General features: G+C 41.5%; 3 protein-coding genes and 1 long non-coding RNA gene across 19 annotated transcripts; 2 read left to right on the plus strand and 2 right to left on the minus strand.

The window, feature by feature from the left end:
- The first annotated feature begins 93,611 nt into the window (after positions 1 to 93,611).
- Positions 93,612 to 623,851, plus strand: IMMP2L (inner mitochondrial membrane peptidase subunit 2). Of its 12 annotated transcripts, none has more exons than XM_058190779.1 (7): positions 96,669 to 96,835; positions 141,950 to 142,073; positions 142,341 to 142,478; positions 165,195 to 165,298; positions 423,600 to 423,665; positions 555,435 to 555,537; positions 623,081 to 623,782. In XM_058190779.1, exons 2-7 carry the CDS (start codon positions 142,005 to 142,007, stop codon positions 623,198 to 623,200), a joined length of 600 nt encoding a protein of 199 aa, XP_058046762.1. In that variant the 5' UTR covers positions 96,669 to 96,835; positions 141,950 to 142,004; the 3' UTR covers positions 623,201 to 623,782. The 12 variants fall into 12 exon arrangements, with proteins under 12 accessions (XP_058046767.1, XP_058046765.1, XP_058046764.1 ...); XM_058190780.1 differs by lacking the exon at positions 96,669 to 96,835 and adding an exon at positions 611,166 to 611,216 and having other exon boundaries at positions 141,860 to 142,073; positions 619,342 to 623,851; XM_058190784.1 differs by lacking the exons at positions 96,669 to 96,835; positions 141,950 to 142,073 and adding an exon at positions 93,612 to 93,693 and having other exon boundaries at positions 623,081 to 623,781.
- Positions 225,857 to 326,006, minus strand: LRRN3 (leucine rich repeat neuronal 3). Of its 2 annotated transcripts, none has more exons than XM_058190776.1 (2): positions 325,474 to 326,006; positions 225,857 to 230,084 (listed from the first exon to the last, which is right to left on the minus strand). In XM_058190776.1, exon 2 carries the CDS (start codon positions 229,778 to 229,780, stop codon positions 227,654 to 227,656), a length of 2,127 nt encoding a protein of 708 aa, XP_058046759.1. In that variant the 5' UTR covers positions 229,781 to 230,084; positions 325,474 to 326,006; the 3' UTR covers positions 225,857 to 227,653. The 2 variants fall into 2 exon arrangements, 1 of the variants encoding a protein (XP_058046759.1); XR_009156075.1 differs by lacking the exon at positions 225,857 to 230,084 and adding an exon at positions 290,979 to 291,542.
- Positions 623,852 to 657,583: 33,732 nt separating the features above from the next.
- LOC131202136 (uncharacterized) lies at positions 657,584 to 664,596 on the minus strand. Its single transcript, XR_009156076.1, has 3 exons — positions 662,730 to 664,596; positions 662,161 to 662,282; positions 657,584 to 661,965 (listed from the first exon to the last, which is right to left on the minus strand). It is a non-coding gene; the product is annotated as an uncharacterized LOC131202136 (long non-coding RNA).
- Positions 664,597 to 808,239: 143,643 nt separating this feature from the next.
- PNPLA8 (patatin like phospholipase domain containing 8) lies at positions 808,240 to 876,037 on the plus strand. Of its 4 annotated transcripts, XM_058191830.1 has the most exons (11): positions 808,317 to 808,362; positions 808,476 to 808,815; positions 810,050 to 811,214; positions 812,854 to 813,003; positions 814,157 to 814,308; positions 818,223 to 818,317; positions 820,016 to 820,187; positions 822,319 to 822,376; positions 843,005 to 843,199; positions 872,596 to 872,791; positions 874,734 to 876,036. In XM_058191830.1, the coding sequence occupies exons 3-11, from the start codon at positions 810,135 to 810,137 to the stop codon at positions 875,006 to 875,008; spliced, it is 2,373 nt and encodes a 790-aa protein (XP_058047813.1). In that variant the 5' UTR covers positions 808,317 to 808,362; positions 808,476 to 808,815; positions 810,050 to 810,134; the 3' UTR covers positions 875,009 to 876,036. The 4 variants fall into 4 exon arrangements, with proteins under 4 accessions (XP_058047812.1, XP_058047814.1, XP_058047815.1 ...); XM_058191829.1 differs by lacking the exon at positions 808,476 to 808,815 and having other exon boundaries at positions 808,240 to 808,362; XM_058191831.1 differs by lacking the exons at positions 808,476 to 808,815; positions 812,854 to 813,003 and having other exon boundaries at positions 808,240 to 808,362; positions 874,734 to 876,037.
- Positions 876,038 to 882,543: the final 6,506 nt, after the last annotated feature.

Raw genomic sequence — 882,543 nt, forward strand, 5'->3', positions numbered from 1 at the left:
CCACATAAAATCAAGCAATTTCTATTGTCACTAAGTGAAATAATTGAAAATCTACCTATATATGTATATAGCATCTGAGAACCAGGAGCATCATGCGTATAATTGAGGTATAACCGAGAAGGCCTGCTTCCTCAAATGCACTTTATGTCAGGCTAGAATCTTAAGAAGGTGCTCTAGATAACCCAGCTACACAGGCTGCATCATTTGGTATGATTGGTTACCATGGTATTTAGAAATTTATACATATGTTTGGCACTTTGAATTGATATCAGAAATCTATTGATGAGTATAATACCGGTAAAAATGATTTCATCTTTTAAAGATCCTTTTGCTGGAATTCTGTGAAAGAGGAAGCATTACCTGCACAATTCAATTTGGATGAGAATATTTCAAACAGAAAAGCATTGGTTATATAGAACAATGAAATGACAATAATCCTGGGAAGAAGAAACTGACAGTTGAAAGTTGTGTTAGACTTCTCTATCATTCGGAAATGGTTGCAAAGTTGTTGCACCTATACTTCTGCAAATGTTAACATTTAGGGGACACTCAAACAATAAAGCAGGAAGCTGGATCAACCAATCAGCATGCAGGACACATATCTCCACACAATATAAAGTTGAGATTTGGGAAGTGTGCGTGTCAACCCATCTGCAACCATCTATACTTGCCCAAGGAACTTGGAACAAGGAAAAAATCATAACATGAAGAATGTTAAAATCATTCCCTCTCTCTTTCTCTTTTTTCTGAAATTAATAGACAGTAAATATTTTTTAAAAATATTTTTTATGATATGAAAGATGTTATCTTGAGTTATATATTCATAAAATTTGGTAAACAGAAAACATAGTACCTAAGTAAATACAGGTAGTCCTCAAATTACAACAGTTCACTTAGTGACCATTCAAAGTTACAACAGTACTGAAAAAAGTGAGTTATGACCATTTTCCACACTTATGACCATTGCAGCATTCCCATAGTCATGTGATTTACATTTGGATGCTTGACAACTGACTCACATTTATGACACTTGAATTGTCCTGGGGTCATGCGATCACCTTTTGCAACCTTTGTCAAGTAGACCACAATCTACTTCTTGGTAAGCTAGAAAAATGTGGAATAGACAACATCACCACCAGATTGATTTGTAGCTGGCTGACAAACCATGCTAACAAGTAATCCTTAATGGTTCTACATCCACACAGAGAAAAGTAAGCAGTGGGGAACCAGGGGGCCCAGTACTCTTCAATATCTTCCTTAATGACTTAGATGAGGGAATAGAAGGGGAACTAATCAAATTTGCAGATGATACTAAACTGGCAGGAATAGCCAGCACCCCAGAAGATAAGTTCAGGATTCTAAAAGATGTTGACAAACTTGAACAAGTTTGAACAACAAAATGAATGTTACTGTGGAGAAAAGCAAAGTATTATTTTTAGGCAGGAAAAATCAAAGGAGAGGGACCTTGGAATCCCAGTGAATGATCACTTGAATATTTATTTATTTATTTATTATTTACATTTCTATACCGCCTTTCTCCGAAGACTCAGGGTGGTTTATAGCCAAGTTAAAAAGACATATACAAAAATTAAAACACAATATTTGAAATTTAAAAATCTGAATCCATAGGCCGAATATTAAAATAACAAGTAATAAAACCACCCATTAAAAATTACCCTTAGGCCAACCCTGCTCAGTGAAACAAAAAAGTCTTGAGCTCGCGCTTAAAGGCCCGGAGGTCGGGAAGAAGGCGTAGCCCCAGAGGCAGTTCGTTCCATAGGGTAGGTGCCCCCACAGAGAAGGCTCTTCCCATGGGGGCCACCAGCCGACATTGTTTAGCTGACGGCAACCCAAGGAGACCCTCTCTGTGGGAGCGCACAGGTCGATGGGAGGCTATTGGCGGCAGTAGGCGGTCCCGTAAGTAACCTGGTCCCATGCCATGGAGCGCTTTAAAGGTAATCACCAACACCTTGAATTGCACCCGGAAGACCACCGGCAACCAGTGCAGCTTGCACAGGAGAGGTGTTATATGGAAGCTCCAAACCGCTCCCTCTATCCCCCGCGCAGCCGCATTCCGTACCAGTTGAAGTCTCCCGGTGCTCTTCAAGGGGAGCCCCATGTAGAGAGCATTGCATTAATCCAGGCGGGAGGTAACGAGGGCATGAGTGACCGTGCATAATGAGTCCCAGTCCAGGAAGGGACGCAGCTGGCGGATCAGGCAAACCTGATAAAAAGCTCCCCTGGCAACGGCCGTCAAGTGTTCTTCCAACGACAGCCGTGCATCCAGGAGAACGCCTAAGCTGCGAGCCAACTCCCTGGGAGCCAGTGACTCGCCCCCCACAGTCAGCGATGGAACTAGCTGACTGTACCGGGACATCGGCATCCACAGCCACTCCATCTTGGATGGGTTGAGTCGAAGTCTGTTCGTCCCCATCCAGACCCAAACAGTTTCAAGGCACTGGGACATCACATCGACAGCTTCGTTGGGGTGATCCAGGGTGGAAATGTACAGCTGAGTGTCATCAGCGTACAACTGGCAACTCACCCCAAAACCACGGATGATCTCCCCCAACGGCTTCATATAGATATTGAACAGGAGGGGCGAGAGAACCGACCCCTGTGGCACCCCACATGTGAGGTGCCTCGCGGTCGATCTCTGCCCCCCCGCCAACACTGTCTGCAAGCGGTCGGAGAGATAGGAGGAGAACCACCGAAAAATGGTGCCCCCCACTCCCAGGCCCCCCAACCGCTGCAGCAAGATACTATGGTCAATGGTATCAAAAGCCGCTGACAGATCAAGTAGGACCAGGATAGAGGAACAACCCCATCCCGGGCCCTCCAGAGATCATCAACCAACGCGACCAAAGCTGTCTCCGTGCTGTACCCAGGCCGGAAGCTGGACTGGCACGGGTCCAGATAAACAGTTTCATCCAGGTACCGAGGGAGCTGATGTGCCACCACACTCTCAACAACCTTTGCCACAAAACGAAGGTTGGAGACCGGACGGTAGTTCGATAAAATAGCTGGATCCAGGGAAGGCTTCTTGAGAAGGGGCCTCACCACCGCCTCTTTCAAGGCAGACGGGAAGACACCCTCCCTCAAAAACACGTTGACAATTCCCTGAAGCCAGTCTCGTGTAACCTCTTGTATGGCCAGTACCAACCAGGAGGGACACGGGTCCAATAAACATGTGGTAGCATTCAGCCTTCTCAGTATCCTGTCCATGTCCTTGGGAGTCACAGAATTGAATTCCCCCCAAATAATATTCTCAAGAGCTGCCTCCGCCGTCCCGCCCGAATCCACCCAATCAGCATCCAGCCCGTCCTGGATCTGAGCGATTTTATCGTGCAGATCATTCCAAACTCCTCAGCACGTCCTTGCAAGGGGTCCTCCCGAGCTCCCTGGAAAAGCAGGGAGCGGGTTACCCTAAACAAGGCGGCTGGGCGGTTATCTGCCGATGCGATAAGGGCGGAAAAGTATTCCCGCTTTGCCATCCCTATCGCCACTAAGTAGGCCTGAACATATGACCGTACTAGTGTTTGGTCAGATTCGGAACAGCTGGCCCTCCAGACGCTCTCCAGGCATCTTTTCTGGCTCTTCATCTCTCTCAGGTCCTCAGAGAACCAAGGAGCTGGTTGAGAACGGCGTCGGGTCAGAGGCCACAAAGGCACGACACGATCCAAAGCCCCTGCCGCCGCCATTTCCCAGGCAGCGACAAGTTCTTTGCTTGAGCCATGGGCCAGATCCTCAGGAAACGGCCCAAGCTCTGTCAGGAACCTCTCCGAATCCATCAGGCGTCTGGGACGGAACCATCAATCCGGCTCCGGCTCCCTGCAGTGTGGGTTTGCGGTTCGAAAGTCGAGACAAAGGAGCGAATGATCTGACCATGACAGGGGTGTAATAACCAAATCCCCCAATTCCAGATCATTCTGGAATGATCCGGAGACAAAAATCAAGTCCAGCGAGTCCGGAGACAAAAATCAAGTCCAGCGTGTTTCCTCCAATGTGAATGGGACCATTCATTAACTGGGTCAGGTCCAAGGTTGTTATGGAAGCCATGAACTCCCGGGCTGTCACCGATGTTTCGCCCACCGACGGCAAATTGAAATCCCCCATGACCATAAGCCTGGGGGAATCAACTGCCGCCTCGGCTATCACATTGAGCAGCTCAGGCAGGGCTGCTGTCACGTGGCAGGGAGCCGGGTACGTGATCAACAAGCCCACCTTAAACCCCTGGCCCCACCGCACAAGAAGAGACTCACAGCCGGCTATCTGCGGGACAGTGACCTCCCTCGGCTCCAGACTCTCGTTTATAATAACCGCCACCCCTCCACCCCTACCTTGTATCCTCGGCTGATGGAATGCTCGGAAACCCGGTGGGCACATTTCTACCAGGGGGACCCCCCTTCTGTGCCCAACCAGGTCTCCATAACGCCCATCAGGTCCGCGCCCCCCTCTTGAATAAGATCTGAAATGAGGGGGGCTTTATTGATCACGGACCTGGCATTGCACAACATCAGTCGAAGGTCAAGGCCCCGAGGATTCCAGCCACCCAGGGAACGGGAGAAGACAGAGGGTCCGGAGTGCGCAATCGCTTGTAAACAGCGAGGGCGCACTCCCCTAACAAGATATGGATCCCCACTTCCGCCATATCTGCCCCTCCCACTAACCGTGCCGATTGAATAACCCTCATGGCCTCGGGTACCAGCCTCCTCCCCCAGTGTTACCTCCGAACCTACCTGTAACTCGCAAGCCCCTGCAGGGTCTGGCCCCTGTAATGGGTCTCCCCCACGACCCACCTCAACCCTCCCTCCCTTTAAAAACTCTTTAAAAGCCTTCATTAAAAAACCCCTAAGGTTCCTTTTTGATGCCAGCTGTTGGATTCGGGCAATAAAGAGGCAGAGACCAGTGAGTGACAACAGCTCTTTAGTTTATAGTGAACCCAGCGAAAAACATCCGGCAAAATTCCTCCTTTTATACAGTTTTGGCTTATGCTTGAACCAATCAGCAACGTGCTTGTTCCCGCCCAAAATTCCCTCCAAAAGTTTAAAGATACATTACACTCCTCCCCTCCCAGAACGCATTGTACCTATATTTACATTTATTTAGCATATCATTTCTCAACGTAGTCATGCAGGTAGGAAGGGTGTTTCCTAACCCTTTCGGACCTGCACAATTCATTCTCGGGGAGTGAGTCGAGCTGTTCGGAGGGACTTTTAGTTCCTCCTAGCTCCTCCTCTTGGCCGTCCGGCCCTGGATTATTGGCAGAGTCGTTCCTGCTGTCTTCCGGAGGAACCGGTTGGCGTCGCTGGACTTCATCGGACTCAGATAAGTCCCCCGTTTGCCTCGGGCTTGAGTTAGCTGTGAATTCAAACATTTGGTAGTCAGGGCCTGGCTGATTTGTTTCTGATTTGCTTGGTATTCGCTTTCTTATTTGGTCTATGTGTCGCCGCCAAACTCGGCCATCCTCCATGTCTACTATATAGGATTTTGGCCCGGTTATTCCAAGGATTGTTCCTTTTAACCATGTTGGACCCTCGCTATAGTTGTGTGCCCACACTGGGTCACCAACTGCCATTTCCCTAATTTTTCTTTGTGTCCCCCTGTACCCATCTGGGGTATAGGTTGGGTTTAAACGATCTAACGGGCACCTGAGCTTTCTGCCCATTAATAGTTCCGCCGGGCTGCGGCCAGTTGCTACACAGGGGGTTCTATGTTGGACTGCTAGGAACGTATCGATTTTTGTTTGCCAATCGTCTGGACTTATCCTAGATAGCGCTTCCTTTGCACTCCTAATGAAACGTTCTGCAAGTCCGTTCGACGCCGGGTGGAACGGCGCCGAGAGGGCATGTCTGATGCCCTCCTCTGCCAAGTACCCCTCAAATTGAGTTGCCGTGAATTGCGGGCCGTTGTCGGAAACCAGGGTGTCGGGTAACCCATGGGTTACAAACAGGTGCCTTAGGACTGATATGACTGCCTCAGCCGTCATGGATCTCATGAGGATAATTTCTAACCATTTTGAGTAGGCATCTACTACAATTAAAAAGGTTTGCCCGTGGAACGGGCCGGCAAAATCAATGTGAATTCTGGACCATGGCCCCTGGGGTTTCTCCCACTCTCTAATTGGGGCTGTAGGGGGTAGTGGCCGTGACTCTTGGCAGGGTTGGCATTTCCCTACCCTGTCGCTGATTTCCTGATCCATCAAGGGCCACCAAACATAACTCCTCGCTAAACTCTTCATCCTCACGATTCCCGGGTGGCCCACATGCAATAGTTCCAATACATTTTTCCGTAGTTTTTCTGGAATGACCACTCTATCCCCCCATAACAGACACCCCCCTTGAACCGACAGTTCCGCTCATTTTTTCGCAAAGTCTTTGAACCGCTCACCCGGCGCAGCGGGCCATCCCCTTTGTACCCAACCGATTACAGTCCTTATTGTAATGTCCTTGTAAGATGCCCTAGCCACTTCTTTGGATGTGACTGGGCCAGAGTCCCAAGAGTCAATTAATAAGACTGGAATTCCCGGGGTCGGGTCTTCAATGGTTTCAGGTAAAGGGCATCTGCTTAGAGCGTCCGTATGCCCTAAGTCTTTTCCGGGGCGGTGGATCAATTTATAAGAGTATGCCGCTAGAAAAATAGTCCAACGAGTCAGCCTGGGTGAAAGTGCAACGGGTGTTGGGCGGTCGCCTGCCAATAGACCTAGCAAGGGTCTATGGTCCGTGACTATCTCGAAGTCTCGTCCGAAAACGTATTCGTGGAATTTCTTCACCCCGGAGACTATTGCCAATGCTTCCCTATCTAGCTGGCTATAGTTCCTTTCGGCCTGGGACATTGTTCGGGAGTAATATGCTATAGGGGCTTCCGTTCCATTCGGCAATCTGTGGCTGAGCACAGCCCCCACCCCATAGGGAGATGCATCACAAACTAGTACTAATGGCAACGTGCCATTATATTGAATGAGGAGGCTATCGCTAGACAAGAGGTTTTTTACCCCTTCGAATGCCCTAGCTTCCGCCTTCCCCCAGGACCAAACAGCTTTCTTTGCCAGTAATTTGTGTAGCGGTTCGGCTATTGTTGCCTTGTGTTTTAAGAATACCGCATAGAAGTTGACAAGACCTAAGAATGCTTGTAACTCCGTTTTATTTTTGGGAGCTGGGCCTTCCTGATGGCCCTTACCTTGCTCTCAGTGGGGTGAATCCCTTCCCTGTCTATGCGGTAGCCTAGGAATTCCACAGACTCTACCCCAATTTGGCATTTGTTAAGCTTAACTTTAAGCCCGGCAGACCGGAAAATACCCAAAACCTTCCTTAGTCTCACTCCCAGTTCCCCTAAGTTCTCAGCTGATATCAATACATCATCGAAATAAGGCACCACCCCAGGTAAACCCTGTAATAGTCGCTCCATTAGGTTTTGAAATAGCCCTGGGGCCACACTAACTCCGAACTGGAGTCGAGTGCATTTGAAAGTCCCCCCGGTGTGTGACAATTGTTTGCGCCTCGGCTGTGCTGCTATCTACGGGTAACTGCTGGTAGGCTTGAGCCAAATCGAGTTTGGCAAAAACTTGCCCTTGTCCCAACGAGTGCAGCAAGTGTTGCACCACTGGAACGGGGTATGCACTCTTTTGCAACGCTTTGTTTAGCGTTGCCTTGTAGTCAGCACAAATCCGGACCGATCCGTCCGGTTTGACTGGGGTCACTATGGGTGTCTCCCATTTCGCATGGTCAACGGGCACTAGTATTCCCTGGCTAACTAGCTTGTCCAATTCCCTGTCAATCTTTGGCTTAAGGGCAAATGGGACCCTCCTAGCCTTTAACCTGATAGGGGCAACTTGCGGGTCTAGATTGAAAGAGATAGGGGTCCCCTCGTACTTGCCCAGGCAGTCTTTGAAAACATCCTCGAACTCCTTCAGTAGTTCAGCCTTGAGGTCGACTTCGTTTCTGAAGACCCCGGTCACTCCCATGCCCAAAGCTCGGAACCAGTCCAGTCCTAGCAAACTCGGTAAGGTTCCATCCACTATGGTGATTGGCAGGGTCTTCTTGAACTGTCCATATTTGACTTGGACGGACGTCACCCCTAGAACAGGGATTCGATTTCCTTGGTAGTCCTGCACTCTCAGCTTCTGGGTTTGTAGTTGGCGCTTCGCGACGGCTGGCAAGTCTTTCACGAGGGTGCCCCAAGACATAATTGTGATTGATGAGCCGGTGTCCACTTCCATCTGGCACGGCACTCCTTCAATGTATGTCTTGGTAAAAATCTTTTTTTCTAGTCACGTCGATGCGAGGCCCACTCTCACAGTGGTCTGGTTTAACTTCGCGCCCTTTTTGAATTGGCCAATCCCGGGCCGCTTCGCTGTTCCCGCGCTCTGATTGGTCGGTTTGAATTTTTGGCGGGAAGGTTGGGGGGCTGCGCTATGTGACCTTTCTTTTCGCACCGCCGACAAATAGCGTCCTTAAACTTGCAGTTTTGTCGTTGATGTTGGCCCCCGCAACTCACGCATTCGCCCCGATCCCCTCTCTCCGGCCGGCCGGTGTGGAAAACCTCTTCCTCTTCCTCACCTTCTGACTCAGCCTGGACCTCCTCGTTGTGGACCGGTGTTGTTTTCGCCCCGGTACCCTTTGCGTTCGGCTTTTGCAATGTTTCGGCCGCTTTGGTAGACATCTCGTGAGCCCTGGCTTCATCCAGGGCTATTGCCAAAGTCAGATTGCTCTTAGACAGCAGCCGCCTTTGCAATCGAATGTCTCTGACCCCACAAATGAGCTGTTCGAGTAAGGAGTCCTCCAAATCTCTGTACTCACAGTGGTTCGCGGCTTTCCTCAACGCGGCCATGTACACGCTTATCGATTCGCCTTTTCGCTGTACCCGCTGCCTCAACTCGAACCGTTGGACGAACTTTGAGGGTACCAGTGTGTAGTGCGCTCGAAATGTTGTTTGTAGTGTTTGCCACGGTACCGATTGTACCGGCGTTGGCTCTGAAAGTGACTCCGCGGTATCGAAAACCTCTGGACCGCAGTGGCTCAGGAAGTACGCTTGCTTCCTATTATCCGAAACTCCTTGTAGTTTGTTTGCTTCGAGGAAACACTCGAAGCGAGCCATGTATGACCCCCATTTCTCTTTTGCTGGGTCAAATGGCACTGGCGGCGTGTAGCTGGACATCGCTAATTATCCGCCCTTGAACTGGCTGGGTTCGCGTCTTCTTTTGCTCCTTCAGCTCTTTATCCTGATCTCACTGCCTCAGAATCCCACCTTCGTCGCCAATGTTGGATTCGGGCAATAAAGAGGCAGAGACCAGTGAGTGACAACAGCTCTTTAGTTTATAGTGAACCCAGCGAAAAACATCCGGCAAAATTCCTCCTTTTATACAGTTTTGGCTTATGCTTGAACCAATCAGCAACGTGCTTGTTCCCGCCCAAAATTCCCTCCAAAAGTTTAAAGATACATTACACCAGCAGTGTCCAGCAGCAGCCAAAAAGCTAATACAATCCTGAGTTGTATAAACAGAGGCATAGAATCAAGATTATGTGAAATATTAGTGCCACTTTACAAATCCCTAGAAACATCACACCTGGAATACTGCAACCAATTTTGGTCACCATATTACAAAAAAGATGCTGAGACTTTGGAGAAAGTTCAAAGAAGAGTAACTATGGTGATCAAAGGCCTGGAGTCTAAACCATATAAAGAACAGTTGCAGGTTTTGGGTTTGGCTAGTCTGAAGAAAAGAATAAGCAGGGTGACATTATAGCAGTATTTCAGTATTTGAGAGGCTGCCACAAAGAAGAGGGGATCAAATTATTTTCCAAAGAACTGGAAGACAGAACAAGAAACAATGGTTGGAAATTAATCAAAGAGAGGAGCAATCTGGAATTAAGGAGAAACTTCCTAACAGTGAGGACAATTAATCAGTGGAACAGATTGCCTTCAGAAATTGGGGGTGATCTGTCACTGGAGATTTTTAAGAAGAGATTAGACCAGTGGTAGTCAAACGTGGTCCCTACCACCCACTAGTGGGCGTTCCAGCTTTCATGGTGGGTGGTAGGGGTTTTGTCTGATATTGAAGCACTTTCCTTTTTTTTAATTTAATTGATTTTTAAAAAATGTTTATAGCATTATTTAAAAACATTTTCATTAGATTTTCATAAAATTCCCCATGACAATTTAAATTTCTGAAAATATACTATTTGTATCGCCCACGCATAAGTTTAGTTCACGTTACATAAGTGAAATTAAATGGCGCTATAGTGTGACCGCAAACAAAAGAGCCTCATCCCAGAATAGCTTGCACATCTCCCCCCACACCACCCAGCTGTAACAGACAAGCAGAACTGGTAGCCAGCAACCCTACTTTATAAATCACCATTACTGTGGAACCGGTGGGCTGTTAGAAAATTTACTACTAACAGAGATACAAAAGTGGGCAGTAGCTATAAAAAAGATTGATTACCCCTGGATTAGACAGTCACTTATCTGAAATGTTATAGGTTCTTCTGCTTGAGCAGGGGGCTGGACTAGAAGATCTCCAAGGTTCCTTCCAAGTCTATCCTATCCTATTCCTATTCCTAGCCTATCCTATCCTATCCTATCCTATCCTATCCTATCCTATCCTATGCCTTCTGATAAACAAAGTCAATGGGGAAAGAAGATTCACCTAACAACCATGTTACTAATTTAACAACTGCAGTGATTCACTTAACAAATGTGGGAAGAAAAGTTGTAAAATGAGGCAAAACTCACTTAACAATATATTTTGGGCTCACTTGTGGTGGTAAGTTGAGGACTACCTGTATTAGATTTGTAATACAGTAGTATAAAAAGAAATGCCATTCAAAATACTTCAGTTATCCATAGCTTTAAAAAAAGATTTCAAAATACAACTTTTGAATAACATTTATACTGTAGCTTCTTCTTGGGGGCACATATGGATGATCAATGGCAGCCAACTTATAAATAAAGCTAATTCGTTGCTGGTGCTTCTTGAAAGATATCAATTAAATGAATTTAAAACATGATTGTTGTGACAATCAATACAGGAGCTGTAATTGGTTATGTGCCATCAAGTTTGTTTTGCCTCTTAGCTATCATATAACTCTTCTCCAGGATGATTTGTGTCCAATTTTGCACTTAGGTCATCCAACAGTTAACCTAGTGTCAGTCTCTGCTCTCTACAAGTTTATTATTTTATTGCTTTGAGTAGTCTGTCTCCTGATTTATGAATTTACTACTTTGCTTGCTATGGCTGTCATGGTAACAGGGCGGGGGGTAAGGAGTGCTGAAGGAGAAATGGAGAGTTTTCTTCAAATGTGTTCGGCAGCTGGAAGGCGGGCTGATAACAGTCAAGGTTAATGGTCTGAGCATGCCAGAGGGATGAAACCATCTGAAGATGTGTCCCACGTGCCACTTAGGGGGAATGTGAATTGGACAAGACTGACTGGACTACAGGGAGGAGGGCTTGAGGCATATTTCTTATATGTGTATTCCACGCCAAATACCTCAGAGCTTGCTTTCATTTTGTTTGCTTTCAGTTCTTACTCAGTAAAAGTACCTTTCTCTACAAACAATGGAGTTGGGGGTTTTCTTTCTTGAGTATTGAAAGGAGGCATTCCTGACACCTAGCATCATTGTAATTCACTTGTCACCTTGCTGCTGGCAGTTCCAATTCTCTATGGACTTTTTCAGGGAACTGGGTGTTCACAAAATGGGTGCGGAATAGAATATTTTGAGTCTGTACATTTGTGTCTCAACTGAAAATTCTGGATTGATTTATTCTATGATGCTTTTCTTTTTTTTGTTCTGCATAGAATACAGTATCACAACAAAAATCAAAGAATTAACTGAGTACCTTATTAAAGTAATCAATCCCACAGGTTACTGTTCCTTTCTTCTCCTACATGTGGGGACTAATGACACAATAAGGAATCTGAAAACAATAATAAGAGACTATGAACAGCTAGGGAAGAAAGTTAAAGAATTAGGAGCACAAGTGTTTTCATCTATACTTCCAACAAGAGGCCAACATCCAACAAGGGAGCAAAGGATTTTAGAAATGAACCACTGGTTTAAAAACTGGTGTCATCTACAAAACTTTGGCTTCCTAGACCATGGTCTGCATTACTCAGATGAAAGACTACTGGCAAAGGATGAACCACACCTCACAAGAACTGGAAACAATATATTCAGAAAATGACTGGCTCATCTTATCAGAAGGGCTTTAAACTAAAATTGCGGAGGGGGGGGATCTTCATGACCTTTAGAATCTAATTCCAAGGAAAAACCACTAGATAACTGATCACATAAAGAGGAGGTAAAGAGAAAGAAGAGATTAAAAAAAAACATAATGAAGTAGAGAGTGATGGAAAGGATGGAAATCCCAGTTACAAAATAGGAGATACAAGAAACATACCCAGGACCCATAAAGGACTCAAATGCCTATACGCTAGCACTCAAAGTTTATGGAAAAAACAGAGTGAACCTGAAGTATTAGCACATGAAGGCAGATATGATATAGTTGCCATTACTGAAACTTGGTGGGATGAAACTCATGACTGGAAGGTACTGATGGAATGATACAAGCTGTTCAAAAGAAACAGACTTAACAAAAGAGAGGGTAGAGTTTCATTATATATAAAAGATCACTACTATACTGGACCTAATTCTTACTAATAGAGAAGAAGTGATAGAGGAAGGTGAACTTGTGGGAGAGTGTCCACGTAATATTGAAATTCAATATAATGGAAACAGATGCAATAGAATATAATCCAACCAGTGTCTTAAACTTTAAAAGAGCTGATTTTAACAAACTCAGAGACAACTTAAACAAAATTTCATGGATAAATACCTTAAAGGGGAAAATAACTCAAGAAGCATGGGAAACACTGAAAAATAAGATCATAAAAGCCCAGTGCAACACAATACCATATAAATAAACAAGAAAAAATGTCAAGGAAACAGTCAGTCCACTAAAGAGAGAAGATGGCAAGGAAGTAACAGGCAGTAGAGAGAAAGCAGAGCCACTTAACTCGTTCTTTGCATCAGTCTTCACACAAAAAGGTTGACTCAGCCTTCCATCCTTTATAAGGTAGGTAAAATGAGGACCCAGATTGTTGGGGGCAATAAGTTGACTTTGTATATAATATACAAATGGATGAAGACTATTGCTTGACATAGTGTAAGCCGCCCTGAGTCTTCAGAGAAGGGCGGGATATAAACGCAAATTAAAAAAAAAAAGAAACTACAGCCCAACCTACCAAAAACATATCTGTAAAAAACAGACTAGAAATAAAAATTAAAATAAGCAGAAAAATGGTGGGAAAAACAGACCCAGTAAACTACAGAACCATCAGCCTAACATCAATACCTGGGAATATACTGGAAAAATAATCAAAAAACAGATTTGTGAACATCTAGAAACAAAGTTATAACTAGTAGCCAGCACAGGTTTGTTAAGAACGGATCATGCCAAACCAATCTTATTTCATTCTTTGACAAAGTGACTAAATTAGTAGAATAGCAACATGTTGTGGACATAGTATACTAAGACTTTAGCAAGGCATTTGACAAAGTAGACCACAACCTACTAATTGGAAAGCTAGGAAGGTTGGCATAGATAGCATCATCACCAGATGGAAGTCTGACAAACCATACTCAACAAGTAGTCCTTAATGGTGTTACATCTACATGGAAGGAATTAAGCAGTAGGTACCACAAGGTTCTGTCTTAGGCCCAGTATTCTTCAATAACTTCATAAATGACTTAGATGAAGGATTAGAAGGAGAACTCATCAAATTTGCAGATGACACTAAGCTGGCAGGAATAGCCAGCATCCCAGAAGACAATCTTAGGATCCAAAAAAGATCTTGACAGACTTGGACAATGGGCTCCATACTACAAAATGAAATTTAATGTGGAGAAAAGCACACTGCACCTTGGCAGGAAAAACCTGGATTAGGTGAAACCTGGCTCAAAAACTGTGAGTGGGACAGTTTAACAGATTAACAGAGTTGGAAGGGACCTTGTAGGTCATCTAGTCCAAACCCCTGCCCAAGCAGACCCTACACTATTTCTGACAGATGGCAGCCCAGTCTCTTCTTGAAAGCTTCCAATGATGAAGGTCCCACAACTTCGGAAGGCAAGCTATTTCATTGGTTGGTTGGTTGCTCTCACTGTCAGAAAATTTCTCCTTATTTCTAGGTTGAATCTCTCCTTGTTCAGTTTTCATCCATTATTACTTGTCTGGCCTTCAGGCACTTTGGGAAATAGATTGACCTCCTCCTCTCTGTGGCAGCCCCTCAAATATTGGAACACTGCTATCATGTGTCCCCTGGTTCTTATCTTCACTAGACTAGCCATGCCCAGTTCCTGCAACCGTTCATCATATATTTTAGCCTCCAATCCCTTAATCATCTTGGTTGCTCTTCTCTACACTCTTTCTAAAGTCTCAACATCTTTTTTATAGTGTGGTGACCAAAACTGGATGTAATACTCTAGGTGTGGTCTTACTAAGGCTTTATAGAATGGTATTAGTACCTCACTTGATCTTGATTGTATCTCTCCAATAATGCAATTTAGGATTGCATTGGCTTTTTTGGCTGCTGCTGCTGCTGCACACTGTTGTCTTGTATTTAATTGGTTGTCAACTAAGACTCCAAGATCCCTCTCACTATTAAGCCTGGTTTCACCCAGTCTATATGTGTACTTTTGATTTTTCTTTCCTAAGTGTAAGACTTCAGTTTTCTCTAGATTGAATTTCATTTTCTTAGACAGAGCCCAGTGTTTAAGTCTGTCAAGATCCATCTGGATCCTGAGCCTATTACCTGAGGTGTTGGCTATTCCTGCTACCTTAATATATTTTACAAATTTGGTAAGTTCCCCTTTTATTCCCTCATCTAAGATGTTTATGAAGATATTGAAGTATACTGTGCCTAACACGGAACCTTGTGGTACCCCACTCCTTACTTCCCTCCATCTAGATGTAGTACCATTAAGGACTACTCATTGAGTGCAGTTTGTCAGCCAGTTACAAATCCATCTGCTGGTGATGCTACCCTGTTTTCCCCAAAATAAAACATCCCCTTCTAATAAGCCCAATCGGGCCTTTGAGTGCATGGCAATAAGGCCAAGTGCTTATTTCAGGGTTCAAATAAGAAAGGGTCTTATTTTCGGGGAAAGACAGTATCTATTGCACTTTTTTCTAGTGTACCAAAAATAGGTTGTGGTCTACTTTGTTGAATGCCTTGCTGAAGTCTAATTATATTATGTCCATAGTATTTTGCTGATCTAATAATTTAGTCACTATGTTGAAGAATGAAATAAGATTGGTTTGGCATGACCTGTTTTTAACAAACCCATGTTGACTTCTAGCTATTACTTTAATCATTTCTACTTGTTTTTACCATGGAGTCCTAGTGGACAATCTGTCAACCCTGAAGCTGACCTGACCGAAGCCATTTTGAAGCTTCGGTGTTGCTACCCTAGAACTGAGGAATAGGGAGGGGGGAATAGAGATAGCTGGGGTTTTATAGTCAAAACAAAAAACTTTCTCCTGGGAACCAAAGACATTCCCACAGGTGGCCAGAGAGAGAGGAGCAGTGAAGTTACCAGGCAACCAGATAGCACTTGATTGGACCATGTGATTGATTGTTTGGGAAAGGGGAAAAACTTTTATTGATTGAGTGATTGATTGATTGATTGATTGATTGATTAACCCTTGGACCATATCAAAATGCAGAGTTCCAGAAACAAATTATTATTGAAATTTGATAAAAGCAATTTAAAATGGAATTGGATAAAGTACAATTTAAAATTAAATTGGAATAAAATATGATTTAAAATGAAATTGGAATAAAATACAATCTAAGATGAAAATAGAATAAAATACAATAATGTAAGATATAGATAAAATATGATAAAATTTTATGTAATGGGGAGGGGGTTGGGAGACGAAAAGCTTTGGATGTGGTTATTTGGATTGGAAGGGAAAATTTTATTCTATGTTTGGTTTATGTATAACTTTACCTTGTGATTGACCCGGGAAGCCGGGGGGTGGGGGAGGGAGGGGGGTGTTTTGTTTTGTTTTTTGGGAGGGAGGGGGAAAAAAGGGGGAAAAATGTTTTTGTTTTTTTAAAACTCTTTCAATAAAAAAAAATATATATGATAAAATTATATTTCGGTGTCACCCCTACGATCTACCCCAATCAGTCCCGCACATGCAGATCTCAACCAAAATATTTTGCTTAAGTACTGTGCTGTGTTAAATGTTATTTTCAGATTCTGGATGCACATAAGGTAAATTGTTTTGATATGGGGATCCCAATGGGTCATTTGTTTGGTATATAAACCAAAGTACTGTCTCTTACCCTCTTATATAAGCAACAATCAAATAGGATGTGAGCCAGGTCTTCTAACTCTGACCCTCCGCAAATGCAGAAATGTCCATTGTAGGTTATAGAATGGAATCTCCCATATCTGACATTGTGTCAAGTGGTTAGAATCTTGCTTGTGTAAATATTCTTTGGGCAGCTCTTTTTTTAAAGCATTCTCCTGTATCAAACTCTGTATCCAAGAGATAGGAAGGCCACAGCTTCTTACAAAATTTGTTAGTTTGATGATCCAGGAGATTTGTGATTGTGATTTTATTTGCTCTAGTAGACATAACTTGGGGAGTCTATCAGTCTCCATTTCATTGACTTTGTGCCAGTATTTATATCCTCTAATTTTGGATAGTACATGAATTGTATGAATTCCCAATTCAGCTCTAATTGCTGCAGCAGATGTTCTTAGATCTACACCCAAAATACATCTCAAATGCTGGGACTGTGTTTATTCTAGGGTTGTAGTTGAGTATAGGCCCCAAACATCTGCTCCATACAAGAACATAGGGGTAATCTTAGCTTTATATACTTTAATTAATGGGGTTAGGGACCCTAGGTAGCTATGATTCTTTAATTTAAGCAGTACATTCAAATGAGCTTTTGCTCTAAGTGTACTCCATTGATGTTGGCAAGCCCACGATCCAGTCTTGGAAAAAGTTACACCTAAATATACAAAGGTGTTAACCTGTTCAATTGGTTCACCGTCTAATTGCCATCTAATGTCTCTGATGATGTTTTCCAAACACCATGATTTTTGATTTAGATATACTAATGGTTAGAGAGTTATCCTGGCAACAGAAGCTAAATCTTAATAGCCTACATAATGAATATGATAATAAAATCATACCATCAGCAAGCTGTTACAGTATATATTTAGGATCATTGGCATATGTACTATGGGATCCTTCATTAACCCTGGCAAGTCATTGATATGTAAACTAAATAATAATGGGGCCCTATCCATCAAAGAGCCAATCCTCAGGCACCCTCCAGAACAGTCCTTCATAGTCTGAGCTAACACCAGCGGTGTGGCCATCGCAGCAGTTCTCCTTCAGAAGAACACCAACAGCAATTCTATGCCTACACTCCAAAAAAATGAGACTGAAAGGAGATGGATGGTGTGGGAAAAGAAAGCCTATGCAGTCTGATGGGCCCTACTGAACTGGAGACACCTTTTTTTTATTATATATGTTTTATTTGTAATTTTCATTTAACATCTATACATATTTTGAAGACAGTGCATTGACTGGGTCAATATATTTTTTACACAATGCTAGCAATAATAATACAATTAGGTATATATAATCCTAGTCTTCCAACTTCTGATCTTAACCTGCACATTGTAGTTATAAGCTTCAATAACATTTCTTCATGCAGTATGTTTGCTATCCTCTGTTGAATCACTAGTATTTTAATATTTTAGAAATTCCTCAATAATCCACCATAAATCCAATATCCCAATTGTTTAAAAACTCCAATAAGACCAATCATTAACCAAATTTAATCAATCTCAGGATTATATCTCTAATCCCTTAAAATCATAAATTTCAATATATTTTACACATCGTTAATAATAATAATAGTGTACCACATCATAGACTTCCACCTTCTAACCTTAATTTGCTTATGATTATAGTAAATTCTATTATATATCTATATATGTTCTACTGTTTTTCCAATCTGTATTTTCTACTTCTTTTAATTTCTAATACATTCACCATATTGAGAGGTATTTTATCTCTATCCATCATCTCTTACTCTTTTTGAGACTTCATCATTTATTGACTTTTTGATCCCTCTTTTATATATCTCTCTTGGGATCTTATTTCTCTTTCTACCATTTTTATACCAACTAAATATTCCCTATGGCTCACCCCTTGTCTCCTTCTGCCACATCATTTGAGCACCCATCCATAGTCCTTTTATTATTTTGGGGAGACTTCCCTTTCCCCCCCTGTTCTATTGTAAACTCTTAAAGAATTATCTATTTTCCTTCATTATATCCAATTAATATAGTTATTACATACTCATACTCATATATATGCTTATATATTGTATAATTATTTCATGCTTAAGCTTATATATACTGTGTGACAAAAATAAATAAATAAATAATAAATAAATAAATTTGATTCATACTTATTATTCTAGTCCCTTAATGTCTTCATTTTCTTGCAATTTGTTTTGTTTTGTCTCGTCCCCCACTTCTGGTTTCTCAGCTGATTTCTGAGTATTGTATTCATCTCCCCTCCCCCTCTTTGTTGAGACTCTTCTACACTCATATCTTTCTCTTTGGACAATCCCATTATTCCCTTATGATCCTTTGTCACAGTTTCATATAAACTTTTAACCATTGTTAACATTTCTTCATGCACCTCTATTTTCCCTTGTTGAGACATTTTGCAATAATTTAGTATATTAAAGGTAAAGGGACGTGGTGGCTCAGGGGCTAGGATGTCTCGGCGATTCAAATCCCTAGTGCTGCCATGTAACGGGGTGAGCTCCCGTTACTTGTCCCAGCTTCTGCCAACCTAGCAGTTTCAAAAGCACATAAAAATGCAAGTAGGAAAAATAGGGACCACCTTTGGTGGGAAGGTAACAGTGTTCCGTGTGCCTTTGGCGTTGAGTCATGCCGGCCACATGACCACGGAGATGTCTTCGGACAGCGCTGGCTCTTCGGCTTTGAAACAGAGATGAGCACCGCCCCCTAGAGTCAGCAACGACTAGCACGTATGTATGAGGGGAACCTTTACCTTTACTAGTATATTAAAAATTACTACATACATCCCTAGGGCTCCAATATCCCAATATCTGAAAACTCCAAAATTACTAAAATTTAATCAATCCCAAAATTGTACCTCCAAGTCCCCTAAGTTTATAGTCCTTAAAAGTTATTTGGTCTTTTACAGTCTTTGTAATTTTCCAGTTTGCATCTTCCCAATTGTCAAAATTTTAGAGTTTTATTTTTTCTTCTATCTAGATATTCTTCTATCACCTTCTCTTTTTTTATCTCATAGGATATTCTATAAGGTAGCTTAAGTAATTCAAATCCAAATTGGCCCATCAAATTTTCTCCAATCTTTCAAGTCCATTATTCAGTAAACAGTGTTAATAGAGATCTATTTATTTGCTGTTCAGTTTGTCTTAGAGATGTTCAAAGAGCTCACTAAATGTCTCCAAATATCCAAGTCACCTACCAAAATAGAATTAAGGTCAAGTTCCAGACGTTGTTTACTGTCTCTTTTTTCATTTATTTGTGTTAAACAATTGTCACTTTCACTTAAGTTCCCGTTTTTTTTAATTATTATTATTTTATTTATTTACATTTATATCCCGCCCTTCTCCGAAGACTCAGGGCGGCTTACAGTGTATAAGGCAATAGTCTCATTCTATTTGTATATTTACAAAGTCAACTTGTTGTAATGTTGTAATGCTCTTTTTCCGCCAGTAGATGATTCCTCTATTCCCAATTCCAGCATTAAACAGTTTCAAACAGCTGACTGTCAACCAGATTGAGGGGGATTAAAAATAAAAATACAAAGGCAATTTCTCTCAATAATCACTTTTCAAATAATTGTTGAATCTTTTCCAGGCTTTCTATGTTTTAAAGCTTCCATTAAACATTTCTTTCACCTCTGGGTCTTTAATCTTTCTCCCTGTATCTGATCGCCGCTTTCTTGGTACTTGGAGATTATTCTGGGGGATTTTTTAACTTGGGTTAGATCTCTAGCATAAAAGTTGGAAGTTGTCTCACCCAATTTCAATGCTCTGTCCTCATGCCATTCCAGCACAAATCTTATTGTCCTGGTTGTTGCAGTTTGTGACTTGCCAAAATGGCTGTTGTCCCTGCTGCTGATTGGGAGAGCTTTCTTCAGACCTAACGAAGAAATTGCAGTTTTCCTCATGGTCGGTGAAGCATCTCTCCTTTCTTTACCACCTCTCTATGGGTGCTAGGACCACGTAGGGTCTCCCAGCAGCAGTTGCCGGCTGGTTTTCATGGAGCTCGCAGGAGCACCGCTATTTTCCAGCCATTGCCATTGCAACGCCAACCAGAAATCTGAAGACACTTTCTTGAGGGCAGCCACATACCGTTTGAAGTGTGGACTGATCATAAGAACTTAGAAGCACTCAAGACCCCACAAAAACTTTCCCCAAAGTAAGTTCATTGGGTACAGTATTTCAAACCGTTCAATTTCAAACTAAAATACAACCCTGTGAGGAAAAACCTCCTGACAGATGCCCTATCATGCAACCTGCAGTACAATAGTAAATGTGAAGAGGTGATTCATGCTATGATTCCCCACTCCCAACCTGCCTTGCAAGCCACGACCCAAGGTCAGGCTAGGCGACAAAGAACAACAAAGGGAGGGGGGTGACCAAAAAACTAAGGGACAAGTTGCCAGCTGACCCATGGTACAATGACAACAAAGAGGTACTGACCCTGAGAGATGGACTAGCCTGAGGAGGCTCAAAATTGTATGTGCCTAAGAACCTGTGACTCCAAGTACTCCAGCAGAGTCATGATTCTAAGCAGGTGGGGCACTTTGACTATTTGAAAACCTTGCACTTGACCAGAAGGCAATTTTGGTGACCAAAGATGAAAAAAGACATTGAGGACTGTGTCAAAAGCTGTGCCACTTGTGCAGCCATGAAGAAAAGGCCAGGGAAGCCCCCAGAGCTGCTTTAGAAGGTGGAAGATCTATCCAGACCCTGGGAAGAAATTGCCATGGCATGGATTTATTGTTGAGCTCCCTGAGAGTGGGGAAAATATGATCATTTGGACCGTAATAGATTTGTTTTTGAAGCAAGCCCATTTTATAGCTTGCTCAGGGCTCCCATCAGCAAAACAGCTGGCCAGACTGTTCATAAGGCAGATTTATAGATTGCATGATGTTCCCTGTAAATCATCTCTGACAGGGGGGTCCAATTTACTGCTAAGTTCTGGAGGTAGCTCATTAGGTCCATTGGGTCCTTGCAGGGCTTAGCTCAGCATTTCATCTGAATACCAATGGGGCCGTAGAATGTATGAATACCATGGTGGAGCAGTACTTGAGGTGCTATGTCAACTATCAGCAGTCTAATTAGGCAGAGTTACTGCCATTCGCTGAGGTTACATACAATAATGCGGCGCACAGCAGCACTGGCCTGACCCCTTTCCAGGTCACCAGTGGCATGGAATTAGTTCCCATGCCTGAACTTCCCAGGGAGCCCCCCTCATCCATGTCGTTAAATGAATGAATGGAGTCACTGAAGGAGGGTTGGAAAAATACCAACCGGGCTTTACGAGAGGCTGCAAAAACCTATAAAATGCAGCCAACAAATGCTGCAGCTCCCAAGTGTCATTCCAAGTCGGGAGTAAGATCTATCTCTCAATGAAGTACCTAAAGTTAAAACTCCCTTGCAAGAAACTAGGACCAAAGTTTATAGGGCTTTTCCCAAAGTGAAGGTAATCAACCCTGTTATGGTTCAGCTTAAATTCCCTTGCTTGTTAGGGAAAGTGCATATGGTTTTTCACAGCAGCTTGTTAAAGACACTGGTAGGCTCCCAGATCAGGCCAGTAGACTGGCAGCCCCCAAACCAATAGTGGTGCAAGGGGAGATACATTATGAGGTGAAGAAAATCCTGGATTCTAAATTGCATAGGGGCTGGCTGTAGTATCTTGTGTAGTGGAAAGGGTATCCACTCTCAGAGGCCACCTGGGTCAAGAGCTGGGATGTGAAGGCAGATAAGTTGGTCAGTTTCATGACAAGTACCACCAGAAACCTAGGGGGCTTCCAGGGAAAGGAAGGGGAAATTAGGCGAACCTTGACTAACCCCTCTATGATTTATTTTCTTTGCAAGAAATCTTTTTCAATTAAGGGCATGTCAATCCTGAAGCTGACCTGACCAGCCATTTTGAAGCTTCAGTGTTGCCATACTGGAGCTGAGGGATAGGGATAGGGGAATAAAGAGAGCTGGGGTTTTGTAGCAAAAAAAACCAAAAAACTTTCTCCTAGGAACTAAGGACATTCCCACAGGTGGCCAGAGAGAGAGAGAGAGAAGAGAAGTGGAGTTACCAGGCAACCAGATGACACCTTGATTGGACCATGTGACTGTTTGGGAAAGGGGAAAAACGTTTATATTTAATTAGGTGAAAACCATGGGAACCTTCAGTCGGTTTTCACCAGAACTGCACCAATATGATATATCCAATATAACTATTCTTTGAGGAATTGTCAAATATGCCTCTTTTAACACTCAAGAAAGAAAACCCCCAACTCCATGATTTATAGAGAAAGGTATCTTTTACTGAGAGTAACTGATTGCATGGAAGTAAAGCAAGTTCTGAATAATAGGAGTGTCTTACACATACATATCCCTCATTCATCTCTCCTCCCTCCAAAGGTCAAACAGCCAGGTCCAATCCATTTCTCCTCAGGTATCACATGGTGTTCTTCTTTCAATGGTTTTCACTTGTCTGGTATGCAGAGTCCGTTGGCATAAGCCCACTCTTGGAATTTGAATCAATGGGTTTCATTTCAAGATAAAACTCCTCCCCCCTTTATGGCAGCCAAAGCAGCATTAAAGGCATATTACTCCATTCCCAATACTTAACACTAAAGAAAACAATATAACAACTAACTAAGCAATAAAGCAATTTGCTAAGTAATAAAACAATTAAAATAGCATGCGGAGGCTGACAGGAATGTACCGGCTTTGGAGTTTTGCTTGCTATGGAACTTGGAATCACTTGGAACCCTGACACAATCACTTAAACATGAGTCAGCAGTGTGCGGCAGCAGCCAAAAAACCTAATACAATCCTTGTTTGTATAAACAGGCATAGAATCAAAATCACGTGAAGTATTAATATCGCTTTATAAAGCCTTAGTAAGGCCATACCTGGAATACTATATCCAATTTTAGTCAACACATTGCAAAAAAAGATGTTGAGATTTTGGAAAAAGTGCATAAAGCAACTATGATGATTAACGGCCTGGACACTAAAATTTATGAAAAACAGTTGCAGGATTTGGCTAGTCTAGGGGGGACATGATAGCAGTATTCAATTATCTGAGAGGCTGCCACAAAGAGGAGGGGGTCAATTTATTTTCTAAACCACTAGAGGGCAGTGTCAGATCCCTTAGATCCCTATTGGGACACTGCCATTCTGGCAGAGGGGGAGCCCTGGATGCTCCTTTACAACTTCTTTCCTGTTTCTGTTCTTCCTGTCATTTTGATGTACCTGCTTGGGAAAGGGAGGGGGATGGATTGGCCTGGGCCATCTATTTTGTTTCAGAATGGGCAAAGCGGCTCCTGGGAACAACTCATCCCTTTTTCAGCTTGAGTTTTCACAAGAACTTCACACCTGTGTATTAACTCACCTTGGACTGGACATAGGGGAGGGGGTTCTTGCAACATTTAATCTAATGGTTCTAAACGGGAACTAAAGATCCTGCCTTGCTTCACTTACTATCACTTTCTCTCAATAAAAGTTTCCTTTTGAAATAATGCCTGTTTCAAGAGTTCTTCTTTCTTGAGGAGAGAGAAGAGGCAAGTCCTTACATTAGGCAGGATCTGCAACAGTAATCAACCCAGAGAAGCTTTGCTCTGCTGAGGGAATCCTGCAAACCATGACAGTGAACATGGCAGCAAACATGGGGTAGGTAAATGCTGGAGAGAAGCCTCCATCATGACCCAAGCTGATGCAGCCTCTGGATGCTTGACTGAAGTACCAGCCACCCTGGAAGATCCTGTGAAGCCAAAATAGTATGTTGGTGTGGGGAAGAAAGCTGGGAGGAGAGAACAGAAGGAGTCACCCTCACCCATGGTAATCGGCAGCAAGGCTGGAGGTGTGAGCTGGAAGCCCTGTCCAATTACAACAACCTGAACCAGTCTGAGAGGACTGCTTCAAGAAGCATGTCATCCGCTTCATGCTATAGGCTTTCGAAGACCTGAGAGCTCAAGGTGCCATGGACTTCCAAGATAGAGGGGACAAGAGGCAAGGCCAGGCTGACAAAGAGACGGTGAACTCTTCCACTCCAGGAGCTGTGGACAACACTGCTGGAGCAGATGGGTCAATTGCCACTCCTGCAAACCCTCCGTGCCAGGTCCCGGGGTCCAGGGAACATACCCGAGACAGAAGCTGGGAGAGCTTCCCAGCCAAAATGGAAGACACCACCACCCCAGGCATTAAGTTTGATGGAGACTCCCGGCAACTGGAATTCTTCCTAGCCCATGTCCATGTACATGCAAGAAAATGGGCAAGATTTCACAACCCAAGGGGCCTGGGTCTGAGTTGTCACTTTGGCCTTAGAAGGAGCAGCTGCAAGATGGATGGTGACCCTCCACAATACTAGAGCTCTGGAGTTTTGATCGCTTCATGATGGCTCTCCACCACCAGTTTGAAGACTCCTTAGCTGACCGCAAAGCCCGAGACCAGATAAAAATGGTGAAGCAAGGCTGCCCTGAGGAATTCCAAGTCCTGGCTTGTCAATTCTGAAGTGAACCTGGCTGAAGCCATCTTTTGCTGCCTCGTAGTTGCTATGAACTCTGAGAGTAAGAAATAGACTGGCTAACAATCAAAACAAAAAGTTTTCTTGTGGGAACCAAGGCCATCCCAACAGGTGGCAGTTGAAGGAGGAGAAGAGAGATCAAAGCAGCCTGCCAGCTACTTTCATTGGACAATGTGACCAGTGACATATTGGGTCATGAAATATTTGCTCTTTTAATTAGGGAAAAACCATGGGACCTTTTAGAGTTGGTTTTCACTAGCTGTGCCAATATGATGTATCCAATAAACATGTCCTTTGAGGAATCTATCTGCCTCAGAGTTCTGTTTTTGGTGGATGCATTACTCAGAACACTGACATTGGACTGACATTGGACTGGTGAGCTGCTTTAAAGAAGACCTGAACAATGACCTCTACCATGTCTGCATTACGCATGGAGCCCTGAATCACCGCTATGACTAGCATGTCATAGCAGAGGAGTCAGAGATTGACCAAGTGAGGAACCAATACTGGTCTGGCCAAGTTGGGAAGAGGTCTCTGCCTGAGAGGAAGAGGGACACTGCTGAACTGCAAGCTACCATGCTGTGCTTGACCGCCTATTTCAAGTGGCCAACAATTCTGCCATTATCTCTGCTAGGTTTTCCCCTTTTTCTTCCTCAATATTCTGGAACCTCAAGAAATATTCAGCTTTATCCATCTCCAAAGTGATTACTCTGTCAAGATTTTTGTCTGCCTGTGTAAGTCTATTACCCATCTCTTCCACTTTCTTCTCTGTTTTTTCTGATTTCTATTTTCTGAATCAGTTGTCCATTTTTAGTTATTATTTGTTGAATGTTCTCCATTTTATCATCCACCTTTTCCATTCTTTCCTCCATTTCTTCAGAAATTTTTGTTGTGGCTTCTTGAAGTGTTTGGAGCATTAATTTCAATTCTGCTTTCATCATATTCATCGTGCTCATTTTTTCCTGCTGCAACATGCTATCCAAAAATCTTTGACTTGCTGGACTGGATGCTACTGCTGCATCCAGCAGATGTATTTTCCCCTCCTAATTTATTTAAGTTTGAAACAGTAGTCATTATGGATATTCTTAAAATCTTCAAGAAATTTGAAAAAGATAATCAGTAATAACAGAAATATTATTCTAATAATTCCTCAATCTCCCACCAATTTCCCACTTAGAAAATATTTTCACAAATTAAACCACCACCAGATTCTCCAAATAGTTTCACACTTTATATTGTTGTAATCCAAAAAGAGAGAAAAAGAAAAAAAGTTTGCTTTTTGTTCTTCAGGTTCTTCAAACACTAATCTTTTCTTCTCTTAATATATTTGCAATCCACTTAGGCCCACCAAGCCCCAAAGTTCAACCACACAGGCTCATAAATCACCAAAAGGAAAGTTCAAAAAGGAAGGAAAAATATAATAGTTCCTTGCTGTTTCCCAGCTTCTATTTACTTTATCTGTTTAGTTTTCATATAAGTTCAAAGAGCTCCTTTAATTTACTTTACCTTTTTTACTTTTTTTACTTTACCTTTTTTTTTACTTTACCTTTAGTGTTTCTACTATCCTGTATAAACAATTTGCTAGAGCAGGTGTTATTGTAACAAACAAGCTTATCTTCAATAGACGTTCAAAGTCATGCTTTCATTACTTTCACTTCTCTGCAGTTTTAATTTCTCAAACGCTGCTTGACATTCCATTGTCCATTCAAGGGGTAATGATGGTTTGGGTTTTGTATCTCCTTTAGTTTTTAAGAGGTTGGTGATTGGCAAAGCAATTTGAGCAAAGGAGGGGATGAATTGACGATAAAAGTTCGCAAATCCCAAGAAACTTTGCAACTGTTTGCGTGTGCGTGGGGGGCCCCATTCCAAGACAGCTTTCACTTTCTCTGGGTCCATTTCTAGTCCATCCGCCGATATGCGGTACCCTAAGTAGTCTATTTTAGTTTGATGGAAATCACATTTGGATAGTTTGCAGTAAAGTTCTGCAGATAATAATTTTTTAAGAACTGCTCTTACTAGTTTAATATGTTCTTCCATTGTTTCTGTATAGATAAGTATATTGTCAAGGTAGACAAGAACTCCTTTAAACAAATGTTGATGGAGTATTTCATTTATTAGTTGCATAAAAACTGTGGGCGCCCCCTGCAGTCCAAACGGCAAAACTCGAAACTGGAAACATCCTAGGGGGCAATTGAAAGCGGTTTTCCATTCATCCCCCTCCTTTATACGAACTCTGTAGTAAGCCTCTCGTAGGTCTAATTTGGTGAAAAACTTCCCTTTCGCTAGATGCGCTAACATATCTTTCATGAGCGGCATGGGGTATATGTTTTCGGCGCACACTGCGTTAAGGTTTCTATAGTCAACTATCAGAAGAAAAGAGCCATCTTTCTTTTCTCAGAACATCACTGGTGCGGCCACACGAGGCCTAGCCGGTTGGATAAACCCCGCTCTAAGTTTTTGTCTATGAATTTACGTAACTCCCCCAATTCCTTTTGGGTCATGGGGTAAGCTTTTGGTTTTGGAAGCTTTACCCCTGGAAGGATGTCTATTGCACAGTCAGTAGGCCTATGGGGAGGTAGAACATCTGATGCTTTCTCACTAAAGACTTCTCGCAAGCCCCAGTATGCCTTAGGTATCCTCTCCTCCCCTTCTATCTGCTCGATCATTGCCCCCATCGTGTCTTGGAACATGGCCACGGTAGATCCCTCCTTGGTTTCTCTTTTCTTCCCCTTTAGTGTCCTAGAGCGGAAACGTAAGACTCCCGTCCTCCAGTTAATAGGGGGGTTCCACTTCCGTAGCCATGACAATCCTAGCAACAGGGGTTGGTCCATCCCTGGGGCTACTATGAAGTTTAGGACTTCTTGATGGTCTCCCATTATCATTTCTATGGGTTCTGTTACGAAATGGGCGGGTCCTCCCCCTGCCACAGAGCCATCCAACTGGGCAAAGGCTATGGGCCTACTTAGGGTTCTCAGTTTTAGTTCCATTTTCTCTACTAGTTCGGGACTGATCATGCACCTAGTACATCCAGAGTCTAGTAGTGCTAACATTTCCCCCTTATTACCCGAAGAGGGTACATGCAGTTTGACTGGAATGTCCAAGGGACCCCGTGTCCAACTCACCAGAAGATCTTCATCGGACTCTGACGTGGTTTTGCTGTCATCAGTTTCGCCGACGCCGACTCCTCCCTGATGGGCGTGGCCTTCTTGGCGACGCCCTCTCCCACTTTTGCCGGCTTTCGCGCCTTAGCAGCTGGTTTCTCTGGTTCCTTTTCACCACCAGAGGTCGTCCTTGGCACCAGCTTCACCCGACAGTCGGCTGCTCGGTGGCCTTCTTTTCCACATCTGTAGCACGCAGTCGAACGTTGTCTCCCACCCTCCGATGTATGAGCGTCCCTCGAAGGGCCTCCAGGAGAATGGGTAGGGTACGGTCTTCCAGTGCGCTGTCTTCTGTCACGGTCTTTCACTAGTTCGATTTCCATCTCCGCTGCCAGAGTGTATCAGCCGTACAACGTGGTTGGAGAGGCCCGTGCCCGGCACAGTTCATAAAGATCTCCATTCAGACCATCTTTGTAAATGTCCACAAGGGTCACCTCCGACCATCCTCTCATCAAGGGAACTAAATCACTGAACTCCTGGCTGTAATCAGCCACCGGTCTCCTCCCTTGCCTGATGGTTTTCATCCGGCCTTTGGCCTTCTGCTCTGCCAGGGAGTCCTCGAACCTCCTCCTCAGTGCAGTCATAAAATGCTCATAGTTTTGCAGTAAAGGGGAGTGGTTGGTATATAATGACACAAACCATGCAGCTGCTCTTCCTGTTAAGTTGTGGGTCACAGCTCTAACTTGTGCTGCCTGTGACCAATAATCTTCCCCCCAGTCTATCATGTGGTCATTCACTATCACCAGGAACAGTCCTAGCTCCTTGGCATTCCCATCGAATTTCTCTGATATGGGGGGGTTTTTTGGCTTTTTCCTTCCCCTGCGCAGCCTCACTTGGTCAGCAGGTGGCAGGCGCCCTCCTTGTAGTTACTCCAGAGGGAGGTTCCGTGAAGTCTGGTAGCCTCCTCTCTTCTTCCAACTGCAATTTCTCCAGCTCAGGGTTAAAACTGACAGAAGAAATACCTCTGGTCGCCTCTCCCAGTTCAGTAGCTGGCTTGCTTCCCATCAAATTTTTTCTGTCAACCCCCTCGGTATTTTGGTTAAAATCCTGGTTGGTCGACATGCTGTGAGATTCAACTTAATGTCAGGCTGCCTCTGATTATATCTAGGAAAGAATAAGCCTTGACTTCATTTGCAAATTAAAGAAAAGTACTTTTACTAGTTACATCTGGACAGCAGCAGTGCTAAGTTGAATCTGAGACAGAATATGGCTAACAATCTGTATCACCCTATTCCTCCCTCCTCTTTCCCAAAAGGTCATCAGGTCTGGTCCAATGCCAGCTCCTTCCCGGGGTCCCGGGGTAATCTTCTTCCGCAGGTCTCTGGTTGTCAATCATATCAGGAATGCAATGTCCGTTAGAGTTCGCGCCCAAATATTCCTGTTGAATTCAAAACATTAATCTCCCCTCCCACCTGAATTATGTCAGACCGACACTCTTAAAGGCCCGTCTCTACTTAATTTGAATCCAATAGCTATTTACATTTGAAATACAAACCCATGCTATCTAACAACTGAATATAAGGAGTACAAAGAGATACGAAGTTTGGAGTGGAGGCTGACACTGGGTCTATTCTTCTCTCCCCATTAGATTCCCCCTAGCCTGGTTTTAAGGGGAGGGGGAAGCAAGGTGGGACAATAGTTGCTAAAAGGCTGCAAGGGGGGAGTGGATAGAAAACCTCCTCCATTATATCAACCACCTCTTTGCCTCCCCACCCGCTTCAGAGCATTTTCTTTTTTCTTTTTCTTTTTTTTTTTATTGAAAAAGTTTTAACAAACAAAAACATTTTTCTCCCCTTTCCCCCCCTCCCCCCCACAAAAAACCCTTCCCCCCTCTCTTCACCCCCCCCCAGCTTCAATCACAAGGTATTGTTATACATAAACCAAACATAGAGTAAAATTTTCCCTTCTAATCCAATTAACCTCATCCAAATCTTTTCATTTCCTAACCCCCCCATTATATAAAATAATACATCCTAATTATTCAAAGGCAATCTGATATCTCTTAATCTGATATCTATTTTGTAAATAATCAATCCATTTTTTACATTCAGTTAAATATCTTTCCTGCCTATTGTCTTTCAGAAAGGCTGAGATTTTAGCCATCTCAGCCAAGTTAGTAACTTTCAATATCCATTCTTCTATTGTAGGTAACTCTTTTTTCTTCCAATATTGTCCAATCAACAGCCTTGCTGCTGTTATTAAGTTCAAAATCAATTTAATCTCAGTCACTGTACAATCCGTTATAATTCCCAAAAGGAAAAATTGCGGCAGGAACTTTATCTTCTTCTTCAGGACATTTTGAATAATCCATCATATTCTTATCCAAAAGGCCTTGATTTTCTTACAAATCCACCAAATATGATAATATGTAGTGTTATCACAGTCACATCTCCAACATTTCGCTTGGATATCAGGATACATACATGATAATTTTTTGGGATCTAAGTGCCATCTATAAAATATCTTATAAAAATTTTCCCTTAGATTCTGTGCTTGTGTAAACTTAACATTTCTAACCCAGATTTTCTCCCATGTTTCCAACATTATTGGTTCCTGAATATTCTGTGCCCATTTTATCATACCATCCTTTACCAAACCATTTTCCGAATTTATTTCAAGCAACACATTGTACAATCTCTTTATATGCTCCTGAGACTGATTTCTAATTTGCTTTATTAAATTTTCCTCCCTTTGCATTATACCAATTTTTTGATCTTCTTTCCACCTAGCACTTAGTTGCCCATATTGAAACCAAGTATAATTCCTCCCTTCTTCATTTAATACCTGTAATGATTTTAATTGCAATCTACCTCCTTCAGCATACAAAAGTTATTTATAAGTAATCATTTCCTGTTTCTGTTCTATATTTATATTCTCTATTGCATGTCTGGGGCTCACCCATATAGGAATCTTATAGTCTAGTTTATAGGAATATTTTTTCCAGACCCGCAAAAGAGCACTTCTCAACACATGACTCTTAAAAGCCCTATCCACTTTTTTTTCATAAAATAAATATGCATGCCATCCATATAATAAGTCATAACCTTCTATATTCAAAATTCTTTCCTCCGTTAAATTAAACCAATTCACTTATTACTGAAAGCGCTACTGCTTCATAATATAGTTTAAAATTAGCCATTTTTAAGCCTCCTCTTTCCCGTGAGTCCTGAATTATTTTCATTTTAACCCTCGCCTTTTTACCTTGCCATATAAATTTATTAATCCCAATCTGCCATTCCTCCAAATTTTTATCTTTCTTGATTATTGGTATCATCTGGAACAGAAACAGAAATCTAGGTAACACATTCATTTTGATAGCCGCTATCCTCCCCAATAACGATAGTTGCAGTTTTTTCCAAGCATTCATGTCTTTCTGAACTTTTTGCCATAACAACTCATAATTATTCTTATACAGTTTCCTGTTCGATGAGCTAACATAAACCCCTAAGTATTTAACCTTTTTTACCACCTCAAATCCTGTTATTTCCTCTAATTTTTGTTTTTGTTGTTTAGACATATTTTTGATTATCACTTTTGTTTTATTCTGATTTATTTTAAATCCTGATACTTTTCCATATTTATCAATTGTTTCCAACAAAAATCTACTTGAAATTATAGGATTTGTTAAAGTAACCACTACATCATCTGCAAAAGCTCTAACTTTATACTCATATTGTCTAATTTTAATTCCCTCTATCTTCTTTAACTCTTGTATTTTATCCAATAATGGTTCCAGAGTTAAAACAAACAATAGTGGTGATAAAGGACATCCCTGTCTCGTTCCTTTTGCAATCTTAATAACCTCTGTCAAACTACCATTTATTATAATCTGAGCTGTTTGCTCTCCATAAATCACTTTAATTATTCTAACAAAGCAATCCCCAAATTGCATTTTCTCTATTAATTTAAATAAAAAATCCCAATGCAATCGATCAAAGGCCTTCTCCGCATCCCAAAAAATAAGTGCTACTGGTGTTCTTCTTTTCCAAATATTCCAATATATTAATAATCTATCTAGCATTATTTCTCATCTGCCTCCCTTTTATAAAACCAGATTGATCAGTATGAATTCTTCATTGTAAAACTAACATTAATCTATTTGGTATTATTTTAACAAAAATCTTATAATCATTATTTAGAAGTGAGATCAGCCTATAATTCCCGGGTTTAGAGCAATCTTGCTCTTCTTTTGGTATCAGTGAAATAAAAGATGTTTTCCACGACGGGGGTATTCCCTCTCCTAATTGTATCTGATTAAATAATTCTTTAAGTGGGCCTAATATTTCATCCTGTAATTTTTTATAATAACTTGCTGTAAGTCCACCTGTACCGGGTTTTCCCCCCATTTTTAATTGCTTAATTGCCTCCACTATTTCTCCAGTAGCTATCGGCCGATTCAACTCCTCCCTTTGTTCTAATGTTAGAATATTAACCTTATAATCTTTCAAATAATCATAAATATCCCTATTCGGTATTTTATCTTTCGCATATAAAGTAGTGTAAAATTCTGAGAAGGCCTTTTTAATTTTATGCTATTGATATATCTCTTTACCTTTATATTCTATTTTTTCTATGACACGTGCTTTCTGTTTTTTCCTTAAGTTATATGCCAGCCACCTCCCAGGTTTATTTGCATTACAAAAGGTATTATGTTTAGCATATTGTATATTCGTTGCCACCCGGTCTGCCATTAACATATTAAATTGACTCTGTAATATCCTTATAGCCTCTTTAAGTTTGTGGTCTTGTGGGTTTTGAATTAATAATTGTTGTTTCTTTTGAATTTCTTCTTCCAAATACCTATGCTGCCTTTGTTTATTATTATTATTATTTATAATGCCTATTATCCAGATATATCAATATACCTCTAATAAAAGCCTTACTCGCCTCCCACACAGTTCCTATCCATGTCCCCTTATGCATATTAAAATCAAAAAATTCCTTCATCTGTTTCTTACATTGATTTACATTATCCTCATATCTAAACAAATTTTCATTTAGCTTCCATGTTCTACCACCTTTTTTCCCTTGTAATAATTCCATCCATACTGGGCTACGGTCAGTTAAACACCTCGGAAATATCTTCATTTTCTTCACCCTAGAAAGCAAGTCATTAGAAGTTAAGATAAAGTCAATACGTGAAAAAGATTGATGCCTATTGGGAAAAAAAGTAAAATCTCTCTCATCTGGATTCCGTAATCTCCATATATCTCTAAACTCAAAGTCTTCCATCATTTCAAAGAAGGATTTTGGTAGTTTTGCATGTATAGGTATCTTCTTGGAAGAGGTTCTCTTATCACTTCTTGTATCAATTACTCCATTCCAGTCTCCTAATAAAATAAACGAACTATAATCCCAGAGGATCAACCTCTCGTGTAACATTTTATATAACTTTTCTTGCTGCTGATTAGGTGCATAAATACCTATCAGTAAAGTCTTTTTTGCATCTATCACCAGTTCAATAGCAATAAATCTTCTTTGAATATCTGCCTCAATTAACTTAGCTGGTATATCCTTCCTGATATATACAATGATACCATTTTGCTTCTTATCCAAAGCTGATGCAACAAAATGTTTACCTAATTTTGAGTTTATTAAGTATTTTTGGTCTGATAATTTGATATGTGTCTCTTGCAGGCAAATCACATCATTTTTAAATCGTTTCAAGTAGTGATATATTTTCCTTCTTTTCTGAGCTGAATTCAAACCATTAACATTCCATGACAAAATTCTATTTGCCATTACTGGCCTCCTGAAGCTTTGAAGCAGACAATAGAAGATCCTCCTCAGGTATCTTCCGTCTAGCTCCTCCCACAGCTTCCATTCTGGGGTCCTGACTTTTACTTTGAAGCTGTTGCTCTTCTTTACGCTTAAGAGTTCCTCTTGTCACCCTTTGCTCTTGTGGCTCCTCTGATGCTGGCAGCGATAAAGCCTCTTGGGTCACCACGCCTTCTTGGATCTCTTGAAGTTTTTCTATCACTTCTATTTCAACTTTCAAGAGTGTAGAAAGAAAATCCTTTGCCTTTAAGACAGTGTCAATTCTATATCTCCTTCCTTGATAAAATACTGTCAGACCAACTGGCACCTCCCATCTGAATTGAATCTGATGTTTTTTAAGTTCTTGTGTAAAAAAAACCAAATTCCTTCCTATCTCTTAACATCTTGGAAGGAATCTCTTTCAGGACCTTCAGCTCCTGTTCTCCAATTTTCAAAGTTGTCTGATATGAAACTTGCAGAATCTGATTTCTCATAGTTCTTTTCACAAAATAAACCACAATGTCCCGAGGAAGCTTTCTCTGTCTTGCGATCCAAGAATTAACTATATATATTTTATCAATTTGATAAGCTACCTCTTGGGGTTCCACTTCAATAAATTCAGCCAATGCTTCTGATATGATTTTTCTTCTTTTCTGAGCTGAATTCAAACCATTAACATTCCATGACAAAATTCTATTTGCCATTACTGGCCTCCTGAAGCTTTGAAGCAGACAATAGAAGATCCTCCTCAGGTATCTTCCGTCTAGCTCCTCCCACAGCTTCCATTCTGGGGTCCTGACTTTTACTTTGAAGCTGTTGCTCTTCTTTACGCTTAAGAGTTCCTCTTGTCACCCTTTGCTCTTGTGGCTCCTCTGATGCTGGCAGCGATAAAGCCTCTTGGGTCACCACGCCTTCTTGGATCTCTTGAAGTTTTTCTATCACTTCTATTTCAACTTTCAAGAGTGTAGAAAGAAAATCCTTTGCCTTTAAGACAGTGTCAATTCTATATCTCCTTCCTTGATAAAATACTGTCAGACCAACTGGCACCTCTCATCTAAATTGAATCTGGTGTTTTTTAAGTTCTTGTGTAAAAAAAACAAACTCCTTCCTATCTCTTAACATCTTGGAAGGAATCTCTTTCAGGACCTTCAGCTCCTGTTCTCCAATTTTCAAAGTTGTCTGATATGCAGCTTGCAAAATCTGATTTGTCATAGTTCTTTTCACACAATAAACCACAATGTCCTGAATAAGCTTTCTCTGTCGTGTGATCCAAGAATTAACTCTATATATTTTATCAATTTGATAAGCTACCTCTTGGGGTTCCACTTCAATAAATTCAGCCAATGCTTCTGATATGATTTTTCTTAGGTCCTCTCCTCTTTTTTCCTGCAGGCCACGGATTCTCATTTCATAAGTTTGTACTGCAATATCACAACCTGATCTTTATTTTCATCCACTTTTGTCTGAACACCTTGCATTTTATCTTCTAAGTGCTTATTTAAGATCTGTTGCATCTCTTCTTCCAATCCCTCAACTTTTTTTAGATAAACCTTGAAAAGCCAGCATAATATCTTCTCTTATTTTTTCATTATTCTCCTTCATCTGTTCCCTTATTTCTGCTTTAAATTTTTCCATCATCTCCTTTTGCCTCTCTTCAGAAAGTTTTAATTGTTCTTTAAGTATATCCTCAAGATTTGCTTCAGATCCCCTTCTTCCAGAGGGCTTTAAAGGTTTAGCCATCATTCTATCTTCAAAAGAATCAAGAATTTAAACTTAAAAACTTTCCCTTACACCTTTCAGTATAGGAGAGCTCCATTTATAATCCACAAACAGCGCTACTTTGTTGTACTAAAGAATTCACTTTCGCTTTCAGATGCCGTTTTAAAAGTCAATTAAGCAGAGACAAAGAAAAGTTTCCAATTTCAAAAGGGGAAGTCAGGATACTTGCGTGCTGTTTCTACTTCAAAGATCGAACGCTTGTGAAATCCCCCATCTGCTTAGAAAATCAATCCATTTGACAAGTCCTTTTGAGCAGAAGTGACTCCTACTTCCTTTTCCTGAAAAAACAGGAGCGCGTTTGAAGCCGGAGTACAGTAAGGTTGGGTGGGATCTCAAATCCAGAAAAATTCGCTCTTAAGAGCAAACCCCCTGAGAGATCTACCACTCCCCCGCAGCTCTGCACACCCCCTTTGCCCAAGGGGTATGCTAAGGTCAGTGAACAGTGATTTATACTGTTTCACTGACTTTTACAATCTTCTAATGCGGAGCGCCCTGTTAGAGCACCCAGCAGGAGCGGTGACGTCACTGGAGCCTTCAGAGCATTTTCCATGGGGAAACAAAGGGTCTTGGTTGGAGGCAATGGGCATAAAATGCAGCAGCTCCAGACCTCACCAAGTTCTCAGACTAGTAGCCTCCCAACCCTTTCTCTCTCTCCACTCCCCCAAATCCAGAGGGGACTTCCCCCTGGGTTTCCTGGTTCATGTTTCTGAATCCTTTTTTTTTCTGGATGCGGGGAGGAGCGATACGTGTGCATGCAATTGTGTCTGCTTGGTTCAGGGCAGAGAAAACATCATTTACTACATTTTCATTTCCAAAAGAATCCAAGGTTGCTCCAGACCCATTTAGTTTCTTTTCAGAGTCCCAAATCTTTTTTTTAAATCTTACTTTAGGTTGAAATAATAGCATCAGCTTTCAAGAAAAGAGACGGGGAGGGAGTATGTTTTTGTGGTGGAGTAGCCATGACAGAAGACAGGATAATTTTTCCAGGAAGGAAGGGAGGGGAGGGAGGAAGGAAGGAAGGTGAAATTAGGAGCAGGAACGACGGAAGGAAGGTGAAATCAGAGGAGAGGGAGAAGAAGGAAGGAAGGAAGGAAGGAAGGAAGGAAAGAAGGAAGGAAGGAAGGAAGGAAGGAAGGAAGGAAGGAAGGAAGGAAGGAAATCAGAGGAGGGGGAAAGGAAGGAAAGTGAAATTAGGAAGGTGGAAGGAAGGTGAAATCAGGAGGATGGAAGGAAGGTGAAATCAGAGGAAGGGGGATGGAAGGAAGGAAGGTAAAATCGGGGGAAGGAGGGAAGGTAAAATCAGAGGAGGGAGGAAAGGAAGGAAGGAAGGTAAAAGAAGCGGGGCTTCCATGTCGGGGTGTTTTAGAACCGGCTCGGTGGCGAACAGCTGCTACAGTTTCTCAAAAGCTGCCTGACACTCCATATTCCACTCAAGCGGTCTACTAGGTTTTGGCTTGGCCTCCCCCTTTGTTTTCAGAAGGTTGGTAATGGGTAATGCAATTTGTGCAAACGAGGGGATAAACTGCTGATCAAAGTTCGCAAACCACAAGAAACTTTGTAGCTGCTTGTGGATGCGTGAGGGTGCCCATACTAGTACCGCCCGGACCTTCTCTGGGTCCATTCAGATGTGGTATCCCAAATAGTCAATCTTATTTTGATGAGGTATTGCATGAGCACCGCTAAAAGAGGGTCATGGTTTTCTTAAATGACATTCTCGTTTACACAGAGACCATGGAGGAGCACGTGAAGTTGGTAGGGTCAGTTTTGAAAAAACTCAGAGCGGCCGAATTGTACACCATTTTGACAACTTGGTGTACAATTCGGCCGCTCTGAGTTTTTTCAAAACTGACCCTACCAACTTCACGTGCTCCTCCATGGTCTCTGTGTAAACGAGAATGTCATTTAAGAAAACCATGACCCTCTTTTAGCGGTGCTCATGCAATACCTCATTAATCAATTGCATGAACACTGCCGGAACTCCTTGTAACCCAAAAGGGAGCACCCTAAAGCAGTTTTCCACTCATCGCTTTACTTAATCCGAATTCTGTAGTACGCCTCCCTCAAATCCAGTTTAGTAAAAATCTTCCCCTTAGCCAAGTGAGCTAGCATGTCTTTCATTAGGGGCAGTGGGTACACATTTTCTATGCAAATCACGTTCAGGTTTTGATAATCAACATACAAGTAAAAAGAGCCATCCTTTTTCTCCTGGAACAAAACCGGGGCAGCCACTCAGGGCCTTGCTGGCTGGATGAAGCCCTGTTTCAGGTTTTTATCAATAAAATTCTGCAGCTCCTCCAACTTGCGAGGGTTCATCGAGTAGATCTTTGGTTTAGGGAGCTTCACCCCTGGAAGGATCTCAATGCCACAGTCAGTGGGTCGATGGGGTGGCAATACATCTGACGCCTTCTTGCTGAACACCTCCCTGAGGTCCCAATATTTCTTAGGGATGTTCTCCTCCCCAGGGATGCGGTCACACACCACCACCGCCAGCTCCTTTCAGGCTTTAGCTGTGCAGAAAGGTTTACCCCCTTCTTTCCCCGGGGGTTGGGTGGAGCAGATGCGCAACTATCCTTTCCTCCAATTCACCTGGGGGCTCCATTTCCATAGCCAAGGCAGTCCCAGCGAGAGAGATTGTTCCATCCCAGGTGTTACGATGAAATTCAGTCTCTCAATGGTCCCCTATCCACATCTCAACTGGTTCTGTCATAAAGTGGGCGGGGCCCCTAACTACTGACCCATCCAACTGGCAGAATAGTACTATCATGGTTTTTAGCCTCATTCCAATTTTTTTCACCAGCTTAGGGCTGATGACACACCTCGTCATCAGGTGTCATCCAGAATCTAAGAGGGCTAGCATCTTCCCCTGGGCACCCAATATTGGCACTTTTAGTTCAACTGGGATAGTCATGGGGGCCTCATGTTGACTTACCAAGGGATCATCGTCTGTGTCGATTTCGGTGTCACTATCTTCTGCTGTGGTCAGAGTTCCCAACTCCCCCAGGCCTGGGGAAGCAAACTCAGTGACTTCCACCACCTTCAGGGCCGTCTCACGATGCTTGGCTGGAGGCTTGTCAGCTTTCTTCCCTCCATCAGGGGTTGGCCAGAAGCCAAGTTTGGAGAAACAATCTGCCGCTTGGTGCCTCACTTTTCCACATCGGAAGCAAGCAGTGGACCTAGGCTTTGAGGTTGCCCACCCTCTGGGTTTTCTCTTGGGGTGGGGGAGGGAAGGATTGTTCCAATTCCGGCCCCCACAGTAATGATCCCTGGCCAAGTCAATCTCCACATCACCGGCCATCACATACCATTGTTGCAAATCTCGAGGGGCCCCTCAGGAGCAGCAATGCTTGTAGATGTCCTCATTAAGGCTAGCCTTATAACAATCCATCAACACCTCCTGGGACCACCCCCCTCATGTGGCACACCAGCTCGCGAAACTCTTGGGTGTATTCTGCCACCAATTTCCATCCCTGATTTATGGACTTCATCCTGATTCTGGCCTTTTGCTCAGCTAGGAAGTCCTCAAACTGCTCTCGAAGTGCCACCATAACCTGGTCAGAACTTCTCAGCAGGGGGTGGAATTGTCATCGTGAAGGTCCACCCACCCTTCAGCAACTATTCCCTCAAGGGCCATGGTGACGCATCTCACACAGGCGACTTCTGAGGGGAAATCCTCTCCATACTCTTCCATGTAATTCCATACTTGAGATAGGAAGACTCCCAGTGCCCTGGAATCCCCACCGTATTTTACTGTCAGTGGTGGAAGCTTTAGAATCTGATGCCTCTGGGCTCCTGCCCCCGTCACTGTGGGGGCCTGTGTTACAGCCTAAGCTTGAGGTGCAGCAGCCTGCCCTCTCTCTGCCCGGTCTTTGGGAATCTCTTCTATGTTTGCTGGAGCTTCTCCATCCCCCTTTGGGCCTTTAATCTCCTCCCTTACTGGCCACACATAACCTTCACGGGCTTTATGACTCTCAAGGGCCTTTTTCAAGAACTGCATGGCTTGAGTCAGCAGGAGGTCTTCTTTGCTCTCCTCCTGCCAAGCCGCCTCTCCATGCTGCATCTGGTAACTGTCACCCCAAGGGGATTTCCTCTAGTGGTTCCTGCCGACACCCAGTGACCACTTAGCTCTGACTGGTTTTTCTTCAAGTTGTAATTCTGACATCCACTCTGAAACCTCTCTACAGTGCCTGGACTGAGGGGGAATGGATCCAGCAGCTCCCATGTCTTCCTGGTCTTTGTGTTGGTCAGACATTCTTGGCTCAACCCCCACGATAGAGCTTTCTCCAGGATGGCTGGTAAAGCAGACCTTGCTTAATGTTGAGTGTGCCTCCATTCAAAACTCAAGAAAGAAAAACCCCATGTTTTTAGAGAAAGGTACTTTTACTAAGTATGAACTGAATGCAACAAAAGAAAAGAAAGGTGTGAAGCAATAGGTGCGAAAATTAGATATTGAAAGCAATTCCAAATCCCACCCCCCAAGGACCCAGGTTGAGTGTCCAATCCACATCTCCCCAAGGTGTCAAGTGGGGCTCTTCTTCAGACGGCCCCCATCTATCTGGTACGCCGGAACGGTTGATCTTGACAGCTATCAGCTCCTTCCACCTCTGCTTGAAGCCTGTGAGAAGTTTCCTCCCATTTTTTGAGACATCTCCACCAGCTCACTTCCCCCACAAACTGCCAGCAAACCCCCCCTCCCATTACAGTGTAAGCCAATAGCAAGCAAGCAAAGCAAGCATCATAGGCAGAGGCTAACAATAACACTTTGAAGTGTTGACTCATGCGTCTCCAGTTTGGCTTACACTTTTCCCATTTTTTCACCACTTCCACCATAACCTATCCTAGCTAGGTGTTCTCCATATATCTTCAAAGCAATGTTCCCAGATAAAGCCTTTATCTCACCTTCTCCTTTAACTGAGACTATTTTTCCCTATAGGACACTTAATTCCTAGAGAAAGCTTTTCTTTTTGTGGTTTCTCCAAATATGGACCGTAGTTTCTTCTTTACAGAAAGGAGTAATAACATTTTCACAATTTTCTTCCAAGTTATTTTCAATGAAAAATCCCCACCTATTCATTCTTCTTTCAGAAGGGTAACCATGTTTGTTTGTTTTTTAAAAAATAAAGATACCTTGGTTTCTGATGAAGTTGATTGAAATCTATGAAATTTTATGCTGTGATAAACATATTGACTAAAATGTCAGAAAAATGTTTGTGGTGCGTTTTGCTATTTTTCTGGACATTCAGATGAACATATGCATTAATTATACTACAGGAGGGCTCCAGCATAAGTCCAAAAGCTCAGAAGACTAAATCTCTGGTCCCGGTGATTGACCCAGACTGGATTCTACAACATTATCACACATACATTCATTCGTTAATTATATTAATAATTAAGTATACTGGAAACCTGAACATTATTGTTATAAATATTACATTTTCTTCCTTTGGAAATATGAATGAATGTATTTATGTTTTCTTGAAGAAAGAAAATAATCTGCACCATTATATCTATTGCATTATGTCAAACCAGCATGAGTCCACTTCTAAAAGTTTTTAAAGGTGAATTGGGGACTAGGAAACTGAGCCAGAATTATAGGCAGGAGAAAGAGAGAAAATAAGTTCTTATGAAGTTCTTATAAATGGAAATATAAAATATTCTATTATCTAGAAAGTGCCAAGCAGGGGGAAAGTAATAAGAGGTATAGTGAGAGGTATACACACTTTAATAAGCATGTGGATGAAATTCTAAAAGGACAAATGGCAATAAATGTATGTCCCAACACACCCAGAAACAAATATGTTGTATCATTATAGAACATTGTAATTAAAGTAATGTGGAATTATTGGATGGACATTTGTCCCCCAAAAACAGTCTATTGTAGAAGACCAGGAGGGCATTTTATGTTCTCCAGGCAGTCATGACATATGCAGCCTCATTGTAATCTGTACTCACAAAATGATTGCTTTTCACTCTTTAGTGAATTTGACAGGGGTGTCAAATTCACATCATCACAGTGGGGTCATGTGATCTATCGGGACTTTTTTCTCCTTCACTAAACCAGGTGTGGGTGTGGCCAGTGCATGACACATCTGGCCCATGGGCCGGGAGTTTGACAGCCCTGCTTTAGGACAATAATTCAGTGCTGATTAGTTATAACTTTTGCACAGCAAGCAGCACTATGGAGACAAATATAATTAATTAATATTCCACAGTGAGAATCTGGGTCCAGCTGCTAGCATCATTAAAATGGGTTGAAAGATTGTTTTCCTTTATTTATTATATATTATTGGGCCCCATTGTTTTGTCTGAAATTGCAGAGGCTTTGATTAAGGGGCGTGCATAAGAGCACCAGTATGCTTACCATTCCTGTCATAATGTTCCCTTTGGTTGTATTCAATTTGTGTGGTTATTTCATGCTTATAATTATATATATTGTTGTGTTTGACAAAATAAAAAAATAAATAAAAAATAAAATAAAGATATCCTTACTGGAGCCACTCCGCTTCTTGAACGCGCTGCCATCACTGTCCTGTTCCATGCGCTGGCCGCACACGTGCACACAGTTGACTGCTGCCACTGATGAATGACGAATGAATAAACAGTGTGTGCGTGCATGGCCAGCACATGGAACAGGGCAGCGATGGCAGTGGTGCATTCAAGAAGCGGAGCGGCGCTAATAATTTTTGGTGCAAGAAGCCTGCAGCCACTGCATCTTTCAGCGCAAGCAGCACCTCCAGGCACACACAAAAAAAGAGGCTGTGGCTGCAGGCATCTTGCAACAAGGGCGAGATGCGGGCTGGCGGGGAGCCCAGCAGCAACGGCTCAGCCCTGGCTTGCCTTCCCTGGTAGCCAGCTGCAGAAGGAAGGTAAGGATGTGTTGCATGATCGAAAGCAGACAGCAGGCGGCGAGTGGGCAGCAGTTCCGGGGCAAGGGCGGAGCTGGGGAATGGTGCATTCCCCGACCTGGTCAACATGGGTGGCAGCTCCGGGGCCTCAGGAATCCCTTGGCCCTGACCAAAGGTGAAGGCGAGTGGGCACCATGCACTGCTTACCTTTGGTGAACTGAGCGGGCGAGGTGACTGGCAAGGTGACTAGCTGGGCCACATGGCAAAGGCAACATATATAGGGTGGGGGTGGGTGGGCGGGGTGAGTGGCCAGAAGGGGCAAGTGGCCAGAAGGGGTGAGCAACTGGGCGACCAGACAGGCATGGACAGGGCTAACCAGGAGTGATTTTTACCAGTTCGGTGAACTAATTCAAATTGTCCCTACCGGTTCACCCAATACAGTCCAATTTGGTTGAATTTCACCCATGGTCCTGATTTAACAAAAATACCAGATTTGTGACATTTTGATCATGGTAGTGGGCTGAATTATATTCTGTAATCACAAACTTCTAGGCTCTTTGATGCTCTAGTGGCAAGTAGTTAATTGAACTTTTGTCCATGCATCTCAAAGTTCTTAATAGAAATATTTATTGAAATGAAAGTAGGATTGGTATAAGAATTTCCCCTTTAGAAAAAAAAATAATCTACATATAGTAGGACAGGCACTTTTTGAAACGTGTACTTATGGCTTTCCAGAGTAGCACTGAGCAGAGTGGTCTTTTCTTATCTGTTTTGGTCAGTGTGGTGGTTCAACTAGTGTAGTTTAAATAGAGGTAGTCCTTGGGTTACAGTCACAATTGAACCAAACATTTCTGAGGCTAAGTGAGACAACAAATGTGAGTTTTGCCCTATTTTACAACCTTTCATGCCGCAGTCATTAAGTGAATCACTGCAGTTTTTAATTTAGTAATACTGTTGCTAAATGAATCTGACTTCCCAATTGACTTTGTCAGAAGCTGGCAAGAGGTGATTATACATGACTCTGGGCACTGCAATTGTCATAAATGAGTCAGTTGCTAAGCATATAAATTTTGATCACATGGCCACAGGGTGCCGCAAAGGTCTTAAGTGTGAAAAACAGTCATAAAGTCACTTTTATGCATGCTGTTATAACTTTGAATGGTTACTAAATGAACTGTTGTAAGTCAAGGACTACCTGTAGTGGTTGCTGAATTATTATAATCCCTGGGTTCACTGTTTCTAGTGTGGGATGTTTTTTCACTTAATTGGTGTTAAGGGTAGTTGAGCCAAGTTTTCAGCTCAGCTCAGTCCACATACTGCACTAAGATATAATACCATTTTGCTGTATTTGCTGTTTTAGCACAGGACATGAACTGTACTGTATCCAGTACTGCACAGTACGAGGTTCACAGTACACTGAAGCTGGTACCATGGCTTCTGGATGAGTGTAATGTGTGAATGCAGACAGTGTGACTTTTTAAATACATGCTAAATAAGTAAGGTTACATTGTGTGTTGTCTTCCCTCCCTCTTCAAACTGATTTTTTATAAATATTTTCCCATACTACCTCATCCATCATTGGAAGATGAGAAGGGTCTGCATCCTATGCTCAAAACTGAGGAAATTCTGTATGAATGATTAACTATTTAAACTCCATTAGAAGCTAACAAAAATAATAATTCATAATAATAGATGCTCATTATTTAAATGTTCTGTTGTGACACCAGTATAAGTTGCAGAATACAAAGTTGATGGTACAGTATATTCCTGGAGAGCCTTCATTCATCTGATTCTCAAGCTTCATCTTAGCTGCATTTCTATTTCCATTATTCAAATATCTGTGTCAACTGTCCAACTGGTGAACCCAAAACAAGGAAACACTCTCAGGAGATTTAAATTCCCAAAAATAAAACTTTTATTGCATACACCATATTGGTACTAAAGAAACAAAACTAGCTCTGGTTTTCCAACATAAATGCTTGCCAAGTTAAACAATAGCTTTCCCTTCTCTCCATCCCTGGATGATCACATTGTCCAATTATGAGACGTGCTTTTGTTATGAGAACACTTCATCTCTTTCTCAAGCACCTGCAGCAGTGACTTTGATGGTTTCCATGCTCTCACATTCTCCGCATTCCATTTCCCCCTTCCCTCCCCAGAGTTTATTGGCAAGTTGAAAAGCATTAAGGTTTGAGGAGGCATGGCCAGTGTCACGGTGGGACGGCATGGATCCTGGTATTCCGGGGAAAACACCGATATCTCAGCCGATTTGGGGGTCCTCAATGGACCATAGCTGTCCTGTAGAGACAGCAAAGAAGGGAAGCACTGGCCGGTGTGAACAGGGAAACTGCAAATTCCCTGGAGCGCTGGCACTAGCCTGCAACCCAGCGGCAAGGGAAGGCAGCCATTAGGAGCTGTCAAAAGCCAGGGCGGCCACACAAAAGACTTGAGCAGCAGTGGTGATTGAACGGAGTATTGTTGGTGAGTGATTGGCCAATTTATTGGTAAGAAGAAAAAATTTTAAAGCTTAAAAGTAGTCCCAACTTGAAATTAGTGGTTAATTGGCATGCGGAAATTTAAAGTGAAGGAAAACAAAAAGCAAAGAAGAATTTTAAGACTAAAGCCCTAAAAGAAATAACTTTCCATATGGATTTAAAATTGGATTTGGAAGAAATTAAAAATAATAAAAGGAGAAGAAAATTGAGGAAAAGCATCTTTTACTAACAAAAGGACTGAGGAAGACGAAGTAATTATCTTTGTGGATTAATAAGTGACATTTTGTTACCGGGGATTTGTGAATTAGAAAGAGACATCGGCTGGAGGAAAGAATAGTATCGCATTGCTTAGACTACCGTGGGAAACGACTGGAGGAATGTTTGTTTAAACAGCTGCAGTACAATTTCAAAAAAGGAGTGGAAAGATCAAAGATTTAAATTGGAATGGTTTAAAGAAACATCTGAACTGGACGTTATTTGGAAATAGAAAAGAAAAAAAGAGACAATATTTGGATTTGAATTTGAACTATATATAAGTTAAAATAATAAACTTAAAAATTCTTTCTCCTTAAATTGAGAATATGGAGAGTTGGGAGGATGAGTATGAGGAATTAAGGGAGATGTTTCAAATGGTGCGAGAATCGTTTAAGGAAAATAAAAAAGCAGAGGAGTGGCTGAAAAGTAAAAAAGATGAAGAAAATATGAGGGAGAAACAAGAGGAAAAAGAATACAATGCTGAAAAGGAAATAATTGAAGATAAAAACATATATAATTACACTGGGATTGACAGTGATAGAATAGAAATTATTATTATTATTATTATTTATTAAATTTTTATACCGCCCTTCTCCCGAAGGACTCAGGGCGGTGTACAGCCAGAAATAAAACACAAAATATATACAGTTAAAAACAAATTAAAACATAGCAAAATGACAAAACGGCTGATGATTAAAATTAAATTTAAAATATTTAAAATATTAATAAAACCCCAGTTTAAAATCAAACTATTATGCCAGTCCCGCTTGAATAAATAAGTATGTTTTTAGCTCACGACGGAAGGTCCGAAGATCAGGCACTTGACGTAGGCCAGGGGGGAGTTCATTCCAGAGCGTTGATGCTCCCACAGAGAAGGCCCTACTCCTGGGGGCCGCCAGCCGACACTGTTTGGCGGACGGCACCCTGAGGAGACCCTCTCTATGAGAGCGTACAGGTTGGTGGGAGGCATAGGGTAACAGCAGGCGGTCTCGTAAGTACCCGGGTCCTAAGCCATGGAGTGCTTTAAAGGTGGTAACCAAAATCTTGAAGCGCACCCAAAAGACCACAGGAAGCCAGTGCAGACTACGGAGCAGTGGTGTTAAAAGGGAGCCACGAGCGGCTCCCATTACTACTCGCGCAGCCGCATTCTGGACTAACTGCAGCCTCCGGGTGCACCTCAAGGGCAGCCCCATGTAGAGAGCATTGCAGTAATCCAACTGAGACGTAACCAGAGCATGAGTGACTGTGCATAAGGCATCCCGGTCAAGGAAGGGACGCAACTGGCAGACCAAGCGAACTTGGTAAAAGGCCCTCCTGGAGACGGCCGCCAGATGTTCATCAAAGGACAGCCGTCCATCCAGGAGGATGCCCAAATTGCGAACCACCTTCTTTGGGGCCACTAACTCGCCCCCAACAGTTATTATTATTATTATTATTATTATTATTATTATTATTATTATTATTATTATTATTATTATTATTATTATTATTATTATTATTATTATTATTATTATTATTAATTATTATTATTTATTTATTTATTTATTAAATTTTATACCGCCTTCTCCCGAAGGACTCAGGGCGTGTACAGCCAGAAATAAAACACAAAATATATACAGTTAAAAACAAATTAAAACATAGCAAAATGACAAAACGGCTGATGATTAAAATTAAATTTAAAATATTTAAAATATTAATAAAACCCCAGTTTAAAATCAAACTATTATGCCAGTCCCGCTTGAATAAATAAGTATGTTTTTAGCTCACGACGGAAGGTCCGAAGATCAGGCACTTGACGTAGGCCAGGGGGGAGTTCATTCCAGAGCGTTGATGCTCCCACAGAGAAGGCCCTACTCCTGGGGGCCGCCAGCCGACACTGTTTGGCGGACGGCACCCTGAGGAGACCCTCTCTATGAGAGCGTACAGGTTGGTGGGAGGCATAGGGTAACAGCAGGCGGTCTCGTAAGTACCCGGGTCCTAAGCCATGGAGTGCTTTAAAGGTGGTAACCAAAATCTTGAAGCGCACCCAAAAGACCACAGGAAGCCAGTGCAGACTACGGAGCAGTGGTGTTAAAAGGGAGCCACGAGCGGCTCCCATTACTACTCGCGCAGCCGCATTCTGGACTAACTGCAGCCTCCGGGTGCACCTCAAGGGCAGCCCCATGTAGAGAGCATTGCAGTAATCCAACTGAGACGTAACCAGAGCATGAGTGACTGTGCATAAGGCATCCCGGTCAAGGAAGGGACGCAACTGGCAGACCAAGCGAACTTGGTAAAAGGCCCTCCTGGAGACGGCCGCCAGATGTTCATCAAAGGACAGCCGTCCATCCAGGAGGATGCCCAAATTGCGAACCACCTTCTTTGGGGCCACTAACTCGCCCCCAACAGTTATTATTATTATTATTATTATTATTATTATTATTATTATTATTATTATTACTACTATCAGTGCTATTATTATTATTATTATTATTATTATTAATTATTATTATTTATTTATTTATTTATTATTATTATTTATTAAATTTTTATACCGCCCTTCTCCCGAAGGACTCAGCTGACTGTACCGGGATGCCGGCATCCACAGCCACTCTGTCTTGGAGGGATTGAGCTTGAGTCTGTTTCTCCCCATCCAGACCCGTACAGCTTCCAGGCACCGGGACAGCACTTCAACCGCTTCGTTGGGGTGGTCCGGGTGGAAAAGTACAGCTGAGTATCATCAGCGTACAGATGATAACTCACCCCGAAACCACTGATGACCTCACCCAGCGGCTTCATATAGATGTTGAACAGGGTAGGCGAGAGAATCGACCCCTGAGGTACCCCCCAAGTGAGGCGCCTCGCGGACGACCTCTGCCCCCCTGTCAACACCGTCTGCGACCGGTCGGAGAGATAGGAGGAGAACCATCGATAAACGGTGCCTCCCACTCCCAATCCCTCCAACCGGCGCAGCAGGATACCATGGCCGATGGTATCAAAAGCCGCTGAGAGATCTAATAGGACCAGGGCAGAGGAACAACCCCTGTCCCTGGCCCTCCAGAGGTCATCCACCAACGCGACCAAAGCCGTCTCCGTGCTGTAACCGGGTCGGAAGCCGGACTGGAACAGGTCTAGATAGACAGCTTCCTCCAGGTGCCGGGGGAGCTGCCACGCAACCACACTCTCTACAACCTTCGCCACAAAGCGAAGGTTGGAGACTGGACGGTAGTTTCCCAAAATAGCTGGGTCCAGGGAAGGCTTCTTCAGGAGAGGTCTCACCACCGCTTCTTTCAAGGCGGCGGGGAAAACCCCTTCAACCAAAGAAGCATTTATAATCCCCTGGAGCCAGCCTCGTGTCACTTCCTGAGCAGCCAGCACTAGCCAGGAAGGACACGGGTCCAGTAAACATGTAGTTGCATGCAACCTATCCAGCAACCTGTCCACGTCCTCGAGAGCCACAGAATCAAACTCATCCCAAATAACCTCAACAAGACGTGTCTCCGCCATCTCGGTTGGATCATCGCAATCTTGGTCCAAACTATCCCGAAGCTGAACAATTTTATCATATAGATAACCGTTAAACTCCTCAGCTCGTCCCTGTAGGGGGTCATCCCGTCCCTCCTGATGAAGGAGGGAACGGGTCACCCGAAACACGGCGGCCGGGCGGTTATCTGCCGATGCAATGAGGGTGGAAATGTAGGAACGTTTCGCCTCCCTCATTGCCACTAGGTAGGTCTTAGTAAAAGACCTCACTAATGTCCGATCAGCCTCGGAACGGCTGGACCTCCAGGTACTCTCTAGGCGTCTTCTCCGGCATTTCATCTCTCTCAGCTCCTCGGAGAACCAGGGAGCCAATTGAGATCTACGCCGGGTCAGAGGCCACAAAGGCACGACACGGTCCAAAGCCCCAGCCGCGGCCCGTTCCCAAGCCGCAACCAGTTCTTCAGTCGTGCCATGGGTAAGATCCTCAGGGAATGGCCCAAGCTCCGTCAGGAACCTCTCCGGGTCCATCAGGTGCCTGGGACGGAACCAACGCATTGGCTCCGTCTCCCTGCGGTGGTGAGCGGCGGTCCGAAAGTCTAGGCGAAGAAGGAAATGATCTGACCATGACACCGGTTCTTTCACTATATCTCCTAAAACCAGATCATTTACCCACTGACCAGAGATAAAAATCAAGTCTAGCGCGCCTCCCCCAATGTGTGTAGGGCCATCAGTTACTTGAATCAGGTCCAAGGCCGTCATGGAGGCCTGGAACTCCTGAACCACCGTTGATGACAAGCCGGCCGATGGCAAGTTGAAATCCCCCATGACCAAAAGTCTGGGAATCTCAACTGCCACGCCAGCAAGCACCTCTAGTAGCTCAGGTAGGGCTGTAGTCACGCAGCAAGGAGCCAGGTACGTGATCAACAGCCCCATCTGATTCCGATGGCCCCACTTCACAAGGAGGGATTCACAGCCAGCTATCTGAGGAACAGTGGATTCCCTTGGCTCCAGACTTTCTTTAATCACAACCGCCACCCCCCCACCCCTACCTTGGGCCCTCGGCTGATGGAATGCACGGAAACCCGGAGGGCATAGTTCAACCAGGGGTACACCCCCTTCTGTGACCAACCAGGTCTCCGTAATGCCCATAAAGTCCGTGGACTCCCTCTGAATAAGGTCACAAATCAGGGGAGCCTTGTTGACCACGGACCGGGCATTGAAAAGCATCAGCCGAAGACCCAAGCTCTGAGGGTCTTGACCATCCGGGGAACGAGTGAGGACTGGGGGGCCGGAGCACGTGATCGCTTTTAAACATCGAACACATGCTCCCAAAGGACGATACGGCCCCCTACCTCCGCCATATCTGCCCCTCCCACTTACCGTACAGATGGAATAACACTCTTTGCTCTGTACAAACCCCTCCCCCCTGTCTGAAATGGAGATGGGGAAGGCTATTTCAAAAAAGAAAAGAAAAGAAGGAAATGGGAAAAGATTGAGGGGAAAAATTAAGAGAGTAAAAAAAATAGATGATTACACTGGGATTGACAGTGACAGACTAAAGAGCAAAGGAGGAAACTGAAAAGAAGTAAAAAAGGAAGAAGTATATTGTTTAATTAAATAGTCCAGCAGATGAAATGTGAAAGACAGTATGATTTATAAGTGAAAACAATTGAAAGTGAAATGTAAAATGGAATAAAATTGAAATGTTAGTAAATGATGTATCCTACTTGAAGAGAAAAATTATCAAACTTTGAATAAGAATTTAAAGAAAACAAGAGGTGGAAGGTTGTATTAATTAAAAGCTGTAAGATAAAAATGGAATAAGATGAAGACAATGTTAATAATTAAAACATATGAGGGGAATTCTGAGAAATATACTCAATAAATGGGAAAATTGGGGTTGTCTGGACACCACAAAAATATTGAAATGAAAATGAATACAGCAATAGAGAAAGATAAGAACAAGAGGAGAGATGGAAAGTGAGAAGAAGGGAGAGAGAAAGAAGAAAGGGAAGAGGAGAGGAGAGGAAGAAAGGAAGGGGAAATAAGAGTAGGAAAGAAGGTTAGATAGGGAGGAAGAATGGAGGCGGGGGAGAAAAGAAGGGGAAGTAGAGAAGCAGTAGGAGAGGAGAGAAGGAAGTAGGAAGGATAAAAGAAGGGAGGGAGAGGAATCTTTATTGGAGCATGCGCCAAGATGGCGCGGTAAAAATCTTCGTGGGAGCCGTTGGCGACCTTTCCTAGGGCCGGGACCGGGAGGTGATGTTTTTCAAACCTTCTGGTCCCGGACCCTGCCGGGAGAACATCTCAGGCAGCGTTTGGGATGATGCTGGCCAGATTTGAGGCTCCAGGACGTGTGGTGGGTTCGGCGTTTTCCTCGGCGTTTTCCTCGGCATTCCGAGGGGTGGCGGTTGCGGCCGCGGCGGCCTCTGGGCCTGGCGGCGGCGGCTGCAGCGGAGGCCTCCCCCAGAGCCTGAAGGTTTTCAATGGCGCCGGAGAATGGATGGGTAGATGCTGCCCCCAAGCTGTTTCCTTCGGTGCTGCCCTCAGCTCTTGTTGGGGCGGCCGCCGCGGCATGGCATGGCTTTTGGGTCTGGCGGCGGCGGCGGCGGCAGAGGCCCTCCCAAGAGCTGCGGGCCCACCCCCAGGAGCTGCGGGCCTTTCCAGCGTCGCCGGATAGGAAATGGCTGGATACTCTCCCATGGTGCTCCCTCGGCGTGTCCCTTGGCCCTCTGTTTGGGTGGTGGTCGCAGCGGTCGCAGCATGGCTTCCGGGTTCGGGGGCAGCGGCGGCCGCGGACGTCCCCCCCCATTTCAGGGGCTGAAGGTGTTTTCATCAGCGCCGGAGGGCTATTCCATCGACGCCAGAGAGGAGAGTATCGGACGTGGGAGAAGCAGAGGTAGAGGGTCTGATGAGTTATCTGGAGGGTCCAGCCTGTTGAGGAGTGAGTTGGAGACGTGGCTGGCCTCTTTTAGACCCTCTACCGTTTGTTCCGAGATGGTGGTAGCGGTGGCCCTCATTAAGACTGAGACTAAGATTAAGATCAAATCCTGGAGAACCAGAGTGGTCCGGTATGGAGTTTCTGGTCCATATCCTCTTTTGTCATCAAGGCCTATATTAACTTTTTAACATCTAGGCTGAACGGACTGGCTCGGACTGGAGGAGAGTGGCTAGCTTATCTGGAGCCATGGCCTACACTGTTCGTCGTGGAACTTCTGCTGCAATGACATCTGGACCGGCTGGATGGGCTGCTAATCGCACCATAATTTTATTATGCGGAGATTTTCTACTGCGGACCTTCTTGCCCTGCGAGATTCCCCTCTCTCGCAGGCTTGGCCCTCCTCACTATCGAGGGCCCACCTTGAGGACGGGTTTTGGAACCCCGAGAGCTGGCATGCTAAATCTAGGAGGCTTAGGGGATTTTTAGTTAATTGTTTTAACCGTTTTTTAAGTGGGAGTTTTAATGGAAATTTTAATGGGGGGAGGGAAACCGACGGGTTTGGGTTGGGGGTGGGTGGGAGGGTTAGGGCGGGTGATGGGGGTAGCCCGTCGGGAGGGAAACCAGTTCCAGCGCATGCTCGTGGCGACTATCAAATGGGTTCGGAGGTTATGGGGGGGGAGTGTGTTCCTTTGTGTGAGGGTGAGTCCATCTGCACGGTAAGTGGGAGGGGCAGATATGGCAGGAGGGGGGGATCGCATCGGTTTAGGGGGTCACGCGTTCGATTTATTCAGGCCATCCCGTGCCCCGATCCCCCTGCCTTCTCCCGTTCCCCGGATGGTCAAGACCCTCAGAGCCTGGGCCTTCGTCTGATGTTATGCAACGCACGGTCCGTGGCCAATAAGGCCCCCCTAATACATGATCTGATTCAGGGGGGTGCCGCGGATATTATAGGCATTACGGAAACCTGGTTGGGCACTGAAGGGGGCATGCCCCTGGTTGAGATGTGCCCACCGGGTTTCCGTGCATTCCATCAGCCGAGGGCCCAGGGTAGGGGTGGGGGGGTGGCGGTTGTTATTAAAGAGAGTCTAGAGCCGAGGGAGACCACTGTACCTCAGATTGCCGGGTGTGAATCCCTCTTTGTGAGGTGGGGTCATAGATGTCAGATGGGCTTGCTGGTCGCGTACCTGGCTCCTTGCTACGTGACAGCCACCCTGCCCGAGCTCCTGGAGGTGCTTGCCGGGGTGGCAGTGGAGACCCCCAGACTTTTAGTCATGGGGGACTTTAACTTGCCATCCGCCGGCTCGTCATCGACAGTAGCTCGGGAGTTCATGGCCTCCATGACGGCCCTGGACCTGACTCAAGTAGTGGATGGCCCTACTCACATCGGGGGAGGCACACTGGACCTGATTTTCATCTCTGGTCAGTGGTTGAAGGATCTGGACGAGAGATATAGTCACAGAACCTTTGTCATGGTCAGATCACTCTCTCCTTCGCCTGGACTTTCTGACCGCTACCCAACACCGCAGGGAGACGGAACCACTACGTTGGTACCGTCCCAGGCACCTGATGGACCCAGAGAGGTTCCGGACGGAGCTTGGGCCATTCCCTGAGGGTCTGGCTCACGGCACGGCAGAGGAAGTAGCCGCAGCCTGGGAACGGGCTGCGGCTGGGGCTTTAGACCGTGTCGTGCCTCTGCGGCCTCTGACCCGGCGCAGATCCCAACCGGCTCCTTGGTTCTCCAAGGATCTGAGCGGGATGAAACGCCGGAGAAGACGCCTAGAGAGTTCTTGGAGGTCCAGCCATTCAGAGGCTGATCGGACACTAGTTAGATCCTATACTAGGACCTACCTAGTGGCACTGAGGGAAGCAAGGCGTTGCTACGCCTCCTCCCTCATTGCGTCGGCAGATAACCGCCCAGCTGCCCTGTTTCAGGTGACCCGCTCCCTCCTTCACCGGGGGAGCGGGATGACCCGTTGCAGGGACGTGCTGAGGAGTTTAACGGTTATCTATACGATAAAATTGTTCAGCTTCGGGACGGTCTGGACCAAAATTGTGGCGATTCGGACGGGGCGTCTGAGGGCAGTCTTGGTGATATTGTCTGGGATGAGTTTGACCCTGTGGCTCCCGAGGACATGGACAGGTTGCTGGGTAGATTGAATGCCACCACGTGTTTACTGGACCCGTGCCCCTCCTGGCTGGTGCTGGCCACTCAGGAGGTGACACGAGGCTGGCTCCAGGGGATTACGAGCGCTTCCTTGTTGGAGGGAGTCTTTCCGGCCGCCTTGAAAGAGGCGGTGGTGAGGACCCTCCTCAAGAAGCCTTCCCTGGACCCGGCTGTTTTAGGTAATTATCGTCCGGTCTCCAACCCGCCATGCGAAGGTTGTAGAGAGTATGGTGGCATATCAGTTTCCCTGCACCTGGAGGAAACTGTCTATCTAGACCGTTCCAGTCCGGCTTCCGCCCGGTTACAGCACTGAGACGGCTTTGGTCGCAGGATGATCTCTGGAGGGCCAGGGATAGGGGTTGTTCCTCTGCCCTGGTCCTATTAGACCTCTCAGCGGCTTTCGATACCATCGACCATGGTATCCTGCTGCGCGGTTGGAGGGATTGGGAGTGAGAGGCACCGTTTATCGGTGGTTCTCCTCCTATCTCCGACCGGTCGCAGACGGTGTTGACGGGCAGAGGTCGACCCGCGGCGCCTCACTTGTGGTGCCGCGGGGTCGATTCTCTCACCCTTCTGTTCAACATCTATATGAAGCCGCTGGGTGAGATCATCAGTGGCTTCGTGTGAGGTACCAGCTGTACGCTGATGACACCCAGCTGTACTTTTCACACCGGGCCACCCCAATGAAGCTATCGTGCTGTCCCGGTGTTTGGAAGCCGTCACGGGTCTGGATGGGGAGAAACAGGCTCAAGCTCAATCCTCCAAGACGGAGTGGCTGTGGATGCCGGCATCCCGGTACAGTCAGCTGAGTCCACGGCTGACTGTTGGGAGCGAGTCATTGGCCCCGATGGAGAGGGTGCGCAACTTGGGCGTTCTCCTGGATGAACGGCTGTCTTTGAAGACCACCTGACGGCCGTCTCCAGGAGAGCTTTCCACCAGGTTCGCCTGGTGCGCCAGTTGCGCCTTTCTAGACCGGGATGCCTTGTGCACAGTCACTCACGCCCTTGTGACGTCTCGTCTGGATTACTGCAATGCTCTCACATGGGGCTCCCTTGAGGGGCATCCGGAGGCTTCAGTTAGTCCAGAATGCAGCTGCGCGGGTGATAGAGGGAGCCCCTCGTGGCTCCCGTGTGACACCTATCCTGCGCAGGCTGCACTGGCTACCTGTGGCCTTCCGGGTGCGCTTCAAGGTGTTGGTGAACGTCTTTAAAGCGCTCCATGGCATAGGGCCGGGCTATTTACAGGACCGCCTGCTGCTACCGAATACCTCTCACTGACCCGTGCGCTCTCACAGAGAGGGACTCCTCAGGGTGCCGTCGGCGCGACAGTGTCGTCTGGCGATGCCCAGGGGAAGGGCCTTCTCTGTGGGGGCTCCCGCCCTCTGGAACGAACTCCCCCCAGGACTCCATCAACTTCCGGACCTCCGAACCTTTCGTCGCGAGCTTAAAACTCACTTATTCATCTGCGCTGGACTGGGTTAGTTTTAAATTTATGGGTTTTTATGGGTTTTTATCCTAAATTTTTAATCTTGGCCAATTTAATAAGTTTTTTAATTGTATTTTAATTGTATTTATATTGTATTACTGTGTATTTTTTATCTGGCTGTGAACCGCCCTGAGTCCTTCGGGAGAAGGGCGGTATAAAAATTTAAATAATAAATAAATAAATAAATAAATAAGAAAGATTGTTGTAAAACGGAAAAGATGAAATGGAAGAAAGACAACCCTGAACATGGGGTTTGAATATATCAGGATAAAAATTGAAATAGCTAAAAAATAATAAAAGAGAATATATATTAGTAAAAATGGAGAAATTAGAACTTGAGAGTGAAAGATGTGATTTATATAAATGAGCATGGAAATATTAAGACATGATTAAAATATGGAAAATGTATTTGGACATGTTAAATTGTATAAGATATGATATGGCCAATACTCTGTTCATAAACTATGTGTGGGTGCGAGGGGGGAGGAATAAAAAAATCAATAAAAACTTGTTTAAAAAAAGCATTAAGGTTTGAAAGAAGCAAAGCGATTCAATCTTGACAATGTTGTTGCTGTAATGTAAATGGAGTTTTAATTGTCAGTAATAGGATATCCCAATAATAAACATATTGCATTATACTTCTATTCTTATACTTAGGTTTGCTTCAATTCAACTCATTCTTAAAGAAGACAATTGACTGACTTCACCAATATATCCATATAATTTATTAGTGGGACATTTCCCAAATTTCCTCTAGTTCTTAGCAACAATTATTGCTAACATATTCTGCATAAATATGTGTGCAGATTAGATAGACAGATGGATGATATAGATATAGAGATGGAGACAGAGATATATAAACATACAGATACATAGATATAAGCACAGGTAGGACAAAAATGGCTTTAGGAGTTCTATTCTCAAATTGGTGTTTTCCTCTCATCCCAGCTCAGGATCTTCCACTTGGACACTCTTAAGTGTGTGGAGAAAAAGGCTTGAAGAGACATGATCAGGGAAATGATCTAGTCAACACTAATTGACCAATGTGCTGTGGAAGCACTTTCTTCTCTCTGATTTCTAGAGATGATTTCTAGATGCAGCCTCTGTGTAGTCTTAGTTTGGCTACAAAGGAAACAGGAATTCCACCTTCCGGGATAACTTTTTTCTTTATCGAATGAGTTCATCAATCAGTCAGACTTTGAAACATGAAATTTCACCAGATTGTCTTGATTTAATAAGGTAATAGAAAGTGTAATATTTAAAAAAGGACTTGATTCTTGCACTTCTATAGCCTATGTAGCAAAGAATTCCTTCCCAATGGCTGCTGCTGCCAGGAAAGCCCTGGCTTTCCATTATTTGTCATCCGTCAAGATGTTTTTAATCTGTGAAAATGAGAACCCAGAAAATCTTATTGTTCTCTGAAACTGATACATAGGACATGAAACCACAACGCAGATGGAAGCAGAGCCAATAGTTTGGCTCCAAGTCAGCAAAGAAGTGAGACAAGCCTCTATATTGTCTCCTTTCCTATTCAATAACTATGCTGAATATACACTAGGAGACACTAGATTCAAGGCTTATATGAGGGGAATTTTATTAGATATGAATAATAAATATAGAAATAGATTGCAGAAAAGGCGAAAAGAATTAGAAAAGGAAATTAAAAGGAAGGAGCAGTTATTGGTATGTAATCCAGGAGATAGTAAAATAAAAGAGTCAATAAATATATTAAGAGGTCAATTTAATATGTTAATGGCAGATCAGGTGGTAACTAATTTACAATATGCAAAACATAATTTGTTTAATAATTCTAATAAACCTGGAAGGTGGTTAGCGTATTTATTAAGAAAGAAACAGAAACGATGTATAATTGATAAAATAGAATATAGAGGTAAGGAAGTATATCAGCAAAATTTGATTTAAAAAACTTTTTTAGAATATTATACTAAGTTATATTCTAGAGATGTGATTAATGATAAAGATATAGATAGATATTTACAGGACCAGAAGTTATAAATTACAGTAGATCAAAGGGAAGAGTTGAATCAATTAATTTCTTCAGAGGAAATAGTGTTTGCAATTAAGCAGCTTAAAGTGAATAAAGCACCAGGTACAGATAGTTTGATAACTACTTATTATAAAAATTTACAAAATGAGATGATTGTACCACTTAAGGAGTTATTTACAAGAATACAAAGGGGAGGAGAAGCTCCTCCCTCATGGAGGACAGCATTTATTTCATTAATACCTAAAGAAGATCGAGATGGTGTTAAACCAGAGAATTATAGGCCAATATCGCTTTTAAATACTGATTATAAGATATTTGCTAAGATATTAGCGAATAGATTGATGCCACTGATGACTCAATTAATTCATAGTGATCAAACAGGATTTATTAAGGGGAGACAGATGAGATATAATATGAGACAAATTGTAAATTTACTTGAATATTTGGAAAGAAACAGCCAGGTCTCAGCAGCATTCTTCTTTTTGGATGCGGAAAAAGCTTTTGATAGATTGGATTGGCAGTTTTTGTTTAAAGTAATAGAAAAAATGCAATTTGGGGATTATTTTATTCAAGCAATTAAGGCTATATATCAAAAGCAAACAGCTCAAATAATAGTAAATGGTGGATTAACAGAATTTTCAATATTGAGAAAGGGACTAGACAAGGATGTCCCTTGTCACCGTTATTATTCATTCTAACTTTGGAAATATTATTGAGTAATATACGTGGTTTAGATCGAATAAAAGGAATTAGAATTAAAAATCAAGATTATAAATTAAGAGTGTTTGCAGATGATCTGGTTGTTTCTTTATCTCAACCAATACATTCAGCTGTATATCTAAAGGAGACAATTGATCAGTATAGTAAGGTATCTGGGTTTAAAGTGAATCAACAGAAGACAAAAATGATAATTAAAAATATGAATACACATCAGAGGGAAGAACTAGAAAGAATAACTGGATATGAAGTAGTTAAAAAGGTTAAATAACTAGGAGTATATATTACAGCATCGAATGTAAAGCTATATAAAAATAATTATGAGGAATTGTGGGGAAAAGTATTTTTTTTTAATTACTTTTTTCTAACATTACAAACAGAAAAAAAAATACATTATTCCACCCTTGTGCTATACATAAAAAAGGAAGATTTGGGTCTTCGGATATGTCCTCATGATTGCCAAAATCCACGTTCTCGAGGTACAGGTACTGAGGCGTCCAATTTTCCAAGCGCATAGTCCACAAATGGTTTCCAAATCTTCCAGAAAATATCTTCTTTATACACACCACTTCTAATTTTAATATCACATGTCATTTTATCATTTAAAGCTAATTTCCACATTTCAGAATTCCACTCTTCTATTCTAAAAATCACATCTAGTTTCCAATATCTAGCTATTATAATTCTACCTATTATAATCATAATTCTAATCAATTCTTTTTCATATTTTGTTAATTCTATTCCTTAATTACCAACAATAATATAGTTTCCACTCTCAATATTATTACTTTCCCCACTCTTCTAACAATATCACTCATATATCTGCCCACCACAAAACCTACTTGGTTGTAACTTATATATCTATCTATAAATCTACTTAATCTATTACTTATAATAGCAGTAAATATCTTTGCATCCTGATTAATTAAAGAAATGGGCCGGTAGGACTCAATCCTTTCTAAATCTTTATCTGGCTTAGGAATTAGGGATATCACCGTTCTGTTCCATGACGAAGGAACTTCTCCACCATGTAATATTCCATTAAATAATTTCTGCAATCTTGGTATTATTAATTCTTTAAATTCTTTATAAAACTCAGCAGGTAATCCATCCTCACCTGGAGCTTTCCCTAATTTTATTTTTTGTATAACTCCATTAATCTCATCTTCTTCCATCAATTCTTTATATGTTTGATCAATTTTCACCACATATTTTTCTAAATAACTTTGCAATTTTCCCCGATTGACTGGTTTCTTTGAATATAGATTCTGAAAAAAGTTTTTAACCACTTCACATTTCTCTAATTTTTTGTAACATCTTATACCTTTATCATCTATCAAAGCTCCAATTTCTCTCTTCTCTCTTTTATTTTTCGCCATCTTTGCCAATAACTTAGAGTTTCTGTTACTAAATTCAAAAAAATTCCTATTTAAATATCTCAAATTCCTTTTTACCAACTCTGTATCCTCTTCTATCATTTTATTTCTTAACATATTAAGCTCCTCAAGGATTTTTTTTCTTTAGTAAGCAAAAATTGATTTTCCAATTCTTTAATCTGATTTTTATCCCTTTCCATTTTAATTTTATAATTTTTATATTTCCTACTTGATAATTTAATACTCTCCTCTAAACACCGCTTTCATCACATCCCAAACAATTTCAAATTTAACCTCCCATTATCATTTAATCTCCAACTTTCCTCCAATTTTTTAAGTATCCATTTTTTATCCTTTTCATTTTTATACAGTTTCTCCTCATATCTCCAATAACTTCTTTTTTTCTCAAAATTAAAATCTAAATCCACCATAACTTCTGCATGATCAGAATCTTTAAAAATTCCCACCTCTACCTTATCCACATTGTTCAGCAAATCTTTAGAGAGAAAAATATAATCAATTCTGGAATATGTATTATATATCTTAGAGAAAAAAGTGTATACTCTTTCAGTTCCTTTGACCTCTCTCCACACATCCACTACACCGTTTCGGAGCATCCACTTATTTAAAATCCCCATTTTATTTGCTCCTCCACAACGAGTGGGGTTAGTACTATCTATTTTATCTCTGATTAAGTTAAAATCCCCAGCCACAATTACTTTCCCTACACTTTCATTCTCCAAAATTTTTGTTATTTTTTCAAAAAATTCTCTTTGTTTCTCATTCGGTAAATATAAATTAACAAGTGTCACTTTTTCCTCATTAAGATTTCCCACAATTATTACATATCTTCCATCCTCATCCAAAATTACCTGATGTTTTTCAAAATACACCCTATCTGATATCAATGTTGCAACTCCTCTGGCTTTTGAAGTTCCAAATGCTTTTTCATATATTTGCATACCTTTTATATACATTCTGTTTGATGGGTTTCTTGTAAAAATAAAATATCTGGTAAATCTCTTTTAATCTTAAATTCCAATCTTCTTCTTTTAATCTGATTCCCTGTACCCTTCACATTCCATGACATTATTTTTATGACTCCCATTTAAGCTGTAAATTTTTCAATCCTATCCCCGCCTCTTCCTTTCTGTGCCCAAAATCCAACATTAAACTCCCATATAACAGACATTTAACATAAAAAAAACAATAAAAAAAGACAAAAAAAGACAAAAGACAAAACAAACAATAAAAAACAAACAATCTTCTTCCCCCACATCCTCATCGGTTTCACCTCTATAAAGAGAATGGGGGAGAGGGGACGTGCCAATGTCCGGGTCACTTCTTTCGGGCTGTCTATTTAAATTCATCACTCAAGAAAAAAGAAAGTGGTAGCTCTCTCCCACATTCAGCTTCGTATTTTCCAAGACTCTTATCTGCTTCTTCTCCTGCTGTATCCTCACGACTTTTCTTCTGTTCGACCAACACAGGTGAGATTTCTTTCCTCTTTAACCCAATAGCCCCTTTTTCTTCTTCTGGAGTTGATGTTTCCACATGTATTCCACCCATCTTAAGCATTTGATCTTTTATCTCCATTAAATCCTCCTCCTTGATCAGTCCAGGCTCCTGTAAATATAGTATTGCATCTATGTCCGGGGTAATTGTACGCATCCTTCCTTTATAAAAAAATTTCAATTGTTGTGGTGGCCTCCAATTATATTTAATTCCGTTATCTCTCAAAACCTTTGTAATTGGTTTTAAAAAAAATCTCCATGCCCTTTCTTCTCTTGATATATCCAGGAAGACTTCAATAGTCTTCCCTTCAAACTTTAAAGCATCTCCTATCTCTCTCACCTTGGCCATAACTTCCAGCTTATCACTAAGATTTGCAAACCTGACAAGCACATTCCTGTTGGAACCATTTTGCCTTCTATATCCAATTCTAAAAACACTTGCCAGATCTGTTATTGTAAGCGTAATTTGCGTGTCAAGATCATTAATCCATTTTAGAACCCGCTGTTTCAAATTATCTACCTTTTCTTCTTGAATTCCTCGAATAACCAAATTGTATTTCCTCATTTCTTCTTCCAGGAGACAAATTCTCTTGTCTTGCTGCTCATTTTTGTAAAATATTTCACCAATTTGCCGATCCACTTTTGCATCATGTACATGAATCTGCTCAAGTTCATCTTTAATAATTGTCATTTCCACTGTTTGCTTTGCAAAATTTTCATTCATTTCTTGTTTCATTTTTTTCATTTCCAATGTCAAATTATCCATACGCTCCGATAATCCTGCTATTTTTTTCCCCAATTTTGTTTAAAGCCGCAGCAACTTGCTGCATTTCTGAAGGTTGTTGAGTCATTTTAAAAAGTTTTCAAACTAGTATTTCAAACCACTTTTGCAGAGGGTCTTAATGAAGATCAAGGGACAGCAATTTTTTAATTGAAGCCAAAGCGGCTTATTTTGCACTCGAAAATTTATTTCTCACAGCTTGTAATTCATAGTCACTCCACAGAGAACACAGATAACTTCACAGCTTTCAAACAATAATCAGCGCCATTTTTTCTCCTCATCAGCAAAGGAAAAAAAAAATTACTGCTTCAGTCCAACTTAAACTTCGGAGAAAAATTCTTTCCTTTTGTTATCTGTGATCATAAAAGTGCATAAACAAGCTGTTAATTTCCTCTTTAAAAAAATCAAGTCTGTTGGAAGGCAACGCCCAGTAAAATCCTGCTGCTCCGGTCAAGTTTTCCCACACAAAAGATCAATTTAATCTTCAATTAAACTCTTCTCATTAACAAATTCTTTAATATTCACACCTTGGCCTCAGCAGTAAAACACAGAACACGATGTTTGTAAAAGCAAAAACAAAAGACAGCAATTTATTCCAAACTCATTCGTGTCTGCCAACCGGCTCGTCACCCCCACGCTGTAAAAACTCCATAATTCAAACAGTTTCAGATGACCTACCGGTTTTAAATTCAGTCTGCTGGGCTGTTAACACTTTCACTCCACTATTTATTAACTTTAGTCCATAACGGTGCATTCCAAACACGTAAATCTTCATAAATCTTCATTAATAAGCCCTGTGAAGTGAAGGAAAGGTCCTTACCCCACCACGGTCATGGCCACGCCCCCAGATCAAATAACTTATATTTAACCTTTTACTTGTGTATATACTAGTCTAATCCAGACATCTATCTATATTATTGTTATTATTGCTATTGTTTATTGACCCATTAATAGGAATATATACTATAGGATTATATAACTATAGAAGTATTTAATACTGAATAGCAATTTGTATACAAACTTGAGGAATTTTATACAGGAAAGATGGGAAACTTCATAGGTGGATAGTAGTCGATATATGTTATTGTGGAAGAATTTCTTCGGGGTTGTGAAAATGATAAGCACAATGACTATTACAAAAATAGGGAAGAAAACAATGTCAAACCCAACATCTACGGTATCATCAGTGGTGGGTTGCTACTGGTTCAAGAGGACCGGTAGCGGTAATTTGGGCTGGTTCGCCGAACTGCTAGTAATTGCTGGCTGGCTACACCCTCGAACCGGTCCCCGCTTGCCCCAGCCACCCGACACTCACTTGCCCCGCCCTCCTCCAACCAGTCAGTCCTCATTTACACTATGTGGGTCCTCACTTGCAGCTTGCCTGCCTGAAGCACTGCGCCCCAACTGATTTGCCTGCCAGGTAAGCCTGTGAGCCGCAGTCTACCTAGCTGCCCCTTCCCCCCACCATCCCAGCCTGCCTCCCCTACTGCCTTCCACACAGCCTGTAGCCCTGCCATGCTTGCCTGCCTTCCATTCTGCCTTCCGGGTGTCCCCATGGCCAGCTTGCCACCCCTCCTCCACTTCCCTTTTACCTTTAACGCACCTCGCTTCCCTCCCCAGATCTCAGGAGGTGGCATTTCCATCCCAAGTCAGCTGCAGCCGCCCTCAGAATCCTTCAAGAGGCTTCAGAGGCTGAGGCTTTTTTTTCTTTTCCCCCTCCTGCAGCTGCCTCGAGGGCTTTGCAGCATGGAGGACGCTGCCTCCCAAGGTTTGGGGAGGAAAGTAGAGCATGTTAAAGAAAGGTAAAAGGGAAGTGGGGTGCGGTGGGACTTGGTCCCCCCCCTTCCAGGCCCAGATGGTTCCTCCTTTAATACCTGGTCCTGCACTTGACCTGGCTGGACAGCACCCCCCCCAATGCCCTCCCGCCTGTCCTTCCTTCTCCTGACAGGCTCCGGCGATTTGCCAAGGGAGCCCTTAGCACACCTGCTCCCTTCCCGAAGTTATTTGGCCGTGCTAATGCACTGCGGGAGCTGGGTGTTTTTTCTGGATTATGCCACCCTGAGAGTGGACCTCCTGACATTTCAAGTGTGTGTGTGGGTCCTCGCTGTGAAATTGGCCTACAAAGCAAATGCAGCCCTTTGGGAGCCAGGGTTACCCAGCCACTGAGCGCTGGACTAAGGTCTGCCTTTCTCCCCTCCGGTGGGGAATGGGGTTGCCTTCCCCAGTGCTTGGCTCTCAGGTGAAATTCTGGGGGGGGGCGTTACAGCAGCGGATGGAGGGGCTGTTGGCTGGATCAAGTGACCCAGAGGGCTGCGGAGACTGAAGGTCCAGGGGGGGCTTTGTTGCTCAGGCCGAGAAATGACGTGGGAGAGAGCCAGGTTTGCTAGTTGAGGAACTCTGGGAGTTGAAGTCCACAAGTCTAAAAGTTGCCAAGTTTGGAGACCCCTGTCCTAGACCACTTTAGGAGCAAAGTGGTGGGTTTTGCTGGCATTTCAGGAGGAAGGGGAGGGAGAGAGAGAGAAAGAAAGAAAGAGACAAAGAAAGAAAAAGAAAGGAAGAAAGGAAGAAAGGAAGGGAGAGAAAAGAGAGAGAGAAAGAAAAAGAAAGACAGAAAGAAAGAGGAAGGGAGAGAGACAAAGAAAGAAAGAAAGGGAGAGAGAGAGAGAAAAGAGAGAGAGAGAAAGAAAGCAGAGAAAGAAAGAGGAAGGAAGGGGGAGGGAGAGAGAGAGAGAGAGAGAGAGAGAGAGAGAGAGAGAGAGAGAGAAAAGAGGAAGGAAGGACCACAAACCCTGGCACTAGACGTGGCTTCAGAAAGTGTTTTGAAACAGGACAGCAATCTAGGGCTGGAAGGGACCTTAGAGGCCATCTAGTCCAACCCCCCTACTTCAGCAGAAAACCTTATATTGTCTGGATTATTTTGGTGCCTCTAACAGAAAGGAAAATTGCCAGAAAGGAGAAGGAGTTTACTAGGACAAGGCTGCCATGCAGAGGAAGGCAGATAGTCCTTGACTTATGACAATTGAGCCCAAAATTTTGGTTCCTAAGCAACAGCATTGTTAAGTGAGTTTCACCACATTTTACTCAATCCATGACCTCTCCTGGCTCTAACAGTCATGTGAAAGCTTGGGAAGAACATCTGGAGGTGTGTGTAATGTTCTGAATGTACAGAAGTTATAGCTAAATGTGTGGCAGAAAGTGGACTCTGGGTGTGTTTTTCCAAATGTAGTAAGTGAGGTTGACTGTGTATAGTTTTAGAAGAGCACTCTGTGTGCATGTGTGTGTGTGTACACATACACATACAGTATATATAGTAGATAATGTATCTTTTCTTGTGCCTATACACACTCTATACTCTGTAATATGTATGTACACATATGCCATATATACATAGGATTAAATAGTATATTTTGGTTGTTAAGTAGTAGTAAATAAATAGACAGGAAAATTATCTCATTGAGGCCTTTGAGGCGAGGCGAGGCCAGGCACCTTAACCCTAACCCTTGACTTGAGTGACATCAAGTTGGCCTCGCCCACCCAGTCAATGACCAACCAGCTACTCCCATCCAGTCACCTGAACACAAAGCCACACCCACCCAGTTACATGACCACCCAGTCACATACACCCAATCACATGACCACCAAGCCACGTCCAATCACATGGCCACCAAGCCAAACCCACAAAATAAGCCATGCCCACAGAACTGATAGTAAAAAAATTTGGAACCCACCACCGGGTATCATCCTCATCGGGTCAACGTTCAATAGAAAATATGTTAAGTGGTGAGAAAACAAGTTCTACAATTGAATATGCAGACCATGCAGATGATCCTTATGATCCAGGAAAAAATGACAAAAATGCAAAAGTCAACAGTGAGAAATCACTAGGAAATAAAAAATGAGATGGGAGAGGTGAAGGGAGATATTTGTAAATGGGATTATAAAATATGGATGATACAACAGGCAATATTTAAGAATGAACCGAAAATACAAATGGTGGAAACAAAAGCAGAACAAACAAAAGAAATTAGAAACAATGGAACAGAAACTGACTGCAGCAAACAGAAATCTGGAAGAGGCAATCATCCATCTAGAAATGGAAAAAGTAGCCTTCTTCTTGAGATTTAAAAATGTAGTGGAAAATAAGGAAGAAGACCTACTAAAGATTATGAAGGGAATTATTAGCAGATACCTTACAGAAAAATAAATGGGAGATCCAGAGTGATATAGGCAAGATTTACAGAATACATACCAACTATGCACAATGATATAAATTACCAAGGGAGGTCCATGTAAGGTTCTCTTAGAAAACAACGAGAGACGAAATATACAAAAGGACAAGAGATGAACCACTGATCTATAAAGGAAAAGAAATTCAAACCCTAAAACAAATTCCAAGAAGGATCAGGGAACAGAGAAGACACTACCAATTCTTAATTTCTCAACTGATCAAATATAAGGTGATGTTCAGATGGCTCATCCCAGAAGGAATGCTGATTTTGTGGCAGGATAAGAAATTCAAAATTGACACCTTGGATAAAGTGCAGGAATTTTACAATCATTATTTGGCTACAGATGAAGAGCAAGATAGTAGGGAAGAGATAGAGAGCAAGAGTCAAGAAGAACAGCAAATAGCAGAGAAAGAGGCAGACCAAGACAAAAGGAGACAGATGCAAACAGAACAACTCGAAAGAGAAGGTGTGAGAACAAGAGCGCAGAGAGAAACAAGGGCAAATAGAGGACCGAGACCCATATACAAACAATAAGATGGAGGAGAAAATCAAGATGATTTCAATCAACATCAATGGAATGAACTCAACAGCAAAAAGGAAACAAACACTAGTAAGATTCCAAAAATAGAATATGGACATTGTTTGCCTACAGAAAGTACATATCAAGAAGCAATATGGTAGTATACTAGAACACCCCAAAATGGGGAAATTGTATTTATCTCTTGCACAGCAAAAGAAGAGAGGAATAGCGGTGTATATTAAATAGTGGCTAAAACCTAAGCAAATCTATGTAGACGAGGATGGAAGAATATTACTGATTGAAATAGTAACAAATCAGAAACATATATTGCTCATGGTAATTTATGCTCCGAATAACAGTCAGAAGGAATTCTAGCATAAACTACATGGAAAAATATTAGAGAAAGAACATGAAAACATAAGCGTAGTGGGTGATTTTAACACAGTTGTGGATATTAAGAAAGATTACAGAAACAACAACAAAAAACCCAAGAAAAAAAGAACGCTGCCAAATACATTCTTTGAGATGATATAAGAATTGAATTTACAGGATTTACAGGATATATGGAGAGATCTAAACTTAAAGAAGAATCAATACTCAAGCCCTCACAATTCATGGTCAAGAATTGATATGGTATGGATGAACCGGGAATTGAGAAGAGATATAGGAGAAGTAGATATAATGACAAATACCTGGGCAGACCATAACCCCTTGAAAGTGATGGAAAGGACAGAAAAAGACAAGGAAATGGATGTTGAACCAAAAGATTCTGAAAGAAAAAGACTACGTGCAAATGATGGAAAAAGAAGTGGAATTACTTTTTAAAGAAAACAAGAAAGAAATAATGCTGCAAAATCTGTGGGACATGACCAAAGCCTATGTTTGAGGATTAACAATAGCATATGTGGCATGAAGAAATAAGGTAAAGCGGAAACAATGTTCCATATTTCAGGATGAACTTAAAGACTTGGAACTAGCATTACAAAAAGAACCTCAGAACGATAAAGTTAAAGGGAAAAGAGACTTAGTAAAACATAAAATAAATTTAATGACACAAGAAAAATTGGCACAAAATGTAAAAATGGCGTAACAAAATTTCTTCGAACATGCAAATAAATCAGGGAGATGGTTGTTACATAAACTAAAAAAAGAGAAAGAGAAAAAATTAATACAATTACAAGATGAGAATGGGAACCTATACTACCGGACGGAAGATAAAAGAAATATTACTCAAAATGTTTTTAAAGATTTGTCTAGTCAAGAAGGTATATAGAATAGAATAGAATAGAATAGAATTTTTTTTAATAGAATTTTTTATTGGCCAAGTGTGATTGGACACACAAGGAATTTGTCTTGGTGCATATGCTCTCAGTGTATATAAAAGAAAAGATACGTTCATCAAGGTACAACATTTACAACACAAATGATGGTCAATATATCAATATAAATCATAAGGATTGCCAGCAACAAAGTTACAGTCATACAGTCATAAGTAGAAAGAGATTGGTGATGGGAACGATGAGAAGATTAATAGTAGTGCAGATTTAGTAAATAGTTTGACAGTGTTGAGGGAATTATTTGTTTAGGAGAGTGATGGCCTTCGGGAAAAAACTGTTCTTGTGTCTTGTTGTTCTGGTGTGCAGTGCTCTATAGCGTCGTTTTGAGGGTAGGAGTTGAAACAGTTTATGTCCTGGATGTGAGGGATCTGTAAATATTTTCACGGCCCTCTTCTTGATTCGTGCAGTATACAGGTCCTCAATGGAAGGCAGAGAGTATTAAACAATGCTTAAAGGAGAGGGATCTAAGCAGAATACCTGCCACAAAGAGAAAGATGTTGAACAATAAAATAACAATGATGGAATTAACAGAGGCAATTAAAAAAAAAAAAAAAAACCAGGACCCGACGGGCTCCTCGTGGAACTATATAAAACCATACAAGGACCATGGCAAGATGCTAATGCTGGAACTATACAACGAAGCACTAGTGGAAGCCAAATTACCAAAATCATGGACAGAGGCATATATCATATTAATTCCGAAGGAGGACTCAGACCACCAGCAGATTAAAAACTATAGGCCCATCTCATTATTAAATGCCAACTACAAAATATTTGCTACCATAATTGCAGACCAAATTAAAAAACTATTAAATGAAATTATCCATCCAGACCAAAAAAGATTTCTGCCAAAAAGGCAGTTGAGAAACAATATTAGAATGATTACGAACATTTCAGAATTTTACAAAGCCCACCCTGAGAAACAAGTAGTATTGATTTTTTTTAGTAGCGCAAAAAGTGTTTCATAATTTAAATTGGCAGTTTCTTATTCAACAATTAAAATTTATAAATTTCGGGGGGGAATTCATGGGGATGATAAGTGCAATATGTTCCATTCAAATAGCAAGTGTTATTAAATGGGGAAATAACAGAAAAATTTAACATAGTGACAGGGATGCCCCGTCACCTCTATTATTCATTCTATCTTTAGAAGTATAATTAACATATATTAGACAAGAAATAAAAGGCCTAAAAATGAAAAAAGAGGAATATAAAATACAGGCATTTGCAGACAATCTAGTATTTATTATAGAGGAGCCTTTAGAAACAGGAACCAAATTAGTATGAGAAATAGAAGAATTTGGTAAGGTAGCAGGGCTTAAAATAAATAAAGAAAAGACAAAGATAACAACCACAAATCTTACCAATAGTCAGAAAAAGGAACTAGAGAGGAAACTGGAAATACAGACAACCAAGAAATTTAAATATCTGGGAATCTGGCTGATGGCAAAATGTTCATCAATTAAAGAGGACAATTACAATAAACTACTCCAAGTAAAAAAAGATTGGATAATTGGGGGAAATTACAACTATCATTAATTGGAAGAATAGCCACAATCAAAATGAATATATTATCAAAAAAATTATTTCTGTTTCAAACAATACTAACAAAATTAGGAAAGAATTTTTTTGAAGAGTTAAAGTAACAACAAAATTTGTTTGGATAGGGACACCCCCCCCCCCAATAAAACTCAAACTATTACAAGACATAAAGGCAGTTTTGGACTCCCTGATTGGGAACTTTATTATCAAGCAGTGGCAGTGATGTGGATAAAGGACTGGATAAATCTAAAAACTAAAAAGATATTGAAAATAGAGGGTCACAATTTACAATTAGGCTGGCATGCATTTATTTGGGAGGGAAAAAATAAAACACATACTTATTTTCAGAAACACCAAGTCAGAGAAGCCCTGCTACATGTATGGGGGGAAATAAAGAAAAATCATTATACTAAAATACCAATTTGGCTATCAACCATGAAGGCATTGTATACCCTAATGTATTGGATTTAGATAAACTAGTAAGATACAAAGATCTATTAGATGATCAAGGGAAATTAAAAACAAATCAAGAATTAAAACATCAAGAAATAGATATAGATTGGTGGCTGTATTTGCAAATTCAAGCAAGATATACAAAAGATCTAGAAAATTGCGGCTTTTATAAGGAACAACAGTGATAAAATAGTACAGGGGATGCAAGAAAAAATGATTACGAAAGCATACAACTATTTCTTGAAATTCAAAATGGAAGAAGAAACGGTCAAAGAAATTATGATAATTTGGGCAAAGAATTTTGGGTATCAAATTAGAATATTGGAAATTCTATCAAATTAGAATATTGGGAAACATTGTGGGGAAAAATTATAAACTAACAACGTCGGCAACATATAAAGAAAATTTATATAAAATATTTTATCGTTGGCATTTACCCTCAGCAAGATTGGTGAAAATGTTCCCAAATAGATCAGCGGAATGCTGGAAATCCAAGCATAAGCAAGGTACATGTAATGTATTTTGAACTTTGAGAGGGAATTTTGGGCAGGAAAATTGCACGCTGATTGGTTGAAGCTTCGACCAAAAGAGTATTTAAAGAGGGGTTTTTGCCGGTTGTGTTTGCTGGAGTCACAATAAACTAAAGAGCTGTTGTCACTCACTGGTCTCCTGCCTCTTCATTGCCCGAACTTAACATTGGCGACGAGGATGGGATGTTGAGGCAGTGAGATCGTAAAAAAGAGCTGACGGAACCAGGAATTCGAAAACCCAGCCAGTTCTCGAAGGCGGAAAATAGCGATGTCCAGCTACACGCCGCCAGCGCCATTTGACCCAGCAAAGGAAAAATGGGGGTCGTACATGGCTCATTTCGAGTGTTTCCTCGAAGCAAACGAACTACAGGGAGTCTCGGATAATCGGAAGCAAGCATACTTCCTGAGCCACTGCGGTCCAGAGGTCTTCGATATAGCGGAGTCATTCTCAGAGCCAACACCGGTACAATCGGTACCATGGCAGACACTACAAACAACACTTCGAGCGCACTACGCTCGTACCCTCAAAGTTCGTCCAGCGGTTCGAATTGAGGCAACGGGTACAGCGAGAGGGCAAATCAATAAGCGTTGAGGAAAGCCGCAAACCACTGTGAGTACAGAGATTTGGAGGATTCCTTACTCGAACAACTCATTTGTGGGGTCAGGGACATCAGACTACAAAGGCGGCTGCTGTCTAAAAGCAACCTGACTTTAGCGATAGCCCTGGACGAAGCCAGAGCTCATGAGATGTCCACCAAGGCGGCGGAGACCTTGCAAAAGCCAAACGCGAAGGGTGCCGGGACAAAGACTACACCGGTCCACAGCGAGGAAGTCCAGGCCGAATCAGAAGGTGAGGAAGAGGAAGAGGTGTTCCACACCGGGAGGCTGGAGAGAGGTGACCGGGACGAATGTGTGAGTTGTGGGGGGCAACACCAACGGCAAAACTGCAGATTCAAGGACGCGGTTTGTCGGCAGTGTGAAAAAAAAGGACACATATCTCGGGCCTGCCGAGCCCCCAACCTTCCGCCAAAAATTCAAACCGACCAATCAGAGCTGGAGCAGCGGCGCCTGGGATTGGTCCATTTAAAAGGGCGGTTAAACCAGACCACTGTGAGAGTGGGCCACGCATCGACACGACTAGAGAAGAAAATATTTACCCAAGTCTACATTGAAGGGGTGCAGTGCCCAATGGAAGTAGACACTGGGTCTTCAATCACAATTATGTCCTGGGACACCATTGTGAGAGACCTGCCAGCCATCGCAAAACGTCAGCTACAAACCCAGAAGCTGAGAGTGCAGGACTACCAAGGGAATCAGATCCCTGTTCGAGGAGTCACATCCGTCCAAGTCAAATATGGACAATTCAAAAAGACCCTGCCAATCACCATAGTAAACGGAACTCTACCGAGCTTGCTAGGGCTGGACTGGTTCCGAGCTTTGGGCATGGGAGTGACTGGGGTCCACAGGAGCGACGTCATCCTCAGAGACGAACTACTGAAGGAGTTCGAGGACATTTTCAAGGATTGCCTGGGCAAGTACGTGGGGACCCCTATTTCTTTCAACCTTGACCCCCAAGTCACCCCCATCCGGTTAAAGGCTAGGAGGGTTCCATTCGCCCTAAAGCCCAAAATTGACTGAGAATTAGACAAGCTAGTAAGCCAGGGAATACTAGTCCCCGTCAACCATGCAAAATGGGAGACACCCATAGTAACCCCAGTCAAACCGGACGGATCGGTCCGGATTTGCGCTGACTACAAAGCAATGCTTAACAAAGCATTGCAGAAAAGTGCATACTCCGTTCCAGTGGTGCAACATTTGCTGCACTCATTAGGGCACGGGCAGGTCTTCGTCAAACTCGATTTGGCCCAAGCCTACCAGCAGCTACCTGTAGATAGCAGCACAGCGGAGGCGCAGACAATTGTCACGCACCATGGGGCTTTCAAATGTACGCGACTCCAGTTCGGAGTTAGCGTGGCCCCAGGGCTCTTCCAGAACCTAATGGAGCGATTATTACAGGGCCTACCAGGAGTGGTACCATACTTCGACGATGTATTGGTATCAGCTGAAAACTTAGAGGAACTCAGGGTAAAACTAAGGAAGGTGTTGGGCATTTTTAGGTCTGCTGGGCTTAAAGTTAAGCTCAACAAATGCCACATTGGGGTGAAATCTGTAGAATTCCTAGGATACCGAATAGACAGGGAAGGGATCCACCCCACGGAGAGCAAGGTACGGGCCATTAGAAAGGCCCCAGCCCCCAAAAATAAAACAGAATTACAGGCATTCTTGGGGCTTGTTAATTTCTATGCGGTATTCTTGAAGAATAAAGCAACAGTAGCCGAACCGCTACATAAGTTGCTAGCAAAGAAAGCTGTGTGGTCCTGGGGGAGAGAAGAGGCAAGGGCATTTGAGGAGGTAAAAAACCTTTTGTCCAGCGATAGCCTCCTCATCCAGTACAATGGCACGTTGCCACTAGTGCTAGTTTGCGATGCTTCACCATATGGGGTGGGGGCGGTGTGCTCAGCCATAGGTTACGGAATGGAACAGAAGCCCCTATAGCATATTATTCCCAGACGATGTCCTCTGTGGAAAGGAACTACAGCCAGCTAGATAGGGAAGCGTTGGCCATAGTCTCCGGGGTTAAGAAATTCCACGAATACTTGTTCGGGTGAGATAGTCACGGACCACAGACCCCTTCTAGGACTCTTAGCGGGTGACCGCCCAACACCCGTGGCACTTTCTCCCAGGCTGACCCGATGGACTATTTTCCTAGCGGCATACTCCTACAAATTGCTCCACCGCCCAGGAAAAGACTTAGGGCATGCGGACGCTCTGAGCAGATGCCCTTTACCAGAGACAATTGAAGACCCCACCCCGGGGACACCCGTCTTGCTAATTGACTCTTTGGACTCTGGCCCAGTCACATCCAAGCAGGTGGCTAGGGCATCTTACAGGGACATTACAATACGGACTGTAATCGGTTGGGTGCAAAGGGGTTGGCCTGCTGTGCCAGGCGAGCGTTTCAAAGACTTTGCGAAAATACGATCAGAGCTGTCGGTTCAAGGGGGGTGTCTGTTATGGGGGGATAGGGTAGTTATCCCAGAAAAATTACACGAAAATGTGTTGGAACTGTTGCATGTGGGCCACCCAGGAATTGTGAGGATGAAGAGTTTAGTGAGGAGTTATGTATGGTGGCCCTTAATGGATAAGGATATCAGCGACAGGGTAGGGAAATGCCAATCCTGCCAAGAGTCGAGGTCGCTACCCCCTACAGCCCCAGTCAGAGAGTGGGAGAAACCCCAGGGGCCATGGTCCAGGATTCACATAGATTTTGCGGGGCCGTTCCATGGGCAGACCTTTTTAATTGTAGTAGATGCCTACTCAAAATGGTTAGAAATCATCCTCATGAAAAGCACAACGGCCGAAGCAGTAATCACAGTCCTAAGGCATCTTTTCGTAACACACGGCCTGCCCGACACCCTAGTCTCTGACAACGGCCCGCAATTCACGGCAAACCAGTTTGAGGGGTATTTAGCGGGAGAGGGCATCAGACATGTCCTCTCGGCGCCTTTCCACCCGGCGACGAACGGACTTGCAGAACGTTTCATTCGGAGCACCAAGGAAGCACTATCTAGGATAAGTCCAGGTGACTGGCAAACGAAAATAGACACTTTCCTGGCCGTCCAACATAGGACCCCTTGTGTAACAACTGGCCGCAGCCCAGCCGAACTCTTAATGGGCAGGAAACTCAGGTGCCCACTAGACCGACTAAACCCAACTTATACCCCAGACTGGTACAAGGGTATTCAAGGAAAAACCAGGGAAATGACAGTGGGTGACCCAGTATGGGCACACAACTATAGCGAGGGCCCAATATGGTTAAAGGGGGAAATTCTAGGCATAACCGGACCCAAATCATACGTAGTAGACATGGAGGACGGCCGGGTATGGAAACGCCACATAGACCAGTTAAGAAAACGTATACCAAACAAACTAGAAACCAAACAACCAGGCCCTGACTTCCAATTGTTTGAATCTGCAGCTGACTCAAACCGAGGCGAGCGGAGGACTTATCTGATTCCGATGAAGTCCAGCGACGCCAACCGGTTCCTCCTGAAGGCAACAGGAATGACTCAGCCAATAATCCAGGGCCGGACGGCCTAGAGGAGGAGCTGGGAGGAACAAACTGTCCCTCCGACCAGCTCGACTCTCTCCCAGAGAATGAACTGCGCAGGTCAGAAAGAGTTAGGAGACGCCCTGTCTACCTGCGTGACTACGTAGAGAAATAGCACGCAAATATTATGTAAATAGCGGTACAAAGCGTTCTGGGAGGGAAGGAGTGTAATGTATTTTGAACTTTGAGAGGGAATTTTGGGCGGGAAAATTGCACGTTGCTGATTGGTTGAAGCCTCGACCAAAAGAGTATTTAAAGAGGGGTTTTTGCCGGTTGTGTTTGCTGGGGTCAGAATAAACTAAAGAGCTGTTGTCACTCACTGGTCTCCTGCCTCTTCATTAAGTTCCTGCCCAAACTTAACAGTACATTTTTTCATATGTGGTGGACATGTCCAGAAGCCAGGTAATATTGGACTAAAATATGGCTAGAGGAAATTCTGGAACAACAAATTGAGTTAAAACTGGAATTATGTTTATTAGGTATAGTAAGAGGAAATTATTGTAAGAAAATTCAATATATTATACTGCACATAATAACTGTGGCCAGAATCACCTATGCACAAAAGTGGAAAAACGAGAGCACTCCTTCCAATGGAATGGTGATAAAAAAGGTGCTAGAATGTGCGGAGATGGAAAGGCTAACAATGGAAATAAAAGAAAGAAGAGAAACGGAATATTATTTGATTTGGGACACATGGTATAATTGGTTAGAGAATGGAAGTAAAGAATAAGAATATAAAGATAATTTAAGAGGTATTTTTAAATTAATATATATATAGTTATGAATAATGACACAATATATAGAACAGATATGTATTTAAATGGTAAGGAAGAACAATGAAAATAACTGATATGTACTTATGAGTGATACTACTACTGGAGCGCTATAAAGATTGAAAATGCAGTATAAAATGAAGAAAACCGTTCAATAAAAAAGATTTTTTAAAAAAGAGAAAGGAACTCTACAATATCAAAAGGAGAAAAAAATAATAATTCAAGACTATTATGAAAAGCTATATGAGCAAGAGAAAGTTTCAGAAGATAAAATTAAACAATATTTGGAAAAAGCGGAATTATCTAAAGTACCAGAAACATTGAAAGCTATGTTAAATGAATGAATATCAATGATGGAATTGTCAGAAGCGATTAAGAGACAAAAAAGCGATAAAACAGCAGGACCAGATGGGCTAACAGCAGAATTTTATAAATATTTACAAGATACTCTAGGCCAGGGGCGTGAAACTCAAGGCCCAGGGCAGGATCAGGCCCGCGGGGTGTTTAGATCTGGCCCGTGGGGCCACCCTAGAAACAGCAAACAACTGGCCTCCTGCTGCCCTCTGCCAGTGAAAACGGAGCTTGAGCTCCGCTGAAAATGGAGCTTGAGAGCCTATTTTTGCTGGCAGAGCACTTGGGCCACCATAGATGCCCCCAACATGAGTGACGTCAAGCTGAACACACTCAGGTCACTCTGGCTCCCGAGATCAAAAACAACCCTGATATGGCCCTCAGTGAAATCAAATTTGACACTCCTGCTTTAGGCCCATCAATGTTGAAAGTTTATAATAAAGTATTGATTGATGCGAAGGTACCAAATTCCTGGATGGAAGCAAATATTGCCCTTATTCCGAAAGAAGACTCAGATTTAATGCAGATAAAAAAATACATGCCCGTATCTTTACTGAATGCTGATTATAAAATACACACTTCAATAATACCACAGAGGCTACAGAGGGTTTTAAATGAATTCATACATCCTGACCAAAATGGCTTCCTGGCTAAGAGACATATTAAAAACAATATGAGAATGATTTTAAATACTATATATTAAATATTAAATACTTAAATACTATATTATATATTTTTATATATTTTATATATTTTTATATAATAATTATATATAATTATATATAATTATATATATTTTATATATAATATATTATATATATATATATATATATATATATTTGTTTTCTGAGGTTTTCACGGGTGTTTGTATATAGGTCTTTGGTTGTTCGGGTTTTCTCCAGGCTTCAGCTTCTTCCTTTGGTTTCATCCAACCAAAGACCTATATATATATATATATATATATATATATATATATATATATATATATATATATATATATGTGTGTGTGTGTGTGTGTGTGTGTGTGTGTGTGTGTGTGTGTGTGTGTGTGTGTGTGTGTGTCTTTGGTTGTTCGGGTTTTCTCCCGTGTAAAATTGGAAGTGTCTTGGTGACGTTTCGACGAAGTCTCATTCGTCATCTTCAGGCTTCAGCTTCGTGCTTCTGGGAGCAATGTGTGATCGCAGCTGTTTCTTCCTTTTAACTGCTAGTGGGGGTTTGAACTGATTGGGTGGGAGCTTGGCTGTGCTCTGATTGGATGGGGGTTTTTCTTGTTCTCTGTCTTGGATTTTAGTGGGGGGTTCTTTTTGGATTAGCTTGGTAATCTTATTTGTTTGGAATCCATTTGTTTGGAATCCAAGACAGAGAACAAGAAAACGGCACAGCCCTCCTCCCATATATAAAAGGCACCACAGACAGAATCAGCAAGATCCTCCACAAACACAACATCAAGACAGCATTCTGCACAAACAGAAAAATATCCACCATCCTAAGAAACCCCAAAGACAAAATTGAGTTAGAAAATCAAGGAGTATATGAAATCCCATGCACCGCCTGCCCCACCACATACATTGGACAAACCAACAGAAGAATAAGTGCACGCATTGAAGAACACAAGAACTCATTCAAAAAAGAGGAACCAACTTCTTCCCTGGTCCAACACTTTAAAGTCACAGGACATGATATTAACTTTAAAAAGACCAGAACTATCGCCAAAACTGAACACTTTAACAACAGAATAATCAGAGAAGCCATTGAGATAGAAAAACGCCCACACAGCATGAACAAACGAGATGACACCTCCCGCCTACCAGCCATTTGGAAACCCGCCCTTATTGACAAACGAGTCCCTAACACGAGGAATGAGACCAGACCCACACTCACAAGGTCCACACAGGATGTCATCACCGCACATCCACCCAGAAAGCAGACCCAAACCCACACTGATCATGAAGCACGACCAAGGACCAGAAGCCAGACCGCAGCTGCAACATTAGCCATTTCAAACCCCTCCAATCCATTCATGCAGCAGACTGACACCCACTATGAAGATGTAGCACGACCACAAAGCCAAACAACAGCTATGCAGCTCATCAGCTCAAATCCCCCTGCAGCACAGACTAGACTGAGCACAACCAAGCCCCCACCAACACAGGACACACCCCCAGCCAATCAGAGCACAGAAAAACCCCCATCCAATCAGAGCACAGCCAAGCTCCCACCCAATCAGTTCAAACCCCCACTAGCAGTTAAAAGGAAGAAACAGCTGCGATCACACATTGCTCCCAGAAGCACAGGCTGAAGCCTGAAGATGACGAATGAGACTTCGTCGAAACGTCGCCAAGACACTTCAATTTTACACGGGAGAAACCCGAACAACCAAAGACCTATATACAAACACCGTGAAAACCTCAGAAAACAAATATATATATATATATATATATATATATATATATATATATATATATATATATATATATATATATATATATATATATATATATATATATATATATATATATATATATATATATATATTTATATATATTTATATATATTATATATATTTATATATTATATATATTTATATATTGTATATTAAATACTATATACTAAATATTATGAAGCACATCCTGGAAAACAAATGTTGTTGATCCTCTTACATGCGCAGAAAGCTGGCAATTTATGTTGTTACAATTAAAAACTATGTACTTTGGTGAGAGATTTATTAACATGATAAAGGCAATATACCATAAACAAACAGCAAAGGTGATGGTAAATGGAGATACAACAGAGAATTTTAATATAAAAAAAGGCACAAGACAAGGATGTCCACTATCTCTTTTACTATTTATATTGACATTGGAAGTGTTAAATAGAAATATTAGACAAGATATAGAAGGTATGTTAAAAAGGTATATTAAAGGTATGGAAATAAAAAAGGAATAGTACAAGTTACAGGCATTCGTAGATGATTTGGTTTTTATTCTGGAAGACCCACAAGAAAATGGACTTAAATTCATTAGAAAAATAGAAGAATATGGTGAAGTTGCAGGACTGAAAATAAATAAAGAATAAACCAAAATAATAGTTAAAAATGTTACAGACGAACAGAAAGAAGAACTAATGAAGAAAATAGGGATACAGATAGTCAAGAAAGTTAAATATTTAGGAATTCAACTAATGGCAAGGTGTGTAATGATTAAAGAAGATAATTATTATAAATTGGCGCAAAAAATTAAAACAGACCTGGAGAAAGGGAAAAATCTACAATTGTCATTGATGGGAAGAATAGATACTATAAAAATGAATATTTTGCCAAGATTACTATATTTATTTCAAACAATACCGATAAAATTGGGGGAAATACTTTGAAGAATTAAATAAAACAATATTAAAATATATTTGACAAGGGGAAAAAAGCAAGGATAAGTTTGAAAATGATGCAAGATTTTAAAATGGAGGTGGTTTTGGGCTACCAGATTGGGTGGTGCTCAGCCATGGAGGCTTTCTTTCCTCCCCCCACCCCCCGGACTCTGGACTCTAGTTCTAGACTCTGGATTCTGGTCTCTAGAGCTTGGGTGGGGGCCTAGGTGGTCGGGGTTGCCATGTCAGGATCGTTGTGAGATCTGGCGAGGGCCCGGACAGGGTTTGTTTGCTGCCCAGGTCCAGCCTGATCCTGGCTCCCCCTCCACACTCTCTTCCTTGCTGTGGGTTCGGAGTGGAATGAGGGGGGAAGAATACTGGCGGTGGTGACTCTTTCCAACAGCCTGAAGGGGGGGACTACCATGGGGGAGCGACCATCCTGTTTTCATCTTACACTGGTTTCACGTTACCGGTTCCAATCTGGCTGTTATAACATCGACATCGGTCCGGGATGAACTCATTCATTTGCCAAATCTGCTTGTTATGAGATACTCTCCGATAGAACTCCATGGCCTGCGGGATTCCTCCACCTTGCAGGAATGGCCCTCTACATTATCAGGGGCCTACCTCAATGATGGGTTTTGGGACCCAGAGAGGTGGCATGCATCCATGAAGAACCTTTGTGGGTTTTTAGATAAAGGGTTTTTAAGGGGAGGGAGGGTAAAGACGGGTGTCGGGGGAAACCTGTAAGTGGGTAAGTGGGAGGGGCAGATATGGCGGAAGCGGAGGGCCGTATCATGTTCGGGGGGTGCGCACTCGCTGTTTAAGAGCGATTGTGCGCTCCGGCCCCGCAGACTTCTCCCGTTCTCCGAGTGGCCAGAATCCTCAGAGCTTGGACCTGCGGCTGATGTTATGCAATGCAAGGTCCGTGGTGAATAAAGCCCCCCTGATTTATGATCTTATTCACGGGGGGGCCGCGGACCTTATGGGCATTTCAGAGACTTGGTTGGGCACTGAAGGGGGGGTCCCCCTTGTAGAAATGTGCCCTCCGGGTTTTCAAGCATTCCATCAGCCGAGGGCCCAAGGTAGGGGTGGGGGGGTGGCGGTTGTTATTAAGGAGAGTCTAGAGCCGAGGGAGGCCACTGTACCTCAGATAGCCAGTTGTGAATCCCTCTATGAGAAGTGGGGTCGTAGGATGCAGGTGGGCTTGCTGATCACGTACCTGGCTCCTTGCTGCGTGACAACAGCCCTGCCCGAGCTGTTAGATGTGATACCCGGGATGGCAGTTGATACCCCTAGACTTATGGTCATGGGGGATTTCAACTTGCCATCGACTGGCGTAACATCAACGGAAGCTCGGGAGTTCATGGCCTCCATGACGGCCATGGACCTGACCCAATTAGTTAACGGCCCTACTCACATCGGGGGAAGTACACTGGATCTGATTTTTGTCTCTGGACAGTGGCTGAAATGATCTGGAATTAGGAGATTTAGTTATTAAACCTTTGTCATGGTCAGATCATTCGCTTCTTCGCCTGGACTTTCAGACCGCCACTCAACACCACAGGGAGACGGGGCCAATTCGTTGGTTCCGTCCCAGGCGCCTGATGAACCCGGAGAGGTTCCTGACGGAGCTTGGGCCATTCCCTGAGGATTTAGCCCACGGCTCGGCCGAGGAACTAGTCACAGCCTGGGAACGGGCCGCGGCTGGTGCTTTGGACCGTGTCGTGCCTTTGCGGCCTCTGACCCGGCGTAGATGTCACCCGGCTCCTTGGTTTTCCGAGGAGCTGAGGGAGATGAAGCGCCAGAAAAGACACCTAGAGAGTGTTTGGAGGTCCAGCCATTCGGAAGCTGACCGAACACTAGTTAGGTCATATATTCAGACCTATCTAGTGGCATTGAGGGAGGCTAAGCCTGTTTACGTTTCCACCCTCATTGCGTCAGCAGATAACCGCCCGGCCGCCCTGTTTAGGGTGACCCGCTCCCTCCTGCATCAGGAGGTGTGGGATGATCCCTTACAAGGGTGTGCTGAGGATTTTAATAAGTATCTGCACGATAAAATCGCTCAGCTTCGGGACGGATTGGACCAAAACTGGGTAGATTCAGGTGAGATGACAGAGGCAAGTCTTGTTGAGACCATCTGGGAGGAGTTTGATACTGTGGCTCCTGAGGACATGGACAGGTTGCTGGGAAGGCTGAATGCCACATTTACTGGACCCGTGCCCCTCCTGATTGGTGCTGGCCACACAGGAGGTTACACGAGGCTGGCTCTGGGGAATTTTTAATGCTTCTTTGATGGAGGGTGTGGTTCCTACCGCCTTGAAAGAGGACGTGGTGAGGCCCCTCCTCAAGAAGCACTCCCTGGACCCAGCTGTTTTGGGAAACTACCGTCCCGTCTCCAACCTCCGCTTTGTAGCGAAGGTTGTTGAGAGTGTGGTGGCACGACAGTTACCCCAGTACCTGGATGAAACTGTCTATCTAGACCCATTCTAGTCCGGCTTTCAGCCCGAGTACAGCACAGAGACGGCTTTGGTCGCGTTGGTAGATGATCTCTGGAGGGCTCGGGACAGGGGTTATTCCTCTGCCCTGGTCCTTTTAGATCTCTCAGCGGTTTTTGATACCATTGACCATGGTATCCTGCTGCGGCGGTTGGGGAGTTTAGGAGTGGGGGGCACCATTTTTCAGTGGTTCTCCTCCTATCTCTCCGACCGTAAAATACGATTTAAAAAACTTATTTAAATTAGCCCAATGATTAAAATTTACCCTACTAAAACCCCATTTAAAATTAATAAATTTAAGATTAAAATCCCAATTTAAGCCAGCCCCGCGCGGATAAAAAGGTGAGTCTTGAGTTCGCAACGAAATGTCCGAAGGTCAGGTATTTGGCGTAAACCCGGGGGAAGCTCGTTCCAGAGTTTCTATAAAGAATCAACAGAATTAGACCAGATATTAACAAGGTCAGATGAAAAGTTAATAAATAAAATGTATAGCTATTTGTTAAGATGGAAGATGAACAAGTAAAAGAGACAATGATAGTATGGGCTAAAAATTTTGGTTATCTGATTGAGTTAGATAAATGGCAGAAACTATGGGATAGAAATTATAAATTAACAATGTCTACTGCATACAAAGAAAACCTTTATAAAATGTTTTATAGATGGCATTTTCCACCCTCCAGGTTAGCAAAGACGTTTAAGGATAAGTCTGCAAAATGTTGGAAATGCCATCAGACATCTGGTTCATACTATCATATGTGGTGGATATGTCAAAAAGCGAAAAATATTGGACAAAAATTCATACATGGCTGGAAAAAAATGATAAAACAGCATATTGATTTGAAACCAGATACATTTTTGTTGGGCATTTTATCAGATAAGTAAAATAAGTAAAAAAGATAAAGGTAATATATATTTGATTTTACATGTACTGACTGCACCTAGAGTTTTATTTGCACAACAATGGAAAGGTGAAAAGATCCCAACAGATGAAAATGTATTAAAAATACTAGAATGTGCAGAAATGGACAGGCTAACACTTATATTTTTTATTTATTTTTATTTATTTATTTTTGTCACAACATCATATAAAAAGGATTATATAGTATATAAACATATATATGAGTAAATATTAGGAGGTATAAGCATCAATATATATATAGTAAGAAGAAAAGAAAAGAAAAGAAAAGAAAAAAAAAGAAACAATAGGACAGGAACGGTAGGCACGTTTGTGCGCTTATGCACGCCCCTTATGGTCCTCTTAGGAATGGGGTGAGGTCAATAGTAGAAAGTTTTTGGTTGAAGCTTTTAGGATTATGGGAAGAGACCATAGAGTCAGGTAAAGTATTCCAAGCACTGATGATTCTGTTACAGAAGTCATATTTTCTGCAATCTAGATTAAAGCGGTTAACATTAAGTTTAAATCTGTTGGTTGCTCTTGTGTTGTTGCAATTAAAGCTGAAGTAGTCTTTAACAGGAAGGACATTACAATAGATGATTCTATGAGTTAAACTTAGGTCTTGTCGAAGGCGACGGAGTTCCAAGTTTTCTAGGCCTAGGATTTCAAGTCTGGTGGGATAAGGTATTTTGTTGTTTTCAGAGGAATGGAGAACTCTTCTTGTAAAATATTTCTGGACTCGCTCAATTGTATTGATGTCAGAGATATGGTGAGGGTTCCAAACAGGTGAGCTGTATTCTAGAACTGGTCTAGCAAATGTTTTATATGCTCTGGTTAGTAGTGTACTGTTTTTGGAAAAGAAGCTACGCAGGATTAGGTTTACAACTCTTAGGGCCTTTTTTGCTATGTAATTACAGTGGGCTTTGACACTTAGATCATTTGACATGAAAACTCCAAGGTCTTTAACGGGGTGGGGGTCATCTGTCAGGTAATGTCCATCAAGTATGTACTTAGTGTTTGGGTTCTTTTTTCCAATATGTAAGACTGAGCATTTGCTGGTTGAGATCTGGAGTTGCCAAGTTTTAGACCAAGTGGTTAGATGATCAAGGTCTTTTTGGATGATAGATTTATTTATTTATTTATTTATTTATTTATTCAAATTTATATACCGCCCTATCTCCCGAAGGACTCAGGGCGGTGTACAGGCATTTAAAAGATATATAAATACAATATAAAACAATTAAAAAACTGATTCTAACAAGCCCGTAAATTTAGAATTAAAATATCAAATAAAACCCAATTTAAAACCAATAATTTAAAATCTAGCTCAGCCCTGCACAATTAAATAAATACGTTTTAAGCCCGCGGCGGAAGGTCCGGAGGTCGGAAAGCTGACGAAGTCCGGGGGGTAGTTCATTCCAGAGGGTGGGGGCCCCCACAGAGAAGGCCCTTCCCCTGGGCGTCGCCAGACGACATTGCCGCGCCGACGGCACCCTGAGGAGACCCTCTCTGTGAGAGCGCACGGGTCGGTGAGAGATATTCGGTAGCAGTAGGCGGTCCCGTAAGTAGCCCGGCCCAATGCCATGGAGCGCTTTAAAGGTGGTTACCAAAACCTTGAAGCGCACCCGGAAAGCCACAGGTAGCCAGTGCAGCCTGCGCAGGATGGGTGTTATACGGGAGCCACGAGGGGCTCCATCTATCACCCGCGCAGCCGCATTCTGGACTAACTGTAGCCTCCGGATGCCCTTCAAGGGGAGCCCCATGTAGAGAGCATTGCAGTAATCCAGGCGAGACGTCACGAGTGCGTGAGTGACCGTGCATAGGGCATCCCGGTCCAGAAAGGGGCGCAACTGGCGTACCAGGCGAACCTGGTAGAACGCTCTCCTGGAGACGGCTGTCAAATGGTCTTCTAGAGACAGCCGTTCATCCAGGAGGACGCCTAAGTTGCGGACCCTTTCCATCGGGGCCAATGACCCGCCACCGATGGTCAGCCGCGGATTTAGCTGACTGTATCGGGATGCCGGCATCCACAGCCACTCTGTCTTGGAGGGATTGAGCTTGAGCCTATTTCTCCCCATCCAGACCCGTACGGCCTCCAGGCACCGGGACAGCACTTCGATAGCTTCGTTGGGGTGGTCCGGTGTAGAAAAGTACAGCTGGGTGTCATCCGCATACAGCTGGTACTTCACACGAAACCACTGATGATCTCACCCAGCGGCTTCATGTAGATGTTAAACAGAAGGCGAGAGGATCGACCCCGCGGCACCCCACAAGTGAGGCGCCCGGGCCGACCTCTGCCCCCGTCAACACCGACTGCGACCGGTCGGAGAGATAGGAGGAGAACCACCGATAAACGGTGCCTCCCACTCCCAATCCTCCAACCGCGCAGCAGGATACCATGGTCGATGGTATCGAAGCCGCTGAGAGGTCTAATAGGACCAGGGCAGAGGAGCAACCCCTGTCCCTGGCCCTCCAGAGATCATCCACCAACGCGACCAAAGCCGCTCCGTGCTGTAACCGGGCCGAAACCGGACTGGAACGGGTCTAGATAGACAGTTTCATCCAGGTGCAAGGGAAATTGATATGCCACCATATTTCTACAACCTTCGCCGTGAGCGAAGGTTGGAGACCGGACGATAATTACCTAAAACAGCCGGGTCCAGGAAGGCTTCTTGAGGAGGGCTCACCACCGCCTCTTTCAAGGCGGCCGGAAGACACCTCCACCAAAGAAGCGGTCGAATCGCCTGGAGCCAGCCTCGTGTCACCTCTCGAGTGGCCAGCACCAGCCAAGAGGGGCACGGGTCCAGTAAACACGTGGTGGCATTCAACCTACCCAACAACCTGTCCATGTCCTCGGAGCCACAGGGTCAAACTCATCCCACACAATGTCACCAAGACCGCCTCACGATCTCGCCCGTATCACCGCAATCTTGGTCCAGACCATCCCGGTTGAACGATTTTATCGTATAGATAACCGTTAAACTCCTCAGCACGCCCCTGCAACGGGTCATCCCGCCCCTGGTGTAGGAGGGAGCGGTCACCAAACAGGGCGGCTGGGCGGTTATCTGCCGATGCAATGAGGGAGGAGGCGAGCTACGCCGCTCAATGCCACTAGGTAAGTCCTAGTATAGGACTTCACTAGTGTCCGATCAGCTCGAACGGCCAGACCTCCAAAGACTCTCCAGGCGCCTTCTCCGCGCTCATCCTCTCAGCTCCTCGGAGAACCAAGGAGCCGGTTGGGACCCGCGCCGGGTCAGAGGTCGCAAAGGCACGACACGGTCCAAGGCCCGCCGGCCTGTTCCCAGGCCGCAACAAGTTCCTCAGTCGAGCCGTGAGCCAGACCTCAGGAAATGGCCCAAGTTCGTCCGAACCCATCCGGTCCATCAGGCGCCTGGGACGGAACCAACGATCGGCTCCGCCTCCCTGCGGTGGTGGATGGCGGTCAGAAAGTCCAGGCGAAGAAGAGAGTGATCTGACCATGACAAAGGTTCAATGACTAATTCCTTTAAGTCCAGATCTCTCAACCACTGACCAGAGAGAAAAATCAGGTCCAGGGTGCCACCCCCAATGTGAGTAGGGCCATCAACTACTTGGGTCATGTCCAAGGCCGTCATGGAAGCCATGAACTCCCGAGCTGCCGTCGATGACGAGCCGGACGATGGCAAGTTAAAGTCCCCCATGACTAAAAGTCTGGGGGTCTCAACTGCCACCCCAGCCAGCACCTCCAGGAGCTCGGGCAGGGCAGCTGTCACGCAGCAAGGAGCCAGGTACGTGATCAGCATACCCATCTGACACCTATGACCCCATCTCACAAAGAGGGATTCGCACCCGGCAATCTGAGATGCACTGTCTGTGGTGTTAAATAGTTTGACATCGTTTGACATCGTCAGCAAAGAGAACACAATTACTTGCGATATGGTCACAAAGATCATTAATGTATAGTATGAAGAGTGTTGGTCCAAGGACGCTGCCTTGAGGAACGCCACTCTTGACAGGAACAGGATTTGATAGAGCATTGCCAATTTTGACCACTTGTTGTCTGTTGGACAGAAATGCAGATATCCATTTGCGAAGGGGTCCTGAAATGCCATAGGATTTTAGTTTTAGGAGAAGTTTATCGTGTACTACTGAGTCAAAAGCTTTGCAGAAGTCTATGTAGATTGCATCTATTGTTTTGCCTTGATCGAGATTTGTAGTCCATATGTTTTTACAGTGAAGAAGTTGTAAGTTGCATGATAATCTTTTCCTGAAACCAAATAGTTTGTTGGAGAGTAGGTTGTTAGTTTCTAAGTGTGAGGTAATGGATTGGTTGATGATTGATTCCATGACTTTGCAGTTGACGCAGCACAGAGAGATCGGTCTGTAATTTTCTACTAAACTGGGATCTCCTTTTTTGAAGATAGGGATGACTGTGGCTAGTGACCAAAGTTTGGGAAGGGAACTGGTTGTGAAAGCTTTGTCAAAGATTATGCTTAGTGGTTCTGCTATGTTAGTGGAAAGTTTTTTTAAGAAGTATGCGCATAGTCCATCAGGTCCAATTGAAAGCGATGGTTTCAAGTTATGAAGAGCTTTTTCAACGTTTCCTTCTGTGAAATTTATATAGGTTAAGTCATCATATTCAATGCTAGTGCGTTTATGGAATGTTGGATATGTGTTATTGCTGTTAACAAAAACTGAGCCAAAGAAACTGTTGAAGAGGTTAGCTTTAATTGTTTCGTCATTGCATTCTTTGTTGTTAGAATCTTTTAGTGGTGGGATGGATCTTGAGTCTTTAAGTTTATTGTTCACAAAATTATAAAAGGCCCGATTGGAATTTGTGCGCAAAAGGTTCTCTTCTTGCTTGGTGTGATAATTTGTGCATTCAGTTTTTATTTGGTTGCATATATTTTTGGAGCGGATTTTGAAATTTGTTACACAGCCTTTTTTGTTTCTTTTCCAGAGGGATTTTTTTTTTGATTGAAGCTTTTTTATTGATATGGGTAGTTTGCTTTTCCTGGTCATGGTGGTCATTTGTGGTACATATAGTTTAATGACTTTATTGATTTCAAGTAGGAAAACTCTATAGTGGTCTTCAGCGGTTGTGCAGGTTGCAAATAGATTTTGCCAGTCCAGTAATGAAAGATCGTTGTTTATAAGATCGTAGTTGGCTTTTTTGAAGTTGTAGCTGGGAGTACTATTGTTATTACGATTTAAGTATGGACGTATATTGAGAAAAATCAGGTCCAGGGTGCCACCCCAATGTGAGTAGGGCCATCAACTACTTGGGTCATGTCCAAGGCCGTCATGGAAGCCATGAACTCCCGTGCTGCCGTCGATGACGAGCCGGACGATGGCAAGGTAAAGTCCCCCATGACTAAAAGTCTGGGGGTCTCAACTGCCACCCCAGCCAGCACCTCCAGGAGCTCGGGCAGGGCAGCTGTCATGCAGCAAGGAGCCAGGTACGTGATCAGCATACCCATCTGACACCTATGACCCCATCTCACAAGAGGATTCGCACCGGCAATCTGAGATGCATTGTCTGTGGTGTTAAATAGTTTGACATCGTCAGCAAAGAGAACACAATTACTTGCGATATGGTCACAAAGATCATTAATGTATAGTAGGAAGAGTGTTGGTCCAAGGACGCTGCCTTGAGGAACGCCACTCTTGACAGGAACAGGGTTTGATAGAGCATTGCCAATTTTGACCACTTGTTGTCTGTTGGACAGAAATGCAGATATCCATTTGTGAAGGGGTCCTGAAATGCCATAGGATTTTAGTTTTAGGAGAAGTTTATCGTGCACTACTGAGTCAAAAGCTTTGCAGAAGTCTATGTAGATTGCATCTATTGTTTTGCCTTGATCGAGATTTGTAGTCCATATGTTTTTACAGTGAAGAAGTTGTAAGTTGCATGATAATCTTTTCCTGAAACCAAATTGTTTGTTGGAGAGTAGGTTGTTAGTTTCTAAGTGTGAGGAAATGGATTGATTGATGATTGATTCCATGACTTTGCAGTTGACGCAGCACAGAGATCGGTCTGTAATTTTCAACTAAGCTGGGGTCTCCTTTTTGAAGATAGGGATGACTGTGGCTAGTGACCAAAGTTTGGGAAGGAACTGGTAGTGAAAGCTTTGTCAAAGATTATGCTTAGGGTTCTGCTATATTAGTGGAAAGTTTTTAAGAAGTATGCATAGTCCATCAGGTCCAATAGATAGCGATGGTTTCAAGTTATGAAGAGCTTTTCAACGTTTCTTCTGTGAAATCTATATGGGTTAAGTCATCATATTCAATGCTAGTGCGTTTATGGAATGTTGGATATGTGTTATTGCTGTTAACAAAAACTGAGCCAAAGAAAATGTTGAAGAGGTTAGCTTTAACTGTTTCGTCATTGCATTCTTTGTTGTTAGAATCTTTTAGTGGTGGGATGGATCTTGAGTCTTTAAGTTTATTGTTCACAAAATTATAAAAGGCCGATTGGAATTTGTGCGCAAAAGGTTCTCTTCTTGCTTGGTGTGATAATTTGTGCATTCAGTTTTTATTTGGTTGCATATATTTTTGGAGCGGATTTTGAAATTTGTTACACAGCCTTTTTTGTTTCTTTTCCAGAGGGATTTTTTTTTTGATTGAAGCTTTTTTATTGATATGGGTAGTTTGCTTTTCCTGGTCATGGTGGTCATTTGTGGTACATATAGTTTAATGACTTTATTGATTTCAAGTAGGAAAACTCTATAGTGGTCTTCAGCGGTTGTGCAGGTTGCAAATAGATTTTGCCAGTCCAGTAATGAAAGATCGTTGTTTATAAGATCGTAGTTGGCTTTTTTGAAGTTGTAGCTGGGAGTACTATTGTTATTACGATTTAAGTATGGACGTATATTGAGACGAAAATCAATCATGCAGTGGTCACTGTTGGAAAAAGGTTCTTTAATTTGTAGTCCATAAATTGAATTGGAGTTGTTGCAGAAGATAAGATCAAGGCAGTTGTTGAGTCTAGTGTTGTTAGTTACAAGTTGTTCAAGACCTAGGTTTGTAACAGCGTTGTATAGTGTAGTATGGATTGGATCGGTTGTACATTCATTAGTTATCCATTTATGAGTTATGAGTTATGAGAGGTAGATTTAGGTCACCCAGGAAGATGAGAGGATATGGGCAAGAGGTAGCCCATGTTAGCAGTGAGGTTAGCATATTTGCATGGGTAATGTCATAGTCAGGGGCTCTGTAGCATAGTAAGAATCGAAGAGTAGTGTTGAGGGATAGGTCGCATACAATAGTTTCAGGAAGAGAAAGTTTTTGTGCAACCTGGATATTTTTTAGATTCAGTGACTTATAATTAAGGAAAAGAAAGAAACTGAGTATTTTTTGACTTGGGACTTATTTTATCAAGTTAGCTGACAAAAACAGGAGCTAGAAACAGGGAAATATATGGAAGTATCAGTGATATAAGGAAGGTATGTTAAATTGGTTAAACAAATATCACTGTTATTATTATTTACTTTATTCATTAAACATGAAACTCAGTCAACTGAACATTTAAAAATGCATCACAAATACCATTGACTGGTGCTAATTGTTGATACGGATTGCTGCCAACATCCTAGGTATCAACTAAGTACCTTCTTAAGATGTATGATGTTCCAAGTAGCGCAGTTTTTTGCAGTTCCGCTAGTGTTATTGCAGGAAGCTACAATTTGTTGATGTATCTTATAAAATTCTTGGACACAGTATCAAGTGCCCTGATGACAATGGCTATCACTGTTACATGTTTCATCCATAGCTGTGTAGTTTCGATGGCCAAGTTGCTATATTTCATGATTTTTTCCAGGTTTTTTTCTTCGACTCTGGCATCTCCTGGTACTGCGATGTCAATAAATTATGTTTCGGTTTTCGACAACTGTGATATCTGGCATGTTTTTTTTTTGTTGTTTACATTTATACCCCGCCCTTCTCCGAAGACTCAGGGCGGCTTACAATGTATAAGGCAATAGTCTCATTCTATTTGTATATTTTTTTACAAAGTCAACTTATTGCCCCCCCAACAATCTGGGTCCTCATTTTACCTACCTTATACAGGGTGGAAGGCTGAGTCAACCTTGGGCCGGGCTCGAACCTGCAGTAATTGCAGTCTCTGTGTTCTAATAACAGGCTTCTCTACTGCCTGAGCTATCCCGGCCACAACTTTGTTGTGTTCAAAGTGATGATCCGTCTGTATTTGAAAATCCCACAAGACCTTCACCTTCTCATTTTCTATAACTTCATCTACTTTATGTTCCTATGACTTTTGGTATACATATATTGTATTTTTTACATAATGACCAGTGGATTAATTTAGCAACTTGGTCATGTCTAGCTTTGCAATCAGTTTGTGCAATTTTACTGCATTCACATATTAAATGTGAAACAGTTTCGACTTTGTTTTTGCAGAGTTGGCAGTTTGGATTGTTATTGTTATTGTTGTTAAAATTATTATTGATACTAATGTAATGAATACTATTGTATTGTCTAAACACTTTAACTATTATTTCCAAAAAACTTGGAAAAAATATAAATAGAGCATTATGTTGTAGGTGCTATTCTTACAAAGGTTTTGATGGATGGCAGCAGACCTGTGTGTGTGTTTAACCATTAATTCAGAATTTTTTTTATCATTAATCCTGGTCGGTTGGTGCATACGCCTGAAAAATATATATCTGTATTTTAGTTTTTCAAATGTAGAATATTTTTATGCCCTTCAAGCATAAAGTTACTCAAAACTTTAAGGTTAAAAGGCACAGTTCTTTAAGCTTAATACTTTACACAGAAAAATGCTTAGTTTAAATGGAGGAATGAGAGAGAAAATGGCTAGAGTGTTTGTCTTTCTCTCCATTGTTGTAAGAATGGCAACTTACTTGCCTAAGAGTCACAGGTAATCAGGTAATCTCCTGAGTCAAGCTCATAGGATGCTCAGGGCACAACAATAATTGTTCTCTAGAAACTCAAGCAGCACTCTGGAGCTAGTAGTAGAGGAGTCGAAGTTAACATTGCCTTGTTTTGTGAGCTTTTTCACTGACAAAATATTACTATCAAGAGCAGGGCATACAGTACATTTTTTACAAGTATCTTTCCGATGACACTTTGAGAAATAGGACAGTAAAGAAAATCTTCTTCTATTCCTTCTGATTCTATTATTTGCCTGCTAGCTGTGGTGATTTTTTTCAGTTATTCTGGTCAAGATGAAGAAAGTAAGTTGTCATTTGTCACGTGACTTGTAGCTCCTGAATCAACGCATCATGCCCGCAAAGATGAGGTGCAACCTTTGGATTGAAGAACACATTCATTACCTGTAGTGAAATCAGTTTCTTCCTTCACACTTTTGGCTTTTTGTAGTTTATGCATGTAGGAAGCCCTCCTCCCTAGATTAAAATATTCTTTATTCTTAATAGAATAGAATAGAATTTTTATTGGCCAAGTATGATTGGACACACAAGGAATTTGTTTTGGTGCATATGCTCTCAGTGTACATAAAAGAAAAAGAAAAAATACTTTCATCAAAGGTACAACCTTTACAACAGAAATGATGGTCATAGGTTGCAATTTAACCCTTAATGATAGCAACAAAAAGTTATAGTCATACAGTCATAAGTGGAAAGAGATTGGTGATGAAAACGATGAGAAGATTAATAGTAGTGTAGATTTAGTAAATAGTTTGACATTGTTGAGGGAATTATTTGTTTAGCAGAGTGATGGCCTTCGGGAAAAAACTGTTCTTGTGTCTAGTTGTTCTGGTATGCAATGCTCTATAGCGTCGTTTTGACGGTAGGAGTTGAAACAGTTTATGTCCAGGATGGGAGGGATCTGTATATATTTTCACAGTTCTAATTATCCTCTGAAGTCTGTGTCTTTCTTGTTGGATTGCAGAACCAAACTAGATAGCTTTAGAACTGCAAATGACAGACTCAATAATTCCTCTGTAGAACTGGATCAGTAGCTCCTTGGGCAGTTTGAGCTTTCTGAGTTGGCGCAGATATTAAATATTAGATATTTAATATTAAAAAGGATAGAATATTTCCCCTAAAGGAGAAAAATCTTAAAAAAGGCAGAAAACAGCCCATCTTCCTGCTATAGGAAAACAGCCTCATGCAGAAGCTTGAAGAGGCTGGCCTTTAGGAATGGTAATTTTGTACCCATTCAGAAAGACTGGGCGTATCTTTCATAACCAACACAATAAGCAAGCCAAAGCTGACAAGATTAGTTCAGACAACACCTAGGACTTGCATTTTCCCTTTTGCCTGTAGAGCCAGCCATGACCCCTACATGACCCCATAGGAATCCAGCAACAGCCATTGAAATATTGAAGGACATACTCTTGCACAATATAGGAAGAAAAATCCATCTGGTTCAGTTCCAAGCTGGGAGAAATGTGCTGGAAATAAAGTGGAGGGTGATTGGAAAGAAAGTTTATTGATGAGCAGAACCAGCAACAGCATGTGGTTCTGGGGCAGTTGACAAATTAGCTTGATGAGTGCAAAAAGTTTTATAGTTTCTGAAATGCTGCAGGGATTGTGCAACGTGGTGAACCTGGTGTCTTGCTATTCTAAGGTTGTTGCTTAATCCAATTATGTCCTAAAAGATACATCCTGTCCTTAGATTCTGGTGGAGGAAGATTAAATTTTAATCCGATCACTGGTGGTTAAGATATTTTGTTTGTGAATAGCCTGGCCCCAGGATTTCTTAATGGGCCCAAAATCTCCATCGCTAAAGATTTCCGCTGGAGGCTGTTTTAACTATGCAGAAAATTGGGGCTGCCCTCTGCCTCTTTCTCCACTTCTCCTTTGGGGAAATATAATATTCTGCCTCTTTTAATATTCCCCAAAATATTTCATTCTTCTGGAGGGAGGGAGGGGGCTTCCCACAACAGGAACAAGCACCTCAATCACAAAACCCCAAAGAAGGTTTAAAAGTCCACCTACTCTCAATCCCATTTTGTCAGCCACCCCAAAAACATGCTGCAGTCACTAGTTTCTGGCTACCAAATAAACAGAGACGTGCTTTCCTGCAGCCTGCCTCCATTTATTTCCAGCGCCTTTCTCTCAACTTGGAACTGGACCGGATTTTATTCTTCCAACATACATTCTAGCTTTCCAGATTCTGCAAATCTTTTCACAGCTATAATAAAACAAGGCCTCAAAATTTTAGTTCTGGAAGAAGAAGCCATGTGGCCAGGAAGGCAGGGCAGAGAAGTTGGCTGTTCTACTAGTGAAAATAAAATGCCATATATTTTAGTGTTAAAAGTGCCAAACTATCCCTTTACAGAAACTTCCCTCAGCTCCGGAACCGCAGAAACTGCTTCGACCTGCCTGCCAGCCACACCTCTTCTCCTTACGCAATAATCAGAAGGAAACGCAGCGACGCAGCGTCTAGAGTTTACAGTCGTCAAGCTCCGCCTCGTGACTGCTCCAGTTGACCGCTGTCACTAGCCAATCCTGGGTATTTCCGGACGCGTTTTCTACCTTGCCAAGCGGAAAACGGCGGGGAGGCGAAAAGGACGTGGTCGGGGATTTCGGGCGTTTGTATTTAACGTGTCTGAAAGGCAAGAGGTTGGGCCTGAGTGTTTTATTTGATTTTCCAATGAGAGCCACCCAACCCGAGCAAGCAAGGAGGCAAAAGCTATAGTTGCTGACTCGTACGGAATGAAAACGTATAAATAATATTTTACAAACTCTGTTGGCTGGGTTTCCGTAAGGAGATTTGTGCTTCTGGTTTAGTAAACCCCTGATAATGGGGAAAAAAGTTCCTCAGCATGCCTAGAACACATTTCTTAAACCATGGAATGTCTGCAGTTTCCTTCACGTTTTGAATAAAGGAGCAAGACTAAATTTTCAGAACAAATAATAGAGAAATGGACAGAGTGCTTATATGAGTAATTTTCGTTCCCTCTTTTTGCGGAAAAAAGAGGTATAGTACGTTCTGATTTCTATATGGAGGGTTAAACTTCCAAACCTGCAAAAATAGGTTAAAAAGACGGACACTTTTACATAGTTACCATGAAATAAATCTTTGAAATTGTTGAAGAAAATGGTGATTTCACTCACATATGAAATCATATGTGTATGAAATCATACACGTGTAATATTTTGAATTACACTATAAAATGCCTTTGACTCTTCTAGTTGGGTGGAATTTAAATACACAAAAGCATAAGCATGTTATTTTGTAGTTGTTAAATCCAATACTTCCGGACTGTAACCCCTTCGTGTTTAGGTTGCACAAGTATTTTGTGTTTTTTACCTTTGGTGGCATTTTTTGTTTTTGTGTCTTTGATGATAAATGCTTTTTTTCCCTACAGGAGGAATCTTTCTGAGATTTAGCCATTATAAATTGGAATATTATTTTAAATAAATAATAGTTCTAAGATAATTCTACACATAAAAGTTCTATGGCTGGATTTGCACTTTTGCTAAATCATATTTTAATTATAGTTTATTAAATTAGCCATTATTTGTGGTTTTTATATAATATGTGAAACTGAGATTGCAAGTAGTCAATATGCCTTTCAGCTTATTTTTGAGGCCACTAGAATTCCTTACTGTCAAAATGTGTCATTGTTACTATTTGAACATAATTTTGCTTATTTAAAAAAATGCATTAAGTCTCTGATAGTGATATTTTAAAGTCCCCAAGTTGATTTAAATCTTTAATAAAGATTGAAATTGTTGCTTCTTGCAAGGAAAAAAACTCCTATATGAAGCAAAAACTGCAATATAGTTTAGCATGTTTGAATTAAACCAGGCTTTTATTGTTATTACTGATGAGACTGACTAGTGCACAGTAGGAAAATGAAGCTTTTTCTAATTTGGTAGCAGATAGCTGTAAAACACCAACACAGCACAGTAAAAAGAGAAGAAAATATAATTGGCCACCCTGATTGTTTTCCTTGTTTTGTCAAACCAACATGTTGCTCATTACCTCATATTATTTTGGGTTTTAACTCAACTCTCTCAGCCAGGTGGGGACATCTAGAATTGTTTGAATGGATATAAAGATGTGTATATTTTTTAGGGCTGTACAACAGAAACTCTTAACAATGCAGGGAACAAGGCAAATTTTTATCTCATTAAGGCAAATGTACAATATGACCGCTTTCTAAGTTGCTCTTGGCTCTCTGTGCTTTCCTCACAAAGCATGCATTCCTCACAAAGCAAAAGGGACACATGTACTTGGCCACTTCCAGAAGAAGCCACTTGATTCTGGAAAAAGACCCAGCTAGAGAGAGTTGCTGAATATGTGCTCCCTAGAATGTTAAAATGCCTCTTCCAAAATACCATATTTGCTCATCTCTAATGAGTATAAGAGTTCAACGCATCTGTCTTCAGTGTTTCATATCTAGCACTACAGAAGTATGTAAAGTAAGTGCTATCCATTGATGCTGAAAGTTTCAGAGCTAAAGAATTCCCAATAGCAATCTTGTATACTTATCTCAGTAGTAATCTATGCTCTTCAATCTTTATGTAAAAACAAAGCAAACCTCCAAATCCTTGATCACAATTGGATGGAGTAATTAAACCCATGTAGAATGTTCACATATCTACTTTGGCTAAATCTCGTATGTACAAAGGCCCATAGATTGGAGATTCCAAAAGTTAGATTGTTCCATGTATTTATTTGTATGAAACAAATATACATACAAATATCTGGAACAATCTTTTGGAATCTCCATTCTGTGAGCCTCCCTTTGTACATTCAAGATCTAGAGCAAATTAAATGCATGCAGATCAAATGCATGCATTTAATTTCAACAAATCCATAATTGCCAGTGAGCATGCTGCAAAACAAAATGCTCATTTCAATGCTACCTTTATGCTCAAGATCCTATTATTACATTTCCAGTAGAAGTATGCTTCTCTAATCTGACTGGTATCATAACTGGGATGCAAATTTTTAAATTAGATCTGACTATATTTTATATATGCTTGGAGAAACACAGATTGCTACTAGATTTTGGTAGGATATTTTTTTAATGTTGTAATTATTTTTTGATCAGGCAAAGTATCCTTAATCCTAGGATCTGGTCTGTGATATTTATGTATACCAGTATATGTGCAGATGCATCTCTTGTTATTTATTAGTTCCCTGCATGACCTACCTTTAACCAAAGTAAGTTGATTTTAATAATATATGGTAAATAAGCATCCATGCAAAAGAAGTGCCTGACCCCAACTATCTTTATAATAAGTTTGCTTTACTTAGAAAAAGAGAGAATGGGGTGGGTTAGAGAATACTTTGATACATGTAGCCTGCTTTCAAAATTTTACTCCAATCTAAAAAATGAACTTTTGACTTCTATCTGCAATTATTATGCATAGCAGCTTTTGTCTCTTGAAGCAGCTGCTGTAATTTAGGGAAAAAACAATATTCATCTTTCCCCTAAACCATTTGCTTAGCAAATGTTCTCCACTGAGTCCAGCTGCTTTGTATGTGAAATTACCTAACATTGTCTTGTCTTTTGACCTGCCCTTCAGAACATTTTTGTAAAAAAGTTGTCTCCATTTAAAAATTAACTACAGGTAGTCCTCAACATATGACCACAATTCATCCCAAAACTTCTGTTGCTAAGCAAGACAGTTGTAAAGTGAGTTTTGTCCTATTTTATGACTTTTCTTGCTACAATTGTTAAGTCAATCATGACAGTTGTTAAATTAGTAACATGATTGTTATGTGAATCTGGCTTCCCAATTGGCTTTGCTTGTCAGAAGCTCACAATGATTCTGGAATGAGTCGAGGACTTTTCTGCTCGAACCCTTTGCCTTGCCTGTTTCTCCTCTAGGTTTTCGCCTCTGCGTTATTAGCCACAAACTTTTATCCTCGGCTGGCCCTCCCCCAGTCTTTTGCCCTGGCACATTGGCCACAGCCCTTCCTCCCAGTCCCTTCGCTGAGGCCCATTCATTGAAGTACAGTTCGGTTGGGCTTTTGGCCGCCCAGGACAATTTGCAGCCAGCCAATCGGTGCAGGGACTCAGGGGCTTTGGGAGTGGAAGAGTGGGGGCTGTAGTTCAGAGGTAGACTCAGGAGGGCCAACAATAACCCCCGTTTGTCCAAAGTGCCTGATACAAGGACTGGTAGAATAGAATAGAATAGAATTTTTATTGGCCAAGTGTGATTGGACACACAAGGAATTTGTCTTGGTGCATATGCTCTCAGTGTACATTAAAAAAAAAGATACATTCATCAAGGTACAACATTTACAACACAATTGATGGTCAATTGGTTTGCATCTCTTTGCCACAAAAGATGGGGGTGGATGGGAGGGGGTTAGGATTTGAAGTCTGTTTGACTTCAAACAATGTCCCTCATTGCATGTAGCTCAAAGTCTTCTGGTAGCAACCTCAATTTGCATATCTTGCCATCAAGAGATATAGAGGAAATGGTATAGGTGGCATCTCCCTCCAGCAAGGCTGGCAAAAATGTTTAGAAATTTATCACCAAAGTGTTGGAAATGCAAGCAATTACCAGGCACATATTACATGATGATATGATCCATATACTCCTTTGGGCAGTAAAGAATTTATTCATTCACTCAATGGTGTATCTTTATAGGATGAAAATCTTTTCCTTAGGAAATTAGGAGGGCATCTGGCTATTTAAGTTCTCCTGTTTTATTCAGGAAAGAGGTTGTTAAACATAAAGGTCAGGCAAATCAAAGCCAGAGCAATGTAAATGCCCCAAGCAAAAAAAAAAAAAAGATGGTAAAAAGAATTTTCCTCTCGGATTTCAGACATACTCTTTTCAATGAAGCCTGGTTATTGATGCCCCCCCACCTCCGCTCTTCCACCAAACACAGCACCTCTGTATACAACCCCCCTTTACACTTAGTCAGCTTCCCCCCTAATTTCCTAAGAAAAAAGTTTGATTCTAATGAGTATCTCTGTGTATTTGCTAAGCTATATGAGCGGTGGTGGTGGTGGTGGTGGTGGTGGTGGTGGAGTTAGGGTCCTTCTGGTTGTTTGCCAAAGATCCCTGCAAGGGTGTGGAATGCCCGGTCTTTCCCTGGACTTCAGTGGGAAGCCCGGCTGGCATGCTGGAGGAAAGTCCAGAAGGCCACCAAGCGTGGCAGCCAGGCTCCCCATTGAATTCCAGGAAAACACCATCCACCCTGACTGGGGGCTTTAGCCCTCCCAGGGATGTTTGGGGAAAGAAATGTGAGCAGAGAAACAGAATAACTTTTACTGTGACAGACTCTGACTTGTAGCCAGCTTGTAGCTAAATAAACCAGGATATTCAACGTTCATGGCATCATTTCTTGGTTCAGCACAAGCGGGCCAGGCAAAGCCGAGAGAGAAAAAGATAAGCGATTGGAATTAGTATTGCTCCTCACTCCTCTTCATTTCCATCCTTGCAAGCAGCCTGGCTTTGAGCCTGTCCTACTTAACGGCCAGCGGAAGTAGCTGACCTCTCTGATGTAGCCTATGAATAGCCTATGACACAAGAAGCCCCACAGCCAGACCACAGAATGGTTGAATGAATGGGTGGCTCTCCTTCAGGACAGGGGGCAGTAGGCCCCCCTGGGCTCCTCCAGAGAAACAGCAAACACGTCATCCCCTCTTCCCAAAATCCTTACTCGCAGTGCTGATTAGGAGCAGTGTCCTCCAGAAGCAGAAGACTGTGGGATGCATCCCCATTCTCCTGGCATTGCTCCATCCAGAGAGAGAGCCATGGGGAGAAGGCAGGTCCAGGCACTTCCCGACCATGCAACAAGGAACAAGCACAGCCTTTCTTGCTGCTCAGCACCCGGGCAAGATTGAAGCCCAGAATGCCAAACAAAGATTTCCAGAGGGAGTGGTGGCACTCAGCTATGCCCAGCCTTCAATGATGAGGAGGTGAGGCTTGGCACACTCAGAGGGCAGCATCAATGCCAGCCCTGCCGCACAGGGGAACCCTGGCAAACGGTGGGGAGAGGTGGCTTTGACCAAGGAATCATGGGGCAAAGGCAGAGGGTTAGTTGCTCCTGATAGGGTATCCCATCCAGGAAACTGGGCAAATATTTTCTGGTAAACCTGTGAGCCCAGCTGGGCACTCCCAGAAACCTGGGGGAAGCAGAGAGGAACAAAGAGGTGGGGATGGGGGTTAGAGGAGAGCAGGGCTCTTGGGACAGGTGGGTCTTCAGAAAGCAGGAGAAGGAAAAGCAAAATATCAGGCCAGCCATTCCCACCAGCTGGTTGCAAAAGCCCCACCTGATGGATCATTCATCCTTTACAGCCCCCCTCCCCCACCACACTGCTCTCTGCAGCCTTGGGAGGCTCCGAACTGACAGGTGAGGGGCTCATGGCTGGGGGAGGCAGAGCCCAAGCGCTACTAATCAGGGCAGCCCCAGTCAGTGATGAAATGCCTTTGCCCCCTCCCAGCCCTCCCTTTCACAGGGAGAAGCCCTGGGAACCCCACCTGATGGATCCCTCGTCCTCTACATTCCCCCTCTCTCCTGCGTCCTTTGTGGCAAAGAGATGTGAACCGCCTTTGTCTCAAGCACTTTGGACAAAGGGGGTGTGTTGTTGGCCCTCCTGAGCCTCCCTCTGAACTGCAGCCCCCACTCTAACCTTCCCTCTTTCTTTCTTTCTTTCTTTCTGTTGTGTCTTGTCCGCTCTCACCGCAGCCGGGGTCTGTCTGTCTTTCTTTCTTTCTTTCTTTCTTTCTTTCTTTCTTTCTTTCTTTCTTTCTTTCTTTCTTTCTTTTTTCTTTTTCTTTCTTCCCTCTTCTCTTCCCGTTTGGTGTTAGGGAGTCATGTTCAGGTATAGGGGATCTTCTACCCCTCCCCTTCCTTCTCTTAACAAGCGTCTGAGGCTGTTTAGCCTTGTCCTAGTAAACTCCTTCCCTTTTCTGGGAATTTTCCTCTCTGTTAGAGGTACCAGAATAACCAGATGATACAAGGTCTCCTGCTGGAGCAGGGGGTTGGACTAGATGACCTCTGGGGTCCCTTCCAGCCTGAATCTACGTCTAATTATAATAACATCTGGGTTACCACCCTGGGAACAGCACCTGATGGATCCCTTGCCCTCTATGACCTCTCCCCCCATCTTTGGTGGCAAAGAGATGCAAACCAGCCCTTGTCTCAGGCACTTTGGACAAAGGGGGGTTGTTGTTGGCTCTCCTGAGCCTCCCTCTGAACTCCAGCCCCTGCTCTAACACTCCTAAAGCCCCCAAGTCTCTGCACTGGCTGCAAATTGTCTTGAGCGGCCAAAAGCTCCACGCGCGCGAACTGTACTTTGACAAATGGGCCATAGGGAAGGGACTGGGACGGAGGGGCTGTGGCCAATGTGCTGAAGTGAAAGACTGGGGGAGGGCCAGCTGAAGATAAAAATTTGTGGCTAATGACGCAGAGGTGAAAAACTTGAGAAACAGGCAAGGCGAAGGGTTGGAGCCAAAAAGTCCCATTCCATCCTGGATCACTGCAACTGTCATAAATATGAGTCAGTTACCAAATGTGCAAATTTTGATCATGTGAGCATGGGGATACTGCAACAGTTGTAAGTGTGAAAAATGGTCATACATCACTTTTTTCAGTCCTGCTGTAACTTCGATCAGTCACTAAACGAATTGTTGTAAATCAAGGACTGTGTGTAACTGGGGAAAGGCAGAATAATGAGCTAGGAAAATAAGTTCCTATGCCAGTTTGGGATTATGCCAGAGTTTAGCCAAAAGGCATTGCCTTTTTTGAGTTGCTTCTCAAATGCTAAATTGATCGTATTTCTATTCTAAGACAAACAATAATTGTTAATGTTAAATGTTTATATGATTTGCTATAATGGCTGACCTGTGTTTCTATAGGAGATGCTAGATTTGGAGCCGGTATATAATTTTGAATAAATTTGCATTCCTTTTATTTCTTACAATTGGGGTAGGATCCTTTGCTGCAGATTTTGTCCATGAAGTAATTAATTATACTTCAGACAAATAATTACTTCCAAAGACATAATGACCTTGACTTTATAGAATATGAATTCAGTAATGAAATGTTTGTTTGGAAACCAGAGTGTAAACATAAGCTTTTGAGAATGGGGAATGGAAAGATTGACATTTAGTGGGGATAAGAAATAATACACTTCTAATTTAATGATTAGACTAGGACTAGGACGTTGAGCTTGTCGATCGAAAGGTCGGCAGCTCGGCAGATCGAATCCCTAGTGCTGCCGTGTAATGGGGTGAGCTCCCGTTACTTGTCCCAGCTTCTGCCAACCTAGCAGTTTCGAAAGCACGTAAAAATGCAAGTAGAAAAAATAGGGACCACCACGTAACAGCATTCCGTGCACCTTTGGCATTGAGTCATGCCGGCCACATGACCACAGAGACGTCTTCAGACAGCGCTGGCTCTTTGGCTTTGAAATGGAGATGAGCACCGCCCCCTAGAGTCGGCAATGACTAGCACGTATGTGCGACGGGAACCTTTACCTTTACCTTTTAGATTATAATGATTGATATTTAGGGCAGCTTTTTGCAAACAAAGAAGCTTTTTATATTTTTGTACAGGTAATCCTTGACTTACAACAGTTCATTTAGTGACCATTCAGAGTTACAATGGCACTGAAAAAAGTGACTTATGACTGTTTTTCACACTTACGACCGTTGCACCACCCCATGGTCACAAGAGGCCAGACGAGGCCCAGTGCCCCTCGACACGAGTGACATCAAGTTGGCCACACCCATTCAGTCACATGACCACCTAGCCGGTCATTAGGGCAGACAACCGGTTGTTAAATTATTTGAAGTTCACCACTGAAAAGGTTCCCTCCCCAATGTACAGTGTCCACAGATTTAATTCAGATTCCATAATGTTGTAGTACTCTGAGATTATTTGAGATCATTGGGTGAGCACTTTGTACATTTTGAAGCAGCATAGAGAACCTGAAATATATGTGCCTTAAAGAAATAGAATAGTAATACAAACAGCTTTGAAAAATGGTGACACCTTTGTTCAGTTTTCATTTTGCTGCCATCAGAAATCATAATGAAATGATGAAATGTTTGCATAGTAATAGAATGGCTTACATTTTCACACTTCGCCATATTTCATTGGATATCATTTTGTGGTACTGAAATTTTTAACTAGACCAAAAATTGAATGCATTTCAACAAACTAGGGGTATTTTAAAATATATCACCAATTTATCTGATCACATCATTCTTGACTATAGTGTAACAATTTTTCTAGGAACTGAGCGATGTAAAATGGATGGATCTCCATCATATATTTGGGCAAAGTTGGATTTGTGGAAGAATTTATATATTTGTTTATTTAAAAAACTTATTGCCTATTAGGTTTACTAATATTTTGAATGTTTCCAACACTGAGGCTATCTTAGTTTTCAGTGACAGTAGTTGAAGAGCCTCAAAAAGCTGAAAAAACAGGACTCCCAAGAAGATAAATGGTCTACTTCTGAATTTCTATTACAATATTCTTTTTTATATTGATAATATTAAGTCACTTGACATATCTGGGAATGTAAAGTTCATTATTGAATAAATGTTCATGTATATTTTTCAGCTTTAAAGAAATATTTTCCCATTATAAATTGATACAATGAATTTCCAAGCACAAAATAATTCCCTAGTCTACCTCATTACCATATTATTGAAGCATTTGCAGCTATAACTTATAGTTTGCTTAATTTATGGTCCAAATAATTTAAAATGACTGAAAAAGGTCCCAAATATATTCACATGATTAGGACATATTAGTTTATTTGATTTTTTAAAAACCATTTGATGGTCTCGGCCCGCCCTTCTGAAGCTCCTTTTTGGCATGGGCAGGCCTCGTCTAACACTTTGCAGCCTGAAACAGAGCTCTGGAAGGGTGAGCCCACCCCTCCAGAGCTTCATTTTAGCATGCAGTTCATTTTCTCTGACACTTTTCAATCATTGTGTGCATCTCTGGGCCCTTGGACATCCTCCCTGACTCTTCCTGACCATTACAGTGCCTCTTGCATCCTCACTGTGCACCTTCCTTGTCCGGCACTTTGCAGCAGGGTGGATTTGGTTTAAATCAGTAGTAAAAAGGCTTGATTTAAATCAACTCAATTTAAATCATAATTTTTAAAGAGCAACTGTCATCTCTGTCCCGCAGCGCTCCTCTGACCTGCAGTTGACTCACCAACAGTCCCAATATTGCAGAGTATACAGCCTCATGCTACATAACTAAGCTCCATTTCATGCTGAATAAACTAAATTATTAATGTACCGTATTTTTTGGAATATAAAATGCACTTTTTTCCCTTCTAAAAGAGGGTGAAAATTTGGGTGTGACTTGTACTCTGAATGTAACCCCGACCACCCACTGGCCTCCACACTGGCCTCCACACGTCCTCTTCCTGGCTGCAGAGATTACCACTGACTGGATTGCTTGTGTTTTTATTTTATTTTATTTATTTATTTATTTATTAAATTTCTATACCGCCCTTCTCCCAAAGGACTCAGGGCGGTTTACAGCCAACATAAAACAGTATTTATAAATAAAATTAAAAGACAATATAAAAATCTAATTCAAATTGGCTAGCACCTATTAAAATTATTCAAAGAACAATAATAAAACCCCACTTAAAACAGTAGTACATTAGGCCAACCCTGCTCAATGAAATAAAAAAGTCTTGAGCTCGTGTCGGAAGGTCCAGAGGTCGGGGAGTAATCGTAACCCCAGAGGAAGCTCATTCCAGAGGGTAGGTGCTCCCACAGAGAAGGCTCTCCCCCTGGGGGTCGCCAGCCGGCATTGTTTGGCTGACGGTACCCTGAGGAGATCCTCCCTGTGGGAGCGCACAGGTCGATGGGAGGCTATCGGTAGCAGCAGGCGGTCCCATAAATAGCCCGGTCCTGTGCCATGGAGTGCTTTAAAGGTGATTACCAACACCTTGAATTGCACCCGGAAGACCACTGGCAACCAGTGCAGCCTACGCAGGAGGGGTGTTATATGGGAGCCACGAGTAGCTCCCTCTATCACCCGCGCAGCCGCATTCTGGACCAGTTGGAGCCTCCGGGTGCCCTTCAAGGGGAGCCCCATGTAGAGAGCGTTACAGTAGTCCAGGCGGGAAGTGACGAGGGCATGAGTGACCGTGCATAAGGAATCCCGGTCTATGAAGGGGCGCAACTGGCGTATCAGGCGCACCTGATAAAAAGCTCCCCTGGCGACGGCCGTCATGTGTTCTTCTAACGACAGCCGAGCATCCAGGAGAACGCCCAAGTTACGGTCCCTTTCCATAAAGGCCAGTGACTGAGCTCCAACAGTCAGCGATGGAACCAGCTGACTGTACTGGGACGCCGGCATCCACAGCCACTCAGTCTTGGAGGGATTGAGTCGGAGCCCGTTTCTCCCCATCCAAACCTGCACGGCCTCCAGACACCGGGACATCACGTCAACAGCCTCGTTGGGGTGGTCAGGGGTGGAAATGTACAGCTGAGTATCATCAGGGTACTGATGATATTGCACCCCAAAACCACGGATGATCTCACCCAACGGCTTCGTATAGATGTTGAACAGGAGAGGTGAGAGAACCGACCCCTGTGGCACCCCACAAGTGAGGCGCCTCGCGGCCGACCTCTGCCCCCTGCCAACACCATCTGCGACCGGTCAGAGAGATAGGAGGAGAACCACCAAAAAACGGTGCCCCCCACTCCCAATCTCTCCAGCCATCGCAGCAGGATACCATGGTCGATGGTATCAAAAGCCGCTGAGAGGTCTAACAGGACCAGGACAGAGGAACAACCCCTATCCCGAGCCCTCCAGAGATCATCTACCAACGCGACCAAAGCCGTCTCCGTGCTGTACCCAGGTCGAAAGCCGGACTGGAACGGGTTTAGATAGACAGTTTCATCCAGGTACCAGGGAAGCTGATGCGCCACCACACTCTCAACAACCTTCGCCACAAAACAAAGGTTGGAGACAGGACGGTAATTCGATAAAATAGCTGGATCCAGGGAAGGCTTCTTGAGAAGGGGCCTCACCACCATCTCTTTTTCTCCTTCGTCTGGACTTTCGGACCGCCGCTCACCATTGCAGGGAGACGGAGCCAATGCGTTGGTTCCGTCCCAGGCGCCTGATGGACCCTGAGAGGTTCCAGACGGAGCTTGGGCCGTTCCCTGAGGATCTTGCCCACGGCACGACTGAAGAACTAGTCGCGGCCTGGGAACGGGCCGCGGCTGGGGCTTTGGACCATGTCGTGCCTTTGCGGCCTCTGACCCGGCGTAGATCTCAATTGGCTCCTTGGTTCTCCGAGGAGCTGAGGGAGATGAAACGCCGGAGAAGACGCCTAGAGAGCACCTGGAGGTCCAGTCGTTCCGAGGCTGATCGGACACTAGTGAAGTAGTCTTTTACTAAGACCTATCTAGTGGCAATGAGGGAGGCGAAACGTTCTTACGTTTCCACCCTCATTGCATCGGCAGATAACTGCCCGGCCGCTCTGTTTCGGGTTGTCCGTTCCCTCCTTTGTCAGGAGGGTCGGGATGACCCCTTGCAGGGACGTGCCGAGGAGTTTAACGGTTATCTATACTATAAAATCGTTCAGCTCCGGAATAGTCTGGACCAAAATTGCGATGATCCAATCGGGATGACGGAGCCTCGTCTTGTTGAGGTTATTTGGGATGAGTTTGATTCTGTGACTCTCGAGGACATGGACAGGTTGCTGGGGAGGTTACATGCAACCACATGTTTACTGGACCCGTGTCCCTCCTGGTTAGTACTGGCTACTCAGGAGGTGACATGAGGCTGGCTCCAGGGAATTATAAATGCTTCTTTGATGGAAGGGGTTTTCCCCGCCGCCTTGAAAGAGGCGGTGGTGAGACCCCTCCTCAAGAAGCCTTCCCTGGATCCAGCTATTTTGGGTAATTACCGTCCAGTCTCCAACCTTCGCTTTGTGGCGAAGGTTGTAGAGAGTGTGGTTGCATGGCAGCTTCCCCAGTACCTGGATGAAGCTGTCTATCTAGACCCGTTCCAGTCCGGTTTCCGGCCCGGTCATAGCACAGAGACAGCTTTGGTCGCGTTGGTGGATGACCTCTGGAGGGCCAGGGATAGGGGTTGTTCCTCTGCCCTGGTCCTATTAGATCTCTCAGCGGCGTTCGATACCATCGACCATGGTATCTTGCTGCACCGGTTGGGGGGTTTAGGAGTGGGAGGCACCGTTTATTGGTGGTTCTCCTCCTATCTCTCCGACCGGTCGCAGACGGTGTTGACAGGGGGGCAGAGATCGACCGCGAGGCGCCTCACTTGTGGGGTGCCGCAGGGGTCGATTCTCTCGCCTCTCCTGTTCAACATCTACATGAAGCCGTTGGGTGAGGTCATCAGTGGTTTCGGGGTGAGTTATCATCTGTACGCTGATGATACACAGCTGTACTTTTCCACCCCGGATCACCCCAACGAAGCTGTCGAAGTGCTGTCCCGGTGTCTGGAGGCCGTACAGGTCTGGATGGGGAGAAACAGACTCAAGCTCAATCCCTCCAAGACGGGTGGCTGTGGATGCCGGCACCTCGGTACAGCCAGCGGCAGCCGCAGCTGGCTGTCGGGGGCGAGTTATTGGCCCCAATGGAAAGGGTGCGCAACTTGGGTGTCCTCCTGGATGGGCGGCTGTCGTTTGACGATCATTTGGCGGCCGTCTCCAGGAGGGCTTTTTACCAAGTACGCTTGGTCCGCCAGTTGCGCCCCTTCCTGGACCGGGATGCCTTATGCACGGTCACTCACGCTCTTGTCACTTCCCGTTTGGATTATTGCAATGCTCTCTACATGGGGCTGCCCTTGAAGTGCACCCGGAGGCTGCAGCTAGTGCAGAATGCAGCTGCGCGGGTAATAGTGGGAGCAACTCATTGCTCCCATGTAACACCAATCATGCGCGGCTTGCACTGGCTTCCTGTAGTCTTTCGGGTGCGCTTTAAGATCTTGGTCACCACCTTCAAAGCGCTCCATGGCTTAGGACCCGGGTACTTATGGGACCACCTGCTGTTACCTTATGCCTCCCACTGACCCGTACGCTCACACAGAGAGGGTCTTCTCAGGGTGCCGTCCGCCAAACAATGTCGGCTGGCGGCCCCCAGGGGCAGGGCCTTCTCTGTGGGAGCTCCTACGCTCTGGAACGAACTTCCCCCTGGATTACGTCAAGTGCCTGATCTTCGGATCTTTCGCCGTGAGCTGAAAACACACTTATTTATTCAAGCGGGACTGGCCTAATATTTTTAAATTTTAACTGGGGTTTTATCATCATTTTAGGGTTTGGAATTTTAAATTTTAAATTTTTAATATTGGCCATTTTTTCTAATTTGCTCGGTTTTAAACTGTTGTTTTAATTGTATATTTTTTATACTTTTTATCTCTTGGCTGTACACCGCCCTGAGTCCTTCGGGAGAAGGGCGGTATAAAAATTTAATAAAACTAAAACTAACTAAAACTCTTTCAAGGCGGACGGGAAGACACCCTCCCTCAAAGAAGTGTTGACAATTCCCTGTAGCAGCCTCATGTAACCACCTGTGTGGCTAGTACCAACCAGGATGGACACCGGTCCAATAAACGTGGTCGCGTCCCCACCCAGAATCCCTGGAGGGAGGGGGAAGAAGTGGAAACAGAATTTTTGACAACCACCGGGGGAGCGGCATACAGCAGAGAAATTCTGGAGGAACGAGAGCCTGAGCTGCGTTCTCCAGGGGCTGCAGATTTTGATAGAGGGCAGGGGACCCCTGCTGGACAAATGTTGCCTTGCAGAAGGAAAAAAACTAAAATTCCCTCAATTCCTGGGAAGTTTGATGGGAACCCTAAGGAATTAGGATTATTCCAGGCTATGGTGGACAGCCACATGCAGGAATGTGGTGAAGATTATCTGTCAGAAGCCTCTAAAGTGAGAAGCATGACCCAAGTCTTAAGTGGAAGGGCGGCTTCCTGGTTTGTGTTCTTATACCAAGAGAATTCCCCTCTCTTGAAGAACTACCACCACTTTATGGCAGCCCTGAGAATGAGATTTGAGGACCCCTTGACAGAGCAGAAGGCCAAGATTCGCATGAGGTCCATCAGACAAGGAAGGAGACTAGTGGCTGACTACAACCAAGAGTTCAGCGATCTGGTGCCTCTCATGAGAGGGTGGTCGGAAGTGGCTCTTTTGGACATATATAAAGAAGGCTTAAACGGGGATTTATATAAATTGTGCAGAGCCTGAGCATCCCCAACTACCCTACATGGCTGGTACACCCTGGCAGCAGAAATGGAGATCGACCTAGCGAAGGACTGCCTGCAAAGTGATCGCGCTTGGAAGCAGACCCCAACTCAGTTCCAGAGAGAACTGCCCAAGGATTTTGCTGCAACGGAAGGTGGAAAGAAGAAAACCACGGGCTGTTTCAGATGTGGAAAGGAAGGCCATCGAGTGGCTGATTATCGCGCAAAGGTGGTGCCGAAGACGACCCCTAGTGGCAGAAAAGCAACGATGCAGGCAGAAACTAAAACGCAAGAGGTCGCAAAGAGGGGAGCGGATGTTGCCAAGAACACTCCTCCCATCGAGGAGGAACTTGGGACTCCTTCCGGGTCAGATGACAGCGAGCCATCTTCGGAATCAGACGAGGATCTCCTGGTGAGTTGGAAAGGGGGGCCCCTTACCGTTCCAGTGAAACTGTGTGTCCCATCCTCAGGAATGCAGGGGGAAATGCTATCCCTCTTAGACTCTGGGTGTACCTGATGTATCATTAGCCCCGAGGTAGTGGAGAAAATGGAACTAAAGCTAAAAACGTTGAGCAGGCCCATAGCTTTTTGCCAGCTAGATGGGTCGGTGGCGGGGGGAGGCCCAGCCCACTTTGTGACAGAATCCATAGAGATGACCATAGAAGACCACCGAAAAATCATAAACTTCATTGTGGCCCCAGGGATGGACCAGCCACTCGTACTGGGTCTCTTGTGGCTCTGGAAATGGAACCCGAAAATAAACTGGAGAAAAGGGGTGTTGCGACTCAGCACAAGGGCGCAAAAGAAGGAAAAGATAACTTTAAAACCCCGAACCCGCTGAGATACTGGGGTCTATGTTTGAACGGCTGGAGGGGGAGTAAAAAATTCCTAAAGAGTACTGGGACCTACGAGAGGTGTTTAGTGAAAAGGCCTCTAATGTGCCACCTCCCCGTAGGCCTACAGACTATGCTATAAACATCCTTCCAGGGGTGAAACACCCGAAACCAAAATCATACCCCATGACCCAGAAAGAATTGGGAGAATTGCGAAACATTATAGATAAGAATTTGGAGCAAGGATTCATTCAACCGGCCAGGGCTCGGGTTGCAGTGCCAGTCATGTTCCGGGAAAAGATAGCACTTTTCGCTTAATAGTCGACTATAGAAATTTAAATTGTGTGTACATGGAGAATGTGTACCCCATGCCTCTCATGAAGGATATGCTTGTCCACTTAGCCAAAGGAAAATTCTTCACCAAACTGGACTTACGTGAAGCATATTACAGAGTGCGCATAAAAGAAGGGGATGAATGGAAAACGGCGTTCAATTGTCCCCTTGGTTGTCTCCAATTCCGAGTTCTTCCTTTTGGATTGCAAGGGGCCCCTGCAGTTTTCATGCAACTAATAAATGAAGTGCTGCACGAACGTTTGTTGAAAGGGGTTCTTGTTTATCTTGATGCATACTTATCTACACAGAGACCATGGAGGAGCATGTGAAGCAAGTAAGAGCAGTACTCAAAAAATTACTGGCCACTGAGCTTTATGCAAAATTGTCTAAATGTGAATTTCATCAAACAAAAATCGATTACCTGGGATATTGTATTTCCTCTGAAGGCTTGGAGATGGATCCTGCCAAAGTCCGGGTAATACTAGACTGGGCACCCCCTCGCACCCTCAAACAGTTACAAAGTTTCCTGGGTTTTGCTAACTTCTATTGCCAGTTGATTCCCTTGTTTGCTGACATTGCCCTGCCAATCACCAATTTCCTCAAAACAAAAGGAAATATTAAGTCCAAACCTTCCTTACCACTGGAGTGGTCAATGGAGTGTCAGGCCACTTTTGAAAAGTTGAAGCGATTGTTTGCCGCTGAGCCGGTCCTCAAGCACCCTGACATGGAGTCCCCATTCATGGTTCAAGCAGATGCTAGTGATGTGGCAGTCGGAGCGGTTTTACTCCAAAACAATGCGAAACGTGAGCTTCAACCGTGCACGTACACATCTCGTAAGCTCACTGAAACAGAGCAAAGATGGGCCATCTGGGAGAAAGAAGCTTTTGCAGTGCACTGGGCTCTCCAAACATGGAGACAACTCTTGGAGGGGACCAAACACCCTATATATATATATGTGTGTGTGTGTGTGTTTTCTGAGGTTTTCGCGGGTGTTTGTATGTAGGTCTTTGGTTATTCGGGTTTTCTCCCGCGTAAAATTGGAAGTGTCTTGGCGACATTTCGACGAAGTCTTATTCGTCATCTTCAGGCTTCAGCTTCGTGCTTCTGGGAGCAATGTGTGATTGCAGCTGTTTCTTCCTTTTTAACTGCTAGTGGGGGTTTGAACTGATTGGGTGGGAGCTTGGCTGTGCTCTGATTGGATGGGGTTTTTTTGTGCTCTGATTGGCTGGGCGTGTGTCCTGTGTTGGTGGGGGCTTGGTTGTGCTCAGATTAGTCTGAGTTGCAGGGGGATTTGAGCTGGTGAGCTGCATTGCTGTTGTTTGGCCCCCACCAACAGCTGCAATCACACATTGCTCCCAGAAGCACGAAGCTGAAGCCTGAAGATGACGAATGAGGCTTCGTCGAAACGTCGCCAAGACACTTCCAATTTTACGCGGGAGAAAACCCGAATAACCAAAGACATATATATATATATATATATATATATATATATATATATATATATATATATATATATATATATATATATAATTTATTTCCATTTTCCGACATCATATTTATATACAATCTGTTATCCATCATTAATCATTAATTTTTATTTATTGCTGATTCAGACCTGCCCGACTGCACTTCCTTTCTTCACAACCTCCCTCTACCCTCTACTACTTTCCCCTCCTTCATCTCCTTCATTTTACTACTTCCTCTGCTCCTTCTCCATTCTTCCCTTCTTCCACCTTTTCTAACCTTCTTATTCCCCTCCTCCTTCTCCGCTCTTTCCTACCTACTTTCTTCCCTCCTTCTACTCCTCTCTCCCTTTCTTTCTGAAATGGCAGTCGGGCAGCCCCAATATCATTTCAAATTTTAATTCCATATCTTCAATCATTACTGTACATTAATAACCAATCCATGTATCATTTCCCCCCTCCCCGCTTCCCTCCCCCCCCTTCCCTACCCCCTCGGACTTCCCAGAGCAAATACCAGGTATTATTACCAACAATCACAAGCTAAAGTATACAAAATATACATAAATTCCCACCCCTCTCTAAAACTTTAAATCCCCTCATAATAAAAATAAAGAGATAAGAAAGAATAAGAAAAAAGAAAAGGAACAATACCAATACAATCTTCCCTTCACATATTACTTCTTCTTACAGTCCATTTTTAAAATTAGTCCATCTTCTCAAATTCAAATTTTCTCCACTTGTATAGTCCTTCAAATTTCATAAGTCCATTTCTTAAATTACAGTCCATCTTCTCGAGCTCAAATTTTCATCACTTATATATTTCTTCAATTGTCATAACATTTAATGTCCAATCTTCCAATATTATTCCATCAGTCAAACATCATTACAAATAAAGTCTCTCAGATACAATATTTCCAACTTATCTTCATAACTTTTGCTGTCTATAAACTTATATCCAAAGCGTATCAGTTAAAACGAATAATCATTTAAGTTACATCCACAATATAACAGTAAACAATTAACATAATTACATCCACAACATTATCTAAATTCACAAATTTTACTTTCCATCCTTCACAATTAAATAGTATCATCCCGTAGGTTTATACCTTACAAATAACAAATAACAAAAATCCTATAATTTATATTCTAAACAAATCAATTCTAGAAATTATCCATAATCATCATATTCACATCTTAAACATTCCTCCCCTCTCCTATTCTATTTTCCATCATCTCCAAACCAGTTAACTTAGCATCTAAGAGCAAAGGATTCCCACTCTTTAAAACATCAGTATAGAAATGTCTTGCTTTCATAACTGTACTAAGAAAATACTTTCTACCTCTAAAATTCACTGACAAACCCATTGGAATTTCCCATCTAAAATATATCTGATGTTTCTTAAACTCATCCACTAAAAAAGCTGCTTCTCTTTCTTAACATTTTAGGAGGAATTTCCTTCATCATTTTTATATCTTGTCCCAATATTTGAAATTTATTTTTATAAAAGGTTTGCAAGATTTCATATGTAACCTTTTTAGTTGTAAAATAAATAACCACAGCCCTCGGTAATCTATTTTGTCTTGCCCACCAAGAATTAACACGATAAATTCTTTCAATATTAATCTTAAAATCTTCTGGCTCCACACCCTTTATCTGAGAAAAAGCTTGCGTAAAAATCTCTTTTAAATTTTCCTTCCTACTTTCCTTCAACCCCCTCACCCTTATGGCATATTCCATTAATCTATATTTTAATATTATTTTTTCTTTATCTGCCCTATCTACCTTTGCCTGTATATCTTCCATCTTATTATCTAAGTTTCAATTGTTTTGATTCTTTTGAATTTCCTCTATTTTTCTTTGCAACTCTAAATTAACTTTATTAAGTTCTTCCAAACTATCCTCCATCTGAATACAAGACCTTAATATTTGTGAAATTGCATCCTTTACCATTTTCATTTCCCTTTTCTGCTCTTCCACCACTTCCTTAAAATCCAACGTCTCTTTCTCTATTTCATCCAATTTTTGATCTATTGCTGAAAAATGAGTCTCCAGAAACTCCTGTAAAAAAATTCTTAATTCCTCTTTGATGTCTTCTTTTAATTTTCGTATCTGAACTGAAGAAATTTCAAAGTTTTTAGTGGCTTTTGGTACTATTTGCTTAAAAGCAATTTTTTAAAATACATAACCTACCCAGTAACAGTGGACAAAAAGGGGTTAAAAAAGAAAGATTCAAAAAACTTTTCTTCTAAATCACTATAATCCCAAAGAAGAAGAAAAAATATAAATCATAAAATTCTCATTTCTTCCATTTAGTCAGTATCTTCTTGTATATCTCCTAGTTCCACACTAGCTGTTAATAAGCATTTCCTTAACTTTCGTTTCCAATACACAAATCGCCATTTGCTTGCATTCCACAAAACGCCATTTGCTTTCTTCTGTCCTATGTTCGCAACAAATGTATCCTCTATTAGGGGCTTGCAAGCTTCTTGCAAACAAATGCTAGAACTCCAGTTTCTGCCCTGTCCGCGTTAGAATCCATCACAAATCCATTTCTGCCGCGGAGATTGGATGCTGTTTTTTTCTGCCAAAAGGCAGATGCCCTCCGAGTCCGGAGCTTCTTTCAGGCTTTAGAAGGAGCACTCCCCTCAAGCCTCCAGAAACTTTTCTGGGGCTTCTCCAAGTGGCTCAATTTCAGCCCATCTCTCCCTCTTTGCCCGAGGGGGAGATTTTCAAGCTGCTGGACAGCTGATTTACGCTGTCCTGGCAGCTCTACAGACTACGGGGTTAGCGGTCTAAAAAAGACCGCCATCAACGAAGTGAAACCAAACCGGAAGCCTCCCAAACACCCTTTTGAAGTGTGGACTGATCATAAAAACTTAGAGGCCCTGAAAACTCCCAGAAAACTATCGCCAAAGCTCGATGGGCCCAATACTTTAACCATTTTAACTTTTCCTTGCGATACATTCCAGGGGGAAAGAACTTCCTGGCTGATGCCCTTTCCCATTTACCTCAGTACAATAGTACACGCAAGGAAGTGGCGCGCCCTATACTCCCAGTTCAACAACTAGCTGCCCCGGCAATTACCCGTAACCAAGCACAATCCGATGCATCACAACCGGATGACCTCACCAAGTTGCTGAAGGAAGCCTTAAACAAGGAGGACTGGTACTTAGCCCATTCACACGAGTGTACTCTTCGCAGTGGATTGGCTTGGGTAGGGACAAAGTTGTATATCCCTGCATCTCTGAGGGAGGTCATACTTCTACGCTGCCATGATGCTAAAATGGCTGGACATTTTGGGTTCGTGAAAACTTACACCTCCTAAAAAGACAATTTTGGTGGCCAGGGCTTAAAAAGGACATTGAATCTTATATAATGAGTTGCCCTGTTTGTGCAGCAGCTGAAAGACCTCCTGGTTTGCTTCAAACAGTAGCCCGGCCAGAAGCCCCAGTGAAAGAAATATCCATGGATTTCATAGTGGAGTTACCCAAAAGTGGAGGCAATACAGTGATCTGGGTAGTTACAGATCTGTTCTCCAAACAAGTGCACTTCATCCCATGTTCCAAAATACCTTCTTCAAAAACTTTGGCAAAGCTGTTTGTGCAACACATCTACAGACTCCATGGACTTCCGGAACAGATAATCTCAGACCGGTGGATGCAATTCACTTCTCAATTTTGGAAAGAGTTTTTGCAGCTGATAGGCTCCACCCAAGGATTAAGCTCCTCCCACCATCGTCAAATTAATGGGGGTTGTGAACGCTCAAACTCGGCACTGGAACAATATATACGATGTTACATTAATTATCAACGAGATAATTGGGCGGACCTACTACCTTTTGCTGAAGTAGCCTACAATAATTCTGTTCATAGCAGCACTGGGTTCACCCTATTCAAAGTGGCTTCAGGTCAAGAATTTGTCCCCATTCCTGAACTCCCTGAAGAAAAACCATCGATTCCATCACTGGCTGAATGGATAGAGCAATTGCAAAGTACATGGAAAATTACACGCAAAGCAATAGACGATGCACATCACGCACACAAGAAACAAGCTGATAAAAAGAGAGCTCCTGAGAAAAAATTCCAAGTAGGAGTTATCCACTAAATATTTGCAAACTACACAGAAATCGAAAAAACTTGGACCCAAATATGTGGGACCATTCCCCATTGTGAAAATCATTAATCCAGTGACTGTCCAACTAGAACTGCCAAAATCTTTGAGAAGAATTCACCCAGTTTTCCACGTTAGCTTGGTCAAACCTGAACACACATCCCCCCTTGGGGCTAATCCTACTAAGCCCTCAGTACCGATCCTCATAGAAGGGGAAGAACATTTTGAAGTTAAGGAAATCCTAGACTCTAGAAAATATAGAAATAAAATCCAATATTTGGTAGCTTGGAAACATTTTCCTCTATTACAAGCAGAATGGGTTAACAAAGAAGATGTTCGCACCACCAAAAAGCTAGCCCAATTTTATGAAAAATATCCTGATAAACCCTAACATTTATCTTTTCTTTTCCAGGACTAACGTCCTTTTTTCGAAGGAGGGCCGAATGTCAGCCTCCGGTTTATTTTAAGTGTATTTCACCTACTAGACTGTTTTACTATTTTATTACTTTGTTAAAGGTTTTCTTCCTACTGAATGTCTTACATGATTTATGGATGGGGGGAGGTTTGTACTGTTGCCAGCGTTTGGCTGACATTGCATGTGTGTGTGTGGGGGGGAGATAGTCTTTCAAACAGACGTTTGAACTGATTTGGCATGTGAATGTAACGGGAGTTGCCTGCTTCACATTCCATCCAGAAGATGGACAGAGGGAGAATATTGGAAGTGAAACTACATGTGGCCAAGGAGGAAGATGACATTGGATTATGACTGTTTGAACTCTGGTGGGAGGAGGGTTCAGGAGAGGATATGACGTCTGTGTTATAGTATACTTTCAGTTCTGGCTTAGCTTCCTTTGCTATCTGACATGTTTAGTAAAAATTACCAATTTCTTCAAAATGATGGAGTTGGGTCTTTATTTTCTTAAACATTGATTGGAGGCAAGCAGACAATAACTTTCCATCTAACCAATTATAAAATAAGTCCCATATGTTATAGTACTGCTTATCTTCTTACTCTCTAATTTCAAATGTTAACTTACTCATCTCTACACATTCCAACATTTTTCTAATTGTTTCATCTTGCGAAGGTAACTTTTCATTTTTCCAATTTTTTGCAAATACAATCCTAGCTGCTGTAATAATATTCACAATCAAATATTTTATATTTTTTTAGTATATATCTCAGGTATAATTCCCAACAGAAAGACTTCTGGCTTAAAGTCAGTATGTTTTTTGATCATTTTTTCCAACCACGTGTGTATTTTAGTTCAGTATCTTTTTGCTTCAATGCATGTCCACCACATGTGGTAATATGATCCAGGTGTCTGATGACATTTCCAGCATTTTTTAGATTTGTCCTTAAACAAGAATTCTGGCAATTCTTGTCAGGGGTAAATGCCACCTTTAAAACATCTTATACAAATTCTCTTTGAATGCTGTAGACATCGTCATTTTATAATTATACATCCACAATTTCTTCCAAGCCTCTAAATATATCCCATGACCAAAATTTCTCCCCCAAGCAATCATTGTCTCTTTAACTTGTTCTTCCTCTAATTTCACCTCTAATAAGTATCCATACAATTCCTTTATTACGTTGTCATCTGAATCTGTTAAAATCTCATCAAAACTCATTAAGGGGCCGGAATAGCTCAGGCTGTTAGAGCCTGTTATTAGAACACAGTAGCCTGCAATTACTGCAGGTTCAAGCCCGGCCCAAGGTTGACTCAGCCTTCCATCCTTTATAAGGTAGGTAAAATGAGGACCCAGATTGTTGGGGGGGCAATAAGTTGACTTTGTAAAAATATACAAATAGAATGAGACTATTGCCTTATACACTGTAAGCCGCCCTGAGTCTTTGGAGAAGGGCGGGATATAAATGTAAACAAACAAAAAAAAATTATTATAACAGCCTTCTGTTTTAACATCTTTATCATATCTGGATTGTATTTGCAAATATGCAAACCAGTTCATTGTTATATCCTCTGCCTCTAGTTCTAGTTTAGATTTTAACTCACCCTTTTCATTTAACAATTCATTATATCTAACAATATGTTCCTTTTTAAATGTTATTGAGTATGAGAATGGCTCAGTAGGTGAAACCCACGTTGGAATTTTTAAAAAGTGACTTTTCTTAATCTTCTCCCAATTTAACAACAACGTTTCTCTGACTATATATCTTCTAAAATAACCCTTTATTTTAGCTTGTCCATACCATAAAAAACGGGTGCCATCCCAGCAACAAATCATGGCCTTCCAAAGTCAATATTCTATTATTTCTTAGGGTTATCCATTCTTTAATCCACATCAAATTCGCTGCTTGATAATACAGTTCCCAATTAGGTAACCCAAAACCGCCTCTAACTTTCTTGTCTTGTAATAGTTTTATTTTTATCTTTACTTTTTTCCCTTGCCAATTATACTTCAGCATCGCTTTATTCAATTCCTCAAAGTACCCTCTGGTCAATTTAATAGGTATAGTCTGAAACAAATACAGAATTCTAGGTAATATATTCATTTTAATTGTTGATATTCTTCCCAACAAAAACAATTGTAAATGTTCCCACTTAGTCAAATCTGCCACAATCTGCTGTTTAAGTTTGCCATAGTTATTCTCTTTTAACGTACTACACCTTGGGGTAAGATGTATCCCAAAATATTTAACTTTATTTGCTATCTGCATCCCAGAACATTCTACCAACTCACTTTTTTGCTTCATTAACATATTTTTTTTTCAAAATTTTCATTTTGATTCTGTTAATTTTCAAGGCTGCCATTTTCCCATATACATCAATTCTTTCTATCAAACAAGTTATAAATTCTAATGAGTCCTCAATAGTAAAAACCAGATCATCAGCAAAAGCTTGAAGTTTATATTCTTCCTTCTGAATTTTCATGCCTTTTATTCCCCTTTCCTCTCTAATATTTCTATTCAATACTTCCAAGGTCAACACAAACAGCAGCAGTGACAGTGGGCAGCCTTGTCTTGTGCCTTTTTCAATTCGAATCGCATCCGTCAAATCACCATTTATCATTATCTTGGCTGACTGTTTATAGTATATGGTTTGCTTCAATTGTAGGAAGATAAAGTGCCAGTTAATGTTATCAAATGCTTTTTGTGTGTCTGAAAAGATCAAAGCCATCTGTTTTTCGGGATAAGCCTCATAATATTCTAAGGTATCCAAAACTATTCTCATGTTGTTCTTAATTTGTCTTTTAGGCAGAAATCCATTTTTATCCGAATGTATAAATTCATTCAAATACCTTTTAAGATGTTCTGCAAGTATTAAAGCAAAAATTTTATAATCTGAATTCAACAGGGATATAGGTCTATAATTTTTAACTTGATTTAAGTTGGAGTCCTCTTTTGGAATCAAAGTAATATAAGCCTCTGTCCAGGTCTCGGGTATTTTCCCTTTCTGCATCACTTCATTCATAACCTCCAGAAATGGGAGACGCCGTTGTTCTTGAAAGGTCACATGGCAGTCCGTCAGGGCCTGGAACTTGCCCTTTTTTTTGTTTTTTCAGCGCTTGCATTAATTCCATCATTGCTATATTTCCCTCCAACATAACTTCAATATCTTTAAGAATCTGGGGTAAATTTGCTTTGTTCAAATATTGTTTCACGTTTTCCTTATCAATTCCCTCTTTTTTATATAGTTGCGTATAGAAGTTCTGAACAATTTTTTCTTTTCCTCGTTCGTGAATTGAATCTGGCCCTTATGGTCTTCTAATTGTGCAATTCAATGATTTTCTTTCTCTTTTTTAAGTTTATAAGCTAGCCATCTACCTGGTTTATTAGCATTCTCAAAATAATTCTGTTTTGCCCCTTTAATTTTTTCTGCTAATTCTTCCTTTTCAATCAAAGCCATTTTGTGTTTAATTAAGTCCATTCTCATTTTAATATCTATCTTCTCTGGAAATCTTTGTAGTTCTTGCTCCCATTTCTTATAGTCATTTTCTAATATTTTAAAAGTTTGTTTTTCTTATGGTTCCTTTTCCCTACATAGTCTATGAACAAACCTCTTGCATATGCTTTCATTGCATCCCAACGGTTTTGAATTGAGGTATCTTTCTTTTTGTTTTCTTTAAAGAAAAAGGTCAGTTCCTTCTCTATTTTTTGTATAAGTTCTCTATCTTTTAAGATCATCGTCTTTAAAGTCCATCTAGATCTTTTTCTTTGGCCTTTCCATATCAGCATCATAGGGCTGTGATCAGCCCAGGTATTGACTTCTATATCAATTTTTCTTATATTGGAACACATTTCTGTTGTCATCCATACCATATCTATTCTAGACCAAGACAAATGTTTATTTGAATAAAAAGTGTATTGTCTACTCTGTTGATTCTTTTCTCTCCATGCATCCTTTAAATTCATTTCATCCACCATTTTAAATAAAGACTTTGGGAGGATCTTTCTATTTTGCCTAATTGTTTTCTGAGTTTTATAGTCCATCTTTACATCGATGACGGCGTTCCAGTCACCAAGGATACATGTATTTTCATAGTCCAATTCAACAATCTTTCTATGAAGTTTCCTGTAGAACTCTTCATGATTATCATTCGGAGCGTATATTGCTACTAAAAGTATTTTTGTATTGTCATCTATTATTTCCAACATCAAAATTCTACTATTCTCGTCAGGATATACTAAATTTACCCTAATAGTCTCTTTTATATATATGGCTATGCCTCTTTTCTTACATTGTGGCAATGATGTGTATACTTTCCCCAATTTTGATTGTGTTAATACTTGTTCATGTTGTTTTTTAATATGAACTTTTTGCAAGCATCTAATTTCAATTTTTCTAATTTGTGGAATACTTTCCTCCTCTTAATTGCCAAATTTAATCCATTAATATTTATTGATATCAATTTCCTCTCCTCCACTTCTATACTTTATACTTAGGGTTTATCGCTCTTGTCAATTCACAACGAGGCTTGACAACGAGGTTCACGATGAGGCTTGACTTCGATCATGCCACCTACAGCTCGTTCTTCGTTTTGTAGTAAAGCCAATAACTCTGACTCTTGGTGTTCAATCAGTGAGACTTCAGCGCTTGTCTTTCCTTTATCATTGAAAAATTCTGCATAAAAATCCTTGGCTTTATCTATTGTATCAATTCTATATTTTTGCTGTTGCCATGTAAAAAACAGGCCCTCTGGCGCGAGCCATCTGTAATTCACACCTTTCTGCAATAAAACCTTGGACAAAAATTGGTATTCTCTTCTTAATTCTCTTACCCTTCTGGGAACTTGTTTCAAAACGATAATTTCTTTGCCATTGTATTTCATTGTCTTCTCTCTTGCTGCTTATAAAATTTGTGCTTTGAATGATTTTTTAGTAAATCTTACATGGACTTCTCTAGGGACATTATTCCTTGCTGCATATCTTGTATGCACTCTAAAAATCTCATCAGTTCCATCAAGTGCCTTTTCCTTACTGATTTCAAAAGTCCAGCCAAAATTTCTACGATTTTCTTGGCCAAATTTTCACCCTTCTCTTCTTCTATATTTTGAAATCTCAGAAAAAAAATCTGCTCTATCAATCTCCCAACCTAAAGCTCTACCTTGCTCCTTTCCACTTCCAGTCTATTGTCAATACTTTGAATTTTTTTGTCTCTTTGTTCCTCTCTTTCCTCTACCTTCTGAAGTCTATCCTCATAGTTTTTCAGCATCTGTTGAATATCTTCTACTTTTTCATCTTTTTTTCCCATCTTTTGCTTAATCTGTTCAATCCCCTGCAAAATAAGCTGAAGAAAAGATTCTTTATCTTTGCCCTTTTCTTTTTCCTCTATGTAAAGATTGTAATGTTCTTCTGCTGGTGAGGAAGAGGGGGCAGGAATCGCTGTTGCTTTTCTGCTCATTTTTGTATATAAGGATACAAATTCTAAAACTCCAAGTTATAATCCAAATTGCCAAAATTGTGCAGAAAGAGAAAAAGGGGGGAAAAAAGTCTTCAGACTCTTTCGTGTCTTAATCCAAATTAAATTAATCTCAAAAAGAAGTCCAAAATGTGCAGAAGAAAAAATAAAATAAAAAAAATAATAAGGTACATATATAAAAATTGTATTTAAAGGGTGAAGGTAGGAGGCAGAAATAAAAAATAAAATACTGGAGGGAGGGTATGAAAAGAGACAACAGGAATGGGTTGCCCTCATCTGTTCAGATTGATGGACTGAGTCTGACAAAGTTGTTAAGTCCTGCCTCTGTTGCTAGGGGATCCAGCTTTTGACTCAGTCCGTCAGACTGGACAGACGCTTCGAAGGTTTCTCCTCCATTCCTGGCTTGCTAGTGTAGTAGATTCTGGACTTACCCTTCCTGCTTTTTTTCCTGTTTGGTTCCTGTTGTTTCCTGGACTTTGGATTCTGGATTTGTGAGTTTGAAAACATCAATTTACCATCGTAGGAATAAAGTCCCTGCTGGTTGGAGCTTTGGCTCTAGCTGTTGACAGGGGCCTCTCAGTTGCCTGCAGAGCTCCCTGAAAAGACAAAGCTCTTTTAGTGTCCCGTTGATTGACAGTCAATCCAGGACCCTTGGTGGAGTCAAGCGCTCCCGAAGGCACTGAGAGTCAGATAGCGGATCTTCGCGCTCCTGAGACCACCTGGAAGTCGGAAACAGTGTTTCAGTGCTTGTGGCAAGGGCTTGTTGGGTGGCCATTTTAAATGTCAAACGGTTGCTGCCTGGAACTGCTTTATTGAAAATTAGAGCTTCGTGCTCTCTGTGGGCCTGCCTGCTTCGGTGGCCATAGCCCTGAGTCCACTTCCCGCAGAATGGAGGGAGCAGCAGCAGCGGCGATTTAACGCTGAGTGGAGTTTCGCACTTCCTGAATAGTGCGGCTGCCATTTTGACCAGAGCCCTTTGACAGGAGTGCCGTCTGGATTATGTTTCGCACCCTTTGTCATCCGCGGCGCATGATTTCTACAAGAGCGAAGTGCTCTGAGCTATATACAGGCCAAAGGGTTTAACCCTTAAGGAGCTCTGTTTGGGCTTCCCAACGGCTGGATCTACTTCACTGCTCCCCCAATTTTTCTCCTGGTTTTAATACTGAACGATGTTCCTGGTTCGCTGCTGCTCCGGCTGGCATTTTCAGAAGCCTTGTGCTTCCTGAGGAACAGGTGTGAGTTGATATCTCCTCATGCCAGCAGTCTGCCTAACACTGAACAGCTGACTGTTAGTGACCAACATGCCCAAGGCATTGTATAAATTTAACAGGGCTGGGGACTCTGATTCCTCTACCAGAGCAGAGGCAACCACAAGACCTGAGGCCACCACAAGTGCCAGTAACTGTTGTGATCCAGGTTCCCGGACTCAGACTCCGGGAGAAGGATGATTCAGAGAGTGAGGAGGAGCTGGCAAGGCCTGCTTCCCCTGGGCCCTCTCCCTCCCTGGCAGTCACCCAGGAGGAGGAGGAGGGGCTGGCAAGACCTGATTCCCTCGGGCCTTCTTCTGATTTGGCAACGCCCCAAGAACAATATTGGCTTGATGCAAGACTACACAGACGTGACCGGCGCGCACAGCAGAGGAGGGGTTGGGACAAGGTCAGAGAATGATGAGTCACGGAGTGACACCCACAGGAGCTATAAAGCAGGAGGCGGAACTTCCTGACTTTTTGTCTTGGACAAAGCAGTGAATTTGCGCAGGCAAACTGTTTCAATGGAGGGAAGAATATGTGAGTGAATCTTATCTTATCTATAATTTCCTAGTTATCTCCAGAGACTTGGCAGGCGCGTGGGTAGACGTGGCCAGAACATCTCTGTGCCAGAAGGATTCCAGCCAAATGTAAATAAACTTGAAAAGAAGGCCTTTGACTGACTTTTTGTTGGGAGTATTGGGAGGGGGAAACAGAACATTTTGTCCAAGACCCCGACTAAACCATCTTCCACCAAAGATGGACCAGCAGCAGGTACAGCAGCAGTTACAGCAGCTACAAGCGGCTAATCAACAGCTCCAGCAGCAAGTGGCTCACTTGGCAGGCCAACTTGCTGCCGGGAATGTGCCTGCAGCCCCCTCCGGTCCTCCTCCTCCTCCTCCTCATTGCAAGTGTCTGATAACCGTGGGGGATAAGTTTTCTGGGCAGCCTGAGATGTTCCTGACCTTTTTTGTTTGTTTGTTTGTTTGTTTACATTTATACCCCGCCCTTCTCCGAAGACTCAGGGCGGCTTACAATGTATAAGGCAATAGTCTCATTCTATTTGTATATTTTTTTTTTTACAAAGTCAACTTATTGCCCCCCCCAACAATCTGGGTCCTCATTTTACCTACCTTATAAAGGGTGGAAGGCTGAGTCAACCTTGGGCCGGGCTCGAACCTGCAGTAATTGCAGGCTCTGTGTTTTAATAACAGGCTTCTCTATTGCCTGAGCTATCCCGGCCCCTTCTTGGGACAGTGCCAGCTCTACATGGCTATGCGGCCAGAAGATTTCCCAGATGACCGGGCTAAGGTGGCCTTCATGATTAACCTTCTTTCCGGCTCGGCTGCCCGATGGGCCACGCCCCTCTTGCCCCAGGACAGCCCCCTGCTGGTGGACCAACAGCGTTTTTGGCAGCACCTGTGCATCATGTACGAGGACCCCGTTCGGACGCTGACGGCAACCAGGCGCCTTAAGGAACTCCATCAAGGGAAGCGCCCCTCCAGGAGTACATTGCCGAATTTCGTCTTTTGTGCCAGGACTCTGACTGGAATGACGCAGCACTAATGGATGCGTTGGCCCGGGTGGATGCACCGCGGACCCTTGACAACTTGGTGCCCCTTTGTCTCTGCCTCGATGCCCGTCTGCAACAGCGACGGTCCTGTCATGCCCCCGGGACCCGCCGTCGACATCTACACCCCCGCTTCTTGCGCCACCAGCACCCCGGGTCACCCCATGTTTTGTAACCGTTGCGGAGGAGCTCATGGAGTTGGGAGCGGCCAGACCTCGCCTGACAGCCCAGGAGCGGAACCGGAGGCGCCAAGGGGGATTGTGCCTGTACTGTGGGGAGCCCGGCCACTTCGCCGCTTCTTGCCCCAGAAAGCAAAGTGGGGCACGCACGCCGGTCCCCGAATCACAGCATGACCAATCGGGAAACGGAGCAGGCCCGGCCTTGGGGAAACCCTAGGTCGGGCACATACTAAGCCCCCACTGGATGTTGCGGAAGTAGACTCTGGGGCCCCTTGGCATCTGATTCTGGACACACAGGTATGGTTGGGGAACCGGTCAGACAGGCTCCAGGCGCATGCGCTGGTGTACTCGGGGGCCACAACAAACTTTATGGACCAGGCCTTTGTGACCCAGTTTGCGGTCCCCGTGGTTCCGGTGGACCCTCCGATGCGGGTAGAGACAATTGATGGACGAAAACTGGTGTCCGGCCCCATTAAATTCGCCACCCAGCCTTTGCGCCTGGCTATTGGGGACCATGAGGAGGCAATCCATATTTATGTCATGGCAGACCTTCATTTTCCCTTGGTCCCTGGATTGGCCTGGCTTCGGACCCACGATCCTCAGGTGGCCTGGTCACGGAACGCCATCTCTTTCCCGAGTCTGCAGTGCGTCGACCACATCTGCCACACCTGTGCCAGCCAGAACGTCCCCACCCCTGCTATCTCCTTGCCTCCTGAGCTAACGGACTTCACCGACGTGTTCAGCGAGAAGGAGGCGGACCGACTACCCCCGCATCGGCCCTACGATTGCCCCGTGGACCTTCTGCCCAACGCACCACTGCCTGTGGGACGCCTGTATTCCATGTCGGAGCCCGAGTTGGCCACCCTCAGGGACTTCCTGGACAAAAATCTGGCCCGAGGATTCATCCGTCCTTCAAAGTCCCCTCTCTCAACCCCAGTCCTCTTCTTGAAGAAGAAGATGGGGGACTTGCACCTGTGCTGTGATTAGTGCCGGCTAAACGCCATTATGGTGCGGAATTGCTACTTCCTGCCGCTCATCCCGGAGCTGCTGGAGAGGTTGCGGGAGGCCACAGTCTTCACCAAGCTCGATCTCCAGGGGGCCTACAACCTGGTGCGGATGCGAGAGGGAGACGAATGGAAGACGGCATTCGGCACCCGATACGGACACTACGGATACACCATCATGCCGTTCAGGTTGACCAACGCCCCCGCCGTTTTCGAGCACTTAATGAACAACATGTTCCAAGACATGTTGGATTGTTCGTGATCTACCTGAATACATCCTGATTTACTCCCAGTCCAGGGAAAGCCACCTTTGGCACGTCGGTTTGGTTCAGCAACGCTTGTGGGAGCAACAACTCAATGCGAAGCTGGAGAAATGCATCTTCTTCCAGACTTCCATAGAATTCCTTGGGCATATCATCTCGCCCGAGGGCATAGCCATGGACCCACGCAAAGTAGAAGCTTTGTGTAGCTGGGAAGCCCCTCGTCGGGCGAAGGATGTTCAGCGCCTGCTGGGTTTCACCAACTACTACCGGACCTTCATCCCGGGCTTCGCCACACTGACGGCTCCACTTACCCAGCTCCTCAGGAAGAAAGTCGCCTTCCGGTGGGGTCCCCCACAGCAAGAAGCATTCACAGCCCTCAAGAAAGCCCTCGTCACGGAACCCGTCCTGAGGCATCCCGACCCGCTCCGGCCTTGAAGACGGACATGTCCAATGTGGCTCTTGGAGACGGACACGTCCAATGTGGCTCTTGGAGCAGTACTGCTACAGGCTCCGGCGAATGGCGGCACACTTTTTCTCTGCGCTTACTACTCCCAGAAACTCAATCCTTCCGAGCACAACTACACCATCTGGGAAAAGGAGTTGCTGGCTATCAAGGCTTGGCGACACCATCTGGAGGGGGCCCGACATCAGGTGGAGGTCCGAATGGACCATCAGAATCTCGAGCACCTCACCACAGCTCGAAAGTTGAAGTAGCGGCAGATCCGATGGTCGTTGTTTTTTGCCCTGTTCAACTTCTGCGTGACCTACATTCCCAGCGGTCACAACCGGAGGGCGGATGCCCTGTCCCACAAGCCAGAGTACCTCTGCGCCAAGGACCCCATTCCTCCATGGACGGTGTTGCCAGCAGAAGCCTTGGCCGTCATGACCCAGTGCCACAACAACCCTGCAGCAGGACATTTTGGGTTCTTCAAGACCCTCCACCTGGTGACACGGACCTTTTGGTGGCCCCGAGTGTGGCATGATGTACATAATAATAATAATAATAATAATAATAATAATAATAATAATAATAATAATAATAATAATAATAATAATAATAATAATAATTATTTAATTTTTATTCCGCCCTTCTCCCGAAGGACTCAGGGCGTACGTGACATCCTGCATGCCTTGCCGGCAAGCCAAGGCCGCCACGGGGGCCCCTCCCGGGCTCCTCCAGCCCTTGCCGACACCCAACAGACCCTGGGGGCGAACTCCATGGACTGACGGACCTGCCGCCGTTCTTCGGGTTCACCACGGTTCTGGTGGTGGTGGACGTGCTCACCAAGTTGGCACACTTCATCCCGTGCCGCAGGCTGCTCACAGCCGCCAAAACGGCCCATCTCTTCCTGCCAGACAGGGTGGTTTCGGACTGCAGAGTTCAGTTGACAGCTCGCTTCTAGAAGAGCCTGATGGCCGCGTTGGAAGTGCAGGTGTGTCTTTCGTCATCGCACCATCTGGAGATCGATGGGGGTACAGAGAAAGTCATCGGTATCCTGGAACAGTATCTCCATTGCTTCGTCAACCAGCAGCAGGAAAACTGGGCCGATTACCTGTCCCTGGCAGAATTTGCTTTTAACAACTCCCAGCACACCTCTACCCAGATGACCCTGTTCTTTGCCAACGTGGGGTACCATCCGCGGCTCTTCCCTCTGGCACCGCCGGACTCTCCTGTTCCCCAAACGCAGATCTTCCTGACGGAATTGCATGCAGTCCAACAGTTGGTACATCGGCAGCTGGATCAGGTGAAGGAGGAGTACAAACGGTCCGCCGACCACTCCCGACGGGCAACCGCCCGGTAAAGAAGTTGGACCACTGATTCATCGGCCCATTCCCCGTCGAGGCAGTCATCAACTCAGTAGCCTACCGACTGACCCTGCCACGATCCATGTGGATCCACCCCATCTTTCACCAGTCCCTTCTGGTTCCTGAGGCCACACCGAGTCCCCTTTGGTGCCCAACAGCGGCCGTCACAGTCGCCAAGGACGGGTTGGAGGAATACGAGGTTAACAGCGTACGAGACTCCCACTGGCTGAACGGTCATTTCCAATATTTGATCGCGTGGAAGGGATATGGGACTGATTTCTCCTGGGTAGATGCCTCCGATGTTCATGCCCCTGACCTGGTGCAGGCCTTCCATGAGCAGAACCCAGCCCGACCGCATCCCGACCGTCACTCCCAGGGGAAGGGCCCTGCGGTGAGGGATAGTGTTGTGACCCAGGTTCCCGGACTCAGACTCCGGGAGGATGATGATTCAGAGAGTGAGGAGGAGGAGCTGGTCAACCTAAAGAGGCATTACAACCTGATGACAGACGGGCAGATCAGGTGCTCCAGAGGGCACATCAAGGGGCCGCTTGGGCCATTCGCTCTGCTACCTTTTTTGCTCTGCCTCCTTTTTCAACAGGGCTACGTTACTCAACAGAGCTACGTTTTCAACAGGGCTACATTACTCTGGTTTAAACAACTGCAGGAAAAACTTCTTGAGGACACAAGGACCCTACAAGACCTTAACAAGATTATTGCGGCTGTGCAGTTCTCGGCAAATGCCATCTTACACTCGGCAAATGCCATCTTACACTTGTATCTCGATCTTTGTCCTCGGCGGTTGCTGCTTGCTGCTTGCTTTGGTTGCGAAACTGGCACGCTGATGCATGCCATAAATGGCGTTTGGCATCCTCCCTTTTTAGTGGTGACAGGCTGTTTGGAGACGCGTTGGAACCACTGCTCATTGAAATGAGGGATAAGTGGAAGATTTTGCCGACAGCCCAACATCTAGGGGAGTCCCATTACATCCCATATTCCCATCACCCTTCCTTGCAATGCTCTGATTGGGGGACAGGGTCTTCACGCTCCCAGAGGTTATTTAGCCTGAGGCAGAGGGGAATGCAGGATAGATCCTTCCATGGCAGACCATATCTGAGTAAACGGCTCTTTCATGAGGGAGGAAGTCATTTGCTCCGGTGCTGTCGTCAGAGACATGCATAACCTTCCCATTGGCGGCAGATTGGCTCTTTATGCTGACCGTTGGGAAGCAACCACATCCAACATCTGGGTCAGGGATACAATACGATCATATCTATCCCTTGATTTCTTTCCCCTCCTTCACCATTTTTTATTTGTTGCCTGGTGTCTTGTGACACAACCAAGAGGGTCCTTATGAAATCTACGGTACAATACCTACTTGAAACTAGGGCTATTCAGAGTGTGCCAGAGGACCAACTAGGGCAAGGGTTTTATTCCCTACTTTTTCTAGTGCCAAAATCCTCGGGTGTGGGCGGGTGGAGACCTATTCTGGATCTAAAACATTTGAACCAATACATTATATATAAACGGTTCAAAATGCCGTCTCTGCAATCTATTTTAGACAGCGTCAGGAAGTGCGACTTCCTCACTTCTATTGACATTAGTGAAGCATACTTGCATGTTCCTATTCTTCCTGCTCATCAGCCGTATTTGAGATTTTGTTATGATGACATTCAGTACCAGTACATAGTATTGGCCTTTGGTCTTTCTTCGGCTCCCCGTTGTTTTACCAATATTTTAGCTTCCTTAGCCTCTCTTAGGTCCCAAGCAATATGTCTCTAGTGTTACCTGGATGACATCCTTATTTTATCCACTTCTGTACAAAGTACTAAGGTGGATCTACAAGTGACACTACAGTGTCTCACAGATCATGGTTTTTCTGTTAATACAGAGAAGAATAATTTGACTCCAGTGACCCGTATTCTTCATCTAGGAGCGGTGATTGATTCCATCGAAGGCAAGGTATATTTATCCCAGGAGTGTGAGGATAGTTTGAAGGAGTTAGGGTCCAATGGGAGCATAAAGTCTCCCTGGTCCTGCTTTCGCAGCTCCTAGGGAAAATGATATTGGCCATCTCTGTCAACCTGTGGGCCTGATTACTTGCTAGGGACCTTCAATGGTTTCTTTTGCCATTCCAGAAGGCAGGCAAAGGTTCTTCATCAACCAGGGTCCAAGTCCCCAAGGACGTTCTCAGATCCCTCAACTGGTGGCGATTGCCAGCAATTACCAGAGGATGTCTTTTCCATAACCCTCAGCAGCTGGTGGTTACAACAGATGCCAGCCTCTCCAGATGGGGACACACATCCAGTCAGACCTAGCTCAGGGCAAGTGGACTGCTCAAGAGCAACATCAATTGGCTGGAAGCAGGGAGCAGTCTCAGGCGAGCACATTTTAGTGCTCACAGACAATGTTGCTGCAAAAGCGCATATAAATCGGCAGGGAGGCACCAGGTCCTGGGCCCTGATGTTGGAGGCCAGAAGATTGGGTCTTTGGGCAGAACGGCATCTTTGTTCCTTAACAGCAGAGCACATTTTCAGAGCATCCAATGTACAGGCAGATTGGCTAAGTCGTCAAGCCATCAACCACTCGGAGTGGCGCCTAAATCCAGTGATCTTCAAGGACCTGACAACACACTTTAGCGTTCCTGAGGTTGCAACTCAGACAAACGCACAGCTGCCACATTTTTTCACGAGGTTCCCGATGCCCCAGGTCGAGGGAGTGGATGCCCTACGCAGCCAATGGCCAAAATGTCTTCTCTATGTGTTTCCGCCTCTTCCTCTTCTGGCAAGGGTGGTGCGCAAGATTCTCGAAGATCAGGCAGATGTCATCCTTCTCTCACCTCACTGGCCACGGAGGTCTTGGTTCGCCGACCTCGTGTCCCTGTCGGTGGCCCTCCCTGGAGGATTCCTCTGGGTATCACTTCGCTCAGCCAGGGGGTGTTGGTTCACCTGGACCCGCAGTGGATTCAACTGACCACCTGGTGCTTGAGCAACATGCCCTGAGGGAGGACAATCTTTCCTCCAGGGTCATCTGGACCATTCAAGCTTCCCGTAGGCCCTCGACGGAATGCATATGTTCTGCCACTTGGCGAGCCTTTTGCTCTTGGAGCGACCAAGTTCGAATTCTGCCCCTTCAAGCCTCAATAGCCCAGGTCTTGGAGTTTCTCCAGGACAGTTTAGATAGGGGACTATCCCCCAACACTCTTAGAAGGCAAGTGGTGGCTCTTGCTACTGTTTTGACTTCGGAACACACTCCTTCTCTATCATAGCATCCAGTGATTCGGAGGTTTCTGAAGGGGGCTACTAATTCATGTCTTCCTGTGGTGCATAGGTACCCCACCTGGGATCTTTCCATTGTTTTGAATTCCCTTACAGGAGTTCCTTATAAGCTGTTGCGTGAGGCCAGTTTGCGCTTATCATGCAAGGTTGCATTTTTAGTAGCAATTACTTCTGCCAGGTGGATTTCAGAGATTGCAGCACTTTCTGTCCATAAGGACTTATGTATGTTTCCTGCGGACAGAGTAGTCCTTTGGATAGATCCGTCCTTTGTGTCTAAACTTAATATGTCTTTTCATAGGATGCAAGAACTAGTTCTGCCAAATTTCTGCCCAGACACAGCCCACCCATTGGAATGTCATTGGCATTCTTTGGGTGTTTGTTGGGCCCTCCATATGTATCTTAACAGAATGGCTGATATATTTAGAACAGAGTCATTGTTTGTTTTCTTATCCCACTTTCTTTAGGGGCCAAGGTGACTTCATCTACCATTGGCAGGTGAATATGACAAAAAATCGCCAAGGCTTATGATCTACATTCCTTTCTGAAGCCTGCGCACGTGACTGCACATTCAACACGCAGTGCAGCAATATCAGCGGTCTGGGTGACACAGGCATCCTTAACAAAGATCTGTAGGGTGGCTATGTGGACTACCCCTTCGTTGTTTGTAAAGGGTTACAAGTTAGATAGATTTGCTTCTGCTGAGGCAGCCTTTGGCCGCAGGGTTTTACAGTAAGTTTTTACTGAAAGGGAGTCATTAGACCAGAAAGGACCCACCTGTAGTTAGGGACACTGAGCTTTGGTATGTCCCATTCCTGGCTGCTGTCTCCACCAATACGGAGAAGGGGTGTTTGTTCTTACCTGACACGCACCTTCTCGTTGAGTGGAAACAGCAGCCAGCCCCACCCTTGTTTGTCTGGTCTGTGTTGTTGTTTACCTTTCCTTTTTCCTCGACGCATTGAATCTGCTTCACTATCTTTGCCAAAAGCTGGATCCCCTAGCAACAGAGGCAGGACTTAACAACTTTGTCAGACTCAGTCCATCAATCTGAACAGATGAATGCAACCCATTCCTGGCTGCTGTCTCCACTCAACGAGAAGGTGCATGTCAGGTAAGAACCAATGCCCCATTTGTCAACTTTGATGAGTTTTTAAAAACAGTATGATAAGCTGTCTTCTAATGTGCAAGCAAGTATAGGAAATTAAAAAAAATTAAACATTTAAATGTGGAGTTGCAATCTAAAAAACATTTCTGCCCCATATGTTGTAGTACCCACTAGAGACCCATTAGTTACTGAACCTTTGTACACTAAGACTTCAGTTCAAATAATGGTGTGTTCCATCTGCTGTAATCTCTAAACTACATAGTGTGACTTCCTTGGATTTTGACCTATTATTTGCTAATGCAGTTGTTCTTTGTTAGGACAGCCATATTCTGTATTATATTATATTATATTCCTCTTTTTATTACTATATTACTGTATACCTCAAATCAGACAAGGGTTGCGCTGTTATATTTAAATTTTCCAACAATTTTATTTTGAAAAAACACCTTCCCCCCTCATTTCCTCCCTCCCTCCTATCATGATAATACATTTTAAAAGCATTATAAGCATATAATATAGGTTTTCAATTACTCTGTGTTTCTCTCTCTCCCCCATTCTTTCTCTCCCCCCACTTCTCCCCTTTTGTCTCTCTCTTTCTTTTTTTCTCTCTTCTACCTTCACCAGGCTCCAGAAATAAGGACTGAATATCTGGCTTTAGTCATTTGCACTTTGTCAGCCCTGGAGGCCATCTTTTTCCTTGGATCTTGAGGGCTGCCACACTTATTGCTGTGGGAAACTGGGAAGAGGGATTGCATGGAGTTGTAGAGATATCTAGCCATAATATTCTTTTCTCTGGAAAAGACATTCAGCCTGCACCTGGACTGGAAGGCATCTCCAGTTGGGACAGTGCATTGATTGAACCATGTGATGGACATGTGGGTGCAGGGGAAGGGTCTTTCTTTTGGGTGGTGTTACTTGGAACCCTGATGCACTTATTGTACAGAACTTTTTGAAATTTACCTTAAATTCTACTTTTCAAAGTTACATAATTTTTTTGTTTTAAACAAGATTGATACGTGATTTCAACAATTTTAATAATAACAAGCCCACAGAACACTGGTGGGTTTCAAAATTTTTTACCACTAATTCTGTGGGTGTGGCTTTGTGGGTGTGGCATGGGAAGGATACTGTAAAATCTCAATTCCCACCCCACTCCAGGGGAAGGTTACTGCAAAATCCCCATTTCCTCCCGACCAGCTGGGACTCGGGAGGCAGAGAATAGATGGGGGTGGATCCAGTCAGAATTTTTACTACCGGTTCTCCAATCTACTCAAAATTTCCACTACCGGTTCTCCAGAACTGGTTAGAACCTGCTGAAATCCACTTCTGCCACAGAAGCATTCATGATTTAAAAAATATTTTAACTTGACTGTATTTCACTTTGTACAAATATTTTTAGTGACAATATGTTCTCCGTTTCATTTTAAGATTTAATTGGTGTTATTAACACAAGATGGTTATGATTCAGTTAGGTTCAATGCTTTAATGTTCAATTAAAGTTTGAGAATATTCTTCAATTTAAAATTTTAATATGTTAAGCAACATGTTAAGCAACATTTCAGAAGACAGGCTCAAGATACAGAAGGATCTTGAAGACTTGAACATTGAGCCCTATCTAACAAAATGAAATTCAACAGTGAAAAAAGTAAGGTTCTACATTTAGGCAAAAAAACAAAACAAAATGCACAGGTACCGTGTATGTGGTACCTTGCTCAATATTAATAACTGTGAGAGGGATCTTTGAGTCCTAATGGACAACTATTGAGATATGAGCCAGCAGTGTGCAGCAGCTGCCAAAAAAGCCAGCACAGTTCTGGGCTGCATAAACAGATAGAATCAAGATCACGTGAAGTGTTAATACCACTTTATAATGCCTTGGTAAGGCCACACTTGGAATATTGCATTCAGTTTTGGTCACCACAAAGTAAAAAAGAGACTCTAGAAAGAGTGCAGAGAAGAGCAACAAAGATGATTAGGGGACTGGAGGCTAAAACATGAAGAACAGTTGCAGGATCTGGTATGTCTAGTTTAATGAAAAGAAGGACTAGGGGAGACATGATAGCAGTGTTCCAATATCTCAGGGGTTGCAACAAAGAAGAGAGAGTCAAACTATTCTCCAAAGCACCTGAGGGTAAAACAAGAAGCAATGGGTGGAAACTGATCAAGGAAAGAAGTAACTTTCTAAGGAGAAATTTCCTGACAGTCAGGAAATGAGTGGAACAACTTGCCTGCAGAAGTTGTGAACACTCCAACACTGGAAATTTTTAAGAAGTTGGATAATCATTTGTCTGAGATGGTGTAGGGTTTCCTGCCTGGGCAGGGGGTTGGACTAGAAGACCTCTAAAGTCCCTTCCAACTCTGTTGTTGTTGTTGTTGTTATTATTAGCTATCTGAGTGTTCTTCACTCAAGATAGCCAAATTGCTATGAATAGAAGACTATTTTTATATTAATGGAGGCTTACTTTTCAGTTGGTTTACTGGTGTGATTTTTACTTATTCGTGTAAGGAAGAACTAATAATAGAAACCAGTTTCCACTCTGCTAAGTTAAGAGTGAACAAAATATTTTGAGCCATGCTGCTTCCAAATGATATTGAGAAGGACTTGTGGAAGCAAGATGTTTTTATCAGAGTGTAATCTCAGCTTGAACCCAGTTGTGTTTGCATGTTTTGGTTTCTTGATGTGATTGATCTAATGTGAAGGTGAGGGCTGGCATGGTCATAAAAAAAGAGCCAGACACCAAACTGGCCAATTAAAAATTTATTTCTTTTGAATTCAAATTTTATTTTATTCAAGATTAAAGTACAAAATTCCAAAAAAGTAAAGAAAATCAAACCAAACAAAAATGCACAAAACAAACAAGACAATTAAAAAATGCATTGAAAAAGGAAAAAAACCCTTATCACCTATAAATATATTATCCCCCGATTAATACATTACTAGAAAATTAATTTCCCACCCAATGCAAAACAAACCCAAAAGATTTTAAACTACCAAATCCATTTGCAAAGTACTAGCTTGTCATCTATATACTATATTAATGACAAAATAGTTAACAGAAAGAAAAACAAGATTAGTGTTTCAAAAACCTCTGTTAACAAACTATTATTGTGAACAACTCATAGAAAATTTTCTATGGCATCTATTTATCCCAAACCATCCTAAAGGTTAACAGCAATTGTGCTGTATCAAATATCCATGTTTGTTTCTTAATGCCATTTTTTTATCAATTGTTGTCTGATTAAATATAGTAAGTACAATATCCAAAGTCAGTCCCAACAAAGTTCAGATAAAGTTGGTTCCTGATTGTGATAAATCCATTTCCCCCATCTTCTTCAGTCCTCGTAGGGAAAGCCAATTTGCTTCTTCACTCAGTATAATTTCTGCTATTATAAAAGATTGCAGGCTTGAACTTCAGAGGGGTATATGATATTATTTATTTTTTATTTTTATTTTATTTGCATTTATATCCCGCCCTTCTCCGAAGACTCAGGGCGGCTTACACTATGTCAGGCAATAGTCTTCATCCAATTGTATACTATATACAAAGTCAACTTATTGCCCCCCAACAATCTGGGTCCTCATTTTACCTACCTTATAAAGGATGATATATGATATATGATATTAGCTCATTTACTTCTAAGTATATACAATTCCAATTTCTTCATGCCTCTTAATATTTTGCACAGCCATTATCATTGCATCAAACTTTTTGAAGAAGCTTTCAGCTAGAAATTGCATGTTACCAAACAACCTTTTCAGCCAGCCCTGTTTCTTTGTAATCCAATCCATTGTTACTCTGTGTAAGTTAGTCAGGAAACAAAGAATGCTGAAGCAAAATGAAAAATAAATTAAAGTGATAAGGAGAATATGTTATGGATATGTCAATCCAAAGTTAAAATAAAATTAAAAAAAAAGAAGCTCCAAATATTTTGCATGTTAACAAAGTACAAAAACCCTGAGGTAAAAGTCTAATATTGATCAAATAAAAGCCCTCTCTAAGTGGTTTACAGAGTCAGCATATTGCCCCCAACAATTTGGGTCCTTATTTTATACCCACCTCAGAAGGATGGAAGACTGAGTCAACCTTGAGCCTGGTGAGATTTTAACTGCCAAATTGCAGTCAGTTGGCAGTCGGCAAAAGTAGCCTGCAGTACTGCACTCAAACAACTGTGCATCCGTACTTTTTATATTTCTATTTTAAAATTTAATAAAATTACTATTAAAAATAGTTTATGAAACTCCAGCCCTTCTCCCCCCAATATTGATCCCAACCAGGAGAACCAGATTAATGAAAAGAAGGAAATAGTAGTGTTCCAATATTTGAGAGGCTGCCACAAGGAAGAGGGGGTTAGCCTATTCTCCAAAGTACCTGAAGGCAGGACAAGAAGCAATGGATGGAAACTAAGAGACAAGAAGCGTACTCTTAAAATAGTCAAGAATGCCAATAAGGATTGTGATGTTGATGCTATTATACATCTTGGCACAAATGATCTGTCCCAAAAGGATGTACTTTCTGTGCAGAATGATTTCCAGAGCTTGGGATATGAACTTAGTAGTATAGGTTGTAGGCTTATCGTTTCAGAGGTTTTACCAGTATATAAAGATCAAAAAGGTAAAGGCCAGCATGTAGTGGAGTTTAATGTGTGACTAAAGGAGTGGTGTAAAAGGGAAGGCTTTGGTTTTATTAGTCATGATGTCTGCAACTGGTCCAATGAAAAACTGTACTAAAGAGATGGATTGCATCCATCAAAGAAAGAGACTGAGTTACTTAGTAATAAATTCACAGATTTTCTGGATAAACATTTAAACTGAACAGTGGGGATAGAGAATTAATTGATACAGAACATTTCTGTTCCCAGCAATCTCAAATTAATAGGGTTATCAGCAGGGGTGAAATCTAAAAATTTTCCCTACCGGTTCTGTGGGCATGGTTTAATTGGTGGGCATGGCTTAGTGGTCATATGACTGGGTGGGCGTGGCCAATAACAATAAATAATAAAAATAATTAACAAAGTATAAAAAACAATAAGAGGTACCAAAAACCAACTTTCACACTTTACACACACACACAACTCACACACACACACACACACACACACACACACACACACACACACACACAGAATGCCACATACAGCTTTCTGAGATTTTGTGTGTTTGTGTAGTTAGAGTGAAACACTACTGAAACACACCAAATCTCAGAAAACTGCACAAATATTTTATTTTATTATTTTATTTTATTTTATTGTGTACTTCAAATCCCAGAGTTCCTCAGCCAGCAAAGCCAGCCAGTTGATCACCAAGGAAATAGATTAGCTAAGCAATTGATTCTGTCTGGCAGAAAGTGAAACTGCTTTCGGGCTGGAAAAAGAGCCATGCGTTCATCAGTAATCAGGTGAGTTCCTTAGAATCGCTACTCTTACTTATAGAAAACAAGTAAGAGTACAAGTAAGGTTCTGCTGATGAGGAACTTAGGTGAGATCTCCAGAGGAGACTTTAATTTTTTTTTTAAGTTTAAAGTCTCTGCTGATCTCAGCTGAGGGGCGGGATCCTCAAAAGGCTTTTTTTTAACTTTTAAAGGCATGTTTCGGCATGTTTCGGCTGAAGCAAAACCGGCTTTTAAAAGTAAAAAAACTCCAAACCTCTGCAGATGGTGCAGCTCAGCAGAGGCGGGGGGGGCGGGGCCAGGGATTTTTGCTACCAGTCCTTCGAACTAGCAGCCTCTATTGCTACCAGATCGTGCAAGCCGGTCCGATCCGGGAGCTTTTCACCCCTGGTTATCAGTGCATGTAACATAGATGTTTGTGTAGGTAAGATTATCAGCCCTGCTATCAAGCAAAACCAAGCATTTAATAGTGAGTGCCATACCATGTGCATTAATCAAACAGGTGGCAAGAAAGTAGGGGCAGTCAGGCACAACACAGGTTATGTAGACAGTAAACACAAGGTCAATCAAAATGGACGCAAATGTCTATACACCAATGCACAGAGTATGAGGAATAAACAGGGTGAATTAGAAATTCAAGTAAATGAGGGCAGATATGATATTGTTGCCCTTACGGAAACTTGGTAGGATGAAACCCACAAAAGGAACATACAGCTAGAGGGATATAAATTATTTAAAAGAAACAGACCAAATAAAAGAGGAGGTGAAGTTGCACTATATATAAGAAATAACTACATTTCACAGAAATAGAGCACAACAATGATGATAATTATCTTGAATGTATTTGGGTCAATATTAAGGGGGGGGGAGAAATGATATTGCCATAGGTCTATACTATAGGCCATCCAACCAAACAGAGGAAGTAGATGAACTTTTTGCTAGTCAGCTAACTAAGATATGTAGGAAGCACATCACAGTAGTAATGGGGGATTTTAACTACCCTAACATCAACTCTGCACTAAGTGGAAGATCCAACAGGTTCCTAACAAACCTAGCAGACAACTTTGTTTCCCAAAAAGTAGAGAAGGGAACAAGGGGATCAGCCATATTGGAGTTAATTCTCACTAACAGAGATGAAATGATAGAAGGTGTTGAAGCTACAGGAACCTTGGGGGCAAGTGATCACGCAATATTGGAATTCAACATTACGCAAACACAAGTAGTAGAACAAAGTCAAACTAGAGTCTTGGACTTTAAGAGAGCTAATTTCAATAAACTTAGAGAGAGCTTGAAAAGGATTCCATGGATGAGAATCCTCAAGGGGAAAACAACTCAAGAAGCATGGGAAATTTTGAAAAGTGAGATTATAAAAGCGCAGTCTAGCACAATACCAATGAAGAAGAAAAATAATAGATCTCAAAAGAAACTAGCATGGATGCATAAAGAACTATCTGACAAATTGAAAGACAAAAAGGACAAGTATAAAAAGTGGAAAGGGGGGCAAATAATTAAGGCAGAATATCAGCAAATAGCCCAAGCCTGTAAAGATGAAGTGAGGAAAGCTAAGGCTCACAATGAACAAAGGCTAGCGACAAAAGTAAAAAATAACAAAAAAAGCTTCTTCCAACATGTTAAAAACAAGAACAAAGTCAAGGAAACAATTGGCCCATTGCTGGGAGAAAGTGGCAAGAAGGTGACAAGCAACAGGGAGAAAGCACTGCCTTATACACTGTAAGCTGCCCTGAGTCTTCGGAGAAGGGCGGGATATAAATGTAAACAAACAAACAAACAAAAAAAAGCAGATCTACTTAACTCATTTTTTGCATGTGTCTTTACACAAAAAGACACATGCATCCCTTAAGGGTATCCCATCCCTTAAGGTGAGGTCTGGCAAGTTTTCTTTAAACCAAGCATCGTCAGTGAGTGCTGATTTTAATTCCGCTAGTAGTTTATTTGGTGGGATGTTAGTACTACGGCGTGATCGCGGTCGAGTAAGTGCTTGGCTGGCCGGTTCACTATCGGGAATCATCGCATGTATTACCTCTTCGTATTGGCTGTCAAATTGTGGTTTCCTAGATAGGGCGTCAGCCAGTAGATTTTGGTCGCCGGGGATGTATTTGAGGGTGAAATGGAACCGTCTGAAAAACTGAGCCCATCGAACTTGTTTGGGAGAAAGCTTTAGAGGGGTTTTTAAGTATTCGAGGTTTTTGTGGTCGGTCCACACCTCGAATGGTTCTTTTCCCCCTTCAAGGAAGTGTCTCCAGGAGAGGAGTGCCCAGCGCACTGCAAAGGCTTCCTTTTCCCAAACTGCCCATCTGCGTTCAGTGTCTGTCAGTTTTTTAGACACGTACGCGCAGGGCATTAGATTGTTGTCGGTATTCTGTTGTAATAAGACAGCGGCTACTGCTACATCACTTGCATCAGCTTGGACCACAAAAGGTTTATTTGGATCCGGGTGTTGAAGAATTGGTTCCATCGAGAATAGGCGTTTCAGGTGTTCAAAGGAACGTTGGCAGTCTTTACACAAAAGGAAAAAACAATCCAACCTATCAAAAACAGCACCACAAAAAGCAGATTAGGAACACAAGTTAAAATAGGGGAAAAAATGGTAAGTAAACACCTGCCTACCCTAGACAAGTTCAAATCACCAGGACCGGATGGATTACACCCCAAGATTCTGAAGGAACTGGCAGATGAGATCTCAGAACCACTGAACTATATCTTTCAAAGATCCTGGAGCACAGGGGAACTGCCAGAGGACTGGAAAAGAGCTGATGTAGCTCCCATTTTCAAAAAAAAAGGGGGGGGGAAACAGATCCAGGAAACTACAGACCTATCAGCCTGACTTCAATACCAGGGAAGATTCTGGAAAAGATAAGCAATGAATCACCGAACACCTAGAAGCAAACAAAGTAATAACCAAAAGCCAACATGGGTTTGTCAAAAACAGATCATGGCAAACTAATCTTATTGCATTCTTTGACAAAATGACAAAATTAGTAAGCCAGAGGAATGCTGTCGATATAATTTACTTGGACTTCAGTAAAGCATTTGATAAAGTAGACCATAACCTACTACTAGATGAAGTAGAAAAATGTGGGTTAGACAACACCACCACCAGATGGATTTATAACTGGCTGACCAACCGCACTCAACGTGTAGTCCTCAATGGAACTACATTCACATGGAGGAAAGTATGCAGTGGATTACCCAAGGCTCTGTTTTAGGCCCAGTACTCTTCAACATCTTCATCAATGACTTGGACGAGGTGATAGATGGGGAAGTCATCAAATATGCAGATGACATCAACCTGGCAGGAATAGCCAACACTCCAGAAGATAGGCTCAAGTTACAGAAGGATCTTGACAGACTTGAATATTGGAAACTATCTAACAAAATGAAATTCAACAGTGAAAAAAGTAAGGTTCTACATTTAGGCCAAAAAACCAAAATGCATAGGTACCGTATATGTGGTACCTTGCTCAATAGTAGTAACCATGAGAGGGATCTTTGAGTCCTAGTGGACAACCATTTAAATATGAGCCAGCAGTGTACAGCAACTGCCAAAAAGACCAACACAGTTCCGGGCTGCATAAACAGAGGGATAGAATCAAGATCAAGTGAAGTGTTAATACCACTTTATAATGCTTTGGTAAGGCCACACTTGGAATATTGCATTCAGTTTTGGTCGCCACGATGTAAAAAAGATGTTGAGACTCTAGAAAGAGTGCAGAGATGAGCAACAAAGATGATTAGGGGACTAGAGGCTAAAACATATGAAGAACGGTTGCAGGAACTCGGTATGTCTAGTTTAATGAAAAGAAGTTCTAGGGAAGACATGATAGCAGTGTTCCAATATCTCAGGGGAGTCAAAGAAGAGGGAGTCAAACTGTTCTCCAAAGCACCTAGAACAAGAAGCAATGGGTGGAAACTAATCAAGGAGAGAAGCAACTTAGAACTAAGGAGAAATTTCCTGACAGAACAATTAATAAGTGGAACAACTTGCCTGCAGAAGTTGTGAATGCTCCAACACTGGAAATTTTTAAGAAAATGTTGGATAACCATTTGTCTGAAATGGTGTAGGGTTTCCTGCCTGGGCAGTGGGTTGGACTAGAAGACCTCCCTTCCAATTCTGGTATTATGAACTATTATAATGAAGGAGAGAACCAACTTAGAACTAAGGAGAAAACCCTTGACAATACATTTGACTTTGCAAAATAGTACTATGTGGCATTTAGATTTTGCTGGCCTGGCTTGGCTGCTCAGGTTTGGCCTTGAAAGTAAACTGTGTAGACCAGGGTAGTCAACCTTTTTATACCTACCACCCACTTTTGTATCTCTGTAAGTAGTAAAATTTTCTAACCACCCACCGGTTCCACAGTAATGTGCTGTGTATTGTTGTCTGCGCATGCCTCTCGCGCATCATGGATTGGGTTTGCGGGGGGCGCCGGCTACCAGCTCTGCTTGTCTGTTACAGCTGGGTGGTGTGGGGGGAGATGTGCGAGCTATTCTGGGACAAGGCTCTTTTGTTTGCACTTGCAGTATAGTGCCATTTAGTTTCGCTTATGTAACGTGAACTAAACTTATGCACAGACTATACAAATAGTATATTTTCAGAAATTTAAATTGTCATGGGGAATTTTATGAAAACCTAATGAAAATGTTTTTAAATAATGCTATGAAAATTTTTTAAAAAGTCAATTAAATTAAAAAAAAGGAAAGTGCTTCAGTATTGGACAAAACCCCTACCGCCCACCATGAAAGCTGGAACACCCACTTGTGGGCGGTAGGGACCAGGTTGACTACCACTGGTGTAGACCAACAGCATTGGTCTGCACAGTATGTGCAGCAAATGGGGAGGTTGGTGTTCCCTCCTCCCTTCCCGCCCCACATCTGTGTACCAGGATGGACTAATCTATTGGACTAATGGATCTATTGTCTTAATATTGTTCCACAACAATGTTAACTAGCTGCCAGGCTAGAACATCAGCCCTCGTGAGACTACTAGATAATCATTATTCTTTGTATGTCTTTTGTGTTCATTTCAAATGATTATTTTAGAAATTTGATTAAGATAATCTATTTTATTTCATCATTTTCTAAATTATTTTTCATCTAATATTAGATGAGATTGTTTGGAGTAACATAAAATGAATAGGGTCCTTTCAGCTGCATAAGAGATGAAGATAAAATTTTGGTTTAAGAAAAGAAGGGCAATTTTCATCTGTTTCCTTTTTGTCAAAAGGAAGGTAAGGACAAAAATAATGAATTGAAAGCATTCATCTTACTTCTTTCTTCCTGGCCCATTCTGTGCTTTGTTTTAATATCTGGTAAACTTTCTGATAATATACAAAGACATGAATAGCTACTAATGAACTAATGAGTTGGAAGGAGATAAAGTTAACTCAGCCCACATATTTGGTATCACTTTATTATATTTTTGCATTCAACATTACTTAAAGTTATTTGTCAGTTCTGAAGTCTAATTTATATTGTGTTTTTATGTTATCTTTCAGATTATTATACAGATGCAAGGCTTTGGGAGAAAATATATTAAAGCCTTTTGGAAAGGTTTTTTTGTTGCTGTTCCTGTGACTGTCACTTTCCTCGACAGACTGGCTTGTATAGCAAGAGTAGAAGGGACTTCAATGCAGGTAACTAGGATCTTTTCTGCTGTGTTCATTTTTAGGTACTGGGTTTTCCCGAAAATACGACCTGCCCCGAAAATAAGTCCTAGCCTGATTTTTTTGGGGTGGATCTAATATATGCCCTACCCCAAAAATAAGCCCTAGTGAATGGAGTGGGTGTGGCCAGCACAGGAGGCAGCCCTTCCCTTCCTTGTCACCTCAGGGCTGCTCGGCCCCTTAACCGCGGCCCGCAGATCGGCTGATCCAGCGAGGGTCAGAGGTTCTGTCTCTCTAGGTGCCTGGAGATGTTTCCAGCGCACTCTTACTAACCCCAGCCTTACTCACAGTGCCAGAAACCTTGCAGCCGAGGCCAATGTGAGAAATGGGCTCCCTTACAGCGCCTCCTCTCTGGGCCTCACCTGTCTCAGAAGCCAGGGATCCTGCAGGGATCCATGTAAATGCGGCCTAAATCCCCAGGTTTTTCGCAACTCGAGCAAGCCGCACAGCCTCTCCACACACCTGCCTGCCCACCACACATGGCCTGCCAGCACTGTCTGCCCCAAACCAAGCAGGAGGGAGGCTTTGGGACAATGCCCTTCTAGCACCGGCCTGGCAAAGGCGAAGCAGAAGCAGGCAGGAGCTGCACAGGACTCCTCTGATGGCCTCCCCAGCCCCGACACTGCTTGCGGGCGGCCCATACATGAGGTGTGGGTAGGGTTGAGCTTGGCATTTCACCTTCCTGTCTTTTGTGAACCTTTAGGTGTACGCAAGGAAAGCAGAAGCAGCACAGACCCTGGCTTGTTTCTGTCCCCCAAACTCCCCACACAAGTGGCAGCACCACTGTGAGGTATGTCATATTGGTGCAGTTTCTTGGAGCAGGACCCTGCAAGGGTTGTTGTGGTGTTGCACGCTTGAATGGCAGCACTGCCGCGAGCTTCATCACACTGGCGCAACTGGCGTCCTACTACTCATGGTTGCGTTGGTATGTCAAACCTCACAGTGCCACCATTCGTGCACACAGTGGCACAACAAGCCTTGCAACGTTCTGCTTCAAGAGACTGTGCTGGCATGACGAGTCTCACAAAGACTCATTTCTGGCAGAGTTTGGGGAAGAGAAGGAAAGACCAGAGTCTCTGCTGCTGCTTCTGAAAATATTTGAGAATCCGACCAGAGAGAAGGGTTATGGATTTCCATGCCTTCCTTTATGGGTGGTCACTTTGCGCCTGCAACATCGGAAGGAGCCCTGTGAGGAGACGCTGCCACTGCCCGCAAAGACAAATAGAGCGAAATTCAATGAAGACGCTCCCTCTCTGGCGAGCCCAAACGACGCTTACCCCTGGGGATAAATCACATGCTTTGCTGGAGAAACCGCCCCACACCAGCCCAGGGTTCCTAAATCTCTCGCTCCCCAGATCGTCCCCCTTGCAAAGAAAACCCAACCCGACGCAAACGCCACCTCCAGCCATCTCTTCATGGTGAAACTCCTCTTTGAAAGGACGATCAGCAGGTGGGCGGAGGAGATTTTCTACACATCTGCATTGTCGTCTCCTTGCAGAGCTCCTTCCTATGTCACAGGTGCACAGTGACCTCTCGTAAAGGAAGGCATGGAAATCCGTACCTCTTCTCTCTGGTCAGATTCTCAAACATTTTCAAGCAAAACACTGCTGAGAGAGGCAAGTATCTCCCCTCCCTTGCCAAACTTAGCACATAAGCATGAAATTCCACAAAGCTGCTTAATCTGTGGCCGCTGGCTCCCTCACTATGTGCTTTTTATACACATACTGATGTACCCACCCTTCCTGGGGCTGCCGTTTCCCCTTCCCAAGACTCTTATTTCCGAGGAAAGAAGAGCACTGGGGTGGCACCAGATTTCCCCACCCTCACCCTGGCTCCTCTCAGCTTCAACTTTGCTCCTGAAAGCCTGCAGGTCACTTCTCTGGTTGAGCTCCGCCAGAGCTTGGTTCTGGGAGAGACCCTTGGAGAGCTGAAGTGGGTGGGGGGCTGAGGGCAAGTGGTGAGGCAAAGCTGACAGCTTCCCATTTGCCTTCTCTCCCAAAAGTGCTCCTTGGGTGTGGCCACTTCTGCAGGAGGAGATGCACCCCATGCGTCTCCCAATGGCCTTTTGAAGGGTGCTCTAGCAACAGCTACCAGTATTCACATTCTTTTTACCGTTATTTCGTCCTGACCCACTTGACTCAGTACGGTGTTAAGAGTTAACATTTCAGAAATTTTACCATAACTGTGGAAGTCTCTTTTTGCAGCGCTCTGCCACAGCTTCAGAGCAAACCTCTGCCTTCCCTGCACAGGATTGCAAGACTGGAGGCTCCGAAGCCATGGAGGGAGTGTTTTTGGATGTGCGTCTGTCTAGGGCTCCTCTTTGAAAGAATTATCTGCAGGTGTGGGGGGGGGATTTTCCTGCACATTGTCCTACTTGTGGAGGAAAGAACGATGTGCAGGAAAATGCCCCCCCCCCCACGGATAGGTCTTTCAAAGAGGAGCCCTGCACAGACACACATCCAAAAACACTCCCTCCATGGCTTCGGAGCCTCAAGTCTTGCAATCCTGTGCGGGGAAGGCAGAGGCTTGCTCCGAAGTTGTGGCAGGGCATTGCAGAAGGAGACCTCTGCAGCTACGTTAACATTTCTGAAATGTTAACTTTTAACACCATACTGGGCCATGTGGGTTGGCATGAAATGGTAAAAAAATTGTGGATACTGGTAGCTACTGCTACAGTACCCTTCGGAAGGCCAGCGTGAGGCGTGAGGCATGTGGGGTGAGTCACTTGACCTGCTGCTGCTTTTGCGGCTTCAATTGGCTTCAAAAGTGGCCACACTTGCTGGACACAAAGGCTTTCAGCTGCACCCACAAGGGAGCTGTTCCATGGATAGAATTGCCTGCTGTGACCATCACCTGTTAGGTAAGGAGGGCGCAAGGCATGTTGGGCACTTTGCTTGGCCTCCTACTGCTTTTGTGGCTGCAATCGGCTACTAAAGCCACCAAGCTTGCTGGAGGCCACAGCCTGAGCTGTTTTGTGGATAGTGGGTTGGCCTGCTGCTACCCTTCAGGAAACTGGCAGAAGGGGCTGCTTGCCCCGCCTCCCTGCCTCATACCAGTAGATGGGGGGAAAAGTAAGACCTCCCCAAAAATAAGGCCAAGTGCTTATTTCAGAGGTCAAAATAAAATAAGACCAGTTTTATTTTTGGGGAAACACAGGTATAAAGGCCTGAATTAGAACTAAGAGGCAATCCAATTTGAAAGGCAAATAAAAATGTAATTTTTGGTACTAGAAAGCTAAACTCTGTACAGCAAAGGCCTTTCCTCATAAAGATGGTCATTTCTAATGTATTTACCAAGGTAAATATTTTTTGTATTTGGGAGAAATTTGAAAGTACTTCCGTTTTATTGAATATGATTTTGAAACATGCCCCTCAATATCTTTGAGTTGAGAGAAAGATATTTAAGGAAAGTGTTATTGATAAATCAAAATATGTAGATAAATAAATGCTTTAGGTGAGTGAGTTAGAAGAATTCGTTTTCTTACCATGTTTTCCCGAAAATAAGACTCGTCCTGAAAACAAGCCCTAGCCTGATTTTTTTGGAGGTGGGCCTAATATAAGCCCTACCCTGAAAATAAGCCTGGGAGATGGGCAAAACCAGCACGAGAGGCAGCGAGTGTGTGGGGGCTGAAGTGTCCAGCTGCATTTTCAGCTGCATCTGCAGCCCACCAGCTCCTTGGCGTAGCGCAAATACTATTAATTCTGAACATGGAGGCAGAGGTGGAGGTGGGGGGAGAAGACAGGTGATCCAGATGTGCTGTGCGGCTGCCTGACTCATAGGAGGCTTGCTGGAGGCTTGCACGGTGGCACTGGCAGCAGGTGTTCTGACCTAGGCCTCCCAAGATCATGAATCAGACTCCCCGTCCTGATAAAACTTTTCATTTAGGAGAACAGAACAGAACAGAACTGAACTGAATTGAATTTTTTATTGGCCAAGTTAACTCATAAAATCATCCACTACTATATCCTTCCTGTCAAAGACTACTTCAGCTTCAATCGCAACAATACACGAGCACACAATAGATTTAAACTTAATGTGAACCGCTCCAATCTTGATTGTAGAAAATATGACTTCAGTAACAGAGTTGTTAATGCCTGGAATGCACTACCTGACTCTTTGGTGTCTTCCCAAAATCCCCAAAGCTTTAACCAAAAACTATCTACTATTGACCTCACCCCATTCCTAAGAGGTCTGTAAGGGGCGTGCATAAGAGCACATACATGCCTACCGTTCCTGTCCTATTGCTTCCTTTCATTATATCCAATTAATATAGTTATTCCATACTTATGCTTATATATATGCTTATATATTGTATAATTATTTCATGCATATGCTTATATATACTGTTGTGACAAAATAAAAAAAAAAGTCAAGATCATATCTTCAGCCTAATGAATTGAACTAATTGTCTCCCTCCCCTTCGCTCCTCTTTATTCCCTATGGGAGGGGCCATTCACTGTCCACTTGTGCCTTTACTTCTGAGGCAGCCCTTGTTCCTTAGCTGTTCCTTCTCCTGGCAGCTCTGCACATGCACACATCAGGAACAGGCTCCAACTGTTCTTCTGCCCCATTGATATCTGATTCCAAAGGCAGCTGATAACTGTCCGATGGCCCTGGTCCCATCTCTGCTTCAGACGCAGAGCACTTATCAGAGCCTTACCCAGACTCCAGGACTGGCCATGTTCTTTCTCAACCTCCTCATTGTCTGAGTCTTTCACCAGCTCCGCTGGCAGGCCACAACAGCAGGCAGCAGCAGACCCATGGAGGATGGGAGAGACAGACAATCCTGACGCCCCCTGTGACTGTTTATTTGGCGCGGCCACAGACAAGCTGAGAGATGGTGGGATGAAGTGGAGGGGGTATGTTGAGATTGTCTCTGTCGCCACCTGGCTCTGCTGTACACTTTTTGTCCAGAGGGAGATGAAGCTTCGTGTGCTTGCAAAGGGGATGCTTTGAAACAGACCTAATTCCTCTGTTTCAAACCGTCTCTTTTGCAAGCACATGAAGCTCTGAGTCTCTGTCATTTCTCTGTCTGGGCAAAAGTGTTTGGTCGCCTATCTGGTGCTTGGCAACGGAGCAAATCTCTCTGAAAACATCAAGCGAAGGAAATGGAAATAATCTGGGGAAAGTGGCCAGATGACTCTGAAGTGGCTGAGGAGTGGGTAGATCATGGGGGGAATCTTTCCTAAAATCCTAAGTGCGTGAGGGTAAAAGAGGAACCAAAGAGTGAGCAAAAGAGCGAGCAAAGGAAGAAGGTGCCTTGGCCTTCTTCCCTGCCTGGGCTCTGTTTCCCCCTCCCCAAATTCTTGATGGGCACTGGAAGCAGAAGAGGGCAGGAAGGAGACCAGAGTGGCCAGGAAATGAGGGAAATCCACAGTTGCCCATAGATTGATAAGTTGGGGGTGGGTGAGTGATTTGCGGCCTCCTGCCCCACCGTTGGTGAGCCGGGGCTAGGGAATTCTTGACACTTCCCCAGGAATGCTGGTAAGGGGAGTAAAAGGGGTGCCGCATCAAAGATTTTGGGTGTCAGGCGAGAGGGGTGGATGGGGATAATCCATCCCAGCACTCACTCTATTTTGTTTAGGGGGATACTTCAGGAGACAGAATAATGGCTTGGGAAGGAAGCACCCAGGTTCGGCTGCAGTGGGATATACTGGTTGAATGTGTAGCATGTGTTATATTGTGATATGTTGTGTTGTGTAGCATGTGTTGTGGGAGGGGGAAAAAAAGACTGGTTCTGATCAGCACATAAGGGGTGGGACAAGAGCAAGAGAAAGTCTCTTGATTCCTGTGCATGTCTTTTCACATTTCACTAAGTGTGAAAGTATGTGTGTGTGTGTGGTGGGGAGCAGAGTTCTTCCCGAGTCTTCTTGCTGCCCTCAAAATACACAGCGAATGCTGTATCTTTCACCAGTTGTGTGTATATTTGCTGACAACTTTCAAATTGTACTCTTCTCCCTTGGGAAGAGCTCTACTCCCCACCATACATACACACATTTACACTTAGTGAAAAGGCATGCACAGGAATCATGAGGCTTTCTCTCTCTCTTCTTTCACCTCCCGCACTATGCTGCTATGCGCTGATCGGAACAGGCCTTCTCCCCCTCTTCTGCAAAGGAGATACAACACATGCTACACATTTATATCCCACTGCAGCCAAACCTGGGTGCTTCCTTCCCAATCCATTATTCTCTCTCTCGCAAAGGATCCCCTTAAACAAAACAGATTGAGCGCTGGGATGGATTATCCCCATTCATCCCTCTTGCCTGACACCCAACATCTTTGTTGCAGCACCACTTTTACTCCCCTCCCCGGCATTCCTGGGGAAGTGTCAAGAATTCCCTGGCCCCGGCTCACCAATGGTGGGGCAGGATGCTGCAAATTGCTCACCCCACATCCCAGTTTATCAATCTGCGGGCGATTGTGGATTGCCCTTTTTATTTCCTGGCCACTTCACTCTCCTTCCTGCGCCATTTGGCTCCCGATGCCCATCAAGAATTTGGGGGGGGAGACAAGCAGATGCCGGGCAGTGAAGGGGGGGTCATAGAAAGTGAAGGCACCTTCTTTCTTCACTTGCTCTTTCGTTCCTCTTTCACTCTCACACGCTTAGGATTTTAGGAAAGATTCCCTCCATGACCCACCCAGTCCTCAGCCACTTTAGAGTCATCTGGCCATTTTCCCCAGATTACTTCAATTTCCTTTGCTTGATGTTTTTGGAGCGATTTGCTCCATTCCCCCAAGCACCAGATAGGCGACCAAGCACTTTTCGCTCGGGCAGAGAAATGACAGAGCTTCATGTGCTTGCAAAGGGGTTTGAAACAGAACGATTAGGTCTGTTTCAAAGTGTTCCCTTTGCAAGCAGACAAAGCTTTCTCTCTCTCTGGGCAAAAAGTGTGCAGCAGAGCCAGGCGGAGGCAGAGGCAATCCCATAACCCACCCACTCCGTCCCATCATCTCTTGGCTTGCCTGTGGCCACCCTGAACAGGCATCCACACAGGGTGTTGGCATTGCCTGCCTCCCTATGTCTCTGCCTCTGCCTGCTGCCATTGTTTTTGCATGATCTTCCCGTGAATCAGGCTGCATGTCCGGATCGCCTCTCTTCTCCCCCACACCTCTGACTCCACGTTCGGAATTAACTATTTGTGCTATGCCAAGGAGGCTGGGGCATGCTGAGAGCTTGGCCTGTTGCAGCCACGGGCAAGCAAACAGTGGGACAGAGAGGGTGGGGCCAGCGGTAGCTGTGCTCCCACTCCTGTCAGCCCCTGTGCTTGCCACTACTGCACTTAAAAAAAAAAGACCACCCCAAAAATAAGCCCGAATGCTTATTGTCAAGCCCCAAAGAAAATAAAACTGGGTCATATTTTTGGGAAAACACGGTGTGTTTACACTGAACTTCTTTGATAAATGATTTTTGATCAAAGGCATTTGTGATGGTTCTGGGAAATGTTAAAGAGAAATCTTGTGTAAGGCTTTCATGGAAATAATGTGGCACTTTGTGTGATCATGAGTTCTGGTGTGAAAGGACAGCATTATTTCCCTTGCCGCATATGTTGCTGAATGTTGCTGTCTGATTACATAAGGGAGACTTAATGGAAAAAGCCATTTGGAGCATATCAATTGCACTCATACATTAAACATTCTTTTTATGACCCTGTAATCCCTTAATTTGGGGTAGAGTCAGGGTGACTGGATGGAGCTGAGTGTTTACTGGCTGAATGTCCTTCCTGAGGCCACACAGCAGGAGTTTGCTGCAGATATTTTTTCTTTGCAATCTAGGGGAGAAGCATCTGGTGCTAGGATTAAACGTCAACCTTCTAAATGGGAGGCAAGCATCTTCAGCACTAGGCCTCCACACCGCTCAATTGCACTTGTACATTAAGGCATTATAGTGATTTTAATCTGGGAAAAAACTTAATGAAAGAAACAAGTTCATTGGAATTATCGAATTCTGTTTGACTTCTTAAGAACGCTGATCTGATCAGTTATTTGTTTTTGTAAGGGGTGCTCTGATACATTTCTAGATACAGGTCAATTCACTCGATATTACAGATCTAAGATACAGGTTGTTATTGCTTTATGATTGTAATTAAACCTGCAAATTTGGTCATATGTTATGAAGTTTATTAAGAAGATCATCACGTGACCATACCCAATTTTATTTTATTTTTGCAGTGATTATTAAGCAAACACAGCAGTCCTAAAACAAAAAACATGATCGTAAAATAAATGCCATGGTTGTTAAGTGAATGCTGTGGTTGAAAAGCAAACCCATTGTTGGGCTTACTAGAAGTAAATGTTTTTTGACAAAAACATTGTATATCACATGACCATAGGTAAGTGCAGATAGTATTAAATGTGGGACAATTGCTGAGTGCCCAAAATGCAGTCATGTGACCGTGGAGGGCTGGATGGCCATTGGAATTCTGAATCTGGTTAATAAATCCCTTTTTTGGGGTTTGTCATAATTTCAAATGGTTGCTAAATGACTGGTCATGTCAGCTTGCCTCCGATCAATGTTTAAGAAAATTAAGATCCAACTCCATCAGTTTGAAGAGATTGGTAATTTTTACTAAACACGTAAAATGAAAGCTAAGCCAGAACTGAAGGTATACTATAAACACAGACGTAATATCCTCTTCTGACCCCTGCTCCCACCAGAGTTCAGACAGTCATAATCCAATGTCGTCTTCTTCCTTGGCCACGTGTAGTTTCACTTCCGATATTCTCCCTCTGTCAATCTTTTGGATGGAATGCGAAGCAGGCAATTCCCGTTACATTCACGCGCCAAATCAGTTCAAACGTTTGTTTGAAAGACTATCTCTTCCTACACCTGTTAATGACAGCCGAACACTGGCAACAGTAAAATCCTCCCCCCTCCCCCATAAATCATGTAAGACATTCAGTAAGAAGAAAACCTTTAATTTATTATTTATTTATTATTTTATTTATTTATTTATTAATCACATTTATATACCACCCTATCTCCCGAGGGACTCAGGACGGTTCACAGGCAAGTAAAAGACATATAAATACACACTAAAACCACATTTAAAAAACTTATTCTACAAAGCCGAATTAAAAAGCAATATAAATAATAAAAACCCATTTAAAACCAATATAAATTAAAAAACTTAATGAAGTAATAAAACAGTAAAACAGTCCAGTAGGTGAAATACACTTAAAATAAAGCGGAGGCTGACATTCGGCGCTCCTTCAAAAAAAGGACGTTAGTCCTAGAAAAGAAAAGATAAATGTTAGGGTTTATCAGGATATTTGTCATAAAATTATGCTAGTGTTTTGGGAGCGCGAACATCTTTTTTGTTAACCCATTCTGCTTGTGATAGAGGAAAGTGTTTCCAAGCTACCAGATATTGGATTTTATTTCTATATTTTCTAGAGTCTAGGATTTCCTTAATTTCAAAATGTTGTTCCCCTTCTATGAGGATCGGTACGGGGGGTTTAGTAGGGTTTGCTCTAAGGGGGGATGTGTGTTCAGGTTTCACCAAGCTAATGTGGAAAACCGGGTGAATTTTTCTTAAAGTTTTTGGTAGTTCTAGTTGGACAGTCACTGGATTAATGATTTTCACAATGGGGAACGGTCCCACGTATTTTGATATAAGTTTTTTTTCCATTTCTGTGTAGTTTGCAAATATTTAGTGGACAAGAAGACTTTATCTCCTACTTGGAATTTTTTCTCAGGAGCTCTCTTTTTATCAGATTGTTTCTTGTGTGCGTGATGTGCATCGTCTATTGCTTTGTGTGTAATTTTCCATGTACTTTGCAATTGCTCTATCCATTCAGCCAGTGATGGAATCGATGGTTTTTCTTCGGGCAGTTCAGGAATGGGGACAAATTCTTGACCTGAAGCCACTTTGAACGGGGTGAACCCAGTGCGCTATGAACAGAATTATTGTAGGCTACTTCAGCAAAAGGTAGTAGGTCCACCCAATTATCTTGTTGATAATTAATGTAACATCTTAGATATTGTTCCAGTACTGAGTTCGAGCGTTCACAACTCCCATTAGTTTGAGGATGGTGGGAGGAGCTTAATCCTTGGGCGGAGCCTATCAGCCGCGAAAATTCTTTCCAAAATTTAGAAGTGAATTGCCCGGTCTGAGATTATCCGTTCCAGAACTCCATGTAGTCTGTAGATGTATTGTACAAACAGTTTAGCCAAAGTTTTTGACGAAGGTATTTTAGAACATGGGATGAAGTGCACTTGTTTGGAGAACAGGTCTGTAACTACCCAGATCACTGTATTGCCTCCACTTTCGGGCAACTCCACTATGAAATCCATGGATATTTTTTTCCATGGGGCTCCTGGCCGGGCTACTATTTGAAGCAAACCAGGAGGCTTCCCTGGCGGTCTCTTAGCTGCTGCACAATCAGGGCAATTCACTATATAAGATTCAATGTCCTTTTTAAGCCCTGGCCACCAAAATTGCCTTTTCAGGAGGTGTAATGTTTTCACGAACCCAAAATGTCCAGCCATTTTAGCATCATGGCAGTGTAGAAGTATGACCTCCCTCAGAGATGCAAGAACATACAACTTTGCCCCCACCCGAGCCAGTCCATCACGAAGAGTACGCCCATGCGAATGGGCTAAGTACCAGTCCTTGTTTAAGGCTTCCTTCAGCAACTTGGTGAGATCATCCGGTAGTGATGCATCGGTTTGTGCTTGGTTACGGATAATTGCCAGGGCAGCTAGTTGTTGAACTGGGAGTATCGGGCACGCCACTTCCTTGCGCGTACTATTATACCGAGGTAAACGGGAAAGGGTGTCAGCCAGGAAGTTCTTTCCCCCTGGAATGTATTGCAAGGAAAAGTTAAAACGGTTAAAGTATTGGGCCCATCGAGCTTGCTTTGGCAATAGTTTTCTGGGAGTTTTCAGGGCCTCTAAGTTTTAAGATCAGTCCACACCTCGAAAGGGTGTTTGGCCCCTTCCAAGAATTGTCTCCATGTTCGGAGAGCCCAGTGCACTGCAAAAGCTTCTTTCTCCTAGATGGCCCATCTCTGCTCTGTTTCAGTGAGCTTACGAGATGTGCAAAAGGTTGAAGCTCACCTTTTGCATTGTTTTGGAGTAAAACCTCTCCAACTGCCACATGACTAGCATCTGCTTGAATCACGAATGGGGATTCCATGTCAGGGTGCTTGAAGACCGGCTCGGCGGCAAACAATCGCTTCAACTTTTCAAAAGCGGCCTGACACTACATTGACCACTCCAGTGGTAAGGAAGGTTTGGGCTTAGTATTCCCTTTTGTTTTGGGGGAGCGGCAGACATCGGAGAGATTCGGGAGGAACGAGAGCCTGAACTCTGAACTCTAAGTTTCTAGATTTTTTTCTTAATATGAAGGAGAAATCCAAATAGATGACCAAATTGCTTAACAACGGCTGTCTTCATTGCAATTACAAGCTCATCTTGAGATAGTTACTGAAATTTGTGAAAAGATTGAAAGTTTGGGAGGTAGCCTTATGCAAATATTAATTCTTTATCTGAGTGTTGCAAAAATGTGGATTGGTACTTTAGTAAAGTGAACCCATGTGTGTTGATTTTCATTTTGTGCCTCAGATATTATTATATCTTAGACTTCCGGTTTGGCACCGTAGGTGATGGCGGTGATCTTTACGATCACCAACCTCTGGATTATGTGGAATCGCTAGGACAGCTTAAATCTGCTGTCCAGCGGTTCGGAAAACCCCCTCTTCGGGAGAAGGAGAAGGTGGTGAGCTGAGGGCAGAGGTTGAATTTCCCTAAAGCCCCTGAGAAAAAAGGGGTTTGAAGGGTTAAGTTCCTCCAGTAACCAAGTGCTCCAGATCCGAGGATTCTTCTGCTTTACGGAACCAATCACCACGACCAAACGCCGAGATTTTTTTTGGACAATAAAGGATTATACCGGACAGAACGAAAGTGGGAGAACTTTATGCAAGTAGCCAAGCCGATTCCCCGATACTTTGTAACAAGCTTGAAAACAGTAAAAAAATGGAGGCGAATTGTTAACAAGTTAACGAGTGGAAAGCGAAAGCGATACTTTCAGCGTTTGCCGTCTGCAGTTGGTAATTTGCATGTTACTTGCTGCTTTTACTCTTTAACTTTTTGCTGCCTGCTGATAGAATCTAGGGGAGATTTTTAAATACTGCTTTAAAAGACTGTGTTTCTTAGAGGTTAAGAAGATTTAAAGTGAATATTAAGTTGGAAATAAATAAATAAATAATTTTATAGAAGATGGCAGCCAAACAATTAAAGTCTACTGTAACAAAGAGCTCTGGAACTTTATCAGCTGGTGCCTCTCTAGCTCATACAGCAGAGACTAGAACATTGAATTTAGAGGCGTTACAAGAGAACTTAAAAGGCTTTATAGAAGAAAAATTTAAAGTAATAACTGATGAGATGTCTGAAATGAAAGAGCAGATATCAGAAATTCAAGTGGGAAATAAAGAAGTTAAAGAAGGATTTGTAATGGCAGTACGAAGTTTGGCAACGAAGGTGATTTTATTGGAAGAAGAGGTTGAAGAAATTAAGCAACATAATTTAAAATTAGAAAATAAAATGGATGAATTTCAAAGTAAAATGGAAAAAACAGAGGATGAAATAGTTTTGATACAATATAGAAATATGGAATTTGCTCTTAGAATTCGAGGTTTGAAAGAAAATAAAGAAGAGAATTTAAGGGAAATTTTTTCTGAAGTATTTGCTGAGATATTAGCAGCTCGTCCAGCAGATGTGGCTTATCAAATTGATAAAATATATCGTGTGAATTCTTGGATAGCAAGGCAAAAAAGTTGCCAAGGGATGTTGTTATTTATTTTACAAACAGAACAGTGAGAAATCAGATTTTGCAAGCTTCATATAAGGGGAGAAGATTCAGATTGCTGGTCAAGATATTTTGATATTAAAGGAAATTCCACCAAAATGTTAAGGGCTAGGAAGGAATTTGCCTTCCTGGTGAATGAACTTAAAAACATCAGATTGAATATAGATGGGATATTCCAACTGGTATAATAGTATATTATGCAGGAAAGTACATCGTTTCAATACGTTGGAAAAGCAAGAGAATTTTATGTTGAGGTATTAAAAGTTGGAAGTCTTCCCCCATTGGAAGCTAGAAGAAGGGAGGCTGAAGTGAAGGAAAGAGAAGTGAAGCAGGTACAAGAACAGATTGTGATGGAAGAAGATTTATTACAAGTGTTGGAAATACCTACGACGGGTTTAGATTCAAAAGAACAAAGGCTGACAAGAGCTGCTGCTAAACGCAAGGAACAAGAGATGAAGGCACAACAACAACTGGCAACTACTACAACGGAAACAGTGGGAGGAGCAAGGCCCAAAGTAAAATGTGATCTGCGGCTGGTGTTCCAAAAGTTTCCTTCGGCCGATAATGGCAATTAAACTATTATCTTGGAATGTTAATGGCCTGAACTCACCATGAAGAGAAGGAAAGTATTTCATTATTTGAAACAATTTAAAAATGACAATACCTGTTTACAAGAAACACATATTAGATCTTGCTAAATGTTGGAGATGTGATTGTGAAGATGCTACTTATTACCATATATGGTGGACTTGTAAAAAAGTTAAAGCATTTTGGATTAAAGTATGGTGGATCATGCAGAATATTTTGAAAAAGAAGATTAAGTTTACTCCGCAGTTCTTTCTACTAGGAATAATTATGGACTATACAGCTATAGAGACTAAATTGATTTTGAACTTAATAACAGTCGCAAGACTTTTGATTGCTCAGTATTGGAAGAAAGAAGAATTACCTACAATCGAAGAATGGACACTCAAAGTATCAAATCTGGCAGAGATGACAAAAATCTCCGCTTACTTGAAAGACTATACACTAGAAAAATATATTCTAGAATGGAAAATGTGGATTGATTATATTTAAAATAAGTATCAGATAAAAAAAAATATTGAATAGCATATGAGTAAATTTAGGAAATATTTTGTATTAGATATATTTTTGAAGGAGAGGGGAATTGAGAGTGTGACTAAGTGTGGTGTGACTAGAGATTATAATTTAGGAATTATTTTGGATTATGATTGTTAGTTTTGATACCCTGCATTTTGTTCTGGGAAGTCGGGGTGGGGTGGGGGTAAGGGGAGGGAATTGGGGAGGGTTTGGTAGAGATGGAGTGATGGTTAATGTACAGGGATTATTGAAGAAATATAATTAATGTAGGGTCGGGTCTGCATAGTTACCATTTTAGAACGGTGAGGAGGGAGAAAAGAGAGAGTAGGAGGTAGGAAAGAGGAGAAGAGGAAGGAAGAGGGATAGTAGAGGGAGAAGGAAGGTGTAGGGTGGAGGGAGGAGCGGATGTAGATAAGAGAAGGAGAGGAAGGTTGGGAAAGTAAAAGAAGGTAGAAGAGGGAAGAGTGTTAAAAAGGGTGGTGGTGACTGGGCAAGCCCGACTAATTGTATATAACTGTACATTGGATGAATTATTTGATATGATTGTAAAAATAAAACTTTTTATAAAAATAAAAAAATAAAAAGAAATTATTATATCTTCTACAACTGCTCTCTAAACATAAGTCATTTGAATGATCTGATACATTAAGGTTGTGTGTTAGAGAAACACTAAGGCTTAGTATTACTGTATTATTTTGAAATTAATATTTCTTTCTTTTATAAATACCTCTCTTAAAATATTTAATTTGTTCCTTCAATAGCAAGTTTCTGGTAATTTCAGTCACATGGTTATACTGTGTAACACAGTAAGATTCAGTACTTTTAAGATGTTCAGTGATGGTATTTTTGGAGGCAGTGGTTAGATTTTTGAATTAAGCCTATTTGAAATGTTATAATTTCTCCCCATATTCCTTATTTGCCCTTGAAAAGGAGACTAATAGATTCCTGCATTCTCTATAATTCATGCAGTATGGCTGAAGTATATTCATTTTTGTTATTGAAGATGACTATGGACAGTAGATCTGTTTGTAGGCCTTGTTGATTTTGCATGCTTTTATCTAACTTCATATGATCTCATATATTTATTATTTAAAACTACATATAGACATATGACTTCATGTTCTTTTAAACATATTTCCCCATGAAACAAATTTTTGTGGAAGTTTTGTTACTAAGTAGAATGGGAAATATATTCCAAATCAGGGAGTTTGAAAACTGAAAGCTACCTGTGTTCTGTTCTGCATATTAATTCCAGAATTGCAAATCAGATTGCTTCATTTAAAAATATAAACCAAGTACTCTCATAGAAGCTAAAGCATTGTACTTGTAAAAAACATGTGATTCTACAGTTTGTGTGACAGTTTTGCCATTTTGTACTAGTACATCTGTACCAGGAAAATTGTAAAAGTAGTGTAGTTGTCATGGTCCATTTGCAGCTAATTCTACTGTCAATTGAAATCTTGACAATAGCTGTCTTAATATAGTTGATGGCCTAAATAAAAAAGATATTACTAGCAATAGCACTTAGACTTACTGTATTTTTGGACTATAAGATGCACCGATGTATAAGACGCACCAAGATTTCAAAGAGGTAAATAAGAAAAAAAATGGACTTCCGGTGGCGCCACTTTCCTCGCTGGGTGCCTAATCAAGGCGCTCCATTCTGAAACTTCGTAAAAGCCGGTGAAACAGCAAAAATCAGCTGTTCGCCAGCTTCAAGCTCTCTCTCTGGGAGAAAGGGAGAGAACAGAGTGGTGGGAGAGTGGTAGATCTCCCCAAGGGCTTGGCTTTGTGAAGTGGAGCCCCGGAGGGTTGAGTCCCACTGAACCCCGCCGAGTTCCAAACTTCAGCGCACTCCTGCAGAAGCAGGAAAAGAATAAAGTGTCCATCTCTGCCTAATTGATTTTCTCTGTGGATTTCTATATGCAGACGGAACGAGCGCGAGTGAACGATTATTGGATTGCAAGTATTCCTGAATTCTACCCTTTGACTGTTTAAAATGGCGTCTGAGAGGAAGTGAAAGTTGGAAGCTGGCTACGTAACTAAGAAACGTTATTTCTGGATTGTAACGAACTGAGCTCTCCTATACTTAAAGGGGAAAAGAAAAGTTTTAAAATTAAATTTTGTGACTTTAAAAATTGAAATGGCTACTAAACCACCTAAGACTGCTGGCAGAAGGGGATCTTGAAGTAGCTTTGGAAGATATGCTTAAGGAGCAAGGGAAAATGTTTGAAGAGAGGTTTAAGGAGATGATGGAAAATAATGAGAAAAGAAGAAATAAAAGAGAATAATAAAAAAACAAGAGAAGATATTTTGATGGCTTTTCAAGGTTTGGCAAAAAAACCTGGAGGGTTTGGAGGAGGAGGTCCAAGAAATTGCCCAGTCAAACCAGCAATTAGAAAATAAAATGGGAGGAATGCAAATAAAATTGGATAAAAATGAAGATCAGGTGGTGGTGATGCAGTATAGGATGATGGAAGGAGCTCTGAGAATCAGGGGATTACAAGAGGAAAAAGGTGAAGATTTTAAAAAAAATTATCAAGCTTTGGCTGAATTTATTGAATCTGATCCATAAGAGGTTGCTTATCAAATTGATAAAATATACAGAGTTAATTCCTGGATTGCTAGGCAGAAGAAACTTCCTAGAGACATTGTGGTTTATTTTGTGAAAAGAACAATGAGAAACCAGATCTTGCAAGTTGCATATCAGAAAAAGTTGAAAATAGGAGAACAGGAGTTGCAGGTTTTGAAAGAGATTCCTCCCAAGATGCTAAGGGATAGGAAAGACTTTATATTTTTTACACAAGAACTTAAAAAGTACCAGATTCAATTTAGATGGGAGGAACCAGTTGGTTTGACAGTGTATTATCAAGGAAGAAGATATCGTATTGATACTGTGCTTAAGGCCAAAGATTTTCTTTCTACTGTGTTGAAAGTTGAAATAGAAGTAATAGAAAAGAGAATTCAAGAGACTCAAATGGGTGTGGAAGCTGAGGTGATCCCAGTGATGTTATCATCTGAGGAACAATCACAAGAACAAAGGGTGACGAGGGGAGCCCTCAAGCGTAAAGAAAAGCAACAACTTCAAAGCAAAGGTCAGGATTTTGCTACAGAAGCGGTGGGAGGAGCAAGGCCAAAGATTCGGGAGGAGGATCTTCAGCTGATTGTCCAAAAGCTTCAGGAGGCCAGTAATGGCAAATAAAATTCTGACTTGGCATGTCAATGGTTTGAATTCAGCTCAGAAAAGAAGAAAAATATTTCATTATTTGAAACAATTTAAAAATGATGTGATTTGTTTACAAGAGACACATATTAAACTATCAGATCAAAAATACTTAATAAATTCAAAATTAGGCAAACATTTTGCTGCTTCAGCTTTGGATAAGAAAAATGGTATAGTGGTATATTTGAGAAAGGATATACCAGCTAAGTTAATAGAGGCAGATATTCATGGAAGATATATTGCTATTGAACTTACATTAGAAACGAAAAAGATTCTTCTGCTTGGTATATACGCACCTAATCAGCAACAAGAAAAATACTACAGAATGTTGCATGATAAATTGATTTTATGGGATTATAGATCATGTTATATTAGGAGATTGGAATGGAGTAATAGATACACGAAAGGACAAGAGAATTTCTTCTAAGAAGATACCCGCATATGCAAAGTTGCCTAAATCTTTTTTTGAGATGATAGAAGATTTTGAGTTGAGAGATGTATGGAGACTGTGGAATTTGGAGGAAAGAGACTATACTTTTTTCTCTGATAGGCACCAATCCTTTTCATGTATTGATTTTATATTAACTTCTAATGATTTGCTTTCTAGGGTAAAGAAAACTAAAATATTTTCAAGATATTTATCTGATCATAGCCCAATTTGGATGGAATTGCAACATGAAAAAGAAGGCAGAAGAACATGGAGATTAAATGAAAACTTGTTTAGATATCAGGATAATGTAAATCAATGTAAAAAGCAGATGAAATAATTTTTTGATTATAATTTGAATAAGGGAACATCGATAGAAATGGTTTGGGATGCGAGTAAAGCTTTTATGAGAGGTATATTAATATATATTAATAATAGACAGAGGAATAAGCAACAAAGACAACGTAGATATTTAGAAGAGGAAATTCATAAGAAACAACAATTATTGATACATAATCCGCATGATCAAAAACTTAAAGATGCAATAAAGATATTACAGAGTCAATTTAATATGATAATTGCTGACCAGGTGGCAACAAATATACAATATGCCAAACATAATTCTTTTTGTAATGCAAATAGACTTGGCAGGTGGTATTTTAAGGAAAAAACAAAAACAACGCATTATAGAAAAAATAGAATATAAAGGTAAAGAGAGATATCAACAGGATAAAATTAAAAAAGCTTTCTTAGAATACTACACAAATTTATATGCCAAAGATAAAATAAAATATTGAATATAGATATTGATAATTATTTGAAAGATTATAAGGTTAAGAGTTTAACTTTAGAACAAAGGAAAGAATTGAATTGACCTATAACTTCTGAAGAAATTATTATGTTTATAAATTATTATAAACAATTAAAGATGGGGAAAACTCTCGGTACGGATGGGCTTACAGCAAGTTATTATAGAATCCTACAGGATGAGATGCTAGGTCCACTTAAGGAATTATTTAATCAGATACAATTAGGTGGGGGAATACCCCCATCATGGAGAACTTCTTTTATTTCATTGATACCAAAAGAGGAACAGGATTGTTCTAAACCTGGGAATTATAGGCCGATTTCACTCTTAAATAATGATTATAAGATTTTTGCTAAAATAATAGCAAATAGATTAATGTTAGTTTTATAACGAAGAATTCATACTGATCAATCTGGATTTATAAAAGGGAGACAGATGAGGAATAATGTTAGGCAGATTGTAAATTTATTGGAATATTTACAAAAGAAAAATTTTATTCCAGCAGCATTTTTTTTTTTTTGGATGCAGAGAAAGCTTTTGATCGATTGCATTGGGATTTTTTATTTAAATTAATAGATAAAATGCAATTTGGAGATGGTTTTTTGAGAATAATTAGAGCGATTTATGGAGAGCAAACAGCCCAGATAATAATTAATGGTAATTTAACAGAAGCTTTTAAGATTGCGAAAAGAACAAGACAGGGATGTCCTTTATCACCATTATTGTTTATTTTAACTCTGGAGCCATTATTGGATAAAATACGAGAATCAAAGGAGACAGAGGGAATTAAAGTTAGACAACATGAATATAAACTGAGAGCCTTTGCAGATGACTTGGTGATTACTTTAACAAATCCTATAACTTCAAGTGTACCTCTGTTGGAAATGATTGATATGGAAAGGTCTCAGGGTTTAAGGTAAATCAGAATAAAACAAAAGTGATAATAAAAATATGACCAGACAACAGAAAGAAAAATTAGAGGAAATAACAGGATTTGAAATTGTAAAGAAGGTTAAATATTTAGGGGTTTATATTACTCCACCAAATGTGAAATTGTACAAAATAATTTTGAGGTGTTATGGCAAAAAGTCCAGAAGGACTTGACTGTTTGAAAAAAACTGCAGTTATCGCTGCTGGGGAGAATAGCTGCTATTAAAATGAATGTTTTACCTAGATTTTTATTCCTGTTTCAGATGATACCAATAATTAAGACAGATAAAAATTTGGAGGAATGGCAGACTGGAATTAATAAATTTACTGACGGGAAAGAGGAGGCTTAAAAATGCCCAATTTTAAATATATTATGAAGCAGCTGCTCTCTCTGCAATAAGTGATTGGTTTAATTTAATGGAGGAAAGAATCCTGAATATAGAAGGTTATGATTTATTATATGGATGGCATGCATATTTAATCTACGAAAAAAAGTGGATAAGGCTTTTAAAAATCATGTGTTAAGAACTGCTCTTTTGCGTGTTTGGAAAAAATACTCTTATAAACTAAATTATAAGGTTCTTATGTGGGCGAGTCCCAGGCATACAATAGAGAATATAAATATAGAACAGAAACAGGAAATGATTACATATAAAGATCTCTTGTTCACTGAAAGAGGTAGTTTGCAATTAAAATCTCTGCATGTACTAAAAGAAGAAGGGAAAAATTATACTTGGTTTCAATATGGGCAATTACATGCTAGATGGAAGGAAGATCAGAAAATTGGTATAGTGCAGAACGAGGAAAATTTGGTAAAGCAAATTAGAAATCAGTCTCAGGAGCATATAAAGAGATTGTATAATGTGTTACTTGAAATAGATTCTGAAAGGGACTTGGTAAAGGACTGTATGATAAAGTGGGCACAAAATTTTCAGGAGCCAATATTATTGGAAACTTGGGAAAAAATTTGGGTTAGAAATGTTAAATTCACGCAGGCACAGAATTTAAGGGAAAATTTTTATAAAATGTTTTATAGATGGCATTTAGATCCTAAGAAACTATCGTGTATGTATCTAGATATGCAAGCAAAATGTTGGAGATGTAATTGTGATGATGCTACATATTTTTATATTTGGTGGACTTGCAAGAACATCAAGGCTTTTTGGATAAGAATTTGGTAGATTATACAAAATGTTTTGGAAAAGAAGATAACGTTCCTACCGCAATTTTTTTTACTGGGAATTATTACGGATTGTACAGTAACTGAGACTAAATTGATTTTAAAGACTATTGATAGGACAGTATTGGAAGAAAAAAGAATTACCTACAATAGAAGAATGGATATTGAAAGTTGCTAATTTGGCTGAGATGGCAAAAATCTCAGCCTTTTTGAAAGGCAATACGCAAGAAAGATATTTAAATGAATGGAAAAAATGGATTGACTATATCCAAAATAGATATCAGACTAAGAGATATCAGACTGCCTTTGAATGATTAAGATGTATTATTTCTGATTGCATTGGGGGAGGTTAGAATTTGATGAGAATTGCAGGAGTATAATTGTTTTAGGAGGTAAAATTTTTAGCGTATGCTTGTTTTATTTTTAAACTATACCTTGTGTTTGTTCTGGGAAGTCGGGGGGAGGGGTTTTTTGAAGGGAGGGGGAAGGGGGGGAAAAGCTTTTTTGTAAAAACTTTTTCAATAAAAAGAAAAAAGAAAAAAAAAGAAAAAATGGTTTTTGCTCTCCCGGCCCCCAGGAGCACTCTGCAGGCCTCCCAAATTCTGCAGGCCTTTCAGACCCTCTGCACGCCCTGTTTTTCGCAAAAACGGGCATTTTTTTCCAAAAGTGGGAACATTTTTGCCCTCCCCAGCCCCCAGGAGCACTCTGCAGGCTTTCTAAACCCTCTGCACACCTTGTTTTTGTGAAAAACAGTCCCATTTTTGCACCAGGGCGGGGCTTTGGGAGGCCAAAAATGGCTGTATCCAGTGTATAAGACGCACCAACATTTCCACTCTCTTTTGGTGGGGGGAAGTGTGTCATATATTATGAAAAATATGGTATATACCACTTCACAGCTCTCTCTAAGTGGTTTACAGAGTCAGCATATTGCCCCCAACAATCTGGGTCCTCATTTTACCCACCTCGGAAGGATGGAAGGCTGAGTCAACCTTGAGCCTGGTGAGATTTGATCTGCCAAACAGCTGGCAACTGGTGACCAGCAGAAGTAGCCAGTAGTACTGCATTCTATCTACTGCACTACCACAGTGATTTATGTTTCAGAAACGGTTTTGTTGACAAAAAGCAATGTGGAAATAACTTGCAAAATAAAAATACAATTTTTGGAGGAGTACCAAAAATCAATAATTTCAGATACTTTGACATTTGTTTATCATGGCTTGGTTTTGATATGTCTAGAAAAAAATGGAATAATTCTAATATTTCTTAATAAAATTTTGAGAAGTTATTTTTACTACCAATCTCAACTAACATTTGACTTGTTTTTTATAGTGATGAGCTGTTTATATAATGAATTGTTGCGTCCGACCTTTTGCCATGGAATCATAAACTTTTTGTAACTGCATCCATCATTTATTATCAACATGAAAGTTGTCAAAAGGAAATGTATAGTTTTTTTATGTAGTAGATCTCATTTCATATAATAAGTATAAATCTCATTGTATTTCCGCTTCTATAGTTCTTTGACTCCATAAATGTGAGCAATGCCCCATGACTTAAAAAAAGAGTGTTCACATTAGATTTATTAAAGATGAAGTCAGTGGTGGATTGCTCCTGGTTCAGTCCGGTTCTTGAGAACAGGTAGTAAAAGCAGCGGGAGGCTCTGCCACCCACCCAGATGTCATCATGGACGATCTGTGCATGCATAGGCACGTGTTTCTGTTGTGAATTGGTAGTAAAGGTAAGTTGAGCCCACCCCTGAATGAAGTGCATTTGTAATTCTAGTATTTTGTTGGTAATTCTCCGTAAGCTACTTCAAAACTGTCTTTTCAGCATATTAACTGTAAAGATCAAATTGAGCAACCTGGATCAACTATTGTAAAATATTCTACAATATTCTAATATTCATGTATTATTTTCCTCATATTTTCAGCCTCTGTTTACATGCACATCTTAGGCAAAGTGGCATGGGTTACAAGTAGATAGCATGTGCTATGTGATGGAGTTCAGTGCTTTTAATTATTCTGTGTACAGCTTTCCCAAGCTTGATTCTTTGCAAATCTCTTGACCACTTTTCCCCCCAACCAATGCGCATTGATGAGAATTCTAGGCTTCTAAGGTGACGCAGGCAGAATAAAGTTATTATGCAAGTTGATTGGGTTGTTCTGTTTGTGAATGCTAATATCTGTTTCTTTTTAATCCTCCCAGCCTTCACTGAATCCAGTGGAACAGCGAATATCTGATATAGTGCTTTTAAATCATTGGAGTATTCGGAATTATGAAGTACAACGTGGAGACATAGTTTCACTTGTGTAAGTTGCTTTATGCAAATTTCAGCATGTCTTTGTTTTCTTCTTTATTGATGAGTGACAGTTGTACGATGATTACCATTGCTTTCTAGATTTTCAAAAGATTTTCATTATTTGTGTAATGTTTTGCTATAGGCAGATATAAGTAACTTGCAATGTTACAACAGCAGTAGTGATTTAATGATGGAAGATTATATAACTGAACATAGACATATTTGTGATGAATATGATGTGACTGGAACAGTTTTTCTTCAATATGGAAAAGTACGTGTGGTCTGCGTTTGAATGATTTTGAGAGTGCTTCATTTTTACAGATGAATGGCCATAAATATGTTTGGTCATTTTCTAATACCATAAAATGAAGAGCCATACAGTGGTGCTGTTTCTCTGCTAAGTATACTCTTGGCAATTCAAGGATACAGACTGTTCTTGTCTTAATGGATGTAGAAATGAATGTTGAATTGTGCATAACAGGCACTATGACATTAAGCAAATGGATGGTACATGCTCTGAAGACAAAATTTGTTTTTTCTATTTATAATTAAATTACTTGGTGCATAGACAGCACTGAGGATTGTGTTTGCTTTTCTTCGCTGAAAATTGCATGTTAGTACTTACTGATTAGGGAGGTATACTTTATATGTTTATTATTAACATTCTCGAAGTATTAAATTACTAGTATTAGCAATAAGTACATCTGTATTATGGCCAAACTCCAGCAGAATAAAATATGTACAAAAATAAAGAAAGTAAATAATACTTAAGATAATAAGTTTCCAGGCTACTATTTATTTACTATTCAGTATTTTTCCAAAAAGAATAATATTGGGCTCTATTGTCATTCACATGACAGTGCCCAGGGCTTCTCTAAATACTAACTTGTGCCTAATATTACAAGCTACTGAAAAAAACATGCTGCATTATATGTAATGGGGATAATACCTTTATTGGCCGGCTTTGGGTTCATCTGGACTTGGGCGGAACAGTCAACTCGGTTGGCCTAGAAGCCGTTTAACATCTATGCTGGCTTGGGTTGTACACTTTAGCTGTCGTAAACTGTTATTCTTTCATGAGATACTCATCCACCGATCTATTACGACTGCGAGGTTCCCCCGCCTCGCAGGAATGGCCCTCTAGGTTATCGAGAGCTTACCTTAACGAAGGGTCTTGGGACCCAGAGAGGTGGCATGCGGCCAAGAAGAGTTTTTGGGGATTTTTAAATAGGTTTTTTAAGAGGGGTCTTTTAAGGGGAGAGAGGGATACGACGGTGGGGAATAACCCATCGGGAGGATTTAGCCCTGTGCTTGTTCATGCATTGTACCATCTGGTCCGAAGGCGGAGGGGGATGGGTTCGTTCCAGGAGTGGAGAATCGTTCCATCTGTACGGTAAATGGGAGAGGCAGATATGGCGGAAGCAGGGGGCCATATCAAGTGTTGGGAGCACGTGCTTGCTGTCTCAAAACGATCACGTGCTCCGGCCCCTCAGTCTTTACCCGGTCCCCGGGTGGCCATGGTCCTCAGAGCCTTAGTCTCCGGTTGATGTTATGTAATGCCCGGTCCATGGTCAATAAGGCCCCCCTGATTGGTGATCTTATTCAGGAGGAAGCTGCGGACCTTATGGGCATTACGGAGACCTGGTTGGGTCCGGAGGGGGGGTTCCCCTTGTGGAGTTATGCCCGCCAGGTTTCCGAGCATTTCATCAGCCGAGAGCCCAAGGTAGAGGTGGGGGGGGGTAGTGGTTATCATTAGAGAAAGTCTAGAGCCGAGGGAGGCCACTGTACCTCAGATTGCCGGTTGTGAATCCCTCTTTGTGAAGTGGGGCCATTGGGATCAGATGGGCTTGTTGATCACGTACCTGGCTCCTTGCTGCGTGACCACAGCCCTATCCGAGTTGTTGGAGGTGCTCGCCGGGGTGGCGGTTGAGACCCCCAGACTGATAGTCATGGGGGACTTTAACCTGCCATCGACGGGCTTGTCATCAACAACGGCTCGGGAGTTCCAGGCTTCCATGACGGCCTTGGACCTGATTCAGGTAATTGATGGCCCCACACACATAGGGGGTGGCACACTGGACTTGATTTATATCTCTGGTCAGTGGGGAAATGATCTGGTATTAGATAAGTTAGAAACAGAACCGGTGTCATGGTCAGATCATTTTCTCCTTCGCCTAGATTTTCGGACCGCTATCCACCACTGCAGGGAGACGGAGCCAATACGTTGGTTCCGTCCCAGGCGCCTGATGGACCCGGAGAGGTTCCTGATGGAGCTTGGGCTGTTTCCTGAGGATCTGGCCCACGGCACGGCTGGAGAGCTAGTTGCGGCCTGGGAACGGGCCGCGGCTGGAGCTTTGGACCGTGTCGTGCCCTTGTGGCCTCTGACCCGGCGTAGGTCTCGACTGGCCCCTTGGTTCTCCGAGGGGCTGAGGGAGATGAAACGCCAGAGAAGAGAGTGCCTGGAGGTCCAGCCGTTCAGAAGCTGACCGAACACTAGTTAGATCCTATTCTAGGACCTACCTAGTGGCAATGAGGGAGGCGAGGCGCTCCTACGCTTCCACCCTCATTGCGTCGGCAGATAACCGCCCGGCCGCCCTGTTTCGGGTGGCCCGCTCCCTCCTGCATCAGGAGGTGCGGGATGACCCGTTGCAGGGCCGTGCCAAGGAGTTTAGTGGTTATCTATACGACAAAATCGTTCAGCTCCAGGACGGCTTGGACCGAAATTGGGATGATCCAGGTGGGAGGGCGGAGTCGCGTCTTGTGGAGGTTATTTGGGATGAGTTTGATCCTGTGACTCTCGAGGACGTGGACAGGTTGCTGGGGAGGCTGCATACTACGACATGTTTACTGGACCCGTGCCCTTCCTGGTTGGTGCTGGCCTCCCGGGAAGTGACACGAGGCTGGCTCCAGGGGATTACCAACGCTTCTTTGTTGGAGGGAGGTTTCCTGCTGCCTTGAAGGAGGCAGTGGTGAGACCCATCCTCAAAAGCCTTCCTGGACCCAGCTATTTTAGGTAACTACGTCGGTCTCCAACCTTCGCTTTACTGCGAAGGTTGTAGAGAGTGCTGTGGCACGGCAGCTACCCCAGTACCTGGATGAAGCTGTCTATCTAGACCCGTTCCAGTCCGGTTTCCGACCCGGATACAGCACGGAGACAGCTTTGGTCGCATTGGTGGATGATCTCTGGAGGGCCAGAGACAGGGGTTATTCCTCTGCCCTGGTCTTATTAGACCTCTCAGCGGCTTTCGATACCATCGACCATGGTATCCTGCTGCGCCGGTTGGAGGGGTTGGGAGTGGGAGGCACCGTTTATCGGTGGTTCTCCTCCTATCTCTCCGACCGGTCGCAGACGGTGTTGACGGGGGCAGAGGTCGGCCGCGAGACACCTCACTTGTGTGGTGCCGCAGGGGTCGATTCTCTCGCCCCTCCTGTTCAACATCTATATGAAGCCGTTGGGTGAGATCATCAGTGGCTTTGGGGTGAGATATCAACTGTACGCTGATGATACTCAGCTGTACTTTTCCATCCCGGGCCACCCCAACGAAGCTGTTGAAGTGTTGTCCCGGTGTTTGGAAGCCGTATGGGTCTGGATGGGGAGGAACAGGCTCAAGCTCAATCCCTCCAAGACGGAGTGGCTGTGGATGCCGGCACCCCGATACAGTCAGCTGCAGCCTCAGCTGACTGTTGGGGGCGAGTTATTGGCCCCAAAGGAGGGAGTGCGCAACTTGGGTGTTCTCCTGGATGCACGGCTGTCGTTAGAAGATCATTTGGCGGCAGTCTCCAGGAGGGCCTTTCACCAGGTTTGCCTGGTGCGCCAGTTGCGCCCCTTCCTTGATCGGGATGCCCTATGCACCGTCACTCATGCTCTTGTTACCTCCCGCCTGGATTATTGCAATGCTCTCTACATGGGGCTCCCCTTGAGATGCACTCGGAGGCTTCAGTTGGTCGAGAATGCAGCTGCGCGGGTGATAGAGGGAGTCTCACGTAGCTCCCATGTGACACCTCTCCTGCGCAGGCTGCACTGGCTTCCTGTTGCCTTCCGGGTGCATTTCAAGGTTCTGGTTACCACCTTTAAAGCGCTCCATGGCTTGGGACCTGGGTACTTACGGGACCGCCTTCTGTTACCGCATGCCTCCCACCGACCCGTACGCTCGCACAGAGAGGGCCTTCTCAGGGTGCCGTCCGCCAGACAATGTCGGCTGGCGGCCCCCAGGGGAAGATCCTTCTCTGTGGGGGCCCCCACTCTTTGGAATGAACTTCCTCCTGGTTTACGTCAAATACCTGACCTTCGGACCTTCCGCCGCGAACTGAAAACATATCTATTTGTTCGTGCGGGGCTTTTTAAAATTGTTTAGTTTTAAATTTTAAACTTCTCTCTGGTTTTAATTAGGGTTTTTAGATTCTTAACTATTTTAATTTTGGCCACACTGTATAATAAGTTTTTTAATTTTATTTTAACTGTACATTGTTTCTTTTTATTTTGGCTGTACACTGCCCTGAGTCCTTCGGGAGAAGGGCGGTTTATAAATCTAATAAAATAAATAAATAAATAAAATAAAATATTGGATAAATGTTAGGAAATGTAAAACAAGTCCATATGACTTGGAAATTTTAGCAGAATAGGAGCAGTATGCTTGAAACGATTGTCTAAAAATTGTAGTATAAAGTTACATGAATAACATTTTTTAAGTTCCTGATTTGCAAAAGTATGATAACTCCTTGAGTGGGATGTTACGAAATCTACACTCTGAAACTGTTGAAAGTAGCATGTGAAATCTTGCATTAGCAAATGTGCTTCTATATTTAGGGAACATAAATGAAAAGAGATACTGTGTTTTCCCGAAATTAGGACCTGTCTGGAAAATGAGTCCAATTGGGCTTTTGAGCGCATGCGCTAATATACCCCCCACAAAATAAGCCCCCTCAAATACATAGATGCATGCGCATCTGTTGCGCAAACAACACGATGTGAGGAGGCAAGGCCAGAGAGGGGGGAAATGGAGGGGGAACATGCCCCATCTGCCCCACACGCACCTGCCATCCATGCGGAACAGCCTCATGGAGGCCACTCCCGCAAACCCTAGCTTGCACGCCCCTTCTCTTAGTGGTGGCTACAAAAAGAGTGGCTGCAAAAAAACCTCTTGCCAGCCCTAGCCCTGTTGACCTGGGACTGGGGGGAGTGGGACTGGCACTGGAATTCTGAGCAGTGGCTGGTGCGGGGTGTCTGTGCAGCCGTGAATTGGGAACGGCATGGCCGGTTCTTTTTTTTATTATTATTTACATTTATATCCCGCCCTTCTCCGAAGACTCAGGGTGGCTTACATTGTGTAAGGCAATAGTCTCATTCTATTTGTATTTTTATATACAAAGTCAACTTATTGCCCCCCCAACAATCTGGGTCCTCATTTTACCTACCTTCTAAAGGGTGGAAGGCTGAGTCAACCTTGGGCCTGGTGGGACTTGAACTTGCAATAATTGCAAGCAGCTGTGTTTTTAATAACAGGCTTCTTACAGCCTGAGCCACACCGCGGTTCTTGCCCGCAGCATTGCCAGTGAGGATTGGGTCAGAGCCGCTGCCACCCGAGATCAGCAGGCCAGATTCGGTGAGCCGGACGCACCGCTGCCACTTGGGAGAAGAAGAGAGAGGAGGCGCTGTGAGAGAGAAGAGCCCCGTCTCCCTCCATGAGTCTCGCTTCTCTGCCTCCCCACCCCTCCCCTTCGCTGGCTGAGATCAGCAAGCCAGATTCGAGGAGCTGAACGTGCTGCCCCTGCCTGGGAGGAGAAAAATGTGAGATATGGGCTCTCTCGCAGCACCTCCTCTTCTTCTCCCGAGTGGCAGCGGTGCTTCTGGCTCACCGAATCTGGCCTACTGATCTCGGGTGGCAGTGGCAGTGGCTCTGACCTGATCCTTGCTGGCAATGCTGAGGGCAGGAACTGGCAACACCGATCCTGCTTCATGGCTGTGCAGAAAGCCCACACCGGCCACTGCTCAGCACTCTGGTGCCACTCCCAGGTTGACAGAGCTAGGGTTGGCAAGAGTTTTTTTGCGACCACTGTTTTTGCGGCCGCCACTAAGAGAAGGGGTGCACAAGCTGAGGTTTGACACATGGATGGCAGGTGCATGTGGGCATGTTCTCCCCATTCACCTTCCCTGCCTTGCCTCCTCACCTCATGCTGTTTGCATGGGAAGCAATGAAAAAGCTGGAGGCAGTGGCCTGAGTGGCACCAGCGAAGCCGGTAGTCGGTGCTCCGGCACCAGTCCCACACCACGGGCCAAGGTTTAAGGGCCTCCTGTACCTCAAAAATAATAAGACCCCCAATAATAAGGTCAAACCATCTTTCGGGGGTCAAAAGAAAATAAAACTTTATCTTATTTTCGGGGAAACATGGTAGCTGCCAGGTTTTCCTCTGGGATAGGTGAAACACTCAATTTCTGCAAGTTTGGAAATTAATTTCTGTTTAAAGATTTTATGTCCTTGATACATTTTCTTGAAGTCATTATTACTTGTCCATAGCCTAGGGATAGTAAAAATTATGCGTGAAAGTCCAAGGAAACATAGTTTAAAAGTTAAAGCCTGCTTCACATAGGAATTTATTAAGAAACATGTAAAATAAAGCCAAGTAGTTTTTTTGAATTTCTTTTTCCTTTGCAACTCTAAATTAGCTTTATTAATTTCTGCAAGATCATCCTCCATCTGAATACAAGAACTTAATATTTGCGCAATTGCATCCTTTACCATTTTCATTTCCCTCTTCTGCTCTTCCACCACTTCCTTAAAATCCAACATCTCTTTCTCTATTTCATCAAATTTTTGATCTATTTCTAAAAAATGACTCTCCAAAAACTCCTGTAAAGAATTTCTTAATTCCTTTTTGATTTCTTCTTTTAATTTTTGAATCTGAACTGAAGAAATTTCAAAGTTTTTAATGACTTTTGGCACTATTTGCTTAAAAGCCATTTTTTAAAAAAAATATAACTTAATAACGGACCAAGAAAAAAAAATTAGAAAAGAAAAATTCAAAAAACTTTTCTTCTAAATCACTATAATCCAAAGAAGAAGAAAAAATATAAATCATAAAATTCTCGTTTCTTCCATTTAGTCAGTATCTTCCTATATATCTTCTATTTCGACACTAGCTGTTAGTAAGCATTTCTTTAACTTTCGTTTTCAGTACACACATTCCACAAAACCGCCATTTGCTTTCTTCTCTCCTATCTTCTCAGCAAATATATCCTCAGGGGCTTGCGGTCTTCTTACAAACAAATGCTAGAACTCCAGTTTCTGCTCCGTCCACGTTACAATCCATCATAAATCAATTCCTGTCGTGGAAATTGGACGCTTCGTTTGTCTGCCATAAAAGCAGATGCCTCCCCCAGCCAGGAGCTTATCAGGCTATGGAAGGAGAACTGGGTGATTGGGTGGGCATGAGTGGGGGATTATTGCTACTGGTTTTCCGAACCACCCGCCGCCATCACTACTGGATCAGCCGATCTAGTCCGAACCAGGAGCATTTCACCCCTGCTCTAACCCAATGTACCAAAACATAACTGTAAAAGAAGACATTTTCAGAAATGAAAATTAAAATAAGTAAGAAAATGGTAAGAGAATAACTGTCTGACCTTGATGAATATAAATCACCAGGACCTTTGTTCTCTCTGTTCCATAGGAAGGCATGCCATCCTTTTTTTAAATCATGACCTTCCAATATGAGTAATCTTTTATTTCTCAAATTGATCCATTCTTTAATCCAAACTAAAGTTGCTGCCTGATAATAAAGTCACCAATCTGGGAGCCCTAAGCCACCTATGTTTCTACTGTCCTGAAGGTCTGATAGTTTTATTCTTGATTTTTCCTTTACCCATATAAATTTTGTTGTAATTTGATTCAATTCTTTGAAAAATTTCTTATCTAATTTTATGGGAATGATTTGAAAAAAAATAGCAGTTTCAGAAGAATGTGCCTCATAATACTCTAACATATTCAGTACTATTCTTGTATTATCTCTAATTTGTCTAGAAGGGAGAAAGCCGTTTTGGTCGGAGTGAATAATCTCATTCAGTATTCCTTTCATCCTTCGTGCTATGATAGCCATAAAGATCTTGTAATCTCCATTTAAGAGTGAAATTGGTCTGTCATTTTGAATTTGATTTGAATCGGTACCTTCTTTCATAATCACTGTGATATATGCTTCTCTCCATGAAACTGGCATTGTTGCTTCCAGTAGGACCTCATTGTACAGTTCTAAAAGAATAGGTTCTAATAGTTCCCCCATGTTTTTGTAAAATTCTCCTGGTAAACCATCTTGTCCCGGAGTCATATTATTTTTTTTTGTCTTTGAATCGCTTCTTTTAACTCTGTCAGTGTTATTTTCTTATTAAGCAGCTTTATCTTCCTTTAAAAATGGGCATCTTTTTCTCTTTTAAATAGTCTTTAATTTTTTCTATATCAGTTTCCTCCTGATCATATAAATTCTCAAAGTATTTTAATGCAATCCTTTTAATTTCTTCTTCTTTATTTTGTAACTCTCCAACTCCCCAAAATACAGGTGGTGTATTATTCTACTTTACTTTACTTTTCTTAATTTGTACGATAGCCCTGGTTTGTTTGCGTTCTCAAATTGGTATTGTTTTGCGTATTTAATATGTTCTGTTTGTTCTATTAGATTTAATCTGTGTTTTACTAATGTTAATTCTTCAATTAGTTGTACATCACCTGGCCTTCTTTGAAGTTTTTTTCTAGCTTTCTAATTCTTTCACTAATATGTCTTGCTGTTTCCATTTTTCCTTATTTCTTTTTGCCATATATGCTACAGTTACCCTTCTTGTATATGCTTTTATTGTGTCCCATAGGTTCTGCAAAGAAGTATGCTGTTTATTATTTACCTCAAGAAATAGGGTCACTTCCTGGTTAATCTTTTTTTTTTTATTCAAAAAGTTTTACAAAATTTCCCCCTCTCCCCCTCCCTTCACCCCCCCCCCCCGACTTCCCGGAACGAACACAAGGTATAGTTAAAAATAAAACAAACATATGCTAAAAAATTTTCATCCCAACTTAATTATACCCCTACAATCATCAATTCCTAACTTCCCCCGAAAACAATCAAAAATAATACATCATAATCATTCAAAAACAGTCTGATAACTCTTAGTCTGATATCTACGTTGAATATAGTCAATCCATTTTTTCCATTCCTTTAAGTATCTTTCTTGCGTATTGTCTTTCAAAAAGGCTGATATCTTCGCCATCTCAGCCAAATTGGCAACCTTCAATATCCATTCTTCTATTGTAGGTACTTCTTTTTTCTTCCAGTATTGTCCTATTAGTAATCTTGCTGCTGTTATTAGATTTAAAATCAATTTAGTCTCAATTACTGTACAATCCGTAATAATTCCCAACAAAAAAAATTGCGGCAGGAACTTTATCTTCTTTTTCAAAACATTTTGTAAGATCCACCAAATTTTTATCCAAAAGGCCTTTATATCCTTACAAGTCCACCAAATGTGAAAATATGTAGCGTCATCACAATTACATCTCCAACATTTTGCTTGCATATCTGGGTACATACACGATATTTTTTTAGGATCTAAGTGCCATCTATAAAACATTTTATAAAAATTTTCCCTCAGATTCTGTGCCTGCGTGAATTTAACATTTCTAACCCAAATTTTTTCCCAAGTTTCCAATAATATTGGCTCCTGAAAATTTTGTGCCCACTTTATCATACAGTCCTTTACCAAGTCCCTTTCAGAATCTATTTCAAGTAACACATTATACAATCTCTTTATATGCTCCTGAGACTGATTTCTAATTTGCTTTACCAAATTTCCCTCGTTCTGCTCTATACCAATTTTCTGATCTTCCTTCCATCTAGCACGTAGTTGCTCATATTGAAACCAAGTATAATTTTTCCCTTCCTCTTTTAATACGTGCAGAGATTTTAATTGCAAATTACCTCTTTCAGTATACAAAAGATCTTTATATGTAATCATTTCCTGATTCTGTTCTATATTTATATTCTCTATTGTATGTCTAGGACTTGCCCATATAGGAACCTTATAATTTAGTTTATAAGAGTATTTTTCCAAACACATGAAGAGCAGTTCTTAGCACATGATTTTTAAAGGCCTTATCCACTTTTTTGTCATAAATTAAATATGCATGCCATCCATATAGCAAGTCATAACCTTCTATATTCAAAATTCTTTCCTCCGTTAAATTAAACCAATCACTTATTGCAGAGAGAGCAGCTGCTTCATAGTATAATTTAAAATTGGGCATTTTTAAACCTCCCCTTTCCCGAGAATCTTGAATTATTTTCATTTTAACCCTAGCTTTTTTACCTTCCCATATAAATTTGTTAATTCCCTTCTGCCATTCCTCAAGATTCTTATCTTTCTTAATTATTGGTATCATCTGAAAGAGGAATAAAAATCTAGGTAAAACATTCATTTTAATAGCAGCAATTCTCCCCAGCAAAGATAATTGCAATTTTTTCCAAACAATCAACTCCTTCTGAACTTTTTGCCATAAAACCTCATAGTTATTCTTATACAATTTCACATTTGACGATGTAATATAAACCCCTAAGTATTTAACCTTCTTTACAATTTCAAATCCTGTTATTTCCTCTAGTTTTTCTTTCTGTTGTGTGGCCATATTTTTTATTATCACTTTTGTCTTTTTCTGATTTACCTTAAACCCTGAAACCTTCCCATATTGATCAATTATTTCCAACAAAGATTTACTAGAATTTATAGGGTTTGTTAAAGTAATCACCAGGTCATCTGCAAAAGCTCTTAGTTTATATTCATGTTGCCTAACTCTAATTCCCTCTATCTCCTTTACTTCTCGTATTTTATCCAATAATGGTTCTAGAGTTAAAATAAACAATAATGGTGATAAAGGACATCCCTGTCTTGTTCCTTTCGCAATCTTAAAAGGTTCTGTTAAGCTACCATGGATTATAATCTGTGCTGTTTGCTCTCCATAAATTGCCCTAATTATTCTTGTAAAACCATCTCCAAATTGCATCTTTTCTATTAACTTAAATAAAAAATCCCAATGCAATCGATCAAAAGCTTTCTCTGCATCGAGAAAGATAAATGCTGCTGGAATAAAATTTTTCTTTTCTAAATACTCCAGTAAATTAACAATCTGCCTAACATTATTCCTCATCTGTCTCCCTTTTATAAATCCAGATTGATCATTATGAATTCTTCGCTGCAAAATCAACATTAATCTATTAGCTATTATTTTAACAAAAATCTTATAATCATTATTTAAAAGTGAGATTGGCCTATAGTTCCCAGGTTTAGAACAATCCTGTTCCTCTTTTGGTATCAATGAAATAAAAGAGGTTCTCCATGAGGGGGGAATTCCCCCTCCTAATTGTATCTGATTAAATAATTCCTTAAGTGGACCTAACATCTCATCCTGTAAATTCCTATAATAACTAACTGTGAGCCCATCCGTACCAGGAGTTTTCCCCATTTTTAATTGTTTAATTACCAAAATAATTTCTTCAGAGGTTATAGGCCGATTCAATTCATCCGTTTGTTCTAAAGTTAAATGTTTAACCTTATATTCCTTCAAATAATTATCAATATCCCTGTTCAATATATTATCTTTAAGATATAAATTTGTATAATATTCTAAAAAAGCTTTTTTAATTTTATCCTGTTGATATCTCTCTTTGCCTTTATATTCTATTTTTTCTATAGTACGTTGTTTTTGTCTTTTCCTTAAGGTGTATGCTAACCACCTACCAGGTCTATTTGCATTACAAAAAGTATTATGTTTGGCATATTGTATATTTGTTGCCACCTGATCAGCCATTATCATATTAAATTGATTCTGTAATAACTTTATTGCATCTTTAAGTTTTTGATCATGCGGGTTATGTATTAATAATTGTTGTTTCTTGTAAATTTCCTCTTCTAGATACCTACGCTGTCTTTGTTGCTTATTTCTCTGTCTATTATTAATATATATTAATACACCTCTCATAAAAGCTTTACTAGCGTCCCAAATCATTTCTATCGATGTTTCGTTATTCAAATTATAATCAAAAAATTCTTTCATCTGCTTTTTACATTGATTTACATTATCCTGATATCTAAACAAATTTTCATTTAATCTCCAAGTTCTTCTACCTTCTTTTCCATATTGCAATTCCATCCAAACAGGACTATGATCAGACAAACATCTTGGAAATATCTTAGTTTTCTTCACCCTAAAAAGCAAATCATTAGAAATTAAAATAAAATCAATACGTGAGAAGGATTGATGCCTATCAGAGAAAAAAGTATAGTCTCTTTCCTCCAAATTCCACAGTCTCCATACATCTCTCAACTCGAAATCTTCTATCATGTCAAAAAAGGATTTAGGCAGCTTTGCATGTGCAGGTATCTTCTTAGAAAAAATTCTCTTGTCCTTTCGTGTATCTATTACTCCATTCCAATCTCCCAATATAATACACGATTTATAATCCCATAGAATCAACTTATCATACAACATTCTATAAAATTTTTCTTGTTGCTGATTGGGTGCATATATACCAAACAAGAGGGTCCTTTTTGTTTCTATTGTAAGTTCAATAGCAATATATCTTCCGTGAATATCTGCCTCTATTAACTTGGCTGGTATATCTTTTCTCAAATAAACCACTATGCCATGTTTTTCTCCAAAGCTGAAGCAACAAAATGTTTACCTAACTTTGAGTTTATTAAGTACTTTTGATCTGATAGTTTAATATGCGTTTCTTGTAAGCAAATTACATCATTTCTAAATTGTTTCAAATAATGAAATATTTTTCTTCTCTTCTGAGCTGAATTCAAACCATTGACATTCCAAGTCAAGATTTTATTTGCCATTACTGGCCTGCTGAAGCTTTTGAGCGATCAGCTGAAGATCGTCCTCCCGTATCTACGGCCGTGCTCCTCCCACCGCTTCTGTAGCAGAATCCTGAACTTTACTTTGAGTTTGTTGCTCCTTTTCTTTACGCTTAAGGGCTCCCCTCGTCAGTCTTTGTTCTTGTGGTTGTTCCTCAGATGGTAACATCACTGGAATCACCTCAGCTTCCACACCCATTTGAGTCTCTTGAATTCTTTCTTCTATTATTTCTACTTCAAGTTTTAGTACGGTAGAAAGAAAATCTTTGGCCTTAAGCACTGTATCAGTACGATATCTCCTTCCTTGATAATACACTGTCAAACCAACTGGAACCTCCCATCTAAATTGAATCTGGTATTTCTTAAGTTCTTGTGTAAAAAATGTAAAGTCCTTTCTATCCCTTAACATCTTGGGAGGAATCTCTTTCAAAACCTTCAGCTCCTGTTCTCCTATTTTCAAGTTTTTCTGAAAAGCAACTTGCAAAATTTGATTCCTCACTGTTCTTTTCAAAAAATAAACCACAATGTCTCTAGGAAGTTTCTTCTGCCTAGCAATCCAGGAATTAACTCTATAAATTTTGTCAATTTGATAAGCAACCTCTTGTAGATCAAGTTCAATAAGTTCAGCCAGAGCTTCTGATAAAAATTTTTTTAAATCTTCCCCTTTCTCCTCATTCAAGCCTCTAATTCTCAGAGCTCCTTCCATCATTCTATACTGCATCACCACCACTTGATCTTCATTTTTGTCCAATTTGATTTGCATTCCCTCCATTCTATTTTCTATTTGCTGATTTGACTGAGCAATTTCTTGCACCTCCTCCTCCACCACCTCCAGTCTTTTTGCCAAACCTTGAAAAGCCATCAAAATATCTTCTCTTATTTTTTTATTATTCTCTTTTATTTCTTCTCTTATTTTCTCATTATTATCCATAATCTCCTTAAACCTTTCTTCAAACACTTTCCCTTGCTCTTTAATCAAATCTTCTAAAGCTGGTTCAGAACCCCTTCTACCCCCAGTCTTAGGTGGTTTAGTAGCCATTTCAGTTTTTAAGAGTCACAAAATATAAGTCTAGAAACTTCTCTTTTCCCCTTTAAGTATAGGAGAGCTCACTTCACTTCATTAGAATCCACACATAACATTTCTTATCTTCTTAGTTACACAGGCTGTTTAAAATTCCATTCTTTACTTTCACTCCCTTTCAGGCGCCATCTTAAAGAGTCAGTTGAAACAAAGAAAAAAAGTTTCTCTTTTTAAAAGGGTAGAAGTCAGGAAATCAAAAATACTTGCAATCCAATAGTTGTTCACTCGTGCTCATTCCGTCTGCTTATAGAGATCCATAAAGATAAGACAATTAGCAGAGATGGACACTTTCTTCTTTTCCTGCTTTTGCAGGAGCGCACTGAAGTCGGAGCTTATGGCAGGATGATTTGTGGGACTCGACCCTCAGGGCTCTGTTTAATAAAAAACAAAGCCCCTGGGGAGGTCTACCACTCCCCTGCAGCTCTTATCTCACCCTTTCATCCAGGGAGAGAGATTAAAGCCGGCTTTTCCTGGCTTTTACGATGTTCAGTACGGAGCCCCTTAATTAGGAACTCAGCGAAGAAGGTGGCGCCAACGGAAGCCCACTTCCTGGTTAATCTTTTGTATGTATTCCTTCTCTTGTAGTATCTGTTGGTTTATATTCTCATTCATATTTCTTACAACATAAAACACGAGAAGCTCTAATGCAAACATGGCAAGAAATTAAGAAAAAAATTATATGAAAATCCCTAATTGGGTTTCAACGATGGAAGCAATGATCCATACCAATACTCTGAACTCTATTTACTCTAAATGGCAAAATTTAGCGAAATTCTAGATAACCAGGGGAATCTAAAAAATAGGCAAGAATTGGAAGAACAGGGAATAAATATAGATTGGTGGCCTTACTTACAATTAAAATCAAGATAAAGATGAATACGGTATTGAAATTCTACCAAAACAATTAGACAAAATATTGACTGGTCCGGATGAAAAATTAATAATCAAAATTTATAATTATCTATTAGAATTCGACAAAGCTGAAGACATAGTAAAAGGAGCTATGATACTCTGGGCCAGAAATATTGGGCAAAATATCGAATTAGAGGATTGGGAAACAATTTGGAACAAAAATTATAAACTAACCAGATCGGCAAAATACAAAGAAAATCAATAAAAAATGTTTTACCGTTGGTATTTGGCATCTTCTAGATTGGCAAAAATATATCCAAATTTAAACCCCAATTGTTGGAAATGTGGACAAAAGCAAGGTACCTTCTTTCATAAATGGTGGTCATGCTCTGAAATAAAAAAATATTGGATGAAAATACATAGTTGGATACAGGAAGTAACAGGTTTTCAGATAGAATATACACCAGAACTGTTTCTTCTAGGAATGATGAAAACAAAATATGAAAAAACAACAACATATATTATTTTACATATGACAACGGCGGCAAGATTGGCATTTGCGCAATGTTGGAGAAGCTCAAATACACCCTCTGAAGAGTTAATAATTAGAAAAGTATTGGATTGCACTGAGATGGACAAAATGACACCAACTGAAAGGACGGATGGATTCGGATTTTTATGTAATATGGGAGAAATGCTATAATTGGGTCAAAAATAGGAAAATAGGGGCCTCTGTGGCTCAGACTGGTAAGACAGTCTGTTATTAACACAGCTGCTTGCAATTACTGCAGGTTCTAGTCCCACCAGGCCCAAGGTTGACTCAGCCTTCCATCCTTTATAAGGTAGGTAAAATGAGGACCCAGATTGTTGGCGGCAATAAGTTGACTTTGTATATAAATATACAAATAGGATGACGACTATTGCTAACATAGTGTAAGCTGCCCTGAGTCTTCGGAGAAGGGCGGGATATAAATGCAAATAAAAAAAGGGGGGGGGAAATAATAGATAGTAGAATTAGTAAGAATTAGTAATTCTAATTAGAATTAGTAATATAATTTAGTAAAATTATATAGAGTATAGGAGAACACTAATGGGATGATATGTAAATGGTCATAGTCATGCACAAGAGTTAAATAAAAATTGTTTAATTGTTAAAATTTAATAAAACTCAATAAAAAAAAATATCACCAGGACCTGATGAGTTACATTCCAGAGTTCTGAAGGAGCTTCCAGATGTTCTGTCAGAACCATTGTATCATTGATTTAAAATTTTTGGAGCACCGGGGAACTACCAGAAGATTGGAAAAGAGCTGATGTGTTTCCTCAAAAAAAGAGGAAAAAAAGACCCAGGGGGAAAAAAAAGGGGGAAAAAAAAGACCTATCAGCCTACCCTGGGAAGATACTTGAAAAAATAATTAAAAAAAACAGATCTGTGAACATCTAGAAACAAAGTTATAACTAGTAGCTAGCACAGGATTGTTAAAAACAGATCATGCCAACCAATCTTATTTCGTTCTTTGACAAAGTGATTAAATTAGTAGATCAGCAAAATGCTGTGGACATAGTATATTTAGACTTCAGTAAAGCATTTGACAAAGTAGACCACAACCTAGTTCTTGGTAAACTAGGAAAATTGGGATAGACAGCATCACTACCAGATGATTTGTAACTGGCTGACAAACAGTACTCAGTGAGTAATCCTTAATGGTACTATATCTACATAGAGGGAAGTAAGCAGTGGGATACTACAAAGTTCTGTATTAGGCCCAGTACTCTTCAATATCTTTATAAATGACTTAGATGAGAAAATAGAAGGGGAACTCATCAAATTTGCAGATGACATTTAGCTGGCAAGAATAGTCAACACCCAAGAAGACAAGCTCAGAATCCAGATATCTTGACATATTTGAACAGTGGGCTCTATCCAATAAAACGAAATTTAATGTGGAGAAAAGCAAGATTTTATACCTGGGCAGGAAAAACCAAAGGTACAAGTACAGGTTAGGCAAAACCTGGCTCAAAAACAGTAAGTGTAAGAAGAACCTTGGAGTTTTAGTGGATGATCACTTAAACATGAGTCATCAGCAACAGCCAAAAAAGCTAATATAATCCTTGGATGTATAAACAGAGGCATAAAATTAAAATCACATGAAATATTAGTACCATTTTATAAAGCCTTAGACCACACATGGAATACTGCATCCAGTTTTGGTCACCACATTACAAAAAAAGATGTTGAGACTTTGGAAAAAGTGCAAAGACGAGCAACTAAGATGATTAAAGGCCTGGAGATTAAAATCTATGAAGAACGGTTGCAGAATTTGGGTTTGGCTAGTGTAGTGAAAAGAAGGACTGGGGTAGATGTGATAGCAGTATTCTAGTATTTGAGAGGTTGCCCCAAAGAGGAAGTGGTTAATTTATTTTCCAAAGCACTAGAGGGCAGGACAAGAAACAATAGATGGAAACTAATCAATCAATTAATCAAGGAGAGAAGCAACCTGGAATTAAGGAGAAACTTCCTAACAGTGATGACAATTAACGTGTGGAACAGCTTGCTTTTGGAAGTTTGAAATGGTATAGGATCTCCTGCTTGAGCAGGGGACTGGACTAGAAGACTTGACAAGGTCCCTTCCAGCTTTATTCTGATTCTGATTCAATTTATATATCTAACTCTCTAATAAATATTAGTATGCAGCTTATTGAATTTTAGTGAATTTTAGTGAATTTTCCTCATTTCTTCTAATTGCTGTTTATGTCCCACCACAAGCCTGTGTAAACAAGGCATTACGAACTCTAGCTGACCAAATCATGGAGGCTGAAGCCAAACACCCTGATTCACTGGCCATTGTTTTGGGAGATCTAAACAAGGCAAACTTAAGGAAAGAACTACCAAAATACTTTCAGCATGTCAATTGTCCCACCAGAGGCAAGAATACTCTAGACCACTGCTACACAACACTAAAAGATGCCTATCGGTCTTTACCACGTGCAGCTGTAGGACACTCTGATCATTGCATGATTCACCTTGTACCTGCTTACAGGCAAAGACTTAAAGCCATAAAACCAATAATTAAATCAGTGAAAACCTGGACGGAGGAATCAGAATTAAAGCTACAGGCATGTTTTGACTGCACTGATTGGAATATTTTTAAAGATACCTCTGCAGACCTGGATGAACTCACAGATACTGTAACATCATATGTCAGCTTCTGTGAAGACCTATGTACCTACAAGAAACTTGCGAATACACAGTAAAAACAAACCTTGGTTTACACCTAAACTTAAGCAGCTACGACATTCCAAAGAGGAAGCCTACAGAAAAGGTGATAAAATGCTGTACAATCAGGCCAGAAATGCACTAACAAGGGAGATGCACTAACAAGGGAGATCAGAGCAGCAAAAAGAAGCTGAAAAGCTAAAGAATCAGTTTTCAGCAAATGAACCAGCAAACATGTGGAAAACTCTTAAAAATATCACCGGCTATGGCAAACCTCCTTCCCAGGCTGAAGGTAATCAACAACTGGCAGATGACCTGAATGAGTTTTACTGCAGGTTTGAAAGGAAACTACAGCCACCTATCTCCACAACCCCCATCTCAGACACACCAACAACAGCCAAGCCTCCTACAACTGACCCCATTTCATTGGGTTCACAACCCCTAGTGATCACAGAAAAGGAAGTGCAGGACCTATTTCACAGACAAAAGCCAGGAAAAGCTCCAGGTCCAGACAAGATAACTCCTTCTTGCTTAAAAGTCTGTGCTGACCAATTGGCCCCCATCTTCACCCATATTTTCAATAAATCACTAGAGATGTGCTATGTTCCTTCTTGCTTCAAACGCTCTACCATCATCCCAGTGCCGAAGAAGCCCACCATCAAGGAACTGAATGACTACAGACCAGTTGCTCTAACATCTGTAGTCATGAAAACCTTTGAAAGGCTTGTGCTTTCCTACCTGAAAACCATCACGAATCCGCTCTTAGACCCCTTGCAATTTGCATACCGAGCAAATAGATCAACAGATGATGCTGTTAATATGGCTCTGCACTACATCCTACAACATCTTGAGTCTCCAAAGACCTATGCAAGGATCCTTTTTGTAGACTTTAGTTCAGCATTCAATACCATCATTCCAGACATTCTTCTAACTAAGCTAAACCAGCTACAGGTACCGGAACAGACTTGTAAGTGGATCACAAGCTTCCTAACAAACAGGAAGCAGCAGGTGAAGCTAAGCAAGATCACATCAAATACCTGTACAATTAGCACAGGGCCCCCCCAAGGCTGTGTGCTCTCCCCACTTCTCTTCTCTCTGTATACCAATGACTGCATCTCCAATGATCCATTTGTTAAGCTACTGAAGTTCGCAGATGACACAACAGTGATTGGTCTCATTCGAGACAATGACGAATCCGCATATAGACGAGAGGTCGAACGACTAGCCTTGTGGTGCAACCAAAACAATCTGGAACTGAACACACTCAAAACCGTAGAAATGGTGGTAGACTTTAGGAAAAACCCTTCCATACTTCCACCTCTCACAATACTTGACAACACAGTATCAACAGTAGAAACCTTCAAATTTCTGGGTTCTATCATATCAAGATCTCAAATGGACAGCTAACATCAAAACATCATTAAAAAAGGACAACAAAGAATGTTCTTTCTGCGCCAACTCAGTAAGCTCAAACTGCCCAAGGAGCTGCTGATCCAATTCTACAGAGGAATTATTGAGTCTGTCATTTGCACCTCTATAACTGTCTGGTTCAGTTCTGCAACCCAACAAGAAAAACACAGACTTCAGAGGATAATTAGAACTGCAGAAAAAATAATTGCTACCAACCTGCCTTCCATTGAGGACCTGTATACTGCACGAATCAAGAAGAGGGCCGTGAAAATATTTGCAGATCCCTCGCATCCTGGACATAAACTGTTTCATCTCCTACCCTCAAAACGCTATAGAGCACTGCACACCAGAACAACTAGACACAAGAACAGTTTTTTCCCGAAGGCCATCACTCTGCTAAACAAATAATTCCCTCAACACTGTCAGACTATTTACTGAATCTGCACTACTATTAATCGTTTCATAGTTCCCATCACCAATCTCTTTCCACTTATGACTGTATGACTATAACTTGTTGCTGGCAATCCTTATGATTTATATTGATATATTGATCATCAATTGTGTTGTAAATGTTGTACCTTGATGAACGTATCTTTTCTTTTATGTACACTGAGAGCATATGCACCAAGACAAATTCCTTGTGTGTCCAATCACACTTGGCCAATAAAATTCTATTCTATTCTATTCTATTCTATTCTATTGGTAAGTTGTACAATTATTTGTTGTCAACATCTTTGAGTTTGTCCCAGAGTTTGTCTGTAGAAATAGTTTTGAAAGAATTTGTGAAAGCTGTGCATAAAGAAAATTTTAGCTCTACAAATATTTTTGACTAGGTGTAAAATAATGATTTTGTAATCCATTAAAGAGCAATCTGCACTAAACCTTTCTTGTTCTTAACCTCAGGATGATTTTATTCCAATTGGTCTAGTAGTTTCCAATATTAGTGCCTGGCATAGAGTTAACTTTCTTCCACAAGTACTTATCCAAAGCTTATGACTATCTAGGACAGGACATACCTCCCAGAGGTGAATTTCCTCTGCAGAAAGGTTGAACCGGTTGCCTACATTAGTTTTATTTTGGCTCCAGATAAAAGATCTTTCTACTTTTGCAAACTTTTAAACTGCTTTTTAATTGGCTTTTCGTTGTGTTTTAATTCCGATTTTTAAAGATTTTGAATGTTGCCTTGCTGCTGCCTAATCTGTTTGGTGTTTTTATTCTGCATTTTATTACATATAAAATCACATATATTTAATTATAAATATTTTTATTCATATCATATTTTTTAGTGTGCATTGGCTACTGGTGGTTCAAAATGTAATAAATAAATAAAGTAATTTAAGAAATGATCATAATCTTCTACAAGCTATTTGGCAATAAATTTAAGAAGTCTTTCTACAAATGCTTTGGTATTAATTGTGTTCTTACCATTGAGTGTATTTCTGCATGTTTTTCATTTTGATTTTAAAACTAAGCATATTGAATATCACAAATTCATTTATAATGAATTTATAAAAGTGCATTTATAAAAGTGAGGAATGCTCCTACACAAAATTTCAGAAGTTTGTTGAGGAACCAATTTCACATTATTGAGAAGCATGAACAAAAGATTCAAGGAGTATCAAATGAAAATCTATTATGCAGAGTAGTGGTTAAGGACAGCGGTGAACTAGTTCCTACTTCACTCTTAGACATAGAATCTTATTCGGTAACTATTGAGCCCATCTTATCTCACCTATTTCTGTTGTTCTAAAGCAGGGGTGTCAAACTCGGTTTCATTGAGGGCCACATCATGGTTGTGTTTGACCTTGGGGGTGTGGAGATGTGGCTGGGATGGGCGTAAGCCAGCTCAACATCACTCATATTGGGGTACCTTTGGTGGCCCAGGTTTTTAGCTGCGATGACCTCCTGCAGCCCTCTGCCAGCAAAAACGGAGCTCCAAACTGTGGGCTGGTCCTTCACTATTTCCACGGTGGCCAGATCTAAGCACCCCATGGGCTGAATCTGGCCTGTCGGCTGAAAAGCTGTCACAGGAAAAGGGTGAGGATAGAAGATGAACCTTTGGGTGGAAGTTTGGCAAAGATAAATTTCCTGATTTTTAGTGCTCTAACACGAGGTTTTCAAGCAAAGATTTGATAGCTATTGTCTAGAATGGTAATAAGGATTCTTGCCATGGTTGGACAAAAGTCAGTATTTAAATATAAGAAGAGATTATCATGATGATGATAGCTTTGTTACATCCTTTATCCTTCTATATCAGCCTTCCTTCCTTTAGCCTTAGAAAAGCAATAAGTTACACTTACTATTAACTTCTCTGCCCATATTCAGCAAACAATTTTCCTTGTTGAGTTGAGTTAACGTTGAGTTTAATGCAAGTTGCATGCTGAGATTGTTCTTTATCTTTTACTAGACAGTGCACTTTTCTCTAGTACCAGCATTTCATGACTGTAATTAAAAATGTTGTGTTGGAATGTTTCCTCTATAAATGGCTTGAATTAAAAAAAAACCCAGAATATTGGCCTTGCTGGCTGAATCCTGAACTCCAACAGAATAGGAAGGTATCAGAATTAGAAGAATGATGGATAGTAGTTTGTACATAAATATGATGTTGGAAAATGGAAATAAAAATTATTTTAAAAAAAAAAGAATTAGAAGAATGAAATAAAATATGGCAAAGATGTAACCATTCAATTTTTTTCCCTGAAGAAAAAAGGTCCATCAAAATATATTGGGTTACTGTAATTACTTGCTTCCTTCCAAATTAATTATTGTGATATAAAATAGTCATAGGGTATACACATACATTTTAAAATAATTTAAATGTCAAAATGAACTTTGAAACTGTTCATAATAGTTCATTCAATGATTGGTTAATACTAAATTTACAATTAAAATTATAGTCATTACTCAATTTCATTGGTATGTAACACATTTTTGTGTCTTCTTATCCATTTGTCTACTATGAAAATCACATCCAAAATATCAAACAAATAATGAAAATGATTTGAAAAAATTAGAATACTGAGCACTCATAGCTGAAATAGCATTCTCCATTGTGGGTGGAGACAGCAGCCAGGCATGGGTTGTACTCGTCTGTTCAGATTGGAGGACTGAGTCTGTGAGAGCTGTGAAGTCCTGCCTCTGTTGCTAGGGGCCTCCAGCTTTTGACTCAGTCCTTCAGACTGGACAGACATGTGGAATTGCCTCTGCTATCTTCACCTTTTTCTTCAAAATTGAGTTTAGATTTGACATTTCTTCTGATTTGTGAGTGACAAGGCTGATCCACCTTTGTGGATTGAGCTTTTCCCCTACAGCTAGCTTTGGCTGGTCTGCATTAAGGGATTTTTTTATCCGCTTCTTCTCTACTGAGTTTAACTGAGTCCCTCCGTTGAACAAGCAGGCATTCCAGAGCGATGTGGAGCTTAGCGCTCTCGGGAGAAACTGGGGAATTTGATTGGGTGGAGCTTTGCATTCCCTGAGGCTGGAGGAGTTGCATGGAGCTTTGCACTCCCCTTGTTGTTTGGTTGAGCGGCCTTTGGGCTGTCTCCATCATTTGTGTATTCGTGGAGCTTTGCGTTCCCCTGAGGGCTGCTCAGGCAACGCTTTGATTTGACAGCTGACAGTTGCCCCCCGACGCTTTGTTGATTTAAAGGAGCTTCGCACTCCTGTTTTCACCGACCTACCTTGCTCGGCTGCAGCCCTCCGAAGTAGATTCCTCCCTGGCCTTGTAGCAGCTTTAGGAGCTTCGTGCTCCAACTTTTATTGCTGGAGGTGAGCAGCCATTGAGAGGAGCTTCACGCTCCCGATTCCGACTGTCAGTTGCTGGCCACCATTTTGTTGCTGCCAAATTTAAAATGGAGCGGTTTCTTTCCACTTTTCTATAGGCCTTTAGGCTTAAGCCTATGCCTTTCTGATTTCAGCTGCCTGATTCACCAGCGTGGAAGCCTGGCCTTTGGCTGGTCCACTGATCTACTTTGGACATAATTCTGACTTGGGCGATTGCACCTGCATCACTAATAGAGGCTGGTGGGACAGTTTGCCATTTGACAACCATTTTACATTCCTGCTAGATTGGGCAGATTGCCTTTTGGCAGCCATTTTACAGGGCTGCTGGCTTAATGTGCAGGACCCTTTGGGCTGTCATACAGTATACCTGACATATCCTTCCATTGGCAGCAGATTTGCCCTTTTCACTGACCTCTGGGAGAGTAGTACTTCTGATAAATGGGTCAGGGATACTATAAGATCAGATTTATCCCTGGAATTTCTCTCATTCCTCCAATGTTTTTCATACTCTGCCCGCTTTTTCGGGACAAGTATAAAAGAACCCTCATGGATTCTGCTATACAACATCTTTTAACAATCAGAGCAATCCAGGGCAGGGATTTTATCCCCATGTATTCCTTGTTCCCAAAGTGTCGGGGGTGGGGTGGGGTGGAGACCGATTTTGGACCTTAAATGTCTGAACCGTTATATTGTATATAAACGGTTCAAAATGCAGTCTTTATGATCCATTCTCTTAAAAAAACCCAATTTTTATTGATTTTTTAGTTTCCCACACGCACACATACATGATTTATGAACAGAGTATTGGCCTAACAACAACAACAACAACAACAACAACAACAACAACAACAACAGAGTTGGAAGGGACCTTGGAGGTCTTCTAGTCCAACCCCCTGTCCAGGCAGGACACCCTACACCATTTCAGACAAATGGTTATCCAACATTTTCTTAAAAATTTCCAGCGTTGGACCATTCACAACTTCTGCAGGCAAGTTGTTCCACTGGTTAATTGTTCTAACTAAGATATGATAATATCATATCTTATACAATTCAATATATTCAAATATATTTTATTTAGCTACAATTTTTGGCAGAATATTCTTTTTTCATAATTCATTTCCTAATATTTCCTTGATCATTTCATTAAGTCACTTCTTCTTTTGCCCTCAAGTTCTAATTTCTCCTTTTTTATTAGTATTCATTCTCTTTCATTCTTTTTTTTTAACTATTGCAATTTTTATCCTAATATTTTCAAATATATTCGGGATTGCCTTTCTTCCATTTCATCTTTTCCTTTTCACATCAATCCTTTCTTCTCCTTCTCACTCCTTTTCCTCACTCCTTTCATCCTACCTACTTTCTTCTCTCCTCCTACTTCTTCTCTACTTCGCCTTCCTTTCTCCCCCTCCTCCCTACTTCCTCCCTATCTAACCTTTCCTACTCTTATTTCCCCTACCTTTCCTCCTCTTCTCTTCCCTTTCTTCTTATCTCTCTCCCTCCTTCTCCCTTTCCTTTTCCCTCCTTCTTCTTATCTCTCTCCATTGTTGTATTTATTTTCATTTCAATATTTCTGGTGTCCAGACAACCCCGATTTCCTCATTTATTATGCATATTTCTCAAACCTCTCCTCCTATATTTTAGTTATTGACATTGTCTTCATCTTATTCCAATTATATCTTACACTCAATTAATGCAACCTTCCACCTCTTATTTTCTTAGAGTTTTTGTTCACAATTCAATACTTATTATTTTCTTCCAATCATTTACTAACATTTCAATTTTATTTCCTTTTACATCTTAATTTCAATCATTTTCACTTATAAACCATACCATCTTTCACATTTTATCTGCTGGATTTTCCATTCTTTTGTATATTTAAAATTTATTTCCTTACCATCAATTATAATTCTCTCTCATTCCATGCATTCTCAGACACAAACAGAAAAAGAAAACATATATCCCATTATATCTTCCACATTTAGTTTACTTCTCCTCCTTCTCTTTTTTTAATTCCCTTCATTTCATTTCAACCTTTTTACTACCATTTTACAATAATCTATATATTTCTTCTAATTTCCATTATTCAAAAAAAAAAATTTCTACCACCATTTTAATTTCTTTTCTACTATTCATTTTTCTCCTTCTTTTAACCATTTTCTTTCAGTCTGTCCCAAATCCCATCTCTTAATATTTTTCTCCCTTTCTCCCATTCTTTTATCTTTTTCTTTCTCCCTTTGTTATATCCTTTTTTCCACCTCCTTTCTCTAGCTTTTACTCTTTTAATTTTTCCCCTCAATTTTTCTCTATTTCCTCCTCTTCTCTTTGTTCTGTCACACTAATCCCAGTGTAATCATCTATTTTTTTCATTCTTTTAATTTTCCCCCTCAATCTTTTCTTCTTTTCTTTTTTCCCTTTCTTTTTTAAAATATCTTTTCTCCTCTCCAAGGAGTAAAAGGTTAAGGTAATAGTTGAGAATGAGCAAGAGCTTTGAGTCCCTAAATGTTTCTCTCTTTTTTTTTAATATACTTTATTGAACTTTTTTACATTAAAAACATAGAAAAAAAGGAAAAAGAAAAGATTATATCACTTAACAGCTATTTGTGGTGTTTTTCTTCTAACAATAATCCGTGCCATGATTACAAACATTAAATTGTATATATTTGTGTTTTTATTTTATCTATTGGTTATACTTAGTAACTAAATATCCTTTTCTATCTCCTTTCTATCCATTTATACCACTGTTCCCATATATTATAAAATACCGATGTCTCTTTATCTTTTAAACTCAAGTTAGTTTGTCCATTTCTGCACAATTCATGATTTTTTATATAACAAGTTTATATAACAAGATCTTTTATTATTTATTTATTATTATAATATATAATATTATATATATAAAATATAATATATATATAAATATATAAATATATATATATATATATATATATATATATATATATATATATATATATATATATATATATATATATATAAAATATAATATATATAATATTATATATAATATTATATATAATATATTATTATTTATTATTATAAAAGATCTTGCTTATATAACAAGATCTTTTATATAACAAGGCTAAACTCATCCCTCACTGACTCCATTATTTCAAACAAAGAATATCAAGTCCTTCGATCAGATCGTGAACATTGCAGAGGTGGTGGAGTAGCTATCTTTTACAAAAAATCACTGAACTTAAAAAATATTCAAATTGCACAGAAACTCTCTCTTCCTGAAACTATTATATGTGACCTATCCACCAACACCACACTTAGATTCATACTATGCTACAGAGCCCCTGATTACGACATCGCTCATGCAAATACGTTAACCTCATTACTAACATGGGCTACCTCTTGCCCATATCCTCTCATATTCCTGGGAGACCTAAACCTACCTTCTATAAACTGGACAACAAATGAATGTACAACTGAACCAATCCATACTACACTATACAACGCAATTACAAACCTAGGTCTTGAGCAATTAGTAACTAACAATACCAGACTCAAAAACTGCCTCGACCTCATCTTTTGCAATAACACTAACACAATTTATGGACTACAAATAAAAGAACCCTTTTCCAACAGTGACCACTGCATGATAGACTTTTGTCTAAACATACGCCCTCACATAAATCGTCATAACAATAGTGCTCCAAACTACAATTTTAAAAAAGCAAACTATGATCTTATAAACAATGATCTCTCATTTCTTGACTGGCAAAATCTATTCTCAACCTGTATCACTGCAGAAGACCACTATAAAGTATTTCTTCTTGAAATCAATAAAATCATCAATCTATACGTTCCACAAATCACCACTAAAATCAAAAAAAGAAACAAATTACCCGTATCAATAAAGAAGCTTCAATCCCAAAAAAAATCCCTCTGGAGAAGAAACAAAAAGGGTTATGTAGCAAACTTCAAAAACCGCTACAGAAATATTTACAATCAAATTAAAACTGAATGTAACATTTACCACACCAAGCAAGAAGAAGACTTTCTACGAACTAATTCTAATCGTGCTTTCTATAATTTTGTGAACAATAAACTTAAAGAAACAAGATCCATCCCACCACTAAAAGAACCTAACGGCAAAGAATGTACGGACGAAACAGTTAAAGAAAACCTCTTTAACACATTCTTTGGCTCAGTCTTTGTAAACAGCGATGGCTCATATCCGACATTCCTCAATCGTACCAAAAATGATAACAACGACTTAACTCTTATAGACTTCACAGAAGATAATGTTGAAAAAGCTCTTCGCAACCTGAAACCATCAATATCAATTGGTCCTGACGGGCTATGTTATTATTATTATTATTATTATTATTTATTTAATTTTTATACCGCCCTTCTCCCGAAGGACTCAGGGCGGTGTACAGCCAACGATAAAACACAATACATATACAATTAAAACCTAGCAAATTACAAAAGGCTGATAATTAAAAGGTTAAATTTAAAATTATAAAAAATTTAAAAAACCCAGGAAAAACCCCAATTTAAGATTAAAACCATTAAAACCATTATGCCAGTCCCGCTTGAATAAATAAATATGTTTTTAGCTCATGACGGAAGGTCCGAAGATCAGGCACTTGACGTAGGCCAGGGGGAAGTTCATTCCAGAGCGTCGATGCTCCAACAGAGAAGGCCCTACTCCTGGGGGCCGCCAGCCGACACTGTTTGGCAGATGGCACCCTGAGGAGACCTTCTCTGTGAGAGCGTACGGGTCGGTGGGAGGCATAGTGTAACAGCAGGCGGTCTCGTAAGTACCCGGGTCCTAAGCCATGGAGCGCTTTAAAGGTGGTAACCAAAATCTTGAAGCGCACCCGAAAGACCACAGGAAGCCAGTGCAGACTACGCAGTAGTGATGTTACATGGGAGCCGCAAGCGGCTCCCGTTACTACTCGTGCAGCCACATTCTGGACTAACTGTAGCCTCCGGGTGCACCTCAAGGGCAGCCCCATGTAGAGAGCATTGCAGTAATCCAACCGAGACATGACCAGAGCGTGAGTGACTGTGCATAAGGCATCCCAGTCAAGGAAGGGACGCAACTGGTGAACCAAGTGAACTTGGTAGAAAGTCCTCCTGGAGACGGCCGCCAGATGTTCATCAAAGGACAGCCGTCCATCCAGGAAGACGCCCAAGTTGCGAACCACCTCCTTTGGGGCCACTAACTCGCCCCCAACAGTCAGCTGCAGCTGCAGCTGACTGTACCGGGGTGCCGGCATCCACAGCCACTCCGTCTTGGAGGGATTGAGCCTGAGTCTGTTTCTTCCCATCCAGAAGTGCATACTTCTTAAAAAAAACTTTCAATAAATATAGCAGAACCCCTAAGCATAATTTTTAATAAAGCTTTCATGACTAGTTCCCTTCCAAAATTCTGGTCTTTAGCCACAGTCATCCCTATCTTCAAAAAAGGAGACCCCAGCCTAGTTGAAAATTACAGACCTATATCTCTATGTTGCGTCTCATGTAAAGTAATGGAATCTATTATAAACCAATCCATTACACTCCACCTTGAAACTAATAACCTACTCTCTAATAAACAATTTGGTTTCAGAAAAAAATTGTCTTGTAACTTACAACTTCTCCACTGCAAAAACATATGACTACCAACCTTGATCAAGGAAAACCAATAGATGCAATCTACATAGACTTCTGCAAAGCTTTTGACTCAGTAGTACATGACAAACTTCTCTTAAAACTAAAATCCTACAGCATCTCAGGACCTCTCCACAATTGGATAAATGCCTTCCTATCAAACAGACAACAAGTGGTCAAAATTGGCAACGCTCTATCAAATCCTCTTCCTGTCAAAACTGCAAGGTAGTATTCTTGGACCAACGCTCTTCATACTATACATAAATGATCTCTGTGACCTCATCTCAAGTTATTGTGTTCTCTTCGCCGACGACCTCAAACTATTCAATACCACTAACAATACTTCTACTCTTCAAAATGACCTTGACTTTGTTTCCAATTGGTCTAAAATTTGGCAACTTCAAATATCAACCAGTAAATGCTCAGTCTTACATATTGGTAAAAAGAACCCTAATATCAAGTACAAGCTTGATGGACATTACCTTACTGACGACTCCCTCCCTGTCAAAGACCTTGGAGTTTTCATAACAAATGACCTAAATGCCAAAGCCCACTGCAACTACATAGCAAAAAAATCTCTAAGAGTTGTAAACTTCATTTTACGTAGCTTCTTTTCCAAAAACTCTACACTACTAACCAAAGCATACAAAACATTTGCCAGACTTATTCTTGAATACAGCTCATCCGTCTGGAACCCATACCACATCTCTGACATTAATACTATTAAACGCGTCCAGAAATATTTTACTAGAAGAGTTCTTCGCTCCTCCGCAAACAACAAAATATCTTATACCACCAGGCTTGAAATCCTGGGTTTAGAAAACTTAGAACTCCGCCGTCTCCGACATGATCTGTGTTTAACACACAGAATCATCTATTGTAATATCCTTCCTGTAAAAGACTACTTCAGCTTCAATCACAACAATACAAGAGCAAACAATAGATTTAAACTTAATGTCAACCGCTTCAAACTTGATTGCAGAAAATATGACTTTTGTAACATAGTTGTTAACTCTTGGAACTCACTACCTGACTCTATAGTCTCTACTCAAAACCCCAAAATCTTCAACCAAAAACTGTCTACTATTGACCTCATCCCATTCCTAAGAGGACTATAAGGGGCGTGCATAAGAGCACAAAAGTACCTACCATTCCTTATTAATTATTAATCACATTTATTTGCTTGGTTTATTTATTCCTGTCCTATTGTTCTCTTCATTATAATATTATATGCATACTTTTACTTATACTTATATATACTTTTTCTCTCATGATGGATTATTGTTTATGTTGATGATTGTATATACTGTTGTGACAAAAAAAAAAAAAATTTCTCTGTGGGTATCTATGGCTGTTTCCAACATTGAGCGAAGGCCATCCTAGCAGCAGTCAATATATGTAGTAGTAAATATTTTATATTCTTTACGTATTTTTTTTTAAAATCCCCAATAAAAAGAGTTCAGGTTCTAGATCCAATTGTTCATTTGTGATTTCTTGTAGCCACTTTTTAATTTTTAACCAATATTTACGGGATTCGGGGCAGGACCACCACATATGGTAATATGTTCCCTCTTTATTTTTACATTTCCAGCTTATGGGAGACATTTTGGGATACATTTTCACTAGTCTCGAAGGGGGTAGGTGCTACCTGTAGAACATTTTATATGCATTTTCTTTGTATGCTGCTGATTTTGTTAATTTATAATTTCCATTCCATATTTTCTCCCAATCTGATAAATTTATATTATGTCCAATATTTTGACCCCATGCAATCATACATCCTTTCACTGCTTCTTCTTCCAATTCTACTTCTAGCAAATATTTATAAATTTGGGTAATATTTTTTTTGTCTGGCCCTAGTAAAATTTTATCTAATTGCTGTGGTTTAAGATATATTCCATATTCTTTTATATCTTGTTTGTATCGATTTTGTAACTGAAGATAGGCCCACCAGTCAGCCCGTAGTCCTTGTTCTTGGAGGTCCTGTAGTGTTTTTAATTTTCCATGAATATCTAATAGATCTTTATATTTTAGCATTTTATTCAAATCTAAATTATTTGGGTGAATCATCGCTTCCATTGTGGATAGCCAAATTGGGATTTTTATATAGTGTTTCTTTTTAACTTTAATCCAATTGTTTATTAGGAATCTCTAATCAAATGTCTGTGGAAATATTTTTGTTTCATATGGCCTGTTTCCCACAGGAAGGCATGCCATCCTCTCTGTAGGTCGTGGCCTTCTATAGCTAGTATTCTTTTATTCTTTAAATTGATCCAGTTTTTTAACCAAACTAGTGTTGCTGCACTATAATATAATTCCCAATTTGGTAATCCAAATCTTCCTCTGCTCTTCATATTTTGTAGATATTTCATTTTTATTCTAGGTCTTTTCCCCTGCCAAATAAATTTTCCAATTGTTTTATTAAGGTCGTTAAAAAAGGTATTTTCTAATTTGACTGGAACAGTCTAAAACAAATATAGGAATTTTGGTAGTATAGACATCTTTACGGCTGCTATTCTTTCTAATACTGACAGCTCCCATTTCTTTGCTCACAGTTTTTTATTTGTTGGTCTCAAAGCCTCTCTTTGTCTGAGCCTCACCAACCGGAATGCTCCCTAAATGTTTCTCTATAATATTATTCAGTGTGTTAGGGTCAGGTAGTCCTCAGGTTACAATCCTAATAGCTAAGCAAAGCAGTTATTAGCAAAATATCACCTGATGATTCCCTTTCCCAGCATGAACTGCCTCTCCTTCAACTTTCACCGATCTTCCCCATCTGTCCTTTTATTCAGCCTGCATTCTGTCACCTAGCCCCGTCACTCCCATTCACTGATTTCTGCTTCTTGCTAGTATCCAGAAGCTGAGTGAAGGCATGGCCCTGGAATGCATACAGTGAGTGGAGCAGAGCAGCAGAGCCTTATACTGTCATAGGGAGTTTGTCAAATCCAGCTGGCAAAGAGGTAGCAGAACATAGTTGGTAGAGGAGGCAGGGTAGCAATGTGGAGGGGAGTAGCCCGAACTTCTGCTGTTTGGGTAAGGAGTGAAATCCCACAGACTATCATCTTATTTATACCTCTATCTTAACATATTTTCTATTCTTTAATCTTCTTCTTTTATTTCCAGTCCCCCTTTTTACTCTCTAACCATTGATAGAATACTTCCCATATCATATAATACTTAGTTTGTTCCTTCTCCTTAATTGCTAGTGTTAATCTTTTCATTTCTGCACGTTCTAATATTTTTCTAATCACCTTCTCCTCAATGGGAATCTCTTCACTTTTTCAATGTTGTGCAAATACAATTCTAGCTGCCGTTAGAACATGGATAATTAAATATTATTATAGCTTTCGGGTAAAATCCCCAGCAAAAGTATTTCTGGTTTTAGCTCAATATGTTGTTTTGTCATCTTTTCCAGCCATGTCCTTATTATTGTCCAATATTTTTGTGCTTCTACACATGTCTACCACATACGATAGTAAGATCCAGGTATTGGCGGCACTTCAAACATTTAGCTGACTTATTTTTAAACATCTTTGCCAATCTTGCCAGTGCAAGGTGCCATCTATAAAACATCTTATACAAGTTCTCTTTATATGCAGTCGACATTGTTAATTTATAATTCCTATCCCACAGTTTCTGCCATTTACCTAATTCTATGCTGTAGCCAAAATTTTCTGCCCATGCTATTATTGTCTCCTTTACTTATTTCTTTTCCAATTTTATACCCAATAAGTAGCTATACAATTTCTTTATCAATGTTTCTCCTGTTCCTGTTAATATCATCTAATTCTGTTAGTTCTTTATAAAAACCATGTAATTTAGCATCCTTCTCATATCTAGAATGTATTTACACTTGTGAATACCATGATATATCTATCCCTCGCTCACTCATTTCTTCTTTAGTTTTGAGTTCCCCCTTTTCTAATGATATTTCCCATATTAATAACATTTGGGTGAATCAATGCTTGCATTGTTAAAAGCCAAACTGGTACTTCCGGTGGCGCCACCTTCTTCGCTGAGTTCCTAATTAAGGGGCTCCGTACTGAACATCGTAAAAGCCAGGAAAAGCCGGCTTTAATCTCTTTCCCTGGATGAAAGGGAAAAGATAAGAGCTGCAGGGGTGTGGTGGTAGACCTCCCCAGGGGCTTTGTTTTTAATTAAGCAGAGCCCTGAGGGTCGAGAGTCCCATAAATATTCCTGCCAAGCTCCGACTTCAGTGCGTGCCTGCAAAAGCAGGAAAAGAAGAAAGTGTCCATCTCTGCTAATTGTCTTATCTTTATGGATTTCTATAAGCAGACGGAATGAGCTCGAGAGAACAATTACTGGATTGCAAGTATTTTTGATTTCCTGACTTCTACCCTTTTAAAAAGAGAAACTTTTTTTTCTTTGTTTCAACTGACTCTTTAAGATGGCGCCTGAAAGGGAGTGAAAGTGAAGAATGGAATTCTAAACAGCCTGTGTAACTAAGAAGCTAAGAAATGTTATCTGTGGATTTTAATGAAGTGAAGTGAGCTCTCCTATACTTAAAGGGGAAAAGAGAAGTTTCTAGACTTATATTTTGTGAATTTTAAAAACTGAAATGGCTACTAAACCACCTAAGACTAGGGGTAGAAGGGGTTCTGAACCAGCTTTAGAAGATTTGATTAAAGAACAAGGGAAAGTCTTTGAAGAAAAGTTTAAGGTTCCAGTTGGTTTGACAGTGTATTATCAAGGAAGGAGATATCGTATTGATACAGTGCTTAAGGCCAAAGATTTTCTTTCCACCGTGCTGAAATTTGAAGTAGAAATAATAGAAGAAAGAATTCAAGAGACTCAAATGGGTGTGGAAGCTGAGGTGATTCCAGTGATGTTACCATCTGAGGAACAACCACAAGAACAAAGACTGACGAGGGGAGCCCTCAAGCGTAAAGAAAAGCAACAACTTCAAAGCAAAGGTCAGGATTTTGCTACAGAAGCGGTGGGAGGAGCAAGGCCAAAGATTCGGGAGGAGGATCTTCAGCTGATTGTCCAAAAGCTTCAGGAGGCCAGTAATGGCAAATAAAATTCTGACTTGGAATGTCAATGGTTTGAATTCAGCTCAGAAGAGAAGAAAAATATTTCATTATTTGAAACAATTTAGAAATGATGTAATTTGTTTACAAGAAACGCATATTAAACTATCAGATCAAAAGTACTTAATAAACTCAAAGTTAGGTAAACATTTTGTTGCTTCAGCTTTGGAGAAAAAACATGGCATAGTGGTTTATTTGAGAAAAGATATACCAGCCAAGTTAATAGAGGCAGATATTCACGGAAGATATATTGCTATTGAACTTACAATAGAAACAAAAAAGACCCTTTTGTTTGGTATATATGCACCCAATCAGCAACAAGAAAAATTTTATAGAATGTTGTATGATAAGATGATTCTATGGGATTATAAATCGTGTATTATATTGGGAGATTGGAATGGAGTAATAGATACACGAAAGGGCAAGAGAACTTTTTCTAAGAAGATACCCGCAAAGCTGCCTAAATCCTTTTTTGACATGATAGAATATTTTGAGTTGAGAGATGTATGGAGACTGCGGAATTTGGAGGAAAGAGACTATACTTTTTTCTCTGATAGGCATCAATCCTTCTCACGTATTGATTTTATTTTAATTTCTAATGACTTGCTTTTTAAGGTGAAGAAAACTAAGATATTTCCAAGATGTTTGTCTGATCATAGTCCTGTTTGGATGGAATTGCAATATGGAAAAGAAGGTAGAAGAACTTGGAGATTAAATGAAAATTTGTTTAGATATCAGGATAATGTAATTCAATGTAAAAAGCAGATGAAAGAATTTTTTGATTATAATTTGAATAACGAAACATCGATAGAAATGGTTTGGGACGCCAGTAAAGCTTTTATGAGAGGTGTATTAATATATATTAATAATAGACAGAGAAATAAGCAACAAAGACAGCGTAGGTATTTAGAAGAGGAAATTTATAAGAAACAACAATTATTAATACATAACACGCATGATCAAAAACTTAAAGATGCAATAAAGTTATTACAGAATCAATTTAATATGATAATAGCTGATCAGGTGGCAACAAATATACAATATGCCAAATATAATACTTTTTGTAATGCAAATAGACCTGGTAGATGGTTAGCATATACCTTAAGGAAAAACAAAACAACGCACTATAGAAAAATAGAATATAAAGGTACAGAGAGATACCAACAGGATAAAATTAAAAAAGCTTTTTTAGAATATTATACAAATTTATATCTTAAAGATAATATATTGAACAGGGATATTGATAATTATTTGAAGGAATATAAGGTTAAAAATTTAACTTTAGAACAAACGAATGAACTGAATCGGCCTATAACTTCTGAAGAAATTATCTTGGTAATTAAACAATTAAAAATGGGGAAAACTCCTGGTACGGATGGGCTTACAGTTAGTTATTATAGGAATTTACAGGATGAGATGTTAGGTCCACTTAAGGAATTATTTAATCAGATACAAATAGGAGGGGGAATTCCCCCCTCATGGAGAACCTCTTTTATTTCATTGATACCAAAAGAGGAACAGGATTGTTTTAAACCTGGGAACTATAGGCCAATCTCGCTTTTAAATAATGATTATAAGATTTTTGTTAAAATAATAGCTAATAGATTAATGTTGATTTTGCAGCGAAGAATTCATAATGATCAATCTGGATTTATAAAAGGGAGACAGATGAGGAATAATGTTAGGCAGATTGTTAATTTACTGGAGTATTTAGAAAAGAAAAATTTTATTCCAGCAGCATTTATTTTTCTTGATGCAGAGAAAGCTTTTGATCGATTGCATTGAAATTTTTTATTTAAATTAATAGAAAAGATGCAATTTGGAGATGGTTTTATAAGAATAATTAGGGCAATTTATGGAGAGCAAACAGCACAGATTATAATTAATGGTAGCTTAACAGAACCTTTTAAGATTGCGAAAGGAACAAGACAGGGATGTCCTTTATCATCATTATTGTTTATTCTAACTCTAGAACCATTATTGGATAAAATACAAGAAGTAAAGGAGATAGAGGGAATTAAAGTTAGACAACATGAATATAAGCTGAGAGCTTTTGCAGACGACCTGGTGATTACTTTATCAAACCCTATAAACTCTAGTAAATCTTTGTTGGAAATAATTGATCAATATGGGAAGGTTTCAGGGTTTAAGGTAAATCAGAAAAAGACAAAAGTGATAATAAAAAAATATGGCCAGACAACAGAAAGAAAAATTAGAGGAAATAACAGGATTTGAAATTGTAAAGAAGGTTAAATACTTAGGGGTCTATATTACATCGTCAAATGTGAAATTGTATAAGAATAACTATGAGGTTTTATGGCAAAAGTTCAGAAGGAGTTGATTGTTTGAAAAAATTGCAATTATCCTTGCTGGGAGAATAGCTGCTATTAACATGAATGTTTTACCTAGATTTTTATTCCTCTTTCAGATGATACCAATAATTAAGAAAGATAAGAATCTTGAGGAATGGCAGAAGGGAATTAATAAATTTATATGGGAAGGTAAAAAAGCTAGGGTTAAAATGAAAATAATTCAAGATTCCCGGGAAAGGGGAGGTTTAAAAATGCCCAATTTTAAATTATACTATGAAGCAGCTGCTCTCTCTGCAATAAGTGATTGGTTTAATTTAACGGAGGAAAGAATTTTGAATATAGAAGGTTATGACTTGCTATATGGATGGCATGCATATTTAATTTATGACAAAAAGTGGATAAGGCCTTTAAAAATCATGTGTTAAGATCTGCTCTTCATGTGTTTGGAAAAAATACTCTTACAAACTAAATTATAAGGTTCCTATATGGGCAAGTCCTAGACATACAATAGAGAATATAAATATAGAACAGAATCAGGAAATGATTACATATAAAGATCTTTTGTATACTGAAAGAGGTAATTTGCAATTAAAATCTCTGCACGTACTAAAAGAAGAAGGGAAAAATTATACTTGGTTTCAATATGAGCAACTACGTGCTAGATGGAAGGAAGATCAAAAAATTGGTATAGAGCAGAACGAGGGAAATTTGGTAAAGCAAATTAGAAATCAGTCTCAGGAGCATATAAAGAGATTGTATAATGTGTTACTTGAAATAGATTCTGAAAGGGACTTGGTAAAGGACTGTATGATAAAGTGGGCACAAAATTTTCAGGAGCCAATATTATTGGAAACTTGGGAAAAATTTGGGTTAGAAATGTTAAATTCACGAGGCACAGAATCTGAGGGAAAATTTTTATAAAATGTTTTATAGATGGCATTAGATCCTAAAAATTATCGTATGTATCCAGATATGCAAGCAAAATGTTGGAGATGTAATTGTGATGATGCTACATATTTTCATATTTGGTGGACTTGTAAGGATATAAAAGCCTTTTGGATAAAAATTTGGTGGATTTTACAAAATGTTTTGAAAAGAAGATAAAATTCCTGCCGCAATTTTTTCTGTTGGGAATTATTACGGATTGTACAGTAATTGAGACTAAATTGATTTTAAATCTAATAATGGTGGCAAGATTACTAATAGGACAGTACTGGAAGAAAAAAGAAGTACCTACAATAGAAGAATGGATATTGAAAGTTGCCAATTTGGCTGAGATGGCGAAAATATCAGCCTTTTTGAAAGACAATATGCAAGAAAGATACTTAAAGGAATGGAAAAAATGGATTGACTATATTCAAAGTAGATATCAGACTAAGAGTTATCAGATTGTTTTTGAATGATTATGATGTATTATTTTTGATTGTTTTCGGGGGAAGTTAGGAATTGATGATTGTAGGGGTATAATTAAGTTGGGACGAAAATTTTTTAGCATGTTTGTTTTATTTTTAACTATACCTTGTGCTCGTTCCGGGAAGTCAGGGGGTTGTGAAGGGAGGGGGGAGGGGGGCTGGGGGGAAAGGGGGGAAATTTTTTTTTTGTAAAACTTTTTGAATAATAAAAAAAGAAGCCTTTTCTAAGGTAAGTAGAATAGTGAGGGGGGGAACAGCTGTGCCACATGATTTAGATTCACTATGAAGCAGGATTTCCTGCTTTCTAGCAAATATAAATCATGCAACACAGCTGATAATCGGAAATACCAGTTCATCCAAAGCAGTAGCTTTTATTACTGCTGGTTCGGGTTAACCGGTCCAAACCGGTAGTATTTCACCCCTGGTGGTAACAAGAGACATCCTTGTCTTGTACCTTTCTTAAAGCTAACCTTCCCAGTCATATCTCCATTTACCATCACTTTTGCAGTTGTTTGTGATATATCACCTTAATCGTATTAACAAATCTTTCCCCAAAGCCCATCTCTTTTAGCTGTGCTAGCATAAATTGCCAATTCACATTGTCAAATGCTTTCTGTGCATATAGGAAAAACAGCACCATTTGTTTCTCCAAATGTGTTTCATAATACTCCAATGTATTTAAGTGTCGAGCTGCATCCGCGGCTCCACACATAACAAAACCACACCCCAATGAAGAACGGCACATTGAGAAATAATTGGAGCCAGACATACCTGAAATACCTGAAATATACGGAGTGCACAGGTGACAGGAGGCATGAATAATCAATAAACTACGATGAGTGATGGCAGCACACAGGGTTGGGATCAGGGCTGGGGCTGTTGGTTAGATGCTGCTTAATGACAACACAGCAATGATGTTAGAGCAGCTTGTGTGATCCTTGCCAGTAAACAGCTGAGCTAATGTGCTCGGGACAGAGATGATTGGAGAGGCGTGGTTATGACTTTAAAACCAAACACTGAGAGACAGAAGCTCTCAGCCCTAACTTTCCTTTTAATAGTCTGTTTGACACTGTAGCCGGCTTGTAGCTTATTAAACAAGAGATTCATGACTATCAAACGTTAATTGCCTCATTCCTTTGGGTTTGCACAAGCGTGGCCAGGCAAGCCGAGAGAAGGTTAGTGCTGAGACTCTTTGCTTATACTAACTACTTTTAGGAAGTGAAACCATTTGGAGTGTGGAGTTGGAGATGGCAGAAGGCAAGGACTCCCTGACGGGGGAATTGGAAAGGCCAGGATCCGTGGGGGACGAGGCACAGGATATTGATGTTCCAGCCATAGAGGACAGCACACAATCTGTAGTACACCCGAAAGAATGGGAAACCCAACTAGGGGGTGGCACGGTGGAGAGCAAGGAAGGCACAGAAGCCAAGGATGCTGGCAGTGGTTCATCAGCGTCGGAGCATTGATGGCACAACTTTGCTATTACTGGAGCTGGTGTTCCCAAACCACCCCTCCCCCTTTGATTGGTGCCCAGTTCCAAGGGTGGAGGGAACACAGGTGGAAGGAAGATGAAGAGGGGAAGTGGAGCTGTTGTGTCTGGCACGAATATGATGGATATCCTAAGGGACAGATTTGGAAAGACTAGTTTCCGAGATGCACCATCTTGGCAGCCATGGGTGATGGGGATAGAGCAGTCAGGAACTTGGAAAAGCAGTGCTGGCCCTGAGCATCGGTTCCACTTGTCCAGTCCCAAATTTAGGGTAGAACGTGCATCCAATCACCCCAGGATTCCAGAGAAACATGCCATCGAAGACCAGGACTCTTCATTAGGGGTAGCTGTTCTGTCCCCCTCCCCACCTCACATCAAAGAGCACAGGAGCGAGCGTCTAACAGTCATTTATTCTACAACCGAACTGAATTTCCTTTGTGGATAAAAGACTTGGCAGCCACAGTTCAAATGCCTGCCAAGTTCCTTATCACTTGGTAGAGACGGGAGTTCACTTGTCCGGAGGCCATTGCCGGGGTGGCCAAGAGTACACAGAATAATTCCTTCACACAGTCCAGGCCGTAACTCAAAAACAACCGATCCGAAGTTCATGCTTTGCAGTTTTTGTCCATCACAGGAGCTACAGAGCAACTCCACCCGCTTATATTCCCTGTGGGGTGTGGCTCAGTGACTCAGCACTCTCTGGACCTGCCACACCTCTTCCTTTGCTGCGCACGCTTCTCCTTGCGACGCTGTCTGGGATCAATCCAGGATTGATCCTCCTCACCCTCTTTGGTGGGGGCTCCGACACGCCTTCTTCCTGGCCTTCAACTGGCACCTGAGGCATTGCCAGAAAGGAGGGACCTGGAGAGGGAGGCCGTGTTGGCTCCTCCCCCTCACTCTCAGAGTCATCTTCCTCCAGGAGGCCAGGCTCGGGAGCCGGAGTCACAACAGGTAGCCATGGGTAGAGCTGAACGTATTCCCCCTAGAGAACCACTGGCCCATTTAGATGAAACTGGATCAAGGAGACAGCTGGGAACACAACGGTCTGATACCAGGGATGGGGATAGTAACCAGGCTTTCCTCAAGCACCATGGACCCACCCAAACCCTTGGGGTCCACCACCCAGCCAAGCTTCATTTGACGGCAGCTCTGACTGGGTGGCTTTATTTCTGAGTCAGATTATTAGTTACCTAGATGTATATATTCGGACCTATCTAGTGGCAATGAGGGTGGCGAAACGGGAATATTTTTCCACTCTCATTGCATCAGCAGATAACCGCCCAACCGCCCTGTTTAGGGTGACCCGCTCGCTCCTTCAACAGGGAGCAGTGGATGTTCCCTTACAGGGTCGAGCTGAGGAGTTTGGGCAGTATCTGTTTGATAAAATTGCTCAGATTCGGGAAGGGTTGGACATTGATTGGGTAGATCCGGGCGGGGTGGGAGAGGCAGGTCTTGAGGTTACTATCTGGGACGGGTTTGATTCTGTGGCTCCTGAGGATGTGGACAGGATATTGGGGGGTCTAAATGCGACCACATGTTTACTGGACCCGTGTCCCTTCTGGTTGGTACTGGCCACCCGGGAGGTGACATGAGGCTGGCTCCAGGGAATTGTGAACGCTTCTTTGATGGAGGGTGTTTTCCCTACCGCCTTGAAAGAGGCGGTGGTGTGGCCCCTCCTCAAGAAGCCCTCCCTGGATCCAGCTATTTTAGGATATTACCGTCCTGTCTCCAACCTTTGTTTTGTGGCGAAAGTTGTCTAGAGTGTGGTTGCACGTCAGTTGCCCCAGTACCTGGATGAAACCATCTATCTTGATCCGTTCCAGTCCGGTTTCCAGCCTGGATACAGCACGGAAACAGCCTTGGTCGCGTTGGTTGATGATATCTGGAGGGCTTGGGAAAGAGGTTGTTCCTCTGTCCTGGTCCTATTAGATCTCTCAGCGGCTTTTGATACCATCGACCATGGTATCCTGCTGCGCTGGCTCAGGGGACTTGGAGTGGGAGGCACCGTTCATCGGTGTTTCTCCTCCTACCTCTCCGACCGGTCGCAGACGGTGTTGACAGGAGGGCAGAGATTGGCCCCGAGGCGCCTCTTATGTGGGGTGCCGCAAGGGCCGGTTCTCTCGCCTCTTCTGTTCAACATCTACATGAAGCCGCTGGGTGAGATCATCCGTGGTTTTGGGATGAGTTGTCATCTATACGCTGATGACACTCAGCTGTATATTTCCACCCCTAACCATCCCAACGAGGCTGTTGAAATGATGTCCCAGTGCCTGGAAGCCGTACGGATCTGGATGGGGAGAAACAGACTCAGACTCAATCCCACCAAGACTGAGTGGCTGTGGATGCCGGCAGCCCGATACAGTCAGTTAGTTCCATTGCTGACCGTTGGGGGCGAGTCATTGGCTCCCAGGGAAAGGGCGCGCAATCTGGGCATCCTCCTGGATGCACGGCTGTTTTTAGAAGAACATATGACGGCCGTCGCCAGGGGGGCTTTTTATCAGGTTCGCCTGATACGCCAGTTGCGCCCCTTTCTGGATCGGGCTTCCTTATGCACAGTCACCCATGCCCTTGTTACATCCCGCCTGGACTACTGCAACGCTCTCTACATGGGGCTCCCCTTGAAGGGTACCGGAGGCTTCAACTGGTCCAGAATGCGGCTGCGCGGGTGATAGAGGGAGCACCTCGTGGCTCCCGTGTGACACCTCTCCTGCGCAGTCTGCACTGGCTCCCAGTGATCTTCCGGGCCCAATTCAAGGTGCTTGTTATCACCTTCAAAGTGCTCCATGGCTTAGGACCCGGGTATTTATGGGACCGCCTACTGCCACCAATAGCCTCACACCGACCAGTGCGCTCTCACAGAGAGGGCCTCCTCCAGATACCGTCAGCCAAACAATGTCGGCTGGCGACCTCCAGGGGGAGGGCCTTCTCTGTGGGGGCTCCCGCCCTCTGGAATGAGCTGCCTCTGGGGCTTCGTCAACTCCCCGACCTCCGGACTTTTCGCCGCGAGCTGAAGACGCTGTTGCTTCGACGTGCAGGACTAGCTTGAACATAGTTTTAATTTTAGGGTTTTAATTAGGGTTTTAAACTGGGTTTTAAATTGTATTTAAATTTTTAGGCCGTTATTGAATCAATTTTTTATATAGTTTTTTAAATTTGTATTGTATGTACTGTGTTTTTATTGGCTGTGAACCGCCCCGAGTCCTTCGGGAGAAGGGCGGTATACAAATATTATTATTATTATTATTATTATTATTATTATTATTATTATTATTATTATTATTATTATTATTATTAATAATAATAATAATAATAATAATAATAATAATAAATGGATGTTGTTATCCCTCACAATGGGCAATGGTTGTTGAAATCACAACCGTATTGATGGAGGAGGCAGCTGACTGAGTCACAGACCTACATAATGACCACGCTAGGGAACTAGCAGATGAAGCCTGGAGGCCCTACGGGTGAGATTTGAGGTTGAATCCCAAGCTCAGGTAGCTGAGGGGGAACTGGTGGCAGTTAGGCAAAAGGGCCGCCCTGCTAAGGAATATGTTAAGGAATTTTGTAAGATTTCGAGCAGGCTAAGAATGTGGCCAGAAAGACTACTGGTACATCAGTTCCATCTAGGCCTGGACCATGATCTTCATCAGGTTGGCATCTACTGAGGTTTATCTCCTCGTTTGGCCAAATGGTTTTGAGCCACTATCGAGCTGGACATTAGACTAAGAGAGTTCAGGGTGTGTGGAGAGTCTGAGTTCAGTCAGTCCTGATGAGTGACAGAGAGACCTCCTCTTACTCGTCGTCTACAACCAGGCAGACCCGCCAACATTAACAGAGCCAGTAGACCTATGTTTAGATGTTTTTGTTGTAACCAGGAGGGACACAAAACCCTGGACTATCCAATACCACTGCTTAGACCACCAACCCAGCGCCCTGTGGGTCCAGGAAACAAAAACAGGGAATGACCGAAGCCAACACCAAACCACCCCAACGAAGCCGTCGAAGTGATGTCCCAGTGTCTGGAGGCCGTGCGGGTCTGGATGGGGAGAAACAGGCTCCGGCTCAACCTTTCCAAGACCGAGTGGCTGTGGATGCCAGCGTCCCGGTATAATCAGCTGATTCCATCACTGACTGTGAGAGGCGAGTCATTGGCCCCCACGGTGAAGGTTCACAATCTGGGCGTTCTTCTGGATGCACGGCTGTCGTTGGAAGATCAAACGACGGCCATCGCCAGAGGAGCTTTTTATCAGGTTCGCCTGATCCACCAGTTGCATCCCTTCTTAGACCGGAATGCCCTATGCACGGTCACTCATGCCCTTGTTACCTCCCATCTGGACTACTGTAATGCTCTCTACATGGGGCTCCCCTTGAAGAGCACCCGGAGGCTTCCGCTGGTCCAGAATGCAGCCGCGCGGGTGATAGAAGGAGCAAGTCGAGGCTCCCATATAACATTCCTGCGTAGGCTGCACTGGCTTTCAGTGATCTTCCAGGTGCAATTCAAGGTATTGGTTACCAAATTTAAAGCGCTTCATGGCATGGGACCTGGTTATTTACAGGACCGCCTACTGTGACCGACGGCCTCCCAGCGACCAGTGCTCTCCCACAGGGTGGGCCTCCTTGGGGTACCGTCGACTAGACAATGTCGGCTGGCGACCCCCAGGGAGAGGGCCTTCTCTATGGGGGCTCCAATCCTCTGGAACAAATTACCACCTGGTATTCGCCAGCTCCCTGATCTCCGGACTTTTCGACGCGAGCTGAAAACATGGTTGTTTCATCGCACAGGACTGGCCTGATAGTTTTAATTGGGAATTTTAAACGGGCTTTAAGGAGTAGCCTACATTTAAATATTTCGTTTTAAATTATTTTAATGTTTGTATACTGTTTTTTATACGGCTGTAAACCGCCCTGAGTCCTTCGGGAGAAGGGCAGTCTAGAAATTTAAATAAATAAATAAATAAATAAATAATAAATAAATAAATAAATAAACAAACAAACTCCAGAGAGATCCAAAATAGAGTCACAGATGTCTTCTATTGGGATCGATACACCTACCCAGGTCATTGGTAGGCCCCTGGAAGAATACCACATCCGGGGACAGTGAGGAAGATGATCCCAATGACTCGATGGTGAGCGGACTTGGAACAGAGTTCTGGGGAAGGGAAAGTACGGAATTGGTATGACCATGCAGCCCCAGGGTTTCCTGCTATATATGGGGATTTTGCAGACATTTTCAGTGAACAGGAATGTGAGTTGTTGCCACCGCACAGGTCAATTGAGTGCACAATTGAACTGCTCCCTGGAGTCAAACTACCAAAACCCCGTATGTACTCCATGACACCGAAAGAGATGGAGGAATTAAGACGCTATATAGATAAAAACCTGGCTAGAGGTTTTATTCAACGTAGCAGGTCCCGCATGGCCACCCCAGTCCTCTTTCGCAAGAAAAAAGACGGTGGTCTATGCCTGTATGTAGATTTCTGGGATCTTAATGCTGTATGTGTGGGGCATTTATACCCCCTCCCTTTGAGGACAGACCTGCTTGCTACTCTGTCGAATGGTTGCATTTTCACGAAACTGGACTTGTGTGAGACCTATTACCGAGTGCGTATCTGGCCAGAAGATGAGTGGGAAACAACATTTAACTGTCCTCTTGGTAGCTATCAATTTAGAGTGATGCCACTCAGGTTACAAGGGGCTCCTGCTGTGTTCATGCAGCTGATTAACGAAGTCCTGCATGAACACTTGTATCGGGGGGGTACTTGTTTACCTGGTGACATCCTCATCTATACTAAAACCATGGAAGAACACTCTTGGTTGGTTTGCCAGGTACTTCAAAAACTGCTAGCTGCTAAACTAGATATCCAAATGTGAGTTCTATCGTACTGAATTAGATTACCTAAATTACAGGATTTCTGGAGAGGGAGTAAAGATGGATCTGACAAAAGTTAATGCAGTTATGGAATGGCAAGCCCCCAAAACAAGAAAACAGCTACTGAGTTTCTTGGGATTTGCCAATTTCTACAGACATTTCATTCCTTCTTTTGCTCAGGTGGCATTGCCGCTGACAGTCTTGTTGAAGACTAAACCCTCCACATCAAACCACGACCTAGTCAGGCAATACAGTGGTCAACAGACTGTCAGATAGCATTTGACACCCTAAAATCACTATTCTCTCAGGAACCTATTTTGCAATATCCTGTTCCAACCCGAAAATATATAGTCCAGGTAGATGCGAGTGACATGGCTGTGGGAGCAGAATTGTTGCAACAGAATCTGCAACAATAAACTCCAGCCATGTGCATACATGTCCCGGAAATTCACAGCTATGGAGATGGGTTGGGCGATTTGGGAGAAGGAAGCATTTGGGTAGAGTAGGCCCTTATAATGTAGTGACACCTGTTAGAGGGTGCAGAGAAAAAATTCAAGATCTGGACAGACCACAAAAACTTGGTAGCCCTCCAAATCTCCAGAAAGCTGTCCCCCAAACAGGTTCGTTGGGCACAATATTTCCAGCGATTTAACTTCACCTTAAAATACGTTCCTGCTGGGAAAAACTTTTTAGTGGACGCCCTATCCTGCATGCCCCAATATAATAGTAAGCAGGAGGATGTTATACAGGCGATAATACCACTTGAGCTAATGGGACAAATCCAAGGCCCTATCCCCATAAATCCTTGGCTCACTAAGTTACGTGAGGCTTTAGGACAGGATAAGTGGTTAATGGACAATAATACACTAGTAACTCATAGCAATGGAATTGCATGGAAAGGGGACAAAATACCTGAAGCCCTCAGAAACTCCATGCTCCATCGGTGTCATGACATAAAACCTGCTAGTCACTTTGTTTTCCTCAAAATGTTACACCTGGCAAGGCGCCAGTTTTGGTGGCCGCGAATATGGACAAACATTGAGAATTATATGGGTGGTTGTCCTGTTTGTGCACAAACCAAACCAAGACTGGATAAGCCCATAGGTTTATTACAAACAGTGGCAGAGCCCAGACATCCATGGGACGAAATCGCCATGGACTTTTTCGTAGACCTCCCTGAAAGTAATGGTAACATGGTTATTTGGACGGTCATAGACTTGTTGTTCTGTGCCCCCACCTCAACTAGGAAGACACACGAGCAAAACGATGTCTACCAGTAATTAATTTTTACAAGCCGCCCTGAATCCCTTTAGCAGGTAAAAGTTCTGGCAGCTATTCTCCAAATGCCTGTCAAGTTTCTTATCACCTCTAGAAACAGGAGTCAGCATATCTGTAGTCCGTTGCTGGGGCAACCAAGAGTTCAAAGAGTAGTCAGAAGTCATTCACAAAGTCCAAGCCTTAATTCGAAAGATACCCCATCCAAAGCTCATGATATGCAGTTTTTGTCCATCACAGAGCCTGCAGAGCAACCCCACCCACTTTTATCCCCTGTGGGACATGGCTCAGTGACTCTGCAATCTCTGGCCCTTCTACACTTCTTCCTTTGCTGTGCATGCCTCTCCCTCCGACGCTGCCTGGGATCAATCCAAGATTGATCTTCATCACTCCCTATTAGTGGGTGGCCTTCAGCTGGAACCTGAGACGTTACCAGAAAGGAGGTTCCTGGAGAGGGAGGCATTGTCAGCTCCTCCCCATCACTTTCAGAGTCATCTTCCTCCGTGAGGACAGGCTCGGGAGCCAGAGTCACATTTATTTTTGAAACAAGCACATTTCATACCCTGTCATGGACTTCTGTCGGCCAGGCGGTTAGCCAAATTATTCATTCAACATATTTATTGATTGCACATGGTGCCTCGGTGCATAATATCGGATGGGGTGTGTGCAGTTTACCACTCATTTCTGGAGGACCTTCATCCACTTAATCGGTTCGTCATAAGAGTAAAGCTCAGTTTTCATCCGAGCACTAGCAGTGCTGCAGAAAGAGCCTTGATACCATTTGCTGAGGTCGCATATAATAATGCGGTACATCACAGTACATGATTCACCCCATTTCGAATAGTGACCAGACAAAAGTTCCACCCTGTACCAGAACTAGAGATACGAACGACTGATACCAGAACGACAGAGCCTACTGGGTTGGCTGAGAAAATACATGAGGTCTGGCCCAAGGTAAAATAGTGGTTGCAGCATGCTGCAGAAGAGTATAAACAGCAGGCAAACAAGAAAAGGGCTGATCATATGCCTTTTAAAATGAGGGATTGAGTCTATCTATCCATGAAATATATAAAATTAAAACTACCCAGCAGAAAACTCGACCCTAAATAGATTGGGCCCTTTACGGTGACCAAAGTAATTAACCCCATTGCCATCGCTCTAAAACTCCCACCCCTCTTAGGGAAAATCCACCCTGTGTTCCATAGCAGCCTACTAAAACCTATAAAAGTGATTAGAGCACGGGGTGGGGCATTGGGACCGGTGTGCGAGGACCAGTATGAAATAATATTTTGGATTCCTGCTGGTACCGGGGCGACCTGAAGTAGCTAGTACGGTGGAAAGGATACCCTGACACCAAGGCATCGTGGGTGAAAGCGAAAGATGTCCATGCTGACCAATTAATATGCCAGTTCCCTATCAACACCCACATAAACCGTAGGGGGGGCTATTGGATACCTTTTCGTAACCTCTCCACGTTCTGTCTTAAAGGTAGATTCCTGGGGGGGGGGGCGTCTGTCGAGCCATGTCTACCGCTTCTGCTGCTCAACACATAACAAAACCACGCCTCGATGAAGAACAGCACGTTGAGGAATAGTCGGAGCCAGACATACCTGAAATATCTGAAATACCTGAAATATAGGGGGTACATGGGTGACGGGAGGCACAAATAATCAGTAAACCACAATGGGTGACGGTAGCACACAGGGCTGGGATTGGGGTCGGGGCTGTTGGTTAGACGGTGCTTGATGACAATACAGAAGGACGTGAGAGCGGCTTGTGTGATCCTTGCTGCTACACAGCTGAGCTAAGGCAGTCGGAATAGAAATGATTGGAGAGGCGTTGTTGTGACCCAGGTTCCTGGATTCGGATGCTTCAGAAAGTGAGGAAGACCTGGCAAGGCCTGCTTCTCCTGGGCCCTCTCCCTCCCTGGCACCCACCCAAGGGGAGGAGGAGTGGCCGGCAAGGCCTAATTCCCCCGGGCCTTCTTCTGATTTGGCAACGCCCCAAGAACAATTTTGGCTTGATGCAAGACTGCGCAGACGTGACTGGCGCGCGCAGCAGAGGAGGCGTTGGGATAAAGTCAAAGAATGATGAGTCACGGAGTGACATGCACAGAGGCTATAAAAGCAGGAGGCGGAACTTCCTGGCTTTTTGTCTTGGACAAAGCAGTGAATTTGCGTGGGCAAACTGTTTCAATGGACGGAAGAATATCTTAGTAAGTAACTCTGGCATTATCTATAATTTCCTAGTTATCTTCAGAGATTTGGCAGGCGCGTGGGTAGATGTGGCCAGAACATTTATCTATGTAAATAAACTAGAAAAGAAGACCTTTGACTGACTCTTTGTTGGGAGTATTGGGGGAAGGAAACAGAACATTTTGTCCAAGACCCTGACTAAACCATCTTCCACCAAAGATGGACCAGCAGCAGGTACAGCAGCAGTTACAGCAGCTACAAGCGGCTAATCAACAGCTCCAGCAGCAAGTGGCTCACTTGGCAGGCCAACTTGCTGCCGGGAATGTGCCTGCAGCCCCCCCGTCCTCCCACTCCTCCTCCTCGTCGCAAGTGCCCGATAACCGTGCCGGATAAGTTTTCTGGGCAGCCTGAGATGTTCCTGACCTTCTTGGGACAGTGCCAGCTCTACCTAGCTATGCAGCCAGAGGATTTCCCAGAATACCGGGCTAAGGTGGCCTTTGTGATTAACCTTCTTTCCGGCTCAGCTGCCCGATGGGCCATGCCCCTCTTACTCCAGGACAGCCCCCTGCTAGTGGACCAACAGCATTTTTGGCAGCACCTGCGTATCATGTACGAGGACCCTGTTCGGACGCTGATGGCAACCAGGTGCCTTAAGGAATTCCATCAAGGGAAGTGCCTCCTGCAGGAGTACATCGCCGAATTTCATCTTTTGTACCAGGACTCTGACTGGAATGACGCAGCGCTGGTGGACGCGTTCCAGGAGGGACTCTCAGAGGAGCTGCAAGACGAGCTGGCCCGGGTGGAGGCGCCACGGACCCTCGACAACTTGGTGCCCCTTTGCCTCCACCTCGATGCCCGTCTGCAATGGTGATCGTCCCGTCGACCCCCGCTTCCTGCGCCACCAGCACCCCGGGTTGCCCCACGTTTTGTAACTGCTGTGGGGGAGCCCATGGAGTTGGGAGCAGCCAGACCTCGCCTGACAGCCCAGGAGCAGAACCGGAGGCGCCAAGGGAGATTGTGCCTGTACTGTGGGGAGCCCGGCCACTTTGCCGCTTCTTGCTCCAGAAAGCGAAGTGGGGCACGCACACTGGTCCCCGAATCACAGCGTGACCAATTGGGAAACGGAGCAGGCCCAACCTCGGGGAAACCCTAGGTCGGGCATGTACTAAGCTCCCACTGGACGTTGCAGAAGTAGACTCTGGGCCTCCTCGGGATCTGATTCTGGACACACAAGTATGGTTGGGGAACCAGTCAGACGGGCTCCAGGCGCATGTGCTGGTGGACTCAGGGGCCACAACAAACTTTATGGACCAGGCCTTTGTGACCCAGTTTGCAGTCCCCGTGGTTCTGGTGGACCCTCCGATGCGGGTAGAGACAATTGATGGACGAGAACTGGTGTCCGGACCCATTAAATTCGCCACCCAGCCTTTGCGCCTGGCTATTGGGGACCATGAGGAGGCGATCCAGTTTTGTGTCACGGTGGACCTTCATTTTCCCTTGGTCCTTGGGTTGGCCTGGCTTCGGACCCACAATCCTCAGGTGGCCTGGTCGCGGAATGCCATCTCTTTCCCGAGTCTGCAGTGCGTCAACCACATCCGCCACACCTGTGCCGGCCAGAACGTCCCCACCGCTGCCATCTCCTTGCCTCCTGAGCAGACGGACTTCACCGACGTGTTCAGCAAGAAGGAGGCGGACCGACTACCCCCGCATCGGCCCTACGATTGCCCCGTGGACCTTCTGCCCAATGCACCACTGCCTGTGGGACGCCTGTATTCCATGTCGGAGCCTGAGTTGGCCACCCTCAGGGACTTCCTGGATAAAAATCTGGCCCGAGGATTCATCCGGCCTTCAAAGTCCCCTCTCTCGGCCCCGGTCCTCTTCTTGAAGAAGAAGATGGGGGACTTACGCCTGTGCTGTGATTACTGCCGGCTAAACGCCATTATGGTGCGGAATCGCTACTTTCTGCCGCTCATCCCGGAGCTGCTGGAGAGGTTGCGGGAGGCCACAGTCTTCACCAAGCTCGATCTCCGGGAGGGCCTACAACCTGGTGCGGATGCGAGAGGGAGACGAATGTAAGACGGCATTCGGCACCCGATATGGACACTACGGATACACCATCATGCCGTTCAGGTTGACCAACGCCCCCACCGTTTTCGAGCACTTAATGAACAACGTGTTCCGAGACATGTTGGATTGTTCGTGATCTACCTGAATGACATCCTGATTTACTCCCAGTCCAGGGAAAGCCACCTTCGGCACGTCGGTTTGGTTCAGCAACGCTTGTGGGAGCAACAACTCAATGCGAAGCTGGAGAAATGCATCTTCTTCCAGACTTCGATAGAATTCCTCGGGCATATCATCTCGCCCGAGGGCATAGCCATGGACCCACACAAAGTAGAGGCTTTGTGTAGCTGGGAAGCCCCTCGTTGGGTGAAGGATGTTCAGCGCCTGCTGGGCTTCGCCAACTACTACCAGACCTTCATCCCGGGCTTCGCCACACTGACGGCTCCACTTACCCAGCTCCTCAGGAAGAAGGTCAAGTTCCGGTGGGGTCCCCCACAGCAAGAAGCATTCACAGCCCTCAAGAAAGCCTTTGTCACGGAACCCGTCCCAAGGCATCCTGACCCGCTCCAGCCTTTTGTGGTGGAGACTGATGCGTCCAATGTGGCTCTTGGAGCGGTGCTGCTACAGGCTCTGATGAATAGCGGCACACTTTTTCCCTGCGCTTACTACTCCCGGAAACTCAATCCTTCCGAGCACAACTACACCATCTGGGAAAAGGAGTTGCTGGCTATCAAGGCTGCATTCGAGGCTTGGCGACACCATCTGGAGGGGGCCCGACATCAGGTGGAGGTCCGAACGGACCATCGGAATCTTGAGCACCTCACCACAGCTCGGAAGTTGAACCAGCGGCAGATCCGGTGGTCGTTGTTTTTTGCCCGGTTCAACTTCTGCGTGACCTACATTCCCAGCGATCACAACCGGAGGGCGGATGCCCTGTCCCACAAGCCAGAGTACCTCTGCGCCAAGGACCTCATTCCTCCATGGACGGTGCTGCCGGCAGAAGCCTTGGTCGCAGCACAGGAACCGGTGGACTTGCGGGCCCAGGTGTGAGAGGTGCAGCGCCAGGATGCTTGGTCACAGCAAAGGAGAGCGGAGGTGGGCCCCGCGTCTCCTTGGACCTTGGAGGAGGACTTACTCAAGTTTTGGGGGCGATTATACGTGCCCACAGGACCACTCCGAGCCCTCATCATGATCCAGTGCCACGACAACCCTGCAGCAGTACATTTTGGGTTCTTCAAGACCCTCCACCTGGTGACACAGACTTTTTGGTGGCCCCGAGTGCGGCATGATTTACATGCATACGTGACATCCTGCGTACCATGCCGGCAAGCCAAGGCCGCCACGGGGGCCCCTCCCGGGCTCCTCCAGCCCTTGCCGACACCCGATAGACCCTGGGGGGCGATCTCCATGGACCTCCTGACGGACCTGCCGCCGTCCTCTGGGTTCACCACGGTGCTGGTGGTGGTGGACATGCTCACCAAGATGGCACACTTCGTCCCGTGCCGCGGGCTGCCCACAGCCACCAAAACGGCCCGTCTCTTCCTGCAGCACATCTTCTGCCTCCATGGTCTGCCAGATAGGGTGGTTTCGGACCGCGGAGTTCAGTTCACAGCTCGCTTCTGGAAGAACCTGATGGCCGCGTTGGAGGTGCAGGTGTGTCTGTCGTCATCGCACCATCCGGAGACCGACAGGGGTACAGAGAAGGTCATCAGTATCCTGGAACAGTATCTCCGTTTCTTCATCAACCAGCAGCTGGACAACTGGGCCGATTACCTGTCCCTGGTGGAGTTTGATTTTTAACAACTCTCAGCACACCTCTACTCAGATGACCCCATTTTTTGCCAATGTGGGGTACCATCTGCGGCTCTTCCCTCTAGCACCACCGGACTCTCCTGTTCCCAAAACGCAGACCTTCCTGACGAAATTGCATGCGGTCCAACAGTTGGAACGTCAGCAGCTGGATCGGGCAAAGGAGGACTACAAACGGTCCGCCGACCGCTCCTGATGGGCAATGCCCCCGCTGGCAGTCGGAGACCGGGTGTGGCTCTCCACCAAACACCTCCCGTCCGACCGACCGGTAAATAGAATAGAATAGAATAGAATAGAATAGAATAGAATAGAATAGAATAGAATTTTATTGGCCAAGTGTGATTGGACACACAAGGAATTTGTCTTGGTGCAGAACCGAACCAGACAGTTATAGAGGTGCAAATGACAGACTCAATAATTCCTCTGTAGAACTGAATCAGCAGCTCCTTGGGCAGTTTGAGCTTACTGAGTTGGCGCAGAAAGAACATTCTTTGTTGTCCTTTTTTAATGATGTTTTTGATGTTAGCTGTCCATTTGAGATCTTGCGATATGATAGAACCTAGAAATTTGAAGGTTTCTACTGTTGATACTGTGATATTAGTTGATACTGTGTTATTAGTTGGACCACCAATTCATCGGTCCGTTCCCTGTCGAGGCAGTCATCAACCCGGTAGCCTACCGACTGACCCTGCCACGATCCATGTGGATCCACCCCGTCTTTCACCGGTCTCTGCTGGTTCCTGAGGCCACACTGAGTCCCCTTCAGTGCCCAACAGCACCCGTCGCTGAAGACGGGTCAGAGGAATACGAAGTTCACAGCGTAGACTCCTGCTGGCTGAAGGGTCGTTTCCAATATTTGATCGCGTGGAAGGGATACGGGACTGATTTCTCCTGGGTAGATGCCTCTGACGTTCATGCCCCTGACCTGGTGCAGGCCTTCCATGAGCAGAACCCAGCCCGACCGCATCCCGATCGTCAGCCCCGGAGGAAGGGCCCTGCGGTGAGGGATAGTGTTGTGACCCAGGTTCCTGGACTCGGTCTTGTGGACTCGGATGATTCAGAAAGTGAGGGAGAAGACCTGGCAAGCCCTGCTTCTCTTGGGCCCTCTCCCTCCCTGGCACCCACCCAAAGGGAGGAGGAAGGGCCGGCAAGGCCTGATTCACCCGGGCCTTCTTCTGATTTGGCAACGCCCCAAGAACAATTTTGGCTTGATGCAAGACTGCGCAGATGTGACTGGCACACCCAGCAAAGGAGGTGTTGGGACAAAGTCAAAGAATGATGAGTCATGGAGTGACACGCACAGAGGCTATAAAAGCAGGAGGCGGAACTTCCTGGCTTTTTGTCTTGGACAAAGCAGTGGGCAAACTGTTTCAATGGACGGAAGAATATCTTAGTAAGTAACTCCGGCATTATCTATAATTTCCTAGTTATCTTCAGAGACTTGGCAGGCGCATGGGTAGATGTGGCCAGAACATTTATCTATGTAAATAAACTAGAAAAGAAGACCTTTGACTGACTCTTTGTTGGGAGTATTGGGGGAAGGAAACAGAACACGCGTGATTATGCCTTTAAAACCAAATGCTGAGAGGCAGAAGTTCTCATCGCTAACTTTACTTTTAATAGACTCTGTTTTACACTGTAGCCGGCTTGTAGCTTATTAAGCAAGGGATTCACAACTATCAAACATTCGTTGCCTCATTCCTTTGGGTTTGCAGAAGCGTAGCCAGGCAAGCCGAGATTAAGATTGTTCTCATATTGTCTTTAATTTGTCTCTTAGGTAAAAAACCATTTTGGTCTGAATGTATAAATTGATTTAAAAATCGTTTTAGTCTGTCTGCAATTATTGGAGCAAATATTTTGTAAGCCACATTCAACAAAGATATCAGTTTATAGTTTTTTATCTGTTGTAAGTCTGCATCTTCTTTTGGTAAGAGGGAAATATATGCTTCCATCCATGAATCTGGTCCTTTGCCTCTAACAGAAGTTCATTGAATACATTCATTCATTTTTGTTAATTGACATTATTTTAATTTCTTCCATAGTTACTTGTAAATGGGTTTTGTTGTTCTAGTCATTCTTATCTCTCTCGGTTCTTTTGCCTTTGCCCCCTCTCTTATTGCTATTTCCTCCCGCTCTCTTTCATCTTCTTTTTGCTGCATATCCCTCTCTTTTATCACTTCTTCTCATCTTTTAACCTCTTCTTTTCCATTTATTCTCATTTCCTCTTGTGGGCCAAAGTATTGTTCCATCCTGAGTCTTCGGAGAAGGGCGGGATATAAATGTAAACAAAAAAAAAAATTGTTCTGCTTTTTCTATAGAATCTATAGAATCCAATCTATGTCTTTGTTCCATCCAAGTTTGTTCCATTCCCTCTGGAATCAGCCATCTAAAATTCACTCCATTCTTCGTTAGTTGCCTTGTCAGGAATTGATATTCTTTCCTTATTTCTCTTACTCTCCTCGGAATCTGTTTTAGTACTACTATTTCCTTCCCTTTGTATTTTATAGGCTCATCTCTCGCTCTTTGTAGAATCTCTGCCTTTATTGGTTTTTTTGTAAATCTCACAGGGACTTCTCTAGGAAGTCTGTGTCTCTCCGCATATTTAGTACTAACTCTGAATATCTCATTGACATTTACCAAGATTTTTTCTTTGTCCACTTCTAGGGTATCCACCAGAAACTCTGCTATCATCTCTGCTAGATTTTCTCCTTTTTCTTCCTCCATATTCTGGAACTGCAGATTATAACCAGCCCTGTCCATTTCTAGTGATATTATTGTTATTTCTTTATTATTGTCTGCTTGTGTAAGTCTGTTACCAACTTCAGCCACTTTTTTCTCTGTTTGTTTCACTTTTTCTTCTACTTTCTGCATACGTTGTTCATTAGTTGCCATCATTTGTTGAACATTCTCTAATCTGTCCTCTACTTTCTCTAATTTGTTTTCTCACCGCCCTGAGTCCTTCGGGAGAAGGGCGGTATACAAATTAAAATATTATTATTATTATTATTATTATTACTTTCCCTATTTTTTCTTTGAAATCATTGTGCAGTGCTTGGATCAACCCTTTTAATTCTAATAGCATCACATTGGCTTTCTCTTGTAACAAAGCATCCAAGGACCTCTGTCCAGATGGGCTTGAGGCTGCCGACGATGACACCGAAGATGGTGCCGACAGTGTTTTCTTTATTTTGAATTGTTTTACTATTTGTAATCCACAAGGAGAGGAAATTGTTATTATCTGTTATAATCCAAAGGTAAGAAAAGGGAAAAAAGCAGAAAAAGAGCAAAGGACAAAAGAAAGCTGCTGGCCCTTCAGAGGCTTTGCAGGAGGAAGGGTGGACTATGCAAGCAGCAGTCCTGTGTACAGACTGAAGCCTGCCGGCAAATTCTCTAGGGGTACTTCCAATGTGAGCTACAGAATATGTGCTGTGACTTCAGGATTCAGAGTTTAAACTGTCCTTTTAATTATTCCCTTGCTTGTATGTATATTATGGTAGACTTTTCTTACCAGTACTAAAAGTAGTATTTCTGCAGCTCTAACTTCTTAAAAATCACTCTGTATTTTCAAAGGCTGCACATCGATTCCTTGCTATATTGAAAGACAAGCTCTGCAGTAGTGCATCATTCTATTCACCATCAGGAGAAAGAGGTTGCTGGACCAGTTTCTGCATACTAATGGCATGCATAGATGTCTTGATATACCTGCATTCAGTTGTATGTGATGCAAATATTCTAATTTATAAACCAACTCTCCAAAAAGATAACCAGCACAGTGATAAATCTTGCCTCTTTCACATCCACAGCCAAACTGGTTAAGGAAATACAGAGTTGGTAGGCAGGCAGGTGGGGCTGTCCAGCATCAGCTTTGCCAATCAGTCAAAGAGCAGCTAATTGCTGGCTTCTAAAGATTTCTCCAGCATCCTTCATATGACCTTGCAAGATGTTCTTGGCTGTGATAGTAAAGAATATATTAGTTTCAGGTTAGTTCGCTTTAGACTGGTTTCACTAAAGTAGCAAGCGTTGAGTTGGACATTATGTTGGAAAGAATGTATGCTTAGCAAATGATTAGTGGGTTATCTTCCTCTGTCAAGCAAGACCATGTAGATAAGTCTTTTGATACAGTGTAGCTGGCTATTATCTAATAAAAACGCTTTATCAAGAATTGGAATTTATGTTACATATGAAAGGAGAACATAATAAAAAATCCATTTGATGCTTTGGTGTGTTTTCAATAATCATCTTGCCTCAGTAATTTGTGTCATAATCTACCTTGGTCAGCAGAGATCTTGCCCTTGAGGAAAATATTGAAGTATCTATGAGAGTAGGTTTAGAAAGTCATGTATTCATTTCACCTTAGTAGTGTAGATTTGGCTACCATGTTTCCTCAAAAATAAGACTCTGTCTTATATTTTTTTGAACCCTGAAATAAGCACTTGGCCTTATTGCCTTGCGCTCAAAAGCCCAATTGGGTTTATTATCAGGGGATGTTTTATTTTGGGAGAAACAGTATTTGGCTACCCCTGTTTTTCTTTTCATGCTATAATTGCTTGGCATCAGGGTCCATAGAGCAAAAACTATTATAAACATTACATTCATTACAGGCAGAAAACAACAACAACACAGTATTGTGATGTATCCATATAGCCTTTACCTAATACTTCATTCAGTAGTGAAATGGCCCCCTTTGAAGTCAAGAGTTTCCCTGTATGTATACAAAATGTTTCCAAGTACAGAACTTTATTTAGAATGGGTCAGTTATTTATGCATGGAGAATAGTCATTACTCTACATTTGAACAAAACTCCTGTATCTGTACAAAAGGAGATTTATGGACAAATGCGATCATTGGGGAGTGAGATTGACAATAATTATACCCATGTGCATCAGATTAATGGTCTAAATCAGAGTAACGAGTCCTAATTACTTTAGCTCTGTTTTAGTTAACTGTCAAATAATGCTAGGAAAATGATCACAGCAATTATTTTGCCCTGTGTATGTCTCACTGTCAAACTAAATTTTCATTAATATTCATTGAAATTTAATTGAGAATATGATCAAACAGCAAGAGTCAATACTTTCTGTTCTTAACAGCAATTTGTGTAGCTAATGCTAGGCTATGGATGCTGATGCTTTTGATCATGATTTCTTATAATTCTGCCCCAGATACTGGAATAATTATGTGTATGTAGCACAACATGATTAACATTCAATAATAATTTGAATATATGGGGTCAGTGCTTATTCAGTAGCAAAAAAAGTGAAAAATAAATCAAAATGTTCACTTATTATTATCAAACTGAAGTATTATAAATTACTAAATGACATAACAAATGAAAAGCACAACTGACTGCATCCATTTGATGCAGAAATAGTTTATTTTTCTATTTGTTATTGCTAAGTATTCACTAGATAACAGTTACTTTTTGCCACTGTTTTGAATGTTGCTTGAAATGAATGTGATTGTAACCCTTGAGTTATATCAGGATCAGGTTTTAAATGTACTTCGCTTCAAAAAAAAATTCCAAATATACAAAGTACATGAACAAGTTCTTACTACACAGTACCAGCATTAGAACAGAGTGTCAGGGTTGGGTGCCAGCTGGGAGGAGAGGAACTTCAATGGCTTGTCGGGTGATTCTCCCCTTGTCTGGCTGTTTCCTTGGAGTCCTCCTTCCCTGGGATGCTGATGGGATCCTGTAATGAGGGACTGGGGCTGGGGCCAGGCACTTGGATGCTTGGTTACTGTATTGGCCACATTGGAAGCACTTAACAGTTCTGGGCAGTGCTGGTTGTGGCGCTTCAGCCAGCTTTTCAGGGGCTTGGCGACCCAGGATTCTCTTGGCTGGCTTCTCCAGGGTAGGCTTGCAATGTGGGTGGATCTTTAGGTCTGTTGCCATGGCCAAATTGTACCAGTCCTGTATACAGTCCGGAACTCTGCTAATGCTGCACACCTGCCTGAGGTCTTGATCAAGGGCCTCTTTGAAGTGGTAGATGAGAAGGCATTGTGGCCAGTCTCTCAGTTTTCAGTCAGTCTCCAGAATTCCCAGACAAAATCCTTTGGATGTTGGCCAGCTTGTTTCAGGGCTTTGATCTGAGCTTCGACCTCCTGCCGGTGGGCCGTGTTTTCAAACCAGACCTGGAGTAGCTGTACAACCTCATCAGCGTTTCCTAGCTCTGGGACTCCTTCATTCTGTAATCTGCTGCATCCCCTTCATTCATGTTGTCTGCAATCACCGAGACTATGTCTCGATCAGTCTGATATTGGTCTCCATAGTGGTCAATATGGGACCAAATCCAGTTGAGGAAATAGGTCAGCTACCCTGGGGTTCCATCGAATGTTGCTCTGAACCATGGGGGAGGGATGACTGGCTGTGCAGGCTATGGGGCTTGGGCTGGTGGTTGGACCAGGACTGGCATCGACTGATACTGTACTCACCCCTGGCCAAGGTAGAAGGCCCAGCCAGGGGGGAGTTGGTCGGCAGAAGGCAACCTGACCGCTGGTTGGTGAGGGATGTGTGTGTTGAGTCTTGCCAACCCCAACGGTCCTCCCTGCAATTGGTCAAACCACGCTGAAAGATCCGCTAGAGACAGGCTCTGCGACGGTGGCTGGAGACCCCCATTCCCGGGAATCCCTGGACTCAGGAGATCTTGCTGCTATCCATTCGGAGGCATGGGTGTGCTGCGCTGTACTTGTTCCCATCTGAGGTTTGCTCAGGACCCCGAACAGCAGCCTGCTAAGTGGAGAGCTGGGTTGAGGTTTTAAAGCAGATCCGGGTTAATGTCAGGGTTCCGAGTAACCCCCAACAGAATAAGACTCCAAGGCCAGCAATTCCTCAAAGTTCCATTTTATTAGAGATGTCATATTGGCACATCTGGGAAAACCTAAATCTAAAAGCACCCCAGGTTTTCCCCACCCAAAGGAAAGTCAAAGTTCCTTCCCCTGTACCCACAAGTCCACACCTCTCCAGGTGCAGGCTGAATGTCCTTGACTCTCAGAGAAAAGAATGTTATTTTGGCTATCTATTTCTACCTACTCCATGCAAGCCCCCTCCCAGTTTCCCATAGCAGCACTAAATGTGGCTGCCCTGAAAGAAAAGAGCCAAAGAGAAAGATGGCCTCCAAGGCTGACACAGAGGATATTTCATCTCTGTGCTTGATAAATAGCTGTTGCTAAAAGCTCTGTCCTCAGTGCTGAAATATCTCATGATATACAGTATAGGCATGTCTTCCTGATAAATGCTAATGATAGCATGAGCATGATAGTGATTCATCAGGTTTCTCAAGAATATGCTCAGCTGAGACATAGTGAATTCATAAGGATCCACATTTTGGAGGATCCTTATGGATTAAGGAACCATGACTGTTTACTCTCTACCTTAAAAGCTGATTGAAAATTATTTGTAGTTTCCAATTATTTTTTTTTTACATTTTTAGGTGAAATGAATTTTTTATTATTAAAAGTTCAAAAATATTGTACCATACTTCTGCTATTGAATCTAATCAATAAATAGGACAATGACAGTGACACTTTGTATAAAACCAAAACCATGACTGTGTTAAGATGATACTATTGTTCCTGATCTCCTAAAATTCAACATAATTAATTTTTATTTTTTTAAAAAAATGACAAAATGCCTGCCAATTATAGCTTTACTATAATTTCCATAAACATGGAAATTTAAAATGCTGGTCCTTCTTAAAATTCTATTCTTAGTCTTAAGTGTTATTAATTTTCATTTGTAGTTTCATATGCTACTTTGAAGTGGCACAATAAAAAAACATGGTAGATCTCAAATGGCTTTTTAAAGATTTTTTCAGAAGGCTCTCAAAAGTAAAGTACTCAATTGTATCCAACAGATACTAACACATTATGTGTATTTTACATATATTGCTTTTTCTCTCATACACATACAGATACACAAATGTATACATCTGCATTTATATCTAGTATTTTCAGTGCAGAATATACTGCAGTTATTTTTCTGTAATTACTCAAGATTCAGTCTCCTTAGAACTTCAATGTACCTATTGCATGTTATGAGTTCAAATAATTCATTAAACCCTACCAGAGCATTATCTCTTTAATCTACATTTATCCACATGGTTGACTCATACTGTTGTTGGTGCAATCATGTAATTTATTTCCTGAAGCAATGACAAATGGTTCCATTCACTTGGTCCCTCATTTTTCAAAGTTTTCATTCATCATTCAGTAATCAGTACCTTCCTTCATCAGTTTCTCATTGATGGTCATTGAAACTTAAACCTTTTTGTGCTTAATGAAATTCTCTTTCGAAAGATTCTTATTTAGTGGAAAATCTGAAGTGTAAACTGGGTAAACAGCAATTTACTTCTGAAAATCCTGACACAGAACAGGGAGTATCTATTGATATAGGTAATACTTTTAAGATGTATATTTTCCCCTTTGTAATATAATCACCAGCTGAGATCGTAAAATTAGGACATATAGATGGCAGGTAAAAGAAGTCTAATAAATTGCAAAGTGAAGGAATGCTGATCTTAGAACTATCAACAATAAATGTTAGATCACATGCACTTGATGGCAGCAAAGATTTAGATTTTACTGCCTCTTTTTGCTGCCATCTAATGATCATCCACATATTTACAGCCAAACCTGAGCCAATCTGAGAAAAAAGACATCTCAGGAGTAAAATTTTGCTTGGCAGTAGAAAATTTTTAAAGACTTCTTTCTTTGGTCCATCGTGGGGTGGGGGTAACCAAAGGGTCCCAATAGGAGAGCCTGCGCCTGCTGTGTAATTACACTGTGCGATGCTTTGTGGTGGCAGCTTTTCTTAAACTGGTGTGTGTGTGTGTTTCAGTTGTCGCAAACATCTCCTGACTGTTTCTTCATGGATCAACAGGATCTTTGCTTTCTCGGAAGGTCAATTTTCTACCTTGATCCATTTTGTAGCTTTACGTGTTTTCATTTTTACCTCTTTTTCTTCTTTCTGACTGCTGACTTTATTCAATCTCATATGATTTTAAACTGGAGAAATGATCATCTGACCTAAAATTCATTTCCTTCTTATTGTCTTTAACAAAAGAAGCAGCATTTCCACCCTTTTCTACACTGGTAGATTGCCAGCAACTTTTTAGATATATTAGAACTTTATGATGCAACCAACCAGGCTGTGAAATTGCTCTCTTAAAAGAACAAATCTAATTGAATGTAGTGATTTCATTTTTGGGTAAAGATCCATATAATTAGGACACTGTGCAATTAATTTTACGTACATGAAAAGAGTAGTTCATAAATTACTGCATGCCTTTTATAAATTAAATCTCATTCCAAGGACATTATTATCGTGTTATTTTGTGAAAATTGATTTGCCTAGTCCAAAGTTATGTAGGAATATTTAGGATCGTATTGCAACTGCACAATTCAAACAAGCTTTCAAAAATCACATGTGCATTTTTTCAGAAACATATCTCTATTAGAAATTAAAATATGTATTGGAGATACATATATTCCAGATTAATGTCTTTAGAAAGAAAAATACTGAAGCTGTTTTGATTGTAATCAAAAGTTGTATTTTTCATGATAAAAAAGTTTCACATATTTACCGTGTCTACTCTACAGAATTTGTTCATTTTATTACACTATAGGTCAATTCTAGTTTTATTCGTTTATGCAAAACTCATCTAAGTGTATCATATAACACAGGAGGAGGGCCTTATTTAGTTCCACTATTATACATTTAATTAAAAAACAACAAATACAGAAAAAAATCTTATCTATTTGTTTAGACAGCATTAAGTACCTCTTAGAAGTTCTTAAGAAATCTCATATAAAGTCTTAGAAAACAGTTTGGTTGGTATAGAACTTCCAAACACAGGTGTTTCCTTTATAAAAAAAATACTATACCAGTAAATATTTGTATTTGTAACCACCATTTGTAATCACTAAGTTTCCATAAAGGAATCCTTTTTCACCTTTTAACTGAGCACAATAGAAGAGAGTCTTGATACTGCCACCCTAAAGCAACAAGTCCAATAACCTTTACTTTCATGACATGTTTGTTGGAACCTCTACAACTGTGGCCTGCACTTTGAGGACTGTGCTTTTCTCTTTATCAGCATCCCAATAACTGATTAAAGGAGGATAAAGTTCACTGAAAGAAAAGAATTGTTTCTTCACATAATTCCTGAAAAATCTGTGTCCTGCATTACAGTTCATTTCATGACAGATGCAGCTGAGGAGAGCAGCAACACAAGAGAATCCTAAAAGAAAACCAAGGCAGAAAACTATAGTGCTGTTGATGCTGTTCTCACAATTTCTCATTGCCAAATCCAATTCTTTTGTTGTAACATTGATGCACTGTCTTGCATTCTGAAGGCGGATAGTAGGGATGTCTATACAAATTTTATATTCCATTGATGAGGTGAGATGAGTAAAATTATAGACCTTTTGGTGTGATGGAATTCGAAAACTCTGAGAGATCAGGGAGTTTCCATCTTTTGGAAAGGCAGTCCACCTAATGTTAGATTTCACAATTTTAGAATTTGTTTTCCAGGATACTAATATGGAATTGTAGCGTACTTCTTCTACCGTTATAGAGAAAGATTTGTGATTCTTCTGGAGAAAAGAACCATCCACATTAATCATAATGGATTTTAAATCTGCACCAACTAAATTAGTTGCTATACATGTGTATAGGCCACTTTCTTTTTGTGTTATATCACTTATCTCTAATGTTCCTTCTGAATGTACATAATATTTAAGAGAAACAGTATTGGGTAAAATCTTATGTCCTGATGGGGTAATCCAATATACTTCAGGTTCTGGAACAGCAGTAGCTCGACAATGTAAGGAAACATAGCTACCTGTTTCTAAATTTAAATTTACAGGAAAACTTTCTGGGGCTATCAGTGGAAGACAAATTTCCATCATCTCCCTGAAATGAACCATCCTGATATTCTGGCCTTGGAATTCAGGAGGATCTACACAAAATAGTGACTCTGGCTCCATGAATCTAATGTTCGTTTTATTCATATTAATCCATCGAATGACACAATCACAATGCATTGGGTTGCTATGTATGCTAATTTCTTTGAGATTGGGCAAAGATTCAATTGTACTGTGATACAGGGCACTCAGTGCATTGCTATTGAGCATGAGTGATTCTAGCCGTGGAAGGCGATAGAATGCATTAGGGTGTATATACGATAATCTCGGATTATTGGTTGCTTCTATTTTCCTCAAATCTGGCAAATTTTCAACAGCGAGGTTATCTATAGATATCAGTTCAGGCATATTATTAATTCCCAATTCTTTCAGGTGTATCATATTGCTAAAATCCCCTCTTTGTATTCTGTTAATGGGGTTTTTGTTTAGATCCAAAAATTTAAGATTTGTAGCCTTTTGAAGGGCTTTGTGGGGCACTTTAATTAATCTGTTGTCATAAAAAGAGATGCTTTCTAAATTGTCAAGACCATCCAAGGCATTATCTGGTATTTCTCTGAGATTTATGCCTGCTAAAACCAGGCTCCTCAGATTTATAAGGGGTTTAAAGTTCATATCTTCAATTCTGCTTATCGGATTTTCTCCAATCATAAGAACCTCCAGCGTAGGAATAGCTTCAAACCATTTGCTGTTAATTATTTGCAGATTGTTTGAATTGAGATGAAGCCTAAGAAGGTTATCGAGGCCTGTGAAAGCCTCTGATGCAATTGTAGAAAGTAGATTGTGATTAATGTAAAGCTCTTGGAGATTATTAAGTCCAAAGAAACATCTGTCAGGCAATTCTATAAGTTTGTTTTCCTCTAGATATACTGAAAGAAGTTGAGTTATCTTCTGAAATTTGATAGTAGCCACTGTGGATAAACTGTTCTGGGATAAATCCAAACCAGTAAGGTTTACAGGAAATTCTCGAGGGTATTCAATTTTTTTAATACAGTTTGCTTGTAGAAGTAGTACCTGTGTATTAACAGGAAGTTGAGGTGGAAAAGAAGAAAGACCTAAATCACTGCAGTCTACTGTTGATGCCTCCATGTATATTGACCTAGGAGTAAACCACGGTCGTATCTCGCAGGAACATGACTGTGGGCAGTCTATTTTCTTATCCAGAGCTTGTACTGGAGCAGTGATAGTTAGGCCAAGTAAAAAGTAAATTTTGACTGACATGTCCTTCATCTTAGCTCCGGATTTCAGAAAATAAATTGTACAGATTTATGTACAGTAAGGGTTGGTTATTTGATAAGACAGTCACTTGAATTTGTCAAATAGTGCATGCTGCAAAAACACAATGTTCCTTTGCTTTTTGGAAATCTTTATAATCACTATGTCTCAATTTAAAGAGACATAATCACATGAATAGATTCTTTAAATCAAATATATCCAGAAGGAGATATCAAAGGAAGTAGCTTGTTTATATAACTGGAATCATTTTAAATTCCATTACATCTTTTTTCATTTTTGTTTGTTTGGGGAAAATAACCTACAATATAAAAGAGAAAATAATTAATACTATCAATGAATATAGCAATGAAGGTTTATGTATTATTATTTATTTAAAATTATAGCATGTGTTTTGTTTATGTTAGAAGGTTGTTAGCCTAATAATAACATATCCTTATAACTATCTAAATTGCAAACAACTGGACACACATTGTCAATGAAGTAATTGTGTGGCAACTGGGGTAGGGTAATTAGGAACATTGAGAGAGTTCCAAGTAGGAAAACAAGTATTTACATCAAATTCACATTAAATTCTGGCTTGAATTTTAAAGAACGTTCACCAGGGATACAACAGTGCAGATTATAATCCAGATGAAAATCATAATTGGGCCTTGTTTTAGTTAAACAGATATTAGTTCCCAATTTTTAAACTAGGAGAATTATGCAAATCCATCCTGACTACTCTTTTGGTATATAAGAGAATGATAAAATTGCTAAATCACTTGCCTTTTCCACAGATATTCGTGACTGCTGTAGATATTCTTCCTGTATGTGTGTGCATACAAAGCAATAGGTTTTTGGATGGGAGGCCATGTTCATGTTTAAAAAATTTCACATTTGGTAAGTAATTAAATCAGTAATTAAATTAAATTAAATTATTTGGTAAGTAATTAAATCAGTGAAGACCTGGACGGAGGAATCAAAATTAAAGCTACAGGCATGTTTTGACTGCACTGATTGGAATATTTTTAAAGATACCTCCGCAGACCTGGATGAACTCACAGATACTATAACATCATATGTCAGCTTCTGTGAAGACCTATGTGTACCTACAAGGAACTTGCGAATACACAGTAACAACAAACCTTGGTTTACACCTAAACTTAAGCAGCTACGACATTCCAAAGAGGAAGCCTACAGAAAAGGTGATAAAATGCTGTACAATCAGGCCAGAAATGCACTAACAAGGGAGATAAGAGCAGCAAAAAGAAGCTACTCTGAAAAGCTAAAGAATCAGTTTTCAGCAAATGAACCAGCAAACATGTAGAAAACCCTTAAAAATATCACCGGCTATGGCAAACCTCCTTCCCAGGCTGAAGGTAATCAACAACTGGCAGATGACCTGAATGAGTTTTACTGCAGGTAAATACCAGTTTTACTGCAGGTTTGAAAGGAAACTACAGCCACCTATCTCCACAACCCCCATCTCAGACACACCAACAACAGCCAAGCCTCCTACAACTGACCCCATTTCATTGGGTTCACAACCCCTAGTGATCACAGAAAAGGAAGTGCAGGACCTATTTCACAGACAAAAGCCAGGAAAAGCTCCAGGCCCAGACAAGATAACTCCTTCTTGCTTAAAAGTCTGTGCTGACCAATTGGCCCCCGTCTTCACCCATATTTTCAATAAATCACTAGAGATGTGTTATGTTCCTTCTTGCTTCAAACGCTCTACCATCATCCCAGTGCTGAAAAAGCCCACCATCAAGGAACTGAATGACTACAGACCAGTTGCTCTAACATCTGTAGTCATGAAAACCTTTGAAAGGCTAGTGCTTTCCTACCTGAAAACCATCACGGATCCGCTGTTAGACCCCTTGCAATTTGCATACCGAGCAAATAGATCAACAGATGATGCTGTTAATATGGCTCTGCACTACATCCTACAACATCTTGAGTCTCCAAAGACCTATGCAAGGGTCCTTTTTGTAGACTTTAATTCAGCATTCAATACCATCATTCCAGACATTCTTCTAACTAAGCTAAACCAGCTACAGGTACCGGAACAGACTTGTAAGTGGATCACAAGCTTCCTAACAAACAGGAAGCAGCAGGTGAAGCTAAGCAAGATCACATCAAATACCTGTACAATTAGCACAGGGGCCCCCAAGGCTGTGTGCTCTCCCCACTTCTCTTCTCTCTGTATACTTCTGTATACTTCTCTGTATACTTCTCTCCTCTCTGCATCTCCAACGATCCATCTGTTAAGCTACTAAAGTTCACAGATGACACAACAGTGATTGGTCTCATTCGAGACAATGACGAATCTGCATATAGACGAGAGGTCGAACGACTAGCCTTGTGGTGCAACCAAAACAATCTGGAACTGAACACACTCAAAACCGTAGAAATGGTGGTAGACTTTAGGAGAAACCCTTCCATACTTCCACCTCTCACAATACTAGACAACACAGTATCAACAGTAGAAACCTTCAAATTTCTAGGTTCTATCATATCGCAAGATCTCAAATGGACAGCTAACATCAAAAACATCATTACAAAAGGACAACAAAGAATGTTCTTTCTGCGCCAACTCAGTAAGATCAAACTGCCCAAGGAGCTGCTGATCCAATTCTACAGAGGAATTATTGAGTCTGTCATTTGCACCTCTATAACTGTCTGGTTCGGTTCTGCACCAAGACAAATTCCTTGTGTGTCCAATCACACTTGGCCAATAAAATTCTATTCTATTCTATTCTATTCTATTCTATTCTATTCTATTCTATTCTATTCTATTCTATTCTATTCTATTTACCGGTTGGTCGGACGGGAGGTGTTTGGTGGAGAGCCACACCCGGTCTCCGACCGCCAGCGGGGGCGTTCTTGAAAGGAAGTATTTCAAAAGGAACCTTTTATTAAGCAGAAGTAACAGCAATAGATTCAAAGCAACATCTGAATACCCTTAGGGAAGACAAGTAGGATTAAAGCAGTAGAGACCCCTCCCTTAAGCTAGAATACAGATTTTAGCAAATACAAGTGTGAAGATGTTTTCTTTACCAGTGGCCCTGAGAATTGGATAAGCATGTATTCTCATCATTATCCTCTGTTATCCTTTAAAGTGAAACAGCCCACATGGCTGTCATCAACGTTAAGGAGATATCAAGGTGCTTTGGCAGCCGGGATATAGGTTGTAAAATATCTGTTGACACAGGCAATGCTAGTAAATTGAACCCAAGCCCTCCCCTTTCTCCCAAATGAATGGCAGTATCATTTTTAGGGATCTGACAATGGAAATACAAGAATATGAAAGTAGAAAAATGAGTAGATATACTAGATGAACTTAGGCTGCTGTTCATGAACCTATGACTTTGTTGGGATTGCACATTGTAGAATTCCCCCAGCATAGCCACTGGGAATTAGAAGCCTCAATGTATTGCAAATTACCATCCCTCAGATGGTAATGAACAACATCTCTAAATACATTTATTAATGTCTATTATGCTGACCTTATGCAAGGTCTATGCTGACCTTGTTATACTGTTTTAAAACAAAGCCTCTGTTGCCACATGTTAATGTTGGTATCAAAACTGAAAAGAACACAATGTGGGCTGTAGGTTTATACTGAATGCTATGTGTGCAGGGTAGTTTCAAGTATGCCTTCAGGAGTTAATATATATTTTTAATCATCTATGCAGCACTTCTAACTTGCACAGTGTTCTTATCAGGATGCACAGAACATATTAAGTTATTACAATAGAATAGAATAGAATAGAGTAGAATAGAATAGAATAGAATAGAATAGAATTTTTTATTGGCCAAGTGTGATTGGACACACAAGGAATTTGTCTTGGTGCATATGCTCTCAGTGTACATAAAAGAAAAGATACGTTCATCAAGGTACAACATTTACAACACAATTGATGTTCAATATATCAATATAAATCATAAGGATTGCCAGCAACAAGTTATAGTCATACAGTCGTAAGTGGAAAGAGATTGGTGATGGGAACTATGAAACGATTAATAGTAGTGCAGATTCAGTAAATAGTCTGACAGTGTTGATGGAATTATTTGTTTGGCAGAGTGATGGCCTTCGGGAAAAAACTGTTCTTGTGTCTAGTTGTTCTGGTGTGCAGTGCTCTATAGCGTCGTTTTGAGGGTAGGAGTTGAAACAGTTTATGTCCAGGATGCGAGTGATCTGCAAATATTTTCACGGCCCTCTTCTTGATTCGTGCAGTATACAGGTCCTCAATGGAAGGCAGGTTGGTAGCAATTATTTTTTCTGCAGTTCTAATTACCTTCTGAAGTCTGTGTTTATTCCATCTTCATGGGAATAGTCCTGAAATCACAAAGACTATTTGATTCTTGCATTCTTCCTCTGCCTCTAGAAATCACTGTTTACGCAGTTGCAGATCATAAGTAACAATATTCTTTAAAATTTTAAATCATAGAAACCAACATTCTTATCCAAAGTCTTGTTATTCCATATTATCACTTGTATTCTTGTTTAGATGACAAAGTTCTCTGCTTAGTTCTTCAATCTAAAGGCAGCCATCCAAAATCCTTTCTTAAAGCTGTCGTGCAATCACAACATATCAATCTTCATGGGAATAGTCCTAAAACAAAAGCTATTTGACTCTTACATTTCTTCCTCTGCCTCTAGATGTCACTCTTTAATACAGTTGCAGACCACAAGTAACTAAGTAGCCATTTTAGGTGACAATTAAGTTTCTTCTTATTCTTAAATATTTTAAATCATAAAAATCAATTTTCTAATCCAGAGTCTTTTCTTAAATGCATCTTAAAATCACACTGAAATTATCTTAAAATCTCAAAAACAATTTCTTACTTTCATTTTTCTTCTATCTTTAAGTATCTTTTGAATTATAGTCGCAATTAACACAGTGTCCATTTTATTTTTGTAAAGATAAACCACGCCTTCTCTTTGTCTCTGCTTGTTTTCCTTTTTCCAAATCTTATCCCATTTTAATAATTTCTTTAACTTTCTTCTAGTCACAAATTTCAGAGGATAGAGGGATTTGATGTATTCCATTAAAGTCAAAATAGGATTCCCTTTAACTTCTTTTTCTTATTTCTTTTGTATCTTGAATAGTCCATCAAAACTTCCAGGGGTCTCAAAGCATGCTTAATTAAAGGGTGTTTATTTTCCTTTCTTGTTTAATTAGGGCTCTTAACTTCCATTCCAAGCCCTCTCTTTTCAAAGTTCAGGTATTCTTTAAATTGATTCTTTCTGTTAATTAGGGCTCTAGACTTCCATTCCAAGCCCTCTCCTTCATAGTTTAGGGTATCCTTTAATTTGTTTCCTTCCGTTTTCAATTTCCATTAAATTTAGCCGCTGATTCCAAATTTCTTCAATGCTTCTGCACATTTTAAAAGCATTATTTCTCCGTGAGCTGATGACAACTGACCCAACTTCAACAGTCTGTTCTGTGAGAATGCTTCTTCCTCCTGCCCAATTCTTGTGGCTGTCTCCGATTTTGTAGCAGCTGATGGCAGCTGCCATTCCTCCCCGATGGGTCGGGGGGAAAAAGACCGGGGCTGCAGGGAGTTTGCTGCCTCCCTGGTCACTCTGGCGGCTCCCCCATTCTTCACTGCCACTACGAGGCAGCTATGGTCCAGAACCGACCCCCATTTCAGGGGGGGATTTTGACGCTCACCCCGGAGCTATTGGGGTGAGCAACCGTTTCGTTGCGACGCTGGCCATGACTCTCCATGCTAAACTTTCTAAATGTGAATTCCACCAAGAGAAGATTGCTATTTGGGTATCGCATTTCACACCAGGGCATAGAAATGGACCCTCAAAAAGTGCAGGCTGTACTTGATTGGGAACCACCATGCATATGTAAACAGTTATAAAGCTTCCTGGGTTTCACCAACTTTTATCGCCAGTTTATCACCAGTTTTGCTCAGATTGCCCTCTCCATTACCAAATTCTTAAAAACGAAGGGGGAGGGCAACCCTAAACTGAAGCAGCCTTTGAACTGGACAGTGGAATGCCAAGCAGCATTGGAAAAACTTAAATGGCTGTTCTCAGCAGAACCAATTCTAGAACACCCGGACACGGAGAAACCTTTCGTCATACAATCAGATGCCAGCGATGTGGCAATAGGAGTGATCCTGCTTCAGAAAAATGAGCAAGACCAGCTACAACATGCATTTACACATCCAAAAAGTTGAATGAGACTGAGCAAAGATGGGCCATTTGGGAGAAAGAGTCTTATTTATTTATTTATTTTATTTATTATTTAAACTTATATACCGCCCTATCTCCCAAAGGACTCAGGGCGGTTTACAGGCATATAAAAACATCAATATACAAATTAAAATAATCATAAAAAACTTATTCTAATGCCAATAATTAATAATACCAATTGTTAAAAATAGAAATATAAATATTAAAATCAATTTAAAACCCCTCTAAATTTAAAAATCTAAGCCAGTCCTGCACAGATGAATAAATGTGTCTTGAGCTCGCGACGGAAGGTTTGAAGATCCGGAAGTTGACGGAGTCCTGGGGGGAGTTCGTTCCAGAGGGCGGGAGCCCCCACAGAGAAGGCCCTTCCCCTGGGCGTCGCCAGACGACACTGCCTAGCTGACGGCACCCTGAGGAGTCCCTCTCTGTGAGAGCGCACGGGTCGGTGAGAGGTATCTGGTCGCAGTAGGCGGTCCCGTAGATAACCCGGCCCTATGCCATGGAGCGCTTTAAAGGTGGTCACCAAAACCTTGAAGCACACCCGGAAGGCCACAGGTAGCCAGTGCAGCCTGCGCAGGATGGGTGTTATGCGGGAGCCACGAGGGGCTCCATCTATCACCCGCGCAGCCGCATTCTGGACTAACTGTAGCCTCCAGATGCCCTTCAAGGGAAGCCCCATGTAGAGAGCGTTGCAGTAATCCAGGCGAGACGTCACGAGAGCGTGAGTGACCGTGCATAGGGCCTCCCGGTCCAGAAAGGGGCGCAACTGGCGCACCAGGCGAACCTGGTAGAACGCTCTCCTGGAAACGGCCGTCAAATGATCTTCTAGAGACAGCCGTTCATCCAGGAGGACGCTGTTGCGCACCCTCCCCATCGGGGCCAATGACTCCCCACCGATGGTCAGCCGCGGATTTAGCTGACTGTACCGGGATGCCGGCATCCACAGCCACTCTGTCTTGGAGGGATTGAGCTTGAGCCTGTTTCTCCCCATCCAGACCCGTACGGCCTCCAGACACCGGGACAGCACTTCGATAGCTTCGTTGGGGTGGTCCGGTGTGGAAAAGTACAGCTGGGTGTCATCCGCATACAGCTGGTACCTCACACTGAACCCACTGATGATCTCACCCAGCGGCTTCATGTAGATGTTGAACAGAAGGGGCAAGAGGATCGATCCCTGCAGCACCCCACAAGTGAGGCGCCTCGGGGCCGACCTCTGCCCCCCTGTCAACACCGACTGCGACCGGTCGCAGAGATAGGAGGAGAACCACCGGTAAACGGTGCCTCCCACTCCCAATCCCTCCAACCGGCGCAGTAGGATACCATGGTCGATGGTATCAAAAGCCGCTGAGAGGTCTAATAGGACCAGGGCAGAGGAACAACCCCTATCCCTGGCCCTCCAGAGATCATCCACCAACGCGACCAAAGCCGTCTCCGTGCTGTAACCGGGCCGGAAACCGGACTGGACAGTTTCATCCAGGTGCAAGGGAAACTGATATGCCACCATACTCTCTACAACCTTCGCCGCGAAGCGAAGGTTGGAGACCGGACGATAATTACCTAAAACAGCCGGGTCCAGGGAAGGCTTCTTGAGGAGGGGCCTCACCACCGCCTCTTTCAAGGCGGCCGGAAAGACACCCTCCACCAAGAAAGCGCTCGTAATCGCCTGGAGCCAGCCTCGTGTCACCTCCTGCGTGGCCAGCACCAACCAGGAGGGGCACGGGTCCAGTAAACACGTGGTGGCATTCAGCCTCCGTAACAACCTGTCCATGTCCTCGGGAGCGACAGGGTCAAACTCATCCCATAAAATGTCACCAAGACCACCCTCAGCCGTCTCACCCGTATCACCGCAATCTTGGTCCAAACCATCCCGAAGCTGAACGATTTTATCGTATAGATAACCGTTAAACTCCTCAGCACGTCCCTGCAACGGGTCATCCCGCTCCCCCTGGTGTAGGAGGGAGCGGGTCACCCGAAACAGGGCGGCTGGGTGGTTATCTGCCGATGCAATGAGGGAGGAGGCGTAGCTACGCCTCGCTTCCCTCAATGCCACTAGGTAAGCCCTAGTATAGGACTTCACTAGTGTCCGATCAGCTTCTGAACGGCTGGACCTCCAGGAACTCTCTAGGCGTCTTCTCCGGCGCTTCATCCCCCTCAGCTCCTCAGAGAACCAAGGAGCCGGTTGGGACCTGCGCCGGGTCAGAGGCCGCAAAGGCACGACCCGGTCTAAGGCCCCCGCCGCGGCCCGTTCCCAGGCCGCAACAAGTTCCTCAGCCGAGCCGTGAGCCAGACCCTCAGGAAATGGCCCAAGCTCCGTCCGGAATCCCTCCGGGTCCATCTGGCGCCTGGGACGGAACCACCGTGTCGGCTCCGTCTCCCTGCGGTGGTGAATGGCGGTCAGAAAGTCCAGACGAAGGAGAGAGTGATCTGACCATGACAAAGGTTCAGTGACTATTTCCTTTAAGTCCAGATCTCTCGACCACTGACCAGAGATAAAGAACAGGTCCAGAGTGCCACCCCCAATGTGAGTAGGCCCATCAACTACTTGGGTCAGGTCCAAGCCCGCCATGGAAGCCATGAACTCCCGAGCTGCCGTCGATGACGAGCCGGACGATGGCAAGTTAAAGTCCCCCATGACTAAAAGTCTGGGGGTCTCAACTGCCACCCCGGCCAGCACCTCCAGGAGCTCGGGCAGGGCAGCTGTCACGCAGCAAGGAGCCAGGTACGTGATCAGCAAACCCATCTGGCACCTATGACCCCATCTCACAAAGAGGATTCGCACCCGGCAATCTGAGGTACAGTGGTCTCCCTCGGCTCTAGACTCTCTCTAACCACAACCGCCACCCCCCCACCCCTACCCTGAGCCCTCGGCTGATGGAATGCACGGAAACCCGGCAGGCACATCTCCACAAGGGGCACACCCCCTTCCGTGCCCAGCCAGGTTTCCGTAACGCCTATAAGGTCCGCAGCGCCCCCCTGGATAAGGTCATATATTAGGGGGGCCTTATTAACTACGGACCGTGCGTTGCATAGCATCAGCCGCAGGCCCAGGCTCTGGGGGTCTTGACCATCCGGGGAACGGGAAAAGGACGAGGGATCGGGGCGCGCGACCGCTTGCAAACATCGGCGCGCCCCCAGAACAATATGATCCCCCCCTTCTGCCATATCTGCCCCTCCCACTTACCGTGGAAATCGGGCCACCCTCACCAACAGGAACGCAATCTCCCCCCCTAACCTCCGAACCTATTAAAGAACCGTCACGAGCACGCGCAAGGACTGGCTCCCCTCCCGACGGGCTACCCCCAACGCCCGCCCTAACCCTCCCACCCCTTAAAAAAGCCCTATCTAAAAACCCCCAAAGGCTCTTTTTTTTCGCATGCCACCTCTGTGGGTCCCAGGACCCGTCATTGAGGCCGGCCCTTGATAATGCGGCGGGCCATTCCTGCGAGGCGGGGGCACCTCGCAGGCGCAAGAGTTCTAAGGCAGAATATCGCATAAATAAGTTAAAAGCATAAACAGGAGAGAGAAGACGACGTGAGGTAGTAATGTAATGTCTGGGGTGGCAAGATGTAATGCCAAGTCCAAGTGGATACCCATCTTCCAAATATCTTCAGATGGTGGCTGGCTTAAAGCTGATACAAGATGGTATAAATCGCAGATGCAGTCTGATAGTAAAAAGTTATTGTGACTCTGCGGAAAGCTCAGTCCTAAAATCCATCCTAATAGAGGTGGTATTCATCCCCCCCGTTCGTGGCGTCACCGATAGTTCCAAAATGGATGTTTCCTCAAAAGATGTTGCAGAGTAGGGCCCCAATACACCATTCGGTCCCCAATCATCTTCCCGGACAGTCCCAAAAATGGCCATAACCCCTAAACTCCAGCCGGCCATATAAAGTGCAAGATGACAAATGCAGCTGACCCATGTTGCAGATGATAATGCAACTCTTAGTCCAAGAAGAGGCAGGCCCCACTAGGCCTGACCAGGCCAAGCTAGGCCAGGACACCTCCGGTGGGGGCCACAAGAGGGATCTTTCACAGCCCTTCACCCTAGGCCCCTCCACCAAGTCCAGAGGGGTCAGGGGAAGTCAAGAAGAGCTGGAGAGCCCAGAAACCATCCGAAGACGCCAGATGCCAGACGCCAGATGCCAAAAAAGCGACGAAACGGGGGAAAAAACCCAGCTGCGGCTTCCCACAGCCAAATCCAAGCCGCAGCCTCGTCCGTAGCCCAGTGGCTGCCATCCGCAGCTCGCCCATCCCCCGGCCTCGTTCCCGGCAGTCGGGGGTCCAGAGAGGCTCCCAGACCTCTCCCCCGGCTGACCGAAAGATGACATACCGGATCGGGGGGCGAAACCGCTCGGCAGGCCACCTAGGTACCGGCGTCCTTCCTCCATGCCCAGCTGTTTCTTTCTTCGGCTCCCGCCCGGCCGAGTAGTAAAATGGCCGCCGTTCGCAGCTCGCTCTTCCCCGGCTTCGGTCTCGGCAGCCGTGAGTCCAAGGAGTTCCCAAGACCCCTCGCACGGCTGCTCAGATGGTAATACACCTAGCCGGGGGGCGTAGGCTGCTCGGCAGGCCGCCTGAGCGTCGCCATCCCCCACTTCACCGGATCGTCGTCCTCCCGATCTCCCGGTTAAGCAGCCATCTTGCGCATGCGCAGAACCTATGCAATTTATTGGGCACTTTTAACCTAGAGGCATTATCCTAGAGGGGAGTAAGACCCCCTTTTGAAGTCTGGACTGATCATAAAAATTTAGAAGCCCAGAACTTCCACTTGGCTCCGTTGGTGATGGCAACGGTCTTTTAGACCGCCAGCCTTTGGATTACGTTAGAATCGCTAAGGCAGCGTAAATCAGCAGCCTAGCGATTTGGAAAATTTCCCCCTCAGGAGAAGAGGGGGAGGTGAGCAGATGGGCAAAGGTAGAGCTTTCCTAAAACCTCTGAAATGATTTCGGGGGTTTGAATGGTTAAGCTCCCTATTAGCCGAAAGCGCTCCGTATCCAGGGCTCTGCTGTGTTTGCAGAAATAATCATCATGACCAAACTCCGGGACCTATATTGGATTATAAACTTATTTTATACTGGACAGAACAGAAGCAGGAGGACTGGAAATGCAAGTAATAATTTTCTTAACTTCCTGTGGTTTTGTTGCAACTTGAAGGCAAGACCAATAAAGGCGCCATTAACCTAAAGACTTAACAACCGGAAAGCAAAAGTGAGAAAATTCCTATTGTTCTGGGTAGAGTTAAACTATAAAAGGATAAAAGGAAGAGACTTTAAGACTGTATTCTCTGAAAATACAAAAAGATCTTTTGTCAATTTGGATTAAAATGAAACGAAAGTTTAAAAGATGGCAGCCAAACAAACAAAATTAACCTCTAGGAGTGCAGGAGTTTCTCCAGCCCATACTGCTGATACAAAAGCATTAAATTTAGAAGTACTACAAGAGAACCTGAAAGATTTTGTAAAGGACTCTATAAATTTGCAAACTTCTCTTATTGAAGAGAAACTGAAACAGATGACAGAACAGATGTTAGAAATTCAAGAAGGGAACAAAGAAATTAGAGATAGTATTGTTCTAGCAGTTGAAGGCTTGGCAACCAATTTGAATCTGTTAGAAGAAAATGTAGAGGAAATAAAGCAATCTAATTTAAAACTGGAAAATAAGATGGAAGAGGTTCAGGCTAAAGTGGAAAAAACAGATGATGAAATTATATTGGTCCAATATAGGGCTATGGAATTTGCTTTAAGAATCAGGGGCTTACAGGAAAATAAGAAGGAAGATTTGAAAGAAATTTTTTCTGAAGCATTTGCAGAGATAATAGGAGTGCAACCAGATAAAGTGGCATATCATATTGACAAAATTTACCGCGTGAACTCTTGGATTGCCAGACAAAAGCAGCTGCCAAGAGATGTGGTTATTTACTTTATAACTCGAAGAATGAGAAATGCAATTCTGCAAGGATCTTATAAGGGGGAGGGATTCAGGTAGCTGGACAAGAAATTTTAATTTTGAAAGAAATTCCCCCTAAAATGTTGAGAAGCAGAAAAGAATATGCATTTCTGGCGGAGGAGCTCAAAAAAAGGCAGATTGAATATAGATGGGATATCCCAGTGGGGATAATTGTGTATTATGCAGGAAAACCGCATCGTCTTAATACAATTTGGAAAGCAAGAGACTTTTATGTTAATGTATTGAAAGCTGGAAGCCCATCGTCACCAGAATCTAGAAGAAGGGATGTTGAAGAAATAAGAAAAAGGAAAGCAATGAAGCAGGCACAAGACCAAGTGGCAGTTATTGTTATGGAGGAAGATTCTTTACAACTGTTGGATATATCTAAAGGGGGAGAAGTTCCAAAAGAAGGAGTAAAAGAACAAAAGATGACAAGAGCAGCTACTAAACGTAAGGAACGGGAAGTTAAGCTCCAACAAATTCAAGTGGCAGAGGCTACTAAAACAGAAGCTGTGGGAGGAGCAAGACCCAAAGAAAAAGAAAAGCTACATTGGGTGTTCCAGCTTCCGACTGCCAAAAATGGCAACTAGTTTTTTATCCTGGAATGTTAATGGTTTAAATTCACCACAGAAAAGAAGAAAGATATTTCATTATTTGAAACAATTTAAAAATGATATCGTTTGTTTACAAGAAACACATATTAGATCTTTGGACCAAAAATATTTGATAAACTCAAGGTTGGGTACACATATCGTTGCTTCGGCTTCAGAGAAAAAGAATGGCATTGTTGTTTACGTAAAGAAGGACTTAATAGCGAAGTTACTCGAGACAGATAAACAAGGAAGATATATTGCAATTGAACTGTTATTGGAAGGGAAAAAGACACTTTTAATTGGAGTTTATGCTCCTAATCAACAACAAGAATTTTTTAAAAAAATTTTTACATAATAAAATAGTACAATGGGATTATAAATCATGTATATTAATGGGTGATTGGAATGGAGTGTTGGATACCCGGAAAGATAAAAAAGGTTTACAGAATATTTTAAGTCGTGCAAAATTGCCAAAGGCTTTTTTTGATATGATGGAAGACTTGGAATTAAGAGATGTTTGGCATGAATGTAATACGGAAAAGAAGGATTTTACTTTTTTCTCCGATAGACATCAATCTTTTTCTAGGATTGACTTTATACTAATTACCAATGATTTGTTCTCTAGGATGAAGAGAACCAAGATATGTGCAAAAATTTTGTCTGATCATAGTCCGGTTTGGATTGAATTTGAATGGGGAAAGGGAAGAAAATTGTGGAGATTGAATGAAAATTTGTTTAAATATGAACAAAATGTAGAAGAGTGTAAAAAACAAATGAAATAATTTTTTATTATGAACATGCAAAAAGGCACATCTATTGAGATAGTTTGGGATGCAAGCAAAGCTTTTATGAGAGGTGTCCTTATACAAATGAATAATAAATACAGAAATAGGTTGCAAAAAAAATAATGGAATTAGAGGAGGAAATTAGAAAGAAGGAACAGTTACTTATAAAGAATCCAGAAGACAAGAAAACAAAAGAATTAATAAATATTTTAAAAGGACAGTTTAGTATGATGATGGCAGATCAAGTGGCAACTAATTTACAATATGTCAAGCATAATACATTTAATAATGCTAATAAGCCTGGAAGGTGGTTAGCTTATTTAATAAGAAAGAAGCAGAAATTACATATGATTGGTAAGATAGAATATAGAGGTAAAGAAGTATTTCAACAAAATTTGATTAAAAAAGCCTTTTTAGAATTTTATATAAAATTATATACTGGAGATTTGATTAAAGATATAGATATAGAAAGATACTTACAAGAGCAAGGTATATGTGAGCTTACAGTAGAGCAAAGGGAAGAATTGAATCAACTTATCACCTTAGAGGAAATAATTTTAGCAATTAGACAGCTCAAAAATGGGAAAGCGCCCGGAACAGATGGTCTAACGGCCATTTACTATAAGAACTTGCAAACTGAAATGGTAGAACTGTTGAAGGAACTATTTAATAGAATACAATTAGGAGGGGAGGTACCTCCCTCGTGGAAGGCTTTTATTTCATTAATACCAAAGGAGGAGCAAGATTGTAATAAACCGGAAAATTATAGGCCAATATCATTATTGAATACTGAGTATAAGATTTTTGCTAAAATATTAGCAAATAGATTGATGCCAGCTATGTGTCAAATAATTCATACTGATCAATCAGGATTTATTATGGATAGACAAATGAGATATAATATATCTCATAATAAATCCTGATTGATCAGTATGAATTATCAGTATGAATAGATTTACAATATATCTCATATTATTATATTGTAAATCTATTGGAATATTTGGAAAGGAACAGCCAAGTCCCAGCAGCGCTCTTCTTTTTGGATGCTGAGAAGGCTTTTGATAGATTGCACTTGCAGTTTTTATTTAAATTAATAGAAAAAATGCAATTTGGAGACTATTTTATACAAGCAATTAAAGCAATATACCAGAAGCAGACAGCACAAATAATAATTAATAATAGTTTAACAGAGTCTTTTAGAATTGAAAAAGGGACAAGACAGGGATGTCCTTTGTCTCCATTATTGTTTATTTTAACTTTAGAAATTGTATTGAATAGATTACGTGGTGCAAGCCAAATAAAGGGAATAAAAATTAAACATCAAGACTATCGATTAAGAGTGTTTGCAGATGACTTGGTTGTTACTTTATCTCAACCTATTCATTCTGCTATATATTTGAAAGAGATAATTGATCAATATGATAAGGTATCTGGATTTAAAGTGAATGAACAGAAGACTAAGATAATAACTAAAAATATGAATATTAAACAAAAAGATGAATTGGAAAGAGTAACTGGATATGAAATAGTCAACAAGGTTAAATAGGAGTATATATCACAGCATCGAATGTGAAATTATATAAAAATAATTATGAAATATTGTGGCAGAAAGTACAGAAGGAAATGGAACATTGGAAAAATTTACAATTATCCTTACTGGGAAGGATAGCAGTAATAAAAATGAATATTCTGCCTAGGTTTTTATTTGATACCAGTACTTAAAAAGGATGCAAATTTGCAGGAATGGCTAAAAGGGATTAGTAATTTTATTTGGATGGGTAAAAAACCGAGAATAAAATTAAAGATAATGCAAGATACACATGAAAGAGGGGGTCTAAAAATGCCGAATTTGAAATTGTATTATGACGCAGTGTTTTTTCATTGATCAGTGATTGGTTTAACTCAACAGAGGAAAGAACTTTGAATATAGAAGGTTATGATTTGTTGTATGGATGGCATGCCTATTTATTCTATGATAAGAAACTGGATAAGATTTTTAAAAGTCATATTCTTAGAAATGCTTTGTTAAGGATGTGGAAGAAATTTCAATACAAGCTAGATTTTAAGATACCAATATGGGTAATTCCTAGATAGAGAATATAAATATAGAACAAAAACAAGAGGTGGTTACTTATAAAGAACTTCTTTTTGTAGAAAAGGGTAAGCTACAACTAAAATCTTTAAACAAACTCAGAGATGAAGGCATGAATTATACTTGGTTTCAGTATGGACAGTTGCAAGCTAGATGGAGATTAGATGAGAAAATTGGTATTATGCAAAATGAGGAAAATTTGGTAAAACAAATTAGAGATCAAGGTCAAATGCATATTAAGAGGTTGTACAATGTATTGATAGAAATAGACTCTGAAAAAGAATTAGTTAAGGATTGTATGATAAAATGGGCACAAAATATTCAACAACCTATAATGATGGAAACATGGTGAAAAATATGGGTTAGAAATGTCAAATTTACACAAGCACAAAGTTTGAGAATTTTTATAAAATGTTTTATAGATGGCATCTAGACCCTAAAAAATTGGCATGTATGTATCCGAATATGCAAGCCAAATGTTGGCGATGTGACTGTGAGGATGCTACTTATTTTCATATATGGTAGACTTGTAAAAAAAATCAAAGCATTTTGGATTAAAATATGGTGGATTTTGCAGAATATTTTGAAAAAGAATATAAAATTTACTCCACAGCTGTTCTTATTGGGTATAATTATAGACTGTACAGTTATAGAGACTAAGTTGATTCTAAATTTAATAACAGCAGCGAGACTTTTGGTTGCACAATATTGGAAGAGAGAAGATTTACCTACGATTGAAGAATGGACACTTAAAGTATCAAACTTAGCAGAAATGGCAAAAATCTCTGCATATTTGAAAGAACATTCACAAGAAAAATATGTATTGGAGTGGAGAAGGTGGATTGATTATGTTCAAAACAAGTATTGGACTAAAAGGTACCAAATAGTCTATGAATAATGTTATGAATAGCATATATTAATGTATATGTTTAAATGGGAAAGGGGAGTTAAGGGGGTGTTGGAAGAGTGTGGATATGAGTTAGATTTTTGTGGTATTTTAGCTTATGATTGATAAATGTTATACCCTGCATTTTGTTCTGGGAAGTCTCGGGGAGAAGGAGGAGGGAGGGGAAGTGGGGGAACAATGGTTTAAAAATTTGTTTTTTGTAAAACTTTTACAATAAAAAAAAAGAAGAAAAGAAAAAGATGACAAGAGCAGCTACTAAACGTAAGGAACGGAAGTTAAGCTCAACAAATTCAAGTGGCAGAGGCTACTAAAACAGAAGCTGTGGGAGGAGCAAGACGAAAAGAAAAGCTACATTGGGTGTTCCAGCTTCTGACTGCCAAAAATGGCAACTAGTTTTTTATCCTGGAATGTTAATGGTTTAAATTCACCACAGAAAAGAAGAAAGATATTTCATTATTTGAAACAATTTAAAAACGATATAGTTCGTTTACAAGAAACACATATTAGATCTTTGGACCAAAAATATTTGATTAACTCAAGGTTGGGTACACATTTCGTTGCTTCGGCTTCAGAGAAAAAGAATGGCATTGTTGTTTACGTAAAGAAGGACTTAATAGCGAAGTTACTCGAGACAGATAAACAAGGAAGATATATAGCAATTGAACTGTTATTGGAAGGGAAAAAGACACTTTTAATTGGAGTTTATGCTCCTAATCAACAACAAGAATTTTTTAAAAAAATTTTTACATAATAAAATAGTACAATGGGATTATAAATCATGTATATTAATGGGTGATTGGAATGGAGTGTTGGATACCCGGAAAGATAAAAAAGGTTTACAGAATATTTTAAGTCGTGCAAAATTGCCAAAGGCTTTTTTTGATATGATGGAAGACTTGGAATTAAGAGATGTTTGGCATGAATGTAATACGGAAAAGAAGGATTTTACTTTTTTCTCCGATAGACATCAATCTTTTTCTAGGATTGACTTTATACTAATTACCAATGATTTGTTCTCTAGGATGAAGAGAACCAAGATATGTGCAAAAATTTTGTCTGATCATAGTCCGGTTTGGATTGAATTTGAATGGGGAAAGGGAAGAAAATTGTGGAGATTGAATGAAAATTTGTTTAAATATGAACAAAATGTAGAAGAGTGTAAAAAACAAATGAAATAATTTTTTATTATGAACATGCAAAAAGGCACATCTATTGAGATAGTTTGGGATGCAAGCAAAGCTTTTATGAGAGGTGTCCTTATACAAATGAATAATAAATACAGAAATAGGTTGCAAAAAAAATAATGGAATTAGAGGAGGAAATTAGAAAGAAGGAACAGTTACTTATAAAGAATCCAGAAGACAAGAAAACAAAAGAATTAATAAATATCTTAAAAAGGACAGTTTAATATGATGATGGCAGATCAAGTGGCAACTAATTTACAATATGTCAAGCATAATACATTTAATAATGCTAATAAGCCTGGAAGGTGGTTAGCTTATTTAATAAGAAGAAGCAGAAATTACATATGATTGGTAAGATAGAATATAGAGGTAAAGAAGTATTTCAACAAAATTTGATTAAAAAGCCTTTTTAGAATTTTATATAAAATTATATACTGAGATTTGATTAAAGATATAGATATAGAAAGATACTTACAAGAGCAAGGTATATGTGAGCTTACAGTAGAGCAAAGGGAAGAATTGAATCAACTTATCACCTTAGAGGAAATAATTTTAGCAATTAGACAGCTCAAAAATGGGAAAGCGCCGGAACAGATGGTCTAACGCCATTTACTATAAGAACTTGCAAACTGAAATGGTAGAACTGTTGAAGGAACTATTTAATAGAATACAATTAGGAGGGGAGGTACCTCCCTCGTGGAAGGCTTTTATTTCATTAATACCAAAGGAGGAGCAAGATTGTAATAAACCGGAAAATTATAGGCCAATATCATCATTGAATACTGAGTATAAGATTTTTGCTAAAATATTAGCAAATAGATTGATCAAATAATTCATACTGATCAATCAGGATTTATTATGGATAGACAAATGAGATATAATATATCTCATAATAAATCCTGATTGATCAGTATGAATTATCAGTATGAATAGATTTACAATATATCTCATATTATTATATTGTAAATCTATTGGAATATTTGGAAAGGAACAGCCAAGTCCCAGCAGCGCTCTTCTTTTTGGATGCTGAGAAGGCTTTTGATAGATTGCACTTGCAGTTTTTATTTAAATTAATAGAAAAAAATGCAATTTGGAGACTATTTTATACAAGCAATTAAAGCAATATACCAGAAGCAGACAGCACAAATAATAATTAATAATAGTTTAACAGAGTCTTTTAGAATTGAAAAAGGGACAAGACAGGGATGTCCTTTGTCTCCATTATTGTTTATTTTAACTTTAGAAATTGTATTGAATAGATTATGGTGCAAGCCAAATAAAGGGAATAAAAATTAAACATCAAGACTATCGATTAAGAGTGTTTGCAGATGACTTGGTTGTTACTTTATCTCAACCTATTCATTCTGCTATATATTTGAAAGAGATAATTGATCAATATGATAAGGTATCTGGATTTAAAGTGAATGAACAGAAGACTAAGATAATAACTAAAAATATGAATATTAAACAAAAAGATGAATTGGAAAGAGTAACTGGATATGAAATAGTCAACAAGGTTAAATAGGAGTATATATCACAGCATCGAATGTGAAATTATATAAAAATAATTATGAAATATTGTGGCAGAAAGTACAGAAGGAAATGGAACATTGGAAAAATTTACAATTATCCTTACTGGGAAGATAGCAGTAATAAAATGAATATTCTGCCTAGGTTTTATTTGATACCAGTACTTAAAAAGGATGCAAATTTGCAGGAATGGCTAAAAGGGATTAGTAATTTTATTTGGATGGGTAAAAAACCGAGAATAAAATTAAAGATAATGCAAGATACACATGAAAGAGGGGGTCTAAAAATGCCGAATTTGAAATTGTATTATGACGCAGTGTTTTTTCATTGATCAGTGATTGGTTTAACTCAACAGAGGAAAGAACTTTGAATATAGAAGGTTATGATTTGTTGTATGGATGGCATGCCTATTTATTCTATGATAAGAAACTGGATAAGATTTTTAAAAGTCATATTCTTAGAAATGCTTTGTTAAGGATGTGGAAGAAATTTCAATACAAGCTAGATTTTAAGATACCAATATGGGTAATTCCTAGATAGAGAATATAAATATAGAACAAAAACAAGAGGTGGTTACTTATAAAGAACTTCTTTTTGTAGAAAAGGGTAAGCTACAACTAAAATCTTTAAACAAACTCAGAGATGAAGGCATGAATTATACTTGGTTTCAGTATGGACAGTTGCAAGCTAGATGGAGATTAGATGAGAAAATTGGTATTATGCAAAATGAGGAAAATTTGGTAAAACAAATTAGAGATCAAGGTCAAATGCATATTAAGAGGTTGTACAATGTATTGATAGACTCTGAAAAAGAATTAGTTAAGGATTGTATGATAAAATGGGCACAAAATATTCAACAACCTATAATGATGGAAACATGGTGAAAAATATGGGTTAGAAATGTCAAATTTACACAAGCACAAAGTTTGAGAATTTTTATAAAATGTTTTATAGATGGCATCTAGACCCTAAAAAATTGGCATGTATGTATCCGAATATGCAAGCCAAATGTTGGCGATGTGACTGTGAGGATGCTACTTATTTTCATATATGGTAGACTTGTAAAAAAATCAAAGCATTTTGGATTAAAATATGGTGGATTTTGCAGAATATTTTGAAAAAGAATATAAAATTTACTCCACAGCTGTTCTTATTGGGTATAATTATAGACTGTACAGTTATAGAGACTAAGTTGATTCTAAATTTAATAACAGCAGCGAGACTTTTGGTTGCACAATATTGGAAGAGAGAAGATTTACCTACGATTGAAGAATGGACACTTAAAGTATCAAACTTAGCAGAAATGGCAAAAATCTCTGCATATTTGAAAGAACATTCACAAGAAAAATATGTATTGGAGTGGAGAAGGTGGATTGATTATGTTCAAAACAAGTATTGGACTAAAAGGTACCAAATAGTCTATGAATAATGTTATGAATAGCATATATTAATGTATATGTTTAAATGGGAAAGGAGAGTTAAGGGGGTGTTGGAAGAGTGTGGATATGAGTTAGATTTTTGTGGTATTTTAGCTTATGATTGATAAATGTTATACCCTGCATTTTGTTCTGGGAAGTCTCGGGGGGGGGGGAGAAGGAGGAGGGAGGGGGGAAGTGGGGGGGGGAACAATGGTTTAAAAATTTGTTTTTTGTAAAACTTTTTCAATAAAAAAAAAGAAGAAAAGAAAAAAAAGGAAAAAAAAATTAGAAGCCCTAAAGACCCCAAGGAAGCTCTCCCTGAAACAACTATGATGGGCTCAGTACTTTAAACAGTTTGATTTTACTCTAAAATACCTCCCCGGGAGAAAAAACTTTCTGGCAGATGCACTTTAAGAAAATCGGAATACAATAGTGCGAAGTCAGACATAATGAAACCCATAGTACAAAACAATCAACTGGCTGCTAAAGTAATCACCAAAAAAAGAAACATTGATGGACAATGACACCACCCAAACTTTTAAACAAGCATTAGCCACTGATGAATGGTTTTTTTTTATTTTATTCAAAAAGTGTTACAAATTTTTTTCCCCTTTCCGCCCCTCCCCCCTCCCTTCACAACCCCCTCCCCCCATATAATTTTTTCCTTATGCAAAGATTTTAATTGCAAATTACCTCTTTCAGTATACAAAAGATCTTTATATGTAATCATTTCCTGATTCTGTTCTATATTTATATTCTCTATTGTATGTCTAGGACTTGCCCACATAGGAATCATATAATTTAGTTTATAAGAGTATTTTTTCCAAACACGCAGAAGAGCACTTCTCAACACATGATTTTTAAAGCCTTATCCACTTTTTTATCATAAATTAAATATGCATGCCATCCATATAGCAAGTCATAACCTTCTATATTCAGAATTCTTTCCTCCGTTAGATTAAACCAATCACTTATTGCAGAGAGAGCAGCTGCTTCATAGTATAATTTAAAATTGGGCATTTTTAAACCTCCCCTTTCCCGAGAATCTTGAATTATTTTCATTTTAACCCTAGCTTTTTTACCTTCCCAAATAAATTTGTTAATTCCCTTCTGCCATTCCTCAAGATTCTTATCTTTCTTAATTATGGGTATCATCCGAAAGAGGAATAAAAATCTAGGTAAAACATTCATTTTAATAGCAGCTATTCTCCCCAACAATGATAATTGCAATTTTTTCCAAACAATCAACTCCTTCTGAACTTTTTGCCATAAAATCTCATAGTTATTATACAATTTCACATTTGACGATGTAATATAAACCCCTAAATATTTAACCTTCTTTACAATTTCAAATCCTGTTATTTCCTCTAGTTTTTCTTTCTGTTGTCTGGCCATATTTTTTATTATCACTTTTGTCTTTTTCTGATTTACCTTAAACCCTGAAACCTTCCCATATCGATCAATTATTTCCAACAAAGATATACTAGAATTTATAGGGTTTGTTAAAGTAATCACCAGGTCATCTGCAAAAGCTCTCAGTTTATATTCATATTGTCTAACTTTAATTCCCTCTATCTCTTTTACTTCTCGTTGTCAGGCCTGGAAACCATATTAGACTTTAGGGTTCCAGACGCTGCCACATTTTTCCCCTGAGGGGAGGAAGGGGGGCTGAGGGGTATGGTAACATTCTTCAAGCAGTCAAGGTCGGATGGTGTTCACATCTGCAGGAAGATTGGCAAGAAGATATTCGAATGAACTGGGAGAACGTGGGACCATGTGACCATCAAAGGGGTCAGGGGGGTGGGACTCTTGGGGTTTGTATAGAATCCGGAAATTCAGTTTTGGAATTTCACTCATCGTGTGCCAGTTTCCTCATGCTAGTAAAGAGCTCTGGAAAACAATGGCTTCTGAGTTTTTTTTATGCAGAAGAGGTTTTTCTGGAACCTTGACATTATTCCAAAACTCCTAACTTTCTTTTGCTAATGGTACCCTCTCCTCCGCTCAGAGGGGGCCCGTTAGGGGGGTGCTGGGCCCCAGCCTCCGCAACCTCCACAGCGGTGCAAAGACCCAGCGAAGATGGAAGAGCAGCAAGCTGAAAGCGTGGATGTAGCACAGAAGCTTGAATCTAACGATTTAGTTGAAATCACCTACTTCCCATTGGAAGATATGACTCAAAAACCCGAAGTGGTAGAGCCTGCTTGTCAGCTTGGAGCACGGCCCAAAGACTCCGATTCATGGGTAAGCTGTCGTTCGGGAGAAAACATTTTCCCTGGGGCGGAATGGAGAGCCCCCTCCCTCTTCTCAACCTCCATGGAGGACAGTAAAACCCGGAGAATCGGGAGAGTCACTGGATACCCCCTGAAATCCCAGTCCCTATTAGACCTCCCTGAAACTTTTGAGCGTTTGGAAGTGATTATTTTATCCAATAATGTTTCTAGGGTTAAAATAAATAATAATGGTGATAAAGGACATCCCTGTCTTGTTCCTTTCGCAATCTTAAAAGGTTCTGTTAAACTACCATTAATTATAATCTGTGCTGTTTGCTCTCCATAAATTGCCCTAATTATTCTTGTAAAACCATCTCCAAATTGCATCTTTTCTATTAATTTAAATAAAAAATCCCAATGCAATCGATCAAAAGCTTTCTCTTCATCGAGAAAAATAAATGCTGCTGGAATAAAATTTTTCTTTTCTAAATACTCCAGTAAATTAACAATCTGCCTAACATTATTCCTCATCTGTCTCCCTTTTATAAATCCAGATTGATCATTATGGATTCTTCGCTGCAAAATTAACATTAATCTGTTAGCTATTATTTTAACAAAAATCTTATAATCATTATTTAAAAGTGAGATTGGCCTGTAATTCCCAGGTTTAGAACAATCCTGTTCCTCTTTTGGTATCAATGAAATAAAAGAGGTTCTCCATGAGGGGGGAATTCCCCCTCCTAATTGTATCTGATTAAATAATTCCTTAAGTGGACCTAACATCTCATCCTGTAAATTCCTATAATAACTAACTGTAAGCCCATCCGTACCAGGAGTTTTCCCCATTTTTAATTGTTTAATTACCAAGATAATTTCTTCAGAAGTTATAGGCCGGTTCAGTTCATCCTTTTGTTCTAAAGTTAATTTTTTAACTTTAAATAATTCAGAATAACTTTCAAATAATTATCAATATACCTGTTCAATATATTATCTTTAAGGTATAAATTTGTGTAGTATTCTAAGAAAGCTTTCTTAAATATATCCTGTTGATATCTATCTTTGCCTTTATATTCTATTTTTTCTATAGTACGTTGTTTTTGTTTTTTCCTTAAGATATATGCTAACCACCTACCAGGTCTATTTGCATTACAAAAAGTATTATGCTTGGCATATTGTATATTTGTTGCCACCTGATCAGCCATTATCATATTAAATTGACTCTGTAATAACTTTATTGCATCTTTAAGTTTTTGATCATGCGGGTTATGTATTAATAATTGTTTTTCTTATAAATTTCCTCTTCTAGAACGCTTACAAGAAACACACTGTCTTTGTTGCTTATTTCTCTGTCTATTATTAATATATATTAATACACCTCTCATAAAAGATTTACCCAAACCATTTCTATCGATGTTTCGTTATTCAAATTATAATCAAAAACTTCTTTCATCTGCTTTTTACATTGATTTACATTATTTATTTATTTATTTATTTATTTATTTATTTATTATATTTGTATACCGCCCTTCTCCCGAAGGACTCAGGGCGGTTCACAGACAAAAAACAACAGAAAACATATAATAGATTAAAAACAGCTAAAGAATAGATAGTTGAATTCAATTGATGCTCTAACTTTTGAATACAAATTTAAAACCTCATTTAAACCCCTTTTTTAAAAATCCCAATTTAAAAAACTACATTCAGGCTAGTCCTGCTCTTCGAAACAGCAACGTCTTCAGCTCGCGGAAGGACTTGAGATCGGGAGTTGGGAAGCCCCAGAGAACTCGTTCCAGAGGGTAGGGGCCCCCACAGAGAAGGCCCTCCCCCTAGAGGTCGCCAGCCGACATTGTTTAGCTGACGGTATCCGGAGGAGTCCCTCTCTGTGAGAGCGCACTGGTCGGTGAGAGGCTAATGGTGGCAGTAGGCGGTCCCGTAAATATCCCGGCCCTAGGCCATGGGCGTTTAAAGGTGATGACAAGTACCTTAAAGTGAACCCGGAAGACCACTGGGAGCCAGTGCAGGTTACGCAGGAGGGGTGTTACATGGGAGCCAAAAGGTGCTCCCTCTATCACCCGCGCAGCCGCATTCTGGACCAATTGGAGTCTCCGGGCACACTTCAAGGGGAGCCCCATGTAGAGAGCATTACAGTAGTCCAGGCGGGATGTAACAAGGGCATGAGCAACCGTGCATAAGGAAGCCCGATCCAGAAAGGGGCGTAACTGGCGTATCAGGCGAACCTGATGAAAGGCTCCCCTGGTGACGGCTATCGTATGATCTTCTAAAGACAGCCGTGCATCCAGGAGGACGCCCAGATTACGAGCCCTTTCCGTGGGGGCCAATAGTTCGCCCCCAATGGTCAGTGATGGAATTAGCTGACTGTACCGGGCCGCCGGCATCCACAGCCACTCGGTCTTGGTGGGATTGAGTCTGAGTCTGTTCCTTCCCATCCAGACCCGTACGGCCTCCAGGCACTGGGACATCACTTCAACAGCCTCGTTGGGGTGGTTAGGGGTGGAAATATAGAGCTGAGTATCATCAGCGTATAGATGACAACTCACCCCAAGACCACGGATGATCTCACCCAGCGGCTTCATATAGATGTTGAACAGAAGAGGCGAGAGAACCGACCCTTGCGGCACCCCACATAAGAGGCGCCTTGGGGTCGATCTCTGTCCCCCCGTCAACACCGTCTGCGACCGGTCGGAGAGGTAGGAGGAGAACCACCGATGAACAGTGCCACTCACTCCAAGTCCCTCGAGTCGGCGCAGCAGGATACCATGATCGATGGTATCAAAAGCCGCTGAGAGATCTAATAGGACCAAGACAGAGGAACAACCTCTGTCCCGAGCTCTCAAGAGATCATCAACCAGCGCGACCAAGGCTGTTTCCGTGCTGTGACCAGGCCGGAAACCGGACTGGAATGGATCAAGATAGATATAGATATCTATATTATCTATATTATCTATATTATCTACATTATCCTGATATCTAAACAAATTTTCATTTAATCTCCATGTTCTTCTACCTTCTTTTCCATATTGCAATTCCATCCAAACAGGACTATGATCAGACAAACATCTTGGAAATATCTTAATTTTCTTCACCCTAGAAAGCAAATCATTAGAAGTTAAAATAAAATCAATATGTGAGAAGGATTGATGCCTATCAGAGAAAAAAGTATAGTCTCTTTCCTCCAAATTCCGCAGTCTCCATACATCTCTCAACTCAAAATCTTCTATCATCTCAAAAAAGGATTTAGGCAGCTTTGCATGTGCAGGTATCTTCTTAGAAAAAATTCTCTTGTCCTTTCGTTTATCTATTACTCCATTCCAATCTCCTAATATAATATACGATTTATAATCCCATAAAATCAACTTGTCATACAACATTCTATAAAATTTTTCTTGTTGCTGATTGGGTGCATATATACCAAACAAAAGGGTCTTTTTTGTTTCTATTGTAAGTTCAATGGCAATATATCTTCTGTGAATATCTGCCTCTATTAACTTGGCTGGTATATCTTTTCTCAAATAAACCACTACTCCATGTTTTTTGTCTAAAGCTGAGGCAACAAAATGTTTACCTAACTGAGTTTATTAAGTACTTTTGATCTGATAATTTAATATGTGTTTCTTGTAAGCAAATCACATCATTTCTAAATTGTTTCAAATAATGAAATATTTTTCTTCTCTTCTGAGCTGAATTCAAACCATTGACATTCCAGGTCAAAATTTTATTTGCCATTACTGGCCTGCTGAAGCTTTTGAGCAATCAGCTGAAGATCATCCTCCCGTATCTTCGGCCTTGCTCCTCCCACCGCTTCTGTAGCAGAATCCTGAACTTTACTTTGAGTTTGTTGCTCCTTTTCTTTACGCTTGAGGGCTCCCCTCGTCACTCTTTGTTCTTGTGGTTGTTCCTCAGATGGTAACATCACTGGGATCACCTCAGCTTCCACACCCATTTGAGTCTCTTGAATTCTTTTTTCTATTATTTCTATTTCAAGTTTCAGCACAGTAGAAAGAAAATCTTTAGCCTTAAGCACTGTATCAATACGATATCTTCTTCCTTGATAATACACTGTCAAACTAACTGGAACCTCCCATCTATATTGAATCTGGTATTTCTTAAGTTCTTGTGTAAAAAATGTAAAGTCCTTTCTATCCCTTAACATCTTGGGAGGAATCTCTTTCAAAACCTTCAGCTCCTGTTCTCCTATTTTCAAATTTTTCTGAAATGCAACTTGCACAATTTGATTTCTCACTGTTCTTTTCAAAAAATAAACCACAATGTCTCTAGGAAGTTTCTGCTGCCTAGCAATCCAGGAATTAACTCTATAAATTTTGTCAATTTGATAAGCAACCTCTTGTGGATCAAGTTCAATAAGTTCAGCCAGAGCTTCTGATAAAAAATTTTTTAGATCTTCCCCTTTCTCCTCGTGCAGGCCCCTAATTCTCAGAGCTCCTTCCATCATTCTATACTGCATCACCACCACTTGATCTTCATTTTTGTCCAATTTGATTTGCATTCCCTCCATTCTATTTTCTATTTGCTGATTTGACTGAGCAATTTCTTGCACCTCCTCCACCACCTCCAGTCTTTTTGCCAAACCTTGGAAAGCCATCAAAATATCTTCTCTTATTTTTTTATTATTCTCTTTTATTTCTTCTCTCATTATTGTCCATCATCTCCTTAAACCTCTCTTCAAACACTTTCCCTTGCTCTTTAATCAAATCTTCCAAAGCAACTTCAGAACCCCTTCTACCACCAATCTTAGGTGATTTAGTAGCCATTTCAATTTTTAAAAGTCACAAAATTTAACTCTAGAAACTTCTCTTTTCCCCTTTAAGTATAGGAGAGCTCACTTCATTACAATCCACAAGTAACATTTCCTAGCTTCTTAGTTACACAGCCTGTTTACAGTTCCATTTCTTCACTTTCACTTCCTTTCAGAATAGAATAGAATAGAATAGAATAGAATTTTTATTGGCCAAGTGTGATTGGACACACAAGGAATTTGTCTTGGTGCATATGCTCTCAGTGTACATAAAAGAAAAGATACGTTCATCAAGGTACAACATTTACAACACAATTGATGGTCAATATATCAATATAAATCATAAGGATTGCCAGCAACAAGTTATAGTCATACAGTCATAAATGGAAAGAGATTGGTGATGGGAACTATGAGAAGATTAATAGTAATGCAGATTCAGTAAATAGTTTGACAGTGTTGATGGAATTATTTGTTTAGCAGAGTGATGGCCTTCGGGAAAAAACTGTTCTTGTGTCTAGTTGTTCTGGTGTGCAGTGCTCTATAGCGTCGTTTTGAGGGTAGGAGTTGAAACAGTTTATGTCCAGGATGCGAGGGTTCTGTAAATATTTTCACGGCCCTCTTCTTGATTCGTGCAGTATACAGGTCCTCAATAGAAGGCAGGTTGGTAGCAATTATTTTTTCTGCAGTTCTAATTATCCTCTGAAGTCTGTGTTTTTCTTGTTGGGTTGCAGAACTGAACCAGACAGTTATAGAGGTGCAAATGACAGACTCAATAATTCCTCTGTAGAACTGAATCAGCAGCTCCTTGGGCAGTTTGATCTTACTGAGTTGGCGCAGAAAGAACATTCTTTGTTGTCCTTTTGTAATGATGTTTTTGATGTTAGCTGTCCATTTGAGATCTTGCGATATGATAGAACCTAGAAATGTGAAGGTTTCTACTGTTGATACTGTGTTGTCTAGTATTGTGAGAGGTGGAAGTATGGAAGGGTTTCCTAAAGTCTACCACCATTTCTACGGTTTTGAGTGTGTTCAGTTCCAGATTGTTTTGGTTGCATCACAAGGCTAGTCGTTCGACCTCTTGTCTATATGCGCATTCGTCATTGTCTCGAATGAGACCAATCGCTGTTGTGTCATCTGCAAACTTCAGTAACTTAACAGATGGATCATTGGAGATGCAGTCATTGGTATACAGAGAGAAGAGAAGTGGGGAGAGCACACAGCCTTGGGGGGCCCCTGTGCTAATTGTACAGGTATTTGATGTGATCTTGCTTAGCTTCACCTCCTGCTTCCTGTTTGTTAGGAAGCTTGTGATCCACTTACAAGTCTGTTCCGGTACCTGTAGCTGGTTTAGCTTAGTTAGAAGAATGTCTGGAATGATGGTATTGAATGCTGAATTAAAGTCTACAAAAAGGACCCTTGCATAGGTCTTTGGAGACTCAAGATGTTGTAGGATGTAGTGCAGAGCCATATTAACAGCATCATCTGTTGATCTATTTGCTCGGTATGCAAATTGCAAGGGGTCTAACAGCGGATCCATGATGGTTTTCAGGTAGGAAAGCACTAGCCTTTCAAAGGTTTTCATGACTACAGATGTTAGAGCAACTGGTCTGTAGTCATTCAGTTCCTTGATGGTGGGCTTCTTCGGCACTGGGATGATGGTAGAGCATTAGAAAGAAGAAGGAACATAACACATCTCTAGTGATTTATTGACGATCTGGGTGAAGATTGGGGCCAATTGGTCAGCACAGACTTTTAAGCAAGAAGGAGTTATCTTGTCTGGGCCTGGAACTTTTCCTGGCTTTTGTCTGTGATTGGATTAGAAGGGAAAATTTTATTCTATGTTTGGTTTATATATAACAATACCTTGTGATTGACCCGGGAAGCCGGGGGGGGGTGAAGGGAGGGGGGAAATGGGGTTTGCGGTGGGGAGGGGGGGGAAAGGGGGGGAAATGTTTTTGTTTGTTAAAACTTTTTCAGTTAAAAAAAAAATAGAAAATTCCCAGGAGAAACTAAGAAACTACTTTACAGAAATGTAAGCAGAAAGAGTCAGTTCAAAGGCAGTGGTGTTTCTAGTCAGTATAGATACTGTGGTGTCCACCTGAATGGGACAGATGTACAATGACTAGACTAAGAGAGCAGCATTGATGACTGGTGAAAAGAAAGGGACGCAGGATAAAAAGAAGACTGTTGATAACCTTGAGATAGGAGAAGAAGGAAGATATGTAGACAGATATGCAGAAAAGACTGAATAGTAAGGTTTGAAAGTGAATCCCTATTCAGTGAGTCAATGAAATGTCTGAGATTAAGGATACAGCAATACAAACAGGAAACTTCTTTTGTTCATCCTACATAGAAACATGCATATGTTAAAATATCATCAATGAAGGTTTTGACTAATTATCAAAATTAGGTCACTTTATATCAATATAAAATTGATCTCTGTTGTACATGTTTCCATGGTGCCTGCAGAGAGCATTAGTTTTGTCCTGAGAGAGTACCGTATTTTTCGGAGTATAAGACACACCGGAGTATAAGATGCACCTTAGTTTTTGGGAAGGAAAATAACAAAAAAGCTGATTGGCAGGTGGATTGGCCTCCCGGAATACCCCCAATCAGCTGTTTCCAAAGGTGAATTTTAGCAACAGGTTCCTTGGTTGTGAGCTCTGTGCCTTGCTTTTTTTGGCTTTTTTTCCCTGCCTCTGAAAGCCTCCAAAACAGAACTTCAGAAAAAAAGCCTCTGAAGCTCTGCTTGGGAGCTTCGGTTCCGAAGCTCTATTTGGGGGCTTTTTTTCTGAAGCTCTGTTTGGGGCTTCTTTTCTGAAGCTCCGTTTCTGAAGCTTTTTTCAGCCTCTGAAACCTCTGTTTGAGAAGCTGAGCAGGGCTACATTCGGAGTATAAGACGCATCCAGATTTTCACCCTCTTTTTTGGAGGAAAAAGGTGCATCTTATACTCCGAAAAATACAGGTAACTTCTTTTTTTAAAAGGTAGTGCGTGTACTTTTATTATATAAATATTCATGTTGATAATTTGAGGATAAGGCTTGGTGGAATCCACACATTGTATAACTTATCTGCAATCCACATAAAATGAATATTTCAGTTATCTGATTCATACAGCATTCATGGCATGTACATTTAGGTGTGCAATTCCTGCAAAATGTAGAAATAAAAAAGCTGAAACTTTTCATTATATCATGAAAACTTTTTTTTTTTGTTTACATTTATATCCCGCCCTTCTCCGAAGACTCAGGGCGGCTTACATTATGTAAGGCAATAGTCTCATTCTATTTGTATATTTATATACAAAGTCAACTTATTGCCCCCCCAACAATCTGGGTCCTCATTTTACCTACCTTATAAACGATGGAAGGCTGAGTCAACCTTGGGCCTGGTGGGACTAGAACCTGCAGTAATTGCAGGCAGCTGTGTTTAATAACAGGCTTCTTACAGCCTGAGCCACACCGCGGCCCTTAGTCATGAAAACTATTTGATGTGAAGAGAACAGGATTTCAGAGTCAAATCTTTAGGAGGTTTCATTATAGCTATCAAATTATGCCTCACTGTTTTTTAAATTAACAAGCCTATGATATTTAATCAGAGAAAGAGCTGCATTTATAAAAACTCATAATCAAGATTATTATTTCAGCTTTGCGTAATAATCTTGATTATGAGTTTTTATAAATGCAGCTCTTTCTCTGATTTTCTCGAATTTATTTTATTTAAATTAATATAAATTTTATTTAAATTAATAGAAAAGATGCAATTTGGAGATGGTTTTACAAGAATAATTAGGGCAATTTATGGAGAGCAAACAGCACAGATTATAATCAATGGTAGCTTAACAGAATCTTTTAAGATTGCGAAAGGAACAAGACAGGGATGTCCTTTATCACCATTATTGTTTATTTTAACTCCAGAACCATTATTGGATAAAATACGAGAAGTAAAGGAGATAGAGGGAATTAAAGTTAGACAACATGAATATAAGCTGAGAGCTTTTGCAGATGACCTGGTGATTACTTTAACAAACCCTATAAATTCTAGTAAATCTTTGTTGGAAATAATTGATCAATATGGGAAGGTTTCAGGGTTTAAGGTAAATCAGAAAAAGACAAAAGTGATAATAAAAAATATGGCCAGACAACAGAAAGAAAAACTAGAGGAAATAACAGGATTTGAAATTGTAAAGAAGGTTAAATACTTAGGGGTCTATATTACATCGTCAAATATGAAATTGTATAAGAATAACTATGAGGTTTTATGGCAAAAAGTTCAGAAGGAGTTGATTGTTTGGAAAAAAATGCAATTATCTTTGCTGGGGAGAATAGCTGCTATTAAAATGAATGTTTTACCTAGATTTTTATTCCTCTTTCAGATGATTCCAAGAATTAAGAAAGATAAGAATCTTGAGGAATGGCAGAAGGGAATTAACAAATTTATATGGGAAGGTAAAAAAGCTAGGGTTAAAATAAAAATAATTCAAGATTCTCGGGAAAGGGGAGGTTTAAAAATGCCCAATTTTAAATTATACTATGAAGCAGCTGCTCTCTCTGCAATAAGTGATTGGTTTAATTTAACGGAGGAAAGAATTTTGAATATAGAAGGTTATGACTTGCTATATGGATGGCATGCATATTTAATTTATGACAAAAAAGTGGATAAGGCCTTTAAAAATCAAGTGTTAAGAACTGCTCTTCTGCGTGTTTGGAAAAAATACTCTTATAAACTAAATTATAAGGTTCTTATATGGGCAAGTCCTAGACATACAATAGAGAATATAAATATAGAACAGAATCAGGAAATGATTACATATAAAGATCTTTTGTATACTGAAAGAGGTAATTTGCAATTAAAATCTTTGCACGTACTAAAAGAAGAAGGGAAAAATTATACTTGGTTTCAATATGAGCAACTACGTGCTAGATGGAAGGAAGATCAGAAAATTGGTATAGAGCAGAACGAGGGAAATTTGGTAAAGCAAATTAGAAATCAGTCTCAGGAGCATATAAAGAGATTGTATAATGTGTTACTTGAAATAGATTCTGAAAGGGACTTGGTAAAGGACTGTATGATAAAGTGGGCACAAAATTTTCAGGAGCCAATATTATTGGAAACTTGGGAAAAAATTTGGGTTAGAAATGTTAAATTCACGCAGGCACAGAATCTGAGGCAAAACTTTTATAAAATGTTTTATAGATGGCATTTAGATCCTAAGAAATTATCGTGTATGTATCCAGATATGCAAGCAAAATGTTGGAGATGTAATTGCGATGACGCTACATATTTTCACATTTGGTGGACTTGTAAGGATATAAAGGCCTTTTGGATAAAAATTTGGTGGATTTTACAAAATGTTTTGAAAAAGAAGATAAAGTTCCTGCCGCAATTTTTTCTGTTGGGAATTATTACGGACTGTACAGTAATTGAGACTAAATTGATTTTAAATCTAATAACAGCAGCAAGATTACTAATAGGACAATACTGGAAGAAAAAAGAAGTACCTACAATAGAAGAATGGATATTGAAAGTTGCCAATTTGGCTGAGATGGCGAAGATATCAGCCTTTTTGAAAGACAATACGCAAGAAAGATACTTAAAGGAATGGAAAAAATGGATTGACTATATTCAAAGTAGATATCAGACTAAGAGTTATCAGACTGTTTTTGAATGATTATGATGTATTATTTTTGATTGTTTTCGGGGGAAGTTAGGAATTGATGATTGTAGGGGTATAATTAAGTTGGGATGAAAATTTTTTAGCATATGTTTGTTTTATTTTTAACTATACCTTGTGCTCGTTCCGGGAAGTCGGGGGGGGGAGGGGGTTGTGAAGGGAGGGGGGAGGGGAGGTGGGGGGAAAGGGGAAAAAAATTTCTGTAAAACTTTTTGAATAAAAGTAAAAAAGATTATTATTTCAGTAACTCACCAATTAAAATGATTTTTCCTCTTAAAAGTCCATAAAAATAAAACTCTTCTTAGTATATATACTTTTATTTTTTATCTTTTTTATAATACTTTTTATCATACTTGTATCTTGCAAATCTTTTATCTTATAAGTAGGCCTGTCTTTGTAAATATTTATTTGAAGCACTAATTGTAAAGTAGTTTAAAATGGTATAAACAATATAAATTAATTTCTAGGTTTATTTAGTAAGGAAAAAAAATTAGGAGCATGAACATTTAAAAATATTATGTTAGTTCTATACGCCCTTTATCTTTACAATAGCATCTTTCTGCTATTTTAGATAATAGATAATTAATATCATAAATAACTAATTTATAACTTTTTTAATTTTGAAAATGGGTGCATTTGTTTGGGAGAAAAAAGATGGAAATTGTTGGTTTGTTTGAATATATCAGCCACCTAACTCAGCCCTAGACTGGATTCCAACACCAGGTTTTCAGAGCATTCTTGAACCGTAAGAGAGATGGCTAAGTCCTTATCTCTGGAGAGATGCAATTCCAGAGAGTGGGGACTGTGACACAGAAGGCAAGTTACCTATGAAGTAATAAAGGTGGGATAAAAATCTAATAAATAAATAAAACGTGGGTTTTCCTTGTACCACAAGATGACAGCATTTATTAGAGGGCATCTGATGCACACGCACTCTCCTGGAAGGTAAGGGCCAGACAGAAGTTATTGGAAAGAAGTGGTCCCTCACATATACAGGCCTGATGTAATACAGAACATTTTAGGTAGACTTCGGTTTGGCATTGCTGCAACACAGTCCTAGGGAGCAGGACTCCATGAACTTAGGCTGAACTCTCCTCATGGGAGGGCCCTTAAAGGGCTAAAGTCACCTCATAGGGATGATGAAGAAAGGAGGGATGCCTTGCAGACTGTGGAGACTGCCAACTCTCCTGCTTGATCCGTGGCTTATTCTCTTATCCAACGAGGAAAAGAGTGGTGGCCATTATGGCCACCAGGAAGCTGGGACAACCGAAGAAAGCAATGTGCTGAAGTGGAGTTAGAACAGTGGACTGGAGCTGGGTGAGATGATCTTCAACTTCTTTAACCGCAAAGAAAAGAAACTCTAAAAAGATAACTCTCCAAAATGTTTAAAGCAGCTAATAATTACTTAGAGAAAGATTACAGACTCAAAAGAAAATAAAACCTAAGAGAGGATGTAATTTTTAAAATATAGAAGGACTGGATTTGAACATTTTATTGGCAACGTTTTGAAAAGGCATTTTAAAATGCTGGAAACATCAGCCTGATTATTGGGGGAAAAGTGAAAAATTTATCTGAAGAAATTAACGCTGTCAGATTGGTTGAAATCTTAGGCGATGGTGCCATCTACTGGTGAAGGAAAGAAAATACACTATATTTTTACAAGGCTGGGATGTCCTTGGAATACTGTATTTTTTGGAATATAAAACACACTCCCCCCCCCCAAAAAAAAAGAGGCTGAAAATTTGAGTGCATCTTATACTCTGAATGTAGCTTTTTTAAAGCTTTTTTTCCCAGCCCTAATGAGGTGCTAATGAGTGAAGAGATCTTCTAAGCTTTGCCTGCTCCCTCTGATTCTCAGCTGTGCTTTAGAAGCTTTTTTCAGCCCTAATGAGGTGCTAGCGAGTGAAGCAATCTCCGTGCTTTGCCTTCTTTTCTCATTGCTGTTCCCTCTCAGCTGTGCTTTAGAAGCTGTTTTTTATCCCCAAGCAGGGGATAAAAAATGCACAGGTGCACTCAAAACTAGCAAACTAATGTGCTGAAGCTGACCAGATGCTAGCCAGATAAATACCTGATAGGCAGATATTTTTTTCCTATTTTCCTCCCCAAAAACTAAGCTGTGTCTTATACTCTGGTGCATTTTATACACCCAAAAATACGGTAATCTATACTGAGTGAAGATAAACACACCTTGAGACTGTGTTCTTTTTTTTTTTTTCTGTATACTGTCTGATGCCAATAGGGTTTCTGATACCTATTTTTTTCAAGGGAAAATCTGGAAGGAGTAAATTGAATCTGGTGGAGGACTATACAAATATTACATACCTCGAGGAATGATTCTGGGACTGAATGAATAGTCTTAAGGTTGGCCTTTTGATGACTAGATAACTAAGAGTGTGGGATGTTGATAGATTTGTGAGTAATTTTTGGACTTATCAAAATAAGATAAAATGCCTCAACAGGAAATAACAAGCATATTTCAAAAGAAATGTCATCGATGTTTCAAAGTATCCATGAAACTATAACAAAGAATATAGACGTGAGACTAGAAAATGTTCAGCAAATAACAATGAAAAATGAACAAGAAACCCAGGAAACAGAGGAGAGAATAGAAAAAACAGAGGAAAGGAAAGAGCAGACAAAACAACAAATGAACCCAAAAGATAAAGGAGAAGGAAGAGATAATCAAAACAGATGAAACAGATCAAGCTGACAATATATTTAGAGACTTGAATAGAGAATTGGATAAACAGAAAGACATCCTTGAAGTGAAGACAAAAACACTCATAGGCATAGTGAGCGGCACTCACTCTGGCAATGAGAGGCAATGGTAGAAGAGAGAACACTTAGACCAAGAAAGTACGATACAGGGTGACACAAAACGTTAAAGGAGGAGTATGGAAAACATGCCAAAAAATCAATAAGAATTGAAATACTAAAACGAATGAGAGATAACAGGTAGAAATAAAATATTCACCAATATAAGATATGTGTTATCAAGATTTAGAATAGAGGTAGGAATTAGAAAGAGGTAAAATATTGTCATGTATACTAGTATATAATGTTTTAAAATTAGTATGTAGAGGGTAGGATCAGACGCTGAAAGATAATTGTACTATATACATTTAAACAATATTATTAAGGTTGCCATGGTTATTAGCATTGAGTAATATAATATAACATTAAACAATTAAACGATGGGGGATTAAATACAAGGTGGAGCAAATATTACAATGTTAACAACTTTAATTGCATATTTATAATATGTTATGATAATGATATGAGTATGACTAATGTAATTAATATAATTAAAATGAATAAGAGATGAACGATAGAAATAGAATACTTACTAACATAAGATTGCTATTATCAAGATACGAAATAGAGGTAGAAATTAGAAAGGGGGAAATACTACAATAAATATTGTTATATAACATGTTAAAATCAGTAGGTAGATGAAAGGATAAGAATTTGAAAGATGACTGTATTATGTATAATGTTACTAGAAAGATGCGAGTATGATTAATACAAGGTGATCAAAATTGTCCATTTTATTATTATTATTTGGTATCAAAATTAGCACCCAGGCACCACACTGTTGATGTATTTAATACTTATATACATTTAAAAATAAAAAAACAAATTTAAAAAAGAGAACATTTTAGGTAATAATAAGCCCCTTTGAATTACATTTGGAGATGACTGACAGCCAATGCAGCTTGTATAGCAGTGGTACACAGTAGTCCCATATAGAGCACATTGCAATAATCTAATCATAAAATGACCAGAACTTGAATGTTTGTCTGAAGGACCTGCCATTTGAGGAAAGGGTACAATTGGTACACAAGATTAATTTAAGTTAACTTTTATAAATTTATCTATAAATTTAATGTACACTTTTTTTGTGTGAATGTACCATATTAGTGATCTTCCACAGAATCTGAAGAAATGGTTGCTATAGTCATATATGATTTGCATCTTTTGTCAAGTTCAACCTGCTAATCTCATTTCAAGGAAGCAGATGAAAAATTAAATGTTGTGGAAAAGATAATTATCACTGGTTATGTCCACTGCATGTGCTTTTTAAAAAAAAATAGTTATTGCATAATATGACAACAAAAAGATTGTATAATAAAAGATGGAAGTGTAACCTCCTCAAAATATAATTAAATAAATTAGTGATAATGCTATATGTTACAATAATCAAAAACATACCCTTTTTTCTAACAATAACTTAAATCTTGATCATGTGAAATTATATTGTTCTTTTTATTTCCAATTTAAAAGCCAAGCCTGAGAGTCTACATCAGGGCTGTCAAACTCTCAAACCCGTGGGCCAGATGTATCACATGCTGGCCATGCCCCTGCCCAGTTTAGCAAAGGAGTGATGTGGCCATGACGACTCAACTTTGACACCAAGTCAGCTTTTGATGATATAGTAGTAGTAGACTTTCCAGGAAACAAAACAGTCAACGATGCTCCAAGCACTAAAGAAATAAAAGAATTGTTGCAGCCCAAGTACTAACTGTAGATCAGATGAATACAAATTGGTCATATTTCTTCTGATGAAAAGTTACATCAATATTTGCTGATTCTTCTATATGGATTATTTGGATTAGATCTTTTGCAATTAATTGCAACTACTACATTTTTTTGATTCTCAACTTCTCCTCAAAGCATCTCAAAGGTAACAAAACATTTGTCCATTGGTTTTCACCTAGCTCTTCATGTAGGAAGAAGTGGGATTAAATTTTCACTGTCAAATTTATAGCAAATGAGAATAAAATAGTATAGAATAATAGGAAGATGGGTAAATGATTAATAAATTTTAAATAAATGTGAAGAAAACAAAATGAGATAACAGTTACAGTGGGTATAAAACATCTACACACCCCTACTAAAATACCAAGTTTTTTACATGTAAAAAACCAGACCAAAATAATTCACTTCAGAATTCTTTGTACCTTTAATATAACATATAAGATGTACAATTCAATTGAAAAACAAACTAAAATCTTTTTTTTTCTTTTGTCATACATTCAAGGTTTAATTATTGGTACTCAGCTCTGGTTTCCTAGCTCAAATTAAGCAATTGAAGTCTGTGAATTTGGTTGAAGTTGTTTAAATTGGCAACATATTTTATGAAAAATTTTGATACCACAGCTGTAGGTTAGAATATCCATATTTTACTTGATACTTGTTCCTATTGTGGAATATATTCCTACTTATAATGTACTTCTGGAAAAATGTATCCAAGAGAACCTAATATTTTCAGGTAATATTTAAAAATCTCTTTATCCACACATCCAAATTGTCTTATTTCAAATAGAGCAGTCCATCAAAGCAATCACTCTAGTATTCAAGCCCACAACTTGTACAAAGACTACAGGCAATAATATGAAACAGTTAAAACAAGCCAATATTTATGACCTTTAAGGCAGGGATTAAAGCTATTCCATTTGATTCCAGTGTCAAGTATCCACATTGGAGGAGTTTTTTACAATTGCAAATCTTACATTCTTAATAAAATTCACTACCCAGGGCATCTAACAATATTATTGTGTGACTTTGGCTTAAGCATTTTATACATATTAACTATTACAAAACCTGGTTTGGATTAAAGAAAGAGAATCGTATGAAGAATTGAGATTGTTTAAAATGGATGAGTAGAATTAAGTAGCTTAAAACAAACTTTTCCCCCTAAAATCACTGAACCTGTCCCAGAACATTGGATAAAAGTTGTTACATTATGAGATGCTATTCTCTCCTGTATCCATAGGATACGTAATTAAAACAGAGAGCAACCAAGATTTGTTTACTCAAAAGAAATGAAAGCTATTTGCTTGAATCAATGCCAGTCTCAGCTGATATTAGCCAGGGGGGCATGCAGATTTTGTCTCATGCTGGGATCTGTGTTATCACTTTTAATTATTATAATTACTAAACAGTAGAAGAGTTTTATTTCTGTCTTGTTTATTTTTGATATTAGCTTCTATCTGCATGTTGTCCCTGCTGAGTTTAAAAAAGTCTTACTTTATATTATTTTGGGGTTTTATTTGCATAAAAATAAAGAGCACACAGGATACAAGACCTGTCAATAAAACTACCTTACAAGGACTTCCAGTGCAATTCCAGATTATAATCTCATGCACAATTCCTTACATAAGGCCCAACTTGATTGTTCAAAATGTGCCCAGTAATAGAGTAGATAGGTATAATAAACCCCATCCTTTTGATTTACTTTGCTATGTCTGTCATATAATTGTGGAAATTATTGTAAAGTGGCAACTGTTTATTTCTATAAACTATACGCATATTAAAACATTCATTTTCATATTGCGGTCTTGTCTACAAACAACATTGGCTTTTCCTTCTCTATCACTTTTGTATTTTGTCTTACAGTCAATAAATTGATGCTACTTTGCATGTTAGTATGTTCCAAGACTGCACCAAGCTTTTAGAATCTGAATCTTTAGGCTGAAGAGTCTTTTTAGTTGAAGCCATTGATAATAGAGAGATTCTTCCAATTGTAGCACTAACTCAATAATAAGTTATAAACATTATAGATTCCATTAGAGACAGCGTAGTCTGTCTCAAATGTACAGGCATCCTTTGATTTATGACCAAATGTATGAAGCTACAACAGGGCAGAAAATAGTGACTTATGACTGATCCTGGTACTTATCACCATCACAGTGTTCCTACAATCACATGATCAGCTTTGGGTGTTTAACAACAGGCATGTATTTATAATGTGATTGCCATTACAGCCTTCCTAAGGGACTTCTGACAAGCAAGGTTAGCAAGGAAGTCAGATTCCCTTAACAACTGTGAATATTTGGTTAATGACCATAGTAAAAACAGTTGTAAAATTAGACACAATTCACTTAACAACTGCATCACTTAGCAATGGAAGACCAATGGTGATCATAAGTGGAGGACTACCTGTATTTTATAGGAAAATGAAAGCTAGATAGCCAGTGCAAAACTGAATTTTGTCAGTGCTATGTTTAGAAGTTGACACAGAGAAAAATCCTTATGAAATTAAGAATAAATATATATAAATTCTCAGTTTTAGGGCTGGTTCATGCTCAAGCACACCAAGATAGTGGTAGGATTTTCATGTAGTTTATGTTTTGAAGGGTTTTTTTTTCATTTTTTTAAATTGCTGAGATGTATTTCAAAGTTCTAAATAATTCTGCTAATAATTTCATCTAGCAAATTGATTATTCTCCTGTACGCTGCTAAGAGAGTCCAAAGCAATGGGTTGTTAACTTCATCTGATTGGCCAGAGACTGAGTTGAATTTGTTTAAACACACCTCCTCTTCCTGTTTAGCTCCAGTTTATTAACTCAGTCGGCCATAGAGAGACTACCTCCTTTAGCTCCATTGCTTTTGACTCTTTTATCAGCTCATAGGACTTCCATAAATTAGGAAAAATTCTTAAAAAAAGTTTTAAAGTGCCCAATTGTTTTTTCTTGACTGCTGGGAGCCGGAGCGGCAAGGAAAGAGGCTCGTGCTTCGCGCGCAGCCCAGCGCCGCTCAGCTGAGCCGCCCGAAGGCCGGCGGCCATTTTTTCACATTCCAAGCCTCTCAAGCCTCGTAGAATCGCGGTTTGAGAGCGGACATCGCTGGACCTCACCAAACTGTAAGTGGAGGCCAGCGGAGCGCAGGAGAAGCCGTGGTGTCGGCTTCACGCCTGCAGGGGTGGAGAAAAGATCCGTGGTGTCGGAGGCTAGTTCCCCCTGCCAACTCTGCAGTAAAAAGGGCGCTATAGGAGCAGTGGTGCCTGCTTCGCGCCATTTGGGGACCCCAAAGCAACCCCATGCAGCCTTTGAATGCTTTGAATCCGGCTGTGGTGTCAGCTTGGTGCTAACTGGCCCTTATTATTTGATCTTATTCCAGGATTCTCAGATCAGGGCCACTATATTATTTGGGCATATATTCCAAGGCCTCTGATAACCACTAGGCCTCATTTCCAAGATGGCGGATCGCAGCAGATCTCCTTCCCGGGCTTCTGCCTCGCCCTCCCAAGGACACCTTACTAGCGTGGCTCCTCCCCCTCACAAGAGCAGATCCAAATCAAGGGCTTCTGCCACCAAATCTAAGTCTTCTACTTCTCTCCAAACCTCTGCTGCTGCAGAGAGAGATGCCTCCAGAAGACAACGGGCCTTGGATAGGCAATTTGATAAAGCAAAACAAAGATTAGCAGAGGAAGGCAGGGAAACTTCTGTTCCACTAACTGAAGATTCTCCTTTATTAAATCAGCCTGGATGGTCTCCCACTATCCCTAGTGGTTCAGGAGAAAACCAGGAAGCAATTTGTACAGTTTTTGGAGATTCTTCTAGAGCCATGCCTGAGCCCCCACATCAGGCACCTTCTGCTACCTTCACTCCCACAGCAGCGGGAGTCTCCCACAGAGAGGACAGTAATCCTGCCATTTCTCAGGATATACGTCATCTTATCATGCAAACCATTTCTCAAGGCATTGACAATGCCTTCACTCAGAGAGGTTTCCCAGCTCCATCTCCTTCGAGCAGCTCTGACCAAAGACCCCATTCTGATAGCCACCCACCCAGACTATGCGCGCTGCGCACACGCTCTCCAACTCCTTCACACCATAGTGAGGACTCCTTTTTGGGGGAGGAAGACATAGCAGAGTATAATCTGTCTGAAGACGAAGAGTCTGCCCCAGACAAACCTGCTCCCACCGGCCTTTTTCGCCATGAGCTTTTCTACACATTACTACACAAGGCAAAAGTTACGGCCAACATGGGGGTTGCCTTACGCCAATCTGAGGGAGCTTCAGATCTGTCAGACCCCAACAAATTCCTCTTTACTGAACCAGTCTCAGAGCAATGGGTAATTCCTTCACCCAAGCTCTTCTTGGACACCATCCAACGTCAATGGGGTCACCCTGGTGCCATTCCTACTCCTAGTGGCTCAGACAAAAAGATGTACATGACGGATCAAGATCTTGAGGACCTCCTCAAGGTTCCTACCGTAGACACCCCAATTGCCACCTTGGCTTCTTCCTCCAACATTATACCTTCAGATGCAGCAGAAGGTCTCCGAACGGAAGACCGCAGAGCGGAACTCTCCACCATAAAACCCATCAAGCGGCTGCCTGGGCTATCAGATCTGCCACAGCAGCCTCATTCTTTGCTAGAACCTCTTTGATATGGCTCAGACAAATGCAGGAGAGGATTCCTCAGGATGATTCCAGATTACATCAGGACATAAATAAATTGATAGCGGCTGCTGAATACACTGCAGATGCCACCTTTAATTCTGCAAAATTTGCATCCCGAGCCCTTGCCTCCGGCATCACCTCCAGGAGGCTGTTATGGCTCAGACAATGGCAAGCCGACATGAAGACCAAATGGCGGTTAGCGGCTGCCCCATTTAAGGGTGGATCTCTCTTTGGTGAAGCCCTAGACCCTATTTTAGTTGAGGGAAAAGACAAACGTAAGATCCTTCCCTACGTCTCTAGACGTTCAGATAGACGTCCTTCTCTTCCTTACCGCAGACAGCCTTTTCGCACCCAGGATCCCGGGTTCCAATCCCCGGCCTATCAACGTTCCTTCCAACCTCCCCCTGACAGGTTTCAGGACAGACAGTCCTTTCGTGACAGGACCAGGCAATCCCAGACCAGACGTCCCTACCGTGGATCCGGTTTCCGACCTTATCGCAGGAACAAATGACTATCCCGGCCAGGATCCCATCGGCGGTCATCTCACCAAGTTCGTCCCTACCTGGTCCCGCACGACAACCGATGCCTGGGTACTGCAAACCATCACCCTTGGTCTCTCCCTCGAATTCAATTCAAATCCTCCGAGGAGATTCATCCAATGCCAAATTCCCAAAGAACCCACCAAGAGGGCTCAAATGGAAGACGAGATTCAACACCTATTGTCCATCAGGGCCATAGAACCAGTTCCCATGCCTCACCAGGGGACCGGCTTCTATTCAATTCTTTTCCTAGTGGACAAAAAATCAGGCGGCACCAGAGCCATCTTAGACCTGAAGCAACTGAACCTTCACATCAAATATCGCAGATTCAAGATGCACTCCCTCAATTCAATCTTAGGAAGCATCAGAAGAGGGGACTATCTAACATCCATCGACCTCAAGGAGGCCTATCTACATGTACCCATCAGACCTGCCCACAGATGCTTTCTCAGGTTCAGTTATGCCGGAGCCCATTTTCAATACAGGGCCCTGCCCTTCGGTCTATCTTCCGCTCCTCGTACCTTCACCAAGATTCTGGATGCTGTGGCGGCCCACCTTCGCACAATTCCAGTAAGAATGCAATGTTACCTGGACGATATATTGATTCTGTCGTCCTCCACCCAGCAGGCGTTACGGGACTTACAGGTAACAATTCAATCCCTACAGGATCACGGCTTTTGGGTCAACAAAGCAAAGAGCCATCTAGTGCCTACGACCGAAATTGTCCATCTGGGAGCAAGAATCAACACCAGATCCTGCCAGGTGTTTCTTTCCCGAGACCGTCTCCTCAACATGAGAGACACGACAAAAAAGGTAAAGGCACTCAAGAGGGTTCCACTTTCACTGCTCTCACAGTTATTGGGAAAGATGGTCTCTTGTCTGTCGATCGTGCCCTGGGCACGTCTTCACTCACGACCCCTACAATGGCTACTTCTCCCACACCAAAGAACAGGCAACAGCCATACCGATATCAGAATTCCTCTGCCCCCAAAGGTCAGAAAGTCTCTACAGTGGTGGCTGTCTCCAGCCCTGACAAAGGGCTGCTCATTCCAGGAACATTGCCGTCTCGTCCTCACCACGGATGCAAGCCTCTACGGCTGGGGTGCCCACCTATCAGACCAGGTAACTCAGGGTCGTTGGTCCCCCAACGACCTCAAGAACGACATCAACTGGTTGGAAATGAGAGCTGCTCATCTAGCTCTCAGGTACTTCCAAGCGCAGCTATCAAACCATCATGTGCTACTGCTGACGGACAACACTACCACAAAGGCCCATGTGAACCGTCAAGGAGGCACCCGATCCTGCATATTGATGAAGGAGGCTGCAGCCATAGGCCTGTGGGCAGAAAAACATCTTTTCTCACTACAGGCAGCCCACATATCCGGAGTCGCCAACACACAAGCGGACTGGCTGAGCAGGACGACCATCGATCAATCAGAGTGGCAACTGCATCCGGATCTGTTTCTCACAATCACGATCAAATTCGGGCAACCTATAGTGGACCTCTTTGCCAGCCCGACCAACAAACAACTTCCCAGGTTCTTCTCCAGGTTCCAAACCCCAGGAGCAGAAGGAACAGATGCTCTACGATGTCAGTGGCCCCGGGGCCTTCTTTATGCCTTCCCCCCAACTCCCCTTCTGCCAAGGGTCATACGAAAGATCTTGGAACAGAAGGCAGAAGTTCTCCTCATCTTATTTCTTACTGGCCTCGACGGAGTTGGTTTGCGGATCTGGTGAGCCTGTCCATCAATCCACCTTGGCGAATTCCACCGGATCAGATTTCCCTACGCCAAGGAGCCATTCTCCACCCAGAATCTCAATGTTACCAACTAGCCGTCTGGCACTTGACAGGGAGATACTAAAGAAAGAAAAGCATTCCATGGGGGTCATCTCCACCCTTCTGGCTTCTAGACGCCCATCCACAACGCGTATTTACGAGGCCACATGGTCATCATTCCATCGCTGGTGTCTTAGACATCGAATAGAACCTACCTCTACCTCCATTAGACATATCCTGCAATTCCTCCAGGACGGATTGGACAAGAGTTTAGCCACCAACACCATCCGCCGGCAGTTTGCAGCTCTTGCCACTGTTTTATTCTGTGACGGGACCTCCACACTTTCTCAACACCCCCGTATCCGACGTTTTCTGAGGGGAGCTTATAATCTGCGACCGCCTCCGGTACACAGATACCCTACCTGGGACCTGACCCTTGTCCTTCAGAAGCTTACGTCTTCCCCTTTTGAACCCTTGAGTTCCTCCAGTCTCAAGCTCTTAACCTTTAAGGTCGCCTTTCTCATAGCCATAACCTCAGCCCGCAGGATCTCCGAGATCGCTGCCCTTTCGGTCAGGAAGGACTTATTGATTTTTCACTCTAACCGAGTCATTCTCCGATTAGACCCTACCTTTCTTCCTAAAATAAACACAGGCTTTCATAGATCTCAAGAAGTCATCTTACCGGATTTTTGTCCTCATCCCAAGCATCCATCGGAGTGTCGATGGCACACGCTGGACGTAAGAAGGGCCCTGCGTATTTACCTCAACAGAACAGCTCCTTTCAGGAAGACAGAATCCCTATTTGTTTCTTTTCAACCAAGGGCTCTGGGCACCAAAGTCTCCCCATCCACCATAGGCAGGTGGATAAAAGCCTGTATTTCCATGGCCTACGATCAGCAGAAACACCATCTTCCAGGCCGTATCACTGCACACTCCACCCACAGTGCGGCCACCACAGCTGCCTGGGCCACCCAGGCCTCTATCTTGGACATTTGCAGAGCAGCGACGTGGGCCTCTCCTTCGCCATTTATTAAAAACTACAAGATGGACCAATTTGCCTCAGCCAAGGCCTCATTCGGACGGAGGGTCTTGCAGCGAGTTCTTCCTGTTGCTGAATCTTCCTAATCTTTCCTTTCCCACCCTAGGGATATTTAGCTTGGGTATATCCCATTGCTTTGGACTCTCTTAGCAGCGTACAGGAGAAGAACATTGACTTACCTGAAGGTTCCTTCTATGTACGCTGCGTGAGAGTCCAACCCCTCCCTATTTTCACTTATTGTTTTTGTCTATATACAGGGATCTGGAGGTTATTGTTCCGTTTTTTCCAGTTTTCACATTGAGTTCATCTTCTCCAATACCGCTTCTTCGTTAATAAACTGGAGCTAAACAGGAAGAGGAGGTGTGTTTAAACAAATTCAACTCAGTCTCTGGCCAATCAGATGAAGTTAACAACCCATTGCTTTGGACTCTCACGCAGCGTACATAGAAGGAACCTTCAGGTAAGCCAATGTTCCTTTACAGCTACATTTCTTTAGAATTTTGTGGATTCTGTGCAATTTTGTAGGGTAACAAAAAGGAATTAAGAGAGCACATGCAATCCACAAATTGTCTACCACCACTGCACTAATAGCTTCTGCTCTTTGTAATTCAGGAATTCAGATTTTCCAGTTGACAGTTGAAGGAACAGGAAACCAATCAAAATAATGAGTGTATAGTATAGCAGTAGCATAAATAAACCAATTTATAAATTCTATCTTTTACAGGTGTAAGGATTGCTTCTCCCTCTATCTTAAGAAAGTGTAAACTCTTGAAACAGAGTATTTGAAAATGAACTTTTTATTAAGCAGAAATGACAGCAATGGATTCAAGGCAATGTCTGAATACCCTTAGGCAAGACAAGTAGAAATAAAGCAGTAAAGACCCCTCCCTTAAGCCAGAATGCAGATTTTAGCCAATACACAAGTGTGAAGATATTTCCTTTACCAGCTGCCCTGAGAACCGGATAAGCATGTATTCCCTCCGTTATCCATTAAAGTGAAATATCCCAGATGGCCATCATAAACATTCCCCAAAGGTAAGGAGATCTCAGGGCGCTTTGGCACCAGTATATAGGTTGTAAAATATCTGTTGACACAGGCAATGCTAATAAATTGAATCCAAGGCCCCCCCTTCTCCCAATTGAATGGCAGTATCACTTTTAGGGATCTGACAATAGGTCTCTAAGCTGAGCTTGTCTTCTTCCATGAAAAAGGATCTCTAGCAATAGACTTTTTAAAAAAATTTATTTGCATTTATATCCCGCCCTTCTCCGAAGACTCGGGGTGCTTACACTATGACAAGCAATAGTCTTCATCCATTTGTATATTATATACAAAGTCAACTTATTGCCCCCAACAATCTGGGTCCTCATTTTACCTACCTTATAAAGGATGGAAGGCTGAGTCAACCTTGGGCCTGGTGGGACTTGAACCTGCAATAATTGCAAGCAGCTGCTGTTAATAACAGACTGCATTAGTCTGTTGAGCCACCAGAGGCCCTTACATTTGTATCTTTAGACCAGGGCTGTCAAACTCACAGCCCACAGGCTGGATGCATCGTGCTGGCCATGCCCACGCCCAATTTATTGAAGGGAAAAGTTGCAATACGTCACATGATGCTGCCATGATGACTCGAGTTTGACACCCCTGCTTTAGATCAATGAGCCTCAATTTCTTTTGTTACTGGTAGAAACATAATTAACATTACACAAGCTAGATAGAACATTATTTTCAGATTTTTCAACAGAGAAATGAAACTAAACCATATGCACATTCATTTAAGAGCAAGTCCCTTTGAATTTAGTGGGATTTATTTATCATTAGGTAGCTTTAAGATTGAATTGCATGCCTCTTATCAGAAATTCATCATCATATTCTCTAATGTATGAAGGAGCAACCCAGTTTTTCCACTATTTGAGGGTCTCAATTTAAGAACTTAAGTTTTAGATCCAAAGTTTGGCCTTCCAAATATGAAAAAAATGGGTTCTTTATCTCTTTATATTGTATTTTTGAATAATAAATCATTTATTGTCTTTACAGGAAAATGTTTGAAATTTAAATATCAAAGGGAACAAAATCAGCCCATTTACTGAACTTATAAGGCTTTTTCTCTAATGCTTGAACTTAGCAATTAACCAGTGGAATAGCTTGCCTTCAGCTTGCCTTTTTAAGAACAGACTAGACAGTCACCTATCTGAAATGGTATAGATCAGTACCAGGCACTCCCCTTCGGATTGTCCTCCGCCCCGAGGACATTCATGAAACTTCTTGATGTGGTGTCCGCCCATCTGTGGGCACAGCCCATCTGCCTGTTGTGCTATCTGGACGACATATTGATCATGTCATCATCCCATCATCAGGTGCTTCTGGACCTCCAAGTCACGATCCAAACCCTTTAAGACCACGGGTTCACTGTGAATTGGCAGAAAAGCCACCTTACTCCCTCCACCTCCCTGGTCCATCTGGGAGCACGAATCAACACCCAGACCTGCTTTGTATTTCTTTCCAGGGAGCGTCTGTCCAGCATCCAGGCCACTGTCAGACAGGTTAGGTCCCATCCAAGGGTTCCCTTGGTGCTCCTATCTCAACTGCTCGGCAAAATGATATCTTGCCTAGTGATTGTGCCTTGGGCGAGACTTCACTCCCATCCCCTTCAGTGGCTTCTCTTACTCAGCCAGAGGGATGGCCTCAGCAATGCCACCTCTCAAATCCTGGTACCTTCCAAGGTGCACAGATCACTGGAATGGTGGACATCTCCAGCCTATGGAAAAGGGAAGCTCCTTCCAGGAACAATCCCACCTGATTCTAACCACGGATGCCAGCCTATTCAGGTGGGGCCCCCATTTTCAATCCCAGGTTATCCAGGGTCGTTGGTCCCCAAAGGACCTGCTTAGTGACATCAATTGGCTGGAGCTGAGAGCAGTCCATCTGGTGCTGTGTCATTTCAAATGCCAGCTGTCTGCCCACCATGTTTTGGTGCTGACGGATAATGTTACCTCCAAGATGCACGTGAATCACCAAGGTGGGACATACTCCAGAGCACTGATGAAGGAGGCCGAAGCCTTGGGGCTATGGGCAGAGAAGCACCTTTTATCGCTGCAAGCGAGTCACATCTCTGGGGTCTCAAATACCCAAGCGGATTGGTTGAGCAGAACAACCATTGACCACTCACACCTCTTTCACCAAATCGGTTGCCCAGTAGTGGATCTCTTTGTAAGTCCATCCAATATGCATCTTCCACGGTTCTACACCCGGTTCCAGACACCAGGTGCCAAGGGTGCCAACACCCTCAGATGTCCATGGTCTCAGGGCCTATTATATGCCTTCCCCCCACTCATACCGAGGGTCATCATGAAAGTCCTGGAGACGGGCGCAGAGATACTTCTCATAGCACCTCACTGGCCCTGTTGGTCCTGGTTCACGGACCTAGTGAATCTCTCAATTTCTCCACCATGGAGGATTCCTCCAGACAGGATTTCCCTATGTCAGGGGGCCATCATACACCAGGAATCGCAATGGCTTCAATTGGCTGTAGGGCATTTGAACTAGAGTGCCTGCAAAGGGACCATTTCTCCGAAAGTGTAATCACTACCATCTTAGCGTCTTGCCGTCCATCGACATCTTGTATATATGATGCCACATGGTCTGCATTCTGCTGCTGGTGTCTCCAACAAGACATTGCTTCTACTTCAACTGACATTCCACACATCCTACAATTTCTGCAGGATGGATTGGATACTGGATTAGCAGTCAACACGCTTTGCAGACAAATTGCAGCACTGGCAACTGTTCGACCTGGTGTCGGAGGCGAATCCCTGGCACATCACCCACAGGTGCGTAGTTTTCTGAAAGACGCAGCCAATCTACATCCTCCGCCAGTGCACAGATATCCGTCATGTGATCTTTCCCATGTCCTACAGGTTCTTACCGCACCCTTGTTCAAGCCCATGGATACTGTCAGCCTTAAACTGTTGACCTTTAAAGTCGCCTTTCTGGTGGCTATCACATCTGCCAGAAGAGTTTCAGAATTAGCAGCTCTATCTATCTACAAGGATCTGTGTATCTTTTATCCCAACAGAGTGGTGCTTTGCCAGGACCCCACGTTCATCCCAAAAATCAACTCCTGATTCCACAGGGCCCAGAAAGTTATTCTTCCTGACTTTTGTCCACAACCCAAACACCACCAGGAACGACAGTGGCATTCCTTAGATGTCCACATGGGTCTGCGCAAATACATCAGTCGGACACCTTCTTTACATTGATCGGAGTCATTATTTGTCTCCTTCCAGCCTAGTTCCTTGGGCACTAAAGTGTCTCCTTCTACCATCAGCCGCTGGCTCAATGGCCTATGATCAATGGCCTATGATCAAAAGGCCAGGCCTCAGTCGTCTCACATCACGGCCCACTCAACGAGAAGTGCAGCCACTTCGGCAGCATGGGCCACTCAGGCCTCCATACTTGAAATCTGTAGGGTGGCTATCTGGACTTCGCCCTCACCATTCATCCGCAACTACCGCATTGACAAATTTGCTTCTGCCGAGGCTGCCTTTACGTGGAGAGTGCTACAGCAGGTTCTTCCAACTGAACGGACCCTGGACACCTCTATCTCCCACCCTAGGGATACTTAGCTTGGGTATATCCCACTGCTTGGACTCTCTAAGCAGCTCACCAGAGAAAGAAAGTTTATTTATTTATTTATTTATTTATTTTTCAAATTTTTATACCACCCTTCTCCGAAGACTCAGGGCGGTGTACAGCAGATAAAACACCAATAATCCAAAAATTTAAAATACAATATCCAGTTAAAAAATCTAATTTGCTTTCACTTTTAGACGCCATTTTAAAAGTCAATTAATCAAAGACAAAGAAAGGTTTCAAGTTTCAAAAAGGGAGTCGGTACTTGCCGTGCTGATTCTGCATCAAAGATCGAACGCTTGTGAAATTCCCGTCTGCTTGGAATATCAATCAATTTAATAAGTCCTCTAGAGCAGAAGCGACATTCCTCTCCTTTTTCCTGATAAAAACAGGAGCGTGCTGAAGTTGGAGGGAGTGGAATTCGGTGGGGTCATAAATCCAGGAAAATTAGCTCTTGAGAGCAAACCCCCTGTCAGACCTGCCACTCTTCCACAACTCTGATAACCTCTTTCACCCAGAGATTATGCTAAGCTCAGTGAACAGTGATTTATTTTCTGTTTCACTGACTTTTACAATCTTCTAACACGGAGTGCTCTGTTAGAGCACCCAGCAGGAGGGTGACGTCACTGGAGCCTTGAAAGTAAAAATTTTTTAGTACGATGAAGCAGCGTTACTTGTGGATTGTTACAAACGGAGTTTTTTTATACTGAAAGGAGGGAAGGAGAGTTATTAAGTTTGAATTCCTGATTCTTTTGAAGACAGAATGGCAGCTAAACCTTTAAAGCCTTCTGGAAGAAGGGGATCTGAACCAAGTCTTGAGGAAATATTGAAAGAACAATTAAAACTTTCTGAAGATAGGCAAAAAGAGATGATGGAGAATTTTAATGCAAAAATAAGAGAAGATATTTTTATGGCAGTTCAAGGACTGAGTAAAAAAATTGAAGGATTGGAAGTGGAAATGCAACAGATCTCTCAGTCAAATAAGCATTTAGAAGACGAAATGAAAGGTGTTCAGAAAAAAGTGGATCAAAATGAAGATCAGGTTGTGATATTACAATATAAACTTATGGAAGGAGCTCTTAGAATTCGTGGTATGCAAGAAGAGCGTGGAGAAGACTTAAGAAAAATTATATCAGAAGCATTGGCTGAATTTATTGAAGCAGACCCCCAAGAGGTAGCTTACCAAATTGATAAAAAATATAGAGTTAATTCTTGGATTGCAAGACAGAGAAAGCTTCCTCGGGACATTGTGGTTTATTTTGTGAAAAGGACTATGAGAAATCAAATTCTGCAAGTTTCATATCAGACAACTTTAAAAATTGGAGAACAGGAGTTGAAGGTGTTGAAAGAGATTCCTTCAAAGATGTTAAGAGACAGGAAGGAATTTGCTTTTTTTACACAAGAACTTAAAAAACATCAGATTCAATTCAGATGGGAGGTGCCAGTTGGACTGACACTATTCTATCAAGGAAGGAGATATAGAATTGACACTGTTTTAAAGGCAAAGGATTTTCTTTCTACAGTTTTGAAAGTCGAAATAGAAGTGATAGAAAAACTTCAAGAGACTCAAGAAGGCGTGGTGATCCAAGAGCCTTTATTGCTGCCAGTATTAGAGGAACCACAAGAGCAAAGGGTGACAAGAGGAGCCCTTAAGCGTAAAGAAGAGCAACAGTCTCAAAGTAAAGTCAGGATCCCATTATGGAAGCTGTGGGAGGAGCTAGACGGAAGATACCGGAGGAGGAGCTTCCGTTGTCTGCTTCAAAGCTTCAGGAGGCCAGTAATGGCAAATAGAATCTTGTCATGGAATGTTAATGGCTTGAATTCAGCTCAGAAAAGAAGGAAAATATTTCACTACTTGAAACAATTTAAAAATGATGTGATTTGTTTGCAAGAGACACATATAAAATTATCAGACCAAAAATATTTAATTAATTCAAAATTGGGTAACCATTTTGTTGCATCAGCTTTGGAAAAGAAGCATGGAATTGTTGTATATATCAGGAAGGATATACCAGCTAAGTTAATTGAGGCAGATATTCAAGGAAGATTTATTGCTATTGAACTGGTGATAGATGCGAAAAAGACTTTGTTGATAGGTATTTATGCACCTAATCAGCAACAAGAAAAGTTTTACAAAATGTTACATGAGAGGTTGACCCTCTGGGATTATAGTTCGTTTATTTTATTAGGAGACTGGAATGGAGTAATTGATACAAGAAGGATAAGAGAACCTCCTCCAAGAAGATACCTATACATGCAAAATTACCAAAATCCTTTTTGAAATGATGGAAGACTTTGAGTTTAGAGATATATGGAGGTTACGGAATCCAGATGAGAGAGATTTTACTTTTTTCTGATAGGCATCAATCTTTTCACGCATTGATTTTATTTTAATTTCTAATGACTTGCTTTCTAGGGTGAAGAAAAGCGAAGATATTTCCGAGGTGTTTAACTGACCATAGCCCAGTATGGATGGAATTATTACAAGGGAAAAAAGGTGGTAGAACATGGAGGTTGAATGAAAATCTGTTTAGATATGAGGATAATGTAACTTATTGTAAGAAACAGTTAAAAGAATTTTTTGATTTTAATATGTACAAAGGGACACCTATAGGAACTGTGTGGGAAGCGAGCAAAGCGTTTATTAGAGGGATATTGATTTACTTGGACAACAGGCAAAGGAATAATAAACAAAGGCAGCGTAGATATTTGGAAGAAGAAATTCAAAGGAAGCAACAGTTATTAATTCAAAACCCACAAGATCATAAACTTAAAGAGGCTATAAAAATATTACAGAGTCAATTTAATATGTTAATGGCAGACCAGGTGGCAACGAATATACAATATGCTAAACATAATACCTTTTGTAATGCAAATAAACCTGGGAGATGGTTGGCATATAATTTAAGGAAGAAACAGAAAGCACGTGTCATACAAAAAATAGAATATAAAGGTAAAGAGATATACCAACAGGATAAAATTAAAAAGGCATTCTCAGAATTTTATACTGCACTATATGCAAAAGACAAAATATTGGATAGGGACATTTATGATTATTTGAAAGATTATAAGGTTAATATTCTAACATTAGAACAGAGGGAGGAGCTGAATCGGCCGATAGCTACTGGAGAAATAGTGGAGGCAATTAAACAATTAAAAATGGGGAAAACCCCTGGTACAGATGGTCTTACAGCAACTTATTATAAAAAAACACAGGATGAAATATTAGGCCCACTTAAAGAATTATTTAATCAGATACAATTAGGAGTGGGAATACCCCCGTCATGGAAAACATCTTTTATTTCACTGATACCGAAAGAGGAGCAAGACTGCTCTAAACCTGGTAACTACAGGCCGATTTCACTTTTAAATAATGATTATAAGATTTTTGTAAAAATAATAGCAAATAGATTAATGTTAGTTTTACAACAAAGAATTCATACTGATCAATCTGGTTTTATAAAAGGGAGGCAGATGAGGAATAATGTTAGACAGATTATTAATATATTGGAATATTTGGAAAAGAAGAATACTTCAGCGGCACTTATTTTTTTGGATGCAGAGAAAGCCTTTGATCGATTGCATTGGGATTTTTTATTTAAATTAATAGAGAAAATGCAATTTGGAGACTGTTTTATTAGAATAATTAAAGCGATTTATGGAGAGCAAACAGCACAGATTATAGTAAATGGTAGTTTGACAGAAGTTATTAAGATTGCGAAGGAACAAGACAGGGATGTCCCTTATCACCATTATTGTTTGTTTTGACTCTGGAACCATTATTAGATAAAATACGAGAATTAATGAAAATAGAGGAATTAAGATTAGACAATATGAGTACAAAGTTAGAGCTTTTGCAGATGATGTAGTGGTTACGTTAATGAATCCTATAAATTCAAGTAGATTTTGTTGGAAGTAATTGATAAATATGGAAAGGTATCAGGATTTAAAATAAATCAGAATAAAACAAAAGTGATAATTAAAAATATGTCTATACAACAGAAACAAAAACTAGAGGAAATGACAGGATTTGAGGTAGTAAAAAAGGTTAAATATTTAGGGGTCTATATTAGCTCATCGAACAAGAAACTTTATAAGAATAATTATGACTTGCTATGGCAAAAAGTTCAGAATGATATGAGTGGCTGGAAGAAATTGCAGTTATCCCTATTGGGAAGGATTATGCTATTAAAATGAATGTGTTACCTAGATTTTGTTTCTGTTCCAGATGATACCTATAATTAAAAAGGATAAAAATTTGGAAGATTGGCAGAGTGGGATTAATAAATTTATATGGCAGGGTAAAAAGGCGAGGTTAAAATGAAAATAATACAGGACTCACGGGAAAGAGGTGGTTTAAGAATGCCTAACTTTAAACTATATTATGAAGCAGTAACCCTTTCAGTAATAAGTGACTGGTTTAACTTAACAGAGGAAAGAATTTTGAATATAGAAGGTTATGACTTGTTATATGGATGGCATGCGTACTTATTTTATGGAAAAAGGTGGATAGGGCTTTTAAGAATCATGTGTTGAGAAGTGCTCTTTTGGTCTGGAAAAATATTCCTATAAATTAGATTACAAGATTCCTATATGGGCGAGCCCTAGACATGCAATAGAGAATATAAATATAGAACAGAAACAGGAAATGATTACATATAAAGAACTTTTGTATGCTGAAGGAGGTAGATTGCAATTAAAATCATTACAGGTATTAAATGAAGAAGGGAGGAATTATACTTGGTTTCAATATGGGCAAATAAGTGCTAGATGGAAAGAAGATCAAAAATTGGTATAATGCAAAGGAGGAAAATTTAATAAAGCAAATTAGAAATCAGACCCAGGAGCATATAAAGAGATTGTATAATGTGTTGCTTGAAATAGATTCGGAAAAGGATTTGGTAAAGGATTGTATGATAAAATGGGCACAGAATATTCAGGAACCAATAATGTTGGAAACATGGGAGAAAATCTGGGTTAGAAATGTTAAGTTTACACAAGCACAGAATTTAAGGAAAATTTTTATAAGATGTTTTATAGATGGCATTTAGATCCCAAAAAATTATCATGTATGTATCCTAATATCCAAGCGAAATGTTGGAGGTGTGATTGTGATGATGCTACATATTTTCATATTTGGTGGACTTGCAAGAAAATTAAGGTCTTTTGGATAAGAATTTGGTGGATTATTCAAAATGTACTGAAGAAGAAGATAAAGTTCCTGCCACAATTTTTCCTTTTGGGAATTATAACGGATTGTACAGGGATTGAGACTAAATTGATTCTGAACTTAATAACAGCAGCAAGACTGTTGATTGGACAATATTGGAAGAAAGAAGAGATACCTACAATAGAAGAATGGATATTGAAAGTTATTAATTTGGCTGAGATGGCTAAAATCTCAGCGTTTTTAAAAGACAATACGCAGGAAAGATATTTAATTGAATGGAAAAAATGGATTGATTATCTACAAAACAGATATCAGATTAAGAAATATCAGATTGCCTTTGAATAATTAGAAAGTTATTTTATGTAATGGGGAGGGAGACGAAAAGCTTTGGATGTGGTTATTTGGATTGGAAGGGAAAATTTTATTCTATGTTTGGTTTATGTATAACTTTACCTTGTGATTGACCCGGGAAGCCGGGGGGTGGGGGAGGGAGGGGGGTGTTTTGTTTTTGTTTTTTGGGAGGGAGGGGGAAAAAAGGGGGAAAAATGTTTTTGTTTTTTTAAAACTCTTTCAATAAAAAAAAAAAAATCTAATTTGATCGCTGTAGATTAAAAATATTAATTCAGAAAATTACAAAAATAGAATAAAACCCCTATTTAAAAGCCCACTAAAAACCCACAATATTAAAATCAATCAGGCCAGCCCCGCTTGGTGAAAAAAGGTCTAAGGTGGCCCTCCCTGTGAGAGCGGAATGGACGCACCGGACGATGGGAGGTAACTGGCGGCAGCAGGCAGTCCCGTAAGTATCCTGGTACCATGCCATGAAGTGCTTTAAAGATGATAACCAGCACCTTGAAGCGCACCCGGAAGACCACCGGCAACCAGTGCAGCCTGCGCAGGAGAGTTGTTACATGGGAGCTAAGAGGTGCTCCCTCAATCCCCTGCGCGGCCGCATTCTGTACCAGTTGGAGCCTCCGGGTGCTCTTCAAGGGGAGCCACATGTAGAGAGCATTGCAGTAATCCAAACGGGAAGTAACAAGGGTGTGAATGACTATGCATAACGAGTCCCAATCCAGGAAAGGGCGCAATTGGCGAATCAGGCGAACCTGATGAGAAGCTCCCCTGGCGACGGCCGTCAGATGGTCTTCTAAAGATAGCCGTGCATCCAGGAGAACGCCTAAATTGCGCACCAATTCCCTGGGGGCTAACGATTCACCCCCCACAGTTAACAATGGGGTTAGTTGACTGTGCCGGGATGCTGGTATCCACAGCCACTCCGTCTTGGATGGGTTGAGTCGGAGTCTGTTCGTCCCCATCCAGACCCGAACGGCCTCAAGACACTGAGTCATCACATCAACGGCTTCGTTGGGGTGATTCGGGGTGGAAATGTACAGCTGAGTATCGTCAGCGTACAGCTGACAACTCACCCCAAAACCATGTATGATCTCCCCCAGCGGCTTCATATAGATGATGAACAGGAGAGGCAAGAGAATCGACCCCTGTGGCACCCCACAAGTGAATTGCCTAGCAGTCGATCTCTGCCCCCCTGTCAACACCGTCTGCGAACGGTCGGAGAGGTAGGAGGAGAACCACCATAAAACAGTGCCTCCCACTCCCAAACCCCCCAACCGTTGCAGCAAGATACCATGGTCGATGGTATCAAACACCGCTGACAGATCCAACAGGACAAGAACAGAGGAACAAACTCTGTCCCGTGCCCTCCAGAGATCAAAGCTGCCTCCATGCATTTGTACTTATGGGAACATTCGTTCTGGGTATGCTGTGTGAGAGTCCAAACCCTCCCTTTTCTCAAATCCATGAGGGAGGGTCCAGGGTCTGGAGGCAATTTTCTTCTTTATCGTTACAGGTTACTCTCCGGATCCAGACCTCTTTAATAAACTAGAGCTCCAAGAGGGAAGGAGGTGTATCTATGCAAATTTTAACTCAGTCTCTGGCCAATCAGACAAAATTAAACCCACTGCTTGGACTCTCACGCAGCGCACCCAGAACGAACATTCAGTTAAATACAAAGTTCTATTTCTTCCATATCATTCCACACCACAAATAGAACTGAAATAGACCAACAATATTCAACTTCTATTTATATGATAAATTAAAGAAATAACCTTCCTGGAAATTAGACCTTTTCCTAATGCATGTGGTATTAGGGAAGAATTAGCAATGGGAATGGAAAGGAATCTTAATCCAAATACATATTTTTGCAGATATTCTGTGGAATGTCATAGCTTGCTTATACTGATAGGAAACAACAGGTTTCAGCTGAACCACTGGTAAAATGGAGTGGGTGTAGGGTCTGCTTCTATATCTGAGGGTTTTCCTTGCATAGGGTTTGCAGTACCCAGATTGTCCTGGTATGTAATCTGGGTGTTGTCTTGGTCTCCTGGCTCCTGCTTGAGGAACAGATGGCTAGGAGGCCTTTGCTCAACTTTGTGTTGTGTACCAGTTATGTGTACCAGTTGTGTACTCCACTTCCTGGAGCAAGAGGCCCTTCTTTCAGTCACTCATACTATAATCTCCAGTATGAGATTATACTGAGAGCCCGCTACATGAAGCTAATTTTGAAGAGTATTCAAAAGCTACCGTTGGTTCGGAATGAGATGATGTGAGCAGTTTTTTGGTACTCTGAGGGTTGTGTATGTAACACCTCTTCTACATAAGTTGCATTGGATGCCAGTTTTCTTCCAGGTCCAACTCAAGGTATTGATTATCACCTTTAAAGCCATTCATAGCATGGGACCAGGTTATCTACAGAACGGTCTCATCCCTATTTCATAAACCAATCCCACCTGATCAGATAAAGAGGGCAAATTGAGGATCCCATCAGTTAAAGAATTTTGACTGGTGAAGTCTAGGAAGAAAGCTTTCTCTGCTTTACCCCCACCCTATAGAATTATTGCTCCAGTGGTCAGATGGGTTGGTTTTCTGGAATAGCCTCAAGACCTGGTTCTGTCAATTGATGTGGGGTATAAGAGTGGCATGTAATCCTGGGAGGTGCCTGCTAATTTGAAGGTGTTCCCTTTGCCATTTTAACATTTTTAATATTCAACTAATGTTTTCTTTTTATATAATTGCAAGATTTTATTTGTAACCTGTCCAGAATTCAGATGAGAAATTTGATATTTTTTTAAAAAAATGTCACAACTTTTTGCAGATATACTGCTGAACATTGTAGCTTGCTTATACAATTTGTTTATTTATTTATTTTGCCAGGATAAGAGCTCCCAAATAATTAGCTTCATCACAGAATTGCATTACTGTCTATGATTTCAGCTGCAGCTAATGAAGAAATATGATTATTCTGTGGTACTATAATAGAATATATTCTCACATGTGAGAGAAGCAAAAATTTTCATAAGGGTAAGGAGGCTACTGAAATCTTGCTATTTTTATTTGTATGGATGTGGCAGTATTTTAATTATGCTTTATGGCAGCAGTAGAGGAACGGGAAATACCCTTGCTTTTGGTTTCATGCACATTATTAGCAATGGGAAATGCTAAAAAAAGAGAGGCAATGTTAATAAAGGACCCCAGAGATGTCTGTGTATACAATTGGCTTTTGTTCAGAGTGACTTGGATTGTTGCCATCATCATAACTGCGCAATGGGGTTTTTATATGCCTGTTTAGAAGAAGAATCAGTTTTATGCTTTGTATTTTGATGAACACTTAAGTTATTTCTTTAGCTATTTTCCCAAAAACTCCCAGGGGATGCCTGTCCCTAGTATTATTCTTGCAATGACTGTGTGGTAGATCAGTCTGAAAAAGAAGACCTTGGCAAGGGACTCAGTGAGTTACATGAATGAATAAGGGTTTGAATAGAGGTCTCCATCTCTTAATCCAAAAAGACAGAGTGAGGTAATGTGGTTTGGAGGGTTTAAACTGTGGGATCGGTAGTAGGGAAATTCAGGTTCAAATCATCTTCAGCTAGAGGTTTTGGGGCAGCCATTCTCTAAGATGATCCTACAGTATCTCTCAAGCTTGCTTTTTGTGGGGGGAAATGGAAGGAGGAAGCATTAGATATGTTGCTGTGAAATCCCGAATAAAAGGGGGAATATACTGTAAGTCTAATGGACAAATTCAATATGTATTGCAGACAATGAGATTTGGAAGTATTTTTTAATTGAGATTGCTAAGCATAGCCTTTTAAAATAGACCACAATTGTATTTATAAAAGGAAAATGAAGGAGGAGCACTTTAAATTCATGAATGTAACATTAGAGATGGGCCTTTACTGTAATTTTTAAAATGTTGTATATTTAAAAAATTACTTGGTGAAAATGAAAAATTACTAAAAACCCCTAGGCTTTTTACTTGTTAGTTAAAACTGAGGAGATTAAGACTGAAAAGCAGAAATATTCTGCATAGGTTCTGTTGTCCTCAATTTTTTCTTTCCCCCCTCTGCTTTAGGAATTCTAATGTTTAGATTCCAATGAGCAGAACAAAAGTTTTTCTTTCCTTTTCCTAAACTTTAATGTGACTCTGGTACACATATTTACTGTTGTCATTACTATTTGTTGCTATATATATATTTGCCTAATTGTGAAATAAATATTTGGCACCAGGGCACCTGCAGGGGGTTCAGAAAAAGTCAACGCCCATGACCCGCCAAAGCCCAAATGTGTTGATAAATTAATTATGAATTATTTTAATTGTACAATATTTTTTTCATTCTACTTAAGCATTTAACTATGCATTTTTCTTACTTAGGAATCTCCCCTATAAATTAGCCATGATACTGAACCAAGCTGTGAGTTTTATGGCTGAAAGGCTCTCTTCAGACAAAACTAATTTCTGAAACTTCTTTCAGTTTTGCAAGCTGTATGGAAGTCACCTAGGTTAGGCAGTACCAAAAAAGACAGACTGCATATGGAGCATTGACATCTTTCAGAATTGAGACCTGCCATACAAAAGTGTTTCATGCAATTCATACAATTCTGTATGAAACTACATCAAACTACATCATCCCAGCAGTTCAAAACAATTAGCATGTGGTAACATGGCACTAATTGCTTTTTTTCTTAGAAATAAAAACAAAGAGAACTAACAGAAATTACTTCATCATTATTTTACTCAGATATGATAACGAATGACTAAGGGAGTCAATCAGGGGTGAAATGCTACCAGTTTGGCCCGGTTTGGCACGCAATAAATTTATGAATCCATAAATTGAGTTTGCGTTGTTGCAGAAGATGAGGTCAAGGCAGTTGTTGAGTCTTGTATTGTTAGTTACTAGTTGTTCAAGACCTAGATTTGTAACAGTATTGTACAGGGTAGTATGAATGGGTTCAGTTGTACATTCATTTGTTATCCAGTTAATAAGAGGTAGATTGAGGTCTCCCAGGAAGATGAGAGGATATGGGCAAGAGCTGGCCCATGTTAGTAGTGTGGTTAACATGTTCGCATGTGCGATGTCAGGGGCTCTGTAGCATAGTCAGGGGCTCTGTAGCATAGCAAGAAGTGAAGTGTGATGTTAAGGGACAGTTCGCATACAATAGTTTCAGGAAGAGCGATTTTATGTGCAACTTGAATATTTTTTAGATTCAGTGTGTCAGGCTGTCTCTGATTATATTTAGGAAAGAATACAACAATATTTTTCATTTGAAAAATAAAGAAAAGTACTTTTACTAAATACATCTGGACTACAGCTGTGTAAAGTTGAATCTGAGACAAAATATGGCTAACATCCCATTTCCCCTCGTTAGTCCCTCCTTCCCAGAAAAGGTCAGGCAGGCCTGGTCCAATGCCAACTCCTTCTCGCCCCCCGTGGTAATCTTCTTCTGAAGGTCTCCGGTTGTTTATCATCTCAGGAATGCAGGGTTCGTTGGAAAGCCCGCGCGTCTGGCGTTTATGCTGATTTCAAACCTTTACTCCCCCCCTCCTGCTTTTATCTCAGACGACACTCTTAAAGGGCCCTCTTCTGTTAATCTGAATAGGATAGTATACATTTTAGGTCCATGGTTATTTTACATTAACATACTGACATTGCAATCTAACTATTGAATACAAATTGCACACATAGAATACAAATAGAGTGAAGCTTGGAGTGGAGGCTGACATTCGGCCCTCCTGCAACAAGGACGTTAGTCCTGGAAAAGAAAAAAGAAAAGTTAGGGTTTGTTAGGATATTTTGCTATCTTGTCTGGAGGGCGAACATCTTCTTTGTTCACCCATTCAGCTTGGGACAAAGGGAAATGCTTCCAAGCAATAAGATATTGGATCTTATTTCTATGTTTTCTGAAATCTAAGATTTCTTTTACTTCAAAATGTTGTTCGCCTTCTATGAGAATTGGTGGAGGAGGGGGTGTATGGTTAGCACAGAATGGAGACGTGTGTTCTGGTTTGAGTAGGCTAACATGGAAAACGGGGTGAATTCTTGTCAAGGTTTTCGGCAATTCTAGTTGTACAGTCACAGGGTTTATGATTTTTACTATTGGGAAAGGTCCCACATATTTAGGTCCCAGTTTTTTAGACTTTTGAGTGGTTTTCAAATATTTGGTGGAGAGATAAACCTTATCTCCGACTTTGTACTTGTTCTCTGGAGATCTTTTTTTATCAGCTTGTTTTTTGTGTGCTCGGTGGGCGTCATCAATCGCTTTGCAAGTCATCTTCCATGTACTTTGTATTTGATCTATCCATTCTGATAACGATGAAATTGTGTTTTTTTCCTTTGGAAGTTCTGAGATGGGAACAAAGTCTTGACCAGAGACTATTTTAAAAGGAGTGAATCTTGTGCTACTGTGAATTGAGTTATTGTAGGCTACTTCCGCAAAAGATAGTAAGTCCGCCCAAATGTCTTGTTGATGACTTATGTAACACCACAGATATTGTTCTAGTACCGCGTTCAAGCGTTCACAACTTCCATTAGTCTGGGGATGATGGGAGGAGCTTAATCCTTGGGTGGAGCTTAATCCTTGGGTGGAGTCACAAAGTGTTGGTTTCTTGGACCATTGACTGCATTACCTTCACAAAGGACTCTTGACAAGGGATGGGCTGCACCTCATGAAAACAAGGAAAAATGCACTTGGAAAAAGACTGGCCCAACTCATCAGAAGGGCTTTAAATTAAGATTGAAAGGGGAGGGTGACCAATCTTTAGAATCTCTAGAACACAAAACCAATCATAAATCCCAAGAAAAATCAAACAATGAGGTAGGGAGTGATGAAAAAAAAAGAAAAACTTAAACAACATATAGGAGATGCAGGAAACATACCCATGGAAAGGCATAAAGGACTTAAATGCTTATACACAAATTCTCAAAGCTTGGGAACAAATAGGGTGAACTAGAAGCAATAGTACACGAGGGTAGGTGTGACAAAGTTGCCATTACATGGTGGGATGAAGCCCATGAATGGGATGTACTGATGGATGGATACAAATTGTTCAAAAGAAAAGATCAACAAAAAGAGGAGGTGAAATTGCATTGTATGTATGAACATATCTACAGAAATGCACATGATCAGGTACAACCCCTCCAGTATGTATATGGGTCAATATAAAAGGGAGAAAAAGTGACATTGTCATAGGTGTACATTACAGATTATCCAACCAATCAGAAAAATAGATGAACCCTTTGCCAACCAGTTAACAATGTATGTAGGAAGCATACCACAGTTGTAATGGGAGACTTTAACTATCCAGATATCAACTGGGAGACAAACTGCATCAAGTGGGAGATCAAACTAATTCCTAACCAACTAGCTGACAACTTTGTTATCCAAAAGATAGAGAAGAGAACTAGAAGTAAAGCTAAACTGGACTTAACTCTTACAAATACAGAAGAAATGATAACAGGGAGAGGAAGTTGCCGGAACCTTGGGTGAAAGTGACCACGTCATACTGGAATTCAATATAATGCAAACACAAGCAATAGAAAATAATCCAACCAGTGTCTTAAATTTTAAAAGAGCTGATTTTAACAAACTCAGAGAGAGCCTAGGAAAGATTCCATGGATGAAAATCCTAAAGGGGAAAACAACTCAAGAAGCATGGAAAATTCTGAAAAGGGATGGGCTGCAATCATAAAAGCTCAGTCCAGCACAATACCACTGGAAAAGAAAAAGAAATTCAAGAAGAAACCAGCATGTCTGCACAAAGATCTCTCTGACAGATTTAGAAAGACAAAAGACTAATACAAAAAATGGAAAAAGGGACATTTAACTAAGGCTGATTATCAGCAGATAGTCAGAACATGCAAAGATGAAGTCAGGAAAGCAAAGGCTCAGACTTGCAATAAATATCAAAGATAGTTAAAAAAAAGTTTCTTTCAACATATCAATAACAAGAAAAAAATTCAAGGAAACAGTAGGTCCACTAAACAGAGAAGATGGCAGGGAAATAATAGGCAGTAAAGAGAAAGCAGAATGGCTTAACTTGTTCTTTCCATCAGTCTTCATGCAAAAAGAAATTATAGCCCAACGTACCAAAAAAAAAAACCTACTGTAAAAGACAAACTAGAAATAAAAATTAAAATAAGCAAGAAAATGGTAAGGGAACACCTAGCTGACCTTGACAAATATAAATCAGCAGGCCCGGACAGATTACATCCCAGAGTTCTGAAGGAGCTGGCAGATGCTATCATATCTTTTGAAAGATTGTACCATATCTTTCAAAAATCTTGGAGCACTGGGGTATCTGAGTATTGGAAAAGGGCTGATGTGATTCCCATCTTCAAGAAAGGGGGGAAAAACAGACCCAGGAAACTACAGACCAATCAGTCCAGCATCAATACTTGGGAAGATCCTAGAAAAGATAATCAAGAAACAGATCTGCGAACAACTACAGTAGAAGCAAAGTTATAACTAGCAGCCAGCATGGGTTTGTTAAAAACAGATCATGCCAAGCCAATCTTATTTCATTCTTTGATAAAGTGACTAAATTAGTAGACCAGCAAAATGCTGTGGACATAGAATACTTAGATTTCAGTAAAACATTCGACACAATAGACCACAACCTACTTCTTGGTAAGTTAGAAAAATGTGAAATAATAGAATATGGAATATATCTTAAATTACAACAATTAGATAAAATTTTACTAGGGCCAGACAAAAAAAATATTACCCAAATTTATAAATATTTGCTGGAAGTAGAATTGGAAGAAGAAATAGTGAAAGGATGTGTGATTGCATCGGGTCAAAATATTGGACATAATATAGATTTATCAGCCTGGGAGAACATATGGAACGTAAATTATAAACTAACGAAATCAGCAGCATATAAAGAAAACGCATATAAAATGTTTTACAAGTGGCACCTACCCCCTTCGAGATTAGCGAAAATGTATCCCAAAATGAGCCCCATATGCTGGAAATGTAAAAAAAAAAGAGGGAGCATATTACCATATGTGGTAGTCCTGCCCCGAATCCCGTAAATATTGGTTAAAAATCAAAGAGTGGCTACAGGAAATCACAAATGAACAATTGGATCTAGAACCAGAACTCTTTTTATTGGGGATTTTCAAAAAAAAAATATGTGAAGAGTATAAAATATTTAATACTACACATATTAACTGCTGCTAGGATGGCCTTTGCTCAATGTTGGAAACAGCCATGTATACCCACAGAGAAACTTGTTATACAAAAGGTCATGAACTGCGCAGAAATGGACAAACTAATGCTGAGTTTAAAAGATAAAGAGACATCAGTATTTTATAATATATGGAAACAGTGGTATAAATGGATTGAAAGGAGATGGACAAGGACATTTAGTTACTAAGTATAAACAATAGACAAAACAAGAACACAAGTACATACAATTTAATGTCTGTAATCATTGCATGGATTATTGTTATAAGGAAAACACCACAAATAGCTGTTAAATGATACAACCTTTTCCTTTTTTCCTATGTTTTTAATGTAAAAAAAGTTTAATAAATTATATTTTTTTAAAAAAAAGAAAAATGTGAAATAAACAACATCATCACCAGAGAGATTTGTAGTTGGATGACAAACCATATTCAATGAGTAGTCCTTAATAGTACTACATCTGTTTCAGGAAGTTTAATTACAAAAGCCCTGATAAGCCGACATTACAAGTATATATCTACATAAGACAGGAACCGGAAAATATCTCTCAGGAGCAGCTGAAGGCAACTCCTAAAAAGGCAGGAAAAGCATCTCAGAATAATCCTGCCAATACAGCAGACATAACCTCTGTAACATCTTCCCTTTTCGTATTACATAAAACATTGTAAACTAACATGTAATAAAACAGTATAAAACATTCTAAAACATTATAAAAATTCCAATACGTTATAAAACCTTACAATACAGCTGTATTGTTGCAATAAAACTATATTATTAAAAACATAGCATATGAAGAAGACACACTGTAAGAGTTCCGATGATTAAAACATTATAAAACTGTAATGTATTTAAACTTTTGGAGGGAAGTTTGGGCGGGAACTAGCACGTTGCTGATTGGTTGGAGCCTCAGCCAAAATAGTATAAAAAGAGGGGTTTTTGCCTGTTGTCTTTTGCTGGCTTACTATAAACTAAAGAGCTGTTGTCACTCACTGGTCTCCTGCCTCTTCATTGCCCGAACCTAACATTGGCGACGAAGGTGGGATTTTGAGGCAGTGAGATCGGGAAAAGAGCTGAAGGAGCAAAGGAATTCGCGAACCCAGCCAATTTCAAGGGCGGAAAGTTAGCGATGTCCAGCTACACGCCGCCAGCGCCATTTGACCCAGCCAAGGAAAAATGGGGGTCGTACATGGCTCGTTTCGAGTGTTTCCTCGAAGCGAACGAACTCCAAGGAGTCTCGGACAATCGGAAGCGAGTGTACTTCCTAAGCCACTGCGGTCCAGAGGTTTTCGATACCGCGGAGTCACTTTCAGAGCCAACGCCGGTACAATCAATACCGTGGCAAACACTACAAACAACACTTCGAGCGAACTACGCACCGATACCCTCAAAGTTCGTCCAACAGTTCGAGTTGAGGCAACAGGTACAGCGAGTGGGCGAATCAATAAGCGTGTACATGCCCGCGTTGAGGAAAGCCACAAACCACTGTGAGTACAGAGATTTGGAGGACTCCTTACTCGAACAACTCATTTGTGGGGTCAGGGACATCCGACTGCAAAGGCGGCTGCTGTCTAAGAGCAACCTGACTTTGGCAATAGCCTTGGACGAGGCCAGGGCTCACGAGATGTCCACCAAAGCGGCGGAAACCTTGCAAAAGCCGAACACGCAGGGTGTCGGAGCAAAAACAACACCAGTCCACAGCGAGGAAGTCCAGGCCGAATCGGAAGGTGAGGAAGAGGAAGAGGTTTTCCACACCGGGAGGCCGGAGAGAGGTGACCGGGACGAGTGCGTGAGTTGTGGGGGCCAACACCAACGACAAAACTGTAGGTTCAAAGACGCGGTTTGTCGGCGGTGCGAGAAGAAAGGACACATAGCTCAGGCCTGTCGAGCCCCCCTACCTTCCCGCCAAAAATTCAAACCGACCAATCAGCGCCGGAGCAGCGAAGCGGCCGGGGATTGGTCCATTCAAAAAGGGCGCGAAGTTAAATCAGACTACTGTGAGAGTGGGCCACGCATCGACACGACTAGAAAAGAAGATTTTTACCAAAACTTACATTGAAGGGGTACCGTGCCAAATGGAAGTAGACACCGGCTCATCAATCACAATTATGTCCTGGGACACCATCGTGAGAGACTTGCCAACCATTGCTAAGCGCCAGCTACAAATCCAGAAGCTAAGAGTGCAAGACTACCAGGGAAATCGGATCCCTGTGCGAGGGGTCACGTCCGTCCAAGTCAAGTATGGACAGCACAAGAAGACCCTGCCAATCACCATAGTAGATGGAACTCTACCGAGTTTGCTAGGGCTGGACTGGTTACGAGTTTTGGGCATGGGAGTGACCGGGGTCTACAGAAACAACGTCAACCTCAAGGATGAACTACTGAAGGAGTTCGAGGACGTCTTCAAGGACTGCCTGGGCAAGTACGTGGGGACCCCTATTTCTTTCAACTTAGACCCACAAGTTGCCCCTATCCGGTTAAAGGCTAGGAGGGTCCCATTCGCCCTAAAGCCCAAGATAGACCGGGAGTTAGACAAACTAGTAAGCCAGGGAATACTAGTCCCCGTCGACCATGCAAAATGGGAGACACCCATAGTGACCCCAGTCAAACCGGACGGATCGGTCCAGATTTGTGCTGACTACAAGGCAACGCTTAACAAAGCATTGCAGAAAAGCGCATACCCCGTTCCGGTAGTGCAACACTTGCTGCACTCGTTAGGACGAGGGCAGGTTTTCGCCAAACTCAATTTGGCTCAAGCCTACCAGCAACTACCTGTAGATAGCAGCACAGCTGAGGCACAGACAATTGTCACGCACCGCGGTGCTTTCAAATGCACGCGACTCCAGTTCGGAGTTAGTGTGGCTCCAGGGCTGTTCCAAAACCTAATGGAACGACTGTTACAGGATCTACCCGGGGTGGTACCATACTTTGACGATGTATTGGTATCGGCAGAAAACTTAGATGAACTAGGGGTAAAACTAAGGAAGGTATTGGGCATTTTCAGGTCTGCTGGGCTTAAGGTTAAGCTTAACAAATGCCAAATTGGGGTAGAGTCAGTAGAGTTCCTGGGATACCGAATAGACAGGAAAGGGATCCACCCCACCGAGAGCAAGGTACGGGCCATCAGGAAGGCTCCAGCTCCCAAAAATAAAACGGAATTACAAGCATTCTTAGGGCTTGTTAATTTCTATGCGGTATTTTTAAAGAATAAGGCAACAATAGCCGAACCGCTACATAAATTACTAGCAAAGAAAGCTGTTTGGTCCTGGGGCAGAGTGGAGGCTAAGGCATTTGAGGGGGTAAAAAACCTTTTATCCAGCGATAGCCTCCTCATCCAGTACAATGGCACGTTGCCACTAGTACTAGTTTGCGATGCATCTCCCTACGGAGTGGGGGCTGTGTTCAGCCATAGGTTACCGAATGGAACAGAAGCCCCTATAGCGTATTATTCCCGAACAATGTCCTCAGATGAAAGGAATTACAGCCAGCTAGATAGGGAGGCATTGGCTATAGTCTCCGGGGTGAAGAAATTCCACGAATACTTATTCGGGCGAGATTTCGAGATTGTCACGGACCATAGACCCCTACTGGGACTCCTAGCGGGCGACCACCCAACGCCCGTTGCACTTTCACCCAGGCTGACCCGATGGATTATCTTCCTGGCAGCATACTCTTACAAACTGCTCCATCGCCTGGGAAAAGACTTAGGGCATGTGGACGCTCTTAGCAGGTGCCCTTTACCAGAAACTATCGAAGACCCAACCCCGGGGACACCCGTCTTGCTCATTGACTCTTTGGACTCAGGCCCAGTCACATCTAAGGAAGTGGCTAGGGCATCGTACAGGGACATTACAATAAGGACTGTAATCGGTTGGGTGCAAAGGGGATGGCCCGCTGCGCCGGGCGAGCGTTTTAAAAACTATGCGAAAAAACGATCGGAACTGTCGGTTCAAGGGGGTGTCTGTTATGGGGGGATAGAGTGGTTATCCCAGAAAAATTACGCGAAAATGTGTTAGAACTATTGCATGCGGGCCACCCGGGAATCGTGAGAATGAAAAGTTTGGCGAGAAGTTATGTATGGTGGCCCCTAATGGATAAGGACATTAGCGACAGGGTAGGGAAATGCCAATCCTGCCAAGAGTCAAGGCCACTACCCCCTACAGCCCCAATTCGAGAGTGGGACAAACCCCAGGGGCCATGGTCCAGGATTCACATAGATTTTGCTGGGCCATTCCATGGTCAGACCTTTTTAATTGTAGTAGATGCCTACTCAAAATGGTTAGAAATCATCCTCATGAAAACCACGACGGCCGAAGCAGTCATCACAGTCCTGAGGCATCTATTCGTAACACACGGCCTGCCCGACACCCTAGTCTCCGACAACGGGCCGCAATTCATGGCAAACCAGTTTGAGGGGTACTTAGTGGGAGAGGGCATCAGACATGTCCTCTCGGCGCCTTTCCACCCGGCGACGAACGGACTTGCAGAACGTTTCGTTCGGAGTGCCAAGGAAGCGCTATCTAGGATAAGTCCAGGTGATTGGCAAACCAAAATCGATACCTTCTTGGCAGTCCAACATAGAACCCCCTGTGTGACAACTGGCCGCAGCCCAGCGGAGCTATTGATGGGCAGGAAACTCAGGTGCCCATTAGACCGACTAAACCCAACCTACACCCCAGATGAGTACAAGGGTATCCAAGAAAAAACTAGGGATATGTCAGCGGGTGACCCAGTATGGGCACACAACTATAGCAAGGGCCCAACATGGTTAAAAGGGACAATTCTAGGCATAACCGGGCTGAAATCATATGTAGTAGACATGGAGGATGGCCGGGTTTGGAGACGCCACATAGACCAATTAAGAAAACGAATACCAAGTAATACAGAAACCAAACAGCCAGGCCCTGACTACCAAATGTTTGAATCTACAGCTGACTCAAACCCGAGGCGAGCGGAGGACTTATCTGAATCCGATAAAGTCCAGCGACGCCAACCGGTTCCTCCTGAAGACAGCAGGGACGACTCTGCCAATAATCCAGGGCCGGACGGCCCAGAGGAGGAGCTGGGAGGAACAAACAGTCCCTCCGACCAGCTCGACTCACTCCCAGAGAATGAATTGCGCAGGTCAGAAAGAGTTAGGAGACGCCCTGTCTACCTGCGTGACTACATGCAAATTTTATGTAAATATGGGTACAATGCGTTCTGGGAGGGAAGGAGTGTAATGTATTTAAACTTTTGGAGGGAAGTTTGGGCGGGAACTAGCACGTTGCTGATTGGTTGGAGCCTCAGCCAAAATAGTATAAAAAGAGGGGTTTTTGCCTGTTGTCTTTTGCTGGGTTCACTATAAACTAAAGAGCTGTTGTCACTCACTGGTCTCCTGCCTCTTCATTGCCCGAACTTAACAAAAACCATATTAAATATTATGAACATTATAAAACATTATAAAGCATTGTAAAAGTTCAAAATGTAAAAGGGAACAAATCAACACTTTCTACAGAATAAGTCTGTCAGGTGGTCGCAAACATCTACTGCTACAAGTGATGACTGATTCTCTTGAGCCGACTGGCTCTCTTTGCACTACGGGCTTCTCCGACGTCACTGAGACTGCTGGGCTTTTTTCGCCACTTACTGGGGTGTCTGGCATTTGACTGCTATCAGGTATACCCGCTTGCTCCAAGCTCTCATCAACATTGATCTGAGGCCCCAACCCTGTGCATTCCTTATTGTCAATGTGTAAGTGTGTCATGGTAATACCAGATGCATCTGGACTGTGTACAGGATATGTAAAATCTGGCTGCTCATACACATGCAAATCTACCCGATTGCGACCATATAGAGTTCCTTCAACGTCCACTAAATAGGAGCGTGGAGCCACTTGTTGTAAGCAGCTACCCATTTTACAGTGGCCTGTTCGATCTCCAGACAGCGGTCTCATCTGAATCCGTTCCCCAATCTTCAATTCTGGCAGATCTCTAGCTGATTTGTCATATCTTGCCTTGACCGCTTGTGTCTTTAGCCGTAACTTTTCTGGAACCCCTTGTATCACCGAGGGCTCAAGCAGTTTATCTGCCACTGGTAAGGATGTCTTTAGTCTCTTTGACATCAGTCTCTGTGCCGGGGTATTTCTCCAATGTAGAATGGGTTTCCATGGGTTTTTACCTTCACTGTGAGCTTTCCTATATAGATTCTTAGCGATCTTCAAAGCTGATTCAGCTTTGCCGTTAGCCTGTGGATGATGCGGTGAAGAGGTCATATGCTCAACTTCCACTCTGGCAAATTTCCTAAATTGTAAGCTCGTAAACTGAGGACCATTATCTGAGATCACTTTATCTTGTTGGCCATAACGTGCAAACTGAGCCTTGCATCTCTTAATGGTAGTCTCTGCCAAACAGTCCGGAAGGAGTTCGACTTCCCAAAAGTCATAGTAATGATCAACTAATATTAGATACTCTTTTCCTGCATAGTTGAACAAGTCCATACTAGCAATCTACCAAGGACGTGATGTTATATACATTTTCATTGCAGGTGGAACAATTGCTAACAAAGTCCTTGATTTCACCTTGCATGTTGAGCCACTAAAGCGTGTCACTGGCTTGTCTATAGCATGCCTCTCCACCAATATGGCTTGAGTGTATCCGCAATAGTATCTCTGCTCTCAGTGACCTTGGCAGTATGACTCTTGGACCCTTGTACAAGATCCCATTTCGTACGGTGATCTCATCTCTAAAAGACCAATATTCCCTCACTATTGCAGGAATTGCCTCCTTCTCATCCGGCCACTCGCTTAGAACAATAGCCTTCAGTGCCTGTAAAGCTACATCAGTACCTGTGTGCTGCCTAAGCTGACATAATTGCTGATTTGTGACATTAAGATAGTCTGCTTGATTAACTTCGATGAAAAAAGTTTGTTCCTGTTGCAATCAGCAGTCCGTCTGATGCTCGTGTTCTCCTCTAGGTGTAACCTGATCTAATATAGCCCTGTTCAGGGCATCACTGATATACATTTCATGTCCTGGCTTGTAGACAACATTGAGGTTGTAATTCTGTAAACTAAGCATCATGCTCTGTAGCCATTTGGGAGCACACAAAAGGGGCTTCTTGAATATGGCTATTAGTGGCTTGTGATCAGTTTTGGCTGTGATTGTATACCAGCCATAAAGATAATGATGGAAATGCAGGGAGGCAAATATAATACTTAAGCATTCCTTTTCAATTTGAGCATAATTCAACTCGGCAGAAGAGAGTGCTCTGGACGCATATGCAATTGGCTGACATTCTTGCAATAGCCAACATTCTATGCAATTTTTGCTCAAGTCACTTTGAATAGTAAATTTAACATTCCTAACCCAATTTTTTCCCCACGTTTCCATCATTATAGGTTGCTGAATATTTTGTGCCCATTTTACCATACAATCCTTAACTAATTCCGTTTCTGAGTCTATTTCTATCAACGCATTATATAACCTTTTAATATGCGATTGACTTTGATCTCTAATTTGTTTTACCAAGTTTTCCTCATTTTACATGATACCAATTTTCTGGTCTTCTCTCCATCTAGCTTGCAGCTGTCCATACTGAAACCAAGTATGAATTATCCTTTCTTCTTTCATTATACTTAAAGGTTTCAATTGTAATTTACCCTTTTCCATAAAAAGAAGCTCTTTGTAGGTAACCACCTCCTGTTTTTGTTCTATATTTATGTTCTCTATCGCATGTCTGGGGATTGCCCATATAGGTATTTTATAATTTAACTTGTATTGATACTTTTTCCAAACCCGCAACAAAGCACTTCTAAGTATATGGCTTTTAAAAACCTTATCCACTTTCTTATCATATAATAAATAAGCATGCCATCCATATAACAAATCATAACCTTCTATATTTAGTGTTCTTTCTTCTGTTAAGTTAAACCAATCACTGATTAGTGACGGGGCAGCTGCTTCATAATATAATCTTAGATTAGGCATTTTAAGACCCCCTCTTTCACGTGTATCCTGTATTATTTTTAACTTTATTCTCGGTCTTTTACCCATCCAGATAAAGTTGTTGATAACTTTCTGCCATTCCTGCAAATTTGCATCTTTTTTAAGTATTGGTATCATTTGGAACAGAAATAAAAACCTAGACAAAACATTCATTTTTATTACTGCTATTCTTCCCAATAAAGATAATTGTAATTTTTTCCAGTTCTCCATTTCCTTCTGCACTTTTTGCCAAAACACTTCACAATTATTTTTATATAATTTCACATTTGAAGCTGAAATATATATTCCTAAATATTTAACCTTTTTTACTATTTCAAATCCTGTTACTCTTTCTAATTCTTCTTTTTGATGTATAGTCATATTTTTAGTTATTATCTTTGTCTTTTGTTGATTTATTTTAAATCCAGATACCTTCCCATATTGACTAATTATATCCATCAGGTATAAAACCGATTGTGTTGGTTGAGATAAAGTAACAACAAAGTCATCTGCAAATGCTCTTAATATATAATCTTGATGTCTAATTTTAATTCCCTTTATTTTATTTGACCCACGTATTTTATTCAGCAAAAGTTCTAGAGTTAAAATAAACAGTAATGGGGACAAAGGACATCCCTGCCTTGTCCCTTTTTCAATTCTAAAAGCTTCTGTTAAACTACCATTAACTATTATTTGTGCTGTTTGTCTCTGATATATTGCTCTAATTGCTTGTGTAAAATATTCCCCAAATTCCATCTTTTCTATTATTTTAAGTAAAAATTGCCAGTTCAATCGATCAAATGCCTTCTCAGCATCCAGAAAGAAGAGCACTGCCGGGACTTGGTTGTTTCTTTCCAAATATTCCAATAGATTTACAATTTGTCTTACGTTATACCTCATTTGTCCTCCTCTTATAAATCCTGATTGGTCATTGTGAATCATTTGACTCATGACTAACATTAATCTATTTGCTAATATTTTAGCAAAAATCTTGTAATTAGTGTTCAAAAGCGATATTGGCCTATAGTTTTCTGGTTTACTACAATCTTGGTCTTCCTTTGGTATCAATGAAATAAAAGCCATTCTCCATGAGGGAGGCACATCTCCTCCAGATTGAATTTTGTTAAATAAATCTTTAAGCGGTTCTACCATTTCAAACTGTAAATTTTTATAATAGACAGCTGTTAATCCATCTGTTCCTCGTGCTTCACCCATATTTAACTGTTTAATTGCTAAAATAATTTCCTCAGAAGTTATGTTTAGAGACTGTATTAACACAATCCTTAACCCACTCTAGAGCTCTCAGCCATTTGTCAATAAGTTCTATAGTCCAACACATCTCAATTGCTGCTTGTAAACTTAAATTATGCTCCCTCAAGAGGCAGCAGCATGTGCTTTCACTGGTAACTCCCAAAATTATTTTGTCCCGAATGAGCTCATCCCTTAAAGCAGAGGTCTCCAACCTTGGCAACTTTAAGACTTGTGGACTTCAACTCCCAGAGTTTCTCAGCCAGCTTTGCTGGCTGAGGAACTCTGGGAGTTGATCCACAAGTCTTAAAGTTGCCAAGGTTGGAGACCCCTGCCTTAAAGGACCATAATCATAACTTGCAGCTTTTTCCTTTAAGCGTGTGACGAAGCTATCTATTATTTCACCACCTTTTTGCTTGCAGCTGCCGAATATATATATTTCGTAGATGACTTTTGGGGGGGGAATTTTTTTTTTAAAACAAACCACATACAATATGTTTTTTGAACAAAATATCAGCCAGGTACATAATCAAATCCAATTCAATTTCCCCCCACCCTCTTGTATATTTTATCAATATATTTCCCTTTCCCCCTCTTTAATTTCACTATTTGCATATCTCTAATATAAAATTCTAGTCTAATCCTCTGTCCTGAATTTAACTCTTTAATCAAATCTATCCCCCCTGTTTTGCCTCCTTTCTTATCTTTCCCATCTATATTAAAACCCAATATTCCCATCTACTAGTTTCTTTCTTTTCAATCTTTGTAACATCAACATCATAATCGCATTACATTTCAATAAATAAACATTTTTTAAAAAATCATTATTCTTAATCTTATAAAAAGAATAACAAATAAAAGAAGAAGAAAAAATGATACATGCTAACATTCATTATTTCAAAAAATCTCTTATGCATTAACTCTCATCTCTTTAATATTTCAATCTTAATCTATATTGATTCCCTTTTTGTTTTTCTTTAAAGTTCCTTGCTTTACAACAATATATCTTATTTTTCTATCAATTCTGTCATCTCCATAACATCATTATCGATCATTTCTTTGTCAATGAAGGTTTTAAAGTTATTATTCTTAATCTTATAAAAGAAAGTAAAAAGGAGCAAACATTTCTCTTATTTCAAAAAGTTTCATGCTTATGCTTATATATTATCATCTCTTAGAAGTTTTAATCTTAATCTATTTCAACTCCATTTTTATTTTTGCTTTTAATTCCATGCTTTCTTAACTTATCCTATATTTCTATTGATTCTCCTTTTTCCTCTCCCCCCCCTCTTTTCTCTCTCTATTAACCTCTGTGTAGTCCTATAAATTTATATTTTAACATGATAAATTATTTATTTACTGTCAGTTCTAAAACAGCTCTTGTTTTTTCTGAATCTTATTTTCCATCCAGTCTTTATAATTATTTCTTGTATTCCTTGCTTAAAAATCATTTGTGTGTCTCTCTTGTTTTCAGTTGTTCTCTGCTTCATTCTCTGAAGTTGTAGCTCTTATTCTTGTGAAGGTCAAATAGCTTGTTGATAGAGACTTCCCTTAGAATTCTCACTAGTCTTATCACAGCCGTAGAAGGATTCCAACAATGACCAAAGTGCTTGTAGTTCCTCTTCCACCTTTAGGTGTCACTTTGCAGTCCACAATTCCAATCCACAATTAACGAAGTATCTATTTTGTTTCCTTTACTTAGAGCCGCACCTTGTTTTGTTTCAACTTATTTTTTACTTTTTCCAATTAGTCCCATTTAAAGTCCATAGCTTTAATTTTAAAATTTACTTAGTTCCAATCCATAGAAGAAAAAAGAAGTTGGAGATATTCCATCAGTCAAATTTTAAATCCTCAGGGGTTTTTTTCTTTTTTCCCTTTATATGATCTTTAATCAGTTATTAAAAGCTTCCGAATTGTCCAAATTCCAGCTTTAATTAAAAATTCCATTTTCCCCTTTTTGTTTAAAGGATCTGGACTTCAATTTCAAAAGTCAAATTTTTGTCAGGTCTTTGGGTACTGCTTCCGTTTCTTGTATTCTATTTATATTAACAGTCCTTGTCAATTTAGCCGCTATTCTAGGGTTTAAAATTTTTTGTTGCAGTTATCAATTTTAAGGTGCCTCACCATAAGTTGGTGTTCACTCACCCGGCTTCACCAATTCACCAATCCAGCACAATCTTATGTGGCCGTCCCGACTTTGGCAGCTTGTAATGGCTGTGGTCTTCATTGCTGGATTGAAGGCTAAAAGGCCGGTGCTGCAGGTAATTTGCAACTTCCCTGTTCGCTCCAGCAATTCCTTCTTTTTTCGCTGTCCCTGCAGGACAGCTATGGTCCATTATGGACCCCCCATAATGATGGGGATATCAGCACTACCCCCCAGAGCTCCCAGGGTTCACGACCGTCTCGTCGTGACGCTGGCCATGCCTCCCCTCATTTTTAAGAGGTCTAAAATTTGCTCTTCAGTAAGGGTTAAGTTGTGTTTATAAATGTGGAGTCATTCACTGCCCATCAATCTCCTTAATGTGGCAGCTTGTACTGCTGCCGGCTTATTATTCAAGCCTGTAGCTAAGGAATAGTCTTCAAACTCTGCCCTGAACGTATCCCAATTGCTGCTGCAGTCTCCACTCACCCTCATGGCCTCAGGCAGAGGTATGCTGTTAGCAGCTGCCATGCTTCAACTGCTTGGCTTCCAAGAGTATGCCTCAAATGTATCAGGAAGACATGGATTCAAACTTCTGACACCATGTTTCAGGAAATTTAATTGGAAAAGTCCTGATAAGCTGACATTATAAGTATATATCTACATATATACTTGTAATGTAACTGTAAAATACCTTCCAGGAGCAGCTGAAGGCAATTCCTAAAAAGTCAGGAAAAGCATCTCAGAATAATCCTTCCAATACAGCAGACATAACCACTATAACACATCCACATGGTGAGAAGTAAGGAGTGGGGTACCACAAGACTCCATCTAAGGCCCAGTATTCTTCAATATATTCATAAATAACTTAGAAAACGGAATAGAAGGGGAACTCATCAAATTTGCAGATGACACTAAACTGGCAGGAATAGCCAACACCCCAGAAGACAAGCTCAGGATCCAAAAAGATCTTGAACAATAGGCCCTATCCAAGAAAATAAATTTTAAGTGGATAAAAGCAAGTTTTATATTTAGGCTGGAAAAATCAAAGGTATAAGTACAGATTAGGCCTGACTCAAAAACAATAAATATAAGAGGGAACTCATCCTAGTGGATGATCACTTGAATATGAGACAGCAGTGTGCAGCAGCTGTCAAAAAAGCTAGTACAATCCTGGGTTCTATAACAGAAGCATAGAATCAAGATCACATGAAGTATTAGTACTGCTTTATAAAATCCTAGTAAGACCACACCTAGAATACTGTAACCAATTTTGGTTACCATACTACAAAAAAGATGTTGAGATCTTTAAAAAAGTTCAGAGAAGAGCAACTAAGATAATCAAAGGCCTGGAGATTAAAACATATGAAGAACAGCTGCAGGATTCGGGTTTGGCTAGTCTAAAGAAAAGAAGAATTAGGGGTGACATGATAGCAGTATTCCAGTATTTGAGGGGCTGCCAGAAAGAAGGGGGGGTCAAATTGTTCTACTAAGCATCAGAGGGTCAGACAAGAAACAATGGTTGGAAATTAACCAAAGAGAAAAGCAACCTGAAGTTAAAAAGAAACTTCCTAACAGTGAGGACAATTAATCCGTGGAATAGCCTGTCCTCAGAAATCGTGGGCTGTCCATCACTGGAGGTTTTTAAGAAGAGACTAGCTAACCACTTACCTGAAAAAGTATAGATTCTCCTTCTTGAGCAGGGGGCTGGACTAGAACAAGGGTCCCCAAGCTTTTGGACCTCAGGAACCACCAAGTCCATAATTTTAAATCCCACGGACCACTAATACGAATCCAGCGTGCCACTTGATGAAGCGCCTGGACTCCCAGTGATGGGATGGGGTCCTTCAGGCACTGTCCCTCCTCTCTCTTTCTCTCTTTCTCCTCCCTCCCCTCTCTCTCTCACTCTTTCTCTCTCATTCTCTCTCCGCCCCTCTCTCTTTCTCTCTCTCCCACTCATTCTCTCATCTCTTTCTCCTCTTTCTCCCCTCTCTCTCCCACTCATCCTCTCTCTCTCATCTTTCTCTCTCCCCCTCTCTCTTTCTCCCCTCTTTCTCCTACTCTTTCTCTCTCTCTCTCCCACTCTTTCTCTCTAATTCTCTCTTTCTCTCGCCCCCAGTCTTTCTCTCCCCCCTCTCTCTCCCACTCATTCTCTCTCTCTCATCTCTTTATCTCTCTTTCTCTCTCTCTCTCTCTCTCTCTGATTCTGATTCTGATTCTGATTCTCTGCTCATCCCTTTCAGAGCCAGGCAGCTTCGAGCAAGTACTGCAAAGAGAGCGGTCCCCTGGGCGACATCCCCGGGGAGGCAGGCAAGCCAGGTGGTGGAGTGCCCTTTTCCCTCTGCTGAGTAAGCAGCCCAGAGACTCCAAGAGGAGGAGGAGGCGGGCAGAAGCGGTGTGTGTGTGTGTGGAGTGTCCGGAGAAACAAGGAGTGCCGGGAAGGACCGCTGCCCACTGCGCCAACCTCACGAAATTGAGGTGGGGGGGTCGATACTTAATGCAAGACATCCCCCTTTGCCCCCCCTGCACTTCTGAGGCGGTGCTCTCATTCTCTCTCATTCTCTCTCATTCTCTCTCATTCTCTTTCTCTGTCTCATTCTTTGTCTCTCTGTCTCTCTCTCTCTCTCTCTCTCTCTTTCATTCTGTCTCTTTTTCACTATATTATTTCGCGTGGCATCAGCATTCCACCTTAGTATATTTGCCCAGCCAGTGGAGCAAAGCAGCCCTCGTCTCCTGCCACTTGGGACTCGGAGCTGTAAACAGTGGTTTCCCGCGCAGCTTCAGCAAGCGCTCTTCATGAGATGAGCTTGTAGGGAGCTGATCTGGCATCCGCAATAGCAAAATCCAGCTGCTCCCCGGACCAGTCGCCATTTATCACTCCCAGTCCCAAGCGGCAGGAGACCAGGGCTGCTTTGCGCCACCAGCTGGGCAAGTATACCAAGGCGGAATGCTGATACTGCACAAGTGCAAGTAGTGCTTCGCTCCTACAGCTTCCAGCCATTGCAAGTGCTGCTTCAGCCCACTTGTGGTGGGCCGTCTTCCACCAGGGTGGACTGGCAAAAGTACGAAGATTTCTCCACGGACCCGGTCAGCGAACCACTGGTTGGTGACTGCTGGACTAGAAGACCTCCAAGGTCCCTTCCAGCTCTATTCTATTTTATTCTATTTTGTGGAAATTATGCTAACTTCAGGGGTGGGTTTTTTTTGTTTTTTGGGTAATACTATTTGTTTCACAAATTCCATGTTCATAGAACTTAATAAACAGTAAGTAATTGTATGAGACTTTGGACTTTTTTTCTTGGTGATTCCAAATATCCATGAAGGGAAATTTAGGAAGCATTTAAATACAGAATGGAAAGAAGTCATCCAAGTTGGCATTGCACTGTTGCCATCTATATGCTGCCAATACTTATGATCCTGAAGATATTATAAATGTTCTTCAGGAATCAATTTCATTCATGCCACTGATCATATAATTACTTGTATAACTTTCATATTAATGTTCAATTCATCAAATTTCCAAAAATTAAGTATTTCAAAGCAGTCATATTCTAATGACTTTTGGAATATTGCAACTAGTGGCATACTTGAGGAATGAGAAGCAGCACAGTTCTCTAATTTGGAGGTATTGAAACAAAATCAAGTTTGTGTTTCTTAGTAGAGATGGAATGGCGTGATGGATCCTCTTTGTTGTTGCTATGTGACTTGCAGTTTTTATTCCATTTCAAATATGCGTATTCGTAATTATCTACATTCATTAACTATACTGTATTACAAAAATGAGAGATTGTGTGGATATTCAGAATACCACAACAGTCATTTATAACAGTAGTACCTCTGATTATATATCTACTTATGAACTGCATGAAGCATTAAAGAAATATATAACTAAATCTAAATGGTTTGTGTGAGTTCCCCCTGATTGTGGGCTCCAAAAGGAGCCAAAACCGCCTTGGAGGGGTGGCAAAGCTAAGGAGGGGCATCCTGTGAGATCATAGGTGAGAGCGCAACTATCCTGCAGAACTCTAGGGCTTTTTTTCCACTCTGTGTCACAGCAAGGAGAACAGAGCCAGAGACAGCTTAACATCTATGAAGAGTGAATAGTGTTTGCCCTGGGTGAGAATAATCCTTTTTATTGAAAATGTAACCCCAAAAGAATATTCAGGAAAAAAGAGTCCCATAGTTATCTATAAAGTGAATGCAACTTAACACCTTGAGCTAAACTTTAAAACGGAAGGAAAAAGAACTAAAGGAAGAAAATAGAAAATTTGTTAAAAATGTAGAAAATTGGATTTTCTAATTGGACAGACATTGGCTTGTGCTAGGCATTTTAAAATGCTGGAGCTATTTACATAAAAAGCTATATCACATTTATATTTTGGAGTACGCTAGTAAAATTGAATAAGAATGGTTAAGATTGAAATCTGATTTAAGAGTGCCACCTGCTGTCAAAGGAAGGTACAACATATTCCCAAAATTCTGGAAAGACTTGCTTTTGGAGATCTAAATGTGAGAATAAGAAAAACTTTATTACGAAAAAGACCCCTGAATATAAGACTGAACTGGCAAAGGGATTCATGAAGGTTCCACTTTTGGATTATTTAGAAGAACAGACTGATTAATTTCAGAAGAGTCTTGGGCATTGGACATTGAATTTTTTGAGAAGTGGCTTTAGGTTTGAATATACAATTGCTGGATTATTGGACAAAAAGAAAAGAAAGAAAAACAAAAAATGAGTAGAATTTGGGAAGAAATTGTGTTGATAACTCAGAGTATTAAAGACACCTTGATGAGAAGATGTGAGGGGATTATGAACAAAATACAGAGCATAGATTAAAAGCTGGAAATTATGACACAAAAGACAAGGAGAAACCAGGATGCCCAGGAAGAGGAGGAGCTAACTGAAAGAGCAGCTGGAAAATTAGAACAGACAAAACAACAAATAAAAAGAAATGACAAGAGGGAGATAAAAATAAAAATAATAATTATTGAGGAAATAAAACAAGGGGAGAGTATTTTAAGGGAAGTTAAACAAGAACTAGAACTTCAGGAAGATCTTTTTGAGAGATAGGAGTAAGAGTAGGCAATTTGAAAATTAGACAATGGAACAGGGTAGAGAAGGGAGAAATATTTAAGAGGATTGACTAAGAAGTGGAAGCATATAAAGATAAAGATCCAAGAGAGGAATATGGGAGACAAACTAAGTAACAAATAATTAAAGCTTTAAAGCCGGTGAGAGATAATGAATAAAAAAGGGGGAACATTTCTTAAAAACAATAGTGAGATAAGTTAAAAAAAGGTTGGAAGTTAGAGAAAGGGGAATATGGTGATGGTTATAAAAATAATATATTGAAATATTGAATAATTAAACAATAAAGATTATAATTCAACAAAATATGTGTACTATTACTAAAACTGTATAAGATTGTCAACAGTCTTAAATATGAAGAATATTGTTTTATTTGTACTAAAATGTAAGACACTCCAGTATTACACTGTTCACACAACGATGTTTGTAAAAAAAAAAAAATAAGACTTAATTTAAAAAAAGTATATTACTTAGGAATGCTAAATGTTTTGGACCATGTGTTTGAATTGTGATCCAGCCAAGGATACGAACACACCTACATTTGAGTGGACAGAAAACCCATTGAGTTCCATTTTTTTAGAATGAGAAAATGAACTTTTAAAGACTATAAATGTTCAGATAAACAAATTAATGGCTAAGGCCTATCTCTCCCTGAGATACCTTGAATATCTCTAAGGACTATATTGTTAAGATAAGTATTTTTTGCAAGTGGTCCTCAACTTACGACCGTTCATTTAGTGACTGTTTGAAGTTACAGTGGAACTGAATGAAGGAACTTATGACTTGACCCCAAATATATGGCCATTGCAGCATCCCTATAGTCAGATGATCAAATTTCAGGCACTTGGCAAACTATCTGCAATTACTACCTCAAGGGGATTTCAACCCCACCTGCCCACCTTTTTATCTCCCCCTATGCCCCTTTGGCCCTCTACATTATGTGACCCCTTCCTCAAGGCTTTCTTTCCAAGGTTATGCTGGCAGTTTCCTCAAGAGATCTGGGAAAGATAGCCCCATATCGCCAGCAGTGGCCTCACAAAGGCTCAAGGTGGACATGCGTCATCTGCAAAAGGAGCAAGAAGACAGCAAAGTTAGCTGTGATGTTGAAGCACAGGATGGTAAGGATCTTGGGGTGGGGGGTGGGGTGCGGTGGATCCTGAGACATTGTGGCTTTTTACCTTGCTTTTGTGCTTCTCAGGACATACCCACATTGTTCCATACTGCCAGGTCTTTCCAGGATATGGCAGTTTTGTCCTGCATTGCAGCTGTGTTTCCAGGGGCAGCTGTAGCTTCATGGTATGGTGCAAGTCTAGGCCTTCTTGCAGCCCCAGAACTATATTTTTTTATTTTTTTATTTTTATTGGCCAAGTGTAATTGGAAACACAATGAATTTGTCTTGGTGCATATGCTCTCAGTGTACATAAAAGAAAAGATACCTTCATCAAGGTACAACATTTACAGCACAAATGATGGTCATAGGGTACAATTTAACACTTAAAGATACAACACTTAATGATAATCATAGGGTACAAATACCCTTTCATGGATTACTGCCTTGTCGTGGCGAAGGGGCTTGCGTAGCTCAATGAAACTATGAGCTATGCCGTGCAGGGACACCCAAGACGGACAGGTCATAGCAGAGAGTTCTGACAAAACGTAATTCACTGGAGAAGGAAATGGCAACCCACTCCAGTATCTTTGCCATGAAAACCCCATGGACAGTAAAAAAAGGAAAAAAGATGACGCCGGAAGATGAGCCCCTCAGGTCAGAAGGTGTCCAATATGCTACTGGGGAAGAGCGGAGGGCTAGTGCTAGTAGCGCCAGAAAGAATGAAGCGACTGGGCCAAAGCCGAAAGGACGCTCAGCTGTGGATGTATATGGTGGTGAAAGGAAAGTCCAATGCTGTAAAGATTTTTTCTCCATAGGAACTGGAATGTAAGATCCATGAATCAAGGCAAGCTGGATGTGGTCAAACAAGAGATGACAAGACTGAACATCGACAACTTAGGAATCAGCGAACTAAAGTGGACAGGAATGGGTGAAATTAATTCAGATGACTATCAGGTATACTACTGTGGGCAAGAATCCCTCAGAAGAAATGGAGTAGCCTTCATAATCAATAAAAAAGTAGGAAAAGCAATACTGGGAATGATCTCAGTCCGAATCCAAGGCAAACCATTCAATATCGCAGTTGTTCAAGTCTATGCCCCAACCACTGGTGCTGAAGAAGGTGAAATTGACCGGTTCTATGAAGCCCTACAGCACCTGATAGAATTAACACCAAAAAATGATGTCCTTATCATCATGGGAGATTGGAATGCTAAAGTAGGAAGCCAAAAGATAACCGGAATAACAGGCAAGTATGGCCTTGGAGTACAAAATGAAGCAGGGCACAGGCTGATAGAATTCTGTCAAGATAATACGATGATCATAGCAAACACTCTTTTCCAACAACCTAAGAGACGACTCTACACATGGACATCACCAGACGGTCAACACAGAAATCAGATTGACTATGTGCTCTGCAGCCAAAGATGGAGAAGCTCTATACAGTGAGTAAAAACAAGACCAGGAGCTGACTGTGGCTCAGATCATGAGCTGCTTCTTGCAAAATTTAGGCTTAAACTAAAGAAAGTAGGGAAAAGCACCAGGCCACTCAGGTATGAACTAAATCATATCCCTGATGAATATACAGTAGAGGTGACAAATAGATTTAAAGAATTAGATCTGATAGACAGAGTGCCTGATGAACTATGGACAGAGGTTCGCAACATTGTACAAGAGGTAGCAACTAAAACCATTCCAAAGAAAAGGAAATGCAAGAAAGCAAAATGGCTGTCTGAGGAAGCTCTGCAAATAGGTGAGGAAAGAAGGGAAGTGAAAGGCAAGGGAGAAAGAGAAAGTAACCCAGTTAAATGCAGAATTCTAGAGAATAGCTAGAAGAGATAAGAATGCATTCTTAAATGAACAGTGCAAAGAAATAGAAGAAAACAATAGAATAGGGAGGACCAGAGATCTCTTCAAGAAAATTGGAGATATGAAGGGAGCGTTTCATGCAAAGATGGGCATGATAAAGGACCAAAATGGCAGGGGCTTAACAGAGGCAGAAGAGATTAAGAAGAGGTGGCAAAATTACACAGAAGAACTATACAAGAATGAGTTTAACGTCCCTGATAACCACGATGGGGTTGTCACTAACCTTGAGCCAGACATCCTAGAATGTGAAGTCAAATGGGCCTTAGGAAATCTGAGCAGCAACAAAGCTAGTGGAGAAGACAGTATTCCAGCTGAGCTATTCAAAATCTTAAAAGACGACCCAGTAAAAGTGCTATACCCAATTTGCCAGCAAATTTGGAAAACTCAACAATGGCCACAGGATTGGAAAAGGTCAGTTTAAATTCCAATTCCAAAGAAAGGCAATGCCAAAGAATGTTCAAACTATCGCACCATTTCACTCATTTCACATGCTAGTAAGGTTATGCTTAAAATCCTACAAGCTAGGCTTCAGCAGTATGTGGATTGAGAACTACCAGAAGTACAGGCAGGATTTCGTAGAGGCAGAGGAACTAGAGATCAAATTGCCAACATACGCTGGATAATTGAGAAAGCTAGGGAGTTCCAAAAAAACATCTACTTCTGCTTCATTGACTATGCTAAAGCCTTTGATTGTGTGGATCACAACAAATTGTGGCAAGTTCTTAAAGAGATGGGAGTACCAGACCATCTTATTTGTCTCTTGAGAAACCTGTATGCGGGTCAAGAAGCAACAGTGAGAACTGGACACGGAACACTAATTGGTTCAAAATTGGGAGAGGACTCCGGCAAGGCTGTATACTTTCACCCTGCCTATTTAACATATGCAGAACACATCATGAGAAAGACGGGGCTAGATGAATCAAAAATTGGAATTAAGATTGCTGGAAGAAATATCAACAACCTCAGATATGCAGATGATACCATTCTAATGGCAGAAAGCGAAGAGGAACTAAAGAGTCTCTTGATGCGGGTGAAGGAGGAGAGTGCAAAAGTTGGCTTGAAACTCAACATTAAGAAAACTAAAATCATGGCATCCAGCCCTCTCAATTCCTGGCAGATAGATGGTGAAGAAATGGAGGTAGTGACAGATTTTATTTTTCTGGGCTCCAAGATCACCACAGATGGGGACTGCAGCCAAGAAATTAAAAGACGCTTGCTCCTGGGGAGGAAAGCTATGGCAATTCTAGACAGCATACTAAAAAGCAGAGACATCACCCTGCCAACAAAAGTGCGTATAGTCAAGGCTATGGTTTTCCCAGTTGCAATGTATGGCTGTGAAGGTTGGACCATAAGAAAGGCTGAGCGCCAAAGAATTGAGGCCTTTGAACTCTGATGCTGGAGAAGACTCCTGCAAGTCCCTTGGACTGCAAGGCGAACAAACAAGTCAGTTCTAGAGGAGATTTATTTATTTATTTATTTATTTATTTATTTATTTATTTATTTATTTTGTCACAACATTATATACAAGCACATATAATGAAAGAAAACAATAGGACAGGAACGGTAGGCACTTGTTGTGTCTTGCCCGCTCTCACCGCAGCCGGGGGCTGCTTATCTGCTTCCGAACGCTGAAGAATGTCCTCCCGGCCCCAGCCCTGGCTCCATGCCCAGACAGGCTGAGGAGGGGGCATCTCCCGGCCCCAGCCCTGGCTCCATGCCCAAGCAGGCTGCAGAGGAGGGAGCACCCCCCGGCCCCAGCCCTGGCTCCATGCCCAGGCAAACGGAGCAGCTAGACCCCTCCCACTCCTCCACAGCATGTGAGCCTGAGGAAAGTTTATTTCCAACAGCTGCTGATTCGCATCAGAAGACTGGATAGGCGGAGGCAACATAAGGAAGGGAGGGGCAGGTCTTAATGAGTGCTGAGTCATGGAGCAACACCCCATGGCCTATATAAAGGATCTGCTTTCTGGCAGTCTCTGAGTCAGGCAAAGTTGAACTTATCTTGCTGAAGTCACTTTCTGGTCTCCTGCCTGCTCTGAGGACTTTGCTAGGACTTTGGGCAGAGCTGCAGAGGCAAGCGTGATTCGGATTTCCCTGACCCAGCCGTCAGCGGAGGAGTGGGACACGACAGCACTTTTGTGCACTTATGCATGCCCCTTATAGTCCTCTTAGGAATGGGGTGAGGTCAATGGTAGACAGTTTTTGGTTAAAGCTTTTGGGAGTTTGAGAAGAGACCACAGAGTCAGGTAGTGTGTTCCAAGCGTTAACAACTCTGTTACAAAAGTCATAATTTCTGCAATCAAGATTGAAGCGGTTAACATTAAGTTTGAATCTATTGTTTGCTCTTGTATTATTGCGATTGAAGCTGAAGTAGTCTTTAACAGGAAGGACATTGCAATAGATGTTAAACACAGGTCATGTCGGAGTCGGCGGAGTTCTAAGTTTTCTAATCCCAGGATTTCAAATCTGGAGGTATAAGGTATTTTGTTGTTTACAGAGGAGCGGAGAACTCTTCTTGTAAAATATTTCTGGACTTGTTCAATTGTATTAATGTCAGAGATGTGGTATGGGTTTCAGACAGGTAAGCTGTATTCAAGAATGGGTCTTGCAAATGTTTTATATGCTCTGGTTAGTAGTGTAGTGTTTTTGGAAAAGAAGCTACACAAAATTAGGTTTACAACTCTTAGAGCCTTTTTTTGCTATGTAGTTGCAATGAGCTTTGGCACTTAGATCATTTGATATGAAAACTCCAAGGTGACACAAGGTCTTTTACAGGGTGGGGGTCATCTGTAAAGTAATGTCCATCAAGCTAGTACTTAGTGTTTGGGTTCTTTTTTCCAATATGTAAGACTGAGCATTTGCTGGTTGAGATTTGGAGTTGCCAAGTTTTAGACCAGTTTTAGACCAATCGTATACAAAGTCAAGGTCTTTTTGAAGGGTAGTAGTATTGTTGGTGGTGTTAAATAGTTTAACATCGTCAGCAAAGAGAACATAATAACTTGAGATATAGTCACAGAGATCATTTATGTATAGTATGAAGAGTGTTGGTCTGACAACGCTCCTTGAGGAACGCCACTTTTGACAGGAACAGGATTTGATAGAGCATTGTCAATTTTGACCACTTGTTGTCTGTTTGGTAGGAAAGCAGTTATCCAATTGTGAAGAGGTCCTGAAATGCCATAGGATTTTAGTTTTAGGAAAAGTTTATCGTGTACTACTGAGTCAAAAGCTTTGCAGAAGTCTATGTAGATTGCATCTATTGCTTTGCCTTGATCAAGATTAGTAGTCCATATGTTTTTGCAGTGGAGAAGTTGTAAGTTACATGATATTTTTTTCCTGAAACCAAATTGTTTATTAGAGAGTAGGTTGTTTGTTTCAGGGTGGGAGGGTAATGGATTGGTTGATGATAGATTCCATTACTTTGCAGGTAATAGAGAGATTGGTCTCTCTGCAGCATAGAGAGATTGGTCTATAGTTTTCAACTAGGTTGGGATCCCCTTTTTTGAAGATAGGGATGACTCTGGCTAGAGACCAAAGTTTGGGAAGGGAAACAGTCGTGAAAGTTTTATCAAAGATTAGGGGTTCTGCTATATTAATTGAAAGTTTTTTTAAAGAAGTATGCACATAGTCCATCAGGCCCAATAGATAAAGATGGTTTCAGGTTGCGAAGAGCTTTTTCAACATTATCTTCTGTGAAGTCTATGTGTTAAGTCATTGTAATCATTGTTGGTACAATTGGGGAATGTTGGATATGTGCCATCACTGTTAACAAAGACTGAGCCAAAGAGGTTTGCTTTAACTGTTTCATCATTACATTCTTTACCGTTAGATTCTTTTAGTGGTGGGATGGATCTTGATTCTTTAAGTTTATTGTTCACAAAATTATAAAAAGCACGATTGGAATTTGTACGCAGAAGGTCGTCTTCTTGCTTTGTATGGTAAATGGTGCATTCAGTTTTATTTGGTTGCAAATATTTCTGTAACGGTTTTTGAAGTTTGCTACATGGCCCTTTTTGTTTCTTCTCCAGAGGGATTTTTTTTTGGATTGAAGTTTTTTTATTGATATGGGTAATTTGTTTTTTCTTATTGTGGTGGTGATTTGTGGTACATATAGTTTGATGATTATATTGATTTCAAGTAGGAAAACTGTAGTGATCTTCGGCAGTGATACAGGTTGAGAATAGATTTTGCCAGTCAAGAGATGAGAGGTCGTTGTTTATGAGATCAACCCTGACTGCTCTTTAGAAGGCCAGATCCTGAAGATGAAACTGAAATACTTTGGCCACCTAATGAGAAAGAAGGACTCACTGGAGAAGAGCCTAATGCTGGGAAAGATTGAGGGCAAAAGAAGAAGGGGACGACAGAGAACGAGGTGGCTGGATGGAGTCACTGAAGCAGTAGGCATGAGTTTAAATGGACTGCAGAGGATGGTAGAAGACATGAACGTTGTCCATGGGGTTGCGATGGGTCGGACATGACTTTGCAACTAACAACAACAGGGTACAAATAAGCAAATATTGTGCACAAAGTTCCAGAGCTGTGCATGGCAAGCAGCCCCAGAGCCCCATAGTTGTGGGGCTGCTTGCCACTCTGCAAGAGAGAGTGTTTGGCAGCCAGAAGGACAGAGATGGGGTGGGGGAATAGGTAGTTAGGCAGAGTTGAAGAAGAGACAATCCCTTATCTTGGAAGAACTGAAGCTCAGGACTGAGAGGGATCAACCCAGAATAGCTTGACTTAGGGTGGGTCCTTGACTAACAAGAATTTTGCTTAATAATGTCAACGGGTGTGGGTAAGGGTGGGTGTGCCCCAGGAGTGCTGTGATGCACTCATATGATGTTGCACTTTATGATTTCATCACTTAGCAACATAAATTCCAATCCCAATTGTCATAAATAGAGGACAACCTGTAAAGGAAATCCCCCCGCCCAAAAGCAAAAAGCATATCAAGGAAATAGTTGGGCTATAATCGCTATCCCCAATATCATCTAGTTTTATTTTTTTCCAATCTTCCTTCTTTCTTTCCTTCCAACTCCTAAATATAGTCAGAGTTACCTAGCCAAGATTCAGCTTTACCACCATATTATTAAATTGGATTAGTGGTAAAGAAATGTTTACAGAAGTGTGTTATATATGAAATATTTTAATTGTTCTCTTTCTTTTTACCAAAATGCTTTTCCAAAAACACCAATTCACTTAAATGAAATATTTTGAGTTTAGGGCACAGATCTTTTTGTTTATCTAATCTATTCTAGCATTTTTAATATTCTCTTTTTAATTTTAAATCCTCCTGTTATTATTTCAGTCTCTGATTCATGTAAATTGGTCTTTTTTATAGATTCAAAGTCTTTTCTGCTTACAGATAGTTTTGACCTGCAACCAGTTGCTTAGCAATTGTTTGAAATTACAATGGGTTCAGAATGGGTGTTTTAGGATTGATAAAATGTTTCAGACTGTTGTAAAATATCATGCTACACACATCTCCTGTGGTCATGGGGCTATTTTGGGCACTTGGTAGTTTATGGCATAAACTTATCTTTATGATTGGTCTTGTGACTGCAGTTTGTGATTTTGTTTGCAGGTTTCTGGCAAAAAAACTCTCATTTGTAAGAATGGGTTCACATTTACAATTATGGTGTTTGTTTAATGGCTATGGATTTGCTTAAAGACTGCTGCAAAAATGTAAAATTAAGTCCAGTTATGCCGATGCCTCGACTCATGACCCTAATGACTTGAAATCTGGTTCCAGTTGTGGCCGTAGGTTGATGATTAGCTGTAGTTTGATTTATTGTTGCTATTTTACATTTATGTTACTTTACTAAAACAAGACATTAATTACAATAGACGTATATGAAAATGTAAAAATAACAGACAACTGTGGCTTCAGCAAGATGGATATTTAGATGCAGTGGAAGCAGCACTGTTTTTCTTATTTAGGATGAATTTTTAAGCTAACTTGGATAGAACTGAAAACTTATTAAAGCTTTGCAAAATTAACTAAATTGACTCTAATATAGCTCGACTAAGTTTGACGTGATTGCATACAACTCTGGAATCTACTTTAAATGAATAAATTGAATCAGAATTAATCTGATTTACTGTAATAATACCATCATCCCAGAAACTCTTTTAACTACCAGCTACAGGTACTGAACAGACTTGTAAGTGGATCACAAGCTTCCTAACAAACAGGAAGCAGCAGGTGAAGCTAAGCAGGATCACATCAGATACCTGTACAATTAGCACAGGGGGCCCCCAAGGATGTGTGCTCTCCCCACTTCTCTTCTCTCTGTATACCAATGACTGCATCTCCAACGATCCATCTGTTAAACTACTGAAGTTCGCAGATGACACAACAGTGATCGGTCTCATTCGAGACAATGATGAATCCACGTACAGACGGGAGGTTGAACAACTAGCCTCGTGGTGCGACTGAAACAATCTGGAACTGAACACACTCAAAACCGAAGAAATGGTGGTAGACTTTAGGAAAAACCGTTCCATATTTCCACCTCTCACAATACTAGACAACACAGTATCAACAGTAGAAACCTTCAAATTTCTAGGTTCTACCATATTGCAAGATCTTAAATGGACAACAAGATCAAAAACATCATCAAAAAAGGACAGCAAAGAATGTTCTTTCTGCGCCAACTCAGAAAGCTCAAACTGCCCAAGGAGCTGCTGATTCAGTTCTACAGAGGCATTATTGAGTCTGTCATTTGTACCTCTATAACTGTCTGGTTTGGTTCTGCAACCCAACAAGACAGACACAGACTTCAGAGGATTATTAGAACTGCAGAAAAAATAACTGCTACCAACCTGCCTTCCATTGAGGACCTGTACACTGCACAAATCAAGAAGAGGGCCGTGAAAATATTTACAGATCTCTCACATCCTGGACATAAACTGTTTCAACTCCTATCCTCAAAACGACGCTATAGAGCACTGCACCCCAGAACAACTAGACATAAGAACAGTTTTTTCTGAACGCCATCACTCTGCTAAACAAATAATTCCCTCAACAATGTCAAACTATTTACTAAATCTGCACTATTAATCTTCTCATCGTTCCTATCACCCATGTCCTTCCATTTATGACTGTATGACTGTAACTTTGTTGCTGGTAATCCTTATGATTTATATTGATACTAATTGTTTCCTGATTGCTTATTTGTAGCCTACGACTATCATTAAGTGTTGTATCATTAAGTGTTAAATTTGTACCCTATGACCATCATTAAGTGTTGTAAGTGTTGTACCTTGATGAAGGTATCTTTTCTTTTATGTACACTGAGAGCATATGCACCAAGACAAATTCCTTGTGTGTCCAATCACACTTGGCCAATAAAATTCTATTCTATTCTATTCTAATCAGTATTTAAATGAATCCGACTGAAACTAGAAGGAGCAGATATGTTATCCTCCTTACAAATATGTTAGCTGTAAGCAGTAATAGTACCTTATTTGGTAAACCTAAGAAAAAGCAGCATTGATCTTTTATTGTTTACATTATGTCTAAAGATATTTTAATGGTGAAACCCATTATTTGTCCTTCCACATTGCAATAAAATTTTAACCCACAATTACAAAACTCAAGCGATTTATTGTAATTTTTCTTCTGATTTAGTTCAAAACCTTTTATATTTACTACCATGTATTTTAAAAAATAGCGGTATTGAATAAATTGGTTTTAAATCTCCATCCATCATTTTGCCTTTCCACTTATGCATGTAAAGAAAGTATTATCAGTCTGTTTTATATCAGTTTTTATTGTCATGTTTTTCTACATTTGTAGATTGATTTCTGAAAGTATATTAGATTTCTGTGTCTGCTTTTCAATCACAGAATATTCCATTAAACTGGGGATATGTTTTTTAAGGTGCCAGAAATTGCCCTTTAGTTTATTCCTACTTTTTAAATACAATGTATTTATAGTCAACTTGCCTCCTTTTAGTAAGGCCTGAACTTAATTATGCATGAACTCATATGTATCTTGTCAAAAAGTTGGAGTAACCATGGTGGCTCACTGGTTAGAATTACTTCTGCTGACTGCCAGCTACCAGCAGTTCGGCAGTTCGAATCTTACCGGCTCAAGGTTGACTCAGCCTTCCATCCTTCCAAGGTCAATAAAATAAGGATCCAGATTGTTTGGGGCAATATGCTGACTCTGTAATTGTCCTCAGTTATTGGATACAATGATTAAGTTGCATTTCTATTTATATGAAAATTAAATGAATAAGTAAATAAATATTTGATTAAAATAAAAAATGGGACTTCTTCCCTTCCTTTCCTTCCCAGTATTTTCTGTGATTACAATAGTTAGGACTGTCAAACTCCCGGCCCATGGGCTGGATGCGTCACACACTGGCTATGTCCATGCACAGTTTAGCAAAGGGGGAAAAGTCCCTATATGTCACGTGATGCTGCCGGGAAGACGTGATACCCCTGAGCTAGGATATCTGGTTTCAATGGGAAGCTCAAAGAAAAATCAATTTGCTTTTCTAGCAATTAGCTAAATTGAGTATGAGTATGAGTAATCAACAGAGTATGATTACTAACAACACATGTTTCCATAGTATTTTGAAGTAATACTTAAAAAAAAAAGTCCCGACTGGTGCCTCTCTAAAATATAAGCATATGTATCTGATTATTTCAGATGATTTAATGCGATTGCAAAATACAACAGCGAGGTTAGTAGGTAGAGAAAGAGTAAATTTTGTAAAGAATATATTAGCAGATTTAACAAGAATATTCCTGTGAAGACTGGGTATTAAGAACATGCATAAGTGTTACTATCACTATGGAGATAATTAGAAAAAGGGGGAGCTGTATTTTGAAAAGCTCTAAGGTGATACTTTAAATGGTTAGAATCATATACCATACATAGACTTGTTAGCTAAACTAGCTTGGATTACATTTGATTGCCTACAGTTTAGCCAAAGGTCTCAGTTATCAACATTTGTACTGTTACATCCATACAAATCATTCTGTCCCTGTGTTCATGAAAGCAATGCATTTACAATATGACCCAAAATGCAGTATGATTTATTTCATGACTGCAATGAAACACATTTGCATGAGCTGAAAACATAAAGATGCAGCTCTCTGAAACAGCTAAAAAGTGCCTAAGAAGGTAGGTTAAAAGCAATTGTTTTTGTTGTTGCATAGCAAATCAGATTTGCAAAGAGAAAAAGGAAAGCTGCAGCTGTGGAGAATGGCAGGTTTGCCAATAACAATAGCTTTTCTACCTTGCTTCTGTACTGTAACCTAAAAAGGAATAATTGCCTTAAACTCATTTATTATCTTGAGTACAAAAAGTTGGGTTTTATTAGGGTTGCTTTCTTCCCATCTTTTAGAAAGGGCAGCTGATTTCTTGGCCAATCCTTGGCTTTGAGCCCCCATCCCTTCTCCTGACTTCTTTATGGGAAAGTGACTAGTTTCAGGAAGAGAAGTTGTTTTCTCTCTTGCCCCCTCCCTGCTTGCACTGAATACTGCAGAGCCAATATTAACTTTCAGAGAAAGAGCTGCTGGAGAGGGAGCAGGCTTCCTCTAAAAAATTTTTGTGGGCAGGAACGGAGCAAAAGCAGGCATTTGAGGAGATGTGTGATTCCTCAGCTTACACACACAAAATACTACACAAGAACTGTTTTGGAAAGCACGGTGCCACTTTCTATTCATACTGGAAGCCTATAGGAACAAGAAACTTTTTTTATTCAGATCCACTATTGATATCTTTATATTAAATATGTTAACAAGGTTTGGTTTGGTTTGGTTTGGTTTGGTTATGTTATGTCCTCTTCCTGTATCTGTGCCTGCACTACTTCTTATGCACATGAATACACACATCAAAGCTATCTTGTCAATCTTGCCTGTTTTATCCATTTGGTTCCTTCTAATTTAAGCACAGAAGGGACACGGTGGCTCAGGGGCTAGGACGTTGAGCTTGTCGATCGAAAGGTCGACAGCTCAGCGGTTCGAATCCCTAGTGCTGCCGTGTAATGGGGTGAGCTCCTGTTACTTGTCCCAGCTTCTGCCAACCTAGCAGTTTCGAAAGCACGTAAAAATGCAAGTAGAAAAAATAGGGACCACCTTTGGTGGGAAGGTAACAGCGTTCCGTGCGCCTTTGGTGTTGAGTCATGCCGGCCACATGATCACGGAGACGTATTCGGACAGCGCTGGCTCTTCGGCTTTGAAACGGAAATGAGCACCGCCCCCTAGAGTCGGCAACGACTAGCACATATGTGTGAGGGAAACCTTTACCTTTACCTAATTTAAGCACACAGCCCTATTGATTCAAATTATGCTACTGGTTAGAAGTAGGCAGAGCTAGTACAAATCAAGACCATTTCCTCACTCCCGTTTTCAAGCAAATATCTCAGATATTCCATAACAAGCAATAACAATAATATCAACATCAAAGAATGAATATACAGTCTTCTGACCCCAGGTTTTCTATCAGAAATTTTCTTTAATGGTTTATGTTATAATCCTTTCAATTACCAGAGGAGATGAGAACTGTCTTTTTTTAACCTTATATATGCCAGTTCCAGCTGCATTACTAATAGGGACATTGCCTTTCTGACTACCAGGTATGTGTGTGTGTGTGTGTGGAGTAATCTACAACAATTCTTAAAAGTCTGATCTGGGAGACATTAAATTGGAACGTGATTATCTTAATCAGCCTTCCTTTTCGGTAGCTGCTAGGTTACAGTATGACATGCAGTGGCATTTGCTGTAATTCAGCCCTTGGAAGGGGGTTAAAAATTGCCATGTGCTGCATGTAATTGGTTTCCAAACAGAGAAAGTGGGCTGTTTCATTTTGCCTTGAGGATACTGAGAATCCCTTTATTCAAGCCATTTGATGTATGTTTCAGCTTTCAGAAGTCTTGGGGAAGAAATAGATTGAGGATTTGATTGTGGATTGTTTGGAGCAGACAGGGATCCTTTGTATGTCTCACCAAAAGAGTAAAATCTGGAGGGGGAATATGGGAAATTGCTCAGGCTGAAAACTAGAGACAGAAAAGAAACATTTCACAAGCAAATAGCACAAGAACAGAACTTAGGATAAATAAGATACTTACCCTACAAAAGTAAATTTAGTCCTGGAATACTCGTGCATATTTTATTCCTTAATTCAGGTAGCCACATATTGATTTAAAGCTAGGAAGCTGAGTCGGTATCTGCACAGATAATATTAGTGCGGTCTCTATATCCTATAAGAGGAGAGAATCTCTGTTTAGCCTGCTAATTTCCTGTACTTTTTTCCAGAGCTCTGTACTGGCTTTCAGAAGCTCACAATCCAGGGAAGGAGGTGGAAGGGAGAGAGGGAGGGAGGGAGGGAGAGAGACTGAGAGGCTTCTAGCTTTTCTTCTTCTTTCTTTTCGTTTCCATGGTGGTTAGTGGTGCATCATTCACCCGATCAGTTGTCACAATGACATGGTGCTGCCTGCTCAGTGGTCATTAATAACTCTCCACTCCCCAGAGGGGAACCAATAGCTTTAGAGTGCCAAGATGTAGGACTTGCTGCTGCTCTAGGCTGGTTGGCTGAGACAACCTATCTTTTAGATGACATTACTGTTTAGGATACAAATACACGGAGCTCTCCTTTCTCTGCTTTCAGGCATTCTTTCACTGCACAGAATGAATCACTCTCCCCCTCTCCTCACACACTCACAGAGAAAGATCTACAATATGTTTATTAGCCTAATGTGTTTGAAACTCCCCTATTTGTTCTCCCTTATATTTTGCAACATGCATTGATTGAATGATAGAAAATGCATATTTACACACTCCTGAATATAAATATGGAGACACAAAACAGACATCAATGAAATTTGTAAGCAAACAGACTAGAAAGAAAGAAGACTCTTTCTCTCTCATCTATCTGAATTTATTTTTTTCTTTTGTTTTTTTTTTATGCTACTTTTCCTAAATAAGTAGCATTCTGAATATAGCTGAGTTTGAAAACATTCTTGTCAAAAAGAAACAATATTTACTTCAAATATTGATTATTTTTTTCTATAAAAGTGTTTACACAGAAAGAGAGAAACTCAAGCACATAAGAATTTGAAAATCAACAAGTAGAATTTGATTAAAAAAATTGGATTTACTATACTGTACATTTTTACTAATATACCTTCTTTTGAGATGCCACCCTCTAGTGGAAAAAAATAAAACTTAGCTTTCATTTCTTTTGGCTTGACAGTGTAGGAAGTTAGCACCCACCCCCCTCCTAGAAGAATGAAATATTTTAAGAAAATATTTAAAAAGGCAGAATATTATATTTCCCTGGATGAGAGAAATGGAGAAACATATTTATTTATTTATTTATTTTTGTCAGGTATCATACAAAAAAAGATTATATAGTATATAAACACATATATGAGTAAATATAAGGAGGTATAAGCATATATATATATATAGGAAGAAGAAAATAAAAAAAACCCATAGGACAGGAACGGTAGGCACGTTTGTGTGCTTATGCACGCCCCTTATGGTCCTCTTAGGAATGGGGTGAGGTCAATAGTAGAAAGTTTTTGGTTAAAGCTTTTAGGATTATGAGAAGAGACCACAGAGTCAGGTAAAGTATTCCAAGCACTGATTCTGTTACAGAAGTCATATTTTCTGCAATCTAGATTAAAGCGGTTGACATTAAGTTTAAATCTATTGGTTGCTCTAGTATTATTGCAATTAAAATGAAGTAGTCTTTAACAGGAAAGACATTACAATAGATGATTCTGTGAGTTAAACTTAGGTCTTGTCGAAGGCGACGGAGTTCCAAGTTTTCTAAACCTAGGATTTCAAGTCTGGTGGGATAGGGTATTTTATTGTTTTCAGAGGAATGGAGAACTCTTCTTGTAAAATATTTCTGGACACATTCAATTGTATTGATGTCAGAGATGTGGTGAGGGTTCCAAACAGGCGAGCTGTATTCTAGAATTGGTCTAGCAAATGTTTTATATGCTCTGGTTAGTAGTGTGGTGTTTTTGGAAAAGAAGCTGCGCAAAATTAGGTTTACAACCCTTAGAGCTTTTTTTGCTATGTAGTTGCAGTGGGCTTTGGCACTTCGATCATTTGACATGAAAACTCCAAGGTCTTTAATGGGATGGGGGTCGTCTGTAAGGTAATGTCCATCTAGTATGTACTTAGTTTTTGGGTTCTTTTTTCCTATATGTAAGACTGAGCTTTTGCTGGTTGAAATTTGGAGCTGCCAATTTTTAGACCAAGCGGTTAGATGATCAAGGTCGTTTTGAATGATAGAAGTATTGTCAGTGGTGTCAGATATGTGTTATCGGAGTTAACAAAAACTGAGCCAAAGAAAATGTTGAAGAGGTTTGCTTTAACTGTTTTGTCATTGCATTCTTTGTTGTTAGAATCTTTTAGTGGTGGGATGGATCTTGAGTCTTTAAGTTTATTGTTAACAAAATTATAAAAGGCACGATTGGAATTTGTGCGCAGAAGGTTCTCTTCTTGCTTGGTGTGGTAATTTGTGCATTCAGTTTTTATTTGGTTGCATATGTTTCTGTAGCGGTTTTTGAAATTTGTAACATAGCCTTTTTTGTTTCTTTTCCAGAGGGATTTTTTTTTTGATTGAAGCTTTTTTATTGATATGGGTAGTTTGTTTTTCTTGATCATGGTAGTCATTTGTGGTACATATAGTTTAATGACTCTATTGATTTCAAGTAGGAAGACTCTATAGTGGTCTTCAGCGGTTATGCAGGTTGCAAACAGATTTTGCCAGTCCAGAAATGAAAGATCGTTGTTTATAAGGTCGTAATTGGCTTTTTTGAAGTTGTAGTTGGGAGTATTGTTGTTATGACGATTTAAGTATGGACGTATATTGAGATGAAAATCAATCATGCAGTGGTCACTGTTGGAAAAAGGTTCTTTAATTTGTAGTCCGTAAATTGAGTTTGAATTGTTGCAGAAGATGAGATCAAGGCAGTTGTTGAGTCTTGTATTGTTAGTTACAAGTTGTTCAAGACCTAGGTTTTAAGGAGAAAGCATTTAAAAAATTTAAAAAATTTTAAGGAGAAAGCAGCTCCCTGCAGTTTCCTGCCTCCCCCGCCCACCTTTGTCAATGGGCCATTAAGGCCTCAGCCAAGTTCACCCATTCCCCCACCTTTGTCAATGGGCCATCATCTGCAACACAATAGGACCCAGCTAACAACAGAAACTCACCACATGACACCTGGGAAGATTACATCAGCCAGCAAGGCTAGCTAAGACCCCCACCCCCTGGGAGTCTGACAACCAGTCAGGACACTCTTCTTGTGCCCCAGGAAATTCAAAGCTCAGAGAGAGCATAAAGCCAGTGTGCGCACAGCATCTCGCCCCTTTTCTGTTCAGGAACTCAAGCCATGTGATCCTGACCACCATTAAACCATCTTTCCAAGCAGTCTTCATGTTTCCAGTGTCTTTTTCCCCACTTGGAACTGAACCCTGATGGATATTTCTTTCAATAACAGCTACGTATACCTTTATTATAGAGATAGTATCTAGTGATTTTTGAAACATGGATGAATAGTATAAGAAGCCATTGTTCTGAATGCAACAATTATTCGTGAAAATATTTGTCTTCTATGAGTGCCTGTATTAATTTTATAATATATTAACCATTTATATTCTGAGTTCTTTGGGGAATTTGGAGATGGGATACCTACAAATAAATGCTAAACTGAACATTTAGTAAACTAATATTATTTATTTTTTAAAATAGTTTTTATTGAATATTTTACATTTTTAAAACCAAAAACATAATGAAAAAAGACAACCAAAAAAAGAAAAGAAGAAAAAGGAAAAAAAGGAAAGAAGACATACACATACACATACATCAAACATTAAAATACAAAATATAAAGCAAATATAACAACATTATATAATATATTTCAACTTTCTGCATCGACAGTTTCCTTGCTATTAAATTCAATCTTTCTAAATAATCCCGTATTCTTGTATAACCATATTGAGCATTTTTATATACAATTTTGTTTTATATTTATATTTACATCCTGTATATTGACATAGTCAGTATTTTATCCTTACCAATATTCAACACTCTTAAATTTCTGCAAGTCAAAATTTACATTCTTATTACTCATTTTGATTTCTATTTTCTAGCCACACATAAAATCTGTTCCACACTTTGTAGTAATCCAAATCATCTTTTTCTTTAATCTCCATTGTCATTTTATCCATTGTAGCACATTCGAGGATTTTTTAAATTATTATTTCTTCCGGTGGTGTGTTAATCTGTTTCCACATTTGTACCAGAGCAATTCTGGCCACTGTTAATATGTGCAACATTATATAGTACAGACTTTTTTCAGTTTCCTTATCAATCATTCCTAGAAGAAACACCTCTGGTTTAAAATCAATCTTCTGGAGTGTAATCTCTTCTAACCATCTTCTGATTTTATGCCAAAAAATAATACTGGGGCACATTCACCACATGTGGTAGTATGTTCCTAATTTGTGGCCACATCTCCAACATTTAGGTGACAGATTGGGGTACATTTTTGCCAATCTCGCTGGTGCTAAATGCCACCTATAAAAATTTTATAGACATTTTCTTTATATGTTACTGCCATAGTCAATTTGTAATTTGTTTCCCAAAATTTTCCCCATTTTTCCAATTTTATAGTATATTCAAAATTCCTAGCCCAACTTATCATCATTTCTTTCACTGTCTCTTCTTCCAATTTGTATCTTAAAAGTTAATTATAAATATTTGTAATCATTTTTCTCCTAATAATATTTTATCTAATTCCGATTGTTTCCTGTTTATGCCAAATTGTTTCTTATCTTTTTAAAATCTAGTTTTAATTTGCAAATATGGCCACCAATCCAAATTTATTCCTTGTTTTTTCAGGTCTTGTACTGATTTCAATTCTCCTTTTGTATCTAATAATTCTATGTATCTCACCATTTTGTCTAGATCTGTGATATTAGGATATATCATTGCTTCCATTGTAGACAACCAAATTGGGATCTTTGTATAATGATTATTTTTGATCTTTTCCTAAACTTTCAGTAGGGCATCTCTTAGCATATGTCTTTGAAAGTAGGTATGTGATTTATTTTTCCCATTCCAAAAAAAGCCATGCCACCCTAGTTGGAGGTTATGGCCTTCTATTGTTAGTATTAGTTTATTCTTAAAATGTATCCAATCTTTAATCCATGTTAGGGATGCTGCTTGATAGTAAAGTTCCCATTCTGATAAACTGAAACCTCCTTTCCTTCTACTATCTTGCAGTAATTTGAATTTGATGCACATTTTTTCCCTACCAATATAAATTTTGATGTCATTTTATTTAATTGTTCAAATAATTTTTTTCCTAGTTTTATTGGTACCATTTGAAATAGATAAAGTAGCTTGGGTAGTGTGTTCATTTTGATTGTCAAAATTCTGCCAATTAGTGATATAGATAATTTAGTCCAATTATCCAGATCTTTTTGTATTTGTACTAGAAGTGTGTTGTAGTTATCCCTCTTTATTGTGGTACATTTTTCAAATAGCCAAATTCCTAAATATTTAAATTTTTTTGCTCTCAAAATTCCAAGTTTCTCCTCTAGTTCTTCTGTCAGAGCTGTGAAGTCCTGCCCCTGTTGCTAGGGGCTTCCAGCTTTTGACTCAGTCCTTCAGATTGGACAGACTTGTGGAATTGCATCTCTGCTTTCTTCTAACTGACTGTTAGAGTTTTGACACTTCTAATTGTGAGTGACAGGGCTGATTCACTTTTGTGGATTGAGCCCTTTCCCTGCAGCTAGCTTAGGCTAGTCTGCTTTAGGGGAGTTTTTTCTCTCTGCTTCCCTTATCTTGAGCTGTGAGTCCCTCCGTTGAACAGGCAGGCATTCTCCGTATTGGTGGAGACAGCAGCCAGGAATGGGTTGCGCTGATCCTTCAGATTGGTGGACTGAGTCTGATAAAGTTGATAAGTCCTGCCTCTGTTTCTAGGGATCCAGCTTTTGACTCAGTCCATCAGACTGGACAGACACACCGAGAGTTGCTCTTCATTCCTGACTGCTATTTTCACCTCTTTTTCTGGTTTTGACTTTGGACTGTTTATAGACTAACCTTGTTGGATTTGTGAGTTACATCTTTGACTTCGGAATGTGGAAAGTCCCCACAGGTTGGAGCTTCGGCTCTGACAGGGTCTGGGGCCTCACGGCTGCCTGAAAAGTCCCTTTCGAATTATATTGAACTCTATTAAGGGCTTTTTCCTTGTTCCGTTTAATAACAGGCGATCCAGGACTGAGTGGCAGAGTCTAGCGCTCCCAAAGGCTGCTGCCGGTCGGATAGTGGAGCTTCGCACTCCCGAGACCAGAGGGAAGTCGGATTGCGAGCCTTTCGGCTTTTTGCAGGAGCTTATCGGGCGGCTTGTTTGAGTGACAGAAGCGTCTTCTGCCTGAACGGACCTTTCTGATGGAGCTTTCTTGCACTCCTTTTGGCCCTCCTGCATTGGCCATAGCCCTGGGACTGCTTCCCTCATTGTAAAAGACCGGCTTCGGCTGGGATGGATCAGCGGCAGTGGCAATTCTCACTATGGAACTTCGCGCTCTTTTTTACTGCGATCGCCATTTTGAAAATGGCTGCCAACGATTTAGCACCATTTTGCCTGACTGGTACCTGGCCAGCCAGCATTCATGGGTCTGTTTCCTCCTAACCTGTTTAAATTGCTGCTCTTCAAGGCCACCAAGGTGGCTCAGATTCACTCTCCAGCAGGCAAGGCTGCCTCTACTCCGTCGTGAGGACCGGTGGATTCACTGTTTTCTGATTGAGCTGTGGACATGATACCAGCCCCTCGTTTGTTTGTCGACGTTGTCAAGCGGCAGTGGTAATCCCCTATGGCAGCTCCACTTCCGTCGTCTACCGATAAGCGTCATTTCAATGTAGCTTCCGATTTGGCGTCAATATTGCAATCGCCCACAGTGGATGCTCCCATTGTCGCTTCCTTCTTCTATTCTGGGCCAGCCTGAAAAGGCCTTGGGACCTGATGACAGGCGACCAAATCAGGTGCTAGAGAGGGCGCACCAAGAGGCCGCTTGGGCCATTTCATCTGCTGCCACGGCCTCGTTTTTTAACAGAGCCACGTTACTATGGCTTAAACAATCGCAAGAAAAGCTCCCACCAGAGGACACTAGGGCTCAACAGGACCTCAACAAAATTGTTGCAGCCGTGCAATTTTCGGCAGATGCTACCTTGCATTCGGCTTGCTTTGCCTCTCGGGCTATGCCTTCTGCAGTTGCAGCCCGGCATCTGCTATGGTTACGTAATTGGCAGGCAGATGCACACCATAAATGGCAACTGGCATGTGCTCTCTTGGTGAGAACAAATTGTTTGGAGATGCCCTGGAACCGCTACTTATCGAAACGAGAGATAAGAGAAAATTTTTGCCTACGGCCCAAGGCTGAGGGGAATCCCGTTTTCTTCCCTTTTCCCATTGCCCTTCCTTTCAGGGGTCAGACTGGGGGGCTGGGTCTTCCCATTTTCAGGGGTCATATGGTTCCAGGCAGAGGCGATCACAGGACAAGCCTGTCCGGGGTAGACCGTATATGAGTAAATGGCCCTTTCGCAGGGGAGGAAGTCATTCGTTCCAGTGCTGCCATTAACTACCACTGTAGTTCTCCTATTGGCAGCAGATTGGCTCTCTATGCCGACTGTTGGGACAAGACTACATCTGACTGCTGAGCAGGGATACGGTAAGATCTGGTCTATCCCTTGAATTTGTCTCCCTTCCTCATAAATTCTTTATTCACTGCCCAGTGTCTCGTGACGCAAACCAGAGGGTCCTCGTATCAGCTGCGGTACAACACCTTCTATAGATAAATGCAATTCAGAAGGTGCCGGAGGATCAACACGGGCTAGGGTTTTATTCCCTATTGTTTCTGGTTCCGAAATCCTCAGGGGGGGGGTGGAGACCTATTCTGGACCTTAAACGTTTGAACCAGTACATTATCTATAGAAGGTTCAAAATGCAGTCTCTACAATCTATTTTAGACGGCATCAGGAAGGGCGACTTCCTCACTTCCATTGATATTACTGAATATTCCGATTCTTCCTGCTCATCAGCGGGTTTTGTGGTTTTACTATAATGGCGTTCATTACCAATATCAGGCTTTGCCCTTTGGTCTCTCCTCTGCCCCCCCCCCCCCCCGGTGTTTTACTAAGGTCTTAGCTTCGTTAGCTGTTTCCCTTAGATCTCAGGCAATACATCTCCAGTGCTACCTGGATGACATCTTAATTTTATCCCATTCAGCACAGGGTGCCATTGTGGTTTTGCAAGTGGCACTACAATGTCTGGCAGATCACGGGTTTACCGTTAATAGAGAAAAGAGTCAATTGACTCCTGTGACCCGCATTCTTCATCTAGGAGCGGTAATTGATTCAGTTGAAGGCAGAATGTACCTATCCCGGGAGAGGCAGGATAGTTTGAGGGACTTGGTTGCTAGAGTCCAGTGTGAATGTAGGGTCTCCCTTTTCCTGCTCTCACAATTCCTGGGGTAGATGAACTCAACCATCTCCATCACCCCATGGGCCCGATTACATGCTAGGGACCTTCAATGGTTTCTTTTGCCATTCCAGAAGGTAGGCAGAGGCTCTTCATCAGCCAAGGACATCCTCCAGTCACTCAGCTGGTGGCGGTCACTGGCGTTTTCCAAAGGCTGTCTGTTCCACAATCCGCGACGGCTGGTTGTTATGACGGATGCCAGCCTATCCGGCTGGGGAGCTCATTTCCAGTCGAACTTGGCTCAGGGCGAATGGTCGGTCCACGAACAATGTCACAATATCAATTGGCTGGAGTTGCGGGTGGTTTATCTGGCGCTCTGTCACTTTCACAGGGCACTTTCCGGTGAGCATGTCTTGGTGCTCACAGTCAATATTGCCACAATGGCACATATAAACCAGCAAGGGGGCACCAGGTCCCAGGGTCTGATGTTGGAGGCCAAACGCTTGGCCCTCTGGTTGGAGGAACATCTTGCTTCTCTGACTGCCGAGCACATTTCTGGCACCTTCACTGTACAGGCAGATTGGTTGAGCCGCCAGAACATTGATCACTCGGAATGGCACCTGAATCCAGTGATCTTCAAGGCTCTGATAACACACTTTGTTGTTCCAGAGGTGGATCTTTTTGCGACCCAGTCGAATACCCAGCTCCCCCATTTTTTTGTGAGGTTACCGATGCCCCAGGCAGAGGGAGAGGACGCTCTCCGCAGCCCGTGGCCGAAGGGTCTTCTGTACGCCTTTCCGCCTCTACCTCTTCTGGCGAAGGTAGTGTGCAAAATTCTCAAGGAGCTGGCGGAGGTCATTCTTCTGGCGCCCCACTGGCCAAGGCAGCCTTCGTTTGCCAATCTAGTATCCCTATCGGTGGCTCCACCCTGGCAGATTCCCCTGAGCGTCGCTCCACTCAGCCAGGGGGTGGTAGTCCATCTGGATCTGCAATGGATACAACTGACCGCCTGGCACTTGAGCGGCGCACCCTGAAAGAGGACAACATCTCCTCCAGGCTTATCCGGACCATACAGGCTTCCTGTAGACCCTCTACGGAATGCATTTACTCTGCCACTTGGCAGGTCTTTTGTGCTTGGGGCGATCGAGTTGGGATTCTACCTCTTCAGGTGTCACATGTCCTGGAGTTTCTACAGGACAGACTGGATAAGGGACTTGTTCCTAATACTCTTAGGAGACAGGTGGCAGCTCTGGCTATGGTGTTGACTACAAAACATTCTCCTCCTTTATCATAGGATCCAGTGATTTGCCGATTTTTGAAGGGGCCACTAATTTGTGTCCTCCGGTCATGCATAGATATCCCTCTTGGGACCTCTCCATTGTTTTAAATTTGCTCACAGGGGCTCCTTATGAACCGTTATGTGAGGCCAGTTTACGTTTGTTATCATGCAAGATCACCTTTTTAATAGCGTTAACTTCCGCAAGGCGGATCTTGGAACTTGCAGCCCTCTCTATTCAGAAGTATCTTTGCATGTTTCACGTGGACCATGTAGTCCTCCGATTGGACCCGTCCTTTGTGCCTAAGCTTAATACATCTTTTCACAGGATGCAAGAGGTTGTGTTACCAGACTTCTGTCTTAACCCGGTGCATCCTTTGGAACGTCATTGGTATTCCTTGGACATTCAATGGGCTCTCCGTTTATACCTGAAGAGGACTGCTGACATATGTAGAACAGAGTCATTGTTTGTCTCCTTTATCCTCTTATCTTTAGGTGCCAAGGTGACATCTTCTACAATTGGCAGGTGGTTATGTCAAACAATCGCCAAGGCCTATGAATTGCAATCCCTTCCATGACCTGCATGTGCGATGGCACACTCAACCCACAGCATGGCGACATTGGCGGCCTGGGCAACATAGGCGTCATTGCAAGAGATCTGCAGGGACTACCCCTTCATCCTTTGTGAAACATTACAAGTTAGAAAGATTTTGTTGTGACCCAGGTTCCTGGACCCAGACTCCTGGACTCGGATGATTCAGAAAATGAGGGAGAAGACCTGGCAAGCCCTGCTTCTCTTGAGCCCTCTCCCTCCCTGGCACCCACTCAAAGGGAGGGGCCGGCAAGGCCTGATTCTCCCGGGCCTTCTTCTGATTTGGCAACGCCCCAAGAACAGTTTTGGAGGGACGCAAGATTACGAAGGCTTGATCGGCGTGCGCAGCAGCGGAAGAGTTGGGACAAAGCCAAGTCATAATTGTCATGCAGTGACATCTGCAGAGACTATAAATAGGAGGCGGGACTTCCTGGTTTTTTGTCTTGGACAAAGCAATGAATTTGGCGCGAGCTAATTCATGGAGGGAAGAATATATTCGTGAGTAATTCTGGCCTTATCTATAATTTCCTCATTATCTCCAGAAACTTGGCAGGCCCGTGGGTAGACGTGGCCAGGACATGTATCTATGTAAATAAAAGGAAAAAAAGGAAGGCCTCTGACGGACTCTTTGCTGGGAGTATTGGGGGAAGGGAAACAGAACAGATTTGCTTCTGCTGAAGCGGCCTTTGGGCGCAGGGTTTTACAGCAAGTTTTTACTGAAGGGGACTCTGGAGACCAGATGAGGACCCGCCTATAGTTAGGGACATGGAGCTTTGGTATGTCCCATTCCTGACTGCTGTCTCCACCAATACGGAGAAGGGGCATTGGTTCTTACCTGACACGCACCTTCTCGTTGAGTGGAGACAGCAGCCAGCCCCCCCCTTTTTTGTCTGGTCTGTGGGTATGTGGTCTACTTATCTTTCCTTTTTCGACGTGTCGAGTCTGCTTCTTCGTCTTCATCAAAAGCTGGATCCCTAGCAACAGAGGCAGGACTTATCAACTTTATCAGACTCAATCCTCTAATCTGAAGGATGAGTGCAACCCATTCCTGGCTGCTGTCTCCACTCAACGAGAAGGTGCGTGTCAGGCAAGAACCAATGCCCCTTCCGGAGCGGTGTGGAGTTTAGCACTCCCAGGAACAGCTTGGGAAGTGGCTTGTGCTCCCTGTGGCCGGAGGAGTAGTGTGGAGCTTTTGTGCTCCCCTGGTTGTCTGGTTGACGGCTTTCAAGATGTCTCTGCCATTGCTGCATTAAGGGAGTTTCGCGCTCCTTTGTGGGCTGCTCGAGCAGTCATGTGCTTTTGAAAGCTGTCAAATGCCACCCAACGCTTGTGGATTCAGTGGAGCTTTGCACTCTGTTTTTCACCAGCCTGCCTTGCTCGGCAGCAGCCCTTTGCATTGGATTTCCTCCCCGGCTTTGAGGCAGCTTTTTGGGAGCTTCGCACTCCAATTTGAGCTTCTAAGGTGAGTGGCCATTGAGAGGAGCTCTGTGCTCCCAGTTACAGCTGTCAGTTGCCAGCCACATTTTGTTTGTCGTTAAATTCAAACAGAGTGGTTTTTCTGCTGTCTAATAGGCCTCCAGGTTTTAACCTTTGCTTTTTGGAAGTTGCTGCATTTATTGACTCTGCTGCCTGGCTGGGAAGCCTGGAAGTTGGCCTGATCATCTACACTATTTTACAAGGCTGATTGCCTTTTTCAGCCATTGTGGGATTGCTGCCAGATCAGGCAGATTGCCTTTGGCAGCCATTTTACCCTGCTGACAGATCCTGCTGACAGGTTTGCAGATTGTCTTTTGACGGCCATTTTGTACTGCTGGCAGATTGAACAGACTGCCTTTGGCACCCATTTACTGGACTGCTTCTTAACATTTTCTTAACATTTCTTAACATTTTATTAAACATTCTTTAATAAACTTAAAGACTCAAGATCCATCCCACCACTAAAAGATTCTAACAACAAAGAATGCAATGACGAAACAGTTAAAGCAAACCTCTTCAACATTTTCTTTGGCTCAGTTTTTGTTAACTCCGATAACACATATCCGACATTCCACAAACGAACCAGCAATAATTATGATGATTTAACTCGTATAGATTACACAGAAGACAACGTTGGAAAAGCTCTTCACAACTTAAAACCATCGCTTTCTATTGGACCCGGTGGACTATGTGCATACTTCTTAAAAAAACTTTCCATTAATATAGCAGAACCCCTAAGTATTATCTTTGATAAAGCTTTCACTACCAATCAGAGACAGAGGGGATCTCAAGACAGGTCTTCCAGGGGCAGACCCTTTTTGACTAGACAGCCCTTTTGAGGGGGAGGAGGCTGGTCAATCAGCCAGCATTGTTAGCTGCATTTCTGGTCCTCCCATTGGCGGCAGATTGGCCCTTTTTGCTGACCTCTGGGAGAATCCTACTTCTGATAAATGGGTTAGGGATACTATTTATCCCTGGAATTTCTCTCCACTCCTCCTACATTTTTCATACGATGCCCGCTTTCTCGGGACAAGAATAAAAGATCCCTCATGGATTTTGCTATACAACATCTTTTGACAATTAGGGCAATCTAGAACATGCCTAAAGATCAATTCAGACGGGGATTTTATTCTCGTGTATTCCTTGTTCTTAAAGCGTTGGGGGTGTGTGTGTGTGGGGACTGATTCTGGACCTTAAATGTCTGAACCATTATATTGTATATAAACAGTTCAAAATGCAATCTTTACGATCCATTCTCGACAGCGTTAGGAGGAGCGACCTCCTCACCTCTATTGACCTCACTGAGGCCTAAATTCATATTCCCATTTTTCCCCCTCAAAGAAAATTTCTCAGATTTTGTTATGCGGGGGCCCATTATCAATACAGGGCTTTGCCCTTTGGGTTTTCTTCCCCATTGTTTCACCAAGGTTCTAGCATCCTTGGCCGCTCTCTCAGGGCCAGAGCTATCCGTTAACAGTGTTACTTAGATGACATTTTGATTTTGTCTCTCTCTGAACAACGAGCAGCCAAGGACCTCCAGGTAACACTTCAGGTCCTCTCTTCTCACGGGTTCTCCATTAATGTGGAGAAGAGTCACCTGACTCCTTCCACCCACCTGCTCCATTTGGGGGCAATAATTGATTCCTGTCGTGCCCCACTCCTCCGCTGACGGCCGGGTCAGGGAAATCCGAATCAGGCTTGCCTCTGCAGCTCTGCCCAAAGTCCTAGCAAAGTCCTCAGAGCAGGCAGGAGACCAGTAAGTGACTTCAGCAAGATAAGTTCGACTTTGCCTGACTCAGAGACTGCCAGAAAGCAGATCCTTTATATAGGCCATGGGGTGTGGCTCCATGACTCAGCACTCATTAAGGCCTGCCCCTCCCTTCCTTCTGTTGCCTCTGCCTATCCAATCTTCTGATGCGAGGGTCACTCCAATCAGCTGTTGGAAGTAAACTTTCCTCAGGCTCACATGCTGTGGAGGAGGGGGAGGGGTCCAGCTGCTCCGCCTGCCTGGGCATGGAGCCAGGGCTGGGGCCAGGGGGTGCTCCCTCCTCTGCAGCCTGCTTGGGCATGGAGCCAGGGCTGGGACCGGGAGGTGCCCCCTCCTCTGCAGCTTGTCTGGGCATGGAGCCAGGACTGGGGCCGGGAGGCATACATTCCTCTGTGTTCGGGAGCAGATAAGCAGACCCTGGCTGCGGTGAGAGTGGACAAGACACAACAGATTCCAGTGAAGGCAGGGTCTATTTGTCCCAGGAGCGTCACGATAGTCTGAGGGCCCTTGTGGCCAGAATTCAACAGGACCAAAAGACGTCCCCTTTCTTATTTTCTCAGCTCCTGGGTAAAATGATTTCGGCTATTTCCATCATTCCCTGGGCTCATTTACATGCTAGAGATCTTCAATAGTTCCTTTTACCATTCCAGAAGGCAGGCAGAGGAACATCAACAACCAATGTGTCGGTCTCGAAGTAGGTGCTCAGCTCCCTCACCTGGTGGTGGTTGCCAGCCATCACCAAGGGCTGCCAATTCCATGACCCCAAAGGCTGGTGGTGACATCGGACGCCAGCCTCTTCGGCTGGGGAGCACACTTCCAGATGCAAGTAGCACAGGGCAAGTGGAGTGCCCACGAGCAGCATCAAAACATCAACTAGCTAGAGTTGCAAGCGGTATATCTGGCTCTCCGGTACTTTTGGAGACATCTATCTGGCAGCCATGTCTAGTGCTCACAGACAATGTCGCTACAAAAGCACACATAAACCGTCCGGGAGGCACCAGGTCCAAGTCCCTAATCCTGGTGGCCAAAAGACTGGGGCTTTGGGCGGAGTGCACTTTTGCTGTTTGGCAGTGGAGGCCAACATAAAGGCGGACTGGCTAAGTCATCAGGCCATCAACCACTCAGAGTGGCGTCTGCACCCTTCGATCTTCAGAGCTCTGACGACCAAGTTCCACACCCTAGAGATAGACTTGTTTGTCTCAAGTGAACCCTCAGCTTCCGCATTTTTATTCATGGTTCCCAACGCCATAGGCAGAAGGAGTGGATGCTCTTTGGACCACGTGGCCAAGAGGGGTTCTTTATGTGTTTTCTCCAATTTCCCTCATCCCAAGGGTAATATACAAGATTCTGCAGGAACAAGCAGAGGTGGTCTTTCTGGCGCCTCATTGGCTGCGCAGGCTATGGTTTTACCGACCTATTGACCTTGTTGGTAGCCCCACCCTAGAGGATCCCTCAGGGCGTAGCTTCTCTCAGCCAGGGGGCAGTAGTTCACCTGGACCCTCAGTGGCTCCAGCTGACTGCCTAGCGATTGAGCGGCGCGCCCTGAGTGGGGACAACTTCTCCTCCAGGGTCATCTGAACTATCCAAGCTTCTCAGAGGCTTTCTACTGAACAGATTTATTCTGCCACTTGGGCATTTTGTTCCTTATGTGGCAAGTGGGGGCATTTCTCCACTCCAGGCCTCTATAGCCCAAATCCTGGATTTCCTCCAGGACAGGTTGGACAGTGGGCTATCGCCCAATACAATTAGGAGGCAGTTAGCTGCCCTCTCGACGGTCCTTTCTTATGGTTCCCTTTCCTCTCTATCACAACATCCTACTATTGTTGTGGCCCATCAGCAGCCTACGGAGCTGGCAACGGAGTCAGACAGCGATGAGGCTGAGGTGAGGCCAGGGCCATTGGGAAGTAAGGTGCGGACTCCAGAGCCTCCAGAGACTGATAGTAGTGAGACAGAGGAACAGGAGGAGCCTATTCCTAATGCACGCATGAGAAGAGCTGCCAGAAGTCAAGAGCAGCTCAAGCAGAGAGGACAATTCGGGAGTAAGGCCAAGAGATGATTGGCCCCTCCCACAAAGCTTAAAACAGACCAGCACTGGCGTTTCAGCTTTGCCAGAAAACAACATTGTAGCTACATCTTCTGTTCCATTTTCTGCTTCATCTACATCTTTGTTTTTGTGGCTTCTGGATATTTGCCAGGAAAGGCCTTTGGCAGTTTGCCTAATTGGACTAAGGCTTGTGAGATAACTGAAGAATTTGTATTGGGAGCCATTTGTTTTACTTTGAGTTGAACGACGCTGGGAATGAAGTATTCCCAGCTGTTCGAATAAAGTTTGTTTTTCCACAGACTAAGTTTATTACTACTACTTGGGCCTGGGTCACAACAACTATAGGACGGTTCCTAAAAGGTGCCACTAATCTGTGTCCCCCCGTGATCCACAGATACCCTACTTGGGATTTGTCAATTGTGTTGAATGCTCTCACGGAGGCCCCATATGAACCCTTACAAATGGCCAGTCTCCATCTCCTATCATGTAAAGTTTCATTTTTGATTACCTCTGCATGCAGAATTTCTGAAATTGCTGCTCTTTCTGTGCAAAGTGATCTATGCATATTTCATAGTGATTGTGTGGTCCTTCGTCTTGACCCTTCTTTCCTCCCTAAAGTCAATATGCCTTTCCATCATATGAAAGAGCTCGTCCTTCCTGATTTTTGCCCCCATCCAGCCCATCCTTTGGAGCGCCACTGGCATATGTTGGATATCTGGAGGGCTCTTCGGATATACCTTAAGAGAACTGCTGCTTTCCACAAGAGGGAATTGTTGTTTGTCTCTTTTCTCCCAGTCTCTTTAGGTGGTCAAGTGACTCCATCTACAGTGGGAAGGTGGATCAGACAGACAACTGCCAAAGTGTATGAATTATGCTCCTTGCCTCGGCCAGCTCATCTCACAACACACTCTACCTGCAGCGCGGCCACAATGGCGGCTTGGGCCACTCAGGCTTCCTTGCTGGAGATCTGCAGGGCAGCGACTTGGACTTCCCCTTCACCCTTTATTAAGCACTATAAATTAGACAAATTGGCTTCAGCTGAGGTTGCATTTGGACGTAGAGTTTTACAACAGGTCTACACTGAAGGGGAATGTTCTGGCCAGACTGGGCCCACCTGTTAGGGACAATAGGCTTTGGTATGTCCCAAGCCTGGCTGCTGTCTCCACCCACAATGGAGAAGGGGTGTTGGTCTTACCTGAGACTCACTTTCTCGTTGGGTGGAGACAGCAGCCAAGCCCCACCCTTTTCCAGTCTGACCTTTCTGACTTTTCTGCTAATTTTCTCTAATTTTTCTCCACACATCAAGTCTTCAAAAAAGCTGGAGGCCCCTAGCAACAGGGACAGGACTTCACAACTCTGACAGACTCAGTCCGCCAATCTGAACAGACGAGTACAACCCATGCCTGGCTGCTGTCTCCGCCCAACAAGAGGGTGCATCTCAGGTAAGAACAACGCCCCTTTTCTTTTTTTAATTTATGGGCAAACCATCTTCCGGGCTTGTTAGCATTTTCAAAATAATTTTATTTAACTGCTCTGATTTTTTGTGCTACTTCTTCTTGGGTTAGTAGTTGTAATTTATGTTTAATTAATTCTTTTTCTATTTTAGTTTCTTGATTTTCAGGTTCTTTCTGTAATTTAGATTTTAATTTTGCCAATTTTCCTTGGAGTTCTGTAAGTTGTTTCTTTTTAATTCTGTTTTTCCTTATTGTATATGCTATCAATAAACCCCTTATGTAAGCTTTCATTGTATCCCATAAATTTTGAATAGTAGTTGCTTCGTTCCAATTTTATTTTAGGAAAAGGCCTAATTCTTTTTCTATATGTTGAACAAATTCCTTTTCTTTCACTACTCCTTGGTTCATGGTCCATCTTTCTTTCCTCCTGACTTCTCCTTTCCATCTGATTTTTAATGAGTTATGGTCCGCCCAGGTATTAGTTGTAATTTCTATTTCTGCAATGTCTTTTCCTATTTCTGGGTCCATCCATGCCATGTCTAACCTAGACCACAAATTTTGGGGGTTAGAGAAGAAAGTATATTGCTTTTGGGGGGGTTGATTTCCCTCCAAATATCTTTTAAGTTAAATTCCTGAGCCAATTCGAAAAATGCAGTTGGTAATATTTTCCTTTCGTGGTTTTTAATTTCTCCGGTTTTATAATCCTTTCTAGGGTCTATCACTGCATTAAAGTCACCGAATATACCAGATTATCTGCCTCTAATTCTATTAATTGTTTGTGTAGTTTACTATAGTACTCTCTTTGGTGTGTATTGGGTGCATAAATAACTACTATTAATATTCTTTTTTGTTTTATTGAAATTTCAATCATTAGTGTCCTTCCCTCATTATCTGCATAAATTTGTTTGGGGTTTAACCTTTCCTTTATATAAACTGCTAACGCTCTTTTCTTAGATTCTGCTAATCCTACAAATAATTTTCTTAATTTAGGAGCTTCCAAATAGCCATTTTTCCCTTTTGCTTCCTGTAAGCATATTATTTCCATATTCAATTTTTGAAGTTTGGTAATTATTTGTCTTCATTTTATTGGTGCATTCAATCTATTCACGTTAACTGATATTAAATTCACCTCCTCTTCCATTTATTTATTTCCTTGTCCCTCTTGTTTCCTTTTTTGATTTTACTTCTCTTTGCTGCCTTGTTCTTACCCCTTCTCTGTCTTGTCTTTTCTTATCTAACCTGTCTCTTGAATCTCCATCTGATTCATTTTCTTCTATCTGTTGTTCTTCTTGACTCTTTGTTTCTACCTCCTCTTTACTGTCTAATTCTTCCAAAAAAATTGTTCAAAAAATTCCTGTGCCTTCTCTATCATATCCACTCTTACTTTTTTATCTTCCCAGATTATCAGCATACCTTCTGGTATTAACCATCAAAACATTATTCTATGTTTAATCAGTTTGGAAGAGAGAAATTGGTAATTTCTACATTGATCATGAATTCTTTTTGGCAATTGTTTAAATATTATAATTTCTTTTCCCTTATAAGTCACTTGGTCTTCTCTAGCCTTTCTGTAAATTTCATCACATATTGATTTCTTTGTGAACCTAACATGAATTTCACATGGTAATCTGTGTCTTTTCACATAATTCAATCAGTGCTATTCCATAATTCTTGTTTATCCATATGCAAAGGTTCTGCTAGCAATTCCACTATACTTTCAACTATGTTTTGAAATCTTAAGTAGTGGGAAGATCTTTCTAACACAAGATTATTGTCTCTTCCAACTCGTTATTCACCACTATCCATCTTTCCTCCATTGCTTCCAATTTCTTTTCAGATCTTTCTTGCCTCTACTACTTTTATTTTTTGCTTATTGTTTATTATTGATTCCTGAATCTTTTCCATTCTATTGTCTAATTTTTTAATGTCTCCCTTCACCTCACACATGTCCCCTTTCATTTCTTCACGGTTATTATTCATAGATTCCTGCCTTTTCATGACCTCTTGAATCATGTTCAGTGAGATTTGCATGTTTTGCATGGTTGATACTGATCCTAATTTTTAAGCAGGTGGCATATCTTTTATTAATTTCTGGCCTGCAGGTGAGGCTGTCATGGAGATTGTGTTTTTTACTATTTTTGTGACAGTATTTGACATTTTAATTTTTTGAAGGAGACTATTCCACAACACCATACAGTATATATCTAATTTACTACTCCAGTCTATGCCTATATCTCTTTCTATCTCTAGTCTTTCTTCTTAAACTTATTATAATACAAATACAATTACAACCTAGTTAATTACCTTAATCCAACTAATTATAACAATCAAATTTCTATATCCAGTTGACACCGTTCTGTGTTTACTATTAATTATCAATGTTTACTTAATCGTAAACATTTGACCACCTAATGAGAAAGAAGGACTCACTGGAGAAGAGCTTAATGCTGGGAAAGATTGAGGGCAAAAGAAGAAAGGGACGACAGAGAACGAGGTGGCTGGATGGAGTCACTGAAGCAGTAGGCATGAGTTTAAATGGACTCCAGAGGATGGTAGAGGACAGGAAGGCCTGGAGGAATGTTGTCCATGGGGTCGCGATGGGTCGGACACGACTTCGCAACTAACAACAACAACTTAATCGTAAATCTCAGTCTACAGTTATTTCCAAATCTATAATAATAAGAGAAAAATTGATACATTTTCTATTATTGGAGAATATAACTTAATAAATAATATCTAAAAAAAAAGAAAAGATGAGAAGAGCCAATAAGTATTAAAAAGAAAAAAGAAAAATAAATCACAAAAAGAACAGAAATATATAACTATATTAAGTATTAATATTATTATATTTTTTTAAATATTGAGTCGTAAATATCAAGTTCCTTCCAGTCTATAGATCTTCCTCTTTTTTTTTTTTACCCTGTTTTCCAAACTAGAAATTGGTGGCTTCCTCCGATTTGCCCAGTCACTGTCCCTTTGCTACACTTCCTCCATCTCCATCTCCAAATGTGATTCTTTCCTTTCTTCTTTCTCCAATCCGTCTGGGATTAAGCCATGGTTGCAAGTCATGGCAGTCATTAAGCAGATCATCATGTGACCACACCTGATTTTACAATCTTATTTGTGGTGGTCATTAAGTGGATGACATAGTACATATGTCAACAGTTCGACTAGTCAACACAAAATAAGGAAACACTCTTGGGAGCTTTGAATTTCCCAAAGTAAAACTTTATGGGATACATCATTTTGGTACTGAAGAATCTGTAAAGATTGCCTCTGCTTCCAAATCAAGAAAGTAAAAACTCTTGAAATGTAGTATTTCAAAAGGGACCTTTTATTAAGCAGAAGTGACAGCAATGGATTCAAACCAATGTCTGAATACCCTTAGGTAAGACAAGTAGGATTAAAGCAGTAGAGACCCCTCCCTTAAGACAGAATGCAGATTTTAGCCAATACACAAGTGTGAAGATGTTTTCTTTATCAGCTGCCCTGAGAACCAGATAAAATGTATTCCCATCGTTATCATTTAAAATAAAACAGCCCACATGGCTGTCATAAACATTCCTCAATGTTAAAGAGATCTCAGGGCGCTTTGGCGCCAGTATATAGGTTGTAAAATATCTGTTGACACAGGCAATGCTACTAAATTGACTCCAAGGCCCCCCCCTTCTCCCAACTGAATGGCAGTATCACTTTTAGGGATCTGACAGAATCAAAAACAGTTCTGGTTTTCCCACGCAAATGCTTGTGTCAGCGTTCCAGAAAACCCCTCCTGCAGAAACCGACATCTTTCAAAGTTCTTTTACTAGCATAGGTAAACTGTCACAGTTGGGTGAAAACCGAAACTGGGGATTCTGGTTCCTCAATAATACAAACTCCAAATTCTCCACCCTCATGACCCCTCTGCCGGTCACATGTTCCAATCCTCAACCATCCCATGTCGAAGCATCACTCCAGCCACTCCTTCTCCAGATGCGAACCCAGCCTGACCTTGACCGGCAGGAAAATATGTGTTATGTCTAATCATCCCTTGCACTATCCTCCTCCTCCCCTCCTTTCCCACAGAGGAGAAATGTGGCAGCACATGGAAGCCTTCACCCTAGTATGGCTTCCAAAGCTGACAGGCGTCCCCCCTTGCAGAAGAAAACACATCCTAGAAAACAAAACAGACAAAAGCAAAAAAGGGGGTTAATCTCCATTATGTCCCACTCTAACCCCCTCTCCCCCCCCAGGAGGACCTTTTTGTTTGTCGGGGAATTTATCATGAAATTGTTTGACTAGAGCATCGGCATTAACATCCCAGCTTTTTACCCAAGTAGCTTCAGACAATGGGTACCCTTTCCAGTGGACCAAATATTGTAAGTGACCTCTGTAAAGTCTAGAGTCAAGGATTTTTTAAATTTCGTATTGGGTCTCCCCGTGGATTACCAAAGGAAGGGGGGGAGCAGCTGGTAAGGGTCTCAACCTAGATTCCCTAGCCGGTTTCAATAAGCTACTATGAAACACTGGGTGTATTTTTCCTAATATTCAGGGGAGGCTAAGTTGGATAGTTACCAGGTTAATTACCTTTACAATGGGGAAAGGACCTAAAAACTTAGGACCAAATTTTTTACTAGGTTATCATAATCTTAAATATTTAGTAGACAAAAACACTTTATCCCCCACCTGAAAAGGGGGTTGAAGGGTGCGGTGTTTGTCAGCTTGGGTTTTATATTTTTCAGCTGCTTCAGCCAAAGCTTTTTTTGTGTCCTCCCACCCCTTTTTCAATGAGTTCATCCAGTCCGTCAGGGACATGGAAGTGGGAGGTTGTACGGGGAGCTCAGGCATCAGCACAAAATCCATGCCGGTGGTTATCTGAAAAGGAGTTAACCCTGTGCTGCTATGTACTGCATTATTATATGCTACTTCTGCAAGAAGATAACAGGTCTGCCCAGTTTTCTTGCTGGTAGTTTACATAACACCGAATATACTGTTTGACCATCGAGTTCAATTTTTCTGCTGTCCCGTTAATCTGAGGATGAAAAGTAGCACTAAGTCCCTGGGATGACTCAATGGACTGCACTAACTCCTTCCAGAATTTAGCCGTAAACTGGGCTCCACGGTTTGATATTATCCTCTTTGGAACGCCATGTAGTCTGTAAATGTGCTTCACGAAGAGTGTTGCCAATTTCCTCACCAACGGTAATCCACTTCAGGCGGTAAAGTGGGCTTGTTTGGAAAACAAATCAACAACTGTCCATATCACTGTATTCCCTCCACTGGCAGGGAGCTTGACGATGAAATCCATAGCAAGTTGTTCCCAGGGTCTCGTGGGCTCGGCCACGGTTTGGAGAAGACCAGGGGGTTTCCCTGGTCTGGATTTCATGGTGGCGCCACCTGGTGCAGCTCCTCACATAGTCTTCTACATCAGTTTTCATTTTTGGCCACCAGAATTTTCTCCTAGTTAAATGGAGGGTTTTCAAAAACCTGAAGTGGCCTCCAAGCGGAGAGTCATGACTTTTGTGCCGTACCGTGAGCTGCATACTGGATGGTACATAAATCTTGCTCCCCTTCCACGCTAGTCCTTCCCTTAGGGTCAAGTTCGTTAGGTTGTCTTTGAGCCAGACATCTGCTGTAAGGGCTGATTTTAGTTCCGTCAATAACCTGCCCTCTGGGATGTTGGTACCATGGTGTGGTTGCACCCGAGCACAAGCTTGGCCCACTGGTTGGATTTCAGGAATCATAGCGTGGACTATCTCCTCTCGTTGGCTGTCAAATTGTGGCTTTCTCAAGAGGGCATCAGTTAGTAGGTTCTGTCCCCCTGGGATGTATTTGAGGTTGAAGTGAAACCGCTTGAAGTATTGAGCCCAGCAAACCTGTTTAGGGGAGAGTTTTTGAGGGGTTTTTAGAGCCTCGAGGTTTTTGTGGTCTGTCCACACTTTGAATGGTTCTTTTACCCCTTCCAGGAAGTGCCTCCAGGAGAGGAGGGCCCACCGTACTGCAAAAGCTTCTTTTTCCCAAACTGCCTACCTGCATTCTGTGTCCGTCAACTTTTTAGAAACGTAAGCACAGGGCAGTAGGTCATTTTGAGCATTCCTTTGCATTAAGACAGCTGCTACTGCCACATCACTTGCATCTGCTTGGACTACAAATGGTTTACTTGAATCTGGGTGTTGGAGAATCGGTTCCATTGCGAATAGGCATTTCAGCTGCTCAAAGGATTTCTGACAGTTCATTGTCCAAGCTAGGGGCTGGCTAGGTTTTGGCTTGCCAGGAGACGGACCAGTCTTTAGCAATTCTGTCAATGGGAGAGCAACCTCTGCGAAAGAAGGGATGAATTGACAATAAAAGTTTGCAAATCCCAGGAAACTTTGAAGCTGTTTACACATGCGTGGAGGTTGCCAAGCCAATACTTCCTTTACTTTTCCTGGGTCCATTTCAATTCCCTGGTTTGATATCCGGTAGACCAGATAGTCCAAGGATTCCTTATGGAATTTGCATTTTGGCAACTTTACGTATAGTTTGGCAGCTAGGAGTTTTTTCAGGACTTGTCTAACTAATTTGATATGGTCTTCCATATTCTCACTGTATATAAGAATGTCGTTCAAATAGACAAGAACCTCATTATATAAGTGGCTATGCAGGTTTTCGTTGATGAGCTGCATGAAGACTGCTGGGGTCCCCTGGAGCCCAAAAGGCATGACCTGGAACTGGAAACTGCCCAGGAGGCAGTTGAAAGCAGTTTTCCATTTGTCGCCTTCTCGAATGCTTACGCGATAATAAGCCTCTTGTAAATCCAATTTGGTGAAAACCTTGCCTTTTGCTAGGTGTTTAATAAGTCCTTCATTAGTGGTAATGGGTAGGTGTTTTGTATGCAAAGGCAGTTCAGGTTTCTGAAGTCAATGCATAGTCGTAGAGATCCTTCTTTTCTTTAAACAGTACGGGTGCGGCCAGTGGTGATTTTGCAGGCTCAATGAAACCTCTGGCTAGGTTGGTGTCGATGTACCTCCTTAATTCAGTAATTTCAGCAGGTGTTATTGAGTACATTCTGGGCTTTGGTAGTTTTACGCCAGGCTGTAACTCAATTGCATAGTCAGTGGGCCGATGGCGGGGGGAGGAGATTACATTCCTGTTCGCTGAAGGCTTCTGCCAAATCTACATATTTTTTATTTTATTTATTTATTTATAATTTAATTTCTATACCTCCCTTCTCCTGAAGGACTCAGGGTGGTTTACAGCCATATTAAAACAAAGTACAAATAACAAATTTAAAACAAAATTAAAAACAAATATTTAGTAGGCCGAATCAATTAAAACGGTCATAGACCGACATAAAACCCATATTAAAATTACAATTAAAAATTACACTAATCCCGCACGATGAAATAATAAAGTCTTCAGTTCACGTTTGAAGGTCCGGAGGTCGGGGAGTTCATATGCTTTAGGAATGCGTGGTTCACCCGGAGGTGAGACAGATACAGTGGCTGCTGGCTCCCCCTGGTGGTTTTCATGAATCAGTTGTTTCTCGGGAGGGGGGGATAGGTTTTAAAGGACCGACATCCATATGATTTTTCTGAACCCATCTTCCCATTTGATTGTGGGGCCCCATTTGTCCAAACAGGCTAGGCCTAGTATAATGGATTCTGACATTTTTGGAATTACTATAAATCTTATAAGTTCATGATGTTTTCCAATTTCTAGGCCAATCAATTCTGTAATTTGTGTGGCTGGGACTCCACCAATTAATGTTCTATCAACTTGGTGGAACTTTATTGGGTGTTTTAAGGGTAATGTTCTGATACCTAGTTGGTTTACAATTGATATCCCTATTAGACATCTGGTACAGCCAGTGTCTATAATGGCTTGCACCTCTTTCTTTTACCCCCTTATTGGGACTATTAAGTTTATTTTTATTAAGGGGGGAATGGGTGCACTCACCATTGGGTCATCTTCTCCGGCAGAGTCATCAGGAGGTGTCTCAGCTGACGGAGGTGCGTCGGTTTCTTCAGTGGGGAGGGGAACATCCAATGCTTGTCTTGCAAATTGACTGGTGTCTGGGTTTACTCTTGGAAGTTTTTTCCCTTGGGTCGCAGTTGCTGGAAGCTGTTGTGGGATGGGTGCTGGAGCCAGGCAGGCTGAAGCTCGGTGTCCTAATTTGCCACAGCGGTAGCATTTTATAATCATCGGTGATTGATGGGTTGCAGGTTTTGAGAGGGGAAGCCTGGTTAATGGTCTTCGGGCGGGAGGGTTTTCCGGTTGAGGGGGTGGGGGGTGGGCCAGGGTTTGATTTCTCTATACAGAGCTATGGACATGTTGTACTAGTCGTAATTGTTCTGGCAATCCCCTTTTGTTGCAGGCTTTTCTGACCTCTTGATTGATTGCCTCTTTGAAATAGGGGAGAAGAATGCGGTCTGGCCAATGGCCGAGGTTTCCTGCTACTCATCTAAAGTCCCATACAAAGGGCCTCTGGTGGCTCAACAGACTAATGCAGTCTGTTATTAACAACAGCTGCTTGCAATTACTGCAGGTTCAAGTCCCATCAGGCCCAAGGTTGACTCAGCCTTCTATCCTTTATAAGGTAGGTAAAATGAAGACCCAGATTGTTGGGGGCAATAAGTGGACTTTGTATATAATATACAAATGGATGAAGACTATTGCTTGACATAGTGTAAGCCGCCCTGAGTCTTCGGAGAAGGGCGGGATATAAATGCAAATTTAAAAAAAAAGTCTTTTAAGGGTCTGTTGCCTTGTTTCATTGTTGGGAGGGAAAAAACGGGTATCGGGGGAAACCCGTTGGGGAGGGAGCCAGTTCTTGCGATTGCTCGCGATTGCTCGCGGCGATACTTTATCAGGTTCGGAGGTAAAGGGGAAGCCTCCTGTTCCAATTCCAGAGGGCCGTTCCATCAGTACGGTAAGTGGGAGAGGCAGATATGGCGGAAGTGGGGGGGGGCGTATCATGTTCAGGGGGTGCGCACTCGCTGTTTAAGAGCGATTGCGTGCTCCGGCCCCTCAGACTTTTCCCGTTCCCCGAGTGGCCAGTACCCTCAGGGCTTGGACCTTCAGCTGATGTTATGCAATGCTAGGTCCGTAGTAAATAAAGCCCCCCCGATTTATGATCTTATACGGGGGGGGCTGCGGACCTTATGGGCATTTCGGAGACTTGGTTGGGCATTGAAGGGGGGGTGCCCCTGGTGAAGATGTGCCCACCGGGTTTCCGGGCATTTCATCAGCCGAGGGCCCAAGGTAGGGGTGGAGGAGTGGCGGTGGTTATTAAAGAGAGTTTAGAGCCGATGGAGGCCACTGTGCCTCAGATAGCCGGTTGTGAATCCCTTTACGTGAAGTGGGGGTGTAGGATGCAGGTGGGCTTGTTGATCGCGTACCTGGCTCCTTGCTGCATGGCAACAGCCCTGCCCGAGTTGCTGGAGATGATAGCCAGGATGGCGGTTGATACTCCTAGGCTTATGGTCATGGGGGATTTCAACTTGCCATCAGCCGGTATGTTGTCAATGGCGGCTTGGGAGTTCATGGCCTCCATGACGGCCATGGACCTGACCCAACTAGTTGACGGCCCCACCCACGTCGGGGGAAGCACACTGGATCTGATTTTTGTCTCTGGACAGTGGTTGAGTGATCTGGAAGTATGAAAATTAGTCATTGAACCTTTGTCATGGTCAGACCACTCTCTCCTTCGTCTGGACTTTCGGACCGCCGCTCAACACCGCAGGGAGACGGGACCAATGCGTTGGTTCCGTCCCAGGCGACTGATGGAGCCGGAGAGGTTCCTGATGGAGCTTGGGTCGTTCCCTGGTGATCTGTCCCACGGCTCGGCCGAGGAGCTTGTCAGGCGCTTTGGACTGTGTCGTGCCTTTGCGGCTTCTGACCCGGCGTAGGTCTCAACCAGCTCCTTGGTTTTCGAGGAGCTGAGGGAGATGAAGCGCCGGAGAAGACGCCTAGAGAGCGCTTGGAGGTCCAGCCATTCTGAAGCTGACTGTACACTAGTTAGGTCTTTTACTCAGACCTATCTAGTGGCTTTGAGGGAGGCCAAGTGGGCCTATGTCTCTACCCTCATTGCGTCAGCAGAGAACCGCCCAGCCTCCCTGTTTAGGGTGACTCGCTCCCTCCTTCACCAGGAGGGGGGCGATGATCCCTTACAGGGTTGTGCTGAGGATTTCAGCAGGTATCTGTTTGACAAAATCGCTCAGCTTCGGGACAGTTTGGACCAAAATTGGGTAGTTTCGGGCGAGGTGACGGAGGCTAGTTTTGTTGAGACCATCTGGGAGGAGTTTGATCCTGTGGCTCCTGAGGACATGGACAGGTTGCTGGGGCGGCTGAATGCCACCACATGTTTATTGGACCTGTGTCCCTCCTGGTTGGTGCTGGTCACCCGGGAGGTTACATGAGGCTGGCTCCAGGTAATTGTCAACGCTTCCTTGGGGGAGGGTGCTGTTCCCACTGCCTTGAAAGAGGCGGTGTGAGGCCCCTCCTCAAGAAGCCCTCCCTAGACCCAGCTGTTTTGGGTAACTACCGTCCAGTCTCCAACCTTCGCTTTGTGGCGAAGGTTGTTGAGAGTGCGGTGGCACATCAGTTACCCCAGTACCTGGATGAATCTGTCTATCTAGACCCATTCCAGTCCGGTTTCCGACCCGGGTACAGCACGGAGACAGCTTTGGTCGCATTGGTGGATGACCTCTGGAGGGCCTGGGATAGGGGTTATTCCTCTGCCCTGGTTCTCCTAGACCTCTCAGCGGCTTTCGATACCATCGACCATGGTATCCTGCTGCGGCGATTGGAGGGTTTAGGAGTGGGAGGCACCGTGTTTCGGTGGTTCTCGTCCTATCTCTCCGACCGATCGCAGACGGTGTTGGCAGGGGGGCAGAGATCGACCTCAAGGCGCCTTCTTGTGGGGTGCCACAGGGATCGGTTCTCTTGCCTCTCCTGTTCAACATCTACATGAAGCCACTGGGTGAGGTCATCAGTGGTTTTGGGGTGAGTTATCAACTGTACGCGGATGACACCCAGCTGTACATTTCTACCCCTGACCACCCCAATGAAGCTGTTGAAGTGTTGTCTCGGTGTTTGGAAGCCTTGCGGGTCTGGATGGGGAGAAACAGGCTCAAGCTCAACCCCTCCAAGACTGAGTGGCTGTGGATGCCGGCATCCCGGTACAGCCAGCTGCAACCGCAGCTGACTGTTGGGGGTGAATCATTGGCCCCAATGGAGAGGGTGCGCAATCTGGGTGTTCTCCTGGATGGACAGTTGTCTTTTGAAGACCATTTGGCGACCGTCTCCAGGACAGCTTTTTACCAGGTTCGCCTGGTCCGCCAGTTACGCCCCTTTCTAGACTGGGATGCCGTATGCACGGTCACTCATGCCCTCGTCACTTCTCGCCTGGACTACTGCAATGCTCTCTACATGGGACTCCCCTCGAGGAGCACCCGGAGACTCCAGTTGGTCCAGAATGCAGCTGCGCGGGTGATAGAGGGAGCCACTCGTGGCTCCCATATAACACCAATCCTGCGCAGGCTGCACTGGCTTCCTGTGGTCTTCCGGGTGCACTTCAAGGTGCTGGTTACCACCTTTAAAGTGCTCCATGGCATAGGACCGGGATATCTTCGGGACCACCTTCTGTTACCACATGCCTCCCACCGACCGGTACGCTCCCATAGAGAGAGTCTCCTCAGGGTGCCGTCAGCCAAACAGTGTCGGCTGGCGACCCCCAGGGGGAGACCCTTCTCGGTGGGGGCACCTACCCTCTGGAATAAGCTTCCCCCAGGACTTCGACAACTTCCTGACCTCCGGACCTTTCGCCGCGAGCTGAAGACGTATCTATTCTTCCGAGCAGGACTGGCTTAATAGGGGTTTTTTAATTGGATTTTAAATGGGGTTTATTTTATATTATGTATTTTATATTTAATTTAGGCCATATTGAATAAGTTTTTTAAATAGTGATTTTATTGTAATATATTGTATTGTTTTTATCTGGCTGTTCACTGCCCTGAGTCCTTCGGGAGAAGGGCGGTATAAAAATTAAATAATAATAATAATAATAATAATAATAATAATAATAATAATAATTATTATTATTATTATTATTATTATTATTATTATTATTATTATTATTATTATTATTATTATTATTATTATTATTATTATTATTATTATTATTATTAAGGTGGCTTCGCTATCTGCAATATGATCCTCGTCTTCAAATCTGGTTCTGAGCAGTGCAACAAAATCTGCAATGTTGTTTAATTCTGGAACATTTTCATTGTGGAGCTGGGCAATCCATTCAGAGGCTTGTCCCTCATTCATTCCCTCAGTAATGGCATTTATTAAGTCTCTTTCTGATCGGTATTGGTTTTAAAATTGATCTACGTGAGCCCAGATTCTGCTGAGGAAGTAAGCTAGTTTGTGTGGTGTGCTGTCAAAAGTTGCTCTGAAGAGAGGTGGGGATGGTTGGGGGGGTGGAGGGGGGGGTTGGGCTGCCGGAAGTTGAGGAGGAATTTGCGGGACAGCCGCTGCAGGCTGCTGGACAGGCCCCTGTTGAGGGGGGTTAACTGTCAGGACAGGAGTTGGTTGCTGAGTTGCAGAGGGGGGTGGAATTCCCCCTGGCTGCTGGATCAAAGTTCCTTGTAAGGTATTGGCCGACGGGCCATATGAGAGCCAGGGAGATCCATGAAAAATAGGAGCAGAACCAGCTGGCTGCCATTGGCATTGGACCCATCCTTGTCCAGGATAAAATGCCCAGCCTGGGGGGATGGAAGCAGAAGGGGGGGAGGGCTGGGCCTGCCAGGTGGAAGACATCTGTTGGGGGGGATTGCAGGCCCCAAGCCCTTTGTGTTGGGTGCATTCCAGCCATGTTAATTTCTTGCTGCGCGTGGGATGGGAGGGAATGCCCTCTGACCTCGTCGGAATGGACTTGAGTTTCTCTAATTTCCCCCTCTTTGTGAGGAGGAAAGGTGAACCTAGGCTGGGCTAAGTTCCATTTTCCTTGAGGGAGGCGAGGGGGTGGGTGGGACTTGCGTGGCTCCCAACTTCCAACCGTTCAAACCTTTCCAGGAGACCTATAAGTGATTGGGATTTCAGGGGGGTGGGCAGACTCCATTCCATTGAATCTCCTGATCCACCAGGTGTTCCAGTTCTCCATTGTGATTGGAAAGTAGGTTGGGAGAACTTTGCTCGCCCGGGAAACCCCTGCTCTTCCAGAGATCTCACCTCTTGTCCCCTTTCAGGAGTCGGGTCAGAATGGCAACTTCTCCAGGAATCAGATCCCTTGGGCCATGCTCCTAGCTCTCAAGCAGTTTCTGCAGCTTCAAGGTTCCGCACCATCTCTTCCAATGGGGAGAATCTGTTATTGATGAGTTCCTGAGCCTTGACCCCATTGCCTTCTCTAGGACTTCTTCTTTTCCTTCCATCTTTTCGCTTTGGTTTTTGCACCGCCTTGGGGTTTTGGCAGATGCTGGTGCCCAGCACCCCTAACGGCCCCCCAGGGAGGAGAGTGCTGTCATGCTCAAAATGAGTTTTGGTTTAATGTCAGCATTCTAGAAAACCCCTCCTGCAGAAAAGACTCCAAAACCAACATCTTTCAAAGTTCTTTTACTAGCATAGGTAAACTGGCACAGTTGGGTGAAAACCGAAACTGGGGATTCTGGTTCCTCCCTCAATAATACAAACTCCAGACTTCCGGTCTGGCTCCGCTGCATTGAAAAGCAGTCTTGTTTAGACTGCTAACTCCATAGTCTGTAGAGCTGTCAGGACATCGTAAATCAATTGTCCGACAGCTTGTAAGTCTCCCCCCTCGGGCAAAGAGGGAGAGATGAGCATTCAGCTGAAGTTGAGACACCCAAAAAAGCCACAGAAAAAGTTTCTGGAGGCTTGAGGGGACTGCTCCTTCCATAGCCTGAAAAGCTCCAGACTCGGAGGGGCATCTGCCTTCTGGCAGAAAAAAACGTAGCATCCAGTCTCCGCGGCAGAAATTGATTTGTGATGGATTGTAACATGGACAGAGCAGAAACTGGAGTTCTAGCATTTGTTTGTAAGAAGACTGCAAGCCCCTGAGGATACATTTGTTGTGAAGATAGGAGAGAAGAAAGCAAATGGCGTTTTGTGGAATGTGTGTATTGGAAACATACACACATTAAGGAAATGCTTATTAACAGCTAGTGTGGCACTAGAAGATATACAAGAAGACACTGACTAAATGGAAGAAATGAGAATTTTATGATTTATATTTTTTCTTCTTATTTGGGATTATAGTGATTTAGAAGAAAAAGTTTTTTGAATTTTTTTTAACCTCTTTTTGTCCGTTATTAGGTTATATTTTAAAAAATGGCTTTTAAGCAAATAGTACCAAAAGCCACTAAAAACTTTGAAATTTCTTCAGTTCAGATTTGAAAATTAAAAGAAGAAATTAAAGAGGAATTAAGAAATTTTTTACAGGAGTTTTTGTAGATTCGTTTTTCAGAAATAGATCAAAAATTTGATGAAATAGAGAAAGAGATGTTGGATTTTAAGGAAGTGGTGGAAGAGCAGAAGAGGGAAATGAAAATGGTAAAGGATGCAATTTCCCAAATATTAAGCTCTTGTATTCAGATGGAAGATAATTTTGAAGAAATTAATAAAGCTAATTTAGAGTTGCAAAGGAAAATAGAGGAAATTCAAAAGAATCAAAATAATTGGAACTTAGATAATAAGATGGAAGATATACAGGCAAAGGTAGATAGGGCAGATGAAGAAAGAGTAATATTACAATATAGATTAATGGAATATGCTATAAGGGTGAGGGGGTTGAGGGAAAGTAGGAAGGAAAATTTAAAAGAGATTTTTACGCAAGCCTTTGCTCAGATAAAGGGTGTGGAGCCAGAAGACTTTGAGATTAATATTGAAAGAATTTATCGTGTTAATTCTTGGTGGGCAAGACAAAATAGATTACCGAGGGATGTGGTTATTTATTTTACAACTAAAAAGATTAGGTATGAAATTTTGCAAGCCTTTTATAAATAAATAATGAATAAATAAATAATAAATAAATAAATAAATTATATAAATATAAATTTCAAATATTGGGAAAAGATATAAAAATGATGAAGGAAATTCCTCCTAAAATGTTAAGAAAGAGAAGAGAATTTGCTTTTTTAGTGGATGAGTTTAAGAAACATCAGATATATTTTAGATGGGAAGTGCCAATGGGTTTGTCAGTGAATTTTAGAGGCAGAAAGTATTTTCTTAGTTCAGTTATGAAAGCAAGACACTTCTATATTAATGTTTTAAAGAGTGGGAATCCTTTGTTGTTAGATGCTAAGTTAATTGGTTTGGAAATGATGGAAAATAGAATGGGAGAGGGGAGGAATGTTTAAGATGTGAATATGATGATTATGGTTAATTTTTGGAATTGATTTGTTTAGGATATAAATTATAGGATTTTTGTTATTTGCTATTTGTATGGTATAAACCTATGGGATGATATTATTTAATTGTGAAGGATGGAAAGTAAAATTTATGAATTTAGATAATGTTGTGGATGTAATGATCTTAACTGTTTACTGTTACATTGTGGATGTAACTTAAATGATTATTTGTTTTAATTGACACGTTTATAGACAGTAAAACTTATGAAGTTAAGTTGGAAATATTGTATTTGAGAGACTTTATTCGTAATGATATTTGATTGATGGAGTAGTACAGCCATCCAACCAACAACCCAACCAGCCATCCAAACAACCATCCAACCAGCCATCCAAACAGCCATCCAATCAGCCATCCAACCAGCCATACAAACAGCCATCCAACCAGCCATACAAACAGCCACCCAACAATCCACCCAACCAGCCATCCAAACAACCATCCATCCAAACACCCAAACTACCATCCAACCATCTATACAACCATCTATTGTACACAACCCCCAACCTACTAACATCCAAAACTAGGTATGCACGCCCCTTACCTCTTCAACACCAATCATATCAGATCTCAAATGCAAATTGATAAATGCAAGAAGCATAGTCAACAAATTACCTGAATTTATCCTCTTATTAAACAGTGGCACATTTGATATCATTTTTGTTTGTGAAACATGGCTGAATTCATCCCTTCCCGACTCCATTATCTCAAACAAAGAATATCAAGTCTATCGATCAGATCGGGAAAACCGAAGAGGTGGTGGAGTGGCTATCTTTTACAAAAAGTCACTGAATCTAAAAAATATCCAAGTAGCACATAATCTCTCTCTTCCTGAAACCATAGTATGCGACCTATCCCTTGACACTACTCTTCGATTCTTACTATGCTACAGAGCCCCCGACTATGACATTACCCACGCAAATATGCTCACCTCAATGCTAACATGGGCTACCTCTTGCCCATACCCTCTCATCTTCCTGGGTGACCTAAATCTACCTCTCATTAACTGGACAACTAATGAATGTCCAACCGACCCAATCCATACTACACTATACAACGCTGTTACAAACCTAGGTCTTGAACAACTTGTAACTAACAATACAAGACTCAACAACTGCCTTGACCTCATCTTCTGCAACAATCCAAACTCAATTTACGGACTACAAATTAAAGAACCTTTTTCAAACAGTGACCACTGCATGATTGATTTTCGTCTCAATATACGTCCATACTTAAATCGTCATAACAACAGAACTCCCAACTACAACTTCAAAAAAGCCAATTACGACCTTATAAACAACGATCTTTCATTTCTGAACTGGCAAAATCTGTTTGCAACCTGCATAACCGCTGATGACCTCTATAGAGTCTTCCTACTTGAAATCAATAGAGTCGTTAAATTATATGTACCACGAATGACTACCATGCCCAAGAAAAACAAACTACCCATATCAATAAAAAAGCTTCAATCAAAAAAAAAATCCCTCTGGAAAAGAAACAAAAAAGGCTATGTTACAAATTTCAAAAACCGCTACAGAAACATATGCAACCAAATAAAAACTGAATGCACAAATTACCACACCAAGCAAGAAGAGAACCTTCTACGCACAAATTCCAATCGTGCCTTTTATAATTTTGTCAACAATAAACTTAAAGATTCAAGATCCATCCCACCACTAAAAGATTCTAACAACAAAGAATGCAATGACGAAACAGTCAAAGCAAACCTCTTCAACATTTTCTTTGGCTCAGTTTTTGTTAACTCCGATAACACATATCCAACATTCCACAAACGAACCAGCAATGACTATGATGATTTAACTCATATAGATTTCACAGAAGACAACGTTGGTAAAGCTCTACACAACTTAAAACCATCGCTTTCTATTGGACCTGATGGACTTTGTGTATATTTCTTAAAAAAACTTTCCATTAATATAGCCGAACCCCTAAGTATTATCTTTGATAAAGCTTTCACTACCAGTTCTCTTCCCAAACTTTGGTCACTAGCCACAGTCATCCCCATCTTCAAAAAAGGAGACCCCAGCTTAGTCAAAAACTACAGACCGATCTCCCTTTGCTGCGTCACCTGCAAAGTCATGGAATCTATCATCAACCAATCCATTATCTCACACTTAGAAACTAACAACCTACTCTCCAACAAACAATTTGGTTTCAGGAAAAAGCTATCATGCAACTTACAACTTCTCCACTGCAAAAACATATGGACTTCAAATCTAGATCAAGGCAAATCAATAGATGCAATCTACATAGACTTCTGCAAAGCTTTTGACTCAGTAGTACATGATAAACTTCTCCTTAAACTAACATCCTATGGCATCTCAGGACCCCTCCACAAATGGATATCTGCTTTTCTGTCTAACAGACAACAAGTGGTCAAAATTGGCAATGCTTTATCAAATCCTGTTCCTGTCAAGAGTGGCGTTCCTCAAGGCAGCGTCCTTGGACCAACACTCTTTATACTATACATTAATGATCTTTGTGACCATATCTCAAGTAATTGTGTTCTCTTTGCTGACGATGTCAAACTATTTAACACCACAGACAACACTTCTATCATTCAAAATGACCTTGACCATCTAACCGCTTGGTCTAAAAATTGGCAGCTCCAAATTTCAACCAGCAAATGCTCAGTCTTACATATAGGAAAAAAGAACCCAAAAACTAAGTACATACTAGATGGACATTACCTTACAGACGACCCCCATCCCGTTAAAGACCTTGGAGTTTTCATGTCAAATGATCTAAGTGCCAAAGCCCACTGTAACTACATAGCAAAAAAAGCTCTAAGAGTTGTAAACCTAATTTTGCGTAGCTTCTTTTCCAAAAACACCACACTACTATCCAGAGCATATAAAACATTTGCTAGACCAATTCTAGAATACAGCTCACCGGTTTGGAACCCTCACCACATCTCTGACATCAATACAATTGAACGTGTCCAGAAATATTTTACAAGAAGAGTTCTCCATTCCTCTGAAAACAACAAAATACCTTATCCCACCAGACTTGAAATCCTAGGCTTAGAAAACTTGGAACTCCGTCGCCTTCGACAAGACCTAAGTTTAACTCACAGAATCATCTATTGTAATGTCCTTCCTGTCAAAGACTACTTCAGCTTTAATTGCAATAATACAAGGGCAACCAATAGATTTAAACTTAATGTTAACCGCTTTAATCTAGATTGCAGAAAATATGACTTCTGCAACAGAATCATCAGTGCTTGGAATACTTTACCTGACTCTGTGGTCTCTTCCCATAATCCTAAAAGCTTTAACCAAAAACTTTCTACTATTGACCTCACCCCATTCCTAAGAGGACCATAAGGGGCGTGCATAAGCGCACAAACGTGCCTACCGTTCCTGTCCTATTGTTTTTCTTTTCTTCTTCCTATATATGTTTATATGGTTATATACTATATAATCTTTTTGTATGATGTTGTGACAAAATAAATAAATAAATAAATAAATAGTATTGGAAGATCGGACATTGAATGTTATGACAATTGAAGAAATATATAAGTGATGAGAATTTGAGTTCGAGAAGCTGGATTGTAATTTAAGAAATGGATTTATGAAATTTGAAAGAATATACAAGTGGGGAAAAAATTTGAATTTGAGAAGATGGACTAATTTTAAAAATGGATTGTAAGAAGAAGTAATATGTGAAGTTGGTACTGTTTCTTTTCTTTTTTCTTTTTTATTATTCTTTCTTATCTCTTTATTTTTATTGTGAGGGGATTTAAAGTTTTAAAGTTTTGAGGGTGGGAGTTTATGTATATTTTGTATACTTTAGCTTGGGATTGTTGGTCATAATACCCGGTATTTGCTCTGGGAAGTCCGGGGTGGGGGGGAAGGGGGAAGAAGGGGGGGAAAGGGGGGGAATGATACATGGATTGGTTATTAATGTACAGTAATGTTTGAAGATATGAAATTAAAATTTAAAATGATATTGGGGCTGCCCGACTGCCATTTCAGAAAGAAAGGGAGAGAGGAGTAGAAGGAGGGAAGAAAGTAGGTAGGAAAGAGTTGAGAAGGAGGAGGGGAATAAGAAGATTAGAGAGGGTGGAAGAAGGGAGGAGTGGAGAAGGAGGAGAGGAAGTAGTAAAGTGAAGGAGATGAAGGAGGGGAAAGTAATAGAGGGTAGAGGGAGGTTGTGAAGAAAGGAAGTGGCAGTCGGGCAGGCCCGAATCAGTAATAAATAAAAATTAATGATTAATGATGGATAATAATTTGTACATAAATATGATGTTGGAAAATGGAAATAATTTTTTTTTAAATAAAATAATAATAATAATACAAACTCCAAATTCTCCACCCTCATGACCCCTCTGCCGGTTACATGTTCCAATCCTCAACCGTCCCATGTCGAAGCATCACTCCAACCACTCTTTCTCCAGATGCGAACCCAGCCTGACCTTGACCGGCAGGAAAATATGTTGTTATGTCTAATCATCCCTTGCACTACCACCCTCCTCCCCTCCTTTCCCACAGAGGAGAATTGTGGCAGCGTATGGAAGCCTTCGCCTTAGTATGGCTTCCAAAGCTGACAGCTTGCTTAATTAAACAATAACTTCCCTTTCTCCTCACCCTGGGTGATCTCATTGTCCAATTATGAAACATTATTAACAAAATTATTCTGTAATCTACAACTTCTACACTGCAAAAACATATGGACTACAAATCTTGATCAGGGCCAAGCAATAGATGCAATTTACATAGACTTCTGTAAAGCCTTTGATTCAGTGGTACATGACAAACCATTTCTAAAACTAAAATCCTATGGCATCTCCGGACCCCTCCATAATTGGATAACTGTGTTCCTGTCAAACAGACAATAAGTGGTCAAAATAGGCAGCACCCTCTCAAATCCTGCACCTGTTAATAGCGGGTACCCCCAAGGCACTGTTCTAGGACAAGCAATCTTCATATTATACATAAATGATCTTTGTGATCATATTATAAGTAACTGCATTCTCTTCTCTGATGATGTAAAACTATTTAACACCACTAACAATGCTGCTACCCTTCAAAAATACCTTGACTTTGTAAAGTAAAGCTGCCTTCTGCAATTGACTAATGGCAAATTCATCAATGTTTATGATGTTCAATTCGTGCTCCAGTTGTTTTGGAACTGCACCTAAGGCACCTATTATTATTGTTACTACCCTTGCTTGCCTTTGCCATAGTCATTCTCTTTCTATTTGTAGGTCTTTGTATTTTGTTATCTTCTCCAGTTCTTTCTCTTCTGTTCTGCTGTTTCCAGGCATTATCCAAACTTTTTTGTCTTTCTTATTAACAACTGTTAAGTCCTGGGTGTTATGTGGCAGGTGCCTGTCTGTCTGGATTCTGAAGTCCCAGAGCAATTTAACTTCTTCATTTTCTATGACTTTTTCTATTTTATGGTCCTAGCAATTCTTGCTTACAGGCAAATTATATTTCTTGCAGATCTTCCAATGCACTGTTGTTGCTACTTTGTCATGCTGTTGCTTGTAGTCAGTTTATGCAATCTTCTTGCAGCAGCTTACCAGGTGGTCCACTGTTTCTTCAGCTTCTTTGCATAGGCAGCACTTACTGTCTGTTGCTGTCTTCTCAATTCTGGCTTTGTATACATTTGTCCTTATGGCTTGGTCTTCTGCAGCCAGAATTAATCCCTCAGTCTCTTTCTTTAATTTTCCTGCTCTTAGCCATTGCCAGGTCTTGTTATTATCTGCTTTCCCTGCTATTTTTTTAATGTACTGGCCCTGTAGTGCTTTGTCTTTCTATGCTTCCATTGTGTTCTTCATTTGGTCTTGCTTGTAGGCCAGTTTGGTCTCTCCATAGTCAGCAAGCCTTCTTAGCATACTAACTTCAGTACATCTTCTTCATTGTCCTTCAGATATTCTTCCAAAGCCCTTTCTTCTTCTTCAACTATCTGATGTACTTGCAACTTTCCACACCCACCTATTTGCCTTGGTAGGTAGAATCTGTCAATATTGCTGCAAGGATGAAGGGTATGATTAATTGTCATTATTTTCTGTCCATTGCTTTTAATTCTGTTCGAGTCCAGTTCACTATTCCAGCTCTAATGACTGGTATTGCCTAGGTGTTGATTGTCTTGATGGTATTCCCTCCATTGAGTTTGGACTTTAAGATCTTTTTCACTCTTTTGATGTATTCACCTCTAATCTTTTTCTTGACTTCAGTGTGCTTGATATTGTCAGCTTGAAAGATACCCAGGTATTTGTAGTAATCATCTTCATTCAGAAAATGTTATTTTCATGGGGCATCTTGATTCCTTCAGTTTTCACTATTTTTCCTTGTTTGATAGTGAGTGTGGTAAATTTGTCCAATCCAAACTCCATTGCAATATCTTGGCGATATATACGAATAGTGTTGAGCAGTGATTCTATTTCAGATGGTGTTTTTCCATACAGCTTTAGATCATTCATGTAAAGGAGGTGGGATAGTCTGGCAGATGTTTTTGATGTTTGATAGCCATGGCCTGAGTTATTCAGTATTGTTGACAGAGGAAACAGTGCAATGACAAAGAGTAGTGGTGATGTGAATCTCCTTGAAATATTCCTCTCTTGATATTAACTTCTCCAAGTGTCTCATCATTGACCTGCAACTGCGTCTTCAATTGTGTCATTGGTCTTTGCACAAAGCTTCTAATGTTTCTACTGACTCCTGTTATTTCTAGGCACTTGATTATCCAGTCATGTGACAAAGAGTTGAATGCCTTTTTGTAGTCAATCCATTCAGGTTGGTCTTCCTTCTCTTGCAGTTTTCCAAAATCTTTTTGTCAATTAGGAGTTGATCTTTTGTTTCTCTGCTATTGGGGCAGTTTGCTTTCTGTCAGGTGGAAAGAGATTGTTTTCAACTAGATGCTATTGGACTGCATCAGCTACCACCCCAGTTAACAATTTGAAAGTTGTTGGTAAGCAGGTAATTGGCCTGTAGTTGCCTGGTGCTACCCCTTTTGCTGGATCTTTCATTATCAGCTAGGTTTTGAAGGTTAGCCACTCTTCAATTTCACTTCCTTATAGCATGTTGTTAAACTGCTTGGCAGTGAGTGGGAATAAACCAGTTAAATGTTTCAACTAAAAACCATGCAGTTCATCTTCACCTGGTGCTGACCAATTCTTGATCTTCTTTGCTCTTTTCTCTGCTATTTCTGCTGTTATTACTTGTTCTTTTATTTCAACTTCTTTTTTATTCTTATCCACCTCTTTTAACCAAGCTGCATCCTTGTTGTATTTCTTTGGGTTATCCCATATCTGCGCCCAGAACTGCACTGTTTCTTCCTTGTCAGGTAATGACTGATTCACTGCAGTTTCTCCATTGATGGATTGTTAGAAATACTGCTAATTTATAAATCCAGATTGATCATTATGAATTCTTCGCTGCAAAATCAACATTAATCTATTAGCTATTATTTTAACAAAAATCTTATAATCATTATTTAAAAGTGAGATTGGCCTATAGTTTCCAGGTTTAGAACAATCCTGTTCCTCTTTTGGTATCAATGAAATAAAAGAAGTTCTCCATGAGGGGGGAATTCCCCCTCCTAATTGTATCTGATTAAATAATTCCTTAAGGGGACCTAACATCTCATCCTGTAAATTCCTATAATAACTAACTGTGAGCTCATCCATACCAGGAGTTTTCCCCATTTTTAATTGTTTAATTACCAAAATAATTTCTTCAGAGGTTATAGGCCGATTCAATTCATCCGTTTGTTCTAAAGTTAAATTTTTAACCTTATTCCTTCAAATAATTATCAATATCCCTGTTCAATATATTATCTTTAAGATATAAATTTGTATAATATTCTAAAAAAGCTTTTTTAATTTTATCCTGTTGATATCTCTCTTTGCCTTTATATTCTATTTTTTCTATAGTACGTTGTTTTTGTCTTTTCCTTAAGGTGTATGCTAACCACCTACCAGGTCTATTTGCAAAAAGTATTATGCTTGGCATATTGTATATTTGTTGCCACCTGATCAGCCATTATCATATTAAATTGATTCTGTAATAACTTTATTGCATCTTTAAGTTTTTGATCATGCGGGTTATGTATTAATAATTGTTCTTTCTTATAAATTTCCTCTTCTAGATACCTACGCTGTCTTTGTTGCTTATTTCTCTGTCTATTATTAATATATATTAATACACCTCTCATAAAAGCTTTACTGGCGTCCCAAATCATTTCTATCGATGTTTCGTTATTCAAATTATAATCAAAAAATTCTTTCATCTGCTTTTTACATTGATTTACATTATCCTGATATCTAAACAAATTTTCATTTAATCTCCAAGTTCTTCTACCTTCTTTTCCATATTGCAATTCCATCCAAACAGGACTATGATCAGACAAACATCTTGGAAATATCTTACAATTATTTCATTCAATTCTTCAAAGTATCCTTTCCCCAATTTAATTGGAATTGTCTGGAACAAATATAAAATTCTAGGTAGTATATTCATCTTAATCGTTAATATTCTTCCAATCAGTGATAATTATAAATTCTCTCATTTTGCCAAATCTGACACAATTTGTTGTTTGCGTTTACTATAGTAGTCTTGTACAATTTTTTTCTTCTCTTCATTCTCATACCTTGGTTATCCACTAGCCATGTTATTTTCTGGGATTCTTTTTCTTTTTTCAGTTTATAAGCTAACCATCTACCTGGTTTGTTAAGTCCATCTAGTTCTTCTCCTTTGTCCTTTCCATTTCATCGTCATAGGGTTATGATCTACCCAGGTATTGGTTTCTATATTGATTTCTTCTATATTAAGAGTCAATTCCATTGTCATCCATATCATATCTATTCTAGACCATGATAGGTGTCTATTTGAATAAAAAGTATATTGTCTATTTTCTGGATTTATTTCTCTCCATGCATCTTTTATTTCCTCTTCCATTCTAAAAAAAGATTTTGGAAGGGTCTTTCTACTTTGTTTCGTTGCCTTTTGTGTCCTGTAGTCTAATTACTCATCAACTATGCCATTAAAGTCTCCCATCATACAAATGTTTTCATAGTCCAATTCAATAATTTTCATATGTAATTTTCTACAGAAGTCTTCTTGGTTGTCATTTGGAGCATATACTGCTATTATAAGTATTTTCATATTGTTATCTATTATTTCCACCATCAAAATTCTACCATTTTCATCTGTATGTATTAACTTCGCCTTAATTGTATCTCATATGTATAAAACTATTCCTCTTTTCTTACATTTTCTTACATTGTGGCAGTGAAGTGAATATTTTCCCCAATTTTGCTGTATCAATAATTGTTCATATTGCTTTTTAATATGTACTTCTTGTAAACAAATTATATCCAATTTTAATTTCTCTAATGTTTTTCTTCTTTTAATAGCTGAGTTAAGTCTATTTATGTTTATCGTTATTCATTTCCTCTCTTCCATATTCATACTTTATAGTTAGGGTTTATGGCTCTAGTTAATCTTGGTTCACGTTATGGTTTAACTTCCACCTTGTCACCCACGGTGCCTTCTTCTTTTTCAATCATCGCTAACAATTCTCTCTCCTGTAGTTCAACCAATGTGACTTCTCCACTTGTGTCCATTTCTTTCTCTTTAAGATATTCTGCATAGAATTCTCTAGCTTTATCTATTGAGTCTATCCTGTATTTTGTTGTTGCCATGTAAACACCAGGCGTTCTGATGTCAGCCATCTGTAAGTCACACCTTCTGCAGTAAAATTTTGGTCAAAAAATGATATTCCCTTCTCTTCTCATCTCTCTCACTCTTCTCGGAATTGCTTCAACACCATGATTTCCTTGTCTTTATATTTCAGTGTTTTATCTCTTGCAACCTGCAGTATTTGTGCTTTAATTGACTTTTTACTAAATCTAATATGAACTTCCCTTGGGAGGTTATTCCTCATTGTGTATCTTGTATGTACTTTAAAAATTTCATCAACTAATTTCTAAGGCTTCAGCCAGAATTTCTATCATTTTCTCTGCCAGATTTTCTCCCTTTTCCTCTTCTATATTTTGGAATCTAAGATAAAATTCTGCTCTGTCCATCTCCCATCCCAATATTCCCCTTTTGTCCTGTTCAACTTCCTCCAATCTACTATCGATATTTCTAACATTTTTATCTCTTTGCTCTTCTCTTTCCTCAACTTTTTGAAGTCTATCCTCATATTTTTTCATCATTTGATGTATATTCTCCATTTTTTCATCTGTTTTTTCTGTTCTTTGCTCAATTTTTTCTGATTGTAGTTCAATATTTTCAACATCTGCTTGTAATTTTTGAATTCCTTGCCAAATCATTTGTAAGGAGATTTCTGTGTCTTTTTCTTGTTGAAGCATCATTTGTATTGACCTTTTATTGCCTGATGGTGAGGAGGAGGGAGTTGATGTGGCAGATCCAAATGTTGTTCCTTTTCTACTCATTATGATGTAGAAAAAAGTCAAAGTAGATCCAAGAAAGCACAAGGAGTAAAAAAATAGCCTCAAAAATAGTAATTAAAGGAAGGAAAAGAAAAAAAAAACAGAAGAAAAAACAGAAAAAAGAGACATCTAATAAAAAATCTTCAGATTCTTGTGTGTCTTAATCCTATTAATCCAATTAGTCCTGAAAAAAAGAGGGGAGAGACAAAAAGAAAAAAAAGAAAAAAGAATGTTAACCACATTTGCTTTTTTCAAACAATCAAAAGAAAAAAGAGAAAGGAGGGAGGGAAAGAAAAAGGTCTCTTTTATTAATTCTCCAGTATTTATTTGCAGTTCTCTTTCCAGAGTCACTACAAACTTCTCAAAGAGCTTTTTCCACTTTCAGACTCTTTTAGCTGGTAGTTCCCAGAAGAGCACCTGAATAAACAAACTTGCAAAGTCTCTTTGATGCTCTCCCTCACTATCTTATCTGAAACAAGCTTAGAGTCCTTGAGAAATACAAAGTAACAATTTTCTTAGGCCAAGAGAAAGTAAGAAAGAAAAAAAAAAAAAGCAATATCTCCAATCCAGTAGATAGCAGTATTGCTTAATCTTTTTCTGCCTTCCCTCCTTAATCTCTAAAAAAAGAGTTTTAATTCAATACAAAGCCAGAACATATTAAAAAATGAGACAAAGAAAAAAAATTCCCCAAAAAGGGCACTAAATTTTTTAAATTCCAAGAAAGGAGACCAGCAAGTTTCAATTCAATCCAGTCCAATTTTACAAACCAAATCAACCATAGGCATCCGTCTCAGAAAAAGTTTTAAAAAGCACAGGAAAAAAAATTATTTCTAAAATAGTTCCGCCGCTCTACTTCTTTTATTCTCAATTTTACCTTCTTTTAATCTCAGGGTGGTTTCTAAAAATTTTTTTAACAAAAGAGTCTCTCACCACATCAGCACATTTTCTTTCAATTCCTTCTGTTCCGGAGCTGTCCCAACTTCAGCAGCTTCTATGGCCGATCTTCTTTACTGGAAAAAAGGGCTTATCCTGGATCAGTCCGGGACTTTGCAGTGTCCATGGGATTGTCAGGATGTGCCCTTATCAATCATTGCCTCTACGGGACAGTGAGGTCCAAAATAGACCGTCCAGATGAGAAGATATCGACAGCAATTCTGGAGCTTCCAGGTCACCCGTCGTGTTGTCGCGATGTCAGTTCCGCCCTCTCCTAGCTTTATTCTGATGTTTTTGTGTTGTTCTAGATGCTCAGTTATTCTTTATTTCAGTTCTTTTAACTTCTTTTGTTACAGGGGTTTGTTCTTCCTGTGGCAGAAGAGTGGGTGCCTGGTCTCTAAATGAAAACAATTGTATATCTCTGTTGGGTTCTTTTACTTCCAACTTTCCCTGGTTTGCCTCTACATTCTGAATTACTTCTGGCAAGGCTTTGATTTCTTTGCCCTGGGTGAACCTTTGCAATTCTTCCAATTCTGCTTCTGTGAAAACTTTATTTCATATTATAAATTGATGTTGATCTGCTAACCTCTGTTCTGTTATTTCTGATTCTGGATGTTGTTCTTTCCAGAACTGGTGCATTCTTTCCAAATATATTCTTCTTGTTGGGTTTGCTCTGTAATAACAGACCATTATTTCTTTGTTTTCAATCACTGTATATTTGCGACGGATAAACACCATTTTTTCCAGTAGTTCTGCAGCTGCTGGCCCTGGTTGCTCAGCCAAGAGTCCTGAGTCCTATAGCCCATTTTTCACCAGATATCCAGGAATTCCAACATCTAGTGCGGACCTTGTTATTTTTTTAAAAAAAATTGTTTTATTGAGTCTTTACAATTAAACAATTCTTATTCACCTATACTCTATACATTTTTACTAAATCTACATTCTATTATTTTCGCTTTTTTCTATTTTTGATCCAATTGTACCATTTCTCCCATATTACGTAAAAATCCAAGTCCATCAATCCTTTCAATTCAAGTGTCGTTTTGTCCATCTTGGCGAAATCCAATACTTTTTAATTATTAAATCTGCAGAGGATATATTTGAGCTTCTCCAACATTGCGCAAAGGCCAATCTTGCCACAGTTGTCATGTGTAGAATAATATATGGTGTTTTTTTTATATTTCCTTTTCATTATTCCTAGAAGAAACAATTCTGGTGTGTATTCTATCTGGAAACTTGTTTCTTCCTGTATCCAACTATGTATTTTCATCCAATATTTTTTTGTTTCAGAGCATAACCACCATGTATGAAAGAAGGTACCTTGCTTTTGTCCACATTTCCAACAATTGGGATTTAAATTTGGGTATATTTTTGCCAATCTAGAAGGTGCCAAATACCAATGGTAAAACCTTTTATATTGATTCTTTTTATATTTTGCCGATCTGGTTAGTTTGTAATTTCTATTCTAAATTCTTTCCCAATCCTCTAATTCAATATTGTGCCTAACATTTTTTGCCCAAGCTATCATAGCTCCCTTTACTATGGCTCTATCGAATTATAGTAAATAGTTGTAAATTTTGATTATTAATTTTTCATTCGGGCCAACCAATATTTTAGCCAGTTGTTGTGACAGCATTTCAATTCCCTATTCATCTTTATCTTTTATATATCGTGATTTTAATTGCAAGTAAGGCCGCCAGTCTATATTTATTCTCTGCTCTTCCAATTCTTGCCTATTTTTTTAGATTCCCCTGACTGTCTAGGATTTCATTGTATTTGGCCATTTTGCTTATATCCAGGGTATTGGGATGAATCATTGCTTCCATCATCGAAACCCAGCTAGGAATTTTCATATAATGTTTTTTCTTAATTTCTTGCCTTATTTGCATTAGAGCTTCTCATACTTTATGTTGAAAAATTATAACTGAGATTTATTCTCTCTGTCCCATAAGAAGGCATGCCATCCTTTTTTTAAATCATGTCCTTCCAGTGTAAGTAATCTTTTGTTTCTCAAATTTATCCACTCTTTAACCCAGCCCAAAGATTGCTGTTTTATAATAAAGTCGCCACCTGGGAGCCTTAGTGCGGACCTTGTTAACCTGGGTGACATCCAAGCCAGTATGGCTTTCTGAAATTTACATCTCACCATATTTTTTATGGGAGAGACACTCTTTGTCTGACTCCTCTGATGAGACTTGTCCAGTATGGTTGAACATCTGGCTTAGTTCCCATCTTCCGCAGAGTACACAAGCCCCCCAACCACATCAAGGTAGTGCCTCACTGGGGTGTTGTTGTTGTTGTTGTTATTGTTATTATTTACTTTATTCATTAAAAATGAAAATCAGTCAACTGAACATTCAAAAATACATCACAAATACCGTTGACTGGTGCTAATGGTTGATACGGGTTGTGCCAGGATCCTAGGTATCAACCAAGTACCTTCTTAAGAGATACGATGTTCCAAGGAGCACAGTTTTTTACAGTTCTTCTGGTATTATTGCAGGAAGCTGCAATCTGTGGATCTATCTTATAAAATTCTGGGACACGGTACCAAGTGCTCTGATGACAGTGGGTATCACTGTTACATGTTTCATCCATAGCCATGTAGTTTCAATGGCCATGTCGCGATATTTCATGATTTTTTCCAGTTCTTTTTCTTTAACTCTGGTATCTCCTGGTACCGCAATGTCAATAAATTGTACATTTTGGTTTTTGACAACTGTGATATCTGGCATGTTGTGTTCCAAGTAGCGATCTGTCTGTATTGAAAAGTCCCACAAGATCTTCACCTTCTTATTTTCTATAACTTTTTACACTTTATGTTTCCATGACTTTTTGTATACAGGTAAGTTGTATTTTTTACATAATGACCAGGATGTGAGGGCGATCTGGCTGCAACATCTGTCACCCCATTGATCGCCAGGGTTGATTCAGCTGAACTGGCTGACTAGGCGGGTGTCCCCTTCCTCTCCCACCGCTCCATGTGCATCCCTCCCAAAGCTGCACGCTCGGTGGAAGAGGACAACCATCCCAGATAGAAGGAGTATACCGATCTTCAGTCAAGGGTATACATAATCACCAGTGGATTAATTTAGCAACTCAGCGTGTCTAGCTTTGTAATCAGTTTGTGTGATTTTGCTGCATTCACATATTAAATGTGAAACAGTTTTGACTTTGACTTTGCAAAGTTGGCAGCTTGGATTGTTGGTGGATTTTTGTATCTTCGCTTTCATAGCATTAGTTTGTAGTTCTTGAGCAGCAAGTATTAAACCTTCCATTTCTTTCACGTTTGCTCACATTTGTGAACCAGCAAAGGTAAGTGAATACCACCTCTGCTTATATCCTTATATCCTTCCCTTTATTCCAGAACTCAGATATTACATATAGTTCTTTCTTCCTATTTGTCCCCAAACAGCAACCTGTAAGGCAGGTTGACAGAGAGAGTGACCCAAAGTCACCCAGTGAACTTTTGAGAGTGAATATTAATCTAGGTCTTCCCAACACCTTATACTATATTATTTCCTAATATGATAATGTTGGTATCAGGAATTTAGGCATGCTTGCTTGGTACTTTTCTTTTTTTAAAAAAAACCTCACTGACTCAAAATCTGTGAGCATATGATAGTGTGTGTGTGTGTGTGTGTGTGTGTGTGTGTGTATATGAGGTCTTCGGTTTTGCGTATTAGAAGTTCTGTGTGAAAGTCTCATTCGTCATCTTCAGGCTTCAGCTTCGTGCTTCTGGAAGCAAAATTGCTCCCAGAAGCACTTAGCCTGAAGATGATGAATGAGACTTCATCAAACGCCGCCAAGACACTTCCAATTTTACGGAAAACCCGACAACAAAGACTATACAAATACCATGAAACCTCAGAAAACAAATATATATGGACATATACATATACATACATACATACATACATACATACATACATACATACATACATATATATATATATATATATATATATATATATATATATATATATGTATATGTATATGTATATTCTGAGGTTTTCATGGTGTTTGTATGTAGGTCTTGGTTATTCGGGTTTTCTCCAGAAATTGGAAGTGTCTTGGCGGCGTTTTGGCAGTCTTATTAAATCATCTTCAGGCTTCAGCTTCGTGCTTCTGGGAGCAATGTGTGATTGCAGCTGTTTCTTCCTTTTCAACTGCTAGTGGGGGTTTGAACTGATTGGGTGGGAGCTTGGCTGTGCTCTGATTGGATGGGGGTTTTTTTGTGCTCTGATTGGCTGAGGGTGTGTCCTGTTTGGGTGGGGGCTTGGTTGTGCTCAGATTAGTCTGAGTTGCTGGGGGATTTGAGCTGGTGAGCTGCATTGCTGTTGTTTGGCTTCGTGTTTGTGGTCGTGCTACATCTTCATAGTGGGTGTCAGTCTGCTGTATGTATGGATTGGAGGGGTTTGATATGGCTAATGTTGCAGCTGCGGCCTGGCTTCTGGTCCTTGGTCGTGCTTCATGATCAGTGTGGGTTTGGGTCTGCTTTCTGGGTGGATGTGTGGTGGTGACATCCTGTGTGGACCTCGTGAATGTGGGTCTGGTGTCATTCCTCGTGTTAGGGACTCGTTTGTCAATAAGGGCGGGTTTCCAAATGGCTGGTAGACAGGAGGTATCATCTCGTTTGTTCATGCTGTGTGGGCGTTTTTCTATCTCGATGGCTTCTCTGATTGTTCTGTTGTTAAAGTGTTCAGTTTTGGAGATAGTTCTGGTCTTTTTAAAATCAATATCGTGTCCTGTGGCTTTAAGGTGTTGGACCTGGGAAGAAGTTGGTTCCTCTTTTTTGACTGAGTTCTTGTGTTCTTTAATGCGTGCACTTATTCTTCTGTTGATTTGTCTGATGTATGTGGTGGGGCAGGCGGTGCATGGGATTTCATATACTCCTTGATTTTCTAACTCAATTTTGTCTTTGGGGTTTCTTAGGATGGTGGATATTTTTCGCTTTGTGCAGAATGCTGTCTTGATGTTATGTTTGTGGAGGATCTTGCTGATTCTGTCTGTGGTGCCTTTTATATATGGGAGGAGGGCTGTGCCGTTTTCTTGTTCTCTGTCTTGGATTTTAGTGGGGGGTTCTTTTTGGATTAGTTTGGTAATCTTATTTCTCTGGAATCCATTGGATGTTAATACGTTTGTGAGAGTGTGTAGTTCGGCTTTTAGGTGTTGTTCGTCAGCTAAGCGTTTTGTTCTAGAGATGAGTGTCTTGGCTACGGAGTTGATCTGTGCTGGGTGGTGGTGTGAGAGTGCGTGCAGATAGCAGTTTGTGTGTGTTTTCTTCTGGTAGATGGTGTGTCCTAGGGAGCCATTGGGTTTCCTATAGACTAAGACATCTAGGAAGGGAAGTTGGTTGTTAACTTCTGTTTCCATGGTGAACTGTATTTTGGAGTGTAGGCTATTGAGGTGTATGAGGAAGTTGTTAAGTTTTTCTTTCCCGTGTGGCCAGATTATGAAGGTGTCATCTACGTATCTGAGCCAGAATTGGGTTTGTGATCAGATTTTTCTAGAGCTTGGGTTTCAAAGTGTTCCATGTAGAGGTTGGCAATGACAGGTGAGAGGGGTGATCCCATGGGTGCTCCTTCTATTTGTTTGTATTTTTATCCATTATAGATGAAGTATGTGTTGGATAGGCAGTGGTTGGTCAGATCTAGGATTTGCTTGGGGGGGTTATATTTGTTTTGGATAGCTGTCAAGGATTCTTTGATTGGCACTTGGGTGAAGAGGGATATGACATCAAAGCTCACAAGTAGGTCGCTGGGCTGTAAGTTTTGTTTCTTTATGATCTCTATGAACTGGAATGAGTTTTTTACGTGTGAGGCGATGGATTCTGCATAGGGCTGTAGTTGTTTGGCGAGAAATTTGGCTAGGTTTTGTAGAGGTGAGCCTATGGAGCTGACTATGGGTCTGAGTGGGGTTCCTTCTTTGTGTATCTTGGGGAGGCCATAGAGCTTAGGGCATCTGGATGATTTCTCTCTGGGAATGATTCTTTGTTGGATTTCTTCGTTGATGGGGGAGGCTTTTATTTTGGATCTAGTGGTTTTTTCTAGGTAGGTGGTGGGGTCTGTTTTTAGGGGCTTGTATGCAGAATCTTGGAATAGGTTGGTTAATTTGATTTGGTAGTCAGATGTGTTCATCACCACCGTGGCGTTGCTCTTGTCTGCTGGTAGGATTATTATGCTGGTGTCTTTTTTCAGGTTAAGTAGTGCTGTCTGTTCCTCTTTGGGTAAGTTGCTTTTGGGTGGCTTGCTGCTGCAGAGGATGTTGGTGATTTTGAGTCTGATTTTGTTAGTGTCATCGGGGTTGATTTTGGTCAGGCTGGTTTCAACTCAGCATATAATGGTTTCCATGGGGATGTATTTGGGAGTGACTTCAAAGTTGAATCCTTTGGAAAGGACATCGGTTTCAGCTTTGGTGAGGATCCTATCTGAGATGTTATGCACTGTTTGTTTCATGGGTGGCTGTGAGGGGGGAGGGGTTTGTTTCTGGTGTTCTGGAAGTCTTCAGAGTTTGTTGGTGTGTGTGTCTGTCTTGAGGGTAGTCTGTGTTTCGGCTCTCCAGACGGCGAGTTGTTTGGATTTGTCCCAAAGTGCAGGGTGGATCTTGTTGCTGAGTTTGAGGTGAAGTGTGAGGAGATCTTTGTTGATTTATTTATTTATTTATTTATTTATTGATCAAATTTATATACCGCCCTATCTCCCGAAGGACTCAGGGCGGTGTACAGGCATTTAAAAAACACATAAATACAATATAAAAAACAGTTAAAAAACTTATTCTAAGAAGCCCGTTAATTTAGAATTAAAAATAGAATAAAACCCAATTTAAAACCAGTAATTTAAAATCTAGCTCAGTCCTGCACAATTAAATAAATATGTTTTAGTGAAGGTCCGAGGTCCAGCTGCGAAGTCGGGGTAGTTCATTCCAGAGGGTGGGGCCCCACAGAGAAGGCCCTTCCTGGGCGTGCCAGGCACATTGCCAGCGACGGCACCCTGAGGAGACCCTCTCTGTGAGAGCGCACGGTCGGTGAGAGATATTCGATAGCAGTAGGCGGTCCCGTAAGTAACCCGCCCAATGCCATGGAGCGCTTTAAAGGTGGTCACAAAACCTTGAAGCACCCGGAAAGCCACAGGTAGCCAGTGCAGTCTGCGCAGGATGGGTGTTATACGGAGCCACGAGGGCTCCAGCTATCACCACAGCGCATTCTGGACTAACTGCAGCCTCCGGATGCCCTTCAAGGGGAGCCCCATGTAGAGAGCATTGCAGTAATCCAGGCGAGACGTCACGAGAGCGTGAGTGACCGTGCATAGGGCATCCCGGTCCAGAAAGGGGATTTGATCTAGGAGGAATCTTTTTGGGTGAAGTTAATTTCTGATTAGGGCCAATTCTGTTCTTTATATATATATATATATATATATATATATATATATATATATATATATATATATATGTTTTCTGAGGTTTTCATGGTGTTTGTATGTAGATCTTTGGTTATTCGGGTTTTATCCCGCAAATTGAAGTGTCTTATGACGCTGAAGTCTCATTCGTCATATTCAGGCTTCAGCTTCGTGCTTCTGGGAGCAATGTGTGATTGCAGCTGTTTCTTCCTTTTTAACTGCTAGTGGGGGTTTGAACTGATTGGGTGGGAGCTTGGCTGTGCTCTGATTGGATGGGGGTTTTTGTGCTCTGATTGGCTGGGGGGGTGTCCTGTTTGGGTGGGGGCTTGGCTGTGCTCAGATTAGTCTGAGTTGCAGGGGGATTTGAACTGGTGAGCTGCTGTCGTGTCCCACTCTTCCGCTGACGGCCGGGTCAGGGAAATCCAAATTAGGCTTGCCTCTGCAGCTCTGCCCAAAGTCCGAGCAAAGTCCTCAGAGCAGGCAGGAGACCAGAAAGTGACTTCAGCAAGATAAGTTCGACTTTGCCTGACTCAGAGACTGCCAGAAAGCAGATCCTTTATATAGGCCATGGGGTGTGGCTCCATGACTCAGCACTCATTAAGGCCTGCCCCTCCCTTCCTTCTGTTGCCTCCGCCTATCCAGTCTTCTGATGTGAGGGTCACTCCAATAAACAGCTGTTGGAAATAAACTTTCCTCAGGCTCACATGCTGTGGAGGAGGGAGTCTAGCTGTCTGCTTGCCTGGGCATGGAGCCAGGGCTGGGGCCGGGGGGTGCTCCCTCCTCTGCAGACTGCTTGGGCATGGAGCCAGGACTGGGGCCGGGAGGCATACATTCCTCCGTGTTCGGGAGCAGATAAGAAGGCCCCGGCTGCTGTGAGAGCGGGCAAGACACAACAGCTGCATTGCTGTTGTTTGGCTTCGTGTTCGTGGTCGTGCTACATCTTCATAGTGGGTGTCAGTCTGCTGCATGTATGGATTGGAGGGGTTTGAAATGGCTAATGTTGCAGCTGCGGTCTGGCCTCCGGTCCATGGTCGTGCTTCCTGATCAGTGTGGGTTTGGGTCTGCTTTCTGGGTGGATGTGTGGTGGTGACATCCTGTGTGGACCTCGTGAGTGTGGGTCTGGTGTCATTCCTCGTGTTAGGGACTCGTTTGTCAATAAGGGCGGGTTTCCCAATGGCTGGTAGGCAGGAGGTATCATCTCATTTGTTCATGCTGTGTGGGCGTTTTTCTATCTCGATGGCTTCTCTGATTATTCTGTTGTTAAAGTGCTCAGTTTTGGTGATAGTTCTGGTCTTTTTAAAGTCAATATCGTGTCCTGTGGCTTTAAGGTGTTGGACCAGGGAAGAAGTTGGTTCCTCTTTTTTGACTGAGTTCTTGTGTTTCTTAATGCATGCACTTATTCTTCTGTTGGTTTGTTCGATGTATGTGGTGGGGCAGGCGGTGCATGGGATTTCATATACTCCTTGATTTTCTAACTCAATTTTGTCTTTGGGGTTTCCTAGGATGGTGGATATTTTTCGGTTTGTGCAGAATGCTGTCTTGATGTTGTGTTTGTGGAGGATCTTGCTGATTCTGTCTGTGGTGCCTTTTATATATGGGAGGAGGGCTGTGCCGTTTTCTTGTTCTCTGTCTTGGATTTTAGTGGGGGGTTCTTTTTGGATTAGTTTGGTAATCTTATTTCTCTGGAATCCATTGGATGTTAGTACGTTAGTGAGAGTGTGTAGTTCGGTTTTTAGGTGTTGTTCGTCAGCTAAGCGTTTTGTTCTAGAGATGAGTGTCTTGGCTACTGAGTTGATCTGTGCTGGGTGGTGGTGTGAGAGTGCATGCAGATAGCGGTTTGTGTGTGACAAACCAACAGAAGAATAAGTGCACGTATTGAAGAACACAAGAACTCAGTCAAAAAAGAGGAACCAACTTCTTCCCTGGTCCAACACCTTAAAGCCACAGGACACGATATTGACTTTAAAAAGACCAGAACTATCACCAAAACTGAGCACTTTAACAACAGAATAATCAGAGAAGCCATCGAGATAGAAAAACGCCCACACAGCATGAACAAACAAGATGATACCTCCTGCCTACCAGCCATTTGGAAACCCGCCCTTATTGACAAACGAGTCCCTAACACGAGGAATGACACCAGATCCACACTCACGAGGTCCACACAGGATGTCACCACCACACATCCACCCAGAAAGCAGACCCAAACCCACACTGATCATGAAGCACGACCAAGGACCAGAAGCCAGACCGCACCTGCAACATTAGCCATTTCAAACCCCTCCAATCCATACATGCAGCAGACTGACACCCACTATGAAGATGTAGCACGACCACGACCACGAAGCCAAACAACAGCAATGCAGCTCACCAGCTCAAATCTCCCTGCAACTCAGACTAATCTGAGCACAACCAAGCCCCCATCCAAACAGGACACACCCCCAGCCAATCAGAGCACAAATAAGCCCCATCCAATCAGAGCACAGCCAAGCTCCCACCCAATCAGTTCAAACCCCCACTAGCAGTTAAAAAGGAAGAAACAGTTGCAATCACACATTGCTCCCAGAAGCACGAAGCTGAAGCCTGAAGATGACTAATGAGACTTCGTCGAAACGTCGCAAAGACACTTCCAATTTTACGCAGGAGAAAACCTGAATAACCAAAGACCCACATACAAACACCCGCGAAAACCTCAGAAATATATATATATATATATATATATATATATATATATATATATAAATATATATATATATATATATATATATATATATATATATGTAGGTCTTTGGTTATTCGGGTTTTCTCCCACGTAAAATTGGAAGTGTCTTTGCGATGTTTCGACGAAGTCTCATTCGTCATCTTCAGTCTTCCGGTATGGCTCCGCTCGTTGAAAATCAGCTGCTAACTCCCTAGTCTATAGAGCTGTCAAGACATCATAAATCTGGTCCAACAGCTTGGAAATCTCTTCCCTCGGGCAAAGAGGGAGAGATGAGCATTCAGGCTGAAGTTGAGACACCCAAATATAGCCACAGAAAAAGCTTCTGAGGCTTGCGGGGAGCTCTCCTGATATAGCCTGATAAGCTCCTGGCTGGGAGAGTGCCTTTCATGGCAGACAAAACGTAGCATCCAATTTCCACGGCAGGAATTTATTTATGATGGATTGTAACGTGGACGGAGCAGAAACTGGAGTTCTAGCACTTGTTTGTAAGAAGACTGCAAGCCCCTGAGGATATATTTGCTGCGAAGATAGGAGAGAAGAAAGCAAATGGCGGTTTTGTGGAATGTGTGTACTGGAAATGAAAGTTAAAGAAATGCTTTACTAACAGCTAGTGTCGAATTAGAAGATATATAGGAACATACTGATTAAATGGAAGAAACGAGAATTTTATGATTTATATTTTTTCTTCTTCTTTGGGATTATAGTGATTTAGAAGAAAAGTTTTTTGAATTTTTCTTTTTGAATTTTTTTTTTTTTGGTCCGTTATTAGGTTATATTTTTAAAAAATGGCTTTTAAGCAAATAGTATCAAAAGTCATTAAAAACTTTGAAATTTCTTTTTTTTTTATTCAAAAAGTTTTACAGAAAAGTTTTTCCCCCCCTTTCCCCCCACCTCCCCTCCCCCCTCCCTTCGCAACCCCCCTCCCCCCCGACTTCCCAGAACGAGCACAAGGTATAGTTAAAAATAAAACAAACATATGCTAAAAAAATTTCGTCCCAACTTAATTATACCCCTACAATCATCAATTCCTAACTTCCCCGAAAACAATCAAAATAATACATCATAATCATTCAAAAACAGTCTGATAACTCTTAGTCTGATATCTACTTTGAATATAGTCAATCCATTTTTCCCATTCCTTTAAGTATCTTTCTTGCGTATTGTCTTTCAAAAAGGCTGATATCTTCGCCATCTCAGCCAAATTGGCAACTTTCAATATCCATTCTTCTATTGTAGGTACTTCTTTTTTCTTCCAGTATTGTCCTATTAGTAATCTTGCTGCTGTTATTAGATTTAAAATCAATTTAGTCTCAATTACTGTACAGTCCGTAATAATTCTCAACAAAAAAAATTGCGGCAGGAACTTTATCTTCTTTTTCAAAACATTTTGTAAAATCCACCAAATTTTTATCCAAAAGGCCTTTATATCCTTACAAGTCCACCAAATATGAAAATATGTAGCATCATCACAATTACATCTCCAACATTTTGCTTGCATATCTGGGTACATACATGATAATTTCTTAGGATCTAAGTGCCATCTATAAAACATTTTATAAAAATTTTCCCTCAGATTCTGTGCTCATGAATTTAACATTTCTAACCCAAATTTTTTCCCAAGTTTCCAATAATATTGGCTCCTGAAAATTTTGTGCCCACTTTATCATACAGTCCTTTACCAAGTCCCTTTCAGAATCTATTTCAAGTAACACATTATACAATCTCTTTATATGCTCCTGAGACTGATTTCTAATTTGCTTTACCAAATTTCCCTCGTTCTGCTCTATACCAATTTTCTGATCTTCCTTCCATCTAGCACGTAGTTGCTCATATTGAAACCAAGTATAATTTTTCCCTTCTTCTTTTAGTACATGCAGAGATTTTAATTGCAAATTACCTCTTTCAGTATACAAAAGATCTTTATATGTAATCATTTACTGATTCTGTTCTATATTTATATTTTCTATTATATGTCTAGGACTTGCCCATATAGGAACCTTATAATTTAGTTTGTAAGAGTATTTTTTCCAAACACGCAGAAGAGCAGTTCTTAACACATGATTTTTAAAGGCCTTATCCACTTTTTTGTCATAAATTAAATATGCATGCCGTCCATATAGCAAATCATAACCTTCTATATTCAAAATTCTTTCCTCAGTTAAATTAAACCAATCACTTATTGCAGAGAGAGCAGCTGCTTCATAGTATAATTTAAAATTGGGCATTTTTAAACCTCCCCTTTCCCGGGAATCTTGAATTATTTTCATTTTAACCCTAGCTTTTTTACCTTCCCATATAAATTTATTAATTCCCTTCTGCCATTCCTCAAGATTCTTATCTTTCTTAATTATTGGTATCATCTGAAAGAGGAATAAAAATCTAGGTAAAACATTCATTTTAATAGCAGCTATTCTCCCCAGCAAGGATAATTGCAATTTTTTCCAAACAATCAACTCCTTCTGAACTTTTTGCCATAAAACCTCATAGTTATTCTTATACAATTTCACATTTGACGATGTAATATAGCCCCTAAGTACTTAACCTTCTTTACAATTTCAAATCCTGTTATTTCCTCTAGTTTTTCTTTCTGTTGTCTGGCCATATTTTTTATTATCACTTTTGTCTTTTTCTGATTTACCTTAAACCCTGAAACCTTCCCATATTGATCAATTATTTCCAACAAAGATTTACTAGAGTTTATAGGGTTTGTTAAAGTAATCACCAGGTCATCTGCAAAAGCTCTCAGCTTATATTCATGTTGTCTAACTTTAATTCCCTCTATCTCCTTTACTTCTCGTATTTTATCCAATAATAGTTCTAGAGTTAGAATAAACAATAATGGTGATAAAAGACATCCCTGTCTTGTTCCTGTCGCAATCTTAAAAGGTTCTGTTAAGCTACCATTAATTATAATCTGTGCTGTTTGCTCTCCATAAATTGCCCTAATTATTCTTGTAAAACCATCTCCAAATTGCATCTTTTCTATTAATTTAAATAAAAAATCCCAATGCAATCGATCAAAAGCTTTCTCTGCATCAAGAAAAATAAATGCTGCTGGAATAAAATTTTTCTTTTCTAAATACTCCAATAAATTAACAATCTGCCTAACATTATTCCTCATCTATCTCCCTTTTATAAATCCAGATTGATCATTATGAATTCTTTGCTGCAAAATCAACATTAATCTATTAGCTATTATTTTAACAAAAATCTTATAATCATTATTTAAAAGCGAGATTGGCCTATAGTTCCCAGGTTTGGAACAATCCTGTTCCTCTTTTGGTATCAATGAAATAAAAGAGGTTCTCCATAGGGGAGAATTCCCCCTCCTAATTGTATCTGATTAAATAATTCCTTAAGTGGACCTAACATCTCATCCTGTAAATTCCTATAATAACTAACTGTAAGCCCATCCGTACCAAGAGTTTTCCCCATTTTTAATTGTTTAATTACCAAAATAATTTCTTCAGAAGTTATAGGCCGATTCAGTTCATCCGTTTGTTCTAATATTAAATTTTTAACCTTATATTCCTTCAAATAATTATCAACATCCCTGTTCAATATATTATCTTTAAGATATAAATTTGTATAATATTCTAAAAAAGCTTTTTTAATTTTATCCTGTTGGTATCTCTCTTTACCTTTATATTCTATTTTTTCTATAGTACGTTGTTTTTGTCTTTTCCTTAAGGTGTATGCTAACCACCTACCAGGTCTATTTGCATTACAAAAAGTATTATGTTTGGCATATTGTATATTTGTTGCCACCTGATCAGCTATTATCATATTAAATTGATTCTGTAATAACTTTATTGCATCTTTTTGATCATGCGGGTTATGTATTAATAATTGTTGTTTCTTATAAATTTCCTCTTCTAAATACCTACGCTGTCTTTGTTGCTTATTTCTCTGTCTATTATTAATATATATTAATACACCTCTCATAAAAGCTTTACTGGCGTCCCAAACCATTTCTATCGATGTTTCGTTATTCAAATTATGATCAAAAAATTCTTTCATCTGCTTTTTACATTGATTTACATTATCCTGATATCTAAACAAATTTTCATTTAATCTCCAAGTTCTTCTACCTTCTTTTCCATATTGCAATTCCATCCAAACAGGACTATGATCAGACAAACATCTTGGAAATACCTTAGTTTTCTTCACCTTAAAAGCAAATCATTAGAAATTAAAATAAAATCAGTACGTGAGAAGGATTGATGCCTATCAGAGAAAAAAGTATAGTCTCTTTCCTCCAAATTCCGCAGTCTCCATACATCTCTCAACTCAAAATCTTCTATCATGTCAAAAAAGGATTTAGGCAGCTTTGCATGTGCAGGTATCTTCTTAGAAAAAGTTCTCTTGTCCTTTCGTGTATCTATTACTCCATTCCAATCTCCCAATATAATACACGATTTATAATCCCATAGAATCAACTTATCATACAACATTCTATAAAAATTTTCTTGTTGCTGATTGGGTGCATATATACCATTGGGTCCTTTTTGTTTCTATTGTAAGTTCAATAGCAATATATCTTCCGTGAATATCTGCCTCTATTAACTTGGCTGGTATATCTTTTCTCAAATAAACCACTATGCCATGTTTTTTGTCCAAAGCAAAGGCAATAAAATGTTTACCTAACTTTGAGTTTATTAAGTACTTTTGATCTGATCGTTTAATATGCATTTCTTGTAAACAAATTACATCATTTCTAAATTGTTTCAAATAATGAAATATTTTTCTTCTCTTCTGAGCTGAATTCAAACCATTGACATTCCAGGTCAAGATTTTATTTGCCATTACTGGCCTGCTGAAGCTTTTGAGCGATCAGCTGAAGATCGTCCTCCCGTATCTTCGGCCATGCTCCTCCCACCGCTTCTGTAGCAGAATCCTGAATTTTACTTTGAGTTTGTTGCTCCTTTTCTTTACGCTTAAGGGCTCCCCTCGTCAGTCTTTGTTCTTGTGGTTGTTCCTCAGATGGTAACATCACTGGAATCACCTCAGCTTCCACACCCATTTGAGTCTCTTGAATTCTTTTTTCTATTATTTCTACTTCAAGTTTCAGCACGGTGGAAAGAAAATCTTTGGCCTTAAGCACTGTATCAATACGATATCTCCTTCCTTGATAATACACTGTCAAACCAACTGGAACCTCCCATCTAAATTGAATCTGGTATTTCTTAAGTTCTTGTGTAAAAAATGTAAAGTCCTTTCTATCCCTTAACATCTTGGGAGGAATCTCTTTCAAAACCTTCAGCTCCTGTTCTCCTATTTTCAAGTTTTTCTGAAAAGCAACTTGCAAAATTTGATTTCTCACTGTTCTTTTCAAAAAATAAACCACAATGTCTCTAGGAAGTTTCTTCTGCCTAGCAATTCAGGAATTAACTCTATAAATTTTGTCAATTTGATAAGCAACCTCTTGTGGATCAAGTTCAATAAATTCAGCCAGAGCTTCTGATAAAAATTTTTTTAAATCTTCCCCTTTCTCCTCATTCAAGCCCCTAATTCTCAGAGCTCCTTCCATCATTCTATACTGCATCACCACCACTTGATCTTCATTTTTGTCCAATTTAATTTGCATTCCCCCCATTCTATTTTCTATTTGCTGATTTGACTGAGCAATTTCTTGCACCTCCTCCTCCACCACCTCCAGTCTTTTTGCCAAACCTTGGAAAGCCATCAAAATATCTTCTCTTATTTTTTTATTATTCTCTTTTATTTCTTCTCTTATTTTCTCATTATTATCCATCATCTCCTTAAACTTTTCTTCAAAAACTTTCCCTTGTTCTTTAATCAAATCTTCTAAAGCTGGTTCAGAACCCCTTCTACCCCCAGTCTTAGGTGGTTTAGTAGCCATTTCAGTTTTTAAGATTCACAAAATATAAGTCTAGAAACTTCTCTTTTCCCCTTTAAGTATAGGAGAGCTCACTTCACTTCATTAGAATCCACACATAACATTTCTTAGCTTCTTAGTTACACAGGCTGTTTAGAATTCCATTTTTCACTTTCACTCCCTTTCAGGCGCCATCTTAAAGAGTCAATTGAAACAAAGAAAAAAAGTTTCTCTTTTTAAAAGGGTAGAAGTCAGGAAATCAAAAATACTTGCAATCCAGTAATTGTTCACTCGTGCTCATTCCGTCTACTTATAGAAATCCATAAAGATAAGACAATTAGCAGAGATGGACACTTTCTTCTTTTCCTGCTTTTGCAGGCGCGCACTGAAGGTCGGAGCTTGGCAGGATTATTTATGGGACTCGACCCTCAGGGCTCTGCTTAATAAAAAACAAAGCCCCTGGGGAGGTCTACCACACCCCCGCAGCTCTTATCTTTCCCTTTCATCCAGGGAAGGAGATTAAAGCCGGTGTTTTCCTGGCTTTTACGAAGTTCAGTACGGAGCTCCTTAATTAGGAACTCAGCGAAGAAGGTGGCGCCACCGGAAGCCAAAACTTTGAAATTTCTTCAGTTCAGATTCAAAAATTAAAAGAAGAAATCAAAAAGGAGTTAAGAAATTCTTTACAGGAGTTTTTGGAGAGTCATTTTTTAAAAATAGATCAAAAATTTGATGAAATAGAGAAAGAGATGTTGGATTTTAAGGAAGTGGTGGAAGAGCAGAAGAGGGAAATGAAAATGGTAAAGGATGCAATTGTGCAAATATTAAGCTCTTGTATTCAGATGGAAGATGATCTTGCAGAAATTAATAAAGCTAATTTAAAGTTGCAAAGGAAAATAGAGGAAATTCAAAAGAATCAAAACAATTGGAACTTAGATAATAAGATGGAAGATATACAGGCAAAGGTAGATAGGGCAGATGAAGAAAGAGTAATATTACAATATAGATTAATGGAATATGCTATAAGGGTGACGGGTTTGAAGCAAAATAGGAATATCTCTTTATTTTTATTGTGAGGGGATATAAAGTTTCAAATTTTTAAAGGTGGGAGGTTATGTATATTTTGTATACTTTAGCTTGTGATTGTTGGTCATAATACCCGGTATTTGCTCTGGGAAGTCTGGGGGGGGGAAGGGGGAGGAGGGGGGGAAATGATACATGGATTGATTATTAATGTACAGTTATTTTTGAAGATATGAAATTAAAATTTAAAAAGATGATAATACTGTTAATGGAAAAGATAATGTAACTCACTTTAAAATACACCTGTGAAAAATCTCTGCAAGGGAAGGTTAGAAAGTCATCTTAGATATCTTGGTTTTGTTATCTTTTGTTGGATTTATTGTATGTTTGGAGAAAGCAGCATTGCTGCTGACAGATTGTCCCACAAGAGTAGTTTGCACAAACTTTCCTCATGAAGCAGATACTATTCCATGCTCTCCTTCTGCAACATTCATCTTGATTTCTTTTACGTTGTCAACATAAAACCTGAGGACAAACAAATTCATGTTTTCATTTGGTATGTTGTTCTGTACATATAATTCTGGAGTCACTTGTAGTCTCAATCAATAATCCTTTTTTTATTTATCCAAATGTGTACATTATCAAATTAATAATTTGGAACAACTTCTGCAGTGGTTGCCAAGTGTTCTAGATTGTGTCACTATCTATTGGAACCTATCCATAGATCTTCCTCTATAACTACTGGAAAATTTAGATAATATTTGTGACATATTTTGTTTTTACATCACACCATTTTATATTTTTGCTTGTTTCTGAACAACAACAATAAAAATCCTCCCAAGGAGTTTTACCTTTTCATGGTGGGGAGCTTGTGTACTCTGTTGAAGAGCCAGACTAAACTTCCTCCAAACCATTTTACTATGGTGAAAACATGTCAAGTGAATTGTATGCCAGATCGTGTGTTGCCTGGCTCAACAAGACTCGCATTGAATACTATGGCTTCTGGGTGTTTAGTGAAACATATGCTACAGGGCTCATCTGCTAGGCAACCAGAGCATGGAGTTGACAGGCGACTGGAAGATGAATGAAAAAAGTGAAAAATCTGGACAAATGAAGAACATTACTCAATTATGGAAGCTTATGATCAATCCGAGCCAACAAAATGTGGATTTCAAAAGCATGTGTTCAAGATTTTGAAGTAGAATTACCTGGATATGGAAATCTATGAACAAGACCAAAGGCGTGTTATTCTGAAACACAAGTTCTTCACTAATGTAGAATTACAAGAGATTGCAAACAGAGCAGCGCAAAATCAAGGCTCAAATGTAACTCAAATGTAACTGATAACAGAGATAATTTAGAAGTGGAGAAACTAATAGTGGAGAAAAGGAAGGAAATCAGAGAAGAATCAGAGATCTTGAAGAACTAACAGCTAGAGCTGTGCAATGGTGGGATTCAGCCAGTTTGCACCAGTTTGGCAGAATCGGTAGCTAACCTTTTGTGCAAATTCAGTAAACCAGCTGAATAGGCCATGGCTTGCCCCTACCAGCCACTCCGCACCTCAAATTGCTTTCTGCAGAGCAGCCACGAGCCCTAACCACCCAACTCAGCCACCAAAAATCAGGCTTGGTAACCAGCTAGGCAAGGAAGCAAACCGCCTGCTCAAACTTGCAATCAGCACAACTCCCTCCCGCCCACGGTGTGCAGTGAGGAAGGTGGCAACATGATATATTTGCTCTCCCCCCCCACCCAAACACAGAAAACCCAGCTTCCATCATTCACAAAGTTATGATTTCTAACTGATGGAGGGTGGAAGGGAGGGAGGGAGAAAAGAGCGGGAGGCTGTCTTAAAATGTGGGGGGTTGCTCCTACCCATAGAGGGGTGATGGGTTCCCCTCCTAACCCACCCCCAAGCCCAAGCTCTCCTGCTTGTTGCTCAGCCATTGGTCAGGACGAGTGGCCAAGGAGCCCAGCCACAGGACCATGAAGGAGGCGAGCGGCAACTTGGGGCTGCCTGTGATTGGCGGCTGAAGAAGAGCCTGATGGGGATGGGAACAAGCAGACCTTCGGTGCTACATTGCCCCCTCCACTCTGATCCTGGTCCCCGGAGTCTGGTCCTCTCTCCTGGCCGCAGCCCCACCAGCAACCTGCCACCTTGTAAGTTTCCAGTGCCATCACCAATCATCCACTAAGCGCCATCACCAATCAGCCATCATCAATCAGCCACTAAGGATGGAGGAGGAGGAGAGGAGAGGCAGTGGCAAGTATGGGGAGTGGATTAGGTGATGGGAGCAACCTGGAACATCTGGGCTGGTCGATGGTTTGTTCTGAGATGGCCAGCCAGGTGAGTGGGATTCACCTGGGCTTCCAGGAGCCCTTCCCTCCCTCCCCCCCATACTTGGATCTCAAGTACTGAAGGAAGAAGCTGATAGAGAAATGGGGGAGTGTGCGGAGGGAGGGAGTTGCCATTATAGAAAGTTTCTGAGCGGCGATTAGTCAATGAAAGGCTGGAGAATTGAGCAAGTGTTTGGAGGGGGTGGGTTTCAAGAAATAAAATGTCCTCCCCCCCATTTCAAAAGAAGGGAGGTACGCAAATAGAATAGAATAGAGCTGGAAAGGACCTTGGAGGTCATCTAGCCCAGCCCTCTGCTCTGGTGGCTGTCCAGTCTCTTCTTAAAAACCTCCAGTCATGCAGCACCCATGATTTATGAAGGCAAGCTGTTCCACTGGTTAATTGTCCTAACAGTCAGAAAGCTTTTGTTTAACTTTGAAGCAATGCTTCAATTCTTTCAAACAGTTGTTTAAAAAAAACCCTTCAGATGTACCTCTTCATTTTTGCTTTGGACTCAGAACAGATGTTGGTTTATTTTTATGATAATTTATTTATACAGTATCCTGTTTATTGTTTTTATAAACAATGTAAGACAGTGAACGTATCCAGCATTACTTCACCTTCCTATATAGAATAGAATAGAATAGAATAGAATAGAATAGAATAGAATAGAATAGAATAGAATAGAATAGAATAGAATAGAATAGAATAGAATAGAATAGAATTTTATTGGCCAAGTGTGATTGGACACACAAGGAATTTGTCTTGGTGCATATGCTGTCAGTGTACATAAAAGAAAAGATACGTTCATCAAGGTACAACATTTACAACACAATTGATAGTCAATATATCAATATAAATCATAAGGATTGCCAGCAACAAGTTTTAGTCATACAGTCATAAGTGGAAAGAGATTGGTGATGGTAACTATGAAACGATTAATAGTAGTGCAGATTCAGTAAATAGTCTGACAGTGTTGATGGAATTATTTGTTTGGCAGAGTGATGGCCTTCGGGAAAAAACTGTTCTTGTGTCTAGTTGTTCTGGTGTGCAGTGCTCTATAGCGTCGTTTTGAGGGTAGGAGTTGAAACAGTTTATGTCCAGGATGCGAGGGATCTGCAAATATTTTCACGGCCCTCTTCTTGATTCGTGCAGTATACAGGTCCTCAATGGAAGGCAGGTTGGTAGCAATTATTTTTTCTGCAGTTCTAATTATCCTCTGAAGTCTGTGTTTTTCTTGTTGGGTTGCAGAACCGAACCAGACAGTTATAGAGGTGCAAATGACAAACTCAATAATTCCTCTGTAGAATTGGATCAGCAGCTCCTTGGGCAGTTTGAGCTTACTGAGTTGGCGCAGAAAGAACATTCTTTGCTGTCCTTTTTTAATGATGTTTTTGATGTTGGCTGTCCATTTTAGATCTTGCGATATGATAGAACCTAGAAATTTGAAGGTTTCTACTGTTGATACTGTGTTGTCTAGTATTGTGAGAGGTGGAAGTATGGAAGGGTTTTTCCTAAAGTCTACCACCATTTCTATGGTTTTGAGTGTGTTCAGTTCCAGATTGTTTTGGTTGCACCACAAGGCTAGTCGTTCGACCTCTCGTCTATATGCGGATTCGTCATTGTCTCGAATGAGACCACTGTTGTGTCATCTGCGAACTTCAGTAGCTTAACAGATGGATCATTGAAGATGCAGTCATTGGTATACAGAGAGAAGAGAAGTGGGGAGAGCACACAGCCTTGGGGGGCCCCTGTGCTAATTGTACAGGTATTTGATGTGATCTTGCTTAGCTTCACCTGCTGCTTCCTGTTTGTTAGGAAGCTTGTGATCCACTTACAAGTCTGTTCCGGTACCTGTAGCTGGTTTAGCTTAGTTAGAAGAATGTCTGGAATGATGGTATTGAATGCTGAACTAAAGTCTACAAAAAGGACCCTTGCATAGGTCTTTGGAGACTCAAGATGTTGTAGGATGTAGTGCAGAGCTATATTAACAGCATCATCTGTTGATCTATTTGCTCGGTATGCAAATTGCAAGGGGTCTAACAGCGGATCCGTGATGGTTTTCAGGTAGGAAAGCACTAGCCTTTCAAAGGTTTTCATGACTATAGATGTTAAAGCAACTGGTCTGTAGTTATTCAGTTCCTTGAATGGGCTTCTTTGGCACTGTGATGATGGTAGAGTGTTTGAAGCAAGAAGGAACATAGCACATCTCTAGTGATTTATTGACGATCTGGGTGAAGATGGGGGCCAATTGGTCAGCACAGACTTTTAAACAAGAAGAAGTTAACTTGTCTGGGCCTGGAGCTTTTCCTGGCATTTATCTGTGGAATTGGTCCTGCACTTCCTTTTCTGTGATCACTAGGGGTTGTGAACCCAATGGGATGGGGTCAGTTGTAACAGATTTGGCTGTTGTTGGTGTGTCTGAGATGGGGGTTGTGGAGATAGGTGGCTGTAGTTTCCTTTCAAACCTGCAGTAAAACTCATTCAGGTCATCTGCCAGTTGTTGATTACCTTCAGCCTGGGAAGGAGGTTTGCCATAACCGGTGATATTTTTAAGAGTTTTCCACATGTTTGCTGGTTCATTTGCCGAAAACTGATTCTTTAGCTTTTCAGAGTAGCTTCTTTTTTGCTGCTCTGATCTCCCTTGTTAGTATATTTCTGGTCTGATTGTACAGCATTTTATCACCTTTTCTGTAGGCTTCCTCTTTGGAATGTCGTAGCTGCTTAAGTTTAGGTGTAAACCAAGGTTTGTTGTTACTGTGTATTCGCAAGTTCCTTGTAGGTACACATAGGTCTTCACAGAAGCTGACATATGATGTTACAGTATCTGTGAGTTCATCCAGGTCTGCGGAGGTATCTTTAAAAATATTCCAATCAGTGCAGTCAAAACATGCCTGTAGCTTTAATTTTGATTCCTCCGTCCAGGTCTTCACTGATTTAATTATTGGTTTTGTGGCTTTAAGTCTTTGCCTGTAAGCAGGTACAAGGTGAATCATGCAATGATCAGAGTGTCCTACAGCTGCACATGGTAAAGACCGATAGGCATCTTTTAGTGTTGTGTAGCAATGGTCTAGAGTATTCTTGCCTCTGGTGGGACAATTGACATGCTGAAAGTATTTTGGTAGCTCTTTCCTTAAGTTTGCCTTGTTTAGATCTCCCAAAACAATGGCCAGTGAATCAGGGTGTTTGGCTTCAGCCTCCATGATTTGGTCAGCTAGAGTTCGTAATGCCTTGTTTACACAGGCTTGTGGTGGGACATAAACAGCAATTAGAAGAAATGAGGAAAATTCACGAGGCGAATAGTAAGGTTTGCAGTTGATAATTAGAGTCTCTAAATTGTTGTCACAGAATTTGTAAATTATATTAAAATCTTGACACCAGTTTCTATTAATATATAGAAACTATTAATATATATTCTATTAATATATATATTATTCTATTAATATACTATATTCTCCACAACAACCCTGTGAGAGAGAAGGACTAGTCCAAAGGCAGCCAATTAGGCTTTTGTACTTAAGTAGAACTAGAACTCAGGATCTCCTGATTTTTGGCCTGCTGCCTTAACCACTGCATTGGCTCTTATGGGGATAAAGCTTACCGTGGGTCTTTCCGTTTGAATTTGGTAATTTTTATTTCTGCAATGTTGGCCTTTAGCAAGAGTTCCTACAATCCTGGGACCTTCGACTCTATTCTTGGCCTCCGTCCCGGACTAACATTGACTGCCCTTTAATAAGGGCCTACTGCACAGGGTTGTGGTAACATGTAGCAAGCTGGAAGCATAGGTAGACTTATTTTGCTCTAATCCAGCAAAACAAAAATGTCATTTTTTATTATGTTTTTTTTCACTTTCACATTATTTTTGCTGTGTTGACCTGTTTCTGTTCTTTGATTATGTGACCATGTGGGTTGCAACAGTCATGAGAGAAAATGGTCATAAGTTGCTTTTTTCAGTGCTGTTGTAACTTTGAACAGTCACTAAATGAACTGTTGTATGTCAAGGACTACCTGCATAGGATTTCCTGCTTTAGCACGGGGTTGGATTAGAAGACCTCCAACGTCCCTTCCAACTCTGTTATTCTGTATTGGTCTTGCTTATAGAGAGATGATAAAAATTACAGAAATCCATACTTTTTTGGATCTACATCTGGGATTTTGAGGGCATATTATGGCCTGCATAGGTGCCATTTAGGGGAGGAACTCCTCATTCACTATTCATGTTATAGTCACATGACCAGTTAGAAAAAAATCAGATGGGCATAGAAGTCTGAGGGTGCTAATGAAGACACTTGTGGATGCATTACAGGTAGTCATAAAATTATGACCACAAAATTTCTGTTGTTAAGTGAAACATTTGTTCAGTTTTGCTGTGTTTTTCAACCTTTCTTGCCTTAGTTATTAAGTGAATCATTGCAGTTAATAAGCTAATAACTAGATTGTTAAGTGAATCTGGCTTCTCTATTTACTTTGCTTGTCAGAAGGTCGCAAAAGGGGATCATATGACCCCAGGGCACAGTTTCCCTCCATGTGGATGTAGTTCCATTGAGGACTACACGTTGAGTGCGGTTGGTTACCAGTTATGAATCCATCTGGTGGTGGTGCTGTCTAAACCACATTTTTCTACTTTATCTAGTAGTAGGTTATGGTCTACTTTATCAAATGTTTTACTGAAGTCCAAGTAAATTATATCGACAGCATTCCTCTGGTCTACTAATTTTGTCATTTTGTCAAAGAATGCGACTGTTGGAGGCGAATCATTGGCCCCAATGGAGAGTGTGCGCAATCTGGGGGTTCTCCTGGATGGACGGTTGTCTTTTGAAGATCACTTGGCGACCGTCTCCAGGAGAGCTTTTTACCAGGTCCGCCTGGTCCGCCAGTTGCGCCCCTTTCTAGACCGGGATGCCTTATGCACGGTCTGTCAGGCCTGGAAACCATATTAGACTTTAGGGTTCCAGACGCTGCCACATTTTTCCCCTGAGGGGAGGAAGGGGGGCTGAGGGGTATGGTAACATTCTTCAAGCGGTCAAGGTCGGATGGTGTTCACATCTGCAGGAAGAGTGGCAAGAAGATATTCGAATGAACTGGAAGAACGAGGGACCATGTGACCATCAAAGGGGTCAGGGGGGTGGGACTCTTGGGGTTTGTATAACTGGGAAAAGAATCCGGAAATTCAGTATTGGAATTTCACTCATCGTGTGCCAGTTTCCTCATGCTAGTAAAGAACTCTGGAAAACAATGGCTTCTGAGATTTTTTTATGCAGAAGAGGTTTTTCTGGAACCTTGACATTATTCCAAAACTCCTAACTTTCTTTTGCTAACGGTACCCTCTCCTCCGCTCAGAGGGGGCCCGTTAGGGGGGTGCTGGGCCCCAGCCTCCGCAACCTCCACAGCGGTGCAAAGACCCAGAGAAGATGGAGGAGCAGCAAGCTGAAAGCATGGATGTAGCACAGAAGCTTGAATCTAACGATTTAAGTGAAATCACCTACTTCCCATCGGAAGATATGACTCAAAAACCCGAAGTGGTAGAGCCTGCTTGTCAGCTTGGAGCACGGCCCAAAGACTCCGATTCATGGGTAAGCTGTCGTTCGGGAGAAAACATTTCCCCGGGGCGGAATGGAGAGCCCCCTCCCTCTTTTCAACCTCCATGGAGGACAGTAAAACCCGGAGAATCGGGAGAGTCACCGGATTGGGACCTGAGAAACCCCCTGAAATCCCAGTCCCTATTAGACCTCCCTGAAACTTTTGAGCGTTTGGAAGTGAGGCCTCGTATAAGCTCAGCTCACCCACCTCGAGAGCCTTTAGCTCAGCCTAAATTCACCTTCCCTCCCACCAGAGAGGGAGAAATTACTGAAGCTCAAAGCCGTTCCGATGAACGCAGGAGGACCTCCCTTCCCTCCTTCAGATGGCAGGGAGTTCAGGCAGCACCATGGACTTGGGGGGAATCGCAACTCCCCCCTCCAATTGACTTTTCCCGCCAACAGAGGCCTACGCTGCCTCCAGCAGCTTCTATTCCTCCTAGTTGGGCATTTTATCCTGGACAAGGATGGATCCAATACCAATGGCAACCAGCCAGTTCAGCACTTTTTTTTCCTGGGGGCCCCAGGGCGATGTTTGCCTCGTCAGCTGAAGCATTTCAAGGACTTCCTTCTCAGCAGCCAGGGGGAATTCCACCCCCCCTTCACAACTCAGCAACCAGCCACAACAGCAACGGCCGTCCCCCAAATCCCTCTTCAACCGCAAGCAGGCCAGCTAAACCCACCTGCACCTCCTTATACAGCCCCTCCCCCTTTCAAACCAACCTTTGATGGGAATCCACACCACCTGGCTTACTTTCTCAGCAGAATTGAGGCTTACGTTGAACAATATAGACATCAATACCCATCAGAAAGAAGCCTAATCAATGCCATCTCGGATGGTATGAACGTGGGGCTAGCCTCAGAATAGATAGCTCAACTACATAATGAACGTGCACCAGAACTAAACGATGTTCACGGATTTATGGCACTGCTTCGCAACCGGTTTCAAGATGATGACCTAATCACAGAATGTGAAACCACCTTAAAAACAGTGAAGCAAGGTAACAAGCCTCTAAAACAATTTGTATGGGATTTCAGAAGGGTTGCTGGCAATCTTAGACATTGGCCAGAACGCATCGTCCTCCACTACTTCAAAGACGCAATTGATCAAAACATCAGAAAAGCCTGCTCCACCAGAGGAATCCCGGAACAACTAAATGGCTGGTACAACGTGTCCATCACTCTGGACAGAGAATTCAACCCCCTCCAAAGCCAATTACCAACTACAACTCCACAACGACCACCTACAAGACCCTCCCTCTTAAGACCAACCACACCCTCCACCTTTCAGCCTTCAACAATAATCAAATGCTACCGTTGTGGAAAACTAGGACATCGGGCGTCAGTTTGCCTAGCCCCAACACCCCTCCCACAGTATCGCCCACCAACTGCTACCCAACCACACAGACCCCCTCGAAGGAATCCGAATACCAGTCGCTTTGCGAGACAAGCCATAAACCTCCCTACTGACCTTCCGTCATCTGATTCACCTCCTGACGACTCAAACCAAGCAGAAAACGACCCAACGGTGAGTGCACCCATTCCTCCATTTGCTATCAAAGTAAACTTAGTAATTCCAGGGGGAGGGGCCAAAAAAGATTTAGAGGCTATTGTGGACACAGGAAGCACCAGATGCCTAATTTCAACCTCTACGGTCACCCAACTCCGTATAAAAACATTTCCCTTGAACACCCAATTAAATTCCACCAAGTAGATGGAACCTTGATTGGTGGCGTTCCAGCGACCCAAATCACACAACTGGTTCGCTTAGAAATTGGAGCCCATCATGAACTTATAAGATACATAGTAATTCCCAAGATGTCAGAATCCATCATCCAGGGTTTAGTTTGGGAGGATGGATTCAGGAAAATTATATGGACTTTCAGACCCTTAGACCCAATTCCTGTGGACCACTAACACTCTTCTTTATTGTTGACTCTTTGTTTTCTTTCCTAGGATATAGCTTCTTTTCCAAGGGGGGACGCCTGTCAGGCCTGGAAACCATATTAGACTTTAGGGTTCCAGACGCTGCCACATTTTTCCCCTGAGGGGAGGAAGGGGGGCTGAGGGGTATGGTAACATTCTTCAAGCAGTCAAGGTCGGATGGTGTTCACATCTGCAGGAAGAGTGGCAAGAAGATATTTGAATGAACTGGAAGAATGTGGGACCATGTGACCATCAAAGGGGTCAGGGGGGGTGGGACTCTTGGGGTTTGTATAACTGGGAAAAGAATCCGGAAATTCAGTATTGGAATTTCACTCATCGTGTGCCAGTTTCCTCATGCTAGTAAAGTAAACTCACGCCCTCGTCACTTCTCGCCTGGACTACTGTAACGCTCTCTACATGGGGCTCCCCTTGAGGTGCACCCGGAGACTTCAGTTAGTTCAGAATGCAGCCGCGCGGGTGATAGAGGGAGCCACTCGTGGCTCCCATATAACACCGATCCTGCGCAGGCTGCACTGGCTACCTGTGGTTTTCCGAGTGCACTTCAAGGTGTTGGTTACCACCTTTAAAGCGCTCCATGGCATAGGACCGGGATATCTTCAAGACTGCCTTCTGTTACCACATGCCTCCCACCGGCCGGTATGCTCCCATAGAGAGGGCCTCCTCAGGGTGCTGTCAGCCAAACAGTGTAGGCTGGCGACCCCCAGGGGGAGAGCCTTCTCTGTGGGGGCACCTACCCTCTGGAATGAGGTTCCCCCAGGACTTCGACAACTTCCTGACCTCCGGACCTTTCGCCGCGAGCTTAAAACATATCTATTCTTCCGAGCAGGACTGGCTTAATTGGGTTTTTAAACATGGATTTTATTGGGGTTTATTTTATATTTTGTATTGTATTTTAAATTTAGGCTTTATGGAATAAGTTTTTTAAATAGTATTTTTATTGAAATGTATTGTATTATTTTATCTGCCTGTTCACCACCCTGAGTCCTTCGGGAGAAGGGCGGTATAAAAATTAAATTATTATTATTATTATTATTAATTATTATTATTATTATAAGATTAGTCTGGCATGATCTGTTTTTGACAAACCCATGTTGGCTTTTGGTTATTACTTTGTTTGCTTGTAGGTGTTCGGTGATTCGTTGCTTGATTATCTTTTCCAGAATCTTCCCCAGTATTGAGGTCAGGCTGATAGGTCTGTAGTTTCCTGGATCTGTTTTTTTTTTCCTTTTTTGAAGATGGGAACTACATCAGCTCTTTTCCAGTCCTCTGGCAGCTCCCCTGTGCTCCAGGATCTTTGAAAGATATAATTCAGTGGTTCTGAAATCACGTCTGCCAGTTCCTTCAGAACCTTGGAGTGTAATCCATCCGGTCCTGGTGATTTGAACTCGTCTAGGGTAGACAGGTGTTCACTTACCATTTTCTTCCCTATTTTAACTTGTGTTTCTAATCTGTTTTTTGTAGTGCTGTTTTTGATAGGTTGGATTGTTTTTTCCTTTTGTGTAAAGACAGATGCAAAATATGAGTTAAGTAGATCTACTTTCTCCCTGTTGCTTGTCATCTTCTTGCCACTTTCTCCCAGCAATGGTCCAATTGTTTCCTTGACTTTTTTCTTGTTTTTAACATGTTGGAAGAAGCTTTTTTTGTTATTTTTTACTTTCGTCACTAGCCTTTGTTCATTGTGAACCTTAGCTTTCCTCACTTCATCTTTACAGGCTCGGGCTATTTGCTGATATTCTGCCTTAGTTATTTGCCCCTCTTTCCACTTTTTATATTTGTCCTTTTTGTCTTTCAATTTGTCAGATAGTTCTTTATGCACCCATGCTGGTTTCTTTTGAGATTTATTATTTTTCTTCTTCATTGGTATTGTGTTAGACTGCGCTTTTATAATCTCGCTTTTCAAAATTTCCCAAGCTTCTTGAGTCGTTTTCTCCCTGAGGATTCTCATCCATTGAATCCTTCTCAAGCTCTCTCTAAGTTTATTGAAATTAGCTCTCTTAAAGTCCAAGACTCTAGTTTGACTTTGTTCTACTACTTGTATTTGCTTAATGTCGAATTCCAATATTGCGTGGTCACTTGCCCCCAAAGTTCCTGTAGCTTCAACACCTTCTATCATTTCATCTCTGTTAGTGAGAATTAAGTCCAGTATGGCTGATCCCCTTGTCACCTTCTCTACTTTTTGGGAAACAAAGTTGTCTGCTAGGTTTGTTAGGAACCTGTTGGATCTTCCACTTGGTGCAGAGTTTGTTTCCCAGTTGATGTCAGGGTAGTTAAAATCCCCCATTACTACTGTGATGTGCTTCCTACATACCATAGTTAGCTGACTAGCAAAAAGTTCATCTGCTTCCTCTGTTTGGTTGGGTGGCCTATAGTATAGACCTATGGCAATATCGTTTTTCACCCCTTTTATATTGACCCAAATACATTCAAGATGATTTTCATCATTGTTGTGCTCTATTTAATAGTAAATGGTGAGTTAACAGAAACTTTTAAAATTGGGAAAGGGACAAGACAGGGATGCCCCTTGTCTCCATTACTTTTTATTTTAACTTTAGAAATTCTTTTGAATAAAATACGTGGTTCCGATCAAATAAAGGGAATTAGAATTAAACATCAAGATTATAGATTTAGAGCCTTTGCAGATGACTTGGTTGTTACTGTATCTCAACCAATATATTCAGCTACTGGTTTAAAAGAAATAATTGGTCAGTATGGTAAAGTATCTGGATTTTTTTTTAAATTATTTTTATTTTAAAATTTTTTTCAACAAACAAAAAAGAAAATACATTATTACACCCTTGTGCTATACATAAAAGGAAGATTTGGGTCTTCGGATATATCCTCATGATTGCCAAAATCCACGTTCTCGAGGTACAGGTACTGAAGCGTCCAATTTTCCAAGCGCATAGTCCACAAATGGTTTCCAAGTCTTCCAGAAAATATCTTCTTTATACACACCACTTCTAATTTTAATATCACATGTCAGTTTATCATTTAAGGCTAATTTCCACATTTCAGAATTCCACTCTTCTATTCTAAAAATCACATCTAATTTCCAATATCTAACTATTATAATTCTACCTATTATAATCATAATTCTAATCAATTCTTTTTCATATTTTGTTAATTCTATTTCCTTAATTACCAACAATAATATAGTTTCCACTCGCAATATTATTACTTTCCCCATCATTTCAAATATCATTTTCTCCAATTGTTGCCAAAACTTTTTAACCTTATCACATTTATACCACATATGTTCATAAGTCCCCAATTCCATCTCACATCTCCAACATTTTTTACTAATTTTTTTATCCATTTGTGACAATTTTACTGGAGTTAAATACCATTTCCAAACAACTTTATAATTATGCTCTTTAATCCTTATAGATAAAGTTCTCATAATTCTACTATTCCAATTCACATTCCAATCTGACTCTGGTATTTTAATATTAAGATCTTTTTCCCAATTTGCCCTCATCACTCTTTGTAATTTTTCATCAAAGTTTATAATCTTATAAACCCTACTAACGAGTCCCTTTAGCCCAATTTCATCTTTCATAATCCGAGATACTAAATATTCAAATTCAGTTTCACATCTATTTATCAAATAGTTTTCCCTTAATTTTTTTATCCATTTTTCTATCTGTATTTTTTCAAACCAACTTAACCCTAATTTTTCAATAATTTCTTTATTCCTCCTTTCATTTTCCATAACTTTTATCCAATCTCTAATAATTTCTATATTTTCCTCTTTAATCACTTCATTATGTTTTATATTATTTTTAATCGGCCAATTTTCAATTGTCTCCCCCAAAAAGATTATATCCGGAATTAAAATTTTAACAAATTTATTCCACATTTTACTTAATCCCTTTAACCAATAACTTCTAATTACACATTTTGAATTTGCTTTATCTAAAAACCACCTTGATCCAAATTTCTCTATATCCCTTAACTCTAAGTCTCTCCAATAGTTGTCTTCACCTTTAAATATTTTTACCACTATCCGGATACCATACGCACAGTAATAATTAAATAATTTGGGGATTCCCAATCCACCTTCCTTTTGATTTTGATACCACATTTTCTTCACTAATCTAGGTCTCTTCCCACCATTACAAAATTTATCCAATTTTTTCTGATATCCTTCAATATCTTTCTCTGTCAGATTTAACGGAAGCATCTCGAATAAAAAGTTAAACTTGGGCAGCAACATCATCTTACACATTGCAAATACCAAACCAAGACAACCTTAACATTTTATATTTGTCTATTTTCTTCTCAATTTCATTAATCACCACATCATAATTAAGTTTTTTCAATTCTTTAACCTTGAGTGAAAGCACTATACCCAAATATTTCAATGTATTTTTAATCCTTATCCCAAATTGCTCTTGCATATTCTCGCACTCATTTCCATTACTATCCATCAATAATTCTGACTTTGACCAATTTACTTTCAGACCTGTCATTTCCTCAAATTCTTTCAAATGCTTATATATCTTTTTCAGGTCTTTCTCTACATTTTTCAAAATAATTAAAGTATCATCCGCATACAAATTTATCTTATACCCCTTATATCCTTCTAATTCTTCATCTTTTTCTATCATTTTTGTCAAAATTTCCATAGCCAATAAAAATAATGTTGGGGACAAGGGACATCCTTGTCTCGTACCTGCTTCTAATTTTATCTCTTCAGTTAATATTCCATTCACCTTCACTCTTGCACTGCTTTTTTGATACAATTTTGAAATAACATGTATAAACTTATTACCGAACTAAACTAAAGCCTCCACAATTACTTTAATAGTTTCCCATTGTACGGAATCAAAAGCTTTAAAAATATCCAATGATATTATACCAATTTTATCACCGTTATGTTCAGCTACATCTATAATATTTAATACTCTTCTAACAATATCACTCATATATCTACCCTTCATGAAACCTACTTGGTTGTAACTTATATATCTATCTATAAATCTATTTAATCTATTACTTATAATAGCAGTAAATATCTTTACATCCTGATTAATTAAAGAAATGGGCCGATAGGACTCAATCCTTTCTAAATCTTTATCTGGCTTAGGAATTAGGGATATCACCGTTCTATTCCATGACGAAGGTACTTCTCCACCATGTAATATTCCATTAAATAATTTTTGCAATCTTGGTATTATTAATTCTTTAAATTCTTTATAGAACTCAGCAGGTAATCCATCTTCACCTGGAGCTTTCCCTAATTTTATTTTTTGTATAACTCCATTAATCTCATCTTGTGTTATGTCTGTTATGTATGTTTTATAAATATATTTTGTCTCTTGGAAGAAGAGATGAGGAAATATAATTTGGTTATCCGCGGGATTTCAGAAGAAAAGGAGGATAAATTGAAACAGCGGGTTTTGAAATGGATTAATGATTTGGATACGCAACTTACGTTCACAATAGCAGATCTGGCAAGTGTTTTTAGAATTGGATATAGAAGGCAAAATGGTTTTAACAGGAATGTGCTTGTCAGGTTTGCAAATCTTGGTGATAAGCTGGAAGTTATGGCCAAGGTGAGAGAGATGGGAGATGCTTTAAAGTTTGAAGGGAAGACTATTCAAGTCTTCCCGGATATATCAAGAGAAGAAAGGGCATGGAGATTTTTTTTAAAACCAATTACAAAAGTTTTGAGAGATAATGGAATTAAATATAATTGGAGGCCACCACAACAATTGAAATTTTTTTATAAAGGAAGGATGCGTACAATCACCCCAGACATAGATGCACTATTATATTTACGGGAACTTGGACTGATTGAGATGGAGGATTTAATGGAGATAAAAGACCAAATGCTTAAGATGGGTGGAACACACGTGGAAACATCAACCCCAGAAGAAGAAAAAGGGGCTATTGGAGGGCAAGACCCCAAAGGGTTAAAGAGGAAAGAAATATCACCTGTGTTGGTTGAACAGAAGAAAAGTCGTGAGGATACAGTAGGAGAAGAAGCAGATAAGAGTCTTGGAAAATATGAAGTTGAATGCGGGAGAGAGCCATCATTATCTTTTTTTTTGAGTGATGAATTTAAATAGACAGCCCGAAAGAAGTGGCCCGGACATTGGCACGTCCCCTCTCCCCCATTCTCTTTATGGAGGCGAAATCGATGAGGATGTGGGGGAAGAAGATTGTTTGTATTTTGTTGTTTGTCTTGTTTTTTGTTTTTTTTTTTGTTTTCTTGTTGTTTTTTATATGTTAAATGTTGGTTATGTGGGAGTTTGGTGTTGGGTTTTGGGCACAGAAAGGAAGATGCGGGGATAGGATTGAAAGATTTATATTTTGAATGGGAGTTATAAAGATAATGTCATGGAATGTGAAGGGTACAGGGAATCAGATTAAAAGAAGAAGATTGGAATTTAAGATTAAAAGAGATTTACCAGATATTTTATTTCTACAAGAAACCCATCAGAAATCTGAAGATTCAAATAGAATGTATATAAAAGGTATGCAAATATATGAAAAAGCATTTGGAACTTCAAAAGCCAGAGGAGTTGCAACACTGATATCAGATAGGGTGTATTTTGAAAAACATCAGGTAATTTTGGATGAAGATGGAAGATATGTAATAATTTTTGGAAATCTTAATGAGGAAAAAGTGACACTTGTTAATTTATATTTACCGAATGAAAAACAAAGAGAATTTCTTGAAAAAATAACAAAAATTTTGAAGAATGAAAGTGTAGGGAAAGTAATTGTGGCTGGGGATTTTAATTTAATCAGAGATAAAATAGACAGTACTAACCCCACCCGCTGTGGAGGAGCAAATAAAATGGGGATTTTAAATACGTGGATGCTTCGAAACGGCGTGGTGGATGTGTGGAGAGAGGTCAAAGGAATTGAAAGAGTATATACTTTTTTCTCTAAGATATATAATACATATTCTAGAATTGATTATATTTTTCTTTCTAAAGATTTGTTGAATAATGTGGATAAGGTAGATGTGGGAATTTTTAAAGATTCTGATCATGCAGAAGTTATGGTGGATTTAGATTTTAATTTTGAGGAAAAAAGAAGCTATTGGAGATATGAGGAGAAACTGTATAAAAATGAAAAGGATAAAAAATGGATACTTAAAAAATTGGAGGAAAGTTGGAGATTAAATGATAACGGGGAAGTTAAATTTGAAATTGTTTGGGATGTGATGAAAGCGGTGTTTAGAGGGGAGAGTATTAAATTATCAAGTAGGAAATATAAAAATTATAAAATTAAAATGGAAAGAGATAAAAACCAGATTAAAGAATTGGAAAATCAATTTTTGCTTACTAAAGAAAAAAAAATTCTTCAGGAGCTTAATATGTTAAGAAATAAAATGATAGAAGAGGATACAGAGTTGGTAAAAAGAAATTTGAGATATTTAAATAGGAATTTTTTTGAATTTAGTAACAGAAATTCTAAGTTATTGGCAAAGATGGCGAAAAATAAAAGAGAGAAGAGAGAAATTGGAGTTTTGATAGATGACAGAGGTATAAGATGTTATAAAAAATTAGAGAAATGTGAAGTGGTTAGAATTTTTTTTCAGAATCTATATTCAAAGAAATCAGTTAATCGGGGGAAATTGCAAAGCTATTTAGAAAAATATGTGGTGAAAATCGATCAAACATATAAGGAATTGATGGAAGAAGTATCTGGATTTAAGGTGAATCAGTAAAAGACAAAGATGATAACTAAAAATATGAATATACAACAAAAAGAAGAGTTAGAAAGAGCTATGGGTTTTGAAATTGTTAAAAAGGTTAAATATTTAGGAATATATATTACAGCTTCAAATGTCAAATTATACAAAAATAATTATGAGGTATTGTGGCAGAAGGTATGGAAAGAAATGGAGAATTGGAAGAAGTTACAACAATCCTTGCTGAGAAGAATAGCAGCTATAAAAATGAATGTTTTGCCCAGGTTTCTATTTTTGTTTCAAATGATATCGGTACTTAAGAACGATATCAAATTACAGGAATGGCAAAAGGGGGTTAATAATTTTGTATGGATGGGCAAAAAACCAAGAATAAAATTAAAAATAATGCAGGACACAAGGGAAAGGGGGGAGGTCTTAAAATGCCTAATTTAAAATTGTATTATGAAGCAATTGTCTTATCATTAATTACTGATTGGGTTAATTTAACTGAGGAAAGAGTTTTGAATATAGAAGGTTATGGTTTGTTATATGGGTGGCATGCCTATTTATTATATAATAAGAAAGCTGATAAGATATTTAAAAATAATATAATTAGAAATGCATTATTGAGGGTGTGGAGGAAATATCAATATAAATTAGATGGAAAGATACCAATATGGGCAATCCCGAGACACATGATAGAAAATATAAATATATATCAAAAGATGGAGGTAGTTACTTATAAAGAACTCCTTTGTATGGAAAAGGGGGAATTACAATTAAAATCCAGAGAAAAGATGGGGGAAGAAGGGAAAAATTATACATGGTTTCAATATGGACAATTACAAGCTAGATGGAAATTAATTCAAAAAATAGGTATTAGGCAAACTGAGGATAATTTGTTAAAACAAATGAGAGATCAAGGTCAACAGCATATTAAGAGGTTGTTTAATGTATTAGTAGAAATAAACTCAGAGACTGAATTGGTTAAGGATTGTATGATTAAGTGGGCACAAAACTTTCAGCAACCAATAATGTTGGAAACTTGGGAAAGAATTTGGGTGAGGAGTGTTAAATTTACACAAGCGCAAAATATGAGAGAAAATGTTTATAAGATGTTTTATAGATGGCATTTAGACCCCAAAAAGTTGTCATGTATGTATCCTAATGTACAGGCTAAATGTTGGAGATGTGATTGTGAAGATGCCACTTATTACCATATATGGTGGACTTGTAAAAAAGTTAAAGCATTTTGGATTAAAGTATGCTGGATTATGCAGAACATTCTGAAAAAGAAGATTAAGTTTACTCCGCAGTTCTTTCTACTAGGAATAATTATGGATTGTACAGCTATAGAGACTAAATTGATTTTGAACTTAATAACAGCCGCAAGACTTTTGATTGCTCAATATTGGAAGAAAGAAGAATTACCTACAATTGAAGAATGGACACTTAAAGTATCAAATCTGGCAGAAATGGCAAAATTTTCTGCTTATCTGAAAGACTATACACAAGAAAAATATATTTTAGAATGGAAAATGTGGATTGATTATATTCAAAATACATGGACAGGATACTGGGGGGACTGAATGCGACCAAATGTTTACTGGACTTGTGTCCCTCCTGGCTGGTACTGGCCACCCGGGAGGTGACACGAGGCTGGCTCCAGGGAATTGTGAATGCTTCTTTGATGGAGGGTGTTTTCCCTACCTCCTTGAAAGAGGCGGTGGTGAGGCCCCTCCTCAAGAAGTCTTCCCTGGATCCAGCTATTTTAGCAAATTACCGTCCTGTCTCCAACCTTTGTTTTGTGGCAAAGGTTGTTGAGAGTGTGGTTGCACGACAGTTTCCCCAGTACCTGGATGAAACTGTCTATTTAGATCCGTTCCAGTCCGGTTTCCGGCCTGGTTACAGCACGGAAATGGCCTTGGTCACATTAGTTGATGATCTCTGGAGGGCTCGGGACAGAGGTTCTTCCTCTATCCTGGTCCTATTAGATCTCTCGGCGGCTTTCGATACCATTGACCATGGTATCCTGTGCGCCGCCTCGGGGGACTTGGAGTGGGAGGCACCGTTCATCAGTGGTTCTCCTCCTACCTCTCCGACCGGTCGCAGACAGTGTTGACAGGAGGGCAGAGATTGGCCCTGAAGTGCCTCTTATGTGGGGTGCCACAAGGGTCGGTTTTCTTGCCTCTTCTGTTCAACATCTACATGAAGCCGCTGGGTGAGATAATCCGTGGTTTTGGGGTGAGTTGTCATCTATATGCTGACGATACTCAGCTGTATATCTCCACACCTAACCACCCCAACGAGGCTGTTGAAGTGATGTCCCAGTGCCTGGAGGTCGTACGGGTCTGGATGGGGAGAAACAGACTCAGACTTAATCCCACCAAGACCGAGTGGCTGTGGATGCCAGCAGCCCGGTACAGTCAGCTAATTCCATTGCTGACCATTGGGGGAGAGTTGTTGGCCCCCACGGAATGGGCTCACAATCTGGGCGTCCTCCTGTATGCACGGCTGTCTTTAGAAGAACATATGATGGCCATCGCCAGGGGAACTTTTTATCAGGTTCGCCTGATACGCCACTTGCGCCCCTTTCTGGATCGGGCTTCCTTATGCACAGTCAGTCATGCCCTTGTTACATCCCGCCTGTACTACTGCAACGCTGTCTACATGGGGCTCCCCTTGAAGGGTACCCGGAGGCTTCAACTGGTCCAGAATGCGGCTGCCCGGGTGATAGATGGAGCACCTCGTGGCTCCCGTGTGACACCTCTCCTGCGCAGTCTGCACTTGCTCACAGTGATCTTCTGGGTCCAATTCAAGGTGCTTGTTATCACCTTCAAAGCGCTCCATGGCTTAGGACTGGGGTATTTACGGGACCGCCTACTGCCACCAGTAGCCTCACACCGACCAGTGCGCTCTCACAGAGAGGGCCTCCTCCAGATAGTGTAAGCCAAACAATGTCGGCTGGCGACCTCTAGGGGGAGGGCCTTCTCTGTGGGGGCTCCCCTTGAAGGGTACCCGGAGGCTTCAACTGGTCCAGAATGCGGCTGCCCGGGTGATAGATGGAGCACCTCGTGGCTCCCGTGTGACACCTCTCCTGCGCAGTCTGCACTTGCTCACAGTGATCTTCTGGGTCCAATTCAAGGTGCTTGTTATCACCTTCAAAGCGCTCCATGGCTTAGGACCGGGGTATTTACGGGACCGCCTACTGCCACCAGTAGCCTCACACCGACCAGTGCGCTCTCACAGAGAGGGCCTCCTCCAGATAGTGTAAGCCAAACAATGTCGGCTGGCGACCTCTAGGGGGAGGGCCTTCTCTGTGGGGGCTCCCGCCCTCTGGAATGTGCTGCCACCGGGGCTTCGTCAACTCCCTGAACTCCGGACTTTCCGCCGCGAGCTGAAGACACTGTTGTTTCGACGTGCAGGACTAGCTTGAACATAGTTTTAAACCGGGTTTTGAATTAGGGGTTTTAAACGGGGTTTTAATTGTATTTAAAAAATTTTAGACCATTAATCGAATCAGTTTTTTAATATAGTTTTTAATTTGTATTATATGTATTTTGTCTTTTACTGGCTGTGAACCACCCTGAGTCCTTCGGGAGAAGGGCGGTAAAGAAATATAATAAATAAATAAATAAATAAATAAATAAATAAATAAATAAATAAATAAATAAATAAATAATAAGTGTCAGATAAAAAAATATCGAATAGCATATGAGTAAATTTAGGAAATATTCTGTATTAGATATATCTTTGAAGGAGAGGGGAATTGAGAGTGTGATTATGTGTGGAGTGACTAGAGATTATAATTTAAGATTTATTTTGGATTATGACTGTTAGTTTTGATACCCTGCATTTTGTTCTGGGAAGTCGGGGTGGGTGGGGGGTAAGGTGGAGGGAACTGGGGGATGAGGGTAGAGGATGAAGTGATGGTTAATGTACAGGGATTATTGAAGATGTATAAATATAATTAATGTAGGGTCGGGTCTGCCCAGCTACCATTTTAGAATGGTGGGGAGGGAGAAAGGAGGAGAGAGTAGAAGAGGGAGAAGAGAAAGGAAGAAAGGTAGAAGAGGGAGGAGGAAGGTGTAGGGTGGAGGGAGGAGAGGATGTAGATAAGAGAAGGGGAGGAAGGTCTGGAAAGTAGAAGAAGGTAGAAGAGGGAAGAGAGTTAAAAGGAGGGGGTGGTGACTGGGCAAGCCCGACTAATTGCATATGACTATACATTGGATGAGTTGGATATGAATGTGTAAAGATAAAACTTTTTTATAAAAAAATAAAAAAAAATAAAAGATATTTGGAGGGAACGGAATCCACACGAAAAAACAATATACTTTTTACTCGAACCCACATGATTCATGGTCCAGAATAGATACGATTTGGATGGATTTGGACTTAAATAAAAATATAGAGGAAGTAGAAATAACAACTAATATATGGGCGGACCATAACCCACTGACACTAAAATGGAGAGGAAGATCTAAACCAAGAGGAAGAAGGACCATGAATCAAAAAGTGATAAAAGAAAAAAAGTGTATTGAATGGATGGGAAAAGAACTGGATTTCTTCCTGAAGGAAAATTTAAATGAGAACACGACTCTACAGAACCTTTGGGATACAACCAAGGCTTATGTCAGAGGCCTGACGATTGCATATGGGACAAGGAGAAATAGAGAAAAAAGAAGACAACAATTGGATTTACAAAAGAAATTGGAAGAATTAGAGTGTAAAATGCAGACCTCCCCAGATAAGAGAATTAGAGAAGAAAGGGATCTGACTAAAGATAAAATAAATTTGCTCTCCCAGGAGGAAATGGCCCAAAAGCTTAAGGCAACGAAACAGATACATTTTGAACATGCCAAAAGCCAGGAAGATGGCTGACAAAATCGACTACTTGGGATACCGTATTTCCTCTGAGGGTTTGGAAATGGATCCTGCAAAAATCCAAGCAGTACTAGAGTGGGTATCCCCTCGTACCCGCAAACAGTTGCAGAATTTCTTGGGTTTTGCCAATTTCTATCGCCAGTTCATTCCCTCGTTTGCGGACATTGCCCTGCCAATCACCAATCTCCTGAAAACAAAAGGGAATACAAACCCCAAACCATCCATACCACTAAAGTGGTCAATGGAATGTCAAGCCGCCTTTGAAAAATTAAAATGACTCTTTGCTGCTGAACCTGTCCTCAAACACCCTGTCATAGAGTCCCCATTCATAATTCAAGCAGATGCTAGTGATGTAGCAGTGGGAACTGTTTTACTTCAATACAATGCTAAAGAAGAACTTCAGCCTTGTGCGTACACATCTCGAAAACTCACTGAAGCAGAAAGGAGATGGGTCATCTGGGAGAAAGAAGCTTTTGTGATACACTGGGCTCTCCAAACGTGGAGGCAATTCTTGGAGGGAGCCAAACACCCTTTTGAAGGGTGGACTGATCCTAAAAACTTAGAGGCCCTGAAAACTCCCAGAAAACTATTGCCAAAGCAAGCTCAATGGGCCAAATACTTTAACAATTTGAACTTCTCCTTGTGATACATTCTGGGGGGCAAGAACTTCCTGGCAGATGCCCTTTCCCACTTGCCTCAGTACAATAGTGCTCGCACAGAAGTGGCGCGGCCAATACTTCCGGTTCAACAACTAGCTTCCCCGGCCATTACCCGAACCCAAGCATAAACCGATCTAACACTACCAGATGATCTCAAGGTGTTGAAGGAAGCCTTGGACACAGACGACTGGTTCTTAGCCCATTTCCATGAATGTACCCTCCATGATGGACTGGCCTGGGTGGGGGCGAAACTCTATGTCCCAGCATCAGCAAGGGAGACCATACTTCAGTGCTGCCATGATGCTAAGATGGCTGGACACGTTGGGTTTGTGAAAACCTTGCAGCTTCTGAAAAGGCAATTCTGGTGGCTAGGACTTAAAAAAGACATTGAATCGTACGTAGCAAGTTGTACTGTGTGTGCGGCGGCAAAAAGACAGGAAAACCTCCAGGACTGCTCCAAACAGTTGCTTGCCCAGGACCATGGAAAGAAATATCCATGGACTTCATAGTAGAATTGCCCGAGAGTGGGGGCCATACCATAATCTGGGTAGTGACAGATTTGTTTTCCAAACAAGTGCATTTCATCCCATGTCCTAAAATACCCTCAGCTAAAACCTTGGCAAAATTGTTTCTATAGCACATCTACAGGTTACATGGGGTCCGTGAATGTATTATCTCAGACCGAGGAGTGCAATTCACTTCCCAATTCTGGAAAGAGTTTTTACGACTCCTTGGCTCTGCCCAGGGGTTAAGCTCCTCCCACCATCCTCAAACTAATGGATCTTGTGAACGCTCGAACTTGGTACTGGAACAGTATCTCAGATGTTACATTAATTATCAACAAGATAATTGGGCTGACTTACTACCTTTTGCTGAAATGGCTTATAATAACTCAGTTCATAGTAGCACGGGTTTCACTCCATTCAAAGTGGCTTCTGGTCAAGAGTTTGTCCCCATCCCAGAACTTCCGAGAGAGACCTTCTATTTCGTCACTGGCTGAATGGATAGAGCAAATACAGAGTGCTTGGAAAATAACTCGCAAGGCTATTGATGATGCGCATCGCTTGCACAAGAAACAAGCTGATAAAAAAAGGGCTCCTGAGAAGAAGTACCAAGTCGGAGATAAAATTTACCTGTCCACTAAATATTTACAAACAACACAAAAATCAAAGAATCTGGGACCTTTCCCCATTGTGAGAATTATTAATCCAGTGACTGTTCAACTAGAACAGCGGTTCTCAACCTGTGGGTCGGGACCCCGTTGGGGGTCGAATGACGATTTGCCAGGGGTCGCCTAAGACCATCAGAAATATGGGAAGTATACTTGCGAGTCGAAGAATCGCACTCCAATGGTTGACTCCACAAGCCAGCTGCAAGCTCTTCAAATCGCTAGCCGAATTTGGCTTTAGGCGCGATGAATTAAAAAAGAGAGAAATCTTTGCTCTGATGTCTCCCTCTCAAGCCAGCTGCAATCACTCCCAACCACTAGCCTAATCTGGCTTCAGGCACAATAAACTTAATAGGGGAGGAGTCTCCGCTTTAATGCCTCCGTCCTCAAGGCAATCGCAAGCAGTTCAGATCGCTAGCCAATATGGCTTCCGGCGTGATAAATTCAAAACGAAAATAATTTTATGGTTGGGGTCACCACATCATGGGGAATTGTATTAAAGGGGTCACCACATTGTGGGGAATTGTATTAAAGGGGTCGCAGCACTATAAAGGTTGAGAACCACTGAATTAGAACTACCAAAAACCTTGAGAAGAATTCACCCAGTTTTTCAGGTTAACTTACTGAAACCTGAACACACCTCCCCTATTAGAGCTAAGCCTACCAAACCCCCTGTACCTATCCTCATAGAAGGGGAACAACATTTTGAGGTTAAGGAGATCCTTAGAAAACAGAAATAAAATCCAATATTTAGTAGCTTGGACAATGAACTAGAACTGTTTGACCTTTGGAGAGAGGAGGGCTGAATAAGGGGAAATGTATCTGTAAGCCATATCTATTTCCAGTTTAAGCTTTGCTTCTATTGCAATCTGACGTGCTTAGTAAAAGCTACTGATCTCTATAATCAAATGGAGTCAGGGTCATTCTTTCTTAAGCATTGATCAGAGGCAATCTAACACCGCTATTCCATTCTTACAGTCTTTCTTTGCTTCTGGAAATCTTGCTTAAATAAAAAGTTCTCCGCTTAATTTTGTAATCCAAAGACACACCATCTGTAACTCTCCTCTAAAACTGTTGTGTAGTCCCAGCAACACCAATCTTCATGGAAATAGTCACAAGAAAACTATTTGACTCTAGCTGTCTTCCTCTGCCTCTAGATGTCTCCTTTTGAAACAGTTACAGCTCACAAATAGTAAGTAACCATTTTGGTAACAAAGTTCCTTTGTTCTCAGAAGTTTTGGTAAGTGGAGGTTCCTTCATTTTTTTTCTATTTTAATTGTCTTCTTCAACTTATTTGTCTTTCAAATTCTTATCTCCTATTTTTATCTTTAGTATTCCATAGATTTAGAAAAGAGGAATTTGAGCTTTTCGCTTAAAAACAGTTCAATAACTTATTTTATTCTTTTCTTTTATTTCTTAATTTCCAATATAGTCCGTTAAAACTTCTAGGGATCTCCAAACCGTGCTTAGTTTAAAAAAAAAGAATTTACTTTCTTTTCCTTATTCAATTGGGGCTCTATTTCCATTGCAAGCCCTGTCTCTGTTCTTTTACTTCCAGAATGTGTATTCTCTTAATTAGTTTCTTCCACGTCCACTTATTGCTCAATTAGCCACCAATTTAAAAGTTCTTTCCAAGGCTTGTGCCTTTTTAAAAACTATTTCTTAGTTGGATCATAACTCACCCGACTTCAACAATTTGTTTCTTAATGCTTGTCCTTCCTACTCGATCTTGTGATCACTACGGCTTTGGTGCAGCTGCCATGATGGACTATGGCGCTGCATTCCTCCCTGCTGGGTTGGGGGGAAAGATCCAGAGCTAAGGGGAGTTTGCCATCTCCCCGTTCACTCCGGCGGCTCCCCCACTCTTCGCTGCCCCTTCAAGGCAGCTATGGTCCAATCCAAAATTTGGACGGACCCCCTGGGCAGGGGGATATCGGCGCAAACCCCAGAGACATTGGGGTTTACGACCATTTCACCCGCGACGCTGGCCACTCCCTCTAACCAAATCCATTTTATGTTTAATTAAATCCATTCTCATTTTAATATTTTTTCTCTCTGGAAATATTTGTAGTTCTTGTTACCATTTCCTATACTCATTTTCTAGTATTCTAAAAGTTTGTTTTTTCTTACAGTTCCTTTTCCCTACATAGACTATCATCAAACCTCTTACATAAGCTTTCATTGTATCCCAACAATTTTGAATTGAGGTATCTTCCTTTTTATTTTCTTTAAAGAAAAAGGTCAGTTCCTTCTCTATTCTTTGTACAAGTTTTTTGTCTTTTAAAATCATCGTATTTAAAGTCCATCTAGATCTTTTCCTTTGGCCTTTCCATATCAACATCATAGAATAGAATAGAATAGAATAGAATAGAATAGAATAGAATAGAATAGAATAGAATAGAATAGAATAGAATTTTTTATTGGCCAAGTGTGATTGGACACACAAGGAATTTGTCTTGGTGCATATGCTCTCAGTGTACATAAAAGAAAAGATACCTTCATCAAGATACAACATTTACAATACAAATGATGGTCAATATATCAATATAAATCATAAGGATTACCAGCAACAAAGTTACAGTCATACAGTCATAAGTGGAAAGAGATTGGTGATGGGAACGATGAGAAGATTAATAGTAGTGCAGATTTAGTAAATAGTTTGACAGTGTTGAGGGAATTATTTGTTTGGCAGAGTGATGGCCTTCGGGAAAAAAATGTTCTTGTGTCTAGTTGTTCTGGTGTGCAGTGCTCTATAGCGTCGTTTTGAGGGTAGGAGTTGAAACAGTTTATGTCCAGGATGTGAGGGATCTGTAAATATTTTCACGGCCCTCTTCTTGATTCGTGCAGTATACAGGTCCTCAATGGAAGGCAGGTTGGTAGCAATTATTTTTTCTGCAGTTCTAATTATCCTCTGAAGTCTGTGTCTTTCTTGTTGGGTTTTAGACCAAATGTCAATGGTTCTGCATATTCTATGTCAATTTTTCTTATGTTGAGACTAATTTCTGTTGTCATTCATATCATATTTATTTATTTATTTATTTATTTATTTATTTATTTATTTATTATTTAAATTTCATATCTATTCTAGACCATGACAATTATCATTATCGTATCTATTCTAGACCATGACAAGTGTCTATTTGAATAAAAAGTGTATTGCCTATTCTCTTGATTCCTTTCTCTCCACACATCCTTTAAATTCAATTCCTCTACCATTTTGAAGAAAGATTTCGGGAGGGTCTTTCTATTTTGCCTGGTTGTTTTTTGTGTTGTCCAACTTTATATCAACTACACCATTAAAATCACCAAGGATACAAGTATTTTCACAGTCCAATTCAACAATCTTCCTATACAGTTTTTTATAGAACTCTTCTTGATTTTCATTAGGAGCATATATTGCTATTAGAAGTATTTTTGTATTGTCATCTGTTATTTCCAACATCAAAATTCTTCCATTCTCAACTGAGTATATTAAATTTGCCCTAAGTGTCGTATGTATGTATGTATGTATGTATGTATGTATGTATGTATGTATGGCTACACCTCTTTTCTTACATTGTGGTAGTGAGGTTGTATTAATAATTGTTCATGCTGTTTTTTAATGTGTACTTCCTGCGAACGTATTATATCCAATTTCAATTTTTCTAATTTGTGAAATGTTTTCCTCCTCTTAATAGCTGAATTTAATCCATTTATGTTTATTGATATCCATTTTCTCTCTTCCATTTCTATACTTTATAGTTATGATTTATCGCTCTGGTAGATCTAGGTTCTTGACGTGGCTTAACTTCAACCTCACCACCCACAGCACCACTTTCTTTCACAAGCAGGGCTAATAACTCTGACTCCTGTAATTCAATCAGTGAAACTTCAATGCTTGTATCTCCTCTCTCTTTAAAAAATTCTGCATAAAAATCCTTGGCTTTATTTATTGTGTTTATTCTGTATTTTTGCTGTTGCCATGTAAACAGTAAGCCCTCTGGTGCCAACCATCTATAATTCATGCCTTTCTGCAGTAATATCTTAGACAGAAATTGATATTGTCTTCTTAATTCTCTTACCCTTCTTGGGACTTGTTTCAATACAATAATTTCTTTGCCTTTATATTTCAAAGTTTTGTCCCTTGCTGTTTGTAAGATTTGTGCTTTAAATGATTTTTTAGTAAATCTTATGTGAACTTCTCTAGGAAGATTATTTCTTGTTGCGTATCTTGTGTGTACTCTGAAAATCTCATCAATACCATCAAGTGCCTTTTCCTTGCTAATTCCTAGCAATTCAGCCAAAATTCCTGCCATTTTATCTGCCAAGTTCTCACCTTTCTCTTCCTCTATATTTTGAAATCTAAGAAAAAATTCTGCTCTATCAATCTCCCAGCCTAAAGCAACAGTTTTATCTTTTTCCATCTCTTCCAGTCTACTGTCAATATTTTGAATTTTTTTATCTCTTTGTTCCTCTCTCTTCAACTTTTTGAAGTCTGTCCTCATAGTGTTTCAACATCTGGTCAACTTTTTCATCTGTTCTTTGCTTAACCTGTTCTACTTCCACTTGCAATTTTTGGATCCCCTCTAAAATAAGATGAAGAGAAGCTTCTTTGTCCTTCTCTTTTTCCTGTATAAGCATCGAATGTATTGTTCTTTGAGATCCTGATGAAGAGGAAGAGGGGTCTGGAGTCGCTGTGCCATGTGTTGTTCCTTTTCTACTCATTTTTTATGTATAAAAATGCAAATACAGAAAGTCCAAATTGTAATCCAAATCAGTAATAGAAAAAAAAAATCCTTCAGACTCTTCCGTGTCTTAATCCAAATGGGAGGGGGGGGGGGAAGAATAAAAAATAAATAAAAAATGATAAAAAAACAAGAAAAACAAATATGCAAAAATTTAAAAGAATCCAAGAGTGAAAATATGGGGGGAAAGCGAAAAATAAAATAAAATTGGAAGGAAGGGCACAAAAAAATAATTTTTTTTATTATTGTCTCTTTAAACTCTTTCCACAATTTCATTCAAAGAAAAAAAAACACAGAAGAGGCTTTTTCCCTTGCCTTCTTCCCTTCCCTTACAGGCTTATTCCATTAGCAGTTTATAATAGAACACCTGAATAAACAACCCTCAGTGTTCTCTCTCAGTATTTCAGAAAGCAACACTGTATCTCAAGGTTAAAGCCCTAGGGAGATAATATAACTATGTAACAATTCTCTTGCAACAGTAGGAATCCAACTTATGTATATATATAAAAATAGATGGCAGTCCTTTGCCTCTCCCTTCTCCCATTCACTCCTCCTTTACCCTCTTAAAAAAAGCCTAAAAAGAAAGAAAACGGATCTCACAGAAAGAATTGTTTTTTAAAAAAATTAAAAATTAATTTGTCATCATAGCAATTAATATTAGCAACCAAAGAGCAAAAATAAAACTTTCCCTAAAGAGTTAAATCCAAAAACAGTAAAAACAAAAAATTTCCCTTCACCCAGTCCAAGATGGAGACACTCTCAAAGAAAAAGAAAAAAAAAGATTTCAAAAAATTTCAACATTTAAAAAGAAATAATTTCTCAAAACATTTTTAATCCACCATTCAAATATTATTATTTTTAACTATTTTTTATTCTTTCCAACCTTAGGATGGTTTTGCAAAGTCTACTAAATAATAGTTTCTCACACCTGTCAGCATGTTTCCTTCCACTCTTCCATTCCGAAGCTGTCCCAGCTTTGACAACCAAGGCTGGAATAGATTGTCATGAAAAAGGGCTTCTCCTGGGTCAGTCGGGGATTTTGCGGTATCCCTGAGACCCGCAGGAAGTGCCCTACATGATCACTGTCCAGTGATTCGGGACAGTGAGGTCCAAAAAACAGACTGTTGTGGCAAAAAAACATCGGTTACAAGTCTGGAGCTCGAACTTGCATGCGGTTTCACTGCGACGCCAGCGACGCCCCTGTCTCTAATTTTTTGATTGTTTGAAGTACATTGTTTTGTTTGGCATATTTTTCTCTGTTCTTTTTTGCAACATAGGATATTATAATTCCCGTATAACAGCTTTCATAGTATCCCGCAAGTTTTGGGTTGTTGTATATTGGTTATTGTTTCCTTTAAAATAAAAAATTAGTTCTTCCTTAATTTTCTTAATCAATTCCTCATCTTTCAATAGTTGGGAGTCTAGCATCCATTTTTTTTCCCCTTCCAATTAATTCTGAGTGGCTTGTGGTCTGCCCACAAGTTCGGTAAGATTTCTACTTATCGAGGGCCTACCTTGATGATGGATTTTGGAATCCCGAGAGGTGGCATGCTGCTAAGAGGAGGCTTAGGGGCTTTTTAAATTTGTGCTATAGTAAATTTTTAAATAATTTAACCATGGGGAGGGGTGGGATGGCGAAGATAGGTTTAGGGGGACACCTATCAGGGCCACTGCTAGATCCTGTGAAGGCTCGCGGAATAGACATCGTCGGTTCGGAGGTGGAAGAGGAGGCTAGAGCTCAAGGCCATGAGGGCGGTTTCATCTGCACGGTAAGTGGGAGGGGCAGGTATGGCGGACGTGGGGCCCCATATCAGGTTCGGGGAGTACGCAGTCGCTATCTACGAGCGATTGCACACTCCGGTCCCCTGGTCATTTTCCGTTCCCCGAGTGGCTTAAATCCCCAGAGGCTGGGCCTTCGTCTGATGTTATGCAATGCCAGGTCCGTTGTAAATAAAGCCCCCCTCATCTCTGATCTTATACAGGAGGGGGGCGCGGACCTGATAGGCATTTTGGAGACCTGGTTGGGCACGGAAGGAGGGGTTCCCCTGGTAGAAATATGCCCACCAGGTTTCCGTGCATTCCATCAGGCGAGGGCCCATGGTAAGGGTGGGGGGGTGGCGGTTATTATTAATGAGAGTCTAGAGCCGAGGGAGATTACTGTGCCACAGATAGCCGGATGTGACTCCCTCCTTGTGAAATGGGGCCTGGGGATGCAGGTGGGTTTACTGATCACGTATCTGGCTCCTTGCTGTGTGACAGAAACCCTGCCCAAGCTACTGGATGTGATTGCCGGAACGGCGGTGGAGACCCCCAGGCTTATGGTCATGGGGGATTTCAATTTGCCGTCAGAGGGGGTGGCATCCATGTCGGCTCGGGAGTTCATGGCTTCCATGACGGCCTTGGACCTGACCCAGTTAGTGAATGGTCCCAATCCCATTGGGGGAAACACTCTGGACTTGATTTTTGTCTCTGGACAGTGGTTGAATGATCTGGAGTTAGGGGAGTTAGTTATTAGACCCCTGTCATGGTCAGACCATTCACTCCTTCAGCGGACTTTCGAACCGCCGACCCCCGCCGCAGGGAGATGGAACCGACTCGTTGGTTCCATCCCAGGCGCCTGATGGACCCAGAGAGGTTCCAAATGGAGCTTGGGCCATTCCCTGAGGATTTAGCCCACGGCTCGGCTGGAGCTCTAGTCGCCACCTGGGACCGGGCGGCGGCTGGTGCTCTAGATCGCATCGTGCCTTTGCGGCCTCTGACCCGGTGCCGATCTCAATTAGCCCCTTGGTATTCCAAGGGGCTGAGAGAGATGAAGCACCGAAGATGCCTAGAGAGTATCTGGAGGGCCAGCCGCTTCGAATCTGACCGGACACTAGTTAGGTCTCAAATTCGGACCTATCTAGTGGCAATGAGGGTGGCAAAACGGGAATATTTTTCCACTCTCATTGCATCAGCAGATAACCGCCCAGCCGTCCTGTTTAGGGTGACCCGCTCGCTCCTTCACCAGGGAGCGGTGGAGGATCCCTTACAGGGCGGTGCTGAGGAGTTTGGACAATATCTGTTTGATAAAATCGCTCAGATTTGGGAAGGTTTGGACACAGATTGGGTAGATCCGGGCGGGGTGGGAGAGGCAGGTCTTGGGGTTACTATCTGGGATGAGTTTGATTCTATGGCTCCTGAGGACATGGACAGAATACTAGGGGGACTGAATGCGACCACATGTTTACTGGATCCGTGTCCCTCCTGGCTGGTATTGGCCACCCAGGAGGTTACACGAGGCTGGCTCCAGGGAATTGTTAATGCTTCTTTTATGGAGGGTGTCTTCCCTACCGCCTTGAAAGAGGCGGTGGTGAGGCCCCTCCTCAAGAAGCCTTCCCTGGATCCAGCTATTTTAGCAAATTACCGTCCTGTCTCCAACCTTTGTTTTGTGGCGAAGGTTGTTGAGAGTGTGGTTGCACAACAGTTACCCCAGTACCTGGATGAAACTGTCTATTTTGATCCGTTCCAGTCCGGTTTCCGGCCTGGTTACAGCACGGAAATGGCCTTGGTTGCATTGGTTGATGATCTCTGGAGGGCTTGGGACAGAGGTTGTTCCTTTGTCCTGGTCCTACTAGATCTCTCAGCGGCTTTTGATACCATCGACCATCATATCCTGCTGCGCCGGCTCAGGGGACTTGGAGTGGAGGGCACCGTTCATCGGTGGTTCTCCTCCTACCTCTCCGACCGGTCGCGGACGGTGTTGACAGGAGGGCAGAGATTGGCCCCGAGGCGCCTCTTATGTGGGGTGCCGCAAGGGTCAGTTCTCTCGCCTCTTCTGTTCAAAATCTATATGAAGCCGCTGGGTGAGATTATCCATGGTTTTGGGGTGAGTTGTCATCTATACGCTGATGATACACAGCTGTATATTTCCACCCCTAACCACCCCAACGAGGCTGTTGAAGTGATGTCCCAGTGTCTGGAGGCGGTACAGGTCTGGATGGGAAGAAACAGACTCAGGCTCAATCCCACCAAGACTGAGTGGCTGTGGATGCCGGCAGCCCAGTACAGTCAGCTAACTCCATCCCTGACCGTTGGGGGCGAGTTGTTGGCCCCCATGGAGAGGGCTCGCAATCTGGGCGTCCTCCTGGATGTACGGCTGTCTTTAGAAGAACATATGATGGCCGTCAACAGGGGAGTTTTTTATCAGGTTAGCCTGATATGCCAGTTGTGCCCCTTTCTGGACCAGGCTTCCTTATGCACAGTCACTCATGCCCTTGTTACATCCCACCTGGACTACTGCAACGCTGTCTACATGGGGCTCCCCTTGAAGGGTACCCGGAGGCTTCAACTGGTCCAGAATGCGGCTGCGCGGCTGATAGAGGGAGCACCTTGCGGCTCCCATGTAACATCTCTCCTGCGCAATCTGCACTGGCTCCCGGTGGTCTTCCGGGTCCAATTCAAGGTGCTTGTTATCACCTTTAAAGCGCTCCATGGCTTAGGAGCGGGGTATTTACGGGACCGCCTACTGCCACCAGTAGCCTCACACTGACCAGTGTGCTCTCACAGAGAGGACCTCCTTTGGATACCGTCAGCCAAACAATGTCGGCTGGTGACCTCCAGGGGAAGGGCCTTCTCTGTGGGGGCTCCTGCCCTCTGGAACGAGCTGCCTCTGGGGCTTCGTCAACTCCCCGACCTCCGGACCTTCCGCCACGAGCTGAAGATGTTGTTGTTTCGACGTGCAGTACTAGCTTGAACATAGTTTTAAATTGGGGTTTTAAATGGGGTTTTTAATCGTATTTAAAATGTTTAGGCCATTTATCAAATTAATTTTTTATACTGTTTTTAATCTGTATTATATGTATTTTGGTTTTTAAAGGCTGTGAACCACCCTGAGTCCTTCGGGAGAACGGCGGTATACAAATATAATAAATAAATAAATAAATAAATAAATAAATAAATAAATAAATAATTCTGTCATTTTTTCTGCTAATTCTCCACTCATCCAAACCATGTTGATATGTGACCATGACTGATGGGGGTTCGAATAGAAAGTAAATTGTCTCTTTTCTGGGTTTAGTGTTCTCCATATATCTATTAAATTTAATTCTTTAGTCATTTCTACATATATTTTAGGTATATGTTATAGTATATATTATATACCTACATATATTATGTTTCCTGTAAACATATAATATCTATATTTTGTTTTATTAAGTTTGCCAAAGTTCTTTTACTTTTTGTCGTTGAGTTTAGTCCATTTATGTTAAAAGTTTCACCTCTTTTTCCATAACCCTAATTGTATCTCATTTTTTGTCTTCTGATTGCTCTTATTTCCCTTTCTGTTCTGATCGGTATCTTAGGCTCTTCTCTTTCTTGTTGTTGATCTAGATCTTCTCTGCTGCTTTGGTCTTCCGACCCCACCAAGTTGCTCATAAAGTTCCTGTGCTTTTTCCAGAGTGTCTATTTTAATTATCATTTCTTCCCAAGTGACCAGCATCCCTTCTGGAATCAGCCATTGGAACAGAATATCTCATTTGTTCAAGTGCTTAGCCAGGAATTTATAATCCCTTCTCTGCTCTCATACTCTTCTCGGGATTTGCTTGAGGGTCTGGATCTCTTTTCCTTTATATATTATTACTTCTTCTCTGCATATCTTATATATTGTATCCTGAACTTTCCTCCTCGTGAATTGAATGTGAACCTCTTTTGAGAGCTTGTTTTTTCTTGCATAGCTCGTGTTGACCCTGTAAATGTCGTCCATTCCCTTCAACATTTCCTCCTTATCTCTATCTAGTGCTTTGGCTAGAATTTTTGCCATCACTAATTCCAGATCTTCATCTTTTTCTTCCACTACATTTTGGAATGAGGCAGCTTTATCCATCTCAATATAGATCAAAGAATCTCCCATTTCTTTGCTAACCGTTTTTATTTGTTGGTCTACTTTTCTAGTTCCTTCTCTGATAGTTCCGTTCTTTTCTCTACTTCTCTATTGTGTGTTCATTCTTTTAATGCTTGTTGAATTGACTCTATTTTTTCATCGAGCTTTTTCATCATTTGATCTAATTTCCGCTTTTAATTTCCCCATTTCCTCTTTTAGCTCATTAGTATCAGCTCTTGTCTCTAAATGATTCGTAATCATTATTTCTTGGAGTTTAATCATTGAGTCTTGCAATGTAAGTAGCGAGGTTTAACATTAATATTCGAAGCAGTGACTCAGCTATCAGCATTCCTTCTATTGTTTTTTGTGTCTTCAGAGAAGCTATTGTTGCTGAGGGTGTTAGAGTTAGTGTGGTCTTCTTTCCTGTCTTTATTATTGTGGTGTTTGTAGTAGTCATCTCTTCTAGTATCTCTTTCTGTTTTTTAAGAATATTATATACGTTGTCCCAAATTAACATTAATAACTTACAATTATTTTTCTTAAAAATTAGCTGTTAATATGGTACAATATTTGCTATAAATTTTTATGCTGTTATATTATTTATATAAATCTCGATGTTCACAAAACTATTCAGTAGTTGTAAAGTACGTAACTAAGTAGAGGGTTGATATGCCTAACAATAGCTATCTATACGAAACTCTCTTTTTTCCAGTTCAAATATAAATATAATATTTATAATAAATATTAACTGTAGCTTACAGTTTAAGTTGTAAATATAAATCTTAATAAGTGCGCTATATAAATACATATAACAGTCAGGAAATCTAAGTTGTATATAGGTATATATATAAAGTATATATAAAGTAAAAAAATAATCCGAAAAAGGAAAAATAGAGAAGAAAAATATTAAAGTTTTAAGTATCAATATATAAGAATAAATTACCTTCAATTCAATCTCTTGGTATATAGCAATAAATATAATCAATTCCTTAATTAGTTTAATTAGCCTTATGTAGAATACATTAATAAGTTAAGTAAGTTGAATAACAATAGTTCAAAATTACTTACACTAAACTCTAATTAAAATTAGTTACACTTTAAATCTATAATGTATATAATGGAATAATGGTTTCCAAAAGACATTCAAGTTGTTATATCCAGTAGGAGAAGAGAAAAAATAATCAATTAGCAGATTCAAAAAACCAAAAGTAAAAGAATCACCAATTTATCAATTTCTTATTAATATTTCAGTCTCTCAAAAATTCCCATCAACTCAGTCTTCTTTATTATGCAGATAAGTTGCTGAGTAATGCTCTTCACTATGGACACTCTCCACTTCTGTTACTTCAGATGCTTCTTAATGTCTGTCAATCTTTAGTAAAATACAGAGTTTGCAGCCTTATAACTAGTGTTTGGCTCTCAGTTTTTCAAAGTTCCAAATTCAGAGTCTGAAATCTGATAATCAGAAGATATCTCAAATTGCTATCTTCTCTTATTTTGTTTGTTAAAATGTCCTGCCTTTTCAGGCAATTCTTTTGCATCAACCTCTCCTTAGTCTTCACCACGAGCTGTCATTTGATCTTGCTTTCTACTTTGCTGGCTGTCAGGACTTCAGGGCTACCATTGGAGAATGCTGGCCTTTCGATTGATGGGCTCAACGGGGTTTCTCTACGTCACGCTGGTGATCGCTTATCGCTTATCGCCAGACTGCTCCTCGAGTATCCCCACTCCGACATGCTACCCTTCGGGCTTCGTGTATCCTTTCAGATAAGAAAAAGAGGGGTGAAGAACAGAGCTAGCTCCTCAACCCTCTCTTTGTCCAAATGTCACCAAACGTCTCAATTTGATTGTTAATTTGATTGTTAATCACTGAGTGAAACTCTGTCCTTATGATCTTTCTTCAGCTTTCCTTTGCTTTATAGACCTATGAAGGTTGCAAATGCAAGGAATGGCTGTTGTAACTGTGAGCAATTTGCTAAATGAGGACTATCTGTCCAATTTCTGACCATTATATTATATAATCAATATTGCAGGAAGCTGTTGGATAATCGGCAGGTTCTGTACTCTTTTTTTTTTTAATGTAGTGGAGTGTCTTATAACTGCCGTCACTATCATATCTTTTCAAGTTATGTTTTTCCATGCAGTATGGAGCTCTCTTCATTTTTTAAAAACTGTTTTTAAGAGAGAAATGTCTTCATCAGATTGTGTAATTTTCCATTTACTCTGAAATAAATGACTGCCATAAATGTTTATGTATGCTACTGTCCTGGCATTTAGTAATAAATTCATCTTTAAATAACTGAATCCATCTCAGCATTCTCTATAACAAGGCATTAATTTGATCTTAAGTAAATATTTTCTACATTTATTTTGTAACAAGAAGAGAATAAATTACCTTAGTCTTTGGATTTAATTTTTTTTTCTGGCTCTTGTCCCCTTTTCTACACAGTAGACTGAAATGACAGTGATGGCAATAGCTTCACTTCTGCAATGATAGATGTAATATCAGGCAGAATACCAAAATCTCCATAGTCCTCATTTTCAGGCTGGTTTTTCTCTTCATTTTTTTAAAAACAATGAGAACCCTGCTGAGTGAATAATTGCCCCTCCTGTTTTTTTTTTTAACCTAGGTCTCCAAGAAACCCAGAACAGAAGATCGTTAAACGAGTGATTGCTCTTGAAGGGGACATCATCAAGTAAGTGTTATAGATTGTCACCTCTGACTTTTTTTTTTAACTGAAAAAGTTTTACAACAACAATTAAATTTTTTCCTCCCCTCCCCCCTCCTTCCCCCCTCCCTCCAAAACCCCCCTCCCCCTGACTTCCCGGAGCAAACACAAGGTATAGTTCAATGAACAAACAGTAATACATTAAATTTTTTAAATCTAAAACAATTATAATCCTTCCTTTCACATAATCTGACTTCTTCCTTTAAAATCAAAAACAACATCCTTCATTCAAAGGCAATCTGAATTTTTTTTTTCATAAAAAAGTTTTATTTTTACAATCATATCAAACAGCTCATCCAATGTACAGTTATATACAATTAGTCGGGCTTGCCCAGTCACCACCCCGCTTTTTAACACTCTTCCCTCTTCTACCTTCTTCTACTTTCCAGACCTTCATCTCCTTCTCTTATCTACATCCTCTCCTCCCTCCACCCTACACCTTCCTTCTCCCTCTTCTACCCCTCTTCCTTCCTCTCCTCCTCTTTCCTACCTCCTACTCTCTCCTCTTTTCTCCCTCCCCACCGTTCTAAAATGGTAACTGGGCAGACCCGACCCTACATTAATTATATTTATACATCTTCAATAATCCCTGTACATTAACCATCACTCCATCCTCTACCCTCAACCCCCCAATTCCCCTCCCCCTTACCCCCACCCCCCCACCCAGACTTCCCAGAACAAAATGCAGGGTATCAAAACTAACAATCATAATCCAAAATAATTCCTAAATTATAATATCTAGTCACTCCACACATAATCACACTCTCAATTCCCCTCTCCTTCAGAAATATATCTAATACAAAATATTTCCTAAATTTTTGTTGCCAAACTTTGTACTGCAATTACAAATCCTTCTTTAACTTCTTTATTTCCCACTTGAATTTCTAATATCTGCTCTTTCATTTCAGACATCTCATCAGTTATTACTTTAAATTTTTCTTGTATAAAGTCCTTCAAGTTCTCTTGTAACGCTTCTAAATTCAGTGTTCTAGTCTCTGCTGTATGAGCTGGAGAGGCACTAGCTGATGAGATTCCAGAGCCCTTTGTTACAGTAGACTTTAATTGTTTGGCTGCCATCTTCTATAAAATTATTTATTTATTTATTTATTTCCAACTTAATATTCACTTTAAATCTTCTTAACCTCTGAAAAACACAGTCTTTTAAAGCAATATTTAAAAATCTCCCTTAGATTCTATCAGCAGGCAGCAAGGGGTTAAAGTAGCAAATAACATGCAATTTACCAGCGGCAGACAGCAAGCAATAAAAGTATCACTTTCACTTTCCACTCGTTAGCTTGTTAACAATTCGCCTCCATTTTCTTGCTATTTTCAAGCTTGTTACAAAGTAACGGGGAATTGGTTGGCTACTTGCATAAAGTTCTCCCACTTTCGTTCTGTCCGGTATAATCCTTTATTGTCCAAAATAAATCTCGGCGTTTGGTCGTGATAATTGGTTCCGCCAAAGCAGAAAAATCCTTGGATCTGGAGCACTTCAGGTTGCTGGAGGGAACTTAACCCTTCAAACCCCTTTTTTCTCAGGGGTTTTAGGGAAGTTCTACCTCTACCCTGCAGCTCACCTCCTCTTCTTCTCCCGAAGAGGGGTTTTTTCGAACCGCTGGACGGCAGATTTAAGCTGTCCTAGCGATTCCACATAATCCAGAGGTTGGTGATCGTAAATATCACCACCATCACCTACAGTGCCAAACAGGAAGTCCCGACCATCTGAAATTTCTTAATCTGATATCTATTTTGAATATAATCAATCCAATTCTTCCATTTGTTTAGATATTTTTTTGGAGTACTGTCTTTCAAGAAGGCTGAGATTATAGCCATCTCAGCCAAATTGGAAACTTTCAATATCCATTCTTCTATTGTGGGTAATTCTTTTTTCTTCCAATATTGTCCAATCAACAGTCTTGCTGCTGTTATTAAATTCAAAATCAATTTAGTCTCAATCACTGTACAGTCTGTTGTTATTCCCAAAAGGAAAAATTGCGCTAGGAACTTTATCTTCTTCTTCAAAACATTCTGCATAATCCACCAAATTCTTATCCAGAAAGACTTAATTTTCTTACAAGTCCACCATACATGAAAATATGTAGCATCATCACAATTACATCTCCAACATTTCACTTGCATATCTGGATACATATATGATAATTTCTTAGGATCTAAATGCCATCTATAAAACATCTTATAAAAATTTTCCCTTAAATTCTGCGCTTGCGTAAATTTAACATTTCTAACCCAAATTTTTTCCCATGTTTCCAACATTATTGGTTCCTGAATATTCTGTGCCCATTTTATCATACAATCCTTTATTAAATCTCTTTCAGAATCTATTTCTATCAACACAGTATACAATCTCTTTATATGCCCCTGGGTTTGATTTCTAATTTGTTTAACCAAATTTTCTTCATTTTGAATAATACCAATTTTCCGATCTTCTTTCCATCTAGCCTTTAACTGTCCATACTGAAACCAAGTATAATTCCTCCCTTCTTCTTTTAATGTATCCAAAGATTTTAGTTGTAGATTTCCCCTCTCATTATATAAAAGATCTTTATAAGTAATCATTTCTTGTTCCTGTTCTATATTTATATTCTCTACTGCGTGCCGAGGACTTGCCCATATAGGAATTTTATAATTTAACTTATAATAATATTTTTTCCAGACACGCAGAAGAGAAATTCTCAACACATGATTCTTAAAAGCTTTATCTACTTTCTTATCATACAATAAATATGCATGCCAACCATATAATAAATCATAACCTTCTATATTCAAAATCCTTTCCTCCGTCAAATTAAACCAATCACTTATTACAGAAAGAACAACTGCTTCATAATACAATTTTAAATTAGGCATTTTTAATCCTCCTCTTTCCCATGTATCTTGCATTATTTTCATTTTAACTCTTGTTTTTTTCCCTTCCCATATAAATTTATTAATTCCAATCTGCCATTCTTCCAAATTTTTATCTTTCTTAATTATTGGTATCGTCTGAAACAAGAACAAGAATTTAGGCAAAACATTCATTTTTATAGCTGCTATTCTCCCCAACAAAGATAATTGTAATTTTTTCCAAGTATTCATTTCCTTCTGGATTTTTTACCATAACACATCATAATTATTCTTATACAATTTTACATTTGATGAAGTAAGAAAAACTCCTAAATATTTAACCTTTTTTACAATTTCAAATCCTGTTATTTCCTCTAGTTTTTCTTTCTGGTTCTTAATCATATTTTTGGTTATCACTTTTGTTTTATTTTGATTCACTTTAAACCCAAGTCACCTCTGACTTTTGTGAGAGTATTCTAGCACCTTTTTAGTAGAATTTGAGTGGTATCTCAGACAACCATCATTTTTGGTCACGTATGGGTATGTATTATTAACGAAGGTACCAATCTATACCTTCTTTATTTTTTTAATGAGAAAAAAGGGGTTTAAGGCAAAGATATTCATCAGTTGACAAGTCACAGTTGTTTTAATTTGGAACAAGAACCCTAATTTAACAAACTATGTTGGAATTAAGTTGCATGTTTATTTTCAATTTTGTCCCATTGTCTGTCTCTTCACAAAAGTGATTAAAAAAATAGGAAGAGCTACTTTTGTCTTATATGTGAGCATTAAATTGTAATTAATTGCTCCCAACAACAGAATTGCATGTCAACTTTAGGCCAGGATTATTATTATTCTACAAATCTAGGCTTCTTTAACTATAATTCTGTGTTTGGCTATAAAATGAAGCTGTGGGTTTGGAGTTAATTTACTGCTTCCTCTAGTTTACATTGATATGATGCTTATTTACCAGCTTAAAACAATGTAGGAGCGATATGACCGGTTGGCATTGGAACGAGACAGACATGGGATAGTGAAGCTCTGCGAAACCCAGCTGATACCTGCTTGCCAGGAAACCCTATGGGGTCACCTTGGAGGGGTGGTGAAGATAGGAGGGCCTCTTTGTCGACCACAAGGAAATGGCAATTTCCTCGCTAGATCCAAAGAAATCCTCCTGATCAGCAGCAGAGATGAAGGCCGTTATGGCCAGCACAAAGCTGTGATAACCAGAACAAGAAGATTATGAGGAGGAATGGTTCGTGAACAGAGGATTGAAACTGGATGAGACGATTTTCAACTTCTCTATTAGAGATTTAAACCCCAATATTTTTTAAAAAAAAAGACTCTCCAAAATCTGAGAAAGTGGCAAGGTAATACACAGAGATAGATTATAGACCCAAAAGAGAAACTAATTTTAATGAAAGACTATGAAGTTTTAAAATATAAAAAGCCTGAACTGGAACATGTAGTATTGTGAAAAGTGTCTTAATTTGCGGATAATATTATTGGATTACTGGAAGAAATTGTATAAAGAAAAATGGGTGTTTTTTTCTTCGATCTTTTGACAGTCAGCTGTTCCATTTTTGTTTTGTTTAAAGCTGGAACTTAGAGCTGGGGTGCTACCTATTGGTGAAATATTATACTATACTATGACATGGTGGGAAAAGTTGCCAAAAGTCCTTGACAAAGAATGATATTGATAACAGAAGAAAAACAAGGAGTAGAAGAAAGGAAATAGAAAGCTAAACAACACCTGGGAGGCCTTTTTATTTTGATTTCATATCTATTTATTTTTCTGGCTACTGGGAAACAACTGGTGAGTCTCTTGAAGATTTTTAAGGCAGTGTGGACTATAATTAACATAAATTAACCTGGAAATTAAATACTTGACTAATGTATTAATGAGATTTGGAGAAATTTGGTGGGATATTCTGGATTATTAATATTATTTGATAGAACATCCTAGAAGGCGAAAGAAGAAAGAAGAAAATTAAACAACTTGGACAACTTAGAGGACAACTTAGAGGGTGCAAATTGGAAAATTTTGAGGACTATAAACTAAGTGGACTTTGAGGAACAGTTCCGGGACTGAGTAAAATTTGGGTGTCTTTGGATAATTGGGACATGGAAATCTTGGTGGATTATTAGCAACTGCTGGCATATTAAATTAATGCAAAATGTACCAACAGGGAGAAACTGTCAGCCTCCACTCCAATCTTCATTTCTATTTGTGCATTTTATATTTAGTAGTTAGATTGCAATGTTATTATGTTTAGTGTACAATAGCTCGTGGACTTAAGGTGTATTACTATCCTATATAGGAAAGGAGAAGAGGGCCCTTTAAGAGTGTCGTCTGACATAAAAAAGGGGAGGGGGGAGGAAAGGTTTGAAATCAGCATGAAGACCAGATGCGCGGGCTTTTCAACGAAACCTGCATTCCTGACATGCCAAGCAGTTGGAGACCTTCAGAAGAAATTTACCACAGGGGGCGAGAGGGAGCTGGCATTGGCCCAGCCCTGCCTGACCTCTTGTGGGAAGGAGGGACTAATGAGGGGATATGGGATGTTGGCCATATTTTGTCTCAGATTCAACTATCCACGTCTGTATTCCAGATGTATTTAGTAAAAGTACTTTTCTTTATTTTCAAATGAAGTCAAGGTGTTTTCTTTCCTAAATATAATCAGAGACAGTCTGACATTTAGTTGAATCTCACCACCATGTCGACCAACCAGGATTTAAATTTAAGTACCGAGGAGGTCGAAAAGAAAACTTTGATGGGAAGCCAGCCAACCCCTGAAATTGAGGAGGTACCAGAAATTTTTTTTAATTTGAATTTATATCCCGCCCTTCTCCGAAGATTCATGGCGGCTTACAATGTGTTAAGCAATAGTCTTCATCCATTTGTATATTATATACAAAGTCAACTTAATTGCCCCAACAATCTGGGTCCTCATTTTACCTACCTTATAAAGGATGGAAGGCTGAGTCAACCTTGGGCCTGGTGGGACTTGAACTTGCAGTAATTGCAAGCAACTGTGTTAATAACAGACAGACATAGTCCATTGAGCCACCAGAGGCCCTATGTCTACTGCTACGCATCAAGCTAAACTGGAGGAAAGCGGAGCTCTATGGATGGAACAATTACAGTTAGAAGACAAATGGGACAAGGCCAAATGGTCGTTAGGGGTGGGCAGTCTGCCAGACCCCGAAGAGCTTCCTTCTGGAGTGACTACAAGGAGAAAGAAAAAAGAGAGGCTTTTAGATTGGCGATGAGACCAGGAAATCAGAGATAAGCTCCAGTTAGATGAGGCCTTACGTCTATACCGAGAGGTGAGAGAGAGGCAAGCAGCTCACTGAAGGTATGAATTCCCTATTCGGTCCTCCAGGGGAGAGGGGGATGAAGATGAAGGAACTGCCAGGGGAGCAGCTGGGGGGGTGTCCCACCGTGAAGAGGTTTTGGAGAAACCAGAGCCAGAAACCCCTTCCCCAGAGGCAGCCGAGTCTGATGGAGGACGGGCGCCACCTGCTGGCCAAGTGAGGCAGCGCAGAGGAAGAGAAAAGCCAAAAATCCCACCCCCATCTGACAAATTTGATGGAGATGCCAAGGAGTTAGGGTTGTTCCTGGCGTTAGTGAATAACCATATGATGGACTGGGGGGAAGAGTATTGGTTGGAAGCAGCGCAGGTTAGGGCCGTGACCCAAAACCTAACAGGAAGGGCAGCTGCCTGGTTTGTGTCATTATACAGTGGACACTCCCCCTTACTGGAAAACTACGATCACTTCATGACCGCCCTGAGGAGGAGATTTGAGGACCCCCTGGCAAAGCAGAAGGCCAAAGTCTGGATGAAAACCATCAGACCAAGGCGCAAGAGCCAGCAAAGGCAGGAGTAGGCGTTGGCAAGAAGGCCACTCCCATCGAGGAGGAGCGTGGGACTACGACCGTGTCCGACGACAGTGAAACCACTTCTGATTCCGATGAAGACCTTCTGGTGAGTTGGAAACGGGGCCCTTTGACAATCCCAGTCAAACTGCATGTCCCTTCCTCGGGAAATAAAGGGGAAATGCTAGCTCTCCTAGACTCCGGGTGTACCAGGTGCATCATCAGCCCTGAGGTTGTAGAGAAAATGGAACTAAAACTAAGAACTTTGAGTAGACCTATAGCTTTTTGCCAGTCGGATGGCTCTGTGGCAGGGAGAGGCCCTGCCCATTTTATAACAGAACCAATAGAGATGACGATGGGAGATCGAGAGATCCTAAACTTTATAGTAGCTCCAGGGATGGACCAGCCTCTGTTGCTAGGCCTGTCATGGCTCCGAAAGTAGAACCCACATATTAACTGGAAGACGGGGGTCTTACGCTTTCGTTCTAGAGCACTAAAAGTGGAGGAAAAGGACACCAGGGAGGAGCCTGCCGTGCCCCACAACTTGATGGGGGCAATGACAGAATGGATAGAAGGGGAGGAGAAGATTCCCAAAGAATACTGGGACTTACGAGAAGTCTTTAGTGAAAAGGCATCGAATGTACTACCCCCCCCATAGGCAATAGACATACTCCCAGGGGTGAAGCTCCCAAAACCAAAAGCTTACCCCATGACCCAGAAAGAATTGGGGGAGTTATGCAAACTCATAGACAAAAATTTAGAGCGTGGGTTCATTCAGCAGGCTAGGCCTCGAGTGGCTGCACTGGTGATGTTCCGAGAAAAGAAAGATGGCTCTTTTCGTCTCATAGTGAACTATAGAAACCTAAATGCCATATGCGCCGAAAAGGTATACCCCATGCCGCTCATGAAGGACATGTTGGCCCATCTAGCGAAAGGGAAGTTTTTCACCAAATTGGACTTACGAGACGCTTACTACAGAGTTCGCATAAAGGAAGGGGATGAGTGGAAAATGGCTTTCAATTGTCCCCTTGGCTGTTTTCAGTTTCGAGTACTTCTGTTTGGACTCCAGGGGGCTCCCACGGTTTTCATGCAACTGAAAAATGAAATACTCCACCAACACTTGTTTAAAGAGGTCCTCGTTTACCTTGATGACATTCTTATCTACACAGAAACAATGGACAAGAACATAAAACTAGTAAGAGCGGTACTCAAAAAATTATTAGCAGCAGAATTCTATGCCAAACTATCCAAATGTGAATTTCATCAAACAAAAATAGACCACATTGGGATACCGCATCTCGGCGGACGGATTGGAAATGGACCCTGAGAAGGTGAAAGCTGTCTTAGAATGGGCTCCCCAAGCATGTGCAAACAGCTGCAAAGTTTTTGGGGATTTGCAAATTTTTATCGTCAATTCATCCCCTCCTTTGCTCAAATTGCTCTGCCTATCACCAACCTCCTAAAAACTAAAGGAAATACAAAACCCAAACCTTAATTACCCCTTGAATAGTCAATGGAATGCCAAGCAGCTTTTGAAAAGTTGAAACGGCTGTTTGCGGCTGAACCTATCTTAAAACACCCTGACATGGATTTTCCTTTTGTGGTACAAGCGGACGCTAGTGATGTAGCAGTCGGAGCCTTTTTGCTCCAAAACAATGCTGATGGTAAACTACAACCTTGTGCTTTCACTTCCTGGAAATTGACTGAAACTGAAAAGAGATGGGCTATTTGGGAAAAAGAAGCTTTTGCGGTTCACTGGGCTCTTTGCACATGGAGACAATTCTTATAGGGATCTAACCACCCTTTCGAGGTTTGGACTGATCACAAAAACTTGGAAGCCCTAAAAACTCCCAGAAGACTTTTGCCTAAATAAGCACGCTGGGCTCAATATTTTAACCGTTTTAACTTTGCTTTACGTTATATTCCTGGAGGAAAGAACTTTTTGGCAGATGCTCTTTCACAACTGCCCCAATACAATAGTGCTCATTCCGAGGTGGTACGCCCAATACTCCCCATTCAACAGTTAGCTTCTCCTGCTATAACCCGAAGCCATACTAAAACCGAGACATCACTACCAGATTAATTAACTAAGTTATTAAAAGAGGCCTTAAACACAGACGACTGGTTCCTGGCTCATTCACACTAATGCATGCTCCGTGATGGACTAGCTTGGGTTGGGGCAAAGCTATATGTTCCTGCATCACTCAGAGAAAACATACTACAACGATGCCATGATGCTAAAATGGCAGGACATTTTGGATTTGTGAAAACATTGCACCTCCTCAAAAGACAATTTTGGTGGCCAGGACTTAAAAAGGACATTGAATCTTATATAGCAAGTTGTTCCATCTGTGCAGCTTATAAAAGAATACCTGGGAAACCTCCAGGTTTGCTTCAAACAGTAGCTCGACCAGGAAGAAATATCTATGGACTTCATAGTAGAATTACCTGAAAGTGGGGGCAACACTGTTATTTGGATAGCGACTGACTTGTTCTCCAAACAAGTACATTTCATCCCATGCTCAAAAATACCTAACTCAAAAACTTTAGCAAAAATTGTTTGTGCAACGCATTTACAGACTACTTGGAGTTCCTGAACGCATAATCTCAGACTGGGGAGTGCAGTTCACTTCCCAATTTTGGAAAGAATTTCTATGACTAATAGGCTCCTCCCAAGGATTAAGCTCCTCCCATCATCCCCAAACTAACGGATCTTGTGAACGTTCAAACTCGATACTTGAGCAATATCTAAGATGTTACATTAATTATCAACAGGATAATTGGGTAGACCTACTGCCATTTGCTGAAGTAGCCTACAATAACTCAGTTCATAGTAGCACAGGGTTTACTCCCTTTAAAATAGCCTCTGGCCAAGACTTTGTTCCCATCTCAGAACTTCCAGAGGAAAAAAACCCCACGATTTCATCATTATCAGAATGGATACATCAAATACAAAGTATATGGAAAATGACTTGCAAAGCTATTGATGACGCCCACCATGCACACAAAAAACAAACTGATAAAAAAAGGTCTCCTGAGAACAAGTACCAAATTGGAGTTTATCTCTCCACCAAATACGTGCAAACCACTCAGAAATCTAAGAAACTGGGACCCAAATATGTGGGACCTTTCCCCATAGTGAAAATCATCAATCCAGTGACTGTACAACTAGAATTGCCGGAAACACTGAGGAGAATTCACCCCGTCTTCCATGTTAGCTTACTAAAACCAGAACACACATCCCCATTGCGTGCTAACCATATGCCCCCTCCTATACCAATTCTCATAGAAGGGGAATAACATTTTGAAGTAAAAGAAATCTTAGATTCCAGAAAACATAGAAATAAAATCCAATATCTTGTAGCTTGGAAGTACTTCCCTTTGTCCCAGGCTGAATGCGTGAACAAGGAAGATGTTCGCGCTTCAGACAAGATAGCACAATTCTATAGAAAATATCCTGACAAACCGTAACTTTTCTCTTTTCTTTTTTAGGACTAACGTCCTTGTTGCAGGAGGCCCGAATGTCAGCCTCCACTCCAATCTTCATTTCTATTTGTGCATTTTATATTTAGTAGTTAGATTGCAATGTTATTATGTTTAGTGTACAATAGCTCGTGGACTTAAGGTGTATTACTATCCTATACAGGAAAGGAGAAGAGGGCCCTTTAAGAGTGTCGTCTGACATAAAAAAGGGGAGGGGGAGGAAAGGTTTGAAATCAGCATGAAGACCAGATGCGCAGGCTTTTCAACGAAACCTGCATTCCTGACATGCCAAGCAGTTGGAGACCTTCGGAAGAAGTTTACCACAGGGGGCGAGAAGGAGCTGGCATTGGCCCAGCCCTGCCTGACCTCTTGTGGGAAGGAGGGACTAATGAGGGGATATGGGATGTTGGCCATATTTTGTCTCAGATTCAACTATCCACGTCTGTATTCCAGATGTATTTAGTAAAAGTACTTTTCTTTATTTTCAAATGAAGTCAAGGTGTTTTCTTTCCTAAATATAATCAGAGACAGTCTGACAGAAAGAAATATATTTTAAAAAGAAATGATATTGATGCTTTAATGTATTCAGAAAACTATGACAAAGAATCATAGGGAGATGATAAACTTGATGGCTACAGATGTATCTAGAATACCCTCAGCAAATGACAATGGAAGATGAACAAAAAAATCAGAAAGTAAAGGAAAAAACAGAGGGAGCTGAGGAAAGAATAGAGGAGATAAATCAACAAATGACACAAGTAGATAAAGACATGGAAGAGATAGTAATAATCTCTAAAATGCAACAGATAGATTATTCCTTAAGAGGTCAAAATATAGAAGAAGAAGAAGAAGAAGAAGAAGAAGAAGAGTATGATTTCCAAGAAGTGATGGAAGAGAAAAGAAAAGAAACCATCCAATTAAAACAAGTGCGAAAATAAGACAAAAAGGCCAGAGGGCCTTTTAGTCAGTGTAACAACATTCCTCATGGCCATATTAAGATGCTTTTCTCCCATGCTTAAAAGTAGTAGTAAAATATGTTGGTATAAGTAGAAGTGGCCTAGACTTTATGGGACTCTATCTGAGCAAATGAAACCAGGCAGTGTTGCTGTTCTCATGCAGTTTGATATGGGGTCATATCAAGCTAGATATTGATAGGTTTCCCCTTCTACCCACTGTCACCTTCCAAACACACCTTCATCCAGGATTTGCTTTTCTTTTTTGACAGTTCAGCGTAATCCTTCCTTGTTTGCTTGCTTGTCATAGGAATATCACTATCTCAGTCTCCTACAAGATTAGGAGGTCAGTATTTTCAGTGAAAAAAAGGCTTCATTTCTTGAACTCATTGCACTGAAGGCCCAAGTTTCCCAATCCTTTTTTGTTCTTTTTCAATCTTGTTATGATATCTGTTTAACAGTTACTGGCAAACTTGCCCTCATGTCATCCTCACTCTTAGATATTTAACATTCAGTGGTAAATAAATAAAGTGGTGGCTCAGGGGCTAGGATGTTGAGCTTGTCAATCGAAAGGTCGGCAGCTCGGCGGTTCAAATCCCTAGTGCTGCCGTGTAACGGGGTGAGCTCCCGTTACTTGTCCCAGTTTCTGCCAACCTAGCAGTTTCAAGAGCACGTAAAAATGCAAGTAGAAAAAATAGGGACCACCTTTGGTGGGAAGGTAACAGCGTTCCGTGCACCTTTGGCGTTGAGTCATGACGGCCACATGACCACGGAGACGTCTTCAGACAGTGCTGGCTCTTCGGAGATGAGCACCGCCCCCTAGAGTCGGCAACGACTAGCAGGTATGTGCGAAGGGAACCTTTACCTTTACCTTATTCTACTGTCACTAATCTAGTGACTTTATACTGGACTCCCCTTTATGAGTTGATTTTAATTGGCCCAGCCATCTCACACATTTTGATTATACCTCTTATCAGTCAATCTCTTAGTTTATCTGTCTAGTTATTGGGTTAGTTATCTGTTCCATCAGGATTTCTCTCTTTGTGGTGTGTGTTTGTGCATGAATGTGTGTGTACGTACATATTTATATGTACATTTTATATAATTTGCATCCATCCTGACTCTCCTTGATTCTTTAATGCTTTGAAATAATCAACAGTGTTATCCTTCTGGTCTGGTTAAGGGAACTTGGAGTGGGGGAACTGTAATATGGTGGTTCTCTTCATTCCCCGTAGTCAAGTTGGCATTGGGGATGGACCTGACTATGCCTAAATATATTCTTTTGGGCTGTCTTGGGATTCTGTCCTCTATTCATTTCTTTTGAACGTCTATCTGCAGCCACAAGGGCAAGCCATCTGTCCATATGGAGTGGAGTATCTTCAATGTTCTGGTGATATTTATTTATTTATCTCTGCCTCTGGATGAACTGGTGGAGTTATCACTGTTCTGTTCCAGTGCCTGGAGCTGTGAGAGTCTGGATAGAGAAAAACAAACTTTGGTTCAATTCTGCCAAGACCAAGTGGCTGTGGATTTTGGGCCCCACAGTTGCTTGAACTGGAAATTTTTCATCCTTAGGTTTGGACAGGACTGCACTTTCCACTACACCTAGTGCACTATCCGCAGGTTTCTTCTGGATTCACAACTTTTGTTTGAAGATTAGGTGGTAATGTAGCCTGTAGTGTTTGCAAAATAATGTAGTGTTTGCACAATTTCGTCTTGAGTGCCAGTTGTACCTTCTCCTGTATTGGGAACTGACACACATGCTCTAATCACGTTTTGATTGGACCATTACAATGGTGTCTACATGGGGCTGCTCTTGAAGACCATCCAAAAAGTAGTTTTTTCAGAATGCAGCCTGCTGACTAAAAAATTCTGGAGATTGAAATCCACACAACTTAAAGTTGCTAAGTTTGAAAAACACTGGACCATTCTGAAGTTTGTTTAAATACAATGCTTTGATTAACAAGAAATTTTAATTTCTCTGTCAATTTTACCATGATGATTATGAGATTTTTCCTGATTTCTTGCACAGGCATATGATGGGGAAGGAGAATGGGAAAGTAAGTTATTTCCACAACTTGTCCATGTGTCTGCTTATCCTCTTAGTAATATATACAGAATACTTTGTTCATTTGCTCATGAAAATGTACCCTTAAAAGAAAGCAATTATTCATATACCCTAAAAGGAGTACAATATGTAGAGACCAATGTATCAGATTCTTTTTCTTTCTAGCATTATTTCCATGCAATGGCAGGGTCCACTTGTCAGCATGTCCTTCTCCATTTGGCTCAAGAGACCAACCTATCAGATTAGTCTGATAATTTCTCCACCAATAACCTTTCCTATCTTTTTCTGGGGCAGTTGCTTAATTAATGAAAAATTGAATACTAATTTAGAACTTTGCTGGTACTGTTTTTAGCCTTGTTCATGTCCTTTCATCTTGAGAAACTACATCCTAAAAGTTTATAATGTTTATTCAAATCTATATGTAGATCTCTGTGTGTTCATATGTGTGTATGAAGGGAGTAAGGGGAGAACTATTTGATACATTCACTGTTCCTTTATTTCACACTGTCTCTTTTCTCTCTCCCCTTTCTTTTTGGGTTTAGGTTGTCAAGAAATTTGTCCAACTTAATATCCATCTGATGTGTTGTACTATAATTTCCAAAATACTTAGCCAGAATATTTGGCTACAGTTTCCAATTAACACATCTTTTGGCCTTGGCGTCAAGTTTTGCAGATTTGTAGAATAGCTTTCTACATCAAGGAAAACTCCTTTACAATTTATCCACAGAAAGGAAATGGATAACATTGTCAAGCAAATAAATAACTCTTTTACTCTGTGATAAAAAGGGAAAGGGCACCTGAAAGCATTTTTTATCAACTGAACATTTCTCTTTCCTGATACTTTTTCCCACAAAGCCAAACTATATATTTTTAAATATAGAGGTGGTGATGGTAAATGACATTGTTTATTTATTTATCTGCACCTTCACTCCAAGTGATTGACAACTTTATTAAAACCAATAAATTACTACATAAACAGGGAATAAAAAACTTCATCAAGCTATTGTTATCTTGCAATAATAACATTATAAAGTTAAAAGCTTTGTGAACTACATTAGTAGAACTTAAGCATTTCTAAGAATTTATTTTCAGTTTGATAAACTGAGTTTTAACACACAAAACTAGGTGCTGTTTCAGTCACAATTCTTGCAAATATGTTATATCATCAAACCTATAACCAGTGGCGGGTTGCTACCAATTTGGACTGGTTCTTAAGAACCGTTGGCAAAAATCTGGCCAAGTTCGCAGAACCGGTAACGATGCCCAGCTGGCCACGCCCCCGAACTGGTTCCCTTGGCCAAAGGGGTTGTAAAAAAAAGGTTTTAAAAGGCTCCTCTGGTGATCCCAGCTGAATTGCCTGATCACCAAAACCTTTAAAAAACATGTTTTCTACAAACTCTTCAGGAGAAAAGCTTGTAGAAAAAATTCTTTTAAGGGGTTCTAGGCTGCATCAGGCAACTTCAGCTGGGATCGTCAGAGGAGCCTTTTAAAATCTTTTTTTCCTCTGGAGATCCCAGATGAGTTTCCTGATCATCCCAGACTTTTAAAATCACTTTTTTTACAACCTCTTACAACAGTCCCCAACCATGCCTACCCAATTGCCCCTCCCCCACTTACCTAATTACTGCTCCTTCTGGGCCCGCAAAGCCATGGCTTCTGCAATCAGTTGCATCAGCTAGCAACTAGCCTGCCTGCAATCCATCTCCTCAGTAAGCAACTCAATCTGCCTGCCTCAATTGGGTAAGTAAACTATTAAAAAATAGTTAATTGGGGTTTTTTTAAGGAGTTGGGTTTTTAGACAGCAATTAAAAGTTAAGAAAGTTTTAAATTTAGCTGCTTTTATCTAAAACAGGGTCTCCAATCTTAGTAACTTTAAGGCTTGTGGACTTCAACTCCCAGAGTTCCTCAGCCAGCTTTCCTGGCTGAGGAACTCTGGGAGTTGAAGTTCACAAACCTTAAAATTACTAAGGTTGGAGACCCCTGATCTAAAAAGTATAAATAAAATAAAATAATAAAATAAAATATTTGTGCAGCTTTCTGAGATTTGGTGTGTTTCTGTAGTGTTTCACTCTAACTACACACACACAATCTCACAAAGCTGTATGGCATTTTGTGTGTGTGTGAGTCAGTTGTATTGTGTTGTGTTGTGTGTGTGTAAAGTGTGAAAGTTGGTTTTTGATTTTTTTGTGGCTGTGTGAAGTTCCTGCTTGTTGCAGGGTCCATTTTGGGTGAGGTGCAGCTGCTTTTACATTGTGTGTGTCAGTTGAGTTGTGTTGTGTTGTGTGTGTGTGTAAAGTGTGAAACTTGGTTTTTGAGCTTTTTGTGGCTGTGTGAGGTTCCTGCTTGTTGCAGGGGTCATTTTGGGTGAAGTGCAACTGCTTTTACATTGTGTGTGAGTCAGTTGTGTTGTGTTGTGTTGTGTGGGTGTAAAGTTTGAAAGTTGGTTTTTGGTACCTCTTGTTGTTTTGTATACTTTGTTTATTATTTTTATTATTTATTGTTATTGCCATGCCCACGCAGTCACATGACTGCCAAGCCACTCTTATCCAGTCACATGACCGCCAAGTCATGCCCAGTGTCACATGACCATTAAGCCATGCCCACAAAATAAGCCACACCCACAGAACTGGTAGTAAAAGAGACAGCTTTGTTCGCGTTGGTGGATGACCTGTGGAGGGCCAGGGACAGGGATTGCTCCTTTGCCTTGGTCCTATTAGACCTCTCAGCGGCTTTTGATACCATCGACCATGGTATCCTGCTGCGCCGGTTGGAGGGATTGGGAGTGGGGAGCACCGTTTATCGGTGGTTCTCCTCCTATCTCTCTGACCGGTCACAGACGGTGTTGACGGGGGGGCAGAGGTCGTCCTCGAGGCGCCTCACTTGTGGGGTGCCTCAGGGGTCGATTCTCTCGCCTACCCTGTTCAACATCTATATGAAGCCGCTGGGTGAGGTCATCAGTGGTTTCGGGGTGAGTTATCATCTGTACGCTGATGATATTCAGCTGTACCTTTCCACCCCGGACCACCCCAACGAAGCTGTCGAAGTGCTATCCCGGTGTCTGGAAGCTGTACGGGTCTGGATGGGGAGAAACAGACTCAAGCTCAATCCCTCCAGGGATTGGCCACGGAGTGGCTGTGGATGCCGGCACCCCGGTACAGTCAGCTGCATCTGCGGCTGACTGTTGGGGGCGAGTTAGTGGCCCCAAAGGAGGTGGTTCGCAACTTGGGCATCCTCCTGGATGGACGGCTGTCTTTTGATGAACATCTGGCGGCCGTCTCCAGGAGGGCCTTTTACCAAGTTTGCTTGGTCCGCCAGTTGCGTCCCTTCCTTGACCGGGATGCCTTATGCACGGTCACTCACGCTCTGGTTACATCTAGGTTGGATTACTGCAATGCTCTCTACATGGGGCTGCCCTTGAGGTGCACCCGGAGGCTACAGTTAGTCCAGAATGCGGCTGCGCGAGTGGTAACGGGAGCCGCTCATGGCTCCTACGTAACACCACTATTCCGTAGCCTGCACTGGCTTCCTGTGGTTTTCCGGGTGCGCTTCAAGATTTTGGTTACCACCTTTAAAGCGCTCCATGGCTTAGGACCCGGGTACTTACGAGACCGCCTGCTGATTATGCCTCCCACCGACCCGTACGCTCTCATAGAGAGGGCCTCCTCAGGGTGCCATCTGCCAAACAGTGTCGGCTGGCGGCCCCCAGGAGCAGGGCCTTCTCTGTGGGGGCACCGACGCTCTGGAACGAACTTCCCCCTGGCTTACATCAAGTGCCTGATCTTCGGACCTTCCGTCGTGAGCTCAAAACACACCTATTTATTCAAGCGGGACTGGCATAATAGTGTCAAATTTTAATTTGGGGCTTTATTAATATTTTTAAAATTTTAAAACTAAATTTTAACCGGGTTTTATTATTTATATGTCTATTTTAAATATTTGGCCTATTTAATAAGTTTTTTAGATTAATGTTTTACTTTGTATATTTATGTGTTTTTTATATGGCTGTACACCGCCCTGAGTCCCTAGGGAGATAGGGCGGTATAAAAGTATGAATAAATAAATAAATAAATAATAAATAAATAAATAAATAAATTTAGAACCCACCCCTGCCTATAACCATTCCACTGGACAGGCTAAATAAGCCAATGAAATAAAATAAAACTCAATTTTGAAGTTCCTAATACATCCCAAATAGCATTTCAGATCAGTGGTTCTCAACCTTTATAGTGCTGCGACCCCTTTAATACAATTCCCCACAGTGTGGCAACCCCAACCGTAAAATTATTTTTTTTAGGCAGCGATCTCAGCGTGCCTCAGCAGCCTCAGAAGGGGGAAAAAAACAGCAAACTGTTTTTTTGAATTTATCGCGCCTGAAGCTGTATTGGCTAGCGATCTGAACTGCTTGCGATTGCCTTGAGGACGGAGGCATTAAAGCGGAGACTCCTCCCCTATTAAGTTTATCACGCCTGAAGCCAGATTAGGCTAGCGATTGGGAATGATTGCAGCTGGCTTGAGAGGGAGACATCAGAGCAAAGATTTCTCTCTTTTTTAATTCATTGCGCCTAAAGCCAAATTCGGCTAGCGATTTGAAGAGCCTGCAGCTGGCTTGTGGAGTCAACCATTGGAGCGCGATTCTTCAACTCGCAAGTATACTTCCCATATTTCCGATGGTCTTAGGTGACCCCTGGCAAATTGTCATTCGACCCCCAATGGGGTCGCGACCCTTAGGTTGAGAACTGCTGATTTCAGATAATAGTTTTCCATTTTACTTATAGCAAAAAAGAAATTATTGCTAAATCTTCCTTTATATCACAAAGAACAAGAGATACATGCAGGTGAAAGAAATTTTGATAGAATTTTCTGTAAATGAAAGCCAAAGCTCAATGACCTATTGTTAAAGGCTAATAAATTACTTTAGAAATGAAATAAATTGGTGAACAAGGCAATCAATGCACAGATTAGACATCAATGTATACTAAAAGAAAAGGTGACCTTTCATGTACCTGAGAAGATAGTTTGGGCATCTAAGTGAAGTAAAGTGAAGTAATCATAATTTCTGCACCAGTAAAGCTATCTTTAAGGTTCAGAATGAAAGTACTGGCAAAATTTCAGAGACGGGATGCACATGTGGGTGGTCTGGCAAAAAAGTATGTCTTAATTTTGGTACATTATTATCTGCACCACTGGCTTTTTCCCCAATGTAATACAGACACAGAACAAGGATTTCAGATCTGAAGTTATAAAAATCATTCTACTGTTCCTAAACCTTACACAGTTGTTAAAACTTTAATTAAATAGGTTAACAAGGAAAAAGAGACAGATATGCTTTGTAAATGAAGAAAGCTAATTAAACCAAGCATTTCAGCATAATATTAATTTTAAAAGCCACTTCTAGCATACTTGTAGTAATTTTTTCTTTATTACTGATTCAGGCCTGCCCAACTGCCACTTTCTTTCTTCACAACCTCCCTCTCTACCCTCTACTACTTTCCCATCCTTCATCTCCTTCACTTTACTACTTCCTCTCCTCCTTCTCCACTCCTCCCTTCTTCCACCCTATCTAAACTTCTTATTCCTCTCCTCCTTCTCTACTCTTTCCTACCTACCTTCTTCCCTCCTTCTACTCCTCTCTCCTTTTCTTTCTGAAATGGCAGTCGGGCAGCCCCAATATCATTTTAAATTTTAATTTCATATCTTCAAACATTACTGTACATTAATAATCAATCCATGTATCATTTCCCCCCCTCCTCCCCCTCCCCCCCCCCCGGACTTCCCAGAGCAAATACCAGGTATTATGACCAACAATCACAAGCTAAAATATACAAAATATACATAACCTCCCACCCTCAAAAATTTAAAACTTTAAATCTCCTCACAATAAAAATAAAGAGATAGGAAAGAATAATAAAAAAGAAAAAAAAAAGAAGCAGTACCAACTTCACATATTACTTCTTCTTACAATCCATTTTTAAAATTAATCCATCTTCTCAAATTCAAATTTTTTCCACTTGTATATTCCTTCAAATTTCATAAGTCCATTTCTTAAATTAGTCCATCTTCTCGAACTCAAATTTTCATCACTTATATATTTCTTCAATTGCCATAACATTTAATGTCCGTTCTTCTTACAGTTCATTTTAAAAATTATATTCCATCTTCTAAAATTCAAATTTTTTCCCCCACTTGTATATTCCTTCAAATTTCATAAGTCCATTTCTTAAATTACAATCCAGCTTCTCAAACTCAAATTCTCATCACTTATATATTTCTTCAATTGTCATAACATTGTAGTAAATTTTTCAATGGCTACTGCATATTTCTAATGAGTTATTCTGCCATTTTAAATTCAGCATATTTTCTGTCCTTGGGCATTATGCTAATATTTCAGCACAATTTTAACTCTTCAAGCTTTCCTAATGAAGGGGGACTGAAATACAAATTCATAAAAAGACTTTTGGAAACTGAATTATTCTGATCTGAAACTGTAAGAATGGAAGGTTTCTCAGAGTGCTTGTTATTTTGACAATTTATATTCTTTATGAAGTATGGTGAAGGGAAAGTGTGTTACTATTGGCAAATAGTAATGAATCAGAGCCGGGGTGGGAGGTGGCGTGGGGGGTTGAGTAGGGGAGGTGTCAGCTTGCCTCAGATCAATGTTTAAGAAAATAAAGACCCAACTCCATCATTTTGAAGAGATTGGTAATTTTTACTAAACACGTCAGATTGCAAACAAAGCTAAACCAGAACTGAAAGTATACTAAAAACACAGATGTCATATCCTCTCCTGAACCCTCCTCCCACTAGAGTTCAAACAGTCATAATCCAATGTCATCTTCCTCCTTGGCCACGTGCAGTTTCTCTTCCAATATTCTCCCTCTATCAATCTTCTGGATGGAATGCGAAGCAGGCAACTCCTGTTACATTCATGCGCCAAATCAGTTCAAAAGTCTGTTTGAAAGACTATGGGGGAGAGGTTCTGCGCATGAATTTAAGATGGCGGCGCCCTGAGGATCGGCGTTCGGCGATTTTTCGGCCTCGTTTCAGATGGCAGCGCCCCTGGTTGCCTGCTTAGCCGCCCATGCCCCCGATGTGTTGTTTTAGCTTTCGGGCAGCCGTGGGAGAGGTCTTCAGATCTCCTACGCCCCACGATTGCCGGGAACGGATCTGGGAGGGCGAGCGGCGGATGGCGGCGGCCATGTTTGTGGCGCCGGCGGGGGTGGAGAGCCGGCCTGTTTCTGCTTCGGCCGTGCTGTTTTGGGCCCTTTCCCTCGGCTGTGAATTCGAACTGCAGCAGGGGGGAAGCGGTGAATTGGAGCAGTAGCAGTTTGTAGTGTTTGGACAGCTTTTGCCACCTTTTCCAGCTTCTACTTCTGCCGTTTCCATCATGTGGTCTTTGGCCATGAAGGTTTCCCGACTTACTCTACTGCGGCCTTTTTTCATCTTGGCGGCCTATTGCGGCCTATTGTGGCCTGCTACGGCCTGTTGTGGCCTCAACTTCTATCTAGGCGTTCTCGTTTCCTCCAATCCTTCGGCCCCTCGGGGGAGGCCTGGCCTTTCTGTGAGGCCTCTTGGAGGGTTTTGGAGAGACTTGGAGAGACCTGGTCTCTGGATCGATCCGGACCCAGACATCACAGGGGTGTTGGTGGTGGAGATGGAGCAACCCCTGGCTGGCATGGGCTGGACGAATTTGGAGCCGGTTATTGGAGGACTGCCTGAGGCCGGCGGAGAGTAAGGCAATTGGAGGTACCCTGGTCTGCTCCTGGCCTGTTCTTTTTCCCTGACGCTGTGATATCATCGATAGTTTCCTGGCCTTTTGTGACTCTTATGGCCATGTTTACTCCTTTGTGGGTCATCAGGAATCTAGGGGAGACTTGTCCGGGGACAGCAAAATTACATCAATGGTGGAAACAGAACATCAACCCCACCCTTTCTCTCATGCTTAGGACTTGGCCTTGGACTGTTCTATACTATTTTTACCCTGGATTTAAGAGCTTATATTCATTGGACCGAATTAAGATCTTGGTCCGGATATTAACCAGGAGATACCATCATGACTGTCCATTGTTTGCATTATTACATGCCCATCCTTAACTGAGAACTAATTTTATATTATCATTCTTGCCAATTTCGAGATGGAGCCATCTTTCGCCGAATTTTTATTATGCGGCATTCCTCAAATGAACTCTTGCGCCTGCGAGGTGCCCCCGCCTTGCAGGAATGGCCCCCTACATTACCGAGGGCCGGCCTCAATGACGGGTCTTGGGACCCACAGAGGTGGCATGTTCGTAGAAAGAACCTCTGGGGATTTTTAGATAGGGAATTTTTAAGGGGAGGGAGGGTAAGGGTGGGTGCTGGGGGTAGCCCGCCGAGGGAAGGGCCAGTCACTGTGCGTGCTCGCGGCGGGGTTTTAATAGGTCCGAAGGTTCTGGGGGAGGGTGATGTTCCTGACGATGAGGGTGGTTCCATCTGTTTGGTTAGTGGGAGGGGCAGATATGGCGGAAGTGAGGGGCCGTATCGATCGTTGGGGGCACGTGCTCGATGTTTAAAAGCGATCACGCGTCCCGGCCCTCAGACTTTTCCCGTTCCCCGGGCGGCCAGGATACTCAGAGCTTGGGCCTTCGGTTGATGCTTTGCAATGCACGGTCCGTGGTTAATAAAGCCCCCCTGCTTTGCGATCTTATGCAGGGGGGATCCGCGGACCTTATGGGCATTACGGAGACCTGGTTGGGCACAGAAGGGGGAATTCCCCTTGTCGAAATGTGCCCACCGGGTTTCCGAGCATTCCATCAACCGAGGGCCCAAAGTAGGGGTGGGGGAGTGGCGGTTGTGATTAAGGAAAGTCTAGAACCGAGGGAGACCACTGTACCTCAGATAGCCGGTTGTGAATCCCTCTTTGTGAAATGGTGCAGGTGGGCTTGTTGATCACGTACCTGGCTCCTTGCTACGTGACTACAGCCCTGCCCGAGCTGCTGGAGGTGCTTGCCGGGGTGGTGGTTGAGACCCCCAGACTTATAGTCATGGGGGACTTTAACTTACCATCAACCGGCTTGTCATCAACGGCAGCTCGGAAGTTCATGGCCTCCATGACGGCCCTGGACCTGACACAAATAGTTGATGGCCCTACTCACATAGGGGGAGGCACACTGGATCTGATTTTTATCCCTGGACAGTGGTTAAATGATCTGGATTTAGGAGATTTAATTACCGAGCCACTGTCATGGTCAGATCATTTTCTCCTTCGTCTAGACTTTCGGACCGCTACTCAACACCGCAGGGAGACGGGACCAACATGCTGGTTCCGTCCCAGGCGCCTGATGGACCCGGAGAGGTTCCTGATGGAGCTTGGGCCACTTCCTGAGGATCTGGCCCACGGCATGGCTGAGGAGCTAGTTGCGGCCTGGGAACGGGTCGCGCCTTTGCGGCCTCTGACCCGGCGCAGATCTCAACCAGCTCCTTGGTTCTCCGAGGAGCTGAGGGAGATGAAACGCCGGAGAAGACGCCTAGAGAGTGCCTGGAGATCCAGCTGTTCCGAGGCTGACTGGACACTAGTTAGGTCCTATAGTAGGACTTACCTAGTGGCACTGAGGGAAGCGAAGCATTCTTACATTTCCTCCCTCATTGCGTCGGCAGATAACTGCCCGGTGGCCCAGTTTCGGGTGACCCACTCCCTCCTTCATCAGGAGGTGCGGGATGATCCCTTGCAGGGCCGTGCTGAGGAGTTTAGTGGTTATCTATATGATAAAATCGTTCAGCTTCGGGACGGATTGGATCAACATTGGGTAGATCCAGGTGAGAGGCTGGAGACACGTCTTGTTGAGACTATTTGGGATGGATTTGACCCTGTGACTCCCGAGGACATGGACAGGTTGTTGGGGCGGTTGAATGCCACCACATGTTTATTGGACCCGTGCCCCTCCTGGTTGTTGCTGGCCACACAGGAGGTGACACGAGGCTGGCTTCAGGGGATTATCAATGCTTCTTTGATGGAGGGGGTTTTCCCTGCCACCTTGAAAGAGGCGGTGGTGAGGCCCCTCCTCAAGAAGCCCTCCCTGGACCCGGCTGTTTTAGGAAATTATCGTCCGGTCTCCAACCTTTGCTTTGTGGCAAATACCTGGATGAATCTGTCTATCTAGACCTGTTCCATTCTGGCTTCCGACCTGGGTACAGTACGGAGACGGCTTTGGTCGCGTTGGTGGATGATCTCTGGAGGGCCAGGGGCAGGGGTTGCTCCTCTGCCCTGGTCCTATTAGACCTCTCAGCAGCTTTTGATACCATCGACCATGGTATCCTGCTGCACCGGTTAGGGAGTTTGGGAGTGGGAGGCACCATTTATCGGTGGTTCTCCTCCTATCTCTCTGACCGGTCGCAGACGGTGTTGGCAGAAGGGCAGAGATCGACCGCGAGGCCCCTCACATGTGGGGTGCCACAGGGGTCGATTCTCTCGCCTCTCCTGTTCAACATCTATATGAAGCCGCTGGGTGAGATCATCAATGGCTTTGGGGTGAGGTACCAACTGTATGCTGATGATACGCAGCTGTACTTTTCCACCCCAGGCCATCCCAACGAAGCTATTGAAGTGCTGTCTCGGTGTCTGGAAGCTGTATGGGTCTGGATGGGGAGAAACAGGCTTAAACTCAATCCCTCCAAGACGGAGTGGCTGTGGATGCCGGCACCCCGGTACAGTCAGCTGCAGCCGCGGCTGACTGTTGGGGGCGAATCATTGGCCCTAGTGGAAAGGGTGCACAACTTGGGCATCCTCCTGGATGGACGGTTGTCTTTCAAAGATCATCTGATGACCGTCGCCAGGAGGGCTTTTTACCAGGTTCGCCTGGTTCGCCAGTTGCACCCCTTCCTTGACCGGGATGCCTTATGCACGGTCACTCATGCCTGGTTACCTCTCGCTTGGATTACTGCAATGCTCTCTACATGGGGCTCCCCTTGAAGAGCACCTGAAGGCTCCAGTTGGTTCAGAATGCAGCTGCGCGGGTGATAGCGGGAGCCTCACGTTGCTCCCATGTAACACCACTCCTGCGCAGTCTGCATTGGCTACCTGTGGTCTTTCGGGTGCACTTCAAGGTGTTGGTGACTACCTTTAAAGCGCCCTTGACCTATGTTGTGACCCAGGTTCCTGGACCCGGACTCCTGGACTCGGATGATTCAGAAAGTGAGGGAGAAGACCTGGCAAGCCCTGCTTCTCTTGAGCCCTCTCCCTCCCTGGCACCCGCTCAAAGGGAGGAGGAGGGGCCGTCAAGGCCTGATTCTCTGGAGCCTTCTTCTGATTTGGCAACGCCCCAAGAACAGTTTTGGAGTGATGCAAGATTGCGCAGACGTGACCGGCGCGCGCAGCAGAAGCAGCGTTGGGATAAAGCCAAGTCATAATTGTCATGCAGTGACATCTGCAGAGACTATAAATAGGAGGCGGGACTTCCTGGTTTTTTGTCTTGGACAAAGCAATGAATTTGCGTGGGCAAACTGTATCAATGGAGGGAAGAATATATTTGTGAGTAATTCTGGCCTTATCTATAATTTCCTCGTTATCTCCAGAAACTTGGCAGGCCCGTGGGTAGACGTGGCCAGGACATATATTTATGTAAATAAAAGGAGAAAAGGAGGCCTCTGACTGACTCTTTGCTGGGAGTATTGGGGGGAGGGAAACAGAACATTTTGTCCAAGACCCCGACTAAAACATCTTCCACCAAAGATGGACCAGTAGCAGGTACAGCAGCAGTTACAGCAGCTACAAGCGGCTAATCAACAACTCCAGCAGCAAGTGGCTCACTTGGCAGGCCAACTTGCTGCCGGGAATGTGCCTGCAGCCCCCCCCACATCCTCCCACTCCTCCTCCTCATCTCAAGTGCCCGATAACCATGCCGGATAAGTTTTCTTGGCAGCCTGAGATGTTCCCGACCTTCTTGGGACAGTGCCAGCTCTACATGGCTATGAGGCCAGAGGATTTCCCAGACGACCGGGCTAAGGTGGCCTTCGTGATTAACCTTCTTTCCGGCTCGGCTGCTCGATGGGCCACGCCCCTCTTGCTCCAGGACAGCCCCCTGCTGGCGGACCAACAGCGTTTTTGGCAGCACCTGTGCACCATGTACGAGGACCCCGTTCGAATGCTGACGGCAACCAGGCGCCTTAAGGAACTCCGTCAAGGGAAACGCCTGCAGGAGTACATCGCGAATTTCGTCTTTTGTGCCAGGACTCTGACTGGAATGATGCAGCGCTGGTGGACACATTCCAGGAGGGACTCTCAGAGGAATTGCAAGACGAGGCTGGCTCAGGGATTATCAATGCTTCTTTGATGGAGGGGTTTTCCTGCCACCTTGAAAGAGGCGGTGGTGAGGCCCTCCTCAAGAAGCCCTCCTGGACCCGGACTCCTGGACTCGGATGATTCAGAAAGTGAGGAGAAGACCTGGCAAGCCCTGCTTCTCTTGAGCCCTCTCCTCCCTGGCACCCGCTCAAAGGGAGGAGGAGGGGCCGGCAAGGCCTGATTCTCTGGAGCCTTCTTCTGATTTGGCAACGCCCAAGAACAGTTTTGGAGTGATGCAAGATTGCGCAGACGTGATACGCAGCTGTACTTTTCCACCCCAGGCCATCCCAACGAAGCCATCGAAGTGCTGTCCCGGTGTTTGGAAGCTGTACGGGTCTGGATGGGGAGAAACAGGCTCAAACTCAATCCCTCCAAGACGGAGTGGCTGTGGATGCCGGCATCCCGGTACAGTCAGCTGCAGCCGCGGCTGACTGTTGGGGGCAAATTATTGGCCCCAGTGGAAAGGGTGCGCAACTTGGGCATCCTCCTGGATGGACGGTTGTCTTTCGAAGATCATTTGATGACCATCGCCAGGAGGGCTTTTTACCAGGTCCGCCTGGTCCGCCAGTTGCACCCCTTCCTTGACCGGGATGCCTTATGCACGGTCACTCATGCCTGGTTACCTCTCGCTTGGATTACTGCAATGCTCTCTACATGGGGCTCCCCTTGAAGAGCACCTGAAGGCTCCAGTTGGTTCAGAATGCAGCTGCGCGGGTGATAGCGGGAGCCTCACGTTGCTCCCATGTAACACCACTCCTGCGCAGTCTGCATTGGCTACCTGTGGTCTTTCGGGTGCACTTCAAGGTGTTGGTGACTACCTTTAAAGCGCTCCACGGCTTAGGGCCAGGGTACTTACGGGACCGCCTGCTGTTACCGAATTCCTACCACCGACCTGTATGCTCTCACAGAGAGGGACTCCTTAGGGTGCCGTCCGCCAAGCAATGTCGGCTGGCGGCCCCCAGGGGGAGGGCCTTCTCTGTGGGGGCTCCCACCCTCTGGAATTAACTTCCCCCTGGACTTCGGCAACTGCCGGACTTTCGGACTTTCCGCCGCAAGCTGAAGACCTATGTTGTGACCCAGGTTCCTGGACCCGGACTCCTGGACTCGGATGATTCAGAAAGTGAGGGAGAAGACCTGGCAAGCCCTGCTTCTCTTGAGCCCTCTCCCTCCCTGGCACCCGCTCAAAGGGAGGAGGAGGGGCCGGCAAGGCCTGATTCTCTGGAGCCTTCTTCTGATTTGGCAACGCCCCAAGAACAGTTTTGGAGTGATGCAAGATTGCGCAGACGTGACCGGCGCACGCAGCAGAAGCAGCGTTGGGATAAAGCCAAGTCATAATTGTCATGCAGTGACATCTGCAGAGACTATAAATAGGAGGTGGGACTTCCTGGTTTTTTGTCTTGGACAAAGCAATGAATTTGCGCGGGCAAACTGTATCAATGGAGGGAAGAATATATTCGTGAGTAATTCTGGCCTTATCTATAATTTCCTCGTTATCTCCAGAAACTTGGCAGGCCCGTGGGTAGACGTGGCCAGGACATATATTTATGTAAATAAAAGGAGAAAAGGAGGCCTCTGACTGACTCTTTGCTGGGAGTATTGGGGGGAGGGAAACAGAACAACTATTTGTTTGTTCGCGCAGGACTGGCATAGGATTTTAATTAGTTTTAATGTTTTAATATTTTATAATTTATGGGGTTTTATTCTAAATGTTTTAATTCAGCCATTTGTGTAATAAGTTTTTTAATTCATGGTTTTATGTGTATATTGCTGTCATTTTTATTTTGGCTGTAAACCGCCCTGAGTCCCTTGGGGGAAGGGCGGTATAAAAATTAAATAAATAAATAAATAAATAAATAAATCAATCAATCAATCAATCTCCCTCCCACACATGCAATGTCAACCGAACGCTGGCAACAGTACAAACCTCCCCCCTCCTCCCTAAATTACGTAAAACATTCAGTAAGAAGAAAACCTTTAGAATAGAATAGAATAGAATAGAATAGAATTTTATTGGCCAAGTGTGATTGGACACACAAGGAATTTGTCTTGGTGCATATGCTCTCAGTGTACATAAAAGAAAAGATACGTTCATCAAGGTACAACATTAACGAAGTAATAAAAAAGTAAAACAGTCTAGTAGGAGAAATACACTTAAATAAAGCAGAGGCTGACATTCGGACCTCCTTCGAAAAAGGATGTTAGTCCTGGAATAGAAAAATGTTTGGGTTTATCAGGATATTTGTCATAAAATTGTGCTAGCTTTTTGGGGGCACAAACATCTTCTTTGTTAACCCATTCTGCTTGTGATAGAGGAAAGTGTTTCTAAGCTACCAAATATTGGATTTTATTTCTATATTTTCTAGAGTCTAGGATTTCCTTAACTTCAAAATCTTCTTCCCCTTCTATGAGGATTGGTACAGGGGGCTTAGTAGGATTAGCTCTAAGGGGGGATGTGTGTTCAGGTTTGACCAAGCTAACGTGGAAAACTGGGTGAATTCTTCTGAGAGATTTTGGCAGTTCTAGTTGAACAGTCACTGGATTAATGATTTTCACAATGGGGAATGGTCCCACATATTTCGGTCCAAGTTTTTTTTATTTCTGTGTAGTTTGCAAATATTTAGTGGACAAGAAAACTTTATCTCCTACTTGGAATTTTTTTTCAGGAGCTCTCTTTTTATCTGCTTGTTTCTTCTGTGCGCGATGTGCATCGTCTATTGCTTTGTGTGTAATTTTCCATGTACTTTGCAATTGCTCTATCCATTCAGCCAATGATGGAATCGATGGTTTTTGTTCAGGGAGTTCAGGAATGGGGACAAATTCTTGACTTGAAGCCACTTTGAACAGCGTGAACCCAATGCTGCTATGAACAGAATTATTGTATGCTACTTCTGCAAAAGGTAGTAGGTCCGCCCAATTATCTCGTTGATAATTAATGTAATATCGTAGATATTGTTCCAGTACTGAGTTTGAGCGTTCACAACCCCAATTAGTTTGAGGATGGTAGGAGAGCTTAATCCTTGGGTGGAGCCTATCAGCCGCAAAAACTCTTTCCAAAATTGAGAAGTGAATTGCACCCCCCGGTCTGAGATTATCTGTTCCAGAACTCCATGGAGTCTGTAGATATGTTGCACAAACAGCTTTGCCAAAGTTTTTGAAGAAAGAATTTTGGAACATGGGATGAAGTGCACCTGTTTGGAGAACAGGTCCGTAACTACCCAGATCACTGTATTGCCTCCACTTTTGGGTAATTCTACTATGAAATCCATGGTTATTTCTTTCCATGGGGCTTCTGGCCGGGCTATTGTTAGAAGCCAACCAGGAGGCTTCCCTGGTGGTCTTTTAGCTGCTGCACAAACAGGGCAACTCGCTATATAAGATTCAATGTCCTTTTTAAGCCCTGGCCACCAAAATTGTCTTTTCAGGAGGTGTAAGGTTTTCACAAACCCAAAATGTCCAGCTGTTTTAGCATCATGGCAGTGTAGAAGTATGACCTCCCTCCGAGATGCAGGGACGTACAACTTTGCCCCCACCCAAGCCAGTCCATTGCGAAGAGTTCACTCGTGCGAATGGGCTAAGTACCTGTCAATTAGCCTCAGATCAGTACTTAAGAAAATAAAGACACAACTCCATCATTTTGAAGAAATTGGTAATTTTTACTAAGCAAGTCTGAAATGCAGGACATGCAAAGCCAGAACTGGAAGTAAATCAAAACCACAGAGTAATATCCTCTCCTGAACCCTCCCCCTACTAGAGGTCATACAGTAATTATCCAATGTCGTCTTCCTCCTTGGCCACGTGTAGTTTCACTTCCGATAATTTTTTTTGTTTTTTTTGTTTCTCCGAAGACTCAGGGCGGCTTACAGATATTCTCCCTCTGTCAATCATCAGGATGGAATGTGAAGCCAGCAGCTGCCATTACATTCACGCGCCAAAACAGTTCAAACATCTGATCAAAAGGCTAACTCCCTCCCCCACACATGCAATGTCAGCCGAACGCTGGGAACAGCAAAAACTTCCCCCCTCCTCCATAAATCATGTAAGACAGTCAGTAGAGCAAACTTTTAACAAGGTAATAAAACAGTAAAATAGTCTAGTAGGAGAAATACACTTAATTAAAGCGGAGGCTGACATTCGGGGGGCCCTTCGAAAAAAGGATGTTAGTCCTGGAAAAGAAAAAAGAAATGTTAGGGTTTATCAGGATATTTGTCATAAAACTGTGCTAGCTTTTTGGGGGCATGAATATCTTCCTTGTTAACCCATTCAGCTTGTGATAGAGGAAAGTGTTTCCAAGCTACTAAATATTGGATTTTATTTCTATATTTTCTAGAGTCTACGATTTCCTTAATTTCAAAATGTTCTTCTCCATTTATGAGGATTGGTACAGGGGCTTTAATAGAATTATCCCTAAGAGGGGGATGTGTGTTCAGGTTTGATTAAGCTAACGTGGAAAACTGGGTGAATTCTTCTGAGAGATTTCGGTAGTTCTAGTCGAACAGTCACTGGATTAATGATTTTAACAATCGGGAATGGTCTCAGATATTGGGTCCAAGTTTTTTCGATTTCTGGGTAGTTTGCAAATATTTAGTGGACAAGAAAACTTTATCTCCTACTTGGAATTTTTTCTGAGGAGCTCTCTTTTTATCTGCTTGTTTTTTTTGTGTGTGATGAGCATCATCAATTGCTTTGCATGTAATTTTCCATGTACTTTGCAATTGCTCTATCCATTCAGCCAATGATGGAATCGATGATTTTTATTCAGGGAGTTCAGGTATGGGGAGAAATTCTTGACCTGAAGCCACTTTGAATGGGGTGAAACCAGTGCTGCTATGAGCAGAATTATTGTAAGCTACTTCTGCAAAAGGTAGTAGGTCAGCCCAATTATCTTGTTGATAATTAATGTAACATCATAGATATTGTTCTAGTACCGAGTTTGAGCGTTCACAACCCCTATTAGTTTGAGGATGATGTGAGGAGCTCAATCCTTGGGTGGAGCCTATCAGCCACAAAAACTCTTTCCAAAATTGAGAAGTGAATTGCACCCCTCGGTCTGAGATTATCCATTTGGGAACTCCATGGAGTCTGTAGATATGTTGCACAAACAGCTTTGCCAAAGTTTTTGAAGAAGGAATTTTGGAACATGGGATGAAGTGCACTTGTTTGGAGAACAGGTCTGTAACTACCCAGATCACTGTGTTGCCTCCACTTTCGGGTAACTCCACTACAAAATCCATGGATATTTCTCTCCATGGGGCTTCTGGCCGGGCTACTGTTTGCAGCAAACCGGGAGGCTTCCCTGGTGGTCTTTTAGCTGATGCACAAACAGGGCAACTCACTGTATAAGATTCAATGTCCTTTTTAAGTCCTGGCCACCAAAATTGTCTTTTCAAGAGGTGTAAAGTTTTCACGAACCCAAAATGTCCAGCCATTTTAGCATCATGACAACATAGAAGTATGATCTCCCTCAGAGATGCAGGGACGTACAACTTTGCCCCCACCCAAGCTAGTCCATCGCAAAGAGTGCACTCGTGCGAATGGGCTAAGAACCAGTCGTCCTTGTTTAAGGCTTCCTTGAGCAAAATGGTGAGATCTTCTGGTAACGTTGGATCGGGTGTGCTTGGCTACGAATAATTGCCGGGGCCGCTAATTGTTGCACTGAGAGTATAGGGCGTGCTACTTCTTTGCGAGTACTGTTGTACTGAGGCAAACAGGAAAGGGCATCCGCCAGAAAGTTCTTTCCCCCTGGAATGTATCGCAAGGAAAAATTAAAACGGTTAAAGTATTGGGCCCATCAAGCTTCCTTTGGTGATAGTTTTCTGGGAGTTTTCAGGGCCTCTAAGTTTTTATGATCAGTCCACACTTCGAAAGGGTGCTTGGCTCCCTCCAAGAATTGTCTCCATGTTTGGAGAGCCCAATGCACTGCAAAAGCTTCTTTCTCCCAGATGGCCCATCTTTGCTCTGTTTCAGTGAGCTTATGAGATGTGTACATGCACGGTTGAAGCTCACCTTTCGCATTGTTTTGGAGTAAAACAGCTCCGACTGCCACATCACTAGCATCTGCTTGAACCACGAATGGGGATTCCATGTCAGGGTGCTTGAGGACTGGCTCGGCGGCAAACAATCGCTTCAACTTTTCAAAAGCGACCTGACACTCCATTGACCACTCCAGTGGTAAGGAAGGTTTGGGCTTAATGTTTCCTTTTGTTTTGAGGTGATTGGTGATTGGCAGGGCAATGTCAGCAAACAAGGGAATGAACTGGCAATAGAAGTTAGCAAAACCCAGGAAACTTTGTTTGCGGGTGCGAGGGGGTGCCCAGTCTAGCACTATTTGGACTTTTGCAGGATCCATCTCCAAGCCTTCAGAGGAAATACAGTATCCCAGGTAATCGATTTTTGTTTGATAAAATTCACATTTAGATAATTTTGCATAAAGCTCAGCGGCCAGTAATTTTTTGAGTACTGCTCTTACTAGCTTCACATGCTCCTCCATGGTCTCCATGTAGATAAGTATGTCATCAAGAACCCCTTTAAACAAATGTTCATGGAGCACTTCATTTATTAGTTGCATGAAAACTGCAGGGGCCCCTTGCAATCCAAAAGGAAGAACTCGGAATTGGAAGCAACCAAGGGGACAATTGAATGCCATTTTCCATTTATCCCCTTCTTTTATGCGCACCCTGTAATATGCTTCACGTAAGTCCAGTTTGGTGAAGAATTTTCCTTTGGCTAAGTGGGCAAGCATATCCTTCATGAGAGGCATGGGGTACACATTCTCCACACACACACAATTTAAATTTCTATAGTCGACTATTAAACAAAAAGTGCCATCTTCCTTTTCCTGGAACATGACCTGAACATGAGGTCTGGCTGGTTGAATGAATCCTCGCTCCAAAATTTTATTTTATTTTTTTATTCAAAAAGTTTTACAAAAATTTTTTTCCCCTTTCCCCCCAACCCCCCTCCCTTCACTAATCCCCTCCCCCCTCCCCCCTGACTTCCCGGAACAAGCACAAGGTATAGTTAAAAATAAAACAAACATATGCTAAGAAAATTTTTCCCCAAAACTATTATACCAATTTTCCCTCTCTAGCTCTGACTTCCTCCTAACATAACCAAAATCCTTCAAAAAAAATTAACAATTAACAGTAATAAGATATGTAAAGCAATAGAACAAATTAATCCTAAAGTGTTTAAAACCAGCTAAAGCATAAAAATCCAATCCCATTCAGAGAATATCTCCCTTATAGCTTCTATAACCATATAATTTTTCCCCCAGGTCTTTCTTACATAAGATCTTTCGAGAATATTCTATTTAAAGTTCAATACAACACATTATAAAATTTCAATACAGAAAATTACAATATCTATTCAACTTTAGTCCTTCCTCGTCAAAATCCAGTATAAATCCAAATAGCTAGTCTTTTATGATAGATATAAAACATATAATCAACCCATTTCTTCCAGATCTTCCTCACAAATTGTCTTTCAGGGACACTAATGTTTTTGTCTGTTAATATTTCAAAACAACCTTGTTTAAAGGATAATACTTTTGTCTCTTGCCATTTTTTTTGATGCATTAATCTCTGTCTTTCCTTCATTACTCCTTTTGAAAAGTCAGTCACAATATTTCCTAGTAATTCCTTATGTCCAAGAATCCACAAATTACTGCCGTATATTTCATCAGTCCAAAAAGAGAACTCTTGGAAAGCATTAACCCTGTGAGTTTTTTCGGTTCGGGAGACAACCTCCTGTAGCACAAATTCAGGCATTTCATCCAAACTATTTAAAGAAAACTTCTTTACTTCAACTTGTTTATTCACGATCATATCTTCATATTTATCCACTTCTCCGTTATGGTGGAGACAGCAGTCAGAGTGGGTGGAGCTCCTCTGTTCAGATTGGATAACTAAGTCTGTTGAAGCTGAAAGTCCCGCCCCTTGCTGCTGGGAACCCCAGATTTTGACTCAGTTGTTCAGCCTGGACGGTTGCGTTGTGGTTTTCTCCCTGCCTGACTTGCAGGATACATACTTGTGAGTAACATTTTTCTTATTTTTTCTCCGCTGGCTGCAGAAGTGATTATTACTTCTGCTTCAATCCTGTTGAGCTGCAGGCATTCCAGGATATTTTTGGTGGGTTTTTAGCCCCGAAGCCAGCAGGGATTGGATGAGTGGAGTTATTCACTCCCAGTATCGTTGGGGCAGCTTCTAGCACTGCCGAGGGCTTGCTGGGCGGTATAGAAATTGTTTGGATTAGTTTGCCGCCCAGCTTTAATTATGATCGCTGAGGAGTTTGGTTTCCGCTCCCACAGGGTAGCCTGCAATTTACCCAGCCCTCCATCTCCTATTTCGTGCGATTTGATTTTTCCCGCCCAAAACAGTTTAAATGGATCGCTTATTGCAGCTGCGGAAGGAGACGCTTAGAGCTTAGTGCTCACTCCGCCCCTCCCCTATCCAAACTCCGGCGGCCATTTTGAGCACATTTGGAGTGAGTCTTCAGAAGATTAGTCCTGAAGTTTACATTAGGCGGAGTTAGGGGCTAATTTGGGCGTGGAGCTTTGTGCTCTCATTATTTCAGCTGCAGTTCTCCTCCAGTTCGGACTTTAATAGTCAGTTTCTCCCTCTCTCTATTGGCGGCCGCCATTTTGAATTTAAAAAAAAAAGAGGAGAAGTGATTCTTTGGCCTTATTGAGGTCTAGAAACTTAATATTTCATCATGCCTAAGGCCTTGGCAAAATCCAACAAACGCCAGGGGTCTCCATTGCCGGAGGAGCAAGGTCCATCAGGAGGGTCTCCCAAGGCCCCTATTGCAAAGTGCAGCCGTGTTTCCAAGCAGAAAACCAAGGCCCCACCTACTTCAGGCTGCAGTAAGTCGTCTAAAGCATCTCTGAGGGATGAGCAGAGAAGAGATGAAGCAATACAGAGAATATGTAGTAGGGCAGTCTCTAATTTACCCTCTTCTTCAATGGCCAATCCAGAACCCAGTACTTCTGCTGGGTCTCTTATTCGAGAGGGTATTATTTCTACCTCTCCTGGTCAAGCTTCCTTACAATGTTGCCCAGTGGATATTCCTACAGACGCATTATGGGGGGGATCCCTTCCTCCAGTTTCTCATACAGTTGATGCACCAGTTATTGAGTCTCCTGAGGAGTTTTCTCAGATAGTTCCTTCTACTGCAACCCACGTTGTTGGTCAGGGGGCAGAGCCTCTTTTGCCTGTTTCGCCACATATTCAGGCAATCATTGAACAGACGATTCAAAGGACCCTTTTATCGGGCATGCAGATATCTGAGAGGGCTTCCTTGTCCCATTCAAGGCTATCAGTGAGGGAGGAGGATCCTGAAGAGGAGGAAATGCAGTCACAGCTGGGTACAGTCTCGCCTACCCACTCAGTAACTAGCCATCCCTCTCTTTTGGAGGGATTAGAAAGGGGAGATCCTGACCTGTCTGAAGATGAAGGGTTATTACCTGACCAGCCGGCATTTACTGGTCTTTTTCCTCCTAGTCTTTTTAAGTCCTTGCTTTTCAAGGCAAAGAATGTGGCTCAATTGAGTTCTTCCTCGGATCAACCTGTGGCATCATCCTCCAAGGGTGCATCTGACATTCTTTTTTCTGAACCTGACCAAGTTCCGGATTCTATTCCAGCACCCCCACTTTTCATGGACGTAATCAAACGCCAGTGGACAGCCCCTGGTTCTTCTACGGTTCCTTCCTCAGCAGACAAACGTTTCTTCAATGTGGACCCCAAATTAGCTTCAGCTCTACAGACACCCACTGTAGATGGTCCAGTTGCAGCTCTGGCATCTTCCTCATCCATTCCGGGCCAGCCTGAAGAGAACCTTCGTCCAGAGGATAGACGGGCGGAGCAAGTCCTGCAGAGAGCTCATCTAGGTGCAGCTTGGGCAATCCGGTCGGCTTCTTCAGCATCTTTCTTTAATAGGTCCACCTTGTTGTGGCTCAGACAATTACAGGATAAACTTCCAGCAGAGGATACTCGTATCCACCAGGACCTGAATAAGATAATTGCAGCTGTTCAATTTTCGTGGATGCCACTTTACATGCCATACGTTTTGTTTCCAAATCCATGGCTACAGCTTTGACGGCTCGACGCTTACTCTGGCTTAGACATTGGCAGGCGGATGCCCGCCACAAATTGAGGCTGGCATCGGCTCCTTCGCAGGGGAGCTACTTTTGGTGCTGCGTTGGACCCTCTATTGGTCGAGACTAAAGACAAAAGAAAGATATTACCTTCAGTCTATCGCAGAGGGGAAGCCAGATTTACTGCCTTTTCTCGTCAATCTTCCTTTCGAGGTTCTGAATGGGGGGCTGGTTCTTCCAAGTTCCAGGGGTCCTGGGCTCCTAGACAAAGAGGAGGTCATGATAGAGTTTCATGGGGTAGGCCCTTTCCTTCCAAGCGGCCCTTTCGTGGAGGAGGAAGTCGTCCATTCCGGCGTCATTGATAGGTGCATTGCTAGTCCTCCCATAGGGGGCAGGTTAGCCCATTTTGCGGATCAATGGGAGTTCACTACTTCTGATAATTGGGTTAAGAATACAATTCGATACGGTTTGTCTCTGGAATTTGTTTCCTTTCCAAAAGATTTTTTCATTCGCTGTCCGGTATCTAGGAACAGGGATAAACGGGTCCATATGGCGGCAGCAGTTAAGCATTTAATGGAGATTAGGGCTATTCAACCAGTTCCCGTAAGGCAAAGGGGACATGGGTTTTATTCTCTTTTGTTCCTAGTTCCCAAATCTTCGGGGGGCTGGAGACCCATTTTAGACCTCAACAGACTAAATCGTTTTATTGTTTATCATAAGTTTAAAATGTACTCTCTTCGTTCGATTCTAGATGGCGTTCGGAAGGGCGACTTCCTCACTTCCATAGACCTCACTGAAGCTTATCTTCATATCCCTATTTTCCCAGATCATAGGAAGTTTCTCCGGTTTTGTTATAAGGGGGTTCACTATCAATAAAGGGCACTGCCCTTTGGGTTGTGTTCTGCCCCGAGGGTTTTCACCAAGATCTTGGCTGCTATGGCAGCTCATCTTAGGTCCATACCTATTCGACTTTATTGTTATTTGGATGATATTTTAATTTTATCATCGTCAGAGTCAATGGCCAGAAGGGATTTACAGATTGTAGTTCAGACTCTTTCTTTACATGGCTTCTCTATTAATATAGAGAAAAGTCATTTGACCCCCTCAACCTGTTTACTTCACTTAGGAGCAAATATTGATTCCATATTAGGTAGAGTCTCTTTATCTCAGGAGAGACAGAGTAGTTTAAGATCTTTAGCTGGTTCTTTAATAAGGAAAGCAGAGTTTCCTTGCTGCCATTATCCCAACTCCTGGGAAAGATGATTTCAACCATTTCCATCGTTCCATGGGCGAGATTTCATACTAGAGACCTCCAGTGGTTCCTGTTGCCATTCCAAAGAGCGGGCACAGGCAATTCCACTTCCAAAGTCCTACTGCCCAAGGAGGTTCGCAAGTCCTTCTTCTGGTGGTTGTCATCGGCGATTTCCAAGGGATCTCCTTTGCACGAGCCTCATCGTTTGGTGGTAACTACGGATGCCAGTCTTTTCGGTTGGGGTGCACACCTCAAATCGCTGCTGGCTCAAGGGAGCTGGTCCATCACTGAACGCCGTTTTCCTATCAACCAGCTAGAGCTATGGGCTATTTATCTAGCTCTTTGTTTTTTCCAGAACCATCTATCAGGCAAGCATGTACTGGTGCTCACGGACAATATCACAGCCAAGGCTCATGTCAACCGACAAGGGGGCACCAGATCCAAGTCCTTGATGAAGGAAGCAAGGACCCTATTCCTGTGGGCAGAACGGAATCTTCTGTCCTTGACTGCAGAACACATCTCAGGGGTGTCCAATATTCAGGCAGACTGGCTCAGTCGTCAAGTCATCGACCAGGCGGAGTGGCGTCTGCATCCAGATCTGTTCAACGACCTTTCACGTCGATTTGGCACTCCAGTGGTGGACATGTTCGCAACACGGCAGAACACGCAGCTTCCTCGTTTCTTTGCCAGGTTTCCAGATCATCTAGCAGAGGGAGTCGATGCTCTTTGCAGTCCATGGCCAGAGGGTTACTCACGCTGCCCCCACCTCTCTCAATCATTCCGAGAGTGGTCCGTCGGATTCTGGAGGAACAGGCAGAGGTCATCTTAATTGCCCCTCACTGGCCTCGGAGGTCTTGGTTCGCAGATCTCAAGTCGCTGTCAGTGGCTCCCCCCTGGAGGATTCCTCCCAGCAGAGTGTCATTATCTCAAGGGGCTCTGGTTCATCCAGATCCTCTATGGCTCCAGTTGACCGCCTGGTGCTTGAGCGGGGCGCCATGAGAAGAGACAATATGTCTGCCAGGCTTATCCGGACTATGTTAGCGTCCCGGAGGCCTTCCACTGAGCGCATTTACTCAGCCTCTTGGCGGGCTTTTTGTTCCTGGTGTCAAAGGGCGGGGGTTTCTTCACCCCGGGTTTCCATTTTGCATATATTGGAATTTTTGCAGGAAGGGTTAGACAAGGGGTTAGCTCCCAACACACTTCGTAGACTGGTAGCAGCTATTTCCACGGTTTTATCCTGTGATCCACTGACTTCCTTGTCTCAACATCCTTCTATCAGGAGGTTTTTCAAAGGGGCCAAAAATTTATGTCTTCCCGTGGTCCACAGATATCCCACTTGGGATCTTTCGCTGGTCCTAAATTCCCTAACAGGGCCTCCTTATGAGCCATGGAGGTCTACCTCTCTGAGGCTATTAACTTGTAAGGTTGCCTTTTTGGTGGCTATCACCTCTGCCAGAAGGATTTCAGAATTAGCTGCCCTCTCTGTCCGCAGTGATCTTTGTGTTTTCCATCCGGATCGAGTAGTGCTCCGTTTGGATCCTTCATTCATTCCTAAAGTAAATTCAGTTTTCCATCGCATGCAGGAACTTAATTTGCCTAATTTTTGCCCTCACCCAGTTCACGGGTTAGAGCGCTGGCATACTTTAGATGTTCAAGAGCTTTGAGAATTTACATTAAGAGAACAGCAGAGTTAAGGAGAACAGAGTCCTTGTTTGTGTCTTTCCTTCCTGTTTCTTTAGGGCGAAGTGACATCGTCCACTATAGGCAGATGGATTAGGCATACGATAGCTAAGGCTTACGAGATGAGATCCCTGCCTAGGCCCCCTGCTTAACAGCGCATTCCACTGCAGTGCAGCTACCTCAGCGGCCTGGTCTACTCAGGCATCCTTGCCAGAGATATGCAGGGCAGCCACCTGGTCGCCGCCTCCGCTTATTAGACACTACAGAGTGGACAAGTATGCTTTGGCTGAAGCTGCCTTTGGCCGTAGGGTGCTGCAGCAGGTACTTGTATCTGAGGTTGAATCTGTCCAGACCGATCCCTCCCATAGTTAGGGACACTAGGTTTTGGTATGTCCCACTCTGACTGCTGTCTCCACCATAACGGAGAAGGGGCGTTGGTACTTACCTGAGACGCACCTTCTAGTTCAGTGGAGACAGCAGTCAGCCCCTCCCTATTTCGGTCTGGATCCTCTTTTGTTTGTTTGTTTTGGATAATAAAATTTGTTTCTCTATTTTCCACGACGCATTGAGTCTGGTTTTTCTCGCCTTCATCAAAATCTGGGGTTCCCAGCAGCAAGGGGCGGGACTTTCAGCTTCAACAGACTCAGTTATCCAATCTGAACAGAGGAGCTCCACCCACTCTGACTGCTGTCTCCACTGAACTAGAAGGTGCGTCTCAGGTAAGTACCAACGCCCCTTTTGTTTGTATCTCCTCCATTCCATTTTCCAAGTCCTGATTACACTGGTTAATTTCCTCCAAGCTCTCATCCAAAACGTCCCCATTTTTTATCAATTCGTATTTTTGAATAAATAAATACATGCTTTCTGTGTAATCCTGTATAAAGTCACGAATCCATTCTTCTGAAAGAACCTTCATGGCAAAGTTCTTGCTGAGAATCCCCTTATGAAATACTTAAACAACGTAATATAATCCAACAATCCACAGTCCAACACAATAAGATAAAATCTCCATTCAGTTTCGATTTCGCAGCAAGGCTCCTTTCCTTTCCCTTCCCTTTATCGCTCTACTTTCAGTTGCTCTCAAACACCATTTTAAACAATTAAAGGAAGGGGAAATTTTTTTTTCTCTTTTTAAAGAAGGTGGAAGTCAGAAAGTCAAAAATACTTGCAAACCAATAATTGTTCACTCATGCTTCTTCTGTCTGCTTATAGAAATCCACAAAAAAAAATCAATTGTTAGCAGAAGTGGACACCTTCCTCTTTTCCTGCTTTTGCAGAAGCGCACTGAATACTGGAGATTAAAGGAGGATTCAATGGGATTCGACCTTTCGGGACTTTGCATAACAAAAACAAAGCCCCTAGGGGAATCTACCACTCTCCCCCCCTGCTCTTTCTCTCTCTTTCAACTAGAGAGGGAAATTGAAGCCGGGAACAGCTGTTTGTTGCTGTTTTCACCAGCTTTTACCATATCCAGTGCGGAGTGCCATAAATTAGCACCCAGCGAGAAAGGTGGCGCCAAGCGGAAGTCCAAATTTTTATCTATAAAGTTTCGCAATTCTCCCAATTCTTTCTGGGTCATGGGGTATGATTTCGGTTTCACCCCTGGAAGGATGTCTATAGCACAGTCTGTAGGCCTATGGGGAGGTAGCACGTCAGAGGCCTTTTCACCTCTCGTAGGTCCCAGTACTCTTTAGGAATTTTTTCCTCCCCCTCCAGCCGTTCAAACATCAACCCCAGTATCTCAGTGGGATCGGGGTCAGGGAGTTTTAAAGTTATATTCTCCTTCTTTTGTGCCCTTGTGCGGAGTCACAACACACCCATTCTCCAGTTTATTTTCGGGTTCCATTTCCGGAGCCACAAGAGACCCAGTACGAGTGGCTGGTCCATCCCTGGGGCCACAATAAAGTTTATGATTTCTCGGTGGTCTCCTATGGTCATCTCTATGGGTTCTGTCACAAAGTGGGCTGGGCCTCCCCCCACCACCGACCCATCTAGCTGGCAAAAAGCTATGGGCCTGCTCAACATTTTTAGCTTTTGTTCCATTTTCTCCACCACCTCGGGGCTGATGATACATCGGGTACACCCAGAGTCTAAGAGGGCTAGCATTTCCCCCTGCATTCCCGAGGATGGGACGCACAGTTTTACTGGAAGGGTAAGGGGCCCCCCTTTCCAACTCACCAGGAGATCCTCGTCTGATTCCAAAGATGGCTCGCTGTCATCTGACCCAGAAGGAGTCCCAAGTTCCTCATCGATGGGAGGAGTCTTCTTGGCGATATCCGCTCCCCTCTTTGCAACCTCTTGCGTTTTAGTTTCCGCCTGCATCGTTGCTTTTCTGCCACTAGGGGTTGACTTTGGCACCAGCTTTGCACAACAATCAGCCACTCAGTGGCCTTCCTTTCCGCATCTGAAACAGCCCGTGGTTTTCTTCTTTCCACCTTCCGCTGCAGCAGAATCCTTGGGCGGTTCTCTCTGGAACTGAGTTGGGGTCTGCTTCCAAGCGCGATCACTTCGCAGGTGGTCCTTGGCTAGGTCGATCTCCATTTCTGCTGCCAGGGTGTACCAGCCATGCAGGGTAGTCGGGAACGCTCGGGATCTGCACAACGTATATAAATCCCTGTTTAAGCCATCTTTATATATGTCCAAAAGAGCCACTTCCGACCACCCTCTCATGAGAGGCACCAGATCGCTGAACTCTTGGTTGTAGTCAGCCACTGGTCTCCTCCCTGGTCTGATTCCAAAGATGGCTCGCTGTCATCTGACCCAGAAGGAGTCCCAAGTTCCTCCTCGATGGGAGGAGTCTTCTGGCGATATCCGCTCCCCTCTTTGCAACCTCTGCGTTTTAGTTTCCGCCTGCACCGTTGCTTTTCTGCCACTAGGGGTTGACTTTGGCACCAGCTTTATACAATCAGCCACTCAGTGGCCTTCCTTTCCACATCTGAAACAGCCCGTGGTTTTCTTCTTTCCACCTTCCGCTGCAGCAGAATCCTTGGGCGGTTCTCTCTGGAACTGAGTTGGGGTCTGCTTCCAAGCGCGATCACTTCGCAGGTGGTCCTTGGCTAGGTCGATCTCCATTTCTGCTGCCAGGGTGTACCAGCCATGCAGGGTAGTCGGGAACGCTCGGGATCTGCACAACGTATATAAATCCCTGTTTAAGCCATCTTTATATATGTCCAAAAGAGCCACTTCCGACCACCCTCTCATGAGAGGCACCAGATCGCTGAACTCTTGGTTGTAGTCAGCCACTGGTCTCCTCCCTCGTCTGATGGACCTAATGCAAATCTTGGCCTTCTGCTCTGCCAAGGGGTCCTCAAACCTCATTCTCAGGGCTGCCATAAAGTGATGGTAGTTCCTCAGGATAGGGGAATTCTCTTGGTACAAGGACACCTACCAGGAAGCCGCCCTTCCACTCAAGACTTGGGTCATACTTCTCACTTTAGAGGCTTCTGACAGATAATCTTCACCCCATTTCTGCATATGGCTGTCCACCATAGCCTGGAATAACCCTAATTCCTTAGGGTCCCCATCAAACTTCCCGGGAATTGAGGGAATTTTAGGTTTTTTCCTTCTGCGAGACAACATTTGTCCAGCAGGGGTCCCCCGGCCTCTATCAAAATCTGCAGCCCCTGGAGAACGCAGCTCAGGCTCTTGTTCCTCCAGAATTTCTCTGCTGTATGCTGCTCCCCTGGTGGCCATCAGAATTTCTGTTTCCACTTCTTCCCCCTCCTTCCAGGCCTTTTGGGTGGGGACCTCATACCTTTCACGATCTCTCTGTCACTCTATCACCTCATGATACAGTCTGACGGCTTCTGCGATTTGTAATTCATCCTTAATTAGCTGTTCATGTTGCCAAGCAGAGAGTTTCTTTTTCTGCTTATGTCTAGTAACTCCGGATTGTAGTTCCCCCGGGTCAGAACGCTTTCCAAAATCCAGTTTGGCCGTCTCCCGTCTCTCCTCTATTTGTAGTTTCTCCAGCCACTCTGCAGAAATTCCTGAATACTTGGGAGGGCATGATGTGGCTGCCAAGCCTGCTCCCATCTCCTCCGGCTCATCTTCTGGGGTTGGCTTTCTCCCCCGAAAAGATTCCTTATCAGCTCCTCTAAAATAGTCCTGGGATGAGATGTCTGCCAGCTGTTCATTATCAGCTCCGCATTCATGCTCTGACATCGTTAAGAAAAAGTTTTCTGTCCCCTAGGTTGTGATCTTGGATGACTGATTTTTGCGAGTTCTGGCTTAATGTCAGCTTGCCTCAGATCAATGTTTAAGAAAATAAAGACCCAACTCCATCATTTTGAAGAGATTGGTAATTTTTACTAAACATGTCAGATTGCAAACAAAGCTAAACCAGAACTGAAAGTATACTAAAAACACAGATGTCATATCCTCTCCTGAACCCTCCTCCCACTAGAGTTCAAACAGTCATAATCCAATGTCATCTTCCTCCTTGGCCATGTGTAGTTTCACTTCCAATATTCTCCCTCTGTCAATCTTCTGGATGGAATGCGAAGCAGGCAACTCCTGTTACATTCATGCACTAAATCACTTCAAATGTCTATTTGAAAGACTATCTCCCCCCACTCATGCAATGTCAGCCGAACACTGGCAACAGTACAAACCTCCCTCCTCCTCCATTAATTATGTAAGACATTCAGTAAGAAGAAAACCTTGAACGAAGTAATAAAACAGTAAAACAGTCTAGTAGGAGAAATACACTTAAATAAAGTGGAGGCTGATAGGAGGGGTTGCTGCTGACTTGAAAAGCAGCTTCCAGCTTATAAAGTAGTGCTTTAAAAGTCTTTAAAATGTACAAAAAAAGTACTGGATTAAGATACAGGGATGGTTACAGGATATAACAAAATGCCAAATTGAACTGAATCCAGAAACATTTCTCTTGGGAAAGTTTAAGACAAAATTTGATTAAAAAAAAAAGATATTTGATTTTGCACATTCTATCAGCGGCAAGGATTGCGTTCACACAATATTGGAAACTCAGCAATACATTCCCAGATAGTCTGATTATCCAAAAAGTATATGATTGCGCAGAAATGGACAGGGTTACCATAGAATTACAAGAAAAAGAAGATTCAGAATACTATGTGGTCTGGGAAAATTGGTACACATGGACAATTAATAGAAATAGAAAACAATATATATAAGGCTTAATGATTAGATGCATATAATGTATATAGAAATTATATGGAAGGTAGATCCAAAATATACAATAATGTCACGGCTCTGTTGAATATGTACAATTGTTATGAGTAAAATTTTAAAAAGTCTTTAAAAGTCTCTAATTGTTTCTTTATTTCTAATTGTTCTCTGTGACTCACTACAGTTTCCTACTCACGAGACCATCTGCTAAAAATTAAGGAACATTTCTTTAAGGAGCAGCTTTCTTTAATCTCACCCCGCCTGTCTTTACAAACACGGAGGAGATTCTAACACAGGAGGAGGCAATTCCACGGAGCCATGGATTACTAAAAAACCAAGCAGCGGAAGCGAAGGAGAGGTAAGATCTGGGATCTTAATCAAGCTAAGAACTACTAAAACTCCTCTGCCTTCAATTTTCCTAACAAATATCGCTCACTTGCAAATAAGATGGATGAAATACTCCTCTTAAACAAATACTATTCTGATTTTCGCAATTCAGCAGTCCTATGCTTCTCTGAAACCTGGTTAAATGAATCAATTGAAAATAGCAGCCTGAACATTCCAGGATTTCAAATTGAGCGATCAGACAGGGTTCCAGAAACATCTGGTAAAAGAAAGGAGGAGGCTTATGCCTATATATTAATTCAACCTGGTGTCAAGATTTTACCATAATTTACAAATTCTGTGACAACAATTAAGAGACTCTAATTAACAACTGCAAACCTTTCTATTAGCATCGTGAATTTTCCTGATTTCGTCTAATTGCTGTTTATGGCCCACCACAAGCCTGTGTAAACAAGGCATTACGAACTCTAGCTGACCAAATCATGGGCTGAAGCCAAACACCCTGATTCACTGGCCATTGTTTTGGGAGATCTAAACAAGGCAAACTTAAGGAAAGAACTACCAAAATACTTTCAGCATGTCAATTGTCCACCAGAGGCAAGAATACTCTAGACCACTGCTACACAACACTAAAAGATGCCTATCGGTCTTTACCACGTGCAGCTGTAGGACACTCTGATCATTGCATGATTCACCTTGTACCTGCTTACAGGCAAAGACTTAAAGCCATAAAACCAATAATTAAATCAGTGAAAACCTGGACGGAGGAATCAAATTAAAGCTACAGGCATGTTTTGACTGCACTGATTGGAATATTTTAAAGATACCTCTGCAGACCTGGATGAACTCACAGATACTGTAACATCATATGTCAGCTTCTGTGAAGACCTATGTGTACCTACAAGGAACTTGCGAATACACAGTAATAACAAACCTTGGTTTACACCTAAACTTAAGCAGCTACGACATTCAAGAGGAAGCCTACAGAAAAGGTGATAAAATGCTGTACAATCAGGCCAGAAATGCACTAACAAGGGAGATAAGAGCAGCAAAAGAAGCTACTCTGAAAAGCTAAAGAATCAATTTTCAGCAAATGAACCAGCAAACATGTGGAAAACTCTTAAAAATATCACCTATGGCAAACCTCCTTCCCAGGCTGAAGGTAATCAACAACTGGCAGATGACCTGAATGAGTTTACTACAGGTTTGAAAACTACAGCCACCTATCTCCACAACCCCATCTCAGACACACAACAACAGCCAAGCCTCCTACAACTGACCCCATTTCATTGGGTTCACAACCCTAGTGATCACAGAAAAGGAAGTGCAGGACCTATTTCACAGACAAAAGCCAGGAAAAGCTCCAGGCCCAGACAAGATAACTCCTTCTTGCTTAAAGTCTGTGCTGACCAATTGGCCCCATCTTCACCCATATTTTCAATAAATCACTAGAGATGTGCTATGTTCCTTCTTGCTTCAAACGCTCTACCATCATCCCAGTGCGAAGAAGCCCACCATCAAGGAACTGAATGACTACAGACCAGTTGCTCTAACATCTGTAGTCATGAAAACCTTTGAAAGGCTAGTGCTTTCCTACCTGAAAACCATCACGAATCCGCTTTTAGACCCCTTGCAATTTGCATACCGAGCAAATAGATCAACAGATGATGCTGTTAATATGGCTCTGCACTACATCCTACAACATCTTGAGTCTCAAAGACCTATGCAAGGGTCCTTTTGTAGACTTTAGTTCAGCATTCAATACCATCATTCCAGACATTCTTCTAACTAAGCTAAACCAGCTACAGGTACGGAACAGACTTGTAAGTGGATCACAAGCTTCCTAACAAACAGGAAGCAGCAGGTGAAGCTAAGCAAGATCACATCAAATACCTGTACAATTAGCACAGGGGCCCCCAAGGCTGTGTGCTCTCCCACTTCTCTTCTCTCTGTATACCAATGACTGCATCTCCAATGATCCATTTGTTAAGCTACTGAAGTTCGCAGATGACACAACAGTGATTGGTCTCATTCGAGACAATGTCGAATCCGCATATAGTCGAGGGGTCGAACGACTAGCCTTGTAGTGCAACCAAAACAATCTGGAACTGAACACACTCAAAACCGTAGAAATGGTGGTAGACTTTAGGAAAAACCCTTCCATACTTCCACCTCTCACAATACTTGACAACACAGTATCAACAGTAGAAACCTTCAAATTTCTGGGTTCTATCATATCGCAAGATCTCAAATGGACAGCTAACATCAAAAACATCATTAAAAGGACAACAAAGAATGTTCTTTCTCGCCAACTCAGTAAGCTCAAACTGCCCAAGGAGCTGCTGATCCAATTCTACAGAGGAATTATTGAGTCTGTCATTTGCACCTCTATAACTGTCTGGTTCGGTTCTGCAACCCAACAAGAAAAACACAGACTTCAGAGGATAATTAGAACTGCAGAAAAAATAATTGCTACCAACTTGCCTTCCATTGAGGACCTGTATACTGCACGAATCAAGAAGAGGGCCGTGAAAATATTTACAGACCCCTCGCATCCTGGACATAAACTGTTTCAACTCCTACCCTCAAAACGACGCTATAGAGCACTGCACACCAGAACAACTAGACACAAGAACAGTTTTTTCCCGAAGGCCATCACTCTGCTAAACAAATAATTCCCTCAACACTGTCAGACTATTTACTGAATCTGCACTACTATTAATCGTTTCATAGTTCCCATCACCAATCTCTTTCCACTTATGACTGTATGACTATAACTTGTTGCTGGCAATCCTTATGATTTATATTGATATATTGATCATCAATTGTGTTGTAAATGTTGTACCTTGATGAACGTATCTTTTCTTTTATGTACACTGAGAGCATATGCACCAAGACAAATTCCTTGTGTGTCCAATCACACTTGGCCAATAAAATTCTATTCTATTCTATTCTATTCTAAAATGCTTTAAAAACAGCCTTTCAGAATGTTTTTCATAGCCATGTGATCCAGGGCCGGTGGGTGAATAGGGGAGGGGCTGCTTTTAAAGTAGCACTTTAAAAGTGGGTGGGTGGGGGACATGTCTCCATGTCGCCTAGCTTTTTAAAAATCAGTTGACGTTGGCTAACACTAATTCAAATGCAACTTCAGTATGATGCCTGAAGGAGAATTCACCCACTGTTTTGATTCTTGCCATATATAAAGTACATCCACCAAATTGGTTGCTGAACAATTTTGGTAGATATTCATGTGTGTGTATACACATGCACAAGTGTGGCAAAAAGCAAATCAGTTTGTAAATCCTCCAGGCTTGCCCTGTGTGAGAAATAAACCTCTCAATATATATATGTATTTAAATACATTTTTGAACAATCAGCAAAACAATTAAAACACCCCCTCTTATAGTTTTTCAGATGTCACCAGTTGTGGGTTGCTACCGGTTTGCACCAGTTCAGGAGAACCGGTAGTAAAAATATGTAGTCACTCACAGAACCGGTAGTAATGGCTGGCTGGCCACGCCCTCAAACCGGTCACCCGTAGCTGCTTGCTTGCCCCAGCCGCCATGTTCTTCGCCACCATGTTCTTCACGCATGTGCATCTCATTGCCTTGCAAGTCCAATGGGATGCGCATGCACAAAGAACATGGTGGTGATGGCAGCAGCTTTTTCTGCCAATACTTTTTGGAAGCCTGCGGAGAAAGCGGCTGGCAATGAAGCCTTTTTGGAGGCTTCTTTGCCAACTGCTTTCCAGCAGTGGTAGTTGGCTGGGAGCCGCCCAAAACTCTGGTCTGCTTGCCTTCCCGATTCTGGACCAGCTGCCATGGAAGGTAAGCAGCTGAACAAAGAGGTGGTGGTGGGGAGGAAGGCAGGCCACCGGGCCTTGCCACGGGACCGCCAGGAAGGGCGTGTGGAAGGTAGGCAAGATGTCGGGGGCGCCTGGCCATTGGGAAGGCAGCTAGCAGCCTATTCCATTCCCTGCAGCCCTGCCATGCTTGCCTGGCTTCCATGTGCCCTTCCCGGCTGTCCCCCTGAGGTCGGGGAGGGCAAGCAGATTTCCCAGAGCTGCTGCACATGTGCACTGCATGTGAAGGGAGGCAGACACCGTGTTTCTGAGAAAAAGAGGTGCTGGCGATCGACTTTAAGAATGCCGAGAAGCGAGAGCAAAAGTAGAGTTCCAGGATGCCCCACCACCGCTGCCGCTGCTGCTGCTTCCTGCCGTGACAAAAGCAGCACAGGAAAACTCCCTGGGAGTTCCAGAACATCTCGCTGCCACCTGCCGTGGCCTGAAGTTCCCATTTCGGCCCCCACCACTGCTGCTGCCTGCCACAGCCTGAAGCTCCCCTGTTGGGTGCCGCTGCCTTGCGCTTTCTCTCGGGCCTCTTGGTCTCATTCTCCTAGACTTTGAAGGAGGGAGGGAGGGAAAGAGAGAGAAAGAAAGAGAGAAGGAAGGAAGGAAGGAAGGAAGGAAAGGGGAAGGGAGAGAGACAAGAAAGAAAGGAAAAAGAAAGAAAGAAAGAAAGAAAGAAAGAAAGAAAGAAAGAAAGAAAGAGAAAGAAAGAAAGAAAGCAGGAAGGGAGAGAGAGAGGGAAAAGAAAGAATGAAAGAAAAAGAGAAAGAGGAAGGGAGAGGCAAGAAAGAGACAAAGAAAGAAGAAAGGGAGAGAGAGAGAGAGAGAGAAAGAAGAGGAAGGAAGGACCACAAACCCTTCAGAAAATGCTTTGAAACAGGACAGCACTCTAGGGATGGAAAGGACCTTAGAGGCCATCTAATCCAACCCCCTGCCCCAGCAGGAAACCTTACATCATCTGGATTATTTTGGTTCCTCTAACAGAGAGGAAAATTTCCAGAAAGGAGGAGGAGTTTACTAGGACAAGGCTGCCATGCAGAAAAAGGCAGAGATAGTCCTTGATTTATGACTAGAATTGAGCCCAAAATTTTGGTTGCTAAGCAAGAGCATTGTTAAGTGAGTTTCACCACATTTTACTCAATTAATGATCTCTCCTGACTCTAACAGTCATGTGCAAGTTAGGGAAGAACATCTGAAGGTGTGTGTAATGTTCTAAATGTACAAAAATTATAGTTCAATGTGTGGCAGAAAGTAGACTCTGGGTGTATTTTTCCAAATGTAGTAAGTGAGGTTGAATGTGTATAGTTTCAGAAGAGGTGTGTGTGTGTGCATAAACATACAGTATATATAGTAGATAATGTATCTTTTTGTGTGCCTATGCACACTATACTATGTAATATGTATGTACACATATGGCATATATACATAGGAACATTTGGATGTTCAGTAGTAGTAAATAAACAGGGAAATTGTATGTCATTGAGACCTTTGAGGCGAGGAGAGGCCAGGTACCCTAACCCTAACCTTTGACGTGAGTGACATCAAGTTGGCCACACCTACCCAGTCCCATGATCACCAAGCCACGCCCACCAAGCCATGCCCACCCAGTCACATGACCACCAAGCTATGGCCACCCAATCACATGACCACCAAGCCATGCCCACCAAGCAAGTCATGCCCATAGAACCGGTAGTAAAAAAATTTGAAACCCACCCCTGAATGTTACATAAAGTTGGCTTCAGCATCATATTCCTGGATTAGAAATCCCCAATGACAATACCCTTCCCACATGTCCTTAATAAATCAATTAATTGGAACATGGTAGATTCCTTCCCACTATTAAAATAAACTTTGGTCAGCCTGACCCAACTCAGAATGTACTAACCACATTTATAGCTTTGTTTTCTCAGAAAAGGCATCATATATACTTCCTCTAAGTACCGTACGCAGCTAAATAGCTTAGGGTTAGCTTAGGTCATGAGAAGTGTAAATATGGAATTACTTAGGCTATATTCTTTACAGGAATAATTCTATTTCTCACACCCTGTAATCCCAAACAATTCAAAAAAGGAGGCTGGTCTCCTATTCCTTCCCTGGTCGCCTCCCTGCTGGCAGGCACTCACAGGTCATCTGAAACATATGATCAGAAGTTATTCTGAAAGAAATTCTGTTTGTTTTATTCGTTTTATAATGGCCTATTTTAAGGAGCCTGAAGCTGCTGTTGTAATGAAGTTAGGCAAGTGGCAAGAAAGTTTGCACTCTTTTTCCCTTTGAGGGTGGGGGGGTCTTAAGTAAATAGATTCCTTGGGTTGAGCAAGTACATCAAGGACAAAGGCAAAATGGACTGCTAAATTGGCCATGCCCACCCAGTCACATGACCACCTAGCCATGCTCATCCACCCAGTCCAGCCCCCCAACAGTCTGAGAGACTGAGGAATCAGCCCCCTGTTCAAAAAGTTTGAGGACCAATGCTTCTCAACTTTGGCAACTTTAAGGCAGGGGTGAAATGTAAAAATGTTTGCTACCAGTTCTGTGGGAGTGGCTTGATGGGTGTTGCTTGGTGGTCATGTGACCAGGAGCTGCACATTTTGAAACACATTCTGCCCTTCTGAAGCCCCCAACGCTTTGAGTTTCGCTACCCAAGCGAACATTGGAGCCTTCTCTTGCAAAAGCAGATTCTCCATTGTGAGTGGAGACAGCAGCCAGGCATGGGTTGTACTCACCTGTTCAGATTGGAGGACTGAGTCTGTTAGAGCTGTGAAGTCCTGCCCCTGCTGCTAGGGGGCCCCAGCTTTTGACTCAGTCCTCAGATTAGGACAGTCGTGTGGAATTGCCTCTCAATTGATTGTTAGAGGTTGTTTTGGTCAGCTTTCTTCTAATTGTGAGTTACAGGGCTGATTCACTTTTTGTGGATTGAGCCCTTCCCCAGCATCTAGCTTGAGCTAGTCTGCCTTTGGGGAGTTTTCCTTGTTGTTTCCCCTAGCATTTAAGCTGTGAGTCCCTCTGTTGAACAGGCAGGGTTCCGGAGCAGAGTGGAGTCAAACGGTCCCTAAAATAGCTCGTAGAGGGGATTTTGGTGGAGTCCAATGCTCCCTGGGGCCAGAGGAGTAGTGTGGAGCTTTTGCACTTCCTTTAAGGTCTGGTCAAGCGGCTCTTAAGCTGCCTCTGCCAGTTTAAACTTGGACAGAGCTTTCGTACTCTTTCGGGGCTGCTTGGGCAGCATATGTTTTTTGACAGCTGTCAAACGCCGCCTGAACTTTGTGTATTCAGAGGAGCTTTGTGCTTCAGGTTTTTCACCATCCTGCCTTGTTCGGCTGTAGCCTTGCTTGGAATTTTCTTCCCTGGCTTTAAGGCAGTTTTTTGAGTGCTCCGCCCTCCAATTTTGGCTTCTGAGGTGAGTGGCCACTAAGGGGAGCTCTGCGTTCTCAGTTATGGCCGTCAGTTTTTAGCCGCCATTTTGTTTGCTGCCAAATTTAAATGGAGTGGCTTTTTGGCTTTGCAAAGGCCTCCAGGTTTTAATCTGTGCCTTATTTGACAGTTTTGAAAGAATTTAACTCTGCTGCTTGGCTGGACAGCCTGGAGGTTGGCTGGAGTTTCACTCCAGTTTGATTGAGCGGATTTTATTTTCACACTTCTGTCAAATTAAGCAGCTTACCTTGGGCAGCCATTTTACCTGCTTAAAATTTGGTCAGACCGCCTTTGGCAGCCATTTTGCCTGACTGACAGGATTTGGCAAATTGCCTTTTGGCAGCCATTTTCTTACAGACTGACTAGGCAGATTGCCTTTTGGCACCCATTTTATTGGGCTGTTTTTTTCTGTGCAGCAGCATTTACATATTAAGGTTTTTGTGACCCTATCTGCCTTTTTTCCTGTCTATGGTAATGGGGAATCACTATGGTAATGGTGAAATTCGGCGGGAAATTTAAAATGCTGAGAATGGGTGATTGAAGAAGCCTCTTTAAGGGTGGCCACAATGGCGGGAGTTTCAAAAAGTCAGTAGAAGCTGGGAGACTGGAGTTCCTTGGAACTCACCAGCAGTCGCTTGGTGGCTTTAATTCCTGGTTGCTGCTTGGCTTTATATCCCTGGCAATCTACTCCGTTCAGTATTCAAAAGTGGAGTTTCAGCAGGGCTCGTCTGCAGAGAGAGATGTCGCCTCTCCTCTTCGTGCAGCTTAGGAGTCAGACAAGGGCGGTGATGAGCAGCAACAGCGGTGATGGAGGGTGGTGGTGGTGGCACTCGGCGGAGATCAGTGGTAATCAGCAGCATGGATCAGCGGTGGGCTTAAAGATTGGCGGCGGCGGCGGTTGCGGCGTGGATTGGCGGTGGACAGAGGTAATAATAATAATAATAATAATAATAATAATAATAATAATAATAATAATAATAATAATAATAATAATAATAATTTAATTTTTATACCACCCTTCTCCCGAAGGACTCAGGGCGGTGAACAGGCAGATAAAATAATACAATATATTACAATAAAAAACACTCTTTAAAAAACTTATTCAATATGGCCTAAAATTTAAAATACAATACAAAATATAAAATAAACCCCAATAAAATCCATATTTGAAAACCCTATTTAAGCCAGTCCTGCTCGGAAGAATAGATACGTCTTCAGCTCATGGCGAAAGGTCCGGAGGTCAGGAAGTGGCGGTGTAGGCCGCTTAAATCCTCCTGGTTGGATCAGCGGAGGGCAGCGGTGGTGGGGGAGGCAGCTTCAATCGCGGTGTGGATTGGCGGTGTACAATGGCTGCGGCCGTTTCAATCCCGGTGCTGGCGGCCACTTGAAATCGCGGCAGCGGCAGCCACTTGAATTGCGGTGGCGGAGGCCATTTAAATCCCAGCGGTTTTTAAATCCCAATGGCAGTCACTTAAATCCCAGAGGCGGTCGCTTCAGATGCGGCCGTGGTAGCCGCTGGTAGCCGCTTATACTGGAAAAGATAATAAAAAACCAGATCTGCCAACATATAGAAATGAGTAAAGTAATAACTAGAAGTCAGCATGGGTTTGCTAAAAACAGATCATGCCAAACCAATCTTATTTTGTTCTTCAACATAGTGACTAAATTAGTAGACCAGCGAAATACTGTGGACATAATATACTTAGATTTCAGCAAGGCATTCAACAAAGTAGACCACAATCTACTTTTTGGTAAGCTAGAAAAAAATGGGATAGATAGCATCACCACCACATGGATTTGTAGCTGGTTGACAAACCGTACTCAACTAGTAATCCTTAATGGTACTACATCTACATGGAGGGAGTAAGCAGTGGAGTACCACAAGGTTTTGTCCTAGGCTCAGTACTCTTCAATATCTTCATAAATGATTTAGATGAGGGAATAGAAGGGGAACTTACCAAATTTGCAGATGATACTATACTGGCAGGAATAGCCAATACCCTAAATCGGGGATCAGCAACCCATGGCTCTGGAGCCAGATGTGGCTCTTTGACCTCTCTGCTGTGGCTACCTGCTAAACTGGTAAACTTCTGCAGTTCGGCAAACTGGCTGAACCCACCACTGGCTGGCCCTGCCCCAGTCCCCTCCCCACCCAGTCACTCCTAGCCTGGCCTGAGAAGGTAAGGTGACAGCAGGCAATGGAGAAGCGGCTGGGTCTCATCTCTTGCTAGGTCTCGTGGGTACTTCTTCTGACGCTTGTTTGTGCTGGGCATGCTTGGGTTGCTCAAGTAAAGAAGTTCAGGGCAACAGGAAAATGGGGATGGCCCTGCTGAACCTTGCATGCCCACCCCAGGGTCAGGCTCAGATAAAGAGGGAGAGAGGAGAGAGAAAAAGAGAGGAAAGAGGAGAGAGAAATGAGAGAGAGAGAGGAGAGAAAGAAGAGAGAAAAAGGAGAAGGAAAGACAGAGGAGAGAGAGAAAGAGAAAGAAGAGAGAAAGAGAGAGAAAGAGAGGAGAGAGACAGAGAAAGTGAGAGGGAGAGAGAGGAAATGTCAGCCTCCACTCCAATCCTCACATATGTTTTGTACAATTTATATTTAGTAGCTAGAATGTAAAATGCTTCTTTCTGTAATGTAAAATAGATAAGATGTATTATTGCCCATACAGGGTAAGGGAAGAGGGCCCTTTAAGAGCGTCGGCTGACATAACAGTGGGAGAGGGGTGATTAACGGCTGGATGCTAGGAGCTTTTCTAACAGACACTGCATTCCTGAGATGATTGACAGCTAGAGACTGGCGGAGGAAGATTACCACGGGGACCGAGAAGGAGCTGGCATTGGACCAGACATAACATAACATAACATAACAACAGAGTTGGAAGGGACCTTGGAGGCCTTCTAGTCCAACCCCCTGCCTAGGCAGGAACCCTACACCATCTCAGTCAGATGGTTATCCAACATTTTCTTAAAAATTTCCAGTGTTGGAGCATTCACAACTTCTGCAGGCAAGTCGTTCCACTTATTAATTGTTCTAACTGTCAGGAAATTTCTCCTTAGTTCTAAGTTGCTTCTTTCTTTGATCAGTTTCCACCCATTGCTTCTTGTTCTACCCTCAGGTGCTTTGGAGAACAGCCCGACTCCCTCTTCTTTGTGGCAACCCCTGAGATATTGGAACACAGCTATCATGTCTCCCCTAGTCCTTCTTTTTATTAAACTAGACATACCCAGTTCCTGCAACCGTTCTTCATATGTTTTAGCCTCCAGTCCTCTAATCATCTTTGTTGCTCTTCTCTGCACTCTCTCTAGAGTCTCAACATCTCCTTTACATCGTGGAGACCAAAACTGGATGCAATATTCCAAGTGTGGCCTTACCAAGGCATTATAAAGTGGCACTAACACTTCACGTGATCTTGATTTTATCCCTCTGTTTATGCAGCCCAGAACTGTGTTGGCTTTTTTGGCAGCTGCTGCACACTGCTGGCTCATATCTAAATGGTTATCCACTAGGACTCCAAGATCCCTCTCACAGGTACTACTATTGAGCAAGGTACCACATATACGGTACTGGTGCATTTTGTTTTTTTTGCCTAAATGTAGAATCTTACTTTTTTCACTGTTGAATTTCATTTTGTTAGATAGCGCCCAATGTTCAAGTTTGTCAAGATCTTTCTGTAATTTGAGCCTATCTTCTGGAGTGTTGGCTATTCCTGCCAGCTTGGTGTCATCTGCAAATTTGATGAGTTCTCCATCTATCCCCTTGTCCAAGTCATTGATGAAGATGTTGAAGAGTACTGGGCCTAAAACAGAGCCTTGGGGTACTCCACTGCATACTTCCCTCCATGTGGATGTAGTTCCGTTGAGGACTACATGTTGAGTGCGGTTGGTCAGCCAGTTACAAATCCATCTGGTGGTGGTGCTGTCTAACCCACATTTTTCTACTTTATCTAGTAGTAGGTTATGGTCTACTTTATCAAATGCTTTACTGAAGTCCAAGTAAATTATATGACCTCCTGAGGGAGGAGGGACAAATGGGGGGATATGAGATGTTAGCCATATTTTGTCTCAGATTCAACTTTGAACTGCTGCTATCCAGATTGTAACTAGTAAAAGTACTTTTCTTTATTTGCAAATGAAGTCAAGGTGTATTCTTTCCTAGATATAGTCAGAGGCAGCCTGACATTAAGTTGAATCTCACACAGCATGTCGACCAACCAGGATTTTAACCAAAATACCGAGGGGGTCGACAGAAACAATTTGATGGAAAGCAAGCCAGCTGCTGAACCGGGGGAGGCGACCGGAGATATTTCTTCTGTCAGTTTTAACCCTGAGCTGGAGAAATTGCAGTTGGAAGAAGAGAGGAGGCTACCAGACTTCAAGGAACCTCCCTCAGGAGTAACTACAAGGAGAAAGGAGAAACTACGCAGTTTTTCCGAGTGGATTGAGGAGCAGAAAATCAGAGACAGCCTCCAGTTTGAAGAGGCATTGCGTCTATTTCGTGAAATGAAAGTAAGGCAAGCTGCTCACCAAAGGTATGAATCCCCTATTCAGCCCTCCAGGTGGGAGGGAGAAGAGAAGGAAGATAATACAAAGGGGCCAGCTGGAGGAGATTCCCAGGGCGGAGAGATTTCTGAAGGCCCAGAGCCAGAAAACCCCTTCCCAGAGGCAGCTGAATTGGATGGGGGTCGCACGCCACCTGCTGACCAAGCTAGGCTGCGCAGGGGAAGGAAAAAGCCAAAAATCCCCCCCATATCAGAGAAATTTGATGGGAATGCCAAGGAGCTAGAACTGTTCCTGGCGATAGTGAATGACCACATGATAGACTGGGGGGAAGATTATTGGTCACAGGCGGCACAAGTTAGAGCTGTGACCCACAACTTGACCGGAAGAGCAGCTGCATGGTTTGTGTCACTATATACCAACCACTCCCCCTTACTGCAAAACTACGAGCATTTTATTACTGCACTGAGGAGGAGGTTCGAGGACCCCCTAGCAGAGCAGAAGGCCAAAGGGCGGATGAAAACCATCAGGCAAGGGAGGAGACCGGTGGCTGATTACAGCCAGGAGTTCAGTGATCTAGTTCCCTTGATGAGAGGATGGTCAGAGGTGACCCTTGTCGACATTTACAAAGATGGTCTGAATGGAGATCTTTATGAACTGTGCCGGGCACGAGCCTCTCCAACCACGCTGTACGGCTGGTACACCCTGGCAGCGGAGACGGAAATCGAACTAGTGAAAAACCGTGGCAGAAGACAGCGCACTGGAAGACCGTACCCTGCCCATTCTCCTGAAGGCCCTTCTAGGGACGCTCCTAGACCGGAGGGAGGGAGACAACATTCGACTGCGTGCTACAGATGTGGGAAAGAAGGCCACCGAGCAGCTGACTGTTGGGTGAAGCTGGTGCCAAGGACGACCTCTGGTGGTGAAGAGGAACCAGTGAAACCAGCTGCTAAGGCGCGAAAGCTGGCGAAAGTGGGAGAGGGCATCGTCAAGAAGGCCAGGCCCATCAGGGAGGAATCCGAAGCGTCGACCGAAACTGATGACAGCAAAACCACGTCAGAGTCCAATGAAGACCTCCTGGTGAGTTGGACACGGGGTCCCTTGGACATTCCAGTCAAACTGCATGTACCCTCTTCGGGTAATAAGGGGGAAATGTTAGCACTACTAGATTCTGGATGTACTAGATGCATGATCAGTCCCGAACTAGTAGAGAAAATGGAACTAAAACTGAGAACCCTAAGTAGGCCCATAGCATTTGCCCAGTTGGATGGCTCTGTGGCAGGGGGAGGACCCGCCCATTTCGTAACAGAACCCATAGAAATGATAATGGGAGACCATCGAGAGATCCTAAACTTCATGGTAGCTCCAGGGATGGACCAACCCCTGTTGCTAGGATTGTCATGGCTGCGGAAGTGGAACCCCCATATTAACTGGAGGACGGGAGTCTTACGTTTCCGCTCTAGGACACTAAAGGGGGAGAAAAGAGAAACCAAGGAGGGATCTACCATGGCCATGTTCCAAGATACGATGGGGGCAATGATCGAACGGCTAGACGGGGAGGAGAGGATACCTAAGGAATACTGGGACTTGCGAGAAGTCTTTAGTGAGAAAGCATCAGATGTTCTACCTCCCCATAGGTCTATTGACTGTGCTATAGACATCCTTCCAGGGGTAAAGCTTCCAAAACCAAAAGCTTACCCCATGACCCAAAAGGAATTGGGTGAGCTACGTAAATTCATAGACAAAAACTTAGAGTGTGGGTTTATCCAACTGGCTAGGCCTCGTGTGGCTGCGCCAGTGATGTTCCGAGAAAAGAAAGATGGCTCTTTTCGTCTGATAGTTGACTATAGAAACCTTAATGCGGTGTGCACTGAAAACGTCTACCCCATGCCGCTCATGAAAGATATGTTAGCGCATCTAGCGAAAGGGAAGTTTTTCACCAAATTGGACCTGCGAGAGGCTTACTACAGAGTTCGTATAAAGGAGGGGGATGAATGGAAAACCGCTTTCCACTGTCCGCTAGGGTGTTCCCAGTTTTGAGTGCTGCCGTTTGGACTGCAGGGGGCGCCCGCAGTTTTCATGCAATTGATAAATGAAATACTCCATCAGCATTTGTTTAAAGGGGTTCTTGTCTACCTTGACGACATACTTATCTATACAGAAACAATGGAAGAACATATTAAACTAGTAAGAGCTGTACTCAAAAAGTTATTATCTGCAGAACTGTATTGCAAGCTATCCAAATGTGATTTCCATCAAACAAAAATAGACTACTTAGGGTACCGCATTTCGGCGGATGGATTAGAAATGGACCCAGAGAAAGTGAAAGCTGTCTTGGAATGGGCCCCCCCACGCACACGCAAACAGCTACAAAGTTTTTTGGGATTTGCAAATTTTTATCGTCAATTCATCCCCTCCTTTGCTCAAATTGCTTTGCCAATCACCAACCTCTTAAAAACTAAAGGAGATACAAAACCCAAACCATCATTACCTCTCGAATGGACTATGGAATGTCAAGCAGTGTTTGAAAAATTGAAACGACTGTTTGCCGCTGAACCTATTTTAAAACACCCCGACATGGATGTTCCTTTTGTGATACAAGCGGATGCCAGTGATGTAGCAGTCGGAGCCGTTTTACTCCAAAACAATGCTGATGGTAAACTACAACCTTGTGCTTTCACTTCTCGAAAATTGACTGAAACTGAAAGACGGTGGGCTATTTGGGAAAAAGAAGCATTTGCAGTTCATTGGGCTCTTCGCACATGGAGACAATTCTTAGAAGGTTCTAATCATCCTTTTGAAGTTTGGACTGATCACAAAAATTTAGAAGCGCTAAAAACTCCTAGAAAATTTTCGCCTAAACAAGCCCGTTGGGCTCAATATTTTAACCGCTTTAATTTCACCTTACATTACATTCCTGGAGGGAAAAACTTTTTGGCAGATGGTCTCTCACGTTTGCCCCAATACAATGGGACTCGCTCCGAGGTGGTTCGCCCAATACTTCCCGTTCAGCAGTTAGCAGCTCCGGCTATAACTCGAAGCCATACCAAAACCGAAACATCGCTCCCGGATGAACTGACCAAGTTGTTTAAAGAAGCTTTAAACTCCGATGATTGGTTCTTGGCACATTCCCATGAATGCACACTCTGTGATGGACTGGCTTGGATTGGAGCGAAACTATATGTTCCTCTATCACTCAGAGAAGCCATCCTACAACGATGCCATGATGCCAAAATGGCAGGACATTTTGGATTTGTGAAAACCTTGCATCTTCTTAAAAGACAATTTTGGTGGCCAAGTCTTAAAAAGGACATTCAATCATATATAGCAAGTTGCCCGGTTTGCGCATCATCTAAAAGGCTTCCAGGAAAACCTCCTGGCCTACTTCAGACAGTAGCCAGGCCGGGAGCCCCATGGAAAGAAATATCCATGGATTTCATAGTGGAGCTACCAGAAAGTTCAGGCAATACTGTGATATGGGTGGTCACTGACCTTTTCTCCAAACAAGTCCATTTTATTCCATGTTCAAAAATACCCTCCTCAAAGACTCTAGCGAAGCTATTTGTACAACACATTTATAGACTCCACGGAGTTCCTGAACGCATTATCTCAGATCGAGGAGTTCAATTCACTTCTCAATTTTGGAAAGAATTTTTGCGACTGATTCGCTCCGCCCAAGGATTAAGCTCCTCCCATCATCCTCAGACTAATGGAAGTTGTGAACGCTCGAACTCTGTACTAGAACAATATCTACGTTGTTACATTAACTACCAACAAGACAATTGGGCAGACCTACTACCTTTTGCTGAAGTAGCCTACAACAACTCAATTCATAGTAGCACGGGATTTACTCCTTTTAAAATAGCTTCAGGCCAAGATTTTGTTCCTATCTCTGAACTTCCAAAGGAAGAAACCACTGTTTCCTCCTTGTCACAATGGATAGATCAAATACAAAGCACATGGAAGATGACTTGCAAGGCGATCGACGACGCTCACCATGCACATAAAAAACAAGCGGATAAAAAAAGATCCCCTGAGAACAAATACCAAGTGGGGGATAAAGTTTATCTCTCCACCAAATATTTACAAACTACTCAGAAATCTAAGAAACTGGGACCTAAATATGTGGGGCCTTTTCCCATAGTGAAAATCATCAACCCCGTGACTGTACAGCTAGAATTACCAAAAACACTTAGGAAAATTCACCCCGTTTTCCATGTAAGCTTGCTGAAACCAGAACACATGTCTACTTTCCGTGCGACCCATACACCCCCTCCTATACCAATTCTCATAGAGGGCGAACAACATTTTGAAATAAAAGAAATCTTGGATTCAAGAAAACATAGAAATAAAATTCAATATCTCATTGCTTGGAAGCACTTCCCTTTGTCCCAAGCTGAATGGGTAAACAAAGAAGATGTTCGTGCTGCAGAAAAGATAGCACAATTCTATAAAAAATATCCTGACAAACCCTAACTTTTCTCTTTTCTTTCTAGGACTGACGTCCTTGTTGCAGGAGGGCCGAATGTCAGCCTCCACTCCAATCCTCACATATGTTTTGTACAATTTATATTTAGTAGGTAGAATGTAAAATGCTTCTTTCTGTAATGTAAAATAGATAAGGATATAAGATGTATTATTGCCCATACAGGGTAAGGGAAGAGGGCCCTTTAAGAGCGTTGGCTGACATAACAGTGGGGGAGGGGTGATTAACGGCTGGATGCTAGGAGCGCGGGCTTTTCCAACAGACACTGCATTCCTGAGATGATTGACAGCTAGAGACCGGCGGAGGAAGATTACCACGGGGACCGAGAAGGAGCTGGCATTGGACCAGACCAGCCTGACCTCCTGAGGGAGGAGGGACAAATGGGGGATATGAGATGTTAGCCATATTTTGTCTCAGATTCAACTTTGAACTGCTGCTATCCAGATTATAACTAGTAAAAGTACTTTTTTTTATTTGCAAATGAAGTCAAGGTGTATTCTTTCCTAGATATAGTCAGAGGCAGCCTGACAGTAAGAGAGAGAGAAAGAGGGAGTGAGGAGAGAAAGAGAGGAGAGAGAGAGAGAAAGAGAGGAGAGAGAGAGGAGAGAGAAAGAAAGAGGAGAGAGAGAAAGAGAGGAGAGAGAGAGAGAGAGGTGAAGGACACACACAAGGCAAGAGGTGACTGGGAGAGGAGGGATGAGGCAGGGCCAGGTGGGGCAAATAAATTAACAACCAGTTCTCTGCCCTAATGACTGGGTGGGTAAGCATGGCTGGGGGGGTGTCATGTGACTGAGTGGGACTGAGTGATGTCAAGTTGGCCACACCCACCCAGTCATACCAGTTGTTAAATTATTGGCTCCCGGTATTTTCTTTTCTGTGGGAAACTGGTACAAATGGCTCTTTGAGTGTTTAAGGTTGCAGACCCCTGCCTTAGATGATAGGTTCAAGATCCAGATGGATCTTGACAGACTTGAACACTGGGCCCTATCTAACAAAATGAAATTCAATGTAGAGACAAGTAAAGTTTTACACTTAGGCAAGAAAAAACAAAAGTACACATATAAATGAGTGAAACCAGGCTTAATAGCAGAAACTGTGAGAGGGAACTTGGAGTTTTAGTGGACAACTAATTAAATATGAGTCCATAGTGTGCGGCGGCAGCCAAAATAGCCAATACAACCCTAAATTGCATTAACAGAGGGATACAATCAAGATCAAGTGAGATACTAATACCACTCTATAAAGACTTAGTAAGACCACACCTATTCAGTTTTGGTCACCACACTATAAAAAAGATGTTGAGATTCTAGAAAGAGTGCAGAGAAGAGCAGCCAAGATGATTAGGGGACTGGAGGGTAAAACATATGAAGAACGGTTTTAGGAACTGGGCATGGCTACTGTAGTGAAGAGAAGGACCAGAAGAGTGTTCCAATATTTGAGGGGCTGCCACAAAGAGGAAGGGTCAAGCTATTTTCCAAAGCACATGAAGGCCAGACAAGGAATAATGGATGGAAACTGACCAAGGAGAGATTCAACCTGGAAATAAGAAGAAATTTTCTGACAGTGAGAATAATCAACCAATGGAACAGCTTGCCTTCAGAAGTTGTGGAAACTTCATCATTGGAAGCTTTCAAGAAGAGACTGGACTGCCATCTGTCAAAGATGGTGTAGGGTCTGCTTGGGCAGGGGGTTAGACTGGATGACCTACAAGGTCCCTTCCAACTCTGTTAATATCTATCTATCTATCTATCTATCTATCTATCTATCTATCTATCTATCTATCTATTCTATTCTATTCTATTCTATTCTATTCTATTCTATTCTATTCTATTCTATTCTATATTCTAGCATGCATGCTAGAAACTTAAGGAAAAATTCACACATACCTGTTTTTGCTTATATTGCCTTAAATTCCTTTTAAAATAGTTTTGTTCGCAGCTGGAATAATACTCATTCCTATTTTATCTTGAGCTAATATTCCTTTATATTTATGTGGGGGAGTTATCTGCTTTCCAAGGTGTATTTATTCATCATCTATATTTGTATTTTAAAAGCGAGTTTTTGGAAACATTTCCTAATGATATTGCACTTGATCTAGAAGTCTGCTTTGTTCAGTTGTAAAATCCATTTTGCCAATTATAGGATTTTGATCTGTGTGTATGTTTGTGCATGTATGTGTAGTATAAATTGGCATACTCTATTCTCATCATTGAATAATTTTTTTCTCTGTCTTTATTCTATTCACAACCAAAACAATACAGGGCAATATATATTCCTCTAGTAGATTCACTGAGAAAGACATGTTGGATACAAAATCCAACAGAGGAATGCTGTCGATATAATTTAGTTGGACTTCAGTAAAGCATTTGATAAAGTAGACCATAACCTACTACTAGATAAAGTAGAAAAATGTGGGTTAGACAGCACCACCACCAGATGGATTCGTAACTGGCTGACCAACCGCACTCAACATGTAGTCCTCAACGGAACTACATCCACATGGAGGGAAGTATGCAGTGGAGTACCCCAAGGCTCTGTTTTAGGCCCAGTACTCTTCAACATCTTCATCAATGACTTGGACAAGGGGATAGATGGGGAACTCATCAAATTTGCAGATGACACCAAGCTGGCAGGAATAGCCAACACTCCAGAAGATAGGCTCAAGTTACAGAAAGATCTTGAACATTGGGCTCTATCTAACAAAATGAAATTCAACAGTGAAAAAAGTAAGGTTCTACATTTAGGCAAAAAAAACAAAATGCACCGGTACTGTATATGTGGTACCTTGCTCAATAGTAGTACCTGTGAGAGGGATCTTGGAGTCCTCGTGGATAACCATTTAAATATGAGCCAGCAGTGTGCAGCAGCTGCTAAAAAAACCAACACAGTTCTGGACTGCATAAACAGAGGGATAGAATCAAGATCACGTGAAGTGTTAGTGCCACTTTATAATGCCTTGGTAAGGCCACACTTGGAATATTGCATCCAGTTTTGGTCGCCACGATGTAAAAAGATGTTGAGACTCTAGAAAGAGTGCAGAGAAGAGCAACAAAGATGATTAGGGGACTGGAGGCTAAAACATATGAAGAACGGTTGCAGGAACTGGGTATGTCTAGTTTAATAAAAAGAAGGACTAGGGGAGACATGATAGCAGTGTTCAACTATCTCAGGGGTTGCCACGAAGAAGAGGGAGTCGGGCTGTTCTCCAAAGCACCTGAGGGTAGAACAAGAAGCAATGGGTGGAAACTAATCAAGGAAAGAAGCAACTTAGAACTAAGGAGAAATTTCCTGACAGTTAGAACAATTAATAAGTGGAACGACTTGCCTGCAGAAGTTGTGAATGCTCCAACACTGGAAATTTTTAAGAAAATGTTGGATAACCATCTGACTGAGATGGTGTAGGGTCTCCTGCCTGGGCAGGGGGTTGGACTAGAAGGCCTCCAAGGTCCCTTCCAACTCTGTTGTTATAAAATACTTCTTGTTTTAACACAGTAAGGATTGCTTCAACATTCATCATTTTCTTATTTTAATCCATACCTCTTTTTCCTTTTTATATGTAAAAGATCTTTTTTAAATAACTATGCCAATCAAACAGACAAAAAAGAATGAAATGAAAAACAGATATTTTCCACTATTTTAAAATGTATGTTATTTTTACTCCAAATATTCAGCAACAAATTTATGCTTAAGAAATGTTAATAGTAGAGCTTTATAGTTAACAAATTATGTACATAAGTAATGAAATTAAAAAATATAGTTCCCATGGCAACTATAACTGTTTCTCAGTGCATGTGTTTAACCTTCAGTATCACCAAAATTATCTAAAATTATTTAAGGGGCAAGGACTCATTATAAAATCTTCCTATAAAATTAAACATGATAGGACTCTTTTCTGAATAAATATTGATAGAATTGCATTGTTACTCCTTTGCATCTTCATCACCCATCTTTTTTTCTCTGGGTTTTAAACTATAATAAATTTTATTTAGTTATTATAGGATGCTGTGATGCCAATTTTTCATTTTTGGGCATTTTTCACAATGAAATAGTTCAAAATATAGACCCATCTCCATATAAGACACTACCTAGAACATGCACCAAGCTAATGATTTCTCTATTTATTTGACTGGTATTTACAGTAATACAGGTAATAATTTTCTCTGTTGCTCATAATTTAGTAAGTAGTAAGACTGAGAATAAACGTTAATTTTCAGATGATGCATCCATTCTTTCTTGAGAGCAAGGAAACAGTTTATTTTCCAGTCCAACCCGAGCAATTAACTGCTAAAAATCTGAAAGCCCAGAGCAATAAAAAAGAGTAAACCTTCAGATATTTTCATATTCCAAATATGTCAGATAATGATTACAAAGATGACCATTTGATAAATATGCAAATACCTAATATCAGACTCTTGTTTTGACAGCTGTCTGTAATAGCAAGGCATCATATCACAGTTGATCTTACAGCTTCCAAAATCTAATGTAATGCCTCCTTTGTGGATTAGTCAGCCCTTTTGATTCTTAGAATCTTTCTATTGGACAAGAGTAGAGGTTCAGATTCAATCTGGGTCAGTCACCCGGATGAGAGATTTAGTCTTCAGAGCTTGATGCTCAACTCATCAATTCAAGCTGGAGCCTATCCTCAGGGAACTTCTCTCATACCAGAATGTGTGAGTAAGTATCAATAAAGTAAAGTAAGTGTGCTTTGGGCTATTCTATGCGTAGTATTTCTGTGGTGTGTGGTTGAGCTTTTTAGTTGTTGATTGGGGTGTTGATGGTTGGTTATTAAGTTTTTAGAAATATATGTTGAGGGGTGGATGTGAACCACAGCTTGGACTGTCCATGGAGTGATTGCTATAAAGCATTTTATTGTTTATTAGACTTGTTTTGGGGGCAGTCCCAGATTCTAATGCCTCTTAGATTCTAATGTATCTTAGATACTTAGATACAGTATCTCATTGCAAATCCTGTGCCTTATGTGCTTGCATGCAATATCGTAATAGATGAGTGAAAAGGAAAGGCATTCATTGTGACATCATAACTCACATTTAGTCACTTTGGTGCAATTGTGATTAAGAATAAATGCTTATGTTTTAAGCCACAGTAACGATGGAAACTTAATATATCTTCATGGTAACCAGTATGACACATTTTAAAGATATTATGTTGGTCATTCTTTGGAATTTTGAATTTCAGATATTTGTGAGAACACTGTTTCCGGTCAAGCTAAATATATTTCCTTTCTTCTTTCTTTCCTCAATCGGAATGAACCCTGCTTTTTAACACAGCATCTGTAAAAATTAATACTTCCCAGAAAATATTAATAACATTTATTTCTGTTATTTATTTTTTGCTAGCCACAGAAAAACAAAACATAGACAGATCACAACAGAAGCATTAACTGAAGCATTTTGGTTGGAAATGGAAAAAAAGACCCATATAGCTGTGTAATTTAGATTTTTGATTACCTGTGTAAAATATACTGCAATAAAGTTATAAATTATTACTGATTTAGTAAACACAAATTATAGAAACCTGGGGCTTCTATTTAAAGCAAGCTGTTTCTGGAAACTAGTGGAGTATGGAGAGAATAAATACGGAGAACCAGCCTTCTAGACTGGCTTGTAGGAAACAAAGTGAAAAATCAAATAAAGTTGAGCCTATAGGAATAAGAGCTATCATATGATTCTTCTTCATTATCCATCATGTAACAGGCTGGTGGTGGCCTAGGGAGGCTCAAACAGGGCCTGGGAGGGCCGGATCTGGCCCACAGAAGCTCCATTTTGACCTGTAACAGGCTGGGGGAGGCCTAGGCAGGCCTGAACAGGGCCCTAGCAAGCTTGGCCAAATGGCTGGGAGGCAAGACAAGCTTCCCAGTGAGGAGAGACTGGGAAGGAGGAGTGAGGCTTCAGCCAGTTTGTTGAACTGAGCAAACAGTTACCAACCGGTTCTAGTGAACCGGTGCAAACCGGCTGAATCCCACCACTGGCTCCCGGACCCAGAATTGAATTGTCATGTAGGACAATGTGAAAGATGGCAGAAATTTGCTGGCAGTGCAGATGTCGTGTCCCACTCCTCCTCTGACGGCCGGGTCGGGGAAGTCCGTACCAAGCGTGCCTCTGCAGCTCTGCCAAAGTCCTATCAGAGTCCTCAGGGCAGGCAGGAATCCAAGGTGTGACTTCAGCAATCCAGATTAGACTTTGCCTGACTCAGAGAATGCCAGAAAGCAGATCCTTTATATAGGCCATGGGGTGTGGCTCCATGACTCAGCACTTATCCAGGCCTGCCCCTCCCTTCCTTTTGCTGACATCGCCTCTCCATTCTCCGGAAGCGAGGATCTGTCCACTGCATCATTTCGTCCCCAGCTGCCGGTAATCCCAGCTCGTGGCTGGCTTCAGGTGCACATGCTATCGGAGGGAGGTTTGTTTGCTCAGTTTCTCTAGGCATGGTGCCAGGATTGGGGGCTGGAGGCATACCAGGACATTCTCCTGTACTATCAGTGTCTGGCAGGAGATGAGAAGGGCCCGGCTGCGGCCGGGGGGGGGAGGGGGCGAGCGAGGCACAACAGCAGTTTTGGGTTATTGCAATGCCATGTTTGGTATTTTATATACTAGTAGTGTATATAATTCTCAAAGTTAACACCTCGACTCTTTTTCATTGCATTGTTTATGTTTCATATGCATAATCAGTAAATGGGGAGAAAGAAGGGAAAGCACATACACTCCCATTTTACCACATGCTGCCATCTGAAAAATATTTTTCTACTTCTTCACATGCATTCATAGAATAATTCACATTGAACAATAAGGCTTTTTTGGTAGTGCAGTATTTGAAAGATTTCATGGTGGACCATGACTACCTTTGTTTAACTTTCCTCAATCTTCATCTAGATATATTGTGATATAATGTCCAGAATGATTGCTCTTGTTGACCGGGAATCCTGGAAACTATAACTGTCAGTATATAAGGGTTCATTAATTGGAATAGACATGGTAACAGGTCAGCCAATGGGTACTGTTTGGTGACCCAGATGGATTGGAGCCTGGGCGTGGCTTAGGTTCACTGATCTGTATGAGTGCTTCTGTGAATATTGATTCTGTACTTCTGGATTCTGAGTTCTGGTTCTGGCTTCTGCTATATGGTATATAAAGAAGTTTCTTATATAAATGAATCCTGCTGAATTATTTACTTGTGTGCTGGTTGGATTGCTGCAAACTCTAAAAATAACTTTAGTGCACCTGGAGGGCACTAAGTTGAAGGTGGCCAGAGGTCCCCACGTGACTTTTAGTGATGAGAATGCCTGTGGAGGTGCACTACATAGCTTTGTTCTCTTGAGCATTCTTCCACTGAAAACATAATAACGTTAGGAGTCTGTATAAAAATTTTTACAGCTGCATGCCTTTTTCTTAAGCCTTAAAAATGGAGAGATCTATATCCCCTACTTGCCATGCAGAAGGTAAGATCTTCTCACTCTGAAACATAATTTCCTGTCTTCCTTCTAACTGATATTACTCCTCACCCCAGTGCACTTTGTACTCTTACACGCTCTGTATGAATCAAGCTAACAATATTTACGTAAACTCTTTTTTTAAAAATTCCAGTTACTTGCATTTTAACAATTAAATTACCTTTCTGTATGCTCTCTGCTAATTAATCATCCCATATTTAAACTCCATTCTCTTCAATTTCTGACATCTCTTTAGAATATATGTTGTATTGCTAATTTGTTATGTTCATTGCTCATTGATAATGGAAGGATTTGAAAGATATATAAACAAATTTTCCTTTGCTTTTAAAGTAGTCATTTCTTGCTCATTTTGTTATTCCCAGATTTACATTTTGAATAGTAAATTACAAAAAAGCTATGCAGCATTTGCATGACTTTTCCTAATATATCTCCTCTAAAAAACAGAACAATGTTCCATTTAAAAGTATTTTATTGGATGAGGATTCCAATTCTAGGTTCTTTGCCTATTATTGTGTATAGAACTGCCAGCCAGTTGCCAGCAAGTGATATAATCAGTGGTGAAATCTAATTCTTTTTGGTACTGGTTCTGTGAGCATGGCTTGGTGGTCATGGCTTGGTGGTCATGTGACCGGATGGGTGTGGCCAACTTGTAAAATGTGGTGAAACTCACTTAACAATGCTCTTGCTTAGCAACCAAAATCTGGGGCACAATTGTGGTCATAAGCTTTCTTTCTTTCTCTTTCTTTCTTTCTTTCTTTCTTTCTTTCTTTCTTTCTTTCTTTCTTTCTCTTGTCTCTCTCTCTCTCCCTTCCACTTTCTTTCTCTTTCTCTCTCTTTCTCTTTCTCACTCTCTCTCACACACGCAAACACACACACACACACACCTGGTCTCGGCACATAGACAGAGCCCTTCCTGGGGAGTTTTCCTGCCTGGACGCTCCTGGCAGCAGCAACAGTGGCAGCGGCGGCAGCGGCAGAGTTTGCCTGGGGTCCCCCGCCAACTGTTCTGCACCGGGGAGTTTTGCCACATGGACGATCCTGGCAGCAGCGGTGGTGGCAGCAGAGCTTGCTTGGGCTCCCCCACCATCCCAGAATTGTGCTTTGTGGGGAGTTTTCCCACATGGACGATTCCGGCAGCAGCAGCGGCAGCAGCGGCAGAGCTTGCCTGGTCTCTCCCGCCATCCTGGAACTTTGCTGCACTAGGGAGTTTTCCCACATGGATGCTCCCGGCAGCAGCGGCGGTGGCAGAGCTTTCCTGGGCTCCCCCGCCATCCCAGAACTGCGCTGCACTAGGGAGTTTTCCTGTGCAGCCATGGTGCCGAAGGTGGCAGCAGCAGCAGAGCGCACCCTGCCCTTCAGGGACCTGAAGGTGGGTGGCCTGGCCCTGAAGCAGTGTGTTCCCCATCATGGGCTGGATGTGGGGGAGGGGAAGGCATGCAGGCGCAGTCAGCCAAAGGCCCCGCGGAAGCCAAGTGCAAAAGCCGAGCGCGCCATGCCCAAAAGGCGAGTGAGCCTTGCCAGGTCTCCCCGAGGCCGAACACAATGGGTCTCCCTCCCCCCCCACTGCCAGCATCAGCTTACCTTCTAGATCCTCTCCCTGTAGCCCTGCCATGCTCTCCTCAGTTTCCTGCCTTTCACATGGCCTTCTGCTTGCCTGCCTTCACACAAGGCTGCGGGCCGCAGACTGGTTCGGGGACATGGCCAGTCAGCAATTGCTACTGGTTCTCTGAAACAGCCTCAATCTCCACTACCTACTCACCCGATCTGGTCCGATCCAGTAGCATTTCACCCCGGATATAATGGTTGATGCTGGGTTTGTTCAGAGGTCAGGACTGCTCAATACAGACAGGAGAAAATCTAAAAATTTTCCCTACCAGTTCAATGGGCGTGACTTAATTGGTGGGTGTGGCTTCGTGGTCAGGTGACCAGGTGGGCATGGGCAATAGCAATAAATAATAAAAATAATAAACAAAATACACAAAACAATAAGGGGTACCAAAAACCAACTTTCACACTTTACACACACACAACACAACACAATTCACTCACACACAATGTAAAAGCAGCTGCACTTCACCCAAAATAGCCCCTGCAACAAGCAGGAACCTCACACAGCCACAAAAAGCCCCAAAACCAACTTTCACACTTTACACACACACAATACAACACAAACACAACTGACTCACACACACATATAAAATGCCACATACAGCTTTGTGAGATTTTGTGTGTTTGTGTAGTTAGAGTGAAACACTACAAAAACACACCAAATCTCAGAAAGCTGCACAAATATTTTATTTTATTATTTAATTTAATTTATATTTTTAGATAAAAGCAGCTAAATTTAAAACTTCCTTAACTTTAAAACTTCCTTAACTTTAAATTGCTATGTCTAAAAAAAAATATAAAACTCCTAAAAAAAAACCAATTAACTATTTTCTGGAACCTTGTCATTGAGTTGCTCACCATGAGATGGATTGCAGGCAGGCAGATTCAGTTGCTAGTTGATGCAATTGATTGCAGCAGCTGAAGCAAGGCCGGAATAGCAAGGGAGATCAAAAGAAGCAGGAAGCTGCCAAATAGGCAAGTGGAGACTGGGCTATTGGTTGGGCATGGGGGGGGGGCAAGGATTTTTGCTACCGGTTCTCCAAACTACTACTGCATCATTACTGGATTGCCCGATCCGGTCTGAACCAGGAGCATTTCACCCCTGGTGGCAGGCTAGACATATCCAGTGCAATATCTAATATATGGTAGAAAACATAAAGCAATCATAAACCAAATGCACTTTCAGGGTTCCTCTTGCACACACCGGAACATATAACTTAGCCCCCACCCAAGCCAGACCATCGCGGAGGGTACATTCATGTGAATGGGCTAAAAACCAATCATCTGTATTTAACACTTCTTTCAACAACTTGGTCAGGTCATCTGGTAGTGAGGTATCAGTCTTTAATTGGGTCTGGGTCACCACTGGGGCTGCAAGTCACTGCACTGGGATGATTGGGCGGACCATGTCTGTGTGGGCACTATTGTATTGTGGCAAACAAGAAAGAGCATCTGCCAGGAAATTCTTTCCTCCCGGAATGTAATGCAGGGAGAAGTTAAAACGGTTAAAATATTGGGCCCATTGAGCTTGCTTTGGCGACAGTTTCCTGTGGGTTTTCAGGGCTTCTAAATTCTTGTGATCAGTCTAGACTTCAAAAGAGTGTTTAGTCCCTTCCAAAAACTGTCTCCACGTTAAAAGAGCCCAGCGAACCGTGAACGCCTCCTTATCCCAGATAGCCCACCTCTTCTCAGTTTCAGTCAGCTTCCAAGATGTGTACGCACAAGGTTGCAACTTCCCTTCAGCATTGGTTTGGAGCAAGACAGCCCCCACTGCAACATTACGGCATCTGCTTGAATCACAAATGGGACATCCATGTCCGGGTGCTTGAGGACCAGTTCGGCAGCAAATAGCCACTTCAGTTTTTCAAATGCTGCTTGGCATTCCATCGACCATTCTTTTTATTTTATTTATTTATAATTACATTTTTATACCACACCATCTCCTGGAGGACTCAGGGCGGTTTACAGCCAATGTTAAAATACCCACACCAATACAATATAAGTATAATAAATAACAATATTTAAAAAACAATTAAAAACAAATATTTACTGGCCGAATCACTAAAATGGTCAAAGACCGATTAAAACCCATTAAAATTTCGCTAAACATATCTTAGGCTAGTCCCGCTCGATGAAATAATAAAGTCTTCAGTTCACATTTGAAGGCCCGGAGGTCGGGGAGTTGGCGTAACCCCGGAGGTAGCTCGTTCCATAGGGCTGGTGCTGCCACAGAGAAGGCCCTCCCCCTGGGTGCCGCCAACCTACATTGTTTGGTCGATGGCACCCTGAGGAGACCCGCTCTGTGGGAGCGCACTGGTCGTTGGGAGGCAATCGGTGGCAGAAGGCGGTTTCGCAAATACCCCAGTCATAAGCCATGGAGCGCTTTAAAGGTGGTAACCAGCACCTTGAATTGCACCCGGAAGGCTACCGGCAGCCAGTGCAGGCCGCGCACAATGGGTGTTATATGGGAGCAATGCTGTGCCCCCTCTATCACCCGCGCGGCCGCATTCTGGACTAGCTGGAGCCTCCTGGTGTTCTTCAAGGGGAGCCCCATGTAGAGAGCATTGCAATAGTCCAGGCGGGAAGTGATGAGGGCATGAGTGACCGTGCATAAGGAGTCCCAATCAAGGAAGGGGCGCAACTGGCGAATCAGGTGAACCTGATAAAATGCTTCCCTGGCGACGGCCGTCAAGTGTTCTTCTAGAGACAGCCGATCGTCCAGGTGAACGCCTAAGTTGCGCACTCTTCCCCTGGGGGTCAGTACTTCCCCCCCAACAGTCAGCGATGGCGTAAGCTGACTGTACTGGGACGCTGGAACCCACAGCCACTCAGTCTTGGAGGGGTTGAGCTGGAGCCTGTTCCTCCCCATCCAGACCCGCACGGCCTCACCTCGACGGCTTCGTTGGGGTGGTTCGGGGTGGAGATGTACAGCTGCGTATCATCAGCGTACAGATGATAATCCACCCCGAAACCACGGATAACCTCGCCCAGCGGCTTCATGTAGATGTTGAACAGGAGAGGCGAGAGAACAGACCCCTGAGGCACCCCACAAGTGAGGTGCCTCGGGGTTGATCTCTGCCCCCCTGCCAACACCGTCTGCGAACGGTCAGAGAGAGAACCACCAATAAACGGTGCCTCCCACCCCCAGTCCCTCCAATCGCCGCAGCAGGATACCATGGTTGAAGGTATCAAAAGCCGCCGAGAGATCTAGCAGGACCAGGACAGAGGAACATCCCCTGTCCCGAGCCCTCCAGAGGTCATCCACCAATGCGACCAAAGCCGTCTCGGTGCTGTACCCGGGTCTGAAACCGGACTGGAACGGGTCCAGATAGAAAGTTTCCTCCAGGTATTGAGGAAGCTGATATGCCACCACACTCTCAACAACCTTCACCAAAAAGCGAAGGTTTGAGACTGGACGGTAATTCGCTAATACAGCTGGGTCCAGGGAGGGCTTCTTGAGGAGGGGCCTCACCACCGCCTCTTTCAAGGCGGTGGGGAAAATGCCCCCCAACAAAGAAGCGTTGGTAACTCCCAGGAGCCAGCCTCATGTAACCTCCCATGTGGCCAGTACCAACCAGGAGGGACACGGGTCCAATAAACATGTGGTGGGATTCAGCCTACCCAACAATCTGTCCATGTTGTCGGGAGTCACAGGATCAAACTCAGCCCAGATATTACTCTCAAGACTCGTCCCCGCCAACCCATCCAGATCTATCCAATCAGTGTCCAGTCCATCCCGAATCCGAGCGATTTTAACAGACAGATACTGTACAAAATCCTCAGCACACCCCTGTAAGGGGTCCTCCTGAGCCTCCTGCATAAGCAGAGAATGGGTCACCCTAAACAGGGTGGCTGGGCGATTATCTGCCGATGCGATGAGAGCAGAAAAATAATTACGTTTCGCCGCTCTAATCGCCACTAGGTAGGTCTGAATATGCAACCTCGCTAGTGTTTGGTCAGGTTCGGAGCGACTGGACCTCCAAGCACTCTCTAGGCATCTTTTCCGGCGCTTCATCTCTCTCAGCTCCTCGTTATACCAAGGAGCTGGTCGAGTTCGTCGCCGGGTCAGAGGCCGCAAAGGCACGACATGGTCTAAAGCCCCAGCCGCCATCTCTTCCCAGGCGGCGACCAATTCCTCGGCCGAGTCATGGGCTAATTCCCTTGGAAATGGCCCAAGCTCCGTCAGAAACCTCTCAGGGTCCATCAGGTGCCTGGGACGGAACCATCGGACTGGCTCCGTCTCCCTGCGGTGCGGTGCAGCGGTTCGAAAGTCTAGCTGAAGAAGCAAATGATCTGACCATGACAAGGGTTTAAATAATAACTCCCCTAACTCCAGATCATTTAGCCACTGTCCCGAGATGAAAATCAAGTCCAGTGTGTTACCCCCAGTGTGGGTGGGACTGTTAACTAACTGGGTCAGGTCCAAGGCCGTCATGGAAGCCATGAACTCCCGAGCTGCCATTGACGAGTCGCCCGCCGACGGCAAGTTGAAATCCCCCATGACCATAAGTCTGGGGGTCTCAACCGCCGTCCTGGCTATCGTCTCAAGCAGCTCAGGCAGGGCCGCCGTTATGTAGCAAGGAGCCAGGTATGCAATCAGCAAGCCCACCTGCACCCCACAGCCCCACTTCACTAGAAGGGTTTCACAACCGGCTATCTGCGGGACAGCGACCTCCCTCAGTTCCAGACTCTCGTTAATAACAACTGATACCCAAATATAAATATATATCAAAAGATGGAGGTAGTTACCTATAAAGAACTTCTTTGTATGGAAAAGGGGGAATTACAATTAAAATCTAGAGAAAAGATGGGGGAAGAAGGGAAAAATTATACATGGTTTCAATATGGACAATTACAAGCTAGATGGAAATTAGATCAAAAAATAGGTGTTAAGCAAATTGAGGATAATTTGTTAAAACAAATGAGAGATCAAGGCCAACAGCATATTAAGAGGTTGTATAATGTATTAGTAGAAATAGACTCAGAGACTGAATTGGTTAAGGATTGTATGATTAAGTGGGCACAAAATTTTCAGCAACCAATAAGGTTGGAAACTTGGGAAAGAATTTGGGTGAGGAATGTTAAATTTACACAAGCGCAAAATATGAGAGAAAATTTTTATAAGATGTTTTATAGATGGCATTTAGACCCCAAAAAATTGTCATGTATGTAGAATAGAATAGAATAGAATTTTATTGGCCAAGTGTGATTGGACACACAAGGAATTTGTCTTGGTGCATATGCTCTCAGTGTTACATAAAAGAAAAGATACGTTCATCAAGGTACAACATTTACAACACAATTGATGGTCAATATATCAATATAAATCATAAGGATTGCCAGTAACGTTATAGTCATACAGTCATAAGTGGAAAGAGATTGGTGATGGGAACTATGAAACGATTAATAGTAGTGCAGATTCAGTAAATAGTCTGACAGTGTTGAGGGAATTATTTGTTTAGCAGAGTGATGGCCTTCGGGAAAAAACTGTTCTTGTGTCTAGTTGTTCTGGTGTGCAGTGCTCTATAGCGTCGTTTTGAGGGTAGGAGTTGAAACAGTTTATGTCCAGGATGCGAGGGATCTGCAAATATTTTCACGGCCCTCTTCTTGATTCGTGCAGTATACAGGTCCTCAATGGAAGGCAGGTTGGTAGCAATTATTTTTCTGCAGTTCTAATTATCCTCTGAAGTCTGTGTTTTTCTTGTTGGGTTGCAGAACCGAACCAGACAGTTATAGAGGTGCAAATGACAGACTCAATAATTCCTCTGTAGAATTGGATCAGCAGCTCCTTGGGCAGTTTGAGCTTACTGAGTTGGCGCAGAAAGAACATTCTTTGTTGTCCTTTTTAATGATGTTTTGATGTTAGCTGTCCATTTGAGATCTTGCGATATGATAGAACCCAGAAATTTGAAGGTTTCTACTGTTGATACTGTGTTGTCAAGTATTGTGAGAGGTGGAAGTATGGAAGGGTTTTCCTAAAGTCTACCACCATTTCTACGGTTTTGAGTGTGTTCAGTTCCAGATTGTTTTGGTTGCACCACAAGGCTAGTCGTTCGACCTCTCGTCTATATGCGGATTCGTCATTGTCTCGAATGAGACCAATCACTGTTGTGTCATCTGCGAACTTCAGTAGCTTAACAAATGGATCATTGGAGATGCAGTCATTGGTATACAGAGAGAAGAGAAGTGGGGAGAGCACACAGCCTTGGGGCGCCCCTGTGCTAATTGTACAGGTATTCGATGTGATCTTGCTTAGCTTCACCTGCTGCTTCCTGTTTGTTAGGAAGCTTGTGATCCACTTACAAGTCTGTTCCGGTACCTGTAGCTGGTTTAGCTTAGTTAGAAGAATGTCTGGAATGATGGTATTGAATGCTGAACTAAAGTCTACAAAAAGGACCCTTGCATAGGTCTTTGGAGACTCAAGATGTTGTAGGATGTAGTGCAGAGCCATATTAACAGCATCATCTGTTGATCTATTTGCTCGGTATGCAAATTGCAAGGGGTCTAAGAGCGGATTCGTGATAGTTTTCAGGTAGGAAAGCACTAGCCTTTCAAAGGTTTTCATTCAAAGGTATCCTAATGTACAGGCTAAATGTTGGAGATGCGATTGTGAAGATGCCACTTATTACCATATATGGTGGACTTGTAAAAAAGTTAAAGCATTTTGGATTAAAGTATGGTGGATCATGCAGAATATTTTGAAAAAGAAGATTAAGTTTACCCCGTAGTTCTTTTTACTAGGAATAATTATGGATTGTACAGCTATAGAGACTAAATTGATTTTGAACTTAATAACAGCCGCAAGACTTTTGATTGCTCAATATTGGAAGAAAGAAGAATTACCTACAATTGAAGAATGGACACTTAAAGTATCAAATCTGGCAGAAATGGCAAAAATCTCTGCTTACTTGAAAGACTATACACAAGAAAAATATATTTTAGAATGGAAAATGTGGATTGATTATATTCAAAATAAGTATCAGATAAAAAAATATCGAATAGCATATGAGTAAATTTAGGAAATATTTTGTATTAGATATATTTCTGAAGGAGAGGGGAATTGAGAGTGTGATTAAGTGTGGAGAGACTAGAGATTATAATTTAGGAATTATTTTAGATTATGATTGTTAGTTTTGATACCCTGCATTTTGTTCTGGGAAGTCGGGGTGGGGGTGGGGGTAAGGGGAGGGTGTGGGGTTGAGGCTAGAGATGGAGTGATGGTTAATGTACAGGGATTATTGAAGATGTATAAATATAATTAATGTAGGGTCGGGTCTGCCCAGTTACCATTTTAGAACGGTGGGGAGGGAGAAAAGAGAGAGTAGGAGGTAGGAAAGAGGAGAAGAGGAAGGAAGAGGGGTAGAAGAGGGAGAAGGAAGGTGTAGGGTGGAGGGAGGAGAGGATGTAGATAAGAGAAGGAGAGGAAGGTCTGGAAAGTAAAAGAAGGTAGAAGAGGGAAGAGTGTTAAAAAGGGGGGTGGTGACTGGGCAAGCCCGACTAATTGTATATAACTGTACATTGAATGAGTTGTTTGACATGATTGTAAAAAATAAAACTTTTTTATGGAAAAAAAAATAACAACTGATACCCCACCCCCACCCCTACCCTGGGCCCTCGGCTGATGGAATGCACGGAAGCCTGGTGGGCACATCTCAGTGAGGGGAACCCCCACTTCTGCGCCCAACCAGGTCTCCATAATGCCCATTAGGTCCGCACCCCCCTCTTGAATAAGATCGGCTATGAGGGGGGCCTTATTCATAATGGACCTGGCATTGCATAACATCAATCGAAGGTCCAGGCTCCGGGGGGAAAAGCCACTCGGGGCACGAGTAAAGTCTGGGGGCCCGGAGTGCGCAATCGCTTGCAAACAGCGAGAGCGCACTCCCCGAACATGATATGAGCCCCCACTTCCGCCATATCTGCCCCTCCCTCGTACCGTGCAGATAGAAATGCCCATATTCTAATGGCAAGGACGGTTTAGGTTTTTCATTCCCTTTTGTTTTCAGGAGATTTGTAACTGGTAGAGCGATGTCAAGCGTGCCTCCTTTAACACTCAAGAAAGAAAACCCCCAACTCCATGATTTATAGAGAAAGGTATCTTTTACTGATTGCACGGAAGTAAAGCAAGTTCTGAATAGTAGGAGCGTCTTACACATACATATCCCTCATACATCCCTCCTCCCTCCAAAGGTCAAACAGTCAGGTCCAATCCATTTCTCCTCAGGTATCACATGGTGTTCTTCTTCCGATGGTGTTCACTTGTCTGGTATGCAGATTCCGTTGGTATCAGCCCACTTCTTGGAATTTGAATCCATGGGTTTTGTTTCAGGATAAAACTCCTCCCTTCCCCTTATGACAGCCGGAGCAGCCTTAAAGGAACATTACCCAATTCCCAATACTTAACACTAAAGAAAGCAATATAACAATTAACTAAACAGTAAAACGATTAACTAAGTAATAAAACAATTAAAGTAGCACTCGGAGGCTGACAGATAGGCTTTCCCCCCTCAGGAAAGGAACACATCCTGGAACGAGATAGAAGTCAGGGGTTAATAACATTCAGACATTAACCACCTCTCCCTCCTCCAAGAGGACGCTTAGGCTTATCAGGGAATTTCTCATGAAATTGCTTGACTAAGGTGTCTGCATGAATATCCCAGCTTTTCACCCAAATAGCTTCAGACAATGGATATCCCTTCCAATGCACTAAATACTGCAATCATCCTCTCCACAACTGAGAATCTAAAATTCTCTTCACTTCATAATGAATCTCACCCTGCACCACAATTGGTTTTGGAGGTGCAGCTGGTTGAGGTCTCAATCTAGAACCCATAGCTGATTTTAACAGACTGCAATGGAAAACTGGATGGATTTTCCTCAATATGCAAAGTTTAATCACTTTTACTATGGGAAAGGGACCTAAATACATCAGTCCTAACTTTTTGCTTTTTAAACTCAGTTGTATGTATTTGGTAGAGATAGACACCATCTCCAACTTGAAAGGGGGGTTGTTTATGGCTTGTTTTTTGTATACTTCAGCAGCATCTCCCATCTTTTCTTTAATTACTCCATCCATTCATTTAGAGTCATGAAAGAAGGCTGTTCCCTCGGCAGCTCTGGCATAGGAACAAACTCCATGCCACTCATAATCTGAAAAGGCATGGTCCTGTACTGCTATGCACCAAATTATTGTAAATCAATTCTGTGAATGGAAGCAAATCAGCCCAATTGTCTTGTTGGTAATCCACATAGCATTTGATGTATTGTTCCATCATGGCGTTTGCGTATTTTACAGCTCCGTTCATGCTCAGATGGAAAGCCAAGCTAAGCCCCTGTGATGACCCAATGGACCTCAGGAACTCTCTCCAGAACTTAGCAGTGAATTGGACTCCTTGGTTGGACCCCATGCAGTCGGTAGATTTGTTTGACTAACATCTTGGCCAATTTTTTCGCTTAGGGAAGTCCCAAACAAGGAACAAAATGGGCTTGTTTGGAAAACAGGTCTATCACAGTCCAAATTACAGTGTTGCCACCACTCTCCAGGAGTTCTATAGGAGTCCATAGCTATTTCTTTCCACAGGTGGCTGGGTTCAGCTACCTGTTGAAGCAAGCCAGGAGGTTTCCCAGGTCTTGTCTTATTGCTAGCACATGTGGCAGAACTTTTTCCATAGTCCTCCACATCAGCTTTCATTTTTGCCCACCAAAACTGCAATCTAACCAAATGTAGAGTCTAAATCCAAAGTGGCCAGACAATCGCGAATCATGGCTCTGTTTGAGGACCAATAGTCTCATGCTGTTTGGAACATACATTTTTGAACCTTTCCATGCTAGCCTGTCTCGGGTTGTCAAAGTATCTTGGTTGTTGGCTAGCCACGAGTCTGTAGACAGTGCTGCTTTCAAATCAGCAGTTACCTTTCCATCTATCAGGTCAATCTGACTGCTGGCCTGGCCCCTGGTAGTGACTTGTGCTGAGCTCTGCATGTCCCGGATTATGGTGTGGACGACTTCTTCCCACTGACTGTCATATTGGGGTTTCCTTGACAGGGCATCTGTGAGCAGGTTCTTCCCCCCAGGAAGTACTTCAGCTTGAAGTCAAACTGTTTGAAGTACTGTGCCCAGGGGACTTGTTTGGGGGAGAGTTTTTGCGGGGTCTTCAGGGCTTCGAGGTTCTTGTGGTCCGACCAGATTTTGAAAGAGACTTTGTCTCTCTCCAGAAAGTGCCACTACAGTAGGAGAGCCCAACGAACTGCAAAAGCTTCCTTCTCCCATACTGCCCATCTCCGCTTGGTGTCTGTGAGTTCCTTGGACACATAAGCACAGGATAGCAGCCATCCCTGGGGATCCCTCTGGAGGAGTACTGCTGCCATGGCCATATTGCTTGCATCGGCTTGGACAATGTACTGCCACTCTGGGTCTGGGTGCTGAAGAATCGGTTTCTCCGCAAACATCTGTTTTAAGCTTTCTTTTCTTTTCTTTTTTTTGAAGAATTTTTTTTATTTTTTAAAACAAACAAACATAAAAGCATCTTCACTCCAATTACAGTGTGTTGGTGGGCTGGTTACAAATCTTTCTATACAGTTTCGTGATATACATCTCTTTTGTTAACTATTCTTGCTATACACCCATCTGGTATCTATCCAAATAACTTAATCAGTTAATCCTTTAGTTAACCAATGTCTATAACATTTCATTCTCTCCTTTCATGTGGATTTTCCCAAGTTAATGTTTTATTTAATTACATCATGCTGCAAAGAAGGGTTTGAGGGATTTTTTAAAATTGTCTTTTATAACTTTTTAAAATGATCCTAGTAAAGGGTTTTTAAGGGGAGGGAGGGCTAGGATGGGTTTTGGGGAAACCCATTAGGGCCATGGCTTGACCCTGCGAGGGTTCACGGTATAGATGTTATAGGTTCAGAGGCGACAGAGGAGGCTGCAGCTCAATTTAAAGAGTGCTATTCCATCTGCACGGTAAATGGGAGGGGCAGATATGGCAGAAGCGGGGGCCCGGGTTATGTTCGGGGAGTGCATGCTCTCTGTTTGCGAGCGATTGCGCACTCTGGTCCCCCTGACTTTTCTCGTTCCCCGGGTGGCTTGAATCCTCAGAGCCTGGGCCTTCGCTGATGTTTTGTAATGCCAGGTCCGTGGTGAATAAAGCCCCCCTCATTTTTGATATCATACAAGAGGGGGATGCGGACCTGATGGGCATTTCGGAGACCTGGTTGGGCGCAGAAGTGAGGGTGCCCCTTGTTGAAATGTGCCCACCAGGCTTCTGAGCATTCCATCAGCCGAGGGCCCAGGGTAGGGGTGGGGGGGGTGGCAGTTATTATTAAAGAAGGTCTTGAGCCGAGGGAGGTCACTATTCCTCAGATAGCCGGATGTGAGTCCCTCTTTGTGAACTGGGGCCAAGGGATACAGGTGGGCTTGTTGATTATGTACCTGGCTCCTTGCTACGTGGCAGCAACCCTGCCCGAGCTACTGGATGTGATAGCCGGGATGGCGGTTGATACCCTCAGACTTATGATTATGGGGGATTACAACCTGCCATCGGTCAGTGAAACATCATAATGTCTCTGGACAGTGGTTGAATGATCTAGAATTAGGGGAGTTAGTCATCAAACCCCTGTCATGGTCAGATCATTCGCTCTTTCAACTCGACTTTTGAATCGCCAACCCCCACCACAGGGAGACGGAGCCGACTAGTTGGTTCCGTCCCAGGCGCCAGATGGACCCGGAGAGGTTTCTGATGGAGCTTGGGCCATCTCCTGAGGATTTAGCTCACAGCTCGACTGAAAAACTAGTGGCTGTCTAGGAAAGGGCGGCCGCTGAGGCTTTGGATCGCATTGTGCCTTTGCGGCCTCTGACCCGGCGCCGATCTCGACTGGCTCCTTGGTATTCTGAGGAGCTGAGAGAGATGAAGCACCAAAAAAGACGCCTAGAGAGTGGTTGGAGGGCCAGTCGTTCAGAATCCGACCGGACACTAGTAAGGTCTCATATTCAGACCTGCTTAGTGGCGATAAGAGTGGCAAAACGTGAGTATTTTTCCACTCTTATTGCATCAGCAGAGAATTGCCCAGCCGCCCTGTTTAGGGTGACCCGCTCCCTCCTCCATCTGAGAGCACGGGAGGACCCCTTGCAAGGGCATGCTTAGGTTTTCGGACAATATCTGCACGATAAAATCGCTCAGATTCGGGATGGTCTGGACTCTGACTGGGTGGATTTGGGCGAGGTGATGGAGATAGGTCTTGAGGATGTTATCTGGGAAGAGTTTGATACTGTTACTCCTGAAGACATGGACAGAATACTGGGGAGGCTGAACGCGACCACATGTTTATTGGATCCGTGTCCCTCCTGGCTGGTATTGACCACCAGGGAGGTTACACGAGGCTGGCTTCAGGGAATTGTCAACGCTTCCTTGACAGAGGGTGTCTTCCCTGCTGCTTTGAAAGAGGCCGTAGTGAGGCCCCTCCTCAAGAAGCCCTCCCTGGATCCAGCTGTTCTAGCGAACTATCATCCCACCTTCAACCTTCACTTTGTGGCGAAGATTGTAGAGAGTGTGGTGGCGCGACAACTCCCACAGTACCTGGATGAAACTGCCTATCTCGATCCATTTCAGTCCAGCTTCTGGCCTGGGTACAGCACGAAGACGGCATTGGTCGCGTTGGTGGATGATCTCTGGAGGCTCGGGACAGGGGTTGCTCCTCTGTCCTGGTCCTATTAGATCTCTCAGCAGCCTTTGATACCATCGACCATAGTATTTTGCTGCGCCGGTTGGAGGGGTTAGGAGTGGGGGGCACCGTTCTGCGGTGGTTCTCCTCCTATCTTTCTGACCGGTCGCAGACGGTATTGGCAGGAGGGCAGAGATCGGCCACGAGGCGCCTCATATGTGGGGTGCCACAGGGGTCGGTTCTCTTGCCTCTTCTGTTCAACATCTATGTGAAGCCGCTAGGTGAGATCATCCATGGTTTTGGGGTGCAATGCCATCTGTACGCTGATGATACTCAGCTGTACATTTCCACCCCAAATCATCCCAATGATGCCGCTGAAGTGATGGCTGGAGGCCGTGCGGGTCTGGATGGAGAGAAATAGGCTCTGACTCAACCCTTCCAAGACTGAATGGCTATGGATGCCGGCGTCCCAATATAGCCAGCTGACGCCATTGCTGGCTGTTGGGGGTGAGTCATTGGCACCCACGGAGAGGGCTCGCAATCTAGGCGTCCTCCTGGATGCACGGCTGTCTTTAGAAAAGCATATGACGGCTGTTGCCAAGGGGGCTTTTTATCAGGTTCACCTGATACGCCAGTTGCGTACCTTTCTGGACCGGGATTCTTTATGCATGGTCACTCATGCTCTCGTCACTTCCTTCCTGGACTACTGTAATGCTCTCTACATGGGGGTCCCCTTGAAGAGCACCCGGAGTCTCCAACTGGTTCAGAATGCAGCCGCACGGGTAATAATGGGAACAACCTAAGGCTCCCATGTAACACCTGTCCTGCGCAAGCTGCACTGGCTTCCGGTGGTCTTCCGGGTGCAATTCAAGGTGTTGGTTATCACCTTTTAAAGCGCTCCATGGCATAGGACTGGGTTATCTACGAGACCGCCTGCTGCTACCAATAGCCTCCCATCGACCCGTGCGCTCCCATAGAGAGGGTCTCCTCAGGGTGCCGTTGGTCAAACAATGTAGACTGGCGACCCCCAGGGGAAGAGCCTTCTCTGTGGGGGCTCCTGCCCTCTGAAATGAGCTGCTTCCGAGGATACATCAACTTCCTGACCTCCAGACCTTCCGCCGCGAGCTAAAGACCTTTCTATTTCATCGTGCAGGGCTGTCTTAATGAAGTTTTTATTGGGGTTTTATTATAGTTTTATATTTCTTCAGCCTTTAATTTAAGTAGTTTTTGAATGTTTTTTTAACTTTTCTAAGTTGTGCTTTTACCCTGGCTGTAAACTGCCCTGAGTCCTTCTGGAGAAGGGCAGTATATATATATATATAAATAAATAATTCCATCACCATATATCTATTTGATTCAATATATTCATATTGTCCTTTATAATAATCTTTCTCAAATCTTTCCTAACATATTCTTCCTTCTAGCCATTGATAAAATAAATCTCATACCTTGTAGTATTGTTTATCTTCCTGCTCTCTAATTTCAAATGTCAATTTACTCATTTCTGCACATTCCATTATTTTTCTAATAATTTCATCTTGCAAAGGTAGTTTCTCATTTTTCCAATTTTTAGCAAACACAATCCTAGCTGCTGTTATAACATTCACAATCAAATATCTCAATTCTCTACTATATGTTTCAGATATAATCCCCAATAAAAAAAGTTCTGGTTTAAAGTCTATATGTTTTTTAATCATTTTTCCAACCATGTGTGTATTTTATAATAATAATAATAATAATAATAACAACAATAACAATAACAATAACAACAACAACAACAACAACAACAATAATAATAATAATAATAATAATAATAATAATAATAATAATAATAATAATAATAATAATAATAATTTAATTTGTATACCGCCCCTCTCCCGAAGGACTCAGGGCAGTGAACAACCAAATAAAATACAAACACAGACAGATACAATATTAAAAACAGCCCTTAAAAATTTTAATCAAATATCTTTTAGCTTCTAGGCATGTCCACCATATATGGTAATATGATCCAGGTAGTCTGTTTTAAGCTTTTGAATACTTTTTGACAGTTCAGCGTCCAGGCTAGAGGCTGCATTGGCCATGGCTTTGTGGGGGAGGAACCTGTCTTCGGCAGTTCAGTGAGAGGCAGAGCCACTTCCGCAAAGGCTGGGATGAATTGATGATAGAAGTTAGCAAATCCCAGCAAACTTTACAATTGTTTCTGGGTGCATGGGGGTTGCCAGTCAAGTACGGCTTGCACTTTCCCAGGATCCATCTCTATGCCTTTGTTTGACACTCAGTAGCCCAGGTAGTTCAGGGAAGTCTTGTAAAATTCGCACTTGGACAGCTTCGCATAAAGTATGCCTAGTTTAATGAAAAGAAGGACTAGGGGAGACATGATAGCAGTGTTCCAATATCTCAGGGGTTGCCACAAAGAAGAGGGAGTCAAACTATTCTCCAAAACACCTGAGGGTAGAACAAGAAGCAATGGGTGGAAACTAATCAAGGAGAGAAGCAACTTAGAACTAAGGAGAAATTTCCTGACAGTTAGAACAATTAATAAGTGGAACAACTTGCCTGCAGAAGTTGTGAATGCTCCAACACTGGAAATTTTTAAGAAAATGTTGGATAACCATTTGTCTGAAATGGTGTAGGGTCTCCTGCCTGGGCAGGGGGTTGGACTAGAAAGCCTCCAAGGTCCCTTCCAACTCTGTTGTTGTTGTTGTTGTTGTTATTATTAAAGCAGTTTTGCATCTAGCAGTTTTTTCAGCACTTGTTGGACTACTTTCACATGCTCCTCTAGTGTCTCACTGAAGATGAGAATGTTGATTAAATAGACTCAGACCCCCTTATATAAATGTTCATGTAACACCTCATTAATTAATTGCATGAAGACTGCAGGGGGTTCTTGGAGACCAAAGGGCATAACTTTGAACTGAAAGCTACCCAATGGGCAATTGAAGGCAATTTTCCACTCATCCCCTCCTTTATGCACACCCGGTAATAGGCTTCTCCCAAGTCCAGTTTTGTGAACACATTGCCTTTTGAAAGGTAGTTCAGTAGGTCTTTCATGAGGTGGAGGGGGTAGGTGTTTTCCACGCACACAGCATTGATCCCACAAAAATCAACACAAAGTCTCATCATGTCATCTTTCTTCCCTTTAAAGAGTACCGGGGCAGCTACTCTTAATTTTGCAGGTTGGATGAAGCCTCGGGCTAAGTTGGCATTAATATACTTTCTCAATTCAGCCATTTCCTTTGGGGTCATTGAGTACATCTTTAGTTTGGAAAGCTTGGCTCTGGGTTCAATTTCTTTTTTTTAATCAATTTTTATTGGTTTGTTTTTTTTTCACCTCACACATACCCACATATTTTATGAACAGAGTATTGGCCATATCATATCTTATACAACTTAACATATCCAAGTACATTTTACTTAGTTACAATTTCTGCCAAAATGTTCTTTTTCCATATTTTTAATTATATCTTGATATTTCTATGCTTATTTATGTAAGCTGCATCTTCTTTCGCCCTCAAGTTCTAATTTCTTCATTTTTACTAATATATATTCTCTTTTATTATTTTTTAAGCAATTCAGGTTTTATTCTGATATATTCAACCATGTTTGGGGTTGCCTTTCTTCCATTTCATCTTTTTCGTTTTACAGCAATCTTTCTTCTCTTTCTTATTCTTCTCCCTCCCTTCTTTTATCCTTCCTACTTTTTTCTCTTCTCTCCTACTCCTTCTCTACTTCCCCTTCCTTTCTCCCCCTCCTTTCTTCCTCCCTATCTAACCTTCTCTCCTACTTTTATTTCCCCTTCCTTTCTTCCTCTCCTTTTCCCTTTCTTCTTTTCCTCTCTCTCCTCCTTCTTATCTTTCTCTATTGCTGTATTCATTTTCAATTCAATATTTTTCACCATGGTGTCCAGACAACTGCGGTTTTTTCATTTATTGAGTATATTTCTCAGAATTCCCCTCATATATTTTTAATTATTAACATTGTCTTTCAACTTATTCCATGTTTACCTTGCAGCCTTTTAGTTAATTCAACCTTCCACCTCTTATTTTCTTTAAATTCTTATTCCCAGTTCAATAGTTATTTTTCTCTTTCATTTACATCATTTACTAACATTTCAATTTTGTTAAATTTTATATCTCACTTTCAATTATTTTCATCTATATACAATTCTATCTTTCACATTTCATCTGCTGGTGTATTTTTCTTAAACAATATACTTCTTCCTTTTTTACTTCTTTTCAGTTTTATATCTTAATTTCAATTAGTTTCTTTGATCTTTTCAATATTTAAAACATATTTCTTTACCATCCACTATAATTCTTTCCAATCCATGCATCTTCAGACAACAAAACATATAACCTATTTTATCTTTCACATTTCATTCACTTCTCCATTTTACATTAAACAGTATATTTCTTCTTTTTTGCTTCTTACATATATTTCATTTCATCTTTGCTTGCTTCTTTTACATAATAATCTACATATTTCTTCTAATTTACTTCTTACATACAGTTTCTACTACTAATATCCTTCCCTTAAATCAACCTATTAATATTTTAATTTCCTTTCTGCTATCCATTCTTCTTCCCCTTTTAACCATTTTCTTTTGGCCTCTCCAAAATTCCATTTCTTAATGTTTTCCTCTCTTTCTCCCATTCTCTTATCTTCTTCTTTTTCTCTTTCTTATATTTTCTTATTTGGGGACCTGGGGAGTCCCTGGAAGGGTCTCTATGGCTGTTGTGACCATTCCTGTTGGTGGGGCCCATGTGGGTCTGCCTCCATGTGTCATCCTTCAGGTGGGACAGGTGACAAAGGGTCAAAATGTATCCTGATTTTTCGGTAGCATTTGTCTAGCCAGGCAAGCCCCAAGATGATTGACTCTGCCATCCTGGGGGCTACTGTGAATTGAATTGAGTTCAGTGTGGATGCCTAGCTCCAATCTGACAAACTCAGTGACTCGTGTAGCAGGCGTGTCACCTATTAAAGATCTGCTGAAAGCATATGGGGTGGTTTAAAAAGTGCATTCTTATGCCTAGCTGCTCAATGATGGGGGGACTAATCAGGCACTGGATGCAGCTGGTATTGATTACTGCTGCTAGTTTTCTTTGTACCCCAGTCTCTGGCACTATCAGTTTGACTTTGATCTCAAATGGGTGGATGATTCCACTTACCATCAGGTCATCTTCACCACTGCTTGCGCTGGCCAGCCTGGGTGGAAGGTCCTTGGTCAAAGTTTCCTCACTCTCTCCTGGAGAAGAGGAGATCTCGACTGCTTGCTGGGCGAATCTTCTGACTTCTGGTGGTTTTCTCAGTGCCCATCTCCATTGAATGGCTGGAGTTGCCTAGGGTGGAGGAACCAGTGCTGGTGCCAGGCACTTGGATGCCTTGTGACCCACTTGGCCGCATCGGTAGCACTTTATAGTCCCTGGTAGTTTGGCTGGCAGCAGCTCAGCAGGCTTCTTTGGGGCTCTCTGACCCAGGGCTTTGTGGACTAGTTTACCTAGCATGGAGGAAGATGGATTTTGACCAGTGCCTCAGGCTTCCCACCACTCTCCGAAACTCCCAGATGAACTCTTTGGGGGAGCGCATCCCTTGCTTCAATCACTTTATTATGGCTTCATTCTAAGAGATTTTAATAGATTAACAGAGTTGGAAGGGAGCTAATAAATCATCTAGTCCAACCCCCTGCTCAAGCAGGAGACCCTATACCATTTCTGACCAATGGCAGTCCAATCTTTTCTTGAAAGTCTCAAGTGATGAAATTTCCACAACTTCTGCAGGCAAACTGTTCCATTGGTTGATTGTTTTCACTCTCAGCAAGTTCCTCCTTATTTCTATGTTAAATCTCTCCTTGGTCAGTTTCCATCCATGATTCCTTGTCTGGCCTTCAGGTGCTTTGGAAAACATCTTGACCCCCTCCTATCAGTGGCGACCCCTCAAGTATTGGAAAATGGCTATCATGTCTCCCCGGTCCTTCTCTTCACTAGACTAACCATGCCCAGTTCATGTAACTGTTCTTCATATGTTCTCACTTTTCCAGTCCATGTCCTCGAATCTTCCACAGAGCAGTTGTACGAATTCATCAGTATCATGTAGTTCCATCGCGCCCTCATCATGTAACTGAGCAATCCAGTCTGCTACTTCTCCCTCATTCATTCCCTCTCTGATGGTTGAAATAAGTTCATGTGTCGCTGTGGTATTGGTCCCCATCGAGGTCAGTGTGGTCCAAATCCTGTTAAAGAAGTATGCCAACTTCCCTGGAGTCCCATCAAAGGTTGTCCGGAATCTAGGTGGCTGGACCCCTGGGGCAGCAGGGGCTGGAGCTGGTGGCAGTGTTGTGGCGGGGCCTGGTGGTGCTGTGGCTGGGATCAGTGGTTGCGCTGCTACCGGAGCCACCGGGGCTGGGGCTGGCAGTGGGGCAATGGCTGGAGCAGGCAGTGGCGTTACAGGAGGTAGCCCTGGTGGAAGCAGCAGCACCGCGGTGTCCGGCAGCCCTGGCATGGCCAGCGTGGCAGAAGGAACCAGTGGTACTGGTGCCAGTTGCTGGAGCTGCACTGGCAATGGATATTGTTCTGGCATCCATTGGCAGCCTTGGGAATGCCCAGCCAGGGGGAATGCAGTCGGCTGGCGGCAGTATATAGATCAGTTGGCGAGGGGGGGTGATTGCTCTCGGCATTCACTGGGGATCAATCTGGTGCTACAGTCCTGCCCCCATGATGGCTCGGCCCCCCCATGGGTTGAGCAAATTGTGTGAGGCAGGGGCTTCTCTCATCCCAGGCTGAGTGAAAGAATGCCATGGTGGCGCTTTGGGCACTCACTGATCCCAAGTCCAGAAAGGTGAATTTGGGCAGTGCCAGGAGCCACCTCTGCTGGCTGGGTTGGGGCAGTGGAACGTAGCTGCCTACCGTGAGATGTTCAAAATGGTTTGGGAGCCCCGTCAGCAACTGGCTTTGCAAAGTGGATGGCAGGATCCACTCTTGGGACCAGTCAGATCCCAGTGGCCTGACCTCTCTCCATTCTGGGGTCTGGGCCAGTCCCATCTGATATTCTGGTTCCTTCTCCAGAGGTGGACAGGCAGCTGCAGCTGCTCCCCCCGGGGAGGCATCCGACTGAGCGGTTTGCTTGAGCCCCCAGCTATTTGTCCCAGGCTCCTAGCAAGCATTCTCCTTTAGCAGCTTCTGCTGCTCACATCACATCTTCTGAAGGGAAGTAGCTGAACTCCACATGGATCACCTAATGTTCTGCAGTTGCTCCTTCTTCACTTATTGAAGAACAGATGCAGGATTTGGGTTTGGCTAGTCTAGAGAAAAGAAGGACTAGGGGGACATGATACCAGTTTTCCAGTATTTGAGAGGCTGTCACAAAGAGGAGGAAATCAATTTAGAGGAAGGGGCCAATTTATTTTCCAAAGCACCAGAGGGCAGGACAAGAAACAGTGGATGGAAACTAATTAAAGAGAAGCAACCTGGATTTGAGGAAAACTTCCTAACAGTGAGGACAGTTAACCATGGAACAATTTGTCTTCAGATGTTCTGGGTGCTTCATCACTGGAGGTTTTTAAGAAGAGACACTCTCTTGTCTGAAATGATATAGGATCTCCTGCTTGAGCAGGGGACTGGACTAGAAGACCTTGCAGCTCTATTCGTCCCTTCCAGCTCTATTCTGATTCAAGATCTTAAAGGGAATTTTTATTAAATGATGTATAGTATGTATCACCACAGAAATTATTTAGAACATATAAAATACTTCAAATTAATATTGGAAATATGAACAAGAAGGAACATTTTATTCTGTTTGGTGAACAAAATAAATAAAAAAAACTGGTTTCAAAAACATACACAGATTCATGGCATTTTAAAGGTTAACAGATAACTGGAACAAGAGGTTTTTCTTTTGGGATTGGTGGACAAATAGTTGGAAAAAGTTATGAAGCTTTGTTTTTATAATTGATAAATGCAGTGAGATTATTATATTCACAAAGTTGGAAGAAATCTCCATTATCCATAATGGAAGAATGGTTGGTAATGATGATGGAACTTGCTGAAATAGCTAAATGCATATTGATTTTTGCTATATTTATTTTTGGTTCTGTGTGTATTCATGTTCTGTGGGTGGAGAAGCTAAGATATAGAATTTAATGGAAATACAGTTTTAACTCTTTTAACTCTTTTAACTTTTATTGCAGCTTGCTGTGCAAAGTTAAACTAAACTGTGTTGCTATGGAAATTGCTTCCTATAATAGCTCAGAAGTTCCTCTGCTAAGTGAGAAAGGCTGGTTAGCCTCACTTCCATTTCTACCAGTCAGTTCAATTTGCTATAGTTTTTCTGTTTATGGAAGAAGCCATAGTATCTTTAATAAATCTATGTTTTGAGACACATGAACAATTCTTAGGTAACTTACTGACCAACTGATAAATTAAAAAATTCCATTAAAACATAACATGTTATTTTTGCAGTTTACTCCAATTAGGAAATTGTTAAAAACCTGATTGTTCTCCCAGGCCTTGGGATAATCATAACATCCATCAATTCACTTAATATGGAGAGCTACTGGTTAAAGATCTAATATTTAATGTAATAAGGTGACCAATCATCCTCCTTCTTTTGTAAGTTCTGTCCTCTCTCGAAAAGTGTCCTCCTAGATGTCCTCCTTTTCAATATTTGAAGACTAATTTGCAAATCTCCGTATTTGATCAATGCCAATCTGATCTGTTGCATGTGATGTTATGTATTTGTATTTGACATGATGATTCATCAAGGCTCAGTACAGTGCGGCGCGATGCAATTATGAGATGCATGCACTCCGCACAGGAGAATTGTTTTGAGAGAGTACACTGCACGCAAGTGGTTTTGTTTACTTCTTACTGAAACACAACACAGCACACACGCACACATTAGACTCACTTCTTTCTCAGTGAATAATCAATCATACATAGGTGAGCACAATAACTCACATTTTATTAATTCATTATTTAATAATTTCCAAATATGTATAATTTTATTTACAAGTTTGGAATAGAATAGAATAATAGTTTATTCGCTTATGTTATTGTTTCAGTTTTAATAATTAATTTTATTTATTCATAATGAATGTGCTTGCATGTAGCTCTATATTTTATTTTTAATTTTAAATTTCAGTTAGGGATGGAAAAATAAAAAAAGAGGAAATGCCATTTCAATGATAAATTGAATAACGAATTTCCATTCCTCAAAGGATAACATTGTTTTCTGCAATATTTGCAGCGGAGAATTTTGTATTGCAGTTGGGGGCAGAGCAGCTATTAAGAAACACTTGACTACCAAGAAACATTAGCAACAATCAGATGCATCTGCTTCCAGTTGTAAAGTAACAAGTTTTTTTAAAACTTTGAATTATTCTGAAGATGAAAAACAGTTAGCTGCAATGGAGAGAACATTTGCATTTCATACTATAATTCACAATCAAAGTTTTTGTAGTATGGATTATACTAAATTATTGAAAAAGTTTCACGATGCTAAATTTTTATGCTCCAGTACAAAATGCGAGGCTATTATTAAATCAGTATTTAAAAATTACTGTGACAAAATACTTACAGAAGACTTGGAAACTACAGCATTTGTAACGGTTTTAGCTGATGCATCCAATCATAATGAAACTAAATTGTATCCAATACTAGTTGGATTAAAGATATTTTAATGTTACCAAGGGCATTTAAGTAAACATTTTAAATTTAGAATCCATTGAGGGCGAAACTGCTGAAATTTTGTCAAACCATCTATACAGAGTAATAAATGAAAACAATTTGAAATCCAAAGTTGTTGCATTAACAGCTGATAATAAAAACACAAATCTTGGTAGGCGAAGATGCAAAGGGGTAAATAATGTGCATGTAAAATTACAAGATTTACTCCAAAAGAAAATACTAGGAATATTTATTTATTTATTTATTTTATTTTATTTGCATTTATATCCCGCCCTTCTCCAAAGACTCAGGGCGGCTTACACTATGTCAGGCAATAGTCTTCATCCATTTTGTATACTATATACAAAGTCAACTTATTGCCCCGCAACAATCTGGGTCCTCATTTTACCTACCTTATAAAGGATGGAAGGCTGAGTCAACCTTGGGCCTGGTGGGACTTGAACCTGCAATATTGTAAGCAGTTGCTGTTAATAACAGGCTGCATTAACCTGTTGCGCCACCAGAGGCCCTGGTGATTGTAATGCACATATTTTGTCAAATGCAATCAACATAGCATCATGTGCCATGCCAATTGATGTAGAAGTAATAACTACAATTTATTTCTATTTTAGTCGTTTTACCTTTCATGTGGCTATTTTAAAACAATTTTGTGAAGAAGCAAATTTTCAATACAAAAAACTTTTAGGATATTCAAAAGTTAGATGGCTTGCTCTAACACCTGCTATAAAGTGTTCTACAATTATTTGAGCCTCTCCGTTCATATTTTTTAAGTTTAGACAAATGTCCTAAAATTCTGGAATTGTTTTTCAATAATGAAATATCTGAGATATTAATGTATTTTGTACATAATCAAACATCTATTTTTTACAAAATGATTCAAAAGATTGAAGGTGAACACATTTCAGCTACAGAAGTTAGTCTTATTTTGAATGACTTTATCCTTCAAAATAAAACTTGATTTGAAGAAATTTTAGTTATAAAAAGAAAATTTTCATACTTAGAGGAATCAAATCCGGGCATAACAGAAAAGTTTATCAAAGAATAAAAGTTTTCAGTTGTGTTTTTTGACTGCATCGCAAGTATATTGGACAGATCTTGTGTTGAGTTTTTATCTAAAGAAATGCATTAAAATAGATGACAATTGTCTCTTTGAAGAAGTTAGAAGACTGAATGTATTTTTAAATTCTGAAAAATTAATACAATGGGAAAATAGACACATTGAAATTGATAAAAGATGGGTGGAAATATTCAGCTATTTCAAAAATGAACGTATTCCATGTGAAAATTTATTTATTCTTGTTCAATTTACGTTTTGCTGCCCTGGAACTAATGCAGCAGTTGACAGGGTTTTTCAATTGCTAATGGTTTTTGGAAAAGTGAGAAATCAAGATTGAATGTTAATAGAAGGCTTCCGTTGGCGCCACCTTCTTCGCTGAGCTCCTAATTAAGGAGCTCCGTACTGAACTTCGTAAAAGCCAGGAAAACGCCGGCTTTAATCTCTTTCTCTGGATGAAAGAGAAAGATAAGAGCTGCGGGGGTGTGGTAGACCTCCCCAGGGGCTTTGTTTTTAATTAAGCAGAGCCCTGTGGGTCGAGGGTCCCATAAATATTCCTGCCAAGCTCCGACTTCAGTGCGTGCCTGCAAAAGCAGGAAAAGAAGAAAGTGTCCATCTCTGCTAATTGTCTTATCTTTATGGATTCCTAAATGCAGACGGAATGAGTGCGAGCGAACAATTACTGGATTGCAAGTATTTTTGATTTCCTGACTTCTACCCTTTTAAAAAGAGAAACTTTTTTTTTCTTTGTTTCAACTGACTCTTTAAGATGGCGCCTGAAAGGGAGTGAAAGTGACGAATGGAATTCTAAACAGCCTGTGTAACTAAGAAGCTAAGAAATGTTATGTGTGGATTTTAATGAAGTGAAGTGAGCTCTCCTATACTTAAAGGGGAAAAGAGAAGTTTCTAGACTTATATTTTGTGAATTTTAAAAACTGAAATGGCTACTAAACCACCTAAGACTGGGGGTAGAAGGGGTTCTGAACCAGCTTTAGAAGATTTGATTAAAGAACAAGGGAAAGTCTTTGAAGAAAAGTTTAAGGAGATAATGGATAATAATGAGAAAATAAGAGAGGAAATAAAAGAGAATAATAAAAAAATAAGAGAAGATATTTTGATGGCTTTCCAAGGCTTGGCAAAAAGACTGGAGGTGGTGGAGGAGGAGGTGCAAGAAATTGCTCAGTCAAATCAGCAAATAGAAAATAGAATGGGGGGAATGCAAATTAAACTGGACAAAAATGAAGATCAAGTGGTGGTGATGCAGTATAGAATGATGGAAGGAGCTCTGAGAATTAGGGGCTTGAATGAGGAGAAAGGGGAAGATTAAAAAAAAATTTTTATCAGAAGCTCTGGCTGAATTTATTGAACTTGATCCACAAGAGGTTGCTTATCAAATTGACAAAATTTATAGAGTTAATTCCTGGATTGCTAGGCAGAAGAAACTTCCTAGAGATATTGTGGTTTATTTTTTGAAAAGAACAGTGAGAAATCAAATTTTGCAAGTTGCATTTCAGAAAAACTTGAAAATAGGAGAACAGGAGCTGAAGGTTTTGAAAGAGATTCCTCCCAAGATGTTAAGGGATAGAAAGGACTTTACATTTTTTACACAAGAACTTAAGAAATACCAGATTCAATTTAGATGGGAGGTTCCAGTTGGTTTGACAGTGTATTATCAAGGAAGGAGATATCGCATTGATACAGTGCTTAAGGCCAAAGATTTTCTTTCCACCGTGCTGAAACTTGAAATAGAAATAATAGAAAAAAGAATTCAAGAGACTCAAATGGGTGTGGAAGCTGAGGTGACTCCAGTGATGTTACCATCTGAGGAACAACCACAAGAACAAAGACTGACGAGGGGAGCCCTTAAGCGTAAAGAAAAGGAGCAACAAACTCAAAGTAAAGTTCAGGATTCTGCTACAGAAGCGGTGGGAGGAGCACGGCCGAAGATACGGGAGGACGATCTTCAGCTGATCGCTCAAAAGCTTCAGCAGGCCAGTAATGGCAAATAAAATCTTGACCTGGAATGTCAATGGTTTGAATTCAGCTCAGAAGAGAAGAAAAATATTTCATGGGCTCCAGTGACGTCACCGCTCCTGCTGGGTGCTCTAACAGGGCACTCCGCGTTAGAAGATTGTAAAAGTCAGTGAAACAGTATAAATCACTGTTCACTGACCTTAGCATACCCTCTGGGCAAAAGAGGATTATGCAGAGCTGTGGAAAAGTGGTAGATATAGACAGGGGGTTTGCTCTTAAGAGCGAATTTTCCTGGATTTATTATCCCGCCGAACTCCACTACCTCCAACTTCAAACGCGCTCCTGTTTTTTTTTCAGGAAAAAGGAGTAGGAGAGTCGCTTCTGCTCAAAAGGACTTATTAAATTGATTGATTTTCTAAGCAGACGGGAATTTCACAAGCGTTCGATCTTTGATGTAGAATCAACACGGCAAGTACCGACTCCCTTTTTGAAACCTGAAACCTTTCTTTGTCTCTGATTAATTGACTTTTAAAATGGCGTCTGAAAGTGAAAGTAAAAATTTTTAGTACAACAAAGTAGCGTTATTTGTGGATTGTTACTGTTGTGTCCTCGGGAATGCGACCCGAGGAGAGAATGCTTGTTGCTAGCCGTCGCTGATTGGTTAAAGCACGGCTAGCGTAAAGAGCCGGAAAGGGGGTTGGTTGATTGGTTCCGCAGCTTGTTAGCTAGCTACACTTAAGCAGCTGCCGAGCCCAGCGTGGCGTTCCAGTTATTGCCTTCAGTGAGAAGTTGTTGAGAGTTGTTAATAAAGCAGTTTTTAAGCCAAGCCTCGGACCCTCGTATTGTTCGCAAACAGAACACTGGCGACGAGGAGTGGAACTCTATGTGAGGAGACGGTTTCAGATTAGCTAGGGCAAAAAAATTTTCTAAATGTCAACCGCTATTTCAACCTTCTCTCCTTTTGAGCCTGCTAATGAAGTCTGGGAAGCGTATTTAGAACGTTTGAATGGTAACAATTTATCTGATATCTCGAGCGCTAGGAAGCGTGGTTACTTCCTTAGTTTTGTGGTCACACGCCTTTGCGACGGCTCGGCTCTACCGCCCACAAGCAGTGTCATCCGTTCCTTGGGACATACTATTGGAGAAACTACAGGCCCACTATTCCCGAAACCTTCCGTGTGTCTCTTTTAGACAGCGGTTTCAGGGCGAGGGCGAGTCTATCAATGATTTTATGGCGTCCCTTCACGATGCTGCACTACAGTGCGAGTTCACTGATTTGGAAGACATGTTGCTAGACCAACTAGTTACAGGGGTCAAGGACTTGCGGTTGCAGCGCCGCCTACTGGCCCGCTCTGAAGTGACACTCCAGGGGGCTATTGAGGAGGCGCGAGCTTCTGAAATGTCGGAATGGTCGTCAGCAGAGATTCAGCGGTTCCATGTTGGAGCCGCTGCGGCTGCTGCCGTCAAGCCACTATCAGTCCACCATGAAGATGCAGATGGGGACACGCCGTTCCCTGCTGATGAAGCTGTGCGCCGCCTCAATGCAGCACGAAGAAATGAGTGCAATCACGAGGGGAGGGGAAAACCAGAGATGTGCCTCGGGTGCGGAGGAAACCACAACCGCTCGAGCTGCAGATTTAAAACCACGATTTGTCGCCGGTGTGGCCGAATGGGTCACCTATCGAGAGTCTGCCGGGCCCTACTTCCAGCTCCAACCACATATTCGACCCCGTTTGAACCGAGGCGCGATGTAAGACGAATGCCGAGTCGCCGTGACGAACGCCAACCTGCCTCCAAGGGCTACGATGTTGCAACGATTGACGTCAACCACGCCTCTTCCGGTATTCCTGCCCAAAAGATCTTCCTCAGAGTTCTTCTAGAAGATGTACCAATTTCAATGGAGATTGACACCGGCTCCTCTAGATCACTTATTGCGTGGCCGACGCTGCAGAAGTTGATGCCCCACATCTCTAAACGCTGCCTTCAGCCCTGTCAGATCTCTTTAAGGGACTATCAGGGCCGACAAATTCCTACTGTGGGATGTGGGGTTTTTCGGGTTGCCTATGGGTCCTTTTCGGGGAAATTACCTCTCATTGTAGTCAGGGATAACCTCCCAAGTCTCTTAGGGCTGGACTGGTTTGCTGCTTTACATCTTGAAGTGTCCGGAGTCCATGCTAATGTCCTAGATACTCCAGACAATCTATTTTCAGAGTTTGGGGATGTATTTGACGGTAGTTTGGGCAAGTACACTGGTCGCCCTATTGCTTTTAATTTGGACCCTCAGATAGCTCCCAGGCGCCTTAAGCCCCGACGGGTTCCCCTAGCGCTCCGTCCCAGGGTAGACAAAGAGCTAGATAAACTTATTTCTCAAGGAGTCCTTGAACCTATAGACCATTCTAATTGGGAAACCCCCATTGTGATTCCATTAAAGCCGGACGGATCCATTAGGATCTGTGCCGACTACAAATGCACCATAAATAGAGCCCTGCAGGATAATCCTTATCCGGTCCCAGTTGTACAACATCTCCTTCACTCATTGGGGCAAGGCAGAATATTTGCTAAATTAGATCTCGCCCAGGCGTATCAGCAACTCCCGGTGGATGAAGCGACCGCCATGGCCCAGGCGATTGTCACCCACCGGGGTGCCTTTAAGTGTAACCGCCTGCAGTTCGGGGTCAGTATAGCCCCCGGGCTATTCCAAGGCTTGATGGAGCGATTACTCCACGGTATTCCAGGGGTTGTACCCTATTTAATGACGTTCTGATCTCTGCTAGGGATAGGTCAGAACTTTGAACGTTGAGACCGTCCTTGGCGGTTTGGACTGCGGGCTTAAAGTTAAAAAGAGAAGTGCTGTATTGGGGTTCCGGGTAGAATTCTTGGGATTTGTGGTGGATTCTTCAGGAATCCACCCTCGCTCAAAGTAGAGGCGATTAGGAATGCCCCGGTGCCTGCAAATAAGGCGAAGCTTCAAGCTTTTTTGGGACTCCTTAATTTTTATGCCATCTTTGTGCCCCATAAGGCCACGTTAGCCGAGCCCTTGCATAGGCTGTTAGATTCTAAAGCCCCATGGCGATGGGACCATGCGGCCGCCTCGTTTGGCTGTCAAAGATGCCCTTACGTCGGCTGTCTTAGTGCAGTATGATCCCTGCCTGCCACTGTCATTAACGTGTGATGCCTCTCCCTATGGCGTGGGTGCCGTTCTGAGCCACCTTCTTCCTGATGGCTCCGAAGCTCCTATCACTTTCTATTCACGCACCTTATCCCCTCCCGAACGAAACTATAGCCAACTTGATCGGGAGGCCTTAGCCGCAGTAGCTGGAATCAGAAGATTCCATGATTACCTTTATGGTCGGTTTTTTTATCTTGTAACCGACCATAAACCGTTAGTTGCTGGCGGCGACCGCCAAACCCCCAAATTCTATCCCCACGCATGTCCCGCTGGGTGGAATTCCTTGTCGCCTATTCTTACCAACTGTTGTATAAGCCGGAAATTTATAGGGCACAGCTTAGTCGCTGCCCTTTACCTATAATGGAGGCTGACCCAGCCCCGACGTCCGCTGTCCTTCTTGTTGAGGACTGGGACGTTCCTGTTTCTGCTGTTGATATCGAGAGTTTGTCTGCTAAGGACCCATTTCTGTCTAAAATCATCGATTGGGTGAAAAGGGGTTGGCAGCAGGATCACTAACTGAATTCCTTCCATACTCCCGTCATGAACTATCGGTCCTTAAGGGGTGCCTGTTGTGGGGGAATAGGGTAGTAGTACCCCCCGACTTGCGTAAGCGTATCTTGAGTTGTTTGCATGACGCCCACCCAGGAATGGTAAGAATGAAAGCCTTAGGGCGCAGTTACATTTGGTGGCCGGGGATGGATCAGGACATCGAGGCCTGGGTGGCAAATTGCCCCCAGTGCCAAGCCTCTAGATCAGCGCCAGCCGCTGCCCCCGTCAGGAACTGGAAGAATCCCAGAAACCCTTGGGCGCGAGTCCATGTGGACTTCGCTGGACCTTTTTTGGGCCAAACCTTTCTAATTCTAGTCGACGCCTATTCGAAGTGGGTTGATATTGCATTGACACCTTCCCCCACGGCTGGAACCGTCGTCAGGGTCCTGGAAACCCTGTTTGCCACCCATGGACTTCCCGACGTCATTGTCACTGACAATGGGGCCCAATTTACATCGGCCTATTTTCAGCAGTTTATGGCACGGCTGGGCATCCGCCATGCCCCCACGGCTCCTTTCCACCTGGCGGGGAATGGCCGGGCGGAAAGGGCCGTTAGGGCAGCTAAAGAAGCATTAAGTCGCCTGGGCCCCTCCAACTGGCATCACAAGATCTGCCAATACTTATTGGCACAACATTCAACCCCATGCCCAGATACTAATTGTAGCCCGGCTGAGATGTTGATGGGTCGGCGCTTACGAACCACTCTAGATCGTTTGCATCCGAGTTTTACTCCAGATATACCCAGATGCACAGATTCCAACTATAGGAATTTTAGGGTGGGGGACCTGGTCTACGCAGAAAACTTCGGGGCTGACACCCGGTGGCTCCCCGGCACTATTATTCAAATAACCGGACCCTATTCTTATAGGGTCCAACTGGGAGATGGACGCCAGTGGCGCCGACATATAAATCAGCTGCGCCGAAGAATCGCAGGGCCGGCTGATCCATGCCCTGAGCAAAGCATCGCTGTTTTAACACCTGATCATTGCTTCGAGGGTCCGGTGGCCCAGCCAGACACACCACGTACTTCAACCCCCGAAGCGGTCTCGCCGGCTGCCTTACCTGCGGTTCCCGTTGCTGCAGCGTCGCCAGGGCCTTTTTCTGATCCAGATGTGCACTCTCCGCCCTCGGAGCAGGATGGCAGTCCGGCTCCTCCCACTCCAGCGCCACCGATTCAAGAATAAGACAATTGGGGCGGAGCCGACGGCGCCCGGCATATCTCGCAGATTATGCATGTGCCATCCGGAGGGTGAAGGGTGTTGTGTCCTCGGGAATGCGACCCGAGGAGAGAATGCTTGTTGCTAGCCGTCGCTGATTGGTTAAAGCACGGCTAGCGTAAAGAGCCGGAAAGGGGGTTGGTTGATTGGTTCCGCAGCTTGTTAGCTAGCTACACTTAAGCAGCTGCCAAGCCCAGCGTGGCGTTCCAGTTATTGCCTTCAGTGAGAAGTTGTTGAGAGTTGTTAATAAAGCAGTTTTTAAGCCAAGCCTCGGACCCTCGTATTGTTCGCAAACAGAACAGTTACAAACGGAGTTCTCTTATACTGAATGGAGTAAAGGAAAGTTGTTAAGTTTAAATTCCTGATCTTTTTGAAGACAGAATGGCAGCTAAACCTTTAAAGCCTTCTGGAAGAAGGGGATCTGAACCAAGTCTTGAGGAAATATTGAAAGAACAATTAAAACTTTCTGAAGATAGGAAAAAGAGATGATGGAGAATTTTAATGCAAAAATAAGAGAAGATATTCTCATGGCAGTTCAAGGACTGAGTAAAAAAATTGAGGGATTGGAAGAGGAAATGCAACAGATCTCTCAGTCAAATAAGCATTTAGAAGATAAAATGCAAGGTGTTCAGAAAAAAGTGGATCAAAATGAAGATCAGGTTGTGATATTACAATATAAACTTATGGAAGGAGCTCTTAGAATTCGTGGTATGCAAGAACAGCGAGGAGAAGACTTAAAAAAAATTATATCAGAAGCATTGGCTGAATTTATTGAAGTGGAACCCCAAGAGGTAGCTTACCAAATTGATAAAATATATAGAGTTAATTCCTGGATCGCAAGACAGAGAAAGCTTCCTCGGGACATTGTGGTTTATTTTGTGAAAAGGACTATGAGAAATCAGATTTTGCAAGTTTCATATCAGACAACTTTAAAAATTGGAGAACAGGAGCTGAAGGTGTTGAAAGAGATTCCTTCCAAGATGTTAAGAGATACGAAGGAATTTGTTTTTTTTACACAAGAACTTAAAAAACACCAGATTCAATTCAGATGGGAGGTGCCAGTTGGACTGACAGTATTTTATCAAGGAAGGAGATACAGAATTGAAACTGTTTTAAAGGCAAAGGATTTTCTTTCTACAGTCTTGAAAGTTGAAACAGAAGTGATAGAAAAACTTCAAGAGATTCAAGAAGGCGTCGTGATCCAAGAGCCTTTATTGCTGCCAGTATTAGAGGAACCACAAGAGCAAAGGGTGATAAGAGGAGCTCTTAAGCGTAAAGAAGACCAACAGTCTCAAAGTAAAAGTCAGGACCCCAGTATGGAAGCTGTGGGAGGAGCTAGACGGAAGATACCGGAGGAGGATCTTCCATTGTCGGCTTCAAAGCTTCAGGAGGCCAGTAATGGCAAATAGAATTTTGTCATGGAATGTTAATGGCTTGAATTCAGCTCAGAAAAGAAGGAAAATATATCATTACTTGAAACAATTTAAAAATGATGTGATTTGCCTGCAAGAGACACATATAAAATTATCAGACCAAAAATACTTAATTAACTCAAAATTAGGTAAACATTTTGTTGCATCAGCTTTGGAAAAGAAGCATGGAATTGTTGTATATATTAGGAAGGATATACCAGCTAAGTTAATTGAGGCAGATACTCAAGGAAGATTTATTGCTATTGAACTGGTGATAGATGCAAAAAAGACTTTGCTGATAGGTATTTATGCACCTAATCAGCAACAAGAAAAGTTTTATAAAATGTTACACGAGAGGTTGATCCTCTGGGATTATAGTTCGTTTATTTTATTAGGAGACTGGAATGGAGTAATTGATACAAGAAGGGATAAGAGAACCTCTTCCAAGAAGATACCTATACATGCAAAATTACCAAAATCCTTTTTTGAAATGATGGAAGACTATGAGTTTAGAGATATATGGAGGTTACGGAATCCAGATGAGAGAGATTTTACTTTTTTTTCCGATAGGCATCAATCTTTCTCACGAATTGATTTTATTTTAATTTCTAATGACTTGCTTTCTAGGGTGAAGAAAATGAAGATATTTCCGAGGTGTTTAACTGACCATAGCCCAGTATGGATGGAATTATTACAAGGGAAAAAAGGTGGTAGAACATGGAGGTTGAATGAAAATCTGTTTAGATATGAGGATAATGTAAATTATTGTAAGAAACAGTTGAAAGAATTTTTTGATTTTAATATGTATAAAGGGACAGCTATAGGAACTGTGTGGGAGGCGAGCAAAGCGTTTAATAGAGGGATATTGATTTATTTGGATAATAGGCAAAGGAATCATAAACAAAGGCAGCGTAGGTATTTGGAAGAAGAAATTCAAAGGAAGCAACAGTTATTAATTCAAAACCCACAAGATCACAAACTTAAAGAGGCTATAAAAATATTACAGAGTCAATTTAATATGTTAATGGCAGACCAGGTGGCAACAAATATAAAATATGCTAAACATAATACCTTTTGTAATGCAAATAAACCTGGGAGATGGTTGGCATATAATTTAAGGAAAAAACAGAAAGCACGTGTCATACAAAAAATAGAATATAAAGGTAAAGAGATATATCAACAGGATAAAATTAAAAAGGCATTCTCAGAATTTTACACTGCACTATATGTAAAAGACAAAATATTGAATAGGGACATTTATGATTATTTGAAAGATTATTAGGTTAATATTCTAACATTAGAACAGAGGGAGGAGCTGAATCGGCCGATAGCTACTGGAGAAATAGTGGAGCAATTAAACAATTAAAATGGGAAAACCCTGGTACAGATGGTCTTACAGCAACTTATTATAAAAACACAGGATGAAATATTAGGCCCACTTAAAGAATTATTTAATCAGATACAATTAGGGTGGGAATACCCCGTCATGGAAAACATCTTTTATTTCACTGATACCAAGAGGAGCAAGATTGCTCTAAACCCGGTAACTACAGGCCGATTTCACTTTTAAATAATGATTATAAGATTTTGTAAAAATAATAGCAAATAGATTAATGTTAGTTTTACAACAAAGAATTCATACTGATCAATCTGGTTTTATAAAAGGGAGGCAGATGAGGAATAATGTTAGACAGATTATTAATATATTGGAATATTTGGAAGAAGAATACTTCAGCAGCACTTATTTTTTGGATGCAGAGAAAGCCTTTGATCGATTGCATTGGGATTTTTATTTAAATTAATAGAGAAAATGCAATTTGGAGATTGTTTTGTTAGAATAATTAAAGCGATTTATGGAGAGCAAACAGCACAGATTATAATAAATGGTAGTTTGACAGAAGTTATTAAGATTGCGAAAGGAACAAGACAGGGATGTCCCTTATCACCATTATTGTTTGTTTTGACTCTGGAACCATTATTAGATAAAATACGAGAATTAATGAAAATAGAGGAATTAAGATTAGACAATATGAGTATAAAGTTAGAGCTTTTGCAGATGATTTAGTGGTTACTTTAACAAATCCTATAAATTCAAGTAGATTTTTGTTGGAAGTAATTGATAAATATGGAAAGGTATCAGGATTTAAAATAAATCAGAATAAAACAAAAGTGATAATTAAAAATATGTCTATACAACAGAAACAAAACTAGAGGAAATGACAGGATTTGAGGTAGTAAAAGGTTAAATACTTAGGGGTTTATATTAGCTCATCGAACAAGAAACTTTATAAGAATAATTATGACTTGCTATGGCAAAAGTTCAGAATGATATGAGTGTCTGGAAAAATTGCAGTTATCGCTATTGGGAAGGATTGCGGCTATTAAAATGAATGTGTTACCTAGATTTTTGTTTCTGTTCCAGATGATACCAATAATTAAAAGGATAAAAATTTGGAAGATTGGCAGATTGGGATTAATAAATTTATATGGCAGGGTAAAAAGGCGAGGTTAAAATGAAAATAATACAGGACTCACGGGAAAGAGGTGGTTTAAGAATGCCTAACTTTAAACTATATTATGAAGCAGTAGCCCTTTCAGTAATAAGTGACTGGTTTAACTTAACAGAGGAAAGAATTTTGAATATAGAAGGTTATGACTTGTTATATGGATGGCATGCGTACTTATTTTATGAAAAAGTGGATAGGGCTTTTAAGAATCATGTGTTGAGAAGTGCTCTTTTGGTCTGGAAAAATATTCCTATAAATTAGATTACAAGATTCCTATATGGGCGAGCCCTAGACATGCAATAGAGAATATAAATATAGAACAGAAACAGGAAATGATTACTTATAAAGAACTTTTGTATGCTGAAGGAGGTAGATTGCAATTAAAATCATTACAGGTATTAAATGAAGAGAATTATACTTGGTTTCAATATGGGCAAATAAGTGCTAGATGGAAAGAAGATCAAAAAATTGGTATAATGCAAAGGGAGGAAAATTTAATAAAGCAAATTAGAAATCAGACCCAGGAGCATATAAAGAGATTGTATAATGTGTTGCTTGAAATAGATTCGGAAAAGGATTTGGTAAAGGATTGTATGATAAAATGGGCACAGAATATTCAGGAACCAATAATGTTGGAAACATGGGAGAAAATTTGGGTTAGAAATGTTAAGTTTACACAAGCACAGAATTTAAGAGAAAATTTTTATAAGATGTTTTATAGATGGCATTTAGATCCCAAAAAATTATCATGTATGTATCCTAATATCCAAGCGAAATGTTGGAGGTGTGATTGTGATGACGCTACATATTTTCATATTTGGTGGACTTGCAAGAAAATTAAGGTCTTTTGGATAAGAATTTGGTGGATTATTCAAAATGTACTGAAGAAGAAGATAAAGTTCCTGCCACAATTTTTCCTTTTGGGAATTATAACGGATTGTACAGGGATTGAGACTAAATTGATTCTGAATTTAATAACAGCAGCAAGACTGTTGATTGGACAATATTGGAAGAAGAAGAGATACCTACAATAGAAGAATGGATATTGAAAGTTATTAATTTGGCTGAGATGGCTAAAATCTCAGCTTTTAAAAGACAATACGCAGGAAAGATATTTAATTGAATGGAATGGATTGATTATCTACAAAATAGATATCAGATTAAGAAATATCAGATTGCCTTTGAATAATTAGAAAGTTATTTTATGTAATGGGAGGTTGGGAGATGAAAAGCTTTGGATGTGGTTATTTGGATTGGAAGGAAAATTTTATTCTATGTTTGGTTTATACAATACCTTGTGATTGACCCGGGAAGCCGGGGGGAGGGGAGGGTTTTGGGAGGAAGGGGAAAATGTTTTGTTTTTAAAACTCTTTCAATAAAAAAAAAAAAAAAAAAATATTTCTCATTTGAAACAATTTAGAAATGATGGAGAACACAAAAACACATATTAAACTATCAGATCAAAAGTATTTAATAAACTCAAAGTTAGGTAAACATTTTGCTGCTTCTGCTTTGGACAAAAACATATAGTGGTTATTTGAGAAAAGATATACCCCAAAGAGTCTAATAGGCAGATATTCACGGAAGATATATTGCTTGAACAATAGAAACAAAAAGACCCTTTTGTTTGGTATATATGCTTCAATCAGCAATTAGAAAATTTTTATAGAATGTTGCATTTAGTTTTATGGGATTATAAAGTATTATATTGGGAGATTGGAATGGAGTAATAGATACGAAAACAAGATGATTAAACTTTTCTGAAGATACCTGCACATGCAAAGCTTATAAATTGATATGTTTTTTGAGTTGAGAGAATGTAGGGTGACTAGGAATTTGGAGAAGACTTCTTCGGATGGGCTTACAGTTAGTTATTATAGGAATTTACAGGATGAGATGTTAGGTTCACTTAAGGAATTATTTAATCAGATACAAATAGGAGAATTCAGTCTTGGAGAACCTCTTTATTTCATTGATACCAAAAGAGGAACAGGATTGTTCTAAACCTGGGAATTATAGGCCAATCTCACTTTTAAATAATGATTATAAGATTTTGTTAAAATAATAGCTAATAGATTAATGTTGTTGTTTGCAGCTGAAGAATTCATAATGATCAATCTGGATTTATAAAAGGGAGACAGATGAGGAATAATGTTAGGCAGATTGTTAATTTACTGGAGTATTTAAAAGAAAATTTTATTCCAGCAGCATTTATTTTCTTGATGCAGAGAAGAAGCTTTTGATCGATTGCATTGGGATTTTTATTTAAATTAATAGAAAAGATGCAATTTGGAGATGGTTTTACAAGAATAATTAGGCAATTTATGGAGAGCAAACAGCACAGATTATTGCTCTAACAGAACCTTTTAAGATTATTGAAGGAACAAGACAGGGATGTCCTTTATCACCATTATTGTTTATTCTAACTCTAGAACCATTATTGGATAAAATGCAGAAGTAAAGGAGATAGAGGAATTAAAGTTAGACAACATGAATATAAGCTGAGAGCTTTGCAGATGACCTGGTGATTACTTTAACAAACCCTATAAACTCTAGTAAATCTTTGTTGGAAATAATTGATCAATATGGGAAGGTTTCAGGGTTTAAATTAAACCAGAAAAGACAAAAGTGATAATAAAAATGGATGTAGAACAACAGAGAAGAAAATTAGAGGAAATAACAGGATTTGAAATTGTAAAGAAGGTTAAATATTTAGGGTCTATATTACATCGTCAAATGTGAAATTGTATAAAAATAACTATGAGGTTTTATGGCAAAAAGTTCAGAAGGAGTTGATTGTTTGGAAAAAATTGCAATTATCCTTGCTGGGGAGAATAGCTGCTATTAAAATGAATGTTTTACCTAGATTTTTATTCCTCTTTCAGATGATACCAATAATTAAGAAAGATAAGAATCTTGAGGAATGGCAGAAGGGAATTAATAAATTTATATGGGAAGGTAAAAAAGCTAGGGTTAAAATGAAAATAATTCAAGATTCCCGGGAAAGGGGAGGTTTAAAAATGCCTAATTTTAAATTATACTATGAAGCAGCTGCTCTCTCTGCAATAAGTGATTGGTTTAATTTAACGGAGGAAAATTTTGAATATAGAAGGTTATGATTTGCTATATGGATGGCATGCATATTTAATTTATGACAAAAAGTGGATAAGGCCTTTAAAATCATGTGTTAAGAACTGCTCTTCTGTGTGTTTGGAAAAATACCTTACAAACTAAATTATAAGGTTCCTATATGGGCAAGTCCTAGACATACAATAGAGAATATAAATATAGAACAGAATCAGGAAATGATTACATATAAAGATCTTTTGTATACTGAAAGAGGTAATTTGCAATTAAAATCTCTGCACGCTAAAAGAAGAAGGAAAAATTATACTTGGTTTCAATATGAGCAACTACGCTAGATGGAAGGAAGATCAGAAAATTGGTATAGAGCAGAAAGAGGAAAATTTGGTAAAGCAAATTAGAAATCAGTCTCAGGAGCATATAAAGAGATTGTATAATGTGTTACTTGAAATAGATTCTGAAAGGACTTGGTAAAGGACTGTATGATAAAGTGGGCACAAAATTTTCAGGAGCCAATATTTTGGAAACTTGGGAAAAAATTTGGGTTAGAAATGTTAAATTCATGACACAGAATCTGAGGAAAATTTTTATAAAATGTTTTATAGATGGCACTTAGATCCTAAGAAATTATCGTATGTACCCAGATATGCAAGCAAAATGTTGGAGATGTAATTGTGATGATGCTACATATTTTCATATTTGGTGGACTTGTAAGGATATAAAGGCCTTTTGGATAAAAATTTGTGGATTTTACAAATGTTTTGAAAAAGAAGATAAAGTTCCGCAATTTTTTTTGTTGGGAATTATTACGGATTGTACAGTAATTGAGACTAAATTGATTTTAAATCTAATAACTGCAGCAAGATTACTAATAGGACAATATTGGAAGAAAAAAGAAGTACCTACAATAGAAGAATGGATATTGAAAGTTGCCAATTTGGCTGAGATGGCGAAGATATCAGCCTTTTTGAAAGACAATACGCAAGAAAGATACTTAAAGGAATGGAAAAAATGGATTGACTATATTCAATGTAGATATCAGACTAAGAGTTATCAGACTGTTTTTGAATGATTATGATGTATTATTTTTGATTGTTTTCGGGGGAAGTTAGGAATTGATGATTGTAGGGGTATAATTAAGTTGGGACGAAATTTTTAGCATATGTTTGTTTTATTTTTAACTATACCTTGTGCTCGTTCCGGAAGTCGGGGAGGGGTTGTGAAGGAGGGGAGGAGGGGGGGAAAAATTTTCTGTAAAACTTTTTGAATAATAAAAAAAAAGATTGAATGTTGATACTCTAGCTGCAGCACTTGCCGTAAAATTCAATATGAAGAATATTTCTTGTTCAGATATTTCCAATATATTGTTAGAAGATGATACATTGACAAAAAACATTAATTCAATGGAAAATTTCTCACTTAAATAATAATTAATAGGCATGTAAGCATAATTACAATATAAAATGTTATTGTTACAAATGTTTTTATTATGCATTTATTATATTACAGTGTATTCTGTATTATTGTTGCAATGAATAATATGTTTCTTTTATTTACAATATTTTTTTCTTCAATTTATTTGTGTCCTCATTGTAAAAAAATTGGTCACCTTAATGTAATGTTTACTTCTTTTTGTAGCTGATTTAATGTATATTTTTAACTAGGGCCTGTGACATGCCATTATAGTCTGAAGTAAGTAAAATACAGTTGAAAAAAAGTAATAGTAATGCTGCTGGATTTCAGAATGAGGTGCAGCTTCATGTTCAATGTTTCTGCCACCTGCTTTTCTCTAAAGACTAAACTGCCTTTTAATAATGTTCCATATTGAAATGTGTCCAAATGATTTCTAATAAGATGATTCATAAAGGTCAAGTGGAGTAACAAATAGTCATTAAGTCCAGGAAAGTTGTTAAATCCTCTTAGGTTAAGCACTGTGATATTTATGATTTCTTTATATTCTCAGTTCTAAAGAGCACAAATTCAAAAATTATTCTGAAAATATAGAACTAATTTTGATAGATATAGATTAGAAGATTAAAAAAATAAGTTTCATTAACACTTAAAAGCTACTAGAGGTAGTACAATTACAATTGCAATTTGGACCATAATTTCTATTGCTAAACAATTTGTCATAAAGTGCAAAATTGCATGCCCACATTGCTATAGTCCCAGTTGCTGTTGTAATTTCATGACCACATAGGCCATTAAGTGGGAAGAGACAGGATGCTTGGGGGTGGGGTAGGCAATAACAGGTGCTACAAATCAAAATACGGCAGCAACTTCCAACTCCCTGCCGGTTTCTATATTGACTTTTTTTGTGGGAAGCTGGCAGGGAACTTTGGAAATTGTAGTCCCATGATCACGGTTCATTGCAACATTTGTAATCGTAAACTGGGCACCCAGATTATGGTCACAGGAATGCAGGGATACTGCAAAGCTAGCACTCCAAGGAGCAAGTCATAAAACCCCCTCAATCACTGTCTTTGTAACTTTGAACAGTCTCTGAATACGTTTTCATATCCAAGGACTAGCTCTATAACCAGTAAGGTGATTTTGACATATCATCCTAAGAGAAGATTTAAGTGGAATTTTAAAAAAGAAGTAATCTATATGCGTACAGTACATATTCCTTTTTTCTGCTGCAGCACTACAGGACTTTATTCCTTAACCTTTTTGAAGTACTATAAGGATCTTTATTTTTGGGGGCTCCAGTGACGTCACCGCTCCTGCTGGGTGCTCTAACAGAGCACTCCGTGTTAGAAGATTGTAAAAGTCGGTGAAACAGAAAAAATCACTGTTCACTGAGCTTAGCATACCCTCTGGGGAAAAGGGGGTTATGCAGAGTTGTGGAAAAGTGGCAGGTCTGACAGGGGGTTTGCTCTTAAGAGCGAATTTTCTTGGATTTATGATCCCACCGAATTCCACTCCCTCCAACTTCAAACACGCTCCTGTTTTTTATCAGGAAAAAGGAGTGGAGAGTCGCTTCTGCTCAAAAGGACTTATTAAATTGATTGATTTTCTAAGCAGACGGGAATTTCACAAGCGTTCGATCTTTGATGTAGAATCAGCACGGCAAGTACCGACTCCCTTTCTGAAACCTGAAACCTTTCTTTGTCTTTGATTAATTGACTTTTAAAATGGCGTCTGAAAGTGAAAGTAAAATTTTTTTAGTACGATAAAGTAGCGTTATTTGTGGATTGTTACAAACGAGGTTTTTTTTATACTGAAAGGAGGGAAGGAAAGTTGTTAAGTTTAAATTCCTGATTCTTTTGAAGAAAACCCACAAGATCACAAACTTAAAGAGGCTATAAAAATATTACAGAGTCAATTTAATATGTTAATGGCAGACCAGGTGGCAACGAATATACAATATGCTAAACATAATACCTTTTGTAATGCAAATAAACCTGGGAGATGGTTGGCATATAACTTAAGGAAAAAACAGAAAGCACGTGTCATACAAAAAATAGAATATAAAGGTAAAGAGATATATCAACAGGATAAAATTAAAAAGGCATTCTCAGAATTTTACACTGCATTATATGCAAAAGACAAAATATTGGATAGGGACATTTATGATTATTTGAAAGATTATAAGGTTAATATTCTAACATTAGAACAGAGGGAGGAGCTGAATCGGCCGATAGCTATTGGAGAAATAGTGGAGGCAATTAAACAACTAAAAATGGGGAAAACCCCTGGTACAGATGGTCTTACAGCAACTTATTATAAAAAAACACAGGATGAAATATTAGGCCCACTTAAAGAATTATTTAATCAGATACAATTAGGAGTGGGAATACCCCCGTCATGGAAAACATCTTTTATTTCACTGATACCAAAAGAGGAGCAAGATTGTTCTAAACCCGGTAACTACAGGCCGATTTCACTTAACAGAGGAAAGAATTTTGAATATAGAAGGTTATGACTTGTTATATGGATGGCATGCGTACTTATTTTATGAAAAAAAGTGGATAGGGCTTTTAAGAATCATGTGTTGAGAAGTGCTCTTTATGGTCTGGAAAAATATTCCTATAAATTAGATTACAAGATTCCTATATGGGCGAGCCCTAGACATGCAATAGAGAATATAAATATAGAACAGAAACAGGAAATGATTACTTATAAAGAACTTTTGTATGCTGAAGGAGGTAGATTGCAATTAAAATCATTACAGGTATTAAATGAAGAAGGGAGGAATTATACTTGGTTTCAATATGGGCAAATAAGTGCTAGATGGAAAGAAGATCAAAAAATTGGTATAATGCAAAGGGAGGAAAATTTAAGCAAATTAGAAATCAGACCCAGGAGCATATAAAGAGATTGTATAATGTGTTGCTTGAAATAGATTCGGAAAAGGATTTGGTAAAGGATTGTATGATAAAATGGGCACAGAATATTCAGGAACCAATAATGTTGGAAACATGGGAGAAAATTTGGGTTAGAAATGTTAAGTTTACACAAGCACAGAATTTAAGGAAAATTTTATAAGATGTTTTATAGATGGCACTTAGATCCCAAAAAATTATCATGTATGTATCCTAATATCCAAGCGAAATGTTGGAGGTGTGATTGTGATGACGCTACATATTTTCATATTTGGTGGACTTGCAAGAAAATTAAGGTCTTTTGGATAAGAATTTGGTGGATTACTCAAAATGTACTGAAGAAGAAGATAAAGTTCCTGCCACAATTTTTCCTTTTGGGAATTATAACGGATTGTACAGGGATTGAGACTAAATTGATTCTGAATTTAATAACAGCAGCAAGACTGTTGATTGGACAATATTGGAAGAAAGAAGAGATACCTACAATAGAAGAATGGATACTGAAAGTTATTAATTTGGCTGAGATGGCTAAAATCTCAGCTTTTTTAAAAGACAATACGCAGGAAAGATATTTAATTGAATGGATTGATTATCTACAAAATAGATATCAGATTAAGAAATATCAGATTGCCTTTGAATAATTAGAAAGTTATTTTATGTAATGGGGAGGGGGTTGGGAGATGAAAAGCTTTGGATGTGGTTATTTGGATTGGAAGGGAAAATTTTATTCTATGTTTGGTTTATGTATAACAATACCTTGTGATTGACCCGGGAAGCCGGGGGGGGAGGGAGGGGGGAAGGGGGTTTTTTGGGAGGGAGGGGGGAAAAAGGGGGGAAAATTTTTTTGTTTTTTAAAACTTTCAATAAAAAAAAAAGGATCTTTATTTTTAGTTGGTAGATGGTTCTTTTCTCTCTCTCTTTTTTGAGTTTATAAGAGAGCCATCTTCCTGGTTTATTTGCTTGTTCAAAGTGTATTTGTTTGGTTGCTTTCAGATTTCTGACCAGTTCTTCTTGCTCAACTAAATTGAGTTTGTGTTTATAGAGAATCAGTTGTTCTTGTAGTTGAGAATTTAATGGGTTATTCTGTAGGTTAGTCTCTAATTTTTTAATTGTTTGAAGTATATTATTTTGTTGGGCATATTTTTCTTTGTTCTTTTTTGCAGTAAAGGATATTATAACTCCCCGAATCACAGCTTTCATAGTATCCCATAGGTTTTGGGTCGATGTATATTGATTATTATTTTCTTTAAAATAAAAATTTAGTTCTTCCTTAATTTTCTTGGTAAATTCCTCATCTTTCAATAATTGAGTATTTAGTGTCCATCTTCTCCTTGGCTTTTTTTCCCCCCTCCAGTAATTTTAAGTGGGTTGTGGTCTGCCCATGAATTCAATAAGATTTCTACTTCTGCCACTTCTTCTACTAGATCTCCACTCATCCATGCCATATCAATGCGTGACCAAGATTTATGGGGGTTTGAATAAAAGGTAAATTGTCTTTTTTCTGAGTTTAGTATTCTCCATATATCTATTAAATTTAATTCTTTAGTCATTTCTACAAATATTTTTGGTAGCTCTCTTTTTTTCCCCACTTTCTTATTCCTCCCGTTGTAGTCTTTTTGATAATTTGATATCGCATTGAAATCGCCTATGATACAAATGTTTTCCTTTTCTAATTCAATAATTTTGTCATATAGGGCTTTATAAAATTCACTTTGATTGTCGTTGGGGGCATAAATTACCACTAATAGGATTTTTTTTAATTTATCTGTATTTCTATTGCCAAAATTCTTCCTTTAGGGTCTTCAAATATTAAATTTGCCTCTCTCTTCCTTAATGTACACCGCTATTCCTTTCTTTTTCTCCTGATCTGCAGAAGCTGTAAACAGCCTCCCTAATTTGGGGCAATTTAAATATTTTTCATCAGTTTTTAGAATATGTGTTTCCTGTAAGCATATAATATCTACATTTTGTTTTATTAAATTTGCAAAAATCCTTTTCCTTTTTGTCATTGAATTTAGTCCATTTATGTTGATGGATAAGAGTTTCACCTCCTTTTCCATAGCCCTAGTTATCTTTCGCTTTTTGTCTTCTGATTGCTCTTATATCCCTTTCTGTTTGTTGTTGATTAGTATCTATTTCTTCTTGTTCTTTGTGTTTATTTTTTAGTTGGTCTTGCCTTCTTTGGGGATTTAGCTCTAAATCTTCTTTGCTATTTTGGTCTTCTGACCCCACCAGTTGTTTAAAAAAATCCTGAGTTTTTTCAAGCGTATCTATTTTAATTGTCCTTTCCTCCCAAGTAACCAACATCCCTTCTGGAATCAGCCATCGAAATAAAATGTTTCGTGTATTCAACTCAGTCGCCAGAAATTTATAATCCTTTCTCTGCTCCCTTACTCTTCTTGGGATTTGCTTAAGAATCTGAATTTCTTTACCTTTATGTGTTATTATTTCTTCTCTGGATATTTTATATATAATATCTACTTTCCTTCTTGTAAATCGAATGTGGACCTCTTTTGGGAGTTTGTTTCTTCTCGCATAACTCGTGCTGACCCTATAAACGTCGTCCATCTCCTTTAACATTTCCTCCTTGTCTCTATCTAATACTTCAGCTAAGATTTCTGCCATCACTAGTTCCAAATCTTCATCTTTTTCTTGCACTACATTTTGAAATCTTAAATATGATGCAGCCTTATCCATCTCTATGAAGGTCAGGGAGTTTCCAATTTCTTTGCTCACCATATTTATTTGTTGGTCCATCTTTTCTAGTTCCTTCTCTGTTTGTTCCGTTCTTTCTCTACTTCCTTTATTGTGTGTTCATTCTTCTCTAATGCTTGTTGGATTGATCCTATTTTTCATCGAGTTTCGATATGTCTGATCTCATTTCCAGTTTTAATTTCCCATTTCCTCTTTCAGTTCGTTAATATCCGCTCTTGTCTCTAAATGATTCTTTACCATTATTTCCTGGAGTTTTGCCATTGATTCTTGTAACAAAGATAGCGAGATTTGAATATTAATATTGGAGGGAGTATTTTGTTCCTCGGCTTTCAGCATTCCCTCTGTTGTTTTTTGTGTTATTGCTGAAGGTATTGTTGTTGAGGGTGTTAGAGGTAATATAGCTTTCTTTCCTGCCTTAGTTAATGTGATGTTTGTGGAAGTCATCTCTTCTAGTATCTCTTTCTGCTTTTTAAGAATATTATACACGTTGTCCCAAATTGGCATTAAACACCTTCAAATTCTATACTTTGAAAGTTCGTTATTAGTATAATTTAGTTCTTACTATAAACTTTTGTGTTATTATATTATTTGTATAGATCTCGATGTTCACATCAATATTCAGAAATCATAGAATGCATAATTTTTTTTATTTATTTTTTATTGAAAAAGTTTTAAAAAAAACAGACATTTTCACCCCTTTTTCCCCCCTCCCAAAACCCTTCCCCTCCTTCCCCGGCTTCCTGGTCAATCACAAGGTATTGTTACACATAAACCAAACATAGAATAAAATTTTCCCTTCCAATCCAATTAACCTCATCCAAAGCTTTTCATCTCCCAACCCCCTCCCCATTAAATAAAATAACTTTCTAATTATTCAAAGGCAATCTGATATTTCTTAATCTGATATCTGTTTTGTATATAATCAATCCATTTTTTCCATTCAATTAAATATCTTTCCTGCGTATTGTCTTTTAAAAAAGCTGAGATTTTAGCCATCTCAGCCAAATTAATAACTTTCAGTATCCATTCTTCTATTGTAGGTATCTCTTCTTTCTTCCAATATTGTCCAATCAACAATACAGGATGAAATATTAGGCCCACTTAAAGAACTATTTAATCAGATACAACTAGGAGTGGGAATACCCCCGTCATGGAAAACATCTTTTATTTCACTGATACCAAAAGAGGAGCAAGATTGCTCTAAACCCGGTAACTACAGGCCGATTTCACTTTTAAATAATGATTATAAGATTTTTGTAAAAATAATAACAAATAGATTAATGTTAGTTTTACAACAAAGAATTCATACTTGTATTGAAGAAGAAGATAAAGTTCCTGCCACAATTTTTCCTTTTGGGAATCATAACGGATTGTACAGGGATTGAGACTAAACTGATTCTGAATTTAATAACAGCAGCAATAGAATGCATAATTAATTAGAGGGTTGAGGTACCTAATTATAAATATCTATATGAAGGAGATAGGAATATTTAGTTACTAAACATAATCAATAGATAAAATAAGAACACAAATATGTATAATTTAATGTTTGTCATTATTGCATGGATTATTATTAGATGAAAAACACCACAAATAAGCTGTTAAATGATATAAGCCTTTCCCCCCCCCTTTTTTTAATGCTTTTAATGTAAAAAAGTTTAATAAAGTTTAATTAAAAAAAAAAAAGGATCTTTATTTTTACTATTACCAAAATGACTTTGAAACATTCTTATGACTTTGAAACATTTATAGAAATTATTCAGTTTCTATAAATAAAAAGAAAAAAAGAAAAACTAGATACAGAAATATGCTTTGTAAAGGCAAGCAATGCTGAAATATATAATAATAGAAGTAATTAATAGTTCTTGCTTATCCAAATGGAATAACGCATGAGCAATCATGGTTTTCTGTACTGCTAAGTGTTATTGTTTAGAAGTCAAGTCCTCTGAAACAAAGGGGTAGAGATTTGCAAAAAGCTCATTAAAATTTTACACATATTACTTTTGTACTTTTAAGGAATTATAGAATATAAATGCTTAATGATCATAGTGTCGGTCAAGCTCCAATTTATAAAATGCAACCTTAGAAGTGGCTAATTTCCTTCAAAGACATTGGAGAGATTTTTTTCCTAAAGGAAGGATTCTGTAGGTGCTATTCTCATTTTAATTACTCATATTTATTAATCCCAAAAATTTCATTGGGATTTTTTTACGGTAGAAATACTCCAACAGTATTCTTTCCCATTTCCACCTCAATCAGTATTATAAAATGTGAGGGAGAAAAATTTGAATAAGTATTGTGTATCTACAGCTTTTCCAAATGGCTGGAAATTAGAACCAGGTGTTGTATAGTATGATCTCTGTTTCTGTCTCAGATTAAATGTCAGGCATGACAATACCAATATTTCATTAAAGACTTTAATTAGAACTGTAAAGAAATCTTGAATAAACACCTGTTTATTATCTAAAAATATTTACAGATGCCACTTATCAAAATCTAGCCGGAAAAATAACAAATTGTCATATACATACATACACACAAATGCATGCGTGCGTGCAAACGCGCGCGCGCGCACACACACACATATATGAGATTCAGCTAAATGTCTAGCTGTTTTGCTCTAATCTAAGAGTTACCTGTATGCCAACTCAATTTAAAAAAAAAAACATTTTGAAAAGTTCCTATTTTTATAGTAGTATTTTGAAACTCTGAATGTTTATTTGAATATAAACACCAGATAAATAAATAAAGATCAATTTACAGATCCACAAGATTCCAGTTTGATGTGGATACTTCTTTCCCTCTCTGTCAAATGTTAATTTCCTTTCCCTGTTGCTACTATCATTACTCTTTTGGAAGATGGAGAAGGAATATAGTAGATGTGAAGCACTATATTTGATTGCTCAGGAGTAGGGGTGAGTTCTACTTATCTTTACTACCGGTTCGCAATGGGATCGTGTGCTTTGTTTGCTTTGCAAGCGCCAAGCTTCTTCATATGCACAGAAGCTTCTGCATATGCGCAGATGTTCTATGATCACATCCGGGTGGGTGGGCGGAGCCTGCCTCAGGTTTTACTACTGGTTTTCAAGAACCGGACTGAACCGGGGGCAACCCACCACTGCTTAGGAGTTATTACAAGAAAATGATCCAGTGAAAGTTTTATTGTAATGTAATTTACAAATCACACTATTCAGGGAGAGGGGGAGGACTTAAGGTTTTCCTTACAGATTTTTTCAAACTGTATATTTATTATTGTTTTTCTTAGCATTTGACCTACCCTAGTTATATGTATTGCCTGTAATGCAGCAAGGGTTTCATCTGGCTCATCTCAGAGCCTGATGCCATTTCAGGATGGAGAACGTGTGATAGAAAGACAGAAGAATGTGGTGTCATTACAGAAAAAGATGTTTGAGTCCTGGAAAAGAGAAACACTAGTCTTGTCAAAACAAATTAGTCTTGATTGGACTCGATAGGCTTTCAAGTTTTTGATACAATATCCTAAGTACAAAGAAGTACTTTCCAAAATTTTGCAGCAGTTCCTATTTCCTTTTCTTGTGACCAGCTCAAGGTCACCCAGCTGAGCTCTGTGTATAAGGCAGGACTAGAATTTGTGTCTCCCCGTTCCTTGTCCAGTTCTTTATCTGTTGCACTATGCTGCCCTGATGCCCTTATATAAAGTCCTGGTTAAAAAATTGTATGTAAAATATATAATAATGACATAAGCAAAACTAAAAAGATGTTAAATGAATGACTGAATATAGGACTACATGGATGAGGCCAAGAAGGGTTCCAAGGAACTGGTACTTATGGCTTGCTAATATAGATAGTTGATTCAATCAGAACAGCACTGTAAGGGACCTTGAAAGTCTTCTAGTCCAACTTCCTGCTCAAGCAGGAAACTCTGTATTATTTTAGACAGGTGGCTGTCCAGTCTTTTCTTAAAAACCTCCAGTGATGAAGCACCTACAACTTCTAAAGTTAAGCTGTTCCAATGGTTAATTGTTCTCAATGTCAGGAAGTTTCTCCTTAATTTCAGATTAATTCCTTGATTAGTTTCCATCCATTGTTTCTTGTCTTGCTTTCTGGTGCTTTGGAAAATAAGTTGAGCCCCCTCTTCTTTGTGGCAGCCCCTCAAATACTGGAATACTGCTATCATGTTACCCCTAGTCCTTGTTTTCTCTAGACTAGCCATACCCAATTCCTGCAACCATTCTTCATAGTCTCCAGGCAGTGGTGTATTAACCATTAACTATTAAGCAGACTAAGCATGTGCTTAGGGCACCAGGCCCAAAGGGGGCACCACAAAGTTGAGGAAAAAAACCCAATGAAGATTGGTAAAAAAATTGATAAAACTATGTATGTACAAAAGAGGGGGGCACCAAGATTTGTCACTGCTTTGGGCATCAGTGAGCCTTAGTTGTGCCTTAGGGCACCAGTGAGCCTTAATCCTCCACTGTCTCCAGGTCTTTAATAATCCAAGATGGCCACCTATCTCCACAACCCCCATCTCAGACACACCAACAGCCAAGCCTCCTACAACTGACCCCATCTCAGACACACCAGCAACAGCCAAACCTCCTAAAACTGACCCCATCCCATTGGGTTCCCAACCCCTAGTGATCACAGAAAAGGAAGTGCTACTTTTAATATATAGTGCTCTTTTACTCTTTTACTCTGACAAGCAAGTGTTGTATTTAATGTCCCCAATTTAATCCACTCCAAAAACTTCTTATGTTGTTTTCTAATATAGAAATTCAATCCAAACAAATTTTTGAGAATGAGGAAGGAAGAGTATTAATGGCAGAAATAATAATGAACCATAAAAAATGTTGTTAGTAGCTATATATGCTCCAAATAAAAATCAAAAAGAATTTTATGAGAAATTACATAGAAACATAATAGAAGATGAAGATGAAGATGAAGATATATGTATAACAGGAGATTTTAATTCAATTGTAAATAATGAATTAGACCACAAATCCACAAATACACATTTTACTCAAACAGACACATGAGTAGATATGGTGTGGATGTCAAAGAATTAATATCTAAAATACACAAGATTGATATAGAAAGAAGTACATGGGCAGACCACAACCCAATAATAATGACATGGAAGGGGCAGAGGAAAAGAATAAGATGGACATTGAATCAAAAACTATTAAATGAAAAGAATTTTCAGCAGTATATGGAAAAAGAATTGACCTATTTTTTAAAGAAAATAAAAAAGAGGATACGTCATTACAAAATGTGTGGGATATCAGCAAAGCATATATTATAGGACTGACAATGACTTATCTAGGAAAACAGAATAAACAGAATATATAAATACAAAAGAAACTGGAGGAAGAATATAAGAAGTTAGAGATGGAACTATAGAACAACTCCACATGATAAAAAGACTAAGAATTTGATGGACTTGCAAAAACATAAAATGAATTTAATGGAAAATGAAGACTTGGCAAATAAAATAAAATCAACAAAGCAAAACTTTTTTAAAAATGCAAATAAACCAGGACGATGGTTGGCATATAAAATGAAAAAAGAGAAAGAAAAGAAGTTAATAAACTAACTAGTAGATCAAGATGGGAATATATGCTATCAAATTGAGGAAAAGAAAAAGGTAATTGAGAAATATTACAAACAACTATACTAGCAAGAGACAGTTGCAGAAGGAAAGATAGAACAATATCTAGAAAAAGCTGGAATACCCAAGATTCCAGAAAAAAATTAAGAAGTTATTTGAAGAAAGAATATCAGTGATGGAACTAATAGAAGGAATTAAGAGTCAAAAGAATGATAAAACACCAGGACCGGATGGATTACCAGCAGAGTTTTACAAAATGTTGCAAGATGTATTAAGTAATGTAATGTTGCAGGTATTAAATGACTTATTATTAGAAGCTATGATCCTGGACTCGTGGATGGAGACATGCATAACTCTTATACCGAAAGAAGAATTAGATCTTCAATCAATAAAGAATTATAGACCAATTCCTCTATTAAATGCGGATTACAAAATTTTTGCATCAATCATGGCTGAAAGACTAAAGAGACTGCTAAATGAATTCATACACAAAGATCAGAATGGTTTTTTACCTAAAAGGCAGATTAGAGACAATATGAGAATTCTATTAAATACATTGGAATACTATGATAGTATTCACATCAGATACCTGTACTATTAGCACAGGGGCCCCACAAGGCTATGTGCTTTCTCCACTTCTCTTCTCTCTCTGTACCAATGACTGCATCTCAAACAATCCATCTGTTAAACTACTGAAGTTCGCAGATAACACAACAGTGATCGGTCTCATTCGAGACAATGATGAATCCTCATACAGACTGGAGGTTGAACAACTAGCTTCGTGGTGCAACCAGAACAATCTGGAACTGAACACACTCAAAACCGTAGAAATAGTGGTGGACTTTAGGAGAAACCCTTTACTACCACCTTTTACAATACTAGACAACAGAGTATCAACAGTAGAAACCTTCAAATTTCTAGCTTCTACCATATCTCAAGACCTAAAATGGACACCTAATATCAAAAACGTCATCAAAATAGCACAACAAAGAATGTTCTTTCTGTGCCAACTCAGAAAGCTCAAACTGCCCAAGGAGCTGCTGATCCAGTTCTACAGTGGAATTATTGAGTCTGTCATTTGCACCTCTATAACTGTCTGGTTTAACAGTTTAACTGCAACCCAACAAGACAGACAAAGACTTCAGAGGATAATTAGAACTGCAGAAAAAATAATTGCTACCAACCTGCCTTCCATTGAGGACCTGTATACTGCACAAGTCAAAAAGAGGGCTGTGAAAAAATTTACAGACCCCTCACATCCTGGGCATAAACTGTTTCAACTCCTACCCTCACAGCGACGCTATAGAGCACTGCACACCAGAACAACTAGAGTCATTCTTTCCTAGGGAGTAGGTGGGGTCAATCTGACAAGTCCTTAATGGTACTACATCTATATGGAGGGAATTAAGCAGTGGGTACCACCAGGTTGCACTATCCAACAACAATTTAATGTGGGGAAAAGCAAGGTAAAAGCCCCCTGTGTAGGGAGTGGACCAGGCTCGGCTGTGCCACAGTGGAGCTTGCAACACTTTCCCTTCAGCCTGGGCAGTGGCACGGGCAGATGCAGCCAAGCCGAAGCTGCCCTGGCTGAGCGATTGCTGCACCTCCACAGCAACAGGCATGCCAGGGCCACCTTGCTTGCCTTTGCCGCCTCCATGCGCTGTGCATGGAAGGGGCCACTGCTGCTGCTCACGCCACCCTCCCATCCCAACTGGCTGCAGAGTTCAGACATCTGCCTGCACGAAGCAACCCCGTCGCTGTTCACTTTTATTTCATGGCAGGAGAAGGAAAAAAGTGAAAGGCGGCCCAGGGGTGCCTGTTGCTGTGGAAGCATGGCAATTGCTTGGCCAGGGCCAAGCTCATTGGCTTGGCTCATCTGCCCGTGCCACCGCACAGGCTGAAGGGAAAGTATTGCGGGCTCCACTGTGGCATGGCCAAGCCTGGCCCACTCCCTGCACAGAGGGCTGCCATCCCACCGGCGGCTTCCGCCCATCTTGAATGCGCCGCAGCTGAGCGTCCTTCCCCCGGAGTACCAGACTCCGTGGGCCAAATTCCCAGAGAGGTGCCAGCAGGCAGATGGCTGGGTGGGAATCCAGTGGGCTGTTTCGGAGTCTCAAGCCCCACAGAGCCAGCACGGGAGCATGAGTGGAAGGCTGCCTTTTCTGCAGCATCCATCTTCCCTCTTTGGATGGTCCTACATGGGGGGGCTCTGCCTTTGCAGAAATGGGGTGGTCGGTTTGTACGGAGTATTGGTGGTGGGGGATGCGCAGCCTCCTGGATGGAGAGTGGAGCAAGAGAAGGCTCTGATGTTCACTTGGGTGGTGGAGGGAAACTCAAAGCGTTGGGGGCTTCAGAAGGGCAGAATGTGCTTCAAAATGTGCAGCTCTTGATTCTAAAAGTGAGTGATGTCAGTTGGCCATACCCACCTGGTCACATTACCACCAAGCCATGCCCATCAAGTCATGCCCACAGAACCAGAGCAAACATTTTTACATTTCACCCCTGCCCCTCATGGTTACTGCTGCTGATAATTGGTTAGTGGAAATGACTGGTCAGGTGATTTCAGGTCAGCACTGCTGTATTGTGGCAGTCGGAATAGGGCATTTGCTAGGAAATCCCCCCCCCCCATGGAATGTAGCATAAGTTGAAGTGATTGAAATCTGTACCCAACAGGCTTCTTTAGGGGTTATCTCCATGGGGTATTTAAGGCTTCTAGATTCTTATGATCTACACTTCAAATGGGTGTTTAGACCCTTCCAAGAAATGTTGTCAAGCCCATCAAACTGATACACTTCCTTTTCCTAGACTGCCCACCTTCGTTCTGTGTCTGTTAATTTTTTGGAGTTGTAAGCACAGGGTTGAAGGGTTCCCTAAGGGCTTTCTTGTAGCAGCACAGCTCCTACAGCCACATCACTAGCATCTGCCTGGATTATAAAGGGGGCATCTGGGTTTGAGTGCTTCAGCACAGGTTCTGTTCAAATAGTCACTTGAGTTTTTCAAATGCCACTTGGCATTCCATAGTCCATATTAAGGCTTGGCTAGGATTGGGTTTTTCCTCCCCTTTCATTTTCAGAAGATTTGTAGTAAATATTTGCACACCAAAGAATTGAGATCTTTGAACTATGGTGCTGGAGAAGACTCCTGCGAGTTGCTTGGACTGTAAGGCAATCAAACTGGTCAGTCTTAGAGGAGATCAACCCTGACTGCTCTTTAGAAGGCCAGGTCCTGAAACTCAGATACTTTGGCCACTTAATGAGAAGGAAGGACTCACTGGAGAAGTGCCTAATGCTGGGAAAGACTGAGAGCAAAAGAAGGGGATGACAGAGAATGAGGTAGCTGGATGGAGTCACTGAAGCAGTAGGCGTGAGTTTAGGTGAACTCCAGAGGTTGGTAGAAGACAGGAAGGCTTGGAGGAACATTGTCCATGGGGTCGCAACCAAGAACAACAATTTGCAAACCCTAAGAAACTTTGGACTTGCTTCCTTGTATGAGGGGGGCCCATTCCAGAACTGCCTTCACTTTTCCTGGGTCCATTTCCACCTCCTCCTGAAAGATTCGGTATCCCAAGTATTCAATTTTGTCTTTATGAAACTTTTAGAGTTTAGTATACAGCTTGGCTGCCGTAACTTCTTTAATACAGTTCGTATGAGCTTGACATGCCTGTCCTCCATTTTGGAATAGATCGGAATGTCGTCTAAATACACAAGCACCCCTTTGTCTAGGTGTTCATGCAGGACTTTGTTTATTAGATGCATGAACATGGCAGGTGCTTCTTGCAGTCTGAACGGTAACACTCAGAATTGGAAACACCCCAGGGGGTAGTTGAAACTGTTTTCCACTCATCTCCCTCCTTAATTCTGACTCAGTAGTATGCTTTGCGTAAGTTTTTCTCTTGGCTAAGTGGACTAGCATGTCCTTCATGAATGGTAGATGGTATACCTTCTCCATGCACACCATGTTAAGCCCATGGTAGCCCAGGCATAGAGAGCCATCTTTTTTTCTCTCGGAATAGGACCAGTGTGATTACCCAAGGTCAACTGAATGAAACCGTGTTGCAGGTTTTTATCTATGAATGTGCAAAGCTCCTCCAGCTCTCAGAGGGTCATGGAATACAGCTTGGGTTTTGGTAGCTTAGCCCCGGGGAGAATCTTAATGCCACAGTCAGCCAGCTGATGTAGTTGGGAGCAGGTTGGATGCCTTCTCACTAAAAACATCCTTTAGGTCCCAATATTCCCTGAAGATTTTTGGATCCCACCTTAGTTGATTTTGTGCCACTGCAGTTAATTCCAGCACCACCCACATGGGTTTGCTGCTGGCATTCCGAGGAGAAGCCTTTAATTCTCAGGCTCCCCCTTCCAGATTTTTAATAGTATCTTTTGCCAGGTTAAATAGGGATTCCATTTCTGGAGCTATGCCAGCCCCAACAGGAGATGTCTCTCCATCCCTGGAGCGTCAATAAAACTCAGGGTCTCCTGAGTTTCTGGCTTCTGGTTAATGTCGCGGTGAGATTGGACATGAGGAGCAGGTCTCTGTGCTCCTGTGCCAAGTTCTCCCCATTGGTGGACTTCGAAAGGAGCCAAAGCCGCCCTGTAGGGGCAGTGAAGCAAAGAGGGGTGCCCTGTGAGGTCGCAGAGAGTCACAACTCTCCTGTCTGACCCAGGGTTCTTTTTCCCTGTCAGCCATGGGAAGGAGAAGAGGTAGTTGTGGCTGCCACGAAGCTGGGACAACCGAGGAACAACTAAGGCTGGTGCTGGAGCGAAGTAGGTGAACAGTTACTAGAACTGGGGGAGAGGATTCCTTTTTACTTAAAACCTAACCGCAAGGAACAATTTAGAACTATTTGCTCAGAATTGTTTGTTAAAGCGGTGATTAAGCATTCTGAGAAAGATACCAGACCAGAAGGAAAAGACCTAAAGAGAGAAAAACAATAAATTTCTAAAAATACAGAAGATTGGACTCTTAAACTGGGAGGACGTGTTTGTCAAGGTTCCAGAAAAACCTCTTCTGCATAAAAAAAAACCCTCTGAAGCCATTGTCTTTCAAAGTTCTTTACTAGCATGAGGAAACTGGCACACGATGAGTGAAATTCCAAAACTGAAACTTCCGGATTCTTTTCTCAGTTATACAAACCCCAAGAGTCCCACCCCCCTAACCCCTTTGCTGGTCACATGGTCCAACGTTCTTCCACTTTATTCGAAACCTCTTCTTGCCGCTCCTTCTGCAGATGCGAACACAATCTGACCTTGACCGCTTGAAGAATGTAACCATACCCATCACCCCCCTTCTTCTCCTCAGGGGAGAAATGTGGCAGCATCTGGAAACCTACGGCCTAGTATGGTTTCCAGGCCTGACAGGTGTCCCCTCTTGCAAAAGAAGCTATATCCTAGGAAAGAAAACAAAGAATTAATAAAGAAGAGTGTTGGTGTTCCACACGTACCCTTCTAACCCCCTCTACCCCCTCCGAGAGGTTTTTTAGGTTTGCCAGGGAAAGTGTCGTGAAATTGTTTAATCAAATTGTCAGCATTTACTTTCCAACTTTTGACCCAAGTAGATTCCGATAATGGGTATCCTTTCCAGTGGACTAAATATTGTAATTGACCTCTGTATACTCTAGAGTCAAGGATTTTCTTGATCTCATAGTGGGTTTCACCTTGGATTATCAAGTGTGGTGGGGGGACGGGAGGTAGGGGTCTCAGTCCAGATTGTCTAGCAGGTTTTAATAAACTGCTATGGAATACCGGGTGTATTTTTCCCAATATTCGAGGGAGTTTAAGTTGGATGGTTATGGGATTAATAATCTTTACAATGGGGAAAGGGCCCAAAAATTTTGGACCGAATTTTTTGCTTGGTATTCTCAACCTCAGATACTTAGTAGATAAAAAAACTTTATCCCCAATGCGAAAAGGGGGTTGAAGGGAACGGTGTTTGTCAGCTTGGGCTTTATATTTTTGAGCTGCTACAGCTAAGGCCATTTTTGTATTTTCCCAACCTTTTTTCAACGAATTCATCCAGTCCGTTAGGGAAATGGAAGTGGGGGGTTGTACGGGGAGTTCAGGCATTGGAACGAAGTCCATGCCGGTGGTTAGCTGAAAAGGAGTTAACCCCGTGGTGCTGTGTACAGCATTATTATATGCGACCTCTGCAAATGCCAACAAATCTGACCAGTTCTCTTGTTGGTAATTTACATAACATCGTATGTATTGTTCCACCACTGAGTTCAATTTCTCAGCCGCGCCATTGGTTTCAGGATGGAACCCAGAACTAAGTCCTTGAGATGACCCAATGGACTGTAGGAATTCCCACCAGAACTTGGCCATGAATTGAACACCCATGTCGGATATTATCCTTTTAGGAACTCCATGTAGTCTGTAGATGTGTTTCACGAAGAGATTTGCTAATTTTCTCGCCGATGGTAATCCGCTACACGCGGTGAAGTGGGCCTGTTTAGAGAACAAATCCACCATGGTCCATATCACTGTATTTCCCCCACTAGGTGCGAGTTCAACAATGAAATCCATGGCAATATCCTCCCAGGGTCTCGTGGGTTTGGCCATGGTTTGTAGGAGTCCGGGGGGGTTCCCTGGTCTGGATTTCATTGTGGCACAGGTGACACAGCTCCGCACATAGTCTTCAACATCTGATTTCATCTTTGGCCACCAGAATTACCTTCTAGCCAAGTGGAGAGTTTTCAAAAACCCGAAGTGACCTCCTAGGCGAGAGTCATGGCTTCTCTGTAGTACAACCAGCCGCATAGCAACGGGTACATAAATCTTGGTTCCCTTCCAGGGTAGTCCATCGCTTAAAGTGAGGTCCATCAAGTTTTCTTTAAACCAAGCATCGTCAGCGAGTGCTGATTTTAATTCCGCTAGTAGTTTATTTGGTGGGATGTTAGCACCAAGGCATGATCATGGTCGAGTAAGTGCTTGGTTGGCTGGTTCGCTATCGGGAATCATCGCATGTACTACCTCTTCACATTGACTGTCAAATTGTGGTTTCCTAGATAGGGCGTCAGCTAGTAGATTTTGGTCGCTGAGGATGTATTTGAGGGTGAAATGGAACCGTTTGAAAAACTGAGGCCATCGAACTTTGTTTGGGAGAAAGTTTTTGAGGGGTTTTTAAGTATTCGAGGTTTTTGTGGTCCATCCATACTTTGAACGGTTCCTTCCCCCCTTCAAGGAAGTGTCTCCAGGAGAGGAGTGCCCACCGCACTGCAAAGGCTTCCTTTTCTCAAACTGCCCATCTGCGTTCAGTGTCTGTCAGTTTTTTAGAAATGTATGCTCAGGGCATAAGTTTGTTGTTGGTATTCCATTGCAATAAGACAGCCACTACCACTACATCACTTGCGTCAGCTTGGACCACAAAAGGTTTATTTGGATCCGGGTGTTGAAGAATTGGCTCCATCGAGAATAGGCGTTTCAGGTGTTCAAAGGACCATTGGCAGTCCATTGTCCAAAGTAGGGGTTGGTTAGGTTTGGGTTTGATGGGTGATGGTCCAGTTTTTAGCAATTCTGTCAATGGTAGAGCTTCTTCTGCAAAAGAAGGAATGAATTTGCAGTAAAAATTTGCGAATCCCAGGAAACTTTGAAGCTGTTTACGTGTGTGTGGCAGTTGCCAATCCAACACTGCTTTCACTTTTCCTGAGTCCATTTCGATACCTTTGTTTGATATCCGGTAATCTAGGTAGTCTAGGGATTCCTTATGGAATTCGCATTTGGAAAGTTTCACATATAGTTTGGCCACTAGGAGTTTTTTAAGGACTTTTCTGACTAATTTGATGTGTTGTTCGATATTGTCCATGTAGATAAGAATGTCATCTAAGTAGACAAGAACCCCATTGTAGAGTTGGGGGTGCAGGGTTTCATTAATTAGTTGCATGAAAACTGCTGGAGCCCCCTGGAGCCCCCCATCCAAAAGGCATGACACGGTATTGGAAACTGCCCAAGGGGCAGTTGAAAGCCATTTTCCATTCATCACCTTCCTTGATGCGGACCCGGTAATAGGCTTCCCTTAAATCCAATCTGGTGAAAATTTTGCCTTTTGCTAAGTGGTTCAACAAATCATGCATTAGTGGTCATGGGTATGTGTTCTGTATGCAAATCGCATTGATATTTTTGAAATCATTGCACAATCTAAGCGAACCATCTTTCTTTTGTTTAAATAGCACGGGCGTGGCTACCGGTGATTTTGCCGGTTCAATGAACCCCCTGGCTAGGTTAGTGTCAATGTATTTCCTTAGTTCAGACATTTCGGCTAGCGTCATTGAGTACATTTTGGGTTTAGATAATTTTGCCCCTGGGTGCAATTCAATTGCGCAATCAGTTTGTTGGTGGGGGGGTAGGAGGTTACAGTCATCCTCGCTAAAAACATCTGCTAAATCCATGTATGCTTTAGGGATGCGTGGATCATTACGAGGTGGGTTGGATATTGTGGCTATTGGTTCCCCCTGATGGTCATTCTGGATAAGGTTTTTATTGGTAGGGGGAACTGGGTCTATGGGTCCGAAAGCCCATATAATTTTCCTGAATCCATCCTCCCATTTGATTGTGGGTTCCCATTTGTCCAGCCAAGCCAAACCCAGGATGATGGATTCTGACATTTTTGGAATCACTATGAATCTTAAAGTTTTGGAATAATGTCAAGGTTCCAGAAAAACCTCTTCTGCATAAAAAAAAAACCTCTGAAGCCATTGTCTTTCAAAGTTCTTTACTAGCATGATGAAACTGGCACATGATGAGTGAAATTCCAAAACTGAAACTTCCGGATTCTTTTCTCAGTTATACAAGCCCCAAGAGTCCCACCCCCCTAACCCCTTATCATCTAGTTGATAAAATGCTATGGGCACCTTCAACTGTTGGAGTCTGAGTCCCAATTTTTCTACCACTACTCACTACGTATCTGGCTCAACCCAAGTCCAGTAAGGCCAAAACCTTCCCTTGGGCACCCAACAATGGTACATTCCACTCGACTGAGATGGTGATGGGGTTTACAGGGCGATTTAACAGAGGATTATTGCCAGTTGGTGTCTCTCCTTTCCTGGGTGGTTGGAGTTCCTTGCTCTCCATAACCAGGAGGGGAGAATTAAATGACTTCTATTCCTTCTAACACCATTTTGCAGGGCCTTGGGGTGGTCTTTCCCACATTTTTTCCAGCATTGCCACTGGTTTTTGGGGTCATTTTGGTGAGTTGGCAGTTGGTGGCTCAGTGCCCTTCCTTCCCACACTTGAAATATCCAGCAGATCAATGTTTGGGTTGCGTCTAGGTGTTCTTGGGACCTCTGCCTTCACCAGAGGGAGAGAATGGTGCGATCCACAATTGTTTAATCTATGGGACATAGCCAGGTCTATCTCTACTTCTTCAGCTAGAATGTATTACTGGCGGAGTGTGCGGGGGGCTCCCTGTGAGATGCAGATATTGTATGTATCATTGTGCATCATGTATTAGGATGTCTTCCGGCCAGTCAGCTAGCCAGCTTGCCAACTCACGGAACTCTTAGATGTACACAGCCATTCCTCTGTGACCCTGGTTGATGGTTTTGATGCGGGTTTGGACCTTACATTGCACAAGTGAGTCCTCAAACCACTTATGCAGGGCCACCATGAATCAATCAAAGCTTCGAAGCTCTGGTGTGTCAGTGTTGTGGAATGAGACCATCCACTCTGCCATGGTGTAAGGTCTTGCCTCTCCAATCTTCCCAAGAAAGCAGGACTCTTGAAACTGAAAATTTCTTAAATTTGCATGTCAGTCTGCATGCACAAATGATTTTATAATTTTGCTGCAAATAAACAAAGACAAAAATTACTATATTTTTTAAAAAAATTATAATATCAGAATAAAATAATCAATATCCAATATGTTCTGGCAAATTTTAACTTCTCATTCATGTAAGTGGTTATGTTTTATATTATATTATATTATATTATTATATTGTATTGAATTATTTTATTTTATTTCATTTCTATTTTATTGTATTATTTTATTATATTATTTTATTGTATTATTGTATTATTATATTATTTTATTTTACTCCCATTGCAAAATCAAGGTTTTTTTCAACAAAATGTGCTTTTTGTTCATTGTGCAAGCATATACCCTGTTTCCACCAAAATAAGATCCTGTCTTGTATTTTTTTTGCCACCCAAAAGGCACCAGGTCTTATTTGTAGGGTATGCCATCCACTGACTTGCCTTACTTGCACGTGTCACCCCTGGCCTCCTTTTCGCTGTCAGAGGCCTTCAGGAACGTCTTCCGTGGCCGGCAAGGCCGGCAAGGCTTTCCTGAAGGCCTCTGCAGCTGATAACAGAGCTCCAGATTGACCTGGCTCTGTTATTGGCTGCAGAGCCTTCAGGAAAGCCTTGCCGGCCTTGCCGGCTGAAGAAAAAATGGGCCGGCAAGGCAGATGTTGGGTGTGCGGGGCCTGGCTGCAATTGTCTGAAGGTAAGTAGTAGGTCAGCTCCACACACATACACACACCATCCATATCCTAGCTTAATTTTTACCCATGCACCGTGGAGTGGGAAGGGTCTTAATTAGGGCTTATTTTGTGGGGTAGGGCTAATATTGGGTACACATGTAAAAACCAAGTTAAGGCTTACTTTCGGGATAGGTCATATTTTGGGGAAAACATGGTATATACAGGACAAATAGCTTAGGCATATCTTGCATTGAGTGGATTGCCTAATTATGTAGTCCTTTTCTTGAAAAATAAAGGAAGGAGGAAGGACAGTATATGTCTCTCTTTGAGCGAGATGGATGGTTCAGAAATATGAAAAAATAAAAAAATAATAAACATTATCCTGTTGTGATAGCTTGTTATAATTTCAGCCAAATACAAAACAAGCGTTGTGGTTTTTGTACGCCAACCAAATAACTTTGAAAATACAACATAATTTTATTAGTGTGCAAATAATAAAATACTATACACTGGGCTCCCAGCAAAGTATGATACTTTGCTGAGCATCTTGGAGGTGGGGAGGCAGAAGTATAGCTTGCATTCCTTTGCTTTACAGTACTACAAAGGAAAGACAAAGGAGAAAGTGGACATAATGTAAATTACTATATGATGTTGGATTTTTGATAAACCCATCTGGGTAACCTTATTGTTATTTATCTCTTCCTACCACGTCCGTATGGCAGCTATACTATCTCTGAGAAGTGGTCAGTTAATAGAAATAGTTTTGTTTTACTGGGCCACAGGTTCCTATCTTATTCCTCTCCCTGTCACCACTCAGGCTCAATGAAGTTTGCTGTGAATGTTTTCGTGAGGACACTTTAAGCAGTACATGTGTGTGTGGGCGGGGGGGGGGAGGTTCTCATAGATTTGGTAGTGAATTGAGCTCACATATGTACAGGAGTTGTACCTTTTACCAATAACCTCCTTAGATAGCCTTTTCAATTTCATCAGAAATTATGAATTTTCTTTTATTTCTATCTGCAAGAGAATGCAAACCACAGTTAGGATCCACAGCTGTACATTTATTCCCATGAGCTTAGAACATTGATTGGTATAAAACTTTCCCCAGCTTTTAAACATCTAGTTTTATCAAAGCACCTGTTTCTATACTAATAAAATTGGGATTTATATAGGTAGTCCTCGACTTACTATCACAATGCACTGGTCATAAGTCCCTATTTAGTGCCATTGCAACTTTGAATGGTCATTAAATGAACTGTTGTAAATTGAGGACTGCCTGTATTTTTCTCCTCCCTGCTATGTGTTTTTTATGGAACATAATATTAGAATACCATGATTCAAGGAACAAGATTGTCCCATATGGTTACTCTGATTTCAGATCTGTCTCTTTCACATAGTGGTCACTGTGGTAGAAGTATTTCCTGATATCATGCTGAGGCTTTGATTCACAATAAGCTTGCACCCAAATGTTACTCTTCTCTCCTAACAAGGTTCCCCCGATTACATCTTGCCTATCTTTGAAAATGAGTAGATTATTAAAAGATTAGTCATCACTAGAATAATATTCCTGAGGCTTCATATCTCCTTTTTAAAAACTTTATTGAGAAGAAAAACTACTTTTGTGGAAGCTTATATAGGACTGCATTGTAAGCCTATCAGGATATGAAACGATTGTATTCCATTTTTTTTTTAACAAAACATCCAAATATCATAGCAAACATAGTTAATGGCAAAGAATACAATCTATGGAGGATCCTGCATCCTGTAGCTTGGTTTTCAGAAATAAAAATGAGAGTTTTCAAGTTAGTATGGTTGTATTTGCAAACTGGATTTGGGGGGGAGGGGGACAGGACAGAGGGCTGAGAGAAATTAAAGGGCTACTCTGATATTATTATATTAAAAAAGAGATCAGCATGCAAAAAATAAAGGATCAATACATTCTAAGACTGTAGCCAAAGCGTTGACTTTTTGTTTTGCTTTTTTACACAACTAACTTTTCATTTCCATTTGCCTTTAGAACCATAGGCTATAAAAAGAAATATGTGAAAATTCCACATGGCCATATATGGGTAGAAGGCGATCATCATGGGCACAGCTTTGACAGCAATGCTTTTGGTCCGGTAAGAACATAATTATTGTACAAAACACTATGTTCATGTCATAAAATATATAATATTTTATTACAGTATAACAATACAATATACAATAATTTAAAAGAGTACACCATTTAAGCTTCTTTATGAGTATTAAGAAAGATTGCTAGGAGCAGCTTCTCCCATCAGAGAGTTACAGGAAACTTTTAATGACTGATATTTTAAAGGAAAGGAAAAGCCTACTTTGATCTGAGTGTGACTCATAACTTCCTCTTCCAAACGAACATTTGCAATAACTATAGCTTCCCTTACATTTGGCAAAGCTATTGATCATACTTCTTTCCATTTGGCTATAATTAGTGCCTTAGGAAATTGTGTATTCTTATTTAGGCTTGACATTTATTTAGTGCCAACTGTGAACTAGGGGCTAAATAGGACACAGAAAAGCCAAGAGGATTTAATAAAGCATATTAGACAACTATTTGTGGAATAGAGGTAAGAGAGTGACAGTGTTAAATGAAAATGAAAGCACTTGTGTAAAAGAAAAATATATGATGCAGTGAAGAATTTCCTTAGAAGAGAAGTGGATCTTCATAATTTCTTTCCAACCATCTGTTGAACTGAAAAAATAATGACAAAAAAGTGAGATGAACATTAGAAAGAGGTAATGGTACTGGGAGGGGAACAAGAAACAAAGGGAGAACAACATTTGATGGTAAGTGAAGGGCAAGAAGTATCCTAACAAGGGTAGAAAGAAACAAATGATCCCTAAAGGGCACTTCAAAAAAGGTTATAAATCACTGACAAATATTACTTTCTAAATTACATCTAATCTTCAAGCTAATCTTCAAAAGCATCATTGCTTTTTGCAATTATTTACACCAGAGGTGCCCAACCCCTAGGCTGTGGCCCAACTACTGTTTGAAACCAGGCCGCAGAAATAATGGGCAAGCGCATGTGCGCTCATGTGCACATCCCCACTTGCATGAGCAGCAGGCAAGCATATGCAGGCATGCTGCATTTGCACGAGCACCAGGCACATGTGTCCACCACTTGCACACATGGAGCTATGGAGACATGTTTGCCCATCGCTTGCGCTGAACCCTTGCCCCCTCCCCCACCCCCCAGTCTACAAAGCTGGAAAGGTTGGGGAACTCTGATTTACACCATTTGGTCATTCTTTGTTTTAAAGAACTTCTTTTGTCCTTATCAGCAATATAAAGACTTCCTCAAATCACAGGTTAATTATATGTGGCAAAAGAATTCAAATATGCTGGTCTACAAGTTATGTTTTGAAGATCTCACCTTCTACCAAGGAGCTTAAAATCAGGCACGATTACTCATAAAGATTAAGATGCAATCAAACTAAATTTCGTGTCTAAAAGCAGAATATGGATTTTTTTTGTACATTGAATGTATTTGTGTAGAAGTAAAAGTAGTGCAGGGTTGGGGAGGAAAGTAGGGCACGAGAGAGAGAGAGAGAGAGAGAGAGAGAGAGAGAGAGATTATTTAAAACATTGCTTTAACATGAGGAGGAATAGAGAGCTTCTGGTGGCTTCATTGTAGCAGTGTGGGCTCTGTTCCTAAACCCCAAATATCCCAGTTTTGGGGACCCTTCAGGGCTCAAAGAGCCTGGAGGGCTTTGTGGATTAGAGGGGAAATCCAGAGGACAGCGAAAGTGAAAGGCAATCACCCGCTACTGAGAAGGATGCCCCTGTCAATCCAACGTGAAAGTGTCTGCCATCGTGTTATGGTGGACCCGAGACTGGGATGATCCAGAAAGTATAGGGAAGCGAAGATTTTGATAACAGACTGTGACATTTGAGCGGACTGAGTATTCCGAGAATCGCAAGGCTTACAATCATTTGGAAAAGTGAGTCCTGGCTGTTTGGTTAGAAGAGAACTCCAGTGGAGAGATTGGGCGGTGACTGGGCAGGAGGAGCAGTGATTCAGCATAATATATCTAACTGTTAAAGAATAGAATAAGAATAGAATAGAATAGAATTTTTATTGGCCAAGTGTGATTGGACACACAAGGAATATGTCTTAGTGCATATGCTCTCAGTGTACATAAAAGAAAAGATACGTTCATCAAGGTACAACATTTACAACACAATTGATGATCAATATAGCAATATAAATCATAAGGATTGCCAGCAACAAGTTATAGTCATACAGTCATAAGTGGAAAGAGATTGGTGATGGGAACTATGAAACGATTAATAGTAGTGCAGATTCAGTAAATAGTCTGACAGTGTTGAGGGAATTATTTGTTTAGCAGAGTGATGGCCTTCGGGAAAAAACTGTTCTTGTGTCTAGTTGTTCTGGTGTGCAGTGCTCTATAGCGTCGTTTTGAGGGTAGGAGTTGAAACAGTTTATGTCCAGGATGCGAGGGATCTGCAAATATTTTCACGGCCCTCTTCTTGATTCGTGCAGTATACAGGTCCTCAATGGAAGGCAAGTTGGTAGCAATTATTTTTTCTGCAGTTCTAATTATCCTCTGAAGTCTGTGTTTTTCTTGTTGGGTTGCAGAACCGAACCAGACAGTTATAGAGGTGCAAATGACAGACTCAATAATTCCTCTGTAGAATTGGATCAGCAGCTCCTTGGGCAGTTTGAGCTTACTGAGTTGGCGCAGAAAGAACATTCTTTGTTGTCCTTTTTTAATGATGTTTTTGATGTTAGCTGTCCATTTGAGATCTTGCGATATGATAGAACCCAGAAATTTGAAGGTTTCTACTGTTGATACTGTGTTGTCAAGTATTGTGAGAGGTGGAAGTATGGAAAGTGACAAAGAAGAAGGTGACAAAGTGACAAAGAAGAAGGACTAAGGAAGGACTAAGCAGTTTAAAGAGCGATTTTGCAGCAAGACAGGGGACTCTGAATAAGTGGGAGAGTGAACAAGAACAGAGAGCAGACAGCCCAGAGTGACAGGAAGAAATGGAGGAAGTGGGGAGAGCAGACAATGGACTGCCATGATTGCAAGAGAGGCTTGAGTACCTGAGTGTGACAGTGGAGAAGGATTTTATTGCTGTAACAGAACTTCTTGAAATTTGGGTCTGAGGGACCAGACTAATCTAAGATTAATCAAAGACAGAGAAAGACAATAACTTTACATTCGAGGCACTGAAGACCCAGGAGAAATAAAGAGATCTAAAATTGGGTGAAGATATAAGGATTCACATATACCTAGGACCAATTCATGGAACTCTATATCTAAGGCATATTTTTCACTTGTTACTTTCTATGGACTAACTCTAAAGTATTTAAGAGGATTTAAAATATCTGTTTAGTTTATATATATATAGTAGTGGAAATCTAAGCATCTATGAATCAATAATATTTATAAACTTTGTAGGGTAAGATGTGAGAAATATAATATATTGATATTTGTATTTAGTTATTTATTATTTTATTAATTTGGAAACTTTTAGATCTATAAATAGAATTAATTCTAGATATATATTAACCAATTGAGTAGTTTAAAGTTTTGACTTTATTTACTTGCTTACATATATAGATTATTAATTTGAATCATATGTATAGTCGTATCCTCTTTTTTACCTTTTTCTGATAATTCTGATAGCTTTATTGTTACAATAAGAAGAAGAAGAGGAAGAGGAGGAGGAGGAGGAGGAGGAAGTCCAACCCCCTGCCAGGCAGGAAATCCTACACCCAGTGGTGGGATTCAGCCAGTTCGCACCACTTCGGGAGAACCGGTTGTTAACTTTCTGAGCAGTTTGGCAAACGGGTTGTTGGAAGAAACCATCAGGGCAGAGAACCAGTTGTTAAATGACTTGAATCCAACCACTGTCTACACCATTTCAGACAAATGGTTATCCAACATTTTCTTAAAGATTTCCAGCGTTGGAGCATTCACAACTTCTGCAGCCAAGTTGTTCCACTTATTAATTGTCCTGTCAGGAAGTTTCTCCTTAGTTCTAAGTTGCTTCTCTCCTTGATTAGTTTCCACCCATTGCTTCTTGTTCTACCCTCAGGTGCTTTGGAGAATACTTTGACTCCCTCTTCTTTGTGGCAACCCCCGAGATATTGGAACACTGCTATCATGTCTCCCCTAATTCTTCTTTTCATTAAACTAGAAATATCCAGTTCCTGCAATCGTTCTTTATATGTTTTAGCTTCCAGTCCCCTAATCATCTTTGTTGCTCTTCTCTGCACTCTTTCTAGAGTCTCAACATCTTTTTTACCTCATGGGGACCAAAACTGAATGTAATATTCCAAGTGTGGCCTTACCAAGGCATTATAAAGTGGTATTAACACTTCATGTGATCTTGATTCTATCCCTCTGTTTATGCAGTCCAGAACTGTGTTGCTTTTTTGGCAGCTGCTGCACACGGCTGGCTCATATCTAAATGGTTGTCCACTAGGACTCCAAGATCCTTCTCACAGTTACTACTATTGAGCAAGGTACCACATATACGGTACCTGTGCATTTTGGTTTTTTTGCCTAAATGTAGAACCTTATTTTTTTCACTGTTGAATTTCATTTTGTTAGATAGCGCCCAATGTTCAAGTATGTCAAGATCCTTCTGTATCTTGAGCCTATCTTCTGGAGTGTTGGCTATTCTTGCCAGCTTGGTGTCATCTGCAAATTTGATGAGTTCCCCATCTATCCCCTCGTCCAAGTAATTGATGAAGATGTTGAAGAGTACTGGCCTAAAACAGAGCCTTGGGGTACTCTACTGCATACTTCCCTCCATGTGGATTTAGTTCCATTGAGGACTACACGTTGAGTGCAGTTGGTCAGCCAGTTATGAATCCATCTGGTGGTGGTGTTGTCTAACCCACATTTTTCTACTTTCTCTACTAGTAGATTATGGTCTACTACTTTATCAAATGCTTTACTGAAGTCCAAGTAAATTATATTGACAGCATTCCACTGGTCCACTAATTTTGTCACTTTGTCAAAGAATGCAATAAGATTAGTCTGGCATCATCTGTTTTTGACAAATCCATGTTGGCTTTTGGTTATTACTTTGTTTGCTTCTAGGTATTTGGTGATTCATTGGTTGATTATCTTTTCCAGAATCTTCCCCGGTATTGAGGTCAGGCTGATAGGTCTGTAGTTTCCTGGATCTGTTTTTTTTCCCCATTTTTTGAAGATGGGAACTACATCAGTTCTTTTCCAGTCCTCTGGCAATTCCCCTGTGCTCCAGGATCTTTGAAAGATATAGTTCAGTGGTTCTGAGATCTCATCTGCCAGTTCCTTCAGAACCTTGGGGTGTAATCCATCCGGTCCTGGTGATTTGACCTCGTCTAGGGTAGACAGGTGTTTACTTACCATTTTCTTCCCTATTTTAACTTGTGTTCCTAATCCGTTTTTTGTGGTGCTGTTTTTGATAGGCTAGATTGTTTTTTCCTTTTGTGTAAAGACAGATGCAAAAAATGAGTTAAGTAGATCTGCTTTCTCCCTGTTGCTTGTCACCTTCTTGCCACTTTCTCCCAGCAATGGGCCAATTGTTTCCTTGACTTTTTTCTTGTTTTTAACATGTTGGAAGAAGCTTTTTTGTTATTTTTTACTTTTGTCGCAAGCCTTTGTTCATTGTGAGCCTTAGCTTTCCTCACTTCATCTTTACAGGCTTGGGCTATTTGCTGATATTCTGCCTTAGTTATTTGCCCCTCTTTTCATTTTTTGTACTTGTCCTTTTTGTGTTTCAATTTGTCAGAAAGTTCTTTATGCATCCATGCTGGTTTCTTTTGAGATCTATTATTTTTCTTCTTCATTGGTATTGTGTTAGACTGGGCTTTTCAAAATTTCCCAAGCTTTTTGAGTTGTTTTCCCCTTGAGGATTCTCATCCATGGAATCCTTCTCAAGCTCTCTCTAAGTTTACTGAAATTAGCTCTCTTAAAGTCCAAGACTCTAGTTTGACTTTGTTCTACTTGTGTTTGTTGAATTCTGTTGAATGTTGAATTCCAATATTGCGTCATCACTTGCCCCCAAGATTCCTATAGCTATCAACACCTATCATTTCATCTCTGTTAGTGAGAATTAAGTTCAATATGGCTGATCCTCTTGTTCCCTTCTCTACTTTTTGGGAAACAAAGTTGTCTGCTAGGTTTGTTAGGAACCTGTTGGATTTTCCACTTGGTGCAGAGTTTGTCTCCCAGTTGATGTCAGGGTAGTTAAAATCCCCCATTACTACTGTAATGTGCTTCCTATATACCTTAGTTAGCTGACTAGCAAAAATTTCATCTACGTCCTCTGTTTGGTTGGGTGGCCTATAGTATAGACCTATGGCAATATCATTTTCCCACCCTTTAATATTGACCCAAATGCATTCAAGATAATTTTTATCATTTTTGTGCTCTATTTCTGTAAAGATGTAGTTATTTCTTATATATAGTGCAACTCCACCTCCTCTTTTATTTGGTCTATTTCTTTTAAATAATTTATATCCCTCTAGCTGTATGTTCCTTTTATGGGTTTCATCCCACCAAGTTTCCGTAATGGCAACAATATCAATCTGCCTTCATTTACTTGAATTTCTAATTCACCCTGTTTGTTCCTCATATTCTGTGCATTGGTGTATAGATATTTGAGTCCATTTTGATTGACCTTGTGTTTACTGTCTGCATAATCTGTGTTGTGCCTGACTGCCCCTACTTTCTTGCCACCTGTTTGATTAGTGCACATGGTATGGCACTCACTATTAAATGCTTGGTTTTGCTTGATAGCAGGGTTGATAATCTTATCCACACTATCTATGTTACATGCACTGATAACCCTATTAATTTTGGATTGCTGGGGACAGAAATGTTCTGTATCACTTAATTCTCTGTCCCCGCTGTTCAGTTTAAATGTTTATCCAGAAAAACTGTGAATTTATTGCTAAGTAACTCAGTCCCTTTCTTTGATGGATGCAATCCATCTCTTTTGTACAGTTTTTCATTGGATCAGTTGCAGACATCATGACTAATAAAACCAAAGCCTTCCCATTTACACCACTCCTTTAGCCACACACTAAACTCTACTACACGCTGGCCTTTCCCTTTTTGTTCCTTATATACTGGTAAAACCTCTGAAAAGAGAAGCCTACAACCTATACTATTAAGTTCATATCCAAGCAAATCATTCTGCACAGAAAGTACATCCTTTTGGGACAGATCATTTGTGCCAAGATGTATAATAGCATCAACATCACAATCCTTATTGGCATTCTTGACTATCTTAAGAAAAAAAATTAAGAAAAAAGCAAATTACCCATATCAATAAAAAAGCTTCCATCCAAAAAAAATCCCTCTGGAGAAGAAACAAAAAGGGCTATGTAGCAAATTTCAAAAACCGCTACAGAAATATATGTAATAAAATAAAAACTGAATGTACTAATTACCACACCAAGCAAGAAGAAGACCTTCTACACACAAATTCCAATCGTGCTTTTTATAATTTTGTGAATAATAAACTTAAAGACTCAAGATCCATCTTACCACTAAAAAATTCTAACGGTAAAGAATGTAATGATGAAACAAAGCAAACCTCTTTAACACATTCTTTGGCTCAGTCTTTGTTAACAGTAATGGCTCTTACCCGACTTTCCCCAATCATACCAACAATGAGTACAACAAACATTTTTAAGAAAATGTTGGATAACCATCTGACTGAGATGGTGTAGGGTTCCTGCCTAGGCAGGGGGTTGGAATAGAAGGCCTCCAAGGTCCCTTCCAACTCTGTTGTTATGTTATGTTATGAACTAACACATATTTATTTTATTTATTTATTTTATTTTGTCACAACAATATATGTAGGTATCATACAAAAAGATTATATAGTAAATAAACACATATATGAGTAAATATAAGGAGGTATAAGCATATATATAGGAAGAAGAAAAGAAAAACAATAGGACAGGAACAGTAGGCACGTTTGTGCGCTTATACACTTATGGTCCTCTTAGGAATGGGGTGAGGTCAATAGTAGAAAGTTTTTGGATAAAACTTTTAGGATTATGGGAAGAGACCACAGAGTCAGGTAAAGTATTCCAAGCACTGATGATTCTATTACAGAAGTCATATTTTCTGCAATCTAGATTAAAGCGGTTGACATTAAGTTTAAATCTATTAGTTGCTCTAGTATTATTGCAATTAAAGCTGAAGTAGTCTTTAAAAGGAAGGACATTACAATAGATGATTCTGTGAGTTAAGCTTAGGTCTTGTCAAGGCGTGAGTTCAAGTTTTCTAAGACTAGGATTTCAAGTCTGGTGGGATAGGGTATTTTATTGTTTTCAGAGGAATGGAGAACTCTTCTTGTAAAATATTTCTGGACACGTTCAATTGTATTGATGTCAGAGATGTGGTGAGGGTTCCAAACAGGCGAGCTGTATTCTAGAATTGGTCTAGCAAATGTTTTATATGCTCTGGTTAGTAGTGTGGTGTTTTGGAAAAGAAGCTACAAGATTAGGTTTACAACTCTTAGAGCTTTTTTTGCTATGTAGTTGCAGTGGGCTTTGGCACTTAGATCATTTGACATGAAAACTCCAAGGTCTTTAATGGGATGGGGGTCGTCTGTAAGGTAATGTCCATCTAGTATGTATTTAGTTTTTGGGTTCTTTTTTCCTATATGTAAGACTGAGCATTTGCTGGTTGAAATTTGGAGCTGCCAATTTTTAGACCAAGCGGATAGATGATCAAGGTCGTTTTGAATGATAGAAGTATTGTCTGTGGTGTTAAATAGTTTGACATCATCAGCAAAGAGAACACAATTACTTGAGATATAGTCACAGAGATCATTAATGTATAGTATAAAGAGTGTTGGTCCAAGGACGCTGCCTTGAGGAACGCCACTCTTGACAGGAACAGGATTTGATAAAGCATTGCCAATTTTGACCACTTGTTGTCTGTTAGACAGAAAAGCAGATATCCATTTGTGGAGGGGTCCTGAGATGCCATAGGATGTTAGTTTTAGGAGAAGTTTATCGTGTACTACTGAGTCAAAAGCTTTGCAGAAGTCTATGTAGATTGCATCTATTGATTTGCCTTGATCGAGATTTGAAGTCCATATGTTTTGCAGTGGAGAAGTTGTAAGTTACTTGATAATTTTTTCCTGAAACCAAATTGTTTGTTGGAGAGTAGGTTGTTAGTTTCTAAGTGTGAGGTAATGGATTGGTTGATGATAGATTCCATGACTTTGCAGGTGACGCAGCAAAGGGAGATCGGTCTGTAGTTTTCGACTAAGCTGGGGTCTCCTTTTTTGAAGATAGGGATGACTGTGGCTAGTGACCAAAGTTTGGGAAGAGAACTGGTAGTGAAAGCTTTATCAAAGATAATACTTAGGGGTTCTGCTATATTAATGGAAAGTTTTTTTAAGAAGTATGCACATAGTCCATCGGGTCCAATAGAAAGCGATGGTTTTAAGTTGTGAAGAGCTTTTCCAACGTTGTCTTCTGTGAAATCTATATGAATTAAATCATCATAGTCATTGCTGGTTCGTTTGTGGAATGTCGGATATGTGTTATCGGAGTTAACAAAAACTGAGCCAAAGAAAATGTTGAAGAGGTTTGCTTTGACTGTTTCGTCATTGCATTCTTTGTTGCTAGAATCTTTTAGTGGTGGAATGGATCTTGAGTCTTTAAGTTTATTGTTGACAAAATTATAAAAGGCACGATTGGAATTTGTGCGCAGAAGGTTCTCTTCTTGCTTGGTGTGGTAATTTGTGCATTCAGATTTTATTTGGTTGCATATGTTTCTGTAGCGGTTTTTGAAATTTGTAACATAGCCTTTTTTGTTTCTTTTCCAGAGGGATTTTTTTTTATTGAAGCTTTTTTATTGATATGGGTAGTTTGTTTTTCTTGGTCATGGTAGTCATTTGTGGTATATATAGTTTAATGACTCTATTGATTTCAAGTAGGAAGACTCTATAATGGTCTTCAGCGGTTATGCAAGTTGCAAACAGATTTTGCCAGTCCAGAAATGAAAGATCGTTGTTTATAAGGTCGTAATTGGCTTTTTTGAAGTTGTAGTTGGGAGTTCTGTTGTTATGACGATTTAAGTATGGACATATATTGAGACGAAAATCAATCATGCAGTGGTCACTGTTGGAAAAAGGTTCTTTAATTTGTAGTCCATAAATTGAGTTTGAATTGTTGCAGAAGATGAGATCAAGGCAGTTGTTGAGTCTTGTATTGTTAGTTACAAGTTGTTCAAGACCTAGGTTTGTAACAGTGTTGTATAGTGTAGTATGGATTGGGTCAGTTGAACATTCATTAGTTGTCCAGTTAATGAGAGGTAGATTTAGGTCACCCAGGAAGATGAGAGGATATGGGCAAGAGGTAGCCCATGTTAGCAGTGAGGTTAGCATATTTGCATGGGTAATGTCGTAGTCAGGGGCTCTGTAGCATAGTAAGAATCGAAGAGTAGTGTCAAGGGATAGGTCGCATACTATAGTTTCAGGAAGAGAGAGTTTATGTGCTACTTGGATATTTTTTAGATTCAGTGACTTTTTGTAAAAGATAGCCACTCCGCCACCTCTTCGGTTTTCACGATCTGATCGATAGACTTGATATTCTTTGTTTGAGATAATGGAGTCAGGAAGGGATGAGTTCAGCGATGTTTCACAAACAAAAATGATATCAAATGTGCCACTGTTTAATAAGAGGATAAATTCAGGTAATTTGTTGACTATGCTTCTTGCATTTATCAATTTGCATTTGAGATCTGAAGTGATTGGTGTTGAAGAGGTAAGGGGCGTGCATACCTAGTTTTGGATGTTAGTAGGTTGGGGGTTGTGTACAACAGATGGTTGTATAGATGGTTGGATGGCTGGTTGGATGGCTGGTTGGATGGCTGGTTGGATGGCTGGTTGGATGGCTGGTTGGATGGCTGGTTGGATGGCTGGTTGGATGGCTGGTTGGATGGCTGGTTGGATGGCTGGTTGGATGGTTGATTGTATGGCTGGTTGGGTGGATTGTTGGGTGGCGTTTGGATGGCTGGTTGGATGGCTGGTTGGATGGCTGGTTGGATGGCTGATTGGATGGCTGGTTGGATGGCTGGTTGGATGGCTGGTTGGATGGTTGGTTGGATGGCTGGTTGATTGTTATGGCTGATGAGGGGTTTGGAGGTGATTTTTTGATTGTAGGTTTTATTTTTTATGCAATCAGCACGGTAGTCGATGTATAGGTTGGATTCACCATTGTCTTTCTTCTTTTAAGTTCTGTGCGAAGTTCACGAGAACGTATCCGTTGTAGAAAGGATAGATCAGGACGTGATCTAAGTTTACTGTAGGTAGGGTTGGATTTAGCAATTGAGTTTATAGTATAGATGAATTTGCGTTTACTGTCCTCATTTATGCATGTGACTCTACAAAATCTTGGTGCTGTTGACCCATCGCTGTTTTTATATTCTAGTCCATCTCTGGAGACAGCAATTATTTCATTTGGGAAGATGGTTGATGAGTTATAATTTCCAATGATGTTGTGAATCTTATTGATATCTGGTTCGTTAGTGTTTTCAAGTCCAAATAATATTGCATTATTTATTTTTTGTCCTCTCTCCATTGCATCTCTGATTAGTTGGTTAGTAGTTATTTGATGTTTAGGTTGTGTTGTATTAATTTGTTGTCTAGGTTGAGTTGTAGGTTGTGTATTAGGTTGTGTATTTTGTGATGATAGATGAGTTTGGAAGTGATTTGGATCATTTGAGTTTTCATTTGTTGAAATTTGTTTTATCAAGTTTGTGAAACTTTGTTCAATAACTGATAAAAAAAAATTCTAAGTTTTGTTCAATATTTTGTATTCTTTTTTCTAGGTTTTGTTCAATAGCTTGTAATCTTTTATCTAAGTTTTGTTCAATAGTTATTAATCTTGTTTCTAAGATTTTATCAGCGTTGAACTTCCGGTTTGGCACTGTAGGTGATGGCGGTGATCTTTACGATCACCAACCTCTGGATTATGTGGAATCGCTAGGACAGTTTAAATCTGCTGTCCAGCGGTTCGAAAAACCCTCTTTTCGGGAGAAGAAGAGATGGTGAGCTGAGGGCAGAGGTTGAATTTCCCTAAAGCCCTTGAGAAAAAAGGGGTTTGAAGGGTTAAGTTCCCTCCAGCAACCCGAAGTGCTCCAGATCCGAGGATTTTTCTGCTTTGGCGGAACCAATCACCACGACCAAACACCGAGATTTATTTTGGACAATAAAGGATTATACCGGACAGAACGAAAGTGGGAGAACTTTATGCAAGTAGCCAAGCCAATTCCCCGATACTTTGTAACAAGTTTGAAAACAGCAAGAAAATGGAGGCGAATTGTTAACAAGTTAACGAGTGGAAAGCGAAAGTGATACTTTCAGCGTTTGCCGTCTGCCCTTGGTAAATTGCATGTTATTTGCTACTTCAACTCTTTAACTCTTTGCTGCCTAGAATCTAGGGGAGATTTTCTTTTTAAATATTGCTTTAAAAGACTGTGTTTCTCAGAGGTTAAGAAGATTTAAAGTGAATATTAAGTTGGAAATAAATAAATAATTTTATAGAAGATGGCAGCCAAACAATTAAAGTCTACTGTAACAAAGGGCTCTGGAATTTCATCAGCTGGTGCCTCTCCAGCTCATACAGCAGAGACTAGAACATTGAATTTAGAGGCGGTACAAGAGAACTTAAAAGACTTTATGCAAGAAAAATTTAAAGTAATAACTGATGAGATGTCTGAAATGAAAGAGCAGATATCAGAAATTCAAGTGGGAAATAAAGAAGTTAAGGAAGGATTTGTAATTGCAGTACAAAGTTTGGCAACAAATGTGATTTTATTAGAAGAGGAGATGGAAGAAATTAAGCAACATAATTCAAAATTAGATAATAAAATGGCTGAATTTCAAAGTAAAATGGAAAAAACAGATGATGAAATAGTTTTGATACAATATAGAAATATGGAATTTGCTCTAAGAATCCGTGGTCTGAAAGAGAATAAAGAAGAGAATTTAAGGGAAATTTTTTCTGAAGTATTTGCTGAGATATTAGCAGCTCGCCCAGCAGATGTGGCTTATCAAATTGATAAAATATATCGTGTGAATTCTTGGATAGCAAGGCAAAAAAAGTTGCCAAGGGATGTTGTTATTTATTTTACAAATAGAACAGTGAGAAATCAGATCTTGCAAGCCTCATATAAGGGGGAGAAGATTCAGATTGCTGGTCAAGATATTTTAATATTAAAGGAAATTCCACCAAAAATGTTAAGGGCTAGGAAGGAATTTGCCTTCCTGGTGAATGAACTTAAAAAACGTCAGATTGAATATAGATGGGATATTCCAACTGGTATAATAGTATATTATGCAGGGAAAGTACATCGTCTCAATACAGTTGGAAAAGCAAGAGAATTTTATGTTGAGGCATTAAAAGTTGGAAGTCCTCCTCCATTGGAAGCTAGAAGAAGGGAGACTGAAGTGAAGGAAAGAGAAGTGAAGCAGGTACAAGAACAGATTGTGATGGAAGAAGATTTATTACAAGTGTTGGAAATACCTACGATGGGGTCAGACTCAAAAGAACAAAGGCTGACAAGAGCTGCTGCTAAACGCAAGGAACAAGAGATGAAGGCACAACAACAACTGGCAACTACTACAACGGAAATAGTGGGAGGAGCAAGGCCTAAAGCAAAATGTGATCTGCGGCTAGTGTTCCAAAAGTTTCCTTTGGCCGATAATGGCAATTAAACTATTATCTTGGAATGTTAATGGTTTGAATTCACAGAAGAGAAGGAAAGTATTTCACTATTTGAAACAATTTAAAAATGACATTACCTGTTTACAAGAAACACATATTAGATCTTTAGACCAGAAATATTTGATAAATTCAAAACTGGGAGTACATTTTGTTGCCTCCTCTTTGGAGAAAAAAAATGGTTTAGTTATATATATAAAGAAGGATATATCAGCAAAATTAATTGAGGTGGATAAGCAAGGAAGATACATTGCTATTGAACTTTTGTTGGAGGGAAAGAAGACATTATTAATAGGAGTTTATGCTCCGAATCAACAACAAGAAAATTTTTTCAAGTTTTTACATAAAAGAATAGTATTTTGGGATTATAAATCATATATATTAATGGGTGATTGGAATGGTGTGTTGGATACTCAAAAAGACAAAAAAAGTTTAAGGAAGATATCAAGCTGGGCGAAATTACCAAAGGCTTTTTTTGAAATGATGGAGGACTTGGAATTAAGAGATATTTGGAGAGAACATAATACAGAAGAGAGGGATTTTACCTTCTTTTCTGACAGGCATCAATCATTTTCGAGGATTGATTTTATTTTGATTTCTAATGATTTGTACTCTAGAGTGAAGAAGACGAAGATTTGTTCAAGAACTCTATCTGATCATAGTCCGGTTTGGATTGAATTTGATCGGGAAAAGGAGGCTAGGAGATCATGGAGGTTGAATGAGAATTTGTTTAAATATGAACAAAATGTAAATGAATGTAAAAAGCAAATGAAAGAATTTTTTATTATGAATATGAAAAAAGAAACATCTATAGAGATGATTTGGGACGCTAGTAAGGCGTATATGAGAGGAAATCTTATACAAATGAATATTAAATATAAAAATAAATTGCAGAAAAAGAAAAAGGAATTGGAAGAGGAAATTAAAAAGAAAGAACAGTTATTGATAAATAGCCCAGGAAATAGTAAAATAAAAGAATCAATAAATATATTAAGAGGTCAGTTTAACATGTTGATGGCAGATCAAGTAGCAATTAATTTACAATATGTAAAACATAATACGTTTAATAATGCCAATAAGCCAGGAAGATGGCTTGCTTATTTAATAAGGAAAAAACAGAAATCACGAACGATTGATAAAATAGAATATAGGGGTAAGGAAGTTTATCAAAAGAACTTGATTAAAAAAGCATTTTTAGAGTATTATAGTAAGTTATATACTAGGGATATGATTGATGATACAGAGATAGAAAGATATTTACAACAACAAAATATTTGTGAGCTTACAGAAAATCAAAGAGAAGAACTGAATCAATTAATTACTTCAGAGGAAATTTTGTTAGCAATTAAGCAAATTAAAATCGGTAAAGCACCAGGTACAGATGGTTTAACAGCTGTTTATTATAAAAATTTACAAAATGAGATGGTTGAACCACTTAAAGAGTTATTTAATAAAATTCAACTGGGAGGAGATGTTCTCTTCATGGAGGACAGCCTTTATTTCGTTAATACCGAAGGAAGATCGAGATGGTATTAAAGCAGAGAATTATAGGCCTATATCACTTTTAAATACTGATTACAAGATATTTGCCAAGATACTTGCTAATAGATTAATGCCAGTGATGAATCAAATAATTCATAATGATCAGTCAGGATTTATTAAGGGTAGGCAGATGAGATATAATGTGAGGCAAATTGTAAATTTACTTGAATATTTGGAACGAAACAACCAAGTCTCAGCGGCATTTTTTCTGGATGCTGAAAAAGCTTTTGATAGATTGGATTGGCAGTTTTTGTTTAAAGTAATAGAAAAAATGCAATTTGGGGATTATTTTATCCATGCAATTAAAGCAATATATCAGAAGCAAACAGCACAAATAATAGTAAATGGTGGGTTAACAGAAACTTTTAAAATTGGGAAAGGGACGAGACAGGGATGTCCCCTGTCTCCATTACTTTTTATTTTAACTTTAGAAATTCTTCTGAATAAAATACGTGGTTCCGATCGAATAAAGGGAATTAGAGTTAAACATCAAGATTACAGATTAAGAGCTTTTGCAGATGACTTGGTTGTTACTGTATCTCAACCAATATACTCAGCTACTGGTTTAAAAGATATAATTGGTCAGTATGGCAAAGTATCTGGATTTAAGGTGAATCAGCAAAAGACAAAGATGATAATTAAAAATATGAATATACAACAAAAAGAAGAGTTAGAAAGAACTACAGGTTTTGAAATTGTTAAAAAGGTTAAATATTTAGGAATATATATTACAGCTTCAAATGTCAAATTATACAAAAATAATTATGAGGTATTGTGGCAGAAGGTATGGAAAGAAATGGAGAGTTGGAAGAAGTTACAACTATCCCTGTTGGGAAGAATAGCGGCTATAAAAATGAATGTTTTGCCCAGATTTCTATTTTTGTTTCAAATGATACCGTGCTTAAGAATGACATCAAATTACAGGAATGGCAAAAGGGGTTAATAACTTTGTATGGATGGGCAAAAACCAAGAATAAAATTAAAATAATGCAGGATATAAGGAAAGGGGGTCTTAAAATGCCTAATTTAAAATTGTATTATGAAGCAGTTGTTTTATCATTAATTACTGATTGGATTAATTTAAGTGAGGAAAGAGTTTTGAATATAGAAGGTTATGGTTTGTTATATGGGTGGCATGCCTATTTATTATATGATAAGAAAGTAGATAAAATATTTAAAAATAATATAATTAGAAATGCATTATTGAGGGTCTGGAGGAAATATCAATATAATTAGATGGAAAGATTCCAATATGGGCAATCCCGAGACACATGATAGAAAATATAAATATATATCAAAAGATGGAGGTAGTTACCTATAAAGAACTTCTTTGTATGGAAAAGGGAATTACAATTAAAATCCAGAGAAAAGATGGGGAAGAAGGAAAAATTATACATGGTTCCAATATGGACAATTACAAGCTAGATGGAAATTAGATCAAAAATAGGTGTTAAGCAAACTGAGGATAATTTGTTAAAACAAATGAGAGATCAAGGCCAACAGCATATTAAGAGGTTGTATAATGTATTAGTAGAAATAGACTCAGAGACTGAACTGGTTAAGGATTGTATGATTAAGTGGGCACAAAATTTTCAGCAACCAATAATGTTGGAAACTTGGGAAAGAATTTGGGTGAGGAATGTTAAATTTACACAAGCGCAAAATATGAGAGAAAATTTTTATAAGATGTTTTATAGATGGCATTTAGACCCCAAAAGTTGTCATGTATGTATCCTAATGTACAGGCTAAATGTGGGAGATGCGATTGTGAAGATGCCACTTATTACCATATATGGTGGAGTTGTAAAAAAGTTAAAGCATTTTGGATTAAAGTATGGTGGATCATGCAGAATATTTTGAAAAGAAGATTAAGTTTACTCCGCAGTTCTTTTACTAGGAATAATTATGGACTGTACAGTTATAGAGACTAAATTGATTTTGAACTTAATAACAGCCGCAAGACTTTTGATTGCTCAATATTGGAAGAAAGAAGAATTACCTACAATTGAAGAATGGACACTTAAAGTATCAAATCTGGCAGAAATGGCAAAATCTCTGCTTATTTGAAAGACTATACACAAGAAAAATATATTTTAGAATGGAAAATGTGGATTGATTATATTCAGAATAAGTATCAGATAAAAAATATCAAATAGCATATGAGTAAATTTAGGAAATATTTTGTATTAGATATATTTCTGAAGGAGAGGGGAACTGAGAGTGTGATTAAGTGTGGAGAGACTAGAGGTTATAATTTAGGAATTATTTTAGATTATGATTGTTAGTTTTGATACCCTGCATTTTGTTCTGGGAAGTCGGGTGGGGGGGGGGTATGGGGGAGGGGAATTGGGGGGTTGAGGCTAGAGATGGAGTGATGGTGAATGTACAGGGATTATTGAAGATGTATAAATATAATTAATGTAGGGTCGGGTCTGCCCAGTTGCCATTTTAGAATGGTGAGGAGGGAGAAAAGAGAGAGTAGGAGGTAGGAAAGAGGAGAACAGGAAGGAAGAGGGGTAGAAGAGGGAGAAGGAAGGTATAGGATGGAGGGAGGAGAGGATGTAGATAAGAGAAGGAGAGGAAGGTTTGGAAAGAAGGCAGAAGAAGGTAGAAGAGGGAAGAGAGTTAAAAAGGGGGGTGGTGACTGGGCAAGCCCGATAATTGTATATAATTGTACATTGGATGAATTATTTGATATGAATGTAAAAATAAAACTTTTTTATAAAAAAAAAAAAAAGATTTTATCAGCGTTGGATTTTCTGGCTGGCATAATGATAATCTTTCTTATTCCTTTGTTTTATTTCACACTCTTTCCAATTTTTGTAATGATTAAGTATCTGTCACTTAATCAATTATCTTTAATTTTATATCTCTCTCTTTAACTTTAAATGGTAATCAATTTGGCAGTTGCTATGGTAATGGGGAGTCACTATGGTAACAGTGAGATTTGGCGGGAAATTTAAAATGGTGAGATTAGGTGGTTGAAGAAGCTTCTTTAAAGGTGGCCGTAATGGCGGGAGATTCAAAAAGTCAATAGAGGCCGGAAGACTGGAGTCTCCTAGGAACTCACCAGTGGTCCTGCAGCAGTCCTGCCGATTGAGGGATAGGTGGTTTTTAATTCTTTTAAATCCTGGTTGTTTAGAGATGATGCAAATGCTGCTGGGCTTATTTCTCCTTGGTGGGGAATTTAAAACTAGAAGCGGTGAGGGAGGGCGATGATGGAGGACGGCGATGGAAGCGGCGCGACTCACGGCAGCGGCACAGAAGATAATGTTGAAAAAGCTATTCACAAATTGAAACCATCTCTATCTATTGGGCCTGATGGACTATGTGCATACTTCTTAAAAAAACTTTCCACTAATATAGCAGAACCCCTAAGCATAATCTTTGAAAAAGCTTTCACAACCAGTTCCCTTCCTAAGCTTTGGTCACTAGCCACAGTCATTCCTGTCTTCAGAAAAGGAGATCCCAGCCTAGTTGAAAATTACAGACCAATCTCTCTATGCTGCATCACCTGCAAAGTAATGGAATCAATCATCAACCAATCCATTACCCTCCACCTAGAAACAAACAACCTACTCTCTAATAAACAATTTGATTTCAGAAAAAAATTATCATGTAACTTACAACTTCTTCACTGCAGAAACATATGGACTACAAATCTTGATCAAGGCAAAGCAATTGATGCAATCTACATAGACTTCTGTAAAGCTTTTGACTCAATAGTACATGATAAACTTCTCCTAAAACTAAAATCCTACGGCATTTCAGGACCCCTCCACAATTGGATATCTGCTTTCCTATCAAACAGACAACAAGTGGTCAAAATTGGCAATGCTCTATCAAATCCTATTCCTGTCAAAAGTCAAGGTCTTTTTGAAGGGTAGTTGTGTTGTTGGTGGTGTTAAATAGTTTGACATTGTCAGCAAAGAGAACACAATTACTTTTGATATGGTCGCAGAGATAATTGATGTATAATATGAAGAGCATTGGTCCAAGAACGTCAAAAGTGGCATTCCCCAAGGCAGCGTTCTTGGACCAACGCTCTTCATATTATACATCAATGATCTCTGCGACCATATCAAAAGTAATTGTGTTCTCTTTGCTGACAATGTCAAACTATTTAACACCACCAACAACACAACTACCCTTCAAAAAGACCTTGACTTTGTATCCGAATGGTCTAAAACTAAGACCATAAGAGACCTAAGAGGTCTATAAGGGGCGTGCATAAGAGCACAAACGTGCCTACTATTCCCTGTCCTATTGCTCCTCTTCATTATATCCAATTAATATAGTTATTACATACTTATGCTCATATATATGCTTATATATTATATAGTTATTTCTTGTTAATGCTTATATATACTGTTATAACAAAATAAATAAAATAAAAATAAAATAAAAATAAAATAAAAATACGCCTCTTGTCTCTGCTGGCAGTAGCACCAGGCAGACACCTGACCTCTTTCAAAACCTCCATATCCTTTCCTAAATTTACATCCCTTACAATTGAATCACCAATCAGAAGGTGGTTTCTCTTTTTGGATACTGTGCTCTTCTTGTGTGACTGATGTGTAATACCTGATTCACACTTTCCCCTTTCCAAAGTAAGTTCTTCATCTCGGACCATGATCCCTTGCTTGTTTAAGTTATCAGTATCAAATGATAACTCACTTGTCACTAAACCTGTCACTTTAGTGTCCCTATTAACATCCGCAAGTCTGTTATACTAGGACACTGCAAAAGCTTTGTATTTATGGTTCACAGCTCTCACCCTGCCAGATCCCATGGTTGTCCATTCTGCCCTTCTCCTGCAGGATCTTTGTGGTAGAGGGAACTGATGGCACAATAGAGTAGAATGGCTGAATTGGGAACCTAATTTCTGCTTGGAGAGCACAGATTTGAGATTCATGTAGACTACTAATTTGTTTACAAAGAGGACAGTATCCAAATTTGAAAAGAGTACTGCGAAAGACAGCTGCAAAACAAGTATTACATTGAACTAAGCCAGTCATTTTGAAATAGAATAAAATCACAATCTCAAGTGGACTAACCCTGAATATGTTATTGCTATTTTTGGTTTATAGTTATATGGGCCGCTTTTTCTCTGTACTCACCCTCATTCCCCCATCACAACCAGCAGCTCCTCCCACTAGCTTTTGTGAAGTGAAAATGTAAGGAAAGCAGTCCCACTCTGCTTTTTCTCTGTACTCACCCTCACAGCCATCAGCTCCTCCCACTAGCTTTTGTGAATTGAAAATGTAAGGAATGTTACAGTTTTGTTATTTTATTTTTGTTATAACAATATTGTTATTGTTTATTGTTATATCATTGACATGCAAATAGGGATAGATATTAGCATATATTACTAGATATTACCAGTGGAACTGAATGCTTAATACTTAATATTTAATAAGACAAAGTGAGTAAAAGGGGGAATAAACAGCAGCTGATAATAAAAATTGGATGATAGTGTGGGAAAACATCTATAGAATATTGGAAGAGCAAAACGGGGTTTTGAAAGAGATGACGAGTATTTCAACAATGACCCTAAAGGCAGGGGAAAAAACAGCATCATATCCAACAATAACAACAGCCTCTCCGTCAAACCAACAGCTGACGGAGGGGTCATCAAAGATGGAAAAAACTACTATGACCCCAAGCATGCAAACGATGCAAGATACATTGACGTTGATCCAAGAAACAATGATTAAAATGCTGGAAACAATGTTTAGCAACCTTGGACAATTGAAAGTGGACAATAAAATGAATTCAATACAAGAAGCAATCCAGAAGAATGAAGAAAAAATAAACATAATAGAAGCCAAAACAGAACAAATGGGGAAAAAAGTAGATCTGGTAGATCAGAAATTGATAGCAATTAATAAAGATCTCAAAGATTCAATAATCCAGTTAAGAATGGACCGGGCATCCTTTTACTTAAGATTTCAAAATGCGAGGGAGGAAAAAGATTAAGATATAAGGCAAATAATGGCAGATATAATAGCAGAATCTCTCCAAAGAGATAAACAAGAAATTCTTAGTGAATTGGATGAAGTATACCAAATCCAAACGAATTATGCTAGACGCCATAAACTGCCCATAGAGGTTCACATTAGATTTTCCGGAAAGAAAATTCCAGCATCGGAACTTTACCATAAGGCAGCAACTTTGGTTTGGATAAGGGAATGGGTCAACTTAAATAAGAGAAGAATTATAGCATTGGAAGGCCACGACTTACAAAAGGGGTGGCACACTTTCTTGTGGGATAAAGGAAGTAAGACTCATACATACTTTTACAGACATAGAATAAGAGACGCATTGGTACAGAATTGGCAAGACATAAGGAAAAAACACTACATGAAAATGATTATCCACCATGGAGGCAACGATCCACCCCAACACACTAGACATAAGCAAGATGCCAAGATATTCAGAAATATTAGACAAACAGGGAAAACTCAAAAATATTCAGACACTAAAAGAACAGGGAATATCTATAGATTGGTGGCCATATTTACAATTGCAATCCAGATATAAGAAAGACATGGAAGAATTTGGAATCGATACGGAACCAAATCAACTAGACAAAATTATTGATAGGCCCGGAAGGAAAATTAATATCTAAATTACACAAATACCTATTAGAGTTTGATAGAATGGAAGAGGTAGTGAAAGAACCGATGATTGGGTAAAGAATATAGGGCACAATATAGATTTAGATAATTGGGAAATACTCTAGAATAAAAACTTAAAATTAACTAAATCTACTGCTTACAGGCAAAATCAATATAAAATGCTTTACCGCTGGCATCTAGCACCGGCCAGACTGGCCAAAATGTACCCAAATCTAAGTCCAAAATGCTGGAAATGTAATCAACATCAAGGTACCTTCTTTCATGTCTGGTGGATGTGCCCCAAAGCGAGAAAATGCTGGATCAAGATACAGGGATGGTTACAGGATATAACAAAATGTCAAACTGAACTGAACCCAGAAACATTTCTCTTGGGAATGCTTAAGATAAAACTTGATAAAAAATATATATATTTGATTTTGCACATTCTAACAGCGGTGAGGATCACACAATATTGGAAACTTAGTAGCATACCACCAGAGAGTCCGATTATCCAAAAAGTATATGATTGCACAGAAATGGATAGGCTTACCATAGAATTACAAGAAAAAGAAGATTCAGAATACTATGTGGGCTGGGAAAATTGGTACACATGGACAATTAATAGAAATAGAAAACAAAATATATATAAAGCTATTGATGATTAGATGTATAAAATGTAAGGTAGATCCGAAATATACAATAATGTCATAGTTCTGTTGAATATGCACAATTGTTATGAAAAATAATCATAATAAAAATAAAATTTTAAAAAAATAACATGAGGAAGAATAATCAGTGGTCCATTATCTTGCTGGGTGGAACTGGAATTTGAAACTAGAAGGCTACTGGTTTCTCACCTTAATGTTCAAACTCCAGTGGAACAAGAAGGGAACTGCTTAAGAATATTGTGGTATCTACTGTTTGTCATTAAACTGTTGCTAATTCTCTTCTTTTGTAGTAATGTAGGCAAAAAGTAATAAATACTAACATGTAGCAAAACCTTTTAGAGATTATTACAATTAAAACCCTACTTTACAAATATTGTTTAACACTGGATTGTTTTAGCTTCATTGTCCAAAACAGAAGTCCCTCCCTCTCACTTGGTCATGCTCACGTTTTTTTTCTCTTATGTGCTTCTGTGACTACTAAGCAGTGGAGGGGGTCCACTGAACACACATAAGCAGGGCAGACAATTGGGCAGGGAGTTCCAACAGGGCAACCATCAGGGCTCCTAAAGGTTAATTGGATGGTGGCCATGAATTTAAGAAAACCGGTCCTGGATAAGATCTCATGAAAGTTGATCTGCGGCCAAACAGCGTTTGCAGAACTTGACAGCTCTCCTACTAGGCACACGAACCCCACGTTGCACACAGCAATTGGGGAGGAGGGAAGTGAGTCCCTTCTATAGTCCGCAGCACCATGGCACCCCCTCTTTGCTCAGTCTGAGATGTGCTGCTAGACAGGAGGGAAGGGGGAGAGGAGTGGGGTCTGGAACCTGCTCCTCACCTCCTCCTCCTGAGAGCCTTGAGTCAAGGCACTTCTCTCCGCCATAAGGAGAAATTGGTTGGGACAGCTGAGTTATAGCGCTGTACACCTTGTGGGGCAGGGAGCTTCTCTCACACCTTCACCATACCATTCACCATCTTTTTCTCCAGTGCTCCGCCACCAATTCCTGCACACATCTTCCCTAAGGAATGGGGCGAAAAGACCCTTGCTGCACCCAAGCAGCATCGGGGGAGGGGAGTCTGGCTGCTGAGAATGGGAAGGATCAACCAGAGTTGGTGGCCACCAACTGGCATTAGCAAGTGTGACTTCTCACCACCATCTGCTCTCTCTTGCCTCCTCCTTTCCATCAAAGCACCTGCTATTTTGACCATAAAATTATGTATCAGCTTCCGGTTGGTGAGGCTCGGACAAAGAGAGGCTTTGAGGAGCTAGCTCTGCTCTTCATCCCTCTTTTTTGGTGCTGGAGCAAAACCCAAAAGAGTACACGAAGCCTGTAGGGAAGCGTGTTGAAGTGGGGAGATTTGAGGAGCAGTTTCGTGACAGGCAATCATCAACGCGACGGAGAAAAACCCTGTGGAGCCCAGCAAGCAAAAAGCTGGCATTTTTTAATGCCGGCTCCGTAGTCTGACAGCCAACAAAGTGGGAAGCAAGATTATTGACAGCTTGTGGTGAGGAGCAAGGAGAGGTCAGTGCTAAAGAATTTGTGTAACAGAAGATCAACAAAAAAAGAGGTTCACATTTCATTGTGAAGATTGATTGATCGTTACCCGAGAAGTTACCCGAGAAGGCAGCTAAGAAGGCAGCTAAGAAGCTGGTGAGAAAGAACGGAGAGTGACTGGGAGCAATTGATAGCCTGAAAAAGGCAGGGCATTTAACAAACAAAATAGGAGAAGATACTACTCCGGGATATCTTTTGAACATTTGAACATTGAATTTCAGACTCTAAACTTTGAACTTTGAAAAACAGAGAACTGAACACTAGTTACGAGGCTGTGAGCTTTGTTTTTTTTTTCATTAGAAGCAGCTGAAGTAACGGAAGTAGAGAGCGACCATAGCAAAGAGCATTACTCAGCAACTTATCAGCATAATAAGGAAGACTGAGTTGATTTTGAGAGACCAATACATTAATAAGAAACTGAGGAATTGGTGACTCCTTTACTTTTTGCCTACTTTTGTTTACTGAATTTGCCAACTGATTTTTTTTCTTAATTTTCTCTTTTTCTACTGGATATAATGATTTGAATGCTTTTTGGAAATCACTATCATTATTTAATCCACTTAAATTATTAATTTATTTGTTAAAAGACTAACTAACCCAGCCAAAGAATTGATTATAGCTAAATATTCTAATTTAAACATTATATATTAACTGACTGAAAGTGTTTTACATTGATACTCCTTTCATGTTTGTTTCTGCTCTTTCTTTTTTGTATTCTTTCAACCTATATATATAATTATATATATACCGATTTATAACTCAGATTTATAGATTACCACATATTTTGATTAATATATCAATATTTATATATACTTGTTAAGATTTATATTTATAACTCAAACTATAAGTTACTGTTATAATTAGTTATAGTCAGATTTGGAAAAAAAGAGTTTCATATAGATATTTATAGTAAGACACCTCAACCCTCTAATTAATTATGCATTCTATGATTTCTGAATATTGGTGTGAATATTGAGATCTATACAAATAATATAATAACATAAAAGTTTTTAGTAAGGACTAAATTATACTAACAACGAACTTTCAAAGTAAAGAATTTGAAGGTATTTAATGCCAATTTGGGACAACGTGTACAATATTCTTAAGAAGCAGAAAGAGATATTAGAAGAGATGACTTCCACAAACATCACACTAACTAAGGCAGGAAAGAAAACTACACTACCTCTAACACCCTCAACAACAACACCTTCAGCAATAACACAAAAAACAACAGAGGGAATGCTGAAAGCCGAGGAACAAAATACTCCCTCCAATATTAATATTCAAATCTCGCTATCTTTGTTACAAGAATCAATGGCAAAACTCCAGGAAATAATGGTAAAGAATCATTTAGAGACAAGAGCGGATATTAACGAACTGAAAGAGGAAATGGGGAAATTAAAATTGGAAATGAGATCAGACATATCGAAACTCGATGAAAAAATAGGATCAATCCAACAAGCATTAGAGAAGAATGAACACACAATAAAGGAAGTAGAGAAAACGGAACAAACAGAGAAGGAACTAGAAAAGATGGACCAACAAATAAATATGGTGAGCAAAGAAATTGGAAACTCCCTGACCTTCATAGAGATGGATAATGCTGCATCATATTTAAGATTTCAAAATGTAGTGCAAGAAAAAGATGAAGATTTGGAACTAGTGATGGCAGAAATCTTAGCTGAAGTATTAGATAGAGACAAGGAGGAAATGTTAAAGGAGATGGACGCGTTTATAGGGTCAATACAGTTATGCGAGAAGAAACAAACTCCCAAAAGAGGTCCACATTCGATTTACAAGAAGGAAAGTGAGATATTATATATAAAATATCCAGAGAAGAAATAATAACACATAAAGGTAAAGAAATTCAGATTCTTAAGCAAATCCCAAGAAGAGTAAGGGAGCAGAGAAAGGATTATAAATTTCTGGCGACTGAGTTGAATACACGAAACATTTTATTTGATGGCTGATTCCAGAAGGATGTTGGTTACTTGGGAGGAAAGGACAATTAAAATAGATCGCTTGAAAAACTCAGGATTTTTTAAACAACTGGTGGGGTCAGAAGACCAAAATAGCAAAGAAGATTTAGAGCTAAATCCCCAAAGAAGGCAAGACCAACTAAAATAAACACAAAGAACAAGAAGAAATAGATACTAATCAACAACAAACAGAAAGGGATATAAGAGCAATCAGAAGACAAAAGCGAAGATAACTAGGGCTATGGAAAAGGAGGTGAAACTCTTATCCATCAACATAAATGGACTAAATTCAATGACAAAAGGAAAAGGATTTTGCAAATTTAATAAAACAAAATGTAGATATTATATGCTTACAGGAAACACATATTCTAAAACTGATGAAAATATTTAAATTGCCCCAAATTAGGAGGCTGTTTACAGCTTCTGCAGATCAGGAGAAAAGAAAGGAATAGCGGTGTACATTAAGGAAGAGAGAGGCAAATTTAATATTTGAAGACCCTAAAGGAAGAATTTTGGCAATAGAAATACAGATAAATTAAAAATCCTATTAGTGGTAATTTATACTAGCGACAATCAAAGTGAATTTTATAAAGCCCTATATGACAAAATTATTGAATTAGAAAAGGAAAACATTTGTATCATAGGCGATTTCAATGCGATATCAAATTATCAAAAGACTACAACGGAGGAATAAGAAAGTGGGAAAAAAAGAGCTACCAAAATATTTGTAGAAATGACTAAAGAATTAAATTTAATAGATATATGGAGAATACTAAACTCAGAAAAAGACAATTTACCTTTTATTCAAACCCCATAAATCTTGGTCACGCATTGATATGGCATGGATGAGTGGAGATCTAGTAGAAGAAGTGGCAGAAGTAGAAATCTTATTGAATTCATGGGCAGACCACAACCCACTTAAAATTACTGGAGGAAAAAAGCCAAGGAGAAGATGGACACTAAATACTCAATTATTGAAAGATGAGGAATTTACCAAGAAAATTAAGGAAGAACTAAATTTTATTTTAAAGAAATAATAATCAATATACATCGACCCAAAACCTATGGGATACTATGAAAGCTGTGATTCGGGGAGTTATAATATCCTTTACTGCAAAAAAGAACAAAGAAAAATATGCCCAACAAAATAATATACTTCAAACAATTAAAAAATTAGAGACTAACCTACAGAATAACCCATTAAATTCTGTACAAGAACAACTGATTCTCTATAAACACAAACTCAATTTAGTTGAGCAAGAAGAACTGGTCAGAAATCTGAAAGCAACCAAACAAATACACTTTGAACAAGCAAATAAACCAGGAAGATGGCTCTCTTATAAACTCAAAAAAGAGAGAGAGAAAAGAACCATCTACCAACTAAAAATAAAGATCCTTTTTTTTTTATTGAAAGTTTTAAAACAAATTTCCCTTTCCCCCCTCCTCCCAAAACCCCTTCCCCCCCCCCCCGGCTTCCCCGGTCAATCACAAGGTATTGTTATACATAAACCAAACATAGAATAAAATTTTCCTTCAATCCAAATAACCACATCCAAAGCTTTTCATCTCCCAACCCCTCCCATTACATAAAATAACTTTCTAATTATTCAAAGGCAATCTGATATTTCTTAATCTGATATCTATTTTGTAGATAATCAATCCATTCAATTAAATATCTTTCCTGCGTATTGTCTTTTAAAAAAGCTGAGATTTTAGCCATCTCAGCCAAATTAATAACTTTCAGTATCCATTCTTCTATTGTAGGTATCTCTTCTTTCTTCCAATATTGTCCAATCAACAGTCTTGCTGCTGTTATTAAATTCAGAATCAATTTAGTCTCAATCCCTGTACAATCCGTTATAATTCCCAAAAGGAAAAATTGTGGCAGGAACTTTATCTTCTTCTTCAGTACATTTTGAATAATCCACCAAATTCTTATCCAAAAGACCTTAATTTTCTTGCAAGTCCACCAAATATGAAAATATGCGTCATCACAATCACACCTCCAACATTTCGCTTGGATATTAGGATACATACATGATAATTTTTTGGGATCTAAGTGCCATCTATAAAACATCTTATAAAAATTTTCCCTTAAATTCTGTGCTTGTGTAAACTTAACATTTCTAACCCAAATTTTCTCCCATGTTTCCAACATTATTGGTTCCTGAATATTCTGTGCCCATTTTATCATACAATCCTTTACGAAATCCTTTTCGAATCTATTTCAAGCAACACATTATACAATCTCTTTATATGCTCCTGGGTCTGATTTCTAATTTGCTTTATTAAATTTTCCTCCCATTGCATTATACCAATTTTTTGATCTTCTTTCCATCTAGCACTTATTTGCCCATATTGGAACCAAGTATAATTCCTCCTTCTTCATTTAATACCTGTAATGATTATAATTGCAATCTACCTCCTTCAGCATGCAAAAGTTCTTTATAAGTAATCATTTCCTGTTTCTGTTCTATATTTATATTCTCTATTGCATGTCTAGGGCTCGCCCATATAGGAATCTTGTAATCTAATTTATAGGAATATTTTTCCAGACCATAAAGAGCACTTCTCAACACATGATTCTTAAAAGCCCTATCCACTTTTTTCATAAAATAATGCATGCCATCCATATAACAAGTCATAACCTTCTATATTCAAAATTCTTTCCTCTGTTAAGTTAAACCAGTCACTTATTACTGAAAGGGTTACTGCTTCATAATATAGTTTAAAGTTAGGCATTCTTAAACCACCTCTTTCCGTGAGTCCTGTATTATTTTCATTTTAACCCTCGCCTTTTTACCCTGCCATATAAATTTATTAATCCCAATCTGCCAATCTTCCAAATTTTATCCTTTTTAATTATTGGTATCATCTGGAACAGAAACAAAAATCTAGGTAACACATTCATTTTAATAGCATAATCCTTCCCAATAGTGATAACTGCAATTTTTTCCAGACACTCATATCATTCTGAACTTTTTGCCATAGCAAGTCATAATTATTCTTATAAAGTTTCTTGTTCGATGAGCTAATATAAACCCCTAAGTATTTAACCTTTTTTACTACCTCAAATCCTGTCATTTCCTCTAGTTTCTGTTTCTGTTGTATAGACATATTTTTAATTATCACTTTTGTTTTATTCTGATTTATTTTAAATCCTGATACCTTTCCATATTTATCAATTACTTCCAACAAAAATCTACTTGAATTTATAGGATTTGTTAAAGTAACCACTACATCATCTGCAAAAGCTCTAACTTTATACTCATATTGTCTAATCTTAATTCCCTCTATTTTCGTTAATTCTCGTATTTTATCTAATAATGGTTCCAGAGTCAAAACAAACAATAATGGTGATAAGGACATCCCTGTCTCGTTCCTTTCGCAATCTTAATAACTTCTGTCAAACTACCATTTATTATAATCTGTGCTGTTTGCTCTCCATAAATCGCTTTGATTATTCTAACAAAACAATCTCCAAATTGCATTTTCTCTATTAATTTAAATAAAAAATCCCAATGCAATCGATCAAAGGCTTTCTCTGCATCCAAAAAAATAAGTGCTGCTGAAGTATTCTTCTTTTCCAAATATTCCAATATATTAATAATCTGTCTAACATTATTCCTCATCTGCCTCCCTTTTATAAAACCAGATTGATCAGTATGAATTCTTTGTTGTAAAACTAACATTAATCTATTTGCTATTATTTTTACAAAAATCTTATAATCATTATTTAAAAGTGAAATCGGCCTGTAGTTACCGGGTTTAGAACAATATTCAAATCTCGCTATCTATGTTACAAGAATCAATGGCAAAACTCCAGGAAATAATGGTAAAGAACCATTCAGAGACAAGAGCAGATATTAACGAACTGAAAGAGGAAATGGGGAAATTAAAACTGGAAATGAGATCAGACATATCGAAACTCAATGAAAAAATAGGATCAATCCAACAAGCATTAGAGAAGAATGAACATACAATAAAGGAAGTAGAGAAAAGAACGGAACAAACAGAGAAGGAACTAGAAAAGATGGACCAACAAATAAAAATGGTGAGCAAAGAAATAAATTCTGACCTTCATAGAGATGGATAACTCTCATTTAAGATTTCAAAATGTAGTGCAAGAAAAAGATGAAGATTTGGAACTAGTGATGGCAGAAATCTTAGCTGAAGTATTAGATAGAGACAAGGAGGAAATGTTAAAGGAGATGGACGACGTTTACAGGGTCAGCACGAGTTATGTGAGAAGAAACAAACTCCCAAAAGAGGTCCACATTCGATTTACAAGAAGGAAAGTGTGAGATATTATATACAAAATATCCAGAGAAGAAATAATAACACTTAAAGGTAAAGAAATTCAGATTCTCAAGCAAATCCCGAGAAGAGTAAGAGAGCAGAGAAAGGATTATAAATTTCTGGCTAAGGAGTTGAATAAACGAAACATTTTATTTCGATGGCTGATTCCAGAAGGGATGTTGGTTACTTGGGAGGAAAGGGCAATTAAAATAGATACACTTGAAAAAGCTCAGGACTTTTTTGAACAACTGGTGGGGTCAGAAGACCAAAGCAGCAAAGAAGATTTAGAGCTAAATCCCCAAAGAAGACAAGACCAACTAAAAAATAAACACGAAGAACAAGAAGAAATAGAAATTAATCAACAACAAACAGAAAGGGACATAAGAGCAATTAGAAGACAAAAAGCGAAAGATAACTAGGGCTATGGAAAAGGAGGTGAAACTCTTATCCATCAACATAAATGGACTAAATTCAATGACAAAAAGGAAAAGGATTTTTGCAAATTTAATAAAACAAAATGTAGATATCATATGCTTACAGGAAACACATATTCTAAAAACTGATGAAAAATATTTAAATTGCCCCAAATTAGGGATGCTGTTTACGGCTTCTGCAGATCAGGAGAAAAAGAAAGGAATAGCGGTGTACATTAAGGAAGAGATAGAGGCAAATGTAATATTTGAAGACCCTAAAGGAAGAATTTTGGCAATAGAAATACAGATAAATTTTAAAAAAATCCTATTAGTGGTAATTTATGCCCCCAACGACAATCAAAGTGAATTTTACAAAGCCCTATATGACAAAATTATTGAATTAGAAAAGGAAAACATTTGTATCATAGGCGATTTTAATGCGATATCAAATTATCAAAAAGATTATAATGGGGAGAATAAGAAAGCAAAAAAAAGAGAGAGAACTGCCAAAAATATTTGTAGAAATGACTAAAGAACTAAATTTAATAGATATATGGAGAATACTAAACTCAGAAAAAAGACAATTTACCTTTTATTCGAACCCCCATAAATCTTGGTCACGCATTGATATGGCATGGATGAGTGGAGACCTAGTAGAAGAAGTGGCAGAAGTAGAAATCTTATTGAATTCATGGGCAGACCACAACCCGCTTAAAATTAGCTGGAAGGGGGGAAAAAAACCAAGGAGAAGATGGACACTAAATACTCAATTATTGATAGATGAGGAATTTACTAAGAAAATTAAGGAAGAACTAAATTTTTACTTTAAAGAAAACAATAATCAATATACATTGACCCAAAACTTATGGGATACTATGAAAGCTGTGATTCGGGGAGTTATAATATCCTTTACTGCAAAAAAGAACAAAGAAAAATATGCCCAACAAAATAATCTACTTCAAACAATCAAAAAATTAGAGACTAATCTACAGAATAACCCATTAAACTCTCAACTACAAGAACAACTGATTCTCTATAAACACAAACTCAATTTAGTTGAGCAAGAAGAACTGGTCAGAAATCTGAAAGCAACTAAACAAATACATTTTGAACAAGCAAATAAACCAGGAAGATGGCTCTCTTATAAACTCATAAAAGAGAGAGAGAAAAGAATAATTTACCAATTACAAGATGAAAATGGAGAAAACCAATATACAATAGAAAAGAAAAAAGATACATAAATATTTTGAAGATTTCTCTAAGAAAGAAAAAATAGATGAGGAGCAGATTAGGAACTATCTAAGGGAAAAAAGAACTCGAGAAATAAAAGATGAACTGAAAGAAATGCTGACTAAGGATATAACTATGATGGAATTAAATCAAGCAATTAGATCCCAGAAAAGTAGTAAAACACCAGGCCCTGATGGTTTTCCAGCAGAATTCTATAAGATAATAGAAGAACAAATAGGACCAATAATGGTTGATTTATTTAATGAGGTATTAACATCAGCTAAAATGCCGGATACATGGAGGGAAACACTAATTTTGCTAATTCCGAAGGAGGATACGGATCCTAGGCTGATACAAAATTATAGACCAATCTCTCTGTTAAATGTAGATTATAAAATATTTGCTACTATTATCGCCAATAGACTAAAGAAAATTTTGAATGATTATATACACTCAGACCAAAATGGATTCCTTCCAGACAGACAAATTAGAAACAATTTAAGAATAATAATGGATAGTTTAGAATACTATGAAGCTCACCCAGAGAAACAGGTAGCCCTTGTTTTCTTGGATGCCCAAAAAGCATTTGACAATCTCAATTGGCAATTTATGATTCAACAAGTGTATGATATGAACTTTGGTACCAAATTTGAGAATATTATAACAGCAATATTCGATACTAAAAGCAAAAATTATAATCAATGGAGAAAAAACCCAAACTTTAAATATAGAAAAAGGAGTTACATATCCCCTCTGCTCTTTATACTTTCATTAGAGGTATTACTAGAACGAATTAGACAAAATCCAGAAATAAAAGGATTGAAAATTAGAAGTGAAGAATATAAACTGCAAGCGTTTGCAGATGATTTGGCTTTTATCATTGAAGAACCACTAGAGAGAGGACAAGCACTAATTAAGGAATTAGAAAAATATGGAACTGTAGCAGGGCTGAAAATTAATAGACAGAAAACGAAACTTCTACCGAAAAATTTAACAGAACCACAAACAATAGAACTGGAAAGATCACTTGGACTTCAAACAACAAGAAAAATCAAATACTTAGGGATATGGTTGACAGCGCATTGCAAAGCAATAAAGGAGAATAACTACAACAAATTATTACAAGAAACCCAATATACAATATGCTAAACATAATACTTTTTGTAATGCCAATAAATCAGGGAGGTGGTTGGCTTATATGTTAAGGAAAAGACAGAAAGCACGTACAATTGAAAGAATTGAATACAAGGGTAAAGTGCGATTTCAACAGGATAAAATTAAAAAAGCTTTCTTGGAATATTATACAAATTTATATGCCAGAGATACAATATTGAATATGGATATTGATAAATATTTGAAAGAATATAAGGTTAAAGGTTTAACTAATGAACAAAGGGAAGAGTTGAATCGGCCTATAACTTCTGAGGAAATTATTTGGGTAATAAAGCAATTAAAAATAGGGAAATCCCCGGGCACAGATGGACTTACAGCAATATATTATAAAAAGTTACAGGATTTATTTTATTTATTTATTTATTATTTAATATACTCTCCCAAGGACTCAGTTCACAGCCAAAAAATGCAATACATTATAAATACAATTAAAATACTAGTAAAAACTTATTTAAATTGGCCACAATTAAAATTTGGAGATAAAACCCATTAAAACCCATAACTTAAAAACTAACCCACCAGCAGATAAATAAGTAAGTTTTGAGTCAGAAAGGTCGAGGTCCAAGCTGACTCCTGGGGAGTTCGTTCCAGAGGCGGGAGCCCCACAGAGAAGGCCCTTCCTGGTGTCGCCAGACGACACTGTCGCGCTGACAGCACCCTGAGGAGTCCCTCTCTGTGAGAGCGCACGGGTCGGTGAGAGGTATTCAGCAGCAGGCGGTCCCAGAACCCGCCCTATGCCATGGGCGCTTTAAAGCGTCACCAACAGTGAAGCGCACTCCACAGGCCAGTGCAGCCTGAGGATAGGTCATGGGAGCCACGAGGGCTCCCTCTATCACCCGCTGCATTCTGGACCAACTGCAGCCTCCGGATGCCCTTCAAGAGAGCATTGCAGTAGTGCGTGAGTGACTGTGCACAAGGCATCCCGGTCTAGAAAGGCGCAACTGGCGCACCAGGCGAACCTGGTGGAAAGCTCTCCTGGAGCGGCCGTCAAATGATCTTCAAAAGACAGCCGTGCATCCAGGAGACGCAAGCGCATTTCCATCGGGGCCAATGACTCGCTGACAGTCAGGGACTCATCTGTACCGGGATGCCGGCATCCACAGCCACTCCGTCTTGGAGGATTGAGCTTGAGCCTGTTTCTCCCATCCAGACCCAGACGGCTTCCAAACACCGGGACAGCACTTGATAGCTTCATTGGGGTGGCCCGTGTGGAAAAATACAGGGTGTCATCAGCGTACAGCTGGTACACACCGGCCACTGATGATCTCATGCTTCATATAGATGTTGAACAGAAGGCGAGAGAATGCACCCCACAAGTGAGGCGCTGGGTTACCTCTGTGTTGCGTCGGAGAGATAGGAGGAGAACCACCGAAAACGCCCCTCCCAATCCTCCAACCGCAGCAGGATACCATGGTCGATGGTATCAAAAGCCGCTGAGAGGTCTAATAGGACCAGGGCAGAGGAATAACTATCCCTGGCCTCCAGAGATCATCCAAACGCGACCAAAGCCGTCTCAGTGCTGTAACGGGTGGAAGCCCGGTGGAGTCCAGATAGACAGTTTCCTCCAGGTGCAGAAACTGATATGCCACCATATTTCTACAACCTTCGTCAAGGTTGAGACAATAATTACCTAAAACAGCCGGGTCAGGAAGGCTTCTTGAGGAGGGCCTCACCACCGCCTCTTTCAAGGCGGCCGGAAAGATTAACAAGGAAGCATGTAATTGGAGCCAGCCTCATGTCACCTCCTGAGTGGCCAGCACCAGCCAGGAGGCACGGGTCCAGTAAACATGGTGGCATTCAATCTACCCAGCAACCTGTCCATGTCCTCAGGAGTCACAGGGTCAAACTCATCCCAAATAACATAAAGATCAGATAGTGAATACAATTTTAAAGATAAGCTGAACGATTTTATCGATAGATAATTTAAACTAGATGAACGGGTCATATTTTGAATCATGAACAGGGCATGGGCTTATCTGAGCAGAGGGATGATAAGCTAGTTGAGATAGTTGGTCCACTTGAGTTATTTAATCAGATACTGATGGGAGGAGGCCACCATCATGGAGGACTACTTTTATTTCATTGATACCAAAAGAGGATCAGGATTGTACTAAGCCTGGGAATTATAGACCGATTTCACTCTTGAATAATGATTATAAGATTTTGCAAAATAATGGCAATAGGTTAATGGAAATTGTACAACAAAGGATTCACACTGACCAGTCTGGTTTTATAAAAGGAGACAAATGAGGAATAATGTTAGGCAGATAGTGAATTTATTGGAATATTTGGAAAAGAAAATCAGATTCCGCAGCGTTTATATTCTTGGATGCAGAGAAAGCTTTTGATCGTTTGCATTGGGAATTTTATTTAAATTAACAGACAAAATGCAATTTGGAAATGGTTTATCGAATACTTAGGGCAATTTATGGAGAGCAAACAGCTCAGATAATAATTAATGGTAGTTTAACAGATAGTTTTAAAATTGCGAAAGGAACAAGGCAGGGTGTCCTTTATCACCTTTATTGTTTATTTTGTCTTTGGAACCTTTATTGGATAAGATAAGAGAGTTAAGGAGATAGAGGTATTAGAATTAGAAGACATGAATACAAAGTTAGAGCATTTGCAGATGATTTGGTTGTTATGTTGACTCAGCCTATAAATTCAGTGTATATTTGTTGGAAGTAATTAATCAATATGGAAGGGTCTCAGGGTTTAAAGTGAATCAAAATAAAACAAAAGTGTTAACCAAAAATATGACTAAGAACCAGAACGAAAAACTAGAGGAAATAACAGGATTTGAAATTGTAAAAAAGGTTAAATATTTAGGAGTCTTTCTTACTTCATCAAATGTAAAATTGTATAAGAATAATTATGATGTGTTATGGAAAAAAAATTCAGAAGGAAATGAATACTTGGAAAAAAATACAATTATCTTTGTTGGGGAGAAAAGCAGCTATAAAAATGAATGTTTTGCCTAAGTTCTTGTTCTTGTTTCAGATGATACCAATAATTAAGAAAGATAAAAATTTGGAAGAATGGCAGATTGGAATTAATAAATTTATATGGGAAGGGAAAAAAGCGAGAGTCAAAATGAAAATAATGCAAGATACACGGGAAAGAGGAGGATTAAAAATGCCTAATTTAAAACTGTATTATGAAGCAGTTGTTCTTTCAGTAATAAGTGATTGGTTTAATTTGATGGAGGAAAAGATTTTGAATATAGAAGGTCATGATTTATTATATGGTTGGCATGCATATTTATTGTATGATAAGAAAGTAGATAAAGCTTTTAAGAATCATGTGTTGAGAATTTCTCTTCTGCGTGTCTGGAAAAAATATTATTATAAGTTAAATTATAAAATTCCTATATGGGCAAGTCCTCGGCACGCAGTAGAGAATATAAATATAGAACAGGAACAAGAAATGATTACTTATAAAGATCTTTTATACAATGAGAGGGGAAATTTACAACTAAAATCTTTGGATACATTAAAAGAAGAAGGGAGGAATTATACTTGGTTTCAATATGGACAGTTAAAGGCTAGATGGAATTATTCAAAATGAAGAAAATTTGGTTAAACAAATTAGAAATCAAACCCAGGGGCATATAAAGAGATTGTATACTGTGTTGATAGAAATAGATTCCGAAAGAGATTTAATAAAGGATTGTATGATAAAATGGGCACAGAATATTCAAGAACTAATAATGTTGGAAACATGGGGAAAAATTTGGGTTAGAAATGTTAAATTTACGCAAGCGCAGAATTTAAGGGAAAATTTTTATAAGATGTTTTATAGATGGCATTTAGATCCTAAGAAATTATCATGTATGTATCCAGATATGCAAGCGAAATGTTGGAGATGTAATTGTGATGATGCTACATATTTTCATGTATGGTGGACTTGTAAGAAAATTAAGTCTTTCTGGATAAGAATCTGGTGGATTATGCAGAATGTTCTGAAGAAGAAGATAAAGTTCCTACCGCAATTTTTTCTTTTGGGAATAACAACGGACTGTACAGTGATTGAGACTAAGTTGATTTTGAACTTAATAAAAGCAGCAAGACTGTTGATTGGACAATATTGGAAGAAAAAATAATTACCCACAATAGAAGAATGGATATTGAAAGTTTCCAATTTGGCTGAGATGGCTAAAATCTCAGCCTTCTTGAAAGACAGCACTCAAGAAAAATATTTAAATGAATGGAAGAACTGGATTGACTACATTCAAAATAGATATCAGATTAAGAAATTTCAGATTGCCTTTGAATGAAGGATGTTGTTTTTGATTTTAATGGAAGAAGTCAGGTTATGTGAGAGAGAAGGATTATAATTGTGTTAGATTTTAAAAAATTTAATGTATGACTGTTTGTTTAATGAACTATACCTTGTGTTTGCTCCGGGAAGTCAAGGAATTGGAGGAGGGGGAGGGGGAGGAAAATTTTTTGTTGAAAACTTTTTCAATTAAAAAAAAATTATTACAAGAAACAAAAAAAGATTTAGAATTGTGGAAGAAGATGCAGCTGTCACTATTAGGAAGAATAGCAGCCGTAAAGATGTCCATACTACCAAAATTCCTATATTTGTTTCAGACTGTTCCAGTCAAATTAGAAAGATCTTTTAATGACCTTAATAAACAATTGGAAAATTTATTTGTGAAAAACCTAGAATAAAAATGAAATATCTACAAGATATGAAGAGCAGAGGAGGATTTGATTACCAAATTGGGAATTATATTATAGTGCAGCAACACTAGTTTGGTTAAAAGACTGGATTAATTTAAAGAATAAAAGAATACTAGCTATAGAAGGCCACGACCTACAGAGAGGATGGCATGCCTTCCTGTGGAAAACAGGCCATATGAAACAAGGATATTTCCACAGACATTTGATTAGAGATTCTAATAAACAATTGGATTAAAGTTAAAAGAAACACTATATAAAAATCCCAATTTGGCTATCCACAATGGAAGCGATGATTCACCCAAATAATTTAGATTTGAATAAAATGCTAAAATATAAAGATCTATTAGATATTCATGGAAAATTAAAAACACTACAGGACCTCCAAGAACAAGGACTACGGGTTGACTGGTGGGCCTATCTTCAGTTACAAAATCGATACAAACAAGATATAAAAGAATATGGAATATATCTTAAACCACAGCAATTAGATAAAATTTTACTAGGGCCAGACAAAAAAAATATTACCCAAATTTATAAATGCTTGCTAGAAGTAGAATTGGAAGAAGAAGTAGTGAAAGGATGTATGATTGCATGGGGCCAAAATATTGGACATAATATAAATTTATCAGATTGGGAGAAAATATGGAACAGAAATTATAAATTAACAAAATCAGCAGCATACAAAGAAAATACATATAAAATGTTCTACAGGTGGCACCTGCCCACTTCGAGACTAGCGAAAATGTATCCCAAATGTCTCCCATATGCTGGAAATGTAAAAATAAAGATGGAACATATTACCATATGTGGTGGTCCTGCCCCGTAAATATTGGTTAAAAATTAAAAAGTGGCTACAAGAAATTACGAATGAACAATTAGATCTAGAACCCGAACTTTTTTATTGGGGATTTTTAAAAAAATACTTGAAGAGTATAAAATATTTAATACTACATATATTAACTGCTGCTAGGATGGCCTTTGCTCAATGCTGGAAACAGCCATGTGTGCCCTCAGAGAGACTTATTATACAAAAGATTATGAATTGCGCAGAAATGGACAAACTAACTCTGAGTCTGAAGGGTAAAGAGACACCAGTATTTTATGGTATATGGGAACGGTGGTATGGATGGATGGAAAGGAGATAGGAATATTTAGTTACCAAGCATAATCAATAGATAAAATAAGAATATAAATATGTAGAATTTAATGTTTGTCATTATTGCACCGATTATTGTCAGATGAAAAACACCACAAATAGCTGTTAAATGATATAAGCTTTTCTTATGCTTTTAATGTAAAAAAGTTCAATAAAGTATATTTTTAAAAAAAGCACCTGCTATTTTGATTTCCTTTCCACTTGCACAAATATCACAACTAAAGAGTCCATCTTAATTGGGTGGGGGGGTGGGGGGATGGGGAAGAGAAGACCTGATCTGATTCAAAGTTTGAAGCCTTGGGATTCTGAGCTCTATCATGGTTGGATTTTGGACTTGCTCGGGCTGGACACTTAGTCGTCTGGATGTGGGTCTCGACCTGAACTATCTCCCCCTTTCTAATTCCAATCTCCAAGACTGGGCAATGTTGAAGACTTCATTCCTGCCCTCAAATAGTAAGGCCAGCCATGGAATCGGCTGGGTGCAGGAACCAACACTGTCCATGGCCCAGGTGCACTGCTCACTTGCATGTGCCAGCCTTACTGTTTGAAACCTGAACAAGCCTTCAACTGAGTGAGGAGGCACTGCAGGGCCAGGCCCCTCACACCCCATCCAACCGACCAGAGTGAAGCACGACTAACTCCCTCCCTCTCCCTCTCTCTCTCCCTTTCCCTCTCCCTCTCCCTCTCTCCCCCCCTCTATCTGTCTCGCTACGGTGGCAGTGGCAGCGCTTTAGTGCCTGGCTGGCAGGGTGCTCAGATAAGCCATGCGGGGCGGGGGGGCAGCTCCACAGCCCTGCCTTGCTTCGTCCTCCATGCTTCACTACCTCACTTTGAGGCCGCTACATCAATGCATTGCTCAGCCTCCTGCTCCATTATGGTGGTGAACAAGGAGGCTGAAAGATGAAGCAAGGCAGGGGGTGCGGACCTGTCCCACCTGAGAGTCCTTCAGCCAAGCCACCCATGCCAAAACCTCACCCCCACCACACACATCCCTTCACTAACCTGCTTTCCAGCTCTGTTCGCCGCTGCAGTGTGCCGGGCAACTAAAGTAGTCTGTCAGACTACGGTAAAAAAATTGTTCAGACCTTCCAACTCCTCAAACACAAAAAAAAAGACCTCACGAGTTTGGAAGGTTTGGACTACTTTTTTTACCATAGTCTCACAAACTACTTTTGTTGCCCTGCATGTGGTGATGGAAAACTGGGCCTGTGCGCACACACGCATGCCAGGATGGCATGGGTCAGGCTGAAGTGATGCAGGCTGGCCCCCTACATTTTCCAGGATGGCCATGTGCCCATGGGCCTTGAGTTTGACACCCCTGATTTAAATATAAACAACAACTCAAATATGATAGCCAATTTCTAATAAAATCTCCAAACACTGGGCCTAAAGGTCCATTATGAAACTTGATCCTAACTTTAAATTTTACTAAAAACAATATCAATAGATTTGTTTGTTCTATTACTAGAGAAGTAGTCCCAGATGGTTCAATTATTGTTGTAGTCTATAAAACACTCAAATGAATATACCAGCATAATATATTCACAACTAGCATGACTAGGATTAAAACTAATAGTTTTATAGTTTACACTTTGAATAGTATAATATAAATCACAAAAACACTTTTAGCAGGTTCTTGCACACAAGATTGTCAACCATCCCAGTTGGCACATTCTAAAAAAGGAACTCCTGGTCCAAAGAGTTCACCAAGAGTAAAACTTTATTGTAAGTTTCATCTAGGTTCAGCAGAAGCAAAGTCAGTTTTGAGGTTTTCCTGTGAAAACCAAAATAGGTAAAAACCCTATTTTCTCTGGGGCACCCACAGTTCATTATTACATGCAGTGCTTTTGTTTTGGGAAAACAGTCTGCACCATTTGAACAGTTCTCAGACTTTGATCTTGGTGAGTATCTCTTCTCAGGCAACAGTAGGCTCTCATGCATTCCTTAGCATTCCCCCCTCCCTAGAAATTTACCAACCCCGCTCCCAATTCTGTTTGACAAACTACGAGCTGAAATCAGGTGCAGGCAACAATGAAGCCGAGTCAGTTTTGACTTCTTTTTTTTTTTTGCTTTATTGAACATTTCATAAAAGAGCAATAAGCAATTGACAAAACATTGAAGAATATTACTGTTTTATTTGGGAGACTAAAAATCATGCATAATTCTAATCATTCATTTCAAAGAATTTGCAAGAGTAGATGTACCTATGACATCCTGAAATTAGAAATGAATGTAAGATATTCTGGATCAGAGTTTCATGTTAATAGTGATGCACATTTGTTTATTATTTAAATTACTATTTAAATTTACTGAGATCTACAGAATTCTTTATTTATTTATTTATTTTGTCACAACATCATACAAAAAGATTATATAGTATATACACATATAAACATATATAGGAAGAAGAAAAGAAAAACAATAGGACAGGAACGGTAGGCACGTTTGTGCGCTTATGCACGCCCCTTATGGTCCTCTTAGGAATGGGGTGAGGTCAATAGTAGAAAGTTTTTGGTTAAAGCTGTTAGGATTATGGGAAGAGACCACAGAGTCAGGTAAAGTATTCCAAGCACTGATGATTCTGTTGCAGAAGTCGTATTTTCTGCAATCTAGATTAAAGCGGTTTACATTAAGTTTAAATCTATTGGTTGCCCTTGTATTATTGCAATTAAAGCTGAAGTAGTCTTTGACAGGAAGGACATTACAATAGATGATTCTGTGAGCTAAACTTAGGTCTTGTCGAAGGCGACGGAGTTCCAAGTTTTCTAAGCCTAGGATTTCAAGTCTGGTGGGATAAGGTATTTTGTTGTTTTCAGAGGAATGGAGAACTCTTCTTGTAAAATATTTCTGGACACGTTCAATTGTATTGATGTCAGAGATGTGGTGAGGGTTCCAAACAGGTGAGCTGTATTCTAGAATTGGTCTAGCAAATGTTTTATATGCTCTGGTTAGTAGTGTGGTGTTTTTGGAAAAGAAGCTACACAAAATTAGGTTTACAACTCTTAGAGCTTTTTGCTATGTAGTTGCAGTGGCTTTGGCACTTAGATCATTTGACATGAAAACTCCAAGGTCTTTAACGGGATGGGAGTCGTCTGTAAGGTAATGTCCATCTAGTATGTACTTAGTTTTAGAGTTCTTTTTTCCTATATGTAAGACTGAGCATTTGCTGGTTGAAATTTGGAGCTGCCAATTTTTAGACCAAGCGGTTAGATGGTCAAGGTCGTTTTGAATGATAGAAGTGTTGTCTGTGGTGTTAAATAGTTTGACATCGTCAGCAAAGAGAACACAATTACTTGAGATATGGTCACAAAGATCATTAATGTATAGAATGAAGAGTGTTGGTCCAAGGCCGCTGCCTTGAGGAACGCCACTCTTGACAGGAACAGGATTTGATAAAGCATTGCCAATTTTGACCACTTGTTGTCTGTTAGACAGAAAAGCAGATATCCATTTGTGGAGGGGTCCTGAGATGCCATAGGATGTTAGTTTAAGGAGAAGTTTATCGTGTACTACTGAGTCAAAAGCTTTGCAGAAGTCTATGTAGATTGCATCTATTGATTTGCCTTGATCTAGATTTGAAGTCCATATGTTTTTGCAGTGGAGAAGTTGTAAGTTACATGATAACTTTTTCCTGAAACCAAATTGTTTGTTGGAGAGTAGGTTGTTAGTTTCTAAGTGTGAGGTAATGGATTGATTGATGATAGATTCGCCTCACTTGTGGGGTCCCGCATTTTTCTCGCTGTTATCTATAGAAATGGGTGAGATCATTAGTGGCTTGTGAGATACCAATAGCTGATGATACTCAGCTGTACAGCCAAAGAGTGCTGTCGGTGTCGGAAAGCGTCTGGATAAACAGGCTCAAGCTCAATTCCAAGACAAGTGGCTGGATGCGGCATCCCAGTACAGTCAGCTGAGTCCTCGCTGACTGTAAGTCATTGACCCGATGGAGATGAACTTGTCCTCCTGGATGACAGCTGTCTTTGAAGATCATTTGGCCGTCTCAGGACTTTTCACCAGGTTCCTGGTTCAATTCTTCCTTTCTGAGGGATGTTGGTCACTCACGCTCGTGGTCTCTGGATTACTGCAATGCTCTCTACATGGGCCTTGAAGGGCATCCGGAGGCTGCAGTTAGTTCAGAATCAGCTGCTGGTGATAGAATGTGGCAGTGATCTCCTGCAGACTGCACTGGCTGCCTGTGGCTTTTGCGCTTTAAGGTGCTGGAGAAAAAGCGCTCCATGGCATTGGCGGGCTATTTACCGCCTGCTGCTACCAAATATCTCAGAGTGCGCTCTTACAGAGGACTCCTCAGGTGCCGTCTGTAGTCTGGCGACACCAAAGGGCCTTCTCTGTCTATCTGGGAAACTAGGACTTCGTAATTGGACCTAATTTTGTAATGGACTAGGTTTTTAAATTTAGATTTAAATGGGTTTTATTATATATATTGTTTAATTATGGCTATATTTAATAAGTTTTTTGTGACATTTTATCTTGTAAAATATGTATTTATTTGTCTGTAACATGAGTCCTAGAGATGGCGGTATAATCTGAATAAACAAATAAACAAACATAAACATGAAGTAGTTAAAGTTAAATACTTGGAGTATACATTAGCATCGAATGTAATATATAAAAATAATTATGAGGTATTGTGGGAAAAGTAATTAAGAAATGGAGAAATGGAAAGTTACAATTATCATTGTTAAGAGTGGCAGCTATAAAAATGAATGTTTGCCTAGATTTTTATTTTGTTTCAAATGATTCCAATATTGAAGAAAGATGCAAATTTACAAGAATGGCGAAAGGATTAATAATTTTGTATGGAAGGTAAAAACCGAGGATAAGTTAAAAATAATGCAAGACATTAAAGAGGTTTAAAAATGCCTAACTTGAAATTGTACTATGATGCAGTTGTTTTAGCTTTAATTTCTATTGGATTAATTTAACAGGAAAGGATTTTGAATATAGAAGGTTATGGTTTGTTATATGGATGGCATGCATATGTAATATATTAAGAAAATTGATACATTTAAGAATAATATGGTCAAGTGCTTTGTGAGGTTTGAATATCAATATAAGTTAGATGGAAAGATACCAATATGGACTATCCCCAGACATATGATAGAGAATATAAATATATTACAAAATGGTTATCCTTACAAAGAGCTTTTGACTATAGAAAAGGTGACAGTTAAAATCTAGGGAAATTGAGGGATGAAGGAGAAATTATACATGGTTCCAGTATGGACAATTGCAATCTAGATGGAAAATAGATCAGAAAATTGGTATAAAACAAAGTGATGATAATTTGGTAAAACAAATAAAAGATCAGGTCAACAACATATAAAGTTATATAATGTATTGGTTGAAATTGATTCAGAAATGGAGTTGGTTAAAGATTGTATGGTAAAATGGGCACAAAATTTTCAACAACCTATAATGTTAGAAACATGGGAAAAATTGGGTGAGGAATGTTAAATTACATAAACACAAAATTTAAGAAAATTTTATAAAATGTTTTATAGATGGCATTTAGATCCTAAAAAACTGTCATGTATGTCAAATGTGAAAGCAAAATGTTGGAGATGTGATTGTGAGGATGCACCTATTATCATATATGGTGGACACAAAAAGTTAAAGTCTTTTGGATTAAAATATGGTGGATTATGCAGAACATTTTGAAAAGAAGATCAAGTTTGTTCACAGTTCTTTTTTTAGGAATAATTCCAGATTGCACTGTTATAGAGACAAAACTGATTTTGAATTTAATAACTGCTGCAAGACTATTGATTCACAATATTGGAAGAAAGAAGACTTACCTACAATTGGAGAATGGATTAGTAAAGTATCAAATTTGCAGAAATGGCAAAATTTCTGCCTACTTGAAAGACTGTACACAAGAAAAATATATTTTGGAATGGAGGAAGTGGATTGATTATATTCAAAATAAGTATCAGATTAAAAATATCAATTAGTTTTGAGTGAAGTTAGGAATTGCTATGTATTAGTTTAAGAAAGAATTGATAGTGTGATGGTGTGATGGTGATGGTGTGAAATGGAATATGTTTTATATTTTTAGATTATATTTGTTAGTTACAATACCTGTATTCTGTTCTGGAAGTCTCAGGAAATGGGGGAAGGAAGACTATAAATTGATTGGTTGCCATTGTACAGGAATAATGAGAATTAAACAAGTTGGAATGGTGTAAAGTCGACTGCTCTACACTCCTGAAGGAAAGGGTAAGGAAGAAGTAAAGAAGGAAGAAAGTAGGTAGGCAGGTGGGTAGGTAGGAAAGAAGGAGGAGAAGAAAGGATAGGAGAAGAGGAGAAGGAGAAGATAGAGGTTAGAAAGGATGGTAGTGAGAAGTGGGAAAGAGGAGGAAGTAGGAGCGAGGAAGGATGGTGGGGAAAGTTGAAGAAGGATGAGAAGGAAGAAAGGATTAAGGATGGCAGTCGAGCAGCCCTGATTGAGTATAATTTGAGTATAGGATTGATTGTTGGATAAGTGATTGTATTGTACACTGGTCAAATTGTGGGAATTATTATGGAAAATAAAAATTTTGCCTTAAAAAAAAAAAGAGAAAGAGAGAAATGCAGTGGTTATGTCAAATGCCAAATTTTATGGCCACGTGCCAACACTACTACCAGCCTTATGCTTTCACTCGTTACTGTAGGCGTGAATATCTCATCATAGTGCACATTTTTCTTCTGTGAGAAACCTTGCTATATATTGAACCTCATTATTGGGTAATACTTTCCTTTTGAATACACATTTACCTCCTATGACTTTCCAACCCTATGGCAAAGTCATAGATGTGAACACTTTATGTTCACCCATGGATTTCATTTCTTTGTCCATGGCTTCTTTCTACTTTACTTGTTCAATTTTAGGTAATGCCAATATCTCCTAATAGTTGTTGGTTCATTACAAACCTTTACTTTACTAGCAGAATACCTGTCAGGTGGAATCCCATTATTCCATCACTCTGACCTGCATGGCATTGACAGTTTCTCCTCATATCTCTAATAACTTCTTTTTTTCTCAAAATTAAAATCTAAATCCACCATAACTTCTGCATGATCAGAATCTTTAAAAATTCCCACATCTACCTTATCCACATTGTTCAACAAATCTTTAGAAAGAAAAATATAATCAATTCTAGAATATGTATTATATATCTTAGAGAAAAAAGTATATACTCTTTCAATTCCTTTGACCTCTCTCCACACATCCACCACGCCGTTTCAAAGCATCCACTTATTTAAAATCCCCATTTTATTTGCTCCTCCACAACGGGTGGATTAGTACTATCTATTTTATCTCTGATTAAATTAAAATCCCCAGCCACAATTACTTTCCCTACACTTTCATTCTCCAAAATTTTTGTTATTTTTTCAAGAAATTCTCTTTGTTTCTCATTCGGTAAATATAAATTAACAAGTGTCACTTTTTCCTCATTAAGATTTCCAACAATTATTACATATCTTCCATCCTCATCCAAAATTACCTGATGTTTTTCAAAATACACCCTATCTGATATCAGTGTTGCAACTCCTCTGGCTTTTGAAGTTCCAAATGCTTTTTCATATATTTGCATACCTTTTATATACATTCTATTTGAATCTTCAGATTTCTGATGGGTTTCTTGTAGAAATAAAATATCTGGTAAATCTCTTTTAATCTTAAATTCCAATCTTCTTCTTTTAATCTGATTCCCTGTACCCTTCACATTCCATGACATTATTTTTATGACTCCCATTTAAAATATAAATTTTTCAATCCTATCCCCGCCTCTTCCTTTCTGTGCCCAAAACCCAACATTAAACTCCCATATAACCAACATTTAACATAAAGAAAACGATAAAAAAACCAAAAAAGGACAAAAAACAAGACAAACAATAAAATACAAACAATCTTCTTCCCCCACATCCTCGTCGGTTTCGCCTCTATAAAGAGAATGGGGGAGAGGGGACGTGCCAATGTCCGGGCCACTTCTTTCGGGCTGTCTATTTAAATTCATCACTCAAGAAAAAAGATAGTGATGGCTCTCTTCCGCATTCGGCTTCGTATTTTCCAAGACTCTTATCTGCTTCTTCTCCTACTGTATCCTCACGACTTTTCTTCTGTTCAACCAACACAGGTGATATTTCTTTCCTCTTTAACCCTTTAGGGTCTTGCCCCCCAATAGCCCCTTTTTCTTCTTCTGGGGTTGATGTTTCCGCGTGTATTCCACCCATCTTAAGCATTTGATCTTTTATCTCCATTAAATCCTCCACCTCAATCAGTCCAAGCTCCCATAAATATAATATTGCATCTATGTCTGGGGTAATTGTACGCATCCTTCCTTTATAAAAAAATTTCAATTGTTGTGGTGGCCTCCAATTATATTTAATTCCATTATCTCTCAAAACTTTTGTAATTGGTTTAAAAAAAAATCTCCATGCCCTTTCTTCTCTTGATATATCCGGGAAGACTTGAATAGTCTTCCCTTCAAACTTCAAAGCATCTCCCATCTCTCTCACCTTGGCCATAACTTCCAGCTTATCACCGAGATTTGCGAACCTGACAAGCACATTCCTGTTGGAGCCATTTTGCCTTCTATATCCAATTCTAAAAACACTTGCCAGATCTGCTATTGTAAACGTAAGTTGCATGTCAAGATCATTAATCCATTTTAAAACCCGCTGTTTCAAATTGTCCTCCTTTTCTTCTGGAATCCCTCGGATAACCAAATTATATTTCCTCATCTCTTCTTCCAGGAGACAAATTCTCTTGTCTTGCTGCTCATTTTTATAAAATATTTTACCAATTTGCCGATCCACTTTTGCCTCATGTACATGGATCTGCTCAAGTTCATCTTTAATAATTGTCATTTCCTCTCTTTGCTTTGCAAAATTTTCATTCATTTCTTGTTTCATTTTTTTCATTTCCAATGTCATTTCCAATGTCATATTATCCATACACTCCGATAGTCCTGCTATTTTTTCCCCAATTTTATTTAAAGCTGCAGCAACTTGCTGCGTTTCTGAAAGTTGTTGAGTCATTTTAAAAAGTCTTAAAAAATTTCCAAACTAGTATTTCAAACCACTTTTGCAGAGGGTCTTAATGAAGATCAAGGGACAACAGTCTTTTAATTGAAGCCGAAGCGGCTTATTTTGCACTCGTTATCTCTCAGTAGCTTGTGACTCATAGTCACTCCACAAAGGAACACAGATAACTCACAGCTTTTAAACAATAATCAGCGCCATTTTTTCTCCACGTCAGCAAAGGAAAAAAAAAAATAAGAAATTTACTGCTTCATTCCAACTTAAACTTCGGGAAAAAGTCCTCTTTTGTTATCTGTGATCATAAAAGCACATAAACAAGCTATTAATTTCCTCTCAGAAGAAGAAAAAAAAAATTGTCCGCCCAGTAAAATCCTGCTGCTGCCGATCAAGTCCAACACAAAAGATCAATTTAATCTTCAGTTAAATTCTTCTCATTGACAAATTCAGTCTTTAATATTCACTCCTTGACCTCAGCAATAAAACACAGAACACGATAGTTATAATAGGAAGAGCAAAAGACAACAATTTATTCCAAACTTATCGTGTCTGCCAGTCGGCTAGGTCACCCCCACGCTGTAAAAACTCCTTAATTCAAACAGTTTCAGATGACCTACCAGTTTTAAATTCAGTCTGCTGGGCTGTTAACACTTTCACTTCACGATTTATTAACTTTCATCCGTAACGGTGCATTCCAAACACATAGATCCTCATAAATCTTCATTAATAAGCCCTGTGAAGTGAAGGAAAGGTCCTTACCCCACCACGGTCATGGCCACGCCCCCCTATCGCTTCTCGGCCTTTTGGCTAAGATCAAGTGTATTTGTATATTTTTTTACAAAGTCAACTTATTGTCCCCCCAACAATCTGGGTCCTCATTTTACCTACCTTATAAAGGGTGGAAGGCTGAGTCAACCTTGGGCCGGGCTCGAACCTACAGTAATTGCAGGCTCTGTGTTCTAATAACAGGCTTCTCTACTGCCTGAGCTATCCCGGCCCCTTCAATTTCTGTAGCACCTCTATTTTACTCTTTAGTAAATAGCAGAAACCAAATCTGCTGTAGTCATTTACAATGACTAGTGCATACTTTTCTCCTCCCAAACTGGCTTGCATTGGCCCCACCAAATCTGCATGTACCAGCTCTAGTGCTCTTGTTGTCTGCCTTGTGCTACTTTTGCTTACTGGGAATGCCTTGGACTTTGATGACTTACATACTGCGTAGTCCAAGCATGCCTTACACCAGTAATGGTGAATGTTTTTAGCACACAGAAACTTCTGTGCTCAGCAAAAGCTGAACCTCCGGGTTCTGGTGCGCATGCGCAACCAACAATCAGCTGGTCAGCATGCATGCACACACCTATTTTTGGCACTGCTGCATGAGCAAAGGATAGCTGATCATCACATGCGCATGCATGCCAGAAACCCAGAAGACAAACAGGCAAGACCACACTTCCCACACAGCTTCATGTGCTCCTTTAGGCACATGTGCCATAGGTTCGCCAGTGGAGAATTCTTCTTGTAAAATATTTCTGGACACGTTCAATTGTATTGATGTCAGAAATGTGATATGGGTTCCAGACAGGCGAGCTGTATTCAAGAATTGGTCTAGCAAATGTTTTATATGCTCTGGTTAGTAGTGTAGTGTTTTTGGAGAAGAAGCTACGCAAGATTAGGTTTACAACTCTTAAAGCCTTTTTTGCGATGTAGTTGCAGTGGGCTTTGGCACTTAGATCATTTGATATGGAAACTCCAAGGTATTTAACAGGGTGGGGGGTCATCTGTAAGGTAATGTCCATCAAGCTTGTACTTAGTGTTTAGGTTCTTTTTTCCAATATGTAAGACTGAGCATTTGCTGGTTGAGATTTGGAGTTCTCAAGTTTTAGACCATTCGGATACAAAGTCAAGGTCTTTTTGAAGGGTAGTTGTGTTGTTGTTGGTGTTAAATAGTTACGTCGTCAGCAAAAAGAACACAATCACTTGTAATATAGTCACAGAGATCATTAATATATAATATGAAGAGTGTTGGTCCAAGAACACTGCCTTGGGGAACGCCACTTTTGACAGGAATAGGATTTGATATAGCATTTCCAATTTTGACCACTTGTTGTCTGTTTGACAGGAAAGCTGTTATCCAATTGTGGAGGGGTCCTGAAATGCCATAGGATTTTAGTTTTAGGAGAAGTTTATCATGTACTATTGAGTCAAAAGCTTTACAGAAGTCTATGTAGATTGCATCTATTGCTTTGCCGTGATCAAGATTTGTAGTCCATATGTTTTTGCAGTGAAGAAGTTGTAAGTTACATGATAATTTTTTTCTGAAACCAAATTGTTTATTAGAGAGTAGGTTGTTTATTTCTAGGTGGAGGGTAATGTATTGGTTGATGATTGATTCCATTTCTTTGCAGGTGATGCAGCATAGAGAGATTGGTCTGTAATTTTCAACTAGGCTGGGATCTCCTTTTTTGAAGACAGGGATGACTGTGGCTAGTGACCAAAGTTTGGGAAGGGAACTGGTCATGAAAGCTTTTCCAAAAATTATGCTTAGGGTTCTGCTATATTAGTGGAAAGTTTTTTTAAGAAGTATGCACATAGTCCTCAGGTCCAATAGATAGGGATGGTTTCAGTTTGCAAAGAGCTTTTTCAACATTATCTTCTGTGAAGTCTATATGTGTTAGTTCGTTATACTCATTGTTGGTACGATTGGGGAATGTCAGATATGAGCCATTACTGTTAACAAAGAATGTGTTAAAGAGGTTTGCTTTAACTGTTTCATCATTATATTCTTTGCCGTTAGATTGTTTTAGTGGTGGGATGGATCTTGAGTCTTTAAGTTTGTTGTTCACAAAATTATAAAAAGCATGATTGGTATTTGTGCGCAGAAGGTCTTCTTCTTGCTTGGTGTGGTAATTGGTGCATTCAGTTTTTATTTGGTTACATATATTTCTGTAGCGGTTTTTGAAATTTGTTACATAGCCCTTTTTGTTTCTTCTCCAGAGGGATTTTTTTGGATTGCAGTTTTTTATTGATATGGGTAATTTGTTTTTGTTTTTTTATTTTGGTGGTGGTTTGTGGTATGTAAAGTTTAATGACTCTATTGACTTTTGGAACAGCAGCCTGTCCATGTGTTGTATCTTTTCTTTGTAAACAGTTTTTCTTTAGATGAGTCATATCACCACATATGAAACACCTCCAGTGTTGGTGTTCTCTTTCTTGCTTTTTATAATTTTTTTGCTTGGCTGTAATCTGGTCTCTTCTGTTACTCTGATCTCTGCAGACATGCTGTCTGTTGCTGTTCTCTCTCTGCTCCTTGGGCCCCCACCTCAGGAATTTCTCCTTGTGGCTTTTTCTAAAATGATGTTTGTTTTCTTCTGAAATCAAACAGGCTTTAAGAGCTTCCATTCTTAAGTCCTGTTCTGGTTTGCACTCATAAACAGCTGAAACAATGTCCCATGTTTCATCAAGACTATTTAACACCAACAGTACTTTCTGAGATTCAGGGATATGCATGCCATGCTGCTCCAACTCAGTAAATAAAGTTTGCATTTGCACCAAATGCTTCTCCACATTCTCATGTGGCTGCAGCTGGGCTCTGTACAATTGTCTCAATAATTGCACAATATTGCATGCTGATGCACTCACATGAACACTTCTTGATTTCAGCCAGGCTTCCTGTGCTGTTGTTAAATTAGCCACATTGATAAATTGTTCATCTTCTAAACTCAAGATGATGTAGGCCGGTGCCTTATCATGCTACCTCTGATCTGCAGCTGCTAATGGCCCCTGGGGTAGATTAACAACAAGAGCTCCTTAGCCTTCAGGAAACATTCCATCTTTGCAGCCCAAATAATATAATTATTCGGACACTAGTGAGGTCTTTTACTAAGACCTACCTAGTGGCAATGAGGGAGGCGAAACGTTCTTACGTTTCCACCCTCATTGCATCGGCAGATAACCGCCCGGCCCCCCGTTTTCGGGTGACCCGTTCCCTCCTTCAACAGGAGGGACGGGATGACCCCCTGCGGGGACGAGCTGAGGAGTTTAATGGTTATCTATACGATAAAATCGTTCAGCTTCGTGATGGCTTGGACCATGATTGCGATGATCCAACCGAGATGGCGGAGACAGGTCTTGTTGAGTTATTTGGGATGAGTTTGATTCTGTGGCTCTCGAGGACGTGGACAGGTTGCTGGGGAGGTTGCATGCAACTACATGTTTACTGGACCCGTGTCCTTCCTGGTTAGTGCTGGCTGCTCAGGAAGTGACACGAGGCTGGCTCCAGGGGATTATAAATGCTTCTTTGGTTGAAGGGGTTTTCCCCGCCGCCTTGAAAGAGGCAGTGGTGAGACCCCTCCTGAAGAAGCCTTCCCTGGACCCAGCTATTTTGGGAAACTACCGTCCAGTCTCCAACCTTCGCTTTCTGGTGAAGGTTGTAGAGAGTGTAGTTGCATGGCAGCTCCCCTGGCACCTGGAGGAAGCTGTCTATCTAGACCCGTTCCAGTCCGGCTTCCGACCCGGCTACAGCATGGAGACAGCTTTGGTCACGTTGGTGGATGACCTCTGGAGGGCCAGGGACAGGGGTTGTTCCTCTGCCTTGGTCCTATTAGATCTCTCAGCGGCTTTTGATATCATCGACCATGGTATCCTGCTGCGCCGGTTGGAGGGATTGGGAGTGGGAGGCACCGTTTATCGGTGGTTCTCCTCCTATCTCTCCGACCGGTCGCAGACGGTGTTGACAGGGGGGCAGAGGTCTTCCTCGAGGTGCCTCACTTGTGGAGTACCTCAGGGGTCGATTCTCTCGCCCACCCTGTTCAACATCTATATGAAGCCGCTGGGTGAGGTCATCAGTGGTTTCGGGGTGAGTTATCATCTGTACGCTGATGATACTCAGCTGTACTTTTCCACCCCGGACCACCCCAACGAAGCGGTCGAAGTGCTGTCCCGGTGCCTGGAAGCTGTACGGGTCTGGATAGGGAGAAACAGACTCAAGCTCAATCCCTCCAAGACGGAGTGGCTGTGGATGCCGGCACCCCGGTAAGTCAGCTGCATCCACAGCTGACTGTTGGGGGCGAGTTAGTGGCCCCAAAGGAGGTGGTTCGCAACTTGGGCGTCCTCCTGGATGGACGGCTATCTTTTGATGAACATCTGGCGGCCGTCTCCAGGAGGGCCTTTTACCAAGTTTGCTTGGTCCGCCAGTTGCGTCCCTTCCTTGACCGGGATGCCTTATGCACAGTCACTCACGCTCTGGTTATGTCTCGGCTGGATTACTGCAATGCTCTCTACATGGGGCTGCCCTTGAGGTGCACCCAGAGGCTGCAGTTAGTTCAGAATGCAGCTGCGCGAGTAATAATGGGAGCCACTCGTGGCTCCCACGTAACACCACTGCTCCGTAGTCTGCACTGGCTTCCTATGGTCTTTCGGGTGCGCTTCAAGATTCTGGTTACCACCTTTAAAGCGCTCCATGGCTTAGGACCCGGGTACTTACGAGACCGCCTGCTGTTACCCTATGCCTCCCACCGACCCGTACGCTCTCACAGAGAGGGTCTCCTCAGGGTGCCGTCCGCCAAACAATGTTGGCTGGCGGCCCCCAGGAGTAGGGCCTTCTCTGTGGGAGCATCGACGCTCTGGAATGAACTCCCCCCTGGCCTACATCAAGTGTCTGATCTTCGGACCTTCCGTCGTGAGCTAAAAACATATTTATTCATTCAAGCAGGATTGGCATAATAGTTTGGTTTTATATTGGGGTTTTATTAATATTTTAAATTTTAAATTCATTTTAACTATCAGCCATTTAGTAATTGCTATATTTTAATTGTGTTTTAATTGTATATATTTTGTACTTTATTCTGGCTGTACACCGCCCTGAGTCCTTCGGGAGAAGGGCGGTATAAAAATTTAATAAAATAAATAAATAAATAAATAATTCTTCTAATCGAGTCAGAGAGCTCTCCTTGAATTCAACAACAGCCATCCTGCAAGCCTTTTCTGTCTGATGTTTCTTTATTAGCACAGACAGTCTCTTGGCTTAATTACAATTGCAGTCTTTCCGTGTGATCTGGGCCCATAATCTGTCAGTTCCCTGGTCTCATTTTCATGGCAGCATAGGTGGCACAGCTTTTCACATAGTCCTCCACATCAGCTTTCATTTTTGGCCACCAAAACTGCCTCCCGGCCAAATGCAGGGTTTTTAGGAATTCGAAATGGCCAGCCAGCCTGGAGTCATGGCTGTGCTGTAGTACTTCTAGTCTCAAGCTGGCGGGGACATATAGTTTCAAACCCTTCCAAACTAGTCCATCTCTCATGGTCAGGATATCCCTATTATCTATGAACCATGGGTCAGCTGGGAGTGCTGCTTTCAGTGCCGCCATCAGCTTGTCCTGGCTGGGATCGGGTTGTCATCTGGTTTGGCTCCTGGTGGTGACTTGTGCAGTGGATTGCTAGAGGGGAATGATGGCATGGACGACTTCCTCCCTGTGGCTATCAAATTGGGGTTTTCTTGATAGGGCATCAGCTAGTGGATTCTTCCAACTGGGATGTACTTCAGCTCGAATTTAAACTGCCTGAAGTACTGTGCCCAGCAGATTTGTTTGGGAGACAATTTTCTGGGCTTTTTTTTTTAGAGCTTTGAGGTTTTTGTGATCAGTCCAGACCTCGAAGGATACTTTACCCCCTTCTAGGAAATGTCTCCAGCGGACGAGAACCCAGTGGACTGTGTAGGCTTCTTTCTCCCAAAGGACCCACCTCCTTTTGGTCTCGGTGAGCTTTTTGGACATGTAGGCACAGGGTAGGAGCTGTCCTTGTGGGTTCTTCTGTAGGAGCACAGTTGGCATCCACTTGGATGATGAATTGTCGTTCTGGGTCTGGGTGTTGGAGGATCGGCTCCTTGGCAACGAGTTGCTTTAATTTTTCAAAAGCTCTTTGACAGTCCATTGATTAGGCGAGCGATTGATTCAGCAGTGGTGCCACAGGAGGAAGCCCCATTTTAACAGTTCTGTCAGGGGCAGGGCAACTTCCGCAAAGGCTGTACAGAAAGTCTGTAGAAGTTTGCAAACCCCAGGAAGCTTTGAAGCTGTTTGTGGGTGCCTGGGGGCTGCCAGTTTAGCACCACTTCTACTTTTCCTGGGTCTATCTCCACCCCTCCTCTGGATATTTGGTAGCCTAGGTAATCTAGGGAGGTTTGATGGAATTCACATTTTTACAGCTTCGTGTAGAGTTTTGCAGCAAGTTTTTTCAGCATTTGCTGCATCAGTTTTACATGCTCCTCAAGAGTTTCACTGAATATGGGAATATCATTAGGTAAACTAGGACCCCTTTGTATAGGTGCTCATGCAGCACTTCATTAATAAATTGCATGAAGACTGCTGGGGCTCCGTGCAGGCCAAACAGCATGACACTGAATTGGAAGCTGGTAAGTGGGCAGTTAAAGGCTGTCTTCCACTCATTTCCTTCTCTGACTCTTATGCGATAGTAGGCTTCTCTCAAGTCCAGTTTGGTGAACACCTTGCCCTTGGCTAAGTGGTTTAGCATGTCCTTCATGAGGGGGAGGGGGTAAGTGTTCTCTATGCACACAGCATTAATTCCATGAAAATCCACGCAAAACCTCACCCCCCCCTCCATCTTTTTTTTCTTTAAATAGTACTGGGGCCGCAACTCTGGATTTTGTGGATTGAATGAAGCCCTGCACTAGGTTGGCATCAATGTATTTTCTCAGCTCTTCCATCTCTTTGGGAGTCATGGAGTACATCTTTGGCTTGGGTAGTTTGGCTCCCAGCACTAATTCAATTGCACAATCTGTCATGTGATGAGGGGGGAGGAAGTTGCAATCTTACTTGCTAAAGACTCCTGATAGGTCTTGGTACTCTTTTGGCACCTGCGGGCTGCCGGGAAGTCCATCTGTGGTAGGGGCTGTGGCTTCAGGCTCACTGTTGTTGTTGGGGTCTGTGGCGTTTTGGTCTTGCTCTGGCTTTATGGGTGGTAGTGGTCCGGTGCCTATATTTAGCTTTCTATAGCCATCCTCCCAAGTGATGGTCAGGCCCCATTTGTCTAGCCACGCAAGCCCTAATATGATTGATTTGGTCATTTTTGGAGCTATGACAAATTGGATAAGTTCTTTGTGATGACCCATTTCTAGTCTGACAAGTTCTGTGACTAGTGTGGCAGGGGCTCCGCCAATGAGCATTCCATCAACCTGCTCAAAGTGGATGGGGTATGCCTAGGTGCTCGACTATGGGGAGGCTGATTAGGCAACTGGTGTAGCCATTATCTATGATGGCTTCCACTTCCCCTTGGGCCCCTGTTTCTGGACTACTAGCCTGGTTTTGATAATGAAGGGTGGATGGCTTCACTTACCATCGGATCATCATCACTGCTGCTCCCTTCAGTGGAGCTGGGTGGGGCTTCCCTGGCTGAAGTTCCCTTGACTTTGTTGGGAAGGAGTGGAACTTCCACAGTCTACTTGGTGATCTTCCCCTTGTCTGGCCGTTTCTGCGGGGTCCTCCTTGCCTGGAGTGTGGCTTGAGGGACCACAGCTGGAGCCAAGCATTTGGAAGCCTGATGCCTGTGTTGACCACACCAGTAGCATTTTTATAGTCCTGGATGGTGTGGGTGGTGGCGCTTTAGGTGGCTTAGCTAGGGGTCTTCTTATTGGTTTTTCCGTAGTTGGCTTTCTGTGGAGATGGATTTCTAGATCCATGGCAATGGCTGTGCTGTACCATGCCTGTATCCATTCTGGAACCCCTCTGATGCCACAAGCTTGTCTAAGGTCTAGGTTGAGGGCCTCTTTGAAATGGTGAATGAGGAGACACTCCAGCCAGTCTCTCAGCTTCCTGGCCAGCCTTTGAAACTCCCGAACTAGCTCTTTGGGAGGCCAGCCGGCTTGCTTCACCCCCTTAATTTAGGTTTCTGCTTCTACTCTGTGGGCTATATCCTCAAACTGGCCTCGGAGCAGTTGAACAAATTTGTCAGCATCTTCCAACTGGGGAGCTTCCTCATGATGAAGTTCTGCTATCCACTCTGCTGCTTCTCCCCCATTCATGCAATCTGCAATAGCTGAAATCAATTCCTGATCCAATAGGTATTAATTTCCATATTGGTTGATGTAAGCCCAGATTTGACTGAGGAAGTAGGCTAGTTTTCCTGGAGTCCCATCAAACATAGCTCTGAATTGGGGAGGGGGAGCGGCTGGTGGGGCTGGTTGCTGAGCTGGCATGGGCTGCTGGGCTGGTGCTGGAACCTGCTGTGGGACCATGACTGGTTGCTGGAACTGCAGTGGTGGCTGGGCTAGTACTGGCTGCTGGGCTATGACTGGTGGCTGGAAGTGCTCTGGTTGATGGGCGGCCATGGGCTGTAGGACCAGGGCAGATATCCACAGATATTGCACCCACCCCTGACTGGGGTAAAATGCCCACCCAGGAGGGATCTGGTCTCCTGGAGGTAGCCTGAACACCGGTTGCTGGGGTGAAGTACTTGGTTCCCATAGTCCCAGTTGCAGCCCCTGTAGCATGGGGCCAGACTGGTTCAGTGAGCTTTGTTGCTGCACTAATCCCATTCCTGCATTGGCTTTCACCCCAGTAGACTGGGCCCGATGCGTAAGGCTATGGAACGACCCACTCCATGCTGAGTGAAAGGAGGCCAGTGTCCTGCTCAGTGGTGCTGCAGCTTCCTGGCTCAGGAAAGTGAATGTAGGTTGAGCCAGAGCCCATCTGAGTTGCTCAGTCCCAAGGGGTTGAGTGGCGCTGCCCATGCTAGTTGTTTGAACTGCTCTGGGAAGCCAGCTAGCGACTGGCTGTGTGACAATGGTGGTAATCCCCATTCCCAGGAGTGCTTGCAGCAGAGTTGCCTGGTAACTTCCACTTGAGGGTTGGGATCTGCTCCACCCTGCCTCCACTCATCCGTGATTCTGACAGCATCACCCCCATTATCAGCTCTTGGAGCGGCACAGCTCCCGCAGCTTCACCCCACAGGGTTAGATCCGGTTGTGCAGCTTTTCTTAAATGATTATACAAAATGGTGAAGTCTACTCTATCTTTTTTCTATATTAATTACATTTCCCCCTTCTAAATTCTAAATTAATATTTGAATACTTAGTTGAATGTGTTATCTTGAAATTGAAATCACTGATGGTGATTTTGTCAATGCTGATAGTGTTCAAGTGGTGCTCCTGTCAGCCTCCGCACACTACCTTTATTGTTTTATTACTGTTAGTTAATTGTTTTATTCCTGTTTTTTAGTGGCTAGGCATTGGGAAGAGGTAATGTATCCTTGATTAAGGGCTAGCTGATTCGGCTGTCATGAAATGGAGGGGAGGAGTTTAGGCAGAAATGAAACTTAATTTGCTAGAGATTAATAGAATGTATTCAAAGTCTACAAAGCAGGCTGATAACACTCACAGCTAACGGTCCATGCATACCAGAGAGATGAAACCATCTGGAGATGATCCTCATGTGACACCTGAGGAAAAGGTGGATTGGAAAAGGCTGCCTGACCTTTGGGGGGAGGAGGGATTAATTTGGGAACTTGTATGTGTAAACCACACCTATTGTCCAGAGCTTGCTTTACTTTCATTGCAATCAGTTCATTCTCAGTAAAAGATACCTTTCTCTACAAATAATGGAGTTGGGGGTTTTCTTTCTTGAGTTTTGAAAGGAGGCACGCCTGACATTAAGCAAGTTCTCACATCAATCAGCCATCCAGGAAACACACTGTGGAGGCTGAGAAAAAGAATTCCAGACCCAGGAAGGGACCTGGAAGAGATGGGGGCTGCAGCCTCATCTCACTACCAGACCAGCTGGGAGACCTCAGATTGGTTGACTAAATTGAAGCTTGAAGAAAAAAGGGAGAAACCCAAATGGTCCGTGGGAGTCGGAAGGTTGCCAAGTTACAATGACCAGGCGTAAAGGAAGACACCTTGCCTGGCAGGAAGAACAAAGGAAAGAATACCTTTAAATTGCACAGGTGGTGCAATTGTATAGAGATGCCATTGAGAATCGAAGAGCTCGTGAGAGGTATGAATTATGTGCTCAAGGTTTCTCTGGGAAGGGAGAACAAGAGTGAGACCTGGGGTGTTGCTGAAGAGACTGTTTACACTGAAGAAGCTGCTAGAGGCCGAGAGGAAGCAGTCCAGACCCCGGGGATCTTAGCATCCAGTAGAGGCCAGGCTTCCATTTCTGGGCAGGCATTGCTACGCAGACAGAAAAAGGCCAAGATTCCCCCTCTTCCTGGAAAATATAGTGGGGATTCAAAGGGACTTGGATGTTTCCTAGCTCAAGTGTGGAATCACATGCAAGATTGGGGAGAGGACTGTCTATCTGATGCGGCTCGTGTGAGGTGCGTAACCAGAGCTTTGGAAGGAGTGGCATCAGATTGGTTTGGGACCCTTCACAATGAGGACTCCCCATTACTAAGTAATTATGACCAGTGTATGGCAGCCCTAAGAGCAAGATTTGAGAATCCTTTAGCTGAATGAAAGGCGAGAATCTGGATGAAATCCATCCAGCAGGAGAGGAGGCCGGTAGCAGAATACACCCAAGAATTTCATGAGTTGGTGCCTCACATGAGAGGGTGGTCAGAAGTTGCTTTGTTGGAGAACTACAAAGATGGCTTGAATGAAGAGATTTATACGAATTGCCGGGCGTGTGAGCCCTCCCACACTCTGCAAGGCTGGTATGTCCTGGCGGTGGAGGTGGAGATTGATCTGGCCAGAGATTGCATCCCGGGCGGTCGCACCTGGAGGCAGGCCCCTCTCCTGCCCCACAAGGGAGCTCCAAAAGGTACTGGGGTTACCGCCAGCTTGAAGCAAAGGTCCACAGCATGTTTCAGATGTGGAAAGTAAGGCCATCGGGCAGCCAATTGTGTGGCTAAGCCGGCATCGAAGGTGACTCCTGGTGGTGGAAAAGGAGTTGTGAAGCTGCTCGCAAAGGCTCGTGAGGTCGCTAAGAAGGGACCTGATGTCGTCGAGGTCGCTCCTCCTGCCCAGGGGGAGGTGGGAGTTCTGACTGGCTCCGATGACAGCGAATCCGGGACCGATTCTGATGAAGACCACTTGGTGAGTTGGAAAGGGGGACCCCGACCATTCCAGTGAAATTGCATGTCCCTTCTACCAGGGCCCATAGGGAGATGCTAGCTTTTTTGGACTCGGGGTGTACCAGGTGTGTCATCAGTCCTGAGGTTGTGGAGAAAATGGGACTCAGACTAAAAACTCTAAGTAGGCCTATAGCCTTTTGCCAGTTAGATGGGTCGGTAGCAGGGGGAGACCCAGCCCATTTTGTAACTAAACCAATAGAGATGATCATGGGAGATCACCAAGGGACCTTGGATTTCAAGGGACACTGGAGATGGACCAACCTGTCTTGCTGGGATTGCCCTGGCTCCAGAAATGGAACCCGCGAATAATCTGGAGAACAGGTGTATTGAGGTTTTGCTCCAACCCATGCAGGGTAGACAAGGGAGTTTCCAAAAGAGAGGGAATCATGCCAAATGAAGTAATGGTGACAGTGATAGAACACTTGGATGGTGAGGAAAGAATTCCCAAGGAATACTGGGACCTTCGGGAGGTATTTAGTGAAAAGGCCTCTGACGTGTTGCCCCCTCATAGGCCTACAAACTGTAGCATTAAAATTCTTCCAGAGATAAAGATTCCTAAACCAAATTCCTACCCCATGATGCCTAGAGAATTGGAGGAGCTATGGAACTTGATTGATAAAAACTTGAACCGAGGGTTTATTCAACCAGCTAGGCCATGAATAGCTGCTCCGGTGATGTTCAGAGAGAAGAAAGATGGGTCTTTTCACTTGGTGGTTGACTATAGAAACCTCAATGCTGTTTGTGTAGAGTTTACCCTATGCCACTTATGAAGGACATGTTAGCCCATTTGTCAAAGAGAAAGTTTTTCACCAAATTGGACTTGCGAAAGGCTTACTATAGAGTGCGCATTAAGGAAGAAGATGAGTGAAAGACTGCTTTCAACTGTCCCCTAGGCTGTTTCCAATTCCGGGTGCTCCTGTTCGGACTACAAGGAGCTCCTGCAGTGTTCATGCAGCTGATAAATGAAGTTCTCCATGAGCACCTGTTCAAAGGGGTTCTGGTTTATCTCGATGATACTCTCATTTACACAAAGACCATGGATGAACATGGAAAACTAGTGAAAGCGGTTCTCAAAAAACTGTTGGCTGCGGAACTATATGCAAAATTGTCTAAATGCGAATTTCATCAAACCGAAATTGACTATTTGGGATACCGTATATCTCCGGAGGGACTGGAGATGGATCCAGGGAAGGTCTGGGCGGTATTGGAATGGGCACCTCCATGCACTCACAGACAGCTTCAGAGTTTTTTGGGGTTTGCCAATTTCTATTGCCAGTTCATCCCTTCATCTACAAAGATTGCCCTACCAATCACAAATCTCTTGAAAACGAAAGGGGATGTGAAGCCTAGACTGTCCCGGCTGCTAGAATGGTCGATGGAATGCCAAGCTGTGTTTGAAGCTGAAATGACTGTTTGCTGCTGAACCAGTCCTTAAGCACCCAGATATGGATGCCCCGTTTGTGGTTCAGGCAGATGCCAGTGACGTTGCTGTGGGGGCAGTCCTGCTCCAAGCAAATGCCGAAGGGAAGTTACAACCTTGTGCGTATACCTCTCAGAAACTAACGGATACTGAAAGAAGGTGGGCTATATGGGAGAAGGAGGCGTTTGCTGTTCACTGGGCTCTTCTAACGTGGAGACAGTTTCTGGAAGGAGCTAAACACCCATTTGAGGTGTGGATTGATCACAAGAATCTAGAAGCCTTGAAAACGCCCAGGAAACTGTCACCAAAACAAGCCCGGTGGGCCCAATACCAACCGATTTAACTTCTCCTTGCATTATATTCTGGGTGGAAAAAATTTCTTGGCGAATGCTCTTTCATGCTTACCCCAATATAATAGTGCCCGCATGGATGTGATTTGTCTGATTGTCCCGGTGCAACAGCTTGCAGCCCCAGCGGTTACCTGAGGCCAGGTGAAGACTGATGCGTCCTTGCTTGACCGAGCTGTTGGAGGAGGCGTGAAAAACAGATGCCTGATTCGTAGCCCATTCAAATGAATGTACCATTCGCAATGATCTGGCCTGGGTGGGGGCTAAACTATACGTCCCTGCTAGTTTAAGGGGGACCATATTACAGCGTTGCCACAATGCCAAAGTGGCTGGACATTTTGGATTTGTGAAAACCCTACATCAGGGGTGAAATGCTCCCAGTTCTCACTGGCTCGCCCGATTAGGTAGCGATGGCAGCTGCTGGTTCAGAGGACCGGTAGCAAAATCTCTGGCCCTGCCCCCGCTGCCTTTTTGTGGCTGTGTGAAGTGTGAAGTGCAGCTGCTTTTACATTGTGTGTGAGTCAGTTGTGTTGTGTTGTGTTGTGTTGTGTGTGTGTAAAGTGTGAAAGTTGGTTTTTGATACCTCTTTTTTTTTATACTTTGTTTATTATTTTTATTATTTATTGTTATTGGCCACGTCCACCCAGTCATCTGACCACCAAGCCACGCCCACCAATTAAGCCACACCCACAGAACCGGTAGGGAAAATTTTTAGATTTCACCCCTGCCCTACATCTATTGAAAAGACAGTTCTGGTGGCCGGGCCTGAAGAAGGACATTGAGTCTTACATAGCAAGTTGTCCCGTATGTGCAGCAGCTAAGAGACCACCAGGAAAACCCCCGGGACTGTTGCAAACTGTTACCTGCCCTGGAGCCCCATAGAGAGAAATATCTATGGACTTCATAGTGGAATTACCCGAGAGTGGAGGGAACACTGTTATTTGGGTGGTTACTGATTTATTCTCCAAAAAAATGCATTTCATTCCATGTTCTAAAATTCCTTCGGCTAAAACATTAGCTAAACTGTTTGTCCAACACATCTATAGACTACATAGGGCCCCCTGAACGTATAATCTTGAACTGAGGGGTCCAGTTCACTTCCAATTCTGGAAGGAGTTTCTGCTATTATTAGGCTCCGCCCAGGGATTAAGCTCCACCCATCATCCTCAAACTAATGGGGCTTGTGAGAGATCCAATTTGGTTCTGGAATAATATCTGAGGTGTTACATAAATTATCAACACAATAACTGGGTGGACCTGCTACCTTTTGCAGAGGTAGCCTATAATAATTCTATTCATAGCAGCACTGGATTCACTCCTTCCAAAGTGGCTTCCAAGCAAGACTTTGTACCAATCCTGGAGCTGCCTGGAGAGAAACCATCGATTCCATCACTGGTTGATCGGATCGAACAGGTACAAAGCACCTGGGTGGTAACTTGCAAGGGTTTACATGAAGCACATCAATTGCATAAGAAGCAGGCAGATAAGAAAAGAGCTCCGGCAAAGAATTTCCAAGTGGGAGATAAAGTCTTTCTGTCTACCAAATACTTGCAAACGACTCAAAAATTGAAGAAACTTGGTCCTAAATACGTTGGTCCTTTCCCCATTGTGCGGGTGATAAATCAAGCCACCATACAATTAGAATTATCAAAAACCTTGCGAAGGATTCATCCTGCATTCCATGTTAGCTTATTGAAACCTGAACATACATCCCCTCTCCAATCGATAGTTACTAGTCCTCCCGTACCAATTCTCATTGAAGGGGAACAACATTTCGAAGTTAAAGAGATTTTAGATTCTAGAAAGCACAGGGGTAAAGTGCAATACCTGGTAGCTTGGAAACATTTTCCATTGTCCCAAGCTGAGTGGGTGAATAAGGAGGCTGTGAGGGCCCCTAAGAAACTGGCACTGTTCTATGACAAATATCCTGATAAACCTTGATTAATCTATGTTTTCTTTTCTAGGACTAACGTCCTTTCTGCAGGAGGGCCGAATGTCAGCCTCCACATGCTACCTTTATTGTTTTATTACTGTTAGTTAATTGTTTTATTGCTGTCTTTTAGTGCTAGGCATTGGGAAGGGGTAATGTATCCTTGATTAAGGGCTAGCTGCTTTGGCTGTCATGAAATGGAGGGGGGGAGTTTAGGCAGAAATGAAACTTAATTTGCTAGAGATTAATAGAATGTATTCAAAGTCTAGAAAGCGGGCTGATAACACTCACAGCTAACGGTCCGTCCATAACAGAGAGATGAAACCATCTGGAGATGATCCTCACGTGACACCTGAGGAAAAGGTGGATTGGAAAAGGCTGCCTGACCTTTGGGGGGAGGAGGGATTAATGTGGGAACTTGTATGTGTAAACCACACCTATTGTCCAGAGCTTGCTTTACTTTCGGTGCAATCAGTTCTTTTTTAAAAAAATTATTTTTATTACGATTTTTTTCCATAACAATTGTACATATTCAACAGAGCCATGACATTATTGTATATTTTGGATCTACCTTCCATATAATTTCTATATACATTATATACATCTAATCATCAATAGCCTTATATGTATTTTGTTTTCTATTTCTATTGATTGTCCATGTCTACCAATTTTCCCAGACCGCATAGTATTCTGAATCTTTTTTTTCTTGTAGTTCTGTGGGAAGCCTGTCCATTTCTGCGCAATCACATACTTTTTGGATAATCAGACTTTCTGGTGGTATGTTACTAAGTTTCCAATATTGCACGAATGCAATCCTTGCCACTGTTATAATGTGCAAAATCAAGTATCTGGTTTTTTTATCAAATTTTGTCTTAAATATTCCCAAGAGAAATGTTTCTGGATTCAGTTCAATTTGGCATTTTGTTATATCCTGTAACCATCCCTGCATCTTAATCCAGTACCTTTTCGCTGTAGGGCATGTCCACTAGGCATGAAAGAAGGTACCTTGATGTTGATTACATTTCCAGCACTTTGGACTTAGATTCGGGTACATTTTGGCCAACCTATCTGGTGCTAGGTGCCAGCGGTAAAGCATTTTATATTGATTTTCTTTGTAAGTAGTAGATTTGATTAATTTTAAATTTTTATTCCAGATTAATTCCCAATTATCTAAATCTATATTGTGCCCTATATTCTTTGCCCATGCAATCATTGGTTCTTTCACCACCTCTTCCATTCTATCAAACGCTAGTAGGTATTTGTATAATTTAGATATTAATTTTCCTTCTGGGCCTATCAATAATTTGTCTAGTTGATTTGGTTCCAAATCAATTCCAAATTCTTCCATGTCTTTCTTACATCTGGATTGCAATTGTAAATATGGCCACCTGTCAGCCTCTGCTTTATTTAAGTGTATTTCACCTACTAGACTGTTTTACTGTTTTATTACTTCGTTAAAGGTTTTCTTCTTACTGAATGTCTTACATGATTTATGGAGGAGGAGGGAGGTTTGTACTGTTGCCAGCGTTCGGCTGACATTGCATGTGGGGGGGTGGGGAGATAGTCTTTCAAACAGACGTATTGATGTAACGGGAGTTGCCTGCTTCACATTCCATCCCGAAGATTGACAGAGGGAGAATATCAGAAGTGAAACTACACGTGGCCAAGGAGGAAGACGACATTGGATTATGACTGTTTGAACTCTAGTGGGAGGAGGGTTCAGGAGGGGATATGAAGTCTATGTTTTTAGTATACTTTCAGTTCTGGTTTAGCTTTGTTTGCAATCTGACGTGTTTAGTAAAAATTACCAATCTCTTCAACATGATGGAATTGGGTCTTTATTTTCTTAAACATTGATCTGAGGCAAGCTGATACCACCAATCTATTGATATTCCCTGTTCCTTTAATGTCTGGATATTTTAAAGTTTTCCCTGTTTGTCAAATATTGCCGTATATCTTGGCATCTTACTTATGTCTAGTGTATTCAGGTGGATCATCGCCTCCATAGTGGATAACCAGCCAGGAATTTTCATATAGTATTTTTTCCTTATGTCTTGCCAATTCCGTAACAATGCGTCTCTTATTCTATGTCTGTAAAAATATGAATGCGTCTTACTTCCTTTATCCTACATGAAGGCGTGCCACCCCTTTTGTAAATCATGGCCTTCCAATGCTATGATTCTTCTATTATTTAAATTGACCCATTCCCTTATCCAAACCAAAGATGCCATCTTGTGGTAAAGTTCCCATGCTGGAAGTCCAAAGCCACACTCGTTGCAATCAGTTCATTCTCAGTAAAATATACCTTTCTCTACAAACAGTGGAGTTGGGGGTTTTCTTTCTTGAGTTTTGAAAGGAGGCAGCTCCAGATATTCTACATCAGAGATTGTATTCAGGAGGTTCTAACCAGTTATGGAGAACCGGTAGTGGAAATTTTGAGTAGTTCAGAGAACTGGTAAAAACCACCTCTGACTGGCCCCGCCCCATCTATTTTCTGCCTCCCGAGTCCCAGCTGATCGGGAGGAAATGAAGATTACGCAATTCCCTCCCCATTCCTCCCCTGGAATGGGGAGGGAATGGAGATTTTACAGTATTCTTCCCCTGCCACACCCAACAAGCCATGCCCACCAAGCCACTCCCACGGAACCCATTACCCGCCTATATCTGTCTACTAAGTACCTACTTAGCCTTGTAAGTAACTGGGTCCCAAGTATTTAGATCTGTTTTCAATTGTTTGAATTATAAACCCAGTTACAGTGGAATTGCAGTTACCATAGGTGCTCAGACAAGTTCACCTGGTGTTCCACTGTAGCTTATTGAAACTCTTCCAAAGCTCTAAGTTAAATACAATCAATTTAAATATCACCAGCGATGCTCTGTGTGTGGGATGTGGGTTTGTCTTTGGATGACCATGTGCCACAGATTAAGATGGATGCTTCTTTGTGCTTCTGCCTTCTCCAAATGCTAAAGGAAATGGAGTCTGACTTCCCAGCATGCACTTAGTTTGAACTTATGGGTTGATAGGTAAAATGGGTTGGGTCAGCATCAAACAATATACTTGGTCTTTTGTCTCTCTGGCCACTAAATGAGCCACAATAGTATATAAAAGTTATATGCTGGGGCATGGCAGTAAGACTACTTAGGTAATGATGTTAACCTATGCTTAATGTTTTCCAGGTGTTCTTTTCCTATAGGGGGAAATAGGACACCAGTCCTATTACAGAAATATTCCCATATTTTAGACTTTGAACAACCTCAGCTCATTGTTCAAGCAAGATTTAGGAAATCCTCTTTCAACAAGAGTTAAAATGTCATATGTATATAAAATACCATATGTACCCACCTCTTCAGTAGGTGGCTCAGGGGCTAGGACCTTGAGCTTGTCAATCGAAAGGTCGGCAGCTCAGTGGTTCGAATCCCTAGTGCTGCCGTGTAAAGGGGTGAGCTCCCGTTACTTGTCCCAGCTTCTGCCAACCTAGCAGTTTCGAAAGCACGTAAAAATGCAAGTAGAAAAAATAGGGACCACCTTTGGTGGGAAGATAACAGCGTTCCATGCGCCTTTGGCATTGAGTCATCCAGCCACATGACCACGGAGACGTCTTTGGACAGCGCTGGCTCTTCGGCTTTGAAACAGAGATGAGCACCGCCCCCTAGAGTCGGCAATGACTAGCACGTATGTGCGAGGGAAACCTTTACCTTTACCTTTTACCCACCTCTTCTAGCCATTTATTGTCAGGCTATATTACACCTGTGCTTTTATGACTTTTTTTCAGATCTCTCTTGGCCTTCTACATGGTCGTGCTACTCATATACTTTGGCCTCCAGAGCGTTGGCAAAAGTTACAACCCAAACTTTTTCCAGAACGCCAGCCTTTCCGATGTGACCAGGAATGACTAGTTTGGATTTGTTAGAAAACTTATAATTGAATTTGATATGACTATATGAAATGGCTGATGGTAAGGCTTTTCTTAATAAAAGATTGGTGCAAATGAAATACCTCATTGCTTCTAAAGCAATTCTGTCTTAATTTTAACATTTCAGCCACCCCAAAATTCTACAGGGCTTGAACATTTTAGTCTAGTGTCTTAATTTTACAGACAAAAATATTTGTTTTGCTTTTTTTTTTCATTACAAGTTTTAGGGTTTTCTTTTTCTCTTACTATTTGTTTTTTCACAGGATACTAGATGTTACTACTGGATGGTAAATTTTATGATATCAACATGTAATTCATCATTATTTTAAATGTAATACTTTATGTATTTTAATACTTTAGATGGTATAATAATTGTTTTGAAGGAACAATATTTCTAATGTAGAAAACTGTGCCCTAGAATCAATTTTCTCATAAATACATTTCATTAAATGTTGCTTTACTTGTTATTACTGTCATGATTACATTAATTGTATTTGCATTGCATTTTAAGGATATTTAAAATCTCTATTTCTAATGTAGTCACTCACTGACAGAATAAATACAATGAATTGGAATATACTTTACAAAAAATCTCTAGTCTTTATTTTACTAAATGTTTAAATATGATAAAAAAGTGTGATCAGAACTGCTATTGATTCCATTTTTTGAGGATATTTTAAGATAGTCTTTAATTCTATAGATATTTTACTTTGTTGAAAAGTAATATGGCATGTTTGATATGTTAATGCAACATATGTTATTCCCATAACTCATTTCATTTTTATAGATTTATTCCCAGATAAGTATTTTTGGATTATAACTATTTGCATACTAAAGGCTTAGAACATTTCATTGTCCTATATCAATAAATAACTTTCACCTTGATACATTAATTATATGAGGTATTAATGGTACCATGCATGCTTGGCACACATACCAAGTATGCATACAAAAGATCCCAAATACAAGAGAAAGTTTTGCTCCATGGAGAACTATAACCATATCAATATTAGAATCAATGATATGGATCAAATGGGATAATAGTCTGATTTAGGCGGCTATGTTTTTGTGACATTGTTCTGTGTCTTTGACCATTGCAATATCTGATACCTTCAACATGCAGATTACAAGATCAGTGCTAGGTTCATAGGATTAAGGGAAATTGAACTAATGTAGCTATTCTGATCCTGCATATGTAGAGTTGTACATAGTGATTAAAATTCCCCATTAAAAAACCCACAGTCTATTTAGTATACTATGGAATACTTAGTTTCTTTCTGAAAGCATCTTTAATATAATACATTTTCTAGTGATATCAAATACTAGAACATATTTTATACATTCATCTGTAGAATACTGTATACAGAAACTGCTTTGCCTACACAATTAATTAAAGCTCCTTGTAAAAGGAGAAACCCTGCAGTATTTAAAAATCATCATCAACATCATCATCATCATCATCATCATCTACAATGTCATGATTGAGTTGCTAAAATTATATATTGGAAGCTTTTCCAGAAGTTTGCAGCAAAAATGATTGAGAACACCAAGTTGACAAAGTTCTTGAAAATGAACAAGTCAAGATCTTGTGGACCTTTCGAATCCAAACAGACATCTGGCCCACAACATGCCTGACATTACTATTGTAGAAAAGGAAAAAGTCTGGTTCATTGATATTACAATACCAGATGATGCACAAACTGAAGAGAAACAGCTAGAAAAAATAATGAAATATAGACTTGAATATTCTGACTTTACAAAAAAACACCTATTTGGAACCGCCTATATACTCAGGCATTTCCTTATTAGCTATTAGATCCTTGGTTAGGACTTGAACTGTTAAGTTATTACCAGTCCCAGACTGTGAATTGAATTGAAGATTAAATCTATCATCATCTCATCAAATTTTGGAAGAACTTGTGGGAAAACAACAAGAAGCACAATGGGAAAGCAAGATGGATCAGGTAGGTTGAAAGCACTGTAAAAGTGACTAGAATGAAAGATGTTCACATAACAAAAGAAATGGTGCAAAAACAATCAAAGAAAGTGAAGAACTGGAGTGCCCCTGGTTGAGATGAGCTGCATAGATTGTCAGGCCTGGAAACCATACTAGACTTTAGGGTTCCAGACGCTGCCACATTTTTCCCCTGAGGGGAAGAAGGGGGGTTGAGGGGTATGGTAACATTCTTCAAGCGGTCAAGGTCGGATGGTGTTCACATCTGCAGGAAGAGTGGCGAGAAGATATTCGAATGAACTGGGAGAACGTGGGACCATGTGGCCAGCAAAGGGGTCAGGGGGGTGGGACTCTTGGGGTTTGTATAACTGGGAAAAGATTCCGGAAGTTCAGTTTTGGAATTTCACTCATCGTGTGCCAGTTTCCTCATGCTAGTAAAGAACTCTGAAAGACAATGGCTTCTGAGTTTTTTTATGCAGAAGAGGTTTTTCTGGAACCTTGACAGTATTCCAAAACTGATAACTTTCTTTTGCTTAACGGTACCCTCTCCTCCACTCAGAGGGGGCCCGTTAGGGGGGTGCTGGGCCCCAGCCTCCGCAACCTCCACAGTGGTGCAAAGACCCAGCGAAGATGGAAGGGCAGCAAGCTGAAAGCGTGGAAGTAGCACAGAAGTTTGAATCTGACAACTTAGTTGAAATCACCTACTTCCCATCGGAAGATATGACTCAAAAACCCGAAGTGGTAGAGCCTGCTTGTCAGCTTGGTGCACGGCCCAAAGACTCCGATTCATGGGTAAGCTGTCGTTCGGGAGAAAACATTTCCCCGGGGCGGAATGGAGAGCCCCCTCCCTCTTTTCAACCTCCATGGAGGACAGTAAAACCCGGAGAATCGGGAGAGTCACTGGATTGGGACCTGAGAAACCCCCTGAAATCCCAGTCCCTATTAGACCTCCTGGAAACTTTTGAGCGTTTGGAAGTGAGGCCTCGTATAAGCTCAGCTCACCCACCTCGAGAGCCTTTAGCTCAGCCTAAATTCACCTTCCCTCCCACCAGAGAGGGAGAAATTACTGAAGCTCAAAGCCGTTCCGATGAACGCAGGAGGACCTCCCTTCCCTCCTTCAGACGGCAGGGAGTTCAGGCAGCACCAGGGACTTGGGGGGAATCGCAACTCCCCCCTCCAATTGACTTTTCCCGCCAACAGAGGCCTACGCTGCCTCCTGCTGCTTCTATTCCTCCTGGTTGGGCATTTTATCCTGGACAAGGATGGATCCAATACCAATGGCAACCAGCAAGTTCAGCACCTTTCTTTCCTGGGGGTCCCAGGCCGATTTTTGCCTCGTCAACTGAAGCATTTCAAGGACTTCTTCTCAGCAGCCAGGGGGAATTCCACCCCCCTTTACAACTCAGCAGCCAGCCACAATAGCAATGGCCATCCCACAAATCCCTCTTCAACCGCAAGCAGGCCAGCTAAACCCACCTGCACCCCCTCACCCAACCCCTCCCCCTTTCAAACCAACCTTTGATGGGAATCCACACCACCTGGCTTACTTTCTCAGCAGAATTGAGGTATGAACGTGGGGCTAGCCTCAGAATGGATAGCTCAACTACACAATGAACGTGCACCAGAACTAAACGATGTTCACAGATTCATGGCACTACTTCGCAACCAGTTTCAAGATGATGACCTAATTGCAGAATGTGAAACCACCTTAAAAACAATGAAGCAAGGTAACAGGCCTCTAAAACAATTTGTATGGGATTTCAGAAGGGTTGCTGGTAATCTTAGACATTGGCCAGATCGCATCCTCCTCCACTACTTCAAAGAGGCTATCGATCAAAACTGACCATGGTATCTTGCTGCACCGGTTGGAGAGTTTGGGAGTGGGAGGCACCATTTATCGGTGGTTCTCCTCCTATCTCTCCGACCGGTCGCAGACGGTGTTGACAGGAGGGCAGAGGTCAACCGCGAGGCACCTTACTTGTGGGGTGCCTCAGGGGTCGATTCTCTCGCCCCTCCTGTTCAACATCTACATGAAGCCGCTGGGTGAGGTCATCAGTGGTTTTGGGGTGAGTTATCATCTGTACACTGATGATACACAGCTGTACTTTTCCACCCCGGACCACCCCAACGAAGCTGTTGAAGTGCTGTCCTGGTGTCTGGAAGCCGTACGGGTCTGGATGGGGAGAAACAGACTCAAGCTCAATTCCTCCAAGACGGAGTGGCTGCGAGAAAATTAGCAAAGCTCTTCATCAAACACATCTACAGACTTCATGGAGTTCCTAAAAGGATAATATCTGACAGGGGCGTTCAATTCACAGCCAAGTTCTGGAAGGAGTTCCTACAGTCCATTGGGTCGTCTCAAGGACTTAGTTCTGGGTTCCATCCAGAGACCAATGGAGCGGCTGAAAAATTGAACTCGATGGTGGAACAATACATACAGTGTTATATAAATTACCAACAAGAAAACTGGTCAGATTTGTTACCATTTGCAGAGGTCGCATATAATAATGCTGTACACAGCAGCACGGGGTTAACCCCTTTTCAAGTAACCACCGGCATGGACTTCGTTCCAATGCCTGAACTCCCCGTGCAACCCCCTACTTCCATTTCCCTAACGGACTGGATGAATTCGTTGAAAAAAGGTTGGGAAAATACAAAAAAGGCCTTAGCTGTGACAGCTCGGAATTACAAAGCCTAAGCTGACAAACACCGTTCCCTTCAACCCCCTTTTCGCATTGGAGATAAAGTCTTTTTATCTACTAAGTATCTGAGGTTGAGAATACCCAGCAAAAAATTCGGTCCAAAATTTTTGGGTCCTTTCCCCATTGTAAAAATTATTAATCCCGTTACCGTCCAACTCAAGCTCCCTTGAATGTTAGGGAAAATACACCCGGTATTCCATACCAGCTTATTAAAACCTGCTAGACAGTCTGGTCTGAGACCTCAACCTGGCGCTCCCCCACCACCCTTGATAATCCAAGGTGAAACCCATTATGAAATCAAGAAAATCCTTGACTCTAGACTATACAGAGGTCAATTACAATATTTAGTCCACTGGAAGGGATATCCATTATCTGAATCTACTTGGGTCAAAAGTTGGAAAGTAAATGCGGACAATTTGATTAAACAATTTCATGACACTTTCCCTGACAAACCTAAAAAACCTCTTGGAGGGGGGAGAGGGGGGTAGAAGGGAAGTGTGGACCACTAACACTCTCCTTTATTAACTTTTTGTTTTCTTTCCTAGGATATAGCTTCTTTTCCAAGGGGGGATGCCTGTCAGGCCTGGAAACCATACAAGACTTTAGGGTTCCAGACGCTGCCACATTTTTCCCCTGAGGGGAAGAAGGGGGGTTGAGGGGTATGGTAACATTCTTCAAGTGGTCAAGGTCGGATGGTGTTCACATCTGCAGAAAGAGTGGCGAGAAGATATTCGAATGAACTGGGAGAACGTGGGACCATGTGACCATATGCTAGTAAAGAACTCTGAAAGACAATGGCTTCTGAGTTTTTTTATGCAGAAGAGGTTTTTCTGGAACCTTGACATAGATTCTGGTTGAAACCACTAACAGGTTTGCATGCAAGATTAGCAAATCAGTTGAATCAGGTTCTGGAAACACCAGAAAGCGAAAAATGGGGAGGGTGTGACATGACCAGCGTCACGGCAAGACAACGTATTCTTTGGGGGCTCCTGGAGAACCGTTAACACCTCAGCTGTTCAGGGGTTTTAATTGACCTAAGCAATCTCATAGGGATGGTGAACAAGAGAAGCATGGACTGATTAACACAGGGAAATCGCAAATTCCCTGGTTAGTGAGAAGAAGTTTCTTGAACCAGACATCTGAGAAAGGGGCCATAGGATTTGCTAAGAAGCGTGCATAAGAGTATGTATAAGCGTGCATAAGGGGTGTGCATAAGAGCACAAAATGTGCCTACCGTTCCTGTCCTATTGATTCCTTTCATTATATCCAATTAATATAGTTATTACATACTTATGCTCATTTATATGCTTATATATTATATAGTTATTTTCATGCTTATGCTTATATATACTGTTGTGGCAAAATAAATAAATAAATAAAAATAAATAAAACTGGGGCAGTCACAACGGAACAGAGAAAGCAAAGACAGAGTGCATCACATGGGTGAGAACCTGACTTTATTGACAAAAGTTTCTTTTCATACCCACATGGAACTAATATAGAGTGGAAAAGTGGCATAAAGCGAGGAGGGAGAGCGCGTATGTATTGGCTCTCCACTTCTGGTATTGGAGCGGCAAGGAAAGCGAAAGTCCAAAGACAAAAAAAATTTTTTTTTTAATGAATTAAAAAAAGTGATTGGGAACTGATTTAAAAAAGCAGGTTTGAAATCAAGAGGAGATAGAAAATTGATGAGTATTTTTTTTTTAAAAAAAGATGGAATGATTATAAATGAATCTGAAGTGAACAGAAATGGCTTAAAAACTAGTTTGAAACTGTTTAGTCTTGTTGAATGAAATATACTGCATTGCCATCTAGTGGTAGAAGAGAAAACAATTTGAATTGACTATAAGACTTATAGTCTGGACTGATAAGAAAACAGATGTTTAAGATTGCTCACTCTGTTTTTACTTTTTGAACTTTTTTTATTTACTTTCTTGAGCTCTTTGAAGTATTTTCTTTTGGAACTGTTGTTTTGGATTCCCCCCCCCCTTTTTTTTTTTGCTCATTAGTTGTTAGCGTGAACAATGTGTGGATAAGATTTTTGGACCTGGCTTGGTTTGTTTTTTTTCCCCCTCTGCTTGAGTGAAAGAAAAAAATATTGGTGGTTTGTTCAGAACTTGGATTAAGGCAAAAAGAGCCTGAAGGATAACTTCATTAATTTTTTTTTATCATATATTAGGTTTTGTTTTTCCTTTTTCCTTTTTTCTTTTTTTTCTTCCTCAGGATTTGTTCTCTTTTGTTTTGTTTTCTGCCTGATTGGTAGTATTTTGGCATGGGGGGGGGCTGATTGGATTTTTCTTTTTTCTTTTTCCTTATTTTTTATTTTTTCTAATCCATCCAATGGGGTAGGTTAGATATTTGGATTATAAATAGAAACCATAAGTGGATTATAAATTGGGTGCATATAACTTTAAGAGATGAAGACATTTACAGCACATTTGCATTCAGCAAGTCCCTCTATGACAGAAATACAAAAAACATCTGAGATGATGGATTTAAAAAATCTCATTCATGATGATTTGAAAGAGGATTTAAAAGAAGTGAAGGGGATGATTGGGAAAAATGAAGAAAGAATTCAAAAAATAGAGGAAAAAGCGGATTTGACAGAAAAGAAAGTGGAAGGACTAGAGGAAAAATTGACATCAGTGGACAAAAATCAAGAGAGAACAATTATTTCCTTAGAGATGGATTGCTCTGATTATTATCTAAGATTTCAAAATATAGAGGAAGAGAAAGGGGAAAAATTGCCAGATGTGATGGCAGAGATGTTGACAGAAGTGATGGAAGAACCTAAGGAGAAGATATTAAATGAGATTGACGAGATATTTAGAGTACACACAAGGTATGCAATGAGAAACAAACTACTGAGAGAAGTTCATGTAAAATTTACAAAGAAAGCGATAAAAACATAGATACTACAAATAACAAGAAACACCGCAATGAAATATAAAGATAAAGAAATAGTATTGAGACAAATACCTAGAAGAGTTAGAGATTTGAGGAAAGAATACCATTTCCTAACAAAACGTCTAATTACAAAAGGAGTGAGTTTCAGGTGGCTAATGCCAGAAGCAATACATATTAGAAAACACTACACAAAATTATTAGAATACTCAAAATTAGGAGTTTTATTTACCTCATTGATACAACAAAGCAAAAGAGGAGTAGTTTTATATATTAAAGAAAAATTAGAACCTAAGCCAATATTTATGGATGAAGGGAGGATTTTAATGGTGGAAGTAAGGATGAACTTTAAACAAATACTTTTGGTAGCATTATATGCACCAAATGATAAACAACAAGAATTATATGGGAATTTACACAGAAAAATACTAGAACTGGAATATGAAAATATATGTAAAATGGGTGACTTCAATGTAACAGATGCTGATTTGGATTATAAAATGACAAAAATAAATAAGAAACCCAGAAAAACACTTCTGAAGACTTTCTTTACAATGATAGAGGAATTAAGTATACAAGATATATGGAGGAATAGACATTTGAAGGAAAAACAATATATCTTTTATTCAAATAGACAGATGTTATGGTCTAGGATAGATATGATATGGATGTCAATAGACTTAATAGATAATGTACAAGAAGTAAACATTGAAACAAATACTAGGGTGGATCATAACCCAATTATAATAACATGGAAAGGACAAAAGAAAAAGCCTAGATGGACTTTGAACCAAACAATTTTAAATGAAAAAGAATTTCAACAATTTATAGAAAAAGAGTTTTTTTTTTCCAAAATAAACGAAAAGGAGGATACATCACTCCAGAATGTATGGGATACAATGAAAGCATATACTAGAGTTCTGGCAATAACATATTTGGGAAAAAAGAATAAAAAAAAAGACAAACACAGAAGAAATTGGAAGAGGAGCATAAGAGGTTAGAGAAGGAATTACAAAAGGAGTGAGTTTCAGGTGGCTAATGCCAGAAGCAATACATATTAGAAAACACTACACAAAATTATTAGAATACTCAAAATTAGGAGTTTTATTTACCTCATTGATACAACAAAGCAAAAGAGGAGTAGTTTTATATATTAAAGAAAAATTAGAACCTAAGCCAATATTTATGGATGAAGGGAGGATTTTAATGGTGGAAGTAAGGATGAACTTTAAACAAATACTTTTGGTAGCATTATATGCACCAAATGATAAACAACAAGAATTATATGGGAATTTACACAGAAAAATACTAGAACTGGAATATGAAAATATATGTAAAATGGGTGACTTCAATGTAACAGATGCTGATTTGGATTATAAAATGACAAAAATAAATAAGAAACCCAGAAAAACACTTCTGAAGACTTTCTTTACAATGATAGAGGAATTAAGTATACAAGATATATGGAGGAATAGACATTTGAAGGAAAAACAATATATCTTTTATTCAAATAGACAGATGTTATGGTCTAGGATAGATATGATATGGATGTCAATAGACTTAATAGATAATGTACAAGAAGTAAACATTGAAACAAATACTAGGGTGGATCATAACCCAATTATAATAACATGGAAAGGACAAAAGAAAAAGCCTAGATGGACTTTGAACCAAACAATTTTAAATGAAAAAGAATTTCAACAATTTATAGAAAAAGAGTTTTTTTTCCCCAAAATAAACGAAAAGGAGGATACATCACTCCAGAATGTATGGGATACAATGAAAGCATATACTAGAGTTCTGGCAATAACATATTTGGGAAAAAAGAATAAAAAAAAAGACAAACACAGAAGAAATTGGAAGAGGAGCATAAGAGGTTAGAGAAGGAATTACAAAAGGATACACAAAATAATAAAGTTAAAAAACAAATGGAACTGAAAAAACATGAAATAAACTTAAGTGAACAAGAATTTTTGGCATGTAGATTAAGATCAGCTAAACAGAACTTTTTTGAAAATGCAAACAAGCCAGATAGATGGTTGGCATATAAAATGAAAAAAGAAAAGGAGTGAAAACTAATCAAACTTTTTTTTTTATTTACATTTATATCCCGCCCTTCTCCGAAGACTCAGGGCGGCTTACATTGTGTAAGGCAATAGTCTCATTCTATTTGTATATTTATATTGCCCCCCCAACAGTCTGGGTCCTCATTTTACCTACCTTATAAAGGATGGAAGGCTGAGTCAACCTTGGGCCTGGTGGGACTCGAGCCTGCAGTAATTGCAGGCAGCTGTGTTTAATAACAGGCTTCTTACAGCCTGAGCCACACCGCGGCCCTTCATCTACAAGATGAAAAAGGAAATGTATGTTATAGATATGAAGAAAAGAAAAAAATAATTCAAAATTACTATGAGAGACAGTATAATCAAGAGATGACACTGGACGGGGAGATAAAACAATTTTTAGAAAAATTTGATCTACCTAAAATACCTGAACAATATAAGGAAGCACTAGAAGAAAGAATAATGATGATGGAATTAACAGAAGCGATTAAAAACAAAAAAATGGGAAAATACCAGGCCTGGATGGATTACCAGCAGAACTATATAAATCATTACAAGATGTGTTAAGCAATGTAATGCTGGAATTATTTAATGAGCTTTTAGTGAAAGCAAAGATCCCAAACTCATGGATGGAGGCATATGTTACACTTATACCTAAAGAAGATACAGACTTACAAGAAGTTAAAAACTATAGACCGATTTCATTGTTGAATGTAGATTATAAGATCTTTGCCTCCATAATGGCAAATAGACTAAAAAGGTCGTTAAATGAATTTATTCATATGGATCAAAATGGGATGGCATGCCTTTTTATGATATGGTAGAAGCAAGATGCATACTTATTTTCAAAGACATTATGTAAGAAATGCGTTATTATTAGTGTGGGAGAAGATTAGAGATAAATATTATTTGAAAATACCAACATGGTTATCAGCAATGGAAGCATTAATACACCCAAATATTATTAGTATTAGAAATATTCTTAGATATAAGGATATATCAGATAAGGGGGAACTGAAGGGGAAACAAGAAATATAAGAACAAGGGATTGAGATGGACTGGTATACTCATGTGCAAATACAAACAAGAAATGAAAAAGATGCTAAACTATGTTTTTTATGTACAAATGACAGAACTGGATAAGATATTTACAGGAACAGATGAAAAATAATTTAAAAATATATAATCACTTAGTATTGAATTAGAAGAAGAATGGGAAAAAGAAACAATAATAGCTTGGGCAAAAAGTTTTGGATATGCAATTGAGTTAGATAAATAGCAGCAGCTATGGAAAAGGAATTATAATTTAACAATGTCTACAGCATATAGGAGAATCAATATAAAATGTTTTACAGATGGCACATGCCACCAGTTTTTCTTTTGCCAGAAAAACTGGCAAAAATGTTTAAAGATAAATCAGCTAAATGTTAGAAATGCCATCAGACACCAGGATCATATTATCATATGTGGTGGACGTGTTCAGAAGAGAGAAATTATTGGATGAAAATTAAAACATGGTTAGAAGTAATAATACAACAACATATAGTTTTAAAACCTGAACTGTTCCTATTGGGTATCTTACCAGAGAAATTTAGTAAAGAAAATATATATTTGATTATACATGTAATAACTGCAGCAAAGATAGTATTTGCACAAAGATGGAAAGCAGCGAAAATCCTTACAGAGGGAGAAGTAATTAAGAAAATATTGAATTGTGCAGAAATTAAAGAAAGAGAGGAATCGGACAAGAAGAGATATATATACTTTAAGATATGGGGGCAATTTTACCGTTGGTTACAGAAGAGATATATATAGAGCAATGTTGTAATGAAATAAGAAGAAAGAGGAGAAAGAAAATAGATAAATGTATTAATAGAAAAGCAAGAAATGTGGAAGAAATGTTACAATAAATGAAATGATAATATTAAGAAATAATAAATATTGGAGGAGTAAGAAGAAGACACAAAAGATGTACTCAGATGATACACTGAATGATTGATTATGTATTGTATATTTGTTTGTCTATACAAAAAATAAAAATTACAAAATAAAAAGAAAGTGAAAAATGGCTAACAACTGGAAGAACTTTTTTGATTCAGAAGGATGCAGAAAAAGAAAATAAACCTGAAAATTACAGGCCAATTGCCTGCCAACAACATACAAAATACTTATAGGCATTATTGCAAACCAAATTTATGGATATTTAGAAAACAAGGATTTGCTGCCTGTAGAACAGAAAGAGTGCTGCAAAACTTCAAGAGGAACCAAAAACCAACTGATGATTGATAAACTGGTTTTGAAGAATTTTTTAAAAAGACAAACAAATTGTTCATGGCGTGGATTGATTATAAGAAAGCATTTGATTCTGTTCCATACAACTGGATTGAGAAATGCTTAGACACTTTTGGAATTAGCAGCAACATCCAGAAATTTCTGAATACTTCCATGAAGCTATGTCAAACTAAGCTGAGAGCCTGTGGAGAAGAATTTGGTGAAGTTGAAATCAAATGAGGAATCTTCCAAGGTGACTCATTGTTTCCTCTGTAATTTGTACTTTAGATGACACCATTTTGAACAAAACAAACTGACTATGAATTGGCTAAAAAAGAATTGAAAATTTCCTATTTGCCCTACATAGATGATTTAAAGCTGTTTGAGAAAACAAAAGCTGAATTGAACTCACTGCTGAAAAGCAATGTTTCTGCTAAAGAGTTTAGAAGAGACATTGAAATGCAATTTGGCATTGATAAATGTGCAACAATTGCTATTAAAGCAGGAAAAATGGTTGAAGATGGTGGATTCAAACTTGATAATGAAGAGCTGATAAAAGAAGGGAGACCAGTTGGCAACATGGTGGGAATGGCTGGAAAATAGTGGAGCTCTACTGAGCTCTACAAAAACCAGCCAGTATCTGCATGCCAGGAGATCCTAGGTGGTCAAACCCGCCTTGGAGGGATAGTGAAGGAAGGAGAGGTGCTTCATTGCTCACGACAAAACTGCAATTTTCTTGTTGATCTGAAGAAAGCTCTCCTGAATGGCAGCAGGGATGATGGCCATTTTTTGGCAAGTCAGAAGCTGTGACAACTGGGACAATAAGATTTGTGCTGGAGCAGTTCGTGGACAGAGCATTGAAACTGGGTGAGATAACTTCCAACTTTTATTCTAGAGGTCTAACTCAAGTAAAAGAATTCCAAAAAATAATCTCCAAACATTAAGAAAGTGATGATTGGATACATGGAGAAAGATTAAAGACTCAGATGCGAAAGAAATATCTAATGGAAACTTTAAAACATAAAAAGCCTGGAAAAAATTTAATAACATCTTGAAAAGTGATTATTGGGAGAAACTTGCCTTTTTTATTTTTATTATTAACCCCCCCCCCCGATTTTTTGACAATCAGCTGCTTGATTTTTGCATGCTGTTTAATGTTGGAACTTGGAGCAGAGGAGCCATCTACTGGAGGAAGAAGATTACAGCATGGGTGTCAGCCTCCACTCCAAGCTTCACTCTATTTGTGTTATATGTGTGCAATTTGTATTCAGTAGTTAGATTGCAGTGTCAGTATGTTAATGTAAAATAGCCATGAACCTAAGATGTATACTATCCTATTCAGATTAACAGAAGAGGGCCCTTTAAGAGTGTCGTCTAACATAAAAGGAGGGGAGGGGGCAGCAAATGTTTGAATCAGCATAAACGCCAGACACGTGGGCTTTCCAACGAACCCTGCATTCCTGAGATAGTAAACTGCCGGAGATCTTCGGAAGAAGATTACCACGGGGGACAAGAAGGAGCTGGCATTGGACCAGGCCTGCCTGACCTTTTGTGGGAAGGAGGGACTAACGAGGGGATATGGGATGTTAGCCATATTCTGTCTCAGATCCAACTTTAAACAGCTGTAGTCCGGATGTATTTAGTAAAAGTACTTTTCTTTATTTTCAAATGAAGTCAAGCTGTATTCTTTCCTAAATATAATCAGAGGCAGCCTGACAATGGAAAACTCAAGTGAAAGTGATCATTGTTTAATATAAATAAAGGAGAGGAAGGAAAGTAAATAACACCTGGAAGGCCATTTGACCTTGATTCTATTTCAGTAGGTGATTTGGATGTTTGGAAATATCTAGTGAGCTTCTTGAAGAACTTTAAAACAAACTGAATTGTAAATAACTAAAACTCTATTGAAACTGTTCACTAGAAGGTGGGTTTGGAAGATTTGAGGAAACTTGGTGGGCTAATTTGGATCTGGATTACTAATGCTACTTGATAGAACATCCTACAAGGCAAAAGAAGAAAGGTGATAGAAGAAAAAAAGATAAATAAGACTTTAAAATTTGGACAATTTGGAAGGTGTAAAGATGAGGTATGTCTATCGAAAAGAACATCATGAACTCAAGTTTGCTTGTGTAGGGAAATAACCTTTTTCCTTGTTACTTTTCTCAGCCTATCAGTAATCAATAAAATTACTATGGAACTAATCCTGGAATATATAAGCATTTTTCAGTCTATAAAATAATGTGGTCTTTTCATCTGAATTGTATTGATAATACAAGGCCAAATGCTGTCAGAATGTTTAAATATTTTAAAACTAATGTTAAGGATTACGTCCCTCCATGTCATTCACAAATTGTATACACTAAAATATTAGGCTTATAAAATTATTGGGACTTTCAGCATTCTCAAGCTGCCCAGTGTTCTCAAGCTGCCAATCCTTAAGTCCTTTTTAATATGTGCTTTACAAAATCTATGCATTTGTTCATTTTCAGAAGTGGGACCCTTCGTCTTTTCTTGCTCTTGTGGTCTCATTAGCGGGAGTCACAAGGCTTGCTGTGTGCAATTTTAAAAATATTAGCCTGGCTTACACACTGGCTAACCTCAATTTGACATCAATTTGACATCAAATCTCAATTTGACATCAAGCTAGCACTAAACTAAGAGCTAAGGCAGGTTCAGGAAGGGACATTTGAAAATGGGCAGCCATTAATTATTTACTAAGGCTGCGAAGAATTTGGGGGCATGTGCTTGCTTCAACCTGACTGAAAGCTCACAGAAAGTGACATCAAAGGTCTAAAAAGGAATTGGCATAGAATATTGGATACTATAAATTTCCTTTCTACTTTCACTAGCTAAAAGCTCTCCTTTTGGAAGCCACTGCCATAACCACCATGGGGATACTTCTCTGCTGCTTCCATCGGCATACTTTCTCTTGCCACAGGCCAGTAGCCTACAAAATCACCTCCCATCTCAACAGACACTCAAGTAAGGATGCCAACCAAATATCCCTCATTATGTTCTAGATAAACAAGAAGTATAGATATTATACTGACAGGCCATAGGTTGGGCAATATATGTAAATATATATAGCCCAAAAGGTGGGAATTGTAGGATGGCCTGTCTCCCCAGAATAAAAACATCTATATTCTTAATATTAAAAAGAGGCAGAATAGAATATTTCCCCTGAAGGAAAAGAGGAGAGACTTCTTCTTAAAGGCAGAAAAGAGCCCCAGCTCCTTGCTATAGGAAAACAGCCTCAAGCAGAAACCTGAAGAGGCTAGTCTTTAGTAATGGATATTCTATTTTTTTGTTTATTTATTTATTTGTCACAACAGTATATATAAGCATAAGCATGAAATAACTATACAATATATAAGCATATATATAAGCATAAGTATGTAATAACTATCAAGGAACTGAATGACTACAGACCAGTTGCTTTAACATCTGTAGTCATGAAAGCCTTTGAAAGGCTAATGCTTTCCTACTTGAAAACCATCACGGATCCACTTTTAGACCCCTTGCAATTTGCATACCGAGCAAATAGATCCACAGATGATGCTGTTAATATGGCTCTGCACTACATCTTACATCTTGAATCTCCAAAGACCTATGTAAGGGTCCTCTTTGTAGACTTTAGTTCCCCATTCCATACCATCATTCCAGACACTCTTCTAACTAAGCTAAACCAGCTAGAAGTACCTGAACAGACTTGTAAGTGGATCAGAAGCTTCCTAACAAACAGGAAGCAGCAGGTGAAGCTAAGCAGGATCACATCAGATACCTGTACAATTAGCACAGAGCCCCCCCAAGGCTGTGTGCTCTCCCCACTTCTCTTCTCTCTGTATACCAATGACTGCATCTTCAACAATCCACCTGTTAAACTACTGAAGTTCGCAGATGACACAACAGTGATTGGTCTCATTCGAGACAATGACAAATCTGCATATAGACGTGAGATCGAACGACTAGCCTGTGGTGTGACCGAAACAATCTGGAACTGAACACACTCAAAACTGTAGAAATGGTGGAAGACTTTAGAAGAAACCCTTCCATACTTCCACCTCTCACAATACTTAACAATACAGTATCAACAATAGAAACCTTCAAATTTCTAGGTTCTATCATATCGCAAGATCTAAAATGGACAGTTAACATCAAAAACATCATCAAAAAAGGACAACAAAGACTGTTCTTTCTGGGCCAACTCAGAAAGCTCAAACTGCCCAAGGAGCTACTGATCCAGTTCTACAGAGGAATTATTGAGTCTGTCATTTGCACCTCTATAACTGTCTGGTTTGGTTCTGCAATCCAACAAGAAAGACACAGACTTCAGAGGATAATTAAAACTGCAGAAAAAATAATTGTTACCAACCTGCCGTCCATTGAGGACCTGTATACTTCACGAATCAAGAAGAGGGCCGTGAAAACATTTACAGATCCCTCACATCCTGGACATAAACTGTTTCAACTCCTACCATCAAAACGATGCTATAAAGCACTGTATACTAGAACAACTAGACACAAGAACAGTTTTTTCCTAAAGGCCATCACTCTGCTAAACAAATAATTCCCTCAACACTGTCAAACTATTTACTAAATCTACACTATTAATCTTCTCATTTCCATCACCAATCTCTTTCCACTTATGACTGTATGTCTGTAACTTTTTGTTGCTATCATTAAGGGTTAAATTGTACCCTATGACCATCATTTGTTTTGTAAATGTACCTTGATGAAGTTATTTTTTCTTTTATGTACACTGAGAGCATATGCACCAAGACAAATTCCTTGTGTGTCCAATCACACTTGGCCAATAAATTCTATTCTATTCTATTCTATTAATTGGATGTAATGAAAGGAAACATTAGGACAGGAACAGTAGGCACGCTTGTGCTCTTATGCACACACCTTACAGACCTCTTAGGAATGGGGTGAGGTCAATAGTAGACAGTTTTGGTTAAAACTTTGGGGATTTTGGGAAGAGACCACAGAGTCTGGTAGTATTCCAAGTATTAACAACTCTGTTACTGAAGTCATATTTTCTGCAATCAAGATTGGAGCGGTTAACATTAAGCTTAAATCTATTGTGTGCTCATGTATTGTTGCAATTGAAGCTGAAGTAGTCTTCAACAGGAAGGACATTGTAATAGATGATTCTATGAGTTAAACTCAGGTCATGTCGAAGGCGGCGAAGTTCTCAGTTTTCTAAACCCAGGATTTCAAGTCTGGTGGCATAAGGTATTTTGTTGTAATCAGAGGAGTGGAGAACTCTTCTTGTAAAATATTTCTGGACACGTTCAATAGTATTAATGTCTGAAATGAGATATGGGTTCCAGACAGGCGAGCTGTATTCAAGAATTGGTCTAGCAAATGTTTTATATGCTCTGGTTAGTAGTGTAGTTGTTGTGACCCAGGTTCCTGGACTCGGACTCCTGGAGGAGGATGATTCAGAGAGTGAGGAGGAGGAGGAGCTGGCAAAGCCTTCTTCCCCTGGGCCCTCACCCTCCCTGGCACCGACACAGGAGGAGGAGGAGGGGCTAGCAAGGCCTGATTCCCCTGGGCCTTCTTCTGATTTGGCCATGCCCCAAGAACAATCTTGGCTCGATGCGAGACTGTGCAGACGTGACCGGCGCACGCAGCAGAGGAAGCTTTAGGACAGGCTCAGGGAATGATGTGTCATGGAGTGACACCCACAGGGGATTAAAACAGGAGGTGGAGCTTCTTGGCTTTTTGTGTTGGACAAAACAGTGAATTTGCACGGGCAACTGTTTCATGGATGGAAGAATCTGTTCGTGAGTGACTCTTGCTTTATCTATAATTTTCTAGTTATCTCCAGAGATTTTGGCAGGCGTGTGGGGAGACGTGGCCAGAACATCTCTGTGCCAGAAGGAATCCAGCCAAGTGTAAATAAACTCGAAGAAGGCCTTTGACTGACTTTTTGTGGGAGTGTTGGGAGGGGGAAACAGAACATTTTGTCCAACAACCTGACTAAACCATCTTCTACCAAAGATGGACAGCAGCAGGTACAGCAGCAGTTACAGCAGCTACAAGCGGCTAATCAACAGCTACAGCAGCAAGTGGCTCACTTGGCAGGCCAACTTGCTGCCGGGAATGTGCTTGTAGCCCCCTCCTGTCCTCCCACTCCTCCTCCTTGTCGCAAGTGCCCGATAACCGTGCCGGATAAGTTTTCTGGGCAGCCTGAGATGTTCCTGACCTTCTTGGGACAGTGCCAGCTCTACATGGCTATGTGGCCAGAGGATTTCCCAGACAACCGGGCTAAGGTGGCCTTCATGATTAACCTTATTTCCGGCTTGGCTGCCCGATGGGCCACGCCCCTCTTGGTCCAGGACAGCCCCCTGCTGGTGGACCACCAGCATTTTTGGCAGCACCTGTGCATCATGTACGAGAACCCTGTTTGGACGCTGATGGCAATCAGGCGCCTTAAGGAACTCTGTCAAGGGAAGCACCCCCTGCAGGAGTACATTGCCAAATTTCATCTTTTGTGCCAGAACTCTGACTGGAATGATGCAGCACTGGTAGACGCATTCCAGGAGGGCCTCTCAGAGGAGCTGCAGGACGAGTTGGCCCAGGTGGAGGCACCGCAGACCCTCAATGACTTGGTGCCCCTTTGTCTCTGCCTCGACGCCCGTCTGCAACAGTGACCGTCCCATCATGCCCCCCAGGACCTGCCATCGACGTGTGCACCCCCGCTTCCTGCGCCACCAGCGCCCCGGGTCGCCCCGCGTTTTGTAACCACTGCGGAGAAGCCCATGGAGTTGGGAGTGGCCAGACCTTGCCTGACGGCCCAGGAGCGGAACTGGAGGTGCCAAGGGGGATTGTGTCTGTACTGCGGGGAGCCCGGCCACTTTGCCGCTTCTTGCCCCAGAAAGCGAAGTGGGGCACCCACACCGGTCCCTGAATCACAGCGTGACCAATCGGGAAACGGAGCAGGCCTGACTTCGGGGAAACCCAACCCAAGCCCCCACTGGATGTTGCGGAAGTAGACTCTGGGCCCCCTTGGCATCTGATTCTGGACACACGGGTGTGGTTGGGGAACCGGTTGGATGGGCTCCAGGCACATGTGCTGGTGGACTCAGGGGCCACAACAAACTTTATGGACCAGACCTTTGTGACCCAGTTTGCGGTCCCCATGGTTCTGGTGGACCCTCTGATGTGGGTAGAAACAATTGATGGACGAGAACTGGTGGCCGGCCCCATTAAATTTGCTACCCAGCCTTTGCATCTGGCCATTGGGGACCATGAGGAGGCGATCCAGTTTTATGTCATGGCGGACCTTCATTTTCCCTTGGTCCTTGGGTTGACCACTTCCCGACCGTCAGCCCTGGGGGAAGGGCCCTGTGATGAGGGATAGTGTTGTGACACAGGTTCCCAGACTCGGACTCCTGGAGGAGGATGATTCAGAGAGTGAGGAGGAGGAGCTGGCAAGGCCTGCTTCCCCTGGGCCCTCACCCTCCCTGGCACCGACCCAGGAGGAGGAGGAGGGGCTGGCAAAGCCTGATTCCCCCGGGCCTTCTTCTGATTTGGCAACGCCCCAAGAACAATCTTGGCTCGATGCGAGACTGTGCAGATGTGACCGGTGCGCGCAGCAGAGGAAGCTTTGGGACAGGCTCAGGGAATGATGAGTCACGAAGCGACACCCACAGGGGATAAAAACAGGAGGCAGAGCTTCTTGGCTTTTTGTGTTGGACAAAACAGTGAATTTGCACGGGCAAACTGTTTCATGGATGGAAGAATCTGTTCGTGAATGACTCTTGCTTTATCTATAATTTTCTAGTTATCTCCAGAGATTTTGGTAGGCGCATGGGGAGACGTGGCCAGAACATCTCTGTGCCAGAAGGAATCCAGCCAAGTATAAATAAACTTGAAGAAGGCCTTTGACTGACTTTTTGTTGGGAGTGTTGGGAGGGGGAAACAGAACAGTAGTGTTTCTGGAGAAGAAGCTACGCAAGATTAGGTTTACAACTCTTAAAGCCTTTTTTGCAATGTAGTTGCAGTGGGCTTTGGCACTTAGATCATTTGATATGAAAACTCCAAGGTATTTAATAGGGTGGGGGTCATCTGTAAAGTAATGTCCATCGAGCTTGTATTTAGTGTTCAGATTCTTTTTTCCAATGTGCATTTCAACCAAATCTCAACCAGAGCATTTGCTGGTTGAGATTTGGAGTTGCCAAGTTTTTGACCATTCTGACACAAAGTCAAGGTCTTTTTGAAAGGTAGCTATATTGTTGGTGGTGTTAAACAGTTTGACATCATCAGCAAAGAGAACACAATTACTTATAATATGGTCACAGAGATCATTAATGTATAATATGAAGAGTGTCGGTCCAAGAACGCTGCCTTGGGGAATGCCGCTATTGACAGGAACAGGATTTGATAGAGCACTGCCAATTTTGACCACTTTATTTATTTATTTATTTATTTATTTATTGGATTTTTATACCGCCCTTCTCCCGAAGGACTCAGACTTGTTGTCTGTTTGACAGGAAAGCTGTTATACAATTGTGGAGGGGTCCTGAGATGCCATAGGATTTTAGTTTTAGGAGAAGTTTATCATGTACCACTGAGGCAAAAGCTTTACAGAAGTCTATGTAGATTGCATCTATTGCTTTGCCTTGATCAAGATTTGTAGTCCATATGCTTTTGCAGTGAAGAAGTTGTGGGAGTGCGCATGAAACTTGATGGAGCCCTATGGATCCCCCTCGGTCCCGCGGAGCCTTGTGTGGTGCAGTGGCTGTTTGGGGTGCGGCTGGTGTTTTCGGCCGCCTGCGACGCTGGTGGCGGCAGCGGCAGTTTTATGGCAGCGACGACGACGGTGACGGCGGCAGGGCTGCTCCCCCTTTTCTACCCCCCTCATGAGGCTCTGTGGTGCCTTGGGGCTTCCCTGATGGTTCCTGATGGTTTCTTTGAGCGGTGCTGGAGGCCGAGACGGTGGCGACGGCGATGGCGATGGAGACGCCTTTTGGCAGCCGTGCCAGCATGGATGGTGTCCCACGATGGCGATGGCGGCTGCTCCTTCTCCCCCCCTCCTGGAATTTTTGTTTGAGCCCGGGTGGATGACTGGGGATTGTCGGTTGGTTTTGGCATTGATGATTTCTCCTTGACGATGGACGGCGCGGATGGCGCGGCCTAGAACCGATGACGGCTATAATGACGATCTTCTGCCCCACATTAATTATACTATCATCTTAGTTCCACCCGGGTCTTCACTGTCTTCGTTATCATCTGTTATCCTTTATTATTATCTATTATCATTGTTAGATCTCTCGTTCCCAGCCGGTGGTTGGTCCAACCGTTGTACCATCTTTTAACATCTTGACAGTCCAGGATTCCGCCACTCTTCAGGACTCCCGCGATGTATTCACCGAACCAACTTCTTGCACTGCGAGATGCCCCCCTCTCACGGGTGTGGCCCTCCTCTTTATCGAGGTCCTACCTCGATGACGGATTTTGGAATCCTGAGAGGTGGCATGCATCTAAGAAGGGTTTAAGGGGTTTTTTTAATACGTGGTTTCAGAAATTTTTAATTAAACCGTTTAAAGGGTTTTTAAGGGGTGGATTGGGTGGGAGGGACACCCAGAGGGCGCTAGGCTGGTCCCTTCTAAGGTTCCCAATTTGGAGGTCCTTGATACGGAGGTAAATGATGAGGCTAAAACTCAACCACCTATGGGCATTTCTATTGGCACGGTACGAGGGAGGGGCAGATATGGCGGAAGCGGGGGCTCATATCAAGTTTGGAGAGTGCGCTCTCGCTATTTGCGAGCAATTGCACGCTCCGGGCGCCCAAGCTTTTTTCGTTCTCCGAGTGGCTATATTCCCAGAAACCTGGACCTCCGGTTGATGTTATGCAATGCCAGGTCCGTTATGAATAAAGCCCCCCTCATAGCCGATCTTATTCAAAATGGGGGTGCGGACCTGATGAGCATTTTGGAGACCTGGTTGGGCGCAGAAGGGGCGGTTCCCCTCACTGAGATGTGCCCAACAGGCTTCCATGCATTCCATCAGTCGAGGGCCCAGGGTAGGGGTGGGGGGGTAGCGGTTGTTATTAACGAGAGTCTGGAACCGAGGGAGGTCGCTGTCCCTCAGATAGCTGGTTGTGAAACCCTTCTAGTGAAGTGGGGTTGTGGGGTGCAGGTGGGCTTGCTGATTGCGTACCTGGCTCCTTGCTACGTAACGGCAGCCCTGCCCGAGCTGCTCAAGATGATAGCTGGGACGGCAGTTGAGACCCCCAGACTTATGGTCATGGGGGATTTCAACTTGCCGTCGGTGGGCGAATCATCAACGACAGCTCGGGAGTTCATGGCTTCCATGGCGGCCTTGGACCTGACCCAGGTAGTTAATGGTCCCACTCACACTGGGGGTAACACTCTGGACCTGATTTTTGTCTTGGGACAGTGGCTTAATGATCTGGAGTTAGGGGAGTTACTTTTTAAACCCGTCATGGTCAGATCATTTACTCCTTCAGCTAGACTTTTGAACCACTGCACTGCACCGCAGGGAGACAGAGCCGATTCGATGGTTCCATCCCAGGCGCCTGATGGACCCAGAGAGGTTTCTGATGGAGCTTAGGCCGTTTCCTAGGGAATTAGCCCATGGCTCAGCCGAAGAACTGGTGGCCGCCTGGGAGGAGGTGGCTGCCGAGGCTTTGGACCGCGTCGTGCCTTTGCAGCCTCTGACCCAGCGCCGAACTCGACCAGCTCCTTGGTACAACGAGAAGCTGAGAGAGATGAAGCGCCAGAAAAGATGCCTAGAGAGTGTTTGGAGGTCCAGACGCACCGAATCTGACTGAACACTAGCAAGGTCATATATTCAGACCTACCTAGTTCTGATAACAGCGGCAAAACATAACTATTTCTCCGCTCTCATCACATCGGCAGATAATCGCCAAGCCACCTTGTTTAGGGTGACCCACTCCATGCTTACGCAGGAGGCTCGGGAGGACCCCTTGCAGGGGCGTGCTGAGGATTTTGTACAATATCTGTCCGATAAAATCACTCGGATCCGGGATGGACTGGACGCTGATTGGATAGATTTGGGCAGGATAGCGGGGATAGGTCATGTGGATATTACCTGGATATTACTTGGGCTGAGTTTGATCCTGTGACTCCAGATGACATGGACAGGTTGTTGGGTAGGCTGAATCCCACCACATGTTTATTGGACCAACCAGGAGGGATGGTACTGGCCACACAGGAGGTTACACGAGGCTGGATCCTGGGAGTTACCAACGCTTCCTTGTTGGGGGGTACCTTACCCGCCGCCTTGAAAGAGGCGGTGGTGAGGCCCCTCCTCAAGAAGCCTTCCCTGGACCCAGCTGTATTGGCGAACTATCGTCCAGTCTCCAACCTTCGCTTTTTGGCGAAGGTTGTTGAGAGTGTGGTGGCATATCAGCTTCCCCAATACCTGGAGGAAACTGTCTATCTAGACCCGTTCCAGTTCGGCTTCAGACCTGGATACAGCATTGAGACGACTTTGGTCGCGTTGGTGGATGACCTCTGGAGGGCTCGGAACAGGGGATGTTCCTCTGTCCTGGTTCTTTTAGATCTCTCAGTGGCTTTTGATACCATCGACCATGATATCCTGCTGCGGCAGTTGGAGGGATTGGGAGTGGGGGGCACCGTTTATCGGTGGTTCTCCTCCTATCTCTCTGACCGTTCGCAGACAGTGTTGGCAGGGGGGCAGAGATCGACCTCAAGCTCCCTCACTTGTGGGGTGCCTCAGGGGTCAGTTCTCTCGCCTCTCCTGTTCAACATCTGTATGAAGCCGCTGCGTGAGATTATCCATGGTTTCGGAGTGGAATACCACCTGTACGCTGATGATACTCAGCTGTACATCTCCACCCCAAACCACCCCAACGAAGCCGTCGAGGTGATGATCCGGTGTCTTGAAGCCGTGCAGGTCTGGATGGGGAGGAACAGGCTCCAGCTCAACCCCTCCAAGACAGAGTGGCTGTGGGTTCCGGCGCCCCGGTACAGTCAGCTTACGCCTTCGCTGACTGTTGGGGGTGAAGTATTGGCCCCCAGGGGGAGGGTGCACAACTTGGGCATTCTCCTGGATGATCGGCTGTCTATTGCAATGCTCTCTACATGGGGCTCCCCTTGAAGAGCACCAGGAGGCTCCAGCTAGTCCAGAATACGGCTGCACGGGTGATAGAGGGAGTACCGCGTTGCTCCCATATAACACCTATCCTGCGTGGCCTGCACTGGCTGCCGGTAGCCTTCCACGTGCACTTCAAGGTGTTAATGACCACCTTTAAAGTGCTCCATGGCTTAGGACCGGGATACCTACGAGACCGCCTTCTGCCACCGATAGCCTCCCAACGACCTGTGCGCTCCCACAGAATGGGCCTTCTCAGGGTGCCGTCGACCAAACAATGTCGGTTGGCGGCCCCCAGGGGGAGAGCCTTCTCTGTGGCAGCACCGGCCCTTTGGAACGAGTTGCCTCCAGGGTTACGCCAACTCCCCGACCTCCAGACCTTCAAATGGGAACTGAAGACTTCATCGAGAGGGACTAGCCTAAGTGTATTTTAATTGTAAATTTTAAGGGGTTTTATGTCAGTCTAAGACCGTTTTAGTCGATTGGCCTACTAAATATTTGTTTTTAAATTCTTTTTAAATTTATTTATTCTCTGTATTTTAATATGGCTGTAAACCGCCCTGAGTCCTTCGGGAGAAGGGCGGTATAGAAATTAAATTATAAATAAATAAATAAATTACATGATAATTTTTTTCTGAAACCAAATTGTTTATTAGAGAGTAGGTTGTTTGTTTCTAGGTTTGTTTCTGTATCCATTCAGAAAGCTGGGCCACTCTAAAGCCAGCTATGACCCCTACATGACCCCATAGGAATAGCCATTAAAATATTATTATTATTATTTATTATTATTTATTAAATTTTTATACCGCCCTTCTCCTGAAGGACTCAGGGCGGTGTACAGCCAGAAATAAAATACAAGATATGTACAATTAAAACAAATTAAAACATAGCAAAATTACAAAAACGACTAATAATTAAAATTTAAATTTAAAATATTTAAGAATATTAATAAAACCCCAATGTAAAATCAAACTATTATGCCAGTCCCGCTTGAGTAAATAAGTATGTTTTTAGCTCACGACGGAAGGTCCGAAGATCAGGCACTTGACTTAGGCCAGGGGGGAGTTCATTCCAAAGCGTCGATGCTCCCACAGAGAAGGCCCTACCCCTGGGGGCCGCCAGCCGACACTGTTTGGCGGACGGCACCCTGAGGAGACCCTCTCTATGAGAGCATATGGGTCGGTGGGAGGCATAGGGTAACAGCAGGCGGTCTCATAAGTACCCGGGTCCTAAGCCATGGAGCGCTTTAAAGGTGGTAACCAAAATCTTAAAGCGCACCCGAAAGACCACAGGAAGCCAGTGCAGACTACGGAGCAGTGGTGTTACGTGGGAGCCACGAGTGGCTCCCATTACTACTCGCGCAGCCGCATTCTGGACTAACTGCAGCCTCCGGGTGCACCTCAAGGGCAGCCCCATGTAGAGAGCATTGCAGTAATCCATATTGACGAACATATGTAAATACATATAATGTCAGGGTTCAAGTAATAGTCCCATAGCAAACAAAACTCTGAGGCAGGTGAATTCCTCAAAGAATAGCTTTATTGGAAATATCATATTGGCAAGAAAAGGTGAAAACTGACTCTGAAGGCTCCTGTGGCTCCAGTTAGATCAGCTTCAGGGTTGACATATAGCCCCAAAGGGTGGACTTGTGGGAATAGATCAGTGATTCTTCATAAATTGATTTAATCTTTGACTCTAATGTATTCCAAATCCATCAATGGAGACAGAATAACAGAATAACAGAGTTGGAAGGGACCTTGTATGTCATCTAGTCCAGCCCCCTACCCAAGCAGGAGACTATACCAGTGATGGCGAACCTTTTCGGCACCAAGTGCCCAAACTGGAACACACGTACATGTGCATGCGTGTGCATGCACCAGAGCATCAGAAACCTGAAGACCAGCTGGCCGGCATGTTCATGCCTGTTTTTTGGCCATTTTCCAGATGTTTCGGGGGCATTTCAGGCCGTTTTCAGGCTGTTTTTTTGACCAAAAATAGCCTGAGAAATGGCCTGAAAATGGCCCAAAATACAGTCCAAAAACAGCCTAGAAAATGGCCCAAAAACAGCCTGGGTTTTGGCCGGTTTTGGGTGGTTTTGGAACCATTTTCAGGCAGTTTTCTGGTGCTCCAGCACTGGAAACCAGAAGAGCAGGTGGCATTAGCACATGTGCCCACAGAGAGAGTTCACCATCACAGTTCTACACCATCCCCGACAAATTGTAGTCCAATCTCCCCTTGAAAGCCTCCAGTGATGAAACTCCCACAACTTCCGAAGGCAAGCTGTTTCATTGGTTGATTGTTCTCACTGTTAGAAAATTTATCCTTATTTCTAGGATGAATCTTTCCTTGATCAGTTTCCATCTATTATTCCTTGTCTGGCCTTCAGGTGTCTTGGAAAATGGTTTGACCCCTTCCTCTCTGTGGCAGCTCCTCAAATACTGGAACACCACTATAATGTCTTCCTTGGTCCTTCTCTTCACTAGACTAGTCATGGCCAGTTCCTGTATCCATTCTACGTATGTTTTAGTCTCCAGTCCCCTAATCATCCTGGTTGCTCTCCTCTGCACTTTTTCTAGTGCCTCAATATCTGGTTTCACCCAGTCTATATGTGTACTTCTGATTTTTCTTGCCTAAATGTAAGACATTACTTTACACTGAATTTCATTTTGTTAGATAGGGCCCAGTGTTCAAGTCTGTCAAGATCCATCTGGATCTTGAGCCTATCATCTAGGATGTTAGCTATTCCTGCCAGGTTAGTATCATCCACTAATTTGGTAAGTTCCACTTCTATTCCCTCATCTAAGTCATTTATGAAGATATTGAAGAGTACTAGGCCTTGTAGTACTCCACTGATTATTTCTCTCCATGTAGATGTAGACCCATTAAGGACTACTCCTTGAGTTCGGTTTGTCAGCCAGTTATGAATCCATCTGGTGGTGATGCTATCTATCTCACTTTTTTCTAGCTTACCAAGAAGTATGTTGTGGTCTACTTTGTTGAATGCCTTGTTGGTTTCTAAGTATATTATGTCCACAGTATTTCACTGGTCTACTAATTTAGTCACTATGTTGAAGAATGAAATAAGATTGGTTTGGCATGATCTGTTTTTAACAAACCCATGCTGACTGCTAGTTATTACTTTATTTGTTTCTGTTGGCAGATCTGTTTATTTTTATTATCTTTTCAGTATCTTCTCAGGTATTGATGTTAGGCTGATTGGTCTGTAGTTTCCTGGGTCTGTTTTTTTCTCTTTTTTGAAAATGGGAACCACATCAGCTCTTTTCCAATCCTCTGCTAGTTCCCCAGTGCGCCAGGATTTATGAAAGATGTGGTACAGTGGTTCTGAGATGACATCTGCCAGCTCCTTTAGAACTCCAGAGTATAATCCGTCAGGTCCTGGTGATTTGCATTCATCAAGATCAGACAGGTGTTCTCATACATTTTTTTTTGTTTTTTGCTTATTGTAACTTCTATTTCTAGTCTGTCTTTTACAGTTATGTTTTTGGTAGATTGGGTTATAGTTTCTTTTTCCATGAACACTGATGCAAAGAAGGAGTTAATTAGCTCTGCTTTCTCTCTGCAGTCTGTTCCTTCCTTGCCGTCTTCTCTCTTTAGTGGACTATCAGAGTTTATTTGAAATGTGAGGATGCAAGAAACTGATATTTATACGGTAAGCTGTTTGATTAATGAAGTAATGTTAGTATTAAAAGAATAATATTGCAGTTGCATATATATATAGATATATATGTAACTAGAATGATGATGTGTATTAAATTATTAACATGAAGATTAATTAATATGATGATAGTATAATTATGATGATGGTGATTAACAATATACGTGTAAGCGATTAAGTCTGTTTCTTTGATTTTTGAATGCAATTTAAAGATGTATGGTTATAGTTGAAAGAGATATTAATTGGAAAATACACCATATTCTATAGGTATTGGGAATATTACAGTATATGCAACAATGAAAAGAGAGAGGGAAATGAAGTGGAGTGGAAGGGATTAGGAGAGGAGTGGAGAAAGAGTAAGGGTAGAGAGGGGAAAAGAGAGAGGGAGTGGAGGGGAGGAGAAGAGTAGAAAGGGAAGGAGATAGAAGTGGGAAGAAGAGAGTTGTAAACTTAATATTGCGTAGCTTCTTCTCCGGTAATATTACACTACTAACCAGAGCATACAAAACATTTGCTAGACCAATTCTCGAATACAGCTCATCTGTCTGGAACCCACTCTGCATATCGGACATTAATACAATTGAGCGCATCTAGAAATATTTCACAAGAGTCCTCCACTCCTCTGCTCGCAACAAAATACCTTATGCCCCCAAACTTAAAATTCTGGGTTTAGAAAACTTAGAAGTACACTGCCTTTGATATGATCTGAGCATAGCTCATAAAATCATCTGCTACAATATCCTACCTGTCAATGACTACTTCAGCTTCAACCACAACAATGCACGAGCACACAATAAATACAAACTTAAAGTAAACCGCTCCAAACTCGAGTGCAGAAAATATGTCTTAAGTAACAGAGTTGTTAATGCCTGGAATGCACTACCAGACTTTGTGGTCTCATCCCAAAACCCCCAAAACTTTAATCTAAGACTGTCTACTGTTGTCCTCACCCCATTCCTAAGCAGTCTGAGAGGTCTGTAAGGAGCGTGTATAAAAGCATCGTCCCTGTCTTAACGTTCCCTTTAATTGTATTCATTTTATGTATTCAATTTATGCTTATACTTATATATAGTATCTAATATGTACTCAAATAACTTTAGCTCTATTCAAAAAAAAAAGAAATAGAGAGGGGACAGGAGAAGGAGAAAAGGACAAAGGGAAGGAGAGAGAAGGAGAGGGAGTAGAAAAGAGAGGGTGGAGAAAGAAGAGGAAAGGAGAGGGATATTTTAAACATGGGTGAAATATGGTGTATAGGAGAAAAGAAGACGGACAATTTCATTTTTTTTCTTGAGGGTTATACTATTGAAACTATAACGGAAGATAATACAGATGCTAAAGCACATTGGTTTGGATGTTATTGCATACTAGTTAATATTTATATGAAAATTAAAATTTTGTGTAAAAAGATAGGAGTAAATAATATGAAATAAGGAAAATTGAATGTAATAATTAGGAATATGCTTATATGAATTGAAATGTATGATACTCAAATATCACGCCATTCACACAATGATATGTATAAATTAAAAAATAATAATAAAAAACTTGATTTAAAAAAAAATGGTTGTTGCAAAAAATTAAATCCAGAAAGTACATACAGGCAGACTGATGCAGCAGGATTCATTAACTTATTTATATAAATACATGAAGATAATACATAATAATACATGAAGATAAATGTACAATACCAATATAGATTCTTCTTCAACGTAGTAGGAGTTACAAGTAAAACACAAAGCAGGAGAGAACAGTTAGTTTCATTCAGTAGTGAAACCAGTGCACACCACACACCAAATGCAAGGTGTGCGTGCGTAGTGCATGCCAAAAGGAGGCATGGGGTAAGTAGAACAGCACGCAGGTGTGTGTGTGTGTGATCAACTGTGGCACACAATCTTTTTTTTTACTTTTAAAAGCATTTTTTACAACCTATTCAGCTGAATATTCTCTGACACTCCTCCTTTCATAACTGGAATAGAAATAAGTTTGAATAATTCAATATTCTTCGCAGATCTGTATTTGAAAACCCACATTCACTGTTCCCTTCAAATACCTGAGAATCCTTTTTATACCCATCCAATGCAATTGTGTTGGTGCATCAGTAAAGCGACTCAAAATGCTTACTGGACAAGCTATGTCTGGTCTGGACCACTGTGACAGATATAACAGGCTCCCTATTGCTGACTGATATATCTCTTGATCACAGACTTCACTTTCGTCCTCACCCAAACTACTACGAAAATCTGTGCTCATAGGTGTTGGAGCAGTATTACAATCTTTCATGTTATATCACTCCAACAACTGTTCAATTTTTCTTTTTTGGCTGAGAACATAACCACCTTCCTCAGTTTTTGTATCTCTATACCAAGATAATTTTGTATTTCTCCCAAGTTCTTTAATTCAAATTTCTTCTCCAATTTATTAGCAAATTATTTTACTTGTGATACATCCTTTGCAATGAAACAAGGATCATCCACAAATGCTAATAGTTGATAATCTCCACCTTGTAACTTGCCAGTGTATATGCAACCATCAGCCGTGCAACTCTTGAGCCCAAGACTCTTCAATGCCTTATTTAGACAGATATTCTAATTCCTGGCTGACTGCTTCAGCCCATAAATAGCCTTGTTCAATTTATACACCGTGTTAGGCCTTTTGCTTTTATACCCTAGTGCTTGAACCATGAAAATGTAATTTTGCATTGGAGAATGCAGTGGTTATGTCAAAATTCCAAATTTTATGGCTATGTGCCACTGCCAACACTGGTGATGCTTTCATTCTTTACAGTTGGCACAAATACCTTATCATAGTGCACATTTTTATCTGCGAAAAACTTTGTGCCACTAACCTTGCTTTATATTGTACCTCATTATTGGGTAGTACTTTCTTTTGGTATACACATTTGCATCCTACAGCTTTGCTACCCTGTGAGAAAGCCATAAGATGTGAAGACGTTATGTTCATCCCTTGATTTCATTTCCTTGTCCATGGCTTATTTCCATTTTATTTGTTCACTTTTAGGTAACACCAATACTTCCTTATAGTTCCGTGGCTCATACCATACATTACACACTTTCACTTTACTAGCAGAATATCTGTCAGGTGGAATCCCTTTGTTCCATCGCTCTGACCTGTGTGGCATTGACTGCTCCTGTGCTTCAACTCTCTTTTTTCATATCTTTTTCAGCTTCTCCTCCCTGAATGCTGACACTATCACTAAGTGAGGCAGTCTCTCAGCTTAATTACAGTTCAGTATTTCTGTGTGCTCTGGGCTCATAACCTGTCAAGAGTTCGTTGCAAAAAATTAAATCCAGAAAGCACACAGAGGAAGACTAATGCAGTAGGATTCATTAACTTCTTTATATACATAATAATATATAAAGATAAATGTACAATATGAATATACATTCTTATTCAATGTAGTAACAGTTACAAGCAAAACACAAGGCAGGAGAGAACAGTTAGTTTCACTTCAGCAGAGCAAACTAGTTTCAGTTTCTCTGCACAGACTCAGAAGCTGCAGACTAAGACATGCCCTGGCTCCAGTCTGTCTCAACTCCTAAACAGCCCTCATTGGCTGACTTAGTTGCTATGCCTATACATTGGCTGGCCTTGTCACCATGTCCTATTCCAGTTGATAAATATACTTTGACATGGACCAACTGTTTCCTTGATTTTTTTCTTGTTATTCTTGTTGAATGAAACTTTTTATCATCTTTGACAAAGAAAAAGATGGCCTTCAGGGCTGACATTTATTGCAAGTCTTTGTTTGTTCTGAAGCTTTGCTTTCCTCACTTTGTCTTAGCAGATTCTGGCTATCTGCTGATATTCTGCCTTAGTTATGCATCTTTCTTTCCATTTTTTGTACTTCTCCTTTTTGTCTTTGAATTTGTCAGAGAAATCTTTGTGTAGCCATGCTGGTTTCTTCTTGGATTTCTTGTTTTTCTTTTTCAGTGGCATTGTGCTGGGATGGGCTTTTATTATATTTTTCAGAGTTTTCCAAGATTCTTGAGTTGTTTTTCCCTTAAGGATTTCCATCCAAGTCATTTTTCCCAAGTTCTTTCTCAGTTTGTTAAAATCAGTTCTTTTTAAATTTAGGACTCTGGTATCATTGTTGTTGTGTCTTGCCCGCCCTCAGAGCAGCCGGGGCCTTCTTACCTGCTCCCGAACACTGAGGAATGTATGCCTCCCGGCCCAAGTCCTGGCTCCATGCCCACACAAACTGCAGAAGAAGGAGCATCTCCCGGCCCCAGCCCTGACTCCATGCCCAGGCAAACGGAGCAGCTAGACCCCTCCCCCTCCTCCACAGCATGTGAGCCTGAGGAGGGTTTATTCCCAACAGCTGCTGATTGGTGTGACCCTCGCATCAGAAGGCTGGATAGGCGGAGGCAACAGAAGGAAGGGAGGGGCAGGCCTTAATGAGTGCTGAGTCATGGAGCCACACCCCATGGCCTATATAAAGGATCTGCTTTCTGGCAGTCTCTGAGTCAGGCAAAAGTCGAACTTATCTTGCTGAAGTCACTTACTGGTCTCCTGCCTGCTCTGAGGACTTTGCTAGGACTTTGGGCAGAGCTGCAGAGGCAAGCCTGATTCGGATTTCCCTGACCTGGCTGTCAGCGGAGGAGTGGGACACGACAATTGTGTTCTATTGCTTGTGTTTGCATTGTTGGAAGAAATATCCATCTGGTTCAGTTCCAAGCTGGGAGAAGGGCACTGGAGACAAAATGAAGGCTGGAGGTTGATTGGAAAGAGGGTCCATTTATTGATGAAGCAGAACCACCAAGCATATGTGATTCTGGGTAACTGACCACATGGAGTTGAGAGCAAGGGTTTTGTATACCTTCTCTTTGACTTTGCACTCAAGCTTCCTGTTCTTGTGCAAGGACATGTATTCTATTGGCTGTTGTCAGACTCCCATGGGGCCATGTAGAGCATATGTAGGGGTCATAGGTTGTCTGTAGGTTGTCTGAGAAATTTGGTTGAAGTTTCTGAAGGTGAAGCAATGTCCTTAGGAGATTGTGCAATGTAGTGAGCTCTGTGTCATAATGGGTTAATCCAGGGGTGAAATGCTACCGGATCGGACCAGATCAGGCAAGTAGGTAATGGAGATTGGGGCTAGTTCACCAAATCAGGCCGTGGTGGCTCAGGCTGTAAGATAGCCTGTTATTAAAACACAGCTGCCTGCAATTACTGCAGGTTCTAGTCCCACCAGGCCCAAGGTTGACTCAGCCTTCCATCCTTTATAAGGTAGGTAAAATGAGGACCCAGATTGTTGGGGGGGCAATAAGTTGACTTTGTAAATATACAAATAGAATGAGACTATTGCCTTACACACTGTAAGCCGCCCTGAGTCTTCGGAGAAGGGCGGGATATAAATGTAAATTAAAAAAAAAATCGGGAGCAATGGCTGGCTGGCCATGCCCCTGAACCGATCCATGGCCTGCAGTCCTGCCATGCTTGCCTGCCTTCCACACTGCCTTCCTGGTGTCTCAGTGGCTAGCTTGCGAAGGCAGGCATGCGGAAGCCCATGTGGAAGGCAGGCAAGCATGGCAGAGCTTCAGGGAAGGAAGTAAGCTGCTAGAAAAATGCTGGAATAAATACATCAAGGCCCCTTGGCACAAGCCCCGCTGCCCCGCCCACCCCCACCGCTTTGCCACTCCACCTTGCCAGCCAATCTCCCCACAAACTCAGCCGACTCTTCCACACCTCTGCACACTTCCTTTCCTTCCCCTCACATGACCTTCCCACTCCCACACAGCATCTGGTTTTGCAGTAAGGCAGCCACGGGAATCACCAATCCATTGGCGGGCCCCGGGCTCCGGGAGCCCGGGGGGGAAAGCCGCACTTACAAGAAGGGGGATGATCCCCTCTTTATGGAGCTTGATTTGCTGGAACTTCTCTGCCCACTCTTAACACTGCCGATGCCGATGCCACTGCTGCTGGGAGACCAGCTGGATGCGGCTGAATGAGGCTTGCTGTCCTGCCACAAGTAATAGAAAGTGCCTAGGATCCAGGCTACGGTCAGGATTGCAATAGCATTAGCCCAGATCTGCCTCATTGCAGGAACTCCAGGCTGCCTGGGAGCTCCAAGTCATGTGAAAAAAGGTTCAGTTCTTGGGGAGACAAGAAAAGAGAGTGAGAGAGCAAGAGAGTGATGGGGAAACAATGATACCCAATTCCCTCTCCCTTCCTCTCTTCTTTGGCTGGCTCGAGCAGTCACAGCTGTTTGTTGGTGCTCTTGTCTCACAGCTAAGTCCTGCAGGGCAAAAAGAGAGTGAGAGAGACTGAGGAAGTCTGAGATATCAAGGGCTGCAGGGAAGGAGCTCGCAGCTTACTCCCTTCCCCGAAGCCCTGCCATGCTTGCCTGAGAATCTGGGGGTAGCCATTTCCCCATTGCTCTCTCACTCTCTTTTCTCATCTCCACTTTCTATTAATTGTTGCAGGACAGCAAGCCTCATTCGGCTGTGTCCAGCCGGTCTCCCAGAAGTTTCGGTGGCATTAAGAGTGGGCAGAGAAGAGAAGAGTCCAGCAAAGTCGAGCTCCTTAAAGAAGAGAGGACCGTCCCCTTTCTTGTAAGTGCAATCCCCCCCCCCAGGCTCCTGGTGCCCGCCAATGGGTTGGCAATTCCCGCACCTGCCTTACTGCAGAACCAGATGCCGCGTGGGCATGGGGAGGTTGTGGGAGGAAGGAAAGGAAATGCATGGAGGTGTGGAAGCGTCAGCCGAGTTTGCAGGGAGATTGGCCAAGTGGATGCTGCTGGTGAGGAGGAAGAGATGGAGTAGCAAAGCAGGAGGAAGAGATGGCATGGCAAAGCATGGATTGTGCCACAGGTCAATAGAACATTATTTAATTTGGGGTATATGGTGTAATTGGCTTGAGAGTATATGCAAAGATTAGAAAATTAAAAATGAAAGATGATTAATGAAATAAAAATCAAAAATAAGTACAAGTATAAAGAAGGATGAAGAATATTTGTTATATAAATATTAGATCACAGTAAGATGTTACAAAAAATGTAAAAAATATTTACAATGATAAATATATAATATAAACATAATGGTATATATAAATGTAAAAAACTGTGGATATAAGCCGGTATAGAGCTGTTGCAAAGCGGAAACTGTAATGTAAAACAAATAAAACTGTATAATAAAAGCATTTTTAAAAAACAAGTGCAAGCCATGGTCAACACCTCGCACAAACAAACACCAACAAAGCTTCTTGGGATTTGCAAACTTTTACCACCAATTTATCCCAGCTTTTGCAAATATCACCCTCCCTATTACTAACCTGCTTAAAACAAACCAAAATCTAGGCAACAACTAAACTGGACAATGGAATGCCAAGCGGCATTTGAAACACTTAAACAACTTTTCTTAGCCGAACCAGTATTAAAACATCCAGATCCAGATAAACAGTTGGTCATACAAGCCAATGCCAGCAATGTAGCTGTAGAGGCTGTGTCAGCCTCCACTCCAAGCTTCACTCTATTTGTGTTATATGTGTGCAATTTGTATTCAGTAGTTAGATTGCAGTGTCAGTATGTTAATGTAAAATAGCCATGAACCTAAGATGTACACTATCCTATACTATCCTATTCAGATTAACAGAAGAGGGCCCTTTAAGAGTGTCATCTGACATAAAAGGAGGGGAGGGGGCAGTAAATGTTTGAATCAGCATAAACGCCAGACATGCGGGCTTTCCAACGAACCCTGCACTCCTGAGATAATAAACTGCCGGAAACCTTCGGAAGAAGCTTACCACGGGGGGGTGAGAAGGAGCTGGCATTGGACCAGGCCTGCCTGACCTTTTGTGGGAAGGAGGGACTAACGAGGGGATATGGGATGTTAGCCATATTCTGTCTCAGATCCAACTTTAAATCCGGATGTATTTAGTAAAAGTACTTTTCTTTATTTTCAAATGAAGTCAAGGTGTATTCTTTCCTAAATATAATCAGAGACAGCCTGACAGGCTGTTTTGCTCCAAAAGAACAAGATTTTGCTGCTTCCCCTTGGCTAACGCCCAGCAAGGGAGAAATTGCTTGATATTCCCATCCGGGCACCCCAAGGCCAACTGGCAGAGCCTGATCTTTCCACAGGGGAAGGGAAGATTTTATTGGCACAGGAATGTTGCTCGGGCATGTCCCTCACTTTTTGAGGATATCAAATTCTCATTTTTGAGGATATCAAAAAAGAGCAGGAAGACCCCAATCACGGATACTCCCCACACAGCCCTCCATTCCCAGGCCTGGTGAATCGGGCAATGCCACTCAGTTGATTACCCAGTGCCCAGAGGATGTGACCCAGGCCCAGCAGGCTGAAGGGGAGATTATGGCACTAAAACAGAGGGCCCGACTGGCACCAGACTATGTCCAGGAGTTCCGCTGGCTTGCTGGCAACTTACGGAGCAGCTGCTGGTCCATCGGTTTAAGGCAGGTCTTGATCGAAGTTTGCACCAGGCCTGTGCATACAGGGACCTACCTCCTCAGCTAAATGAGTGGTACCGGGCATCCATCGAGTTAGATGCCAAACTCAGGGTGTGCCACCTGAAGGGTGACTTGGGGCCAGAGGTTCCCTGAGAGATTCCCTGAGAGGCAGCTGACCATCAACTGGCCAAGACCGCCTGCAGTTCCAGTCCCAAGTCAAGACCTACTTGCCCACCTATTCAGTGCTTCAGATGCAGTCAACTGGACCACTGGGTTACAAAATATTATAGGGGAGATTGAAACTGATAATATTTGTATAGTGGGTGATTTCAATGCAATAGTAGACAGAGATCTAGACCATAGAAGTGATAAAATAAGGAAAGGAATTAGAAGAATACTACCTAACACTGTCAGCATTCCAGAAAAAAAACCCCACTCCAAGTAAAAACTCCAAAGCAAGCATCTTTCAAAGTTCTATTTAATAGGATAGGTAAACTGGCACATCTGGGAAAACCCAAATCTGAGAAGTCCAGGTTTTTCCTCAGTAAATCAAAACCCCGAAAACCATCCCCTGACTCCACAGTCAATCACATGCTCTAATTGCCAACTGTCCCATATCAAGACAGCACTCCTTCTCCAGATGCAGGATCAGCCTGACCTTGACTGACAGGAAGAATGCTATTGTGTCTAAAGACAATCCCTCTACTAAATCCCCCCCTCCTACTTTCCCACACATGAGAAAGTGGCAGCACGGAAGCTTCCAGCCTAGTATGGCTTCCAAAGCTGACAAACACCTTTTTTAAAATGGCGGAGGAACTGAACATTCAGAATAGCTGGAGAGAGAGAAATTTGGGGAAAAATAATACACATACTACTCGGGTCGACACCTATCATGGTCTAGAATTGATATGGCTTGGATGTCAATAGAACTAAATTCGGATTGAGGAAGTTGCAATTGATATAAATTCTGGGGCAGACCACAATCCTATCAAAATTAAATGGAAAGGACAGAAGAAAATAAAGAGGTGGACTTTAAAAAGAGCAATTTTGAATTATAAGGAATTCAAATTAAAGATGGAAGAACAAATGTATCTGTTCTTTCAAGATTATAAGAAAGATACGAATAACCAAAATCTATGGGATACGGCAAAAGCTTTTATGAGAGGTATTGCAATAGCCTATATGGCCAAGAAAAACAAACAAAAAAGGCAACGACAGAAAAGTCTGAAAAGAAAAACTTAGTAGATCTAAGATAGAATTACAAAAGGAATCAAAAAGCCAAGATGTGAAACAACAAATTGAAGTAATTAAATATAATCTGAACACTATTGAGAAGGGAAGTTTGGCACAGCAAATAAAAAGTACTAAACAATTTTTTTTGAAAATGCAAATAAACTGGGGCATTGGCTGGCGTTGGTATTGTGCATTTATTTTCATGTATTATTATGTATATAAAGAAGTTAATGAATCCAGCTGGGTGTGCTTCTGGATTTGATTTTTGCAAGAAATTCTGACAATATAGAATTGTAACTAGAGCGGTGTGATGGCCTATATGTCGTGTCTTCGGCTCCCGAGCCTGGTTTTTTGGCAGAGAGTGACTCAGAGAGTCAGGGGGAAGAGCCGACAGGGCTTCCCTCTGCAGGACCTTCCTCTCTGGCTCCATTCCAGGATCCAGAGGCAGGCCAGGTGGAGGAGATGATGAGGCCTTTTTCTCCCACACCTTCCCCCTCCCAGGAAACGCCTCAAGACTCAGCTGCTGACAATCAGTCCTGGTTAAATCCCAGGCATCCCAGAAAGGAGAGGCGGGAACAACAAAAGAAGGGGTGGGGCAGGCCTAGAGAGTGCTGAGTCATGGAGCCACACCCCACAGGGTATAAAAGCAGGAGGAACTGCTCTATAGCTTCTTGTGATGGACAAAAACTGACTCTTGGGAACTTTGGCTGCAATATTTTGAGACTAAGACTTTGGCTTCTGGATTTCTGTTTATTTCTGAGCTGCAGTTACGCTGGTCTGAGGAGATAAGAGAACTTGGCAGGCTATAGCAGGTTTGTTGCCAGAACTGATATCTGTCGTAGGAGTAAATTGCTGGCAAATATAATCAGTTCATGTGTCTTCTTGGTTGTGGTTGGAGGGGACAGAACACTATAGGTGAAGATGCTCACCTCCCACTCAGGAAATTGAGAGTTCAATCCTAGGCCATGACAGATGTTTCTCTATTATTTATTTATTTAATTAATTAATTAATTAAACTTTTATACCGCCTTTCTCCCGAAGGACTCAGGGCGGTGTACAGCCTACATTAAAACAATTTATATACACACTAAAATAACAATTAAAAAACTTATTCCATAAAGGCCGAAATTAAAACCGTCCAATTGACCATAAAATACCCAATAAAATACAATTAAAATTTAAAATTTAAGAATTTAAAAAATTTAGTATTTAAAAATCAGGCCAGTCCCGCTTGGATAAATAAATAAGTTTTCAGTTCCCGGCGAAAGGTCCGAAGGTCAGGCAATTGGCGTAAACTGGAGGGAAGTTCGTTCCAGAAAGTAGGTGCTCCCACAGAGAAGGCCCTTCCCCTGGGGGCCGCCAGCCGACACTGCTTGGCGGACAGCACCCTGAGAAGACCCTCTCTCTAGGCACAAAGAGAAAATATCTGCTATGAACTCCACATAAACATCAGGAAGAGCATCTGGCCAGTAAAAGTTCAACTCTGTCCAGTCACCCCAACTCCACCCTGAAGCAAGGGATTACAGGGTTGTAAAAAATAGAATTGTAACTGTTTATTATATGAAATAAATTTATTTCCCCATATCAACTTGTTACTTACAGGGGAAGATGAGCTGGAACAAGAACTGACAGAGATGGAGAGGCCAGCTCCGTTGGCCTTGTAGGAAACTGGGGAAGGGCAGAGTCAGTCCAGGCAAGGCTTTTCTGAATTAATAAGGCCTCCTGATCCAAGAGCAAGGAGGGAAGAGAGACAGCGAGATCAATGCAGATTGAGCTGGTGACGAGGGAGGAGAGTGCCCCGCCCCATTTTACAAGGTACACTGAGATGGGGACTGAGATGTAAGAAGGTGCCAGTGGGAGGGGCATTTGTTGGGAACAAGCATTGAATCTGTGGAGCCTCGTGTGCACTTGCCAAAGTCTGGAGATTGCTGTACTCGGTCTTGTGGGGCTTGCCAGTTTGCCTGCTTCATTGAACTTCTTGCTCTGGTTACTGCTTAGCTAACCTGGCTTATTGGACTGCTGGCCCTGATTGCTGTTTGGTTAAGCTGGCTTACTGGACTACTTGCAGCCAGAGGCTTCTGAAGGTGCATGTGAGAGCTTTGCTTCAGGACTTGTAGTGAATGTGGGAATGTTTGGGGGCACAGTTGGAGCAATAAAGAGGAGTTATACCTGTTCTCTGGTTGTGTTGTTTTTGTGCCACGGCCAGGTCATCACACGGTCAGCTTTTAGTCACAGAATTTAATGCATATAGCATTCTCTTAGCCAACCCTTCAAAACTCCTAAACAATTCTCTTATCTGAAATGGGATCTGATAAAAACAGAAATCATGAGCATATCCATAAAAGTTTGAGTTTTTGTCCATCTGGGTTAAGACTTCAAAGCATGAAAAAAACACCCTGTTTTGGCTTTTAGATTTCATGTTTTCAAGCAGGAATTTGAAGGAAGATTTACTTTATTCATTAGAGAACATAACTTTCCAGCAATACTAATACAAGATGCAGGATTGTGTACCAGCTACATTCATCTCTCCTTCAACTTCTCCACTTGAACAAACAAAGCACGGAGGGTGTATAATTCACTTCTTTCCCCCAATTTTCAGACATTTAGGGAATATCTGAGTAGAGATTTGAGGAAAGACTGATGGGAATGTTTTGCAAAAATATTGAGTATTCATGTATGCTAATGATATACTGAAACAGCAAAGAAAAAAGGAGAAAAATGAAATTAATGAATTGGAGGACATGTTTGCCTGCCAAGAACCATTAACTGAATCTTTTCCCATTTCCTTCTCTTCTGTTCTTTTTTGATAGATATTCCCCCCATCCATTTTTATTCTGCAACTGTCAAACCCAGTGTAATCATCTATATTTTTATTTTCAGTTATTTTCTTTCCTATATTATATTCTTGCTTCTCGCTCATATTTTCTTTTTCCTTTTTTTGCATTCTAACCAGTCCTCCACTTTTTTATTTCCCTTAAATGCTTCTCGGATCTTTTGAAACATCCCCCTTAGTTCCTCATACTCATGGTCCCAATTCTCTATGTTATCAATTCAAAGAGAAAGGATTTTTTAATTTATTATTTTGGCTTATGTGTAATTCAAATTCAAGTCCATATAATGTCTCTTTTTTCTTTTTTCTTTCCAAGTAGTGTCCAGTTCAAATGTTCATTTAAACCATTCCAGTTTGAGTCTTTACTCTTTCAACTTCTTTTTGAAATCATGCTCCAGCTGTTTAAACAAATACTCCTCAAACAGTTTCCCATGGTGAACTGAGCAAACTTAATGCAGTCCTTTTATTTCCACCAGCAGATGTCTCTCTCCAATTCACAAATCCTCAGGCAACAAAGTATCAATTGTAAATCCACAAAGATAATTACTTCCTCTTCTTCAATTAATTCCTTTTGGTGTTAAAAAAATGCTATTACTCAGTTTTCTTTTTCTTATATTATTTTTAATTTCTTCCAAATCCAATTTTAAATCCAGGTGGAAAGTTTTCTTTTTAGGGCTTTAATTTTAAAATCGCTTTACTTTTTTTCCCCCATCACTTTGAATTCCCAAGTACCAATTAGCCACTTATTTTGGGTTGGGACCTCTTTCAAGCTTTAAAGATTTTTTCTTCTTACCTGTGAGTTTTTTCTTACCTGTGAGCCAATAACTCACCCAGTAACAATACTTTGTCCAATCACCACCCCTGCTCAAATCTTAGTCCAGTTGCCGCAGCTTGTAATGGTAATTTCAATGGCTGCTGCCCCTGCTGCTGGATCAAAGAGCTGCCTCCGACCTTTCAAGAAACTTGCCTGTTCCTCTTGGTCTTCCAAGGTGCCTCTCTTTCTCCCCTGTCCCTCCAAGACAGTTCCAGTCTGAAGACCCCCCCCCCCCGACAGCAGTTTGTCTGGCTGGGTTTTTGCAAAGCTCATCGGAGCTTCGCTATTTCCCAACCAGTATCGCAGTGACGCTTCCGGTTTTTCTCAGCCTTAAGTGTATCTTGGAACAGCAGCAGTAGCCAATCAATGAGGAACTTGCAATTCAGCCCAATGAGACAAAGAAAGCAAGCTCCTCATTGATTGGCTGCTGCTGCCCCAATCCCTAAAGCTGCCCTGAAGCAGGAGGCTGTTGCAGCTCCATCCATGTCTTTTCTACTATGAAAGTCCTGTTGGCCAGATAGCCATAGCCGGTCTTTTACTCAGAAGCTGGAGAAAATGTTTAGATCTCACTCTACAGCTTTGTCATCATCTGAAAAAACACTTTGGCTTCTTTGCCAATGGGTCAGCCTCTTCTGGAGCTCTGGAGATCTTCAAAAAGTAATTAATCCATGGGAAATAGGGTGTAAGAAGGAAATGGAATCTGTGACACTAGCAAAACAGGCCCAGTGCCCGTGGATACCTGGTTGGGCAGGAAGGTGGGGGTAAGCAATTGTTGGGACCCCAGGGGAACATGAGGTAACTCAGTGGATATCTTGAATGGCCTGCTCCAGTACCAGGCCCCACATTGTCTTCCCCACCCTGAAACACTTTATGTGCATTTAACGACCTGATTATTTGATTAGCAAATGAATTGGATATGCCAGATCACATTCATTTAACGTGATTCAATCAAATGAATCCTCAGGTTAGAAGTGTAATTGGCAGGGTCTATTACATTAATAACTTGAGGATTAGCTCTATTTGTGTTACTATCTTTCCTTGCCCTCCCAAATGTTAGCCAAACTTTTTGTGCACCATGCATATAGTATGATATGGGGTGGGGGTGCAGTTCACATCACAGTTTTGGTGGGAACTTTTGAACCTGTTAGGAACCACCCAGGGCTTAAGCTCCTTCCACTAGCCACAAACTAAAGGGTTTGTGAGAGGGCTAATTTTGTCCTGTTATAGTATTTCAGGTGTTATATTAATTAGAATAGAATTCTTTATTCTAAGTGTGATTAGACACACAAGGAATTTGTCTTGGTGCATATGCTCTCGGTGTACATAAAAGAAAAGATACATTCGTCAAGAATCATAAAATACAACACTTAATGATAGTCATAGGGAACAGATAAGCAATCAAATCATATTAGTAAACAGTCAATATAAATTGTAAGAATACCAGCAACAAGATTACAGTCATAGAGTCATAAGTGGGAGGAGATGGGTGATGGGAACAATGAGAAGATTAATAGTAGTGCAGACTTAGTAAATAGTTTGACAGTGTTGAGGAAATTATTCATTTAGCAGAGTGATGGCATTCGGGAAAAACTGTTCTTGTGCTTAGTTGTTCTGGTGTGTAGTTCTCTATAGTGTCGTTTTGAGGATAGGAGTTGAAACAGTTTATGTCCAGGATGTGAAGGATCTATAGATATTTTCACAGCCCTCTTTTTGATTCATGCAGTATACAGATCCTCAATGGAAGGCAGGTTGGTAGCAATTGTTTTTTCTGCAGTTCTAATTATCCTCTGAAGTCTGTGTCTGTCTTGTTGGGTTGCAGAACCAAAGCAGACAATTATAGAGGTGCAGATGACAGAGTCAATAATTCCTCTGTAGAACTGCTCCTTGGGCAATTTGAGCTTTCTGAGTTGGTGCAGAAAGAACATTCTTTGTCATGGCAGAAAGAACATTCTTTGATGATGTTTTTGATGTTAGCTGTCCATTTTAGGTCTTGAGATATGATAGAACCTAGAAATTTGAAGATCTCTACTGTTGATACTGTGTTGTCTAGTATTGTAAGAGGTGGTAGTATGGGAGGGTTTCTCCTAAAGTCCACCACCATTTCTACAGTTTTGAGTGTGTTCAGTTCCAGATTGTTCTGGTCACACCACAAGGCTAGTTGTTCAACGTCCCATCTGTATACGGATTCATCATTGTCTCGAATAAGACCAATCACTGTTTTTTAAAGTTTTTTTTATTTTTTTTAACAAACAAACACAGACAAACATACAATGCATTTTTTCTGAACAGAGTATTGGCCAGGTACCAAATTTATACAACTTTTAGTTATCTTCCAACACATTTTATATGTTTCACTTTTTGTATTAATATTTTTTCTCTAATTTTTCTTTTCTTTTCTTTTCTTTGTTTATGTTGTATATCTAACTTACCCTTCGCCCTAAACTGTAATCATTAATCAGCTCCTTTTTTCCCCCTTTTTCCCCTTCTCTCGTTACTTCCTCTAAATTAAACTCTTTAGTTTCAAATCAATCATTTTTTATTTTTTGACCCTAAACTCTAAATCCTCCTTTTCTCCTATTACCCCTTTTCACCTCAGAATATAAATTCAAATATTTTCTTTAAATTTCATTTTTCCAATCACAAAAATTAATATTTATAGTTTTACATATACCACTTATCAAACATTAAAATCCTTCATATATTTGTGGTTCAAAACATTTCATGTAATATTCAATTATATATAGTTATAACTCTTCATAGTAAACTATAATAAAAAAACTTAATCTTCATATCATAATATCATTTCAAATATTTTAAATGAGTTCCATAATTACCATTAAAAATATTTTATGCTTTCAAATATTTTAGCTAAGTTCCAAATTCCATTATTAATATTAGAACCATTTAATGTATTGCCAACTATTTTTTTATTTTCTTTCTCTTTCTTCTTTTTTTTCTTCTTTCTCTTAAAATCCTTTAGTTTCTTTATTTGCCCTGTATGTCTATCTACTCTCCTCCTTCCCTTTTCCCTTATTCTTATTTTCCTACTGTTAATCCCCGTGTGAGCCTTTGAGTTTATATTTTTTCCTTCCCCCCCCTTTTTTTCTCCTTGTCTCTTTCTATCCTCTCTATTTTTGTCTGCTGTCCTAATCTGCGGTATATTTCCATCTGCTCTCCTTATTCCCCTTTACATCTTTCTTGTTTTGCAACTGTTAATCCCAGTATAATCATTTAAATTTTTTGTATTTTTTCTCTTCCCCACTTCTTTCTCCCTTTGTCTCTTTCCAATCTTTCTATTTTTATCATCATTAATGTTTTCATTATTATTCCCCATACAATCATTTGATTTTTCACAATTAGTATTGTTTTCTTTGTCTTCGATAACACTCTCTTACTTCTTCTTCATAATTTTATTTATTTATTTATTTATTATTAAAATTTTTATACCGCCCTTCTCCCAAAGGACTCAGGGCGGTTCACAGCCAGATAAAAAATACACAGTAATACAATATAAATACGATTAAAATACAATTAAAAAACTTATTAAATTGGCCAAGATTAAAAATTTAGGATAAAAATCCATAAAAACCCATAAATTTAAAACTAACCCAGTCCAGCGCAGATGAATAAGTGAGTTTTAAGCTCGCGACGAAAGGTTCGGAGGTCCGGAAGTTGACGGAGTCCTGGGGGGAGTTCGTTCCAGAGGGCGGGAGCCCCCACAGAGAAGGCCCTTCCCCTGGGCGTCACCAGACGACACTGTCGCGCCGACGGCACCCTGAGGAGTCCCTCTCTGTGAGAGCGCACAGGTCGGTGAGAGGTATTCGGTAGCAGCAGGCGGTCCCGTAAATAGCCCGGCCCTATGCCATGGAGCGCTTTAAAGACGTTCACCAACACCTTGAAGCGCACCCGGAAGGCCACAGGTAGCCAGTGCAGCCTGCGCAGGATAGGTGTCACACGGGAGCCATGAGGGGCTCCCTCTATCACCCGCGCAGCTGCATTCTGGACTAACTGAAGCCGCCGGATGCCCCTCAAGGGGAGCCCCATGTAGAGAGCATTGCAGTAATCCAGACGAGACGTCACAAGGGCGTGAGTGACTGTGCACAAGGCATCCCGGTCTAGAAAGGGGCGCAACTGGCGCACCAGGCGAACCTGGTAGAAAGCTCTCCTGGAGACGGCCGTCAGGTGGTCTTCAAAAGACAGCCGTTCATCCAGGAGAACGCCCAAGTTGCGCACCCTCTCCATCAGGGCCAATGATTCGCTCCCAACAGTCAGCCGTGGACTCAGCTGACTGTACCGGGATGCCGGCATCCACAGCCACTCCGTCTTGGAGGGATTGAGCTTGAGCCTGTTTCTCCCCATCCAGACCCGTACGGCTTCCAAACACCGGGACAGCACTTCGATAGCTTCATTGGGGTGGCCCGGTGTGGAAAAGTACAGCTGGGTGTCATCAGCGTACAGCTGGTACCTCACACCGAAGCCACTGATGATCTCACCCAGCGGCTTCATATAGATGTTGAACAGAAGGGGCGAGAGAATCGACCCCTGCGGCACCCCACAAGTGAGGCGCCGCGGGCCGACCTCTGCCCCCGTCAACACCGTCTGCGACCGGTCGGAGATAGGAGGAGAACCACCGATAAACGGTGCCTCTCACTCCCAATCCTCCAACCGCGCAGCAGGATACCATGGTTGATGGTATCGAAAGCCGCTGAGAGGTCTAATAGGACCAGGGCAGAGGAACAACCCCTATCCCTGGCCCTCCAGAGATCATCCACCAACGCGACCAAAGCCGCCTCAGTGCTGTAACCGGCCGGAAGCCGGACTGAACGGGTCTAGATAGACAGTTTCCTCCAGGTGCAGGGGAAACTGATATGCCACCATATTTCTACAACCTTCGCCGCTGCGGGTTGGAGACCGGACGATAATTAGCTAAAACAGCTGGGTCCAGGGAAGACTTCTTGAGGAGGGGCCTCACTACTGCCTCTTTCAAGGCGGCCGGAAAGACTACCTCCAACAAGGAAGCGCCAGAATCCCTGGAGCCAGCCTCGTGTCACCTCCTGAGTGGCCAGCACCAGCCAGGAGGGCACGGGTCCAGTAAACACGTGGTGGCATTCAATCTACCCAGCAACCTGTCCATGTCCTCGGAGCCACAGGGTCAAACTCATCCCAGACAATATCACCAAGACCGCCTCAGACGCCCGTCCGAATCGCCACAATTTTGGTCCAGACCGTCCGAAGCTGAACGATTTTATCGTATAGATAACCGTTAAACTCTCAGCACGCCCCTGCACGGGTTATCCCGCCCCTGGTGAAGGAGGGAGCGGGTCACCCGAAACAGGGCAGCTGGGCGGTTATCTGCCGACGCAATGAGGGAGGAGGCGTAGCAACGCCTCGCATCCCTCAGTGCCACTAGGTAGGTCCTGCTATAGAACCTAATTAGTGTCCGGTCAGCCTCAGAACGGCTGGATCTCCAGACACTCTCTAGGCGTCTTCTCCGGCGTTTCATCTCCCTCAGCTCCTCGGAGAACCAAGGAGCTGGTTGAGATCGACGCCGGGTCAGAGGCCGCAAAGGCACGACACGGTCCAAAGCTCCAGCCGCGGCCTGTTCCCAGGCTGCGACTAGCTCTTCAGTCGTGCCGTGGGCCAGGTTCTCGGGAAACGGCCCAAGCTCCGTCAGGAACCTCTCAGGGTCCATCAGGCGCCTGGGACGGAACCAACGCATTGGTTCCGTCTCCCTGCGGCGGTGGGTAGCGGTCTGAAAGTCCAGACGAAGGAGAAAATGATCTGACCATGACAAAGGCTCAATACGTAAATCATTTAAAATCAGATCATTCAACCACTGGCCAGAGATAAAAACCAAGTCTAGGGTGCCACCCCCAATGTGAGTAGGGCCATCAATTAATTGAGTCAGGTCCATGGCCGTCATGGAAGCCATGAACTCCCGAGCGATCGAGGATGCCGCACCAGTTGATGGCAAGTTGAAATCCCCCATGACCAAAAGTCTAGGGGTTTCAACTGCCAACCCGGCCAACAACTCCAACAGCTCGGGCAGGGCTGTTGTCATGCAGCAAGGAGCCAGTTACGTGATCAACAAGCCCACCTGAGTCCTATGACCCCACTTCACATAGAGGGTTTCACACCCAGCTATCTGAGACACAGTGGTCTCCCTCGGTTTCAGACTCTCCCTAATAATAACCAACATGCCGCCACCCCTACCTTGGGCCCTCGGCTGATGGAATGCTCGGAAACCTGATGGTCACATCTCTACTAGAGGGAACCCCCTTCAGTGCCCAACCAGGTTTCCGTAATGCCCATAACGTCCGTGGTCCCTTCCTGAATTAGATCTGAAATCAGGGGGGCTTTGTTAACCACGGATCTTGCATTGCATAACATCAGCCGAAGGCCCAAGTCCCGGATACTCTGGCCACTCGGGGAACGGGAAAATTCTGGGGGGCCGGAGCACGCGATCGCTCTTAAATAGCGAGGGCGTACCCCCAAAACCTGATGTGCCCCTCCCCTTCCGCCATATCTGCCTCTCCCACATACGGTATTAATAACAAAACCCAGATGGACTGGAACGAGGCCCTCCCCCGCCACCCTTGGACTGAATAAATTACCGCCGCGAATACTAGCTGGACTCGCCTCCCCTCCCGACGGGTTTCCCCCCCTACCCACCCTCCCACCCACCCCACCCACCCCAAACCCGTCAATTTCCTCCCTCCTTTTAAAATTCCCATTAAAACTCCCTTCGATAGTGTAGGGGGCCAAACCCGCGCGAGAGGGGAATCTCGCAGGGCAAGAGGGTCAGCCACTGTGAATGTCCGCATAGTAAGAGTCCGGCAAGCAGGCCCATCCTGGACCAGTCAAGATGACAACTGACAATACCAGCAATTCCGGGTGAGCCACAGTTGAGGAATAGTTCTTGGGCGGTAGATGGATAACACCACCATGATTCAGTCAGTTTCACCAACCCCTCATTATACAGTCCCGAGGGGTGGTTAAAAGAGGAAGGGGGAAGCTGTCACACCACTAGGCCAGGGGCATCCACTAGGCCAGGCCGCTCAGCCGCTAAGCCATCTCTCTCCCAAAGTCCGGGGGGGGGAAGCAGGATTTTAAAAAGGTCTTTAAAAGCCCCCCCCCACACAAGCGGCCCATAGACGTCCTCTAGATAGTAAAGATGATAAAGAGGGGGGCGTCCACTAGGCCCGAGGACAGCCTCCAAGGTGACACAAACAAGGCGTCCATCAGGCCTATTTGCGACCTCTAAGCTAGGCCGCCCAACCGGCCAGGCCGCTAGGCCGCTGGAATAGGCCACAGGAATAGGCCACTCGCCCACTGGGCCTGCTGGGCCATACTACTGGCTCCGACCCCCAGGCCAGTTCGCTGGGCCCAGCCACCCACCGTCGGGCCAGGCCGTCGCCAGACCGGTCAAGCCAGGCCGCTGTCACCGCCGCTGCTGCCGCTGATGATAATGCCGCTGGGGGGAGAGAGCTCCAAGGCTCCTCCCAAAGCAACGCTGAGCCGGCCACCACCGCCGCCGCTACTGAAGGCCCGGCCGCCGGCGCCGCCGGAAAAGACCAGGCCAGGCCGCCACCACCGCCGATGGTCTACCGTTGAGGGGAGAGAGCTCCGGGGCTCTTCCCGAAGCCATGCGAAGCCCGGCCACCGCCACCGCCGCCGAAGAGTCCAAAAAAGCCCGGCCACGGCCGCTGAAAAAGGCCGGGCCATCGCCGTTGGGGGGAGAGCGCTCCGGGGCTCCTCCTGAAGCGATCCGGAGCCGTCCAGCCTCAATCCACCCATCCTCTGACTGCCACACTGCCCTCTACCCGGGCGCGGGGTCCAAGCTCTCAAAAAGACCCCCCCCAGCCCGGTCGGGTCCAAAAGAGGCCCGTCGCCGTATCTCCAGTTCAGCGGCGCGGCGCCATCTTGGACATGCGCATATATATCAATATTTATTCTTTTTTCTTTTACTTCTTCTCTTTTTTTTGCCCCCAAAATTCAATTTAAAGTCCGTGTCTGAATTTATTCAATTTAATATCCGAATCCAAATCTAATTTAAGAAGGGAAAGACAGAGAATAAAAAGAAACTTCACCAGGCTTTTTGTTTGTAATTCCTTCAGTTCTTCCTTTTATGGTCAAAAAGACATTTTAAAAGTTTTTCAATCCTCTCCACATCTGTTATTGGTTTTTTCTTCTGCTATTTTAAGTATCTCCACAAATTATAATCCAAAAGTCAAAATTCCCTTTCGAGGTTTAAGGCTTTAAAAGTTCTGTTTTATTTTTTCTTCCTGTAATTCATGTTCCCCTACTCCAATTTAGCTGCTGTTTCTCCTCCAAGACACCTTTTACCAAATTAAAAATAATTTGCTTTTCCTGTGAGTTGGTAATCACTCACCAAGCTTCAATATTCCACCCAAATCACCGCTCCTGCTCAAAATCTTGGTTCAGTTGCCCCAGCTTAATGATGGCCACTATGGCCCCCACCCCTGCTGCCAAGTTGAAGAGTTTTCTCTGACCTCCGAGGAACTTGCCGGTTCCTCTTCCTCTGAGATGCCTTTCCTTCTTCCCCATCCCTACAGGACAGATCTGGTCCGAAGACCCCTTGGCAGCAGTTTGTCAGCCCAGGATTTTGCGAAGCTCATCAGAGCTCATTATTCCCTGACTGTCTTGCCGTGATGCTTCTGGTCAAATCGAGACCGATCACTGTTGTGTCATCTGCAAACTTCAGCACTTTGACAAATGGATCGTTTGAGATGCAGTCATTGGTATATGGAGAGAAGGGAACTGGAGAGAGCAAGAAGCAAGAAGGAACATAGCACATATCTAGTGATTTATTGAAGATTCAGGTGAAGATGGAAGCCAATTGGTCAGTACAGACTTTTAAGCAAGAATGACTTATCTTGTCTGGGCCTGGAGCTTTTCCTGGCTTTTGTCTGTGAAATAGGTCTTGCACTTCCTTTTCTGTGATCATTAGGGGTTGTGAACCCAATGGGATGGGGTCAGTTGTAGGAGGTTTGGCTATTGTTGGTGTGTCTGAGATGGCGTCAATTGTAGGAGGCTTGGCATTTGTTGGTGTGTCTGAGATAGGGGTTGTGGAGATAGGTGGCTGTAGTTTCCTTTCAAACCTGCAATAAAACACATTCAGGTCATCTGCCAGTTGTTGATTTCCTTCAGCATGGGAAAGAGATTTGTAACCGGTGATATTTTTAAGAGTTTTCCACATGTTTGCTGGCTCATTTGTTGAAAAATGATTCTTTAGCTTTTCAGAGTAGCTTCTTTTTGCTTCTCTGCTCTCCTTTGTTAATACATTTCCAGCCTGATTGTACAGCATTTTATCACCTTTTCTGTAGGCTTCCTCTTTGGAACAACGTAGCTGCTTAAATTTATCTGTGAACCAAGGTTTGTTGTTACTGTATATTCACAAGTTCCTGGTTGGTACACATAGATCTTCACAGAAGCTGACATATAATGTTACAGTATCTGTGAGTTCATCCAAGTCTGCAGAGGTACTTTCGAAAACATTCCAATCAGTGCAGTCAAGGCAGGCCTGTAGCTTTAACTTTGCCTCCTCAGTCCAGGTCCTCACTGATTTAATTGTTGGTTTTGTAGTTTTAAGTCTTTGTGTCAGATGTGCCTCCTTTCAAAACTCAAGAAAGAAAAACCCCATTGTTTGTAGAGAAAGGTATCTTTTACTAAGAACTGAATGCAATAAAGTAAAGCAAGTTCTGAATAATAGGCGTGTCTTACACATACATGTCCCCACATAAATCCCACCTCCCTCCAAAGGTCAGACAGTTGGGTCCAATCCACTTCTCCCTCAAGCGTCACGTGGAGGTCATCTTCAGATGATGTCATCTCTCTGCTATGCACAACCATTGGCTGCAAGGGTTATCAGCCCACTTCTTAGGTTTTGAATTCATCAGTTTCATTTCTGGATTAGTCTCCTCCCCCTCCCACCTATGGCAGCCAAAGCAGCTGGCCCATAATTAAAGATACAGTACCCCTTTCCAATGCCTAGCACTAAGGACAGCAATAAACCAATTAATTGAGCAATAAAACAATAAAAGCAGCATGCAGAGGCTGACACTTTGCCTGTAAGCAGGTACAAGGTGAATCGTGTAATGATCAGAGTGTCCCACAGCTGCTCATGGTAAAGACCGATAAGAATCTTTTAGTGTTGTGTAGCACTGGTCTAAAGTATTGTTGCTTCTAGTGGGACAATTGACATGCTGAAAGTATTTTGGTAGCTCTTTCCTTAAGTTTCCTTTGTTTAGATCTCCCAAAATTGCATTGGTAGCCTTCAACTATGGTATCGTGCTCGAGAAAGAAGTCCTAAAACAGCATCTGGTGTGACTAAAAAGGCCAATTTGAGAGTGGCAATCCCTTCCACACTGAGGGCAGTACATTCTGTCACCTGCCCAGCCCCCAGATTTTGCTGGTTTTGGGACTGCCTCTTTGCCTCAGCCTGCAGAACAAGTGTCTCTTCAAATTGGAGAAGGCCATGCTGCATCTTTAGCCTCCAAGCTGAATGATCAGAGGTCAAGGTTTCCCAGTCATTAATGTCCATTCCCAAGGCCTTCAGATCCCTCCTGCAAATATCCTTATATCCAGCTGTGGTCTCCCTCTAAGGTGCTTTCCCTGCACTAATTCTCCATACAGGAGATCTTTCGGAATCTGACCATCAGCCATTCTCATGACATGCCCCAGCCAGCATAGACATTGCTGTTTCAATAGTGTATACATGCTAGAAATTCCAGCTGTTCCAAGACTGTGCTATTTGGAACTTTGTCATGCCAGGTAATGCCAAGAATACGTCAGAGGCAGTGCATATGAAAGGTGTTCAACTTTCTCTCCTGCATAAAAGGTCCAAGACTCACTGCTGTACAAGAGTGTGCTCAGGACACAGGCTCTATAGACCTGATCTTTGTATGTTCTGTCAGCTTCTTATTAAGCCATACTCTCTTTGTAAGTCTGGAGAATGTGGTGGCCGCTTTACCAATACATTTATTCAGCTCAGTTTCTAAAGAGACAGTATTGGATATGGTTGAACTGAGGTACACAAAGTCATGGACAACCTCCAGTTCTTGTGCAGAGATTGTAATACAGGAAGATAAATCCACATCCTGACCCATAACTTGTATCTTTTTCAGGCTGATTGTTAGCCCAAAGTCTTGGCAGGCCTTGCTTAAATAGTCCATAAGTTGTTGAAGGTGTGAGCAGTAACAGCAACATCATCAGCGAAGAGGAAATCTCGTAAGCATTTCAGCCGGACTTTAGACTTTGCTCTCAATCTAGAAAGATTAAAGAGTTTTCCCTCTGATCTAGTCCAGAGATAGATACCCTCTGCTCCAGTTCCAAAAGCATGTTTCAGCATGACAGCAAAAAAGATCCCAAATAAAGTTGATGCAAGGCCACAGCCCTGCTTCACTCCACTTTGAATGTCAAAGGAATCTGATGTTAAGCCATCAAAAACCATCAAAAACTACAGTGCCTTTTATTTCCTCATGAAAGGACCTAATGATATTAAGGAGCTGAGGTGGACATCCAATCTTGGAGACGGCAGATTGGTGTGAAGCCCACACAGAGGAGCTGACACCAGCCATCGAGAAAAAAAGGAGAACTCTACTTGCATATAAAGCCTGTTCCAGTGAGTGCAACCTACAAGTTCTGCGAGCTGTTCATAGCAAAGTCCAACAGACCCGCCAGGAGATGTGCTAACGATTATTGGCTTCAGCTTTGCTCTCAGATTCAGATAAATGCTGACACAGGCAACATCAAGGGGATATATGATGGCATCAAGCAGGCCTTGGGTCCAACACAGAAGAAATCTGCCCCTCTGAAGTCTACTACAGGTGAGGTTATCCAGGACTGAGCACAGAAGATGGCACGTTGGGTGCAGCACTACTCTGAGTTATATTCCAGAGAAAATGTGGTAACTGAAGAAGCATTAAATAACATTGAGTGCCTGCCTATCTTGGAGGAGCTTGACAGTGAACCAACTTTAGAAGAACTAAACATGGCCTGGATTCCCTTACCTCCGGCAAGGCTCCCGGGAAAGATAACATCCCTGCCGAAGTTCTGAAGTGCTGCAAAGAGAACATCCCCACTGAACTGCATGTAATCTTCTGTCTTTGTTGGAGGGAAGGTGGAGTACAACAGGACATGATGGATGCAAATATCATCACACTGTGTAGGAACAAAGGCGACAGGAATGACTGTAACAGCTACCTTGGCATCTCTCTTCTTAATGTTGTAGGGAAGCTGCTTGCCTGTGTCATACTGAAGAGGCTCCAGGTGCTTGCAGAGAGAGTCTATCAAAATCACAGTGTGTATTTCGAGCCAACAGTCCACTACTGACATGGTATTTTCCCTTCAACAGCTGCAAGAGAAATGCAGGGAACAAAGACAACCACTTTTCGTAGCCTTCATAAATTTTATGAAGGCTTTTGACTTGGTTACTAGAGACAGCTTTTATAAAATTCTCTCCAAGATCTCCCAAAATAATGGCCAGTGAATCAGCCTCCATAATCTGGTCAGCTAGAGTTCGTAATGTCTTGTTTACACAGGCATGTGGAGGGACATAAACAGCAATAAGGAGAAATGAGAACCAGGGGTGAAATGCTCCCGGATCGGACGGTTACTTGATTACTAGAGACAGCTTTTATAAAACTTCCGTTGGCACCAGGACTTCCGTTGGCGCCACCTTCTTCGCTGAGTTCCTAATTAAGGGGCTCCGTACTGAACATCATAAAAGCCAGGAAAAGCCGGCTTTAATCTCTTTCCCTGGATGAAAGGGAAAAGATAAGAGCTGCGGGGGTGTGGTGGTAGATCTCCCCAGGGGCTTTGTTTTTTATTAAACAGAGCCCTGAGGGTTGAGTCCCATAAATCATCCTGCCATAAGCTCCGACTTCAGTGTGCTCCTGCAAAAGCAGGAAAAGAAGAAAGTGTCCATCTCTGCTAATTGTCTTATCTTTATGGATCTCTATAAGCAGACGGAATGAGCACGAGTGAACAACTATTGGATTGCAAGTATTTTTGATTTCCTGACTTCTACCCTTTTAAAAAGAGAAACTTTTTTTTCTCTTTGTTTCAACTGACTCTTTAAGATGGCTCCTAAAGGGAGTGAAAGTAAAGAATGGAATTTTAAACAGCCTGTGTAACTAAGAAGATAAGAAACGTTATGTGTGGATTCTAATGAAGTGAAGTGAGCTCTCCTATACTTAAAGGGGAAAAGAGAAGTTTCTAGACTTATATTTTGTGACTCTTAAAAACTGAAATGGCTACTAAACCACCTAAGACTGGGGGTAGAAGGGGTTCTGAACCAGCTTTAGAAGATTTGATTAAAGAACAAGGGAAAGTGTTTGAAGAAAGGTTTAAGGAGATTATGGATAATAATGAGAAAATAAGAGAAGAAATAAAAGAGAATAATAAAAAAATAAGAGAAGATATTTTGATGGCTTTTCAAGGTTTGGCAAAAAGACTGGAGGTGGTGGAGGAGGAGGTGCAAGAAATTGCTCAGTCAAATCAGCAAATAGAAAATAGAATGGGGGGAATGCAAATCAAATTGGACAAAATGAAGATCAAGTGGTGGTGATGCAGTATAGAATGATGGAAGGAGCTCTGAGAATTAGGGGCTTGAATGAGGAGAAAGGGGAAGATTTAAAAAAAAATTTATCAGAAGCTCTGGCTGAACTTATTGAACTTGATCCACAAGAGGTTGCTTATCAAATTGACAAAATTTATAGAGTTAATTCCTGGATTGCTAGGCAGAAGAAACTTCCTAGAGACATTGTGGTTTATTTTTTGAAAAGAACAGTGAGGAATCAAATTTTGCAAGTTGCTTTTCAGAAAAACTTGAAAATAGGAGAACAGGAGCTGAAGGTTTTGAAAGAGATTCCTCCCAAGATGTTAAGGGATAGAAAGGACTTTACATTTTTTACACAAGAACTTAAGAAATACCAGATTCAATTTAGATGGGAGGTTCCAGTTGGTTTGACAGTGTATTATCAAGGAAGGAGATATCGTATTGATACAGTGCTTAAGGCCAAAGATTTTCTTTCTACAGTGCTGAAACTTGAAGTAGAAATAATAGAAAAAAGAATTCAAGAGACTCAAATGGGTGTGGAAGCTGAGGTGATTCCAGTGATGTTACCATCTGAGGAACAACCACAAGAACAAAGACTGACGAGGGGAGCCCTTAAGCGTAAAGAAAAGGAGCAACAAACTCAAAGTAAAGTTCAGGATTCTGCTACAGAAGCGGTGGGAGGAGCACGGCCGAAGATACGGGAGGACGATCTTCAGCTGATCGCTCAAAAGCTTCAGCAGGCCAGTAATGGCAAATAAAATCTTGACCTGGAATGTCAATGGTTTGAATTCAGCTCAGAAGAGAAGAAAAATATTTCATTATTTGAAACAATTTAAAAATGATGTGATTTGCTTACAAGAAACGCATATTAAACTATCAGATCAAAAGTACTTAATAAACTCAAAGTTAGGTAAACATTTTGTTGCTTCAGCTTTGGAGAAAAAACATGGCATAGTGGTTTATTTGAGAAAAGATATACCAGCCAAGTTAATAGAGGCAGATATTCACGGAAGATATATTGCTATTGAACTTACAATAGAAACAAAAAGGACCCTCTTGTTTGGTATATATGCACCCAATCAGCAACAAGAAAAATTTTATAGAATGTTATATGATAAGTTGATTCTATGGGATTATAAATCGTGTATTATATTGGGAGATTGGAATGGAGTAATAGATACACGAAAGGACAAGAGAATTTTTTCTAAGAAGATACCTGCACATGCAAAGCTGCCTAAATCCTTTTTTGACATGATAGAAGATTTCGAGTTGAGAGATGTATGGAGACTGCGGAATTTGGAGGAAAGAGACTATACTTTTTTCTCTGATAGGCATCAATCCTTCTCACGTATTGATTTTATTTTAATTTCTAATGATTTGCTTTTTAGGGTGAAGAAAACTAAGATATTTCCAAGATGTTTGTCTGATCATAGTCCTGTTTGGATGGAATTGCAATATGGAAAAGAAGGTAGAAGAACTTGGAGATTAAATGAAAATTTGTTTAGATATCAGGATAATGTAAATCAATGTAAAAAGCAGATGAAAGAATTTTTTGATTATAATTTGAATAACGAAACATCGATAGAAATGATTTGGAAGCTTTTATGAGAGGTGTATTAATATATATTAATAATAGACAGAGAAATAAGCAACAAAGACAGCGTAGGTATCTAGAAGAGGAAATTTACAAGAAACAACAATTATTAATACATAACCCGCATGATCAAAAACTTAAAGATGCAATAAAGTTATTACAGAATCAATTTAATATGATAATGGCTGATCAGGTGGCAACAAATATACAATATGCCAAACATAATACTTTTTGTAATGCAAATAGACCTGGTAGGTGGTTAGCATACACCTTAAGGAAAAGACAAAAACAACGTACTATAGAAAAAATAGAATATAAAGGCAAAGAGAGATATCAACAGGATAAAATTAAAAAAGCTTTTTTAGAATATTATACAAATTTATATCTTAAAGATAATATATTGAACAGGGATATTGATAATTATTTGAAGGAATATAAGGTTAAAATTTAACTTTAGAACAAACGGATGAACTGAATCGGCCTATAACCTCTGAAGAAATTATTTTGGTAATTAAACAATTAAAATTGGGGAAAACTCCTGGTACGGATGGGCTCACAGTTAGTTATTATAGGAATTTACAGGATGAGATGTTAGGTCCACTTAAGGAATTATTTAATCAGATACAATTAGGAGGGGGAATTCCCCCCTCATGGAGAACCTCTTTTATTTCATTGATACCAAAAGAGGAACAGGATTGTTCTAAACCTGGGAACTATAGGCCAATCTCACTTTTAAATAATGATTATAAGATTTTTGTTAAAATAATAGCTAATAGATTAATGTTGATTTTGCAGCGAAGAATTCATAATGATCAATCTGGATTTATAAAAGGGAGACAGATGAGGAATAATGTTAGGCAGATTGTTAATTTACTGGAGTATTTAGAAAAGAAAATTTTTATTCCAGCAGCATTTATCTTTCTCGATGCAGAGAAAGCTTTTGATCGATTGCATTGGGATTTTTTATTTAAATTAATAGAAAAGATGCAATTTGGAGATGGTTTTACAAGAATAATTAGGGCAATTTATGGAGAGCAAACAGCACAGATTATAATCAATGGTAGCTTAACAGAACCTTTTAAGATTGCGAAAGGAACAAGACAGGGATGTCCTTTATCACCATTATTGTTTATTTTAACTCTAGAACCATTATTGGATCAAATACGAGAAGTAAAGGAGATAGAGGGAATTAGAGTTAGATAACATGAATATAAGCTAAGAGCTTTTGCAGATGACTTGGTGATTACTTTAACAAACCCTATAAATTCTAGTAAATCTTTGTTGGAAATAATTGATCAATATAAGAAGGTTTCAGGGTTTAAGGTAAATCAGAAAAAGACAAAAGTGATAATAAAAAATATGGCCAGACAACAGAAAGAAAAACTAGAGGAAATAACAGGATTTGAAATTGTAAAGAAGGTTAAATACTTAGGGGTTTATATTACATTGTCAAATGTGAAATTGCATAAGAATAACTATGAGGTTTTATGGCAAAAAGTTCAGAAGGAGTTGATTGTTTGGAAAAAATTGCAATTATCTTTGCTGGGGAGAATTGTTGCTATTAAAATGAATGTTTTACCTAGATTTTTATTCCTCTTTCAGATGATACCAATAATTAAGAAAGATAAGAATCTTGAGGAATGGCAGAAGGGAATTAACAAATTTATATGGGAAAGTAAAAAAGCTAGGGTTAAAATGAAAATAATTCAAGATTCTTGGGAAAGGGGAGGTTTAAAAATGCCCAATTTTAAATTATACTATGAAGCAGCTGCTCTCTCTGCAATAAGTGATTGGTTTAATTTAACGAAGGAAAGAATTTTGAATATATAAGGTTATGACTTGCTATATGGATGGCATGCATATTTAATTTATGACAAAAAAGTGGATAAGGCCTTTAAAAATCATGTGCTAAGAACTGCTCTTCTCCGAGTTTGGAAAAATTGCAATTATCTTTGCTGGGAGAATTGCTGCTATTAAAATGAATGTTTTACCTAGATTTTTATTCCTCTTTCAGATGATACCAATAATTAAGAAAGATAAGAATCTTGAGGAATGGCAGAAGGGAATTAACAAATTTATATGGGAAGGTAAAAAAGCTAGGGTTAAAATGAAAATAATTCAAGATTCCCGGGAAAGGGGAGGTTTAAAAATGCCCAATTTTAAATTATACTATGAAGCAGCTGCTCTCTCTGTAATAAGTGATTGGTTTAATTTAACAGAGGACAGAATTTTGAATATAGAAGGTTATGACTTGCTATATGGATGGCATGCATATTTAATTTATGACAAAAAAGTGGATAAGGCCTTTAAAAATCATGTGTTAAGAACTGCTCTTCTGCGTGTTTGGAAAAAATACTCCTACAAACTAAATTATAAGGTTCCTATATGGGAAAGTACTAGACATACAATAGAGAATATAAATATAGAACAGAATCAGGAAATGATTACATATAAAGATCTTTTGTATACTGAAAGAGGTAATTTGCAATTAAAATCTCTGCACGTATTAAAGAGGAAGGAAAAATTATACTTGGTTTCAATATGAGCAACTACGTGCTAGATGGAAGGAAGATCAGAAAATTGGTATAGAGCAGAACGAGGGAAATTTGGTAAAGCAAATTAGAAATCAGTCTCAGGAGCATATAAAGAGATTGTATAATGTGTTACTTGAAATAGATTCTGAAAGGGACTTGGTAAAGGACTGTATGATAAAGTGGGCACAAAATTTTCAGGAGCCAATATTATTGGAAACTTGGGAAAAATTTGAGTTAGAAATGTTAAATTCACGCAGGCACAGAATTTGAGGGAAAATTTTTATAAAATGTTTTATAGATGGCATTTAGATCCTAAAAAATTATCGTACATGTATCCAGATATGCAAGCAAAATGTTGGAGATGTAATTGTGATGACGCTACATATTTTCACATTTGGTGGACTTGTAAGGATATAAAGGCCTTTTGGATAAAAATTTGGCGGATCTTACAAAATGTTTTGAAAAAGAAGATAAAGTTCCTGCCGCAATTTTTTTTGTTGGGAATTATTACGGATTGTACAGTAATTGAGACTAAATTGATTTTAAATCTAATAACAGCAGCAAGATTACTAATAGGACAATACTGGAAGAAAAAAGAAGTACCTACAATAGAAGAATGGATATTGAAGGTTGCCAATTTGGCTGAGATGGCGAAGATATCAGCCTTTTGAAAGACAATACGCAAGAAAGATACTTAAAGGAATGGAAAAATGGATTGACTATATTCAACGTAGATATCAGACTAAGAGTTATCAGACTGTTTTGAATGATTATGATGTATTATTTTGATTGTTTTGGGGAAGTTAGGAATTGATGATTGTAGGGGTATAATTAAGTTGGGATGAAATTTTTAGCATATGTTTGTTTTATTTTAACTCTAGAACCATTATTGGATAAAAATTTGGTGGATCTTACAAAATGTTTTGAAAAAGAAGATAAAGTTCCTGCCGCAATTTTTTTTGTTGGGAATTATTACGGATTGTACAGTAATTGAGACTAAATTGATTTTAAATCTAATAACAGCAGCAAGATTACTAATAGGACAATACTGGAAGAAAAAAGAAGTACCTACAATAGAAGAATGGATATTGAAGGTTGCCAATTTGGTTCACGCGATCCGGTAGCGATGGTGGCGGCTGGTTCGGAGGACCGGTAGCAAAAATCCCTGGCCCCGCCCCCCTGCCTCTGCTGTGCCGCACCATCAGCAGAGGTTTTTTTTTACTTTTAAAAACCAGTTTTGCTTCAGCTGAAACCTGCCTTTAAAAGTAAAAAAAAGCCTTTGAGGATCCCACCCCTCAGCTGAGATCGGCAGCCTTTAAACTTAAAAATTAAAATTAAAATTAAAGGCTACTCTGGGGATCTCACCTGAGTTCCTCATCAGCAGAACCTTAAAAAACATGTTTTCTGTAGAAAACATGTAGAAAAACTCCTTTTAAAAGAGTCTAAGACACTTACCTGATTACTGATCGACCTCATGGCTTTTCTCACAGCCAGAAAGCCCCAGTTTCACTTTTAGCAGGAGACAGAACTAATCTAAACTTAGCTAATCTATTTCACCACTGAGTGATTAATGCTGTCTGGCTGAGGAACTCTGGGAATTGAAGTCCACAATAAAATAAAATAAAATAATAAAATATTTGTTCAGCTTTCTGAGATTTGGTGTGTTTCTGTAGTGTTTCACTCTAACTACACAAACACACAAAATCTCAGAAAGCTGTATGTGGTATTTTGTGTGTGTGTGTGTGGTGTGTGTGTGAGTTGTGTGTGTGTAAAGTGTGAAAGTTGGTTTTTGAGCTTTTTGTGGCTGTGTGAAGTGTGAAGTGTAGCTGCTTTTACATTGTGTGTGAGTCAGTTGTGTTGTGTTGTGTGTGTGTAAAGTGTGAAAGTTGGTTTTTGGTACCTCATTGTTTTTTTATACTTTATTATTTTTTATTATTTATTTTTATTGGCCACGCCCACCCAGTCATCTGACCACCAAGCCACGCCCACCAATTAAGCCACGCCCACAGAACCGGTAGGGAAAATTTTTAGATTTCACCCCGAGGAGAACTCATGTGGACAGTAAAATGGTATACAGTTGATAAGTAAAGACTACGTTTTCATCGTAGAATTTATATATTATAATTATATCCTGAGACCAGCTGTCATTGACATATAAGCATAAGCCTCCTCCCTTCTTTTTACCTGGTGATTCTGCAATTCTGTCTGCTCTATGTATCTGAAACCTATGTATCTAATTACCAAGAAGACAATTGGGCTGACTTTTTGCCATTTGCAGAGGTGACATATAATAATTTAGTGCATAGTAGTATGGGGCTTATCCCATTTAAGGTGGCCTCTGGTCAGGATTTTGTAGCAATACCAGAGCTGCCTCAAGAGAAACCTCAAATATCTCCTTGGCAGAGTGGATAATGCAACTTCAAAACACTTGTCCAGTAGCCTGTAAGGTGCTGAAGGACACATGTCAAACAGACATTAAGTGCAGAAAATGAAAAGATTATAAAGTGGGTGATACAGTTTACCTTTGCATGAAATATATTTACAGTCCACCCAATAATCTATAAAATCCCTAGGACTAGATGTGTGCTATACATAATTTAACAACCAGCTTCCAACATACGACTCAGCCTTCCATCCTTTATAAGGTAGGTAAAATGAGGACCCAGATTGTTGGGGGGGGCAATAAGTTGACTTTGTAAAAAATATACAAATAGAATGAGACTATTGCTTTATACACTGTAAGCCGCCCTGAGTCTTCGGAGAAGGGCAGGATATAAATGTAAACAAAAACAAAAACAAAAACATTTCTTTGTGCGGTTTCCAGCACACCTTCTTGGGCAGCCATAGTGAGTAGAGCAAGTGAGGCACAGATATCAGCTGGGCTGCATGGGCAGGGTGAGTGAGCCAGAGGGTGAAATATATAGTATGGGATAGAACTGGGGCAGGTGGGCAGACCCAGCCGGTGGTCAGAACTACCAGTTTGCTTGAACCAGTCCGAACCAGCAGCAACCCACCTCTGCCTAGGACCTAAATATGTGGGCCATTACCCATCATTAAAATAATTAATTGTCACAGTACAGTTGGAATAATGTGCTGTATTCCTGCTAAGCTTCATTACAGTTTGGTGAAACCTGAAACCATTTCTCCTCTTTGCCCTACAACTGACGCCCTGACAATGCCCATTTTAATTAAGAAGAGCAGCATTTTGAAATTAAAGAGATTTTAGACTCTAGGAAACATAAAGGGAAATTCTAATACCTAATTGCTTGGAGGCATTTCCCCCACTAAACTGTTTAGAGAGAGCTGTAAAGCACTATGAAGAGGTATATTTCTACATGCTATTGCTATTTAGGAATGAGATGGTAGTGGAAAGATTAGGAACAGTATTTTATTTTTGTCTACATTTTCTTTGTGGTGACCATATCTGTACTAGTTTGCTCATGTTACTATTGTTCAGTCATACAGTGCCTTCTGACTATTGTCAATGGACCTAGTGAACGTAATTTTGCCAGACTATTTTGTTAATAATAAATGTCATGAATTCAGTCCAGAGTTCTTCATTCACCCTATTTGTAACAAATAATCCACTGAAACCTATTCATTAGTTTACTCTTTGATTAAACAAAAATAAAATTCAATTTTCTTTGTGGATTCTTCCATTCTGAATTATTATTCTGAATTATTATTATTATTAATTTGTATGTTAAAAATAAGAAAAAAGTCAAGGAAACAATTGGCCCATTGCTGGGAGAAAGTGGCAAGAAGATGACAAGCAACAGGGAGAAAGCAGATCTACTTAACTCATTTTTTGCATCTGTCTTTACACAAAAGGAAAAAACAATCCAACCTATCAAAAACAGCACCACAAAAAACAGATTAGAAACACAAGTTAAAATAGGGGAAAAAAATGATAGTGAACATCTGTCTACCCTAGACGAGTTCAAATCACCAGGACTGGATGGATTACACCCCAAGGTTCTGAAGGAACTGGCAGACGTGATCTCAGAACCACTGAACTATATCTTTCAAAGATCCTGGAGCACAGGGGAGCTGCCAGAGAACTGGAAAAGAGCTGATGTAGTTCCCATCTTCAAAAAAGGAAAAAAAACAGATCCAGGAAACTACAGACCTATCAACCTGACCTCAATACCGGGGAAGATTCTGGAAAAGCAGACTGAAACTGCCTCCATTGCTTTCTCACTTTGCTGGGGCTTGTGGGAGGAGTTGCTGACAGTGAGTGGGGAGTGAAGAAGGTGAGCACAAAGGAAAAGCAGACTGAAAGTGCCTCCATTGCTTTCTCACTATGCTGGGGCTCGTGGGAGGAGTTGCTGACTGTGAGTGGGGAGTGAAGAAGGTGAGCACAAAGAAAAAGCAGACTGAAAGTGCCTCCATTGCTTCATATAACTATAAATCAAAAATTGAACTATATATTCAGGGTTACTCCACTTGAGATTGTGATTTTATTCTATTTCAGAATGACTGGCATAGTTCAATGTAATATTTGTTTTGCAGCTGTCTTTCGCAGTACTCTTTTCAAATTTGGGTACTGTCCTCTTTGTAAACAAATTAGTAGTCTACGTGGACAGATTACCTATCTAGAATCTCAAATATGTGCTCTCCAAGCAGAAATTAGGTGCCCAATTCAGCCATTCTACTCTATTGAGCTGCCGTCCCATCAGTCCCCTCTCCCACAAAGATCCTGCAGGAGAAGGGCAGTATGAACAACCGTGGGATCTGGCAGGCTGAGAGCTGTGAATCATAAACACAAAGCTTTTTCAGTGTCCCGGTACAACAGATATAATGCCCTTGCTGACCTTAATAGGGACACTAAAGTGACAGGTCAAGGTAGTTATGATACTGATAACTCAAACAAGCAGGGGATCATGGTCCAAGATGAAGAACTTACTTTGGAAAGGGGAAAGTGTGAATCAGGTATTACACATCTGTCACACAAGAAGAGCACAGTATCCAAAAAGAGAAGCCACCTTCTGATTGGTGACTCAGTTGTAAGGGATGTAAATTTAGGAAAGGATATGGAGGTTTTGAAAGAGGTCAGGTGTCTGCCAGGTGCTACTGCCAGCAGAGACAAGAGGCGTATTCTTAAGATAGTCAAGAATGCCAGCAAGGATTGTGATGTTGATGCTATTATACATCTTGGCACAAATGATCTATCCCAAAAGGATGCACTTTCTGTGCAGAATGATTTCCAGAGCTTGGGTATGAACTTAGTAGTATAGGTTGTAGGCTTATCTTTTCAGAGGTTTTACCAGTATATAAGGAACAAAAAGGTAAAGGCCAGCGTATAATGGAGTTTAATGTGTGGCTAAAGGAGTGGTGTAAAAGGGAAGGCTTTGGTTTTATTAGTCATGATGTCTGCAACTGGTCCAATGAAAAACTATACAAAAGAGATGGATTGCATCCATCAAAGAAAGGGTCTGAATTACTTAGCAATAAATTCATAAATTTTCTGGAGAAACATTTCAATTGAACAGTGGGGACAGAGAATTAATTGATACAGAACATTTCTGTCCCCAGCAATCCAAAATTAATAGGGTTATCAGTGCATGTAACATAGATGTCTGTGTGGATAAGATTATCAGCCCTGCTATCAAGCAAAACCAAGCATTTAATAGTGAGTGCCATACCATGTGCACTAATCAAACAGGTGACAAGAAAGTAGGGGCAGTCATGCACAACACAGGTTATGTAGACAGTAAACACAAGGTCAATCAAAATGGACTCAAATGTCTATACACCAATGCACAGAGTATGAGGAATAAACAGGGTGAATTAGAAATTCAAGTAAATGAGGGCAGATATGATATTGTTGCCCTTACGGAAACTTGGTGGGATGAAACTGACAAATGGAACATACAGCTAGAGGGATATAAATTATTTAAAAGAAATAGACCAAATAAAAGAGGAGGTGGAGTTGCACTATATATAAGAAATAACTACATCTCTACAGAAATAGAGCACAACAATGATGAAAATTATCTTGAATGCATTTGGGTCAATATTAAAGGGAGGGAAAATGATATTGCCATAGGCATATACTATAGGCCACCCAACCAAACAGAGGAAGTAGATTAACTTTTTGCTAGTCAGCTAACTAAGGTATGTAGGAAGCACATTACAGTAGTAATGGGGGATTTTAACTACCCTGACATCAACTGGGAGACAAACTCTGCACCAAGTGGAAAATCCAACAGGTTCCTAACAAACCTAGCAGACAACTTTGTTTCCCAAAAAGTAGAGAAGGGAACAAGAGGATCAGCCATATTGAACTTAATTCTCACTAACAGAGATGAAATGATAGGTGTTGAAGCTATAGGAATCTTGGGGGCAAGTGATCACGCAATATTGGAATTCAACATTATGCAAACACAAGTAGTAGAACAAAGTCAAACTAGAGTCTTGGACTTCAAGAGAGCTAATTTCAATAAACTCAGAGAGAGCTTGAGAATGATTCCATGGATGAGAATCTTCAAGGGGAAAACAACTCAAGAAGCTTGGGAAATTTTGAAAAGTGAGATTATAACTAGCACAATACCAATGAGGAAGAAAAATAATAAATCTCAAAAGAAACCAGTATGGATGCATAAAGAACTATCTGACAAATTGAAAGACAAAAAGGACACATATAAAAAGTGGAAAGAGGGGCAAATAACTAAGGCAGAATATCAGCAAATAGCCCGAGCCTGTAAAGATGAAGTGAGGAAAGCTAAAGCTCACAATGAACAAAGGCTAGCGACAAAAGTAAAATATAACAAAAAAAGCTTCTTCCAACATGTTAAAAACAAGAAAAAAGTCAAGGAAACAATTGGCCCATTGCTGGGAGAAAGTGGCAAGAAGGTGACAAGCAACAGGGAGAAAGCAGATTTACTTAACTCATTTTTTGCATCTGTCTTTACACAAAAGGAAAAAACAATCCAACCTATCAAAAACAGCACCACAAAAAACAGATTAGGAACACAAGTTAAAATAGGGGAAAAAATGGTAGTGAACATCTGTCTACCCTAGACGAGTTCAAACCACCAGGACCTGATGGATTACACCCCAGGGTTCTGAAGGAACTGGCAGACGAAATCTCAGAACCACTGAACTATATCTTTCAAAGATCCTGGAGCACAGGGGAACTGCCAGAGGACTGGAAAAGAGCTGATGTAGTTCCCATCTTCAAAAAAGGGAAAAAAACAGATCCAGGAAATTACAAACCTATCAGCCTAACCTCATACCAGGGAAGATTCTGGAAAAGATAATCAAGCAATGAATCACCGAACACCTAGAAGCAAACATAATAATAACCAAAAGCCAACATGGGTTTGTCAAAAACAGATCATGCCAGACTAATCTTATTGCATTCTTTGACAAAGTGACAAAATTAGTGGACCGGAGGAATGCTGTCTATATAATTTACTTAGACTTCAGTAAAGCATTTGATAAAGTAGACCATAACCTACTACTAGATAAAGTAGAAAAATGTGGGTTAGACACCACCACCACCAGATGGATTCATAACTGGCGGACCAACCACACTCAACGTGTAGTCCTCAATGGAACTACATCCACATGGAGGGAAATAGAATAGAATAGAATAGAATAGAATAGAATAGAATAGAATAGAATAGAATAGAATAGAATAGAATAGAATAGAATAGAATAGAATAGAATAGAATAGAATAGAATAGAATAGAATAGAATAGAATAGAATAGAATAGAATAGAATAGAATAGAATAGAATAGAATAGAATAGAATAGAATAGAATAGAATAGAATAGAATAGAATAGAATAGAATAGAATAGAATAGAATAGAATAGAATAGAATAGAATAGAATAGAATAGAATAGAATAGAATAGAATAGAATAGAATAGAATAGAATAGAATAGAATAGAATAGAATAGAATAGAATAGAATAGAATAGAATAGAATAGAATAGAATAGAATAGAATAGAATAGAATAGAATAGAATAGAATAGAATAGAATAGAATAGAATAGAATAGAATAGAATAGAATAGAATAGAATAGAATAGAATAGAATAGAATAGAATAGAATAGAATAGAATAGAATAGAATAGAATAGAATAGAATAGAATAGAATAGAATAGAATAGAATAGAATAGAATAGAATAGAATAGAATAGAATAGAATAGAATAGAATAGAATAGAATAGAATAGAATAGAATAGAATAGAATAGAATAGAATAGAATAGAATAGAATAGAATAGAATAGAATAGAATAGAATAGAATAGAATAGAATAGAATAGAATAGAATAGAATAGAATAGAATAGAATAGAATAGAATAGAATAGAATAGAATAGAATAGAATAGAATAGAATAGAATAGAATAGAATAGAATAGAATAGAATAGAATAGAATAGAATAGAATAGAATAGAATAGAATAGAATAGAATAGAATAGAATAGAATAGAATAGAATAGAATAGAATAGAATAGAATAGAATAGAATAGAATAGAATAGAATAGAATAGAATAGAATAGAATAGAATAGAATAGAATAGAATAGAATAGAATAGAATAGAATAGAATAGAATAGAATAGAATAGAATAGAATAGAATAGAATAGAATAGAATAGAATAGAATAGAATAGAATAGAATAGAATAGAATAGAATAGAATAGAATAGAATAGAATAGAATAGAATAGAATAGAATAGAATAGAATAGAATAGAATAGAATAGAATAGAATAGAATAGAATAGAATAGAATAGAATAGAATAGAATAGAATAGAATAGAATAGAATAGAATAGAATAGAATAGAATAGAATAGAATAGAATAGAATAGAATAGAATAGAATAGAATAGAATAGAATAGAATAGAATAGAATAGAATAGAATAGAATAGAATAGAATAGAATAGAATAGAATAGAATAGAATAGAATAGAATAGAATAGAATAGAATAGAATAGAATAGAATAGAATAGAATAGAATAGAATAGAATAGAATAGAATAGAATAGAATAGAATAGAATAGAATAGAATAGAATAGAATAGAATAGAATAGAATAGAATAGAATAGAATAGAATAGAATAGAATAGAATAGAATAGAATAGAATAGAATAGAATAGAATAGAATAGAATAGAATAGAATAGAATAGAATAGAATAGAATAGAATAGAATAGTAGTGCAGATTTAGTAAATAGTTTGACAGTGTTGAGGGAATTATTTCCTTAGCAGAGTGATGGCCTTCGGGAAAAATCTGTTCTTGTGTCTTGTTGTTCTGGTGTGCAGTGCTCTATAGCGTCATTTTGAGGGTAGGAGTTGAAACAGTTTATGTCCTGGATGTGAGGGATCTGTAAATATTTTCATGACCCTCTTCTTGATTCGTGCAGTATACAGGTCCTCAATGGAAGGCAGGTTGGAGTACCCCAAGGCTCTGTTTTAGGCCCAGTACTCTTCAACATTTTCATCAATGACTTGGACGAGGGGATAGATAGGGAACTCATCAAATTTGCAGATGACACCAAGCTGGCAGGAATAGCCAACACTCCAGAAGATAGGCTCAAGTTACAGAAAGATCTTGACAGACTTGAACATTGGGCGCTATCTAACAAAATGAAATTCAACAGTGAAAAAAGTAAGGTTCTACATTTAGGAAAGAAAAAAAAATTCACAGGTACCGTATATGTGGTACCTTGCTCAATAGTAGTACCTGTAGGAGGGATCTTGGAGTCCTAGTGGATAACCATTTAGATATGAGCCAGCAGTGTGCAGCAGCTGCTAAAAAAGCCAACACAGTTCTGGGCTGCATAAACAGAGGGATAGAATCAAGATCACGTGAAGTGTTAGTGCCACTTTATAATGCCTTGGTAAGGCCACACTTGGAATACTGCATTCAGTTTTGGTCGCCGCGATGTAAAAAAGATGCTGAGACTCTAGAAAGAGTGCAGAGAAGAGCAACAAAGATGATTAGGGGACTGGAGGCTAAAACATATGAAGAACAGTTACAGGAACTTGGTATGTCTAGTTTAATAAAAAGAAGGACTAGGGGAGACATGATAGCAGTGTTTCAATACCTCGGGGGTTGCCATAAAGAAGAGGGAGTCAGGCTGTTTTCCAAAGCACCTGAGGATAGAACAAGAAGCAATGGGTGGAAACTGATCAAGGAAAGAAGCAACTTAGAACTAAGGAGAAATTTCCTGACAGTTAGAACAATTAATAAGTGGAACGACTTGCCTGCAGAAGTTGTGAATGCTCCAACACTGGAAATTTTTAAGAAAATGTTGGATAACCATTTGTCTGAGATGGTGTAGGGTTTCCTGCCTGGGCAGGGGGTTGGACTAGAAAGCCTCCAAGGTCCCTTCCAACTCTGTTGTTATATGATATGATATGATATGATATGATATGATATGATATGATATGATATGATATGATATGATATGATATGATATGATATGATATGATATGATATGATATGATATGATATGATATGATATGATATGATATGATATGATATGATATGATATGATATGATATGATATGATATGATATGATATGATATGATATGATATGATATGATATGATATGATATGATATGATATGATATGATATGATATGATATGATATGATATGATATGATATGATATGATATGATATGATATGATATGATATGATATGATATGATATGATATGATATGATATGATATGATATGATATGATATGATATGATATGATATGATATGATATGATATGATATGATATGATATGATATGATATGATATGATATGATATGATATGATATGATATGATATGATATGATATGATATGATATGATATGATATGATATGATATGATATGATATGATATGATATGATATGATATGATATGATATGATATGATATGATATGATATGATATGATATGATATGATATGATATGATATGATATGATATGATATGATATGATATGATATGATATGATATGATATGATATGATATGATATGATATGATATGATATGATATGATATGATATGATATGATATGATATGATATGATATGATATGATATGATATGATATGATATGATATGATATGATATGATATGATATGATATGATATGATATGATATGATATGATATGATATGATATGATATGATATGATATGATAAGATATGATATGTTATGATATGATATGATATGATATGATATGATATGATATGATATGATATGATATGATATGATATGATATGATATGATATGATATGATATTATATGATATGATATGATATGATATGATATGATATGATATGATATGATATGATATGATATGATATGATATGATATGATATGATATGATATGATATGATATGATATGATATGATATGATATGATATGATATGATATGATATGATATGATATGATATGATATGATATGATATGATATGATATGATATGATATGATATGATATGATATGATATGATATGATATGATATGATATGATATGATATGATATGATATGATATGATATGATATGATATGATATGATATGATATGATATGATATGATATGATATGATAAGATATGATATGTTATGATATGATATGATATGATATGATATGATATGATATGATATGATATGATATGATATGATATGATATGATATGATATGATATGATATGATATGATATGATATGATATGATATGATATGATATGATATGATATGATATGATATGATATGATATGATATGATATGATATGATATGATATGATATGATATGATATGATATGATATGATATGATATGATATGATATGATATGATATGATATGATATGATATGATATGATATGATATGATATGATATGATATGATATGATATGATATGATATGATATGATATGATATGATATGATATGATATGATATGATATGATATGATATGATATGATATGATATGATATGATATGATATGATATGATATGATATGATATGATATGATATGATATGATATGATATGATATGATATGATATGATATGATATGATATGATATGATATGATATGATATGATATGATATGATATGATATGATATGATATGATATGATATGATATGATATGATATGATATGATATGATATGATATGATATGATATGATATGATATGATATGATATGATATGATATGATATGATATGATATGATATGATATGATATGATATGATATGATATGTTATGATATGATATGATATGATATGATATGATATGATATGATATGATATGATATGATATGATATGATATGATATGATATGATATGATATGATATGATATGATATGATATGATAAGATATGATATGTTATGATATGATATGATATGATATGATATGATATGATATGATATGATATGATATGATATGATATGATATGATATGATATGATATGATATGATATGATATGATATGATATGATATGATATGATATGATATGATATGATATGATATGATATGATATGATATGATATGATATGATATGATATGATATGATATGATATGATATGATATGATATGATATGATATGATATGATATGATATGATAAGATATGATATGTTATGATATGATATGATATGATATGATATGATATAATATATGATATGATATGATATGATATGATATAATATGATATGATGATATGATATGATATGATATGATATGATATGATATGATATGATATGATATGATATGATATGATATGATATGATATGATATGATATGAAGTCCCAATGGTCAATCGGCATAAGAAAGAGGGACAGCTGGGATGGAAAAGCCAAGGGGGTGACCCTCACCCACAGCAGTCGTAAGCCCAGGTGGGAAATGGAGCTGGAGGCCCTCTCCAATCAGGAAAAGCTAATTGAGGAACCACTGATGGAGGATTGACTGAAGTGGTACATCAACTGTATTGTGATGGAAACCCTGAAAAATCTCAAAGTTTGAGGTGAACAGGGTCGCCAACGAAGGAGAGCAGGTGGACCAGCAGCCGGGGAAGTTTGAGCCATCACCCCTGACCCAGCCATGGCTGACCAAGCAGACAACCAAGCCAGCAGAGCAGCGGCCACACCAGGTATCCAACTTCCTGCCATCCCCGCCCAAGTGATTGTCTTCGGCCAACCCAGGGGGCCACAACTAGAAAGGAAGGCTCCTCCCTTGGAGGAAAATTTGACGGAGACCCCCAAAAGTTAGGATTTTTCCTGGCTCAAGTCCTCACCTACATGCAAGAGTACGGGAGGAATTTCCCAACCCAGGGGGCATGAGTGCGTGTCATTACCCTAGCCCTAGAAGGGGCAGCGGCCAGGTGGATGGTGAGACTTCACAACACCGACACTCCAGAGCTACGAATTCAATCAATTCATGACAGCCCTGCACCACCGCTTCAAAGACCCCTCGCTGATCACAAAGCCCACAACTGCATTAGAGTCATAACGCAAGGCCACCATCCTGTAGTTGAATACATTGAAGAATTCCAGGACCTGGCTGGCCAAGTCAACTGGCCAGAAGATATCCTAGTTTGCTGGTTCAAAGATGGACTCAGTGATGGAGCTTCTGCTTGGCGCCACCTTTCTCGCTGGGTGCTAATTTATGGCACTCCGCACTGGATATTGTAAAAGCCGGTGTAAATAGCTTCGAACAGCTGTTCCCGACTTAATTTTCCCTCTCTGGTTGAGAGAGCAGGGGAAAGAGCAAGAGGGGAGAGAGGTAGATTCCCCTAGGGGCTTTGTTTTTGTTATTCAAAGTCCCGAACGGTCGAATCCCTTTGAATTCCTTCTACACTCCATTATCCAGCGCGTCTCCTGCAACAGCAGGAAAAGAGGAAGGTGTCCAAGTTCTGCTAACAATTGATTTCTTTTTGTGGATTTCTATAAGCAGGCGGAAGAAGCATGAGTGAACAATTATTGGTTTGCAAGTATTGTTGATTTCCTGACTTCCTCCTTTTTTAAAGAGAGAAAAATTATTTTTTTTCCTTCTCTTAAAATGGCGTTTTAGACTAACTGCAAATAGATCAGCCTTGCTGCGAAATCGAAACTGAATGGAGACTTCATCATATTGTGTTGGATTCTGGATTGTTGGATTATATTACGTTGTTTAAGTATTTCATAAGGGGATTTTCAGTAAAAACTTTGCCATGAAGGTTTTTTCAGAAGAATGGATTCGTGACTTTATACAGGATTACACAGAAAGAATGTATTTAATTATTCAAAAATACGAACTCAAACAGGACTTAAATGCAATGGATGAGATACAAATAAAAATGGATAAATGGATAAATATGAAGATATGATCCTGAATAAACAAGTTGATGTAAAGAAGTTTCCTTTAAATAGTTTGGATGAAATGTCAGAATTTGTGCTACAGGAGGCTGTCTCCCGAACTGAAAAAATTTACAGGCTTAATGCTTTTCAAGAATTCTTTCTTTGGATTGATGGAATATATGGTAGTAATTTGTGGATTTTTGAACATAAGGATCTATTAGGTAATATTGTGATTGACTTTTCAAAAGGAGAAATGAAGGAAAGACAGAGATTAATGTATCAAAAAAAATGGCAAGAGACAAAAGTATTATCCTTTGAATTATTAACAGACAAAAATATTACTGTCCCTGAAAGACAAGTGAGGAAGATCTGGCAGAAATGGGTTGATTATATGTTTTATATCTATTATAAAAGACTAGGTATTTGGATTTATACTGGATTTTGACGAGGATGGACTAAATTTGAATAGCTACTGTAATTCTAGGTATTGAAATTTTATAATGAGTTGTATTGTATTTTGAATAGAATAATTTTGAAAGAGTTTATGTAAGAAAGACCTGGGGGGGAAATTATATGGTTATAGAAGCTATAAGGGAGATATTCTTTGAATTGGATTGGATTTTTATGTTTTAGTTGGTTTTAAATACTTTAGGATCAATTTGTTTTATTGATTTACATATTTTGTTATTCTTAATTGTTAATTTTTTTATTTTCTATTTTTTTTTCTTGAAGGATTTTGGTTGTGTTAGGAGGAAGTCAGAGCTAGAGAGGGAAAATTGGTATAATAGTTTTTGGGGAAAATCTTCTTAGCATATGTTTGTTTTATTTTTATCTATACCTTGTGCTTCATCCGGGAAGTTAGGGGAGAGGGGGGAGGGATTAGTGAAGGGAGGGGGGTTGAGGGGGAAAGGGGGAAAATTTTTTTTTTGTAAAACGTTTTGAATAAAAAAAAAAAAAGATGGACTCAGTGATGACCTATACACTGCTTGCCTGGCTGGTGGCACCTCTAACCACCTGCAGGAATGGTACCTGATGGCAGAAGAGGCGGAAATTGACATAACCCAAAACCAGCACTGCATCTACAGGGCTTGGAGAAGATCCCCACCCCAGGGGAAGCGAGAGCCATTCAAACCCCAAACTGCCATGGCACCAAGGCCATCAGGTTGCTTTAAGTATAGGAAGGAGGGGCACCACATGGCAGAATGCTGGTTGAAAACCCCTGCCAGAAAGCCTGCAAAAACCACCCCCTGAGGAAAAGAAAACACGCTGAGAAGCTGAGAGGCCGTGGAGTTCTGTTCCCCTCCAAAATCAGAGGAGGGAACTCCAGCACCCCGAGAGGACCTGAGCCAGTCCGAAAGCAATCTGGAAGATGATCCGCTGGTAAGCAACCTAATCGAACTGCTCACCCTACCCCTAAGACTTTTTATCCTCAGATGAGGGAAAGAGGAGGAAATAGCAGCACTGCTGGACTCGGGATGCACCTGATGCCTAATTAGCCCAACCCTTGAAGGGAGATTGGGAATTCACCCAAGGAAAATGAAAACCCCCATCACTTTTTGCCAGCTAAATGGAACAGTACCGGGGGGGGGGAGGAGCCAGCCATTTTTGCCACAGAACCATTGCAAATGAAGCTGGGGGATCACAAGATCCTAACGTTCATAGTAGCCCCAGGAATGGAATGGCCACTACTCTCAAGGCTCACGGGGCTATAGAAGTGGAACCCTAAAATAAACTAGAAGAGAGGAACCATAAAATTCCAGGGGCATGTAACTTTCACAAACATCCCAGAGGGAAAAAGGGAAGGAAAGGAAAATAGGGAAATGGCAATGACTGGCCACCCTGCTGAACCCACTAGATTCCCCAAAGAATACTAGGATTTGGCTCAGGTATTTAGTGAGGAAGTGTCCAATGAACTTCCACCCCATCGTGCCATGGACTGTGCCATTGAGATCCTACCAGGGGCTAAATTTCCAAAACCAAAAATGTACTGAACTCAGAGCGTTTATCAACAAAAACCTAAAAAGGGGTTTCATTTAACCCACCCAACAAAAAATAGCAGCCCCAGTGTATTCCGTGAAAAAAAATATGGCTCCTTATGCCTCTGTGTTGACCACCATAACCTGAGCACAATCAGCATGGAAAATATGTACCCACTCCCCCTCATAATGGACATGCTGGCCCACCTCTCTAAAGGAAAAATCTTTTCAAAGTTTGATTTATGAGAGGCATACTACCGCATCAGAATTAGGAAAGGGGATGAGTGGAAGACTGCCTTAAACACCCCACTGGGGTGCTACCAATTTAAAGTCCTCCCTTTCAGATTACAAGGGGCCCCTGTAGTGTTTATGCAACTAATTAATGAGGTGTTCCATGAACATTTATACAAAGGGGTCCTGGTTTACCTTAATGACATCCTAATTTATACTGAAACAAAAGCAGAGCACATAAAACTAGTCCAAGCAGTTCTCACTAAACTCGAAGCCGCCAAACTCTATGCAAAACTCTCTAAATGTGAGTTCCACCAAGAAAGAATTGACTACCTTGGATATAGAATATCCCATAAGGGAATAGAGATGGATCCACAAAAAGTAAAAGCTGTCATCGATTGGGAGCCGTCCTAAACCTGTAAACAACTACAAAGTTTCCTTGGTTTTGCTAACTTTTACCATAAGTTCATTCCAGCCTTTGCAAAAATCACCCTCCCCATTATGAACTTGCTAAAGATGAAAGGGGGGTGGGAACCAAAACCAAGGCAACGCCTTAACTGGACTATGGAATGCCAAGTGTCATTCGAAAAACTCAAACTATTCTCAGCCAAACCAATCCTAAAACACCCAGACCCAGAACAACCATTTGTCATCCAAGCAGATGCTAGTGACGTGGCAGTAGGACTGGTCCTACTTCAAACAATGAACAGGGACAATTGCAACCATATGCATACACATCCAAGAAATTGACAGAAACCGAGCAAAGATTGGCCATATGGGAGAAAGAGGCTTATGCAGTGTGATGGGGCCTCCTCACATGAAGACAATTCTTAGAAGGGAACAAAATTTCCTTTGAAGTCTGGACTGATCATAAAAACTTAGAAGCTCTGGAGACCCCACAAAAACTCTCCCCTAAACAAGTACGTTGGGCGCAATACTTTAAACGTTTTAATTTTACCCTCAAATATCTCCCAGAAGGAAAAAAATTCTTAACTGATGCCCTGTCCAGAAACCCCAATACAACTGCAAAAAGACTGAAATTGTTAAACCTATGCTCCAAACATCCCAGCTAGCTGCCAAAGTAATTACCTGAACACAAGCCAAAAAAGAACCGCTTGCAGACAATGCAACGGTCTCAAAATTTAAGGAGGCACTACTGGTTCCAAGCACACAAAAACATTTGTTTGCTCAAAGCCTGGGTTGAAAACAAGCTTTATGTTCCTCCTAGCCAAAGATTGGAGCTTATTAAATGATGCCATGACTCCAAAATAGCTGGACATTTTGGATTTGTGAAAACACTACACCTAATCAAAAGGCAATTCTGGTGTCCATCCCTTTAAAAAGTCATTGAGAGCTACGTAGCTAGCTGCCCCACCTGCGCAGCTGCAAAAAGATGACAAGAAAGTCCCCAGGATTCTTACAAACTGTAGCAGAACCTTCAGCATCTCTGAGAGAGATTTCTATGGATTTTATAATGGAGCTGCTTGAAGGTACGGGAAACACAGTTATTTGGGTTGTAACAGAACTCTTTTCAAAACAGGTCCATTTCATACCCTGCCAGAAGATCCCAGCAGCCCAGGCATTAGCAAAAATGTTTTTAGTCCACATTTATCGCCTCCATGGAGCTCCCCAATGGATTATCTCAAACAGGGGTGTCCAATTCACCTCAAATTTTGTCAGGCTTTCTTAAACATGTTAGGCTCTGCCTAGGGGCTGTACTCTTCACACACCCCCAAATGAACAGGGGGGAGAGTGGAGAAAGGCAATGGCATATTGGATCAATATTTAAGATGTTTTATTAACTACCAACAGAACAATTGGACTGAGCTGTTTCCTTTTGCTGAAGTAGCTTACAACAACTCGGTACAGAGTAGCACTGGTTTCACCTCATTTCAGGAAGCCACAGGACAAGAATTCAACCCCACGCCAGAGCTACCGCTAAGGAACCTGACATCCCCTCCCTTAAGGAGTAGATAAACAACCTAAAAACCACTTGGCTAGTGGTCAGACTAGCTCTGCAAGAGGCTAGAGCAGCTTTTAAAATTCAAGCTGACAAGAAATGCTGTGAACCCAAACCATTCAAGGTTGGGGACCGCATATATCTATCCACAAAGTTTCTACAATCCTTACAACTGTCTAAGAAACTGGGACCAAAATTCATTGGCCCATTCACCAGAATCATTAACCCTGTCACGGTAGAACTCCTCCTTCCTAAGACACTTAGGCAGGTTCCTCCAGTGTTTCACTGCAGCCTACTCAAGCCAGAAATCACTTCAAAAGTCAGACCCCCTTTGCCCACATCTCCAACCCCCATTGTGGGGGGGGGGTGTTTAATTTTGTTTTTTGTGTTTTAATTTTGAAATTAAAAATATCCTTGACTCCCATACTCACAATGGCTCCACACAATATTTAGTGGCATGGAAACATCTACCATCCTCTCAGAATGAATGGGTAGCCAAAAACCATGTAAAAGCCCCCACACTGTTAAGGAAAATCCATCTGAAATACCCTCACAAACCATCCTAAATCTTAATGTATTATATATTTTATGTCTTTCTAGGTGAATTTTCCATTTTTCTGAGGAGGACAATATGTCAGATCCATGTATCTGCCATTCTTTGTGGAAGAAGGTGGGGATTTGGATTTGTCACATTTAGTTCTCTTTCCTATGTATCCTATTTCCTGCCTGGTCCTCTTTGTATAAACTTTAACCTGATTTATAACCATTGCCTGGCACCAGGAGTGCCTGGAGAAATGAGAGGGGATGGGGGGAATGTGTAGATTGCAAGATGGCCCTGAGAAGCTCTTCTTATTTGCTTTTCAGAGAGGCTGGTGTGATATCATCTTCACATTAGCGGATTGGTAGGAATCCACATTGGATGGTGGGGGGGGTGTTTCCTAATTCCCTTTAGGAACTGTAAAAAGGACTGTAAAAAACTGTAAAAAAGGACTGTAAAAAGGTTCCTTTTGAAATACAAAGTTCTCAAGAGTTCGTACTTTCTAGGAAGGGGGAGAGAAGCTGGTCCTTACATTAACCCAACTTGGACAGCCATAGGTTACCAAATTTCTAGCAACGCTTTTTTTTTTGGGGAAGACATTTTGCTTCTCATCCAAGATTTTTCAGCACTGACAGGATAGTGGGGAATGGAAGGATTTATATTCCTTGCAGACAAATGGTAATTTGCATTCTTTTAGTCTTCAAAAGAAAAAAACAAGAAAGTCTAATTGCCTCCTGAAAAAGCACTTTTGGGACAACCATGATGTGGACAACTGAGAATCTCTACAGACTTCCAATGGTACTGTTATTTTGTTACATTGCAAAAAATAGATACTGAAAGTGTAAAACAATTTTATTTGCAACGAGAAGTGAAAGACCATTAGTCTGGGTAAGGGAAATAAAACCTAATTTTTCTTTCTTTTTTAAGCTAAAATACTTTATAAGACCTTCATATTAATTCAGTGTTGCTGGCAAGTAAATCTCTGGAACACAGAATTTTGATATGATTAATACATTCATTTGGTGTTAAGAATAATTTGCAACTAAGCATTTTAATAGAAGCTGCTTACTAATTCAAATAAGTATCTTTATTGCAAACGAGTTCTGTTAATTGCTATAGTTCTTCCTTAGAATTTTTCTGCATGGCTTGGTGAAAAAAAAAGATGGAATACAGTTAGTCAGTAACCCAAATTTTGACCTAAAATCATTAACAGCCAGAAAACTTTAAGGTAAAAAGATTGATATCACTTGCTCCAAATGTAATCCCTTAAGAGACAGAACAATTCTTCCAAATGATAAATAAAATAGAAAACTACTCAGGGATGCTAATTTATAATTGGACCATCAACTGATAGCTAAGTTGGCCATGACTCAGCAAATCTAAATACTATGGATGCTCACATTTCAAAAATCTTTCAGTCATGTAAACAGCATGACAGCAGCACAACTTTTTCAGGTTTTCATGACAAATAATAAATAAAATAATAATATTATTTTATTTATTATTTGTCATGAAATATTATTTATATAATATTATTTTTATATATAATATTTATTAGAAGAGGAAGTTGAAGAAATTAAGCAACATAATTCAAAATTAGAAAATAAAATCGATGAATTTCAAAGTAAAATGGAAAAAACAGATGATGAAATAGTTTTGATACAATATAGAAATATGGAATTTGCTCTAAGAATCCGTGGTTTGAAAGAAAATAAAGAAGAGAATTTAAGAACTGAATCAATTAATTACTTCAGAGGAAATTTTGTTAGCAATTAAGCAACTTAAAATCGGTAAAGCACCAGGTACAGATGGTTTAACAGCTGTTTATTATAAAAATTTACAAAATGAGATGGTTGAACCACTTAAAGAGTTATTTAATAAAATTCAAATGGGAGGAGATGTTCCCCCTTCATGGAGGACAGCCTTTATTTCGTTAATACCAAAGGAAGATCGAGATGGTATTAAAGCAGAGAATTATAGGCCTATATCACTTTTAAATACTGATTACAAGATATTTACTAAGATACTTGCTAATAGATTAATGCCAGTGATGAATCAAATAATTCATAATGATCAGTCAGGATTTATTAAGGGTAGGCAGATGAGATATAATGTGAGGCAAATCGTAAATTTACTTGAATATTTGGAACGAAACAACCAAGTCTCAGCGGCATTCCTTTTTTTGGATGTTGAAAAAGCTTTTGATAGATTGGATTGGCAGTTTTTGTTTAAAGTAATAGAAAAAATGCAATTTGGGGATTATTTTATCCATGCAATTAAAGCAATATATCAGAAGCAAACAGCACAAATAATAGTAAATGGTGGGTTAACAGAAACTTTTAAAATTGGGAAAGGGACGAGACAGGGATGTCCCTTGTCCCCATTACTTTTTATTTTAACTTTAGAAATTCTTCTGAATAAAATACGTGGTTCCGATCGAATAAAGGGAATTTGAGTTAAACATCAAGATTACAGATTAAGAGCTTTTGCAGATGACTTGGTTGTTACTGTATCTCAACCAACATACTCAGCTACTGGTTTAAAAGATATAATTGGTCAGTATGGCAAAGTATCTGGATTTAAGGTGAATCAGCAAAAGACAAAGATGATAACTAAAAATATGAATATACAACAAAAAGAAGAGTTAGAAAGAACTACAGGTTTTGAAATTGTTAAAAAGGTTAAATATTTAGGAATATATATTACAGCTTCAAATGTTAAATTATACAAAAATAATTATGAGGTATTGTGGCAGAAGGTATGGAAAGAAATGGAGAGTTGGAAGAAGTTACAACTATCTTTGTTGGGAAGAATAGCGGCTATAAAAATGAATGTTTTGCCCAGGTTTTTATTTTTGTTTCAAATTTATTTATTTATTTATTTATTTATTAATCATATTTATATACCGCCCTATCTCCCAAGGGACTCAGGGCGGTTTACAGGCACTAAAAACAGATAAATAGAATATAAATACAATATAAAACATTTAAAAAACTTATTCTAAAGCCCGTCCAATTAAAAATAGAAATAAAACCCAATTTAAAACCCAAAATTTAAAATCTAGCTCAGTCCTGCACAATTAAATAAGTATGTTTTAAGCCCGCGGCGGAAGGTCCGAAGGTCCGAAAGCTGACGAAGTCCGGGGGGTAGATCGTTCCAGAGGGTGGGAGCCCCACAGAAGCCCCTCCCCCTGGGCGTCGCCAGACGACATTGCCTCGCTGACGGCACCCTGAGGAGACCCTCTCTGTGAGAGCGCACGGGACGGTGAGAGGTATTCGGTCGCAGTAGGCGGTCCCGTAAATAACCCGGCCCAATGCCATGGAGCGCTTTAAAGGTGGTCACCAAAACCTTGAAGCGCACCCGGAAGGCCACAGGAAGCCAGTGCAGTCTGCGCAGGATAGGTGTCATATGGGAGCCACGAGGGGCTCCATCTATCACCCGCGCAGCTGCATTCTGGACTAACTGTAGCCTCCGGATGCCCCTCAAGGGGAGCCCCATGTAGAGAGCATTGCAGTAATCCAGGCGAGACGTCACGAGTGCGTGAGTAACCGTGGATAGGGCATCCCGGTCCAGATCCCGGGATGCCGGCATCCACAGCCACTCTTTCTTGGCGGGATTGAGCTTGAGCCTGTTTCTCCCCATCCAGACCTGTACGGCCTCCAGACACCGGGACAGCACTTCGATAGCTTCGTTGGGGTGGTTCGGTGTAGAAAAGTACAGCTGAGTATCATCCGCATACAGCTGATACTTCACACCGAAACCACTGATGATCTCACCCAGCGGTTTCATGTAGATGTTAAACAGAAGGGGCGAGAGAATCGACCCCTGCGGCACCCCACAAGTGAGGCGCCTCGGGGACGACCTCTGCCCCCCTGCCAACACCGACTGCGACCGGTCGGAGAGATAGGAGGAGAACCACCGATAAACGGTGCCTCCCACTCCCAATCCCCCCAACCGGCGCAGCAGGATACCATGGTCGATGGTATCGAAAGCCGCTGAGAGGTCTAATAGGACCAGGGCAGAGGAACAACCCTATCCCTGGCCCTCCAGAGATCATCTACCAACGCGACCAAAGCCGTCTCCGTGCTGTAACGGTCGGAAACCGGACTGGAACGGGTCTAGATAGACAGTTTCATCCAGGTGCAAGGGAAGCTGATATGCCACCATACTCTCTACAACCTTCGCCGCGCGGGTTGGAGACCGACGATAATTACCTAAAACAGCCGGGTCCAGGAAGGCTTCTTGGAGGGCCTCACCACCGCCTCTTTCAAGGCGGCCGGAAGACACCTCCACCAAAGAAGCGATCGTAATCGCCTGGAGCCAGCCTCGTGTCACCTCCCGAGTGGCCAGCACCAGCCAGGAGGCACGGGTCCAGTAAACACGTGGTGGCATTCAATCTACCCAGCAACCTGTCCATGTCCTCGGAGCCACAGGGTCAAACTCATCCCAAATAATGTCGCCAAGACCACCTCAGCGTCTCACCCGAATCACCGCAATCTTGGTCCAGACCATCCCGGCTGAACGATTTTATCGTATAGATAACCGTTAAACTCCTCAGCCCGTCCCTGCAACGGGTCATCCCGCTCCCTGATGAAGGAGGGAGCGAGTCACCAAACAGGGCGGCCGGGCGGTTATCTGCCGATGCAATGAGGAGGCGTAGCTCGCCTCGCCTCAATGCCACTAGGTAAGTCCTAGTATAGGACTTCACTAGTGTCCGATCAGCTTCCGAACGGCTAGACCTCCAGGAACTCTCTAGGCGTCTTCTCCGGCGCTTCATCCCCCTCAGCTCCTCGGAGAACCAAGGAGCCGGTTGGGCCCTGCGCCGGGTCAGAGGCCGCAAAGGCACGACTCGGTCTAAGGCCCCCGCCGCGGCCCGTTCCCAGGCCGCAACAAGTTCCTCGGCCGAGCCGTGAGCCAGACCCTCAGGAAATGGCCCAAGCTCCGTCCGGAACCCATCCGGGTCCATCAGGCGCCTGGGACGGAACCAACGTATCGGCTCCGTCTCCCTGCGGTGGTGAATGGCGGTCAGAAAGTCCAGGCGAAGAGAGTGATCTGACCATGACAAAGGTTCAGTGACTATTTCCTTTAAGTCCAGATCTCTCAACCACTGACCAGAGAGAAAAATCAGGTCCAGAGTGCCACCCCCAGTGTGAGTAGGGCCATCAATTACCTGGGTCAGGTCCAAGGCCGTCATGGAAGCCATGAACTCCCGAGCCGCTGTCGATGACGGGCCGGAAGATGGCAAGTTAAAGTCCCCCATGACTAAAAGTCTGGGGGTCTCAACTGCCACCCGGCCAGCACCTCCAGGAGCTCGGGCAGGGCAGCTGTCATGTAGCAAGGAGCCAGGTGCGCGATCAGCAGACCCATCTGACACCTATGACCCCATCTCACAAAGAGGATTCGCACCCGGCAATCTGAGGCACAGTGGTCTCCTCGGCTCTAGACTCTCTAATCACAACCGCCACCCCACCACCTACCCTGGGCCTCGGTTGATGGAAGGCACGGAAACCCGCGGGCACATCTTCACGAGGCACACCTTCCGTGCCCAACCAGGTCTCCGTAATGCCTATAAGGTCCATGGAACCCCTGAATAAGATCACAAACAAGGGGCTTTGTTCACCACGGACCGAGCATTGCACAACATCAACCGAAGGCCGGGCTCTGAGGATCCTGACCATCCGGGAACGGAGAAGTCAAGGGGTCGGAGCGCGTGATCGCTTTCAGACATCGAGCACGCGCTCCCGAAACTTGGTATGACCCCTCGCTTCCGCCATATCTGCCTCTCCCACTTACCGTGTCAATAGAACCACCCTCATCAATAGGAACACCCTCCACCCCCATAACCTCCGAACCTGATAAAGAAAGACCGCCGCGAGCATGTGCAGAGACTGAGCCCTTACCCCACGGGTTACCCCATTGCCCGCCCTTACCCTCCCACCCCTTAAAAGTTCCCTCTCTAAAAAACCCCACAAGCTCTTCTTTTTCGCATGCCACCTCTGTGGGTCCCAAGACCCGTCATGGAGGCCGGCCCTCGGTAGTGAGGAGGGCCATTCCTGCGAGGCGGGGGCACCTCGCAGGCGCAAGAGTTCCTCATGAGTATAGTGCGTAGCAGCTGAGACTAAGAATCGGCAAAAACAAAAGCTCCATCTCCGAATGGCAGGTGGTAGCAGATGGTACTAGTCCAGAATGAGGACAGACGCAGAATGGAACAGCGATAGATACCAAATGACAGTCTAGGTGGTATTCTGTCGAGTGTATAGTCCAAACATCCTGGAACCGGGGTGAGGGAGATGGCACTCCAGTCCTTGGGCACATCCTCCTCCGTCTTCCTCTGTCCCCAAATAAGTCCCATTGTCTCCCAAAAGTCCTAATAGGACCAAAACGGCCATAGAAGTCCCAAAAGGCCGAGGGGGCATGGATGATGTTATCACAGTCACAACCACAGACTGGTTACAGGGGAACCGCTCGAATGCCTCCATCATCTCCCGCAAACCTCCAACAACCCTCCAGACGTGGCCAGGAATAAATCCTAACCACCCCAGAGGCCAGGTCTCTCCAGCCTTATCCCCCCAAGAGGCCAGGCCCATATAAAAGGCTGAACTTCTCCGAGAGGCTGGAGGATATGAAGGCTGCCAAGTCCACAATCCGGCAGCAGGGAGAAAGCCAACAAACCGTGGCACAAGAGGCAGATGGCAGTAGTAAGGGTAGATGTAATACCTCCGCTCTCATCCAAGTTGCAGAGGCTGAAACCCCCAAAGTCCGAAGTCGATGGTCAGAAGAGGGCCGGAAGACGAGTCCAAGGCTAGAGGCCCGCCAGCGAAAAATCGGAAAGCTAAACGCCGACTCATCGCCCCACCTCCGAGCCTCAGAACATGGCCTCCGAATCCACCGCCAGCCTACCCGGCCTCGTTCTCGGCAGCCATGTATCAGAGAAGGTCCAGAGACCTCTCCCATGGCTGCTCGAAAAGAGATCTCCCGGGCCGGGGACAGCAAGCGGCTAGACGGGCCGCCAGGACATTGCCAGCATCGGAGGGACCTTTTTCCTCGCCGGAGCCGAGTCTTCAGAACAGCGCCATCTTGCGCATGCGCAGAGCTATCGGTGCTTAAGAATGATATTAATGATACAGGTGCTTAAGAATGATATTAAATTACAGGAATGGCAAAAGGGGATTAATAAATTTGTATGGATGGGCAAAAAACCAAGAATAAAATTAAAAATAATGCAGGATACAAGGGAAAGGGGGGGTCTTAAAATGCCTAACTTAAAATTGTATTATGAAGCAGTTGTCTTATCATTAATTACTGATTGGATTAATTTAACTGAGGAAAGAGTTTTGAATATAGAAGGTTATGGTTTGTTATATGGGCGGCATGCCTATTTATTATATGATAAGAAAGTAGATAAAATATTTAAAAATAATATAATTAGAAATGCATTATTGAGGGTCTGGAGGAAATATCAATATAAATTAGATGGAAAGATTCCAATATGGGCAATCCCGAGACACATGATAGAAAATATAAATATATATCAAAAGATGGAGGTAGTTACCTCTAAAGAACTTCTTTGTATGGAAAAGGGGGAATTACAATTAAAATCCAGAGAAAAGATGGGGGAAGAAGGGAAAAATTATACATGGTTCCAATATGGACAATTACAAGCTAGATGGAAATTAGATCAAAAAATAGGTGTTAAGCAAACTGAGGATAATTTGTTAAAACAAATGAGAGATCAAGGCCAACAGCATATTAAGAGGTTGTATAATGTATTAGTAGAAATAGACTCAGAGACTGAATTGGTTAAGGATTGTATGATTAAGTGGGCACAAAATTTTCAGCAACCAATAATGTTGGAAACTTGGGAAAGAATTTGGGTGAGGAATGTTAAATTTACACAAGCGCAAAATATGAGAGAAAATTTTTATAAGATGTTTTATAAATGGCATTTAGACCCCAAAAAGTTGTCATGTATGTATCCTAATGTACAGGCTAAATGTTGGAGATGCGATTGTGAAGATGCCACTTATTACCATATATGGTGGACTTGTAAAAAAGTTAAAGCATTTTGGATTAAAGTATGGTGGATCATGCAGAATATTTTGAAAAAGAAGATTAAGTTTACCCGCAGTTCTTTCTACTAGGAATAATTATGGATTGTACAGCTATAGAGACTAAATTGATTTTGAACTTAATAACAGCCGCAAGACTTTTGATTGCTCAATATTGGAAGAAAGAAGAATTACCTACAATTGAAGAATGGACACTCAAAGTATCAAATCTGGCAGAAATGGCAAAAATCTCTGCTTATTTGAAAGACTATACACAAGAAAAATATATTTTAGAATGGAAAATGTGGATTGATTATATTCAAAATAAGTATCAGATAAAAAAATATCAAATAGCATATGAGTAAATTTAGGAAATATTTTGTATTAGATATATTTCTGAAGGAGAGGGGAATTGAGAGTGTGATTAAGTGTGGAGACTAGAGATTATAATTTAGGAATTATTTTAGATTATGATTGTTAGTTTTGATACCCTGCATTTTGTTCTGGGAAGTCGGGGTGGGGGTGGGGTAAGGGGAGGGAATTGGGGGTTGAGGCTAGAGATGGAGTGATGGTTAATGTCTGTACATTGAAGATGTATAAATATAATTAATGTAGGGTCAGGTCTGCCCAGTTACCATTTTAGAATGGTGGGGAGGGAGAAAAGAGAGAGTAGGAGGTAGGAAAGAGGAGAAGAGGAAGGAAGAGGGGTAGAAGAGGGAGAAGGAAGGTGTAGGGTGGAGGGAGGAGAGGATGTAGATAAGAGAAGGAGAGGAAGGTCTGGAAAATAAAAGAAGGTAGAAGAGGGAAGAGTGTTAAAAAGGGGGGGGGTGACTGGGCAAGCCCGACTAATTGTATATAACTGTACATTAAATGAGTTGTTTGACATGATTGTAAAAATAAAACTTTTTTATGAAAAAAAACATACACACAGAGCAAACACACACAATAACACACACCTCATGGCCCCGGGCCCTTCTGGGCACATACCATCTCCTCACAGAAGTTCCGAGCGGTGTGAGGTGTGTTCGTGCTTGCTCACACATGTTAAAGCCAAGAAGGAGGAGAAGACTTCTGCCTCCCACTCTTCTGACACTGGTCAGACAGGTGTTGTCTCTGTGCCCCCCAAGCCGGGCCCCCTGCCAGAAAGTGACTCGGAAACTGAGTGGGAAGGGCCATCAGGACTTACCTCTGGAGCACCGGCTCCTCTGGCTTAGCTCCAGGAGTCAGAGGCAGGCCAGGTGGAGGAGATAATGAGGCCTCCATCCCCTGACTCTCCCCCCTGCCATGCCTCCAGACCCGGCTGATGGCAATCAGGCCTGGCTGGATCCCAGTTTTCGGAGATACGAGAGGCAGCTACAACAAAGGAAGGGGTGGGGCAGGTCTAGAGAGTGCTGAGTCATGGAGCCACACCCCACAGAGTATAAAAGCAGCCCTGGCTGCTCTTCTGCTCTATGACGAGCAAAAATTGAGCTGAACCTTCGGTCTGGATTGCTGACTTCCTGGTTGCCCAGCAACTCCAAGATAAGGGAGACTTTGGCAGGCAGCTACAGATTCCCTGCCAGGACTGATAGCAACCGTGAACTCAATTACTGGCTTGTTTAGCCAGCTCACGTGGCTGAGGCCGGGAGGGGACAGAACAACAGGTGAGCAGTGTCCTCCCAGCCAGCATGGCCATGTAGCTTCCCAGCCAGGCAGGCAAGCCTTTTCCTTGGCGGCGATCTAAGAAAATATCTTCCAGCTCTTCAAGATCAACTTTAAGAGCACCCCCAGGGAAGAAGGCAAAAAGCCGAGAGCAAAAGTAGCAGCGGTGAGGGCGACAAGGGAGTGTGATGTGTGTCCCTCCATGGTCCCTTCCTGGATGACAGCCAGGGCTTTGCCACCTCCTCTTTTCCTCAGAGTCACAGTGTCTGCTTCCTTTCACACTCCTTGGCTTCTCGGCACTCTTAAAGTCGATCTTGAAGAGCTGGAAGACATTTACTTAAATTGCTGCCAACCTCATTGTTGGGAGAGGTGTATCTTCTCCTTCTCAGCTTTAACATGTGTGAACAAACACTCACACCATGAGATGTGTGCAACTGTGCATGTTTGCTCTGTGTGTATGTTTGAGACCGAGAAGGAGGAGAAGACTTGGCCAAACTTTGGAAGAACTTTGCCCAAGATTTCTCATGTGTTCAAGGGCTAGCCTACACCTCTTCCAACAATGAGTTTGGCAGTGATCTAAGGAAACATCTTCCAGCTCTTCAAGATTGACTTTAAAAGTGCCAAGAAACTGAGAAGCCGAGAGCAAAATTAATGGCAGCGGGGGTGACGGGTGTGTGTTTGTGTACCTCTGCAAGAAGTTTGAAGGGAGGCAGATACCACGCCTCTGAGGAAAAGAGGAGGTGGAGAAGCCCTGGCTGTCACACAGGAGGGGACCCCAGAAGGACACACGACACAGGCCCCTGTTGCCCTCTCTGCCACTACTTTTGCTCTCAGCGTCTCACCTTCTCAGTGCAGTACCTGCCTCCCTTCACACTCCTTGCACATGCCGGGAGCACCGAACTGGAGTGGGAAAGCGTGCATAGGAGCAAGAGTGTGCAAAGTTGGCTGCTATGGGGTGAGTGCCTTGGCTTCCCCTCTTGCTCCTCACAGTCGCCCTGAGCTGAGCTGGTGAAGTTCTTTACTTGGGCAGCCCTGATGGCCACAGCAGCAACAAGCAACACTGCAACAAGGTACAGCAAAATTTGGTGGCGCAGAAATTATTCTGTAAAAAATAGTGCATCTCCGAGAGGCTTCTAGCAAAAAAAAAAAAAAAAGAATCCCACCACTGCCTCACTCTCAACTCCATTGTGTCAGCTGCCCAGAACCACAAACCGATGTGGTTCTGCTTCATCATTAAACCATCTTTCCTATCAGCCTCCATGTTTCCAGTGTCTTTCTCCCAGCTTGGAACAGAACCAGATAGATATTTCTTCACAATGGTAAGAGAACACCTGTCTGATCTTGATGAATATAAATCACTGGGTCCTGATGAATTATATCCCAGAGTTCTGAAGGAGCTAGCAGATGTTATCTCAGAACCATTATACCATATTTCTCAAAAATGCTGGAGAACTGGGAAACTACCAGAAGACTGGAAAAGAGCTGATGTGGATCCCATCAGAAAAAAAACAACAGACCCAGGAAACTACAGTCCAGTCAGCCTAACATCAATATCCAAGAAGATCCTGGAAAGCAATAGATCTGTAAAAGCCTAGAAGCAAGCAAAGTTCTAATAAGGAAAAAGCACTCCATTCCATCTACAGTTATGTCATTTAAATTCTCTTCTTGTTTGAAGGAACTGTAAAAAAAAATCATTTCTCATCAAATTACATGAAAACTGCAAGAAAAAAACATTCAAGATCATTTTAATTCATAACAATACTGTTATTAAGAAATTCAAAGGTTACCATGAGAACGCAACATCTATTTTCCATTCCTCTGCTAGTTCCCTGGTGCTCCAGGATCTCTGAAAGATATGGTTTAATGATGTGAACTCGGAACCATTGAATCCCAGTGGTGGGATTCAGCTGGCTCACACCAGTTCAGTAGAGTCAATAGCTAATTTTTTGTGGAATTTAGTAAACCGGCTGAATAGCATCCAAACTCCAGTTCAATGATCCCTCTGTTGTGACCCAGGTTCCTGGACTCGGACTCCTGGACTCAGATGATTCAGAAAGTGAGGGAGAAGACCTGGCAAGGCCTGCTTCTCCTGGGTCCTCTCCTTCCCTGGCACCCACCCAAAGGGAGGAGGAGGGGCCGGCAAGGCCTGATTCTCCCTGGCCTTCTTCTGATTTGGCAATGCCCCAAGAACAATTTTGGCTTGATGCAAGACTGCGCAGATGTGACCGGCACACGAAGCAGAGGAGGCGTTGGGACAAAGTCAAAGAATGATAAGTCACGCAGTGACATCTACAGAGGCTATAAAAGCAGGAGGCGGAACTTCCTGGCTTTTTGTCTTGGACAAAGCAGTGAATTTGCGTGGGCAAAGTGTTTCAATGGAGGGAAGAATATCTTAATAAGTAACTAAGGCCTTTGACTGACACTTTGTTGGGAGTATTTGGGGAGGGAAACAGAACATTTTGTCCAAGACCCTGACTATACCATCTTCCACCAAAGATGGACCAGCAGCAGGTACAGCAGCAGTTACAGCAGCTACAAGTGGCTAATCAACAGCTACAGCAGCAAGTGGCTCACTTGGCAGGCCAACTTGCTGCCGGGAATGTGCCTGCAGCCCCCCACCGTCCTCCCACTCCTCCTCGTCGCAAGTGCCCGATAACCGTGCCGGATAAGTTTTCTGGGCAGCCTGAGATGTTCCCGACCTTCTTGGGACAGGGCCAGCTCTACATGGCTATGTGGCCAGAGGATTTCCCAGACGACCGGGCTAAGGTGGCCTTCGTGATTAACCTTCTTTCCGGCTCGGCTGCCCGATGGGCAACGCCCCTCTTGCTCCAGGACAGCCCCCTGCTAGTGGACCAACAGCGTTTTTGGCAGCACCTGCGCATCATGTATGAGGACCCCGTTCGGACACTGACAGCAACCAGGCGCCCTAAGGAACTCTGTCAAGGGAAACGCCCCCTGCAGGAGTACATCGACGAATTTTGTCTTTTGTGCCAGGACTCTGACTGGAATGATGCAGCGCTGGTGGACGCGTTCCAGAAGGGATTCTCAGAGGAACTGCAAGACGAGCTGGCCCAGGTGGAGGCGCCGCGGACCCTCGACAACTTGGTGCCCCTTTGGTGCCTCGATGCCCGTCTGCAAGGGCGACCATCCCGTTGCGCCCCCCGGGACCCACCGTCGGTGTCTGCACCCCCACTTCCTGCGCCATCAGCACCCCGGGTCGCCCCATGTTTTGTAACCGCTGCGGAGGAACCCATGGAGTTGGGAGTGGCCAGACCTCGCCTGACAGCCCAGGAGCAGAACCGGAGGCACCAAAGGGGATTGTGCCTGTACTGTGGGGAGCCCAGCCACTTCGCCGCTTCTTGCCCCAGAAAGCAAAGTGGGGCACGCACGCCGGTCCCCAAATCACAGCATGACCAATCGGGAAACGGAGCAGGCCCGACCTCGGGGAAACTCTAGGTCGGGCACGTACTAAGCCCCCACTGGATGCAACACTGCCTGTGGGATGCCTGTATCCCATGTCGGAGCCCGAGTTGGCCGCCCTCAGGGACTTCCTGGACAAAAATCTGGCCCGAAGGTTCATCCGGCCTTCGAAATCCCCTCTCTCGGCCCCGGTCCTCTTCGTGAAGAAGACAGGGGACTTGCGCCTATGCTGCGATTACCGCCGGCTAAACGCCATTACAGTGCGGAATTGCTATACCCTGCTGCTCATCCCGGAGCTGCTGGAGAGGTTGCGGGAGGCCACGATCTTCACCAAGCTCGATTACCGGGGGACCTACAACCTGGTGCGGATGCGAGAGGGAGACAAATGGAAAATGGCATTCGGCACCCGATACGGACACTACGAATACACTGTCATGCCGTTTGGGTTGACCAACGCCCCCGCCGTTTTCCAGCACTTCATGAACGACGTGTTCCGAGACATGTTGGATCGGTTCATCGGGATCTACCTGAATGACATCCTGATTTACTCCCGGTCCAGGGAAAGCCACCTTCAGCACGTCGGTCTGGTTCTGCAACGCTTGCGGGAGCAACAACTCAATGTGAAGCTGGAGAAATGCATCTTCTTCCGGACTTCCATAGAATTCCTCGGGCATATCATCTCGCCCGAGGGCATAGCCATGGACCCACGCAAAGTAGAGGCTTTGTGTAGCTGGGAAGCCCCTCGTTGGGTGAAGGATGTTCAGCGCCTGCTGGGCTTCGCCAACTACTACCGGACCTTCATCCCGGGCTTCGCCACACTGATGGCTCCACTTACCCAGCTCCTCAGGAAGAAGGTCGCATTCCGGTGGGGTCCTCCGCAGCAAGAAGCATTCACAGACCTCAAGAAAGCCTTCGTCACGGAACCCGTCCTGAGGCATCCCGACCCGCTCCAGCCTTTTGTGGTGGAGACGGACGCATCCAATGTGGCTCTGGGAGCGGTGCTGCTACAGGCTTTGATGAATGGCGGCACACTTTTTACCTGTGCTTACTACTCCCGGAAACTCAATCCTTCCGAGCACAACTACACCATCTGGGAAAAGGAGTTGCTGCCTATCAAGGCTGCATTCGAGGCTTGGCGACACCATCTGGAGGGGGCCCGACATCAGGTGGAGGTCCGAACGGACCATCGGAATCTTGAGCACCTCACCACAGCTCAGAAGTTGAACCAGCGGCAGATCCAGTGGTCGTTTTTTGCCCGGTTCAACTTCCGCGTGACCTACATTCCCAGCGGTCACAACCGCAGAGCAGATACCCTGTCCTGCAAGCCGGAGTACCTCTGCACCAAGGACCTCCTTCCTCCAAGGACGGTGCTGCCGGCAAAAGCACGGGAACTGGTGGACTTGCGGGCCCAGATGCGAGAGGCGCAGTGCCAGGACACCTGGTCGGAGCAAAGGAGAGTGGAGGTGGGCCCCGCGTCTCCTTGGACCTTGGAGGAGGACTTACTCAAGTTTCGGGGGTGATTATACGTGCCCACAGGACCACTCCGAGCCCTCGTCATGACCCAGTGCCACGACAACCCTGCAGCAGGACATTTTGGGTTCTTCAAGACCCTCCACCTGGTGACACAAACCTTTTGGTGGCCCTGAGTGCGGCATGATGTATATGCGTACGTGACATCCTGCGTACCGTGCCGACAAGCCAAGACCGCCACAGGGGCCCCTCCCGGGCTCCTCCAGCCCTTGCCAACACCCGACAAACCCTGGGGGACGATCTCCATGGACTTCCTGACGGACCTGCCGCCATCCTCTGGGTTCACCATGGTGCTGGTGGTGGTGGACATGCTCACCAAGATGGCACACTTCATCCCATGCCGCGGGCTGCCCACAGCTGCAGCACATCTTCCGCCTCCACAGTCTGCTGGACAGGGTGGTTTCAGACCGTGAAGTTCAGTTCACAACTCACTTCTGGAAGAGCCTGATGGCCGCGTTGGAGGTGCAGGTGTGTTTGTCGTCATCGCACCATCCGGAAACCGACGGGGGTACAGAGAAGGTCATTGGTATCCTGGAACAGTATCCCCATTGCTTCATCAACCAGCAGCAGGACAACTGGGCCGATTACCTGTCCCTGGCAGAGTTTGCTTTTAACAACTCTCAGCACACCTCTACTCAGATGACCCCGTTCTTTGCCAATGTGGGGTACCATCCGCGGCTCTTCCCTCTGGCACCACCAGACTCTCCTGTTCCCAAAACGCAGACCTTCCTGACGGAATTGCATGCGGTCCAACAGTTGGTATGTCAGCAGCTGGATCGGGCGAAGGAGGACTACAAACGGTCCGCTGACCGCTCCCGACGGGCAACGGCCCCGCTGACGGTCAGAGACCGGGTGTGGCTCTCAACCAAACACCTCCCGTCCGACCGCCCGGTAAAGAAGTTGGACCACCGATTCATAGGCCCGTTCCCTGTCGAGTCAGTCATTAACCCGGTAGCCTACCGACTGACCCTGTCACGATCCATGCGGATCCACCCCGTCTTTCACCGGTCCCTTCTGGTTCCTGAGGCCACACCGAGTCCCCTTCGGTGCCCAACAGCACCCGTCACTGTTGCCGAGGACGGGTCGCAGGAATACGAAGTCCACAGTGTACGAGACTCCCGCTGGCTGAAGGGTCGTTTCCAATATTTGATCGCGTGGAAGGGATACGGGACTGATTTCTCCTGGGTAGATGCCTCCAACGTTCATGCCCCTGACCTGGTGCAGGCCTTCCATGAGCAGAACCCAGCCCGACCGCATCCCGATCATCAGCCCCAGGGGAAGGGCCCTGCGGTGAGGGATAGTGTTGTGACCCAGGTTCCTGGACTCAGACTCCTGGACTCGGATGATTCAGAAAGTGAGGGAGAAGACCTGGCAAGGCCTGCTTCTCCTGAGCCCTCTCCCTCCCTGGCACCCACCCAAAGGGAGGAGGAGGGGCCAGCAAGGCCTGATTCTCCCGGGCCTTCTTCTGATTTGGCAACGCCCCAAGAACAATTTTGGCTTGATGCAAGACTGCACAGACGTGACTGTTGGGACAAAGTCAAAGAATGATGAGTCACACAGTGACATCTACAGAGGCTATAAAAGCAGGAGGCGGAACTTCCTGGCTTTTTGTCTTGGACAAAGCAGTGAATTTGCGTGGGCAAAGTGTTTCAATGGAGGGAAGAATATCTTAGTAAGTAACTCTGGCCTTATCTATAATTTCCTAGTTATCTCCAGAGACTTGGCTGGCCTGTGGGTAGACGTGGCCAGAACATTTATCTATGTAAATAAAGTAGAAAAGAAGGCCTTTGACTGACTCTTTTTTGGGAGTATTGGGGGAGGAAAACAGAACACCCTCTGGCCCATGGTGCCTTGGCGTAGACCAGCTGGGTGCTCCCTCTGGGCATGTGCAGTGTATTTGCCTGCCTTGACCAGCCTTGTCCCACCTAGCCTCCCTTGCCTGCCCCGGCCCCACCTCGCCCCTCCCCTCCCAACCACTTCTTGTCTCCCCTCACCTCAACTTTCACTAACCTTGGCCTCCTGCTCACCTCAGCCTTTCACTCACCTCAGCCTGTTCCCACTCACCTCATCCTCCTAACTTGGCCTCCACCTACTCACCTTGGCCTGCTCTTACTCACTTGCCTTGGCCTCAGCCTGCTCACCTTGGCCTCCTCCTTCTCACCTGGGCTGCCACTTGCTCACCTCATCTGGCTTTGCCTGGTCTCACATCATTTTATCTCGGGGGGGAAGTGGCAGCAGCAGAAGCCTCAAGGAGGAGGTAAGCATGGCCAGGCACACCCTCAGGGAAGCGGGACTGGGAAGGATGCCTGAGGAGGTGGCAGGAAAAGGCTACTTGTGTGCAGCTGTTTCTGATGCCTGGGGGGGTCGTGCAGGCCAGTGCAGCTTCTACAATTCCAGGGGGCTGGGGGGAGACACGGTAGGCAAATGAAGGTAGTGTGTGCTTGGGGGCAGCCGAAATAGGTTTCAGGCTATAGTAGTAATGGCAGGGCTCCCCAAGCTGCATGCCATCTCCATTTGCCTACCTGCATAGCCCCCCAGGCCCCCAATACCAGAAGCCGCATCAGCTTTGTGTCAAGGTTCCAGAAAAAACTCTTCTGCATAAAAAAAAACTCAGAAGCCATTGTCTTTCTGAGTTCTTTACTAGCATAAGGAAACTGGCACACGATGAGTGAAATTCCAAAACTGAACTTCTGGATTCTTTTCCCAGTTATACAAACCCCAAGAGTCCCACCCCTCTAACCCCTGTGCTGGTCACATGGTCCCACATTCTCCCAGTTCATTCAAATATCTTCTCGCCACTCCTCCTGCCGAAGTGAACACCATCCAACCTTGACCGCTTGGAGAATGTTACCATACCCCTCAACCCCCCTTTTTCCCCTCAGGGGAAAAATGTGGCAGCGTCTGGAACCCTAAGGCCTAGTATGGTTTCCAGGCCTGACAGGCGTCCCCCCTTGGAAAAGAAGCTATATCCTAGGAAAGAAAACAAAGAATTAATAAAGAAGAGTGTTGGTGGTCTACACTTTCCTTCTACCCCCCTCTCCCCCCTCCAAGAGGTTTTCTAGGTTTGTCAGGGAAAGTGTCGTGAAATAGTTTAATCAAATTGTCCGCATTTACTTTCCAACTTTTGACCCAAGTAGATAATGGATATCCCTTCCAGTGGACTAAATATTGTACTTGACCTATGTATAGTCTAGAGTCAAGGATTTTCTTGATTTCATAGTGGGTTTCACCTTGGATTATCAAAGATGGTGGGGGAGCGGCAGGTTGAGGTCTCAGACCAGATTGTCTAGCAGGTTTTAATAAGCTGCTATGGAATACCGGGTGTATTTTCCCCAACATTTGAGGGAGCTTGAGTTGGACGGTAACGGGTTTAATAATCTTTACAATGGGGAAAGGACCCAAAAATTTTGGACCGAATTTTCTGCTGGGTATTCTCAACCTCAGATACTTAGTAGATAAAGACTTTATCCCCAATGCGAAAAGGGGGTGAAGGGAACGGTGTTTGTCAGCTTGGGCTTTGTAATTTTGAGCTGTTACAGCTAAGGCCTTTTTTGTATTTTCCCACCCTTTTTTCAATGAATTCATCCAGTCCGTTAGGGAAACGGAAGTGGGGGGTTGCACAGGGAGTTCAGGCATTGGAACGAAGTCCATGCCGGTGGTTACTTGAAAAGGGGTTAACCCCGTGCTGCTGTGTACAGCATTATTATATGCGACCTCTGCAAATGGTAACAAATCTGACCAGTTTTCTTGTTGGTAATTTACATAACATTGTATGTATTGTTCCACCATCGAGTTCAATTTTTCAGCCGCCCCATTAGTCTCCGGATGGAACCCAGAACTAAGTCCTTGAGACGACCCAATGGACCACAGGAACTCCCTCGAGAACTTGGATGTGAATTGAACACCCCTGTCGGATATTATCCTTTTAGGAACTCCATGCAGTCTGTAGATGTGTTTGACGAAGAGCTTTGCTAATTTTCTCGCCGATGGCAATCCGCTGCACGCAGTGAAGTGGGCTTGTTTAGAGAACAAATCCACTACGGTCCATATCACCGTATTTCCCCCACTAGGCGGGAGTTCAACAATAAAATCCATGGCAATCTCTTCCCAGGGTCTGGTGGGTTCGGCTATGGGTTGTAGGAGTCCAGGGGTTTTTCCTGGTCTGGACTTCATGGTGGTGCAGGTAGCACAGCTCCGCACATAGTCTTCGACATCTGATTTCATTTTTGGTCACCAGAATTGTCTTCTAGCCAAGTGGAGAGTTTTCAAAAATCCAAAGTGACCTCCTAGGTGAGAGTCGTGGCTTCTCTGTAGTATAGGCAGCCGCATAGCGACAGGTACATAAATCTTGGTTCCCTTCCAGGGTAGTCCATCCCTTAAGGTGAGGTCTGGCAAGTTTTCTTTAAACCAAGCATCGTCAGCGAGTGCTGATTTTAATTCTGCTAGTAGTTTATTTGGTGGGATGTCAGTACCACGGCGTGATCACGGTCGAGTAAGTGCTTGGCTGGCTGGTTCACTATTGGGAATCATCACATGTATTACCTCTTCGCGTTGGCTGTCAAATTGTGGTTTCCTAGATAGGGCGTCAGCCAGTAGATTTTGGTCGCCGGGGATGTATTTGAGGGTGAAATGGAACCGTTTGAAAAACTGAGGGCATCGAACTTGTTTGGGAGAAAACTTTCGAGGGGTTTTTAAGTATTCGAGGTTTTTGTGGTCCGTCCACACCTCAAAAGGTTCCTTTCCCCCTTCAAGTAAGTGTCTCCAGGAGAGGAGTGCCCAGCACACTGCAAAGGCTTTCTTTTCCCAAACTGCAAATCTGCGTTCAGTGTCTGTCAGTTTTTTAGAAACGTACGCGCAGGGCATAAGATTGTTGTCGGTATTCCGTTGTAATAAGACAGCGGCTACTGCTACATCACTTGCGTCAGCTTGGACCACAAAAGGTTTATTTGGATCCGGGTGTTGAAGAATTGATTCCATCGAGAATAGGCGTTTCAGGTGTTCAAAGGAACGTTGGCAGTCCATTGTCCAAGGTAGGGGTTGGTTAGGTTTAGGTTTGATGGGTAATGGCCCAGTTTTTAGCAATTCTGTTAATGGTAGAGCTACTTCTGTGAACGAAGGAATGAATTTGCGGTAAAAATTTGCGAATCCCAAGAAACTTTGAAGTTGTTTACGTGTGCGTGGCGGTTGCCAATCCACCACCGCTTTCACTTTTCCTGGGTCCATTTCAATACCTTTTGTTTGATATCCGGTAACCTAGGTAGTCTAGGAATTCCTTATGGAATTCGCATTTGGAAAGTTTGACATATAGCTTGGCCGCTAAGAGTTTTTTAAGGACTTGTCTGACCAATTTGATGTGTTGTTCGATATTGCTTGTGTAGATAAGAATGTCATCTAAGTAGACAAGAACCCGTTCCTGGTTGGCTCCGTTGGCAATGGAGGTGATCTTTCTGGTCACCAACCTCTGGATCATGTTGGACTGCTAAGACAGCGACAATCAGCTGTCCAGCAGTTCGGAAACCCCCCTCTTCGGGAGAAGAAGCGGTGGTGAGCAAAAAGAAGCAGAGGTAGAGCTTCCCTAGAGCTCCTGGAAGATACCAGGGGCTCAAGGTTAAGCCCCTCAGAACTTCAAAGTGCTCCAGATCTGAGGCTTTTTTCCTGCTCCGGCAGACCTAATTGCCGCGACCAACTTCCGGGACCAATTTTAACTTAAAGAAGATAATACCGGACTGAACAGAAACAGGAGAGCTCTAATTATAAAAGCAAGTAATCAATCAATTCCCTGTTATTTTTTTTTTTTAAGTTTTGGATTTGACTTCAAAGTGAAAATGGCAATCGTTCTTTAATGAGCTACGCAGTTGAAAACGAAAGTGTTACAATTCTCTGTTTGCTGTTTATTGCTGAAGGCCAGCTGGAAATTTTTTTAAAACATTGTAATGAGAAGGGAGAAGAGATCGAGATATTGAGACTGATTAAAAAAAAAAAAAGACTTAAAAGGTTTATACGTAATATTAGCCGGGACCAATTTTAACTTAAAGAAGATAATACCGGACTGAACAGAAACAGGAGAGCTCTAATTATAAAAGCAAGTAATCAATCAATTCCCTGTTATTTTTTTTTTTTAAGTTTTGGATCTGACTTCAAAGTGAAAATGGTGATCGTTCTTTAATGAGCTACACAGTTGAAAACGAAAGTGTTACAAGTCTCACTGTCTGTTGTTTATTGCTGAGGCCAGCTGGAAATTTTTTTTTTTTTTTAAATATTGTAATGAGAAGGGAGAAGAGATACTGAGACTGGAGTATTAAGTTAAAGAGAAATTTTAAGAGATGGCAGCAAAACAATTAAAGTCAACTGCTATAAAAACTCCAGGAACATTAACACCGGGAGTCTCTCCAGCACATACAGCAGATACAAAATCACTAAATTTGGAAGCACTTCAGGATAACCTGAAAGAATTTATGAAAGAATCTCTTAACGATGCTATGAATTGGCAAACTTCCCAGATAGAGGATAAGTTTAAATTAATTACAGAAGAAATGTCAGAGATGAAAAAACAGATGTTAGAAATTCAGACTGGAAATAAAGAAGTTAAAGAAGGTTTGGTGTCAGCAGTACAGGGTCTGGCATCAAATGTGATTTTATTGGAGCAGGAAGTAGAAGAAATAAAGAAAGTTAATTTAAAATTGGAAAATGAGATTGAGGCAGTTCAAAGTAAAATGGATAAAGTTGATGATGAAATTGTTTTGGTACAATATAGAGCAATGGAACTTGCTTTACGAATCCGTGGACTAAAAGAATGTAAAAATGAGAATTTGAAGCAAATTTTTTAGGCCTTTGCAGAGATTTTGGCAGTTCGGCCAGTAGATGTGGCATTTTATATTGATAAAATTTATCGTGTGAATTCCTGGATAGCAAGACAAAGAAATCTTCCCAGAGACATTGTTATTTATTTTACTACTAGAACAGTGAGAAATGAGATTTTACAAGCTTTTTTTAAAGGAGACAAGATTCAAGCAGCCGCCAAGATATTTTAATACTAAAGGAAATTCCCCAAAATGTTGAGAGGTAGGAAGGAGTTTGCTTTTTGGTGAACGAACTTAAAAACGTCAGATTGAGTATAGATGGGACATCCCAATTGGTATAATAGTTTACTATGAAGGAAAGCACATCGTCTTAATACAGTCAGTAAAGCACAAGAGTTTTATGCTTATGTGCTTAAGGCTGAAGTCCACCATCTCCGGATGGTAGGAGAAAGGAAGGTGAAATTAAAGAAAAGAAGTGATAGTAATGGAAGAAGACCGTTTACAAGCGTTGGATGTGTCTAAGATGGGATCAGAGATTCCAAAAGAGCCAAGGATGACAAGAGCAGCTGTCAAACGCAAGGAACAAGAAGAAAAGGCTCAACAGGTTCAATCTGCTATTACCAAGACGGAAACAGTGGGAGGAGCAAGGCCCAAAGAAAGATATGATTTGCGGCTGGTGCTTCAAAAGTTTCTGATTGCTGATAATGGCAATTAGACTTTTATCTTGGAATGTCAATGGATTAAACTCACCACAAAAGAGAAGAAAGATATTTCATTATTTGAAACAATTTAAAAATGACATTGTATGTTTACAAGAAACACATATTAGAACATTAGACCAGAAATATTTGATAAATTCGAAATTGGGAATACATTTTGTTGCATCTGCTACAGAAAAGAAGAATGGACTAGTTGTTTATATAAAGAGTAATTTATCTGCAACATTAATTGAAGCGGATAATCAAGGAAGATATATTGCTATTGAACTTTTATTGGAAGGGAGAAAAATACTTTTAATAGGAGTTTATGCCAAACCAACAACAAGAAAATTTTTATAAGTTTTTACATAAAAGAATAACATCTTGGGATTATAAAACTTATATATTAATGGGTGATTGGAATGGAGTGATGGATACCCAGAAAGATAAAAGAAGTCTTAGAAATATTTCCAATCGTGTAAAACTGCCAAAGGCATTCTTTGATTTGATGGAAGATTTAGAATTGAGAGATGTATGGCGAGCAATGAAAAGAGAGAGATTTTACATTTTTCTGACAGACATCAATCTTTTCTAGGATTGATTTCATTTTAATTACTAATGATTTGTTTTTCAGAGTGAAGAAGACAAAAATTTGTTCTAGAACCTTGTCTGATCATAGCCCGGTATGGATTGAGTTAGATCGGGAAAAAGAGGCCAGGAGGTCGTGGAGGATGAATGAGAACTTGTTTAAATATGAACAAAATGTAAATGAATGTAAAACTCTAATGAAGGAATTTTTTTTTTTTCTTTGAACATGGATAAAGGGACACCTATAGAGATAGTTTGGGACACCAGTAAAGCTTATATGAGGGGAATTTTATTAGAGATGAATAATAAATATAGAAATAGACTGCACAAAAGGCGAAAAGAACTAGAAGAGGAAATTAAAAGGAAGGAGCAGTTATTGGTAGGCAATCCAGGAGATAGTAAAACAAAAGAGTCAATAAATATATTAAGAGAATAAAGGATTGTATGATAAAATGGGCACAGAATATTCAAGAACCAATAATGTTGGTAACATGGGAAAAAATTTGGGTTAGAAATGTTAAATTTATAAGAGAATTTAAGGAAAATTTTATAAGATGTTTTATAGATGGCATTTAGATCCTAAGAAATTATCATGTATGTATCCAGATATGCAAGCAAAATGTTGGAGATGTAATTGTGATGATGCTACATATTTTCATGTATGGTGGACTTGTAAGAAAATTAAGTCTTTCTGGATAAGAATCTGGTGGATTATGCAGAATGTTTTGAAGAAGAAGATAAAGTTCCTACCGCAATTTTTCCTTTTGGGAATAACAACGGACTGTACAGTGATTGAGACTAAGTTGATTTTGAACTTAATAACAGCAGCACGACTGTTGATTGGACAATATTGGAAGAAAAAAGAATTACCCACAATAGAAGAATGGATATTGAAAGTTTCCAATTTGGCTGAGATGGCTAAAATCTCAGCCTTCTTGAAAGATAGTACTCAAGAAAAATATTTAAATGAATGGAAGAACTGGATTGATTATATTCAAAATAGATATCAGATTAAGAAATTTCGGATTGCTTTTGAATGAAGGATGTTATTTTTGATTTTAATGGAAGAAGTCAGGTTATGTGAGAGAGAAAGATTATAATTGTGTTAGATTTTAAAAATTTAATGTATGACTGTTTTGTTTAAGGAACCATACCTTGTGTTTGCTCCGGGAAGTCCGGGGAGGGGTTTAGGAGGGAGGGGAGGGGAAAAAAATTTAATTGTTGTAAAACTATTTTAATAAAAAAATAAATAAATAAATAAATATATTAAGAGGTCAATTTAATATGTTAATGGCAGATCAGGTGGCAACTAATTTACAATATGTAAGACATAATTTGTTTAATAATTCTAATAAACCTGGAAGGTGGTTAGCATATTTATTAAGAAAGAAACAGAAACAACGTATAATTGATAAAATAGAATATAGAGGTAAGGAAGTATATCAGCAAAATTTGATTAAAAAAGCTTTTTTAGAATATTATACTAAGTTATATTCTAGAGATGTGATTAGTGATAAAGATATAGATAGATATTTACAGGACCACGGTATTTTAGAAATTACAGTAGATCAAAGGAAGAGTTGAATCAATTAATTTCTTCAGAGGAAATAGTGTTTGCAATTAAGCAGCTTAAAGCGAATAAAGCACCAGGTACAGATGGCTTGACAACTACTTATTATAAAAATTTACAAAATGAGATGACTGTACCACTTAAGGAGTTATTTAACAGAATACAAAGGGGAGGAGAAGCTCCTCCTTCATGGAGGACAGCTTTTATTTCATTAATACCTAAAGAAGATCGAGATGGTGTTAAACCAGAGAATTATAGGCCAATATCGCTTTTAAATACTGATTATAAGATATTTGCTAAGATACTAGCGAATAGATTGATGCCACTGATGAATCAATTAATTCATAATGACCAATCAGGATTTATTAAGGGGAGACAGATGAGATATAATATGAGACAAATTGTAAATTTACTTGAATATTGGAAGGAAACAGCCAGGTTTCAGCAGCATTCCTCTTTTGGATGCCGAAAAGCTTTTGATAGATTGGATTGGCAGTTTTGTTTAAAGTAATAGAAAAAATGCAATTTGGGGATTATTTTATTCAAGCAATTAAGGCTATATATCAAAAGCAAACAGCTCAAATAATAGTAAATGGTGGATTAACAGAATCTTTCAAGATTGAGAAAGGGACTAGACAAGGATATCCCTTGTCACCATTATTATTCATTCTAACTTTGGAAATATTATTGAGTAAGATACGTGGTTTAGATCGAATAAAAGGAATTAGAATTAAAAATCAAGATTATAAATTAAGAGCATTTGCAGATGATTTGGTTGTTTCTTTATCTCAACCAATACATTCAGCTGTATATTTGATGGAGACAATTGATCAGTATAGTAAGGTATCTGGGTTTAAAGTGAATCAACAGAAGACAAAAATGATAATTAAAAATATGAATACAAATCAGAGGGAAGAATTAGAAAGAATAACTGGATATGAAGTAGTTAAAAAGGTTAAATACTTAGGAGTATACATTACAGCATCGAATGTAAAATTATATAAAAACAATTATGAGGTATTGTGGGGAAAAGTAATTAAAGAAATGGAGAAATGGAAGAAGTTACAATTATCATTGTTGGGAAGAGTGGCAGCTATAAAATGAATGTTTTGCCTAGATTTTTATTTTTGTTTCAAATGATTCCAATTTTGAAGAAAGATGCAAATTTACAAGAATGGCAAAAGGATTAATAAATTTGTATGGAAGGGTAAAAACCGAGGATAAAGTTAAAATAATGCAAGACGTTAGGGAAAGAGGGGTTTAAAATGCCTAATTTGAAATTGTACTATGATGCAGTTGTTTTAACTTTAATTTCTGATTGGATTAATTTAACAGAGGAAAGGATTTTGAATATAGAAGGTTATGGTTTGTTATATGGATGGCATATGTAATATATGACAAGAAAATTGATAAGACATTTAAGAATAATATGGTCAGAAGTGCATTGTTGAGGATTTGGAAAAAATATCAATATAAGTTAGATGGAAAGATACCAATATGGACCATCCCCAGACATATGATAGAGAATATAAATATATTACAAAAAATGGAAGTTATCACTTACAAAGAGCATTTGACTATGGAAAAGAATTACAGTTGAAATCTAGGAGAAATTGAGGATGAAGGAAGAAATTATACATGGTTCCAGTATGGACAATTGCAATCTAGATGGAAAATAGATCAGAAAATTGGTATAAGGCAAAGTGATGATAATCTGGTAAAACAAATAAAAGATCAAGGTCAACAGCATATAAAGAGATTATATAATATATTGGTTGAAATTGATTCAGAAATGGAGTTATTAAAGATTGTATGGTAAAATGGGCACAAAATTTTCAACAACCTATAATGTTAGAAACATGGGAAAAATTTGGGTGAGGAATGTTAAATTCACGCAAGCACAAAATTTAAGAGAAAATTTTTATAAAATGTTTTATAGATGGCATTTAGATCCTAAAAAACTGTCATGTATGTATCCAAATGTGAAAGCAAAATGTTGGAGATGTGATTGTGAGGATGCTACCTATTATCATATATGGTGGACTTGCAAAAAAGTTAAAGCCTTTTGGATTAAAATATGGTGGATTATGCAGAACATTTTGAAAAGAAGATCAAGTTTGTTCCACAGTTCTTTTTATTAGGAATAATTTCAGATTGCACTGTTATAGAGACAAAACTGATTCTGAATTTAATAACTGCTGCAAGATTATTGATTGCACAATATTGGAAGAAAGAAGACTTATCTACAATTGGAGAATGGATTAGTAAATATCAAATTTAGCAGAAATGGCAAAAATTTCTGCCTACTTGAAAGACTGTACACAAGAAAAATATATTTTGGAATGGAGGAAGTGGATTGATTATATTCAAAATAAGTATCAGATTAAAAAATATCAATTAGTTTTTGAGTGAAGTTAGGAATTATTATGTATTAGTTTAAGAAAGAAGGAATTGATAGTGTGATGGTGTGAAATGGAATATGTTTTATGTTATATTTTAGATTATGTTTGTTAGTTACAATACCCTGTATTCTGTTCTGGGAAGTCTCGGGGAAAGAGGCGGGAAGATTATAAATTGATTGGTTGCCATTGTACAGGAATAATGGTAGAATTAAACAAGTTGGAATGGTGTAATGTCGGGACTGCTCGGCAAACACTCCCGAAGGGAAAGGGTAAGGAAAGAGGAGTAAAGAAGGAAGAAAGTAGGTAGGTAGGTGGGTAGGGAGGAAAGAAGGGAGGGAGAAGAAAGGATAGGAGGAGGAGAAGAAGGATAGAGGGTTAGAAAGGATGGTAGTGAGAAGTGGGAAAGAGGAGGGGAAGTAGGAAAGCGAGGAGAAGGTGGTGGGGGAAGTTTAAGAAGGATGAGAAGGGAAGAAAGGATTAAAGGGGGGAGTGGCAGTCGAGCAGCCCTGACTGAGTATAATTTGAGTATAGGACTGATTGTTGGATAAGTGATTGTACTGTACACTGGTCAAATTGTGGGAATTATTATGGAAAAATAAAAAATTTTTGCAAAAAAAAAAAATAAATACCTTTTTTCAATACCTTTTGTTTGATATCCAGTAACCTAGGTAGTCTAGGAATTCCTTATGGAATTCGCATTTGGAAAGTTTGACATATAGCTTGGCCGCTAAGAGTTTTTTAAGGACTTGTCTGACCAATTTGATGTGTTGTTCGATATTGCTTGTGTAGATAAGAATGTCATCTAAGTAGACAAGAACCCCATTGTAGAGATGGGGGTGCAGGGTTTCATTAATTAGTTGCATAAAAACAGCTGGAGCCCCCTGGAGGCCAAAAGGCATGATACGGTATTGGAAACTGCCCAAGGGACAGTTGAAAGCTGTTTTCCATTCATCACCTTCCTTGATGCGGACCCGGTAATAGGCTTCCCTTAAATCCAATCTGGTGAAAATTTTGCCTTTTGATAAGTGTTTCAACAAATCGTGCATAAGTGGTAAAGGGTATGTGTTTTGTATGCAAATTGCATTGATATTTTTGAAGTCAATACACAATCTAAGTGAACCATCTTTCTTTTGTTTAAATAGCATGGGCACAGCTACAGGTGATTTTGCTGGTTCAATGAACCCTCTGGTATTTCCTTAGTTCAGACATTTCGGCTGGAGTCATTGAGTACATTTTGGGTTTTGGTAATTTTGCCCCAGGGTGCAATTCAGGGTTTCTTCTTCACGATGTCAAGATGGCGGCTGAGGGCGATCTTACGGCCCTTCACCTGATGCTGTCTTTAGAACGGTTCCCGGTAGAATGTCGTCAGGAATAGACTGGGCTTTTTTCAGGAGGAGAGTTAATGCTTCAGCGGCTGATTTTGATGCTGGCGGCCAAAAGGCCTAAAGAAGAATGGCTTCCATGGCTACGCCGGGCTCAATTTTTCCTGGCCGACTTATGGCCTTGGGAGGTGAGTACCAGCGACAGACCATCGATGCTTGGTTTATGGTGGCGATCGGCGATTCCTAGGAGCCTGAGTCCCAGCGGTATGATCTTCAGTGGCGGCAATGGCTCCCCTGGCCTGGTGGCTGATCTGGAGATCTGGGGCTCCCTCCTTCTTTAGCACCAGCCTATCCTATTAGCGGATTAGCGATGGCGGCCAGGGGCTGGGCGGCCTGAAGAGTGCAGGTGGAGGAGAGCTGGTACCATCTGAGGCTGTACCTAGTGAGTCATCATTTTTACCACCTAAAGGATATGGACCGCCTACCTTTAAGACCCTGTTGGATTTTGGGAGACATGGCTTAGCTGAGCGGCCTTGCCTGGTGGATGTCCTGGCCTAACAGTGTAACATTTCCTTCTTTAACCATCAGGAAGAATGAGGTTAGAGAATTATATGTGTTATTCATCTAAAGAACTATTCCTCAACTGCCTACCCGAATCCGGAATTATCAATTATCATCTTGACTGGTCCAGGTTATTGTTTGCACCTTAGATGCGGACTTAGCTGACCTTCTGTGAGATTTTCATGGTTTGACACTATTGAGGGCCCATCTTGAGGACGGGTGAAGAGAGGTGGCATGCCAAAAATAGGAGACTTAGGGGATTTTTAATTAATTGTTTTAATCTTTTTTTAAGAGTTTAAATGGGAATTTTAATCTGGATGGGTAAACCCGTAGGAGTCCACCATGTGTTCAAGCTAACTTAATAGGTCCTGGGGTTATGGCATGTGAGTTTGTCATGAGTTACACGGTAAGTGGAGATAGATATGACGGAACCACATCAGGTCTGACTGCTGGCTGTTTCTGAGATTCTGCTGCCCCAGAAATTTCCTGACCAGTGGCCAGAGTATATTGGGCCTCCTTGATGTTATGAATGCTCCGGAAAAGCCCCTGATTGCAGATCTTATTCAGGAAGGGACATGGACGTTATGGGCATTACGGAGACCTTTGGGCACCCAGGTCCTAGTGATGTGCCCACCAGGCTTCCGAGTATTCCATCAGCCGAGGCCCAGGGTAGGTGGAGGCGTTATCATTAAGGAAGCCGAGGGCCACTGTGCCTCAGATAGCTGGGTGAATCCTCTTCATTGAAGTGGGTCAGAACTCAGGTGGGCTTGATCACGCACTGGCCCTTGCTGATTATAGCCCTGGAGCTGTTGAGTTGCTGGCCGGGTTGGCAGTTGAAACCCCAGACTGTTGGTCATGATTTCAATTGCCATCAGCCAGCATCTGACAGCTCAGAGTTCATGGCTTCCATGACGGCCATGGACCTGATTCAGATGACGGCCCTACCACGCCGGGAGGTACCTAGATCTGATTTATCTCTGGCCAGTGGTCAATGATCTGGTTTTAAATGAAGTTGTTGAACCTTTGTCATGGTCAGATCATTTTCTCCTTCGTAGACTTTCTGACCGCTACCCACCACCGCAGAGACGGAACCAGCGCTGGTTCCGTCCCAGGCGCCTGATGGACCCGGAGAGGTTGACGGAGCTTGGGCGTGAGCACCTGGCCCACGACTGACTGAAGAGCTTATGCCTGGGAACGGGCCGCGGCTGGAGCTTTGGACCATGGGCCTTTGCGCCCTGACCCGCGTCTCTCAACCAGCTCCTTGGTTCTCCGAGGAGCTGAGGAGATGAAGCCGGAGAAGACGCCTAGAGAGTGCTGACGACACTAGTTAGGTCATAGTAGACCTACCTAGTGGCAATGAGTTCTCCACGCTTCTCTCATTGCGCCAGATAACCGCCCGGCCGCCACTGGTGACCCGCCTCCTTCAACAGGACGGGAGGACAAGGGCGCCGAGGAGTTTAAATGGTATATACGATAAAATCGCTCAGCTTCAGGACGGATTGATCAAAATTGCAGATCCAGGCGAGGTTCTGAGGCCCGCCTTTGTTGAGGTGGTTTGGGATGACTTTGATCCTGTGACTCCGAGACATGGACAGGTTGCTCAGGCTGAACGCCACCACATGTTTATTGGATCCGTGTCCCTCCTGGTTAGTACTGGCTACAGGAGGTGACGCGAGGCTGGCTCCAGGATTACAAATGCTTGGATCTTTCCCGCCTTGAAAGAGGCAGTGGTGAGAACCCTCCTCAAAGCCTGGACCCAGCTGTTTTAGGGAACACAGTCTCCAATCTGCTTCACGGCGAAGGTTGTTGAGAGTGTGGTGGCGTCAGCTACCCCAGGACCTGGATGAAGCTGTCTATCAGACCTGCCCAGTCCGCTCGCCCGGATACAGTACGAGACAGCTTTGGTCACTGGTGGATGATTTGAGGGCCAGGATAGTTATTCCTCTGCCCTGGTCCTATTAGACCTCTCAGCGCTTTTGATACCATCGACCATGGTATCCTGCTGCTCTTATTGGGAGTGGAGGCACCGTTATCGGTGGTTCTCTCCCACCTCTGATCGGACGCAGACTGTTGACACAGAGATCACCCAAGGTGCCTCATGTGTGGATGCCGCAGTGATCTCACCCCTCCTGTTCAACATCTATATGAAGCCGAGATCATCAGTGGCTTTGGGGTGAGATACCAACTGTACGCTGATGACACCAGCTGTATTTTTAGGCCACAGTGAAGCTGTCAAGGTCCCGTGTCTGAGGCAGTGGGTCTGGATGGGGAGGAACAGGCTCAAACTTAATCCTCCAAGACGGAGTGGCTGTGGATGCCGGCACCTTACAGTCAGCTGCAGATGCGCTGTCTGTCGGTGAATCATTATTATGGAGAAGGTAGACTGCGTTTCCTGGATGGTCGGTTGTCCTTGAAGACCATTTGGCAGTCTGGAGAGCATTTTACCAGGTTCGCCTGATCTGCCAGTTGCATCCTTGACCGGGATGCCTTATGCACAGCTCTCACCTGCCTGGACTACTGCAATTATTCTCTTTGAAGAGCACTGAGACTTCAGCTAGTTCAGAATGCGGCGGGTTATTGAGGAGCGTCAGCTCATATAACACCATCCTCGCAGACTGCACTGGCTACCTGTTGTGGTGCGCTTTATGGTTACCACCTTTAAAGTGCTCCATGGCTTAGACCGCATCAGGGTCTTTACTGCCGGCTTCTATCTCCCATCGTAGATGCCACAGAGAGGACTCAGTGTTCAAAACAGTGTCGACAAGAAGGTTCTGTCTCACCTGTGGAACCAACTTCCCTCGACTAATTTTAGACCTTAGACCTTTCGCAACTTAAAACTTATTTATTCCGTATTACTATTTGATTCTTATTTTTATTGGATGGGTTTTAAAATTCTGTGATTTTACAATACGTTAATATTTTCATTAAATTAGTTTTGTTTTTTTTTTATTCAAAAGTTTTACAAAATTTTTCCCCTTCCTCCCTCTTCCCTCCCTTCACAACCCTCCCCGACTTCCCGAATACACAAGGTATAGTTAAAATAAAACAAACATATGCTAAAAATTTCATCCCAACTTAATTATACCCTACAATCATCAATTCCTAACTTCCCCAAAAACAATCAAGAATAATACATCATAATCATTCAAAACAGTCTGATAACTCTTAGTCTGATATCTACGTTGAATATAGTCAATCCATTTTTCCATTCCTTTAAGTATCTTTCTTGTATTGTCTTTCAAAAGGCTGATATCGCCATCTCAGCCAAATTGGCAACCTTCAATATCCATTCTTCTATTGTAGGTACTTTTTTCTTCCAGTATTGTCCTATTAATAGTCTTGCTGCTGTTATTAGGTTTAAAATCAATTTAGTCTCAATTACTGTACAATCCGTAATTCCCAACAAGAAAAATTGCGGCAGGAACTTTATCTTCTTTTCAAAACATTTTGTAAAATCCACCAAATTTTTATCCAAAAGGCCTTTATGTCCTTACAAGTCCACCAAATGTGAAAATATGTAGCGTCATCACAATTACATCTCCAACTTGCATATCTGGATACATACACGATAATTTTTAGGATCTAGATGCCATCTATAAAACATTTTATAAAATTTTCCTCAGATTCTGTGCCTGAATTTAACATTTCTAACCCAAATTTTTCCCAAGTTTCCAATAATATTGGCTCCTGAAAATTTTGTGCCCACTTTATCATACAGTCCTTTACCAAGTCCCTTTCAGAATCTATTTCAAGTAACACATTATACAATCTCTTTATATGCTCCTGAGACTGATTTCTAATTTGCTTTACCAAATTTCCCTGTTCTGCTCTATACCAATTTTCTGATCTCCTTCCATCTAGCACGTAGTTGCTCATATTGAAACCAAGTATAATTTTTCCTTCCTCTCTTAATACTTGCAGAGATTTTAACTGCAAATTACCTCTTTCAGTATACAAAGATCTTTATATGTAATCATTTCCTGATTCTGTTCTATGTTTATATTTTCTATTGTATGTCTAGGACTTGCCCATATAGGAACCTTATAATTTAGTTTATAAGAGTATTTTTCCAAACACGCAGAAGGGCATTTCTTAGCACATGATTTTTAAAGGCCTTATCCACTTTTTGTCATAAATTAAATATGCATGCCATCCATATAGCAAATCATAACCTTCTATATTCAAAATTCTGTCCTCTGTTAAATTAAGCCAATCACTTATTGCAGAGAGAGCAGCTGCTTCATAATATAATTTAAAATTAGGCATTTTAAACCTCCCTTTCCGAGAATCTTGAATTATTTTCATTTTAACCCTAGCTTTTTTACCTTCCCATATAAATTTGTTAATTCCCTTCTGCCATTCCTCAAGATTCTTATCTTTCTTAATTATTGGTATCATCTGAAAGAGGAATAAAAATCTAGGTAAAACATTCATTTTAATAGCAGCTATTCTCCCAGCAAAGATAATTGCAATTTTTTCCAAACAATCAACTCCTTCTGAACTTTTTGCCATAAAACCTCATAGTTATTCTTATACAATTTCACATTTGACGATGTAATATAAACCCCTAAGTACTTAACCTTCTTTACAATTTCAAATCCTGTTATTTCCTCTAGTTTTTCTTTCTGTTGTCTGGCCATATTTTTTATTATCACTTTTGTCTTTTTCTGATTTACCTTAAACCCTGAAACATTCCCATATTGATCAATTATTTCCAACAAAGATTTACTAGAATTTATAGGGTTTGTTAAAGTAATCACCAAATCATCTGCAAAAGCTCTTAACTTATATTCATATTGTCTAACTCTAATTCCCTCTATCTCCTTTACTTCTCGTATTTTATCCAATAATGGTTCTAGAGTTAAAATAAACAATAATGGTGATAAAGGACATCCCTGTCTTGTTCCTTTCGCAATCTTAAAAGGTTCTGTTAAGCTACCATTGATTATAATCTGTGCTGTTTGCTCTCCATAAATTGCCCTAATTATTCTTAAAAAACCATCTCCAAATTGCATCTTTTCTATTAATTTAAATAAAAAATCCCAATGCAATCGATCAAAAGCTTTCTCTGCATCGAGAAAAATAAATGCTGCTGGAATAAAATTTTTCTTTTCTAAGTACTCCAGTAAATTAACAATCTGCCTAACATTATTCCTCATCTGTCTCCCTTTTATAAATCCAGATTGATCATTATGAATTCTTCGCTGCAGAATCAACATTAATCTATTAGCTATTATTTTAACAAAAATCTTATAATCATTATTTAAAAGTGAGATTGGCCTATAGTTCCCAGGTTTAGAACAATCCTGTTCCTCTTTTGGTATCAATGAAATAAAAGAGGTTCTCCATGAGGGGGGAATTCCCCCTCCTAGTTGTATCTGATTAAATAATTCCTTAAGTGGACCTAACATCTCATCCTGTAAATTCCTATAATAACTAACTGTGAGCCCATCCGTACCAGGAGATTTCCCCATTTTTAATTGTTTAATTACCAAAATAATTTCTTCAGAGGTTATAGGCCGATTCAGTTCATCCGTTTGTTCTAAAGTTAAATTTTTAACCTTATATTCCTTCAAATAATTATCAATATCCCTATTCAATATATTATCTTTAAGATATAAATTTGTATAATATTCTAAAAAAGCTTTTTGCAATTCCATCCAAACAGGACTATGATCAGACAAACATCTTGGAAATATCTTAGTTTTCTTCACCCTAAAAAGCAAATCATTAGAAATTAAAATAAAATCAATACGTGAGAAGGATTGATGCCTATCAGAGAAAAAAGTATAGTCTCTTTCCTCCAAATTCCGCAGTCTCCATACATCTCTTAACTCGAAATCTTCTATCATATCAAAAAAGGATTTAGGCAGCTTTGCATGTGCAGGTATCTTCTTGGAAGAAATTCTCTTGTCCTTTCGTGTATCTATTACTCCATTCCAATCTCCCAATATAATGCACGATTTATAATCCCATAGAATCAACTTATCATATAACATTCTATAAAATTTTTCTTGTTGCTGATTGGGTGCATATATACCAAACAAGAGAGTCCTTTTTGTTTCTATTGTAAGTTCAATAGCAATATATCTTCCGTGAATATCTGCCTCTATTAACTTGGCTGGTATATCTTTTCTCAAATAAACCACTATGCCATGTTTTTTCTCCAAAGCTGAAGCAACAAAATGTTTACCTAACTTTGAGTTTATTAAGTACTTTTGATCTGATAGTTTAATATGCTTTCTTGTAAGCAAATCACATCATTTTAAATTGTTTCAAATAATGAAATATTTTTCTTCTCTTCTGAGCTGAATTCAAACCATTGACATTCCAAGTCAAGATTTTATTTGCCATTACTGGGCTGCTGAAGCTTTTGAGCAATCAACTGAAGATCGTCCTCCGTATCTTCGGGTGCTCCTCCCACCGCTTCTGTAGCAGAATCCTGAACTTTACTTTGAGTTTGTTGCTCCTTTTACGCTAAGGCCCTCGTCAGTCTTTGTTCTTGTGGTTGTTCCTCAGATGGTAACATCACTGGAATCACCTCAGCTTCCACACCCATTTGAGTCTCTTGAATTCTTTTTTCTATTATTTCTATTTCAAGTTTCAGCACTGTAGAAAGAAAATCTTTGGCCTTAAGCACTGTGTCAATACGATATCTCCTTCCTTGATAATACAATGTCAAACCAACTGGAACCTCCATCTAAATTGAATCTGGTATTTCTTAAGTTCTTGTGTAAAAAATGTAAAGTCCTTTCTATCCCTTAACATCTTGGGAGGAATCTCTTTCAAAACCTTCAACTCCTGTTCTCCTATTTTCAAGTTTTTCTGAAAAGCAACTTGCAAAATTTGATTCCTCACTGTTCTTTTCAAAAAATAAACCACAATGTCTCTAGGAAGTTTCTTTTGCCTAGCAATCCAAGAATTAACTCTATAAAATTTTGTCAATTTGATAAGCAACCTCTTGTGGATCAAGTTCAATAAATTCAGCCAGAGCTTCTGATAAAATTTTTAAATCTTCCCTTTCTCCTCATTCAAGCCCCTAATTCTCAGAGCTCCTTCCATCATTCTATACTGCATCACCACCACTTGATCTTCATTTTGTCCAATTTGATTTGCATTCCCCATTCTATTTTCTATTTGTTGATTTGACTGAACAATTTCTTGCACCTCCTCCTCCACCACCTCCAGTCTTTTGCCAAACCTTGAAAAGCCATCAAGATATCTTCTCTTATTTTTTATTATTCTCTTTATTTCTTCTCTTATTTTCTCATTATTATCCATAATCTCCTTAAACCTTTCTTCAGACACTTTCCTTGCTCTTTAATCAGATCTTCTAAAGCTGGTTCAGAACCCTTCTACCCCAGTCTTAGGTGGTTTAGTAGCCATTTCAGTTTTAAAATTCACAAAATATAAGTCTAGAAACTTCTCTTTTCCCTTTAAGTATAGGAGAGCTCACTTCACTTCATTAAAATCCACACATAACATTTCTTATCTTCTTAGTTACACAGGCTGTTTGAAATTCCATTCGTCACTTTCACTCCTTTCAGGCGCCATCTTTAAGAGTCAATTAAAACAAAGAAAAAAGTTTCTTTTTAAAAGGTAGAAGTCAGGAAATCAAAAATACTTGCAATCCAGTAATTGTTCGCTCGCACTCATTCCGTCTGCTTAAAGAGATCCATAAAGATAAGACAATTAGCAGAGATGGACACTTTCTTCTTTTCCTGCTTTTGCAGGCACGCACTGAAGTCGGAGCATGGCAGGAATATTTATGGGACCGTCGACCCTTCAGGGCTCTGCTTAATTAAAAACAAAGCCCCTGGGGAGGTCTACCAACACTTCCCTGCTGCTCTTATCTTTTCCCTTTCATCCAGGGAAAGAGATTAAAGCCGGCTTTTCTTGGCTTTACGATGTTCAGTACGGAGCCCCTTAATTAGGAGCTCAGCGAAGAGGTGGCGCCACCGGAAGTCTTAAATTAGTTTTTTAAGGGATGTTTTTAATTATTGTGTGTATGTATATTTTATCTGCCTGTTCACCGCCCTGAGTCCTTCGGGAGAATATTATTATTTTTATTTTTATTTTTATTATTATTTTTATTATTATTATTATTATTATTATTATTAATTGCGCAATCAGTTTGTCGGTGGGGGGGGTAGGAGGTTACATTCATCCTCGCTAAAAACGTCTGCTAAATCCATGTATGCTTTAGGGATGCGTGGTTCATTAGGAGATGGATTGGATTTGGTGGTTGTTGGTTCCCTCTGGTGGTCATTTTGGATAAGGTTTTTTTCGGTAGGGGGAACTGGGTCTAAGGGTCTGAAAGCCCATATAATTTTCCTGAATCCATCCTCCCATTTGATTGTGGGCTCCCATTTGTCCAACCAAGCTAACCCTAGGATGATGGATTCTGACATCTTTGGAATTACTATGAATCTTACAAGTTCATGATGGGCTCCAATTTCTAAGCGAACCAGTTGCGTGATTTGGGTCACTGGAACGCCGCCAATTAAGGTTCCATCTACTTGGTGGAATTTAATTGGGTGTTTCAAGGGAAATGTTTTTATACGGAGTTGGGCGACCATAGAGGTTGAAATTAGGCATCTGGTACATCCTGTGTCCACAATAGCCTCTAAATCTTTGTTGGCCCCTCCCTCTGGAATTATTAAGTTTACTTTGATAGCAAAAGGAGGAATGGGTGCACTCACCATTGGGTCGTTTTCTGCTTGATTCGAGTCGTCAGGAGGTGAATCAGCTGGAGGAAGGTTAGTGGATACTTCAGTACGGAGGTCTATGGCTTGTCTTGCAAAGCGACTGGTATTCGGATTTTTTTGAGGGGGTTTGCGTGGTCGAGTAGCAGTTGGTGGGTGATATTGTGGGAGGGGTGTTGGGGCTAGGCAAAATGACGCCCGATGTCCTAGTTTTCCACAACAGTAGCATTTAATTATTGTTGAAGGTTGAAAGGTGGAGGGTGTGGTAGGTCTTAAAAGGGAGGGTCTTGTAGGTAGCCGCTGTGGAGTTGTAGTTGTTGATTGGCTTTGGCGGGGGTTGAATTCTCTGTCCAGAGCTATGGACACGTTGTACCAGTCATTTAGTTGTTCTGGGATTCCTCTGGTGGAGCAGGCTTTTCTGATTTTTTGATCGATTGCCTCTTTGAAGTAGTGGAGGAGGATGCGGTCTGGCCAATGTCTAAGATTACCGGCAACTGCGAAAATCCCATACAAATTCTTTTAGAGGCCTGTTACCTTGTTTCATCATTTTTAAGGTGGTTTCACATTCTGCAATTAGGACATCATCCTGAAACCGGTTGCGAAGCAATGCCATAAATCCGTGAACATCGTTTAGTTCTGGTGCACGTTCATTGTGTAGTTGCGCTATCCACTCTGAGGCTAGCCCCATGTTCATACCATCCGAGATGGCGTTGATTAGGCTTCTTTCTGATGGGTATTGATGTCTATATTGTTCAACGTAAGCCTCAATTCTGCTGAGAAAGTAAGCCAGGTGGTGTGGATTCCCATCAAAGGTTGGTTTGAAAGGGGAGGGGCTGGGTGAGGGGGTGCAGGTGGGTTTAGCTGGCCTGCTTGCGGTTGAAGAGGAATTTGTGGGAGGGCTGTTGCTATCATGGCTGGTTACTGAGTTGTAAAGGGGGGTGGAATTCTCCCTGGCTGCTGAGAAGGAAGTCCTTGAAATGCTTCAGCTGACGTGGCAAAATTGGGCCTGGGGCCCCCAGGAAAGAAAGGTGCTGAACTTGCTGGTTGCCATTGGTATTGGATCCATCCTTGTCCAGGATAAAATGCCCAACCGGGAGGAATAGAAGCAGCAGGAGGCAGCATAGGCCTCTGTTGGCAGGAAAAGTCAATTGGGGGGGGAGTTGCGGTTCCCCCCAAGTCCCTGGTGCTGCCGTCTGAAGGAGGGGAGGCCCTCCTGCGTTCATCCGAATGGCTTTGAGCTTCAGTAATTTCTCCCTCTCTGGTGGGAGGGAAGGTGAATTTAGGCTGAGCTAAACTCAAAGGCTCTCGAGGTGGGTGAGCTGAGCTTATATGAGGCCTCACTTCCAAACGCTCAAAAGTTTCTGGGAGGTCCAGTAGGGACTGGGATTTCAGGGGGTTTCTCAGGTCCCAACCCAGTGACTCTCCCGATTCTCTGGTTTTTACTGTCCTCCATTGAGGTTGAGAAGAGGGAGGGGGCTCTCCATTCCTGTTGTGTCTTGTCCGCTCTCACCGCAGCCGGGGTCTGCTTATCTGCTCCCGAACACGGAGGAATGTATGCCTCCCGGCCCCAGTCCTGGCTCCATGCCCAGACAAGCTGCAGAGGAGGGGGCACCTCCCGGTCCCAGCCCTGGCTCCATGCCCAAGCAGGCTGCAGAGGAGGGAGCATCCCCCGGCCCCAGCCCTGGCTCCATGCCCAGGCAAACGGAGCAGCTAGACCCCTCCCCCTCCTCCACAGCATGTGAGCCTGAGGAAAGTTTACTTCCAACAGCTGATTGGAGTGACCCTCGCATCAGAAGATTGGATAGGCGGAGGCAATAGAAGGAAGGGAGGGGCAGGCCTTAATGAGTGCTGAGTCATGGAGCCACACCCCATGGCCCATATAAAGGATCTGCTTTCTGGCAGTCTCTGAGTCAGGCAAAGTCGAACTTATCTTGCTGAAGTCACTTACTGGTCTCCTGCCTGCTCTGAGGACTTTGCTAGGACTTTGGGCAGAGCTGCAGAGGCAAGCCTGATTCGGATTTCCCTGACCCGGCCATCAGCGGAGGAGTGGGACATGACAATTCCACCCCGGGGAAATGTTTTCTCCCAGGGATCTCACTTCTTGCAATTGATGGGGTGGGGTTTGGCTGCTACGACAGCTTACCCATGAATCAGAGTCTTTAGGCCGTGCAGCAAGCTGACAAGCAGGCTCTACCACTTCGGGTTTTTGAGTCATATCTTCCGATGGGAAGTAGGTGATTTTGACCAAGTCCTCAGATTCTAATCTTTGTGCTCCTTCCACGCTTTCAGCTTGCTGCCCTTCCATCTTCGCTGGGTCTTTGCACCGCTGTGGAGGTTGTGGAGGCTGGGGCCCAGCACCCCCCTAACGCCCCCCCCCAGAGCGGAGGAGACGGTACAGTTAAGCAAAAGAAAGTTAGCAGTTTTGGAATAATGTCAAGGTTCCAGAAAAACCTCTTCTGCATAAAAAAACCTCAGAAGCCATTGTCTTTCAGAGTTCTTTACTAGCATAAGGAAACTGGCACACGATGAGTGAAAATTCCAAAACTGAACTTCCGGATTCTTTTCCCAGTTATACAAACCCCAAGAGTCCCACCCCCCTAACCCCTGTGCTGGTCACATGGTCCCACGTTCTCCCAGTTCATTCGAATATCTTCTCGCCACTCCTCCTGCCGAAGTGAACACCATCCGACCTTGACTGCTTGAAGAATGTTACCATACCCCTCAGCCCCCCTTCCTCCCCTCAGGGGAAAAATGTGGCAGCGTCTGGAACCCTAAGGCCTAGTATGGTTTCCAGGCCTGACACTTTGCTGTTTCCCTGTGTGACCCCAGATAACAAGGCTCCTCTGATTGATGAGGCTTTGGTGCTTGCCCTGATGTGAGCTTCCTCTACTGGAGACCTCCAGATCCCCCCCTTGTCTGGCCCTCCCAGAACCTTTCTGGGTTCATCTGGCACAAGGAAAGACTTCTGCAAAACTGGGTGTCAACATTCCAGAAAACCCCCTCCTGCAGAAAAGACTCCGAGGCAAACATCTTTCAAAGTTCTTTTACTAGCATAGGTAAGCTCTGGACACTGGGCAGAAAAGTGGGGAAGCAATTCTTTTTTTTTTTTCATAAAAAAGTTTTATTTTTACAATCATATCAAACAGCTCATCCAATGTAGAGTTATATACAATTAGTCGGGCTTGCCCAGTCACCCCCCCCTTTTTAACACTCTTCCCTCTTCTACCTTCTTCTACTTTCCAGACCTTCGTCTCCTTCTCTTATCTACATCCTCTCCTCCCTCCACCCTCCACCCTCCTTCTCCCTCTTCTACCCCTCTTCCTTCCTCTTCTCCTCTTTCCTACCTCCTACTCTCTCCTCTTTTCTCCCTCCCCACCGTTCTAAAATGGTAACTGGGCAGACTCGACCCTACATTAATTATATTTATACATCTTCAATAATCCCTGTACATTAACCATCACTCCATCTCTACCTCAACCCCCAATTCCCTCCCCTTACTCCCCACCCCCACCACCCGACTTCCCAGAACAAAATGCAGGGTATCAAAACTAACAATCATAATCCAAAATAATTCCTAAATTATAATCTCTAGTCTCTCCACACTTAATCACACTCTCAATTCCCCTCTCCTTCAGAAATATATCTAATACAAAATATTTCCTAAATTTACTCATATGCTATTCGATATTTTTTTATCTGATACTTATTTTGAATATAATCAATCCACATTTTCCATTCTAATATATATTTTTCTTGTGTACAGTCTTTCAAGTAAGCAGAAATTTTTGCCATTTCTGCCAGATTTCATACTTTGAGTGTCCATTCTTCAATTGTAGGTAATTCTTCTTTCTTCCAATATTGAGCAATCAAAAGTCTTGCGGCTGTTATTAAGTTCAAAATCAATTTAGTCTCTATAGCTGTACAATCCATAATTATTCCTAGTAGAAAGAACTGCGGAGTAAACTTAATCTTCTTTTTCAAAATATTCTGCATGATCCACCATACTTTAATCCAAAATGCGTATCATCAATCATATCCCTAGTATATAACTTACTATAATACTCTAAAAATGCTTTTTTAATCAAGTTCTTTTGATAAACTTCCTTACCCCTATATTCTATTTTATCAATCGTTCGTGATTTGTGTTTTTTCCTTATTAAATAGGCAAGCCATTTTCCTGGCTTATTGGCATTATTAAACGTATTATGTTTTACATATTGTAAATTAATTGCTACTTGATCTGCCATCAACATATTAAACTGACCTCTTAATATATTTATTGATTCTTTTATTTTACTATTTCCTGGGCTATTTATCAATAATTGTTCTTTCTTTTTAATTTCCTCTTCCAGTTCCTTTTCTTTTCTGCAATTTATTTTGTATTTAATATTCATTTGTATAAGATTTCCTCTCATATAAGCCTTGCTAGCATCCCAAATCATCTCTATAGATGTCTCTTTTTTCATATTCATAATAAAAAATTCTTTCATTTGCTTTTTACATTCATTTACATTTTGTTCATATTTAAACAAATTCTCATTCAACCTCCATGATCTCCTAGCCTCCTTTTCCTGATCAAATTCAATCCAAACCGGACTATGATCAGATAGAGTTCTTGAACAAATCTTAGTCTTCTTCACTCTAGAATACAAATCATTAGTAATCAACATAAAATCAATCCTCGAAAATGATTGGTGCCTGTCAGAAAAGAAGGTAAAATCCCTCTCTTCTGTATTATGTTCTCTCCAAATATCTCTTAATTCCAAGTCCTCCATCATTTCAAAAAAAGCCTTTGGTAATTTCGCCTGGCTTGATATCTTCCTTAAACTTTTTTTGTCTTTTTGAGTATCCTACACACCATTCCAATCACCCATTAATATATATGATTTATAATCCCAAAATACTATTCTTTTATGTAAAAACTTGAAAAAAATTTCTTGTTGTTGATTCGGAGCATAAACTCCTATTAATAATGTCTTCTTTCCCTCCAACAAAAGTTCAATAGCAATGTATCTTCCTTGCTTATCCACCTCAATTAATTTTGCTGATATATCCTTCTTTATATATATAACTAAACCGTGTTTTTTTTCAAAGAGGAGGCAACAAAATGTACTCCCAGTTTTGAGTTTATCAAATATTTCTGGTCTAAAGATCTAATATGTGTTTTTTGTAAACAGGTAATGTCATTTTTAAATTGTTTCAAATAGTGAAATACTTTCCTTCTCTTCTGCGGTGAATTCAAACCATTAACATTCCAAGATAATAGTTTAATTACCATTATCGGCCAAAGGAAACTTTTGGAACACTAGCCGCAGATCACATTTTGCTTTAGGCCTTGCTCCTCCCACTGTTTCCGTTGTAGTAGTTGCCAGTTGTTGTTGTGCCTTCATCTCTTGTTCCTTGCATTTAGCAGCAGCTCTTGTCAGCCTTTGTTCTTTTGAGTCTGAACCCGTCGTAGGTATTTCCAACACTTGTAATAAATCTTCTTCCATCACAATCTGTTCTTGTACCTGCTTCACTTCTCTTTCCTTCACTTCAGTCTCCCTTCTTCTAGCTTCCAATGGAGGAAGACTTCCAACTTTTAATGCCTCAACATAAAATTCTCTTGCTTTTCCAACTGTATTGAGACGATGTACTTTCCCTGCATAATATACTATTATACCAGTTGGAATATCCCATCTATATTCAACCTGACGTTTTTTAAGTTCATTCACCAGGAAGGCAAATTCCTTCCTAGCCCTTAACATTTTTGGTGGAATTTCCTTTAATATTAAAATATCTTGACCAGAAACCTGTATCTTCTCCCCCTTATATGAGGCTTGCAGAATCTGATTTCTCACTGTTCTATTTGTAAAATAAATAACAACATCCCTTGGCAACTTTTTTTGCCTTGCTATCCAAGAATTCACACGATATATTTTATCAATTTGATAAGCCACATCTGCTGGACAAGCTGCTAATATCTCAGCAAATACTTCAGAAAAAATGTCCCTTAAATTCTCTTCTTTATTCTCTTTCAAGCCACGGATTCTTAAAGCAAATTCCATATTTCTATATTGTATCAAAACTATTTCATCATCTGTTTTTTCCATTTTACTTTGAAATTCATCCATTTTATTTTCTAATTTTGAGTTAAGTTGCTTGATTTCTTCAACTTCCTCTTCTAATAAAATCACATTTGTTGCCAAACTTTGTACTGCAATTACAAATCCTTCTTTAACTTCTTTATTTCCCACTTGAATTTCTAATATCTGCTCTTTCATTTCAGACATCTCATCAGTTATTACTTTAAATTTTTCTTGTATAAAGTATTTTAAGTTCTCTTGTAACGCCTCTAAATTCAATGTTCTAGTCTCTGCTGTATGAGCTGGAGAGGCACCAGCTGATGAAATTCCAGAGCCCTTTGTTACAGTAGACTTTAATTGTTTGGCTGCCATCTTCTATAAAATTATTTATTTATTTATTTATTTCCAACTTAATATTCACTTTAAATCTTCTTAACCTCTGAGAAACACAGTCTTTTAAAGCAATATTTAAAAATCTCCCCTAGAGTCTATCAGCAGGCAGCAAAGAGTTAAAGTAGCAAATAACATGCAATTTACCAGCAGCAGACAGCAAGCAATAAAAGTATCACTTTCGCTTTCAACTCATTAGCTTGTTAACAATTCGCCTCCATTTTCTTGCTATTTTCAAGCTTGTTACAAAGTAATGGAGAATTGGCTTGGCTACTTGCATAAAGTTCTCCCACTTTCGTTCTGTCCGGTATAATCCTTTATTGTCCAAAATAAATCTCGGCGTTTGGTCGTGGTGATTGGTTCCGCCAAAGCAGAAAAATCCTCGGATCTGGAGCACTTCGGGTTGCTGGAGGGAACATAACCCTTCAAACCCCTTTTTTCTCAGGGGCTTTAGGGAAGTTCTACCTCTACCCTGCAGCTCACCTCCTCTTCTTCTCCCGAAGAGGGGTTTTTTCGAACCGCTGGATGGCAGATTTAAGCTGTCCTAGCGATTCCACATAATCCAGAGGTTGGTGATCGTAAAGATCACCACCATCACCTACGGTGCCAAACAGGAAGCAATTCTTGTTGAGGAGGATTACAAAAGGTCTGGGTAGGGGAATCCTCATAGGGGGAACATAGCGATCCCACCGTTTTTTGGAAAGTTGCTCTGTCTCACATGTACAGGGACTATAGATAGTCCTCAATTTATGACCATAATCGAGTCCAAACTAAAATATTTTTTAATTTTTTTTGCAGTAGCCCTTAACAGGATGAAAAGGCAACAGTGTGACATCCAGGTGAGAGAGATTTTGATTTTTTGGGGAAAAAAGTGTCACTTCAAATCCACCTGTAAAACAAATAGGGTGGAAAAGATCAGCTGAGAGTGAGGAGTGAGAGTGGGTGTGTATTTGCTCTCACATCCGGTAATTTGGCAGCGAGGGAAGCGAAAGAAAAGTATTTTGTTTATATATTTTACCCTTTGGACCTAGAAAGAAGAAGTTGGGGAACCCTTTAAAAAAATAATAAGAAATTTGGATTAATGGACTAATGAGCTTGTGAAGATTGAATCCCATTCTAGTTAAATGTGGTGGAATGGTAGTAAATTGATAAAAAGTACACTTTGAATATTTCAAACTGAAGACTGTAAAGCAGGGGTGTCCAAACTACGGCCCGCGGGCCAACTGCGGCCCGTGGGTCAGTTTTTATTGGCCCGCAGCAAATTCTGAAAATATAATTGAATATGGCCCGCACATGGTGCTTGAGCTCAACTCTGTTGCACTTCTCAGTTTCAACACTAGATGGAGCCAGTCACAGAAAAGGTGCTTCTCCACTAAACAAAATTAAGCAAAGAAAAATATTTACCACGAGTCACCAGAAATGGCAGCACCGAAGAAACGCAAGATAGCAAGTGAGTGTAGAAGATTTCAAACACGGTGGGAAAATGAATATTTCTTTAAAGAAATCAACGGAAAGTGTGTCTGTTTGATTTGCAATGAAGATGTTGCCGTGATGAAAGAGTATAATGTCCGTCGGCGCTATGAGACCAAGCATCAGAGCTACGCATCGTACACAGGTGCCGAACGAGCACAGAAATTCAAGCAAATGGCAGCTAGCCTGCAAGCTCAACAACAGTTTTTATTTCGTGCTAACAAAATACAGGAAAACGCCATAGCAGCAAGCTATGAATTCGCACAACTTATTGCCCAGCATGGCAAACCGTTCTCAGACGGTGATTTCATAAAGCAGTGACTCATCAAAGTCACAGAAGTAATGTGCCCGGAAAAAGTGCAGGATTTCAACAACGTGAGCTTATCCAGAAATACAGTGGTGCGGAGGATCGAGGACTTGCCAGCTAACCTGAAACTTCAGCTGAGAGAGAAAGCTTATGCTTTTGATTTTTACTCGATAGCATGCGATGAGAGCACAGACGCCACAGACACCGCACAGCTTTTAATTTTTTTGCGGGGAGTCGATGATAATTTTTGCTGTACGGAGGAGCTGCTTGATATGATGAGCCTAAAAGGCACAATGACGGGTGGAAATATTTTTGACGCTGTGTCAGAGGCAGTTGAAAAGATGGGGCTTAAATGGGACAAGCTCTGTGGAGTAACAACGGATGGAGCTCCGGCCATGACGGGTGAGCGCAAAGGAATGGCATCCATGGTGTGCGTCAAGGTAAAAGAGAGCGGAGGTGAGGCTGTTAGGATGCACTGTATAATCTACCAAGAAGCACTGTGTGCCAAGACTGTCCAGCTGGGCGATGTGATGAACACTGTTGTAAAAACTGTCAACATAATTCGAGCTAGAGGACTGCACCACAGGGAATTTCAAGCTTTCTTATCTGACGTGGATGCTGAATACGGGGATGTACTCTACCACTCTGATGTGCGCTGGCTCAGCCGCGGCTCTTTGCTGCAGCGGTTTTATTCGCTGAGATCAGAAATCGACAAGTTTTTGAAAGAGAAGGGCCGACCTCTTCATGAACTGAGTGACCCTCTGTGGCTGGCAGACCTGGCATTTTTAGTTGATCTCACTCATCATCTGAATACACTGAACAAGAACCTACAGGGCAAAGAACAGCTGGTGTCACACCTGTATGCGCACATGAAAGCCTTCTGTGTAAAGCTCCGCCTGTTTGAGACACAACTACGAAGCTTTAATGCTGCACACTTCCCTGCGCTGTCTGAAATCAAGTCTGCTTTTCCAAAGGCAGACCTTTCTGCTAAAAAGGAGAAATATGCTTCTGTAATTACATCTCTCGTGACAGAATTCAACCAGCGTTTTCAAGATTTGTCTGTCATTGAAAAACAAATCAAGCTGTTCTCGACCCCCTTCCTGGTGGATGCAGAAGAAGTGGAGGAGAGTCTGCAGTTAGAACTGATTGAAATGCAATGTGATGATTCTCTGAAGAGTCAATATCAGCTTCTCTCCCTCCCTGACTTCTATCAGAGTTTGGATCATGCCAAGTTTCCTCTGATGAGATGCCACGCAAAAAGAATGATGATCCTGTTCGGCTCAACATACATATGTGAACAAACATTTTCTCTGTTAAATCAGAACAAAAGCAGACTGAGATCCAGAATGACTGATAGCCATCTCTGTGAAGTCCTTCGTGTCTCAACCACCAAACTTTCTCCTGACATCCCAGCCATCCTTCAGTCCAAAGGACAGCATCACTGCTCCCACTGAGAGCAATGTTCTTCACATTATAGGTGAGTTAGAAATACACACAGTAATCATGTGTCAATATGTCACCTCTTGTGTGTGGCCCGGGCCTTTGCTTATTTTTCTGTATTTGGCCCTCACCAAAAAAACTTTGGACACCCCTGCTGTAAAGGATATTGAAAGTACTGTGCTTTGTTGAAAGCTAGCCTGCAGTCCCATCTAGTGGCAGAAAGGAAAAGGATTTTGATATTGAAGAAATTTTTAACTACAGACTGACCTTGACATTTTGGCTGAATGATAAAGAAAACAGATATGCAAAATACAGATGTGTATTTTTCAAAATACACATCTGTATTCAAAATACAAAATACACATCTGTATTCAAAATACACATCAAAAATACAGATGTGTATTTTTATCCTTTTACTTTATTTTGATAGTTTTGATTTTGGCTAATCCAACCATCAAGGAGGATTAGATATTTGGATTATAAACAAACCATAAGTGGATTATAACTTTATACAAATGAGTGCGAAGAAGAAAATTACAATACTTCTACATTCAACAGCAAGTCCCTCATCAACAGAGAAGACTTTGGAGATGATGGAGCTAAAAAATCTGATGCAATTGCTTCATGATGATCTGAAACAGGATTTAAAAGAAATAAAAGATATGATTGGAAAAAACCAAGAGAGAATTCAAAAAGTAGAAGAAAAAATGGAAATGACAGAAAAGAAAGTCGAGGAAAAGAACTTTAAAAGAAAAACTCATGTCAGCTGACAAATTGCATGAAAAAACAATTATCTCATTGGAGATGGATTGCTCGGATTACTATCTAAGATTTGAAATATAGAGGAAGAAAAAGGAGAAAATCTATCCGAGATGATTGCTGAGATATTGACAGATATTTTGGAACAACCTAAGGAAAACATTTTAAATGAGATTGATGAAGCTTTCAGAGCGCGTACAAGATGTGCAATGAGAAATAAACTACCAGGAGAAGTACATGTAAGATTCACAAAGAAGGCACTGAAAACGGAGCAAGAAACAGCATTGAAATATAAAGACAAAGAAATTGTGGTATTGAGACAAATACCTAAAAAAGTTAGCAATTTGAGGAGAGAATATCATTTCTTAACAAAATTCTTAATATTAAAAGGAGTGAGTTTTAGATGGTTAATACCTGAAGGAATCTTGGTGACATGGCAAGAACAAAGACGTAGACTAGATTCTATCGAAAAGCAAGACTATTTTATGACGATTTGGTGGACCACTAGAAGAAGATTTGGGAGCAATAGGAGATACAAAACAAAAAGATGAAGGAACTGCAAAAGAACAGGAAGAAAGAGCATTAAGAGAAGGCGCAAGAGCAAAGGAGCAAGAGCAAAGGTGCCAATGGAACAAAAACAAAACAAGGGCGATGAAGTTAAAAACTAGTAATAAGTAAAACATGGAAAAAGAAATAAAAGCAGTATCAATAAATGTAAATGGATTGAATGTGGCGACAAAAAGGAACAGAATATTAAATAAACCAAACAGTTTGAAGATGGACATTACATGCTTACAGAAAGTACATATTAGAAAACAACACAAAAAATTATTAGAATATCCAAAATTAGGAGTCCTATTTTTTTCATTGATATAACAAAGTAAGGGAGGAGTAGCTCTGTATATTAAAGAAAAACTAGAACCCAAACTTCTTTTTGAAGATGAAGAAGGCAGAATTTTGATGGTGGAAATAAGAATGCATTTTAAATAAATACCGTATTTTTCGGAGTATAAGATGCACCTTTTGACTGTCAAAAAGAGGGTGAAAATCTGGGTGCCTTATACTCCAAATGTTGCATCAGCCATACCTGGGGGAGGGAGAAGGGAGTTGGTGTGATGGCGGCAATGGCAATTGTGGCAACAGACAGCTGATTGGCAGTATTCTGGGATCCAACCACCAATCAGAAAAGTGAAAAGCAAACAGTTCTGGGAACTGTTTGCTATAAATTGAGCCACTGCCCTGCCACTGCCTGAGTCGCCACCTGAGCTGCCCCTGTCGAATCCACTGCCACCCCCCCCCAACAAAGCCACCACTTGCCTGTAAGAGCTGAAGCCACTGCCACCACCCCCCAACATTGCTGCTTGCCTTTAGGAGCCGAAGACATGCTCCCCCCACCCATTGCCACTGCTTGCCTTCAGGAGCCGAAGACACACCCCTCCAATGCTGCCGCTTGCCTTCAGGAGCCGTCCCAAAGCCGCTTGTTTGAAGAAGCTTCTGCCTGACAGGTTAACATTAAAGCAGTCAACTTGTGGATTTTAAGTCTCAGAATTCTAGGAGTTGAAGTCCACAAGTCCTTTTTTAAAAAAAAGTTTTTATTGATTTTATTACAACTACACAACACAACACAAACATACATAACCCGTCAGGGAGGGAGCTAGGTCCACCATGTGTTCGCGGCAGTAACTTAATAGGTCCGAAGGTTGTGGAGAGGGGTGTCGTTCCAGTTTGTCAGGGCCGAGCTATTAATATGGTAAGTGGGAGAGGCAGATACGCTGTCTCTACTTTTCAACATGCGATACTCCGCACATGAACTCCTCTGCCTGCGAGGTGCCCCCGCCTCGCAGGAATGGCCCTCTGCACTACCAAGGGCCGGCCTCAATGACGGGTTTTGGGACCCACAGAGGTGGCATGCGTCGAGGAAGAGCCTTTGGGGATTTTTAAATAGAATTTTAAAGGGGAGGCAAGGCGGGTGATGGGGAAACCCGTCGGGAGGTATGTCCAGTCCTAGCGCGTGCTCACGACACTATTTTAGCTGGTCCGAAGACAGGGGGGAGGGGTTTGAACAGAGCAGAGAGTATTATTCCATCTGTACAGTAAGGGGGAGGGGCAGATATGGCGGAGGCAGGGGGCCGTATCGTTCTTTGGGAGCACGTGGTCGATGTTTAAACGCGATCATGTGCTCCGGCCCCCCAGTCCCTACTCGTTCCCCGGATGGTCAAGATCCTCAGAGCTCGGGCCTACGGCTGATGCTCTGTAATGCCCGGTCCGTGGTTAATAAGGCTCCCCTGATTTGCGATCTGATTCAGAGGGAGTCCGCGGACTTTATGGGCATTACAGAGACCTGGTTGGGCACAGAAGGGGGTGTACCCCTGGTAGAACTGTGCCCGCCGGGTTTCTGTGCATTCCATCAGCCGAGGGCCCAGGGTAGGGGTGGCGGGGTGGCGGTTGTGATTAGAGAAAGCCTGGAGCCAAGGGAGTCCACTGTTCCTCAGATAGCTGGCTGTGAATCCCTCCTTGTGAAGTGGGGCCATCGTAATCAGATGGGGTTGTTGATCACGTACCTGGCTCCTTGCTGCGTGACTACAGCCCTACCTGAGCTACTGGAGGTGCTTGCTGGCGTGGCGGTTGAGATCCCCAGACTTTTAGTCTTGGGAGATTTCAACTTGCCATCGGCCGGCTTGTCATCAACAGTGGTTCAGGAGTTCCAGGCCTCCATGACGGCCTTGGACCTGATTCAAGTAACTGATGGCCCTACACACATCGGGGGAGGCACGCTAGACTTGATTTTTATCTCTGGTCAGTGGGTTAATGATCTGGAATTAGGAGATATAGTGAAAGAACCATTGTCATGGTCAGATCATTTTCTCCTTCGCCTAGACTTTCGAACCGCTGCTCACCACCGCAGGGAGACGGAGCCGATGCGTTGGTTCCGTCCCAGGCGCCTGATGGATCCGGAGAGGTTTCTGACGGAGCTTGGGCTGTTTCCTGAGGATCTTACCCACGGCACGACTGAAGAACTGGTTGCGGCTTGGGATTGGGCCGCGGCTGGGGCTTTGGACCGTGTCGTGCCTTTGCGGCCTCTGACCCGGCGTAGATTTCAATTGGCTCCCTGGTTCTCCGGGGAGCTGAGAGAGATGAAACGCCGGAGAAGACGCCTAGAGAGTGTTTGGAGGTCCAGCAGGTCCGAGGCTGATCGGACACTAGTGAGGTCCTTTACCAGGACCTACCTAGTGGCAATGAGGGAGGCGAAACGCTCCTACGTTTCCACCCTCATTGCGTCGGCAGATAACCGCCCGGCCGCCCTGTTTCGGGTGACCCGTTCCCTCCTTCAACAAGAGGGGCGGGATGACCCCCTGCAGGGTCGAGCCGAGGAGTTTAACGGTTATCTATACGATAAAATCGTTCAACCGTGATGGCTTGGACCATGATTGCGATGATTCAGCGAGGTGACAGAGACTCGTCTTGTTGAGGTTATGTGGGATGAGTTTGATTCTGTGGCTCGAGGCGTGGACAGGTTGCTGGGAGGTTGCATGCGACTACGTGTTTACTGGACCGTGTCCTTCCTGGTTAGTACTGGCTGCTCAGGAAGTGACACGAGGTGGTTCCAGGGATTATAAATGCTTCTTTGGCTGAAGGGTTTTCCCACCGCCTTGAAGGAGGCGGTGGTGAGACCTCTCCTGAAGAAGCCTTCCTGGACCCAGCTATTTTGGGAAATTATCGTCCAGTCTCCAACCTTCGCTTTTAGCGAAGGTTGTAGAGAGTGGTTGCATGGCAGCTTCCCGGCACCTGGAGGAAGCTGTCTATCTAGACCCGTTCCAGTCCGGCTTCCGACCCGGTTATAGCACGGAGGCGGCTTTGGTCGCGTTGGTGGATGACCTCTGGAGGGCCAGGGACAGGGTTGTTCCTCTGCCTTGGTCCTATTAGATCTTTCAGCGGCTTTTGATACCATCGACCATGGTATCCTGCTGCGCCGGTTGGAGGATTGGGAGTGGGAGGCACCGTTTATCGGTGGTTCTCCTCCTATCTCTGACCGGTCGCAGTCGGTGTTGACAGGGGGGCAGAGGTCGTCCTCGAGGGGCCTCACTTGTGGGGTACCTCAGGGGTCGATTCTCTCGCCTACCCTGTTCAACATCTACATGAAGCCGCTGGGCGAGGTCATCAGTGGTTTCGGGGTGAGTTATCATCTGTACGCTGATGACACTCAGCTGTACTTTTCCACCCCGGACCACCCCAACGAAGCGGTCGAAGTGCTGTCCCAGTGCCTGGAAGCCGTACGGGTCTGGATGGGGAGAAACAGACTCAAGCTCAATCCCTCCAAGACGGAGTGGCTGTGGATTCCGGCACCCCGGTACAGTCAGCTGCACCCGCAGCTGACTGTTGGGGGCGAGTTAGTGGCCCCAAAGGAGGTGGTTCGCAACTTGGGCGTCCTCCTGGATGGCCGGCTGTCCTTTGAGGAACATCTGGCGGCCGTCACCAGGAGAGCTTTTTACCAAGTCCGCTTGGTTCGCCAGTTGCGTCCCTTCCTTGACCGGGATGCCTTATGCATGGTCACTCACGCTCTGGTTACGTCTCGGCTGGATTATTGCAATGCTCTCTACATGGGGCTGCCCTTGAGGTGCACCCGGAGGCTGCAGTTAGTCCAGAATGCAGCTGCGCGAGTGGTAATGGGAGCCGTTCGAGGCTCCCACGTAACACCACTGCTCCGTAGTTTGCACTGGCTTCCTGTGGTCTTTCGGGTGCGCTTCAAGATCCTGGTTACCACCTTTAAAGCGCTCCATGGCTTAGGACCCGGGTACTTACGGGACCGCCTGCTGTTACCGTATGCCTCCCATCGACCCGTACGCTCTCACAGAGAGGGCCTTCTCAGGGTGCCGTCCGCCAAACAATGTCGGCTGGCGGCTCCCAGGGGTAGGGCCTTCTCTGTGGGAGCACCGACGCTCTGGAACGAACTCCCCCCTGGCTTACGTCAAGTGCCTGATCTTCGGACCTTTCGTCGTGAGCTAAAAACATACTTATTCACTCAAGCAGGACTGGCATAAATAGTTGATTTTAAATTGGGGTTTTAGAGATTTTAAATATTTGTAAATTTTTAAATTATCGGCCATTTATTAATAGTTTCTTTTAATTTCTTTTAATTGTATATACTCTGTATTTTATTTCAGCTGTACACCGCCCAGGTATAAAAATCTAATAAAATAAAAAAATAAAATAAATAAAATAAATAATTATGACGGAAGGGGGGGGCCAAATCAGGTTTCGGGGGTTCGCTCTCGCTGTTTACGAGCGATTGCGTGCTCCGCCCCCCCAGGATTTTCCCGTGACCCGAGTGGCCAGAGTACTCGGGACTTGGGCCTTCGGCTGATGTTATGTAATGCCAGGTCCGCGGTTAATAAAGCCCCCCTGATCTCAGATCTTATTCAGGAAGGGACCGCAGACGTTATGGGCATTACGGAGACCTGGTTGGGCACCGAAGGGGGGGTTCCCCTAGTGGAGATGTGCCCACCAGGTTTCCAAGCATTCCATCAGCCGAGGGCCCAGGGTAGGGGTGGCGGGGTGGCGGTTATTATTAAGGATAGTCTTGAGCCGAGGGAGACCACTGTGCCTCAGATAGCTGGGTGTGAATCCCTCTACGTGAAGTGGGGTCGTAGGACTCAGGTGGGCTTGCTGATCACGTACCTGGCTTCTTGCTGCATGACAACAGCCCTGCCTGAGCTGTTGGAGTTGCTGGCCGGGTTGGCAGTTGAAACCCCTAGACTGTTGGTCATGGGGGATTTCAATTTGCCATCAACTGGCGTGGCATCCTTGGTGGCTCAGGAGTTCATGGCTTCCATGACGGCCATGGACCTGATTCAATTAATTGACGGCCCTACCCACGTTGGGGGAGGCACCCTAGACTTGATTTTTATCTCTGGCCAGTGGTTGAATGATCTGGTTTTAAATGATTTAGTTCTCGAACCTTTGTCATGGTCAGATCATTTTCTCCTTCATCTAGACTTTCTGACCGCTACCCACCACCGCAGGGAGACGGAACCAATGCGTTGGTTCCGTCCCAGGTGCCTGATGGACCCAGAGAGGTTCCTGACGGAGCTTGGGCCGTTTCCCGAGAACCTGGCCCACGACACAACTGAAGAACTGGTTGCGGCCTGGGAACAGGCCGCGGCTGGAGCTTTGGACCGTGTCGTGCCTTTGTGGCCTCTGACCCGGCATCGGTCTCAACCAGCTCCTTGGTTCTCCGAGGAGCTGAGGGAGATGAAATGCTGGAGAAGACGCCTAGAGAGTGTCTGGAGATCCAGCTGTTCTGAGGCTGACCGGACACTAGTTAGGTCCTATAGCAGGACCTACGTAGTGGCACTGAGGGATACGAAGCGTTCCTACGTTTCCTCCCTCATTGCGTCGGCAGATAACCGCCCGGCCGCCCTGTTTCGGGTGACCCGCTCTCTCCTTCAACAGGAGGGGCAGGAGGACCCCCTACAAGGGCGTGCCGAGGAGTTTAACGGTTATCTATACGATAAAATCGTTCAGCTTCGGGATGGATTGGATCAAAATTGGGTAGATCCAGGCGAGGGTTCCGAGACCCGTCTTGTTGAGGTGGTTTGGGATGATTTTGATCCTGTGACTCCCGAGGACATGGACAGGTTGCTGGGTAGGCTGAATGCCACCACATGTTTACTGGATCCGTGCCCCTCCTGGTTAGTACTGGCTACACAGGAGGTGACACGAGGCTGGCTCCAGGGGATTACAAATGCTTCTTTGTGGGAGGGGGTCTTTCCCGCTGCCTTGAAAGAGGCGGTGGTGAGACCCCTCCTCAAAAAGCCTTCCCTGGACCCAGCTGTTTTAGGGAACTACCGGCCAGTCTCCAATCTTCGCTTTACGGCGAAGGTTGTAGAGAGTGTGGTGGCATGTCAGCTACCCCAGGACCTGGATGAAGCTGTCTATCTAGACCCGTTCCAGTCCGGCTTCCGGCCCGGATACAGTACGGAGACAGCTTTGGTCGCACTGGTGGATGATCTCTGGAGGGCCAGGGATAAGGGTTACTCCTCTGCCCTGGTCCTATTAGACCTCTCAGTGGCTTTTGATACCATCGACCATGGTATCCTGCTGTGCCGGTTGGAGGGGTTGGGAGTGGGAGGCACCATTTATCGGTGGTTCTCCTCCTACCTCTCTGACCGGATGCAGACGGTGTTGACAGGGGGGCAGAGATCGACTCCAAGGTGCCTCATGTGTGGGGTGCCGCAGGGGTCGATTCTCTCACCCCTCCTGTTCAACATCTATATGAAGCCGCTGGGTGAGATCATCAGTGGCTTTGGGGTGAGATACCAACTGTACGCTGATGACACTCAGCTGTACTTTTCCACCCCGGGCCACCCCAGTGAAGCTGTCGAAGTACTGTCCCGGTGTTTGGAAGCCGTACGGGTCTGGATGGGGAGGAACAGGCTCAAACTTAATCCCTCCAAGACGGAGTGGCTGTAGATGCCGGCACCTCGGTACAGTCAGCTGCAGATGCGGCTGTCTGTCGGGGGTGAGTCATTGGCCCCGATGGAGAAGGTACGCAACTTGGGCGTGCTCCTGGATGGTCGGTTGTCCTTTGAAGACCATTTGGCGACCGTCTCAGGAGACCTTTTATCAGGTTCGCCTGATCCGCCAGTTCGTCCCTTCCTGGACCGGGATGCCTTATGCACAGTCACTCATGCTCGTTACCTCGCCTGGACTACTGCAATGCTCTCTACATGGGGCTCCCCTTGAAGAGCACCGGAGACTTCAGCTAGTCCAGAAGCAGCGGCTGAGTTATTGAGGGAGCAGTTCGGAGCTCCCACGTAACACCTATCCTGCGCAGACTGCACTGGCTACCTGTTGTTTTCCGGGTGCGCTTCAAGGTATTGGTTACCACCTTTAAAGCGCTCCATGGCTTAGGACCGGGCTATTTACGGGACCGTCTACTGCCGGCCTCTATCTCCCATTGTCCGGTGCGTTCCCACAGAGAGGGACTCCTCAGGGTGCCGTCAGCCAAACAGTGTCGACTGGCGGCCCCCAGGGGGAGGGCCTTCTCTGTGGGGGCTCCGATCCTGTGGAACGAACTTCCGCTTGGGCTTCGACAACTACCTGACCTTAGGACCTTCTGCTGCGAACTTAAAACCTATTTATTTCGTATGGCTGGACTAGCTTGATTTTTATCTCTAAATTTTAGTTGAATTTGATGGGTTTTTAAATTTTTGTAATTTTATGGGGGTGTATGCTATTTTAATTTTTGGGCAAATTTAAATCAGTTTTTTAAGGGTTGTTTTAACTATTGTGTATGTCTGTATTTTATCTGCCTGTTCACCGCCCTGAATCCTTCGGGAGAAGGGCGGTATACAAATTAAAACATCATCATCATCATCATCATCATCATCATCATCATCATCATTATTATTATTATTATTATTATTACATAAACACATAATTTGTGGTTTTTTTTGACATGATGATTTCATTCCTTCAACTTTCTACTTTATACATTCCCTTTTTCCCTTCTTTTTTACTATCTTTGACTTTATCATCCCTTTACATCTAGTTTCATTTATTTACAAAATTTTACACATTTGTTATCTTCTCTTCTCCATCCTTTATTTCCATTTAGTTTTACTATTCTCCAACCACTCGTACCATTTGGTCCATATTTGATAATATTCTGTCTCTTCCTTTTCCTTTATTTCAGTTAATTTATCCATCTCCGCACAAGTCCAGAATTTTCTTGATTGTTTCTTCTTCTGTTGGTATCTTTTCATTTTTCCAGAACTATGCATAGGCAATCCTTGCTGCTGTAATTATGTGTAATATCAAATACTGAATATCTTTGCTGTAAGTTCTGGTTAATATCCCAAGTAAGAACGTCTTTGGTTTCAAATCCACCTTATGTCCACTTATCTCTTCTGTCCAGTTTCTGATTCTGGACCAAATTTTTTTTGCCATAGGACATGTCCACCATAGGTGACAGTATGTTCCAGGAGTTTTTTTGCATTTCCAGCAGTTTGACAAATTATTAAGAAACATTTTAGCTAGCCATACAGGTGTAAAATGCCAGCAGAGAATTTTAACATTTATGTAAGAATACAAGTGACAATCTTCAAGAAAATTGGAGATATGAAGGGAACATTTCATGCAAAGATGGGCATGATAAAGGACCAGAATGGCAGGGACCTAACAGAGGCAGAAGAGGTTAAGAAGAGGTGGCAAAATTACACAGAAGAACTATACAAGAATGAGCTTAACATCCCTGATAACCATGATGGGGTGGTCACTGACCTTGAGCCAGACATCCTAGAATGTGAAGTCAAATGGGCCTTAGGAAATCTGAGCAACAACAAAGCTAGTGGAGGAGACAGTATTCCAGCTGAGCTATTCAAAATCTTAAAAAACGATGCAGTAAAAGTGCTACACTCAATTTGTCAGCAAATTTGGAAAACTCAGCAGTGGCCACAGGATTGGAAAAGGTCAGTTTACATTCCAATTCCAAAGAAAGGCAAAGCCAAAGAATGTTCAAACTATCGCACCATTGCACTCATTTCACATGCTAGTAAGGTTATGCTTAAAATCCTACAAGCTAGGCTCCAGCAGTATGTGTATCGAGAACTACCAGAAGTACAGGAAGGATTTCGTAGAGGCAGAGGAACTAGAGATCAAATTGCCAACATACGCTGGATCATGAAGAAAGCTAGAGAGTTCCAGAAAAACATCTACTTCTGCTTCATTGACTATGCTAAAGCCTTTGATTGTGTGGATCACAACAAATTGTGGCAAGATCTTAAAGAGATGGGAGTACCAGACCACCATATTTCTCTCTTGAGAAACCTGTATGCGGGACAAGAAGCAACAGTGAGAACTGGACACGGAAGCACTGATTGTGTCAAGGTTCCAGAAAAACCCCTTCTGCATTAAAAGAAACTCAGAAGCCATTGTTTTCCAGAGTTCTTTACTAGCATGAGGAAACTGGCACATGATGAGTGAAATTCCAAAACTGAATTTCCGGATTCTTTTCCCAGTTATACAAACCCCAAGAGTCCCACCCCCCTGACCCCTTTGATGGTCACATGGTCCCACGTTCTCCCAGTTCATTCGAATATCTTCTTGCCACTCTTCCTGCAGATGTGAACACCATCCGACCTTGACCGCTTGAAGAATGTTACCATACCCCTCAGCCCCCCTTCCTCCCCTCAGAGGAAAAATGTGGCAGCATCTGGAACCTTAAAGCCTAATATGGTTTCCAGGCCTGACAGATTGGTCCGCTTGAAGAATGTTACCATACCCCTCAGCCCTCCTTCCTCCCCTCAGGGGAAAAATGTGGCAGCGTCTGGAACCTTAAAGCCTAATATGGTTTCCAGGCCTGACAGATTGGTTCAAAATTGGGAAAGGAGTCCAGCAAGGCTGTATACTATCACCCTGTCTATACTATCACCCTGTCTATGCAGAGCACTTCATGAGAAAGGCAGGGCTAGATTAATCAAAAATTGGAATTAAGATTGCCGGAAGAAATATCAACAACCTCAGATATGCAGATGATACCCCTCTAATGGCAGAAAGCAAAGAGGAACTAAAGAGCCTCTTGATACGGGTGAAAGAGGATAGTGCAAAAGTTGGTTGAAACATTTGTCCATCTCGAGAGAAATGATAGTTCATTCTTGGTTTTTATCCACTGATGTCAATTTTTCCTCTAGTTCTTCCACTTTCTTTTCTGATAGATCTGGCTTTTCCTCTACTTTTTGAATTCTTTCTTCGTAATCCCTAGTTCTTTCCCCCAGTTATTCTCCCAAAGTATTAACTGTTTCCTTAGAAGTTTTATCAAATCCTTTCATTACCTTATTTGCAAAAACAAAAAGAAAAATTCTTCCTCAGTATAATAACACTAATTTCCCTCTTATTTCAATTTATTCTAGCATTTTCCCCTCCATTTCCCAAAACCTCAATTATTTTTATCATAGTTGTCACTCATATTTTAATATAAATATTAACATTTTCTAAAATGAATCTCTTAACATAACTCTAAAAGCAGCCATTAGTTCCTTTCAAAAAAATGTCGTGCGTCTACATCAGCAGTGCCTTGTCTGTGGGAATAGTCCACTCTTCCATTCTTACTTTCCTTCTTTGCCTCTGAGTTCTTCTTAAATAAGAATCTCTGCTTAAATCAATAATCAAAAGACACCATCTAGAAGTCTCTTCTAAAACTGTTGTATGGGCCCAACGACACCAATCCTCATGGGAATAGTCACAAGAAAGCTATTCGACTCTTGCTATTTTCCTCTGCCTCTAATTATAAAGGCAGCCATAAGTTCCTTCCAAAAAAATGTTGTGTGCCCACACCCACAGAACTTTCTCCATGGGGAATAGTCTGCTATTCCATTCTTACAACTTTATTTGCCTCTGGATTCTTGTTTAAATAGGGAATTCAATTTCCATAATTCAAAGACACACCATCTGAAATTCTCTTCTAAAACTGTTGTGTAGTCCCAGCAACCAATCCTGTAGCTGTCTTTCTCTGCCTCTAGATGTCTTTTTGAAACAGTTACTGCTCACAGATGATAAGTAGCCATTTTGGTGACAAAGTTCCTTTGTTCTCAAATGCTTTGGTACATGGAGGTCAATTTTCCAGGATTTTCCCTTAGTTATATCTTCCAGATTCTTTTTTTTTTTATTGAAAGAGTTTTAAAAAACAAAAACATTTTTCCCCCTTTTTTCCCCCTCCCTCCCAAAAAAAAACAAAAAAAACCCCTCCCCCCCTCCCTCCCCCCCCCCGGCTTCCCGGGTCAATCACAAGGTATTGTTATACATAAACCAAACATAGAATAAAATTTTCCCTTCCAATCCAAATAACCACATCCAAAGCTTTTCATCTCCCAACCCCCTCCCCATTACATAAAATAACTTTCTAATTATTCAAAGGCAATCTGATATTTCTTAATCTGATATCTGTTTTGTAGATAATCAATCCATTTTTCCATTCAATTAAATATCTTTCCTGCGTATTGTCTTTTAAAACGCAGAGATTTTAGCCATCTCAGCCAAATTAATAACTTTCAGTATCCATTCTTCTATTGTAGGTATCTCTTCTTTCTTCCAGTATTGTCCAATCAACAGTCTTGCTGCTGTTATTAAATTCAGAATCAATTTAGTCTCAATCCCTGTACAATCCGTTATAATTCCCAAAAGGAAAAATTGTGGCAGGAACTTTATCTTCTTCTTCAGTACATTTTGAATAATCCACCAAATTCTTATCCAAAAGACCTTAATTTTCTTGCAAGTCCACCAAATATGAAAATATGTAGCATCATCACAATCACACCTCCAACATTTCGCTTGGATATTAGGATACATACATGATAATTTTTTGGGATCTAAGTGCTATCTATAAAACATCTTATAAAAATTTTCCCTTAAATTCTGTGCTTGTGTAAACTTAACATTTCTAACCCAAATTTTCTCCCATGTTTCCAACATTATTGGTTCCTGAATATTCTGTGCCCATTTTATCATACAATCCTTTACCAAATCCTTTTCGAATCTATTTCAAGCAACACATTATACAATCTCTTTATATGCTCCTGGGTCTGATTTCTAATTTGCTTTATTAAATTTTCCTCCTTTGCATTATACCAATTTTTTGATCTTCTTTCCATCTAGCACTTATTTGCCCATATTGAAACCAAGTATAATTCCTCCCTTCTTCATTTAATACCTGTAATGATTTTAATTGCAATCTACTTCCTTCAGCATACAAAAGTTCTTTATAAGTAATCATTTCCTGTTTCTGTTCTATATTTATATTCTCTATTGCATGTCTAGGGCTCGCCCATATAGGAATCTTGTATTCTAATTTATAGGAATATTTTTTCCAGACCCGCAAAAGAGCACTTCTCAACACATGATTCTTAAAAGCCCTATCCACTTTTTTTTCATAAAATAAATACGCATGCCATCCATATAACAAGTCATAACCTTCTATATTCAAAATTCTTTCCTCTGTTAAATTAAACCAGTCACTTATTACTGAAAGGGCTACTGCTTCATAATATAGTTTAAAGTTAGGCATTCTTAAACCACCTCTTTCCCGTGAGTCCTGTATTATTTTCATTTTAACCCTCGCCTTTTTCCCCTGCCATATAAATTTGTTAATCCCAATCTGCCAATCTTCCAAATTTTTATCCTTTTTAATTATTGGTATCATCTGGAACAGAAACAAAAATCTAGGTAACACATTCATTTTAATAGCCGCAATCCTTCCCAATAGCGATAACTGCAATTTTTTCCAAACACTCATATCATTCTGAACTTTTTACCATAGCAAGTCATAATTATTCTTATAAAGTTTCTTGTTCGATGAGCTAATATAAACCCCTAAGTATTTAACCTTTTTTACTACCTCAAATCCTGTCATTTCCTCTAGTTTTTGTTTCTGTTGTATAGACATATTTTTAATTATCACTTTTGTTTTATTCTGATTTATTTTAAATCCTGATACCTTTCCATATTTATCAATTACTTCCAACAAAAATCTACTTGAATTTATAGGATTTGTTAAAGTAACCACTACATCATCTGCAAAAGCTCTAACTTTGTACTCATATTGTCTAATCTTAATTCCTCTATTTTCATTAATTCTCGTATTTTATCTAATAATGGTTCCAGAGTCAAAACAAACAATAATGGTGATAAGGGACATCCCTGTCTTGTTCCTTTCGCAATCTTAATAACTTCTGTCAAACTACCATTTACTATAATCTGTGCTGTTTGCTCTCCATAAATCGCTTTAATTATTCTAATAAAACAGTCTCCAAATTGCATTTCTCTATTAATTTAAATAAAAATCCCAATGCAATCGATCAAAGGCTTTCTCTGCATCCACAAAAATAAGTGCTGCTGAAGTATTCTTCTTTTCCAAATATTCCAATATATTAATAATCTGTCTAACATTATTCCTCATCTGCCTCCCTTTTATAAAACCAGATTGATCAGTATGAATTCTTTGTTGTAAAACTAACATTAATCTATTTGCTATTATTTTTACAAAAATCTTATAATCATTATTTAAAAGTGAAATCGGCCTGTAGTTACCAGGTTTAGAGCAGTCTTGCTCCTCTTTTATATCAGTGAAATAAAGATGTTTTCCATGACGGGGGTATTCCCACTCCTAATTGTATCTGATTAAATAATTCTTTAAGTGGGCCTAATATTTCATCCTGTGTTTTTTTATAATAAGTTGCTGTAAGACCATCTGTACCAGGGGTTTTCCCCATTTTTAATTGTTTAATTGCCTCCACTATTTCTCCAGTAGCTATCGGCCGATTCAGCTCCTCCCTCTGTTCTAATGTTAGAATATTAACCTTATAATCTTTCAAATAATCATAAATGTCCCTATCCAATATTTTGTCTTTTGCATATAGTGCAGTATAAAATTCTGAGAATGCCTTTTTAATTTTATCCTGTTGGTATATCTCTTTACCTTTATATTCTATTTTTTGTATGACACGTGCTTTCTGTTTCTTCCTTAAATTATATGCCAACCATCTCCCAGGTTTATTTGCATTACAAAAGGTATTATGTTTAGCATATTGTATATTCGTTGCCACCTGGTCTGCCATTAACATATTAAATTGACTCTGTAATATTTTTATAGCCTCTTTAAGTTTATGATCTTGTGGGTTTTGAATTAATAACTGTTGCTTCCTTTGAATTTCTTCTTCCAATCCTTCAATTTTTTACTCAGTCCTTGAACTGCCATAAGAATATCTTCTCTTATTTTTGCATTAAAATTCTCCATCATCTCTTTTGCCTATCTTCAGAAAGTTTTAATTGTTCTTTCAATATTTCCTCAAGACTTGGTTCAGATCCCCTTCTTCCAGAAGGCTTTAAAGGTTTAGCTGCCATTCTGTCTTCAAAAGAATCAGGAATTCAAACTTAATAACTCTCCTTCCCTCCTTTCAGTATAAAAAAACTCCGTTTGTAACAATCCACAAATAACGCTGCTTCATCGTACTAAAAAATTTTACTTTCACTTTCAGACGCCATTTTAAAAGTCAATTAATCAAAGACAAAGAAAGGTTTCAAGTTTCAAAAAGGGAGTCGGTACTTGCCGTGCTGATTCTACATCAAAGATCGAACGCTTGTGAAATTCCCGTCTGCTTAGAATATCAATCAATTTAATAAGTCCTTTAGAGCAGAAGCGACATTCCCACTCCTTTTTCCTGATAAAAACAGGAGCGTGCTGAAGTTGGAGGGAGTGGAATTCGGTGGGGTCATAAATCCAGGAAAATTCGCTCTTGAGAGCAAACCCCCTGTCAGGCCTGCCACTTTCCCACAACTCTGATAACCTCTTTCACCCAGAGGTTATGCTAAGCTCAGTGAACAGTGATTTTTTTTCTGTTTCACTGACTTTTACAATCTTCTAACACGGAGTGCTCTGTTAGAGCACCCAGCAGGAGGGTGACATCACTGGAGCCTCCATATCTTCCAGATTCTTATGTCCTATTGATATCTTTAGTATTTCATAAATTTAAAATAGAGGGATTTGAGATATTCACATAAAAAACAATTCAATAGCTTCTTTTACTTTTTTCTCCTATTGCTTTAATTTCCAATATAATCCATTAAAATTCTCAGGAAATCTCAAGATGACCCATTTTAGATTATCTGAAGGGAAAGGACATTTTCCCCCCCAGGAAATACACATTGGATATTTCTATGGTTAGAATTTTGACATTTCATTTGCTCTGGATACCAAAACAATTTGTTAGTAATAGAATAGCAATGATTCCAGTAAATTAAAATAATCTAATTAAAATCTAAATTCCTGACACTGTTGAGTGAAGGTAAGTAGCCTCTTTCTGCCCTGAACTCCTACTTAAAGTGCAGGAAAGTATCATTAGGACCCTGCTTTTTTTTATACTCCACTTATATCTATTCCTTGTAAACATGATAGTTTTCTAATTTTACCTCAGGACCAAAGAAAATGTGGCAAGACTAGATCTACTTGCTGCCCTGACTTAATGGCACAAACGTGCCTACCGTTCCTGTCCTATTGTTTTTTTTTCTTCTTCCTATATATATATATGCTTATACCTCCTAATATTTACTCATATATATGTTTATATACTATATAACCTTTCTGTATGATACTTACATATATTGTTGTGACAAAATAAATAAATAAAATAAAATAAAAAATAAATAAAATAAAATAAAATATGCCATCAGCTCTCAACCTTAGATGTACCCCAGACCCTTTCCAAAATTACCATCAAACTATGTTTTAAGTGACAGGAGACTAAACAAATTAAAATTAATCATATTCACTGTTTTTTAAAAATACATTAAATTGGCATATAAGTAGTTTGCATATTGGACTGTGTTGACTGAGAATCAGGGCACTCAGCCTTCCATCCTTCCGAGGTGGGTAAAATGAGGACCCAGATTGTTGGGGGCAGTATGCTGACTCTGTAAACCGCTTAGAGAAGGCTGTAAAAGCAATATGAAGCGGTATATAAGTGCTATTGATATTTAAAGGCCACATATATCTGGAGGTTGAAAATGGTAATTTACTGAAATGTCAAGTAAATTGGAGTTTAGTTATTTTTCTTTCCTGATTGAAAAGTTTGATTATGCCTTAAAAAAAATATATATGATAATTTTACCTAGCATTTGTGCATGTATTTGATTATTGGTTATGCATTTTTTAATTGAGTGGGCATCATTACATATCTGTGCATACCCTCATAAGCAGAAAAACTGGCTTGCTTAAAACACTTGCTGTGTGAAGATAATCAGTTTTATGATTTCTTCCCCCCTCAGGGTGGCATAATTTTTAAAATTGGTTTATTTATTTAAAATAATTTTAATTTACACACACATATCCAAGTTTTCCCCTTTTTCCATGAGTCATGTTTTTAATTACATTGGCTTCCTATTTTTTAAACTTTCAATGCTCTACTAAAAGGCATAATGTAGATATTTATGGTTTACATTTCATACTACTGGTATTCTAGCATCTTTCTTTGCAAAGCAGAGGAAACATTACAATAGCTTTGTTACACCAACTAAACTTTTACAAAATAATGATATTTTTTCCCAACAATATTAACAATTTAATTATTTTATTTTATTTTATTTTATTTTTTATTTTTCTTTTAGATTTATTTCTAAAAGCAGGCAATTCAAAAGAACTCTGAGTGGCATACAATATTTAGAAAGCAGATAAAAACAGCAATGATCAAATGATGAAGTGACACAGAAAACCTGGTTCAGGTAGTCCTTGACTTATGACCACAACGGAGCTCAAAATTTCTGTTGTTAAGTGAGATATTTTTTAAGTGAATGTCTTTGCCCAATTTTACAACTTTTCTTTCCATGGTTGTTAAGTGAATCACTGGAGTTGTTAAGTTAGTAACATAGTTATTAAGTGAATTTGGCTTCCCCATTGACTTCACTTGTCAGAAGGTTCGAAAAGGTGACCACATGATCCTGGGACACTGCATCTGTCATAAATATGAGTCAGTTGTCATGCATTCAAATTATGATCACATGACCACGGGGTTGCTGCAATGGTTATAAGTGTGAAAAATGGTCACAAGTCACTTTTTTAGTGCCATTGTAACTTCAAACGGTCATTAAACAAACTATTGTAAGTTGAGAACTACCTGTATTATGCTAAAACCATTTTATGTGCTATGTGTAAGTTATAGACCAGCCCAGGAACTCAACTCCCTAGGACAGTGATGGCTTTTTGTCATTGCGTGTGTCAGCCTCCGCTTTAATTAAGTGTATTTCTCCTACTAGACTGTTTTACTGTTTTATTACTTCGTTAAAGGTTTGCTTTTTAGTGAATGTCTTACATGATTTATGGAGGATGTTGTGTCTCGCTCGCTCCCCCTGCCGCAGCCGGGCCCCTCTTATGTCCTGCCGGACACTGATAGTTCGGAAGAATGTCCTGGCATGCCTCCAGCCCCCAGCCCTGGCACCATGCCCGGACAGGCTGAGCAAGACGAAGGGCCTGACGTGCCTTCAGCCCCCAGTCCTGGCACCATGCCCAGGCAAACGGAGCAACTAAACCCCTCCCCCACAGCATATGAGCCTGAAGAATGTGAAGCCAGTCATGAGCTCAGATTACCAACAGCTGGAGGCTGGAGAGATCCTCGCTTCCGGAGAATTGAGAGGCGACGTCAGCAAAAAGAAGGGAGGGGCAGGCCTGGATAAGTGCTGAGTCATGGAGCCACACCCCATGGTCTATATAAAGGATCTGCTTTCTGGCATTCTCTGAGTCAGGCAAAGTCTAATTTGGATTGCTGAAGTCACTTCCTGGTCTCTTGCCTACCTTGAGAACTCTGATAGGACTTTGGCAGAGCTGCAGAGGCACGCTTGATACGGACTTCCCCGACCCGGCCGTCAGCAGAGGAGTGGGACACGACAGAGGAGGTTTGTACTGTTCCTAGCGTTCGGCTGACATTGCATGTGTGGGGGAGGGAGATAGTCCTTCAAACAGACGTTTTGAACTGATTTGGCGTGTGAATGTAACGGGAGTTGCCTGCTTCACATACCATCCAGAAGATTGACAGAGGGAGAATATCGGAAGTGAAACTACGCATGGTCAAGGAGGAAGATGACATTGGATTATAACTGTTTGAACTCTAGTGGGAGGAGGGCTCAGGAGAGGATATGACGTCTGTGGTTTTAGTATACTTTCAGTTCTGGCTTAGCTTCGTTCGCTATCGGACATGTTTAATAAAAATTACCAATTTCTTCAAAATGATGGATTTGGGTCTTTATTTTCTTAAACATTGATCTGAGGCAACCTGACAGCGTGCCAAAAGTGGGGGCGCACAGGGGGGGTCGGATACGTGCATGCCCATACCCATATTTCTATGTTTCCCATCCCCCTGCACATGCGCATGTGACACACACACCTGTGCTTCCCCCCACTTTTGGCACACATGTCACAGTGGGCCTGGTAGGCCCATTTTTCATTCTCCCCAGGCTCCGGAGGCTTTCTAGGAGCCTGGGAAGGGCAAAAATGGTCTTCCCTACCACCACTCCAGAGGCCCTCCGGAGGCCAGAAGCAGCCCATTTTCTGACTTTTGGTGGGACCAGAAGGCCTGTTTTTTGCTCTCCTCAGGCTCCAGAGCCTTTCTAGGAGCCTGTGGAGAGTGAAAAATGGGCTTTCCCTATCCCCCCAGGCCTTCCGGAGGCTGGAAATAGTCTATTTCCCTACTTCCGGTGTGCCCAGAAGACCCAAAAATCAGCTGGCCAGCATACAGATGCGTGCCGGAGCTGAGCTCGCATGCCCACCAATATGGCTTTGCCACCTGTGGCACACGTGCCATAGGTTCACCATCACAGCCCTAGGATGACTACTTTTACTGAAATTGTCTATCATAATAGAATTTTGCAAGTCTTATTGTGCTATACTTTTTTTTGAAAAAAGTTTTTTATTTTATTTTTTAAATTACATACAAAACTTTTGAACAAGATATCAGTCAGGTACATAATTAAACACTTTTCAAATTTCACCCCCTCATTGTATTGTTTATCCAATATTTTTCCCTTCCCCTCTTAAAATGTTATTATTTGCATATTTCTATTAGAACATCTGTTCCACCCTTTTATCCTGAATTTTATTGAATTAAACCTAGTTCCTACATTTTTGCCCTCTTTTTTGCCCCTCCCTTTTTCATTAAACAAAATACAGCCATACATATCCCTAATGTTATCAAAGACAGACCAGTAACAAAAAAATAAATAAAAACAGGTAATCTGTATAAAAATATCTCCTACATTAAATCTCACCTTAATTTCAAAAAGGTCTCCCATCACTTATTATTTCATAATCCCATTCCAAATAAGAAAAAAATTAAAATAATAAACAAGATAAAAAGGAGCAAACATCCCATTTCTCATATAATTCCATAGTTATATTCAAATATTCTATTGGAAGTTTTATCTCAAATTATTTCAATTTCACTACATATGCTTAAAAACTGCATATTTTCTTAACTTATTAGATTCCTTGTTATCCCATTCCTCCTCTTCTCAACATTTTTATAATCCTCTAATCCTTAACATAAATTTTAATTTTACATTATTATATCATGCTTTTTATATTCTTCTCTATCATTGCTGCATGCAGTTCATTTCTTTAATATTCCAGTTCTGTAATCATTTCTTATATTTCTTGCTTCTTCTTATTGTCCGTTGTTTTCTACTTTATTCTTTGATGTTATGAATCTTAAAGGTGAGCCATCTGGTTACAAAAATCCTCCTTTGAAATTGTCCTGAAATCACAAAGACATTTCCCTCCTGTGTTTCTTCCTCTGCCTTTAAGTGTCAGTCTTTAGTGCTGTTTTCTGTTTTATTCTTTGATGTTATGAGTCTTAAAGGCCATCCATCTAATTCCTGAAATCCTCCTTTGAAATTGTCCTGAAATCACAAAGACATTTCCCTCCTGTATTTCTTCTTCTGCCTTTAGGTGTCAGTCTTTAGTCTACAGTTACAATCCACAATTAACAAAGTATCCATTTTCGAGCCGCATCTTTTTTCTCTTTGTTTCAATTTGTTGCCTCTTTTCAGTCCTGTTTAAATAGTTTCATTATAATCCTTTAAATACAAATTTATAAAGAATAGAGGAACTGGGAGTTGCTCAATTAAAATCCATTTTTAAAATCTTAGTTAATTCCTCTCTTTTTTCTTCTTGCTTATAATTTTTAAATAATCGATAAAAGCCTCCAAGATTCTCCAAAGTCAATTTTAATTAAAAGTCATATTTTTCCTCTGTTTTTTCTATTCAATTAGGGCGCTAGACTTAGGTTCCAAGCCAACTTTTGTCAGGTTTTCAGTATCATTAATTATTTCCTTCCGTTTTCATTTCCTGTTTAAATTAGCCACTATTTCTCATTTTTTCTTTAAATGCTTGTTGGCAAAATTGCTCCTAGTGCCTCCTCATGAGCTGGTATTAACTCACCCAGCTTCAATATCGTTTATCCTGTTTATTATGCTTTATCCTCCTGCCCATTCTTGTGGCCGTCCCGACTTCAGGCAGATGGTGATAGCTACGGTCCTCCTCACTGGGCTGAGGGGAAAAAGTTGGAGCTACAGGGAATTTGCAACTTCGCTGTCCACTCCAGCAGCTGCCTCATTCTTCGCTGCCCCTGCAGGGCAGCTATGGTCCAGACCGGACCCCCATATCGAGGGGATTTTTGGCACTCACCCCGGAGCTCTTGGGGTTCGTGTCCATTCCATCATGACGCTGGCCACGCCTCTCTATTGTACTATACTTTTCCTGCCTCACAATTTCTTATAGTCCTTGAATTAGGAAAGCATATACCTGAACTACTTTTGAATGTTGTGTTGTTATGAACTTTAAAAATGCTTCAAGTCTGTGGGAAGCCCCCCCGCTCCTAAAAGAAGGAAATATTTTGGAAAATCTTAAAAAGGCAGAATACTATATTACCCTAAAGGAGAAATGGAGAAACATGTTTTAGAGGCAGGAAGCAGTCCCCAAGTCTTTCTTAATAGCCTACAGCGGATGCCAAGCATTTAAAAGATAAAGAGCTTATTGAAAGAGGAAGAAAACTATCTAGATAGCTCTATTCATAAGCAAAGCAAATACAAAATCAGGACAAGATATAAAAAAGATTTAGAATAGTATGGTATCTATGGAAAACAACTGGAATTGGATAAAATATTGTTAGGGACAGGGCACAAAATGATTACCAAAGCCTATAACCTCTTCCTAAGATTCAAAATGGAAGACGAAACTGTGAAGGAGACGATAATAAACTGGGCTAGAAACTTTGGATATAGTATTGAATTAGACTATTGGGACAAATTATAGGAGAAAAAGTATAAACCAATGATGTCAGCAGCCTATAAGGAAAACCTCTACAAGATGTTTTATCATTGGCATTTACCCCCAGCGAGATTGCCCAAAATGTTTCCAAACCGTTCACCCGAATGCTAGAGATGTCATTATAAACAGGGAACTTTCTACCACATGTGGTAGACCTGCCCCAAAGCCAAAAAATATTGGCATGAAATAAGGGAATGGTTGGAAGAAATCACTGAACAAAAGACTGAACTGAAACCAGAACTATTTTTATAGGGCATTGTAGATTGGAAAATGGCTAAAAAATTTCAATATATAATATTACATATATTAACTGCAACCAGAATTGTTTTCGCTCAAAATTGGAAACAAACTAATATTCCTTCAGAAGCAATGATAATAAGAAAGGTATATGAGTGTGCAGAGATGGATAAGTTGACTATGGAATTGAAAGAGAGAGAAGAATTAGAGTATTATCAAGTTTGGAGTAGATGGTATATATGGCTAGAGAATAGGAGTAAAATTATTGTATGAGAACTATATAAGATTGATATGATTGTATTATAGTTATGTGTAAATATCACTATAATTCAAATGACTGTATAATATAGGATAGTGAACCATAGAAACAGAAATAGAACTTATGTAAATATGAATGTTATGGATGAGCGGTGGCTCAGGGGCTAGGACGTTGAGCTTGTCGATTGAAAGGTCGGCAGCTTGGCGGTTTGAATCCCTAGTAATGCTGTGTAATGGGGTGAGCTCCCGTTACTTGTCCCAGCTTCTGCCAACCTAGCAGTTTCGAAAAGACATAAAAATGCAAGTAGAAAAAATAGGGACCACCTTTGGTGGGAAGATAACAGCGTTCCGTGCACCTTTGGCGTTGTGTCATGCCGGCCACATGACCACGGAGACGTCTTCAGACAGCGCTGGCTCTTCGGCTTTGAAACGGAGATGAGCACCACCACCTACAGTCAGCAACGACTAGCACGTATGTGCGAGGGGAACCTTTACCTTTATCTTTATGGATGATATTGATACTGATATGGAAATGCTGTAATGAGTGAAAAATTGTGTTTTGTTTTTTAATGTTGAAAATGTTTAATAAAAGTATTTTTTTAAAAAGAAAAATATATGGAAGCTGACAGCCTGGCTGTGTGGGCCCTGAGGTGCATGGGTCCAGGGTACCTGGGTCATCTCCACCCACCCACTCCACCTCACCTCACCTCATGGCAGTGGCACTGATAAGACAAAGGGTCTCTCTGGGAGAGGGGAGGTTAGGGTCTATTGAATTAACCTCCTATGTTCCTCTCATTGCAGGACACAATCATCGGTTCAGGGGGGGAAGTCTGTTAGTCTTGGAAGCCATCTTTTTCTTTGGATCTTCAGGTCTGCCACACTTAGTGCTGTGGGATACTGGGAGGAGACATTGCATGGAGTTGCAGAGATATCTAGCTATAATAACATTCTTTTCTCTGGCGGTCAAGGTCATTCAGCCTGCACCTGGATTGGTGTAATTGGGAGGGATTTCAAGTTGGGCTGGTGCATTGATTGGACCATGTGATGGACATGTGGGTGCAGGGGAAGGGGACTTGGACTTTCTTTTGGGTGGGGAAAACCTGGAAGCTTTCAGATTCGGGTTTTCCCAGATGTGCCAATATCTCTAATAGAATGGAACTTTGAGGAATTTCAAGCTTCAGAGTCTTTTTTCATTGGGGGTGTTACTTGGAACCTGACATTAACCTGAATCTCCTTTAAAACTTCAACCAGCTCCCGATCTCCAGGGTGCTGTATGGGGTCCTGAGCCCCAAGCGCCAACCCAAAACCAGGCGGCATGAAGACTCAGGAAAGATGAAGGAGAGAACGGTGACCACAGAGGGGGCCACAAAGACTGGTTTGATGTCCATGTCAAGGCCCTCTACTCCACTTCCGAATCTGTGGTGAAGGCAGTGAAAGTTGCCAAAGCAGAACACTGACAGGGTGTCTGGCCCAAAGAGCCAACGCCCTGGAAAACCACTCAACTGGATGCCTCTCTATGGGGTGAGGTTGTGGGAGCTGCACTGTCCCAAAAGTTGCTAACCGGGATGACGCTGCAGGAACAGCAGATGGGGGTGAGCAGAACAGAGTAGACCCAGGCCCACAAATGGAAAACACCAAGACGGGCTGATCTCAGTGATTCCTGAGAGTGGGGCTTTCCACAGCTGATGTGAAGACAGTTGCTGGTGAGGCTACCAGTGTGCTACAACCAGCTCAGCATAGGAAGCACCATACAACCTCCTAGTACCGGTCTACCCATCTGCGCTCTGGCTTAGCCCACATTCACCTTCCTGGGCCAGGGGACCGCAGTGACACTGAGTGGAGCATTGGCCTCATTTCACTTGGTGTGAAGTGGGTCGCGTACTAGCCTTCCCCATTGGGCTCAGTCCACTGGGATGACAGCTCCAGCCAGAGTCAGAGCGGTGCCGCTGCAAGGCCCTCTAGGCCAGTCCACTCCAGTGCTACAAGGACAACTGTTGAGACCACCATCGAGAGCTGATGCCCTCCCTCACCAATGGGTCCTCAGATTGCCTTCTGCCAACCAGATCCCCCCTGGCTGGGACTTTTACCCTGGCCAGGGGTGGGTTCAATACCAATGAATGCCAGCTCCAGCCCTGCCACTGGCACAGTCTCCACAACTGGCCCCTCCAGGTGCTTCTCCACTGTTCAGAGCAACATTTGACGGGACCCCAGGGAAGCTGGCCTATTTCCTCAATCGGATTTGGTCCCACATTGATTGCTATCAGACCAGTCGGGATATTATCTCAGCAGTTGCGGATGGCATGAATGATGGGGAAGCAGAGGAATGGATAGCTGAACTATACGATAAAGAAACCCCAGAACTAGAGGATGCTGACAAGTTTGTCCAACTGTTCTGAGCCCGGTTCGAGGACACAGCCCACTGGCAAAAAGCTGAAGCCCAGACCAAATGATTGAAGCAAGCAGGCTGGCCCCCAAAAGTGTGGGAATTCTGGAGGCTGGCCAGAAAACTAAGAGGCTGGCCTGAATGCCTCCTTGTCTATCACTTCAAAGAGGCCCTGGACCCGGACCCCTGGCAATCCTGCGGTATCAGAGGAGTTCCGGAATGTATACAAGCCTGGTATAATATAGCCTTGGCCATGGAACTGGAGCTCCACCCCCATCAGAAGCCAACTTCAGAGAAACCAGCAAAGAGGACTCTGGGCTGCCGACTGAAGCACCACAACCTATGATCAAGTGCTACCAATGTGGTCAGCATGGGCACAGAGCATCCGAGTGCCTGGCCCCTGCCCCACTCCCTCAGATCTGGATCCCCTCGGCACCCCAGGGAAGAAGAACCCTTAGGAAACTACCGGATAAGGGGAGGATCACCAAACAAACTGTGGAGGTTCCTCTCCTTCCAACCAGGAATGAGGAAACTCCAGCCAGGGAAACCCCACTAAGCTCCACCGACAGGAGCAGCGGCAAAGAGAACCCAATGGTAAGTGAAGCCATCCACCCCTTCACTATCAAAAACCTGGACGGTAGTGCTGGAAAATGCAGTCCAAGGGGAAATAGAAGCCATCATAGACACTGGCTGTACCAGAAGCCTGATCAGCCTCCCCGTAGTCCAGCAGCTAGGGATAGGCACGAAATCCCTAGCATGCCCCATCCATTTTGAGCAAGTCAATGGGACACTAATAGGCAGACTCCCTGCCACCTTCGTCACAGAGCTTGTTAGACTGGAGATGGAGCATCACCAAGAGCTCATCTGATTCGTTGTAGCCCCCCAAATAACTGAGTCAATCATATTGGGTCTCGCTTGGCTGGGCAAATGGGGCTCAACCATCATGTCCCCTGCCGCCCATCCAGCCAGATAGGAGCCAAAAGGCAATGAACCCCAACAGCCCCAGCCAGCTGGAAGATGTGGCAGCCACCGAGGACTTCCTGGCAGCCCACAGGTGCCAAGAGACCTGTTGGACATTTTTAGCGAGCAGGACTGCAACTTCCTCCCCGCTCACTGCCCAACAGACTGCACAATTGAGTTAATACCAGGAGCAAAGTTGCTTAAGCCAAAAATGTACTCCATGACCCTAAACGAAATGGCCGAACTAAGAAAATACATAGACGCCAACTTAGCATGGGGTTTCATCCAGTCCTCCAAATCCAGAGTGGCAGCCCCCATACTATTTAAAGAGAAAAAAGATGGAGGGATGAGGCTCTGTGTGGATTTTCGCAGAATCAGTGTTGTGTGCGTAGAGAACATCTTCCCCTTCCCCTTAATGAAGGACATGATAAGCCACCTAGCAAAGGGCCAGGTGTTCACCAAGCTAGACCTATGAGAAGCCTATTACCACATACAGATTAGAGAAGGGGACTAATGGAAGACCACATTAACTACCTGCTTGGCAGCTTCCAATTCAAAGTCATGCCATTTGGCCTACAAGGAGCCCCTGCAGCCAGGATGAAATGTAAAATTTGTTACTACCAATTCTGTGGGCGTGGCTTGGTGGTGTGTGTGTAATGTGACTGGGTGGGTGTGGCCAACTTTTTTTTACTTTTAAAAGCATTTTTTCTACAGCCTCTTCAGCCGAAGAGGTTGTAAAAAATGTTTTTAAATGGTTCTGATGATCCCAGCTGAGCCGCGCAATTATCAGAGGCTTTTTTTTACTTTTAAAAGCATTTTTTCGCCAAAGAAAAAATGCTTTTAAAAGTAAAAAAAACCCTCTGATGATCGCATGGCTCAGCTGGGCATGCGGGGGGAAGAGGGGCAGGGATTTTTGCTACCGGTTCTCCAAACCACCTGCCACCATTGCTACCGGATTGGGCGATCCAGTCCGAACTGGGAGCACTTCACCCCTGCCCTGCAGTCTTCATGGTGCTACAAGGTGCTACACAAATACCTGTCGTGTCCCACTCCTCCGCTGACGGCTGGGTCCGGGAAATCCGAATCAGGCGTGCCTCTGCAGCTCTGCCCAAAGTCCCAGCAAAGTCCTCAGAGCAGGCAGGAGACCAGTAAGTGACTTCAGCAAGATAAGTTTGACTTTTGCCTGACTCAGAGACTGCCAGAAAGTAGATCCTTTATATAGGCCATGGGGTGTGGCTCCATGACTCAGCACTCATTAAGGCCTGCCCCTCCCTTCCCTCTGCAGCCTCCGCCTCTCCAATCTTCTGATGCGAGGGTCACACCAATCAGCTGTTGGTAATAAACCCTCCTCAGGCTCACCTGCTGTGGAGGAGGGGGAGGGGTCTAGCTGCTCCGTTTGCCTGGGCATGGAGTCAGGGCTGGGGCAGGGAGATTCTCCTTCTGCAGTTTGTGTGGGCATGGAGCCAGGACTGGGACCGGAGGCATACATTCCTCAGTGTGCGGGAGCAGGTAAGAAGGCCCCGCTGCTCTGAGGCGGGCAAGACACAACACTATCCTCACCGCAGGGCCCTTCCCCGGGCTGACGATCGGGATGCGGTCGGGCCGGGTTCTGCTCGTGGAAGGCCCGCACCAGGTCCGGGCGTGACGCCGGAGGCATTGACCCAGGTGAACTCGGTCCCGCACTTGCCACGCCACCAGGTATTGGAAGCGCCTTCAGCCAGCGGGAGTCGCGTATGCTGTGCACCTCGTACTCCTCCGCCCCGCCCCGCCGACAGCGACGGGTGGCGCCGGGCGCCGGAGGGGAGACGGCGGGCCTCAGGGACCAGCAAGGACCGATGGAAGACGGATGGATCCGCATGGAACGCGGCAGGGTCAATCGGTAGGCCACCGGATTGATGACCGCCGACGGGAACGGACCGATGAACCGGTGGTCCAGTTTCTTCGCCGCCGGTCGGACGGGAGATGCTTTGTGGAGAGCCACACGCGGTCTCCGACCACCAGCGGGGTGTTGCCCGTCGAACGATCGGCGACCCGCTTGTAGTCCTCCTTCGCCCGATTCAGCTGCCGACGCACCATCTGCTGGACCGCTGCAACTCGGAGAGAAAGGACTGTGTCTCGGGAACCGGGAGTCCGGGGCGCCAGAGGGAAGAGCCGGATGGTACCCCAAGTTGGCCAGGAACGGGTGGTCTGGGTGGAGGTGTGTTGGGAGTTGTTGAATGCAAACTCCGCCAGGGACAGGTAATCGCCCAGTTGTCCTGCTGTTGGTTCACGGCACCGGAGGTACTGTTCCAGGACGCCGATGACCTTTTCCGTCCCACCGTCGGTCTCCGGATGGTGCGCCGACGACAGGCACACCTGCACCTCCAATGCGGCCATCAGGCTCTTCCAAAAGCGGGCCGTGAACTGCACCCCACGGTCCGACACCACCCTGTCCGCAGGCCGTGGAGGCGGAAGACGTGCTGCAAGAAGAGACGGGCTGTCTTGGTGGCGGTGGGCAGCCCGCGGCACGGGATGAAGTGTGCCATCTTGGTGAGCATGTCCACCACCACCAGCACCGTGGTGAACCCCGAGGGCGGCGGCAGGGCCGTCAGGAAGTCCATGGAAATCGCCCCAGGGTCTGTCAGGAGTCGGCAAGGGCTGGAGGAGACCGAGGGGCCCCGTGGCGGCCTTGGCTTGCCGGCACGGCACGCAGGACGCCACATAGGCATGGACATCATGCCGCACCCGGGGCCACCAGAAGGTCCGCGTTACCAGGTTGAGAGTCTTGAAAAACCCGAAATGGCCCGCGGCAGGGTTGTCGTGGCACTGGGTCAGGACGAGGGACCGAGCGCCCTGGGCACATACAACCGCCCGGAACTTGAGTACGCCGTCTTCCAATGTCCACGGAGACGTGGGGCCCGCCTCCGCCGCCGCTGCTGAGACCAGGCGCCTTGGCGCTGCGCCTCGCACCCGGGCCCGTAAGTCCACGGTTCCGGCGGCGCCAAGGCTTCCGCCGCAGTACAGTCCGTGGAGGAAGAGGGTCTTGGGCGCCAGGTACTCCGCTTACGGGACAGGGCGCCCGCCCGGTTGTGGCCACTGGGGATATAGGTGACGCGAAGTTGAACCGGCAAAGAACAGCGACCACCGGATCTGCCGCTGGTTCAACTTCCGAGCCGTGGTGAGATGTTCGAGGTTCCGATGGTCCGCTCGACCTCCACCTGATGCCGGGCCCTCCAGGTGGTGCCGCCACGCCGAACGCAGCCTTGATAGCCAGCAACTCCTTTTCCCAGATGGTATAGTTGCGCTCGGAAGGGTTGAGCTTCCGCGAGTAGTACGCGCAGGGAAAAAGAGTGCCGCCATCCGCCGGGGCCTGTAGCAGCACCGCTCCGAGGGCGACGTTGGAGGCGCCCGTCTCCACCACGAAAGGCCGGTGCGGGTCGGGATGTCGCAGGATGGGCTCCGTGACGAAAGCCTTCCTGAGAGCCGTGAAGGCTTCCTCCTGCGGGGGACCCCACCGGAACGGGACCTTCTTCTGAAGGAGCTGGGTGAGCGGAGCCGTCAGCGTGGCGAAGCCCGGGATGAAGGTCCGATAGTACTGGCGGCCCAGCAGCCGCTGGACATCCTTCACCCGACGCGGGCTTCCCAGCTGCTCAGGGCCTCCACCTTGCGCTGGTCCATGGCGATCCTCGGGTGAGAGGATGTGCCCGAGGAACTCAATGGACGACCGGAGGAAAAACACTTCTCCAGCTTGGCGAGAGCTGGTGCTCCGCAGGCGCTGCAGGACCAGGCGGAGGTGCTGGAGGTGACTTTCCTGGACCGAGTAGACCAGGATGTCGCCCAGGTAGATCACCACGAACCGATCCAACATGTCCCGGAACACATCGCTCATAAAATGTTGGAAGACGGCGGGGCGTTGGTCAGCCCGAACGGCATGACCGTGTACTCGTAGTGTCCGTACCGGTGCCGAACGCCGCCTTCCACTGCCCCTTCACGCATCCGCACCAGGTTGTAGGCCCCGGAGGTCGAGCTTGGTAAAGATGGAGGCCTCCGCAGCCGGTCCATCAGCTCCGGGATGAGCGGCAGGTAGCGATTCCGCACCGTGATGGCGTTCAGCCGGCGGTAGTCGCAACACAGGCGCAAATCCCCGCCTTCTTTTTACGAAGAGGACCGGGCCGACAGAGGGACTTGAAGGCCGGATGAACCCTCGGGCCAGATTTTTGTCCAGAAAGTCCCTGAGGCGGCCAACTCGGCTCGGACATGGAATACAGGCGCCCGTGGGCAGCGGGCGCCGGGTTGCAGGTCCACGGGCAGTCGTGGGGCGGTGCGGGGTAAGCGGTCCGCCTCCTTTCGCTGAAGGCGTCAGCGAAGTCCTGCAGCTCCGGGGCACGGCGACGGCCGGGTGAAGACGCCCTGGCCGGGCGAGGTGTGGCGGATGTGGTCGACACACTGCAGGCTGGGAAACGAGATGGCGCCCGCCACCAGGCCACCTGAGGGTCGTGCGTCCGCAGCCAGGCCAGTCCGAGGATCACTGGGAAGTGGAGGTCCGCCGTCACGTAGAAGCGAATCGCCTCCTCGTGGTCCCCGATGGCGGCGCAAGGGCTGCGTGGCGGTTAATGGGTCCGCCACCAGCTCCTCCCGCCGATGGTCTCGACGCCATCGGAGGGTCTACCGGAACCAAGGGGACACCAAAATGGTCCACGAAGGCCCGGTCCATAAAGTTCGTGGTGGCCCCTGAATCCACCAGCGCGGTGCCGATCCTTCCGCCGGTCACCCACCCACACCCGGTGTCCAAAATCAGGTGCCGAGGGGCCCAGGGTCCACGCCGCCATGTCTGGCGGGGCTTGGTCCGTGCCCGCCTAGGGTTTCCCTGGCCGGGCCTGCCCCGTTTCCCGACTGGCCAGGCCGGGATTCGGGGACGGGCGTACGTGTTCCGCCGCGCTTCCTGGGGCATGCGGCGGCGAAATGGCCGGGCTCCCCACAGTACAAGCACAGCCCCCCTTGGCGCCTCCGGCTCCGCTCCTGGGCCGTCAGGCGAGGCCTGGCCGCTCCTAACTCCATGGGCTCCTCGGCGGCAGCCACGAAGCGCGGGGTGGCCCGGGACGGGGTCGGCACGGGTCGAGGGAGGGCGACGGTCTTTGACGGTTGCGGGCGGCGACAGGACGGGCGTTGCTGGAGACGGGTGTCGAGGCGCAGGCAGAGGGGCACCAGGTCAACGAGGGTCCGCGGCGCCTCCACCCGAGCCAGCTCGTCCTGCAGCTCTTCCGAAAGGCCCCTCTTGAACGCGTCCGCTAGTGCCGTGTCGTTCCAGTCCGAATCATGGCACAGCAACCGGAATTCCGCGATGTACTCCCGGAGGGGGCGGGGCCCTTGTTGGATCTCTCCGAGGCGCCAGGCAGCCGTCTGGGCCCGCACAGGGTCTTCATACATCAGGCGTAGTTGCCCCCAGAACCCCTGGTAGTCCGCCAGCAAGGGGCTGTCCCTGAGCACCAAGGCGTGGCCCACTGCGCAGCCTGGCCAGACAACAGGTTCATCACGAAGGCCACCCTGGCCCGGTCATCTGGAAAGTCCCCCGGCCGCATTGCCATGTAGGTCTGGCACTGGGCCATGAAGGCCGGGAACATCTCCATCCGTCCTGAGAACTTCTCCGGCACGGTGCGGGCGGTGGCGCTGAGGAGGAGGAGGAGGAGGAGGTTGGACTGCTGGGGCATTCCCAGCAGCCAGTTGAGCAGTCAGCTGGGCGACTTGCTGTTGCAGTTGCTGGTTGTCTGTTTGTAGCTGCTGCACAATCAGCGCCAGCTGTTGCTGATCCATCTTGTAGATGTGTGAGGAGTCAGGCAAGATGTCGTGTCCCACTCCTCCGCTGACGGCTGGGTCCGGAAATCCGAATCAGGCGTGCCTCTGCAGCTCTGCCCAAAGTCCTAGCAAAGTCCTCAGAGCAGGCAGGAGACCAGTAAGTGACTTCAGCAAGATAAGTTTGACTTTTGCCTGACTCAGAGACTGCCAGAAAGTAGATCCTTTATATAGGCCATGGGGTGTGGCTCCATGACTCAGCACTCATTAAGGCCTGCCCTCCTTCCTCTGCAGCCTCCGCCTCTCCAATCTTCTGATGCGAGGGTCACACCAATCAGCTGTTGGTAATAAACCCTCCTCAGGCTCACCTGCTGTGGAGGAGGGGGAGGGGTCTAGCTGCTCCGTTTGCCTGGGCATGGAGTCAGGGCTGGGGCAGGGAGATTCTCCTTCTGCAGTTTGTGTGGGCATGGAGCCAGGACTGGGACCGGGAGGCATACATTCCTCAGTGTGCGGGAGCAGGTAAGAAGGCCCCGGCTGCTCTGAGGGCAGGCAAGACACAACAATACCTGTGCAAAGCGGTCCTAGTTTACCTGAGTGACATTCTCATATTCAGTGAGACTCTAGTAAAGCTAGTGCGGCAAGTGCTGAAAAAACTCCTAGCTGCAAAGCTCTACGTGAAACTGTCAAAATTTGAATTCCATCAAACCCCCTACACTACCAGGACTACCAAGTGTCAAGCGAAGGAGTGGAGATGGACCCAGCGAAGATGAAAACAGTGCTAGACTGGCAGCCCCCGTGCACCTGCAAACAACTCCAAAGTTTCCTGGTTTTGCAAACTTCTACAGGCAATTCATCCCAGCATTTGAAGAAGTTGGCTTGCCCTTAACAGAGCTATTAAAAACAGGACCCCCTCCCATGAAAACATTATCGACACAACTACTCATCTGATCAATGAACTGCCAAAGGGCCTTTGAAAAGTTAAAGCGCCTCTTTGCTGAGGAGCCAATCCTTCAACATCCTGACCATGAAAGACAATTCATTGTCCAGGCTGATGTCAGTGATGTGGCGGTGGTGGCTGTGCTCCTACAAAAGGACCCACAGGGCCAGCTTTTGCCCTGTGCATGTGTCCAAAAAACTCACTGACCCCAAGAGGCAGTGGGCAATTTGGGAGAAGGAAGCCTATGCAGTTCACTGGGCCCTCCTCTCCTGGAGACACTTTCTTGAAGGGAGAAAAGTACCTTTTGAGGTTTGGACTGATCACAAAAAACTCGAAGCCCTAAAACCCCCCAGAAACCTCTCTCCCAAGCAAGTCTGCTGGGCACAATATTTCCAGCAGTTTAACTTTGAGTTAACATACATGACCCTTTTCAAGTCACCAGCAGCATGGACTTTGTCCCTATGCCTGAGCTGCCCAGAGAACCACCTTCCTCCATGACTCTGACCGAGTGGATAGAGTCGCTAAAGAAGGGATGGGAAGATACCAAGAAAGCACTGGCAGAAGCCACTGTGGTATATAAAAAACAAGCAGACAAACACTGATCTCTCCAGCCCCCTTTCCGTGTGGGAGATCAGGTTTACATATCAACCAAATACATTAAATTGAAGCAGCCCAGTAAAAAGCTGGGACCTAAATTTCTAGAACCTGACCTAATAGTGAAAGTAATTAACCCAGTGACAGTTCAGCTTAACTTCCCACACATATTAGGGAAAGTGCATCCTGTCTTTCATTGCAGTTTGCTAAAGCTGGCAGTCAGGTCAAGATTGAGACCACAGACCCAACCGGCACCCAAGCCTATAGTGGTGCAAGGGGAAACCCATTATGAAGTTAAGAGAATTTTAGACTCTAGATTACACAGGGGTCAATTGCAATATTTAGTTCAAAGGAAAGGATACCCTTTGACTTTAGATTGTATAGAGGTCTATTACAGTATCTAGTTCATTGTAAAGGGTACCCTTTGTCTGAGTCTACTTGGGTTAAAAGCTGGGATTTAAAGGCAGAGAGATTAGTGAAACAATTTCATGACAAATTCCCTGATAAGATAAAGGGTGCCCCTGGGGGGGGAGGTGGTTAGGGTCTATTGAATTAACCCCCTATGTTCCTCTCATTGCAGGACACGATCATCGGTTGAGGGGGAAGCCTGTCAGTCCTGGAGACCATCTTTTTCTTTGGATCTTTAGGGCTGTCACACTTAGTGCTGTGGGAAATTGGGAGGGGGGAGTTGCATGGAGTTACAGAGATATCTAGCCATAAGGAGATCAACCCTGACTGCTCTTTAGAAGGCCAAATCCTGAAGATGAAACTGAAATACTTTGGCCACCTAATGAGAAGGAAGGACTCACTGGAGAATAGCCTAATGCTGGGAAAGATTGAGGGCAAAAGAAGAAGGGGATGACAGGGAATGAGGTGGCTGGAGAGAGTCACTGAAGCAGTAGGAGTGAGCTTAAATGGACTCCAGAGGACGGTAGAGGATAGGAAGGCCTGGAGAAACGTCCATGGGGTCACGATGGGTCGGACATGACTTCGCAACTAACAACAACAACAAAAGCCTCTGCGAATTTGCAGAAGGCTTTGTGCATGTGCAGATGACCGTGTGCATGAGTGAAGTGAGCACGTGTGCGGAGCGTACACATTTGCAAACCAGTAGGGAAGGGAAGTGGATTTCACCCCTGAGATGTGCCAATATGACATCTCTATTGAGGAATATCTCTTTGAGGAATCTCGAGCCTCAGAGTCTTCTTTCATTGGGGCTGTTACTTGGAACCCTGACACCCAGACTTATCTCAGTCTGAAAATCATGTGACAGGGTAGGCCAGGGAAGGAAGTATACATATTCACTGCAAGGGGAGCAGCAGGTCTTCCTGGGCCCCTTTTTATGTGAGGGGTTTGAAAACCATAGTGGGAGTTCTCAGGAAAGGAGGTGCCCTTACTCTGCCAAGGAAACAGAGTCCTACTGGACCCTTTTTTGGTCTGAAAACTGACAGGTGGGGTGTGAGGTTTGGCTGTGGTGGAAGACCCAGCTAAGCCAATTGATCCCCCACATCTGAAGAGGAATATGGGAAACTCTAGCTCGAGGGTCACACCTAGGTCCCCTCTAGGAGACTTGCTTGAGGTATGGGATGAGAGGCTCGTGCCCGTACTAACCATGATGAAGAGAAAACGAGTCAGGGAGCTTTGTAAGGAATGGGCTCTGCTAAAGGAACAATCTGGGATACAAATTTGGCCAAAAGATGGTACTTTCGATTTTGAAACATTAAAGGAACTTCAGACCAGCCAAATATCTTACTGGTACTGCTGGGCAGAGCTGTCTAGGACTAAGAGCCTAGCTCTGAGGGAGGAACAAGCTAAAATAGATTTCTTTCCCTCAAATGACTGAAGTTATTTATTATTTATTTATTTATTTATTATTTAAATTTTTATACCGCCCTTCTCCCGAAGGACTCAGGGCGGTTCACAGCCAGGTAAAAATACACAATGATACAGTATAAATACAATTAAAATACAATTAAAAAACTTATTAAATTAGCCAAGATTAAAAAATTTAGGATAAAAACCCATTAAAAACCCATAAATTTAAAACTAACCCAGTTAGAACCAAAATCCGTGGCCCTTCTTCTAAGTAAACCCATATCAGGAAATGGAAGAGGCCAGATTGAATATGTACTGACACACACATTTTCTGCATCTGACCTGGTAATATAGAAGAAAGATATCCTCTCCTTCAGGTTGGACCCCCAAACAGTAATTTTAGTCTTTAAGTTCATTTTAGATAGTCATAACCCATCCTGGGGGTTATGAGCCAACTGTTACACATTTTTCTCATCAAAGATGAATTACTGAAATTATTTGAGAAAACAGAAAAGTGTTCTGACCACGAACCATAACAAAGAGATCCCCAGGTGACCAATCATAGTAACACCAGGGCAAGTAGCCCCTTGTTCTGTCCCCCCCAACACTCCCAAGAAAATATGCCAGTCAAAGGCCTTCTGCCAACAGTTTATTTACACTTGGCTGGGTTCCCTTTGGCACAGAAATGTTCTGGCCACGTTTCCCCATGCGCCTGCCAAAATCTCTTATCTCGTAAAAGTGAACTGAAAACAGTCTGTTACCGAGGTAATCAGGAAATTACAGAGAAAGCAAAAGGCACTCACAAATAGATTCAGTCTTCAATCCATGAAACAGATTGACCGCGAAGTTTGCAGCTTTGTCCAACTCGAAGAGCCACGGAGCTCCTCCTCCTGCTTTTATTCCCTGTGAAGTGTCGCTTCGTGACTCAGCACTCCCTGGGCCTGCCCCACCCTTTTCTCTGCTACGCGCGCCTATCACGTCTTTGCAGTCTCGCATCGAGCCAGGATTGATTCTCAACAACTGGCTCTTGGGGTGTTGCCAAGTAGGAAGAGGGCCTGGGGGAATCAGGCCTTGTCAGCCCCTTCTCCTCCTCCTGGGGTGGTGCCAGGGAGGGAGAGGACCCGGGGGAAGCAGGCCTTGCCAGCTCCTCCTCCTCAATCTCTGAGTCATCCTCCTCCAGGAGGCCAAGCCCGGGGGCCTGGGTCACAACACCCCTGTATAAGTTGTCTGGCCGCTGAACCATCCCAATTGGGATTATAATAACACCAACAATTGGGATGAGTATAAATGGGCAAAGGATAATTTGCTAGAAGCCCCAATGCCAATGTTCCAGGGAAAAAAACCCAACTTCAAGTAAAAACTCTGAAGCAAGCATCTTTCAAAGTTCCTTTTAGTAGGATAGGCAAACTGGGACATCTGGGAAAACCCGAATCTGAGAGGTCCAGGTTTTTCCTCAGTAAATCAAACCCCCCCCAAACCATCCTCTCACTCCTCAGTCGATCACATGTTCCAGTCGCCAACTGTCCCATCTTGAGACAGCACTCTGACCACTCCTTCTCCAGATCCAGGATTGCCTGACCTTGACAGGCAGGAAGAATACTATTATGTCTAAACACAATCTCTCTACTAAATCCCCCCTCCTACTTTCCCACACATGAGAAGTGGCAGCACAGAAGCTTCCGGCCTAATATGGCTTCCAAACTGACAGGCATCCCCCCTGCAGAAAAAACTACACCCTGAAAAATAAAGCAGACAAAACACAAAAGATGGGGTTAACGCCTTGTACATAACTTCTTAATCTCTCTATCCCCTCCAGGAGGACCCTTAGGTTTCTCAGGGAATTTATCATGAAATTGTTTTACTAGAGTATCAGCATTCACATCCCAAATTTCACGTACCCTTTCCAGTGTACAAAATACTGTAAACGATTCCTGTATAGTACCTACCACCCACTAGTGGGCGTTCCAGCTTTCATGGTGGGCAGTAGGGGTTTTGTTCAATACTAAAGCACTTTCCTTTTTTTTAATTTAACTGACTTTTTAAAAAATTTTCATAGCATTATTTAAAAATATTTTCATTAGGTTTTCATAAAATTCCCCATGACAATTTAAATTTCTGAAAATATACTATTTGTATCACCCGCGCATAAGTTTAGTTCACGTTACGTAAGTGAAATTAAATGGCACTATAGTGCGACCGCAAACAAAAGAGCCTCGTCCCAGAATAGCTCGCGCATCTCCCCCCAAACCGGTGGGCAGTTAGAAAATTTTACTACTAACAGAGATACAAAAGTGGGCAATAGGTATAAAAAAGTTGACTACCCCTGGTCTAGAGTCAAGGATTTTCTTAACTTCATAATGGGTCTTTCCTTATACTATTAAAGGAGGAGGGGAGCAGCTGCTAAGGGTCTTAAAGTAGATCCTCTTGCTGGTTTCAATAGCTACTGTGAAAAACTGGGTGCACTTTCCCTAATATTCGAGGGAGGCTAAGTTGGACAGTCACTGCATTAATTATTTCACTATAGGGAAGGGACCTATGAATTTGGGTCCAAACTTCTTTCTAGGTAACCTCAATCTTAGGTATTTGATTGACAAATACACCTTATCTCCTATTTGGAAAGGTGGATGGAGAGACTGGCGTTTGTCGGCCTGGGCCTTATATTTTCCCCCTGACTCAGCTAAAGCTTTCTTCCCAACCCTTTTTTAATGAGGTCATCCATTCCTTTAGGGACATGGAAGTGGGTGGCTCTCTAGGCAACTCAGGCATCGGCACAAAATCCAAACCCATAGTTATTTGAAAAAGAGTCAACCCAGTACTGCTGTGTAGTGCATTATTATAAGCCACTTCTGTGAATGATAATAGCTCTGCCCAGTTTTCTTGCTGATAATTTATATAATATCTAATGTATTGTTCCACCATGGCGTTCAATTTTTCAGTGGATCTGTTAGTCGATGGGTGGAAAGCTGAGCTAAGCCCCTGGGACAACCCAATGGACTGCAGGAATTCCTTTCAGAACTTAGCAGTAAACTGTCCCCACGATCTGATATTATTCTCCTTGGAACCCCATGTAAGTCTGTAGATATGCTTCATGAAAAATTTTGCCAGCTTCTTGGCCGAGGGTTTTTGTGGTCAGTCCACACTTCGAAAGGCTCCTTAATCCCCTCTAGGAAGTGTCTCCAGGATAGAAGAGCCCATCGCACTGCAAAAGCCTCCTTCTCCCATATCGCCCATCTGCACTCAGTGTCTGTTAATTTCTTCAATATGTAGGCACCTGGCATTAGTTTGTTTTAGGCATTCCTTTGCATTAGAATAGCCGCCGCTGCCACATCACTAGCGTCAGCCTGGACTACAAATGGTTTATTTGAGTCAGGGTGCTGGAGGATCAGCTCCACTGTGAATAGGAGTTTTAATTGCTCAAAGGATTTTTGACAGTCCATTGTCCAAGCTAGGGCTTGGCTAGGTTTTGGCTTGCTGGGAGATGGACCAGTTTTTAGCAATTCCATCAAGAAGAAAGCAACCTCAGTGAAGGAAGGTATGAATTGCCTGTAAAAATTTGCAAACCCCAGGAAGCTTTTTTTTTTTAAATCTTGAATTTATATCCCGCCCTTCTCCGAAGACTCAGGGCGGCTTACATTGTGTTAAGCAATAGTCTCATCCATTTGTATATTATATACAAAGTCAACTTTTATTGCCCCCAACAATTTGGGTCCTCATTTTACCTACCTTATAAAGGATGGAAGGCTGAGTCAACCTTGGGCCTGGTGGGACTTGAACTTGCAGTAATTGCAAGTAGCTGTGTTAATAACAGACTGCATTAGTCTGTTGAGCCACCAGAGGCTCAAGCTTTGAAGTTGCTTACGTGTTCATGGGTGTTGCCAGTCTAGCATCGCCTTCCCCTTCCCCAGGTCCATTTCAATTCCTTGATTTGACACACTGTAGCCCACGTAGTCCAAGAACTCCTTATGGAACTTGCATTTTGAGAACTTTGCATAAAGTTTGGCCACTAGGAGTTTTTTCAGCACTTGCCTGACTAATCTGACATGCCCTTCCATATTTTCACTGAATATAAGAATGTCATCTAGGTAAACAAGGACCCCCTTATACAGGTGTTCATGCAGAACTTCATTGATCAGTTGCTTGAAGACTGCGGGGGCCCCTTGAAGTCCAAAAGGCATGACTCGGAATTGGAAACTGCCCAGGGAGCAGTTAAAAGTAGCCTTCCATTCATCTCCCTCCCTTATGCGAACCCGGTAGTAGGCTTCTCTTAGATCTAACTTGGGGAAAATCTTGCCTTTTGACAAGTGGTTCAGCAAGTCTTTCATCAGTGGTAGGGGGTAGGTATTTTGTATGCAGATGCAGTTGACACCTCTAAAGTCCACACATAATCTCAAGCCCCCATCTTTTTTCTCTTTAAATAATACGGGGGCAGCCACCCTTGATTTTGCAGGTTTGATGAACCCTCTGGCTAGATTGGTGTCAATATACTTCCTCAGTGTTCTGTTCCCCTCGCCTCAGTCCGAGCGATGACTTAATTAGCCGGCACTATCAGCTCTGGCAGCAAGTTAGCGAGCGTCTGCCAAGTGTCTCTGTTATCTCCCTTGATGCCGATGAGTCAACAAACAGTACTTCAGCTCTAGTCAAGCGGTTGATTTGCCTGCTACGAAGAGGCATAGCAGCTCTTGCTGCTTTTATATCCTGTGGGGTATGGCTCCATGACTCAGCACTTCCTTGGCCTGCCCCACCCCTGCTTCTGTTGTTCCCACTTCTCCTGCCTACGAAACCCAGCCAGGCCTGATTGCCATCAGCTGGGTCTTGAGGCGTGGCCTGGGGGGGGAAGAGTCAGGGGACAGAGGCCTCATTATCTCCTCCACCTGGCCTGCCTCTGGCTCCTGGAGCTGACCCAGGGAAGCCGGTGCTCCCGAGGTAAGTCCTGATGGCCCTTCCCCCTCACTTTCCAAGTCACTTTCTGGCAGGGGGCCCGGCTCGGGGGACGCAGACACAACACTCAGCTCTGTCATTTCAGCAGGCATCATGGAGTACATCCTGGGTTTTGGTAACTTGGCTCCCGGCTCTAACTCGATGGCAGTCTATGGGCCAGTGAGGGGGAAGGATGTTACATTCCTCCTCGCTAAATGCTTCGGCCAAGTCTGTATATGCCTTAGGAATCTGGGGTTTGCCTGGAGGCCTGTCTGACCCAGCGGCTGCTATTTCTGGCAACTGGCCTCTATGGGTTGGCTGTTTCTTGGGAGGAGGGACAGCATGTAGTGGGCTGTCCAAACCGGAAAATCCATTATGATTTTCTGGTTTCCATCTTCCCATTTAATGGTGGGGGCCCATTTGTCCAGCCAAGCCAGGCCCAGTATGACAGATTCTGATATCTTTGGGGTTACTATAAATCAGATGAGTTCCTGGTGTCTTCCAATTTCTAATCTAATCAGTTCTGTAACTTAGGTGGCTGGGACTCCCCCAATTAATGTCCCATCCACTTGGTGAAATTTAATTGGGCACTTTAAGGCTCTTATTTTGATTCCCAATTGTTCAACAATTGGAAGTCCAGTTAGACATCTGGTACAGCCTGTATCTATTATTGCTGATAGTTCTCCTTGCTCCCCCATCTCTGGCACTACCAGTCTCACTTTAATTGAAAAGGGGGGATGGGTGCACTCACCATCGGGTTGTCTTCTCTGCTAGCCTCATCAGGAGGGGCTTCTTTGGCCAGAGGTTCCTCGCTCTCTTCAGAACCTCTATGGCTTGTCTGGCAAATCAACTGGTGTCTGGGGCTTTCCTTGGAGCCCTTCTGCCTCAGGCAACCATGGCTAGCCGTTGTTGTGGAATTGGGGCAGGGGCCAGGCACTCAGAAGCTTGATGTCCCATTTGCCCACACCGATAGCATTTAATCACCCCTGCCGGTTGAGGTGGGGGGGAGACTTCAGCAGGCTTTGAAAGGGGCTGTCTAGCTAAAGCTCTCTGAGGAGGCTTTTCTGCTGGGGTTTTGCAGTGGGGGTGAATTTCTCTGTCCAGAGCTATGGACATGGTGTACTAGTTGTGCAGTCACTCAGGCACCCCCCGGACCTCACAGGCTGTTCTGACTCCTTGATCAATGGACTCTTTAAAATAGTGTAGGAGTATGTGGTCCGGCCAATGCCCCAGATTCCCTGCGACCCATCTAAAGTCCTATACAAAGTCTTTTATGGGTTGATTACCTTGCTTCATCACCTTTATTGTGGCTTCACTTTCATTGATTCAGTCTGGGTCTTCAAATCTGGCCCAGAGCAGTGCAACAAACCCATTGGCATCATTTAGTTCCACAGCACCCTCATTATGCAGCTGGGCTATCCATTCAGAAGCCTTCCCTTCATTCGTCTTGTCAGAAATTGCCAATACCAAGTCCTGATCTGATTCATATTGGTCTCCATACTGAGCTATATGAGCCCAGATGCTGCTGAGGAAGTAAGCCAGTTTGGCAGGCATGCCATCAAATGTTGCTCTGAAGCAGGGTGGCATCGGCCTTGCAGATGGATTGGGCCAGATGATGGGTGGTTGAGCTGGAACCTGTGGAGGAGCTGTTGCTGGTTTCTGGGCAGCCACCTGCTGAGGTAGAGGGGCCAGCAGCTGATCTGCTTGTTGGCTGCAGGGGGGGAAACTCCAGCTGGCTGCTGGATTAGTCCTCTCTGCGGTGCTGGGATCATTGGGCCATATTGGGGATATGGGGATCTCTGGTAAATTGGAGCAGCACTGGACCCACCCCTGGCCGGGATAGAAACCCCAGCCTGGTGGGACACATTCAGCAGGAGGTAGCACAAAGGCAGGCAGGCGAGGGGGCCAGCAGGGGGGTTTTGCATTCCCCATGTCAGCTGCATCTGATGTCTCTCAGCTGCGGGTTGGCCCTGCTGTGCAGGGGAGCCAATCCTCAATTCACCCCTGGCCGGGTAGAGAGGTGCCTGTGCCCTGCTAATTCCTTTGCCTGGTCCTGGATGTGGGAAGGTGAACGTAGGTTGTGCTAAGTTCCATCTCACTTGAAAAGGTTGAGAGGGAGTGCATAACTTCCCACTTCCATCCTTTCAAGATGCTCAGGGAGCCCAGTTAATGATTGGCTTTGCAATGGGGGCAACAGGTTCCAGTCCTGGGAGTCTCCAGATCCCAGTTGTCCCCCTTCTTCACTCTGGCTCATGGGGTGACTTCGCTGGGCTGGGAATGGCAGGATATCCAGGCAGTCTCTCCTCTGGTCCCCTTTCTGGAGTTGGATCAGACTGGCAACTTTTCCAGGAATCTGACTCCTTGGGCCGAGCGCCTAGCCTTCGAGCCTCCTCTGCAGCCTCAATGGATTGCACCATTTTTTCAGAAGGAGAAAACAGGTTGTCGATAAATCCTTGAGTATCCGTCTCCACAGCCCCCTCTGTGATCTCTTCTTTGTCCTCCATCTTCACTGAGTCTTTGCACCACCCGAGGTTTAGGTAGATGCTGGGGCTCAGCACCCCTGACAGTCCCCTTTTGGGGTGCCATTATGCTTTAATGCAGATTTGGGTTAACGTCAATGTCCCAGAAAAAAAAACAACCAACTTCAAGTAAAAACTCTGAAGCAAGCATCTTTCAAAGTTCTATTTACTAGGATAGGTAAACTGGGACATCTGGGAAAATCTGAATCTTAGAGGTCCAGGTTTTCCCTCAATAAATCAAAACTCCCAAAACCATCCCCTCAGTCCTCAGTTTATCACATGCTCCAATCGCCAACCATCTCATCTTGAGACAGCATTCTGACCACTCCTCCAGATGCAGGATCAGCCTGACCTTGACAGACAGGAAGAATGCTATTATGTCTAAAGACAACCCCTCTACTAAATCCCCCCTCCCTTCAAATATTGCTGGATTCAATCTCCTCTTAATCCTGGATACCCCAGTTATTCTGAGTGAAAACTTTTTATTAGTTTATTGAAGTATAAAATAGAAAGAAAAAAACCATGAAAAAGTAAGAAGAGAAAAATAAGAAGAGAGGAAGGGAAAAAAGGGGTATAGTGTAATGGGGGGAAAAAAGGAAAAAGGCACCAACTTCTGACTGTTAAGTTTCCATAGGATGCCCTAATTAATTCATGAGCCTCGAGCCAAGTTTCAAAAGAAATCCAGTTATTTATTAGGAGCAACATTTTGGTAATTACCCAAGCGGAGTCAGCTTTGCCTCCACATAATTTACGGCCCCCTATGACCCTTTCCCCCCCTCCTCCTATGGCAACTCGGTGTGTCATAAATCACATTCTCCAACGGAGTACGTCTGCAGGCTGTAGAAACTACACCCCTCCTGCTGGCTCCAGTAACCTGGGATACAATCTGAAGAAAGGCATGTGTGGAATGTGCTTTTGGCCGAGGCAGCCGAACAGATCTGTCAGTTCTCCCCCCTCCTGCTTATGACAACTCAAAAGCAGGCCTGGAATGCTTTATGAATCGACACCAACTGTCTTTGGCACAGTCAAAGGTAACAACATTACAACTACAACTTTTTGCTTTTACACAACAGTATGTATAAGCCATTTCTATAACAATAAGCCTTCTAGCTTACAAAAACAGAATCAAAATTTCATTTTTTTTCCTCGTTGCAAACACAAAATCCAGAAGCAATTTCACTCTAGAGACAAAATTAAATATAATCTGTTATTTGGATAAAAGAAACATTTTAACCAACTCATCTTCCCTAGCTGTGGGGAATAATATATCATTCATTCTCATATTTTCAAATCTAGTCCATAATATTTTAGCAACATTAAGATATTGTTCAGCATTATTTAAAAAAACCAGCATATCTGCATATACATACATATTCATTTTATACATACAAAACTTAAAGCTTTCTAAAAAACATTTATCATTTTTAAAAAATAAAAAATCCATCCTAATTAATTAAACTATATTTAAGTCAATCCCTCCAGTTTATCTTCATGGAATAGAGTCTTTTTCTTCTCGGGAGAGTCTATCAAGTCTCCTTTCCTAAAAAAGTTCTCAGCTTTATTTATATTCACTTTAAAAAATCCCAAAGTTGTTCTGTTAGATGTAAATTGCTCTGAAGCAAAACTTTCCCAGTTAAATTTTCCCTCACTGAAATACTATCATAAGGTTTTTTTTCTTGAAGAATTCTCAGCCTTGTTAATGTCCATGAAGCGGAAGTCCCAAACTTGACCTCTTAAAAATCGTGAATTTACTTGATACACTTGTTTCAGTTGCACTTGGACGGTTGTACTCACACCATCATCATAAGAAGAGCTGAAGTCAGATTTATATTTTGGGTTACAGTTAGGTTGTTTGCATTATCTGGTATTTGTAAAGTTGACACAGTAGGTTGATAATTTTCTTCATTTTCTACACCTAGTGGTTTTTTTTTCTACACCTAGTTGTGTTTCTTGTTCTATTTTAATATCATCTATAGGATTAATATATTATGGCTGATTTACAAAATGATGAATCTTCTCCAATGACTGATCAATACAGTCTGGAAGGCAAGAGATTTTTACACTAATGTTTTAAAGGCGGGAAGTCCACCGTCCCCAGATGCCAGGAGGAGAAGAGAAATAGAGATGGGGGAAAAGTCTGAGAAGGAAGAACAGCAGTCACAATCACATGTTGAAGTTGTAATTACTGAAGAAGATTTACTGCAATCACTGGCTGTCTCTCAAATTCCAGAATTAGAAAAAACAGGAGATGCAAAAAAACAAAGATTGACCAGAGCAGCTACTAAACGTAAGGAACAAGAAAAAATGCCACAATCTCAAAAATTTCAAGAAACTACCAGAACAGAAGCTGTGGGAGGGGCTAGACCGAAGAGGAAGGCTGATGAAAATTTTCAGTTGATGCTCCAAAAGCTTCAAGGTGCCAAGAATGGCAACTAGATTCCTAACTTGGAATATCAATGGGTTAAATTCACCACAAAAAAGAAAAAAGATATTCCATTATTTGAAACAATTTAAAAATGATGTAATTTGCCTGCAGGAAACACATATCAGAATATCAGACCAAAAATTTCTGATAAACTCAAGATTAGGAGAACATTTTGTTGCATCTGTTCCAGAGAAAAAGAATGGTATAGTTGTATACCTGAAGAAAGAATTAACAGCTAAATTAATTGAAGCAGATGCTCAAGGAAGATATATTGCTATTGAACTTTTAATAGATGGGAAGAAAATACTTTTAACTGGATTATATGCAGCTAATCAACAGAAATTTTTTATAAATCTTTGCATGCCAAATTAATACAGTGGAATTATAAATCGTTTGTATTAATGGGGGATTGGAATGGAGTACTTGATATTCGAAAAGATAAAAAGAATATCTCGCAAACTATTTCAAGTCGTGCAAAATTACCTAAAGCCTTTTTTGATATGATGGAAGATCTGGAGTTGAGAGACATCTGGCGAGAACGGAATGTTGAGGGAAAAGATTTCACCTTCTTTTCTGATAGACACCAATTGGATTGATTTTATACTAATCTCTACTGATTTTCTTTCCAGGGTTAAGAAGGTGAAGATATGTTCAAGAACTTTGTCTGACCATAGTCCGGTATGGGTGGAATTTGACCAGGAAAAAAGAGTTAGGAGATCATGGAGATTAAATGAAAATTTGTTTAGATATGAAGAAAATGTAAAGAAATGTCAAAGACAAATGAAGGAAGTTTTTTTATGAATATGAATAGGGGTACACCAGTAGAAATGGTTTGGGATGCCAGTAAAGCATATATGAGGGGAATTTAAATATATATGAATAATAAACATAGATTTAAACAGCAGCAGAAGCATAGGGACTTAGAAGAGGAAATTAAAAAGAAAGAGCAATTACTTATACTTAACCCAGAAGATAAAAAAGCTAAAGAAACAATTAACATATTACTGGGAGAGTTCAATATGTTGATGGCAGGTCAAGTAGCAACGAATTTACAGTATGCCAAGCATAATACATTTTGTAACGCAAATAAACCAGGCAGGTGGCTAGCATATTCAATAAGGAAAAAACAGAAATCTTGTACTATTGGAAAGATAGAATATAAAGGTAAAGAAGTATACCAAGAGAATATGATCAAAAAAGCTTTTTTAGAATTTTACACAAATTATATGCTAGTGATACAATTCAAGGTATAGAAATAGATAAATATTTGCAGGAAGAAAATATTTCTGAACTTACATTAGAACAAAGGGAAATATTGAATCAGTTAATAACCTCAGAAGAAATTCTTTTAGCAATCAAACAATTAAAAATAGGTAAAGCCCCAGGAACAGACGGGTTAACTGCTGTTTATTATAAAAATTTACAATTTGAAATGGTGGATCCGCTTAAAGAGTTATTTAATGAAGTTCAACGTGGAGGAGAGGTACCTCCTTCCTGGAGAACGGCTTTTATCTCATTGATACCAAAGGAAGATCAAGATAGTACTAAACCAGAAAATTATAGGCCAATATCACTTTTGAATACCGATTACAAGATTTTTGCTAAAATATTAGCAAACAGATTAATGTTGGTTCTGCAACAAAAGATTCACAACGATCCCGGGTTTTGACACCAGTTGCTAATTTGGCTGAGATAGTCAAAGTCTCAGCCTTTTTGAAAGACACTACACAAGAAAAATATCTAACTGAATGGAAAAAATGGATTGAATATACGCAAAATAGATATCAGATTAAGAGATTTCAGATTGCTTTTGAATGATTAGGATGTATTTATCTTTGATTTGTATGGGGGAAGTTAGGATTTGAGAAGAAGGGGAGGATTAGGTAAAATTTAGCGAATGATTGTAAAAAAATCAAATCATTTTGGATAAGGATATGGTGGGTTATGCAAAATGTTTTGAAAAAGAAGATAAAGTTTACTCCGCAATTGTTTTTATTGGGTATAACTATGGATTGTACGGCAATATAGACTAAACTGATCTTAAATTTAATATCAGCAGCCAGACTATTGGTAGCCAGTACTGGAAGAAGGAACATTTGCCTACGATTGATGGATATTAAAAGTTGCTAACCTGGTGGAAATGGCAAAAATCTCAGCATATTTGAAAGACTGTTCACAAGAGAAGTACATAGTGGAATGGAGAAGATGGATTGACTATATTCAAAATAAATATCAGACTAAGAAATATCAAATAGCTTTTGAGTGAACAAAGTGTAATGGAAATTAAGGCTCTATGGAGGGATGAGAGTTTATGGACAGTTAGCATAAGTTTAGTTTATGATTGTTAGAAGTTTACTACTCCCTGTATTTTGCTCTGGGAAGTCTCGGGGGGTGGGGGTGGGGTGGGGTTAAGGCAGTGCTTCTCAATTATTTTCTGTCATGCTCCCCTAGGAAGAAGAAAACATTTTTCGCGCCCCCCGCGCAACTGTAAATAGTAGCATCATATTGTTACGACAGTGTTTGCTGAGGTCAAACGCGCCCCCTTTATGGAGCCTCGCGCCCCCCCTGGGGGGCGTGCCCCACTATTTGAGAAGCACTGGGTTAAGGGGAGGTTGAGGGAGGGGGGGAGGGGAGAAGGAGGGGGGGATATTTGTTAAAACTTTGTAAAACTTTTTCAATTAAAAAAAATGTGATTTCGATCCCGCCGCCCAGCTTCAGTTCACCAGTTATCTTTGAAGCTCAGCTTCTAAAACTGTTTGCAGGCTGTTGCTGTAATTGCAGGATCTCGGGCTCTGGTGGCCACTAGGGCAGCCAGTTGCTTGGAGTGGATAACTGAGTGGATTACTTCTGGCCCGCACTATTGTACTGGGGCAGTTTAGATAAAGCATCTGCCATAAAGTTCTTCCCCCCAGGAAGGTAGCATGAGGAAAAATTAAAATGTTTAAAGAGTTGCACCCAGCAAATTTGTTTGGATGACAGGGCATTTTTAAGGCTTCCAGGTTTTGATCGTCAGTCCACACCTCAAAAGAGTGTTTTGCCCTTGAAGGAAGTGCCACCAAGTTAATAGGGTCTATCAGACAGCAAACACTTCCTTCTCCCATATTGCCCATCTCCTTTCGGTTTCAGTTAATTTCCTGGAGGTGTAAGCACAGGGTTGTAAGACTCCAGTGGCGTTTGCCTGGAATAGCATGCACAATACAGGCACATCACTGGTGTCAGCCTGATCTATGAAGGGGACATCTGTTCAGGATGTTTAAGGATGGGTTTGGCTGTAAACAGCTGCTTAAGCTTTTCAAAGGCTGCTTGGCATTCCATTCTACATTCGAGGGGATAGCTAGGCTTTGGCTTAACCTCTCCCTTGGAGGTTGGTAATGGGTAACACAATTTTAGCAAAGGCAGGGTTGAATTGTCGATAGAAGTTTGCAAAACCGAGAAAGTTTTGCAGCTGCTTTCTGATTCAGGGTGGCGCCCACTCCATGAAAACTTTCTCAGTTTTACAAACTTTTATCAACAATTCATCCCTGCCTTTGCTAAAATTGTTACTCATTACCAACTTAAAGACTGAACTTTCTCAGACTCCATTTCTATCCACTTATGTGATATGCAGTTACCCAAATAGTCAATTTTATCCTGGTGAAATTTGTACTTTGACAATTTGGCATACAGTTTAGCAGTTTTGAGTTTTTTCAGGACTGTGCACACTAACTTCATATCCTCCATAGTTTCTGTATAGATAAGAATGTCATCTAGGTAGATCCTCTTATACAAATGCTCATGCAGCACCTCATTGATCAATTGCATGAACACAGCAGGTGCCCCTTGTAATCCAAACATGAGCACCCTGAACTGGAAGCAACCCAAAGGGCAATTGAAAGTGATTTTCCACTCATCTCCCTCCTTAATGCAGACTCTGTAATAAGCATCTCTCAAGTCCAGCTTAGTAAAGATTTTTCCTTTCGCCAGATGAGCCAACACCTCCTTCATTGGGGTAGCAGATAAACATTCTCCACACACCCTGTTCAGATCTTTATAGTCCAAGCATAAACAAAGAAACCCATCCTTTTTCTCACAAAACAACACTGGGGTGGCAACCCATGGCCTAACTGGCTGGATGAAGCTCTGCTTTAGATTTTTCTCAATAAAGGTTTACAGTTCCTCCAGCTCTTGTGGGGTCACCCAGTAGATCTTTGGCTTAGGGAGTTCCAGGGAGGATTTCTATGCTGCAGTGTGTGGGGCGATGGGATGGGAGCACATCTGAGCCCCTCTCGCTGAATGCTTCCCTGAGGTCCCAGTATTTTTTGGGATTTTCTCCTTGCCACCTAGGTGCTTGCTTGCTGCAGCTCCAAGCTCCCTCAGGGCCATGGCTCTGGGTGGGGTTTTGCTTCCCCCTCTTCCCAGCTGTATGGAATGGATTTCTAAAAGCTCCTTCCTCCAATTCACATGGGGGTTCCAGGGTAATCCAAGCAAGAGGGGTGGCTCCATTCTGGGGGCTACAATTAAATTCAGTGTCCCTCAGTGATTCCCCCATCCACATCTCCACTGGTTCAGTTATAAAGTGAGCTGGGCATCCCCCAGCTACCAACCCATCCAGCTGGCAAAATGCTATGGGCACCCTTAGTGTTCTCAGTCTCAGTCCCAGTTTCTCTACACCTCGGGGCTAATCACGAATCTGGTACACCCAGAATCCAAAAGGGCTAGCAGTCAACTCACAAAGCATCCCTGACCCGCTCTCGAGTTGCCAGAGGCTAGGGGGATAGGGAATCAAACCTCACAGCTGCATCAAGGAACTTGCATTTCAATCAAAACAAAGCACATTCCAGCTGGCGACATCAAGGTCATCTCCACGGGAACCTAAGTGGCTGGAGGGAGTGACTTCTACAACCCGCAAAATTGTTTCATTGGAGAATGTGACTGGTGACAAATCTTGGTGGGAGGGGGAAACAGGGTCAGAGCCAAAACGTGAATTAAGTGAGGTCAGAGTTGGCTCCATTTGGTCTGTGCCAACAAGAAGCTCCTAATAAATAACTGGATTTCCTTTGAAATTTGGCAAGAGGCTTATGATTTAATTAGGGCATGGGTCAGAACCCTGACATTGAGACAACTCTCTCAAAACTAATAAAAATGACCAGTATTCCTGAGCCCCAGATTCTCCATCTGCTTTGCAACATCTGGGGTGCATGGAGAGAAACTCAAGCTACCATAACAGAGGATGGACTATCTGAAGGGAGCCTGCTCCAGGCAACCCAGAGCAGGTTGCTCCCCAGCAGGGAACTCCAGCAGCCCAACTGGAGCCAAATTGCCACCCTCCCTGGACATCAAAGCCGAGATGCCTGTCTCAGTTACTGGAATGAGAAGGGATAAGTATTGGTGGAAAAAAGTCCCTAAAGTGGCTGAGGTTGAACTCCCCCACCCTAGAGCCCAGGGATGGGGGAAAACCCTGAGCAAGCTAGGAAGAATGGAATGGGTGATAGACTGGGAATGCGCCAGACTCCCAAAACCTCTGATGGAACCCTTGGGGGGGATCCTTAGAACAGCTGAGGGAGAAATTTGAATGAATCACCCGTCATGATGAGGGGCTATCATGCCGCCCAAAAGAGAGGTGGGGTTGCAACTGAGCCCTTTGAAGTAAGGAGAAGCAGACAGGAATATAGCCCTCCTTCTCCACCACCCAGAGGGAGAATGAGCCCGAGGCTGCTGCTGGTGACTCCTCTGCATAACAGGCAAGCTGCCCAAGGCAGGCGGGCCCACCCCTCTCTCCAAACCAGGGCCAAGAGAGACCGCCAAACACACCAAGCGCAGGCAACAAGATAAGGAAGAAGCAGGGCTGAATCATGGGGAAATTCGATGGGGACTCAGATCAATTGGACCTATTCATTGACTCTCCTAGAGCACTATGGCCACCTCTAACCATCACACAGGGCCATAGTGAATACCATTGTGCGGGGGGGGGCGCTGGAGGGAAAACAAAAGAATGGCTAGCAGCCCTCCATAAGAGGAGAGCCCCCCAAGGTGCAAGACATCAACAACTTCCTACAAGAGCCAGAAGCCAGATTTGAAGAGATGGAAGAGGATCCATATATGGAGGATGAGCTCTGAAACCTAAAGCAGAGTGGGCAACCCATTAAGCAACACATCTATGAATTCAGGAGAATTGTGAGGAAGCTATCCCCTTTGCTGGAGAGGATATTAGTTCACTTTTTCAGAATGAACCTGGACAAGCAAATTGCCCAAGTAACCGTCTATCGGGGCATTCCAAACCAACTCTCTGAATGGTTTCAAGTGGCCATACAAGTTGACTGTGGATTGCATGCCAATGACATATGGAAGCAACAGGACACCAAGGAGAGAAGCCAACCAAACCAGAGACCATCTGGCTGATGAGAGGACTCAGCAGCACAGCTGGCCTCAAAACAAACCCTCCCATGAAGCCAATTGAAATGCTACAGATGTGGAGGGATGGGCCACATTGCCTTGGCATGTGCAATTCCAGCTCCGAAACCCAAGCCAGAGCCACCACCAAGGGCGTGAAAGTAACATGCCACCAACATGTCCCGAAAAGCCTTCCAGGCCGTAGAGGTCATGTTATGCCCCTGTTGGAGTCTGAATCTGAAGGGGAAGAGGAACAGATGACAAAGAGTGAGAGAGTGGATCCACTGGCTGTGGAAAAAACTGGAGAAGAGCAAAGTCAGGCTGGGCAGAGCAAGGGAGAGGTAGAACAAGGGAGAGGGGGTTCAGATGAAGACCAAGGCCCACCCCCTCCTCATCTTAGGCAGCGCAGGGAGGAACAGAGAAGAGAGCAATGTGGGTTGTGTGACTTACGAGGTATGAAAGGGACCCGATCCTCTTTACAAGACACAGGTGTTGCTGGAGTTTAAAAGGAAAAGCAAATGGGAGGAGTGTTTGTCAGGAACAAACGCTGAGTTTATCTGGTGTTTCTTTGAATCCTGGCATCCTCCCAACTGGCTTGATTTATTGCCGTGCTACTTTACTTGTGGAATTCCTTATTTTGCCTGCCCTACCAGATTAATTACCTTGTCTTATCTTTGGATTTTTTGTTAGAAGTTTTCTGCTTACAATGTTTGGGACTGAAGTACTGCCAGGCAAAGACTATTACAGGTTGGTGGAAGAGCTCTCTCCAGGCCAGAGAGTTGAATGGGACATTGGGGGAACAGTTGGTGATAATAAAGGGACTCTTATCAGTTCTCTGGCTATGTTGATTTTGTGTCACGCCCTGACTCATCACAGGTCCCTTCTAACCCAGTCGAAGAGGAGAAAACTCCAGCCAACAATGACCAGTTGCAGGATCCTTATGACAGTGAGGATGATAGTGAAGATGATCCAATGATGAGTGAACAGATCCACTCCTTCATCCTTCCTATACACCTCACAGCCCCAAAACTGGAGACCCAGGGCACTTTTCAAGCCCTAATAGATTCAGGCTACACTAGATGCCTGATTAATCTAGCCACGGTCCTGAAACTGGGGATTAGGGATTAGCCCACCCAATCAGATTTGAACAGGTCAATAGGTCCCTATTGGGGGAGCCTACACCACCCATCTGACTGAACCAGTGAAACTAGAGCTAGCGGACCACTGGGAAGCAATTCAATTCATAATAGCCCCCAAAATGACATATGTAGTCATACTGGGGCTCTCCTGGCTAGACAGGTGGGGGCTGATGACCTTGTGGGAAGGGGGCACCGGGAGGCTGAGGATAGCTAGAGGACTCCAACACTTCCCACACCAGCAAATAGAAGCATCACTCATGCAGGAACCCCCCCAAAGGCCCCTCCAGAATTATTGGCAGCCACCTCTGACAAAACCCCAGAAGTCGAACAGAAAAAATTGTCTTGTAACTTACAACTTCTCCACTGCAAAAACATATGGACTACCAACCTTGATCAAGGAAAACCAATAGATGCAATCTACATAGACTTCTGCAAAGCTTTTGACTCAGTAGTATATGACAAACTTCTCTTAAAACTAAAATCCTACGGCATTTCAGGACCTCTCCACAATTGGATAAATGCCTTCCTATCAAACAGACAACAAGTGGTCAAAATTGGCAACGCTCTATCAAATCCTCTTCCTGTCAAAAGTGGCGTTCCGCAAGATAGTATTCTTGGACAACGCTCTTCATACTATACATAAATGATCTCTGTGATCTTATCTCAAGTTATTGTGTTCTCTTCGCCGACGATGTCAAACTATTCAATACTACTAACAATACTTCTACTCTTCAAAATGACCTTGACTTTGTTTCCGATTGGTCTAAAACTTGGCAACTTCAAATATCAACCAGTAAACGCTCAGTCTTACATACTGGTAAAAAGAACCCTAATATCAAGTACAAGCTTGATGGACATTACCTTACTGATGACCCCCTCCCTGTCAAAGACCTTGGAGTTTTCATATCAAATGACCTAAATGCCAAAGCCCACTACAACTACATAGCAAAAAAAGCTCTAAGAGTTGTAAACTTAATTTTACGTAGCTTCTTTTCCAAAAACTCTACACTACTAACCAAAGCATACAAAACATTTGCCAGACCTATTCTTGAATACAGCTCATCCATCTGGAATCCATACCATATCTCTGACATTAATACTATCGAACGCGTCCAAAAATATTTTACTAGAAGAGTTCTTCACTCCTCCGAAAACAACAAAATACCTTATACGACCAGGCTTGAAATCCTGGGTTTAGAAAACTTAAAACTCGCCGACTCTGACATGATCTGTGTTTAACACACAGAATCATCTATTGTAATATCCTTCTTGTAAAAGACTACTTCAGCTTCAATCGCAACAATACAAGAGCAAACAATAGATTTAAACTTAATGTCAACCGCTTCAAACTTGATTGCAGAAAATATGACTTTTGTAACAGAGTTGTTAACGCTTGGAATTCACTACCTGCCTCTATAGTCTCTACTCAAAACCCCAAAATCTTCAACCAAAAACTGTCTACTATTAACCTCACCCCATTCCTAAGAGGACTATAAGGGGCGTGCATAAGAGCACAAAAGTGCCTACCATTCCTGTCCTATTGTTCTCTTCATTATAGTATTATATGCATACTTTTACTTATACTTTTACTTATATATACTTTTTCTCTCATGATGGGTTATTGTTTATGTTGATGATTGTATATACTGTTGTGACAAAATAAAAAATAAAAAATCAGGATCTTGCAGAAGTGTTCAGGAAGGCCAAGTATGACATCCTACCCACCCACCCACCTCAAGACGGACTGACCCATCAAAATCAACCCCAGGGCAAAACTACCCAAACTGAAATTGTACACCATGACACCCCGGGAAATGCAAGAAATGTGTAAATATATAGACAAAAACCTAGCAAGGGGATTCATCGAACCAGCCAAGCCACAGATCACAGCCCCTGTCCTGTTAAAAGAAAAAAAAGATGGAACTATGAGATTATGTATTGACTTTAGAGGTATAAACTGCATGTGGAGCTGAGGGAGAAATTTGAACAAACCACCATTCAGGATGAGGAGCTGTGGTGTCGCCCAAAAGAGATGGAGGTTACAACTGAGCCCTTTGAAGCAAGGAGAAGCAGACAGGACCACAGCCCCCCTTCTCCACTACCCAGAGGGAGAATGAGCCCAAGGCTGCTTCCAGTGGTTCCCCCACGTAAAGGCAAGCTGCCCAAGGGGGGAGGCCCCACCCCTCCCTCCATCTGAACCAGATCCAAGAGAGCCCGCCAAACACACCAAGTGCAGGAACACGGGGCCCAGCATGGTGAGGGAGGAGCAAGGCTGAACAAACCACTATGATTCAGAGGAAATTTGATGGGTACTCAGATCAACTGGCTCTATTCTTTGACTCTGCTAGTGTCCACCTAGAGTGCTACGGCCACCTCTTCCCGTTGCACAGAGCCATGGTAAATACCATCGCCGGGGGGGCCTAGAGGGAGAAGCAAAGGTTGAAGCTACATGTGGATATACAATCTATAACCCCTCCCTCTGATGAAGGACATGCTATCTCACCTAGCCAAGGGAAAAGTCTTTACCAAATTAGACCTCAGAGAAGCATACTACCGGGTCCGCTTCAGGGAGATGAATGGAAAACAGCATTCAACTGCCTCCTAGGTAGCTTAAAGATTCCTAAAGACTTTAAACTTACCACGGAGGCAATTCTGGTGGCCCAGCATGAAAAAAGATGTGGACAGTTATGTGAAAAGTTGCACCACCTATGCCACTGTGAAAAAATGACTAGGAAACCTGCCCCCACACCCCCAGACTGCTGCAACTGGTGATAGAGCCAATGAAGCCATGGGAGGAAATGGCAGTGGACTTTATAGTGGAGTTGCCAAAGAGTTGGGGGAACACAGTGATCTGGATGGTGATTGACTTATTCTCCAAGCAGGCACACTTCATACCCTGCAGCGGACTACCCTCAGCCCACCAGTTAGTCAAATTGTTCCTGAAGCACATCTACCACCTGCATAGAGTACCATTATACAATACATGGAAAAAGAACTGACATATTTTTCAAAGAGAATAGAAAAGAAGATATATCATTGCAAAATGTATGGGACACCAGTAAAGCATATATAAGAGGTTAGGCAATGACCAGAATAAACAAATACAAAGGGAAATAGAGGAGGAATATAAGAAATTAGAGAAAGATTTACAAAAAAATCCACAAGACAAAAAAATTAAAAACTTAATGGACTTGAAAAAACACAAATTGAATCTAATTGAAAATGAAGATTTGGCAAGAAAAATAAAATCAACAAAGCAAATTTTTTTTGAAAATACAAATAAACCAGGAAGGTGGTTAGCATACAAAATGAAAAAAGAAAAAGAAAATAAATTAATAACACAACTATTAGACCAAGATGGAAAGATATGCTATCAAAATGAGGAAAAGAAAAAAATAATTGAGGAATATTGCAAGAAACTATACCAACAAGAGCAGATATCAGAAGGGAAAATAGAACAATATCTGGAAAAAGCAAAGATTCCTAAAATATCAGAGGAATTCAAAAAAATCACTAGAAGAAAGAATATCAATGATGGAATTGATAGAGGGGATTAAAAGACAGAAAAATGGAAAAACCCGGGGCCAGATGGACTACCAGCAGAATTGTATAAAGAATTGCAAGATGTATTAAGTGATAAAATGTTACAAGTATTCAATGATTTATTAATAGAAGCCAAGGCACCGAAGTTGTGGATAGAGGCATATATAACTCTTATACCAAAGGAAGAATCAGACCTGCAACAAATAAAGAATTATAGACCAATTTCATTATTAAATACAGATTATAAAATATTTGCATCAATTATGGTGGAAAGACTGAAGAGGTTTTTGGATGAATTTATACATTCAGATCAAAATGGCTTTCTACCTAAAAAACAAATTAGAGATAATATACGAATCATATTGGATACATTGGAATATTACGAAGCTCATCCAGAAAAACAAATGGCGTTGCTATTTTTTAGATGCGCAGAAAGCATTTGATAATCTGAATTGGGAATTTATGAAAGAAAGAAAAAGAAAGAAAGAGAAAGAAAGAAAGAGAAAGAAAGAAAGAAAGAGAGGAGAAAGAAAAAAATAGGGAGAGAGAGACAAGAAAGAGAAAGAAAAAAAAGTAAGAGCCAAAGAAAAAGAGAGAAAAAAGAGAGAAAGAGGAAGGAAGAGAGATAGAGAGAGAAAGAAAGAGAGACAGAGAGAAGAAAGAAAAAAGAAAGAAAGAAAGAGGAAGGGAAGGGAAAGAGAGAGAGAAAGAAAAGCGAGACAAGAAAGAAAGAGAGAAAGAGAGAGAGAAAGAAAAAGAAAGAAAGAACAAACAAAGAAAGAGAAAAAGAAAGAAAAAGAAAAAGAAAGAGGGAGAGAGAGAGTGAGACAAGAAAGGAAGAGAAAGCGAAAGAAGGAAAGAGTAAGAGCCAAAGAGAGGAAAAAGAGAGACAAGAAGAGGAAGGAAGGAGAGACAGAGAGAAAGAAAGAAAGGAAGAGACAGAGAGAAGAAAGAAAGAAAGACAAAGGGAAGGGAAAGAGAGAAAGAAAGAGAGAGACAAGAAAGAAAGAAAGAAAGAAAGAAAGAAAGAAAGAAAGAAAGAAAGAAAGAAAGAAAGAAAGAGGAAGGGGAGAGAGACAAGAAAGAAAAAGAAAGATAGAAAAAGTGACAAAGAAAGAAAGAAAAAGAAAGAAAGAGGAAGGGTGGGAGGGAGGGAGAGAGAAAGAAGAGGAAGGAGGACCACAAACCCTGGCACTAGACGTGGCTTCAGAAGACGCTTTGAAACAGCACAGCAATCTAGGGTTGGAAGGGACCTTGGAGGCCATCTAGTCAACCACCCGCTCCAGCAGGAGATCCTTTACAGAATCATAGAATAGCAAGGGTTAGAACTTAGAAGGGACTTTGGAGGCCATCTAGTCCAACCCCCTGCTCCAGCAAGAAACCTTATATCGTCTGGATTATTTTGGTGCCTCTAACAGAGAGGAAAATTGCCAGAAAGGAGAAGGAATTTACTAGGACAAGGCTGCCACGCAGAGGAAGGCAGAGATAGTCCTTGACTTATTACATTTGACCCCAAAATTTTGGTTCCTAAGCAAGAGCATTGTTACGTGAGTTTCATCACATTTTACTCAATCCATGACATCTCCTGGTTAATAGTAATGTGCAAGCTAGGGAAGAACATCTGAAGGTGTGTGTAATGTTCTAATGTACAGAAATTATAGTTAAATGTGTGGCAGAAAGTGGACTCTGGGTGTATTTTTCCAAATGCAGTGAGGCTGAATATGTATAGTTTTAGAAGAGCTCTGTGTGTGTGTGTGTGTATGTGTGTACATACACATACAGTATCTATAGTAAATAATGTATCTTTTTGTGTGCCTATACACACTCTATACAACAAAGAATGTTCTTTCTGCGCCAATTCAGTAAGCTCAAACTGCCCAAGGAGCTGCTGATTCAGTTCTACAGAGGAATTATTGAGTCTGTCATTTGCACCTCTATAACTGTCTGGTTCGGTTCTGCAACCCAACAAGAAAGACACAGACTTCAGAGGATAATTAGAACTGCAGAAAAAATAATTGCTACCAACCTGCCTTCCATTGAGGACCTGTATACTGCATGAATCAAGAAGAGGGCCGTGAAAATATTTAGATCCCTCATATCCAGGACATAAACTGTTTCAACTCCTACCCTCAAAACGACGCTATAGAGCACTGCACACCAGAACAACTAGACACAAGAACAGTTTTTTCCCCGAAGGCCATCACTCTGCTAAACAAATAATTCCCTCAGCACTGTCAAACTATTTACTAAATCTGCACTACTATTAATCTTCTCATCGTTCCCATCACTAATCTCTTTCCACTTATGACTGTATGACTGTAACTTTGTTGCTGGCAATCCTTATGATTTATATTGATATATTGACCATCGTGTTGTAAATGTTGTACCTTGATGAACATATCTTTTCTTTTATGTACACTGAGAGCATATGCACCAAGACAAATTCCTTGTGTGTCCAATCACACTTGGCCAATAAAAAATTCTATTCTATTCTATTCTATTCTATTCTATTCTATTCTATTCTATTCTATTCTATTCTATTCTATTCTATGCAATATGTATGTACACATATGGCATATATACATAGTATTAAATAATATATTTTAGATGTTCAGTAATAGTAAATAAATAAGACAGGATCTCGTATCTCATTGAGGCCTTTGAGTTGAGGAGAGGCCAGACAAGGTGCCCCTTGACATGAGTGATGGCCAGTTGGCCATGCCCACCCAGTCACATAACCAAGCCACGCCCACAGAACTGGTAGTAAAAAATTTTGAATCCCGTCACTGGTATAAATAGAATAGAATAGAATAGAATAGAATTTTATTGGCCAAGTGTCCTTTCATTCCCCACTATCCAGTCAGAGCTGAAGCAGCTTCTTGGATGAGAAGCGAAATGCCTTCAAAGAAAAACCAGGAAGTCCAGTTGCCTCTTGAAAAAGCACCTTTGGGATAACAATTACAATGATTCACTTAACAACAGTGAATGGCAAAACTCCCTTAACAAATGTCTTGCTTAGCAACACAAATTTTGGGTTCGTTTGTGCTGGTAAGTCAAGAACTACCTGTATATATGTCTGGAAGCATAAATTCAGGAGTATGTTTTCTTCTAGAAGCATTTTGCAAAATGTCAGATACTACTCTCAATTTAAAAAAATAAAAAAGCACAGAATTCAACTGCCCCAAGTCACCTATGTGGACTTAGACAGCTATATAAATTTGTTTAATAAATAAGGTAAAGGTAAAGGTTCCCCTCACACATATCTGCTAGTTGTTCCCGACTCTAGGGGGTGGTGCTCATCTCCGTTTCAAAGCTGAAGAGCCAGCGCTGTCTGAAGACATCTCCGTGGTCATGTGGCCAGCCAGACTAAACGCCAAAGGCGCACAGAACGCTGTTACCTTCCCACCAAAGGTGGTCCCTATTTTTCTACTTGCATTTTTTACATGCTTTCGAACTGCTAGGTTGGCAGAAGCTGGGACAAGTAACGGGAGCTCACCCTGTTACATGGCACTAGGGATTCAAACCGCCGACCTGCCAACCTTTCTATCGACAAACTCAGTGTCTTAGCCTCTGAGCCACTACGTTCCTGGTGTTTAATAAATAGGTCGTTATTAATATATATCCAGTTTTATGAGCGCCCTCCTCCACGGAGAAGCAATAGGGGCAAGAATTCTATACTGTAATATGCGATGGTTTGATGGCTTTAAAAGCCAAGGTGTTAAGCCGATTTTGTTTTGCGCAGGATAGGAAAGTACATCCGCTCCACATATCTTACGAAAATCTGTAATTCCAACATGTGCTCCGCCCCCGGAAGCCTCCCACACTTACCCATGATGCCTCTCTCTCCCTCGTCGTCGTCCTCCTCCTCCTCCACCACAGAGATTTTCAACTTCGGTCCTACCGCTCAGCCCAGCTACCATAGAGATTACTGAGCACAAGAGAGTAGACGCTCTGGCTCCTTGAGTCGGAAAAGCTCTACGGTGTTTGGGCTTTGCAGGAAGAGTCTTTAAGGAAATTGCGAGAAGCGACTGTAATCGGTATGGAAAGGAGAAGCGGGGCAATAGGGAGAGGGGAAGCGGGAGGAATGAGGTGCTGGGGGACCGTTGTTATGTCGAGGGAAGGCTTTAACCTCCCTTCTTTTTCCATCCAGCTTCTCGAAGCCAGAAAGCTCCAGAAAGAGGACTTTGGGAAGCCGAGCCCCCTTCCCTGTACTTGATTTAAAGCTCGGCATCTCCGCTTCTAAATGGAGAATGAACCTCCTGTAATAAGAGCAATAGAAAGTGAAAAGCTTCCTCTTCTCCCTTTAAGATCACTTTATCATCTCTGATGTTAGCAGTGGAGAAGCAAAAATGGAAAGAATTTCCCGCACCATCCCACCCCGTTCCCCCCGCCCCCCCCACTCCCGTTCAGGAGTCCCGAGAGCAAACTAACTCCTCTTTCTCTCCTGGAGGATCCTTTCTTGAATGCGACTGTATGGTGTATATCTGCCCGTATGTAAATCCTGGGGGTGCACAATGTATGCAGCCAGAGAATGTATTCCTAAATGACTCTTAACTCTTCCAAAGGGTATTTTTTGTGGTTGTAAGAAAAAAACTTCATGAGGTGGTGCAAACTTTTGTCCCATGATCTGTTGGCAATTACTTGCCATCTTGTTGCTAGTTTGTGTCTTAAACATCTTGGTTTCCCAGATGCAGTTTTTCTTTACTGAAAATATTTGGGTGACCCAGAGCATGACATGCTGCAAATGATATAGCGATCTAGTACTGTTTGAATTTGATACAGCTTTTTAACAGGCTTTATTACGCTAAGCACCTGTTTCCCTAGACGTTTCCCAAAAGTACCCTTTTAGAGAGATTGATTGCTGTGTTGAAGGTGGGTTATTAAAAAAGAATGATTTGTGCAAGAATAGGATGGAAAATCACAGCATTGCAAGAAGAATTAATTGACTGATGAATGATTGGGAAGTTTTAGGGTATTGTCAATATTTCTGAAATGACTGCGGCTAACTGTTGAGTAATTTGTTAATTTACTTTGAATTATTCTCATGTTCTTGCAGACATGTGCCATGCATTTTGGATTTATCATAATGTTTGTGTACTAAATTTCTAATTTTATTGATGTGTAGCATATCTTGCCTCTGTATAAGATGCTACATCTGAGGATCTTTAGCACTTTCCTAGATAACTGATCCTGTATTTCTGGTGATCTTTTTTTCTCACTATATTTTTCAGAAGAGCTTTATATCATGACACAATTATTAATTTGATGAGCTTCCTTATCAGCTTTTTTTTTTTTTTGTAGTGATAGCACTTAGATTTATATACCATTTCACAGTGCTTTATAGTCATCTTTAAATGGTTTACAGAATCAGTATGTTGTCCCCAACAATCTGGGCCTTCGTTTTACCAATGGTGGAAGAATGGAAGGCTGAGTCAAACCTGAGCCGGTGAGACTCAAACTGCCAAACTGTTGACAGACAGCAATCAGCAGAATTAGCCTGCAATACTGCATTCTAACCATTGTGCCACCTCTTTAAGCTAGAATTCTCCATGTATTGGAGCTACAACTTGGCATTTGATCAGAATGATTTGGAATTTTGACAATGATTTGGTTGGAGAAGGCTTTTCTAGGCAAGGAACAAGCATATTTTTCTTAAAAATCTTTGTTTACATATGGAACCTGATGTACATAATAAAGTGATGCTCTTTCCTTCTTCTGTTCCAGGTAATATTATGAACCGTAATGTTTATTTCTAAAATAAGATTTTTTGAGGGAAAGAATTTATGGACAATTTCTGTTTTTATAAGTAATGTCAATTCAGTTTCTTTTAGATAAATATGTGTACCTAGCATTTAGTACAAAAAGTCTTTGGAGTGGACAGAGAACTGGAAAACTACGCTATTTTTACAAACCTGAACTTTTATGGAGGACAAGCTATGCTTCTCCTCTTAGAGTGTTACACACAAGCAGCCAATACTATAAATGGACAAGAGGCAAAACAGAGTGGCAGAAGTACCTCTACTGCCATTACTGTCTGGGTTACAGAATTTCTAAATTTAGCACTTCTAAGGAATTGTCCAAAAACAATCGCATGTCCCGATTGAAGAACACTTTAGAATCTGTCTCCAAGGCTGTGTCTGGCACTCACAGTGAACTAGTTTCACGGCTAGCTCGTCTAAAACCTCAATCTGCTATACTGAAAAAATCAGTTGAAGCTGATGGGAAGGAGAATAGCTTTTTTATCAGTTCAGAAAAATACAGAGAAGTCCCAAGTGACATCTATCAGGAGGATTATGATGATAACTTACATGAGAAAAAGACTGTGTCTGCAGATGGAATCTTAGCATCGGTCAATACCATTCAAGGTTCTTTGAAAGATCCCTCAAATATCAAAAATAGTCTTTTTCATGTTAGCAAATTTGCTACAAACTTTGGGGAAACATACAACTTTGTAGCCCATCATATCAACTGGTATTTTAGCACTGTTGGAATGGATCAAGAGAAGAAAGAGAGTGTTCTCCCCCCTAACCCACCCAAACAAAGTGAAGAAACATTTAATTCCTCAGAAGATGACATTTTAAGTGATGAAAACAGGATGAGTGCAGTATCTGCTTTAGTACCTGCCTCACAGTTGCCAAATGCTGAAAAAGTCCCTTCTTCAACTTCCAGTAAAAAGGGTATTTCAAGTTTTCTTTCTTATCCTAGTAACAGTGTACAGGCTTTTGTGGATAGTTACATTGGAGGCCTAGTACCTAAGTTACGATCGGATACAAAATCTGCTGTGCAGGAAAAGACTAAAGAACAGGAACAAGAGGACATGTTGAAAGATGACAAGGAGGCTAAACGTGCAGAAGAGAAAGAAAAGAGGCTAAATCTTCAAAGAGAAAAGGTACATGTCTTTCTTGCAGATAAGAATTTATAATTCATTAATTGGCAACAATACAAGAAAAAGTTTTATCAACAGCAGTAAATTGAAATCCCCCTCAGCATTGTTATTTGAGGGGAAACTCTCAGTGTATAACTGGAGTAGGCAGCCAAGGCTGTCCTCTGCTGTTGTAGACTTCAAGTTCCATCAACTTCAGCCAGCATGGTAGATAGCAAGGTAACATATATTCTTGGTATATTTAGAGCCATGCACCCTTATTCACAATTATGTAACAATATTCATGGTAAAATATATTAGCATGAATGTTTACAGTGGTATCTTAAATGAGGACAAACAATTTATTTGAAGTAATTTTGTACTAAATAGTACTAAAGATGGGCACCATCTTACTTTACAGAAGGTGCTACCTATGTATATGTAAAAAGTTCATTGGTGCACATCACTGTCTTGGGAACAGAAGATGATCCATTGCAAAAGGATTTATAAAACTAGTTTTACCTGCTTATTTCAAGGCAGCCTTTAGTAATCAAATAATTCACTGTTTTAGACTGGGATAATTCTGTGTTACAGAACTGTTGTAGACTTACTAGAATTATGCAATATGAATACAGATGAGTGTCCATGTCCATGTGCACATGCACATTCAAAAATACATTTGAGTTTGAGTTTTTTATTGAACAATGTGCTACTAAAGACCTAATTTGTAAAAAAAAAAGAAAAGCTAAACTTATGTTTTCTTTATAATGCCTGTATTTTGGTCAACTCTCCCAAAGTCCCAGCAAAACTGTAAAGGTTATTAGTGGTCAGAAATATGATTATTAGATCATCTTTCCTAAACTGATTTTTGTGGACCTGAGAAGAAAAAAAATATTTGATAAAAATTGTGTCTGACAAAACTAATGATTGTGTTACCAATCAGTTGCCAGTTACCAGGAAAAAAAATCAAGAGTACAAAATCCATGGTCTTCTCCCTATTGTGAACTACAGTTCATATTACTTAGTGTGATTAGTAATGGGAATGCCAAAAGTTGTATTCAGTGGTATCTGAACAATTGGCATAAGCACTGTTGTAAATGATTGGCTGCTTAAAGATATATTTATTTCATTTTATATAGCTGCTAATCTTGTGAAAATGACTCTGGTAGGTAACAACAATTAAAACTAGCAAGAACATAAAATAAATATGTAACTAGCAGCTGAGATAAACCAACAGACAATAAACACATTCACTTCACAGGCAAACATCTTTTCTTGAAAGATAAAGTTGCAAAAATAATTTGGTTTAAAATATGTTTTTGATGTATTTCAGTAACATAACCTTAATATATTTATTTTTAAGCAGTGAAACCAGTCTAAGTAAGACTTTATTCACATATTTAATAAGGAGCAAACCATATTAAACTCAATAGAACTGACATTTCTGAATACATTATCCATTTATTATTATGAAAGGTTTATGAATTAGAATTTCTATCAAGGTGCACAAAATTACTGTTTCACTGATAAAATATTTAAATATATGCTACACATTTGGAGAAGATAATAAATTATGTGGCCATATCTTTTTCAAATGGATCAATGCACTTAATCGTTTTGCAAACATTTCCTTGATATTTATAGGGTTCTTTTGTATTGTTTTCAGATTATTGCAAAGGTTAGTGTAGATAATAGAACTCGGGCTTTAACTCAAGCATTGCGAAGATCGTCTACTAGAAGAGTCTGTATCAACAGAGTTGAAGAACTGACATACCATCTGTTGGAATTTCCAGATAGTAGAGGCATTGCCATTAAGGTAATATTTGACTTTAAACAGGCATGATGGGCTAGTGGCTAAAGATGCTGGGCTTGTCACCTGGAAAGTCAACAGCCCAGATTCAAGACCCGAGTACCACATAATGTTACTTCCCCAGCTCCAACTAGCAGTTCAAAAGCAAGCAAATGCAAGTAGATAAGTAGGTACCACTTTGGTGGGAGTGTGACAGCATTCCATGTTCCTTGGCATACAGTAATGATCATGATCATGGTCTTCAGACAATGCTGGCTCCCTCAGCTAAGAAACGGAGATGAATCCCCCTAGAGTCAGACACAACTGGACAGGGGAAACCTTTATCTTTACTTTAATCTGACTTTAAATAGGGAACAGCTCCTAATTGTGACAAAAAGGGAAAAGAGTATTTGTTCTGGAAGTCAAAGTGAATGGGACATTTTATCCCGTAGCTTTTAGATATAATGCTAAATTTGCATACTACTTTATACCTAAATAGGAATCAAAGATTTTAATATTTTGTATAATGGTGGACAACCTATGAACCTTCAGTTGACTTATTTGGCCTGCTAGCAGTCAGTCTTTTCATTACTTAGCAATCTTGAGAAAGGGAAAAGAATCAGACATAATAGTGTGGATCTAATCATGTTTCATTTTAATAGCCCACCCTTTGCCAACCTGCAATTGTCCCCACTCCAGATAAATTGACTTTAAGAAATAAAGTCCTTGACAGATTTCTGACCTCATATCAAGATTGTACCAATCACTATTTCGAGTTTTATAATTTTTTAAAGATATAGGACTGTAGTATAGTGTTCTGAAGATAACTGAATTCATTTCTTTGTGATAGTAGAAACTGGCTAACTATATGTGTAGTTATAGCCGCTATATTCTTTGTAATTCAATTGACTTCTTATAGTGATCTGCGATTTAAAACGTTAGCCATAATTACACTTTTGGCAGCTGAAAGATTCCAGCAACCTGTTAATAGTATAGTTGTTTAGAAGTAATCTTGGCTATTTCACCAGTGTTTATTTTCTCACAAATTGCTCAAGAGTTGAGTGTTAAATGTCCAAAATTATCCTTACTTTCATTTTAATCTTAAGGAACTTGTATATATAATAGTTTCAGGTATGTGGTATAACAGGATTATCAGCAAAAATCTTTATTTTTATTATAGGAAAATGTCATTCCATGCTTGCTGAAACTTAGACAGACAAAAGATGAAGCACTACAGGCTGCTGTGAGAGAGGCCTTGGCTGTGGTTGGCTATACAGACCCAGTAAAAGGGTGGGGCATTCGAATTCTTTCCATTGATGGTGGAGGAACAAGGTATTTAGCAAAACAAATTCCCATAAAAAATTATGGCTTGAAAGGGATTATAACTAGAGAGAAATTGAGGTTTTGGTGATTTATTTTTATTGTTATCTTGTCCCTAAAACAATATATTTTATCATGCCTGATAGATGTGGGGTAGCATTTGGTCGATTTGAGTAATTTGAGTAAAAAAAAAAAAGATTTAACCTTGTTTGCATGTTCAGTCTGGAGATTACATGGAAACATAGGGCAGAAGGAAATTTAGATGTCATTCATCTGATGCTAAATGATACATTGCTGGTATTCCTCTTAGTATCAGTGGTACATTAAATTGAAAAGTTAATAATTAATGTGATGTCTCTTCAAAGGTTTGAATATATATCTCCCAATCCTAATGTAATAAGAAAACAACAGGTAGTTATCTGAATTAAACTAAACTGGGTTTTTTATTTGTATTTATTCCATTTATTTTCTGTTGTTGAGTTCCAATTGGCTAAAAATTATTACATGAAAGTATAAAAATATTAATTATAATTGAGATTAAATTAAACTAAATGTATTTATTAAATTTATATGCTATCCATCTTCCTTTCCAAAGTGTCACTTGGAGCTTACAATACCATAAAATCATAAATTTTAACATTAAAATAACAGGACTCTGATAAAAACTATTAAGTTTGATAAATAAAATAGTTTTAAAAACTAATAAGTTTGCATTGATGAGAACTCTTTCACCTGTAGCCAGCAAATTGTTTTCATAAAACTACAAATGTAACTTCCCCAAATCATTGAGAGTTGGGTAGTAGACATATTCATATTATTAATTTTATTAATGATGAAATTTTGGAATATTGACTAGAAGAATTATCTTCTAGCATAACATTCAAGGATCCCTTTAGTTAAGACGACTTCCTTATTTTCATATTTGGATCTCAAGTAGGATCTCCAAGTATTCCAACAGATACTTTAACAATCCTTCATGTAATTTTTCCTTTTGTCAGCAGGTGGCACTCCCAGATAAAATTTCAGTATTACCACTAATCAAGCAATCTTTTAGTTGTAGAGCGTTTATAAAAGCAGAATAAGTTTTGTAAGTAAATGATTCCAGCATTTTAAAATGCCTTCCCAGTACCACATCTTCCTAATTTGAGAGTCCAATTTTCTGTATATTTCAGAGTTTGTTATTTTTCTCTTTACGTCTGGTAGTCTGGTAGTTTCTCAGAATGCTTAAACAGATAATTCTGAGCAAATAGTTCTAAATTGTTCCTTGCGGTTGAATTTAAAGCAAAAGGAAATCCTCTCCCCCAGTTCTAGTCATTGTTCACCTACTTCGCTCCAGCACCAATCTTAGATGATGATGATGATGATAATAATAATAATAATAATAATAATAATAGTAATAATAATAATATTTTAATTTGTATACCGCCCTTCTCCCGAAGGACTCAGGGCGGTGAACAACCAAATAAAATACAACTCAAACACATACAATATTAAAAACAACCCTTAAAAAACTTATTCAATTGGCCAAAAAATTTAAAATACAAATTACACCCTATAAAATTACAGAAATTTAAAACCCATTAAATTAAATTAAAATTTTAAAAATCAAGCCAGTCCAGCCATACGAAATAAATAGGTTTTAAGTTCGCGGCGAAAAGTCCTAAGGTCAGGTAATTGTCGAAGTCCAGGGGGAAGCTCGTTCCACAGGGTAGAAGCCCCCACAGAGAAAGCCCTCCCCCTGGGGGCCACCAGCCGACATTGTTTGGCTGACGGCACCCTAAGGAGTCCCTCTCTGTGGGAACGAACCGGTCGCTGGGAGATAGAAGACGGCAGTAGACGGTCCCGTAAGTATCTCAGTCCTAAGCCATGGAGCGCTTTGAAGGTGGTAACCAAGACCTTGAAGCGCACCCAGAAGACAACAGCTAGCCAGTACAGTCTGCGCAGGATAGGTGTTACATGGGAGCTCCGAACCGCTCCCTCAATAACCCGCGCAGTCGCATTCTGGACTAGCTGGAGTCTCCGAGTGCTCTTCAAGGGGAGCCCCATGTAGAGAGCATTGCAGTAGTCCAAGCGAGAGGTAACGAGAGCATGAGTGACTGTGCATAGGGCATCCCGGTCCAGGAACTGGCGGATCAGGCGAACCTGATAGAAAGCTCTCCTGGAGACGGTCGTCAAATGTTCTCAAAAGACAACCGCCAGATGTTCATTGATTGTCCCAGCTTTGTAGCAGCCATCTCTAACTCAGTAGACTTTGAGATTTATAGCAAGGCTTATTCCACAGCATTCCCACATGTTGGTCATTATTCTGCCAAATGCAGAGCTTGCCTTGGCAATTCTGCAGTTGACCTCATTGTCAATTGTCACTGCATGGTGCTGCCTAGGTATGTAAATTGGTCCACTGCTTGCAGCTTTTATCCCTTCACTGTGATGGTGGACTCTTGGTCTTGGGCTTTCGGAGCTGGCTGATGCATCACTTTGGTCTTCTTTATGTTGATGAGGAGGCCGAAGTTGTCCTATGTTACTGCAAATTTTTCCACACTGGCTTGCATTTCCTGCTCTGATCCAGCATTCAGGGCACAGTCATCAGCAAAGAGGAGGTCATGTAGCACAGTCTCCTTTATCTTGGTGACAGCCTGGAGTCTTCGCAGGTTGAACAGTTTCCCATCTGTCCTATATCTCAGACTAACTCTTGAGGAACTGTTCTGGAAGGCATCTGACAACATGGCTGAAAACATTATGCGGAACATTTAATTGTAAATGCCATTGAAAGTTTACATGAAAGGTAGACCATATTGATTTATCAATGAATAAATAAATGTTGGTATTCAAAATACTTTATCACTATTGTGTTAGTTCATTGACATTGGTTACAGAACACAGGAAAAAGATAAGCACACTCTGCAAGAGACAAATTCCCTGAAGATGGGCTCCAGCACAAGTCCGAAAACTCAGAAGACTAAACCTCTGGTCCCGGTGACCAACCCAGATTAGATCATGCCAAAAAATAAATGTTTGTAGACAAATTGCTCAGAATAAGAGAAAGTATGTAAGACCCAAACTAGTATAAGTTTGTCTTCAATATTGGTCAAAACATGTTTAATATTCTTCTTTTATCTATTCCCTGTTTATGAAATATAGTCTGGTGCATAGTTCTAGAAAATTTTGCTTAATAAAAATTTAACCTTATGGAATTTTTGCTTCATACTAAAGATTTTAATTAATAAATTGTAAATCTGTGAAGCCTATCTTCATTAAATTAAGCTTTAGTGGGACTTATTTTTAAGTAAAAATAAATAGTTTTGCTATGTTAGTTTCTTAGTCACTGGTCTGGGACATAAACCATGCAATCCTATTTGAATTTGCTTAGTTTGTGAAAGCCACAGTTGCGGATAATAAGTCATTTTATCACAGCTCTCCCCAGTCTGCGCACTCTTTGTAGGAGTGAACTTCAACACCCAGAATTACCTAATTAGGAAAGCCACTACTGAATTCAGCTGGTCGCTGAAATTTCCTGCCCTTGGAAGATCCCTATATTAGAGAAAGGTTGGGTTAACACATTATACAGCCCAGTTATGCAATCAACCATTTTTAACCACGGCAAAGTTCTTTGTGCAAACTGACAGCATGTTATGCCAGTAGATAGATGTTCAAGATTGTGGATACGTTAGTTGGTTCATCAATAGATTGTTCATCATTGTCCTCCTATCCCATCATATGATACATCCTCAAGTCTGTTCGAGTGAATATCCAAACTGTCTTTGGGATGGAGTGCATAGGACATATTGTGCAACAACACAGCGGAATATTACTGGTTTAACCCTACATAATAGATTGTAAAGCACCTCCTAATAACTACTGTGTTAAATGCTTGTTTTTTACTTAGCAAATTATAACTTGCATGACAGCCCATTTCTCATATTCTGTAGGGGCTTAGTGGCACTTCAGACTCTTCGTAAATTAGAAGAGCTCACTGGAAAGCCCATTCATCAACTTTTTGACTACATTTGTGGAGTGAGTACAGGTAAATTTTCCTGAAATACTGTAATGATGGAAAAAGTCAATTATTTCTTTTGGAAATATTTATGTATTGAAAATCAAAGATGGTTTAATTTTATTTTTAGATTTGCATATATCTAATTTATAGAAACCAAACAGAAAAACAGAAAAGTGGTAAATTAATATGGGAAGAAAGGGTAGCAAAGCAATCCCTTAGGAAAATATACACCAAATGGATTGAAGACCTGGAAGCAGCAGAACATATTCATCTGGAACTACACTGTGTGTTAATATTGTAGGTTATCCTTGTATAAAACATGAGCAGCTAATTTCTCACACATGACAAAATTCTGCTCCAAAGTATATGCAAGAAGGCAGGATTAAGTGTTTGTCTACAGACATTATATTTCTGTTCTGTTTTGTTGTTCAAGACAGCAAAATAGGTGTTGTGCCTCGCCCGTTTTCCCCGCAGCCGGGGCCTTCTTATCTGCTTCCGAACGCTGAGGAATGTCCTAGCATGCCTCCAGCCCCCAGCCCTTGCTCCATGCCCAGGCAAACGGAGCAACTAGACCCCTCCCCCTCCCCCACAGCATGTGAACCTGAGGAAGGTCAATTACCAACAGCTGCAGACTGGAGTGACCTTCGCTTCAGGAGTTTAGATAAGCGGCAGCAACAGAAGGAAGGGAGGGGCAGACTGGGATAAGTGCTGAGTCATGGAGCCACACCCCATGGCCTATATAAAGGATCTGCTTTCTGGCATTCTCTGAGTCAGGCAAAGTCTACCTTATCTTGCTGAAATCACTTTCTGGTCTCCTGCCTGCCTTGAGAACTTTGCTAGGACTTTGGCAGAGCTGCAGAGGCACGCCTGATTCGGATTTCCCTGACCCGGCTGTCAGCGGAGGAGTGGGACACGACAATAGGGTAGCTGATTGATTTAATACACTTTGTAGTAATAATGTATCACAGATATTACAGTGCAGACTGAATAGAGCTGGTAAGTGATGTTTCAGGTTTCACATTGTTGTATTAAAACACTAGGTGGAGCTATACATGAACGTAATTATCATTTGTTGGTTTTTCACAGTGCCTTCAGTGAGATCTGCAAATCTTAAAAACAGATAATATTTATTCATTTTTCTATAGCCACCCATCTCAATCAATGACTGGGTGACTTACAATTTAAAAAATATTAAAACACTAGAAACATTTTAAGGATTAAAAAATGCATGTCAGCACCACTGACAAAGTCTAATATTATACGCAAACTGCTATATAATGTTATCAACCATCCTTTCATAAACTGTGATCTTCCAAATATCTTGGATTACAACTCTCAAGTACAAGAACACTGCTATAAAGAATAATTAGGATAAATTTGCTGCCTGAGAGTTATATCTAATATTTTTATTCGGAGTGTCTACTACAGTAGAAGCAACAATTATGCATATTGGTTGGAGCCATGTCAAGCATGTACGCAGAACCAGTATTTTTCTGAGGTCTTCCTTTTGAAACTACATCATAGCGTAATCCTCATTAATTTCCTGCCTTAGAATCATGGGAATCCATGGTACCATTTTTTTTAAGCAGTGGTAGATGAAGGAATCTCTAAAGCCACAGAAAAGAAATTCAGGTATGCTTTATGTGGTTTGAAATCTTAGGTTGCCAATCTTTGCATGAGATGATAGACATTTAAATTGTCATTCAAATTTACATTCATTTGCAGGTGCTATATTGGCATTTATGTTGGGGTTATTCCATATACCTCTGGATGAATGTGAAGAACTTTACCGGAAACTAGGAACAGATGTCTTTAAGCAAAATGTCATTGTTGGAACAGTTAAAATGGGATGGAGCCATGCATTTTATGACAGTGAAATATGGGAGAAAATGCTTAAGTAAGTTAATATGAAATTATTTACTAATCATGTTTCCTTCAGTATAATCCAAAATATAAAATTGAACTCTTTCTCTGTTATATTAATTAGAACTAAAATAAGATAATATTTTTTAATCAGATGTGGGCCACCTCATTTTATTTATTGGTGGCTCCTTAAAAAACCCACACCTTTTTCTAGACTTGCACAGTAAGTTATATGGTCCCTAGGAAAATTTGTATTTGAGTTAAAGAGGCAACAACAGGCCAGCAACCCACCTAACACTGTATCATATACCCTTGGTGTGGAGGTCATTTTCTTATGGTTTTGTTCTGTCATCACTAAATCCATTTTATGGTTTAGAATTTTTTAGCATAAGTAGGCAGAATGTGGAAATAATTACTATAGGCAGACAATTAACAAAGTAACAAAAGAATCTTGTTTTTAAATCTTGTTTTTAAACAGATTTACTAACTTTACAAAGTAATTGAATTACATTGATATACTAACATAATGCTGTTACTAAACCTGGGTTCCTCACCGAGGCTAGGGAGAAAGTGGTCATTCCCACCTCATGAGCTCCAGAGCCTTCTACCTACAATTCCCAGTTATCTTCTTCTAGAATATAATCTGGGAAGCAATGCTTTATACAACCATCCTTTGATTGTTAGGTCTATCATTTAGTCCTCATATGATGATAGATCCTTAATTCAAACACAGATTTTCCTCTAAGGTTAATGTTATAGGGATTTAAATCAAATAGTTGTGTTGATTCAACTCTAGCAAACTATATGATTATTTATTTATTACACTTACTTACTGCCCATGTTGCTATCCAAGGTAATTTATGGAAATGAATTTGACAGCTCTGTTTTCTGAATATATGAAGGTGAGTTCTCAGAGCTTGTGGGTTGGTTTCCAAATGTTTCGTTACTAAGCTAGGTAACATCGTCAACAGTTTAGTGGATGTCAATGTCAGTGTTCTTCTGTTTATAAAGGCTTTGTGTGGTCAGTAGGTCTTGTGATGGATCAAGTGTGGGTGTGTCAAGTGAAGTCTTATAATGGGTCTTGTGATGGCTCAGGTATGTGTCATCAGTGGGAGTCATGTGATGGGGAAGTTACATCAGGTGAGGATCATTGGGAGGTGAAGTGCTGGTTGGGGGGCTTGCATGAGTTGGTTGAGGATCGGTGCTGTCTGGCTGGCTATGGTTTTGATTTGGATTCTGAGGGCTCATAGGCTGGTTTTAAGTCAATATGTCTGTTGATCAGTGGTGAAATGCAGCCGGTTCTATCCGGCTTGGGTGAACTGGTAACACTGGCAGCAGGAGGCTCCGCCCACCCTCCCAGATGTCATCATATCCCATTTTTGATGCTCTGCGCATGCGCAGAAGGTCCCGCACATGTGCAAAAGTGTTGCATGCGTTCTCCCATTTGCGAACTGGTAAGTGGATTTCACCCCTGCTATTGATGGAATTGTTTGTGGTGTGCAAGGCTTCGATGAACTCACAAGCGTGGTGGATGGTTATGTGGCTGATGATTTTTGTGTTGCTACAATTGAACTGGTGCTGTTTGATGTCAGTGTGAGTAGAGATTAAGGATTTGGGTTTGACTGCCAGCCTGTGTTTGTGGTTCCTGGTTTTTTTTCTGAATACATGTTTAACTGCTATTTTTGAAAAGTTAAGATTATCATTACTTTAAAATTTACTGTTTTAAAATAATCTGTCAAGAAAAGCTGGTTATTTTGAAAATACTCTAATGGGTTATTCCTTCTTTCTGTAAAAAACAAACAAAAATAGTAATAGATAGTAATAAGACTAATTTTATTAAACTGATTCTAAATCCCAAAGGCATTCAGGTTTTAAGTTCTTTTTAAAAAACCAAAACCATGATATTAAAATTGATAGAAATAGAGCAATAGAAATTATCCATGGAAATTATTATAATCAGTGATGGGGATACTATGCTAAACAGACATATATCCAAGCTAATTCTCACTTTTAGCACATGCTTTTATACGTTGATTTCAGTCAAGCTAGAGAAATGAATGCAAAAACATGCTCTGTACCTGATTGAGAGCTGTAGTTCCTAAGAGGAAGGACAGACAGCGCAAACTCTAAAATTGTAACCGTAGCAATTTATCTGGTTTGTGTAGGGAACGAATGGGATCCGATGTTATGTTTGAAACAGCAAGAAATCCTAAATGTCCTAAGGTAAGTTTATTTTCCTAAGGTGTTTACTATTTTCCTTGAAGTTGTTGCTACCCGAAAATAAGACCAGATGTTATATTAATTTTTGCTCCAAAAGATGCATTAGGGCTTATTTTCTGGTTAGATCTTATTTTGGGGGGAACATGGTACTAAATGTTTCCATCTGGCTGACAATCTTAATTGGGCCTTACTTTTGGGGTAGGGCTTATATTACGAGCATCCTGAAACATCATGCTAGAGCTTATTTTCCAGTTGGGTCTTATCTTCAGGGAAACAGGGTATTTATTTTTAATCATAGCTTACAAAGTATTGATATCCATTCTTCTTCCTCCCTTCCTTTAAAAAAAGGATGAGCAGTTCAAATAGCCTAACAGCTTGTTAGCTGAGACATTATTTTTTTATTAGTTTATAATATAAAATACAAAAGCAAATAATAGGAAAAATAGGGGAGGGAAAAGGAAAGGGGAAAATGTAGAAAAGACAGGAAAAAGAAAGAAAAGGCATTGACTTCTGACTCTCTTTGGTGAAGGAGAATAAGATAATAACATCAAACATCAACTTTTTACTTTTAGATTTTCTTCACGAAATTTCTTTGAGAGTGTATCAAGTTTTGTTTCAAGTTTTGTTCCAATTGTCTGAATTAGTTCATGTGTTTTAGCTGTATATTCATCCAAAAAGGGTCCTCCTCTCCAGATAGTCTTTCCATTTTCTCTATCCTCTTGCGTGTAGCCATCTTGTCAGAATATAACTAAAGTTTAAAATTTTAACTTTTAGACTTGTCAATTTATAACATTAAATCCAATGGGTTAAAACATGCTACTGGAGAGTTAATAAGAATTAATAATTCAGTCTTTTGGCTCCCTCATGTGGTCAAACAACCCCACTGCAATATAAGCTACAAAAAAAACAACAACACCTTAGTCTGTGCCTCTTTGTTTTAACAGCCCACACAACTGATCCAGTCAGAAGCATTTAAAATCTATTTCTCCCCCTCCTCACAACAGGATCAAAACACCATTTAGTTAGTCTTTATTTTAAAGGCAAAGAAATTCAGCAAGAGTCAATTAAAGATATAACATCCTCTAGAAGTTTTAAGCCAAAAAGTTTCAAAAGTACAAGTAATCCTCGATTTATGACCACAATTGAGCCCAACATTTCTATTGTTAAGTGAAACATTTGTTAAGTGAGTTTGCCCCATTTTGCAACTTTACTTGGCACATTTGTTAAGTGAACCACTGAAGTTGTTAAAAATTAGTAACATGGTTGTTAAGTGAATCTGGCTTCCCCATTGACTTTGCCTGTCAGGTCACAGAAGGTGATTACGTGACCCTAGGACACTGCAACCATCATAAATATGAATCAGTTCCCAGTTATCTGAATTTTGATCATGTGACCATGGAGATACTATAATGGTCATAAGTGAAAAATGGTCATATGTCCCTTTTTTCAATCCCGTTTGTAACTTTGAACAGTCACTAAATGAACTGTTGTAAGTCAAGGACTACCTGTAGTTTCCACAGGGATTTTCAACTTCTTTATTTTGGCTCAGATACACCAACTCCTCCCCTCTTCACCTTAAAGTCACCCTTAAAGTCACGGAGCTTCAGAAAGGAACAAAAAGGAGACAGCAGGCTGCAGCCAGAGGGAGCTCTTTTAAAGCAAAAAGTAAATATGCAAAAAGCTAATGTCTGAGAAACAGTGGCAAACTTTATTGTCCATTTTAAATGCCTGGTTCTTCCACAGTGAACTTGCTTTTGGCTGCCCTGCCCCCAGCCAGAGACTTGCTCAATTAGTTCTTCAAGAAACTCTTTGAGACCATCCAGCCATCTGGGTGAGCAAAAGGGTTGATTTCCAGAGCTTCCCCTTTCCTTGGGAAGTTTCTTCTACTGACAAAACATTCTAAGTTTAAAATTGTTGAGAATCGATAGCAGACCAAGAAAAGAATGCTATAAGTAAGATGTCATCTTTCCGCCGAAAGCCCATTAGTTGGAACGTTCTTTTTTTTTTTAATTGAAAAAGTTTTTACAAAAAAAAAGCTTCCCACCTTTTTCCCCCTCCCCTTACCCCCTCCCCTCCTTCAAAACCCCTCCCCGACTTCCCGGAACAAACACAAGGTATAGTTAAAAATAAAACAAACATGCTAAAAAAATTTCCTCCTAACTCAATTATACTCCTGCATTTCTCATCAAATCCTAACCTCCCCCAATGCAATCTGAAATAATACATCCTAATCATTCAAAGGCAGTCTGATATCTCTTCATCTGATATCTGTTTTAAATATAGTCAATCCATTTTTTCCATTCATTTAAGTATCTTTCTTGCGTATTGTGTTTCAAAAAGGCTGAGATTTTTGCCATCTCAGCCAAATTGGCAACTTTCAATATCCATTCTTCTATTGTAGGTAATTCTTTTTTCTTCTAGTACTGTCTTATCAGTAATCTTGCCGCTGTTATTAGATTTAAAATCAATTTAGTCTCAATTACTGTACAGTCCGTGATAATTCCCAGTAAAAAAAATTGCGGCAGGAACTTTATCTTCTTTTTCAAAACACTTTGTAAAATCCACCAAATTCTTATCCAAAAAGCCTTAATATTCTTGCAAGTCCACCAAATATGAAAATATGTAGCATCATCACAGTTACATTTCCAACATTTTGCTTGCATATCTGGATACATACATGACCATTTCTTAGGATCTAAATGCCATCTATAAAACATTTTATAAAAAATTTCCCTTAAATTCTGCGTCTGCGTAAATTTTAACATTTCTAACCCAAATTTTTTCCCGTTTCCAATAATATTGGCTCCTGAAAATTTTGTGCCCACTTTATCATACAGTCCTTCACCAAATCCCTTTCAGAATCTATTTCAAGTAACACATTATACAATCTCTTTATATGTTCCTGAGACTGATTTCTAATTTGCTTTACCAAATTTTCCTCATTCTGGACTATACCAATTTTCTGATCTTCCTTCCATCTAGCACGTAGTTGCCCATATTGAAACCAAGTATAATTTTTCCCTTCTTCTTTTAATACGTGCAGAGATTTTAATTGCAAATTACCTCTTTCAGTATACAAAAGATCTTTATATGTAATCATTTCCTGATTCTGTTCTATATTTATATTCTCTATTGTATGCCTGGGACTCGCCCACATAGGAACCTTATAATTTAGTTTATAAGAGTATTTTTTCCAAACACGCAAGAGAGCAATTCTTAACACATGATTTTTAAAGGCCTTATCCACTTTTTTATCATAAATTAAATATGCATGCCATCCATATAATAAATCATAACCTTCTATATTCAGGATTCGTTCCTCCGTTAGAGTAAACCAATCACTTATTGCAGAGAGAGCAGCTGCTTCATAGTATAATTTAAAATTGGGCATTTTTAAACCTCCCCTTTCCCAGGAATCTTAAATTATTTTCATTTTAACCCTCACTTTTTTACCTTCCCATATAAATTTATTAATTCCAGTCTGCCATTCCTCCAAATTTTTATCTTTCTTAATTATTGGTATAATCTGAAACAGGAATAAAAATCTAGGTAAAACGTTCATTTTGATAGCAGCTATTCTCCCCAGCAGCGATAATTGCAATTTTTTCCAAACAATCAACTCCTTCTGAACTTTTTGCCATAACGCCTCATAATTATTCTTGTACAATTTCACATTTGATGGTGTAATATAAATCCCTAAATATTTAACCTTTTTTACAATTTCAAATCCTGTTATTTCCTCTAATTTTTCTTTCTGTTGACTTGTCATATTTTTTATTATCACTTTTGTTTTATTCTGATTTACCTTAAACCCTGAAACCTTTCCATATCGATCAATTATTTCCAACAGAGATAAACTTGAGTTTATGGGATTTGTTAAAGTAATCACCAAGTCATCTGCAAAAGCTCTCAGTTTATATTCATGTTGTCTAACTTTAATTTCCTCTGTCTCCTTTGATTCTTTTTTTTTTAGTAAAAAAGTTTTATTTTTACAATCATGTCAAACAATTCATTCAATGTACAGTTATATACATTTAGTCGGGCCTGCCCAGTCACCACCCCCCTTTTTAACACTCCCCTCTTCTACCTTCTTTTACTATCCAAACCTTCCTCTCCTTCTCTTATCTACATCCTCTCCTCCCTCCACCCTACACCTTCCTTCTCCCTCTTCTACCCCTCTTCCTTCCTCTTCTCCTCTTTCCTACCTCCTACTTTCTCTTTTCTCCCTCCCCACTGTTCTAAAATGGTAACTGGGCAGACCCGACCCTACATTAATTATATTTATACATCTTCAATAATCCCTGTACATTCACCATCACTCCATCTCTAGCCTCAACCCCCCAATTCCCCTCCCCCATACCCCCCGCCCCCCACCCCGACTTCCCAAAACAAAATGCAGGGTATCAAAACTAACAATCATAATCTAAAATAATTCCTAAATTATAATCTCTAGTCTCTCCACACTTAATCACACTCTCAATTCCCCTCTCCTTCAGAAATATATCTAATACAAAATATTTCCTAAATTTACTCATATGCTATTCGATAATTTTTTATCTGATACTTATTCTGAATATAATCAATCCACATTTTCCATTCTAAAATATATTTTTCTTGTGTATAGTCTTTCAAATAAGCAGAGATTTTTGCCATTTCTGCCAGATTTGATACTTTAAGTGTCCATTTTTCAATTGTAGGTAATTCTTCTTTCTTCCAATATTGAGCAATCAAAAGTCTTGCGGCTGTTACTGGAGGGAACTTAACCCTTCAAACCCCTTTTTTCTCAGGGGCTTTAGGGAAATTCAACCTCTGCCCTCAGCTCACCACCTTCTCCTTCTCCCGAAGAGGGGGTTTTCCGAACCGCTGGACAGCAGATTTAAGCTGTCCTAGCGATTCCACATAATCCAGAGGTTGGTGATCGTAAAGATCACCGCCATCACCTACGGTGCCAAACCGGAAGTCTTTAAGTGTCCATTTTTCAATTGTAGGTAATTCTTCTTTCTTCCAATATTGAGCAATCAAAAGTCTTGCGGCTGTTATTAAGTTCAAAATCAATTTAGTCTCTATAACTGTACAGTCCATAATTATTCCTAGTAAAAAGAACTGCGGAGTAAACTTAATCTTCTTTTTCAAAATATTCTGCATAATCCACCATACTTTAATCCAAAATGCTTTAACTTTTTTACAAGTCCACCATATATGGTAATAAGTGGCATCTTCACAATCGCATCTCCAACATTTAGCCTGTACATTAGGATACATACATGACAATTTTTTTGGGTCTATATGCCATCTATAAAACATCTTATAAAAATTTTCTCTCATATTTTGCGCTTGTGTAAATTTAACATTCCTCACCCAAATTCTTTCCCAAGTTTCCAACATTATTGGTTGCTGAAAATTTTGTGCCCACTTAATCATACAATCCTTAACCAATTCAGTCTCTGAGTCTATTTCTACTTGTCTCCTTTGATTCTTGTACTTTATCCAATAATGGCTCCAGAGTTAAAATAAACAATAATGGTGATAAAGGACATCCCTGTCTTGTTCCTTTCGCAATTTTAAAAGCTTCTGTTAAATTACCATTAATTATTATCTGGGCTGTTTGCTCTCCATAAATTGCTCTAATTATTCTTACAAAACCATCTCCAAATTGCATTTTTTCTATTAATTTAAATAAAAAGTCCCAATGCAATCGATCAAAAGCTTTCTCTGCATCCAAAAAAATAAATGCTGCTGATATAAAAATTTTCTTTTCTAAATATTCCAATAAATTAACAATCTGCCTAACATTATTCCTCATCTGTCTCCCTTTTATAAATCCAGATTGATCAGTATGAATTCTACGTTGTAAAACTAACATTAATCTATTTGCTATTATTTTAACAAAAATCTTATAATCATTATTTAAAAGTGAAATTGGCCTATAGTTCCCAGGTTTAGAACAATCCTGTTCCTCTTTTGGTATCAATGAAATAAAAGAAGTTCTCCATGAAGGGAGAATTCCCCCTCCTAATTGTATCTGATTAAATAATTCCTTAAGTGGACCTGACATTTCATCCTGTAAATTCCTATAATAACTTGCTGTAAGCCCATCCGTACCAGGAGTTTTCCCCATTTTTAATTGTCTAATTACCAAAATAATTTCTTCAGAAGTTATAGGCCGATTTAATTCTTCCCTTTGTTCTAAAGTTAAGCTTTTAACCTTAGAATCTTTCAAATAATTATCGATATCCATATTCAATATATTATCTTTAGTATATAAATGTGTATAGTATTCTAAGAAAGCTTTTTTAATTTTATCCTGTTGATATCTCTCTTTACCTTTATATTCTATTTTTTCTATAGTATGTTGTTTTCGTTTTTTCCTTAAACCACCTACCAGGTCTGTTTGCATTACAAAAAGTATTATGTTTGACATATTGTATATTTGTTGCCACCTGGTCAGCCATTATCATATTAAATTGACTCTGTAATAACTTTATTGCATCTTTAAGTTTTTGATCATGTGGATTATGTATTAATAATTGTTGTTTCTTATAAATTTCCTCTTCAGATACCTACGCTGTCTTTCTTGCTTTTTTCTCTGTCTATTGTTAATACACCTCTCATAAAAGCTTTTCTGGCATCCCAAACCATTTCTATTGATGTTTCCTTATTCAAATTATAATCAAAAAAGTCTTTCATCTGCTTTTTATATTGATTTACATTATCCTGATATCTAAACAAATTTTCATTTAATCTCCATGTTCTTCTGCCTTCTTTTTCATACTGCAATTCCATCCAAACTGGGCTATGATCAGATAAACATCTTGAAAATATCTTAATTTTCTTTACCCTAGAAAGCAAATCATTAGAAGTTAATATAAAATCAATACGTGAAAAAGATTGATGCCTATCAGAGAAAAAGTATAGTCTCTTTCCTCCAAGTTCCGCAACCTCCATACATCTCTCAACTCAAAATCTTCTGCCATCTCAAAAAAGGATTTAGGGAGCTTTGCATGTGCAGGTATCTTTTTACAATAAATTTTCTTGTCCTTTTGTGTATCAATTACTCCATTCCAATCTCCTAATATAATATACAATCTATAATCCCATAGAATCAACTTATCATACAACATTATGTAGTATTTTTCTTGTTGCTGATTAGGTGCATATATACCCAGCAGAAGAATCTTTTTTGTTTTTAATGTTTGTTTGTTTATTTATTTACTTACTTATTTATTTATTTATTTATTTATTTATTTATTTATTTATTTATTTATTTACCACCCTTCTCCCGAAGGACTCAGGGCGGTTTACAGCCAAATAAAAACAAATATCACAAAAATTAAGAAACATTTTAAGAAGCAAATTCGATCAGGCCAAAACAGACTAAAACTATAGTAAAACCCCCATTACAACTACATTAAGCTAGCCCTGCGCGATGAAACAAAAAAGTCTTTAGCTTGTGTCGAAAGGTCCGGAGATCAGGGAGTTGACATATCCCCAGAGGCAGCTCATTCCAGAGGGCAGGAGCCCCCGCAGAGAAGGCCTTCCCCCTGGGGGTCACCAGTTGACATTGTTTGATTGACGGCACCCGGAGGAGACCTTCCTTATGGGAGCGCACAGGTCGATGGGAGGCTATTGGAAGCAGCAGGCAGTCCTGTAGATAACCCGGTCCTATGCCATGGAGCGCTTTAAAGGTGGAAACCAACACCTTGAATTGCACCCGGAAGACCACCGGAAGCCAGTGCAGCTTGCGCAGGAGAGGTGTTACCTCGAGTTACTCCCTCTATTATCTGCGCAGCCGCATTCTGGACCAGTTAGACTCTCTGGGTGCTTTTCAAGGGGAGCCCCATGTAGAGAGTGTTACAGTAGTCCAGGCGGGAAGTGACGAGGGCGTGAGTGACCGTGCATAGGGAATCCCGGTCTAGGAAGGGACGCAATTGGCGTATCAGGCGAACCTGATAAATAGCTCCCCTGGCGACGGCCGTCATATGCTCTTCTAAAGACAGCCGTACATCCAGGAGGACGCATAGATTGCGCACCCTCTCCATGGGTGCCAATGACTCGCCCCCAACAGTCAGCGATGGAGTCAGCTGGCTGTACCGGGGTGCCGGCATCCACAGCCACTCAGTCTTGGAAGGATTGAGTCGAAGCCTGTTTTTCCCCATCCAGACCCGCACAGCCTCCGGACACCGGGACATCACTTCCACGGCCTCGTTGGGGTGGTTAGCGGTGGAAATGTACAGATGGGTATCATCAGCATACAGATGGCATCGCACCCCAAAACCACGGATGATCTCACCTAGCGGCTTCATGTAGATGTTGAACAGAAGAGGCGAGAGAACCGACCCCTGTGGCACCCCACACATGAGGCGCCTCACGGCCGATCTCTGCCCTCCTGCCAACACCGTCTGCGACCGGTCAGAAAGATAGGAGGAGAACCACTGGAAAACGGTGCCCCTCACTCCTAACCCCTCAAGCCATCGCAGCAAGGTACCATGGTCGATGGTATCAAAAGCTGCTGAGAGATCTAATAGGGCCAGGGCAGAGGAACAACCCCTGTCCCGAGCCCTCCAGAGATCATCTACCAATGCGACCAATGCCATCTCCGTGCTGTACCCAGGCCAGAAGCCGGATTGGGACGGGTCAAGATAGACAGTTTCATCCAGGTACCGGGGGAACTGTCGCGCCACCACACTCTCAACAACCTTCACCACAAAATGAAGGTTGGAGACGGGACGATAGTTCGCTAAAGCAGCTGGATCCATGGAGGGCTTCTTGAGGAGGGGCCTCACCACCGCCTCTTTCAAGGCGGTAGGGAAGACACCCTCCATTAAGGAAGCGTTGACAATTCCCTGGAGCCAGCCTCGTGTAACCTCCCGGGTGGCCAGTACCAGCCAGGAGGGACACGGGTCCAATAAACATGTGGTCGCATTCAGCCTCCCCAGTATCCTGTCCATGTCCTCGGGAGCCACAGTATCAAACTCTTCCCAGATAACATCCTCAAGACCTACCTCCGTCATCCCGCCCGAATCTACCCAATCCGAGTCCAGACCATCCCAAATCTGAGAGATTTTATCGTGCAGATATTGTCCAAAATCCTCAGCACGCCCTTGCAAGGGGTCCTCTCGTGCTCCCTGGTAGAGGCGGGAGCGGGTCACCCTAAACTGGTGAATGTAAGTTCAATAGCAATATATCTTCTATGTCTTCCATGAATATCTTCCGTCTTCCATGTGTTCCATATCTTCCATGAATATCTGCCTCTATTAACTTAGCTGGTATATCCTTTCTTAAATATACCACTATGCCATTTTTCTTATCCAAAGCTGAAGCAACAAAATGTTTACCTAATTTTGAATTTATCAAATATTTTTGATCTGATAATTTAATATGTGTTTCTTGTAAGCAAATCACATCATTTCTAAATTGTTTCAAATAATGAAATATTTTTCTTCTTTTCTGAGCTGAATTCAAACCATTGACATTCCAAGTCAGAATTTTATTTGCCATTACCGGCCTCCTGAAGCTTTTGAGCAATCAGCTGAAGATCATCCTCCCGTATCTTCGGCCTTGCCTCTCCCACCACTTCTGTCGCAGAATCCTGACTTTTGCTTTGAATTTGTTGCTCCTTTTCTTTACACTTAAGGGCTCCCCTCGTCAGTCTTTGTTCTTGTGGTTGTTCCTCAGATGATAACATCACTGGGTCACCTCCATTTCCACACTCATTTGACTCTCTTGAATTCTTTTTTCTATTACTTCTATTTCAACTTTCAACATAGTAGAAAGAAAATCTTTGGCCTTAAGCACAGTATCAATACGATAACTTCTTCCTTGATAATACACTGTGAGACCAACTGGAACTTTCCATCTAAATTGAATCTGGTACTTTTTAAGTTCTTGTGTAAAAACTATAAAGTCTTTCCTGTCCCTTAGCATCTTGGGAGGAATCTCTTTCAAAACCTTTAACTCCTGTTCTCCTATTTTCAGGTTTTTCTGATATGCAACTTACAAAATCTGGTTTCTCATTGTTCTTTTCACAAAGTAAACCATAATGTCTCTAGGGAGTTTATTCTGCCTAGCAATCCAGGAATTAACTCTGTATATTTTATCAATTTGATAAGCAACCTCTTGTGGATCAAATTCAATAAATTCAGTCAAGGCTTCTGATAAAAAAAATTTTAAATCTTCACCTTTTTCCTCTTGTAAACCCCTAATTCTCAATGCTCCTTCCATCATCCTATACTGCATCACCACCACTTGATCTTCATTTTTGTCCAATTTTATTTGCATTCCTCCCATTTTATTTTCTAATTGCTGGTTTGACTGGGCAATTTCTTGCATCTCCTCCTCCAATCCCTCCAGTCTTTTTGCCAAACCTTGAAAAGCCATTGAAATATCTTCTCTTATTTATTTATTTATTTATTTTATTATTCACATTTTTATACCGCCCTTCTCCGAAGACTCAGGGCGGTGTACAGCATAGATAAAACACATCTACAAAAAATTTAAAATACAATATATAATTAAAAATCTAATTCCATAAGCTGAATATTTAAAATACGTGGATAAAATTATAGAATAGAATAACCCCATTAAAAAACCCCACTAAAAACCCTCGATTAAAATTTATCATTAGCCAGCCCTGCTTGATGAAAAAAGAAAGTCTTAAGCTCGCGCTTAAAGGTCCGAAGATCAGGGAGTAGGTGTAGCCCCATGGGTAGTTCATTCCACAGGGCAGGAGCCCCCATAGAGAACGCTCTTCCCCTGGGGGCCGCCAGCCGACATTGTTTGGCCGACGGCACCCTAAGAAGGCCCTCCCTGTGAGAGCGCACCGGTCGATGGGAGGCTACTGATGGCAGCAGGTGGTCTCGTAAATATCCCGGTCCCATGCCATGAAGCGCTTTAAAGGTGATGACTAAAACCTTGAATCGCACCCGGAAGACCACCAGCAACCAATGCAGCCTGTGCAGGAGAGATGTTACATGGGAGCTACGAGACACTCCCTCTATCCCCCACCCAGCCGCATTTTGCACCAGTTGGAGCCTCCTGGTGCTCTTCAAGGGGAGCCCCATGTAGAGAGCATTGCAGTAATCCAGGCGGGAAGTAACAAGGGCATGAGTGACTGTGCATAGAGAGTCCCGATCCAGGAAGGGGCGCAACTGGCGAATCAGGCGGACCTGATAAAAAGCTCCCCTGGCGACGGCCGTCAAATGATCTTCTAAAGACAGCCATACATCCAGGAGAATGCCTAAGTTGCGCACCGATTCCCTGGGGGCCAACGATTCACCCCCCACAGTCAGTGATGGAATTAGCTGACTGTGCCGGGATGCTGGTATCCACAGCCACTCCGTCTTGGATGGGTTGAGTCGAAGTCTGTTTGTCCCCATCCAGACCCGAACGGCTTCAAGACACCGGGATTTTTAGGCAAATTATAATAAGTTTTTTAATCTTGCATTTTATAGAATATTGTCTTGTCTGTTTTTTATTTGCCTGTACACCGCCCTGAGTCCTTCGGGAGAAGGGCGGTATAAAAATCAAATAAATGAAATGAAATGAAATATCATATCAACGGCTTCGTTGGGGTGGTTCGGGGTGGAGATGTACAGCTGAGTGTCATCAGCGTTCAGTTGATTTTTTTATTATTCTCTTTCATTTCATTTCTTCTCTTCTCATTATTTTCCATCTACTCCTTAAACCTATCTTCAAACACTTTCCCTTGTTCTTTAAGCATATCTCCCAAAGTTACTTCAGATCCCTTCTGCCAGCAGTCTTAGGTGGTTTTGTAGTCATTTCAGTTTTTAAAAGTCACGAAATTTAAGTTTTAAACTTTTGTTTTCCCCTTTAAGTATAGGAGAGCTCAATTCGTGGCAATCCACAAATAACGTTTCTTATTTACACAGCCAGCTTCCACTTTCACTTCACTTCACTTTCACTTCCTCTCATTTTAAACAGACAGTTAAGGCAAAAAAAAAAAATTTCCCACTTTTTAAAGGGTAGAAGTCAGGAAGTCAAAAATACTTGCGATCCAATAATTATTCACTCGCGTTTATTCCATCTGCATGTAGAAATCCATAGAAAAAATCGATTGGGCAGAGATGGACACTTTCTTCTTTTCCTGCTTCTGCAGGAGCGCGCTGAAGTTCGGAGCTCGGCAGGGTTTCAGTGGGACTCAACCCTCCGGGGCTCTGCTTAACAAAGCCAAGCCCCTGAGGAGATCTATCACTCTCCCGCCGCTCTATCCTCTCCCTTTCTCCCAGGGAGAGAAGTTGAAGCTGGCGAACAGCTGATTTGCGCTGTTTTGCCGGCTTTTACGAGATTTCAGCACAGAGCACCTTGATTAGGCGCCCAGCGAGGAAAGTGGCACCAACGGAAGTCTAGTTGGAACTTTTTTGAATTCCTGTCAGCTGCTGCCACCAAACTTTTAAAGTAAAGGATTATGATAACTGTTGCACAACATAGCATCTAATGAACTATTCCTATTTTAATAATTTAAGGAGTACACACACAGATGTACACACATATATACAAATAGATACATGCATACACATGCACATACAGTACATACACCCCTTTATAGTTTATAAATGTGGGACTGTGACAGAAAAAATTGCATATATGATGCTTCTTTTTTTCTCCCCCCCCCCATTGTTTCTGCATGTTTTGTGATATATATATACATTGGGAAGCAGAGAGTAAGCTACATGTGGTCTATTTTGGATCATATGAACCAGGAGTAGTGAGTTTACAATGGAACAATCAGATGCCTCTCCTATAGAATCCATTAAGAAAGTTTTTCTCAGCATTTTTTCTCAATAAACTCCAGCCAGTTCCAGGATATTTTCAAACTGTTGCTTTTTTAAACTAGCTTCTCCTACTCTAAAATTTTTGGCCATATTTTATTATGTTTGTAGAGACTTATAAGTGTCTTTGAAAACTGTGTAAAATCGAGTCACTATACTTATTTTTTTAACATTGTTAGATTGACAGAATAATAATTCAACCCATGTTAACAATTATTTTTAACACAGTGAAGTTTAGTGTGCTTTCTTTCATTAATTTTCTAAAAGTATTGGCTATCTCAACACACTCAAAACTATGCACTGCTGATATCTCACAAGAAAAAATATTTCATCATATTTCAGCTTCACATATGTATTTGATTTTAATCCCCAGCTTTTTACCCCAAGGTCGTTAAAACTGCTTAGAAGATACAAGAGACTTTTTGTATTTGTTAACTTAATTGATTGAATAGCATTTTGCATTTTGTGATTGGGCATGTGGAAAAACTAGAGAGGTAGAGAAAATGTCACTGACAAAGGAAAGTCTGTGCTCTAGGAAATATATAAAAATGTTTGTTTGGTGACTTACTAGGAGTAATAATTCACTGCAGAATTGGTCAATTTGTATCCATCACTGTACAGAAGCCTTGAAGACCCAGTGCTTATTGTTTTATTCTGGGGAACAATAATACATTCCTTTCTAATTTATAATCTCTGAAACATGATAAAGATTTTGTTCACTTTCATTTTATGTACAACTTTATTTTTTCTTACAAAAACTACTTTATACTAATGGAGGGCTAGGACAGAACTTCCTTCAGAAATAGTAACAATTAGCATGCTTTGAGGCTGTGTGTGGTGTGACTGTCATTGTGTTAAAATAGGAAGATTTGTTTTGTTTTCAGTAATAACATAATTTCCCAGTCTGTTATATTCAACTATATCAAAAATACTTACAATGTGAATGTCAAAACTGAGCAAATTACATGACTTCGAATGACAAAGGCTGAACAAATGATGGAATGAGGGGCAGAGGGCTCATTTTATTTCTTCTTCAAATATGAACTCGAAACCATATCCGGTAATGCCTTCAGACATAACTCTGCCTAGAAAAAAAAATTTTTTTTAAAGTAAAGGTTTCCCCTGACCAGTGGTGTACAACTCAGTGAGGCAGTTCTCATCTCCATTTCTTAGCCGAGGGAGCCGTCATTGTTCAAAAACACTTCTGTGGTCATGCCGAGGTACACAGAACACTTCCCATGGAAGTGGTACTGTCAGGTGTGCTTCCGTTCAAAACTCAAGAAAGAAAAACCCCAACTCCATGTTTTCAGAGAAAGGTACTTTTTCTGAACATGAACTGATAGCAATTAAAAGAAAGCAAGATCTGAGGCAGTAGGCATGAAAATTACATACTGGAAATATTCCCATATCCCTCCCCCCAAGGACCCTGGCTGAATGTCCAATCCCAAGCTCCCCAAGGTGTCATGTGAGGTACATCTTCAGATGGCATGCCAGAACGGTTGACCTTGACTATCAACAAGTCCATTCAGCTGCACAGAAGATGGATGAAAATATTCTTTCCTTTTCGTCCCTTTCACGAGACATCTCCATCAGCTTGCTTCCCCCCCATACCTACACATCCCCACCCCCGTTACTATGGCATCCAATAGCAAGCAAGCATCATAAAGGCTGACATTCGGCCCTCCTCCAGAAGAGACTTTAGTCCTAGGAAACAAAACAAAATAAAATGGGCAGGGTAAATACCTCCCAAATGTATAAAAACACAGAAAATACATATACAATAATACAATCAAGGCTTATCAGGGTATTTGGAGTGGAATAACTCTAAAAGTTTTGGAGCTCTGACATATCGCTAATTCACCCATTCAGATTGAGAGGAAGGGAAATGTTTCCAAGCCACCAAATACTGTACTTTCCCCCTATGTTTTCTAGAACCAAGGATCTCTTGGACCTTGAAATGCTGCTCTCTTCAATGAGGAGGGGAACTGGAGGGGGGCTTTGGTCTGGGTGAATCAAGGTATGTTCAGGTTTCAATAAACTAACATGAAACACTGGGCAGATGCTCCAGAGGGTTTTGGGTAACTAACTGTACTGTGACCGGGTTTACAACTCGTACAATAGGAAAAGGGCCTACATATTTAGCCCCAAGTTTTTTTGACTTTTGGGTAGTTTGTAGGTACTTAGTGGAGAGGAAAACCCTATCCCCCACTTGGTAGTCCTTTGATATAGCTCTTTTCTTATCAGCCTGTTTCTTATGAGCTCGGTGAGCTTCGTCTAACACCTTACAAGTTACAGGCCAAGTAATCTGAAGCTGCTCAATCCAGTCCTCCAAGGAAGGGATTTGAGGTTTTTCCTGCAGTAGTTCTGGGCTGACACAAAGTTCTGACCAGACACCACCTTGACTGCGGTAAAACCAGTACTACTACTATAAGCGACCTCTGCAAACGGTAGTAAGTCTGCCCAATTATCTTGCTGATAATTTACATAACACCTGAGATATTGTTCTAGTATTGAGTTAGTTCTTTCACAAGCCCCATTCGTCTGAGGATGGTGGGAGGAGCTTAGCCCTTGGGCAGAGCTTAATAACCGCAGGAACTCCCTTCAGAAGTGGGAGGTGAACTGAACCCCTCTGTTCGAAATTATTCGTTCAGGAACACTGTGTAACCTATACACATGTTGAATGAACAGTTTAGCCAACATCTTTGATTAGGGAATCTTGGGACATGGTACAAAGTGCACCTGTTTGGAGAACAAATCTGTAAACATCTAAATGACTGTATTTCCACCATTTTCAGGTAGTTCAACAATAAAATCTATGGATATCTCCTTCCAAGGAGCTTCAGGTCTGGCAACATTCTGGAGTAACCGAAGTGGCTTCCCAGGTGGCTTCCCAGGTGGCCTCTTTGTAGAAGCACATACAAGGCAGCTAGCAACTTATGCTTCTATGTCCTTCTTTAGGGAGGGCCACCAGAACTATCGTTTAACTAAGTGTAATGTCTTCATGAATACAAAATGCCCAGCGGCTTCTGCATCGTGGCATAGTTGTAACACTGCTCCCCTCAGGCTGGCGGGGATGTACAACTTAGCCCCAACACATGCAAGACCATCACAAAGAGTACATTCGTTGGAATGGGGTATGAACTAATCATCAGTTTTTAGTGCTTCCTTTAACTGCTCGCTTAAGTCAGTGGAAAGGTTCAGGTCCCTTTTCACCTGGGCTCCAGTGATAACAGGAGCAGCCAGCTGCTTCGAGTGAATAACTGGGCGGATTACTTCCAGCTGTGTGCTATTGTATTGAGGCAATCTCGAGAGAGAATCTGCCATAAAGTTCTTTCCCCAGGGAGATAGCGCAGAGAGAAATTAAAGTGATTAAAATGTTGTGCCCAACGGACTTGTTTGAGTGACAACTTCCGGGGCATTTTTAGGCCTCTAGGTTCTTATGGTCTGTCCACACCTCAAAAGGGTGTTTCACCCCTTTGAGGAAATGCTTCCAGGTTAACAGGGCCCAGTAGACAGCAAAAGCCTCCTTCTCCCAGATTGCCCATCTCCTATTGGTTTCAGTTAATTTACGGGAGGTGTAGGCGCAGGATTGTGAAGTTCCATCAGCATTTGCTTGAACTAGCACTGCCCACACAGCCACATCACTGGCGTCGGCCTGGACTACGAAAGGGGCCTCCATGTTGGGGTGCTTAAGAACAGGCTCTGCTGCAAACAGTCATTTCAGTTTCTCAAAAGCAGCCTGGCACTCCACTTGAGTGACCAGCTAGGCTTTGGTTTGGCTTCTCCCTTTGTTTTTAGGAGGTTGGTAATTGGTAATGCAATTTTTGCAAACGAGGGAATGAATTGTTGATAAAAGTTGGCAAAACCTAAAAAGCTTTGCAGCTGCTTGCGAGTGCGTGGAGACGCCCACTCCAAGATCACCCGGACTTTCTCCGGATCTATTTCTATCCCCTCGTTCGATATGCGGTAACCCAAATAGTCAATCTTACTCTGATGAAACTTGTACTTTGACAATTTTGTGTACAGCTCAGCAGCCCTGAGTTTTTTCAGGACTGACCACACTATTTTCAAGTGTTTGTTCATGGTCTCAGTGTAAATAAGAGTGTCATCTAGGTGGACCGGGACCCCCTTGTAAAGATGTTCGTGTAGTACTTCATTAATCAATTGCATGAACACCGCCAGTGCCCCCTGTAGTCCAAGGGGGAGCACCCTAAACTGGAAACAATCCAGAGGGCAATTTAAGGCAGTTTCCCATTCATCCCGTTCCTTAATTCGAATTCTGTAGTAAGCCTCTCTCAAGTTCAGCTTAGTGAAAATCTTCCCCTTGGCCAGGTGATCTAACATGTCCTTCATAAGGGGCAGTGAGTAAACATTTTCTATGTAAATGGCGTTTAGATTTTTATAGTCGACACATAAACGAAGAGAGCCATCTTTTTTCTCCTGGAACAGTACCGGGGTGACCACTCATGGCCTAGCTGGTTGGATGAAGCCCCGTTTCAGGTTTTTATCAATAAAGTTTCGCAGCTCCTCCAGCTCACCAGGGGTCATGGAGTAGATCTTTGATTTAGGAAGCTTCACCCTTGGGAGGATTTCTATGCTGCAGTCCGTGGGCTGATGGGGTGGGAGCACTCTGATGCCCTCTCCCTGAATGCCTCCCTGAGGTTCCAATATTCCTTAGGAATTTTTTCCTCCCATTAATGTGCTCGGTCACTCCAACTGCCAGCTCCTTTGCAGCTTTGACCATGCAAAAGGGTTTTCTCCCTTCCTTCCAATGCTGGGTGGAGTGGATGTGCAACAAACCCTTCCTCCAATTCACATGAGGGTTCCATTTTCAGAGCCAGGGCAGTCCAAGCAAGAGGGGTGGTTCCATTCCAGGGGCTATGATAAAGCTCAAAGTCTCTCGGTGGTCTCCCATCCACATCTCAACTGGTTCAGTCACAAAGTGGGCTGGGCCCCCTCCAGCTACTGACCCATCCAACTGGCAAAATGCAATGGGCACTTTCATTGTCCTTTATCTCAGTCCCATTTTTTCCACCATCTCTGGGTTGATTATATACCTAGTACAACCAGAGTCCAAGAGGGGCTAGCATCTTCCCTGGGCACCAGATGATGGCACCCTTAGCTCCACCAGGATGGTCGTGATGCCTACATGCTGACTTACAGAGGGTCATCGTCGGTGTCGGTTTTGCTGTCCTCTGGGGTGGTTGGAGCTCCCAAGTCCTCCAGGCATGGGGGAACAAACTCAATGACTTCCACGCTCTTCAGGGCTGTTTCACAGCTCTTTGCTGGCAGCTTGTCGTCTTTCTTCCCTCCAGCAGGGATCGGCTTGGAGCCAAATCTGGAGAAACAATCAGCAGCTCAATGCCCCTCCTTCCCACATCTGAACCAATGTGTGGATCTGAGCTTGGAAGCTGGCCCCCCTCTGGCAACTCTAGGAGCCTTTTTCTGGAAAGAAGGGGAAGGCTTGATCCAGGTGCGGCCCCCATGGTAGCGATCTCTGCCCAGGTCAATTTCCACTTTTATTTATAATTTATTTATAATTACATTTTTATACTGCACCATCTCCTGAAGGACTCAGGGTGGTGTATAGCCAATATTAAAATACACATAACACTATGATATAAATATAATAAATAAACGCTATTTAAAAACAATTTAAAAACAAATATTTAGTGGCCGAATCACTAAAACGGCCGAAGACCGATTAAACACCCATTAAAATTTCGCTAAAATACATTCTTAGGCTAGTCCCGCTCGGTGAAATAATAAAGTCTTTAGTTTACGTTTGAAAGCCCGGAGGTCGGAGAGTTGGCGTAACCCTGGAGGTAACTCGTTCCATAGGGCTGGTGCCGCCACAGAGAAGGCCCTCCCCCTGGGGGCTGCCAACCTACATTGTTTGGTCGACGGCACCCTGAGGAGGCCCGCTCTGTGGGAGCGCACAGGTCGTTGGGAGGCAATCGGTGGCAGAAGGCAGTCTCGCAAATACCCCGGTCCTAAGCCATGGAGCGCTTTAAAGGTGGTAACCAGCACCTTGAATTGCACCCAGAAAGCTACCGGCAGCCAGTGCAGGCCGCGCAGGATGGGTGTTATATGGGAGCAACGTGGTGCCCCCTCTATCACCCGTGTGGCCGCATTCTGGACTAGCTGGAGCCTCCTGATGCTCTTCAAGGGGAGCCCCATGTAGAGAGCATTGCAATAGTCCAGGCGGGAAGTGACGAGGGCATGAGTGACCGTGCGTAAGGAGTCCCGATCAAGGAAGGGGCACAACTGGCGAATCAGGTGAACCTGATAAAATGCTCCCCTGGCGACGGCCATCAAGTGTTCTTCTAAGGACAGCTGATCGTCCAGGAGAACACCTAAGTTGCGCACCCTTCCCCTGGGGGTCAGTATTCCTCCCCCCCACAGTCAGCGATGGCGTAAGCTGACTGTACTGGGACGCCAGAACCCACAGCCACTAAGTCTTGGAAGGGTTGAGCTGGAGCCTGTTCCTCCCCATCCACACCCGCACGGCCTCAAGACACCGGCCCATCACCTCGACGGCTTCGTTGGCTGCCAGCACATACCAGTGCTGCAGGTCTCGGGGTGGGGGGCTCAGGAACAACAGTCTTCATAGACATCCTTATTGAGGCCATCCTTATAACATTCTATCAGGGCCTCCTGGGACTACCCCCTCATACGACACACCAGCTTGTGAAACTCCTGGGTGTATCCGGACACTGATCTCTGCCCCTGATGTATAGTTTTCATTCTGATTATAGCCTTTCGCTTAGCTAAGGGGTCATCAAACTGTATGCGGAGGGCCGTCATAAATTGGTCGTAATTCCTCAGCAAGGGAGAATCCTCATTAAGGAGACCCAACATCCACTCAGCTGCTGTGCCCCCCAGGGCCATGGTAATGCACCTCACGCGTGCCTCTTCTGATGTAAAATCCTTCCCATACCCTTGCATATGGTTCCACACTTGGGCTAGGAAGAACCCCAAAGCCTTGGGATTTCCTCTCTATTTTACTGATAGCTGAGGAACTTTTGGAAGTTGACACCTCCAGGGGACTAGCCCATCCCCATAGGGGGGCCTGGGCTGTGGCCGCCACTTGAGTTCCAGCAGCCTGCACTAGCCCTGGTCGAGCTTTAGGCATCTCTTCTGGCTATGCTGTGGTTTTTGCTTCCCCCCCCCCAGGTGTTCTTGTTGACCTTGACTATCAACAAGTCTGTTCAGCTGCACGGAAGACGATGAGAATATTCTTCCGTTTTCTTCCCCTTTGGTCACATCACAAGACATCTCCACCAGTTCGCTTCCCCCCCACAAAACCTATACATTCCCCCCCTCCCCCGTTACTATGGCAGCCAATAGTAAGCAGGCTGACAGGTACCTATTTATCTACTTGCATTTGTATGCTTTTGAACTGCTTGGGTGGCAAGAGCTGGGGCAAGAACAGTAGCTCACCCCATCATGTTATGCTTAGGTCCAATTGCCAATCTTCCAGTCAACAAGCCCAGTGCTTAACCATAAGGCCACCACATCTTTTGTGTGTGTGTGTGTGTGTGTGTGTGTGTGTGTGTGTATGTATGTGTGTGTGTGTATATATATATCTAAACAATAAATAAATATAATAATATAGATCCAATGGAAATATTTTAATCTATCTCCCATTTATTCTGTATATGTGTGTTGCTGTATATATGTGCTTGTGTGTATTTATAAATATACATATATAAGTATGAATATGAATGATGTAATCCTAGATTGATCTAAAATGTCAATAGCTGATTGTTGTAAGGCAGGGATAACAATAATTGGGTAAGCAGCTATAATTGGATAAAATTTAGTATTTTTTTTTAATTAGGTGGCTGCCATAAGCACTATTGTAAGCAGAGGAACACCACTGAAAGCCTTTGTATTTAGAAATTACAATCACTTCCCTGGAGTAAAGTCACACTATCTTGGTGGTTGCCATTATAAACTGTGGCAAGCTATCAGAGCATCATCTGCAGCACCAGGTTATTTCCAAGAATATGCACTGGGTAATGACCTTCATCAGGTTAGTTGTAATATTTTATTTTAAATGCTCAAAGTTCTTTGTAGAAGGATGAATAGAACTAATCATTTACGGATGCATACCTAATGTACTTAAATCATACATTTAATTAATGTTCAGTTAGACAATAAATTTAAACAGTATCTGGTAATGATATTACTTCATGTGATTGTTATATTTCACTCTCTGTTTACATGTACATACATATGGGCTCCTTGCCAAAAAGTTCACAAAACGTGAAGCATCTGTAATTCAAGCACTCTCATGAGTCTGAATGGCTTTAACCTGACAATGAAGGTATTAGTTGTACTGTGATCTGTGACAGTATTCTGCATGTTTCAAGATATGTTGACAAACTTTAATGGCAGAGAGTCTGCTGGGAGAGTTGTACACTGATGCTCATAATTGTTTCACTGTTTCACTGAATTCAAGAACCCTTTTATATGTAACTTTAAAAATACAAGAGCCCTTTTATATATAACATTAAAAATTTTCTTTGATTCTGACTCCTGCCTAATGAACCCATTTATTAAGTATAATATTTTTTTTAATGTGTGACACTGCTTGGAGTTCTAAATCTGTTTCACATGCTTTTAATTTGATTCAAGTAATGCCTGTGAGGAAAGAAAGTGAAAAACGATTTCTCAATCTGTCCCTTTTCTCCAACATGTAGCTGGAAGGGAAAGAAAAGCTTTTAAACAGATTTATTTATATCATTAACTATAATTGCAGAATGTGAGACAATATTCAGATGAAATAAAATGCCCTTATTTCATTATAGCATGTCAAAAATGAAGTAAATTTGAAGTCTGATATTTAGAACAGTGTATGTAATTCAGATGTCTGATTATGTATTCTAAGCTACATAACCAAACATATAGAGTCATGATGTATTCTATATGATGAATTCTTGGGAAGGGAGATACAGCCTTCCAGTTAAAAAAAATAAATATTTTTATAAACACAAATAGTTTTATATGCTTTTTACTTTTGCTGATTGACCAGCATCCCTGGAAGTTATTTGATTGAGAAAAAAATTGTTATAGCTATAGAAATTAATCCAAAGAATATTTCTTCTTAAACTCTGAGAGAATGATTATTGCAACCCCTGAATTATCTCAGCATTCCACAGTATGGATTAAAATACCACCCACTATGAGGCATGCATAATGATTAAGATATTTTATAGCCTGGGGGCTATTAAGGCAAGATAAAAGGGGCAAAGTTAGATCTACTTAAATTAATGTTAAATCAGTGTTTTCGGAAGGTACAGAATTACACTGAAAAATCCTATGTTGGGCAGATTTAATTTCAAGAGGAAAACTTGAGGAATGACATTTTACAGCTATATTAAAACTTGCCTGGTACTTTACCTCAATAACATTTTCAGAAGCACTAATTTCCCATTTTTTTAAATTTAAAAGGATTTTACTAAAACAATGGGGATAAGGCAACTTAAAATTTAGTAAAAGCTGTAGGTCCATTTTCCTTCTGTCCAAAAAACCTTTCTTGTGTGTGTCAGGGCACTGGATTTCTATATTTAAATAATACCATTTTTAACATTGCTTCTATAGCTGTGTTTCATAGTGATGATTGATGTGGTACTTGAAATAGAATACAGTAACAATAGTAAAACCTAGGCAAGAATTCAGAATAGGCCAGAGTGTTAAATTTAGAACGTAGCCAAAGATTGGACCAAGGTTTAACAGTTCAAATGCTTAAGCTGAATCAGAAGTGGTAGGTAGATATGATTTGTGATTTCTAGCATTCGTCATTTCACTTGAAGGCTTATTATATGAATGGGCCTATATTATACAAATAGGCCTATACATTTAGATGGTGTACAATCTTGTTTAAAGTACTGAGCTAGTCAGGCATACTAGCATACTAGCTTTAAAAAAACATTTCACTCACAGTCTTTTCTGTCACTTCTGTCACATATCCTTTTGATGTTTGATACTGGATCACTGATGGTCCTATGATCTTGGAGGTTCTACCAGAGAATTTGGCTTTCAGTCAAAGGAAGCAGACTTTCCCAACCACTAGGAGGCAGAACTATTAATTATTAAGATTCACTGCCTTGAGTCAAGAGTCATCATATTATCTTCATCTTCCAAAGATAAGCCATCTATGGAGTCATGATATGGTAGTCTGACCATAAGGATATTTAAATGATTTTGAAAGAAATAACATTACTTCTTTTTCAATAACATAACTAAATATTGTGAACTATTCGTAATTATCTCACTACATTAATTTTTGTATGGGAATATTTCATTAAATGAGTTTTATGGTATTAAACATATGAAATATAATTAAATTAAATCAATTAAATCTTAAATATTTATGTTTAGAAAGAGAGAACAAGTATAGATCATAACATTAAAACAGAAGATTTTTGACAAGACCCATGTTTAGTGTGATGGGGAAACTGCTGCTTCTAAAAATGGTGGAGAGATTCCAGTCAGTACTATTTTGATGTGTGCCATAGATGAATAGTCTATTGCTAGCAAAAAACAAATATATGAGTAGATTCTGTTTCCTTTGCATGTTTGCTTTGTATTATTAGATATCAAAATATTTCATGAATTTCATTAGCTAACAAATAATCACTTTGCAAATTGTAAGCCCTCTTTGTCAAATAGTAATTGGCTATTGTTTTGCAGGAAGGTAAATTTCTTTGTACATCAAGCCTATTTTAATTATTACCACCAATTGTACTAGAACTACACAGTAGCACAAGAAGGATGTGAAAAAGTCAATAATATAAAATTTTTGTTTTCCTTCTCTTAAATATTTACCTTATATTTATCAGGCAAAAATCCAATTTCTGGGAAATTAGCTATATTTAAAACCACTTGATGTGTAATATAAGAACATTATCTTTTTGAATTTAAAAATAGCCAAATTCCCTAAGAGAAAATATCCATTACAAATCTTTCTCCTTTGTAATATTCTTGTGCTAGTTTGGAGTTTGCACAAATACAATAAAGATAAACAACAGAGCAAGTCTGTGAAAATGAACTAGAAATGCAAAGCATGTCTGCACAGGCATTGAGGTGAAATGGTTGCTATGGAGCTAGCAAGCTCCAAGTATCAGAATTCATTTTGCTAAATCACATCTTTCAGTGCCGTGGTATTTAGTTCACATAACTTCACTGTTTAAAAAAAAAGCTGTGCTTGGGAAAAAATAGGAGAAATGCCACAAAAAGTATGACCACTGATATTTTAGATTATTGCTGGTAAAATATTTTATTTTTCAGCATTGCTGATTGAATATTTTAATTAATAACCAACTTTAATGAGAATGTCTACTTCTTGATACTAGTGGCCACATGTCATTTGTGGACAACAGTCACTTGTGCAATCATTTTAAAGTATAGAATGTAGAGATTATTTTAAAAGATGGCATGCAGAAGCCAAATCTGGGGAAAGATATGTGTCTGGGAATGAATCCCTCTAGACTAGGTCATTCCAAAGGTACTTTCATATAGTATATCTAGATATCTTATATTATACCTCCAGCTGCAAACTGCAAATCTCCTTTCTCCCATATTGTGGGAGATGATAAAAAATACAATCCCTTGTAAAGGAAATAAGATGTAATGTGTAGCCTGGCAATAATTTTCTTGGCAATGGGAGCATGTCTTATTTCATAGAAATTGAGGCATGATTGAAATGAGTTGATTATCTTTAATATCTATGTCTGTCAATCTGTTTATCATCTAAGACTCGCATTTATGTAGTAGAGAACATTATACCAAATTTCAGAAACATAGGTGAAGGGGATTTTTAAATTTAAAAAGAAAAGGTGATGATAAAGAACAATGATGCCTCTTTCTTAACATGGTGGAATTGATTGCCAGAATTTTGCTGGAAATATAATGGATACATTTGATGGAAATTTTCTATGACAAAAATCGATCACTAACCTAGATCATATAATTAATACAGTATAGCTCAGAAAAAACATTTATACAGCTGCACAAGATGTAAGATTGGGAAATAATGATTGTAGAATCTATGACATAACATAACATAATAACAGAGTTGGAAAGGACCTTGGAGATCTTCTAGTCCAACCCCCTGCCCAGGCAGGAAACCCTACACTATTTCAGACAAATGGCTATCCAACATTTTCTTTAAAACTTCCAGTGTTGGAGCATTCACAACTTCTGCAGGCAAGTTATTCCACTTATTGATTATTCTAACTGTCAGGAAATTTCTCTTTAGTTCTAAGTTGCTTCTCTCCTTGATTAGTTTCCACCCATTGCTTCTTGTTCTACCCTCAGGTGCTTTGGAGAATAGTTTGACTCTCTCTTCTTTGTGGCAACCCCCGAGATATTGGAACACTGTTATCATGTCTCCCCTAGTCCTTCTTTTCATTAAACTAGACATACCCAGTTCCTGCAACCGTTCTTCTGTTTTAGCCTCCAGTCCCCTAATCATCTTTGCTGCTCTTCTCTGCACTCTTTCTAGAGTCTCAACATCTTTTTTACATCGTGGCGACCAAAACTGAATGCAATATTCCAAGTGTGGCCTTACCACTTAAAGTGGTATTAACACTTCACGTGATCTTGATTCCATCCCTCTGTTTATGCAGCCCAGAACAATTTTGGCTTTTTTGGCAGCTGCTGCACACTGCTGGCTCATATTTATTTATTTATTTATTTATTTATTTATTTATTTATTTATTTATTTATTTATTTATTTATTTATTTATTTATTTATTTATTTATTTATTTATTTATTATTATTCAAATTTCTATACTGCCCTATCTCCCGAAGGACTCAGGGCGGTTTACAGCCTTATAAAACATAAAGTATAAAATAAATACATGTTAAAACAACATTTAAAAAACTTATTCCATTAGGCCAAATTTAAAACTATAGTTAAAAGTACAAAACCCCGTTTAAAATCAATTTTAAAATTAAACCCTAGGCCAGCCCTGCACAAATAAATAGATGTGTCTTAAGCTCGCGGTGGAAGATTCGAAGGTCTGGAAGTAGACGTAATCCTGGGGGGAGCTCGTTCCAGAGGGTGAGGGCCCCCACAGAGAAGGCCCTTCCCCTGGGTGTCGCCAGTCGGCACTGCCTTGCGGACGGCACCCTAAGGAGTCCTTCCCTTGAGATAGTAGGTAGGTGGGAGGTAGTAGGTAGGTGGGAGGTAGTCGGTGGCAGCAGGCGGTCCCGTAAATAACCTGGCCCTATGCCATGGAGCGCTTTGAAGATGGTAACCAAAACCTTGAAGCGCACCCGAAAGGCCACAGGTAGCCAGTGCAGTCTGCACAGGAGGGGTGTCACATGGGAGCCACGAGGGGCTCCCTCTATTACCCGCGCAGTTGCGTTCTGAACCAACTGAAGCCTCCGGATGCTCTTCAAGGGGAGCCCCATGTAGAGAGCATTGCAGTAATCCAAGCGAGATGTATCTAAATGGTTGTCCACTAGGACTCCAAGATCCCTCTCACAGTTACTACTATTGAGCAAGGTACCACATACACGGTACCTGTACATTTTTTTTTTGCCTAAATGTAGAACCTTACTTTTTTCACTGCTGAATTTCATTTTGTTAGATAGCGCCCAATGTTCAAGTTTGTCAAGATCCTTCTGTATCTTGAGCCTATCTTCTGGAGTGTTGGCTATTCCTGCCAGCTTGGTGTCATCTGCAAATTTGATGAGTTCCCCTAGTTTACCTATGAGGTAAACTAAACTCTGTCCTTGCTTTCACAATCCTCCCGCAACCTAAATGTTATTACTCTGGTAGTTTAATTGAAAGCACAATTGACAGGAAAGTTGACACTTAGCTGAACCAACATTCCCATTTATTTATTGATTGATGGATGGATGTTGGTTGATTATATAGCTGTGGCTGCAAATTAAAGCTGCTATATTTTGAAGTTTGACATATTTAGATACACCCAAATAGATTCAAATTTTCCCACTTTGAGGTGCAGAATTACCCATTCTGTGCAATGATCTACACTATGATTGCATATTTTTATTCTAAAGTGCTACAATTTATTCTGCTATTAAAATACAAAAATGCAAAAGAATAAAAATATTGTATTAGTTATCATAATGAAATAGTTACTATTTCCAATTTAAATATCCAAAAGAAATGTGGAAATTGTGCATATTAACCAATTTTTACAACTACTTTCCTCTTTTTATGAAAAAAGAGAAGTCTATTGAACTTTGAGAAGTTCTACAGCATGTTATTACAGCATCAGTGACCAGAAATGCATTGAATTATTTTCAAAGGTGTGATTTCAGTTTAACTAGATGCTTCTGTTTGTTTTTCCAACTCCCCTTCGTATTTTTTTTTATTGAAAAAGTTTTACAATAAAATTTTCCCCCTTACATCCCACACCCCTCCCTGCACCCACCATCAACCCCCTCCCCCAACCCACCCCAGACTTCCCAGAGCAGAATACAGGGTATACAATGACAATCATAAGCTAGAATACCCTAATTATCCATAAATTCCCATCCCTCCCCTAAAACCTCAACTCTCCTTCTCCATAAAGAAAAACAAAAAAGAAGGAAATGTTCGTTCATAAAATATTTGATTTTTCTTCATCCAATAATTGTTCTAAATATAGTCAGTCCATCTTCTTCATTCCGGTATATTTTCTTGTGGGTTTTCAATCTGGTACATTGAAGTTTCCAACCAGTTCAATATTTTTAACCTCTACTCTTTGATAACAAACATATAATTCATCTTCCAATATTACATTAGCATCATCACAATAAATTACAAATATTTTATAACCATTTTAACATTTTAACCTTAAGCAACTCCCTTTCTGTTTTAATTTTTATTTTAATTTCCCCGCCCCCAACACTTTAAACCCAACATCAATTTTTATCCAAAGAAACTAAATCCACCATTAATAAAATAATGTCAATAAAATATATCTCCCTCATTTTACTTGCAAATTAAAACAAATACACCCCAACTTAATTTCCAAATACCATCTATAAAACATTTTATATAAAAAAGGAATTTAAATTATCCTTCCTTACTTTCAATTTTTATCCAAAATAGATAAATCCAGCATCTATAATAATAACAGCATAAATATAATACACCCAAATTTGACTTACAGATTCAAACAAATGCACATTATCCTTTCTATTTCTTTTATGTTCAGAAATTTTTACTTACAATTTACCCTTTCCCATAAAAGGAAACACTTTTCATCTGACAATGTTGCTTCTTTACTCCTTGTTCTTTTTTAAAGATTACCATCCTTTGCTCCTCCCCTGCTATTTTCTGTATTTCTTCTCCCAAAGTTACCGCCCCAATTTCAAATTATGTTTGCTTTACTTCCTTCTCCCTTTTTTAAACCATTTCCACTTCTCCTCCCACCTTAATTTCTAAATCTGGTAAACTTCCAGCCTTCAATATCTCAATATAAAAAGCTCTTACTTTGGTAACTGTGTTAAGACAATACTCCCATATAATTTATTGTTAATCCGGCTGGCACATTCTATCTATACCATACCTGGCGGTTTTTACCAAAAAAGCATCTTCTTTTCTGTCCCTCAATATTTTGGAAGGAATTTCTTTCAACACCAAAACCTCTTGACCCAATATTTGAATTTTGCTTTTATAGGAGGCTTGCGATATTTCACTCCTAATCTTCCTAGATATAAAATAAATCACTATATCCCTTGGCAGCTGTCTCTGCCTTGCCACCCATGAATTAACACGGTAAATTTTCTCAATTTGATTTTCAAGATCCACTGATGTCAGTCCAATCACCTGTGAAAAGGCTTCTGCAAATATCTTTTTTAGATTCTCTTGCTTATTTTCTTTTAAACCTCTCACCCTCAATGCAGATTCCATTGTTTTATATTGTAATAAAACCCGTTCTTCAGCTGCTTTATCCACCTTGTTCCGAAGCTCCTCTATTTGACTTTTTAAATTCAAGTTAATTTGATCAATCTCATGCACTTTTCCATCCAGCTTTTTTATAAATTCAATCATAGTCATAAAGGCTGACCTCACTTCTACTTGTAAATCTTCATTCTCAGCTGTAGCAGAATTTTTAATTTCCAATAATTTCTCCTCAATTTCCTTAAGTTTTTTGTCTCGAGCAGAAATTTGAGCCTTCAGAAATTCTTTCAACTTCTCTTGTAGTTTGTGTATTTGAACTAGCGAGGCAGCTCTCTTAGAATCAGCAGGCTGTATTTGTTTAGAAGCCATCTTACTTTAACTTTATAAATTGCAACAAAGTCAAATATTTTCAAGCAACTTATTTGAAATGGGTAAATCAGTTCTATAAACCTTCGGCTTTTCTCTTTAAGAAAATCTCTTCACTTAAATATAAAATCCATCAAATTTAAACAAAGTTAACAAAGCGCTAATGATGTTAACAAAGACTTCCTTCCTTAAGTTTCGTTTTCACGCCTCATTAACCAAATCTGCCATTTTCCTTCTTCTCAAATACCTTTCGAAGATCGAGATGAGGTCTAAGGCATACATCCACCCTGCCTCTTGCCTCCGTTCCATCTGCTTAAAGTAATTAGAATATCTTCATCTTGATAGCAGAGATGGTCGCGAGCGCTTTGTTCTGCAAAAATGCAGAAGCTTCCCGGATCTGGAGCATTTGCCAGGTTTAAACAGGGAGTTATTCCTGGAGCTCTTGGGGAGCTCTACCCCCACCCGGCTGCTCACCTTTCCCTCTTCTCCCGAGGGAAAGGTTTTCAAGCCGTCAGACAGCTGATTTGTGCTGTCTGAGTGGCTTTAACAGAATCACAGGGGGGCGGGTGGTCCAAAAGGACCATGTCAGGCTGCCTCTGATTATATTTAGGAAAGAATACACCTTGACTTTATTTGTAAATAAAGAAAAGTACTTTTACTAAATACATCCAGACTGCAGCAGTATATAGTTGGATCTGAGACAAAATATGGCTAACATTCCATATCCCCTCGTTAGTCCCTCCTCCCCCAAGAGGTCAGGCAGGTCTGGTCCAATGCCAGCTCCTTCTCGGCCCCCCGTGGTAATCTTCTTCCGCCGGTCTCTGGCTGTAAATCATCTCAGGAATGCAATGTCCGTTGAAAAGCCCGCGCTCTAACATTCTTGCTGATTACAACCATCAATCTCCCCTCCCCTTGATCTCATGTCAGACGACACTCTTAAAGGGCCCTCTCCACTTAACCTGAATCCATGAGCTATTTACATTACACATAAAAACCCCATTGCAATCTAACTACTGAATATAAAGTGTACAAAAGTGTACACATTTTCCATGTGCTTTGTATTTGATCTATCCATTCTGACAATGATGAAACCGTGGTTTTTTCCTTTGGAAGTTCTGAGATGGGAACAAAGTCTTGGCCTGAAGCTACTTTAGAAGGAGTAAATCCTGTGCTACTATGAATTGAGTTATTGTAGGCTACTTCTGCAAAAGGTAGTAGGTCCGCCCAATTGTCTTGTTGATAGTTTATTTATTTATTTATTTATTTATTAAACTTTTATACCGCCCTTCTCCCGAAGGACTCAGGGCGGTGTACAGCCAAGATAAAAAGCAATAAGTATACAAAGTTAAAAATCAATTTAAAATACCTATTCAATAATGGCCGAATTAAAACCGTCAAATTGACCAACCTAAAATACCCCATATAAAATTACAGAAGATTTAAAAATTTAAAATTTAGAAATTTAAAAAATCTAAAAAATCAGTCCAGTCCCGCTTGAATAAATAAATGAGTTTTTAATTCCCGACGAAAGGTCCGAAGGTCAGATATTTGGCGCAAACCGGGGGGAAGGTCGTTCCAGAGAGTAGGTGCTCCAACAGAGAAGGCCCTTCCCCTGGGGGCCGCCAGCCGGCATTGCTTGGCGGACGGCACCCTGAGAAGACCCTCTCTGTGAGAGCATACGGGTCGATGGGAGGCATAAGGTAACAGCAGGCGGTCCCTTAAGTACTCGGGCCCTAAGCCATGGAGCGCTTTAAAGGTGGTAACCAGAACCTTGAAGCGCACCCGAAAGACCACAGGTAGCCAGTGCAGGCTGCGCAGGAGTGGTGTTACCCGGGAGCAACGTGGTGCTCCCTCAATCACCCGCGCAGCTGAATTCTGGACTAGCTGAAGTCTCCGGGTGCACCTCAGGGGTAGCCCCATGTAGAGAGCATTGCAATAATCCAGGCGAGAAGTGACGAGAGCATGAGTGACCGTGCATAAGGCATCCCGGTCCAGAAAGGGGCGCAACTGGCGAACCAGGCGGACCTGGTAAAAAGCTCTCCTGGAGACGGCCGCCACATGGTCTTCAAACGACAGCCGTCCATCCAGGAGAACGCCCAAGTTGCACACCGCTTCCGTCGGGGCCAATGACTCACCCCCAACAGTCAGCTGCAGTTGCAGCCGACTGTACCGAGATGCCGGCATCCACAGCCACTCAGTCTTGGATGGATTGAGTCTGTTTCTCCCCATCCAGACCCGTAGTTAATGTAACAACGTAAATATTGTTCTAGTACCGAGTTCGAGCGTTACAACTTCCATTAGTCTGGGGATGATGGGAGGAGCTTAATCCTTGGGCGGAGCCAATCAGTCGCAAAAGCTCTTTCCAAAACTGAGAAGTGAATTGATCTCCTTGATCTGAGATGACGCGTTCAGGAACTCCGTGGAGTCTATAAATGTGTTGCACAAACAACTTTGCCAGAGTCTTTGAAGAAGGTATTTTGGAACATGGAATAAAATGGACTTGTTTGGAGAACAGATCTGTGACTACCCAGATTACAGTATTGCCTGCACTTTCAGGCAGTTCAACTATGAAATCCATGGATATTTCTTTCCATGGAGCTCCTGGCCGGGCTGCTGTTTGAAGTAATCCAGGAGGTTTTCCTGGAGGCCTTTTAGATAATGTGCAAACAGGGCAACTTGCTATATACGATTGAATGTCCTTTTTAAGACTTGGCCACCAAAATTGTCTTTTAAGAAGGTGCAAGGTTTTCACAAACCCAAAATGTCCTGCCATTTTAGCATCTTGGCATCGTTGTAGGATGGTTTCTCTGAGTGATAGAGGAACATATAGTTTTGCTCCAATCCAAGCTAGTCCATCACGGAGCGTGCATTCTTGCAAATGAGTCAAGAACCAGTCATCTTTCTAGACCGGGATGCCTTATGCACGGTCACTCATGCTCTCGTCACTTCTCACCTGGATTATTGCAATGCTCTCTACATGGGGCTACCCCTGAAGTGCACTCGGAGACTTCAGCTAGTCCAGAATGCAGCTGCGCGGGTGATTGAGGGAGCACCACGTTGCTCCCGGGTAACACCACTCCTGCGCAGTCTGCACTGGCTACCTGTGGTCTTCCGGGTGCGCTTCAAGGTTTTGGTTACCACCTTCAAAGCGCTCCATGGCTTAGGGCCCGGGTACTTACGGGACCGCCTGCTGTTACCACATGCCTCCCACCGACCCGTGCGCTCTCACAGAGAGGGTCTTCTCAGGGTGCCGTCCGCCAGGCAGTGTCGGCTGGCGGCCCCCAGGGGAAGGGCCTTCTCTGTAGGAGCACCTACTTTCTGGAACGAACTTCCCCCCAGTTTACGCCAATTACCTGACCTTCGGACCTTTCGCCGGGAACTGAAAACTTATTTATTCATTCAAGCGGGACTGGCCTGATTTTTTAACTGCTACATTTTTAAATTCTTAAATTTTTAATTTTTAATTGTATTTTACTGGGTATTTTATATGGTCAATTTGGACGGTTTTAATTTCGGCCTTTATGGAATAAGTTTTTTAATTGTTATTTTAGTGTGTATATAAATTGTTTTAATGCAGGCTCCCTGAGTCCTTCGGGAGAAGGGCGGTATAAAAGTTAAAAAAGAAAGAAAAAGGAAAGAAGAATCTGTGTTCAGAGCTTCTTTGAACGATTTAGTTAATTCATCTGGTAGTGATGTTTCGGTTTTGGTATGGCTTCGGATTATAGCCGGAGCTGCTAATTGCTGAATGGGAAGTATTGGGCATACCACCTCGGAGTGTGTACCATTGTATTGGAGCAGACGTGAAAGAGCATCTGCCAAAAAGTTCTTTCCTCCGGGAATGTAATGTAAAGTGAAATTAAAACGGTTAAAATATTGAGCCCAGCGGGCTTGTTTAGGCAAAAGTTTTCTAGGAGTTTTTAGCGCTTCCAGATTTTTGTGATCAGTCCAAAATTCAAAAGGATGGTTGGAACCTTTTAAGAATTGTCTCCAAGTGCGAAGAGCCCAATGAACTGCAAATGCTTCTTTCTCCCAAATAGCCCACCTTCTTTCAGTTTCAGTCAATTTTCGAGAAGTAAAAGCACAAGGTTGTAGTTTACCATTGGCATTGTTTTGGAGCAAAACGGCTCCGACTGCTTCATCACTAGCATCTGCTTGTACCACAAAAGGAACATCCATGTCGGGGTGTTTTAAAATAGGTTCAGCAGCAAACAGTCGTTTCAACTTTTCAAATGCTGCTTGACATTCCATTGACCATTCGAGAGGTAATGATGGTTTGGGTTTTATATCTCCTTTAGTTTTTAAGAGGTTGGTGATTGACAAAGCAATTTGAGCAAAGGAGGGGATGAATTGACGATAAAAGTTTGCAAATCCCAAGAAACTCTGCAGCTGTTTGCGTGTGTGTGGGGGGCCCCATTCCAAGACAGCTTTCACTTTCTCTGGGTCCATTTCCAATCCATCCGCTGATATGCAGTATCCTAAGTAGTCTATTTTTGTTTGATGGAAATCACATTTGGATAGCTTGCAATAAAGTTCTGCGGATAATAACTTTTTGAGTACTGCTCTTACTAGTTTTATGTGTTCTTCCATTGTTTCTGTATAGATAAGTATATCGTCAAGGTAAACAAGAACCCTTTTAAACAAGTGTTGGTGGAGTATGTCATTTATTAGTTGCATGAAAACTGTGGGCGCCCCCTGCAATCCAAATGGAAGTACTCGAAACTGAAAACATCCCAGGGGGCAGTTGAAAGCTGTTTTCCATTCATCCACTTCCTTTATTTGAACTCTGTAGTAAGCCTCTCGCAGGTCTAATTTGGAGAAAAACTCTCCTTTCGCTAGATGCGCTAACATGTCTTTCATGAGCGGCATGGGGTATACGTTTTCGGCGCATATGGCGTTCAGGTTTCTATAGTCGACTATAAGACGAAAGGAACCATCTTTCTTTTGTCGGAACATCACTGGTGCGGCCACACGAGGCCTATCCTGTTGGATAAACCCCCACTCGTAAATTTTTGTCTATAAATTTACATAGCTCCGCTAATTCTTTTTGGGTCATGGGATAAGCTTTTGGTTTTGGAAGCTTTACCCCTGGAAGTGTGTGTATTGTGCAGTCAGTAGACCTATGGGGAGGTAGAACATCTGATGCTTTCTCACTAAAGACTTCTCGCAAGTCCCAGTATTCCTTAGGTATCCTCTCCTCCCCTTCTATCTGTTCCGTCATTGCCCCATCACGTCATGGGGCACGGCCACGGTAGATTCCCCATTGGTGTCTCTTTTCTCCCCTCTTGGCGTCTTAGAACGAAAACATAAGACTCTCGTCTTCCAGTTAATATGGGGGTTCCATTTCCGCAGCCATGACAGGCCTAGAAACAGAGGTTGGTCCATCCCCGGGGCTACTATGAAGTTTAGGACCTCTCGATGGTCTCCCACCATCATTTCTGTGGGTTCTGTTACAAAGTGGGCGGGCCCTCTCCCTGCCACAGAGCCATCCAACTGGGCAAAGGCTATGGGCCTACGTAGGGTTCTCAGTTTTAGTTCCATTTTTTCTACTACCTCGGGACTGATGATGCACCTAGTACACCCAGAGTCTAGGAGTGCTAGCATTTCCGCCTTATTACCCGAAGAAGGGACATGCAGTTTGACCGGGATGTTCAAAGGACCCCGTGTCCAACTCACCAGAAGATCTTCATCGGATTCTGATGTGGTTTCGCTGTCATCGGATTCGGTTGGCGTTCCACGCTCCTCACTGATGGGAGTGGCCTTCTTGGTGACGCCTTCTCCCGCCTTTGCTGGCTTTCGCGCCTTAGCAGCTGGTTTCACCGGTTCCTTTCCACCACTAGGGGTCGTCTTTGGCACCAGCTTCACCCGACAGTCAGCTGCTCGGTGGCCTTCTTTTCCACATCTGTAGCACGCAGTGGAGCATTGCCTCCCACTCTCCGACGTAAGGGCGTCCTTTGGAGGGCCTCTAGGGAAATGGGCAGGGTTTGGCCTTCCGGTGCACTCTGCTCAGCTATGATCCTTCGCTAGCTCGATTTCCATCTCCGCTGCCAGGGTGTACCAGCCGTACAGTGTGGTTGGAGGGGCCCGTGCCCGGCACAACGCATACAAATCCCCATTCAGGCCATCTTTGTAAATGTCCACAAGGGTCTCCTCCGACCATCCTCTCATCAAGGGAACCAGATCACTAAACTCCTGGTTGTAGTCAGCCACTGGTCTCCTCCCTTGCCTGATGGTTTTCATCCGGCCTTTGGCCTTCTGCTCTGCCAGGGGGTCCTCGAACCTCCTCCTCAGTGCAGTCATAAAATGCTCGTAGTTTTGCAGTAAGGGGGAATGGCCACTGTATAATGACACAAACCACGCAGCTGCTCTTCCTGTTAGGTTTTGGGTCACAGCTCTAACTTGCGCTGCCTGTGACCTATAATCTTCCCCCCAGTCCATCATATGGTTATTCACTAACACCAGGAACAGTCCTAGCTCCTTGGCATTTCCATCAAATTTCCCAGATATGGGGGGGATTTTAGGCTTTTTCCTTCCTCTGCGCAGTCTCACTTGGCCAGCAGGTGGCGTACGCCCTCCATCCGACTCATCTGCCTCTGGGAAGGGGATTTCTGGTTCTGGTTGTTCCAAAATTTCTACGCATTGGGAAACTGCCCCAGTTGCTCCCCTGGTAATTTCTTCATCCTCTTCTCCCTCCCCCTGGGAGGACCGAATAGGGGATTCATACCTTTGGCGCGCTGCTTGCCTTACTTTCACCTCACGGTAAAGACGCAATAACTCGTCCAACTGGAGCTTGTCTCTGATTTTCTGCTCTTCTTTCCAATCCGAGAGTCTAGCTTTCCCTTTTTTTCTTTTAGTCACTCCAGAATGAAGCACTTCAGGATCTGGTTGCCACCTTTTTCCTTCCAGCTGTAATTGCTCTATCCACCGGGCTCTGCAATCCTCCAGTTCAGGGTTAAAACTGACAGAAGAAAAACCTCCGGCCGTCTCCTCCAGTTCAGCAGCTGGCTGGCTTCCCATCAAAGTTTTTCTGTCGACCCCCTCGGTATTTTGGTTAAAATCCTGGTTGGTCGACATGCTGTGAGATCCAACTTAATGTCAGGCTGCCTCTGATTATATTTAGGAAAGAATACACCTTGATGTCAAGGTTCCAGAAAAACCTCTTCTGCATAAAAAAAAATCAGAAGCCATTGTTTTTCAGAGTTCTTTACTAGCATGAGGAAACTGGCACACGATGAGTGAAATTCCAAAACTGAATTTCCGGATTCTTTTCCCAGTTATACAAACCCCAAGAGTCCCACCCCCCTGACCCCTTTGATGGTCACATGGTCCCACGTTCTCCCAGTTCATTCGAATATCTTCTTGCCACTCTTCCTGCAGATGTGAACACTATCCGACCTTGACCGCTTGAAGAATGTTACCATACCCCTCAGCCCCCCTTCTTCCCCTCAGGGGAAAAATGTGGCAGCATCTGGAACCCGAAAGTCTAGTATGGTTTCCAGGCCTGACAGGCGTCCCCCCTTGGAAAAGAAGCTATATCCTAGGAAAGAAAACAAAGAGTTGATAAAGAAGAGTGTCAGTGGTCCACACTTCCCTTCTACCCCCCCTCCCCTCTCCAAGAGGTTTTTTAGGTTTGTCAGGGAAAGTGTCGTGAAATTGTTTAATCAAATTGTCCGCATTTACTTTCCAACTTTTGACTTTTGAGATTCAGATAATGGATATCCCTTCCAGTGGACTAAATATTGTAATTTACCTCTGTATAGTCTAGAGTCAAGGATTTTCTTGATTTCATAGTGGGTTTCACCTTGGATTATCAAGGGTGGTGGGGGAGCGGCAGGTTGAGGTCTCAGACCAGACTGTCTAGCAGGTTTTAATAAGCTGGAATGGAATACCGGGTGAGTTGAGCTTATACGAGGCCTCACTTCCAAACGCTCAAAAGTTTCATGGAGGTCTAATAGGGACTGGGATTTCAGGGGGTTTCTCAGGTCCCAATCCAGTGACTGTCCCGATTCTCCGGGTTTTACTGTCCTCCAGTGAGGTTGAGAAGAGGGAGGGGGCTCTCCATTCCGCCCTGGGGAAAAGTTTTCTCCCGACCGACAGCTTACCCATGAATCGGAGTCTTTGGGCCGTGCTCCAAGCTGACAAGCAGGCTCTACCACTTCAGGTTTTTGAGTCATATCTTCCAATGGGAGCTAGGTGATTTCAAATAAATCGTCAGATTCAACTTTCTGTGCTACTTCCATGCTTTCAGCTTGCTGCTCTTCCATCTTCGCTGGGTCTTTGCACCGCTGTGGAGGTTGCGGAGGCTGGGGCCCAGCACCCCCCTAATGGGCCCCCTCTGAGCGGAGGAGAGGGTACCGTTAGCAAAAGAAAGTTATGAGTTTTGGAATAATGTCAAGGTTCCACGTTCTCCCAGTTCATTCGAATATCTTCTTGCCACTCTTCCTGCAGATGTGAACACCATCCGACCTTGACCGCTTGAAGAATGTTACCATACCCCTCAGCCCCCCTTCTTCCCCTCAGGGGAAAAATGTGGCAGCGTCTGGAACCCTAAAGTCTAGTATGGTTTCCAGGCCTGACACCTTGCTCTCTTCAGTGGGGAGGGGAACCTCTATGGCAGTGGTTCTCAACCTTTATAGTGCTGTGACCCTTTTAATACAATTCCCCACGATGTGGCAACCCCAACCGTAAAATTATTTTCGTTCATAGGCCTAAGTAACTGTACTTTTGCTAATGTTATAAATTGTAATCATAATGTAAATATCTGATATACAGGATGTATTTTCATTGTTAGAAACTGAACATAGCCAAAGCTTTATGTTTAATCAATATGTAATTATATTTTGTGCAAAATATATTTCTGCTTATAATTAAATTACAAATAAATGAAATTTTATCTTTATGATTTGCATTTATTTATTTTTCTATTGAGTATTCAACCTATTCATGTTGCAGACTTTATTCTTTGATCAAAGTTAAAGTTTTTGGTAAGAAGTTCCAAAAACATGTACAAGGGTCATGGCAGGAAGATTCTACAAAGCATGAGACAAAGCGATGTCTTTTTATGCCAAAAAGGTCATTGAGTATTCTAATTAATCTAATTGTAAAAATAAGCCATGCAACCTAAGTCATAAACTCTAACCAATTGTAAAAGTCAGCCATATAATCTAACTTCAAAATTTACACCTCAATCATTGTTTATCTTTCAGTATCTCTTTCGTTCTTTGTCTTTTTAATTGACCACTTGGTCTCCTGAAGGATCAAAGGTTCAAAGGGTGAGATACTTCTCAGAGACTCTGATCACACAAGTACGTTCCCAGAGAAAGGGTGTGGGGAGACCAGACTCTGATCACACATTTTGAGAGATGCCAGATATTTTCAGAAGAGATCTCAATAACAACAATCCAGGATGTTAGTCCATTTGGCATATTTGTGTCACAAAAGGCATAATATGTATGTCAATGTTACATGAAGCAGATATTTGCAGTATGCAGTTACAAAAGACATAGTGTGTGTGTGTGTGTGTGTGTGTGTGTGCAAGAAGCAATAAACAAGTTTCTACTAATTCTATTATTTCACTAATCCCTTCAGTATGTCTGTTTTTTGTTCCACTAACTTAACTCTGAGAAAGACCCAGCTCACTTTAGGTTTCCCAGCATTACAACTCCTTTGCAGTTTGCACCTACACTTTCCTCAAGCAATGCTGTGATTTGGTTTCTACAAAGTTAGATATCAACAATCGCAAACTGCAATCCTTCTATCCTCTTCACCGCAATCTGCAAGACACACAGCCTCCCGCCTCTCCACCTCCATCCTCTGTGTAATTTACACATCATTTTATTTGCTTTAAATACCCAGAAAGACAGAGTTGGTGATGGGCTCTAAGAAAAAACACACACCAGGCTTTGCAGCGGCTGCTACCGAGCCATTCCTTCGCCCCCGCTTTGGAAAGGAACCCAAAGTTAAGTAGCACCTGTGCGTCACGTAGAGGACGGGGAGCGAAGCAAAGGCAGGACGGCAATAGGCTATGGTAGCCAAGAATGGTCCGGACGAAAAGCTGGTGGTGTCTGATTTGCAGCTGCATCTTCTGGCCAAGTAAGGAGGGTAAAGGAGGAGCGAACGTTCCCTCCCCCTCACCTTTTAAACGGTGTGCTCGATTGTTACACTTGATTGCGAATGGAAGGGGGGGTAGGTCCTTAGGTGGCTTGACAGAACTTGCTAGTTGAAAGTTCTTCTGGTTAAACATAATGTTGTTACCTTAATCAAAAAACAAAAAAACCCTTATTTCCGATGGTCTTAGGCGACCCCTGGCAAATTGTCATTCAACCCCCAAGGGGGTTGCGACCCACAGGTTGAGAACCGCTGCTCTATGGCTTGTCTGTCAAATGGACTGGTGTCTGGGCCCTTCCTTGGAGCCCTTTTCCCTTGGGTAGCTGTGGCTGGATGCTGTTGTGGAACTGGAGTAGGGGCCAGGCACTCAGAAGCTCGATGTCCCAATTGTCCACACCGATAGCATTTAATCAATCCTGCTGGTTGAGGGGGGAAGACTTCTGCTGGCCTTGAGAGGAGCTGTCTGGCTAACACTTTCCGAGGAGGCTTTTCAACTTGGGTTTGGTGGTAGGGGTGAATTTCTCTGTCCAGAGCTATGGACATGGTGTACCAGTCAGTAGCCTCTCAGGCACCCCCCGGATCCCACAGGATGTTCTGACGTCTTGATTAATGGCTTCTTTGAAATAATGCTCTCTGGATGTTTCTGATTATAGCTTCCAGTAGCCACTATGGCTGATAAGCAATGTGATGGGCCAAAGTTCAGCATCTGGAAGGCCACAGGTTTTCTTTTAAAGGAAGTCGGAAATGAGTTACAAATATTTTATAAAATGACCAGGTAGAGTAACAACTAAAATCTTAACAAATGCATAGTAGATAGATACATTGCAGTTGTTCTAGTGTTACATATGTTTGTGCAAGATGGAGCAGTCTGCTCGAGAATATTCAGATTTTCATTCATTTCTGGAAGTATACCCTTTAGAACAGGAACAGTTGATCCTTCCAAATATAGTGAATGCTGCTTTCTGCCTTTGTCTTACAATTTCATGAATTGTACCTTGTCAAAAGTTATAGACATTGTTATTTATTACCTTCAGCTTATTTTATTTTATTTTTATTATTATTATTTTTCATATTTTTATACCGCCCTTCTCCGAGGACTCAGGGTGGTGTACAGCATAAATAAAACATAGATATCGAAAAATTTTAAAATACAATATTCAATTAAAAATCTGATTCAATAAGCTGCATGTTAAAATTACTGAATAAAAATTAATAAATAAATTAAAACCCCTTAAAAAAACCACTAAAAACACTCAATATTAAAATTAATCATTAGGCCAGCCCCGCTTGATGAAAGAAAAAGGTTTTGAGCTCGCGCTTAAAAGTCCGAAGATCAGAGACTTCCTGGTTGGCTCCGTTAGCAATGGAGGTGATCTGTTTGATCACCAACCTCTGGATCGTGTTGGACCGCTAAGACTGCGACAATCAGCTGCCCAGCGGTTCAAAATTCCCCCTCTTCGGGCGAAGAAGAGGAGGTGAGCGAAAGAAGCAGAGGTAGAGCTTCCCTAGAACTCCTGGAAGACACCAGGGGGCTCGAAGGGTTAAGCCCCCTCAGAACTTCAAAGCGCTCCAGATCTGAGGCTTTTTTCCTGCTTCGGCAGACCCAACTGCCGGGACCAATTTTAACTTAAAGAAGAAAATACCGGACTGAACAGAAACAGGAGAGCTCTAACTATAAAAGCAAGTAATTAAATCAATTCCCTGTTATTTTTTTTTTAAGTTTTGGAGTTGACTTTAAAGTGAAAATGGCGGCTGTTCTTTAATGAGCTAAGCAGTTGAAAACGAAAGTGTTACAATTCTCACTGTTTGCTGTTTATTGCTGAAGACCAACTGGAGATTCTTTAAAACATTGTAATGAGAACGGGGAAGAGACATTGATACTGTTTCTTTAAAAGACTTAGAAGATTTATACGTAACATTAAGTTAAAGAGAAATTTTAAGAGATGGCAGCAAAACAATTAAAGACAACTGTAACAAAAACCCCAGGAACATCAACACCGGGAGTCTCTCCAGCACATACAGCAGATACAAAATCACTAAATTTGGAAGCACTTCAGGATAATTTGAAAGATTTTATGAAAGAATCTCTTAATGATGCTATGAATTTGCAAACCTCTCAGATAGAAGATAAGTTTAAATTAATTAAAGTGAGATATAATATGAGACAAATTGTAAATTTACTTGAATATTTGGAAAGAAACAGCCAGGTCTCAGCAGCATTCTTCTTTTTGGATGCGGAAAAAGCTTTTGATAGATTGGATTGGCAGTTTTTGTTTAAAGTAATAGAAAAAATGCAATTTGGGGATTATTTTATTCAAGCAATTAAGGCTATATATCAAAAGCAAACAGCTCAAATAATAGTAAATGGTGGATTAACAGAATCTTTCAAGATTGAGAAAGGAACTAGATAAGGATGTCCCTTGTCACCGTTATTATTCATTCTAACTTTGGAAATATTATTGACTAATATACGTGGTTTAGATCGAATAAAAGGAATTAGAATTAAAAATCAAGATTATAAATTAAGAGCGTTTGCAGATGATCTGGTTGTTTCTTTCTCAACCAATACATTCAGCTGTATATCTAAAGGAGACAATTGATCAGTATAGTAAGGTATCTGGGTTTAAACTGAATCAACAGAAGACAAAAATGATAATTAAAAATATGAATACACATCAGAGGGAAGAACTAGAAAGAATAACTGGATATGAAGTAGTTAAAAAGGTTAAATACCTAGGAGTATATATTACAGCATCGAATGTAAAATTATATAAAAATAATTATGAGGTATTGTGGGGAAAAGTAATTAAAGAAATGGAGAATTAGAAGAAGTTACAATTATCATTGCTGGGAAGAGTGGCAGCTATAAAAATGAATGTTTTGCCTAGATTTTTATTTTTGTTTCAAATGATTCCAATATTGAAGAAAGATGCAAATTTACAAGAATGGCAAAAAGGGATTAGTAATTTTGTATGGAAGGGTAAAAAACCGAGAATAAAGTTAAAAATAATGCAAGATGTTAGGGAAAGAGGGGGTTTAAAAATGCCCAACTTGAAATTGTACTATGATGCAGTTGTTTTAGCTTTAATTTCTGATTGGATTAATTTAACAGAGGAAAGGATTTTGAATATAGAAGGTTATGGTTTGTTATATGGATGGCATGCATATGTAATATATGACAATAAAATTGATAAGATATTTAAGAATAATATGGTCAGAAGTGCTTTGCTGAGGGTTTGGAAAAAATATCAATATAAATTAGATGGAAAGATAACAATATGGACTATCCCCAGACATATGATAGAGAATATAAATATATTACAAAAAATGGAGGTTATCACTTACAAAGAGCTTTTGACTATGGAAAAAGGGAAATTACAGTTAAAATCTAGGGAGAAATTGAGGGATGAAGGGAGAAATTATACATGGTTCCAGTATGGACAATTGCAATCTAGATGGAAAATAGATCAGAAAATTGGTATAAGGCAAAGTGATGATAACTTGGTAAAACAAATAAAAGATCAAGGTCAACAGCATATAAAGAGATTATATAATGTATTGGTTGAAATTGATTCAGAAATGGAGTTGGTTAAAGATTGTATGGTAAAATGGGCACAAAATTTTCAACAACCTATAATGTTAGAAACATGGGAAAAAATGTGGGTGAGGAATGTTAAATTTACGCAAGCACAAAATTTAAGAGAAAATTTTTATAAAATGTTTTATAGATTTTATTTATTTATTATTTATTTATTATTTAAATTTGTATACCGCCCTTCTCCCGAAGGACTCAGGGCGGTTCACAGCCAAGTAAAAAATGAATACATTGTAGATACAATTAAAATACTAATAAAAAACTTATTTGAATTGGCCACAATTAAAATTTAAAGATAAAACCCATTAAAAACCCATAACTTAAGAAAACTAACCCAGTCCAGCGCAGATAAATAAGTAAGTTTTGAGCTCATGCGAAAGGTTGAGGTCCGGAAGTTGACGAAGTCCTGGGGAGTTCGTTCCAGAGGGCGGAGCCCCACAGAGAAGGCCCTTCCTGGGTGTCGCCAGACGACACTGTCGCTACCGACGGCACCCTGAGGAGTCCCTCTGTGAGAGCGCACGGGTCGGTGAGAGGTATTCGGTAGCAGCAGGCGGTCCCGTAAGTAACCCGGCCCTATGCCATGGAGCGCTTTAAAGACGTTCACCAACACCTTGAAGCGCACCCGGAAGGCCACAGGTAGCCAGTGCAGCCTGCGCAGGATAGGTGTCACTCGGGAGCCACGAGGGGCTCCCTCTATCACCCGCGCAGCTGCATTCTGGACCAACTGCAGCCTCCGGATGCCCTTCAAGGGGAGCCCCATGTAGAGAACATTGCAGTAGTCCAGACGAGACGTCACAAGGGCGTGAGTGACTGTGCACAAGGCATCCCGGTCTAGAAAGGGGCGCAACTGGCGCACCAGGCGAACCTGGTGGAAAGCTCTCCTGGAGACGGCCGTCAAATGATCTTCAAAAGACAGCCGTGCATCCAGGAGAACACCCAAATTGCGCACCCTCTCCATCGGGGCCAATGACTCGCTCCCGACAGTCAGCCGCGGACTCAGCTGACTGTACCGGGATGCCGGCATCCACAGCCACTCCGTCTTGGAGGGATTGAGCTTGAGCCTGTTTCTCCCCATCCAGACCCGTACGGCTTCCAAACACGGGGACAGCACTTCGATAGCTTCATTGGGGTGGCCCGGTGTGGAAAAGTACAGCTGGGTGTCATCAGCGTACAGCTGGTACCTCACACCGAAGCCACTGATGATCTCACCCAGCGGCTTCATATAGATGTTGAACAGAAGGGTCGAGAGAATCAACCCCTGCGGCACCCCACAAGTGAGGCGCCGCGGAGTCGACCTCTGCCCCCCCGTCAACACCGTCTGCGACCAGTCGGAGAGATAGGAGGAGAACCACCGATAAACGGTGCCTCCCACTCCCAATCCCTCCAACCGGCGCAGCAGAATACCATGGTCGATGGTATCAAAAGCCGCTGAGAGGTCTAATAGGACCAGGGCAGAGGAATAACCCCTATCCCTGGCCCTCCAGAGATCATCAACCAACGCGACCAAAGCCGTCTCAGTGCTGTAACCGGGTCGGAAGCCGGACTGAACGGGTCCAGATAGACAGTTTCCTCCAGGTGCAGGGGAAACTGAAATGCCACCATACTCTCTACAACCTTCGCCATGCGGGTTGAGACCGACGATAATTACCTAAAACAGCCGGGTCCAGGGAAGGCTTCTTGAGGAGGGCCTCACCACCGCCTCTTTCAAGGCGGCGGAAGACTCCCTCCAACAAGGAAGCACTCGTAATCCCTGGAGCCAGCCTCGTATCACCTCCTGAGTGGCCAGCACCAGTCAGGAGGGGCACGGGTCCAGTAAACACGTGGTGGCATTCAGTCTACCCAGCAACCTGTCCATGTCCTCGGGAGTCACAGGGTCAAACTCATCCCAAACAACATCACCAAGACCGCCTCAGATACCCCGCCTGATCGCCACAATTTTGGTCCAGGCCGTCCCTAAGCTGAACGATTTTATCGTATAGATAACCGTTAAACTCCTCAGCGCCCTCATCGGGTCATCCCGCCCCTGGTGAAGGAGGGAGCGGGTCACCCGGAACAGGGCAGCTGGGTGGTTATCTGCCGACGCAATGAGGGAGGAGGCGTAGGAACGCCTCGCTTCCCTCAGTGCCACTAGGTAGGTCCTAGTATAGGATCTAACTAGTGTCCGATCAGCCTCTGAACGGCTGGACCTCCAGGAACTCTCTAGGCGCCTTCTCCGCGTTTCATCCCCTCAGCTCCTCGGAGAACCAAGGAGCCGGTTGGGATCTGCGCCGGGTCAGAGGCCGCAAAGGCACGACACGGTCTAAAGCCCCAGCCGCAGCCCGCTCCCAGGCTGCAGCTAGTTCCTCTGCCGTGTCGTGAGCCAGACCTCAGGTAGTGGCCCAAGCTCCGTCCGAAACCTCTCTGGGTCCATCAGGCGCCTGGGACGGTACCATCGTAATGGTTCCGTCTCCCGCGGTGTTGGGTAGCGGTCAGAAAGTCCAGGCGAAGGAGAGAGTGATCTGACCATGACAAAGGTTCAATGACTATTTCCTTTAAGTCCAGATCTCTCAACCACTGACCAGAGACAAAATCAGGTCCAGTGTGCCTCCCCGATGTGAGTGGGGCCATCCACTACTTGAGTCAGGTCCAAGGCCGTCATGGAGGCCAAGAACTCCCGAGCTACCGTCGATGACGAGCCGGCAGATGGCAGTTAAAGTCCCCATGACTAACAGTCTGGGGTCTCCACTGCCACCCGGCAAGCACCTCCAGGAGCTCGGGCAGGCAGCTGTCACGCAGCAAGGAGCCAGGTCGCGACCAGCAAGCCCATCTGACATCTATGACCCCACCTCACAAAGAGGATTCACACCCGGCGATCTGAGGTACAGTGGTCTCCTCGGCTCTAGACTCTCTTTAATAGCAACCGCCACCCTCCACCCCTACCCTGGGCCTCGGCTGATGAAATGCACGGAAACCCGGTGGGCACATCTCGACCAGGGCACACCCCTTCAGTGCCCAACCAGGTCTCCGAACGCCTATAATATCCGCGCACCCCTGAATCAGATCATGTATTAGGGGCCTTATTGGCCACGGACCGTGCGTTGCATAACATCAGACGAGGCCCAGGCTCTGAGGGTCTTGACCATCCGGGAACGGGAGAAGTCAGGGGATCGGGCACGCGATCGCCTGCAGACATCGAACGCGTGACCCCTATGTCGATCGATCCCCCTTCCGCCATATCTGCCTCCCACCTACCGTGCAAATAGACTCACCTCACACAAAGGAACACACTCCCCATAACCTCCGAACCCATTTGATAGTCGCCATGAGCATGCGCTGGAACTGGTTTCCTCCCGACGGGCTATCCCCTCACCCACCCTAACCCTCCCACCCCACCCGACACTACCCTCCCCCTCCAACCCAGACCCGTCAGTTCCCACCTCCCTTAAAATTCCCATTAAAATTCCTTTAAAACCCTATTAAAATAATTAATTAAAAATCCCTGAGTCTCCTATTTTGGCATGCCATCTCTCGGGTTCCAAAACCCGTCCTCAAGATGGGCCCTCGATAATGTGGGGCCAGACCATGAGAGAGGGGAGTCTCGCAGGGCAAGAAGGTCAGCCGCTGTAAATGTCCGCATGATAAAAGCCGGCAAACGGACCCATCCTGGACCTGTCAAGATGGAAATTGACGCACCAGTGGTTCCGAGTAGAGGACAGACGGGATATAGGTCTTGGGCGGTAGATGAACAGACCGCCATGATTCAGTCAGAGCTCCAACCCCTCATCTCCAGTCCCGAGGGGTGGTCTATGGGCACGAGGGGGGGGGGAGAGGATATAGTCCTACAGTAGACAAGCTAGGATTGTCCAGGACCATCCTCAATTCCCCCCAGCTGGGGACCAAAGGTCTTCAGACGATCCCCTTGCAGCCAGCCCATGGGCATCCTCAGAGATGGTAAAAAAGGTGCCTACATGGCCCGTGATCGTCCTTCAAGTTGACAAAGAGGACGAAACACGCGCCTAATGGGCCAAGCTGCTCCACCGACAAGGCATCTCTCCAAAAGTCCGGGGGCAAAGGACTCAAAAAGCCCCCATAGACGGCCTATAGACGTCCTCTAGATGGTAACGAGGGCGTCCCCTGGACCCGTGGACAGCCTTCAAGATGACAAAGAAGGCGACCGTCGGGCCTCTTCGTGGCCGCTAAGCCAGGCCTCCAGGCCACTCACCCGCCGGGTTTGCTGGGTCATGCCACAGTTCACCAGACCCAGTCAACCACCAACAGGCTAGGCCCTGGCCAAGCCGGTCCAGCCAGGCCGCCGCCACCGCCGCCACCGACACCGACACTACCGCTGCCGGGGAGAAAGAGCCTCCAGGCCAGGCCGTCGCCGCCACCGAAGAACTCGGCCGCCGCCGCCACTGTTGGATAAGGCCAGGCTGCTCACACCACCGGCACTGCAGACGAGGTGGGGACAAAGGGGAGAGAGGCTCTAGGCCCCTCCCGAAGCAGGGCCAAGCCAGGCCGCCGACCACCGCCGCCGGAAAGCCGCCGGAAAAAACCGACCGCCGCCGCCGCTGCCGCTGGAAAAGCCGGGCCACTGCCGCCCAGCCAGGCCGCTGCCGCCCGGCCTGGAGAAAGCCGGACCGCTGCCGCTGCTGGAAAAGGCCCGGCCGCTGGAAAAGGCCGGGCCGCCGCCGCTGCCACCGCCATCGTCGGCCGCACCGCCGGAGGGAGAGCGCTCCGGGACTCCTCCCTAGGGAACCCGGAGACGCCCCGCCTCAGTTTGCCCATCCTCCGACTCACCGGACTCTCACCTACCCGGGCGGGGGGTCCAAGCTGTCAAAAAGACCCCCCCCACCCGGTCGGGCCCGAAATAGGCCCGTCGCCGCATCAGCTGTTCAGCGGTGCGGCCGCCATCTTGGACATGCGCAGATGGCATTTAGATCCTAAAAAACTGTCATGTATGTATCCAAATGTGAAAGCAAAATGTTGGAGATGTGATTGTGAGGATGCCACCTATTATCATATATGGTGGACTTGCAAAAAAGTTAAAGCCTTTTGGATTAAAATATGGTGGATTATGCAGAACATTTTGAAAAAGAAGATCAAGTTTGTTCCACAGTTCTTTTTATTAGGAATAATTCCAGATTGCGCTGTTATAGAGACAAAACTGATTTTGAATTTAATAACTGCTGCAAGACTATTGATTGCACAATATTGGAAGAAAGAAGACTTACCTACAATTGGAGAATGGATTAGTAAAGTATCAAATTTAGCAGAAATGGCAAAAATTTCTGCCTACTTGAAAGACTGTACACAAGAAAAATATATTTTGGAATGGAGAAAGTGGATCGATTATATTCAAAATAAGTATCAGATTAAAAAATATCAATTAGTTTTTGAGTGAAGTTAGGAATTGCTATGTATTAGTTTAAGAAAGAAGGGAATTGATAGTGTGATGGTGTGAAATGGAATATGTTTTATGTTATATTTTAGATTATGTTTGTTAGTTACAATACCCTGTATTCTGTTCTGGGAAGTCTCGGGGGGGGGGAAATGGGGGGGAGGGGAAGATTATAAATTGATTGATTGCCATTGTACAGGAATAATGGTAGAATTAAACAAGTTGGAATGGTGTAAAGTCGGGACTGCTCGGTAACCACTCCCGAAGGGAAAGGGTAAGGAAAGAGGAGTAAAGAAGGAAGAAAGTAGGTAGGCAGGTAGGTAGGTAGGAAAGAAGGGAGGGAGAAGAAAGGATAGAAGGAGAAGATAGAGGGTTAGAAAGAATGGTAGTGAGGTGGGAAAGAGGAGGGGAAGTAGGAAAGCGAGGAGAAGGATGGTAGGGAAAGTAGAAGAAGGATGAGAAGGGTAGAAATGATTAAGGGAGGGAGTGGCGGTCGAGCAGGCCTGATTTTTTTTGTTTGTTTGTTTACATTTATACCCCGCCCTTCTCCGAAGACTCAGGGCGGCTTACAGTGTATAAGGCAATAGTCTCATTCTATTTGTATATTTTTACAAAGTCCACTTATTGCCCCCCCAACAATCTGGGTCCTCATTTTACCTACCTTATAAAGGATGGAAGGCTGAGTCAACCTTGGGCCGGGCTCGAACCTGCAGTAATTGCAGGCTTTGTGTTCTTAATAACAGGCTGTTCTTAATAACAGGCTTTTACCAGCCTGCGCCATTCACCGGCCCTTATGATTGAGCATAATTTGAGTATAGGATCGATTGTTGGATAAGTGATTGTATTGTACACTGGTCAAATTGTGGGAATTATTATGGAAAATAAAAAATTTTGCCAAAAAAAAAAAAAAGGTCCGAAGATCAGGGAGAAGATGTAGTCCCACAGGTAGATCATGCCATTTAAAAATTAGGGTTGTAGATGAAATTAAAGGACATATTCATAAAGAAACACAGTGTTTAGGGATAAATCTTATTTTTGCCAAAATTAAAAGTGGATCAAAAAGCTACTGTTGGTAACTACAGCTGAAGGCAGAATATACTGATTGGTCCAGAAAACGTTTTAAAAGCTTTTGTAGATTTATTGAAAGCTTAATCAAAGGACTTTCTGAAAAAGCTAGTATTTGCATCTCTACTTTATCTACCACAGCTGTAGTAAAAAAGAAATATTGTTTTTAATAAAGAATTCACTTCAGTGTATTGGAACATTAGATTAAATATAGATGTGATTAGGGTATTATTTGGAAGGAATAAATTTAAAAGTAGAAGCAATCTTTCTTAGGCATTCTCCCTGCTCCAACATGGGACTAAAAGAAATTGTTCATTGAAAGCTTAATCAGGTGATGATCAAGGGCCGTGGTGGCTCAGGCTGTAAGATAGCCTGTTATTAAAACACAGCTGCTTGCAATTACTGCAGGTTCAAGCCCCACCAGGCCCAAGGTTGACTCAGCCTTCCATCCTTTATAAGGTAGGTAAAATGAGGGGGGGGCAGATTGTTGGGAGGGCAATAAGTTGACTTTGTAAATATACAAATAGAATGAGACTATTGCCTTACATAATGTAAGCCGCCCTGAGTCTTCGGAGAAGGGCGGGATATAAATGTAAATTTAAAAAAAAAAAAGGAAGAAGTAGGCTAAAGCTGCTTAAGTTTCTACAGTTTACTCTGTGTTGTGCCTGGTTTTGCCTTCATTTGTCAATGGATCTCTACTTAATATATCTAAACTCTTGGTAAAACAATCAGTGCTTTGAAAAATAATAATTTAGAAACATTCTTGTAATATTTTGAAATCAATTACAGACAAGATGCTAGTCTTTTTAGCACAATTATCCAATCTCAAAATGCATACTGCTTTTTTACATCTGTTAGAGAATGTCTATATAAGTGATACGTATGGAAAAATGTGTGACATTTACTTTCTTCTGTTGAGTTTGCTTTACAGGCGACAAAAAAGATACTGGTATCTTGTTATGCTATTGTGATATTACTATATCTACCTTATTATTTCCAACAACTAGCATCTTGCATTATTATTGTTACTGTTATTATTTTATTCACAGGATGGAGGGCTTCTTATAAATAATCCTACAGCATTAGCAGTGCATGAATGCAGATGTCTTTGGCCAAATGTCCCTCTTCAGTGTGTGGTGTCCCTAGGAACGGGTCGGTATGAAAACCATGGGAAAACCAATGTCACCTATACAAGTTTAAAAGCTAAATTGACTAATGTCATCAGCAGTGCTACTGATACTGAAGGTTAGTATCAGGTGATCATAGCTGTCTTGTTTTTGTAGTACTGCTTTCTTGGACTAAAAATAACATGAAAAGACATTTTGGTTCTGTTTTGTAACCTACATTCAATTGTTTTATTAATCCCATCTCTCAACATCCATAGAAGGCAATTGATGACAATGATTGCCAGATTTTTTGTTAAATTAGCTACTTGATTGCCTATACCTCAATTTTGCCATTATTAAATCTCTAGTGATAAAAGTAGAACTTTGTTAATGATAGGCACAGTGTTGGGATAGAAAGCTCCATCTTCAAGGTTACTGGACATATGAACAATGGTAGAATAAGCATTTTAGTAATTAAGGAAAAACTGTTAATAGTGAAATCAATACATAATAACAATGCAAAATGTAGAATGACCATTTTATCATGTTTCACATGAGTGTTTCAATAATGTAGAAAAAGCAGTCAATCCAAATTTGAATTACTATATAAATTCTATGTAATTATTTCTTTATCCTCTTTGATTGATTCTAACTAGGGGTTCACATTTATTATTTATTTTATTTATTTAATCACATTTTTATACCGCCCTATCTCCCAAGGGACTCAGGGCGGTTTTACAGCCTATTAAAACACAAATACACAAATATAAATACAAGATAAAACATTGATTAAAAAACTTATTAAATAAGGCCGAATTTAAAATTTATAAAACAAAATAATAAAATTCCATTAAAAACTAAATTAAAATTAAAATCCTAGCCCAGTCCTGCGCAAATAAATAGATGTGTCTTAAGCTCGCGGTGAAAGTTTCGAAGGTTGGGAAGTTGACGCAGTCCAGGGGGAAGTTCATTCCAGAGGGTGGGAGCCCCCCAGAGAAGGCCCTTCCCCTGGGTGTCGCCAGTTGGCACTGCCTGGCGGACGGCACCCCAAGGAGTCCCTCCCTGTGAGAGCACACGGGTCGGTGGGAGGCAGTCGGTGGCAGCAGACGGTCCTGTAAGTAACCCGGCCCTAAGCCATGGAGCGCTTTGAAGATGGTTACCTGCCAAATTAAACATGCTAAAATTCTTGAACTATTTGACATAAGAATTTGCTTTGGCATAGATCAAAGCATCTGCTTCAAAGAAAACCTGTTACAAGCCAGCTTCAACACACCACTGGAAGGGTGGGTTATAATGGTCCTCTCAAATCCCGTTGTTATTTTTTACTTTAAAAAAAACCATGACGTTTTACATAAGAGATGTTTTGTAGAGATTTGCTAACTTTGATGTATCAACTTACTGGTATATGTAGCAAGGCTATTATTTCTGAGATTTTTTTGTTCTAGGTCACGTTTTATTTTATTTTTTTAATTTGCATTTATATCCCGTCCTTCTCCAAAGACTCAGGGCGGCTTACACTATGTCAAGCAATAGTCTTCATTGTATATTATATACAAAGTCAACTTATTGCCCCCAACAATCTGGGTCCTCATTTTACCTGCCTTATAAAGGATGGAAGGCTGAGTCAACCTTGGGCCTGGTGGGACTTGTACATGCAGTAATTGCAAGCAGCTGCTGTCTTAGCAGTCTGAGCCACCAGAGGCCCCTTGGTCAATAATTGACAAAAGATGTTATTCTTAAGGAAAATTAAGATCTCATATTGAAAGTTGCATCCATAACAAATGACGTTGATTCCAAAATGACACCATTCACTCAATGACTTCAACACATACAGTATATGCTGTGATTACATATTTGTGACAGCTTTTTCAGTGTAAATACATAAGATAACGAGTTTATGTAATGACAACCTCACACAATACCAATTTGCTAATTTTTGATTGTTCCTGCAGACATTTGTATATGCTTACTAAATACTAGAATCTTAATAAAATGTCTGAATTCATACAAATTAATTTGAAACCTTATTCTTTAAATTTTTATTTTAAACCAAATTCTTCCTATTTCTCTTTTAAAACTAGAAGTTCATATTATGCTGGATGCCCTTTTACCTCCAGACACCTATTTTAGATTTAATCCGCTGATGAATGAAGATATTCCTCTGGATGAAAATCGTAAAGAAAAACTGAATAAATTGCGGACAGATGGCATCCGATATTTAGAAAGAAATGATGAGAAGTTGAAAAAAGCTGGCAAAATATTATCACAGGAAAAAAATATTTTACAGAAACTGAGTAACTGGATGAGATTAAAAGCTGATATGTATGATGGCCTTCCAATTCTGTCAAAGTTGTGAATATGTAAAATGTTACACATCATAGGTGCAAAGTTGTATATGAAAAGGGTTCAACATTTGTTAGTCATTATGTAATCATTTTTAAATTCAATAAGCAAACAAGCTATATAAAATGCATTTCAATCTCCATGGTAGCTTTTTTGATTGGATCTGAAGGTCCTGTGTGCAAACAGAAGGAAGACCTTCCATTTCTATTTCTTCCTTGTCTCCCAGTCTGTCATCCTCACACTCAATGTTTCTCAGGGTCCTTCAAGCCAATATTCAGCAGGACATGAATATGCAGATCAGTACTTGTGATCACTGCTGATGCTTTTTTTTTCTATAAACAGAACACTTGTAAAATTTGGGATTTTATTATTTCTTGAAGTATATGAGTATTGGTTTTCAGAACCTCACATAACTACGACTTATATTCAAGTGCTGGTATATTTTTTTTAAAATGATGTCTAAATTTGTGACAATTATGGTACAAAACTTTCAATATATTGTGAATGCACATAAAAAATCATGCAGTTTACAAAATCATACTGTGCTTATGTGCTAGTGGAAAATTACAGCATGAGAAGAACCATAGCAGATATGTTGCTCTACAAATAATTGAGTCAGAATAAATCAAACAGTTTAGTTCCCATTGAGATTAATGACAGTAAACAATTTTAAATCCATTGGGAGTAGTTCAGCTAATTTGCTGATTGAATTACTATATATTATAGACTTGCAGGATATTATACTGCCATTAAATGTCATGAACATTGTCTTGATTTGTGCATGTAAACTGTTTTGTTCTAAAATGTTACATGTTTTGTAGTGTGCAATGCTTTAACTATTTTATTTTATCCAATTTAGTATTTGACATATTGCAATAAAATCTGTCACACTTAATATTTATTCATTTTTCCCAAAAAAATTAAAAAAATTTCAAAGATTTTGGTTCAGAACAATTACTTCGCTGTTTGAAAAGCAAATCTCTAGAACTGAGTCTTGTATGAAATAAAATAAATGTTGAAAGATCCTCATTGTGTGATTTTATTTATTTAGTGATGTGAAATCCTCATGCCAAATTATGTTTTCATATACATTCATATACATTTCATATACATTAATATATATATATATTCATATACATGTTAGCTAAGTCAATAGCAAACTAAGACTTTCCAGTGAGGAAAGTTTTTGGGCAAACTAATAGCATTTTCAGTATTTAGTAATAATACTAAATTATGAAACCATGTTGGCAGCTGACAGAGTGTCAGAAAGACAAGTCAGCAAGCTTTGGGAACCCTACCATTGTGTTTTGTAAGCCATAATTTGTGATTGACATGTTAGTCATTTGTGGTTTGGTTAATCAAATTCAACTGATTTAGTGAAATATAAAAAAACAAATAGTCTGTGATAAATGTTTCTCTGTGGTCAGTAGTCAACAAAGTCACAACTAATTTGTTGTTAGTTGTGAAGTCATGTCCGACCCATCGTGACCCCATGGACAGCATTCCTCCAGGCCTTCCTATCCTCTACCATCTTCTGGAATCCATTTAAGCTCACGCCTACTGCTTCAGTGACTCCATCCAGCCACCTCATTCTCTATCATCCCTTTCTTCTTTTGCCCTCAATCTTTCCCAGCATTAGGCTCTTCTCCAGGGAGTCCTTCCTTCTCATTAGGTGGCCAAAGTATTTCAGTTTCATCTTCAGGATCTGGCCTTCTAAAGAGCAGTCAGGGTCTCCTCTAGGACTGACTTGTTTATTCGCCTTGCAGTCCAAGGGACTTAAAGGCGCTTCTCCAGCACCAGAGTTCAAAGGCCTCAATTCTTTAGCGCTCAGCCTTTCTTACAGTCCAACTTTCACAGCCATACATTGCAACTGGAAAACTAGTTAGATCCATTCAAAAGGAACATTGGCTTACCTGACGGTTCCTTCTATGTACGCTGCGTGAGAGTCCAAAGCAATGGGTTGTTAACTTCAGCTGATTGGCCAGAGACTGAGTTGAATTTGTTTAAACACGCCTCCTCTTCCTGCTTAGCTCCAGTTTATTAACGAAGAACCGGTACTTGAGAAGACGAACTCAATTGGGAACTGGAAATGAACCAAGAACCTCCAGACCCCAGCATGAACATAGGGAGGGGTTGGACTCTCACGCAGCGTACATAGAAGGAACCTTCAGGTAAGCCAATGTTCCTTCTCCTGTACGCTGCTTAGAGAGTCCAAAGCAATGGGATATACCCAAGCTAAATATCCCTAGGGTGGGGAACAGAGGAATCCAAATTGTCAGTGGCAGGAAGAACTCGCTGCAGGACCCTCCGTCCGAATGAGGCCTTGGCTGAGGCAAATTGGTCCATCTTGTAGTTTTTGATAAAGGGCAAGGGAGAGGCCCATGTGGCCGCTCTGCAGATGTCCAAGATAGAGGCTTGAGTGGCCCAGGCGGCTGTGGTAGCTGCACTGCGGGTGGAATGAGCCGTGATGCGGCCTGGAAGATGGTGTTTCTGCTGGTCGTAGGCCATGGAAATACAGGCTTTTATCCACCTGCCTATGGTGGATGGAGATACTTTGGTGCCCAGAACCCTTGGTTGAAATGAAACAAACAAGGATTCTGTCTTCCTAAACGGAGCTGTTCTGTCGAGGTAGATACATAAGGCCCTGCGTACATCCAGCGTGTACCATCGACGCTCTGAAGGATGTTTGGGATGAGGGCAGAAGTCCGGCAAGATGACCTCCTGAGACCTATGGAACCACATGTTTATTTTTGGAAGGAATGTAGGGTCTAAACGGAGAATGACTCTGTTAGGGCATAAGTCCTTCCTGACTGATAGAGCAGCCATTTCGGAGATCCTGCGGGCAGAGGTTATGGCTATGAGAAAAGCTACTTTAAAGGTTAAGAGCTTGAGGCTGGAGGAGCTCAAGGGTTCGAAAGGGGATGAAGTAAGCATCTGAAGGACCAGGGTTAGATCCCAGGTCGGATACCTGTGGACCAGAGGGGGACGCAGATTGTAGGCTTCCCTTAAGAAACGGCGGATACGGGGATGTTGAGAAAGTGTGGAGGTCCCATCACAGAAAAGGACAGTGGCAAGAGCTGCAACCTGCCGACGGATAGTGTTGGTGGCCAAGCCTTTGTCCAATCCGTCCTGGAGGAATTGCAGGATCTGCTGAATTGAAGCAGAAGTGGGAACTATTTGATGTCTAAGACACCAGCGGTGGAAGGATGACCACGTGGCCTCATAAATGCGCGTTGTGGATGGGCGTCTAGAAGCCAGGAGGGTGGAGATGACCCCGTGGAATGCTTTTCCTTCCTTAGGATCTCCCGGTCAACTGCCAGGCGGCTAGTTGATAACATTGAGGCTCTGGATGAAGAATGGCTCCTTGGTGTAGTAAAATCTGATCTGGTGGAATTCGCCAATGTGGAGTGATGGATAGGCTAATCAGATTCACAAACCAACTCCGACGAGGCCAGTAAGGGGCTATGAGGAGGACCTCCGCCTTCTGTTCCAAGATCTTCTGAATCACCCTTGGCAGAAGAGGGGTCGGAGGAAAGGCGTAAAGAAGACTCCGGGGCCACTGACATTGTAGGGAATCTGTTCCTTCTGCTCCTGGGGTGTGGAACCTGGAGAAGAATCTGGGCAGTTGGTTGTTGATCAGGCTGGCAAAAAGATCTATTACGGGCAGGCCGAATTTGTTCGTGATGGAAAAAAACAGATCCGGATTTAGTTGCCACTCTGATTGGTCGATGGTGGTCCTGCTCAGCCAATCCGCTTATGTGTTGGCGACTCCGGATATGTGTGCTGCCTGTAGTGATAGAAGATGCCTTTCTGCCCACAGGCCCATCGCTGCTGCCTCATTCATCAGGAGGCGAGAGCGGGTTCCCCCCTGATGGTTTACATGAACCTTTGTGGTTATGTTGTCCGTCAATAACAACACATGATGGCCCGCTAACTGTGCTCGGAAGTGTCTTAGAGCCAGATGGGCTTCCCTCAATTCCAACCAATTTATGTCATTTTTGAGGTCGTTGGGAGTCCAGCGACCCTGGGTCATCTGATCTAGGAGATGAGCACTCCAGCCGTAGAGACTTGCGTCTGTGGTAAGGAAGAGGCGGTGATGTTCCAGAAACGACCAGCCTTTTGCTAGGTCTGGGGACATCCACCACTGCAGGGATTTCCTGACCTTTGGGGGCAGGAGAATCCTGGTTTCTGTATGACTGGTGCCTGCCCTTTGGTTTGGCAGAAGTAACCATTGTAAGGGTCGTGAGTGGAGGCGTGCCCAGGGAACGATTGCAAGACAAGACACCATCTTTCCCAGTAACTGGGATAGCAATGATAGTGGGACCCGTCTGAGTGCCCTTACCTTCTTTATCGTGTCTCTGATGTTGTTGAAACGGTCTCGAGAGAAGAACACCTGGCAAGATCTGGTGTTGATTCTCACCCCCAGATGGACTATGTCGAGTGATGGCACCAGATGGCTCTTTTCTCTGTTCACAGAGAATCCGTGACCCTGTAGGGTTTGAATCGTTACCTGTTAGTCAAGTAGCGCCTGTTGGAAGGAAAATGACTGGATTAATATATCGTCCAGGTAACACTGTATTCGGATGGGAATTGACCGTAGGTGGGCCGCCACTGCATCCAGAATCTTGGTGAAGGTGCGAGGAGCAGATGAGAGGCCGAAGGGAAGAGCCCTGTATTGAAAATGGGCCCCTGCATAGCTGAACCTGAGAAAGTGTCTGTGGGCTGGCCTGATGGACACATGTAAATAGGCCTCTTTGAGGTCAATGGATGTTAGATAATCTCCCTTTCTGATGCTTCCCAAAATTGAACTGAGGGAGTGCATCTTGAATCTGCGATACTTGATGTGCAAATTTAGTTGTTTTAGGTCCAGAATGGCTCTGCTTCCTCCTGATTTCTTCTCTACTAAGAATAGAATGGAATAGAAGCCGGTCCCCTGATAAGGTAGGGGTACCAGTTCTATGGCCCTGATGGACAGCAGGTGCTGAATCTCTGCTTCCATTTGAGCCCTTTTGGTGGACTCCTTGGGAATGGAGCACTGGATGAACCTCCTTGGGGGTTCGGAGTTGAATTCGAGAGTTAGGCCTAGTGTGAGTGTCTGGAGCACCCAGGCGTCGGTGGTCGTGTTGTGCCAAATGGAAGCGAATTTGGCGAGGTGACCGCCGATGGGATCCTGATCGATATAGTCATTTGTTTCTGCAATAAGGCCGGAAACCGGATCCACAGAAGGGGCGTCTGGCCTGTGGTTGTCTGGACCTGTCTCGGAAAGACTGTCTGTCAGGTGCTCTATCAGGGGGCGACTGGAAGGATCGTTGGTAAGCCGGGGATTGAAACCCGGGATCTTGGGAACGAAAAGGCTGCCTGCGATAGGGGAGAGGAGCCCGTCTGTCGAATCTTCTGGACATATAAGGGAGGACCTTCTGCTTGTCCTTCCTTCGACTAAAATTGGGTCTAGGTCCTCCCCAAAGAGGGAACCGCCCTTGAATGGGGCAGCTGCCAACCGCCACTTGGTTTTCATGTCGGCTTGCCATTGTCTGAGCCAAAGCAATCTTCTGGAAGTGATGCTGGAGGCAAGGGCTCGAGATGCAAATTTTGCCGAATTAAGGGTGGCATCAGCAGTGAATTCAGCAGCTGCTACCAATTTATTTATGTCCTGATGCAATCTGGAATCCTCTTGAGGAATCCTAGCTTGCATTTGCCTAAGCCAGAGTAAAGAGGTCCTTGCGAAGAATGAGGCTGCTGTGGCTGATCTAATGGCTCATGCAGCCGCTTGGTGCATCTTACGGGTGGAGAGTTCCGCCCTGCGATCCTCGGTTCGAAGTCCCTCTGCTGCATCTGAAAGAATTATGTTGGAGGAGGAGGCCAAGGTGGCTACGGGGGTATCTATGGTTGGAACCTTAAGAAGGTCCTCGAGCTCCTGATCTGTTGTGTACATTTTCTTGTCTGAACCACTAGGGGTGGGAATGGTACCTGGGTGACCCCATTGACACTGAATGATGTCTAAGAAGAGCTTAGGTGATGGAATTACCCGTTGCTCTGAAACTGGTTCAGTGAAAAGGAATTTGGTGGGGTCAGATGTATCTGAAACACCTTCCAATTGGCGTGAAGCAACCCCCATGTTGGCTGTGATTTTGGCCTTGTGTAATAAGGTATAAAAAAGTTTATGGCGAAAAAGCCCACTGGGGGCAGGCTTGTCTGGGGCAGATTCCTCATCCTCTGATAAGTTAAAATCTGCCATGTCTTCTTTTCCCCCAAAAAAGGAATCCTCACTGTGGTGGGAAGGGGTGGGAGAACATGTGCGTTGAACGCGTTGTCTGGTGTGATGGCTTTCAGAGTGGGATCTCTGGCCTGAAGATCCAGTTGGAAAAGGGGCTGGAAAACCTCTCTGAGTAAAGGCTGAATTAATGCCTTGAGAAATAGTTTGAATAATAAGATGGCGTATGTCCTGAGGAATACTAGGATTGCTGTCTTCTCTCTGAAGGGTCCCCGCTGCTGTGGGGGTAAAGGTGGCAGAAGGTGCCTGATGAGGTGGTTCTGGCATGGGTCTGGAAGTGTCCCCAAATACTGCAGTGACTGTCTCCTGGTTTTCTCCTGAACCACTTGGGAGAGTGGGGGACCATCCAGATTGGTTTAACAGGAGCTGATGAAAAGCCTCAGTCTGCTGAGGTGAGGTAGAGTCTCTGATGCCCACTGGGGGGACAGGATCTTCCCTGCAATCCTCTGCTAATTTTTGTTTGGCCTAATCAAATTGCCTATCCAGGGCACGCTGCCTTCTTAAGGCATCCCTTTCTGCAGCAGCAGAGGTATGATGAGAAGCAAAAGATTTGGATCTGGTAGAGGGTACCCTAGATTTGGATCTGCTTCTATGAGGGGCTAGGGCCACGTTGGAATGGTGTCCCTGGGAGGGTGAGGAAGAAGCCTGGGAAGAAGACCTGCTGCGGTCAGCCATCTTGGAATAGAGGCCTGGAGTCAGTGGAAGCCTCAAATAAATTTTCAAGTCACTATAGCCCCAATTCAAGAATCCTGGAATGAGATGAGAGGAAAAGGGCTGATTAGCACCAAGCCAACACCACGGCTTGAAAAGTGCCTTTGAGCTGCGTGGAAGGATGCAGGGGGGGGGATCCCCAAATTTATGGCGCAAAGCAGACACCACTGCTTCTCAGGCATCTAGTCACCGCAGCATTGACAAGGGGAGCTTGCATCCGACAACACGGATCTTTCTCCACCCCTGCAAGCGCGAAGCTGACACCACGGCTTGTCCTGCGCTCTGCTGGCTGCAACTCACGATTTTGAAGGTGCAGCAATGTCCCAGGCAGTCCGGACAATCCTGCAAGGCTTGGATTCAGCAAAATGACCAAAAAAAATGGCCGCCGTTGCTCTAGCAGTTCAGCTCATTTCAGGCTCCCAGCAGCAAGGAATAATAAAGAAAAGGTTTTTTTTTGTTTTGTTTTTTTTGTTGTTTTTTTGGGAGAGGGTTTGAAAAATTTTTTCCTTTTAATTTAAGGTCCAAATATGCTGATTGAAGAGTCAAAGCAATGGAGCTAAAGGAGG

Source organism: Ahaetulla prasina, chromosome 7 (genome assembly GCF_028640845.1).
Source record: "Ahaetulla prasina isolate Xishuangbanna chromosome 7, ASM2864084v1, whole genome shotgun sequence".
Taxonomy (NCBI): Eukaryota; Metazoa; Chordata; class Lepidosauria; order Squamata; family Colubridae; genus Ahaetulla; species Ahaetulla prasina.

Bases quoted from the DNA above. Each gene is read 5' to 3' on its own strand.
- IMMP2L (XM_058190779.1), top strand. From the start codon at position 142,005: ATGAAGATAAAATTTTGGTTTAAGAAAAGAAGGGCAATTTTCATCTGT. The intron at 165,299-423,599 runs GTAAGTTGCTTT...TTTTTAACCTAG, and splicing joins GGAGACATAGTTTCACTTGT to GTCTCCAAGAAACCCAGAAC. The intron at 423,666-555,434 runs GTAAGTGTTATA...ATTTGCCTTTAG, and splicing joins CTTGAAGGGGACATCATCAA to AACCATAGGCTATAAAAAGA.
- LRRN3 (XM_058190776.1), bottom strand. From the start codon at position 229,780: ATGAAGGACATGTCAGTCAAAATTTACTTTTTACTTGGCCTAACTATC.
- PNPLA8 (XM_058191829.1), top strand. From the start codon at position 810,135: ATGTCAATTCAGTTTCTTTTAGATAAATATGTGTACCTAGCATTTAGT. The intron at 814,309-818,222 runs GTATTTAGCAAA...CATATTCTGTAG, and splicing joins ATTGATGGTGGAGGAACAAG to GGGCTTAGTGGCACTTCAGA. The intron at 820,188-822,318 runs GTAAGTTAATAT...TGGTTTGTGTAG, and splicing joins ATATGGGAGAAAATGCTTAA to GGAACGAATGGGATCCGATG.